At 44.7% G+C, this 1,153,433-nt stretch overlaps 4 protein-coding genes and 1 pseudogene across 5 annotated transcripts in view; 3 read left to right on the plus strand and 2 right to left on the minus strand.

Annotated features, from left to right (window-relative positions):
- Positions 1-96,588: 96,588 nt before the first annotated feature.
- On the plus strand, positions 96,589-194,549 carry LOC146351296 (uncharacterized). The gene is made up of 5 exons (XM_084847037.1): positions 96,589-96,666; positions 157,383-157,532; positions 188,902-188,940; positions 192,040-192,206; positions 193,654-194,549. The coding sequence occupies exons 1-5, from the start codon at positions 96,657-96,659 to the stop codon at positions 193,666-193,668; spliced, it is 381 nt and encodes a 126-aa protein (XP_084703163.1). The 5' UTR covers positions 96,589-96,656; the 3' UTR covers positions 193,669-194,549.
- LOC146351297 (uncharacterized) lies at positions 185,738-187,677 on the minus strand (annotated as a pseudogene).
- Positions 194,550-205,849: 11,300 nt separating the features above from the next.
- LOC146351298 (glypican-5-like) lies at positions 205,850-914,514 on the minus strand. Of its 2 annotated transcripts, XM_084847039.1 has the most exons (9): positions 914,077-914,269; positions 855,305-855,466; positions 714,169-714,863; positions 641,837-641,970; positions 638,907-638,966; positions 636,706-636,831; positions 487,958-488,078; positions 360,853-361,003; positions 205,850-208,497 (listed from the first exon to the last, which is right to left on the minus strand). In XM_084847039.1, the coding sequence occupies exons 1-9, from the start codon at positions 914,267-914,269 to the stop codon at positions 208,307-208,309; spliced, it is 1,833 nt and encodes a 610-aa protein (XP_084703165.1). In that variant the 3' UTR covers positions 205,850-208,306. The 2 variants fall into 2 exon arrangements, with proteins under 2 accessions (XP_084703165.1, XP_084703166.1); XM_084847040.1 differs by lacking the exon at positions 638,907-638,966 and having other exon boundaries at positions 914,077-914,514.
- Positions 914,515-1,146,130: 231,616 nt separating this feature from the next.
- On the plus strand, positions 1,146,131-1,147,827 carry OTOS (otospiralin). Its single transcript, XM_084847041.1, has 3 exons — positions 1,146,131-1,146,188; positions 1,146,484-1,146,510; positions 1,147,643-1,147,827. The coding sequence occupies exons 1-3, from the start codon at positions 1,146,131-1,146,133 to the stop codon at positions 1,147,825-1,147,827; spliced, it is 270 nt and encodes an 89-aa protein (XP_084703167.1).
- Positions 1,147,828-1,150,332: 2,505 nt separating this feature from the next.
- The window catches only part of COPS9 (COP9 signalosome subunit 9), a 3,666-nt gene continuing 565 nt past the window's right edge, over positions 1,150,333-1,153,433 (plus strand). The window contains exons 1-2 of the mRNA XM_084847042.1: positions 1,150,333-1,150,435; positions 1,151,888-1,151,960. Of these exons, the coding sequence (XP_084703168.1) occupies positions 1,150,373-1,150,435; positions 1,151,888-1,151,960 (136 nt within the window). The 5' untranslated portion in view covers positions 1,150,333-1,150,372. The remainder of the gene's footprint in view (positions 1,150,436-1,151,887; positions 1,151,961-1,153,433) is intronic.

Consider the following 1,153,433-nt stretch of genomic DNA (forward strand, 5'->3'; position numbering starts at 1 on the left):
TGAGCTTCATCAGTCTCAGAGTGATGGGACAATGTTCCTAAACCCTCATTAGGCAAAATTTCCCTTATTGTTCAGAAAATGAGAAACTCATCAGAGTGCTAATTTTGAACATATCCAAGACGGACAGGTCATGGCAGAGAGTTCTGACAAAATGTGGTCCACTGGAGAAGGAAATGGCAACCCACTCCAGTAGTCTTGCCAAGAAAACCCCATGGAACGTATCACAAGGCTAAAAGATATGACGCCGGAAGATCAGCCCCTCAGGTCGGAAGGTGTTCAATATACTACTGGGGAAGAGCAGAGGGTATTTCCAAGTAGCGCCAGAAAGAGTGAAGCGGCTGGGCCAAAGCCGAAAGGACACTCAGCTGTGGATGTGTCTGGTGGTGAAAAGAAAATCCAATGCTGTAAAGAACAATATTGTTTAGGAACCTGGAATGTCAGATCAATGAATCAAGGTAAGCTGGAGGTGGTCAAACATGAGATGGCAAGATTGAACATCGACATCTTGGGAATCAGCGAACTAAAATGGACAAGCATGGGTGAATTTAATTCAGGTGACCATCATATCTACTACTGTGGGCAAGAATGCCTTAGAAAAAATGGAGTAGCACTCATAGTCAAGAAAAGGGTGGGAAAAGCAGTACTGGGGTACAATCTCAAAAATGATAGAATGATCTCAGCACGAATCCAAGGCAAACCATTCAACATCACAGTAATTCAAGTCTATGCCCCAACCACTGAGGCCGAAGAAGCTGAGGTTGATCGGTTCCATGAAGACCTATAACACCTTCTAGAACTAACACCAAAAAAAGATGTCCTTTTCATCATAGGGGATTGGAATGCCAAAGTAGAAAGGCTAGAAATCACCGGGATAACAGGCAGGCATGGTCTTGGTGTACAAAATGAAGCAGGACAAAGGCTAATAGAGTTTTGCCAAGAGAACACGCTGATCATAGCAAACACTCTTTTCCAACAGCACAAGAGGCGACTCTACACATGAACATCACCAGATGGTCAATATCGAAATCAGATTGATTATGTCCTTTGCAGCCAAAGATGGAGAAGCTCTATACAGTCAATAAAAACAAGAGCTGGAGCTGACTGTGGCTCAGATCATGAGCTTCTTGTTGCAAAATTTCAGCTTAAATTGAAGAACGTAGGGAAAACCACTAAACCATTCAGGTATGACCTAAATCATATCCCTTATGAATGTACAGTGGAGGTTAGGAATAGATTTCAGGGATTAGACCTGATAGACAGAGTGCCTGAGGAACTATGGACAGAGGTCCGTAACATTGTTCAGGAGGCAGCAACTCAATCCATCCCAAAGAAAAAGAAATGCAAGAAAGCCAAGTGGCTGTCTGATGAGGCTTTACAAGTAGCTGAGGAAAGAAGGGAAGCGAAAAGCAAGGGAGAAAGGGGAAGATATATCCAACTGAATGCAGAGTTCCAGAGAATAGCAAGGAGAGACAAGAAGGCCTTCTTAAATGAACAATGCAAAGAAATCGAGGAAAACAACAGAATGGGAAAGACTAGAGATCTCTTCAAGAAAATTGGAGATCTCAAGGGAACGTTTTGTGCAAAGACAGGCATGATAAAGGACAAAGAAGGCAGGGACCTAACAGAAGCAGATGAGATTAAGAAGAGGTGGAAAGAATACACAGAAGAACTATACAGGAAAGATCTGAATGTCCCTGATAGCCATGATAGTGCGGCCACTGAACTTGAGCCGGACATCCTCGAGAGTGAAGTCAAGTGGGCCTTAGGAAGCATTACTAACAACAAAGGTAGCGGAGATGACAGTATTCCAGCTGAGCTATTTAAAATCCTAAAAGATGATGCTGTTACAGTGCTGCACTCAATATGCCAACACATTTGGAACACTCAACAGTGGCCACAAGGCTGGAAAAGGTCAGTTTACATTCCAGTTCCAAAGAAGGGCAATGCCGAAGAGTGTTCAAACTACCGCACAATTGCGCTCATTTCACATGCCAGCAAGGTGATGCTCAAAATCCTACAAGTTAGGCTTCAGCAGTATGTGAACCAAGAACTACCGGAAGTACAAGCTGGGTTTCGAAGAGGCAGAGGAACTAGAGATCAAATCGCCAACATACGTTGGATCATGGAGAAAGCAAGAGAATTCCAGAAAAACGTCTATTTCTGCTTCATTGACTACGCTAAAGCCTTTGATTGTGTGGATCACAACAAACTCTGGCAAATTCTGAAAGAGATGGGACTACCAGACCACCTTGCTGTCTCCTGAGAAACCTGTATGAGGGTCAAGAAGCAACAGTAAGAACTGGACATGGAACAACCGATTGGTTCCAAATTGGGAAAGGAGTACGACAAGGCTGCATATTGTTGCCCTGCTTATTTAACTTATATGCAGAGTACATCATGAGAAACGCCAGGTTGGATGAATCACAGGTCGGAATTCAGATTGCCAGGAGAATTATCAACAACCTCAGATACACAGATGATACCACCCTAATGGCAGAAAGCGAAGGGGATCCAAAGAGCCTCTTGTTGAGGGTGAAAGTGGAGAGTGCAAAAGCTGGTTTGAAACTCAACATTAAAAAAACGAAGATCATGGCATCTGGCCCCATCACTTCCTGGCATATAGAAGGGGAAGAAATGGCAGCAGTGACAGATTTTATTTTCTTGGTCTCCAAGATCACCGCAGACGGTGACTGTAGCCATGAAATTAAAAGACGCTTGCTCCTTGGGAGGAAAGCTATGGCAAACCTAGACAGCAAAGTAAGAAGCAGAGACATCACCTTGCCGACAAAGGTCTGTATAATCAAAGCTATGGTTTTCCCAGTAGTAATGGGAACTATAAGGAAGGCTGTGTGCCGAAGCTAACTGTGATGCTGGAGAAGACTCTTACGAGTCCCCTGGACTGCAAGGAGGTCAAATCAGTCCATCCTAAAGGAAATCAACCCTGAGTGCTCATTGGAAGGACAGATACTGAAACTGAAGCTCAAATATTTTGGCTACCTAATGCGAAGAGAAAACTCTCTGGAAAAGACCCTGATGCTGGGAAAGACTGAAGGCAAAAGGAGAAGGGGACGGCAGAGAATGAGATGGCTAGATAGCATCACCAATGCAATGAATATGAACTTGAGCACTGTCCGGGAGAGAGCGGAGGACAGGAAGGCCTGGCGTGCTATGGTCCATGGGGTCACGAAGAGTCAGACATGACTTAACGACAACAATTGATCCCCAGTTTTATTTATATTACTTTTCAGTCTTTACTTTCTGAGTGTAGGTTTAGATAGTCCAACCATAGGCCATAGTAAGGGACAAAGTTTCTGCAATGTTTAGCCATCCAGAGGAAGATAATTTCCACCAGAAGAGGGGCTTCACATTTTTAGGCTTCTATTAATTCCAACCACTAAGTTGTACTAAACAATTTGGCTTCAGTTGACTTTTTCACCTAGTGCGACGCCTAACATTAATTTCCAGCTTTGCCAATATAAAGATGATCATATTTCTCTTTACTTCTGCACTCTACATTGCTAACCCAGGAACCTCTGTGCTTTGTGCAAGGCAAGAGACAGATCTGAATTACAATCAGCCTTTAGGTTTTCAGACATTGGGTTCATGCATTGTTTCTTTGTCCCAGAGTACTAGGTATAATCCAACACCTATAGCACCTACCAAAAGCTGATTGCAGACTTACTCTCCATCTTGAGACTGACTCTAACCTGCAGACCCCATGGCTACAACATCTGAACTAATCTGTGTATATTTTTGCTCCCCGGCTTCCTGCTATTTGAACCATTTAACCTGATGAAGTATTCTGGAGAACTCAAAAGCTTGCACTCTCTTCTGTGGCATTTTGGTTGGTCCCAATAGGTACTGCCTAACTGTGGATTTTGAATTTTATAATGAGAGCTCACCCACTAACTGTTGTGATGTGGGTAACGTAGGGTGGCCACGTGTCCTACTTTAGAGGGCAGGCTTCCATTTGAAGGTGCCCTCTATTTAAAGATTAAAATACAAACTTAAGAGCTGTGGCCCTTAATTTGCCTATCACCAGTTAGAATCTGGACAGCAGACTGCACAGATACACAGATCACCTGATCACAGTGTTTTCCACTATGGTGAGATGCATTATATTTCTATTTAGATTATAATAATTGTTGATATGTTTGCATTTATCTATTCTACTTTAGTATTTGCAAATTTTATGAACATCAGTATTTCCTTTTGTCCTCTTTTTTGGCAGTACATACATGGCCACTCTAGGATAATGGATGGGGCAGAAGAAGAAAGAAGATGCACCCCCCTTTCTCATATATGGATTTGTATTGAGACAGATTTATTCTCTGCCCCACCTTTAAGGCATGGACCCACACAGAGATTCAGACAGTCTCTCATACAGAGGCTGTCAAGAAATATCCTGCTCCATCTGAGATTCCATCATCTGCTCAGGGCAACAGTTCAGAAACATGGGATGGATCAAGAGCAGTTTTAGTACCACTGCCCACACTGCAGGTACCGATGCAGGAATTGGAGTTAATTTCAGGATCCCAGAGAGCAGCTCTGCAATGACAGTATCAATAAATTATTCCAGCACTGACTGGGAGCAACTGGCTGGGATTTATAGTCAGGGAAGGAGAGTCTTCCTGGAAGCTCCACCCCCTCAGGTGCATATCTAGCTGTTAAAGGGCCAGCAGCCTTTTTCTGTAGGTGTTGGCTTGTCCTGGGGAGTGAAAGTTGGAAGAAAGTGGAGCCAGCTGGGAAGTGTTCCTCATGGCTTCCCTGTTCTATAGAGGAGTCTGAAGTCCACACCTTGGATTTAGGGGGTAGTGGCACCTCCTGGGGATTGTGTGGATAGGATATGAGCAATGCAGTGGTCTCCCGTTCAAGAGGACTGGAGATTGGTTCTGGTGCATTCTTGGTGTCACAGGAGGGTTCAGCCCGCAAGGGGTCCCAGTCCTGGACCATGACAGGAGGGGTTAGGCTCCAGGAAGTTGGGTTCCAGGGCCTAGGAGAGCTGGCTCTTCATCGAAATGGGCCAGAAACAGGCACATGGCCCCAAACAGGCAGGGTGAAGTTCCAGTACAGCAAACAAAGACCAGAGAGGCCAGAGGAAGGTGAGTAGTCAAAACCACACAGAGGTCAAGCTCCACGGCAGCAATCAGGCAAAGGAGATGGGAGTGTAGGCAGTATCCTCACACCAGAGACGAATCCCTCAGTTGAAGAGTCAAACTACACATTGTGTAAAGCATGTTTGTTTGTTTTTTTAAGTGTTCGCAGCTGCCAGCTAGCTCCTCCTCACCCCACAATCCAGATTGGGATTACAGTGCAGGGGGATGGGGATTTAACCATTCCCTCGCTGTTTTCCTGCTGAAAAGTACTGCCAAAGCTGCTGTTTGCTGAGATTTAGTACCTTCAGGGCAAGAACAACGGGGCCCCGGGGCAGAGGGGCAGTTGGAGCTGGGGAGAGAACTTTCATTGGGAAAATGACAGAAAGAGTTAAAAACCCTCCCCCTGCACTTGGCTCCAATCCAGATTGCTGAAGAGAGAGAAAGGCTATTTGTAAGCAAGCCTTTTTAGGGACTGGAGTATAGGGACTAGTTCTTTGGGTCACCTAGCTGAACTCTTGTGCAGATTGGCATTTGGCACAGCATTCAGTCTGCCAGACTTCCAGGGGAAATTGCATGCTGCTGGGGCAGGAGGTCAGTATGAGATCCCCGCTCTCCCTGGGCAATTTATATGGGCTCAGACATGGACCTTCAAATACAGTCTCTGACAGGACATGTCTATTATGGCTTTTCGTTTATTTCTATGTTTATTTATGCATGCTAAAGTAATCTAGGGAGTAAGCCTAGCAGAACACAGTTGAATTTACTTGTGTGTAGGGATGTGCAAATCAGCAGAACTCAAGCTTGCCAAAGTTCTCCAAATCCCACCTTGAAGCTTGTTCTGATTCAAATCTGTATCAGACTGCGAGCTTTGTTTTTTCTTTTTGTACAAAAAACTGTGCATATTTTCATGTGTATTTTTCCAGATATATGTATCAATTGTGCACATATGTGAATTGAAATTGTTTTTAGTTATTTAATTGTTTTAAAATTTGTATCTTAAAAAGATAGACCATGTTTTATTATAATGCTGTATTATGCTTATAATGTTGTAGTTTTCATAGTTATTTATATGAATGGTTGTGAACCACCCCCAGAGCCTTGGTTATTGGGAGGTATAAAAATGAAATAAATAATAATAAATAATATCATCTTTGAAAGGTATTGCAGGCTTCTTCCATTGATAAAAGTTTATGTATGCACATTTTTTTAAAGTACTCATTCTTTTCATGCGCATATTACAAAAGTATGCATGAATGCATTTGCAGGGGGTGGTGTGTCCACAAATCATATTGCAAGCTCAAAAATGTATGGATTTCAACCGCAGCTTGTGTCAGAGTCCGTGTTCGGTCCACGATTTAAATCCTGATAAAAAATGAACTGAAATGAATTTCTCATACATCCTTACTTGTGTGTAGGATTGCACTGTAAATATCCTATGAGATTAATAATAATCTAAGTATCTCCTGGCAAGGCAAACACTGAAGAGGAGGGTTGCAATCCTGTGTATAGTTTAGCTGCTTAAATCCCATTAAAGTCAATGTGATTTAAACAGCCTAGGGATTCTAGGCTAGATAGCTTACTCACTGTTTATGGCACTTCAACACTTCAGTCCATAACAATGTAACTAATGTAATTATCCTAGATTCTTATCAAATGTTTGCTGTTACATATAATGAAACATGCTTCCATCAAGTGCTTTGATTATACTTTAGTAGACGTTCCAAGTGACTCTCATTCATCCTAATGAACTTTCACACTTATTAAACTTTGTCGACACTGGCAAAATTACCTGCTACTGACGAGAAATGTTAGCAACACGTGCCAATAAACTAGAGCTGAACATAGCAAACCTGGAAAGTACTTCATTGTATATACAACTACCCTTTGGCAATTACCTGGCAGAAACATAAACAAGATTGTCAGCATTTCATGTAAATTATTATATATAATAATGCAAATTATACCAATGTATCACATTATGTTAATGCACAACATTACAGGCTGCAGCACTCGGACACCTGGCTTTCTAAAACCAAAGCATCAGATGAATAGATGTAGAATGGTTCTGTTTGTGGCCAAGAGCACAACCTTTGTTTTCAGAGACAGTGTACTACTGACTTCCATAGGCTGAGAATTCTATACTGTATTAAGCACATTGGTCTTTGAATTGCAGCCTTAAAGGCTGTCAGTAAACCTGTGGGTTTGTTGTCTGACTTGAGCTGTAAAAATAAGGACGTTTATAATGCACCAGTCAGGCTGCAATATGAGGCTTGGCATGCAGTGTGTAGAGCACATGTTGTGCAGGCCTGATTGCTGTAACCAGGGACCAAGCATGGTGTGTGTGTGTGTGTGTGTGTGTGTGTGTGTGTATACACCTTACTGGGGCCTTGAGACTCAGGGAGGCCCAACATAAACACCATTACCATGAAGAAAATTGTTGAGGCTAAATTGAAGATCATGCATGAGGATATTTATGGAACATTGTTTACCTGTATCTATGTACCTGATGCCTGGATCTTGTGAGATTTTCTGTAACCAGTCAGAACAGGGTTAGACCAGAACAAGTAACATTCTGAACAGTGAGTTGCTTGCTGAGACCCCTCTCTAAAACAAACAGTGTGCAGTTAAACTAGGACTTACAGTTTGAGAGACAGGACTATTTGTGCTTCCCTATATTACATATCCTGACAAGAATGACCAGTCCCAGACTTCCTTGTACACAAGAAGGAGGGGAGGACCGCTGGTGGGAGGAGCAAAGTATCATAATAATCAGGGACATTGATCCTACATACAGTGGGAGCCAGCTGCTGGTACAATTTACAGATCCATAATATATTTGAATAAATGTCTACTTCACAAATACACACACCATACTGCCCACATCTGGCTATAAAGTTGTAAAATGTTGGATCTGAAAAAAAAAACCCTTCAAGTCTACTTTTGGAAAAAAAGTATGAAGCATCCCACACTTACCTTATTAAATTAAACTTACAAACAACAGCTAATTCGCAAGGAAGTGTGCATAGTACTCTCTCTCTCTTTTTTGCATACTGTGTGATTTTGGCAGGAAGTCTTCTAAGGGCAATTGGGTAGATGGGGTTACAAAGTGCAGCTACAGATGCCATAGCATGGGCTGCGAACAACACACTGAGACCATAGAGGGACCACATATTATTATGGTCCACTCCTTAGTGTTTTCTTTTGGTTGGAGAAACCATTTGGTATTGAACCTGGTGTTTATATGTCAATTTAATTTTTGTGAACCTCCTGGAGAGCTTCGGCTATGGGGCGGTCTAAAAATAAATGTTAAAAAAGTGGCCCTGTTGTATGTCCCACTACCAAAAGGGGCTAGTTTGGTGGGGGAATGCAGAACAGGGCCTTTTCTGTTGTACCTCACTGACAGTAGAATTTTCTCTCTAGGGAAGCTAGACTGGCCCAGTCTTTGTTCAATTCAGGCAGGTGGTAAAAGCATTTTTATTTTGTTCAGTTTGTAATCATTGAGGGTAGATTCTCTGTTAGATTTTAAAAACAACTATATTCTTAATTTGGTTTGTTGTTTACATTTGTTTTAATGTTACGTTTTGTGCACCACTTTGGGCGCCCTTTGGGTCAGGATATTTGAAGGACCGCCTCCTTCTGAATGAGCCTTGCCTATTATTATTGTTATTGTTACTGTTATTATTATTTTCATTTCTATCCTGAAATCTATATTTTCATTTCTATCCTGAAATCTATATTTTCATTTCTATACAATAGCCAAAGCTCTCTGGGCTGTTCACAACAATTGAGAAGATAAAATACAGCATAAAAAATTAAATATGCAACATTTTAAAAGAGTTTAAACAGCTAAAAACAATTTCAATAAAATACTAGACATGTTCAGAGAGCTGGCATAAATGCCCCATCATATACCATTATTAAGTGCCTGGGAGAAAAATTAAAAGTATTTTTCTTGTAACACACACTTCTGTACCAGTGGGGTTCTGTTGTTAACATCCAGTGAGTAGAGGACAGAGCACAGGCTATCCCAGCATAATCAGAAAGCAAGAAAGATAAAGGGAATAGAGATTATGGAAGGAAAAGACTCTCCAGTGGTGGTGACCTGCAAGGTCTGTGCAATGTTTGTTTTCTTGCCTGAGATCAACATGGCTTACATGTGCAACAAGTGCAAGTTAATCACACTGTTGGAAGAAAAAGTAAGAGGACTGGAGCGGCAAGTATCAATCCTCCAGGGAATAAGAGAAGATGAAGAGTTTGTAGACAGAACAGTGGAATTACTGCAGCAAAGTGAAGTACCGGAGCTAGAAGAGCAACAGCAAGCTGAGGCAGAAAAGGAAAATGCTGAGGTGAGGAAAAATGAAGTAGAGGATACTCCTTGGGAAAGGGTGACAGCTAGGAGCAGAAGAACTCTGCACTAGTGGAAGCAGTGGAACTATGGAACTGTTTTCAGGTCCTAGAGGATGAGACTGGAGGACAGCCTGCAGAGGAAGAATTACAGGGACCCCGCATGTAGGTGAGCAAGAGGCTGAAGGTCAGTCAAGCAGAAGCGATGAAATGAAGGCCTACAACAACAAGAAGAGAAGAGTAGAAGTTGTGGGAGACTCCTTGCTGTGTGGGATTGAAACCCAAGTATGTCATGAAGACCCATGGACTCACCAGGTATGCTGTCTCCCAGGAGGATAGATTAGAGACTTGACTGAAGGGTTGTCTATGCTCATAAAGCCCACTGACAGGTATCCCTTTCATCTCATCCATGTGCGAACAATGATACCGCCAAGAAGAGCTACAAAGAAGTTACATCAGACTTTGAAGCTTTGGGAAGGAAACTCAAGAACTTTGGGGCCCAGATAGTTTTCTCATCCATCCTTCCAGTAGTTAGAAGAGGGATAGAAAGGGAAAGAAAAATACTCCAGGTGAATGACTGGTGACGAAGGTGGTGCCAACGCAAGAGATTTGGATTCTGGGGCCACAGCCCACAGGCTATACTTCCTGGAAGATGGACTGTTGGCAAGGGATGGGTTGCACCTCACAAGGGCTGGGAAGAATGTGTTTGGCCACAGCATGAAGAATTTCATCAGGAGGGCTTTAAACTGAATCTTACAGGAGAGGGAGACATAAAGTTGGGGATAACAACGCACTGGAACAGAGACAACAGCTCTAATAGCACCCAATAATAGTCTTCAAAACATATAGGAAGAAAGCCAGACTATAAAGCACATGGTCTTCAATGTCTATATACTAACACCCAGAGTATGGGAAACAAACAGAACGAACTTGAACTCTTAATATGGAAGGGAAATTATGACTTGATAGGCGTAGCTGAAACTTGGTGGAATGACTCCCATGACTGTAATACAGCAACTGAAGGATATAACTTGTTCAAAAAGAACAGAAGGAACAGAAAGGGAGGTGGGGTTGCACTATATGTGAAAAATACATATCTCTGCACAGAAATACAGGAAGATGAGCTTAGTAGCCCCATCGAGAGCATCTGGGTTAAAATAAATGCAGCAAAGAATAAAAGGAACATGGTGGTTGGAGTCTCGTACCGGCCACCCAATCAAGGAGAAGCTGAGGATGAAACTTTTGAAAAGCAAGTTGCCAATGTTTCAAGGTAGCATGATATAGTAGCAATGGGGAACTTCAATTTCCCTGATATTTGCTGGGAGACAAATTCTGCAAAACATGACCCCTCCAAGAAATTCCTGACTGATAACTTCCTTCTACAGAAAGTGGAGGAAGGAACTAGAGGATTGGCTATCCTTGACTTGATTCTAACCAACAGAGATGACTCAGTGGATGAAGCAGCAGTTACAGGAACTCTGGGGGAAAGCGACCATGTTGTACTTGAGTTCTTGGTTCTAAGGGAAGCAAAAGCTGAGTGTAGTCAAATGCGTACCCTGGATTTTAGGAAAGCTGATTTTAATAAACTCAGAACAATGATCAGTAAGGTCCCATGGCAAGTGACGCTAACGAGAAAAGGAGTCCAAGATGGGTGGGAGTTTTTAGAAAAGGAAATTCTAAAGGCACAATTACAAACAATTCCAACAAGAAAAAAAGGTGGAAGACAACAGAAGAAGCCAATGTGGCTTCACAAAAAGCTAAGAGATGAGCTGAAAACAAAAAAGGACACATATAGGAAGTGGAAGGAAGGTCAAGCTACAAAGGAAGAGTTCAAGCAGGTAGCACAGAATTGCAGGGATGGCATCAGGAAGGCGAAACCTGAGAATGAGCTGAGGGTTGTGAAGGATGCTAAAAACAATAAAAAGGCTTTTTCAGATACATGCATAGTAAAAGACAGAGGAAAGAAATGGTGGTTCAACTATTCATTGAGAATGGCAAAATGAAAACAGATGACAAAGAAAAGGCAGAAGTGCTCATTTCCTATTTTGGCTCAGTCTTCTCCCGAAAGAGGGTCTATGATCCCCCTGGCAAAGGCGAAGTACAGGCTGAAGAGGCAGGACTGCAGCTTGAGATCGATAGACATATGGTCACGGAACACCTAATTACTTTGAATGAGTTCCGATCTCCAGGGCCAGATGAACTGCATCCTAGAGTAATAAAGGAACTGGCGGAAGGACTCTCAGAACCGCTGTCTATTCTGTTTGAGAAATCATGGAGGACGGGGGAAGTGCCAGATGACTGGAGGAGGGCTAATGTTGTCCCTGTCTTCAAAAAGGGTAAAAAGGAGGAACCTGGGAACTCAGACCAGTCAGTCTGACATCAATCCCTGGGAAAATTCTGGAGCAAATGATAAAGCAATCCATCTGGAAGCACCTTGAAAACAATGCCGTGATTACTCGAAGCCAACATGGATTTGTCAAAAACAAGTCCTGCCAGACAAAACTGATCTTAATTTTTGATTAGGTAACCTCCCTTGTGGACTGTGGGAATAATATGGACATAATATACCTCAATTTCAGCAAAACTTTTGACAAAGTGCCCCATGATATCCTGATTGGCAAACTAGCTCAAAGTGGGCTAGATGGAACAACTATCAGGTGGACCACAGTTGGCTACAGAATCGAACTCAAAGAGTACTTATCTCTCAAACTGGGGAGAGATAATGAGCGGGGTACCACAGGGCTCAGTCCTGGGCCCAGTGCTCTTCAACATTTTTATTAATGATTTGGAGGAGGAGGTGCAGGGAGTGCTTATCAGATTTGCAGATGACACAAAATTTGGTGCGATAGCTAATACCCTGGAAGACAGAAACAACAATCAAAGTGATCTTGACAGGCTGGAGCGCTGGGCAGAAAACAACAGAACGACATTTAATTGGGATAAATGCCAAGTTCTGCACCTAGGGAAAAGAAACCAAATGCACAGTTACAAGATAGGGGATGCTTAGCTCAACAATACTACACACGAGAAAGATCTTGGAATTGTTGTCGATCACAAGCTGAATATGAGCCGACAATGTGATGTGGCTGCAAAAAAGGCAAATTCCCCTTTGGGCTGCATTAATAGAAATATAGCTTCCAAATCCCAGGAAGTACTAGTTCCCCTCTACTCAGCACTGGTTAGGCCTCATCTTGAGTACTGTGTCCAGTTCTTGGCACCACACTTTAAGAAGGTAGCAGACAAACTGGAGAGGGTTCAGAGGAGGGCAGTGAAGATGATCAGGGGACTGGAAACAAAGCCCTATGAGATGTAGGGATGGGGGAGAAATCTTCCACGGACTCCAGTGAGGCCGGATTCAAAAGAATCCGGCCCCCCGGAGTCCGTGGAGGAACGGAATACTTACCTCTGCCTCTCTGAGGAATCCTCCTTCGCTGGATCCTCCTAGCTGCTGGCTCCGGAGCGCCAGCGATACGGCCGCCATTGCCGTATCGCTGGCTGAGCGGAATAACTGCAGCCGCAAATGGCGTCCCAGATGCCATTTGCGGCCGTATATGCCTTAGTTTAAGGTGAATGTAGCCGCAAATGGCTGCATTTACCTTAAACTAAGGCCTTTATGGCAGCAAATGGCGTCTGGGACGCCATTTGCATCCGTGATTTTCATTAACACGATAGGCTATGCAAATATTTGACTTGATTCCTGCATTGAGTAGGGGGTTGGACTTGATGGTCTTATAGGCCCCTTCCAACCCTACTATTTTATGATTCTATGAGTAGAGGAGTCTTAATCTGGCGCCAAAAAGATGACAGTGTTGGCCTTAGTGGGGAGATCATTCCATAATTGGGGGCTACCACTGAAAAGACCCTTTTGAAAAGACTGAAGAGAGCCAGTGTAGTGTAGTGGTGAGAGTGACGGACTGGGAGCCGGGAGATCCGGGTTCTAGTCCCCACTTGGCCATGGAAGCTCACTGGGTGACTTTGGGCCAGTCACAGACTCTCAGCCCAACCTACCTCACAGGGTTGTTGTTGTGAGGATACAACGGTGAGGAGGAGGATAATGTAAGCCGCCTTGAGTTCCTTGCGAGAGGGAGAAAGGCGGGGTATAAATGCAATCAATCAATCAATCAATCAATAAATAAATAAATAAATAAATACCCTCTCCCTTGTCAGCACCTTCTGAGCCTCCCTTGGATGTGGCAGTCGTAGGGAGGCCTCAGATGTTGATCGTAAAGTCCAGGTAGTTTCAGGTCAGGAGAGGCGTGCCATCAGGTATTGTCCCAAGCTGTGAAATCTTCATCAGAAGCTCTGTTGCGTGCCCCACCACCAAGACAGGTTACATGAGACAGGGCTTTTTCTGTAGCAGCTTTTCCTCAACTGTGGAAGTTGTCAGGCTGGCTCCATCCCTATCGAGTTTTAGACACACAGTAACCCCCTCCCCTTCCAAACACCTGTACTGATTCACCAGGCCTTTGGCTTTTAAAATTGTGTTTGATCTGCTTCTAAGAACGTGTTGTTTTTGTTTTTATGTTGTTGCAATTTTATTGGATTCTTATTGTACATTGCTTTGAGGGCCCTGGTGGACAGAAAAGTGATATATAAGCCAGAGTGGTGCAGTGGTTAGAGTGTTTGGTCTGGGACTCAGGAAATCCAGGTTCTAGTCTCCACTCGGCCATGAAGCTAACTGGGTGACTTTGGGCCAGTCACTGACTCTCAGCCTAACTTACTTCACAGGATTGTTGTTGTGAAGATAAATGGAGGAGGATCACCATGTAAGTTGCCTTGGGTTCTTTGCCAGGAGAGCCAGGGCCTGCAGGAGAAGCTGCCACCGCTGGGGGAGAGGCGTGCCTGATGCTGCTGCTGGGCCTGCTGTGGCCGCCGCCGCCACCAACACCAACACCAACACCAGGCTTTCCCTATGGACCTCTGCCTGGCAGACCGCCAGTCCCTGCAGGACCAGGCCCTCAGGTACTGAGCCAGCTGTGCTGCTTCCACCTGCCCCTTCCTGGAGGGGCTACATAAGCTGGCTGGCTGAGGTGGCCTGGGAGAGCCAGGGCCTGCAGGAGAAGCTACCACCACTGGGGAAGAGGCATGCCTGCTGCTGCTGGGCCTGCCGCCACCGCCGCCTTGCTGCTGCTGCCGCCACCGCCGCCACCACCACCACCACCACCACTATCACTACTGTGATACTGCCTGGCAGTATTTTAAAGGGGATTTTTTAATTAGGTTTTTTTTTCAATTTGGGGGGGATTCCATTGTGTTTTAGGGGTGGGTAGCCTGCCTGATAGGTGGGAGCGAGGGGGCATGTGTCCACCTGACGGAGGCAGTGGGGGGAGTGCTAGGGGCCAGACTATACCGAGGCTGGGTGGCTGGTGGGGCGCTACGGGCAGGCCATGCCAGGTAAGGGGAACAATGGGGAGATGTCTAATATCTGTCCAGTGTTCCGGGCCTGTCCAGAGCCAAAGGATGGCTGGGGGAGATGTGACTCCATCTTCGGGCCTTCGTTTGCTGTTCTGCAATGCCAGGTCTGTTACCCAGAAAACATCCCACATCCATGACATGATCCTGGATGGGGGTGCAGACCTGGCATGTATTATGGAGACCTGGCTGGCTGAGGCTGCTCCAACTCTTGCGGCCATGTGTCCAGCTGGATTTTCGTACGCACAGCAGCCAAGGGCTGGGGATCAGGGAGGGGGAGTGGCTGTTATCTACAGAGAGTCCTTGGTCTTCACCAGACCCCCTCTCTGGAAGACCAAGGTTGCTGAGTGCATGTACTGGAGGTTGGGCCCCAGGGACAGTCTGGGGATTCTGCTTGTGTTACCATCCACCCCGCTGCATGACTGACTCCCTGGCCGAGGTGGTTGAGGTGCATGTGCATGTGTTGGGGGACTTCAATGTACATTCAGAGGCCGTCCTCATGGGGGCACCTTGGGACTTCATGGAGACCATGGCTTCCTGGGAGCTGCACCCTATTCCAATTGGGCCCACCCATGTAGCTGGTCATGCACTAGACCTAGGGATGGAAGAGAATTGCGCCACGGATTCCAGTGAGGCCGGATTCTTTAGAATCTGACCCCCTGGAATCTGTGGCAGAACAGCCTCCTGCCCCCCCATGGAATCCCCCTGGGATGGCACTTACCTGGGGCGGATGCAGCGGCTCTGGCAGCAGCAGTGGCTCCGGCAGCGGCGGCTCCGGCGGCTGGTCTCCTGGCCGGCCGCGGCCGGGCTGCTGCGGCCGCCATTGCTGTCCTTGCAGCTGTGATAGGCTACGTAAGAAGTTACGTAGCTTATCACGGCTAAACCCCCCCCCCAAAACCAGAGTACGCAAATGGCGGCTGCTACGGCGGCCACCATTTGCGTTCCCTATTTTTTGCCGTTCTAGCCTACGTAAATATTTACGTAGGCTATTACGGCAGAAAAAAAGGAACGCAAATAACGCCCACTACGATATTTGCATTCCCCTTTTTTTCGCCGTAATAGCCAACGTAAATATTTACGTAGGCTAGAACGGCAAAAAGTAGGGAACGCAAATGACGGCCGCTGTAGCCGCCGCCATTTGCGTATGCTGTTTTTTTTGGGGGGGGGGGTTAGCTGTGATAGGCTACATAAATTCTTATGTAGCCTATCACAGCAGCCTGGCTGGATGCAAATGGCGGCCGCTAAGGCGGCCACCATTTGCATTCGCACTAGCCCGTCCGCAGCCAGCTGCTCCATGGAGCCTCCATGGAGCTGCCGCAGAGCAGAGCTGGCCGGGCAGGATTCCAGGGGGGAGGACCGGATCGCCTCCCCCCCATCGAGGATTCCGGGGGGAGGGATGGAACACCTCCCCCCCCCACCGCGAATCACATCCGCGAACAGGTAAGTGAGTTCCGTACATCCCTAACTAGACCTTGTGTTTATTTCTGGAGAAGTGGGGAGTGATCTGGAAGTTGGGGGTATATCCACCCACTCTTTGTCATGGTCAGATCACTATCTGGTGACGTTGGACTTCTCAGTTCATTAACCGCTCCGCAGGGGTGGAGGACCCATTAAAATGGTCTGTCCCAGGCGTCTTATGGATCTGAATGGATTCCTGAACGCGCTTGGGGATTCTCTGGAGCATGCCAATGGCCACTCGGTCGAGACCCTGGTGGGTGGGTAGAATGCCACAATCACTGGGGCATTAGATCGGGTGGCCCCGAAACGCCCTCTCCCCTGAACAGGGCTCGGACTGCACCATGGTTCAATCTGCAGTTACGAGCTCTGAAACAGGAGGTGAGATGGCTAGAATGCCGGTGGCGGAAGTCTCGCTCCAAAGACAATCAGACACGGACTAGAGCTGTATCTTCAGCCTATCACGTGGCGGTGAAGGCAGCAAAAAAGGAATATTATGCTGCCTCTATCGTGTCTGCAGAGTGCTGTCCCAGGAGGCTGTTCCAAGTGGTCCGGAGCTTGGTTGGTCCAGTAGCTCCAGAACCTCTGGAGCATTCTAAGGCCTCCTGTGAGGCCTTGGCAAGGCACTTTGTGGGTAAAATTGATCGGATTAGGAGTGTTATTCCGTGAGCTATGGATGCAGTTAGTGAGCAAGAGGCAGTCTGTGGCAAACTGGTTTTGTGGGATCAGTTCCAGCTTCTTCCTTCTGATGAAGTGGACAAGGTGCTTTCATCTGTAAGGCCGACCACCTGCTTACTTGATCCTTGCCCATCTTGGCTCATTATGAGCTGCAGAGAGAGACTGGGTGAGGGGATCAGGGTGGTGGCGAATGCCTCCCTTGAGGAGGGAGTGATGCCCCCAGCCCTCAAGGAGGCAGTGATAAGACCTTAAAGAAACCTCCTTGGATCCCCAAGTTCTGAACAACTTTCACCCAGTCTTGAATCTGCCATTTTTGGGCAAGGTGATTGAGCAGGTGGTGGTGATGCAGTTGAGGGCACACTTGGAAGAAGCCGATTATCTAGATCCATTTCAGTCGGGCTTCAGGCCTGGGCATGGGACAGAAACGGCCTTGGTCACCTTGGTGGATGATATGAGGAGGGCTCTGGATAGGGGCGAATGCTCCTGCCTTGTTCTCCTCGACCTCTCAGCAGCTTTTGATACCATTGACCACGGTATCCTCCTGGACCGCCTGGAGGGGTTGGGCATTGGAGACACCATATTGCGATGGTTCCGGTCCTTCCTCTCTGGCAGGTACCAGAGGGTAGCACTGGGAGAGGAGGTTTCGGTAGGGAAGGCAGAGAATTCTGCCATGGATTCCAGTGAGGCCGGATTCTTTAGAATCCAGCCCTCCGGAATCCATGGCGGAACAGCCTCCTGCCCCCCCCCCCGCGGAATCCCCCGGGATGGAACTTACCTGGGGTGGATGAGGCGGATTCGGTGGCGGTGGTTCTGGCGGCGGTGGCTGGTCTCCTGGCTGGCTGTGGCCAGACTGCTGCGGCCGCCATTGCTGTCCTTGCAGCTGTGATAGGCTACGTAAGAATTTATATAGCCGATCACGGCTACCCCCCCAAAAAACCCGCATACGCAAATGGCAGCGGCTACAGCGGCCGCCATTTGCGTTCCCTATTTTTCGCCGTTCAAATATTTACATACAGAATCTACAAATATTTATGTAGGCAATTACGGCGAAAAAAAAGGGAACTGCAAATAGTGTAGTCGGCTATTAGCGTAGCCCACTACGCTAATAGCACATTTACGTAGTTTCATCCTATGTAAATATTTACGTAGGCTTTTACAGCAAAAAAAAGAAACGCAAATAGCGCCCACTATGCTATTTGTGGTTCCCTTTTTTTCCGCTGTAATTGCCTACATAAATATTTGTAGATTCTGTATGTAAATATTTGAACGGCGAAAAATAGGGAACGCAAATGGCGGCCGCTGTAGCCGCTGCCATTTGCGTATGCGGGTTTTTTGGGGGGCATGCGGTGATAGGCTACGTAAATACTAACGTACCCTATCACGGCAGCCTGGAAGGACACAAATGGCGGCCGCTACGGCGGCCGCCATTTGCGTCCGCAGCAGCCTGTCCACGGCCAGAAGTCCGGCTGCGGACGGCCCTGGGCGGCTGCTCCGCGGAGGCACCGCGGAGCAGAGCCAGCTGGGCAGGATTCTGGGGGGGAGGACCGGATCGCCCCCCCCATCAAGGATTCCGGGGGGAGGGATGGAGTGCCTCCCCCCCAGTGGATGCCCCAACTGGAACCAGGTAAGGGATTCGTACATCCCTAGGTTTTGGACCCGTGGCCACTCACTTGTGGGGTACCACAAGGTTACATCTTCTCCCCGATGCTATTTAACATCTATGTGAAGCCGCTGGGGGCTATCATCAGGAGGTTTGGGGTGCGATGTCATCAATATGTGGATGACATGCAGCTCTACCTCTCGTTCAAATCTTCACCAAGGTTGGCCATAGAATACCTGTCCAAATGTCTGGAGACAGTGAGTGGCTGGATGGGGAGGAATAAGCTGAAGCTGAACCCTGACAAGACCGAGGTACTTTTGGTGGGAGACAAGAGGAGGTTGGGGGATGTTGACTTGGTGTTGAATGGGGTATGGCTACCCTTGAAAGAACAGGTCCACAGCCTGGGGGTCATTTTAGACTCCCAGCTGTCCATAGAGGCTCAGGTGTCAGCTGTCAACTCCATCTGATACGGCGGCTGCGTCTCTTCCTTCCCGACCATCTGCTCCCATCGGTAGTACATGCCCTGGTCTCCTCTCGTTTAGACTACTGTAATGCGCTCTACGTGAGGTTACCCTTGAAGACAGTTCAGAAGCTACAGCTGGTACAGAATGCAGCGACTCGCCTGATTAAAGGCAGCCGCCGGCAAGATCACATCACTCCAGTGCTGAAGGAGTTGCACTGGTTACCAGTTGTTTTCCAGGCCAAATTCAAGGTGTTGGTTTTGACCTATATGGTTCTGGCCCAGCCTATCTTAAGGAGTGCCTCCAGCAACACCAGACAGGCCGCTTAACAAGATCAGCCTCGGATGGCCTTCTCTCTGTCCCATCAGCCAGGACAGCTAGGCTGGTGAGGACGAAGGAGAGGGCCTTCTCTGTGGTGGCCCCCACTCTGTGGAACTCCCTCCCTAGTAGGGTTGGCGGAGAATTTCTCCCCGAAATTTCGGGGGGCCGAGCGCCAACGTGTTCGGCCCCCCGAACAAGTTTCGGGGAGAAATTCTCTGCCCCCCCGCCCCCCGCACCCCACCGGGACGGGACTTACCTTTGCCGAATGTCCCTCCCAGCGGCGGGTCCGGCCGGCGGTTCGGCGGGTCTTCGTCCGGGGCGGGAGCGGCAGCTGGTCTTTCGACCGGCTGCCGCCGCCACCATTCCAATAAAAGAAAAAACAAACAAACACACCCCCGTGATAGGCTACGTGACGATTAACGTAGCCTATCACGGCTAGATTTGCAAAGTCAGCCGTGATAGGCTACGTAAATCGTCACGTAGCCTATCACGGGTGACTTTAAAAAAAAAAAAGCACGTACGGATAATGGCGGCCCCCATAGGGAGCCGCCATTCCCGTTCCTTATTTGGTCGCTGTAGTCTACGTAAACATTTACGTAGACTACAGCGACCAAATAAGGAACGCGAATGGCGGCTCCCTATGGGGGCCGCCATTTGCGTACGTGCTTTCTTTTTTTTTTAAAAGTCACCCGTGATAGGCTACGTGACGATGTACGTAGCCTATCACGGCTGACTTTGCAGATCTAGCCGTGATAGGCTACGTTAATCGTCACGTAGCCTATCACGGGGCCTTTTTTTTTTTTTAACTTTTTAATTCGCGGCCGGGCGAGGCGAGGCACCTCCTCCCCGGCCTGAATTTCAGCCGGGCGAGGCGGGAAGCCTCCCCCCCGGCCTGAATTTCGGCCGGGCGAGGGGGGAGCAGCGAAGCGCCTCCCCCCCACCGCAAAAAGCTTCGAGGACAGGTAAGGGACTTTTATGCACCCCTACTCCCTAGGGAACTCCGCCATGCCCCCTCTTTAATGAGCTTCCGCCGTGCATTAAAAATGTGGTTGTTCAGGCAGGCATTTGGGGTGGGTTAGGGTATTTTTAATGATGTTTTTAATGTAGAATGTTATTGTTTTAACTGTTTTGTTGTTGTACATCGCCCAGAGTGGCTGGGTGACCAGCCAGATGGGCGATTAATAAATTTAATAATAAAATAATAAATAAATTTGCAAGAGGAAAAAAGGTAGAGTACAAATGTAGTAGTAATAACAGCAAAACATAAATACTTTCAAGAAATAAGTAATTTTTATTTTTATTATAACTTATTTTATTAAAAGTTTTTTAACCTGTCCATCCTAGGATACTGGGGCAGTATATAAGAGGAGGTACTCGTAGGGAAAAAGGGATTTGACCATTTGACAAAAAACCTTATACTTTGTGGCAGTGGTGGGGAGTTGTTAGAAAAAAAAGGAGACTCCATAACCATTGGCGTCTCAAGTTACGTAAGAGCCCGAGTGGCGGGAAAATATAGGCGGAGCAAAAAGGGAATCATACTGACGCACTCATGACTAACAGCTTGGTAAGCTGATCGTGACTGTTTATTGGATATTAACTTAGTGAGCCGATGTACTAACTGTTTCATTGGTTACTGGTAAGAACAATAGAAGCGATATGATATAAAGGGCTTTTGCACACGTGTCTCGGGGTCCAGACTGCTCTGCACCCGTTTTGCAAAACGTTCAATAAAATAGTGTTGGATCCACTGCTGCCTGCCTGGCATTCTTTTCTTCTAAACCGAAAGCAAGGACTTTTTATCTAACAATTTGGTGCCGTGACTCGGATCCTGCTTCGGGGCGCGTCCCCTTCGCGCTGAGCCGAGGGGCCGCGGAGGAGAAGTGGCCACAGGCGGTTGTTTTATACTGCCTTCTCCTCACGACGGTGGCGGCAGAAGCGCCTGGGGACCAACGCCAGAGGAAGAGGGAGACGTGATCACTCCTTTTAGGCACCGGCAGTGGATCAATAAGCAGCTGGACGCAGCTGCGGGCGGGACAGAAGAGGCTTTTAGGGTAAGTGAAACAGCTTACATTAGGGGATAAACGTGGGACGGTGGTGTGTTTGTGATTGTGTGAGACGCCTACGGGCGAAGCGAGTGAGGAGCCCCGATCTGCATTTCCTTACCCCGGAGACGGGCTAGGTCAGAGGAGGGTGAAGCGCAAGAATTGCTGACTGAAATTCCCACCGTCATGGGCGGGTCCCAATCTAAGTCTGCGAAGAAGTCCCATACGCCCTTGGAGTGTTGTTTGCGCAATTGGTCACATTTTAAGCAGGATTATGGAACTAAGATGACAAAGGATCGTCTTGTCTTTTTTTGCACCCGGGAATGGCCAATATTAGAACCCAAATGGCCACCCGAGGGGTCTTTTGACCCAACCTTGGTATCTGATGTGCGAACAATAGTAGCACAGAGGGGAAGTTGGGACCAGTTCCCTTATATTGATTCGTGGGCAACTTGTGTGCCCCTTGGCGGCAGGCCTGCTCCGTGGGTTGTTAAATGCATGTCCCTTGCCCTTCCCATGGTGGTCAAAGGGAAACCACCAAAAGAAGGACCACCCAGGATCGTGGCCACAGCACCGGAGGACCTACTGCTTCCTCCTCCCTACGGGACAGCCGTCGCAGGGCGCTCGTTGCAACCACCACCCTCTCCTGAGGGGCCCGCCCAGCGGTTAGATGCCCCCGAGAAGGACCCCTCTCATGAAATAGTACCAGAGGACCCCACCCCTCTAGTTGAACGCCAGGACACTCTCCAAGATCATCTATATTCCCTAGAGGAAAGATTGGAGGTCCTACAGAGAGAGGCAAAAGGGGGACCTAACTACAACCTGCGAAAGGACCCCCAACCACCGGTGAAGTTCACCTTCCCCATCAGAGAAGTCCCCGACCCTACTGCCCAACATCCTCAAGGGACGATGTTTGTTTATGTCCCATTCACAACATCTGATTTGTATAATTGGAAACAATTCAACCCCTCCTTTGAAGAGGATCCCGGGCCACTCCTGTCTCTGATGGAGAATGTGAGGCTTACTCACAACCCCACATGGGACGATACACAAATGCTATTGAACACCTGTTTTCTCAGCCAAAAGCCAACCATCCTTGCGGGGGCACGAGCCAAGTATAGGGAGGAAAATCCCCAGGCAACTGAGGAGGAGACGGTGGAGGTTCTGCCCACAGGGCGACCCAATTGGGGGGTGGCCACAGCGGCACATAGACGCTTACATGCTGACTATTTTCGACTCATTTTAGCAGGCATGAAGCAAGCCGCGAGAAGGGCCCCCAATTTGCAAAAAGTCCTGACTCTAAAGCAAGACAAAAACGAACCTCCTGCTGTGTTCCTCCAAAGGCTGAGGGAAGCCTTCGCTAAATATACTGACATTGACTTGAATGATCCAAATAATTTAAGGATCCTCATGACTCAGTTCGTGGGAAATAGCTGCCAGGACATCAGAAAGAAGTTGCAAAAAGTTGAAGGAGGGTTGGCAGCTGACTTAGGAGTTTTAGTTGAAGTAGCTCAAAAGGTTTATGAGAGGCGAGAAGAAGAAGAAGGAAAAGAAAAAGACAAGAGGCAGGCCAAGCTCCTTGCTGCGGTTCTTAAACCTGACAAGGAGGGAGCTAGGAAGGGGAGGAAAGGGGGAAGGAAAGGATCTCCCCTGGGGAAAGATCAATGTGCCTTTTGTAAGAAAATGGGGCACTGGAAGCGTGACTGTGAGGCTTTGAAGCAGAAAGAAAGAGGGGAAAATACGGGAGAAGCGCAGAGAGTTCTGTATGAACAGGAAAGAGATTAGGACAGACCGGGGCCCGGCCCCCTCTTAGCCGTCTCTGAGGCAAGACGGGACCCCATGGTCAAAATAAAGGTTGGGGGCCGCTCCTACAAAGCCCTTGTGGACACAGGGGCCGCCCTGTCCGTCCTCCCCCTCAGTGAGCCCCCAACAGGAGGTGGGGGGTTCACCACCATAATGGGGGTCAAGGGAAGGGCAACCCAAGTGCCCCTCTCTCGTCCCCTGTTCACCAAGGTTGGGAAAACACACCTAGAACATGCATTTGTCTGTACCCCCTCCTGTCCGGTGGCATTGCTAGGGAGGGACTTATTGACTAAACTCCAAATTGAGATTGCTTTTACTCCTGACGGAAGGATGGAGATACGGCTCCCTAAACAGCAGAGTAGTAACTACCAAATGGCCCTTTTGAAGGTTGCAGAAGAATCCACCCCAGAGGCCACCGAGGACTGGAGCTTAATAGAAAACAGAGTCAACCCTCTAGCTTGGGCCGGGATTGGAGGGGCCTCTCGTGCCAAGTCGGCAGCACCATACAAAATTCCCCTCAAGGAGGGAGCAAGGCCTGTTCATGTGAAACAGTATCCCTTTCCCGCCAAGGAAAGGAGGGCCTACAACCAGTAATAACAAAGCTCCAAGAAGAAGGCCAGCTCATTGAGATAATGTCCCCCTATAACACGCCCATCATCGCTGTGCCAAAAAGGGGAGGGGGGGGCAAGGGCTTTCGCTTAGTGCAAGACCTCCGGCTCATTAATCAGCAGATCGAGGCCCCCCATCCTGTGGTCCCCAACCCACACACCCTCCTTGTAGGAATTCCGGAAGAGCACGCCTGGTTCACTGTCATAGACCTAAAAGACGCCTTTTTCAGCATCCCCCTCCACCCTGATTCAAGGCCTTTGTTCGCCTTTGAATGGGAAAGCCCAGGGGGGGGGGTCAAAAGTTCAATTAGCATGGACAGTCATCCCTCAGGGGCTGAATCTCTCACCGGTGGTCTTTGGCAAGCAGCTCCAAAAGGATCTCGAACCCTGGGTCCAGCAGCACTCAGAGGTGCATCTCCTCCAGTACTGTGACGACCTCCTGATTTCAGCCAAGGCCAAGAATGCGTGCCTGAGTGGGACGGTTTCCCTCCTCAACTATCTAGCGGGGGGGGGGGTATAAAGTGTCAAAAGAAAAAGTACAGTTGGCCCAACCAACTGTAAAATTTCTAGGCTACCACATAACTAAAGGGACTCGGAGCCTAGGGCAAGAAAGAGTTGAAGTCATCCGTGACACTCCTGTCCCTAAGTCCCCCCGCGAATTGAGGGCCTACCTGGGGTTGACCGGATTCTGCCGACTATGGATAGCAAACTATGGGGAGACAGCGCGGCCGCTGTATGAGGCGCTGCAGAAAGATAGACTGGATAAATGGAAATGGACTAAGGAAATGAATAAGTCTTTTCTCAGTCTTAAAGCTGCTCTTGTGTCACCACCTGCTCTAGCTATACCAAATCCCAGCCGGCCATTTAGACTTTATGTGCATGAAAATAAGGGCATAGCTTTGGGAGTGCTTTGCCAGTGAAAAGGGCCCTCTTGGAGACCAGTGGGATATTACTCCAAGGTCCTAGATGTCGTAGCACGAGGATGGCCAAGTTGCCTGAGGGCAGTAGCGGCAACGGCTCTGGTTTGCGCTGAAGCGGAGAAAATGACAATGGGAGGACCCATTGAAGTTTGGGTGCCGCATGGAGTGCCACAAATTTTGGGATCAGGAGGAGCAAGCAAATTTCTCAACCCAGCCCGGCATTCCCAATATGAAATAGGTTTACTAACAAACGAAAACCTCACTTTTAAGGTTTGCTCCAGCTTTAATATCGCCACACTACTGCCAACATTACTGGGCACAAACGGATCAGGACTCCCAGATCATGACTGTCTTGAAGTATTAGACCTAGACACCAAAGGCCGACCGGACCTTGAGGATGAACCAATAGAGGGAGCCAGAGATATGTTTGTAGATGGATCTAGCTATATGCTGGATGGAAGGCGCTACACAGGCGCGGCTGTCGTTACTCTAGAGGAGAGTGTGCATGAGGAAAGGCTGCCTCCTCATTTCTCCGCCCAATCCGCTGAACTGGTAGCCCTGAAAAGAGCCCTGCAAGCCAGCAAGAGAAAGCGAGTAAATATTTATACCGATAGCAAAAATGCCTTCACCGTTGTGCATGCTCATGGGCAACTGTGGAAAGAGAGGGGATTCCTTACAGCAAACGGATCTCCAGTGGCTAATGGCGGCCTAATAGTGGATCTTCTGGATGCCCTCCAGCTACCCTCACAAGTAGCTGTTGTCCACGTCCGAGCCCATGGGAAAGAAAAAGAGGAAAAATGGAGACAGGGAAACCAGAAGGCAGATGAGGCCGCAAAAAGAGCAGCCAGAGAGGGAATCCAAGGAACATTCCTCATTCTACCCAAAAGAAAAGAGTGCCCCACATACTCCCCTGCTGAGTTACGGATGGCACAAGAACACGGAATAAGTCCCTGCGATGACGGATGGATCCAGATGACAGATGGAAGACTGCTTCTTCCACAGACCCTGCAGAGGGTTGTTCTAGAGCAAGTTCACCATTCTCTTGGACACCCTGGAGCATCAGCCATGATCGACTATTGCAAGAGGCTGTTTGTCTCCCCTGGCTTAACTGTATGCGCCCACCGACTAGCCGCAACCTGTGAAGTCTGCCAGAAAACCAACCCTCCCAGGGCACCCCCTCCTCCAAAAGGAGGGCGACCATGGGCCTACTATCCTTTCCAGAGGGCGCAGATTGATTTTGCTGAGATGCCACCATGTAGGGGTTACAGGTATTTGCTTGTAATAGTATGTCAAATGACAGGGTGGGTAGAGGCGTTTCCATGTAGGAACTGCCAAGCTAAAACTGTTGTTGCTAAATTGTTACAGGAGGTGGTGCCCCGGTTCTCCCTGCCCGAAGTTATAGAGTCCGATCAGGGCTCACATTTCACCTCAGTTATTACACGGGGGCTGGCACAAGCTCTGGGAGTAGAGTGGCATTTACATTGCCCCTGGAGGCCCCAGGCAAGTGGACAGGTTGAAAGAATCAATCGGAGCCTCAAGGAGACTTTAACCAAACTCCAACGAGGGGTGAAGCTCACTTGGGTTGAGGCTCTGCCAATAGCTTTAACGAAGCTTCGAAGGATGCCAAGAAAGGACATAAAATTGCCCCCCTTTGAACTGATGTTTGGGTTCCCGCCTCGGGTACACTGCGGAAGGAGGGAGGAAGTCAAGTGGGAGGTGGGTGATCAGATGCTAAGGGATCAGTTGACTTCTCTACAGTCTGTTCTTTCACAGCTACGAGCTTATTCCGTTCCGTTTCAGAGACTGCCGTTAGATGCACCTATCCAGATGGGAGACGAGGTGTTGCTGAAAAAGTGGAATAAAGAAGCTTTAAAGGAAGGGTGGGAGGGGCCTTATTTGGTGGGACCAACCAGCCACTCGTGTGTAAAGCTTGTGGGTTCTAGTAAATGGACACATTGCAGCCGGATAAAGCCATTTAAGCGACCCTCGCTTCCTTCTGTCATTTGGAAAGAACAGGAGGACACAGGCAACGGTCCTTTGCTCCCTGGCACCCCTCTGGAAGCTGCCAAGGACACAGGCGAAGAAGCCATCCAGGAGCCACAATCGCCTGTAATATACAAGTCACAACATCTGGGAAAAGCTCGGGTTCGAATTACAAAAAACTTGGAATATGAAGCAAGTATTGTGGGTGGTGTTGGTAATGTTGGTTAAAGAAATATTAACGTGGATGGTGATACCTCAAGGACTTGGGCTTGACAGCTTTAAGATAAAACCCCGAAATGTCACACCAACACCCCTCAGACCACTTCTGGTACAGATCCCTGAGAAAGAGAGGCGTCCCTGGAGAACCAGGTTAGGGATCCCAATAACAGAGGAAACTGATAATGTGTGGTTAGAGTGGATAAAGTATACAGCCAAGTCTTTAAATAAGTCTGACTGTTTTGTTTGTGCCACAGGGAGATCTGTAGCAAAGGTGCTGCCCTTTCCACTGGGATGGGACACTCCTTCCCTCCTCACCTGCGTGATCCGTTTGTTCCAACACCCTGATGCATGGGGAGAGGAGGAATGCCAAACCCTCAATAAATTATACCCCCCACTCAAATCAAAGGATCGTGTCAGACCTTCCACAGTCTTCCTGCAAAGAAGAAACCATACCGGATGCATACACCGAAACCTTGCAGACACAGAGGGGCGTATAGGGAACCTGACGAGTAAAGTAAGATGTGTTAATTCTACCCGCTTTAGGAATAATTCCCTTTCAATCCCACAAGCTGATCTCTGGTGGTATTGTGGTGGCCTAGAGTTGTATGAGGTATTGCCCTCCAATTGGTCCGGAGCTTGTGGGTTAGTTCAGTTGGCAGTCCCCTTTTCAATTGCATACCATCCAGCAGAGAAGACTGGCCAACCCCGGCAGAAACGATCAGTAACCCCTTTTGATGATCAAATATATATTGACTCCATAGGAGTACCAAGGGGAGTGCCAGATGAGTTCAAAGGAAGAAATCAAATTTCTGCAGGATTTGAATCTACCCTGTTTTGGTGGGTGACCATTAACAAAAATGTAGATTGGATCAATTACGTTTATTATAATCAACAGAGGTTTATAAACTATACTCGAGATGCTGTAAAAGGATTGGCTGAGCAGCTAGATGCCACCAGCCAAATGGCTTGGGAAAATCGGCGTGTTCTTGATATGATGTTAGCAGAAAAAGGAGGGGTTTGTGTCATGCTAGGTGGACGGTGTTGCACTTTCATCCCTAACAACACTGCCCCAGATGGCACGGTAACAAGGGCTTTGCAGGGTCTCACCGCCTTGTCTGAAGAATTAGCCGAGAATTCAGGGATTAACAACCCCGCGACTGACTGGTTGGAGAGATGGTTTGGAAAATGGAAACACCTAGCAGCCTCAATCCTTATTTCGCTTGTAGTGATGATAGGAGTTTTAGTGTTATTTGGTTGTTGCATTATCCCCTGCGCTAGAGGCTTATCCCAGTGGTTAATTGAAACCGCTCTGTCAAAACAGATGCTCTTGCTTTATTGTGCTGATAAAGAAACTCCGTTTTAAATGCTTTAAGACGTGAATAAAGACTTAAAGGAGGGAATTGTTAGAAAAAAAAAGGAGACTCCATAACCATTGGCATCTCAAGTTACGTAAGAGCCCGAGTGGCGGGAAAATATAGGCGGAGCAAAAAGGGAATCATACTGACGCACTCATGACTAACGGCTTGGTAAGCTGATAGTGACTGTTTATTGGATATTAACTTAGTGAGCCGATGTACTAACTGTTTCATTGGTTACTGGTGAGAACAATAGAAGCGATATGATATAAAGGGCTTTTGCACACGTGTCTCGGGGTCCAGACTGCTCTGCACCCGTTTTGCAAAACGTTCAATAAAATAGTGTTGGATCCACTGCTGCCTGCCTGGCATTCTTTTCTTCTAAACCGAAAGCAAGGACTTTTTATCTAACAGAGTCAAAGGGGGTGAGCCACGTCTAGCGATATTACTGACCTCAAATTCACAGCTCGTTTGGGTGTGCAGATAGGTCTCTGTCTTGCTAGACCAATTGCTGACGGGTTCAGGTGGTCATAATTGTAAAGTACCTCAATCTACACAAGGTGCAATAAATCTAGATCTATATATTTTTCCATTTCTGTTTTGAAAAGGGGGGAAAACCTCTTTAGCAGGACCATACATGTTTTATAAGGGCAGATTTTGCAAGATACAGAAAGATATGGGTCTCAATTTCTAAAGATTAAAACAGTTGTCTACAGCCAATTCCCCTTCTGCCAAGAACAGACATTATGAAAGCATGGAGAAACAAAGAAGTCAGGAAAAAGAGTAGGTTGAATTTACTGGCATATATCAAATTGTTACCTTCAGCTTTATAAGGTAGCTTTCAAGCACGGCATTAGTATTAAATTGCTTGTAATTTTTGCCCAAGGCTAAAGTTCCTCCCTTGTGGCTAAGTGGAGTTTAGCATGACAGTCTCTGCTGCAGTAGATGCCAGCAATTTTTTACCCCCACAAATATGTTTTACATAGCGACCTGGCTGTGGGTAAAATAAGATACAGAACTTTCAAAATCTTTCTTACTATTTTATAAAAGCTTGCCAGTCAGGTGCAATGACTCACTAAGACTGACATTTTGGGATAGAATGCTGCCTTTTAGAATAACGTTGAATTCCCCCACTGATGTCTCAACACGGGGAAATTTAGAAAGGAATCGTGTAGTGCAAGGTTGAAAGGTCACAGGGCAGCCACAGAACTTATGAGATCATGAGACCATGAAAGAGATACAAGCTCTGGGAAGGTAGGGAGGAAAAGCCCTTAGAAAAAGGGCCAACTTTCTGAAAGGTGAAGTATTTAATTTGAACTCTCCCTCTGGTGTACTGCTGTGCAGAAATGAAAATGGCACAGAAGCCCCACATAGTAGAGATACGAGGTAAAGGGTGCAGGTAGGTATGTATCCAGAGTTTACTTTTATAGGTCATTGCTGATTGGGTTGTATGGGCATATATATATATATATATATATATATGTGTGTGTGTGTGTGTGTGTGTGTGTGTGTATACACACATGGAGGTTTTTTTTTGTCCTTTAGCATCAGATCTTGGTGCTGTCAAGCCACAACTATAAGTGTATTTTCTTTTGCATCTACAATTCTTGAGCTGCCTATTGACTGTGAAATTAAATTATGAAATATTAGATTGTTTGTAGCTGTCGAGTTCTGCTTCATCCTCTGTTCTTTTCTTCTCTCAACCCCATTTTAATTCCTAAAGTAAAAAAGAGCTGCCTGCATTAAATCTATGTGGGCTTGTAACAAAGGTGATGTGTACCCCCCCACAAACATACTTTAACTTCTGTCATTCAGGGCAGGCTGAACGATATTTACAACAAGGCTTTATCAGTGACTAGGTATGCATGATTATTGCAGCTCACTGTGGCTTATCATGTTGTGCAAACTGGGCGAGGGTGGCTTGTACTAGGGTTAAACAAGGGACTACAACTAAACAACCCTCGCATAACCTTAGAAGAGCCCATGAAATATGCAAGGGTTGTTTCCACATAAGCCACCCTCTCTGGGTTCACATAACATGATAAGCCATGGTAACCACCCGTCGCAGCTTGAATATTCAAGATGGTCGTCAGCACACGCTGCAAACCACCATGGCTTAAATGAGCCATGGTGAGCTGCAGTGATCATGCGAACTGGCCTACTGTCTTTCTCTTCCATTGCTCTGTCCCTGGCTTGGTTAACATTATGTTCGAACCTGGAACGACTTGTCTCTCCCCCAACAAGCCAGAATTGTAACTCAGGTGTGATGTTTTGGGGTTGTTTTGCCAGCCATTTGGTAGAAACTGCCACCATCTGCTCCTGTTTAACCCCCCTAAGTGGGAGTCAGCAGGTTTTTCTCTAGCTATCAGAGTATATTACTTGGAAGAAGAAAGAACACCAGCCCAGCCCCCAGTCTCCATCTGGCTAGTCCTTGGCCTGTCCTAACCTCCCTTCCTTCTTATCTGACCTGGTAACATGTAACTAAATTGTCTAGGCCCTGTGGAGAGAGAGAAAAGAACAACCCCTCTCTTGAGTTTGTCAGAAATCTACCACCAACTTCCAAATTAAGAGACAAACAAAGGGAAAACAAAATAGGCACTAAAGGAAAGGGAAACAAAATAGGCACTAAAGAAAGCAAGATAAAAAGCTTGCTGACTTACACTAAACTGTAGTAATAAATTATTCACATGTAGGAGGCACACACAGCATCTGGAATTATTGAGGAGAGGTAGTGAATGTTCCATGTCCCCCAACAAAAGATCCTATTCCACATCTATTCATCTCCACTGAGGGAGGGGTGGGAGTAGTTGCCCACTTAATTCTCCAATCATATGCAAAGCAGGTAGACAAAAATATACTAATTATCTTTTAGACTGAAAGATAATGCTGGGAACATACCACTGAAAGGGAAATGGCCTTGACCAGCTCTAACAGATGGAATACATCTAAAGACTTCCCATTTTATGAATTTAAAGGCTCAAGAATACATGTCCATTCAGGAAGCCTAATAAGAAACAGCTGCCCTGGCCAAAAATGTCTGCAACTGTATTATTATTATTTCAATTTATAACCCACCTATATACAAATATGCTAGGTGGCATACGAAGTTAAAAACAATTTAACAAAAAGATCCAACAATAAAAACAACACAGCATAAGAACAGTATACAAGAGTCAACAAAGAGGAACAAGAGTTCTAAAAATATAGAATGCTGGAATATAGAGTCTTTAATTCCTGCTTAAAAACCTTCAAAGAGGTCAGCAGGCGCATTTCAATCAGCAGGTCATTCCACAACTGAGGGGTGGCAAAGGAAAGGGTCCTCTTGCGTGTGGCTGCTAATCTCAGATTAGGCAGCCGCAGCAGGTAGCCCTCAGAGGACCTTAGGTGGTGGACTGGGATATAGCAGGGAAGGTGCTCCCTAAGGTACCTTGGACCTAGACCATGTAAGGCCTTAAAGGTAAGAACCAGCACTTTATATTTTGCTTGGAAACAAATTGGCAGCCATTGTAAAGTTTTTAAAACTGGTGTAATATGGTCTCCACGGGGTGTCCCAGAGAACAACCTGGCTGCCATATTTCATACCAGTTGAAGTTTCTGAACTAGCTATACAGGCAGCCCCAAATTCAGGGCATTACAGAAATCAAACCTAGACGTTACCAGCGCATACACCACTGAGCCTCGTGTGGCGCAGAGTGGTAGGCGGCAGTATTGCAACCGAAACTCTCCCCACGACCTGAGTTCGATCCCAGCGGAAGCTGGGTCCCAGGTAGCTGGCTCAGGTCGACTCAGCCTTCCATCCTTCCGAGGTCGGTAAAATGAGTACCCAGCTTGCTGGGGGAAAGGTAGTCATGACTGGGGAAGGCAATGGCAAACCACCCCGCTATAGTCTGCCATGAAAACACCAGTGTAAGCAGTGTCCCTCTAGGGGTCAATAATGACCCGGTGCTTGCACAGGAGGAACACCAGTGTTACCAGGTCCACATATTTCAGAAATGGGCATAGCTGGTGTATCAGCCGAAGTTGATAACGGGCATTTCTCATTGTCGCCTCCACCTAGGGTGCCAGGAGCAGGGTTGGATCAAGAAGCACTCCCAAGCTACGAACTCACTCCTTTGGGGGAGTTGAACCCCATCTAGAACTGGTTGACATACCTCAATACCTGAATTAGGACCCTTCATGATGAGCACCTCTATCTTGCCTGGATTCAATTGTTTGTTCTTCCTCATCCAGCCCATTACTGACTTCAGGCAGTAATTCAGAGGAGTCATGCCTTCCTTGGATAAAGATGTTAAGGAGAAATAAATGTGGGTGTCATCAGCATATTCCCATAACTATAAGGAAATGGACACTGAGAGGCAGCTCACAGACACACCAGGGTTTGTCCTTGGGTTTCAACTCTGGCTTGTTGGAGGAGAGACAAACCAGAGTTCTGGGTTCAGATGTTATGCTAACCAAGCCAGGGATGGAGCATCCCTGGCTTGTTTAGCCACTCCCACTAGCAGGAGGAGCCACGTGGGAGCAATTGTGCCTAGTATGCGGGCTCAAAAAAGAAAGAAAGGTAACACAGGGTTTAAAAAACAAACAAAGCTGGGTTACTGTTTCATGAGAACTGGGCCTATGATGAACTACAGCTAGCTGAAAATGGAAGCGAATACTTCTGGTCTCCTCCCTGTAGCTGTGCTGGAGGCGCAGAGGGGAAGGCGGAGTGCAGGAGCTCAAGACTCATTAATGTAGCATTAAACCATAGCTTAGTGTCATATCCGAACACAGCCAATGTTCCACTGGAAACTAGCCTAGCAGTTAAAAATGTATCATAAGTTACCATATATATAAATGGTTTGATTTTAGCCAAGTTCGGAGTACATTTGCATCTGACTCCTAATGGTGTCACTCATCTTATAACTAAATCCTGAAAAATGCCTACAAAATGAATTCAACACAATGTAGTGCTATTTTATGTTAAAAAATTAATGTTGGAATCTCCACCTTCCTGCTGTTTCCCATGTCTTGCAACTGTCTAATTTTCTTCCAAAATGAAAAATGAGTTTTGGAGCCCAAAGCCCATGCTGCATTTTTAGAGCAGAGTGATGGAATTTCTCCAAAATCTCCTTTTGCTAATGTTTTGTGAAATGAACTGTTCAAGACCATTTACGTGAAAAACCTGAAAATCTCTTCAAGGAATGCCATAATGAATGCACGGTTTTCTCCTCCTGGGATGTGTTGCATAAGCCGCGAAAACTGGAACTCTGCTTCTTGATTCATCTTTTGCAGAAGTCCCATTAGCCATTCAGTTCACGTGATGCTGGCAGCGTTTTCCAAACCTCCTTCCTTCACTTTTATCCTTTTAAACTCTTGTTCCTAAGCAAAGGAAGGAAAGTACAGAGGCCCTGCACCAGGGAGAACTTGTACCGAAATGGCTTCCCTTTCAAGTCTTTCAATTTACAAGAAATTAACACTTCATGCATCTTATGAAGTAGGCTCTAGTCCATGAAAGTTTATGTCACAATAAACGTGTTAGTCTTTAAGGTGCTACAACAGTTTTGTTGATTTGCAACTAAAATGGCCACTACTCTAGAAGATTACTTGCTACCACTTTAAATTATAAACCTGCTCATGTCAAAATGTTAAAAAAACAAAATGAGAATTGCTAGCTTGAACATTGTGGCTAGCATCCTAACCTGTAATCTCTCCACCAAAAAACAACACTGAACTGTGGTTGTGTTTGAAAGTAGCCAGAAAATGCAGTGTGTGTGTGCCTAGGTAATTCCTTGCTTGATTCATTCACATGTTTTGTTAATATCTGAGGATCTGTTTTAACAACCAGTTATCTGAGATAAAAGTCCCTGAACCAGGGCCAGACTTCCCATAAAGCAGGGTGAGGTACCCGCATCAGGCAATGGAGCAGGAAGTGTGGCGAATTTGCATCACTCCCATCCACCCAGGAAGGCCTGCTGTCCTGCTATCTCCAGCAGATGCTCTGGAGAGTCCCACCTGCCACTATCCTGCCGTGGCACAAACAGCAAGGCTTTCTAGAACAGCTGCCCACCCTCTGTTTGCCTTGTGCAAAGAGAGCTGAAAAAATCAGCTGCAGGGGTCTCACAAGAGTTTGCCTGGGTGGGCAGGTGGTGAAGGCAAGAGTGGCATGAGATGGGGGTGTGCAGTGTGGCAGCAGTGGCGGGAAGGTGTGCAATGTGGTGGTGTTCTCCCTTGCCTCAGGCGGCAAGACAGCTTGCTCTGAGGCTGCCCTGAACTCAGTTTAGTTTCTGATTTGTTGACCTATTCAAAGGATGAATCAGAGGATGAAGTTAGCTAGAAAGAGAGTCAACAAACATGGGTAAAAAGAGGAGAGTTTAACGCACTTCTCTTTCATCCTCAGACAAGCGACTGTGTATAATGCCAGGGTTTCTTCTTGTGCTTGGCAGGGTTTACCATACCCATGAATGGTCCGAGATCATCTTCAAATAGGTATAGTTGAAACTTTCTGGAATCCCTCACTATCATGAGATAATAGCTTCTCAACAATTATGTTAACAAGCTCAGATAACCAATTACTCTCCTTGCATTCATGTGAAGCCTGCTCTCTGTAATGAACCATATGTGTACCACTACATAATTGTGGGTAGACAGTTTATATTTAGCTCAATATAGGAGGAGGAGCAATAAAGACTGTATGCAGACAACTAAGCCTGAGCAGTAAACAATGAGAGATATAGTGGGTAAGAAGGGGCATTAATTAGGGATGAGCCAAAACAGGGGGTGCTTTTCATTAACGCTTCCACCACACCCTGTAAAATGTCTTTCTCGCTTGGCAGTCTTTTGAAGGGCACTGTAAAAGGTGATGAAAATGTTCATTCTTTGTGTGCAAGCAGGTGTTCGAGGGGAGAGGGAACATATCCTTGTTGCTAAAGCAAGTGGGCGGTTGCTCCCTGACTTGCCATGCCATGCCATGCTGGCAGGCAATGAAACCACCGGTGCAAAGTCATAGTCAGCAATGAGGATGCATTCACTCTCCTCCCTATTCAAAGTGAAGGCAATGTGATGGCTTTGTTTGCTCAGCAATATTTCTGCATAGCCAAATTTGATTGGCTATGAAGAACCATGACATCTTCACATGAGCTATGTGATCCCTGATTGGCTGGAATCGTGTAGCCAGAAAAAAAAATCAGATTGTTGTCTTTTTAAATTATTTTTAAAGACACTGAAACAGCTGCTGAGAAGGACAGTTTAAACTTTGGGGGAGGGGTTTGGTGAAAGTCCACTTTTTGCACTGAAAATATTTGCCCTCTGAACATTTCACACAACCCTAAATTTAATGTACCCAGCCCTCAAACACATTAGTGTATTCACACTTTCCAGTTCTAAGTACACAGTAGTGGGTACCAAGACATCAAGACCTCCACACAGTATTTATATGACTCATTCCTAAATTCTCCTCTGTGCAAAACTAACAAGTATTCTATTACCAACTTTAAAACTGTTGTTGTCAAAGTCAGATGGGTGTGATGATGATCACTCCGGAGCTTTCTCTCATATGGAGAGATACATCCGATTCCCCCTACCCCCCTTGCTTTGCTGTAACTCTCCTACTTCATCCAGGCATCCATCCTCCTGCCTGATTAAAGAGCAGTGCTGACAGTCTGTCATCACTGCTCTTTAATACAGTGGAGGGCCTGCTGCTGGATAATGCAAAGCACTACTTTTCTTCCTCTGGCAAAATGGTCATCCCTCCCAGATGACTGTGTGGACCCACATAGTTCAGGGAGCATGAAGTGAACTCAGCTCAGCTAAATGACAACGCAAAGCAATGTGACAGCTGACCTTTCAGTTAGCTTAGTTGGTGTTCATTTTGCAATTAAATACAGTGGGTTGGAGCGCGGAGGAGGTTTTGTTGAAGTCGGAAGTAAACCAACAGTGCTCAGCGTGCTTTGGCTTAGGCCCCAGATACAGAAATCCTACAGCCACAGGTTTGAATTTGCACCAGGTTAATCAGGTTGCCAAGCAGATGTTGAAAGCCAAATCCAAATGGTTTGGTAAGCCTGACAAAAAGTGGAAGCCAGGCATGTCCAGTTACTAATGTTCAGATCTTGAACTCATAAGCCAGATCAAAGCCAAAAGATCAAATGGATGGGATCAGAATTTGAATGGCTGGTTTTCAGACAACCAAAGTAGACAAGAACATTAAAAAGAAGTCTGGCAGTGCAATACTTTGCATGTTTTCTTAAAAGTAACTCACTGTGTTCAATGGGGCTTTGTCTCGAGTAAATGTGGATAGGATTGTAGCTTAACATGGGTAAAAGGTGAGCTTGGTGGAGTCCAAGTACACAAAAGCTTCAAGCAACAGCTGGCGGAACTAGAAAATATAGGAATATAGAAACAGGATTAGCCAAGCTAAGGTACTGTTAGCTCTCTTAACATCAGTAATCAGGTACCTAGCACTTAATGAGCAAAATGTGTTATAGAATTAGCTTGCTGCCCCTTAGAACAATGCTGTGAAGTAACCCATTATTACTCTCATCTTACAGACTGTGGACTGTGGCCAAGAATCGGTGACTTGATCAGGGCTACCTAATTGGGTTATAACCAAGATGGAGCTTGAAACTCAGTGCAGCAAGTTCAAGTTGTTTTGTCCTTGGGGAAAGGACAACATGGCAGCACCCCCGCCCCCCTCAATCCCTCTCCACACACACACATGCACACACATTCTGCAAACTGGACTGGCAGTTGAATTTCACTTCGACGCTGGTAACGGGACTGTGTTCTCCACCACATCTGAGGGCAGCCAGCTAGCTTAGGAGGTGCAGGACAGGTGTTGTGGCACACACAGCTCTGCCCTCCAACAGAGGGGAGTGGCCAAGGGGCTCAGAAGGAATGGCTGGGGACTGCTGCTGCCCCCCCCCCCCGTTCAGCCTAATGGTAGGGCTGGGCCTGAGCAGGTCCAATGCTACCTGATGGACAATATTGACTCTTACTGACTCAATACTGAATCTATAGATTCCACCAGGAATCTGTTTTGTTACTGAGACATATCTTGTTACTTTCCCTTCAGCAAGATCAATGAGCAGTGTAGGTTAGCAATTCCAAATGCTGAAGCTGTGGCTCTAACTGCTGTGTCCTGAGAAGCATGAAACAAATTTCCTTGAGAGCTGGACTTAAACCACATTTTACCACCACCTTGCAACAGGTTTCTGTGGATGTGCTACCCCTGCCCCCCGGTGAATAAATCCATGCTATCAAACATTCTATGCATATCAAGTTTCTGTCTATTGAAAATGAAGCCTGCTTGATTCCAGTTTCACTCTTTGAAAAAGCAAGCCCTTAAAACTTAAAAGAAAGAAAAAAGAACCAACTATATTTGCAATAGTTGTTGTCAATCACAGAGTTCAAATGAGCTGATGATCAATCTGCCGCAGAAAAGGCTAAAGTTTCAACTTTGGAATTGCTTGTGGAGGATTGTCATTCCTGGCATCATGGGAAACAATGTGCATGGCACAGATGGGAGATCTTTATGCATGTGTTCATTCATGGGAGTTAATCTGGGGATTGTCCAATTTATGCTGGAAAATGCACCTCTAGCTGGGCAGGCTGTTTTGTTTCAAGCTGGGCTATGTAATAGTAACCAACAAAAAGGTTCACATCAGCCTTCCCAATGGCTATGCTGGCTGGGGATTGTGGAAATAGTATTCTAACACATCTGGAGGGTGCCAAGTTGGGGAAGGCTGGTTCACATGTTAAAAAAAAAGACAATAACCCCAAAAGCAAAACAGGGAGAGGCACTGAATGCAAGAACAAGCAGGAGAGAAACTGTTCTAAGTGCCAAAGTGACTTATTTACACACAACACGTTTTGGAACAAACAAGCAAAAATTCTAACAAGCCAATTCCTTACAGCAATGAGCAACTGTATATTATGGGTAAAATCAAGCGCAAGTCCTACTTAGAGTAGACTATGGATGTTGGAGAAATCCGCTACACACTCAAATTAGGCCAGGTCCCCAAGAATCCAATCTGTGGAGTCCACAGCGGATTGGCTCCACTCACCTCTGGGTCCTTCAGATTTCCTGTGGGGCTATCCACACTCCTTTATTGAGCTAACAGTGGCTGTTCAAATCATTAGGGTCAGTAAAAGTTAGAGGCTGCCTTCAGGGTCTAATTAGCTAAGCTGAGTCCTCTGATTGAGGAAACTTCAGCAGAGAAGAGAGTTACTGCTAAACTAAGTATAAGCTACTACACAGTGCCAAATGGCTTTCTGAGCCCCTCCTTGAGGGTGGGTCCTCTCTCCCTTGCTTCCAGTGGGTGGCCAGCCTGGCAGAGCACCTCCCTTCTCTCATAAGTTCCAACCTCTTAGATTGATGGCGGACTCTTGTGTCTGCCAATGCTTGCCTCTCCTCCCCTCTGAAGAAAGCTGATTTCCCACAGGGGAAGGGAAGACAGTATCTGTACCTGACCCTCCTGACTTATATGCCCTTGGGAAGGTTCTTCGCTGGCTCTTAGAGAGTCTTGCGGAATTTCCTCCCCTGCTCTCTGGCCCAGCTGTTCTTCTCCTAGTCCTAGCTCTGAATCTGAATCTTGAGACACAATAGGGAGCCTGGGCCCAATCCTGACACCTGCCTGAGGAAAAGGACAAGATGGCAGCTGCACACACCCATTCTACATACAGAAGTGAACTGGACTGGCAGTTGAATTTTACTTCAGAAATGGAGAAATGACATTGTCTTCCACTGTATCTGAGGGCAGCAGAAGTAACAGACTATGGAACAATGCAGCTTCCTGGTGGCAATTCACGTTAACATGATGGCACATTATTTTCCCCATTGCGCGTCCATAATCACTGCTGAGGAGATACAAAAACCTGCTGCCTCATATATTATTTCCTTCATGTAGCTGGGACCAAGGGATTGGTCCTTGTAGATAATTTTAACATGGATGAAACAGGCCACAAATTATAGCTTCTGTTAAAGTCAGGGATCTGTCTTAGCATGACAGAGACAAAACCAGGGATGTCTTACCAAGGCTCAAGGGAATGAGGAGGCAAAGTCTCAGGATGTTGACAAAAATATATAGTTTTATTGTTTGAATTGTCCCAGGGCATATTTTTACAGTTAGCCAGATCTTCAAATTCCATCATCTTGCAAATGTATTTACAAGAAAAACAGTGCCCACAGGGAGTCATAGCACCAGTAAGACATTATGGCATGTCTGTTTTCACTCCCTAAATTCACTCCTGTTAGCATGTCCTTGATAGCATGTTCTTCTTTTAAAGGAAAGAATAGACATTTCTTGGCAACCATTAATACTCTCTATAATGTATCAATTTTTTTTAATGCTTCCCTGTAAACTATTTGTCATGTGATTACATGTTAAGATGTTATTTTCTGTTTTTTCAGATCATTGCGTTTTCTTTGCTGAGCTTTATTAAAACAGTTGTCTACCACTGTCCTTGGATATTCTCTATCTTTTAGTGGTTTGCTCAGTACACGAGACTCCTGTACAAATCTCCTCTGGTGCAGTTTTGTCTCGATCTGAGAAACTGCTTGCATGAGAGATTTTACCTGAGCAACCTAGGGGCTGAACTATCATATTTGAAATAAGTATTTTTGTCAGGGGGCTTTCTATAGATGGATGGGTATAGATGGCTTCCAGATTTTTTTATTGTCAAATCCCAAAAATGAATCTCTCCGGAACTGAAATTTGAATCAAATTGTATATTATCATCTATAGAATTAACCTATCTGAAGAAGATCTGCAACTCTCCTTCAGTCCATACAGTGACCAGGCAAGTTCGTAAGGAAGGAGGCGCTCTCTCAGGTATCCTGGTCCCAAGTTGTTTAGGGCTTTGAATGCTAGTACTAATACCTTAAACCTGGCCTGGTAGTGAATAGGCATCCAGTGCAGTTCCCTCAGCAAAGGAGTTACATGCTGAAAAGGGGAAGCTCCTGACAACAGCCGAGCTGCTGCATTCTGCACTAGCTCCAGCTTCTGGAGCAGCTTTAAGGGCAGCCCCGCATAGAGCGCATTGCAGTAATCCAGTGTTCAGGTCACTAATGCCTGTACCATCGTGGCAAAGCTAGCCCTGTCCAGGAAAGGCTGTAGCTGGTGAACCAGCCAAAGCTGGTAAACGGCACTCCGAGCCGCTGCAGCCACTTTGGTTTCCAGCAACAATGATGGATCTAGGAGTACCCCTAGACTACAAACCTGATCTTTCAGAGGGAGTACAACCCCATCCAGAACAGGCAATGAGCCTATCTCCCCGACCCAGGAACCACTCACCCACAGGGTTTCCATCTTGCCTAGATTCAGCTTCAGTTCATGTGTCCTCATCCAGCCCATTACTGAGTCTACGCACTGATCCAGAAGTTGCACAGCCTCTGCTTATCCAGATGTCACAGGGATATAGAGCTGCATGTCTTCAGCATACTGATGGCATTTAGCTCCAAATCCCCTAAGGACTGCTTCTGGCCGCTTCATATAGATGTTAAACAACATTGGGGACAAGATGGTGCCCTGCGGCACTCTATAGCTCAATTGCCAAGGGGCCAAGGAACAGTCACCCAGTGTTACTCTCTGAAATTGATCCCATAGGTAGGACAGGAACCACTGTAACACAGTGCCTCTGATACACATCCCACAGAGTCGGTCCAGGAGGATATCATGGTCGATGGTTTCAAAAGCCAATGAGAAGTCGAGCAGAATTAACAGGGTTGCTCTCCTCCTGTCCCTCTCTCGATAAAGGTCATCCATCAGGGCAACCAAGGCTGATTCAGTCCCATAACCAGATCGAAACCCAGACTGGAATGGGTCTATATAATCAGTATCCTCCAAGAACATCTGCAGTTGCTCCACCACAACCTCCTCAAGTACCTTCACTAAGAAAGGGGTATTAGCGACTGGACAGTAGTTGTCTAATACTATTGGGCCCAGAGTGGGCTTCTTCAGGAGTGGTTGCACTATTGCCTCCTTAATGACAGCAGGGACCACCCCCTCCCACAGGGAAGCATTTATCACTCCGTGAACACCCAGTCATACCCCCTCAGCTAGCTTCTATTAGCCAAGAGGGGCAGGGATCAAGAGGGCACGTGGTCAGTTGCATTACTGCAAGCACCTTGTCTACATCATCAGGCCACAGTAACTCGAACTGATCCCACAAAATCAGGCAGATGGTGGCATCAGACACCTCGACTGGAACTGCGCTAACAACAGCATCACGTTCATTGTGGAGACAAGTGATTTTGTCCTTAAGGTGTGATGCAAAAAGGTCACAACAGGTCCTCGATGGGGCCAGGGCCCAATTTGCTGGGGAGGGTGTTAACGGCCCCCCCAGACCACCTGGAAGAGTTCTGCTGGATGGCTACTCAAGGATGCAGTGGAGGGAGCAAAATAAGCCTTCTTTGCTGCCTGTATCACCACACAATAGGCATGATTATGTGCTCTAGAGCATGCTCAGTCATCTTTGTTTCGAGTCTTATGCCATTTGCACTCTAGCAGACGTCCAGCCTGTTTCATTGATCACAGCTCTCCAGTATACCAAGGAGTGGAGTGGGCTCTACAGTGCCGGAGAGGGCACTCAGATGCAATCAAGTCAATGGCCGTCTGCATCTCACTGTTCTACGGTGAGGCTAGGGCCTTGGCTGGATCACCAGCTCTCTCCACTGGAAAATCCCCAAGAGCATTCAGAAATGCATTGGATTCTACCAGTTTCCTAGGGAGGATCATCCAATGGGTCCCCCAACCCTGCAGGAGGGAAGTAGCACTGTGAGTTCAAATCTCACCAGGAAATGGCCTGACCATGACAATGGGGTTACTTGGACCTCCCCAATCTTTAGACTACCCAGCTCACAACTTGGAGCAAAAACCTAATCAAGGGTATGCCCTGCTTCATGTGTTGGGCTGATGACAAACTGAGACAGCCCCATGCTTGTCATGGAGGTCATGAAGTCCTGAGCTGTAATGCCAGAGACAGTTGAAGTCACTCAGAACCACCACCCTTGGTTTGTCAGTAGGAACTATTATCAGATTTGAAGTAATTTTTGTTTAAGGCTGTCTCTGCCCATGAAACCAAAGAAAAAGTAGAGTGAAGTTTTTCTGTTCTTTTGTCTAGCATTTGATCTATCACTGCTAAAGCTTGGCCCTGAGGTATATTGGTATAGAGAGATCTTACATCCATGGTAACCAAAAATCTCTTTCAGTTATTATGATAGGGTTTAATTTATCAATAAAATCCACAGAATCACCTATGTATGCTGGAATCAACAGTATGAGGAAACAAATGGATTGCTTTTTATTCTCTCAGTATTTTAGCATTTTAGCTTCCTGGTCTTTTAGCTCTGGTGTTTCAAATCTGTATTATAATTATTGCTGCTAGATTTTATTGCATTGCTGCTAGATTTTATTCTGGTTGTACTGTTATATTGTGGTTTTACGCTTTCATATTTTATATTGTTTTATGCTGCACTTTGTGGTTTTAATTTTCGTTAACTGCCCAGGGAGCTTCGACTATTGGGCAGTAGATAGATAGATAGATAGATAGATAACCCCCAAAGAAGGCCTGATTATGTGATTCAGGTCTGAAACGTGTTGGGCTTCTTCAAAGAATCTGTCCGTCTATCTATCTATCTATCTATCTATCTATCTATCTATCTCCTTATTGAGACTTTGTTTCTTCATTCTCTTGGGCTATTTGGATGTTCTCCAGTTTTTTTTGACCCTGGTTTCCTACCAGGAGACAAGATGAGGCAATTACCCCAGGTAGGGACTTGGGTCACCATTAATGGAAGCAGATTGATTTGACCCATGTGGCACAACCTCCTATTCATTTCTCATGCACAAGCCTCATTGAAAAATGAACAGGTGCTGTGCAAGAGCATACCTGCACAGCTTGCCTTTATTTAAACAGAGCTTGCACAGGAGAACTTCCCAGCAGATTAAGCCCCATAAGAACATACGAACAGCCATGCTGGATCAGACCAAAGGCCTATCTTGTCGTCCATCATTCTGTTACCAGAATGTAGCCAGCCAGATGCCTATGGAAAACCCATAACCCAGGACATGAGCACAAGAGCACCCATTTTTTCCCCAGCAGCTGCCATTGAGTGATATTGCTAGTTGTTTAATTTATTCTTATTGTATTTTTATTCCTATGGGGTAGTGTTTCTACGACCTTCTGTCTGAGATGCTAAGATAACATGGGCCATGCTTGGGTAATAGGTATCTTGACTTGTGGGGAGTGGCGGGGGTGGGGGGGAGGACCATTTGCTCTTCCACCTCAGGCAACAAAATGTCTTGGGCCTGCCTTGAACCTCAATATGTTTTATTAAACCTCTTCTAAAAGTCTAACTGGTACTGTTCTCTGTATCAATTTGTCAGAGATATGGCTTTGTTTAAAGAGCAATGTAGCCACGCTCTTCCCCCTCCCCCCCTTTTTTGCAGGCTGACAGTAGTTTGTGTTACAGCAGCTGCCTCAAAGGTATTACTATATTTCAATTAAAACAGCCACTATTTAAGAGAAAATGGGGCTCTTTTAAACGCCTGTCCCTGCCAATTTTTATTCACTAATAGCAGTAGTTATTTTACTTGATGTTCCTCATTCTAATCTTTGCCATCCATAAAATTAAGAAGTACCATGGCTGCAAAGTGTTTTATAGTTTCCTCTTTGGAAATAAATCATTTAAAGCAGGTCTTCTTGCAGAGAAGAAAATGTTTAAATATGACAAATAATAAAATGCTCTCTGCTTATAAAGCACCGACTTTCCAAAGATACAAATGGATTTCCAGTGCCAGATGTAATATACTCCATGCGTTTTCACTGATTACACAGGCACATTTGTAACAACTTGTCTACACAGTGTTTTGGGCTGATAGAACTACATTGCTTTCAGTCGCAATCTGTACCAATATGAAAAACTGGGTTTAAACCAGAGGGTGGATGCAGGCGTTCCAGTATAAATGGCTTACTGAAAAATATAGGTTGTTGCTATATGTTTTACAGATTCGCTATAGAATCCCAAAGCTTGCAAATGTACAGGAAAACTGAAGCAATGAAATTTATATTGGTAGAACGGCATCCATTCTTAATACCCTATTACTGAACTAGACTGGGATAAAATGGCAGCTGTAGCCAACACAGGGCTTTTCTCCATAAAAGGGATCATAAGAAGATCATAAAAGGGATCATAAGAAGATCATAAAAGAAGATCACAAGAAGATCATAAAAAAAGATCATAAGAAGATCATAAGAGGGATCATAAGAAGAGCTCTCCTGGATCAGACCAAACATTTATTTAGTCCAGCAACCTATTCTACATCCTGTTCAACAACTTTGTTGTTCACTGCTCTGAAATCTTCTGATGTTGAGTGGTATATATATAGTAAATAAAATAAATAAAAATAAATATGACAATGCATTTTTTAAGGGGGAAGAAGTTTCAGAAGGGGATGCTTAGGTGGTGGTTTTACTTTTCTCTCAAAATCTAAATTAGGTGAATGGGAGGATTCATTTGTTGAAATGACTAATAAATATATCTAGTTAGGGTGCAATCCTATGCATGTTTAGACAGAAAAAAAACGCCCTATGGCTGGGGTCCTGGGAATGCTGAGAGTTGTAGGACTTTTTTCTGTCTAAACGTGCATAGGATCGAGCCCTTAACTGTATTGTGTAGATCAGGCTAAATGGCACTAGTACTTTACAGTGGTAACTAAAGTTCTGCAGCCTGACATTCAGGACATATCTGGTCTTACAAGCATGATTAAGTTGGTGGTTATCCATTTTTGGATTTGACCTTAAACATGGTTTGTATATGACAATAAAATATGTTTGGCAGCATTGTAATGGCCACTATGAAGAGTGAGTAACAATCAAGGAAGCCAAAAATAAAGGGCAAGCCTCTGAAAGATGCCCCATAATCTATTCAGAGTGGGTAGTTTTCAGATAATGCCACTGTCATGACTGTATACCTTGGGAGCTGTCATCAGGGACGATACTGAAAGGGCACCTCAGGCAAATTGAAATCCTTGTTCCCAGCTTTAATGACATCTTGCAGAAGAGAGGGGAGAGAGCAAAGAGTAAGAAAGATAATGGAAGGATGAGGGATTTTATCTAGAAAAGTGAAAGGTGATTTACTCTGGTGCTGTTATAAGATCCTCCTCTTGCATTTGTCCTGGAAATGTCAAGATTCTTTTGTTTGAGAACAGGAAGGTATCCATCTTTGAATTCTGGTTTTGCTTCTGCTCCCTCCCTCCCCCCATCCATGTCTTCAGTAATGTTATCATCTTGATTCCTAAATAAGTTTACAAATAGCCACAGAAGGCATACTTATCTCAAAATGTCTTAAAGCAAAATATAAATGAGGCTAATGGAGAAGAAAAATAAGGAGGAGATTGGGAGACATGGAGTGATCAGGATTTATTCTATAGCAAACTATAGGTTAGACAGGTTTTTAGATTAATCCATTCTTTTGTACAAATGTGATGTAGGAGCAGTGATACAGGAGAAAGGCCAGAAACAGGATAGAAAGAATGATAACCTTGGCACACACTTTGCCCTTTAATGTTATGGAATGCCTTAGGATCCAACAAAAGACTAGTAGAGCATTTTGACAGCCTTCATACAACGTCTACAAAGCAAATAATACAATTGAAATTATGCAGACTAGGTGAGTTTTCTGTTTTGATAAAATATAGGACTATTAACTCAAGATGTAGTGATGGCTGCCAAAGGTTTGGATAACCTTTAAAAGGGAATTAAAGAAATTCATGGAGGATGAGGCTATCAATAGCTACTAGTCATGATGGTTATATATTACTTCCAGTCTCAGAGGCAGGATGTGGCCAGGAGAGGGCTATTGCATTCATGTCCTGCTTGTGGGCTTCCTGCAGGTCTCTGGTTGGCCTCTGTGGCAACAGAATGCTGGACTAGATAGGCCTTTATTCTGATTCAGCCAGGCGCTTACATTCTTATTATTAGACCATAGGGTTGCAGTACATTTTATATACTTGACCTAATCCTATGTGAGATCCTTATAAGGAAGTTCAAAAAATGTGGGCTAGAAGAAATGACTAAACAAATGGGTAGTGGTACATTCTTTGGTTACATGTTTGTTATATTGAACAATTGCAGGCAACTCGTAGTGATAAATGAATCAAAATCACACTTGAGAGAACTATCTAGTGGTGTTCTGCAGGAATGTCTGATAGGTTCCTCAACAATAACATGGGTGAGGGATTCAAGGATCCACAGTGGAGCTTTGCCTTTATCAGGAGCAACCAAAATGTCACAAAATAGTGAGAAAGCTTTTGAGTTCTGCAGAGCTCGTCATCAAGTTGGATATTAAGCAGTGCAGGGTGGGGGAGGGAGGGAAGGTGAGAAAAAAGCTGCCTCACAATTCTGTGACATTTTGATTGGTTCTAATAAATGTATTGTCTTACTGTGGACTTTGGATTTTAAAGCTGTGTTTGCTTTTTATGGGTGAAGGAGTAGACACTATCAGATTTTCACATGATATAAAATGAAGATGAAGTGCAAACACTCCAGAGAAAAACTGAAATTCAAACTTATCAAATAAACTAGATAGCAGCATACTAAGTTTCAACAAGAACAAACATAAAGTGTCAAACATAGGAAAGAAGAACCAAATGCACAGGTGTAAGATGGTGTGAATGGGGAGGTTCATCCTGCCCTCTAAGAATACAACCCCTCCATGGACCCGTAGTAAGATCAGATGCTATATCACAAACACAATCTATTTGTCCTTGTTTCATCTAACAGTACATCACACAGGCTGTTTTGAGATGTGTCGGTTTAGCAGCCCTGACTCCTACAAACCACACACAGTGATGTATTATATTGTATTGATTGCAGTTTGGCCCAGCAGAATCAGGGCCACTTTTTGTGGCATGAGTTCTTCCACTTCTGGACAGCTTAGCACTGCAGTGTGGGAAGCTGTTGTATGCTTTAGTTAGTCTAAATTGGGAAGACTCAGAGCTAATTTGCTTGAAACAGAAGTGGTCAATATGAAATAGCTTTGGCCTTAAGGACAGATGATAATTTAAATTAGATGGGGGTAAGTGCCATTTAACCAAAGGACAATAAAACAGAACAAGTAGCCACCAGAGACAGAGAAGGAGAAAAATACTGCATGTGAGGGGTCTACCCTTAAATGTGGCCTAAAAATAATTTTAGATAAATAAAATTGTACTCAGTTTCCCTTGTCTTCCCTTTTGGAAAAGAAGATTCAAAATACAGGAGAAGAGGATATGAATAATGAAGAGAAATTCGCATACTTGCAAGATATAAAAGTCTTATAGTATTGAGACTTTTCATTCAGACTGCATTAAACTATATTAGTATTTGAGATTCCTAGGACAGCCAAAATCCTAGGCATAGTATGCATTTTTCATTAGAGCAAATGCCAGATGACCAGCCTAGGGCTACAAGGTCAGTAAATCACTCCACCAGTGAGACGTTTCTTCCTTAAAGGTAAATGAAACTCCCCCCCCACACACACACACTCCACTTATTAGACACAGAAGATACGCTGGGGCCTAGATCTACTCTGCTGTAATTCCAGCAAATCCATCTGAGGGATAAATTGGGCTACCTGTCAACGTCACTCTGTAAGCCATTAGTGTGCCTTTTTTATGATCCATCAAGTCCTCTGTAGGAATACTTTCCACTGAGATCAAAGTGATATGAGAAGATGTGCAAGATGCTGGCTTGCCTTGATATGTAGTCTTGTAACGAACAAAAGCCTTGATCTTACAAACTAGTACACAGCATTTCAGGGTGTGTGTGTTTTTTTAAATTAAGCCCATGAAGTTATTATAAGTGTACATTTTCAATACTCTGCTGTCATTCTGCATTCCACCAAAATTCCCTGAGCAATTTGGCAATATCATGGCACATTTGTCCCTAAGCAAATAGCTATCACTGGATTTAATTTTTTTTGATGGTCTGCTTTTGTGAAATATAGGTTTAAGAGCCTAGCACTAAAGCAGAACTGCAGAAATTTTTCAACGACATTTATTCCTTCATTCATTTGATTTTGTTCTTGTAATATCACCTCTCTGGGAGTCCTCTTAGGCTGAAGCATTCAGCAATGATTTTCATCAGCTCACTGTATTGAAAGTTAAAGTACAATATTCCTTACTTTGCTGTGTGCTGCCTTTTATTATTGATTGTCTTCAGAGGTCCTTACATCCAGCTTTATGACAGGAGATTAAAGGCTTTGGATTTCTCCAAGGTGACTAAAAAGATGGGAACGATGAACCTCAGCACTTTATATTCTGAATTTTAAAATATTGTTTCCTAAGGCCTTTATTCAGGATGGCATACATAGTTCTCCCCCACCTCGTATGTTGTCCTCACAACAACCCTGTGAAGCAGGTAGGACTGAGAGATAGTGTCTGGCGCAAGGTCACCACCAGTGAGCTCAGGGCTGAGTCAAAATTTGAACCCAGGTCTTTGGAGTCCTAGTCTGCCATGCTGACTGACATGTTGCATTGTGCTGGCTCTCAAAGTAATGCCTTTGGTTTTTACATTTTGATTCGTGCTTTCTCTCTGGTTTTGTAGTTATTCTGGCATATGCCCAGGCTTTGGTGAACCTCTAGTGGTAAGGAATCCCTTCATTTTGAGCCTAAAAGTAGGGATGGATAAAACTGTCAATTTCATTTTCTCTCCATTTCTCATTTTCCCAATCTTAAGTTCAGTTCATCTTGAACTTTGAGAATTTCTCCAGTCTTAGGTTCAGTTTGTCCTGAGCTTTAAGATTTTTTAAAGGTTTGCATGAAAATTCGTAAGCATATTTGTGCACTCAATACATGCATTTTTGTATGCAATTTTGCCTAATGTAAACATTTTTGCAAATAATTTTTCTAATATAACACATTTTTGAACATTATTTCCCTTATATATGCATTTTTGTATGCATTTTTTAATGGGAGAACTCCATTGGAAAATTCGGAGAAGTGCGACTTTCGCAGGATAACTGAGTTTCAGTTCACATAGTGGCTCAGGAGTGTGAAATCAATTATGTTCTCATTAAAAGTTTGCATTAAGCCTCACCCCAATCATTATAAGAATTTTCTGATCTACAAAGACAAAATATTTACAGTCTGCTTCATGGTTTTCCAAGGTTCTATATTGCATGGGGAGCTTACATGAGTAGAACAGAGTCCCTGCTGAGGTTAACCTCCAACTTGTGAAGGACAATGAGGACAGAGACAGATTCATCGCTGCGCTCCTTCCTGCAGTCCTAATCATGTGAGGGGAATTATTGGCTGAATAAGGCTTTAGTCACAGTTAGCTTAATTGGGTCCTTAATATGGGTTTATCTGGTTATAGAAATGGCAGAGTTTGAAAGGAAAATGGGTGGGATATATAGGTCAGAAGCAAATTACTGTCACCTGCAATTTGAATTCCTGACCTATCTTACAGAGCATGCAATTCAAGACCTTAAAAGAAACTGTGATATGGGCATCTCCCTGTGTTTGCCTATAGTACATTTGTACATTCACTGTGTTGTGTATAAGTTACAAATCCATTGGCTTTGCCTATTTAAAGTATTGAGTTTACAGGGCTTGCTTCTGTGTTTGTGCTAGTCTGTGTGCATACCAGAGGTGTACAGTTTACGCTGGACCAAGAAGGTATTGTTGGTTAAACTAGGTGTCTTGAACCCAGTATTGCCACAGCTTTTTAAAATACTGTTTTGATTATATCTTTACTTATTTGCCAAAGTTCCTTTTACATTTAATTTAAAAGAGTTGGGAAGATAATGGAAATTATTCTAAAGATAGCAAAGTGCAGATGACCACATCTTTAGAGACCAAACTGAGCAGAATAATACAATCATTCCCAAATGAACAATTTCATAGAAGAACTGATGGCAGGTTCCAGCATCACACCCTCAGGCTGCAGTTATCAGTTAATTTAATTAGGGGGGTACTGAAGAAATGTAATATTACATTTAGTCACAGAATAAGTTGACCCGATTTATACTGTCTTTTGTTAGACTTGTGTCTACTGAAGTGAGAGTAGAAAGTGAACACTAATTTGCTTATTGTGTTGTATTTATTTAATTAATTACATTTATATCCCACCTTTATTCCGCCTTAAGGAACCCAAGGTGGCATACATAGTCCTCCCCCTCCTCCAGTTTATCCTCACAACAACAACCCTGTGAGTTGGGTTGGGCTGAGAGTCTGTGACTGGCCCAAAGTCACCCACTGAGCTTCCATGGCTGAGTGGGGACTAGAACCTGGATCTCCCAACTCTCAGTCCAACACTCTAGCCACTACACCACACTGGCTCTCAACTAATTGCTCTAATTCTCTTGCCAACAAGTATGAAAACAATAAAAGTATAAAGTTATAGTAGCAAGACTAATTCAAATTAAGAATGGAGAAATGTATTTCCTGGTAACGGCCCACAAACATAACCAAATAGCAAGTGAAATACTTACAGAACTTTAACTGATGACCTAGAAAATGATGTTAAGTGGCTATCCCAGTCCAGATGAAACCAGGAAAGGTTCAAGGTTTATTTTTCTAGTGGATAAAAAAGTATCTGGAATGGATTCTAAGGCCCAATTCAGAGGAAACAATTTTAGTCTAATAAACCATGTGTTGTCCCTACCTCTTCCTTTCACCCTTCTCTTCTGTGCCATAATACTTCTTGAGTTTCTTAAACCATATTTTCCCATTACATCTAAACTGGGAAACTGGTTTAATCTCTGACTACATGAAACCAAGCTCTGAACACTCAGTCTAAGATGAACCAGGCCTATGCCTTCTTGGCAGGGCACACCATGGCACTAAATAAATATTGAGCTGGATCTAGATTTAGTTGTGTGCAATTGGGCTGGTGGGAGCAGAATTCCTTGTCTTCTCCTCCCTGGAACAGCCCCCTGAAAATGCTATACAGAGGTTTGGGGGACCCTGCTGAATGGGGTAGGCTGTGGTGCAAGAGAAGGGGAGGATCCCTCAAAATCTGGTGGAGGTACCTTCCATAAGTGGGCTGTCATGATGGCAGGGGAGGTGACAAGGAAGTTTTTCCCATGCCTAAATCTGGATCCAACCCAGTAAGTGCAAGCCATAGCAGTACAAGTAGTTGTAGCAGTACTACAAGTAGTAATAGTAGTTGTTGTAGAATATAGTATTTGAAGGCTGAAAGGACTTCTGAGAACAGATTGATTTTTTAAAAGGAATTATTTGATTCCACAAAGCACATTTCACCTATTGTACAGGAAAAGGAACATCAGCAGATGCACATAACATGATCCATGAGTGGCACCCTTTTAGCAGCAGACACTGTGAATTATAAAATCATGTTTAAAGTCTCTGAGGTTTATACTGATCACACCCAGTTTTGATGTTATGTTCAGACATCCAATGACATGAAGAATTCAAAACCAGCTATTAATACTATAAACATTTCTGAAGAAAACAGAAGGGGTAAATATTGCCAACCAATGAAAAAATGGCTGAGACAAGATTTGAACTGGAGACTTCTAGCTCAAAACTCACTCTTCTAACCACCATGCTACGCTAGTCATAATCGTCATTGTCGTGGTCTTCTTCTTCTTCTTCTTCTTCATTTTCTTCTTCTTCTGTATATTATTCTAAATAAACAATTCTGAGATTTCTGTTGAGATCCAATGACAACCTCCATAGACTTGACTATCAATGCAAAATCAAATAATTATAATATGTATAATTTGAAAGAAGTTTGTGTGGAAGCTAGCATTGGATAACCAAGATACAAGGAAGATCTGTCAAAGTGTGTGTGTGTGTGTGTGTGTGCGTGTGTGCGTGTGTGTGTCTGCATCATACCAGATGGACTTCTCTAGTTTATCACTTAGGACAAATACCTTATCTGGAGGAGTGGAATATTCTATGGGTTGGTAGTTCACATTAGTGATGTGCCAAAACCTCATCTGCCCTTTTGCAACCTCTCTGTTTCCCTGTGAAAGAGGCAGTCGTTTTCCTGCCTCTTTCATTGGGATGTTGAGAATTTTGGAGACATTTCTCAGGGTGCAGGGCTTCAGTGCTTACCTTACTGTAAGGAGGTGGTGGAGGATGTGTGTGTTCATGCTCTTTCTTTTACCATTTCCCCTGTTCTGTCCTTGCCGCCTCTCTGGCTGCTTGAGCTTCCTGGAAAGCTCCCTAGAGGACTTGGGACCTGAAAGCTGAGCAAGGAGTTGTTATACTTATTATTTTTCTTGTTGTTAAAAGGACTTCTAATAACAACAAAGCAAAACCAAAAATGCCTCTCACTCAGCTCTCAAAGCAAAACCAAAAATGCCACTCTCAGCAGCACAGGGAAGGCCCAAAGGAGAAAGTCCTGGCTAAATCCTTCAAGGGGCTTTCCAGGAAGCTGAAGTGCTCTGGAGAGGCTGCAAGGACAGAACTGAGGGAAATGGTAAAAGAAAGAGCACCCCCATTCTCCTCACCCACTTCCTTAGTGCAAGGTAAGCACTGAAGCCCTGCACCCTGAGAAATGTCTGCCAACCATCTCACCCCTTCCCACAACTTTTAGGTGCACTTTTTTCATCGCTCCTCCCCAACAAGTGGTCAAAAATAAATAGATTGAAAAACTTGGCACAGTGCTAGTTCACGTTACTGAATTTCTGCATGAGATCACGTACAGCAGGGGAGAGCAACCACTTTTGCAGATTATCCCCTTGGCCAAGACCTCACCCTCACAGCCCCTCCCCTCTTGTAACATCCTCCTCCTCTGCCCACTTTTAAAAACATGTCTCCATGCAGAGAGAGACATGGAGCTTTGTGCCTCTCTCCACATGGAGAAAGGGACTCAGCCAGGGTCTGCAGGAGCTGGCTCCTGCAAGCCCCGGCCCAATCAGGTTACTCCTGCCCATGCCACGCTTCTCCCCAGTTGGGGCATGTGCAGCACGGGAAGGGACTCAGCCAGAGCATGCAGCAGACAACTCCTGCAAGCCCCAGCCAAGTTGGGCTGCTCCTTCCCATGCTGCGCATGTAACCAATAGGAGCACGAGTGGCACGGGAAGTGGTTCAGAGGAATCCCCAGCTTATCTTTGCTCTCTGAGGATGGAGATAAACTGGGGATTCCCCTTTGTGCTGTGGCTTTGGGAGAGGGATGAGCTTGGGGAGGTCAGGGAGCAGGGCCCACAGGGGGTGCACTCCACTGTGGGGCAGTTTTGGCCCAAGCACAGGCTGGATTAGGCCTGCCGTCCCCTGACGTACAGTCACATGGAACGAAAATGTGAATCAAAAGCCATCTTTGCCACAATATGATTGTTGAAAATATTGATGGGACAATTGCAGAAGTGGCTGATGGCTCATCATAGTGGTTCACGTGAAGTCATGTACCTTCATACATAGACATATGGAGAAATTCAGTCATGCAAACTGACTCCTGGATATGTGATTGGGTAGCCAGCCAGCGTCCACACCTTGGATATCTCCTTTAGAGTTCTGACTGAAATCTGGAGAGGACTCACCGCCCTGCTGACATCGGAGCCACCAGCCTCCTCCACTGCCTCTGTGGCAGGGGATCAAAAGACATGAAGAAATGTGGGCAACCTAATCCTAGCAATCCACAAAGATACACCGTTTTGTCCTAGAGGCAAAATGTTAATGGAAAACTCCCATTTGTGTAAAGAGATAAATTACGTACCAATTGTAAAGAAAGAATTAAAACGACATCTCCCATGTCAGTCAGGATAATTTATTGGAGTAAAATTCAAAGAAATAAAATGTACTTTGTTTACCATGTTCCTTTCTTATGTGATCAACTTGCAAAGGCACAGGAAGCCTCCAGGGACAACATAAAAGATGCTGCAAAACTTTCTCAACCTGCCCTTTGAAAAGGGAGAGAATGTAGAAAGGGTGTGTGTGTGTGTGTGTGTGTGAGGGGGGCAGGGAAGGGTGCTTACACTGGAAGTTGAACCAAATAGGTTCTGTGTAGAGAGGGAAGAGTCTTTAGTGTTTACAGCTTCTTTATGATCTGTGTCACCTTTCTAGAGAAAATGATACTGTCTTTATTTAAGGGTCCCAAACCCAATAACTCCTTGTAATTGGCTTCAATGAGATTTCACAGTGTCCCAGAACTACTGCCAAAGTGGCTGCTTTATGTTGTCTTGTTGTTGGGTTGCCTCTGCATACGCTATGATTGCTGGTAGATAACTGCCCCCCCCTTCTAAAACCATAAGCAGTCCGATAGTTAAAGCAGTGCCTATGCAATGAAGCTTTGGGAAGGGGGATGATTTTTTTTTAATCCATCTTTTGGGAGTTTACTTTACTTTACTGACCAGAGAGCTTTGGCTATTGGGCAGTATAGAAATGTAACAAATACATAAATATAAATAAATACGTCTTGATTTTTGCAAGCACTGATGTACATGCAACAGGGAGTTGGGTTGCTAGTAAAGGACATAGTGCCACTGCCATGAGATGATTGCAGATCTGGTTTGCTTAGCCACACTGCGGAGATGATGTGCCCTGGATACTGGAATTAGGTTTACATAAGAAGAGCCATGCTGGATCACACCAAGGGTCTATTTAGTCCAGCATTCTGTTCACACAGTGACCAACCAGCTGCCCACGGGAAACCTGTGAATAGGACATGAGTACAACAGCATTAATGTTGAGCACAGTGAATTTCTGGTTTCTGGATTCATACAGTATGGGCTCAAGGCCATTCAAAACATATACAATATGTTTTTAGAGGGCTCTGGGGGATTTTCCTGCTGGTATGGCTGGTGCTCCTGTCGAAGCCCAGGTCACTTTGTGGAATGCAGAGATGACTTGGGCGGTTGACACGATCGCACCCAAGCGCCCTCTCCCTCTGAGCAGAGCCCAGCCAGCTCCTTGGTATACACCTGAGCTGAGGGCAATGAAGGAAGAGGGGAAACGGCTAGAACGCAGGTGGAGGAAAACTTGTGCTGAGTCTGACCGAGCACAGGTAAGAGCCCACTATCGAGCCTACTCTGTGGCGGTGAAGGTGGCAAAGAGACAGTTCTTTTCCACCAGCATTGCATCTTCTCAGTGTCGTCCAGTGGAGCTTTTCCGAGTGGTTCACGGCCTGTTACATTCTGGGCCAGGGAGAGAGACGGTGGAACCCTCGGTAGCACGCTGTGACAAGTTGAGGATAAAGTCGCTCAGATTCATCATGAATTGGACACCACGATTAATGCAGTTCCATTGGTAGAGGCGTTCAGAGCACCGTCTGGTCCAGTTTTATTGGATGAGTTTCAGTAACTGAGGCCTGAGGATGCAGACAAGGTGCTTGGCCAAGTCCGATCGACCACTTGTGTGCTTGACCCTTGCCCTTCATGGCTTATTAAATCAAACAAGGAGGGGTTGTCCGGCTGGATCCAGGAGGTTGTAAATTCCTCCTTGAGAGAGGGAGTGGTGCCTGCCGCTTTAAAAGAGGCGGTAATTAGACCACTCCTGAAAAAGCCTAACCTGGACCCAGAGGATGTTAACAATTATAGGCCAGTGGCCAACATCCCCTTCCTGGGCAAGGTGCTTGAGCGGGTGGTTGTAGTGCTCCAGGCACTGTTGAATGAAATGGATTATCTAGATCCATTTCAATCGGGCTTCAGGCCTGGATTTGGAACGGAAACTGCCTTGGTCGCCCTGTGGGATGACCTCTGCTGGGAGAGGGACAGGGGGAGTGTGACCCTGTTGATTCTCCTGGACCTCTCAGCGGCTTTCGATACCATCAACCATGGTATCCTTCTGGATAGGTTGTCTGGGTTAGGAGTTGGAGGCACTGCACTACAGTGGTTCCGCTCCTACTTGGATGGCTGATTCCAGAAGGTGGTGCTGGGGGATTATTGCTCTGTGCCATGGCAATTGTGCCATGGGGTTCCACAGGGCTCTATTTTATCCCCCATGCTGTTTAACATCTACATGAAACCGCTGCGGGAGGTTATCCGGAGGTGTGGGCTGAGGTGCCATCAATATGTAGATGACACCCAGCTCTACCTCTCTTTCTCATCAAAACCAGGTGAGGCAGTGGCTGTTCTGAATCAGTGCCTGGGCACGGTAATGGACTGGATGAGGGCCAATAAACTGAAACTCAATCCAGACAAGACAGAGGTACTGTTAGTGGGTGGTTCATCTGCCCGGCTAGGTGATATTCAACCTGTTCTGGAGGGGGTTGCACTCCCCCTAAAGGATCAGGTTCGTAGTTTGGGGGTGCTCTTGGATCCAGAACTGTCACTTGAGGCACAGGTGAACTCAGTGGCACGGAGCACTTTTTATCAGCTTAGGCTGGTATACCAACTACGCCCTTATCTGGACAGAGATAGCCTAGCTACAGTTATCCATGCTCTGATAACTTCTCTTCTGGATTACTGCAATGCGTTATACGTGGGGCTGCCTTTGAAAACGGTCCGGAAACTTCAGCTGGTCCAAAATAGGGCAGCAAGATTGTTAACAGGGACTGGCCTGCGAGCTCATATTACGCCAGTACTTTTCCAGCTGCACTGGCTGCCAGTCCATTTCTGGGCCCGATTCAAAGTGCTGGTGTTAACATTCAAAGCCCTTAACGGCTTGGGGCCAGGTTACCTGAAGGATCGCCTCCTCCCATATGTGCCTGCCCAGACCTTAAGATCATCATCAGCGGCCCTTCTCCGTGAGCCCCTGCCAAAGGGTGGCTACTAGGAGGAGGGCTTTTTCTGCTGTGGCACCCCGGCTCTGGAATGAGCTCCCTAGTGAGGTTCACCTGGCGCCTACATTGTATTCCTTTCGGCACCAGGTGAAGACCTTTTTATTTTCCCAGGCATTTTAGCTTTCTAAATTTTTATCTTTGCTGTTTTAAATATGTATTTTAAACTCCTGCACTGCTGCTAGATTTTATTGTGGTTGTATTGTTATATTGTGGTTTTAATATTCTATATATTTTAAATTGTTTTATTGTGTGTTTGGTTTTAATTTTTGTGAACCGCCCAGAGAGCTTCGGCTATTGGGCGGTATAGAAATCAAATCAAATAAATAAATAAATATACAATAGCTTTAATTAAGACCAATCAAAAAGAGCACTATGTCATTAGCATCCTCAAGTATTAATAAGAATGTAGTACACTGCATGAATTATAGAGAAACACAGTTGGTTTTTAAAAGCTCAATAAATATAGTTTAATACCTCCTGATCACTATTGGCAATATGGTCAACCTCAAGGACAACCCAAAATAATCCATCCTATATATTTGTGTTTACAAAATACAAAAATATACAAAAATATACAAAAATAAGAATAAGCCCCCAAAGTAAATAACTTTCCTAAAGATCGCCAACACAATATGCTGAATTAATCAAATTTCATAACTGGACTTAACTTTTGACATGAGTAGAATAAGCTGCCCACGCTGTGTTTACATGCTTGAGAGTATTTTTAAAATCTTCCAGTCGGAGCCAATGTCACCCTTGCAGCTTCCCGCGGGGTCTCCGCAGGACGCTATCTCAAACAGCTTCTTAAAAGGTTGAAAACCCTTTTTATCTCCTGGAATTAAAAGGGGAGGCGGGAGCAGCTCTGGATGAAGTTTTGGAAGAACAATTCTCTCGGCGTGGTAGCAGGGGGCTGTACTCCAGGGCTAGTCTGCCAGAGCTTAATCATCACTCAGAGCTGTTGGAACCTCCTAATTAATTAGGAGAAACTAGGGCTGATGTGCTCCATTGTAGTTTTTGGATTAAGAAACGCCAACAACATCTGAGGAATGGATTAAGAAATATCAATAATATTTGAGAACCTGCAAGATTTGTTTGAAAAGAAGGATGACTACACTAAGGCGAAAAAAAGGATCTCCGCCCCCCGCACCTCCCTTGGCAAAGGCTTCGAGAAGTGGAGATACAGAGGAGTTACTTGCTTTGATAAAAACTTTGTCTTTGCAATTTGCGGAACAGGCTAAGAGGTTGGATACCTGCAAGGGACTGTGGATTTAATTAACACTTCTTGGCAAAAAAATGGAGGCGAAGGTTAACGAGTTGCAAGATTGGCTGGCAGGAAATGAAATTATGTTACAAGCTTTTTTCAACAATTTTTCTGTCAGAATTTCTCAGCTGGAGGCATTAGTGCGCAGGGCAAATGTACGTATTATTGGCATTAAATATTTACCTACTGATGTAAATCTGTCTACTTTTGTAGATAAGTTTCTGCATGAGATACTCCCTGTGCCATCTGATTATTCATTTGATATTGAGCAGGTATTCCGTGTGTCAAATGCCAAATGGACTGGTTATATGATTATAGTCCAATTTGCAAGAATCTCCACAAAAAATTATATCCTGTTTTTGGCAAGAGAGGCTGGAAACCTTTTTTGGAAACAAGATAAAGTTATGCTATTTCCAGATTACATCAAAGAAATTGCTGATAAAAGAAGTCAATTTACCAAGGCGAAAAATATGGCAAAACAAATGAACTTACAATATCACTTAAAATATCCTGATACATTTTGCATTTTTTCTGAAGGTCAGATGAAGAAGTTTCTAAATCATGAAATGGCGGAGGCATGGCTAAATGGAAAACCACGTGAGATTTCTGTTCCAACACCATGAACTGGAATCTACAAACATATTTTGCTAACTGACTAGGTTTAGTCCGGAAGATACAGGCTAGGCCAGAGATGTCCCCCCCCCTCTTATTTTTCCTCTCTTTTTCTCTTTTCTTTAAATCCTTCATGATATACTGTACAATGGATACACTCATTTATATATCTAGTACAAAATATATTAGTGAATGTTGTGAGGTTGATTTTAAGCTTTATTATTATATAACATTATAAAATTTATTAGTGATTTGTTATTATTAATATGTATCCTTTTAAATCTCCTTTTTAAATTATTATTACCATTATTACTGGTAAGTAAGAACTTTGGCTGGTTAAATTGTTAAGCTTTATTACTATATGTTAGCTGAAGGAAACGAATCGTAGGCCTGTTCCCTTGCTATAAGATATGATATTGAAATGTTAGGTTGATTATTTATTCTGTACTGAATTGTAATATTGCCAATGTTATAGGTATAATTTTTAAGCAGAATGGGATTTGAAGTTTCTGTGTAATGGAGTTTAAATTTAATTTCTTTAAATAATATTTTATATTTTTTCATGTTTTTTTCCCCTTCTGCTGTTTTCTCTTTCTTTTCCATTATTGCTGTGTCCTCTTAAGAATACTGTATTGTTTGGAAATTGTAGTTATTGATTAGGTTGTTGGTATTGTTTATTTCATTTATAAATTTAAAAAACAGAATAAAAAGTTTTTTTTAAAGAGAGAGTATTTTTAAAATCTGTATCCTTTTCTCCTGGCAGATACAATTATTATTATTATTATTATTATTATTATTATTTATATAGTTCTTTGTCACAAAGTGCTGTGCATAAAAAAAATAACTCGGCAGTTTAAAATACATAATGACAATAATTCAAGTAAAACAGAACTGGCAATAGCTGAAAAAACACCAGCTTCAGGGTTAATACAGATTACTGAAAAAGACTCCCAGCTGAAGGAGTTGATGTTTAGACAGGTTATGGAGCTGGCTTGCTGTGATAGCAATACAAATAAGGAAGAGCTCTTAAAACAGCATGGGGAACCTAAAGGAGACGGTCCTTTAGATGGAGATAGCTCCCCAAATGGAGATAGTACTCTAACTGTCCCACCTGAAGCCTGGTTCCTTATGATGATGACTTGGAACATATTAAATCTTTTCCTTCAGAACGTAATATCCTTCTAACCATATTGGTCAAAATTCATAAAAATGTTGGTCTGGATTCTGATGGTATGCTCCAAGAATGGTGTCAAGTACTTCTAGCATATCAATAAATAGTCTTTTTGTGTTAAATAATGAGGCATGTAAGAGACTGGTTAAAAAGAAAGGGAGCTGGAAGGCGACTGATGATGGACCTGTTAAACCCCAAACTGCAAATGCATCTGATGTCATTTTGCAATCAACCCTACTAATACCATCGTAGAATGCAAGAAAATGTCAAAAGGTAGCGTTGCAGAAAAAGAGCAAAAATATAAAAATGTGAAGAAGTTCCATCAATATAAGAAAATGAATTTTAATAAACTTTTTAAACTATTGGAAGATATATCTAAGGTGCTTCCAAAGTCATCGAACCAGACTACTATGAAATGTGTGACAGTGCAGTCTTGTGCTGTGAACGGTACCTCAGAGAGAGTCAGATTCTATGACAACTCCCATTGAGAATACAGAATCAAGGCTCCATGTAGATGGAATTCAAAATCCTTGGCAATATGTTAATGACATGCAGATTGGTCCAAAGACTAAGAAGCAGGAGTCAGAACAAAAATGAATTCCATTAATATTACCTCAAACATGGAACCTGGTTTTAAATCGCCGCAAGCTGGTTTTTCTAAACTTCCCCAAACCAGGGGGCACGCTTACACAATTTCAACAGATTTTTTTTTCTTAGAAGTAATAAACAAAGTAATTCCTCAGACACTTGACATTAGCGATATACAAGAAATAGATTTTTTATTTTATGATTACCAGCATGTATACTCTGTGGTGACTTTTAAGAGCTGGCAAACTAGTAAAGAAGTCTACGATAAAAGGGCTGAATTTGCAACGTGGAGCCTTCAGGTGGTGAGATTTTTTGAGAATAAAATCCTTACTCCTCTATTTGAAAAGGATCTAAGAACTGTATCACAAAATAATGAAAATAGTGAAATTGGAAATCTTATTAATCTGGAGGATTCACATATGAATGACCATCACAGCAATTTATTATTATTAAGCCCAATGCAGGAGCCACCTTAGAAGACAAGAATCTGTCTTGTCCCAGAACAAAAAAAGAACTCCTGGGTTCCTTCTCTCCTCTTCCAAATCATTCTCAGGAAGAGATAATTGATAGATTAACATCTTTGTGTGAGACACTTAGGGCACAGTCCTATGGGGATAGGTGGCCACCTATCCAATGCAGGGCAGGAGAAGCACAGAGGGGATTGTCTCCTCTGCTGTTCTCCTGCCCTGCATTCGCGGCTAGTCAGAGTGGGGGCAGCGGTGGCCAGATGACACATAGGATGTGTCATACCGGCATTTCCACCCTCCCTGCTCTGCCCCCAGGAATGCCCCTTTTACGCTGCTCCGCACTGCTCTTACAAGTGTGGAGTGTGGGCCCATTCTGCGGTGCCTATTATTATGGTTATTGTTGTTGTTATTATTATTATTTATACCCTGCCTTTTCCCCAGTACTGGAACACAAGGCGGCTTACAAACATTAAAACATACATAATTAAAATATATGAAAATATACAAAAGTTAAAATATAAATTAAGCAACAATATAATTAAAATTATATTACAACATTAAAACAGCATTTTAAAACAGCATTTTAGCAGCTTACCCCCAGGTTCCAACTATGTCCCAAAGGCCTGCTGGAACAAGAATGTTTTAGTCTGCCTCCGGAAACACATCAAGGACGGAGCCATCCTAGCCTCCCTGGGAAGGGTGCTCCACAGCTATGGGGCAGCCACTGAGAAGGCCTTCTCCTGGGTTCCCACCAAACGTACCAGTGACAATGGTGGGACTGAGAGAAAGGCCTCCCAGAAGATCTCAGAACACGGGCAGGTTCATAAGGGAGGATATGGTCTTTCAGATAACCTGGACCGGAGGTTTATCGGCCTCTATAGGGCTTTATAGGTCATAGCCAGCACTTTGAATTGTGCCCGGAAACAGACTGGAAGCCAGTGCAGCTGTTTTAACAAGGGAGTTGTATGCTCCCTGTAACCAGCCCCAGTCAACAGTCTGGCAGCAGTTCCTTGAACCAACTGCAGTTTCCGAACACTCTTCATAGGCAGCCCCACGTAGAGCGCGTTGCAGTAATCCAAACGGGATGTAACTAAGGCATGTGCCATCGTGGCCAGATCAGACATCTCCAGGAACGGGCGCAGTTGGCACACTAGTTTTAACTGTGAAAAAGCACTCCTGGCCACCACTGAAACCGGAGCATCCAGGCTTAGGGCTGAGTCCAGGAGTACCCCCAAACTGTGAACCTGAGTCTTCAGGGGGAGTTTAACCCCATCCAACACAGGCTGAATCCCTATTCCCTGATCTGCCTTTCGACTGACCAGGAGCACCTCTGTCTTGTCTGGATTAAGTTTCAATTTGTTCTCCCTCATCCAGTCCATTACAGATGCCAAACACTGGTTAAGGAAAGAAACAGCTTCCTTGGAATCTGGTGGAAAGGAGTAATAGAGCTGGGTGTCATCAGCATATTGGTGGCACTGAACTCCAAAACTCTGGACAACCTCTCCCAGTGGTTTCATGTAGATATTAAATAGCATGGGGAACAGGACAGAACCCTGAGGGACCCTGCAAGCTAATGGCCACGGAGTCGAACAGGCATCCCCCAACACCACCTTCTGAGTTCACCCCGCTAGGAAGGAATGGAGCCTATGAGGCAGCACGGGTGGGGGGGAAGGTCCATTCCCAAAAACTGACGTATCCTATGGCCATCTAGTCGCTGACTAACGGCTATAGGATTGCTCCCTTATTTGCCTTAGAAATCTACACAACGATCAACTACCACAAGTGGAAATCAAAAAAGTTCATATTCAATATAATCTTGAAAGAGACTCCACTCATATTATTTCTGAAACGAACAAAAGAATGGCTTGTTCTGCTCAAAACCAAGCATCTCAAATTTCTGCAAATTGGTTGGCAATGAGGAAATTAGAACCGCACGAGCTGGGCAATTGTGAAAGGAAAAGAGGAAATATATGTGTTTCTGCTGAAATCCATCTTCTGAAACCCAATCCCACTCTCTTCTGAAACGGTGCTGTGTTGGGGGAAAGGAGTGGTGATGAGACAGAGCTTTTGATGGAACATTGACAGCTAAAAGCACAAGCGAAGAGTATACTTTGCTGCCTTTCATGGAATTTGACCAGCTGGAGGAATAAATTGGAAGATAACTACTTTTTAAACTATATCAATAATTTTCAAATGTTGCTTTTCCAAGAAACTTGGCTGTAGAATGATATTAGCTTACCTGGTTATGAAGCTTATTTTTTACCAGCATCTAAGAGTCCTAAGGGTGGTAGACCAAGAGGGGGATTAGCAATTCTGGTTTCTACTTCCCTTTTTGCCTCAATTTTGCCTCTTAAACAATTAGATCCCTGGGCTATGTCTCTTTGGGTTAAAGGTAACACGGTCGCATATGTTTTTGTTAATATTTATATACCACCACGAGCCTCACCATATTTTGATGTAGGTTGCTGGGACAAACTGGAACATTTTCTCTCTGAACTTGAATCCCAGTACCCTGCTGCCTCTTTGGTGGTTGCCTGTGACTTTAATGCACATACTGGATCCCATAATGGTGCTGTTGTGGAGGCAGCAGGGTTTTATGGGGATCTATGGCAAAATATGGGACCTAGGAGATCCTATTGCCATGGCAGCTAGACAAAATCTTGTCATTATTAATGGATCCGAAATGGACAGCTCACAGGTTGAATTTACTTATATACACTACTTCGGGGCAAGTATTGTAGATTATGTCATGATCTCCCATTTTTCTTACCCTGAAATAATATATTTTATGGTAGACTGTGTAATAGGTAGTGACCACCAACTGCTTACGTTTGTGCTTCAATGGTTCGATCCCCCTCCATCCCATTCTTATTTCCAGATGAATTCTGAGTAAATGGTAATGTCCACAAGAGAGGTGGATTAAGTGGAATCCTGTGTTACATTCCGATATGGAATCAAAATTATTTTGGGGGGATTTTGTGATGTTAAGGCATGGTGTAATGAATGCTGTTGATACAAACACAGTACTATCGCTATTCCTACAACTGCTGGATTCACTGAAACTTCTTTTTTTCAAAAAGGGTTCTGTCCCCCCAAAATATCATTTTAATTGGGGAAATGATTGGTTCAATGAGGACTGTAAAAGACAGATGCTAAAAGCACTCAGATGCTATAGGAATAGGAATTTATCATCAATTCCACCCTCTTTCTATGAGCTATGAAGATCTCAAATTAATTAAACAAAAGAAGAGGAATGATCATAATGAACAATGGAAAGAAATGGGTTGGGCCCCTTTTCAAAAAGAGCCTAGAAAGTTTTGGGCCTTAGTGTCTGAGATGGAAGGGAGGTCAGTCCCAGTTTTTGATGGCTATATTTCCGTGTCCAAATGGGAAAGTCATTTTAGGGAGGTTTTTAATTATCTGACAACTCAAGTAATGGGCTCAAAAGTTGCCTTTGACTCTAACTGGGCCCCTCATTGGGATTGTGTTACAATAGACAAAGACAAAGCATTGATTCTAGGTATTTCTTTTCCAGATTGGTGGGCCCCTACACTTGCAACTCTGTTCTCCCTTATAGATCGATCTGGTATCCCCCTACCCAGCTGGCTTTCAGCTCTGGTGGTGTCCATCTATAAAAAGGGTCCTAAGGATGACCCAGCAAATTATAAACTCATCAGTCGTCTTGATGTGGCAGGGAAAATTTATGCCAGACATCTTTTAGAGAAACTGGAAGATTGGGTTGAGGAAAAGGCTATGCTTGCCCCAGAGCAGGCTGGATTTCGTCAGGGCAGTCAATACTTGATCATTGCCTCCTACTTAAACATATTATAGATAAATATTTGTTGGCTTTCACCAAACAGATTTTTGTTGCTTTCGTTGACTTAAAAGCTGCTTTTGATTCTATTTCGTGGAAATGTCTCTGGATTAAGTTACAATGCTTAGGAATTGACGCACAACTACTAAATTGTATTATGGGTCTATAGTCAGAGACATCTCTTAAAATTAGAGTAGGCCAAGAGGGTCAACTACCTAATATGGTGTCTGTTACAAAAGGAGTTAGACAAGGATGCTTACTCTCTCCACTTCTTTTAAACCTTTTTTGAAATGATGTTGTAGAGTTTTTAAAGGGGGATTGCTATTTTCCAGTTAAAGTCTGTCACAACAAGATTCCTTCTTTATGCAGACGATGCCATCCTTATACTGTATCTCATGCTCAGGTAGGATTGTGTAGACTGCTAAGGCAGTTTAACCATGATTGTAGAAATGAACAGCTTTCCATTAATTACAATGAAACTAAGATAATGGTGTTTGGTAAATCTAGGCATGTTGAAAATGATGGGAACAATTTAGAACAAGTCCCCTCTTTTAGGTATCTTGGGTTCATATTCCAGCAATCTTTGTCTTGGTCCCTCCAGATACAAACCAACGCTGTGCTGGCTGATAAGATTCTTAATGGGCTGTTATGCTTCCAATGTACTAAAGGAGTAAACTTGTGCATTCGGCGCTAGAACTTTATTGGGTTAGCGTCCTGCCACAAATACTATATGGGCAGTGGCTAAATTAGATCTAATTGAAAAAGCCCAAAATAAATTTCTACGCAGAGTCTTTCTGTCCCAGTTTCTACTAAATTCATAACAATTTGTGCTGAATTGGAACTAATGTCAATAAAAGCTGAAGCTCTTAAATTAGCCGGGGGGGGGGGGGTTGGCTAAAGGTGTTATTTAAGCAGACATCTGACTTTGTATTGGCTGCAGTTGAGGAAATGGGCTCCAATTCTTGGAGACAAAAGATTCTCTTCATTATTGCAAATATGGGGTTTTCTATACCCTTCTTACTGACACTCGGTTATGACAGAGCAAAGTCACTACTACTGCATCATCTTAAAGATATCACGATGCAGTCCCAACTGGCTGAAATTTCAAGCTGTTTAGCAAATAAGGTATATGTGAATTTAGTCCTTTCTTTTCTTAAACTTCCAAATTACTTTGCTGATTTACCCTCTAGTAAGATGAGATCAGTCTTTTCCTAGGCAAGGCTAAACGTACTTCCATTGGCAGATTGTATGGGGCACCTTCAGGGTATCTCCAAGGAAGGCAGAGCTTGCTCCTGTAATCCTTTAATTTTGGAAGACCCATTTTATTTCAGAATGTGATCCCTTGTTGGCTCGGATGAAAGGATGGTTACCTATTGAAAAGTTGTGTTTTTTATTAAATGATTATGTAACTTTTAGAACTGCTACATTTCTTGTACTTGCCTTGCACTCACGTGCAAAGTCCAAGGAGATGGATGTATTACACCTATGTGAAGTTGCATTAGGCTGGCTGCTAATTACAACAAACTTTTGCTTGCTTTCAAACCTTTCTTAAACACCTCCAAACTCTCAGTTAACCATAATGGTAGGGGAAGGGAGTTCCACGGCTGTGGAACAAGGTCCTGGAATGCACGATAATGAGGCACCACAATCTGTGAAATAGAGAGAGTCAGAAGAGCCTGACCTATGGATCTAGTGGCCCAACCTGGGACATAGCAGGACAAAAGAGACAATAGATAGGCTGGATAGTGCAACCTTAGGGCCTTAAAGGCCAGGACCAAAATCTTGTAAAGGGCCCTGGCCTTCAATGGAAGCCAGTGCAAGGCCCTATGATAACAGGTGATATGAACAAAATGGGGAAGGTCCAGAACAATCCTGACAGCATTGTTCTGAATGATTAAAGGACAAAGAGAGGCCTGCTAGAAGACTATTACAATAGTCTAGACGTGAAACAACTAAGGCCCAAACCAGAATGTCCACAGTTGCCTGAGACAGGAACCTGCAGATCCAGTGAATATTCATTAAGTAGAAATTACAAGTCCTCTCTGTACTCTCACTAAAGGAGCACAGCGAGAGGCAATCATCTACTAGAACCCCCAGGTCCCTGGCAACGGGGACTGGGACAAGCTGAATACCTTGAAGGCAAAGGGGGGTGTGGATAAGGAAGGAAAAAGAAGGAAGGAATTCATTCTCATTCTGGAATTGTATTCATGTCCTTGGAGAAGCAATCTATATAGTACTGGGCTGCATCATTAACAGCAGGTTTAGTACCCTGTGAAAACAGCAACAGCATAGTCATAATATGAATCAGTACTCAAAGTAGTGTGGGGGGTGGGGTGGGGTGGGGGGAAGAAGGTGGGATGGTTTCATTTCAAATTAGACCAGACTCAATTTAGCCTGTGGTCCACTCACCATCTTTATAAGTGCATAAAATTATTTGCTAACATGCTGAATTAGTATATTTCAGGCTGTGAATGATTCAGCCAGCTGTCTGTCATGGCCATGAAAACCATCCTGGGATGCTACACAGAGCAGGGTTACACCAGTATTGCAAAATGTTGCTTGACCAAGGCCACAGCCTTGTTTATGGATTTGGAAGAAGCAACAGGCAGGCAGGCACTTGGATGAGTGGCTGCCTCTTCCTCCAAGGCCCAAGTCCAGGCCTAAGAAGAGGCTTTCTTTGCAAGAGCCTGCTCTCATTTTGCCAAAGAGCTGCTGCCTGGGCTGAGTGACTTTCTGCAGTGTTGATGTAAGCCTTTTCTGTGGAGCATCCCAGGATGGTTTTATATCCATTGAAATGGAATGGGATGGGATGGGATGGCATCCTTCCCCATTCTACCTGACTACAAGTAGTGCTATAACTGCATATTTTAGGGCCATATTTTCTTAGGGCCGTATTTTCTTAGTCTCAGTCTGCAGCCTACCTGCTGCCTGTTGCTGGGTAACTTCAAGGCCCAGTCTCCCTTCTTAGGGTTCTTGATCTTTAAAACTAGACATGGAAGGGACAGGCCTTCAAATAAAGGATGCCTTCAAATGTAGGGATGTACAAGAATTTCATGTCAGTTCATGAATCACTTGAAAATGACTGTAACCATGAATGGGAACACATGTTTTCCAAAAATTCCTGAACTTGCATTTGTATTCACAAAATGTGCACTTTTAAATATGCACAATTTTAACAATGCACAGTTTAAAGTGTCATTTTTTTTTAAATGCACACTTTAAAAAATGTATTTTCATGCTTTAGTCAATGGGGGGAAGTGCACACTTTTGAAAAATGCTCACTTTCCCTGTTTTAACGAACTGAAAAAAAACAGCTCACAAATTAGAACAGGAGCAAGCCAAACTGAGCTTTGATATGAAGTTTGGGTAATTTTGGTGAGCTCAAGCATTCCTATTTTTCCCATTCCTATTCAGATGGAGGACTGTCCTCAGACCTCCCTTCAAATAGAGGACTGTCCTTTGTAAAGTAGGACACATGGCCAGCCCCCTGTGGCTGCATTTCAGTTACAAAAAATGTCTGGCGATGTAAGCACAGCTCACCTGTGTAATATGTACTTTGGTCCTAATGCTATAATCAACAGGGTTGCTTACACGTAACTGTTTCCCAAGTGTCCTCCCAACCAATATAGATGTAGAGAACAGTTAGGGTGTCAACTCCTGTCTGCCCCTATATCCCTAAACAGAAACCCTGAAGAAAAGCACTATATTATAAATAAAACAACAGCAGCAGCAACAATGCATCATTATTTACCTATTCTTTCATCTATGACTACAGGACTTGGTGACCCTGATTCCTGTCCAGCACACCCACTTATATTTTGCTTTTTATACGCAACCATTTTCTAATACTTACTGGTTTTAGCTTAGCATGATATATAGGTAGCATATTTAATTCCATCTCAATTGATATCTTTGCAGAGCTCCTCGGAACTCTTTTAAAGAGGTGTCAGCATATTGATGGCCTCATCACCTCCTGAGAGCAGTACACCTTAGGAGTCCTGAGGAAATGAACCAAGCAGCATTAACATCCCACCGGCAAAAAACCCTGGGGCTTTAATATGGGGCAGAAAGGGAGTCATCACTGTCTTTTCAGTTCATTAGCATGGCAGTTAATAGATTGGGAAGACTTGGCAGGAGCTACCAACAGGCCAGAAGGACTGTGTAAGCTATTTTGGTCATCTGAGCATTTTCTGTGCTAGGACAAAAAAAAGTCTGTGTCAGGCTTTAGGAGTAAACTAGGAAATATGGTTATTTGGGGTAAAGAACTCTACCTGAAAATATGAGGAAATGACAAGATTTCTGAAAGGCTGAAATTGGTGGTGGCTTTCTTTGCAGAATGTAGTGGGTCTTTTCATGCATTAAAAGCTAGACTGTGGCCCTCCTGAGAAGAGTTTTTTGTTCTGAACTTGGAATGTGAAAGTGAGAAAATTTAGGGAACAATGCAATGAAACCTTAGTGATGGTGTCACTACTAAGCACATCTATTGTATATGGCACAAAAGAGGAAATGAAAAATACCTGCTTATTCAGATCCCTTTTCACATGGACCATTAAAAGTGAAATCGGATCTCTGGGTGAAAACCTGGTCACTAATACTTGTTCGGCTGCCACTTGTCAATTTCACACCACTCAGGCTTGATCTCTGTGTCTCTCCTTGTCATCATTGCTGTGCTCCTTGTCAATTTTATGCCAAAGAATGGAGAGGAAATTGGCAACCTGTACAAAGAGATCAGAAACAGAATAATTTGACTGGGAGAGTGGCAGAAAAACTCTGCAACGCTTGTATTTTTTAAGAACAGTGAAGAAACACAGTTTGTGCTATTAAGTCATCAGGATTGTTAAACTGTGCCAAACTGTGAGAGATCAGAAATGTTACTACTGTAAAAGAAGAGTAGACTCAGAAAGAATTACACAAACTTATGGCTAGAGATTAGCCTAAAGTAGTGAGCAAATTGGAGGTTTTCTGAGGATCTTCAAGAAACAGAAATGTCTTTAATTTGCTCTTTTAAGAGGTAGATGCATCCAATACCGGGGAGTGGCTGGGTCTCTGATAGTTTCCAGTGGTGTAGTCATGTTAGTCTGTTGCAGCTAAAACAACAAAGGGTCCTGTGGCACTTTTAAGACTGACCAATGTATTATAGCATAAGCTTTGATGGACTACAGCCCACTTCATCAGATGCATGAAGAATTATCCTGAATGCCAAGTGAATTCCAACACATGCGCACACACACACACACACACACACACACACAGTGGGGGGGGCAGAGGGATTGTAAACAATGAGGTCAGAGAAACCCAGAAAGTACAGACAGTGATAACTAGGGCTGTGCAGGGGCCCTCTGATCCGACTTGGAAGCCCCTTCGTGGCTTCCAAGGCAGGCCCAATTCAGCTCAGGCAGATTCGCCCCCCCCAACCCAACTCGGCCCTGAACCCGAAGCAGGATTTGAATGGCGAACCGCTTTGTGTCCCCCCTGATGCCCCCGCACAGTCCCCGAGCTCCTTACCTGGGCCTCCTCCTCCTCCCTATAGCTGTTGCCTTGTCTGCCACTGCACTGCCTTCTCCGCTGCTGCCACCGTGTTCTCCTTGCTGCTGCCATGGCGTTCTCCATCGCCACCCACCGCTGCACCACCTTCACCTCTGCTGCTGTCTTCTCCACCACCTTCTCCGCCACTGCCAGCTCCTGAGGCCTGGACGTGTGGTGGCTCATCTTCGTGCAGAGAGTTTCCATTTTTAAAATGGCAACCTCCTGGAAGTTCCAGGAAGCTGCCATTTTAAAAATGGCAACTCCCTGGAAGAAGATGAGTCACCATGCATCCAGGCATCAGGAGCTGGTGGCGGCAGTGGCAGACAAGGCATCAGCAGCAGTGGCGATGGAGAAGGCAGTGGCAGTGGCAACGGAGAAGGTAGCAGTGGGGGCAGCAAAGGTGGCGGAGAAGCTGGTGGAGAAGCTGGTGGTGGTGAGGAGAAGGCGGCTCAGGTAAGGACCTGGAGGTGCCAGTGGGGCTGGGCGGGGGGGGGGGGCGACACTCTGAAGCACACTGAGTGCTTCAGAGAGCCCCCAACCCACTCTGGGTCGCTTTGTGCCCCCTCCGCTTTGCCTTGGAAGGGGCACAAAGTCACCTGAAGCAGCCCGCTTCGACTCAGGGTTCAGACCTCGAGCCAAAGCAGTGCACAGCCCTAGTGATATCTACCTTATTTGTAGGGGGCATTCATAGAACTATTGTTGGGTGCTGATTAAGACATGTAGTGTGATGAAAAAAACATTGTCCCTATTCAAGCCACAGGTGAACCTCTCGATGAATTGTAGCACAGCTGTTTTGTGTTGAAATCTCTCTTGAAGTTCCACTGTTTAAGAATGGCAACCAAAAGGTCAGTGACAGAGTGTCCTGGGAGGACGAAGTGTTCCCACACTGGGTTTTGAATATTTCCATTTCTGATATAAGATGACCTCAGATGTTGTGTCTAGGGATGTCAGAAAAATCCACGATGGGATCAAATGAGTTTGGATTTCTATGAATCCGACCCATGGATTCCGCAGCAGACTGGGCTTTCCTGAGTCACACAGATTCTGCAGACTCTGTGGACCAATTTTTTTTTTAAACTTTTCAGAGTTTTATGCTAATTTAGTCATAGAGAAATATTTTTATTTTTTTTATTTTTTTACAGTATTTATACACTGCTCCAAATGATCAAATATGTAAAATAAAATAAACCACTGGTGGAAAATGCTCATTTCCCCCATAGGCCAAAGCATGAAAATGCACATTTTGGGGGGATTTGCACATTTAGGGGATTTCGGCATTTTTGCAAGTGCAAATCTGAGCAAAATTTGGGAAAGTTAGAAAAAATCCAATTCTGTCAATGAGCAGACAATGGAATGGAAGGCACCTGACAATCTGCAAAATGCAGAGATAACAGATTTTACAAAATCTGTACATCCTTAGTTGTGGATAACGTTAGGTCCTGTAATAGTGTTGCCAGAGTAGACATGAGGACAGAGTAGGCATCTGTGTCTGCCACAGGGTCTGGTTCCTGTGTTTGTATCTCTTTACATGGTCTGTTGTTGCTGGTGAGTAGCTGTCACCTTCCTACATCCTTTCCCTTCACAATCAACCCATGCCAGGAAAGAAAGCTTCAGGCTAACACTACTTCATTAGTTAATGACTAGCTTCTTTACAAATGCAGATTCTAGGAAAATCTCAGACTGCATAGAACCAGCTAATCCATACATCTATGGGTTAGATTCACTCTGTGATGGACCCTAGCATCCCTCAAGTCATGCCCCTCACCCTCCTCCTCCAAAACTTGAGTTCTCATGGTGGAGGAATGGGGGAACCAATCAGGCTGGGCCATCTGTGTGTCAAGGTCTTGGGAAGAAAGTCTTGCCATGTCTGGGCTCACTAGGGAGGGTGCCACCCTCTGTTCTTGCTGTTCCCATTCAGATTCTGAATCTGAGCTGCCAGCCATCTCCACATGCTCAGATTCATTCCTGACAGTAGCTATTTTAGGTTATTTTAGTTTAAGCAAGTACAGGACTACCACCCAAGGCCTGTGATAAAGAGATGTTGTTGTCTAGGGTGCACTGTAGATCACTGATTATATGTTGGAGTGATTTTAGCTGGAAACTGTAGGTGACAACAAGTGGTATATTGTTGTTTTCTCTTCTGGTTCTGTCCTGTAGTATTTTGGAGGGGTTTCAGGGGCCACATTCCAGCTGTGGGTGGAGCTAAGGGCGTTAGGGGCCAGGGCTAAGGACAGAGTAGGTAGGGCTAAAGCAAAGTGGGCAGGGTCATATGTAATTTGCACCAATTTGGACATTTTCCCACCAAGCATACAACCATAGCTCAGGCCTACTCAGATGTAAGCCCCAGTGTAACAGCTTTCCAGCATACAAAGCACAGCTCAATTCTACACGTGTCTACTCAGAAGCCACAGCAATGGAGCACAGAAGTAAGCCACAGAGTTGGACTTGTAGAACACAAGCCTCTGGTTTCCTTGCTTCCTTCTTATAGGACAGGTTTAAATACCTTGCTCTTTAAATACCTTTAAATTTTAAGGGTATTCCAAGAGCAAGGTATTTAATGTTTAAATGCTTTTAAATCCCCTCTTATCTCAGATCACTGATAGGAGATAAGACCCATCACCCATCACTTTTTGGAGATAATACTGGGATTTCCCTGCACTGTGCTGAAGAAAGGCTGCTTTTCTTCAGTGCTCAGCAGGGAAATCCTAGCTGTGATCTTCGATTAGAGATAAGAGCAGGGGGTTTTGCACAGGACTGGCGGGAGAAGGGGTTGGGCCTGTGGAAGAAGCTCACAGCCTGGATGGGGAATGTCCGGCCCACATGCTGTAGACAATGGATCTTGTAGTGTGTTCTGGGTGGAAGCTGGAAGTTTGTAAGTAGGCAGTATCCATCGCTGCCACTTCACTTATACAACTGACATAACACTAGTATAAACAACTTTGAGTGCAATGCCGCTAGATAGAACATGATAGAGGGGTATAACAGCATGGTTTGAAGAAAGTGGAGAGGGAGACATTTTTCTCCCTTTCTCATAATACTAGAACCTGGGGTCATCTCAAGAAGCTGAGTGGTGGGAAATTCAGGGCAGGTATAAGGGGATACTTCTTCACCCAGCCGTTAGTTTAATTATGATATTCACTACCACAAAATGTAGTGATGGCCATCAACGTGGATGGCTACAAAAGGAGACAAATTCATGAAGGAAAAGGCTGTTAATGGTTATTGATGACTATATATTACTGCAGTATCAGAGGCAGGATGCTGGGAAATATGAATCAGAAGAAGCTGTTGCACTCATGTGCTGCTTGTGAGCTTCCCATAGGCATCTGATTGGCCACTGTGCAAACAGAATGCTGGACTAGGTAGGTCAGCCTTCCCAACTTGGTGTCCTCCAGATGTTTTGGACTTCAACTCCTATCAGCCCCAGCCAAGATGGTTAATGGGCAGGGCTTCTGGGAGATGTGGTCTAAAATATCTGGAAGGCACCAAGTTGAGGAAGGCTGAGATAAGCCTTTGGTCTGATCCAGCAGGGCTCTTCTTATGTTCTTTTGAAAATGTCCAAAGAAGGAGATTTCATAATTTTTCTGGGGAACTCATTCTATTGCTAGGCTGCCATAGGAGTTCCTTATGATAATACTTACAGGGCCAAGAGCTGTTAGAGATACTGAACCACTGTCAGAGAAATCACTCCCACCCTGGATTCGTATTTTAAAGCTCCCTTCCCTGCCTGGAAGTGACAGAGATGAAATAACATAACACCGTGGTTGGTGCTCTTAGAATAATTGCTGTTATTTAGGGTCCATAATTTTCCTTCCTTTTATTTTTCTTCCTCAACCTGCTGCAGGTTGACTTTATGCAAAGCCGCTCCACAATCACTTCCCTCACACAATTTATTTCCCATATTTCAAGCTGTGGGCTTTACCTTGCCAATGAAACCTACGATCTATCTTTGTGGAAGCTTCTGTGGTTCTCCTCCCCCACAATCAGCAAGGATCTCAGTATAATCTGCCAGATCCCTCTTGTTACTAAATTATACAGGATGTCTCTGAAGGCTACTCAATAGGCAGTTTGCCCAGTTCATGGCTGTAGGAAAGGTTTCTTTTAATCATTTCTGTAATACAAGAAAATGAGGAGGTGTGCTCTTCAGAGTTTTGGTTAACCAATGCCTCAAATTAATTTGCAAAGGATGCACCAGACCTCCAGTTGATTATAGGAGCCTTGTATATTGCCATTAAGCTGCTGCTAGTGTGAGGCCTCAGGTAAACATTTGGCAGTAGGGCAGTGCTCTCTCCAGGTGCTCAGGAAACCAGGAAGGAGGGCAGGTTAAGGATAGCAGAAGTATATGTGTATGGTGAGATGGGGATGGGTAGTAGCTCTCATTCCTAAGGACCACACTAGAGGTCTTCTGCTTGAAGAAGTACAAAATCACAGAGGTGGCCCATATCACTGGCAATAAAGGTAGGCATGGTTGGGCACTTGTCAAGGGCCCACACCCTAGCAGGGGTCACTGACAAGATCCTTCTGGACTTGCTCCTTCTCTTCACTGTTGCAATCTGGGGGTGATTTAGTGCTAAGTTAGAGCAGTCTGAATTCCTTTGTGACATATGACATTGTCACCAGTCCTCTGCCAACAACCACTTCCCTCTTGAAAAGCCTCATTTTCTGAAACTTCTTTTACTCTGACTTTTTTTTTTTTTTTACTGAAAGCAGCTCCCTGGCAGTTTTACCACAGTGTTCCATGTCCCCTGCACATGGAATCCTGGGCGTGCCTCTGTGACCTGGCAGTGACATGGTCAAGGGGATGGGATGCCCCATTCCCTCTTGTTTCCCCAAATGGAAGTAGTTTTTTCCCATTGAGAAAATTCCCAAGAGCGCAGCAGTGACTCCTCACATTACTGCAGTAGTGGGGACACTCATTCACCCTAGGTAGCCTGCTTTGAATCTTTAACATATCCCCCCCTGCCATGCATGTTTACTCAGAAGTAAGAAATAAACCTTACTCCCCAGCAGTGAAAGGGTTAAAGGCTAACTTTAGGAAGTCACCCTAAAGCGCTCTTTTGCTTCTCCGATGCTCTCTTAAATTGTTATTGCAATGTTGTGCTTCTTTGACGTTCTGTAGTTTCTCTGTTGTTATGTAAAGTCCCTTCTTTGCTTTATCACTTTATCTTTCAGGTTTATGGTTTACGGGAGCTTCTCATTGCGAGCAGGGAGAAGGAGAAAGGGAGAAAAGGGGTGGTGGTGGGAGGAAGAACTCCAGGGCAGAGTGTTGGAATAGGGCAAAATTGGGGGGCTGAGCTGCTCTTGGGGAGGGGGCTTCAAATGTGGCCCTGGAGAATCGGGGATTTTGACTTCTCAAGGAAAAAGTGCACATAAGGGGAAAATGGGGTGGGAACAATAACTCTGCTGCAGAGTGCTGGAATGGGGTGAAATTGGGGTGGCAGAAAGCTCTCAGGGAGACCCTTCAGATGCTGCACTCAAGAACCAGGGATTTTGGCTTCTTCAGGGAAATCTGCACATATGGGGAAAATTAGTTGCTCTCCATTCATAATAATGTAGTAGTGAGGGGGAGCTGGGAGGGCAGGGGGGACACAAGCCTCTCTCATTGGTTGAGCAGCCCCTGCCAGTTTGATGACATTATCAGCTTATCTTGCTTTATGTGTCCCTGACAGACCAAAGCTGATCCCATGAAAATCCGGGTAATACTCCAACATGCTTCGCATTCCATTGTCGTGAAGATCCTCCCTGCTTGTTCACCTGCCTCTCACTCTGGCCCAGAGAACAGTGGTGGTGAGGAGGAGAAGCAGCGGTGAGAAGGAGGATGCCGCTGCCTATTTGCTCACTGGTTCTCTGCCTGCCAAACAATCAAGCGGTAGCAATGATGAAGAAGAGGATGAGGACCAATAACAGCTATTGACAATGGCAGTGAGAAGGTAGACTCACCAAGGGAGAGGCCCCATGGAAGGTGTCTAGCCCAAGGGCCCTCAAAAACCTGGAGTTGGCACTGCCCATATATTTCCTTCTTTTGTTGTCGTAACTGTATCTAATTCCCCCTCCCCCAAAAGCGAACCATTTTGGAATTTCAAGGTTCTTTAGACATCAGTAAAGTAACTTGCATATGGTATAATAATCTCTCTTTCTAGACCAGAGAGAGTACATGCAAAAGGGTGTTGTATGATGTGCAATCCCTACTGCTTTATATCTCTGGATTGCTCTCACAGTTCCCAACACTGTATTGGGAAAATTGCATGCGAATCCAAACAGATGATTATACTAGGCTTCCCCACTCTGGTGCCCTCCAGATGTGCTGGACTACAATGCCCACATTTCACAGGCAGCATGGCCATGATGATGGGAGTTGTAGTCCAACACATCTGGAGGGCACCAGAGTGGGGAAAGCTGATTTACACTGCCAGCTTTGATAGCACCAATCACGGAGATTGGTGGGTGGGTAGGGCTGAGTCATCTATTAGGCTGCTAGGTATGAGCAGCCCCCTACTACATTTTACATAATCTGTAGACTGAAGCCAGAAAATATTGTGCCAGTCAGTTTTCACATAATGTTCAGTATAAGACTGAAACAAAGCCACTGAATGTAAAAGCAGCCAATCTGTAGAACTGGGATACTGCCACATTAAAGAGTTTTCACTCGACACTTCTAACTGGCCACTCAGAAGAACTCGCAATGGCCCCATGGCTTCCTAGTTCCAGCCCTACCACATGTGCTTCTATTGTCTCCTGCAAAACTCCCTAATTCCAAAATGTCAATTATCATTACTTATCCTGGTCTCTTACCATATACAAGAACATATGAAATTGCTCACAGAGGCAGGTAAATGAGTGACGAGACTCAGGTAATGGGTTGAACTGAGGTCCACATTTCATTCAATTCAGGATATGCAGGGAAGATGTGTGGGGCAAGCTAACCACTTTGCTACAGGTCAGGAGAGTGATGTCTGTCTGGGTGGGCCATACCCTACCCAGAGCAAGGAGTGTGCATTTTTGCCCACCCCTGCTTATATGCCACACCCATCTGGGTATGGAGGGTAACCTTCCCAATTCATCCCCTTCCCAATTCATCACAGCTTCAGACAGATGCTCCAGCTTAGCCACAAAGGCTATCTGTACTCTGCCGACAGGTCCCACAGCCCCGAAAGGCCAGTCTCAGGAATGGCTGGCATCCTAAAAGGTGCCTCAGTGTGCTATCCATTCTATGTGCTATCCCATACTATCCACAAAATATGACCTACCTAGGTGGTCCACACACTAACAATTCTAGTCCAGCGATGATGTGCAGAGTAAGGCGAAAAATGCATCCAACAGACCAATCTGTTGATGATCAGAAATTCCTACTCCCCACCCCCTAGGGGCAATTGGCTAGTCCTACATCAACCCTGACTGCTCATTGGTTAGGACAGATAATGAAGCTGAAGCTCCAATATTTTGGCCACCTAATGCGAAGAGAAAACTCCCTGGAAAAGACCCTGATGCTGGGAAAGACTGAAGGCAAAAGGCGAAGGGGACGGCAGAGGATGAGATGGCTAGATAGCATCACGGATGCAATGAATATGAACTTGAGCACGCTCCGGGAGAGAGCGCAGGACAGGAAGGCCTGGCGTGCTATGGTCCATGGGGTCACGAAGAGTCGGACACGACTGAACGACTGAACAACAACAACAACATGACATGCAGGGTGGGAGGGAGTTGGCCACCACTGTAAGAGGCTGAAACTGGGGGTGGAGCCACTTTAAATTCAGCGCAACTCCACCCCCTCCCAGAACACGCAGGTCATATGCTTACTCCTGTCGCCTTGCCTCCTCTCCGCACTCCAGCCCTGTCTGCAGAATTTGCTCCTGGGTCTTTGGGCTGGTCCATTGAATGTGAATCTTCTAAACTCCCCCCTACCACCATTTTGCAGCTAGAACAAAGCATGCAAATTTTAAACGTCTATATGAAATGAATGTAGTAGAGGCAGAAATGGTAGAGACTACTGAAATGTTCCTTTAGGAACAAAATGGGGACAAAGTACAAGTCAGCCTTCCTCTACTTGGTGCCCTCCAGATGTGTTGGACTACAGTATCCATCATCCCCGACCACCATGGGCATTTAGCTGGTATAGATAGTGGGTAGATGGATAGGCTTAAAGCAGCAGCTGGAACCTGATTCAGGCTTTTCAAATTAATGGGCTTCTTTCTAGGGGGCTTTAGACCCAGCATTCAGTCTTGTGGAAACCTATACTTAGAAGTCCTGTGGCCACATCCACCTCTGACAGAAACATCTGACACTTTGCTGGAGTCCTGTGGGATTATGGGGGAGGCAAATTGAAGACCAAATGCCATTTTAAAGCAGGGTTGAACCTTGGCATGAAAACAGCAGTGCTCACCACCTGACAAAGATGATTATCACTTCGACAGACTTGACTCAGGGACTCTTATTTGAGGTCGGGAAGTGCTGCCACATGCACCCTAAGATTAGGAGACTCAGGTGTGCCTGATCTTGTGCATGTAATTAGTAGCACAGGTTTAGGACCTTTGCAAAACTTGCCAGTTTTGCTGGGATTTCATACCTGGGCATTCAAATGTAGAACATGATCAGGAATCATGTTACATGAAGAGCACAATTTAGAGGTATTTGTAATAAAGGTTTCACACAGGTCCAATGCATGTCTAATATGTAGGATTTGCAGTGCTCCAGCCCTGCCCTTGGTCTACTACCGGCAGCTTCAGGTTCAGTGGCGGCAGCAGCAGAGCAGCAAGAAATGGTATCATGGTTTGTTGTCATACAACTCCCTCTGTCTCTCTCTCCCAATTAGACGGCTTTGTGGGGCTGCCCCTGCAGCAGGTATAATGGCAGCCAGACTGTAATCCGGTGTGTGTTATTACACCGGTCTTACATCAGTTGCAATGGCTTCCTATTTGTTTCCAGGCTCAATTCAAGGTGGTGGTTCTTACCTATAAAGTCCTACATGGCTTGGGTCCAGGATATCTGAAGGACCACCTGGCCATTGCTTACCATCCTCATCTGAAGCCCTGCTCTATGTCCCACCAGCAAATGAGGTAGTTGGTGGGGATGCAGGACAGGGCCTTTTCAGTGGCAGCACCCCATCTGTGGAACTCCCGGCCCAGGGGAATTAGATTGGCTTATCCACTGCTTGCCTTTGAGTGAGCAGTGAAATATGTTTTATTTGGTGTAGCTTTCTATGACTGTTGATGAGTGCTCTTATTCCTAATTGTGTTGTTCTGCTTGAAGTGTTTTAAATTTTTGTATTGGACAGCACCTTGAGAGTTTTTGATGAAAAGGTGCTATAGAAATATTTTTAATTAAAAAACAAATAAATTGATATCTCTCTATCTCTATCTCTCTATCTCCCATATTCTCTTTATGGGAGAAAGAATATGGCATCTTTCTCCCATAATCAAACTCTGGGAATACATGGAGTTCCCACGTGGTTTCCCATCCAGGCACTGATCAGCATGGTTGCTGCATCATTTACCTCCAGACCTTGACCTGACTTATTGTGTCCACATAAGCCAGAAGACTCCATTATGCTTCTCTTCATGTTAGCAACTGCCAAGATCAAACAGAACTTTAGCTAGAGAGGTGCTCATGGCAATGCAAACATTTATGATGAAATTATTAGTTCCTTAGCATTAGCAGAATACCTTGTGAGTGTTAGTACACAGGAGGAGGTTTAATGCTTATTAAAGTACACTGAAGTCAAAACACATCTTATTAGCAGCCTTCTTGGATGAAAAACAACGACCCAATAGATTTTGGCCAAGACTGTTTTATGTCCAATATAATAAAGGATGACACTCTGGGGGGAAAATACACCCACTCTAGGAAAAAGCTATGAAAGGGGAGAATGAGTGACTGAGTGTGAGAGATATGCCTATTATTTGAAACACAAGATCCAGTGATTGGTTATGGCAGAGTGGAAGGGCAACAGATGATATTTAAAAATTAGAGTTTTTAAACTCTTCAATGTGGTAGGCATGGACTAGTCACTGGACCCCCTGTAAAAACATTGCCCATGCGACTTGCTCTCTTTCCACTATAAGGAGCTTCTCTCTCTCAGAATTTAAAATAAATGCACACATTTTCATCACTATAGAAGGCATGAAATATTATTCTGAACTAGAGACTGGTGCTTTCACACATAGCAAAATCAGCTCCATATCAGGACCATTCAAATGTGCCTGTCAGGTGATCAAATGGCACAAATGTATACTACCTCAAAGCCACTTAGCTGCCATATACACCTGAAGGTACTTTTGAGAAGCATCTTTGGATGTTTCCACAAGTGAGTCTGTGGACACCATATTGATGGCAGGGTGGGCAACTTAGTGGGCCAGATGTTTTGGCCTGAAACTCCCACAAATGGAAGGCAAACATCTCAGGATGCTGGAACAAAGTTTTTATTTGTTAAAAAGCCCAACGCATTTTTATCTTAAGTCCTTCTTCAAGGAGTTATAAAAACATCTGCAGAAATTCCTGTGATAATGTCTCCTACTAAAAGTCAATGGTGACTCTCATCTTGAGACATTTATCTTCCATTCGTGGGTCTACTTTGGATGCTTTCCCACTTTTGCACCTTTTCTTTTTTTGGCCTACAACTCCCAGTGAAAGCAATGGTGAGGGATAATGGGAGTTGTAGGCCAAAGCATCTGGAGGGCCATAAGTTGCACTCCCCTGCTCTAAGCCATGACTGGTTAAATGTTCAAAGGCAGTATGCTACTGAATGAATACCAGATGCCAGGGACGAATGTGAGGGTTGGGCTGTTCCCAACATTTTTTCCTTGTGGACTTCTCAGATGCATCTGGTAAGACACTGTGAGAAACAGGAGATTGGACTAAATGGATCCTCGGTCTGATGCAGCAGAGCTCGGATGTGCTTATGATAAAATGAGAGCGGCTAACAGGGCTGGCCCAATCCTTCTTACTGCTTGAGGTGGAACAGCAAATGGCACCTCCTCTCCCGCAAGTCCAGGTGCATACTACTCCAGGATGGATGAGTCATTTGGCCACCTCAGTCAGAAAATCCCACAAGTGCCTCTTCCCCTCCCTGGCATTAAACATCTAGTAATAATAAACATCTAGTAATAATAAAAAATAACTACCAATTTGCTGCCCTTTCATGACACCCAAAATCAATTGCCTGAGGTGGCCACCTCATTCTACCTAATGGTAGGGCCAGCGGTGGTGGCCAGCAGTCACATGGATCTATTGGAGCTGTGGTTTGTGAACTGCCCAGAGAGCTTTGGTTGTTGGGCAGCATTAAAATATTATTCATTCATAGGAGTTCCAGAGATACAAAAACTTTAAAATGTAGTGGTAATTTGTTGCTCAAACAATATGGGCCCAATCTACACAGAGGCATTTTCCGACATTGATGCAGTTTAAAAATGCATTTTCTTGAATTCGCATCTACCCCTCCCATGGCATACATACCCAATTAATGCAGTGTAGACTTCATATAAATCTCGCTTTTGTGAGGCAAACATAACCTTAAACCGCATCAATTTGGCTATGTAGGCAAATTCTTGGGACATCAACAAGTTTCCTTCCTTCCTTCCTTCCTTCCTTCCTTCCTTCCTTCCTTCCTTCCTTCCTTTATTTATTTTATGTCCATTAAACTTATACACAGGTGCCATGGCGTGAAGGAGTGGAGATTTTTTTTTTTAAAAGTCATCCCAACAGCAGTGTGCTGACTTTTTCATGAGTAAGCCTTATTGAAGAGAATGTGATTTACTTCTGAGCAGACATGCACTTTTGCTTGAGGCAAAGAAATAAAAAGGACAAAGGAGAGAACTGGGAAGTCTTGAAAAGACTTTTCAAACTTTATTTTTTTCAAAGGCAGGGGGTAGGGGAAAGGGAAGCAGCATTGCATTCACTCTTCAGTTCACTGGGCAGGGCAGGGCAGGGAGAGAGAGAGAGAGCAGGAGAGAAGCCAGCAGAAATGTGTGTGTGTTATTCACTCCCCCCCCCCCCCGCAGGTACGCATTAGCGAGCACTATTAAAAAAAACCCAAACCCTGATCTTGGTCAGCAGAGGGTGATGCCAACAGGAAGAGTTAACCCATTCCTGTTGAGTCCATCCTTCACTGACGCAACTTAACATTCCTCCTCTCAATGCTACTCCCCCCAGCTGGCACTGAATCCTTTTCCTTCGAAGTCATACCACAGGTTTAGGACACACTGAGTTCCCAAAGGCAGGGAAGTCACAGTAAATGGGAAATCCATCACAAAAAGACTTTGTGAAAATGCATTTTTTACAGCAAGAATCGGACTGATGCAGATTGTGGGTAACATCATGTATCATGCCCATGTGTAGAGATGGCCGGGCGCCCCCCCTCTGGGTTCTCTGGATGTCCGCCCGGCCCCTACCCCTGCTCGCGTGCAGGTCTGGGAACACCCCACCACTTGCCAAGCTGCTCGCACTCACCTGGGCAGCCTCGCTGAGCTCCATGATCGCCATTTTTTGAAAAATAAAATGGCGATCGTGAAAATGCTCATGTTTGCATATATCCAAATGGGGCTGTGAATCACCCATATAAGCAAGATTATAGGTGTTTACTTGCCTGTAATCTTGCATATATGGGTCATTCATGGCCCCAATTTGCATATATATGAATGTGCGCATTTTCACGAATGCACATATTTACATATGTGCAAATATGCAAAATGGGGTCGTGAAAAGGCCCTATTTTGCATATATAAATATGCGCATTTTCGTGATCACCATTTCCCCCCGAAAAATGGTGATCGTGGAGCTCGCCGCTGCCTTCCCAGTGAGTGTGGGTGGCTCAGCGAGCACGGCTCCGGGGGGTGGGGGAAAGAGGGTTCCTCCGGATTCCCAGATGGAATCGGGCACCCGCACCATCCTTACCCGTTTGTGAGGCACAGTCACACCAAAGTAAATTCCCCATGTAGACTGGGCCATGGTCAGTCTTTGTTTGGCAGTGAATCTACAGCTGTTCTGAATCTATATGCTTTCTATAAATGCAGCCTCCTATCATATTAAAGCTGTTCTTTCCTATATTGAAACATTCCACCTGTAAAAGGATTTTGTGGGCACATTTTTCGAGGCATCATTATTGGTCCTGGTTTCAGAGCAACCCATGCATGTCAAAAATGATAAATGATTCAGGTATTCCAAATATGATCTGTGGCATTTGTTTTAAGACTCCCCCCTGATTCCTGTATTATTGAAGAAAATATTAGGGCAGCTCTAATATACCCCCATATGAAAATGTAATATTAAAAGCATATTTTGCCCCAGACACCAAAATTGCTAGGTTTAAAATAACATTGAATACCTATGGTAACCTGAAAACAAAATACTTTCGCTGCGGGTCATAATTCTTTATACAAGTCAGACTTTTGATCCATCTAGCCCTGAACTGCCTACTCTACTGTCTGGCAGTGATTCTGAGGCAGGAGCGTTGTTAGGTACTTGAGAGATCCAGGGCATGGCCCATGATGCAAATTTTCATATACATATGGATATGTATATATTTAGGGTGGGCAACTTTGGGAGGTGTAGGGGCTATTTTTGCCCCCGGATTCCCCCCTGTTGACCACAACTCCTCCCCCGTGGCTCCGAAAAATATATAATAAAAATGTAAAATGGCATCTGGAGCGGTTATGAAGTGCCAGAAAGGGTCAACATTAGCTTGTTTTCAAGCTAATTTTAACTCTTTTGGTGACACACACACACACACACACACACACACAACTTCGGGTGTGGGGGGGCTGCTGGGTGGTGGAGGCTGCACATTGTCCACTCCTGGTATATATACATGTGTGTGTACACTCACACACACACACCATATGAGTGTGTGTGTGTGTGTGTGTGTGTACGTATGTGTATGTATGCAAATTTAGAATTACTCAAATGTATTTACATTTCACTGAAGTTAGTAAAAGATAATAGTGAAATAAGAAGTGCTTCTGAGCATATGCAGAATGCTGTTCTCTCACCACTGAGCAGTTGCATCCTACCTCTCCCCACACACTTAATAGTGACGGATTATATCCCATACAGTTTAAAGCCTGAGCATTCCCTTTATAGAGATCAAGCACTGACCACACCTGTTGCAAGAAAACTACAACCAGATCACATGCATCCTGTTCCCCTCCAACAACGATCCCTCTGTATTTTTCCTCCCCTATCACTCCCCACTCCTGCAAATTACACTCTCACCAGCCTGCCAAAAAGCTGTTTGCAAGAATGCAGGGATGACTGCACACACCATCCACCCTCTCACAACTGTGCTTCCTATAGACCATCAAACAGCTTTTCATTGGGCTCGTGAGAACATGATTTACAGAGGGAGGTAGCAAAATTTGGCTGCAGGGATGGCTTGGGCACATATATGGGCTGCACCAACGACCTCGAAGAGCCACATTTGGCCCATGGGCCATAGGCTGCCCACATATGTTGTAAAGGAATGGATGGTAGTGGTAGCAGTGGTGGAATGAATAGCTTTGTCCTGCTTGATTCTGATAGGATGCTACTGTAGCTTTTGCAATGTATGAAGAGGGTTGTGCTAGTTGTCTTATGACAACTTTGTGTGGAAAGTTAGTATCACTTTAGCCTTTAGCATGTTTAGCCTTGAGAAGAGAAGACTGAGGGGAGAAGATAGGATTTGTTGTTGTTGTTGTTGTTCAGTCGTTCAGTCGTGTCCGACTCTTCGTGACCCCATGGACCATAGCATGCCAGGCCTTCCTGTCCTGCACTCTCTCCCGGAGCGTGCTCAAGTTCATATTCATTGCATCCGTGATGCTATCTAGCCATCTCATCCTCTGCCGTCCCCTTCTCCTTTTGCCTTCAGTCTTTCCCAGCATCAGGGTCTTTTCCAGGGAGTTTTCTCTTCGCATTAGGTGGCCAAAATATTGGAGCTTCAGCTTCAGTATCTGTCCTTCCAATGAGCAGTCAGGGTTGATTTCCTTTAGGATGGACTGATTTGACCTCCTTGCAGTCCAGGGGACTCGTAAGAGTCTTCTCCAGCACCACAGTTCGAAAGCATCAATTCTTCGGTGCTCAGCCTTCCTTATAGTCCAGCTCTCACAGCCATACATTACTACTGGGAAAACCATCGCTTTGATTAGACGGACCTTTGTTGGCAAGGTGATGTCTCTGCTTCTTACTATGCTGTCTAGGTTGGCCATAGCTTTCCTCCCAAGGAGCAAGCGTCTTTTAATTTCATGGCTGCAGTCACCGTCTGCGGTGATCTTGGAGCCCAAGAAAGTAAAATCTGTCACTGCTTCCATTTCTTCCCCTTCTATATGCCAGGAAATGATGGGGCCAGATGCCATGATCTTCGTTTTGTTAATGTTGAGTTTCAAACCAGCTTTTGCGCTCTCCTCTTTCACCCTCAACAAGAGGCTCTTGAGATCCTCTTCACTTTCTGCCATTAGGGTGGTATCATCTGCATATCGGAGGTTGTTGATAATTCTCCCAGCAATCTGAATTCCGACCTCTGATTCATCCAACCCGGCATTTCTCATGATGTACTCTGCATATAAGTTAAATAAGCAGGGTGACAATATGCAGCCTTGTCGTACTCCTTTCCCAATTTTGAACCAATCGGTTGTTCCATGTCTGGTTCTTACTGTTGCTTCTTGACCCTCGTACAGGTTTCTCAGGAGACAGGTAAGGTGGTCTGGTACTCCCATCACTTTAAGAATTTGCCACAGTTTGTTGTGATCCACACAATCAAAGGCTTTAGCGTAGTCAATGAAGCAGAAATAGACGTTTTTCTGGAATTCTCTTGCTTTCTCCATGATGCAGCGAATGTTGGCGATTTGATCTCTAGTTCCTCTGCCTCTTCGAAACCCAGCTTGTACTTCCGGTAGTTCTTGGTTCGCATACTGCTGAAGCCTAGCTTGTAGGATTTTGAGCATCACCTTGCTGGCATGTGAAATGAGCGCAATTGTGCGGTAGTTTGAACACTCTTTGGCGTTGCCCTTCTTTGGAATTGGAATGTAAACTGACCTTTTCCAGTCTTGTGGCCACTGTGGAGTGTTCCAGATTTGTTGGCATATTGAATGCAGCACTTTAACAGCATCATCTTTTAGGATTTTAAATAGCTCGGCTGGAATACTGTCATCTCCGCTAGCTTTGTTGTTACTAATGCTTCCTAAGGCCCACTTGACTTCACTTTCGAGGATGTCCGGCTCAAGTTCAGTGACCACACTATCATGGCTATCAGGGACATTCAGATCTTTCCTGTATAGTTCTTCTGTGTATTCTTGCCACCTCTTCTTAATCTCCTCTGCTTCTGTTAGGTCCCTGCCTTCTTTGTCCTTTATCATGCCCATCTTTGCAGAAAACTTTTCCTTGAGATCTCCGATTTTCTTGAAGAGATCTCTAGTCTTCCCCATTCTGTTGTTTTCCTCGATTTCTTTGCATTGTTCATTTAAGAAGGCCTTCTTGTCTCTCCTTGCTATTCTCTGGAACTCTGCATTCAGTTGGATATATCTTCCCCTTTCTCCCTTGCTTTTCGCTTCCCTTCTTTCCTCAGCTACTTGTAAAGCCTCATCAGACAGCCACTTGGCTTTCTTGCATTTCTTTTTCTTTGGGATGGATTTCGTTGCTGCCTCTTGAACAATGTTATGGACCTCCGTCCATAGTTCCTCAGGCACTCTGTCTATCAGGTCTAATCCCTGAAATCAATTCCTCACCTCCACTGTATATTCATATGGGATATGATTTAGGTCATACCTGAATGGTTTAGTGGTTTTCCCTACGTTCTTCAATTTAAGCTGAAATTTTGCAACAAGAAGCTTATGATCTGAGCCACAGTCAGCTCCAGGTCTTGTTTTTAATGACTGTATAGAGCTTCTCCATCTTTGGCTGCAAAGGACATAATCAATCTGATTTCGATATTGACCATCTGGTGATGTCCATGTGTAGAGTCGCCTCTTGTGCTGTTGGAAAAGAGTGTTTGCTATGATCAGCGTGTTCTCTTGGCAAAACTCTTTTAGCTTTTGTCCTGCTTCATTTTGTACACCAAGGCCATGCTTGCCTGTTATCCTGGTGATTTCTTGACTTCCTACTTTAGCATTCCAGTCCCCTATGATGAAGAGGACATCTTTTTTTTGGTGTTAGTTCTAGAAGGTGTTGTAGGTCTTCATAGAACCGATCAACCTCAGCTTCTTCGGCCTCAGTGGTTGGGGCATAGACTTGAATTACTGTGATGTGGAATGGTTTGCCTTGGATTCGTACTGAGATCATTCTATCGTTTTTAAGATTGTACCCCAGTACTGCTTTTCCCACCCTTTTCTTGACTATGAGTGCTACTCCATTTCTTCTAAGGGATTCTTGCCCACAGTAGTAGATATGATGGTCACCTGAATTAAATTCGCCCATGCCTGTCCATTTTAGTTCGCTGATTCCCAAGATGTCGATGTTCAATCTTGCCATCTCATGTTTGACCACCTCCAACTTACCTTGATTCATTGATCTGACATTCCAGGTTCCTAAACAATATTGTTCTTTACAGCATCGGATTTTCTTTTCCCCACCAGACACATCCACAGCTGAGTGTCCTTTCAGGCTTTGGCCCAGCCGCTTCACTCTTTCTGGCGCTCCTTGGAAATACCCTCTGCTCTTCCCCAGTAGTATATTGGACACCTTCCGACCTGAGGGTCTCATCTTCCAGCGTCATATCTTTTAGCCTTGTGATATGTTCCATGGGGTTTTCTTGGCAAGAATACTGGAGTGGGTTGCCATTTCCTTCTCCAGTGGACCACATTTCTGTCTTGGGTGGCCCTGCACGGCATAGCTTATGGCTTCACTGAGTTAAGCAAGCCCCTTCGCCACAACAAGGCAGTGATCCATGAAGGGGAAAAGATAGGATAGCGCTCTTCAAGTACTTGAAACGTTGTCACAGAGAGGAAGGCCAGGATCTCTTCTCGATCATCCCAGAGTGCAGGACACAGAATAATGGGCTCAAGTTACAGGAAGCCAGATTCCGGCTGAACATCAGGAAAAACCTCCTGACTGTTAGAGCAATATGAAAATGTAACCAATTACCTGGGGAGGTGGTGGGCTCTCCCACACTGGAGGCCTTCAAGACGAGGCTGGACAGCCATTTGTCAGGGATGCTCTGACTTGGATTCCTGCATTGAGCAAGGGGTTGGACTCGATGGTCTTGTAGGCCCCTTCCAACTCTACTATTCTATGATTCTATGAATTATCTCCAATCATGGAGTTGGCAGGCCTGAGGCTGAGAGAACAGTGGCTTGCCTAAGGCAATCTAGTGAGCAGCCTCTTAGTCCCTATGCTACATTAGCTTACAGAGAAGGAGCACAATACTTTGGAAATACAAAGCAAGGGATAACTTTGCTGATGTAAACAATGTCAGTGATGTGACTCTTATCTTTATCATTAGGTTCCAAATTGATCTTAAAATGGCCTTCCCCAGTAGAATATTCCCATGTGTTCCAGTCTCATGCTGGGATGGATAAATCAGTTATCATGTCATGAACAGGCATGTACTCCCACATTTCTTTTGAGGTAGCATGTTATTTATACATAAGTAGCTACCACCACCTCCTTTATTTTTTCTTACTTTTCAAGCAGGAAGGACTTGAGAGCTACAGGAATTAAGCAGAGGGGGTCAGGGAAAGTACTTCTAGTAAGCCCTCTGGTCTGGCCAAGCAAGGACCCAATCTGTACCTCTCTTCTTGTCTTAAAACAGGGGTCCCCAATCTTTTTGGACCCATTTGGGAATTTGAGAAACTGCTGTGGGCACCACCACAAAATGGCTCCCACAGAGGATGTGGCTAGTCACATGATGCTTGCCATGGGGGCCTGGCTTGTCAAAAGTGAGCTAAAGAGTTGTTGTTGTTGTTGTTGGTGGTGGTGGTGGTGGGAGAGAAATAGTGAGGCTAGAGACAGGGAGGGAGGAGAAAATAGCAAGGTAAAGAGGTGGGGAGAGAAAGAGCAAAGCTAGAGGCTGGGAGAGAGGGGGAAACAGCAAGACAAAGTTGTAGAGAGGAGAGAAAGAGCAAAGCTAGATGTTAGAAAGGGAGAGAAAGAAGACTGCACCAACATTTCCCAAGGTTTTTACATAAAACAAATTATTTTTGAAAGGGCAGTGAGTGGAGAGCTTTGTGGGCACCATTGGAGGTCCCCATTGGTGCCATGGCACCCATGAGTACCGCATTAGGGACCACTGCCCTAAAAGCTTGGAGCTGGGCAAATAGTTAAGCACATGAATAAGACCAGTCCTATGGCTAGACAGATACTTCAGCCAACTCCAGGCTTCTAATACAAGTATTTTGATTTGAACAATTCAATATAAAGCAAGTAGAGAAACAACAGTTACATAAAATAAATAAACTAGTGATTTCAGGCATTATAATAACCGCTAGTAGACTTGTAGTCAGGTACAGTCATTAGCTCCAGATGAGAATGTATCTGGATTAAGGATGTTGCAGGACTCCAAGAGGGGGGTGAAGTTCGGTGGACTCCCTCCCCCCCAGCCTCCTGGACTCCAGTCTGTGGACCACTGCACTTGCCTGACTTGGCACATGCCAAGTTACGCAAATGTGCAGTCACCTGATTCCTTGCCAAGTTGCCATTTTGCGTAAAAATGGTGGCTTGGCCTTTTTCATAAATGCCCATGTGCATAAATGCCAGACGTAAAGCAGCCATTTATGCAAAATTACAGGCATAAATGGACAATTTACTCCTGTAGTCTTGTGTAAATGGCCACTTTATGGCTGCCATTTATGTACATGGGCATTTACGAAAATGGCCAAGCCACCATTTTTATGCAAATGCATTTTTATGCACCATTTTTGCACCATTATGCAAAATGGTGGCTTGGCGAGGGATTGTGTGGTCACACACACTGGTTGCTAGGTGCCTGCAGACCTCCTGGCGGTTTGCCGCACACAGCAAACAGGGGCAAGTGGCCACTGGGGGACTGGAGAGCAGCACGCGACCCGACTAGGGTGAGTTTGTGCATCCCTAATCTGGATGTGTCTTGATATACATAGGGAGGAACGTCCCCATCCGTGTGTTAAAAGGCACAGCCAAGCGGCTCAGTGGAGCCAGATGACCCCATAATATGGTGCAGATTAATATCCTAATCTGCAGTGGCCATGCATACAGTTCTTCCTTAGTGGAGCAAGACAATTCTGTGGAACTTTGGCAGATAACAACAAAAGCTGTTCCATTTACTGTTACCAATACTGCACATTTTTTTGAAAGAAAAAGCACAATAGATTGAAAAGATAAACGTCCATTATCAATTATTCAGTAAAACGTTTACCACACCTGAATGATTAATGGATCTGAATTTCTTTCTTTCTTGCACAGTTGAGGCAAAGTTTTGCTACAACAAAGTTAATTGAGGTTTTAACATGGGATCCTATCATCACTTGATATTTCCTCATGAAAACAGTACTTAGTGCAATTACTGTTTGTTTCTTTCTAATGTCCCTGCTGCTATAACATTTGTGGCCCAGGCTAACAATACGGCAAGAACAATTTCAAGGCCATATGTATATGCTGATCTCTAGGGCAGTCTTCCCCAATATGGTGCCCTCCAGATATTTTGGACTACAACTCCCAGGATTTCTGGGTCATGTTGGCTGGGCAATGATGGGAGTTGTAGTCCAACAAATCTGGAGGGCACCAGGTTGCGGAAGGATAGACTAATACATAAAAGAGATGCCTATCAACGTTTATTCACCATAGTGACTAAATGGAACTTCCATATTCAGGGGCAGTATAGCACCGACTACCACTTGGTGGGGGAGAAAAAGGCAGAGTAGGGCTATTGCCTTCATGTCCTGCTTGTGGGCTTCCTGGAAGCATATGGTTGGAGAAACAGGATGCTGGACTTTTGGTCTGATCCAACAGGGCTCTTCTTACTTTCTTTAAATTCTGCTAAATGTATCATATGTTTGTAAGTTATCACAAAACTTGCATGAGGCTGCAGACACAATTGCTTATTGTATCCCTCCAGGCAATGGAATTCCACACAAAACTCAAGAGGAAAAAAAAAAAGCTTGTCAAATCTATGCCTTTCTCCTCATGATCTTTATTAAACAGACGTTGCATTTTGTGTGTGTGTGTGTGTGTGTGTGTGTGCGCGTGTACTTTGTTCTGTTGCTTTGCCTTGCATCTGCTCCATTAAGCCAGCTTGGTTTGTAAATGCTCAGAACGACTTTGTCAAGATACATTTGCATTTGGATAAGTTGCTGTTCCATTCACTGTATTCCAAATATCCTATGCAAACATTTCAAGTTTTTTGTGCTCTTGATTTTAAAAAGGACAATCTCTCTTTCTACATATCTATATCTCTATATCTCCCTAAATGTTTCTAAAAAGCCCTATGTTTCTTTTCTACAAATACAGTATTGCTTTGCATTCCTTCTGATGGTTGTATAAATGATTAATAGGTAGAAGGACTTCTCAACTTGATAGGCTTCCACAGTGATTCAATTGGGGTGATTTGGCATTAAAATGAAGCATCCTAGGTTTGCCCTCTCTGACACCTCTCACGGGAAAGTGTCAGTTCACTGACTGAAGCTTCTATAAGAGGAGAGTGAGGGGTGAATCTTAAAGAACAAATGGATATTCCAAAATATCTCATTGTTGCATTCTTGGCTGCATGAGTTATTTATAGGTGAAGGGTCCTCTCAGCCTTGCCTCAGTTTGAACTTTGGATTCAGCTTTTTAGGTGTGAATAAAATATGTTTTAACACCTCCGTTTGAAGTCCATACCAGACATACGGGGAACGTGGCTCTCATTTGATCAGAATCAGTCATCCCCTCACTTACCTACATTTTTTTAAAAAAATCTGTATAGTGAAGGGAAAGAAATAGGATTCTTTTGCTGCAAGCCAACAAGGAGCCATTGGAAATGGAAAGTTTTCATATTGGAGTTCTAGGTGTCTGTCTGCTGTGACAGGGGTGCACAACCTTGTCAGCTCCAAGGGCTGCATCAGATGTCTGCTGGGGTGGTGGGGGCCACACATGTGCATATACACACACCACTCACATCTGCCCCCCCCCAGCAGCAACAAAACTTGATCTGCAGCAACAGAGGGCCACAACAGACAAACAACTTGATAGCAGAACAGAAATTAAGACAGACTCATGACTATAACAAGTCAGGTCAAGGGGGCATATGGGGTCTTTGAAACTGAAAGTAAGTTGTAAATATAGATAAATAGATAGCTTTCTTTTATAAAGTCATAAAAGGAAAGATGTATCAATATATATGGAACTAGGTAAGGGAGTTGGCGTAGCAGACAGGAAGAGTAACTCCATGACACAGATCAGTGAGAGGAAAGCTAGACAGAATAGCTACCAGGAAGTGACTGGGCATTACCTGTACAGACACATAGCAGGAAAGACACAGAGAGCGAGGAATGTTAAATAAAGAAGTTTGTTTTACCTGGCTGATTCTTAAATGGTTGCAAACACCACTTGAAACACCACGGGCATTCTAGGAATTAGGCTTTTATGGCAGGAACAACAGAGTTTATCCTTAGGGCATCTCTTTTGTTGTTCAGTCGTTCAGTCGTGTCCGACTCTTCGTGACCCCATGGACTATAACACGCCAGGCCTTCCTGTCCTGCGCTCTCTCCCGGAGCGTGCTCAAGTCCATATTCATTGCATCAGTGATGCTATCTAGCCACCTCATCCTCTGCCGTCCCCTTCTCCCTTTGCCTTCAGTCTTTCCCAGTATCAGGGTCTTTTCCAGAGAGTTTTCTCTTCGCATTAGGTGGCCAAAATATTTGAGCTTCAGTGTCAGTATCTGACCTTCCAATGAGCACTCAGAGTTGATTTCCTTTAGTAAGGACTGGTTTGACCGCCTTGCAGTCCAGGGGACTCGTAAGAGTCTTCTCCAGCATCACAGTTCGAAAGCATCAATTCTTTGGCGCTCAGCCTTCCTTATAGTCCAGCTCTCACAGCCATACTAAAATTCTGCATTTAAAATGGGGCTTTCTGCTTCCTTTTTAAATGCAGGCTCACAACTTCCTTTTCACCCGCTTCCTTTCCCCCTCCCCTTTCCCCCTCTTTCTCCCCTTTATCTGAGTCTTCCATATGTTTCATTCATCTCGCTCATCTTCTTCAAATTTCGCTCATCTTCTTGCTGCTTTTCCTCTTTTCACAGAGGGAACTCAAGCAGAACACAACAGGGTAATTTGATAGCTCATTAAGGTGCAGGAGGTACCTTGGAGGATCACGGCATCATGTAAAGAGCCTGCCAACTTCCGTGAAGGAGCAATCTCAATCACAGGATAAAAGCTCCGTGTGAAGAAAGCCTTAGAGTGGTTCCCCCTTCCCCCCTTTTCAGTGGTGGCAGGTGCTGGGAGTCTGGGGACTGCCGGACAAGGCTTGGGTGGTGTGCTGTCTGTGGACCACTTTTTTTGCACCCCTGTTTATGACAATCTTCTTGCTTTAAAATTTTGCTAAGTTACCACAAAGCTAGTAGAACTGATGTTCAACAACACCGTTCTTTCCTTGACCAGGGGAAAAATGAAACATATCCCTCCCAATTCAGATTTTCCTCAGTTGACAGCATTAACATTAACATTAGATAGCAATGTCCAGACTTTTTCTCTTAGTCCTGCTGTATTACGCATTATCTTTTGCCTTACAATGCTAATATATCATCTGAGGATAAGGTGAGAATGAGAAAATGACAGAAAGGACTTGCCTGCTCATGTATAATGGTAGGCATTTCCTGTTTAGCCCCAACCCCCCAAAGGCAAAAGAAATAAGATGAATTTCCCTCACACCAGACAATTACCTATGCAAGTACAGACTAGCTTTCTCACATATTATTTTTCATTCACAAAGCAATTTTAAGGCTGCAGTCCTATACACATTTACCTGGGAGTACTTCTGGGTTGACATGTTTAGAATTGCACTATCAGTACATGTAAACACACACCCTTCTGCAGTTTGTACTTGTGTTAAAAAAGCAAAACAAGTGTGCCCTGTCAACAGGTTATGTTCAGCTAATGAAAACCATAGTGGTAATGCATAATGCCCTTTATCTAGTGTCCTTATAGATGTCAAAGAAGTCATAAGACAGCAAAGAAGTAATAAGATAGCAAACTATCTTACCTGTGGAGGACTATAAATGATGTTCTATCATCTATCCCTCGTATCATCTACACTGTAGATTCTACAGCTAGGATAGAGCATAGATTCTTGTAGACATGTAACGAATAATGCAAGCTTTGATCAATGCATGAATAAAATGAGAAATTAACAGATTTAGCAAGTCTGTTCTTTTGGTTTTATTGAGCAGTTGTGGAGACATGAAGATCGTGTTTCTCAAACGTATCCTGCGTTACATTATGAAGGCTATACATTCCTGAAAGTATTTATTATTTGGGATTATTTTTGTAGCGCTCTGCATTATATATGGGTAGTATACAACTGTGATCCAGGCCAGGGACGCAAATGGCGGTGGCCATAGCCGCCGCCATTTGCATTCCTGTACTTAACCATGATAGCATACGTAAATATTTACATAGCCTATCATGGCAAAGTAAAAAAAAACGCATATGCAAATGGCGGCGGCTACGGCGGCCGCCATTTGCGCTCGCTATTTTTCGCCATTCTAGCCTACGTAAATATTTACGTAGGCTAGAACGGCTAAAAATAGTGAACGCAAATGGCCGCCACCATTTGCGTACGCTGCGCCCAGCCACAGCCGGCCAGGAGACCAGCTGCCCCTGCCGCCGCTGCCGCCCCCACCCTCGCTACTGCCACACCTTCCGCCGCTGCACCTTCCGCCGCCGCACTTTCCGCTGCACCTGCCGTCCCCGCCACTGCACCTTCCGCCACCGCTGCCGCACCGCCACTGAAGCCGCTGCCGCATCCTCCGCATCCGCCCCAGGTGAGCTTTGTCCCTGGGGGTTCCGCGGGGTGGGCGGGGAGGCAGGAGGCCATTCCGCCACAGATTCCGGGGGGGCCAAATGCCGGTGCATTCGGCCTCACTGGAATCCATGGTGGAATTCTCCGCCATCCCTAGTTCCAGCGCTAATAATAACATTGTGCTGCTAATGTAAACCAACATTTGTGTAATGTAACTTGTGCTTACTAGGGCAATAGAAAAACATAGTGATTTGCTGCTGAACTAGCAAGCGCTAGTGACATTGCACAAGTATTGGTTTATGCTAGCACAGTGTCATTAGCACTAGTGCTGGAACACAGTTGCATACCAGCCCGTTCACACACACACACACACACACACACACACACGACTCCATTTTACTTACAAAAATATTTCAGAATGATTCAGGAGTAAATACCTAAAGGGGTGGATGGGTCAGGGAGACGATACATTTAATTCTTTAGGGCAAAATTACCAGAAATGTCTTATGTACAATCCCAGTTGAAATGAATAGCTCTTTTAGTACTATTGCAATCATTTCAATGATTTACTGATAGTGAATTCTACCTTTGGCTTTTAATAAATTCGCATAGGAAGGATATGGGGAATTGGATTGCTTTAATCATTCATAACCACTGAGCGCTTTTGTATCATTTTTTTCTTCTGAAAAAAAAAAGTATTTTGAGGAAAAGCATGAAAAGTACCACTTTGAGAGAATAACCAAACATAAACCAAATATTGATCCATATTGCTCTGGCCATCTTGCAATTCAACAGTGATGGGTTTAGAAGAACAGCAATTTGAGATGGAGACACACTCCTCAGCTCCTCTAGGTAATGAATTTATGTGCAATAATTTTTTTTAGCAGATGCAGCTCAGAAAGCAGGGCTCAATGCCAAGTTGACAAACAGGAAGTATCTCTCCCCCCCCCCCCCCAGCAATGGATTGCTGGATTAAAATTGAGATGTGCAAAAAATGGAATTCATGCAAGAAGTGTTTTAGTTTTCTATAAATTCTTTGTCTGCATGTGCAGTATGCTAAGACTGAATATAAGTTAATTAACCTATTAAGGAGCAGGAAATATGTTTAGCACTGAGGATTGGATTACAAAGAAACAAACTGGAGGGCTGCAGCCAATTTAAATGTTCTTTTTCTACATAATTAACATACCCTCTTTACAACAGTCTACATTTCCGATTGGTTATTAAGCCCAGAGCCACCCCCTCCCTCTCCCAAATTTTGGGCCTTTATGGAGATGACCTCTTGCTAGCAACTCCTGACAATCTTGAATCCTTTATAGGGATTTGCATGGTTCACTCAAAACTGCAGTTCTGAGGGATAGATAAAAGATGCAGAGGCAGACAATTGTATCCTTAAGGCTGCAATCCTATACATGATTACCTGTGAGTAAGTTGCACTGAACTCAATGGGACTTATATCTGAGTAGACACATACAGAATTGTGCTGTAATGGGGAAATAAAAAGGTAGACAGATACCTTTTCCTTCCAGATGAAAAAAGAGCTCTAGTCACTGCTCATTTATATATGTTAAAACTATGAATGCAGTTAAATTCCTATCTATTTAAACTAAATTATTATGAGCTGCATTGTTTTACCCTTTGCTGCTTATTTTATTTTGTGCTATTTCATTTTGTGCAATTTTTTATTATTTTTATTGTGATAATATGCTTTTTAATTTACCTGTACATCGCCCAGAGAACTTGGGCTATTGGGTGGTCTAAAAATGTAAAATAAAATGAAACAACTTATGCTGAGCTAAAAGCAATGGCTGGGAGGATTATGAGGTGCATACATAGTCAAAAGGTTAGCCCAACTGAAAACTGGCCAGGTAGCAATTCTGTAAGATGCATTTATTATCATGTACTATCAAAGCTGAAGACAGAATTATCTGAGGCATACATGGAGAGTACAAGGCTTGTTTGAGGTCATAAAGGAATGTGTGCAGTGCAGAGCTGATAATTACATTAAAGTTGCACAGCCCTCAGTCCTGTGCTTGAACTGTAAAATAATACTTACAATGCCTCCTCTGTTATTCCCTACCCCCTCAAAGCAATCAGCGACTTAAAACAAACCAACGATAATAACGTACTTCTTCATCCTCTTTTGATTAGCTGCTACTACCAATTTAGGTGGCAGTACATTCCATACTTGAACTAACAGCATTTGCAGTCCAGTAAATGAACACTAAAACATGAAAAACATCTTTCTGATTTAAGATGCTTGAGAAAGCATTCCCCAGGTAGCCAAGTACTCAGCAATAACATGCTCCTTTGGGTAGGAGTAAAACAAAAGGCAATGTGATGAGTAGATGGCAGGAAATGAAAATATAGTGGTAACCAAAACAAATACAAATAAACCAATCTATTCTTTTAAGGAAGAAAACAATCCCACCACATTTTATTTTCTATGTAGTCGAGTTATGGGGTGTACTGCTTGCCTATTCTTTTGCTGGTGCAAACATTGTCAAGGAGACTGAGACTTGTATCAGAAGACTTTTTCTGTCCTAAATAGCCCCATGTTTTTCTAAATACACACTTAAATAGACAGATGGAATGTGTGAAGTACACATTCACTAGGGATGAATGAGAAATTTGCTCCAAATTTCCTTTACAGATTTACCTAATTCATACCACCTGAACCTGATCATGAACCCACATGCAATTTGCAGTGAGAAATGGCTACATTTCTGAGTTTGCAATGTGTTCTGCAAAACAAAAATGTGCATTCAATAACATGCACATATTTGGAAAATGTACATTTCCAAAATGCATACAAAAGACGCTTTAGTAGATTTTGGGGTGCATGGATCCAAAAAAGTGCAAGTTTAAAAATGTGCACAAAATGCATACAGTAAAGTGTACAAATTATGGAAAATGTGTATGAATTTCTGTCCAGGTTTTTTTAAAAAATAAAAAAATAAGCTGATGTGGAAATGGGACAGAATGAAATTGACTTTAAAAAAATGACAAGCTCAGCGAGACTGGGAGTAAGATATGTCCATCCCTTAATTCAGCAGCAGTTCCCATGTTCATATCAGCACCTTTTTTCAGTTGTGGAATTGCTGTTGGCTGTACATAGCCGTGACCTCCTGGTTTACACATTAAATCTGTGCATGTGTATACATACCTCAAGGTGGTTGGGGCTGCTCACTTGACCAGAAATATTACTGTGAGAATCATTAGGACTTATAGGTTGGACTTGGAGTAATTTGGGCCTCCAGTTTGCATTGATAATTGGAAACACCTAGCAGCTGCTATCCTCTAATTCCTGCTCAAGTCTGCTTTAATGTGAGTTTCTAGAGTCACTCTGCTAGATTGGACCAAGCTCCTGAAGCTGGTGTCTATCATGCTTTTCAGTGCCTGCCTTGGAGAGGGTTCCCCCCTTCCAGATGTTTCATGTTAAGGTTAGTCTTAGCCTTTTGAGCTGAGCTATTAGTTTGTACTTGCTCTTTTCATCTTTTCAACATGTTGGTGGTTGCTTGAAGCAGGGCTTTTCTCTGCTCTGGATATTAACCTTCCCAGCTCACTGTTCTAGCATATACGTACATATGTTCTCCTTCACTAGAGAGGGATTTATTCAGCCTTTTTGACATAACTCTGTGTCATGAATTCCACGTTTTGAATTCAGAATCTGGAGATCACACAGGTACATAGTTGCATGAATATATCTTACATGCAAGTATTTTTATTTATGTCTTCATAGTGATAAATAAAATGGCAACACAATTGTCAGAAAGTCGGGACATGCAGGCCAATCCCTAGATTCAGTTCAGTTTTTTTTTTCTTGGGCAGTTATTGTATGTGGCCAGGTAAATTATCTATACAACAGATACCTCTTCCCTCTACCTTTCCTGGGTGGATCTAGATTACCAGTTTGTTCACAGTTCAGCAGTCTTTGAATTACTGTGCAGTAGAATCTACAGGGAAATTGCAACTGGGAGTATTTTGTACTGAAGGTGCAAGAAATAAAATACTACAAATAAGAGAAATAATCAGCTTGATTTTTCTGATTATCTCAGCCCATCATATTTTCATGAAGTCAGGTTTTAAAAGCATGCCCAATATTCATTAGCTTTTGATTGCCTTAGGCAGCAATCCTATGGTTGCTAGACAGCATCTAGATGGCCATAGGATTTTTCAGTTTCTGGGAACCAAGCTTGGAGCCAGCGCTCTGAGCTCAGTTCCCAGAAATCCAACTCCCTGCCCCTTCCCCGCTGCCTTGTAGGAGGCGTGGATTGTCCCTGGCTCTACACTCAGAAGAGCAGCATAGGCCCCTGGTTAGACAGCCAAAATTGTTCGTCTAGCCATAAATGCAGGGTGGCCGGAGCGTGGAGGAGAAGTGCACCCATCCTGCATTGGATAGTTGGTCACCTCTGAGTTTGGAGGTGGCCCACTATCCCCATAGGATTGTGCCCTTATGTGCTTAAACCCCTTCAGATGTTCCAGTTATCCATGGATCCCACTGTGCACTGTGTAATCTGAATCAATCCCCCACACACCTTTCACTCCTTCTCCCCGCAATGATTCCTGTGCCAGAGCACTTTGGAAGACAAAGTTTCATCTCTTTTTTTAGAGCGGATACTCTGGGTGGACTGAAGAGTTTAGAAGCCTAAGAGCTTCCTTACATGGGAACAAAAGCGCTCCAATAAATGTAACATGGTATAATTTCCCTCACATTAGGAGAACAGCAACATTCCAAACAACCTCACAAGACACCTGTCCTCAGGATTTTGAACCAACAGGTCTTTTTGGAAGCGGTATACATTCTGGGCTACTTCTGGGCAGATTGCCATAGTTTGTCTATGCTGATGGGGATTTTGAACTTTAAACTTTTGCTTGACAACATGCTATAATTACCATGCTTCCTTCTGCAGAATTCTCCCTTGTACACCAGAGATTGTGGTTGGCTTAAGAGATCACAATAATAGTCCCTAGGTAGATATCCCATATGTTAGCTAACTGTTCAGCTGCTATCAATGTATTGTTCTAACCAATGCGTTGATGCACAAAACAATGACCTTAAGGAAGCTGGCACAATATTTTTTCTGCACATTTTCTTGTTCACCTTTAGTGTTCTTCAAATCACTAACTCCTTCAGAATCACCAACTCATAGTGTTCTTTCCTACATATTTCTTTCCAGCCCCCTGAAAGAACTTTTTAAAAATCTTAATAGAGGCTGAAGAGTTTCTAATGAGCAATAACACAAACTGCTGAAAACTGAATTTAGACTTCACAGGATATTTACACCATAAAAAGATGCAGGCTGCCCATTATCCATACCATTCAGTAACACAATTAACTATGCATGGTAGAACCATTAACTGCGTCCTAGGTTATGATCCACCCACATGGTTCTAGGGATCACACACACTCAGGCTTGTTTATGGAAAGGGGAAATCTCCCTCTGAGCTTCAGTCTTCCCTTTCTCCAGGCAGTTATTTGAAAACAAAACTCTTAGAACTGGCTCATGCACCTGGTGGGCCCCATGCAATTATTGCTGGGTTGCAATTATTGCAAGGGGCTGCTGGGGGTTGCAATTATAAGATGCACACATGGAGGAACAGCTTATAGAAATCAGAATCTCTACAAGGGAGGGAGAGCTTCAGGGACATGAACCACCTCTTGGTCCTTAGAATCAAGAGGAGTTTGGAGGCTCTTGCAGCAAGTAGCAGCTGAAAAAGAAAGAAGAAACCTGAATGGCAGACAACGATAGATCATAATCTGCTTCTCCAAACAGCAGAGGCCAGCATAGGACTGAGGCAAAAGTTTACATTTCTGAATTCTTGGCTCAAATTCTTTTGGGAAAGAGAGCACCTGAAACTGGGAGGGGGGCGGGGTTCAAGGGGTACATTGCTGGCAGAAACAGTGGCACTCCTTTTTTTTTAATTTGCCAACTGGCAACCCCAGTTCACACCACAAAAATACTCCTGGAGTGACAGTGTCTTGATTCAGTGTCATGATTCAGTGTCGTTCAAAGAAGGCTTCCGAGAAAAACATGGTGGCTGCCAGTGAGGGGCCTCCATTTTCTCCCCAGAAGCCACCCTCCCATTTTTTGCCTACTGTGAACAGGGTGTCAAATTTTGTGAGGGGGGCCATTTTGTCTCAGCCTTAGCAGCAACAACTTAATTAACTAGCTGAGAGTCAATTACATGATTAAGAATTCCTGACGATCAAAAATTTGGCTGCAATTAATTGGGCCAATTGCAATGTGCCAAGCGAATGTTGGTAAATGAGCAGCCTCATGGATGTCTCCCCTTGCCCTTCTCTCTCTTCCCACCTCTCTGCAATGTTTGCTTGTTTAAATATATGAAACGGGAGGGGCAGCATCAGATCACAACTTTTTCATGTTCCTCTTAGCTACATTGGCACTGCTGTCTCAGAGGCCTCTGAGGTGAAATCTTGCCTCTCCATGGGAAGTGTGCCTGCAAGAAGCAGTGATGTTTTGCACTTCTTATAGCCCTGCCAGTGGAGCTCAAAGAAGCATAAGAGGCGTGGACTACACAGCCATGGGGCTCCTCTTTCATTAGGAAATGGGAGATTGCCCCCAAAGTCGCTGTGACATTTCCTGGTCGGAAACGAGTAGTGCTAGAACTAGAAGTGAAGCAACCAGGGTGGTGAAGCAACCAAGTCTTATGAAGCATGGTTGAAAGAGCTGGTTATGTTTAGCCTGAGGAACAGAAGATTAAGGGGAGACATGATAGCAGCTTTCAAATAACTGAAAAGTCTGTTGTGGCATTCCTGCCCCCTTCCCAGTGAGAATTCCCCTTTACTAAGGCCTTTCTCACTCCAGCAGGAAACACCTTCCTCACACACAGTCATGCTGCCACCAGGACCTTTAAGGCTCAGGTCCAGTCCACATTCAGTCGTCTATCTGCAAGGACACACTTGTTTATAATATCACCTGTATTGTTTCCTTTATTACCTTCCCCATACATAGTGAAGAGCAGAAAGCATAGGATTTGGTTAAACAAATAAACTTTATTAATTACTGCAGATAAGTTGCTGAACAGTAAATAAGCAACTCTTAATGGTTCTATTAATGTATGTTCTCTCATACACCATACACCAGATCACACTCTCAAGTCAAACAGTTTCCAATCACCACAGACCTCTCTCTTTCAGTTTTAAAATCTTAACACATCAAATCCCTGTCTGACTCACTTAGCACAGCCCACAGTTTATATAGCGCACCCACGTCGCTCCCCCCTTCACTCAGTCAGCCAATCATCTCACTCTCACCCTAGAGGTACTCAGCATTAACATAGACTTATAACAGGAATACATCATTACACTTACAAACTCTCTCTCTCTCTCTCTCTCATATGTCACTGCTGTTATGCAGAAAATGGAGCAGACTTGTTCTTTGTTGCGCCAAAGGACAAACTAGAAGCAATGGGTGGAAACTGCAGGGAAGTGGATTTCAGCTAAGTATCAGGAGGAATGTCCCAACAGTATGAGCTTTTCAGCAGAGGAACGGATTGCCTTGGGAGGTGGAGGTTCTCCTCTGCTGTATGGACATCTTTCGGGGACGTGTAGCTGCATCCTGCAGTACAGAGCCGGCACTGAGAAAGGGGTTGAACTAGATGATATCTGAGATCCCTTCCAACTCTGATTTTATAATCCTTTTGGACTTCTTTTGTGTGTGTGCAAGTAGTCACTGCATGGCACCTATACTGTAGTCTTGCAAACAGAGCATAAGGGAATGGCTTTAGTGAAGCCCTGGTGAAATTAGAGTAATGCAAGAACGTATATCCTCTCTTTTTCCTGTTCATTTCAATTAGACAGATACAAGTGGAGAGGCCATAGCTCAGTAGCAAGAACACATGGTTTTTATCCAGAAGGTCCCAGGTTCAGTCCCTGTCATTTCCAGTTAGGGCTGGAGAGCCCTTGTGAGTCACTGCTGACAATACTGGACTAGACTGACTAATGACCTGGCCCAGTAGAAGGCACCTTCCTACGTTCCTATGTGATGTTGGAATATGCCATTACTGACTTCTCTATAGTTGAACTAATCAAACTCTTGGATTCAAGCTCAGTAGAACCAGAGTCCAATCTTATTAAGAGGTAAATAATGACATGGCACTTGCACCCAATCATAGAATCACAGAATAGCAGGGTTGGAAGGGGCCTACAAGGCCATCGAGTCCAACCTCCTGCTCAGTGCAGGAATCCAAGCCAGAGCATCCCCGACAGATGGCTGTCCAGCCCTGTCCCGAATGCCCCCAGTGCGGGAGAGCCCACCACCTCCCCAGGCAATCGGCTCCACCATTGCGCCGCTCCAACAGTCAGGAAGCCCGATGCTCAGCTGGAACCCAGCATCCTGCAACCCAAGCCCACTACTCCGTGTCCTGCACTCCGGGATGACCGAGAAGAGATCCCAGCCCTCCCCTCCGTGACAACCCCCCAAAGAGCGCCATCACATCTCCCCTCAGTCCTCTCCCCCCAAGGCCAAACATGCCCAGCCCTCTCAGCCTTCCCCCATAGGGCCCTGACCCAGTAGAAGGCAGCTTCCTTCTGTTGTTATCTTGCTTTATGACAGAGTATACACACTCATGTTGCCATAGCAACAATAACCATATATATAAGTGGCATCTGGCAAATGATAAAGCAGTTAATTTTTATGTTAATACTGGTAGGGGTTGACGTTCTATGGTGAGAGTCAGGTTGGTGGCCTGGTGAAAGGCAGGTGACACTGGTTCAGCAGGAAGCGAACCAGGAAGTAACATTGGTTCAGCAGGAAGTGAAACATGAAGAGACTGTTTATGAGCCAGCTAACCTGTTCACATACCTGGGCAGAAATAAAAAGGAGGAGGAGGATGTTCACCCCCACCAATATGAGGGAGTCTACCAGCAAGTACCCACTCAAACCTGGAGCTCCCTTTGTCAGAATCTCCCATTTGAAACACTTGCCCCACAAATTCAATGGGATTTTGAAAACTTGTATTAGCTGATATAAGAAAACTTGTAATGGCTGGTTGTATTAGTTCTCCTACTGCCTGGTTTTCAACAGCCAATGCCCTTTAATGCTTCTGAAAAACCCATCCTAATTATTTTGCAAGTTTAAATGCAACAAATTAAACTGTCATGGAAAGAATGTTCAAGTTACATGAATATATGACTGCTTTTAATACTAAAAAACAAAACAAAATCTAACTTGATGAAAGGGGTATAAAGCCTGTAATAATCCTGTTATGATTTTATGGAATTTTATATGGATTAGGTAAACTAGCTATGATCTGTCCCCAGTCAGTTTCCTTTGATTCTCAGCAAGTCCTTTCATGTAGCAAAGAGCTGCAGACTGGCCAAGAACCTAGGAAACATTATATGGAATGAGTGATGTTGAATAGATATGCAAGTTAGTACCATAGCACACATCAGCTTCTTCGTTTAGAGGCTGATCCCACAAACAAATTGACAAGCAATTCTTAAGGCAGCTGTAAGTTTTTATGCAGTCTGTGGATGATGAGGAAATGCTTCTGTGATTAAAGTTTATACTATCAGGCACTTAAGAGAGCATATTTTGTAGCATACAGCGGCATACTTGCATATTGGGCATTTGTGTTTTATTTTTAGAATTGCACTCAGGAGAATTACTTGCTTTTCAGCTCAGTCCCTCAAAGGTATCCTGAGTATCAAATGTGTGTGTGTGTGTGTGTGTGTATCCTACTTTAGGCATTTTAAAATTAAGGATTGCGAGAAGGGGAAGTTCAGTAACCCTGCCCCCATCATCACGTTCGTTGCCCTCTAGACTTTGGAGGGCGACTGTGTAAAAAGGAGGGCTCTTCCCGCAATCTGGAACACTGGAAAGCCAGCATTCCAAATTGTGTGGAGAGCCCCCGTGGATACTGGGGCTGCCCTGTTCACAAAGTCACCCTCCATGTGCAGAGGGTGATGAAAGTGACGACAGAAGGGGAAGGGGCTAGCACGCGCCCCCTCCTTGTGTCGTTACTCTGCTCAGATTTAGAATGCTTGAAGAGGGCTTAAGTTTCTCTTGAAAGTTAGATCACACATCAGTACTACACCCACTTCGCCTTCACTCTACTTATATATGGTTATGACAATACTGGCTGCAGTGAATTCATATCCCTAGTGCCATAGGTTTGGCATAATTCACTGTAATGCTGTTGTGTCCCGGGGATTCTTCCCCGTGGTACTAGGCTGTACCAATTATTCTTGGCTGTCTCCTGTACCCAGATCATGATATGTTCAGACATGTCCTGCGGACAGCAGCTATTAAAAAAGTTTGGGATGTCCACAAAACCAAGCAATTTTTCACCTGCCCACTTTTGTTGAACTTGGAGTTTAGCCCAGGGGTTCAGTTACTTTTATTTTCTAATGAAGACTGGTCCTCAGATCCAGTGATGCTCAACAGGTCTGGCTTTACAAGTTGTGGTATACAGATTATGGATTCTATATTACTCACTTCTTCTGGTTGGACATCTCTCTGCAATTAGTAGCTTTTTGGGTTCTCTGTGTTCCACCAAAAATCTCTACCAAATGCCTTTCTGGGCTGTTTTGCACTGTATTTACAAGAGGTTACATCTGATGGTGGCTTTGCATTAGTGGAAGGTGAGTCTGCTTGTGCAAGTTGAGGCACCCTATTTTTGCTGATCCTTCTACACAATTAAGCTTTCTGTCCCCTACTGAAAAGCTGCTTCTGAGCGTTGGGGGACTATTTATTTATTTATTTATTAATTATTATTATTATTATTATTATTTTTACTATTCCACCTTTCCACCAAAATGGCACTCAAGGCACCTAAGAATAATAAAATAGTGCTTAAAAACAAATACTTAATTAAAACATTACATAAAAAATAGATCCATAAAACACAATTAAAAATACAATAAAATAAATAAACAGCACTCAACCAATTAAAAACTCATTCAGTGACAGACCAGCTTACATGCCAAATGGTTTGACAAAGGCCTGCCTAAATAAAAACGGCTATCCAGAACAGCATGGAACATGGTGTGGAAAGCTGCAGTAGATATGGTGCTGGCAGGGAAATGAGTGAAAATTGGGTGGCCCGATGTGCATGAGCAGAAGTGTGTTATGCTAAGGCAAAACAAGCATTGGATACAATCCATGGTGCTGCTAGTTTCACCTATGGGAATCTACATGGCAACGGTTTCTGAAGCATTTTGTGGTTGTACCTGGATTATCATGAAATGGCTTTGGTCCATCAGAGGCACATGAAGCAAGAAAAGTGGAGTAGACACTGTCTACAAACCCGCTTTCACGGGTCACACGGCACTTGAGGCTGCCATACTTTGGGGTTGGGTGGGCAGGGTCCAGCGAATAGAACTGAACATTATCAACTACGTAGGTGCTGCTCAGCCAATGAGAGAGCCTTGTGTCCCCACCTGTGCCCATGCTTCCCTGCTCAGGGAAGATTAATGGAAGTGCTGAATTCCCTGTAGTTTACCCCCCACCTCTCCCCTTTTGTCCACCATTGGGACATTGTGAAAGGTTAAAAGAGTGCTACTGCAATATTGTGAATGTTTAAAACAGTGCGCCTACAGATTTTGAATGGGTAAAGCAGGCTACTGTGATATTGTGCATGGTTAAAACAATGCTACTACGATATTGTGAATGGTTAAAACAGCACTACTGCAAGGTAGTAGGGAAAGGAAGCCTGTGTCCAGAAGTGCCTACTGCAAATGGAGAAAAAGAGGGAATTTGGGGGGGAAAGGGATAGTCCCACCCCTTGACTATCACTGCCAGGTCACTTCCAGGTCATGGAAACACCCCTGGGCATGCCCAGGATTTAATGCGGGGGGACGGGGCATGCTGTAGTGGAACCATGTGGGAGCCGCATTTAAGGAAAACAATGCACTAAAACAACTTTGCAAAAATGCGTGGTTTCCAGAGGGAAGCTGCAGGGTTGCTGTGGATTGGCAACAGCATTGTCAGCACGACCCCGATGTGCTCTTGCTCCACACTAAATCGGCTGTGTAGGTTGGGCCCTAGCCATTGATCAAACCGGCCTCTAGGTAAGTTGTGTTGGGCATGTTCTCTTGTCTCTTGCTTTTTCCTTTGTGTAGGGCTTCTTGGGACAGGCAATTCTTCCAAGTGGAGGTGCCTTGTCCCTGTCACACCGAAGTTTTGCCTAGGAATGTTCTTATATGTTTACAGTATACATTTAGTCAAATAGGATATAATTTTCTCTTGAAAGTATTCTTCAAGCATGAAAACTAAAGTAAGGCCTAAGTCACATGCTTTTTATTTTGAATGTGGCTTATGCAGTGACTTCTCCATGCCATTTTGTGTGTGTGTGTGGTGAAGCATTTCTACAAAATTGCTCTCATATGAAAAACACACAAGTTACCACGTCAGAGGAAAAACAAAACTGTCTTGTGAAAAATGACTCAACTTGTGGACCTAACTCATTTACAGGCTATCTTTCTTTGTGTGATTCTGTCACTATCAAACATAATTCTAGAACCAGTCCTTGACTTCGTAAAGGAATGAAATGGACACCTGTTTGTTGGCTATTCTTTCACAATTCTTTATGTCACAGGGTGGTTTCCACATGTTTTACAACGTACCTGTCTGTGGTATGTGTTAAATGTTTCCTTACCACTTAACAAGATGATACAGACAACCAAATTATCCATGGTGAGAGAGCACGTGCTGGTGTATACTGATTGTCTGTATGGATTCTTTGACTTATCAGGAATCAAATACTTCCCTGTAGCCACCAATTACTAGAGCAAATAAACCTAAATTATTAATTTTGAAGATCATAATGCTATCTTGAAAACTGCATTGTAGACACTGTCTGAAATTCACATCACGTCAGCAGAGACTAGATAGTTGTTAAATGCTTTTTAAGATGCAGGATGAAATGTCATATATGCTGACATGGTATGGATTGTTTGACATTAATTCATGTGCTGTCAGTCAGAAGGACATAGCTACCACCATATTTTGATCTTGTTTTCATTTCGGCTACAAACATTCATCTTTGTTTTTTTTCTGTGAACAAGACTTAATGGCTGATTTTGACATGAATAAATCGTTCCATGCAGAGCTTCTTGAGTGTTCCTCAGTATGTAGCAATGCCAAAAGAAGTAAAGTCTGATCTGGTGTGTCCATAATAGGGTGGCACTAACCAAATGTACTCCACTTTTGATTTTTTAGTAGAAGATAGAAATATTTTCTACTAAAAGAAAATATTTAAAAGAGAGAAAAAAATCCAATAAAAACACTTTGTACAGCTAGTCACAGAGAAACACAGAGCCCTGCTTTATACATTCAAGTAGGAGCAGTATTGCAATAATGTGATGGAGAAGTGACACAGACAGTGGTGGCTGGTGAGTCTAGTTCTGGAGGGGCTGTGATTCTATTCAGGGTTTTAGTCTTTGTAAACTGCCTAGAGAGCTTCAGCTATAGGGTGCTATAAAATATTATTGTTATTGTTATTATTATTAGCTACTGCCAGCCCAAACTCTAACAGTGCTATCCAAGGTGCTGAAAGATGCTATTCAAGGTGCTGAACCCTATTCTCCAAATGGGTCCAGCACCTTGAATAGTGCCTTTCAGCACCTTGGATAGCACCATAAGAGTTTTGGCTGGTGGTAACTAAAACCCTGAATGGAATCACAGCACTGGACACAGACCCACCAAAACTGGGGAGAACTGGGTGTCTTGGTTCACATTGCAGGCTATCTATGAGGTGGAGGCAGTGTGATCATGGAGGCAGAACTCACAGGGACAGAGTTCTAGCATTTTTTGATTAGCAAGGATGCTGACATCATCTGCCACCCCCCTCAGAATTCCTTGTTCCCTCTGAGCTTAGCTGCAGTCCTCACAGTAGCTGGGGGAAAATGGATTTTCCCAGCAACAAGATATTGTTCCATGTTGTAATGCAAAGTATTTTGGGGTGGCTTGGTCTGGAACAGGCAATTGTAAACCCATTCGCTTCACAAAACGACTGCTCCTGTGGGACATAAAACTGCTAGAACTGGTTTGTTGATATGGCTCAACGCAACCACCGGTATATTTGGACTTTCTGTGGGGGCATGGCTAGGGATGTACAGATTTTATTAAATCTGTTCCATCTGTGTTTCCTGGATTGTCAGGGGTCTTTCATTCCATTGCCTGCTCATTGAGGGAATTTCCTTTTTTTGTACGAGAATTTTGTTTGCTTGCAAATGCACATTTGCTCTAGTGCACAGCTGCACTAGTGCAAATCACCCCCCAAAGTAAAAACATCCCCCCCCAGTCTGCAAGTCTGCGGAGTCCACATGACTCAGGAAAAGCCTGTCCGCTGCAGAATCTGCAGGTCGGATTCATAGAAATCCAACTCTTTTGAATCTGTTGCGGATTTCTCTGACATCCTTAGGTGTGGCTGTGGGGACCATCATGATGCGCACCTGCACTTCAACATTCACCACTACACCCCTGGGGGGAGGAGATGTGCTTGCAGGGCTCCTCCACCATGTCCCTGCAATAAGGCCTCCAGCTGAATGTATCAAACAACATGCAAGACTGAGCAGTTGTATGAGCCAATGCCATTCTTACTCAGCAGACAATCTCCTTACTTCCATCCCATTTAGTCCTATATCCAGATGGGAAATTCCTGGGCTCCTGCTGATGTGCCCTAGCACTCAAGCAGAGTAGTGGGAAGCAATAATAACAACAACAACAACAATACAATTGTTTCTTACATGCTCATGTCACTCTTTCCCCCACACAGAGGGTGCAATCTGTGCACAGCCTACATTTCTGTGCAACTGCATGTGGATCTATGGTGGATCTGAGTGGGTTGTGCCATGCGATCTCTGGGAACCAATTTCACCGAATGAAAGCAGCAACACATCTAAAAGTGACAAAAGATGGAATGTCATTAGAAAACCTTGTAGCAGAGAAGTTTAGTCTTGCCTTTTGTAAAAATATTTCCCCTAAGGCCCAGGAGAACTACAAGCACATACAAAAATGTCCACTTGCACCAAAGTGTCAATGAAGCTTCTTTGGTTTTATGTTAAGGAAAGCTAGCGCCAGATGTTCTGGCTGAGAAGTGGGGTTTTAAAGACACTCCCCCCCCTAAAATTGTAATGAATAAATATTAACTTGAGAGATTGCAGATTCAACACTAAATTCATGGTCTAGTAAAACAATATTTCAGTCTGGAAACTGGATACAATTTGTATAAGGTTTACATGGTTTTATAGAATAGTCTCCTGCACAGCACAGACATTTTCCCTAATATACCACAAACTAACATTCATCATACTAGCATGTGGGATTAAACAGAAGGTCTCATACACAGTTTGAGAGTACGCCAATTCTTCCGGCCATGCTGGATGCCCGTTCCCTAATTCCATGTTGCATGGGTGATAAATATACAGCAGATATGTCTCAGCAGCAATCCTTAGATTTTAGCCCAAGACCAGCAGATAAAAATGTTGTTGAATTTAGGAGTTGCCTTGTGCTCGTATTAAGGAAAAAAGTTGTTTGTTCAGTGTTTCTTCTTGAAGAATCATAATCCCCTTTAGGCCTGTTGATTACCCTGTCTGGACCAGAGAGAAATTCTTTGGTATGGTCTTTGCGGATACTCCTAAGTTTCATTGCAGGTTATACACACAGTCTGAATGATTAATTTTCCTACAGACCGGTTCTTAGTGAATGATGTTCCATCCTGCTTAAATTACTTTACTGCTGGGAGATTTGCCTCTGAGTCAAACCGAGACAGGGTTGGACCTCAGCTTTTCAAAAATGCCTAGCAATTAGTGACAGTTACTAATTGTCTCTGTAGAGCAAACATAGTGAAAAATGTGGAGTGTTACACTTCCACTGTTAATCTTCTGCCTTTGTTACATTTGCTCCTGGTTTATAGGCCTCGGAGGAGGATAAATGATCAAGGCATGCGCTTTTATTGTTATTTGTCTGTGGAGCAATACACATACTCAGCACTAAGGAAAAGTTATTTTTCATAGAGAGTAGAGCCTTAAGACTTTTCAAGGTCAGGACAGGAGGCTTCAAGAAAGAGGGTGTGCAATTGTTTCTGGCTCATTACATCCAGCTTTTCCCTTTTAAGTAAGAGTGCATGTTGTGATAGCCTGAGGTAGGGTCCTCCTTAGCAGCTTAAGATGCCAGAAGGAAGAGCTTCTGTTGAAGCAATTCTCCTATTAACATCTTAGTTTTTAGTGCAATATGGTTCTAACTAATACCAGGAAGTAGAATAAAACGTCCTCTCCAGTTTCTTGATAACTGCAGTACAAACTTCTGGCTATGCAAACTCATGTTGTGTTCCCATGTCAGTTTAATCCTATACAAACTGCTCAACTGTGTACATGGTTTGGATGTCTCCCTCCTTCTGTGATGCCCAAACATGTACTACTGCATGTATAGATAGCACAACTCTTCTGATGGTGCAATCCCAGTAATTCATGCTCTAATTTATACCATTGAAGAATTGGTTCGTGGTGCAGTTATGTCATACACTGAAAAACAAAACAAAACACCCCACTACAGATTTAAAACCAAAGCCCTTTAACAATAAATATACACTAATTAATGGACCAATGTTTCCAGGCTTCATTTTTCATTGAATAAGGGTTGTTATTTTGTTCGCAGTTCATGATAAACATTTTGATAATAGTAATAATAATAATAATAATAATAATATAAGGGCGGCAGTGATTAGTATGCTTTTTGGATCAGGCACTGTATCTTCATTATACATATATACTTTGTTTGCATAATGAAGCCATGATTCATGACTCTGGTCCCTCGGCAATTCCATTATACAAATAATAGTCTCAAATTCAGTTGTAGCTGCTACACTGCATATTCATTTATCAAGATGGCCAAAGTTACAGTAAAGCCCCCGAATTATCAGAATGTATATATTTTGAAGATTTATACATGGCCTTTCAATCAAATGATTCTTATGGCAAGTTGCAAACAAGAGATTGTAATGATGCCATGTAATGATACACAAGCCTTAGTTTCATTGATTTGGACTACTGTAACATGCTCTACTTGGGGCTTCCTTCAAAAACTGTTCAGAAACTTCAGCTGGTCCAGAGACTGCTGCAACCAAACTGTTGACTAGGACCAGTTACAGGGATCATGTGACTCCCTTGTTGCAGCATATTCAGTGGCTACTAGTCTGTTTCTGGGCGGAATCCAAAGTGCTAGTTATGACCTATAAAGCCCTATATGGCTTGGGAACAGGCAACCTGAAACACTGCCTTCTCCTATACAAGCCTACCCAATTCTTAAGGTCTTCTGGAGAGGCCCTCCTTTCCAGACTGCCACCCTCAGAGGCACGTTTGGTGGGGATCCGAGAGAGGGCCTTTTTGGTGCCTGCTCACAGGCTGTGGAACTCCCGGCTAGGTTGACTCCCTCTCTGCTGTCCTTCTAACAGCAGGCAAAGGCCACTTATTCAAGAAGGACTTTGATCTGTTAGTGGGTTTGTGGGATAGGTGCTGTTTTCATACTGTAATTGTTACATTTTTATTGTATTATTAATGTGTTTGATTGTTTTAGGGTGTAATCCTATCAAGATAGGCGGCTGCCTCCAAACTTGGAGGCGACCACCTATCCTAAGCAGGGCAGGAGAAGCACAGAGGGGATCGTTCCCTTTGTGCTTCTCCTGCCCTGCTTTTCCAGCTAGACAGCTGATTGTGGCTGTCTAACTGCGGGAGGATGGAGAGGCAAAGGAGGCTGCTGTATGACACATTGGATGTGTCGTACATGCAGCTATGCCCTCCCTGCCCTGGAACGCTCCCAGCCATGCCCCTTTCCAGCCGCTCTGCGCTTGTCTTGCGAGCACAGAGGATGGGGCTGTTCAGCACTGCCTGCGAGGCAGTGCGGAAGTGGGGGAAGGTTGGTTCCCGGGAAACAGCATATCCTATGGCTGTCTAGCCGCTGCCTAGCAGCCACAGGATTGCTCTCTTAATCTATGTTAAATTGTTTTGTAAGCTGCCTTGAGTGCCATTTTTAGGTAGAAAGGCAAGGTATAAATCAAACAAACAAACAAACAAACAAATAAATAAATACCAAAGCAAACACACACACACAAACCAAAAACCCACACCGAAAACAAATTCACACACAAAGAACACACACACACAACCCAACTGCCTGTTGTCCTCTGGCTAATGGATGGGGCCAGAGCAGGTTTCCCTTTGGTTAAATGTGTATTGTTGTTTAGTACATTTGTATCCTACTTATATCTTCCTCCAAGAAACTCATGGTAATTAAACAGAATTAGGGCAAGCTGGCTTGCGAATGCTGGAGGTTGTAGGACCTTTTTCTGTTTAAACGTGCATAGGATTAGTCCCATATTCAGTTCTATCCTCACAACAGCCCTGTGTTGTAGATTAAGCTGTGAGAGAGTAAGCTGCCCCATGACTCCACTGTACCTGAGGCAGGATTTGAGCTCAATGCTGCCCAGTCTATCCAATACCCATCTCCACTAACACATCCGTTAGTGCACTTATCCACACAGAGGCTTACATTGACAAAGGGCTACGATTTAGTCTTCCATCTCCCATTTAGCTGCAAAAAGCAAGGTGATGCATCTGACTCACTATGAGAAGTAATCTGCAGCAGGTTGTATTTATGCAGGTTGTATTGAAATTTCCAGGAGCACACCTCTGGGGATTGTGCTCTAGGCATTTTCATTAATGGAGGTTTCTTTAAAAATAGTTGAATAGTTTGAAACAATGCATTAAAAAAAACGTTTTGTGGAGAAATTCAGCCGTTGCAGCCATAACAATTCTTTAAATGTTGGGATAAGCTGTGGAACACCATTGTTTGTCAAACTTAGACAAGCCAAAATAGCTAACATTTGTTCCTTTCAGAAATGCAGCCATCAATATCACTTCCTCCTCTCCCCCTCCAGCTTGGGTCCCGTTTCAAGTAAAAAGGCCAGTTTCTTCAAGGAGACTTAACAAGCTCTAGTTCTTTGTAAAATGTGATCACCAGGGCAATGTCAGAGAAAGGAGAGAAATTAAAAAAACATGTTGCCAAAGTAGATATCAGATAGTTCCAAACATCTGGTCTCTGGATTCTCCAAACATAGTTCCATTCACCCAGAAGGTGGTATCAAGTATTGATTAAGCTCAAAGGGTGTCCCAAGAACACCCCCTCTTTTTGCAGCACCCAATTGCCCTTTGCTCCACTGTATTTTTTCTTTCCTGTATTTGATTTCAAATCTGCTGAGGAAAACAAGAAAATCTAAGAGCAATGGTTCAGAATTATTTGGTCAAATCTTTCTTTCTTTAAAATATGTTGTTTAAATAAAAAGCTGCATGAAATTGTTTAGAAAAATATATATCTTGCAACCATGATGAATCTCAGTAATGCATTTGGTGGGCGTTAATGAAAACACTAATATTGTTCTTATTTGAATCATATATTAGATTTTAAACAAAAAGAAACAATATACTGCAAGATTGCACAGGCCCTGAGTAAAAGCAAATTCTTTGATAAGGGGTTTGCTTGCACAGAGTTAATTCTGCCTCTTCTGCAAGACATAGGGTACTGCTTTATCTACAGGGGGGCAAGGTACCATTTTGAATTGTTTCAACTAATGTGCATCTATAAGAATGGGCTGCAAGGCTTAAACAATACACATAGATATATATAACAAAACCCTGATGATCAGGAAAAAAAAACTGCTTTGGGAGAGGGGCATTTGGAGTAGAGATGTGGTAGTGGGAGATAATGCTTAACATTTTCTCCCCTCATTGCTTTTCCTCTACAAGCCCACTCTCCAAGCCAGCCCCACCCCACCCCATTCCAGATACATGTTTGTGAAGGTAAATACCCGCCTAGAACTCCATAGTGTGAAAAGTGGCTTGGGAGGGGAAGCTGCAGTGAAAAAGCAGGGATGGGGGAGAGGGTTAAGCAATACTCATTGCTCCTTCTCTTCTCCATTCCAAACCAGCTCCTCCCAAAGAGGCTCTTCTCAAACCACTTCAGCCGTCCAGGTTTTGTTACACCTGAATGCGACTATGTGTGTAATCATTTATTCCATTCATAAGTTCATATAGTTACTAATAGCACAATCCTATTCATGTTCAGACAGAAAAAAGTCCTATAACTCCTAGCATTCCCCAGCCAGCTATGATGGGAGTTGTAGGATTTTTTTGATCTAAACATGCCCCAAACTTTAAAAGTAATCTCATCAGCATGTCTCGCCCCGCACAAAAACATTACCCCCATGCAAATGAGGTTCCCCCTTCCCACCAACAAATTGGTTAATTAACAAAAGGCAAGGAAGAAGAGATATCCATGCAGTGTGAAACAGCTGAATTTTAATGCTCCTTAACCACTTGTCTCACAGAGGTGAACCTGAACACAAGTATCACAAAGGCATCAGATGGGCATTGAAGGAAAATGTCAGCTAGCCTTCAGGCAGATGTCTTTTGACATCAACTCCCATCTGTTCCAGCCAGCATGGCCAATGGTCAGGGATAATGGGAGCTGTAGTCCAGCAATATCTGGAGGGCCGCAAGCTTCCCATCCATATTTTACACCCACATTAAACAGCTAGGAATTTCTCACCTACTTTCAGTAAAGGTTTCATATAAAGACAAATGGGTCTCATAAATAAACCAATGGATATTAGGGTGGCCACTTACACATTGCCAAAAAGGAGGAAACACATTACCAAAAAAGAGGACAAAGGTTTGCATAACATTTGCATGTTTATATGTACAAACACAAATTTAGAAATAATGACTATAATTTTAACAGAAATAGAATACATCTCAGCGCTGAAGGGACACCTGTGACCAGGTGACCTGTGTGTCTGCTCTGTCTGCTGTTCAGGTTCTTATTGTTGAGGGGCAACTTCAAGGCCCTTTTCTCCATTCTTCTGATTATTTATCTTTAAATCAGACTGGGACTGACTGGATAGCTCTTCAAATAGAAGCCACCTTCAGATAGGGGACTGTCCTACATACAGTAGGAGACATGGCCATCCCAATAGATATAATCCAGAAGGGTGGCTGTATTAGTCTGTTGAAGCTAAAACTTCCAAGATAAAAGGTGCCACAATATTCTTAAGCCGTGTTCAGGTGTTTGTCTGAATGCGTGAGGGCTAAAACTGTGCAGGGGGATGGGGCCATGCATGCTGCCCCTGCCCCCTCGTCCCTGCATGCTCAGTACTCAACCAGGCCACACTGAGTGGCAAGGTCTGAAGAGGTACTTGAACGTGAGTAGTGGAGCCTGCTTTATCAAGGTCATCGATTGTACAGAGAGTTCTATTTGCATTGAAGTGAATGTGAGTAAAGTAAAGTAGTAGAAGAAGTAAACTTACTGAAGAAGTAAAGCCTTCTTCAGACTTATCTGCTCAATGTGAGGAGTTTGGGGACTGAGGGGTCAGAGCCAAAAGTACATGCAGGGAAGTACAGGGTGGGGCCAGAGTACTCTGGGTAGTCTGTTCAGGCTGAATGCCTGAATAGGGCTTCTGTTGTTTTTCAGTAGATATTATTTACCAGTTCAGGTGAAGACCATGGAAGGGCTAAATTTTATTCCCCCAATCCAGTGGGAAATTTATTCTGGTTTATCTAGTTTAGCTGTTCATTGTGGATCATATATCAAGGGCTGGATTAAATCTCACCAATTTAATCCAGCCCTTGATATATGTTCCACAATGAATATATTGTGTTCTACTGCTAGTAGAAGCAGTAATGTCTTCTTGCCATGTCTGTCCATGAAATTTTTTGCACTCTCCCATGCTAGTACATGATACACAACATTTTGGAAAAAACAAATAATAAACATTTGGGCAGGTGCACATAGTAAGAAACTGTACCACATTACTGCTAGTGCTACGTACAACCAAAGGAAGGAAGATTTTGGTGGCAGTAATGTTTGAACTAGCCCTAACTTGACCCTAATTGTACAATTTCCATCATTCCCTTTGGAAGACCTTCTACAGGCAGTTATGAAGAATTTACTGGATTCCACTACATTTTCTTATCTTTCACACCATTATTTCCTATTCCTTGTATGATGTTAAGCAATTCATCCTATTCCCTGAAAACCACAGCCATAAGATAACTGTATAAGGTCACTGAGTCATCTGTTAGCAATGCTATACATTTAAACCTCTTTTTCGTTCTTCCCAGGTATCCTTCCAGCCACCTAATTGCTATTCCATTCTCTCAGCTTCCTTCAATTTGTCTTCATTTCTCTGATATCAATATGCTCATAACTGAGTACAGTTTTTGCAAGTGTTCAATGGGAAGAGGCTATCCACTCCCTACTTTCATGATGGCATGGCTTTCCTTCTGGGACCTAAAATTGCATTGACCTTTGCAGTAGCATTGCAAAGTCATAGATGATTTAGTCTTCCACTGTCATCTCTAAATGTCTCTTAGCATTGCCACCGAATATCTGCGCAGGGTCTTGTTTTGTTAGCCTCCTTTCCAGGCTGGCTTGCTTTTGTTTAAGCTGGCATTCCTTTCATTGTATAACTATAATACCTGTTATATTTCTAAGCTCGCAATCCTCTGCACACTTACTTGAGAGTAAGCCTCATTGAACTTAATGGACAGACTTCTAAGTGAACATGCATAGGCTTGCACTGAAAATACATTATCAGACAACATAGTTTTGAGTTTTGTGTCATTTATACGTTTCTCTTCCTTCTCCCAGAATATTAGCAAAAATGTAAAGGGAAAACACAGCTGTATCCGGTGCGCAATATCCAGCGAGGCTGGTGTGCTCCTGCTCATTCCATTGTGCCAGCAGGACCCACCACCAGTGCCATGTGGAGTTAGTGCTTCATATAGGAAACCTGGAAATGAGCGGAAACACTTGTTACCGGGCTGGGACAGATTAGTGGAGTTCCCTCCTGTGAGCTGCACTGACCTATCCCTTTCCAGAAACAAGCATTTACACTAGATTCCAGTTGCTTTTGGAACTGCTAGCTCCCTGTTGCATGAGCAGTGGGGATCGCTGGCACATAGGCAACTCAAGATATTGCCCAACTGTTATTCTTCAGATGACCAGCATCCATCACTGTTTATATCCTTTTACCTGAAGGACCACTAACCAATATGTACCTGCCCGAGCCTCAATGTTGGCACTGGAAGTCCTGCTCTCTGGTGCACCAGTGAGAGCTATTAGGTACATTAGGTTGCCACATGTCCTATGGTTCCTGAAGGCAATGGGGCACTTCTTTTACAGGAGTTATTCAAGCACCAATTTAGTAACTGAATAGACATCAGCAAAAGCTTCAGCATGAGGTGTATTCCAAACACATCTCAGCCTTCAGACCATCTTTCAGAATATAAACATATTCTGGATGCAGCTGTCCTTTTATGGTGTGATCAATTGGTACCACTGGCTTTGCCTTCCTCTGTGCATTTGGGACTAGGAGCCATCCGCCAGTCTCTCTTACATGATTTGTGTATGAATATGAATCCCTGAATGGCAGAGTGCAGACTACATATGATTTACTGCTAGCTTATATTGAAAAATACTCTTGAGTGCAGCAAGGATTGCATTTGATTCCAATGCTGCATTTTTTCCCCCTGGAGCCCAGAATCTGATTACGTACAAATATTGAAATACCTGGCTGAAAAATACCAAACTTTACTGGAACTGGGTAAGTGGTGGGTTGTGTTTGAATTCCAGTGACCTCCTCACTCAAGATTTCAGTGACTGTTGGCAATGCAATTTTAAAACAGGGCTTGAATTCTGGGGATGTATGTACTGCGTAGCATCCATTGTGTTTTCCACAAAATGGTCAGTTGTCCCAGCATCATCTCCAAAATTCAGCAGGTTGGCCTGACCTATGGATTTTTACATTTGTATGTGGAGTCACATACAATATGTGTAATTGTGATGATGTAATGTGATATTGAATTGCCCCAAATTTGGAAATGGTTAATATAATCCAACTTTCTCCTATCCGTACCTTATAGCTGTATCCTATTACAGTCTGTTTAAGGCATTCCACATGCACCATATCTTATAGCGTAATGCATGAGGCACTTCCTCTCAAATCCCTTATCCATAGATAGAAATCCGGCCAAATCCTACCCACACCCTGCATCACACAGACTTGTCAATGCCTTCAATGACTTATGAACCCTTCTCCCACTCAAAAAGTGGGAAGGCAAACATTTATATAATAAGCACAGGCAGAATTGGAGGGTTTTTTGATTAGAATTATTAGTGGCATTTTCTTGAATTCTTGAGTTGTGGGAAAATATCATTTTCATTGAAACATCTTCCTTTTCTGAAATTTAACTTTTCAATGGTGGAAAATAGATGGAGTCAGGTAATAACACAGAAGTTGAAAATAAAACGGTAAAGGAATAACAAAGTGCAATCTACACAATAGATGTTGGCTTCCGTAGTTACAGTTTTTAAAGGTAAAGGTAAAGGTGTCCCGAGCCAGTTGTGTCCGACTCTAGGGGGTGGTGCTCATCTCCATTTCTAAGCTGAAGAACCAGCGCTGTCTAAAGACGCTTCCGTGGTCATGTGGCCAGCATTACTGAACACCGAGGTGCACGGAATCATAGAATCATAGAATAGTAGGGTTGGAAGGGGCCTACAAGGCCATCGAGCCCAACCCACTGCTCAATGCAGGAATCCAAGTCAGAGCATCCCTGACAGATGGCTGTCCAGCCTCGACTTGAACGCCTCCAGTGTGGGAGAGCCCACCACCTCCCTAGGTCATTGGTTCCATTGTCGTATTGCTCTAACAGTCAGGAAGTTTTTCCTGATGTTCAGCCAGAAACTGGCTTCCTGTAACTTGAGCCCATTATTCCGTGTCCTGCACTCTGGCATGATCGAGAAGAGATCCTGGCCTCTCTCTCTGTGATAACCTTTCAAGTACTTGAAGAGCGCTATCATATCTCCCCCCAGTCTTCTCTTCTCAAGGCTAAACATGCCCAGTTCTTTCAGTCTCTCTTCATAGAGTTTTGTTTCCAGTCCCCTGATCATCTTTGTTGCCCTCCTCTGAACCCTCTCCAGTTTGTCTGCATCCTTCTTAAAGTGTGGTGCCCAGAACTGGACACAGTACTCCAGATGAGGCCTAACCAGTGCTGAGTAGAGGGGAACTAGTACTTCCCGGGATTTGGAAGTTATGCTTCTATTAATGCAGCCCAAAAGAGCGTTTGCCTTTTTTGCAGCCATATCACATTGTTGGCTCATATTCAGCTTGTGATTGACAACAATTCCAAGATCCTTCTCGTTTGTAGTGTTGTTGAGTCACGTATCCTCCATCTTGTAACTGTGCATTTGGTTTCTTTTTCCTAGGTGCAGAACTTGGCATTTATCCCTATTAAATGTCATTCTGTTGTTTTCTGCCCAGCGCTCCAGTCTATCCAGATCACTTTGAATTTTGTTTCTGTCTTCCAAAGTATTAGCTATCCCGCCCGATTTTGTGTCATCTGCAAATCTGATCAGCATTCCCTGCACCTCCTCCTCCAAGTCATTAATAAAAATGTTGAAGAGCACTGGGCCCAGGACTGAGCCCTGCGGTACCCCACTCATTACCTCTCCCCAGTTTGAAAAGGTCCCATTGATCAGCACTCTTTGAGTCCGATTCTGTAGCCAACTGTGGATCCACCAGATCATTGTTTCATCTAGCCCACTTTGAGCTAGTTTGCTCATCAGGATATCATGGGGTATTTTGTCGAAAGCTTTGCTGAAGTCGAGGTATATGATGTCTACAGCATTCCCACGGTCCACAAGCGAGGTGACCTGATCAAAAAATGAGATCAGATTCGTCTGGCAGGACATGTTCTTGACAAATCCATGTTGGCTTTGAGTAATCATGGCATTGTTTTCAAGGTGCTTGCAGATGGATTGCTTTATCATCTGCTCCAGAATTTTCCCAGGGATTGATGTCAGACTGAGTGGTCTGTAGTTCCCTCTTTCCCCCCCTTTTGAAGATAGGGACAACATTAGCCCTCCTCCAGTCATCTGGCACTTCCCCCATCCTCCATGATTTCTCAAAGAGAATAGACAGCGGTTCTGAGAGTTCTTCTGCCAGTTCCTTTATTGCTCTAGGATGCAGTTCATCCGGCCCTGGAGATATGAACTCATTCAAAGTAATTAGGTGTTCCTTGACCATATGCCTATCGATCTCAAGCTGCAATCCTGCCCCTTCAGCCTATACTTCGCCTTTGCCAGGGGGGTCACAGACCCTCTTTTGGGAGAAGACTGAGCCAAAGTAGGAATTGAGCACCTCTGCCTTTTCTTTGTCATCTGTTATTGTTTTGCCATACTTATTTAATAGCTGAACAACCATTTATTTCCTCTGTCTTTTACTATGCACGTAGCTGAAGAAAGCCTTTTTGTTGTTTTTAGCATCCCTCACTAACCTCAGCTCGTTCTCAGCTTTAGCCTTCCTGACACCATCCCTGCAATTCTGTGGTACCTGCCTGTACTCTTCCTTTGTTGCTTGGCCTTCTTTCCACTTCCTATATGTGTCCTTTTTTTGTTTTCAGGTCATCTCTAAGCTTTTTGTGAAGCCACATTGGCTTCTTCTGTTGTCTTCCACCTTTTCTTCTTGTTGGAATTGTTCGTAATTGTGCCTTGAGAATTTCCTTTTTTAAAAGCTCCCACCCATCTTGGACTCCTTTTCTCATTAGCGTCGCTTGCCATGGGACCTTACTGATCATTGTTCTGAGTTTATTATAATCAGCTTTCCTAAAATCCAGAGTACGTGTTTGTCTACACTCAGCTTTTGCTTCCCTTAGAACCAAGAACTCAAGTACAACATGGTCGCTTTCTCCCAGAGTTCCTGTAACTGCTGCTTCATCCACTAAGTCATCTCTGCTGGTTAGGATCAAGTCAAGGACAGCCAATCCTCTATTTCCTTCCTCTGCTTTCTGTAGGAGGAAGTTATTCGCCACACACATCAGGAATTTCCTGGAGGGGCCATGTTTTGCAGAATTTGTCTGTTACCTTTCCTGCTGAAGCAGTACCTATTTATCTACTTGCAATTTCTTGCTTTTGAACTGCTAGGTTGCCAGGAGCTGGGACTGAAGATGAGAATTACAGTTTTTACCAAATAGTAAAATGCATATTTTAAATTCATGCAAATCCAACAAGGGCCCTGATCCAGAGATCCCAATGTGCATCCATGGGCTGCTGCATGCTGGGGAATCCCTGCCAAACAGATGCCCGGTCAGCATTGACAGCACTTAACACCCATGAACAGGAAGGCAGTGCACCCTCATTCCCGAACTGGCGATTGGCTTTGCCCTGTTAGCATCAACTATCTTTTTGGCTATGGGCCCACATTTCCAGTCTAGTAAGGAACACTATGCAGAGCCCCAAGCATGTGACATGATTTTGCCTTCACATTTTTTTTTTGGCAGGCACAGGACCTGACCTGGAAGCATAGGGCAGAATTCAATGAGGTGCTCACACCCCCATCGATCCCCTTATGCCCTACCAATTGTGTTGAGCAAACAGCCCCTGCCACTCACACAGTGGGGACTTAGTGCTTCTGGGGCAACCCCAAATGAGTGGAAACACTCATTTCTGGAAGGAGGCAGGTCAGTGGAGCTTGCATAAAGGAGCTCTGCCAACCTGCCTCCTTCCGGAAACAAGCGTTTCCACTTGTTTTGTGGCTTCCTATAGGAAGCTGAACCTCCCTTGTGTGAGCAGTAAGTCCCACTCATGCCATGGAATTGGCAGGACCCATCACTTGCAGAAGGGAATCGGCAAGTTTGTAAGCACTCTGCTGGATTCTGCCCACAGATTCTGAATCTTGCTGGATCCAGATAAGTTGTCAACCTTACATATCAAAGTAGATCTCTCAGATTTTATTCTTCTTTCTGTTCTACTTTAAGCAAAGTCAGCCACACTTCCCTTGAGGCATTCGTTATCAATCACTGCATTTTACTGGGTTGTGCATGCATGTTGAAACTGTTCTTTGCAATAAATCCAATGTTGCTACTTCTTCTTGTAGGAAATAACCTATGCAATAAGTTGATTGTTTTCTAATTTCATAAAAGAAGATGGGTTTGGAGCGAGAATACAGGATTTAAATACAGTGCTTCTTGAGAAGTCCTAAACCAGGGGTTTGTGGGCGACCCTTTTTGGGTTAGTGGCACATCTGGAATTTTGAGAGTGTGCCATTGGTGCTCTCATACAATGGCTGCACTGGGGGAGGAGGCTTGCCCAGGGCTGGCCTCTCATGAGGCGGGGTGAAGCTCCCAGCTCAGGAGGCAGAGTGGGAGGAGTGGCAAATTGCATGCTCCCCCCACCGCCAGAAGGACCTGCTGCCACAGCACTCCCTCCCTTTACCACCACTGCTGCCATCTCTCCCCCCGCCCCACCACTTTATCTACCCATCCCATTTCCACCACCCACTCTGCAGTTCTTTTCAGAGTGAGTGGGCACGTGGGTGAGCTCTCTGAAGAGCAGTGTCAACTGGAAAAATGGCTGGTGCAGCTTTTCAGAGAGGCGGCCATGCCCAAATGCCTGGCTCTGAGGGGTCCTTCCTCAGCACCAGGCACTGTGGTAGGGGGTGTCGCTGCAGCTTGCCTGTGATACAGGTGATTTCCAGGGACATCCCTCTGACAATACCTGGCTGTAATGGAAGACTCCTCAGAGCCAGGCATTTGGATGAGAAAAAGAAAAGAGAAGAAAGTGTTTGTGTGTGTGTGTGTAAGCCTCAGTCAGAGATGTAAACCGAGGCTAGGGCATGTGTGCCGGTTATGTGTAGAACAGTTGACTGAAGGATGGAGGTCAGCAGTGGAATCTGTCACCATGATCCTGCTCTCCCCCTCCATGTGTTTAATGTCCTCTGGTAGTCATGTAACTAGAGCTTACCATCTGCCCATGCCTGATAACCCTGACACAGCTTTTGTGCCAAACAACCTTGATGCAGTTTGCTGCATTGCTGAGCAGTTTTGACTCTTTTGCACATTTATTAATGTATGGTGTAATTCTGTTCTGTGCTGCTCCAGAGTTTTGATAAGCAAAGAGTAAATAATGACATTAATATTGTTAATAAACAGGCTAATAAAGAAAAGAAAAGCCACATAGGCTCTATGGACTGCAATCGAGTAATTTTCTATAATAAAGTGGATTTGGATGTGGTGTCACAGATCTGAGAGAAAGGGGCATAATAAACGCTGACTGACTGTATGGGAGACATCCTCATTGAATGAAAAAATGGTAATGCGTGAAAAGCACAATACCAAGGAGTTAATGTAATCATCATCAATTAAATTAGCATATGCCCTATGAAGATGGATAACTAAGTACTTGTGTTAATTCATCTCCATCCATTTACAAAATTACGTGCATGGCTATTCTCCAAGTATGTGGAAGAAGTGAAAAAAATGTGCAAAATATCAAAGGTTTAATATTGCATTTGAAGAGAGTTGTTCTGATGGGTTTCTTAGCCCATCAGCACAGAGTCTCTGAGAAGAATACCATCATAACATGGCCAGTGGGGCAGAGACAAAATGTTGGGACTGGTGAGGTCCTGTTCCTTTTTTTTTGGGGGGGGGGGAGAGTCTCAGATTGACCTTCTCAATGCAACAGCTATGGTTCAATAGGAATTCTATTGTGTTGTTGTCCTTCTCCTTCTGCTTCTTGTTTCTACTTATTCATGTGAACACCACTCAAAAGGGAGTGTAAAAAATTTGAACCAGCAGCAATGGTTGGAACAACTCTGAATATTTGTAACTGGCTGGAGATAAATTGTGTGTGTGTGTGTGTCTGTGTGTGCACGCGTGCACGTACACTCCAGGTCCTCAATTTGTATTTTATTTATTCAGTAATTCAAAATATGAAATGTTTGCCGCATATTTCCCCCATTCATTTAAGTTCTTTAGGTTTTACCCTACACTCCATTGTCACAGGATTCAGGTAGTAGTCAATTTCCTTAAACATATATTGGGATATTTGAAATGGTTAAGTCCTTGCACCATTCAGACATCTTTTCATTTGATATTTGCTTCTGTCCAGAGCTTCAACATATTTTTCTGAGACTTTGTTTCCCAGCAAGTTTACAAAGGACAGTTTAACACGAGTGTATTAAAGGTGTGATTTAGCTATCCAAGTTAGTTAGACAGTCAGATCAGCAGGAGTCAGTGGGCACATTTGGAATTTTAAGAGTATGTCATGGGTGCTCTCACAAAATGGCTACCTGGGGGGAGGTTAACCTGGGGGGAGGTTATAAAATGGCTGCCATGGTGGGCATGGCCAGCCACAAAATCCTCATTTCCCAGAAGGAAAACAGGTAAGGCAAAAATAAATGTAACTAGCCCAAGAAGCTAAGTACAAGGACAATGTAGTCAGAGTTCTAAAACACAAAACCACCCTTTTTGAACTCAAATAAAGATGGCACAGGAGGGCAGCCCTTTACTTTGCAGCATGCCAGACTCCTAGTTAATGTTTGGTAAAAAAGAAGAAATGAAATAAACATCAGGAGGGGCAGGGAGCCTGGCAGGTGCCAAGAGTGGTGTTCGTGAGCACATTGGTTCTCACAAGCACCACGTTGAAGACCCCAGATAATTTACTCATTATCTGGCATGTGCATCAACAACCAAAGTGGACTGGACCACTTGAATCTTCAGGCAGAGGACTGTAAACCTGGGCAAGTGCTGCACCTTTGGAACTTCTCACCCCACAGAAAAGTTGGGAGAGCATAACCTTATTTAAAGTCTAGGATTTCCAGGAGACAAATAACCCCGAGGACCTTTAGGCTTAACAATTTTTTAAAACCTATATAATTAGGCTTCTTATTTGTCTAGGCCTACTTGAAACTGTGTCTGTTTTTCTTTTGTAAATGCCAATTAAACTTCTGAAAAGAAATGTTGTAGACAAGAGGTTTCACTCACCATGCCTATATTTTGACGTTAGCTCTTTACAGCCCAACTGATAATGAGGCTCACTGCATTCAGTTCTATTTACTCCAAGGTAAGTGTGCCTAGGATTGCAGTGTAATCCAATAGACACTTACCAGGGAGTAAGTCTCATTGAATTCAATAGGACTTACTTCTGGGTTGTCAGTCTTCGAGCAGAGTTCAGCAAGGCACAGAATATAAGCATTCGGGAAAGAAGAAAATCGCTTTTGAGCTATTGCTGCAAGATATGATCTACAGGTATCCAAAAATGCCCCAAGATGCAGGTGGGTTTTGTTGGATAGTAACATTTCACTTGATACACAGTTGCTGATTGGTGGATGGAACCCTGGAGGAAAATGAGGATTAGTAATTGTATTTAATAGCTTAGCAACATGAGATGCATGTACTTGATATTTGCTGTCTCTAATTTCTGTGTATGAATAAAATATTTCCTTGAGAATAAAGCATAAAGTTCATTTGTTTATGTACTTCAAATACTCTTGACATGGTCTGACATCCAGTATTTGTTGTCATGCAATTTTAAATGTGGGTGACATTTCATAAAAGTGTTTTCACAAACTCAAGCATAGTTGCACAAGGGAGAGCTACAAGTATGACTGTTAAATTGCAGCAAATTAAACTCAATTACCATTTTCATTGTTGGATATTTTATTGTGTGCCAATTCTCAGGAATTTAAGAGCAAGGAACTGTCAAAACCTCAGAGAACAGTCACATAATTCATGAGAAGTTAGATTTAGGTGTGAATAAACATCCTGTGAGAAGCCGGGAAGAGGTTCTTCTCGGAAGACATCCTCTCAGGGATCTTTCAAACATGCAAACTAGCCAGTTATTTTCCCCATATGAACTTTCCAGTATAGGGGATGCAGGAGTGAACTCTTTAGTCTACTGGCTATATGCCAGCAGCCTACTCAGAAGTAATCCCCATTGAGTTCAATGAGTCTTACTCCCAGGCAAGTGCAAAGCCTTAGCTTTCTATAGATTGTACCCAATAGCTATAGAAAAATCTTAGTAACAGGTGTTGTGAGGATTCATCCAAGATCCCTCATGATTGCCATGCTCCCTGCTAGGTCCCCCAAAATGACATGTTAATGTTGAGTTCCAGGGCACAGGGAAATACTGTGACAAAGCATGAGGAAATAGCTAATGCTGACAGCAAAGTTAATGGGACAGTGACAAAATGAGGAGCTCATCCATTTCGTTTAAGACCAGGCAAAACGCAGATTGAGTAACCTGTAATAAAAGAAGGTGCCTTATGGCTTGGATCCATCATACAACCCATTCCTTATATTGCATTTGTAGTTGCACCATGCCATTTTGCATCGCACCGAGCTATATCTCACATCCTTCATTAGTAAAATGGCACAGCATGTCATAAGTGATATAACCTGTGGCTCATCCAATTCTGAAGTTATAATATGTTCCTGGAGTTGAGCTCTCCATGTAAAGACCAGACTAGCTTGTTGATGATATACATGGCTTTCTACTGAAGTTAATGGGAGTGGCATTTTACAACCAAAGAGAGAAATCAGGATCTGGAAGTCTTTAAACTGAGTTTGAATGGCATCCACTCTTGGCCAGATGACACAGCCTAAGGTTTTCTCCAGTCCAATTAATGTGCATTCAAAACCTCCTAGCAATATGCAGCATTTTTCTCCTTGGGGAAGGACTGTAGTTGAGCAGTACAGTACATGCTTTGCATTCATGAGGTCCAGGGTTCAGTCGCTGGCATCTCTAGTTAAAAGAATCTCAGGTATCAATTAAAGGAGTTCTGTAGAGATAATTCCTATGTGGTAGCTTCCTAGTGTAGTAACTTGCTTAATTATACATAACATATTTCAGGATTATATTTCCAGTGTTGATAGAGGTCAGGGACCATAGCTAAGTGGCAGAGCATACATGCTTTGCATACAGAATGCCCCCAGGCCCAGTCCCTGACATCTCAAAAGGATCAGGGAACAAGTTATGTGAAGGATCTCTGCATATTTCACTCTTACAGAGGCCCCAACAGCTGGCCAAACAGCTCCCAACATAAAAATAATACAAGGATGGGAGAAGCAAGACAAGTTGCCAGCTTGCCAGGTGGAATTAGTTATTTCTCTGTCTTTTGTCTCCTGATTTATGTAGAGCTGAATTGGCTACAGCAGATATACAAACAGGGGTATATACAATGACTGTAAAACTACTGATTAAAAGTTATCTTTAGAGAGCAGTCCTATGGTCCATGGGCAAACATCCCAGGGACCATAGGATGGCTTGGGAAATCCCTCTGAGTTCAGAGACAGTAGTCCAGTTCTGGAATGGGGAGTCAGTGATCTGACACCAGACCCCCCCCCCCCGCCCATGTGGGAAGAACCATGCCAGGTTGGAAAATGTTGGAAAAGGACCATGGAGGAGGAGAAGGAAAAGGGTAATTCTGATCGATGGGTAGGTGGGGAGAGAGACTGGAGTTCAGGGTATGAGTTGTCCTGAGCCTCCTTTACTACCCCTCCAAAGCGCCCTTGTTAGAAGGCATAAAAAGCCCATCTAGTGAAAATCAGGAAAGACGGAGGATGGGGAGGCAAAGATTGCCTCTGCTGCTCCTCCAGCTTCAGCCCGGCAGGGCATAGGAAACTTGGAAGCCGTCGAGTGGTGAGGGCACAATTGATAGGATTGCGCTCTTAGTGAACCTTGGTGTCCTCTTAGTATAGCCTATGAAGAAATGAACAACTGCTCATTGAAGAGGTTTATTTCATCTTTAGTGGTGAACTTGGAGTTTTCTGAATAATATATAAGGAGTCTGAGGATGGAACTTGCTCAAAAGCTGCTGAGGCAGACTTTTGACATATCTTATCGGAGGACAGAACAATGACATCAGTTTCTAAAATACTGCCATTTGAATAAGAATTTGCCTCTTGTCCTGCCTTGTTATTTAAAGGACTTCCAGCAACTCAGAGATAGGATGGCTTTATCAAAGCCTGGGTAAACCTGATGCCTTTGGCTGCTTTAGAAGGAAAATTCAGGAAGAGGCCATATTGCGAGTGAACCTGTTCATGTGGTTTAAAACAGATTGAAGATCTTGCACATATTGTAGCACTTTGCATAATATACTGAGAAACAAGATTTGGGTCAGATTTTAAAGAGCTATATGAGGAGGTCTGTTCATGAGACTGTAATCTAGCCTTTCCCAACCTGATACCCAACTCTTATCATTATTACCAGCTAGCACGGCTGCTTAATCTATCAGTTGTGGGGTGCAACTCTATAGACTGCTCATTTTCTATCTGCAACAATTAATGTTAGGGGGAAATGTTTAAAAACAGAATTTTGTGTCAGGGAGATTCAGGATTTTAAGTTTGTCTATGCTTTCTATATAAATTGATTTGAGTTTGTATAAATTTTATTTACATTAACTTATGTTACCTTTATACAGATACAAAGTTTGTTGTGTTTGTTAATTTTTCTTTGTAATGGTCTGATGACTAGATACAAATAAACAAATCTGAATCTACCAATATGTCATCATTTATTTATTATATTTATTTGAAATATTTCTAGGCCACCTTTCAGGGCAGAAACCATCCCAAGGTGGCTTACAACATTAAAATTCAAATAATTTAAAAAGATGCTATAACAAAATTGTGTTCAAAACTGTGTGGCCCTCACTTGTGTCCTACATCCCTAAGGATTTCTGCCTCAAGTCTGGAGAAAGACTGCTTTAGGTTGATCAAGTAGTTCACTTTGAAATGCTAGCTGCTCTGTATTGTAACTCAACCTGAGCTACAAAGAAGGGACCATGGCCCAGTGGTAGAGCATATACTTTGCCTGCACAAGGTCCCAAGTTCAATCTTTGGCATCTCCAGGTAGGACTGGGAGAGCTGCTGCCAATCAGTGCTGACACTACTGGACTAGATGGACCAATGGTTTGTAAGGCCCCAGGCCTGAACCAAGCTATTAGCAGTTTAGAGGGGCTTAGATGATCCATAATGCTCTCTAACTGTGGATCAGTTGGCCGCTGTTTTCCCTAACAGGCCTCTTGATTTACCAGGATGAGTCAAAGGTTGACAGCATGGCCTCAGCACATTCCATACTAATGAGATGGAGTGTCTTCTTACTATGTGCCTGGGAAGTGAAACTTGTTTGCCTTAAAGCTGCAGGCGTCTCTGCTGGGAAAGCTCTGATTGTTTTCCTTCTGACCAAGCACTGTTAGCCTATGCTGGGAAAGCTGTAGATGAATGCTAAATAATGCTTGCTGTTGTCATGCTGCCTCACTGCTAACATGTATGGTATAAAACCCATTTTACCCCATGGCTCTGGGTTCAGAGAAGCTGTCTGATCCAACCACTGGGTACGCCTGTGTGCTGTAAGTTACTCAATAAAGTACTCCTTGTAAGTAAACCTGGATCTGATTTATCACTGTCTTGGCACCTCTAAATTAAGAGGCCTACTGCAGTGGCAATACATGGCCTGACTCATTATAAGCAGTGGAGGCTGGTGGTTCTGATTTTGGTGAGGCTGTGAATCCATTCTGGGTCAGAACCAGTCAGAACTCTAAAGGAACTATCCAAGGTGCTTAACTCCAGCCTCCAAATAGGTTCAGCACCTTGGATAAGTCCTTTAGAGTTCTGGATGATTCTGAATAAAGCCCAGAATGGATTCAACACCCCATCGCAATCAGAGCCATCAGCCTCCACTGATTATAAGACCGCTTCCTATGTTCCTAAGGGGTACTTTGACATTTCAAATGTAATGTGGTGGTGATGGAGGAGGAATGTTTACACTCAGTTCCCCACGTACCTTGATTTTTTCCACAATTTTTAACAAGTGCCACATTCACCTTGACACAACCCTTTTGCTAGAGTGTGAGAAAGGTTAGCATTGCCCACAGCATAGTACACAACATGGTACAAACAAAGAACCATGCCTAGGTCTATCAAAAGATACTTGTGGAGCCTTTTCATTATTTAACCACAATCGTTTGTCCCCTTTTGAGGAAGAATGTAAAACATAGAATGCATTTCACTCCAAAAAGTTGATGCTGCTGCCTAGGCAAACTGCACTCAGTCACTGGACTTCATCACCCTTTTCTGTTGGGGTAAATTGCTCTTCTTCTACTGAGGCAGTAATTACCGTCACATCACACTTGTTCTATTTGTTCTCAAGTGTGACTCAGCTAATCATTACTATTCTCCAGCCTCATCTCTCTTCAGTCAGTTCCCTGGACTGACTACCTGACATCATTGATCTGATAAGTGCTCTGCTGGATCAGGGCCTAAGTACAAGAGTAACTGTAAGGGCATCATTTTACAAGCTCCTGGTGACTTCAGTGGGCTTTGAGTCAGCCCCATTGATCTCCATGAAGCTACATGTGTGCTCAAATGTATGCACATGCTTAAGTGTTTTGTTGGCTGGAAGCCATGGTATCTGCTTGCTGCTGGCACTTGAAGGCTTTTCATTTCTGAAGTAGCATCTTGTTCAATCAGGCTATTTCAAGGGAAATGTCTAAAGAGTATAGTGAAGACTCCAAGGCAATTTTAGCCAAAGTTATAATTCCATTTTGCAGCACATGCTAAAGTTATGCTAACAGAATCACTGTGGCATTTCATTATTAAAATGCAGATCTTTTACACAAAGCTTTAAATAAGCATTGCTTCTGGAATCACTCACAAGGGAACAGATCTACAGACATGAGTGGGAGCCCCTTGGAATGAATAGCTTTGGGACTGTAGGGTTAGCATGGTGGGGCATCCTGGAAACAGAAAACCGTGGCCTCTGCAGGCTGTACCACTTCAGGTGTCATGAGGGAAGAAAAAAAGCTGGACTGATGGGCAGTAGCAGCTAGCAAGGTCAAAGATATTCATAACAAAGCATGACACACAAAAAGGGGGAAAACAAAAACAACAAATTCGTATTCTGTCCATATTAAAGAAAATTCAGAACATTAAAAAACACTTAATAAAACATCAGTATCAAAAATAATACATCAATAATTCAATTGCCAAGAAGAAAACTGGTATACAAATAGAGTGACTGTGACTTTGCTAGGCACTAAAATTTTGTAGTTTGCACCAGTGACTGCTGGGAAAAAGAAATTCCCCCAGGGCTCCATCTTAGATGGTTACAATGGCAGACATGAAGTCTCTCTGACACCATGTTGGCTGATTTTCGCCCTCTCCCTGTTTTGCTTAACATCCAGCCTGATTTAGAGTTCTGAAGAACTTGAAAGCTTGCCCACTATTTTGTGACATTTTGGTTGATCCTAATAAAGGCATTGCTCTACTTCAGTAGATTATTTGATATTTGACATCTAAGAATACAATGCAGGCAAACTTACTGGGAGAAAGTCTCATGAATCTGAGTAAACATGCAATGGTAATAATGAGCTGATCTTAAGAGACTTAGGGTGCAATCCTACAGGGATAGGTGCCTGCCTCTGAACTTGGAGGCGACCACCTATCCAATGCCGGGCAGGAGAAGCACGGAGGGGATTGTCCCCTCTGCGCTTCAGCCACCTGGCATTTGTGGTTAGACGACAGCCAATTTCGGCTGTCTAGCTGCAGGGAGGTGGAGCGGGAGAAGTGGTGGCCAGATGACACATTGGATAAGTCGTACTGGCATTTCTGCCTTCCCCACCTCAGAACGCTCCCCGGAATGCCCCGTTTTGGCTGCTCCACACTCCCCTTCCAAGCGCAGAGTGTGGGGCTGTTCCGAGCTGCCTGCGAGGCAGCATGGGAGGTGGGGAAGGTTGGTTCCTGGAAACTGACATTCCCTATGGCCCTCTAGCTGCTGACTAGCTGCCATAGGATTGTTCCCTCCATCTTAAGAGACATAAGAGACTTATGAGACTTAATCTATAAACCTGGAAAAAACAAAGCAATCAAGAGATACCAGCAAGTCTGAAGGTTGCAGAGTTTGAATGTGAGTAATTCTGAGACAATTGTCCCCCAGCAAATACGTTTGGCATGAAAAAGAGCCTTCAAGGCCCCCCAAATATTTCCTCAAAAGAATCCTAAAACTGAAACTTACATTTTCTGTGCCTGTTTTCTGGTGTTCACAGACTCAGTTGTTGCTGCTTCAGTTCAGTTTTTTTTCAATTGCCTTCTTCTAGTAACAGTGAGATTAGGTGGAATCCAGATGTAGTCATACTTAGAGTTGATCCATTGAAATCAGTGGTACTTAAGACAGTCATGACTAACTGAAATCAATTCCAGTGGGCCCGCTCTAAATCTGGATCCAGCTCACTGTGTTACACAGCAAATCAGATTTGGCCTATGTGACAACTTCATTGAGGACAAAGGAAACTAACTCAAAATGAGCCAATGCTTATGGAATAAGCTTCGCCCTCAGTGACATTACAGAGCATCACAAAACAAATCCTGAATCAACTCTGTAAGCCTGGGTCCCACAGGTGCCACAGCATGTGCAAGGATCTCCAGCAGCACCCACAAAGTTCTCCACTCCCTGCCCCCATCAAAAAAATATTTTTAATATAATCCTTGAAAAACATGAGGACACCAGGTCCTCCTTCCTGTTCCTGTACCTGCTACAGATCAGCTGTTAGCAGGCAGGCAGAGAAGGAAAGCGTTGCTTTTTGGCCCTGTTCCATCTTCCAACCACACAGACCTTTCCCCCTTGTGCGCTCTCTCTCTCTCTCTCTCTCTCCCCACTCCCAGTCTCTAGCCCCACTATTTCTCTTTCCAAAACCCCTTTCCTCATTAATTCTCTCTCTTCCCCCATCCCTGGCCTGCTTGCTTTCTTGCTTTCTTGCTTTCTTTCTTTCTTTCTTTCTTTCTTTCTTTCTTTCACTTTCTAGCCTCTAGCCTAGGTCTTCCCTCCGCCCACCTCATTAGCTCACTTTTGATGACCCAGGCCCCCATGGCAGCCACTATGTGACTAGCCACATCCACCATGACCCATTTTGTGGTAGTGCCCACAACAACTCCTCAAATTCCCAGAAGTGCTGATGGGTCCAAAAAGGTTGGGGACCCCTGTTGTAAGCTATCTCTGTCCTCAGTGACAACACATAGCAAAATCGGATTGGCTACATGTTGATGTCAATATTACCAGGAAGGAGAAAGCTGATTTTAAGAAAAGGTCACCAAAGCTGTGGATGATCAAGACTTGTTGTTCAGTCGTTAAGTCATGTCCGACTCTTCATGACCCCATGGACCATAGCATGCCAGGCCTTCCTGTCCTCCGCTCTCTCCCGGAGTGTGCTCAAGTTCATATTCATTGCATCGGTGATGCTATCTAGCCATCTCATCCTCTGCCGTCCGCTTCTCCTTTTGCCTTCAGTCTCTCCCAGCATCAGGGTCTTTTCCAGGGAGTTTTCTCTTCGCATTAGGTGGCCAAAATATTTGAGCTTCAGCTTCAGTATCTGTCCTTCCAATGAGCACTCAGGGTTGATTTCCTTTAGGATTGACTGATTTGACCTCCTTGCAGTCCAGGGGACTTGTAAGGGGCTTCTCCAGCACCACAGTTCGAAAGCATCAATGCTTCGGCGCTCAGCCTTCCTTATAGTCCAGCTCTCACAGCCATACGTTGCTACTGGGAAAACCATAGCTTTGATTATACGAACCTTTGTCGGCAATGTGATGTCTCTGCTTCTTACTATGCTGTCTAGGTTTGCCATAGCTTTCCTCCCCAGGAGCAAGCGTCTTTTAATTTCATGGCTACAGTCACTGTCTGCGTTGATCTTGGAGCCCAAGAAAATAAAATCTGTCACTGCTTCCATTTCTTTCCCTTCCATATGCCAGGAAGTGATGGGGCCAGATGCCATGATCTTCATTTTTTTAATGTTGAGTTTCAAACCAGGTTTTGCACTCTTCACTTTCACCCTCAACAAGAGGCTCTTCAGATCCTCTTCGCTTTCTGCCATTAGGGTGGTATTGTCTGCTTATCTGAGGTTGTTGATAATTCTCCCGGCAATCTTAATTCCGACCTGTGATTCATCCAACCCGGCGTTTCTCATGATGTACTCTGCATATAAGTTAAATAAGCAGGGCGACAATATGCAGCCTTGTCGTACTCCTTTCCCAATTTTGAACCAATCGGTTGTTCCATGTCTGGTTCTTACTGTTGCTTCTTGACCCTCCTACAGGTTTCTCAGGAGACAGGTAAGGTGTTCTGGTACTCCCATCTCTTTAAGAATTTGCCACAGTTTGTTGTGATCCACACAATCAAAGGCTTTAGTGTAGTCAATGATGCAGAAATAGACATTTTTCTGGAATTCTCTTGCTTTCTCCATGATGCAGCGAATGATGGCGATTTGATCTCTAGTTCCTCTGCCTCTTCGAAACCCAGCTTGTACTTCTGGTAGTTCTTGGTTCACATACTGCTGAAGCCTAACTTGTAGGATTTTGAGTATAACCTTGCTGGCATGTGAAATAAGTGCAATTGTAGGGTAGTTTGAACTGATCAAGACTAGGGATGTGCAAATCTGTCAGTTTCATTTTCTTCCACATCTGAATTTTTAAAATCTCATAGAATAGTAGGGTTGGAAGAGGCCTACAAGGCCATCGAGTCCAATCTCAAGTTCTTCCTGTCTCAAATATGAAGACATTTGCAAATGTTGGTAACTTCTGATAAAAAAAATGAACTGAAACTTAACTCTCACCCATCTGCACCAGCCAAATTCAATAGGTACAGCTATTCCCAGCATGGAAAGGACCATGATGTGCCTGCCTGCCATGTAGCTGTTAGAGATGAGGCACCTGTTAGAAAAAAGAAGTGACCGGCCGCCATAATTAAGCACTAACACATATGGATTAAAATCCAGACGTTGAAGAGCTAAGCACTCAAAGCACTGGGCCTGGATGGACGAATCTGTCAATTTTGGTTTCTCCCACACTTGAATTTTTAAAATGTCAAGTTCTTTTTGTTCCAAATATGGAGAAATTTGTGAATTTTGATAAAAAAATTAATAGTCTCTGCTTTCTTTACAAATCAGAAATGTTATCCATTGTGTGTTATCCTGAGCGGACCCAGGTCCTCCTAAGAAGAAAATCTTACAGGAAGTGAATATTTCTGTATAAACATTGGCCATCATATAAATACGACAGATATAGTTTGACTTTAGTGGTAGAAACACTGTGGCTAATATGATTAAAAGTTAACATAAGTTCCTAAGGGCATGATATACTCATGTGCTGAACATCTATGTTCTGTTCATGTACCTACAAATGACTGCCCCAAATCCATTGGTCTGAAAGGTCAAAGGAATCTGGTAATAATAATATATCATGGATTTTCTAATTGTTGGCTGTAGGAACAGGCAACCTTCAACCATACGAGCCTTTGACTTTTGTTGAGTCTATTTCCCTTTTAAGGCCTATAGAAATTTAGTAGAATTGGACTGTGTATATTGAAGTAATAAAAAACTGGCAACTTAGTAACCAATATATTTATATAGTTGTTTTATTTAATAAATTATAACTCAATCATGCTGAATTAAATAACTGTCATAAAATGCAATAATGAAATACTAACTTTCCTATAATTTGTATCTTCATGCATCTATATTTATTGAGAGGCTAAAAAATACCATCTTTGTTATGTCTTTGCACTGAATATCTCCAGTCAAAATGGTAAAAGGCAAAGAAAATGGATATGCTATTAAATGCACACGACTTCATATCATACCTTTGTTTGTCCATTTAGGGTGTACATCTTTTATGTCCTTTTAAAGGTTGAAAGCATTATGACCCCCAGGAGGAAACTTACTTCCTTGGCCCTGCACTAATCTAGAATACTTCAAATGGATTATTTTATTATTAAGAAGACCCCTGTGAATTGCAACGAGGAGTTTTTAGCTATTTCAAAATCGTAGACTTTCCCCCCTCTCTTAAGTGCTTCCGCTGTCTATGAAATATGCAGGCTTTAATGAAAAGAGAGTTTAGTTCTGGTCTCATTTCTTTCAATAAAAATGTATATCAAGAGGCACATTTGCAGATTTCGAACTTTCGCCCCCTTTAGAAGGCCATTAAAAATGCACAATACGATACAGTCGATTAATTTATGTTGGTCTAGCTCATGCACGAGTGGAATAGGGGAAAGGGTATAAAGGCTTAGGTTATTCAAGCAGCAGAATTGGAATCCTTGCTGCCTTGTTAGGTGAGCGGGGAGAGATTTTGCAGGATCAGCCTCTGCTGTGGAGGCTCATGGAGAAAACCAATTGGGGGTTTGGCAGGAAATTCAAATCCCACAGCAGCACCTGCCTGGGCAGTCTTTTAGGTTAACCAGTGGTTGTGTGTGGTAGGCTGGTGGCAGCCCTTTCCATGCTGTGTCCTCTTCTTTCCTGCTTCTGAAGCAGGCTGTGTACACAACACTTCGCATCCTTAAATGCAGTCTGATGGGCTTCGGCCAGTTGCTGCTGATTTGCAGGGCTGGGAAAGAATTGTTCCTGACAGCCACAATTGGCTCATTGATGTGATGTCAGGTTGTTTTGCCTTCCTCCTTTTGCCTTCTTGACTCTTCAAGGTTGTTGAGTGAGCTGGGTGGGGTTACATTCTCATTGATTCTGCTGTAAATGTTTTTTTTTTTTTTGCCTTGCATGCTGTTATATATTTGTAACCCCACTTTTCTTACCATCAACCCTTTTGAGTGGTGGAGACCTTGGGGCCTGGGTTCATACAGCAGTGCAGGAACAGTCAGCCTTTCTGGGCCTGTGGGCACCCTTGGCAATTTGTGAAACTGCCCTGGGCTCCACCACAAAATGGGCATACTGAAAATGAAAGCAATGGCTTGCAGTTGCTTCCTATCTTCATTTCCAAAGAATGTCCCAGAGCATTCATGGGAAAAGAAGATGGGAGCAGCTACAGGCCCTTACTTTGCTTTGAAGTGATCCCAGCTTCCAGTAAGAAATTTTGTTATTAAAAAAGAAAAGAAAAAGAAGGAAGGAAGGAAGGAAGGAAGGAAGGAAGGAAGGAAGGAAGGGTGGGGCACCTCGGTGGCACCTCCTGATGCCCACAGGTGTAACATTGCCCACCCATGCAGCCCTAGATGAGGGCAAACAGATGGAAGCTTCAGCCAGACAAGGCAATGGTGCTCCTGGTTAGTCGACAGGGAGATCAGAGAATAGGGACCCAACCTGTGTTGGATGGGCTGACACTCCCCCTGAAGACTCAGGCTCTCAGTTTGTTGCATACTTCTGGGCCCAGCCCTGAAACTGGATGTCCAGGTCTTGGCAGTGTCCAGGAGTACATTTGCTCAGTGAGGTTAGTGTGCCAACTGTGCCCATTCCTAGAGATGTCTGATCTGCCATGGTCACACATGCCTTAGTTAGGAATGTCAGAGAAATATCCAATGGAATCCAATGAGTTTGGATTTCTATGAATCTGACCCATGGATTCCACAGTGGACTGGCTTTACCTGATTTCCACGTATTCCACGGACCTGCAGTACATTTTTTTTTACTTTCCAGAATTTTTACGCAAATTTAGTCATAGGAAGATATGAAAAAAACAAAAACAAAACACCAGCTGAAAATGCTCATTTCCCCCCTAGGCTAAAGCATGAAAATGTGCATGGTGGCAGTGGTGGGAACTGTGCGTTCTGGGGGGAATTATGAATTTGCACAAGTGCAAATTTGCACACATCCGGGAAACTGGAAAAAATCTGATTCCGTCAATGAGCAGACAGTGGAAAAAAAGGCACCCACCAATCTGCGAAATGCAGACAGAAAGGATTTTACAAAATCCATAGATACCCTAGCTTTGGTTACATCTGGTTAGGACAACTGTAAAACACTCTACATGGCGCTTCCTTTGAAAACTGTTCAGAAACTTCAGCTAGTCCAGATTGCTGCAGCCAAACTGATTATGGGAAGCATGCAGCTCCCTTGTTACAACAGCTTCAATGGCTACCGGTCTGTTTCCGGGCACAATTCAACATGCTGGTTATGACCTATAAAGCCCTATACAGCTTGGGTCAAGGCTACCTGAAAGACCGCCTTCTCCAGACAGGCCTGCCCAGGTCTAAAGATCTTTGGGAGAGGACCTTCTTTCAAGACCGATGCCTTCAGAGGTGCATTTGGTGGTGACATGAGATGACATCTTCTTGTTGGCTGCACCCAGGCTGTAGAATGTCCTGCTTAGGGAGGTTAGGTTTGCACCTTCTCTGCTCTCCTTCCATTGGCAGGCAAAGACCTTTTTATTCAAGCAGGGACATAAGTGGGTCTGTTGGGTCGGATTCTGTTTTTATTCTGTTATTGTTGTATTTTTAATTGTGTTTTAATGCACTTATTTTATTATTGTTTAAGTTTTATTTATGATTGTAAGCAGCCTCGGGTGCCATTTTTCTTGGTATGAAGGTGGGGCACAAATCAAATCCATCAATAAATTGAGGGAATGGAGTCTAATAGTTATATAGTCTGCCAGTGTAGGGTTATTTCTTAAGGCCTGTCTCTAACTGTGCAGTCCGGGACTCAGAGACAGCTGTACTAGGCCTCGGTGTCTTGGTTATGGAGCCACTGCTGACTGGTCACTGGGGGAAAGGCAGAATGCTGCTGCTGCTGCTCTCTTTCCTGCTCTTTTCTCAGCCTCCTCAGGACCCCTCCTTTCGGTCTCTGCTTTTCCTGCTTCAGTTTCCTCAGAACCCTTCTTCAGGATCTCTCCCCCCACACCTGCTGCCCAAATATAATAAATGAAGTGAAGGAATGGATGCTGCTTACAGTTTCATCAGCACCTCTCCCTCTTACTGTAGCCTGTCATAGTCAAACTGGTTTGAATTCTCAACATTCTCCCAGAGGGCTACGCTGCACTGGCTTATGTTTGTCATAGCTTAGGACTGGGATGGAAAAAGCAGTGCAGGATGGGAAAAGAAGCGAGGCTAGGTTTGAATTTGGTTGCCATAGCACCAAATCAACATTGCTGTAGCACTGAATCAATGTGCTGAACCAGAATGAGTAAGTCCATTTCCCTCAAGTACTTCAATTGTTTAAGATGGTGGATGGGTCCATTCTATCATTTGGAATGTTTATTCAAAGTTCATAAGTATTTGAGAATAATAGAGGATAGATGATAATACACAGCTATCCTGTTATTCTTATTTTTCAAAATGGCAAATTTTAAAAACAGACCCTGCATACACAAAGTGTGGAGGTGTTACAGGGAGTCACAGTCACAGTTAAAACACACTGTTGATGCTGTCTGGAGAACTGAGCAGAATTTGTTGGTTGGCTACCTATGGCTGTTGCACCCACTAACCACACTTACCCACTTTAACTTTTACGCAAAAGCCCAAAATGAAGTTGTTGCCTGTTTAATATCCAAACAATGCGTGTCCCTTTCAGCCTTTTCCTAAAAAATGATATCCAAGGGAAACAGTCTACCAAAGACATGGTTTTAAAAAAGAAAAACAAAGAGTAGACCCCAGAAATATTCAACAGGTCATATATATTTCACTCACCTGTATGACTTGATATCTTTGCCTTGCTCACTTCATCAAACCTGCTTCATGGGTGAAGTTGTGGCCAGGCCACCTCTTTGGGCTCAGCCATGATGTTTCTTAACAACAAAACTGCTACAGTGCATGTGTTCACAGGGTCTTCCCCGAATAGCATTGCATTGCACAATGATTGTACAGCAGTTACTCACTTCGGGCAGATCCAGACCCCTTTCCTCAGGGAAGTGCTTCTGTTTGCAGGGGTACTATATTTTCCTATCACTCAAACCACTGTTTTCTTGTTGGGAGGATGATATTTCCCCCTAGCAAATATGCCATTTAAATTGTACAAAATGTAATTGTGCATGTGTGACGTGCACCTATTCGACATGTCTGGAACATCATTAGTGCCTAGCAACACAACCCCTTATTACATGCTCTTCCATGTCATGTTGTTCTCTCTCTCTCTCTCTCTCTCTCTCTCTCTTTCACACACACACACACACACACACACACACACATTTAGTCTCTCTCTCTCTCTCTCTCTCTTTCTCTCTTTGTGGTTTCCTCTTCAGTACTGGATTTTTCACCTCCCCCTTTCATATTTGTTTTGATAGTGTATCACTTTCATTTTAGCAGATGAGAGTTTATAAGTGAAAGTTTGTGTATAATTATAAAAATGTTTATACTTCTGAAGTGCAGTTTATATTTAAACAAAAATGTGTAAGCTCTACACTGAAGAAAGAAGAAAAAAGTCGACCCTATTTCAGTGTCCAAGAATGTCTATTTGATTTGGCTTTGGAAAAGGCAATGCATCTGAGATGGTGAAACCATTGCAATGGACTTTCATTTGTATTGTGAATTTTATTGCCTTAGTTTTATACAATATAAACAATAAATGGATACAGTGGTAATACCAACAAAACATCATCCCATCCTACTTTCCCTAACCCATAACAGTTGAGAAATGAATAGCAAAGAAAGAGCAGGTTGGTATGAAGAGACAGTGAAAGGAAAGAGAGGCAGCTGGGGGAGAGGAGGGAGAAGGAGGAGGAGGGAGGAGCAGGAAGAGGAGAAAGATCGTGGAATGGAGATGAGGATGGAACAGGGGGATAAATCAGCCCAGAAATAAAGGAAGTGTAGGAGCTTCAGGACTGAAACAAATCAACAAACCTGCCAAATGAAAGTGTACGTTTCAGATGCCTCTCTCTTATTAAGCTACACTTTTCTTGTACGCTGACATCCCTCATTCCTTCTGCGCAGTACTTGGAAGCAAATACTGGAGCCACAAGCTGAAGCAGATGTAGGAGAATGGCAAAGCAGATATGGCAGCTCGATTGAGGCAGTGACCTGGGGTCAGGACCGACAGCAGACGTTCTTTGTTTCCTTTATTAACCATTAGCTGAGCCGTGCTGCCGTGTGCTGCTCCTCCAGCCTTCTTCCACAGCTAAGCACAGTACAGCTCGTCCTGTCAAGCTGGGGAAGAAACCATGGGTTTTTCTTGCAGATGATCTGCAGCTGTCACTCAAATACACTTCTCAGATGCAATTATGCATCACTTTATTTCATCCATTTGACCTCTACTGTCAGTTAGATGGCACAGATCATAAGAGGTTTGGCAGGCTGTGAGTGTTCTGTAAAGGAAGAGCTGATGAGAGATCTACATGACACTCACGTTGCACCATAGGCTGAGCTAATGGAAAAAAATTAGAATGTAAGAAACTGTCTGCCCCCAAGTTTGAATTCATTTAGTTGAATTTGTTAAGCAGAAATGGAAGTTTAGCACAACTTCATACGTAGACCCATTTTTCTCATGCTGCCTGCTGCCTTGGATTGTACAGCTTCTGGAAGAGAGGGATGTTAACCCAGGACTATGGGATGATGGTGGGAAATTGAGCTATGCAAAACTGTGTGTAGAAGTAAAAGCAGCAGCTGCAGGTGAAGAGAGAGGGCACCAGGTGGCCACCTTGAAACTCTAATGTGAACCGATATTGCAGTTGCTGTTTCCGCAAGCCTTGGCTTCAGCAGTATGTGAACTGAGAACTACCGGAAGTACAAGCTGGGTTTTGAAGAGGCAGAGGAACTAGAGATCAAATCGCCAACGTTCGCTGGATCATGGAGAAAGCAAGAGAATTCCAGAAAAACGTCTATTTCTGCTTCATTGACTACGCTAAAGCCTTTGATTGTGTGGATCACAACAAACTGTGGCCAATTCTGAAAGAGATGGGGGTACCAGACCACCTTACCTGTCTCCTGAGAAACCTGTAGGAGGGTCAAGAAGCAACAGTAAGAACCAGACATGGAACAACCGATTGGTTCAAAATTGGGAAAGGAGTACGACAAGACTGCATATTGTCTCCCTGCTGATTTAACTTATATGCAGAGTACATCATGAGAAACGCCGGGTTGGATGAATCACAGGTCGGAATTAAGATTGCTGGGAGAATTATCAACAACCTCAGATACGCAGATGATATCACCCTAATGGCAGAAAGCGAAGAGGATCTCAAGAGCCTCTTGTTGAGGGTGAAAGAGGAGAGTGCAAAAGCCGGTTTGAAACTCAACATTAAAAAAACGAAGATCATGGCATCTGGCCCCATCACTTCCTGGCATATGGAAGGGGAAGAAATGGAAGTAATGACAGATTTTATTTTCTTGGGCTCCAAGATCACCGCAGATGGTGACTGTAGCCATGGAATTAAAAGACGCTTGCTCCTTGGGAGGAAAGCTATGGCAAACCTAGACAGCATAGTAAGAAGCAGAGACATCACCTTGCCGACAAAGGTCCGTCTAATCAAAGCGATGGTTTTCCCAGTAGTAACGTATGGCTGTGAGAGCTGGACTATAAGGATGGCTGAGCACCGAAGCATTGATGCTTTCGAACTGTGGTGCTGGAGAAGACTCTTACGAGTCCCCTGGACTGCAAGGAGTTCAAATCAGTTCATCCTAAAGGAAATCAACCCTGAGTGCTCATTGGAAGGACAGATACTGAAGCTGAAGCTGAAATATTTTGGCCACCTAATGCAAAGAGAAAACTCTCTGGAAAAGACCCTGATGCTGGGAAAGACCGAAGGCTAAAGGAGAAGGGGACGGCAGAGGATGAGATGGCTAGATAGCATCACTGATGCAATGAATATGGACTTGAGCATGCTCCGGGAGAGAGCGCAGGACAGGAAGGCCTGGCGTGCTATGGTCCATGGGGTCACGAAGAGTCGGACATGACTGAACGACTGAACAACAACAACAGAACAAATAACCCATTTTTTTTTCGAGGGGGTGAATTGCCTCTGCATATTTAAAGGCTCACATCTAAACCATTTTACGTAGCTCCAGGGTGCATCTAGACTGGCTGTTTTGCATTTCCTCCACTATGACTATGGATCCAAAGAAGTGACTGCACACCAAATAGGTGATTGCATGTTGTGGATGTGTCATTAATTGCACCTGCCCTTGAATTTTTATTGCTTGAGCTGTGCTCAGTATTTATTTCTTATTTACAGAGCAATCGTAATGGATGACGTGGAGAGCTCCAGTGTTGGAGCCCGTGTCACCCTGCAGGCAGCATCCAAAGCTCTACTGAGCTTGGAGAAGCTCAGCAAGGAAGGACACCATGTGCCTCCTTTCCATCCTGTCTTCTTTTTAAACCTATTGTCCTCCCATTGCAGCCTCCCCCGATCCACCTACAACATTCCCCTGATCTGCAGCTTTCCTCCCGTCTCTAACATTGGAGCTCCGACATCAGAGATGTAAGAGCTGTGGAGGTTTCTGCAAGGGCTGGGAGTGCGGTTCCAACGCTGGACCTCCCCTCTGAGGTTGGACCTCTCTCTCCACCCTTGGAGATGGAGATCTGAAATATCCTATGGCCTCTGGGGTGCCTTCCCACGCCCCATAGGGCTGCACTGTTGCTGTATTTATGAAATGCCTCATGAAACAAATTATTTAGGTATAACAGTCATTAAAAACTGATGGAGCAATATCTAGGGCTGAAACAACCTGAGGCTCCTAGAAACATGATGCTGGTACTTAGGGATCTGAAATATATGTTCAACATTACGCAAGACTGGAGGCTAAAAATGGATTTTTACCACAGAGAACCTTTTGCAGTTGGAAGGCCACATTCCCTTGTGGCTAACCTTCCAGGGGCCACATCTCATAAGAGGATGAGGCTGAAGCAAGAAGTGGACAGGGCCACCCCCCCACACACATGTACACACACACACACACACACATGTCTGTACACATACATGGATCCATCCCCAGCTACACATAAACTCTCACAGATTTCTTCATGCACATCCACACACTCTCATTCATACATCCCCACATGCTAACTTTTCAGGCTCTTCCTTCCCCACCATGCTATGCCTGCTCCTTCCTCCATGGTGAGTATCAGGTTGGTGATTCAGGGAGACAGCACTCTGCTTTACCAGTCCCATTGCCTATATAGGGCTGGTGAAGGAGAGCATGCTATCCCTGCTTTGCCAGCCGGATTGATTTCCACATTGGCCATGGGGAAAGTGTGCTGAGCAGGGCCAGTGAAGGGTGTGGCCTAGGGAGAGTTCAGTGGACCAGATGGAAAGGCCTGGCAAGCCACATTTGGCCCACTGAGATTCCTAAAAGAAAAAAAAAGCTTGTAGATGAGCATTAAAATTTCCCCCCAGCCATAATATTAGCCTTTTGGAACATATCTGTTGAACAATTGTTCAGTTCTGAAATAACAATACATTGTGTGAGGGGTTGCACTCTCCAGTTTAGGAGTCACCTATACACACCTGAGCAATGGTATTCCCTGTAGTAACCTATGGCTGTGAGAGCTGGACCATAAGGAAGGCTGAGCAGAGGAAGATAGATGCTTTTGAACTGTGGTGTTGGAGGAAAATTCTGTGAGTGCCTTGGACTGCAAGAAGATCAAACCAGTCCATACTCCAGGAAATAAAGCCAGACTGCTCACTTGAGGGAAGGATATTAAAGGCTAAACTGAAGTACTTTGGCCACATAATGAAAAGACAGAATACCCTGGAGAAGATGCTGATGCTAGGAAAGGTGGAAGGCAAAAGGAAGAGGGGCCGACCAAGAGCAAGATGGATGGATGATATTCTGGAGGTGATGGACTCGACCTTGGGGGAGCTGGGGGTGGCAACGGCCGACAGGAAGCTCTGGTGTGGGCTGGTCCATGAAGTCACAAAGAGTTGGAAGCGACTGAATGAATACACAACAGTACACACCTGGGAGTAATCTGACTGAGGTGGGTGGCTACCAGGAAGAGGACCTTTTCTGCTGTGGCACCCCAGCTGTGGAATGAGCTCCCTAAAGAAGTTTGCCTGGCACCTATGTTGTATTCCTTCCGGCACCAGGTGAAGACCTTTTTATTCTCTCAGTATTTTAGCATTTTAGCTTCCTAGTCTTTTAGCTTTGGTGTTTTAAATCTGTATTTTAAACTCCTGCATTGCTGCTAGGTTTTATTCTGGTTGTACTGTTATGTTGTGGTTTTAGGCTTTCATATTTTATATTGTTTTATGCTGCGCTTTATGGTTTTAACTTTTGTGAACCACCCAGAGAACTTTGGCTATCGGGCAGTATAGAAATAAATAAATAAATAAATAAATAAATAAATAAACTCAGTGGTGCTTACTTCTGAGTAGACATATATAGGATTACACTGTTAGAGAACTAATTAAGGAAGTGTTTTAAGAGCAACGTTTTGCTTCAGGGCAAACATTTTTTTTTCCTTTCTGGCAAGAAATTGTACAGTGGCAGAAAGGGAGTTTGGAGGGTTTGGACTGTCCTCCCTCGGCCCAGGAAGTCTTCTCTCGAAGGTTCAGAGCAAAGGGAAAAGAGAAGATAAAAATGCATGGAAATGTCGATCACATTTATAAGATTATGACCAATTTATAAGAGGGAGCTACATCAATGCAGCCAGTTTGCTTTTCTTGAATGGAAACCTGTTGTGAATAATTGACATGGGCAAGCAAGAAGTGCTAAGATTTGGGCACAAAGTGAAAGGATGGTAAGCCAGGCTTTTGAAAGAAGCATTTTATAAAGAGAAAAAAACAGGAATTGGATTCCTGTTATAGTAACACTGTGTATTAGGTTAGTGCACAGCTTGGCGAGAAGTTACCCTCACCATAGCAGAGCAGCCCCCCAGTCGGGGAGTTCTAAAGTCTCCCCCTCTAGCAAGCAGAGAAAGCTCTCTCTCTGTGTACGCGTGTGTATTAATGATACATGCAGGGAAGAAGAGTGGCTTCCTGCCTTTCTCTGTTCATTGTGTTATCTCCCCTTATCTTTCTTCTTTCCCTTGGAGGCAGGAAGGAAAAGGAAAGGTAGGAAAGGTTCCTCCTGTGCAAGCACCGAGTCATTACTGACCCCTAGAGGGCATTTTCATGGCAGACTATAGCGGGGTGGTTTGCCATTGCCTTCCCCAGTCATGACTACCTTTCCCCCAGCAAGCTGGGTACTCATTTTACCGACCTTGGAAGGATGGAAGGCTGAATCGACCTGAGCCAGCTACCTGGGACCTGGCTTCCACTGGGATCGAACTCAGGTCGTGGGGAGAGTTTCGGTTGCAATACTGCCGCCTACCACTCTGTGACACAGGAGGGGACCATCAGGAAAAAGTATCCACTAAGAGATGGGTAGGAAACAATGTTAAGGTGGGGGGCTGAATTGCCCCCACTGGGCCTTCCGTGGGCCAGATGAGATCAGTGGACCAGATGACCTCCTTCTCTCAGCACAGGGAATGGGACCTGGCTGGTGCTGTGAGACGCAGCTCCTCCAAGTACTGGCTGGATTGGGCACCTCCTTTGCACGCCTCTTTCCATCTCCATCAGGGGGCCCATTGGAGGCACCAAGGGGCGCATGAAAGAAGACTCAGCTGGCACTGGGAGAGGCCTCTCCTCCCAGTGTCAGCTGAGCTGGGCATCTCCATCATATGGCACTCACTGTCCCCATTGGGGGTGGTAAGAGGCGCTAGAGGGAAGACTTGAATGGCACTGGGAGGCTGAGTCCCTGGCATCATGTGTGCCCACATCCTCACTATGATCTCCAATCACTGATCAGAGATAACAGGGGGATTTCCCTGTGCATTGCTTGCCCTCCCAAATTGAAGAGCGGAGATTGGAGACTGGGGATTCTTCCAGGGGGCGGGGCCTCTAGGCCAAGTCGTGCCCCCAGAGGAATTCATGAAGGCTCTGCAGGCTGGATGGGGAACCTCCACAGGCTAGACTAGGCTCACAAGCTGGAAGACCCTATCCCTGCACTAAGAGATGAACAGAGTAAGCTACCTAGAGGCTTCTCCTACAGTGTATGCGGTAATTTCTATCCCCTCCTTAGGTCTAATATACAACCCAACCCTAAGTAGGTTTTTTCAGAAGTAATCACATCCAGTTCGATAAGATATTACTTCAGTGTGCCTAGGAACTGCAATCCCGTGCACAGCTATCTGGGAGTTAGCATCACTGAACACAGTGGGACTTACTTCTGAGTATACATGCAAAGGATTGTACTGCATGTAACACAGGAGGATCCATTGACTAGGACTGCCTTCCCCAGTATGTCCAAAGGCCATGTTGGATGGAGATAATGGGAGTTGTAGTCTAACACATCTGGAGGACACCAGGTTGGGGAAGACTGGTCTAGTACATAATGCTCTCCCCCTTTCCCTCAGAGGAGCTTTTCTACCAGAACCACTGAATTCTCATAAGACCTTCTTGGAGTGACAGCCCATAACAGAAACATTCACTTCAAAGTAGATCTCCAGTGTAGTTAAACCACCAGTCTCTTTAGCAATAACTATTCTCATGTTATTGTGACCACAGCTGACAAACTGTCTTGCACACTCCGTGAAATATTGTCTCCAAGAAATAATGATTGCCTCATTTGTTAGAGTCACATTATCTAAGGAATGCTATTTGTCAAATTTCTATTATCATGTTCTCTAACAGAAATGGGCAATGTAATGAATACATTGTAGGCCAGAAAGCCCCAGGCGATGCAAGCTTATATAAAAGGTTCATAATTTTTCAGTTCAGTTTCATAAGAAGAGATAGAAATGTAAAATTATCTCATTGTCACTGGCATTGTATTAGTCACCAGCTCAGATTGCATTTAATGTAGGGCTTTATCCTGCAGAGCACAGAAATCTGAGAGACCTCCAGAGCTCAGAGAATTCATGGCAGGAAGAGCCATAGTGATAGGTACTGAAAATTGTTGATTGGACCTGAGCTGGGGAGTGGTCTACTCTAACGACAGCAATGCCTTTTCTTTCACTGACCATCCACACTCCATTGCTAGTAGAGATGGACGAATCAGTCTATTTCTGGGCCATGTCACATGTTTCAGTTTCACATGTATTCAATCATACGTCTGTTCTGTGCAATTTCTTCATTTAAAAAATGCATCAAATTCACCTTTATTTTGTATGCAACTTTCCCTAATATAAACATTTTTTTGTGCACAAATTTCCGTAACGCATATCTTTCTGGACGTAACTTCCAACAATATGTGCATTTTTGTATGCAATTTTTGACTTTAGATCAGTGTCACAAAATTGGGAGAAATGCACAATCTGAAGGCTAAAAGTTATTCCAATCCTCATATTAGTCCGGGAAGTGCAAATTAGGTTGGCTTACTTGAAAACGAGGACCTAATGAAATTTTCCCCATCCCTAATAGCTCACCAGGTATACCAGACTCTGTTAGCTGATTTGTCAGTTACCCTGCAACCAACAGCATAGTTTTGATTCCATCATGTGGATAAGCCAAACACTCTTCCAGAGACCAAATGGGCAGCAGATCCTTGAAAATAAAGATTCTGATAGAAATGGATGGGAACTGCCATTCTGTATAAGAATGGGCTCCTAACCCATTTTCTTTCCTTTATTTGTTACATCTGCAGGAGCATGGCTTGAATGTGGTTCCTTTCCTTATCAGATTTGCCCTGAAACACTAGCACCTCCTGTGAAATGGGAAGTTTGCTCACACTGCACTCAGAGCCAATGGAGCTCATCCTACTCCCAGGCAAAAACAGCTAGAGCAAACACAAAATTTAAAGAAGCAGCACGTAGGTAATGTTTGACATCAACCTTCATTATGATGATGATCGCTTCTGGGAAAAGCAGAGGAGGGATTAGAGGAGTCCAACACATTGATAGAGACTCAATTCAACAAACCCCTTCTGATGGGGAAATTGCCACTGACAAGATGAAACAGGAAGGTGGTTGAAGTGGAGACATCTGTTGAGCGAACGCATAGTATAAAAATAAACTGAGCGTAGCGAAGGAGGTAGATCTGTGATTAGTGAAAAATAGCAATGAAACTATCTTACCATTCATTAGCATTAGTATTTGGACTTGGTGTGTACTGCATAATGACAGCTATAGAATGGATATCATATGAGCTTACCCAAACATTAAGATCTTCCTTAAAGACCCTGCTCTATGTGTCCATACCATTTGAGATACAATGGCTGGGCATGTGGGGCAGGGCCTTTTCTGTGGTGGTGCCAACTTCCTCCCCAGGTTTGTGTGATTTGCTTTCTGCCTGGTAAGACTATGTTGTTCCAGTGTTGTGCTTTTAGACTGGTATGAATACTGCTATGGCTTTATTGGAAGTTCTGCTTCATGGTCTGCTGCTGTTTGGATGAACTGTTCTTATTTTTATTATGAGAGCTATTATCTTTTGTATTTGATTTTAATGTTGTTCGATGCCCTGTGGATTAAAAAACACACGTTTAAATAAAATAAATCAATAAATGAGGTCAGTAGACTCTGAAATCTTTACACATTTTGCAAAGAAGAATCCCTTGATCCTGGAATCCATAACCTTTTCCTGTTTGCTTGGTCATTCTGATAAGCCTTATGTCTTAGTGCCTTACACCAAATCCAGTCCATTAACCTTCAGTTCATCCACCTAATTTTATCTCTCCTTCTATGTGTTTCAGCTACTTCCTTCTCCAGCTATTAAAATGCATGCACTCGCTCTCATTCTCTCTTTCTCTCTCCCTCCTTCTCTTCCCCCCCCTTTCACACACACACACACACACACACGCGTGCGTGCGTGCGACATATTTTGGCTTGGAGTGCAAGGATTTCTTGTCTTGACCAGAGTCCTATTCAACTCCTTTTTTGAGAATAAATTAGCATAATATTGTGGCTTATATACTCTCAGCCCTGCCTCACAGTTTCTTCCTCTGGTATTTTTCCTTGTGCACTTTTTATTTGCATGTAGATTTAGTTTGAACATTTTTACTCCATCTCTCTGCATTGGTTTAGGAAGCTTACTGAAACCATCTGTCATGCCCCACCAATGTTCCGCCAGGACCAGATAAGACTTCCTCAGAGAAGGAGGGCCCTGTTGTCAGCCCTGGCACCTATGGGGTTCACATGGAGGTGGAGGACACTGACAACCCCCTGAGACCACCCCCTAGGAAGATCTCCTGCTTGGGGGGGGGGCAGAATTGGAGAGACTGCTGTGTCTCCCCACACTCCAGATCCTTCAAGATCCTCCAGGAGCAGAGGCAGTGGCATATCTGAGCAGAAGCCTCGAATTGAAGGTGCGGAGGCCTTCTGGCCTTCCAATCCTGAACCCTACTTGAAGGGAGGAGGCTGTACCCAACTTATCCTCCAGAGCAGGACTCTCTAGGAAGAGGTGGGGCAAAAGGGCCATCTATGGAGCAGCTATGAACTTGAGCACACTCTGGGAGAGAGCGGAGGACAGGAAGGCCTGGCGTGCTATGGTCCATGGGGTCACGAAGAGTCGGACACGACTTAACGACTGAACAACAACAACAATGGAGCAGCTGGGTTGGCACTTAGCAATTGCTAATGCAACACCTTATACTGCATAATTCCTCTTAGTGACTCCTTTGCTGGACAGCCCCACTGCTGTGTTGAACACCTCAGTCCCTGACCTGCTGGACAACATCCTGTCACAGTCGCACCAGTAAGCTGGGAATCTAAGCCACACACCAGTGTGAGGGCTGGAATGAGACACCATCATAACACTTATTTTGAATTTTAAAAATCCATAAAACGTTAGCAGCAAACATCCAGATCCTTCCAATCAGCACCACTGATTAGTCGTCCCCCAACCGTTCAGCTCAAAAAAGCTTGCTTAAATAAGATTTGCAAAGCTCCAGAACTCTTAACAAGGAAGTACAATGGAGATCCTCCTCTGGCAGCTCATTCCAGAAGCTCTTGTGCAAAAGACCCTGCTCTTCTTCGCCAGTATCCCAATCCCTTTGGATTACGGCATTCAAAGCAGGGCCTGTCCAACCCATTTTAAGTGATGTTAGGGAGTTGGAGAGGCTGTGGAGAGGCTTTCTCTGAGATAGAAAGGTAAAGTTGTCCCCAACCAGTCGTGTCCGGGTGTGGTGCTCATCTCCATTTCTAAGCCAAAGAGCCAGCGCGGTCCGAAGACGCTTCCGTGGTCTCATATCCTAAGCTGAGATACACCGATCTTTCAGCTAGCACCACAGCAGCACCTAAAGTTGTGTCTGCAACTTTTTGCCTGATAATAAAATAATTCCAGCTACTCTTAATCACTTCAGGAGCCTACTAGGTAGCGTGGTTGTGCACTTGAACCATTCACCCAGTGCATTTGTGTACATGTTTGGTCATGGGAAATGTTTGTAGAATTCACCACAAACCTTCACTTGCAGTGTATGAATCACCTATCATTACAGAACAAAGGGCTTTGGTAGATATATCCATTGTTCAGCAATTTACAGTAGCAGCAGCACATCATTTATATAGTTTGGTGGTTTCAGATAATTGCTGGAGTTCCTTTGACTTTGCACCATTAAGAGGACACTGACTCCTCATAGCCATTGCAAGACCACAAACTTTCTGAAGCACAACATACATTTTGTGATATCTAGGAAAGAGGGATCAATATTTGAAAAAGAAAGATAAAGTAGCTAGCTTTTCCTGAAACATCTTTGCACATAACCAGGGAGTGCTATTACCCAGTTGTGTATATATTTCAAAGACTGGGTACTTGAGGATGTGAATAATTGATTTTTCATTTTGGGCGAAGCAATGTCGAGTGAAGTTTATATGAGCTCAGCTTGTGGCTGCAGCTTTACCCATAAACATATTTCAGGAAAGGTGGTACATACAGACCCAGGAATGCCTTTTGCTTTAAATTTTGCTCATACATCTTCAAACAAGCCATTGCAGCATGAAGTCATTTTCCTTCTGGTAAGACTTAGGATTGCTACTCAGGTGTAATTTGAAGAAGATAGTTCTGGGACGTGGAGCTCATTTGTAACTTCACTATATTCCCCTTCATAATAATAATAATTCAGAGCAGGCCTTTCCTTGTTTCTCATTTATCTGTTTTTGTGCAGATTTCTACCTCAGATGACACTTCTCAGGGAATTAGAGGGATGCTGTAGAAGGAACCATTAGTGCTGCTGTGTGTGTGTGTGTGTGTGTGTGTGTGATACATCATTTCTTATTCTTTCTTTGTGAAGTTTGCCACATTTATCTGCACAAAGGAAAGAACACACACAGCATGGTAGAGCTATTGCACTTTCATAAAGGAATGATGTGCTGTTGCAGCTCTTCGTTTCTGAGAAAGCAAGAAACATGTTGCAATGGGTTGTTGTAGTTGTTGTTTTTTTTTAGCAAGTTACAATATGCTTAGCAGATGCTTATGACATAGCTACACTATAGACCTAGTGCAACTTCACACCAGTGGAGGTTGGTGGCTCTGATTTCAGTGGGGCTGTAAATCCATTCTGGGTTTAGTCAGAACCAGCCAGAATTCTAAAGGAGCTATCCAAGGTGCTGAGCTTAATTTTGGGGGTGGGGTTCAGCACCTTGGACAGCTCCTTTAGAATTCTGGCTGGTTCTGACTAAAACCCAGAAGGATTCAAAGCCCCACCAAACTCAGAGCCAACAGCCTCCACTGCTTCACACGTTACATATTTTATGTGCGCAGCTACGATTTTAGACACCTTAAAATGTAAAGTATAGAGCTGTTGCACCCCCCCCCCACTTGCTGGACCATTCAGTCAACACATTTTGGGGGGCAAAATGTTTTAGCAATCTTTTGGGAGGGTGGTGTCAGGACTGATTCTGAGCACAGGGAGATATTAGCAGCTCAGATTCAGAAGAGGAACAGCCAGAACTTGGGGATGCATTTTCCCAAGCAGTTCAGATATGGGTAGGTGTGCTTCTCAGGTTACCACCTCCCAGCTGGCTGGGCCTGATGCCCCCCCTTTCCCCCCTCTGTGAGAAGCTGGGAGGAGGAGGAGGAGAGCGGGGGCTGTGACCTAAGAGATGCTAGATTACAGCGCAGAGCTAAGAGGGAAACGTCAGGGGCGGAACTCAGGTGGTCGCTCCGTCCCTTCCCCCGGAATCCTCGATGGGGGGCGGAGGTGATCCGGTCCTCCCCCCCGGAATCCTGCCCGGCCAGCTCCGCTCTGTAGTGGCTTCGCAGAGCAGCTGGCCAGGGCTGTCCGCAGCCGGACCTCTGGCTGTGGGCAGGCTGGTGCGGACGCAAATGGCAGTGTCCAGCCAGGCTGCCGTGATAGGCTATGTAAGTATTTACGTAGCCTATCATGGCTGGGCACCCCCCCAAAAAAACCAGCGTATGCAAATGGCGGCTGCTACGGCATTCCTTTTTTTTAGTTTAAATATTTTTTTAAAAAATTTACGTAGGCTAAAATGCCAGGAAAAAAGGAATGCAAATAGCGCCCACTACGCTATTTGCATTCCCCCCCTTTTTTTTGCCATAATAGCCTACGTAAACATTTACATAGGCTAAAATGGCGAAAAATAGGGAACGCAAATGGCGGTCACTGTAGCCGCCGCCGTTTGCGTACACTGTTTTTTTTTTTTGCTTGGCTTGCTGTGATAGGCTACGTAAATGCTTATGTAGCCTATCATGGCAAAGACCAGGATGCAAATGGTGGCTGTGGCAGCCGGTCGAAAGACCAGCCACTGCCGCCGCCACCAGCGGAGCCGCCGCCGCCCGGAACATCTGCCCCAGGTAAGCTTTGTCCCGGCGGGAATCCGCAGGGGGGAGTGGGGGGGCAGGCCGTTCTGCCACGGTTTTCGGGGGGCCGAATGCCAGTGCATTTGGCTTCACTGAAATCCATGGTGGAATTCTCCACAATCCCTAGTTCCTCTTCATTTTTCTTTGAATTCAGTGGTATGTCCTGCCAAATAAGAATCACAGACCCTAAGTTCCTCTGAAAGTCTAGTTGGTTTGATTGGAAGACTTATTGGGTTTATAAAGAACTGAGGAAAGCAGGAATTGCAAATATTCCTGAACAGACAAGATATTAATTTTATCTTTGGCATATTGGGTTTTACATAGATGCCTTAAACCGTGGTTAGGGAACCTCAGGCCAAGGGCCAAATCTGGCCCTCCTGGGGTCTCAATCCAGCCCTCCAGTCTGGTTATCTAGATGAATATACCCCTTTCCCCCAACCTCCAATGGTTTGATGGCTTCACAGCTTTTGTGCAGTTCTTTCCCCGTTCTAAAAAGGTGACATGCCTCTCCTAAGGCTTAGTGACTATCAGGAAGAGCTTGAAGCTACAATATGCTGGGGTTTGTTCATTTTTTTTGTATTTTTGGCCCCACCCCTTTTGGCTTTGGCCCTGGCTACCGCTGGAATGTGACCCCCTAAGAGCTTCTCCAAAATTGAATTCAGCCCTCAGGCTGAAAGAGTTCCCCAGCCTTGCCTTAAACTAGGGATGCTGGAGAATCTTGCCATGGACTCAAATGAGACCAGATTCCAAAGAATCTGACTGGCAGAGTCCGTGGCAGAGTGGCTGCATTTACCTCTGGGTCAGAGGAGTTTTTGTGGGGTGGATCTCCAGCTCCCTATAAGATGTGATACGTTAATGGAGGCTGCCATTAGCTTATCACAGGAAAGTTACAGCCGTAAATGGCGTATTGTATGCCATTTGCGGCCGTAAAGCACTTACTTTGGCCTAAATAGAGCCGTAAAGCACTGAGTTTGACCTAAATATGGCTGCAATTTAGGTCACTGCTTTACGGCCACAAATGGCATACAATATGCCATTCATGGCAGCTGCCATTAGCGTATTGCATCTTATAGGGAGCTGGAGATCCACCCTGCAAGAACTCCTCTGGACCCAGAGGTAAATGCAGCCACTCTGCCACGGACTCTGGAGGTCAGATTCTTTGGAATCTGGTCTCATTTGAGGGAGATACAGGGAGAAGCATCTTATAGGGAGCTGGAGAGCCGGTCCACCAACTCCTGTGGATGTGGCTGGGCTCCAGAGGATTCCACGGGGTCCTGAGTAGCCTGAATTGCCCCTCCACAGACCCTCCCCCAGACCGGACGGGTGTGTGTGTTATACATCCCTACTTTAAACCAACAGATAGGCCCTTCTGAAACAAAAAGCACACGTCTAATGACATAACAACTGTTATGTTGTTATCTGTTGCCAATCCTTTGTTCTAAACCACCAAGAGGATAAAGGAAACTAGAAGCATCTAAGGAACAAACACCCACTGGTTGTATTTTGAGATAATGAAATGTATCTTTTATTCCAGCAGTGGGGATCTCGCCTTAAACAGTCTGCACCTGGCAAATGTTATTGCTCACAGTCCTTCAGAGAGCCCTTAGAGTACAGAACACATTCAGAGCTAATGTTTCAACTCATTGCCCTTTGCTTCATGAATGCAAGTGATTTAAGTGGAAGTCAAACATACAGCCACTGGGATTTAATGATGATTAATTATTATAATTCTCTTAGTGGTGGGCAGAATGGGAGAGCAACGACACTCAGGAGACTCTGGTACTTTGAGAGCCATTTATAATTGTACACAAAATAAAATCTGTGGACACAAAAAACTGTGCAGAAAAATGTACATGAACTGATATTCTCGAGGAGAAGAAAAGTCAAGGCAATCACATGCCACCCAGGAAGATATTTCTATGGTATGAGTGGCTCACACGAAAGCAGTGAGTGTTTCCTTTAATAACTTGCATATTATTTTGCAAAGAGTGGGGATGGGGAATTTTTTGGGCAGGAATACTGCTAATAAATTTCAATTAGATAGCAATGCTATATTTTATGATACAAAAAATTAAATTTTAAAATTGCTTCCTTTCTGGTTTTTTTTTTTTAAATAATAGGTTTTAAAACATTGGATATTGCACCTCTTCCCAAATACAATATTCTCTGTGTGCTTGAGACAAAGGCCTGGTTCACACATAATGCTTAGCCATTATGTGGTTTGTTGAAATCTGGCTTGTCATTGTGTCCGAACTCATCCCTGCAACCAATCCATTGTTTATTAGCCAGCTGTAAACCATAAATAAGGTTTGTTGTTGGCTTACAAGGTCTAGTTTTTTTAAACTAGTGCTGTGCCAAAAATGCCTCCCACATTTTTTTCGACCATTCTCATTCAATTTGATAGAAAAGAAATTGATGTCAAAAGAAATTCAGTGGTGAAGAAAATTTCAGAGTTCAGGGTTCTTATGCTTATCTTACTTAGGAAGTGGCGGAGAAGTGTGCACAAGTGTAGGGATGTTGGATAATTGCACCACAGACTCCAGTGAGGCCAGATTCTTTAGAATCCGGCCCCCTGGAGTCTGTTGTGGAACGGACTACCCCCCCCGCCCTCCCCCCAAATCCCCGGAACGGACCTACCTGGTGGCGGCTCCAGCAGCGGTTCTGGCAGTGGCTCTGGGTCATCTTCCGGGCTGCTGCAGCCGCAAATGGTGTCCTGTTTAGGGGATGCCATTTGCGTCCCTATGCTAGGCCATGATAGGCTACGTATATATTTATGTAGTAAGTATCTACGTAGCCTATCACAGCAAAAGACAGGGATGCAAATGGCATAGCGGCTGCCATTTGCGTCCCTGCTTTAGCCGTGATAGGCTATGTAAATATATACGTAAATATATACCATTTGCATCCGCAGCAGCCCGGCAGTGGATGGAGGCCCTGTTGCGTGGATCGGCCTGGCTGGTGACTCCGTGGACTGGCTGTGGAGCAGAGCCAGCCAGGCAGGATTCCGGGGGAGGGGAGGACTGGATTGCCTCCCCCCCGCCGCGGAACCAAGCGGAGCCAGGTAAGTGGGGTTTCATACACCCCTACACAAGTGTCGTGTTTTCATTGAACAAACTTATCTCCAGCGGCCTGTAGCCTCCTTGGCTTCCCACACTTCAATTAAAGCTCAGGGCAAGACATCATGAGATACTTCTTCCCATAGGGCTATTTCAGATCAGGAAGCACAGGTAGCCTGGGAGGTTGCAGAGCAATGGAAAGAGGTATAATGGAAAGAACACACACAGGGCACCTTTGCCTGCCTTGCAGTGATCAGGCAAACTCAAAAACATCACAAAAATGAGTGATAAAACAGCCTGAGAATGAGGCAGAACAATGGAAGCCTTTTTCAGGGGGGAAGAAAACTTTCTGGGAATTGCAGGGTAGAATTAGGCACAGCACTAGCTCCACCTCTTCCCTAGAGCTAGACACAACACTGTGCCCCTCATACCTGCATTGCGGTGGATGTAAAATGGGGGCCAGCCTGCCAACACAGTTGATGCTGATGTGTTGCAGTGGCAACACAAAACCTCCAAAAACCTTCATGAAAAAAGAAAGGAGCTGTGCTAGAACCCTTGCCAATAGTGAGTCCTATCTGTGAGATACTGCTGAGAATTTCTGCTCTCCTTGGAGAAATTCAGTGAAATTGTCCCTGCAATTTCTCTGCCCACAAATAGGGTGGAGAATTTTGAGAGGCCATTTCTGCACAGCTCTAGTTTAAACCATGGCTTGTTCTGATATCTGAACCCACAACTGTGGCTTATCCCTGGCTTGTTTGCACTGTTGTCCACCCTGAAGCAGAGGTGCCCACCAAGAGCAGCCTGAAAACAACATTGCTCTGAAGGATAGCAAAATGGGTGGCAGAGAAACTAACCAGAAATAGGGAAAGCAAGCTGCAGTTTATTTTCTCGTCGGCAAGCCAATTCATGGCTAAAGCAACAAACCATAGTTAATATAAAATGTGGCTCAGCATTAAGTGCAAAGGCAGCCAAAGTTTATTGACAGAAGATTCAGTCTATTGAGCACTGCTGCTACACAGGGTCCATTCACACTCTAGACAACATCATGGGTTGTTCCATCCTCTTTGTCTGAGTGTTTTAAGATGCATGTTTCCACTTCAAATTGTACTGTTCACTGTCAAACACTGATGTAACCACATTGGCACATGAAGTGGCTCCAGTTGGAGCTGATGTTAGAAACTATGGGTAATTTCATACTATGTCCAAATGGAGTAACACCATACCATATACATCTTAGAGTGCAGGTCCATGTGTGTGTCTGCCATTGTGCAAAGACAAATGTGATCAGATAGCACATATGGGAAGCTCTTAGTCATTTCCATTATTATGGCTGTAGTTTTTGCACCAAGTTCAATTAGGGAGATGGCTGACAGCTTCCCCTTTCTGGTACCAGGCTTATGGTTGGCTAAGGCTGCAGTGCTAAGCACACTTGCCTGCCCTCTCCCCAGCTAATGTCAGCTGGGGTGGGGGTGATTTCGATGGGGCAAATGGCATGGGGAAAGGGTTAACCCCATTTTCTAGTGTAGCAGCACTAATCCAAATAATCCACCATGAGTACTTTCAAGGCTAAAAAAAGATTTCATATGCTGTTTGAGAACAGACAATAGAAAATTCCTTCTAGAGAACAGAAAATTATCAGAAACTATACAAACGTATCTTCAAAGAAATTGTATAAATGATTGATTCATGCAGAAATATTTATTCAAATAAGTTGAGTTTGCTGGTTTGAACAATCAAGGCTGACTTCTATAAGAGTATAAGAAGTATAATAATGGGTAATTTTGAATATGAAAGGCTAGATGAAATCAAAGTATAAATTATGTGCACCCCTATTTCTGAAATAGGAATAAGAAGTATTGCATAAAAACTGCAATTTATTGTGCAGCTTGTTGTACAGCTAACAGGGATTTCTAATAGTTAGTCAATAAATGTTACTCATAAATGATATAGGGAAAGATCAAAATAAAACCAAAACACCACTGGAAAATGAAGATTTGATCACTGGTTCTCTAAAATTAAAAAAGAATACGAACAGCCAGATAGAATAAAAATAAAAGCAGATATGTTGTCTGCTACATTAATTAAGCTTCTTATATGCTACAGGTTGATGCTTGAAATCTAAGATGGGTGAATTAGAGTGCCTGGCAACGAAAGAACGTAGATCTAGTGGGCATATCAGAAACCTGGAGAAACAGTGGAAATCAGTGGTGTACCATTGTTGTTTATGAAGATAAAATGTGCAGGAAAGGACACTAGGTTGTAGTGAATGTAGTGTTCGCAACATGTCAAAGAAGGTGGAAAAAGTCCAAGTCATGAGAAATATTTAAAGAAATAGGCTTATTCTCTAGAAATGAATGGAGCCACTGTTCCCATCCTGTTCAGTCCAGAACTGAAATCTTGGGAATACCAGATTGTCTAGATGCTGTCTCTCATACAATAATAGTTAATGAGCTATTCAACTAAACTGTTCAGGAATAGATCAAGATAGGAAAAAGTAGTACCTGATCATATAATGTGTAATTAATTCACTGCAATACTAGGATTATACTGCAAATACTAGGATATGTTGTGATAGTTACTGGGTTTTAGAGATTTTTTTTTTAAATTAGGCAAATTCATGTAAGATAAGTCTATTAGCCAGGATAGTTAATACTAAGAAACAAATTTATTAATATCTGATAGACGTGTGTGGGGCTAGACATTAAAAACATCTTCAGATTCCATTGATTCAAGAGTGGTAACTGAACTCTCTAGATATTGATGAAAGAGACAAATTAACTCATAGAGAGGCAGTATGCTGCTGATTACCAGTTTACCTAATTGTTGGGGCAAACAACAGAGAATAGGTAACCACAGCATGTCCAACTTATTGGTAGCCAGAAACAACTGGTCGGTTGTCATTGATGAGAGAATGCTGGACTAGATTATTTATTTATTTAAAATATTTTTTCACTCCCCTTCATTGGAAAGATTCCAGTGTACACAAGTGTGAATAAAAAACATTCACACAAACATATAAATCCAATATAACAAAAAAAGCAAATAACCATACTAAAAGATAACGATTAATTATGCAAAGTAAAGCAAACTCAAATGTAATGATGACCAGAATAAAATTTCCTCTAAAATGCCTATACAAATACGATGGTCGTAACATTGTGCTGAAACCATTCTAATGTAGGTGCAAGTTGAGCCTCTTAAAGGAGAGCATTCCAAAGTCAAGATGCCACTGCAGAAAAAGCCCTCTCCTAAAGCATAACACATCTCTGCTAAAGAGGTACTTGGAGAAGGGTAGCTATAGAAGATCTTAAGGCATGGGCAGGTTGGTTTGGGAAGAAGTGCTCCTTCAAGTTGTTGTTGTTGTTGTTGTTCAGTCGTTCAGTCGTGTCTGACTCTTCATGACCCCATGGACCATAGCACGCCAGGCCTTCCCATCCTGCGCTCTTTCCCGGAGAGTGCTCAAGTCCATATTCATTGATGCTATCTAGCCATCTCATCCTCTGCCGTCCCCTTCTCCTTTTGCCCTCAGTCTTTCCCAGCATCAGGGTCTTTTCCAGAGAGTTTTCTCTTCGCATTAGGTGGCCAAAGTATTTGAGCTTCAGCTTCAGTATCTGTCCTTCCAATGAGCACTCAGGGTTGATTTCCTTTAGGATGGACTGATTTGACCTCCTTGCACTCCAGGGGACTTGTAAGAGTCTTCTCCAGCACCACAGTTCGAAAGCATCAATTCTTCGGCGCTCAGCCTTCCTTACAGTCCAGCTCTCACAGCCATACGTTACTACTGGGAAAACCATAGCTTTCATTAGATGGACCTTTGTCGGCAATGTGATGTCTCTGCTTCTTACTATGCTGTCTAGGTTTGCCATAGCTTTCCTCCCAAGGAGCAAGCGTCTTTTAATTTCATGGCTACAGTCACTGTCTGCAGTGATCTTGGAGCCCAAGAAAATAATATCTGTCACTGCTTCCATTTCTTCCCCTTCCATATGCCAGGAAGTGATGGGGCCAGATGCCATGATCTTCGTTTTTTTAATGTTGAGTTTCAAACCAGCTTTTGCACTCTCCTCTTTCACCCTCAACAAGAGGCTCTTTAGATCTTCTTCGCTTTCTGCCATTAGGGTGGTATTGTCTGCGTATCTGAGGTTGTTGATCATTCTCCCGGCAATCTTAATTCCGACCTGTGATTCATCCAACCCGGCGTTTCTCATGATGTACTCTGCATATAAGTTAAATCAGCAGGGAGACAATATGCAGCTTTGTCGTACTCCTTTCCCAATTTTGAACCAATCGGTTGTTCGATGTCTGGTTCTTACTGTTGCTTCTTGACCCTCGTACAGGTTTCTCAGGAGACAGGTAAGGTGGTCTGGTACCCCCATGTCTTTCAGAATTTGCCACAGTTTGTTGTGATCCACACAATCAAAGGCTTTAGCATAGTCAATGAAGCAGAAATACACGTTTTTCTGGAATTCTCTTGCTTTCTCCGTGATCCAGTGGATGTTGGCGATTTGATCTCTAGTTCCTCTGCCTCTTCGAAAGCCAGCTTGTACTTCCAATAGTTCTCGGTTCACATACTGCTGAAGCCTAGCTTGTAGGATTTTGAGCATAACCTTGCTGGCATGTGAAATGAGTGCAATTGTACAGTAGTTTGAACACTCTTTGGCGTTGCCCTTCTTTGGAATTGTAATGTAAACTGACCTTTTCCAGTCTTGTGGCCACTGTTGAGTGTTCCAAATTTGTTGGCATATTGAGTGCAGAACTTTAACAGCATCATCTTTTAGGATTTTAAATAGCTCAGCTGGAATACTGTCATCTCCGCTAGCTTTGTTGTTAGTAATGCTTCCTAAGGCCCATTTGACTTCACTCTCTAGGATGTCCGGCTCAAGTTCAGTGATCGCACTATCATGGCTATCAGGGACATTCAGATCTTTCCTGTATAGTTCTTCTGTGTATTCTTTCCAACTCTTCTTAATCTCATCTGCTTCTGTTAGGTCCCTGTAGGGATGGCGGAGAATTTCTCCACGAATCTTCAGGAGGCCGAGCGCCGAGGCATTCGGCCCCCCGAAAGTGTTGGGGAAATTCTCCACCGGCCCCCCGCCCCCCCCCGGGATGGGACTTATTGTGGCCGAATGTCCCTCTCGGCAGCGGGTCCCAGTGGCGTTTCGGTGGGGGCAGGGGCGGCGGCCGGTCTCCCGACCGGCTGCCACCGCCGCCATTACAAAATAAAAAAGTGAACACACACACACACACACACCCGTGATAGGCTACGTGACGATTTACGTAGCCTATCACGGTTAGATTTCCAGAGTCAGCCGTGATAGGCTACGTAAATCGTCACGTAGCCTATCACGGGTGACTTTGGAAAAAAAAAAAAAGTGCGTACGCAAATGGCGGTGGCCCATGGGCGCTGCCATTTGTATTCCTTATTTTGGCACGTCTAGTCTACGTAAAGATTTACGTAGACTACGGCGAAAATAAGGGCAACGCAAATAGCGTTCCCTTATTTTCGCCGTAGTCTACGTAAATCTTTACATAGACTAGATGTGCCAAAATAAGGAATGCAAATGGCAGCGCCCATGGGCTGCCGCCATTTGCATACGCACTTTTTTTTTCCCCCAAAGTCACCCGTGATAGGCTACGTGACGATTTACGTAGCCTATCACGGCTGACTTTGGAAATCTAGCCGTGATAGGCTACGTTAATCGTTACGTAGCCTATCACGGGTTTTTTCCCCCCACTTTTTCTTTCGCGGCTAGGGAGACGAGGTGCTTCTCCCCGGCCTGAATTTTGGCTGGGTGAGGCGGGGCACCTCCCCCCTGGCCTGAATTTCGGCTGGGCGAGGTGGGGCGTCTCCCCCCCCTCGCCTGAACTTCGGGGGGAGAAGCGAAGCGCCTCCCCCCCACCGCGAATCACCCCTGCGAAAAGGTAAGTGACTTTCGTACATCCCTAGGTCCCTGCCTTCTTTGTCCTTTATCATGCCTGTCTTTGCACAAAACGTTCCCTTGCGATCTCTGATTTTCTTGAAAAGATCTCTAGTCTTTCCCATTCTGTTGTTTTCTTCGATTTCTTTGCATTGTTCATTTAAGAAGGCCTTCTTGTCTCTCCTTGCTATTCTCTGGAACTCTGCATTCAGTTGGATATATCTTCCCCTTTCTCCCTTGCTTTTTGCTTCCCTTCTTTCCTCAGCTACTTGTAAAGCCTCATCAGACAGCCACTTGGCTTTCTTGCATTTCTTTTTCTTTGGGATGGATTGAGTTGTTGCCTCCTGAACAATGTTATGGACCTCTGTCCATAGTTCCTCAGGCACTCTGTCTATCAGGTCTAATCCCTGAAATCTATTCCTCACCTCCACTGTATATTCCTAAGGGATATGATTTAGGTCATACCTGAATGGTTTAGTGGTTTTCCCTACGTTCTTCAATTTAAGCCGAAATTTTGCAACAAGAAGTTCATGATCTGAGCCACAGTCAGCTCCTTGTTTTTACTGACTGTATAGAGCTTTTCCATCTTTGGCTGCAAAGGACATAATCAATCTGATTTCGATATTGACCATCTGGTGATGTCCATGTGTAGAGTCTCCTCTTGTGCTGTTGGAAAAGAGTGTTTGCTATGATCAGTGTGTTCTCTTGGCAAAACTCTATTAGCCTTTGTCCTGCTTCATTTTGTACACCAAGGCCATGCTTGTTTGTTATCCTGGTGATTTCTTGACTTCCTACTTTAGCATTCCAATCCCCTATGATGAAGAGGACATCTTTTTTTGGTGTTAGTTCTAGAAGGTGTTGTAGGTCTTCATAGAACCGATCACCCTCAGCTTCTTCGGCATCAGTGGTTGGGGCATAGACTTGAATTACTGTGATGTTGAATGGTTTGCCTTGGATTCGTACTGAGATCATTCTATCATTTTTGAGATTGTACTCCAGTACTGCTTTTCCCACCCTTTTGTTGACTATGAGTGCTACTCCATTTCTTCTAAGGGATTCTTGCCCACAGTACTTGCTCCTTCAAGTACTTGGGCCCAAAGTTCAAATACCTGAAGAAATTAAAGGTAAGCATTAGCAGCTTGAATTGAGCTTGGAAGCAAATAGGCAATGTAATTCTTTCACAATAGATGAAATATGAACAACTCTGGCTGAATTAGTCAACATTCTGGCTGCTGAGTTCTCCACTAACTGTGGCGTCCAGCTCGTCTTTAAGGGCAGCCACATGTATAATGCATCACAGATGGAACTCCAATCTGGGAAGACAATTTTTACATTCTTGAGCACCATTAACCATCATCTAGCAGTGGGCCACACACAGCCCAAATTATGGTGGGTTCAGTGGAGCCTGGTGGCTCTGATGTCAGTGTGGCAGTGAATTCACCTCAGGTTTCAGTCAGAATCAGTCAGAACTCAAAAGGAGCTATCCAAGGTGTTTCTGCACCTTGGGTTCTGACTGAAACCCAGAGCAGATTCACAGCCCCACTGACATTGGAGCCACCAGCCTCCACTGGATGGGTTATACTGCCAACACCATCACCATTTGGTTTTGTTAGACTAGGATGCCCCCCCCCCGAGAAATAAAGACATACAAAACAGAGGAGAATTAGAACACACAGAGAAGGAAGGTGTATGGGTCAGAGAAAGAAACCATATACAACAGAGCAAAGAACTCTGTTACTCTTAATAACTGTGTAGAAGAAGGAATTTCAGAAGCAACAGCTTTTCTCATTCTTACATTACAAGATCCCCCTGTCAAAATTCCTTCTTCTGTACAACTGTTAGAGGTACGGTTGAGCACCATCTGTCTTTGCACTTAGGTATCTTGGAGAGAGCTGGAAGAAGATGGACATATATACTGTAGGCTGGAGTTAAGGATGGCTTCTGGGTCTGAGTAGCTTGGAGATTACTGCTGTAAAGGAAACACAGTTAGTCTGTCCTAGGCTTCTGCTGCTTCTGTCCAGCATTTTTTCTTACCGTATTCTCACCTCACAATCCCATTTTAGTGCCTGCTAACTAATTAGAGCACATTCTGTCTCTTTGTGTTCTGATACACAGCTTGACACTGCCAATACTCTACTGATTGCTCTGTGAAGCAGAAGTGTAAGGCTGGGGGTGGGTGTTGCATTTCACAGGTAATAATTGAACGTCTATTAGTTTCCTTCACTATATAAAAGATTAGATGGCTGAAGCTTATTTTGGGACTGACAAGATTTTTAAAGGGCATTATGTTTTTTTGCATAGAAATCTCTATGCTCCCAGTTCAGTGCTTTAGGGTGCAATCTGATGCATGTTTAGACAGAAAAAAGCCCTACAATGTCCAGCATTTTCTAGCCAGCCATGCTTTTTTCTATCTAAACATGCATAGGATTTAGCGACAGAATGTCGTACCCAGAAAAAAAGTTGTTGTTGTTCAGTCGTTCAGTCGTGTCTGACTCTTCGTGACCCCATGGACCATAGCACGCCAGGCCTTTCTGTCCTCTGGTCTCTCCCAGAGCGTTCTCAAGTTCATATTCATTGCATCAGTGTTGCTATCTAGCCATCTCATCCTCTGCCGTCCCCTTCTCCTTTTGCCTTCAGTCTTTCCCAGCATCAGGGTCTTTTCCAGAGAGTTTTCTCTTCGCATTAGGTGGCCAAAATATTTGAGCTTCAGCTTCAGTATCTGTCCTTCCAAGTATCTGTCCTTCTAAGTCACCGTCTGCGGTGCCCAAGAAGGTTTTTGCATGTCCTTCTGTTCAAGAATCTCCCCACGCACACTGACTCAGCAATTCTACACATACCCACTCCCTGTCTGCTAAATGGCTCTTGGAGAATTTGTTCTTAAAACTGTGTCATTGAAACCCACTGGCAAAATCAGATTCTGTAGTCTCTAAATCCCATAAACACAAATCCTATTTTTCCCACCATTAAGTATTTTTAGCAGTTATATCCATGTGCAATTCTCTGTTATAAAATTCAAGGAACATCTACAATTTATGGTTAATGTCATGTCATTTGTGTCTTCCGTTTCCACATAGACATAATTTGTGAATTTGGTTAGCATTGGATAGTCTCCTGCCACACTTTGAAGTAGCCTTTAGGGCACAACCCTATGTATGTTTAGACAGAAAAAAGTGCTACAGCTCCCAGCTTTCCCCAGGGCTGGCTGGGGAATGCTGGGGGATGCTGGGAGTTGTAGCACTTTTTTCTTTCTAAACATGCATAGGATTATGCCCTTATTCATTTAAGGTCCTCCTCCAAGTGCCTCCTCCGAGGGAGGGCCTTCTCGGTGGTGGAGCCCTGTCTGTGGAATGTACTCCTTAGTGAGGTCCACCTGGCACCAACGTTGTCCTCTTTTTGGCACCAGGTCAAGACTTTCCTCTACTCCCAAGCATTTGACAGCACATGATAAGGCTTTTTAATGTGTTCTGGGGTTTTATTATTGGGCACCAAAATGGCCAACAGCACCAAGCACCAAAATGGCCGACAGCACAAAGGCTGCTGGGATGCATGGCCACCCATCTGGAGGACTGCAGGTTTTTGCAGGAGGGAGGGTGGTTAGAGAATGGTTAGTCTAACCATATTGTGGAACATGGTTACTTACACGTGTGGCAGTAGCACTTGCAGTGGTTAGCAGTAACCACCATGCACCATGGTTAGTCTAACCACTCTTCCCTAATGTGCATCTGAACAGGCCCCTATTGTTAGTTTACAAACATTGCAAGCATTGTAACTAACTACCAAAAGGCAGCCATGCAGAAAAAGTAGCCATGCATTCCATTCCTGAGGTAATACATATTTAAACATGTGACACATCTATCCTCACCCAGAGATGCCATGAGATGGAATTCCAGTATTTATTTAGAGGGGCCTAGCCCACCAGGTAACCATTCCCACTCCATTTTCTCCAGCGCAAGGTGTCACCACAAAATGCAGGTTTTTATTGACTTCTGGTACTAGACACACAGAAATTTAGTTCAGTAGCAACTGTCTAAGAACAAGCTTTCTTCTTCTTCTTCTTCTTCTTCTTCTTCTTCTTCTTCTTCTTTTACTTATTTCAAGTAAATCCCTTGTATAGAATAAACACTAAGTGTACAATGCTGTCCCCCTTCATGGATCACTGCCTTGTTCTGGTGAAGGGACTTGCGTAACTCAGTGAAGCCATAAGCTATGCCATGCAGGGCCACCCAAGACAGACAGGTCATGGCGGAGAGTTCTGACAAAATGTGGTCAGCTGGAGAAGGAAATGGCAACCCACTCCAGTATTCTTGCCAAGAAAACCCGATGGAACGTATCACAAGGCTAAAAGAGATGATGCCGGAAGATGAACCCCTCAGGTCGGAAGGTGTCCAATATACTACTGGGGAAGAGCAGAGGGTATTTCCAAGTAGCACCAAAAAGAGTGAAGCGGCTGGGCCAAATCCGAAAGGACACTCAGCTGTGGATGTGTCTGGTGGTGAAAAGAAAATCCAATGCTGTAAAGAACAATATTGTTTAGGAACCTGGAATGTCAGATCAATGAATCAAGGTAAGCTGGAGGTGGTCAAACATGAGACGGCAAGATTGAACATCGACATCTGGGGAATCAGCGAACTAAAATGGACAACCATGGGCGAATTTAATTCAGGTGACCATTATATCTACTACTGTGGGCAAGAATCCCTTAGAAGAAATGGAGTAGCACTCATAGTCAACAAAAGGGTGGGAAAAGCAGTACTGGGGTACAATCTCAAAAATGATAGAATGATCTCAGTACGAACCCAAGGCAAACCATTCAACATCACAGTAATTCAAGTCTATGCCCCAACCACTGAGGCCGAAGAAGCTGAGGTTGATCGGTTCTATGAAGACCTACAACACCTTCTAGAACTAACACTAAAAAAAGATGTCCTCTTCATCATAGGGGACTGGAATGCTAAAGTAGGAAGTCAAGAAATCACCGGGATAACAGGCAGGCATGGCCTTGGTGTACAAAATGAAGCAGGACAAAGGCTAATAGAGTTTTGCCAAGAGAACACGCTGATCATAGCAAACACTCTTTTCCAACAGCACAAGAGGAGACTCTACACATGGACATCACCAGATGGTCAATATCAAAATCAGATGGATTATGTCCTTTGCAGCCAAAGATGGAGAAGCTCACAGTCAGTAAAAACAAGAGCTGGAGCTGACTGTGGCTCAGATCATGAGCTTCTTATTGCAAAATTTCGTCTTAAACTGAAGAAAGTAGGGAAAACCACTAAACCATTCAGGTATGACCTAAATCATATCCCTTATGAATATACAGTGGAGGTGAGGAATAGATTTCAGGGATTAGACCTGATAGGCAGAGTGCCTGAGGAACTATGGACAGAGGTCCGTAACATTGTTCAGGAGGCAGCAACTCAATCCATCCCAAAGAAAAAGAAATGCAAGAAAGCCAAGTGGCTGTCTGATGAGGCTTTACAAGTAGCTGAGGAAGGAAGGGAAGTGAAAAGCAAGGGAGAAAGGGGAAGATATACCCAACTGAATGCAGATTTCCAGAGAATAGCAAGGAGAGACAAGAAGGCCTTCTTAAATGAACAATGCAAAGAAATCGAGGAAAACAATAGAATGGGAAAGACTAGAGATCTTTTCAAGAAAATCGGAGATCTCAAGGGAACGTTTTGTGCAAAGATGGGCATGATAAAGGACAAAGAAGGCAGGCAGGGACCTAACAGAAGCAGATGAGATTAAGAATAGGTGGAAAGAATATACAGAAGAACTATACAGGAAAGATCTTAATGTCCCTGATAGCCATGATAGTGCGGTCACTGAACTTGAGCCGGACATCCTCAACAGTGAAGTCAAGTGGGCCTTAGGAAGCATTACTAACAACAAAGCTAGCGGAGAAGACAGTATTCCAGCTGAGCTATTTAAAATCCTAAAAGATGCTGCTGCTAAAGTGCTGCACTCATATGCCAACAAATTTGGAACACTCAACGGTGGCCACAAGACTGGAAGAGGTCAGTTTACATTCCAATTCCAAAGAAGGGCAATGTGTGGATCACAACAAACTGTGGCAAATTATTAAACATATGGGAGTACCAGACCACCTCACCTGTCTCCTGAGAAACATGTACAAGGGTCAAGAAGCAACAGTAAGAACCGGACATGGAACAACCGATTGGTTCCAAATCAAATTGGGAAACAAGTGCGACAAGGCTGTATATTGTCTCCTTGCTTATTTAACTTATTTGCAGAGTACATCATGAGAAACGCCAAGTTGGGTGAATCACAGGTCAGAATTAAGATTGCCGGGAGAATTATCAACAACCTCAGATACGCAGATGATACCACCCTAGTGGCAGAAAGTGAAGAGGATCTCAAGAGCCTCTTGTTGAGGGTGAAAGTGGAGAGTGCAGAAGCTGGTTTGAAACTCAACATTAAGAAAACGAAGATCATGGCATCTGGCCCCATCACTTCCTGGCATATGGAAGGGGAAGAAATGGAAACAGTGACAGATTTTATTTTCTTGGGCTCCAAGATCACCGCAGACGGTGACTGTAGCCATGAAATTAAAAGACGCTTGCTCCTTGGGAGGAAAGCTATGGCAAACCTAGACAGCATAGTAAGAAGCAGAGACATCACCTTGCCAGCAAAGGTTCATATAATCAAAGCTATGGTTTTCCCAGTAGTAATGTATGGCTGTGAGAGCTGGACTATAAGGATGGCTGAGCGCTGAAGAATTGATGCTTTCGAACTGTGGTGTTGGAGAAGACTCTTACGAGTCCCCTGGACTGCAAGGAGTTCAAATCAGTCCATCCTAAAGGAAATCAACCCTGAGTGCTCATTGGAAGGACAGATACTGAAGCTGAAGCTCAAATATTTTGGCCACTTAATGCGAAGCGAAAACTCCCTGGAAAAGACCCTGATGCTGGGAAAGACTGAAGGCAAAAGGAGAAGGGGACGGCAGAGGATGAGATGGCTAGATAGCATCACCGATGCAATGAATATGGACTTGAGCACACTCCGGGAGAGAGTGGAAGACAGGAAGGCCTGGCATGCTGTGGTCCATGGGGTCACAAAGAGTCGGACACGACTTAACGACTGAACAACAATACAATGCTGGCATAAACAAAAATCCAAACAACTTCAAGATACATTTTTAGAAACAAGGCTTGTGAAGAGCAAAACATCACGGTAAATATGGCATTTTTTCAGTCTTCCCAAATCAAGCAAAGAAGATCAGTTCTCCCATGGAGAACTGAAATCTTTGATCACTGGACTGTCTTTTATATAAGCTAAGCATTTTTACACAGGTTTATCTGCTTACATATATTCAGATGTTATGTTTCCTCTTAATACAATGGAAATATCAACACATTACTAAATCTACTCTAAAAATCTATATCTCCTGGTCTCGAAATCAGATTTCTACCTACAAAAACATGTTGGTGAGGAAACATCCATGACTATCATAACATGCAGCTGATATGTGAGTGACAAGTGAATTGATTGTTTCAAAAATAGTTGTATTTGTGTTTTAGCCCAGGAGACACGTTTCTTGTTTCAAGCATTCCTTCTTGGGTTGATAACATTTCTACTTTATGGCTTGTTATCGCTCATGACTTAATACTGTTGTGACCCCCTTGATTTAGACTATCCTATTTTGACACTAGAAACTTCACTATCAGCAATTTACCACTCTACATCCTGGCACAGATGTTTCTTAGATCATTACGTATCACAACAAGATTCCAGCAGGACTGTATTTCAAAAAACACTTTACTGTCAGCCTAAGAGGCCTAGTTGTGTGGGACTGGGTGTTGGAATAGAATTGTGAAATCCTAATGCAGAATAGACTTTGATGTATTTGATCATGGAATCTCCTAACTGCTTAGCTAGGTCAGGCTGGGCCTACTGTTTGCCATAAACAGAAGTCTGCATCTAACCCAGGTAACAAGAACAGAAAAGAAACTCACCATCAGGCACCTATAGTTAATTTTTACATTCACCTGTTTCTTCCTAATATATTTTAGGAGCTCTCTGATAAGATGAAATAGTTCTTGTTCTTTAATGTTAAAATTAATTAATAGGTTTTGCTCAGGTAGTAAGCCACTTTGCACACTGAGAAGATACTGTTAAGGTTAATGATCAAATTATTAATGGCAGAAGACACCTTGTGGTCAAATGTGGTACAGTAATGGAAGGTTCAAGAATGAACTTTGTTCTGCCTCAGTTTTGTTGTACATAAACGCATGATGGGGTGGACTGACATTTCACCTGAATTCCTGATGAGGAGTTGAACAACTGAATCTTTAACACAAGAAATTCCAGGTTGCGAAGTTATTTTTATGAGGTAAATTAGTGTTTCCATTACAATGCAGGGTGAATTGGCAATGGTATCTTTATGCTTCTAAAAAGTTACAGCTATGTGGGTCAAAACAAAAAACAGAGTTTCAGAGGGAGATAGGCTAGAAGTGGTACGGGCATCCCCCACAATTTTGCAATGGGAGATACCGTGTCACCAGCTCTGAGAAGAACAAGGAAAACATGGAAGGAAAATATTTTTTCAGCCCTGTTACTATTAAATCCTTAGTGATATGGTCCTCAGCGCAAGCAATCCCCGCTGAAAACAATGGGAGCAGGGGCCTCTTCACCTATGCAAAGAGTTGGCCCAGTTTCCCTCTATACCAGGAGTGCTGGAACTCTTTCTGCCCAAGGGCTGAATTCAATTTCAGAGAAGCACTCAGGGGCCACATTCCAATGGTGGGCAGGGCCAAAGGCAGAAGGATCAGGACCAAAGGCAAATGACCCAAACATAAAAAAATACGAGTATATTTTAGCATAAAGCTCTTACTGTTAGCAACTACAGCTTAGTTTCTAACTTACTAAGCCTTAGGAGAGGCATTGCAAACTTTTAAAATGAGGAAAAAGTGCAAAAGCCAAGAAACCACCAAATGATTGATGGTTGGGGGAAAGTTCATGGTTTGAGGGTGCTCCTGGACTCAGATTTGCATCTGGATGACAGTGTGGTGATGGTGGCTGGACTGCCTTTGCGCAGCTTAGGCTGGTGTCTCAGCTGTGCCTATTCCTGAGGAAGCCAGACCTGGCTGCAGTAACATAAGCCTTTGTTCCATAAGGATTGGATTACTGTCACAGGAGTTACATGGGCCTACCTTTGCACAGGCTTCAGAAGCTGCAGTTGGTCCAGACTGTCAGTGCAAGGATGTTAGTGATGCACACCCACGGGATCACATTACACCCATCTTGCAACATCTGCACTGGTTGCCAGTTTGCTTCTGGGCATAATTCAGAGTGTTGCTATTTACCTTAAAAGCCCTAAAAGGATATCTTAAGCCAAATTCTGACAGCACAGAGATACTGTGGGCAGGTGATTCCCAGTTCTGGGAAGTTGGTGTTCAATCGCTTCTGCATGGGGTTGCACTCCCCTTGAAGGAGCAGGTGCACAGCTTGGAGGTGGTCCTTGATTCAACATTGTCCTAGAGACCAACATGGCCTTGGTGGCTTAAATCACCTTTCACCAGTTTTAACTGTTTTGGCAGCTGCAGTCTTTCCTGGATAGGGGTAGCCTTTCTATGGTGATCCGAGCTATGCTAATCCAGCTTGGAGATCATTGGGGGAAAAAAGTTGCCAAGCAAAGAGAAAAAGATTGTACAAATCCAACATGAGTAGTAATTGAAGACCTTCTCCAACCCCAGTCAAGACATGGAAATATGTCTGAACTAGATTAATTCAGGGGGCAGAGATCTGGATCATGATTGTGTGATGTCAATATCAGTTCCAGAATTTAGCAAGCCAATAAGAGTGGGGTGAAAACTATTTGGATTCATGATCCCTTTTCTCATGGTTTTCCAATCGTCTAGGCTGAACATGTGGAAGGGGAGTGAGATCACACAGCTTTCCCTTCTATGGATTCAACATCTACATATGCCACAGAGACTATGTGTAGACAAGCTGTACCTTTCTGAGCAGAAAGGTACGGTCAACGTTTGGAGGTGGAAGCGGGGCACAGCAGCACTATCCTGCTTCTCCTCCACATGACCAGCTTACATGATTGGAAGATATTTGAAAAGGATGTTGTGAACAGTGCCTTTAGGATTTCACCTGCTAGTAGTTGGTAGCAGGTGGCATCTGCTCTCTGAGGCCAAGTTGGGAGGTGCAGGGGAAAAACAGCAGAGTTTACTGGAAAGTAGGCACGAAAGGGGTTGATCTCTAAGGCATGTAAAGATTACTGCCCATATTTTAAATCATATCATCAAACATGAGCCTGCCAAGAGAAAACTCGGGGGGAAGTGAATTGCTGTTGCAGAGGCCGTTAAGAAATGTTGCAACCATGATATTTAACAACATTTGTAACATTTTAAATAGATTGTCTGTGCTTGCCAGTAAACAGCATACGTGGAAAAGAAGGCTGCTCTTTGTAAGCCTAAGGTTTCACTATTATACAGCTATTGATAGCTCTCTCTCTCTCTCTCTCTCTCTCTCTGTGTGTGTGTGTGTCTTATCATCTAGCTACCTTGTTTTGAATATATGTTTTGAATATATATATATTCAATATATATATTGAATATATATATATATATATATTTATTGTTTGTTTTATATTGTTTTGAATATTGTTTTGAATATATATATATTTGTATGGGCACGGGGGCATAGCTCAGTGGCAGAAGTCCTACATTCAGTCTCCAGTATCTTTCATTAGAAGGATCTCAGGAGCAAGGCTGAGGAAGATCTCCGCCTGAGAACTTGGAGAACTTCAACCTTAATAGAATAGAGATTACTGGGTTTGATGGACCAACGGTCTGACTCCGTATGGGCTTCTTCATGTGCTGATACGCTGCATTGCTGAAGGCCAATTCATGGAATCACGGGACCTCAGAACCACAGAGTTTGACGGGATTTTGGAGGATATCCAGTCCAACTCTTGCTAAATGCAGGTGTGAAGGTCTGAGGCTTACAGAGGCAAGGAAATGAAAGAAATTAGGCCTAGAGGCCTGATTTTTTTTGTTGGGAGGGGGCAACCCTGAGAAGAGTAGTTTCATTTCCCTGGGTAAATTTTATTTTCCTGAGTTAGGTTTCATTTCTGCAGGTTTGAAACAGTACTTTTGGTTTTGAGAGAGAGAGAGAGAGAGAGAGAGAGGAAGACCAGAGCATGAAGAGAGAGGAGGAAGAAGCAGCCCGGAGAAGTCTTAAGTGCAGGTAGGATAGAGGAACTTGTGTTTTTGCATCCTTTATTTTCTCTTAATGCCTTTTGTATCACTCAGCCTTATTCTGTAAATACCTTTAATTGAAATTTGCTTTCTTTAATTTACCATTAAATGTTATGGTTAAAACCCAAGTGTCTGAAGTGCTAATCACCCCATGTCTACAGCTTAAACCCCACATTATTGGGAGGGGGAAATTTAAAAGAAGGAAGGTGGGACTCTTAAGGAGGTAATAGATCCTTAAGGAGTTGCTCAGGGCATCCAGTTCATAAGGGGAACCCTGACAGCAGGATCTTCAATGCAGGATACACCTACATGTCCCTGACAGATGGCCATCCAGCCTCTGCTTATGTATCTCCAGAAAAGTAGAGCCACCACTTCTTGAAGCACTCTGGTCCACTGTTGAACAGCTCATGCCACTGGAAGTTTCTTATAATGTTTAGCTGAAATCAGCTTCTCTACAGTTTCCATCCATTTGTTCTAGTTCTGCCCTCTGGAGCAACAGAGAACAGGTCTTCTCCGTCTTCTGTGTGACCTTCAGATACTCGAAGACAGCTTTCATGTCTTCTCTTAATCTTTTCTTCTCTAGGCTTTTTCAACTCTTCTTCATAGGACTTGATTTCCAGATCCCTAACCATCCTGGTCATCCTTCTCTGTCCCTCAGAACTGGACACAGTACTCCAGATGCAACCTGACCAGTACAGAATAGAGTGGAATTATTACATCTAATAACAGAGTGGAATTATTATGCCATGCTGGCTGGGGAATGCTGGGAGTTGTAGGACTTTTTTCTCTCTAAACATACATAGGATTGCGCCCTTAGTCACTATACCTCTATTAATGCAGCCTAATAGCACATTAGCTTTTTTAGCAGCTTCATCACACTGCTGGCTCATGTTCAGCTTATGATGAGCTAAGATGCCTAGATCCTTTTCACATGTATGACTGCTAAGCCAAGCCTCCTCCATACTGTACTTGAGCCTTTGATATTTTTTGTACCCATGCAGAACTTTACATTTATGTCTATTGAATTTCATTTTATTGGCTTTGGCCCAGTGCTGCAGCCTGTCAAGATCATTTTGAATCTTGATTCTGTTTTCTGTGGTGTTAGCTGTTCCTCCCAGCTTCTTGTCATCTGCAAATTTAATAAACATCCTCTCCATGTCCTCATCCAAGTCATTTATAAAAATGTGAAGCAGCACAGGGCCAAGGACCGAGCGCTGTGGCATTCCACTCAAGGTCTCGCTTCAGGCTGATGTGGAACCGTTAATGAGTATGGTTGTTCAATCAGTGGTGGATCCACCTTTCAGGAGTATCATCCAGTCCATGTATTACCATCTTGTCAACAGCAAAACACTCCAGATTTTTGCTATAACATTCCCTGTCTCCTCTTCCGGCACTGAAAGGAAAATGGTCATTTGTTAAGCTTTTTCTTATGGCATCATTGTCAGCGGTAAGGTGGCTTCTAGATCAGCCTAGCTCCCCATGACAGCCATTGATGGAATACAACGCAACAGCCTCCTTGGGCTCCAGGGGCTCTGGTCGTGTGTCACTGGGGAGAGTTGGGAGGTGGGTGCCTGTAATTTTTCTGATAACTGATACCCTTGTAATGTCAATGGCATTTGAGTAGTTTCCTACATGTAAACCCTGCCTGGAAATTATTCCTACTGTTAATTGATATTCACGTGATCTATCATTTGTTGTGCATGCTGCATATGTTACCTTTAGTAGAGTAAAAACATGTGAGATCTGCAAAAGAGTATGGCAAAAGAAACATTTGCATTGACAGGACGAGCAAGAGTCTGTTTTTCATCTTACCTTTAAATAACCCTTCATCTGACAAAATTAGCTATCGTTGCATAGGTGGGACTTGTACTCTTTTAGACGAAAAGGTTTATTTGCGTGTTTGAGTTTATGTTGGAAATGCAAAGAATACAATGCATGCACGCGCACACACACACACACAGGATACAAAATGCTCAAGGCAAACCACTGTATTTCCACCAGGGGACCAGTCATAAGAGCTTTCATTTTGAGCTAATTCCACAGTTCTTTAGAAAGAATGCCAGCTCCACTGGTAACCACGCATAGGGCTTTTCTACATGATGCATTTATCATGTGCTCAAACTTCCCCACTCATAATTGTTTATGGGTTCTTTAGACAATGTTGTGACCCTCCCGTTCCACTTCTGTGTCTAACCAGCACCTTCAGCAAATTTTTTTTTTTTTAGAGCTGGGAAAATACGGCATCTAATAGTGAATGCAAAAGAAAGCACAATTTCTTCTTGTGTATTTTGCTATTCTGCTATACCAGAGTGCCACCTAGAGGTTCTGTAGTGGAAAAAGCAGGAAAAAAAACACTCCTCATGTAGTGCTCTGATCTCAATTCTGTGACAAAACTGAAAGTAGAAGCAGCGGATTAATAGCTGATTAACAGCTTCGTGTGGAAAAGCTCTAATAGTGCAACCTTATACATATCTACTCAGAAGCAAGTGCCATTGTTTTCAACAGATCTTACTCACTGGTAAGTGTGTATATGATTTCAGTCTACATAAATTAGCATGAAGTGCCACAAGAAGGCAGAACAAGCCTCCCAATTCCATCCCAATCCTATACATATTGAATAGGCACTTCTTTCTGAATGAGTGGGCTTAAGATTGTAATCCTAAGAGATAATGAGGTAGACCCTGTCAGTAGGAAAGGCAATACACATTTATGCTCTTCATGAAAAATATAACTTAGTTGTTACTGGCAAGGTTAATTAAAAGCTTTGCACTTACAGAATGTGTAAATTTGTAATCTGTGTAACACAGTGTGATAAGCTGTGCCTATCACAAAAAAATAGGAAGGGTACTGATCTTGAGGAAATCTGTTGCCAACAGCAATAGATATTATGTTCTAAAGTCAATACAAGAGAATTTACATTGCTCTGTGGCTGGACACTTATCACCTGGTTGATGTGTTGCTTAGGTGAGACCAAGGATGTATTTCTGGAGAAGGGACACAAAGTCAGACTTGACATTATAGTGGTTCAACCGGGTGACACTATCTGCAGGAAAGAGATAAATATCTAGGAATTTTATCTGGGGCTCACAAGAAGATTTATTTCCCATATTACAGTTTTCATCCATGGAGGGTTTCCAGCAAGCCACTACCACATTAAAAACTGTAATGTCTTAAGGAATGACACAGACACCATTTAGAAAAGAGTATGCCAAGAATCCAGAAGATGATCCAAATAACCATTTTGGAGACCCACATTTATTTTTCCCCTGGGGGTTGCTTGTTTGTTTTTAATTAACAGCATCATTGGGAGGCTGAGAGTTTGAATGGATGAATAATTGGTTTGAGGGAGAAGGATTGCTTAACCCTTTCCCCTCTGGCTGTTTTGCAGTTCAAAATTTCACACACTCACATACTTTGCTGAAGTTACTTTTCTTTTCCTATGGGACAAGATACTGATACTTGTGAGAATGCACGGATATTAATTCTTCCTTTGTGAAGCTACAATTTTCATCACAAGAGTAATTTGCACTGCAGTAAATGAGGAGCATAAGAAATGTTCTTATGCTCCTCACAGAAGTGTTAACATTTTGGAAGATGAATGACTTTATAAACAAAGCCACCACAATTTTATGAAGAAGGGCAAGGTATATATATTTTAAGTAATACATACTTCCTTCTATTCTGATCTGTTTATTGCATCTTTATCTTCCCTTTCCCTTAAGCCTTAAGGAGTGCAGAATAGTGTACATGGGATTTTCCCCATAACAACTCTGGGAAATAGGTTAGGGCTGAGAGGAAGAGACTGGCAAATGTCACACATAGAGCTTCAGGCCTGATCAAGGATTTGAATCCAGTATGGAATACTCATCATTATATGGTTGAGCACGATTCAGTGGAAAGTTTTCCTGTACAAGGCCTATTGAAATGAGTAGGAGTTGGGCAAAAGTATGACGGAGTCAAATCCTCCCTGCAGTATTTATACATTTAGATTTGGTACATTCCCTGTTCACAACTGCCCCATTCTTTTCACAACTGCCTGTTCCTGGGCAGGAAGGACTAGAAAAGGCTTCTTGAGCAGGCTTGGACCTTACTTGAGCAATAAGGTATTTTTGCCTTTGGTGTGTTTCTATGCGTCCCCTGGCTGACCTCTGCTTATGGTTCAGCTGCTTATTGTCCAGATGTGAGGCTGCTGTTTAAACTTTCTATGCAAAATCTGGAATTAGGAAATTTGCCATCATTCACAAACAAATTCAAATTTGAACAAACGTGAACCAGTTCAAATTTTAATCTAACATTTGCAATTGCAAGACACTAACCCAATCCCACATTTTTGCAATATTTTGCTTCACCTGTACTTTGGGGCTGAGAATGGATCTCTTTTTTATTTTTTGGGATGAATGGTCAAAATATCTAGTTTCCTATAGTACCACAGCTGATATTGGAAAACCAAATGAGATTCCAGATGTTGAAGAAAAAAACTACACATGTAAAATAAATGTTTAAAAATATGTGATGGTTCTTCCCACCAATTTACAACAGGAGGACCCTACAATGGAGGATGAGGATTTTACACCATTAGAAGTTGGGACTTCATTCTCTGAGGGTGGTCACCCCCTCTAACCACTAGGTAATGCTCCCCAAATTGACTTTTATTACCTAGAACAGCATCTAAAATTCTCCCTTGCTTTGCTAATATAAAGACTGCCTAATTCTCTATGATCCACTGGCAAAAGGAGCCCATGTGCTTCAACTAGGATGGAAAACACTCCTGAAAATGGCTAGACTTTCTATTCCCCAAAATGGAGGATGCAAAATTTTCCTTCCCCCTCCTTCTCAGCATAACCAGAGACAGCAGAGCCTTCCTGTAACTATTGAATGATCTGCTGACTCCTCCTCGCACACTGCACCTGAGATTAACTACTATGGATTTGCAGACAATGTGACTTCAACATCTAGTCACTTTTCACCTCCCCATTTCCTCCCCCCACCTGCTATTTTTTACATCTTTCCTGAAGAAGGGATCTGTGGATCTTGAAAGTTTGCATGTGTGTGTGTATGTGTGTGTGTGTGTGTGTGTGTGTGTGAGAGAGAGAGAGAGAGAGAGAGAGAGAGAGAGAGATCTTTTGGTTGGCCTAATAAAGGTATTACAGCAACATGGATTTTGCATTTTTTCTTATGGTCAACACAGCTACCTTTGCTCATTTATTTATTGGATTTCCGACCTGCTTCTCAGCTGAACAAAGTAGCTCCCAAACTAGGAATCACTAAACTAAAAGCAAAACAGTGGGTGATTTACTCTCTCTTCCTACACAGCTGGGTTTGATGCTAAGAGGCTCAGACTCTATGGGGGTTGCACATAGAGAGGAGATATAACAGAACCTGACAAGAGATTCAGCTTTAAACAATATAGAAGGACAGGGTATGCATCCACAAGAGCTTACTGACTCATATAAGCATTAAAAGAACCACCTAATCTAGTCTGACATCGGAAGAACCTTAACTGTTTTTGTCATTTTCTCACACTGCTTTCTTGAACAGCCAGTAGGAAAGATCAGCTTTGATGTTGAAGGGGTGGGGTGAGGGGAATAGGAGAAGGAAAAGGGATGTTTGATTGATGTACTCAAAGCAGCAGGTTGTTGAAAAGATGACTGTATCAAATAATGTATACAGACCTGCACAAATGCCCTTTATCTAGAGGCCATTATTATGAACAAGCTCCCTTGATCTAGTCTGATTAGGATGTTAGACTGAGGAGGCCTAGGTTGAAATCGCTGTTCAACCATGAAGGTGTCTGCATGGCCCTGGCCTGGTCAGGTCTACTGCTGGCTCCGGGTCATTGCTGGATCAACATCTGAGCTTGCTGTTTTGGGGTGCCCTGGATCCAGCCTGACTTGAGCCAATTCCATAGTGAGCTGTGGTCCTGCTCTCCTGGCTGGACTCCTGTCAAGCTTCATTTACCAAGGTTCAGTCTTAGCCTGAATTGAAACAGAAAATAATGGTAGTGACTATGCTTGGATATTTGATTCAGTATTTGTTTCTGTAGGCCTTTGGGTGATTTAGCATCCTGCCCTAAGGTAATGAGTACTAATCCATTTCTTTTGGCCAACTGAAGTGTAGATAAACCCAGAATGAAAGCACTGCAGTCATCTTCAATGCGAACTTGTGATTTCACAGCTGCTGGAGGCAAAACTACTGTTCCCTCTCCATAAATAAAATAAAACAAAATAAACCATCTTTTGTTTTATAAGCTGTTTATTGAGGAGCTGAAAGCAAGCTGGGCAAAAAAAATCCAACCACAGTCTAATGGAAAAACTAGGTGATTTACAGCCCAATCCTATACATACTCAGAAGTAATTCCCATAGAGTTCAATGGGGCTTACTCCTAGGTAAATGGGTATACGAATGCTGCCTTGATATTACCATAAAATAACTGTGATGATAATTAAAGTTCTATTTCAATAATCAATCTGTAATAAAATAAAATAAAATAAAATGGGAGGAAATAAAAAGCAAGCATTTCATCAGCTATTGACAAGTGGAAATAAGACAGGGAGGGGTTTTCATGTTTATAAATGGAACCAGATTGCTCTTATGCGCTGTCACATGATATGGACCTTGGAGACATCTATAGGAAAATGCTTTGAGGTTACTGCCTTCTGCTTCTTCTCACAATTATGTTCCTCCTTTGGTATGGATGTGGCAGGTCTGCTCCCGGCAAATGCTCAAGACCACGGCATTCTCTTCATTGTAGGGATGTATGCGACCCATTAAAATTTGAGCTCACCAAAGTTCTCTGAACTCCAACTTGAAGCTCATTCTGACTTGAGTCTGTATCAGATTATGAGTTTAATTTTTTGCTTTTTGTATGAAAATCCTTCTGTATTTTTATGTGTATTTTTCCAAATATGTGCACTGATTGTGTGCATCTTTGAATATATGTATTCTTCACCCATTGCTTAAAGCATGTTTGTGTGCATTTTTCAAAAGTGTGCATTTTTTCGTGCACATTTTGAAAATGTATGCATGCTGTTGAACACAGTTTTGGGAGTCCCACATTGCAAGCTTGGAAATGTATGGACTTTGGCCGCAGACTGTATCCATCCAAGTCCGTAAGGTCAGTAAGGAAGTCCGTAGGAGTCACCAAAGTGACAAAAGATAAAGGGCTCTTTTAGTGGAGTCAGCCAGGAAAAATAAAGAAGCTCACTTCATAGCAGGGCCGGCCCTACCATTACACGGACTGATGTGCCTACCAGGAGTGTCTGCACCATGTGACCTCCAGTAGGTAGGGGTGTACGGATTCCCCACCATCTGTTCCGGTGGGGAATCCATGGGGGGGAGGCGATCTGTTCCTCCCCCCTCCAGAATCCTCTGGAGTGGCTTGCTCCATGAGGATTCTGCGGAGCCACACTGGCTATAGGGCCGCTTACCTTGCCGGCCAGAGCCATTCGCTTCCTCTGTGCTGAGTGCCATTTCTTAAAAAAAAAAAAGAAAAAGCGGCAGGATGTGCCCATAGACTTATACGCAAATAGAGCTGTGAATCTTGCATATAAGTCTATGTGTCCGTAGAATTAGACGCAAGATTCATAGCTCTATTTTGTGTATAAGTCTATGGGCACATCCTGCCGATCACCTGTTTTGTTTTTTTTAAGAAATGGCGATCGGCGTGGAGGAGGTGAACGGCTCCGGTGGAAGAAGCAGCTGAGTGCTATTTCGCCTCCAATCCTCCTGGAGTGGAGGTAAGTGGTGCTGATCCGTGGCAGATTCCTGAGGCCGGATTCCAATGAATCCAGCCTCATTTGAATCCGTGGCGGATTTCTCTGACATCCCTACCAGCAGGTGCTCTGGATAGCCCTGCCAGCTACTCTCTCACTGTGGCATTTGCCACAGCAAGAGAGCAGCTGGTGATGCTCTCTGACCCAGCAACTACCCGCATCACTCCCCTGCTTCCCTTTGCAGGAGCTGCAGGTGTCACAAGAGCTCAGTTGCATCCCACCCCCGCGAGAGTTTGGGTGAGCTCTCACAAGAGCCCTGCAGCCAGGAAGGGGCACGAGGCAGTGGAGGAGGAGGCCGGCCAACTGGTGGGTGGGCGGGCCCCGGTGGCATGTTTTCTTGCAGTAAGAATACAGTGAGATACCTCAGACTGGGGCTGCTTGTAGTGAGGAACACAGGAGGGTAAGGGTAAGAGGGGGCTATCTTAGTTTGTTTGCTCGCCTCCCCTCCCTCTTGTGGCATAGGCTATAAGCTGTTGAGTGACAAACTGCTTATTATAATCCTCCTCGACTGTTCTTTGCCATGACTGTCGTTCTGGCACCGCACCATGCATTTTAGTTACTAAGCCAAAGAACAACTTGAAAGGGCAAGCACTGTTGTGTCATCTCTTCCAAACAGACTCTGTAGCTAGGGTGGTTCCTACTGCTGGCTGGTGTGATGCGTGCACTGCTGGGCTCTTTCCCAGTGGATACAAGAGGACTGTCTCCTCCCATTACGTTCTAGGCAGCAAAAACCCACCCGCTCATTAACTGGAGAGCTGTGCTTCCTATGAGTCATCATCATTCACAATAGCTGTTCGTTCCAGCAGCTGCGGCTTTCCCATTTGCCATGAATACCCTCTATTCAGAAAGATAATGCTCACTTTCAAGCAGGTCAGAGTTTTGGGTGTTTTTTTTTACTGTACAGAAAAGCAAAGATTGTTTGGCAATCATCTCAAACTCCCACCTCATTGTTGAGGCAACTGAATTTATTTCTCCCTGCCAGTGAGTGGTATGATCCATTTTTGGTTCCTAGCCACAGTTGATGATTAAATAAGAGAAGAAGGGTGGGCCGTTTAGATATGAATCTGAAAGACTAGCCAACGGCTAGCTTGGACAACATTTCCCCTAACATGCATTTTTTTGCAGAAAACATGGGCAGAAAAATTGAGCCCAAGCGAAAGGGTGGGTGGGTGGGTAGAATACACTTTACTAGGGTCCAGAGATCCAGGCACCCCAGCCCATATGCCAACCCCATTACCATGAGGAAGAATATTGAGGATAAATTGTAGATCATGCTTATTTATTAATGTATTTCACTGTGTCCATGTGCTGCTACAAAGTGGCTCTCTCAAAGTCAACAGTAGAGACTCCATTTTGAGGCAAGGCCAATGAACAAGATGTGTTCAGCTTCAGCAAGGTGGGAAATTACAGGCAAAGGGGTTAAGTGGTCATGCAGGTAGTATGACTAGCTTGAGCAATTCATTTTCTAATAGCCTTCCTAAAAATGCTTGCCCCGAGGCAAAGGTTAAGCAAAATTAAGATTAAGCAAGGTGTGAATACACTGAATATGAAGAGTGATACGTGTGCATGTACCTGGTTGGTATACATCTCAGATCAGGGTAGAATTTACAATATAAGAGCACATATGTCAGAGGTTTATGGGCTCCTGCCTTACATGGACAGAATCTGCTTTGAACTGAATTGTCAAAAACCTGGAGTATTGCTGTTGGCCAGAATTCCTTGTGCACAGGCAGGAAGGAGGTGTTGGGACAGCTGCTGGTTGTGACAAGTGCCGTAATAATTGGTGTGAGAGAATAAAGCTTTAAAGTCAATTGGTCTGTTTATAAAATGTTTGCAGCCATGTTGGTCCACTAGAATAAAAACAAATGACAGAATTCTGCCTTTATTAGATAAAACAAGAGTTGCAAAATAGTTAGCAAGCTATGTAGGAAGGCTCTTCTTCAGGCTGGATGAACAAAAACAGTGAAGAAGAAGAAGAAGAAGAAGAAGAAGAAGAGGAGGAGGAGGAGGAGGAGGAGGAGGAGGAGGAGGAGGAGGAGGAGGATGGGTGGGGGTGGGATGGGGTTCTGGGCCATGGTGGGAAAGTTCCAGTATGGGCCATGGAGTAATTTCAAAAATACTATAAATGTAATTTCAGAATGAGAAGAAAAATGTTTATTTAATGATTCATGAGATTGTATTATGAGATTGCGGTAGGTGAGTGGGTGGGGGCCATATTATAAGTTTGTAGTGGGCCCCCAAAATGATGTTTGTGCTCTGGTGGAGGTCATTCATTTTTCCTACAGATTTTGAATACTATTTAAAGTCAGCTGAGTAAGAGGAATAGAAACCAATAGCGGTGTTTGCCTCCCAATAATCACTTCGGAAGAAATTTTGGATTTTAGGGGGGGAAAAACAACCCACCTAGTGACAACCTCATTTTATTTATTCATTTTAAAATATGTATACTTCAACTTTCCTAAAAAAAATAGTGTGACAAGTGTGACAAGACATCTGGAAGAATTGTGTGAATATCTGCTGTTAATTCTCTCTCTCTATCTCTCTCTCTCGCTTGCTTGTCTGTCTCCCCCCCCCCACAAGTCATCTATTGAGGCCTTCCTTAGGGAGGCTCATGTGATGTCTGATGTATTTTTGGTACCAGGTGAAGGCCTAGGCTTCTTAGTTTTAGTTTTTTTAAAATTTAGTCTATGGCTCTCATGCTATATTAAGACGCTGCTGAGCTTTCTCTAGTTTTAGCTGTTATTTTTTTGTATTTTTAAAATTGCTTTATTGAAATTTTGAAAGCTGCCCTGGAAATACAGTGTATTGAAGGAAGGGCTATAGATTTAAAACATAAAACAAGCAAACACACATTGAGAGTGGAAAGGGGGGGAGAAATGACGAGACAACACAAATTGATTTGGGATAAAACAGGGCCACATTTATTGATAGATTACAATCTGCGAAGAAAGCACCGGCGGGCACACCGCCGAAAGACCAACATGTCAGGTGTAGAGTGAGGCATTCGTCGTCTGGGGCGAGGCGTCCACCCTCGCCCGCCAATCGGTCATACCCAGTTCTGGGCTGGGAGACCTTCCCCTGTCACTCCCCCTCAAGCCACAGAACCCGAGTGGGTGAGGAGGGTTGGCCTCAGAGGTAAGCCGTATCTCCCGACTGGGGCCACAAAACCCAGAGCCGGAAGCCTTGGGCCTTACCAGTCACCTGAAATGGTGCCTACGAATGCTCACCTGTCCTCTACCCCAGTGGAGTGCCCTCCCGGAGCCGCCACAGGAGGGCGACAAGCCTCTGCTTACTCGCTCTCCCCCCACCTGCGCAGTAAACACTCCCAAATGCCCTTTCACAGATCGGCCAAAAAGACATCATTGCCTAGTTGGGTGAGGTGAACACCATCCACCCTGTAGAGCATCCCCGAGCAGGAGAAATGTCGGGGTGGGTGATGGTCTGGTCGCCCTGTTTGATTAGAAAGTTCCCGATCTCCCTGTTGACCTTCTTACGGGCCCTATCCATGGCGCGAGGATCCAAGCCATCCCTCCAAGCCACTCTGGGTAGCAGGTTGGACCAAATAATGGTGATTTCCGGCCAGCGACGCCGAATCAGCCGCAAGTCCTCCCAGGCTTGAAGAATCAGGGTCTTGCCTTTCAGGAGGCCGAGATCGTTCCCCCCTAAGTGCAGCACTAGAATCTGTGGGGGAACCTTCACCAGCCTTTGCTGGAATAACGTGGGCAGGAGGCGCTCCCAATGCATCCCACATCTGCCCAACCACTGAATGGTGGCATAGCGGCTGAGCCCTAGCTGGGATCCGCAGCTGGAGGAGGCCCTCCGACCGGCCCAGAGAACCATGCTGTGCCCGCAGATGAGCACCTTCAGTGGTTTACTTGCGCTCCAGCCATCTATAAGAACAAGTAAAAGCAATGAACATAAATGTCCTCCCAGGCTATAGGCCTGGCAGTGGCCTCACGTATGCCCAATGTGCCTTAGAGCTCCACCTGCCTACTGACTGCACTTTGTCTGATGTGAACCCCAGAGACGCAGCGGTGGAGGCAGCCCCAATCTGGAAGGAATGTGTGCTGAAGTGAAGTGCACCCAAACCCAACACCTTTAATGCTCTCTGTGTGACTGCCCAAAATTGATATTTGGTTAAAGGAGAGGAGTCGCTATGGCAAAAAAGGGGGCCAGGCAGATTTCCCTGAACTTTGAGGAAGTCCCTCAATGCAGTGACTGGACAGAGGTCCGGTACGGGGGCTGGAAACAGCGATACGCAGACGCATCTCCCCTCCTGGTCGGTCTTGGACTTTCTAAGCCGAATAAGGGCCCCCTGCTGAGAAAACTGTAAGTCACTAAACTGCAAGGCTCATCCCGACAGGTTGCCCCTAGCTGCCACCACCAACTCCGAGATCCTGAATGCTCCAAAAAATGCTGTAAGAGCCGCAGCATGAAACAAGGTGGCTTCATGTGTAGATCTGCACAATGAAGGCCACAGATCCCACAAGCCCAGCAATATGTCTGGCGACAGAGGGTGTCTAGGGTCAGGAGGCACTGGGGACCCTCTGGACCAACCCTGAAGCATCCGCTGGACACAGAAGTCCACAGTGTTGTCCGCTACACCCCTCATTTTAGACCAGAAGGCAAGCACAGCAGGCCTCCCCCCGATGGTCCAGGCCACTAGACCCCGCCTGTGGGCATCCATGCAAAACTGCAGTAGGTGATCAACCAGTATTGGCCAGCACTGTGGAAGATGTGTAGCCGCCTGGAATGAAAAGAACTCCCTACCTGACCTGGCGTAAGCCGCTCTTGTGCTGGGGGCTAAGGACTGCAGGATGGCCTGTTCTGCCTCTTCCAGCCAACTTCCCACAGAGCGGCTGGCATGGTGTCCAGAATAGCATGCGCCCAAGGGGCCAGTTCTCAGAAACGTTGCACCTGGTTACGTGACAATGCTTCAGCCAAGGCATTATCCATGCTGGGAATGTGTCGTGCATTAAATAAAATATTAAAACGGAGGCACTGTAGAGTGAAAGCCCGAAGCAAGGCCGTGACCCTATTGTTGCGCGATGACAAAGCATTAATGACCTGGACAGTGGCTTGGTTGTCGCACCAGAAATGCACGATAGAATTAGCAAGCTGGGCCGCCCACAGGTGCATGCCAACATATATCGGAAAGAGCTCTAGATGGTAAGGTCTTTTCCCACACCTAGCGCTAACCACTCCTCTGGCCAACATGTGTGGCACCATCGATCCTGAAACACAACCCCAATGCCTAGGGCCCCAGATGAATCAGAATGTATCTGTAGTTCTGCTTCCCAAACTAACTCCCTCCTCCAGAAGGAAACACCACTGAATGTGTTAAGGAAATGCCGCCAAACAAAAAGATCCTCTTTCATGGTTGATGATACCTGAATGCGGTGGTGCGGCAAGCGTAGGCCCTGCATGGCGTTACAAAGGCGTCTAAGGAAGGCCCTGCCAGGGGCAACAACCCAACAGGCAAAATTAAGATGCCCGACTACTTCCTGCAATGCCAACAGCGTGACTTTCTTAGAATGAAGCATGTGCAGAATCCTGTCCTTTAGGGCCTGTAATTTGACTGCCAGTAACCTACACAGCTGATTCACAGAGTCTAATTCTATGCCCAAAAACTTAATAGTGGGGGAAGGGCCCTCGGTCTTATGCTCCACCAAAGGTACACCCAGTTCATTTGCAAGGGCAGAAAATTCCCGCATTAGCCATGCGCACTGTGGGGTGCTGGGGGAACCCGCAAATAGGAAGTTGTCAAGGTAGTGCACGACACTATGGGACCCAGTTTTATCAATAACAGCCCATTCCAAGAAGAAACTGAACTTCTCAAACATAGCACAGGACACCGAACGGCCTGTGGACATAAAACTGACCAGAAAAACAGAATCCCAAGAGGTCAAAGTCATCAGGGCAGATTGGCAAGAGGCGGAATGCGGATTTAATGTCGCATTTCCCATGAGGGCCCCAGGGCCCAGTGCCTTCACCATAGGGATGTACGAAAGTCACTTACCTTTTCGAAGGGCGACATTCGCGGTGGGGGGGAGGCGCTCCATCCCTCCCCCCGAAATTCTCTCTGGCTGGCTGGGGCTGCCCGCAGCCGGACATCTGGCCACTGGGCAGCCTGCAGGGATGCAAATGGCGGCAGCCGTAGCCGCCGCCATTTGCGTCCCTGTATTTTGCTATGATAGGCTACATAAATATTTACATAGCCTATCACGGCAAAAACAAAAACATAAACAGCGGATGCAAATGGCGGCAGCTATGGTGGCCGCCATTTGCGTTCCCTTTTTTTTTTTTTTTTTTTTGCCGTTTTAGCCTACATAAATATTTACATAGGCTATTACGGCCAAAAAAAAATAAAAAGGAATGCAAATGGCATAGTGGCTGCCATTTGCATTCCCCCCCCTTTTTTTCCGTAATAGCCTTTTTTTTCTGTAATAGCAGATGCGGCCGCCATTCGCAAGTCAGCGTGGACGGCAGCAGGTAAGTGCTCCGTTTTGCGTGACTTTCGTGGGGTGGGGGGGTGGGGGGCTTCGTTCCGCCATGAATTTCAGGAGGCCGAATGCACTGGCATTTGGCCTCACCGAGATCTGTGGCAGAATTCTCTGACATCCCTACTTCACCATGGATACCGCCATGTCAAACGGTGCGTAGTGAACAGACATAGGTGCCCTGGAATGGCGTCGTTCACCGACCCCCCCTTGGGGAAAGACAGGTTGTGGATCAACCGGTATTCACCTGTGGCCTTTTTAGGCACAATGCCCAAAGTGGAGACCCTGAGGTCGGGAAAAGAGGTGGGAGTCAAATGGACCAATGACTCACCCCGCAGCCACGTCCTTATTGATCTTATCTAAGGCTGTCTATTCGAAACCTGCAATAGATTTCTGATTCTGGGAAATTTGGGCCTGGCGTTGGCCCAGGAACGGAATCCTGAAACCCAGGGAAAATCCTTCATCTAAGTAGTGGGCGTCATCGCGGAGTGGGTAGCGCTTCAAAAGGCGCTGTAGCGGCCCCAACTTAATTGGACTGGGCCCCTTTAGGCGAAGGTTGTGGGCCACCACCAGACCTCTTACTGCCCTGCCATTCCCAATTTGGGCCCCGCTGAGTTTTGGCTTTTGGGCAACCAATGAAGGCATGTTGACCCCCACAAATGAAGCACGCATGGCGAAATCGGCATGGCTTCTTGAAGCAAACGCCCTTGGAGCCAAACTCCCAACAGAGAGTGCGGTGTTGAACTGCCTGTCCCGCCCCAGCCTTAGGGGCTGAGGCAGGCGTCAGCTTAGCTAATATGTGCCCACTATTGGATCAATCGCCGAAACCTGGCCTGGCAGGGGTCATAAACTGCAGCCCAAGATCCTGATCCTTGGCGTCCCAGCGCAAAGTGGGGTCAAATGCCGCCCGCATACAAAAAGATTAATCATAGGCCAGCCAAGCTCCACCCTCATATTCAGTATAGGCCCTATATATGATATCCAAATACTTAGTGAGGACCCAACCACGCTCTGGGTGCTTTTGCTGAATGACACCCATATAGATTAAGAAGCCGGGCAGCCAGTTTGCCCATGTACATGACACCTTCCTACACCTGACCCTCTCCTGATCCTTATCATTAGATTTCTCTCCCTCCTTTGTTTCTGTCTCTCGGAATAACAGGGAAAAGACGCCAATGAATTCTCCCTGAAGTATTTTCTCTCTTGTTGCAGGTAATAGGTGATATCCCAGGGCGGTAGATGTCCCCCAGGTCGGGATTGCCCCTTTCTCTGAGTGGGCATAAGGGTTCTTGCTGCTCGCCCCAAGCTCCTTGGAGCTCTCGCCTACGGGGCCACGCCACACAGCTGCACAAGCAGCATTGGCAGATGGGGCGTGCTGGGGAGCTCCCCCCTCACCGGCCGTAAGAGGCTCAGCAGCTGGAGGAGCCATAGGCATTCCCCCCCCATCAACCCCACCAGCGGGGGTTGGAGCAGGGACAGGGGCCCTGTGGAGTCGGGCAGATTCAGGGATGCCAACCGCAAGGGCGGCCCCACCCAGTGCGGCCTCGCTTTGAGCCGGGAGTGTGTAACCTGGGCTGAAACAGTTGGACGGTACACCTGGTGAAGGGAACCCAGGATACCCCTTGCCGGTGTGTGAAAAGGCCAAGTCATCCCTGCCGTAAAGGGGAACCACCCATATGTAGGGGTGGACGAAAGTCACTTACCTGTTGTCGAAGCTGGTTCGCGGTGGGGGGGAGGCGCTTCGCTGCTCCCCCCGCGAAGTTCAGGCTGGGGGGGGAGGCTTCCCGCCTCGCCCGGCCAAAATTCAGGCCAGGGGGGAGGCTTCCCGCCTCGCCCGGCCGAAATTCAGGCCGGGGAGGAGGCTTCCCGCCTCGCCCGGCCGCGAACTCCAAAGTTTTTTTTTTTAAAAAAGCAAACGCCCCTGTGATAGGCTACGTGATGATTAACGTAGCCTATCGCGGCTAGATCTGCAAAGTCAGCTGTGATAGGCTACGTTAATCGTCACGTAGCCTATCATGGGGGCGTTTTTTTTTTATTGCAATGGTGGCGGCGGCAGCCGGTCAAAAGACCGGCTGCCGCTCCCGTCCCACACGAACACCCGCCGAACCGCCGGCCGGACCCGCCGCCGGGAGGGATATTCGGCAAAGGTAAGTCCCATCCCGGGGGGGGTGCGGGGGGCGGGGGGGTGCGGAGAATTTCTCTCCGAAACTTGTTCGGGGGGCCGAACACGTTGGCGCTCGGCCCCCCGAAGTTTCAGGGAGAAATTCTCCGCCATCCCTACCCATATGGCAGGAACTGGTTCCAGCCAGTCGGTGGCACTAACCCCCTGGATCCCAGAACCTCACCTGAACCAAGGCTGTTTGCAGTGTTAGGGATCTGGCTGTGGTCCAATACTGCTGGAGCTGATGAGACGGGTGCCGGCGACCCTTGCACTGGCAGGGGCTGCTCTGAAAACGAACATATGGGCATTGAGGTCGGTGCGGATGCTGTTTGCCCAGTGACGACCCCTCTGGAAGCCTCGATTGCTTCCAGCCTCTCTGAAATAGATAGCAATAGATCTTTGCGAGCGCTTGCCCTCTAGCAACCTTAGAACCAGAAGTCCTGGGAGCCAGCCTGGCAGGGGTGGTTAATGTAGGGATCCCTAAGTCCCGCTCGGCAGCCTCCGACCTGGATAGAATGAGGGCCATGTCATGATCCTCATCTTTGGATGAGGAAGAGTCGGCCCTACGGAAGTGGCGCTTAGCTGGGGGACAGGGGGCTTTAGCTGGGGGGCAAGCGGCTTTGCCCTTGCCTTTTTTTCCTCCCAAACCCTTCTTGGGCAGCATCGCTGTGTATTGGGAAATGCGCTAACCAACTTTGGAAGGGAACCTTGGTACTTTATTGTAAATTTGATTTATTTATTATTATTATTATTATTTTAATATATTATTATTTAATTATTATATATTTTATCACACCTTACTAACCCACAAGGCAATGTCATGTACCTTTCGGTAGCTCCTCTCACACACCCCTCTTGTTTGCTTGTTTTTTTGTTTTTCTTTTCTTTTCCTTCCCTTCCCTTCCCCTCCCCTCCCCTTTCCTTATAAAGGCAAAGGGCTGCAAGGCACAATGAGCCACCAGGGGGTGGCGGAGCGCTCAAGAGCATGGGAAAATCCCTGGTGCCCTCCTGGAGGAAAAGCCAAAAGCAGCCGGTGGCCCGCTGCAGGTAGCAGCGAATGGACAGCCGATGGGGGTTGGCAAGCCCAGGCATGGGAGGTAAGCCTAGGGGACGGGAAGATTTTCCCTTCCTTCCCTTTACTAATGGCTACCCGGAAGTGCCAGGAAGCCACACGGAGGCCCACCCCCCAAACTGGCCCAGCTATGCTGCGGGCAAATGCAGCTCCTAGGGACGCTCCGCGCCGGCAAGGTAAAACTCCCTTCGGGAGGAAGAAAACGCAAAGGGGACAGGCGGGGAACAAAAGACCTCCCCCCCCGAATCAGCTGAGGAGGGGTGGAGTGCTGCGGAAACCAGCGGGTCAAGAGAAAGGGCAGGAGGCAAGGGAGAAGCCTCATGCTTGTGCCGCGAGGGAGAGGGGAGCAAACCACGCTGCTGAGGATGCTGCCGCCGAGAGGAGGAGCCGCCTCATCCCTTGGATGCCGCCGCTGCTGTGCGCTGCCACCGCCGCCGCTGCCACGAGTTGGTCCAGTGAGTAGGTCGAGGACCGAGGACGCTGCCTCTGCCACTGCTGCCGAAGAAGAAGGCGTGAAAAATTCCAGCTCGAATGGCCAGAATGAAGAGGCGGCTGGGGTGGTGCGACCTAAATAGCGGCCGGCTTGACCCACCCCCCGATAATGCCAGGGACAAAGGCCAATGGCCTTCACCCTTGTCCTGTCCTCCCCCCCCCCGCAACAGCCCCCCCCCCCAGCCAAGCAAGCCAGGCGCGGGGTGAGGGCACTTCTATCCCTGATGATTGCAAAGATAAGCCTTGATGATGATGAAAGCCTTCTTTCTTTGTTCTTGAACAACCTTTCCAAATGTGGTGCCCTCCATATCTTTTGGACTATAACTCCCATCAGCCCAAGTCAGCACGGTTAGGGATGATGGGAATTGTAGTGCAAAACACCTGGTTTTTTCCTATATAGCCCCTTCCAGAGGTCTTAATGAAGACAATTGGGCACAGCAAGAAGTGTGTGCATGCTTGTAAGAGAGTGTGTGAGAAAGAATGGAAGTGTGTGTGAATAAATGTGTGTGCATATGAAAAAGTATGTATGAATGTGTGTGCAAGTGTGCCCTGGCCCCATCCATTGCCACTCTTCTCACCAACAGCCCTGCCCACTCATGTCATGTGGCTCTTGAAGGAGCCAATGTACACATCAACCTTGAGAAGTTTGCCCACTTCTGTTTTAGGTAACCTGGTCCCAAGCCCTTTAAGGGCTCTATAGGTTAAAAGGAACACTTTTAAATTGAGCCCAGAAACAGACTGGTATGATTCCTGGATTTAAGGGGTCACAAGATAAAATACAGATAAATGCTCTTTAAACATAGGCCATCATCTGTGTCCTTAATAAATTCTTCTCCAGAGACTATTTGCTGCCTCAGATATGGGGCAGCGGTGGGGGGGGGGGTTGGTTCCTTTAGTTTAATCATGGTTTGTTATGTGTGTTCTGTTGTTCATTGATTTGTGAAGGTATTTAAAGAACTCTCCATTTTTTTTGTGCACAGGAACACAACATGTGAACACTCTCCAGAAGAACAAGATCCAACCCAGTTGGTAAATCTAATGTTTTAGACAGTTCAGCAGCCTTTACTCATGTGGCAACTGCAGGGACTATCTTTATATAATCTTAAAAGCAAAGGCTGTTAAAATTGTATTGCTTTGTTCTGTCCAAATAGTATATTGCGTGTTCCACTGTTGTCAAGTACATGACATTTGAGGATCGATTGAAAGCTACTTTCTCTTCCCCACGCTTGGCTGCTGTAGAGATAGTGGACTAGGTAAGAGTTCCTGACAGAGAACTATTGTAGGCAACTGCTTTGGCAACAGTAATGTTTTATTTTGTTTTGTCACCACTAGATCAGAAGAAAGCTGTTCAGAACCACTCCCCGACATGTTTACTGAAGGGGGAGACATGCCTCCTAGCCCCACTCCAAGTTCTGATGCTCTTGCTATCCATACCCAATACATGTACAATTTTATTGTTTACTTATTTATTTATTATATTAAGGGAAGAGCCTTATGTGCTTACAGCTGGTGTGCACGATGCACACATGGCCTGTTCTCGTTAACAACACCAAAAAAGGCAACAATACCAAAACACCCAACAGTTAGGTATAGCAATTTCATATACACATTTTATTGTACAGTAAGATGAAATTCAGCTGTGCACAGTCAACCCGCACCCGTAAACAAACTAGGAGATTCAACAGATGACAGTCTAAGTAACATTACACAGGACTACAACAAGGATGGGCATCCAGTAATGCACCCATTTCATGGAGCGTGATCAGAAGTTATCCAGTAGTAGTAGTATGAAATCTTCCTCCATTAAACTGTGAAAACAATAATAGCCGATCCTCACACAAAGGTTTTCTTAATAATAAACAGATTAATACTCGCCAAATAATGGTTCAAAATGTTTTTTTCAAATCTGAATGATGTACTTCTAAAACGTCTCCATCAACAACAGTTTTATTAAACTATTTCCCCACAAAGAACACTCCGTATCCACAAGGTATCCACCTTTAAACAGCAAACCAACCTAGGGGTGGACGAAAGTCCCTTACCTGTCCTCAAAGGACGTTCGCGGTGGGGGGGAGGCGCTTCGCAGCTCCCCCCGCAAAGTTCAGGCCGGGGGGGGAGGCTTCCCGTCTCGCCCCGGCCGAAATTCAGGCCGGGGAGGAGGCTTCCCGCCTCGCCCGGCCGTGAACGCAAATGTTTTTTTTTTTTTTTTTAAACGCCCCCTGATAGGCTATGTGACGATTAACGTAGCCTATCACGGCTAGATCTGCAAAGTCAGCCATGATAGGCTATGTCAATCGTCACGTAGCCTATCACGGGTGACTTTAAAAAAAAAAAAAGCGCGTACGCTAATGGTGGCCCCCATAGGGAGCCGCCATTCGCGTTCCTTATTTAGTCGCTGTAGTCTACGTAAAGATTTACATAGACTACGGCGAAAATAAGGGCAACGCAAATAGCCACCAGACTATAGTATAGACGTATAGACGGGATCGTGGTGAGTCCTGGAGAGCGTGAGCGGGGCATGAGTGGGCATGACTGGGGGGAAGCAAGGACAGTGTCTCGCCAGGTGCGGTCTGGGAGCCATGGGGGAGAGGGACCCGATGGACTCCTGGACCCAGTCGGGTGCCCGCGACATCCCTACTTTGAAGCAGATTGCTTCTTCTGTGTATGGCTTTGCAGTATTTCCTCTTCCGTTGAAGAAAAGAATATGAAGAATGGAAGTTAAGCTGATCTATAGGTTTCTGTGCAACCTGTTGTTTCTGTGCAACCAGAGAGCTTCAGCTATTGGGCGATATAGAAATGAAATAAATAAATAAAATATAATTGTTTCTCTCTCCTGCAACTTCAGATAGTCAGTTTCTCTAAGAAGGATGTTCCAAACCTGACTGTATACATCTTTAAAATTTTGGATGTTGCTCATCATATATAAAAAGGAGGTTCCATGAATGGTTCTCTGTGGTGGGAAGACATCACACTAAGCAGCCAGTCCCTACAGTGGTGCAGCGATGGTTGAACTAGCTGTCCTTCGCCAGGTGTACGTCTCTTTTTCAGGGCTACCCACCCCCACCCTGCAAAGCTCAGGCCAGTTTTGCTCCAACTATAGCTGAGTAGCCGATTTTAACACATGGCCTTGGCAAAGCCATGCCTCTCTCTTCTTCGCCATCAAGACAGAGTGGCAGAGAGGTGTTTGTGCGGATGAAACTATGCATGACATACAGCTTGCCCTGTGTCCCCTAAGCTTCCTGGCTGCCCTCAGATACAGTGGACGCTGCTCTGTAGCCGACGTTGAAGGAAGATTCAATTGCCAGTCCAATGAACTTCTGTACCTGCAGTGGCAGTGGTGGCAGGAAGGCATCTTGCCCTTTACCTCAGGCAGCAAAATGTCTTGGGTTGGCTATTTCCACATCATTCCTGTAGGAACCTTTAACTAAACTTCCCAATTTGTCATGCCGTGCTCTGCAATTTTTTTTAGTGAAAACTTCCTCCCACAGCCGCTGAAAGTGCAGAAACAGAAACACGGATACTGTGGCTTAGGTCAAACTCTAGGAATTGATGTGGACAAAGAGCTCTGTTGGCTTAGCAGGCAAAATTCCTTTGACTGAAAAAAAAAATCCAGGCATTGGGAAATTAGTAGGGAACATGTCCAGTAAAATGAAGGCTCTCAATTATAGGCTTTGGATAGCCTTTAACAAAGGATAACATGGTCTTGCCTTAGGAAACGCCCTTTCACTACATTGGACAATTGAAACCTGCCATCTAGCTGTTATATCTTTCAAAACAGAGGCTTAACTTGAAAGCTGTCATTTTATGGTTGCTTGCAAGCTCTTCTGCTCTCTCTGGAATTTTAAACCTTCCCAGTTGTCTCTCCTAAAGTTAATGTGGAACCTTTCGATTGAGTCAATACATGCACGCACGCACGCATACACGCGTGCGCGCACGTGCACACACACACACACTCACACACACACACAGAGTTCCTCTGGGCATAGTTCCTCTGGGCAGCAGCATCCAGATTTAATTAATTAATTTGTAAACCACACAACTGGCAGAAGTGCTCACGGTAGAGGTGCGCGAAAGTCACTTACCTGGTCTCGCAGCTTGCTTCGCGGTGGGGGGGAGGCGCTTTGCTGCTCCCCCCGAAGTTCAGGCCGGGGGGGGGAGGCTTCCCGCCTCACCCGGCCGAAATTCAGGCCGGGGAGAAGCGCCCCGTCTCCCCGGCCGCGAACTTCAAAAGAAAAAAAAAACACCCCTGTGATAGGCTACGTAGTGATTAACGTAGCCTATCACGGCTAGATCTGCAAAGTCAGCCGTGATAGGCTACGTTAATCGTTACGTAGCCTATCACAGGGGCGTTTTTTTTTTTTTTTACTTTGCTTGTAATGGCGGCGGCGGTGGCAGCCGGTCGAAAGACTGGCTGCCGCCCCCGCCCCTGACGAAGACCTGCCGAACCGCCGCCGGGACCCGCCGCTGGGAGGGACATTCGTGAAAGGTAAGTCCCATCCCGGGGGGGGCGGCGGGGCAGAGAAGTTCTCCCCGAACAACCTTCGGAGGACCGAATGCGTTGGCGCTCGCCCCCCCGAAGTTTCGGGGAGAAATTCTCCCCCATCCCTAGCTCACGGTGCTTTACAAGCTTGATCTTGTTTGTCTTGATCACTTTTGTTTGTTTTGATAATCTGGTAGTGAATCAGATCATTTTTGCTTTCCAGGTCAATACAGATGTGATCAATGTTTGTTTATTTATGTACTTATTTCATTTATATCTTGCCTTTTGACCAAAAACTGGCACTCAAGGGGGCCAGCAATAATAAAACCAAGATTAAACCAAAACTTAATTGAAACTATTATTATTATTTAAATGAAATAATAACAATTAAAAACACAAGGAAAGAAATAAACAGCACCCAACCCAATAGAACCTTCTTCAGCGACAGACAGCTTACATGCCAAAGGCCTGTCTGAATCTTTGCCTGAATCTTTGGGAAGGACAACAGAGAGGGAGCCAACCTAGCCTCCAGAGTTGGGAGCAACCACTGAGAAGGCCCTTTCTTGCATCCTCACCAAACTGATGGTGGCAGAGTGCGAGAAGGGTCTCCTTCACGGCCAGTGTCAAGAATGCATGATTATGCACCTGCTGAGGTCCCATGTCTTCTGTTGCAAACAAGCCCAGTGTGCTCTATCACCGCATTACATCAGCCATGTGGATTGGTCCCAGCTTTCTGCCTGTCAAGCAAGGAAGTGGTAGTAATGATAAGGAGGAAGAGGAGGAGCAATAGCAGCTGGTGACAATAGTGGTGGAGAAGGTAGGCTGACTTAGGGAAGGGCCCCATTGAGGTTGTTTTGCCCAAGGGCCCACAAAAACCTGGAGCTGGCATTAGCCTCCCTGGAAGATCTTTAAAAGGTTTTGTCTAATGTTGCTATCTATAATAATAAAAGAGGATGACTCTGTCTGTCTGTCTGTCTGTCTGTCCAGCACCATGACTTTGAAACCTAAACACCTGCAACTTGTCATGCATACCAATGGGTCCATAGGGGTGTGCACCTTGGGGTTATTTTGTTTTTAAACTATATTCATTAATTTTAATTAATTTAAACGTGCCCATTTAGCTGAAGCCTGCCATAACTTCTTCGACCACTAGGGGCAGACTTCCCTAACCAGCCCATTGCTTTGCAGTCCATGCAGTTTGAAGCCACAGGAGATAAGTAGGCCAAAGGACAGTGTTATATGCCTGCCCTCATCCCCCTGCTGTGGGGCAGCCTCCGTCAGGGGAAGGGCCAGACCCCTTCCCTCAGAGGGCTCTGGGGGTGCACCATGGCAGGGGGTGTCATGGTGCACCCTCAGCACCATGCAGGGACAGCTTCACTCAGACGGGGTGAGCACAGTGTATCCAACTCTGACAGCCGAGTAATTGTGCTTGAAGACTTCACCATATCAACCCACACGAAGCTGGGTCCATTCACTAGTACATTTTTAATTAAAAGACGCAAAAGGTCTCCACAAATGTGTAGTCAAAATATGAGGGGAAAGGTACACCTGATAATGGAGCAAATGAAGAGCTCTGCTGGATCTGATAAAAAATCTGCCTAGACCAGCATTCAGTCACCAACTGTGGCCAGCCCTGTGCATCTGCCAGCAGCCATGACAGCCTTGCAATGTCAGAAGCCAGCCAAGGTCCATTCCATGTTGGCATAGGCACATCGATATACTTTTGGACTGTCATTATGCCTAACGGTCCCACTTATTCACTGGATCACAATGGAAACCATGTTTTGCAAGCACAGTTTCCCAACCTCAGGAAGATACGAGGTATCTAATCTCTTCACTTCATCACTGTTGAAGCAAGTTTGCATAACGTTCTTGTAGCTAGAACAACAGAAGGGGAAACTGCATGTTCTAAAGAAAAATGAAGAGCCAGCCACCTTGAACCAAGTGCCCTGCCTTTCTCATGTTCTTTGAAGTGTTGGTAAAGAAAGAAATCCGTACCGGGTAGGAGAAAATACAGGAACAGGAGATAAAAACCACAATTATTAAAATCAAGTTCCTAATGTGAAATATAAAGAAACAAGCTATGATTCTTAGGGAAGCAAGGCAAGTGGGAATAGATCTTTTGAAGTGGAGAGAATCTAAATTTCAGAGTGAAACAGTGCCAAAGATTGTGGCAGCCATCTAATTAGGGGATAAACGCAGAGCCTTCAATTTAAAATGTCTTTTTGAGGCAGTATGTAGAACAAGCATTCATCCTCCCTCAGCAGGGGAGAAACTGTATGCCTGTACCTTTTGATTTAGCTCATAAAATCTCTTGGGTCCAGCTGGTCCACAGAGTCCATTGTGCATCAGCAGTGAGCTAAGAGTTTTACATCTAACTAAAGATCAGCCACTGCGAAAAAATTATCAGGCATTGGCGACATGTTGCTGTACCTGGGTTTGGTCCTAGTGCCATTATTTAAAGCCCATGAATATCTGTAGCTATTCTCTCTCTCTCTCTCTCTCTCTCTCACACACACACAAATACAGAGCTGAGCCAGATTTTCATGAGTTTTGTGTCAAGATATGCATATTCACAAACATCTTTTGCCAAGATGTTGGTGAACTGCAAAATCCCACTGAAATTGCAAGGGTTTCTCTGCTTTTCATCCAAGCCCTAGACCTTAATCACCACTTGCGCAGATCTATGCAAAAGCTCAGAGGGGAGGCAGCTCAATGGTAGAGCACACTCTCTCAGGCTTCCAGGTTAGCATGGACAACACAAAGTGAAAGGGACCAATGGGTTGACTTTGTACAAGGCAGCTTCCTATGTTCCTTTAATGCTTATTTTTAAGCCTGCAAGGAACTGTGCAGTTCCTAAGGTGGGCTAGAAGGCAAAGCTCAGGGAGGATCTGAAGCCCCTGGGAGCTTAGGCAGGGTCCCTTTATGACAGGGGTGAGGGAGCCTGTGGCCCTCCAGATATCGTTGGACTAGGGTGGTCATGAATTGCCAAAAAAGAGGAAATGCATCACCGAAGATGAGGACAAAAAAGATCAGTGATTTGCATACAATTTGCATAGACTGATGTATATTTATAGATGCAAATGTGGAAATGATTATGATTATTTAAATAGAAACACAGTACATCTCACTGCAGTGTGGAGGACTGAGACCAGGGGGCCTGTGTTGCTGCCTGTTCAGGTTTTTTTGGCAGGTGCTAACTTTTGATTTCATGTTTTTTCATCTTTAAACTGGATTTCAATGGGAGAAGCTTTCAAAGAGAGGATGCCTTCAAATGGAGGACGGTCCTCTGGCAGCCCTGCAAACAGGATGGCCCTCTGTAAAACAGGCCATATGGCCACCCTTGCATTGCACTCTAAGTCCCATCGGCCCCTGCCAGCACAGAAAATGGTTGTGGATGGTGGGAGCTGTAGTCCAACCCCATCTGGCCATGCCACAAGTTCCCCTCCCTGCTTTATGTGACTGTAAGCAGGCTTGGGGGGGGGGGGCAGCAGGCTGTGCCCTATGGACTACTTAAGGAAAAAAACTTGTTTCACAAAAGCAGGGGGCCTAAAAAGCACTCACTGGGGGCCCTGTGACACACTCCCTTCTAATGTCCAGGCCTCTTATGAGAAATGGATGAAAGCTAGACAAAATGTAGAGGAAAATGGAATAGAAAAATGGAAGATGCTTTCTTACAGGAATGAAAGTGAAAATGAAACTAAGAAATACTGTTTGGGTACTTGCTGCCAATGGAGATGAACCTGTATCATCCTAAGAAATTGTGTATCTCTCCTCCACCGTCACTTTCCCCCACACTGATTGGACAGAGTAATGTGTGACTACCTGTTCCACATGACTAGAGTTTCCAGTGTGTATCCTTTCCCTGCTGGGGATCACTTGATTGGGTCATACCTCACACTTTGATCACTGGAAGTGAAATGACTTACAAAGTCCCAATAAACTTATAAAAACTCCAGCAACGGATAAAATTTCTGATTATTGTTTATTATTCATTATAATACAGAAATCATTGTAACTTACAAATCATCACACTATTGCAATTTTTCAGTGTCTCCCTTTTGGCCATTGCTATAACAACAGCTCAACAGTTTTAAAAACTCAGATTCCATACATAAAATATACTAGAAAACATTGATGAGTTTGTTCAGCGGTATGTCAATATTTGAGTAGGGTGGGAGATAAAAATATCTCAGTTAGGTGTATAGAATATCAGCAATAAAATTAATGTAACAATATTCAAATAACCAAATTAATTACTATAGTGTTGTTTCAAACCTCTCTTCCCTGAAGATTTAGGAATATTTTCTAAAGCTTAGGCTGAAATCCTTCATGTGGTTATAGGCTCTTAGTCCCATAGAAGTCTATACACAAGGTTCAGGAGCATTTTCATTTCTTTGCCAAAATGCTTGGCCATTTTCATTTCTGACAGCAGAAAATTGAACATGCAATGTTTGTTGAAGTTGGCTTTTTAAGCTGTTTTTGAAAATTGCTGTAGAACACTTTTGGGGGGTTGGATACATTTGCCCATATTAATTTGCTTCACAGATGGCATTCAAAACATTTCTTTTCATGACAATCAGTGAATGTATTGATGTTATGGATTACACTTGAAAACAGAAAACTTTTCCTGTTTTATCTATGCATGCTTGCATTCTGCTAGTACCCTGAATGCCACTAATCTTTAGTTCTTTCTGCCTGGCTAAGTTCTGAACAAGACATAGAGGTGGTTGTTGGTAATGTTAAAACTAGTTTGTTGAATTCCCAACCCAAACTGGTGTTATAAAATGGAACTCTTTAAAAAGGAGAGAAGGTGAAGGCTCTTCAGTGCAGGAGTTGGGACACACTGTGTAGTGTGATAATAATAGCACCACCAAAATCAGTACAACTGTACAGAACGCTATGAAAAAGTCCTATGGCATTTGCATGGCCAAATGCGAATATGATGCGAAAAGTCCTATGGTATTCACATGTGCAAATTTGACACCATTGTCATACAGCGAAGCTGATAGTCTGATAATAAAAAGCATGAGAGAAAGTATGATGAAACTGCATTATTTAAACCCAGAGAGTCATGCCAAAAGCAAAGACAGGCCAGCACTGAAAACATTAGCCACAGCCATACTTGAGCAGCATTGCAAAAGACGACGTACTGCTGCAATGCTACACAGGTGTCACAGACATTAAACAGAAAGAAAACAAATCATTATTTTTTTGCCTTGATTCAGCAACAGCATTAGGGGTGGAAAAAGAACTCTTGAGAAAAATCAGCTTGCATCCTGCATGTCCAAGAGTGTTGAGTGCGAAAGACAGCCTGAAATCCAACACCCAGCCTGTACATTAGGTGCTCTTTTGTGATCTGCCCCCCCACATTTCCTAAGTAGATCCACAGACACAGCAATGATTCTCTGTTTGGTGGGGGAGATCCTTAAATGCAGCAGAGTGTGTGCAGCCACACTGCTGTGCAAAGACGGCCAGAGTGCAGGTGCAGGTGAAATGGGAAGTGGGTTATCCAGATCCTTGGACTAGATAATGGCTAACATGAGACTTGGAGGCTTCTGGTCTCTCCTGGGATGCCCAGTGCGGCGCTCACAGGTGCTGCTGCACTTGCAAGGCCAGGCCAAGGAACTTGCCAAACTATTTCCTGCCCTTTGCAAATGAATGGAGTGATTTCTCTTTCACTTCTATAGTGAGGGGGGGATGTGCCCTTCCAGAAAGGGTTTGGGGTGTGTGGGCTTCTCCCCCTTCAAGCTTATTTTCAGCAGGGCAACTTCTCGTTGCCCTATGCATATAAATGAAAAACTGCCCCATTCACTTCCATGAGGATAACGACAGGGAGGCAGGGGAGGAAGGGAGAAAAAAGAGCTGGGGGGGGGGAGAGAAGCCAAAGTGAGAAAAAGCACGCACGCACGCACATGCACATGCGCGCGTGTGCACACACACACACACACACACACACAGGGGCACTCCCAACATTTTTGTGATTGGTCACCCCATCCTCCTACAGCAGTCAATTTGTGGTGGTACCCAGGGCACTTTTTCCAAATGTCCCCACAAAGGTTGGGGACCCCAATTATACTCTGTGTGTGTGTGTGTGTGTGTTTGGGTAAAATCCAACGTAAGTCCTACTTAAGTAGTCCCACTGAACTGAATGGGATTTTGGTTAGTCATGACTAACTGAAGTCCCATTCATTGCAATGGTCTACTCTAAGCAGGACATATGTTGGATTTTACCCTTCATCTGCAAAAAACAAGTCAGGATCAGAAACAATTTTCTACTTCTCACTTCTCATAGCATCTCACTTCCCAGTTGCACATATATGCAGCTGCCAAATGTCCAGCATTGGAACTCTTGCTAGGAATTTAAATTCAAGTTATCTTTTTTGAAGGAAGAGTCATGTCCATCCACGAAGCTCAAAATGTAGATGGGTATCCTGGCCCTAGACATTTCTGCAGCTGTATAAACCAGTGACATCATCATTTTATGTATTACATTTGTATCCCATGTTCTGACAGTGAGCTCAAAGTTTGTTAACCCATCAGCAACACTAGGTCAGCAACAATTACATAGTCAGAGGCATAGCTAGGAGTACAACCAAATGCTAAGCCCTTGTGTCCATGTACTTATGTACTTCTTACATGCTTTAAATGTGAAGTCAGATGTTTTTAAAATGGTGTGGCCCCATTTTTACAAATTCAGCATGAAATCTTTGATGGTCTCACACCATAGGCATTTCTCTTCCAATGAGCAGAAGAATTTCCCAATTGTACAGTTCGTCATACAGTACATTTGGAAGACAGGAACACATCCCATTAGAATGTAAACCAGGTATGCTGGAATTATGGTGGACAGGAGATATTTAACACAAACCATTTTAAAAACCTACCACAGGGGTCCCCAAACTGGGTCACTGGGCACATTTAGAATTTTGACAGAATGTCATGGATGCTGTCACAGAATGGCTGCCACAGGGGGCTTTCCCATCATAAAGCGGCTGTCATGGTGGGTATGGCTGATCACAAAACACTTGTTTCCCAGAAAGCAAACTGGTAAGAACCCCCCCACACACAAAATTAAGGGAGCAATCCTATGGCTGCTAGACAGTGGCTAGAAGGCCATAGGATATGGGGGTTGGACTCGATGGCCTTGTAGACCCCTTCCAATCCTACTGTTCTATGATATCTGGTTTTCCAGGAGCTGACTTCAGAGCCCACGCTCTGAGGTTGGTTCCCAGAGAACCAACCTCCCCCCACTTCTGCACTGCCTCTGAGAAAGCGTGGAACAGCCCCATCCTCCGCGCTCACAAGAAGAGTGCAGAGCAGCCCCAAAGGGGCATTCTGGGGGGTGTTCTGGGGCAGAGAGGGTGTAAATGCCTGTACGACACATCCAATGTGCCATACAGCAGCCTCCTCCCCTGCTGAGCCCTCTCGCGGCTAGAAAGCCGCCATCAGCTGTCTAGCCGAAAATGCAGGGCAGGAGAAGCGCAGAGGGAGCTATTCCCTCCGTGCTTCTCCTGCCCTGCTTTGGATAGGTGGTCGCCTCCGAGTTCGGAGGTGGCCACCTATCTGAATAGGATTGCACCCTAAGTTGCCCAAGAATCGAAGTAGAAGGCAGAGGTGGCATCTGAGCTCCAAAACATAAAACCACTATTTTGAACCCAAATAAAGATGGTGCTGGAGGGCTGACACTTTGCTTTGCAGTGTGCGAGCCTCCCAGTTGTTGTTGTTGTTTTTAATTTAAAACATCTTAAGAAATAAAATCAGAATCAAAAGGGGCGGGGAGCCTGGTGAGCATCAAAAGAGGTGTCTGTGGGAACAGGGGTGCCCGCAGGCAATGTTAGAGACCCCAGGCCTACCATGTGAGAACATGGTTCTAGATAAGAAACATTTTACAAGTGTACAATTGCAAAGAATTATAAAAGCAGCAATACATCCCTCCCACCCTCTAAATTAAATGTTCATTGCCTGGAGAGCATTTTACACTGGTACTAATTAGGTGCACAAAAAGGGCATGGTGAACAAATGACACATCCTCTTGTAGCAGACAAAGTGAGCAAATGTTAATTGCTTATACCATACAACTAATGATTTTTAGCATGGCAGTGTTATAATAGGTGCAAATAGTGTGACTGCAAGTTATTGTTCAATAGCAAAAAGAGATGAAAAGCAATGATAAAATGCAAACTATGTAACTCTGTGTTATGTTCTTAATGCATTCTGCATAGAGATAAAACAATTGATTATTGCTCCCGAATGGTAATTTCTGCGTATTTCATGAAATTGCAGTTTTGGTTACCTGTAATATACCTATCTGAATTAAAATATCTCCCCCCACCCCGCCGCCAAATTCACTTTTCTAAACAGGAACAATCCCTTGTATTTGCTTCATAGAAGGAAATAGGAAGCACCTGTCTATATTTGGTTATATAGGGCTATGGTCACTGGTTGCAGACCTGTGCTCAGTTAGAGCAGTATAGGAGAGCATTTGATGCAATCCTCCAACATATGAATTCTGTTTCCTCTTGGACTATTTTAATACGCTGTGTAAAAGACTTCCAAGCACCAGTCTCCAAAGGATGGTGCTTACATAAGCAGTATATTCTTCGCATGATGCCATGTGCAATTTTCCAGTGTGAATTTGGAATAATTGGTATATTTTGGAGAATTCAAATTCAATCTTTTTTCTTTTTAAAGTCTGTAAGTGAGGTGTTCCTGTCAAAAATCTTATAAAAGTCTAATAGAGGAGATTGCTGTTATGTGCTCAGCAAGATTTTTTTTTTCTTTGCAGATTGTCATTAATTGTAAGAGCTTAATTGTGAGTGCAATTGGTGTCTTGTATTATCTTTGTTGGGGAATCATTCCTAGTGTGAACTATAATTATAACAAGCCCTATTTCTCTCATCAGCTCCCTTCCAACTGAGGTGATCAAGAATCCAGAATTGTTAACTCCATGTGCTCATGATGAGTCAGCGGCCATGAAATGTTTTGTTGTAAGTGTTAAATATGGCAGTCTTGTAATTCCTCTTCTGTTTTCTAAGCCTTTTGGATGTACTGTCTCATGTTTTTCACTCCTATCCATGAGGACTAGAACCTTAGGGCACAATCCAGGCAAACATTAGCATTTCTAAGTCCCAGTAGTTTTAATGGAGATCTTTAAGGATATGCTGAACTCTTCTGCTATAATGTGTCAAAGATGCTTATTGGCTGGGTCATGACCTTAAATTCCAAAACATGAAGAGAAGGGCATCTAATAAGAAGATTCCAATCTAATAATAAGAGACTAAAGGCAGTGCTCCATGATGCATAAGACTATGAAGCATCATGGACATGAGGGATGTGTGCGTTGGATCGGCCACCTGAGTGAATTGGGGAGCCATTGAAGGCAAAGAATTCTGTGAGCACATTAAAACTCCAGCAGCTATGAAGAATAGTTCTCTAGTTATGCCTTACACTTTCATCCAAAATACATTTACTTACTAGGATTGATGCACTAGACTGAGTATAGATTGTATGCAAATCAAATTGCTGAAGGAATTGTTTGAACACACATTTCACACACACACATGCACACAAGTGTGCACGTGCGTGTGTGCGCACACGCACACACACACACACACACACCAAAGGCAAATATTTTACATTATATCTTATAAAACTGTACACTGTAATATTCTGTATCATGAAATCTCTTCAGTTATGTGAATTATTCACTTTGTTAGTAAATAGAAATCTGAGACATAATGACAGTTCTAATTGTTAATTCTACTGAGATGATAGTGTATAGATTTTCAATGACATTGTAGAACAATTGTCAAAAATACATGTATTAGCCCTCTCCCATCTAATGGTGGTATTGTAACTCCTTGTCACACTGTAAAACACATCATTTTCTTAATAATTAAAACGCCCTCATTATAATAACACAGAAAACAATTCCTGAAAATACATATTAGACAGAAAGTAGGAAATAACAGAATTTATCGTTCTAGGTTGATGTTTCTTTCATAATTATTTTTCCTATCATACCACGATAATACATTAATTGTAATTAAATAGCAACTATGGGACATACTGCACACCAGAGATCTACAGTGCATCAATATCTCTTTTGGGATAACAGGGATAACTGTTATTTTTCTGGTAAGTAGATGTAAACATTTGCTCCAATTCAGCAAGGGTAATCCACAGAGCGATCCACTTCTGGATCACACCTCATGTTTTCCTGGATTGAGGTCATACACACAGCTACAAAACAGACAGGTGGTTGGCCCTGTAAGTTCTAACAGTGCTGATCACCTGTTTATGATGGGCACTGTTATCTCCATTGTTACAACATCCAGGCACTACAACTTTAACTTACTGACTGTTTTTGTGTCAACTATCGCAACAGTGTTTTGTCTCTCCTTTCCCTCTTTTCCATATGTCAGATTTTCGCAACACAGTAAAGTCTTAAGCATATGTTAATGAAATACATGGGTAGGAAAACACTTCTGCATTTTTCAAAATAACTTGGGCAGTGTGTCTACATGTTGCTAAATGGTTAAGGCAACGATACTGATCCATTAAACACAGCATATGGTTCTTATATTGCTTTCTACATTCTAAACATTAAGAAAGAAAGAGAAACATGCTATGATTTTCTTGACCACTTTGGAATTTTATCCAACTGGTAGAGATAATGCTGCACTTTGCTTATAATATAGTGGCTGATCCCTACAGATACAACATTATTGACCTGTACCTGAAATCTGATTATTCAATGGAACTCATATGAAAGAGAAAATAGGCAACAGTCTATTATCCAATGAATAAAAAGGGGGTGGGGGTGGGGGAAATGCCAACATATTAATTTACAACTTTAACATTCTTCATTGTATCTATCACAATAACTTAATCTACTCAGCTTTCTTCTCTTCATCCTTTTTACATCTTGAGTAGATGAGATGTTAGCAAGAACCATCTCCAGACACTGTGTACACACTGATGCTTGCTGTTAGCCAGTCCCAGACTAATATTTAGCACTTATACTAGCATACCACATAATACTAGAGCGCACAATTTAAAGATCCACTTAGCTTTGTTTTCACTTGGATAAGGCTGTAGGTATAAATGAGAGTGAGCAGAAATTGCACAGTTACTTCAGTGTAATGCAGCTATGACAAAGGCTGCCACAAAACTGCTAGGGCTGTAATAATGAAGAGGAAGGAAGTTGAAGCTTGATTGGCCATATTTCTGTCCTCTTTCTGTTTAGTCGATGACTTTATAGTAGCTGTGGTTGTGGTGTCCATCTTTTTCACAGTTGGTTTGGTTTCACTCTTATCTCCTGGAAGAGCTCCAAGAACATCTGAAGGAAAACACAAACAAAAATGTGAGTTACTTGGCAGCTTATGCCAATCACAAAATAATAATTTTCATAGTCCCAGCACCTTACAATCTCTCCGTCTAAAATGATAAAAGAGGATGTGTGTCTGCCTGTCCATCTGACTGTCATCGGCATCATAGCGCCAAGACTGTGAGACCAAGACACCTAAAACTTGGCATTCATTCTAAGGCAACCCTGGGGATGTGTATCTTAGGGTTATTTTGTTTTTAGAATGCATTAATTCATTTAAATTAATTTAAATGCGTCCCTGTGTTTAAAGACCAAAGTAACGTCTTCAGCCACTTCCCTAACCAGTGCATAGCTTGTTTGCAGTCAACCATTTCAAAGTAGTCCAAAGGAGAGAGTTATACAGCTGCCCCTCCCCCTTCTGTAGGGCAGAACCCCACAGGGCAATGGAGTGGACAGACACCTCCCTGACGGGGCCATGAGGGGGCACCACGGCAGGGGCCATGCGTAGGGGTGAGAGCGGTCATGGCTTTACTTAGAAGGGGCAAACACAATGTGTCCAACTCTGACAGTTGCATAAGTTCGCTTGAAGTCTTCAAGCTAAGGGCTACTCCATCCCACTTGAAGCTGGTTCCGTTTGCTAGTTGGAAACGAGAAATGCATCATCATCTTATACTTGTTCACTCACAAGTAAGTCTAACTAAACTCAGTGGAATTTATTCCCTAATACGTGTGCTTAGGGTTACATTTTAGGGCTGAAATCCTAAGAAACTTTGGGAGTAAATCTCATTGAATTGTCTGGGAAATACTTCTGAGTAAATATGCCTAAGATTGGGTTGTCAAGTATGTGATTCAAGTGATCTATACAGCAGCTAAGGATTACTATTGTGTGTAAACTGCTTAGAGATTGTATTATGTTAAGCAGTACGTAAGTATTATAAATAACTAAATAAAGAAGCTGTTTGGATTTGATAGTTTAAACCTTATTGAGTGTAATCACTGGATGCTGAGGCAAAGCATGCATTGGTTTTAGTATTCTGGATTGCAGTTATTAACTTCAGGGTCACTAAACCCATTTAATCCAAACAGCTCAGATTAACTAGTTCATGCAGGTTCCCCAGTTTTTTTGGGCCTATGGGCATATTTGGAAATTTGAGAAACTGTCCTGGGCGCCACCATAACATACTTACCGTGGAGGGCCTGGCTAGTTATAAACGACAAGTAACATGCCCCACAAGCTGAGTATAAGACAGAAGTTGGGTCTGAGCTTCGCTAAAGCAAATATTTGACCCCACATTGCACAAAAAAATACCCACTTCACAGAAGGAAAACTGATGAGACTGTTAAAGAGAAGTAACTTGCCCAAGAAACAGTACAAGACAGAGGCTTGGTGTGAGTCCCAAATACCAAACCACATATTTCATCAAACTGCCACCTCCTGCCTGTGTACTTCTGCCATGGCACAACGAGTGGATTTCGCATGAGTGGTTGTTGGGGGCACAGTTATCATGGCGATGCCTGTGACAATGATGGGGTGGGAGTGTAAACCTGTGGCGCCTGCACCCTTTCGTCTCTTTGCCATTCTGCTATTGGCTGCATGCAGAACACAACATGGTGGGTCTCTGTAAGCCCGATAGAGTGGCTTTGTTGCCTCTCCTCCATTTCTCCTTCTTGCCTGCTCCCACCACCACCCCAGCAGTGCTTTACAATGGGGTCGGGAATTGCTCTGCTTTGCAAGTGCTGCCTGGAAAACGTAACCCATACTCAATCCCCATCTACCCACCAACGAGAGAAGTGTAACCCCTTTCCATTCAATCCCCTCTCCCAGTGTATACACAAATGAGAAAAGTGTTACTGCTTGCTTTTACAAGGACAATACTGATGGTGGGGGGCTTTCGAAGTTGCAAAGTTTCAGCGCTTCACAATGGGATCAGGGGATCCCTCTGCTCTGCAAGTGCTTCCTGGAAAACGTTTAACACTTTCTATTCAATCCCCATGTACACACAAATGAGAGAAGTGTAACTGCTTGCTGCGGGGGGTGGGGGAGCAGACTTACAACTAGGGATGGACGAAAGTCCCTTACCTGGTCCCGCAGCTTGATTCGCGGTGGGGGGGAGGCGTTCCATCCCTCCCCCCAAAATTCTGGGCAGGGTGGGAGGTGCCCCATCCCTCCCCGCTGAAATTCTGGCCAGGGGGGAGGCGCCCTGTCCCTCCGGCCGAAATTCTGGCCAGGGGGGAGGCGCCCTGTCCCTCTGGCCACGAATCTCGTCTCCTGCCGGGATGCAAATGGCGGAGGCTGTAGCCGCCGCTGTTTGCGTCCCTGCAGTCAGCTGTGATAGGCTACGTAAATGTTTACGTAGCCTATCATGGCTGACTTTGGGGGGAAAAAAAAGCACGTATGCAAATGGCGGCGCCCATGGGCGCCGCCATTTGCATTCCTTATTTGGGCATGTGTAGTCTATGTAAACATTTACGTAGACTACGGCGAAAATAAGGGCAACGCAAATAGCGTTGCCCTTATTTTCGCCGTAGTCTACGTAAATGTTTACGTAGACTACACGTGCCCAAATAAGGAACGCAAATGGCGGTGCCCATGGGCGCCACCATTTGTGTATGCACTCCCCCCCCCCCCCAAAGTCAGCCGTGATAGGCTACGTAAACATTTATGTAGCCTATCACGGTGTTTTTTGAAAATCTAGCCGTGATAGGCTACATAAATCTTTACATAGCCTACCACATTTGTTGTTGTTGTTGTTGTTTTTACCTGGAAATGGCGGCGGCAGCAGCCGGTCGGAAGACTGGCTGCCACCGCCACCGCCGCACCACTGCCGAACCGCCACCGGTTGCTGCCGCTGCCAGGGACATTCGACAAAGGTAAGTCCCATCCCGGGGGGGTGGCGGACCGTTTCTCCACCAATTTTGGGGGGCCGAATGCGTTGGCACTCGGCCTCCCAGAGATTCGTGGAGAAATTCTCCGACATCCCTACTTACAACATTGCGAAAGTACTGTGGAATACAGTGGCTGAGGTAGGGATCGGAGGCAGTGGCAGTGAAAGGGGGGAGGCAAGGAAGTTGAAATGAAAAAGTTCTTTCTGAGAGGGAGGAGGGGCTACCCAGGGAGAGTGGACAGTGGGGCATACAATGCTGCTGACATCCAAAAACATCCTGCCAGATTCACCCACCAGTGTAAATAGCAGGTAGCGTTATTCAGTTAAAGAAAAAACAGCTGTGTAAAGAGCCCATTTAAATCCAAAAAAGAATCCAGAAGCAGAAGAAGCAGTAAATCGCAGGATAAAAGCTTCTGTGTGAAGGAGTCCATGGACTTCCTGACTGACTCAGCAAACTCATTTCCTTGGGTAGAGCGGGAAGGCACTTCGTCGTGGGGTGAAAATCAAGGCATCAGGCTAAGTGCAAATCACCAGCAAGTTTAGATTTTTGCTAAAAAATTTGAGAAATGGTCATTAGGCAGCTACTGTGCAGCATTCCCGATCACACTGAGAACTAGAAGTGCATCCATCCAAGAGCGCTGACAGTTGCTCTTCAGACCTTCCCTGTCAACACAGGGAGGTTGAGGGTGGAGCAGGTGAGGTGAAGCATGCATCCCCATCCCCATCCCCATGCATATAATCTCCTCTCCACAGTTACAGTTTTTGAATGCCTGGAGAGGGCTTTTGAGTCACCTCAGACTGTACTTTGCACATCCTTGCTCATGGGCATGGACGCATACTGTCCTCAATGAGACAATAAACATGGAAATAGTTTTTCAACTGTTCATATATTTCTACAGAATTGTCAGTGGCAGAAGACATTTTTTCTGTGAATCCCCATTCTATTAAAATCTATTCACTGAATGAGGGGCAAACTTTGTGTTGTTTGAACACCCAAACTGGGGCATCCAAGCACCGTTACAATAAATAATAATAATAATAATAATAATAATAATAATAATAATCTGAAATGGCTTAGAAAACCCAGAATAAATATGCCATTTTTTAAAAAAGAAAAGCACCAAGCTCTATTATACAGCTAAAAAGTATTCTCTGAGCGTTCGTAGCAAATTCCTGGAAGAAACTGGTTAGGAGGCATGCATGCCAGAGATATAAATGAAATCTGAGATCACTGCCTGCAGGCCACTTGCTTCAGAGAACTATCAATAAACTCTCCTTGGATCATAAAAATTAGTTTATTCTATTTGAAAATACAGTATCTCGCCAATATAAATCAGGAAAGAAATGCAGTGTTCCCCTCTGCTTTATCCTAAGACCAACAGTGATTTAGGGGGAAGACCAATGGCTTCTAGGATCTACTCAAGGCATGCTGCAGGTAATGACTATCTAAGAGAATAGGAGACCTGCCACCACTGCTTCATTGTGGATAATGTGGTTCCAGGCACAGTTCCTTTTCAATGGCATCTCATATTGGAGTTGGTTTGAGGGCAAAAAGAGTTTTCCATTCCTCGATTTCCATTCCTCCCCCTACCGCAACAACTGGTGAGCATGCTCAGCGGGCTGCTTTTACAGCACCACTTTCTGGTTTTTCTTTGAAAGATTTTTTGTACTTCTACAAACTTGGCCCCCAAGCCTTTTTATACTCCCCAGTTGTGTGTGCGTGGTGCTGTTTTGGCTACATGGCATTCGTAGTTATTCCTGAACATCAGAACTAGAGGGAATGATTAAGAATAAATCATGGGAATAGGTGGTTTTCTGACAGCACCTGGGCCCCTCTTTCCATCACTGTCACTCTCTCAGCTGCGGTAAAAGCACTATTTCTCCATTGCCTTTTATATCATCTCAGCCTGCTGACTTCAGCTCTCTTGAGCCTACTGATTAAATAAAGACCTCACTAAGTTAAATCTATTTCTCTCTTTCACTTGGCCATATCCACTGTTGTAACTTGATTGGCCTCTATAAATTGGCTAGGTTGGAATGTATTCATTTATTTCTCTGATATTGACTTAACCAAAACATCTGAGGTAAGATTGAGTGATATCCAAAGAACAAAAGAAAAAAGGGGGCCATTGGCTTTTAAAAGCTTTCCCCTCAGTACTGACTGCTTAATGCACTACATAACAAGCATTAAATAATACATTAGGAAAATCTGCCTTTAACCATTCTAAGAGAAGGACTTCAGCATTAATTTTCTCTTTCGCTGTGGTTTCACAGCAAAGATTATTCCATGTGACGGTATGCGCAGTTATTTAGAATCGAAAAGGTAGAAAGTTAGATGTGAAACAGGGCATTTTGTAAATCTCTCTTTAAAAATACATGGTGTTTGATAAAGTATTGTAATCAGGCAAGGCCATCCTTTCACTGGCAAAACCTAAGCTTAGCAGGTATGCAATGTTTTATTCATCTGTGATAGGAATTATCTCCTGACTGAGACAAAAAAGGAAGCAGCTTCCTCTTAAATATCAGATATTCTAGGTGCTAATGCCTGGGAGACTGTACTACTGAATCTCAGGCACTCCCTATGCTATTATTGTAAATATCTTGCAAATGCTATCTTTGGCTACACTACAGGGCAATCTCAAAGGCAAGAATGATTTTAGCAGAGCTATACAAATACATCTGAGAATGTAGGGAACTCCCCCAAGAGAAAGAGAGAGCAAACTATCATTTTAGCCTCTACCCTAGGGATGAACAAATCTGTTTATTTCTGGCTCATGTCACTTTCACATGCCTTTACCCTTAATTCCATTCCATTCTATTCCATTGACACATTCATGTGCAATTTAATACTATTAAATATATACTTAAAATACATATTTAAATAAGTATTTTAATGCACATTTTCTCTCAGAATATTTATATATGCGTATTTTTGATAAAGTAGTATTTATGTTTAAGCTTCTGAGATATGCATTGTAACATACACCAAATGAATTTGTTATTTCCTCAAATAACAAATAACAGAAAGTAATGAATTCATCTGTGTAATCTCAGATGAGACTTCATCTTTAATTTAAGATCTCATTCAGTGTACACAAGTTTTTGCGCATGAGCAGTATCAAACTGCATCTTGGGAGCTGTAGTTTGGAACTATGTGTCATAATGTCATGTGTTATCACATTATGTACCCCTTCCTGATTGGTTGTTTCCACATGGCCTTTCTAAGTTATGTTTACTCGCAGTCACTTGCAGCACATGGAGGAGAGATATATGGATCGGTATATGGAGATGTATACAACCTATGTGGATGTTCCTTTGAACGTGATTGGTTTGTAGAAAGAGTTCAAGTGCCAATTTTTCCCTAAGGAGTTAAAGCAACATCATCACATTTCGTCCTGAAAGAAAAGGAGGAAACTAACTCAGCGCATGCACAGAAATGCAGTAGTTTAGATGCAGACCGTGCATGTTCCAAAGCTTGCAATCGATTCCAAAAGCAATAATAAATTTGTAGGACAGTGATCCAAGATTGCTATAAAGATGCGCATTACAAATGCATGAGCTTTGACCGATGGAGCAGACTAATTACAAAATTCGATGGCAGCACTGGTTGGAACATCAGGAGAACTGCAAAATCTGGTGGATAGCTACATTCTGATCTACTTATGAATTTGAGAGATGCAGACCAGAGATTTTTCTCTTGTAAAAGAATTTGTAAAGATTGAATTCCTCAGACATCCCTACCCCACCACTATGGTGTTCCTGAGTACACAAGCTTCTCCCATATACTGAATGGTCACCATTCACTCTCCTGGGGAAAATGTCAAATGCTGAACTTGGGAACACTGCTTCAGATTTCAAGTTCCATATATTTTTTTTTATCCCATCCTTATAATAAAATTACCAGGCTATCTTAAATGAAATAAAAAATACAATTCATAAAATACAGTATAACAACAATACCACAGCAGCAAATAAGGGAGCAATCCTATGGCTACTAGCCAGTGGCTGGATGATCACAGGATATGTGGTTTTCCGGGAAATGACCTCGGCGTCTGCACGCCAAGTCAGTTCCCAGAGAACCGACCTCCCCACCTTCTGCACTGCCTCGCAGGCAGCGCGGAACAGCCCTGAACTCCATGCTCGCAAGAGGAGGGCAGAGTGGCAAAAATGGGGCATTCTGGGGGATGTTCCGGGGACATCCTATGTGTCGTCCACCAGCCTCCTCCCCCACTCTGCCTTCCCATGGCTAGACAGCCGAAATCGTCTGTCTAGCCACAAATGCAGGGCAGGAGAAGTGCGGAGGGAATGATCCCCTCCATGCTTCTACTACCCTGCATTGGATAGCTGCCTATCCCCATAGGATTGCACCCTAAGAGCAGCATAAAGTTCTTAAAATGCTTGGGAAATAAAGAAAACCTCAGCTGGTGCTGAATGAGAATTTAATTTCAGTTTGTTTTTGATATGAATCTACCAAAATCCACACATTTCTCCTTATTTGGAACAGAAAGAACTTGAGATTTAAAAAATCGAAATGCGGGATATAGCAATACTGATGGATTCAGTCATCGGTAATAGTAGATTTTTAAAAGCATTACTAAATGTATTCATAACAAATACATACAAATGGTTACATTTCCCAAATATAATTTGGTATTGTGTCTTTAGCATTTTGCAGTATACTCCATATGCTTGCCTTCTTATGAAGCTTAACATTTTCTATATAAAAACAAGTGTTTTAGAGATATCAGGTATCAGACATCTTTCTCTTATTTAGGATTACAAAGACTGTGGTTCTGTCATCACCTAGAAATAATAACTGTCAAAGTACTAAGGACAGTAAAGACATTATCTTAAGCACAGCCAATTATTAACTATATGCACTCAAAGAAAGACTTCATCAACAGTTTAATAAAGAGTAAACTGTGCCAAGGTTAGAGAAACTCACCTAACTACCTTCAAAAGCAAACGCCTCAGGATCTAGGGATCACAGTGAATTAATTCTTTCACAAATGCCGAGATTCATCAAGAGCCTCAGCAGTTCCTCTTAAAAGTCAACAATAAAAGAAGGTGGGAATACTGGGAATATCTGTTAAGGATGAAGAAAAACATCTGCCATGGCTAGGAAAGAAGAAACATGTAAAAACAATGACTAACACAAAGACATTTCCTCTCCCACAATACCTAAAAATGAAATGCCATAGTAACAAAAAAGAATACAAAAGTGTCCAAACTGGGATTGTGCTCTAACACTTCAACCCTAGAATCTGCAGATAAATACACTGGGCCCAATCCAGTTGTAGTTGTTTGGTAAAGCCCTATATGGCCTTGGTCAAGGGTACTTCAGAAATCTTCTTCCATATGAACTGTCCGGTATGCTGAGGTCAACAGTCAAGGAGTCTCTTTGTAGAGATGGTGATAAGAAGCAGGGCCATTGGGGTAGCAGCTAGGGATGTACAGATTCCCCACTGTCCGTTCTGGTGGGGGATCTGCAGCGGGGGGAGGTGATCCATTCCTCCCCCCCGGAATCCTTATGCAGTGGCTCCGCTCCACGAGGATTCCGCAGAACTGAGGGCTGCCCTGTTCCACCATCCGCATGCCCCAGATTCTCCTGTTTTTCCGGCTCCCTGAACTTGCATAAATAATTCCGTAAGTACCGCTGAAAAATCCTTTTTGCGCCTCCGCCATTGGTCTCTGTAAGGGTAAAGTCCTTTGCGGGGATTCCCCACGTAACTTCCGGTCACCTGACCTCACCTGACCTCACCGGACCTGTCCTGACCTCATCTCATCTCACCTCACCGGACCTGACCTCACCGGATCTGACCTCACCTCACCTGAACTCACCGGACCTGTCCTGACCTGACCGGACCTGACCTCACCTCCACAGACAATAAACAGGAGGATTTCCATGGACTTCGCGATTCAGCCCCAGTGAAAGAAAGCCTCAGGAAAATGCCTCGTAAAAAGGGTAAAGCTGTTCGCGTTCTTCCTCCATTTCTGATTTATGGATTTGTTTTCGTGATTATTTTCGTAAAATCCGCCGTTCGGCGGACAAAAAAAAGAGGGGTCTGCGTGAGCTCCGGTCCGGTTCAAACGGGCCGCCCCATTCTGAGGAGGATTCTGTGGACCGGATTTGTCAGAATTCAATCCCATTTAAAATTCGGGTGGAATTCTCTGACATCCCTACTAGCAGCACCCTCATTGTAGAATTCCCTGCCCACCAAGCTATCCTTGCTGGTTTTAGATGGTTGGCTCAAATGCTTTCATTTGATTATATGTCACTTTGAATTCTTATTTAGCTGGGATGAATGAAAAAAAAATGTTTCAGAAGGCATTTGAAGGTTTTAGCTGAATGCTGTTTTAATCGTACTGTGATCTTTCGGTTATGACTGCTGGCTTGGTTTTATCTGTTTACCGATATGGTTTTACGCTGATTCTGTGGTTGTTTATAATGTGTACGATGCCCCTTGGATATTCCTTTGGGACCAAAATATGGGTTTATTTGTGACCCCAGACAGCAAATGAAGATGTTCATCCTAATCTGCATTGCAGTTTAGATGAGAATGTCTAATGTCAGAGTATGCATCTATATCCGGAGATGCATACTCTGGCTCCCACTTCAACATGGGATATGTGCACAGAAAGCTTTCCCCACATGAACAGTGGTGCCCATTATGGACTGGAGCAAAAGTATGATGTATGTTGCTTTTGCGTCAGTGTAAACAGAGGGAATACTTATTGCTCAAAAGAAGTCTTGATGCATCCTTAGAATGCCAAAATTAGAAGACGTTCTTGGAAAAGTGTAGAAATGCTCAAACCACCATTATTCCACCACCTAATAGTTAAAGTAGAAAACGAATGCTGTGATTTAGGGAGTCAAATGACACATATGCCAACTGCAGATATGGAAGGGGTGGGGTACAATCCATATTAGAACCACAGCAAGGGGCAAAGGGTTAAAGTCCTCCTAACCCCCACACTAGGGTTCCAATCTGGATTGGGTCTCCTGTGCTATAGCTGAGTAGGGAAAAAAGAACAGATGTATGTATACTATGTATTAAAATAAATATGTAGTTTAGCTCTTAACTAGTCACAGCTAGCACTAAACCTAATGTTCCTAGAAGAAGAAGGTCACCAAGATATATGAACTCTGTTCCGTATGCAGAATATGTGCACTTAGGCGACAACTGATGTGTCCGTAGACAGAAGAAGTGATGAATCATTATGCTACAAGTGTACAGGCCCTGTAGGGTTTGAAGGGAGAGGCAGATTTTGTTTGGAATATAAGCAAACAGAGACTAATTGTAGGTGCCTTGAGCCAACTCAAACATTCATTGGCTGAAGCAGATTTTTTTTTTAATACCCTGGAGGTGGCAGGTTTTGACATGGTGCATGGTTTTCATGTGGAGTCACTTTTTCTACCTGTAAACTAAAGTGGTGAAGTCCTGTGAAAGTCCTATGCATTATGTTGAATAAGGTCTTCATAGTTTGTGGAGAGGCTGTAGCTTGGTGGAAGAGCACATGCTTTGCATGCAGAATGTTCCAGGTTCAATCTTTGACATTTTCAGATAGGGCTGGGAAAGATCCTTGTCTGAAACTAGGGATGTCAGAGAATTTCACCACGAATCTCGGGGAGGCCAAATGCCAGTGCATTCGGCCCCCCGAAATCGGTGGCAAAACGGTCTGCCCTCCCGCCCCCCCGGGACGGGACTTACCTTGGGTGAATCTCCCTGGTGGCGGCGGTGGCGGCGGTTCGGCGGCAGTTCAGAGGCTGTGGCGGCGGCCGGTCTTCCAACCGGCTGCCGCCGCCGCCATTTCCAAGTAAAAAAAAAAAAAAAGTGATAGGCTACGTAAACATTTATGTAGCCTGTCATGGCTAGATTTTAAAAAAATACCATGACAGGCTACGTAAATGTTTACGTAGCCTATCATGGCTGAGTTAAAAAAAACTCAAAATCGTGCGTACGCAAATGGCGGCGCCCATGGGCGCCGCCATTTGCATTCCTTATTTTGGCACGTCTAGTCTACGTAAACATTTACGTAGACTACGGCGAAAATAAGGGGAACGCAAATAGCGTAGACGTCTACGCTATTTGCGTTCCCCTTATTTTCGCTGTAGTCTACGTAAATGTTTACGTAGACTAGACGTGCCAAAATAGGGAATGTAAATGGCGGCGCCCATGGGCGCCGCCATTTGCGTACACGCATTTTTTTTTAACTCAGCTGTGATAGGCTACGTAAACATTTACGTAGCCTATCATGGCTGACTGCAGGGACGCAAACGGCGGCAGCTACGGCCGCCACCATTTGCAGTCCCGGCAGGACAAGATTCGCGGCGGGAGGGACGGGGTGCCTCCCCCCCCGGCCAGAATTTTCGGGGGGAGGGATGGGGCGCCTCCCCCCCGGTCAGAATTTCAGGGGTAGGGACAGAGCGCCTCCCCCCTACCGCAAATCAACTTTCGTAAAAGGTAAGTGACTTTCGTACATCCCTATCTGAAACACTGGAGAGTTGCTTGTCTGAGCTAGGTGGACCTATGGTCTGACTCAGTATAAGGCAGCTTCATATGTTCACTTATTTATTATTATTGTTTTATTTAGAATATTTGTGGATCCCTCATCTGCTCATTGAGTGCTTGGGCAATGCACAAAGAAAAACATAGGAGAGATTCAGCCTAAGTACTGGGCCTGGACAGGTAGAAAGTTTTCATGGTGCATTTACGAGTGTAAAGATTTGAGAACCTTTCACAGGGCTGGTTCGCATGTCATGACAAGCCAGAGTTCCAGGGGCATTATGGCTTACTGATACCAAGCAGTGTGCTTGTGTACACTGCCCAATTGCTTCTGCTTGGCTCCTCCTGTAGGTGAGTGCAGCTAAACAAATCACAGACCTTCTATCCATGGTTTGTTTATCATGACATTTGGCTTATCTCTCCCCAAACAAGCCAGAGTCAGAAGCCAGGGTTTATTGTTGGCTTATGTCTTTGGCTTGATTGGGAAGAGCCAAGCCAGAATCCCAGCATCAGATGTCACAATGAGCAAACCATGGACAGAGGGTATGTGCTTTGTTTAGCCACTCCTGCTGGCAGGAGGAGCCAAGTAGGAGAGATCAGGCAGCATCGACCAACATACTTGCTTGATCATGATAAGCCAGGATTTTCTGGAACTTACTGTGATGTGCGAACTGGGCTACTGATTTTACCATCCTCATATGAATTGCAAAATGCCCAAACCTTTTAGTTTCTTAGAATATGTCCTTCAAAAGATATATAGCTGATTATGTAGCCAACTGACTTTTTAACCACCTAACTCCACAGCTGCAATACTGAGTTTGACTTTGAACAAGATGGTTTGAGTAAGTGGGTTGTTGAACTGAAGCCTAGTATGTCATTCCCAGATGTGTCTACTGGAAAGCCCAATTAATTGATTTCAATGTAGTTTTTTACTAAGTAAGTGTATTGAGGTTTGAGGTGTAGACCGCGAAGGCTACAGTCTATGCACACACTAACTTGAGAGCAAGACTTGTTGAACTCAGTGGGGAATTACTTCTGAAAAAGCATGCATAGGCTCAGGCTGCATGAGTTTGTGCCATGGCCTTGATAAGTTATCACAAGGAGAATAAGTCACACGACATCCATCTAGAAGAAAATGCAAGCATGTTTATGGCAATATTCAGTAACTTGATGAGCTCTCCTCTGATCAAAGAGACTGTTTTGGTTAACAGCTTTGTGAGAAAATTAAAGAAAAGTGCAACCTGGTGGAACAGGCTCTTAAATTACAGTAGATCCTGCACTACTGTTATTACATTTTTATCACCTTTGGTATCACTAGCTGAAATTGCTTTTACGTATCCAAAACAAGGAGCCCTCAAAACAAGGTAATAACCACAAAATGTGCCGTTTTCCAATAGCACCAAACTATTTCCAAATGATGCATTATCCTGCCATCATGACCAATACTAATTATGTTCAAATGTGGCTGTAGCAGACAAATGGGAGAAATGAAAGATTATGCCTCTTAGAATGAAAGTGGAAATTAGAGAACCCTCAAACTGTCATGCCTGCAGAATTCATAATGCAGATCTGGGGTCCTAATGAATTCTTTTCTACTGAAGAACTGGTTGAGGTAGTCAATTGATATTTATTAATGCAGTAGCATGCATGATTAATAAGCATAGTTTGGATGTTTCTTCTGCTAGCTGCTAGCACTTTTTGTCTTTCGAATTACAGCACGAAAGTCCCAAGGCTTGATTCTGCACTAAGTAATCATTTTAGCCAACATATGGGAAGAGCGAGATATAATATATTAAATGCATAAATATGGACTGGAATGAAGTCCAACACTAACAGCCAAGAGTAAATGGCAAACACCAGCAGGGATAGGGGAATCAGTCTACATCTGGTCTGTGTCACTTCCATATTTATAAGTAGTCCATTCCATTCCATCCCATTCCATTCCATTCCTGCATTAATCTGTGATTTTTAAAAAAGAAAATCCACCAAACAATGTACGTTTATATATACGTTAAAAAAAAATTAAATGTATTTTCTCTCAAAATGTGCATTTCTAAACATATTTTATCTCAAAATATGCAATTTTATCCCAAAAAGTGCCATTTTATCCCCAAATGTGCCATTTTATCTAAAAAATGTGCAATTTGACACATTTCTTGACCTCAGCACTGCATTGCAACATTCAGAGAATAGCTAAATCTGATGGATAGATGCATTCCGCTTCACACATTAGTCCAGGAGGTCTCTCTCTCTCTCTCTCTTTCTGTGTGTGTGTGTGTGTACGTAGGGGTGGGGAGGCTGATCAGGTCAGTTTGTCTAGGAATTTGCAAAGCTCAAATTCCTCAAGCATCCCTAGGCATAAGGGCAACATTCAATACATATGGGGTGTCAACTTTCTGCTGACACTTAGGAGCAATCCTATACAAAATGTATCTAAGAGTAATTACCATTGAATTAAATTGGGCTTACACCTTTAAGTAGAAATATATAGGATTGCACTGCAACTGGTTCAAAACCCCATCCAGATAAACCAGGACCATATAACCCATTCACACATATAAACATTAAAATCAAAGCAAATACATTCAAATAATAAAAGGAAATAGCATCATGAATGTCAAAGTGGCTGCTTTAGAAAACACAGATATGGGTATGTATCTCTTTGTTAGACTGTTCATTTTGGATTAACTGGAAGATAAGAAAAGGGCAGTACGTTTATTTTTTTCTCTTTTACAGTTACTCTGTGTGAGGTTTCTTAAAACCACAAAAGGAGAAGCAGCTGACACAAAGAAATATAATCACACTTCCTTTTTAAACAAATGTTGTGTGAATTGTAAAGGTGGCACTATATTAGTGATTTGCTCACAAAGAAAAGCAAGTCCTGTTCCTTGGACTCTCATGAAAACTGTTTCAATCACTCTCCCCCTCACCCCACCCTGTAACTTTTTAAAAAGAAAGAATTTTCTTTAATTTTTTTCGTAATTTTTCTACCCACAATACAAAATAGCTTAAATGTAGACATTATCAAAAATAAAATAACTTAAAACTTCAATATAATAAGATGGAAACAAAATCTACAACAAGGATGACAAAACCAGTGGCAAGGCTGTAAATGAAACAGATTATGGACCAAAAGACACAGCATGGCAAGCAGTTTGGATAATGAAAATGGAGTCGATTACAGAATTAACCGAGGAACACATTTCAAAATGTCTTTATTGGTTGGATCCAAGATCTGTCTTCCACGAGAGGAAGGGACTTTCTGCAAGTTGAAGGGCTCCACCCACAGAAAGTCCCTCTGCCCAGTTTTTGAGGATTCTCCCACCCCACAACATAGCTCACCCCATTCAAAAGGGTCTACTGACTCTGTAGCCTTTTTAGGCAACTGGAAGGGCTGCTGTGGGAAGGAGGGGGTGGGGATATCCACTTCCATCAACGCAGTTGATCCAGCATAAAGCTGGATCCAACTGTGTATTTGGATCCAATCCTGTATATGTATATAAGGGCGCAATCCTATCGGGATAGGCGGCTGCCTCCAAACTCAGTGGTGACTGCCGATCCAATGCAGGGCAGGAGCAGCACAGAGGGGATTGTCCCCTCCATGCTTCTGCTGCCCTGCATTCATGGCTAGACAGCTGATTTCGGCTGTCTAGCCACGGGAAGTCTGAGCGGGGCTGTGTGGATGCCGGATGATGCATGGGAAGCATTGGAAAGGCACTTCTGCTCTCCCCATCCTGGCCCACCCCCAGGAATGCCCCATTTTTGCCATTCCATGCTCCTCTTATGAGCATGGAGCACAGGGCTGATCTGCACCGCCTACGAGGCAGCGCGGGAGGGGGTGGAGGTCGGTTCTCAGGGAACTGACCTCAAAGCGCAGGCTCCAAGGTCGGTTCCCGAGAACCGACCTATCCTATGGCCATCTAGCGGCCATAAGATTGCGCCCTAATTTTTATTTTATTTTTTTTGGTTGTGATACACACCTATCAAGATGACTGGTATATTAAGGATGCAATCCCATACACATGTATCTGTGAGTCATGAACTCGATGGGGCTTACTCTGAGCAGACATGTAAAGGATTTCATTATTAATGAATGCACCTCTGGTATACTGACTTTAATTTGCTGTGTAATCTTCAGCAATGAGAAAATCTCCACCAGATCATGATCTTGAAGAGCCTTAGCAATGTGTTCAATCTCCCTGAGCTTCTGTTCACCGTGCTGTGGATGCCACCTACCCAGTACAGGGCCTGTGCTGTCTCCAGCCATTGTTGTCATAAGTAACACAAGTAAAATTAACAACCCCTGAAAGATAGTGTGACTTCTCTTCAGGGAAGTGACATACAGAACTTATACATCATTTACAATGCTGTATTTTCCTCCCATATGACATAACATAAAAGAGTTTCATTCTATATCTATGCTGAATATTAAATCTTCTTTGAGGTGGTATTGTAAAAAAGACTGCTAGTGTTTTCATGTCTTCGTTGATATACAGTTGCCAGGGCAAAGGATGGTGATTTTCATGTGGAACAATAAAATTCTATTTGCTCAAAAAAGAAAAAGAAAAGAAAAATAAACCCACACATATAACTGTTGTGTGATAAAAAAAGCCAATTTCTTTCTTTTGGAACAAATAATTGAAAACCAAGAGGCAGATAATAAGCCAAACTGTGCATTGTAAAGAATAAAATAACAATATTCAGAACTTCTTTTTGTATTGTATATAGCAGCCTTCTCTACCTGGAGCCCTCTAGATGTTTTGGACTTCAACTCACAGTAGACCCTGCTAGAACGGCCAATGGTCAGGAATGCTGGGAGTTGTGGTCCAAAACATCTGGAGGGCACCAGGTTGGCGAAGGCTGGTCTAGAGCCTATTGAAGGACATACTGAAATAAATGGGTCCAGAAGAAATCAAGTAGGCTGAAGGGTGTGTTTGAAATCTTTTTTTGTTATTTAGGTAACACAAGTTACTTGAGGTTTTGGCTTTTAGATTTGTGGAGCCTGATTAGGGTTTCATTACACAGAAATGACTGGACAGCTGTATGTCAAGGACGCTTTAAACTGGATCCCTCCACTCAGCAGGACTCGATGGCCTAAATGGCCCCTTACAATGCTATGGTTCTGTGGAATACAAGAATATATTTGCAAACCAGCAGGCATTAGTGCACATCATGACATGCAACATGGGAGTCCTTGGCTGAATCCACACATAGCAGTTATACCGTTATTGTACTGTTACACATGGCACCAATGGGCACCAATAGTTATGATAATTGTATAACTGCTATGCGTAGATTCAGCCCTTGTAAAACATGAAATTTCTAGTCCCTGTCATGTAACTTGCATTAAAACCAGGGAAGCAATTAAAGATCAGAATATAAGCAAGCTCCGGACATGACTGCAATCAGTGGTTAAGCCATACATGGGAGCCTGAGCCCAGATGCACCTGACTACTCAAAACACCTATTAAATGTAATGAGCATGGTGTGTGTGTGTGTGTGAGAGAGAGAGAGACAGGAATGCAGAAGTGGCTTCTGTGGCTGAACCGAAGTGCCTGTGCCTGCTGCTAGCTTCAAAGGCTAGGTATTTCTGCCACTCCAAGCACTTGGAAGTGACCACAGGCCGAGCGCTGAAGACATCTGCTAAATATCATCCCACAGCTAGGAGATGCAATTAAGAAGGAAAAATATTAGCAATAATTTAAAATGCCATGTCTGCTGACTTCATCCTGATGATCTCATTAGCTTTGGGCCCAAAACAGGCTTCTCTTCAACTGAAGTGGGATGGGCTTTGCTTGTGTGCTTGCTAGGAACATATTTCCCTGTTAATTTTTATTGCTTACATAGGTCAAATCAGAAGGCTAATTAAATTGCTTGTGGAGACCATTTGGAGTGGGGAATGTAAACACTTCCTACTTCATTCCATTTCCTCTCCCATGTTCTGCAGCATTTGAGGGTAAGGGAATAAACTTACATTTGATGTTAATTATTCACTTGCAGAAATAATCACAGGAAAACCAAACTTACATTAGTCAAAAATGGTGTGCAAATTTAACCTCTCATGGTTAAAGATTAAGTAAAGTTTCATGGTTTTAATTAAATATGACACTGAGGAGACGCAGAATAAAGAAAGCACCCGCTATCTTCAGTAGCACACACTATACAAACTTTTAGGACACATGGAACTCTTCTAGTGGCTAGCCAGTTGCTTACAAGAAGCCCAGAAGCATGCCATGGAGACAGCAGAAGTGTGGCATCCATTGTTTGCTCCCCAGCCAATGCCTGAGAATACTAGAACTAGGGGTCACCTAATGCAATTGTTTGGCACTAAATTAATGATAGACAAAAGAAAGTGTTTTCTTTTGCATGCGCCACTACCATAGATGGCTCTAAAAGGGGACTAGACAGATTCATACAGGATAGGTCTTTCAAAGTCTAGTGGCTGTGATGGCTCAATAGAACAAATACCATGAGTACTGGTTGCTGGGAGTCAACAGTGGAGAAGGCCTGTCATCTTCATGGCCCATTGGAGAGCTTCCTGGAGGCATCTGGCTGGTCACTGTGGAGGAACTCGGAAGCAAGATGCTAGAGTAGATGGGGCTTTGGTCTGATCCGGCATGGCTTTTCTTACATTTTAAAGCTCTTTAGACTGTGTGTGGGCAGTAGGAGATCTCCTGAAGGTAGATCTACTGATCTCCAGATGTTTTGGACTTCCACTCCCAGCATTCCTGACCATTGGCCATGCTGGCAGGGTCTTCTAGGAGTTGAAGCCCCAAACATCTGGCAATCTACCTTCTGTCCATCCCTGCTATAGACCACATTTATACTATAGATCAGGGGTGGGCAGAAGGTAGATCTCCAGATGTTTGGGAATTCAACTCCCAGGAGCCCCTGCCAACATGGCTAATGGTCAGGAATGCTAGGAGTTGAAGTCCAGAACATCTGGAGATCTACTTTTTGCCCACCCTGCCATAGATCAGAGGTGGACTGTTGGCCTATGGGAAAAGTCAGTTATAAGATGCAGTCATTGGTGCCCAGGGTCAGATCAGATGGTGGACTGGACAACAACCGAAAGTAGGCTGGGGTTGCAGCACTGCATAGCACGCTTTCTCTCCATCCTATTGTCAGAGTCCATTTATTTGTATCCTGCATTTCCCACAACCCATTGCGCTCAAAGTGGCTCACAAAAAGAAACAGATACAATAGCATAATTATAATACAATATTATACAACACCACCCTGTCCTTTCTTGATGCACATGAGTTGAAAGAGGAAGTGATTTCCAGAGGGTCAGTTTGGAGAAGAATGGACCCACAGCCTCCGGAGAACTGGAGGATGCTGAAGGCCACATGAAATTAGGCCATTGGCCACCATGGGTTCTTCGCTTCAGGTTAGGCTGGCTCCTTATGACTTGTCAAAAGCAGGATAAAATTTGCATGTGCTAATTTATAGTTTATTTATAATTTATATTGCATTTATAGATGCAAATGCAGAAATAATGATCACTATTGAAATAGAAATACAGTGCATAGTGTGGAAGGCTATGACCAGGGGGCCCATGTGCCTGCCTGTTCAGTCTGCTGTCCAGGTGCCCACTGCTGATGGGTAACAGTGCTTATGGTTCTTTATCTTCAAACTGGAAGTGGACTGGAGAGCTCTTCCAATGGAGGGTGCTCTCAAATAGAGCCCTTCAAATAGAGAACAGTTCTCTGTTTAAGAGGACACATGGCCACCCTACCTCAGGTATAAATTTACAGAGGAAAAATACCACATCTATTAAATGAGATGGCAGAAAATATTCCCTATTAGGTCAAAAGAAAGATTTGTTCCTTAACTGTGGATTATGATCGCCAAGAGAGAGAGAGGAGAAATGATCAAAAATATTTCAGGCTGAAAATATTTTACATAAGCAATTTCAATGTTTGAACTAAATGAGTGAAAGGAAAGCGTTAAGCAGAAGCAAGTGGGCTCTGGCATGAACCATGTAGCTGCAGCTTTTCTTTGGCTTTAGTTTTTGGCAAATATTCAGCATATATCTCCCTCTCCAGCCCCCATTTCACATTGACAGGTTTATCCAGCCAACCAGAACCTTCGCTCTATCACAGCTGACAGTTATTGACAGAGGGGTTGATTAGTACCATCAGTCTGTTGAATATCTGTATTGAGAAGAGTGCAATTCATGTAGAAACACCAAACTGGTTAGAAACATTATCTTATTAATAGCATGCTGTGAAACCAATGAACCCTTATCTCATCCAGGCGGATGAAGAATACCCAAATCAACATGGATGTAATGGAGGAAAACAAGCAAGAATGAAAAATAAACTGATTTTGGAATGAAGGCTTCGCCGAATAAACCCGCATGCAATATGCTACTATTTTGTACACACTGATATTCTTGGGTAATGCTTAGCTATTCCCATGAAAGGGGAGGAAAAACGCATTTGGGCAAACACTACAGTTTCAGTTGTTCATTTACACTTTTGGAATGACACAGTATAAGATGACTGTTATTGAGGGTTGGGCATGGCAGTGTGGCTGCCATAGTGCTTATGCTCATGACTAAAGCCTCTCCCTTGAAGCATGACACAACACAGCAAATTTCCATCCCAGGATTGCACACATGGGAGCAATCTAGATAGAAGAAGATGTTAAATATGCTTAAGTCCCATTGAACCAAATCAGACTTAGTCTATAATCCTAAACTGAATTGCAAAGTTCAGGTGTAACACTAAAATATGGCTTAGGTTTATGAGAATGAGCTATGGTGAGCCTTGGGCTCATGCATGAAGGAAGGAGATGGAAAGCTTACACTTGTGGTTTTGAATAACCTGCCCTTTCCCCATATGTCAAAACTTGAGAGACTGTGGTTTATTCTAACTAGTTAGTTATGAAACCAGGATCTGAAATCATGGATTGTTCCTGGACTCTTTGAACTAACCACAGTTTGAATAAACCACAAGTATAAAGACAGTTGCATTTTTTCTTTTGATTGTTAAAGGAATAAGACAAAAATATAATGAAAACCATGTCATATAAAGTGACTAAGATTGTCAACAGTATTCACATACTTCTTGATAGTCCAAAGAAAGTCAGTGTAGTGTAGTGGATATAGTGTTGGACTAAGAATGAGGAGATCTAAGTTCAAATCTCTGCTCAGTCTCTCAGTCTTCCCTACTTCGCAGGGTTGTCGTAAGGATTACATAGGGTGGGAGTGGGGACATGTGTACTGCCTTGAGCAATTTGGAAAAAGGGGTTTGATAAGGATATTCAGCCCTTTCCTGGTCACTAGTCTACAGGGATTAGTTTAGGGCAGCCTTCCCCAACCTGGTGCCCTCCAGATGATTCGGATTACAATTCCCAGAGTTCTTGACCACTGGCCATGCTGGGTGGGGCTGATGGGAACTGAAGTCCAAAACATCTGGAGAGAACCAGGTTGGGGGAAGTTGGTCTAGGGATATGCCAGGTGTGTGAGTGTGTGTTTTAATCAAGATCCACATTGGGTCAGGAGCTGTGTTTGATTCACTTAAATCCTATTCTTTCTTCAAGAAACCCAGAGTGGCTTAGGTGAGGCTCCCAGGCAATATCCCATCTGTAGATCTTTAACAAAGTAATGGGATCATATACCATTCTTCTGCCCATATGGCAGGGATGTTGAACTTCAGGCGTGTGGACCAGATCTGGCCCACCTGAGTTCCCAGTCTGGCCTTCTACAGTTCCACAGATGGCCATGCCCCCTTCCCCTGGCCTTTCCCACAGCTGCCAATTGTTTTGGTGGTTTCATGACTTTTATGCATACCACACACCATTTTAAAAGGTTGCAGTGTCTCTCCTAAAGCTTCATCACTGTCAGTAAGAGCTTTAAGCTAAATTATGCTGGTTTGGGGTATTTCTGGCATTTGGGCCCTGCTCCCTTTGCCTTTGCCTCCCTCCCCCCCACGAATGTGGCCCTTGAGAGCTTCTCTGAAATTGAATTTGGTCTGCCTTATGGATATGACTACTTTCCTTGGACCTGTTTAACAAGAGCCCTGAGTGCCCAGTGTTCCTACATCCCCTGCCAATCAGCAGAGACAATCCAGAACTAGATGGAACAGGGCTCTGAATCGGTATAAGGCAACTTTATACATATAGATGACATTCTAAAGTTTCAATGCACAATTGGTACTGACACTAATAAATTCAAGAGAGTACCCTTGTGTCCACAATGGTCCTGGTAATTCTTTTACTGAAAGGGAATGTTGTTTGGTACAAAGCCGATGCATTTGCATGGCTTATTAGGGCATTTAAGTACAGCACCTGATTTTTACTGATATAAGATGACCTACCCTTCATATTTTTCAAGGCAATCTGTGATTGATTACTAATTTCCATTTTGATAAAGGTCTTCAATGGGTAGGGGAAAGCCATAATGAACTTCACAAGACCTGACAATCTGCTGTGTTGGGTTGGGTGCCCTTGTTATGTTTTATTATGCAAAGCGCATCAGTGGACCCCTCAAGACATAAATTATGTAAATATCTATTAAGAGACAAAAATGCACATTACTGACCTAATACATAGAGCAAGAAATAAATAAATTGACTGCTTATGAACTCAGGGTGAGGTTCCATATAAGGAAGTCTATTCAGAATCACAACGAATGTCCCATGGATTCAGTAATGAAATTTATGCTGCAGATATTAGTTGCTATGGAACTGCTGAAGACAGCAATGACACAGCAGACTCTTCACAACTTCCACTATCGGGAGTCCTCCTCCACTATCGGGAGAATTTCATAACTGTGGGGCAGCCAGCAAAAATATCTCCCCTTTTGCCTTCATGCAGCAATCAGTGTTCAGGTGGCATAAAGAAGAGGACTCACGTGAGAGCTCAGAGCATCCTTCCCCAACCTGGTGCTCTCCAGATGTTTGGAACTACAACTCTCAGCAGCCTCAGCCAGCATGGTCAATGGTCAGGGATGATGGGAGGTTGTAGTTCAAAACAACTGGAGGGCACTAGGATGGGGAAGGCTGCCTTAGATATTGTGATGAATGCAGGGAATGAGGTTGATGGATCTAGGCCCAAGCTATTCTGAATAGGCCAAATGCAGGATCGTGAATTATGGTCAGAAAATTATAGGACACCAGCACAGATACTACAGGCTGCCCATAATATCATGGTCATGATGACCTCTCCTTGACCAAAGCCAGGAAACCATACCCAGCAAGAGTTTGCTGAAGGCATGAAAGATAGAAGAACAGGAGAAAACCATCAATGATGGGTGTCCCCATCATCCACACATAAGAAGGTGTGCAGATGATCATTACCTCAAAGGGATCTGGATTCAGCTTCAGCCGGCTCACTCATTTCCAGAACCCAATTACCAGTAGACAACAAGCAATCACAAGCCTGGTGTTAGGAAACTCAATTGCCCAGGAGAGGATAAGCTCAAGCCCTTCTCTGTCTCTGTGAAGTCAGTAGGAGCCGATGGAACCCCTTTCACTGGAAAATGAAAGATCATCACCCCAGCGGCCCTGCATCACTGGAAAAGCCTTCAGCGCAATGCTCCATTTCCTAATGGGATGGGTGCTCAGCAGCAGCAGAGGGACTGGAGGACAGCTCGCATTCTGCTCCCTCAGCTATGACACAGTGTGCTACGACCCCCCCAATAGGAAAGGATAAATCAGTCAGAGGCCTTTTGAAGCCTGCAGCCAGATCACAGACAGGCTCAACAGGTGCCTACATTTTGGTCTCTCTGTTGCCAGGTGAAGACTTTATTCTCTTAGGCATTTTAAGAACTGTTTTAGTGCTTCTAGAACTTTATTCTGCTGCTGGTTTTAATTTGGTTTCATGTTACTGTAATGGTTTTATTTTTTGCTTCTGGTTTTATCTTGATTTTATTCTGCGCTGTTTTTATTTTTTGTTTTGAAATGTGTACTTTGTTTGTAATATATTGTAGACCACCTAGAAAACTTTGGATATTGGGCAGTTTAAACGTACAGTAAGTAAATAAGTAAGTAAGTAAATACATGGGAGTGCTTTCCATGTAGGAAAATGTAATGTAGGACGCTGCTTAGAGAGAGAGAACGTGTGTTTCCAAGACAGCTGGTTTCGAGTCTTTCAGCTCTGTCCTTCCTGGATACTTCCCTGAGGGATGGTGCAGCCAATATTAGCTGCTCTGTACTTGCAGGAAAGGTCTCCTCTGCCCCCTCCCCATCTCTGAGTAACAGATTTTCTCACCCCTTCATTCCCTGATGGAAAGGCAACACAACCACAGCTGCCATTCAACGGCAGTTCTAATAGTTAACTCATAATAACTCATAATAACAGCAGGGAAAAATGTACAAAACCACCTATGCTTCTCAGAGAGGAGAATGGCAGAAAATGACTCATGTCTCACTCCATATATAAAACGGTTTTTGTCTGTAGTGGGAATGATCTCTGAGTTAAACAAAGAAGAAGAATTTCCTGTCCATTCAAACTCAGACGGTGAGACACAAATGTTGCTAGAAAAACAGAAACGTTTATACACAGAATAATACAATGGAATATATAAAAATTCCTAAGACAATACACTAAAAGTAATAAACAATGATCAAACATGGAACTAAAGCCACTTAAATCTCCACATTCACAACTTATGTACAATAAAGGATAGAGACAGCTTCTTATTAATAAACAAGCCAACATATACACTCTAATGCAGATGCACATGAATGAATGCCAAACACATTTTGATTCTGCAGTCTTCTTCAGTGGCACATTTAAGGATTATCAAGCTCTTAGAAGTAAAATTATGAAATAAGTTTGTTTTAGGTCTTGCTTATATTGCCCCCGTGCTGTGATTTTTTTAAAAGTGTGATTATATCAATTAACTTTACAGTGAAAGAACTCAACATATAACTGGGAAGTCCCCCCCCCGGGGGGGGGGCTCTTCTGGTTAGACCAGCTAGGTCTATGTAGACTAATAAAAATTCCAAAGAGCAGTCTTATATCTCATTACTATTTAGAATAAGTAGTTTTCTCTGTCTTTCATCATACATAGGCTGTGGTGCCCCCTTTGTTTGTTTGTTTTTATTGTTGTACTTGCAAATCTATCTATCTATCTATCTATCTATCTATCTATCTAAAAAGAGGAAAATAAATACACAGGTTGTGAATGTGGAAGTTTACGTTTTTTATTGCAATGTTTGGTCACTGAATGCTCTCATGAATTTTTATCTATTCCATTTTACTAATCTGTGTATAAACGTCTCATTTTTCTAGCGACGTTTGTGGGAATGATCTCCACATTCCATCTCCAAGCATATATAGTCAGAGAAAATGGCAAATACTGGGTTAAATCCAATGTTCATTCCATTTAGAGTAGACCCACTGAAATGAATGGGACTTAAGTTCATTTTGACTAACCAAAGTCCCATTCATTTCACTGCGTGCACTCTAAGTAGGACTAATGTTGGATTTGACCTACGGTGTTCCATAAATTGCAGAGTTACATTGCAATCATCTCCTATAAAGACTGAGCTGATCATGGGGACACACTGGGCACTTCATACAACAGATCTGCTATGGGTATAGAGGAAAAGCTGCAAACAATAAAAGCCTTGTGTGTAAAAGTTACTGCTGAGGAGCACAAATGCCAGACCAGTTGTAGACACAAAGGCAAATGCATTGCCAAGCATGCAGCCCAAAGCAAGGCAGAGAGAGGTGCACATGCCCTCATTAAGATGGGCTGGTGGAAAGATGGATGTTTCCTTTGGTTTTCAGGAGGAATCTGCTCTGCTGCACTTGCAGTTGTTATGAGGTTATCCTTTGGTTAGGTATGAGAGTATCCCTCCATCAAATATTACTGTGATGTTCCACTGAATAGGCAGAAGAACAATCAAACTTGAACACTTCTCTCTCCCTCTCCTCTACTTCCGAGTAGTCTTAGGCTTCTCCACATGAGGCTTTTATCCTGTGATTTACCGCGTCTTCTTCCAGATTCTTTGTGGGATTTTAATTGGCTCTTTACACAGCTGGTTTTTCTTTACTGCATAATGCTACCTGCCATTTACACTGGTGGGTGGAGCTTGGTGGGATGTTATCGGATGTCAGCAGCATTGTACGCCTCCTGTCCGCCCGCTCTGGGGTAGCCCCTCCCCCCGCTCAGCATAAATATCCGTGACCTCGGTAACTTTGATATACAATCCCCAGTACTTTCAGAACTACAGAAGTCTCCCCCTGTATGTGCGCAAGTCAGTATTGTTCATAAAAGCAAGCAGTAACACTTTTCTCTTTTGTGTATACACTGGGAGAGGGGATCGAGTGGATAGGGGTTGCATGTGCTCATGGAGGACGGGTGAAGTGCCAGATGACTAGAGTAGGGCTACTGTTGTCCCTGTCTTCAAAAAGGTAAAAAGGAGGAACCTGGGAACTACAGACCAGTCAGTCTGACATCAATCCCTGGGAAAATTCTGGAGCACATGATAAAGCAATCCATCTGGAAGCACCTTGAAAACAATGCAGTGATTACTCGAAGCCAACATGGATTTGTCAAGAACAAATCCTGCCAGACGAATCTGATCTCATTTTTTGATCAAATCACCTCCTTTGTGGACCGTGCGAATGCTGTAGACATCATATACCTCAACTTCAGCAAAGCTTTCAACAAAGTGCCCCATGATATCCTAATGAGCAAACTAGCTCAAAGTGGGCGAGATGAAACAACAATCCAGTGGATCCACAGTTGGCTACAGAATCGGACTCAAAGAGTACTTATCAATGGGACCGTCTCAAACTGGGGAGAGGTAACGAGTGGGGTACCGTAGGGCTCAGTCCTGGGCCCAGTACTCTTCAACATTTTTATTAATGACTTGGAGGAGGAGGTGCAGGGAATGCTGATCATATTTGCAGATGACACAAAATTGGGCGGGATAGCTAATACTTTGGAAGACAGAAACAAAATTCAAAGTGATCTTGATAGACTGGAGCGCTGGGCAGAAAACATCAGAATGACATTTAATAGGGATAAATGCCAAGTTCTGCACCTAGGAAAAAGAAACCAAATGCAGTTACAAGATGGGGGATACGTGGCTCAACAACACTACAAGCGAGAAGGATCTTGGAATTGTTGTCGATCACAAGCTTAATATGAGCCAACAATATGATGTGGCTGCAAAAAAGGCAAATGCTAATTTGGGCTGCATTAATAGAAGCATAGCTTCCAAATCCCGGGAAGTATAGTTCCCCTCTGCTCAGCACTGGTTAGGCCTCATCTGGAGTACTGTGTCCAGTTCTGGGCACCACACTTTAAGAAGGATGCAGACAAACTGGAGAGGGTTCAGAAGAGGGCAATGAAGATGATCAGGGGACTGGAAACAAAGCCCTATGAAGAGAGACTGAAAGAACTGGGCATGTTTAGCCTTGAGAAGAGAAGACTGAGGGGAGATAGGATAGCGCTCTTCAAGTACTTGAAAGGTTGTCACAGAGAGGAAGGCCAGGATCGCTTCTCGATCATCCCAGACTGCAGGACACGGAATAATGGGCTGAAGTTACAGGAAGCCAGATTCCGGCTGAACATCAGGAAAAACCTCCTGACTGTTAGAGCAGTGCGACAATGGAACCAATTACCTACAGAGGTAGTGGGCTCTCCCACACTGGAGGCATTCAAGATGAGGCTGGACAGCCATCTGTCAAGGATGCTCTGACTTGGATTCCTGCACTGAGCAGGGGGTTGGACTCGATGATCCTGTAGGCCCCTTCCAACCCTACTATTCTATGATTCTATGAAGCTTTTTAACAGAGGGCTTTTTTTTAACTCCACCACCACAGAAGGGCAAGGATCTAGACCACATGTGGTGGCTCTCACCTCTCCCAGGATCCTGTCCACATCCTCAGGCTGTATAAATTTAAAAGTATCCAAAAACACTGGACAAGCAGGGGCCCAAGTTACATCCACTGGGTCTGTAGCAACTATGGCGTCCAAGTCAGAACGGATCCAAGCAATTTTGTCTGCAAAGTGCTGAGCAAATTGTTCACAGCGGGCTGACGAGGGGTTTAAATTATCCTCTTGCGGGCTAGCATGTTAAAGACCCCTAACCACTCGAAACACCTCTGCTGGACAGCTCTTTGCAGACGCAGTAGTGGCAGAAACAAAACATTTTCTTTGCTGCCTGTATTGCCACAGAGTAGGCCTTCAAACAGGCTCTAGCCTGTGTTCAATTGGATTCATTCCGAGTTTTCTGCCAACATTGCTCCAGTCGTCTTCTCACTCATTTCATCACTGCCAGCTCCCTAGAAAACCAGGGTGCTGGTGCGGCTCCACTCCATGAGAGAGGACACTCAGGAGTGACTGTGTCCATGGCCCTGGTCATTTCTCTATTCCAGAGATCGGCCAGGGCTTTGACAGAATCGCCTGCTGAGGCAGCAGGAAAATCCCCAAGAGCCGTCAGGAAACCATTTGGATCCAACAGCCTCCTGGGGCTGGCTCTGGCACTTTCATGGCGTGACAGGAGAAAATACCGCATTTTCTCCGTTCCGAAATATATGGGAAAAGCAGGAGGAAAGTGCAGAACAACCATGGGAGAACAACAACATCATGTAAAGGACCCGGAAAATTCCATGGCTGAGGACAAAACACTGCTGTAGAGATGCCCTCAAGCGACAATCCTAGACCAACTTACTTAGGAGTAAGCCCCACTGAACTCAATGGAACTTACTTTTGAGTAGACATGTATAGGCTTGGGCTGTTAGATACATTTGGAAAGGTGTGGACTGTGAATCCAAGTGTAAAAATTCCTAAGCGGCTAAAACTACGATGATTGTGGATAGATTCACAATAAGTCACCATCACAAGAAATGTGTCACATTTGGAGCCTCTGCTGCAAGTGGTTTTACTTTCCAAGTCCTGGGTGCACAGCAACACATTTGTACTGTCAGACAAGAGTATTAGTCATCTGTTGTCTTCTCAAGGGCAAGAGTAATTCTTTCTTTAGTAATTTATTTGTAAATAAATTGTAAACAAATTTGTATTTATTGTAAATAAATTTCCCTCCTCCGCTGCAGAATAACAGATCAGTAGTAGTCCTGTACATGTACTCCTATCGGTAGTACATGCCCTGGTCTCCTCTCATTTAGACTACTATAATGCGCTCTACGTGGGGTTACCCTTGAAGATGGTTCAGAAGCTGCAGCTGGTGCAGAACGAGGTGGCTCGTCTGAGTAAAGGCAGCCACGGGCAAGATCACATCACTCCAGTGCTGAAGGAGCTGCACTGGCTACCAGTTGTTTTCCGGGCCAAATTCAAGGTGTTGGTTTTGACCTTTAAAACCCTATACGGTTCCGGCCCAGCCTATCTCAAGGAGCGCCTCCAGCAACACCAGACAGGCCACTTAACAAGATCAGCCTTGGATGGCCTTCTCTCTGTCCCATCAGCCAGGACAGCTAGGCTGGTGAGGACGAGGGAGAGGGCCTTCTCTGTGGTGGCCCCCACTCTGTGGAACTCCCTCCTCAGGGAACTCCACCATGCACCCTCTTTAAAGAGCTTCTGCCATGCATTAAAAACATGATTGTTCAGGCAGGCATTTGGGGTGGGCTAGAGTAATTTTAGAAATGTTATGTTTTTAATGTTGAATTTTATTGTATGAACTGTTTTTATTGTTGTACATCGCCCAGAGTGGCTGGGTGACCAGCCAGATGGGCGATTAATACATTTAATAAATAAATAAATAAACAGATGCCAGGGCAGTCACTTTGAATCTAGGTTAATTTGCTTGCTACAATTAAGCACTTTAACTAAGTTTTACCATGTGTCATCAAGCCAAATCGCACTGGCATGTATCTGCCACAAGCTTGTAGGAACTATTCCTATATTTAATCTCGGTAAAATCAAAAGGACAATGTAGTTCATGTCCTGAAGTGGGTTCATGAAACTCAAAGTGATGGGAGACAAGCAGAGGAAATTATTCTGGGCTGGTTTTTGAAACCCCATGAGAAAATTTCCAGGCTTACCAGGAAGTCTGTACTATTGTTGTTGTTCAGTCATTAAGTCATGTCCGACTCTTCGTGACCCCATGGACCAGAGCATGCCAGGCCTTCCTGTCCTCCGCTCTCTCCCGGAGTGTGCTCAAGTTCATATTTGTTGCATTGGTGATGCTGTCTAGCCATCTCATCCTCTGCCGTCCCCTTCTCCTTTTGCCTTCAGTCTTTCCCAGCACAAGGCTAAAAGTCTGTACTATATGTGACTCTCTTTACCAGGTTGGAGATACTCAGAATCACCTTGAATAATCTTTTAGGCCATGTGGTATTGAAAACAAAGGTTTGTAAGCAATTCCTTAAGCTCTTTTGCTTAATATAAAAAATATAATATTTTTTTATATATTAAAAAATAAGGAAGGGTGGCATTGGTTAAAAAAAAGGAAGAGAAATGATTCAGGATGCAATCCAGCTCTCTTAAAAACAAAGAGAGTTTTCTCTTGGACCTCTGTGGGAAGTTTGGAGCCTATAGTGATAAGAAAGTAGAACTGGCAAGAAACTGATTTGACCAACAGTGCATAAAACTGACCCTGTAATTTAGGAGAAACTGCTTTGCCTTGCCCCCATTTTGTTTCACTGTTTCAGTTCGCTGATTCATCAGCATGTAAATATGGGAGTAAGGACCACTGAACTCAATGGAGATTACTTCTGATTAGATGTGCATAGGATTGCACTCTTAATCTCCCCCCCACGCGCCAATAAAGCATGAGATGCCTTTTAAACTTTTCAAATAAAGCATCTTTGAGTTTTTGCAAGACCTGATTTTGCTATTTTGCCCTCCCCCAACAGAAACGATCCATTTATCTGTGAGTGAAACATCGTTGTCACTTTGAACCAGCCTTATAAGTAGGTAGGGGAAATAAAGTGCTCAAAAGGTATCTTGATGTATATAACAAGTTCACAATGTTATGCTATGATACCATTTCTGTCATATTAACACATAGTGTTATGAGTGTGCTAGTTACTCTATAGAACACAAATCTGGCATGTTCCTGCCCAGAAGACTTGCATTCTATGATAGATAAATAAAGCAGAAATGGTGTGGTAGTGGGGAGAGGGTTAAATATAATGCCAAGAAAGAATATCTGCTGAACTGAAGCAAAACACCAACAATGAAGATGATTGTGCAGTTATAAAGACAAAACTATGGGATGGATTTTGTGTCTCTGTGGTAAAAAAAAAATAATGAAGAGAATTGGTCCAAGGAATTCAAGCTAAGATGGAACCTATGCTTGTTACAGAGTGTCGAGTTATGGGGCATAAAATACTACTTGGTAATGTTTAAATGTTCAAAATGTTCAAAATATAAAAAATATATTAATGGGGTGGGGGCGAGGGGGGAGTACACCTACTAGCCCTCCAGGAGTTGGAATGATGATAACCTCAGTTTTCTGATATCTCAGATAAGGGCAATAAATTACTTGTTAAACACCAACGCTTTTTTTAGTTAATAAATTAACAAAAATGTGTCCATTTGATGCATCATAAACATCTAGGTAAGCTGTTCTTCTCTTGGCTAGGTGATATTTTTTTAAATGCCTGAAGTTAGACTAATTAGGCATTTTTAATGTGATACTGTCTCAGAAGTCACTCTCTGAGGTTTTCTACTGTTAATTTGCTGTATCGACTTTCAGTTTTGTTGCAGAATTGAGATCCGGCCACTACACAAACAGCTTTTCCTTTACTGCTTTTCCACTACATAACCTCTAGGTGGTCCTGTAGGATAGCAGAATAGTGCAATTACATAAGTGGAAAAAGCATTTTCTTTTGCTTTCACAAATAATACCATATTTCCCCTGTTTTAAAAAAACCTCAGCAATAGTATTGTTTAAAAACAGAAGCAAAACTCTAGGGTCACGTTGTTAAAGAACCTATAAACAACTGTGAGTAGGGGATGATGAACACACAAAAAATGTGTAGAAAAGCCTTGTGCAGAAAAGCTCAAAATGAATTCTTTTCAGAGCTCAGTATCAATTGATATGGTAAGGAGCAGAGCTTTCCCCGGTTTATTTACTAAAGCATGTATTATAAAGTTACAACTTGGGACAGAGCTGTATTTGAGAATTACAACCAATAGAAGCTATGGATGATGAAAATTATCTGAAACAAAATAAACAGTCCTGACTGGGAGGTGGTGTACCCAGCCAAGACAGAGGTAGGGATCGCACCAAATTTTGGACCTGGAACCTTCAAAAACTAACTCCCCAATTCCAACAAGCTGAGCCTATTACAAGCTGAGATATCATCCCCTTCTGAAGTTCTGGCATATTCAATGCCAGCATTTCCAGATGCCAATTTTCCTCCTCTCCTGTTCCTCAAACCTACTTTGCAAGAGAGAGGAGGGGGGAAACTGGCATCAGGGCAGGCTGGCGAGAGCAGACACCTGGCTTTTCTGAGCATCTAGAGAATTCTCTGAAAAGCTCAGAAAGATCAGGCCTATTCTGAATCAGGATGAGAAGGCTGGATTTATCTTGAGATAGAATGTGCGAATGTGGCATTAGAGTATAGGAGATTTGTTCATTATTTATAGATGTCGCCTCTATGGGCGGGAAAGGTTGCATCCAATTCTGATCACTTTGAAACACATGGCATTCAAAGGCAAAAAATACAGGTGTTGGAAAATAATTATTCTTTACTGGTGTTAATTCACTAGGGAATTTGCTCTATGGACACACGAAAAAACCCAGCAAATCACAAGGAAGGATTTTTAATGTGACTTTAAAACGATGTCACTATCAGCGGTGATGTTTGTGTCTTACACTGATGGTTAATGTTTTAGCAAATTGCTGTAAATGAAACTGTATGCTCTGGTCCAAAATAAGTTTCAGTGGGACTTGCTTCCAGGTAAGATGGTTTAATTTCAGAATCTAGATCTAGATAAGAAAGTTACTACATATATGAGTTTTAACTGACATAAGCTGCCTTTAGCATAAGGTTTATTATTATGCCCTGGTAATAGCACTTAAGGTGCTAAAATTAAAAATGTAAGCTTGTTTTATAGCTACCGAAATTTATTTATTTATTTAATAGTGCTTGTGCTTATATCATTTTAAGAAGGCCTGTTAGAAAATAAAACCAAAGCATGCAATGAAGCTAGTCTAAAACCATGCAAATAAAAATAGAAATGCAAAATAAATAAATAAAATAAAAACATGTGTCCAAACTAGGTCCTCTCTCATTCTATTTGGCCAGATTTTAAAGTAAAGCAGCCAAGTATGCCTCAGATGGAATAAATGCTGTAGAGAGGTCTTTTGTTGATGTGGTTCTAAACACAAGTTGTTGTCCACCATGTCAGTTGTCATTCTAGTTCTAGGTTGGTTGTACAAATAATTTTAAAAAATCTTTTTACACACATGAGACAGAATCCAATGGGGTGCTTACGCCCCCGTCAATTCTTTTCTGCCCTGCCAATTCCCTTCTGCAAGCAGTGGGTCCCACTGATTGCATTGTGGAAGTGGGACCCACCCCTTATGCAAGGGAAATTTAGCGCTTCCTAGGGGAAGTCTCCAAACAAGTGGAAATGCTCATTTCTGGAAGAAGGCAGGTCAGCGGAGCCCCACTGACCTGTCTCCTTCCAGAAATGAGACTTTCCGCTTGTTTCAGGGCTTCCCCTAGGAAGTGCTAAATCTCCCTTGCATAAGGGGTGGGTCCCACTTCAGCAGTTTTTCACTTGCTGTAGCATAGAACCATAGAATAGTACGGTTGGAAGAAGCCTGTAAGACCATCAAGTCCAACCCCTTGCTCAATGCAGGAATCCAAGTCAGAGCATCCCTGACAGATGGCTGTCCAGCCTCATCTTGAACGCCTCCAGTGTGGGAGAGCCAACCACCTCCCTAGGTCATTGGTTCCATTGTCGTATTGCTCTAGCAATTTGTATCTTATCGGTTTGACTTCATCATGTAGATTATGGCTGTCAAGTTTCAAATTATTAGCTCTACAGGTGTCATATTTATAAGGAGTAGAATTTTGAGGCTTATAATAACGCAACATTTTTTTGTGTGACTCACCTTAACTAAAGGGCACACTTGTGCCCCTTTAATAAACTCTCAAAACTTAACAAAGAGTCCCTTGCTTCTAAATGAACCAACACTTATTTTATTTCAACATATCTTAATATCTGTCAATATACCTTCAACACATGGAGAATTTCCAAAACTTTCTACAAATTGTTGGAAAATCCTCATCAAACCAAAACCTAGCTGCCATCAGCCTTGCACCTACCAAAAGATTCTTAATCTGTTTTGTAGATCCAGTGGGGAAATAATCCTTGAAAAAGCCTAAACTAAGAATGAGATGTCAACATCCTCAAAGCACAGCCCAGACTGTATCCTCTTTTCTTAGGGACTCATTTTCTACATGTCTGCTGTGATGTTGAAGCACAGAACCTGTCCTTACAATAAAAATAATAATGGAGTGTAGAAGTAGCATTAATTAGTATTAAAACCACCAGACGAAAATGAAGAAATCTGAATTTCTAACCATAATGGGGCACATCCAATGTTGTATTTTGATGGATGGAAAGGCTTTCATTTAGCAGAAGCCTTTGCTAATGGAAAGGAGGGAAGAGGTGATTTTTGGCAATCCTCCCTTCCTCCTGTATCCCCTCTGTCCCACAAAATCTGGGCTGGGAAACCCTCCAGAACCATGTGGAAGGTAGCATGAGTGACAGCAGAAGGGAGGGGGAATCGGAAAAAATCACCTCCCGCTTCCATTAGTGGAGGCTTCTGCTGGATCAGAACCTCTAATGGTTAGGAAGGACTCCTTCCTCCTGGGGAAGAGCAATGTTGGATACAAAATATTAACACTGCATTTGAATTATGCATGATGTGGAGAAAGTGGATAGGAAGAAGTTTCTTCCCTCTCTCATAATTAGAGATGTCGGAGATATCTGTTTGTAGGTAGAGTTCAACAGGTTTTCCTACGCTCACATCCCCAGGCTTCATGCTGTGGCATCTGACTCAATCTGCAATGAGTCATGTCAGTTTGTAGATTTTCCAGGAATTTCACCAATTTTAGGGGAGAAGGTTCTGCAATTTCCACAAATTTTGAGCAATCCGTGCAACTTTGGCTGTAATTTGCACAAATTGTTCAGAAACTTGCACAAATTGCAGGACATCTCCCCCCCCCCCCCATCATGCACACAGAAGTTCCCTTCATTCGAGGAACAACCTGCAGCTTGGCTTGAAGATGCAGAGCAAGTCGTACATGCCGTGGAACTCAGGTCGAGCCAAAAAAAGAACCGGATCTCCCAGTGACAGACATCCCTGCTCATAATACTGCAAGACTGGGTCATTCCATGATGCTGAGTGGTGGGAGTTCCAGGACAGGAAAAGGGTGTACTTCACACAGCTCATACTTAAACTATGAAATTCACGACTAAAAGATGTACCAATGGCCAACAATTTGGACGGCTTTGAATCAGGTTTACATTAATTCATGGAGGATAAGGCTATCAGTGGCTACTGGGCACGGTGCCTACAGATTACCTCCAGTATCAAAAGCAATATGCCTCTGTATGCTAGTTACTGGGGAACATGAGTAGGAGGATTCATGTGCATTCATGCCCTGATGGTGGGCTTCTCATAGGCATCTTGTTGGTCCCTGTGTGAACAGAATGCTGGATAGGCTTTTGGTCTGATCCAAAATGGTTTTTCCTATGTTCTTAGTCCATTATCCTTCATTCAGGAGTTCTGAATATGAATGAACTTGATGACCATCCCAGTTTTGAAATCCCACAGTCTCATCATTAAACTGTATAGGCACTTCATTTTTAGGTACGGTTGCTGTACGGTTGCTCCTACACAAAATGTAGTCGTTACTAATTAGACACATCCAAACCCCGCCACTCTTGTTAAACAATGTACCTGGAGGAATTAGTCCTGTTAATTTCATCTAGTATCACAAACAAAGCAAGATCCAGCTCAAAACAATCTGTAAATTTATTTGGTTCTGATTCTGTTATTGATGAAGATAAGTAATTAAAAACAGAACAAAGGTATTTCTTCTGCTGTTCTGTTGCTAGTCTGAACTGGAACACACTATTTTGCTCTTGTTTCCCAAGCCTAGAGCAGAATAAGACTGGCTATTATTCAACTACATTTTTTTCCATGCTATTAAGCATATGTTCCCATTCAAATTGTATATTCAAGAACAGATTGTGCCTTAAAGGCGTGTTCTGGTGGTGATGAGGCCAAGTCACAGCATCTCTCCACAAGGAGCCAGAGGAACAAGAGGAATACACATGTGGCATTGCATCAATCTTTAGGACAGTTGCACACCTTTCTTCACAGCTCCGTCTCTGGTGACTGGGATCTGCATGAATAACAACCTTACATTAGATCTGGTAGTCAACACACCAGAAACCCATGAAAGAGGCTTCCTTGGCCCATCTGGGAACATACAAACAGTTTGCAAATACATTATGGTTAATCACAACAAAAACAGAAGAGGTGTGAATAAAAGATGTTGTAACCTGCCATCCAATCAGGAATGAACTCTGATAGACAGTGAACAGAGAGTTCCCTTTTGAGTAGGTTTCACTGTCCTGGACAGAGGAATTCATGTTCTTTTCTGCTTGGGCAACATGGGGTAAATCTCTCCTGCCTACCAAGTATCATTGGATATTTATTTTTTTATTTTAAAATATTTATAGGCCGCCTTTAAGAGTCAGAGCCTCTCAAGGCAACTTCCAGCATAAACATTCACAACATCTAATCAATAAGCCGTTAAAAACCATAAAGCACTATAACAACAACATGAATAAATAAGAAGAACCAGCAATAACGCTAATCACAAATAGTATTCAACCCAGTAAAAACAATAAAATCAGATGAATAATTAAAACTAAGCAGCAGCATATCATACAGCAATTGTTAGTTAAGATATTGCATACTGCAAAAAGAGAGCTAAGATACTACAATTTTGCCTTGTTCGTATGCGTTGCAATTTGAGGTGTCACTGAGAATCTATGTTTTTGCATCACGCCTTCGGTATAATGGGGTATTGTAGAATCTAGATGAGCCTCTTTTAGTTGCTTTTGATCCCTGATTTGATTTGTCTTTCCTGAATAATTATGTTTAGAACATGTTCCACCCCTATTCTTGTCAAACTCTAAATGAAAGTTGGATACACTTCCTTCCAACACAAGCAATGGTGATCAGTAAACATTCAGCATCTGCAGGGTTATTGCGCAAACCAGCAGCCTCATGGTACCTCCTTCACTTTCTCAATTGGCAATATTTAGTAATATAAACTACATTATATGATAACATTGCACTCTGAGTTTCCACTCCCCAGGCATGGCAGGCATAGAAACTCACAACTGAGGATAAGAGAAGAAGGAGTCAAATCTCATGATTCCTGACAGGAAATAGCACTCCGTGTGTCATTTGCCCTGAGGAGAAGCCTCAGAGGGCTGCCTCTGTATCTATGGGAGCCCTCCCCCATCTGTTAACTCCACTTCCTCAAGTTTAAGAGTATGGTTTCCTTGGCTTGGGAAATGGGGGACATTGCCAGGGACAGCATGGCAGTGGTGAAGGTGCGGCACCGGTGCATGTTCCCAGTTTGAGTTTTACCCAACTTGAATTGGGTTTGCCATATTTGAGCAGAATGTGTTTGCATTTCAAGCCCCTCCTTTCAAATACCTACCCTGCCCCAGTTCTCCTTGTGTTCTGTGCTTGGGAAGTCAGGGAAAAGTGAGGAGATGGTGTACCCTGCCAGTAGAAGAGGGGGGAATGCATTATCTCACTCCATTGAATGCATTATCTCACTCCCCCATCCCAGATTTAGAACTCTCAGAGGAAACTTCATAGAATCATAGAACAGTAGGGTTGGAAGGGGCCTACAAGGCCATTGAGTCCAACCCTCTGCTCAATGCAGGAATCCAAGTCAGAGCATCCCTGACAAATGGCTGTCCATCCTCGACTTGAATGCCTCCAGTGTGTGGGAGAGCCCACTACCTCCCCAGGTAATTGGTTCCATTGTCATATTGCTCTAACAGTCAGGAGGTTTTTCCTGATGTTCAGCCGGAATCTGGCTTCCTGTAACTTGAGCCCATTATTCCGTGTCCTGCACTCTGGGATGATCGAGAAGAGATCCTGGCCTTCCTCTCTGTGACAACCTTTCAAGTACTTGAAGAGCACTATCATATCTCCCCTCAGTCTTGCAAAAGGGGAGGTTACTATGGACCTTGATTGGCCACCTGTTGATGGGGTGAAATGCCAGAGGCTAGCACCCATCTATATTTTCCCCAGGTTCTGATTATGCTAGACCAAATTCTGTTTGTAGATTGTAAATCCACAAGAGTTCAATCCTTTGTTGTCCGCATCATCCATTCTTCATCTTGCTATACTTCATGCTTTGCCTCAACTTAAAAGGAAGTCCTTCTTCACATAGCGCATAGTTAAACTATGGAATTTGCTACCACAAGATGTAGCAATAGCTACCAATTTAGATGACTTTAAAAGGGGGTTAGACAAATTCATGGAGGATGAGGTATCAATGGAGATGTATAGTCCTGATGGCTATATACTATCTCCAGTATCAGAGGCAGTGAGCCTATGTACACCAGTTACTGGGGAACATGGGCAGGAGGGTGCTGTTGCACTCATGTCTTCCTTGTGGGTTTCCTCTGGACTGCTGGTTGGCCACTGTGTGAACAGAATGCTTCTCTTCTGAGCTAGTATGGCTCTTCTTAATTATGTTCTAATGATATGGCACACTGGCAGTAGGTGAGAAGGGTTTCAGCAGGTCTCTAAGCAAGGACTTCCTTAGCAGTATTCAAGGGAATAGACTTCCAAACCAATCCTGCTCTTGGGGATCGTGAAAAGCCATACCCCTGGAGGCTGGCAAAGGGTAGCAATGTCCGACCTGCATCAGTCTCTGTCTGACATGTCCTTCTTTTCTGTTCAGGCAAAACAGTACTGTGCTGGAGATATAATTAGTGGCCAGCACATCCCCTCCCCTGTCTCAATGTATGTGGAACTATGGGTGATATTTATAAAGTTGCTAATAAAGCTGGCACCTCCTTTCAGCCCCACAATGGTGTGCTGTGTGTCACCTTGCTCTCCCCCAGATACATCTCACTCCACAAACAAATAGCAGTTCACTTTAGTGTCACAGGCATTTGACAGCAATAATGTCATTTAGCCAGGGGAGGCGAAGGAAATCCATTTTTACAAATACACATGGCACATTGGAGATTTGCACTGGCAGCCCAAGCAGTATTTCAAGTGACTTATTTATGTACTTCAGGTAAAAGGAGTCAGGTATGGTTGTTAGGTTGTTAGGGTTCATTAAGGGAGCTAGTACATCATGAGTATAGCTTTGGCTCTAGTCTAGTTCATTGTGTTGCATCACTTAATATTGTCACTGCTAATGCTTTACCTGCCCTCAGTGGGACCTGACATCTTCATCAGCAGGTGCGGATTTCCAGATAAATGTTGTAATTGGGCCAAGGGTGTATAACATCTACACCTGGATCTCCGCCCACGTACACAGGAGGTTGCATTTCTCAAATCTACGTTTGGAGATGGTGGCATTGCCTCTCCTGTATTATGCATTATCCTATAATCGCTGACAACAAGTTCAGACAGGTACTCATGAATACAATTAGCATTTGATAACAGGGATTATATTCTGTCCTGCATCTGCAGTTTCTCTCCAGAGCAAACATGGTTGGATGAATAGCTTTCATTAGGAATGAACTTATCAGTGTTTTGCCCTGACACCAATTGTTCCCTCCGTAGCTGCTTTTCGTTTTAAACGGAACAATGATTCACATTAGAAGAAGAAATAATTCCGCCGCTACACCCTGGAGATTAAAGGGACGTGATTTGTGTTGCAGTCTGAGAACACGAGATACACTTTGCTAATTGCCGATTACCAAAACAGCACAGGCATGAGCCGTAAACGGGAAATAGCATTAGCATCAATACCACATCAATAGAGAAAATGAAACGGCGAACAGAACTACAGCTGTAGCTGATGAGCCCCACTGTAACATTCATTATTTATTGCAGCAATGAGGGTTTGATTTTATTCAAATCGCTGAGCTGAATCCTTTGTTTTTCATTTATATGGGCAAAAATGAAAGGAGCAGATCATGAAGGGAATTCATCCACTACACACACACACACACACATACACACACAGGCAACCTACCCCTTGGATAGCCCAAAGTTTGCATCCCATTAAGCAACATTAGGATAATTGGCTACCTAGGATTTTTACACTTGTGACAGCTTGGTGTTGCATGGTGAGGCACTACACACCAATGATTGATTTGTCATAAGGACATAACCGCAATACAGAGCAATTTATGGTGGCCTGTTTTGTGTCTACCAGCCCTTAGCTCATTGATCCCACATAATGATTTCATGCACACCTACAGATAATCATGAACTGGTTCTTCCATCAGTTGCATACATGCTGTGAATAGTAGCCTGTTTCAATAACAACCATGTCAATTAAGGCTGGGCTTAGGTATTCAGCCTGGCTTTTGAGGGGCATTTTGTTGGGATAGGGTGAAAATGTCCCAGAAGGTTGATTCAATCTTTCCATAGTGAGGATGACAAAATTCTAAGACCTCTTGCAGGGTTTGTATCTTAGCTTTTAAATATGAGGTGTTAAGGTTGCTTTTTTTCTTTCTGAACTGGAAATAAAAGCTTTCTACCATTTCATGTGGCCGCTGAGCTGTTTATGTAGCAACCTGGCAGCTTTCCAACTTCCTCCACAGAAAGCCCCATGGGAATGGCGATGCTAGGCTTTTACCCCAGTTAAGAAAAAAAGAAAAAAAACCCATGTCTTTGGTACCTCATATTTAAAAGCTAAGACACCTCCCCATGCTTACCACCTCCTATCCATGCTTACCTGAGGCTAAGACTCATTGAATTTAATGGGAATTACTTCTGAGCAGATACATACAGGATTGAAATGTTCAAAGCCCTTTGCCATTGTATAAATCTTTTAGTTTGAAACTGTTTTTTTGTTTTGTTTACATGCCTTTTTCATCTCTATGAGGATGCTACTGCTACTCTCTTAAAACCCCTGGTCCTTCTGAACCACGGGCCTATGCTTGCAGCCTTCTTATCGCCTTGCTCATCTATATCTCTGTGTGTCTGTTTTCATGAAGGTTGAGTTCTAGGAGGCTTGAGTCAGGAGCCTCTGCAAGCAGAGGTAAGCAACCTTTTGGGCCAATGGGGAAATTTCAAATTTGAGAACGTGTCCTGGCCACTACCATAAAATGGCTGTCAAAGGTGGGCATGACTAGTCACAAAGGACAACTAACCTGTCCAAAGGCATTCATGGGAAATTAAAATGGCAGCAGCTAGAGGCTCCTATTTTAGTTTGAAGCAATCCCAGCTGCCAGTAAGAAAATATAAGAATATTTTTAGAATAAAATTGGGAGGAGCAGAGTGCCTCAGTGGGCATCAAGGAAAGTGTTTGGAGAGCACACTGGTGCCTATGGGCACCGCAGTTCCTACCCCAAAGGAAGGTCCACCATTTTCTTGAACCGGCCCTCAAGATGGATTGACATGTTATATTATCTTGCTTATTTTCTCTTTTTTATAAGCTCTTGCAAGAGGGCCACTTGTATGAGCAGTGTAATATACAACCTGGGAACTGATATATGGCAGCAGCAATTTCCTTGATTTATTAAGCACATTTTGGAGCTTCCCTGATCACGGAAGCCACTGTTGTTCTATTGCATCAGTTCCTGGCTGCACCACTTGCACAAAGACTGAGCAGTGAAACACAAATGAACGGCAAAAATGCAATGTATACATTGGGTTTAAATATTAACACACATGTACACACATAAATGGAAAATATTCTACCAATGATCCAGCTGTGTCTGTAAAATATCAGCTCCTCCAAACCCTCAAGGTATAGGTGATTTTATATATTAAGAAAAGGAAACAGTGTCAAAAATTTGACTTTTCCAGGATTAGTTTCCATTTTCAATCAGGAGGGCATGAGACAGTTACTCTTCTGATCAAATTAAGGCCCTTTGAAAATTGGTGTGAGAAATGCCATGATATACATTTTGCTTTCCAATTGTACAAAAATAAGAGAAAAGTGTGTCTCAGAGTGTCTGAAATGTTTATTCTGCCCAACACATTTTGGAATACAATTCCTTCTTCAGGGACTTTATTCCACATATATGCAGCTGAAAGGAGAAAGGAATAAAAGGGTCTCATTGCTGCATATTTGTGGGAAGATGAGTGAAAGCCCCTGAAGAAGGAATTGTGAGCATTTCTGCACGAGGTTTTTATTGCACGCTCGTGATTGGTTACTCACAGTAGTTTGCAGGTCCTTTACAAGATGCTGTCGACCTCCAGGGCATCTCCCAGGCTTTCTGACCTTTATCCCGATTTTAAAAAGATTGGTGATAACCTGACAAGGAATGGTAATCCGATATCCTGTGTGTAATTGCGCAGTTCCTCTATAACCACAGAACCATCTAGTGGCTGTAAAATGAAACATATAGAACTTGCCGAGAAAGGAATTCCCTGATTCAAAGCACGTGTCTGCCCATGTAAAGGCGCCAATCTTAATCCTGCAAAGAATCCAGAAGCCCCCATACAGATGCGGGATTTTAGCCTCGCGTGATGAAGCTCTGTATTTACGAAACACATCGAACATAATAAATACTTCAGGCACTCTGAGAACCACTTCTCTCTTGTTTTTGTGTGGCATCCATCACCCTTCCCTTTGTTGTTGTTGGTGTGGGTTTTCAATTGTAATCTGCCATGCTAAATGAATAGTAAGATATATGTTCTCATGATCTGTGTATGTTACCGTTTTATGAATAGGCTGCTCACTAAGTTGTTTTGTGTGTTACATTATCCACAACTGGGGGAGTTTGGCAACCAAAGCAGATTGTAACTGACAACTGCTCCTGTAGAAAAATGGAACAATTGTGGATATACTTGTGTAATCAAATCTTAGCGGGTCATGATTGCAGGAAGAAACAAGCTACCGAAAGAGAATGGAAAGTGGGTAGGCTCCACAATGGAAAGAAAAGATTATGGTAAGAAAGCATATAGGCAAAAGCAGAGCAGTTTACACAGGAGGTCAAATTGTTCGACCTTTTTTCCCCTTCATCAGAAAATGTGATTGCCGATATCCACTGCCATTGACGTGACACAGAATAGGAAAACACCAAACCAAACAAACCCAAACCCACAAAGCATATAATAAATACAGTTGTAATGCCCAAATATTACAACTATTGTAACTCACTCTATCAAAAGCAAGACAAGTTCTATTATCAACAATTTATGGATCAAAAATTTAAGTGTGTCTGGGCTGGGTTCTAATTAATGTAAAATAGTAGCCCAGTTAAGAAGAATGCCCATGAAGCCTATACTTCAAGTGACAGACTCTGTCCTTAAGAAGAAAAAGAAGATAAGAAAATACTGTATAGATTGCCACACAGTAATAATTTAGCTTGGGAGCTGGGGAGGCAAAAAGCAGGGAGAGCTATATAGCATGGCATACAATTTCCACACATTTATGGATTTATTTATTTGGATTATACACTATATCATCCTGGTGAATAGTGCTGAATGCCTTTCAATTTTTCTGATTTTATGTTTTTAACAGTAGCATTAATGGGAATCCATATTAAAATACATACCAAAGATCAAGGAAGTATTAAGTGAATTTGTGTGCATTTGCTTTAAACCTTTCTGATAACTTCCCTGCTTCATTATTCTTGAAGATTTTTTTTTTTTTTTAAGTTTCAAGCAATTTTGGAAGATTCAAAAGAGCATGACAAGAAAACATTCAGCCCTGTGTACAAATGACAATGTGTCTGTACAAATGACATACACACATGTAGTAGAATTGTACTTGTTTGCGCCTCCCCCTGACTTCCAAATTTTGAAAGTCGGATACAGCTGTCCCATCCAAACAGTCTGGGTTTCATTCTGGTTACAGGACTGAATCAGCCTTGGTTGCCCTGATGGATGGCCGTCATCGACAGAGGGACAGGGGGAGTGCAACCCTGTTAATTCTGCTCGATCTCTCATCGGCTTTGGATACCATTGACCATGGTATCCTCCTGGATCGACTCCATGATTGGGTATCCGTGGGAGGCACTGTGTTACAGTGGTTCCGGTCCTACCTATGGGGCCGATTTCGGAGAGTAACTTTGGGTGACTATCCCTTGGCCCCTTGGCAATTGAGCTATGGGGCTCCACAGGGTAACATCTTGTCCCCAATGGTGTTTAACATCTATATGAAACTGCTGGGAGCAGTCATTATGGGATTTGGAGCTAAATGCCATCAGTATGCTGATGACACACTGCTCTATCTCCCTGTGACATCTGAATCAGGAGAGGCTGTGCAAGTCCTGGATCAGTGCCTAAACTCAGTAATGGGCTGCATGAGGGCCAATAAATTGAAGCTGGATCCTGGCAAGATGGAAGGCCTGTGGGTGAATGGTCACCAAGTCCAGGAGATAGGCACACTGCCTGTTCTGGATGCGGATTCCCTCCCTCTGAGAGATCAGGTTCATAGTCTGCGGGTACTCCTAGATCCATCACTGTCACTGGAGGCCCAAGTGGCCACTGTGGCTTGGACTGCCTTTTACCAGCTTTGGCTGGTTCACCAGCTATGGCCTCTCCTGGACAGGGATAGCTTGGCCACAGTGGTACAAGCATTAGTAACCTCAACACTGGATTACTGCAACATACTCTATGTGGGGCTGCCCTTGAGGCTGGTCCGGAAGCTGGAGCTAGTGAAGAATGCAGCAGCTCAGCTGTTGTCAGGAGCTGCCCCTTTTCAGCATGCAACTCCTTTGCTGAGGGAGCTGCTCTGCCTGCCTATTAACTACTGGGCCAGGTTTAAGGTATTAGTACTAGTGTACAAAGAAGGTATTAGTACTAGTGTACAAAGCCCTAACAACGTGGGACCAGGATACCTGAGAGAGTGCCTTCTTTTTTACCAAGCTGCCTGGTCACTGAGGTCATCGAAGGGCTTGCTCCTGGTGGTTCCACATGGACCTATGGCCCAGTTGGAGTTCATCAGGAAGAGAGCCTTCAGCGTAGTGGTCCCCTTCCTGTGGAATTCCTTGCCTTTGGAGGTCAGGCAGGCACCAGCGTTGTGTTGCTTTTGGTGCCTCCTGATGACACTGTTATTCCGAGAGGCTTTCCCTGAGCGACCAGCTGCAGTTTATGATGACCAGAATCTGTTCTTTTAAAATGGTTTGTTTTAATTATGGAATTTTATTCTTTTATCTTGCTGTTCACAACTCTGAGATCTTTGATGTGGAGAAGTATATAAATATTGTAAATAAATAAATAAATAAATAAATAAATCTATGAAGGTGAGAAAATGGAGCTAGAGGAGGTTCCAATGTGAGGCAGATCTGGCCATATGCAGTCAAAAAGATGGAAGCCAAAAGCCAGCCAGTTAGTCAGCTGGTAGCAGGTAGGCTGGGACTGGAGCAGCAAGACCTTGGACAACTCCAAGCTGACAACTTGCTCCAGCATTCTCTGGAGCCCAACTAAGCCCTTATATTTCCTCCCTGGCCTGGATACCTGTCTAAGGCTTTGTAACCTATGGTACAGATGGAGATGTTTAAAGGGGAAGCCCTTGTGATTGCAGCCTTGAACTCCCTCATCTCTCAGTTATGTCCAACTGGTGTGTTGGCATCTTCACCAAGATGGTGGCGGTGGGCGTGGGGGAAAGACTGAGACTGCAAGGTCTACAGGGGCAAGAATGGTGACTTCTTAGGAGCTTCTGTCACAGGGAGTTCTGATTTTGTGGGCTCCACCTCAGCAGGCTCTGGATGACTAGGTTCTAGAGGGGTGTCTGTGTTGGTGCCTCCATAGCTCACATCCATGGACCTCAGGGCTGTCCATGGCTTTGGGGTGCCTCTCCTTCTGAATCTGTACCTTGGCCACTGCTCAAAGCTGGAGCCATGACAAGGTTGGCAGGAGGGCCACTGGGCATGATTGCAACCCCCCTCTTTATGTATTTATTTGTATATTCCATGACAAAAGGCTGGCCAATGACATTTTGCTGCATGAAGCAAAGGACAAGATGGTGCCCCCTTCCATTCCATGTACAAAAGCTGACTGGACTGGCAGATGAATCTGTCTTCAAACATAATGATGGGGCAACATTAGCCTGAAGGCAGCAGGCTAACTTAGGGGGTGCTCAATTCTGTCCTTGAACACCTTGCTGCAGCCTCCTAGCATCTGCTGCCTGAGGCAACTACCTCACCGTGCCTAATGGTAGGGCCGGCCCTGCCATGACATCTGCAAAGGGCTCCTGTGTAGTACCCTGAAGTTTCTTTTGCTATTGCTAATACTTGCTCTGTTTAAGAATGCATTGCTGTGTTATATGTAGTATACACAAGTGCAGCTAGCTTAAATATCTTATCTTTTGAATATTAATTATTTTACCAGAAACAGGGATTCTTCAGTAAAGCAGAACTCTCATGAATCTGACTGTTGCAAAAAAAACAAAAAACAAAACAAAACACCACTTCAAAGCAGAAGTAAACACAAATTGATCTAAGACTATTAAGATGACATTTGGAAATATATTTAAGGGGTTGATGAAAACAAAGGTGATCCATGTTCTGTGCATTTAAGATTAACAAAGCTTGTGAAAATAAAACAGATTTGTATTCAATTGCTGGTCCACCAACCCATTTTATATTATCCTTATTTGAGCATTAACATCCACACAATCTTAACCATGTGGACTAAGAGAGTGGGGCTGTACTCACTGGCTCCACCCTTAGGACTGTGTCCCCTACTTGCCCTGCCCCACACTGTCCATAGGGGGAAGCTCGGAAGAGGGGGAGCCTGCATGGGCAAGGTTGTAAATCATGGGTGGAGGCTACGTGCACAGAGCAGTTTCCACTTTTCAGACTTTCCCCCACACGATGGTTGGGGTGGGGCCAGAGGGTGCCACCCTGCTGTTTTCCTCTACACAATTAAGACTGCATGAAGGATAACACTCAAACAGGGCCATTGTCTCTCAGTGAGAAGGTACCAAAGAAGCATTCATGTTTTGCTTTAAGAATGTAAGCTTGCGGCCTTTGCTTTTTTGTGCATCATTGTTTGACTCAGTGTCCAGATGGGTAGCCATGTTGGTGGCACCTTAAAGAGTAACACATTTATTATGGCATGGACACAGTCCACTTCATCAGATGCAGGTGATGTTTCTATGAATAACAAAGCCTCTCACAGCACATTAAAGACTAACACATTTAGCATGGCATAAGCTTTCATGGACACAGCTTTTGTGGATGCATCTGATGGGAGTGGACACTGTCCAGGAAACCATATGCCATAATAAATGTGCGAGTCTTTAAGGTGCCACAAGACTTGGCCATTCATAGACACATAGCTTTAGAGTTTAGTTACAGTGTGCTTATTTTCTTGAAGTCTCAACTTGGACCTTGACGGCAACGAAGTAGTTCCAACCTTTTAATTTTGGAATGACAACAAACATGGATAGGATGTGAGCACGTCCTTTGGATTGTCCCCAAGTCTGTTTTGAGGTGGGTCCTCTGTTCTGTAAGTCCTTAATTCTCCCTTAAGGAAATTGTATAACAACACACAGTCCTTTTGTGGGAGGGGGCAGGCTTCCTTTCTACATAAACAAATGCACATACATCTCTTAAAAGCAATTGAAGAAGCAGTTTTGGGGGCAGGACTGATCATGTCTTTGTGATCTCCACTGGCATTATAAATCTGGAAGAGCAAATTATTGGAATTAATAATTTGTTTCCAAATGTGCTTGTAATCTTGACAAAATGCATAGTATGTGGCTCAGTAGGTTTTCCTTTACACATGCTTTGATCGTAGAAGGCTCTGTACATAGTTTAAGCAGAGAAATTTTCTTGTGTAGGAGAAAGCAGAGCTATTTGTATAATCTAAATTAAAGTAGAAATGCAGCCTCATTTTAAAAGTATCTGTTGAAGGCCCCAATATATGTTTCTCTATCAGAATTACTTTCAGTCTAAAATGTATCTTTCGACATTTAACTTCATGGCACAGTGCAAAATAATCTACAGTTACTTGAAAAGCATTCCGATAAGAAAAAGTTATCTTGGATTCATAGCAGTGTCCTTGCCTCTGGATTTGTAACACGGCAATAGTTTGTTTGTCTCATTCTGGTAAAAACAAATGAGAGAGAGAGAGAATGGTTTAGTGAAGATTAATTGCATTCCTTTTGACGTGGGATTCTTCACTAGATGTGTTTGTTCCCATCATTCTGTCTTACTGAAATGACAGGCCTTCTGATAAACATGCAGACTTTGTATAATTCATCAGGAATTTAAACAAACACTGTCTCAAACTTCTAATTCCCTCCTCCTTAATCCCACGGGCATGCTCCAAAACAACAGCTTCTGACATGAAAATGCAAGGCCATTTGGGGGAAGTTAAGCCTTCATAAAGCTCTTTAGAAGTAGAACACCAGTTAGATACACATCTTAAAACACACAGACACAAAGGCAGAGTGCATCTGGGTTTAATGGCCTAAGGCCATGTTATTAAAGGACAAGAGACTGAAGTTTACATGACCTGTCCATTTGTTTATTAGAATATATAATTGACTAATTTTGCAATTATAATGGTAGGGAGGAAATGGAATAGGGTGAAGGTCAGCTGGAATTGAAGGAAATCATGGCAGCTGCAGCAGCAGCATTCATGTAAGCATGGGACTCACTCATCAGTATTGTAATGTTGACCCTTTCATCTGGAGAAAGCTGATGTCTATATGTAGAACTGATTGTGGTTCTGATGCATTGGTGCTTGAATTATGGAAGAAGAGGTATGTGGGGTTTCTTCATGAAATCCACAAACCTCAGCCCAACTCTCTGTCAACTGTAGCCAAATCATGCCTCCTCAAAGCCTTTTAAAAAGAATAGCTAAGGTGGCCATTGCAAATTCAAAGGGGTGCCTCCTGTAATTTGAGATGGTGATGCATGTTTCTGCATCACAGTGACCAATGTACAGCACACACACACAGTTTCTTGTGGGCTAGAGGGAGTATCCCAAAGCATACACATCATTACCATGTTAGCAGTTTTTTTTCTATTCACTTCAGTGAAGTGTGTGCTCTTTTTGTGCAAAGGGATGCCCCCTGTACAGACGTGAATGGGGAAGCCTTGTATGGGGAAAAAGAGGTCCATGTAGGCATCAGGATTCCCACTTGCATATGGAGCTGCTGGATCAGTAATTATGTTTTCAGGTACAATATTAGATCTCACTAGGCCTGTGGCATATGATACATATGGGCTTCATTGTGTAAATTATTGGGTATGAGCATACCTGCTGTAATCATCCCAATGATGCCCAGTTGACATCAGTTACAAATTTGGCAATGCCATATTTGTAGACTGGCCCAAAGATCAGCAAATTGCAATGCTTTATCTAAAGCATCTTTACAATGCTTCTTTACCATTTCTTTTAGGAAAAATATAATAAAATTATTTAATAAAACAATGGTACAAATGACCCCCCTTCATGGATCACTACCTTGTTGTGGCAAAGGGGCTTGCATAACTCAGTGAAGCCATAAGCTATGCCATGCAGGGCCACCCAAGACAGACAGGTCATGGCAGAGAGTTCTGACAAAATGTGGTCCGCTGGAGAAGGAAATGGCAACCCACTCCAGTATTCTTGCCAAGAAAACCCCATGGAACGTATCACAAGGCTAAAAGAGATGACGCCGGAAGATGAGCCCCTCAGGTCGGAAGGTGTCCAGTATACTACTTGGGAAGAGCAGAGAGTATTTCCAAGTAGCGCCAGAAAGAGTGAAGCGGCTGGGCCAAAGCTGAAAGGACACCCAGCTGTGGATGTGTCTGGTGGTGAAAAGAAAGTCTGATGCTGTAAAGAACAATATCGTTTAGGAACCTGGAATGTCAGATCAATGAATCAAGGTAAGCTGGAGGTGGTCAAACATGAGATGGCAAGATTGAACATCGACATCTTGAGAATCAGTGAATTAAAATGGACAAGCATGGGAGAATTTAATTCAGGTGCCCATCTTATCTACTACTGTGGGCAGGAATCCCTTAGAAGAAATGGAGTAGCACTCATAGTCAACAAAAGGGTGGGAAAAGCAGTACTGGGGTACAATCTTAAAAACGATAGAATGATTTCAGTACGAATCCAAGGCAAACCATTCAACATCACAGTAATTCAAGTCTATGCCCCAACCACTGAGGCAGAAGAAGCTGAGGTTGATCGGTTCTATGAAGACCTACAACACCTTCTAGAACTAACACCCAAAAAAGATGTCCTCTTCATCATAGGGGAATGGAATGCGAAAGTAGGAAGTCAAGAATTCACCGGGATAACAGGCAAGCATGGCCTTGGTGTACAAAATGAAGCAGGACAAAGGCTAATAGAGTTTTGCCAAGAGAACACGCTGATCATAACAAACTCTCTTTTCTAACAGCACAAGAGGCGACTCTACACAGGGACATCACCAGATGGTCAATATCGAAATCAGATTCATTATGTCCTTTGCAGCCAAAGATGGAAGCTCTATACAGTCAGTAAAAACAAGAGCTGGAGCTGACTGTGGCTCAGATCATGAGCTGCTTCTTGCAAAATTTTGGCTTAAATTGAAGAACGTAGGGAAAACCACTAAACCATTCAGGTATGACCTAAATCATATCCCTTATGAATATACAGTGGAGGTGAGGAATAGATTTCAGGGATTAGACCTGATAGACAGAGTGCCTGAGGAACTATGGACGGAGGTCCGTAACATTGTTCAGGAGGCAGCAACGAAATCCATCCCAAAGAAAAAGAAATGCAAGAAAGCCAAGTGGCTGTCTGATGAGGCTTTACAAGTCGCTGAGGAAAGAAGGGAAGCGAAAAGCAAGGGAGAAAGGGGAAGATATATCCAACTGAATGCAGAGTTCCAGAGAATAGCAAGGAGAGACAAGAAGGCCTTTTTAAATGAACAATGCAAAGAAATCGAGGAAAACAACAGAATGGGAAAGACTAGAGATCTCTTCAAGAAAATCAGAGATCTCAAGGGAACGTTTTGTGCAAAGATGGGCATGATAAAGGACAAAGAAGGCAGGCAGGGACCTAAAAGAAGCAGATGAGATTAAGAAGAGGTGGAAATAATACACAGAAGAACTATACAGGAAAGATCTTAATGTCCCTGATAGCCATGATAGCGCGGCCACTGAACTTGAGCAGGACATCCTCGAGAGTGAAGTCAAGTGGGCCTTAGGAAGCATTACTAACAACAAAGCTAGTGCAGATGACAGTATTCCAGCTGAGCTATTTAAAATCCTAAAAGATGATGCTGTTACAGTGCTGCACTCAATATGCCAACACATTTGGAACACTCAACAGTGGCCACAAGACTGGAAAAGGTCAGTTTACATTCCAATTCCAATGAAGGGCTACGCCAAAGAGTGTTCAAACTACCGTACAATTGCGCTCATTTCACATGCCAGCAAGGTTATGCTCAAAATCCTACAAGCTAGGCTTCAGCAGTATGCAAACCAAGAATTACCGGAAGTACAAGCTGGGTTTCAAAGAGGCAGAGGAACTAGAGATCAAATCGCCAACTTTCGCTGGATCATGGAGAAAGCAAGAGAATTCCAGAAAAACGTCTATTTCTGCTTCATTGACTATGCTAAAGCCTTTGATTGTGTGGATCACAACAAACTGTGGCAAATTCTTAAAGTGATGGGAGTACCAGACCACCTTACCTGTCTCCTGAGAAACCTGTACGAGGGTCAAGAAGCAACAGTAAGAACCAGACATGGAACAACCGATTGGTTCAAAATTGGAAAAGGAGTATGACAAGGCTGCATATTGTCGCCCTGTTTATTTAACTTATATGCAGAGTACATCATGAGAAACGCCGGGTTGGATGAATCACAGGTCGGAATTAAGATTGCCGGGAGAATGATCAACAACCTCAGATACGCAGACGATACCACCCTAATGGCAGAAAGCGAAGAAGATCTAAAGAGCCTCTTGTTGAGGGTGGAAGAGGAGAGTGCAAAAGCTGGTTTGAAACTCAACATTAAGAAAATGAAGATCATGATCTGGCCCCATCACTTCCTGGCATATGGAAGGGGAAGAAATGGAAGTAATGACAGATTTTATTTTCTTGGGCTCCAAGATCACCGCAGACAGTGACTGTAGCCATGAAATTAAAAAACGCTTGCTCCTTGGGAGGAAAGCTATGGCAAACCTAGACAGCATAGTAAGAAGCAGAGACATCACATTGCCGACAAAGGTCCACCTAATCAAAGCTATGGTTTTCCCAGTAGTAACGTATGGCTGTGAGAGCTGGATTATAAGGAAGGCTGAGCGCCGAAGAATTGATGCTTTCGAACTGTGGTGCTGGAGAAGACTCTTAGGAGTCCCCTGGAATGCAAGGAGGTCAAATCAGTCCATCCTAAAGGAAATCAACCCTGAGTGCTCATTGGAAGGACAGATACTGAAGCTGAAGCTCAAATATTTTGGCCACCTAATGCGAAGAGAAAACTCTCTGGAGAAGACCCTGATGCTGGGAAAGACTGAAGGCAAAAGGAGAAGGGGACGGCAGAGGATGAGATGGCTAGATAGCATCACTGATGCAATGAATATGGACTTGAGCATGCTCTGGGAGAGAGCGCAGGACAGGAAGGCCTGGCATGCTATGGTCCATGGGGTCATGAAGAGTCGGACATGACTGAATGACTGAACAACAACACAAATGACCTGTAAAAAGAAACGGCTTTCTTTTATAAGCAGAAAGCAGCAAAGGATTCATCTACTTGTTGGGATGAACTAATCTGTCCATTTTAGCGTCTCTTAATTTATCATTTTTCTAATCTTAAGTTTGGTTTGTCTTGAACGTTGAGCATTTCTCCAGTCTTCAGTTAGTCCCAAACTTTGAGAATTTTTGTTTTATTTAAACTTGGCATGAAATTCAGAAGCATTTTTGTGTACATTTCTTACTTATGCAAAATACTTCTACATTTTTGTATGCATTTTTGCCTAATATACACATTTTCCAAGCAATTTTCTGAATACAATGCCTTTTAAAATGTTATTTCCCCTAATATACACATTTTAATGCATTTTTTGATTGCAGAACTCCATTGCAAAATTTAGAGAAGTACAAATTTTGAAGGATAACTGAGTTTCAGTTCACATAGTGGTTCAAAGTGCTAATTAGGTAAATTCACATTCCAGTGTGAACTGAAAGAATTTCTTTCCCCATCCTTATCCATGTGCATGCCTCCTTTCCTAACCCACGGAAAATCCGTGGTGACTTTCCTTTGAATAATATAGTAATCAAGAACAATGATAACCATCTAGCTTGCAGGTTTGTTGTAAGGATTACAGGATAACGTATGTGAAGTGCTCTGAATACTCTGAAGCACTGTATATATTTTATTGCATTCCTGACAACAACCTAGTAAGATAAGCCATTATTATTAACCCATGTTGCAGATGTGTAGAAGAGTTGCTCAGGCTGAGAGTGAGGCTTTCTAAATGCCAGCTAGTGAATTCATGGCTGAGAAGGAATTCAAAGGAGGGGCTTCCTGATTCATAGGTCTGTGTCTTGGGCTCCCATCCTATACACAGTTATCGAGGAGTGAGCCCCACTGAATTTATTGGGACTTACTTCTGAGTAGGCATGCACAGGATTGCACTGCTACCCACTACACTACACTACACTACACTACACTACACTACACCAGAAGAACAAGAAACACAGAGTAGCTTTGAAATAAGGCATTTGTCCAGTCTGAAGTTTGAACAGGCATTATGACAATGTGGCTCAGATGCCTGGAGCAAAGGGTTTCTTGATTTGGCCAATGGTCAGTTCATGTCCATTATTAATGGCCAAGCCAAAAAAGCCTAAAGTGAGTAGGTTTGCCTGTAACAGACAATATGGTCCATAGCAAAATCTTCTGTCCCTTTCCACTTTGCCATCTCCTTAAACAATGACATGCAAACAAGTATATCCCATAAACTCTGCATAAAAAACCCACTACTCATCTTGTGATGATAATTTAGGTAACAATCATTATTGTTAGGGACAATAATGTCCCACCTTTCCTTACAAAGATGGTTTCTTGGGAATTCATTCCCAAAAAGATGGTAGACCATTAGGGTCCTCACAGTAATTCTGCCTACGTTTCCTGAATGCTCTGTATATCATTTGAAAGACACAAGGGATGCAGCCTTCTGAACCCTAAGCTTTATTGTTTGCATATCATGATTTTTAAGAGGACTACTGTAATTCAGCTCACTTTCCAGTCAATACAGTGAAAAATTCCATCTGCGTTTTAGCAAATGGCAGCAGAAATGCAATACAAGGAGCAAAAACACTAATATAGAAATCAATATCTATTACAGTTTAAATCACATTTTGGTACTTTAGCAATCCTTTTTTTTAAAAAGCTGTTGCTGATCCTGTTTGTATTAGAAGTCATTTCGGTGTCTTTCAGGGTTTTAATTCTGTTAGTGAAAAAAAGCACCACTTAAAAGCTAATCCAGCCATATCATCATCGCTCTGCCCTCATCCTATAAATACAGCATAACCAGGAAACAAAAGTCAACCCATTGCCTTTGCCACATTTGTAAGGTATACTGATATTCAGACCCCATTCAGATATGATGCTTTCAAGAAGCTTTATTAGCAGAGAGTTGCTGTTACTCTTTTCTGTATGAAATGTTAAATAAATGTAGTGAAAGTCCAGGAGTTAAACAGGAATGTTTATGAAGTGCCACATCTTGCCCCTCAATTGGTTTTTCTTGTAGTTTCCTCAGTTCTTCTTATAGCCCACCCCACAGATGCACATGTACACATAAAACACACACATGGTCAACAAGAACAAGTAGGAAAATCAGAGTGTTAGGACTGGACAGCCACAGAGAATTATCCCATGCAAAACCTTGCATGAATCCATTTAATACCCTCGACATGCTATTTTATTTAATCAATTGGACCTAAGATGGACATATTTGTCATCTTTAATGGGTTCTCTTACCTAACCATAGTCAGACTTTTAAGAGGCTGCACTCACTGGGAGTGAGTTGAACTCAATGAGACTTTTCAGTTGATATGTATAGGATTACACTGTATGCTTAATCCCCAAAGGGACGCTTCAAATGGCTTTTTATTTTCCATGGTTGTAAATGCTGAATGCAATACCAAAATCAGTAGATTGTACATTCAATCTAAAATTGGTTCCCTTCTAATCTCCATAAATGACCCAGTCCAGAATAAAATGTAATTCTAGCATCATTCATGAGAAAACAAACCAACCCATATAATGTAGAATTTGGATTATAAGAATTATAGTGTTGGAGGTGTCAGTTTTTAAGAGCTAGTAAAACAGAGGAAACATGTATGCTAAATTTTCTTATAACCTTTCTTATTTGACTGCTTAAGGTTTTTACTGAACCCATTAACAATGCCTTTAAGCAACATTAGCAAATAATACCCAATTAAAATAAAAAGACCAGTTAATAGATTGTATACATCAACCAGTGCAATAAACCTATTATGATTGATTATGTGTTTTTAATTCTTATAATCTCCATGAGGTTAAATTAATCATCACTATGGAAGCATATTAATATTGGGCTCTAGTGACATATCTCTGCTGTTCAGTATGCCTTGAGGAATCATAAAAATGATTATTAAAACAACTGGAGCTGGCTCAGATCTTATGCACACTGTGAGGAAAAGATGAGTTTCATGTAGAAAAAAAAATCCTTAGAAGAAAGATATTCTAAAATATGCATGTTAACATTCATTAGAAAATGATGTTTATTTTAAGTTAGGATTAGAAGTCAGAAATACAGCATGTCTGAAGGCACAAGAGGCAGCTAAGCAGGTCTGCATCTGGTCAGTCTGTGTCTGGGACACCACTAGGGAATCCCAGGTACACTACTTGAGTTCCATGATGGAAGAAAGGTGGCATAAATGTAATAAATAATATAATAAAATCTACAAGAGAGCAGCCAAATACAGAGCAGCCCTACCATACCAAACAGGCCAGTCCCATTTAGGTCAACCAAACGTTAGTGTTTCCAAAGGAGCTTCAGATGTAAACATTTTGTAGTTATGCTATTTAAAATTGGGATTGATCAAGTCAAGTCAGTTCCTCCCCCCTTCACCTTGGCAGGTGCACTCAGCCCACCTCCCCTCCCACTCCTTCCTACCTTCTTCTGCTGTGCTGCCCACCCCCCCGCTTGCTTCTTCCTCTCCACTCGCTTTTTCTCCTACCTCCCTTCTTCCTGTTGCTCTGCTCACCTCAGGAGTAAGGAAGCTGAGTGCCCCAGCAGGAAGAAATGGCGGCAGAAGCGGCAGTGGGGCTGAATGATGGTGCACCTGGTGGATGCCATTGTGCCTGCTGACCCCTGCCCTATAAGGATCCCTCCATGTTTGCGTGCTGTAGCTGCAGTAGATTGGACTGAATCCTTTGTATCTTAAAATGATACAGCATTTGCAATATATAAATAACAAAGAATATCAAACGGCTTTGAGTATGTGGACAGTTGGCGTTTGCACTGTTTTTATCTAAGCAGAATTTGTTTATAATTTATAAACATAGGCTGGTGCTAGACTAATATTAGAAATATGTGTAGGCAGTAAGCCACCTGCTGTTTTCAGGTAATAGATCCTTCTAATTAATTACCCACAATGTTTTGGAGCTGATGGGTTATTGTAATTCTGGGAACAATCCAATGTATGTGACAAGCTGTTTCAGATCCTCAGACTGGAGACTGAAATACTTGGCCAGCAAAGTATTTTTCGTAACCTACGCAACAATTGCCAAATAGCTTTAGGCCTATGGACCATCCCACCGTACCTCCCAATCTAGGTTTACTCAAGGTGTGGGGGCGGGGGGATGGTACTAGGGTGGTAGGTATCACAACCTTGACCTATGCATGTTTAGTAGACTGTGAGAACAGACCTTTTGCATGCATACTGCCCAATCTTCCTTCAGGTTGTTCATGCAGCTTGCTAGCATTCACACCATCATACTGAGTTACCAGTAGCAAAAGTACTTGGCAACTTCCTAGCAACCTTGGGCTGGGAGAGACAATCTCTGAGGCCAAACTGTGATGGGGTTCTGCTCTACTCTGGTTGTCGTTGTCGTCGTCATCGTCATCATCATCATCATCTGGTCATAATAATCTATTATTAGAAGAACAGTAGTGCTGTTGCTGCTGATACTTGTAACCTGATTGTTGCAAATGTGAATTTGTCCAGCTCACAGTACTAGATTGTACTATATATGAATTTCTCTATAAACCATAATTTCCCTGAGAAGTTCTCTGGCTTGAAAATGAGATTCAGCACATGTGCAGACAGGGAGTTTTCAACTGTCCATCAAAGTGCAGTGCTTTTAGGGAAAGCAAGAGCATGTGCAATCCTAGCACAGGTAATGGTGGAGTTTCCACTAGTCCTACTGTTGCTGGGAAATGTATTTGGAACCAATTTACAAGAGGTAACAGATGCAAGTTAACAATGGCCGATGCTAGTAATACGACAGCTGACAGAAACTCAACCATTCAGCATCACGAATCTGGAAATACACCACCAGTAGGGAGGTGGAGACAGCTGGTAGAGTTCAATATGACAATGGCAGTGGTAGTTGCCTTTGATCTGATGTACATTTGCAACTGTAAATTAACAATACATTAATAATCTACAAGATCTATATACACATATTGTGAAAAAGAAGGAGACTAGGGATGCACGAAAGTCACTTACCTTTTCGCAGGGGTGATTCGCGGTGGCGGGGAGGCGCTCCGCACCTCCCCCCGAAATCCTAACCTGGCCGGCTCTGCTCTGCGGCAACTCCGTGGAGCCACCAGCCGGGTGCATTCGCAGGCATGTGGAGCCTGCGGATGCAAAAGGCGGCGGCTACGGCGGCCGCCATTTGCGTTCATGTTTTTGGCCGTGATAGGCTACGTAAATATTTATGTAGCCTATCACGGCAAAAAAACAGGAATGCAAATGGCGGCAGCTACGGCAGCCACCATTTGCATTCCCTTTTTTTGCCGCGATAGGCTACGTAAATATTTATATAGCCTATCACGGCCTCCGCAGGGACGCAAATGCGTTATATGGCTATAACGTGATAGGCTAACTCTTGGTCTGATCCAGTATGGCTCTTCTTATGTTCTTAAAGATGGTGGTGTGAAGGAGGATCAGTACATGCAGTGTGCATTTACTCATTGGGTCTTTGCCTGACAAGCAAGCAGGTGGTAGCAATGATGAGGAAGAGAAAGAGGGGGAGCAGCAGTTGCCAGCAATGCTGGTAAGAAGGTAAACTCACTGAGGGAAGGCACCCCACTGAGGAAGTCTCGCCTCCAAACCTGGAGGTGGCACTGTTCATGGTGACACACACTAGATCTAAAAGAGTGGGGGTAGAAAATGGAAAATGACAAGCTCATTCCTATAATGGCCAGATCTACACCTTGTGTCGTATCGACACGATCTCATCATGATAATGCCTTATCCCTCTTGCGCATTTATAGCTCGTAGCACACACAATGACATCTGTTGCGGTATTTTGGATAAAAAGCAGGAAATAATGCTAAAAAAGCGGCATACGGAATGCCTAATGTCTCCCAACAGTTATCAGTGCACTTCAATGCTGATAGAAAGCACTAGTGTAGATCTAGCCTATATCTGATAAAGTCCGGCTATGTAGGCATCCAAGCCAAGATAAGGACATCCAGAGAGAGAGGCAAGTGCCACACAGGACATTGGGAGCAGTCCAAGTAGCATGGTCCCCCCTTCCCATGTTTGGGTTCTATCCGTTGAGAATGCTTGTACAGGCCTTTAGTGATGATGGGATTACTACTTGTTAGCCATGATCTCCTGGGTGAATCTGCTTGGGAGCAGACAAGCACAACTGCCTGACACGGCAGGTTATTTGCCCGCTCCCCTCGCAGGAAAGGCGAAACACAAGGGATTAGCCAGTTCACAGAATGCAATGTGGATGGAGGTCTGATCAAGGAAACAGACATATCTGCTTAATGAGGCCTGTTCTATAAGAGCAGCTGCCAATACCCTGTGCAGCAGGTGACCGAGAGAGGATACGTAGATATTGATTGGTGCCTTCAGGGGGTGAGAAGAAGCCTGATCATAGCTCTCATGAGAATACAGCCTGCACATTATCTGTGAATCGTTTTAGCTGCCACTAATAATCTTGTGGTACCAGCAGCACAGATTTTTATTCAGCACAGCACTGCAAAAAGTGACGAAGACTTTTCCACAGTAATAAAAAGTGCCATATTAAAAATAGATCATTTAAATTAAATCCCAATCCCACATTTTGTGGCAGGTGGGCCTTTATGCAAAAAAGAAAAAGGGAAAGGCTGCCTACTGGGGTGACTCCACTCCAGAGCTGCCTGCTTGAAAATGCAGAAACTAATTCCTCTTGATGTGCTAAATGTCACTTAGTCACGATGTGTGATATTTCTTCTTGCATGTGATATAAACAGATTGAGCAGCTATAGACATTTTGTACCACACACACACACGCACACGCACACACACACACACACACACACACACACGGTCAGTTCCTGAAGGGATAGGGAAGTGATTTCAAGTGTGTAGGAAGTGGAGGAGAAGAGGGATAAAGCCACGTTTATGCATTGATGCTAGCTTGCAAAATCAGACTGAAATCCTATGCATGTTAAAACAGAAAAAAGTCTCACAACTAGGACTTCTTTTCTGTCTAAACATGCACAGGATTGCCCCCTTATTTATTTATTATTTAAAATATTTATAAGCTACCTTTTAGGGAAAACCTTCCCAACGTGGCATACAAAATTTAGAACCACAAAACAATGATTAAAAACAATAATATAATAATATAAAACAGTAATAATATAAAATCAACGACGAATTAAACCAGAAACCATATATACAATGGCAGCCAGTACAGTCCTGACTCAGTTATAGGCCAAGGTAAATAAGCAAGTCTTTACGGCCTAACAGACTTCAATTGGGACAGAGTTCCACAACTGGGAAGCCACTACTGAGAAGGCTATGCCTTGTGTCCACCAGCTTCATTGCTTTGACAGTACGGCACACAAGTAGGGTCTCTCATATTGATTGCAATGTGGGTAGGTTGATAAGGCTGCCGGTAGTTGTTCACATGGCAAATATGTTTCATGAACTAGCATTTCTCTATACTGCTCTGTGATTTTTCCTTAAAGATATATGCTTAAAATATTTATTGAATTCCTATCACAATGCAAAGTTTTCTGATCAATAAATCATTCTCTCTCTCTCTCTCTCTCTCTCCATATATATATATATATATATATATATATATATATGATAAATCATCCAAATAAAAGAGAAAAAGAAGCAATCTTATCTATTCACACCAGGCCAAGAAGCACTGGTTTAAATTTGAAGATGGCAAATATGGATTCATACCCAACAGTAGTACCCAAAAGTGGCAGTGCACTAGCCCAGGCCAGGTCTGCATATGCTGGCAATATAGCACTTCCGGGGGCAAGCCCCAATGCATGCAAAAACACTGGTTTTTGGAAGGGGCGTGACCTGCCCCTTCCAGAAACTTTGCCAGGCCCTGGTGCATGCGCATGTGGCTGTGCGCTGTAGGGACTGCACATGCATGGACCAGGGCCCAGCAAGGCTCACCGCGCATGCACCACTCCTATTAGACAGTACCCGAGGTGATGGTGGGTTAACAGCTTTCCAATATCAAAGCAGTTTAGCAATGGAATAAACTGATCCTATACTAAGTCCAATGTATTCAATGAAGCTTAATTCCCAGTAACACATAGGATTGCAGTCAAAGGAGGTTGTCGGATTTCTTTCCTTAAAAGTTTTCAGGAAAAAGGCTCGACAGATATCTGTTTATGCTTCTAGGCATCTATGCTCATCACCCAGACACTGTTTGAACTTAAATGTACTCTTTTTACCCACTACGTAAATTGCCGTGCTGGGCCATCTGATTACTAGTTTCATAATATGGCCATCTTTACGGCAAAGAATATTACAGGAGTCCTTTTAAAATGTCAACAGAGTCCACTATTTTCACTTTCTCCTTTCCCCAAGAAACTGGAATTCAATAAAGGAAAAATATTTACACAGGAAGACTTCACATACAAGGCTGGGTTTTGTTTTGTTTTTGCAAATGACTATAAAAACTAGTGATATAGTTGAAAATAGATACGGAATGATTGGCAAAGTAGTTCCAAAACAAATTAAATATATAAGCCATCCCTCCATTTCTTGAGGATTAAAGTAAACATTACGTGCACATGAATAAGTGCTGGATTTTAGCCAAAGCGTTTGAGAGAAGCACACAGTGCTTATAAATATATCTGCTGATGGCCAAGCTTCCCCCAAACCCTGATTCACACTGGATTGTCTCAATAATACGCTGAGGTACTTCCCAAAACTTTCTACAATAGCCCAGCTTATTTCTGGGCCAATCCAAAATTGGGTTTACTTGGAAGCCATCCTAGTCCTTGTCTTCCCACCTGTCTACTGCTCTCATTCCTCCCACCCCACTTAACAGTCTGGGTTGGCAGCACACTGGCCAGCAAGTGGGGACAGAAATGGGAAAGACGTATCTCTGCCCCCTCGCCCCACTCTATGGTGGTGGCAGCACTGGCTCTGTGATGGCAAGCCATGCAATATGACAAGCCACTGACAAGATGCCCATGCAAAAAGTAATTTCCACAAGGCTCAGTGACACTACAGTGGCCCCAAAAATACATTTCCCAAGACCTACTTATGGGCAGCCTGGTGCAATGCGTTAGATGTTGGAGAGGGGACAGACCTCCTTCCCTTGCTTGCTGCCTGGAATGCCATCACACCAGGTCAATGTGTGTGGTTAGAGGGAAGAAGGGTTTGGGGGATCAATGGAGGGAGGGTTCTCAGTGGGGAGGAGGGAGTTAGTGGGTAACTGGGTGACAGTGGAGGTTGGAGACAAATTCTTCTCCAGCTCAGATTAAAATTAAAGCCCTTTCTTTGAGGTGAGCATTACAAGCCCCTGAGATTCTTTATTTCCATGCTTGGGAATCTGAGTTTCAGAAACATCACTGAATACTCAAGTAGTATAATTAACTAATGACCCAGTCTCTCAGATGCTATGTTAAAGAAGCACTCATAGGTATTAAGGGTCCTATGCCACCAGTGGAAGGAACAGTGGTGCAAGTACTGTTGTACCACACTGTCTGGGTAAGGACTTGTTAAGGCCTCTTTCTGATTCCTTGTATTTCATACTTCCCCCTTTTTTGGCCCACAGAAGTCAGAAAGATTGGTGGGTACATTTTCTGGCTGTACCTAGTGAGAAATATCAATATGGGAACATTTTTCTGATAAGTCTAGTTCTGTTTCATATGAGCTAATTCTGTCTTCTGATATGGACCTGCTCGAGATTTACATGCAGTTTCTGAGGGACAAGAAGAGAGAGCGCCTTTTTCAGTTATGGCAGTTCAATTGTGAAACAGCTTTCCAAGAAGGGTTTGTCTGCCCCACCCTTGTTTGTGCACTTTTAATGGGCTTTTAAGTCTTTTTTATTCCAGCGGGCATGTTTTACTTACAGCTTTTGATGATTTTTTTAAACTCTTCTGTTACTGATGGTTTCTATGATGCTGTGTTTACTGCTGTTTATTTTGTTTAATTGTTAGCATTATTACAGTTGTTTTGATTTTGTGTGATTTGTATTTGTATGCCACCTTCAGTTTGATTTAATGACAAAATCATAAGGCTTCTGCCTTTAAAGGTGGCCTAAAATAATTGAAAATAATAAAAAAAACTTAATAAAATAATAGAAAGGTGAGGTATAAGTGTCAAAATAAATAAATACCCCACCTGGCAAGTAGAAGATAAAGCTTCTTCTCCAGTGACAAAAGTCAGAGCTATCCTGTGTTTGTTTGTTCTTGTTTTACTTTGAATTTACTTTGAATTCATTGTACTTCAGTTTTCATGGAAAAGATATTTTACAGCAGAAGTAAAACAATCATAGATACAAAGTATGCATGATTTATTGAAAGAAATATACGGAAAGATGATAAAGTGATCGAAGAGAAGTGGGAATAGCCGTGTTTTTATTGTTAGTGATTATTTTACAGATGTGATTGTAAGAGATTAGAGTTGATTGCTATGGGGAACTACCACATGCAAATGACTAAGGGGCATGAGAAATACTGTACAGATGGCACTGAAATTATAGTGGAGCAGCACAACAATTTGGGCTCACGTCTCTATGTTTCATAAATATAGGAACAGTGCCAGCAAGGGTGATGAAGATGTTTGTGGCTTGGGGGGGTGGGGGGAGGGGAAAGACTGTTATAATATTCACCAGGCCTTTGTCCTTTGCTTTGAAAGAGAACAGCAGTGACTTATTGAAGAGCCTGTAAGATGCTAAACAACATGAAATACTGCTCTCATTTAGTAAACACATTTGGCAAAGCATTGCGATGGTTTCTTCAAGCCGTGGTGACCATTAATTTGGCTGACTTTAACAGATGGGAAAATATCTCAAAACACTCCGCATATGTTTAGGGAGAAAAACAAACATTAACAATAAGAGTAAAGGTAGCTTCTTAATCAGCAAAATTACCTCTTGTTACAACACTATAGAATGTAACGGTGCCGACATGGGGCGCTTGTTTCTGGAAATTGCTAGAAAGGAATATGTCAGTTGCTATGATTTTCAGAACGGGAAGAAGGGGCTCCATGGTATTGAGTTTCTTGCTTTCATGAGGGAGCCTTCAAATTCTTTGATCTTTCAGTAAACAAGGACTTTGGAGAAAACCGTTAAAGCCTATCTAATGGTTACTGCTGTTTTATTGACTAAGCTAATGGCATCTGAGGCTGTATTTTCAAAATGTATTTTTTTGAAGGTTTACATTTCCTCAGGCTCCAATATTTTGTAGTTCATTTTAACTTCCCAACCAAACAGGCTCTGTGTCCAGTCCAAAGACAGTTCTCATTCTTGCTCTCACTGATCCATCTCTGTTGGTTTTAGGATGGGCTCAGCACTCCATTGCCATTATCATACATGGAGAATTACCCCTCAGATGGCTTAACATTCATCTCATATAACAGTCACCTTTCCAAAGCAAAATCTAGTGAGATAAATACATGTATGCCAGAGAAAGTAATAGTTCCTAATTTCAGAGTTTTATACTGAGGTAAAATGTTAAGCAGGCATGCTTGGGGAAACAGCAAATGAATCTATTTTTTAAACCAGACAATTTATAATTTATCCACCATAAATATATTATATCCAAGATGTGCATCTGACATCCAGTTTCTAAGCAGTGCTGTCTGCTAGACTGGTAGTGTGGCCACTTGTGAATTGCCAAAAAAGAGGACATGCACAAAATGGAGGTCAGTGGAGGACACCTATTTGAATTAACTTTGCACATGCTCATTTATATGTATAGATGCAAATTTAGAAATAATTATTATAATTTAAATAGAAATGAAGTACATCTTATCCTAGTGTGGAAGACTGTGATCAGGTGACTGCTGTGACTTGCTCAGTCTGCTGTTGATGGGCTTCAAGGCCCATCAACTCTTCCTTCTGATGGTTCTTTATCTTTATATCGGACTTGGACTCAACAGTTCTTCCAACAGACGTTGTCTTCAAAATAGAGGACAGCCCTCTGGCAGCCCTTCAAATAGAGGACAGTCCTCTGTAAAAGTGGACACATGACCACCCTAAATACTAGGCCTTTCCGGATAAATTCTTCCACAGTTCAGTGGACTTCTGGAGGGGGAACAAGACTGCCCCTTGCCTCCAACATGGGCATGCAGTTTGCCACCCCCCACAATCTCCCCGGGTAGCTGAACACATGAAAGGTAACCCTAAACACATATACAAAAGACCTGTCAAGCTGGCATCTCTTCAGTGCTATAGCAATGTCTTTTGTGCTCATGTAGTTTTTCATATGAACCACGTTACCTTAGGCAGTTACATGATGGTGCAGCTTTCATTAGAATCAAGTCTTAAGTGGATTAGAGATATAATACGATTCTAACATGAACACTGGGAACAATTCCTTTCCGCAGGGTCCATAGTCTTTACCCCTTCTAATTTAGCTCTATTTCAGTTCCATTTTAAACCTCCCCATGCACTCCCCTGATATTTAATGTGAAAAAAAATATATAATGAAACACTCTACTTAATATTTCATCCTTTGATAGGTTAAGGAGGAATTGTATATTTATATAACCACCACCACCCCGCCCACATTATAACCACTCACTAGAGAATTAGCAGTCACAATAGACTGAAGCAGAGTTTCCAGGGTATTGATAGTCACAATTTCACTTGGATTATATTCTGCTGCCCCTGCAAAGTGACTTTACAGTGCTGGCTGATGTACTCTTTTACCTATTAAGCATTATCACTGACAGTAACCAAATGACTAAATAGGAGCCCTAATGATTCAGTAAATTGTAACCGTTCCTACCATTATTCACTTGCATTTATGAGACCTATATTGATGCATTTTAGCTTCCCATTGTGTCAGAGATACCTACTAATATGTTTCATGCTCAACTCAACATGATACGTGAATATCAGTAACAATAATAATACCACTGATCAGGGGCAATTCACAATTTCCATCATTTGCCTTAATTTTGCCTATTAAAATTACCCAAGCAAAGACTTAACACTATTTCAACATGCAGTAAAACAAAGCAGCGAAGACATGTTTTTTGCAGCTATATGCTGGAAATATTTTTGTCTAGAGTTCAGTTTTCCTAATCCTCCTGAACAAGAGACACCTTCAAAAAATCAATTTATTAATTCACATTTTGACTCATTCTTCTTGAACATAAATTCATTCAATATTATCCATTCTTTGCTTTAGCCAGATGTTCTTACGTAACTGATTTTCACACTCGCAGCTATCCTGCATTATGGCCTTGTTGCCTAGAGGCAGTATAAAGAGTTGTTGCATGTTTTGCTGGTAGCTAAACACTGCAAAAATAAAGATAGTATGGTTCAAGAAATGTTGGAAGACTGCTGAAAGTAAGGCACCAAAAACATAATTCTGCTAATACAAAAATAAATAATGATGGTAACTTATACCACTTAGGGATCACAGTGTATAAACAACCGTGGGGAGGAAGAAATAATTCAGCAGTGACTTTTCACAGTAATTGGACTTTATTTATACAATTTTGGGACTGATACAGGCAAAACAACTTAGCATTAATGGACATTTTGACTATATGATAAGATCCGTGCTGGAAGTGAATGTTAGTGTGATTTATTTGTTTTTTGGAGCTGATTTCTGATAGGTTTATATGGTAATATTTCATCTTATGAAATATAAAATAAAAAAGTAATAAAACAATAGTATACTGCTTAGCACCAGTTTAAATGTGGCAATTTCATGAAAGGCTAGTGAATTTAGTTGCCACCCAAATTTTCAAATGTGGGTTTGAACAGATGAAACCACAGTATTTGTTGTGAGGTAGTAAGGAAGGACATAAGTTTTTAAAATAGATTATAAGGGAAGACTGAGCATACTGCTAGTAGCATATAAAAGATAAGGGGTATCAGTCTGGACCCCTTCATGGATCACTGCCTTGTTGTGGCAAAGGGGCTTGCGTAACTCAGTGAAGCCATAAGCTATGCCGTGCAGGGCCACCCAAGACGGACAGGTCATGGCAGAGAGTTCTGACAAAATGTGGTCCGCTGGAGAAGGAAATGGCAACCCACTCCAGTATTCTTGCCAAGAAAACCCCATGGAACGTATCACAAGGCTAAAAGAGATGACGCCGGAAGATGAGCCCCTCAGGTCGGAAGGTGTCCAATATACTACTTGGGAAGAACAGAGGGTATTTCCAAGTAGCGCCAGAAAGAGTGAAGCGGCTGGGCCAAACCCGAAAGGACATTCAGCTGTGGATGTGTCTGGTGGTGAAAAGAAAGTCCGATGCTGTAAAGAACAATAATGTCAGATCAATGAATCAAGGTAAGCTGGAGGTGGTCAAACATGAGATGGCAAGATTGAACATCGACATCTTGGGAATCAGCGAATTAAAATGGACAGGCATGGGCAAATTTAATTCAGGTGACCATCATATCTACTACTGTGGGCAAGAATCCCTTAGAAGAAATGGAGTAGCACTCATAGTCAACAAAAGGGTGGGAAAAGCAGTACTGGGGTACAATCTCAAAAACGATAGAATGATTTCAGTACGAATCCAAGGCAAACCATTCAACATCACAGTAATTCAAGTCTGTGCCCCAACCACTGATGCTGAAGAAGCTGAGGTTGATCAGTTCTATGAAGAGAAGACCTACAACACCTTCTAGAACTAACACCCAAAAAAGATGTCCTCTTCATCATAGGGGAATGGAATGCTAAAGTAGGAAGTCAAGAATTCACCGGGATAACAGGCAAGCATGGCCTTGGTGTACAAAATGAAGCAGGACAAAGGCTAATAGAGTTTTGCCAAGAGAACACGCTGATCATAGCAAACACTCTTTTCCAACAGCACAAGAGGTGACTCTACACATGGACATCACCAGATGGTCAATATCGAAATCAGATTGATTATATCTTTTGCAGCCAAAGATGGAGAAGCTCTATACAGTCAGTAAAAACAAGAGCTGGAGCTGACTGTGGCTCAGATCATGAGCTGCTTCTTGCAAAATTTCAGCTTAAATTGAAGAACGTAGGGAAAACCGCTAAACCATTCAGGTATGACCTAAATCATATCCCTTATGAATATACAGTGGAGGTGAGGAATAGATTTCAGGGATTAGACCTGATAGACAGAGTGCCTGAGGAACTATGGACAGAGGTCCGTAACATTGTTCAGGAGGCAGCAACTCAATCCATCCCAAAGAAAAAGAAATGCAAGAAAGCCAAGTGGCTGTCTGATGAGGCTTTACAAGTCACTGAGGAAAGAAGGGAAGCGAAAAGCAAGGGAGAAAGGGGAAGATATATCATCCAACTGAATGCAGAGTTCCAGAGAATAGCAAGGAGAGACAAGAAGGCCTTCTTAAATGAACAATGCAAAGAAATCGAGGAAAACAACAGAATGGGAAAGACTAGAGATCTCTTCAAGAAAATCGGAGATCTCAAGGGAACGTTTTGTGCAAAGATGGGCATGATAAAGGACAAAGAAGGCAGGGACCTAACAGAAGCAGATGAGATTAAGAAGATCTTAATGAAGATAGCCATGAGAGTGTGGTCACTGAACTTGAGCCGGACATCCTCAAGAGTGAAGTCAAGTGGGCCTTAGGAAGCATTACTAACAACAAAGCTAGCGGAGAAGACAGTATTCCAGCTGAGCTATTTAAAATCCTAAATGATGATGCTGTTAAAGTGCTGCACTCAATATGCCAACACATTTGGAACACTCAACAGTGGCCACAAGACTGGAAAAGGTCAGTTTACATTCCAATTCCAAAGAAGGGCAACGCCAAAGAGTGTTCAAACTACAGTACAACTGCGCTCATTTCACATGCCAGCAAGGTGATGCTCAAAATCCTACAAGCTAGGCTTCAGCAGTATGTGAACCGAGAACTACCGGAAGTACAAGCTGGGTTTTGAAGAGGTAGAGGAACTAGAGATCAAATCGCCAACATTCACTGGATCATGGAGAAAGCAAGAGAATTCCAGAAAAACGTCTATTTCTGCTTCATTGACTACGCTAAAGCCTTTGATTGTGTGGATCACAACAAACTGTGGCAAATTCTGAAAGAGATGGGAGTACCAGACCACCTTACCTGTCTCCTGAGAAACCTGTACGAGGGTCAAGAAGCAACAGTAAGAACCGGACATGGAACAACCGATTGGTTCCAAATTGGGAAAGGAGTACGACAATGCTGCATATTGTCGCCCTGCTTATTTAACTTATATGCAGAGTACATCATGAGAAACACCGGGTTGGATGAATCACAGCTCAGAATTAAGATTGCTGGGAGAATGATCAACAACCTCAGATACGCAGATGATACCACCCTAATGGCAGAAAGCAAAGAGGATCTAAAGAGCCTCTTGTTGAGGGTGGAAGAGGAGAGTGCAAAAGCTGGTTTGAAATTCAACATTAGAAAAACGAAGATTATGGCATCTGGCCCCATCACTTCCTGGCATATAGAAGGGGAAGAAATGGAAGCAGTGGCAGATTTTATTTCTTGGGCTCCAAGATCACCGCAGATGGTGACTGTAGCTATGGCACACCTAGACAGCATAGTAAGAAGCAGAGACATCACCTTGCCGACAAAGGTCTGTCTAATCAAAGCTATGGTTTTCCCAGTAGTAATGTATGGCTGTGAGAGCTGGACTATAAGGAAGGCTGAGCGCTGAAGAATGGATGCTTTCGAACTGTGGTGCTGGAGAAGACTCTTACGAGTCCCCTGGACTGCAAGGGGGTCAAATCAGTCCATCCTAAAGGAAATCAACCCTGAGTGCTCATTGGAAGGACAGATACTGAAGCTGAAGCTCAAATACTTTGGCCACCTAATGCGAAGAGAAAACTCCCTGGAAAAGACCCTGATGCTGGGAAAGATTGAAGGCAAAAGGAGAAGGGGATGGCAGAGGATGAGATGGCTAGATAGCATCACTGATGCAATGAATATGGACTTGAGTACGCTCCGGGAGAGAGCGCAGGACAGGAAGGCCTGGCATGCTGTGGTCCATGGGGTCACGAAGAGTCGGACACGACTGAACGACTGAACAACAACAAATCAGTCTGGATGGATGAGGAGGTGTAACCAGTCTAGGTGGAGTCACACTCCCTCCACAGGAACAGGTGCACAGCTTGGGGTACCTTGGATCCTTCATTGTTACTGGAGGCACAACTGGTCTCCATGCCTTGGAGTGTCTTTAACCAGCTTCAGCTGGTGGCCCAGCTGCGACTCTATCTGGTTGAGGCTAGCCCGGCTGCAGTGGCCTAGGCTTGGGTAACCTCTAGGTTAGATTATAGCAATTAGGGATGGCGGAGAATTTCTCCACGAATCTTCGGGAGGCCGAGCGCCGAGGCATTTGGCCCCCCGAAAGTGTTGGGGAAATTCTCCGCCGGCCCCCCGCCCCCCCCGGAATGGGACTTACCGTGGCCGAATGTCCCTCTCGGCGGCAGGTCCCGGCGGTGGTTCGGCGGCGTTTCATCGGGGGTGGTGGCGGCGGCCGGTCTCCTGACCGGCTGCTGCTGCCGCCATTATAAAATAAAAAAGTAAAAAAAAAAACAAACAACACACACAACGTGATAGGCTATGTGACGATTTACGTAGCCTATCACGGCTAGATTTCCAAAGTCAGCCGTGATGGGCTACGTAAATCGTCACGTAGCCTATCACGGGTGACTTTGGGAAAAAAAAAAGCGTGTATGCAAATGGTGGCGGCCCATGGGCCGCCGCCATTTGCGTACGCGCTTCCCCCCCCCAAAGTCACCCGTGATAGGCTATGTGATGATTAACATAGCCTATCACGGCTGAGTTTGGAAATCTAGCCGTGATAGGCTACGTTAATCGTTATGTAGCCTATCATGGTTTTTTTTTTTTTTCACTTTTTCTTTCGCGGCCGGGGAGATGGGGCGCTTCTCCCCGGCCTGAATTTCGGCCGGGCAAGGCGGGGCGCCTCCCCCCCGGCCTGAATTTCGGCCGGGCGAGGTGGGGCGCCTCCCCCCCGGCCTGAATTTCGGCCGGGCGAGGCGGGGCGCCTCCCCCCCCTCGCCTGAACTTCGGGGGGAGAAGCGAAGCGCCTCCCCCCTACCGCGAAGCAAGCTGCGGGACAAGGTAAGTCCCTTTCGTACTTCCCTAATAGCAATGCATTTTATGTTGGGCTGCCTTTGATGACAGTTCAAAGATTCCAGCTAGTGTTGAATGTGGCAGCCAGATTGTTGACAGGAACTAGGCATTCTGAGAATATACAGTAACTCCAGTTCTGGCCTTCCTGCATTGGCTGACAATTTCTTTCTGTCACCAGTTCAAAGTACTGGTCTTTACTTATAAAGCCTTGCATGGTTCAGGTGCCCAGTACCTCAAGGACCACCTTTCCACATATGAAATTTCCCATACCCTGAGATGAAAATCTCAGGCCCTTCTCTCTATGTCCCCACCAAGAGATGTTTGGAGGATGGTGATGAGAGTATGGACCTTTTTGTGGTAGCTCCCCAATTATAGAATGCACTCCCCCAGGGAAGCACTGACTGACTGTGTCATCTTTTTGGCACCAGGCAAAGATGTTTCTCTTCTTCCAGGTATTTGAATAGTTTAATGGTCAGGCCTTTGGTAGCTATTTTTGCTGTTTATTCTTCTGTTGAATAGGGGGTGGTGGTTTTTCATTGGGGTGGGCAACTTGGGACCTGCAGATGTTTTGGCCTACAACTTCCATCATCCCTCACCATTGACTATGCTGGCTAGGCCTGATGGGAGTCGTAGACCAAAATGTCTGGAAGGCCACGAGTTACCCACCCCTGCTTTAGGTGGTCTCTTGGATGGACACTCACATTAAATTTGTATGGTTTTAATGAATATGTTATTATATATTCCTTTTTTGTATTCTATAGTTCTTTGTAAATTGCTTCAGGACTACATTTGGTTGTGTGAAGTGATGTATACATTTAATAAATGAAGCTAAACTAATTCCTAGCAGTAGCACATGAACTTGCTATTTTGAATCAAATTGTTGGTACTTGGTACTACAAAATGGGAGCTGGAGGATAAATTCTCAGAAAGGACACAGACATCCTTAGTGTGATAAGAATCTGAGGTATAAAGCAAATGAAATCTATTTCTATTAATATTGTATCACAATAGATTTGCAAAAAAATTTAATAATCAATGTAACAGGAACATAACTTTAAAAAACAACTTTTTATACTGTGGAGATATATATTCTGTGTTGTTCATAAAGTAGATATTTCACAATAAAGCATAAGTCTTTCTTATAATAGACTACCCTTTTGCTATAGAAAGATTTTCATGGAAATCTATGAAGTCTGGAAAAGAATGGAGGCTACATCAGTGCTGGTAGGCAAATCACAATGAAAGCAATGATAGATAAACCAGAGGCTTTTACATACATCACAGAAAGCAAGTGGAACAATTCAATATGAAATATAGACAGCAACCTACAGAAAGTCACATCTAACCACCCACATATCAAGAGGTTGCTTCCAAACCCTACCAGGGTGTGTGTGTGGGAATCCTCTAACTGGTACAACTACGTAGTCCCATAAGCCTCACTTTATTAAGTTCTCATCTCTCATTGTGATTTAATTCATCTGGGACCAAGATAGTTTTTATTCAGGATTGTTTTTCAGCATTTTCATTTACCTGGGCCCCATTTACATGGCACCGCTTTCACCCTTCACTCCGTTGCAACTGTGCAGCATTGCAGCTGCGAATTAGCTTCTGCTGTGATACACTCGTGATTTACTGTGGACTTCCTCAACAGGAAACTCCACTGTGCCCTTTTTTTTAACCATTATATATTAATGTGCAGCTGTGCAGGCATGTGAGCGTAGGGGTGCGACACTTCAGGTTTTAGTGGCTGTTTTGTATTTTAGGGGTTCCGTTGTGTCTGCCCATCTCTTGTTAGATAAAATGTGGGTGATCTGTGCTCCTTCATTTCTACATCAACTGTTTGGCAGTTCCCCAGCCTGAGACTCTCGCAATGGTTCACACTCACCCAAGACGTGAGTGGTTTGTGCCTACCCATCCCTCCAAAATGGTGGCCAAAGCAAAGTTGGTCCTCCCCCGAGACCCCCTGGGCTTTGGGCACTGACTCCAAAACAACCATTGCGAAGATACAAAGCTGCAAAATGTGCACAAGTGTGATTAAATAAATGAAAACGCCTCTCTGTACCTCTGTAGCTGCGCTAGGGATGGACGAAAGTCCCTTACCTGTTCTCGAAGCTTGCTTCGCGGTGGGGGGGAGGCGCTTCGGTTCTCCCCCCGAAGTTCAGGCAAGGGGGGGAGATGCCCCGCCTTGCCCGGCCGAAATTCAGGCCAGGGGGGAGGCGCCCCATCCCTGGCCAGCGAAATTCAGGCCGGGTAGGAGCACCCCGTCTACCCGGCCGCGAAAAAAAAGTAACCCCCCCCAAAACACACACACCCGTGATAGGCTACGTAACGATTTACGTAGCGTATCACGGCTAGATTTCCAAAGTCACCCGTGATAGGCTACGTGACGATTTACGTAGCCTATCACGGCTGACTTTGGAAATCTAGCCGTGATAGGCTATGTAAATCGTTACGTAGCCTATCACGGGTGGTTTATTTTTTTTTTTACTTTACTTTTTTTTTTTTGCAATGGCGGCGGCGGCAGCCGGTCGGGAGACCAGCCGCCGCCCCTGCCCCCGACGAACTGCCCCTGAACCGCCGCTGGGACCCGCCGCCGAGAGGGACATTCGGCCATGATAAGTCCCATCCCGGGGGTGGGGTGGGGGTCCAGCGGAGAATTTCCCCACCAATTTTGGGGGGCCAAATGTGTTGGCATTCGGCCTCCCGAAGATTCGTGGAAAAATTCTCCGCCATCCCTAAGTCCTGCGCAGCTGTGAAGGGATGGGGGAAGTAAAGGGGCATCACAGAGCGATGCAAGCACTATGCACACCTACAACATGCCCACTGCAAAATGCGAAGTTGGTTTGGGGAAGGGACAGACAGCTCACAACAGCGGGAAACCCGCAGCAAACCGAAAACATCACAGCAAAATGCTTCTTTGGAAATCCACATTTTCTGGGAGGAAACCATGGATGGCTGCGAAGTGGTGACTGTGTTGTATGTCCTGAAGGACCTCAACTTGCAGCCGCCCTGGAGTAAAAGGCTCATGTAGATGGGGCCCTAGATGACATTTTATTTCATTTCTACAAGTATAATATGCAAACCAATAGAATTTTTATTTTTTTAGAAAGCATGAATCCAGAAGCTCCTAGGAAAGACGCAAAGTAGCACTTGCTTTGCTGATGACATTAAAAGAGAATTTACACTTACTTTTCTTTATATAGGATTATGTCACAGAACTTGTCACCAATGTGTTACTTGTGCACATTGGTAACCTGTAAGGGAAAATAAGGATGTGAACTAAATATTGCAGCAAACTGTGGATACACCAATCCTGGAATTTATTTAGTCAATTTGGGAGGCAGACAAAGCAGAATATAGGGCACAGCCAACCCCATGGAACAATAATGAAACAGAACAGAGGACATTCACTAATCCCTAATTATTTTTATTTATTTATTTATTTATTTAACTTCTATACCGTCCAACAGCCGAAGCTCTCTGGGCGGTTCACAAAAATTAAAACCAAACAACACACAATAAAACAATTTAAAATATATAGAACATTAAAACCACAATATAACAATACAACCACAATAAAACCTAGCAGCAGTGCAGGAATTTAAAATACAGATTTAAAACAACAAAGATAAAAATTTAGAAAGCTAAAATGCTAAAATGCCTGGGAAAATAAAAAGGTCTTCACCTGGCGCCGAAAGGAATACAATGTAGGCGCCAGGCGAACCTCACTAGGGAGCTCATTCCAGAGCCGGGGTGCCATAACAGAAAAAGTCCTCCTCCTAGTAGCCACCCGCCTCACTTCCTTTGGCAGGGGCTCACGGAGAAGGGCCGCTGATGATGATCTTAAGGTCCGGGCAGGCACATATGGGAGGAGGCGATCCTTCAGGTAACCTGGCCCCAAGCCGTTAAGGGCTTTGAATGTTAACACTAGCACTTTGAATCGGTCCCGGAAATGGACTGGCAGCCAGTGCAGCTGGAAAAGTACTGGCATAATATGAGCTCGCAGGCCAGTCCCTGTTAACAATCTTGCTGCCCTATTTTGGACCAGCTGAAGTTTCCGGACCGTTTTCAAAGGCAGCCCCACGTATAACGCATTGCAGTAATCCAGAAGAGAAGTTATCAGAGCATGGATAACTGTAGCTAGGCTATCTCTGTCCAGATAAGGGCGTAGTTGGTATACCAGCCTAAGCTGATAAAAAGTGCTCCGTGCCACTGAGTTCACCTGTGCCTCAAGTGACAGTTCTGGATCCAAGAGCACCTCCAAACTACGAACCTGATCCTTTAGGGGGAGTGCAACCCCCTCCAGAACAGGTTGAATATCACCTAGCCGGGCAGACGAACCACCTGCTAACAGTACCTCCGTCTTGTCTGGATTGAGTTTCAGTTTATTGGCCCTCATCCAGTCCATTACCGTGCCCAGGCACTGATTCAGAACAGCCACTGCCTCACCTGGTTTTGATGAGAAAGAGAGGTAGAGCTGGGTGTCATCCGCATATTGATGGCACCTCAGCCCACACCTCCGGATAACCTCCTCCAGCGGTTTCATGTAGATATTAAACAGCATGGGGGATAAAATAGAGCCCTGTGGAACTCCATGGCACAATTGCCATGGCACAGAGCAATAATACCCCAGCACCACCTTCTGGAATCGGCCATCCAAGTAGGAGCGGAACCACTGCAGTGCAGTGCCTCCAACTCCTAAGCCAGACAACCTATCCAGAAGGATACCATGATCGACGATGGTATCGAAAGCCGCTGAGAGGTCCAGGAGAATCAACAGGGTCGCACTCCCCCTGTCCCTCTCCCGGCAGAGGTCATCCCACAGGGCGACCAAGGCAGTTTCCGTTCCAAAACCAGGCCTGAAGCCCGATTGAAATGGATCTAGATAATCCGTTTCATTCAAGAGTGCCTGGAGCTGTCCTACAACCACCCGCTCAAGCATCTTGCCCAGGAAGGAGACGTTGGCCACTGGCCTATAATTGTTAACATCCTCTGGGTCCAGGTTAGGCTTTTTCAGGAGTGGTCTAATTACTGCCTCTTTTAAAGCGGCAGGCACCACTCCCTCTCTCAAGGAGGAATTTACAACCTCCTGGACCCAGCCGGACATCCCTTCCTTGTTTGATTTAATAAGCCATGAAGGGCAAGGGTCAAGCACACAAGTGGTCGATCGGACTTGGCCAAGCACCTTGTCCGTATCCTCAGGCCTCAGTAACTGAAACTCATCCAATAAAACTGGACCAGACGGTGCTCTGAACGCCTCTACCAATGGAACTGCATTAATGGTGGTGTCCAATTCATGACGAATCTGAGCAACTTTATCCTCAAAGTGCCGTGCAAACTTGTCACAGCGTGCTACCGAGGGTTCCACCGTCTCTCTCCCTGGCCCAGAATGTAACAGGCCACGAACCACTCAGAAAAGCTCCGCTGGACGACACTGAGAAGATGCAATGCTGGTGGAAAAGAACTGTCTCTTTGCCACCCTCACCGCCACAGAATAGGCTCGATAGTGGGCTCTTACCTGTGTTCGGTCAGACTCAGCACGGGTTTTCCTCCACCTGCGTTCTAGCAGTCTCCCCTCTTGCTTCATTGCCCTCAGCTCAGGTGTATACCAAGGAGCTGGCCGGGCTCTGCTCAGAGGGAGAGGGCTCTTGGGCGCGATCGTGTCAACCGCCTGAGTCATCTCTGCATTCCACAGAGCGACCTGGGCTTCGACAGGAGCACCAGCCATACCAGCAGGAAAATCCCCCAGAGCCCTCTGGAATCCATTGGAATCCATTAATCTCCGGGGGCGGACCATTTTAATAGGTCCTCCACCCTTGCAGAGGGGAAAGGCCACCAGGAGTCTAAACCTCAGCAGGAAGTGATCTGACTAATTACTAGTTACTATCACTACAACTATTGCCACAAAATATTTATACAGTATATAAGAGTGCTAAGTGCTGTGAGGGAAACAAAAATTATACTGGCTCTTGTAAGGTGTGGCCATGCTGGTACAAGGAAGAATTTGTTTAAAATATTGGCCTTATGGAAGGCCCTGAAAGAAGAGGAGGAAGTTGTAGTGCAGGGGTTCCCAATTGGTATGGACCTTCAGCACACTTGGGAAACTGCTGTGGGTACCATCACAAAATGGCTCCCATGAAGAATGTGGCTAGTCACAAAATGACTGCTGTGGGGGCCTGGGTGGATGGGTGAGACAAAGAGTGAGGACAGAGGCTGGGAGGGAGGGGGAGATGGAAAGAGTTGCTTCCTGGCCTGCCCAATCTTCCTCCGCCCATGCAGACCTTTCCCCTTTGCTCTCTCTCCACTCCCAGCCTCTAGCCTTGCTATCTTTCTCTCCCAACCCATTTCTTGCTTTTCTCTCTCCCTAGACCCCAGTTTGGCTCTTTCTCTCCCACTCAGCCCTTTATCTTGTTGTTTCTCTTCACTCCCAGCCTAGCCCACAGCCTCGCTATTTCTCTCCCAACCACTGCTTTACCTTGCTGCTTCTCCCTACTCCTAGCCTCACTTTTTCTCTTTCTCTCTCATCTACCTCTTTCCCTTACTTTCTCTTCCTATCCACTGATCAGCAGCAGTTTCAGGAACAGGAAGGAGAACCTGATGCCCCAATGTTTTTCAATGTTTTAATTAATTGGGGGGGGGCAGGGAGTGGAGAGCTTTACGGCACCACTGGAGGTGCTCATGGGAACCATGATGCCAGTGGCACCATGTTGGAGACCCTTGTTGTAATGTTTGTGATTGGTTCATTCCTTGAGCCAGACCAGGATTTCTGAATGTCCTGGGCTACACACATATAGTGTGCCCCCCCTAATTTATACTAGACTGGTAAGGCAAGAGCCAGTCTGCCCGTGGCAGTATGCAAAGAAGGAACACCATTTAAAAAAAAATCTTCTAAGTTTTGTGTACATCAAGATTCTTCACTTCAGGAGTCCCAGACCCTGGCCTGGACACAACAGACTTGGCCTGAGAAACAAAGAATACAAGTCTGTTCCAGGCATTAGGAGCGCCATGAAGATCAGAGTGGGAGAGGTATACAAAAGCTTCTGCTAAGTTTGCAAAAGCAAATGAGCTTCTGCCAAGTGGAAGGAGCAAAAGCAAGCATATATGAGGAGAGCAGAGCGGAGTTACAGTATAGGGTAGAGAGGTGGAGAGTTTTAATAGTAAAAGTGGCTCCATTGGCTGTGCTGGCTAGGGCTGATGGGAGTTGAAGGCCAAAATATCTGGAGGGCCATAAATTGCTCAGCCCTGGTATAAGGTCTTCAGGGGAAGGGGAAGTGATCATAGCTATGGGAGAGAAAAATGACCTTAGCAGTTATTCCAGCTGGTATGGTACACATTTTCTTCACCTGCCACTGCCCTTCTTCAGCTGTAAAGGGAATTAGCATGGGTCTTGCAGTCTTATAACTGGTCACATGGAACAGAGGCATAATTGGACAGAAAGCAGAGCCTTTCTTTGGCAGTTCTTAATCAAATTAGAATTCAAGTAGCTGGGCTGACGGAGGGCTGATCTCCATTGCACCCGCCATTGCAATGAATTCAGTGTCCCATCGGGTTAAACACTCTCGCATTAAAATGTGATTATTCACACTCACCCATTTTCCCCATTGCAGTGCTTCATTGAATGCGCGAGCTCGGTTCACACTCAAGTGCTGTGCTGTTTTCCTGCTGTTTTCTTGCGCGCGCTTGTCTGATCTCGGATGCTAAGCGGGGTCGGCCCTGGTCAGTAGTTGGATGGGCGACCGCCTGGGAATCAGGCTTCCTGCACTGAGCAGGGGCTTATTCTATCCCTTCAAATGAGACTAAGTTTTACCCCCTCCTATCCCCCGCTCCACATGTTTTTTTTTTTAAATTAAGGTGCTATCCTTGCACAATCAGGGCTTCTCCATGATTATTTTTTTTTCTAATTCAGGCATGATCTTCAAAGATTAGAGGTTGTGAAGCTTCACAACTTCAAATCTTCGAAGATCATGCCTGAATTAGAAAAAAAAAAAACAAACATTGCGGAAAAGCCCCAATTCTGCGAGGATAACACCTTAATTAAAAAAAAAAAACATCCGGAGCGGGGGACAGGAGGGAGCAAAACTTAATCTCATTTGAAGGGATAGAACAACCCCCTGCTCAATGCAGGTAGCCTGATTCCCAGGCAGTCGCCCATCCAACTACTGACCGGGGCCGACCCCACTTAGCTTACGAGATCAGACAAGCGCACACGCATCCAGCCCTTTGCTTGTTGCTGAGGAAATGGGGGCTGCTAAAGAAGCTATGCCATCAGTAGCTGGAAGAAGACATGGGGCCATCGAGAGCTGTGATTGGACAGAAGGGAAATACAAACACCGCCGTATATGGACAGGCGGGGGAGGGGACTACGACTGGATATTGTAGTGAAGGCGGAAAATCAGAGCACATTAAGGGGAAATACTGGGAAAGCAGGAGCACGGAAGTGGGAAATTCTGGTTCCAATTCCAGGCGGGTACTGCGTAGTGTGAAAGGTGGGCGGTAGGGATGTCAGAGAATTCCGCCACGGATCTCGGGGAGGCCGAATGCCAGCGCATTCGGCCCCCCGAAATTGGTGGCAGAACGGTCTGTCCCCCCGGCCCCCCCGGGACGAGACTTACCTGGGGCGGATCTTCCTGGTGGTGGTGGCGGCGGCCGGTCTTCCAACCGGCTGCTGCTGCCACCATTTCCAGTTTTAAAACAAACAACCAACGTGATAGGCTGCGTAAAGATTTATGTAGCCTATCACGGCTAAGTTTTTTAAAAAAACCATGATAGGCTACGTAAATGTTTACGTAGCCTATCACGGCTGACTTAAAACAACAACAACAACGCACGTACGCAAATGCCACGGCTGCCGCCATTTGCGTTCCTTATTTTGGCACGTCTTAGTCTACGTCAAGATTTACATAGACTAAGACAGCGAAAATAAGGGGAACGCAAATAGCGTAGCGTCTGCTATTTGCATTCCCCTTATTTTCGTAGCCTATGACAGCTGACTGCAGGGATGCAAACGGCGGTGGCTACGGCCGCCGCCATTTGCGTCCCTGCTAGCCAGCGGCCGGATGTCCGGTTGCTGGCGGAGCCGGCCGGCGGCTCCACAGAATCCCTGCGGAGCACAGCCGGCCAGCCAGGATTCCGGGGGGGGGGGAGGAACAGAGCGCCTCCCCCCCATCCAGGATTCCGAGGGGAGGGACGGAGTGCCTCCCCCCCACCATCAACATAATCCGCGAAAGGTAAGTGCCTTTCGTACATCCCTAGCGGGCGGTGAAACCTCATTGGAAGCAAAAAAAGGAAGTAAGTGTAGATCCAGCCTTAGAGTGTCCACTTACTCATTGCCGCAAAAGAGGAAATTCATCACCAAAAAGGGGGACAAATGAGGACATAGAGTTGCATACGAACTGCATGTGTGAATTTATATGTGTACGTGCATGTTAAGAAATAATTATTATAATTTAAATACAAACATGATACATTTCCCTACAGTGGGGGAGACTGTGGCCAGGTGACCTGTGTGCCTCCTCAGTCTGCTATCCCGGTGCTCACTGGTGGTGAGTAACTTTAAGATCCCTGCTGCTCTCCATTCTTATGATTCTTTGACTTTAAACCAGACTTGGACTGGACAGCCCATCAAACAGAGGATGTCTTCAAACACAGGACTGTCCTCTGTAAAGTAGGACACATGGCCACCTTACACTGCAAATCTTTCTAACACAGGATAATGATTGAACAGTCTAATAATTTAAGAAGAACACCCGAGTATGTTCTTATGAATAGTCATCAGGTTGAAGAAGGCTGGAAATCCGCTGGGTCCCAAATAATGCCTTTTCTATCGGTTTGTTTAGAACATACCATTAGATCTTTTATTTAATGTTTAAAGAAACCCCATACAAGACTAACCATGAGATACAGTTCCATGCAGTGGTATTAATAATTCACCTTGTATGAATCATCCAAGTGAACTGCTATGTAAATCATGCCTATTCTGCAAATAGATTTCCTGGTATCTTGAAAAGGTAAACACCCATGACAACACACAAACTAAATCAAACAATTCTTTCTGATTGTAGACAGATGCACCATTCAATTCCCATTTGAGTTCCCTCAGTGGGGAAATACTAAGTAATCATTTCCTTTAAATCAAGACAACTCTTCAAATGTCCTTAAGATTCCTTGCTGTTTGCTTTCAATCCAACTGCAGCTATCCAGTCCAAAACTACACAGCCTAAGAATATCTAATCTCACTTTGATTGCCATGGGTTGTACAGAGCTATTGAAAAGATACTTCTTATAAATTTCCCCATGTATCCTTTCAATATGAAAGCTTCTAGTATGATACATCGAGATAAAACAAAATGAAAATGAGTGAGAAGAGAGAAGTGAAAGAACTTCTGAAGACAGGCTGCTCCCCTTAATCCCATGGCTTTCTACAGCTGAATTACTTCTGGTATCATCAGTAACAGCAGTTTCTGTGGAACATCTCTGTAGAGCCAACCTTTTGAATTAATTTTTGATTCAGATATGAGTATGGAGGGCGTGTTTACTGACTTTTTTTTTTAAACATCAAGAGAAGTAGTGTTTATCTTTGTGATGAAACATTGCATATTAAAATTTCTTCTTCAGTTTACATTATGGTCTAATACTTGACCTCTGACAAAGACCACCTGGTCAGGGCTGAACAATTTCTAAAACTTTTCTTGTAGCCGCTCTGCCAGAATTCTGTCCACACACCTGCTGGGAGCATTAATCAAGGACACCAGCCTAACTCCTGCAGGTCTATTGCTCTCAACAGCTTTATGAATTAATTGTTACAGCAGGGATCTGGCTCGTAAAGCCTTCTAGGAACAAAGGGTCCAGCTGCTTATAGTGGCAACAGAATTTATACTAGCTCCAGTCCTTTCCAGGGAGCTGCCCTTACTAGCCCTCTCTTAGAGAAAGCTCACTTCCCACTTTTGTGACTGGATTATTCATGTATTTCTGTACCATCCAAGTGGAGTGGTTATGCTGTTCACAAAGTCCCCAGTCACTTCTGGCTTACAAAGAAGATGAGGCACATGGCTTTGGATGAAAGTCCATGAAAGCCCGGTTGATCTCTTTTGGATCCTTACTCACTGTGTTTCCCTGGATAGAACCTTTGTATATCAAATTACAGGGCAGGGGTGGGGTTGTTGCAGAGTACTCTTTTCCAGTCTGTTAAAAAAAAAAGCTAGCAATCTGATTATTTAATATTTGTTGAAAAAATGATAGATTTTATTCTGAACCATTTTAGGAAAGATCTGCGTGCTGCTCTCTTCCAGTTCTTTGCCTTTGTTACATTCTTTTCTCATGCTATTGATTTTTAAAATTGATTTTGGATTGTGAATGTGTTTATTTATTTAATTTATGTATTGCATTTCTGTACCGCCCAGTTGCTGAAGCTCTATGGATGGTTCACAAAGCAAAACCTGAAACCAAAAAATAGGATACAGTAAAATATAATACAAAAACCTTATGTTTAAAACAGAATAAAACCAAAGACAATATCTGAGTAAAAGCCAACAGCAGTGTAAAGATCTAAAGCTGCATGAATGCAATTTTTAAACAGAAAGAATAAGAAGACTGGGATATATATTTTTTTAAGTCTTCACCTGGCACTGAAAGGAACACAACATAGGCACAGGGCAAGTCTGTCTGGGTAGGGCATTCCACAACCAGGGGCCACTGCTGAAAAAGCCCTCTTCTTAGTAGCTACCTGTTGTACCGCATTTGGCGGGGGCACCCAGGGAAGGGCCTCTGAAGATGATCTGAGGGCCTGGGCAGGTATCATTTCCCCCATCCCCTGCTACTGACTATCATGTTTCTGATCTTCCACTAGCTCATCTTTCCTGTATCTAGGGATGTCAGAGAATTCCGCCACGGATCTCGGGGAGGCCGAATGCCAGTGCATTCAGCCCCCCGAAATTGGTGGTGGAATGGTCTGCCCCCTGCCCCCCCCCCGGGACGAGACTTACCTGGGGTGGATCTTCCTGGTGGCGGCGGTGGCGGCGGCTGCGGCAGCCGGTCTTCCGACCGGCTGCCGCCGCCGCCATTTCCAATTTTAAAAAAAAAAAAGACGTGATAGGCTACATAAAAATTTACGTAGCCTATCACGGCTGACTTAAAAAACAACAACGCGCGTACGCCAATGGCGGCGGCCACGGCCGCCGCCATTGGCGTACACGCGTTGGTGTTTTTTTTTAAGTCAGCCGTGATAGGCTATGTAAACATTTACGTAGCCTATCACGGCTGACTGCAGGGACGCAAACGGCGGCGGCTACAGCCGCCGCCATTTGCGTCCCTGCTAGCCAGCGGCCGGATGTCCGGCTGCTGGCGGAGCCGGCTGGCGGCTCCGCAGAATCCCTGCGGAGCACAGCCGGCCAGCCAGGATTCCGGGGGGGGAGGAACAGAGCGCCTCCCCCCCGTCCAGGATTCCGGGAGGAGGGACGGAGCGCCTCCCCCCCATCAACATAATCCGCGAAAGGTAAGTGACTTTCGTACATCCCTACCTGTATCATTCCTGTAACCTGCTCCCTGGGAACTCACCTAGTCTTGAGTTTTTGTCTCTTCCTCTACCCCTGACACTTCTTCTTTCCTTCCCTTCACCTTTCAATCTGTCTTCTGCTTTTTCATCCTGTATGTCCAAATATGCTTAAACCTCCTCCATCCTTGAAAAACCTCCCTTGCATTCACTTCCCAAATCTCCTTCTCTTCATATCTAGCGTAAGGCTTAACTGAAATCTGAAACTGCTCTCACCGCTGTTTCAAGTAGTGACGTTGGCAAACCTTGGAATGAGGGAAAGCAAAGTCCTCCAGTTCAGAATTCCTGGACAATCATGAGCTGAGCATAAACCCGCTCCAAAGTTTGGGCCCAGATCATAATATGCTTGGCACCAATTACAGAGCAACCCCCCTGCTAGTGATGGACAAATCTATCAATTTTGGGTAGGTTCCTATTAAAATACAAACCAAAAAAAACCCCTCTCATCCCTGATATCAAAGCCATAGCTGTAGCTGCTCCCTTCACTTTACTCAAACTTTTAACATGCACGTATGTGCACCCACACATGCACCCCCCCCAACTATCCTCCACATGCACACCATCTGCATGTATTGGTTTTGGAAGTGCATGGAATACACATGAAAATCTATTTTCTGTAATGTTGCCTCCTCAAAATGAACCAATCCTATTACCTTAACAATGCAATGCTTTATTAACGTGAGAGGGAAAATACTGTTTAGTTATGTAGATGGCATACACCCAGAAATCCCTGTTGGAAGTGGGCCCACTGTGTATTAAAAATATAAAATAATGTTTTCTCCTCTCAGAATTATTAAAGAAGGGCCGATGGTGTCTACATTGCCTTGTGGGACTAGCCATGTATAACATGAACAACAAGATTATGAGTGATTTGAAAATTAACAGCAGAAATCAAGATTGGAATTTTGAACTTTATGTTCTTTCCAGATTAAATTTCATACTCCCACCTTCAAATTGTGAAGGTGAGAGTATGAAATTTAATCTGGAAAGAACATAAAGTTCAAAATTCCAGTCTTGATTTCTGCTGTTAATTTTCAAATCACTCATAATCTTGTTCATGTTATACACAGCTAGTCCCACAAGGCAATGTAGACACCATCAGCACTTTAATAATTTTGAGAAGAGAAAACATTATTTTATGTTTCAAATAAAAACTCTGCATTGCACTTGTAAGTTCAATTATTTATTGCATTCATAAACAGTAAACTGCATATACATCCAATATAAAATGTATTTTTTCCATAACATGAATTAATATTAGGAATCTGGATACAATATAATAGCTGGAAATACTGCTTTATTTTAAAACAACTTCTCCACTTATATGTTCTGACAGAGTGTTTGATATCATTTTTTTAAAGCTCTTCCATCCTGTATAAAGACAAAGATGCAGGATTTGAGAACTAGTCCTTGTTTAAGCAAAATCCAAATACAGACATGATGAAACAAGCCTGTATCCAAAATGATGAAAGCCTTATTTATATGCTGTTTGCATGGTTCCTACCCACTAACCTAGAAAAATAAATAGCATCCTAAAGCACTCAGACAAACAGCAAAATGCCATTAACTGTAAGAAACCCTAACAACTGCCTTGAGAGACATTCTGGTATCCATTACCTTCCTCTCATCCAATCCATTTCTTGTTTGTTGTAATTAGGTGCACTTTAGATTTATTCAAGAGTACTTTCCAGGACAAGAGCACATTCTTATTCTTTTGCAGTTGGTTCAGCCAATATATATGAACTATCAAATTAGGGAGGGCCTTCTTGACATCGGCAGATATTTTATGATTGAACAGCTCCTTCAGTAGTAAAGCAGCCATCTGGTTCACCAGAATACAGCAAAGATGGTTTCAACTGAATATTTTTTGTTTGATGGTTACTTAACAACTTTGCCCACAATTTCTCTGGGAAATGTTACTGTTTAAGCTCTATTGAAAGGAATGGAAGAGAATGCAAGAGAAATGGAGCTTGTGCAGGAGAACTTCCCAATAGAATTTTCCCTTACTATATTGCAACTAGGGATGGACGAAAGTCCCTTACCTGGTCCTGCAGCTTTTTTCGGGGGGGAGAGGCGCTCCGTTTCTCCCCCCGAAATTCTTGGCGGGTGGGGAGGCACCCCGTCCCTCCCCACTGAAATTCTGGCCGGGGGGGAGGCGCCCCATCCCTCCCCGCCGAAATTCTGGCCGGGGGGGAGCACCCCGTCTCCCAGGCCGCGAAAGAAAAAATAAAGTAAAAAAAAAAAACACGTGATAGGCTACGTAAAGGTTTACGTAGCCTATCACGGCTTGATTTTCAAAGTCAGCCATGATAGGCTACGTAAATCTTTACATAGCCTATCACGGCTGACTTTGAAAAAAAAAAAAAGCGCGTATGCAAATGGGAGCGCCCATGGGCGCCGCCATTTCCATTCCTTATTTGGGCATGGGTAGTCTACGTAAAGATTTACGTAGACAATGGCGAAAATAAGGGCAACACAAATAGCAAATAGATGATGATGATGATGAAGTTTATTTTGGTCACAAACCGGTATAACAAAGAAAAAAACAACAGCAATAAAAACATATCAGTAAAATACATAAAATCATTGTGTTAAACACAACCATCCCAACCAAAATCTAAAACATTATTATTCAATACGACCGTTCAGCATCTATGTCCACTGGCTTATGGCAGCCACAAAAAAGCTGGCCACTTTTAGAATAACTTGAGGAACCTGATCTGACAAGAGATACTGTAGATGGTATTCACTGGATCTGCCAGAGGTCTGTTGTAAGATAGGAGTAATAAATGTTTGGTGCAAATCCTGGCAAAAGGAGCAGTACGACAGAACATGACCTACCATTTCCACTTCTCCCATCTCACAGGGACATACCTGTTCTTGATAGGGTACTCTTCCAAACCTTCCACCCAACAGGACTGAAGGCAGAACATCAAACCTGGCCAGAGTGAAAGCTTTCCTAAGTTTAGGAAAATTCAAATCAGCCAGATGTCCTTCCATTGTGTCTAAATTCAGGACACATTGAAGCCAGACTCAAATGATGTTGTAATGTAATCCCACACGCTGTTGGATTGTTATTTTAGCCTTTTCATATTAAGTTGGGTAGGTTTACTTCCATATAGTAAGGAAGCAAAATTTCATAAGGAGCTTACATCATGAACCCAAAGTTCAGGGATCCTTCCAATATGCACAGATTTTCTATAAGTTACCCAAGTTAAATTTAACGTCAGGAGGTACCATGGGCTTGAACAGAGCTGTACCAACCTTAGCCAAAGCAGATATTGGCTCATTAAGTCTATAAAAACAAAGCAAAAGCAGTACATTTACCTTTGTTGCTTCAAAAAAGAGAACATGCTATCAACTTCTAATTGCCACTTAATCAATGCATTGGAAAATAAATGAACCATTTCAATTTCACATAGCTCTGATGTGACTTCAAATCGCATGGAAATTATATGCTCATTTCCCCTAGAGGGCAAAGCAGTTGTGGGCCATTTCAAGATGAAACAATTTACTTAGAACTCTTTATTTCAGCATAATCACAAACCCACAGTATACATGTAGGAACTGTGTGTGTACGTGTGTGTTTTAAGAACATCAGTTGGAAAACTGGAATACAAAGAACTGACACTTTAGGTTAACTTATTTACTCTTTCACTGTACTATGTAGTGCCAGGATTCTTAAAAAAAAAAAAAAAAGCACAAAAATGTGCAGCTTCCATGCATGCCAGCCCCGCAAAGCTACCCTGCTCATTGCCATAGGATCTATTATTCAAGATGGGAACTACAGACTCTGTGTAAAGAATATATAATAAAGACTTCCATTTATGCTGTCATTCAAATCTCTCTGATATAGAGAGGCTATAAATGAATTTGTTTATTTGGATTGTTGTCCTACATGATCCCATAAACATTTCCATTATTGAGGCTGCAGCCCTATACCCACTTACCTTGGAGTAAAACCCATTTAACTCAATGGGACTTACTTCTGAGAAAATACGTATAGGATTGCAAGCCAGAGGGCGCAATCCTATAGAGGTAGATGGGCGACTCCGACCTCCCCTGAAGTTGGAGGTGACCGCCTATCCAATGCAGGGCAGAAGCAGCATGGAGGAGAGGACTCCCTCTGTGCTGCAGCCACCTTGCACTTTGCCTTAGATGCATGTTTTTGTGCATCTAAGTGCGGCTTCAGGGAGGGGACAGTTGGGAATGGGGCTGGGGACGACATAGGAAGCTGTCTAAAACACCTTCTATGGTCTCCTCCCATCCGTGCCCCCAAGAACGCCCTGTTTTCACCCCTCCGTGCTCCATGTTATGAGCATGGAGGTGGTGGCAGTGTAGTTCTCTCCATGCGAGGTCCAAGGGCACAGGGGAGGGGGCGGGGAGCACGGTTTCACAGGTTCGAGCTCGGAGCACTGTCTATGAGCTCAGAGCTGGGAAACTGAAAAATCCTATCTCCCCAGGATTGTCCTCTCTGTCATTTTATTGTGGCTAAGTAAATTCAAAGGACAGACACAAGTAGACCTGTTCTTCGAAGTGCCTGACTATCACATAACTATGCTTTATTTCAATACGCTGCAATGCTGGCTGACCCTTCCAGATGGGACTCTTGGAAAACTAGTGCTGATCGTACTGAATCAGATTTCTTACACTGAAGAGAGAGACAGAGATGGTGATAGAATGACATTCTGCTGTTAGTTCTTGTAGGTTGCTTGCATTTGATATAATCATAGTGCTGGATAGTTAGATTGCAATCCTATGAACTCATGCTAGGGAGTAACAACACAATTCTAAACACATTTCCTCAGAAGTAAGTCCTGCTGTGTTCAGTGAGGTTTACCATGTGGAAGGTGTGCACAGGACAGAAGCCAAAGTTCAGCTAAAATCAATGAGACTTACTTTGGAGGAAATATGCATAGGATTGTGCTGTTAGCATTACTGATATTTTACTTCAGCTTTTATCCTATTTTATCTTGAGGGTTCAGGATGTGTGTCATATTTCCCATTCCAGCAACCAAGATCTAAACACAGTAACTGGATTTCCCCACATGGAGCATCTTGCTCATTCAAATCTGTTGACATATTCGCATCCATCATGTGGTTCATCCTGATCTTTGTTTTGCTTAATCCTGCTATGACTGGACCTTGTGGCCAAAGTCTAGGGCCTCGCAGGGCACTTGCAGAGAGTGGCAGGGCAGCAGAAGCAAACTCCGTTTTATTCTTGCAGTCATGATGTTGCTATGATTTAAGTGAGTTTAAAATGCAAAACTGCACATGTTCAGAGTATATTCTTTTTTAAAAATCAGGGTTGGCAGACTGTTTTGTTGTTGTAACATATCAGGAAGGTAGAAACAGTTATACAGCATGGGATGGCAGTTGGGTGTGGGACAGAAGAGAGTAATGTAATACACATGGAGGTCTAAATGGGGCTTCCAATTAAGTCCAGGGTCTAATATTACCTAGCTGCACCACTGGCTGAATTGGACCCAGGAATGTGTCCATTAGGGTGCAATCCTATGCATATTTAGACAGAAATAAGTCCTACACTTCCCAGCATTCTCCAGCCAGCCATGCTGGCTGGGGGCAGTTGTAGGACCTTTTTCTGTCTAAACATGCACAGGATTGTGTCCTTACTCTAACAAACCATTAGAGAGGCTCTCCAATGTAGGATGGCCCCTGTATTTCTGTTATGCTGCTTGTTAATACTGAATTTAATACAGAGTGGCTGGGTGACCAGTCAGATGGGCGATTAATAAATTTAATAAATAAATTTAATAAATAAATAAATTTCCAAGTAGTATCCTACCACCACGTGTGCTTCACCAATTGGTAAGCTAGCCACCGGTATCACCATGCCAAATGGTAGTAAGAATTTCATCCTCCTCCTCTGCTTCCCTAGATTTCTGACAGGAGAGTGCTCCGATTTTCTCCAATGCTTTGCAGGACAGTACAGACAAACTGCTCACCAGGTGGTCATGTGCATCATGTGCAACAGCCTTCCTCAAGTCGGTGTCAACTGCTGCTGCTTGGGGATGATGGGAGTTGGAGTGCAACATACCAGTTTGGGAAAGACTGATGGTCACTCTGAGTGAGTGCTGGTGTACAGTGGTGGCAAAGAGAATGAGCTGCAAATCGGGAAGCCTCTGGTTTGAGTCTTGCATCTGCCATGAAGGCTCAGCCTCTGTTTCTCCATTTGCTATTTGGGGGATATAATACGGGCTCCATTTGTCAGTCCATATTTTTCAGGGTTTTTGAGCTTGAAAATTTACTTCCACAGAAAAACTAGCCAAAATTCAATGTTATCTTCAATTAAATGGAAACCAGCTTTCTTGCTAGTAGCCTAGATGAGAGAATAGTTAGAATTATTTCCTTAATACGCATGTAGCATATATTAGCTTTAACTAGTAAAAACAAAAAACAGGGTGTAGTGGTGAGATAGTTGTACTTTCCATGTTGCTAGGTCACGTTTCAGTGTGGTGGGAATGACTGCCTCCAGCTTCTCAATTGTAGAAAGTCTCCTCTCATTTAGACTACTGTAATGCGCTCTACGTGGGGTTACCCTTGAAGACGGTTTGGAAGCTGCAGCTGGTACAGAACACGGCGGCTCGCCTGATTAAAGGCAGCCGCCAGTGAGATCACATCACTCCAGTGCTGAAGGAGTTGCACTGGTTACCAGTTGTTTTCCGGGCCAAATTCAAGGTGTTGGTTTTGACCTTTAAAACCCTATATGGTTCCGGCCCAGCCTATCTTAAGGAGTGCCTCCAGCAACACCAGACAGGCCGCTTAACAAGATCAGCCTCAGATGGCCTTCTCTCTGTCCCATCAGCCAGGACAGCTAGACTGGTGGGGATGAGGGAGAGGGCCTTTTCTGTGGCAGCCCCCACTCTGTGGAATTCTCTCCCTAGGGAACTCCGCCATGCCCCCTCTTTAATGAGCTTCTGCCGTGCATTAAAAACGTGGTTGTTCAGGCAGGCATTTGGGGTGGGTTAGGGTATTAAAAAAAATGTTTTTATTGTAGAATTTTATTGTTTTAAACTGTTTTATTATATGCTGTACATCGCCCAGAGTGGCTGGGTGACCAGTCAGATGGGTGATTAATAAATTTAATAATAAATAAATAAAATAGAGCAGGATTTGAACGAGAGTCAGAGTATAAGGTGGGCTCTTCCTGCTGTTTCATTCTATACCATTCGTTACTCATCATTATAGCCATGCATATTCTTCCTCTTCACTCACCAGCATTCACTTATGCAGCTTCTTGTTTACATAACAACCCTATTCCCTTTTTAAGGCAATTCAGAAATATTGTGTCAGAAGAGAAGTGAATTATCAGATCAAAATTAAAGCAGAAAGGAGAGAGGAAGGAGGAAGAAGCTGTGGTGCTTGATATGTGCGTTAAAGTATAAGAGAACTCTGAAAAAATGGAATAATCCAGCCCTCCCCAACTTGGTGCCCCTCCAGATGTTTTGGACTGCAACTCCCAGTTGGACTGCAATTCCTGCCCAATGGCTATGCTGACTGGGGCTGATGGGAGCTGAAGTCCAAAATGTCTGCAGGGCACCAGATTGGGAAAGGCTGGAATAATTCTTTAATAAATGTACGGAATTCTGGCAGTCTAACTGGGGAAATCTGGCTGGTCAGTGGAGAACAGGATGCTGGACAAGGAGGACCTTTTGTCTGATCTAGGATGGCTCTTCTTATCTTCTTACATTTTTATGATTTTCAGAACATAGCTGTGCTGGAACCACACAGTATGTGGTACTTGCGTGTACTGCCATCCATCTTCTGCTCTGTATGCATGTTACACAAGCATTTTAAAAATGTGTTGATGTTTTACTTGTATTTTATTTGCTTTTGTAAACTGCCCTGGAATCTCTTCATTGGACTTGGCTGGTCACGTTCTTCAGGCTGCTGGATTTATCAAGTCATTCATACAGCTTCAGATGAATAGTAGTGGGTAACACTGACAGAGGTTCTTTATGATAAGTTATACCTTATTCCAAAAGAGCACAGTTTCCATGGATTTCCCAAGTTCAGAACAGCCCAGTATAAATCAGATACTATAGTCCCAGTGTCTTTTAATGTTTGAATATCATCTAGTAACCCTGGACATCTGGCAGTCAAGTCATGTGTGCACTCTTCAGAAGGTAACATTCCAGACCAGAGACAGCAACACAAATTGCAGACACTGCAGGTGGAAACAGTTGCAAGAAGTCTGAAAATTGCTTAATTTGGTTGAGATTAGTGATGGCCCTTGTTCCTTTGGCTTGCCTCAAAAAACATTTTTCCCAAGCTTTCCTTGAGAATATCTAAAAAAAGGAAGGTTTTTTTTTTTGGAGGAAAGCTTCAAAATGGATGACGCGTGCTCCCTGACAGTTACCTGTTAACCACACAATTAAAAAAACCCCTTTATTTTGAGAAGTGAGGAAGGTAACTAATAATATGATGCACTCACTAAGGAAAAGAAAGGCCTTCCCAGCCTCTCTTTTACACAAAATGACACATCTCAACAAGTCCAGGAGAGCAACCAAATTCAGATCTGAGTAAACGAGTACCAGTTGTTATCTAAACTGCAAGATTCCCCTTCTACCAGATGGAATTTGGTCAGTACTGCCTTACAGCACTGAAATGGCTGCCCTAAGATTCAGTAGTGCAAAGCAGAGAAGAAGGGGGGGGGGAAACATAGTCTGTTCAACTCAGCATGCCAGGTAGCACATAAATAAAACATACCCTATATCGGCCTTGCCTCTTGTGGATTGCCTGATCTTCCCTCACTTAAGGCATGAATACGATGTCTTAATTTAGCCTATTGCAAATCCTCTCTGCAGAGGTCTGTGAAATGCAAATGCAAGCTCTTATATAGTGGTTTACCAACTGAGAAATGGAACATGGTGATTTATATCCCTTTATGAATGTCAATAATAACAAGCTGCTTCCAAAAGCCTGATTTTTCATACAAACATTGTATTGTACAACATATACTGAGGATATCTTATAGTAAATAGAGTGTCTTTTTTTAAAGGCATGGCTCTGTTCCAAAGACTCCCACTCAAAGCAGCAGGGACTTTCTGTCCAACAGATGGTTGGGCACTCTCCATCAAAGGATCAGTAGTATTAGTGTTGATAGAACCAACTATTCACTGAATACTGGCATGTAGCTCTGACACAGCAGTCAGAAACAGATGTGCAACCTTGGGTCCTAGATGCAGGGATCCAATTATTGGGACTCTACCCGCAGGAGTTTGTTGTGTGTGACCATGGAGATGTATCTATGCCTGCCTGTCCCACTGAAACAACATAATGCTTCATAACAATGATATTAAGGAATGATTGTTCAGACAGACTGCACAGTGTATCTTCCAGCCATCTCTGTATTATATTTATAAGTAGTTGTATGGTGGGGGAAAAGTTCTGTCTATTCATGTATTTATTCATGTTTTATGCAGTTTATAATCACCTTTCAAATTAACTATTAGAAGCAAAGGAAAGGTTCCTCCTGTGCAAGCACCGGGTCATTACTGACCCCTAGAGGGACGCCGCTTACACTGGCATTTTCATGGCAGACTATAGTGGGGTGGTTTGCCATTGCCTTCCTCAGTCGTGACTACCTTTCCCCCAGTAAGCTGGGTACTCATTTTACCAACCTCGGAAGGATGGAAGGCTGAGTCAACCTGAGCCGGCTACCCGAGACCCGGCTTCCGCTGGGATCGAACTCAGGTCATGGGGAGAGTTTCGGTTGCAAGTCTCTATAAGCTAAACAGATAGGTACCAGTGTTTGGGAATCAGGGTCAGTGCCGATGGCAAAGTCTCTCATGGTGAAAAGGTGTGCAACACTCAGTACAAACGGCACGAGAGAGTGAGTAATGTAAATCAACAAAATACATTTAGCTTGATCTGGTTGAAATTTATGATGGGCATCTGGCATTGGAATCAAAGCTGTATTTTATCCAAAAGTATCTTCATTACATCATACCAGAGAAAGCTGTAGCAAATTGTAGTTTAAAAAGACAAATCAGATTAAAGGGGGTATAGGTGTTATCTGCCCATGGTGAAGTCTGCATAAGCATCTGTCATCATACAGATAAAAACACAAGAATGCATTCAGCTGGAATGTTCAAAATGATCCTTTACAAACTGTGGTAATTTATAAGTGTACCACAACTGTAAGTATAGGTTTCAACTACTATTTAAAAACACACTTAGGGAGATAACTGAAAGAATGTGCCAGTGTGCACAATCTTATTATAACTGCAGGTAACTAAATTAAATCCAACAGCATGCACACATCCCAAAGGAAAACATGCTAGGTATATATAGATACCTAGAGAAGTAGCATGTTTTCCTTTGGGATGTGTGAATCAGCAAAACTCAACCTTGCCAAAGTTTTCCAAATTCCATCTCACAGCTAGCTCTGTCCATATCAGATTGTGAGCTTTGCTTTGTTGTTTATGCATGAAAATCTATGCATATTTTTCCAAACGTGCACATCAGTTGTGTGCATCTTTGAAATGTATGCATTCTTCCCCCATTGATTAAAGAGAGTTTGTGCATATTTTTCAAAAGTACTTATTTTTTCATGTGCATTTTTCAAATGTACGTATGCTGTTGAATGCATTTTTTTTGGTCCGTGAATCACATTGCATGCTCAGAAATGTACAGACTTCAACTGCGGATTGCGCCCGAGTCTGTGTTTGGTCTGGAAGGTGCAAACTGGATAAAATCCCGATTGAAAACAAACTGAAACAAGTATTTCATACATCCCTAGTTTTTCTTCACTGAAAACTCTTTTTACACACCAAAAGCATACTCCTGATTAGTCCAACAAAGACTAGGCAACATAAATGCATTCAAAAATACTTTATCTTCACATGTGAGTAACTGAAGCTTTTAAATAACTGCAACATGTGTTAATTCAAATTGCAACAGAATGGAATGTTTTCCCACAGACATCAATGTACTGTGCACATAAGGACAATATTAAATGTCCTTCCTTGAGGATTTCATATGGTCAAAACAAAATGTACAAACACAAAAAACTAAAGGAAACCAGAGACAGTATCAGAAGCGACATATTTTATGTTCTTTCTAAAGTTCTTCAGGTTGAATTCTGAAAACCAACCAACCAATGTATTTATTGTAGGGAGTAGATTTATGACCATACACCCAACTTTCTCTAAGGAGGTAGCGGCCCAATGTCACACCAACCCAGGGATTCTTGGAACCCTGGGTTTAGTGAACAAGCTGCTGGTTCATGCTACCTGGTCGCTTCCACTGCAACTGGAAGTAGCTCAATAATTCAGGGATGTTCCATCCCTGAGCTGGTAGCGTTATGTGCAAACCAGTAACTCTGGCTTGTCAGAGGAGAGTCAAGCCAGAGTTGAAACCCTGGGTTTAACCTGGTTTGCTGGTCCTGGGGAGGGGTGGGAAAGAAGAATGCAATCTGTTTTGGCCATATTAGGAATATACAGCAGTGTTCCAGCATCTGTATTGGCTTCCTGTACTATTCTAGGCACAGGGTGCTTCGACTGTCTCATATGAGTCTCCACAGTTCCATGTGGCCACCTAAGAATGCCCCCAGAAAGTATCCATCCAATTTTGGGGTTCCAGTCCTCTGGAAGTCTAAGAAGGGTACGTTCTTAATATCTTCCAGAAGTACTACAAGAGCTTACCATCTGAGTAAATGTGATGAACTAATAGTTCTTTTAGTAATAACATTTCATTAATTCATTTAAGCCTTGTATTATTATTTTTAATGCTGTTACTTGCTCTGGGCAGGTTAGAAAGTTTAAGGGCACAATCTTATCCAGATGCCCGTCAGCCTCTGAACTTGGAGGCTGACAGGCATCTTATGCAGAGCAGGAGATCGCCTCCACACTTCTCCTGCTCTGGATTTTTGCTAGACAGGTGTTTTTGCTCATCTAGCTAGGGCTCTGCAGAGGGGGAGGGAAGGGGATTGGGGAGAGCTATGGATAGCTCATATCCCCACTTCCCCAATCCTCTACCCTCCCTGTCCACAGAACCACCCCTTTCCCTCTTCCCCAAGGTCGCTTTTGTGACCTCAGAGAAGCAGCTGGAGTGGTTCTCTCCATGCTGGCTGTGAGGGGGAGGGGGCAGGGAGCTCAGACTCCCAGGTCCAAGGTCAGAGTGCTGTCTCTGACCTCATATCCAGGAATCCAAACTATCCTATGACCACCAGATGCTGTCTAGTAGCCACAGGATTGCTGGCCCCCAAACAAAAAGTTAATAAATACAACTGCGCAGTTGTGGAGTGCTTATCCTCTTTGCAGCAGGATGGGGCCTGTGGAAAGTCATAATGGGCATTACCAAATGCAGCATTCCCTTTCCTTTCTATTGTGACCTCTTTAACCAGGAAGTCCCAGCTCATTTGTATCTGTGTTCCCAGTATGCATGTATGAAAAATTCATTTCAGTTTGCTTTGGATCAGCATTTACCCAGTTCGCACCTTCCAGACTGAACATGGACTCGGACACAATCTGTGGTTGAAGTCTGTATATTTCCAAGCTTGAAATGTGATTTGCAGACCCACAAAGATGTGTTCAACAGCATACATACATTTGAAAAATGTGAATGAAAAAGTGCATACTTAAAAAAAAATGCACACACATATGCTTTAATCAATGGGAGAAGAATGCATACATTTCAAAGATGCACATAACTGATGCTCACATTTGGAAAAATATGCACAAAAATAAGTGCAGATTTTCATGCAAAAACAAAACAACCACCCAAAGTCCACCACAACCTGATATGGACTCAAGTCAGAACAAGCTTCAAGATGGAATTTGGAGAACTTTGGTGAGCTCCAGTTTTACTGATTCACACATCCTTAGCTCCCACAGATACTGTAGTCATCATCATTATAGCCTGTAACTTATTTTCACCCAAAGCTGAGATCCTTTTGGTTTTCTTGCATGCCAAACAATTTCATTTCCACATGTTACTGCTCAGCTCTGTCACCCAGCCTTGAAGAAGTGAGTTTCACCACCAACAAACAAAGTACTAAGGTCAAAAATTGTTGGGTGGTCTTATGGTAGAGAAGGTTCACACCCCTCTCAGAGCTGTTATGCTGAGTTACCTTGAAGAATCAGGCCAATTTGTTTATTTTGTACTTTATTAATATATCTACAAGTCATTGTTACAGACCTTATAGCGATACAAACTCAAAAAGGGAGAAATAATCATACCTGTTTAATTTGTGGGAATGGAATGACAGTATCTATTCCTTATCACTACATGGTTCACATTCCTGTGAAAATTGTTCTGTTTTGTCATCTAAATCTCTTTATCTGGTAATCTAAATCATCCAGTCCAAACCACTGGATTTAGATGAGTTCCACTGAAACCAACAGTGCTATTTTAAAGTAAGCAGCCTGAAGAATTAAGTGGAAGAACTCAAGAGACATGTAGTTTCAAAATTATATCTAAAAAAAGAGGCACACCGTCAGGGCCAGCGTCAAGAGTAGGCAGGGTTGGGCACCGGCAGAAGGGCCACACCCCAGCAGCAGCCCGCTAGCAAGAGCCTCCTGGAGTTACTGCTCATCTCTGCCTCTTGCTGTGGCCCAGATAATGGCGATGGTGTGAAGAAGGAGTAGATGCCACTGCCTACTTGATCACTGGCTCTCTGCCAACCAGGCAAGCAAGTGGTAGCAATGCTGAAAAACAGAATTAGAAGCAGTAGCATCTGGTGATAATTGCAGTGACACAGTGAGAAAGGAAGCCTGTTGAGGCTGTCTTTTCCAAGGGCCCTCAAAAATCTGGAGCCAGCACACCTTAACTACATGATCATTTAATCTTTCCTTCCAGGGAGTTCAGTTACTGAATTAAAAGAAAGTTGCCCAATGTACCATTTACAAGACGTGACATGGCTATACGATGTGAAGGAAGGTAATGCCTTATATAAAGCACAAGATTGAGCTGCATCTTAAAATATAATTTCAGCAGAGAAAACTAAGCTAATAATAAGTCCAAATGTTTCCTTAGGCAATAATCAAATTTGTTCAGTGGAATTACAATCTTGTAAGGCCTTTTTCAGGATTCCAAATGTCTTAGCAGTGATAAGAAGATATCATCTAACTACAAATAGGATTCAAAACTCAGTGTTGTTATATGCCCACTTCAAAACAGTGCATTCATGGCAGCAATTCCTGTTCTCTTTGTGTAAAAGTTATCTTGTGGACTTTGGCCTATTATTACTGCACATTCTTACAACCCCACAATATGTGACAGAAATTATTGATATTGGTAAAGGATAGCTTCTTTAAAGTGGCTTCTTTGTATCTCCAATATTTCAGTAGGATGCATGCGGGAGAAGGAGTGTGTCTTTTTGGGACTATGTCACTTATATTCTAGGGTTGAGCAGCTTGTGGCCTTCCAGATGTTTTGGAACATCTTCCTACAACTTCCATGATCCCTGACCATTGGCTATGCTACCTAGGGCTGGTGGGAGTTGTGGTCTAAAACATCCAGAAGGTTACAGTTTGCCCATCCCTGCTCATATCTTTATGTTAAAGCACCTTTAATTGTGCCATCATAGCTGGCAAAAAAGTTAACACAGTATGGAACAGGGCACAATTTACGTGGCAAGCCACTGCATCCAAATAACTTAGCACATGGCAACAGCCATCATGTGGATCAGTTCAAAGGAGCATCCATGTGGAGGCCATACAATCATCTCACACAAAACCCGGCATCAAAAGCAAGATGTGTATGCTGCATTAAATGAGAAAGAACAAGGCCTGAAGTGAAATATTCACAGGTGCTTAAAACAAAAACGGAATGTTCATCAAAACATAAAAAGATACAAGTAACAGTCACATATCCCAGCCTAGCTAAACTCAGCCTGCATGTTTGTTTTTAGATAGATTTAGAAAGTGGCTAGTTCCATTAAACCTATATTTGCATAAGGCTGTAAGGTTTTATACAAATCCAACAAAAACAGAATGTTAAAGTGTATTATGTATTGTATTCCAGCTGTATTATGACTGGAATGGTTACTCTGGCAAGGCAGGGATCACCATTATTTATTTAATTGCAGTATTTATGACTACCACCTTCTTTATAGTTTATAAGCCTTCTTTATAGTTAAGCCTGCAAATGATTTGGTGTTGGTTTAAAAGCTGTGGTTTCAGAGGATACAAATAAAAGATGACACAACAGCAAGCTACAACTGTGTTGCATTATCCACAACTCTCCAGGATGTCAGCAAAATAATAATATAGGAAGCTTCTCTCAGAAGCCAGAGGTTATTTTGCTATCTGGAAACCATTTGTCCATTTTGCAGATTTAGGGCAGCTGTTACTTCCTAGCAGCCGAATCTACACAGAGCAGTTGTGAACAGAGGTACCCATTAAGAAGATGCATACTGCGGCCCACAGGACACTTTATAATAAGCTGATCCAAAGCTGCTATGTGAAATCCTGTTCTTGTGGCCCAGCGGATGTCAAAGTACCATAAAAGTATAAATGAACAGAGCTTTTCATCCAGGAGAACATTTTCCTAATATAATCTACAAAGTGTCAAAGAAATCTAGAGTGCTGTTCTGTCCTCCTCCATGATATGTCATGTCAGTGATACATCATTTGACATACCAAGCTGTGGACAAGTGTCATTACAATTTAAAATGAAGGTAGATTAATTCTTGAGGATCTATCAGGAATGAGTGCTGTTTACTCTGGATTTCAGTGGCTTGATTTGCCTTTGCCCATTTGTCACTGTGCAAATCTTTCCAAGTGTTCCATAATAATTTTATTAGCTGTATTATGACTGGAATGGTTACTCTGGCAAGGCAGGGATCACCATTATTTATTTAATTGCAGTATTTATGACTACCACCCACTCATAGGTTTTAAAAGCTACTTGCTGACAATTTCCCCATGTCACTTCTCACAGCTGTTGCTTCATTGAACATTCATTTTTATCACCTGTCTCCCAAGAGTACACTCTGCCTATCCTATCCTTGGCAAGTAGCTGCCACCTTTATAGTGTGGAGGTACCTTCTTCTATGGGAAGTAATAACTGCAAAGTGATTTCTGTGACATAATTATGAAATATAAATATCTGAGTATTAGCAGGAGTATACCAGGGCAGGATGCCAGGTAGCTATTGTGGTCAGCATCTTTACCTCTGGGTCCCTTTTGAACTGCAGAAGCCTGCATTTGGTTGGGCAGGACTTCCTTAGTATTGCAGATTTCAAGCCAGTTTGAAATAAACTGACAGTTTGCCACTGAAATTTGGTGACAAGGTGCTATGGAGCAGTAAATAGCTAAAATGTAGCTTATTCTCAAGCTAAATTTGACCTATTTACCACTCCGTAGCGGTAAAGGAATTATTTTGTTTTGCCACCACAAATTTCTGTGGTGGTGGCAGGGGGCAGCAGGGGTTGGCAATACCCTGGAAGACAGAAACAGAATTCAAAGTGATCTTGATATGCTGGAGTGCTGGGCAGAAAACAATAGAATGAAATTTAATAGGGATAAATGCCAAGTTCTGCACCTAGGAAAAAGAAACCAAATGCACGCCAAAATGGGTGATACTTGGCTCAACAACACTGCAGGCAAGAAGGATCTAGGAATTGTTGTAGATCACAAGCTGAATATGAGCCAACAATGTGATGTTGCTGCAAAAAAGGAAAATGCTATTTTGGCTTGCATTAATAGAAGCATAGCTTCCAAATCCCAGGAAGTACTAGTTCCCCTCTACTCAGCACTGGTTAGGCCTCATCTTGAGTACTATGTCCAGTTCTGGGCACCACACTTTAAGAAGGATGCAGACAAACTGGAGAGGGTTCAGAGGAGGGCAACGAAGATGATCAGGGGACTGGAAACAAAGCCCTATGAAGAGAGACTGAAAGAACTGGGCATGTTTAGCCTTGAGAAGAGAAGACTGAGGGGAGATAGGATAGCACTCTTCAAGTACTTGAAAGGTTGTCACAGAGAGGAAGAACAAATCTCTTCTTGATCATCCCAGAGTGCAGGACATGGAATAATGGGCTCAAGTTACAGGAAGCCAGATTCTGGCTGAACATCAGGAAAAACGTCCTGACTGTTAGAGCAATACGACGATGGAACCAATGACCTAGGGAGGTGGTGGGCTCTCCCACACTGGCCTTCAAGATGAGGCTGGGACAGCCAACTGTCAGGGATGCTTTGACTTAGATTCCTGCTGTAAGCAGGGGGTAGGACTCAATGGTTTTATAGGCCCCTTCCAACCCTACTATTCTATGATTCTATGGTACCGGCCTCTGATTTAAGGGACAGAAGCTGCTGGACAACTGAGAATTCCCTCAGTACTTGCCTGAATGCCTGGAAGCTGGCTGGGAAGGAGGAGACAGAAAGCCAGGTGCTGCTTAACCCCCTTCCCTCTCTCTGAGACCTGAGTGGGAGCCCTGGGCCAATAATCCTTGCTACCTGCCAAAGTCCATCATGGTCCCTTCCTCAGAGTCACTCTTCAGGCACATCTGCAAGGCAGCTCCCTACACTTTTGGGGTGTCACTGAGCGCATGACTAGAAGTGCAGAAAATCAGTCTGGAAGCTGAAGGGACCAAAGCACATTTATGTACTGCAATTATCTAAAATATCCAGGTAGATAGGCCAGGGACCATGGCAGGTGCATGCAGACTGCAGGGACCTTGGAGAATGGATGCACTACATACGTGCATCTCACCTTTGAAATAAGCACTCTTCTGATGCATCCTCATGGAAACTTGGAAAGTAAGAAATGTAAACAGCAACCGTGACCATTAGGAGGTAAAGGCAATGTGAGAAGAGGGGCTGAATGGTTTTGCTCACATACTTCTCTTCACGTATGTTTCATCATACAAGTGATGATAAGTTCTTAGGCAATATTGTGTTTCACACTGTGCACTTACTTAGAGGCCAACCATGCTCCATTTGGGTTGAATATATTTTCCAAGGAAATTGATATTACTCCATTTTGCAGCATACAATAGCCTTACAGAATCTAATCCTGCAGGGACATTTGAAAGCCTTGTCCTTCTCCTGTTCACTTACCTGGGTTTCGAAGTCTGAAAACAGCATTACAATCCTATCATGCCACCCGCCAAATGCTGCTTCCTTTGCCAGGGCTGTTTACAGCTAATAGCTCCGTGCTTACAATGGCTCCGCAGCTGCTGCCACCCACCTCTTAGCTACTTGCTCAGAGGCAACTCTACTTTTTTCCAGCAAAGAGGGGACACATAGCTCATTATGAGGCTGTCCTAAACCAATCACATCATATTATCCCATGGGAGCAAGTTACTCCACTTGTTGATCCATTTATGCCTTGATGCATGAAGATTAATAGCCTTGGTTGTCGTTAACTGCGGTGCCTCCAAGGGACATTTTGGCTTCTATTCCATTTATTTTGCCTGACAATATCAAATTTCTTATTTGTCCCAGACAGCTCATTTCAGAGGAGCCATACTTTTTGTGAAAGGTATTAATGCTCTTAGTAACTACATATTTCAAATCCTTCTGCCTCCTTTCCAGCCTGCTGTTCCAAAGAGGTGAAGGCTGTTATGATGGATCTCTGTCTCATACTAAACTTCTGTATGAAGCTTAGAAGGAACCGTTACATTTTTAAAGGCCACACAAGATTTATCAGAAAATGGTAAGGAGAAATGGTACCTGATGGTACCTGTTCCCAGGAGAGAGGCAGCTAAACCAGCATCGTACTATGTAGCTAGCTACCTACTACTAGACGAGTGCAATGGATAGTGATGGACAACAGCAAACAAGGGATTGAAACCCTAACTAGAGCAGTGGCAGGCAATCTTTGTGGCTTCCAGATGTTTGGGGCTTTTTATTTATTTGATATGTACCCCACCTCTCTATCAAGAAAATGGCACTCAAGATGACTACAACTCCCCTCTAGCTCAGCCAGCATGGCCAGTGGTCAGGAATTATGGGAGTTGTGCCCCCAAACATCTGGAGGGTACCAGGTTGTCTATCCCTGAACCAGAGTATCTGTGCATTTCCTGGGTGGAAAGACTCCTACCATCATCTTAAGAGTTTCTTTCTGCCTCTTTCATATACTTTGCAAAAGTTATGTCATGAAAATACATTTAATTTGTAATTCTAAACAGGTTAAAAACCCTTATGGGAAATGTTAGTAGCCAAGCCAAAAACTGTGGTCTTGTGTCTGTCACCAGTTTGGCTTCTGTGCTGCCAAGGTTCTCTGAGTACCGCAGCCCAGCAGGAGCCAAGGAACCCTCCCACTTCCATTTCCTGTGAAAGAGGTGGTTCAGAGCTTGGTCATGTGGCCACTGCTCAGCTGCGATGCCCTAGGAGTCATGGCTGAGTAGCAGGGACCTCCCTTTCTTGCACTGGAGCAGGAAAGAGTCACAGGGCACATAGAAATTTGGCCCTGGACCACCCTTTCCTCCCAACCTTGGAGGTGGAGAGCGGGTAGGGACTGCCATGTAATTGCCCCACACCTCTGTAGCGCAAAGGCTGTGAAGCAGGCTGGGCTTGGTCACATCTGTGAGATGATGGTGGCACACCCACCATGGTGAGCAAAATGTTGACTCCTGCATACAGAATAAGCCACAGTGTGCTCTAGACAATGGATAATATATGAAGAAGGGCTAAACTAGACATAACAATGGACTTATTTCTAGTCTTGGAGCCCCAGTGGGAGAAAAACTTCTGGGGAGAGACAGTTTGAGATAAAAAAAAATGTGGGCAGGTGGAAGTTTCTAATTTCCTTATGTTTCCCCTACCTTTTGCTTTATAGAGATTTGGCTGTGACCAGAATCTGACTCATAGAATAGACATCATCCCATCTACTTCGCTCCTAAGGTCTTAATGGCAAATCCTGTGTTTTATGTATGCATTACAAAAGGGGTAGGCAACCTTGTCGCCCTCCCCCACCCGGATGCAGTTGTTGTTTCCCCCCATGCCTGGAAGCATATTTGCTTCCCTGCCCCGGAGTCTCTCTTCTCTGCCTCTCCAGACTCTCTTCTCCCCCCCTCTGTAAATTCTCTCCTTCTCCCCCACCCCACACTCTGTGGATTCTCTCTTTTCTGCCCCCACTTCCTCCTCGTCTTCCTCCTCCTCCCTTGTTGGATTTCCTTCCTATTCCACCTCTCCTTCCTTCGTCTCCCCACCACCCACCCCGCTCACGTCCCCCTTCTCCTGCCTGCCCATGATGTCCTTTCCTCTGCAATTTCCTTTCTGTTGCTTCTGCTGCCCTCCTACTTGCCTGTCAGCCGCTTCTGCTCTTCTCACTCATTCTCTTTCTCTCTCTGCCACCTCCTCTGCATCACCTTCTGTGCTGCTGCTTCACCTACATCCCTCCCCACTGCCACAGCTGCCATGCTGCTACTGCCTTCCTGCTTCCTGGCTGCGGGGGTAGGGAGAAGTCACAAGAAAGTGAGGGGTTAGAGCGGTAAAAGGGGGGTGAGGAAGGGGTCTTGGCAGCCACCACTGGGGGTTGTGGTGGGTGCGCCGCATTGCCAGCCCCTGCATTACAATGAGTGAAAGTCATGTCATCAGCCTGATACAAACTGTCAGGATTGTAACCGCATCAACATTTACACTAGTTTATTCAGCTGCTACTCTGAACGACATCAAATGTGTATCTTCACAGTTTTGTTTACATTCATATTGATACAATAAGCATGCCACTTGGGGAGTAAGGTTGTATATTGTTCCCATGATAACTCCTTTAAATGTTGTACATTCCAACATTTATTAATGGCTTGGAAGGTGATGGTTTGAAAGATGGATGGATGTTAATCAAGGAAGCTTTATTGCTGGGAGAAATTCCCATGGAAATGAACTACATGATGACACTGTTGATATATGCCGGGCTATTTACCTTTAAACCCCCCCCCCACTTCTAAATGATTTAATTGGGTAAGAAAATGACACCAAAAGTCTATGGAATGACCCTTGCCCTGTGCTTCCTCTGTGAGCAATAGCTGCAGTAAGTTGCACTAATGGGAACTGGGCTGAAAGAGTTACTGCAATGGGGAAAGGCTTTCATTGTTCTGGGACAGCCCTTCAATCCATACATAGTGCTGACTGAGCATAGTCTTGGTGGCTGACAAGGCCACAAACTACCCCACTGAAGTTGCAGCATGGCAGATTCAATAAGTGTTCTCTCCAAAAATTTTGGGGTAGAATCACAGTGGGCAAATACCAGAGTCTTCTTGGCCTGGACATTAAGTTGACTGAATTCTTTTGTCAGGTACACCCAAAACATACATTTCCGCAAATTCACCATGGCAAGCTTGCCTCCCTTTCCAGTGCGCGTGACCTTCCCAAGCTTAGACCTGGGTAGGGAGGCAAATGATTTCCCCTGCAATAGTGCTGCACTTCCAAGATGTTTAGTCACCCCCAAAGTGAGCAGGACAAGGGCTAAGACGCTTGTGCCACACCTTAGATGTGTTCCAAGAACCTTCCAATGGCCAATTTTGGAAAGGAAATAAAAACATTCCTCCTGGCTAATCTTGCACAGTCAGAGGCTGAAAAGGCCCCCTCAAAGTATGGCCACTCTAGGCAGCTCAGCCATGCTGTCCTTCCATTGGTAACACTGCATGGAGCAGCACGGCCAGCACAGCTGTGTCTCCTGCCTTCCATGGAATGGGCACAGCACCAACCTGTACAAGACACATGGGCCATCAAAATGTGATTGGCTTTGTCGTATTGTGACATGTTCATTACATGATTTATGATAGGGTGAGATATTTCAGGGAAGGAACAAGGGAAAGAAAAATGGTTCTGAAGCAACAGGAGAGCGGGGAAACAACAGCTGTGAAAATCTGCAAACAGCAGTGGAAAACGATACACAGTGGTGTGTGGGGGAAACATTTTGACTTTGAAAACCTTCTTTTAGCACCCCAAAATGTCTGTGAGTGAACATTTAGCATAGCGCTTGCTAGAAATGATGTAAACTGTAGTGTGCAGAGTTTACTGAATTGCCTGGAATCTCAAAAAGTAGAAAATGGTGTCAAAGCCAGTTTCACAGGCCTTCGGTATGCATTTTTGTGAGCTTTATGATTAAGTTTCCCACCTCCCCTTCAGTACCTCACTATTCAGAATGCAATCTGAATCTGAGGAATAGTTGCTGCTCCAAAGCAAAAAGCACCCTAAGATGGGGAAACCTCTTCACAGCATGTTATAAGGTGGTAATTCAGTGCAGCCTGGAGATAATGTAATGTTGGTTTGAAAAGCAATACCACAAAGGTGAAAAATGAGAACACACTGTATATTTTATACATTTAATTCAAAGATGAGGTTCACACCTTAGACTGTAAATATATGTGTATTCATGAGAGACATACTCTTGAAATGGCAAGCATGCAATAACAAAGCAGCAATATATATCTAGAGATGAGTGAAACAACAAGAGGCTTTCGCAGAATGAACTCATTCTGTTCTTCCAAAACTCCAGAGTGGATCAGTAAAGCTTCTGTGATTTACTGCAGTCATGTGAGGGAAGATCTTCTAAGCAGCTAAGGGAAGCATAGGATGACCAGGTGTCCTATTTTAAAGAGGACAATCCTCTGTTTTGAAAGGGCTCTCTATTGGAATGGCTGTCCAGTCTAAATCCAGTTTAAAGATGAAGAACCATAAGACGGAGGAGCAAGGCCTTGAAGGTGCCCAGCAACAGCACATGAACAGCAGATTGAGCGAGGCACACAGGTCACCTGGTCACAGTCATCCACACCATAATGAGAATTGAGATGTACCATATTTCTATTTAAATTAAAATAATTATTTCTAATTTTGCATCTATACATATACATTAGCATGTCCAAATTTTATGCAAATTGGTGTCATCTTTTGTCTTCTTTTTGGTGATTCACAAGTGGCCACCTTAGTAAAAACAGCACCCTCTCACTGATTTAGAGCACTATCAGAATGGAAGAAGGATGTAACACAGGACTCTATGCTAGGCCCACCTCCACATCTGAATATCTCTTAACCAGTAAGAAGATAGTGTTTTTGTTGTTGTTGTTTACTATTCCCTTCCTTATCAAAACTGTCAGGGTTGGATCAGAGCCCAGAGAGCCCCAAAGCAATTCTGATTCTGAGGAAGAGATAGAAACCATGGGAGAGGAACCTGCGCGCTGTTCAGAGGCGCAGCTGGGGGGAGAGCCCCTCCCGGTTACACATTCCTGACAGTGATAGTGACCTGGCAGGGAGAGGGAGGCGCAACAGCAATTTCTGGATGCTAGGCGCCAGCGCAGCGTCAAGTGGGAGATGGCAGGCACTGAGAGGAGGCGCTCAGCCCGCTTGGCGCAATGGCAACAGTGGCGCCCCGATGCCCCAAGGGAAAGGGGTGGATTCTCTCCTCCTAGCCCAAAAGTTCAGAGGTTTTCTGCCTTCCCCTCCAAACGGAGATCAACTGATTCCTAAGGCTAGAACCCCCGAGTAGGCAGCTCTCTTAAGTCTCACTTGTAGGAGCAAGCAATTAGCATCTGTAAGCGTCATTAGGTTGAATGGAAATAAAGCCTTGGAAAAGATCCCTATTGTCTGCGTGTTGATTCTGGCTACCTGAGGATTTCAGAAGGTGGCAGGGGCGACCTCCTGACAGCAACGTTTCCCACATGGGGTCCAAAATCTGTTACACAGTCCATGAAGGAAGGTCTCTGAGGGAACAAGGGAAAAACACCAGAGCCTCATCACCTTCTTGGAGAGCTATCAGAAGAAGCATAATGGGTCTAGCATAGTTGGGAAGCTGTGCCAGTGCATCAAGACCTTAGTGGCTGAGAAGGGGAGGTAAAAACATTTCTCCTTCCTTGTCCTGGCAGTCTCTCTTTAATTACTTAGTCTCTCTTCAATTACTTAGCAAGTTCAGCACATGCCAGAAAGCAGTGGTTTCTTGGCCTGCTTTGGAAATGCTTTCATACCCACTGGAAGCTTGGCATTCATGTGTGGTGCATCCTATTGTTGAAATTGCTATCCTTGCAATTGGCCAGTGGGGGAAGCCATCTCCCTGCCCCCAAGATTGCCCATGGGAATGAAGCTACATCTCAACATAGCTTCATTCCCTTGGGCAAAATCTCTCACATCAGAAGGGAATACAGCTAGTCTACTTGAAGTGATGGCAAAGGCGGGGGGGGGGGGTAAAAAGAAAAGAAAAAAACCTCAGACACCTTGTCTTTAAAGGTAAGTCCACTGAAAGTTCCTCAGAATTTACCTCCCCTCCCCCAAAGTTGCTAATATTCCCCTCACCCCGCTTCACAGGGGGAATGACTGGTCCTGCAAAAGGTGGCAGGCTGCATAGGTGGGAATTTTGGCCTGGCCTTTGAACTAATAAATGAATGACTTGGAAGAATCAAAATACATTGCAGTGCTGAAATGGTAATTCAGATGACAGAATGTTCTGGCTTATATGTAAGAATTGCAAGAGCTGAAATTACTATAGTGTAGAGTTGCTGCTGAACCCAACTAATAAAGTTAAATCTTGGGAGAATTTGGAAGTCCCTGTTTCAGAAAAAATATCCAAGATATTTCTTGGGAAGCATAAAGAGTTTCCCTAGGGTTAGCAAAATTTCTGTGTGTGTGTGTGCATGCATGCGTGCACACACAAATTCTTATTAACACCCAAAGTAGTAATTTAAACTCATATGAAGAGTAGTGGAGAAAGTAGTCGAGAGTAATGGCAGAACACATAGTTTGCCTGCAGAAGGTTCTAGTTAGGGATGTCGTGGATGCCCGACCGGGTCTGGGAGTCCATCGGGCCACCCCTGCCCATGACCCCTGGAATACGGTCACCAAGATGCTGTCCTTGCTTGCCCCCTGCTCACGCCTGTTCTCCCCCCGCTCGCGCCCTCCTGGACTCACTGCGATCAGTCTGGTGAGCGCTCAACATTTTCCTGCCTTTGTTGTCTGTGCACAAAGGAAGTTTTAAAAAATGTGCATATTTAAATATGCACAGTTTGGGGCCAGGAAAGCTTAATAGGCACAATATTAGAGGCTTCTGCAGGTGCCCAGAGAACCCAAGCTGGGGTGGGTTCCCACATCCCTAGTTCTAGATTCAGTCCCCAGCATTCCCACTTAAAAGCAGCTCAGGTAGCAAGAAGCTCAGACCAGATTCTGCTTCAGACCTTGGAGAGCCATGGTCATTTTGAGCAGACAATATATTAGATGAACCAATAGTCTGACTCGGAGCTTTATGTGATCATCTTTAAAACTGAGGTTCTGCATCTTGTGCTTGGGTTGCCGGAGCTATATATGAAATAGGCCAAGGAAGCATGCTTCTTTTCTCCTCCTCCACAACCACCAGCATATTGTGGTTGTAACATATGCATGATAACGTGAATGTTTGTGTTTGAATTGTAAAATGTTATTCAGGTAAGCTAGAGTTAATGGAATGTTGGTGTGTGAGTGAAAGGTGGGAGGGGCTTGTGAGTGAGAGAATTCTAAGGTGTTTAAAAGGAGAGAACTGTCAGTTTAACATTTGGATAGGATTTAGGGATTCGGTGAATGTACATCTAGTGAACGGGGTTGTGGGAGAAGGGTTTAGAAGGGGTTGGTAGGTTACAATTAAGTACAGGATGATTAAATAATAATATATATAACTCGTCTTGCGTTTAATAAAACTGTGCATGTGTGTGTATGTGTGCGTGTGTATAATCCTACGTGTCGTGTTCATTTATTAACACTACCAAATAGAAAAGTCTACTTTTCCTGTTGCTACTCCTTATTGGTTAAAGGAAACCAGTTAACTTATTGGGTCTCTCCTTGACACAAAGTAGGAGGGCTGAAGCTTTGGGATTCAGTGAGGACAACTGGCCAAAGCTGATGCAGACCTCCTGGGTATTTTTCTAGTTTCACCAGGTGGAAACTGGAGGGAGAATAACCTGGAGCAGGAATGTCAAAATGGTCTTTATCTCCTTTAAAAAACAAAATGAAAAAACCAAACCCTAGCACCTGTCTTCAGGCACACAGAATGCAAAATGATAGACTGAGTTGTGAGCAATTTCAGGCTGGATCTAACACAGCAGAATGTAGGAAGGAAGACAATAGTCTGCTAACGTGGTAGAGTGGCCTGTACCATTTCAAACTGCAAGTAGGTTCCCACCTTTGAACGTTCTCCTGTAGTGAAAGCAACAACACACTGCAAATAGAAAATTAGCTTATCAGGGAGCTATGTGACTTGAAAGCAGTGTGTGTGTAGGGGGAGGGGGATGCTTTCAATCAGAGACTCTTAAGTACCAACTTCCAAGTAGCCCCAGTATCTCTCAATTTAGAAATGAGTCCCTTCTTGGAAAGATGATGGGAAGGAAGAAAAAGACCAGAACACATCAGTGAAATTATTCTTCTCTCTAACCCAGATCCTGGAAAATCTCTCTGGCTTCAAAGTTTTGCAAATTGTTTTTGGCATTTCTTATTGTGAATTAAGTTCACTACTTCTTTAAGTCTCTATCTCCTATGACCATGGTGCATGTGTGTGGAATACCATTATGCCAAGGAGGCATTTAAATTACATTGTTTTTATTACTTTTCTTAACGTACCAGACTTCCCATAATCTAAATCCTGATGCCTTTACATTTAGTTCAGGCATACATATTCTTCACTCTGAAAATGTTCTCTTCCTTCCTACCTACCTAATAACACAATACAACATTCTGTCTTGGTTGCACAACTATATTAAATCCCATCCTTGTTACCAGAATGCTGAAAACAGAATCACTTAGCAGAGATTAGGTTTTTTTATTTCACTTTTAAGGTTATTACGCTTCCTAATATACTGAAACAATAAAGACTGTTTAACTCACAGCATTTAGGAGGGAAATCACCCAACTGACAAAACTTATTCATTCTCAGACCTTCTTTCTATTTACTGAGCCTTTGCTATTTCAAGTAATTTATTTAGTAAATGGTTTTGTCAAATTACATTCAGTATATTTTCAATTGAGAAGCCAAGGTCCACTTCTCATGCTCTACTTTTAATGAACATGAGTGTTCCCTGAAGTCACTTCTATGTCACAACATGAAAATGTTTACATGCATGTTGACTTCTGAGAGTCAGGCCAAAGTGGTGATTTGCAACAGTTGTTGTGTCTTCCTTGTAAGCAAATACCAGCAAATCTAAACCTTTCACAGATTACACTCCGGGAGAGAGCGGAGGACAGGAAGGCCTGGCATGAACTGCACTGAAACCATCACAGTGCTGCAAAAGTGAAGATATTTCACTTTAAATAAGCATTTGAGGTTGCTGTTGTTTAATTTTATTTATTGCTTGCTGCTGCTTTTAGCTTGTTAATGAGTTTTAATGATTAGTTTATTGTTTTTATATTTTGTAAGCTGCTTTGAGCTACTCCTTTTTTGGAGTGGAAAAGCTGGGGAAAATGTCTCAAATAAATGAAAGAGGGAATGCCAGTGTTGTTTCTTTAGCAATAGGGATGTGTTCCTCTTTCTTTCCCATTTAGAGAAAGGCAATGCTAAGATTTCATGAAGGGGTGGGGGAAGATGGAATGCATCCATGTTACTGCAGCATCTAGACCAATGCTGTGTTCCACAGCTGGGCAATCAAACAATGAGCACAGTGCTGAAAGATAGGGAACAGTGGCTATTATGTATTCTAGTGGGTACTATGGGTTAGTTACTGTTTTTGAAACTTGGCAGCTCCTGTGGAATTAGGGATGGTGCAGGCACCCGATTCTGTCAGGGAATCTGGTGAAAACCTCCCTGCCTGCACCCCCGAGCCCTGCTCGCAAAGTCCCTGCCCCTGCTCCCCCCCAGCCTGTGCTCAGTGAACGGCCCGCACTCACTCCAGTGGCCTCGTTGAGCTGCACGGTCACCATTCTTGAGAAATAAAATGGTGATCACAAAAATGTGTATATTTGCGCACGCACAAAATGTGCATTTTGTGAATGAGCAGATGTGCATATGCATGAAATGCGCATTTTGCAAAGACACAGTTTTCGTGCATATGCCAATATGTGCAGTTCATGAAATGTGCATTTTTGTGATTGCCATTTTATTTTTTTAAAAATGGCAACTGTGGACCTTGACAAGGCCACCAGAGTGTGTGGGCTCCTTGCCGAGCACGGGAGGGGCTTGAGTGCAGTCCGGGGAGTAGCAAGCAGGGCACAAGCTAGGTGGGTGCCTGGACAACCTGGACAGGGGTGGGTTTGCACATCCCTCTGTAGAATTGGGAGAAGCAACAGTGGGTGGAATTTCTCCTAAGCCTTCACTTCTCTGTGTGCTGAATAGGGATGTACGAAAGGTACTTACCTTTCGCAGATTATGTTTATGGTTGGGGGGGAGGCGTTCCGTCCCTCCCCCCAGAATCCTCACCGGGGGGGAGGCGCTCCGTTCCTCCCCCCCCCCGGAATCCTGGCCGGCTGGCTGTGCTCCGCAGGGATTCTGCAGAGTCGCCGGCTGGCTCCGCCAGCAGCCAGACATCCGGCCGCTGACTAGCAGGGACGCAAATGGCAGCAGCTGTAGCCGCTGCCGTTTGCATCCCTGCAGTCAGCCGTGATGGGCTACATAAATGTTTATGTAGCCTATCACGGCTGACTTAAAAAACCAAAAAACAAAAACGTGCGTACGCAAATGGCAGCGGCCATGGCTGCTGCCATTTGCGTTCCTTATTTTGGCATGTCTTAGTCTATGTAAACATTTACGTAGACTAAGACGGCGAAAATAAGGGGAATGCAAATAGCATAGTGTCTACGCTATTTGTGTTCCTCTTATTTTCGCTGTCATAGTCTATGTAAATGTTTATGTAGACTAAGACGTGCCAAAATAAGGAACGCAAATGGCGGCGGCCATGGCCGCCGCCATTTGCGTACGCGCGTTGTTTTTTTTTTAAGTCAGCCGTGATAGGCTACGTAAACATTTACGTAGCCTATCACATTTTTTTAAAAAAACCTAGCCATGATAGGCTATGTAAATCTTTACGTAGCCTATCATGTTTTTTTGTTTTGTTTTGTTTTTTAAACTGGAAATGGTGGCGGCAGCCGGTCGGAAGACCGGCCGCCACAGCTGCCGCCGCCGCCGGAGCTGCTGCCGGAGCCGCTGCCGCCAGGAAGATCCGCCCAAGGTAAGTCTTGTCCCGGGGGGGGGGCGGGGGCGGGCCGTTCCACCACCGATTTCAGGGGGCTGAATGCGCTGGCATTCAGCCACCCCGAGTTCCATGGCGGAATGTTCGTACATCCCTAGTGCTGAATAAATAACAGTTGTGTCTGAGGCCCTCTGATTCCTGCAGTCCTACTACCAATACAACAGTGGCCCAGTTTCCTTGGCAAGGGGAAATGCATCCCTTCTTCCTCAATTCAGAATGAAGACAATGCAAGGGCTTCATTTGTCCTCAGTGATGTCACACAAACAGCCAAATGTAACTAGTTCTGTGATGTCACCGCACTGGCTATGTGATTCCTGGTTGCCTGGGTTTCTGTAACCAGCAAACACGTAGGAGATGGGAGAACTGACCTTGTCAAAATTCATAATTTCCTCGCTGAGTTACAAATGGAACATTATACATTCAGAGGAAAGTTTTCTGTTTTGAAGTATCTTTGAATTTTTGCACATGCACTTCACCAATACGTGTCTTCGGAACATGAACCATGGAGTATGGTGCTTTTTTCCATCCTGTGAATCATGACATCATACATCGCAATGCATTCCTTTACCTTCCTTCTCTGATTGGCTGTTATCACATGTAGTGTGTTTACAAGAGCAGATCAACATGGAGCCACTGGTTAAGGCAGTAGCTGTGGAAGCAGAAGCAGTGACAAAAGTGCCTGTTCATTGTGACTAGTTGTTCTGTGGTTTCAGATCCTAAATTTTAAACTGATTGGTTCCTCTGGCAAAGAGTGATGTTAACCCTTTAAAGTCAAAGAATTCCAGGCATGTGCATTGTAAAATGTGACTTTTTCATTTTCTTCAGAAAGTAGAGGTTACAGAAACAAAGTGAGCCTGTGCAAAGATGGCAGAATTCAGCTGCTTATTTATGCCAACTGTGCAGACCGCTGAGATTCAGAAAATATAGATTAACTCAGAATCAATACCAGTTTGAAGTATGAAAATATTAAAGTTCATTGGATTGAAGTCAAGGTTCAATATATATTTGAGAATTATGAACCCACTAGACTCAATTTATGAACAGATTAATTTCCAGTTTTGGTGTCATTGCTAGTTAAAAATAGCACTGAAGGAGCTACAAAATATGGGCAGTAAACAGATGTGAGCATGAAAACAGTAAGCTTTTGCCAGGGTTTTGGTGAATTTTTTTGAACAACTGAAAGCCCTCTTTTTGTTGTGAAAATGTTTGCTACGTATGCCTGCAGCTTTTATTATAAACATGTTAAAAAACCTTTAAAACATTCTTTGGAATCTGTGTGGTCCCTTCTGTACAACTTCAGCACAGGAGTGCTCATTGAGTAAAGGCAGAAATAACTCACCATTTTGTGGTCTTTTTGTTTAACAGGATATTGTTCATTTATTTTTAGTTCTTTGGAAGGGATTCACTTTCCCTGTTTTGGAACACATGTCTAGTAGGCTTAAGAAAATGAGGTGAATGCCAGTTCATACTCCCCTCTCCTTACATTATGAGCTGATGAGATATTACCTTATTATCACTAAAAAACCTGGCTGACTCTACAAAGAGTCCCGGAAGGAGCAATCCTATGGCTGCTAGTCAGTGGCTAGACGGCCATAGGATATTTGGTTTTCTGGGAACCGACCTCGGAGCCTGCACTCCAAGGTCAGTTCCCAGAGAACTGACCTTCCCCCACTTCGCACTGCCTCACAGGCAGCGTGGAAAAGCCCCATGCTCCGTGCTCACAAGAGGAGTGCAGAGCGGACAAAATGGGGGAGGGTTCCCGGGGGGGGGTGTTCTGGAGCAGGGAGGGCGGAAATGCCTGTACGACACATCCAATGTGTTGTACATCAGCCTCTTCCCTTGCTCAGCCTTCCCACGGCTAGACAGCTGCAATTGGCTGTCTAGCTAAAAAATGCAGGGTAGGAAAAGCAGAGGGAATGATCCCCTCCGTGCTTCTCCTGCCCTGCATTGGATAGGCGGTCATCTCTGAGTTCGGAGGCGGCTGCCTATCTGCATAGGATTGTGCTCTAAGTGTGCTACTATTCTGTTCAGGGAGCTGCCATTTTTGCAATGGATGCTCTGTTCTTTATTGTGTGACTATTTTGATATCTCACTGCCATTTTTGCAATGGATGTTCTGTTCTTTACTGTGTGACTATTTTGATATCTCACTGCCATGTAGAGGAGGAAGAAAGGCAAACTCTACTTGGGGACATCTATTGTTAGAATATTTATATGACACCAAAGGCCACTAAAAAGAGTGGGTTGTTTTTTTTTCCTAATTGAATGAGAAAAAAAAAATCCTTTTACACTAGGAAGTCCACAATACCTTAAAATGGTTGCTGTCTAGCAATGCAAATATATCATAAATGGCAGAGTTTAAAAAAAAAGGAAAGAATTTTCCTCTAGGCACATTGGACGTGACTGGAATATCTGGGTTTATGATTTTACTAGAACTGGGAGTTACCTGCAAATAAACAGGATCTGGGTGGAAATATATTTCATATAAATTCACACAAGGGATTACCTTGGCTTTTCCTATTTTTTTGCTTGAGACAATTTTTTTAAAAAAGATAATATGTTGTAATCTTTGATTATATGACATGATAGATTGGAAATGTTTAGATGACACAATAAATTGGATATGACACAATAGATTGGAAATGCTTAGATAAGGAGCCGCCTGTGGGTTTGCATTCGATTTGAGTCATAAAATCTGATTCTGTTGCCAACCTAGAGCTTAAGAGATGAGCGAGTAGGGGTTCTGGTAACAGTCACTTTGTGAGTGGAAGTCCTTCCTTCTTAAAGTTGTGCCCAAGCTGACCAGTTTATTGTTTCAGGTTTATGTGATTCATTCTACCATATCTAATGGAAGTGCTTTGGTGCTAAATTCATGCATCAAAGCTTTTCTAGTTTGGAGCTTATTATGGACAGACATCTGTCTGATCAGTATAGATCAGTATACTGCACACCTGAGTAACTTCACTCTTCCATTAAATATTTGTAACAATTGGGTCTTTCCATCCCTCTTAACCACATTTCTGGGAGGCCATTTCATTTTACTTTCATTCATTTTCATTATCTTAAATGACTACAATAAAAGGAAAGTTATAGAAAATCTCATTTATACTTGACAGATTAAACGTGCATCAATTTAAATTTGCTGCAATAATCAGTTCCTTATGATGGTGCTCTTCTTTGGGGACTTTGGCAGCTTTAGGCATATTGTGAGCCAGGTCAGGAGAAAATGGTGGAATTGGAAGGCAGTGCTGCTGACTGGAGAATTTGATATGTTGCTGATGCAAGTTAGAAATAATCAAAAAGACGGAATCTCTTGAAGTGAAGGATAGGATAGGGAGTAGAGGACATCTGAGATATATTGATGATGCTGACGTTTGAAAGGTATGTTTGAGAATAGCAGGGTATATATAAAGAATTCTTTGGAGTGAATTTGGAGCTTTCTGTCAAGAAAGAGGTTTTTTTTTTTTTTTTTGGTATTCATTCTGATGTCTAGCTTGTTCTGTCCCATCTCATCCCTAGCTTTATGGATGAAGTGGGTGTTATCCTATTGTTAGGACTCAACCCCACAGCAGCTCCTGAAACTAGACCTAAGAAATGTTAGGCACAGATCCAGCTTGTGTGCTATCACTTAACTCTGACCAAAGAAGGGAAGAATATTGAAACCAACCAAACCATCAGTAGTAGTCGGGAGCAGGTCATTTTGTCAGGGATGGTTGGGCACCTGCCGAGGGTCCTCACTGTAGCAAGGGCCCACTGACAAGAGTCCCCTGGACTTGCTCTGGCTCTTCACCATTGCAGCTTGCTTGTTCACCTGCCTCTTGTTTTGGCCCAGACAATGGGGGAGGAGCAGACAACAAAGGAGGAGCAGGAGATGCTACTACCTACTTACTCGATCTCTCATTGTCAAGCAAGCAAGCGATAGCAGTGACGAGAAAGAGGATGAGAAGCAATAGCAGCTGGTGACAATGCTATCGAGAAGGTAGACTCATTGAGGGAGGGGGCCCATTGAGGGTGTCTTGCCCAAGGTTCCACCAAAAACCTGGCCCTGGCACTGCATGATGTACTCCATGATCCCTATAAAAGCTTGACAGAGACTTGACAGGACTGGAGCTGGAAACCTAGACACCTAGAATAGATTTCAGAGCCTGCTGTCAGATAACAACATGAAAGCAGTGTTAATCCTCTCAGGAGCCCAGTGTAAGGGGCATGGCTTTCTAGTGGCGCTGAGCTGTAATAGGGGTGCAATACATTTTATAACCCCCCCCAATGCACCCCCTATTTTCTGGTGATTTTTTTTCACATTCCTTTGTGAAAGAGTGTGAAACTGTTCACAGAGAACAGATGCCGAGGGAATGTGTCCATGTTACTGGGGCAACCAGGCTGATATTCCCTTGCCACATGATCAGCCAAGTGTAGTTGGGGCAGAAAGTGAATGGGGATATATATCCATCGAAGTGCACATCTCATTGAAAACACAGTGTAGATGGACAGTGTTTGATTACAGATATTCATCCAAATGTGGATTGCAGATATGCATCCAAAAATACATCTATCTGCAGTATGAGGGACATTTGCATACTTATTTGAAAGTGCATCCCCATCCATATTCTACCCCAACCGCTCATGTCATGCAACTAAAGCTAGATCAGGACAAAAATCTGACTGTGTAGCTCTGAGGGACAGTGAAATCACCATTACAACATGAAGATACAGGTAGTATCAGCTGCATTCTATGGGATATTGGGATGCACTGCCAGCCTCCTTCTTCAGAAGAGGACAGTGAGGAATCTTCGTTTGCTTGTAGCGATGTTACCACATAGCCAAATCTGATTAGCTATGTGGTACTGCTACATCATCATGTTCACTATGTGATCCCTGATTGGTTGGGATCACACAGAAAAAGACTTTTTAAGCAAAGAAAGAAATAATACCTGCCTTGGGATATTAAAAAGTACAATCTTCAGACTGAACTACAAATTGCAACAGAAAATGTTATACATGATTTTGGGAAACCGAATTACATAGGACTCCCAAAGTGTTATCACTGCACTTTTCTTAATGACAGCGGCCTGAATGGCTTTTGGAAAGCCACTATTCTTCATAATATCCAAATTCACATGGATAAGAATATATTGTAACCCATCCTGAACCCCAGAAATAAGGTTTGAAACTAATAAGTAGATTAAAGCCTAGACAGCCAACTAGGTATTAAAACAGAAGGCTTTTTGATTGACTGATATAGATTCTAAATTACATTATGAGGCTTCAAATGTTCATGTTACAACTCTACGAATCTATATGTATTATTAATGATTATATAAAAGAAACCCTACTGCCTGTTTTGATATATTTGTTATGATTAGTAACTGTATTTATGTCATTAAATATTGTAATGGCATAGGCAAACAAAAACTGCAATAAAATATGTATTTGGTACAATATTGCTAGCTTGTACTGATTTAATTTGAAATGTGATTATTTTTCTTTCAAAAGAAAAATAATGAAAATAATAGGCAAGCATACTCGTGCACACTCATGGGGGGAGGGAAGAATGTTCCATTGTATTCACTGGGACTTACTTCCACATAAATGTGTTCAGGGCTGAAGTGCCAAACCATATATAAAGGAATTGTAATGTGCTTTTCCTAAAGGTGCATGCATAACTTCAGTCTAATGAACCAATCTTTAATAATATTAATTACAAAAATATAATTTTAGAAGCAAGGTGGGAGAGCCTTTCTGGAGCATCCACTAGAATTTTTCCTTGCTGCATGTTACTTAAGATCTTAGCAGCTACACAGATGATGAGGAGTATTCAAAGGCATTAACACTGACAAATTTTTCTAATTTCTTTTCAGTATAAATCTCCTTAAGTGTCTCTGTCTTAACACTTCAGAAGACTAAAGACCTTGCATTCTGAGACTTTAATGGGGAAATGTTAACACACTCACATTATTAAAGCCTCTGTTGTTATTGCAAATTGTACATGGCCTCAGGAGAAAATTCTTTGGTATCAGAGAAGTTAGGGCTGGGGTACTATTTCAATTGCCCAGCCATAATTGTATGAATCTTTCAGTGAAACTGAAATTGGTACCCACTTCCAGCAGGATGCCTCGCATGGTTTGGGCCCAGTTGATCAGCCCCCCCTCCGGCAATTTCTCATTTAAATGGTACTCTACCCACATGGGAACTGCTCAAGGAGAAAAGGTTTTCATGTTACATTTAAAGGTCTGGAGAAAGGTCTGGAGAAATCTGAGGCTGACAGCACAATTCTCTGCATGTCTACTCAGAAGGAAGTCCCACTTAGTTCAATGGAGCTTACTTCCAAGTAAGTGTACATGTCAAAATGATTAAAATGTAGGTAAATGCAGCTATATAATTCAAGTAATGTGGTAGACATGCATTCTTAGCTTACTTCTATTTGAATCTTGGGACAATTTATCATGGAAGAGGAGCAGCTTCAGTGTTTTGGAAAGGCTAATTGGCTGGAGTTCACAATGTACATTGGGTTGTTTCCAGATTTAGTCATACTTGGAGTAGATCCGTTGAAATCAATGTGATTGAAATTAGTCATGACTAACTTAAGTCTCATTGATTTTAATGAGTCTACTCTAAGTATCTGGAAACAACCCAATGTGCAGAAGGATTTGAAAGCAACACACGCAGTGTGTGTTGGCTAAAATACCCAGGAGAAACCTGTTTTGTTAACAACCCAAGACTTAGTGAGAAAACAAACAGCAAACAGCTGATGAGCTGATGATAAGCCACTGCATTTCTCAACTATATCACTTCAGACTGCAGATGAGGGCTCACATAATAGAATGGAGAGGGACCATAGATCAGTGTTGCTGTCCATGTTTTGTATGTAGAAGGTCCAAGGTTAATTTTAATTTCATTTCATTTATTGCATTTCTATACCGCCCAATAGCCAAAGGTTTACAAAGATTAAAAACCTTAAAAATACAATATTGTACATAATATAAAAAAACCATTTGCATAGAAACATATAAACAGACAAAAACACACACACCCCTAAACAGTTTTAACAATAAAAAAATAACAAATCCCAGGACATGATTAAAAACCTTATCATATGCTACCAAATGCCTGAGAATAGAGGCAGGTCTTAATCTGGTGCTGAAAAGGTAACAGTGTTGTTGTCTGGTGGGCCTCATTGGGGAGACTGTTCCATAATTTGGCAGACAGCACTGAGAAGGCCCTCTCCCTCATTGCCACCTTCCGAGCCTCCCTCAGAGAAGGCACCTGGAGGAGGGCCTTAAGTGATGAGCATAGAAAGAATACAGGTAGGTTCATGCTTGGACAGGCATTCTGACAGGTATTATGGTCCCAAGCCATGTAAAGCTTTATAGGTCAAAACCAGCACCTTGAATTGGGTTTGGAAATATACTGGCAGTCAATGCGAGTGGAACAGAATCAGTGTTATCAATCTGACCACCACAGTGTATTGCAGTAATCTAACTTGGAAGTTAATGTAAGAAGAACATCAGACAAAAGAAGAACATCAGAATAACATCTACTCTAACATACCTATAGGAAACCCACAGGACATGATTGCCACAGCACCCTCTTGCTCATGTGCCTCCACAATTGGTATTGAGAGGCATACTGACATCTGACACTGACACTGGAGGCAATAGTCACGAACTTCTTATTGCACAATTTAGAATCAGACAAAAGAGAATAGGGAAGACCCACAGATCAGTTAGATATGAGCTCACTAATATTCCTCATGAATATTATGCAGTGGAGGGAAAGAATAGATTTAAGGGACTAGATTTAGTAGATAGGGTCCCAGAAGAACTATGGACAGAAGTTCGCAATGTTGTTCAGGAGGCAGCAGCAAAAAAATCCCAAATAAAAAGAAAACCAAGAAGGCAAGATGGCTGTCTGCTGAGACACTGGAAGTAGCCCAAGAAAGAAGGAAAGCAAAAGGCAACAGTGATAGGGGGAGATATGCCCAATTAAATGCAAAATTCCAGAGGTTAGCCAGAAGAGATAAGGAATTATTTTTGAACAAGCAATGTGTGGAAGTGGAAGAAGATAATAGAATAGGAAGGACAAGAGACCTATTCCAGAAAATTAGGAATATCGGAGGTAAATTCTAGGCAAAAATGGGTATGATCAAAACCAAAGATGGCGAGGACCTAATAGAAGCAGAAGAGATCAAGAAAAGGTGGCAAGAATATACGGAAGATCTGTGTAGGAAGGATAATAACATCGGGTATAGATTTGATGGTGTGGTCAGTGAGTTAGAGCCAGACATCCTGAAGAGTGAGGTTGAATAGGCCTTAAGAAGCATTGCTAATAACAAGGCAGCAGGAGATGACGGAATCCCAGCTGAACTGTTTAAAATCTTGCAAGATGATGCTGTCAAGGTGATGCATGCCATATGCCAGCAAATTTGGAAAACATAAGAATGGCCAACAGATTGGAAAAAATCAACTTATATCCCCATACCAAAAAAGGGAAGCACCAAAGAATGTTCAAACTATTGAACAGTGGCACTTATATCACATGCCAGTAAGATAATGCTCAAGATCTTGCAAGGTAGACTCCAGCAATTCATGGAATGAGAATTGCCAGATGTACAAGCTGGGTTTAGAAAAGGCAGAGGAACTAGAGACCAAATTGCCAATATCCGCTGGATAATGGAGAAAGCCAGGGAATTTCAGAAAAACATCTATTTCTGTTTTATTGACTATTCTAAAGCCTTTGACTGTGTGGATCATCACAAATTGTGGCATGTTCTTGGTGGTATGGGGATACCAAGTCATCTTGTCTGCCTCCTGAGGAATCTGTATAATGACCAAGTAGCAACTGTAAGAACACTAACAGACCACGGAACAACGGACTGGTTTAAGATTGGGAAAGGAGTACAGCAGGGTTGTATACTCTCACCCTACCTATTCAACCTGTATGCAGAACATATCATGCGACGTGCTGGGCTTGATGAAGCCAAGGCTGGAGTGAAAATTGCTGGGAGAAACATTAACAATCTCAGATATGCAGATGATACCACTTTGATGGCTGAAAGTGAGGAGGAGCTGAGGAACCTCATGACGAAGGTGAAAGAAGAAAGTGCAAAAGCTGGGTTGCAGTTAAACCTCAAAAAACCGAAGATTATGGCAACCAGCTTGATTGATAACTGGCAAATAGAGGGAGAAAACGTGGAGGCAGTGACAGACTTTGTATTTCTAGGCGCAAAGATTACTGCACACACTGACTGCAGCTAGGAAATCAGAAGACGTTTTTACTTCTTGGGAGGAGAGCAATGACAAATCCTGATAAAATAGTTAAGAGAGGTATGCTGTATTTAAATTTATTGTTTGAGGGTAATTGTGCGCATGCATTTATATATAAAATGTATTACTGATAGCTGAAGGTTTATTTTAAGTTTTATTATTATATAATGTTATATTTTTAATAATAATAATAATTACTATTAATATAGGCTACTGGGAATGAACTATAAACCTGTTTCTTGGATATAAGATTGATGATATGATATTGAAATGTAAGGTTGTTTATTAAACTGTAACATTGTTAAGGTTATAGTAGGGATGTCAGAGAATTTCGCCACGAATCTTGGGGAGGCCAAATGCCAGCGCATTCGGCCCCCCGAAATTGGTGGCGAAACGGTCTGCCCCCCCCACCCCCCCGGGATGGGACTTACCTTGGGCGAATCCTCCTGGCGGCAGCGGCTCTGGCGGCAGTTCGGCAGCGGTTCGGCGGCTGCGGCGGCTGGTCTTCCGACCGGCTGCCGCCGCCCCCATTTCCAAGTTAAAAAAACAAAACAAAACAAAAAAACGTGATAGACTACGTAAAGATTTACGTAGCCTGTCACGGCTAAATTTTAAAAAACACCGTGATACGCTACGTAAATGTTTACGTAGCCTATCACGGCTGAGTAAAAAAAAAGCGCATACACAAATGGTGGCGCCCATGGGCACCGCCATTTGCGTTCCTTATTTTGGCATGTCTTAGTCTACGTAAACATTTACATAGACTACGGCGAAAATAAGGGGAACGCAAATAGCATAGACGCTACGCTATTTGCGTTCCCCTTATTTTCGCCGTAGTCTATGTAAATGTTTATGTAGACTAAGACGTGCCAAAATAAGGAACGCAAATGGCGCTGCCATTTGCGTACACACTTTTTGTTTTTACTCAGCCGTGATAGGCTACGTAAACATTTACATAGCCTATCACGGCTGACTGCAGGGACGCAAACGGCGGTGGCTATGGCCGCCGCCATTTGCGGGCCTGGCTGGCCAGGATTCGGGGGGGGGGAGGGACGGAGTGCCTCCCCCCCAGGCCAGAATTTCGGGGGGAGGGACAGAGCACCTCCCCCCCACCGCGAATCAATTTCATCAAAAGGTAAGTGACTTTCGTACATCCCTAGGTTATAGATATAGTTTTTAAAATAGAATGGCATCGGAGGCCGGGGGGTATTGGAGTTTAAACATAATTCTTTAAAGGGGAGGGAGAGGGGGAGGGAAGGGGAAAGAATCTTCTTTTTTCTTCACTTCCTTTTCTCCTCCCTTTCCCCCCCCCCTTTTTTCTTTTTCCTTCTCTTTCTGTTATTGTGGTGTCCTCATCAGAATATTGTATTGTGGGAAATTGTAGTATTGATCAGGTTGTTGGTAATTTTGGTATTGTTTATTTCATTTATAAAGATAAAATAAATAAAAAGATATAAAAAAGATAAAATAGTTAAGAGCAGAGACATCACACTGACAACAAAGGTCCGCATAGTTAAAGCAATGGTATTCCCTGTAGTAACCTATGGCTGCGAGAGCTGGACCATAAGGAAGGCTGAGCGAAGGAAGATAGATGCTTTTGAACTGTGGTGCTGGAGGAAAATTCTGAGAGTGCCTTGGACTGCAAGAAGATCAAACCAGTCCACACTCCAGGAAATAAAGCCAGACTGCTCACTTGAGGGAAGGATATTCAAGGCAAAACTGAAGTACTTTGGCCACATAATGAGAAGACAGGATACCCTGGAGAAGATGCTGATGCCAGGGAAAGTGGAAGGCAAAAGGAAGAGGGGCCGACCAAGGGCAAGATGGATGGATGATATTCTGGAGGTGACAGACTCGACCTTGGGGGAGCTGGGGGTGGCGACGGCCAACAGGAAGCTCTGGCGTGGGCTGGTCCATGAAGTCACAAAGAGTCGGAAGCGACTGAATTAATAAACAACAATTATAAATTTGTATAATCCCCTTTTAATGCCATCCAAGTTGGCAGCCATAATCATGCCTTGTTGAAGTGAATTCCATAGTTTAACAATTGTACCCTTAGTGGCAGTCCAAAAATCAGTATGTATGTATGTATGTATAAATAAATAAATAAAGTGCTGTGTGAAGAAGTACTTCCTTCTGTCTGTCCTGAATCTCCCACCATTCCACTTCATTGGATGATCCTGGGTTCCAGTATTATGGGAGAAGGAGAAAAGCTTCTCCCTATCCACTTTCTCCACACCATACATAATTCTATACATCTATATCATGTCTTCTCTTATTCACTTTTTTTCTAAGCTAAAAAGCATTTCTTCTAAGCTAAAAAAGGTTATGTTGTAACCTTTCCTCCTGAGAGAGTTGCTGCAGCACTTAATCATTTTGGTTGCACTTTTTTGCAATCCTTGGCATCTTCAGCCAAGAGGATCAGGTAAGGATGTATGGACTCTGTAAACCCTGCTCTGTCTGTGTTTTGTGGATTGTCAGGCACCTTTTGTCCCATCGTCCACGAGAAGATGGATGCGAATATTTTTTTCGTCATGCAGAAAAATATGTAAATAATTACGTAAGTATTAACATAAGTATTTACATAATTTACCTTAGCACGTAACATTTAGTTTACTGTCCCGCATTCCATTCAACATTTCCTCAGCAGAAACGTGTGTATTTTCCTACAATACATATGTGTAAATTTTGTGAACGTAAAAAAAATCATCCGAAAGTCCATGGACTCTGCTCAGTCTGAGGGGATCGCTCTGCAGCAGATTCTGCAGGTCAGATTCTTAGAAATCTGAGCTCATTTTAGTACATCTCAAATTTCTCCAACTTCCCTAGGATCAGGTAGCAAGTGATGCAAAAGGCCTCTACCTGAGACCCTGGAAAGACACTGCTAGATAGAAATTACTGGGCTTGGTAGAACAGTAGGTTTGACTCATGTGAGACATCTTCCAAAGCATGATTGTTTACATATTCAGCTTTTATTCATCAAGCTTTGAGTAAATGAGTGATGAGGCATTGATGGTACATCAATGCCATCAATGGCCAGTGTGGTGTAGCAGTTAGAGCGCTGGACTGGAATTTGGAAGATCTGGGTTCTAGTCCCCACTCGGCCATGAAGCTCCCTGGGTGACTTTGGGCCAGTCACAGACTCTCACTACCTCACAGGGTGGTTGTTGTGAGGATAAAATGGAAAGGAGGAGGATTATGTACGCCACCTTGGGTTCCTTAAGGAGGAAAAAAGGCAGGACATAAATGTAATACATACATACATACATAAAATGCATGCATGTATTAATTAGTTCTGAGAGGTGCTGGAGAGTAAGCATACAGAAGGAAGAGGTCACTGTCAGGGTGGAAACTGAGCCGATAGAACCCCAGAGCAGTTCTGATTCTGAAGAGGAACAGCAATCCGTGGGAGAGGAGCGCGCTCATCTCCCACAGGCACAGCAGCTGGCAGAGATTCCTCCTGCCAGCATTCCTGGGATAGATAGTGACCCTGGCAGCGAGGGAGTGTGGGAGGGGCACTTGCTGGATGCTTGGCGCAGACGCGGGGAGCGGTGACATATGGAGAGCGCAGAAAGGAGGTGTAGTGCTCATTTGGCGCGCAAGCAACGGTCGCGTCCCGAGGACCCAAGGGAAAGAGGGAGGATCTCTCCCTAGCCCATACGTTCAGGGTCTTCCTGTGATTTTCCTTCAAATGGGGACCAACTGCCTACTTGGAGCATAGGCTACTCTGCTGGTCCTTGCGTAGTCACTGGTGATTAGCATCTGAAAGAGTCATTAAGTTGTAAAAGGATTAAAGCCTTGAAAAGAATCCTTTTGTCTGTGTCTTGAGTTGGCTATTGGAGTAGACTGAAAGAGGCCACCAGGGTGCTCCTGACAGTCACACAGCTTCAGAAATTAGTCCCTCTCCTCCCCATATGAAAACCAGATTGTAGACCTAAACACACAACCTGGAAATGATGGCACAAGCCAAGACTCCTGGCCTGCTTGGGAGCCCCAAATTCGTGCAGGAGAGCAGCCCAGTGACCAGGAGGCAGGGATGTCAAGCAGGCCTGTTCCCAGGGAGCCAATCATAGCACAGATTGGCTTGGTAGAAAATGGGGCTTCACAGTGGAACAGAGGGAGAACTTTCTCCCTCTGGACCAACAATGAGCTATAAACTGTGTCTTGAGCCTATGTCCCCATCAGTGCCAGCACTGATTTCTTTAGTGTTTTCCAGCTGAGGGAACAAAAGCAACCAGCCCATGTACAGGGGCTACACTTCCCAGAAGTGTGGGCTGGCAAACCGTGGACAAGTCCAAAAAGTGAACAGGATAGAGAGGACATTTCCACTAATGTTTAACAATGGCTACTTGAAGGTGCTGTGCTTCATGAACGATGTTACCTTTGCATATCTTATGCCTTGATGGTGTTTTTTTAGCAGATAAAGTGGTATATAAATACATAAAATAACCTGTCTTTCTCTCTTGTACCTCCCCAGTGTTTAGATTGTGACCTTTTGGGCAGGGACTTGCATGTTAACATTCCCCATGCATTGCCTAGTTTATTTCAAGCACTACATAAATTATACAATCTCTCAGCATAAAATGCAGTTCCAGTGCAGCAATCTATCACACTCTAGTGTGATCAAGAATAGGGATTTCAGAGAATTCCACGACGGATCTCGTTGAGGCCAAATGCCAGTGCATTCAGCCCCCCAAAAACCATCGTGGAATGAAGCCCCCACCCCCCAACCCACGAAAGGCGCGCGGGACGAAGTGCCCGCCACCCCCACCCCACGAATGGGGCGCAAAATGGAGCACTTACCTGCTCCCATCTGTGCTGCTGTGCGAATGGCGGCCGTCCTGCGGCCGCCATTCACTTCCTCCTTCTTCAGCCATTTGCGTCCCTGTGGAGGCCGTGATAGGCTACATAAGTATTTATGTAGCCTATCACGGGGGGGGGGAAACCCCAGCGTACGCAAATGGCGGTAGCTACCGCCATTTGCGTACGCTGGGGTTTTCCCCCTGCCGTGATAGGCTACATAAATATTTACGTAGCCTATCACAGCTCACTACAGGGACGCAAATGACGGCGGCTACAACAGCCGCCATTTGCGTCCCTGCAGGGTTGCCCAGCGGCCGGATGTCCGGCTGCGGGTGGCCAGAGCCGGCTGGCGGCTCCGTGGCTTGGCTGCGGAGTGGAGCCGTCTGGCCAGGATTCCGGGGGGAGGGACGGAGCGCCTCCCCCCACCTGCAGAACCCGGTGGTGCCAGGTAAGCGGGGTTTCGTACACCCCTAAAAATGAGGACTCAGCATGGGGAAGGGTGGCTACTTACACATCGTCAAAAAAGAGAGGAAGTGCACTGGCAATAAAAGGACAGAAGAGTATTAAGATTTGCATAAAATTTGCATATGCTAATTTATATGTACAGATGCAAACTTAGAAATAATTACTGTTACATAAATTCAAATACAGTACATCTCACCATACTGGGAAGGCTGTGACCAGGCGACTAGTGTGTCTACTCACTCTACCCTCCCTTCTTTGGGTTCTTTATTTTTAAACCAGGCTGACACTGAATAGCCCTTCAAACAGAGGACTGTCATCTGAAAAGTAGGACACATGGCCACCCTAAGCACGGGGCTGTGCAGATAAACATATGGGAGTTATGGTAATAGCTTCTAAATGGCTCCCACTGAGATCTCTGTGGCAAAAATCAGGAGCTGCAGTCTGAAACACTGTTGAGAGGGAATCCTATGGACACATACTTGTGAGTGAGCTCCACTGAACTCATTGTGGAAGTTACTTCCAAGTCATCACTACAGTCCTATGTATACCTGCATGGGAGTCAGTAAGCCACATTGAGCAGAATGGGACTTCTGAGTAAACATGTATATAGTTGCACTGTAGCTACTCTCTTTCAGCCTGTCTCACAGGATTGCTGTGAGATATAACTGCCTATCTCACAACAACAAAATTCATAAAACAAAAAAATAAATAAACATACACACAGAAATGCAATTCACATGTTAAGTTAGCTTCTTTTACCAGCACTGTGTAGGGAATTTTTAATTGATGATTTGATAGTTAACAAAATGCAGAGAGTTTGCACATGGTTAGTCAATAGTTCAGTACTTTACATAAATGCTTTACAAATGGTGACAGTAATTACAATTCCAGCAAATGGTTATTATCTGTCTCTTCTAAATTTTCCAGACTAAGTAGAAATTTCATGCATACTGAGTACATTTGCAGTAGTCCAATTCATTCTCTCTCCCCCTGCCAATGGCTTTATAAGGTAAGAATAATATTAATTCCAAATCACTATTCAAATGTTATATACATCTATTTCTCACAAGATACATTTTAAAGAAAGTGAGGCTGCACCGTAAGCATATTCACTGTTTGCATAATCCCTTGGAGAAATTTATTCCACCAATTTGTTATTTGCATTTTTTTTAACAAACCTTCATTTGATGTAATCTGTACATTGATTTTTTTCAATGTGTATATGTATTTATTCACACATATTTTAAAGTTTCATCTTTACCAACAAACACTTTTCCTAGTTTGCAACATATTTTTTTACAGATTTTGCAAAATGGCTTGGTACTGATCTGCAGTTTATAACATTCACTCACATCAGTCGTCGTGAGTACAAAGTACTACCCAAGTTTTATTGAATTTTTTTTTGGTATGACATGACAACAAGTCTGCTAGCTGACTTTAAAGAAATGATTTGCCTGTGAAGTTTAGATGACTGAACGGAGGCTCTATATACTAAATCAAACTGATTCTTTCACTCATACATGAATTCAGATGATTAATCTTTAGAGCCTAGTATGAGGTCTCCCATTAGACCTATGATGGTCATGCATGCAAAGACTGTTTTGAAACACAGACATGCCTCTGTTAAAGGGGGTATTAAGAGAGAGAGAGAGAGACAGAGAGAGATCCAGCTAGCTCATTAATGTCCAGAGCTTACATCAACAGAAGTAGTCTATGACATTCTCTCTAGGCTTTAGTCAAGGCAAGGGGTAGGGGTGGGTACCACTGATGAGTCATGAAGCAAGAGGTGGTAGATCCTTGCATGTCGACACTAGGAGAAAATGTTCTGTCTTTCTTACAAGCCAAATTTTCTCTCAAGTGCAGTATATAGCAAAGTTTTAATATCCACTATCACAAATTACGAATCTATAGTCTATCAGGATAAACATTTTAATGGGAATATAATACATCCCACTCTAATGGGGAAGACACTGACCAGGTGACCCGTGTGCTTACTCAGTTTGCTGTGCAGGTGCTAGCTGATGATAGGCAACTTCAAGAGCCCTGCTCTCCCTCCTTCTGGTTCCTTGACTTTAAACCAGCCATGTTACTGTACAGCCCTTCAAGTAGAAGACTGTCTTTTGTAAAGTAGGGCACATGGACACCTCATACAAGGGTGCCAGAGAATATGGAAACACTGGGCCCCTTTGGGGACAGACAAAAGGGCTTTTGTAGGATTCCGGTTAAGGATAAATGGTATATTCTGCAACTGGATAAATGGTGTCATAGGAACAAAATATCTTGGTAAGCAGACAGGGATTTGTAATTCAGTAACATTTTATCCCCCTTCATGGATCACTGCCTTGCTGTGGCAAAGGGGCTTGCGTAACTCAGTGAAGCCATAAGCTATGCCGTGCAGGGCCACCCAAGACGGACAGGTCATGGCGGAGAGTTCTGACAAAATGTGGTCCACTGGAGAAGGAACCCACTCCAGTATTCTTGCCAAGAAAACCCCATGGAACGTATCACAAGGCTAAAAGAGATGACGCCGGAAGATGAGCCCCTCAGGTTGGAAGGTGTCCAATAAACTACTGGGGAAAAGCAGAGGGTATTTCCAAGTAGCGCCAGAAAGAGTGAAGCGGCTGGGACAAAGCCGAAAGGACACTCAGCTGTGGATGTGTCTGGTGGTGAAAAGAAAATCCGATGCTGTAAGAACAATATTGTTTAGGAACCTGGAATGTAAGGTCAATGAATCAAGGTAAGCTGGAGGTGGTCAAACATGAGATGGCAAGATTGAACATCGATAGGGATGTCAGAGAATTCTGCGACGGATCTCGGTGAGGCTGAATGCCAGTGCATTCGGCCCCCCGAAATCCATCGTGTAACGAACCCCCACCCCCCCAACCCACGAAAGGCATGCAGGACGAAGTCCCCACCGCCTCCACCCCACGAAAGGCGTGCGAAACGGAGCACTTACCTGCTCCCGTCCGCGCTGCTTTGTGAATGGTGTCCATCCTGGCCGCCATTCGCTTTCTCCTCTTCCTAGCCATGATAGGCTACGTAAATACTTACATAGCCTATCATGGCTAATGCAGTGACGCCATTTGTGCCCCTGTGGAGGCCGTGATAGGCTATGTAAGTATTTACGTAGCCTATCACGGCTGGGGGAAAAAAACCCAGCGTATGCAAATGGCGGCGGCTACCACCATTTGCATATGCTGGAGTTTTTCCCCCTGCTGTGATAGGCTATGTAAATATTTACGTAGCCTATCATGGCTCAATACATGGACGCAAATGGCGGCAGCTATGACAGCCACCATTTGTGTCCCTGCAGGGCTGCCCAGCGGCCGGATGTCTGGCTGCGGGCGGCCGGAGCCAGCTGGCGGCTCCACGGCTTGGCTGCGGAGCGGAGCCGGCCAGGCAGGATTCCGGGGGGAGGGACAGAGCGCCTCCCCCCCACCGTGGATGCCCTTGCACGGAGCCAGGTAAGGGATTCGTACAACCCTAAACATCGACAACTTGGGAATCAGCGAACTAAAATGGACAGGCATGGGCGAATTTAATTCAGGCGACCATCTTATCTATTACTGTGGGCAAGAATCCCTTAGAAGAAATGGAGTAGCACTCATAGTCAATAAAAGGGTGGGAAAAGCAGTACTGGGGTACAATCTCAAAAACGATAGAATGATCTCAGTACGAATCCAAGGCAAACCATTCAACATCACAGTAATTCAAGTCTATGCCCCAACCACTGAGGCCGAAGAAGCTGAGGTTGATCGGTTCTATGAAGACCTACAACACCTTCTAGAACTAACACCAAAAAAAGATGTCCTCTTCATCATAGGGGATTGGAATCTAAAGTAGGAAGTCAAGAAATCACTGGGATAAAAGGCAAGCATGGCTTTGGTGTACAAAATGAAGCAGGACAAAGGCTAATAGAGTTTTGCCAAGAGAACATGCTGATCATAGCAAACACTCTTTTCCAACAGCACAAGAGGAGACTCTACACATGGACATCACCAGATGGTTAATATCGAAACCAGATTGATTATGTACTTTGCAGCCAAAGATGGAGAAGCTCTATACAGTCAGTAAAAACAAGAACTGGAGCTGACTGTGGCTCAGATCATGAGCTTCTTATTGAAAAATTTCAGCTTAAATTGAAGAACGTAGGGAAAACCACTAAACCATTCAGGTATGACCTAAATCAAATCCCTGATGAATATACAGTGGAATAGATTTAAGGGATTAGACCTGATAGACAGAGTGCCTGAGGAACTATGGACGGAGGTCCATAACATTGTTCAGGAGGCAGCAACGAAATCCATCCCAAAGAAAAAGAAATGCAAGAAAGCAAAGTGGTTGTCTGATGAGGCTTTACAAGTTTCTGAGGAAAGAAGGGAAGTAAAAAGCAAGGGAGAAAGGGGAAGATATATCCAACTGAATGCAGAGTTCCAGAGAATAGCAAGGAGAGACAAGAAGGCCTTCTTAAATGAACAATGCAAAGAAATTGAGGAAAACAACAGAATGGGAAAGACTAGAGATCTCTTCAAGAAAATCGGAGATCTCAAGGGAACGTTTTGTGCAAAGACGGGCATGATAAAGGACAAAGAAGGCAGGGCAGAAGCAGATGAGATTAAGAAGAGGTGGAAATAATTCACAGAAGAACTATACAGGAAAGATCTGAATGTCCCTGATAGCCATGATAGTGCAGTCACTGAACTTCAGCCGGACATCCTAGAGAGAGAAGTCAAGTGGGACTTAGGAAGCATTACTAACAACAAAGCTAGCGGAGAAGACAGTATTCCAGCTGAGCTATTTAAAATCCTAAAAGATGATGCTGTTAAAGTGCTGCAATCAATATGCCAACAAATTTGGAACACTCAACAGTGGCCACAAGACTGGAAAAGGTCAGTTTACATTCCAATTCCAAAGAAGGGCAATGCCAAAGAGTGTTCAAACTACCGTACAATTGTGCTCATTTCACATGCCAGCGAGGTTATGTTTAAAATCCTACAAGCTAGGCTTCAGCAGTATGTGAACTGAGAACTACCAGAAGTACAAGCTGGGTTTCGAAGAGGCAGAGGAACTAGAGATCAAATTGCTAACATTCACTGGATCATGGAGAAAGCAAGAGAATTCCAGAAAAACGTCTATTTCTGCTTCATTGACTACACTAAAGCCTTTGATTGTGTGGATCACAACAAACTTTGGCAAATTCTTAAAGAGATGGGAGTACCAGACCACCTTACCTGTTCCCTGAGAAACCTGTATGAGGGTCAAGAAGCAACAGTAAGAACCAGACATGGAACAACCAATTGGTTCAAAATTGGGAAAGGAGTACGACAAGGCTGCATATTGTCGCCCTGCTTATTTAACTTATATGCAGAGTACATCATGAGAAACACCGGGTTGGATGAATCACAGGTCGGAATTAAGATTGCTGGGAGAATTATCAACAACCTCAGATACGCAGACGATACCACCCTAATGGCAGAAAGCGAAGAAGATCTAAAGAGCCTCTTGTTAAGGGTGAAAGTGGAGAGTGCAAAAGCTGGTCTGGCCCCATCACTTCCTGGCATATAGAAGGGGAAGAAATGGCAGCAGTGACAGATTTTATTTTCTTGGGCTCCAAGATCACCGCAGACGGTGACTGTAGCCATGAAATTAAAAGACGCTTGCTCCTTGGGAGGAAAGCTATGGCAAAGCTAGACTGCATAGTAAGAAGCAGAGACATCACCTTGCCGACAAAGGTCCGTATAATCAAAGCTATGGTTCCCAGTAGTAACGTATGGCTGTGAGAGCTGGACTATAAGGAAGGCTGAGCGCCGAAGAATTGATGCTTTCGAACTGTGGTGCTGGAGAAGACTCTTACGAGTCCCCTGGACTGCAAGGAGGTCCAATCAGTCCATCCTAAAGGAAATCAACCCTGAGTGCTCATTGAGCGGAGCGGGAGAGAGCGGAGGACAGGAAGGCCTGGCGTGCTATGGTCTATCGGGTCACGAAAAGTTGGACACGACCTAACGACTGAACAACAACAATAAAACAGGGATGGGCAACTTTGGGAGGTCTGGTGGCAAATTTCCACCCATACCCCCCTGGTTGGCTGTACTCTTGCTGCTGCTGCGCCAAAAAGAAAAAAGAAAAAGCAGCCCCACCCGGTCCCTTCAAAAGTTCAGGCAATAATGACTGAATAGTGCTAACGTGATATCACTTAAACTAGCATCTTTGTGAAATGGAAATGAAACTTATGATGATGTCACACGGTGCTCCATTTGTCTTGTAGGGATGGAAAAAGCTCATGGACGTTCTCCATTTTCCACACTGCTACTTGTCTCGAGGGATGTACAGATGGTGTAAAATTTGTTCTGTCTGTGTTTTGCTGATTGTAGGGTGCCTTTTGTTCCATCAGCTGCCAATTGATGGAATCATTTGGCTTTTTTTTATTTTCTGAATTTGCTCAGATTTGGACATGCAAAAATGTGCAAATTCCCCCCAAATCTGCAACCCCCCCCCCCCGCAAATGCATATGTTCATGCTCTAGCCAATGAGGGAAATGTGCATTTGTGGCTGGGTTTTTTATTTTTGCATATTTTTCTATGAGGAAGTTTGCACAAAATTCCAAAAGGTTATAAAATGGTCCACAAGTCTGCAGAATCCACCTGACAGGGGAGAAGCCAGCCTGCTGCATAATCTGTGGGTCGGATTAATAAAAATCCAAACTCATTTGGTTCCATTGTGGATTTCTCCGACATCCCTACTCGCCTTGCCTTGCTCTTGCTCTTGAATGCGAGCATCTTTTTTTCTTGAACATGAAAAAGGGGCACTTTTCCAAGCGCATACCCCAAATGTGTATTTTCTCCCCTTAGGCTTCCCTTAACGACTGAACAACAACAACAACATTTTATCAGAGGTGTATGGGCTACTTGACTGTTTTTCCTCTTATTTGCAAAGCTGTTGTAAAAACCCACAGGTTTGGGGTAGAATATATGAGTTTTCTTTCATGACATATTTTATTTTTAGGATAAGTAATAAAAACATTCTACCTTTTCTGGCTGAGTACCAAATAGTTGTAACACTATGATTTCCTGATCGTGTGCTTTTTCTGTAGCTAACAGCTCTTTTTTAAACTAGCGATGGGAGAGCTGGCAATTTTTGAGCTTGCCTAAATTCTCCAAAAATCACTTAGAAGCTAATTTTGGCTTGCTTGCCTTTTAGTTTTTCATCTGTTTTTTTTAGCTCATTCGAATGGGAAAAGTGAGCATTTCTATGTGAATTTTTCAAAACTACACACTTTTTCTTCATTGACTAAAGCATGAAAATGCATGTGTGTTTTTAAAATCTGCATATTTATATATATATATATATATATATATATATATATGCATTTTTCAAATAAGATCAGGAATTTGCAAACATTTTTAGAAAAAAAGCACTTCTGCTCGCATTCGCATTTAGGATTGTGAATGGGATATGTTCTCATGATTTGCAAACAGAAATGAAACTCTCGTCCATCCCTATTTTAAACTATGTCACAAACTCTATTTGTTGTCAGAGCATGCTGTAAAGATCCAGTGTAGAATGTGTAGGGATGGCAGAGAATTCTGCCACGGATCTCAGTGAGGCCGAATGCCAGTGCATTCGGCCCTCCGAAATCTGTGGCGGAATGGCCTGCCACCACCCCGCCCCCCCGCAGATCCCCCCTGGGATGAGACTTACCTGGGGCGGATCTTCCAGGAGGTGGCGGCTCTGGTGGCGGCTTCGGCAGTGGCGGCGGCTGGTCTTCCGACTGGCTGCCGCCGCCGCCATTTCCAGTCTTGTTAAAAAACAAACAAACACCTGATAAGCTACGTAAAGATTTACGTAGCCTATCATGGCTGGGTTTAAAAACAAAACAAAACTGCGTACGTTAATGGCGGCGGCTACGGCTGCCGCCATTTGCGTTCCTTATTTTCGCTGTCTTAGTCTATGTAAATATTTACATAGACTAAGACGGCCAAAAATAAGGAAAAAATGGCGGCGGCCGTAGCCGCTGCCATTTGCTTACGCGCATTTTTTTGTTTTTTGTTTTAAGCCAGATGTGATAGGCTACGTAAGTCTTTATGTAGCCTATTACGGCTAACTACAGGGATGCAAACGGCAGCGGCTACGGCCGCCACCATTTGCGTCCCTGATAGCCAGCGGCCGGATGTCTGGCTGCTGGTGGAGCCAGCCGGCGGCTCCGCGGAATTCCTGCGGAGCGGAGCTGGCTGGCAAGGATTCCGGGGGGAAGGACGGAGCGCCTCCCCCCCCCAGCGGAACCCGGCGGAGCCAGGTAAGGGGGATTTCATACATCCCTAAGAATGTGCTGCAAATGCTTTAAGCCCTGCAGACTCTAGGCATACCAGGCTTGTGTGAACTACCTACTGATGCTGCTGTGATTGGGCAGATTAGCAGCTGAAGCACTCCCAGCCAGGTGCCTTTTATAGGAGCCTAGGGGATGGTGGGCATGCAGCTAATGGCTGGAAACTATTGCTGGCATGTGCTAGTAGCACTGTTCTGAACCTGCCCTCCGTTTTTGCAAACATTTCTTCACTTCCTCTGAAAGAGACATTATCTGTTCTGCCTCTTTCACAGAGAGATGGAGAACTCTGAAGACATTTTGTGGGGAGGTGGTTGCGCTTAGCTTATTAACAGTGTAATCCTATATATGACTACTCAGAGGTAAGACACACTGAGTTCAGTGGGAGTGGGACTTTCTTCCAGGGAAGTTGCAGCTTATATGTACAAGGCGGTCGAAGGGGTCTTTCCCCATTGCAAACTTTTAAAAAACACTGCGTGTGCTGTCAGAAAGACAAGGCCCTCCACACAAAAATGCACAGCCTGGCAGCACAGGAACTCTTTGCCAAGGGAGGAGGAGTAAGCCCTGTCCTTGGTGACCTCTCACGAGCACATCTGTAACTTAGAGAGAGGGAAAATATGTAAATGAACTGGAAGCAGCACACGTACCATTTCCAGAATTCATCTTCCTGGAATTCAGGAAGAATGGGATGGAAAGCAGACAGACTCATGTAACAATAAACAAAACAAAACAGGGGGAAACTGCTCATCCCTAGGACTAAGACCAACCAAAATGGCAGCATTGGATGTTCAAGGAACCCAGGTACATCTGGGCTTCACCAGGCTTTGGCTGTCTGTGTTGATGCTAAGGAGAAGGAGGGATTAGTGCTGCTTAGCACTAATAGATGGTAGCATCAGAGCCAGAGGTTACAGTCTGAAAGCACTTACTAGAGTAGTCATGTGTCCTAATTTAGAGAGGGCAGTCCTCTATTAGAACTGTGTCTTCCGTTTGAAGGGATGCCCTCTCTAAGTCTGGTTTAAAGATAAAGAACCATGACAAAGGAGCCTGGAAGTTGCCTATCAACAGTGAGCACCTGGACAGCAAACTGAGCAAGCACACAGGTCACAGAGTTCTCCACTATGGTGAAACGTATTGTACTTCTAGTTATATTATAGAGATTATTTCAAAATTTGCATCTATACACATACATGGGCATATGCAAATGTTATGCAAATCGGTGTCCTCTTTTGTCCTCTCTTTTGGTGATGCATTTTCTCATTTTGGGTGATATGTACGTAGTGGTCGGCTACCCTACTATTTACTTCAGAGTATTTCCACTGCTGTCTTCGTATAAGAACTGCATACTTAACCAGTAGATCACATCCACAGAAAGTCATTTTCTTTGGGACAATGATACTGCTAGGTTCTTTCCTCTTACTCACACTGTCTAATGGTGTAAACTCATAATTTGTTCTTATGATAGCTGTTGTGATAGCAACTAATCACAATGCAAAGCTGTATATCTTAGAAGAGTATGATAAGCCTGTTATTGAAATTGCAGGGATAAAACATATTCCTACTAAAATTAAAAGCTAAATCCATATTGACCTTGTCAGAGTTAGCTCGCTCACAATATACTAGGCAAAGTATATTTAAATATTCATGTAGTGAAAAATGCTGTAAAAACAAACAAAATATTACTCAGCTCATGAAAACAAATCCTTGCAATTATAACATTTTTTGGCATTATGCTGGCATGGATCTGTAAAAAGCTATCTTTCTGAAAAGTGATAAATACAGGTTTATATAAAACTAGTCTTTCACAGCTCATGAGCTATAAGTATTGTCTAATAGCTGATGTGCTTTGTTCTTTTGGTGGAATACAGAGAGTCACTTTCTACCACCCTCCCACACATGCCTGCCATTGGCTTGGTAGTTCTGATATCACAGAAGGCCTGGGCAGCTAAGGAAGACTGGGGGACCAGAGGATTTCAAGGTCTCTAAGCGAGACTTTAACAATTAAACTATATAAGCATTGGCTGTATCCCATAAGCTTTCTAACATCACCTCCACGCAAATTGGTTTGGCTGTTCTGGAACCATGTAGCGAACCGTCTTTAGCTACAGAGAGGCAGGTGATTGTGCTTATGTATCTGGTATAGTATGCTAGATAATGTCGAGAACTTGTAACTTAGTGCTTCATTTTCACCATGAAAATTCTCTTTCCAAGTCTTTGAAAACTTCTGGACCACTTGTTGCTGACACAGAGTGCCACCTCTCCCACCGTGATCAGACACTGGGAGCAGAGCACAACATGCTTTTTTGAAAGAATATTCTAGATACAGAGAGTCCTTTGGACAAAAGGCCATTTATGGCTGAAAATGCATACGGTTTATATTTATACATATACTCCCTTCAATTTTGTTGGACTACTTTGAGATGAATGCCCTTGTTAGGAGAGGCATTTACCAGGGGCCAATCTACATGGGGCTTTTATTCTGGTTCTACTCCACCCCCAAGACAATTGTGTCAGATGATGCACACCCCTCCCTATAGCTAGCGTGAAGTTTCTTCCCCTACATCTGTCCCCCCTCCCCCCAAACTCATTTTGTGACTGATTTTCCCATCACAGTGACTTCAGTGCAGTTTGGGTGTCCATGTAGCCTCAGCTGGCTTTGACGTGGGATAGTGGAAGTGGTGCTGATTGGCAGAGGGGAAACTTGCATGGGACAGGGGCATGGGGAGAGCAGAGGGCTAAACATGTCTACCTGGAAGTAACTCATTGCCTTCAATGGCACTTTTCTGAGTACAGGAGCAGAGGGGTCGGGAGAATTCCTTTGCCTGTTGTTTGTGCACTGGAGTGGGGAGAGGAGCCATTCCTGATGCTTTGAAACTATGCAGTTGTGCAACAGAGGGGTCAGGAGAATGGAGGGGAGTTAGCCCTGATGCTTTGAAACTGCAGTTGTGGAGCAGAGGAAGTACAAAGGTACACAGAGCTATACTGATTTTGAAAGCTTCACTGAGCGTGTGGGGGAGAGGGGGCAGAGAGCAAGACTCCACTCATTTGCTCCACTTACCCAGCCCCCAAACTAATGTGTTTTCAGGTGCTATTTGCCCCATGAAGTGGGGTTTTTTTAAATGAATACACCACATTACTGGCTACCATTTGCCCCAGGAGGATCTAACCCCATTTCATGAAAATCCATATTTAAATGGAATTGCCTCAAAAAAGTCTCCATGTGGATTCGGCCCAGGCAATGACTGTGGTAGCTTTGAGCAGCCACTAGGTTCTGGATATAGGTAGATCTAGTGCACGGAAAGCAGAATACGGGCTGTTTTCCCAAATTAATCGATGTACTTCAGACAGTTTAGCTACTCCCAACTTGTGAATTAAACGGTTTGTCAATACCTGTTATAAGCCAACTGTGGGCAACCATTTTGTGGAAACTGGGCTAAAATATCCCCTCTGAGAATAATTAATGGCTGCTTTTAACAACTAAATTAAAGGACCAGTTATTACTCCTGTATGATTTCCTTGCTTAACATTAATGCTACAAAGCTTATTTATTACTGAGGCATCTGGACATAACTTCAAATACAGGTTTAAGATTTGAGTGCTACCAGAAAACATAGCCTACAGATGTTCAAAGGTTGATTTTTTCTATGACCTTTACAGTTTTCACCTTCAAATACATGCTATACCTATTTGTTTTAAAGCCCAAATCTAGAGATACACATATCATTCTGAGGAGAAAAGCTAACCCGGTAATATTTGCTTGTTTTAAAAAAAACAAACTGCCTTGATCAAGGAAGATGTGTTATGCTCTCAGGAAGCACAACATCAGGAAGTGAGAATTTATTTACCTGAAATGAAAAACAGATTGTAGACTTCAGGGATATATCCATTTGGAAGATGAACAAACTGTAGAGTTGACATTGGGCACTTGGGTATAAGAAAAAAAAGATTTATCTTCAGTTTCAAGATGTAATTCAATCAAAGTGTCTTCCTTGCAGCGTTTTTTATGTCCCTGTATGATTCCCACATGATTTTAGTTTTATTAGCCAACAGGAGCAAACTCAAAAAACAGCAACAAAATAGTTCAGGGGACTGGGGCAAATGAACAGTGAAGACATGCTGGAGTTACAAGCCTCAAATCAATTCCTGGTACCGAATTCTGAAGGACTAGACCGAAGTCTTGCAGACTATTCCTGACTATGTTGACTTGGAAGTTTTATTTACTTCAAATAAAGTTAATAAAAATCATTCATTTCCAAATTAGGACTGCAGCCTCCAACTATTATTTAACATGACACAATTTGGCTTGTCTTGCCATTTTTTTTTTTACCAATTACATCACCTAAAATTAATCTCCAGCTTTGTTAATACAAAGAAACTGCCTAGTTTCTCTTTACTTTAGCTTTCTACCTACCAAGGAAATTATGTGTTTCACCTAAGGATGGAGACAGATGTGTAATAGCTGGATTTTATATTCTCAAAAATTGAGGATCAACCATTGCATGTGTCTCCATTCCAGCAGTCCAAGCTGCAGTCCTAGATGCAAGCTGAAACCTGCATAGTATCTAGTAGACTGTAATCTATTCAAACTGCTCTTTCCTCCACATTAAGATGGAGTCCAAATGCTGAAAATTCCATGAGTTTAACATACAGTCAATGCCCCTCACCTTTGATTTGTTTAACATTCAGGCTGATGAGTTCTTGAGGATTCAAAACCTTGCTTACTATTTTGTGACATTTTAGTTGAACACTCAGCAGTGGCCACAAGACTGGAAAAGGTCAGTTTACATTCCAGTTCCAAAGAAGGGCAATGCCAAAGAGTGTTCAAACTACCATACAATTGCATTCATTTCACATGCCAGCAAGGTTATGCTCAAAATCCTACAAGCTAGGCTTCAGCAGTATGTGAACTGAGAACTACCGGAAGTACAAGCTGGGTTTCGAAGAGGCAGAGGAACTAGAGATTAAATCGCCAACATTCGCTGGATCATGGAGAAAGCAAGAGAATTCCAGAAAAACGTGTATTTCTGCTTCATTGACTATGCTAAAGCCTTTGATTGTGTGGATTACAACAAACTGTGGCAAATTCTTAAAGAGATGGGAGTACCAGACCACCTTACCTGTCTCCTGAGAAACCTGTACGAGGGTCAAGAAGCAACAGTAAGAACCAGACATGGAACAACCAATTGGTTCAAAATTGGGAAAGGAGTATGACAAGGCTGCATATTGTCACCCTGCTTATTTAACTTATACGCAGAGTACATCATGAGAAACACTGGGTTGGATGAATCACAGGTCGGAATTAAGATTGCCGGGAGAATGATCAACAACCTCAGATACGCAGACGATACCACCCTAATGGCAGAAAGCGAAGAAGATCTAAAGAGCCTCTTGTTGAGGGTGAAAGCGGAGAGTGCAAAAGCTGGTTTGAAACTCAACATTAAAAAAAGAAGATCATGGCATCTGGCCCCATCACTTCCTGGCATACAGAAGGGGAAGAAATGGAAGCAGTGACAGATTTTATTTTCTTGGGCTCCAAGATCACCGCAGACGGTGACTGTAGCCATGAAATCAAAAGATGCTTGCTCCTTGGGAGGAAAGCTATGGCAAAGCTAGACTGCATAGTAAGAAGCAGAGACATCACCTTGCCGACAAAGGTCCGTATAATCAAAGCTATGGTTCCCAGTAGTAACGTATGGCTGTGAGAGCTGGATTATAAGGAAGGCTGGGCGCCGAAGAATTGATGCTTTCGAACTGTGGTGCGGGAGAAGACTCTTACGAGTCCCCTGGACTGCAAGGAGGTCCAATCAGTCCATCCTAAAGGAAATCAACCCTGAGTGCTCATTGGAAGGACAGATACTGAAGCTGAAGCTCAAATATTTTGGCCACCTAATGCGAAGAGAAAACCCACTGGAAAAGACCCTGATGCTGGGAAAGACCGAAGGCAAAAGGAGAAGGGGACGGCAGAGGATGAGATGGCTAGATAGAATCACTGATGCAATGAATATGAACCTGAGCACACTCCGGGAGAGAGCGGAGGACAGGAAGGCCTGGCGTGCTATGGTCCATGGGGTCACGAAGAGTCGGACACGACCTAATGACTGAACAACAACAATAAAGCAGGGATGGGCAACTTTGGGAGGTCTGGTGGCAAATTTCCACCCATACCCCCTGGTTGGCTGCACTCTTGCTGCTGCTGCGCCAAAAAGAAAAAAGAAAAAGCAGCCCCACCCGGTCCCTTCAAAAGTTCAGGCAATAATGACTAAATAGTGCTAACGTGATATCACTTAAACTAGTATCTTTGTGAAATGGAAATGAAACTTATGATGATGTCACACGGTGCTCCATTTGTCTTGTAGGGATGGAAAAAGCTCATGGAGGTTCTCCATTTTCCACACTGCTACTTGTCTCCAGGGATGTACAGATGGTGTAAAATTTGTTCTGTCTGTGTTTTGCTGATTGTAGGGTGCCTTTTGTTCCATCATCTGCCAATTGATGGAATCATTTGGCTTTTTTTTAGTTTCTGAATTTGCTCAGATTTGCACATGCAAAAATGTGCAAAGTCCCCCCAAATCTGCAACCCCCCCCCCCCGCAAATGCATATGTTCATGCTCTAGCCAATGAGGAAATTGTGCATTTGTGGCTGGGTTTTTTATTTTTGCATATTTTTCTATGAGGAAGTTTGCACAAAATTCCAAAAGCTTTGTGGACCATTTGTGGAAAATGGTCCACAAGTCTGCAGAATCCACCTGACAGGGGAGAAGCCAGCCTGCTGCATAATCTGTGGGTCGGATCAATAAAAATCCAAACTCATTTGGTTCCATTGTGGATTTCTCCGACATCCCTACTCGCCTTGCCTTGCTCTTGCTCTTGAATGAGAGCATCTTTTTTTCTTGAACATGAAAAAGGGGCACTTTTCCAAGCGCATACCCCAAATGTGTATTTTCTCCCCTTAGGCTAAAGTGTGAAAATGCATTTTGAGGTGGGGGTGGGGGGCAGGAATGACATTTTCAGAAGTTTGTGGTTGCACAAGTGTGCACCTCTGAAAATGTATGCCAGCTTGAGAAATTATGAAAATTTCCTGAGAATTATGCTCCTGCTGACATTTGGGTTTCATGATTTGTGAACAGGAATGAAATTCTTGTACATCCCTATCTTGTGGTTTTCAGGATGTCCTCCCCCTTCATTTGTGTGCCATTCTCCCTCACCAACTCTGTTAAGCTGTCTGACTTTCCGTAAACAGTATAGCATGCCAGCCCACTGTGTTGATAATAGGACCTGATTAATCTGTAGTTAAGAGGGTTGGCAATCCTTTCACTCAAACACAAGTAAGGGGACAGGGGGTTGGGAGAAGACTTTAAACTAAAGTAGGTCATTAAGCTCTTCCTGAACAGAATGAACCATTTACAGTGGCATGACACTGAAATCATTTGCAAGGATTGTAAAGACTGAGTTGGAAACAAAACACCTCATGAAACACAGGATACAAAAAAGTGGCGCTCTCAGAGTGATGTGTGATGTGCAGAATTCTAATGACAGGAGCAGAGAAAAATGTAAGTGAATTGAACAGCACAATAATCTGCAAGGAAGGGGAAGACCTGCAGAGCTGAGGATCCAGTACCTGTGGCATGCTGCCAACAGATGTTCTGCTTTTTTAATATTGATGAAATAATCATTTCAAAACATCACCAGCTGTACAGTTACATATTTAGATACATACAAGCCTTAGTGCAACCTGAAAACATGGCACATGGGTCTGAAGACCGATTAAGATGGCATTTTATACAGTACAGAAAAGTGGCATAGAAGTGTTAAGACACTAGTCTTTATCAAGGGAAAAACTCCTAGAGATTCTTCTGAAGGATTCCCTCTCCCTTGCTTCTTCGAAAGAAGACTCTAGAGAAGAGGTAATCCTCTAAAAGAATCTCTAAGAGTTTTTCCCTTGATAAAGACCAATGTCAAAACACATTGGGAAAGAATTCAATGGGTGCAGCTGTTTCTTTTTTGATTTTGGTTTCCAGCCTTACAGCTGTTTTTTCTGGTCCCTATTGGTACTGTTAGGGGCCGCGGTGGCTTAGTGGTTAAGACGCTGAACTGCAGACTGGAAGGTCGGCAGGTCAGCAGTTCGAGACCCGAGTACTGCATGACGGAGTGGGCTCCCGTCTTCAGTCCCAGCTTCTGCCAACCTAGCAGTTCAAAAGCAAGAAATTGCAAGTAGATAAATAGGTACCGCCTCGGCGGGAAAGGTAACAGCGTTCCGTGCACCTCGGTGTTCAGTCATGCTGGCCACATGACCACGGAAGCATCTTCGGACAGCGCTGGCTCTTCGGCTTAGAAACGGGGATGAGCACCGCACCCTAGAGTCAGACACGACTGGCTGGGGCACCTTTACCTTTTTTATTGGTACTGTTGCATAGAAGTGTTAGCAGATAAGAAAATAATGAGGGTCAAAAGGTTCCTGACATGAGAAAAATACTCCTAATGTGAGCATTTGTGAACTATGAGAGAAATACATTGATTTTCAACAGCTGTTGAAATGTGATATAAATCAGGCAAGGAGATGTGAAGATTTTTTTAAAAAACAGCAAGATGTTAATTCATCTCCATATCAAAGGTGTATATTGCAGGAGCAGTGGGAGATCATCTGTACTAATAGCAAACTCATTTTCTGCGTGTGGGTCCTTAGGTAGCCAAAATGGCACCATCCACACACAAGAGAGAAGTATCAGCGCAGTCATGAGGAACCTCAAGGTCTGTAGAAGTAAAAATCTAAGTATTCAGGGAAGGGGAAGATAACCCCAAAACAGCCCCATGAGGACTGAGAATGTTCAGTGGCAAAATAATGCTGATAAACTTCTTTGGAGGGGGATGATGGACAATGCGGGAAGAAATGGAATAGACGCCATATCCGGGAAAAGGCCATGCTGGGTGGGTGGAATCCTGCACAGAGCATTCCATGGTGCAACATTTTCTTGCAAATCCCACTTGCATACTCACCACTTCTGAAATGCAAACCCACATAAGAACAGAAGAGCCATGCTGGATCAGACCAAGGGTTCATCTGGTCCAGCATTCTGTTCATACAGTGGCCAACCAGCTGTAACCCAGGAACCCACAAGCAGGGCATGAGCGCAACAGCACCCTCCCACCCATGTTCCCCAGCAACTGGTGTACATAGGCTCACTGCCTTTGGTACTGGAGGTACCACATAGCCATCAAGACTAGTAGCCATTGATAGCCTTTTCTTCCAGGAATTTGTCTAACCCCCTTTTAAAGCCATCCAAAGTAGTGGCCATGTTTTCTCCTTGGCAGTAGCAAGTGCACATGACAGGTTTTAATTTTTGCATTTGGTTTCAGAAACAATTGGTTTATCTAGTTTCCACATTCATGCCATGAATCTATTGTTAGTAAGAAAAGGGGAGCTAGAACAGTAGTCATGGGATGCACAGGAGCATATGTCACTACTCTTGTCTTTCTGCCTCCTTTGAAAGTCCTCAGATATTCTCCCAAGACAAGGACCTCCAATGAGCCTTGAAATTTCCTTTTAGGTGAAACATACTGTTGGAAACCTGGGGATTTCTCAGGACATCAACCACCCCAAGAATTATTTTAAAATATATATTTTAATTATTGTTGTTCTGCTAGTACAATTTTCCTAAACTCTCCCCCATACAATACAATAGTCATTACAATATATATTATATACATCAGTTAATAAGATATCCCTTCTCTGAATCACTTGAATAAGATATGTACGTTTTCACAGGAAACATATGTTTCCTGTGCATAATCCAAAATTATGAATAAATAATTTTCTCTTCTTTATATATCTTAAATGTTATAAATAACCATCAAGTTATTGAAAAACAAAATTGAATATTGGTATATATTGCTTTACACACTCTTAAGTTTTTCTGGTCTTACTGAAACTTTTTATTTCCTCAGATGCTTTCCCCTGAGCATGGATCTTCAAACTCACCTTGAAATTTCACTTTAAGATGAAATGTGGTAGCAATTGTATTCCTAGGTTGTGAAGAGAAGAATTTGGGACAAGGCCTCATATGCTACCTTAACTCCCAAGTACTGTAACGTTATTAGTGCAATTTCTCTGGATAGAAATCACATTACCAACCTATGCAGAGATAATTATACACTACAAAGCCTCCAGCCAGCTACTGCTCTCCCTGTTGAAAGTAATGCATACATGTAGTGAACAGATTCCCTTTATTGCTTGCAAAATTCCTGTCCTTGTGATGGACCACTATGGATTAGATCCAGACTAAGTTAGCCATGAATCAGTAGAACAGGTTAGTCAAGATCCGTCATGGAATTCTCTGACATCCCTAGGACCAACCCGCTTTTAAATCCATCTAAATTGGTGGCCATCACTACATCCTGTGGTAGCGAATTCCATAGTTTAACTATGTGCTGTATGAAGTACTTCCTTTTATCTGTTCTGAATCTCCCACCAATCAGATTCATAGGATGACTACAAGTTCTAGTATTTTGAGACAGGGACATTCTCCACACCATGCATAATTTTGTAGACTGCTATCATATCTCTCCTAACCTTCCTTTTTTCCAAGCTAAACAATCCCGCTGTCAGGAGTGCCCTAGCTGCCTCTTACAGTCTCCTCCAATAGCCAACTCAAGATACAGATGATGAGGATTCTTTCCAAGGCTTTATTCCTTTATTACTTAATGACTCTTACAGATACTAATTACTAGTGACTAAGCAAGGAACTGCACTGGGGTAGATAGCAGAGTAGCCTAAGCTCCAGGTAAGGCAGTTGGTCCCTGTTTGTAGGAGAAGTGCGGGAAGACTCTGAACTTATGGGCTATGGAGAGATCCTCCCTCTTTCCCTTGGGTCCTTGGGACGCGACCGTTGTTTTAGCACCAAAAGAGCAGAGCGCCTCCTTTCGGTGCCCTCCATCTGTCGTCGCTCCCTGTGTCTGCGCTGAGTGTCCAGCAAGCCCCCCTCCAGTGCCCTCTCACTGCCAGGGTCACTATCTCTCTCAGGAATGCTGGCAGGAGGAATCTCCGCCAGCTGCTGTGCTTGTGAGAGATGAGCGAGCTCCTCTCCCACGGATTGCTGTTATTCCTCAGAATCAGAACTGCTCTGGGGCTCTATGCGCTCAGTTTCCACCCTGACATCCAGCTGTTGTAACCTTCTCTCATAGGGGAGATGCTCCAGCCCCTTGATCATTTTAGTTGCCCTTTTCTGCACCTTTTCCAGCTCTAAAATATCTTCTTTAGGTGTGGTTGACCAGAACTGCACACAGTACTCCAAGTGTGGCTGCACCATAGATTTGTATAGGGGCAGCCTAGCCTAACCTAAGCCCCCTAGATTTCAAAGCATGACTAACATAGTCTAGATCGAATCCTATGTGTCTCTGTGTGGTCTACACACAGAGAATCATCCCTGTGGTCTCCACTGCATCCCTTTCAGTGGAGACTGGGCTACACAATATCAAGGGTAGGTTCGGGTGGAGTCATCCCAGTCATGTCTGGATCAAAGCCATGGTTTCCAGGGGAATATAAACATTTCTGGAGCAGGCCCACTCACTGCTTTCCAGTGGAGACTGGGTCTGCTCCAGAAATGAATGGAGTTCTCTGGTGCAGTGAGTGGGAAGTGTTTTCCCCCCTTCTGCCCGGCCTTAAGGGGTCTTGGGGCATGTGGGAAGGCTTCTAACATGACTTAGAAGCCAAGATAAGAACATAGGAAGCTGCCTTATACCAGGTCAGAGTTGTTTGTCCATCTAGCCCAGTATTGTCCTCTGTAATTGGCCGCTGTTCCCTGGGTCTCAGGCAGAGGTCTTTTCCATCATCTGCTATCCAATATTTGAGAAGCCAGGGCTCAGTCTCTAGCTATGGTACTTCCCAACAGCGGTGCACTACACTATACTTTCGCTCAGGAACGTGGCTCACATATGTTAACCCTTTGACACAACTGGAGGTGGTGGATTTGCTGCAGGGATATGCGAACAAGCAATGTTCATCCAGATTCTCTGGCTCACTGCTTGCCTCTTCTCGATTTGCACTCGCAGTTGCACTCTCTCTTCATTTTGCTTGACTGGGAAAACTGCGCATAATGAATGTGATCAAGTGTGAAAGTCATGCAAAAAAATCTCAGACTTGCACAAATTTCCTCTATAGAGTAAATCGTGAAATGGCACATTTTTAAAGTTGCACAACTACAAATATTTTCTTGTCAAAATTTGTGAATTTTTTGAAATACACAAAAATGTTCAAGAATTTGTGGACTCATTGAGTCAGAGCGAGGACTCATTGGCCAAGTTGCCTCAGCAAATCAGAAGAAGATGTTCCCTCTCCCTATACAATGAGATTCCTGTCCCATTGTGAACTGTATCGCACTGTTTTGTAAAAGGATCCATACAATAACAGGTGGAAAAAGTGTCCCCCATTTTGGCTCAGCATTCCTGTTATTACTAAACTTTTAAATGGCTACTTAGTGTATAGAAATCCTGACAAATCCCTGAATCCTTGAGAATGCGTTTAGCTCATCTGCATGGATTCTAATTGAATATACTCATGTTGGTCTGTAGATGTGATTAAATATATTATGTGTAAATATCTAAATGGTGGTTTTAAGAGCTAATAATTGCTTTTGCTATAAACGGCTTATTTGCAATTACTGTAAACAAAACAGTGACTTTTTGCAAATCTTAATGGAAGTGTTTAAGGAATATAGTGGAATATATTGATAATGCTTTTAGATTCAAGCACTATATACCAGACATGTTTGGTAGGTAGACTTTGGCAGAAGCATGAAAGTGTGCCTCTGAGTATTGATTTTGTAACCAGTTTGTCTGCAAAACAAGATTTGTAGCCCCCTAATCAAGAGGCTGTCAATGAACTGCCCCTTTTAGTCCCATTTTGACTTTAGAGATGTGAAAGAGAAGAAAACGCCATTGAGAATATACACAGTGCTTTGTCTTACTACAGCCAGCCTTACAACAATAGAGGAATCGGCTTCTAGGACAATGGGTTTGATCCAACAGTGTTGGTGTGCCAGTGGAACAGATATCACTAGCTGAACACATTTCCCCATCACCCTGCAACCCCCTGCATGGCCCCCAAATATGCTCCAGAGGGTTGGGGACCCTCTGGATTAAATTTGGGAAGAGTGCAGTGGAATGCAGAGGAGAGGAGGGGGAGGTTGTGGAAGCAGAAGTCCATTAGATATGGCCCAACAGCTGTTCCTTCTAGGTTACATTAATAAAATTATGAAGTTTATGATCACATGAAATGTTCTTGTCATTACTGTTTATAGGAGGTCTCAGGCTGCCTCACACATGGAAGATGGTGGCAGGAATAAATGATCTGAGAATAAATGATCTGAGCTGAAAATCAAGAGATCTGAGTCCTGGCAAATGCCCAGCCTCACTCAATGCTGACATTGGGCATGACTGTAAGAACTTGCACAGGTTCTACTTTCCATAATAAGCTAATTATTACAGAGTATTTTTGTGGGGGTTTGTTTATTTATTTTAAGGTTTTTCTTGGTCCATCTTTCTGGTCTAAAAGCACCAGAGGTAGTGCTCGCTCTCTCTCTCTCTCTCTCTCTCTCTCTCATTCTCTCTCTCTCTCTCTCTCACACACACACACACACACACACACACGCAAAATACTGATAACATTAAGCACAGACTCTAGTAAAGCTGGACTTTTCGTCCTGATTCAACTTACTCCTTTACCATTCAAACTTGTCAATCTGTGGGTGGTGTCACCATGTGGATCAAAGGTAATCTATCAAGTAAGAGGTTGCAAGTTTGTTCTAAGAGGACACCAAAAGCACGCAAAAAGTTGTAAAAGATACTGAAATTGTGAAAATCAGCCAAACAGAAATCTTGCCTGTTCTGAAAAACAATAACATCCCAGCTGAAACCATCCCTTGCCATCAACTTAACACTGGCCTCCTGCCAAAAGCAACCCCAAACAGGAAAATTCATAGTTCTTCAAAATGTCCTGTTGCACATAATATGCTACTTATTTCTATAATATGCTTAGAACAGATGCTCATTATCTACTAAATATTTATAAACTATAGAGAAATGGTCCAAACAATGGAGTGGTCCAAACAAGATTGTTCAAACAATGAAATTCACTCATGATCCACTTGACCCTTAACCTTACTTCCCTAGATATGTTGTTGACTTATCTGGACTATATTGAACCTTAAAATCATCATGGTTTATTGAGAAATTTCTTTTACCATACTAAATTGCCCAAAGGAGCTTAATTCATTCATTTTGTTCATTTATTACATTTCTATACCACCAAATAGCCAAAGCTCTCTGGGCAGTTTACAAAGGTTAAAACCCTAAAAATACAGTATAATGACTTAATATAAAATCATTTACCTACAAGAATATAAAACAATATTACACAATCAATAATAAAAATCCCAGTACCTGTTAAAAATCCCTATCATATGCTGTCAAATGCCTGGGAGTAAAGGAAAGTCTTAACCTGGTGCCAGAAAGATGGCACTGTTGGTTGCAGGCAGCCCCCACTGGGGAGAGAATTCCATAATCAGGGGGCCACCACCAAGAAGGCCTTCTCCCCTGTTGCCATCCACTGAACCTCCTTTGAAGGAAGCACTTGGAGGAGCGCCTCAGATGATGATCGTAGTGTACCAGTAGGTTCATACCAGGAGATGTGCTCCATCAGGTATTGCAGTCCTAAGATATGTAAAGCTTCATAGGTCAAAACCAGCACCTTGAATGGGGCCTGGAAGGATACAGGCAGCCAGTGCAAGTGAGCCAGAATTGGTGCTATATGTTCAGACCTTCTGGCCCCCTCTATCAATCTGACCATACAAGCTGCAGCTTCTGATTCTTGAGGACTTTTCAATGTAATCTTTTGTCTGACCGAATACAGTCAGCTCATACTAGGGATGTCACAAAGTCTGCAGGGGGTGGTGGAGTCTGACAGACTCCCCTTCGCCCAACCTCCTGGACCCTGCTTGCTCGTGGAACCTGTGGCTCAATAGGCGCCAAGTAGCTGTCCTTCCTCCCTGGTGAGCCACCATAGTGCGAATGGAGCATTCACACCTGTAATGTTCTGTAGATGGGCCCTTTACAGTTGCCAAGTATGCAACTACCTGGAAGTGCCAGGTAGTTGCGGGTGACGAGCAGTGGTGGGCGGTGGCATTGGCTCGGCGAGTGCCCAACAAAGCGGGGCACGGGTGAATCCGTCCATCCCTAGTTTATACACTGAATGGATCATTCTCCAATTCCTCTGAAAGTGGCTCCATAGCGCCAACATCTGGGCACTATTTATCCCTCTCCCCAAAACAATGGGTGGCCATTTCAAGGTGTAGGGGGCAAACTGGTTCACCAGTTCACTGGTTCAAGTGGGGGGCCATTAAGGACAGTGGGCTCAGAAATGGCTCCTTAGTTTAAAAACACTTAGGCCACCGTCTGTGAGGGTGGCTTTCTTTCCATTGCCTAGGGAGGTGGTGGGCTCTCCCACACTGGAGGCATTCAAGATGAGGCTGGACAGCCATCTGTCAGGGATGCTCTGACTTGGATTCCTGCATTGAGCAGGGGGTTGGACTCGATGACCTTTTAGGCCCCTTCCAACCCTGCTATTCTATGATTCTATCATGGCTTTAATTTAAAGTATCAGAGGGGGCTGGGGACAGGAAAAGGAGAGTAAGCCCCCTGGCACTCTTAAAAAGGAGCTATCATTGCTACTAAAGTAGGTCCCCCCCCAAAGTGTAAATAGGCAGTATGTCTATGCACACCAGTTGCTGGAGAACATGAGTGGGAGAGTGCTGTTGCACTCATGTCCTGCTTATGGATTTGCCATGGGCAGCTGGCTGGCCACTGTGTGAACAGAATGCTGGATCCAGCGTGGCTCTTTTTATGTTCAGGGAACCAGTCTGATCCCCCCACTTCCAGCAGGAATCATCAAATTCCTCCCACCCACCACATACAGTTTCAGGTGGCAAGCTCAGGGTCACTGGCTTGATACAGCCCTACTAAGTATAAACATCTACATCACATTTATGGAAGTATATTTCATAAACATCTCCATTAGATGGGGGAGGCTGCTGCCAAAAGGGAAGATAGAGAAACCTATGTTTTAACTAGTGCTAACAAATTCTTTTTGATTATTTTTTTGGGGGAACAAAGATCCTGGGCGTGTCTCAAACTGTCAAATACACACATCCACAATATGGTACTAGTTTAAATAGAACAAGGTTTGCAGCATTCTGCAAAGCTGACACTGAATGCAATTACTATAATTCTGAAAAAAAATCATAGTACTGTTAAAGCAGAGGAGCCCTTTAATTGGATTACTCCCCCACTCTCTCTCTTAATTGCATCGAGATATGTAAAACAGATTTACTGCTAGCGGCCTAAACACATAACAGTACTTTAAAGTTAATTACTAAATACCATTATAATTTTCTCAAGATGGAATTGCTGCTCTTAATGTTACAAATCCAAAGCATTCGCTACAATTTATTTAGACTATATTTTTTAGTAGATACAGTTTCTACCAAATCACTGTATCACTAGTTATGAAACATATTTCTCTCCCTGCCACCATCCACGGAAGTCTCAGGGGATGGAGAGAATGTAGATTCCATATATCGTGTTTGTGCTGATGAGCTCCAGTATTAGCCAAGTTCTAAGTGCTTTTCATTTTACGTTACTGAGTGTCTGAAAGACGATAGAGTCTTGGTGTATTCTGGCACAGCAACAGCATATAAATAGCTTAATAGTCAATTAAAATGTACTTAGTAGCACCTGGCTGCTGTTTAATTTGTACCACTTTGAAGAGAAAACATGTTACTTAAAGCACTTAACAAATCTAAAATCCCAGTTGAAGAACACAGAGAGAAAAATATCATTTAAGATTTTCTAGAACAAACATTAATATAGAAAAAAGAGAGGTCAAATTGAGAAAACAACCAGCCCTTATTAATGTTTGACTGCAGGAGTGCCTAAGTCTAGGAACTGGCAGACATCGATACAACACAAAGACTTCATACCTTATAAAGCAGCACACCGCCAAAGTTATCCATAATGCATAAAAGTGAATAGATCGCCAAGTCTTTCCAGGAAAAGAAAGAACACCAAGAACAAGGAACAACAGACGAGCAGACGGACAGTACACTTTTAATAAAATGTCATAACTGAATGACAAAGCCTGCGGGAGAGCGTTGTGCGGACTCAAAATTACATTCAAATTAAAGCACTAGCAACTCCAGTTTGTGGAAATGTTGAGCCACAATGTCATCAGTAAATGACTTCTGCCACAATGGCCTTGTCCATACTATGCCAAACCTTGGCTTAGCGCTACATGAACAAACCTAGGCTCCTCCCAGGCTGACACAGCTGGGCTTTTCCTTTCATTTGGCTGGGAAGAGGAGTCAAGACATTTTTGCTTCTGCTTTTGGTCAACCCACGGCTTCCTGTGTTGTCCAGATCACGGCTCATTGCTAACTATGTTTAGTTTCAACAAGCCATGTAGTTGTCTTGCTTTGAAACTACCCATAGTTAGTGCTAAACCACATTCCCAGGACTGGACAACACAGGAAGCTGAGGTTAACTGAAATTGAGAGCAAAAGCCACGGTCACCTGCAAAGAGGAGAGAAGAGGGGATGGGGAGAGTGTGTGAGCCAGGGAGAAGGATAGGCATGTTCACTAAACCACATTTATCTTTCTGTCCAAATGTGGCCAATAACACAGACAAATGCATTTTCGATGGATTTCCTAAGTGCACATATACAAAATGATGACTCCTACCTTTTGTGTAGCTCCTGTCACCTGATCCTTGACACCCATCCTCATCATCACAGTCTCCACTTGATTCCATCTCTTCATTCATTCCATTCCCACTGCCACCTTCCCTGATGGCCCATCTTTCTGGTTTTGAACGCGTCCTCTCGGTTGCCAGCTAAAATACAAAATAAAATGTTGGCAATGGTTTTAATGTTTTCCTACAATTCAAGCTGCAAAGAATTAAAAAGAAAAGCATTAGTGTGAGCTTGGGCTTCCTCGTATCATGGACTTGTTTTCCCACTAGAAGTCACTGTCTCGTGATTTCAAATCAGCCCATTAAAAGCAGCACAGAATCATGGAATGGAAGATGGAGCATTATTTAACAGCTCATCACTGAGGCCTAAGGCATTTTAGCTTCCTGGACACACATCTGGGGCAGGGAAATCTCATCTCCCCTTCTTCTTCTCCAGCATCAGTCTTTCACTTTATGGCCTCTTTCACCACTAATGTATTTCTTTATTTGAAGCTTCACTGGCTGCTGAGGATGTCAGTTGGTTACCAACTGTCATGCTTCCCAGCTTTAAACAGCGTTACATTGTGTGTCTGGCTATTTCTTCCAAGTGCTTCCTCTTCCTCCCCACTCTCCAGAATTTGGCAAGTGTGTTGGCCGAGGCAGACACATGGTGGAAAAGAACGTAGCAAGAAAATCCCAGGCATAAGGTTAGTTGCAGTTATGGCTCCTTTCCCAGGGCACTTTCCCAGCATACTGAACCACCAACAGGAGGGCAAAGACACACCGAAAGCCCCCCAGTATGCATTATATTTATACTTCATTATTCCTCTCAAGAATGGGTCTGGACCTAAGGCCCCAAAGCTCTGCTGCTAGTGCTGGTGCAGGATACAGCCGTGGAAAAAGGCAACACAGGATTTGCCCCTGCCTGCACATACAGCTGGATGCTGTTTTTACTCTGTTAGTGTTGTGTTTTTCATTGAGCTTTAATGTATTTGTCTATTATTGTTTTTATCATGTTTTATTAGTGATTGTAAGCTGCCTCGAGTGCCATTTTTGGTAGAAAGGGAGGGTACAAATCAAATCAATCAATCAATCTAGATTTGTGTTGTCCTGCTTGTGCTGTGGCATGGTGGGGGAGGAGGAATGAAGCAGGTGAGCTATCAGGACTCTGGGAGGTGGCTGCTGATTGGACCATAGCTGGTCTTTGGGCTTTGTTACAGAGTCCTGCCTGCTTAAGCTGGAGGTGGAAGAAATGAGGATCAGGCTGCACCGAAGCAATGTATGTTGGGCAGAGGAAAAAAGGGGAACAACAGGAATTTTAAACATTAGGTAGGAGGGTGGCCAGGTGTCCTACTTTACAGAAGACAGTCCTCTATCTGAAAGTGTCCTCTATTTGATGATTTGTCCATTCTAAGTCTGGAGTTGTCCATTCTAAGTCTGGTTTAAAGTCAAAGAATCATAACAAGGGGGAGCAGAAGGGGCCTTGAAGTTACCCATCAACAGCGAGCACCTGGATGGTGCTGCTAAGCAGGGTGGCTGAGTGTGGATAATCACGTTTTAATGTGAGAGCGTTTAACCTGACAGGACACCGAATTCATTGCGATGGCGGGTGCAATGTAGATAGGCCCCCAGTCAGTTTTCCGCACTCCAGTGAGATGCATTGTATTCTGATTCAAATGATAGCAATTCTAAAAAATATATTTTTAATAAAGGCTTGTCAAATTCGGCTAATTGTTGGAGGTGTGATGCAGTCAATGCTTCTCTTATTCATATGTTTTGGAAATGCCCAATGGCTGCCTCCTTTTGGGAGGAAGTTATTGTACAGATAAATTTTGTATTGGAAATAGGGACAGCGGAGAATTCCGCCACGGACTCCAATGAGGCTGGATTCTAAAGAATCTGGGCCGCCGGACTCTATGGTAGAATGGAAGACTTAACCCTGCCTCCGCACGGAATCCTCTTCGGCTGGATCCTCCGGCTCTGGATTGCCAGCGATATGGCTGCCATGCCGTGGAGCCAGCCAAAAAGGACTCCAGGAGGAGAAACGGATCGCCTCCCCCCCGCGGATCCCCCCCCCCAGACTGGCAGGCAGGGGATTCGTACATCCCTAACTGGAAAGCTCTTTAATATTTACTGATGTAAATGTTCTTTTAAGCTACTTATGTGCTTCTTGGAATGTAACACACAGTCATGTAAATGGATTTTTTGCACCCTTTTGGTTGCTAAAAGACTGATATTATGATATTGGAAGGATAAAAGCTCACCGCCTATAACGCAATGGACTGAAGACTTAACAACACTACCAACGTTTGAAAGAGTGATATATAGGCGTAACTTGCAAATAGGGATATCAGAGAATTTCGCCACGAATCTCGGGGAGGCTGAATGCCAGCACATTCGGCCCCCCGAAATTGGTGGCGAAATGGTCTGCCACCCCCCCGCCACCCCCCTGGGACGGGACTTACCTTGGGCGAATCTCCCTGGCAGCGGCGGCGGCGCGGCAGCGGTGGCGGCTGGTCTTCTGACCAGCTGCCGCCGTCGCCATTGCCAAGTTAAAAAAAACCCCAAACATATGTGATAGGCTACGTAAAGATTTACGTAGCCTATCACGGCTAGATTTTTTAAAAATACCGTGATAGGCTACATAAATGTTTACGTAGCCTATCACGGCTGAGTAAAAACCAAAAACCAAAAACCGTGCATATGCAAATGGCGGCGCCGATGGGCGCCGCCATTTGCATTCCTTATTTTGGCACGTGTAGTCTACGTAAACATTTACGTAGACTATGGCGAAAATAAGGGGAACGCAAATAGCGTTCCCCTTATTTTCGCCGTAGTCTACGTAAATGTTTACACAGACTACACGTGCCAAAATAAGGAATGCAAATGGTGGCGCCCATCGGCGCCGCCATTTGCATACGCGCGGGTTTTTTTTTTTAAACTCAGCCGTGATAGGCTACGTAAACATTTACGTAGCCTATCACGGCTGACTGCAGGGACGCAAACGGCGGCGGCTACGGCCGCTGCCATTTGCAGACCTGGCTGGCAGGATTCGCGGTGGGAGGGACGGGGCGCCTCCCTCCCGGCCAGAATTTCAGGAGGGAGGGAAGGGGCACCTCCCCCCGGCCAGAATTTCAGGGGGGAGGGACAGGATGCCTCCCCTCCGGCCAGAATTTCGGGGGGAGGGACGGAGCGCCTCCCCCCCACCGCAAATCAAATTTCGTAAAAGGTAAGTGACTTTCGTACATCCCTAGCAAATGGACTTATATGCGGATATTTGGTCTGCTTTTATTGAAGTTTATGTGTAACCGTTTCCCCCCCACTTCCCCCCCGAATATTTTAACGTTAAAAACTGAGGATTTTGAACATGTTGTTGAATTTTTGTTTTATTTTGTTCTTTTTTTTAAGGTTTTGTAATGTTTTCAGTTTGTTTTGTTTTGTAAAAATTCACAATAGAAGATTAATTCAAAAAATAAATTATAGCAATTAGTTCTAGATTTGAATTAGGACGTGCAAATGTTATACAAATTGATATCCTCTTTTATCCTCTTTTTAAGTGATGCATAAGTGGCCACTCTAATAGGTGGGCAGAGAAGAAATGACTGGGATAAATTAATTGAAGGGGAATAGAATGTTGAGGAGGGCATCTGGTGGTAAATTCACTGAAGCAGAATTGGTTTGGGGGGATCAGATGGGAAATGAATTTTGAGAGGGATCTGTATAGGATTTGAATGTTTGGGGGGAAATTAACAGAAGAATTAATTTGCAGGTTTCAGTATTTGCCTCCGACTCAGTTTGAGACCTTGGGCAAGTCACTCATCTCTCAGTTTCACTGGCTTGCCTTTTCTAAAAATGGATGTTGTGGTGCAGCAGCAAATGTGAAGGCAATGTAGTGGCTTGGGTGCGTAGTAGGCTCCATTGCTGCCATGGACTAAATTTGTGACTTTGGGCAATTCACTCATCTCCATCTAGTCCAGCATTCCAACAGTGGCCACCAAATGTCTCTGGAAAGTTTAAGAGCAAGTCATGAAAGCAATAGCCCATACAAGCATCTTGTATTTAGATAAATTCTGGTTTTGAACACAGAAGTTCCATTTATCTATCCTAGCTAATAGGAGGAACTTCCATCATGGGTAGGGCTGAGGTCAAACTGACAGGAGGAAGTTGGGTGGGTGGAGCTAAGAGAAGCTGTGATAGATGAGGCCTAACAGGGTATGGGTAGTGGGACTTGTTACAATCCCAGTTCCCTAGCTATATGCCCCTATTATCTTATTTTCCCTTGCATTTATACAGCTCACCTTCTTTCTATCACTGTCATGTAGAGGAATTACTGTATATGTTTTTCCCAGACTGTGCCAGAATTCACTGCTTAAGTGTAATTGTTATACTCAGTATTATTTTTAGGGCTAAGACAAAACTGTTCAATGCAATGGGGGAACACTTTCTGCAGCATCAAAAAGTGCACTACTCTCCTGACTATTTTTTGACAATGCCGAAGAATATGTTCGCTTGTTCTTTTACAATGCCTTTTCTTACCTTCTCTCAACTCCATTTGTCCTTAGTGATGTAATCAAACAGCTGTATCTGACTGGATATACAGTGTCATTACATTGTTCCATTCATGACATGCTCCCTGATTGGCTGGGATCACTCATGTTTTAGCAATTATTATGTATTATGTATTTTAATTCTATTTTAATGTATCTCATGCATTTTAATGTATTTAATTTTCTTGTAAACTACTTAGAAATATTTTAAAATATAATCAGCAGTATATAAGTCTATTAAATGATGATGATAAAGATGATGAGGTAACTGATCCTGGAAGGATAGTCCTCAGTCTTGATTTCATTTACCCTGTCATCATCACAGCAAAATCTGCCTGGCTCCATACAGTTGTGAAATCTTTCCATATACTATATGAGTCCTGATTGGCTGAGATCAGATAACTCATATGACTAATAGACCTCACTCTTGAATGACTTCATTGGTTCTCACTATCATAATCATAGTGTGATATCATCTCAGGGCCAAACTAAAAGGCTAATTGTGCGAATGCATGTGCACGTTTTGTTGTGTAAATAGCAGCACAGAAAAGCCTAAGCTGCCCTGGTGGATGCAAAGGGGAAGTTTAACCTTTTCTCTCTCTCTGTTCCTGCCATGGTTCTGACAAAAATGACCTCTTTGAAGCTGCTGTTTGCTTTTCAAGGCCTCCACTGGTAAAACGGATAGATAGATATTACTGAAATAGTTGAGCTTTGAACGTTTAGTCTATTTTCCCTTTGTAGAAGCACTTACAACAATAATAATTCTGCTCGGGGCGCCTTCCTTTTGAATGGTTTGAAATGTTCATATTGTACAGCAGCTCTGGTTCACTTACGGGATGCATAGTATGAATTTAAAAAGGATGATCAGTTTTTCCCATAATGTCTGTTTTTCACATTTCCTTTTTCTCCATCAGAAAAGAGACTTTTTTCTTACCAATTATTCTGTTCATTTTGTATTAGAGTATTAATAAGAAGCACTGATGTGACCCATTAACTGTGTTAAAATCTCTCTGAAAGCAGGGTAATGATGGCCACTGGAAAAACTGGACAATGAATTTCTTGTGCTTACAGCATTTGAACAATGGAGGAGGTAGGTGGCAAGATTTGATACATACTGAATCCCTTGACATATATTTGCATTACACATCATGAGTCATGACAATCTTTTATGGGAGGTAACAAAGGCATGCATCATCAACAAATGTTCCTTTCTTTTGGAGAAACACTGGGTAATTATTCAGCCCTATTTTAAAAAGCTCATGGTGTCACACTCTCTACAGATTATTTCATTTATGGGTGTCAGAGGAATGATTTGTGCCAATAAGACAATATCCAATTGTAGTTCAATTTTATTTTTAAACAAGCAGCTTGATGTTCATCATTGCTATTATTCATTATCTGAAAGCCTGATGTCATGCAGACATGGTAGAACAAAATTGCTTCTTAAAACCTTTCTGTACATGATGAAGCATTGCTCAGTTGTCTCACAGATTTCTGTTGTGTCTTGGTTGTAAGACCACTGAGTCATAGAGTTAGAAGGAACCTCAAAGGTCATTTAGTCCAACCCTCTGCTGAAGCAGGAAATTTGCTGCACAGAATCAAAGAAAAATTATCTACAATCAGTGTTCTGATGCCTTACAGTGAATATGTGTTTCTGCTTTAAACAGGCAATGCATAATTAAGTACAGGTCTCTAACAAAGGTTTGCCACTGAAAGTGATTAACTTTCAATGAAGTACTTGAGGCTCCTTTTTGGTTCAAGATGAGAGCCTCTTTTTCACCATGTTTCCTCAGAAGTAAATCCTACTGAATCCAATGAGAAGTACTTTCACGTCATTGCACATAGGATGGCAGTCTAAATGAGATTCACTAGCTCACTTACTTTTGTGTGCATCCCGTGATAACTGAGCACAGGCTCTTTCCCTGAATGTAATTGTCCAGCCTTTTTTCTACACAGTTTCAGAAAAAGTAAACCAGTTGGGTCTGACCACCACAACCTGTCCTGATAAGGTTCTGGAGCTTATTATTACTATTATTATTATTAGAACATTCTAATAACTAGCTCACACTGTGGAAATGCTTTACTAGTTGTGCCAACAATACCTGCTTGGACTGCAAACAGTTGATCTTTGCTTCTACCACCAGAGGTGTAGTGGAGCTAGGGATGGCGGAGAATTCTGCCACGGATTCCAATGAGGCCGGATTCTTTAGAATATTTACGTAGGCCGGAATGGCGAAAAATAAAGGAATGCAAATAGCGTCCACTACGCTATTTGCGTTCCCCTTTTTTTCGCCGTTTTATCTTAGGTAAATATTTACGTAAGATAAGTCAGTAAGAAATAGGGAATGCAAATGGCAGCCGCCGTAGCTGCCGCCATTTGCGTACACTGTGTGTGTTTTTTGTGTTTTTTATGTTAGCTGTGATAGGCTATGTAAATTCTTACGTAGCCTATCACGGCTGTCTAGCTGGACGCAAATGGCGGCCGCTACGGGTGCCATTTGCGTCCGCACCAGGCCATCTGTGGCCGGAAATCCGGCTGCGGACGGCCCTGGCCTGCTGCTCTGCGGCCTGGCTGCGGAGCGGAGCCGACCGTCGAGGATTCTGGGGGGGAGGACCGGATCGCCTCCCCCCCTCGAGGATTCCACTGCCAGGGGTGGATTTTCCCAGCAACAATATATTGTTGTGAGCTATCTCTGTTTTAATGCAAAGAATTTTGAGCTGGCTTGGTCTTGAATGGACAGTTAAGACCCATTAGGTTTGCAAAAGACCTGCTCCTAGTGGAGATGAAAACTGCTAGAACTTGTTTCCTGGTATGGATCAACACAGCAACATGTAATTTTGGACCTTCCTTGGGGGCATGGCTGCGGGGACTGTCATGGTGAATGCCTGCACTTCAGAATTTGCTGCCACACCATTGTCTACCAGATTTTACCTGCCAACCTGAAGCTTGCTTTTGCTCTGATCAGCTTCATTCACCTTCAGTGTTACAAAGTGTTTCTCTTTCTCCACTGTGATTTCTTATTGGGAAAAGCAAGCTTTGCAAGAACTCAGCCATTTCATAAAAGCTTCCACACACCGATCTTATTGGATCAAGAGCTGTAGGTGCAGATCAGATGCAATGCAAGGCATCCAATGCAAATCCAGTTTGCTGCATGGAATGCTGCAGACATGCATCCCTGTTTGCCGTCACAGGCTACTCGCAAGCAAAACCTTGTTGTGCATGTTTATGTCTAGATCAAAGCCCAGTGTACCCCTCTCAGTAAAAGCCAGTGACCTCGGAGATCTCAAAGGGGGCGGGTATATCAACCAACACAGTAGGATCGTAAGTGAAAAACACTGATATGGAAGAAGAGCCGGGAGTTTGCCAGAACTGTCAGTGAAAGTTTATTGTCTATCCTTCTAAGAAAGGCCATACAATTACTAAACAGCCAGAGCCTGTAGCTTTAGTTTTTTTTAACCTTATATTCCCCCTGCTGGATATAGAAGCATGTCCAGATGCAGTGCCTGTTTCACAAGACAGAAGAGAAACTTCATCGATCAAGCCCAGACTTGGGGACTGACTTGGGTCTGAGTAGAGATTTGAACTCAGGTCTCCACAGTCCAACATTCTCTCCACTATGGTACACTTGCCTTATAAGGAACATGTTTGATTTGGAGCCAACTATTGATGTGTGCTTGGAATATGGAGACCTGAATTCTTTATGGCAATTGCTTTCCATAATGCCTCATAACTTGTTTGCTGTGGTAACCTGCAGCATGAATAGTTGCAAGTGTTTGCATTTGAATTCCTTTTGGCAATCATTGTAAAAATGAAAACAAGCAAGAATTGTCTGCCCCCTCCCTGTTAAGTTTCTACAAAGACTGCGAGGGGAGTCTTAGCTTTCATGTGGCACCCTGTTCATATGTAGAGGCCTCTTTCAGGTTTTCTGTTATCACACAGAAGCTGGTGGTGTGACCAAAGGATGATGCTTTAGGCATAGCAAGCCAGTATGGTCCCAGTTCAGGTGTTCAATGGAGGTGTGAGTGCTCTTCTCCATCACTATAGTGATGATGTTTCAGTACCACATACATAGGGATGTCAGAGAATTTCACCATGAATCTCGGGGAGGCCGAATGCCAGCGCATTTGGCCCCCCAAAATTGGTGGCAAAACGGTCTGCCCCCCGCCCCCCCTGGGACGGGACTCACCTTGGGCGAATCCTCCTGGCGGCGGTGGCTCCGGTGGCGGTTTGGTGGTGGCGGCGGCTGGTCTTCCGACCGGCTGCCGCCGCCACCACCATTTCCAATTAAAAAAACAACAAAAAAACATGATAGGCTATGTAAAGATTTACATAGCCTATCACAGCTAGATTTTTAAAAAATACCGTGATAGGCTACGTAAATGTTTATGTAGCCTATCACGGCTGAGTAAAAAAACAACAAAAAACCGCGCGTATGCAAATGGCGGTGCCCATGGGTGTACCGTGTACGGGCGTTTTTTTTTTTTTTACTCAGCCGTGATAGGCTACGTAAACATTTACGTAGCCTACCACGGCTGACTGCAGGGATGCAAATGGCGGCAGCTACTGCCGCCGCCATTTGCGGCCCGGCCGGCCAGGATTCGGGGGTGGAGGGATGGAGCGCCTTCCCCCCAGCCAGAATTTGGGGGGGGGAGGGACGGAGCGCCTCCCCCCCAAATTTCGGGGGGAGGAATGGAGCACCTCCCCCCCACTGCGAATCAAATTTCATTCAAGGTAAGTGACTTTTGTACATCCCTACACATACATAGACGGTGCTCTCTTCAGCATACTCGCTCGCTTACTCACTCACTCATTTATTCATTTATATCCTGACCCATTAACATTAGGATCTCAGGGCGGCATACAGATTTATTTCTATTACTATAATGCTGATTATATTGCCTATGCGCTCCCAAAGCACATCCTTGTAAAATAACAATCTGCTACATAAAAATTCCAGACTAAAATATAGTTATAGCAATCCTGCAGGCACTAAAGCTGGCATAGATGAAAATGTAACTTTTATTTTATGCCTTACTTCTCAGAAATATTTACATTACAAGTACAGAGCCGGCATAAAATCAATTTAGACTGTATAAAACATTAAATAATTTTAACAGCTAAAACATACTAAACCATTAAGCAAGCTAATAGCAATTTAAAATTTAAAACAATAAAACAGTTAAAACAGTGTGATCCTTTAGAGAATGCATTTAGCCCTCAAAGGCTTTGGTAAAAAGCCATGTTTTAACTTGGTGCCAAAATGAAACCAATGTCTGCACCAATTGGGCCTCCAAGGGGAGGGCCTTCCACAACCGGGGTGCCACAGCAGAGAAGGGCCTCTTCCATGTGCCACCACAGTATATGTCTCACACTGGTGGGATGCAGAGGAGGGCTCCTCCAAGAGATCTCAATCCTTGGGCAGGCTTCTTTAGGGGGAGGTGCTCCCTGAAATATTGAGGTCCCGAGTCACTTAGGGCTTTAAATGGGCTCATACTTCATGAGTGCAAGCCATTTCTTCCTGAAGAAGCATGAGCTTTCTCCTCACTCTTCTGAAATTAAGCTTGCGCTCTGTGTGTGAGTACTAATTTCAGGAGATCCACTAATGGCTCTGATGTCTAAATGGGTAATATTTTACCCATCAGATATGTTAATAATAGGTCAAATAAATAATAGGTCAAATAAAATTTATTGACATTATCTAAAGCAGGAGTACAGATTCTCCAGCCTGGGGGCCAAAATTTGGCCCTCCTAGGGTCCTACTCTGGCCCTCTGGTGTTCCCAGAGAGCCCTGCCCCTTCTCTGGCACCACCCCTTTTTGCCCAGCCATCAATCATTTCATGTTTTCTCATCTTTGTGCCGCTTCCACCTCATTCTAAAAGGTTGAAATGCCTCTCCTAGTTACTGCAGTTAGAACTCTATCTTAAGGAGTGCCTCCAGCAATACCAGACAGGCCGCTTAACAAGATCAGCCTTGGATGGCCTTCTCACTGTCCAATCAGCCAGGACAGCTAGATTGGTGGGGATGAGGGAGAGGGCCTTTTCTGTGGTGGCCCCCACTCTGGGGAACTCCTTCCCTAGGGAACTCTGCTGTGCCCCCTCTTTAATGAGCTTCTGCCATGCATTAAAAATGTGGTTGTTCAGGCAAGCATTTGGGGTGGGTTAGGGTATTTTAGAAACTGTTTTTACTGTAAAATTTTATTGTTTAAAACTGTTTTATTATATACTTGTACATTGCCCAGAGTGGCTGGGTGACCAGCCAGATGGGTGATTAATAAATTTAATAAATAAATAAATAAATAAGAGCTTTAAGCTGAAATATGCGGATATGTTTGGTATTTTGCCCCACCCCTTTTTCCTTTGGCCTCGCCCACCACTGGAATGTGGTCCCCGAGATCTTCTCCAAAATGGAATTTGGCCTGTGGGCTGAAAGAGGTTCTGTACATCTGATCTAAAGGACACAGTCTTCTAATGCTGTTAAATAATAATCTCTAAACCATATGGATTTCTTTTTCCTATTTTCAGTTTTTTAAGCTGAAATTGTACTTTGAACAAACGTTCTCAGTAAAATTCATGGTGTGCCTTCTTCATTCATTTCATTCCTCATCTATTCTTTTTTATGTCATTGTTTCAATCCTAAGTGTGCTTACTAGGAAGGCAGGCCCACTGAACTCTGCAGGGACTTACATCTGAATGAACATACATACGATCTGGCTGTTAATCTTTTCCATAATCTTCTAGACTTTCAAGTCTTTCAGTTCAGAGGCTCTATACTTGTAATGTGAATATTTCTGAGGAGCAAGGGATCAAATAAAAGTTACATTTTCATCTATGCTAGCTTTAGTGCCTACAGGATTGCTATAACTATATTTTAGTCTGCAATTTTTATGTAGCAGATGGATATTTTAAAAGGATGTGCTTTGGGAGCACATAGGCAATATTATCAGCATTATATTAATAGAATTAAATATTTCAAGATGACTTTTAGCCGACATGTATTCAACTTTATATATTGTCTTATGGGAAAGGAAAGGGAATATGCATTCTCTGGGTCTTGCTATGAGCAAAAACTGTACAAGAGCTTTAGACCCATTATAGAAATTTGTTATGGATGTGAGCCAATGAACATTTGAAAGATGTCTAGGGTTGGGATTTATTAATTTATTTTGCAGACTTTCAGATCAAGTAGAGCAGCCATTGTATCTCTAATCGAGTGTTGCAGGGTACATACAGAAATCTGCATCAGTGAGGGCTATCCCATTTTCTGCAGTTACGGGAATGCTCCATATAGGTGTCTTCTTTCTACTTGTTAGAGAACTCTATGGCATTGAAGGGAATGTGAAAGCTCCTTCTTGTAGGGAGTTATGTGTGCACATCACAACTTCATAAAGCTTCATAAAGCTGGATCATCACGACTCATGGGTGTGATTTGGGTTGGTCTCACAGATGGAGGTGGGTCGAGGGTTGACCCTCGAGGGTTGACTTATGAGGGTCAAGAAGCTCGTTGACTTATGAGGGTCAAGAAGCAACAGTAAGAACCAGACATGGAACAACAGATTGGTTCAAAATTGGGAAAGGAGTAGGACAAGGCTGTATACTGTCGCCTTGCTTATTTAATTTATATGCAGAGTACATCATGAGAAACGCTGGGTTAGATAAATCACAGGTTGGAATTAAGATTGCCGGGAGAATGATCAACAACCTCAGATACGCAGACGATACCACCCTAATGGCAGAAAGCGAAGAGGATCTAAAGAGCCTCTTGTTGAGGGTGAAAGTGGAGAGTGCAAAAGCTGGTTTGAAACTCAACATTAAAAAAACGAAGATCATGGCATCTGGCCCCATCACTTCCTGGCATAGAGAAGGGGAAGAAATGGAAGCAGTGACAGATTTTATTTTCTTGGGCTCCAAGATCACCGCAGACGGTGAAACGACTGAACAACAACAACACAGATGGAATGTTAACCATACATTCTTGGTAAATCTTAGGGATCGCAGTAGAGCATCAAACAAGAAGCTTTCTCTAAGGCATGAATATTTATGTATTTATTTGCTTATTTAGTTACATTTATATACCACCTTATCTGCTAAAAAGCCATCAAGGTGGTGAACAACTTAAAACAATAAAATGCAAAACTGTTAAAACATTAAAACATTAAAATGACACATTTTGAAAGGCTTTACAACCTTTTTTAAGGCCAAGAGAGTGGGGCACCAATCATAGTTCCTGAGGGAGCATATTCCATAGTTTGGGGGCAACACAGGAGGCAGCCCTTTCATGCATGCTCAACAAACAGGCCTCTGTGGGTAATGGTGCCTTCCAAAGGCCCTCTCCTACAGATATTAATAGCAAAACAGGTTCAAAGTGAGACAGGTGTTCCCTTAGATAGCCAGGTTCTAAGCCAAAGTGAAAACCAATACCTTGAATTACACCCGGATAGTAACTGGCAACCAGTGCAGGTCTTTCAGAACAAGTGTATTATGGTCCTGATACTGTGCACTGGTTCTGTGAATGTACAGTCATGCAGGAGAGAAATGCAAGAAACATTTTGCTTCCAGGTGCTATTATTTTTAGGAAAGCCAAGGACTCTCTCAGAGAGACAAGTGAACCCAAGTAGAAACTACACCAGTCTGCTCCAACCTGGTGCCCTCCAGACATTTTGGACTACAAATCTCAACATTCCCAGCCACTGACCTTGCTGGCTGAGGCCTATGGGAGAAGCTGTCCACCAGGTAGGGGTAGGGTGTCCCTCCCTCACTGTGTTCTACATGGTGGAGAACATCCCTTGCATGCAAAAGATCCTAGGTTCAGTTCTCAGCATTTCCAGCAGTGGAGGCTGGTGGCTCCAATATCAGTGGGGTGGTGAATCTGCTCTGGGTTTCAGTCAGAACCAGACAGGACTCTAAAGGAGCTATCCAAAATGCAGAGCCACCAGCCCAGCTGAGAGAGTCAGGAGAGTCTTGAGAAACAGCACAACCTCTGCCTGAGAACTTGAAGAGTCGCTGCTAGGCAGAGAAGGCAATACTGGGCTAGACTGACCGGTGATCTGCCTTAGCATAAGACAATTTCATATTTCTGACTGAGGAAATCAGAAAGGTTTGTTTCAGACTAGTTTGTGCTAGGTCTTATTTTGGAACTGCTTACTGCAGCTTTCCTCCACCTGGTGCCCTCCAGATGTTTTGGACTACCACTCCCAGCATTCCTGCCCATTGGCATACTGGCTGGGGCAGATGCAAGTTGAAATCCAGAACATGTGGAGGGTACCAGGATGGGAAGGCTGTGCTGGCAGTTTAAATGGCAACTTTTTTTTGCAAGGTCGTTTGCATTTTTAATTAATTACACCCAGGTAACTATGCAGAGGATTGCACTCATGCTCCATAAACTTAATTCCGAGATTTTATTCATGGCTGCTTGGTTTGTTTTTCGATGTCTGTGTTGTATGATGGCGGTTTTAACCAGAGTGTCATCACTTTTCAGTGAAATTAATAGAAAAGCAGGAGATCTGTAGGGGACTTGGCTATGGATTGTCCTTGGGGGCATGACTATGAAAGCCAGGGATGGGCCCGAATTTTATTTCTGTTCATTTTTTATAAGAATTTACAAAAAATGGCAAATTCCTTCATATTCAGGATGTAAATAATTTGAGATGAAAACAAAACAAAACACATCCAATGTGGGAGAATGCAAAATTGACAGATGTCCATCCAGGCAGAGGACTTTGAGTGCTTAGGTTGCGATAGTCTGGTTTTGAACCCTTGTGTATTCAGTCATATCTGTGATGCTGAATTAGGACTCCCACCTCTTTTTTCTGACAGGCTCCTCATCTTTTACAGCTTCATAGCAGGCAGGTACATCGTGGTCCTCTCCATGCTGGGAATAGCTGTACCTGTTGAATTTGAATGTGGCTGGTGCAGATAGGGATGGCGTGGGCTCGAAGCTTGGTGATTTCTCACCAGCTCGGCCCCTTGGATGCCGGTCTGTGGATCCCCATGCTCGCCTGACTTGGCACATGCCAAGTCAGGCAAGCATGCGTCCTCCTGTTCCCTCATCGAGATGCTATTTTGTATAAAAATGGTGGCTCGGCCTTTTTCATAAATAACTATTTATGCACATGGTGGCCGTAAAGGGGCCATTGCTTGGCAAGGGAGCAGACAGCCACGTGCTGCTCGCCAGGCATCTGTGGATTGCCCAGCAGCTTGCTGCATGTGGCAAGCAAGGTTGGGTGTCCGGTGAGAGTCCAGTGAATGGTACACAGTGCAGGATGGGGTGAGTTCACCCCTCCCTAGGGGCAGACGGGTGAGAATTTAGTTTTACTCCCTATTTGATTACCAAAATTTGCAAATACTGTCATAGTTGGAACAAAAAGAACTTGAGATTTAAAATTCTAAATGTGGGAGAAAGCGAAACTGACAGATTTGTCTGTCCCTACTGCCATGATGAGCCCCTGTACTTCAGAATTTACCTCTACACTATTGGAGCACAGAGATGCTTGTGCATCCCTAAGAGAAAGGTGTGATAGAAATACTAATAGTGGTATTGATCTCCATGGTGAAATGTGGTATACCTCTATCAGTTCCTGGGGACAGACAATAGTTGCTTTCATGCCCTGCAGTGTGCTTCCCAGAGATATTTGACTGGCTACTTCGTCTGTTGAAAACAGAATTGTAGACTAGATGGACCTTTCATCTCATCCAGCAGAGCTCTTACTTATTTTGAAAATGTATATCCTACTTTATCTTGAATGACCTGAAGCCTGCTTATGACAAATCATTAAAACTAAGGACAGGGCCTTTTCAGTGGTGGCACCCTGCTTGTGGAATGCCCTACCCAGAGAGGCTTGCCTGGCACCTACATTGTAGTCTTTTCAGAGCCACGTAAAAACCATTTTATGGAATGACCAATTATGGGATGATCTCCCCAGTGAGGCCTGATTGGCACCAATGTTGTTATCTTTTCAGCACACCTTTCTCTTCATTCAGGCATTCGGCAGCATATGATGAGTTTTAATCAGGTCCTGGAGTAGTCTTGTGGTTGATTGTTTAAAATTGTTTTTAGATATATGTTGCCTCTGTGTGTGCTGTCTGTTTATAAGTTCTATGTAAATGGTTGTGCACTTTGTATAATGCATTTTAATGGCTTTTAATCTTTGTAAACTGCCCAGAGATCTTCAGCTATGGGGCAGTACAGAAATATTATTATTATTATTATTAACAATAATTCTCCCAAGCGTTTTAATTCTTCAGTTTTTATTGTTTTAAATCTGTTAGTGTATTTTTAGGTCCGCTGCTTTTTACCTTGGGTTTATACTGCGGTTTTAAACTTTTAATACTGTTTCTGACTTGTTGTTGAATTTTATGGTTTTAACTGTTGCAAACTGCCCAGAGAGCTTTGGCTATTTGGTGGTATAGAAATGTAGTAAGTAAGTAAGTAAGTAAGTAAAATTAAAACAATAACACCAAACCACAAACCAGTAAGCTGCTAAGCACTATGCTCTTACCAAATTAACCTGAAAATTATCACACCCGCACACGCATCCAGCAACTTGGAGTTTGCAGCATTATAGATATGAGGGCACCCCATTTTTAGGAGAAATCCGTGAAATAACGGCTGATCAGCTCTAACCTGTGATAAAGCTGTCCGGCTTAAACACCCCCATCTGCAAGCTTTTAGGCTTGTATCAACAGGGCAAGAACATTCCGTTTGATCAGACCTAGGAAGTGTGAAATGAGAAGTGCCTGCAATCAGGAGGCTTGTCTCACTCCATCAGCCCTTGAATGGCACCATTTTGAAAAGGCATGTTCTGATGGGTTAAGTGAGTAAACAGTGGCTCCTTCCAAATTGTTTGATGGCAGTGAACAAAACGTTTCTCATTGCTTTGTACTCAGATAGCAATTACCTTCCTTGTTTGCTGAAGGAAATGTTCGTGACATGCTCTAGTGCGTGTTAATTCTATTCCACATTCTTAGATAATTATGTTTCCAAGCTCTGCATTAGTGTGGATCATTTTCATGACAATATGAAAAGTCTGACATTTCTTCATGAAGACCAGGGAACAATCTTACCATTTATAGCAGCAAGGTCTCAGGCGGTGTCAAATTAATAAAACCACATACATTGTACTATGCTGAGCTACTAAGAAAACTGTTAACTTAATTTAAACCCTCCAGTAGGGAGGATAAATATGAAAATTGGAAAATTAATATTGGGTCAACTTCACTGGTCCTGGTCTGGAAATAATCCAAACCTACAATTTTTTAAAAATATTAGCATTGGAAACCAAATATATAGGTATCAGTGAATCACATTTATCATCAAACTAGGCTTAATGTATATGTCATGATAGGCCAATATATAACATGTAAGAGCAATATAACATGTAAGCCAGGAACTGACAGATCATTGCAGCATAGTGATCAGAGTAGGGATGTCAGAGAATTTCGCCACGAATCTTGGGGAGGCCGAATGCCAGCGCATTCGGCCCGCCGAAATCGGTGGTGAAATGGTCTGCCCCCCCGCCCCCCCCGGGACGGGACTTACCTTGTGCGAATGTCCCTGGCGGCGGTGGCGGCGGCTCCGGCTGCGGTTCGGCGGCGGCGGCAGCGGCAGCGGCCGGTCTTCCGACCAGCTGCTGCCGCTGCCATTTCCAGTAAAAAAAACCAAAACACCAAAAAAACGTGATAGGCTACGTAAACATTTACGTAGCCTATCACGGCTAGATTTAAAAAAAATACCATGATAGGCTACGTAAATGTTTACGTAGCCTATCACGGCTGAGTAAAAACAAAAAACCTAAAACCGCGCGTACACAAATGGCGGTGCCCATAGGCGCCGCCATTTGAATTCCTTATTTTGGCACATCTAATCTACGTAAACATTTATGTAGACCACGGCAAAAATAAGGGGAACGCAAATAGCGTAGACGCTACGCTATTTGCGTTCCCCTTATTTTCGCCGTAGTCTACGTAAATGTTTACGTAGACTAGACATGCCAAAATAAGGAACGTAAATGGTGGTGCCCATGGGCGCCGCCATTTGCATAAGCGCGGTTTTTTGTTTTTTATTCAGCCGTGATAGGCTACGTAAACATTTACGTAGCCTATCACGGCTGATTGCAGGGACGCAAATGGCGGCGGCTACGGCCGCTGCCATTTGCGTTCCCGGCCAGCCACAATTCGCGGTGGGAGGGATGGGGCGCCTTCCCCCCGGCCAGAACTTTGGGGGGGAGGGACGGGGCGCCTCCCCCCCGGCCAGAATTTTGGGGGGAGGGACGGAGCGCCCCCCCCACAAATCAAATTTCGGGCAAGGTAAGTGACTTTCGTACATCCCTAGATCAGAGAAGTCCAAAATGTACTTCTCTGACAATGAGAACTGCTGCTGCAGCCGTTGGTCTAATGTTATAGTATTTGTGTGAATTTAGAAAACAGAAAATAAGAAGTCAGCTATAACTTGCAAATAAACTATTACAGAAGCCCTTTATGGGCTTCTTCACATGCAGCTTTTATCCTGCTATTGGGATTGCTCACTCACAGAAGTTTGTGGATCCTTTTTATGACATCGTGATCCCCCAGGGCACATCCAGAGGTATTTCCTGGTTATTTCATGTCAAAAAGATCTGTAAATGATGAACTATCTAAGTCGGATTGTTATACTATTAAAACAGCCTCTAGATGGTGCTGTTTCATTGATCTCTATGGAACCTTGAAAATGAAAAACTTCCCCTCTCAGCAATCATGTGGTCACCATCTGGGAGCCCACCGTAAATGCGTAAAGGCTCCACAATGGGAATACTGCAGGTTTTTTTCTTTAATGTAAAGGCAGCTTACATGTGCTTACTCCGCATGTGGACTAAACACATGGAGGGGTGGGACTACAGCCATTGGCCCCACTTCCAGTTCTGCACCTTTCTGGCTCTGCTCCCAGCATCTGCATGTTCACTGGGACATATGAAAAAGAACACCTATGCACATGCAGCTGTATGTGCACAGCCACCCTTTTTCAGATATTCCTCTGGCCATACAAGATCAGGGCGGGGCCAACCAGCGCATGGTTTCATCTATACATGGTGGAAACACACACATATGTCACAATCCAGACATTTTGGCATGCAGAGGCACCAATGTGTGCATAGTTCTTTGCAACACACATGCCGGTCTCATCTTTTTCACTGTCAAAGAATGCACAGGCAACACTTTCTATACATTAAGGTGAATGGAGAAGCTGCTGCTTGGGAAGCTTCAAATGAGCTAGGGATATCAGAGAATTCTGCCATGGACTCCAGTGAGGCTGGATTCCTTAGAATTCGGCCCCCCGGAATCTGTGGCGGAACGGCCTCCCCCCCGCCACCCTGTGGAATCCCCCCGGAATGGAGCTTACCTGGTGGCGGATGCAGTGGCGGCAGCTCTGGCTGGTCTTCCAGCCACTGCCAGGTTGCTGCAGCCACAAATGGCAGCCATCATAGCGGCTGCCATTTGCGTGGCTTCCTTTTGCTGTGATAGGCTTTGTAAATACTTATGTAGCCTATCATGGCAAAGAGCAGGGGCGCAAATGGCAGCCACGCAAATGGCGTCCAGCATAGTGGCCGCCATTTGCGGCCGCAACAGCCCAGCCACAGCTGGAATTCCGGCTGTGGCCAGCCCTGGCTGGCGGCTCTGTGGAGTCGCCGTGGAGCAGAGCCAGCTGGGGAGGAATCCGGGGGGAGGGACGGAGCGCCTCCCCCCCACCGCCGATGCCCCGGTACAGATTGGTGAGTGGGATTCGTACATCCCTAAAATGAGCATCTGAAGCTGCCTTAGGGCCAAACTAAACATTTGGGAAAGCATGCGTACTAGCTTTCCCTGCTCTCCTGTAAGCACGTGTGGCCTTGAATCAGATTGGGACCATGGTGCTCTGTTTTTCTCCCCAGAACTGAAAATTTAAAAAAAGGAAAAGAAGGCTGCAATGGAGACTTTTTCCTTTTCCTTTTTAACCCTCACCCATCCCACAAGGGTGGGTGGGTATGGCATGACACAAACCCACAAGTGGCATGGAAAGGTTTAACCGCCCAGAGTTTTTGTGAACCGCCCAGAGAGCTTCGGCTATTGGGCGGTATAGAAATGAAATAAATAAATAAATAACCTCCCCTCTCAGAGTGTTATGGTCCTGATCCAAATTTGGGTTGCATGTGCTTACAGGAGAGTCAGGAATGCTAGCACCCATGGCTCCACTATGCTTGCTTTTAGCTTGGCCCTTATACTGTGAGATAATGGATCCATGCAGCCCACTGTATACTATGACTGGCTGAGGACCCATGCTGTCAACCCTGCTGCCCAAGAGTCTTTACCTGGCGATGCCAGGGACTAGGGATGTCAAAGAAATCCGCCAGAGACTGAAACGGGATCGAATTCCCTTCAGTCCGTGCCACGGAATCCTCTGAGGAATGGCACCACGAGGTCCTGTGGAGCCAGCAGTCATGCAGCTTTTTTTTCATCATCCGCAAAGAGTTGTGGAATTTTCGTAAATAAAAACGCAGTGTAGTATATTCCGATAATAAATACGGAAGGTTTTTTTAAAAAATGAATTGTGCTCACCGCCTTGTTTGTGGGTGTTCTTTTTAAATTGAAATCCTCCGTCTCCATTTACTTTCAGCCAAAACACTTCCTCCTCCTAGGGGCTTCCCAAAAAATAAGCTGTCCTAGGTGTGCCTAAGCAATGCACTCTTTGTTTAAAGCAACGCTGTTTTAAAGAAAGAAAAAACCTTGTAAAATGACCATGCCGATCCTGGAGGCCTGCATGAGGTATTATTCTCCCTGCTAAGCTTTATATTTCTACATCCAGCGTTGTTGTTGACATTGTGAGGCTAAAATGGAGAGGAGAACCAACTCTGTGCATGTCTACTCAGAAGCAAGTCTTATTGAGTTCAATGTGACTTACTCCTACACATGTCAGCACCCCACTTGCCCCCAGCTCAGCTTTGTATTTCCACATCCAGCTCATTAGCAAACCTCCAGTTAGTTATCTCACTCGGTGACTTTGGGCTGGCCTCTAACCACTACACCACACTTCTGTTATGAAACTCATGAAAAAGAGACAGTATAATAGAAAGTTCTTTCTGAAGCAGTCACACTTGTACAAATGCAGCATGAAGGGAAAGATTAGCAAGCTTCTCTTTTGTTTGAATAAAAAGCACACTCTACACATGCTCAGGGAATGGACAAAATGAGGAATAAACATACCAGGGAATATGAAGAACTATATTTTTCCATTATGTGTGTGTGTGTGTGTGTGAGAGATTCTCTCTCAATCCAGCTGTTTCCCTGGGGGGAACCCCCCCCATTCACCCAAGGGTCTTCTGAGATAACTAACAGGAGATTTGGTAATGAGCTGGATGTGGGGGCAAAGCTGAGCTGGGGGCAAGTGGGGTGCTGACATGTGTAGGAGTAAGTCGCATTGAACTCAATAAGACTTACTTCTGAGTAGACATGCACAGAGTTGGTTCTCCTCTCCATTTTAGCCTCACAACATCAACAACAACGCTGCTGGATGCGGAAATATAAAGCTTAGCAGGGAGAATAATACTTCGTGCAGGATTCCAGGACTGGCATGGTCATCTTAAAAGGTTTTTTCTTTCTTCAAAATGGTGTTGCTTTAAACAAAGAGTGCATCGCTTAGGCACACCTAGGACAGCCTTTTTTAAGGAAGCCCCTAGGAGGATGAAGTGTTTTGGCTGAAAGTAATTACTGCAGTCTCAGGGCAGGGGAAAAAATATGTAAATATCTACGAAAAATAGCGATTCTTACGGAAGTTATGCAGACTCACAGAGATGGCTGGGCACCGGAATTATGGTTGTCGGTACGGATTTATCTTTGTAATTTTCGGAGCGGAAAAAAAAGAGGAGAATTCCGGGGGCTTGTGAAGGATGGAATGGAGCACTGGCTGCAAACTGCGGAAGTCAAGCGGCACTGAAGGTACACAATTCGTACATCCCTACCAGGGACCGAGGCTGCAACCTTCTCCATGCAAGGCGTGCGAGTGCACTGCCACCACTGGGATGCAAAATCCACATTGAAGGTATGAAAATGTATAGGTTATAAAACCTGTAACTGTAAACACACATCTGAATTATGTGTACATATTGCTACACATTCCTGCTACTAAAAATGCCTGATGAAATAAAATTATACTACTATGCATCTAAATATGAAAGTTTAATATCGAGTTAATATGCAGGCATATATCACGGTAGGCAGAAACTGTAGTCAGAACAAGCAGCTCCAGTACAGGGAAAGCTACTCTGAAAGCTGCATTTTTTCAAGGCAGTTTTCTTGTATTATTAATAATAATGTTTGGTCCTATGAAATAGCTTCATCTGGGGAAAAGTGTGATGGGGTTGTGTTTCATTTGTTTGTTTGTTTTACTATTAAATAAACAATTGGTTATCATGGAGAAATAATACAGTCCCGAACATGGTTGCAATTAAAACAAATCTACATTATTTATCCTATTTAATTATTCACAAATATCCCATTATATACCAACTTTTCAGATGGATGCAGAGCTTGTATGGGAAGTTATGGTTATTTGTTAAAGCAAAGGATCATTTATACAAACAGGGTGAGGTCTCCCATACAGTTCACTTGTCAGTAATACTAATGACCCACTTCTACATTAGGCTGCCTTGATTTAGCCTCAGGCAGTTCTCTCACAGCTACTCATTAAATACCATGAAAGAGATGGCATGTAGAGATTATGATTTAAATAAAAAAGTGTCCTTTAAATTCCTAATGTTCTCTAGGTTGTAATAGGCTTCCTTCTTTCCTGAAAGCTTGGGGCTTTATCTTGAAGCTACTGCTTAGTCTGAGGCTTCTGCATGTATGATGACACATTTGTGGGCCCATTGGGCAGAAAGGCCAATAAATTATCCCTTGGGCATATACTTATGGCCACTTCTCATGTTACAGATTCAGCATGCACCTCTCTCCTACGCATGCCCGCAAACACAGATGTCTTAGAAATATTCATTTCCCCTCCCCACCTAGTACTTTGCCTACACAGAACACAGGAAGCTGCCTCATACTGAACTGGCCCACTGGTTCATCTAGGTCAGTATTGTCAACACTGAGTGGTAGCAGCTCTCCAAGGTTTCAGACAGGAGTTTTTCCAGCTCTACCCAGAGATGCCAGGGATTGAACCTAGGACTAGGGCGGCGTGGGTGCCTGGTTGGGGCTTGAAGCCTGGCTGTAATGCCTGTAATGTTGTGGACATTGCCCCTTCAAGGCCCCCACTTGCATAGATGAGATACTTATGTAAAAGAATGAGCAGCCATTTGATATGGAATGGATGCCTGAGTGCCGTTGCTGAGCACCTCGCAAACCGCCCAGTAGCTCGCCCCACACTGCTTGCCTGGGTCAGGTAAATGCTGGGGGTTCAACACGTGCTGTATGGGGCAGCCGCAGTGTTGTCCGTCCATCCCTACCTGGGACGTTCTGCATGCCAAACATATGATCTACCACTGAGCTGTAGCCCCTTCCCCCGTGCCAAAGGGACTCCCGATTAGCCCAGGCACGCATCAGCATGCACATATCTGAGGGGGCGGGGGAGGTGTTTTACCCTCATAAATGAAAAGCAGGCATTGGCGGTTTTTCTGGGATCAGTTGCACATTTGATTTCTGTGGCCTGCAACAAGCCCATTTTCCAGCACAGGCTACTGCTTTATCCATCTGCATTACTGAAGAAGGCAGAGGTGGAAACAACATGGCTGGTATAGTCTGCTTGCCAGGAATTCTTGGAATTCTTTTGTGTTCCCCTTATCATGGATGGACCCCATTAAAATTATTTGCTTGTTGCATCACTGCATGAGTATTGCTAATACACCTGAAGCATTAAGAGTACTTGAGAAAGCAGAGTGTGTTCCATTAGGTTACTGAAGCATATAACAATTAGCAGAACTAACACCCACTGCAGATATTGTTATCTGAGGCTAATTAAATGTTGTATAAAGCAAGACAATGAAGGTTATCATTTTTTAGTTTAACGAAAGAACCCAATATAATCCCTGATGCTTTGGCTATCAAAAAATTACATGTATTAATGTTAATGGAGTTAACATTCTCAGATTACAGGTGCAGGTGCAGCACATTAGCAGTAAGATTTTTTGGAGAGTTATAATAAAGAACAATGATTTTGTTATTTAATCTTCTTCAAGCTCTTGGACACATTGTAGGGGATGTTTTCTGCTTATTTACTTGAACTGTTCCCTGCTGTGTTGAAGGAGTTCTCCCTAAGGCATTTAGTTCTTCTAATCAATCTGTTCAAACAGTGATGGTGTGTAGCTCGCCACCCCACATGCATGAAGCATACATTTTAGGGATGGCGGAGAATTCCTCCATGGACCCCAGCGAGGCCGGATTCAAAAGAATCTGGCCTCCGGAGTCTGTGGAGGAACAGATTGCTTACCTCCGCCTCCCTGAGGAATCCTCCCTGGCCGGATCATCCCCGCTGGCCAGCTGCTGAGTGCCAGCGATTCGGCCGCCATTGCCATATCGTTGGCTGGGCTGACTGACTCTGGACTAGGGGTGTACGGATTCTCCACCGTCCATTCCAGTGGGGAATCCGTGTGTGGGGTGGAGGCAATCTGTTCCCCCACCCCCGGAATCCTCCAGAGCATCTCTGCTCCACAAGGATTCGGGGGGGGGGGGAACCAGCTTGGGGGCCACTTACCTTCCTCCTGCTAGCCAGATCCATTTGCCTCCTCCCTGCTGATTGCCATATCTTAAAAATAAATAAATAAAGTGATCGGCAGGATGTGCCCATAGACTTAGATGCAACTAAAGCCATGAATCTTGCATCTAAGTGTATGTGCCCATAGGCTTATACGCAAGATTCATGGCTCTATTTGCATCTAAGTCTATGGGCACATCCTGCCGATGGCCATTAAAAAAAAAAAAGACATGGCGATCAGCATGGAGGAGGCAAATGGCTCTGGCTGGCAAGAAGCAGCCTAGTGCCGTTCCGTCTCCAGTCCTCCTGGAACGAAGCCTGTAGGGATGTATGAAACCCTTACCTGGTTCCGGTCGGGGCATTTGCTGGGGGGGGAGGCAATCCGTCCCTCCTCCCCGGCCAGCTCCACTCCATGGCAAAGCTGCGGAGCCACCAGCCGGGGCCAGCCACAGCCAGACTTCCAGCTGCTGCTCCGCGCCGTGGACTCAAATGGTGGCCGCTACGCCAGCCTCCATTTGCATCCCTGCCTTAGGCCATGATAGGCTATGTAAGTATTTATGTAGCCTATCACAGCAAAGAGCAGGGATGCAAATGGCGCCCATTACACCATTTGGGTCCCTGCTCTTTTCGTGATAGGCTACGTAAGTATTTATGTAGCCTATCATGAAAAGAGCAGGGATGCAAATGGCATTTTGCCATTTGCATCCCTGCTCTTTGCCATGATAGGCTACATAAATATTTACATAGCCAATCACGGCCATGGGCAGGGACGCAAATGGTGGCCGCTACAACGGCCACCATTTCATTCTGCAGGCCGGTTGCAGAAGGAGGACGACCTGACCCGGAGCATCCGCCGCCAGGTAGGGTCCGTCCTCGGGGGATTTCAGGGGGTGGTGGTGGGGGAGGTAGTCTGTTCCGCCACAGACTCCGGGAGTCTGTGGTGGATTTCTCCAACATCCCTAAGCGGAGGTAAGTTGTCCCAATCTGCTGTGGATCCCTGAGGCTGGATTCTTTGGAATATAATTCTTTGGAATCCAGCCTCATTTGAATCTGCAGCAGATTTCTCTGACATCCCTACTCCGGATGCAAAAGGTGCAGCAGATACCATTTACGGCCAGAAAGCAATTAGATTAAGCCTATTGCATGAAAAACCAGAGACTCAAATAGCATCCACTATGCCATTTGCAGCCGTAAAGCCCAATTTAAGCTAAAGGCAGCCATTTACGGCTGCATTTAGCTTAATCTAATTGCTTTCTGGCCACAAATGGCCTCTGCTCTGCCATTTGTGTCTGGAGTCAGTCAGCCCAGCCAGCGATACGGCAATGGCGGCTGTATTGCTGGTACTCTGCAGCCGGCCTGGATTCCTCCAGGAATCGCCGTGCAGCGGAGCCAGCCAGGGAGGATTCCAGGGGAAGGGACGGATTCCCCCCCCCCGTCCCCGCAGGCAGATTCCTAAATAGAAGAACAGGTGGAGAATCTGCCCATCCCTAATACATTAGAAATATTGGTTTACCTGAAAGACTTCAAGTATAACATAGTTATACTTTAATAGTCATACTTTTCTGAATTTTGTGAAGTAGGTCTCCAGTCAAAAAATGTATACAAAATGCTTAGTGAAAATAACATACAAAAGTACATTATATTGGGGGAAACTGCTTGCAAAAATGTGTATATTGGTCAAAATTGCATACAAAGATGTGTATACTTGAAGAAACATGCATCAAAATGCATACACATTTTTATATGGAAAAATTGTAAACTAATATGGAAACGGGATGAAATGAACTTAAGGTTGGAAAAATGAGAAACTGAGTGACACCAAAACTGACATATTCATCCATCCCTAATCACTGCATAAGCACACTAAATTTTGATGGGCTAAGCAATTTCCTGGTTGTAACATTGCTTAGATACTTGAATCAAGGGGAGCTGTGGATCCAGTTCCTGATGGAATGGGAAAATTGCCCAGACCTTCCTTCATTTCAATTCTGTTTGGTTTCATTTGTCAGAAAAAAATATATATTGGCAGCTGGATGCACAAACCCTTAAGGGGAAAAATGGATCTAATGTTTTGCACAGAAACTCTTGAGATTTATGAACAAAGGTTGCAAGGTGTCATGGTGAAAAGAGATAAAAGGAAGCACTTCTTCACACCGTGCATAGTTAAACTATGATATTCGCTACCATAAGATGGAGTGATGGCCACCACTTTGGATGGCTTTAGAAGGGGTTTGGACAAATTCATGGAGGAGAATGCCTACCAGTCCTGATGGCTATATGCTACCTCCAGTATCAGAGGCATTGTGCTTGTGTACACCAGTTGCTGGGAAGATGGGCAGGAGGGTGCTGTTGTACTCATGTCCTGCTTGTGGGTTTCCTATGGTTGGCCACTGTGTGAACAGAATGCTGGACTAGATGGACCTTGGTCTTATCCAGCACAGCTCTTCTTATGTTCTTATAACAGACTTTTCTCCACTTCTACAGAAGGTCCTTTTCACATGAAAATCCAACCGTATTCGTCATGCATATTTTCCCAGATGGACACATCAGTTGCGTGAATCTTTGAAATGTACTCATTCTTCTCCCATTGGTTAAAGTGCATTTGTGCACATTTTTCAAAAGTATGCATTCTTTCATGCACATTTTTCAAATGTACTCATGCTGTTGAATACATTTTTTGGTCTGCGAATCACAATGAAAGCTTGGAAATGTATGGACTTTGTCCTCAGATGTACGGACTTTGACCTCAAATCGCATCCAAATCCATGTTCAATCTAAAAGGTGTGAACTGGGTAAATCCTGATCAAAACTGAACGGAAACACATTTCTCATACATCCCTAGCTGTACCTTTTGAATTTGACTGATGCAGATGAATTTCATTTCATTTTGCTTTTTTAGTAAGAACTTGCCAAAATCCGCAAAGTTCTTCATCGCTCCAAAGAGAAGAACTTGAGATTTAAAAAGTTCAAATGTGGGAGAGAGCAAAATTGACAGATTTGCCCATCTCTAGTTGAGAATCAACAAATCAGGAGAAGCTGGTTCACTGTGTAGATGAGACTGACAATAGATTTAAACCTTTTGTCAGTTTTGCCTTTACAATGAAAGGCCTTCCCTAGGCAGCCTGCAGAGATGGCTGGAAAGGGCATCTTTGGTGAACTTTGAGTTTTGCTGGTTCGCATATCCCTAGGTAGAGCTATTCCCAACATGCAGAGGACCAGGATGTGCCTGCCTGCCTGCCATATGGCTGTTAAAAATGAGAAGTCTGTCAGAAAAAAAGTGGCCATGCTAATTAAGCACTAACATGGTTGAATACACAGGGATTCAAACCCAAAAATGTAAGAGCAAAGCACTCAAAGCCTTGGGCTTGAATGAACGAATTTGTCAATTTCACTTTCCCCTACACTCGTTTTTTTTTTTTTAAACTCATTTTTTTGTAGACCTGAATATGGAGAACTTTGAAAATGTTGGTAAATTCTCATCAAAGAACTGAAACAAAATTCTAAGCCATCCCTATTCTCAGTAGGGATGTATGGACTGTGAAAAATCCGCTCCGTCTCTGTTTCATGGATTGTCAGGCGCCTTCTGTTCTGTCACTCACTCATGGATGTTAAAAATACACAACTAATTACATAAGACAGTTCGTAACAATTTACCTAATTTACCTTAGTACGTAACATTTAGCGTATTGTCCCCCATTCCATTCAACGTTTCCTCAGCAGGAATGTATTTAAATACGCAAATACTTATTTAAATATGCAAATACTTATACTTAAATACGTATTTAAATATGCAAATACTTATACTTAAATACGTATTTAAATATGCAAATACTTACATATACTTAAATGCTTGTTGTTGTTTATTTGGTCTGTTGCTTCTGACTCTTCATGACTTCATGGACCAGCCCACGCCATAGCTTCCTGTCGGCCGTCGCCACCCCCAGCTCCCCCAAGGTCGAGTCCACTTAAATGCTTATATATACTTAAATACTTATATATACTTAAATACTTATTTAAATACGCAAATAATTACGTAAGAGGGTTTGTAACAATTTACCTAATTTACCTTAGTACGTAACATTTAGCATATTGTCCCCCATTCCATTCAACTTTTCCTCAGCAGAAACATAGGTATTTTCTACAGATAAATATGCATAAATTTTGGAAAAGTAAAAAAAAATATATCTGAAAGTCCACAGACTCTGCGCAGCCTGAGGGGGTCACTCCACAGTGGCTTCTGCAGGTTGGATTCTTAGAAATCCGAGCTCATTTTAGTCCATCTCGAATTTCTCCAGCATCCCTATTTCTCAGTCATTGTTCACGAATGTGCCCCCCAGGCATGGAGGTACATAGACAAATAATAAAAAGAAAAGCAGAAGAACTCATTTGGTCATGTGGCTTGGTTTAGAATCCACAGGGGAGGGGAGCTCAGGAAACAAATGCATATGCCAAATTGGAGGCTGATAGTGTTGGGACTGGGAGCCAGTAGGTGCCACTACAGCTTTCCTCACTGGACTGAGTAGGAAGGGGTAGTGGGCTAGTTAGCTGTGCGGCTCTCTGTTCAGCATATGAACTCAGGGAGAACCCATAGAGCTTCAAGAGTTCCTTTTTTGAGAGGTCTGCTTCATGCTTTGCAAACTATCAATCAAACATAATCTTGAGGCTTTCCCTGTTCTTGAAAGTCTTGCCCTGCAAATTTACACCACTGTAGGCCATTTAGTATTTGCATAATTTAATTAATTTTAATGTCTGCAAATGTGACATTTGCCCTTTACCTAACATTGAATCAGACACTGTGATAAAAATGGAAGGAGAAAACAACAACAACACCAGCACTGGCTTGTCTAAAGCTTACTGGGTGATAATGCTACACTTACTATTTCATTCCTGCTAGATGTTCAGGCCTCAAGCCCAGTTTTCCATCTCCCATTTTTGTCCAATGTTCTCAGACAACCCACCTGCTCTCTGGCTCTCAACTCTGTCTAGTTCTCACCCCACCTCTTTCTTTCTTCACCCACACCCACTCCTCAGGTTGCTTGGAACATACATTGACTCATCACTCATTAATTCAGTGAATTCATTCAACCCTGCACCTAATCTTCCTGGCTTTGGATCTGCTTGTACTTGTCTCAGGATTCAGATCTGCAAATGTATGTACAAGTGTCCAACTGAGTTCATAAATGGCAGCAGGGATCTGGAAATGATTGTGGAAAAAACTATGTTTCACTCAGCATGAAGGGCTGTTGGTGCCACAGGGTTAAAAGCAAACCCTACTTAATCCAACTTTTCCCACCCTGTTTGTTAGCTCAAGAGAATACTTTGAAATAAAAATGTCACTTGCTGTAATTTCCCTTTTGGACTGGTCCAGTTACTTCATCATTCAATATATGGATGCACAGAGAGATAGGCAGATTAAACAGATATTACTGTCTATACAGAAGTTAACGAATCAGTGTATTTTTAATGAGGAAGCACAACTAATTCTGCTCGTTATGTAGCTCAGGATTTTGCGAGCGGAGATGGGTTAAAGAAGACGCAGACAACAAGCTTGGGTTGAAAATTGGGCCACATTTATTGAAATACCTGCAAAAGGGTAACTAGGACGGGCATCTAACTGTGACAGCAGCTAGCTGGCACTTCTTGGGCGAAAACACACCCGGCCTGAGGGATGGCGGTGATCTCGCCATCCCTCCGGACTGCCCCTTCTGGGGGAGGTAGACCTTCCGGTGCCACCCCCAACCCGGTGCCACACAACACAACTTGCTGTAATTTCCCTGTTGGACTGGTCCAGTTACTTCATCATTCAATATATGGATGCACAGAGAGATAGGCAGATTAAATGCAATAAATAAATAAATAAATAAATAAATAAACAAACAAACAAACAGATATTACTGTCTATACAGAAGTTAACGAATCAGTGTATTTTTAATGAGGAAGCACAACTAATTCTGCTCGTTATGTAGCTCAGGATTTTCTTGCTGCTCTAATTTGACAGCTTCTTATTCTAGAAGAATTATATTTAAATGGTATAAAATGAGACTCATACCATGCATGCATGTATATACAAGTCAGCGTGTGCGCGCGCTTGTGTGTATGAATGTGTGTGTGTGTGTGTGCGTGTGTGTGTGTGGTGTGTTTGCTGGGAAAGCTGATAAAGTAGAACCTTAATAAAGGACCTTCTAGTGTCAAGTCTTATCATTTAGAAGGCTTGGATTAATATGAAATTCACAGCTGAGGTACCTGTGGTTTGAAGTGCTTGAGAGACTGTTTTAATTGCCACAATCTGTTGTTCCTCTCAGATCTATTTGGAAAGGTGTTCAGCAAGGCATGTGTTTTGCTGATGAGCTGCTTTCTGTCTTGTAAGCAGAAATGTTTTGGCTTGTGTCAGATGTTGGCACTGCTGATACTTAAGAAGAGGAAATGAAAGGATGAAGACTGAATGCTAACAAACAGAGAGGCACAAATACAATAATGGCTGTTTGAAGTAATAGCATGGGATAGGTTGTTATTCTGTTCTACTCTATTCCTTTTCCTTATAATAACCAGAACCAGAGATCTGCCCATAGGGAATTACCAGAATAACATTTTTCTAGCAGAATACAGCTGCCCAAGTAAGCCGGATCATCACATCATGTTGGTCTATTATTGTTAGCAAAGGTGCTATGTTTTGCTAGGTTCTCCAAAATCCCCAAGTTTGGTTCAAATTGATTATTCTATTTTCAGGTAATTGCAGTGTCTTAGTAGTAAACTGGAAGTTGTTTTCCTTCGTAAGCATTAATGAATGGACCCGGATTGAAACAGTCCTTAGATGGACACAGCAAAGCCTTTGAGGGAAGTTATGCAGCTGCCAGATTTGGACACCTTGTGCCAGCTCAGGAAAGGATTTGCCCATCCCCCTGAGGGGGATCTGATCCACAGCAGGGAAAATGGCCAGTATAACCCTGTCTCTCAGACAACTCCCTCTTGGCTTCAGGCAGCATCAACTGCAAAGTTATGTGGTTAGGGAAGTCTGCCACCTAGTGACTGAAGTTGGTAGTACAGGCTTCAAACACATGGGATCAATTAATGCATGTTTGTTGTTGTTTATTTGCTCAGTCGCTTCCGACTCTTCGTGACTTCATGGACCAGCCCACGCCAGAGCTTCCTGTCAGCTGTCGCCACCCCCAGCTCCCCCAAGGTCGAGTCCATCACCTCCAGAATATCACCCATCAATTAATGGATCCATCAATTAATGCATACTACCACCCAAATAACACCGAGGTGCACAACGAAGGGTCCCCTTAGTAGGCATGCCAAGTTTCCAGTATGTAGGCTTCATGGGCTTGGAGCAATGGTGCTGACGGACAGAGAAACAGACAGACATCCTTATCATCTTATTAAAAAGGGATTGGACACATTCCTGGAGGAGAAGGCTATCAATTGCTACTAGTCCGAATGGCTATATGCTTTCTGCTGTGTCAGAGGCAATATGCCTATGTACACCAGTTGCTGGGGAACATGGTCGGGAAGGTGCTGTTGAACTCATGTCCCACTTGTGGGTTTTCCACAGGCAGGTGGTTGGCCACTGTATGAACAGAATGCTGGACTGGATGGACCCTGGTCTGATCCAGGATAGCTCTTCTCATGTTCTTATCCTCTTATAGTATTATAACTTCATTCACCACTGGCATTAATATAAGTAATTCCCATGTGGTTTGAGGTGGATACTACTTATTCATGTGAGACAATAGCACACAAGGTGCATGACAGTGGTGTCTGCAGCACTTGACCCTCTGCTTGTGCAAAATTCTATGCATGTGTTGTTTACTAATGAGGCATGGAAATGACTCAGTGGGTCATCTGGTCCAAAGCCCTGTCCCAAAACTACAATAACCTTACAATGGCTTTTACATATATTTACCAGTAACAAAGCACAGTGCACATCCATAACCATCACTTGATTCAATACAGAATTACTTTAAATTCTATCCACTGATATTTTCCACTGTTTGTTTTGAGGGCTGATATGTATTAAGGTCACCCATCTCCATTATGTTTACTATCGTTCTTACCATCAAAATGGAAGATTAGGGGTGTATGGATTCCCTACCGTCCATTCCGGTGGGGAATCTGGGGGGGGGGAGGCAATCCGTTCCTCCCCCCCGAAATCCTCCACAGCGGTTCTGCTCCACTCGGATTCCGGGGGGGGGGGACTGGCTTGGGGGCGCTTACCTTCCCTCCTGCCAGCCAGAGCCGTTCGCCTCCTCCCTATCCCTGCCGATTGCCATGTCTTAAAAAAAAAAAGAAAAGGTGATCAGGAGGATGTGCCCATAGACTTATATGCAAATAGAGTCATGAATCTTGCGTATAAGTCTACGTGTCCATAGGCTTATACACTAGATTCACTGCTCTATTTTGTGTAAAAGTCTATGGGCACATCCTGCTCATCGCATGCACCCATAGACCTATATGCAAAATAGAGCAGTGAATCTTGCGTATAAGCCTATGGACACTTAGACTTATACGCAAGATTCATGACTATTTGTGTATAAGTCTATGGGCACTAGGGATGTACGAAAGTAACTTACATTTTCATGGACATGATTTGTGGTGGGAGGGGAGGCACTCCGTCCCTCCCCCTGCAATCCTCGACGGAGGGGGGAGGCGATCCGGTCCTACCCCCTGGAATCCTGCCCGGCCAGCTCCACTCTGTGGCGGCTCCATGGAGCAGCCAGCCAGGGCCATCCGCAGCCAGAGTTCCAGCAGCGGATGGGCTGCTGCGGACGCAAATGGCGGCCGCCGTAGTAGCCGCCATTTGCATCCAGCCAGGCTTCCGTGATAGGCTGCGTAAGTATTTACGTAAGTATTTGGGCAGCCCCCCCAAAAAAAACAGTGTACGCAAATGGCGGCGGCTATGGCGGCCGCTATTTGCATTCCCTATTTTTCGCCGTTTTAGCCTGCATAAATATTTACGTAGGCTATTACAGCAAAAGAAAAGGGAACACAATTAGCGTAGTGGGCGCCATTTGCATTCCTTCCCCCCCGCCCTTTTAGCCTACATAAATATTTACATAATCCATTACGACGAAAAAAAGGAACGCAAATAGCGCTCACTATGCTATTTGCGTTCCCCTTTTTTTCGCCGTAATAGCTTACGTAAATATTTACGTAGGCTAAAACTGCGAAAAAAGGGAACGCAAATGGCGGCCACTGTAGCTGCCGCCATTTGCGTACGCTGTTTTTTTTTGCTTGCTGTGATAGGCTACATAAATACTTACATAGCCTATCACGGCAAACAGCAGATGGAAATGGCGGCCGTGGCAGCCGGTCGAAAGACCAGCCGCCACCGCCGGAGCCGCCGCCGCTGGAACATCTGCCCCAGGTAAGCTTCGTCCGCGGGGGCGGGAGGCCGTTCCACCATAGGTTTTGGGGGGCCAAATGCCAGTGCATTCGGCCTCACTGAAATCTGTGGCGGAATTCTCCGCCATCCCTCTAATGGGCACATCCTCCCAATTGCGATTTTTTTTAAAAAAAGACATTCTTTTTTAAAGGCAATCAGCGGGGACAGGGAGGAGGCGAACGGTTCTGGCTGGAAGAAGCAGCTGAGTGCCGTTCTGCCTCCAGTCCTCCTGGAGCAGAGGTAAGTGGTCCCAATCCACTGCAGATTCCTGAGGCTGGATTCCAAAGATTCCAAAGAATCCAGCCTCATTTGAATCCGCAGTGGATTTCTCTGACAACCCTACGGAAGATTGCAGGATTCCACTACCCTCTTTTTTCCAAAGATGCATGCATACTCTGCTGCTCTATATTTACTCTCTTTGGAAGCAGTTCTATGGCCACTAGACACTGTCTAGAGGGCCACACAGGATAATGCTCTTTTCCAGGAACCCACCTTGGAGCCCATGTTCCAAGGTCGGCTCCCGGAAAACTGACCTCCCCCCATATCCGTGCTGCCTTGGAGGCAGCGCAGAGAAGCCCCATCCTCTGCGCTCACAAAAGGAGCGCAGAGCGGTTGAAAAGGGGTGGGGCTGGGGGTGTTCCGGGGTGGGCAGAGCAGACATGCATGTACGACACATCCTGCATGTACGACACAATCCCATGTGTCATGCATGCAGCCTCCTCTCCCAGTTGGCCCCCCACAGCTAGACAGATGAAAACGGCTGTCTAGTGGAAAATAGCAGGGCAGGAGAGGTGCAGAGGGAATGATCCCCCCCCGTGCCCCTCCTGCCTTGCTTAGGATAGGCGGTTGCCTCTGAGCTTGGAGGCAGCCGCCTATCTGCATAGGATTGTGCCCTTAGTTGACCTAAGCATGGTCAATGATTTTGGAACATCGCCATGTTTCCTCATCATGTAGAGAAATCTTTAGGTCAAGGATGGGGAACTGTTCAGGCTCCAGGGTCCAGATTGCCCCCAATACACCCCATGTGCTGGATGAAGTCAAGGGGAAGGACCTGCTTGGGAGATCAGGGGTTTCTTGCCCCCTGATGCCATCAGGTCCCTGACCAGAGTGCAGGCTTGAGCTTTTCCTAGCCTGCTATGCTTGGGTTTTCCCTGGTGCCTTGGCTGGGAAGCACTTCGTGTGTCACTCCCCCTCCCAAGTAGGAGGGGCTGAGTAGAGGAAAAACCGCACTGTTATCACTGATCAGTGATCAGAGAAAGTAACAGGGATTCCTCTGCACACCACTCAAAAATAACCGCATAGATTTCCCTGTATGTGGCTCCCCCTCCCAATTTCCCATTTGGGAGTGGGAGCCACATGCAGGGGAATCCGTGCTGCTATTTCCAATCACTGATTGGAGATAACAACAGAGATTCCTCTCCCCTCTAGCCTCCCCAAGCCCCCAGTAGCCTCTAGGGAGCAGGGCTTGGGGAAGAGTCAGGGCATGGAGAGGGAACCCAAGCTTCTGCAGGGTTGGGGAACCTCTGTCCCTGCTTTAGATAGTGCCAACATCTATACGCCTCGCAGAAGGCTTTGGAGCGGGAGGTCACAAGTACAGTTCTGCTTCTGGAGACCTCCCTCCTTTCATTAAGGATACCTTTGCAGCAAGGCTGATATACCAACTATGCCCTTATCTGGACAGAGATAGCCTAGCTACATTTATCCATGCTCTGATAATCTTTCATCTGGATTACTGCGATGCGTTATACATGGGGCTGCCTTTGAAAATGGTCCAGAAACTTCAGCTAATCCAAAATAGGGCAGCGAGATTGGTAACAGGGACTGGCCAATGTGATCATATCATGCCAGTACTTTCCCATCTGCGCTGGCTGCCAGTCCATGTCCGGGGTCAGGCCTGATTCAAAGTGCTGGCATTAACAGTCAAAGCCCTAAATGGCTTGGGGCCAGGTTATCTGAAGGACTGTCTCCTTCCATATGTACCAGGCTGAACCCCAAGATCATCTTCAGGGGTCCTTCTCTGGGAGCTCACACTAAACTTAGGAAGTGAGGCTGGTGGAGGAGAGACTTTTCTGCTGTAGCCTCCCAGCTGTGGAATGAGCTCAATAGAGAGGTTCTGTACGCTGTATTCTTTCAGGTGCCAGGTGAAGACCTTTTTATTTCCCCAGCATTTTATCATTTTAACCATTATAGTCTTTTAACTTTGCTGTTTTAAATCCGTTACTGTATTTTAAATCTTTGCATTGCTGCTAGGTTTTATTCGGGTTGAGTTTGTATTCTGTAGTTTTAAGATTTTATATTTTATACTGTTTTTATTCTCTACTTTGTGGTTTTAATTCTTGTGAACCACCCAGAGAGCTTCGGCTACTGGGTGGTATAGAAAGAAATGTAATAAATAAATAAATAAAAATGTCCCTAGAAGCAGAGATGGTTTACAATTGTTTCAGATGATTAGGCCCTGCCTAGGATAATAGTATAGAAGCAAATGGCATCCCTGCATTAGCCGTGATAGGCTACGTAATTATTTACGTAGCTTATGATGGCGATAATGAAGAAGCGAATGGCAGCCACAGACGCAGTCACCATTTGCAGAGCAGCGAGAACGGCACCGGGTAAGTGTCCCGTTTCGCACGCCTTTTGCGAGTGGGGGGGTGGGGGGCTTCGTTCCGCCATGGATTTTGGGGCATTCGGCCTCACCGAGATCTGTGGCGGAATTCTCTGACATCCATCCCTATGTTCAAGCAAACAGAAGGAGAGGCTAGCATGCCTAGAGAAGTAGGGAGAGAGGCCAGATCTACACCTTGTGTCATGTCATGACGATCCCATCTAGGGATGTCAGAGAAATCCACTGCGGATTCAAATGAAGCCGGATACTTTGGAATCTGGCTTCAGGAATCCGCAGAGGATTGGGACCACTTACCTCTGCTCCAGGAGGACTGGTGGTGGAACAGCACTTGGCTGCTTCTTCCACCCAGATCGGGATTTCAGAGAATTCCGTCATGGATCTTGGTGAGGCTGAATGCCAGTGCATTCGACCCCCCGAACTCTGTGGCGGAACGGCCTGCCCCCCCGCCCCCCCACGGATCCCTTCCGGGACGAGACTGACCTGGGGTGGATGTTCCGGACGGCGGCGGCTCCAGTGGCGGCTGCGGCGGCAGCTGGTCTTCTGACCGGCTGCCACCGCCACCGCCACCATTTGCAGTCTGTTTCCCCCCCCATTCGTGATAGGCTACGTAAAGACGCAAAGACGTACGTAGCCTATCATGTAGGGATGTCAGAGAATTTCGCCACGAATCTTGGGGAGGCCGAATGCCAGCGCATTTGGCCCCCCAAAATCGGTGGCGAAACGGTCTGCCTCCCCCCCGCCGCCCCAGGACGGGACTTACCTTGGGCGAATCTCCCTGGTGGCGGCAGCTCCAGTGGCGGTTCGGCGGCGGTTCGGCGGTGGTTTGGCAGCGGCGGCTGCGGCGGCCGGTCTTCTGACGGGCTGCCGCCGCCGCCATTTCCAAGTTAAAAAAAAAAAAAGTGATAGGCTACGTAAATGTTTACATAGCCTATCACAGCTGAGTGAAAAAAAAACCCCGCGCGTACGCAAATGGCGGCGCCCATGGGCGCCGCCATTTGCGTTCCTTATTTTTGCAGGTAGCATCTACGCTATTTGCGTTCCCCTTATTTTCGCCGTAGTCTACGTAAATGTTTACGTAGACTAGACGTGCCAAAATAAGGAACGCAAATGGCAGCACCCATGGGCGCCGCCATTTGCGTAAGCGCGTTTTTTTTCCCCCACTCAGCCGTGATAGGCTACGTAAACATTTATGTAGCCTATCACGGCTGACTGCAGGGACGCAAACGGCAGCGGCTACAGCCGCCGCCATTTGCAGTCCCGGCAGGACAGGATTCTCGGCGGGAGGGACGGGGCGCTTCCCCCCTGGCTGGAATTTCAGGGGGGAGGGACGGAGCGCCTCCCCCCCGGCCATAATTTTGGGGGGGAGGGACGGGACGTCTCCCCCCCAGCCAGAATATCGGGGGGCGGGACGGAGCGCCTCCCCCCACCACGAATCAAATTTCGTCACAGGTAAGTTACTTTTGTACATCCCTACTACCACGTTTGGCTTTAAAAAACACAAAAACAACACATACACAAATGGCGGCGGCTATGGCCGCCGCCATTTGCGTTCCTTATTTTTGGCCATCTTAGTCTACGTAAATATTTACGTAGACTAAGACGGCGTAAATAAGGGGAACGCAAATAGCATAGCGGATGGGGGGGGGATGTGCCCATAGACTTATACGAAAAGAGAGTCATGAATCTTGCGTATAAGTCTATGTGTCCATAGGCTTACACGGAAGATTCATCGGTCTATTTTGCATATAAGTCTATGGGCACATGCGATCAGCAGGATGTGCCCATAGACTTATACACAAAATAGAGCGGTAAATCTTACGTATAAGCCTATGGACACATAGACTTATATGCAAGATTCATGACTCTATTTGCATATAAGTCTATGGGCACATCCCCCTCCCCTGACTGCCATTAAAAAAAAAAAAAGACATTTTTTTTAGGGATGTACGAAAGTCACTTACCTTGAACGAAATTTGATTCGCGGTGGGGGGGAGGCACTCCATCCCTCCCTCCAAAATTCTGGCCGGGGAGGAGGCGCTCTGTCCCTCCACCCCCGAATCCATGGCCGGCCGGGCCGCAAATGGCAGTGGCCATAGCCACCACCGTTTGCGTCCCTGCAATCAGCCGTGATAGGCTATGTAAATGTTTACGTAGCCTATCACGGCTGACTTTGGAAAAAAACAAAACCGTGCATATGCAAATGGTGGCGCCCATGGGCGCCGCCATTTGCGTTCCTTATTTTGGCCCATCTAGTCTACATAAACATTTACGTAGACTACGGCGAAAATAAGGGGAACGCTAATAGCGTAGATGCTACGCTATTTGCGTTCCCCTTATTTTCGCTGTAGTCTACATAAATGTTTACGTAGACTAGACGTGCCAAAATAAGGAACGCAAATGGCAGCGCCCATGGGCGCCGCCATTTGTGTATGCGCGGTTTTTTTTTTTTACTCAGCCGTGATAGGCTACGTAAACATTTACGTAGCCTATCACGGTATTTTTTAAAAATCTAGCCGTGATAGGCTACGTAAATCTTTACGTAGCCTATCACTTTTTTTTGTTTTTTGTTTACTGGAAATGGCAGCGGCAGCAGCCGGTCGGTAGACTGGCTGCTGCAGCCGCCGCCGCCGAACAGCTGCTGAACCGCCGCCGCCAGGAAGATTCGCCCAAGGTAAGTCCCGTCCTGGGGGGTGTGTGGCAGACCGTTTCGCCACCAATTTCGGGGGGCCGAATGCGTTGGCATTTGGCCTCCCTGAGATTCATGGTGAAATTCTCTGACATCCCTAGTTTTTTTACAGGCAATCGGCAGGGACAGGGAGGAGGCGAACGGGTCTGACTGGCAGGAGGGAAGGTAAGCACCCCCAAGCCAGTTCCCCCCCCCGGAATCCGAGTGGAGTGGAACCGCTCTGGAGGATTCTGGGGGGGGGAGGAACAGATCACCTCCCCCCCACACGGATTCCCCACCGGAACAGACGGTTGGGAATCCGTACACCCCTAATCCCATCACAGTAATGCTATATCCCTCTTGCACATTTAAACCTTGTAAGACAGACGATGACATTTGCTGTGGTATTTTGGATAATGTGGAACAAAAAGCAGGAAATTACACTATAAAAGTGGTATATTGAATGTGTAATGTGCCCCAACAGTTATCAGTGCAGTTCAATACCGCTATAACGCAGTAGTGTAGATCTGGCCAGAGACAGTGTACATGGCCCCAACGCTTTACCCCCTTTAAGCCCTCATGTGTTCACGCAAACAACTGAACAGGGCTAATCTGTACATACGTTTCAGTAACACATTCAGATATGGTTCAATTCTTATTTCCAACACTAGTTTTTCAGCGTTAAATTACGCTAACCACAGCCAGTTCCCTTCTGCATGGACACACAATGTATCTGTAAAACAGCCTAACATGCTGTCTACAAATAGATTCTCTTGCTTCATTACATGGATCACATTAACACTTGACATTTGGGCAGCACATTTCCAATGCAAACTCAAACCCTTCAGACGTTTCCAAACGTTTGATCGCTAAAGAGTGTCATGTGGCTTAGACCACATGCAGCCGTGTTCTTTAACTATTCCAGACAATTTGCAGCAAGTAGTTATAAAAGGCTTAAACTCCAGTAGATAAACTGTGGTGTGTTGCCAGCACCGTATTTGTAGTTATATGCCAGAACAATCTTCTGAACTCATTTACTATCATTGTGAGAACAGAACTGTTGTGAACTGCCCACAGAGCTTCGGCTACTGGGCGGTATAGAGATGGAATAAAGGCCTAAAATGAATAAATAAATTTCAGAGGTTGAGATTAAATGGATAATAGAGCAGTGAACAATAAGATTCTGTAGACAAGAAAATTAATTCTGCCACAATTGCTGACCAGGGTTTGGAGGCTACATCCTCGGTAGTTTATGTAAATAGGGGACTTCACATCAGCCCCTCCAGGTCGGTGGTACGCTGGTAACTTTTGATGAGCAGGTGCTTATCATGACAGTTCCCAGAGCCATGCCCCTAAGGAGAATCCAAAAATTCAGGCAGCTATGTTGATGCATATCAGCAAACCAGTTCTAGCAGCTTTCAGCTCCACCAGAAGCAGGTCTTTTGTAAAGCTGATTGGTCTCAATTGCTCATTCAAGACCAAGCCGCCCCGACATACTTTGCATTACAACAGGGGACAGTATATTGTTGCTGGGGAAATTCATGCCTCCCCAGCTACTGTGAGAATTGCAGCTAAGTTCGGAGGGAACAGAGAATTCTGAGGGGTGGTGGTGGTGGTGGTGGCAGATGACATCAGCATCCCTGCTACTTAAAAAGTGCAGTCGCTGCACCCCTGGCTCGACTACACCAATGTTGCAGGTGTACCATGAATGTGCAGAACGGCTTGTGGGGCCATGCAGGCTAGTTCTGCCCACTGGTGGAACCATTTGCTGCCTCCCCCCTGCCCTGACCAATGTCTGCCAGATGGTCATAGGAAGTTTTCTGTGCACAGAAATGTACCTGTGGAAAACCCCTGCACAGGAGGAGGCACCCTGCCCAGTCAGGCGCTCTGCATGCAAGAGCTTTTACTCATGAACAAGGGGGAGGCAGTCTGTGTCTCCACAGCAGGTGGAGCTAGCCCGTGTGGCCTCCTGAACCCATCCATGGGGAGAGCTTTGTGTGAAGTACCCTAATGACATACCTCTAGTGCGATTGGTGAAAACATTCGTATCAAAGTTAAATCTCTCAAGGAGATAAGCATATGGGTTTTCTAGATCCTGGGCACAAACATCACCTGGACAGTCAATACATTTTGCAGGCACAGGATATGGAAAAGAGCCCCTCAGTGTGAAGCTAAGATTTTGCATGCCTAAGGTCAATATTTTATACCTGGCATCTCCAGTTACAGAAAGAAAGACTAGAAAAGACCTTTGCCTGAGATCATGGACACCTACTACCAATTAGGGCTGACATTCATCCATTCAAACTATGGCCATAGGAAGAGTCTGGGAAGTTTCCGCATTAAAAGGGCTGTGTCCATGTTGCAGGAATGGTGTTAGGATCCCTCTCTTGACCTTCTCCCCCAGCTATCTTTGACCTATTTGGGTATATGCCAAATTATGACTACCACTGGCTGAAAAAGCACACATCAACAAAGGAAACAAAATGAAATCCTCTCTGGTATCAATAAGATATTATCAGTAATTCCTCATTGCTCAATGAATAATCCCAGTAGCTACTAGACTCAAAAATTTTCCCATTCACAAATAACCTGAAGCCAGACCCCTAGGTTAATTAGCTTATTTGCAGCTTTTGAAAATGAGTCCCTTCAAGCAGAAACGAGAAAAATCAATACGGCTTAGACAAATGATCAAGTGTGCCAATACAACTTGCTCCTTTATGTCTAAGCTATTCCTCCAGCAGTCTGTGCTCTCCCCTTGTATCGTTTGAGACTGTCATCACCCAAGAGTTCTTGGCATTACCTTCCTTATCCATGTCGGAATTACCTTCTTTTTAACTCTTCATTGACTTTTACATAACCTTAAACATGGCCTCATTTCATCAAGGACACACAAAAGCCAGTTCTTCCTGCAGCATTAGTGGAAGCTTATCTTGTGCTTTTGGCAGGCACAACTCAAAGTTCTAGGCAGAGTCTTGTTTTGTTCTGTGCAGGAGACATGTTAAATGAGCCACTGCCATTCTTTCTGGATGGTGCTAAATAATACAATACATCTAATCTAAGGCTGATTTAGAATTACTCATTGATATTTCAGTTTGTTTTTCCTTTCCTCCAAATATTCCCTTTTCAAGATCTCACCCCCACCCCTGCCCTGCACAAGCAACCTTATGAACATATTCATCCATTTCCAAGAAATATTTGAATTTCATGGCTTGCTCTCAAGTTTGTGATGTCATCATCTCTTGCACAATCACATCTGCTACATTCTAGAATTGCTTTGTAAATCTCACTTTTGTGCAAGATCAATTGATACCATGTGATAAATGTATACAAAAAGGCCTGAAAGCGTAACTATGATGGAATTGCTGTAGGGGGAAAAAAAAAGTCTGAACAATTTCAAAGCACATGCCACATTTTCAGAAAATTTAGCTGCAGATTCAACAGAAATTTCTTCCCCTTTCAATGTCCAAATATTTTAATATGAAAATTGTAAATCCTAAACATTTGGCACAGCTATAGTTCGAAGTAGATAATTGGATGCAATATAAGTCATAAGTCAATTATATTTCCAAATAACCCCCAAACCCAAACACCAATATTAAACACCAATACTGATGCTAAAGCACTTTCTTTTCACTGATCCACAGATAACAATATGGAGAATTTAAGTTAGATTCCTCTCTTTCCTTATCCTTTCTTTCCCAACATAAAAATGATGTGAGAAAAACTTTGCTCTGGTGCAGCTCTGGATATAATGAAGCTTTATAGTATTTTTCCTAGATGGCAGTTCCCATTGCTAGCACAGCAGGTTGCATCCAAGCCAAGGAAGCTTTAACACAAGATACAGTGCAAAGAAAAATGCTTTGCTACTATGATTCTATCTGCTTGCAGTGCTGGACAAAGAAGGGGTGTCCTGGGTCATGTAGGTCAAGCACTCTACGGCAGCAAGATTTCCTAAAATTAGAAAAAAAGTGAAAGATGCTCATCCAGATGCCCATTAAAAATCTCCAAGGTAGGACATTTGCCAGCACGTTACTCCATTGCTAATTGTTCTTACAATATGTGATCACTGTCCAATGTACCACCTACATGTGGGTACCTAAAATTAGAATCCTTTGCTTTTCATTCTTTTCTCATTCGCCTTTTCAAGTGTTCATGAAACTAAAACCCTCAAAAGGGAGGTGAACATTTAAAAAGATGCTGGAAATAGAAAGGTTTATTTGAAAATACAATGTCCAATGTGTTTTGTCATTCTGGCCTGGTTTTGTGCACAAGCCTTGCGCTCGTGCACGCCATCCTTCAACCAGCCCATATCTCCTCCCTCCTTGGTATATACAGTGATTAATGCAGGAAGTCTTCAATTAACCATAGTTTGCCATTATATCCACAGCATGAAACTATAGTTGCCAGGACTGGAACAAGCCAGGATCTTAAAATCCAAGCCAGAAAAGGTTTCCTGGCTTTCGCCCTATTTTCAAGGGCTGTTCTTGGTAAAACATCTCAAGAGGTCAAAGCCAACCCCTTTGTGAGACCATCTTGCCCCAAGGGTCCCCAGGAAGGGCTGGGATTTTGCCCACCCCTCTGCCCAGTTTTCCTAGAACAGCTTTTCAAAGCCACCCTCTGTATTTTTGTTGCGTTTGCATAGGGGCTGCTTTGTACGGCTGCCTTCTGAAAGACTGGGGCTGGAGGGTAAAAATCTACCCCATCAATGGACCTTTAGGGTACAAGGGATCCCCGCATGGGTGGGCTTTTGCTTCACAGGACCAGTTTTATTAGGGCCAGCATTTCAAAACAGGTATGCAAAGCAATAGAGGAACATCTCTGTTCATTTGCATGGGGGGCTGCATTGGAGGGCCTTACCCCGGGAAAGGTTAGCAAATTTAGATTGATTCAGAAATTAACTGAGCTATTTCTCAAATTGGGGGGAATAGTTTGGTGCATCTCTGAACCAATCCAATGTGAGATGATGAGAGAGGCTTGCATCTACCCAGAATACAAACCTATGGTTGCAATCCTAAGTGCTCTCACAACAGAGTAAGCCCCTGTGAACTCAATGGGGGTTACTGTCTGAGTATACTGGGTTAGCACTGCAACGCACAGATGCAACTCAAGAACTACTAGAGATCTCAGCAAGTGATATTAAGCACCCATCCTTATTTTGGAGCTGGGGGAAAGCCCACACCATACATAATCTTTCAGGCATGCAGCTTATTGAACACAGCATAAGTTTCCAAGGAAAAGCAGTCAACGTTTGATTTATACTTGTAATAGCATGTCCTCCCTGCATGAAATTCAAAGTACTAGATAATGTGCAATGATGAGTCCAAGGAATAATAGAGGAAAGCCCCAGTTAACTGGCGCAGTTTCAACAAAACATGTAAGGACAACGCAAACATTGCAGGTGTGATTTTCCAATCTCACTCGTTGTAAGGTTAATTATTGCAATAATGTCACTACCAGTCATCATTGCATTATTTGCTTGATCCTGAGTGAGCAGCTGTTTGAAGGCACAGATGTCATTTAAAAAGTCTTAAAACTTTGGAGTTTCCTCTTCTATGAAATCTTCAAAATTGGTCATATATGGGTGCTTTTACAAAAGACATGCATTTTTAATACTGTAAACTCATAGTCAACACTATAAACTCATATTCAAAACTCATATGCAAAAGTCAAGAGGATGGGAGACTTTAGAAATGCTAACGACTTGTGTGTACGCACATAGGGCAAGGGGGCAAAGCTCAGTGGTAGAGCATCTGCTTTGTATGCAGAGGGTCCCAGGTTCAGTCTCTGGCATCTCTAGGTAGGGCTGGGGGAGACTCCAGTCTGAAACCCAGGAGCACATTTTTGCAGGCTAGCTAACTGGGAGTGCTTCTGGATGCATGCATCCTGATTACATGACACCGCTAACTGATGTTTGTTTGAGACATTAATCTTGGATCCACCATGTTTTCCATTGGTATTTGAGATATAAATATGAGTTGACTCTGTGATGGCTCTTCTGGCCTTTTCAAGGAATGCCCTATTAGTGCCTCACAGTGGGGCTTACATCTGAGTAGAGATGCATTAGGATTGCACAATTTGCACCATTAAGGTTTTTTTCTCCCCACAGATGACATCTTGATAACTTCTCACTATTCTCACATGATTTACAGAGTTACAAGAACTGCTCATCCTCTAATCTCTTTCCAAACATAAAGCCCATAATTAATGCCTATCAGTTACTGAGAATTTTTTTAAAAAATTTATCATAGCATTTAAAACTAGGCTGACTAGACATCCACAAAAGCTGATAATTCAACTGCCTTCATTCCTCTCTCAATGTAAGAAGGTGGGTAAAAGAAAACCAGTCAAAATCAAGAGGCTTAGGAAAGCACAAACTTTGTTAATGGACCACTGTCACATCCCTAATTGGGGGTAAAATGTCACTAAAATTGGCTTTACTTTTCCCTAAGCAATCATAGGGGTTGAGTTAAAACATCAACAGTAGACTAATTAGAAAAACAATATTTAGAAAAAATCACTACCTACACAGCCTGTCAAACTGTCCTAACCTAAAAAGAAAAGGGCGGGGGGAATCTATTTCCAGATAAATGCTCCACATGACTAATTCTCCTTAGATCTTCAAGGAGAGTATAGTTTCACAGACAATTAGAGTTCTTCACACTTTAAGTGGTGATTGTGTTTGGCACAACTACAAAACAAGGTGCTGAATAGTTAGAAGTCCTTATTACATCCAGGCCTCTGGGTGAGGACAGCCAGCCAGTGTAGCCATCTTTGGCCATGCTGGCCACTTGTTGGGAAGAGGTAGGGGGACTGAATCCACCAGAAGCCTTCCACCTTTTCAGTCTCCACATAATTGGCGCTATCCACCATGACTGTAGATCATGTGTTTGGCAAGTACAGCCTTAGAGACAGTTGGGTGCATTAGCATGCATGCAGCCCTCTGCTGCTCATAAAGATTTTGAGTTGGTGCCCATAGCCATAATATGAAGATACTTAGCAAGTTGCTGGGGGTCTCTAAATATTAAACATGCTTTACAACTAGATATTTCACCAGCTGCCGTACAGCTCTAAGTATTAAATATTTAAAGAGCTTTCCTTCATAGCTGTTGGAATGTCTGCATTTTAACTCTTCATGAGATTTTCTGGTTTCCCTGAGTAAATCTTATGAGAATGCAGGGGACAAAACAAAATGAAATTGTGTTTAGGCTTGTCATCTTTTCTTGCTAGAATGGCATGAACAGTGCTAATGAAGTTACACCTGACCTAAGAAGATGAGGAGCAAAGGAGATCTTGTAGGGTGGATTGTGAGGGAAGGTAGGTGGGTAAAATAATTTCTTTTGAAATGATCTATAAGGGAGAAATCCTACGCATGTTTTGACAGTCAAAAGTCCTACAACTCCTAGCATTCCTCAGCAAACATGTGTAACTCCTTTTGTCTGTCTAAACATGCATAGGATTGCACCGGGTACACCCTAAATTATTTTAATGTGTTACTTCTAAACAAAAGTGAGACAATAGGAATCTTAAAAAGAATACTCATTTCTTGGTTTCTGATGTTGGCATGTAACAAATCTGCATACAATGTTGTGTGTTCTGACTGATAACATGATGGATCGTAACTTCGTAACAGTGAAAGTTGGTGGCTCTGATTTTGGTGGGGCTGTGAATCCATTTTGGGTTTCAGTCAGAACCAGCCAGAACTTTAAAGGAGCTATCCAAGGTGCTGAAACCTAGCCCCAAATAGTTCAGCACCTTGGATAGCTCCTTTAGCATTCTGGCTGGTTCTGACTGAAACCCAGAATGGATTCACAGCCCCACCAAAATCAGAGCCACCAGCTTCCACTGCTTTCTAGTAAGACACATTCATTCACGTAAACTGGTGTACATGTCACATTTCTCTTAGAATGGTGTCAAAATGCCCCCTTCCAGTTCACAGGATCTTAATAGCCCTTCTGCATTTTGAGCGTTTGCCCTGCTTACTGGGGGCAGCAACAGAGTTCGGTATGCCAGCTGGACACCATTTTTTTCTTTTGCCTTTATCCACAAGTTGCCAGAGTGAGAGCAGGAAGAATTGTACTCATGTCTGATTTGGCTTTATGATGATGTTACATAAAACATGAGATTAGGATATGTGGTGATGTCTGAATCCAAATGAGGGCAATGCTTCCAGTCCTCACTCTCGAATCTCATTGGTAACACCCCTTCTCCTGGTTATCCTGGCATCCAGCAGGAGTGGGGAGTGAGGTCGCTGCCAGGGCCATAAACAGGCAGCGAAGAAGGGGCAAAAAAGATAAGCAATTGTGAAATTTTGGCAAATACATACACCCAAAGCCATGGGAACATGGAGATGTAGTTTCCCTAAGGGCTTTGCAATTGCAATTGTAGAAGGCCTTGGGAGAACTGCATCTCCAATGGTCCACTGTGCTCTACCATGTGGTTACCAAGAGGAATGAGGGAAGCCTCGTCCACTCCTCTCCTTGTTTTACTCTGATGATTAAAGGTGACAAAGGACAGGGAGGAGTCCATTTGAGGGGTGGGTGCCTATAACAAAGTGTTTTTTGTGACAAAGGAGGGTGGTCAAGACAGTTGGGTAATTTTTCCAAGCCATTTAGATTGGCTCAAAAAAGTTACCCAAGATTTCCCATTTGGGGGGTGGGGCAGGGAACCCTGGATTATGCAGGGGTGACCTTCAGGTAGCTCATCTCTAATCAAGATTGCTCTTTTTGCCATGTTTTTTGCATGGTACACATGCATTTTGGTAAGGGAACAGAAGGAACTGAAACCTTCAGCAAACTGTGCATGCAGAATACTCTGTACAAAAAATACAAAAACTAAAAATGGAACAATGGGGGCATTTCCAACACATTGGTTCCACTTCAGAAACAAGAGCAAGTAAAACAGAGAGAGAAAATTGAATCAGAGAATTTTGAAAGCATTCCTAATGCATGGGATTCTGAATAGAGCTGAAGAATGCATGGAGGATGGGAATGGAGACTGGGCATGATCCTGCTCCCCTCCTCTACCTGTTTGGCCTATACTGATTTTATGTGGGGGGAAAAAAGGTATTTGTAAAAGCTTGACACAGATCTTAGGAGGTTAGTTAGCAGAGGATGGAGAATCTGTTGGTTCAATCCCCCAACACCACCTCTATCCCCTGTGCAAGGCTGATCAAGAGATCTGCATTAGTCACTCCATAGATTGGGCTGCGGATCTCATCATCCAGGGATATTTTCTCCACCACCTTCCTGTTGCTTCCTCTACTTTGTTTCCTTTTAGGACTTATGCAGTGGTTGGTTAGTCATGCTGTATCAGTCTACAAAGAGGGTGAAAATCAAATCAGTGTTGTCTACTCGAGCTAAGAACCAGAAGAAATAGATTCTTTGCAGCCACTGATCTTCCCACAAGTAATTCAAATATATAAAAACCAATTTATGCTCATGAAGTATGGTAGTAATACTAAGTATTTTGCAACAGGATCAAGCAGAGACTCTTGTCAGTGTTTAAACATATTTACATGGTACTATAAAAGAGATGGCACTTTCCAATGCAGAAATTACCCACCCACTCTCCCTGTTACAGAAACCTTAGTAAAAAGGGTTGCAGATAACATTTTTTCTCCTTTTTTCGTTTTGTGACATCCTGCTTAAACTGAAGAAGGAGACAATGTTATTAGATTGCTGTACGGTATCTGTTTATTCACTTCCATGCTGACAACAGGAGAGTATGATAAGTAAGAAATATTTTTCCTCCTCCAATAATCCTTTTGTATCCATGTTGTGTCTCCATGAAATAAACATTTGGCCAGTGCTAATATGGCTGAAAATGCCCAGCCACAACCTAGCTTTAAGATAAGGTAAGCAAACAAAAACACCCTCCCCCTCCCCAAATAACAAGATGACTCTACAATGGGAGTCAAAAAAAAGAAAATGTTTTTATGCAGCTACGATTCTTCATTCACTTGGGGAATTAGTGTATGTGTCATAGCAGCAAGGAAGTTCTGAGATGATGTCATTAAAACTGACAGCACGTATGCTACATCTGTATCTAACAGCGACGTCCTTTCCCCGCATTTTCATTAGAGTAAATGCAGAGCCCCCTCCCCCAGATCCAGATTGGGACTCTAACATGGGGGAAGGGGGCTTTTAATATCTGGATCATGGCTGCTGAACCTACTCTAGAGTAAGAATTAAAAACGATATATCTGGTAGATATGGATTTCAAGTAATGCCTGTTTTGGCGTTGTGGTTTATAGTTTAAGGAAAGGAAAATGATGTAGTCAGGCCAGTGTTAGCATCAATGTCAGCATGCCTGTGCATCAGCATGGACACCTACTGTGCTGCTCGTCTCCATGTGGTGGCCACCACCAATCCAGATCCCTAGGGTTTTGATCAGTGGCAATATTGCTCCGTATTTGCCTCTGCCACAAACTTACCCAGAAATGCTGGCATGCTTCCTAGGGGAACCACCACCTGCTCAGCCCCAATCAGCTGCCTTTTATGCAGTGCTGGACATAGGAATGCTACGTTAGATGCTCAGGGGCACTGCATGTTGAGAAGTTTAAAATGGCAGCTGCCTGTAGCTAACCAGAGCTACAGCCACATGACATACACTCCTCAGGAAAGCCAGCTGGGGGCAGGGCGGGGGGCATAATTTATGGTATATTTAAGGCTGGCATCGGCCCTGGATGTAATACACATACCAGGAAGAATAAGCCCCATTGACCTCTGTGTGAGTTAGTTTTATTTTTTTTTAAAATTACATTTATATCCTGGCTTTCTTCCTCTTGCAAGGAACCCCAGGTGGCTTACATGGTTCTCCTCTCCATTTTATCCCTACATTTTATCCTGTGAGGTAGGTTAGACTGAGAGTCAGTGACTGGCCCAAAGTCACCCAGTGAGCTTCATGGCTCAAATGGAGATGAGAACCCGGATCTCCCAAGTCCCAGTCCAACACGCTAACCACTACACCACCACACTAGCTCTCAATAAACTATGGTTGAAACCCTGCTTGAAGAAATCTTAGTTGCTTAACAATATGGGTTTCAACCAGTATTAATTCTTCATGAATCTGCCTATGAATAAAATCTTTCATGGAAAAATATTATTTGGGTTAGATCCAGAACCAGTCATGCTTAGAGTAGACCACTGGAATCAGTGACACTTAAGCTAGTCATAACTAAATAACATTTCATTGATTTCAGTGGCTCTACTCTAAGTATAACTAAGTCTAGATCTAACCCTTTGTTTTAGATAATTTAGGGTGCAATCCTATCTAGATAGGCGGCCACCTCCGAACTCGGAGGTGGCCACCTATCCAAAGCAGGGCAGGGGAAGCACAGAGGGGATTGTTCCCTCTGCGCTTCTCCTGCCCTGCTTTTATGGCTAGACAGACAACTGTGACTGTGTAGCCACAGGAGCACGGAGCGGGGAAGGAGGCTGCTGTATGACACACTGGATGTGTTGTACAGGCAGCTACAGTGTCCCGGCCCCAGAACGCCCTCAGCCGCACCCCTTTTTGGCTGCTCCATGCTCTCCTTGCAAGTGTGGAGGATGGGGCTGTTCCATGCTGCCTCCGAGGCAGCATGGAAGTGAAGGGAGGTCAGTTCTCCGGGAACCGACCTCAGAGCGCTGGCTCTGAGGTCAGTTCCTGGAAAACAGCATATCCTATGGCCGTCTAGCTGTTGTCCAGCGGCCATAGGATTGCTCCTTCTCTGACATATCACAGTAGGTACCATCACAAAAGAGGTACTCTCTCCTGTGTATGACTTATATTAAAAATAAATAGGGATGTTGGAGAATTCCGCCATGGATCTCAGTGAGGCCGAATGCCAGTGCATTCAGCCCCCCGAAATCTGTGATGGAATGAAGCCCCCAACCCCCCCATCCCGCAAAAGGCAGGCGAAACGGAGCACTTACTTGCTGCTGTTCATGCTGCTTTGCGAATGGCAGACAATTTTTCTGTCTAAACAGGCATAGGATTGCACCTTTATTGGCTTAAAGTTGTAGGCCAATTGTCTCAGTGTCTGTTCTTAGTTTTTTTTTATTTTATTTAACTGGATTTTATTGTGTTTTATTTTGTATTCATGTTACCCTAAGAGCTTTGGTTATAGGGCAACTGACAAGTTGAATGAATGAATGGAGTACACTTGTTTAGGATGAATCTGTTTACTCTAATTTAGTGCATGTTTTGTTTTACACAGCCTCGTGTGGCGCAGAGTGGTAGGCGGCAGTATTGCAACCGAAACTCTCCCCACGACCTGAGTTCGATCCCAGCAGAAGCTGGGTCTCGGGTAGCCGGCTCAGGTCAACTCAGCCTTCCAACCTTCGAGGTTGGTTAAATGAGTACCCAGCTTGCTGGGGGAAAGGTAGTCACAACTGGGGAAGGCAATGGCAAACCACCCCACTATAGTCTGCCATGAAAACGCCATCATAAGTGGCGTCCCTCTAGGGGTCAGCAATGACCTGGTGGTGCTTGCACAGGAGAAACCTTTCCTTTTGTTTTACTGCTTTTTACTGGTTATTATTACTATGGATAGATTGGAAAGATTGTGGGCGTTTGGGGGGGAGGAAGAAATTCCTTCTATGAAAGACAATGTTTATAAAATAAATATTGCTGCTATAAACTACACTGCAATTTGACAGCAATAAGAGTGGGGTCAATTGAAGTCATTTAGATTTTCAGCATCCACTGTTTCAATACTTTACAAGTGAAACTTTTCGTTTAGAAAATTGCAGTCATCCTTATTTTAGCATTTACTGTAGAAGCTAAATGACAGAATGTCAACCTGAGACTACTAAACAAAGCATTTCCCATTCTGGGAAGTAAAAACAAATGCCATGTTTGACATCAACAACTCAAAAGCAGCTACAATATTTTTTCACAAAGATGACAACTATTTTCAAAAACATTTTGAAAAGTACACATTAAATCATGTACTTATTAATACGTACTGTCACAATTCTAAATTTATGTGGGACAGGAGGGGCAAGTACTTGCCATTCCTTTTTTTTTTGGCTATGGGTTTGCTTGTCTCATTGAAACTGAGTTTTTCACCATGACTTTTTATTTATAGAACACAATAACATCGTGCTTACATGAGAAGTGAACCATTCTTTTCTTCTCCATTTTTTCAACTGAGTTTTGTCTTCATTTTGTGTATATTGCAACAAAATGCTTGTGTGTCTCCAAGATTTGTGCATCTGTTACTTCTAGGATGGTCAGTTTTTCAGCATTAGGATGCCTACAACTTTATTATACAGATGAAGGAATTTCAGCAGGTTCTTCTTGTCATGTAATAATGGTACTGGAGTGGAAACTATAAAGGGAGTTCAGGTCAGGAATCCTAGCCCAACAGTCTTATGCATACATAGGAGTGGGATGTTTGCTGGTTTTTGCAGGAGCCCTACAGAATTTTGCTTGCCACTCTAAAAGAGCCTTAGTACTCAGTAGTTAGTTCTTTTATTTTTACCCATATGGGGGAGTATGTGCCTCAGTTCTCACCTACTTACCATAAGCACAGAGTATACCAAAGCATTTAAATGTGTAGATAGGTGCATTTAGTTTACATTTGGGGTGGGGTGGGGTGGGGTGGGGTGGGGTGGGGGATGGTGCAATAAGTAAAATTAGGTCTAGTATTATTAACAACAACAACAACAAAAACCAGGACGCTTGCCATTCAAAACATAAAAGCAAAGACGATATTTTTAAATCTGGCTTAAAAGCACAGTTTTCTGTCCATAATGGTATAAAGTAGGAGTGGAGAACTTTTTTTTTTCCCCCTTTGAGGAACACATTTCTTTGGAAGAATTTGTCGGGGTACACCTGCCAATGGAGGGGTCCAGAGCCACCCCACTCTCCCATGCTCAAGATCATCCACATTGTTTATCTCTTTTTGGCTGCCTTTACACTAAAGAAAGAACCTGCAGTCCTCCCGTTGTGGAGTCTTTCTGCGTTTACAGTGGGATCTCAGATGGCAACCACATGATAGCTGAGAGGGGAAGTTTTTAATTTTCAAGATTCCATAGAGATCAGTGAAACAGCACCATCTAGCAGCTCTTCTAATAGCGTAACGATCTGACTTAGGGCACAATCCTATTCAGATAGATGGCCGCCTTCGAACTTGGAGGTGACTGCCTATCCAATGCAGGGCAGGAGAAGCACGGAGGGGACCATTCCCTCCGCGCTTCTCCTGCCCTGCATTTTCAGGTAGACAGCCAATTGCAGCTGTCTAGCTGCGGGAGGGCAGAGCGGGGGAGGAGGCTGCTGTATGACACATTGGCTGTGTCGTACAGGCATTTCCGCCCTGGAACACCCCCCAGGAATGCCCCTTTTCAGCCACTCTGTGCTCCTGTGAGCACGGAGCATGGGGCTGTTCCATGCTGCGTCCGAGGCAGCATGGACGTAGGGTGAGGTCAGTTCTCTGGGAACCAACCTCGGAGTGCGGGCTCTGAAGTCGGTTCCCGGAAAACCAGATATCCTATGGCTGTCTAGCCACTATCTAGTGGCCATAGGATTTCTCCCTCCAATAGTTTATTATTTCCTAATCTTTTGAGATAGAATACCTAGGAAATACCTCTGGATGTGCCCTGGAGGTTGACAACATCATGAAAAGGACCCGCAAACTTCTGAGAGTGAGCAATCTCAATAGCAGGATAAAAGCTCCATGTGAAGAAGCCCTTTATCTCTCTCATTCTTTCTTTTTCTCTCCACTCACCACACATCTATCCATAAACATACACTGCCCCACCCATGCACCCCATTCACACATACAGAAACATATTCAGTGCTCTTCTGTTTTGCTCTCTCACACACTGCTTTCTCGCCCCCCCCCCAGTGATGCCTTTGAAAGGGTGGATCCACCCTTTCAAAGTGTTTTTCTCTCCCCACTTGGGTGCTGAAAGGACCTCCACCTCATTGCCTGGGAAGTGCCAGATGCTCCGCAGACTACATGCATCCTATAAACTACGAGTTGCCCACACCTGATATAAAGAGATATGACACGTACATGCTTTAACTATAGATTTTCCCAACATTTTTATTCAAGCCATTTTAAAATGGCCTTGCCATTTAAGTGCTATGCAAATATTTCCCTGCAACCCGATTATAGCTAAACTAGGTCAGGGCATGCACGAGCATGCATGCTTTGTCCCCAAATGTCCTTGCACCCCCGTCTCAATGCAAGAAGATCTGTATAGGGTATTGTAAGTGCATTGAGCATGGTTACAGAGCTCCTGTGACTGGGAATCCTGATAAGGCAGGATTCCTGGTCCTGGGAGTTGTGTAGGCATGTTCAGCTGAATTTGAATCAACCTTCACACTCAACCTGTGAAGATCTATGCTGTAGGCATGGTCATGGGGATGTTTGGGGGCAGGGCACACATGCTCAAGCACGTCTGCAATGTAGTTGTAACTGCGTTTCCGGCAAATGCCTGCATAAGTGTATGGCTGTCAAGCAATCCGAAACTTGCAATAAAACTGGCATCAGGAGAAAGAGAGAGAAAGGGAAACTAAAACAAAGAAGAAAGTTTGTACCCCCTATTTCTGCCATGAAATCTATCAGGATTGGGCTAAAGGGTGTTTACCACCATGACTATTTAAGTAGTCAATACCTTACATGAACTTGGAGATGGAAAGAGCCTGTGAAAAGGCCGTCATGGAAGCTTATGACACTGAAGTGTCCATTCCTTGTGTTAATAAAGGGCAAATCTGAATCTAAATGTTTAACTGTAAGGCAGACCAGATAGGAGAGAATTTCGAGTTGACACCTCTTGCTGGTGGTAGACTGACCAGGAAGTTGAGAATTCCCCAAGAGCAAATCGAACACTTAAGGAGCATTATGCTGTGAATGGAAATGGGGGTGGAGTGGAGGTGGAAGATAAGTTTTGCAGTTGAAGCCACAAAGAATCCACATAAGAAATTGACTAGTTTCACTGTCACTGACCACCCACAATGGCATTTGGCCCTTTGTAAAAAAAGAAGCTAGTATTATCAAATGGGGCAAAATAAGTCCAGAAATTACATGGGCTTTGGTGTGTGGTCCTACTGGAGGGTGGCGGTGGTGAGAGTAGTCTATGGCACAGGGATGAAAATCTTGTAGGGCTAGCCCTACCATTAGGCTGAGTGAGGCAACCACCTCAGGCAGCAGAAGTTGGAGGGCAGGGGGCATTGGCCAGGGCTTGGAAGATAGAGCTGTGTATGTCACGCGGCCTGTTCTGTATCCCATAAGCTAACCTGCTGCCCTTCAGCACAGTAGAGGATGTTGTTCCATCACCAGTGTTGAAGCAACGTTTGACTGCCTGTCCAGTGGGCTCCTTTATGTGGATGGGGTGAGAGCACCATCTCAGGTAGCAAAATATCTTGGGCTGGCCCTGAAAGCATGCATCTGATGATGGGGCTAGTTCATGTGTTACTGCATACACTGACTCATTCCATTATCTCAGGTAGCCCTAGCACATCATCCAGGCATGCCGCTTTCTCCTCTGCTTGTTCTTCTGGACTGGAATATATGACAGCACAAGCATTATTTGGGAGAAGACAGATATGCCTTTTCTCCTTTATACCAAGCTTTAGAATTAGAGCTGTCACATTGCGGAGTGAGGCGCTGGCTTCCTCAAATGCTTGCGAGCAGGCGTGGGGTGAGCGCGACCCTGCTCACAGTCCGCTGCTAGCAAGGCTGTTGTCACCCTGATCCTGAGAACCACTGGCTTCCTCTTTCCCTGTCCCAAGGCTAAACTTACCTGGGAAAGACAGAGGCAGCAGTGGGCACTCCCAGAAGCTATTTCCCGCTGGGGACTGGAACTCCGAAGAGCCAAACTACAAGTTATGCTCATCCTGTAGTGTGTAGCTGAGGGTTAGCTTTTTCTTTACTCTAGTATAAGGACTCATGGCTTCAATTCAGAGAGTGACTAATGTGTACCAGAAGGGCAGGACTAAACCTCCCCCTACCATTTTTCCTGAAATTCCACCCCCATGGGGGGAGGGCAAAAAGGGGACGAAGCGTCTTATTTTTAAACAAAAAATAAAGGGGAGAAATGGTCTGGGGGGAAAGATTTATCCTCTCCTCCTGGTGAGTGATGGTCCCAGTCTGAACCAGGGCTGCACACACTTATTCTAGAGTAAAAAAAAGAACCCCCGCCAATTACCCTCAGCTGAATGCCTCTCAATGAATGCATTGTGTAGTTTGACCCTAAGTCCTAGAATCTCTGGCAGGAAACTGTGCCTGTGTGCTGGGCCTGGTCCGTGGAAGGGAAAAGGTTCTCTGCCCTCCCCTGCCTATGGTAAGTTTCATTTCAGGATAAGGGAAAGTATCTATTAGCCACTCATGTGACATCCCATCCAGTGATCACATGATCTACAATTTCTGACTATTCGTCACATTACCAACACAGATCTGGTTCAAATTGCTGTTTGAACCTCTACAACCTTATCTGCATTGTTTAGCATTCTTTAACTGCAAGTGGAACTTAGCTAACAATAAAAATCTTAAATTTGGACTTCCAGAGGTCAAGATGTTATCTCTCATAACAGGTGCTAATCTTGGTTTTGCTTCTGGCAGTATTTAACTTTTCTGTCAATAAATCTTCTTGTCCTTCTCACTGTGAGTCAATATCTGCTTAATATTTCATGACATAGCTAACTGTTCAGCACCAAATAAATTTGCTTCCTGGGGCTCGGAGAAGTGAGTTGGGGAAATACAAATGACCTGTGAAAATATCTTCAATAGCATTTGTGTTTACCCACAGGTGGAACAGCACAGAGTTCCATCGTATTCCAAAATATAACTTGTGGTTACACATTATAAAGAGAGAGGGATACTTACTGGCATGGCCACAATTATTAACAAAAGACAAATAACACTGAGTGCCAATTTCAGTCCTTGCTATGATTGCCTTAGGCAACACTTGTCAACTTCCAGACTCCAGAGCTGCTTCACTAAGACTTGCCCCAGCTGAACATGGTTTGGGAATAATGAGAACAACTAACTGAAAGATTTTAGATTCAGAAATTGCAGCTTAAGATGCAATTGGTTTGCCCATTGGCTACTACAGGGATCACACCTCTATCAGCCTATCTAGAAAAGAGCAGTGGGGAACCTCAGGCCTGGAGGCCAAATCTGGCCCTCCAGGATTCCTCAGGTGGCCCAACCCCCTTTCCCTGCCCCCATCCCCTTTTTCCCAACCACTCATTGCTTGGAGGTTTCCTGGCTTTTGTGCAGTTTTTAGTAGAGAGCCCACCAGAGGGCACTTTGCAAGGGTCCTGTTAAATCTGGAGTTGGCCCTGGATGGATAGGTAAGGAAACACATGATGATACCACATGTGTTTCCAAAAGTATAACTTATGGGAGGGAGTGGATGAGAACTTGACATGATGGAATAAGACATGGCAACAGGTCCCTTTTCAGTGGCAAACCTGTTGCCGTGTCTTATTCCAGCCCAAGTTCCACATTGCAAACCTATTGGGTACAAAACTACGTTACGGTGCAATCCTATGCATGTTTAGACAGAAAAATGTCCTACAACTCGAGTCGCGGCATTCCCCAGCCAGTGGGAGTTGTAGGACTTCTTTTCTGTCTAAACATGCACAGGAGTGTGCCTTAAGAGTATGAGTACTATATGTGCCTTAACAGCCATGAAGGGTATAGCTAATCATATATTGGAGTGAAGAATGGCTTATGTTGTGATAGTTTAAAACTATTCATACTTACATTAGTTCAAGATAATATAAACCATTTTGTTTATATTCTCTTTAACAGTCTCCATGCAGCCATTTATTTATATGAAATCAAATTAATTTTAACCCCTTAGTTTAGAAGTCTCAAAATATACGTCCTATTGTCCTCAAGAAATTAGCCATGCCCAAACCCAGTTATGCAAAAATAAATGTCTATGGGATCATGGCCTTAACTTACTAAAAGTATATTATTTATGCCTGTAAATTGTACTTGCAATTTATTGTAGGAAGTTAATGTTCAATTGACCTTGAGTTCTTTGATTAATTTCTACTGGCCAGATAATTGCTCAAAATTAAACAAAACCACTGCATTAAAGTGGCTAATGAGTTGTCTGATGTTCTGACGAACAAAGAAGCACGTGGGCTTGGTGGTGTATCAAAAACTAGATGACCACTTAATTTTGTCTAAAAAAAGAGTGAGGCAAATGTGGAGATTCCTGCTTGGGTGAAACACCCAAGGAACTGAGGGAGCCAAAAGAGTTTGAGCAAAACCAGGAAAATTTATCAGGAGGTGTGGTGTGGTGGATCACATATCCTTAAATTGCCACAAAATTCCACCTCAAGCAAAACGTGGAGGTTCCTGCTTAGGCAAAACCCATAGATGCTAACTGGGGTTTTGATAGGACTCATGAAATTTCTCAGAAGGGCTTCACACTTTGTTTCCCGCCTCCCAGCTGAGCAGAGCAGAGCAGAGCTGGTCCAGGGACTACAGAAGCAGGCAAGCTCCCAGAGAGCGAGCGAACGGAGCGAGCGAACGGGGGGAGCAAACAGGAGTTGGCCAGGGGAGTTCGGCAGGGGAGGTCAAGGGGGAGGCCCCTAACATTTTTTTTTATTTTTTTTTACTAACTTTTTTTCATTTATTTGTCTTGTAACACACAGTTCCACACCAGTGGGACTCTGCTTTTAACCTCTACTGAGTAGAGGAGCAGGCACAGGCTAGTCTAGAACAATCACAAAGCTAGACACAAAAAGGGAAAAGAGGCTATGGAAGGACAAGACTCTCCGGTGGTGGTGACCTGCAAGGTGTGTGCAATGTTTGTTTTCTTGCCTGAGAACAACATGGCCTACACCTGCAACAAGTGCAAGTTGATCACGCTGCTGGAAGAAAAAGTAAGTGGACTGGAGCGGCGACTGTCGACCCTCCGGGGAATAAGAGAACACGAAGAGTTCTTGGACAGAATGGGGGAACTACAGCAGCAAAGGGCAGACCAGAAGCTTGAAGAGCAACAGCAAGATGAGGCAGTGGGAAATGCTGAGGTGAAGAAAAATGGAATAGAGGATACTCCTTGGAAAAGGGTGACAGTTAGGAGAAGAAGAACTAGACGCCACTCTGCACCAGTGGAAGCAGTGGAGCTGTGGAACCGATTCCAGGTACTTGCGGATGAGACTGGAGGACAGCCTGCAGAGGAAGAATCACAGGGGAACCTGCATGAGAGTGAGCAAGAGGCTAAAGGTCAGTTAAACAGAGGCAATGAAACCCAGGCCTACAAGAAGAAGAGAAGAGTGGTAGTAGTGGGAGACTCCTTGCTGCGTGGGATCGAGACCCATGTATGTCGCGAAGACCCATGGACTCGCCAGGTATGTTGTCTCCCGGGAGGACAGATTAGAGACGTGACTGAAAGGTTGCCTGCACTCATAAAGCCCACTGACAGGTATCCCTTTCTTCTCATCCATGTGGGAACAAATGATACCGCCAAGCGGAGCTACAAAGAGATCATGTCAGACTTTGAAGCTTTGGGAAGGAAACTCAAGAACTTTGGGGCCCAGATAGTTTTCTCATCCATCCTTCCAGTAGTTAGAAGAGGGATAGAAAGGGAACGAAAAATACTCCGGGTGAATGACTGGCTACGAAGGTGGTGCCGACGAGAGAGATTTGGATTCTGGGACCACGGCCTATACTTCCTGGAAGATGGGCTGTTGGCTAGGGATGGGTTGCACCTCACAAAGGCTGGGAAGAATGTGTTTGGCCACAGCATGAAGAACTTCATCAGGAGGGCTTTAAACTGAATCCTACGGGGAAGGGAGATGTAATGTTGGGGGTAACGATGGACATAGGCGCATGCACTGCAATGGAGAGAACAGCTCTGATAGCGCCCAATAATAGTCTTCAGACATATGTAGGAAGAAAGCCAGACTATGAAGCACATGGTCTTCGATGTCTATATACTAATGCCCAGAGTATGGGAAACAAACAGAACGAACTTGAACTCTTAATACACGAGGGAAATTATGACTTGATAGGTATAACTGAGACTTGGTGGGATGACTCTCATGACTGGAATACAGCAGTTGAAGGATATAACTTGTTCAAAAAGAACAGGAGGAACAGAAAGGGAGGTGGGGTTGCACTGTATGTGAAAAATACATATCTCTGCACAGAAATACAGGAGGAGGAGCTTGGTAGCCCCATCGAGAGCATCTGGGTTGAAATAAATGGAGCAAAGAATAAAAGAAACCTGGTGGTCGGAGTCTACTACCGGCCACCCAATCAAGGAGAAGACAAGGATGAAACTTTTGAAAAGCAAATAGCCAATGTTTTAAGGAAGCATGATGTCGTAGTAATGGGGGACTTCAATTTCCCCGATATTTGTTGGGAGACAAATTCTGCAAAACATGGCCCCTCCAGGAAATTCCTGACTTGTGTGGCAGATAACTTCCTCCTACAGAAAGTAGAGGAAGGAACTAGAGGATCGGCTATCCTTGACTTGATCCTAACCAACAGAGATGACTTAGTGGATAAAGTAGCAGTTACAGGAACTCTGGGGGAAAGCGACCATGTTGTACTTGAGTTCTTGGTTCTAAGGGAAGCAAAAGCCGAGTGTAGTCAAACGCGTACCCTGGATTTTAGGAAAGCTGATTTTCATAAACTCAGAACAATTATCAGTAAGGTCCCATGGCAAGCGACGCTAACGAGAAAAGGAGTCCAAGATGGGTGGGAACTTTTAAAAAAGGAAATTCTCAAAGCACAATCACAAACAATTCCAACAAGAAGAAAAGGTGGAAGACAACAGAAGAAGCCAATGTGGCTTCACAAAAAGCTTAGGGATGACCTGGAAACAAAAAAGGACACATATAGGAAGTGGAAAGAAGGCCAAGTAACAAAGGAAGAGTACAGGCAGGTAGCACAGAATTGCAGGGATGGCGTCAGGAAGGCTAAAGCGGAGAACGAGCTGAGGTTAGCGAGGGATGCTAAAAACAACAAAAAGGCTTTCTTCAGCTACGTGCATAGTAAAAGGCAGAGGAAAGAAATGGTTGTTCAGCTATTAAATAAGGATGGCAAAACGATAACAGATGACAAAGAAAAGGCAGAGGTGTTCAATTCCTACTTTGGCTCAGTCTTCTCCCAAAAGAGGGTCTATGACCCCCCTGGCAAAGGCTGAAGGGGCAGGATTGCAGCTTGAGATCGACAGGCATATGGTCAAGGAACACCTAATTACTTTGAATGAGTTCAAATCTCCAGGGCCAGATGAACTGCATCCTAGAGTCATAAAGGAACTGGCAGAAGAACTCTCAGAACCGCTGTCTATTCTCTTTGAGAAATCATGGAGGACGGGGGAAGTGCCAGATGACTGGAGGAGGGCTAATGTTGTCCCTATCTTCAAAAAGGGTAAAAAGGAGGAACCTGGGAACTACAGACCAGTCAGTCTGACATCAATCCCTGGGAAAATTCTGGAGCAGATCATAAAGCAATCCATCTGGAAGCACCTTGACAACAATGCCGTGATTACTCGAAGCCAACATGGATTTGTCAAAAACAAGTCCTGCCAGACAAATCTGATCTCATTTTTTGATCAAGTCACCTCCCTTGTAGACGGTGGGAATGCTGTAGACATCATATACCTCGACTTCAGCAAAGCTTTCGACAAAGTGCCCCATGATATCCTGATGAGCAAACTAGCTCGATGTGGGCTAGATGAAACAACGATCCGGTGGATCCACAGTTGGCTACAGAATCGGACTCAAAGAGTGCTTATCAATGGGACCTTCTCAAGCTGGGGAGAGGTAACGAGTGGGGTACCGCAGGGCTCAGTCCTGGGCCCAGTGCTCTTCAACATTTTTATTAATGACTTGGAGGAGGAGGTGCAGGGAATGCTGATCAAATTTGCAGATGACACAAAATTGGGAGGGATAGCTAATACTTTGGAAGACAGAAACAAAATTCAAAGTGATCTGGATAGACTGGAGTGCTGGGCAGAAAACAACAGAATGGCATTTAATAGGGACAAATGCCAAGTTCTGCACCTAGGAAAAAGAAACCAAATGCACAGTTACAAGATGGGGGATACGTGGCTCAACCACACTATGAGCAAGAAGGATCTTGGAATTGTTGTCGATCACAAGCTGAATATGAGCCAACAATGTGATGTGGCTGCAAAAAAGGCAAATGCTATTTTGGGCTGCATTCATAGAAGCATCGCTTCCAAATCCCGGGAAGTACTAGTTCCCCTCTACTCAGCACTGGTTAGGCCTCATCTGGAGTACTGTGTCCAGTTCTGGGCACCACACTTTAAGAAGGATGCAGACAAACTGGAGAGGGTTCAAAGGAGGGCAACAAAGATGATCAGGGAACTGGAAACAAAGCCCTATGAAGACAGACTGAAAGAACTGGGCATGTTTAGCCTTGAGAAGAGAAGACTGAGGGGAGATATGATAGCACTCTTCAAGTACTTGAAAGGTTGTCACAGAGAAGAAGGCCAGGATCTCTTCTTGATCATCCCAGAGTGCAGGACACGGAATAATGGGCTCAAGTTACAGGAAGCCAGATTCCGGCTGAACATCAGGAAAAACTTCCTGAGTGTCAGAGCAATACGACAATGGAACCAATTACCTGGGGAGGTGGTGGGCTCCTCCACACTGGAGGCCTTCAAGGCGAGGTTGGACAGCCATCTGTCAGGGATGCTCTGACTTGGATTCCTGCATTGAGCAGGGGGTTGGACTCGATGGCCTTGTAGGCCCCTTCCAACCCTACTATTCTATGATTCTATGATCCCTAAAACATCACAAAAGAGACTTACTGGGGATTTGAATAAAAATGCTATTGCAGCATCAGCTGAGGCCCTCTAAGGATCAGATGCAAGGCAATGCAGCCAGCCCCCCAAATTACTACAGGGATTCCAAATGCCATCTTCTACACAGCTTCAGTTGAGAACAGATTCCACAAGTCAGAAGTAATTAGAGAAAGTCATGGAATAACTGACCATGGTTGGGGCTACCCCCTTACTAGAGGTCTTCAAGCAGACGCTGAGCAGCCGTCTGTTGGGATGCTCTGACACTGAATTTCCTGCATTGAGCCAAGGGGTTGGACTAGATGACCTGCAAAGCCTCTGTGTCACTATGATTGTATAAAAGCAACCTCTGGTAAATACCTAGTGGAAGCAGAGCTTCTTAGATCATGCCTTTCCTCCCAAACTATGTCCCAACTCCTTCTAACGTTGGCCATCAGAAGGACATGTTGATTTCCCGTACAGACTATTGCAGTTCACAGTGCTTTCATACAATATTTTGGAAGACAGATTAAGGGCGCAATGCTATGGGGATAGGCGGCTGCCTCCGAACTCGGAGGCAACTGCCTATCCAAAGCAGGGGAGGAGAAGCATGGAGGGGATCATTCCCTCCACACTTCTCCTGCCCTGCATTTTTGACTAGACAGCTGATTGCGGCTGTCTAGCTGTGGGAGGACAGAGAGGGAGAGGAGGCTGCTGTACGACACATTGGATGTGCTGTACAGGCATTTCTGCCCTCTCCACCCCGGAACACCCCCAGACACACCCCTTTTGGGCCACTCTGCACTCCTCTTGCAAGCACAGAACATGGGGCTGTTCCACGCTGCCTCCAAGGCAGCGCAGAAGTGGGGGGAGGTTGGTTCTTCGGGAACCAACCTTGGAGTGCAGGCTTTGAGGTTGGTTCCTGGAAAACCAGATATCCTATGGCCATCTAGCTGCTTTCTAGTGGCCATAGGATTGCTCCCTAAAGGAGAGTTCTCTCCAAGGAGCTTTTAAGAGCACTAGCAACAGAAAGGAATGTCTTTATAAGGAATACTGTATTTAAAAGCTTCATAATATTTTTGTTAAGGCCAGCATCTGTTGCCCAATTAGTCCTTTAAAAAAAAATTAATGCTTTTGTACCGGTGAAGCTGTTCCAGGTACAGAAACACTAACGAATCAGCATAGAGTTCAATTAGCTTAGCATTTCCTCATCTGATATCATTGGACTCGCTATGTTTTATGCTTATAGTTTTGCGGGACAAATATACATATATATTTCAAAGACTAACTCTTTGAAAGAAAATCACATTCCGTTTGTCGTGGACTACCATCCCACTGCCCCTAATTACCACAAGATAATTAAAGGTAGTTACCCTATTATATCCGATTGTGCTTGTTTAACAGAAGCCATTAATTCTCCATCGTGCACTGCATTCAGAAACTCACCTGATTTGCATAAATTGTTAGTTAAAGCTGCACTTAAACAAGATATTTGCAACCCAGGATCACCAATGTAAATCAGTGTGTTGCATTACCTGCAGTTACCTTCACTTCTTTCAGGAGCACAATTACTAACAAAACATATTGCATTAGACCATCTGTAACATGCACTTCCACTAATGTGGTTTATTTAACTGAATGTTAAAAAGAAAAGAAAAAAGGATGTATGCAATATGCAGGGAAAACTACAACGGACCAAATAACAAGATTCTTGTCTGCTGGTTCCCTGCAATGACTGCTATTGTTGCTAGTACTGCTGGTAACATTGTTGCTGGTTCTATGGTTGGCTTTTATTGTTGCTTTTATTGTTTTTATGTTTTTCTCACTTTTAATATTTTAACTGTTTTATATATTTTATTGCTGTAAGCTGCTTTGGGAGGGCTTCTGCCCTGAAAGGCGGCCAAGAAATATTTTGAATGAATGAATGAATAAGATTCTGTAACCCTAAATCTGTGATTCTTACCAAAAAAGTGGAGCAGCTTGTTGCAAGACATTTCAACTCACATGCACATAGTTCCTCAGATTTACAGTTGCTTCCAATACAACAAACAAAAAGATAACTTGCCTGACAAAAGGGAAAACTTCTAGATCTACAGATTCAGAATTCTTAGTCCAAATGGCCTTAATCTGGAGGACAATTTGTAAGCATTATATCAGTAATACCTCTGTTTTTTCTTCTAAGGAGTTTTCATCTCCAGCCATTCCAAACTACCATTCCTGGTATCCATTTAACAGCACAGTTACTAACGAGGGCTACTGACTTTGTTGTTAGTCTTTCTATCTTACACACACACACACACACACACACACACACACACAGTATGACATCTATCTATCTATCTATCTATCTATCTATCTATCTATCTATCTATCTATCTATCTATCTATCATCTGGCAAGGCAAAGGAAACCTGCACAGTATCATTAGCTTCTAAAAAGTAGGGATGTACGAAAGTCACTTACCTTTTCGAAGGATGACATTCATGGTGGGGGGGAGGCGCTCCGTCCCTCCCCCTGAAATTCTGGCTGTGGGGGGGAGGCGCTCCGTCCCTCCCCCCCCCCGAAATTCTGGCCAGCCAGCTCCGCTCTGCAGGGATTCTGTGGAGCCGCCGGCCGGCTCCACCAGCAGCCGGACATCCGGCCGCTGGCTAGCAGGGATGCAAATGGCGGCGGCTGTAGCCACCGCCGTTTGCATCCCTGCAGTCAGCCATGATAGGCTACGTAAATGTTTATGTAGCCTATCACGGCTGATTTAAAAGGGAAAAAACACACGCGCGTATGCAAATGGCGGCGCCCATGGGCGCCGCCATTTGCATTCCTTATTTTCGCCGTCTTAGTCTACGTAAACATTTACATAGACTAAGACGGAGAAAATAAGGGGAAAGCAAATAGTGTAGCGTCTATGCTATTTGCATTCCCCTTATTTTCGCCGTCTTAGTCTACGTAAATGTTTACATAGACTAAGACGTGCCAAAATAAGGAAAGCAAATGGCGGCGCCCATGGGCGCCGTGCTGCCATTTGTGTACGTGCATTTTTTTCTTTTAAATCAGCTGTGATAGGCTACATAAACATTTACGTAGCCTATCACGGTGTTTTTAAAAATCTAGCCGTGATAGGCTACGTAAATCTTTACGTAGCCTATCCCTTTTTTTTTTTACTGGAAATGGCGGTGGCGGCAGCTGGTCGGAAGACCGGCTGCCGCAGCCGCCGCCACCGAACCACCACCGGAGCCACCGCCGCCAGGAAGATCTGCCCAAGGTAAGTCCCGTCCCGGGATGGGGGGGTGGCAGACCGTTCCGCCACCGATTTTGGGGGACCAAATGCTCTGGCATTCGGCCTCCCTGAGATTCGTGGTGAAATTCTCTGACATCACTACTAAAAAGAGAGCCTGCCAATAACAGATTGATACATTCCTATCTGAGCATGTGTTTTGTTTTGCAGGTGAAAGAACTCGGCAATGGGGAAAACGATGCCACTAGGGATGGGTGAATAAGTCTTTGTCCAGTCCATGCATCTGATAAAGTGGACTCTAGTCCATGAAAGCTTATGCCAGCCTTCTCCAACTGTCTGCCTTCCAGCTGGGGATGATAGGAATTGCAGTCAAACACATCTGGAGGGCACCAGGTTGGTGAAACCATAATAAAAGTGTTAGTCTTTAAGGTGCCTCAAGACTCTTTGTTGTTGTTTTTCCTGCCAGAAACTAAGTGCAATTCTGTGGATTGTGCTCCCTTTAGAAGAAAGCCTCTGATCCTGGAGGCTTCAGAGTATCCAATGTCCTACTGGGCTGCTGCTGGCAGGGTGTGAGGAGCAACAGTGGCAGTTTTCACCTCTTCGTCTTCCTTTGAATTTCCCTCCTCTAGATGGGCCTTTGAGCCCATCTAGAGAAGGCACACTGGCAGGACTGAGCCGGGGCTGGAGAGGCCATAGGATTTATTATATCCTGGCCTCTCCTCTCCCCCCCGCAAACAACTCCCTTTTCCTCCCTCTGAGGTCGAATTTGCAACCACAGGAAGCAGCCAGTGTAGTTCTTTTTGTGATGGCTGCGAGGGGACAGTGGAGGGGGGGTCAGAACTCAGAGTCTCCCGCCCAAAGTCATAGCCATGTCTATGGCCTTGGGAAGGGGACTCTGAAGAATCCTATGGTCCCTGGGACACTCTCCCGAGGACCATAGGATGACTCTCTAATACAGCTATCCCTCTGGGTATTTCTAAATGCATTTTCTCTCAAAATATGGATCTTGAAAACTTCCTCAGGGTTTTTTTTAGCCAAAACCTGTGTTGGAACATTAGGGAAGTGCAAAAGCCAGTGGATAACTAGGTTCCGATTCGTCCATTCATTTGGGCAGTGTAGATTGGGTCAGTTTGTATTGGAAATCACAAAGATTAAATTTCTAAAAGTGTTCCGAGATGGTACTATGCACCCAATTCCAGTATTTCAAGTAGAAACAAGGCTCACGCTATCACGATCCCAACATTCAAAATTCTTAAACTTGAGAATTGTGGAGAAATAAGTAACATAATTGCTTAAGAGTAAAATAAGAGACTGCTTGAATTCCACAGTGCCCAGACAAGGGGAAATGTTTACATCTTAGCAGGGAGCAATACTCAGGAGCCCAACTATACTGGCATCCATACAAGCACACTATACTGAGGTCACCATTGTGTCAACAATAGGAAATAAACTTAAAAGCAATGTAAATTATTAAGGATTCAGACACCCTCATGAATATGGAAGAGGCGTGTACAGAATCTTAATCTTACCCTTCCCATTTCATTCTTGTGTTCCACATGTGCCCCCTTTTGCAACCAGGCACATTTTCCCTATAGTGGAGAGAGAGATCCATTGTGTGGAAAGCTGCAGAATTTTAATGAATTGCAAAATATAGCTAATTATGAGGGGGGAAGCATGTTCTGCACTTTCTCATGCAAATGAGACAAATTAATTGGTGTTCAGGGACTCTTTTTAAAAAGTGCATGAAGACCTTTGGGGGAATAGCAGGGGGAGAAGGCTGCCAATTCAGTATCATGTTCACAGTAAGTAAATAAAGACAAAAAGAAAATAACATTTTAAATATTTTCGACACTTCCTTTTTAGACCTCTGGGAAGCTTATTTGTTTTAAAAACCAGTGCATTGCTTTCACAACTTCCTTATGTTGGAAAGTGCCTGATCCAAATCATTTCACATGCAGCAGTAGGCTTACTATCCCCCCGTTGATCAAATGATTATCACAGCGGTCAGCTCCTATTAAGTGGTCAGCAGGTGCAGGGCCACCATGAGGCATGCTTGGGTAAAAGTACCCTGGGAGGGCCCACTCCTGACACCAGTCTTGGGTCCCCTTTTTAGAATTTTAAAATAAAAATGACATTTCCATCTTTTCTCTCTCTCCCCCAGTTCTGGCCACCAACTTGGATTCGCCCACAACACCCTGGATGTTGATTCGTTGTGCCCATTTTCTGTTTTGGAAAAATTCACATTTTTAAAAGTGTACAATTTTTCTCAATGGAAAAATATGCATTTTGAAAAATGTGCATTATTTCTGATAGAATATGCATATTTCCCCCTTAGGCTGAAGCATGAAAATGCAAATGTCGGGGGGATTTGTGCAAGTGCGCATTTCCATGCATGCACTTGTTCAAGGGTGCATATACACAAATGCATATTTTCTGAAGTGCATACATTTGTATAAGTGTACACTTTGGAACATGAATGAAAGTTCAGGAAATTGCAAAAAAATTATGAGAACCGCACTCCTGCTCGCGTTCATGATTGCGAACAGGACATGTTTGCATGATTTGAAAACAGGAATGAAAGTTTTGTACATCCCTATTTACTCTGTTCCCACTAGTCTTTGCCCAGATCACACTTTTTTCCTGCATGTGGGGCCCAGCATGGGGGAAGGGGACATTTTATCCAGGCCTGGTGGTCCAAATGGGTGCAGTCTGGGTTGCAAGCACGTTTCAAGGAAAAAGATAGGGATGGCGGAGAATTTCTCCCCGAAACTTCGGGGGGCCGAGCGCCAACGTGTTCAGCCCCCCGAACAAGTTTCGGGGAGAAATCCTCCGAATCCCCCCGCCCCCCCCGGGACGGGACTTACCTTCGCCGAATGTCCCTCCCGGCGGCGGGTCCGGCCGGCGGTTCGGCGGGTGTTCGAACGGGAGCAGCAGCCGGTCTTTCGACCAGCTGCCGCCACCGCCATTGCAATAAAAGAAAAACAAAAAGAAACGCCCCCTGATGGGCTACGTGACGATTGACGTAGCCTATCACGGCTGACTTTGCAAATCTAGCCATGATAGGCTACGTTAATCGTCACGTAGCCTATCAGGGGGCGTTTTTTTTTTTTAAACTTTCGCGTTCGCGGCCGGGCAAGGCGGGAAGCCTCCCCCCCAGCCTGAATTTTGGCCGGGGCGAGGCGGGAAGTCTCCCCCCCAGCCTGAACTTCACGGGGGGAGCAGCGAAGCGCCTCCCCCCCACCACGAACAAGCTTCGGCGAAAGGTAAGGGACTTTCGTCCACCCCTAGAAAAAGATGAAGTTACAGTAAGTTACATTATAGATCATGCCTGAAGATGTTTATGCAAATTTATTTTCAAATAGGGAATAAATCTGGGTGTTTTCCTCTAATTCCCATGTATCTATGTAGGGTGTCCTGATCTTGTAAGATCTTGTGAAATTTCTGGAGCCAATCAGAAACTGCACTGGAATAGAACAAACAGTCTGAACACTGAGCAGCTATCCCAGACTCCTCTAGCTTGGACACAATATGGACACATACAAAAAAAAGAAAAGAAAAAGAGGTGGTGGGGGGCACGTCTTGTATAGGAAACTAGTACTTTGAGAAACTGAGAGATCCATACCAAGTCCTATCCGCCAAGTCCCAGATTCCTTAGTTCTTGTTGGCATTTCCTGAGCATCAGCAGGAGAAGTCAGCAGCTAGGGATGGCAGAGAATTCCGCCACAGATCTCGGTGAGGCCGAATGCCAGTGCATTCAGCCCCCCGAACTCTGTGGTGGAACGGACTGCCACCCCCCCGCGGATCCCCCCTGGGACGAGACTTACCTGGGTCGGACCTTCTGGGTGGTGGTGGCTCCGGCGGCAGCTCCGGCGGTGGCTTCGGTGGCAGCGGCTGCGGCGGCTGGTCTTCCGACCGGCTGCCGCTGCTGCCATTTCCAGTGTTGTTAAAAAAAAAAAAAAAGACGTGATAGGCTACGTAAATCTTTACTTAGCTTATCATGGCTGGGTGGATTTAAAAAACAACAACAACCTGCGTATGCAAATGGCAGCAGCTACGGCCGCTGCGGTTTGCATTCCTTATTTTTGGTTGTCTTAGTCTACATAAATATTTACGTAGATTATGACGGCGAAAATAAAGGGGAACGCAAATAGCGTAGTGGGCGCTATTTGCATCCCTTTTTGATTCGCCGTTTTAGCCTACATAAATATTTATGTAGGCTAAAATGGTAAATCAAAAAGGCATGCAAATAGCGCCCGCTACGCTATTTGCGTTCCCCTTTATTTTCGCCATCATAGTCTACGTAAATATTTACGTAGATTCAGACTGCCAAAAATAAGGAATGCAAATGGCGGTGGCCGTAGCTGCCGCCATTTGCGTACGCGGTTCCCCCCCAGAGCCCTCCGCAGCCAGAAATCCAGCTGTGGACGGCTCTGGGCTGGGGGGGAATCCAGCTGTCGCGGAGCACAGCCGGCCATTGAGGATTCCGGGGGGGAGGAATGGATTGCTTCCCCCCCTGTCGAGGATTCCGGGGGGAGGGACGGAACGCCTCCCCCCCCACCATCAACATAATCCGCGGAAAGGTAAGTGACTTTTGTACATCCCTATCAGCAGCATTTGGTAGCAGGAAGGAGGAACAAGCCCCATAATAATCACAGAGTTTTCAGGAACAGTGACAGAAAGTCACTGCTGATAAGATATACAGGTCCCAGAAATAAAAAAAAATATTTATTTATTACATTTATATCCCACCTTTCTTCCATCATGGAACTCAAGGTGGCTACATATGTTCCCAGGTAGACACCCCTCCAAGCACTGAGCAGACCCAAACCTGCTTAGCTTCAGCAAGGTGGCTGCCTCTTGTGTCTTCAGACACAATGCCCTGGGACAAAGAGAATTACATGAAACTAACAGATTCTCCAGTTTTTCAAGACAGATAAGACCTTTTTGTGGGGACTACAAACCTGTGTTATAAGTTTGTACTGATCTCATGATGCTTGGCTACTACCTGCACCAAAATCTTGAAAATCTGCACCCTCCCATATGTGCCTGCCCGGACCTTAAGGTCATCATCAGCGGCCCTTCTCCATGAGCCCCTGCCAAAGGAAGTGAGGCGGGTGGCTACTAGGAGGAGGGCTTTTTCTGCTGTGGCACCCTGGCTCTGGAATGAGCTCCCTGGTGAGGTTCGCCTGGCGCCTACGTTGTATTCCTTTCGGCACCAGGTGAAGACCTTTTTATTTTCCCAGGCATTTTAGCATTTTAGCTTTCTAAATGTTTATCTTTGCTGTTTTAAATCTGTATTTTAAACTCCTGCACTGCTGCTAGGTTTTATTGTGGTTGTATTGTTATATTGTGGTTTTAATGTTCTATATATTTTAAATTGTTTTATTGTGTGTTGTTTGGTTTTAATTTTTGTGAACCGCCCAGAGAGCTTCGGCTATTGGGTGGTATAGAAATGAAATAAACAAACAAACAAACAAATAAATTGATCACAAGCCTATGTAAGCGACAAAGACTGCCTATAACCTAACTTGTGATCCAGGCTCTGCATCTTTCCCGACTAGATGGAGGACTGTGCTCTGGGGGTGGCCGACATATTGCCCTTCTCCTCACTGTGTATGCAAATTAATTTCCTGTAAGAAATAAATTTGTGAATTTCTCTGTATTTCTGGTTAATCTCATGGGCGATCTCTCTCTCTCTCTCTCTGTGTGTGTGTGTGTGTGTGTGTGTGTGTGTGATTGGAGCCAGGGGAATTTGGAGGTGCATCAAACAGTCCCTTAAATATGCCGTTGTATATAGATACAAAAACATATTTAATTGTTCCGCCGCATTGCCAAAGACCCTAGAATGCTAGTACGGACTCTGAAATTAGGCATAGTCTAGATGAATGTTTGGCTTTCTCCTGCATTTGAATGTTTTAAATCTCAAGTTCTTTCTCTCCCAAATATGAACTTTGCAAATTTTGGTAAATTCTTGTCAAAAAATGAACTCAACTGGAATTCTCACCCACCTGCATCAGCTAAATTCAATAGGTACTGATATTCCCAGCATGGAAAGAACCATGATGTACCTGCCTTCCGTGTAGCTGTTAAAGATGAGAAGCCTGTCAGAAAAAAAGGGAGGGGCGATCCTCATGAAGCACTAGCATGGGTGAATGCACTGGGATTCAAATCCAGACTTTTAAGAGTTAAGCACTCATACTGAAAAACTGGGGCTTGGATGGAAGAATCTGCCAGTTTCAGTTTTCCCCACATGCATAAAAAACAATAACTCACAAGTTCTTTTTGTCCCAAATAAGGAGTATGTTGCAACTTTCAGTAAATTCTTATCAAACCGAACTGAAAAAAGTCTCACCTGTACCTACCTGAAATCCTGGGGAAATGTGCTCTGGTGGTTTACGGTGAAGCAAATCACCAGAGCCCATCAGGCCACTGTTCTGATCAAGCTTCCCAGCATGCATGGCCCTAAAAAAAGGCTGTATTTTAAGCAAAGAGCAATATACTGGTGCAGGTAAGGCCCAACAATAAATTCCTTAACCAAGAGAAGAAGTTTGCATGCTTCATATGGTATTTTTACGAGGAATAATATACATTTTATCTGCCTCTTTCTCTTGGTGAATGCTATAATCAATAACATAGGGAGGGCTCTTACTAATGTTCACATTTGCATCCAGGCACATAATAGCCTCTTTGTATCTCAGTCAGAGAACAGTATGGAAACAGGCGTAGGAGCTGTGAATCCTTGTGATTCAGCAGGGAGAAAAAGCTGCTTGCTAGCAACAAAGGTCTCTGCATTATGTTTCTTTTCATGCTCAACTGCAAGGGGCCAATGCTGTGAGAATCTTACTTGAAGGCACATTCCTTATTCCATGTGGCATATAGCAGGGTTTATATCTGGGCAAATCAAGAGTGAGATCAGAATAAGGTCTTATGCATTCCAGATGCTATTCTGATTAACCAATTCACTAATTAATCTTCACAGCATCCCCCATAAGGCAAGTACTGGAGGGAATTTCACATCTTAGGGAAGAAAAGGGAGAGTGAACTGTCTAGATATAACAAATTCCAACATTTAAGGGAAATAAAACCTCAACATGAAAAATGAACATGAAAGTGATGGAAGAATGATAAATGCAACGTTTTCATCAAGGTAACACAGTTCAAAGCAAGGCAAACCACTGCTGATGTTAACTGAAAGAGAGAATGCCCTACAGATATTACAGCTGGCTTAAAAAAAAACTGATTGATTTGAAAGGTGCATTTAAAAAACAAAAACAAACGTTTTTTGACTGACATAGAGGGAGGTTCCCTCCACCGTTAAATGACAATCTGTGAATCATGAGTAGCTCACATTGTGGTAATCATAAACTAAAGAAAATGTGAAAGAATGATGGTATGACTGTAACAGAAATCATTAGTCTCAGAAATGGATCGTCCTTTCCCTTCGCAATCAACACCACAATAGACAAAACTTCAGGCTAATATGACTTTATTTTGCTAAAGACTAGCCTCTCCACAAATGGATTCCAGGAAACTCTCAGACTGCCTCAGACCCTAAACAACTAATCAACAATATCTAAGCAGAGGAGATCAATCAGAGGGTACAGAGGTTGCCAGCAGTTTGGGTATGAACCTCAAGGCCCAGCTTGCTTCGCAGTGATGCCCCTCCCTTAGAGGGCTCCCTCCTATGTTGGCTTCCAAGAGTGGCTATCCGGGTGGAGCACCTTAACTTTGCGATGCGCCTTAGCGTCTCTCAAGACACGCCCCTCCTCCTCCTCCTCCTTGGAAACTTGATTCTCATGGTGGAGGGAGGGGGCAGGGACTGAGCCTGGGCCATCTGTTTGTCAAGGCCTTTGGAGGAATCTCTCCCAGTGTCTAGGTACTTCAGGGACCTCCCCCATGCTTTGATCTAGCAGTTCTAACTCTAACTCGAAATCAGAGCTGTCACACATCTGAAAAACTAAGACTCATCCCTAACAATCAGCTAGCATGCTCAGATCATGAGTGGGCTTGCAAGACAGGCACCTGAACCAGGGGAGAAATTCATTGAGTTTGCATTGTAATGAGAACGTACCTCATTTCATACTTCTGAACCACTATGCAAACCGAAACTCATTTATTCTTTAGAATTTGCACTTCTTTGAATTCTGCAATGGAGTTCTTCAGTCCAAAGATGTGTACAAAAATGTGTATGTTGGGGGGAGAATAATAATACAATGCATTATATCAAGACAATTGCTTACAAAAAATGTGTATATTAGTTAAAAATGCATACAAAAATGCCTGTTAGCAGAAATGTACACAAAAATGCTTATGATTTTTATGTGAACTTTAAACGAATTCTCAAATTTCAGGATGATCTGAACTTAAGACTGGAGAAATTCTCAAAGTTCAAGACAAACTGAATTAAAGACTGGAAAAATGAGAAACGGTCAAACGCAGAGAAGCCAACATTGACAGATTCATCCCAGTGGCTGCTTGCACATTTGGAAGATTGATTATTAAGAACCAAGCTATAGTGTGGCACAACCTTGGCAGTTGGCCAGAGTTCTAGTGCATATGAGGAACTGTGTGTGCAAAGTCTCTCCTCTTTTAAAAGCTGGAGGACACAGTACACATGCAATGACATCAATCTTTAGAACAGAACCAAACAGAAGCTCTCAAGCTTCCTTAAAGAAGACCTCTGCACATTAGGAAAGTTTGCATACACTTGCCAGCAGTAGCTGTTCCATTAAATATGATCTCACCATTGTACCTCAAGTGTACAATGATGTGATGCTTTCAACTCTCAAGGTACCCTTGTTTGGCTTCAAACGACTGCAAGACACTGGCATCTCTGATGCATGGAGCAAAACTACACCATTAGATTGCACAGAGGGAAAGTAAGAAATTCCAGGAGCAAAACCCAAGGATGTGTGAGGAAAGCCCATCCTCCCTGGACCGCCTTTTCTTCTTCTTCTTCTTCTTCTTCTTCTTCTTCTTCTTCTTCTTCTTCTTCTTCATCATCATCATCATCATTTTGGCTCTTTAGCCTCTTAAATTTGCCCCTTTTTTCAATGTCATACAGTAATCTTGCTCCATTATGTTCAACAAGGGAAGATTTAAAAGAGGACAAGCCGTAGCTCAGTAGCAAAGCACATGCTTGGCATGCAGGAATTCCCAGCTTCAGTCCCCAGCATCTCCAGGAAGGGCTGGAAAAACTCCTGCCTGAAAACCTAGAGAGCTCCTACAAGTCAGTGCTGACAGTACTGGGCTAGATGGACTGATAGGATGACTCAGCATAAGGCAGCTTCCTACGTTCCTAAGAGGCTGCAAGGGCAACAAGCAAGGATGCTTCCTCCCCCCTAAGTTTCTTAATTTAACCCTATTGAATGTAATGGAGTGATGTTAGTTAAAAGTTAAGAGCCTGAGTGGTGGGTCATTTTTATGGGTCTTAGATTGGCTCAGAAGAAAACAGTTCTGTGTTATTGTTGTTTAAAAAAGGATTTGCAGCCATTTCAACCAATAAGCAGCAGCGTTCCTCCTTGAGCATGGCCCAGTGATGGCAGCCAAAATGACACAACATTGTTCCCACTGGGCCATGCTCACGGAGGAACGCTCCTGGGCTGTTGCTGCTAGGGATGATGGACCCGTCGCTGTCTGGGGTGGGGAGAGCTCAGTGAGTTCCCCCCCGGCTTGCGCAGCCCAGACCTGCTCGGTGAGGCTCTGTGCTCGCCCCACCCGCCAAGCCACGCAAGCTGCCCCTCCTCTCCATGCCAAGGACTCCGGCAGTCAAGCCTTCGTGCTTTATGCTCACAAGGGCTTGACTGCTGAGTCCTCAGCCCAGCCAGCCCCCAGCATTCTTGCCCCAGCCTCCTTCCGAGGAGTGCTGGGGTGCCGCTGAGGCCCTTCCTCCACACACTGGCTGTTAAGGAAGCCTTTGACAGCTGGCGGAGGCAGGATGCGTCCCAGCATGGCCAGTTCCCAGCACTCTCGCCCTGGTCTCCTCAAAGTCTTCCTTGACAGCCAGAATGGGAGGACAGGTCCCGACATGGCCAGCCCCCAGTGCTCTTGCCCTGGCCTCCTCCCGAGGAGGCCAAGGTGAGAGTGCTGTGGTCTGTGGTGCTCCCAGCCACTCACCAAGCTCCGGGGCGCTCAGCAGCTGGGTCCATCAGTGCCCCAGGGCTTGGTGAGTGGGGTCCAGGAGGCTGGATGGGGGGCGGAGTCTGTTGGACTCCACTCCCTTTTCGGACTCCCATGCCATCCCTAGTTGCTGTTTACTGGAACTCTGCCGCAAAGCCTGATCTGTCTGATCTCGGATGCTGAGCAGGGTCAGCCCTGGTTAGTAATTGGATGGGAAACCGCCTGGGAATCAGGCTTCCTGCATTGAGCAGGGGGTTGGACTCGATGGCCTTGTAGGCCCCTTCCAACCCTATGATTCTATTATTCTATGAAAACATTTTTTTATCAGTTAAAAGAGTGACTTCAACCTTCTGTTGCCTTCTATCTATCCTGGTAATGTTGTCCCTGCACCCAGATATAAGACATTTCTCCAAACTAGGGATGGGAGAACTAGTGATTTTTGAGCTCACCTAAATTCTCCAAAAATCATTTCGACATTCATTTTGGCTTGCTCCCATTTTCATTTTTGACCTGTTTTTCAGCTTATTCCCATGGGAAAAATGCATAGTTCTAATGGGAAAAGTGTTCATTTTGTACATAGTTTACAAAAGTGTGCATTTCCCCCCATTGACTAAAGTGTAAAAATCTAGCTTTTAAAAAATGTACATTACAAAGTGTGCATTTTAAAAAAAGAAGAAACCCATGCATTTTTAAATGCAATCAGAAATCTGGGAATTTGTAAACATTTTTCAAATAAACATGCTCCTACCTGCATTTGTGTTTGGGATTCTGAATGGGACATGTTCACATTATTTCTGAACAGAAACCAAATTCTCATACACCCATTTCAGTCCTCATTTTGGCTGGGTTCATATACATGCAACAAGCATAAATTGCAACAGCATGAACAGTAAGTCACACGTGCAAATTGGACTTCTGACAGCATCTCACCAAGGGTTGAGAAGTGCACACCATTCAAGAGTTGAGACTTATTTTATGGTCTTCACAGTGCTTTGCATATAGATTGTACCTTTTATGATGTTTGCACACTGCTATCAGCTTAAAGCAAGGAAGAATAAAGTTCTCAAAATTGCTCGCTTCAATTTGACACAATTATGTTGGGGCTAGCAATATCAGAGAACTTCATTCAGTTCAAAGTTTGATAAGAACTTATCAAATTTGCCATTCCTGAGTCAATATGTGAACTGAAATGCAGATATCCTTTGGTATTTGCACTTCTCAAAAGGTTACAATCCATTTATATTAAGGAAAACTGCTTGCAAAAAAATGTGTAAATTGGGCAAAATTGCATACAAAAATGTATTAGGAAAAATATGCACAAAAACGCATACTTTTTGTGTGCAGACTTTTTTTTTAAAGTAGCAAACTGATGCAGAAATGGGATGGAACAGACTTAAGCCTGAAAAAATGAGAAGCTGAAATAGGCAGATTGGTTCATCCCCGGTTGGGGCAGAAACTACATCTCCATGTTTGCACGGTGCTTACTGCCTTTATCAAGAGCATGGCTTCCAATAGCATTGTCAACTTCTAAATACCACAGCATCAGTTAGCTTGCAAGGATTGCATTTCAGCGTATATTCCTTTAAATTTGCACCTCTCTAATCTTCAGTATCTACCCTTGGATTTGGTTTAATGGTTCTAATTCAACTCCAGAGCAAGGGCCCCAACAACACACTACATGCCAATCTTAAATGACAGACAAGGGCCCCTCAGATATAATCTGTCTTAATGTGGTTGATTAAAAAGGTGTGTTTGTTTCAGACCTCAGGCATGCACCTCTAGGGGCAGTGCCATTGACTACAGCGGAAGCAGGATCCGTCCATCAGGGAAAATTAAACCTTCCCAGAAATGAATATTGCAAAGCTGATACTGATGGCAGGAAACACCATGGAACAGCTCAGGTTTTGAATTCAGAATTATAACCTCTGGAGGAGCATATGAATGCCAAATAGATTATCCTGCAAGGTGGGAACTGATGACAAATGTAATTCTCTCACTCAACATGTATCCTCTCTGCAGAAAAATTATTCCAAGCCTCTTTGCTGCTAACAGGCAGAATGCTTCTCTTGCTTCCAGTGAGCTCCAGAGCAGGCCTGAAGTCATTATGGTGACACCCTAGAGAAAGGTAATTGGTATCTACTGTTCATTTGTTACTCCTCTGAAGAGGATTCCTGCTGTAGCACAGAAAGTGGGTTCATAACCAACAGCATATCTACCTCATACTGCTGTTGCGTGGATTATAAAATCAATTGTTGCAAAGTGCTTTGAACATGCAACGCACTCTATAAATGGCAAGTTATAATCTTATCAGATAAGGAAAAGCCCAGCAGGTGAGAATTTTAAAGCTAGACAAAAATGCTGCAACTAATTAATGTTCTCAGACGAAGCTACTGAGCACTGCATACTTTTGGCTAGACAGGATATCAGTGTCCACCCCCTCCTTCCACCATCACAGAATTTGCCAAACAGAATGTTAAAAGTCCTGACATTAACTCCTTCAAGGCATATGGAGACGTCTACTGTCAAGACAGTGAGTTGAGTTCTGCAAACACAATGATCAAAGGCTCTAAAGGAGTTGGATGGTGCACATCTCCTGGTGTGAACAAGGGCTTCCCCTTCACGTCAGGGGCTGGATCTACACTTACTGCCTTTTTTTGCTTCCAATGAGGTTTCACCGCCCGCCTTTCACACTACACAGTACCCGCCTCGAATTGGAACTGGAATTTCCCACTTCCATGCTCCCACTTTCAATACCCTGATATCCTGATATTTCCCCTTAATGTGCTCTGATTTTCCGCCTTCGCTACCATAGCCGGTTGTAGTCCCCTCCCCCGCCTGTCCATATACGGCGGTGTTTGTATTTCCCTCCTGTCCAATCACAGCTCTTGACAGCCCCATGTCTACTTCTGGCTACTGACCACATAGCTTCCTCAGCAGCCCCTGTTTCCTCAGCAACAAGCAAAGGGCTGGATGTGCGTGCACTTGTCTGATCTCGGATGCTAAGCAGGGTCGGCCCCGGTCAGTAGTTGGATGGGCGACCGCCTGCTTCCTGCATTGAGCAGGGGGTTGTTCTATCCCTTCAAATGAGACTAGTTTTTACCCCCTCCTATCCCCTGCTCCAGATGTTTTTTTTTTTTTTTTTAAATTAAGGCTTTATCCTCACAGAATTGGGGCTTCTCTGCGATGTTTTTTTCTCTAATTCAGGCATGATCTTCGAAGATTCAAAGTTGTGAAGCTTCCCATCTGAGATCAGACAAGCGCACGCAGGAAAACAGCAGGAAAACAGCACAGTGCTCAAGTGTGAACCAAGCTCGTGCATTCGATGAAGCACTGCAACGGGGAAAATGGGTGAGTGTGAATAATCACATTTTAATGTGAGAGCGTTTCACCCGATGGGACACCGAATTCATTGTGATGGGCTCAATGTAGATCGGCACAGGGGCAAGAACAGCTCACGAAGTGCATAGTGGATAGTCACTTGGAGCTGTCCTCAACCTTGAAATGAACGCGGGAGTCTCTGTTTGTGTAGTTGTTCCCTATATGCCTGAGAACCTATGCATGCACAAAAGGGTCCCTGAACTGGAGCCATATAATGTATGATGGTGGGGGCAGTGGGGAGTTTGCACATCTTTCCCTTGTGTTTCAATATGTAGATGGGTCTCCAACAGTTCTCTGTTCTCCTGAAATTCTGCACCCTGAACTAGGCCTTGTGCCTCCCAATCTTGAACTTATTCTCCATAGTTGAAAACATGCTTTGTCACACTTGATCAACTCTTCTTCATGCTTTGCATCAGTCCTCACAATATTTCTATATTTTCCTTTCCACGAACTCACTTACACATGGGATCAGAACTACTATTTAGGAAAGGTATTGCAAAATGAGAAATTAATTTATTAGATCAACCACCTTTATAAAACTCTCAAAGCTTTTTTTTTAAGTTTTAAAATTGGTTAGACAATTCCAAAACCCTTCTCTTCCTAAGGACACATAGTGCTTATGCTAAATGTTAGAAAATAGAGCATTGTTTAGAAAAATTGGTTCCGCCTCCATTTAGATCTTTGTCTTATTCTAAGTTGTGTAATTTAAAGCACAATCCTATGCATTTTTAGACAGAAAAAAGATCCACAACTCCCAGCATGGCCCAGCCGGCATTGGATTGGATTGTGACTTAATTGTATTGTTTGGGTCCTTGTGCCTAGATGAGAGAGGACTTTCATTCATTTCCACTGAACGCTGGAAACCATCTTGTGAAGGAATGGGTTTTGTGAATTAGTGCCTCATCTAATAGAAATAGTTTTCTATTTTTATTATCATTACAAACAACAACCTTGTTCTCAAAGAACTGATGGGGCTCAACTACCAGAGTGGTTGTAGGTTGATCACATTTTCATTGGGAAGGCTCCCGTGCCTTTCAGAATTACATATCATCAGCCAGAAAGCTAGCAAGCAAAGCTTTCCCCATCATTTCCGTTTCAAACACTGCATTAATATATGGCACCCTTACCTTTTACGGTGCCTCCCTTAAGATGTAATCCTATGAATGTTTAGACAGAAAAAAAAGGCCTTCAACTCCCAGCATGCCCCAGCCATGCACTCTTATTTACTGATTTTATAAGGCTGGTGTGTGTGTGTAAAGATTTGACTAAAATTGGAGGGAGGCTTGTGGATTTTGTTAAGCCCCTCTTCCTTTTCTCATATAATTCAAACACTGCGCATGCTAGGAAAAACTCTGCTTTTCCATTTTTCCTGGATATGTAGTAGATCCTTGCCAGGGGGAAAAGGGTTTGGCAGTGCTCCTTAAATTTTCATATATCCATCATTACTATAATTAGTACTTAAATAGCCACCATTGCTCAAGACAATTTGTTCCCATAGAACTCAAGTTCCTCATGTTGATCCCCATTATGTTTAAAATGAAAGGTATATATAAACCCATATAGGCTTTACTAACCTACTCCAGTAAGATAATTACTCCCAAAGCTCATAACAGAAATCTCTTTTGAAGGTTGGCAATCATCTGAATACTTCATTTTTATTTACTGTATGCACCTGACTCATCTTGTCAGCTGGCTCCCTTCCAGGAACAGTAGCAAAAGCAAAGGTGCCAAAACGCCAAAGAAGTGCCTGTTCTCACTTGATAGCTATCACAATTTTGTGGATTCAAAAGACAGAAAGCAATCAGAGACACACACCCCAAACTTGGTTGCTTGTTTTCCTAGATTCATGTAAGATTACAACTTCATTCATCACAGCTCAAGGCTTAACAGAACTGCCAGCTTCTTTCACCCATTATGCTTCACTTTTTGTTTCCTGATTGCAAGGAAGTTTTTCATCCTCTTTTTTGACATTGGTTTTGCCTTTAGTCTCCCATATTCAACCCTGACAAAAGTCACAAGAACTCTAAAATGCAATTATAACAGAGTTCAGTTCCCTCCTATTATATATAATACATGGTTGCCCATGATGATCTTCTCCAAAAACAAATCTAAAAGGGAAATGGTTGAAATTGTCATTTCCATGCTTTCAAGTACATGTGTGGTTTGTATGGGTGTTTAGTATAGTAGCTTGTGTACTTTCTATATCTGATTTAATAAGTATGCTCTGTTAAGCTTTAAGGCACAAGGTAATGGACAGGGATAATTACATTTCTAGGGCAATGTGTAGTTGTATAAATATAAATGCACGACATGTGTGAAGTACAATATATTTATTTATTGCATTTATACACTGCCTTCCTGTAACCAACCAAGGAGATTTACAAGAATAAAGAAATACAAACATACAATTGTTGTCCCATGGCTAGAGTGCAAATGTAATGAACATTGATATCCGATGCAATTGGGTGTCCTGCCATGACAGCTCTTCCTGTTCATTCAAGCCCCATCTTTTGCCCAACTCTGCCCACAGAAGTTTCTCCACAAGGTCCACTTCTCCCTACCACTCCTCTGTAAGATAGCTACATCAGTGAAAGCAAGCTGTGCTTCTCACTACAAGTGTATGAACAATTGCCCAGCCTCATCATCACCACTAATAAGAAAGCATACCTAATAAAATTTAAAATCAATTCACAGACACCAGTAACCATACTTGTCCCCACACCTCAAGGACTGGGGAAGGTGAGTAGAAGTCATTTCTAGTCAAATGGTGTTTATTTGTACATAATAACATGTGCACATATTCAGAGCTATGAAGGCCAACCAAGTGGGTAAGGAATTACCTTTAAAAAGAGAGAGTTCACTGATCCTGAAGGCAAAAATTGGAGCAGAAAGCCACAGAAAGTTCATCATCAATCCTTGAAAATCCTTTTAAAGTATTTATCACGTAAAACATCCCGATCTGCCTCTAAGGAGCATAGTGCATGGGTTTGTTTCAAGTTGTTGTTGTTATACTTTTATACAGTACCATCAGTGGACATGGTGGGTTTGTTTCATTTTGTTACTGTTATACATTTATACAGTACCATCAGTGGACATGGTGGCCTACAGAGAGTCACAAAGTCAAGACAGAGAAGTTCCTTTCCTCAGGAGCTTGTGATCTAAAACAGACAAAGGAGAAAGGCAGGGAGAGGGCGAGAGGCAAGGGTAGGGAGGGAAGAACATGCAGATGAGAATAAAGGGAATAAGCCATAGATCATGTGCAATAGGTGGATTTTAAGGAGGGATTTTAAGGAGTGGGAAGAGGTAGCATCACATCCATGTCCAAGAAGGCAGTTCCACACATAGGAGACAGCAAAAGAGAATGGCTAGAGCCATTTTATTTATTTATTTATTTATTCATTCATTCATTCATTTCATTTCATTTCTATACCGCCCAATAGCCGACTCTCTCTTGGCGGTTCATTTAAGGAAGGAGGAGATCACTGATTGACTGAGGAGGGTGACAGGTGGGGATATAAGATGAAATAAGAGCCAAAGAAATAACAACACTGTGAGATAAGTTAGGCTGGCGAGAGAGTCAGTTGAAATGTGTTTCAACAATCACAAAATCAAAGGCAGCACACAAATTGGTTGGTACTATCACTGCCTTGTTGTGGCGAAGGGGCTTGCATAACTCAGTGAAGCCATAAGCTATGCCGTGCAGGGCCACCCAAGACGGACAGGTCATGATGGAGAGTTCTGACAAAATGTGGTCCACTGGAGAAGGAAATGGCAACCCACTCCAGTATTCTTGCCAAGAAAACCCCATGGAACGTATCACAAGGCTAAAAGAGATGACGCCGGAAGATGAGCCCCTCAGGTCGGAAGGTGTCCAATATACTACTGGGGAAGAGCAGAGGGTATTTCCAAGTAGCGCCAGAAAGAGTGAAGCGGCTGGGCCAAAGCCGAAAGGACACTCAGCTGTGGATGTATCTGGTGGTGAAAAGAAAATCCGATGCTGTAAAGAACAATATTGTTTAGGAACCTGGAATGTCAGATCAATGAATCAAGGTAAGCTGGAGGTGGTCAAACATGAGATAGCAAGATTGAACATCGACATCTTGGGAATCAGCGAACTAAAATGGACAGGCATGGGCAAATTTAATTCAGGTGCCCATCATATCTACTATTGTGGGCAAGAATCCCTTAGAAGAAATGGAGTAGCACTCATAGTCAACAAAAGGGTGGGAAAAGCAGTACTGGGGTACAATCTCAAAAACAATCGAATGATCTCAGTACGAATCCAAGGCAAACCATTCAACATCACAGTAGTTCAAGTCTATGCCCCAACCACTGAGGCCGAAGAAGCTGAGGTTGATCGGTTCTATGAAGACCTACAACACCTTCTAGAACTAACACCAAAAAAAGATGTCCTCTTCATCATAGGGGATTGGAATGCTAAAGTAGGAAGTCAAGAAATCACCGGGATAACAGGCAAGCATGGCCTTGGTGTACAAAATGAAGCAGGACAAAAGCTAATAGAGTTTTGCCAAGAGAACACGATGATCATAGCAAACACTCTTTTCCAACAGCACAAGAGACGACTCTACACATGGACATCACCTGATGGTCAATATCGAAACCAGATTGATTATGTACTTTGCAGCCAAAGATGGAGAAGCTCTATACAGTCAGTAAAAACAAGACCTGGAGCCGACTGTGGCTCAGATCATGAGCTTCTTGTTGCAAAATTTTGGCTTAAATTGAAGAACGTAGGGACAACCACTAAACCATTCAGGTATGACCTAAATCATATCCCTTATGAATATACAGTGGAGGTAAGGAATAGATTTAAGGGATTAGACCTGATAGACAGAGTGCCTGAGGAACTATGGACGGAGGTCCGTAACATTGTTCAGGAGGCAGCAACGAAATCCATCCCAAAGAAAAAGAAATGCAAGAAAGCCAAGTGGCTGTCTGATGAGGCTTTACAAGTCGCTGAGGAAAGAAGGGAAGCGAAAAGCAAGGGAGAAAGGGGAAGATATATCCAACTGAATGCAGAGTTCCAGAGAATAGCAAGGAGAGACAAGAAGGCCTTCTTAAATGAACAATGCAAAGAAATCGAGGAAAACAACAGAATGGGAAAGACTAGAGATCTCTTCAAGAAAATCGGAGATCTCAAGGGAACGTTTTGTGCAAGGACGGGCATGATAAAGGACAAAGAAGGCAGGGACCTAACAGAAGCAGATGAGATTAAGAAGAGGTGGCAAGAATACACAGAAGAACTATACAGGAAAGATCTGAATGTCCCTGATAGCCATGATAGTGCGGTCACTGAACTTGAGCCTGACATCCTCGAGAGTGAAGTCAAGTGGGCCTTAGGAAGCATTAGCAACAACAAAGCTAGTGGAGATGACAGTATTCCAGCTGAGCTATTTAAAATCCTAAAAGATGATGCTGTTAAAGTGCTGCATTCAATATGCCAACAAATTTGGAACACTCAACAATGGCCGCAAGACTGGAAAAGGTCAGTTTACATTCCAATTCCAAAGAAGGGCAACGCGAAAGAGGTTTCAAACTACCGCACAATTGCGCTCATTTCACATGCCAGCAAGGTGATGCTCAAAATCCTTCAAGCTAGGCTTCAGCAGTATGCGAACCGAGAACTACCGGAAGTACAAGCTGGGTTTCGAAGAGGCAGAGGAACTAGAGATCAAATTGCCAACATTCGCTGCATCATGGAGAAAGCAAGAGAATTCCAAAAAAGTCTATTTCTGCTTCATTGACTACGCTAAAGCCTTTGATTGTGTGGATCACAACAAACTGTGGCAAATTCTTAAAGTGATGGGAGTACCAGACCACCTTACCTGTCTCCTGAGAAACCTGTACGAGGGTCAAGAAGCAACAGTAAGAACCAGACATGGAACAACTGAGTGGTTCAAAATTGGGAAAGGAGTACGACAAGGCTGCGTATTGTCACCCTGCTTATTTAACTTATATGCAGAGTACATCATGAGAAATGCCGGGTTGGATGAATCAGAGGTCGGAATTAAGATTGCTGGGAGAATTATCAACAACCTCTGATATGCAGATGATACCACCCTAATGGCAGAAAGCGAAAAGGATCTAAAGAGCCTCTTGTTGAGGGTGAAATAGAAGAGTGCAAAAGCTGGTTTGAAACTCAACATTAAAAAAAATGTTTTAAAATCTTTTTAAAAAAAGATCATGGCATCTGGCCCTATCACTTCCTGGCATACAGAAGGGGAAGAAATGGAAGCAGTGACAGATTTTACTTTCTTGGGCTCCAAGATCACCGCAGACGGTGACTGTAGCCATGAAATTAAAAGACGCTTGCTCCTTGGGAGGAAAGCTATGGCCAACCTAGACAGCATAGTAAGAAGCAGAGACATCTCCTTGCCGACAAAGGTCCGTCTAATCAAAGCTGTGGTTTTCCCAGTAGTAATGTATGGCTGTGAGAGCTGGACTATAAGGAAGGCTGAGCGCCGAAGAATTGATGCTTTCGAACTGTGGTGCTGGAGAAGACTCTTACGAGTCCCCTGGACTGCAAGGAGGTCAAATCAGTCCATCCTAAAGGAAATCAACCCTGAGTGCTCATTGGAAGGACAGATACTGAAGCTGAAGCTCCAATATTTTGGCCACCTAATGCGAAGAGAAAACTCTCTGGGAAAGACCCTGATGCTGGGAAAGACTGAAGGCAAAAGGAGAAGGGGACGGCAGAGGATGAGATGGCTAGATAGCATCACCGATGCAATGAATATGAACTTGAGCACACTCCGGGAGAGAGCGCAGGACAGGAAGGCCTGGCGTGCTATGGTCCAGGGGGTCACAAAGAGTCGGACACGACTGAACGACTGAACAACAACAACAACAAATAATTCATGGGGAGATCTGAAAAACTTCTAAAATTTTAAGAAGTTACAGTTTGGATGATTTTCCCTATCAAACGGCAGTCCTATTCCTCAGCCCTTACTGTTTAGAAATCATTTTCAAGAGTACAAGGTGCTGCAGGGTGGAGGACAGGAAGAGAAAGACCAGTTGCATGAGCTGCCTTCCATATACACAACCACTGGATACAACCCATTCTGAATCACTTATGATCACTTAAGAATCTGTGTAATGAAAATAAATTCAATGCAAACTTCTGATATCAACCAGGGACGTTACAGGCATCTAACTGGGGATCGAGGCCCAACGAGAAATCTCTGGCTTGGCCCTCAGGTGCCAGTCTGCAGATCCCTGCACTGGTCCAACTTGGTGTGCCCTGAGTTGGGCATGCACGGAGATCCCCAATCCCTCACCGAGCTGCAAAATGGCAGCTCGGCCTTTTTTGTAAAGCCTGATTTTACTTGAAATGGTGGCTCAGCAAGGGATCAGGTGGTTGTATGCTGCTCACCAGATGCTTGAGGACTATGCGGTGAGCAGGGGCAGCCAGGCAGTGGGGCTCCGGCACGTGGCGCGTGAACCAGACCACGGTGAGTTTGAACTACCCAGGTCAAGAGACTTCTCCAGTATCTGAATTTGGTTGAATATTATTTTAAATGTTGATTTAGTCTTATCTTATGTTTTCAAATGAATTTATTTCAAATTATTCCAGGTTTTGAACATCAGCGGCACTTCACTACTTTTACACCTTGGTGCATGGTGCAGTAAGGGAATGCTAGAACTGTCATATGTTGTGGCTTAGGGTCATACAGTTTTTAATTGTGCTGTCTGTCTGTGAACTCATGGATTACTTTAATTCTGGGCCTTCAGTGTTTAGCTAGACTTATTTCTAGTAATTTTAATAACAACTGTGCACAGTTGTTGGCTGTGATAACATTGTTGAATTTTTCCCAAAAGAACAACTGTATCATGAGGTTGATAAAGGGGGGTCTAATGGAGGAAAAAGCCTTTTCTATATGTGGAATGATTAATTCTGAATAATCACATCCAAATGTAGATGTAATAGACAGATGTCAACTCTGTGATTCAACCCTCAATTATACAATTTAACAGTTTATAATGTAATGATGTGTTCAGTAATAAAGTGAGGAGTACATGATTAAATTAATGTTGAATGTGACATCCAATATAAATGTCTCTCCTAAGCTCTTAATTTATACTTGCCAGAAACCCTGAATATTTGCAGTTTGTAGCACAGCAAGGTATGTGGCGACATCTCATATCTAGTCAATAAACACTGGAAGGTTCACAACTTCAACGCTGGCAGATAGACACATACCACTAATGTACTGTGTCTGCTTTCTCAGCAATTGGTTCTTGGAGTGCTCTGTGAGTCTGCATGAAGATGAAAGTACCATAATTTCTAATGCTTTCCATAATACATCTAATACAGTTTCTGGCAGGGGCAGAAATAAAGGGCATTGCAGGAAAGAGGATTGGCTTTGATCATGTTGGAGAGACTGGACTTTGGTCATGCCCTATAAGAAAATTTAACATAAACCTTACGTTCAGTTTTACAGCAGTCGTTTCTTGAAGGCAAACCTCTACCAGACCTCTACCAGGGGTATTTACATAAGTTCATAAAAAGGTGAAATAGTGATATGCCAAGTTGATTCCGTTATGGTTTCCTTCTTCTATTCTGGGCAGTAGAGGCTGGTGGCTCCGATTTCGGTGGGTCTGTAAATCCATTCTGGGTTTCAGTCAGAACCTACCAGAACTTTAAAGGTGATATTCAAGGTGCGGAACCCCATCCCCAAAATAGGCTCAGCACCCTGGATATCTCTTTTAGAGTTCTAGCTGGTTCTGACTGAAACCCAGAATGGATTTACAGCCCCAATACAATTGGAGCCACCATCTTCCACTGATTCTGGGTTCAAGCTGCTTGTCACTTCACTAACTTTTTTTACTGGGGAGGTGGTAGTCACTTCTGTGGATGTTAAGATGCAAATGGTAGCATGGGACAAAACAGGAACACTTGTGGGAAGCGGCCTTGGGTGCTTGGGTAAAAGCAAACATGTTATGTTCCTAATGTTGTGGTAGCCAAGAAGCAATAATAATAATATTGACAGAGAATCTCTTTACTGGCTATGTTGGGATGACTTCCTGAGAAGCTACAATAACATTAGGGCAGGCTTCCCACACCTGGTGCCCTCCAGATGAGTTGGACTACAACTCCCATCACCTCCCAGTCAGCATGGGTATTATAGCACAAACATACCAGGAGGGCACAGGGATGAGGAAGGCTGCATTAGGGCCTTTGGTTTAGTAAAAATCAAGATTCTGGACAACTAATGCCAGGTTCAACTCAGGGTTTGACAAAGTCCCTCATCAAAGACTCCTGAGCAAACTTAGTACTCATGAAAGGAGAATATGAAGGTCTGAAATGGGCTGTTATTTTATTTATTTATTAAATTTATTAATCGCCCATCTGACTGGTCACCCAGCCACTCTGGGCGATGTACAACCCACCATAAAACAATTTAAAACAATAAAATTTTACCATAATTTTTTTTTTAAATACCCTAACCCACCCCAAATGCCTGCCTGAACAACCATGTTTTTAATGCACGACGGAAGCTCATTAAAGAGGGGGCATGACGGAGTTCCCTAGGGAGGGAGTTCCACAGAGTGGGGGCCACCACAGAGAAGGCCCTCTCCCTCGTCCCCACCAGTCTAGCTGTCCTGGCTGATGGGACAGACAGAAGGCCATCTGAGGCTGATCTTGTTAAGCGGCCTGTCTGGTGTTGCTGGAGGCGCTCCTTAAGATAGGCTGGGCCGGAACCATATAGGGTTTTAAAGGTCAAAACCAACACCTTGAATTTGGCCTGGAAAACTACTGTTATTGAGACTTTCCCCTGGTCCCATTCAATCTTATTTCATATATGCAACGAGCAGTGTGGTGGCTAACTGCATTTGGTTTAGCTTGCCATATAGTTCTAGTGATTTTCATACTACCACTTTGAAAACAGCAAAAACCAAGGTTTACAGAGGTACTTCATACAAACAGTATATTGTGTGGGGCAGCCTTCCTGCAGCAACTGTCTCAGGTTGTTGTTCAGTCGTTCAGTCGTGTCTGACTCTTCGTGACCACATGGACCAGAGCACGCCAGGCCTTCCTGTCCTCCGCTGTCTCCCGGAGTGAGCTCAAGTTCATATTCATTGCATTGGTGATGCTATCTAGCCATCTCATCCTCTGCTGTCCCCTTCTCCTTTTGCCTTCAATCTTTCCCAGCATCAGGGTCTTTTCCAGAGAGTTTTCTCTTCGCATTAGGTGGCCAAAATATTTGAGCTTCAGTTTCAGTATCTGTCCTTCCAATGAGCAGTCAGCGTTGATTTCCTTTAGGATGGACTGATTTGACCTCCTTGCAGTCCAGGGGACTCGTAAGAGTCTTCTTGGCAAGCCTCCATGTGCCTCACCAGACCTCCACCACTCATCTGATCCTGTTCGACACCGTGGGTGAGCCACCAGGCCGTACACGGGCACCTGGTGAGTGGCTCCTCTTCTTCCCACCAGCTGCCACTTTGTGTAGAAATTGTGGGTAAGATGCTTACGCAACTCGTGATTTCTGAAAAATGGTGGCCGTAAATAGCACCACTAATTAGACCATTTAAGCCTGTAATTTTGCGTAAATGGTGCTATTTACGGCCACCATTTTGCGGGAATCGCTAATTAGATAAGTAGCTTACCCACGATTTCTACGCAAAATGACGCTCGCGGGTAAGCGGGGATCTCTGCACTTGCCTGACTTGGCATGTGCCGAGTTGGGCAAGCGCAGGGATCTGTGGACTGGCGTCTGAGGGGCTGAGCTGGTGAGAAATCACTGAGCTTGAATCCCAGTTGGATATTTTTATTTATTTATTTATTATTAAATTTATTAATCGCCCATCTGGCTGGTCACCCAGCCACTCTGGGCGATGTAAAACATACAATAAAAACAGTTTAAAACAATAAAATTCTACAATAAAAACATTTTCTAAAATACCCTAACCCACCCCAAATACCTGCCTGAACAACAACATTTTTAATGCATGACGGAAGCTCATTAAAGAGGGGGCACGATGGAGTTCCCTAGGGAGGGAGTTCCACAGAGTGGGGGCCACCACAGAAAAGGCCCTCTCCCTCGTCCCCACCAGTCTAGCTGTCCTGGCTGATGGGACAGAGAGAAGGCCATCCGAGGCTGATCTTGTTAAGCGGCCTGTCTGGTGCTGCTGGAGGCGCTCCTTAAGATAGGCTGGGCTGGAACCATATAGGGTTTTAAAGGTCAAAACCAACACCTTGAATTTGGCCTGGAAAACAACTGGTAACCAGTGCAACTCCTTCAGCACTGGAGTGATGTGATCTCGCCGGCGGCTGCCTTTAATCAGGCGAGCCGCCGCGTTCTGTACCAGCTGCAGTTTCCGAACCATCTTCAAGGGTAACCCCACGTAGAGCGCATTACAATAGTCTAAACGAGAGGAGACCAGGGCATGTACTACCGATGGGAGCAGATGGTTGGGAAGGAAGGGGCACAGCCGCCGTATCAGATGGAGTTGATACAGCGCTGTCCGGCTCACAGCTGATACCTGAGCCTCCATGGACAGCTGGGAGTCCAAAATGACCCCCAGGCTGCAGACCTGGTCTTTCAAGGGTAGCCGTACCACATTCAACACCAGGTCAACATCCCCCAGCCTCCTCTTGTTTCCCACCAAAAGTACCTCGGTCTTGTCAGGGTTCAGCTTCAGCCTATTCCTCCCCATCCAGCCACTCACCATCTCCAGACATTTGGACAGGGATTCTATGTCCAACCTTGGTGAAGATTTAAATGAGAGGTAGAGCTGCGTGTCATATGCATATTGATGACACTGCACCCCAAACCTCCTGATGATAGCCCCCAGCGGCTTCACATAGATGTTAAATAGCATCGGGGAGAGGATGGAACCCTGTGGCACCCCACAAGTAAGTGGACACGGGTCCGAAACCTCCTCTCCCAGTGCTACCCTCTGGTATCTGCCAGAGAGGAAGGACCGGAACCACCGCAATACGGTGTCCCCAATGCCCAACCCCTCCAGGCGGTCTAAGAGGATACCGTGGTCAACGGTATTGAAAGCCGCTGAGAGGTTGAGGAGAACAAGGAAGGAGCATTCACCCCTATCCAGAGCCCTCCTCATATCATCTACCAAGGCGACCAAGGCCGTTTCTGTCCCATGCCCAGGCCTGAAGCCCGACTGAAATGGGTCTAGATAATCAGTTTCTTCCAAGTGTGCCTTCAACTGCACCGCCACCACCCGCTCAATCACCTTGCCCAAAAATGGCAGATTTGAGACTGGGCGAAAGTTGTTCAAAACTTGAGGATCCAAGGAGGGCTTCTTTAAGAGCGGTCTTATCACTGCCTCCTTGAGGGCTGATGGCATCACTCCTTCCTCAAGGGAGGCGTTCACCACCGCCCTGATCCCCTCACCCAGTCTCTCTCTGCAGCCCATAATGAGCCACGATGGGCAAGGATCAAGTAAGCAGGTGGTCGGCCTTACAGATGAAAGCACCTTGTCCACTTCATCAGGAGGAAGAAGCTGGAACCGATCCCACAAAACTGGTTTGCCACAGGCCGCCTCTTGCTCACTAACTGTATCCACAGCGTGCAGAGTAACATACCTAATCTGATCAATTTTATCTGCAAAGTGCCTTGCCAAAGCCTCACAGGAGGCCTTAGAATGCTCCAGTGGTTCCGGAGCCACAGGACTGACCAGGCTCCGGACCACTTGTAACAGCCTCCTGGGGCAGCACTCTGCAGACGCGATGGAGGCAGCATAATATTCCTTTTTTGCTGCCTTCACCGCCACGTGATAGGCTGAAGATACAGCTCTAGCCCGTGTCTGATCGTCTTTGGAGCGAGACTTCCGCCACCGGCGCTCTAGCCGTCTCACCTCCTGTTTCAGAGCTCGTAAGCGCAGATTGAACCATGCTGCAGTCCGAGCCCTGTTCAGGGGGAGAGGGCGTTTCGGAGCCACCTGATCCAATGCCCCAGTGATTGCGGCATTCCAGCCACCCACCAGGGTCTCGACCGAGTGGCCGTTGGCATGCCCCAAAGAATCCCCAAGCGTGTTCAGGAATCCATTTGGATCCGTAAGACGGCTGGGGCGGACCATTTTAATGGGTCCTCCACCCCTGCGGAGGGGTTGTGGAACCGAGAAGTCCAACGTCACCAGATAGTGATCTGACCATGACAAGGGGGTGGTGGATATACCCCCGACTTCCAGATCACTCCCCACTAGGGATGTACAAAAATCACTTACCTGGTCTCGCAGCTTGCTTCGCGGTGGGGGGGGGAGGTGCTTCGCTTCTCCCCCCGAAGTTCAGGCCGGGGGGGGGAGGCTTCTCGCCTCGCCCGGCCGAAATTCAGGCCGGGGAGAAGTGCTCCGTCTCCCCGGCCATGAACTTCAACAGAAAAGTAAAAAAAAAACAAAACGCCCCCGTGATAGCCTACGTGACGATTAACGTAGCCTATCACGGCTAGATCTGCAAAGTCAGCCGTGATAGGCTACGTTAATCATCACGTAGCCTATCACGGGTGACATAAAAAATAAAAAAGCGCGTACGCAAATGGCGGCCCCATAGGGAGCCGCCATTCGCGTTCCTTATTTGGTCGCTGTAGTCTACGTAAAGATTTACGTAGACTACGGCGAAAATAAGGGCAACGCAAATAGCGTTGCCCTTATTTTCGCCGTAGTCTACGTAATCTTTACGTAGACTACAGCGACCAAATAAGGAACACAAATGGCGGCTCCCTATGGGGGCCGCCATTAGCCGTACGGCTTTTTTTTTTTTTAAAGTCACCCGTGATAGGCTACGTGATGATTTACATAGCCTATCACAGCTGACTTTGCAAATCTAGCCGTCATAGGCTACGTTAATCATCACGTAGGCTATCACGGGGGCGTTTTTTTTTTTTATACTTTTTTTGGAATGGCCCGCCACCGGGAGCGACATTCGGGAAAGGTAAGTCCCATCCTGGGGGTGTGTGCGGGGGGCGGGGGGGGTGCAGAGAATTTCTCGCTGAAACTACTTCGGGGGGCCGAATACATTGGCACTCGGCCCCCCGAAGTTTCGGCGAGAAATTCTCTGACACCCCTACTCCCCACTTCTCCAGAAACAAACACAAGTTCTAGTGCATGACCAGCTACATGGGTGGGCCCAGTTAGAATATGGTGCAGCTCCCAGGAAGCCATGGATATCCTCCAACATTTCTAGTTTCAGGTAACCATGATCAGATTTGCATATGTGAACTGGTCTGTTCTACACTTTTTCCTTGCTCTTTCTCCCAGGATCTCATAGTGGCTTTTGGATTCCCATTGAGGCAGCTTAAGGGCCAGAGCTATTTAGCTTCAGAGGTATAACCAGGGATGGCGGAGAATTTCTCAACGAATCTTCGGGAGGCCGAGTGCCGACGCATTCGGGCCCCTGAAATTGGTGGGGAAATTCTCTGCCGGCCCCCCGCCCCCCCCGGGATGGGACTTACCTTTGGCGAATGTCCCTCTCAGCGGTGGGTCCCGGCGGCGTTTCGGCGGCGTTTTGGCAGGGGTGGCGGCCGGTCTCCCGACCGGCTGCCGCCGCCGCCATTACAAAAAAAAAAAGTACAGTAAAAAACAAACACACACCCGTGATAGGCTACGTGACAATTTACGTAGCCTATCACGGCTGACTTTGGAAATCTAGCCGTGACAGGCTACGTAAATAGTCACGTAGCCTATCACGGGTGTGTGTGTTTTTTTTATTGTACTTTTTTTTTCGCGGCCGGGGAGACGGGGCGCTCCTCCCCGGCCTGAATTTCGCCGGCGAGGGATGGGGCGCCTCCCCCCCCGGCCTGAATTTTGGCTGGGTGAGGCGGGGTGCCCCCCCCTCGCCTGAACTTCGGCGGGAGAACCGAAGCGCCTCCCCCCCACCGCGAAGCAAGCTGCGGGACAAGGTAAGTCCCTTTCGTCCATCCCTAGGTATAACAGCAACTGGTTCTCTGGACCAGTTTACAGGGGAAGGAGAACTGAGCTTCCAATTTTGGTATTTACTTTGGTTTACAGCTCTACTGTTATTGCAGATATTAAAACAGGTTGCACTATGAGCCATTTAATCCATTATGATAAAAATGTACAACTTTTTTGTACATTATTAAATAGTAAAACTAATATTTATCAGTTTTGTGGTTTGGCTGATGAACTGCCTGATGTTGATGCCTTCACTCACTCACACTCACATTTTGCATGCTAAGACTGAATTCATGGCAAAGCTTTTTTAAAGGGATTTTCACTGGCGGGCGGTGGGGGGAATGAACTCAAAGGGATATTTTAAAATGATGCAAAAGGGCATGTTTAATCTTCATTTTAAATAATTAAACACATTTATTTAAATAAAGAAATATCATGAAAGATGTATTTGAATAATAAATGATTGCAATGTAAAGAAAGTTGGCATTTAAAATGTAACTAAAAATGTCCAGAACAATAAAAGGTTTTTTTTTTTTTTTACAAATTCCTACTCAGCATAAATCTCTGGCACAGGCTGACATTGGTTGAAAGGAAATGGAGAACAGCAGGCTGGGGATCATAATAGGCTGTACCAATCCCATTCAGAGCTATGTTTAGCCATGTAAATGTCTGTGTTGTCCTACTAGTTTGTGTGTCATCCACTCTAACAGGGGTCCCCAAACTTTTTGGACCTCTGGACACATTTGGGAATTTGAGAAACTGCTGTGGGCACCACCACAAAATGGCTCCCATGGAGGATGTGGCTAGTCACATAATGGCTGCCATGGGGCCTGGCTGGTTAAGAGGTGTATGGGAAATAGTGAGGCTAGAGGTTGGGAGGGAGGGGAAAATGGATAAACTTGCTTCCTGGCCTGCACTATCTTCCATCCAAACAGACCTTTCCCCTTTGTTCTCTCTGTCTCTCTCTCTCTCATTCTCCAGTTCTAGTCTCACAATTGCTCTCCCCCAACCCTTTCCTCACTGTTTCTCTCCCTCCCCATCCCTAGCCTTCTTCTTCCTCCCCTTCCAAGCCCCCAGCCTTGCTCTTTCTCTCCCACTGACCCCTTTATCTTGCTGTTTCTCTCTACTCCCAGCCTCTAGCCTCACTCTTTCTTTCCCCTCTACCCCTTTGCCATGCTTTCTCGTCCTGCCCACTGAAGGAAGGTCCAGAAACAGGAAGGAGAACCTGGCTCCCTAACATTTTTCAATTATTCATTAAATTGTTTTGGTGGGGGAAAGGGGCAAGGAGTGAAGAGCTTTGAGAGTACCATTGGAGGTGCTTGTGGGCACCAGGGCACCTGCAGGCACTGCGCTGGGTGCCCCTGCACTAGAAGATTATGAAGCAACAGAATTCTTTCGGTTTGTATTGAGTGTGTTGAGAGAACTACGATTACTGACAGAGGTTTTTGTGCCTGTCATGCCTCCCTTGGACTCCTCTGAGGATGAAGGGGAATGGCAGGCCCCAGACCCAGAGGAAGGGACCCGAACAGAAGGAGCCCTCACCCCCTCACCCCCTGTGGATGTTCCATGCCCAGCTGCAATCCCCCCAGAGGATTCAGAGGGCAAAATGCCACTGACCCCTACAGAGTGAAGGCAGCTGCATGTCTGGGAACAGCGTAGGTGAGCCTTTGTCTGATTAAGGCAGAGAGGCTCTCAGAGGTAGGAGGACTGATTGGATGCAGCTGCCTCAAGTCATGGCTGTTGAAAGTGGAAGGCAGGCTGTGGCAAGACTGCTGAAGAACAACGTTGTGTTGCATACCAGACCTTAGCCTCGCACCTGACACAGTGCCTTGCTCATGTTCCCTTCTGTGTTTTGGACCTTTGACTGGACAATGCACTTCTCTTTGCCTCAATGCTTTGGATTCACTGCCTGGGTAAAATATTCCTTGCTACAGCCACTTTTTCACTCCCCCAGCCTTGGACAGGTTTACAACCCTGTTATCACTGCCAGCTGCAGTCAGCTGTCAGGAGCCAACAGTGCCATGCTAGAAGTTACCCTGCACTAGGTTCCTTCCATGGTTTCCCTATGGGAAGGAGTACTGTCGATGTCTGCTGTGATCCTTAATTAACCCTTGTGTTGTCTGTTAAGTAGTGGGAGACTTCCACTGCTATTTCCAGTCACCTAGGCTTGGACTTTACAAAAACTAGCAAGCCTACCTGGGATCAAAGTTTCAAGCTTCTTTCAATGCAGGCTTTCAAAGCTCTAGCTAGAGAGTCCAAAGGGACAACAGATTTCCCTGAGCCAAAGCCTTCTTCCATCCAGGACCCTGAACCTCCAATTTGCTTCTCCAATCCTCCTGCCTCAGAAGACAGGACTTCTGGGAAAGGGGAAGAGTCCCAGTAGGGAAATGGAATTCTTCACTCACAGTTCTATTATATATATTCTAGAAACAACAGTGATAATTAAACACACACACATATTTATTTTAAGTATGCTCCTCCTTCTATTGGGATTTGACAGACCCCAAGATAATAATAACTAGGTCAATAGGGTTCATCCTTTAAAAATAACTAGGTGGACCAGGTCTGCCCTGAATTCCACTCCAGTCCAGCAGCGCTTAGTCAAAATGGCTTCCAAAGCCCCAGAAGCCTTTTTCTCCTCCCGCGAGCCTCCCCTCCTCCTCACCCCAGTCTGCACACAAGAGCTTGAAAGCCTTGAATCTCCTTCAAGTAACAGTTCTAATTAAGCCATATAGGCTATAGGAACAGCTTAAAACAGGATGGCAAATCCCAAACCACACAGTATAGATGAGAACACAAACAGCATCTAAATCTGCCTTTTGTTTTCCCCAAATGTAAACCAAGGACAAGCAGAATTAAAAGGGTACTTCCTTCAGCAGGGGAATTTTGAGTCCATTGGGGGGAATTCATAAGGCCAGGTGGGGGTGGGGATTTCCTCCACACTATATATATATTAAAAAAATGCCCTGATGCATGGCATAGTGGATCAGCCTTGGCACTAGTTATATTCTATATTGAATGGAACACTTACAGCAGGCCTATCAAACCCATAGCTGCAGGCCATCTGCAGCACTCGAGCCATATATCGTAGCCTTGCCAACTGCTTGATAACACACTTACTTTTGCAGCCCAGAAGGTGTGACATAGTGTGGCTATTCATATTTCTTAAGGTTGCATTAGAGCATTCATTGGCGGGGCGGGGGTGTGTGTCACTGATGATCGTTTGAAACGTTACAGCAGGTCCTCTGTTTTTAAAGCAACATTTCTATGCATAGTGGCCCTAGTGGGTGAAACATAACATAGTCGATTGCCAAAGAGAAGCATGCAGTAAAAAATTGTTACATTAGAGTTCCTGATCATGGCCTTCCAAATTACGATAATACCATAAAATTAATGTGAAACCTGCAGAGCTAAATTAAGACCTATCATTTTAAAAAATGTTAAAAATTAACTTAAAAATAAACGGAATATGCTGGTTTTGCAGCTTAAATAACACTCAAGTTAAATTGTCATTTGTTCCTTTTTTATTAGATCGAATTTCCATATCAGAAGTAAACTACACTTATGGCAGCTGTTTGATAATTTTTCAGTTTACTACATAATTGGCAGTACCAAATGTAGAAGAAAAAAATCTTTAGAGATTTTTGTAGATATTCTAACCAATAACTGAGCTGTGTAAGAAGGGGGTATATTATTCCACATTCCAGAACTAGACATGGAAAGTGTGCTGTAATAAAACGTGTGTTACATTTTATTATTATGCTATATAAGTTTTAAAAATGCAGTGTAAACTAATATTTCACTGGACAAAGGTCTTTAATATCAGCCTTCTTGGAATTTTATGCAGTATCTTACTACTCCAAGCATGGGAGAATTGCTGGTTCATTGGAAGAAGGAGGAGGCTTCAGATGCATCCTCTAGTGTCATGGCTTATGCCCCAGTCCTCAGTACCATGGACAGTGACCATGAAGCAGAGAAGCAGGTCTCATGTTTCCAAAGCCTTCTTGGGGCACACTCAAAAGGAGCAGCCACGCAAAAGGATTCAACACTTGCTTCTGCCCCAAGGCCATAAATTCAGACTAGTCAAGCAATGAGCCCAAATCCACTACTCCACTAAGACCTGAAATCATTCTTCTGATCAGTTTTGGGCTATATATTTGGGCCAATCTGGTCCAGTGCGTTGAACAGAGCGACAGTGTGCCTTTCCTCCATACCAGCCATGTGGGTATGTAATGCCTGAAGTTAACCTACACATATTCAGTCTGCAAAGGCCTCAATTGCACAGTCAATAGCCTGAAAAGTAACCAAGAAATGGCCTGCACTATTGAGGCCTATGTGTGATGGATTATGCATGCAGGCCAACTTTGGATGTGCCACCTGCGTGTAAGCACACCCTTGCTCTAGCTATGGGCTGGATCGACCCAAAGGTATTATCCAAGCCAGTGCAAAAGGCACATCTAGAGGCATCTTAGCAGTATTTGAGCATCAGCCTCCAAGCAAGGGCTATGCCACTTTCAGTTCCAGCTCACACTTGAGGGAAGATCCTAGTCTAGTCATGAATCCTGCTCTAGTATTAAAGACTGAACAGAGTTCTGACTAATGGTGAGCTGAAGGTTTCCAAAGGAACCTTTATGGCTACTTCAAGGGTGGGGTGGGAGGGCAAGCAAACAGGAAGGGTGAAAATTCCTTCAACTTTCATGGGGAAAGATAAAATGGTTAATTGGGAGGGGGAGGTTACCTGGAAAAGCAAGGGCTCAGGTTTGCTTCTCCTTTTCCTCTTCATTTTTAAAGTTTAGTTTTGCTGATGTCACAAGCAGTGGCAAGACTCCTATGGGGGGCTCTAGTGGCTAACATTCCCCCCCACACACACACACACCATGTCTCTTGGAAAGATACTTTGTCATGACATAGACCTTTGAGGAGCATTGTAGGGGGTTGGGGAATGGTGGCCCCAACTAGGGAGAAGAGAGGGGAGAGAAAGCCTGAGCCCATACTTTTCAAGGCAAGCCTCTCATCCCCCCAAGTTAACCATTTTTTCCTGTTCCCCTGAAGTAATGACTAGAAATACCTCCCCTGCATGGATTTTCAGGTCAACCCTAGTGCTGACTCTTGTTCGAATACTGTCTGTGCTACCTAGGCACTCTCCTGTATTCTGCAGGCCCTTGATTACATACCATCTGAGCTTGCTGCTTTCTCTGTGGTACTCCTCAACCCAGCACCTCCATGATATTTTGACTGGGGAAGTGGGGCTGGCAGGCTGGGCTGGGTATCAGCAGAGGCAGGGAATGATTAAACTTTGTGTTGAGTCAAGCCCATCTTGAATTTAGTTTGGGCCCTACTCAAAATAGGGCCACACTCTTTGAGGAGGGGAGTCTTGCATTTCAAGTTCCCCTAACTCAAATTTGCACCATCTCTTCTTCTAACATGAAGCTACCGTGAGATTGAAGCTGGAACTTGGAGGTGAATTGACAACAGGAGGATGGGTAGGGATGCTGGAGAAATTTGAGATGGACTAAAATGAGCTTGGATTTTTAAGAATCTGACCTACAGAATCCACTGTGGACCAACCTCCTCAGGCCATGTGGAGTCCGTGGACTTTTGGATCTTTTACTTTCCCAAAATTTACGCATACTTATTCATAAGATAATATGTGCCTTTCTGCTGATACTGGTAAATACACAAGGGGAAAAGTTGAATGGAATGGAGGAAAGTACGTTAAATGTTACGTACTAAGGTAAATTATGTAAATTGTTGCAAACCCTCTTACAGAATTATTTGCATATTTTTCTGCATAACAAAAAGAATCGGATCCATTTGTGAATGACAACAGAACAAAAGGTTCCTGACAATCCAGGAAACACAGATGAAGTGGATTTTAAACAATCCATATACCCCTAAGGATGGGAGTGACTGACAACAGGAAGATGGGAGTCATGCCCAGAGCAGCTAAAGTTGTTCTCACTCCCAAACTAATAAAGGAATTTCTCCCCTCATTTCCCCCCATTTTTATTCCTACATTCAGGTTGATTATTGATTTGAGAGATGGAGGCAAGGACTGATTTATTGAATACAGATGCAGTCAATAAATAGTGTTAAACTGTGTTATTTTTCCTGCCTGTTTGTGAACTGTTTCAAATAGCACTGAAACCAAATGTGGCCCAACTTGATAAGTGTCTTAATATGTGACATGCAGTAGGAATGGACAGACTTAGCTCAATTCAGGCCATGCTGATTTTTCAGGTAACCAGTATTAGGGATGTTCTGAGCATCCATTTGGATGCTTGAGCTCAGCAGGTTCCCACCAGTTCAGCCCCCTGAATACCAGTCCCTGGACCCCCATGCTTGCCTGACTTGGCACGCTCCATCAGGCAAGTACAGCGCTCCCTGCTCATTGCCTGACTGGCAGCTCGGCCTGTTTCATAATGGCAGCTGCCATTGACGTAAAATCTACCTTTATGGAAAAGGACCCCTCCGCCTGTCAACCCCTCACACTCACCTTGCAAGGAAGCCTAGGAGGGAGAGCATGAGGGGCTGCCACCGTGACTGTTGAGCAACCGCGTCTCCCTCTCCTGGTGCCTCTCTCTGCTGCCTCAACTGCTGTGGCTGACAAGCAACCATGCCTCCCTTTGCTGGTGCCTGGTAGAGAGAGGCACAGTAGTTTGGCAGCTGTAGTGGCCATCCTGCTGCCTCCGCCACTGCCATTTTGCAGACAATGGTGGCTTGTTCGGGAATAGGGATGTACGAAAGGCACTTACCTTTCGCGGATTATGTTGATGGTGGGGGGGAGGCGCTCCGTCCCTCCCCCCGGAATCCTGGATGGGGGGGAGGTGCTCCGTTCCTCCCCCCCTGGAATCCTGGCTGCCGGCTGTGCTCCACAGGTATTCTGCGGAGCTGTGGGCCGGCTCCGCCAGCAGCCGGACATCCGGCCGCTGGCTAACAGGGACGCAAATGGCGGCGGCCATAGCCGCTGCCGCTTGCGTCCCTGCAGTCAGCTGTGATAGGCTACGTAAATGTTAACGTAGCTTATCACAGCTGACTTAAAAAACAACAAAAAACAACACACGTACGCAAATGGTGGCGGCCATGGCCGCCGCCATTTGCGTGTGCGCGTTGTTGTTGTTCTTTTAAGTCAGCCATGATAGGATACGTAAACATTTATGTAGGTTATCATGTTTTTTTTTAAAAAAAACTTAGCCTTGTTAGGCTACGTGAATCTTTACGTAGCCTATCACGTTTTGTTTTGTTTTTTTTAAAACTGGAAATGGCGGCGGCGGCAGCCAGTCAGAAGACCAGCTGCCGCCGCCACCGCTGCACCGCCACCAGAGCCGCCACCGGAGCCACCACCACCAGGAAGATCCGCCCCAGGTAAGTCTCATCCGGGGGGGGGGCAGACAGTTCCACCACCGATTTCGGGGGGCTAAATGTGCTGGCATTCGGCCTCCCCGAGATCCGTGGCGGAATTCTCTGACATCCCTATTCGGGAAGCAAGTAGCCGGGTGGCTCATGCCCTGGTGCGAGCAGGACTGGCCAGCTGGTGGGGGTCTATTGAGCAGGGCACACGGTGGACCCAGGTGAGTTTGCCCATCCCTAGCCATATTAAGGCCATTCTGTCATGTTTAAAATGGCAGATTTTAAAAACCCCATGCAAATGTATTTAAAAAAAGAAAACCCAGGCATTTACATCAAGATCATGAGATGGTCTGAGGCCTTTAATCCCCCCCCTTTTTTAAAAAACAGGTTTTTCTAGGAGCTTGGGAGTTGTTAGAAAGCACAGTAGCTGCCATTCAGATTGAAATGGTCCTGGGAGGGATGGTATATTATTATTATGACATCCTGTTCCTCACAGGGACATCATACAGAACAAAGACGTCTGCCCCATGTAGTGTTGGGGTTAGCCATCTTTTTTCCTGTCCTATGCCTCTGAAAGGGATGTATGTGAAGACTGGGGCATGATCAGGGCCAGCATCCTGGGTATGCATGGTTGGGCACTTGCTGAGGGTCTACACTCCAGCAGGGCCCACTGACAAGACTCCCACCTGGAGTTGCTCTTCCTCTTCACCACTGCAACCTGCTTGGTCACCTGCCTCCGCTTTGGCCCAGACAATGGTTGTGATGAGAAGCAGCAACAGCAAATGCCACTGCCTACTTGCTCACTGGCTCTCTGCATATCAAGCAAGCAATGAGGAGAAAGAGGATGGGGAGCAATAGCAGCTAATGACTAAGGTGGTGAGCAGGTAAACTCACTGAGGGCGAGTGTCTTGCTCAAGGGCCCTCAAAAACCTGCACTGCCAGCACTGGGCAGGATAATGGTACAGGATGGAACAGGGGGCATTTCTGGCCTAATTCCAACCCACATGGCAGCAGCTGCATAACCCCCCCGCCCCACCCTAGAAACATGAATTGAAGAGTTAATAGCCAGTTCTTGAACCACCTTGTAGGATTTGGCAGGAATGCAAATTCTGGAGAGGAATGCATTCTGATCCTCAAGTCAATTGGTAGCTGTGAATCAGATGAGTTTGCTCCAGAATGTGACCCCTCTCTCCCTGCAAATTTCTCAGGCATCCTTATTCTGCAGAACAAGGTCATTTGGATTAGTAGACATTCAATCCCCTGATAAAAACAAATGTTTATTCTTATCATATCTTTAAAGAGAGGCTCCAGCCTCACAGGGCAGCAAACTCTAAGTTTATCCAGGAACAATTCCACCCCTGACAAGGCCAAATTCGGTAGCTTTCCATTTATCATTCATTTTGATTAGGTTATCTATCTCAAATGCCACATCAAATGTGGTGTTCCTGCAGTGAAGCACAAATCATGCCTCCTTATATTATCCAATTATTACCTTGCTTGTCTGCCAGATCACTTCCATAAAGATGCCTTTCTGACAAATTCTACCGAGGAAGGCTTCATATATAGAAGAGCAAACAAATTAGGGAACAGAATACCAAAAATGACATTGAATACCCTCTTATAGTAGAATGTAGGGATGGCGGAGAATTTCTCCATGAATCTCCGGGAGGCTGAATGCCAACGCATTTGGCCCCCCGAAATTGGTGGTGAAATTCTCCGCCCCCCGCCCCCCCGGGATGGGACTTACCTCCTTCGAATGTCCCTCTCGGCAGCGGGTCCCGGTGGCGTTTCAGCGGCGTTTCGGCGGTGGCGGGGGCAGCGGCCGGTCTTCTGACCGGCCACCGCCGCCGCCATTACAAAGTAAAGTAAAAAAAACAAACAAAACATGTGATAGGCTACGTAACGATTTACGTAGCCTATCACGGCTAGATTTCAAAGTCAACCATGATAGGCTACGTAAAGATTTATGTAGCCTATCATGGCTGACTTTGAAAATCTAGCCGTGATAGGCTACGTAAATCGTTGCGTAGCCTATCATGTGTTTTTTTTTAAAAAATTACTTTTTTATTTTGCGGCCAGGGAGACGGGGCGCTCCCCCCCGGCCTGAATTTCGGCGGCGAGGGATGGGGCGCCTCCCCCCCGGCCTGAATTTCGGCCAGGAGGGGCGGGGCGCCTCCCCCCCGGCCTGAATTTCGGGGGGAGAAATGGAGCACCTCCCCCCCCGAATACAGCTGTGGGACCAGGTAAGGGACTTTCGTCCATCCTTAGTAGAATGCAACTTGTGGCTAGGGATGTATGGATTTCATAAAATTGGTTCCATTTGCATGTTTGGATTGTCAGGTGCCTTTTCTCCCATTGTCTGCTCATTGGCAGAATTAGATTTTTCCCAATTTCTCAAATTTGCAGAAATATGCATTTGTGAAAATGCACAAATCCCCCACTCCCCAAATGCACAAATCCTCCCCCAAATGGGCATATCCTACCAAAATGCACATTTTTATGCTTTAGCCTATGGAGGAAATGCACATTTTTGGCCAGTGTTTTTTCCAAATTATTATGTATTTTCCAATGACTAAATTTGCATAAAATTCGGGAAAGTAAAAAAAAACAAACTGGTCTGCATGTCTGTGGAATCTGTGTGACTCAGGAAAAGCCGCTCCACTGTGGAAGTTGAACTTACTTGATTCTGTTGCAGATTTCTCTGACATCCCTACTTCTGGCTAATGTTAAAATGTGATAAAACAAAGACACGCAACGGATGGCTTTATGGCCACACAGGATCTACCAGCAACCGCACAACAGAGTATGCCTATCTCTCCCCATCCCCCCAGTCTTTATCTTTCAGGGGGACAAAGTTTGGGGAGACAGTATGTGTCTTGCCTTGCATACTTGCCTATCCCTGCTACACAAGGTGTAGGGATGCTGCGGGCGCCCGACTGGGTCTGGGACTCTGTCGCCCCCCCACTGCAACTCCCACACTGTGCCCACCGAGACGCTGTCCTCGCTCACCCCCTGCTTGTGCTCGCTCGCGCCCTCCACGACTCACAGTGATCCCATCCAGTGAGTCCCCGCCATTTTCCCGCCTTTGTTGTGCATGCCAAAAGGAAGTAAAAAAATGTGCATATTTAAATATGCGCAGTTTGGGGCCAGGAAAGCATAATGCCTCTAATATTGTGCATATTAAGCTTTCCTGAGCCCCCAAACTGCGCATATTTAAATCTGCGCATTCTTAAACTTCCTTTTTGCACACACAACAAAGGTGGGAAAACAGCGGGCACTCACCGGATGGGATCGCAATGAGTCTGGGCAACTCGCCGAGCTCGTGGGCAGCCTGGGAGCGGGTCCGAGCAGATGAGCAGGGGGCACGCTTCTGTGGGTGCCTGGAGAACCCGAGCTGGGATGAGTTCTCACATCTCTTGGTGTGTGCTTATAGGGCTGGCTCTAGGTTTCAGGGTGCTCCAAACAAAGTGCCCTTTGGTAGGCCCCCTCCTATGTTACTGTCCCCCCGGTAGTGGCAGCGGCAGCCACCATTAAAATTGCCCCAAATGCCACATAGCATTGCTCCAGAGCATTGTGGGAAATTTAAGTGGTGGCTTTCACTGGGGCCATCATTTAAATTTCCCACAATGCTTCAGATCAATGTTGCATCAGGAGCACTGTGGGAAATTTACATCACAGAACACATTTGCCTGGCCTTCACGTTTGTTTAAAAAAGGGGGCAGGGCAGGTGTGTAATCTGCAGAACAGGACATGACTTGAGCCACAAGCCTTCTGTTTGGCTAACACTTCAAGTTAAGCAACTGGGCATCTCTTATTCTTCCTTATCAGGCAGGCCTGGAGCTTTGCCTGGGCAACCACTACACATCTCTTGCCTGCACTGGCAAGATAAGGAACTAGTATTGTCCGCCTGTCTGCCTTTACTATGCATTCCACTTCCATTCTTCTTGGATGGATACCTCTGCTTTGATCACAGCCAGTAAAGTTTGTCTTTTGAACTTTCCTAATTAGATGATGTTTTGGCAAACTGCTCACGGAACTCCCTGGCAATGCTCATCCTAATCTGGCCAGTACTTGAACCAGATCCACTTTACCCACCTTATGGCCCAGTACTGACCACAGAATATTTAGTTTAATCCCAGACTTCCTCCTGTAGACATCAAGAAACCTGACCTAGAAATGAAATGAATAAATAAATAAGAAACCTGACCTATGTTTTCTGGAAAGTCTGGGTTGCCCCTGAAGCCACACCCTTCTACTTTGTAAATAGCTTATGTATGCCAGCGAAGAGAAAGCAACATGTAGAGAGTAGTTATCTGACTGCAAATACATGTGAAATAGTAGAAGGGAAAAATATATAGATCTGTATTTTTCTGAGTGACCACCCACTACAAAATGGGAATTTGTAGATATCAGACAATTGAATGGAAATTTTCTTTTTCCTCTCCTAAATTCTTTTCGTTCTTCTCCAATTACCCAGTTGTATTGACTTCATACAAGAGTGTGGCCCCATTCTGGATTTTGACCAATTCACTGCACATTTTGGCTCAGTTAACATCCCCAACCAGTGTTCAAAATAGAGGGTTATGGAATTACCAGGGCAAGTGAAAGACATTCCACCACCTGAGCTGGGAGGACATGTGCTGTCTCCCCGTCCCCACACCCTCCCCACACAGTGGCTACCATTATCGACACCATCCTCTCTCTCCCTCCCTCCCTCCCTCCCTCCCCCCAGCAGCCACTGCCATCATCCTCAACCCCTCAGTGACTACCACTGCCTACTCCTCCCTATCAATGACTAATGATGAGGGGTCCTTCCTGAAAGCAAGGCCCTGGCAGAGAGGTAGGCCTGGAGAGTGCCTGTGCCACACAGTGGCAGGCACAGGCAATCTCCAGGGTCACCTCAACTAGGATGCCTTTCTGAGGAAGTATCCCTCAGAGCAAGGCATTTGGGCCTGCCAGGCTCTCTGGATACCCAAACTGACTGGTTTGCTGCTGCAGCATTTGCCACAGCAGTGAAGCTGGGTGGGCTGATGCCTTGCTCTGTGGGCCCTCAGAGTGAACTAATGGCAGAGCTGTGCCACTCTGGAAAGCCTGAATAGGGTTGGTCACTGCTCTGGAGAGCCCCACTGGCTGCTCTCCTGATGCAGTATTTGCTGCAGCAGGAAGGTGGCCAGCAGGGCTGTCTGGTGTCTGAGGAGTCCTGAGAGTGAAGCATAGGGTGGGTGGCAGCAGCTGCTCTGCAGAGAGGCAGCCAGGGGGGCTCTCCAGAGCAGCCACCCACTGAATACCTCACCACTTCAGCCTAGTCCTGACAGCTGCAGTGGGGGAGGGGGTGGGCCTTGTGGTGGTGGTGGTGGTGGGGATGTGTGATCTGCCACTTTTCTGGGTCTGCTGCTTGAGGCTGGGGATTCAGTCTGCCTCATGGGATGGCTAGCCCTGGGAATTAGCTACAGCAATTATTCCAAAATAAGAGGTTTTTTTTCCTGTGTTCCTCTTGCATGTTCCTGGTCTTACACCAGAGTGAAATGAATTAGCTGCCAACTGCATACATGAGCCTCCTATTTAACAAAATGCTGCTTATTTCACAATGCTTTTAAATAATACACATTATTATTCTTTCATTACGGTCTTAAGCCAGGGTCATTTGGAAGGAATCAAATCCTATTTTAGCCTGACGAAAATCTAAGGCCAAGGTGGGAAGAGTAGAAAGTCAATAAGACTGATAAATGCAAGCAGAGACTGCAGAGGTACTTTAAGATGCAATACTTGTGAGGATAGCAACAGTTACAAGCAGGGGAGAAATCTTAAACAGGCAGGGACTATGTGAGTCACATCAACAACAGGTGCTGATGCTACCAGGAAATGTGGGAACATCTGCATGTTAATTATTTGGGAACTTGGATGAGATTTTACAGAGCATCCTCACCTAGCAGATGGGATTGATTGTGTGATTTGAGGATTCATGATTATGAGTGCAAGAACCAAATGTTCAATTTCTTCCCGTCCGTGACATGCTCAGGAGAGATCTGATTGGCTATGTAGTATTATGAAGGCTGGAATAGGGATGGACAGATAAGTCATTTCCAGACTATGTCACTTTCATATGTTCTCATTCATAAACCCATTCTGTCCCATTCCCACAGAGATCAGTGATTTTTTAAAAAAAAAATCTGCACAAACATTCTTATTTAAATATGCAGTTTCAAATGTATTTTCCCACGAAATATGCATTTTGTGAATCGTTTAAGGGTTCTACCCTCAAAGCTGTCATAAAAATAATTTAAAATAAATAAATACATGAATTTCTATGTATATTTTGTCTCAAAGTATGCATTTCTGAATTTATTTTATTCTGTTTTAAATGCATTTCAGGACATGAAATGACATAAGAACTGCACCTCAAAATTTGGAGACATGTGTAATGTGAAGGAAAACTACAATTCAGTCTCCACTTTTGTCCGGGTGGCACAGATTAAGTCAGAATGCATCAGAATTTGCAAAGAGTTAATTCCACAAGCATCATTATGCTCAGATCATTCCAGGAAGAAAGGGGGAGAGGCCTAAAAAAATGACATCAAAGCACTTCCAGAGAGGGGAATAGTGACTGCAGACAACCATAAAGTACTATAAGAAAAGTACATTTAAATGGATTGGGGTGGGGGATAGAAGCGGGGGACATTTTGGGGAACCCCAAATTCAATATGGGCAAACATTTGATGTAGCCCTAATCTTGCTTTTGAATCTGAAATGATTCCCTTCCCTTCCCTGCACTTTCCATTTCGCTTAAAAATGTATCGTCCTTTCTTAAGAAAGTATGCAAGGCTCATTCATGACTGCCTGCATCAATCTTTACAGTCAAGCTCTTTTAAAAAATAGAAATCTAAAGATGAGGCAAGGAACTTTGGTAGAAGGAAGCTGATCAATTATTCCTCTGAAGCCTGCTCTTGTGACCTTATTTTCCCCTTTAGAGACTGCACTGTGAAGCCCGGAAGCTTGTCTGACCTTTCCTTGCACTTACATCATGGTTGTTCCCCCTCCTAAAAAGAATACATGATTTATTACATGCATATAAATGGCATCACACTGCTTCACAGCTACCAGTCTCTTTGTATAGTACAATTACAGTTAGGATAATTCTTCAAGAATGGCTGAGCAACCAAAGCATTATGACTAATTTGATTCTAAACAGTCACAAAGGGGACAGGGCTGAATATGGTTAAAGTTCTGCTTTCCTGGGGTTGTTTCCAATAGGTTGTATCCAGTGGTAGTCTAGCTTAAGTCACATCCCTTTCAATGCGTCTGGCTCTAAGTGGGGATGTATGAGAAATACATTTAAGTTCGTTTTTGATCAGGAGTTACCCAGTTCACATCTTTCAGACCCAACATGGACTCAAACGCAATCTGCAGTCAAAGTTAGTACATTTCTGAGCTTGCAATATGTTTTGCGGATCAAAAAAATGTGTTTGATAGCATGCATACATTTGAACAATGAGCACAAATATGCTTTAATCAATGGGAGAAGAATGCATACATTTCAAAGATCTGCACAATTGATGTGTACGTTTGGGAAAATATGCATGAAAATACAGAGGGGTTTTCATGTGCAAAGATAAAAACAACATTCACAATCCGATATGGACCCGAGTCAGAATGAGCTTTGAGATAGAATTCGAACTTCAGTGAGTCCGGGTTGTGCTGATGTGCACATCCCTAGCTCTAAGTAGGACTCATACTGGATACATACAATCCCTGGATTGACACAAGCCCACACAAATTGCTTGGCTAACATACGGGGAAGGCGGATATTCCAAAAAGCTGGACCACCGCATGTGAAAGTAAACACACAGGGCTTGATTCTCCTCCACAAGCTATTTAGGTGATATTATCTACTACACCCATGATTGGGTGGCAAGGTGCCAACCTCCCATAAAACCTGTTATACCCATCCAGTCTCAGGATTTTGCCTGGACAAAGATTTTGTGCTTTGTTTTCAACCTGCTTGAATCTTGAGGTTATATGATGGCCCAGATGACCTTCAGTTTCCTTTCTTCAGTTTAATTCTATGGTAGATGCCTTTTAAAAATAATAATGATGGGTTCTTTAATTTTAATGGTATTTTTTCTTCCTTTTTAAAATCTATGGTGCAATCCTATGCATACTTATACATGTTGTTGTTGTTGTTGTTGTTCAGTCGTTCAGTCGTGTCCGACTCTTCGTGACCCCATGAACCATAGCACGCCAGGCCTTCCTGTCCTGCGCTGTCTCCCGGAGCGTGCTCAAGTTCATATTTATTGCATCCGTGATGCTATCTAGCCATCTCATCCTCTGCCGTCCCCTTCTCCTTTTGCCTTCAGTCTTTCCCAGCATCAGGGTCTTTTCCAGGGAGTTTTCTCTTCGCATTAGGTGGCCAAAATATTGGAGCTTCAGCTTCAGTATCTGTCCTTCCAATGAGCACTCAGGGTTGATTTCCTTTAGGATTGACTGATTTGACCTCCTTGCAGTCCAGGGGACTCGTAAGAGTCTTCTCCAGCACCACAGTTCGAAAGCATCAATTCTTCGGCGCTCAGCCTTCCTTATAGTCCAGCTCTCACAGCCATACATTACTACTGGGAAAACCATAGCTTTGATTAGACGGACCTTTGTCGGCAAGGTGATGTCTCTGCTTCTTACTATGCTGTCTAGGTTGGCCATAGCTTTCCTCCCAAGGAGCAAGCGTCTTTTAATTTCATGGGTACAGTCACCGTCTGCGGTGATCTTGGAGCCCAAGAAAGTAAAATCTGTCACTGCTTCCATTTCTTCCCCTTCTATATGCCAGGAAGTGATAGGGCCAGATGACATGATCTTAGTTTTTTTAACGTTGAGTTTCAAACCAGCTTTTGCACTCTCCTCTTTCACCCTCAACAAGAGGCTCTTGAGATCCTCTTCGCTTTCTGCCATTAGGGTGGTATCGTCTGCATATCGGAGGTTGTTGATAATTCTCCCGGCAATCTTAATTCCGACCTGTGATTCATCCAACCCGGCATTTCTCATGATGTACTCTGCATATAAGTTAAATAAGCAGGGTGACAATATGCAGCCTTGTCGTACTCCTTTCCCAATTTTGAACCAATCGGTTGTTCCATGTCTGGTTCTTACTGTTGCTTCTTGACCCTCATACAGGTTTCTCAGGAGACGGGTAAGGTGGTCTGGTATTCCCATCACTTTCAGAATTTGCCACAGTTTGTTGTGATCCACACAATCAAAGGCTTTAGCGTAGTCAATGAAGCAGAAATAGACGTTTTTCTGGAATTCTCTTGCTTTCTCCATGATGCAGCGAATGTTGGCGATTTGATCTCTAGTTCCTCTGCCTCTTCGAAACCCAGCTTGTACTTCTGGTAGTTCTCGGTTCGCATACTGCTGAAGCCTAGCTTGTAGGATTTTGAGCATCACCTTGCTGGCATGTGAAATGAGCGCAATTGTGCGGTAGTTTGAACACTCTTTGGCGTTGCCCTTCTTTGGAATTGGAATGTAAACTGACCTTTTCCAGTCTTGTGGCCACTGTTGAGTGTTCCAGATTTGTTGGCATATTGAATGCAGCACTTTAACAGCATCATCTTTTAGGATTTTAAATAGCTCGGCTGGAATACTGTCATCTCCGCTAGCTTTGTTGTTACTAATGCTTCCTAAGGCCCACTTGACTTCACTCTCGAGGATGTCCTGCTCAAGTTCAGTGACCGCACTATCATGGCTATCAGGGACATTCAGATCTTTCCTGTATAGTTCTTCTGTGTATTCTTGCCACCTCTTCTTAATCTCATCTGCTTCTGTTAGGTCCTTGCCTTCTTTGTCCTTTATCATGCCCGTCTTTGCACAAAACGTTCCCTTGAGATCTCCAATTTTCTTGAAGAGATCTCTAGTCTTCCCCATTCTGTTGTTTTCCTCGATTTCTTTGCATTGTTCATTTAAGAAGGCCTTCTTGTCTCTCCTTGCTATTCTCTGGAACTCTGCATTCAGTTGGGTATATCTTCCCCTTTCTCCCTTGCTTTTCACTTCCCTTCTTTTGTGAGCTACTTGTAAAGCCTCATCAGACAGCCACTTGGCTTTCTTGCATTTCTTTTTCTTTGGGACGGATTTCGTTGCTGCCTCCTGAACAATGTTACGGACCTCCGTCCATAGTTCCTCAGGCACTCTGTCTATCAGGTCTAATCCCTGAAATCTATTCCTCACCTCCACTGTATATTCAGAAGGGATATGACTGAGGTCATACCTGAACGGTTTAGTGGTTTTCCCGACGTTCTTCAATTTAAGCCGAAATTTTGCAAGAAGCAGCTCATGATCTGAGCCAGAGTCAGCTCCAGGTCTTGTTTTTACTGACTGTATGGAGCTTCTCCATCTTTGGCTGCAAAGGACATAATCAATCTGATTTCGATATTGACCATCTGGTGACATCCATGTGTAGAGTCGCCTCTTGTGCTGTTGGAAAAGAGTGTTTGCTATGATCAGCATGTTCTCTTGGCAAAACTCTATTAGCTTTTGTCCTGCTTCATTTTGTACACCAAGGCCATGCCTGCCTGTTATCCCGGTGATTTCTTGACTTCCTACTTTAGCATTCCAATCCCCTATGATGAAGAGGACATCTTTTTTTGGTGTTAGTTCTAGAAGGTGTTGTAGGTCTTCATAGAACTGATCAACCTCAGCTTCTTCGGCCTCAGTGGTTGGGGCATAGACTTGAATTACTGTGATATTGAATGGTTTGCCTTGGATTCGTACTGAGATCATTCTATCATTTTTCAGATTGTACCCCAGTACTGCTTTTCCCACCCTTTTGTTGACTATGAGTGCTACTCCATTTCTTCTAAGGGATTCTTGCCCACAATAGTAGATATGATGGTCACCTGAATTAAATTCGCCCATGCCTGTCCATTTTAGTTCACTGATTCCCAAGATGTCGATGTTCAATCTTGTCATCTCATGTTTGACCACCTCCAGCTTACCTTGATTCATTGATCTGACATTCCAGGTTCCTAAACAATATTGTTCTTTACAGCATCGGATTTTCTTTTCACCGCCAGACACATCCACAGCTGAGTGTCCTTTCGGGTTTGGCCCAGCCGCTTCACTCTTTCTGGCGCTACTTGGAAATACCCTCTGCTCTTCCCCAGTAGCATATTGGACACCTTCCGACCTGAGGGGCTCATCTTCCGGCGTCATATCTTTTAGCCTTGTGATACGTTCCATGGGGTTTTCTTGGCAAGAATACTGGAGTGGGTTGCCATTTCCTTCTCCAGTGGACCACATTTTGTCAGAACCCTCTGCCATGACCTGTCCGTCTTGGGTGGCCCTGCACGGCATAGCTTATGGCTTCACTGAGTTACGCAAGCCCCTTCGCCACAACAAGGCAGTGATCCATGAAGGGGATACTTATACGTAAGTCCCGTTAAATTCAACTGGACTTACTCCCTGGTAAGTGAGTATAACATTGCAGCCTTAGGTGCTGTAACAATAGCATTCCTTTTCTAATGTTGCTCATGTTGCTACTATGACGCCATATACTGTTCTGATTTATTAAGATTAATTTTCCCTAATGAAAAACACACAAATATATACAATAGCCCATCTGGGCAAATCATTCTTGAAAGAGCTTTCAGGAAAAATGGCACCCATATATCCAGAGATACAGCCCATGAATAATAAACAGACTTTTTGGGTTATATGTTTGCCAGCACATAATAAGAGATGTAAAATTTACATAGAAATTTAGATTTTTGTTTTAAAATGTTGCATTTGTGTTTAATTGAGACAATATTTTACATGATCTGTGTCTTGGGTAAAACCTTCCTTCCTTTTTTTTTTTTTAAACTCTGAAGCACATTAGTAATTCTTAGTTTAATTATATCTGAAGTTGCTATATTTTCTCACGAAATAAATGGAACATCTGTAGTTCTCAGGTACATAAAATTCCATCAATTGCACTAGAAGGTGTAGGCACTAAATACATTTCAGACCAGCTGTTAAATTAATTCTATAGAGCTTTTAGCTATATTACCTCCATAGACAAGCACTATACACCTTTTTCTGATTAATCACATATCTGCCTGGTACTATAGAAATTATGAGATCTGCCTCTTCATCAAGAATTGCCCATTCAATTGGACCACTCTTTGTTGAATGTTGCATGTCTCTATCTGTCTGGGAGCAAACCAAGATATAGGCAGCACAGCTGGGTTCAGAGAAAAGAGGTAAGTGTGGTTATGACTGGGCAAATACAGACCAGACAGGCAGGAACAGACAGATGGGGCTGAACAACATTTAAGGTCATTCACAGGCTTCAAAAAGTCACTAGACTTTTGGCAAGTGACATAGTTCAATAGTAGAGCACCTGCTTTGCGTTCGGAAGGCCCCCGGTTCAATTTTCCTGGCATCTCCAGTTTAAAAGGAGCAGATGGTAGGTGATGGGACATGGGCTTCACTCTGCCTGAAACCATGGAAAGCCACTGCCAGTCAGAGTGGGCACGCCTGCGACGCATAAATAGTCTGACTTGATATAAAGCAGCTTCCCATGTTCCTACTAATTGAAAGGCCAGGGTAAGTCAAAGATAAAGATAAAGCAAACAGGCTGGTTCAGGTATACCAGGAGAGCCAAGGAGTCCAAACACAAGCTGTTGATCCACCTGCCAGCAGCCGTTTCTCATTGTGCTTGAATTACAGGGGGATAGGGGTGTACAGATTCCCCACCGTCTGTTCCGGTGGAGGGGGAGGTGATCCGTTCTCCCCCTCCCCGGAATCCTCCGGAGCGGCTCTACTCCACGACGATTCGAGGGGGGGGGAACCGGCTTGGGGGCTGCTTACCTTCCCTCCTGCCAGCCAGAGCCATTTGCCTCCTCCATGTCCCTGCCGATCGCCATGTCTTTTCTTTAAAAAAAAAAAAAGGCGATGGGCAGGATGTGCCCATAGACTTAGACGGAAACAGAGTCATGAATCTTGCATCTAAGTCTATGTGTCCATAGGCTTATATGCAAGATTCACGGCTCTATTTTGTGTATAAGTCTATGGGCACATCCTGCCGATCGCCTTTTTTTTTTTTTAAAGACATGGCAATCGGCAGGCACAGGGAGGAGGTGAACGGCTCTGGCTGGCAAGAAGCAGCCGAGTGCCATTCCACCTCCAGTCCTCCTGAAGAGGAGGTAAGTGGTCCCGATCTGCTGCGGATTCCTGAGGCCAGATTCCAAAGAAATCTGCAGCAGATTTGAATCTGCAGCAGATTTCTCTGACATCCCTACAGGGGGAGTAGAGGAGGCCCAGACCCCCTTACCTGGAGTGTCCACCCCCTTAGCTACTGTTTTTAGGAGACTACAGGGAGGCACGATTTGTCTAAAACTGGGCAGAGGCAAGCAGTGGAACTTGTGGATTTCATTAAGGACATGCATCTCTCCCCCCATAGGTCAACCACTTTGTTCCTGCTTTCTTTTCCTGCAGCTGCTGGAAGGCCAGAGTCAACAGGGAGGCTCAACTGGTGTCAGAAGAGCCCACATTCCAAATCAAGACAGGGAGCAATGCTGCAATCCTGTGCACACTATCTTCTAAGTAAATGCACGTCATGTCCAGTATCTTGGCACTGCGACAATAAGCTCACTTAAATGGTTAATACATGCTCAGAAAAACCCTTCCAAGGTCAGAGACAGCACCCCAACCTCAGAGAAGGGAGTGGGAAATCCACCCCTCTTTCACACCCCCTCCCAGCCAGCATGGAAAGAACCATGCTGGCTGTTCTCTGAGGTTGGAGAAGTGACCTTGGAAGAGGAGGAAAGGGGGCATTCTGATGAGCAGGGAGGAGAGGAGACCAGAGAGGCTGGGATACAAGATATCCTGAGCCTCTTCCAGCCTCCTTCCGTCCCCCATGAAAGCCTATTTAGTGAAACTGAACTCAATGGGCTGTTTAGTGAAAACTACCACAGATGGAGGACGGGGAGGTGAAGATCACCTCCACTTTTCCTCCTGCCCTGCCAGCTTCAGCCCAGTAGGACACAGGAATGTTGGAAGCCTTTGAGGTCAGAAGCTTCTGAGCAGTGAGGGCTCAGTAGATAGGATTGTGCCTTAAATCCACTAAGTGGGCCCAATGTGGCTTAACACATAGGCACACTATAGCAGTCTTCACACAGGGTCTGCAACTAGCAAGAGGCATTTGCCTCTGACTTTGATGAAAATGCACACGTTTACAGAACATGTTTGTCAGAACTGAAACAAATATTTGCAAGTATTCAAAATTTTGCCACATTTTGAATGCGAAAATTGTGGCTCAGAATTGTTGGCTTGATTGTTTTGATGTTGGCAGGCATTACGTTCAACATATTAAATACTGTTGCATAGTAACTATTAACTATGGCGTGCTATTGCAAGTCATCTGTCCAAGACAGTCATGTTCTAAATACAACTACATGCCAAATATCACATACTGAAATAAAATATTCAGTGAATAGGTAATAAATAGTCAAGTTTTCAGAGAATACTCTACAACTGAATTTGCTGTGGATAAATTTTGAGAGCAAATTCTTTTACGCTCTATTTCATATATGTCTTTAAACTGTTCCAGTGAGCCAGGGAATGGTCTTCCCTTACCTTCTTCCATGTCAAATAAAAAATCCAACTATATAGAAATCCCTATGTCTTTATAGTTTTTATGATACATGATATGAGCAGATTTACAGTGACATGATTCATTTTGCATTAAATTTTCTAAATATATATCGGCTTCTTGTGCATACAAATTGAAGAAATTCATTCCTGTAGCGGAAATAATCCCTGCAGCTATTATTCCTGCTAAAACCTGGAAGGGAGAGACACGGATTACCCATTTCATAGCAATTAACATAGCTGTTCTGAAGGGTCCCCCAACCCTCTGGAGCAGATCTGGGGAACACCAAGAGCTGCAATGAAGGAGGAAAACCACCAAAAATGGCCTCCCTCCCTGTTTCACGGACTGAAGCCTCCACTGGATCAAAGAGTCTACTGACAGTTGAGGAACGCAATTGAATACAGTCCAGTGGCTTTAGCAAACCTAGCATCAATCCTGTAAAAGTAAGTGGAGGCTTATACTACTGAAAGAACAATGTGATAAACACCAGACAGATTTCCCATATAGCATACGTTGTTCTAAAGCAGGGGAGGGCAAGTCGGGCAACATATGGGCTCCATGTGGCCTCTGCTGCCCCTGGTGCACCCCCCACTACATCCTGCTGCACCCTGGAATTATCATTTTTTTTTACAAATGAAATAGTACTCCATAATGACTACAGAGTGCTAAAACAGTCAAATTTAGCTTGTTTGCAAGTTTGCTTGTTGGTTTAGCTAATTTAACCTTTTTAGCAGTACTAAGCACTATGGAGCAGTTGGCCACCAAATTTCAGGGGTAACCTGGCATTTTCTTTTAGTTGTCCTCCCCCCTCCCCCACACAGTGTGGCTTCCACTGGCCCCCAGACCTTCCGCAATTGCCACCCTTGTCATAAGGAATAAATTCATTCCCATAAGTTTCATTCTCTCTTCTTGCTTCCAGTTGATGTGCATTCAATTAATGGTCAGTTTGTTTTAATAGCATCAGTTTTGTCATGGAGCATTCAAGGATCTAACAAAGTTTAACAGGACAACTACTGATGGCTTCTCTTTAGACATGGAGTTTTCCCTACTATAAATGAAGCCCAGACATTGCCTTGCTAGGGAGTCTAAAGGGAAGAAACATCTGAAGATCTTCAAAGAAAACTCCGTGTGGTGTTTCAGTAACAAAAGACTATCTTTGGAGGCACAACTGACATGGAGAGTATCTCTGTTATTTACTCTAAATTTTAAAAGCCTGATTCACAAAATACACAGCTTGACTTGATTTCTCCGGTATTGTTTTTGCACTCATCATAGGGAACAAAACACAATAAAATTAAGAAACCCAAATGTAGCTTTGTCTCTGAAGACTGGATTGTTAAAATCCAGTTTGAAGCAGCACACAATAATAACAAGAACCAAAGTGATTTTAGGGCTGATGGGATTGAGACTACAGCCTACAGGTTGTATTAGGAGAGAGACTGCCTGTGGATCTAATTAAAATAAACCCAAGGAAAAAAATAAATAAAGGGAGGAATCTATTCTGCGTGCCTAATTGGTAAGAGAGGAGCTTGCTCTGCTAAACTGCTGCTGTAATTGGGTATGCCACATACTGGGTTAGCTGGACAGACTGATCAATCAGACATTATTCCCCGCAGTGGTGGTGGAAAGGGGTGGGCCACTGGGCCATTTAAACGAAGCAAAATCATGAGTGTACGCGTCCTCAAGTGTTCTGATGCCATGAAACAAAGGGAACAATTTAGAGCAAGACAAAATGCATTTCTTGTAGGGATCTGCATGAATATGACTTCTCTCTCTTGTTCTTTGCATTGCTCTCATTGGGTCAAGAAACGAGGTTTGTTTTGTTGTTGTTGTTGTTCAGTCATTCAGTCGTGTCCGACTCTTCGTGACCCCCTGGACCATAGCACACCAGGCCTTCCTTTCCTGCGCTCTCTCCCGGAGCGTGCTCAAGTTCATATTCATTGCATCCGTGATGCCATCTAGCCATCTCATCCTCTGCTGTCCCCTTCTCCTTTGGCCTTCAGTCTTTCCCAGCATCAGGGTCTTTTCCAGAGAGTTTTCTCTTCGCATTAGGTGGCCAAAATATTTCAGCTTCAGCTTCAGTATCTGTCCTTCCAATGAGCACTCAGGGTTGATTTCCTTTAGGATGGACTGATTTGACCTCCTTGCAGTCCAGGGGACTCGTAAGAGTCTTCTCCAGCACCACAGTTCGAAAGCATCAATTCTTCGGCGCTCAGCCTTCCTTATAGTCCAGCTCTCACAGCCATACATTACTACTGGGAAAACCATAGCTTTGATTAGACGGACCTTTGTCGGCAAGGTGATGTCTCTGCTTCTTACTATGCTGTCTAGGTTGGCCATAGCTTTCCTCCCAAGGAGCAAGCGTCTTTTAATTTCATGGGTACAGTCACCGTCTGCAGTGATCTTGGAGCCCAAGAAAGTAAAATCTGTCACTGCTTCCATTTCTTCCCCTTCTATATGCCAGGAAGCGATGGGGCCAGATGCCATGATCTTAGTTTTTTTAATGTTGAGTTTCAAACCAGCTTTTGCACTCTCCTCTTTCACCCTCAACAAGAGACTCTTGAGATCCTCTTCGCTTTCTGCCATTAGGGTGGTATCGTCTGCATATCGGAGGTTGTTGATAATTCTCCCAGCAATCTTAATTCCGACCTGTGATTCATCCAACCCGGCATTTCTCATGATGTACTCTGCATATAAGTTAAATAAGCAGGGTGACAATATGCAGCCTTGTCGTACTCCTTTCCCAATTTGGAACCAATCAGTTGTTCCATGTCTGGTTCTTACTGTTGCTTCTTGACCCTCGTACAGGTTTCTCAGGAGACAGGTAAGGTGGTCTGGTACTCCCATCACTTTCAGAATTTGCCACAGTTTGTTGTGATCCACACAATCAAAGGCTTTAGCGTAGTCAATGAAGCAGAAATAGACGTTTTTCTGGAATTCTCTTGCTTTCTCCATGATGCAGCGAATGTTGGCGATTTGATCTCTAGTTCCTCTGCCTCTTCTAAACCCAGCTTGTACTTCCGGTAGTTCTCGGTTCGCATACTGCTGAAGCCTAGCTTGTAGGATTTTGAGCATCACCTTGCTGGCATGTGAAATGAGCGCAATGGTGCGGTAGTTTGAAACCTCTTTCGCGTTGCCCTTCTTTGGAATTGGAATGTAAACTGACCTTTTCCAGTCTTCTGGCCACTGTTGAGTGTTCCAGATTTGTTGGCATATTGAATGCAGCACTTTAACAGCATCATCTTTTAGGATTTTAAATAGCTCAGCTGGAATACTGTCATCTCCGCTAGCTTTGTTGTTACTAATGTTTCCTAAGGCCCACTTGACTTCACTCTCTAGGATGTCCGGCTCAAGTTCAGTGACCGCACTATCATGGCTATCAGGGACATTCAGATCTTTCCTGTATAGTTCTTCTGTGTATTCTTGCCACCTCTTCTTAATCTCATCTGCTTCTGTTAGGTCCCTGCCTTCTTTGTCCTTTATCATGCCCGTCTTTGCACAAAACGTTCCCTTGAGATCTCCAATTTTCTTGAAGAGATCTCTAGTCTTTCCCATTCTGTTGTTTTCCTTGATTTCTTTGCATTGTTCATTTAAGAAGGCCTTCTTGTCTCTCCTTGCTATTCTCTGGAACTCTGCATTCAGTTGGGTATATCTTCCCCTTTCTCCCTTGCTTTTCACTTCCCTTCTTTCCTCAGCGACTTGTAAAGCCTCATCAGACAGCCACTTGGCTTTCTTGCATTTCTTTTTCTTTGGGATGGATTTCGTTGCTGCCTCCTGAACAATGTTACGGACCTCCGTCCATAGTTCCTCAGGCACTCTGTCTATCAGGTCTAATCCCTGAAATCTATTCTTCACCTCCACTGTATATTCAGAAGGGATATGATTTAGGTCATACCTGAACGGTTTAGTGGTTTTCCCGACGTTCTTCAATTTAAGCCGAACTTTTGCAAGAAGCAGCTCATGATCTGAGCCAGAGTCAGCTCCAGGTCTTGTTTTTACTGACTGTATGGAGCTTCTCCATCTTTGGCTGCAAAGGACATAATCAATCTGATTTCGATATTGACCATCTGGTGACATCCATGTGTAGAGTCGCCTCTTGTGCTGTTGGAAAAGAGTGTTTGCTATGATCAGCATGTTCTCTTGGCAAAACTCTATTAGCTTTTGTCCTGCTTCATTTTGTACACCAAGGCCATGCCTGCCTGTTATCCCGGTGATTTCTTGACTTCCTACTTTAGCATTCCAATCCCCTATGATGAAGAGGACATCTTTTTTTGGTGTTCGTTCTAGAAGGTGTTGTAGGTCTTCATAGAACCGATCAACCTCAGCTTCTTCGGCCTCAGTGGTTGGGGCATAGACTTGAATTACTGTGATGTTGAATGGTTTGCCTTGGATTCGTACTGAGATCATTCTATCATTTTTAAGATTGTACCCCAGTACTGCTTTTCCCACCCTTTTGTTGACTATGAGTGCTACTCCATTTCTTCTAAGGGATTCTTGCCCACAATAGTAGATATGATGGTCACCTGAATTAAATTCGCCCATGCCTGTCCATTTGAGTTCGCTGATTCCCAAGATGTCGATGTTCAATCTTGCCATCTCATGTTGGACCACCTCCAGCTTACCTTGATTCATTGATCTGACATTCCAGATTCCTAAACAATATTGTTCTTTACAGCATCGGATTTTCTTTTCACCACCAGACACATCCACAGCTGAGTGTCCTTTCGGCTTTGGCCCAGCCGCTTCACTCTTTCTGGCGCTACTTGGAAATACCCTCTGCTCTTCCCCAGTAGCATATTGGACACCTTCCGACCTGAGGGGCTCATCTTCCGGCGTCATCTCTTTTAGCCTTGTGATACGTTCCATGGGGTTTTCTTGGCAAGAATACTGGAGTGGGTTGCCATTTCCTTCTCCAGTGGACCACATTTTGTCAGAACTCTCTGCCATGACCTGTCCATCTTGGGTGGCCCTGCACGGCATAGTTTATGGCTTCACTGAGTTACGCAAGCCCCTTCGCCACAACAAGGCAGTGATCCATGAAGGGGGAGGTTTGTTTTAGCAAGGCTCAATTCTGCAATTTTGGGTGTCCTGCAGAAGCCAGGGCTACTCAAGTGGCACACGTCTCCACTGTTCCTGAACAAGAAACCGTTGAAGGTGGGACAGTTCATCTGGGGTTTTACGTATGCTAGTACTATTTAACGCCCTACATATAGGGCTTTAAATAGGACTAAATATAGGGCCCCAAAGCCATATTAAAAGGGCACAATATTGCCCTTTTAGTGAAGGTGAGTCACAGAAAAAGCCACCGTTATAAGCCTCATTATAAGCTATTGCTCATAAAAATGACATCTTGCCTGAGAAAGGGATCTGGAGATCTCAAAAGCCTGTAAATTTTTGTGACCTTTGGCTTGGCCTAATAAAGACAGCACACTAGTATGGCCCATGGAATTATTATTTTACTCTCTGTCTAGTCAGGACTCCTAAGGAACGCACTGCACTGCCTTGTGCCTCTCCTCCAAGCTTTTCTTCCAAAAGCCTCATAATGTGCAATGGCAAAGGGACTTGTAAATGCTGAATTGTGCCTCAGTTCTACACTGTGGATCCACAGAGGAACACCCCCTCCATGATCTAGAACAGAGACTTACAGCCTTCCAAATCTCCCATGTCTGACAAAGACTTTTTGTCCTCCCACCAGGATTAGAGAACTATCTGTGCTCTGTTTCCTTCCATTTCCAACGTTCCAACTTCCATTTCCAACTTTCCAATAGAGAATACAATATTCAATGTACAGAAAATATTGTTGAAAAATTATGATTCAAAACAAATGTTATTCATGTCTACTCAGAAGTAAGCCCACTTATGTTTAATGAGGTTTGCTCCCAGGTAAGTGTGCATGGCACTGCAGTCCTAATCATCTTCTGAGTGTCAGCTTTTATTCATAAATGAATCCAACCCTGAGATAAAGAACTCAAGAAAACTGCTACATATGTTTAATGTTATGTTGAAGGCTTAAAAGACAAATTTAACAACTTCTTTGATGCTTTGATCGCTGAAGAAATCTCACAAAAAATATGATCAAAGTAATTAATATTACTTACTTAACAGCAAATCATCTTAAGGCAATAATAAACATTCTGTTTAATACATGCAATTGGTTACATTTTACAAATCTCCATCTGTTGGAGGCAGAACTTCACTTAAGGATAATTTTCTCCTAAAGGTCAATAGAAAGTCACAGAGAGCCCCTTTCCTACAAGGACACAATAAGTATAGTGGTCATTATATATGGCATATGATGCAATGCAAGGGTGGGCAGAAAATAGATCTCCAGCAGGTGTTTTAGACTTCAACTCCCAGCATTGTGATCATTGGCCATGCTGAGGTGCTTCTGAGACATAAAATCAAAAACATCTGCACATCTACCTTCTGCCCACCCCTGAAGTCATGCAATTTGTGGAATTGCAACTAGTAGATGCAGTTGTTATTATGTTCTAGTACTAGCTGAAGGCTAGGATCCAAAGGATCTATCAAATGATTTGGGCCAATGGAATGTTTAGCATTCCCCATTGCATGGATGCCCCCCATGCCGTAACAAAACTACTTTTGAAAATCTACTCTTTTTATAAAGCTCCCTTGGGTGCAGAAAATTAGTCATGTTCTTACCTGGCATCATGAAGAGGACACTACATGACCCTGTCTCAAGTTCCAGACTTGGAAGAAAAAGAAGCTAATTTGAGCCATGAGTTTACATGATAGATATGATTCCTTTCCACACTGTTCAGCACAATCAATATTTCAGCCAGTAGCAGTTGTCAAAAGTTCCCTATTATCTAATGGTGAATGATTATGGAGAGGAGATGCTAGTCTGTCATTACAAACTCCACAGATGCCATTATCAACATTTTTTCAAACTGGACAAGAAAATATGCTTACATTAAATGAAAATCGATTGCAGTTAAATGTGGTAGGTAGTTCTGGATAATTTGGATTGACAACATCTATGTAACTTGCAAAAACAGTGCACTGAAGCCATAGCATTAGGGAACTATAACATATTCAGCTCGGAGGGGCTGAAATTCTGTGTAGACAGTCACACACGGCCCATCGAGCTCAAGTGAATCACTTACGTAGGCACATATTCATTAGGGCTGTGCACTGCTTTGGCCCGAGGCCCAAGTCAAAGCGGGTTGCTTCAAGGCACTTTGAGCCCCTTCCGAGGCAAAGCGGAGAGGGCACGAAGCAACCCAAAGCAGGTTGCAGGGTCTCCGAAGTGCCTTGCTGCACTTCAGAGCTTTGGCACCCTGGCCCAGCCATGCTGCGCCTCCAGGTCCTTACCTGAGCCACCCATCATTAGCAGCACTACCTCCACTGCCGTCATCACAACCGCTGCCGCTGGCTCTGTCATCACCACTGTTGCTTCCGCCATCTCCACCGCTGCCATTGCTGCTGCTGGCTCCACCACTGCTGCCTCCACCACCATGCCATCTCCACCGCTGCCATTGCTGCTGCTTTCACCACCGCTGTCATCGCTGCTGCCACCTCCACAGGCCTGGACACATGCCAGACTTTATTGCAAGGAGTCAGCATGTTTAAAGTGGCAACTTTCTGGAAGTTCCTGGAAATTGCCATTTTAAAAATGGCAACTCGTTGCAAGAACAGCCGGTGCGCATCCAGGCCTCAGGAGCTGGAGGCAGTGGTGGCAGCAGAGAAGGCAGCAGTGGCAATGGAGGAGGAGGTGGTGGAGGTGGCGGAGGAGGCAGTGGTGGCGGTGAAGGAGGAGGATGTGGAGGAGGGGGCAGTGGCGGTGACAAGTTAAGAAGCTGGGGTTTAGTGCGTCGTCGTCAGGGGGGACTAGGGTTGTCAGAGAATTCCGCCATGGAACCCGTGGCGGAATGGCCTCCCCCACCCTGCAGAATCCCCCCGGGATGGAACGTACCTGGCGGCAGCTCCTGCAGCTCCGGTGGCAGTGACGGATGCGGCGGCGGTGGCTCCAGCTGGTCTCCTGGCCACTGCCAGGCTGCTGTGGCTGCAAATGGCGGCCATCGTAGCAGCCGCCATTTGTGTCCTTGCAGTAAGCCGTGATAGGCTACGTAAAAGCTTATGCAGCCTATCACAGCAAAGAGCAGTGGCACAAATGGCGGCCGCTACGCCATTTGTGTCCTTGCAGTAAGCCATGATAGGCTACGTAAGTATTTACGTAGCCTATCACGGCTTACTGCAGGGATGCAAATGGTGGCTGCTATGATGGCTGCCATTTGCGGCCGCAGCAGCCCGGCAGCGGCCAGAACTTTGGCTGGCGGCTCTGCCGAGCTGCCTTGGAGCAGAGCCAGCTGGGGAGGATTCTGGGGGTAGGGACGGAGCACCTCCCCCCCATCACGGATTGACCGGCACGGAGCCAGGTAGGGATTTCGTACATCCCTACGGGGGACCCGAAGCAGGAGTCTGTCATCCGAATTCCGCTTTGGGTTTGGGGCTGAGACAGGTCGCCCCCCCGAATCAGCCTAAGCTGAATCAGGCCCGCCTCCAAAGCCATGAAGCAGCATCCGAGTCAGATTGGGGGTCCCTGCACAGCCCTGATATTCATCATGTTTAGCATGCCTACTGACAGATCATCTTGAAAAATTGAAAATCACCTTCTGCAAAACTTTACAGTAGGGATGTGGAGAATTCTGCAATGAATTTCAGTGAGGCCAGTGCATTCGGCCCCCCGAAACCCGTGGCAGAACGGCCTCCCACCCCCCGCCCCTCCGCGGATTCCCCTCCGGGACGAAGCTTACCTGGGGCGGATGTTCCGGCAGCGGCGGCTGGTCTTTCGACCGGCTGCCACGGCCGCCATTTGCTTATGCTGTTTGCCGTGATAGGCTACGTAAGTATTTAGGTAGCCTATCACGGCAAGCAAAAAAACAACAACAGCGTACGCAAATGGCGGCCGCCATTTGCGTTCCCTTTTTTTCGCTGTTTTAGCCTACGTAAATATTTATGTAAGCTATTACGGTGAAAAAAAAGGGGAACGCAAATAGCGTAGTGGCCGCTATTTGCGTTTCTTTTTTTCACCGTAAGAGCTTAAATAAATATTTACTTTGGCTAAAACAGCGGAAAAAAAAGGAACGCAAATGGCGCCCACCACGCTATTTGCATTCCTTTTCCCCCCGTCGTAATAGCCTACGTAAATATTTACGTAGGATAAAACGGCGAAAAATAGGGAACGCAAATGGCGGCCGCCGTAGCTGCCACCATTTGCGTACGCTGTTTTTTTTTTTTGCCTGCCGTGATAGGCTACGTAAATACTTACGTAGCCTATCATGGCAGCCTGGCTGGACGCAAATGGCGGCTGCTATGGCAGCCGCCATTTGTGTCTGCAGCAGCCTATCTGTGGCCGGAACTCCGGCTGCGGACGGCCCTGGCCGGGTGCTCCCCAGAACGGCCGCGGAGCGGAGCCGGCCAGGCAGGATTCTGGGGGGGAGGACCGGATCGCCTCCCCCCTCGCCTCCCCCCCCACCGCGAATCACATCTGCGAAAAGGTAAGTGACTTTCGTACATCCCTACTTTACAGGCTACTTTCTATAGTACCACAGGTTCCAAAAGGGCCCTTGCCTTAGTTTTCGCAAGCTATTTTAAATCCTTGGGCACTGAGTCATCATAAACACAGTGTGGTTCTACAAAACCCTTCTCTGAGGATGGAGGGAGATGAGAGGGAGAGCAGGGCCATCCCTGCAGGCAGGGACTGTCTTGTTTAATTGATTATATGTAAGCAACCAACCTCATAAGCAACTATGGAGATCTGCCATGGCTTGCCTGATCAACAGACTTGCACCAGAACCCATTTAATTATTTGCAGAATCCTGGTAGGTAAATGTGGACAAGCTTCATTTAATTGTGCATCTTACTTACCAAGATGTTCCAGGCCAGATTTCTTATTAGAGTGAATACAAAACCCAGCGCTATTCAGGGGGGTGCCAGCTAGTTCCACCCCCTCCATCGATGGTTTACCCTCCATGTGTCGAGGGCAAACATCTTCAGTGGAGAATTTACTTTACTCATCTAGGCTCACCACATGACTTAGAACTGTGATTGTGCAGGCTTTGAAATCATGCAAATTGCCTATATGATTACAGCAGGAAGAGGCTGAAGGTGTTTACCCTCCAACATGTGGAGGGAGGCAAATGGAGAGGGAAGTGCTAGCTAGAGTGTCCCTGCTCTCCCTTTACACTAGGGGTCCCCAACCTTTTGGGGCCTGTGGGCACACTTGGGAATTTGAGAAACTGTTGTGGGCACCAGCACAAAATGGCTCCCATGGAGGATGTGGCTAGTGACATAATGGCTGCCGTGGGGGCCTGGCTTGTCAAAAGTGAGGTCGTGGTGGTTGTGGTGAGGTGGTGGCGGAAAAGAGATAGGAAGACTAGAGGCTGGGAGGGAGGGAGGGAGGGAGGGAGGGAGAAATAACAAGGCAAAGGGGTAGAGGAGGGAGACAGAACAAGGTAGACGGTAGAAAGGGAGAGAAAGAAGGCTAGAGATGAGGAAAGGGGACAAATAGCAAGGAAAGGGGTTGCAGGGAGAGAAATAGTGAGGCTAGAGACTGGGAGTGGAGAGAGAAAGAGCAAAGGGCAAAAGACCGTGCGGGCGGAGGATTAGGCGGGGCCAGAAAGTAACTCTTTCTTTTGCCGGCCTGCCAACAGCTGATCTGCAGCAGGTGTAGGAAGAGGAAGAAGAAGCTGGTGCCCTAATGTTTTCCAAGTTTTTTTTTTTTAATTAAAACGTTTTTTTGAAGGGGGCAGAAAGTGGAGAGCTTCATGGGCACTGTTGAACGCCCCTGCAAGTGCCGCATTGGGGACCCCTGCTTTGCGCAATGCTAATTGCAAGAAGAACAGCTGCATCAGGCTCTTGAATTCTCCTACTGTGAGAACTTACCTGATTAAAATGCTGCAGCTTATCAATTAGGTTACTGATGTGTGGATCCAATCCCTTGACTTTCAATTCTGGGTTATTAATTTGTGCCTTTAGTCCATTGGTCACCACTCTGCTCGTATAACTGCAATAGAAAAGGACAGGAAAGGGGGGGAAATTGCCATTAGAGAAAAGGTCCTTAACTTTTTAAAGTGAACACTTTAACACATGACTCTGGAGATCCAGGACTAATGTGTGTGTGTGAAGTACAGACTTGGGCAGCTCTGAGGAAACAACTATGGGCTGTTTTAAAAACAGCCTATGGGGAAAGGATTAAGCACCCTCTTATCCAGCCCTGCTCCTGCAATAAGCAATCGAGTCTGTATTTTGCTACAGAAACCCCCAACACCAGAATCTACAGTAGGGCAATGCCAATATTAGGACCAACCAAAATGTCACAAAATAGCAAGCAAGCTTCTGAGTTCTTCAGAATGTTTTGCCAGGCTGGATGAAGAGTTCTGGAGAACGTGAAAGCTTGCTCACTGTTGTGTGGCAATTTGGTTGGTCCTAATAAAGTTATTACCCTACTGTAGATGTTGGATCTTTTTTGTTTTAATGTGGACCAACATGGCTCTACATGCATTTTCTGTCCCCAACACCGGGATTAAATCCTCTTAATTTTATAATTTGGTCACTCTGGTTGCAAGTTATATTTTTCCATGGGATGGTTTCATGTGATTATCAGGGTCTAGTTGCAATCCTGGCCACTGAGGGCTGGTGACCTTTGAGATCTTTTGCTCATTAGGATGAAATACCTAAGACCGGCATTATGTGTCCTTAGCTTTTGTGACAGGTTCGGATGAAAAATAGGAAGAATTTAAGAAGGAATAATGAGCTATTATTTATGTAAGCAATTTAATATATAGAAACCATACATTTCAGCTGGCTTAGTGAAAGAATGGTTGAAAACCAGTACACCCGCATCGTACCAGCCCATGTCATTAATTTATCAGACAAGAGAACCCAGTGAAATGCTCAGCATGTTCCTTTTAATTCACAGTGACCAAATGGGGTTTAATCCAGGGAGAGCTGCAAATCAGAATATTTGTTGGGTAATGATCACCATCACCTGTCATGTTCTAGCACACAAGGAAAAGCAGGCTTCGATGAAGATTAATATAACTATGTGCAAATGGCCTCTCCAACCTACTTGCGGGAAGAGACACTGGGGGCACCATTTCACTGAATTTCTCCAGGGGGAAGAGAAATTCTCCAACACTTTCTTGAAGGGGGGGCTGATCATTAGCAGTGCTGATACTACTGCCCCTCCCCCAAAATCCTGTAGCAGGGCAGGGATAGGGAGGTCGCATTGCATCCAGCTCCAGGGAAGAGTTGGAGATAGTGCTGTGTCAAAATCCATCCTCCAATCTCCCCAAGTTTTCTTCCCCCTTGAAAGAGGCTTTCATTTTTCTGCCTCATTCTCAGGGCACTTCAAGTTTTTGTCTAATTTCTTTTGGTGGTTTTTTTGAGCTTACCTTATTATTGTGAGATGGCCAAGGGTGCTGTGTTTGTTTGTTTTTCTTTCTATTACACATCCTCCATCACTCAGCAGCCTCCCTGACTGCCCACACTTCTTGATGTGAAAAAGCCCCATGGTGGAGGAGTTATCTCACAACGTCTTCCCCTGGGCTTTCATTGAAGTGTGGAAAGATGGGGAGGCTGCAGACTGCCAGAGATATGATGGTACAGTGAAAGACAGGACACTCACTCACACACTTCAGCCACGTCATAAGTATGGTCAGTGCAAGAGCCCCACGCCCCACCCATGAGAATTTCACTCTTCTATTTCCAACATTTTTTTTGGAAACAGTTTCTTTTCTACCAAATGGAATGAGAATGGTTGACAAAAATGCAGAAGAAATTTTCAGCACAGCGCTAAAGATTAACAGTGCAACCTTGTAAATGTCTACTCAAAAGTACATCCCACTGAGTTCAATAGGGCTTGCTCCCAGGTATGTGGGCCTAGGATTGCAACCTCTATGAAGCAACAGCACTAATAGTTCTTTGGGATCACCTTGGTAGCAATCCTGCTCATCCTGTGTACAAACATCAGAGTGCAGAATATTCTATTAGAAGCCCACCATTCCCTCACCATACAGTATGGTGAGGGAATGGTGGGCTCTCCATGCAAGCTCACCTCAGTCAAGGCCAAAGTATTCATTTCAAGTCAAGATCTCCCACCTTACTTTTATTTATTATACTTATATCCCACCTGTCTTCCATAGATCTCAAGGTGGCACACAAGGGATTCCCAAGCAGTCTCCCATCCAGATATGGACCAGTTATCCTTATCAGACCTGGTTTAAGCTTCCACATGGTTGCTGTATCAGGTGTCTTCAAACAATAGACCTGACACCACGCAGTAACTGGATCCTTCCCAGGGCTCCTGTACTCTGGCTACTTTCAGTGGAAGCAGAAGGCCTGTCTGTCTGTCTGTCTGTCTGTGTGGGAGTGAGGGGTTGCTAAGGAGAAGCTGTTTTCTCAATGTGATGCAGAGAGGTCAGAGAGGACATGGATGCTTGGGCCATGACTCAGCATACACCAGAACAGGTGGGGCCCCCAGGCGGCGGAACAGGGAGGGAGGATAGGGCTATACTGGCCTTTAAGGAGTCACCCTTAGTCCTGCGTTCTATGCACAGAACCAGGGCTGGCATCATGGTCAGGCATGTGCTGAGAGCCCATGCCCCAGCAGGGCCCCAGTGACAAGAGCTCCCTGGCATTGCTCCTCCTACTCCTCCCTATTGCAACCTGGGTGTTCACCTGCCTCTGCTCTGTCCCAGGCAATAGTGGTGGCGGGAAGGAGGAGCTGCAGATGCTGCTGCCTACTTGCTCACTGGCTCTCTGCCCACCAAGCAAGCAAGGGGCAGCAACAGTGAGAAAGAGGATGAGGAGCAATAGCAGCTGGTAACAATGGCAGTGAGAACATTGACTCACTAAGGGAGGGTGCTCATCGAGGGTGTCTTTCCCATGGGCCGTCCGAAACCTAGAGCTGTACAGAACAATCAGGAATGGCATACTTGTGCACAGTACCTGGCTGTAACCAAGCCTAACCATGTGTAACTGAAAGAACTGCATTGTTTTCACTGTTTACCTCTGCCTGTGTTGTTTTTCCTGCATTAAATGTTAGATTGTACATTACTTGGGGCAAGGGTCTATCTTTTTGTACTCTCTAAAACACCATTCCTTAAAATCAGAACAAGCAGAAGTGTCCTTTATCACCTCTTCCATTTGTTCTCCCCATTTTATGGCTTAGGACATCTATCATAAGCATCATATTCATAAAACAGAATCGTAGGCCTTTTGGGGGGCATGGAAAAAAGCAACTAAATAAGAGGCAATGTCCTTAAGCACCCATCCAAGAGGATTCACTAATTTTCCAAATCAATGAACCTGTGAGAGGTTTTCAATAACTGATGGTAAAAGTCTCACCCTAATTTAATTATGCATCTTTCACTAGATCAGCATCACCTTTTGCATTCAAGATGCCATATTGAACATCTTCATATAAATTACTTGTGGTTGGCTGAGTCAATCTGGGAAAAGAATCAAGTCATTTTGCTTTGTTTTGTGCAGGTGAAAATGTATCTCCCCCTTGGCATAAAAGGGCTAAATAAGAGCATTCAACAATTTTCAATGGTATAAAAAAAGAGAAACACAAGACAGCTGTTGTTAATACTACATTATTAGAGAACTTAAGGGGAAATCTCTATGTCAGACACTTTTACTTTGAAAAGTCTAGTTACATTTTACTGATACTAAAGAGAAGAGCTACACTCTAAGCAGAAGACATCAGACTACTACTGAAGCAAACTGTATCCTAAAGTAGGGATGGCTGAGAAATTCATTCCGTTTGCATTTTAAAATGAACTTACCAAATTTGGACCTCCCAAACCTACACATGAACCCAGTTTGCACCTTGCAGAACCAAAGATGGACTCAAATGCAAACTGTGGATGAAGTCTGTACATTCCTGAACTTACAATGCAATTCACAGAACAAAACAAAAGAATGCATTCGAAATGTGTGCACGAAAAAATACACACTTTTGAAAAATGACCACAAACATGCTTTAATGATTGAGAGAAAATGCGTACATTTCTAGAATGCACACTACTGATGCATACGTTTTGGGAAATGTGCATGCAAATACACATGCATTTTGATAAGAAAAGAAAAAAAATGCTTGCAATCAGATATGGGCACAAGTCAGAATGAGCCTTGGGGTGGAATTCAGAGAGTTTCAATGAGCTCAGGTTTTGTGGATTCACACATCCCTAGCCCAGACATGCTTCCATAGCTAGATCCAGAGCCCCTGCCTTGTCCGGGGTGCTGGCATAATATCTACATATGCTCCAAGCTCAAAGAGATTGCACATATGGCCATGGGGAGGATTGGGGCCCCTGTTGGAGGAGCATACAGAGGTTATGGCTAGGCTTGCTGTGCTGCTCCTAATGCAAGTTACACTTGTCCTAGGGCTCCCAGGAAAAGAGAAGCAGGAAGGGGCCTTCTGCCTCATCCACAGCAATTTTTTAATTTGAATGCTGGTTCTAAGAGGCCAATAAGAAAGGAGTTCAGGACTGATCTGTTCGTGCTTGCAGGGCCAACCACTGATGTGTGGGGCCTTCAAACCCTGCAGACATGTATCTGCTGAAGTGTTCCTGCAGCTGTTCGAGCATGTGATCACTGAGTGGTTCAGTACTGGGCAGGCCATAAATCACCCTGTCCTCTATCAAAAGTTCTATGTCTGTGGGGAGGGTACCTGTGGTTACCTCTGAGAGTGTGTCAGCTATAAACATGTCTTTGCCCCTTGTATACTGAATCCAAATGTCATATTTTTGCAGTTGCAATAACATTCTTTGTAATCTCTCTGGGGCTTTCCCAATCAATCTTGTAAAGATTGCTTCCAGTGGCTTGTCATCAGATTGGACTTTACTTGGACACCAGATACGTACTGATGGAAATTTGACATTGTGAAGATAATAGCCAACAAGAGCTCCTTTTTCTAGTTTTGCACAGTTTTGCTCTGCTTTGGATAAAGCAAAGGAAACATACACGATTCGTCTCCCTTTCTGGAATAGGTTCGCCCCTTCCAAGCCATCAGCCTGATCCTCTAGTTGGTACATGAGGTCAAAATAATGCAGGGCTAGTGCTGTTGTGATGGCCCATTTCAGCCTGACCTTCATTGCCACATAAAATCATTCCACAACAGAGTTCAGAGCAGTGCTGGATTTACTGGGTATGTATTGGACCCAGGTATTGGATGGTGCCCAGAATCCTTTAGAGACCCTTTTGTCTTTAGGGGGAGGTAGCCTTGCTGTCATCTGGCTACATACCGTTCCTAGAGAAGATATGGCCCAGGAATTTGATGATGTCCACTAAGAATTTTGTCTTTGTTAAACTTAATTCTCCTTTTTTTGTGCTCTGTCAAAGAACTGCTGGAGCACCTTGTCATGTTCCTCTTTGCTGGACACTGCAGTAATCACGTTATCTTCGAAGATATGGATGCCTGGAATGTCCCCAAAGGACTCATAATTCTTCTGTTTAATGACATCACTGGCTGACTTGATGCTAAAGGGCAGCTTGTTGATATGGTACCTCCCCTATGGGTTGTTGAAAATACATAATTCTACAGACATTTTCTGTAGGGCTACTTGCCAGTAGCCATCTTTCTCATCCAAGATGATGAATAACTTTTCACCAGTGAGGTTCCTCTGCACATCCTCTAACAACGGGATTGAGAAGTGTTGTTGCTTGACTGTCTTGTTGAGATCCATGGGTCTAGGCACAATCTGAATGACCGATTACTTTTGAGTGTGATCACTAGACTATTGACCCATGTTGTTGGTTTAGTCAGCCTTGGGATTACTCCCTTTGCCTTGAGGTCATCCAGGGCTGACGTCAGGGGGTGAGGGGCAAAGACAGCATATGGCATCTTTCTGCGTCCATGCACCACTAGCGGTACTCTGGAATCCACATAAAAGTAATGCGCACCTGGAAAGCACCCCAGGCCTTCAAAATATCAGGATAACATTTGAAGAGGTCCTCTATTGTGGTTGGGGAATGCAGGCCTATACCACGGACACATCAGATCAAGTCAAGGGCTGCACAGGCCAACCTGTCTGGTAGCGGTGGATCTCTACTATCTGCAACATAGATAGTTACGTTGTACATGTTGGGACCATTTTTGCAGAAAGCCACAACAAACTTCTTGGCTTGACTGTTGCTCCTCCAAAGGCAAGTAGTGTCACATTTGTCTTTGCTGTGTGTACTTTGTCTTCCAGGTGTTCTACATCCGGGGTCCCAATACGGAACCCATGGGTACCTCAAAAGGCACCCAAAAAGCTCTCCATGTCCTGCTTCCTACAAAAATGTATTTTTTTTAAAAAAAACACACACATTAGGGTGCCGGGTTCTCCTTTCTGTTCCGGAACATGCCACTAATCAGCTGTTCAGCAAGCAGGAAGAGAAGGAAAGAGTTGCTTCTTGGCTCCACCTCATCTTCTTCCATCCACACAGACCTTCCATCCTTTCCCCTTTGAGCTATCTCTCTATCTCTCTACTCCCAGCAGCTTGTCTCACTATTTCTCTTCCCCAATCCCTTTCCTCACTATTTCTCTCCCATCCCCATTCCCAACCTTCTTCTTTCTCTCCCTTCCTATTTCTCTTCCTCTCTCCCACTCATCCCCTTATCTTGCTGTATCTTGCTGCTTCTCTTCACTCCCAGCCTCTAGCATTGCTATTTCTCTCCTCCATCTCTTTACCTCACTGTTTCTTCCCCTCCTAGCTTCTAGTCTTGCTATTTCTCCCCCACTATCGCTTTTGACTAGCCAGGCCTCCACAGCAGCCATGATGTCACTAGCCACATCCTCCGTGGGAGCCATTTTGTGGTGGCACCAACATCAGTTTTTCAAATTCCCAAATGTGCCCATGGGTCCATAAAGGTTGGGGACCCCTATTCTACAAATGTGCTGGGGAATCATGTTGGTGTTGTCCCCAGCACCTAGTTAAAAGCAACTGGGAGGAGAGCTACAATGACTGTGACTTACCAGGCCCCTGGCTTCTCATGTGCATAGTTATGGCTCCCATAAACCAGGCATTTGTATTTCTGGTGAGATGAGAAGGTTCAAGCTGTGCCCTGCACATTTTAGCAAAATTATTCCTCCCTGCACACTTGTTGCAGGTTTCAACCACCCACCCATATCTTCTGCAGAAATGGCCTTTTGCAGCTACCCGGCCCTCTGCTGCAGGACTTTCCCCAGGTGCTTTCTTCCTCCCAGATGGGTTCTATGGCTCTCTTGTGCCGAATGACAAAGCCTTTTTGTAGTAACTGCTGCTGCCTGAGGCTTACTGAAGGACTTTGCTCTGCAGATGTCAGTTGCTTGTGCTAGTCAAATGAGCATTTTCCAAGAGCATATCTTTGAGCCTGAAAGGCTGAAGACAATTTAGATCTATGGAGGCCCTAAATTCACAATGCTGGGATGTTTCTGTAAGGGTTGTGACAGAAGCATCTATGCCTGCTGCCTCATCCTAATAAAGTTGCCAGAACTAGGGATGGCAGAGAATTCCACCACGGATCTCGGTGAGGCCGAATGCCAGTGCATTCGGCCCCCCAAACTCTGTTGCGGAACGGCCTGCCCCCCCGCCCCCCCGCGGATCCCCCCTGGGATGAGACTTACCTGGGGCGGATATTCTGGGTGGCGGCGGCTCCAGCGGCGGCTTCAGCGACGGCAGCTGCAGCGGCTGGTCTTCCGACCAGCTGCCGCCGCCATTTGCAGTCTTGTAAAAAAAACAACAACAACGACGTGATAGGCTACGCAAAGATTTACGTAGCCTATCATGGCTGGGTTTAAAAAACAAAACGAAAAAAACGACGTGATAGGCTACGCAAAGATTTACGTAGCCTATCATGGCTGGGTTAAAAAACAACAACCCCCCCCCCGTGTACGCAAATGGCGGCGGCTATGGCCGCCGCCATTTGCATTCTTTATTTTTGGCTGTCTTAGTCTACGTAAATATTTACGTAGATTAAGATGGCCAAAAATAAGGAACGCAAATGGCGGCGGCTGTAGCCGCCGCCATTTGCGTACGCGAGGTTTTGTTTCCCCCCCCCCCCCGAGCCCTCTGCGGCCGGAAATCCGGCTGCGGACAGCTCTGGCCTGGCTGGGCCTGGCCGGCTGCTCCGCGGAGCTGCTGCAGAGCACAGCCGGCCGTGGAGGATTCTGGGGGGGGGAACGGATCGCCTCCCCCCGTCGAGGATTCCGGGGGAGGGACGGAACGCCTCCCCCCCACCATCAACATAATCCGTGGAAAGGTAAGTGACTTTCGTACATCCCTAGCCAGAACTGGAATTGTTCAAACACAGGATCTCTCCTGGGCTTACAATAATTTCGGAATGCAATAAGGGCTTCTGCTAGTGTCTTGCTTGCTTGCTGGGTCTGTATAGATTTTAGGGATGTTGTTATATATTTCTAAAGCCTTTTCTCCCATGCAGTGCAGCATCATAGTAATTTTGTAGTTCTCTGACTCTTCTTCAGTTTTTGTAAGGATTAGATTTAGCTGTAGACTCTGTTCCCATTTTCTCCTAAGTTCCCATTAAGGCTTAGCTCAGAGGGAGGTTTAAAATGCTCTGTCCTTTTCTTTTAATAGAAGGCTGTGCACGGGATAACCTCTCTCCAGGTGGCTTTATGAGGACAGCAGTTTGCTTCCGATGCCATGTAATGGCCCTTGGATGCGGTTAATATGTGGGGTGAATTTACCTGTTCAGCTTGCAGTTCACTCCAGGCTCTGCTCTCCAGGCAACACACATGAGGCCTGGGTAGCATCACAACAGGGATCTTTATTATTGCAATACATGGGAGAAGACTTATTTCTGAAGAGCCGCATACCACACTGCCTCAGCTCCAAGTCCTGCACAAAGAGAGAGGGAGGGTGAGACCCCTCCCAAGCCTCCAGAAATGAAAGAGAAACCAAAGCTTGCTGGCTCTCTTAAAGTAGTATGCACCTACTAGGGATGTATGCGAAATCAGTTTCAGTTCATCAAGATTTTTTCAGTTCACACCTTCTGGTCCGAACACAGACTTGGATGCAATCTGTGGTTGAAGTCTGTACATTGTCAAGTAGAGATGGCACGGGTGCCCGATTGGGTCCAGGAGTCCAGAGGACTTCCCCCCACCCACTGCCCTGAGCTGCACCTGCTGCACCCCCTGCCCTTCTCCACCTCCCCCTTTACACTTGCCAAGGTGCCCGCACTCACCCTGGGCCCATCCAGCGAGCTCTGCAATCACCAATTTGGGGAAAAAACGTGATAGCGAAAATGTGCACATTTGATCTTACCAAAATGGTACCATGAATGGCTGATATACTTAAGATTTCAGGTGCATACAGGCCAAATATGCACATTTTCGTAATCACATTTTTTTTGCAAAAAGCCAATCACAGAGCTCGCTGGATGGGCCCAGGGTGAGTGCACACAGCTCAGGGAGCAAGGTGGGCTGGGTGGGAGCCTGGGGGACATGAGCAGGGGCAGGGCCTTGGCAGTCGCCCAGGGACCAGGGTGGGCGCCCATTCATCCCTATTTCCAAGCTTGCAATGTGATTCGTGGACCAAGAAAAAAAGTGTTTGACAGCATGAGTACACTTCAAAAATGTGCACAAATGCACTTTAATCATGAGAGAAGGATGTTTATATTTAAAAAATGTATATACTTCAAAATGAGCACATTTCAAAAAATGCATACATTTCAAAAATGTACACAAATTTGCTTTAATCAAAGGGAGAAGAATGTATACATTTCAAAGATGTGCACAACTGCTGTGTACATTCGGAAAATATGCACAAATTTTCATGCAAAAAGAAAAAAAGAAAGCTCACAATCTGGTATGGACTTTAGTTGGAACGAGGTTCAAGAAGGAATTTTGAAAACTTTGGTGAGTTTGAGTGTTGCTGATTTACACATCTTTAACACATATGCATTTTATATTATACTCATATAATAATGCAACATAACTTCTTAGCATATCTAACTCTGGAGGCAGATATATCTAACACATGTTTACCGCCATGTGTGCAGTACAGAAACATGTCTAGGAGATCTGGGATTAGCCTGCTGTAGGGATGTACGAAACGAAACTCTTACCTGGCTCTGCGCCAGGCAATCTGCAGTGGGGGGGAGGCGCTCCGTCCCTCCCCCTGGAATCCTCCCCAGCCGGCTCCGCTCCGCGGCGACTCCACAGAGCTGCCAGCCGGGGCTGCCTGCAGCCAGACATCCGGCTGCTGGGCTGCACAGGGACACAAATGGCAGCCGCTGTAGCTGCCGCCATTTGCGTCTGTGTCTTTAGCCATGATAGGCTACGTAAATATATATGTAGCCTATCACAGGTCACAGCTAAAGACATGGACACAAATGGCGGCGGCTATGGCGGCCGCCATTTGCGTTCCTTCCTATTGCTGTGATAGGCTACATAAATATATACGTAGCCTACCACGGCAAAAGACAGGGGCGCAAATGGCGCCTACGCCATTTGCGTTCCTGCCCTGAGCTGTGATAGGCTACGTAGATACTTACATAGCCTATCACGGCTTGCCAGGGATGCAAATGGCGGCTGACGTAGCCGCTGCCATTTGCGGCCGCAGCCCGGCAGCGGCTGGAGCCACCGGAGCCGTGGCCACTGCTGGAGCCGCGGCTGCTGCCGGAGCCACAGCCAGGTAGCCTCCGTTTCGTGGGGCTATCGCGGGTTGGTGGGGTGGGTTGCTCTGTTCCGCCATGGATTCCAAGGGGCCGAATTCACTGGAATTCGGCCTCCCTGGGATCCGTGGCGGAATTCTCTAACATCCCTAGCCTGCTGCATGAAATACATGTGAGAAACAGTCTCTTGTCACTGCATTTTCTAAGTAGTCTATTTTTTTAACTCCATCATCTCTTACTTCAAAGAAATGAGTTTCAAGATTTATGTCACAAAAGCTTTTGATTAGCTTTGCTAAGAGCTCAATCCTATGCATGTTTAGTAGAGCTGTGTGCAAATGGCCTCTTGAGATTCTCCACCTTACTTGCGGGCAAAGAAATGTGGGAGACAATTTCATTGAATTTTTCCAGGGAGAGGATAAAATCTCAACAATTTCTCCCAGGCTGGGCTCCCCATTGCCGGGGCTTATAGCATAGCTTCTTTCTTCTTTGGTAAGGGTTTTGGCAGTTTTCATGCTTCAACAGCATCAAGTGTCTTGGCAGGCTGGCCCCCAGTTTGCATCCACCACAATGCAGGTGAGGAGAGTGTGGTGTCTAGCTCCAGGGATGAGGTAAAGTTAGTGCTTTGCCAAAATCTGTCCTCCAATTTCCTGAATTTTTCTCCCCCCATGAAATAGGCTTCCATTGTTCTGGCTCATTCAAGATGTTTTATCATTTATTTTTGTGGTGTTTTTGAGCTTCGCTGATCACAGCTAGGGATGTTGGAGAAATCCTCCACAGACCCCACTGAGGCTGGATTCAATAGAATCCGTCCCCCCCGAAGTCTGTGGAGGAACGGATCTCCTACCTTGTCTTCTAGCAGGAAGTCCTCACCAGCAGATCCTCCCTGCCGCTGGCTCCAAAGACTCAGTGATACGGCCGCCATGGCTGTATGGCCGGACTGAGGACGCAAATGGCGTCTGCTACGCCATTTGCGTCCCTGCTCTTTAACGCGATAGGATATGTAAATCTTTAAATATTTAAAGTAAATCTTTAAAGATTTACTTAGCCTATCACGGTAAAGAGCAGGGACGCAAATGGCGTCCACTACGCCATTTGCGTCCCTGCACTTTACTGTGATAGGCTACGTAAAGATTTACGTAGCTTATCATGGTAAAGTGCAGGACGCAAATGGAGTCCGCTACACCGGACGTCATTTGCGGATGAAGACCGGCTGCGGCTGGAGGTCTGGCAGCAGCCGGCCCTGGCCAGGGAGGATTCCGTGGGGAGGACTGGATTGCCTCCCCCCCTGCAGACCCCCCAGCAGACCCAGGTAAGTGGGGTTCGTACACCCCTAATCACAGCTAGCCTCCCAGATTGCCTGCACATCCTGATCTGAAAAAGCCCTATTATTATTATTATTATTATTATTATTATTATTAAATTTATTAATCGCCCATCTGGCTGGTCACCCAGCCACTCTGGGCGATGTACAACATACAATAAAAACAGTTTAAAACAATAAAATTCTACAATAAAAACATTTTCTAAAATACCCTAACCCACCCCAAATGCCTGCCTGAACAACAACGTTTTTAATGCACGACGGAAGCTCATTAAAGAGGGGGCATGATGGGGTTCCCTAGGGAGGGAGTTCCACAGAGTGGGGGCCACCACAGAAAAGGCCCTCTCCCTCGTCCCCACCAGTCTAGCTGTCCTGGCTGATGGGACAGAGAGAAGGCCATCCAAGGCTGATCTTGTTAAGCGGCCTGTCTGGTGCTGCCGGAGGCGCTCCTTAAGATAGGCTGGGCCGGAACCTATGGGAGGAATTACCTCATGCTGCCTTGCAATGGGTTTTAATTGAAGTGTAGGTGGTTGAGGTGGCTATAGGCTGCCATAGAGATGATTGTATGATGAAAAACAGGACATTTGCATTCACTCCCTGGCCACCTCCCAAGTAAGGAAAGCCCAAGAAATCCAAACTCAACCCATGAGAATCCCTCTGAAATTTCTTCATCCCTGAATTTCTTTTCAAAAGCAATTCCTCTTCTATCAAACTTAAGGAGAATGGTAAAAAAAAAAAAAATGTGGGAGAAATTTTCAGCACAGCACTAGTGTTTAGACAGGAAAAAGTCTTACAACTTCAAGCATTCCTCAGCCAGCCATGCTGCACTTTACCATGTGAATGAGCCAGAACATGCTGGCTGGGAAATGCTGGGAGTTGTTTCGACAGAAAAAAAGTCCTACATGCATAGGATTGTGCTCTAAGTCTCTTGATTAAATGCCTTGTTGTCACTAATGCCCCCCACCCCCTCAAAACCCCCTGTATTCATTTGAATTGTACAAGGAATGTAAGATCCACTCTGTATTTTATAGACTTATAAAACTGTATTTGAATATGAACTCAGACTATGTGTTTTTGAAACAGGATAATATAGAATAGGATCATTCCCTTTGAGCTGTGCTCTTTCAAAGGCTCTGAAAAAGACTATCCATCATTTCCTAAACATATGCAGATCCATATATTTAAATCCATATTTAAATCTGTCTATTCTCTTTGAGAAATCATGGAGGACAGGTGAAGTGCCAGATGACTGGAGCAGAGCTAATGTGGTCCCTATCTTCAAAAAGGGGGAAAGGAGGAACCTGGGAACTACAGACTAGTCAGTCTGACATCAATCCCTAGGAAAATTCTGGAGCAGATGATAAAGCAATCCATCTGTAAGCACCTTGAAAACAATGCTGTGATTACTTGAAGCCAACATGGATTTGTCAAGAACAAATCCTGCCAGACTAATCTGATCTCATTTTTTGATCAAGTCACCTCCTTTGTGGACTGTGGGAATGCTGTAGGCAACATATACCTCGACTTCAGCAAAGCTTTCGACAAAGTGCCCCATGATATCCTAATGAGCAAACTAGCTCAAAGTGGCTAGATGAAGCAACAATCCGGTGGATCCACAGTTGGCTACAGAATCGGACTCAAAGAGTGCTTATCAATGGGATCTTCTCAAACTGGGGAGAGGTAACGAGTGGGGTACCGCAGGGCTCAGTCCTGGGCCCAGTGCTCTTCAACATTTTTATTAATGACTTGGAGGAGGAGGTGCAGGGAAGGCTGATCAGATTTGCAGATGACACAAAATTGGGTGGGATAGCTAATACTTTGGAAGACAGAAACAAAATTCAAAATGATTTGATAGACTGGAGCACTGGGCAGAAAACAACAGAATGAAATTTAATAGGGATAAATGCCAAGTTCTGCACCTAGGAAAAAGAAACCAAATGCACAGTTACAAGATGGAGGATACGTGGCTCAACAACACTACAAACGAGAAGGATCTTGGAATTGTTGTCAATCACAAGCTGAATATGAGCCAACAATGTGATGTGGCTGCAAAAAAGGCAAATGCTATTTTGGGCTGCATTAATAGAAGCATAGCTTCCAAATCTCGGGAACTACTAGTTCCCCTCTAATCAGCACTGGTTAGACCTCATCTGGAGTACTGTGTCCAGTTCTGGGCACCACACTTTAAGAAGGATGCAGACAAGCTGGAGAGGGTTCAGGGGAGGGCAACGAAGATGATCAGGGGATTGGAAACAAAGCCCTATGAGGAGAGACTGAAAGAACTGGGCATGTTTAGCCTTGAGAAGAGAAGACTGAGGGAAGATAGGATAGTGGTCTTCAAGTACTTGAAAAGTTGTCACAGAGAGGAAGGCCAGCATCTCTTCTCTATCATCCCAGAGTGCAGGACACGGAATCATGGGCTCAAGTTACAGGAAACCAGATTCCAGCTGAACATCAGGAAAAACTTCCTGACTATTAGAGCAATACGACAATGGAACCAATGACCTGGGGAGGTGGTGGGCTCTCCCTCACTGGAGGCCTTCAAGACGAGGCTGGACAGCCATCTGTCAGGGATGCTCTGACTTGGATTCCTGCATTGAGCAGGGGGTTGGGCTCGATGGCCTTGTAGGCCCCTTCCAACCCTACTATTCTATGATTCTATGACTCCTTTCTGTGGAGGCATTGCTATTTACTATGGAGAGTTTGCTTTGGAATCAGTAATTTGAAGACTGTTATCCATTCCTGAGATATGTATAATTAAGGGTCTTTAAGATAATAGTTTTGAAGTACTCATGGGAAAAAGTAAATCTAAGAGAAGCAGCATAATACACAAAGGCAAGTATAAAATGACAAGTTAAAAAAAAGTAAAGTGTGGAACAAAATTCAACAAACAAACGGCTGTTGGAGAAATAAGGGAAAAAAGGCAAAGGACAGAACAAAATATACATATTTTTTAAAATGATCTATTTTGGCAACATGAACTTAGGTGACGGAAATGTTCACATTTTCCAGAACATCAAAACAAGTGTGAAACCATACACCAAATAAGTTCCAACTGTCTTCTATTCAGAGCTTTAATGATGAAACCTATTAATATTGTTATAAATAGTCACCCAGTGACCTAGTTATAGGTAACAATTGTTGGGGTTCAGTGGGTTTGTTGTTGGGTTAAAACTATGGGTTGTTTAACCCTGAACAACCCAGAGTACCAGTGATATCCGAACTAACATTTTGCAAAATGAATGCAAAGCAAGTTAAGTGGGAGGGAGGCAGCTTGGTCACTTGTGGCCCCAAGATCGCACTGGTTGTCATTATGTGCTATTTGGGTCAATATGTAGAGACAAAAAATATTTTAGGGTGCAGTCCTATTCAGATAGGTGTCCACCCCCGAACTCAGAGGCGACTGCCTATCCAATGCAGGGCAGGAGAAGCACGGAGGGGATTTAAGGTCGGGTCCCGGAGAACCAGATATCCTATGGCCGTCTAGGCGCTGTCTAGTGGCCATAGGATTGCTCCATCCAAAATCTTTTTTTTTTTAAACTACTGGAACAAGTATCTGTGCATGTTACTTAAATCCTATATTGCTTTATGACAGCCCTGAAAAGGGATAGTGACTCTGCAAGCATAACAGAAAATAAATTCATGCAACTGATGAAGTGGACTCCAGTCTATCAAAGCTTTATATAGAATTCTTTATACAGAAAAACTGATTGCATAAAGTTGAAAATTAGAATTGATAGATCACAACACAGATGTGCGTGCATGCGCACGCACGCGCACACACACACACACAAATGAGCTTCTTGCAGAAATAATAATAATGATAATGATAATAATAATTCTATCAGCTTTGTCACATTTTAATAATTTTTTAATATTATTAAAATATTATATTAAAAATTACCATATTTATTATGGTTCTGGCCCAGCCTATCTTAAGGAGCTGCTCCAGCAACACCAGACAGGCTGCTTAACAAGATCAGCCTTGGATGGCCTTCTCTCTGTCCCATCAGCCAGGACAGCTAGACTGGTGGGGACGAGGGAGAGGGCCTTCTCTGTGGTGGCCCTCACTCTGTGGAACTCCCTCCCTAGGGAACTCTGTCATGCCCCTTCTTTAATGAGCTTCCACTGCACATTAAAAACGTGGTTGTTCAGGCAGGCATTTGGGGTGGGTTAGGCTATTTTTTTTAGAAATATGGTGTTTTTGCTGTAGACTTTTATTGTTTTAAACTGTTCTATTATATACTTTGTACATCGTCCAGAGTGGCTGGGTGACCGGCCAGATGGGCGATTAATAAATTTAGAAATAAATAATAAAAATTTTAATATGGGGTTGATTCTAGTCTCTGAGGTTTTAATGGGCAGTATCCTATTTGACACTACTGCTAATGTAAATTATGTTGTGCTGGTATAAACGATCTCTAGTGCAACACCAATAGTGTTTGCTGGTGCAATGGGTTTACCTGGAAGTAAGCCCCATTGTACTGAATAGGACTTACTTCTGAGTAGACACATATAGGATTACATTTTTAATTAACTTCCCATTAGCTTTTGCTTAAATGAATGTGAGAGCTATTGATTTCTTTATTATCCAAGACATATACCACTGTAAACAGGTATTGTGGTTTTAATGTTCTATATATTTTAAATTGTTTTATTGTGTGTTTGGTTTTAATTTTTATGAACCGCCCAGACAGCTTTGGCTATTGGGCGGTATAGAAATGAAATAAATAAATAAACAAACAAACCAACCAACAAACAGATACAGTTATTATAAGGCGAACTCTTTTCTGTCTAATGTTACACTACCTGGTTCTGTCAAATGATTAGCAACTGAAATTTTGTAAAGATATAATTATTTGATTTCTTCAGAATTAATTACAGAACATCATGACAAATTTGAAAATAGCTCCCTGGATTTTGCTGTAGCTAGGAATGTACAGTTCTCTAGCTGTACACTAGTAAGCAAGCAAGCAAAATTATTCTTCAGCTTCTACCCTAACTTTAAGCAGATATGACTCATTATTGTGTTACTATTGCAGCATGAGCCATAGAGAAAGTAGACAATGGACCCATATAATGCGCATGATGTTAGAACAGTAATAGCAGGCAGTCACACACAAAAAGGGTGCAAGCTAAAGGTTAATTTGTCCATAGAGTTTGAAAGTAGTTAGTACACACAGTAGGTTACTCAGGGAGCAGAGGTAATTAACAGCTCTGGATGCATAGAGAGCCTTGAATTCAAACAGGGATCACAAAGGGTGTGTGTGTTGGTGTTGTTGCCTAGCAGCCAGGTGGAGCAAAATAATTTTCCTTTCAGCTTGGGTTCCTTGTGTATAAAAATATTAGCATGTTCAGTATGTTTCGTAGTCATTGTGGTTTCTTTCTGTTAGTAGCCTGGCCTGATTTACTCTGCTGTTTTACAGTTTTGTATAAAGTATAGTTTATGACTCAGTAAAGTTTCCCAGGCCCTTCACTTTCTGGATTCAGTCTGCTTTATTCAGCCAAATCTGCTAACACATGGTCCAAAGCCCTCCATATGCAAATGCTTCCAGGTCTCTTCTATCATAGCATGGAAAAGAAAGGAAAGGCTCCTCCTGTGCAAGCACCGAGTCATTGCTGACTCCTAGAGGGACGCCGCTTTTGCTGGCGTTTTCATGGCAGACTATAGTGGGGTGGTTTGCCATTGCCTTCCCCAGTTGTGACTACCTTTCCCCCAGCAAGCTGGGTGCTCATTTTACAGACCCCTCGGAAGGATGGAGGGCTGAGTCGACCTGAGCCGGCTACCCAGGACCCGGCTTCCGCTGGGATCGAACTCAGGTCTTGGGACAGTTTCGGTTGCAATACTGCCACCTACCACTCTGTGCCACACAAGGCTCAATCGTGGCATGGACTCCGTGTATATATGAGAATTCCCTCTTGCATTCATGGAGCATTTTCCAGCTCATAGAAGAGAAAACGAAAACAGTACCTGCATTTCCATCAACGCCTGCATTGTGAGAATAAGAATAACTAATTCCTGGCACTATGGCACTAACTTATATTTCAGGCTTTCAAGTTTTCTCATAGTTCAACCATGTAGGAGCAGAATTAAAATAAATCTGATTCAGTGTTCCTCCATAACTTGCTTGTTCATTTCCCCCTGCCCCCGCCCCTGAGAACAAAGGAGATTTCTGGTAAATCTGAACAAGACTGTGTAATTCAGCTGGATTTCCCCCCACAATATGCATTTCAAGAGCAACATCGCAAAAAGAAAAACAAAACCAGCCAACCACATTTCCATCTCTGCAGTTGTGCTTACTTGTTGGATGACACTCTTGTAACTGCCTTCTTCCTGCTGTACAATTTGCATTTCCATGGCACACATCTATATCAGCTATTCCAGACTGGGGCTTCAGTGTCTGTCTGTTCCCAGAGAACAGGTAAAGCTCGTATTTCTCCTTGGATGAACTGTAGTGGCTGACATGTTCGCACAGCTACTTGCCATGCCAGAGCCATTGGCAGGCTGAGGTGGCAGCGCTGTGGAAAGTAACGCCATCGGGGTCACCCTATGTCATCTGGCCTTTAGGCAACATGGACTGGGTGATGGAGGAGCTGTTTTTCAGCAACTATCGCACTGCTATAGCAACATGAACTGGGACTTTTCTTTATCAGATGAGAAGCTATCAAACCAGTTAAGGACACTTCCAGATGAGGCCTTTATAGTGCCATTGTCCTGCCTCATTCATGGAAATTTACAGGGGGCCTAGATGACGTCATATTCTACGCCTCACCCTCCTACGTTTTCTTACTGCTTCTTCCATCTTCTTCCTTAACACAGATAATAATCTGTTAAATTTGGATGGGCAAATGAGCAATGTTCAAAATCGCCAGGATTTTCGGAACATCGTCTCACTAATCATCTCATGCCCAGTTTCCATCTGCGTTTGTGATCGCTGCTCGCTCTGTGTGAATGGGAAATCCAAATCCAACAAGAGTGTGTGTTTGGAAATGTATGACTATTTTCGGCAGACACATGCTCACATTCATGACCACATTCAGAGCTCTGAACAGCGCATGCACACGTTTTCTGAGCCAAAATGAAATTCTCACACATCCCTACTCTTAAGGAGAAAAAGATGGAAGAGCTGTGCAATGCCTGCTGGTTGGAAGCACTTTAGGTTAGTGCACAGTATACTATTTCAGGTTTTGCTTGACCACATACATGCACATACCCTAGATTTGTTTTTAAATAAGACATCCAGTATTCATAAATTCCAGTTTACAAAGAAAAATATCAAGAATATTATGAGAGGAGCCCCCAAATGTGGTAACCGAGTACAAAATAAGATTCATATTCACCACTGTCTTCTGTCTTCTAGCAAATACCAGACCAAGTTTGGAAAAGCATTCAAAGAGCACTATATTGCCATTCAAAAGAAAGCATCATTTTCCAGGGTTTTGAATTCGGCATCTTTCACCAGTGCTAAATTCACTTTAAAAGGGAGGTCAGATATGAATGAACTTATGTACTATGAAAAATCTGAAAAAGGAATGATTTAGGAAGTCAATTTACTTGGGCAACAATTTTCGATCATTTTGCTGATATTGGTAAAGATTTATGGCTGATTAAGATCCTTCACAGTTTAGATTCTCCTTCTAACCCTGCAAGAAACTCATTTTCCTGGGTTTACCGTTTCACAGTTTGTTACCATAGATGTGACTGATGCCACAAAGTTAGCATTATATATTCACTGCAAAAGTGAGTGAAGTAGATTTTTTGCTTTAAAAATGATTTCTGAAAACACTGGGTTATCAGTACCTCCCAATATTCAAGAAAGAACTGTTTAAATTATGCAAACTGGATGTAATTTACTTATGCCAATGGCACAGTATTCTTCATGAAACAGACTTCAAAATGCCTTCCCTCAACGCAAAAAAGTTATTTTTGGAGCAAGAAATTTCCAACATGGCTAAGATTGTAGATCTGGTTCCTGAAAAATACTTCTAAGCAAAAGCACTACAGATCATTTCCCAACCTCTCTGTAGATTAGAAATACATGTATATCTAGTACAAAGTTTTGGAACATATTATTTCAACACTATCAGATAATATGCCTGATCTTGTGCCCAAGGAAGCCATATTCAGTTCCAGTTCTAACAACAACTACTCCCCCCCCCCATTAGTTCCTATGAGGACAGGGAAAGATGTTGTGGGGGAAATCAGGCGGGCAAACCCCACCTCCATGGATCAACCACAAAGCTTTGCAATGCCTCCGTCAGCCAGAGATTTCAGCTGGAGCAGAAGAAGACTGTGAAGGCTTTAAAAGTTTGCTTCTCCTTTGAGATCATAGTTTACATGCCCCTGTTCTTTTTTTTCTGAGCCTCGGTTGGGCTACACTCACTGGCTTACTTAGCTATATCAGGGAAGGAAATGAGGGTCAGTTTCAAACCTGCCAAGGCACATGTCTGCAATACCGCTGTTCTCACACCACAAGATCACTGTCCACACCGTGCCCTGCTCCCCAAACGATTACTCTAGCTGAAGGTACTACTCCACTTGTTGCATTCAGTTGCTCTATAATAGCCTGTCCTCCGCATATTTGGAAGCCAGGATGGTGTTTGTTCATTTAGTTAAGGTTGTGCTGGAAAGTCATGATTGTCCTGCCATGTGTGCTCAATAGGGATGTTCATTGCTGGGAAACCTGGCGCTTTTTTTACTCAACCGAGTTCCGCAGTGTGTACGACTCACTTTGTGCCCGAGCTGTGGGCTGTTCCCTGAACTCTGGGAACTTTTTTGCACGTGTTTTGGGAAGGTTCTGCAATTTGCACAAATGTCTGAACAATGTGTGCAAATTTCTGAGCAAATTGCACAAATTACAGCTGAATTTGTGCAAATTATGGCCAAATTCGCAAAAATTATGCAAATTTGGCCAGAATGTGTGCAAATTACTCAGAAAATTGTGCAAATTGCAGAATCTTCCAAAAAAAGTGCACAATTCCTGGAAAATCCACGAGCTGGCCTGACTCACTGCAGATCAAGTCGGGCACCACAGCAGGAACCAAAACAATGTCCAGCGGCAGGGGGCAAAGCCTAGGAAAACTCATCCATCTCCACCCACAAACAGATTTTACTGACACCCCTAGTGCTCAATGGTTCACTATATAATTGAGCATCTCCAGTGTGTGAAATCATGGCAAATTATGCTACATGGCACTTTAGTGTCCGTACATTTAAATCAGGGGTGCAGAACCTCAGGACTCGGGGCACAATCTGGCCCACCTTGGGTTTCAATTCAGCCCTCTCAGGTTCCCCAGATGGGCACACCCCTTTTCCTTGCCCTGCCCCTTTTCCTCTGCCCACCAATCATTCGGCAGTTTCCCAGCTTTTGTGTTGTTTCCCCTCCCCAAATTCTAAAAGGCTGAAATGCTTCTCCTAATGTTTAGCTACTGGCAGTAAGAGCTTTAAGCTAAATTAGCGGGCATTTGGGGTATTTTGGCCCACCCCTTTTGCCACTGGCCCCACCCACCACTCAAATTCACCTCTCCAAAACTAAATTCAGCACTCGGGCTGAAAGAGGGGTGACACCCCTGACTTAGATAGACATTAATTAAAGACAAAATGTATATCTACCTTGACCTCCAAGATTTGTCTTCTAAACACCTTGCAGAAGAAGCTAAAGCCTGAAGGATGACAACTGATTGGTGGGAGATTCAGGATAGATGAAAGGAACTACTTCTTCACAAAGCGTATAGTTAGACTATAGAATTCACTGCCACAGGATGTGGTGATGGCCACCAATTTGGATGGCTTTAAAAGGGGGTTGGACAAATTCCTGGAGGAAAAGGCTATCAATGGCTACTAGTCTTGGTGGTGATGTGCTACCTCCAGTACCAGAGGCAGTGAGCCTATGTATACCAGCTGCTGGGGAACACGGCTGGGAGGGTGCCGTTGCACTCATGTCCTGCTTGTGGGTTCCTCGTTGACAGCTATTTGGCCACTGTGTGAACAGAATGTTGGACTAGATGGACCCTTGGTCTGATCCAGCATGGCTTTTCTTACGTTCTTAACATATAAGCCACCTATTGTAGGATTCTTTCTGATGTATTTGCAGAACAGAACTATACCTCTCCTTGGCCACTTTTATTCAGATGAAGATGGGCCTTGGTCTCATCCAGCATGGCTCCTCTTATGTTCTTATGTTCTTAAAACTAGGAACTCACACTAACAAAATTCTAACAATGCATCCCCAAAAGGCAAACACAGCAACAAAATAGGGAACTCACTTACCAGGCACAGATAGGAAAGAATAAGGACCTAATAAACAGGATCCGTTGGTGAGTATAAGATTTGAGCCCACCAACAGATCTGAGCACTCATCTGCAAGGGAGGCTGGTGGCTCCAATTTCAGTGGGACAGAGAAATTTATTCTGGGTTTTAGTTACAACCAGCCAGAAGTCTAAAGGAGCTATCCAAGGTGTTGGACCCATTTGGGGGGTAGGGTTCAGCACCTTGGATACATCCTTTAGACTTCTGGCTGGTTGTAACTAAAATCCAGTATGGCAGATCCACCCCACCAAAAACTGGAGCAACCAGCCTCCCCTGCTCATCTGCATAAACCAGCCTTCCCCAGTCTGATGCCCTTCAGGCAGGTTGAGCTACAAAACCCATCATTCCCACCCAGTATTAGCCATGCTGGCTGGGGATGATGGGAGCTGGAGTCCAACACATCAGGAGGGTGCCAGTCTGGGGAAGGCCGGTATAAAGCAAAATCTGGGGAAGTTGTGCTTTTGAACAATCTGGAGATCAGAAGAGGCCAGCTGAGCTATAAGTTGGAATCACTAAATCTCCTGGGAAGAAAAGGCAATGTGAAGGTAAAGTTTTCATGTCTGAGAGAGCGAATGCCTATGTTGTATAAGGAGTGAGCTACATACTGGATAAAGCACGATGCACTGCCCCCGTTCACCTGGCATTGACTGGCCAAGGAGGACTGGCTACAGGAAGCACTTCTTCACACAACGAGTAGTTAACCTCCAGAATTCAGAACCTCAAGATGTGATGATGGCCGCTCCCTCGGATGACTTTCAAAAAGGCCAAGACAGATCCATGCAGGGCAATCAGTGTCTAGTAGCTAAGATAGCTAAATGAAACTTCTACACTCAGAGGCTGAATGCAAGATGATGATGGGGACAAGCAGCACAAGATAACCATCACCACATGAAGAGCCACCTTAAATCAGTTCAGACTTTTGGTCCATCCAGCTTAGTATGATTACTCCATCTGTTCCCAAACTGGTATCCTCCAGATATTTTGGAGTACAAATCCCAGGATCCCTTACCATTAGCTATGCTGGCTGGGACTGATAGGAGTTGAAGTCCAAAACATCTAGTGGGCATCAGGTTGGGAAAGACTGGTCTACTCTGAGTAGCAGCAGCTCTCCAATCTGGGGTCCTTCCCTTTACCTGCTCCCTGGCCCTTTTACCTGGAGAGGCCAGGGATTGAATCCGAGACATTCTGGATGCAAAGCCTGTAGTTTACCACCAAGGCCTTCCTTTATACCCAGCTGCTTGGATGTCCATCCCTTTATGTCCAGCTGCTTGGATTGGATGTCCATCCCTTTATACCCAGCTGCTTGGATGTGCTCTGCTGCATCTCTCTGGCCACTGTGGGCTGTGTTCAGTTCACTGTGGGCTCTGTCTGGTCAGCAAGGCCATATGCATGTTGGGTGCCTGCAGCCACCACAGCAAATTCAAGTCAGCAGAAAAACAGATTTCATTGGAGATCTGTAAGTAGTCAGAGGTCAGCTTTTTAAGCTCACCTACTGGGAATGCAGAGTATGCAGAGTGGCGTCATTACTCTTTAGGTCACTTCTCATTAAGGAGCAGAAATTCCACTCTGTCCATCTAGTTCTCCATACATTAGAGGCTCCTGCGTTGGCTTTTGCCCTGGCCATGAGTATAATTATTATCAAAAATTAATAGGCTCCATGGAGATATGGATATTCAGCAATATAATGATCTGTAATCTATTTTTCCAAGGAATGCCTGAAAACCTTAATAAAAGCTCTCCTTCGGGTTTATGTGATGTAAATACAAGAAACTGCTTGTGGGGAGGGAGAGAGGGAGAGAAAAAAACATTTGATCAATGTTTTTATTAGTTTACATTTTGCAAAGAGAGGTACCCTGCCCACATCAAAGGAGAACAGGAAGAACTATGAGAAATTTAGAGATGATTACATGAATGCAGCATCGAACTTAAGCATACTAGGGGATCAAAGTCCTGTGGCTAAGTAATGTCTGTGTTGCATCTGCACAGGGAAGGACAGGCAAGTTCAAGCCTGAATCCTGTATAAATGGAATAAAGGAAATATATTTGAGAGATACAGAGATGGCACTTTTGTTAATATTACAGACAAAAAAACCCTGTTCTCAATAATGAGACATCTATCAAGATGTTAACTGTGTGCTACAGTTGATGAGAAATAGATTTCTGTCATCACCGTCAGCCAGCCAAATCACTGATCTGCTCCAAATATAGGGCTCTGAGTCTGCAATCTGATCTCTGCAGGCACCTGTTTGGAGCCTCATTGTCTTTATGAAATTTCATAAAAGTGTAAGCGCCCGTGCTAATGGAGATGAATGCAGAACTGGAGCTGTATACCAGCTCCAGCAATGACGGCAATGTGGCTAAGCACTAGTGAAGGAAATTTCTTCTCTAAGTTTAATATTTAGGCCCTGTTACCTGCAGAATCAGGAGATGTACAAACATGGAAAAAATACATAAAACACAGTGAAATTTCAACTGAAGAGTGAGAGGGTAAAAACCAGTAGCAGCTAAGCTAATCTCTTTTATTCAGACAACATCAGAACTCTTCATCTAGCGGAACAATAAAATAGCTAATGTTTAGTTATAGAGTGAGAAGAGCTAGTTATAAATAGCAATACAAGACACCATAGCACTACAAATCCATAGTCTTTGCACCATAGGCAATGGTTCATGCTCAGTAGATGCTGTGACATTCTTCCATATCTGGCAAAAGAACCAAACCCACCCAGTTCTTCTGCCTTGTCAGGCAAGCACAAAAACCTCCTATCAGCCCCTTACTTATACCTGAGACCAGCACCAGCTACCAAAATTCCAACAGATTTTACATCCAACTACCAAAGACATCTGTTAATATAACCAGAAGAATCCGAATCCAAAGCTTCTATCTGGTACATTTTCAACCATTCCTTTGGCCAACTTATTCTGCTCCAGGATTTCCTTTACTATCTTCACACTACTGCCACCTTCCCCACCAAGCCTTGTACTGTGGGCTCCCCTCTAAGCCTTAAACCGAAATCCCTCAACAGGATGGAGGCCAAACCCCATACTCTACTTGGCCTCTGTCTTGTTGGGGGAATGGAGAGTCCAAGGCTTAGAGTAGCTTCAGCCAGCTGCGTGGATGTGTGCAGAGGAGACAATGGGTAACTAACATGTACATGTTTAATTAGGGACTGAAGGCCACAACTTGCCACCTGCCAGCACATTGCAGTAACACCCCACGGTCCACCTTCCCTGTCTGCATTTGCACAGTCTACAATTAGCTAGTCACCTTCAGGCAAAATGTTTTGGCTTCTGTTCTTGGACTGGTCCAGTTTCAGTTCATTTTTGATCAGGATTTACCCAATTTACACCTTCCGGACCAAACACAGACTGGGAGGACGCAATCTGCAGTCGAAATCCATACATTTCCAAGCTTGCAATGTGATTTGTGGATCACCCCCCCAGTTCTTGACAGAATGCATACTTTTGAAAAATGTGCACAAATATGCTTTAATCAATGGGAGAAGATTGCATGTTGTTTTTCAGTCGTTAAGTCGAGTCTGACTCTTCGTGACCCCATGGACCATGGCACGCCAGGCCTTCCTGTCCTCCACGCTTTCCCGGAATGTGCCCAAGTTTATATTCATTGCATCGGTGATGCTATCTAGCCATCTCATCCTCTGCTGTCCCCTTCTCCTTTTGCCTTCAATCTTTCCCAGCATCAGGGTCTTTTCCAGGGACTTTTCTCTTCGCATTAGGTGGCCAAAATATTTGAGCTTCAGCTTCAGTATCTGTCCTTCCAATGAGCAGTCGGGTTTGATTTCCTTTAGGATTGACTGCCTTGTTGTGGCGAAGGGGCTTGCGTAACTCAGTGAAGCCATAAGCTATGCCGTGCAGGGCCACCCAAGATGGACAGGTCATAGAATCATAGAATCATTAGGGCTGTGCGAAAGTCACTTACCTTTTCGAAGGGGGTGATTCGCGGCGTAAATATTTACATAGGCTAAAACGTAAATATTTACGTAGGCTAAAATGGCAACTCAAAAAGGGACGCAAATGGCGCCCGCTATGCTATTTGCGTTCCCCTTTATTTTCGCCATCATAGTCTACGTAAATATTTACGTAGACTAAGACGGCCAAAAATAAGGAACGCAAATGACGGCGGCCGTAGCCACCGCCATTTGTGTACGCAGTTTTTTTTTTTTTTTTACCCAGCTATGATAGGCTACGTGGCCTATCACGTGTTTTTTTTTTTTACAAGACAAGACTGCAAATGGCGGCAGTGGCAGCTGGTCGGAAGACCAGCCACCGCCGCCTGGAACATCCGCCCCAGGTAAATCTCGTCCTGGGGGGGATCCGCGGGGGGGCAGGGGGTGGCAGGCCGTTCCGCCATGGAGTTCGGGGGGCTGAATGCACTGGCATTCGGCCTCACCAAGATCCGTGGCGGAATTCTCTGACATCCCTATCATAGATCCTCTTTTGGGAGAAGACTGAGCCAAAGTAGGAATTGAGCACCTCTGCCTTTTCTTAGTCCTCTGTTATCGTTTTGCCATCCTTATTTAATAGCTGAACAACCATTTCTTTCCTCTGCCTTTTACTATGCACATAGCTGAAGAAAGCCTTTTTGTTGTTTTTAGCATCCCTCGCTAACCTCAGCTCGTTCTCAGCTTTAGCCTTCCTGACGCCAACCCTGCAATTCTGTGCTACCTGCCTGTACTCTTCCTTTGTTACTTGGCCTTCTTTCCACTTCCTATATGTGTTTTTTTTTGTCTTCAGGTCATCTCTAAGCTTTTTGTGAAGCCACATTGGCTTCTTCTGTTGTCTTCCACCTTTTCTTCTTGTTGGAATTGTTTGTAATTGTGCCTTGAGAATTTCCTTTTTTAAAAGCTCCTACCCATCTTGGACTCCTTTTCTCATTAGAATCGCTTGCCATGGGACCTTACTGATCATTGTTCTGAGTTTATTAAAATCAGCTTTCCTAAAATCCAGGGTACGCGTTTGACTACACTCGGCTTTTGCTTCCCTTAGAACCAAGAACTCAAGTACAACATGGTCGCTGTCCCCCAGAGTTCCTGTAACTGCTACTTTATCCACTAAGTCATCTCTGTTGGTTAGGATCAAGTCAAGGATAGCCAATCCTCTAGTTCCTTCCTCTACTTTCTGTAGGAGGAAGTTATCCACCACACAAGTCAGGAATTTCCTGGAGGGGCCATGTTTTGCAGAATTTGTCTCCCAACAAATATCGGGGAAATTGAAATCCCCCATTACTACTACATCATGCTTCCTTAAAACACTGGCTATTTGCTTTTCAAAAGTTTCATCCTCGTCTTCAGCTTGATTGGGTGGCCGGTAGTAGACTCCGACCACCAGGTTCCTTTTATTCTTTGCTCCATTTATTTTGATCCAGATGCTCTCGATGGGGCTACCAAGCTCATCCTCCTGTATTTCTGTGCAGAGATATGTATTTTTCACATACAGTGCAACCCCACTTCCCTTTCTGTTCCTCCTGGTTTTTTTTGAACAAGTTATATCCTTCAATTGCTGTATTCCAGTCATGAGAGTCATCCCACCAAGTTTCAGTTATACCTATCAAGTCATAATTTCCCTCTCTCCCCTCATGGCAGAGAGTTCTGACAAAATGTGGTCCACTGGAGAAGGAAATGGCAACCCATTCCAGTATTCTTGCCAAGAAAACCCCATGGAACGTATCAGAAGGCTAAAAGAAGATTGCATACATTTCAACAATGTGCACAATTGATGCCTGCATTTGGAAAAACGTGCATGGAAATACACACAGATTTTCACCCCCCCCCCCCCACAATCTGATACAGAGTCGAGTCAGAATGAACTTTGAGATAGAATTTGGAGAACTTCAGCAAGCTCGAGTTCGCTGACTTGCGCACCCTTATGGTCCAGGGAACAAGACTTTTATTCCTACTGTGCTCTGTGGGAATAGCAGGGGTGGATTTAGCCATTTCAGTCAAGCTAATTGCTGCCCTTTTATTTGCATAATTAGGTCACAACCTGCAGGTTCAACAGCAGGTAGGGAAGAGAGGATGGAATTATAGTGCATCAGAATGGTGAGGGAAGGATTACCCTAAGCAACCTATTATGGTTTACCAGCTTGCAGAGATCTGGGAGTTGGGTGGCTCTGGTGCCTTCACTGACACTATGGCTCACAAATGGAGTGGGAGGCTGGTTCCAGGGGCTCCTCAACACACCCATTATGGTCTATCAGCTGTAAAGAGTAAGGAGCAGTATAGTCAATGTTTTAATGCTTGGAACCAGGGGAAGGAGGAGTGTCACCCAGCTCCATTAGCAAGATATGCTGTTTCCAAGCTCTCATGTCTGGATGTTAAACATCTAGGTTTGTTGAAGATAAGACAAAGCTGCCTTATACCTGACTGTTCGTCTATTTAGCTCAGCACTGATGACTGTGAATGGGAGGAGCTCTTCAGGATCTCAGGCAGAGGCTTGTATTAGAACCTGCTACCTGTCCCTTTTAATTGGAGATGATGCCAAAGATTGAGCCTGGGACCTTTCACATGCAAACCTTGTGCTCTGCCTATGGATGTCGGAAAAATCCACAACAGAATCAAATGAGTTCGGATTTCTATGAATCTGACCTGCAGATTCTGCAGTGGACTGGCTTTTCCTGAGTCACACAGATTCTATGGACTTGCGGTCTAGTCTTTTTACTTTCTGGAAATCTATGCAAATTTTGCTGTAGAAAAATGTATAAAATAAAAAGAACACTGGCTGATAATGTGCATTTCTCCCATAGGCTAGAGCATGAAGATGTACATTGGGGGGGGGGGTGCATGCACATTTTCGCAAGTGCAAATTTATGCAAATGCGAATTTGCAGTAATTTGGGAAATTGGAACAAAATCCAATTCTGTCAATGAGCAGACAACAGAACAAAAGACACCTGACAATCCATGAAATGCAGACAGAACGGACTCTACAAAATCTGTACATCCCTATTATGGTGCCAAAATGAAGGTTTGGCCTTTCCTCCAATCCATTTATAGTATTCCATGTCTTCATTCTGGGGTAAAGGGGCAAAGTTGTTTCACTGTGAACGTTAGGACTGCTACACATATTACACAGCAGCAAACATACAGCAGGGAACCTCAGATACTTCCTGGCTCCCTTGTGTGTTTATGCCTATCATATACATAACTGGGGGGAGAGTGCATTTGTCAGATGTGTATATTGAATTTTTAAAAAATGCACGTCCATTTTTTTTTAATGCCTAAGTTTAAAATCTACACACACACACACACACACACACAGTGGCCCTTTGTGGCACGGTGAATACAGGGACTTCTAATGGTGTCCCTTTGCTCGGGTGATTTTCCCCAACAATGAGAATTCAGGACTTGCTTCTGTTCAATTGTTCTCACTAAGGACTCAAGACTCAAAGTGCCCTCTCTCTGATAAGCAGCAGTAATTAATCTCCCAGCTGTACAGTAAAAGGAGTGGAAATGAAAAGTCTTTTATTGGCATTCTCATTATTTAATGATAATTAGACCCTGGAGTGCCATAACTGCCCCCAATTTTTATTTTACAAATAGCGGGCAGAGTCATTGCTCTTCCTACAGCTGTCTTAAAATCTGTTGCCAATCCCCAAGTGAATAGGATGTTAGAAACGCAAGGACACAGCGCTGGTGCGTGCCACATAGAAACACACATAGTCTGGACACACACAAACATCAGAATGTGTTACATTAAATAATCTCCCCTGCAGCTCACATGGTTCCACTTACATTGGCAGTTCATAATGCTACAGGTCATTTAGTCATGGGTCCTGCAGCCAGCAGTATCTGAGCTTTGAAGGCAGGAAAACAATCAGGATTTGCACAATCTACTTCAAGTCACCATCCAAAAACATTTCATGACCTCAAGCAAGAGATTTGCTAAGATTAATTTGCATTTCCTTTCTAATGATTTAAATGCATGTATCAGTACAGTTATAAGCCTTCTTGTGAGGTAAAACTCTTACATCCCCCCCACCCCATGCTGGTTTCTCCACTCCCAGAAAGAAGCTAAACTCTTCAATTTGGACAACATCAGAATCCTGCATCCAGCAGAATGATGAAGTACGTAATATTTACCTATACAGGGAGACAGGTTACTGACCAAAATTCATCATAATTCTATAAAGCCAAGGGACTGTACCTCAAACAGGTTGTAGCCAATGTTAGCCCTACTTAGAGGAGGCCCACTGAAATGAATGGGACTTAAGTTAGTAATGACGCATTTAAGCCCCATTCATTTCAGGGGGTCTACTCTAGGTAGGGCTAACATTGGATACAACCAAATAGCTTGCACTGCTAAATACCCTGCTACAAGTCCTCTGCTAAAATTTACTTGCAAATTAAGGACATAAACAAAAGCCACAACAAAACTTGAGAAATGAGGATTAATATTCCTATGTACACACGTGCCTACCAGCAGTTTCTTGTGCTCCTGGAATGCACTTTCACACAAGGGAATTAGTTCCATCTCTCTCTCTCTCTCCCCCCCCCCCCCGTGTGTACACATGGTGAAGGCTTTCTTGGGCCATCACCAAACTCTCTTGTGCATGGACTAATTTATGATAGCCTTGAATAATGCAGGACTCCTTACCTCTGCCATGATGGTGGATGGGTAATCAGAACTGACTATGTACAGGTAACTACCAGGTGATTTGGTTGCGCTGAAACAACTAAAAAAGATCCCCACTCTGTGGTAGAGATGGGCAAGCTTTACCCCTGCTTGCCCTGGACTGATTCAGCAATGAATGAAGATTTTTTTTTAAGGTAATAATTCAGTTTATTTCCTGGACCAGTCTTAGAGTTGGAAAAGGGTCCAACCTCCCTTCTAGCCTCTTACTTTCCAAAACACCTTTTCCCCTTAAATCCTTACGTTACGTTACTGGGCTGCAGCGGTGGGGGCAGCATTGGGGTGCAGGGGCCATCAAGTAAGGTAAAACTTTAAGGGCATGATTTGGGGAATGGAGGGGGGTTGACAGGGAAGGTATTTGGAAGGGGATCAGCGATGGTCGAAGGAAGCCAGTAATTCTCAGATTAAAGTCTCAGCCACAGCAGAATTTGGGGGGACTCATAAATCTCTCCTTTCCATTGAGGCACACTGTTATGACCCCCCAAAGCTCATTTCTAAGCCCAAGCTCAGAAAAGCTGGCTGGCATCTCACCTCTGTGTAGTGCTGGAACAGAGAAAGTAGTTATGATCAAGGAGATTGTGAGTCATACAATGGGTGTCTTATGTTTCATCCAATATTGCTATTTGAAACAGTGGCAGCTGGTGACTCCAGTTCTGCACTTTGGGTTCAACACCCTGGAGAGCACCATTGAGCATCTTGGATAGCACCATTAGAGTTTGGGCTGGTGGTAACTAAAACCCTGAATGGTATCACACCCCTTCTGGAGTTGGGGTCACCAGCTGCCACTGGTTTGAAAGGAGTCTACACAAGAAAGCCTACCCACATAGGTTTTCTGCCTGCAGATTTCAACACCTAAACAGATGGACATCGGGAACTGGGGAAGACAGTTGACACTGGAGATGGAGCAAGCAGTACAACCACCCTGTCCCTTTCTATGCTTGGATCACACACAGGCCCCCCCTCCCAGCACACAGGGGCTAACCAGAGTAGTGAAACTGAGGTAGCTAACTGTTGAGGGTTTCTCTACTTCTCCTGATGCATAGCTGATGCTTTACTGCCTCTTCTCTCTGGTTTTCCATCCCCTCTCAACAGAAGGGATACTCCTCCTCTGTAATAATGGAAATCCCCAATTATTGTGTCCTAGTGGGTGTCAAAGGGTTTTCCCCAGGCAATTTCCCCAGGACAATATGGAATCTAAAGAGTTAGAGGCCAGGAGTTATTCCTATAAGTTTTCTGATTGTCCCAATCCCAGCTCTTGGACCCAAAGGCCTATTGAACTAAAGTATGGAATAGCTTCCCAAGAAAGGTTTGTCAGACCCCCTCTCTTTGCTTGCTTTTAAAAGGGCTATTTTATTCCAGCCAGCATTTTTAGTCAAGCCATTGATATGTACTTAGTCTCCTGCTGCTGATACGGTTTTTATGACGATGTTTTACGATGATCTTTCACTGCTGTTTGTTTTATTGTTAGGCTTGTTTTGAATTTCGTTGTGATTTATATTTTTATTTTAAGTTGCCATGAGTTTGATTTCATCATAAAAAGGTAGGAATAAAAGTCCAAAGAAATAAATGCATAAATAAAGGCCTTCTCGGCGGCAAGGGACAGCACATGTGGAGTAGTGAAAGCAGAAGATTATATTCACTGTACACTTCTTGTACTGGCCAAAGAAGGCCACAAGCAAGACAAATGGGGAAGGGGTGTAGGATCCCAGTTCTCAAACTAGGATTAGATTCCCATGGTAGCCCAAGGGAATCTAATTTTAAGCCTCAATGCAATCACACTGTTATCATAGGCACATATACAACCATTCACAAAACAGATGAACATTTTGTTAGATTCAACAACTTCTAGTAGCGCCATCTCTTATGCTGATGACATCACTAAAGACTTACACATATTCCAAAGCTTGTGGCCTTATTTGGTGTTTTGCTGCCTCTGCCTGTTTGTTTAATGCAGCTGATCAGTTCTATTATTAAAGCAAGGACAAAGGCTTCCTGATAGAACTGGCACTGAAGGCCAAATGGCTTCACACCAAGTCTCCTTACACAATGACAGCAAGAGTCAAGCTAATTTCAGGGGATAGGCCTTTGTTTGATTTGCGTTTATCAGGCCTATATAGGGATGGGCGGATTCCCTACCTTCCAGTCCATAGGGAATCCACCCGGGGGGAGGGGAAGGCGATCCATTCCTCCCCCTGGAATCCTACAGAGCCGGCTTCTCTCCGTGGCAATTCCGTGGAGCTGCACACCAGCTCTGTAAATGTCTGCAATTAGGTAAGGGCTAAGGGCTTTACAGCCACAAGTGGCGTCCACTATGCCACTTGCAGCTGTATTAATTCCTCACAGTAGTATGGTAATGGCAGCCACCATTACCATATTGCCAGTGATACAGAGCCGGTGTGCTGCTCTGCAGAATCACTGTGGAGAGGAGCGGACTCCATAGGATTCTGGAGGGAGGTGGAGTTAAGTGACCCTTTCCATCACAGACTCTGGAGGTCAGATTCAAAAGAATCATTGGGGTCTGCGGTGGAATTCTCCACCATCCCTAGGCCTATATAACTGGGCTCCTGTGAATGTCAACTTCACATACCTAGGCCCTAACTAGGATGTCCATCCAACATGCATTAGAAACCTTTGTTTCCTACACTGTTGTCACTGCCAGAATAACCTTGACTACTGTAAAGATTCAGAAGCTTTGAGTTTCTGGCAGTAAAACAGTAAATCACTCAAGGTGTTGATCATAGAATCATAGAATAGTAGGGTTGGAAGGGGCCTATAAGACCATCGAGTCCAATCCCCTGCTCAATGCAGGAATCCAAGTCAAAGCATCCTTAACAAGTGGCTGTCCAGCTTCATCTTAAATGCCTCCAGTGTGGGAGAGCCCACTACCTCCCTAGATCATTGGTTCCATTGTTGTATTGCTCTGATAGTCAGGAAGTTTTTCCTGATGTTCAGCCGGAATCTGACTTCCTTTAACTTGAGCCCATTATTCTGTGTCCTGCACTCTGGGATGATCGAGAACACATCCTGGCCTTCCTGTCTGTGACAGCCTTTCAAGTACTTGAAGAGCGCTATCATATCTCCCCTCAGTCTTCTCTTCTCAAGGCTACACATGCCCAGTTCTGTCAGTCTCTCTTCATAGGGCTTTGTTTCCAGTCCCCTGATTATCTTTGTTGCCCTCCTCTGAACCCTCTCCAGTTTGTCTGCATTCTTCTTAAAGTGTGGTGCCCAGAACTCGACACAGTACTCCAGATGAGGCCTAACCAGATAATACTTCTATTAAATGCCACCCTTTTATATACAAAAGAGAAAGAAACAATGGTGTTTTATTTCAATAACAGAAGAAATGCACAATAATTCCCTGCCATTTCTCTGTACTTTTGATATGCCAGTCACAAAAGCGGTTCATTCACATTGCAGTTTTCATACAATTTGTATAATAGCAGAGCATCCAAGAGGAAAACATTGTTTTAGTATCTCTCCCCTATATTAAAAGTATATGATGTGTTCTCTGTTTCTGTATTCTGAGATGATACTGTAAATATCCTCTGTTACTGTATTTTGAATTGACATAAAACAGCAAAGCTTTTATATATCCATTAATATAATGCAATTTGAACTGTAAAATAGCTGACTGCAGAAAGCCCAGTCAAAATCTGGGGCCATTTCTGGGAAGAGCCAAAATAGTCCAGAAGTTGCAGTCTGTAACATAAATGATAAATATATTCAAGTACCTGATTGTAATGGGGGTAGGGAGAGATCTCTTTGTATAACAGTCTAATGCACCAGTTTACTGTTTGTTAAATATGTCACTCATTAAATGTTATTTAGAAACATGCTGAGCCTTGAGCGCCCCCTAGTGCTGAATAGCTGAATAACTGTTATGATCACTATATATTTTTTTGTCAGTGCTGAGGACATTCTTTTCAAAGCCTGTCTGAAGAAAAGGAGTGTGAGAGTGGAGAAAACAAAAGAGGGGAAACTTCTTAGTGATAGGTCAATCAGGCCTTGAAGGATAGGGGCAAGTAATGGCTCTCCTTAACGTACAGGAATTCAACTACTGATTAATCTCCCTGCTACTTCTCACTTGTGCAGTGCCACCATCTCAGATACAAACGATCGAGGATTGCATTCGGTCCACATCTTTAAGCGAAGTGACGTGATTTGCACTTCCCAGACTAATACATGGATCAGAACACAATTATCCTTCCATTTTCTCACTTCTCCAAATTTTGCAACACAGTTTTTGGTCCAAAACCCATTAAAATGTGTATACAAATGCATATTTTATGGGAAAATGCATACAAAAATGTGCATTTTGTGTTAGGCTGAGAGACAGTGACTGGACCAAAGCACCCAGTGATTTCTATGGTTGAGTGGGGACTAGGATCTGGATCTCCTGAGTACTAGTCCAACACCCTAATGACTATACCACAATGGTGTAGACATGTATAGGATTGCACTGAGAGTGCTCTAGGGTCAAAGATGATGGCTCATGGGATGGATTAATTATGTACACTACAATGGATAGCAAAGCAACAGTATCCTCTTTAGGATAGTCATGGGGCAACTACTTCTGACTTGGCGCTAACATTTACTGCTCTGTCACTATTCATTATTTCTGATCACCATATAAAACAGTAAGCAGACAGATTTACAAAGAGGCATTCAGGCTTCTTCCAATCCAATGGGAGTTTGGCTATTCAGCCAAAAGGTTTGCCTTCCCCATTCTTCCTCTGGATTCATGCATTCCTTGATCCTCTACTGTTGGAGTTCCTGTCCCATCTTAACCTTATCCTTGCCGATCCACTCTATCTTCCTATGATTCTAATTAGGAATTTGTCACTATTTGATGTATGCAATATTTGTGTTTGCTATACATAATCAGATTTGCAGTACAACCCTATTCATGTTTACTCAGAAGTGTGCATAGGATGGCAGCCACACACACACACACATATGCAGAGGAAGGGAGGGAATACAGAAAGAAAGAATAAAGAACTTACAATAAAAATGGCCAAAATCATTTTAACTAATGAAAAATGTTTACCATATTTTCATCTTGTACCATCTTTTATAACTTCACTCTGTCCCTGTTCTCCCTTGTTATAGCCCCTTTCCTCTCCCCTGCTCTCCATTATCATATCTGTCTTTTTCTTGCATTCCTCCTCATGGTCTCTCTTCAAAATCGCATTGCCTTTTAAATCTGTTCCCCTCCTCTCTACGTTATTAGACAGATCCATTCCCAAATAGCTCTCAGCTTGCCCTTTTATTTAAAACAAATGTAATGGTGTCCTCAAAAGGCTGCAGTGCTGAGCAACCATTGTGCAAAAGTGGCCAAGCAGTCGATGTTACCTTCTCAGGGATGAGGCAATGGGATTCTCAGCAGAAAATGACAACTTGTATTTGGTGGAGATGGTTCTATCAGGTTTATCATAACTGCAATATGGATGCAAGCCTCCTATATTTTGGCTCTTTGAACCAAGCAAAATTACAATTGCCTAACCATTATGATCTGTATAATTTGTAAAATATTTGTATAATTCTAACACCGCATAGGGCAGGGATGGGGAATGTGTGTTCCTCCAGATATTGTTGGACTGCGACTCCCATCAGCCCTAGCTAGAATAGCCATTAGTGAAAGATAATGGGAGTTACAGTCCAGTAACATCGGAAGAGCTACATGTTCTCCATTCCTGGTACAGGATATAGAATGTGCATTTAGCAAACAGAATAAGCCTCTATAACTCTTATCTGGGTTAGTAGCAAGCAGAGCTAACTTTCAAAAAGTTAGAAGTCATCTTATCCATAAAACCTAACTTAAAAAATAAAATACGTAGACAGATGGATGGTGAACTAGTACCCACTCCATCTAATGAGGTGGGGAAAACAGCAACGAACAAGATGCTGAAGTAGTAATAGCAATGCACCATGTTGGTTGAATGACTCTTTATTCAAACGTACTGTATGGCGAAGTGGTAATCTGCTAACTTTATTGCTTGCTTAGTTTGTTGGTAGCATGTGGTGAAGCTCAGTAACGCCATTTTACTCATTCAAATGCATGTTAACCAGTGAGCTGAGCAAGTAATAATGACATAATAACTTTGTCAAGTTGGCCAGCAAGGTTAAGGATTTGTTCAAGCCACACAATGAGGATTACGTGAGTCACCCTTCAGTGTATACACATTTAAGGACAAGGGTTGTATCCAATGGGTGGCATCATTTAAATGGGTCTACTGACATTGGATACAACCCCAAGTTTTTTAACTGCTGTTGGCAGGACACAGGTATTTGCCAATACTTTGGGAGGATATAGTAGGTTTTTCAGTACTGAGGCGAAAGAAAACCAAAACCAAAATCTAGTGAGGAAGTTTCGACCAGCATATACCTCCTCCATTTGGCTCGTGACTCAGTTCATCAACGTATAGTCGGTGTACGGTGTGGCATTTTCAGAAAAACTAACAGCGTTGTTTCCTTGCTGTGGGAATATATGGGGCAAAAAACATGAAAATCTTCTCTGTTGCTCAAGAGCAGGGGTGGGCAGCTTGTGCCCTGACAGGCATTTTGGCCTACAACTCCCATCATCCCTCACAATGGGCTATGTTGGCTAGGGCTGATGAGAGTTGTAGGTCAAAATATCTGGAGTTGCTCCAGAGTCAGTGGATTCGAATTACAAGAATAGAATCATAGAATCATAGAATAGTAGGGTTGGAAGGGGCCTACAAGGCCATCGAGTCCAACCCCCTGCTCAATGCAGGAATCCAAGTCAGAGCATCCCTGACAAATGGCTGTCCAGCCTCGTCTTGAAGGCCTCCAGTGTGGGAGAGCCCACCACCTCCCCAGGTAATTGGTTCCATTGCCGTATTGCTCTGACACTCAGGAAGTTTTTCCTGATGTTCAGTCGGAATCTGGCTTCCTGTAACTTGAGCCCATTATTCCGTGTCCTGCACTCTGGGATGATCAAGAAGAGATCCTGGCCTTCTTCTCTGTGACAACCTTTCAAGTACTTGAAGAGCGCTATCATATCTCCCCTCAGTCTTCTCTTCTCAAGGCTAAACATGCCCAGTTCTTTCAGTCTCTCTTCATAGGGCTTTGTTTCCAGTCCCCTGATCATCTTTGTTGCCCTCCTTTGAACCCTCTCCAGCTTGTCTGCATCCTTCTTAAAGTGTGGTGCCCAGAACTGGACACAGTACTCCAGATGAGGCCTAACCAGTGCTGAGTAGAGGGGAACTAGTACTTCCCGGGATTTGGAAGCGATGCTTCTATGAATGCACCCCAAAATAGCATTTGCCTTTTTTGCAGCCACATCACATTGTTGGCTCATATTCAGCTTGTGATCGACGACAATTCCAAGATCCTTCTCGCTCGTAGTGTGGTTGAGCCACGTATCCCCCATCTTGTAACTGTGCATTTGGTTTCTTTTTCCTAGGTGCAGAACTTGGCATTTGTCCCTATTAAATGCCATTCTGTTGTTTTCTGCCCAGCACTCCAGTCTATCCAGATCACTTTGAATTTTGTTTCTGTCTTCCAAAGTATTAGCTATCCCTCCCAATTTTGTGTCATCTGCAAATTTGATCAGCATTCCCTGCACCTCCTCCTCCAAGTCATTAATAAAAATATTGAAGAGCACTGGGCCCAGGACTGAGCCCTGCGGTACCCCACTCGTTACCTCTCCCCAGCTTGAGAAGGTCCCATTGATAAGCACTCTTTGAGTCCGATTCTGTAGCCAACTGTGGATCCACATGATCGTTGTTTCATCTAGCCCACTTCGAGCTAGTTTGCTCATCAGGATATCATGGGGCACTTTGTCGAAAGCTTTGCTGAAGTCGAGGTATATGATGTCTACAGCATTCCCACGGTCTACAAGGGAGGTGACTTGATCAAAAAATGAGATCAGATTTGTCTGGCAGGACTTGTTTTTGACAAATCCATGTTGGCTTCGAGTAATCACTGCATTGTTGTCAAGGCGCTTCCAGATGGATTGCTTTATGATCTGCTCCAGAATTTTCCCAGGGATTGATGTCAGACTGACTGGTCTGTAGTTCCCAGGTTCCTCCTTTTTACCCTTTTTGAAGATAGGGACAACGTTAGCCCTCCTCCAGTCATCTGGCACTTCCCCGGTCCTCCATGATTTCTCAAAGAGAATAGACAGCGGTTCTGAGAGCTCTTCTGCCAGTTCCTTTATGACTCTAGGATGCAGTTCATCTGGCCCTGGAGATTTGAACTCATTCAAAGTAATGAGGTGTTCCTTGACCATATGCCTGTCGATCTCAAGCTGCAATCCTGCCCCTTCAGCCTGTACTTCGCCTTTGCCAGGGGGGTCATAGACCCTCTTTTGGGAGAAGACTGAGCCAAAGTAGGAATTGAGCACCTCTGCCTTTTCTTTGTCCTCTGTTATCATTTTGCCATCCTTATTTAATAGCTGAACAACCATTTCTTTCCTCTGCCTTTTACTATGCACGTAGCTGAAGAAAGCCTTTTTGTTGTTTTTAGCATCCCTCGCTAACCTCACCTCGTTCTCCGCTTTAGCCTTCCTGACGCCATCCCTGCAATTCTGTGCTACCTGCCGGTACTCTTCCTTTGTTACTTGGCCTTCTTTCCACTTCCTATATGTGTCCTTCTTTGTTTTCAGGTCATCCCTAAGCTTTTTGTGAAGCCACATTGGCTTCTTCTGTTGTCTTCCACCTTTTCTTCTTGTTGGAATTGTTTGTGATTGTGCCTTGAGAATTTCCTTTTTTAAAAGTTCCCACCCATCTTGGACTCCTTTTCTCGCTAGCATTGCTTGCCATGGGACCTTACTGATCATTGTTCTGAGTTTATTAAAATCAGCTTTCCTAAAATCCAGGGTACGCGTTTGAGTACACTCGGCTTTTGCTTCCCTTAGAACCAAGAACTCAAGTACAACATGGTCGCTTTCCCCCAGAGTTCCTGTAACTGCTACTTTATCCACTAAGTCATCTCTGTTGGTTAGGATCAAGTCAAGGATAGCCGATCCTCTAGTTCCTTCCTCTACTTTCTGTAGGAGGAAGTTATCCGCCACACAAGTCAGGAATTTCCTGGAGGGGCCATGTTTTGCAGAATTTGTCTCCCAACAAATATCGGGGAAATTGAAGTCCCCCATTACTACTACATCATGCTTCCTTAAAACATTGGCTATTTGCTTTTCAAAAGTTTCATCCTTGGCTTCTCCTTGATTGGGTGGCCGGTAGTAGACTCCGACCACCAGGTTCCTTTTATTCTTTGCTCCATTTATTTCAACCCAGATGCTCTCGATGGGGCTACCAAGCTCCTCCTCCTGTATTTCTGTGCAGAGATATGTATTTTTCACATACAGTGCAACCCCGCCTCCCTTTCTGTTCCTCCTGTTCTTTTTGAACAAGTTATATCCTTCAACTGCTGTATTCCAGTCATGAGAGTCATCCCACCAAGTCTCAGTTATACCTATCAAGTCATAATTTCCCTCCTGTATTAAGAGATTAAGTTCGTTCTGTTTGTTTCCCATACTCTGGGCATTAGTATATAGACATCGAAGACCATGTGCTTCATAGTCTGGCTTTCTTCCTACATGTGTCTGAAGACTATTATTGGGCGCTATCAGCGCTGTTCTCTCCATTGCAGTGCATGCGCCTATGTCCATTGTTACCCCCAACATTACATCTCCCTTCCCCGTAGGATTCAGTTTAAAGCCCTCCTGATGAAGTTCTTCATGCTGTGGCCAAACACATTCTTCCCAGCCTTTGTGAGGTGCAACCCATCCCTAGCCAACAGCCCATCTTCCAGGAAGTATAGCCCGTGGTCCCAGAATCCAAATCTCTCTCGTCGGCACCACCTTCGTAGCCAGTCATTCACCCGGAGTATTTTTCGTTCCCTTTCTATCCCTCTTCTAACTACTGGAAGGATGGATGAGAAAACTATCTGGGCCCCAAAGTTCTTGAGTTTCCTTCCCAAAGCTTCAAAGTCTGACGTGATCTCTTCGTAGCTCCGCTTGGCGGTATCATTTGTTCCCACATGGATGAGAAGAAAGGGATACCTGTCAGTGGGCTTTATGAGTGCAGGCAACCTTTCAGTCACGTCTCTAATCTGTCCTCCCGGGAGACAACATACCTGGCGAGTCCACGGGTCTTCGCGACATACTTGGGTCTCGATCCCACGCAGCAAGGAGTCTCCCACTACTACCACTCTTCTCTTCTTCTTCTTGTAGGCCTGGGTTTCATCGCCTCTGTTTGACTGACCTTTAGCCTCTTGCTCACTCTCATGCAGGTTCCCCTGTGATTCTTCCTCTGCAGGCTGTCCTCCAGTCTCATCTGCAAGTACCTGGAATCGGTTCCACAGCTCCACCGCTTCCACTGGTGCAGAGTGGCGTCTAGTTCTTCTTCTCCTAACTGTCACCGTTTTCCAAGGAGTATCCTCTACTCCATTTTTCTTCTCCTCAGCATTTCCCACTTCTGCCTCATCTTGCTGTTGCTCTTCAAGCTTCTGGTCTGCCCTTTGCTGCTGTAGTTCCCCCATTCTGTCCAAGAACTCTTCGTGTTCTCTTATTCCCCGGAGGGTTGACAGTCGCCGCTCCAGTCCACTTACTTTTTCCTCCAGCAGCGTGATCAACTTGCACTTGTTGCAGGTGTAGGCCATGTTGTTCTCAGGCAAGAAAACAAACATTGCACACACCTTGCAGGTCACCACCACTGGAGAGTCTTGTCCTTCCATAGCCTCTTTTCCCTTTTTGTGTCTAGCTTTGTGATTGTTCTAGACTAGCCTGTGCCTGCTCCTCTACTCAGTAGAGGTTAAAAGCAGAGTCCCACTGGTGTGGAAGTGTGTGTTACAAGACAAATAAATGAAAAAAAAGTTAGTAAAAAAAAATTAAAAAAAATGTTAGGGGCCTCCCCCTTGACCTCCCCTGCCGAACTCCCCTGGCCAACTCCTGTTTGCTCCCCCTGTTCGCTCGCTCTGTTCGCTCGCTCTCTGGGAGCTTGCCTGCTTCTGTAGTCCCTGGACCAGCTGGAGCAGCTTGCTCTGCTCTGCTCTGCTCAGCTGGGAGGCGGGAAACAGACTGAAGCTTCCTGCCCAGTCAGCTGCTGGGAGTACTCAGGCCACACCCCTCCAATTCAGTTGGAGCTCTCAGAAGCTCCTGGTGAGCTCACAGCCAGTCAGAAGGATAAAGGGCAGCGCCCTGGGCTTCCTGCAACCCACTTACCTCTTAGCCTCTGTCTCCTTTGTCTCCTTTGTCTCTTCAACCACTGCAACTCCCCTGGCCAACTCCTGTTTGCTCCCCCTGTTCGCTCGCTCTGTTCGCTCGCTCTCTGGGAGCTTGCCTGCTTCTGTAGTCCCTGGACCAGCTGGAGCAGCTTGCTCTGCTCTGCTCTGCTCAGCTGGGAGGCGGGAAACAGACTAAACAGGATTTCATCTAATATCTGGAAGAAGTTCTGGAAACTATGAGCTGTTTGACAGTGAAACAGACTCCCTTGGAAGGTGGTGGACTGTCGTGCCTCCACCAGAGGAAACTTCTACAGAGGAGGAGCTAGAGCTCCCAGAGATCAAGAGCACCCCAGATCAGCCAGTGTCAGAAGACCAGGAGGAGCCTGGGCCCTTGAGGGAGATGGCCGCAAGTCCATCTCTGCAAGGGGTGGGGGACCCTGCCTCTGAAGCAAAGGCTGAATAACCCTCTAGCCCCCAGGAGCATTGTCGCCTCAAGAAGCAAGCCAGTAGGGCTCCCTTGCTCGATTACAAAGGAGGACTCTTCAACAGGAAATGATTCCTCATAATTAGGACTCTTGCCAGAGGGCTATAATGAACTACAGCTGAGCTAATGGGGCTCTGGCGCCCTAAGCCTTCAGTTTCAGCCTAGCCAGTCCTGGAAACGACACTGTTTCTTCAGCTTCTTGTTTCCCTGACCTTGACTCATGTTTGGACCTTGGACTGCTGTCTGACACTGCCTCTGGATTCTGATTATACTTGCCTGCTATCCTGTGTGCTTGACCTCGGCTACATTCCTGACTTATCTAGCGATGGTGCGGGAGTCCGAGGAGGGGGTGGAGTCTGACAGACTCCCCCCCATCTGACCTCCTGGACCCCACTCACTGAACTGTGGGGCACTGATGGACCTGGCCGCTGAGTGCCCTGGACATTGGCAAGAGGCTGGGAGCACCACCAAGGAGTCGTCCTGCCTCCGCCAGCTGTTAAGGAAGCCGGGGCCAGCTGACCAAGCACTCTAGCCCTGTCCTCCTTGGGAAGAGGACAAGGCTACAGCGAGTGGGACCTGTCCTGCCTCCGCTGGCTGTTAAGGAAGCCCCTGACAAGCAGTGTGGGCAGGAGGGGCCTTGGCAGCGCCCCAGCGCTCTAGCCCTGTCTAGGGATGCTGGAGAAATTTGAGCGGAATTAAAATGAGTTCAGATTTCTAAGAATCCGACCTGCAGAATCCATTGCAGAGCGACCCTCTCAGGCCCTGCGGCATCTGTGGACTTTCAGATGATTTTTCACTTTCCCGAAATGTATGCATATAAATCCATAGAAAAATACGTAAGTTTCTGCCGAGGAAACGTAGAATGGAATAGGGGACAATACACTAAATGTTATGTACTGGGGTAAATTATGTAAATACTTACGTAAATACTTATGTAAATATTTACGTAATCATTTCCGTATTTTTCCGCATGACAAAAAAAAATCCACATCCACCTGTGGGCGGATGATGGAACGAAAGGCACCTGACAATCCGCAAAACACAGACGGAGCAGATTTTACACAGTCTGCACATCCCCCCTGTCCACCTTCGGAGGAAGACGGGCCTAGAATACTTGGGGGGGGGTGCGCTGCACTGTGGACTCTAGCAGTCAAGCCCTTGCGCACATAAAGCACAAGGGCTTGACTGCCAGAGTCCTTGGCCCAGACAGGAGGGGCAGCTCACTTGGCAGGCAGGCAGGTGAACATGGGGGTGTTCACTGAGTGGGTCCAGGCTGTGTGAGCGGGGGGGGGGGAGCTCATCAAGCTCCCCTGTGCCCTAGACAGAGATGGGTCTGTCCATCCCTAGACTTATCTCCCAACAATCCTTGTTTGCTGGTAAAAACTCTGCATTGCCTTTGGCCTGCTTAACTGACTCCTCCATTGCAGTTAACTCTCTGTGTTTGTACAAGTTGCTAAACAGGACATGGACTCTCATTCATGTAGAGGCTAGATAGCCACCTATCAGGGATGCTGTAGCATGGATTCCCTGCACTGTCAGGGAGCTGGACCAAATGACTTTTGAGGTTCTTTCCAACTTTATGATTCTAAACTTTGACCCCTGTTGATCACAAGATTCATTTTGGAAGCCTTCACAAAGAGAGGGGCAGAGTGCTTTTTCTAACAGATACAAGGAGAAATGAGAATTTATAAGTGCATGTGGACAGCTCCCCAAAATACTCATTAAGGGCTGTATGAAAGATGATGGCTTGCTGCTGGGAGCTAGGCTATTCCAATCTGATGAAGTCTTTACAGGGAAGGAACACTGTACAACAGGTGATACTGGGAAAAGATTGGCCATGATTCCTCTTATTTAGCATTCTCTCTTATTGCTCATGTCCATCTCTCTTCATTTATGAGCTCCTGTGTAGTGTTGCTCCACGATGTCTGCTGATAATTTCAGGCAGTGATAAAGTAGAGTCCTGCTTCCAACCAGTCTGCTGGTTCAGTAATGCAATCTTACTCATCATGGGCAATCCTTAAAAGACAATTTATCAAAAGAAGAATAAGTCCTGTCTTGAGGGTAGAGCTGGGGCTTTATTAAAAACATGGAGGAGGGGGATGCTGGTGGAATGTGCTTTGGGGAGGCTTCCTCAGTAGATTATTCTTTTGTTTTCAGTACTGAAAAATCCCTTGTTTCCTCTACTCCAATGCTGGTTGGCACCCAGAGAGGAAAAAATTCCACCACTTGTGTTGGGTGGGAGGCAGAGAGAGAAGAGCAGTAATGAACTCTGGCTTATTTACAAATAGAGAAAGCTGATGGGAAGGATTCATCAAAGATAAATGAAACGACCTACTTTGTGCTCTGGCTCTGCCTATTTTTGGTTCTGCCTCGGCTCCACTCACCATCAGGGGTGGCCCGACTGACTGACCTTTTCCAACAGGCAACAGCTCTTCATAAGAAAATGGTTCCCCACCTATGTTCTAGATCAGGGGTGGGCAGAATGTAGATCTCCAGCTGTTTTAGATGACAACTCTCTGCATTCCTGATCGCTGGCTATATTGGCAGGGGCTTCTGCTCCAAAACATCTGGAGATCTACTTCTGCCCACCCATGTTCTAGTTTATGGTTGCATTGGCTCCTGAGAATACTTGCTTTTTGCATTGCACGAAGATCTTGTGTGTCATAGAACAACCACACACACACACACACACACACACAGACATGATATTGACTAATCTTCTGTGCCATTTTGGGCACAAGGGTGGGATATAAATAAAATAATAAATAAATATGTAAATAAAACCCAGCTGGCCATATAAGGACAATGCAAACACTATGAAAGGGGATGTGTTCTAATAAATATGCCATTCTCTGTCCAATAAATACATATCTTCTTTTTAAGAAGAAAGACCTGTGGCATTGCATGCCAAATGCAAATAAGACATGTAACAATGCAACATTCCATCAAATGCAACTTGAGATGCCATCCTTCCTCAGAGGTTCATATCCAAGTGACTTTCCAATGCAAACAAATACCATTTTCATTTGAACCTATTTACTATTTGCCTTCTTCCTAACTGCTCAGCTGGAGATGAAAATTATTGTAGTTTAATGTTGTGTAGCATCTATATAACTATGAATTAATCCTTGTCAGAAAAGAACAAAGATAATTAGTTTCATCCTGCGTGGCTTTTTCTTTACTTGGTAATTGTCCAAGCAGGGACCAGTGCCTTCCATAGAGTCAGCAAATATGTGATGTCGAAATGTCATTATTCAATCTCTCACACTCAGAAAAAATATTAAAAGTCTTTGATAAGATATGTGAGCAAGCCTGAAAATGAACTGAATCATCTCTGAATACATTTAGCTCTCTGATATTTTGTGATAATAGCCACATTATTAAAATGTACCAGCATATTACATGGTCAACACAGCAGTAAACATTCACATTTCAAGGTCAATACTGGAAATAATTTAAAATGATTTTTAAAAATTCATCTTTGTTTTACTACCAAAACCAAACACATGATGAAAGGAGGAATAGCTCTGTATTTTCCATAGAGATTTGATTCCATTCAGAATGTGCAAGTAAAACAAAGTAGACACTCATTTATATGTTTCAGACACACCTAGGGTTGTATCTAATGGTGCCTGTCACAGCAACTGTCAGCAAAATGGATCCCAACCAAATCTGTTCCAGAAGGTTGGGAGACCCCCCAGAGCAGATGGGGGTGTGCATGGGGGAGGAGAGCAGCCCTGCACAAGTTCTTTTGCTGCCTGAAGCAGGAGAGAACATGCACTATTGCCACTACATCACACCCCTTCTTCCTGCCACAGCCTTGAACCCTTCCATCCCCTTACCTTTACCATGTTGCTTGCCCCCTTCCCCTTGCCTCATTGCACGCCCCCCCTTCCCTTTGCCTTATCCTTCCCACCACCCCTTCCCCTTGCTTTATCATGGCCCTTTCCCTCATTGCACCCCAGCCCCGGTCACATGCCCCTTTCCCCCTACCTTTACCATCACAGACGTGTTGGGTCTCTAGAGAGACACACAGCCATAAGAAGCAGCTGCATGGCTCTCATGAGAGCCTGCCCACCTGTCATCCAGTTTTCACTGAGAGAATTCTCAGCATGAGCCAGAGGGTGGGTAGCTGAGAGCAGCCAATCATCTCTTGTTTCACTCTGAGGATCCCTCCACAGTGAAGCAGAGGGCAGGCAGCTGCTCCAGAGAGACCTCCTAGCCCCTCTCTTGCTGGCTGAGGCATCTGCCGCAACAGGAGAGTGAAACTGGTGGGGCTCTCTGGAGCAGCCACTAGCATCGCTGAGCTCCAGAGAGCTCCACTCCCACAAATGCCATGGCACAGGAGTGGCTGGCGGGGCTCTCTGGAGCACCCGCTGGAGGCGTTAGCTGCATGACCTCCTGACAAGAGTGGAACACTTTGCCACTCCTTCCTCTCCACCACCTGAGTTGGGGGCTTTACCCCTCCTCATGGGAGGGTCAGTCCTGGAGGGGAGGAAAGGAAAGTACCATTAGCTCAGAGGAAGTCCAGTCACAGAATATTTTGATATCATCCATAATTGCTTTACTAAATTAGAATAATCAGTATAACTTACCAAAGCTAGGGCAGGATAAATCTGTCAATTTCAGTTTCTCATTTTTTTAGTTTTAAGTTCAGTTCATCTCAAAGTTTAAACATTTCCACAGTCATAAGTTTGGTTTATCTTGAACTTTGAGGTGTTTTTTTTAAAAAACTTCCATATGAAAATGTATAAGCATTTTTGTGCAGATTTTCCCCAAAACATATATTTTTGTATGCGGTTTGCTTAATATACACATTTTTGCAAGCAATTTTCTTAATATAATGCATGTTAATGTTATTTTCACCAATATACATATTTTGTATACATTTTTTTATTGAGGACCTTCACTACAAAATGTGGAGGTGTGCAAACTTTGAATGATAACTGAGTTTCAGTCTGCATAGTGGTTCAAAAGTGCAAAATTTGGTAAATTCGCATTAAAATGCAAACTGGATTAATTTTTACCCCCAAAGCAAGACTGGCCACACACTTCACAGGCAGATATCCCCACATTCAATCCCTGGCATTATCACTCTGTGCTGGATGGACAAATAGTCTGACGGGATGTTCAAGGATTTTGTTTGGTCTGCATTTTTAAGCAAGCCACCACGATTCACACTTCATGGACTAATACATGGATCAGAACAATTATCCTTCATTTTTTGCACTTCCCTGAATTCAATGATTCTGTTCCTGGCTCAAAAAATATACCAAGATGGGTATTAAAACCTATATTTTAGATCAAAATACCTTTAAAATGTGTATTTCAGAATAAAATTCATGCAAACTGTTTATTTTGGGGTAAAATGCATTCAAGAAGTGAATTTTGTCAGGAAATGCTTAAAATAATGTGAATATATGCTTTGCATTGCAAATGTTGGGATGGAATGGACTTATGAATGAATGGATACGAAACTGTCACAGACCAGAACAGACAGATCCATCCACCCTTAATTCTGATATACCATAAGGCAGCTTCCTATGGTCCAAAAGATGTTCCATCATGTGTGTCATGTTCATTGTCCTAACAAAAGAATTGTCAACTGCCTTTTAAAAAAAGAAAAAAAGAAAAGGCTTTTGTTGCAGAAAAACAATGCAAAATGGATGTCTGACACATCCAGAGGAAAAGTTTCAAGATATATTAACTGATTTTTTTTAAAAAAAATAAAAACCATTTTAATTAAAAACAACAACAAACCAGCTTCCAGCTAGGACCACCAGATTAAGGAGCATAGCTCTGCTCACTGACTTCTCACACAAGGGGCATTAAACAAAAATGAGATAACAGCATAACAAATCACTCTTCGATGTGCAGCATGGATTAAGGCAACATTAAACTGGTTATCATTGGATGCAGCCAAATATACAGCAAATCTGGATGAAGAAATGGTACTCTTTAAGGACATAAAATAGTATTTGGAACACCCAAAAAGCAACTTGCTGTTTTAAAAGAAAAAGAAGAAACGTTTCCATAAGTCAGTTGGTTTAACTCTAGCAACAGAGTTTGCTACTCTTCACTCAGAATGTCCTCATGGCTCTTACTCCAGACAGCAGAAGGCAGTAGTATTTCAGAAATAATTACATTAGTTACTATGTTTGGGCTTGTACCAATGTCATTTTCTGCTTTTCAGAGTTATAAGTTAGTAATATTGCTGTACTGAAATATGGCCATATGGGAAACTGAGAGACAGAAAAAAATACTGCATTGTTATGCTTTCTGATAATTTATATTGGAAAGGCATATTAATCCCTATCTGCCTTAGGGGATTTTGTAATGCTATGCTGAAAAGCTCTGTTTTTTCTGAACTCTCCAATGCACTGAAAATGTTACAAGTCATAACATTTTTCCCTGGTGATAACCTCCTACCTAGCCATAAAGTCTACGTGAGTGTGATTAGAATATATTAAAACATTCAGGCTTGGATCTGGTAATTTTCATGAAAGAACCCCCGCCCCCCATCAACCATAAATCTGATGTCAGATTGGATCTGCAATTAAAGGATGCAGCCAAAGAATGCATCTGGCTCATGTTAAAAGCTAAACAGTGGCTTACACTCTCCCAAGCCCCTATCAAGATATCGGAATCATTCCCATCCAAATGTCAACAGAAATATCCTGAGTATTTTAAAAATATTTTCTCTCATAGATGAAAACAAATATATTATGAAAATATTTTTTCTCATCGACAAACATGAACTTCCAAACAGGAGTAGGACACTTATCATGTGACCTAAAGATACTATCTTTAGTATCTAAAGAGGTCATGTAATTTATTAAGACAGACGAGAGAAACTGCTTGCTAAAATGCAAAGCAAAATCAGAAATAATCTTAAAGATCTTTGGAGAACACTGACGCTAAAACGAAGTCTCTACCCTTTGCCTCTCTATTCTCCCCCCACCCTGCATCTCTCTCTCTCTCTCACACACACATACTAACAAAATAGAACAAGGTGATACTTCTCTTTCACTCTCCTGAGCAAAATAGTTTTACCCTCGAACTTCAACTGTTCCTTCTTCTTGATCATGTTTCCTACATGTAACATTGCCTACATTTGCTTACATGTAACTGTTTTAGATTATCACAGGGGAGACAGTGAGATTTATTCATTTTTTTAAGTTTGTGAAAATGGGTCCAGACTAAAGAAAGATCTAATTAGAACTGAATTCTAATTAGGTCTGAATTTCTATCTCTCATTCTCTCTCTCTCTCTCTCTCTCTCACACACACACACACACACACACACTTTAGAAAGACAGACAGAGATAGATAGATGATAGATAGATGATAGATAGTCAGATAACATGAAGCCGCCTTATATTCACATTATTTGTCCTTATATATTTTTGGTATCAACTTGTCTTTTGACGTCCCCAGAATGCACTGATCTAATGGCTCTGGGACACTAAGAATATCAAAATGGCAGCTTTCTACTTGCCCACTGCTGCCACTTGAGAAATTTGGGTAGGGGTGTATGGACTCCCCACTGTCTGTTCCGGTGGGGAATCCGTGGGGGGGGAGGTGATCCATTCCTCCCCCCCCCGGAATCCTCCAGAGCGGCTCCACTCTGCGAGGATTCCGGGGGGGGGACCACCTTGGGGGCCTCTTACCTTCCCTCCTGCCAGCCAGAACCGTTCTCCGTCTCCCTGTCCCTGCCGATCGCCATGTCTTTTCTTAAAAAAAAAAAAAAAGGCGATTGGCAGGATGTGTCCATAGACTTAGATGCAAATAGAGTCATGAATCTTGCGTCTAAGCCTATGGACACATAGACTTAGATGCATGATTCATGTCTCTATTTTGAATATAAGTAAATAAATATTTATGTAGCCTATCATGGCAAAATACAGGGACGCAAATGGCGGCAGCTATGGCAGCTGCCATTTGGGTCCCTGTGCAGGCTGCCCAGTGGCTGGATATCTGGCTGCAGGTGGCCCCGGCCAGCAGCTCCGTGGAATTGCCGCGGAGTGGAGCCAGCCGGAGAGAATTTTGGGGGGAGGGACGGAGTGCCTCCCCCCCACCACAAATGTCACCCTTTGAAAAGGTAAGTGACTTTCGTACAGCCCTACCTTGTAGGGATCTACGGACTGTGTAAAATCCGCTCTGTCTGTGTTTTGAGGATTGACAGGTGTCTTTTGTTCCATCGTCCACTCACAGATGGATGCGGACTATGTTTTCTTCGTCATGTGGTAAAATACGCAAATAATTATGCAAGAGGGTTTGTAATAATTTCCATAATTTACCTCAGTATGTAACATTTAGGGTATTGTCCCCCATGCCATTCAACTTTTCCTCAGTAGACACTTGCATATCTCACGAGCTCATTTTAGTTCATCTTGAATTTCTCCAGCATCCCTAGGCCCTTGACATTAACATCAATGCCCATCCTACTTCATCCGTAAAGCCAGATCCCAAAACTATCTCATGCTGGAATGGGCTGGGAGGTGAAGTTAGGGTGGCCATGTGTTCTCTTTTAAAGAGGGCAGTTCTGTATTTGAAGGTGTCTTCTATTTGAAGGCCTATCCAGTCTAAATCCAGTTTAAAGATAAAGATTCATCAGAATGAAGAGCTGTGGCCACCGGCCCACAGTCTTCCACATAGGGATGTATGAATCCCTTACCTGTTCTGGTCGGGGCATCTGCTGGGGGGGGAGGCGCTCCGTCCCTCCCCCCGGAATTCTCAACAGGGGGGAGGCGATCTGGTCCTCCCTCCACGGAATCCTGCCCGGCCAGCTCTGCTCCATGGTGGCTCCATGGAGGAGCCGGCCAGGGCTGTCCGCAGCTGGACTTCCATCTGTGGACGGGCTGCTGTGGATGCAAATGGCGGCCGCCGTAGCCGCCGCCATTTGCATCCCTCCAGGCTGCCGTGATAGGCTACGTAAGAATTTACGTAGCCTCTCATGGCATCCCCCCCAAAAAACAAAAAAGGCGTATGCAAATGGCGGCGGCTACGGCGGCCGCCATTTGCATTCCCTATTTTTCGCCGTTCTAGCCTACATAAATATTTACGTAGGCAATTACGGCGAAAAAAAGGGAACTGCAAATAGCATAGTGGGCACTATTTGCGGTTCCCTTTTTTTCGCCCTAATTGCCTACGTAAATATTTACGTAGGCTAGAACGGCAAAAAATAGGGAACGTAAATGGCGGCCACTGTAGCCGCCACCATTTGCATATGCTGTTTTTTGGTTTTGTGGGGGGGCATGCCGTGATAGGGTACGTAAATTCTTACGTAGCCTATCACAGCTGCAAGGACGGCAATGGTGGCCGCAACAGCCCGGCCGCGGCCGGACAGGAGACCAGCCGCCGCCGCTGCCGCCACCACCACCACCGAATCCGCCGCTGGAACCGCCGCCGCCGAATCTGCCGCATCTGCTCCAGGTAAGTTCCATCCCAGGGGATTCTGCGGGGGGGGGGGGGCAGGAGGCCGTTCTGCCATGGATTCCGGGGGGCTGGATTCTAAAGAATCCGGCCTCACTGGAATCCGTGGCGGAATGCTCTGCCATCCCTACCTACACTATGATGAGATGTACCGTACTTCTATTTAAATTATAATAATTATCTCTAAATTTGCATCTCTACATACAAATTTGTTGTTGTTTATTCGGTCAGTCGCTTTCGACTCTTCGTGACTTAATGGACCAGCCCACGCCAGAGCTTCCTGTTGGCCGTCGCCACCCCCAGCTCCCCCAAGGTCGAGCCCATCACCTCCAGAATATAACATATAAATTAGCACATGCAAATTTTATACACATCAGTTTCTTATTTTGTCCTGTTTTTGCTGATACGTTTCCTCTTTTGGGGTGATTCATGACTGTAGGGATGGGGGAGAATTTCTCCCCGAAACTTCGGGGGGCCAAGTGCCAACGCATTCGGTCCTTCGAAGGTTCAGGGAGAAATTCTCCGCCCCCCCACCCCCCCCGGGATGGGACTTACCTTTCACAAATGTCGCTCCTGGCGGCGGGTCCCGGCGGCGGTTCGGCAGGTCTTCGTCAGGGGCAGGGGCGGCAGCCGGTCTTTCAACCAGCTGCCACCGCTGCCATTACAAGAAAAGTAAAAAAACAACAACACCCCTGTGATAGGCTATGTAATGATTAACGTAGCCTATCACAGCTAGATTTGCAAAGTCAGCCGTGATAGGCTACGTTAATCGTCACGTAGCCTATCACGGGTGACTTAAAAAAAAAAAGCGCACACGCTAATGGCGGCCCCCATAGGGAGCCGCCATTCGCGTTCCTTATTTGGTCCCTGTAGTCTACGTAAAGATTTACGTAGACTACGGCGAAAATAAGGGCAACGCAAATAGCGTAGCCTATCGTTACGTAGCCTATCATGGGGCTTTTTTAAAAAAAACTTTTCTTTTGAAGTTCGCGGTCGGGGAGACGGGGCGCTTCTCCCCGGCCTGAATTTCGGCCGGGCGAGGCAGGAAGCCTCCCCCCCGGCCTGAATTTCGGCTGGGCGAGGTGGGAAGCCTCCTCCCCGGCCTGAACTTCGGGGGGAGAAGCGAAGCACCTCCCCCCCACCGTGAAGCAAGCTGCGAGACCAGGTAAGTGACTTTCATACATCCCTATTCATGAGTGGCCACCCCAGGTGAAGTGAGCTTACTGTTTGAGTGTTCTCAAACCTGAGGATAACCTGGATGGCTGTATTATTCCTTGGAATTTATTGTTTAACAGAGAATAATTTATTATGATATTTTAGTTTAATAAGGCATTAAGTAGAGTTCTAGGAGAGTTTTGCCTTTCAAGAGATGCTAGAATTTTAATAGAAAGTCACATAACCTTATATATTAATACTTTTTTCTTCACAGTCCATAAAAATGCCATATTTATCCAGGAGAACCAGATATCAAAAAACTGTATTTTGGGTGGGGGGAAAATAAAGCAAAATTAGAAGTGGAGCAAATCAGGTTTATATATACGTTAATCTGTTTCTGCACAGTATGTTGTACACTGTTGATCTTGGAGGATAAAAGTAAAAAATCCTCACATGTCAAAATGTAACTAACTGTTCAGAAAGACGATATGTTCCCTAATTTTTTCAACACATCTTTGAGCTTCTTTGAGCATAACTGTAATGGAACAGCAGCATATAAACTTAAAATCATCATCATCACAGCCGTGGGTAAAATCCAACGTAAGTCCTATTTGGAGTAGAGCCATTGAAATGAATAGGACCTAAGTTAGTTATGATAAACTTGTCCCATTTATTTCAATGGATCTACTTTAAGTAGGATTTTTGGTGGATTTTACCCCTTATTTTTAATCTGGAGGGCATTTTCTAGTCAGAACCTGTAGTGATGTTTTTATTCGTTTGCTTTCTGTTGTTGTTGTTGTTGTTGTTGTTGTTGTTAGATGATGATGATTGCTTTTTGCTGCTGCTTCTTATGCATTTTTCCCTTTGAAGTGCTCTTTAATTGAGAGAATGAGAGAGAGAGAGAGAGAGAGGGAGAGAGAGAGAGAGCTCTACTTTGAGTATGATTTATCGTAGAACTGCCAAAATATATGACTGACTGACTGACTAAATAAATATTACCTCCAACTTATCTCATAGACTGCATGCAACTGCCAGGATAAATTAAAAAAAACAAACAAACTTGGTTTCATCCAATTAACCCCTCCAGCTGATGGAACCGCTTCTGTCAGCAGAAAGGGGAGGTATTGCTGCTGCTGCTGCTGCTGTCGGGAGGTCACCCCTGCCGCCTTCTGAAATCCTCAGGTAGCCAGAATCAACACGCAGACAATAGGGCTCTTTTCCAAGCCTTTATTCCCATTCAATCTAATGACGCTTACAGATGCTAACTGCGTGCTCCTAGGAGTGAGACTTAAGAGAGCTGCCTACTTGGGGGTTCTAACCTTAGGAATTAGTTGATCTCCATTTGGAGGGGAAGGTGGGAAACCTCTGTACTTATGGGCTAGGTGGAGAGAATCCACCCCTTTCCCATGGGGCATCGGGGCACTGCTTTTGCCATCGCGCCAAGCGGGCTAGGCGCCTCCTCTCAGTGCCCGCCATCTCCTGCTTGACACTGTGCTGGTACCTGGCATCCAGAAATTGCTGTTGTGCCTCCCTCTCTCTGCCAGGGTCGCTGCCACTCTCAGGAATGTGTGCCAGGAGGGGCTCTCCCTCTGGTTGCTCCTCTGAATAGTGCGCAGGTTCCTCACCCATGGTTTCTATCTCTTCCTCAGAATCAGAACTGGTTTGGGGCTCTCTGGGCTCCAATCCAACCCTGGCAACTACTACTACTACCTGCAGCAGCAGCAACAACTGCCATTAAGAAATTATGAGCAAAATGGCTTGGTTACATCATGATATGGTTAGGTATATGATAATTTCATTTCTGTTGCAAAACATGAGAACAAATCCCATTCACAATCCCAAACTTGAATGTGAGCAGGAATGGGTTTTTTTTTCAATAAATGTCACCACATCCCCCCACCCCTCTCCAGCAAGTTTTTTTAAATGCACATTTTCATGCTTTAGGCAATAGGTGAAGTGTGCACTTCTGAACATATGCACAGAAATGCACATTTCCTCCATTTGAATAGGCCAAAAAACAGATCAAAAGCAAAAATGAGAGTGAGTCAGAAAAAGCTTCGAAGTGATTTTGGGAGAATTTAACTGAGTATGAAAAAATCATTGCTTCTCCTCATCCCTAGCCTTGGTTCCTAAAAACAGATAAGCTTTCCATAAGCTGGGGAAGTGGTTCCATGTGCTTCATTCTCCCTTCAGGCTTTTACCCCCCCCCCCCGAGTTTTTAAACTAGAGGAATGAATCCTGATTTAGAGTGGAACAAATGAAGAGAGAATTGGCCATAGACCATTACACAATCAGTAATAAAGATAAGGCTGATCATAATGTGTTCTTTTCTGGCTTATTGGTCCTAATTACTATTAAGATCTTTAAATGTGAATTACTGATAGAAGATTAATGGGCACACTTTGATTTGGAATGAGTTTATGCACCCAGAGTACTAGGGGATTGATGACCACTGCTGCATTCTAGAAATAAAAACACAATTTAAGTTAAAATGAAGGCCTCATACTTAACAGATAATTTGTATGAAGGTATTGTGTGTAAAGGTAAAAACAGTTAGGACTGGCTGGAAGGATGCTGGAAGTTGTAGGACTTTTTTCTGTCTAAAGTTAACATGCATAGGATTGCACCCTTAGTTGTACAGAAAATACAAAGACAAGGTGCAACTGGCATTTGTTTAACAATCAGGCCTTTCATGTTACGTTAGTTCTAAAGATAAACATGCTTGTATGTAGAAAATAGTGTAAGGCTGCTATGGCCAACTCTAGGGCGTGGCCAGCTGAGTCTGGTAGGAAGTAGTGTGCACTTTGGATTTGGCGAAATCCCAGACTGAATCAGGCTGATTCAAAAAGATACCTGAATTGAAGCAGGGCTCCTTTTGAAGCAGACTGAATCCAAATCTGAACTCTCCAGAAGCTTTGCTAGTGATTCAGACTTGGAGGGACACACTGACTCAAACATCATGTCTGCCAAAAATTGATGTATTTTCCTCCACCCCAGGCTCTCCATCTAAGGATAATGCCAGGGCAGGGAGAGGGGGAAGGGAGAGGAGTGGTTCTGTGATTGGCAGCTTCTAATCACAGTGCATGGTTTTATGATGCCTCACCAACCTCAGTGTTTTGGTGCAGGGATGTCAAAGTAATATATTGCACGGCTGTTCAGTGCTCAATGCTAGTTCTCTCTAGGAACGGATAAGTTTAAAGAAGAATTTTTGTGGAGTGTGTGGGACCTGGGAGGGTGTAGTGTGTGGTACTTGTTTGAAAGATACTGGATGCTCAAGTCATTCTGCCTCTATTCACTGTATGCGCTACACTGATCATCCACCTTTATCCTGTAGCATGTTCTGTGACTTGGGTGACAACTGAACAGACAACAAAAAGCCTTAAACTGATTTTCATTCATCATAACTCCCTAGCCCCTGCACCTGTCCTTCTGAAATTCTGTATGTTTCCTGGCCAGGAACACCTCTATGATGGATGCCATTTTCACACAAATTGCACCTAGTCTAGAATTAAAATGGGACGGGGGAGACATAGCTGCTAGTTTTGGCCTTCAGTCATTGCTCTGGGCAGACTGACCTACAGACTGCTTTGAAGCTGTGCCTCAACCTGAAAAACCACTAGCCTACCTATCAGCTTGTACCCCAGCCTCCAGCCCACTGACATATATTCAGCTGGGAGAGAGATCTTCAAGTCAACAGCAGGCCTGGGCACATGGTGGGCCTATGTATTCTAAAGGAAAGAAAGGTGTCTTAATTTTCTGGGATATTTTAAATTCTTTAGTAATAAAGAGCAAATACACAGCAACAAAATTGTATCTAGGACACAAACACTGCCAAAACAAACTGGAGACCAAGGACACTCATCCATGCTTAACAGCAATGTGTGCATCTGAAAGCATTTTTAAATTGCAGATTTTCTCATGCTTCAAAGACAGCAGCCAAGCCAATGAGTTGTGTTTGGAATTAATGTATCCAAAAGAAATCTGCTGATTGGCAGAGAGTGGGATGAAGCTGACAGCCAACAATTTTCTGGGATTGTTTCATGGAAGTCATACAGTACTTGGATTAAGAGTTTCCCTCAGGAATGGATCTGTCACTGCTGATTAGCTATTAGCTTCTCAACAGGATCCCTTTTTATTAAAAGAAAAGCCTAGCTAAACTTTGCTTTTGGTTAACACTCTGATCATATCCATATTGCACCATTTTTCTTCTTCAATATATGGAAGTATTCTAAAGAATTTCCTAGGAATATGAAATACAACAGAGTCTTTGACAAGTCTGTCACAAGCCTCCAGATTATCCAAGTGCATAGATTCATTTGTTAAATACCAAGAACCATGCTTCCTTCAGAGCAAAACAAATTGTATGTGGACACAATGGCTCTTGCTACTGCATCAGACAAGCATTTTGTGTAGAGTATTTAGGACTCGCACAAGTTATGTGTAGTTTTACAAGTACAGCAGCCAAGTCTCAAGTCCTCCTTCCCTTGAATAAAATAGAGCCGGAGAACCTGTCTTCCTTGTTCTAATTTATTATTATTATTTATTTTTCGAATGCTGTCTTCTTGGCTTTGAGAAGATCCTGGCTTTCTTACATGCTGATCCATAATATGTTTCTTGGAAGAATGTCTCAGTCAAAACGGGAAATACTTCCTAGTTAATGGTTTGGGAGTGAGGTACTCTGATGCCTTTCCATGTAACAAACATAATACACTCCAACTGCAGATTGTAGATTGTAAAAGTACTTTCTCTCTTTCTTTTCAGGCTTGAATGTTCCTGAACCTGCAAGATTATCATTTCTGGCTTTTGCGATGTTTGGGTAATGTGGGAATGTGAGCGATGTTCTGTGAATGTGAAATAAACCATGGTTTCCATAGGATAATCTAATACAGCCTTCCTCAGCCATGTGACCTGCCCTCCAGATGTTTTGCACAACAACTACCACAATTCCTGACTGTTGGCCATTCTGGCTGGGGATGATGGGAGATTAAGTCCAAAACAACTGGAGGGCACCAGGTTAGGGAAGGCTGGTCTAATACAATGGGGTAAAGCAAAATGTTGTGCCTTTATTCATAAGGTAAGTTTTAAACAATTACATGACTGTTATTTTAGTATAATTTAATTTAATTCCAAATATAGTTGGATATGGACCATGAGCACAACATTCTCTAATAATTAACAAAGATGTAGCAGCTAAATTACAAATACATTAAAAATAATTAGATAAATATGTAGCAGCAAAGTCTGTTTATTTTCAAAGTTACCAAGAAGAACTTTTAAAAATGCACATAAAAGTTACATTTAAAAGTAAATAATCAAATCACCATGTGTATTGGCTATCATAACTTACAAGCACCTTCCTTAAGAAAAAATATTTTTAAAAATACCACAAGGGCACTGAAACATAATCAACCCAACCTGAGGAGAACGTTGAAATATTCAGTCTTTTAAAACTCATTACTGCAACCCAGTTTATCAATTTCACAGCAAATGCCTTTCCATATTGATACACCTGGTTAGGACTTGATATGTATCCATGGACAAGTTTAAATGAGGCAGAGAGCTTCAACATATTCATGCCTCTTTGTCAAAATCAATAGGCCTTTGCACTGGGGAACATCCATGTAGAAACAAATTTCCTTTTTCCTCCCCACCCTCCCCATCGTATGTTGCAGTTCAGGTTATTTGTTTTTGCCCCAAAATTGCAGTAGCAGTTGAATACTGAGGTATCACTTAGTATGGCTCAGGCCCCATACCCCAGTCACTGGGAAGGAGGAGCATTATCCTCACACAGCTGACCCCTCCTCCCCTGGAGGCCCTGAGTATGTGATCCTCCCCCCTGCTTTTGAGGGTAGAGTGGCCACTTGTGAATCATCGAAAAAGAGGACATACACCAATAAAAAAAGAGGACAAACAAGGACGCCAGTTTGCATAAAATTTGCAAATGCTAATTTATATGTATAGATGCAGATTTAGAAAGAATTATGATGATTTAAATAGAGAAACAGTATATCTCACCATAGTGTGGGAGACTGTGATCAGGTGATCTGTGTGCCTTGTTTGGTCTACTTTCCAGGTGCACTGATGGGCAACTTCATGGTCCAGCTCTCCCATCTTGTGGCCATAAGGCTATGGAGGAAGGGAGAGGGTGGCTTCACTCCTCAACCTCATGATGGCAGTGTCCCCTTCTTCCAAATGTATGAAATGGGCAGCAGCCAAAATAGGAAAATAACAAAATGGTAGCACATCTGAGGCCCTAAGCCCGAGGTGGGGACCCTGTAGTTCTCTAGATGTTGTGGGACTCCAACTCCCATAAGCCTCAGCCAATATGGCCAATGGTCAGGGATGATGGGGTTGTAGTCCAACAAAATCTGGAGGGCCCCAGGTTCCCTACTCCTGCCCTAAGCTATATAAAACAGTGAGAGCGGGCCTTGGGATCGCCCTCCTTTAGAGTTCTGACTGGTTCTGACTGAAACCTGGAGCAGATTCACCACCCCACTGACACTGGAGCCACCAGCCTCAACTGGGTTTGCCCACTCCCTTCCCTCCTTTCCTTTTGGAGGGGAGAAGGTAACAAATCCCATCTGCAAACTCATACCCATATACAGACTATCCCAGTGTTGTCATTACCTTTGCTGGAAGTTTTTAAGCAGAGGCTGGACAGCCACCTGCCAGGGATGCTTAGCTGCACCCTGCACTGCAGAGCCTGCCCTGACCAAGGGGGTTGGACTAGATGAGCTCCACGTTCCCTACCAACTCTGTCATTCTCCTTACAATGAGTGATGCATGGGAAGTGGCAAGCATGAGCCAGAGAGAATGCCTGTTCTGGTCCTCCCTTCCACCCTTGGTAGAATCCCAAGCCCCAAGGAATGTCTAAACAGGCCCAATGAAAACAACACAGAACTTGGTACCTGCACCCCAAAGGTTTATGTTATTGCAGAAATGTGGTTTGTTAACAATTAAATCATGAATCAAACTGCCCATGCCCCCACTCCTCAGAGGAAAGAGTGGAATGTCTCTGAAGGAACAAAAACAGAGATTGCCGACAAGTCTGTCAGATAGAAGCTCTGTTTGGGAGGCTTCTCCCTTTCCCAGAGTAACAGAGGTAAGGAATGTCTGCCTCAGTGTTGTTGAATGAAGTGGATGTTCCAGTGCTGCCTGCCTACAGATTCTGAAGCGAGTTGCTGCTGCTATGGAATACAGAATGAGCTTAGCCCACTAAGAGTTATAACCCCTCGTGGAACAGTTTCTAGACGACATATTTCCTTTTACAGGAAATGGCAGTCAAGAGAAGCCTTTATATATGAAAGCGAAACAGGTCAGTGATAATTTCAAGGGAGAGCTGAAGGCTAGATAGGACATGACTCTTGCACACGAGGGATGGAGAGTTAATTATATTTAATCAATGATCACTCCAAATATACAAATGGATTTGAAAGATAAGGCTCTCGGTCATTCTAGAAGTCTGAAACAATTCATAGCGCATGAGGAAATTAAAAGCCAGGATGACACGCTGTTTTAAAATGTTAAACCCTATCTACATTCCTGAAGAGAGAGAATGTGCATGTACAACAGCGTTCAGTGCATGCATTTCTGTAGCAGGATATTTGCCAAGCAAGGCAGAACAAACAAATAAAAAGAACTGGGTGATAAAGATGTACTAAAGGGACACATTGTTTTCTTACCAGTAAAACAGATGTGGGCATAATAATTCTCTTCTAGTACAAAATTAACAGATAGGTCTCCACACACACATTTTTTTCTGCAGCAAATCAATTCATCAGCACATATTTCATTCATTTGTACTGGAAAACTAGACCCCAGAACAATTTGGACCTGCTGCCAACTCACATGTTTTTCCTGTATCTTTGGTAATGCTTAGTTAAAGCAAATGCATGATATGACATCGCCACACTTATAAGTTTCCCCACCCGTCAGTGCTGTGTCCAGGTTTGGAGGGCCCTTGGGCAAGACAACCTCAGTGGACCCCCTCCCTCAGTGAACCTACCCTCTCACCGCCATTGTCACCAGCTGCTATTGCCCCTCCTCATTGCTACCACCTGCTTGCTTGACAGGCAGAGAACCAGTGAGCCAGTAAGCATCCACTACTGCTCCTTTTCACGACCATTGTTGTATGGGCCCGAGTGAGAGGCAGGTGAATGAGCAGGTTGCAATGGCGAAGAAGAAGGCAACTCCAGGCAGCTCTTGTCAGTGGGCCTCTGTTATAGTGTGGGCCCTCGGCAGATGCCCAACCACGCCTACCTTTGATGCCAGCCCTGGCACCCTTGCTATTCCACTTCAGTGGCTGCTGTTTGCAAGAGGAGGAGAAATGCTGAGCCTGATGATATCATGTCACATATGTGCTTTAAATAACATTACAGGATGTGGAGATGTGGAGAGTGGCTGTGTGACCTGTACAGGTCCTCATTTATGGTTAAATTTGTAACTTGGACCTCTAAAGTTTAGAGTTTGAGTTTAACATGTTTAGCCTACATGCCACTGCAAAAGAAATATTAAGAAACACTGTATATATGTATGTAATAGATTTATATACAACTGAAGATATTTCTGACTCTGGTCAGCAATCATTTATCCTGCAGGGCTAACCTGGGGAGGGGATGGGGGGTGCTGGACCAGAGCCCACCCAGCATTTCCCAAAGAGGCCTTCTGGCAAATCACACAGACATAGCCACCAGTCCCTGCATATGCCTCTTGCCTTTGGTTTGGGCCAGATTTAGCAACAAGGCCTATAGCTGCTGATCCCAAATTTAAGATTTCTTAAGTGCTATTATTGCTGAAAGACAATGTGGATGACATGACAGTCATGGGTGACAGCCAATAACAAATGCAATACTTTCAGTCATGTAACAAACAGGGAGCCCTACAGTAGCCACTATTACACATATACAACATGAGCACTCTTATGGGAACCTATTATGATGTGTTTGACAAAGGTGTAATATTCACTTCCCTCCAGCATTGTTCAAGTAAAAAAAACTGTGGGCAGAGGAAGGTAAAAATTACTTTCAAACCCATAATATAATGCCTCTCCTTGTAGCGAAAGCGTTTTTCCTTTTGCAATGCCAGCATTCAGCTACTAAAGTCTGCCCATGTCTGAAGTATTTTCCATACCTAAGTTCACATTCTCAAAATATTTCTGAGTGTGGGATCCTTTACACATGCACACACCCCTATTAACCATGATCACTCTCCTCTGACAGAGATTAGTTTGCACTGGAGCTCACAGGGACTTACTTAGTAATAATTAGGGATGGGCAGATTCCCTACCTGCTGGTTGGGGTGGGAATCTGCCCTTGAGGGGAGGCAATCTGTCCCTCCCCCCGGAATCTGTCCGGGCTGGCTCCGCTCTGTGGCAATCCTGCGGAGCTGACCTCTGGGTCCGCATCACTGGCGATATGGCCAGCCGCCATTGCTGTACCATATCGTTGGCCTAACTCCAGACACAAATGGCGTCCACTATGCCATTTGCGGCTGTAAAGCTGTTAGGTTAATCTAACAGCTTTACTGACACAAATGGCGTCCACTATGCCATTTGTGTCCCTGTTTCTTCACGCGATAGGCTAGCCTATCGCATGAAAAAACAGGGACGCAAATAGCGTAGTGGATGTCATTTGCGGCCGTAAAGCTGTTAGATTAACCTAACTGCAGCCATAAATGGCTGCATTTAGGTCAACCTAGCTTTACGACCACAAATGGCGTAGTGGACACCATTTGCATCCGGAATTAGCCCAGCAATACGGCACGGCAATCGTGGCCAGCCATATCGCCAGCGATGCGGACCTGGCAGCCGGCTCCGCAGGATCGCTGCATGGAGGAGCTGGCCTGGACAGATTCCTGAGGGAGGTGGAGGTGAGTGCCCCATTCTTCCATGGACTCCGCAGGCCAGATTCTTTGGAATCCAGCTTCATTGGGGTCTGTGGCAGAATTCTCCGCCATCCCTAGTAATAATGAAGAAAAGGGTGCCTTTCCCTCACCACTGAAGAACTCTAGCCACTAATCCCCACAGATATCTGGAATTAGAGAGAAGGGCTCAGAGATTAGAGAGTGAAACTTCCATGCAGGCCGGTATACTAGTGCTTCTCCTTTCAGAAATTACATATTGCCTTTAAATTGAGTAAAGTGCATACCACCCTTCCTAAAGCTGGCACCCTCCCGATGTGTTGGACCACAGCATCCATCGCTCCCAGCCAACACAATGACTGGCCATACTACCTGGGGTTGATGGGAGCTGTAGTCCAACATGTCTGAAGGACACTAGCTTGGGGGAAGGCTGGTGTATACAGAGCTCTGACAGAGTTTACTTTTGAATGGAAGCAAGAGAATTTAGGTAGGAAGGGGACAAGAGGAAGAAACTACTCGACTGTCAGCTTCATACAAAGTAATGAAAACACAGGAGATCCAATTCTTTTCAGCATTCTCTTTGTGTTTCTTGAACACAAAGGATTCCAGAAATTTGAGCAAGCCTTTCTGGGGTGCTTAGCTCCCGCTGCAGCTTTAATCAGAGCCAAATACTAAAAAATCCTGAGACTGGAGCAGGTGCCAAGTTCATGACATAAATAGTCTAACCATGCCCATTTTGATCTTGGTGGGCTTACAGTTGGATTACTGCAACATGCTGTATGTGGGGCTAACTTTGAAAGCAATAAACTTCAGTTAGTCCAAAATAAAGGCCATTAGGCTACTAATTGGGACTAGTCAATTAGTCTAGTCCCAATTATGTGATGCCAGTGCTTTGTCAGCTGCACTGGCTTTCAGCTAGGGATGTGCGAACTCACCCCCATCTGTCCCTGTTCGCCGGTCCCTGGACTGCGCTTGAGTCAGCGCAGTGAGCAGCCCGCACTCACCCCAGCAGCCTTGTTGAGCTCCACGGTCGCCATTTTTCCCAAAAAATAAAATGGCGATTGCAAGCCTCATGTGGGTCAAGTTTCAGTTCTGGTTGCTTTGGTGGGAAGTTCATTTCACCTGGGGAAGTACCAGAAATAGTCCAAAGTGGCCCAATTTGGCTTGGGTTTCCAGCCTCATCCAAATCTGATGCCCATCCCTAACTTCTCTTATTGTGGTGTTATTTTCCAAGGCCCTTCACATGTGTATTGCATTCATTGTTCTTAACCTGGTTTAAACCTGCCTTGTTGTGGGAGCTGCCAAGGGGCGGCATATAAGTAGCATAAACAAACAAACACATAAAAAGCTCAGCTGTTCCCAAAGAGTTCTCTTGGAATTCAGAAAGATTCCCACCACTAAGAATTCAGTCATTAAAAAACAAGAGGAGAAAAAACTCTCCCCTTCCCTGATGAGACCCAGGGACCTCTCCACCCTTTTCTCTGAGGTTAACAGAACGAGCTCTGTCAATCTCCACTCTTATCTTCCTCAAGCATCGGGCCTGCTTTTCTTTGCACCTGCTTGTGACACTGAACTGCATTCTTTTAAATGATTTCATATCAACGTTCCGGAACTGGGGAGCTTATTAAACACTCTGCAGTACTGCCTCATCATACGATATGGTGCCAACACAAACAATCAAAAGAACCGCAACATTCTCGAACTTGCATTTCAGTTTTACTACCTAATACAACAAGACAGGCATCCAGGGTGTGGCAAAAAATCACAGGTTTGATGTGGAAATGAGGAAAGATGTTTTAATTGGGAGCATGTAGTCCAAAGACTGCAGGGTTGGATGCAGGCTGCAATCTTGTGTAAGCAAAGCAAAGTAAAATCAGCAAATAAACTATTCAGACTTTTCAGAACACAGAATTGCTCTGCTTGTCACTTCTACAGATTTCAATGAATGCATTTCAGAGCTAGCGAATTGCAACCAACTATTCCATGCATATTATGTAGTCATAAATGCAGGGCTTAGTTAGCCCCTACCTCTCTTGCTGACTTGTGTGTCACCTCATGACACACTGGCTCCAATGCCCATCTGCCCACAGTCCTTGCCCTCTCCACCTCCTTGACCTTTCAGCGATGAGTCAGTGCTAACGTACGCCATTCTCTCTAATCCAAATGAAAGCATAGAGCAACGATGCAAAACCTCAGACTCGGGGTCTCAATTTGGCCCACTGGTGCACCCCAGATGGCCCCACCTCCTTTCCCTGGACCACCGATCATTTGGTGGTTTCCTGGCTGTTGTGCAGTTTCCTCCCATGTTCTAAAAAGTTGAAATGCCTCTTCTAAAGCTCAGTTACTCGCAATAAGAGCTTTAGAACTACTGAAGCAAGAACTACTATCCTGGTAATTTCAGTATTTAGGCCCTGCCTCTTTTGCCTTTAGCCCCACCCACCAGTGTAATGCCCAGCCCAAGGGCTTCTCTGAAATGGAATTTGGCCATTGGGCTGAAAGAGCTTCAACACCCCACAGAACAGAGATACATTTCTAGGATTGTGGTCTGTAACTGGAGATAACCTATGCAAGTGGTTAGTTATCAGAATTAAGAATTTAGAAATATGTCTTATTAAACACTGATATACCACTGACCCAAGCTTGAGGGTTCCCACATGTAGAGGAACTGGATCAGGGCTGAAAGACCAAGGAAAGGGCCCCTCACTTCTGCAGCACAGCTTGTAGGGTGGGAGGGGTTGTGGTGGCAATGAGAGGCGGGTGCCACATCACCTGCTTTAGGCCACATGAGGTTTAGGGAAATCCTCACAATGATTGGGGGTGGAGCAGTCCATAGGGCAGAGTAGGAAGCCAGGCGATGTCTTGACCTCCTGTAAGGTGGAATAGGGTGGTACCCCAGTGGTAGTGTCTGTGCAGCTTCTGCTTGGTGACATCCGGTGACATTCAGCTCACCTTCACACAGAGGGTTGGCTTGCCCAAGAAAACTGTCTGAGGACTGAACTGGCAGGCCTAGAGGGACATATGTGGCAAGACACAGGGGCTTTATATTCCAACTCTCCTCATCGCCGGTCTATTAACTTAAGGTTTTTTTGATCGTAGACTATACCATCTGAACTAGCTGACACTTAATTTTAAGAGAAAACATACCGTGGGAATGACTGATTCTGGGTTTCCAAATAGGTACTATTAAACTGGCACTTTTAAAGTAGAAATTTAAGCAGATCAGAAGGATGTCTTTTCAAGGTCTAGTAGCAGAAGTTAAGCATTTGCACTTCTCAAAGTCATTAGAGGTACAGATAATATTTTCACTTCACACTCCTACCCCCGTACACACACATCAAACATTTGAATCAGAGGCAGAAGGTTCCAACCCCTCCAACTGTCACATTTCACTTGGGCAGCCCAAAGTTATGACTCCATCCCAGGTAAATCAGTGTCCTGGGAAAGTCCCAATGTTATCTTGGCAAGAGCTGTTTAAAAAAACCAAACCACTCTCACTGAATTTCTGGGGGTGGGGGAGATACACTCACACAGCTCCACCCAATGTGATTTCTCTCTTTCCTAAAAGCAGCGGCTGGTGGTCCCTACATGCTAGGAAGGAAAGAGCTTCGTGTAGGGCATCACAGAGGTGTTGGTGCAGCTTCTTGCTCTAGCATGTGCATTTGGTGGCTGTATCAGAAGACAGAAGGCTGCTGGTCAAATTAAAAATTTTAAATTTTTAAAATTTAAAAACTGAAGTCTGCAGTGGCTGAAGGATAGAAAGTGGCTCTGAGAATATATAGAGCCTCCAAGGAGAAAATCCCAGTCCCTGATCAGCAAACAACAGTTGTTGATTACCCTGTCAGTAAAGGGTGTGGACATTCGGTCACAGCTCTTTTTCTGAGGGCTCTCTTTCAGCAGAGAAAGCACCTGCATGTAGCTTCAGATGGGGGAAGCACTGTTTAGCCCTTTCCTTCCCAGATGTTTGTCTGCCCCAAGATGCTCTCATAATCGAGACAGAAAAAAATATGGAGACCTGTAGTTCTACTCTAAGCATTAAGCATGATCTCTTCTTCATGATAATTGTTTAATGCTTTCCAGGGAATTCTTCACATCCTGTTGCCTTATGTCTCACCTCATTCATCTGGTTTGTCCTCTAATTAAGAGTGTGTGTGTGTGTGTGTGTGTGTGTGTGGAGACCGTAGATTAGGATCTACTGGCAGACTGAGGGAGAGGCTATGGCTCAGTGGTAAAGCACATACTTTGCATGCAAAGGTACAAGATTCAATCCCAACATCTCCCGGTAGTGTTGGAAAAAGTCCCGGAGAGCTGCTGCCAATCAGTGTTGACAATACTGGGCTAGAAGGACCAATGGTCTGATAAGTATAAGGCAGCTTCCTACATCCCTGTATCTGGTGATTTGTAGTAGATTGGCAAGGGTGTCTGAATTGTGCAACAAGAGCAGCAGCTGAATACCTTTTTACTCCCTTAATTAGGTTGGTGAAAAAGAATGCTTAGGGGAAAAGAAAGCAGGAGTGAATTTTTGTGTGAAAGGATGTGTTAGGTTGGTTCTAGTAGGAGTCACAAAGTCCTGGGCTAAGCTTGTGCTCAGAGGGACCCTGTTCCTTAATTCTAAGTGCTCATGCTTCAAGCTGCTACTGCTTGAACCTATTTTTTTTTAGCACCCAAATCCAGTTGGTAGACCTCAGAATACTAGTAAAAGACAAAGTAGATCCTGCAAACCTGACGTCTGCCCAGCTCTGCTCTAATGTCCTTCCACTCACGTGTGTGTGTGCGCGTATACACACACACACACACACACACACACACACACAACATCAGCTATGGAGGGCAGTGTCTGATCTTTCTACTTAGAATTTGTGAAATCACATAGTTCATATGCAAATGGAAACTAAATAATTTCATATGGGGGGAGAGGTTAGTTTGTGTCTATTCAGGGTGCAAAACCTCGGGCCTGGGGCCAAATCCAACTTTCCTGAGGTCCAATCTGGCTCCAAATGATCATGTCATCTTCCCCTGGCCAGACCCTATTTCTCCTCAAAACTGATCATTTGGTAGTTTTCTAGCATTTGGGCAGTTTTCCCCCAGTTCTAAAAGGTTGAGAAGCCTCTCCTGAGGCTTTGTTCCTGGGAGTAAGAGCCTTAGGCTAAAATATGCTGGTATGTTTGGAATTTTGGCCCTGCCCCATTTGCCTTTGGCCATGCCCACCACTGGAATGGAGCCCCCGAGACCTTCTCCAGAATTGAATTCAGCTCTCAGGCTGGAAAAAGTTCCCCACCTGTGAGGTATGTGCATGTGCAAAGCAATTGTTCATACAACGTTCTCCTTCTCTAGCCCCAATGTGAAGCATTCATCTCTGAGACTGTATTCTCCTCAAAGTTGCCAGGGAGCTCCCTACAACACATGGGTACCAGTATCTTCAAGATATCCCTTGGTGCATGGGTGCCACAAAGCACCCTTTCATCAAGAATGATCCCACAGGTGCCTGGAAAGCTTTTTTGCTCCAGGGAAAGTTGACCCACACCACAAATTAACCAGTGGAGGCTGGTGGCTCAGATGTCAGTGAAGCTGTAAATCTGCTGAACCTGTTTTGGGGATTGGGTTCAGCATTGTGGGTAGCTCATTTAGAGTTCTGACTGAAACCCAGAGTGGATTCACAGCCCGACTGACATTGGAGCCACCAGCCTCCACTGAAATCAATCTTCCTCTCTGCATTCTGGAAATCCAGGTGACAAAATCTGAGCTTGCTAATCGTGGAGAGAGGTTGATGCAGTTTGTGCTGCAAAAGTTAAACAGCTCTGGGTGTAGAACGGCAGAGGATCTGAAGAGCAGAATTGCCCTATGTTACACAGGGGACTACTGTTGGAACAAAGAAACCACATCCCATTGTCAGGTTGTAAAACAACCTGGCGCTGGTAGCCTCTAGTTCAGAAGAGCTATTTATGGTTTGCTGGTGAGTGGTGACAGAAAGGAACCATAACTCAGTGGTAAAGCACTTGCTTTGGAGGGCGCACAGGTTCAATGCCTGGCATCTCCAGTTAATAGGAGCAGGTAGCTGGTGATGGGAAAACACTTGGCTGGATGGAAACTGGTGAATGAAGTCTGCCCTGCACAGGTTCAGTGGCATTTTGTGCATTATTGCTTTTACATGTGCTGGCCTCCACTTCTGCCTAGGTCCAGATGTCCCTGCTTTCATTTGTGATATATTTTACAGAATATTTGGTCTTCTTTATCTGAGAAAAAGTGGCTAAGGAGAGGTGTAGTTCTGTTCTGCAAATACATTGGAAAAGATCCTACAATAGGTGGCTTATAAGCTGTGCTCCAATGAAACACATTTTGCAACCCTGATCAAGAGTATGCAGAGTTAATACAACAGACCATAGCCAAAGGATGCACAATTCTAAAATGATTTTCTCTTAGACTGGCATCAGCTCTACAGGGTTTCAGGCAGAATTTTTTCTAGCCTTACCTGGAGATGCTGGAAATTGAACCTGGAACCTTCTACATGCAAAGCAGCTGCTCTACCACTGAGCTATGGCCCCTCCCCTTCATGTCGTAGCTGATGTGAGATTTGAACCAGGAGCTCCTAGTTTACAGTGCAATCCCACACATGTCTACTCAGATGTAAGCCCCCCTGAGGTCAATGGGACTTATTCCCAGGTAAATATATATAGGACCGCAGCCTTAATCTCTTTGCCATTACGCTGCTCCAGATGTCAGTGCACACCATTTCTTGGCACACATTTTGTGTATTTTCTTAAATCATTTTAACAAATGGTTTCATTTGCTTATAGTTCTTTGGAAGAACTTTAAACAGATAACACAGATTGCGTGCTGGGGAATGGTGAATTGGGTGAGATGGAGCAAAACCTAATTTTTCACTTTGCCAGTTTTTGTGCTTGTCAAATCTGTCTTTACAATTGCACTTCAGATTACATATGATTATCAATTTGGAAAGTTCATTTCCCTCTCTGGGCAGAATATCCCAAGAAGTTCTCATTAGCAGCATGAGACATGCTGATCTCTCTCCTTGTCAGATCTTGCTCACCTCCTTCCTAGAGTTACAGCAATTGCTTTTCTTTTGGGAGCTGGCACATTATTAGCAATGTATCATGCCTAATTTTTTTGAGAAAATAGGATACAGCCTGCAACATCCTTTTATTAAAAGGCTTAACCCTACAATATTCAGAAGCATTAATAAAATACTTCCCTGTAATTACAAATAATAATAATCCACGGTTTCATAGTGTCTTTAATCTGCTGCATATGTCACACAATTGCAACTGACTAAAAGTATCTGAAAGTCCCATATATTTGTCCTATGACCTTTTCCACATGAAAATGGGGCTTTTAAATACAAGTATTTCAATGGATTTTAGGAAAGAAAGTTGTTGTTTTTTAATACAAACATATCTGAAATTGTATTCTATTGTAATCAGTAAAACACGGAAGAAAAGCTACTCTTGTGATAGTGGCAGTGTCCCACCAAACATTTCACAGTTCAGTTGCTCTTACAGATGGCCCAGTGCCAAGAACTCATGAATGTTAGCCAGATGTCTTCAACAAATGGTTTTAATGACAATGTTCATGTGACTATCACTTGACAAATTCCCATTGGGCATGCCTCACATTACTTCCATGATGTAAGGTAAACAGCACAGAACCACATTTTATAGAGAGAAGGAAATGAGGAATAGCCAAATGTAGTGATTTAGGGTGCAAACCTCTGCATGTTTACACGGAAAAAAGCCCTACAACTTCCAGCATTCTCTAGGACTTCTTTCTATCTAAACATGCATAGGTTTGCACCCTAAATCACTAGGATTTAGTGCACTTAGCCAAGCTGAAATGGCAGAGGGCCACTAGACATGACATTAATTGCCTGAAAGCAATTGCCAGGAACTTTTCAAAATGTAAATAGTTGTTGCAGAGGAAGAGAAGGAGGGTAAAATCAGTACCCTGGTGGGTGGAAAGGGAGGAAAACCTTTTCACATTCACCACTGTCCTGATGAAAATACCCTAGTTGCACTGGGAAGGAAGTTCCCATTGGCGCCAGTAGGAGCTTCCCCTCTTGCAATAGATTTGGCCATAATTTGTGCAAATTGCAGAACCCCCCCCCCCCGCCCCAATGCGCATAACTTCCCGGAAAATCCACGAACTGGCCCAACTCACTGCAGATCAAGTCGGGCACCACAGCGGGAAACAGAACAAAGACCAAGGCCGAGACTAGGAAAATACCACCCCACTATAGTCTGCCATAGTGGGGTGGTATTTTCCTAGTCTCGGCCTTGGTCTGCCATCCCCTTCATGGATCACTGCCTTGTTGTGGCGAAGGGGCTTGCGTAACTCAGTGAAGCCATAAGCTATGCCGTGCAGGGCCACCCAAGACGGACAGGTCATGGCAGAGAGTTCTGACAAAATGTGGTCCACTGGAGAAGGAAATGGCAACCCACTCCAGTATTCTTGCCAAGAAAACCCCATGGAACGTATCACAAGGCTAAAAGAGATGACGCCGGAAGATGAGCCCCTCAGGTCAGAAGGTGTCCAATATGCTACTGGGGAAGAGCAGAGGGTATTTCCAAGTAGCGCCAGAAAGAGTGAAGCGGCTGGGCCAAACCCGAAAGGACACTCAGCTGTGGATGTGTCTGGTGGTGAAAAGAAAATCCGATGCTGCAAAGAACAATATTGTTTAGGAACCTGGAATGTCAGATCAATGAATCAAGGTAAGCTGGAGGTGGTCAAACATGAGATGGCAAGATTGAACATCGACATCTTGGGAATCAGCGAACTAAAATGGACAGGCATGGGCGAATTTAATTCAGGTGACCATCATATCTACTATTGTGGGCAAGAATCCCTTAGAAGAAATGGAGTAGCACTCATAGTCAACAAAAGGGTGGGAAAAGCAGTACTGGGGTACAATCTTAAAAATGATAGAATGATCTCAGTACGAATCCAAGGCAAACCATTCAACATCACAGTAATTCAAGTCTATGCCCCAACCACTGATGCCGAAGAAGCTGAGGTTGATCGGTTCTATGAAGACCTACAACACCTTCTAGAACTAACACCAAAAAAAGATGTCCTCTTCATCATAGGGGATTGGAATGCTAAAGTAGGAAGTCAAGAAATCACCGGGATAACAGGCAGGCATGGCCTTGGTGTACAAAATGAAGCAGGACAAAAGCTAATAGAGTTTTGCCAAGAGAACACGCTGATCATAGCAAACACTCTTTTCCAACAGCACAAGAGGCGACTCTACACATGGACGTCACCAGATGGTCAATATCGAAATCAGATTGATTATGTCCTTTGCAGCCAAAGATGGAGAAGCTCCATACAGTCAGCAAAAACAAGACCTGGAGCTGACTGTGGCTCAGATCATGAGCTGCTTCTTGCAAAATTTCGGCTTAAATTGAAGAACGTCGGGAAAACCACTAAACCGTTCAGGTATGACCTAAATCATATCCCTGATGAATATACAGTGGAGGTGAGGAATAGATTTCAGGGATTAGACCTGATAGACAGAGTGCCTGAGGAACTATGGACGGAGGTCCGTAACATTGTTCAGGAGGCAGCAACGAAATCCATCCCAAAGAAAAAGAAATGCAAGAAAGCCAAGTGGCTGTCTGAGGAGGCTTTACAAGTAGCTGAGGGAAGAAGGGAAGCGAAAAGCAAGGGAGAAAGGGGAAGATATACCCAACTGAATGCAGAGTTCCAGAGAATAGCAAGGAGAGACAAGAAGGCCTTCTTAAATGAACAATGCAAAGAAATCGAGGAAAACAACAGAATGGGAAAGACTAGAGATCTCTTCAAGAAAATTGGAGATCTCAAGGGAACGTTTTGTGCAAAGACGGGCATGATAAAGGACAAAGAAGGCAGGGACCTAACAGAAGCAGATGAGATTAAGAAGAGGTGGCAAGAATACACAGAAGAACTATACAGGAAAGATCTGAATGTCCCTGATAGCCATGATAGTGCGGTCACTGAACTTGAGCCGGACATCCTAGAGAGTGAAGTCAAGTGGGCCTTAGGAAGCATTAGTAACAACAAAGCTAGCGGAGATGACAGTATTCCAGCCGAGCTATTTAAAATCCTAAAAGATGATGCTGTTAAAGTGCTGCATTCAATATGCCAACAAATCTGGAACACTCAACAGTGGCCACAAGACTGGAAAAGGTCAGTTTACATTCCAATTCCAAAGAAGGGCAACGCCAAAGAGTGTTCAAACTACCGCACAATTGCGCTCATTTCACATGCCAGCAAGGTGATGCTCAAAATCCTACAAGCTAGGCTTCAGCAGTATGCAAACCGAGAACTACCGGAAGTACAAGCTGGGTTTCGAAGAGGCAGAGGAACTAGAGATCAAATCGCCAACATTCGCTGCATCATGGAGAAAGCAAGAGAATTCCAGAAAAATGTCTATTTCTGCTTCATTGACTACGCTAAAGCCTTTGATTGTGTGGATCACAACAAACTGTGGCAAATTCTTAAAGTGATGGGAGTACCAGACCACCTTACCTGTCTGCTGAGAAACCTGTACGAGGGTCAAGAAGCAACAGTAAGAACCAGACATGGAACAACCGATTGGTTCAAAATTGGGAAAGGAGTACGACAAGGCTGCATATTGTCACCCTGCTTATTTAACTTATATGCAGAGTACATCATGAGAAATGCCGGGTTGGATGAATCAGAGGTCGGAATTAAGATTGCCGGGAGAATTATCAACAACCTCCGATATGCAGACGATACCACCCTAATGGCAGAAAGCGAAGAGGATCTCAAGAGCCTCTTGTTGAGGGTGAAAGAGGAGAGTGCAAAAGCTGGTTTGAAACTCAACATTAAAAAAACGAAGATCATGGCATCTGGCCCCATCACTTCCTGGCATATAGAAGGGGAAGAAATGGAAGCAGTGACAGATTTTACTTTCTTGGGCTCCAAGATCACCGCAGATGGTGACTGTAGCCCTGAAATTAAAAGACGCTTGCTCCTTGGGAGGAAAGCTATGGCAAACCTAGACAGCATAGTAAGAAGCAGAGACATCACCTTGCCGACAAAGGTCCGTCTAATCAAAGCTATGGTTTTCCCAGTAGTAATGTATGGCTGTGAGAGCTGGACTATAAGGAAGGCTGAGCGCCGAAGAATTGATGCTTTCGAACTGTGGTGCTGGAGAAGACTCTTACGAGTCCCCTGGACTGCAAGGAGGTCAAATCAGTCCATCCTAAAGGAAATCAACCCTGAGTGCTCATTGGAAGGACAGATACTGAAGCTGAAGCTCCAATATTTTGGCCACCTAATGCGAAGAGAAAACTCTCTGGAAAAGACCCTGATGCTGGGAAAGACTGAAGGCAAAAGGAGAAGGGGACGGCAGAGGATGAGATGGCTAGATAGCATCACGGATGCAATGAATATGAACTTGAGCACGCTCCGGGAGAGAGCGCAGGACAGGAAGGCCTGGCGTGCTATGGTCCATGGGGTCACGAAGAGTCGGACACGACTGAACGACTGAACAACAAAACATAGTCTGCCATGAAAACGTCAGCGTAAGCAGCATCCCTCTAGGGGTCAGTAATGACCTGGTGATTGCACAGGACCTTTCCATTCCTTTCCACCCCCAAAACAGATTTCTCCAGCATCCCTGGATGTAGCAAACATTTTGGGAAAGAGGTTTAGAATTAGGCTTGTCTGCTAAGCAATGGCCTTTCCTATTCCAGATGGCTGCAATTGCATTGATCACTGCTGGTCTACATCTCTATGACATATGTTAGCCCCTTTCATTGGCACACCAGGCTGTGACATCTTAAGGTACAAACCACAAAAATAAACTGTGAAACATGTTTTTTTTCCCACTGTGAAGCAGACTTTATCCACAGTTAGGCATGACTACTGTCCTGGAGGCTCAATATTTCACTCAGGAGATACCAGCCTTCCAGAAACAGTACTCCATTTATGCTCGACTCCTCAGTCCCCAAGCTATTCCAGAGCTGAATGACGATACTGCTCTTATTTCAGTGACAGACAGCATGTTTTTCAAAAGTGAGTAGCGAGAGTGCTAAATTTAAATATGTTCAGAAACTTATTAATATTTAAGAAAGCTATTTATTAGCTTGTATCAGGAAATAAACCATGATTCCAACAAGGATAGAAATACATGTGAACACTTGAAAATACTTACTAAAATCTTCCCAACTGAACATCTATCCAGATTTGGGGGCTCTTAAATTCTTGGGGCTGGATCCAAACTTATACATACTTAGGGAGCAATCCTATGGCCCCTAAACAGAAGTTTGGGTTTCTGTATCTGAGGTTGAGAGAGCACTTCAACCTTGGAGGCAGGAATCCAAGTTCCCCTCCCTCTCCCCCTCCCAGCTGATGAGGAGAGAACCACACCAGCTGCCTCCCCGAGCTCGCAGAATGACCTCGGAGAGGAGGGAAAGGGGGCGTGCTGGTGGGCAGGGAGGGGAGTGGGGAAGCCAGCTTATGCTGTATCCTGAGGTGTCCCCAGCCTACTTCCGCCAGCCCCGCAGAACCCCAGTTAGATGGGCAAAAAAGCCATCTAGCTAAAATGCAGAGTGGGAGGAGTGTGGAGGCAACAACTGCCTTTGCTGCTCCTCCCACTCTGCATTGGATGGCCGTAAGCCTCCGAGTTTGGAGGTTTACGGCCATCCCGATAGGCTTGAACCCTTAGAGTAGAACCACTGAAATCAATGAGGCTTAAATTACTCATAACTAACTCACGTCCCATTGATTTCAAAGGGACTGCTGCAAGTATGACTAAATGTGGATCCAATCCCTGGTCTTTTTGTCTTTTTTTTTATGAAGGCAAGCCAATGTCTTAGGAATCCATCATTCTTCAGAATTTGATATCCAAATGTTGTTCAGACCCTTGCAAATATGCAGCTTGCCCCAATTTTTTAGTCTGCATCTCTCCCCACCCTCCCCCAACTGCTTATAAAATACTGAGAAGATGTACAAGTGCATACGTGCATTGAGTAGAACCCAGCACAAACACTTAGGGAGCAATCCTATAGCCCCTAGGCAGAATCTGGGGGGCCATAAGATATTTTGGATTTCTGGATCCAAGGTTCGAGACAGCACTTGACCCAGGAATCTGAGCTCCCCAGACCTACCCCTCTCTGCTGGTGTGGAGAGAACCAGGCGGCTGCCTCTCCAAGGTAACAAAGCCAGCCTCGAAGAGGAGGTACCGGGGCGTTCCTATGGGTGGGGAGGGGAGGGGACTAGAGAGGCCAGCTTACACCATAACCTGAGGCTTCCCCAGCCTCCTTCCCTCCCTCTCTGCGCCACCTCAGCTAGATGGGAAAAAAGCCCGTCTAGCTGAAATGCAGAACAGGAGGAGCAGCGGAGGTGAGGATCACCTGTGCTGCACCTCTGGCTCTCCACTGGATACTTGGGACCCTTCAAATAGCATTGCCATCTTGTAATCATGTGATTTCATCAGCATGCACCAATTCAGAAATTAACTGTCTGTTAACTGGCCTATTAAAACCTAACTTTTTGATTTCCCCTATCTAGTATATAAACACCTGGTGCAACTATAAACCTATTAAGGACATACTTTTTTCCTTGGTAAGAATAACAGCTTTACTGACAGTTGGTAGAGTGTTATATTATGCAACCCCCTTGTTTATTAATGTTATGCAACTGGAGTGAGGAGGGGATTGATCTGATGCTCCAAGACCAGCCTTCCGCTCACACACCTTGGATTCAACCCAGTACATCAAGGGTAGGCAACTTGGTGCTCTCCAGATGTTTTGGACTATATTCACATAATGCCTTAATATTGGCCATGCTGGGTGGGGGGAGACACACAATTGAGTTTAAAGATCTTTTTTGTTAAAATCCTTAGCTCTGACATGTAATCAATAACAGACAAAATGTCTTACTACTCTTCATGGTGCTGACAAAAGAAAAGAAAAGACACAGTTGTTGATTCCATGTGAAAATAAGCTGTTATGAATTCTAGTCTGGGTGCATGCGAAGATAGACAAATTATGTGTCTGTTATCCTTTAATGCAGAGCTGTTTCCCTGAACTATGAACTATGTTTCCCTGAACATGGTACACAGGTACCATGATAACTGTGTTCCATACCCTCATGTTTGGAACAGTGTGATTAGTTTGCTTGCTGATGAAGGCAATTTGGGGTGATGAATTAGCATACTGTTTTTTTTGCCTAAATCAGTGGGCAAGATTCTTTTGGATTTAACAGACATATTGAAAAAGCAGGGTAAACCCAATTTTTAATTTGATAGAAGAACAATGGCATCTAGGAATGCAGTTCACTGGGAAGGACCACTCACTTCTGCAGGACAACCAGAGGGAAGAGACAGCATGTCCCTCTCGGCAAAGTCCCTCTCGGCAAAAGACCACTGTATAGGCAGGAATTTGGCTCATTCAGCTCCATGCAAGTGTGAGGCTGTGGACTGGCTAGCAGTTCCCACTGACATTGCATTGGCCTGCAGTGTTCATGGCTCCATCACCGCCTCTCAATGGCTGCCAGCAGTTGTGGGCAATTTCAATGGCTGCCAATCCATTGATGGCTATATGCTACCTCCAGGTTTCAGAGGCAGTGTGCCAGTCACTGTGTGGTATAGTGGTTGCTGCAGTACTAGTTATTGGGGAGAAACTAGGGGGTTAGATGGTCTGCTTGTGGGCTTTCCAGGGGACATCTGTTTGGGCCATTATGGGAAACAGGATGGTGGGGTAGATGGACCATTGGTCCGACGCTGATCCAACAGGGCTCTTCTTATGTTAAGACAACGAGCAATGCTGGATCAGGTCAAGGGTCCATCTAGTCTGTCCAGCATTCTTTTCACAGTGGCCAACCAGCTGCCTGTGGGAAGCCCAGAAGCAGGACATGAGTACAATAGCACCCCCCACTTGTATTTCCCAGCAACTGGTATACAAAGGCATACTGTCTCAAATATGTTGCAGAACCACACTGCCTCACTGGCTGTCATAGTAAAAGACAAAATGCAATTACAGTAGAGATAAACAAAACAAAAAAGCATAATACTTCTAAATTTGCAGCAAATGTGTCCTGTTTTGGGGAGGGCGAGGATTAATTCTTAATGTACAAGATGCGAGTTTATACATTTTCTGCCAAAAATTCCTACGTGCTTGTTCTTTCATCCCATGATTCACTGTATTATAAATTACGGCTCCCTTGCAGGTGTCACTGTTAAATAAAAAACAATGGCAATGCTTGCAAGGCCTCTTAGAGTGAGACACTCTATTACAAATCGACAGAGATGAGATGGAACAGAATGGCAAACATCTGTGCTGTTCTGGTGTTGCTCGATGTGGAGCTGCCTAATTACTCTGGGCTGGCTTCATCCTTGCCATCAGCATGTACAGAATGGGAAAGGACCAGCAGGATTCCTAAAAAATCACTCAGCAAAACCCCAGCTGGAACTCCTAATACCCCTGGCTTTTGAGAACTGGATTCTGCTAGCCAAAAATTTAACAATAGAATTATGATGTTCTTTTCTTGTGTGTCAGCACAAAGGATGTTTTCAGATGTGAGGCAAAGTGCAACAAAGCAGCATACATTTCCCTCCTTCAGGACAGTCATAAACACCGATGAAAGAAACTGAACTAAGGATGCTTTTTAAATCCAAAGTTCACTCAAGCAAACAGATGCATTAAACAGATCACTTCCCTACGCTACTAGTTTGCTCCTTTGAAACCAAAGCATTTAACAGATAACATTTCTTCCATTTATATAAGTTTTCTGCTGCAATATCCATTCTCCATTCCTGCATGAAAGAAAGAATATTAACTGCCTTGCTGGATCAGACCAAAGGTCCATCTAGTGACTATTAGCCCAACACTCTAGCAGCAATTTAGTTCCTTTTGGCAAATATTGCACCAGGATTCATCAGAGGAGACATTGTTAAACCTCCTCTCCCCATTTAAGACTCTTTGAATTCAAGTTAGCCAAGTAATACACATTGCCATCTGAAAAGGTGGGTGGGCACATAAGACTTTTAAGTCAGAGTCTAACATTACCTAACAGTGGAATCCTATACAGGCCTGTGCAGATGTCTCACTGAATACAATGGGCTTTACTCCCTGTTTATAGAAGGTGTTTACAGGATTGCAGCTTCAGTGTACCAGTGGTAGATCCTGATCAAAACAAGGTGATACATCCTCCCACAAAAACAGAATACTGATTATTAGTGCTAGCATTCTTCTTCTTAGTTTTTGAGCTTTGAATGCTGTTGTATTTTCAAGCTGTGAAAATATGCAGGCACTAGGCACTTTTTCTGTTATTCTCAAAAATGCAGGAGCAAATACATTGGTATACATAGCCTTTATTCCATGTCCAAGCATTTGAAAAGGCAGCATAAAACTCACACAGATGGTTAACGCTTTATGGAAATAATACAGTACATGCTTCAACTGCAACATGCACCTGTTGGGTGGAACATATGAAGAGATTTATGTTCAGCTTGCCATAACTTATGAAGGAATGAGGGTGGAAAGGGAATACTCTTCTGCTAAGAAACCTGATCTCCTCCAGATCAGATTCCAGTAATGAATGAAGTTTTAGTCAATTTAATGGTCTATTACTTTTGAATTTCTCATGTTCATACAGGATTCTTCTTACAGTTGATTGAAGGAATGAAATAAAAACACAATACATCACTTTTTTTTGTTTTTCCTTCTAACAAGCTGGTGAACTAATTGAGTTGAACATGCTGGGTCCCACGTACACAAAATTTCATTTTAGCAACCAAATGAGATATGTAATCTTTAATAGGACCCAAGTTAATTGCATTACAACTGTTGGCCATTTCAAAAATAGTTTTTTTAAAAAACATTTAAAAAAACATTTGCCATCTGGAATGGTGACTGGAAATTTACGTGTCCCTCAAAATCAGCTATGTTTCCACTTCAAAGAAAATAATAATAGAGAGAATTGGGAGAGGAAGTATACACCGTAGGATGCTGAATGTTTTACATGTTTTAATAGAAGGTACATTCTGTAAAATATAGATAATTGATTCCAATCAGCTCTTCTAGGGAGCATTTTTGCAAATCCACCCTATCCTGATGATTCAGAAGCTTCGATAGCTGTGCAGAATTCTTATCTAAAAAGGCTTCTCTATTCATTTTAACAGAAGGATATAATCTACATGCACATTCCTTTGTGATGGCAGTCAGCTCCCTCCACACAGACAAACCAGGTTTACTGTGTGTGATGGAGCTTTCTGTGTGCATCAGAGAGTATGCAGAACTCTGAATCAGCAGGGCAAATGGCAGTCTCTGCTTCTAAAAGGATAATTTAATTACAGTATGCATGTGGGGACAGAAAAAAATATTTTAAAAGTCCATTTATTTCAGTCAGAAAGATATACACAGTGGCACTTCAGCATAGATCTGTGTGCAAATAGCTGCTTGAAATTCTCAACCCTGTTTGTGTGTTGTGATCAGAGAAATTGGAGGGACAATTTCACTAAATTTCTCCAGGAGGCGGAGAAATCCTCTAACAGTTTCTCCCTTTGCTACAACCTCTGCTCACCAGTGGTTGAGGTTGTTGGACAGTTTCCTCCTTTTTTCTTAAGGGTGGCAACACCTTCAACTGAGATGTTTAGAGATGTCTAGCCATGGTCACGCATGCCTTAGTTACATCTCCTTTGAACTATCATAATGTGTTCTACATGGGGCTGCCTTCAAAAACTGTTCAGTAACTTCAGCTGGTCCAGAAGTCTGCAGTCAGATTGTTGACCGGGGCTAGTTACAGGGAGCACATGACTCCCTTGGCACAATAGCTTCATTGGCTGCCAGTCTGTTTCCAGGCAGAATTCAAAGTGCTGGTTATGATCTATAAAGCAATATACAACCAGGCTACCTGAAAGACCTCCTTCTCCCATATGAGCCTGCCCACTTCTCAAGATGTTTAGGAGAGGCCCTTCTTTCAAGACCGCCACATTCGGAGGAGCGTTTGGTAGTGATGTGAAAGACAGCCTTCTAGGTGGCCGCTCCCAGGCTATGGAACTCCTTGCTGAGGATAAAGTCCCTCTTTGCTGTCCTTCCACCAGCAGGCAACAATGTTTTTATTCAAGCAGGCCTTTGGCATGTCTGTTGGGTTGGATATTGTTTTTATTATGTTATTGTTGTGTTTTTAATTGCGTTTTAATGCATTTGTTTTATTATTGTTTTAATCAAGTTTTATCTATGATTGTAAGTCACTGTTAGTGCCATTTTTCTTGGTAGAAAGGTGGGGTATGTATAAATTAATTAATTAATGAAATGTTGGTAGCCTGGCCTCCATTTTGCATCCTCTACAATAACCCATTCCTAGTGTCATTCTGGGGCGTGGGGGGCGGGAATAGGGAAAAAGACCCCCCCCCACAATGGTGAAGAGAATTCAGAGAAAATTCTGCAAAGTGGCCTTTTATTTCTAGGGGGGCAAGAAAAGAAACATCTCAGAATTCTACTAAGAAAAATATCAACTAAGGCATTTATTCAGGGTTCAGCACCTTCCCCAGGATCTTCCAAATATAAAATTTATGAGGGATGATTGTGGATACTTCTTGTCTCTAATGCAGATGCTTATAATACCACTAGATCCCTGAAATCCTTGTAGCAGGTGTGAGGGTAACAGTGTTGTGTTCAGCTCCAGGGAAGACATGGAGTTAGTGGTGTGCCAAAATCTGTCTTCCAATTTCCTGAAAGTTTTCTTCCCCATTTTTCTGCCTCATTCTCAGAATGTTTTATCATTTATTCTGAATTTCTTTTGGTGATGTTTTTGTGCTTACCTAATCACTGTGAAGTGGACAAACATGCTGTGTGTGTTTTCACTTTCTACTGTACATATCCCAATTGCTCTACAGCCTCCCAGGCTGCCTGCACTTCCTGATCATCTGAAAAAGCCCTATGGGGATAATTACCTCATGATGTCTTCCCTTGGGCTTTAATTGAAGTCAGGAAGCTGAGGAGCCTACAGGCTGCTGGAGAGCTGATAGTACAATAAAGACAGGACACCTGTGCACACTCCTCAGCCACCTCAGAAGTTAGGTAAGCACAAGAACCCTTAACCCAATCCATGAGATTTTCTCTGAATTTTTCTCCTTAGAATTTCTTTTTGAAAGCAATTTCTTTTCTATTGATTTGAATGAAAATGGTAAAAAAGTGGGTTTAGGGATGTACTAAAGTCACTTACCTTTTCGTGGAGTGATTTGCAGTGGGGGAGAGGCGATCCGGTCCTCTCCCCCGGAATCCTGCCCAGCCGGCTCCGCTCCACAGTGCCTCCGCGGAGCAGCTGGCCAGGGCTGTCCACAGCCGGAGTTTCGGCCACGGACTATCTGGTGCGGCCGCCATTTGCATCCAGCCAGGCTGCCATGATAGGCTACGTAAGTATTTATGTAGCCTATCACGACATCAAAACAACAACAACAAAATGGCGTCTGCAAATGGCGGCGGCTATGGTGGCCGCCATTTGTGTTCCCTATTTTTTGCTGTTTTAGCCTAGGTAAATATTTATGTAGGCTATTACGGTGAAAAAAAGGGGAATGCAAATAGCGTAGTGGGCGCTATTTGCGTTCCTTTTTTTTTTTTTTTTGCTGTAATAGCCTACGCAAATATTTACATAGGCTAAAATGGCAAAAAATAGGGAACGCAAATGGCGGCCGCTTTAGCCGCCGCCATTTGCATATGCCTTTTTTTTTTTTGGCTTGGCTTGCTGTGATAGGCTACGTAAATACTTAAGCGGCCTATCACGGCAAAGACCAGGATGCAAATGGCGGCTGCTAAATTTATGAGGGATTTACGTAGATTTACGTAAAGATTTACGTAGACTACAGCAACAAAATAAGGAACGCGAATGGCGGCTCCCTATGGGGGCCGCCATTAGCCGTATGCGCTTTTTTTTTTTTCCAGTCACCCGTGATAGGCTACGTGACGATTTACGTCACTGCCAGAGCCGCCACCATCCGGAACATCCGCCCCAGGTAGACTTTGTCTGCCATCCCTAAGTGGGATAAATTTTCCCTAAGTGGGATTCTCTGCCATCCCTAAGTGGGATAAATTTTCAGCACAGCATTACTTTGGCTGGCTTTGGCCCAAAAGCACGTTTGTTTTGATTAAAAATTGGAAACAATTTCCTGACCGGACAAGCTGTTTGACAGTAGAAGAGCCTGCCTGAGAAGTAGGGATGGCGGAGAATTTCTCCACGAATCTTCGGGAGGCCGAGTGCCGATGCATTCGCCCCCCCGAAAGTGTTGGGGAAATTCTCCGCCGGCCCCCCGCCCCCCCCGGGATGGGACTTACCATGGCCGAATGTCCCTCTCGGTGGCGGGTCCCGGCGACGGTTCGGCGGCGGTTCGGCGGGGGCGGGGGCGGCGGCCGGTCTCCCGACCGGCTGCCGCCGCCGCCATTACAAAATAAAAAAGTAAAAAAACAAAAACAAAACACACCCGTGATAGCCTACGTGACGATTTACGTAGCCTGTCACGGCTAGATTTCCAAAGTCAGCCGTGATAGGCTACGTAAATCGTCACGTAGCCTATCACGGGTTTTTTTTCCCCACTTTTTCTTTCGCGGCTGGGGATACGGGCTGCTTCTCCCCGGCCTGAATTTCGGCCGGGCGAGGTGGGGCGCCTCCCCCCCGGCCTGAATTTCGGCCGGGCGAGGCGGGGCACCTCCCCCCCCTCGCCTGAACTTCGGGGGGAGAAGCGAAGCGCCTCCCCCCCACTGCGAAGCAAGCTGCGGGACAAGGGAAGTCCCTTTCGTACATCCCTACTCAGAAGTTGATGGGTCCTCCTTCATTAGAGGTTTTAAAGCAGAGGTGGGATGACCACCTACCAGGGGTGGAGTAGCAGTTGATTTCCTACATTGGTAGAGGTCCCTTCCAACTATGTTTCAATGAACTAGCAGCACAGATCCCATCACAATTAAGAACTAAAAACCTGGGAGAATAAAAAATTATTTTACTGGCACTGAAAAGATAGCAAAGTATCCACCAGACAAGCCTCCCTGTGGAGAGTTCCATAAATGGAGCTCAACGGCTAACCACATCATCTTCTCAGTTGCCACTAGGGATATCAGAGAATTCCGCCACAGACTGAAATGGGATCGAATTCCCCTCAGTCTGTGCCATGGAATCCTCTGCAAAGCGGCGCCACAAGGTCCTGCGGAGCCAGCAGTCATGCGGCTTTTTTGTTGTCGTTCACAAAGAGTCGTGGAATTACGTAAATAAATACGCAGTATAATTCGTAAATTGGAAGGATACTAAAGTAATATTACAATAATAAATCTGTAAGGTTTTTTTTTAATGAATTGTGCTTACTGCCTTGTGAGTGTTCTTTTTAAATTGAACTCCTTCTCCATTGCGGAGTTTACTTTCAGCCAACATACTTCCTCTTCCTTGTAGGGGCTTCCCAAAAGAAGGCTGTCTTAGGTGTGCTTGAGAGAGAAACTATTTGTTTAAAGCAACTAGGGATGTCAGAGAATTCCACGACGGATCTCGGTGAGGCCGAATGCCAGTGCATTCGTCCCCACGAAATCCATCGCGGAGCGAAGCCCCTGCCTCCCCACCCCACAAAAGGCGCATGGGACAAAGCCCCCGCTGCCCCCACCCCACGAAAGGCGCACGAAATGGAGCACTTACCTGCTCCCGTCTACCCTGCTTCGCGAATGGCGGTTGTCCTGCAGCCGCCATTCGCTTCCTCCTCTTCAAGCCATGATAGGCTACGTAAATACTTATGTAGCCTATCATGGCTCAATACAGGGACGCAAATGGCGGCTACGACAGCCGCCATTTGTGTCCCTGCAGGGCTGCCCAGCGGCTGGATGTCCGCGGCTTGTCCGCGGAGCGGAGCCAGGCGGGCAGGATTCCGGAGGGAGGGACGGAGCACCTCCCTTCTTGTCGAGGATTCCGGGGGGAGGGACGGAGCGCCTCCCCCCACCGCGGATGCCCCTCAGCGGAGCAAAGTAAGGGATTCGTACATCCCTAAAAGCAACGCTGTTTTAAAGAAAGAAAAAACCTTTTAAAATGACCTGGAGCCCTGCATCATGTATTATTCTCCCTGCTAATCTTTATATTTCCACATCCAGTGTTGTTGATGTTGTGAGGCTAAAATGGAGAGGAGAACCAACTCTGTGCATGTCTACTCAGAAGTAAGTCTTACTGCATTCAATGGGACTTATTCCTACACATGTCAGAACCCCACTTTGCCCCCAGCTCAGATTTGTATTTCCACATCCAGCTCATTATCAAAACTCCTGTTAGGTTATCTGAGAAGACCCTTGGGTGAATGGGGGGGGGTCCAGGGAAACAGTTGAATTGGGGGAGAACCCCCCCTCACACATGCAGAAACATAATGGAAGAATGTAGTTCTTCATATTCCCTGGTAGGTTTATTCCTCATTTTATCCATTCCCTGAGCATGTGCAGTGTGCTTTTTATTCAAACAAAGAGAAACTTGCTAATCTTTCCACTCATGCTACATTAATAACTGCTTCAGTGTAACTGCTTCAGAAAGAACATACAAAGTGTTTGAGACCGGCCCAAAGTCACCCAGTGAGCTTCCATAGCCAAGTGGGGACTAGAACCCCGCATCTCCTAAGTCCCAGTCCAACACTCTAAACACTACACTACACTGGCTGTCTAACCACTACACCACACTGCTGTTATGAAACTCAAGAAAAAGAGACAGTGTAAGGGAAAGTTCTTTCTGAAGCAGTTACACTGAAGCAGTTAGCAATGGATTTCCTCTCCATTTTAACCTCACAACGTCAACTACACTGGATGTCAAAATATAAAGCTTAGCAGGGAGAATAATACATGGTGCAGGGCTAGGGGTGTACAAACCCCCACTCACCTGGCTCCGCTGGGGTCCACAGGTGGAGGGAGGCGATCCGTTCCTCTCCCCCGGAATCCTGCCCGGCCAGCTCTGCTCCGTGGCCAGTCTGCAGAGCTGCTGGCCAGGCCGATCTGCAGTGGGGCCTCCACCCGCTGCCGAGCTGCTGCAGATGCAAATGGCATCCTGCATAGGGATGTACGAAAGTTCCGCCATGGATCTTGGGGAGGCCGAATGCCAGCGCATTCGGCCCCCCGAAATCGGTTGCGGAACGGCCCGACCCCCCCGGGACGAGACTTACCTTGAGCGGATCTTCCTGGCGGCGCCGGCTCCGGTGGCGGCTCCTGCAGCGGTGGCTGCGGCGGCCAGTCTTCCGACCGGCTGCCACTGCCGCCATTTCCAGTTAAAAAAAAAAAAAAGTGATAGGCTACGTAAAGATTTACGTAGCCTATCATGGCTAGGTTTTAAAAAAACACCGTGATAGGCTACGTAAATGTTTACGTAGCCTATCACGGCTGACTGCAGGGACGCAAACGGCGGCGGCTAAGGCTGCCGCCATTTACATCCCTGCTAGCCAGCGGCCGGATGTCCGGCTGCTGGCGGAGCCGGCCGGCGGCTCCGCAGAATCGCTGAGGAGCACAGCTGGCCGGCCAGGATTCCGGGGGGGGGACGGAACGCCTCCCCCCCCACCATCAGCATAATCCCCGAAAGGTAAGTGATTTTCGTACATCCCTAATCCTGCGTTGGGGACGCCATTTGCGTCCCTATGCTAGCCCGTGATAGGCTACGTAAATATTTATGTAGTCTATCATGGGCAAGCGTAGGGACGCAAATGGCGACCGCTATGATGGCCACCATTTGCGGCTGTAGCCGCCCAGCAGCGGTCAGCCGGGAGACCAGCCGGAGCCACCACCGCCGCTGCCGCATCTACTGCCGCCGCCACCAGAACCACCGCCGCATCCACTGCCAGGTAAGCTCCATCCCAGGAGGATTCCATGGGGGGTGGGTGGGGAGGCCATTCCGCCACGGATTCTGGAGTCCATGGCGGAATTCTCTGACATCCCTAGCAAGGCTCCAGGACCAGCATGGCCATTTTAAAAGGTTTTTTCTTTCTTTAAAACAGCATTGCTTTAAACAAATAGGGATGTACGAAAGTCACTTACCTTTTTGCCAGTGAGATTCGTGGGGGGGGGAGGCCATTTGCATCCTGCCAGGCTGCCGTGATAGACTACGTAAGTATTTATGTAGCCTATCACAGCAAAGAGCAGGGACGCAAATGGCAACCGCTACGCCGTTTGCGCCACTGCTCTTTCTGTGATAGGCTACGTAAGTATTTACGTAGCCTATCACGGTAAAGGCAGCCAGGCAAATGGTATAGTGGCTGCCATTTGCGTGGTTGCCTTTACAGTGATAGGCTACGTAAATACTTACGTAGCCTATCACAGAAAGAGCTGCGGTGCAAACAGCGTAGCGGCCGCCCTTTGTGCCCCTGCTCTTTGCCGTGATAGGCTACGTAAATACTTTCGTAGCCTATCACGGCAGCCTGGCAGAACACAAATGGCAGCCGAGAGACCAGCTGCCACTGCAGGAGCCGCCACCACCGGAACATCCGCCCCAGGTAAGCTTTGTCCCGGGGGGGATTCCGCAGGGTGGTGGGGGGTGGGAGGCCGTTCCACCACAGGTTTCAGGGGGCCGAATGCCAGTGCATTTGGCCTCACTGAAATCCGTGGCGGAATTCTCTGCCATCCCTATAAACGAATAGTTTCTCTCTCAGGCACATCTAAGACAGCCTTCTTTTGGGAAGCCCCTAGAAGGAAGAAGTGTTTTTGCTGAAAGTAATTATTGCATGGCAGGGGAGGGGGGAAAAATACATAAACTTTTAAGAAAAATAGTGATTCTTATGGAAGTTATGCAGACTCACAGAGACGGCTGGGTACAGGAATTACGTTTGACAGTACGTATTTATCTACGTAATTCTCGGAGCAGAAAAAAAGAGGAGAATTCCGGGAGCTTGTGAATGGCGGAATGGAGCACTGGAGGCAAACTGTGGAAGTTAAGCGGAATGCAAGGAGCGCAGTTCATACATCCCTAGTTGCCACCTGCCTCACTTCTGACAGTGGGGGCACCTAGAGGAAGGCCTCCAAAGACTAGCTCAGCGCATTCTTTTCTCCAAATATTTTATGGTTTGCCCATTACAAGGCACATGCACCACAAGATTTTTTGTTTTGTTTTTCAAGTATGGAACTGGATTGGTCTAATGTCATCAGCATCCTGTTAGCCAGAGCTAACCATCATGGGTTTGCAAATAAAATAAATGTATGAACAAGCTAAAATAATATTCATGAAAGCAGTCCTCTGTTCAAACAAGAGATGGATTTAATTTCTGAACAACTATGATTCTATACTTGTCATTATTCTGCACCATTTAAAATCCTCTAGAATCAAAGGAATGGATGAATTCCTTGTCAACAGAAAGGGGGGGGGGAAATAATCAGGGATAATAAATGATCCTTGTTTTATTAAATTTTCCATATATACACCACCAACTCAAGAGTGCTGTCACTGGGAGATGGGGTGAGCAGCAATATATGAAGACATGTTCTCCAGGGCTTTATTTTCATGTTTCTTATAGACAATTATAGATCAGTATGCACACACAAATTCACAAAATGTTAGTAGCATGCCTTGCCCTCCCACCTGGCACTATAGCAAGGCTACAATAAACCAGTCTCGCCCCCCCCATCCCTATACCATTGACAATGCTTGCACATTTCACATCCTATTTTTTAAGCTCCAAAGAACGATTTATGTGCCTGAAATAATTCAGTGATCTGGTATTTAGATGGTATTTCCATTATGCAGGAACTGAAATACTTTGCTTGATTGCCTTAAAATATGGCTCTCCAAAGTATTCAAAGTGAAACATAGCAGACTCACTATACGGAAGAATTGATAGGGATCAAGAGGAAACCACAGACAACCAGCTTAGGATCAGAGTAGACATGATCTTATAAAATGACTTAAGCCACTCAGGGAGATATCTGTCAATAGAACCCTATATGCACTCATGTAACCATCTGTTATACATTTTTTGGGAATGCTTACAGCTGTACCAAGGAATAGAACTTACTATATAAGCTCCCCATTGCACACATGATATTGCAACATCTAATTTATCCTAAGAGAGCCACATATCCATGTCCATGTCAGATGGCAGACACAAATGCATAGTTTATAGCCCACTACCAGAGCTGTGCATGAACCAAATTAAGCCTCCTCTTTAGAATCTGTGTAGCTATTCCATCCAGGCAGGGGTTTCGTTAAGATGGGACCTACCATCATCGCTGAGCCAAGAGTGACCTCTTAACTACCACCTATGCCATCCTCCTAAACAAACACATTCTGACATACTGTTTTGAGATCTCTGAGTGCCAGAAGAGTTTACATCTCTAAAAGCACTTCCCAGTCGCAGATTGCTATCCCCTCACCTACCCAAATGCAACAGGGTACAATAATCTTGCCAGGTACAGTCCTTATCAACCTGTGAGCCACTTGTGAGGCCAGGATAGGTGGGCTATTTTATGCAACAGCCTACATCCACCAGTTGTAGGCGTGCCATGCCTGTCTTGCTGTGGTGGCACCATCCCTACTGGCTGTGCCAAATCTTTAATTAAATCCTTTATTCGATTTCATCCTTTCTTGAGAGCGCAGCGAGGACTTGTATTTTCTACTTAAAGATACAATCTGCCGGATCGGCAGATTCTTATCTCAGGTGACTGCAGACATTTTGGGCCTTAGTGGTTTCACGTCTAGACTATTGTAATAGTCTTCTAACAGGCCTCCCACTTTCCTCTCTCCATCCTTTAATCCTGGTTCAGAACAATGCTGTCAGGATTGTTCTGGACCTTCCCCATTTTGTTCATATCACCTGTTATCGTAGGGCCTTGCACTGGCTTTCATTGAAGGCCAGGGCCCTTTACAAGATTTTGGTCCTGGCCTTTAAGGCCCTAAGGTTGCATTACCCAGCCTATCTATCTTCTCTTTTGTCCTGGTATGTCCCAGCGTGGGCCACTAGATCCATGGGCCAGGCTCTTCTGACCCGCTGTACTTCACAGATTGCAGTATCTCATTCTCGTGCATTCCAGGACCTTGTCCCGCAGCTGTGGAACTCCCTTCTCCTACCATTACGGCTAACTGAGAGTTTGGAGGTACTTAAGAAAGGTTTGAAAAGTTATCTTTTTGAATAGGAGGGGAGTGGTTCTGAGGTAAAGTATGCTGATGGCTTTTATGTGTATTTGGGTTGTTAAGACTATTGTTATAATATTGTATTTTTGAGTTACGTTGTACTAGAATCATTGTAATTAAGTATTTTAAATTGTTGAGTTATTCTTTTATGTACAGCACTTTGTAACAAAGCGAGCGCTTTATAAATTATTACTATTATTATAATTATTATAATATCTGTGACATACTGAATGGATAGGCAGGATATTTCAGCTGGGGAAATAGCAAGGCAGAACAATGGCAGGGCTAAGAGTACTGCAGCAGTGTGCTGCATGTTCATCGTCTCTCCTGACAATTTAAGCCCATGGGATGTGAAGTATTTCTCCTAGGGATGGAGGAGAATTCCGCCACGGATTCCAGTGAAGCCAGATTCTTTAGAATCCGCCCCCCCGGAATCCGTGGTGGAACGGCATCCTGCTCCCCCACCCCCCCGCTGAATCCCCCCGGGACGGCACTTACCTGGGGCAGATTTGGCAGCGGCGGCTCCGGCGGTGGTGGCTGATCTCCTGGATGGCCGCGGCAGGGCTGCTGTCACCGCCACTGCCGTCCTTGGACCGTGATAGGCTACGTAAGAATTTACATAGCCTATCACGGCTAACCTCAACAAAACAAAACAAAACAAAAACCCAGCGTACACAAATGGCAGCGACTATGGCGGCCGCCATTTGCGTTCCCTATTTTTTGCCGATTTATCTTACGTAAATATTTACGTAAGATAAAAAGGTGGAAAAAAAAGGGGAACGCAAATAGCGTAGTGGACGCTATTTGCGTTCCTTTATTTTTCACCATTCTAGCCTACATAAATATTTACGTAGGCTAGAACAGCGAAAAATAAAAGAAGATAAATAATCCCCCCACAGGGGAGATAAATAATCCCCCCAAAGTTTGTCTCTGCCAAATGCAGCACCCACAGCTGCTAAATCTTTCTCTGCTGTTGCATCTAGGGATGTCAGAGAATTCCGCAACAGATCTCGGTGAGGCTGAATGCCAGTGCATTCGGCCCCCTGAAATCCATCACGGAACGAAGCCCCCGCTGCCCCCACCCCACGAAAGGCACGCGAAACGGAGCACTTACCTGCTCCCATCCACGCTGCTTTACGAATGGTGGCCGTCCTGCGGCCACCATTCACCTCGTCTTCATAGCCGTGAAGATACAGGGATGCAAATGGTGGTGGCTACAACAGCCGCCATTTGTGTCCCTGCAGGGCTGCCCAGTGGCTGGATGTCCGGCTGCGGGCGGCCGGAGCCGGCCAGTGGCTCCGCGGCTTGGCGGAGCAGAGCAGAGCAGAGCAGAGCCGGCCAGGCAGGATTCCGGGGGGGGAGGACCGGATTGCCTCCCCCCCATCGAGGATTCCGGGGGGAGGGAGGGAGCGCCTCCCCCCCACCATGGATTGCCTGGTGCAGAGCCAGGTAGGTGTTTCGTACATCCCTAGTTGCATCCCAGTACCTTTCCTGGGGAAAATGCTGACTCCTCCAGTCTCCAGTCTCCAGTCTTCATCCGGGGCGGGAGCAGCAGCCAGTCTTTCGACCGGCTGCCGCCGCCGCCATTCCAGTCAAAGAAAAAAAAACAAAAACGCCCCCGTGATAGGCTACGTGACGATTAACGTAGCCTATCACGGCTAGATTTGCAAAGTCAGCCGTGATAGGCTACTTTAATCGTCACATAGCCTATCACGGGTGACTTTAAAAAAAAAAAAAAAGCGCGTACGGATAATGGCGGCCCCCATAGGGAGCCGCCATTCATGTTCCTTATTTGGTCGCTGTAGTCTACGTAAAGATTACGTAGACTACGGTCCAGTGCAGCCTTTTTGGAGCTTGCTCTTAAAGGGGCAATGGAGGAAACAGGGTAGAGCTCTTCTCTCCCCAGTAGACTAGGCAGCCCCTGGGGAGCAGAGTTTGGCGTTTCCTAGGTAAGATGCTGTTCCTTGCTCTGGCTTGCGTCTCTCTCTCTCCTGCTGTTGGGTTCTCTGTTCATCTCAGGTTCTCTTCTCCACTTCCTCTCTCTCTATCACTTTCTCCTGCTTGTTATTCAGTGTCCGCCCTCTTCTCCCCCCAGTCCTCTTCACCCCCTCCCTCTTCCAGGTGAATTTTATCACAGTCATTAGCACAAGCACTTGAGTATGTGTGGGCTGGCATTGCTATCCCTTTGCACTGCCGCTGCCCTGGCATAGCTGCTCTCCTTGAGCCCAGCATTTGGAAGGGTGAGGGGCGCCCTGGCAATGCTGTGATGCGGCTTCAGGAATCTGGGTAGGAGATGGCGAGCCCCGCCAATCCTCTACAACATGCAAGGGTATTGCATGTGATCATGGTTTCTACAAGCTATCACCCTAGCCTAGGTTTTCTTAGGGATGTCAGAGAATTTCGCTACGAATCTCAGGAGGCCGAATGCCAGCGCATTCGGCCCCTCAAAATTGGTGGCAAAACAGTCTGCCCCCCGCCCCCCTGGGACAGGACTTATCTTGGGCGAATCCTCCTGGCGGCAGCGGCGGCTCCGGCGGCGGTTCGGCAGTGGTTTGGCAGAGGCGGCAGCGGCCGGTCTTCCGACCGGCTGCCACCGCCGCCATTTCCAGTAAAAAAAAAAAAAGTGATAGGCTACATAAAGATTTACATACCCTATCACAGCTAGATTTTTTAAAAATACCATGATAGGCTACGTAAATGTTTACGTAGCCTATCACGGCTGATTTAAAAGGAAAAAAAATACGCATACGCAAATGGCGGCGCCCATGGGCGCCGCCATTTGCATACACGCATTTTTTTCCTTTAAATCAGCCGTGATAGGCTACGTAAACATTTACATAGCCTATCACGGCTGACTGCAGGGATACAAACGGCGGCGGCTACGGCCGCCGCCATTTGCGCACCCGGCCAACCAGGATTCGGGGGGGGAGGGGCGGAGCCCCTCCCCCTGGCCAGAATTTCAGGGGGGAGGGACAGAGCACCTCCCCCCCAGCCAGAATTTCGTGGGGGAGGGACGGAGCACCTCCCCCCCACCTCGAATCAATTTCATGAGAATGTAAGTGACTTTCGTACATCCCAAGACTTTTCTTGAGCTCTTCTTCCCAGATACCTCAGTGTTCAATGCAAATTACAACATCGTATCATATTTTGAAGCTGGTTTGCATTCCAGGTAGGGGTGGATGAAACTCACTTACCTGTCTTCGAAATTTTTCACGGTGGAGGGGAGGCGCTTCGCTGCTCCCCCCGCGAAGTTCAGGCCGGGGGGGGAGGCTTCCTGCCTCGCCCGGCCGAAATTCAGGCCGGGGGGGAGGCTTCCCGCCTCGCCCAGCCGAAATTCAGGCCGGGGAGGAGGCGCCTCACCTCGCCCGGCTGCGAACTCAAACGTTTTTTTTTTTTTAAATAAACGCCCCCGTGATAGGCTACGTGACGATTAATGTAGCCTATCACAGCTAGATCTGCAAAGTCAGCCATGATAGGCTACGTTAATCGTCACATAGCCTATCACGGGTGACTTTAAAAAAAAAAAAGCGCGTACGCAAATGGCGGCCCCCATAGGGAGCCGCCATTCATGTTCCTTATTTGGTCACTGTAGTCTACGTAAAGATTACGTAGACTACGGCGAAAATAAGGGCAACGCTATTTGCGTTGCCCTTATTTTCGCCGTAGTCTACGTAAATCTTTACGTAGACTACAGCGACCAAATAAGGAACGCGAGTGGCGGCTCCCTATGGGGGCCGCCATTTGCGTACGTGCTTTTTTTTTTTTAAAAAAAGTCACCCGTGATAGGCTACGTGACGATTTATGTAGCCTATCATGGCTGACTTTGCAAATCTAGCCGTGATAGGCTACGTTAATCGTCATGTAGCCTATCACGGGGGCGTTTTTGTTTTTTTTTCTTTGACTGGAATGGCGGCGGCGGCAGCTGGTCGAAAGACTGGCTGCTGCTCCCGCCCCGGACGAACACCCGCCGAACCGCTGGCCGGACCCGCCGCCGGGAGGGACATTCGCCAAAGGTAAGTCCCGTCCCGGGGGGGGCAGGGGGCGGGGGCGGCGGAGAATTTCTCCCCGAAACTTGTTCGGGGGGCCGAACACGTTGGCGCTCGGTCCCCCGAAGTTTCGGGGAGAAATTCTCCGCCATCCCTAATTCCAGGTTTGGATGGCAAGTGCAAACCATAGTTTGCCAGTTCAGATGTAACAGCCAAATATGGCTTGGTCAAACTAGGAACTAACCAATTGAAGTGGAGTGCACAAGGGGAGGAGGGAGGGGACTAAGTGGGCACATGGCTTATTTGACAGTACCAAACCATGGTTTGGCAGTATATATGAATCATCTTGTTAGATAATAAAATAGAGCACGGTCCTCTCCAGTGTAGCCTTATTTAATGGAAATTGACTGGCACCATGAACAAACCCATAAATTACAAGTTAATATGAAAATACCAAACATGACACCAAGTAGGCTGTGATAAATACATCAGTAACAGCAATTATGATGCATGCAGTGGAATGGCCAAGCATATCAGATAAATGCTTTACCAGATACATGAAAAGCTCAGAGGTCTTTGTGATTTATAGCTTATTTCATTACAATCCTCAGACTACTGTTCTTTGGCCAGAAATGATTTCAAATACAGTTGAAATAATTACCCGTGAGCTGCTAAATGGAGAAGCACAACCATTGTAAACATATCTGAGGAATTTGTGAAAGTTTTGATTTGCCATTGGCCATCAAGTTAATTTATTTCTACCAAGTGACACTTTCCCCTCCTTACGGGTGTATTTTTAAATGCTTGTATTGAAATTCCTTTGAAATTCAAATTCCTTTGTCCATTTAGATTTGAATTTACACAACAATACCTCTTTCAAACTAGGTGGGAAAAAAACAAGACAAATAAGGGTTTCTCCCCACTCAGAGAACCAAAATCAAGTAGAGTGAAACCATGGTAACCATCAACTTAAACAGTTTAAAGGAAATTGAATTGGTACAACAATCTTTTAACCCTTTGTGTGTTATAATCACCATAGTAAATAACATACTTCATCTGTTAAAATGGTTTTCATTGCAGTGAAGGAAGCCATTGACTATTATTTTAACCAGATATTCATGATCTACAGTCAACAGTTCCCACAGGAAGTAAAGCTGTGCCACAGGGAAGAAAAGTGGAAATTTATAGTTCAAGGATTTCTATTTCAATAACACAGTGCAAATGTTGCTAGCAAAGGCTGATATTCTGGGGGCCCTTTTAAGATAAGAAACAAAAGAGTCAACTATTGATTTGCACTGCAGAAGAACTTACAGTAATATCTAGCTTAATTGTCCTTTGAGCAAATGATTAACAGCAACAGGGGACTAATTAAACGCATCCAATTGCTGCAGTTGTAACAGATGAAAGTTGCTTTGGGTATAACCCTATACACATTTACCTGGGAGTAGGTTCCACTGAATTTAATGGGACTTATTTCTGAGGAGACATGGATAGGTTTGCACCAGTAAGTTAGCAAAGTAATTATCAAAAGTTCTAGGGCAGATTGTTAAGACTTAGAATGTGTGGGTGGTATCACATTATGTGTTACAATTAGGGATGGTGGAGAATTCCGCCATGGATTTCAGTGAGACTGAATGCCAGTGCATTTGGCCCCCTGAAATCCATGGCGGAATGGCCTCCTGCCCCCCGCCCCCCTGCGGAATCCCCCCGGGACGGCACTTACCTGAGGCAGATGCGGCGGATTCGGTGGCAGCTCCAGCTGCAGCTGGTCTCCTGGCTGGCCGCGGCCGGGCTGCTGCCACTGCCACTGCTGTCCTTGCAGCCATGATAGACTATGTAAGAATTTACGTAGCCTATCACGGCTAACCGCCCCTCAAACCCAGCGTATGCAAGTGGTAGGGATGGGGGAGAATTTCTCCCCGAAACTTCGGGGGGCTGAGTGCCAACGTATTCGGCCTCCCGAAGTAGTTTCGGGGAGAAATTCTCCGCACCCCCCCACCCCCCGCCCCGGGATGGGACTTACCTTTCCCGAATGTCCCACCCGGCACCGGCGGGTCCCGGCGGCGGTTCGGCAGGTCTTCGTCAGGGGCGGGGGCGTCAGCCGGTCTTTCGACCGGCTGCCACCGCCACCATTCCAAGAAAAGTAAAAAAACCCCACGCCCCCGTGATAGGCTACGTGACGATTAACGTAGCCTATCACGGCTAGATTTGCAGATCTAGCCATGATAGGCTACGTTAATCGTCACGTAGCCTATCACGGGGGCGTGTTGTTTTTTTTACTTTTTATTTCGCGGCCGGGCGAGGCGAGGCACCTCCTCCCCGGCCTGAATTTCGGCCGGGCGAGGTGGGAAGCCTCCCCCCCGGCCTGAATTTTGGCCGGGTGAGGAGGGAAGCCTCCCCCCCCAGCCTGAACTTCAGGGGGAGCAGCGAAGCGCCTCCCCCCCACCGCGAAGCAAGCTGCGAGACCAGGTAAGTGGCTTTCGTGCACCCCTAGCAAGTGGTGGCTACGGAGTAAAAATATTTACGTAGGCTAGAACAGTGGAAAAAAAGGAACGTAAATAGTGCCCGCTACGCTATTTGCATTCTCCTTTTTTTCGCCGTTTTATCTTATGTAAATATTTACGTAAGATAAATTGGTGAAATATAGGGAACGCAAATGGTGGCTGCCGTAGCCGCTGCCATTTGCATACGCTGGGTTTTGGGGGGGGGTTAGCCGTGATAGGCTACATAAATTCTTATGTAGCCTATCACGGCTACCTGGCTGGATGCAAATGGTGGCCGCTACGGCAGCCGCCATTTGCATCCGCAGCAGCCTGTCCGCGGCCGGAAATCTGGCTGCAGACAGCCCTGGACTGACCACGGAGCGGAGCCAGCTCTCAAGAATTCTGGGGGGGAGGACCGGATTGCCTCCCCCCCATCCCCCCCACCGCGAAAGGTTCTGCGAAAAGGTAATTGGGTTTCGTACATCCCTAGTGACAATGCATCATCCAGAACTCCATAGAGAATCAAAGGGGGGAAATGTGACCAATAAAATACATTTGTTTAGAAAAAAATAGGGATGGATGAGCCCATCTCCATCTGGGGCGGCGGGCACTCGACAAACTGCCCCCCGCAGCTGTCAGGGTGGAAACTGAGCCCATAGACCCCCAGAGCAGTTCTGATTCTGAGGAAGAGCAGCAATCTGTGGGAGAGGAGCTCGCTCATCTCTCACAAGCACAGCAGCTGGCAGAGATTCCTCCTGCCAGCATTCCTGGGATAGATAGTGACCCTGGCAGTGAGAGAGCACTGGAGGGGGGCTGGCTGGATGCTCAGCGCAGACGCAGGGAGTGACGACAGATGGAGGGCGTAGAAAGGAGGCATAGCGCTCACTTGGTGCTGAAACAACGGTCGCGTCCCGAGGACCCAAGGGAAAGAGGGAGGATCTCTCCCTAGCCCATAAGTTCAGGGTCTTCCCGTGGTTCTCCTTCAAACGGGGACCAACTGCCTTACCTGGAGCTTAGGCTACTCTGCTATCTTTCCCCAGTGCAGTTCCTTGCTTAGTCGCTAGTGATTAGTATCTGAAAGAGTCATAAAGGAATAAAGGAATAAAGCCTTGGAAAGAATCCTCGTCATCTGAGTCCTGAGTTGGCTATTGGAGGGGACTGCAGGAGGCAGCTAGGGCACTCCTAACAGCAGCTTGCGCAGCCCGGGCCTGCTCGGTGAGCTTCCTTGCTTGCCCTGCCTGCCAGTGAGCTACGCAAGCTGTCCCTCTTCCTCATGCCAGCTGTCAAGGGCCGGTGCAGGAAAAGGCCTCAGCAGCCCGCCCCCAGCATCTTGCCCTGGCTTTCTCTAGAGGAGGCCAAGGCAAGAGCCCTGGGGTGCTGCCATCACCCTTGTTCATCTTGCTGGCTGTCAAGGGCTGGCACGGGGAAGGCGGGCCTGGGCAGCCAGGCCCCAGCCTCTCGCCCTGGCTTCCAGCAGGTGGGAGGGGAGAAGAGGATAGGTGCCTCCTTCTTCCCTCCGTCCCCATCTGCTACAGCAGCGGTGGTGGCAAGGGACAAGCTGGTCATTTTCCATAAGGCCAGGAAAAGGCTGTTCTGTGCCACTGCAGACGTAGCAAGGGTGGGGGAAGGAGGAGAGGCACTGTCTTCTTCCCCTTTCCTTGCTGAGGGAGAGGGTGCCCAAGCTCTTGCCTGACCCAGCACACTGCGAGTCGGGCAAGAGCTCAGGTCCGTGAGCTGGTGTCCAGGGGGCCGAACCAGCAACTTCTCGCCAGGCTTTGAGCCCCAACCAGACGCTCGTGCCAGCCCTAGAAAAACCCTAATTTCTTTAAAGGAAAGGAAAGGTTCCTCCTGTGCAAGCACCGGGTCATTACTGACCCCTAGAGGGACGCCGCTTGCGCTGGCGTTTTCTTGGCAGACTGTAGCGGGGTGGTTTGCCATTGCCTTCCCCAGTCATGACTAGGGATGTACGAAAGTCACTTACCTTTTCGCCAGTATGATTCGCGGTGGGGGGAGGCGCTCCGTCCCTCCCCCCCAAATTCTGGCCGGGGGGGAGGTGCTCCATCCCTTCCCCCCGAAATTCTGGTCAGGGGGGAGGCGCTCCCTCCTCCCCCCCGAATCCTAGCCGGCTGGGTCGGCAAATGGCGGCAGCCACAGCCGCCGCCGTTTGCATCCCTGCAGTCAGCCATGATAGGCTACGTAAATGTTTATGTAGTCTATCACGGCTGATTAAAAAAAAAAAATGCGTATGCAAATGGCGGCGCCCATGGGCGCCGCCATTTGCATTCCTTATTTTGGCACATCTTGTCTATGTAAACATAGATGTAGACTACAGCAAAAATAAGGGGAATGCAAATAGCGTAGACGCTACACTATTTGCGTTCCCCTTATTTTCACCGTAGTCTACGTAAATGTTTACGTAGACTAGATGTGCCAAAATAAGGAACGCAAATGGCGGTGCCCATGGGCGCCATTTGCGTACGCACGTTGTTGTTGGTTTTTTTACTCAGCATTGATAGGCTACGTAAACATTTACGTAGCCTATGGTGGTATTTTTTAAAAATCTAGCCGTGATAGGCTACGTAAATCTTTACGTAGCCTATCAAGTTTTTTTTCTTTTTTTTTACTGAAAATGGTGGCGGTGGGCGGTGGCAGCCGGTCGGACGACCGGCCGCTGCCGCCGCACCGCCACCGGAGCCACCGCCGCCAGGAAGATTCGCTGAAGGTAAGTCCCATCCAGGGGGGGCGGGGGGGCAGACTGTTTTGCCACCGATTTCGGAGGGCCGAACGTGCTGGCATTCGGCCTCCCCGAGATTCGTGGCAAAATTCTCTGACATCCCTAGTCATGACTACCTTTCCTAGCTATTATAGTAAAAAGTGAAACAGGTCTTTACATTAGTCCTTAATTTTCGTGTTCTTCAATCATTTTCTATGGGCTGTCTCAGCTAGGGATGCATGGACTCATCTCTATCCAGTCCCGTTGGGCGATGGATAAGCTGCTGTCGCCGCCCACCTGCACAGACACCTGTAATGTTGAGTCATTGCCCCTTTAAGGCAGCCATAGATGCAACATTAGATTTGTGGAAGTAACCAAGCTGTGATTTCTGCTCACAATGTTGACTCGGTAAGGCACTTCCCATCGCTCGCAGCAGTTCCCACCGGTCGCTGAGCGGGCAAGTGAGCCCCCCCACAGCCCGGCGAGCAGGGTCCAGGTGGTCGGGGGGATGGAGTCCATCAGACTCCACCCCTTTCTCAGACTCTCACACCATCCCTAGCCTCACCTATCCATAGGATTTTTCTAGTGACATACATCAAAAAACCAAATTAAATGCAACATTCAATTGTGTGGATGCAATTAACATGTATGTCTTTTAAAATGTAAATAGCAGCCCCAGGGAGACCCAAGCAACCGCAGGCCTTATAGGCTTCCCTCCCGATGTAAATAGCACCTTGGTGGGGGTCAAGATTTCATTGGGAGCATGGATGGGGGAAAGAGTTAAATCTTCCCTCCCCACCCTCTATAGCCCTGCTGCTGCTCACCCCTGCCTCACCTGCTCTGGCCACTCTTTACATTTTTTTAAATGTGCACATTGACTGCATTTATACAATTAATGTGACATCTACTTTGGCCCTAAGAATTTCACTCAGTTTTACTTTTGTACATTCAGTATGTAGTCTCCAATGTTCACTCTCTTCTGGATTTCTCATGGGAAGTGGGAATTAGCTCTTCTGTCACCAACACTGATCTTCTAGTCTTCTTTGGTTTCCTAAACAATACCCACCCCATCTCCTGTCTTTAATTTATAAAGCACTTCTGATTCCTCTGTGCCCTCCTGACTTACTTTCTCCAAGGAATGAAGAGATCTCAGCAAATAATATTGCTTTCTTTTCTTAATATCTCAAAGATTTAGTTGCTGTATTTTCCCCTCACTGGCCGAGATTATTGTTTTATTAACCACACATGGAAGACCATGAAACAGTCAGGGAAACACTGGTTTCTATAATGTTTACATCTGCAATCCTATGCGCACTTTACCTGATAGTAAACTACCACTGAGCATAAAGGACTTACTTCTGAGTAAACATGCATAGTATTGGGCTCTAACCCCCCTGAAAACATCTGTAAAGACATATTGCTGAACTACAAATGGTGCCTTTTTGATGAGTTACAGCACAACTGTTTGTGAGAGATGCTGTTCCTCTTGTTTTTACATAGTAGAACTAGTAACAGGGGGATTCTTAATCAAGGAATAATCTAAAAGGTAAGTACTACTGCCTTATATTTGATTTTACTAGTTTATGAACCCATTGTTTCCTACTGCAGTAATAATGTGGAAGGAAGCTACAGGAAAGAGCATGCAAAGGCCAGGATGTACTTCATTCTGAGGGTCAATGAACATGGCCATCTGCAATGCCATGGGTTGAGTGCATGCCACGCCCTCCTCACTGAACCCAGCTTGACTAGCCTTTGGTGACCCATTGTAAATGCTGCAGTGCTAAGCACATCTGGGTTGAGTTCAGTATGTGGCAGTCAGCCTGGATATGACATGACTGGCACAGCCCAAGACAGAGTGGTTAAGAGATTGGCACAGGCTGAATATACACCATCACTACCATTCACTCAAAGGTTTGCTGTAAAATAACAAACACCCTCCCAACTGTTCTGAACTTCTGCTTTTCATTGCTGAATACAAAATACAAAGCAACAATACGATACAACATCAAATAACAGAAGCTGAAACATAGGGTTGGATCCAGAGATCCATCCACAGAAGTCGAGAGGAGATGCAGACTTTCCTGTCCCTTGCCTCTCCCTCCAGACCCCTGATGCTCCTTGGACTCAGTGTCAAGGGACCCTGCTGAATGGAATGGGCTGTGGCATGGGAAGAAACTGAAGGGGAGGGGAGATTGCAGAAAATCAGGTGAAGCCTCCTTCTGTAAGCATTTTCTGATTCTCTGCAATCCCTATCCTCCCTCAACCCCCACATCATAATGCAGCCCATTCATCAGGGTCTCCTGAACCTCTGGAGAACATTTTCGGGAGGTTCTTGGGCCTAGAGGAGGAAATGAGGGGCAGGAAAGCCCTTCTATGGGCAAATCTCTGGATCCAAGCCATATCTAACAGCATTATGACTGAAATGAAATTAGTGCTCCATTCAATCATTTCCCTCTCCATGCATATAGCAAATGTGAGGAAGGAAAAGCAGGACTGAATCCAAGTCTCTAAAGGAGTTGGCTGCAATGTTTGGATTGCAAAAACTGGCTTTAAACAACAGACTTATTTACTCTGTGGTATGGTATACCGATGCTCCAGACAGAAGCAATCTATCTTCTCTGGTATAGGAGGGAATGGTGCGTTTCCCTTCCCCCTTCATGCATCTAGATACTGACTGACCACAGGATGAGAAATAAAGCCATCTTTTCACTGGGAGAGATTCACTGATTCCATTTTGAGAATTTCATCTTTTGAACTGATCGTTGAGTTAAAGGCCGTAATTATTGGCTTCTATTGTTTCCCACTGATGAAGACCTGTCAGGTTGAAATGCGTTTCAGTCTGGATATTTTGTATCAGTATAGCCTTTTTCGAAACCAGTATTGTTGCTATTTTTGTATGTAAAATGGTGGACTCTTAATTCATTGCTCTTTTATCATTTTATATGATATATTAGTTATGTTAAAAATACCTTTTAAACTTTGTATGTTATATTAGTCATTGTATGAACATTCATTTCATCGCGGTTACATGTTTTATTCTTTAAAAGCTTCCTTACACCTATTTTACTTCTTTCACAGTCCTGCTGCATATCATGTAGAAAGAGGTCTGAAGTTCACAGCCTTGGGGCAGGCTGACACATGTATGACAGAAGAAATTAGGAACATAGGAAGATGCCTTGTATCAGGTCCAGCTAGCTCTGTAGATTCTGCACTGCCTGGCACCAACTCCTTCAGGTTGCAGATAGGACTCTTTCCCAGGCCTATGCCTGAACCTTCTAATAAGGTTGTATTTATTTATTACATTTCTATACCGCTCCATAGCCGAAGCTCTTCTGGGTGGTTTACAGAAGTTAATATAAAAAATTTGGGAGCCATTTACATAAAAGCACACAGACAATATATACAAACAACATATAACTAAAAACAACTTTGAACTGTCAGTCGTAATGAAAGACACATCCAGGACCAATTAAAAGTCATCACATGCTTCCAAATGCTTGGGAAAAGAGATAGGTCTTAACCTGGGGCCGAAAACATAACAGTGTTGGCGCCAGGTGGACCTCATTGGGGAGCTTGTTCCACAGATGGGGGGCAACCACTGAGAAGGCCCTCTCCCTCATTGCTGCCTTCCGAGCTTCCCTTGGAGGAGGCCCTCGGAGAAGGACTGATGTATTATCCTTACAATCAGAGGATAAGTCACATTTCTTCTTGTAGCAGACTGATATTAATAGTGTACAGCAGGAATGTTGAGCCTCAGGACCTCCAAATCCAAATCCAGACCTCTAGGGTTCCCCTGAAGGCCACGCCCCCTTTTCACATCACCAGATAATTCCCTTTTCCACTCCCCCCATCATTTCCCAGTTTTTGCACGGTTGAAATGCCTCTCCTAAGGCTTAGTTGCAGGCACTAAGAGCTTTAAGCAAATGTATGCTGGCATCTATGGCATTTTGCCCTCAGCCCCTTTTGCCTTTAGCCCCGCCCACCAGTGGTGGGCAGCCCCTGAAAGCATCACTGAAATTGAATTAGGGCACAATCCTATGGCTGCTAGACAGCGGCTAGATGGCCATAGGATTGGTTGGTTCCCAGGAACCGACCTCGGAGCCAGAGCTCCAAGGTTGGTTTCCTGGAGAACTGCCTCCCTGCTCCCTCTCCTGCTACCTCATAGGTGCTGCGGATTGTCTCTGGGCTTGTAAGAGTAGTGCAAAGCAAGGCAAAAGGGGGTGTTCCTGGCGTTGGGGTCAGGGAGTGCAGAAGTGCTGCTATTAGGCTTTGTATGTGTCATCCTGCTTCCCCACCCCACGCTCCGGCTTCCCGCAGCTAGACAACTGAAATTGGCTATTTAGCTGGAAATGCAGGGTGGCTGGAGTGCAGAGGAGTTGATTCCCTCCATGCTCCTCCCACCATGCACTGGAAAGGCGGTCACCTCCAAGTTCGGAGGCAGCCACCTCTCTACATAGGATTGTTCCCTCTGGCTTTCAGGCTGAAAGAGGTTCAGCATCCCTGGTGTCTAGTGAACTTTGGATTAAAACTCTTTTATTGCCCTGTAGACATTTGCAGTTCTAACCCTTCCACTGTAAAAACTGACACTGCCCTTCCCACCCTCAATGAGACAAGCTGATTTTCAACAGAATATTTGCTATCACCCCTTCAGCTGTGGAAGCTGCTAAATGGAAAATGGCATGAAACATTTGGCTTCATCCAGATGACTCTCCCTCTTTGAATGGGTGGGATGGGGAAACTGTGGCCATCCAGATGTTGTTGGACTTCAAATCCCATAAGCCCCTGCCAGTGTGGACAATGGTCAAGGCAGATGTGAGATGTAGTACAGCAACATCTGGAGGGCCACAATTTCCCCACCTGTGCTCTCTTACAGTTTTAACATGGAAAATTTATTTTGTTCATAGTATAAGACTGTGCAGTTTTTATAGATTCCAAACTTTAAAAGTAACAGAAAAGGAAAGGTTTCCCAATAATTGTAGCTAAACTTTATTTAGGCATCCTGTCTGTGTTCAAACTTGTTTTATTGTGCATTCTGGATGCAAGAATCATGCTTCAGACATTTAGATTTCAACATTTAGATTTTTCCTGGAAATAGACAAGTCTAAAATAGCATTTTTCATAAACAATGTCATGCAGAGAAAAGAAGATTACCTGGGTAATTCCATGTATGCTTGTTCCACAGATGGGGGGCAACCACTGAGCAACCACCCATGAGGGTTTTGTGATGTTGCCATCACTGGAAAGACATGCCTGACAGATCACTTGCTTGTTTTTTCTATAGAACTCCTTAAATCCATTTTGTGAATCAATTGTTATTCTTTCAGTTTATGGTGAAGATATTTATTACCAGAAATCAACAGCCTGATTCACAAACCAGCTTAACAGTACAATCCATATTCAGAGCATGCATTACTCTTGACATCTGGATGCCAGCTAACAGGGCATCCCAGTGGCCAGTTTTCCACTCTTCATGTAATGTTTACAGGTACTTGCTGCCAGGTTCTTGCTGCCTGACATATTGTGAGCAACCATGACTTTGTCAGTGGCCAGAAAGAACATCGAGTGAGGTCATGGTTTGATGAGGCTGACCTGTGTAATAAGAGCCTCTACAATTTTACAGCAGTGGGTGAGTAAAGTCCATCATAATTATGTGAATTTACACAGCATCACCATGGTGAAGCTAAGCTGTGCAGCAGTTCTCAACTTGACTTTGTATGTCTATTTGCACTTTGGGTATCTAGCAAGGATGCTTCAAGTATAACATGCCTAATTCAAAAGAGTACACTGTCTTCATTGTACAGTCAGGCATGATGAAGAACACTGTTTAAAGTGATCAGTGCCCTGCTACTGTCCTGAAATTTGTCAAACATTTCAAAGCACCAAGCAGACAAAATGGCCTAATTCATACTTTAAGTTAATATTTCAGCATTACTCTTGCAACTAGCCATGACTTGGTTAGGCTATAATCTATCTATTTAGGCTGCAATCCTATGACCACATACCTGGGAGAAAGCCCCTTTGAATGCAGTGGGGCTCTGTGTAGATGTGCACAGAATAGGGATGTGCGAAAGTCCCTTACCTGATACCAAAGCTTGCATCGCGGTGGGGGGGAGGCGCTCCGTCCCTCCCCCCCAAATTTTGCCCGGGGAGAGGCGCCCCATCCCTCCCCACCGAAATTCTGGCTGGGGGGGAGGCGCCCCGTCCCTCCGGCCGCAAAACCTCCTCTCCTGCCGGGACGCAAATGGTGGCGGCCATAGCATAAATCTTTACGTAGCCTATCACAGCTGACTTTGGGGGGAAAAAAAAGCGCGTTCCCCTTATTTGCTTTCCCCTTATTTTCGCCATAGTAAATCTTTACGTAGATCTTTACGTAAATCTTTACGTAGCCTATCATGGCTAGATTTTTTTTAAAAAAACACCGTGATAGGCTACGTAAATCTTTACGTAGCCTATCACGGCTGACTTTGGGGGGGGGGAAGCGCATATGCGTTCCTTATTTTGGCACGTGTAGTCTACGTAAACATTTACCTATCACGTTTGTCCGTTTGTTTTTTTTACTTGGAAATGGCGGCGGCGGCAGCCAGTCGGAAGACCGGCCGCCGAACCGCTGCCAAACCGCCGCCGCCAGGGACATTCGAACAAGGTAAATCCCATCCTGGAGGGGGGCAGGGGGGCAGACCGTTTCTCCACCAATTTCAGGGGGCCGAATGCGCTGGCATTCGGCCTCCCCGAGATTCGTGGAGAAATTCTCTGACATCCCTAGCACAGAATTGCACTGCCAATGTGAATTTCACACATATCTGACATCTAAAAGGCACACAGGTGCTCAGAAAGTGTAGTAAAGCCTGACCCATACTGAAGATGGATTAGACTTCTGCACTAAAACAGAAGTACTCATTAACCTTGAGGTTCACACACTGCAGCTGATGCGTGATTGTATTCCTTTGCTTCCTCCTGGGACTTATTATTTATTAGATTCCCCCTGCCTCCTCCTCCAAGGAACTCAGAGCAGTGTATATTGTTCTCTGCCTCACAGACACACCCATACATTTTCTCCTCAACACAACAACCTTGTGAGCATGGATAGGTGAATGAGCAATGTTTGAGATCGCCAAAATTCTCTGTACATTGGCTTAGCTCTCGTCTTGTGGCTGACTACTGTTCGCATTCTCAATCTCTGCTCACTGTGCGAACGGGAAAATTGTGCAAATCCAGCATCAATCGAACGTGAAATTTGTGCAGTCTTCTCCCCTCTTTGATTTGCACAAATCTTCTAGGTTTACATAAAGTTCCTAAATTTCCTCCATAGGCTAAGGTGGGGCTGATGCACTCACTCTATGGGGGGAAATTTGCACAAATTACAAAATTCGCATAAATGTGGGAAATTTGCATAAATTTAGGAAATCCTCACACATTGAACGTGAGCACATGTTTAGCAATTTGTGAACATTCTTGACGGACGGGTGCTTGCGCTTGAAGTTGTAAACACCGCATGTTCGCATGCTTGTGAGCAAAAACAAAATTCTCATGCATCCCGACTTGTGAGGTTACAGCCAGGTTAGGTGGAGAGAGCATGTGGCTATCCCAAGGCCACCCAGTAAATTTCATGGCTGAGTGCAGATTCTAAACCTTGGTCTCCAGGTGCTCCAGGTACGACACTGACTAGGAGAGGGTGGCCACTGAGCACTGCTAAAAGAGAAGAAAGATGTCACCCAAAAAGGGGACAATAAAGGACACAGACTGGCATAACATTTGCATATGCTAATGTGTATGTAGAAATAACATATATTTATTTAATGGGCTTCCACCACACATTAAAAGCATGCTTGTTCAGGCAGGCATTTGGGGTGGCTTAGGGTATTTTTAGAAATATGTTTTAAAGTAGAATGTTATTGTTTTAAAATGGTATTGCAGTACATCGCCCAGAGTGGCCGAGTGACTGGCCAGATGGGCGATTAAGAAATTCACTAAATAAATGCAAATTTAGAAATAATTGTTACCATTTTAATGGAAATACAATACTTTTAAACATAGTGGGGAAGACTGTGACCAGGTGACCTCTGTGTGTGCTCAGTCTGCTGTCCATGTGCTCACTGTTGATAGGAAACATCTAGGGCCTGGTCTCCTTTCTTATGGTTCTTTATACTCCAGTTCTTTAACTGGACAGCCCTTCAAAGAGCAGACACCTTCAAACAGAGGACTGTCCTCTGTAATGTAGAGGCCACTCAGCACTAGGAGTTTTGTAAACTCTCAGTGATGTGAAGAGATGACACCTGTATTTGAATAAGCCACATTTTTCGATTTAACTTATCTAACTCTTGCACAATTTGTTATTTGTGACTTTGCAGCACAAGATACTGTGCTTGTTGGAAGACTGGTCTACGATTGTGCATTACTCAATAGAGCAGGAGCGTACAACTGGTGAACCATGAATCCACGGGCAGTCCGTCAGTCATATGTTGTGCTTTGTCAGGTGCTTGACAGCCCCTGTGATGCAGACATTGAAGGCTGGCTGAAAAAAAAACACAAAGGGTTACTGAGCCCCTAGTGGGCCACCATACAGCCGGTGGGCGCATTTTGCTTGTTCACAAGCTGTGCAGTCCTGTGCCAGACAGTGAGGAAATAAAAGGACCTAAAATAAATCCAGGAAGGTGTTAGGTTTGCCAACATAACCACATTCATGCCCTGCATGAGATACTGCTGCACAAAAAGGAACATGTAAAATATTATTTGTGTAGGCTTCTGGATACATTACACACTTGCAGGCTTCTAGAAAAGAAGTGAAAAGATACTGAGTACAATCCAAGCCCACCTTTAAAGCCCTATTAGTTTCAATGGGGGAGATTTAAGCACATCCTATTTTTTCCCATAGATGTCAATAGAAATCAAATATGCTTAGCTTTGGCGGGACATGGTAGCTCTGTAAAAACCTCTAAATTCAAGGAAAACAGCCAAATATTCAGAAAAGTCTCGATTCTGAGATTTTAGAAGCCTTTTTTAAAAAAGAAAAAATATTCTTTTTATTTTTGTTTGTTAAGCTATATTTTCAAACTAAGCCTATTACTGAAAATAAAAGTTATGTATACAAGCCCAAGAAATAGCTTACATCAGCCTATGAGGAGGTGACTGGAAAACTGCATGTATTAGATAAACATCTCTTTGTACATTCTAAAAGTCTGTTTGCAATCAGCTGCCTCTGCAGGCGATAAGAACGTTTTGGGTCTTTTGCCAAATCTCAATGTGTGGCCACCATATGAACCTAGCTAATTCAACCCATTCGGAAATTAAGAGGATGCCTGGTTTAGAGTGTGTATGTGGGTGAGTGTGAAGTATGTACTTGCATGATATTGTAGAAGTATTTAACTGATATAGATCTTTTCAGAGAGGTCCTGGCTTGAAGGCAAGGATCCATCTTACACAGTGTTCATTCCATGCCTACTGATAATAGGAGAAACTAGCAACATGCAGGCACCTAGATTCTGCATCAAATCTAGAAACTGGTAGTAGCCAAAAGTAATTGGGGCTTCCCCTCCCATTTTAATTGTTACTTCATAATACAGAGGTAATATGATATTGGAATAAGGGTGTCAATGGCTACTAGTCATGATGGCTATATGTTAGCTTCAGGATCAGTAGACCTCTGAATGCTAGTAGATGGGGAACTACAGTAAGAGAAGGCTACTGTGCTCATGTCTTGCTTGGGAGCTTCCCATAGGCATCTGGCTGGCCACTATGGGAAACTGGATCCTGGTCAAGATAGGTCTTCCAGGGATTTACAAGAATTTAATTTCTGCTTGCAAAACACGTCCTGTTTGCAACACAAATGCAAGCAGGAGCAGGAGACCACACCTGCCAAAAATGTTAGCAAATTCTCAGACATGTGCTCACTGTCAATCTGTGCACATTTCCTTGTTCATTTTTTTTTGCAAATTTCAAACATGCACAATTTTTTTCTATCACCCACCCATGCTTTAGTCTCTGGAGAAAATCTGTGCAACTTTGGAAATCTCCACAACTTTAGGATCCCCCCCCCCCCCGCAACTTTCACATTCAATGGGTATTCATTTTGCTCAGTTTTCCCATTTTTGCCAAACAAACAGTGATCACAAACGCAAGCGCATATTGAAGAGAAACGAGAGCAGCAAGCTGACGGTTGGAGAATCCTGGCGTGTATGAACATCACTCGTTCGCTCATCTCTACTTTCAGTTTACCCAGCTCTTCTTATGTTCTTTTGACTACCTACATACATAGTACTTGACTGTATGGTTATAACCGGGACCAGCATATGAAACCTGAAATCCCCAGGCAGATGCCAGGGTCCAATTACCCCAGCAAGGTCCAGTGCTGATGCCAGCCCTGGGGCCCCCATGGTGAGCCCTCTGCCACTTTAAATTTGCCACAATGCCCTGGAACGCTTGATGTAGGTCATTGTGGGGACTTAGGTCATTGTGGAAAATTTAAAATGGTGGCCAGGGGCACCATTTTAAAACAGGCTGAGGACAAGTCCTACCTTGCTAAGCCATTCTCAAAGCTGGAGGCAGCCCTGGGTATAATTCTAATATATCCATTCACTGTTTGTGATGAAAACTTCTTATTGACCAGTATGTGTGACTTGATGGATATTTCATGTTTTGTATTTGCATGACCAATGATTTAAACCAACTGAACTGAAGATGAATGATATTGACTGGTTAATTTTATGTCCAGTTAATGAAAATTTTTTTCATTATATTCATTGGAATATAAAAGTACATTTTATATTCCATGAAATGTACTTGTAGATGCACAACTATCTAGATGTTTGAGAAATACATGCTTAGTGCAGGATGCTTAGAAGTCATGCCTTATTTGTCGATGCTTACACAGAGGGACTATTTTCTTTCCTCCACTCTCCAGAAATAAAAATAGATTCCTGAAATCCTACTGGCCCATGTTTCATTAAAGGTGGCTTTGGATCCTAGTTGCAAATGGATATTCCAACTCTTGTATTAATGCAAGGACCACTGGAATGCGTATGCCCTTGTGCTACTGGAGCACTATGATGAATGGCAATGAAGGTAATGCTAAAGCATATGGTATATTTGAGCCTATGTCCCACAGCCCTTTGCCCTACTGCAGTAGTTTTCAAACACTTCACCCTCACAGGGAACCCCTCCCCCCATCAATTTATTTGGCACAGAACACCTGCATTTCTGCCACCCAATCCCTGCGTGCTGCAAAGAATTCAGAGGCATTTGGGGGGCTTTCTCTCTGTTCATAAGAGATCCTTAATCAAGTCTGTTGGGCCTCACCAGGATAGATCTTGATTTTATCCTGGTTTTGAGAGTTGTTTTAAGCCACAGTTTCCCAGTATGAATGTTTCAGGAAACTATGGTTTAAGAAACAAACAGCACAATCCCATACTTCTTTACTCAAAAGCGAGTCCCATTGAATCCAAAGAGACTTACTCCCAGGTAAGTAAGTATAGGATTGTAGCGTAAGATAGATTTGCTGAAGCTGGTTGTGTGAGGAGAGGAGGAAGGGTGAAAAAGAAGTCTGCAGCCTTATTCTCGAGCCAGTAAAACCTGATTTATCAGACTGGGATTGATACATCTGCACTACCAAGCCATAACGTAGTTCTGCAATGCTTTTACAATACTTTTTTATGGGGTACTCAAGGCAGCCACTCAGGAATTTAAGGAGAAAACAAGTGCAGAGGGAGAGAGGCAGTGTTCTCCTGCTGAAAATCCCCACCTGCTTTTACTAGACTTGCCCCAGCCAAATTTCAGAGGTTTCATTGGATGGGGAAAAATACACTTCCAGCAGATTAGGTGCAAATATTTGAATAGTATTGGTCCTACTATTAGGCGAGGTGGCCAGAGGATCTTCTTTTTGTTCCTTTTTAAAACTTAATTACAAAGCTGTGCGGCTGAACACTTCAAAGTGTGCCTCTGGGAATGACAGTGTGTGGGAGCAGCCATCTTTATTTTTTTCTCCATACAGAGACCCTGGGAATGACGCTATGTCATCACACACAATCAACCCCATGGGCATTTGAGGCTGTAATCTTAAAGTGCATGGCAGTGTGGCTGCTAAGCTGCTGCGGGCCCATGAAATTAAGTTTTTGTTTTAATAAAACAAATATCAGTAGAAAGAAAGAAAGAAAGAAAGAAAGAAAGAAAGAAAGAAAGAAAGAAAGAAAGAAAGATCTAATATTAAGTATCCCTCCCTCCAAAGGTTCACAGGCCATGCAGAAAGTTGTGGAAATCCCCCCACCCCACATTCATGGAGGACCAAAGTTCTGTTAAGGTGGTAGTGGGATGACAGTCAGCCAAGCACTAACTTTTGACCTCTGCTGGTGTCAGGAGTACCCTAGCTGCCTCTTACAGTCCCCTCCAATAGCCAACTCAGGACTCAGATGACGAGGATTCTTTCCGAGGCTTTATTCCTTTATTACTTTATGACTCTTTCAGATACTAATCAATAGCGACTAAGCAAGGAACAGCACTGGGGAAAGACAGCAGAATAGCCTAAACTCCAGGTAAGGCAGTTGGTCCCCGTTTGAAGGAGAACCACGGGAAGACCCTGAACTTATGGGCTAGGGAGAGATCCTCCCTCTTTCCCTTGGGTCCTCAGGACGCGACCGTTGTTTGAGCACCAAGCGAGCGCTATGCCTCCTTTCTACGCCCTCCATCTGTCTTCGCTCCCCGCATCTGTGCTGAACATCCAGCAAGCCCCCCTCCAGCACTCTCTCACTGCCAGGGTCACTATCTATCCCAGGAATGCTGGCAGGAGGAATCTCTGCCAGCTGCTGTGCCTGTGAGAGATGAGTGCACTCCTCTCCCACGGATTGCTGTTCCTCCTCTGGGGTTCTATTGGCTCAGTTTCCACCCTGACATCATCCCCACTCCCATGAGGCCCCCCCTCGTGCTCCTCCCCTGGGGCCCTGGGTTTGTGGGGGTACAGCTGGTGGAAGTGCCTCAGCAGCAACAAAGCATGCACATTTTCAGCGGGTTCCCAGGATCACTCATCTGGCCCGTACCCCTTCCAGTCCACTAGATATTGCAGGCGGCCGCGAGAAAGGTGGGAGTCCAGAATCTCCATGACCTCAAACTCTTCCTCCCCCTCCACCAGCACTGGCGGCGGGGGGGAGCCGGCCGAGTGATGAGGGTTGCCAGAAACTGGGGGGGCAGCAAGGACCGATTAAAAACAGATGGATCTTCATGGAGGGGGGAAGAGCCAGGCGAAAAGCAACAGGGTTAATCTGGGCCGTAATCTGGAAAGGCCCCGTGCAGCGAGGCACGAGCTTCCTTGCGGGCGAGTGAGAGGGGAGGTATTGAGTGGACAACCAAACCCAGTCCCCAGTTGCAGAGATGGACCCGGCTGGCACCGCCAGTCCGCAGAGGCCTTGAAGGCTGTCTTGGCTTGCTCGAGGGAGTCCTGTAAGAGGTGGTGTACCGCTCGCAACTCCTCTAAAAAGTCATGGGCCGCCGGCACCGAAGAGGGAGCTAGGGTGGACAGGAAAGCCTTGGGGTTGTAACCAAAATTGGCAAAAAATGGAGTTTGGCGGGTGGAAGCATGGCAGGCATTATTATAAGCAAATTCTGCGAGAGGCAGCAAGGAAAACCACTCATCTTGCTGGTAATTGACATAACAGCGCAAATATTGCTCCAGAGTCGCATTGGTGCACTTGGTCTGACCGTCCATCTGTGGATGGTGGGTGGAGGAAAGATGGAGCATCACATGGAGAAGTCCAAGTAGCTCCCTCCAGAAATGGGCAGTGAATTGGGCCTCCCTATCCGAAATGAGACCCTTGGGCCATCCGTGGAGCTGGAAAACATGCGCCAAAAACAGTTCCGCCGTCTCCCTGGCTGTGGGCAACCCAGAGCAGGGGATGAAATGGGCCATCTTAGAAAACAAATCCACCACCACCAGAATGGTGGTCTTACTGTGGGAGGGAGGCAAGTCAGTGATGAAGTCAAGGAAGAGCAGTTTCCAATGTCCTGAGCGGGTAGGCAGGGGGTGAAGCAAGCCTGTGGGCTTGCCTGAGGGGGCCTTTGCCTGCTGGCAGGTAGGGCAGGAGGCGACATATGTCTTGACATCCCGACACACACGAGGCCACCAAAAATCCCGCGTCACTCCGTGCAGGGTCTTGGCAACGCCAAAATGCCCAGCGGTAGGGGAGTCATGGCACTGATGGAGGACCTTCTCGTGGAGGGGTCTAGAAGGCACATAGACCCAGCTGGAATGGTAAAGCAGGCCACCTCGCAAAGAGAAGGGGGTAGAGTGGGGGGGCAGAGGCTAGCCCCAATTCCTCCACTTTTGTGCGAACAAAAGCATCCTGAGCCTGTGCAGAGTGAAGGAGCTCCTCCCAAGAGTGAGGTACGGCAGCTGCCACCAGGCTCTGAGGGGGAAGAATCAGAGGTGGGGGGATTTCCCTCACCCCCTGGCTGGAGGTCCAGCTTACGAGAAAGAGCATCTGCTTGTAGGTTGTTGGAAGCCTTCACATGGCAAATCTTAAGGTGGAATCAGGGGAAAAAAAGCGACCACCTAATCTGCCGCTGGTTTAAGGCATAGGCTGTCTGAAGATGTTCCAGGTTGCAATGGTCGGTTCTAACTTCGACTGGGTGCTGTGCCCCCTCCAGAAGATGACTCCAGGTCTCCAAAGCAGACTTGATGGCCAACAGTTCCTTCTCCCAGATGGTATAATTCCTCTCAGACATGTTCAGCTTCCTGGAATAGTAGGTGCAGGGTTGCAACCTGCCGCCCGCCCAATCTGGCTGAAAAAGCACTGCCCCCACCACAAAGTCAGAGGCATCAGTTTGCACTACAAAAGGCTTCCTCGGGTCGGGATGCAACAGGAGCGGCTCAGAACTAAAAAGCTTCTTAAGTTCCTCGAAAGCCTGTTGGGCAGATGCCGTCCAATGAAAAGGAGATTTCCTGCCCTTAAGGAGGTCCGTGAGAGATGTCAGCCTGGACCTTTGCAGGATCCATCCTGATACGTCAGCTGAGATAATGTAGCCGAGATAGTCCAAAGAGGTTAGGTCAAACGCAAATTTCTCCAGCTTGGCATAAAGATGATGCTCACAGAGGCGCTGGAGGACGGCAGAGACATGGTGCTGATGGGCGTGGGGGTCCTCAGAAACTATAAGTAAATCATTGAGATACACAATGAGGAAAGTGTCCAAATAGTCCCGGAACATGGCATTCATAAAATGCGAAAATGTGTGTGTGGGGGGCAGGCGAGCCCAAATGGCACCACTAGGTATTCATACACTGCATACCGGGTGCCGAAACAGGTCTTCCACTCATCCCCCTCCCGGATGCGAAAAAGATCGTAGGTGCCACTCAGTTCCAACTTTGTGAAAATTTTGGCTCGCCCCAGGCGCTGCAGTATCTCCAGTATGAGGGGGAGGGGTACTTGTCGGGGATCGAGACCAAATTCTATGCTCTAAAGTCTTGAGACTTTAGAGTTCTCCCGATTTTTTATGCACAAACATGGTAGGGGCGCAGGCAGGGGAGAAGGAGGGGCGAATGAAGCCATGTCTGAGGTTTGTGTCTAAAAACTCCCGCAGAGCTCCAAGTCCCAACTCCGACATTGAATACAGCCGGCTGGCGGGGTTGGTCGCCCCAGGAATGAGGTTAATGGCACAATCAAAAGAGCGGTGAGGGGGGAGCTGGTCGGCCTCCTTTTTGTCGAAAACATCCCGAAAAGCCGCATACCTCTCTGGGAGGATCACAGTAGCTGAAAAACTGCCAGAAGCAGACGAGGAGGGGGAGGAAAGGGTTAAGGCCTGGGCTGGGACTGGCACCTCAGTCAGGAGGCAATGCTCCCAGCAGTAGGGAGACACAAACTCCACTTGCTGAAGCCCCCAAGAAATCTGAGGATTATGCTTAGAGAGCCAGGAGACACCCAGCACGATTGGGTATTGGGGAACCTTGGCCAAGTGAAACTGAATCTGCTCAACATGAGACTGGGTGCGCAGAGTGAGCGGAGCTGTAATCCGGGTCACCGTGCCCGAAGAAAGAGGACACCCATCGATGGTCTCCACTGCCAAGGGGGCAGGAAGAGGCAGGGTAGGAATCTTGTGGAAGTGAGCGAACGTTTTATCCATGAAGCTGGTCATAGCTCCAGAGTCCACTAAAGCTAGACCCTCCACCCCACCCCACTGAGAGGAGCGGAGGTGAACATGCAATAGCAGATGGGAGGGTGGGGGGGTTGTGGAAGGCACCCACCTGGTGGGGAACTGACCCCCACACTGGAGACCCCCAACAGGCTTGCGGGGCAGCCTAGTCAGGCCTGGGGGTGAGGAGGAGGAGGAGGAGGAAGGAGAGGAGGGGGAGGCAGTGGGGCTGTGGGTCTGGCATGGCAGGTTTGGCAAAATGTCCCAGCTTTCCACATTGAAAGCATTGGTGCTCCGCGCGCCGCCACTCCAGTTCCTCCGGCAGCAGCGGGGCTCGGGTAGCTCCCAGCTGCATCGGGGTCTTCTCCGCCCCCAGCACAAGGGCAGGGGGTGGGGGAGGGGGCTGGAAATATGGGGGAATGGGAGGAGGGAAATCTTGGCCCCCGGCACCCCGCTGGGTCTGCCGGCGCCCCTCCAGCCGACTATCTAACTGGAGGCAGGTCTGGATGAGGTCCTCCAAAGTAGGTGGGGTAGGCGTACGTGCCAACTCATCCAAGATCTCGTCGTTCAAACCATCCAAAAACTGAGCCACCAGCACAGCATCATTTCACTGTAAATCCTGCATCAGCAAGTGAAAAGTTGTCGCGTAGCTGGAAACTGAGTCCTTGCCCTGCCTGAGGTGGTAAATCTCCCGAGAAGCTGTCTGCATGCACAGGGGGTCACCGAAAAATCTGGCCATCACTGTCATGAAACCTTGATAGTCCCCGAGCAGGGGGTCATTAGCGAGAAGGAGTCTCGAAGCCCATCTAGTTGCCACGCCTGAAAGTAGGTTAATGATAAAGCCCACACGAACCTGTTCTGTCAGGAAATCCTCAGGTCGTAGGCGCATGTACAGCTCCAATTGGGCCCGGAAAATCTGAAAAAGTCCTTTCTCACCAGAAAATTTCTCTGGCAGAGCCACTGGGCACTTGCGGCGGGGGGGGGGGAATCGGAGGTGGTGGGGTTTGAACCACAGCTTGCAGACTCTGTACGGCAGTCGTCAGTTGAGCCACTTGATCACGAAGAGCCTGGTTCTCTTGCGCGAGAGCTTGTACCGCCGAGTCCATGGCAGCCTCCAGAGGCAGTAGGAGCAGAGAAAAAAAAAAGAGAAATGGGGACCAAGCCGTCAGGAGCGCCCTAGCTGCCTCTTGCAGTCCCCTCCAATAGCCAACTCAGGACACAGACAACGAGGATTCTTTCCAAGGCTTTATTCTTTTTTTTTTTAAATTTATTAATCGCCCATCTGGCTGGTCACCCAGCCACTCTGGGCGATGTACAACATACAATAAAACAGTTTAAAACAATAAAATTCTACAATAAAAACATTTTCTAAAATACCCTAACCCACCCCAAATGCCTGCCTGAACAACCACATTTTTAATGCTCGACGGAAGCTCATTAAAGAGGGGGCATGACGGAGTTCCCTAGGGAGGGAGTTCCACAGAGTGGGGGCCACCACAGAAAAGTCCCTCTCCCTCGTCCCCACCAGTCTAGCTGTCCTGGCTGATGGGACAGAGAGAAGGCCATCCGAGGCTGATCTTGTTAAGCAGCCTGTCTGGTGCTGCTGGAGGCGCTCCTTAAGAGCGCCTCCAGCATATATATAGGCAATTTTATAAGAGCGCCTATATAAAACCATATAGGGTTTTAAAGGTCAAAACCAACACCTTGAATTTGGCCTGGAAACCAACTGGTAACCAGTGCAACTCCTTCAGCACTGGAGTGATGTGATCTCACCAGCGGCTGCCTTTAATCAGGCGAGCCGCCGCGTTCTGTACCAGCTGCAGTTTCCAAACCGTCTTCAAGGGTAACCCCACGTAGAGCGCGTTACAGCAGTCTAAACGAGAGGAGACCAGGGCATGTACTACCGATGGGAGCAGATGGTCGGGAAGGAAGGGGCACAGCTGCCGTATCAGATGGAGTTGATACAGCGCTGTCCGGCTCACAGCTGACACCTGAGCCTCCATGGACATCTGAGAGTCCAAAATGACCCCCAGGCTGCGGACCTGGTCTTTCAAGGGTAGCCGTACCCCATTCAACACCAGGTCAATATCCCCTAACCACCTCTTGTCTCCCACCAAAAGTACCTCGGTCTTGTCAGGGTTCAGCTTCAGCTTATTCCTCCCCATCCAGCCACTCACCGTCTCCAGACATTTGGACAGGGATTCTATGGCCAACCTTGGTGAAGATTTGAATGAGAGGTAGAGCTGCGTGTCATCCGCATATTGATGACACTGCACCCCAAACCTCCTGATGATAGCCCCCAGCGGCTTCACACAGATGTTAAATAGCATCGGGGAGAGGATGGAACCCTGTCGCACCCCACAAGTAAGTGGCCACATTCCTTTATTACTTTATGAATCTTTCAGATACTAATCACTAGCGACTAAGCAAGGAACAGCACTGGGGAAAGATAGCAGAGTAGCCTAAGCTCCAGGTAAGGCAGTTGGTCCCTGTTTGAAGGAGAACCATGGGAAGACCCTGAACTTATGGGCTAGGGAGAGATCCTCCCTCTTTCTCTTGGGTCCTCGGGACGCGACTGTTGTTTGCACGCCAAGCGAACGCTACGCCTCCTTTCTACACCTCCATCTGTCATCGCTCCCTGTGTCTGCGCCGAGCGTCCAGCAAGCCCCCCTCCAGCTCACTGCCAGGGTCTCACTGCCAGGGTCACTATCTATCCCAGTAATGCTGGCAGGAGGACTCTCTGCCAGCTGCTGTGCTTGTGAGAGATGAGCGAGCTCCTCTCCAATGGATTGCTGTTCTTCCTCAGAATCAGAACTACTCTGGGGCTCTATTGGCTCAGTTTCCACCCTGAGATCTGGGGGCGGAGGCATGGTTCCCCATATATTTTCTGCATTGTGGCTGAAAGCAATTTTCAGCAGGAAAATAGTACAAGGGCAAAAGGTTAAGAAATCCCTCTTCCTGAAACCGGCCCTCTCCTTTAATTTAAATTCGTCAGTTAAAAGGTTTTCTAAAAGATTTGCAGAACTACTATGGATGTGCAAACCCACCCCTACCTGGGTTCTCTGAGCTCCTACCAAACTCCTGCACCCTACTCACCAGTAGGGATGGACGAAAGGGACTTACCTGGTCCCGCAGCTTGCTTCACGGTGGGGGGGAGGCGCTTCGGTTCTCCCCCCGAAGTTCAGGTGAGGGGGGGAGGCGCCCCGCCTTGCCCGGCCGAAATTCAGGCCAGGGGGGAGGCGTCCCATCCCTTGCCACTGAAATTCAGGCCGGGGAGGAGCGCCCCGTCTACCCGGCCACGAAAAAAAAAGGAAAGTAAAAAACAAACAAACACCCGTGATAGGCTACGTAACGATTTACGTAGCCTATCACGGCTAGATTTCCAAAGTCAGCCATGATATGCTATGTAAATCATCACGTAGTCTATCACGGGTGACTTTGGAAAAAAAAAAAGCGCGTACGCAAATGGCGGCACCCATGGGGTGCCGCCATTTGCGTTCCTTAGTTTGGCACGTCTAGTCTACGTAAAGATTTACATAGACTATGGAGAAAATAAGGGAATGCCGGGACCTGCCGCCGAGAGGGACATTCGCACGAGGTAAGTCCCATCCTGGGGGGGGGGGCGGGGTGCCGGCGGAGAATTTCACCACCAACTTCGGGGGGCCGAATGCATTGGCATTCGGCCTCCCAGAGATTCGTGGAGAAATTCTCTGCCATCCCTACTCACCAATCCCCAGACTGCACTCGAGCCCCTCCTGCACTTGACAGGCAGCCCACACTCACCCTGGCGGCCTCATCAAGCTCCACAGTTGCCATTTTTTGAAAAATAAAATGCCAATCACAAAATGCACATATTTGCGTATGCACAAATATGCACATTTTTGTGAATGTACATATGTGTGTATGTGAGAAAATGTGTATTTTTGCAAAAATGCACATTTTTGCACATACACAAATATGTGCATGTGCAAAAATGCGCATTTTCATACACGCAAATGTATGCATTCTCCAAAATGTGCATTTTCATGTATACACAAATATGATCATTTTTGTGACTGCCATTTTGTTTTTCAAAAAATGGTGGCTGTGGAGCTTGATGAGGCCGCCAGGGTGAGCACGGGCTGCTCACTGAGTGCGGGCAGGGGCTGAATGGGGGCAGGGGCTCAGCCAGCGGAGTTTGGGGGTGTGGGCAGGGGAGGTTCTGCCAGATTCCCATACGGAATTGGGCACCCGCACCATCCCTACTAATGACACACACAAAAATAAGAAGTAGTGCAGGTCTACCTTGAGGATAGGTCCTAGAAAGCTCTCAACTCATCCTAGCAGCTGCCCATTATATGGGACTATCAGTGATATTTGACCCACTGTCTTTCAGGTAGGGATGGCGGAGAATTTCTCCCCGAAACTTCGGGGGGCCGAGTGCCAACGTGTTCGGCCCCCCGAACAAGTTTCGGGGAGAAATTCTCCGCCCCCCCGCCCCCCGCACCCCCCCCGGGACGGGACTTACCTTTGCCGAATGTCCCTCCCAGCGGAGGGTCCAGCCGGCGGTTCGGCGGGTGTTCGTCCGGGGCGGGAGCGGCAGCCGGTCTTTCGACCGGCTGCCGCCGCCGCCATTCCAATCAAAGAAAAAAAAACAAAAACGCCCCCGTCATAGGCTACGTGACGATTAACGTAGCCTATCACGGCTGACTTTGCAGATCTAGCCGTGATAGGCTACGTTAATCGTCACGTAGCCTATCACGGGGGTGTTTTTTTTTTAAAAAAAAAACTTTTGAGTTTGCGGCCGGGCGAGGCGAGGCGCCTCCTCCCCGGCCTGAATTTCAGCCGGGTGAGGCGGGAAGCCTCCCCCCCGGCCTGAATTTCGGCTGGGCGAGGCGGGAAGCCTCCCCCCCCAGCCTGGACTTTGCGGGGGGAGCAGCGAAGCGCCTCCCCCCCACCGCGAAAAGCTTCGAGGACAGGTAAGTGAGTTTCGTCCACCCCTACTTTCAGGGAAGTTTGTCCACTACTGCAACTCTCATTGAGAAACTCTTGATAAGCCTCCAAGAGCCCGTATGAATACAGTCGGAAAAGCACCGCCCTACTGAAATGTACAACTTGTTTTTCTTTCTAGCAGAGCCATTTGAAGATGGCTTTTGAAAACACACCGGTCAATGCTTCCAAGAGAAATTAAGTACTGTGATGATCTCTCTCTGATGCCCTATCCTGCAACATGCTGTATCAGCAATAACAGAACCCAGTACTAGCGCAATGTCAGAGGATAGGGAGAAACTCACCAAAATGTCATGCTGGCATTACAGTAAAAGCAGGCAGGCATTAACGGCACATACACTAGCACAATGTGGGGCTTGAAAGCTCTCCAAACACAGATAAATGTGTTGCTTGTATCCAAAACGTTACTTTCTTTTGTGACTGGGGTGAAAACTGTGCCAGATGCTTTGCAAATAATTGGACAAAAGGTTGCTCATAGCCTAGCAAAGAAGATGTTCAGAGAGTCCCACCGGCCATTTTCGTATGTCCATTAAATAGCTGAAAGATAGGGATGTAAGAAATTCACTTACCTTTTCGAAGGGTGACATTCGTGGGGGGGGAGGTGCTCCGTCCCTCCCCCCGAAATTCTCTCCAGCCGGCTCCGGTCTGCGGAGCTGCCGGCCGGGGCCGCCCGCGGCCAGACATCCAGCCACTGGGCAGCCTGCAGGGACTCAAATGACGGTAGCCATAGCCGCCGCCATTTGCGTCCCTGTATTTTGCCGTGATAGGATACGTAAATATTTACATAGCCTATCATGGCAAAACAAAACAAAACAGTGAACGCAAATGGCAGCGGCTACGGCGGCCGCCATTTGCATTCCCTTTTTTTTGCCATTTTAGCCTATGTAAATATTTACGTAGGCTACTACGGCAAAAAAAAAAAAAAAAGGAATGTAAATGGCATAGTGGCTAAATATTTACGTAGGCTAAAACGGCAAAAAAAAGGGAACGCAAATGGTGGCTGCCGTAGCCACCGCCATTTGCGTTCCCTTAGTTAAGCCATGATAGGCTAAGTAAATACTTACGTAGCCTATCACAGCTTATGCAGGGACGCAAATGGCGTCCTTGCGTTAGCCGTGATAGGCTATGTAAGTATTTACGTAGCCTATCACAGCTATATGGAAGAAGCGAATGGCAGCCACAGACGCGGCCGCCATTTGCAAGTCAGCGTGGATGGCAGCAGGTAGGTGCTCTGTTCCAGGCCCATTTCACGGGGTGGGGGGGCTTCGTTCCACCACAGATTTCGGGGGGACCGAGACCCATGGCGGAATTCTCTGACATCCCTCTGAAAGATAATACATTCCCCACAATGGTTTTTGAAACTCTCTTTGCAATACAATCCTGCAAGTATGTCTATATTTCAAATGTTAGTGGGCTGCTCATAGAGGCAAAAATAAAATGCCAGGTGGGCTTTTTGGGTGGGACCATAACATCTGCCCCAATGCCAGGAATGGTCACTGTTGGGCAGTTGTGAATGGCCTGATCCCTCAGGAAATCCCACTCCTTTCCTTGAGGCTGACCCAAATGCTTTCAGCTCTGGAGCTCAGGTGGCTGATGCCCACCATTTAAATTCCCTCACAATGCCTCTGGGGCCCCAACATAGCATTGCTCCAGAGCAATGCCATGTCAGAGCACCAGAGGCATTGTGGGGGAATTTAAATGGCATGTACTAGCAGCAGCACTGGCTAGCTAGGCTGGCTTTTTGTTTTTTTGCTGCTGCTGCTGCTGCTGCACCTGCCTACCAACACCAAGTGAAGAGAAGGGGTGGCCAATGTGCTGAGGGGCCCATCTGGAGGGTTGCCAAGGACCCCAACAAGTTTGGTGCAAGCCACGCAGAGCTTAGTGGTAGAACTCGGCATGTGGAACGTCTCGGCTTCAATCTCCGGCACCTTCAGTTAAAAGGAAAAGACAGCAGGTGATGAGGAGACCCCTCTTTGCCAGAGACCCTGCAGGGGTGCTTCTGACGCCATATTGGATTTCTTTGGCATTCCTATTCTTATTCTAGGAACACAGGAATCTGCTGATTACCAGGTCAGACTGTTTGTTGATCTAGCTCAGTATCAACAAACAGTCTGACCCAGTGATCAGCAGATTCCTATGTTCCTAAAATAATACAAATATGCAGCAATCATATCAGTCCACAGTTTTTGTTCAGTGGGAAGTTGGACAGAATTTCCCCGAAGTGAGCATTGTTTAACATAAAGCTAGCAGGCCCACCAATCAATATTATTCCCCCAATAGGAGTACAGGTGTTAATAATTCACAAAAGAGGAAGCAGCCCACAAATATTCTCAGAACACAAAGGTTTCAGACTAAATACGGGTGGCTGAAAGACAAAAAATATATAACAACTCATCCGTGGCCAAAGCACACAGCTGTTAAATTGCATTCAGCAACACGCTTGAGCATCTTGTTCATCCAGAGCAATTTCCTTATAGACTAGTAACAACATCATAACTGGTAGTGCCACCACCTCCAAGGGGTGATGAGGCTGAAGGGGGAAAGAGAACGATGCATCCAGCAGAGCAGGATGGCAGCTATGAACGCTTGAATATGCAAGCTAGAGATGGGCAGATCTCTCTGTTGCACTTTCTTCCACATTAGAATGTTTTATAATCTCAAGTTCTTTTGTCTTCCAGATATGAAAAACTTTGTGAATTTTGGTATATCCTTTTTAAAAGAAAATGAACTGAAATGTGATTCTCACCTATCCCTAAGGCAAGTTCATATACCATCTTTTTCTGTAAGTAACTGAATTACTTCCAGTCAGGGAACACAGGATGAGATACTGACCCACCCCTACTCTTAGTGGGGAGAAGCACATTGCACTCCAGCTGGTTACTCTTTAAGGGGTGTAACAGAGCTGCACACGCTTCCGCCTTTCTTTCGAGGTAGAACAGGTTGAGATGCATTTCTCTCCTCAATAATCAACCGCTGCCACAACACTGATTGTTCTAAAATTTTGACACATGGAATCCAGAATTATGGTATTTTAAGAGGTAAGAGGTAGACCAAATCAGCTCTCTTCTAGTAACCAAGTAGTGTTAGACTGAGCGGCCTAAGAAATAGTGTTAGACTCCTCTGGTAAGCCCATGTTCCAGAAAAAGCATATTACTCAACTACTAGCTTCTAATTCAAGAGGTTTACTAAAATACTCAAGTTAAAGGAAAAGAAAAAATCAGAAATGGCATTAAGAAATACCAAACAGCAACTGAGTAGCTAATTCTTATGGGAATAGAATCTCTACTTTGGTCCAGTGATTTATGCAAAATATTGTCATTCTTCTTATGCAGGGATGTACAGATTTTGTTAAATCCATTCTGTCTGTGTTTAATGGATTGCCAGGCATCTTTTGTTCTGTCATCTGCTCAGTGATGGAATTGGATAGGGATGTCTCGAGCACCTGAGGCCAGTGAAATCCCCCACGCCCAGCCCCCCAGCCCCCGCTTGCCAAACTCCAGGGCACTGACAGGCCCAGCCAATTAGTGTCCTGGAGCTTGGCAAGCAGCCGGGAACAGCTTGGCTGCCCAGCTGGCTGTCCTTGATAGCCAACTAGGCAGGAGGAAGAGGAGGCAGTGCCCCATCCACTAACCATCTCCTGCTCGTGAGCAAAAGATGGCTAGCGGCTAGGGTGTGCCCCACACCTCCTCCTGCTGCTCCCGGTTGGCTGTCCTTGACAGCCTACTGGGCAGGAGGAAGAGGAGGCGGCACCCCATCACAGACACCCTCCCAGACACTCCCCACTCTCACCCGGGCCTCATCCAGCAAGCACCAGACATTTTGCTGCCTTGGTTATTTATGAAAAAGGGAGCTAAACGAAACTGTGCATATCTCAATGTGAGCATTTTTTAAGCTCCCTTTTTTCATAGACAAAAAAGAGGAAGCAAAATATAGGTGCTTGCCAGATGGGCCTGGGGTGAGTGCAGCGGCCCAGGCAGGGGTGGGTTTGCACGAGAATCAGATTTTTTTTAACCAGAATTTCTTCTACTTGCGCTAATGTGCACTTGCACAAATGGGCTAATCAGCTTTTTGTTGTGGTTGTTTATTTGGTCAGTCGCTTCCGACTCTTCGTGACTTCAGGAACCAGCCCACGCCAGGGCTTCCTGTCAGCCGTCGCCACCCCCAGCTCCCCCAAGGTCGAATCCATCACCTCCAGAATATCATCCATCCACCTTGCCCTTGGTCGGCCCCTCTTCCTTTTGCCTTCCACTTTCCCTAGCATCAGCATCTTCTCCAGGGTTTCCTGTCTTCTCATTATGTGGCCAAAGTACTTCAGTTTTGCCTTGAATATCCTTCCCTCAAGTGAGCAGTCTGGCTTTATTTCCTGGAGTGTGGACTGGTTTGATCTTCTTGCAGTCCAAGGCACTCTCAGAATTTTCCTCCAGCACCACAGTTCGAAAGCATCTATCTTCCTTCACTCAGCCTTCCTTATGGTCCAGCTCTCGCAGCCATAGGTTACTACTGGGAATACCACTGCTTTAACTATGCAGATCTTTGTTGTCAGTGTGTAATCAGCTTTAGTTAATGCAAATTAGCATGAATTCCCCCCCCCCAGTGTAAAAGTGGTTCACAAGTCCACGGGATCTCCATGACTCAGAAAAAGCCGGTCTGCTGCAGAAACCACAGGTTAGATTTATAGAAACCCGAACTCATTTGAATCCATTACGGATTTCTTCAGCATTCCTATTTTTATGTGCAATGAAATGGACATAAATCATCTGGATGGGAACAGCAGATTTTCCAGGCAAGTGACAATGAAGACAAAAAAAAAAATAATGCAAAGGCTATCACGTTTTTAAGTTGTGTTCCATGAGGTAGTGCTTGGCATGGGGGAAAACATACATCTAATCAGATAGGATCCTGGTATTTGTCAGATTTTACACAGGGATGACAACATTTCTCTTTTTTAAACAGATGTCAATACTTAACACATAGCTCATGGAAGTGGTTTTAGAAGGTGTAAACCTGAGGAGGTGTTTCTCCTCCCTTCTTGCCAGATGCTCCTTGTAGATTACAGCCAAGCTTCAGCTGGCTTCTCTCTGATGGAGAAGAGATTCCTAATGAATGATGGGTCACTTTGGACATGGCTTTAACACAGGAGTTCAGAAAGAATTTTGCTTTTTACATTTGCCTTGATTGGCCACAAGACTCATGTGCTGTTTCACCGTCTGTGGAGTGTTCCTTCTCCTGAGCTGAGCTTTAATTGGGATGTGTCAATTGGTCTTTAGGAAAGACCCACCTATTTTCTTTGGTGTCTGCTTGAGTTGTTGGGTTTTATCTTGATGGGTTCTCTTAGCTGCAATTATTTTGGCATTCTCTGGTTGGATGTTCATTTCTTCTTTACTAGCATTTATTTATCTATCTTTTTATATTGTATTGGGTTTTTAATATGTAAGCCACCTTGGGAGTAGGGATGTCAGAGAATTCTGCCATGGATCTCGGTGAGGCCGAATGCCAGTGCATTCGCCCCCCCGAAATCTGTGGCGGAATGGCCTACCACCCCCCGCCCCCCAGCGGATCCCCCCCAGGATGAGACTTACCTGGGGCGGATGTTCCGGGTGGTGGCGGCGGCTGCGGCGGCAGCTGGTCTTCCGACCAGCTGCCGCCGCTGCCGCCATTTGCAGTCTGGAGGGTTTTTTTTGTTTTTGTTTTTACAGAGACGTGATAGGCTACATAAAGATTTACATAGCCTATCATGGCTGGGTTAAAAAAAACCCCCACCATTTGCGTTCCTTATTTTTCGCTGTAAAAAATAAAGTATTTACATAGGCTAAAACGGCGAATCAAAAAGGGACGCAAATAGCGCCTGCTATGCTATTTGCATTCCCCTTTATTTTTGCCGTAATAGTCTACGTAAATATTTACGTAGACTAAGACGGCAAAAAATAAGGAAAAATAAAATAAATAAGGAACGCAATAAAAATTAAAAAATAAAGGAAAAAATAAGGAAAAATAAAAAAATAAGGAACGCAAATGGCGGCGGCTGTAGCCGCCGCCATTTGCATATGCATTTATTTTTTTTTTTACCCAGAGCCCTCCGCGGCTTTTACCAGTTAAGTGCTCCATTTCATGCGCCTTCCATGGGGTGGTGGGGCTTCATTCCACCACAGATTTCGGGGGGCCGAATGCAGCCTCACTGAGATCTGTGGCAGAATTCTCTGACATCCCTAATTACTTGTTCCTTTAGTACCACTTTCTTGTCTGTCTGTCTGTCTTTTTTGCAGAAATTGTGATGTGTATGTAGAAAAAACACCAGCAGTGGGGGAAGTATGAGAGACCCATGTCTGGTGAGATGAAAACACTAAGACAGTACCACAGGGCTGAGCAGTCCAGATGTGGAAATGCGATCTATCATAAAATATGATACAGCCAAATGGCTCCAATGGACAGCATACAATTTATCACATTCAGCTTCAGGAAAAGCTGAGTTGTGCTAGGGGAATATCTCAGATTGAGCTCCATGGTTGTCTCCCTGTGCAACTCAACTGGATAGGTTACAACAACCACCTCCTTAGCTAGCAGGTTACTGCCTTGTTCCTTAATTAAAGTTACAGCCTTTGATCCCTCTAGTGGTGTTTGCCAGTTTATTCCCCTTTCCCTGCAATTTCTTCATTTCTGGGCCACCTGGACTATTCTGGTAAGTAATGTTCTGTATTCTGTATTCAGATCCAAGACATCAGGTAGTGAGGTCATGCTACCATTGCACAATCAAGGAAGTCACCTTTCTCACCATCTGAAAGCCCATTTATCGTTCATGGATGGGCCTCTGAGAATCTCCACTTTGCCCACAGCAGTGCCAGCTCCATATTCCTGAGGGTCCTTGGGCAAGACACGCTCAGTGGGCCTTCTCCCTCAGTGAGTCTACTTTCTCGCCACCCTCAGTGGGCCCTCTCCCTCAGTGAGTCTACCTTCATTGCCACCAGCTGCTATTGCTGTTCTTCTTTCTCTTCACTGCTATCATTTGCTTGCTTGACAGCCAGTGAACAAATAGGCAGGCTCCTCCTCCTCACCACCGCTACTGTCTGGGCCAGAGCAAGAGGCAGGTGAACAAGCAGGTTGCACTGGTGAAGAGGTGGCGCAAGTCCAGGGGGCTCTTGTCAGTGAACCTTGCAAGGTGTGGCTCCTCAGAAGGTGCCTGACCATGCCTACCCCTGAGACCAGCACTGGCACTGAGGACTAGGGGTGTATGGATTCTCCACCGTCCGTTCCGGTGAGAAATCCGTGAGGGGGAGGGGGAGGCAATCCCCCCCCCGGAATCCTCTGGAGTGGCTCTGCTCCGTGAGGGTTTGGGGGGCGGCGGCTTGGGGGCCACTTACCTTCCCTCCTGCCGGCCAGATCCGTTCGCCTCCTCCCCGCCAATCGCCATATCTTTTTTTTTAATGGTGATCGGCAGGATATGCCCATAGACTTAGACGCAAATAGAGCCATGAATCTTGCATCTAAGTCTATGTGTCCATAGGCTTATACGCAAGATTCATGGCTCTATTTGCGTCTAAGTCTATGGGCACATCCTGCCGATCACCATTTTTTAAAAAAAAGATATGGCGATTGGCAGGGAGGAGGCGAGCGGATCTGGCTGGCAAGAAGCAGCCTAGTGCCGTTCCACCTCCAGTCCTCCTGGAGTGGAGGTAAGTGGCCCTGATCCGCTGTGGATTCCTGAGGCCGGATTCTTTGGATTCATTTGAATCCACAGCGGATTTCTCTGACATCCCTATTGAGGACCAGCTCCAGATTTGAAGAGCCCTTGGCAAAGTGCCCTCTGGTGGGCCCCCTCCTATGTTGGTGGGCAATGGTGAACTTCCCTGGCAGTGGTGAGCAGCAATAGAGTGCTGGGCAGGTGAGGGTCACCATTTTATTTCCCACAATACCCTGGAGCAACACTTCAGTGCGAGCATTTTGGGGAATTAAAATGCTGGCTGCCAGGCACAACTGTTGAGGAAAAAAATATAGGGGGGCAGGACAGGCATCAGATGTGGTCTCTTCTGGGACCCCAGCAGCTGCTTGAGGGTACCATATACTGATGCTTGGCCTATTTGCACTTCACAACAGCAAAGCTGTAGCATCAGGCTGGATGACCAAAACTGTCCTTTGGACTGTGAACACAATTCCTGGACCATATGCATATAGCTCCTGCTGACTTAAAAATAATTAATGATTCTGAATGTGGAATAAGGACTTAACATTACATAGCAGAAGGCATCACTGCCGGGGTCTACATGTCCTCTCAGCATACAAGCTGACTGAGGAATAGATAACTGTATAATACACACATGCTGCTAGGTGGCATTGCACTACAGCAAAGCAAAGGATCAGCTGGCTGCAATTTCTCCTAATGTCCTCTACAGAGTGATTACTAAATAACAAACATTCGCTTTTATTCTTTGCCCCTTCCCAAGTTATATTTGGAATTAACATCTTGTTCTCTTCACTTTTTATTTGCATGGTTCAATTATTTAGATTTTTCTTTTACAAAAATGTGCGTGTAACGATGAAAAAAGCAACAGGGTGCCTACCACTTTGGTCAGACAGATCCTCAGCAGAGGAATTCTGTGAGTATGTGTGAGAGCGTCTCCCACACACACGTTTACACTGTTGCATTCTTCTTCACCACAACACATGTTTTGATCCCAGCAGCCTGACTTTCCCATAGAAGGCTATAGCAGGTAATAAATGTTCAAAACCAGATCTGTGAATCAGTCAGCACCTTCCCAGTGGAAGCCAGCAGCACTCTGACAATTTATGCCAGTTAAGAATTTGGCCCATTGTGTGCTGCACAACCGCAACCGATGCAAAGAAGCAAGCAAGGAAAGTGAGAGATGTGATAAATGCGCCCACCTGCCAGCTTTGACAGCACAAAAGCCCATTCACCTGGCAGTTGCTGCTACTTCCCAAACCTGATCACAGAAGAAAAATTTAAAGATCCATTGGCTACCTCCTAGGGTATCCACTTATGCATCACCCCCAAAAAGGATATGCATCACCCACAAAGAGGAGAACAGAAAGACAATGCATTGATCTGAATAACATTTGCATATGCTAATTTATTTGTATAGATGCAAATTTAGAAATAGTTAATCTCGTTTTAATGGGATTATAACACAGCTCACCCTAGTGGGGAAGACTGTGACCAGGTAACCTGGGCACCTGCTCACTCTGCTGTCCAGGAGTTAGCTGTTGATGGGCAAACCTCAAAAGCCCTTGCCCCTTCTTTTAGTTCTTTTTCTTTGAACCAGGCCTGGAGTGGACAGCCCTTCAAACAGAGGATGCTTTCCAATAAAGGACCATCTTCTGACAGACCATCAAATAGAGGACTGCCCTATTTAAACTAGGGCACATAGGCACCCTACATCCTTGATTGTCTCTAATGGGCAGGTAAGAAGGCCTGGAGGCCATTCTACATGAGCCTTTTACTATGGGGCAGGTGCGAGTTGAGGTTCTTTTGATTAGACGACGCAGTTGCCACTTCTCAGTCATCCGTGGTTTTCTCCCGGAAAATGGAGATTTCCAAGGACTGTTTTGCTGCAATGTTTTTGGTTTGCTGCGGGTTTCAGGCAGTTGTTACCCAGCTCTCCCTTCCCCAAACTGACTTCACATTTTGTGGTGGGTGTGTTGTAGGAGTGTGTGGTGCTTGCATTGCTCTGTGATGCCCCTTTACTTCCCCATCCCTTCGCAGCTGCGCAGTTTCAGAGGCAAAGAGAGGCGTTTTCATCTATTTAATCCCACTTCTGCACATTTTTGCAGCTTCGCAGCTTCGCAATGGTTGCTTTTGGACTCAGTGCCCAAGGGCTGGGGTGGTCTTGGAGGAGGACCAACATCGCTCCGGCCAGGATTTCGGAGTGATGGGTAGGCACGTACCGCTCATGCTTGTCAGTGCAAACCATCGCGACAGTCTCAGGCTGGGGAACTGATAAACAGATGGCATGGAAATAAAGGAGCACAAAACACTCACTTTTTACCTGATGAGGGACGGAAAGACACAGCAGAGACCCTAAAATACAAAACAGCCACTGAAGTGTTGCACCCCCACACTCATGGGACTACACAGCTGCACATTTAACTAGAATGGCAAAAAAAAGGGGCACAGCGGAGTCCATAAGGGAAGTGCGCAGTAAAACGCAAGTGTATACTACCAGAAGCTACTTCGAAGCTGCAATGCTGCACGCTTGTGATGGAGTGGAGGGTGAAAGCGGTGCCATGTAGATGGGGCTCTGTTTATTTTTCAGTAGGCTTTTTGATTTTGACTGACTTCGCTGCATTTTAATGCATATGATATATTATGACATTTGCCTAAATGAGACTATTATTTGCCTCCTTGAGTAGTAGTGGTGGTGGTGGTGGTGGTTATAGCAGCAACAGCAGTAGTAGTAGTATTTACAAAAGTGGGATATAAATATAGTGGGATTTTTTTTTTTTAAAGACTAAGTTGCAGTCAAAGTCTTTAAGAATGAAATTAAAATTGTAACTCAAATGCGGCAAGTCTCCTTTTCTTTCTTTGGGTTCTTAGAAGTTTGTTTGCTTGTTTTTAAATTAGATGTGGTTTAAACACTAGATTCCCCTCCTTCCCCCAAAAGGGTGCCTGACTGTGTGCAGGCAAAGGCAAACATTGTGCATACATGACAAATAAAGTGCAAGATCCCAGAATACAATTTGGCCAGGGTTAGCCCAACCCTAGAGGAAAAGGAGGCAATTCCACAGGCTCTTCCTCAACTATATAAATGTCATGGAAAGCATCACTGTCCACACTTTTGGAGGAGCACAGCTGGGGGAAAGTGGTAGTAGCACTGCCTAAGGCAGGAAAAAGGACTTGAGCCTAGGGATGTATGAATCCCCACCTGCCAGTCGGGGGGGGGGTTCCGCAGGAGGGGGAGGCGATCTGTTCCTCCCCCCGGAATCCTCGCCAGCTGGCTCCACTCTGCGATGACTCTGCAGAGCCGCTGGCCGGCTCCGTACTGCAAGCGATACGACTGCCATTGCTGTGCCGTATCGCTGAACAGTCACTACAGGAAGGGATCTGAACACAAATGGCATCTGCTACTAGGGATGTCAGACAATTCCACCATGGACTCCAGTGAGGCTGGATTCTTTAGAATCTGGCACCCCGGAATCCGTGGCGGAACAGCCTCCCGCCCCCCGGCAGAATCCCCCTGGGACGGAACTTACCTGGGGCGGATGCGGCAGCTCCAGTGGTGGCGGCTCCGGTGGTGGCTCTGGCTGGTCTCTCAGCCAGCCGCTGCTGGGCTGCTGCGGCTGCAAATGGCAGCCATCATAGCAGCCACCATATGCGTCCTTGCAGGCAGCCGTGATAGGCTACGTAAGTATTTACATAGCCTACCATGGCAAACAGCAGGGACACTGTTTTTACATAGCCTATCATGGTAAAGGCAGCCGCCATTTGCGTGGTTGCCATTTGCGTGGCTGCCTTTACCATGATAGGCTATGTAAATACTTACGCAGCCTATCACGGCAATGAGCAGGGGTACAAATGGCGTAGCGGCTGCCATTTGCGTCCCTGGCCCTGCTTTAGCCGTGATTAGGGTTGGCAGAGAATTCCGCCACGGATCTCGGTGAGGCCGAATGCCAGTGCATTCGGCCCCCTGAACTCCGTGTCGGAATGGCCTGCCACCCCTCCACCCCCCCGTGGATCCCCCCCAGGATGAGACTTACCTTGGGCGGATCTTCCGGGCGGCGGCAGCTCCGGTGGCGGCTCCGGTGGCGGAGGCGGTGGCAGTGGCCGGTCTTCCAACCGGCTGCTGCTGCCATTTCCAGTGTTAAAAAAAAAAAGACGTGCTAGGCTACGTAAAGATTTACATAGCCTATCATGGCTAGGTTAAAAAAACAACAACAACGTGATAGGCTACATAAATCTTTACGTAGCCTATCACGTCTGACTTTTAAAAAAACAACAACGCATTTGCGTTCCTTATTTTGGCCAATCTTAGTCTACGTAAAGATTTACGTAGACTAAGATGGCGAAAATAAGGGGGAACGCAAATAGCGTCCGCTACGCTATTTGCATTCCCCTTATTTTCGCCATCTTAGTCTATGTAAATATTTACGTAGACTAAGGCGGGCCAAAATAAGGAACGCAAATGGCGGTGGCCATAGCTGCCACCATTTGCGTACACGCTTTTTTTTTTTTTAAAGTCAGACGTGATAGGCTATGTAAAGATTTACGTAGCCTATCACGGCTGACTACAGGGACGCAAACAGCGGCGGCCACAGCCACCGCCATTTGCGTCCCTGCTAGCCAGCGGCCGGATGTCCGGCTGCTGGCGGAGCTGGCTGGCATCTCCGCGGAATCCCCACGGAGTGGAGCCGGCTGGCCAGGATTCCAGGGGGGAGGATTCCGGGCGGAGGGACAGAACTCCTCCCCCCCAGCGGAACCCGGCGGAGACAGGTAAGGCCAATTTTGTACATCCCTAGCCGTGATAGGTTACTTAAATAGCCTATCACGGGCTACCGTAGGGATGCAAATGGCATCCCCTACACAGGACGCCATTTGCCTCCGCACAAGCCTGGCAGCTGCTGGAGGCCCTGCTGTGGATCAGACCGGGCGGCGGCTCCACAGCATGGCCGCGGAGCAGAGCTGGCTGGGCAGGATTCTGGCGGGGAGGACCGGATCGCCTCCCCCCCCCAAGTGGATGCCCCAACCTGAAACAGGTAAGGGATTCATACATCCCTATCTGCTACACCATTTGCTTCCCTGTTTTTTCACATGATAGGCTATGTATTTGTATTTACGTAGATATTTGCGTAGCCTATGTTGTGAAAAGACAGGGACGTGAATGGCATAGTGGACGCCATCTGCAGCCGTAAAGCTGTTAGATTGACCTAAATGCAGCCATTTACGGCTGCATTTAGCTTAATCTAAGACCTTTACAGCTGCAAATGGCATAGCGGATGCCATTTGTGTCCGGATCCCTTCCTGCAGTGAGTGCTCAGCGATATGGCACAGCAATGGTGGCCGTATCGCTTGCTGTACAGAGCTGGCCAGCGAAGGGGATCCAGCTCTGCATGGGTCCGGTGGGAGGCGGAGGTAGGTGGACCCGTTCCGCCAAAGGCTCTGGAGGCAAGATTCAAAAGAATCCGGCCTCACTGGAGTCTCTGGCGGAATTCTCTAACATCCCTACTTGAGCCAGCCCTGGTTTGACACAGGTCCTCTATTTCCTTCCATTTTTTGCTGCTGGTCATTTAACTAAGATAAGCTATGTTGTTATTGTTGTTGCTGGTGGTGTGTGTGTGTATGTGCGTGCATGCGTGCGTGCATGCGTAGACAGAGAGAGAGAGAGGGAGGGAGGGAGGGAGGGAGGGAGGGAGGGAGGTGTAAAGCACCACAGCACACCTACTGCTGAAGGCAGAAGCCAAAACATTTAGCTTAATTATAGTTTTAATACTCTGTTGTTAGTCTTTCTATAATTCGTGTGTGTGTGTGTGTGTGTGTGTGTGTGTGTAACTGTCATCATTTGGATTTGGATATTATTTCAGTAACAGAATCCATTGTTTGGCTTTTACCTCAGGGCACCTTCAATTAGCTAATGAGGCTGTTGCCATCACAAATCAACTTCAAACTACAAGAAACATTTGGCACAAAATTGCAAAGGTGAGTTATACCTGTCCACATTCACCTTGACAACAGATCTTGAGGGAGAAATGGGATGCATTACATGGAAAATATGCCTAGGATCTACTCTTATATTGGTTTGCTGGACGCAGGGGGAAAAACAAGCAGAACCACATCTGTCATGTAAATAATAAACACACATGGATTTCTTTTCATTCATTTCATCTTTAGGGTGCAATTACATTATTTATACTTTGATCCTCTGCTCAGTGAGGCAGGAACCCTTGATGTGCCAACAGTGGTTCCAGTACTGATAAATGTGATGGGTACCAGTCCCCCAAGTAGTGTTGCTCTTCTTGATGGAGCAGGTTATCTGAAAAGGTGAGTTGGAATGGCACAGAAGAAATGGTATGGCAGCAGCAGGAGACGAGCCCATATAAACAATCAACTATCACATAGTTGGTTTTACACAAAGTATAAATGTCTTGCTAGATCCCAGAAGCAGACTATAGCGCAGGACTATGATTTATTCATTTATCAGATTTATATCCCCCCTGCATCTGCAAGGTGATGCTGTACATCAACACAACTGTATAAGGTAGACGTAGCTGAGTGATGGAGACAGGCCAATGGTTACCCATGGCTCTTCATGGATGAGTGATTTGAACCTCGATCTCCCTAGTCCGACACTCTAACCACTACACTATACTGGTTCTCATGACTTGAATTGTTGACACAGCTTGTATGAAGTCACCTGTAGGTCTTCAGTAGACCAATTTGAATTTGGGATCTCAATGTCAAAGGTTTGGAGATTTGGGGCCTAACCAGCAACTGCCTCCTTCTCTTTCTGGTAAGCTTAGCCTATTAATGTTATCCTCTTGAAATAAGAGGCATATTTGTTGCCATGTAATAGCCACTGGGCCGGTTCACACAGTCAAACAAGCCACTATGGGCTAGGTCCGTATGCTGGGGACTATCCTAATCCCTTAACCATACATTTTACCAGTGCTGCAGGGATTGGCTGGGAGACTGTTTTCTTGGAATAAGGTCAAAAGAAAGCCATGCCTATGATGTTGAGCAAAATCACTTATGGGAACACTATGGAATTATTTTAATTAGGAATCATCCTTTGTTTTCCTGACAGCTATTCTTTATTTCTCCTTAGTAGAAGGATCTCTGTGCAGAATTTGCTTCTTTTTAAACTGTTCAAAAATTAATACCCTTCCCACAATCAAGCAGGCACTTGTTGTAATATATTATCCACAGCATGCATCTTCTAGTTATCAAATTAGCACCACTTCTAAATGGATGCACTTGTGGGGTAGCTATCTAAAAGAACCAAATCAAAATGTTCTGTGGAAATGTCAAATCACAGCTCAAAATCATAGCAACAAAATAGATCAAGACCAAAATTCAAGGAAAAGCATATCCCCATTGCTTAGTTTGGGGACTAACTGAAAATAGACTGCTTGATGAGATATCAAGAAATCACAGTCCCATGTCTCTGTAGAGCAAAATCACATATCTTTGGAAATAAACTCATGCAATTACAATCACACCATTCATCCCATAAAAGCAAATGGAGCAGGGCCGACTCCTTGAGTGACTTCTGTTGCCTTCTCAGTTGCCATCTCTCCCTTCCCCTGCCCTCCCATGGCCCACTAAGCTTAACTGGGGCAGGAGAAGGGAGAGGTAGAGATGGCAAGTCCTTTGTCCTCACTGAAACATTCTTTCCCACCCACTAGGAGACTGGGACTACCAGTCCCAGTATTCCTGGCAGGAGCATGAGTCTGCTCTGCTTTGAGCTCCCTCCCTCAGTGGTTTTCACAAGACATTGATCCTTCATGCATGCTGATTTGAAGCATGCCCAATACACTGAGTGCCTTTGAGGCAACTCCAGGAACACTCATGTGTCATATTGTTCAGCATCATGCTTCCAGCATGCAGTTTTAATAACAATTTAGAGCATGATCGTTTGCATGTTTAGACGGAAAACATGCTGGCTGGGGATTGTTGGGAGTTGTGGGACTTTTTTTCCATCTAAACTTGCATAGGATTGTACCCTTGGTGAGGGAATAGTGATGACACTGCATTTGAACCTTATTTTAGCTTGTTCAAGAGTAAGGTTCTAGTGTTGCCAGTGTTCAGAGTTTTATTACCACACAATATTTAAGAGATGTTATACTCCACAGCTTCTATTGGTCACATCTGCATTTCGACTTGCTTCTTTAATTGGAAGACTCATTTTGAGGGCAGACACTGACATAATTTTTGAGCTTTTGAGGTTACCAAGTTTTTAAATAGCTTTGGAATCTGAATAAGCTCCCAGAGCAGTATTCCACTGAAAATTACACCATATGTAGTAAAATCCACATGGGACCTTTAATCAGGACTAGGCCTCTTCTATACTAGGCTAATCTAAATATTTGCATCAGAGGTCCATTACAAGTCTGCCAGCTCAGATGCTCTTGTTGGTTTGGGGTCTTTATACAAAGTCATCCCATTACATTACTCTTGTAGACATAATGACATCCCACCCCCACTGTTTGTTTTGATACTACAATGACAGGAAACAACATTCCTGCACATGATCAGAAATGTCATTTCAACTACAGCAGCCAGGCGGGCAGAATGGAGGCCTGCGTGGCTAGTAAAATGGGCTCCCTCTCACAAAAAAGCTAAGATTATTCTTCCTCCTTCTCACCTTATCTTAGTTTGAGAATATTAGGGGTGTACGAAACGCTGCTTACCTGGCTCCGCCGGGTTCCGCAGGTGGGGGGAAGCGATCCGTTCCTCCCCCCCCGGAATCCTGCCCGGCTGGCTCCGCTCCACAGCCAGGCCATGGAGCCGCCGGCCAGGCCAACCTGCAGAGGGGCCTCCAGCTGCTGTCAGGCTGCTGCGGATGCAAATGGTGTCCTGTGTGGGGGACGCCATTTGCCTTTGCGTCCCTACGCCGGCCCGTGATAGGCTATGTAAATATTTACGTAGCCTATCACGGCTAAAGCAGGGATGCAACTGGCGTCCCCTACGCCATTTGTATTCCCACTTTAGCCGTGATAGGCTACGTAAATATTTACATAGCCTATCACAGCCTCCGCAGGGATGCAAATGGCGTCCCTGCATTAGCCGTGATAGGCTACGTAAGTATTTACGTAGCCTATCATGGTTAAAATGGTGAAGCGAATGGCGGCCGCAGATGAGCCGCCATTCGCAGAGCAGCGTGAACGACAGCAGGTAAGTGCTCCATTTCACGCGCCTTTCACAGGGTGGGGGGGCCCCCTGCATTCTGCTACAGATTTCGTGGCGGATAAAGATCCGTGGCGGAATTCTCCGCCATGCCTAGCAAACATTGAGGGGGCTGGTGGTGGTGAGGACAATCAGATTTTTACACTCATTCCTTTTGAGTACTTCCCAAAGTCCTCAAGGTTTGGGGGAAGAAGGGGAAGTTCACTCATCCCCAAACCAGGAATGTTTGAGGATTGCATCCACATATATTTGGACCTCCCAAACTAATGTGTGGATTGCAATGCAGCTATCCTTTTTATTCCGCACTTCCCTGAAGTTTGCAATACAGTTTTCAGCTTTAACAATATGCCAAAATGCATATAAAATGTGTATTTTACCATGAATTGTGTATAAAAATATGTATTAAAATGTGTGCTTTAAAGTTAAAATTTTGTGTGGATTCCTGCATAATCAGGGTTCCAAATTGCATGGAAGTCGAAGCTCATACAGCTGTACATGCAAAGGCCTTCCCACTGTAGGCGTTTATGCTGTACATGTGGATGCCTATTTATTTATTTATTTATTTATTTAAAACATTTGTATCCTGCCCTATATCATTAAGATCTCAAGGCAGTGTACAGATAAAATCATTTAAACAGTATAAAACAATAAATACTATAAACAGTTAAAAACGTATTAAACCATTAAACAAGTGAATACCAATTTAAAATCTAAAACAATGAAACAGTTAAAATAGTGTGCTACTTTAGGGAGTGCATTTATCCCTCAAAGGCTTTGGTAAAAAGCCATGTTTTTACCTAGGGCCCTAGGGGTAGATGCCTATAAGATGACATGACATCAGGGGATAGGGCTACTTGGCACAGCCCCATTCACCACTTTTCATAATGCCTGAAAAGGGTTTATGTATTTCTGTATCTGTATTAGCAGATAGTTGGCTGAGTGTGCGCATTTTTTGTTCAGATGACCAATAATTATTTTTAAAAGGGGAGAGCAGAGGATGGATTTCTAAAAGGTGAATACCATCAAGATTTTGTTTGGTTTTTAGCATTCTGTTTACTTTGAAAAAACATTTTGATGACCGTAGCAAACTAGAAACATCCAAGCAACATTCCATGATGTTCCTTGCAATCTGCTGTGTTTGGTTTCCTAGGTAGAGCATGCTGTAGGCTCAAGAAACCACAATAATTCCTACAGCTGCATTCTTACCTCTGACTTTCACATCAAATATAATTAGCTCTTCATAAAAACACAAATCAAAGCTATTGCTTTCATGCTATTAAAATGTAGTTCAAAGATGACTCAGTTACTAAACATCCTTGTATCCTACCCATCCAAGATGTGGGCCACGCAAAAGCAATTTGGCATTTTCATTGTTCCTTCTTTGAGATTCATTCAAAAAAAATATTTACCAACATTTGTATTTTGCAGAGGGGTTAGATCAGAGAAAGAGCCTCATGTGGTGCAGAGTGGTAGGCGGCAGTACTGCAACCGAAACTCTCCCCACGACCTGAGTTCGATCCCAGCGGAAGCCGGGTCCCAGGTAGCCGGCTCAGGTTGACTCAGCCTTCCATCCTTCCGAGGTCAGTAAAATGAGCACCCAGCTTGCTGGGGGAAAGGTAGTCACGACTGGGGAAGGCAATGGCAAACCACCCCTCTGTAGTCTGCCGTGAAAACACCAGCATAAGCGGTGTCCCTCTAGGAGTCAGTAATGACCCGGTGCTTGCACAAGAGGAACCTTTCCTTCTTTCCTAGATCAGAGAAGCTTCCCACTAGGTATGTACGGGTTCTGTAAAATCCTTTCCATCAGTGTTTTGCAGATTGTCAGGCACCTTTCATTCCGTCGTCCACCCACTAATGGAATTGGAGTCTTTTGGTTGCTGAATTTGCGCAAATGTGCAGTTGAGCAAATTCACACATGTGAAAATGCACAAATTCCCCCCAAATGTGTATTTTCATGCTTTAGCCTATGGGGGAAATGCACATTTTTGGCTGTTATTTATTTTACATATTTTTCTATGACAAAATTTGTGCAAAGTTCAGGAAAGTTAGAAAACTGGTGCGCAGGTCCACAGAATCCACCGGACAGGGGTACAGCCGGTCTGCTGAAGAATCTGCGGGTCAGGTTCATGAAAATCCAAACTCATTTGCTTCCATTGAGGATTTCTATTTCCCACCCTGCTTCCCACCCACCTCTAAATGATCCTCTTACATCACATTTAGGACAATGTACAATGGATAGAAACTTAGAAGATGGAACCCAACTGCTGCTTTCTGTTAGTCACTTTTGGGATGTTATAACCTAACAACAACCATGGGTTATTTCTCTGGCTTGTTTGATTGGGCACCCTGTATAAGAGTCCAGAAGAAACCTGGCTTATTGTGATGGGTGACCCAGGTCTTTACTTTCAGTATCAGAGCCAATATGCATCTCAAAGCCAGTTGCTGGGGAACGTAAGTGGGCGTGTGCTACTGCTCTCATGTCCTGCTTGTGAATTTCCCATAGGCATCTGGTTGGCCATTGTGGGAACAGCATGCTGGAGTAGATAGGCCTTTGGTCTGATCCAGCACAGCTCTTTTTATGTTCTTAAAACTTGCAGAGAAATGTAATAATCATCATATACATGCCTTAGAATTTCAAAGCACTTCATGTAGATTATCTCAATAATCTTTACAACAATCGGAAAGGTAAGTTGATATTTATTTATTTAATTGACTAGGGCCATCAATAGTGCTCATGGCAGAAGCAAGATTTAAACTAGAGTCTCCTCTGAACTGCTACAGTATAGTAGCTACTCTACATCTTATGATTAAGGCGACAAGGTTAAAATATTTAGAGTGGAAATACTGAAACAAGAAGGTATATTTCACTAAAGCCTGTATTTCTCTCCTCCCCTCTCCCTGCCTCTTTTTAACTATTACTATTATGGCTGCAAAATCAATCTTCCAGCTGCTTCTTAAATAGTAGCAGTTGTCAGTCCTGACTGAATGTAAAATTCGAAGTACAACTGAATGCACTAATTTGTTCTGCCAAATTTAAATCTGCTGTGTTTAATGACTGACATGTTCTACTATTTATTTATATTGTATTTATAAATACTACATTTTTTTCCTCTAAAGAGCATAATTATCAATTAGTGGATGCCATAAATAAATATGGTTCATTTTGCAGACAACTTTATGAAATACACAAAGGTACAAAGAAAGTAGAACCATGATCCTTGACAGATTTTGTTGGCCAAGTAACTGCAGAGCAGAATTCATACAACCAGATTCACCCAACCAGATTAACATGGATGACACAAGAGCAAGGGAAGTATACTTTTTGGATTCAGAATGTTTTATACCAATTGGTACCAAATCCTTCACACAGATTGCTGGTAACTAACATTTCCTAGATAGGCAACAATCTCTTATTCCAACTTTTATTTTGCACTCAGTGTGTAAACCACATTCTAAAATAAGTTAAATCCAGCAGGAAGATGTTATCCCTCCCACACACACCCACAAGCAGAAGTTAGGGCGCATTACATAACAAATTGTATCTTTGAAGAGTGGCTTAGGAGATCTGCAATGTGTTCCCCCATGTTAATTCTCTCTAGGGATGCTGGAGAAATTTGGGACTAAAATGAGCTCGGACTTCTAAGAATCCAACCCACTGAATCCGCTGAGGAGCGACCCACTCAGGCTGCGTGGAGTCCACAGACTTCTGGGTGTTTTTTTTTACTTTCCCAAAATTTAAGGATATTTATTTGTAGGAAAATAGACACACTTCTGCTGAGGAAAAGCTGAATGGAATGGGGGAGAATATGCTAAATGTTACGTACTAAGGTAAATTATGTAAATTGTTGGGGAACCTTTTATGTAATTATTTGCGTATTTTTCCACATGACAAAAAAATAATTTGTATCCGATGACAGAACCAAAGGCACCTCAACATATGTCGTAGGAAGTAGACCCATTAACACAGCAGAGCTTGCTTCTGAGTTAACATGTCTAGGATTGCACTGCTAGATGGCTTTAAAATGGGATTAGACAAATGTATGGAGGATAGGTCTGCCAATGGCTATTAGAAGCTCCAGAACTAGAAGAGGGATTCCTCCAAAAATCAGCTGTTGGGAGTGAGGAAGCTGCAGGGGGCCTCTTGCCTATGCTATGGCATCTGACTGGTCACTGCTGGAGGCAGACTGCAGGAGTGGGTGGTTGCAGAACAACTCCAGGCATTCTTGAGTGAAATGGATTATCTAGATCTATTTCAATCGGGCTTCATGCCTCATTTTGGAATGGAAACTGCCTTGGGCACCCTGTGGGATGTCCTCTGCTGGTTGAGGGACAGGAAGAGTGTATCTGTGTTGATTCTCTTGGACCTCTCAGCAACTTTGGATGCCACCAACCATGGCATCCTTCTGGATAGGTTGTCTGGGTTGGGAGTTGGAGGCACAGCACTGCAGTGGTTCCACTCCTACTTTGATGGCTGATTCCAGAAGGTGGTGCTGGGGAATTATTGCTCTGACCCTTGGCAATTATGCTATGGGATTCCACAGGGCTCTATTTTATCTAGGGATGTCTGGGTTCTCCGGATGCCCACCCTGCCCCTGCTCGCTGGTCCCCATAGCACACTGGAGCTCCTCCCACACTCGGCGAGCAGCCCGCACTCACCCCAGAGGCCTCATCGAGCTCCGCAGTCACCATTTCCCCCCCTAAAAAAATACAATGGCGATCGCAAAAATGTGCATGTGTTTGTATGCATGAAAATGTGCATTTTGTGAATGTGCATATTCTCATGTGTGAAATGCATATTTTTGTGAAGGTGCATATTTGTGTGCAGGCAAAAATGTGTATTTTTTTTTAAATGCACACTTTCACGCTTAAATATGTGCATTCACAAAATGTGCATTTTCAGACATAGACTATGAGCATTCACAAAATGCACATTTTCGTCTGTGCACAAATATGCACATTTTTGCAATTGCCATTTTATTTCTCAAAAAATGGCGACTACAAAGCTTGAAGAGGCCACCGAGGTAAGTGCAGGCAAGGGGCGAGCAGGGGCAGGGGCTCGGTGAGCAGGGCTTGGGGGTGTGGCTAGGGCGGTTCCATGGGATTCCCAGACTGAATCGGGTGCCCGCACCATCCCCTATGCTGTTCAATATCTACATAAAACTGCTGTGGGAGGTTATCCGGAGGGGTGGGCTGAGGTGCCAGAAATATGCAGATGACATCCAGTTCTACCTCTCTTTTTCACTGAATCCAAGCAAGGCAGTGGCTGTTCTGAATCAGTGCCTGGCCATGGTAATGGACTGGATGAGGGCCAATAAACTGAGACTCAATCCATGCAAGATGAAGATACTCTTAGTGGGTGCTTCGTCTCCCCAGCTCGGTGATGTTCAACCTGTTCTTGAGGGGGCTGCACTCCCCCTAAAGGTTCAGGTTTGTAGTTTGGGGATGCTCTGGCACCCAGAACTATCATTTGAGGCACAGGTGGACTCAGCAGCACAGAGCACCTTTTATCCGCTTAGGCTGATATACCAATTATGCCCTTATCTGGACAAAGATAGCTTAGCTACAGTTATCCATGCTCTGATAACCTCGCATTTGGATTACTGTAATGAGGTATACATGGGGCTTCCTTTGAAAATGGTCCAGAAATTTCAGCTGGTCCAAAACAGGGCAGCAAGATTGTTAACAGAGACTGGTCAGTGACATCACATTACACCAGTACTTTTCCAGCTGCACTGGGTGCCAGTCCATATCCAGGCCCGAATCAAAGTGCTGGTATTAATATTCAAAACCCTAAACAGCTTGGGGCCAGGTTATCTGAAGGATTGTTGTTGTTGTTGTTGTTCAGTCGTTCAGTCGTGTCCGACTCTTCGTGACCCCATGGACCGTATTGCCTCCTCCCATATGGACTCTAAGATCATCTTCAGGGGTCCTTCTCTGGGAGCCGCTGCCAAGGAAGTGAGGCAGGTGGTTACCAGGAAAAGGACCTTTTCTGCTGCGGCACCCTAGTTGTGGAATGAGCTCCCTAGAGCGGTTCACCTGATGTTTATGTTGTACTCCTTTTGGTACCCGGTGAAGACATTTTTATTTTCCCAGCATTAGCACTCTAGTCTTTTAGCTCTGCTGTTTTAAATTTTTATTTTAAATCTCTGCATTGCTGCTAGGTTTTATTCTCATTGTACTTTTATATTGTAGTTTGAAGCTTTCATATTTTATATTGTTTTATGTTGTACTTCGTGGGTTTAATTTTTGTGAACCAGCCCGAGACTATTGGGTGGTATCGAAATGGAATGAATGAATGAATGAATGAATGAATAACTAAATAACAGATGTACCCTTCGTATGATCCAATCCATCAGGGCTCTTTCTATGTTCTTATCTCTCTCCCCCTTCTGCCACCTTTCCAATATGCTGGCTTCTAATAATGCTTTTAGTGCTTTTTCACTAGGTGTCACTTAAGTGCTACATAGACAATTGACAGCACTATTCTGGCAGTACTGGAGGAAAACAAAAACTGAAAGCATTAACTCCTAGAGACAACCTGGAAAACAGCCAGTCCTTCATTCATTCTCTGTGGTAGAGAGGAAGAAACTATTCCAGTTTCATAAGAGACTGCTCTTGCTTTACACTAACTAGCAACTACAGAGGAAAGCCACAACAGTCCTGTGCCAGTGATGCTGGTTTAGAGATGCTTCACTTGTGCAAGCAGTTACAACAACTAGGGATGGGAGAGCCAGGGATGCTCAAGCTTGCTGAAATTCTCTGAACTTCACCTCAAAGCTCGGTTCAGCTCACTCCCATTGATGCTCAAGCTTGCTGAAATTCTCTGAACTTCACCTCAAAGCTTGGTTCAGCTCACTCCCATTCTTGTTTGTGGCCTGTTTTTTCAGTTCATACGTGGCATGTTTTTTCAGTATAGAAGATGGGTCATTTATGCCTGTAATGTTCTGTAAATGACTGCATTATGGCCATTTGTGCAACACTTAATATACAGAAATAGACATGTCGCCATTTTAAAAGGAAATGGCGACTCTCTTGAAGAGGCTGGCGGCTGTGGGCATTCGCAACGGATCTGGGTAAATTGCTGGGAGCTTGCACAATTTGGCAGATGGCAATTCGGATGTCTAGATCTCGCTTCAGATCCAGAGTCTGAAGTGGGTCAGATCAGGTCCAAAGTGGGCCGAGGTGGATCAAGGCTGAGGTGGAAGCTCCAAATTGGTCTCCGAAGCGGGTTGGGGGGGGCCAGGCGCAGCCCTAATTTTCAAGTGATTTGTGAAATGACACACAATTCTTGTACATCCTTAACAGCAAAATTGCCACATTCTTTCGATAGTGGACATACAATGAGATCTGTAGAACCTTGCACCGAAGCACATTATTGTATAACCATGGCTGTGTCTCTTTGTTTATGTTCCTTTGCTCATTTCTTCATTACATTTCCTTCCTTCTGTTCTTCCAAGGAATTCAAAGCAAATTACGTGGGGTTCCCAGGTGGTCTCCCATGAGGCACTGACCAGAACCAGACCTGCTTACTGTCTGCCCCAGGGATACACACAATGTGGCCCTCCAGATGTGGCTGAACTGCAACTCCCATAATCTCTTATCATTGGCCATGCTGGCAAGGGCTGATAGGCATTGTAGTCTGAGAACATCTGGAGGGAACAACTTGCCCATCCTTTTTCTACACAGTTGTTGCATCATGTGCCTTTGAGACCATTTATCTGGAGTAAAATGACTTGAAAATGTATACCTTACATGAAAAGGTATTCCTAACTGCTGTATAAGTGATTCTTTTTAGGATTGCTAGCATTTGGCCACAAATTTGTTTTGTGCTATGTGCTCCATGTAGTGGCCACAGGTGTTGTTGTATTTCCTATGTCCCACAGCCACTGCAGCCATGTGCACTGACACTGACACACTTCCAATTTCACGGGAATTTTTTTTTAATACAAAAAGAGGTTCCTTATATTGAAATAGAACACTGGTACACTTAGCCCTGTTTAGTGAAATCTGACAGCACCCTCCCACATCTCAAGCAAAGGTCATTGCAGGTTTTTTGCTGGAGATAAACGGTCTGGATCCAGACTTGTTTACAGTGTGATCCTCTACATGTCTACTCAGAAGTAAGTCCTACTGAGCTGAAATGGAGGTACGTGTGTACACCACTGCAGTCTTAGTTGCACTTGGGTCTCATTGAAATCAGTGGGGTAAGTTAGACTTTGATTTCAGTACATAATACCCATTATCTGTTAAACCTGGGACTTCATGAATGCCAGAGCACACACTTTCCTCTGGGACATAGTCTCCTCCCCCACAACTAGAATTTGTATTTCCCATACTACAAGAAAAAGTCCTCAATAGAAAACCATCACAATGTTTGGCCACAGATACATGAATGGTGTGTGTCATTGGAATGCTATGGTATCGTTTTCCATTGCTTTGCCATAAGAAATGCATAAACTGAATCCAGTTTATTTGCATTCCTTAATAATATAAGCAAGGGTTCAACAGCTTAGTTCCTTCAGTGCCTTTTAAAAGATCCCAAGCTTTCAAATGAGGAATCTCTATGCTCGATGCTCAAAACTTTTATTTATTTGATTGCACTTTAGCTGCTGTATTAAGCATGTTTACAGTATTTTTTTTAAAAAATAAAACACTAAAATATATTGGTCTGAGCGTTAAAGAAACTATTTTGCAAAGCTATGGAGAGTTTAGTCCCTCATCCAAATACCCTAATAAAATATATCCCATCTCATCCTCAACTAGCCAAGAACCTTTTGTGAAACAGCCTTTTCTCTCCCCGAATCACATTTTCCTGGTAAGGTAAAAAAGAGAGAGCAATAAATGAATCTGAAGCAAACAAGTCTGGGAAGAATTCCTGAAGGATCTGTAAACAGAATGCACAGCAAGACAGCACACACAGAAAGCGCCAAATGTAAACACTCTAAAGCTTTCCGTGGTGTGATGCCATCAGGGACAGAGATGATCTTTGCAAAAGTTGCAAAGGTCACCCAGTGTTTGTTACATTTACGTGGCAGATTCTGTCATGTCAGTTCAGATTTGGATTCACACCAAGCCAAGTACGAGTTTATCAAGAACTCTGAAGACAGGCCATTCAGCTGTGTCATTTTGCCTTAACCAAGCGCCGCTACAGACATGGCGTAGCCTCTCTGGGATAGGAGGTTGGGATGCATACTTCCTCCTTCAGGGGAGCACCTAGAATCTTGGGCAGCTTCTGGGACTCAGTGTCTTGGCAAGGCACACATGCTCTGAGACCCCCATTTTGAAGGGGGGGGGAATCACGCCTGACTACATCAGGTGCATTTGAGAAAATTAAAATGGTGGCTAGACTTACCTATGCAGGGATGCACTGTCCACTTGCAGCACAACCACTACTGATGCTGCCACTAAGTGAGTCCACCAGAGGCCACTGGTGAATGGGGGGGCACCATTTTGTCTAAGACCCTCTCAAACCAGGACCAGTCTGGTCCTCCTTCTATCCTCTCATTGCTTGAATTCTCCCACATTTCCAGCACTGGTTTTCCAGCACAGTTAAGGGATACTTCAACTCTCACCTTAATCATGGCCGACAGTAACCTGGTTCCCTTTTAACCAGGGCTTGCTAACCAATTGTTGTTGTTGTTGTTCAGTCGTTAAGTCGTGTCCGACTCTTCGTGACCCCATGGACCATAGCACGCCAGGCCTTCCTGTCCTCCGCTCTCTCCCGGAGTGTGCTCAAGTTCATATTCATTGCATCGGTGATGCTGTCTAGCCATCTCATCCTCTGCCGTCCCCTTCTCCTTTTGCTAACCAAACCCATGTTCAAATAATGGTTAAACCCTTAGCCACGGTTAAGGCATAAGCCATGTTACCTTTGAACTGGCCCCTAGATGGTCTCTGACAATTAATTATCTAATGGGGTATTTTTGCAGTTGTCTGACCCTCCTCAGAATTATTGCCAGCGTTGGCCATACCTTCAGTTTGGCCTGAGCCAGATGCAATGCAATTACTCACAATTTGTTGAAACATATTATGTGTTTCAAGTGTTGCTGAACAGCTAGGGTGCAATACCTACTCCCAGCAGAAACCAGTGTTTAGCAGCTCTGTGATAGAGGTTTCTCACTTGAGCAGTGCTGGCTCCAGGTTTCTGAGGGCCTTTGGGCAAGACACCCTCCATGGGCCCCCTCCCTCAGCGAGTCTGCCTTCTCATCACCATTGTTGTTGGCTGCTATTGTGCCTTATCCTGTTTCTTATTATTGCCACTGCTTGTTTGCTTGACAGGCAGAGAGCCAGTGAGCAAGCAGGCAGTGGCACCTACCACTACTTGTTCACTTGCATACTTGCCTACTTCTCGCTACCACCATTGTCTGGGCCAGAGCATGAGGCAGGTGAATAAGCAAGTTGCAATGGTGAACTGAAAGAGAAACTCCAGGGGGCTCTTCTCACTGGATCCCTGTTGGGTGTGGGCTCTTGGCAGGTCCTTGACCATGCCTACACTTGATACTGGCCCTGCATGACAGTTACATTCTTCATTTGAAAAATTAAGTATCCAGTACTATAAAATCAATTGTGAATATTTACCCATGTATGCTAATCGGATTGAATATCAAAGTGTTCAAATAAAGAAAATGACTAAATCAGCCAGCCAGTTCTAATTATCTACTTTATCCATCTCTAAGCCATTATGTTCTATTTCTATCTATAAAACAGATTATGTTGGGGGGAAAACCCCTTTTCAGAATTGCAACAAAAGAAGTCAACATTTACCAACTGAAAACAGTAACGATGGAATGGTTTAAAAGATCGGAGTGCCACAGATTAACAGCCAAATATTTGTTCTCAGTGAGCTTATCCTCAAGCACTGATCAACGTCCTTTGTCCTCTGTAAGGCAGGCAAAACGTTCCTTTCAGCTTCAGCTCTATGATCTGGGAGAACCAGCAACGGAATGCACAGCACTCTGGATTACATATTTAATCAATAGGTAGGGGTTGCATTGCAGCACAAACTGACAGGAATTAAACCACACTGACTCTAAACTAACTGAGCTGGCATGGACTGGGTGACAGACTCAAAGAGCCTCCAGTGTGCTTAAGCTCTTTTGCCCCAAATATACCATTTGGAAGCAATTCTCAACTAAATCTATTTCCAAGTTTTGCCCCCATCCAGCAAAGAGAAATCAGTATGCAGAAACAAATTCTCTCCAACTACACACACACACAACGACTTGTTGCAGGGTGCCAGGTCCCCATCATCCAGTAACCTGGATAGCATGTGCTGTTCTATCTCCAATCCAGAAATCCATTGTAGCAGAGTTAAAAGTGATATTAGTTTGAATATTCGCACAATGCCTAACATACATCACACACTGGAAAGATGAGCAGAAAAATGATGTTATTATCAAAATGCAGCCCACTCACAGAAAGAAAATCACTCTCCACAATTACCTTTCTACAACATCCTCGCCGTTCCAGCAGGTTGAGCTGTCTTTCATGACGAGATCCCCATCACAGAGTCTTTCAGTTAAAGAGGCATAAAGAGTTCTGGATCGTTTCATGTAGCTGATGAATTCCCTAGAAATTAGAAACACAGCATTAAAACACAACATTAACAGTAGCACGTTGACATTCTACTACTTCCTAATCTTAATAATTTACTAATCATGTGAATAATATGCTTGCTCTTGAACTACTGGCCAGCTCTATCAGTAACAATGTTCCCATACTGAGAATGAAACCACGCATCACATGTAAATACATATATTGAAATCCCAGTGACTGATTCTTATAGCAAAAAGCAGCTATGGAAGGAGATGATTTTAGCAGAGAAGCAGCAGAGGGGAGGAGATGCTTAATTCTTTCCTCTCCTACCACTTTTCTGTTGAAAATTTCCTACCGTGAATCACTGCTAAGTTCCAAACCCAACTTTGCCCTTGCAAACACATACATGGAACCCCCATGTGGGGAGAAGCTCGGAGAAGGTTGCAGTGGAAAAGAGGTGGGTGGAGACTGGAGAAAGGATTAAGCACTCCTTCCTCACCTCCACCAATCCTGTTCTGCATTTGAAAACCTACACGTGTAAGCAGTGCATGATTTTTTAAAAATTAAATGATAACTGTGTCCTATTTCTAAATGGACTGCATGGCCCAATATTAGGCCTGGGCCTAATATTTTCCTCCTATAGCCCAAGTCATAATTTTAACTCTACCACAACAATCAATCAAGTTTGATTTTAAAATTGGACAGAGAAGGCGACTTCACTCTGCAGTTAATTCTTAATTCAGAACTGCACTAGGCAATTCAAAACATGTCAACAGAGATGCCAGCCCATCATTTACTATCCTTCCACTTTGGCATTACAAGAGGGAATTCATCACTGAAGTGGGACCATTATTTTGTGTGTGCGCTAGAGAACAAAGTAAAGACCCAGCTGGCAGTAATACTGAGGTTTGCAATTCTTGATTCAAAAGGAAAATATTTCTGCTGAAGAACCATCTGGTGACATCCTAAGAATAGTGACTGGATTACATCTGTATTAAGTGATCTATATGATATTGACTATCAGCAACCATCCAGACATCCTGGGACTTCCCCGCCTTCATTTAGATTCTAACATCAAAGAAGGAAGCAACTTAATATTTCCCAGATCCCTAGCTCTTACAGCAATATCATTCTTTACATGAATACCCCACAAGTAGAAGAACAATACAAGGGATTACCCAATTCCTCCCTGGACTGACCCCTCTATGCATGCAAAAGGATTTCTATACCACTGCTCCCTTTCCTAAGCCACTCCCTAGCATGGCTAGAGCTCCGTGCAAGCGTTGCTGTGCACAGATGAGTTGGATCATGCACATAAGTGCAATTACAGCTTTTTCTGGACCGGGCGCTCCATTAGGCAGAGTGAGGCAGCCACCTCAGGCAGCTGATTTTGCTGTCAAGAAAGGGCAGCAAATTGTTGCTGTTATTATTATGGTTATTATATTTATTTAGGTGGTTGTTGTTTTACTGACAGGAGATACACCTGTGCATGTTTCTGCCTCAGGTGGCAAAATAACATGGGCGTCCTTGGGCACTATGACCTGGACTTGAGGGTTGAGCACACTGTTTGCTTGTTCTGCCTCAGGCGGAAAAATGTCCTGGGCAATATTGTCCAGATCCAGAAAAAAGGTCATCTCTGGCTTAGGGATGGCAGACCGAGGTGAGCTTTTAGCAGCAAATAAATGGAATGATAGGATAGAAGTAACAACCAGTGCAAAATCTAACTGCATACTGAATTTTGAAGAGCGATGAGTTACTTTTAAAAATAGAAGAAAAAAGAATGGGTTATCTGAAAAGCATGGTATGAACCTTAGATCTGGAGCTCAGTAACATTCAGAGTCCATTTTCCTTGTTACCCACATTTCTATAAAAATAACGAGCGCATCTTCTGAGCTTGTGTTAACAGTAAATACATCATTTAAAAATTAGATTCCAACAGAACTACTATCATGTTCTATCCACATAAACCATTGCATTCAAGTTATGAAATTAATATCAAAGGCATCTTTATGGTAACACTGAACAAACCCCTGTATTCCTAGAATGAATGTTTGGAGAGCTTATTTACAACGCAAAGACAAAAGGAGCTGGCTTCTTTTCATTCTTACCGGGACATTTTTTTCAAACTTCTGGATTTGTCATTCTTTGAAGCTTTCAGAGGCAGAGAACTGGGCCAGGAGAATAATCAGAGGAGGGGGAAAGGGGGGAATTCAGGCAAATGAAGAAAGAAATGAGAAACAAAAAGTAATAAATTATTTGAAAGAAAAGATAATCAAGAACATGCATAGGATTAAACCAGGAAAGAACAAATGTAATTAAAATATGTTTCAACCTATATTTTTAAAAATGTATGGTACAGTCCAGACACAGCTCAATTCTGGCTTGATTGTGCCATCTTTGCTTGAGGATCTGAGCTTTTCTCTAAAACATATGCAAGGAAACTGATCTTTAAAAAAATGAACACTATTACAAAATGAAGCTTTACAAGACTAAAAATAAATCGACTTCATTTATCTGTCATATCCAAATGTCATATAAAGAAGAGTTATTGTATACATGTGAGAATAAAGCAAGGCAAATGTTTTGTGGATAAGAGGCACTCACACAAAAGTACTGTAGATGGAAAAGCATTCATTTTCAGGGGCACAAAACAAACACTAGCTATTTTTTCCACAGGAAGAAGCAAAAGTGCCTTGCCCCCTCAGGTACACTGGAAAAGTAGAGATTAAACAAACAAGCAAGCAAACTGTCTGCCTCTTTGTTTTAGCCAAGCTACGAGGACCATAGTCCTTTTGGAAGAGTTGTAGCTCAGTGGCAGAGCACACGCGTGGTAAGCAAAAGACCCCAGGGTCGACCCTGGCATCTCCAGGTAGGGCCAGGAAAGACCCCTGCGTGAAAACGTGGAGAGCTGTTGTCAGTACTGACTCAATGGTCTGACTCAATATAAGTCAGCTTGCGATGTTCCTGCGAAAGCCCTACAAGCAACAGGACTTCATTTGAATTAGAAGAACCTTTGAAAAACCTTCAGCTCACAGGTGTATTTTAAAGAAAATGGTTCCCCGGAGCACCTATAGGAAAACCTATGAAACATGGATACTTGTAATGGTCTAGAATATCTCCTTATACAGTTTAAGTTAAAAAGTGAGCCACAGGTAATAAAAACATACAGTGAAACCCTGACGCCGAATTACCTCAGCCGTTCCCTTCTCCAATTAAAGTCCAAATACTGTGCTTTTAAACAGAATGAATTTCCAGTCTGTGTTTAGTGGCAGGATATATTAAAGTGGAACTCAGATGTCACAACCAAGAATCTTGTGTTGCCAAATGTCATGAGCTAGGCCTGTATAATGCTTTTCTGTGCAATCAACAATAAAATCGACATTTACTGATTAGGATGTGGGCTCCATGCATGCATCATGGCTGCCCCGGCTGTTCCTGTGTGAGCCCAAAATATTATATTGCCTCTCATGCTGGACCTGCCAGGTATAAGAAAACAGGATTTGCAATGTCTGTACATCCCTGCATTGTCTTCAGTAATGGAAAAAAAACACCCACTAACATCTGCTGGAGAGGTGTAGCATTGCATGTACATGCATAGTTAAGAGTAACCAAAGCATCATGCAGTTTTCAGCCATGCCAGCACTGTCTCCAGAGAGACAGGTTTCACAACATTAAAAAGATGTGGGCAGAGGAAAATAAATCTAGATGGTGACAAAATAGAAAATTACTATTCTGAGCACACACATCAGCCACAAGGAAAGAGGAAACAGACCAAAAAGGGTGAAATGTTTACCAATCTGGAATGGATCTTGGAAAATGGTACAAAAGTAAGGTTGTCCTAAACTTCTGATGATTTATTCTGCAACAATATGCTGTTTATCAGTTACTTGCTCATTTGGAGTGTCTGAGATGTCGACTGACTTTAGCTCCAACTTGAACTACTGTGTTGTAGCTGTTTAAACAGGTTATGCTCTAGGTCTTCATTCTGCAATTGATTTCTACTTGCTTGTGGTTTTAAAACATTTATACCTTATCTCCGAGAAGCTCTAGGCTTACAACAAGTCAGTAATGTAATAATTTAAAATACCCTTCAGTTTACAATTTCACATATCACAAAAACAGCAGCAGAAAACCACAATACAACAGCAATCAAAACATTTAAAATATTAAAAAAACTAGACACCAATTTAAACAGAGCATTAACATTACACACTGAACGCCTTCCTAAAAAATTGGACTTTACTAGCTTCTGGAAATTGAGATGGCCCTCCCTTGGAAGAGAATTCCAGAACCTAGTTGCAGCCACCAATAAGGCCAGTTCCTTGCATCACCATGTAATTCCAGTTCCTGGCATCTTCATGCTGTCAGAAATGCAATCCCCAGCACACTGATTCTGCAGAGAAACAGGGTGTGTGAGGGTGGTTCCTTCACATGCTCTGTTTCTCTGCAGAATGGGGCTCCCAACAGCCCACCAAACAGCTGTTCAGAAGCCCCATACTGCTGGGAAACAAGGTGTATGCTCCCCACCCACCTTGTTTCCCAGAAGAATCACTGCAATTTTGATAGCAGCCACTTTTACCACCACAGGGTTCCAGGGTGGCCAATACAGCCCCCCAACCACACAGACATTGCCCATCAGTGCATTAGCAGATGCCGGAAGAACACTTCCCATGAGAATTCTACTCACCAGATCTTGGATCTACTCCAGCGTGCACAATTCCATATGGGTAAAGTTCTTGCTCATGAGGCACCATGTTTAAATCTTGCCACACATTAGCACAATGTAAAACAAAATCTGCCCCCTGTATTAGACCATAAGATTAAGCGGTGAGCAAGTACATAATAATGACTTGCACCATTTAACCTGTCACTCAGATAGGAGTCTTTTTATACAAATTATCTCAGTGGATATACAATAGAAGTGAGTATCGAAAAGCATAACTCTGGTCCAAGAACTATTGGATAAGAAAAAATGACTATAACTTTGGGAAACTCTAATTCAAAGATTTATGAGAAAATGCAGTTTTATCAGGTTTACCTCCTTCTGTTGCTTAGAGTAGCTGAGTGTGCCATTGTGAGAGATGGTGTCTCAATTATTTCCTTTGCTTGAACTATGTTGTCTGGCAAAGGTTTCACTTCTTTTTCTTCAGGCTGTCCACAGACTTTATCTACCTGTAATAAAGAAAAGAAGAAGAAAAATACCACACAGTAAGAACTTAGTAGCGTATATAGCAAGAAGATTATGACACCTCAGCCAATTGTGGAGAATCTAGTCTACATGGAGTAGAGCATGGGAATGAGTGTCAGGCTAGCACTTGACTCTTCCACATCATCACCACCACCACCACCACCACCACCACCACCACCACCACCACATTTCTATACCATCCAACAGCCAAAGCTCTCTGGGTGGTTTACAAAGATTAAAAATATTAAAAATACAGTATACAGAGATTAAAAGCCATTTACATAAAAACACACAAAAATACAATATATACCAGAGAATATATATCTAAAACAACTTCAAACCAGCAATCTCAAGCAAACAACCATAACCATAAGACCATCCAGGATCAGGGGTGCAGTGGTGGTGGGTCATGCTGGGACGAAGACCTGGGACTTTTTTTAGAGCCAGGGCTCAGCCAGGTCTCTCCCACTCCCAGCATACCGCTGTGGGGCAGGTGGCTAGAAGAGCCTGAGATGCTGTTGTGAGCGGGGCAGGCGCTGCTGCTGCCGCTGCTACAGTAGCTACTCTCCCCAAAGCACCAGGCATGGGGCAGGGAGAAGGGCAAATTCCCCCCTCCCCTGGCCCGAGAGGCCACCTGGGCAAGGCAGCCTCGCCTGGCGAAGGGTTAATTTACCCTCTGTTGCAGGTGCCTTCTCTCGCTGGGAGAGGGAGAGAAGGAGGAGCTGCCGCCAGGCCTGCGCCTAAGACTGTGGCCATCGGGTTTCAAGGAAGGTGGGAGCACATGGGCCAGGCTAAGTTGTTTGCTGGAGACGCTCATCGTGATCATCAATCCTGTGCCCCCAGCAAGCCCAGCCAGAGCAGCGGCGGCAACCCAGCATGCAGACACAATGTGTCAGGCTCAGATAGGTCAGCACAGTCAGTTTGTTGGGGCCTGGCGAGCAGGCAGGGCGGCAGCCAAAAATGGCAGCGGGGTGGGGGTGGGGCAGAGAGAAGGAGGAAGTCTATGTGAGTGAAAAATAAATGAAATTTTAAAAATTTAATTGAAAGGATAAGAAATGCCTGGGAATAAACCCCATTGAAATCTATATGCATACCTCCAAGAAGACCTGTACGTGGATACGGGGAGCCCCAACGCAGCGGCCGCCTTGCCTGCCTCTGCACAGCTCTGGGCAGGGGCTGCAGAACTTCTCTCACCCAGCCTTTCCCAACCTTGTGCCCTCCAGATGTGGTGGACTGCAAATCCTATCATCCCCCCTCCCAGCCAGCACAGACAGTATGCTGCCTGGAGCCAATGGGAGTTGTCATCCAGCAAATCTGGAGGGTGCCAGGTTGGGGAAGGGTGGCTGCAGCCTGCTGCATTTCTTCTTGTCTGTAGTGCACATTACCAGCAGCCCTAATGGTCTTTAAATACATTTGTTAAGAAAAGCAGCTTTTCTCTTGTTCTCCCTCTCCTCCCCACACACACCCATTTCCTCCATATATTTGCTTTGCGCTTACTTGAGAGTAAGTCCCCATCCCTGAGAGTAAGCCCCATGGCCATGAGGCTTTATTCTATCCATAGAATATAGATAGATAGGCTTTATTCTATCCATATTTTATCTTTTTTATTACTATTTTACTATTAAAATTACCATTTATCTGGGTTACTATTTTATCTGAGGTAGAAAAACAATATCATCACTGTTGTCCATATATGATGTATTATTTATTTAATTAATTGATTGTATGTATAGTCTACTTCATCGCAAAGGCTCAGGGCTGGTAACAATATGCTAATCAATCTACTTTATCTTTCCCTGGTGCTGGTCACCAAAATACAGTTTGAATAAAACAGGTCTTCAGCTGCTTCCAGAAGATGCACAGACTTTGGTGTTTACAATATATGTCGTACTTTACAGAGAATCACAAGCAAAACAATACAGATCTCTGCCCCTAGAAGCTTACAATCTAAATTTAAAATTAATTTGTAATCTAAAGTTACATAGCTGTTTGCAACTTAATTTTTGATTATACAAGCTATTATTATCACCATTATTATGTTCTCCTTTTACCTCACACCATTTAGATATAATATGCCTTTAGGAAGTAAGGGTGTGGAGATGTGAGTGGCCTAGACCCTTGTCCTCCTCTTGAACATATTCTCCCATTGTTTTGTACCTCTTATTAAAAACACACACATAAAGCTGATTTACATACCCTTAACTGAGGTTTGTTTATGATGGGGGGCCTCATTACGGCATCACCCTTAAAACACCTGATGTTTAAACTTGTTCTTGGCAGTTCTCCAAACTATACCCCAGTACCAGCAGCCAGAGCCAGCTAGCGCACCATCCTATCCCACTCCCACAATCCCAGGGCAGGAAAGGAGAACAAGACCACACCAGCTCCCTCAGTAAGTGTGTTTAGGATTGGTGCCTTTTTGTGCTTTACAATGGGGTGGGGGTTGGGGTGGGGAGCTAGAGAAATGTTATGGAAAAGTTTCTTTCACATCTTGATGAACATGAAAAAGAGGGAGGCAGATGGGTGGTGCAAATGAGAAGCAAGATGATGTCTTGTTCAGCTGTTGAATTTTTAATATTCATTGCAAGAGTTGGTTTGTGCCAGTGTTTAGGATTTATCACACAGTCCTATGCGTGTTTACTCAGAAGTCAGTCCCACTATGTTCAATTGCCAACTGGCTTTCTCCTAGGTAAGTGTACATAGGACTGCAGCCTTAGCTGCCTTCCGAAGATCTCTGTAAATTTAATTCAAAATAAACACCCATCAGATTTTATTTATTGCATTTATATCCCACCTTTCTTCCATCATGGAACTCAAGGTGGCTACATGGGGTTCCCAAGTGGTCTCCCCTCCAAGAACAGACCAGACCCAGACCTGCTTAGCTTCAGCATAGCGGCTGCCTCCTGTGCCTTCAGACTATGCCATGTGTGTGTGTGTGTCTTTCAATACAGTGTGTACGTTTCTGTTGTGGGATGGGGGAGATATAATGAAGGATCTTAGGGAAGGCTAATGGGTAATGTTAGGACGCTAAGGGAGTGTGCAAGGGGGCTGTTTAAATGAGAAGGGATCTGTCCATGAGGGCTCGGTTGAGAGGGTGAAGCTTCCATACAGTATCCTATTTTGAAAACCTAAAATGTTTGTGTTTGAGTGAGTGTGTGAGTGAGTGAGTGAAAAGATCAACACCCCTGCATTTTTTCTCAGACATCCAATTGAAATACCACTGCCTTACTCTCAGCTGCACCGTTTTTGGATCCCAGTTGAAGGCGGTATTTCTTACAAGGTTGTACAATCTTAGAAGGGGGCGTGGCTGTGACTGTCACGAAGGGACCCTGCACTTCTGAATGTGCCACGCCACTACTGTTAGGGATGGTGGAGAATTTCTCCCCGAAACTTCGGGGGGCTGAGCGCCAACGTGTTCGGCCCCCCGAACAAGTTTCGGGGAGAAATCCTCCGCACCCCCCCCGCACCCCCCCCCGGGACGGGACTTACCTTCCCTGAATGTCCCTCCCGGCGGCGGGTCCGGCTGGCGGTTCGTCCGGTGTTCGAGCGGGGCGGGAGCGGCAGCCAGTCTTTCGACCGGCTGCCGCCCCCGCCATTGCAATCAAAGAAAAAAAAAAACCCGTCCCCTGATAGGCTGCGTGACGATTCACGTAGCCTATCACGGCTAGATCTGGAAAGTCAGCCGTGATAGGCTACGTGAATCGTCACGTAGCCTATCACGGGTGACTTAAAAAAAAAAAAAAAAAGCGCGTACGCGAATGGCGGCCCCCATAGGAAGCCGCCATTCGCGTTCCTTATTTAGTTGCTGTAGTCTACGTCAATCTTTACGTAGACTACGGCGAAAATAAGGGCAACGCAAATAGCAGTATCAAAATGGAAACTCAGAGAACAGCAATGTTTAATATTGACTTGGAAGTTGAGATTCTGACACATCCATCTCCCACGATGCTGAGAGACATAATCATGCCCAAAATGTTGCACTGGTCCCTATGTTGTACTGGTACCCATGCTGTACTGGTTTTGCTGCTGCTCTAGCACACCTTCAGGAGCTCTCCCAGTGGAAAAACAGTTGAGCTGAGAATGGAAATAGATAAACGTTTTGGGACAAGGTGACTGAGAATGTTTGTGAAGAGTATGGGAGTGTCTCCTTCTAAGGTATTCCATGGGATTTTTAATTTCCTTTAATTTCCAACAGAACTGTGGGATCCAGTTACATGGACTACATCTAGCTGAAGGGATGGGAGGTGCCTGCAATCAGTTAAAATTTAAAAAACCAAATAAAAATAAAGCAATAACAATAGGAACAGTTCTAAAACTAGATGCAGCTAAAAGATCCAGTTAACACATTGTGCAATATGAACTTAATGGAAATTTTTACTAACACAAATAATATCCACAGCTCTACTGCTCCATACTAATTTGTTTACTGAAATCCCATTTTATTCTGCTTTCTGATTATGTGAATGTATTATTTTATTTTATTTTATTATTATTTTACACTAAAACACACATGCCTAACCTCGGAATTATTTATTATAAACACTTCCATGTACTATTTTTCCCTATCTTATTGTTTGTTGTTGTTTCAGTCGCTTCCGACTCTTCGTGACTTCATGGACCAGCCCACGCCAGAGCTTCCTGTCAGCCGTCGCCACCCCCAGCTCCCCCAAGGTCGTGTCCGTCACCTCCAGAATATCATCTTATTGTGCTCTCACAATAAAAACAAAACGAAACAAAACAGCTTACAATAGGAGGCATGAAAACAGAAGTATCCCACTGTTTCCCAAAAGAAATACTCACACTATCCGAGATCTCCCAAATAATAACCTATACTCTGAGAAACATACTAATTGAAACAAGCAGAACAAAAGGTTTACTTTATTGATCTGTCAATTACAGACTGTGGCTGTACATTTTGCAGTGTTATGCTAAAAAGGATACTCTGCCTGCACCCCTCCCCCCAAATTTGTTAATAAAGTCAATAGTCAATAATACCGACACCCAGAGAGATATGAATTCCATAGATGGCTCGATCCTACGCTCCCACAGCATAAGCACATGCTTCCAAGTGTAAAAGAACCATCCAGTCATGGACAATTGGATCAGAACAGTACAACTCTGACCCCCACTTTTATTTTTAACGTCATAGCCCTCCCCATATTTTAGGTGCAACACTCTAGTGGCAATGGGGAAACAGGGTTGCTTCAACTGCTGTTAGGATGCAGCCCACAGTAGCATCTGTGTTCTTTGCTCCCTCTGTATTCTGTGCCTGCAGCCCTTCACACATCAAAGCTGTTCTTTGGGGCTTTTCTCCAGAGCACTGGCCCGATTGAGGGGTGGCGCTGAGCCACAGTAGTGAAGCAAGCTGATATGTTGTTCTCTTGCAGGGATGCTGGGACTCTGCAACAGATCCTATGCTCCACTACATACTGGAAGATAATGCTATAAGCGTCAGAGAGTGGTCCTAGCATGGCCCAGCAGAGAGATCTTTGTATCCAGAGGCCCTGTGGGACATGTGGCTATGGTGGGAGGTGGGAGCAGCATTTTTTCACAGGTTATTTTTCTGATGGAAAGAATGATCACAATCATTCTAGCCATCCAAATCTCTTGGTGCAATCCATAGCCCAACAATGGGCAAGCCCTTCCACTTGATGCTCCTTCAGTGGAGGTGTTTCCGAGGGACCCAGCAGTAACAGGCGCTGCTGGGAGACCCACCTTACCATCCACAGGATGGCCATGTGTCCTGTTTCACAGAGGACAATCCTGTATGTGAAGGGCTTCCAGAAGATGGTCCTCTCTTTGAAGGTGTCCTCTTTTTGGAGAGCAGTCAGGTTTAAAGGATAAATAAACAAGTAAATAAATGGAGAGCAGGGGTCTTGAAGTTGCCCATCTGTTAGCTCTTGGGCAACAAACTGAGCTACAACAAACCAGGTAACACAGGTTACCTGGGGGGGTTCTCCATGACAACAGAAGGAGAAGTGAATGGAGGATTACCTGGATTTTTTCAAAGAATCGGCTTTGGTGTGTTTTGGTCCACGCAGGGCTCCATGAGCGAGTGTACCACACCAGTATAAGTTGCTTCACAGAACACACTTCTAGGTGGGGTGGGGGGATTGGAGTAAATATCAGACTGACAGGGGCTACTCAACAAACAAGAAAGGCTCCCCTGCCCATTCAGGCTCTCCTTTCTCCTTCCGCTGATACTCCCGTAATGTGATGGATCTAAGCTTAGCACAAATTACTTCCTTACACCAACAAACAGTAAGGGAACACAGCTGTAGATCCTTGTTACTCGATAAAATCCTGGGAGGTTTCCTCCCATGAAATGGTCTCGCCAAAAACCAATCTCTTTCTTTCTCCCCACCACCACCATTAACTACTTCCATTCAACAAACCAAACAGTAAAGACATGCAGCACGGATATTTATGGAACAAGCCTCATTGACCACAATGGGAGTTGCTTCTGAGGAGACACCTGCTTCCCCAAGCCCTGCCCAATTCCATCAATTTCTTTTTTTCTCCTCTTCTAAAAGCACTGTCTCACTTTGTCACTAGTGCACATTTGTCCAGCAACACCTACACCCCCATCTCACTTTGCCATTATCACACAATTTCGTGATAGAGGCATGGTGAGATGGAAGAAATCACCCATCCTGAAAGGAAGTAGTTAAACAAATCACACCTACAAAGGGGGGTTGAATGTCACTATGTCACTATCATGCATTTGTCCAACAATACCTATGCCCCCATCTCACTATCTCACATTTGCCAGCTATTCCTATACCCCCCGACTCACTCTCTCGCATAATAGTGTGATAGTGAGATAGTGGGATGGAGGTATAGGTATTGCTGGTCAAATGCGTAATAGTGAGAGAGTGAGATGGGGGTGTAGGTATTGCAGACAAAAGCGCTATTTCACTTTAATGCTTTACTTTACAATAGTTACAGGCTGCCCAGAGCATACCTATACTTTAGGGGGGATGGCCACCAGAGGTTAGTGGAAGGCAAGGTGAAGTAAATGCCATGAGGTAGCTCAGAACTCTGACGGCCAGCCGTGAAATGGCAGAAACTTTGGGGAAACACAGGTGGGGACAACACTGGGGAAACTCCCCTCAACCAGGGTCAGTGAGGTCACAGCCAGGTAAAAGACACACCCCTGGGCAGGGCTATCATGCTGAAGTAAATGCGGAGGGTGGTGCACACCACAACAGAAGCGCAGACAAGCCAAATTAAGGAAAATAATCAGACTAAAAGTAGTCTCAGAAGAACCATTTTTTCTGCGATAAGCTCTGGGGTGGCTGCAGGATGGCCATGACATCATGTATCCCTAATGACCTCCAAATGCAGCCAGCTTGGAGCAAATCGCTTGTGGAGACACCCCCCTGGTCACCATCTTCCTCACAATGAGGAGATGTATTGTAATTTCTATTTAAATCATAGTATTTATTTCTACATTTGCATCTAGATATTAGCAGATGTAAATGCTATGTGTGTCCTCTTCTGTCCTCTTTTTTGATGATGCATAAGAGTCCACCCTACATCCCAAACAGAAGGCTCCTCCAGCCGCTGCCCAGCCCCGTAAGAGACCTGTCCTGGTGTTTTCAGAGATGAAACTTCCCAGCCACTTTCCCAAGACGATCTAAACTAGTGGGGGGGGGGGCGTCTTTTCACACTTCAGACTGGTTGCCTGTCAAAGTTGTGACAAAAGATAAAATTAGCAACATAAACAACATTTCCCAGCAGAAGCAGGAACACCCTTGGGAAAGCAAAGACAGACCCACCCTTTAGCAGCTAAGTTTAGCCAATCCAGGGGGGCATAAAACACATCTTCCTGCCCCTCATTAAGAGCCACCAGCCATTGCCCAGGGTGAAAGTGAAACCCAAACTCCAATACAGCCCTCACAGGAGGGTTGCACTGCCTGCCTGCACTTCACTGACCTCAAAGAGACATAGAAGTGCTATATATCTATATAGATATATATCCCCTTTTCCCAATTCTTAGCCCCATTTCACAGTATCACCTTCCAAACCCAGCCAGCCAGCCTCCAATCTAGGCATCAACAGGACTTAAGCCATCTCCATTTCCCCACCTCCTCTACAATACTCTTCTTCCCTGCAGGTGGTGCCACAAAGGAGAGAGGGTTCCTTCAGCATTCCAAAAAGACACCTGTATTGAGCTTTCAATAGTCTGAAATGTATTTAATTCCAGGTGTTTAATCAACAATCAATTGTAACAGCTACAGCCAGAGTTCTCTAATTTTGAAGCATCTAATATAAAGAAAATCTGAGATTTGTACTAAAAAATCATTTTAAGACATAATGGCAAATAGAGATGAGCTGAACTTTCTCAGAAGACATATGTCTGAGGAAATTTCTGAGAGGCAGCTTTCTTTTTCTCATCCCATTTAAATAAAGCAGACCACTCTTTGCGGAATATTCTCCACCAATTTTTTAATGTGGAAGTTGCCATCCCCCCACATAGGGCCACAAGGTGGTGGTAAGCCTGGGGCATGTAGAAGGCGAACTGCCAGATTGTGCTCCGTCACTTGCAGCAGCAGCAGCAGCAGAACAAAACAAAGCAATGCAACACCGCAAGCAATATTAAAGAAGCTGTGCTATGGCCACTGCTAATTGCGAGCCCCACCCCAGAGAAACTGTTGGAGAAACTGTTGCCCTCAAACAGGGTGGAGGATTTTGTGAGGCCATTTGGGCACAGCTGAAATGACCACACAACTAGGAGTGTCAAAGAAATCCTCAAAAGATTCAAATGAGTTTGGATTTCTGTTAATTCAACTTACAGATTCTGCAGTGGATAGGGATATCAGAGAATTCCGCCACGGATTCCAGTGAGGCTGGATTCTTTAGAATCCAACCCCCTGGAATCTGTGGTGGAACGGCCTCCCCCCCCCACGGAATCCCCCCAGACAGAACTTACCTGGGGTGGATGCAGCAGCAGCAGTGGCTCTGGCTGGTCTCCTGGCTGGCCGTGGCCGGGCTGCTGCAGCCGCCATTTGCATTCTTGCAGCCATGATAGGCTATGTAAGTATTTACGTAGCCTATCACGGCATAGAGCAGGGATGCAAATAGTGGCCGCTACACCATTTGCGCCCCTGCTCTTTGCTGTGATAGGCTATGTAAGTATTTACATAGCCTATTACGGTAAAGGCAGCCACGCAAATGGTGTAGTGGCCGCCATTTGCGTCCCTACTCTTTGCCAGGATAGGCTATGTAAATACTTATGTAGCCTATCACGGCTGCTTGCAAGGATGCAAATGGTGGCTGCTACAACGGCCACCATTTGCAGCCGCAGCAGCCCAGCCACGGCTGGAACTCCAGCTGCGGCTGGCCCTGGCCAGCGGCTCCGTGGAGCCGTTGCGGAACAGATCCAGCCAGGAAGGATTCCAGGGGGAGCAACAGAGCACCCCCCACACTGCGAATGCCAGGTGAGTATTTCATACATCCCTAGCAGTGGACCAGCTTTTTATGAGTTGTGTGTGGATTCCACAGACTTACAGACCCATTGTTTACTTGGGGGTGTAATGGCCCCAGGTCTGTAACCAAGTCACCAGTAGTTTTAGGGTGGCCTAGAGATCCATAATGCTTTCTGCTTTGGTTCATTATTAAGTGCAATTCTCTTGCTAGTGGGCCTCTTGGCTGGTAAGATGAGTCAAAGGTCGATATCGTTGCCTCAGCACATTCCATGCTAACGAGCTCTGAACCATTTATCTTAGCAGGGCCTAGGATGTACCTGGGAAGTGGAGCTCTGTTTGTGCTAAGCTACAGGTGTCTGTGCTGGGAAAGTTCTGATTGCTTTTCTCCTAACCAAGCTTTGTTAGCCTATGCTTGGAAAATTGGAGATGAATGCTAATTAACGTTTGCTTCTGTCATGCTGCCTCACTGCTAACATGTGGGTATAAAACCCATTTTACCCCTTGGCTCTGGGTTCAGAGAAGCTGTCTGATCCAACCATTGGGTACACCTGTGTGCTGTAAGTGCTCAATAAAGTCTTCTTGTAAACAAACCTGGATCTGGCTTATCATTATCTCGGCACCTCTAAATTCTGGAAGCCCACTGCAGGGGCAATATGGGGGGAGGGAGGCACAAATTTGCACTTGTACTGATGCACATTAATGCTAATATCCACTTGAGCTAATACGCACTTGCACAGGTGGAGCAAAATTTGCATACATCCCTAAAATATATCCAATACCATCACTGAGCAGATGACCGAACAAAAGACAGCCAACCACTCATGAAAGGCAGATGGAATGGATTTAACAAAATCTGTACATCCCTATCCACAACTGATTCAATCCCATGGCAAAACTCTCACTGATATATTTGTGGGAGATCCTAGGTGAGAAAAGGCTGGAAATGTAATATTAGATTCCTAGGTCCTGTTTCATAGCTTGTTTTTAGGAGCTTACTCAGCCTGCAGAGAGCTGGGGGGGGGGAAATATTCAAAATTCTTGCAGGCTGTATCACATTTGCAAGCGGACAACCTTATTCCAGGTGTGAGGTATAAAAAGAATCTCAGCAATGTGGTGAGATGATATAGGTCATATGACTAGAAGATACTAAGGCTAATGACAGTCTGAACAAGGATTCAAGCAGCAATCATTCTTGACTGTCAGCTCCTACCTTGTTAGTGGTGACATTTTGCTTTGGATATTGACACTCAGCAAAGGTTAGGCCTAAGGGTATAATTACCATAGTCCAGTAAATACAGTGAAATCTATTGGGAATCAATCCAATCAATCCTTTTAAAAGCTCTCAAAAATATTAGGAAACTCTTTAGAAGATAACATAAGGAGAAATCAGTTTAAAAGATTCCATTTTAATTCTATTTCCATGTTATCGTTTTGGAAATTAATTACATTAGGCTTGAGATGTGCAGGAACTTCATGGTCCCTTATACTTAGCTGAAATTAAAATGATTATCAAAGTATAGCTGCAGGTTTTTAATCACTTTTAAAACACATATGTCTTTTAAAACACATATAAAGAAACATGAGAAGAGTTTTCAATATCCAATCATAAAACTAAGTAAAATAGTAATTAATCTAAACATTACTTACAGAAAGCATGCACAATGCAATTCCTTCATTTTAAAAATATTTTCAACGTCTACAGCCTGATCCTGTACAGGGAGGAGGCACTTCTTATCTTTTTTTGGCAATCATTTTAGGTAGTGTTTTCCAAAAGGGAGTTTGAGTCCTACTGTCTGATGTAACCTTGGTTTTTATGCTGTTTTAATATAATGTTTAGTATGATAATTTTGGCTTTTATTGTTAATTATTTTACATATATATTTGCTACCATGAATATTTTATATAAGATTCATATCAGTTACAGTATTTTGAGTTGGTACTGGGAAGTTGGCTGCAAAGTAAATAAAACTTTGCTGGTATTGTAGGCTGGTTTAATTATTGCCTTACTTATCACTTCCTTCAAATGTGATGGGCTAATTAATTCACAAGATAAGCACATAAGAAAAGCCATGCTGGATCAGACTAAGGGTCCATCTTCATCTGAGAAAAAGTGGCTAAGGAGAGGTGTGTAGTTCAGTTCTGCAAAGATCCTACAAAAATCAGAAAAGATCCTACAAAAGGTGGCTTTTAAGTTAAGAACATAAGAGCCCTGCTGGATCAGACCAAGGGTCCATCTAGTCCAGCATTCTGTTTACACAGTGGCCAACCAGCTGTTGACTGGGAACCCACAAGCAGGACATGAGCACAACAGTACCCTCCCACCCATGTTCCCCAGCAACTGGTGTACATAGGCTCACTGCCTCTGGTACTGAAGGGAGCATATAGCCATCAAGCCTAGTAGCCATTTAGCTTTTCCTCCAGGAATTTGTCTAACCCCTTTTAAAGCCATCCAAGTCGGTGGCCATCACTACATCTTGCGGTAGAGAATCCCATAGTTTAACTATGCACTGTGTGAAGAAGTACTTTATTTTATCTGTCCTAAATATCCCAGCAATCAGCTTCATGGGATGACCCCAGGTTCTAGTATTACTGAGAGAGGGAGAAAATGTCTCCCTATGCATTTTCTCCTTATCATGCATAATGTACACCTCTATCATGTCTCCCCTTACCCTCCTTTTTCCCCAAGCTAAACAATCCCAGCTGTTGTAATGTTCCCTTATAGAGGAGATGCTCCAGCCCTTGAGGAGGGGCAGCTGAGGAGTTAGATATCGAATTGGCCCACTTCAGGTATAACAATCTTGGTCTAATAAACCATGGTTTATCGCATAAGCATTGTGCCCATGCACTCCATCAGCCTTGCTCTCTCACAACTAAACATGTATTTATGTATTAGACTTATATCCCATCTTTCCACTAAAAATAGTGTTCAAGGCTAACAATAATACAGATAAAATAACAAAGTTAAACACAAACACATGGATTACAAACTATATTAAACCAGGATCAGACCGTGGTTTATTTATTTATTTATGTATTTATTTATGTATTTATTTATTTATCTATTGCATTTATATCCCGCCTTTTTTCCTCTTGCAAGGAACCCAAGGCGGCTTACATTATCCTCCTCCTCTCCATTTTATCCTCACAACAACAACCCTGTGAGGTAGGATGGGCTGAGAGTATCATTTAACAAATCACAGAAGTGTTCTGTTACATCATACAAGAGAAAGGAAGGAGTGTGTGTAGGCATAATGCTCACTTTTTGTTTAAACCATGGTTTATTAGACAAAGATGCAGTTACATATGTTCGAACCGGTCTGCTATATCTCTATTACTTGATAGTTTGCCTTCATTGGCATGTACAAGATTCAAAGAACTGGAAAGTTCAATCTGCCAGCTGGGATATCACATGATAACTATAATCGGTCCCCAATGCTTCCTGCAAATGGCTACTTCCAAATCTTCCCATCTGAAATCCTGAATACCCAAGTATGTAATTTTATTATAACTCTGGCCCATTATCTTGCAGCAACCTCAGAAACAAATAAAGAGGTCTGATCTCTCTCTCTCTCTCTCTCTCTCTCTCTCTTCTTCAGATTCACTTTTCTTCATGTAAAATAATCTGTTATTGCATTAAGAAATTGTTACCTTGGCATAACTGAAGATGAAAATACACCATCTCATCTTTGAGAGCCACTGATCTGCTTGAGTAAGTTACAAATCAGTGCAGAAATATCTGAGACATCTTAACCATATTTTTATACACATTAGATCCTCAGCTGATAACACAGGGTATTCGATAAGTGTGTGTGTATTTTAATTGCACCTTATTGATTTGACCTAAAGGTCAGCATTCAGCAAGCAAGAAAGACAACACCTTTTGTGGTTCTCTGGGGAATTGGTAGACTCTGCATACAGGCAGGCAAATCTGCCAATGAGTCAAGCTCTTAGAAGCCACCCCTCATCCCCCCGCCCCATTGTCTTTCTATAGAGAATGAATCATCATTGAAATGCCATTTAAATTACATTTGGCTGGAACTTGCCCATAGTAAATGTAGCTTACATTCTGAAAATACAAATAGGTTCCTGACTGTTACTGGAAATCACCCCTCCTTCCCATGAATGCTTTCATCTTCCACATCCCTGTTCTGCCCCACATGTGATATGCAGAGCTAGTCAGTACTATGAGCAATATTTTATTGTTTAGCATGTTCCCAGTGTCACACATTAAAATGTCCCAAATTTTCTAATAAATAGGGAATCTCTGACTATTTTTGATGGCAGATTTGGGGTTTCTACTTTATTTATTTATTGTTGAAGCACCAAATGGTTTTGATACTCCAGGCAATGACTGATCAATGATGCCTTTGATGACTTTTAAAAAAGAAGGTATGTTTCCTTCTAGGAACAAGTGAGTCAATGTATAGCCAATCAAATATGGTTATGTGCTGATGCCAGTGATGGAAAACATAGTTAACACTGTCAAAATGCCAAATTTTTGGCTACATGAAAACTTACTTCTTCTTCCAGCAAAAAAGAGAGCCCTGTTTAAAAACAAACAAAAAACAAGAACACACCAGCATCTTATCAGGACAATAAAGAAAATGAAAACTGACATGAAAGTGGAAGGCATTTGGGAGGGCTTTGGGAGAACAATCTGGGTTTCCCTTTTGCTCCCAAAATGGGAAGCTGTGATTGGTCAATACATCTCTAGTCTTAACATACATATGTAAAACATATATATGTATAATACTCCTTTGTTGTTGTGACACCAGTGATAAGAAATTACTCTATCTGTGGCAGAAGATACCAAGTCTGACCATTCTTTAGAGGTGTTCCTCGTAGCAGGAAGCAACTGTGAGTGAGAAAAGCATACAGTGATGCTTGATATGAAATGAATAGGAAGAATCAACTCCTTACCGTGAAGTGTTATAAGCCACGCCAGTGTCATGCACCAGGATTCCCCAGGATTCTGAACCCTTGCCCTCAGAAGAGGCTAATGGTTCAGGGAGAGGAATCAACTATGGAAAGGTATCACAAGTCTTCCACCTCCCCAGCACCTAGTTATCCCCAAAGGCCCCAAGAGCTGGCTCCCTTGTGCCCAGGGCTAGGGATGTCACAGGCGCCTGACTGGGTCTAGGAGTCTGGTGACCCCCCCCATCCACAGCCCCCGGAATGTACTCGCCAAGCTACTATCCTCACTCGTGCCACTCGCGCCCTCCTGGACTCACTGCGATCCCATCTGGTGAGCGCCCGCTATTTTCCCAGCTTTTTTCTGCACAAACAAGGGAGTTTTGAAAATGTGCATATTTATATATGTGCAGTTTGAGGGCGGGAAAGCTTAATAGGTGCAATATTAGAGGCATATTGAGCAAACCAGGAATTTTGACTTGTCTCTCCCCTGACAAGCCAGAGAAATAACCTGACAACAAACATCAGTTGCAAGCAGTGTTGACTGAATAATATGATAGCATTTTGATTACTCTGCATGTGGGCAAGAGTCTCAAATAGCACAAATTCCTGGGTAATTCCATTTATACCAGCTGGAAATTCTAGCCCTTTGCTAGAATTAATATATTAAAAAAACAAAATCTGCCATTGCAATAAATCATCCATCCCTTTACTGATGCACTTACACAAATGCATAAGCATAATACACAGTTAAGTGCATTACATTATTATAACATAGTTCACTATATAAATTAATTTAACAAGGGCTAAAATTGGTTAGATCACAAATCTAAATATTCTCATTCCACAATAACAGCACTAAAGAGAAGACTATTTTCGTCATTCTGTTCCTTTATTAATCCAGGGGCTTAGTATGCCCTCGGTTCCTCTTCTTCTGAATTCCAGTTTAAGGGGGAGAATTTCTAAAATAAATCCTGTAATTAGAGCACACACTGTTTACCCACAGCTTTCAGTCTTTGGGTTTATTCGCACTTTGTTCCTCTCTAAATTATCAGTGCACATACGTGCATTCAAGTACGACCTGAAGTGATCATACTAGGATTGTGTAAACCATGCTATTGTATCCTTAGGAATATTGAAAAGAAGTTCAGCATGCCTGGATCTACCAAGGTTTGGCAAATTATCGTTCCCCTTCTCTTCCTAGAGCTGGACCTTGGAGCATGCTTGGGGTCAAAGTACATGCTCCATTAAAGACATATCATGCAGCACTGTGTCTGTTTTCATTTTACTCTTGTGTATGTTTGTGGGGCCCAGATCCAGATTGTGACACAACCACACATGGGATGGGAAGGTTGAATCCTTCCCTCCCCAGCCTGTCCCTTGTTGAAACTGGAGCCTTTTTTCCCTTCTTTAATTGCCATGTGGTGTGTGTATGTATGTATGTATGTGTGAATTAAACCTTCCCTCCCCACAAGTGGTGGTCCTGATCCAGGGCTGCTTATTAAGCCAAAAGCAGACATAGACAGAACTGGACACTATGTCTTTAATCTAGGATGAAGTTTGACCCCCCCCAATACATAGCATTCAGGGGTGGGATAACTGGTCTCAGAAGGTACCAGCAGTTCAGCCTGGCCCTGGAAAAGAGAAGCTGCTCTGGAGGAGTGGGACGGGGTGGGGGGTGGGGGGTGGGGAAGTTGGCATTGGCCTGCAGAACACGCCGTCTTATAGAACTGCTTTCAAGTATTTGCAGGTATATGCTGGGATCAAAATATTAATTAGGAGGCCTTCTTAAGAAAAGAAAGGAAGTTGTTTTAGCAACAATTATACATTGTTATCAGAATGATTACATGCCTTGGGCAGTATCTAATAATGGCACCGTGCTCCCACTGGTTCGGTTGAGCTCATGGCACCCACCACTTGCGCAACAGGAACCAGCGCTTCTGACTGCCATCCTGGAAATGCACAGAAACATTCATTTCTGGAATGGGGGATGTCACCAGAGCTCCCTTCTGCAAGTTTTGTCGACCTGCCCTGTTTTGGAAATGAGTGTTTCACTTTTTTCCAACTGCTGCGGGTTCCACTAGCTTCCCACTGCACTAACAGAGGGTCGTGCTAGAGCAGGGAAAGCACTGGATACTGCCCCTTGATAGCGAAGCCAGGTTGTGTTATGCAGCTGCTGTAGTCTTAAAGGTATTGATAAATATTGTAACAGGTATGTATTAACAGCACAGCTGCTGATAAGGGCAAAAGCTGAAATGTTTCAGTTAAAATGTATTTTTAATATTCTGATGTTAGTCTGTCTTTCTTATCCATTTTACCTTAAGACCTACGGCATCCACAGTGGATCCAGAGTCTCCTTGTTGCTTTGCTGTTGTGCTGCTTTACACCAACCTCTCTCTCTCTCTCTCTCTGTGTGTATGTATATGTATCTGCATGATTAAGTAGCATTTCAAAGATGGGTTGACTGCTCTGAGAATCATAGAATCATAGCATCATAGAATAGTAAGGTTGGAAGGCACCTATAAGACCATCGAGTCCAACCCCCTGCTCAATGCAGGAATCCAAGTCAGAGCATCCCTGACAGATGGCTGTTCAGCCTCATCTTGAATGCCTCCAGTGTGGGAGAGCCCACTACCTCCCCAGGTAATTGGTTCCATTGTCGTATTGCTCTAACAGTCAGGAGGTTTTTCCTAATGTTCAGCCGGAATCTGGCTTCCTGTAACTTGAGCCCATTATTCCGTGTCCTGCACTCTGGGATGATCAAGAAGAGATGCTGGCCTTCCTCTCTGTGACAACCTTTCAAGTACTTGAAGAGCGCTATCAATCATATCTCCCCTCAGTCTTCTCTTCTCAAGGCTAAACAGTTCAGCCTGGCCCAGAAGCTGCTCCAGAGGGGTTGGGAAGGCCCACAGAACTTGCTAGACCTGTTTTTAACTATTTGCAGAACCCTTCTCTAAAGGGCAGTTTGAACCAAAGTGAGTCAACTCAATACCTTTCATCTAAGCTGTTTCTTTGCTGTTCTGTATATACTATGGTTGCTGAAGATACTTCTGTTTTTAATATAAAAATTGGGTTTGTTCCTCTAAAATGATGGCAGTCAGATTGTTAAAAGTACTGAGAGTTATTACTGACACTTAAATGCTTTGGTTACATATAGAAATACTGTATTTACCTAAGAATATTTAAGGTTGATATTCATTTCCTTTATTGTTACACATTTCAGGGTTGGGATGGCTGTCAGTCCAGACTGAACATGCTCACTCTTCCTTCAGATACATTGCACTAGTGGCCCATTCTGCTAGTGTGGGGGTAGTGTAGGCTACTGCCCATCGAGCTTTAGCAAAGATCTTCAGCAGGCTGAAATGCAACCCTAAGCTTTTAATTAGGAATTTAAATAATCTTGCAAAGTAGTGCTACCATTTAAACCACTAGGAACTCCATTAAAGAAAAGGAAAGAGGTAGGGCTCTGCACCACTTCAGATCCAGATCTGAATTCCGAGCCAAAGTGGGGCGATCTGGACCGAATCGGTCCAGATGCAAAGCAGGTCAGCATTGGCCTGAAGCAGTCTGAAGTGGGCCAGATTGATCCGAATCGCTGGATAATCCCGAAGCCCTGCTCGTGCCCCCCAGATGCGCCCACCAAGTGCATGAGCCACCCACCAAGTTTACGCCTGTAATGTTGCGTAAATGACTGCCTCACAGCTGCCATTTGCACAGGATTTGATTTCCAGAAACAGAGGAGTCACCATTTTAAAATTAAATGGTGACTCCTTTAAGGAGGCTGATGGCTACAGGCGCTCTGACGGGTCCAGGTAAGGAGCAGGGGGCTTGCAGGCTCAGCAGGCACAATTCGGATATCCAAATCTCACTTTGGAACTTGAATCTGAAGTGGGCCAGACCAGGTTCAAATCGGGCCGAGATGGATTGGGGCCAATTCAGAGGCTCCAAATCAGACTCTGAAGAGGGCTGGAGGGTCCGTGCACAGCTCTAAAAAGAGGTACCCAGCCTCTGCTTGATTATTTTCTATGACTACCTCTATGCTAATCTGTCATGATAGTCAACCTTGAAAAAATCATTATCATCTCATTCACTTGCCAAACCAAGGAGAGTCTAACAACTACCCTTGCATTCCGGAAAATGACATTGTTCCTGCTCTGAAAAATGTCCTGGAGCAGTGCTCCTTCACATTCCCCTTCCACTTCACCCCTGCTAAACTGATAGGAAATAGATTTGTCCTATCTTCTTAAAACTGGCTTTTAAGATAAACATGTATGGAGTTTATTCCCAGAAGCTTTCCTCCTGCAAATAAATTATTGGTACAGCCATTTCATGTCCACAATGGTAGAGTGATATACTGTAAAAGAGTGCCACAGCTTTCTGCTGTGCCACAGCTTTCTGCTGCCCAATGGATCCAAGACGTCTGACCTTCCAGAAATGGGATTGGAATTCACAGCTTGTTCAGGAAGCAGACAGTCAGGCTGTGACATTTTCAACCACTGCAATCCATTTCTGTTTGTCATGAGATAATCACAGTGATCATATCATGCCAGGAAAAAAAAAGATGGTTGTGTCAGTGCGTATTAAAAAAAGGTTATAAAAAATGCCTTACTTTCATTTTTAATATGAGAGGGGACACCCTATACAAAAAATAACACATCCTTTCCATTGAGCTTAAAGGAATGCGTATTACAATCCCTTGTATGCATTAGGTCTTCTAACATGAAACCTTTAAAGAGAAGTGCAAACATGCTTCTACAAAACCTAATATCAGCCCAGACGTTATCCCACAATATGATGTCTCTCAGATAGACAAAAGGTCACTAAGAAGAACCTGGAAAGGACTGAAGAAACCACAGGATTCTGTGAGTTATGTTTGTTTTCAGAGGGCTTCAGATCATCCTTTCTGGCAATATTAACTCCTATATTAACTCTCAATGGGATATTTTTCAGAGACTACCCTCCCCCCACCCCACCAAAAAACAGAGTTATCTGCTTTTAAAAACAAATTTAAAAGCTCGTGGGGCTGTGGAACAAAAGGTACAGTAGTTCTGAAGATGACCAAGCAAGACAACTTTTAGCAGGGTTCTTGATCTGAAGAGAGAGATCAGCCATGGGCAGTTGATAAACATTTGGTTTGAAATGCCAGTTGAATACAAAATACATTGATTTACATTTCCTGATTTGACAACTCCATGTCACACCAAAAACCATTTTGATTTGTCTTCACAGAAGGACATTATAACATTTCACATTTACACAAAGACCTACAACAGGGGTGGGCAACCTGCGCCCCCAAGCCACATGCGGCCCTTGGCTTAATTTCATGTGGCCTCCATCCTGATTTCAAATACCCGCTGCATGTGATTAGTTCAGACCTCTGGCAAGAGCGATCTGTCCCTTCCCTAGCAGCCCACTGTGTGGGAAGGAAGAGGGGGAGAGAGAAAAGGGGCTGGCAGAAAGAGAAAGAAAAGAAAAAAGCAAGGGGAAAAGGGGTGGTCCACCCACTTTTGATTCTAGCATTGCCCAGAAGGGTCTTCAGCCTCATTCACAGGCACCAACATGTGTCCCTGACAGATTATCCATGAGGGAATGTGGCCCTTGACTGAAAAAAGTCGGCCACCCCTGACCTATGAAAATAAAGTAAAAATAAAGTACAGAGAAGCAGAATGGTGTCATATAGGCATCATTCCACATTGTCAGGCTCATTAATCTACATCAAATGAATCATTTCCTTAACTTCTCCATCTAGAATTATCCTGCAGTATTTCATGAGTTTCTCAGATTGCCATTGACTTCCCTTCAAATATTCAAAAATTCTTACATTAGTCTTGTAATTAACTTAGCAAGGATGGATGCCGAGAAGAAAGATACAGTTTGTAAAGAAATAGATAGCAGCAAATTAGGAAGAAAGCTGCTTATTATGCATCCACGGTGTTTAGGGTTGCAAAGTTCATTTTGTTCCAAGCCGTATATTTGCCCCATTCTTTGTTAAATCAAAGACGACAAAAGTCTATTATATACCACTGTATATAGCCAAGGGACCTGTCATTCATCTGTCCATAAATAATTTCTTCTTCGGTGGTGCATAGTGAAATTTTTGTAGTTAATTCCTGTACTCTCTGGCTTGTTTCCAATACATTAAATGAAGAAAGAAGTATTTTTCTTTTGGAATAAAGATTATGGGAAGGATCGAATGGTGCACTCCTGCTAGCACTACTGAGGTTGCACTAGCATATACCAATGTTTTCACAAGCACTAGGTTATGCTAGCACAACATCAATGGCACTGGCAGGAGTAAATCATTGAAGCGCATCCCTATATGCGTCTATATGTATTTCACATACACAACATTTCACAGTTAAAGAACGATTCTATGTATGAAGCAAGGCATGAAGTAAGAGCAAATTAAATAAGGTACGTATTTCTGAATTGGAAAGAGGAGAAAACATTGTGAAAGTCAATCAGTAGCAAAGAAAAGGGTATTACATGTGCAAATCAAGCCCCCCAAAGTGTGCTTGATCTAAACATTTTTAGTCTACATGAAGGATGATCATTTTAGGGAAAGTCAGAAACACTTCTGGTTCCAGTGCAAATGATGTTTGGTAAACTGGGTTTAGGAATGGCCAAATCTGTTCCATGGTACTTTCGCATGTGTTCACCCATAAATCCATTCTCTCCCATTTCCACATTAATCTGAATTGAAAAATAAATTAAAATCCACATTTAAGTATGTATTTATATATGTATTTTTAGATTTTTTCACTCAAAATATGCATTTCTAAATGTATTTTTTTGAAGATACACATCTATAAACATATTTTGACTCATGTTTTAGTTGAAAACTATGTTGGATATAGGTGGACTTATATTTACCCCCAGTTTTGCAGGTCCATTTGTCCCTTTATGAAAGGGGCGGGGGGTTCTGCTGCTTTTGGGGAAGAGGGTAGAAAGCAAACTTTGGTAATATGTTCACTCATTTATTTCATTTAATATATTTCTATACCACCCCACAGCCGAGGTCTCTGGGCAGTTCACAAAAATTAAGGTGGAGGGTTTACTGCTTATTTTATTCTAATTTTATAAGGTGGCTTTTCTCATGCCATAACCCACCTCAGGAAGTCTTGAAAAGCAGCTAAGAAATGGATTAAGTAAGTAATTTTTGAATGTTTAAAAAAGCTTCACATGGCATGCAAGGCTGTTTGTTTGTTTGTTTGTTTGTTTAAAAAGCATGGGAAAGCTTGTAGTGGCACAGGGCTTTCTGCAGCCTTCTGGCCTGGCAGCACTCCCTGGAATGTCTAAAATACCATATCATGAAATAGCATAGCTCCATGGGCAGTCCAGAAAGTATGTACATCCAGGAGGCCATGGAGAGCCTCGTGCTGCTTTAAGCAGGTGCAGGGCTTTTTAAAAGTCCAAAAAGCAGGAAAAATCCTCTCAGATGCCTCATAAAGTTAGAGTAAGCATCACCACCACTCCAAAAAAACTTCACTGAAGTTTGCTGACTCTCTAACTTCAGGGGAATCTTGGTTTCACCCCAACCCCTGATGGCTAAAAAAAAAGCTGAGCCAACATTTTCAGCCCATCTCTAGTGTCTGAATATTTAGAATGCACAAACCACAGTGGATGTTCTTTTTCGGCCAGCAAGCCCTGTTGTTGTTGTTACAATGAGGGCTTGGAGTCATTGGGGACACTGAGGTTTACACTGACAACTTGTGGCAAATCAGGTTCCATGGGTTCTGACCAAGCAGGAATTGGGCTTCAGAGAGAGACAGAAAATAGAAGAGCACCATGGAGAGCTCTGAATGATGCATGCTAGGCTGGAAGCCAAATAACCTTCCCTGTATATTACCCCAACAAGTGGCAGATTGTGACTGAGCCTTAAGTAAGGTTTTGTCTTAATTTAGGGCATTTATAGACTTAGGAGAAACAAAGGGCTACTTCATGTAAAATGTCAAAAGGCAAACTGTGTAATTCATGGGCTGGTTAGCCCTGCCTACGTATTGATGGAGGCGCTCTCCCTTAAAGGGGCCTGGTCTGTTTCAGCAGCCTTGGACTGTGACAACATGGACATGGTTGTGGCATGCTTGTATTTCATGGCTAGGGTCCTTGGAATCCAAGGAATCTGAATGAATTCCTCAAGTATCTCTTGTCTGGTCTAGAATGCAATATAAATTCTGTTTAAGTTGCAGCCTATACTTACTGCGTCTTTGGTCTTTTAAAGCTTACATCAGGGGTCTCCAAACTTTTTGGTAAATGCATTACCTGTGGGCACATTTGGGAATTTGAGACCATGCTGTGGGCACCACCACAATATGCCTAATCAGTAGATTGTCACTTTGGCATCTACCTGTCACGTCTATGGATCTTAGCCTGCATCTTATTCAGCAAAAACTTTTGTTTCATGTCTATTGGACACCACAACATCTCTTTAGTAATTGTCTAATTTGGTTAATTGATGGTGGTGCAATACAACTAATGCTTCTTTTAAACATACATTTTGGCAATGTCCAGTAGTTGCGTCTTTTTGGGAGGAGGTTATTACACAGATAAATTTTGTACTGCAACAGTCTTTAATATTTACTGATGTATATGCTCTTTTAAATTATTTGCCTGCTTCATGGAAATTAACAAATGGTCAGTGTAAATGGATTCTCTGCACCCTTTTGACAGCTAAAAGGCTGATATTACAACACTGGAAGGATAAATGCTCACCTCCCATAATGCAATGGATTGAGGACCTTACAACGCTATCAGTATTTGAACGGGTAACATATAAATGCCACCTTCAAATGGATACTTATTTGGATATTTGGTCCAGTTTTGTTGAACTCCATGTATAATTGCTAGAAAGTTGTATGCATTTCATACAAATCCATGTATGTATATTTTAAAAATTTAAAATTTAAAAACATCAGGTGCCTACAGGCACCACATTGGGCACCCATTCACAGGTGCCATTGGAGGTGCCTGTGGGTGCTATGTTGCCCACAGGTGCTATGGCGCCTTTGGGTGTCATGTTGGGGACCCCTGCCTTACATGGTGTTAGAACGAAAAGCAAATAGGGCATTTACAGACTTAGGAAAAACAAACGGCTACTTCATGGAAGATGTGAAAAGGCAAAACGTACAATTCTCAGGTGAGAAAACACATGAATCCACAAGAATCTGAAGACCAGCTATGTCACTAGAGAGAAGATGAATAATTTCCCTTTCCACACATTACAACAGCCTCTCCCAGGTTTATGCCCTCCAGATGTGCTAGTTGAGGATGCTGGGAGTTGTTGTCCCACATATCTGGAGGGCACGGGGATCCCCACAAGAATGGGGATGCATTACAATAAAGTGGTGGGAAGTAGAACTAAAAATTGTGCATCCACTTTTTGCCACTTCTTGCCCTTCCTCTTGGGATGCACTTCAGATGTTTCAAGGAAACAGGATCAGAAAGCTAGTGAACGTTAGATTTTTTTTCCCTTTCATATTCATATCAACTTGGTGCTTACTAGGGATGTATGAAAGTCACTTACCTTTTCATGGATTGTGTTCGTGGGGGGGGAGGTGCTCCGTCCCTCCCCCCAGAATCCTCGATGGGGGGGAGGTGATCCGGTCCTCCCCCCCGGAATCCTGCCCGGCCAGCTCTGCTCCGTGGCAGCTCCGCGGAGCAGCCGGCCAGGGCCATCTGTCTGCAGCCAGATTTCCAGCCGCAGACTGGCTGGTGTGGATGCAAATGTAGCGGCCGCCATTTGCGTCCAACCAGGCAGCTGTGATAGGCTATGTAAGTCTTTACATAGCCTATCACGGCTGGGCAAAAAACCACACAAACGGCGTACGCAAATGGCAGCGGCTACGGCGGCCGCCATTTGCGTTCCTTATTTTTCGCCGTTTTAGTCTACGTAAATATTTACGTAGACTATTATGGCAAAAGAAAAGGGAAACGCAAATAGCGTAGTGGGCACTATTTGCGTTCCTTTTTTATTTGCCGTTTTAGCCTACGTAAATATTTACGTAGGCTAAAACGGCGGGGAAAAAAGGAACGCAAATAGCGCCCACTACGCTATTTGCGTTCCCCTTTTTTTCGCCGTAATAGTCTACGTAAATACTTATGTAAACTAAAACGGCGAAAAATAAGGAACGCAAATGGTGGCCGCCATAGCCGCCGCCATTTGTGTACGCCTTTTTTTTGTGATGGCTTGCCGTGATAGGCTACGTAAAGACTTATGTAGCCTATCACGGCAAAGACCAGGATGTAAATAGCGGCCATGGCAGCCGGTCAAAAGACCCGCTGCCGCTGCTGCCGCCGCCGCTGCTGCTGCCACCAGACCTGCCGCCGTCCGGAACATCCGCCCCAGGTAAGCCTCGTCCCGGGGGGATTCAGCAGGGGGTGGCAGGCCGTTCCACCACAGATTTCGGGGGTGGAATCCATGGCAGACTTCTCTGCCATCCCTAGTGCTTACATGATTTTCTAGTCCAGCACCAATGTTTTTAAAAAACGACCAGGAGCTGACAAGAACCCTAAGATTACACAGCCCAGAGAATATAGATAAGAACGTGATGAAATTAGAAACCTATCACAAACAGGAGGCATGGGAAATCTACTGATTTCTTATTTCAAATTCCCAGTTGGCTTTTTAAAAGCTGGAACAAGTCAACTGGCAGTTATGAGAGGAACTGAACACTTCAGGAGAAATGTACGCAGTTCATAACTGGAGCCAATTCAAGTCCATGGAATTAATTTTGAGTAAGTGGCATGAATATAGAATCCTTGAATGTTTAAAAGAACCTAGCACTATTAAATGGCAGCCATATCATCTGATCCTGTCAATATTTACACAAAAGTAAGTACTACTGAGTTCAACGGAACTTACTCCCATCACAACTAAAGCTCTGTTCCGGCATTCTTCTGTGTTTAAACAAAACAGAAGAGGAGAGAAATAGAACAAGCACACAACTTCTGCCTTCCCCACTAATGGCTGTCCCTATCATGTTCCATGAGTTGGAGAAATAGCTTCTGAAGCAGGGAGCCTTCTGTGCTTGTATAGGCTCCCTGTCTGATGTAGAGCTCTGGAAAATCAGTGTTCCAAACAATATTAGGCCCGTACACAAGTAGAAAAGGCTCCCCACAGAAATTATCCTTTCAACTTGTGGAAGGTGATGGAAATGACAACAAGTGGGATGGAGCTATCATGCTTGCCCTCATTCTCTCCCCTCATGTGTTGCTTAAACACAGAAGAAGAATGTCTGAATAAGGCTAAAGTGTGCACAGAACTGCAATCTCTGGGGACTAAAATGGGACCACCAGGATATAAGTGCTTTGGGATAAATTAAAGGCACAATCCTATGCAAGTTTAGACAGAACAAAGGCCCACAACTCCCAGCATGCCCCAGCCAGCATGTCTAAACTTGCATAGGATTGCACCCTAAGTGTATTTTTCCCCAGCATATATATGGTAGCAATGCTTTTGAAAAAAAAAACCCGACAGCTAAGAAAAGTCTTAATATAGGTTGCTTGTAATAATGGAAAACAGAGTAAATGAAAAACATGCCAGGCCCTGTTATTATTATTTTTAGTCAGAATTGCCTTTGGGTAGTATATGAAACCCCAGAAATGTAAAATATGAAAGTAATAAAACATACAATTGCTCAGAGCTTGATAATGATCTTGCGGGGGAGGCGGGAGGAGGATTGGAGGATTTCTGGTGACCTTTGATGATAAATCTGAGCATTGCATTTAGTTGAGTGTATTTGAAATGAAACCCAAAATAAAAACAGCTGTTGGAAGAACATGCTTGACAAACATTTCATTGGGAAAAATGCTGCTTTGGGGCTATTTTGTTTTGGCTTATTCTAACTAGACCGGCATTCAGTGAGTTTGATTTCAATACCAAGCCATTTACAGTAGCTGTTAGTGGCATCCGGTAAAGCCAACTGGATTGTCAAACAACTCAAAATGGCATTGTCAGAGCCAATTCCACCAAAGTAAGATTTATATTGCCCAGTAGGTGTGGTGGTCCTTACAATTCTTTTGCTGGATTTGCTTACTGCAACGGAGCCTAGGAGTTATCTAGTAGTTATAAACAGACAATGTTTTTAACCCCATAACAGATTCTACCATCCAGCCAAAAATGGAAATGCTAACTCAGTAAAGTCCCCTTTAGAAATTAGTTCAAACAATGCACGGAGAGGGGGCAGGGGAGTGTGTCCTATCATCACTGTCCCCATCAGCTCAACCACACAGTGTCACATGTAAATGCATGTTGGCTCTTCCTTCAGACCTTCCACCAAATGTGCAAAGGTTTGGGGATGTGGGACCAGCACTTGTGGTCTTGCTTCTCCCTCCACATGTTCCTTGAACGTGTGGAAGCTATGGATGAGTGAGACATTCATTCTTGTTGATTTATTTTTAATAGGAATTCAGCAGACCCACACGTCCTGAGCTAATATGCGAGTCAGCAGAGAGCTGGGTCCCAAAATCTGCACTCTTCTGAATCTGGCAATGCAGGTTGTTGGGGAGAAAGTGCACATGACTGATAGGTGTGCACAAAAATGCACTTATATTTGAGAAAAGTGCACACACAAAACTGCAGTGCACCAATGAAAATATGCAGGAAAAATGCATGTTAGAAAGATGTGTGCAAAAATTGAATACATTTGAGGAAGTGTGCACAAAAAAGCACAGATTTGCACATTTATGTGGAAATGAGACAGAATAAGCTTAATCCTGAAAATCTGACAAACCTCTGGGAGAACAAGGTTGTCAGATCTGCTTGTCCCTTGCAAAGACTTACTGTGAATGAAGGTGAGAAATAAAGAGGCGACACAAATATTGGGCCACATTTATTGAAATTTCTCTGCAAAGGGGGTGCCTCCTCTATGCCGGCACTAGCCAGGAAATGTAATAGGGTAAAACATTATTTGCCTGCTGGATGCCGATTATAGAATTGGCACCCCTCAGGATTTCCCCATTTGGGAAAAGGGGGAATATCCCCTTTCACATCCCCCCGGGCCACAAAACAGCAGTTGTGCGAGGGGAGATGGCCCCACAAGTAATCCTCACCCACCCACTGGGGCCACAAAACCCTCAGCGAGAGGCCTCAGGCATCACCTGTCACCACCAACGATGCCTCAGAATGATCACCAGCCATATCCAGTCACACATAGCCCACCTAAACCAGCCTACCTAGGGAAATGTGACCAACTAAACTGAAAACAAACTCACCAGATTAACCTAAAACACTCCTGCCCCACTTACAGTGTGTGAAGCAGGCAAAAAGACGCACAACCCAGCCAATTGGACTGTACACCAAAAATTCCTGCTCGGCCCTCAAAGGAGTGACCAGTGAAGACCCACATTGCATACAGGGAAGGAGGGAGAGAGCTGTGCTTCAAAAAGGCCAGGAGGAGGGGCCCCACAGGCTAATATTGCATGGTACGTGTCTCCATCGTCCAGTGGCACCAATCAGCCCATCTAATGCTGGGCTTGAAGCCACATCTCTTCATCCCCCCCCCCCCCAACACATACACACACAACATCCCTCCCACCCACTGTCAGGCAAGCCGAATGCAGGGTAGGGCATTATCTGAAGGTGGCTTAGGGGCCTAAGGAGACATGACACTAATTGTGTGAATGTAATTAACGTACACTCTTTTTGTTATGTAAATAGAAGCTGTGGGAAGGCTGCTTAGCTTTGGGACTGTTGGGGGGAGGAGTGGGCAAGTTTACACATTTTTTTTTAATCCCTGCCTTGATCCCAACAAGTATTGCCTCTCTAAACCTGCTATTTGCATTGTGAGGGGGGTGATAGATGTGTCATAGTTGCAGAGGCTGGATTAATATTTGAGAAGCCATCCAGCAAATGTCTTCTAGTTACTCCAGAATATTTCTGGAGCAGATCTGGGTGGAAGGCCACTATTCCTGAGTTAGATAGACAAGATGTAAGTGAATATGGAGAACAGGGTTGGCAATGGGAATGCAAGAATGGTGTAGGGCATGGTTATCTTGGAGTCAAGGGTATTGAATATGTGAGTTCCAAACTGGCCTCTGCAGAAGAAGTAGGTGAGCTTTGGAGGAACTAAAAGGAGTGAGCTGGCTTGATTTGACTAACAGAGTAGAAAGATGTCTGCAAATGTTTTCTAATGCCTTGAAATATCAGAATAATAACTAAACTCAGTAAAGTCTGGAATTTGCTCTGACGTTTTATAATATTGCCCTGCTAAAGGTTTTAAGGGGGCAGGGGAAGATAAGAACTACAATGTGTCTTTTTGAAAACAGAATAAGTTTCATTCCTGTAACCTTTCAGTTTCCAACAAAAACCTAAAACATCTGAGTGGTACCTTTGTAGTTTCCAGGATGACAGCTCCAAAGGTAAGCACTCCTTTTCTTGGTGCCTGTACAAAATCTTCCTTCAGCCCATATATCACTACCCCATTTCAGGAATTTATGGCACACTAAGAGAGACTATTGGGATTGCACAAAATAACCTGAAATGATTCCTTCCTTATGAGAACAATGAAAGAAAACGACTACAGCCAAATCTCAAAACAGACACTAGAATTGCACTGATTTAAGCACACTGAAGAAGTGAGCCAGTATCGTTTTAACAACGGTTGCTACACATTTTTGTTATATTCAATAGCTGTCCTGAAATGAGTATTTCTGCATTGCTTGTTATCTGTCTCAGTTCCTGACCCTACAGTCAGGCACCAGCCTACATTAATTGAAGTGCCCCCATATCAGACTGAAGAGTACATCTATTCAGTGTCCAATAGACCTATACAAATGCGTGACTACACCCATGCCATGTCACCGAGTACTATTTCATACATTCCACAGAGGTAAACCCAGGTTTGTGACCACATGTACACTCAAGAGGAAAGCATGGCTCCCTGGTGAAGATGCCTGTATGATGCTTGTGGTAACAAAGCCATGCATGTTGCATTTACATTTTTAGGTGTACACTGAAAACATTTTAATTCCCCACCTAAGGGCAGTCTTTTTCAAGGTTATCTTAATCCCACCACCACTCATCATCAGAAAAACTTCCAGATTTTTCCTCCTTGGCTTTTTATATACTAAATCAGCCTTACCCAGATGTGTTGGACCAGAACTTCCAGCATCCCCCATCCTAGCCATACTTCCAGCATTCCCTAGCTAGTCCAACACATCTGGAGGATGCCAGGTTTGGGAAGACAGCTCTAAATCACACACCATTCTAGTGTTCAATGTATTTCTCTCATTCGACAATTCTTTCCTGTCTCCCACATGAATCTGTTTCACTTCTATGCCATGGTCATCATGCCCTCTAGCTATTTTTGGCTTGAGATGCTTCTGGAAAGGGCTGTCAAGAGGCTTCAAGTCCTAGGTGAGTTTTCCTCCACCTGCCCCACAGCTACCAACTGATATCTTGCAGCGACAGAAATACTACTTGGCCTTGTAAGCTCATAATGAGTGATGAAGGGCAGCACTACCTGGCTTACCACCCTCAAAACAAGGCCACCTGGTTGCTGAGGTAAGTGGAAACCTGCAGAGGATTCAATTCACTCTGACAGAATTCTGAAATGTCATGGCAGGGTGATGTGCTTCAGCTGTCATGGTCAGAAGCGCTGCCATTGCTGCTTTGAGGTGTGCAACCCAAAGCTGCTGTTTCAGTGGGTGCAGCTGTCAGTGCAAGACCTCTTCACAATCCAACATTGGAGCCTTGCAACCCATCGGCCTTGAGCCTTCTATCCTTCTCAGTGCAGGGGTCCTGCCACTAAGGGGTCCTGCTCCTGCCGTCACCTCTCCCTGTACCATGGAGAGCCAGTCCAGTTGTGGAGTTGGGATGCAATGGGTGTTTGTCAAACTTCTGAGCAGTTTAGATAAGCTTCCAGCCTGAGATCTATAAACCTATTCAAGGCTTTTTAACACACAAGCTGTGTGTGTGTGTGTGTGTGTGTGTGTGTAATCACAACCTCCTAAACTCTGGTGCCCTAGGATCTGTGTTGCAAGTCTTTCTTTCTTTCTTTCTTTCTTTCTTTCTTTCTTTCCGTATGTCACATGTGAGTTGCCCTATAGCCAAAGCTCTCAGGACAACTTAAATAAGTACAAACTAAAAAACAATAAAATCAATAAAATCCAGTTAAATAACCAGCAAAATTAAAAGAAGCAGCCCAATGCCAGCCTGGCAGATTGAGTGCTGTACTTTGAGGGTGCCATCTAAGCTGCAATCTCAACCTGAATGAAAATAGTCAGCTGGCCCTAATGGCCAAGCCCTGTACACCAGGCCCTAAAGCCCCAGCCTCAGAGTTTGCTCTTCAGTTCAAGCAACTTGTCTCTGGTGTGAAGACACTGCCTCACGTCCTGCTCCATTTCCGTTATTGCTGCCTTGGATCCAGACCCCTGCCTGGTTTTGGTTATGCAGCTGCCTCTGGCTCCTCTGATCGTCATGTGCAACTCCTGTACTCTATCCCTGCCTCCACTGGACCATGCACCTACTTGGATAGAAAGCCCACTTGGATAGAAAGCCAGCTCCTTCAAGTCCCATAATCTGACTGCCTGGAGCTTCATGCTCACTGGGTCCTGACAGTTGTACCAACAGACTGGGCATGTCCAGTGGGATTTTTGACTTTTTTGTTTTCTTATTGTGCAATTCTTTGGAGCCTGGCCCAAGTATATGCCAGGCCCACATTCTGATCCCTCAGATCAGTGGGGCTGCCTTTGAAAATGGTCCAAAAACTTCAGCTAGTCCAAAATAGGGCAGAAAGATTGTTAACAGGCACTGGGCAATGAAATCACATTATGCCAGTACTTTTCCAGCTGCACTGGCTGCCAGTCCATTTTCAGGCCCGATTCAAAGTGCTAGTATTAACATTCAAAGCCCTAAATGGCTTGGGGACCAGGTTATCTGAAAGATCGTCTCCTCCCATATGTGCCTGCCCAGACCTTAAGATCATCCACAGGGGTCCTTCTCTGGGAGCCCCCACCAAAGGAAGTGAGGCTGGTGGCTACCAGGAGGAGGGCCTTTTCTGCTGTTCCCCCCCGACCCCATGGAATGAGCTCCCTAGAGAGGTTTGCCTGGCACCTACATTGTTCTCCTTCCGATGCCAGGTGACGACCTTTTTATTCTCCCAGTATTTTAGCATTTTGGCTTCTTGATCTTTTAGTTCTGGTGTTTTAAATCTGCATTTTAAATCTCTGCATTGCTGCTAGGTTTTATTCTGGTTGTACTGTTATATTGTGGTTTGAAGCTTTTATATGTTATATTGTTTTATGCTGCACTTTGTGGTTTTAATTTTTGTGAACTGCCCAGAGAGCTTTGGCTATTGGGCGGTATAGAAATTAATTAAATAAATAAATCTGAGCTTGCATTCCCCCATAAGGGTCACAGCTACCCTTGCTTACATATACGCTCTAGTTGAAATGGGGTTGTTTTCAAATGCAGACAACTCTGGAGCAAATGAGTAGGTTGCACCATTTTATTATCACAGCCACTGGAGCCTGTTTTCCTGTTCGTTTCACTCAGCAGCATTCACAAGCATTTCCCCATGAAGTTAACATGATGCACATTCTTCACTTCTTGTTTTTTCAGTTGAGTATCTGCAAATCTGGGCCATCTCCACAGTACAGCACAGTTGAAAGAAAGAGACTTGTCATTAACAGAACAGCAGGAGGCATACATCAAGTACTTGCAAAATATGGTACTGTGTTCCCAGCAACGTTGGCCCCAAAACAAAATGCTAACAGTTTCTAGCATTTGACAATAATCTGTTTTCCACCGTGGAAATGAAACAAACAAACATGAGAAGATCTTTCCTCCTGCTACAGCCTAAATACTTCACATTTCTGATTAGATCATGTACTTTCCTTTGTCTTCGCATGCTGATCAAATCAAAATGGCACATGACAGTGGGAAATATGCAGAAATTGTCTAAAGAAATATTTAATATTATGCATTTCATATTTATGAGTTCCCAGTCCTCAGTCAAGTGGTCACTACTTCCTTGAGTTCAAAAATCCCGAATCTTTAATGGTGCCCTTTAGTGGGGTCTACAAACTGAACAGTTCAGCTTCTCCCTTATGTCCATAGCAATTTCTGTGACCAACTGGGAATGCAATTCGGACAATCTGAGGTGACAGGGGCATATAAACTTGATGCAGGTAAAAGTGTCCTCTTGGCAAACCTAAATATGCTGGGCTGATCCAACAGTACAAATCTTTTGGTCAACACCATGCTTAGAGAGATAATGGAGTAGTGTGATGATAACTTGAAACAAAAACGAGGAAGAGTCGAACACAGGAAATATAGGGGAATTCCAGTTTAACTATAATGGTTTTCCCCAAAGAATCCCAAGTAAGGTGGATGGATCAGTCTAATTCTGGTTAGAGTGGCTAGCTACTTACGTATCACCCCCCAAAACAAGAAAATGCATCACCCACAAAGAGAAGGTGCTGATTTGCATAAAACATGTATGTGCTGATGTATATTTATAGATGCAAATTTAGAAATAATTGCTATCATAAATAGAAATACAATACATATGACTATAGGGGTGAAGAGAGAGGCAGATAGGGAAAAACCATCTCAGGATCCTGCTCCAGCTGGACTGTCCCACTCCCCACAGGGCCATTAACACCAAGTGCTCTGTGGGAAGGATCCCAGAAGAGAGAGAGGGGCAGGTAGGTAGGCAGGCAGGCAGGCAAAGACTACCTCAGGATCCTGCTCCAACTGAACTATCCCTCTGCTCCCCTGCAGGGCTTTCTACCATCAGCTAGGGATGGCAGAGAAATCTACCACTGACTCCAATGAGGCCGGATTTTTTAGAATCCGGCCCCCTGGAGTGCGTGGCGGAACGGACTGCTCCCCCCTGCCACCCCATGAAGTCCGGTTGGGACGGACCCTACCTGGCGCCGGCTGGTCCGGGTCCGTCGTCTTTGGTCCGCAGCCATCCGCTGCCAGGCTGCGGACACAAATGGCATCCAGCGTAGCGGATGCCATTTGCGTCCCTGCTCTTTGCTGTGATAGGCTACATAAATATTTACATAGCCTATCACGGCCAACGGCAGGGACGCAAATGGTGCGGCAGAGCGGAGCTGGCCGAGGAGGATTCCAGGGGGAGGGATGGATCACCTCCCTCCCCCGTGGACCCCTTCAGCGGACTGGTAAGTGGGTTTCGTACACCCCTACCATCAGCTGCCCTGTGCAACAGATCTTTATGAGTTATTTTTAATATTGTTTATACTGGGTTTTACTATCGTACTTGTAAGCTGCCTTCATAGTGTTTTTTTTTATCCTGAAAGAATAAAATAACTGTAATAAAAACAAAAACTAGAAAGAGAAGGAGTTGCTGGACAAAATGCAATATCACATTAATAAATATGAAAAACATTTTATGTAGCATAGAAAAAATGCTGAGATGTCTGTTTTGCTCCTCCCCCTCCACTGCTATATGGTTATCTTAAATAATGGATATACAATAGACTTAGCAAAGTTTAAACTTTGCTCAGTTTTGGAGAATTTAGCAGAAGACCTTATGTGTATACAAATCGACAAACCCATATCAGCTCACCAAGTATGGCCAATTCAAGGAGATTATTCCTCAACTGATAATCTTTTAGGCCAAACTTTCTCATATAGCACCTGCTCTTTGCTATGCAATGTGGGTGGTAGGATGCTTCAAGACATTTTGCCAGCTTTTGTCATCCAAAAACAACTCCAGGGCAATATGCTTCTGTACATCTGGAGCTTAATGTGTAAATCAAAGAACACCAATACTGGTGTAAGAATGGATGGGACTACAACAGCACAGTCAATGAAGTCAATAAAGCTACATCACTGTAATTGGTCATTGAGACTTTTTCTTAGTTCCATTTAGGTAATTCACCTCAATTGTTTTAGTGGCAGTAATAATCCATCATTTTATGGAAGGTCACTCAGGGCAGACTAGTTTCTCACAAGAATCCCCCCCCATTTTTTCTTCGACAGTTAATAATATCCATAGTGAAACAGTCAGGCACACCCCCATTCATCCACTGCACAATATATTTGATCTGCTAATCACAAATATTGAAAGATGGGAGTATGGTGTGACATGGTCCTCAATAAAATATATTCAGCAAAAAATAGCCTTATGTTTTATCAGAGTGACATGTACAAAATTTCTAAGTAAGCAAAAAGAAAACACAGAAATTCCTGCTTACTTTACAGATTCCCAATGCTCATGAGTAGGGACACAGCCCAAGGCAATATCACAAAAACTAGCCTATGAAATGTCAGTAATTAATAACAGCAGAAAAATATGGGAAAGAATCTAAAAGATGACTGAAAACAATGGACAGTTCCTTTCCTGTAAGCTCCATCAAAATTGATGGGAGCTCTGCGAATGCAGATACATTTGTCTGCAAGTCCTATTCATGTCAATAAGTCTTGTCCATGATTTAGCTCAATGGTGATAAGTTTTACACTATGGGGAAAAGAAAGTTATGCCAAAATCAAGTTACATTTTCCTAACTAAATAACAGGTATCTAATTAAAACACAACTTGTATATGTACAATGCAGTAAACAAGTGGGACTTGCAACAAAATGTTGCAATGTAGAACACTCCTATTCAGGATTCCAACCAGCCAGTCTCTTCCAGGATACTCCATTCCATTGTGTGCCCCATTTTTCATTTCCCCCCTTGAACAGTCAGTCAGCTTTCCTTGGCCACTGAATCACCTTTGGGTCATCCCCCCCCCCCAAAGTCTGGGGGGAGGGTACTTCTGCACACCTTGTGATACCCTCTTGTGCATGGATGGTGCTATTCTGGTTATATAATGATCCAACCTCAGAGAATGAATTCACTATTAGTATATAGGATACTGAAGTAAAAGACTGCATATACAGTTTAACAAGCCCCTTTTCAGCACACAGAAATGCTTTCACATAGATTTTTCTTTTTTCTCCCACTGCAGAGTCCCTCCTACATTTATACATTGCAAACTCCTGATGACTTGAGCTTAAAAACCAATTTATAATGAGCAGGCCGAGGTGGGAAAAGCCATTCCATCCCAGGTGTGTACAGCTAAGTCTCACACACCTTATTAGGAAATGTTAACAATTCTTTTAAGTGGATACCAATTTCCATTTGTAGTTCCACAGAAACCTAACAGCTGGATTTTCAAGGCAGATTTATATGACATTTTAATTTAACTGATGTTGGAAAAAGTGATAAAATGCTCTAAAAGCAAGGAAAGAAAAATACCCACATGTTTCATTCGCCATCATGCAACATCCATATGTCCCAACCAAAAGGTTTTTGAGTCACCTCCTTCCAACAGCACTTCCTGAGAAACCACTCTAGAAACTTGAGTGAATCAGCCCTGCTTTAGTGTATGGAGGAAATCTGCACAAATTAGGGGATTTGCGCAAATCTCTCATTCGATTGCCGAGCAGCGATTGCAAATGTGAACAGGAATCAGGCATAAGATGAGCAGTGAGACAATGTATAGAGTATTTTAGCAATCTAGAATATCGGTTGTTCACCTATCCAAACTTTCAGGTGTTAGATTGTTGTCCAATAGGTTCAGGGCTTTTCTGGGATGGTCCCTGAATTATGGAACTCCTTCCACCTGTGAGGGAGCTTAGCAGTTTCCTTTGCCTCTTGTGATTATTGCTTTTATTTTATGTTAATTGCTTTAAGAGGATCCCTGCTGAAAGATGGTATGTAAATATTGTAAATGGATTTATAAACTATGATACTATGCAGTAGCCAACACTGTAGTTGCACAGGAAAGGGTTCTCAAACTTTCCCATAGTGTGCCCTCCTTAATTTTTTTTTTAAAAAGATAGACACACAGAGCTGCTCATTGACATTAACCCCCCATACACAGTTTAACAGAATACTGCAGATATCCAGAGTCCTATACTAGACTGACCAGGTGAGGGCAGAGATATGCTGACGTCTGCCCAATCTAACACAGAGTTTGAGGTGTTTACATTAGATGGATCTTATGAATCCCTTGGCAACTGTTGGTATCTTTTCCCCTCTCCACCCTATCTCACACTTTCAGAATCATGGGTACAGAGGCTAATAAATGCATCTCAAAACTGAGTTGTTGTTTTTTTTAAAAAAAAAGTTATGGAGAATAAAGCAAGCTGTGGAAATCCTGTGTGGGCAATAAATCCCCCAATGTTGTAAATGAATCAAAAGTCCCAAAAGATCTGTTCCTAAGAAACAATGGATTTCTCAAGGCCAAATGAGTAAGCAGACCACTCAGATTTCAGAAGTAACAAGGGACATACACAACAGTATTTCTATATAAACCATCTATCTTTAGGTCTTTGGGGGCTTCTATTAAACTAAAGACCTTTAGCGTGCCAAGACAGAAGTGTTTCTAGTACATGAAATGTCATATTGCCTGAATGAAACATTTATATACTTGTTTTTGAAAAGAACTTTAGGGACAAACTAGAGGTTACTTGGGAGATGCTTGAATTTGTCTCCTGAAGTGTTTTGTTTTGGTTTTTTGTAATGAAAAATAACCACAGAAGCTGCAGTTGGAAGTAGAAAAAATGTAGAAGAAGGGTTACATAACCTTTCCCTTTTCTGCTATTTGTCTACTCAAAATTGCACCCCAACTGCTTTTCTCCCTGTAAGAAAAACAATATGGGGACCCCATATCTCTTTCCTATGCAGGTGGGAAAGCAGCTAAGTGAAAACAATTCTGAGTGAACTAATAGCAGTAAAGGAAATGGTTAACCAGCTCCCCCATTCCTCCTATTCCACTTGCATTTTCTGAAATAGCTTTTCATTTAAAAAAAAATGGCAGGAGACTGTAATGTTTAGTTTGACCCTTATTCTGACACGTCACTTGTTATTCTAAATAAGAGAAAAGTTATTCCATGCACCTGCTCATGGACCAGGCAGGCTCCACATAGGCCTGCTTACTCAAAATGTGCCCAACTAGACTCCCCTCCTCCACCTTCCTAGGGATGGCGGAGAATTCCACCTAGGGATGGGGGAGAATTTCTCCCAAAACTTCGGGGGGCCGAGTGCCAACGCATTCGGTCCTCCGAAGGTTGTTCAGGAGAAATTCTCGGCCCCCCCGCCCCCCCCCCGGGATGGGACTTACCTTTCACAAATGGACCTCCCAGTGGCGGGTCCCGGCGGCGGTTTGGCAGGTCTTTGTCAGGGGCGGGGGCAGCAGCCGGTCTTTTGACCGGCTGCCGCCGCCACCATTACAAGAAAAGTAAAAAAAAAACAAACGCCCCTGTGATAGGCTACGTAACGATTAACGTAGCCTATCACGGCTGACTTTGCAGATCTAGCCGTGATAGGCTACGTTAATCGTTACGTAGCCTATCACAGGGGCGTTTTTTTTTTCTTTTGAAGTTCACGGCCGGGGAGACAGGGCGCTTCTCCCCGGCCTGAATTTCGGCCGGGCGAGGCGGGAAGCCTCCCCCCCGGCCTGAATTTTGGCCGGGCGAGGTGGGAAGCCTCCCCCACCTGTCCTGAACTTCGGGGGGAGCAGCGAAGCGCCTCCCCCCCACCGCCAAGCAAGCTGCAAGAACAGGTAAGTGACTTTCGTACATCCCTAATTCCACCACGGATTTCAGTGAGGCCGTGGATTCCCCCCGGGACGAAGTTTACCTCGGGCGGATGTTCTGCACGGCGGCGGCTCCGGCGGTGGCGGCTGGTCTTTCGGCCGGCTGCCGCAGCCACCATTTGCATCCTGGTCTCCTGGTCTTTGCTGCGATAGGTTACGTAAGTATTTACGTAACCTATCACAGCAACCCAACCCCCCAAAAAAAACACAGTACGCAAATGGCGGCAGCTATGGCGGCCCCCATTTGCATTCCCTTTTTTTGCCGTTTTAGCCTACGCAAATATTTATGTAGGCTATTACAGCGAAAAAATAGGGGAACGCAAATAGCGTAGTGGGCGCTATTTGCATTCCTTTTTTCCCCGCCGTTTTAGCCTACGTAAATATTTACGTAAGCTATTACAGCGGGGGGAAAAAGACACGCAATTTGTGTTCCCCTTTTTTTCGCCGTAATAGCCTATGTAAATATTTACATAGGTTAAAACGGCGAAAAATAGGGAACGCAAATGGCGGCCGCCATAGCCGCCACCATTTCTGTACGCTCTTTTTTATTTTGTTTTTTTGGGTTGCCGTGATAGGCTACGTAAATACTTATGTAGTCTATCACGGCAGCCTGGCTGGACTCAAATGGCGGCCGCTACGGTGGCCGCCATTTGCATCCACAGCAGCCCATCCGCGGCCAGAAATCCAGCTGCGGACGGCCCTGGCTGGCTGCTCCGCAGAGCTGCTGCAGAGCAGAGCCGGCCAGGCAGGATTCCGGGGGGGAGGACCAGATCGTCTCCCCCCCGTCAAGGATTCTGGGGGGAGGGACGGAGCACCTCCCCCGCACCGCAAAAAATTCCACGAAAAGCTAAGTGAGTTTCATACATCCCTACACCTTCCTCATCTCATCTGTGTACAACAGAGATTGAGCAGCAACAGATATCTCCTGCCCCAACATTAAGATCTTCCACTGAGGCCTTTCACAGAGTGCCACCAGAGCCATCAATTAACTGGATGGCAATGAAGGAGACAACTTCCTCACCTGTGGCACTGGCACCCTGATCAGGGAATTTCGTCCCCAGTGTGTTCTGCCTGGCGCCCACTGTATTATCCTTTAGGCATCAGATGAAGACATTTATCTTCTCTCAAGCATTTTAATCATTTGTATGGGGGGGGGAATGTTTTTTTTTAAAATACACACCTTGAATTGAGGCGTTCACTCTGCTGTTTAATTTAATAACTGTGCTATATTTGTTTATTGATTCTAATAGTGTTATTGAACTTTTTATTGTTGCAATTTTGTTTTTAACTGCAATAGGTGTTCTGGAGAGGGGTATAGAAATACCTGAAATAAATAAATAAAATTACATAGAATCTAAAATGAACATAGAAAGATTTACCCTCACATCTTTGGAGCAGATGTTACTGGGTGACACAGAGAATTCTATGTTCTCCGATATATTGGGTAATGGTTGTAATATCAGCTGCCTAACGCTTTCTTCCCCAACCCAGATCCCTTCAGATGTTTTGGCCTACAACTCTCATCTTCCCGTGCCATTGGCCAAGCTGGCCAGGGCTGATGGGACTTGTAGGCCAAAACACCTGGAGGGAACCAAGTTGGGGGAGGCTGCCCTAAAGCCGTCTCAGGATATTTGTAGCTCCTTCAACATGACAAGAAGCAGGAAGAGTGGAATGACATGGCAACAAGAAAGAGCGGAGGCCCTTTGGATCACAGAATGTTTTGGATGTGCACATGCGTGTGCGGGTAGAAGGACTGCTATGCTTCCAAGACTTCACATATGAAAATATGGGCACTCTTTCATATTTGTAACACACAATCCACTCAATAACGATTGTGCTGTCTCCATGCCTATGGGGACAGTGTAAAAACCGGAAACCATGTTTTCATAGCCATTCTGAGCCATAGTCCATAGTCCAGAAAACAGGCCGAAACATGCTGTTCCAGGCCATAGTCCAGATTGCACAAAACAGGCTGGAATGGCAACTTCCAAATGAGACAAATCAACCAAACACACCAGTCACACAGTACTAGATGGGATTGATATAACAAGCTCCAAAACCTCCACGGAAACCTCATGTCAGTAGCTGTTCCAGGCCATAGTCCATTGCCAAGCAGTTCAGAATGGCAAAATGAGCCACTTACTGTTGTGGTGAAATAGCCCAGAAGGGCAACTTCTGAGTCAATAAAATTAACCAGATACGCCACTCTCATTTTACTAGATGGAATTGATGAAGTTAATCAGGAAACTTCTAGGGGTGGACGAAAGGCACTTACCTTTTGTCGAAGCTTGTTCGCGGTGGGGGGGAGGCGCTTCGCTGCTCCCCCCTGCGAAGTTCAGGCCGGGGAGGAGGCTTCCCGCCTCGCCCAGCCGCGAACTCCATTGTTTTTTTTTTAAAAAAAAAACGCCCCCGTGATAGGCTACGTGACGATTAACGTAGCCTATCACGGCTAGATCTGCAAAGTCAGCCGTGATAGGCTACGTTAATCGTCACGTAGCCTATCATGGGGGCGTTTTTTTTTTCTTTTATTGGAATGGCAGCGGTGGCAGCCGGTCGAAAGACCGGCTGCCGCTCTCGCCCCGCTCGAACACCCGCCAAACCGCCGGCCAGACCCGCTGCCGGGAGGGACATTCGGCGAAGGTAAGTCCCGTCCCGGGGGGGGTGCGGAGGATTTCTCCCCGAAACTTGTTCGGGGGGCCGAACACGTTGGCGCTCGGCCCCCCGAAGTTTCGGGGAGAAATTCTCCGCCATCCCTAGAAACTTCTACAGAATCTAGAAGGAAGATCTGCAAGGACCACATAAAACAGAATCCCATAGGTGTGGTGTGGTTCAGTGCTTAAAATATCAGACTAGAGTGGGGGAGTCCCACTTGCTCCTGAAGCTTACATTGACGTTTGGACATTCACATCTCTCAGCCTAACTGACCGCACAGGGTTGTTGCAAGGACAAAATTGGGGGAGACCATTATATTTCACCATAAGCTTCTTGAAGGTAGGTGGGATATAAATGTAGCAATTAAATAAATATTACGTTGCCAGAAGCATGAGGTAAAGACTGGGTTCAGACACCATGATAACCCACGAAGGATTAAAGGAGCCATGATGGCTTACTTAACCCATTGTCAGCTTTGTGTCATCTGCTGGGAATTTTTTAACCCACAGTGGCTTTTATGGCTGAAATAACTCACTCTGCTAACCCACAGTCTGCATTAGGGTTTTTTTGACCCATTGTGGGTTATCGTGTCACCTGGAGGCCACTGCAGATTACTTTGGTCACCTACAGAGCTGTGCAGCAAGAGCGTTTGAGATCGCTGTCACTCTGCTCCTCACAGGCATCCTCTGTTTGTTATACCTTGGATTTTCCCTCCTCTGGGTTAATTGCACAGGGTTTTGATGGTGCGTCAGGTGCCTCCGAATGAGGAGAAGCGGAATGTGAAGTTTGATTCTGCAAACTTCCAAAGGTTTGTTTCTGCCACCCCCTTTTTGGTGCACACTGAGATTTTGCTCCTTTTGGCCGCTGCTGTGATGTAATGAATGGGCATTGAGTTTCTGGGGTATCTCTTACAAGCAAATGAACAAGACACATATTATAATCCTATATGGGAATAAAACAACCTAGCTTAGTCCAAAATTATGCAGTCATAATCAAATTAAATTTGTCTACTATTAAACCAAGCAATATCATATTTGCCTAATATACGACTGAAAACAATTGCAGCATGTCACCTTAATCTTTATTATTTATGTTATTATTTATTTATTTAAAACATCTCTATCTCGCCCTATACTACCAGTTAAAAAAATAAAACAGTTAAAACAATGTACTAGGGAATGCATTTAGCCCTCAAAGGCTTTGGTAAAAAAGCCATGTTTTTACTTGGTGCCAAAATGAGACCAATATCTGTGCTAATCGGGCCTCCAAGGGGAGGGCATTCCACAACCGGGATGCCACAACAGAAAAGGACCTCTCCCACATCCCACCATAGTGTATGTCTTGTACTGGTGGGACACAGAGGAGGGCCCCCCAAAAAGATCTCATTTCTCTAGGGATGTTGGAGAAATCCTCCACGGACTCCAGTGAGGCTGGATTCTTTGGAATCCAGCCCCCCGGAGTCCGTGGTGGAACGGACTAACCCCCCACCCCCCGAAATCCCCCCGGGGCGGACCCTACCTGGCGGCAGATACTCCGGGTCGGGTCTAAGGATGTTACAGAATTCCGCCATGGACTCCAGTGAGGACGCCATTTGCCTCCATCCTTTGCCGTGATAGGCTACGTAAATACGTACGTAGCCTATCATGGCGGCTAACAGCGCGGACGCAAATGGTGTCTGCTATGCTGGATGCCATTTTGTCCCTGGCCCAGCAGTGGATGGAAGTCCTGCTGTGGGTGGGCCTGGCTGGCAGCTCTACGGACTCACTGCGGAGTGGAACCGCCCAGGCTGAATTCTGGGGGAGAGGACCAGATCGCCTCCCCCCCACCGAGGATTCCGGGGGGAGGACCAGATCGCCTCACCCCCCCCCCCGTGCGGACCGAAACAGACCTGGGTAAGTGGCCTTTCGCACAACCCTAGTCGGGTCGTCCTTCTTCCGCAGCCAGCCTGTGGAACGAAATGGCGGCCATTGTAGCGGTCGCCATTTGCGTCCCTGCTCTTTGCCGTGATAGGCTACATAAATACTTACATAGCCTATCATGGCCTAAGGCAGGGACGCAAATGGCGGCCGGTGTAGCAGCCACCATTTGAGTCCACAGCGTGGCAGCAGCGGCCAGAAGTCCAGCTGCAGCTGGCCCTGGCTGGCGGCTCTGCAGCTTTGCTGCGGAGCGGAGCTGGCCAGGGAGGATTCTGTGGGGGAGGGACGGATCGCCTCCCCCCCCCCCGCAAAGCGGATGCCCCAACCAGAACCAGGTAAGGGAGTCGTACATCCCTACATTTTTCAGGCAGGCATATATAGGGAGAGGCGCACCCACAAATATCGAGGTCCCAAGCCGCTTAGGGCTTTAAGTGTCATAATCTTTTCCTCTGTGTATAAGTCAGATAACAGAAGGTAAAATTGCTTGGGAATATGAACTGTGGCATAGAGTAGCTACTGAAAGATGGTTTCTGTGGAGCTTTTGGAGCTTATTATATCAATCCCATATAGTTCAATGTGACTGGTAAGTTTGGTTGATTTGGCTCACTTGGAATTTGCTGTTCCGTCCTGTTTTGTGCAGTATGGACTATGGCCTAGGGATGTCAGAGAAATCCGCTGCGGATTCAAATGAGGCCAGATTCCAAGGAATCCGGCCTCAGGAATCTGCAGCAGATCGGGACCATTTACCTCCGCTCCAGGAGGACTGGAGGTGGAATGGCACTCAGCTGCTTCTTGCCAGCCAGAGCCGTTCGCCTCCTCCCTGTCCCTGCTGATTGCCATGTCTTTAAAAAAAAAAAAAAAGGCGATCAGGCGGATGTGCCCTTATACGCAATACAGTCATGAATCTTTTGTATAAGTCTATGTGTCCATAGGCTTATACGCAAAATTCATGGCTCTATTTTTCATATAAATCTATGGGTACATGAGATCAGCAGGATGTGCCTATAGACTTATACAGAAAATAGAGCCGTGAATCTTGCATTTAAGCCTATGGACACATAGACTTATGCACAAGATTCATGACTCTATTTGTGTATAAGTCTATGGGCACATCCTCCCGATCACCATTTTTTTTTTAAAAAAAATTAAGACAAGGCAATCGGCAGGGACAGGGAGGAGGTGAATGGCTCTGACTGGCAGGAGGGAAGGTAAGCACCCCCTAAGCCAGTCCCCCCCCCGGAATCCAAGCGGAACGGAACCGTTCTGGAGGATTCCGGGGGGGGGGAGGAATGGATCACCTCCCCCCCCCACAGATTCCCCACTGGAACAGACGGTGGGGAATCTGTACACCCCTACTATGGCCTGGAATGGCTACTGAAATGTGGTTTCCATGGAAGTTTTGGAGCTTATTATATTTGTCTCATCTAGTAGCATGTGGCTGATGAGTTTGGATGATTTGGCTCACTTGGAAGTTGCCATTCCAGATAGGGATGTCAGAGAATTCCGCCACGGACTCCAGTGAGGTCAGATTCTTAAGAATCCAGCCCCCTGGCCACCCCACAGAATCCCCCTGGGACGGAGCGTACCTGGCGGAGGCTCCGGCAGCAGATGTGGCAGACGCGGCGGCGGCACTGGCTGGTCTCCTGGCCACTGCCGGGCTGCTGCAGCCGCCATTTGCATGGCTGTCTTTCTTCTTGATAGGCTACGTAAATACTTACGTAGCCTATCACGGCAAAGAGCAGGGGCGCAAATGGCAGCTGCTACGCCATTTGTGCCCCTGCTCTTTGCTGTAATAAGCTACGTAAGTATTTACGTAGCCTATCATGGCTTGGCAGCCACACAAATGGCATAGTGGCCACCATTTGCGGCCACAGTAGCCTGGCAGCGGCCAGAATTCAGCTGCGGCTGGCCCCGGCTGGCAGCTCTGCAGAGTCGCTGTGGAGCGCAGCCAGCCAGGGAGGATTCTGGGGGAGGGACGGAGCACCTCCCCCCCACCACGGATGCCCTGAAACGGAGCCAGGTAAGTGTTTCGTACATCCCTAATTCCGGACCATTTTTCTTCAATATGGACTATTGCCCGGATCAGGTATTGGAACATGGTTTTTGTGGATGTTTTGTGGCTTATTGCATCCCTGTCATGGAGTTGTGTGTAACTGGTGTGTTGGGTTGATTTCACTCATTCAGAAATGTCCATTCTGGGCCATTCCATTCTGTTTTGTATGTGTTCTGGGCATTACGTGGTTAATAATAATACAATATTGCAAGGGTTTTAGTCCTAAGATATTGTTTTCGATAGTTTCAAACACGTGCCACTATTTTCGGCATGCTTCTTTTAATATAAAGGGGTCATTCCAGCCTGTTCCATTCCAGCTTTTACACCGTCCCATGCCTATGTGCCCTATGTATAGACACTTTTCAGCCAGTTTCACTAAAGCCGCTCTTTAAATCCAACAAATGTTGAAAGAGATGAACAAAGAAATAATAACTCACAATCCACAGGAAATAAGGAGGATGTCACAAATGTGGGTTAGGACCAATGGGAAATTATTGGTGGATGTTAGGGATGGCGGAGAATTCTGCCACGGACTACAATGAGGTCGGATTCTTTAGATTCCGCTATGCCATTTGCGTCCCTGCTCTTTGCCATGATAGGCTATGTAAAGATTTACATAGCCTATCATGAAAAGAGCAGGGACGCAAATGGCAGACCCCCCCCTGCAGACCCCCAGGAGGACTGGTGAGTGGGGTTCATACACCCCTAGTGGATGTTGGATAAAAAGGGGTGAGGCCTGGTAAAAACAGAGTATTTTCTCCCAGGTCTTCTGAGCCTCGTGCTTCTTTGCTGGCTAAGCCAAAATGGCAGACCCCCCTGCAGACCCCCAGGAGGACTGGTGAGTGGGGTTCATACACCCCTAGTGCATGTTGGATAAAAAGGGGTGAGGCCTGGTAAAAACAGAGTATTCTCTCCCAGGTCTTCTGAGCCTCGTGCTTCTTTGCTGGCTAAGCCAAAAGTAAAGACTCCCATCCAAAGGAAAGCCTCTACTAGTTCATCTCAGACTGAACTCGTCTGAGTTCCAGATCCAGCAGGCCTGAGTACCAACCAGATCCAGCAGGCCTGAGTTCCAACCAGATTCAGCAGGCCTTGATCTCTTCACCCACAGTATAAACATATACATTTTCTATACTTTAATACAATACAGAGCTGGGGGTAGCACAAGGGTCACTGCATGAGTACCATCCCTCTCCACTATTAACATATTAATCCTTCTCTAGAGTGGCCACTTATGAATTGCCAAAAAAAGAGGAAATGCATCACCAAAAAAGAGGGCACATTGGACAATGCTTTGCATAAAAATTGGATATAATAATTTATATGTATAGATACAAATTTAGAAATAATTATGAAATGGAAATACAGTACATCTCACCATACTGTGGAAGACTGTGACCAAGGGGCCTGTGTACCTGCCTGTTCAGTCTGCTGTTCAGGTGCTAACTGTTGATGGGCAACAGTTCTTAAGGTCTTTATTTTTAAACCAGAATTGGAAGGATGGCCCTCCAAATAGAGGGCATCTTCAAAAGACAGGATACTTGGCCACCATGCCCTTTTCACAGGTACAGTTAATACAGCCAGGGCAGGGAGTGGTTGCAGGCCCCACTCAACTTGTGTGTGTTCACTAGAATAGCTGCAACTCAAAACATGTCCAACAACTTTTACTACCTGAATAGGTAGCTTTGAGGGGGAATGTATGTGAAAGAGAAGCTAGTGCTCTCTGGTGCAAATCTGTGTACACTAACAACATGTTTAAACATTTCCCCCAAAAGGCAAACAGGCACAAAATAGGAACATTGATTTACTAGGGACTGAAACAAGTAGGGACTGTTAAACTGTGAACGTGGACTTCTATGCCAGAGAGGAACCTATTTTAAAAATGTTCATGTATTAATAAGCATACAGAGCTTTGATTTACAAAGCTAGGCATGACATTCTCTGGATGGAGTCACACAAAGAGAGGTAGAAAACCGGTTCCTAATGTCTGTCTTCAACTCCAGCTTTGTGAAGTTCTAACCTTAGAGCAATGGACTCACAACTAGGGATGTCGGAGAATTTCTCCACGAATCTCTGGGAGGCCGAATGCCAATGCATTCGGCCCCCTGAAATTGGTGGGGAAATTCTCCGACACCCCCCTGCCCCCTGGGATGGGACTTACCTCGTGCGAATGTCCCTCTCGGCGGCGGGTCCCGGCGGCGGCGTGGCGGTGGCCAGTCTTCCGACTGGCCGCCGCCACCATTTCCCAGTACGGTAAAAAAGAAAAGAAAAAAAAGTGATAGGCTACGTAACGATTTACGTAGCCTATCACAGCTAGATTTTCAAAGTCAGCTGTGATAAGCTATGTAAATCTTTACGTAGCCTATCATGGCTGACTTTGAAAAAAAAAAAGCGCGTACGCAAATGGCGGCGCCCATGGGCACCGCCATTTGCATTCCTTATTTGGGCACGGGTAGTCTACGTAAAGATTTACGTAGACTACGGCGAAAATAAGGGCAACGCAAATAGCGTATGCGCTTTTTTTTTTTCCAAAGTCAGCCGTGATGGGCTACGTAAAGATTTACGTAGCCTATCACGGCTGACTTTGAAAATCTAGCCGTGATAGGCTACGTAAATCGTTACGTAGCCTATCACTTTTTTTTTTTACACTTTACTTTTTTCTTTCGTGGCTGGGGAGACGGGGCGCTCCCCCCCGGCCAGAATTTCGGCAGGGAGGGATGGGGCGCCTCCCCCTCGGCCAGAATTTCAGCCGGGAGGGGCGGGGTGCCTCCCCACCCGCCAAGAATTTTGGGGGGAGAACCGGAGCACCTCCCCCACACACCGAAAACAGCTGCGGGACCAGGTAAGGGACTTTCGTCCATCCCTACAGTCACAACTCATTAATACATATTAAAGCCATAATTAAACACTGTTTCACCTTCTCTTCAGATAACTGTAAAATCTTTTTATCTATTCCAACTAGATCTTTGAAAGACTATCCAGGTATGTAAAAGGAGAATTCAAATCAGGAGGAGGAAGGCCAAACATATTTTTGCTTAATGACTCCCTGTATCAGAGTTACAAAAATAACTGTGTCACCTTTAGTGACCTTTTTCATATATTTTCCCCCATTGTGCACATAGAATAAAACAGATACAACTATACAGTTGTGTTTAAGCCCTACACAGAGATCAAAGAGAATGTGGCAAATTTTGACTCCAAAATTAGATAGTCACAGCTTGAATTGTACATAGAGAGCTGTGCAGATAGTAGCTCGACACCAAAATGGATTAAAAAGTATAGAAAGGTAAATGTATTTCAAAATTGTCCAAGGGTTTTGGGCAGCTTCTTTATTGATCTGTATCTTTCTAAATCTCCCTGATAGGCCATGAAGCATGTTTGAAATTCTTTGTGTGAACAAATACATCTTGTTGTCTATTCATAGACTGTTTCTATTGAGATTCCCAATCATAGCTGCCCTTAAGATTTGAAAGAAGATGAAAGCTCAACCTTGAGCTGACATTATCCACACAGCTTGAGGCTGGATTTACTGCACTTCCCTCCACCCCATTCTCTCTCTATATATAGCTGTGCTGATGATGCATTCAAACATTTTTAAAGACTTACAAAAATATTTACCACTGAGCCAATGCATTCTATAATTTGGGTTGTGTTCATACATTACAAAACATGAGGTAGTGTGAGTGACAAATGGTGCTTCCAGTGGTTGTATTTCCTATGTAACATCTGCACTGGAAAATCAAACATTTACTCCTTGGAGACACACATGAGCTTCTGTGTCTTTCCTAAGGGGAATACACAATTCCTCACTTTAAATGGTACCCCAGAAATCTGAGCCAGCATCAGCAGCTGGCATCCTTGTATATAACACCCCGGTACACCTCCCTTGCCTCCCTTTTTGCCTGGCCTGGTGCTGCAAGGAGCACCAAACGGCTGGATCTAGCAGCCATTTTAATTTCTCAGACTGCTCCCAAGTGTAGCATCACTCTGGAGCATTTGGGGAAATTATTTTGCTTTAATCATAATCTCCAGCAAGCCAGGGTTGTTCAGAGAGCTGCTGCTGCTCTCTGCTATGGCTGCCAGGTGAGCCAGCCAACAAAGGCAAGGATCTGCCAGAAGACACTTTGCCCAGGCCCTCCTCAAAGCTGGAAGCGGCTCTGCCAGACACAGACTCACTTGCACATCCCACCACACACACACACACACACACACACACACACAAGTCAGCCTCAGCCACTTGGCAAAATATTTGCCATGAAACATGCAATTGCTTGACATGAGGGTGGGGGTGGGGATGGGACATCCTTGGGCTAGGAGAGAGCAAAGAGGCAATTGCCCATAAATCCAAGTACAGAATCCAAGGATCATAGGTGAGCTAGTGCCTGAGGCAGAACATCCAAATGGCACCACACCATTGTGGTAAAAAAAAAAAAAATACACACCCTATAGCCCTGTGTAGACATTCAAGATGTGAATCTGTGGAGATAATGCAGAGTTCCCAGTCACTCAGATCTCTGTTAAAACATTAATTAAATTATATTTCAGGCCTTCCTGATAAACACGGGGAGGCTGTAGATAGAGGGGCCATACCACGTGGATACACATTTTGTAGATGGATGCACATTGCAAATGGATGATGGAATCTGACAGTTTGCTTCCACCTTTAATGGTGTGTTTGTATTCAGGCATAGTGAATGAACTGTGCACTGCTCCCCAACTATAGCCCATCCTCCAGAGTCCCTTAGATCAGGGGTGAAGAACCTCAGGCCTGGGGGGGGGGACCTAGCCCTCTTGGGTTCCCCAGAAGACCATGCTCCCTTCCCCTGGTCTCACCTCCTTTCCCCCAACCACCGATCATGTACTGGTTCCTCAGCTTCTGTACAGCCCCCCCCCCCAAAGGTTTAAATGCCTCTCCTAAGGCTCCTAAGAGCTTTAACCTAAAACATGGTGGTATGTTTGGTTTCTTGCCCTGCCCTTTTATCCTTCAGCCCCACCCACTACTGGCATGTGGCCCCTGAGAGCTTCTCCAAAATGGAATTTGGCTCTCAGACTAAAAGAGGTTCTGCACCCTGCCTTAGATTAAGAGAAGCCTTGTGTTAAGAGCTGTATATAACCCTGTTTAATAAATTCGTTAAATTACCAACATCTGTGTGGATCCTGAATGAGTAATCGGAGTTCAACAGGCAACACGAATTGTGCCTTCAGCCTGGTCACCCAAGGTGGGCCACTGCACCTGGCCTAACGGTAGAGCTGGGCCCCACTAAGGGCTGTGCTTACACCTAGCCCTGGTGCATAGCTATTCCAGCAAAATTGTAGTGATGGATTCTGAGGGGCCAGATAGACCGAGCTGCCACTTCAGAACGTAAAATGAAAGCTACACAACAAACTCAGATATTCTATTCCTGCCCCCACAAAACACTTTAGGCAGAGTGGAGCAGAAAGAAGACAGGCATGGTGGATGAGCAATTCAAGGCAACAGGTGGCCTGGAACAGAGGTAGCAAATAAAGAATGTTATAAATGAGGCTATGTAAAGAGCTACAGACATTTGCCACATACTCTGGATGTAATCAGAAAACAAGGAGGTGTCACAGAGGAGGTGATTGGGGGTGACGGAACTGTTAGCAGTTATGGGGGAAGGTTGAAGCGGCAAGTGAAAGAGGTCAGATGAGAAAGGAAAAGCCAGATATAATAAGGAAGCAAGTGCTGAGGGTGGGGGGGAGGTTCACATACAGAAACCTTTATCAAGAGTGGCAGATAACTCTATTATCCTGTGTTTCTAGCATCTCTAGAGAAGTGCCAAGAACTTGGGATGTTTAAAGCTAGAACAAAGCAGAAATACAGAGGACTCACTTGGAAACCTATTGAATGTTCTTAAAAGACAACAAGATAAATGTATAATGAAAAAGACAAATAGCCACCACCTTCAATTGCCTCCAATTCTATAATCTGAACATGACATTTAGAATGACGTAATAATGTTCCATGCTCTCCCCTTCCCAAAAGCAGAGGATCCAGGAGCAGCATTACAAATTTTGCTTCCTTCGGATGAGAGACCATTAGAGCTTTAGGGGTGGGTGGGTTTGTAGTCATTTGTTGTAGGAAGCAATTTGACACTCCCACAGCAGGCAGCAAATCTGCTAGCCTTGAATCAGGCACCTAAAACAAATTAAACAAATAGGGCTCATTCATTTTGTTTTCCATTCATTTCTAAAACAAATGCAAACCCCTAAAATTTACAAGAATTACTCCAAATTACAATGTGTCAGAAGCACAGAGGAAGGGGGACACTGCGACAGAGGCATTTGGGGACAAATTCCTTCCTCTTGATTGTAAATCCAGCAGGCTCTTAGGCCAAAGGGACACAAGACGAGCTTTAAAATCAGTTCCACATCACTTGACTAGCTTGTATAAGCATCCCTCACAAAATATACAACTCCATTTAATAATATTTATCATCTTAAAACAGAAAATCTTACCACTGGCAACCAAACAGTTAAGAAGTCCTTAAAGAAGCAAGAGAATTAGCTGTTGCTAAAACAATTTTATGGTCCTTTCCACTTCACTGGAGGTAGTTTGTATGGCTGACTGGAATCTATTCAATGCTGTCAAACATCTAACACTCCCATAGCTAGGCGCCTTACAATGAATAACAAGCAGTCTCATTGCCAATATGCTAGGACTGCATTTTTCATTGGGGACTGGTCCCTAACCGAGCAACAGTCTAAATCCACTGTTTGATGCCTTAAGGAGACCAACAATTTGTCACAACAAACAGAAGTGCCAAAAATTCCAAATTGCCACAGCCACAGCATACATTAAACCACAGCAAATCCAAAACCCAGCATCCAACAGATGTCCTAAACATGCCTGTTCCTTGTTTTGCTTGATACCAGGTAGGTTCACCAGGGCAGAGGCACCCCATCCACCCACTTGATTTCATGAATATGTATTCTGACACTCAATGAACTTCAGGTCCGAGGGCAACACAGCTTCCTGTATGCTGAATGGAGCCTGAGGGTCATCATTTAGTGAATTCAGCAAGCAAGGCAATTTCCCCTGTGTGCTGCTGGGAACACACACACACCCAACACACATACGCATACACATGCCACTGGAGGAAAGGATCTTTCATGGACTGGCCCTGCAACAAGCATCCAACTAGCATCCCTGGATTTTCTCAGATCAGGCCTGGTCCAGAGAGAAAAAAACTGCACATGGCCAAAGAATGCAAGTGAAACACTCCTAGAATAACGCATGCTGGAGTTTTTGTTACTAGCATATAATTCATTAAAACTATTATTTTCTCTAGCCGCAAATTCATGATGGATTACACTCTTTTATTTATAAAGCCTGGAGAGTGATTGGTTACTACTACTCTTGTTGACAGCACATGGTGATTGTCTGAACTTTGCATACTTAAGGGAAAGAAGCACCTAAGCTTTATTCTTAGCATTCTCCCAAAGTCTCCTGGAGTGCTTTACGATGCTGTTCAACACACTTAATCAAGCAGTTCATTACCAGCTGGCAAGTACTCTGTTGCTATGAACTCACTCTAAACAAAGTTATGTTCTTCACAGTGTGGCTATTTCCTTTTCACATTTGGAAGCTTTACTGTGCATTAGTCTCCAGTGGTATGATCTGTTGAAGATCCATGTTCTTGGGCCATTTTCCGTAGGATGTAGCCATTGGTGATACAACTGATAATACAATTTTGCTCCTGGAATTGCATCTTCTGTTTTATGCATGCTCAATAAACCACCCAAATTACCATCTCCAAACCCTTTGTCATACCCTGAATGACTCTGAAAAGCTTGCTTAGTAGTCTTGGGAAATCACAGCCAGCCTAGCCTACCTCAGAGTTATTATGAAGATAAAATGAGATCACTCCATTTAAGATATCATAAGCCTTGCTATGTGATAAAGAAATAAAGATAAGCTGTTGATCATTTCAGAAAGATTTAATTTGTGTTTTTCCTTGTCAAGCTCTCCAAAAATGTTTAAAATTCAAAATGAAGGAAATTCAAATGTTGGAAAAAGAAAAAGAAATCCTTGATTAACAAATTTATTATAGCATAGGTTTTCATAGATTAGAGTCCTCTTCATCAGATGTACGAAGTGTTAACCTATGTTGCAGGTATACATAGGTGTAGACAGAGAAAGAAAATAAGCAGTAAAATAAGAGGGAAATGAAATGCAGGAAGTATAGACAGTGACAATTATTAAAACTTCTGACCAATTTGTGAATGGTCCCCTGTAAGTAGGGATGGCGGAGAATTTCTCCACGAATCTCGGGGAGGCCGAATGCCAACGCATTCGGCCCCCCGAAATTGGCGGTGAAATTCTCCGCCCCCCCGGGATGGGACTTACCTCCTTCGAATGTCCCTCTTGGCGGCGGGTTTCGGCAGCGTTTCGGCGGTGGCGGCGGCCGATTTTCCGACCGGCTGCCACCACCGCCATTACAAAGTAAATGTAAAAAAACCCAAAACACACACATGTGATAGGCTACGTAACGATTTACGTAGCCTATCACAGCTGACTTTGGAAATCTAGCCGTGATAGGCTACGTAAATCGTTACGTAGCCTATCACATGTGTGTGTTGTTTTTTCTTTACATTTACTTTTTTATTTCGCGGCCGGGGAGACGGGGCGCTTCTCCCCAGCCTGAATTTCGGCAGCGAGGGATGGGATGCCCCCCTGGCCTGAATTTCAGCCGGGTGGGGCGGGGCACCTCCCCCCCCAGCCTGAACTTCGGGGGAAGAACCGAAGCGCCTCCCCCCCACCGCGAAACAAGCTGCGGGACCAGGTAAGGGACTTTCGTTCATCCTTACCTGTAAGCTTTAAGTAATTGTCACTATCTGTACTTTCTGCATTTCATTTCCTCTGATCTCACTGTTTATAAGTCTCCCTAACCAGGTAACTAAGAATAACACATGCATCTGATGCAGTGGACTCTAATCTGCAAAAGTTTATTATGCTGTAATAAATTTGCTAGTCTTTAAGATACCACAAGACCCTTCATTGTTTTTGCTGCAACAGACTAACACAGCTCTGGAAAGTGTTGGTAAGTGATTCCTCTGGGCAAACCTATTATCCTGCCGCATGTATAAAAGAATCCTAATTGATGCCTATCCAACAATTATTTGAATGCTTTAAAAGAAGGCAATTCCACAACCTCCTGAGGAAGCTTCTTTCCAAAACTTCACCTAGCAAGTTCATGTCAGAGATGAGATCACTGTTAATCACTATACTACACAAGTTCTCCCAGTGTTTGCTGCCCTAAATTCAATTGGCTGTGTGTACATTTTGTTCTCTCTGCATTAGGGATGTCAGAGCATTCCGCCACAGATCTCGGTGAGGCCAAATGCCAGTGCATTCGGCCCCCCGAAATCTGTGGTGGAACAAATCCCCCCACCCCCCACCCCGTGAAATGGGCCTGGAATGGAGCACCTACCTGCTGCCGTCCACACTGCATTGCAAATGGCGTCCGCATCTGCGGCCGCCATTCGCTTCCTCCATATAGCCATGATAGGCTATGTAAATACTTACGTAGCCTATCACAGCTAATGCAGGGACACCATTTGTGTCCCTGCTAGGAATGGATGAAAGGGACTTACCTTGTCCCGCAGCTTGCTTCGCGGTGGGGGGGTGGCGCTCTGGTTCTCCCCCCGAAGTTCAGGCGAGGGGGGGAGGCGCCCCGCCTCGCCCGGACGAAATTCAGGCCGGGGGGGAGGCGCCCCATCCCTCAGCGGCGAAATTCAGGCCGGGGAGGAGCGCCCCGTCTCCCCGGCTGCGAAAAAAAAGTAAAAACAACAACAACACACACACCCGTGATAGGCTACGTAACGATTTGCGTAGCCTATCACGGCTAGATTTCCAAAGTCAGCCGTGATGGGCTACGTAAATCGTCACGTAGCCTATCACAGGTGACTTTGGGGAAAATAACAAAAGCGCGTATGCAAATAGCGGCGCCCCATGGGCGCCGCCATTTGCGTTCCTTATTTTGGCACGTCTAGTCTACGTAAAGATTTACATAGACTACGGCGAAAATAAGGGCAACGCAAATAGCGTTCCCTTATTTTCGCCGTAGTCTACGTAAATCTTTACGTAGACTACCCCTGTCCAAATAAGGAACGCAAATGGCGGCGCCCATGGGGTGCCGCAATTTGCATACGCGCTTTTTTTTTTTCCAAAGTCACCCATGATAGGCTATGTGACGATTTACGTAGCCTATCACGGCTGACTTTGGAAATCTAGCCGTGATAGGCTACGTAAATCGTCACATAGCCTATCACGGGTATGTGTTGTTGTTTTTTTACTGTACATTTTTATTTTGTAATGGCGGCGGTGGCAGCCGGTCGGGAGACTGGCTGCCGCCCCCGCCCTCGCCAAAACGCCACCGAAATGCCGCCGGGACCCGCCGCCGGGAGGGACATTCACCGAAGGTAAGTTCCATCCCGGGGGGGGGACGGGGGGACGGCGGAGAATTTTCCAAACACTTTTGGGGGGCCGAATGCGTTGGCACTTGGCCTCCCGAAGATTCGTGGAGAAATTCTCTGCCATCCCTGGTCCCTGCAGAAGCCGTGATAGCCTACATAAGTATTTAAATAGCCTATCACGGCAAAAAAAAGGGAACGCAAATGGCGGTGGCTGCCATTTGCGTTCCCTTTTTTTTTTGCTGTGATAGCCTACGTAAATATTTACGTAGGCTATTACGGGGGGGGAAAAAACAATGCAAATGGCGTATTGGCCGCCATTTGCGTTCCCTTTTTTTTTGCCATAAAAGGCTACGTAAATATTTACGTAACCTATCACGGCAAAAAAAAAGGGAACATAAATGGGGGCTGCCGTAGCTGCCGCCATTTGCATCCACTGTTTTAGTTTTTGTTTTTTACGTAGCCTATTATGGCAAAATACAGGGACGCAAATGGCGGCGGCTACGGCAGCCGCCATTTGCGTCCCTGCAGGCTGCCCAGCGATCGGATGTACCACGGAGCAGAGCCGGCCAGACAGAATTTCGGGGGGAGGGACAGAGCGCCTCCCCACCACCGTGAATGTCACCCTTCAAAAAGGAAAGTGACTTTCGTACATCCCTGCATCAACAGCAACCTGGAGAAGGTTGACTTGGTTATGGACTTGGCTTGGTCAAGGTCACCATATGTCTTCTCCTGAAGGCTCTGCTGGTAATAAAAGTACCAAAAATATGAATGGTGGTGGTTGATGATAACATAATAGCATCCCTAAATTATAAAGATATTGCATAAAATTGTATACTCTGTGTTACTGTAATTAATGCCACTACCCCACCAACCTTATTTAATGCTGAGTCCCCCTCTAAGCTTCAAGAAAAATAAGCGAAGAATTACATTATTCATTCAACTTCTTGAAATTAACATATTTTAATAAAACCACTGGAAAGTCAGTCTAGTATATCATTTCTTCCTGCTGTAATTGGATGCAATATATTATTGATAATTTTGAATTACTAGCCCGTCAGATGCCAAACTATATCAGACGTCTCCCATGCAATTAATTTTTATTTCATATCTCTGTCAAGATCAATACTTATGGCCTGGCTTTCATTTTCACAAAGTCATCTTAATCCCACTTTGGATGGATGTAATTTACTTTCAGCCCTGAGCTGTTTAGCACAGCCAAGTTGTAATGAAGTCTCTGTATAAAAGAACACTGGAATCTTATGGGAAGTATGGGACTGTCCTGGAATAAATTGTGAAACCAGCATGTCAACAAATACCCATCTGAAATGGCTAGCCCTTCAGTGAATATACAGAGGGAGAGAAAATGGAAAGTCCACACTCCCAGCCTCTGCACATTTGAAGATCTGTGACCTATGTTCATAACATTGTAAAAGCCTACGTTCTGTACACACAACAGGGGACCCTGCCTTCTGCAGGGTTCCCTATCACATGGATAGAACATCTGCATGTGCAACAAGTATATGTTTAGAGTATATGTTTAGAAATATGAATTCTGAATGAAAATATGTTTAAAATGTATACCTAAATATGTATTTAAATGTGAATTTTTGTCTGACTTGGGTGGGGTGGGGGGAGATTAATGTGGAACCTAAATGGAATGCATATTGTGAAAGTGGCATGAACTGGAAATTGAATGATTTGCCCAGGCCTAGTCAGAGATAACGACCACAATCCCAATTCCTTCCCCTCAATTTGTTCACTTAGGGAGCAATCCTATGGCCATTAGTCAGCAGCTACATGGCCGTAAGATATGTGGGTTTCCGGGAAACAACCTCAGAGTCCATGCTCTGAGGTCAGTTCCCACCAGAGAACCAACTTTCCCCCCTTCCGTGCTGCCTCAAGGCAGCGTGGAACAGCCCTGTGCTCCGCACTCAGAAGAGGAGTGTGGAGCAGCCAAAAGAGGATGTTCCGGGGGGGCATTCCAGGGCAGGGAGGGCGGAAAACGCCGGTACGACACATCCTATGTGTCGTCCAGCAGCCTCCTCCCCCACTCTGCCTTCCTGCGGTTAGACAGACAAAATCAGAACGATCCCCTCCATGGTTCTCCTGCCCTGCATAGGATAGGTGGTTGCCTCCAAGTTCGTAGGCGGCTGCCTGTCCCCGTAGGACTGTGTCCTTAATGTCTCAAACAGGCTGGTATGTAGATACCATTAACATCAATGATCAAAAATCTAATGAACATACACAGAACAGGATTTTTAGTGTCAGGAGCCTAGTCAGTTTTAGTGTCAGTTCCTTTAGATAATTTAAGATATAGTCTTAAATTGCTGGGGAAATCATTCTGTCAAATCTTTAATCTGCTGAAATGTTCTATATCTTTTCATAGCTGCACACCATTTGTGAAACGTCACACACAATTTGAATCATTAATTTTGCTCCCTCACTGGATAATTGAAAGCTGTATAAACAGGGAAAAAATGCTGACCTAAGGTTCTAACAACTCTGCTCTTTTTTCATAAATACAGAAAACGACGTAGCCAAACACACCATTTTCGGAAGCAGTAACCTAAATGAAGTTTCTGAAAAGCAATTTCAGTGTTTTCAAGACAATTCTAGGACATTTACAAAGGCAGTTTGGTATCCTGTTTACAATACTGTCCCCTGTCTCTAGGAATAGTTCCCTGCCATCCTATTAGTTAGCTAGAAACCTCTTGATGCCATGTCTTTGAGAAGTATGCAGGAGAAGAGCAATAGATGAGGTCATGGATAGGCTGGGGGTCAGCCACCAAATCAGGTAAGCCCTTTCCCCAGCTTGCCTGGCTGTGGGGAAGATTTTGTGGGGGGGGAAGGAGAGATGAGGGGAACGTGATTGGTGTTCCCAGGTGGCACCACTGTGGAGGGGAGGGGCCTACTGGCCATTTTAGGCTAGGGTGCCTTTCCCTTCCAGCTCTTCGAAGCACGGCTCCCTCCCTCCTGCCCTGGATGCAGTGTGGGTTTTCGCTGGTCGTCCTTTTGGGGGCCGAGCAGGAATTTTGGCTCATTCTCTGATTGGCCTGGGCTATGTGTCTGTAGGGATGTCGGAGAATTTCTCCATGAATCTCTGGGAGGCTGAATGCCAATGCATTCGGCCCCCCAAAATTGGTGGAGAAATGGTCCGCCCCCCCACCCCGCCCGGGATGGGACTTACCTTGGTCGAATGTCCCTGGCGGCGGCGGCGGCCGGTCTTCTGACCGGCTGCCGCCACCACCATTTCCAAGTGTAAAAAAACAACAACAAACGTGATAGGCTACGTAAAGATTTACGTAGCCTATCACGGCTAGATTTTCAAAAAACACCGTGATAGGCTACATAAATGTTTAAGTAGCCTATCACGGCTGACTTTGGGGGAAAAAAAAAAGCGCGTACGCAAATGGCGGTGCCCGTGGCGCCGCCATTTGCATTCCTTATTTGGGCACGTATAGTCTACGTAAACATTTATGTAGACTATGACGAGAATAAGGGCAACACTATTTGCGTTGCCCTTATTTTTGCCGTAGTCTACGTAAATGTCTACGTAGACTATACGTGCCCAAATAAGGAACACAAATGGTGGCGCCCATGGGCTCCACCATTTGCGTACGTGCTTCCCCCCCCCCCCAAAGTTAGCCGTGATAGGCTACGTAAACATTTACGTAGCCTATCACGGCTGACTGCAAGGACCAGAATTTCGGCCGGAGGGACGGGGCGCCTCCCCCCCAGCCAGAATTTCGGCGGGGAGGGATATGGCGCCTCCCCCCCACCGCGAAGCAAGCTGCGGGACCAGGTAAGGGACTTTTGTCCATCCCTAGTCTTTTGCCTACTTCACACTGTAAGTGGGGTACTGGTAGGGATGGCGGAGAATTCCGCCATGGAGTTCAGTAAGGCCGAATTCACTGGCATTTGGCCTCCCGAAATCCGTGGTGGAATGGCCTGCCCCCCACCCCCCCGTGGATCCCCCAGCCCCCCCGGGATGAGACTTACCTGGGGCGGAAGTTCCAGATGGCGGCAGCGGCTCTAGTGGCGGCTACGGCGGCAGCGGCTGGTCTTTTGACCGGCTGCCGCATCCGCCATTTGCACTCTGGTCTTTTTTTTTTTTTTACCCAGACGTGATAGGCTACGTAAAGACTTATGTAGCTGTCACATCTGGATTAAAAAAAAAAAGGTGTACGCAAATGGCGGCAGCTATGGCAGCCGCCATTTGCGTTCCTTATTTTTCGCCGTTTTAGTCTACGTAAATATTTACATAGGCTAAAACGGCGAATAAAAAAGGAACACAAATAGCGCCCACTATGCTATTTGCGTTCCCTTTTTTTCGCCATAATAGTCTACGTAAATATTTATGTAGATTAAAATGGCGCAAAATAAGGAACGCAAATGGCGGCTGCCGTAGCTGCCACCATTTGCATTCCCTTAGTTAAGCCCCAGGCTCTAAGATGACATTGGTGGAAATAAATAAGCCACTGCCATTTGCATCTGCTGTTTTGTTTTGTTTTTTGCCGTGATAGGCTACATAAATATTTACGTAGCCTATCGCAGCAAAATACAGGGACGCAAATGGCGGCGGCTATGGCCGCCGACATTTGCATCCCTGCAGGCTGCCCAGTGGTCAGATGTCCGGCTGTAGGCAGCCCCGGCCAGCGGCTCCAGCCAGAGAGAATTTCTGCAGAACGGAGCCGGCCAGAGAGAATTTCGGGGGGAAGGACGGAGCGCCTCCCCCCCACCGCAAATGTCACCCTTCAAAAAGTTAAGTGACTACTGTACATCCCTAGGCTGGATTCTTTAGAATCTGGCCCCCCGGAATCCGTGGCGGAATGGCCTCTCGCCCCCCCGCGAAATCCCCCCGTGACGGAACTTACCTGGGGCGGATGTGACAGCGGGGGCGGATGTGGCAGCTCCGGCGGCAGTGGTGGCGGCTGGTCTCCCAGCCGGCTGCAGCCGGGCTGCTTTGGCCGCCATTTGCGCCCTTGAGCCATGATAGGCTAGATAAGTATTTACGTAGCCTATCACCGCAAAGAGCAGGGACACAAATGGCGGCCACTACGCCATTTGCACCTCTGCTCTTTGCCGTGATAGGCTACGTAAGTATTTACGTAGCCTATCACAGTAAAGGCAGCCACGCAAATGGCGTAGTGGCTGCCATTTGCGTGGCTGCCTTTATCGTGATAGGCTACATCAATACTTACGTAGCCTATCACGGAAAAGAGCAGGGGTGCAAGGCGTAACAGCCGCCATTTCTGTCCCTGCTCCTTGCTGTGATAGGCTAAGTAAATACTTACGTAGCCTATCACAGCTGCTTGCAAGGACGCAAATGGCGGCCACTACGACGGCCGCCATTTGCAGCCGCAGCAGCCTGGCTGAGGCCAGAACTCCGGCTGCGGGCGGAGCCGCCGCGGACCGGAGCCAGCCATGGAGGATTCCAGGGGGAGGGATGGAGCACCTCCCCCCCACCGCGGATGCCCCTGCGCGGAGCCAGGTAAAGGATTCGTACATCCCTACGGGCATGTTGTGTCCTGATGAGTGTAGTGAGTCAGATGACAGAATTCAAAGTGGGAGATTAGCTGACTCTCTTCAGGCTTTTCCCTAAGGCAGGGATGGGGAATCTCAGGCCCTTGGAGGACTCCGATCCAGCCGCCAGGGCCTCTCCTCCATGGCCCCTCCCACTACTGCTTGGCTTTCATGCTGACTGTGGAGGGAGGGGCCTTCTCTTCCACCACAGTCAGCACAGAAATGCAACAAATTGACAGCATGGGGGACAATGTGGATTTGGGTCCTGGCAACAGCCAAACATATTTTCATCCAATCATTTTCAGACTACTAGCACCTGTGGTGATACGAGTTTGACCCTAGTATAACAGAAATTGGCCAGCAGGCAGCTAGTTGGCCACTGAGTCTAACTGAACAGAATGTTGGACTAGATAGACTCTTGGTTTAATCCAGCAGGACTCTTCTTATGTTCTTAACTGCTTCCATGTGCCCTATCACAATCTCCTAACTCAGTGGTTCTCAACTCGTTTCAGTCCATGTGCCACCAGGCCAATCAAAAAAATTTTCATGGATCACCTCCTTTTTATTATTTATTCTTTTCGGCCGAGACATGATTAAAAAAAGCAGACACATTTTGGTTTGAAATTTATTTATTAGACGTTTGGATTCTCTTCTCACTGACAAGCTTTTCAATGTTTGGAGTGGTACTTGATAATGCACAATGAATATCACTTTCCATTGCGAGCCAATTCCTCTGTTTGGACTTAATGCACAACAAACATGAAAACCCCGTCTCACACATATAAGTTGATGCAAACGGCAACAGCAATTTGACTGTGCTGACAGATTTGGGTAACTCCAAACATGCTTGTACACGCCTTGGGTCGCAAAATCACGCCAACCTGATAAACTGAACAGATGTAAAATCCTCATACAAAAAACACGCAAATTAAATAGAAAAGTGTGTAATAAACTAACAAACATAAAGTTGAAAATTGTGTGCAAACTTACATTTTACAACAGAATGATAAAGAAACTAAAACAGCACATTTAGCACAGAACAAACAACATGATAACCACTCAGCACAATAGCAGGATCTACACTCGCAAACCACAGATATCTAGACAGGTCATTCCCACCTTCCCACCAAAAACTAGTTTTTACTTGTATCTTACCTATTAAGTGGCGCTTCTGTTGTACAAAAGTATACAAGTATAAAAAATGGGTTTTATTGTGCTGTTTTCCTCCTGTAAAGAAGGTTATGTTGCGTAAACACACCAAGTCTAAAACATTTTTATTTGAACTGTATAAATATAGACATCCACAAACTTTCTCTGACAATGGTATCTATATTTAATTTTATACAGTTATATATTCATGTGAAACACTGAAAAGTCATGGACCACCAGTTGAGAACCACTGTCCGAGATCAACCAAGGCCAACCTCCATGATACCTTTCAGAGGGATTGTGCTGACTTTCGAGAGTTAGGGTTAAGCCTGATGAGTTGTTGAGTATTTTAAAAATAATTTTAATCTGATTTCATTTTATTCTGTGTGAATGTACACCTTTCAGTGCACACTTCTTCAAAGTATGTACCACAGGAATCTCTGGTTTGGTGGTTAAACAAATGAGCCAAACTTAAATCAGCTTACAATGTTACAGCTGTTTACGGACTCCAGGTAGGACCCAGAGTGAACCAGTGTAGACATAAATTATACTACCAGACTGGCTAGGAGAGATTGCATGCTAACTTGACTCAGAAGTAAGCTGCCCTATAATATAAAGCTGCCACTCGCACTCCAGAACTTTCTGCAATTAGTTTTGCTTTCCACCGTTCAAAAGCTTCACAACTGACTCTGTCCAATGTTGAAGAATTTTTATATATCCACTGGGAATAGAGCAACTAGATTGCTGAGGTTGATGACATAATTATGTCAACCACAAAGAATTCTGGGATTACAGCTGTAAAGAAATGGGACTGAAAACCTTTCTGAGAACATTCATTTGGATGCGTGGAAGAACTAATGACTCCATTAAAACAAAAGTAATGCCTTCTATATATAAACTTGCTTATGCAGGATTTAAGCAAACAAACAAACAATGTTGTTATTTGGAGTCAGTGTTTCATGACCATCAGTAAGACTAGAAATCTTGTCTCCAAGACTGTCAACACAAAAATGCTTACAGCAGTAAATTTACTACTTGAGAAGCAAAGCAGGGGGAAAGCCAAAGAATTATAATATACTGTCTATATCTAGTAAAACTCTGTTTTGTTTTGTTTTTGAAAAATTGCATCACTGGGAATTCCCACAACAGGCCTCACCATTACCATTCATTTATCCAATCTGCTTCTCCTCTACTTTCCTGTATTAATCATTTCTCTAGTGGTTTTAATACACTAAAACATTTACAATCCTTACTTTTACTTCATAGGAACTCACAATTATTGTAGCCCGGAGTGAGGCTCGCAACCCAGATCCTTGCTGCTCTCCCTCAACTCCACCTGGTTAGAAGTAAACCTTTACTGCTGGATCAATGGCTGCCATGTTTCATTCACATGTTCATATCCAGACTGCTGTAATACCTTGTTTGTGAAGCTATCCTTGAATACTGTTTGGAAGCTGCAACTAGTGCGTAACACGACAGCTCATTGTTGCTCCTGGCTGCTTCCTAGGACATTCTAGGAACAGGACTTCTATGGCAGGAAGTGTTTATTTACGCCCTGGCGATTTGCATTCATTTCTTTGGGCTTGTGCCTCCCATCTTTCTACTCCCAAATGAATGCCTCCTTCCTCCTTTTCCCTGGGACTTCTGCAGCTCCCATCATCTCCCAGCCAGCTGTGAACAATGGGCATGTTGTAATCCAACAACTGGGGCGGGGGACCAGGTTGGGGAAGCTTGCTCTAATGAGATCCATGCCTCCTACATTCCCCCACATCTCATACTTTGCTTATCTGTCTTCAAATACCCCCTCCCCAAACCAGCTGGTTGTTCAGCACCCTTTATAGGCCTGCAGTAGAGAGCCAGCTGGAAATGTTTTAGGCAGTGTCTAGTGTGTGTGTGTGTCTGTGTTGTGACTCTCTTCCATTATTTTCCATACAAGGCTTACATTGATTTGTGCTAAATGCAGATGTAAAGCCTACATTGGCCCAGACACATCTTTGATTTTCTTTTCTGAGTTCTGTCCCACATTAGCAACGTTTGCCCTTGGAGCGAATCGCATGAGAAAGGCCCACATGCATTTCAGTGTGGCATGTATGAAAATTATCTTAAGAGCATTTCATGCATTTGGTGAACAGCGTTATTACCCATTTCTGAACCTCTGGGTGAGGGCAAGATAATGAAACCAGGGAAAGTATGAAACAAATGAAGAACATAACTATGGTGGGTGCTGCCACAGAATAACATATGAACAAAAAGCTTTAAAATCTGAATACAACAGCAAACAGAAAGAGACACAAAAGACTCCAAAAGTGATGGCAAAGGTCAACAAGCTAAGTCAATCTATCTGGCACCATAGAGCACGTGGGAGTTTTTCCAGTATGACACACAATTCAATTCCAGCAGATGAAACAGAAAATAATGGCTGTGATTGCTGATGCTGCAGACCGTGGAGGACCTACATTAGCTGAAGTAGTTGGGTGTAAGCCAGCATCATTGAACAAATGGCATGGTATGTTACAGAGAATGCAAGGAGCCCAGGGGGGTGGTTTAATATCTTAATGGCAACCTTTCACACATTCTAGGCAGGTAATTCAGGCAGCTCCCTTGGCTTAAATGGAAAAGATCACTATAGGTTATCTCAGCAGTTCACCACAGAGCACCCCCTTTTCTTTTCTTTTTCTTTTTTTACTTGCAAGTGTGGTGAGTACTTCTATTAAGTACAGTAAATGCTTTACTTAACCTTCTTCCCCAACAAAGTAAAAATAGCCAACTTTCCATTATTCATTTGCCAAGTACTCAATTAGCTAAAAAGAAATTCTTTATGTTAATGCATAGCCTTCGCCTAGCTATTTAAAAAATGTTAACCGTTTCCTAAAAAGTGTGCATGGCTGTTAATGAAAGCTGCCTCAGGGTAAATGAAAACTACCAGCGGGGGTCTTTTATTTGAAGGTATTTTCCATAACAACCATATTTACTGTTGAATAATACCAGGTGCACAGTTCATTTCAGAAGTGAATTTCATAGAAGAGACACACACATTCCTAAAGCGGAAATATAGTAGGACACCTAGTAATACACACACACACACACACACACACACAAATATGGATTTTGAGAGGAACATAAAAAAAACATAATTAATGCAGAAACTGAACAGAATGGAATCATGGGTAAAGAAGGCAAAGGTGACAGGTTTGCTCATCCCTAGGATTTTATGACCCCAAAGACTAGCAGTGAACTGGACAAAGACTTGGGGGCTGAGGTACCGTGGCACCACTGTAGAACCAGAGACCCCTAAGTCCGAGATGCCACAGACCCCCAAGGCCCTGGACCAACAACTGCTTCCCCTGAGTTCAGCTTCAGCACTGGGCCAGTGTCCCGTCTCCAAAGGCTCCACATTCATGGAGCCGGTGGGCCAGTGCCTGCAGTGTGCCCAACACGAGCTCTTGGAGAGATGAAAGGAGTCTTAGGCTCCTGGCCAGAGGCCTATCCATTTACAGCTTCCCACTTCGTAAACGGGCCTTCTAGACTGAACCAGAAAAGGCTTCAGCCTGGTCTCAGACCTTGTCAGATCACATTGCACACTAGGAGTGCTCCTAGGTGTGGTAGCACTTGGCCTGCCTTGCTGCCCTGTGTCCTACACTCCATAAACTCCTGCTTCAGGCCAGAACATGACATCAGTAAACATACATATTAAATCAAATATTATGTAGAGCCAGTACTGAAGAACCATGTATGCCACCTTGAGCCCTCTGGAGGAGAGGTGGGATAGAAGTCTACTAAATACATACACGTTTTTAATGACTGCAGCCTACTTTTTATAGCTGAAAACAGTTGTTAACAGGGCCATCCCAAGAAGACATTTTGCTGCTTAAGAAGGGATGGCAAATGGCACCCTCCCCCAAGTCAAGATGAATGGCCACTGAACCCCGGGCCAGAAATGGTATTTTGGCATCAGAAGCAGAGAATCCCACAAATGCCTCACTTCTTCCCTGGCAGTAAAAAATACAACAATAATAAATTAACAGAGCAATCCTATGGTCCCTGGAGAGCATCAGTTTCAGAGGGCCCAAATAATGTTTTGGATCCCCCCTCCTGAAGCTGTAGACACTGCTGCAACTTCAGGAGGGAGACTGCATGATCCAATCCCCCCACCCCACCCTCGTGCAGCATCCACAGAAAGAACAATGGTGTCTCCTTTCTGAGGTCACAAAAAGTAAGCTTGGATGACCCTGTTGAGGTCACAAAGGGGACGTTCCAGTGGGTGGGGAGGGAATCGGAGAGGCCAAGATATGAAAAGTCCTGTGGCCTCTCCAGCTCCGCCTCTACCCCCATCAGCATGCCTCTGCTAAATAGCCTCAAAGGTCCATCTACAGGGAGAAAGTTTAAAAGATGGTTGGAGAGGCCAAGATAACCTCCATCACTCCTCCTGCCCTGCTGGGAACAGCCTAGCGGCATAGGATACTCAGAAGCCTGTAAGATCAGAGGCTTCAGTTTAGTTGGTGTCAACCAATAGGGTTCCACCCTGAATAACTAACAATTTGCTTCCCTTTCATGGCACCCAAAATCAGCTGCCTGATTTATGTCTTTGTTCCCTCAGCTCTGAAGATTTTCAGGTCTTGAGTAGAGTACCCTTCACATACCGACAATTTAGTCAAGGGGTGGGCAACCTGAGGCCCTCCAGATGATTTGACCTACAACTCCCATCAGCCTTAGCCAGCATAGCCGATGGTGAGATCATGGGAACTGTAGGCCAAAACATCTGGAAGGCCACACATTGCCCACCCTGGATTTAGAAACTACTAAATTATCTTCTTCATTTCTTTTATTTCTCTATGCTTTCCAGTCTTTTCCACATCCTAAAACAATAGAATAACAAGAGTTCAATGAAGAAATTCCCCATCCAAATCCATGTGATTTATTTTTCTATGTATTTTTTCTAGATTAGCCTCGTGCTAGTTTTGAGCCCAGTTGTCATATAGCTATGTTGACAATAATACTGTATTTCACCTAAGTACAGTCAGCTTCATCATTAGTCATTTCTGTAATTTCTGGCCTAGACTTCAATTTTTCATAAAGAATTTGTCAGTTTGCATGTTCATATATTATTTATTGTGTAGTTCGAGCAATCATTGTTTAAAAAACACATAGCATGTTGAAAAGATGTATTGGAATAGTTTTATTCTGCTTGTAAAAATATTATGGGTAGTATCCAACTGTGCTAATGAATCTGCATTAGCATAAACCCACACTTGTACAGTGTAACTAGTGCTTGCCAGAGCAATGGGGAAAGGCCATGATTTGCCACCAAATTTGGCACCGGTATTGAAATTCTATGAAATTCTCCAGCAAATTGCTGCTTTCCCCCACTGCCCTAGCAAGCACTAATTTGTTGTTTTGCTGTTGTTTATTTGGTCAGTTGCTTCCAACTCTTCATGACTTCATGGACCAGCCCACGCCAGAGCCTCCTGTTGGCTGTCGCCACCCCCAGCTCCCCCAAGGTCAAGTCCGTCACCTCCAGAATATCATCCATCCATCTTGCCCTTGGTCGGCCCCTCCTCCTTCTGCCCTCCACCTTCCCCAGCATCAGCAACCCCTCCAGGGTATCCTGTCTTCTCATTATGTGGCCAAAGTACTTCAGTTTTGCCTTTAATATCATTCCCTCAAGTGAGCAGTCTGGCCTTACCTCCTGGAGTATGGACCAGTTTTATCTCCTTGCAGTCCAAGGCACTCTCAGAATTTTCCTCCAGCACCACAGTTCAAAAGCACCTATCTTCCTTCACTCAGCCTTCCTTATGGTCCAGCTCTCGCAGCCATAGGTTACTACGGGGAATACCATTGCTAGAACTATGTGGACCTTTGTTGTCAGTGTGATGTCTCTGCTCTTCACTATTTTATCAAGATTTGCCATTGCTGTCCTCCCAAGAAGTAAACATCTTCTGATTGCCTGGCTGCAGTCAGCGTCTGCAGTAATCTTTGCGCCTAGAAAGACAAAGCCTGTATTTGCCAGTTATCAGTCAAGCTGGTTGCCATAATCTTGGTTTTTTTGAGGTTTAACTGCAACCCAGCTTTTGCACTTTCTTCTTTCACCTTCCTCATGAGGTTCCTCAGCTTCTCCTCACTTTCAGCCATCAAAGTGGTATCATCTGCATATCTGAGATTGTTAATGTTTCTTCCAGTGATTTTCACTCCAGCCTTGGCTTCATGAAGCCCAGCACATCATATGATGTGTTCTGCGTACAGGTTGAATAGGTAGGGTGAGAGTATACAACCCTGCCGTGCTCCTTTCCCAATCTTAAACCAGTCTGTTGATCCATGGTCTGTTCTTATTGTTGCTACTTGGTCATTATACAGATTCCTCAGGAGGCAGACAAGATGACTTGGTATCCCCAGACCACCAAGAACTTGCTACAATTTGTGATGATCCACACAGTCAAAGGCTTTAGAATAGTCAATAAAACAGAAATAGATGTTTTTCTGAAACTCCCTGGCTTTCTCCATTATCCAGCGGATATTGGCAATTTGGTCTCTAGTTCCTCTGCCTTTTCGAAACCCAGCTTGTACATCTGGCAATTCTCGTTCCATGAATTGCTGGAGTCTACCTTGCAAGATCTTGAGCGTTACCTTACTGGCATGTGAAATAAGTGCCGCTGTTGGATAGTTTGAACATTCTTTGGTGCTTCCTTTTTTGGTATGGGGATATAAGTTGATTTTTTCCAATCTGTTGGCCATTCTTGTGTTTTCCAAATTTGCTGGCATATGGCATGCATCACCTTGACAGCATCATCTTGCAAGATTTTAAACAGTTCAGCTGGGATACCATCATCTCCTGCTGTCTTGTTATTAGCAATGCTTCTTAACGCCCATTCAGCCCCACTCTTCAGGATGTCTGGCTCTAGCTCACTGACCACACCGTCCGATCTATCCCCGATATTATTATCCTTCCTATACAGATCTTCCATATATTCTTGCCATCTTTGTTTTTGATCATACCCATTTTTGCCTGGAATTTACCTCTGATGTTTCTAATTTCTGGAACAGGTCTCTTGTCCTTCCTATTCTATTATCTTCTTCTGCTTCCGCGCATTGCTTGTTTAAAAATAATTCCTTATGTCTTCTGGCTAACCTCTGGAATTTTGCATTTAATTGGGCATATCTCCCCCTATCACTGTTGCCTTTTGCTTTCCTTCTTTCTTGGGCTGCTTCCAGTGTCTCAGCAGACAGCCATGTTGCCTTCTTGGTTTTCTTTTTCTTTGGGATGTTTTTTGTTGCCGCCTCCTGAACAATGTTGCGAACTTCCGTCCATAGTTCTTCCGGGACCCTATCTACTAAATCTAGTCCCTTAAATCTATTCTTCACCTCCACTGCATATTCATGAGGAATATTAGTGAGCTCATATCTAACTGATCTGTGGGTCTTCCCTATTCTCTTTAGTCTGATTCTAAATTGTGCAATAAGAAGTTCGTGATCTGAGCTACAATCAGCTCCAGGTCTTGTTTTTACCAACTGCATAGATGTCCGCCACCTTTGGCTACAAAGGATGTAGTCAATCTGATTTCGGTGTCGACCGTCTGGTGAAATCCATGTATAAAGTCGTCTCTTAGGTTGTTGGAAGAGAGTGTTTGTTATGCACAGTGAGTTGTCTTGGCAAAATTCTATCAGCTAATGTCCTGCATCATTTTGTTCTCCCAGACCATGCTTGCCTGTAATTCCAGGTGTCGTTTGACTACCCACCTTAGCATTCCAGTCTCCTGTAATGAAAATAACATCTTTTTTTGGCGTACTATCCAGTAGGTGCTGCAGATCCTCATAGAACAGATCTACTTCTGCTTCTTCAGCATCTGTGGTTGGGGCGTATATTTGGATCACTGTGATGTTAAATGGCTTACCTTGAATTCGAATTGAGATCATTCTGTCATTTTTTGGATTGTATCCAAGCACTGCTTTAGCCACTTTATTATTAATTATGAAGGCTACTCCATTTCTTCTGTGGTCCTCTTGTCCACAGTAGTAGATCTGGTGGTCATTTGATGTGAAGTGGCCCATTCCAGTCCATTTCAGTTCACTGACACCCAAAATGTCTATATTTAATCTTGACATCTCCCCAATAACCACATCCAATTTGCCCCGGCTCATAGATCTTACATTCCAGGTTCCTATGGTGTGTTGATCTTTAGAACATCAGATTCGTCATTCACCACCAGCACCATCGGCTGCTAGCCGTCCTTTCAGCTTTGAGCTAGCTGTGTCATCACATCTGGGGCTAGCTGAACTTATCCTCTGTTCCTCCCCAGTAGCATTTTGACCATCTTCTAACCTGGGAGTCCCATCTTCCGATGGTATACCGACATATCTCTGGTTGTACTGATCCATTTAGTTTTCATGGCAAGAATACTGGGGTGGGTTGCTGTTTCCTTCCCCAGGGATCGTATTTAGTCTGACCTCTCTGCCATGACCTTCCCGTCTTGGGTGTCCCTTCACGGTTTAGCTCATGACATCACTGAGGTGCTCAAGCTCCAGCACCATGACAAGGTAACGATCTCCTTTGCTGGAGAAGCACTGGTTACATTGCACAAATCGGTTTACCCTAGTGCAACATCTTTAGCAGAAGCACTGGGCACAGCTGGGTACTATCCTATAAATTCAAACATTACTACTGATACACTACTGATACTCTAAGTACTCCTCTTTATTACTCCCTTGGCATATCCTCAGAATGTAATTCCTGAAATCTTGATGATTGGAATTAAAGAACATGTTCTAGAAATGTTTGTGTAAGTGTATATATTTCATTGACAATCTCATTTGCTTATAATTGAGAATACTGATAATCACCTTGAGTACCTTGTTTGGGAGAAAGGTGGCATACAAATGTCTTAAACAACACCCCCAAAACTCAGTCATTCTTGGGACAACTCTTCAGTAATAAGATGGCCACTTACACAATGCCCCCCACCCCCCAATAAGGGGATATGTACCACCAAAAAGACAGGACAAAAGAGAACACAAATGTTCATATACTAATATAGCTGCAAATACAGAAATGTAGAACTAGAACTAAGCCAAATTTCCCATCCAAATCACCCCAAATCAATTCATTTGCAAACCATCTGGGGATCACCCCAGTGGTGGCTGGTGACTCCAGTTGTGGAGGAACAGTGATTCCATTCAGGGTTTTAGTCACCACTATCCAACCCTCTAAAGGTTCTATCCAAAGTGCTGAAGCCATTTGGGGATAAAGTTCAGCAGCTTGGATAGCACCTTTCGAGGTTTGACTGGTGGTAACCAAAGCCCAGAATGGAATCACTGCCCCTCCGGAACTGGAGTCACCAGCCACCACTGGATCACCCCAAATATTCCTCTCCAATTTATTCACCCACAATTAATTGCCCAAAGAGACTGCAAACTTAGTGGTAATTCCTAAGGTTAAAAAATGGGGGGGGGTGTAAAAAGGGCACCCTTGAGGGAGCTTCCTCCAATGGCTCAAAATTCCTTCTTTAACCACCCAGCAAAGTTTGTGTGCATGTATGTGGCTGGAGGTGGGGGTGTCCTTGCTGTGAGACAAGGTGCCTAGGGGAAGGTGATATGTGTTTTTCTTGAATTAATTTTAATCCTAAAGCAAGCTGGCAGCTCAGCTGCTGGCACATCACACAATGCGCTGCTCAGACATTCAAATCAAATGACAGCTGCCGCTCCTTTCTTCTTCTTCCACCATCCTCCCTCCGGTCAGCCCCAGTGGTACACATTTGATGTGCTACCACCACCAATAAAAAAGCAGCCAGAAACAGCCACCCTACTGTGGCTGCAGCAGCTTGTGATTGGTTAGGATGCCCTCCCCATCAAAAACAACATCAAAGAGCCAAACACCACACACACACAAAACTACAGCCACACCCAAAGCATCCCTCTTGTCAACAGAAATTTTAGTTAATCTTCTGCCTTAAAACTAAATAATGTATTGACTAAATTTAAATAAATTTGCCTATTACTAATACTCTGACATAGGTGCCTTTTGAAGATAATGAAAGAAGTGTGAAATAACTTACAACTTAATATACAAAACCTACTGCTAATTGTCAGAAGGAAAGGCCGTCTGTTATAGTTTTATTTGTCATTTCCCATTACACTAACACACTAGAACCAAGGTAGCCTCAAAAAAAATTAGACAAACATGCCCTTCATTCACAGCTCATCACTGAATATTATCCTTCACCGATTATCTCTGTATTTCTTCTCCTGTGAAACCAACATGGTTATGAACATTCTAATTTATAAATAGTACTTCTCAAGGAGTCACTCCATGACATTTTAAAACAGGTTTTTCTTGGTGAGCTTTCTACTAACTTCTTGATACATGTGGGACATGTGGGGAATGGAAGAAGGCCCTGTTCGCAATCGATATTTGCCTAAGTTATAGTATACAACAACTGATGCAATGAATTCAGAGAGCTTTGGCTATTGGGCGGTATAGAAATGAAATAAAAATAAATAAGTAAATAAAATTCACCAAAGATTAAAATCAGTAACAGGATTTTTCAGCAGGCAGCACGATACTTACAGTGGCAGACAGCTGTGGCCCATTCAGCTGTGCATGCAGGATGGCCTCATTGATTGAATAACGGATACCCAAAAGCACCAATTCCAGATCATGAGCTCCAGCCATTTCATTAGTGAGATATTCCAAGGTATAAATATATTCCCTCCACTGAGCATCCAGTTCAGATACACTGGCAAAACAGCCCCTCATTACATTTAGACAATATCCTTCGCAGGGTCTTATTAGCGTCAGGCCTTGGCAATGAGGGCAATACTGCATCTTCACTAATGCTCTGCTACATTCCTTTGTCAAAGTTGCATGCTCAGTAGCGTTCAGCACTTCAATGCCCATGCTTAGGGCCTGATTGAATGTTCTGCTTGCCCTGAGAGATTTTGCCAGCTCTGCAACTGTTTCTTTAGAATAGCGTCCAAATGGATTTATATCTTGCCGTGTTAGCCGCAGGCATTCTATGTACTCTTCAGATAAATCCGTAATTCCTGGATTTATTAGGCGGCTGTAAACCAAAGGGAAGAGGCTGTCGAAGAACCGGAAAAAAGCTCTTTCCACTCTGGTCTGAGCACCCAAGAGGTAGAGAGAGATGTCCGTAAAGAGCTCCTTGACAGGCTCTGCTGCCTCCTTTGACATGGATCTGTAGGCAGTCTCAAACAGGGAGGTCGTATGGTTCTCAGCAAAGCGAAGCAAGGACTCAAAGGCCGCTGCAGAAATAGAGACATTAAAAGGTGGAGAGAAAAGTCAATTCTTTAGCACAGCTCAGCAACATGGATTATACAATTTTATGATTAGAACAATATTGCTCAGGTGGTTTACAAGCTTATTGGACATTTTGCTTCTGCTCCAAAGATTATATCGCTTAAAGGGGTGTGTGTGTGGAAACCACCACCTAATGGGTTTCCGGGGCTGCTTGATATTGACAGAGAGACTCAAGTAAAACTTGTGAATGGCAGAATGCTGCCTGCTCGCAAGCTGAGCACTGGATACATACCTTTAAATCCCATGATGCAAAAAGAGATAAAGGCAGTAGCTCAATGGGAGAGCACATGCTTTTCATGCAGGAGCTCCCAGGTTCAAATCCTGGCATCTCCAAGTAATGCTGGGAAATACTATCCAAAACCTTGGAGAGCCACTGCCAGTGTTGACAGTACTAAACTCGATGGACCAATGGGCTGACTTGGTGTGAGGCATCTTACTATGTTCCCAACCAGTTACTCTCATAAGAAACTTTCAGAGCAACTGGGAGAGGTGGAGGGCTATCTCAGGAATACAATTATCACACTTCTAACTACCCAGAAGATTGACATTGCCTGGCAGGTAAGACCATATAGACTGAAAGGTAACATCTGAAATAGCCTTCAGTCACACATCTAAACAGCAGTAGTAAGACTGCCATGTGTTCAGCTTATATGAGACTATTTGTAATTATTTGGGCAACTGGAGTGAAAAGTGTGTAAGTGTTTGGATGAAAGAATAAATCAAACTTTCATCTAAAAGCAGATTCTGATACTTCTGAGCAGCAACTCAAAGAACATTCAGATATAACAGAGTGTACAGTACTAAGCTTTCTAAAAATGTCAGTAACGGGACTCACAAACAGAATTTTGTTACTCTTCAGATGCAGACGTGCATTCCTACTTCTGGTACCAAAGTGGGAATTTCCTGGCTTCTTGTATTGGATGTTCATAAACACCTACAGATTGGTAAAGCTGCATCCACAATGCATCTTTCACCCACTCACCCTCCATTACCTGCAGCAGCTGTAGCTTTCACCCAAAGTAGAAGTGAGGGGAGTCTGAGAGAAAGGACTGGGAAAGCAGCCGAAGAAGTGGCTACAATCTCCCTCACTATGCTGGATGTTTTCTTATGAGGTACAGGCATGATCATGAGGCTGACACTTGGCAATTCTGCTTCAACCAATGCAAGTCTCTCTAGTGCAGAATGCAACAGATATCTAAGCCAGGGGTGCACAGGGGCTGCAGGAAGGGGTAGGGGCCGCACACGTGCATGCACACACACATACACACACACGCAAATGTAATTCATACCAATTTGGACATTTTCCCACTCACCATAGCTCAATGTCTACTCAGATGTAAGTCTCAGTGCAAGAAGTTTCAAGCATGGAAAGCACAGCCAAATTCTAAAATTTAAAGGTGTTTAAACTTCAAATACCCTGCTGGGTTTTTCAAGTTTAAATACCCAGCAAGTAATAACCAGCTAGGTATCTAAAGTTTAAATGTCTTTAAATTGCTCTTATCTCCAATCACTAATCTGAGGCAAGAACAGGGTTTCCTGCATACTGATGAAGAAAGGCTCTTTTCTTAGGTCCTGACTCCTGAGGTCCTCCTTTCGGTAATCTTTCTACAGGGAAAAGTGGGTGGTGCACCCCTGATCTAAGTGATTACAATGAAGTAACCTTGCAACCCAGACATCAGGTGCATACCGTTAAATTCCTCCTCACAACTGTTAAGGGGGAAAGGCAGTCATTAGAACAGGGGAGGGAATAGGTGGGGAAATCCATGGGTATCTTGTCTCCTGCTGCATCATGAGATTTAAGCGTATATGTACTAAGTGTTCAGTTCGCTGGATGGCAATGCTATGCATTCGACTAGCGTGACCAAGTCAAGAAAGCTGAAGGATACTGGGTGGATCAAGTAGCCTGGATATTGTTACAATACTTCAAAACAGCTCTAACCATTGTCACTTTCATAATCTTCATGAGACTATAATGATGTATAACATCGAATGGTTTTGTAATATGGGGAGCCCTGGAAAAAAAATATCAGATTTAAAAAATTTCACTCCCACATGGAGGCTTGTCTTGCCAAGTTTCAGTTTGAGGCAAGCTTTTACAACCAAGCTGTAAAATTCTGAAAATGGGGTTTATAATGGAAAGACACTGCGATAACTGTAATATCGTTAACAACACCATTCTGCTCCAATAAAACAGTTGGTACTTGCCAAGACATCTCTATTTATTCCCCCCCCCCCCAGTATAAGTTAAATCCTCAAAAAGATTATTTGACAGGGGCAGTGGGGTGGGGGGAAGCAAGCTAATCATTTAAATAAAATATGTCAATAATAAAAAAATAAATGTCACCAAAAGTCTGCGCAGCCCATCATGTCTGCACAGACCCAACACATCCAGCTTTTCACTCTCATTATTAAATAAACTAGAGACACAAGCTTGGGTTTGTCAGTTTGTTTTTGAGGAAGACTTCTTTTGGGATCTTTGAAGCTCCTAGGTGTGGTCCCCTCCTCACATTTTTTTCTCCTCCAAAAAATACTTCAGTTTATGAAACACGAGTGAAAAGAGAATAACAACAAGAAAAAATTTTGAGCAGTGTCATATGTTGCTTTGTGTGTGTCATCAGAGGAAATAGTATACTTTTAGGCTATAATTTCATTAATTTGAGGAAACTGAACTGAAATCACACAACACATTTTGGTTAAGACTAGATTTTCTATTAAGCATATGTACATACTTTAGATGCTGAATGAGTCAGCACCCCTTGTTTGGTTGAACCAAGAAAAATGAGAGCAGCCGCTTCTCTACAATCTGTAATCCTAAAGGCATTTTGTTTTTCCATAGTTATAAGGCACCATGAGATGGTTTCAGACAATCAATGGCTGGAATGGTATTCCCAGCCCTCTAATCAGGAATAATGGTGCTGTGTGCAGACGAATAAGTTCTGTCACAAAAGAGAATTTCCGCTCTGATTGTACCAAGGGGACAACTCACCGTCTTGTTTGGAGCTTTATTAATGATACACTTTCAGTGTCCTTCCTTGGTAAGCAGTGTATCAGCCCAACACTCAACCTTGTTAGAAAGAGAGGATCCTGGCTTTGGTTGGCTAATGTAGAAAATCATAAATGGAAAGTGACTAAACTGCATATTTAATTTTAATTAATGGACCCTAAGATCTGCTTCCTGGACATTGATTAGGGAGAATGTACACCATGCCCTACTAAAAATACATAAATTCCATCAACTGATAGTGCTGGCCTCTGTCTGTCTATCTGTCTGTCTGTCTCTCTCTCTCTCATGAGAGACAGCATGGCATAGTGGTTAAGATATACTATGTGGTGAACAAGGAAGGCTCTGATTAAAATCTTGCTTCTGCCATTAACTTACTAGGTGGTGTTAGGCAAGCCACCACCTTTCAACCATCAGTCCCCCATCTATAATGCTAGAATAACAATACTCGCCTACCTTAAACAGTTGTTGTAAGGATTACTAGGATAGTGGGTTGCATCTAATGGGTTGTATCCCATCATGTTAGTTTAACTTGCTCTAGGATTTACTCTAAGTGGGACTAACATTAGATACAACCCAATGTATTTTAAACAAATTGAACACTCAAAATGAGCTACATAATGTTATTTTTAATTATTCTTATGCTTCTTACTAGTCTTGGCTAATATATGTATAAACTACATACTGGATACACTACATACTGGAATATGTACAAACTACATACTGGAATTTAGAGAGTCCTCTCTCCCAAGCACAAATGCACTCTTCCATTAAATGAATGTAATCTTCAAAGCATGTGACTTCTTTCACCACAAGAAAGCTGGATTTTGGCCAAGTAGCTATTATTATACAAAATCCACTTGGTGTGGTTCAAAAATAAAATAAAATAAAACCTTGCCCTCAGATATATAGTTTAAGTAAGATGGATACAAAAGGGAACAGGAAATGTGGAAAGGAAGGGAAGACATTATGAATGGTCAACAGTTGGGCTATGAAAAGAAAATCAAGGAACACAAAGAAAAACTAAAAGATCAAGATGGATAAGCAAGAGGGGGGAAGCGGAGTCTTGGGAAGAAAAAGGAAAACTAGCTGAACAAACAGTAGGTAAGAGAGAATATTATAACACACAGCAAATTGCTATTGATTCTATTGTGCTTCTGTTTAAAACATTTTGAATCTCTCTCTTTTTTAAAAAACAAAACAAAAACAGATATATATAAAAAAACATTTTGAATATTACCTTACGCCACCAGTAAAGGGTGGTGGCTCCGATGTCAGTGGGTGGTGAATCCGCTTTGCACCTTGGAGAGTTCCTTTTAAGTTCTGACTGAAACCCGGAGCGGATTCACCACCCCACTGACATCAGAGCCACCAGCCTCCACTGCCTTACACAGAGGATCACTTGAGCATTCACTCAACTTAATCCCAACTTTTCCCCATGAAACATGTACACAGGGCTCCCTAGTGATCTCTCATCCAAGCACTGACCACCAAACCCAGACCTGCTTAGCTTCAGCAAGGTGGCGGTATCATATGCCTGCAGATCATGGCATGTTATGGATATTATCTTGCTATTTAATTTCACTGTGTTCAGTCAATACATTTTCGACATGAATGCAAACAGGATGCATTGTAACATATTAGAGTGGCAACCAAATCAGAATATATTTGAATTTGGGAGAAGTTCGAACGCTGGGGTTTTTTCTTTGATTTTCATTTGATAAGTTGCGTTTCCTTTTAATTTTAAAGGATAGGTACAAATTAGCAAAGGTAAAAATGTACTGCTTTAAGAATTTAGCCAAGCCTTTGAATTTTTTAAAATATACATGCAACACTGCTGAGTATTTCCATGAAAACAGGTCAAAGTCATCCTCCAAGGAGAGAGTCCTGTTAAAGCATTTTATCATGTGCTCACAGCATGCTTGACATCGCAGCTGATGTTGCATCTGTGATGCCCAAACACAGCTGATCAAACACAGCTCACCTCTGGATACTTCACGTCTCAACTGCCAGTCTTTTAAAATTAGCTCCTGGAGACAAGCCAAGTCATTACAGGATTCCACACTTTCTTTGACTATGCACTGGAGGTATAAGGTACCTCCATGCTGGGCAGCTAATGAGTTTGTACCCTAGGGAACTCAGCTGACTTCTAATGTTAACAGACGAAACAAATGAGACAATGCTTAATGCATGACACAGAAAAGATCATCCTTAAATTACATAATACTTGTCTCCTTTATAGCAGGCCTATTCAGAATGCTTTAATAGGAAACACTGCATTCTCAAGCGATAGAATCATTATGGCAGACTAACAAAAGATTCTGCTATAGAGTCCTTCCCTCACATAGGTTTAGGAACGTTGGAGGAAGCAGGTTTGGGGCTTCAGCTCGGCAAGCTATCGCCAGCTAAATCCCCCCAGAACCCAGCTTGCAGACCTTGTCCATGAGCCACCATTTTATGCAAAACCACAGGTAAGCCTTTACAGAAATTGCCATTTTGCACAAAACGACAGTTGTAAATAGCATGCTTTACACAAGACTGCAGGCATAAATGGTCTAATTAGACCATTTAATTAGTCTTAAATGGTCCAGCCACCCTATTTTCTCCAAACTTCAGGCATCCTTGCCCCTTTTGCCTTCGTCTTCACCCACCGCTGGAATGCAGCCCCCAAGAGCTTCTCTGAAGTTTGGGCTTACTCAGGTTTCTGGACTGTTTTCAAAGGCGCAGCCCCACATAAATGTATTGCAATAATCCCTAAAAGAGATAAAATGTGTTTTGATTTCAGTTTCTTGATTATCTAACTCCACTTATTTTGGTGGAGTTAAACTTGCCTTATTCCTGTGCAAATGATAACCAGATGCACAGCAGTTTACACACTCAATTTTATATGGAAAAGGCAGTGATGGCAATGCATTGATCCTTGGACCTATAGTCTTGGGAAACTGTAAGGCGAGTGATCTTAATCTCTTTCAGTCTAAGGGCGGAATTCCACTCCAGAGAAACTCTCAAGGGAACATTTCACTGGTGGGCAGGGCCAAAGTGAAAATGGGTGGAGCCAAAATGCCCCCATAGACTAGCATATTTTAGCTTAAAGCTCATACTGCCAGTAACTCAGGCTAGATCTACACTACTGCTTTATAGCGGTATTGAAGTGCACTGACAACTGTTGGGGTACATTTAGGGACATACGAATCCTACTCACCCATCCGTTCCGGGGCATCGGCAGTGTGGGGGAGGCGCTCTGTCCCTCCCCCCGGAATCCTCCTTGGACCAGCTCCGCTCTGCAGCAGCTCTGCGGAGCCACTGGCCAGGGCTGGCTGCGGCTGGAGTTCCGGCCGCGGCCAGGCTGCTGCAGCCACAAATGACAGCCGTTGTAGTGGCCGCCATTTGCATCCTTGCAGTCAGCTGTGATAGGCTACGTAAGTATTTACATAGCCTATCATGGTAAAGGCAGCCACGCAAATGGCGGTCGCTACGCCATTTGCATGGCTGCCTTTACTGTGATAGGCTATGTAAATACTTACATAGCCTATCACGGTAAACAGCATGGGCACAAATGGTGTAGCAGCTGCTGTTTGCATGCGTCGGAGGTAGGGGTGTACGAAAGTCACTTACCTGGTCCCGCAGCTTGCTTCGTAGTGGGGGGGGAGGCGCTTCGGTTCTCCCCCTGAAATTCAGGCCGGGGGGGGAGGTGCCCCGCCTCCCTCCACCGAAATTCAGGCCGGGGAGAAGCACCCCGTCTCCCTGGCCGCGAAATACAAAAGTGAATTTAAAAAAAAACACACACATCCGTGATAGGCTACGTAACGATTTACGTAGCCTATCATGGCTAGATTTCCAAAGTCAGCCATGATAGGCTACGTTAATCGTTACGTAGCCTATCACGGGTGACTTTGGAAAAAAAAAAGCGTGTATGCAAATGGCGGCGCCCATGGGCGCCGCCATTTGTGTTCCTTATTTGGGCCCGGGTAGTCTACGTAAAGATTTAGTCTACGTAAAGAATAATGTTGCCCTTATTTTCGCCATAGTCTACGTAAATCTTTACGTAGACTACCCGGGCCCAAATAAGGAATGCAAATGGCGGCGCCCATGGGCGCCGCCATTTGTGTACGCGCTTTTTTTTTTTTCAAAGTCAGCCGTGATGGGCTACGTTACGTAGCCTATCACGGTTTTTTTTTCAATTTACTTTTTTATTTCGCAACCGGGGAGACGGAGCGCTCCCCCCCGGCCTGAATTTCAGCGGTGAGGGGCGGGGCGCCTCTCCCCCCGCCAAGAATTTTGGGGGGAGAAATGGAGCGCCTCCCCCCCACCCAACACAGCTGCGGGACCAGGTAAGGGACTTTCGTCCATCCTTAGTCGGAGGCAGCTACGGCGGCCGCCATTTGCGTTCTCTTTTTTTTTTTTTTTTGCCGTAAGAGGCTACGTAAATATTTACGTAGCCTATCACATGGCAAAAAAAAAGGGAACGCAAATGGCGGCCGCCGTAGCCGCCGCCATTTGTGTTCCCTTAGTTTTGCGGTGATAGGCTACGTAAATAAGTATGTAGCCTATCATGGCTTCCGCAGGGCTTCACGGCTTCCCTGCATTAGCTGTGATAGGCTACGTAAGTATTTACATAGCCTATCATGGCTATTGTCAGGGTGGAAACTGACCCCAGAGAGTCCCAGAGCAGTTCTGATTCTGAGGAGGAACAGCCATCCATGGGAGTGGAGCCAGTTCATCCCTCACAGGCTCAGCACCTGGCAGAGATTCCTCCTGCCGGCATTCCAGAGATAGTTAGTGACCAAATCATTACACTCCCATTACTATATCCCTCTTGCGCATTTATACCTCGTAGGACACAAGTGGTTAGGGCAAAGGGGCAAGAGGTTTGGCCATCTGGGGAACCCCAGAAAGCTGGATTAGGGCCCCTGGTGGGCCAGGTTTAGTCCCCAGGCCAGCTGATTTGCACCCCTGCCATGAGGGAAGGGTAGGAACAAGGAACAAGGTAGGAATAGGGTAGGACCCTAGAAGTCTGAAAAAGCATTATCATAAAGTCTGCATTTGGTATCATTCTATATGATACATGCTAAGAAAAGGAAAAAAAACAGGTTTCAGTGGAGGAAGTAGATCTGACTGTCTGCTTGATAAAAGGATCTTTGTGGTACACAAGTCTTTGGAAAGATATAGCATAGCATAGCCACACCAGTATTTTAGGAGAAGGATGAGTCTTCACAAGCATGTTGTTGAGTGAAAAGCTGGGAGTCAAGGTATAAAGGAAATGCCCAGAAAGGCATCATCAGTCCTAGGGTCCTCAAAGTTTGCTTCACATATGCCCATACATACAAAGGAAGGCCTTTTAATGGGATTTCCCCAAAATATCCTGCCGAGGATACTCTCAAAAGTTCAAGAGCTGTCCTTTATGACAGATCTTTTTCAAGAATACAGTGGGACATGGTTTTACTGTTTTTTAAAAATGCTTTTTCAGAGCACTTTTAAATGTATTTTCTCTGTAAACTGCTTAGAGATTTTTTTAAAAATATGGTAAGCAGAAATAAATAAATACATAAATAAATAAATAAAATTGGTAACCCCAGTGACTAGGCAACTAAAACATCTGCTTATTTTGGGACCACTGCAATGATCAAATATGGGCTATACTACTATGCCCCGCACCAAGAGAGGCCCACGAACAGATGGGTTTAAAATCATATGTGCCGTTCCTGTTCTCTCAGACTGGAAAAAGAAGGGCAAAGCATCACCAAGTGATTAGGAGACAGGCAATGAAATATTGTTGTGTTGCCTGAACATCCATGATTACTTGGATTCCAGGTTTTCTGTACTGGATAGTGCATCCTCTCCCTGCATCAACCCAAACTTTCATTTTAAAATGTAAATAAATGTGTTGATGCATAATGTGATTGTTTTAACACTCATGAAGGCTTAGGGCTCGCTCCGCTTGCTCCATGGACACAGTACCTACACCAGAGAGTTCAGTTCTACTCTCTCATCCACCTACATACACATGCTTGCAGGGGGGCGGGGTGGACATCGAGGCATTATAGGAGGGATAAACTAATCTCCCATTCTCCACTTCTAGGAGCTAAACTACTCGTTATGATAATTGCATTACATGACTTGGTTCTAGGGATGAGCTCAAACACTGACCAAGTTCGCAACATCGAAACAGCCCACTATGGCTTAAGCCACGACAGGCTGTGGCATGTGCGGGGAAGGATCCGCATATTCAATGCCCCATATGGGCAGCAGGGGTTGTGCAAAGGTTAAACAACCCTTGCATAAACCATGTTGTGTTGTTGGGTTATGTGACAGTTGTTTAAACCTTGAAAACAAAACCCTCCGCCCATGTTCACATGACACGACAAACAGTGGCTGGGCACTGAATATTCAAAATGACTGCCCACTGTGGCTTAAATAAGCCATGGTGGGCTGTTCAATTGTGCAAATGGGCAGATGGTCTTTTAAACTTCACTTTCATTGCCATTGGTGTTGGAAACTACCTCTGTTACTCCCTGAGCTTTTTAGTCCTTCCCCTCTCAAAATTCCTTCTCTTTTTCATCCAAATTTGGTACATTAATTACTCTTCTATGAATTTTTAAAACTCCACGGAACAGTACAGTCCTTCAGCTTATCTGAAGAAGATCAGGGAAGCTCCTTGGCCCAAATGAGCTCAAGCTTCCTGACCCAAAACTGTAGGGGACTCGTAGATTATCTAGTCCAACCCTCTGCATGAAGTAGCCCTTTTGTATACTATCTGTAACCCCTCTCTATAACCCCATGTAATCCCACCCAATGAACTAACTATAGTCACATGGCTGGGAGGGGCTTACCAAGACTATATAAAGAGACTTGTCTGCATAAACTCTAGCGCAGTCTATTGAAGAAGTTTCCCCAAGCTTGGTTAAACAAGCTGGAGGATTAACCAGCTCCCTTGCTCTCAAGTTACTGAAGCTTCCCTGAGCTGTACCTGCCCCACTGCCATTCCATGCTTTACAATTGCTTCTACATTCCTGATATATTAAAACAGGGATGAGAGCCTGTGGCCCTCCAGATGTTTTGGCCTACAACTCCCATCAGCCCTCACCATTGGTGAGCACCTGTAACCATGTACATGCCGAACTAGCAGTCCCCAGACTATATTTATGTATTACATTTCTATACTGCCCAATAGCCAGAGCTCTCTAGGTTGTTGTTGTTCAGTCGTTAAGTCGTGTCTGACTCTTGGTGACCCCATGGACCATAGCACGCCAGACCTTCCTGTCCTCCTTTCTCTCCCAGAGTGTGCTCAAGTTCATATTCATTGCATCGGTGACGGTAATGCTATCTAGCCATCTCATCCTCTGCCGTCTCCTTCTCCTTTTGCCTTCAATCGTTCCCAGCATCAGGGTCTTTTCCAGTGGCTTTTCTCTTCGCATTAGGTGGCCAAAATATTTGAGCTTCAACTTCAGTATCTGTCCTTCCAATGAGCAGTCAGGGTTGATTTCCTTTAGGATTGGCTAATTTGACCTCCTTGCAGTCCAGGGGACTTGTAAGAGTCTTCTCCAGCACCACAGTTCCAAAGCATCAATTGTTTGGCACTCAGCCTTCCTTATAGTCCAGCTGTCAGTAGGGATGTCACAGAATTCCACCACGGATCTCTGTGAGGCCGAATGCCAGTGCATTTGACCCCCCGAAATCTGTGGCGGAACGGCCTGCCACCCCCACCCCCCCACGGATCCCCCCGGGACGAGACTTACCTGTGGCGGATGTTCCGGGCAGCAGCGGCTCCGGCGGCAGCTTCAGCGGTGGCGGCTTCGGCGGCTGGTCTTCCGACCAGCTGCCGCTGCCGCCATTTGCAGTCTGGTCATTTGGGTTTTTCTTTTTTTTACAGAGACATGATAGGCTATGTAAAGACTTACATAGCTTATCACATCCCGGTTAAAAAAAAAACAGCGTATGCAAATGGCGGCAGCTACGGCCGCCGCCATTTGCATTCCTTATTTTTCGCAGTCTTAGTCTACGTAAATATTTACGTAGACTATTACGGCGAATCAAAAAGGGACGCAAATAGCGCCCACTATGCTATTTGTGTTCCCCTTTATTTTCGCTGTAATAGTCTACGTAAATATTTACATAGACTAAAACGGCGAAAAATAAGGAATGCAAATGGCGGCGGCCGTAGCTGCCGCCATTTGCGGACGCCTTTTTTTGTTTTTTTACCCAGCAGCCACTGCGGCCAGAAATCCGGCTGTGGATGGCCCTGGCCTGGCCGGCTGCTCCGCGGAGCCGCCGCAGAGCAGAGCCAGCCATCGAGGATTCCGGGGGGGAGGACCGGATCACCTCCCCCCCCGTCGAGGATTCCGGGAGGAGGGATGGAACGCCTCCCTCCCCCATGAACAGAATCCGCAAAAAGGTAAGTCACTTTTGTACATCCCCAGCTCTCAGCCATACGTTACTACTAGGAAAACCATAGCTTTGATTATATGAACCTTTGACGGCAAGGTGATGTCTCTGCTTCTTACTATGCTGTCTAGGTTTGCCATAGCTTTCCTCCCCAGGAGCAAGCGTCTTTTAATTTCATGGCTACAGTTAGGGGTGTACGAAACCCCGATTACCTGGCTCCACCAGGTTCCGCAGGTGGGGGAGGCGCTCTGTGCCTCCCCCCGGAATCCTGGCCAGCTGCCTCTGCTTTGCGGCCAAGCCGCGGAGCCGCCAGGCAGCTCCAGCCGCCCACAGCCAGACATCCGGCCGCTGGGCAGCCCTGCAGGGACGCAAATGGCAGCTGTCGCCGCCGCCATTTGCGTCCTAGTAGTGAGCCGTGATAGGCTACGTAAATATTTACGTAGCCTATCACGGCAGAGGGAAAACCCCAGCGTATGCAAATGACAGTAGCCGCTGCCATTTGCGTAGGCTGGGTTTTTTTTCCTCTTGCCATGATAGGCTATGTAAATATTTATGTAGCCTATCACGGCAGGGGGGAAAAAAACCCCAGCGTACGGAAATGGCGGCGGCTACCTCCATTTGTGTATGCTGGGCCTCCCCCCCCTACCGTGATAGGCTACGTAAATACTTACGTAGCCTATCATGGCTGAAGGAGGAAGCGAATGGCCGCCGCAGGATGGACGCCATTCGTACAGCAGCACGGACGGGAGCAGGTAAGTGCTCTGTTTCGCGCGCCTTTTGTGGGTTGGGGGGCGGGGGCTTCATTCCGCTACGGTTTTCGGGGGGCCGAATGCACTGGCATTCGGCCTCACCGAGATCTGTCGCAGAATTCTCTGACATCCCTAGCTACAGTCACCATCTGCAGTGATCTTGGAGCTCAAGAAAACAAAATCTGTCACTGCTTCCATTTCTTCCCCTTCTATATGCCAGGAAGTGATGGGGCCAGATGCCATGATCTTAGTTTTTTTAATGTTGAGTTTCAAACCAGCTTTTGCACTCTCCACTTTCACCCTCAACAAGAGGCTCTTTAGATCCTCTTTGCTTTCTGCCATTAGGGTAGAATAATAGATATTCTACCCTATACCCGAATAGATATCCGTCTGGATATCAGAGGTTTTTGATCATTCTCCCAGCAATCTTCCAACCTGTGATTCATCCAACCCGGAGTTTCTCATGATGTACTCTGCATATAAGTTAAATAAGCAGGGCGACAATATTGTTGTACTCCTTTCCCAATTTGGAACCAATCGGTTGTTCCATGTCCAGTTCTTACTGTTGCTTCTTGACCCTCGTACAGGTTTCTCAGGAGACAGGTAAGGTGGTCTGGTACCCTCATCTCTTTAAGAATTTGCCAGAGTTTGTTGTGATCCACGCAATCAATGGCTTTAGCATAGTCAATGAAGCAGAAATAGATGTTTTTCTGGAATTTGTAAATATTTACGTAGGCTAAAACGGCGAATCAAAAAGGGACGCAAATAGCGCCCGCTACGCTATTTGCGTTCCCCTTTATTTTTCCGTCATAGTCTACGTAAATATTTACGTAGACTGAGACAGCCAAAAAGAAGGAACGCAAATCGTGGCGGCCGTAGCTGCTGCCATTTGCGTACATGGTTTTGTTTTGTTTTTTAACCCACCCAGTCGTGATAAGCTACATAAAGATTTACGTAGCCTATCACGTTGTGTTTTTTTTAAAAAAAACCTAGCCATGATAGGCTACGTAAATCTTTACATAGCCTATCACGTCTTTTTTTTACAAGAGTGGAAATGGCGGCGGTGGCAGCCGGTCGGAAGACCAGCCGGCTCCGGAGCCGGTGCCACCCGAAAGATCCGCCCCAGGTGAGTCTCGTCCCGGGGGGGATCCGCGGGGTGGCAGGGGGGTGGCAGGCCATTCCGACACAGATTTCGGGGGGCCGAATGCACTGGCATTCGGCCTCACCAAATTCCATGGCGGAATTCTCTGCCATCCCTACACCTGAATTAAATTTGCCCATGCTTGTCCATTTTAGTTCACTGTTTCCCAAGATGTCGATGTTCAATCTTGCCATCTCATGTTTGACCACCTCCACCTTACCTTGATTCAGTGATCTTACATTCCAGGTTCCTAAACAATATTGTTCTTTACAGCATCGGACTTTCTTTTCAAGAATAATGGAGTGGGTTGCCATTTCCTTCTGCAGTGGACCACATTTTGTCAGAACTCTCCGCCATTACCTGTCCATCTTGGGTGGCCCTGCACAGCATAGCTTATGGTTTCACTGAGTTACACAAGCCCCTTCGCCACAAGGCAGTGATCCATAAAAGGGGCTCTCTGGGTGGTTCACAACAATTAAAAGCATAAAATATAAGATTATAAAATGCAATTTTATTATCTTATATTTTATGGTTTTAATTGTTGTGAACCACCCAGAGAGCCAGTGTGGTGAGCCAGTGTGGTGTAGTGGCTAGAGTGTTGGACTGGGAGTCAGGAGATCTGGGTTCTAGTTCCCACTCGGCCATGGAAGCTCACTGGGTGACTTTGGGCCAGTCACATACTCTCAGCCCAGCCTACCTCACAGGGTTGTTTTTGTGAGGCTAAAATGGAGATGAGGGGGGTTACGTATGCAGCCTTGGGTTCTTTAAGGAGGAAAAAAGCCAGGATATCAATGTAATAAATAAATAAATAAATAAATATAAAATTTAAAAGTTTAAAACTACAGTATAAAAATAAAAACCAAAGAAACCTAGCCACAGTCCAAAGATCTAAAATACAATACCAGATTTAAAACAGAAACCGAGAAACTAAAATGCCTGAGAAAATAAAAAGGTCTTTGCCTGGTGCCAGCAAGAGTACAATGTAGCCTCTCTAGGAAGCCCATTCCACAACCGGGGTGCCACAGCAGAAAACGCCCTCTTCTTAGTACCCACCCTCCTCTTTCCTTTGGTAGGGGCTCCCAGAGAAGTTGAAGCTGATCTTAGGGTTTGGGCCAGTTGTATATGGGAGATGATCCTCGTGTGTGTGTGTGTGTGTGTGTGTGATTTAAAATAAAAAGAAGGAATGCAGCAGCAAGCAGCTGCAGTCCTGCCCAGCATGCCCATGCCAGTCCATGCCTCTAGGCCTGTTTGCAAGTGTCCCCATCACCTGCTGCTCTGGGTGGTTATTGTAGGAGTGGTGGGCTGCAGGTCCCTCGACCTCATACATGAAGTTCAGCCCTAGCTGCATCCCTGGTTGATTGTCAGCTTTGGATTTCAGAGATACTAGTTGTCTGGAAAGGTAGGGCTGGAGCCAGAACACTCAGAGCCCGGGTAGAACTTGGCAAATTATGGGCGGAGTCCAAAAGAATATGGCAGGATTTATTTATTTAAAGCATTTTTACCCTTCTCTTTAGCCATAAAGGCTCCCAGAGCAGTTTACAAATACTAGCAGCAAGCTAATCCTTGCCCTCGGCCTTACAACTGAAAAGCATTACACACAAGGAAAAGGGGATGGGGAAGGGAGGAGGAAGAAAGCAAGCTCGGGCATCATTTCTTAAGATTTCAGCTCTTATCACAACGAGCTGGGATGGAAACAGTTCATGTAGCCTGGTGACAGTTGTGGGAGGGTGAAAACAGCTGGTTCTCAGCAGAGGCGAGGGAATAACCTGGTTTATTTTCTCTCCCTCTGCTCTGCAGCCTGCAGAGTGAAAGGCAGCTGGTCTTTTCTGCCCGTAGTACTGCTTACCTGACTTTATTGTATGGGCCAGAAAAATACTGCCTGTTCTGCAACCCTGACCATGCAATGAAAACAGAAAAGAGTGGCATTTTATTTAGCTATATTAGGGGTGAAGAACCTCAGTCCCAGGGGCCAAATCTGGCCCTCTGAGGGGCCAAATCTGGCCTGCCAGGATTCTCCAGAATGCCATGCTCCCTTCCTCTGGTCTCACACCCTTTCCCCCAAGCACCCATTTAGTGTCCTGTCTTTTGTGCAGTTTTTTCCCCATTCTGAAAGGTTGAAATGCCTTCCATAAGGTTTAGTTACTGGAAGTAAGAGCTTTAAGCTAAAATATGCAGAAATTTTGGTGTTGTGTTCATGCCCCTTTTGCCTTTGCCCCGCCCACCCCTAGAATGAGGCCCCCAAGACATTCTTCAATACTGAATTTGGCCTTCAGAGTAAAAGAGGTTCTACACCCCTGAGTTATTTTGATAAATTTACAATACGGAGAGTGGGAGTTGTGAATATCTATCCCAACCCTCTTACAGAGAAGGAAAATGTGAAAACACACACACTGCATGAGTTTAAATATGTGCATGTTTATGTACTTCTCATGCTGTTACATGGAAATTGGAATGTTATTCTTTGATGTCTAAATTCATTTATAGAAAGAACAAATATGTCCCAAATGCAAAACTAGTACCATGCCATAAAACAAAGCTCCCCTATTATTTTAAATCTCAGACTCTACAGTCACTTCGAAAGAAGATGCAAAGCCCAAGGAGTATATTAATTACACACACAAAAAGAAACCCTTGGAAAAAAATGAACACATTGGTGTTTTTGTTAAACATTTTCATTTCCCATAAAACCTCAACTCTGCATTCTTTCCAGTTCTGTAACTGCTGACAGCAACAAGTTTAAAACAAAAACAGAATTTTATTTTCATAATTCTCTATTCAGAGCTTATTATTATAGTCTTATTTTAACATTAACAGACTACTGCATGGAAGCAGTTGCTCTCGAACACACTGGCAGCACAAGATTATTGTAAAGAACTGGGCTACTGTATCTGCAAAGCTGTGGGAATAAAATACTCAGTTCTAGGTTTTCTTCCAACTTCTAGGCTACCATGGATGAGATGGACTGGCCAGAAAATTACAGTTTACAGGCCCATTTTTAACGGTCCACTGTCAAAATTTTGATTCAGTAGCAGTACATTCATCCAAAGATACTTCACACACTATCCAATTAAATATGCTATGGAATTACATTTGCTACTTGACTATTTCCAACAAAGCTTTGAGGACAGGAAAACAGGTGGCTCATGTGTGTGCTTTTCTTGCTTTCACCAGAGAAAGCTTGGCCACAGTTATCCATGCTCTGGTAACATCTAGACTCTGGATTACTGTAACACATTACTGCAGAGCTGTTTTGGAAGGTTACCCAGAAACTGTAGCTGATACAAAATACAGATTACAAATTGAAACTAACTGTATAGAAGATAACATGCCAGTATGAAAACAGATCTACTGGCTTCCAGTATATCTCTAGAAGGGATGCTTTAGGAAATTGATCTTGACACATTTCTATATGACCTGATACGTATCTCCTAGACTAATGCACAGATCAGAACTTAGTTATCTGTTGTCTTTTGTCCAAATTTTCTGACACACTTCTAAATGTGTACATTAAAAAAAACTTATTTAGGTATGATTTTTTTGTGCAGATTTTGAAACAAAGAAAATTGTCAGATCAATGGAAAAATGGGCAGAACTAACACATTCAAAAATGACACAGACTAGACTGATTTGTCCATCACTAATTTCCAGGTACAATTCAAAGTGCTTATGTTAACCCTTAAAGTCATATTCAGTCTAGGGCCTAGGATTTGGAGGACAGACCTGCCATGCACCCACTAAAATAGATGGTTGTTGTGGACGTTGGCTTATTTATCCCATTTTATTTGCTTTGCTTCGTGTATCATTTTATTAACGAATACTGTGTACTGTTCTGGCCACTCTGCACCTCAAAAAGAATATCGTAGAGCTGGAAAAGATACGTAAGAGGGAAGACAACATTATCAAGGGTCTGGAACAACTCCCCTATGAGGAAAGGTGACAACATTTGGGGCTTTTAAGCTTATGTATAAAATTATGCATTGTTTGAAGCAAATGCACAGAGAGACATTTTCTCCCTCTTTCATAATACTAGAACCCAGGACCATCCCATAAGCTGGTTGGTGGGATATTTAGGAAGGTAAAAAGACGTACCTCTTCACACAGCACATAGTTAAACCATGGAATTTATGTTTAAACAAGATGTAGTGATGGCCACGAATTTGGATGGCTTTAAAAGCAAATTAGACAAATACAAGGAGGATAATGCTACTAGTCATGAAAGCTATATACTACCTTCAGTATCAGAGGAGGTATGCCTCCCAATATCAGCTGCTAGGGAACACAAGTGGGAGGGCGCTATTCCACTCATGTCATTTTCATGCTTTCTATTTTGTGTTTTATTTTATTCTTCTGTAAGCGATTTTGTGAATTTATATATTAAATTGAAAGGCAGGATCTAAATATATTTATTTATATAAACAATATCATATAAAAATGTAAACAACATTATATGAAATATGAAGGATGTTTATGATGAAAGATAAGCAGTGTTTGGGAAATGGGACCTAAACAGCATGGTGTCCTTGTGAAGCCTGATCTTCTGCACATTTACTTGGAAGGAATCCCCAGTGATTTCAGTAGGACTTGTTCCCAATTGTGTGCATAGGGCTGAAAACTTAAAATAATTAAATAAGTTAGCTTGCCAACTTAATGTATGTGCCGCATGCTCTGTACAGCCCTTTGTAACAGTGATGGCTTTGCAAATATGCAGTTATGCTGTAAAAAGAGACTGTCTGGGATTCAGATCCCATAAAAGTTTTGATCTAGTGATTATAGGCTTAATTTGTGCCTCTCTGTCCCCAACCTCATTACAGAAATTATACTTTTTTAGGCCTTTATCAGTTGAATGAATTCAGATGTACTATAAAATATATCCTGTCAGATGAAGCCAATTTTGTGTCTAATTTCAGCCTGCTGCTACATCAAAGTCAATTGATGACAAAGTGTCAAAAATCTAAATCTATTGTTGGCACCAAGGTGGGGATATTTGAGGTACAGCAGAGATGTGAATGAATCTGCAATCCTATGTCAAAACAGTCAAAGCAAAGCAATGTTAAGGAATAGTAAGGTCAGTGGGATGACTGATCATCATCTTGGGCCTCCGGGGGTGCTGTGGAACTATTATGACGTGCAGTGTGCCGGTTTCTGCACCCCTGCAGCGCTTGTTCATCTGTACAACTGTTAATAAACAGATGCATTACAGACACTGCAAGTTTCCAGTTGTCTCTCCTAAAAGGAAATTGGCCATGCAAAATTGCCCTCAAAGTGTCCAAAGGAAGTGGGAAGAGCAGGTTATCTCAAGACAACTAGGACTAAAAAAAAAAAAAAATACAATAAAAGCCTAGCATCTGAATGTGAAACAAAAAATTAAGAGCTTTTCAGGATTAAAATACATGAGTCACCAGCTGGAAGCCCTGAAAAGTACTTCCTTGTGTTTTTAATGGGGATGTCGGAGAATTCCGCCACGGACTCCAGTGAGGCCAGATTCTACAGAATCCGGCCCCCCGAAATCCATGGTGGAACAGCCGCCCCCCTGCAGAATCCCCTAGGGATGGCGGAGAATTTCTCCACGAATCTCCGGGAGGCCGAATGCCAACGCATTCGGCCCCCCGAAATTAGTGGAGAAACGGTCCGCCTCCTGCCCCCCCCAGGATGGGACTTACCTTTGGCGAATGTCCCTGGCGCTGGCGGCTCCCGGCGGCAGTTTGGCGGCGGTTTGGCGGCCGGTCTTCCGACCGGCTGCCGCCGCCGCCATTTCCCAGTAAAAAAAACCACACACACAAGCAAATGTGATAGGCTACGTAAAGATTTACGTAGCCTATCACGGCTAGATTTTCAAAAAACACCGTGATAGGCTACATAAATCCTTACGTAGCCTATCACGGCTGACTTTGGGGAAAAAAAAGCGCATACGCAAATGGCGGCGCCCATGGGCGCCACTATTTGTGTTCCTTATTTGGGCATGTGTAGTCTACGTACATTTACATAGACTACGGCGAAAATAAGGGCAACGCAAATAGCATTGTCCTTATTTTTGCCGTAGTCTACGTAAATCTCTATGTAGACTACACGTGCCCAAATAAGGAACGCAAATGGCGGCACCCATGGGCGCCGCCATTTGCGTACGTGCTTTCCCCCCCCCCCTACGTAAGGATTTACGTAGCCTATCACAGCTGACTGCAGGGATGCAAACAGTGGCGGCTACAGCCGCCTCCATTTGCGTCCCAGCTGGAAAGGAGGATTCGCGGCTGGAGGGACAGGGCACCTCCCCCCCGGCTAGAATTTTGGTGGGGAGGGATGGGGTGCCTCCCCCCTCCAAGAATTTCAGGGGGAGGAATGGAGCGCCTCCCCCCACCACGAAGCAAACTGCGGGACCAGGTAAGGGACTTTTGTCCATCCCTAGAATCCCCCCGGGAGGGAGCTTATCTGGTGACGGCTCCAGTGGCGGCGGCTCTGGAGGCGACAGAGGCTGGACTCCATCATAGCGGCTGCCATTTGCGTAGGGATGGCGGAGAATTTCTCCCCAAAACTTCGGGGGGCCGAGCGCCAACGTGTTCGGCCCCCCGAACAAGTTTCGGGGAGAAATCCTCCGCACCCCCCCACCCCCCGCACCCCCCCCCCGGGACGGGACTTACCTTCACCGAATGTCCCTCCCAGTGGCTGGTCCGGCCGGCGGTTCGGCGGGTGTTCGAGCGAGGCGGGAGCGGCAGCCGGTCTTTTGACTGGCTGCTGCCGCCGCCATTACAATGAAAGAAAGAAAAAAAACGCCCCCGATAGGCTACGTGACGATTGACGTAGCCTATCATGGCTGACTTTGCAGATCTAGCCATGATAGGCTACGTGAATCGTCACATAGCCTATCAGGGGGCGGTTTTTTTTGTTTTTGTTTACTTTTGCGTTTGCGGCCGGGCGAGGCGAGACGCCTCCTCCCCGGCCTGAATTTCGGCTGGGCAAGGCGGGAAGCCTCCCCCCCGGCCTGAATTTTGGCCGGGCGAGGCGGGAAGCCTCCCCCCCCGCCTGAACTTGGCGGGGGGAGCAGCGAAGCGCCTCCCCCCCACCGCGAACGGCCTTCGACGACAGGTAAGTGACTTTCGTACATCCCTACATTTGCGTGCTTGCAGTCAGCCATGATAGGCTACGTAAATACTCACGTATTTACGTAGCCTATCATGGCTGACTTCAAGCCCGCAAATGGCGGCCGCTACAAGGGAGACCAGCCTCTGTCGCCACCAGAGCTGCCACCGCTGGAGCCGCCGCCAGATAAGCTCCCTCCCGGGGGGATTCTGCAGGGTGGCGGGGGGGGGGAGGCCGTTCCACCACAGATTTCGGCAAAGAGCAGGGACACAAATGGGGCCGCTACACCATTTATGCCCCTGCTCTTTGCCGTGATAGGCTACGTAAGTATTTACGTAGCCTATCATGGCAAAGGTGGCCACGCAGAGCAGAGCCGGTCAGGGGAGGGTTCCAGGGGGAGGGACGGAGTGCCTCCCCCCCACCGCCGATGCCCCGGAACAGACGGATGAGTAAGATTCATACATCCCTAGTTTTTAAAGGCTTCTTAACCATTCATTGGCTCAATGTTTCCATGCTTGTGCCAGAGGTTAAGGGTAAAAGTAAAGGTGTCCCCAGCTAGTCGTGTCCGACTCTAGGGGGTGGTGCTCATCTCCATTTCTAAGCCGAAGAGCCAGTGCTGTCCAAAGACGCTCCCGTGGTCATGTGGCTGGCATGACTGAACAACGAGGTGCACGGAACGCTGTTACCTTTCCCGCCGAAGCGGTACCTATTTATCTACTTGCAATTTCTTGCTTTCGAACTGCTAGGTTGGCAGGAGCTGGGACTGAAGACGGGAGCTCACTCCATCACGCGGCACTTGGGTCTCGAACTGCTGTCCTGCTGTACCAGAGGCTACCTGATAGGTATGAGGTACTGCATGGGAGTTATAGATAGTTTATTGCTCAGTAGCCAACCAGGCTTTTGCAAATACATCAGACTAAAAAACACAGAGCAAGAGAGATGAATAGTATCAGCATACAAGAAAAAGCAGGCTAAAGGCACAATCCTATGCATGTGTGGACAGAAAAAAGTCCTACATCTCCCAGCAATCCCCAGCCAGCTACGTTTTTGTCGTTTTCTGTCTGAACATGCATGGGATTGTGTCCTTACCTACTCAAACTATGGGCCAATATGAACTGTATTCCAACACTTTAAGACCACTGGTTTAATTGCCCACCCTGTGCTTGTTTTGTAACAGGGAAAAATAACACCATTAAAGATGGTGAACTTCAAGCACTGTCATGGATCCATTCATTCTGGGGGATTTTGTTTTTATTCCAAGCAGGCCCTGATCCAATGGATTCTAGAAGTGAATGGAAGCATCAAGAATACATTTTTGATCTAGCTCATAAAGAGTTTTGGAAAACCGATTAGCACTTTCTTCTTTCTTTCTTTTTAAGATTAAGGCAAGATTAATCCTGCCTAAGGGCTCCTTCACACTGAGCTTTCATCCTGCAATTGAGATTGCTCCTTCATGGAAGTTTGTGGGCTCTTTACATGACACCATGATCATTCAAGTCGTCTCCTGCACTAAATGCCCTTTGTTCCATTTTTAAATAGATCGCACATAATGAGCTATCACATTACCCCGTTGTGTTCCGCTTCAGTTTCCTCTGTGAAAAGTGTAAAAGTGGCAAGAAGAGGAGCGAGATCAATGAAAGGTAATGGAAGACTCAGATATGGGGATAAGAAAGGGGATGGGGTAAAGGAAGCGGGGGCAGAGGGAGTCGTTGTGCTCTTGCATTTAGAAGCAGAAAGCCCTGTTTTAAATGCAGGATTTTAGGCTGGTTTAGAGATGCCCTAAGTCAGTCCCCTTTAATATCAGGCCCAGGCTAACTTAAGGTTAGAGAGCATAGGGAGATAATGTTGGAGACGGGAAGGGTAAGCTACCTTCACTCCTTTTGATGTTAAAATTAAACCTTCCACCTTCTGTTTTATACAAGAACTGCTTAGACATGTGATTACACAGATATGGCTCCCCCACCGTCCACCCCCCAGACTTCTAGTTTGGTCCTTAGAGTGATTACTTTACAATCTGGAATACAGACTTTCCCTCTTAATCTGCCTTTTAAATCAAGTCATTCTCTGGCTTCCAAATATTAATGGCTACCACAGTTAGCTTCTTATACCCAATATTTGGAAACAGGCTCTGTCTGAATTATGAGTAGAGGTTAACCCAATATTTGAAAATATTGTTACTGTCTTGGGAATCTCTAGCTGCTTTAAGAAAAGCAGAATCATTTCTAAATCATATTGGCGTGAGGTAGCAAGCAGGATTAAATGGAGACAGAATTCTTTAAAGTTCTGCCAAGCTAGTAGGTTCTGAACTTTACTGACAGCTGTACTCTCTGTTAGAGCTGTGTGCAAATGGCCTCTTGAAATTCTCCACCTTACTTGTGGGCAGAGAAATTTGGGAGACAATTCCGCTGAATTTCTCCAGGGGAAGGAGACATTCTCAACAGTTTCTCACAGGCAGGGCTCTCCACTGGCAGGGCTTGTAGCACGGCTTCTTTCTTTTTTGGTAAGGGTTTGTGTGTTTTTTGTGCTTCAACTGTCTTGGCATGCCAGCCCCCAGCTTGCATCCAACGCAATGCAGGTGCGGGCTGTGTTGTGTCTGGCTCCAGGGATGAGGTGGAGCTAGTGCTCTACCAAAATCTGTCCTCCAATTTCCTGAAAGTTTTCTCTCCTCATTCTCTTCCATTACTCTGCCTCATTCAGGATGATTTATAGTTTATTTTGTGGTGTTTTTGAGCATAACTAATCACAGCTAGGCCTCAGGCTGCCTGCATGTCCTGATATGAAAAAAACCCTATGAGAGGAATTACCTTGTGGTGCCTTAAACTGGGCTTTAATTGAAGCGCAGGAAGCTGAGGAGGCTACAGGCTGCAAGAGATGATTGTAGGGATAGACGAAAGTCCCTTACCTGTTCTCGAAGCTTGCTTCGCGGTGGGGGGGAGGCGCTTCGGTTCTCCCCCCGAAGTTCAGGCGAGGGGGGGGAGGCGCCCCGCCTCGCCCAGCCGAAATTCAGGCCGGGGGGGAGGCGCCCCATCCCTTGCCAGTGAAATTCAGGCCAGGTAGAAGCGCCCCGTCTACCCGGCCACGAAAAAAAAAGTAAAACACACACACACACCCATGATAGGCTACGTAACGATTTACGTAGCCTATCACGGCTAGATTTCCAAAGTCAGCCATGATAGGCTACGTTAATCGTCACGTAGCCTATCACGGGTGACTTTGAAAAAAAAAAAAAAGCGCACACGCAAATGGCGGCTCCCATGGGGACCGCCATTTGCATTCCTTATTTTGCACGTCTAGTCTACGTAAAGATTTACGTAGACTACGGCGAAAATAAGGGCAACACAAATAGCATTCCCTTATTTTCGCCGTAGTCTACGTAAATCTTTACGTAGACTAGACGTGCCAAAATAAGGAACGCAAATGGCGGCGCCCATGGGCCGCCGCCATTTGCGTACGTGCTTTTTTTTTTTCAAAGTCACCCATGATAGGCTACGTGACGATTTACGTAGCCTATCACGGCTGACTTTGGAAATCTAGCCGTGATAGGCTACGTAAATTGTTACGTAGCCTATCACGGGTGTATTTGTTTTTTTTTTACTTTACTTTTTTTTTTTGCAATGGCGGCGGCGGCAGCCGGTTGGGAGACCGGCCGCCGCCCCTGCCCCTGACGAAACGCTGCCGAACCGCCGCCAGGACCTGCTGCCGAGAGGGACATTCGGCCACAGTAAGTCCCATCCCGGGGGGGGGGGCAGCAGAGAATTTCCCCACCAATTTCGGGGGGCCGAATGCGTTGGCATTCGGCCTCCCAAAGACTCGGGGAGAAATTCTCCGCCATCCCTAGATGATTGTACAATGAAAAACAGGACACTCCTCGGCCACCTCCTAAGTACAGTAAGCCCAAGAAGCTCAACCCCAACCCATGAGAATTTCTCTGAAATTTCTTCAGCATTGAATTTCTTTTCAAAAGCAATTTCTCTTCTATCAAATTGAATGAGAATGGTTGAAAAAAATGTGGGAGAAATTGTCGGCACTGCACTACTCTGTGTACACAGAGAAAATCAGCATGTGACATGTCTTTATTAAAAAGTATTATCTAAAAGAGACCTAAAGATGTCTCGGAACTCAAAATAACAGACAACCTGGTTTACTCTGGTTATCTTGGCATGTCCATACACCCTTGGTTAAAGGGTCGAGTACCCCTTGCTTGCGAACCGAGAACTACCGGAAGTACAAGCTGGGTTTAGAAGAGGCAGAGGAACTAGAGATCAAATCGCCAACATTCGCTGCATCATGGAGAAAGCAAGAGAATTCCAGAAAAACGTCTATTTCTGCTTCATTGACTATGCTGAAGCCTTTGATTGTGTGGATCACAACAAACTGTGGCAAATTCTTAAAGAGATGGGAGTACCAGACCACCTTACCTGTCTCCTGAGAAACCTGTACGAGGGTCAAGAAGCAACAGTCAGAACCAGACATGGAACAACCGAGTGGTTCAAAATTGGGAAAGGAGTACGACAAGGCTGCGTATTGTCACCCTGCTTATTTAATTTATATGCAGAGTACATCATGAGAAACGCCGGGTTGGATGAATCAGAGGTCGGAATTAAGATTGCCGGGAGAATTATCAACAACTTCCGATGTGCATACGATACCACCCTAATGGCAGAAAGCGAAGAGGATCTCAAGAGCCTCTTGTTGAGGGTGAAAGAGGAGAGTGCAAAAGCTGGTTTGAAACTCAACATTAAAAAAACGAAGATCATGGCATCTGGCCCCATCACTTCCTGGCATAGAGAAGGGGAAGAAATGGAAGCAGTGACAGATTTTACTTTCTTGGGCTCCAAGATCACCACAGACGGTGACTGTAGCCATGAAATTAAAAGATGCTTGCTCCTTGGGAGGAAAGCTATGGCAAATCTAGACTGCATAGTAAGAAGCAGAGACATCACCTTGCCGACAAAGGTCCGTCTAATCAAAGCTATGGTTTTCCCAGTAGTAATGTATGGCTGTGAGAGCTGGACTATAAGGAAGGCTGAGCGCCGAAGAATTGATGCTTTCGAACTGTGGTGCTGGAGAAGACTCTTACGAGTCCCCTGGACTGCAAGGAGGTCAAATCAGTCCATCCTAAAGGAAATCAACCCTGAGTGCTCATTGGAAGGGCAGATACTGAAGCTGAAGCTCCAGTATTTTGGCCACCTAATGCGAAGAGAAAACTCTCTGGAAAAGACCCTGATGCTGGGAAAGACTGAAGGCAAAAGGAGAAGGGGACGGCAGAGGATGAGATGGCTAGATAGCATCACGGATGCAATGAATATGAACTTGAGCACGCTCCGGGAGAGAGCGCAGGACAGGAAGGCCTGGCGTGCTATGGTCCATGGGGTCACGAAGAGTCGGACACGACTGAACGACTGAACAACAATGACAAGGTAACTTATTGGTTACTAAGTTTTTGAACATTGCAATTAACACCAGATCTCTAATGGTGGCAAACTAAGTTGTACTCACACCCTGAACGTAGCTCTTTCTGTTTTGTTTTTTGTATTATGGTCTGTTGGCTAATAAATACGATGATGATGATGATGATGATGAAGAAGAATTGGTTTTTCATTGGCCTCCATATGGGACCTGTAAGATTTAAATCAGCTGGGCTGATGTGCTTTTAACCAGTCCCCTGGCAGGAAAGTTGAATCTAAGGCAGTATTTCCTATTTCTGATGGTCATGGAAATACTACTTAATGCACCCATGTCATTTAATACTAGTGAAGCTGCATGAAGCTGCACAGAGTTTAGTAGATTTTTGTGTGGATTTAAACATAAGATCAGAAACAAAACCAAATATTATATTAGATGATGTGGAATAAATTCTGATCAGTTTCTTTGGTTCTTTATATGGGATCTTTATATGGGATCTTTACCCCACTCCGAGGTTGGTTCCCAGAAAAACATCTCCCTGCCCCTCCCCCACCACCTTGTAGGTGATGCAGATCATCCCCAGGCTCCGTGCTAGGAAGAGAAGCATGGAGCAGGGAAAAAGGGGGCATTCCTGGGGGCAATGAGTGTGGCAGTGCCAGTACAATGCTTCCTATGTGCCATCTGCCCCTCCCTCACCTGCTCTGAAGTCCCGTGGCTAGACTGCCAAAATCAGTTGTAGCCATGAGTGGAGAGCAGCTGGAGCACGGAGGAGAAGTTCCCCTCTCTGCTCCACTTGCCCTGCATTAGATAGGCAGTCGCCTCCGCATTCAGAGGTGGCCGCCTATCCCGTAGGATTACTCCCTCCGTATGTTAAACTCCCTAAGCAGATCACATTAATATGTGATAAGGATCCATAGTGGTTTAATGGGAAGACGGAGGTTGGAAAGAGACAGAAAATAAGATGGCAACAGCTATGCTCTTTGGAATTTGAAAATACTGGATTGCATCTTTTTTGCCGCATGTATGGACATATTTTCTTATTTTATAATCTAAAAATATAAATAAAAAACAAAGCCTCACAGCATCATAGACACAGAGTTCAGATTGATTTCATGTCCAAGGTATGTGGTTCAGCTCTCCTGCTGGTGAAGGACTGAATGACTGAGTGCCCCACATGTCAAAAACTCTCTGCAAATGGAAAACAAGCATGTCAGGGAGCAAATATCTAGCCTTTGGGGGTGGGGAGCTTGAATTTATTTACTAAATTGAACATAGATTATTGTTTTTTAAAACATTCCTTGTTCCTGTTCTACTTTCATCTTTCAAAGGTTCTGTAGATACATATGCTAACTATGAAGATACATATGCTAACTATGATAGGTTATATAAACAAATAACTGATTTGGTTTATTATTCTCTCTACTGCGTTTCAACATAATTGTATATTATTTTATAAACTGTAATTGGATCGTGGTGTTTATTCTTGTAAAACTGGGTAGCTTAGGGTAAAGCAAATTTGTAAGAGCAGAGACAAGGCTGGAGTCCAGATGTGGCATCATCTGTGGGATGCTAGCTTTCTTTTGCTGAAAGAAAGAAATCTTAGTACAGCCTTTCCCAACCTGGCACCCTCCAGATGTGTTGACTGCAGCTCCCATTATCCACAGCCAGCATGAGCTGATCGGAGCTGTACTCCAAAATATCTTGACAGTGCCAGGTTGGGGAGGCATGTCTCTCCTAGAGGGAATGCAGAGGCAAATTGGGTTGGAAAGCCTAGGAAATGTAACTTTGGCCTTTGTGGAATAGCAAATGTTGGCATTATTATTCCACACATCCAACTCTACTGTGCATATAAAGCTTAAGTCCAAGTTCTACTGGGATCCAGTAAGTGTTCTGCTGGAGCTTGTATATAAGTAGAGGCTTCCTCATAAATTTCACTGCTGGAGGGAGACAGGTCCATGGTGTTAGGTGCTCAAGGTCTTTATAGGGTCAGGCTCAGGAAATAGTCAAGAGTCAAGAGCTTCTGATATCTATAGCTGAACAGGCAGCCATTTGTGGTCCATATATGAAAGAAAATGCCCAAAGCTGTGGTAGCAGTTCTTGAAGTGAGCAGGAGGAGGAAGATACAGAAAGGGCAGAGCAGGACAAGATGAGAAACAGGTATATGGACAGATGCCGGAGGCAGACACAGCAGTAGTCCAGTGAAAATATAGTGGAGTCACTTCAGTGACAAATTACTCAGACTGAGGAAACGAAGAATGGTGTCAATGGTTATGACCCAGGAAGTGAGGTGTGACTGGTTCTCAGAAGCACCTGACCCCTGGGCTCCAAAGGGTTCTGGCCAGAAGTTTTGGCTTGAAGCACCTGCATTTCCCTCCTCTGACCGCTTTCCTAGTGGCACAGGGAGCTAGTGTCTGGTCCCAGTTTGAGCCCCATGACAAGTCCCCCAAGCTGAGCCTGCACAAGTTGCATTGTCTCTAAAACTGAGGTGAACAAGTCGACACCCATAAACCTTTCCTGGAATGTGTCTGTAGTCCATATTGATTATTCATTTGGTGAGGCTTCAGGAGTAGTTACTCTCCTGAAACACATTTCCCAATAGTTTATATATGGGCCATAAGCAGTCTTGCTCCCAGCCCACATTTGGATTACAGCCCACTTCTATGTGCCAGTTGGGGGTGGGGAGGAGAGGGTTCAGACATTCCTTGCTGTACATTTTCTGAACGGTGGGCACCAAACAGTGCTTATGCTGGGATGCTGGCAACACTTTTCATTTTTAAAGATCACCAGGCCAATGCCTGTTCTGCCACTCCATGAGCTCCTGAGCAAAAAGCTGTCACACTTAGTTCAGACATAAACAAGTCAAATGGTTCTGAATGACGAGCATATAACAAACAAGAGTTTTCTGGCTGAGAATGGAAGGGAATATCCCATGTTTGCAATTTTTTAGGTCTATATATACATCCCCCCCTGGGGGGGGCATCTTCACAAGAATGGAATGAGACGTGTGTTGGAGTTTTACCCGGATTTTCATGGAATCGGCTTTGGTCTGTCAGGGACACACAAAGCAAGAAAAGCCAAGTGTACCATATCGTTAAAATCCGGTTTTCAGGGGTCACACAGCGCTTGAAAGGAACATACTTCCAAGTGGGGTGGGGGAAGTAGAACTGAATGTCATCAGACTGGCAGGGGCTGCTCAACCAATGAGAGAGGCTTGTTTGCCCCCCACCCCCATCCAGGCTTCCTTCTGCTACTACGTTATTATGAAAGGAAATCAACTAATTCACAATTCTGAAGGCTCCCTTATGCTACTATATTATCTGAATATGAGCCAACAATGTGATGTGGCTGAAAAAAGGCCAATGCTCTTTTGGGCTGCATTAATAGAAGCATAGCTTCCAAATCCCAGGAAGTACTAGTTCCCCTCTACTCAGCACTGGTTAGGCCTCATCTGAAGTACTGTGTCCAGTTCTGGGCACCACACTTTAAGAAGGATGCAGACAAACTGGAGAGGGTTCAGAGGAGGGCAACAAGGATGGTCAGGGGACCGGAAACAACGCCCTATGAAGAGAGACTGAAAGAACTGGGCATGTTTAGCCTTGAGAAGAGAAGACTGAGGGGAGATAGGATAGCTCTCTTCAAGTACTTGAAAGGTTGTCACAGAGAGGGAGGCCAGGATCTCTTCTCAATCATCCCAGAATGCAGGACATGGAATAATGGGCTCAAGTTACAGGAAGCCAGATTCCGGCTGAACATCAGGAAAAACGTCCTGACTGTTAGAGAAATATGACAATGGAACCAATGACCTAGGGAGGTAGTGGGCTCTCCCACACTGGAGGCATTCAAGACGAGGCTGGACAGCCATCTGTCAGGGATGCTCTGACTTGGATTTCTGCAATAAGCAGGGGGGTGGACTTGATGGCCTTCCAACCCTACTATTCTATTATTCCCCCCACCTTTTCTCCACTGTGTACACTTTTGCCTTGAGAAGGCAAAAGGCTTCCCATCTAAAGGCTTCCCATGAAAGCAGCCCAGCCTCTCAATTTTGCCCCATTCTGCCAGAGAATTATTGCTTCCACCCCCACATTTATTTATTGAATTTAAGGGAAAAAACCCAGAGTATAAGTTGTCTCAGAAAATATGGTTTCCACCCCGCAAAGCCTGGGATGGCTTTGGTTTTGCCATGATGTCATCTGCCGCCAACGACCTCCAAATGCTCCTAATTCACAGGAAATCATCCATGAGAACAACCCCATGTTCACTGAATGTACAGAGGGGGGCTGTGCCACTCAGCCCACTCCAATGGGCCCTCTAGCCTCATCCTAATGTTGACACATTCTGCATTAGTGTGGAAGGGATTCAATTTTCAGCAGTAAGTCTACTTATAATTGCAACACCCACACAAATACACACATATAGACTAAACATAGAAATATAATATGAAAAATGTATCTGATTTTGTATAGACCCTTTACCCATCCTTGATTCGCATTCACAGGGATATCTGTAGACGAGGTCAAAAATAGCCTACTTAGTCAGCCCTACTAGAAATCTTCTTCTGATGGTGGAACAGTTGTTTCTTGTGTACATGATGTAGCATGTGATTCATCAGTCTGTGCACAAGAAACAGCTGCCCAGTGGGGCATTGTACACTCAATTCTCAAAATCCCCCCACTGCAGTAAAAGAGTGCAGACCCAGTCACATGCACATACAGCTGTGCCAGTGCCCCATGTCACATATTACATTGTGTGCATGAAGGCTGATGCCCCACTACATGCATGGAAACTGGCCTTAGATGAAAATGGGTTGCTGTGCCATCAAATTCATGTTCTTGCTTGGATTTCCACACTCTCCTGGCATTCTTTTGTCTAAACACATCTCGCTGTGAGTGAACCTTTAGACATTTTACCACCGAGAATGCAGAGAGCATAAACGTACAGCAACAATGCACATTTAAGAACATCTTAGAAGTGTTGCCAAAAAGCTCAGCAAGGGATTGGATGTTGGCAGTGTTAGGTTTTAGGATATTAAGAGAGGTAAAACATTCAATGCTCCTTTAGCTGTAATTCGACATGTAGAAACAGTGAAACATAAATATGGCATCATCGCTGGGGTATGGTATAAAACAATTGCCTCATTTGCTGAACATTACTATGGCAGTTATTCACCAGCAAGTCTAGGCTGCCATAAATGTCAACACGGGATGGTATCAATGATGCTCATGTGCCCCAATTCTTCAGTAAGGACTGAGAAACCTGTATCCTTCATTACTCACACATACTTTTTTATGAGTGATTTAAAAAAAACACATGATTACAGCACATAAAGTTCCATGATTTTAGGAGTTTGTCAGAAATACCTAAGTAGCGTTTGTCTCCAAAACCTTATATGAGATTTCTGATACAAGGAAACAAAGACAGAGGACATACTTTAGATAGTGGTGTGTGTGTGTCTAAAGCTACAATCCTACGCACACTAACCTGGGAGTAAGTCTCATTGAATTCAGTGGGACTCTGAGCAGACATGCCTAGAATTGCATTGTAAGTAACTCTAATGTGCACATTAATACACCAGTAAAGCAAATCACTGCCATCATTCTAATTGGAGGTGGACCAATGTTTTTGACTGAGCTCTTTTTGGTTAATTGTCGGGTTAGTAGCAAAAAGAAAAGAATCAGGTGTGAGTGGGGATGGATCTCTAAGAAATCTCTGAGAATTGCAGGGGGCTGGGCTGGGTTGGGGCGGGGCATGGCTTGGTTACAAAGTGGCCATGGGTTTGGAATGGTTTTTTTGTTGCTGCTGTTGTTGTTTAAATTTTACAGACACATGCAAAGCCTCACTGGCCACTTGTCACAGCCGGTGAGACTCTCCACAGGCTCCCAAGTTCTAGGCCATGTTTCTTCTTCCTGTGCCAGATCACCATGCACACAACACTACATAATGCAAGTGTCATTGCCATGGGATTTGGCTCCAGAAGAGGAAATGCAGCCTGGGTTGCAGGAGGCTGCGGAGGGTCTTGCTGGCTGTTATTTGAAGCTGGTGAGGCTTTTTGAAAGTGTAAAAGTAGAAGGAAATAACCCTCAGTCAGCTTGCCGGTATAAAACCCCCTCTGTAGGGATGTCAGAGAATTCCGCCATGGACTGAAATGGGATCAAGTTCCCTTCAGTCCGTGCCACAGAATCCTCTGCGAAGCGGTGCCACGAGGTCCTGCGGAGCCAGCAGTCATGCAGCTTTTTTGTTGTCATTCGCAAAGAGTCACAAAATTTTTGTAAATAAAAACGCAGTATAATTTGTAAATCAGAAGGATAGTAATATTACGATAATACGTAAGGGTTTTCTAAAAAATGAATTGTTCTTACCGCCTTTTTTGTGGTGTTCTTTTTAAATTGAAATCCTCCTTCTCTGTTGGGGAGTTTACTTTCAGCCAAAACACTTCCTCTTCCTTGTAGGGGCTTCCCAAAAGAAGGCTGCCTTAGGTGTGCCTGAGAGAGAAACTATTTGTTTAAAGCAACGCTGTTTTAAAGAAAGAGAAAACCTTTTAAAATGACCACGCCGGTCCTGGAGCCCTGCACCATGTGTTATTATAACACATAATAATGTGTTATTCTCCCTGCTAAGCTCCAGGACTGGCATGGTCATTTTAAAAGGTTTTGTCTTTCTTTAAAACAGCGTTGCTTTAAACAAATAGTATCTCTCTCAGGCACATCTAAGACAGCCTTCTTTTGGGAAGCCCCTACAAGGAAGAGGAAGTGTTTTGGCTGAACGTAATTACTGCACAGCAGGGGAGGGAAAAAAATACATAAACTTTTATGGAAAATAGTGATTCTTACAGAAGCTATGCAGACTCATGGAGACGGCTGGGTACAGGAATTACGTTTGTTGGTACAGATTTATCTACGTAATTCTCGGAGTGGAAAAAAAGAGGAGAATTCCAGGGGCTACGATGCACTGGACGCAAACTGCAGAAGTCAAGAGGAATGGAAGGAGTGCAGTTGGTACATCCCTCCCCTCCCCTCCCCCACCTTCAGCAGCTGAATTCTTACCACTTCTGTGGGGACATGAATGGTGCCATGAAAATTGAGGGATTTGGAGTTCCCACTAATTTTAGTTGTTTGTTTATGCAAAACCTATGTTGGAATGCTATTAAAGTCAAGGTGTTAGCCAGTTCCCTGTGAAGTTCGGTTAATTAATTTAATTGGTGTGTTTTGTTGGTCGAATAAGGGGGTTTTTTGGTCTCTTAATTTGCAGTTGTATGGTATGTATATTGGATTTATTGTATATTGAATTTATTTACCCCCTGGAACACTCTCCCATGTGTTATTTGAGAGGCAGAAACTGGGGTGAGCTTTAAATGTTTCTTGAAGACATATTTGTTTACACAAGCTTTCTTTGACTTGTAATGGACTATTATTGTCTTTGTTGTAACATTTTTAATTATTTTACATTGTTCCTACAGTGTTTTTACATTGGCTTTTATGCTGTATTAGATATGTATTGTGTTGTGCACCACTTAGAGATGTTGAGTATTAAGTGGTATAAAAGTCGTATAAATACTTTTGAGCAGGGGGTTGGACTTGATGATCTTATAAGCCCTTTCCAACCCTACTATTCTACAATTCTATGATTTTACTGGATTTATTTTTAGATACTGTGTACATCACCCTGGGATCCCTTGTAAGATGAAGGGCAATTTATGATTTATTTTTTTTAAGGAATAAATGTTCACCTTTTACATCAAACTGGAAAACTTGGAGCTAATTCACATATGGACCCTCTGCGTGAATGTGTGAAGCCCACCTGGAGATAGAAATGGACAAATCAGTCTATTTCCAGTCTGTATCACCTTCACATGTGTCCACCCATACATTATTGGCAGGGACAGATCACATGGGAAAGGCCTACATTTGTGGGCTCTACATCATATAAGAACATAAGAACCATGCTAGATTAGACCAAGGGTCCATCTATTCCAGCAGTCTGTTCGCACAGTGGCCAACCAGCTGTCTGTGGGAAACCCAGAAGCAGGACATGAGTGCAACAGTGCCCTCCCACCCACAGTCCGCAGCAACTGGTGTACATACACAAACTTCCTCTGATACTGGAGGTAGCATATAGCCATCAGGACTAGTAGCCACTGATAGCCTTATCCTCCAGGAATTTGTCCAATCCCCCTTTAAAGCCATCTAAATTGGTGGCCATCACTACATCTTGTGGTACTGAATGTTACGCTCTACACATGGTGGCGCACTGGCATGACTCCAAAGCTATGCCATGCTTATTACATATGCGGCTACTAGGGTTGGCGGAGAATTTCTCCCCGAAACTTCGGGGGGCCAAGCGCCAACGTGTTCGGCCCCCCGAACAAGTTTCGGGGAGAAATCCTCCGAACCCCCCCCACCCCCCACACACCCCCCGGGACGGGACTTACCTTCACCGAATGTCCCTCCCGGTGGCTGATCCGGCTGGCAGTTCGGCGGGTGTTTGAGCGAGGTGGGAGCGGCAGCCAGTCTTTCAACCGGCTGCCACCGCCGCCATTGCAATGAAAGAAAGAAAAAAAAACGCCCCCTGATAGGCTACGTGACGATTCACGTAGCCTATCATGGCTAGATTTGCAAAGTCAGCCGTGATAGGCTACGTGAATCGTCACGTAGCCTATCAGGGGGCGTGTTTTGTTTTTTTTTTAACTTTCGCGTTCGCGGCCGGGCGAGGCGGGAAGCCTCCCCCCCCGGCCTGAACTTCGCGGGGGGACCAGTGAAGCGCCTCCCCCCCACCGCGAACGTCCTTCGACAACAGGTAAGTGACTTTCGTCCACCCCTAGTGGCTACATATATGACTGACTTATTAATATATGGCTGACACCACAGCTACAAGTGAACTGACCCTGATATATAGCATACTTCTCTGACTACATATGATGTCTAGACTTCATTTTGCTCGATAAGAGAGATTACTGATATTGACGATCAACTATTTCAATCTAAGGCAAAATGTTACATCTTTGTCTCGTAAATATGGCAGCCTTCCACAACCTGGTGCTCTCCCAATGTGTTGGACTACAACTCTCATAATCCCCTAGCCAGCTTAGGGAAGGCTGAAATATGGACAACATGGTATATGTAACTTGGAGTAAGTCTTACTGAATGCAGTGACAGTTACTTCCAAACGAACATGCATAAGATTGGGTTGCAGGTAGGGATGTATGAGAATTCAGTTTGGGGGATGAAAACTCAATGGATTTTTTCTGTTTTGGCCCTGAAGATTTCATTCCATTTCCCCCTGCTGGTGTTGACTCAGACAGTAGCAAGTTGCGCCAATACAAGGATTCCATGTTGTTGTTTTTTAAATGGTGTTAATTTACTCAATGGGGGGGGGTTACTGGGGGTCTTGAAATTTTCACAAATGGTGTCTTTTTAATATTGATGATCTCATGCAAGTGCACAGAATCACAAGTCCACTTGTCCACTATGTAGCCCTGCAGAGTCATATTCCCGTCTTGTTAATATCCTTGTCAGTTTCATTCTCTCCACACACTATTTTATTTAGCCCAGCAGAGCTGTATTCTGTACTTCTTAAAAGAATTTCTGAGTTCCGCACCCCCATTGCTCAGGAAGTGCCCAAGGTCCAGATGAAATTGACAAGTTCTTTGACAAGCAGGGAATATGGCTCTGCAGGGCTAAAACAAATAGTGTGTGGAGAGGATGAAACTGATAAGGATATTGACAAGAGGGGAATATGCCTCTGTAGGGATACAGAGCGGACAGGCACACTTCCGATCGTGTGCACTTAGGCAAGATCACCAATAAATTTTTTTTAAAAAAAAAATACGACACCATTTGTACAAATTTCAAGATCCCAAAATGTAAAAAATGTGCAAATTACAATTTGCGCAAATGACGAAGCACGGAAAAGAATGTACAAAATATTTCTGGAATTGGAAAAAAGCTGCTAGATTCTGCCACCACTTACCAGAATGAAAAAGTTGTGGAATCCCATCAGGCTTAAACAGAATGGAATTCCCAGTGTCCCTAGTGGTGGGATCTTATTTTTAGGTATCATTTATACAAATAGTTTCTAAACTACTAGTCAATGACAACAGACCTGCAGAACTTGTCCTACAGCACTACCTGATTTCCCATAAGTATGTTACCATTCCTTTCAACATCTTCCCATATATTAATGGTCACATGCATTATACATATTGCAGATTTGAGTTTTTAAAAATACATTTAAAATGACATATAATTGCACACTCCAGGAGACACGAGGATACCAAATCCTCAGTGCTAATGAATGTTCATCCCTCTTCTAGACAGAGTGAGAATGGACACATAAGCACATTTCAATATTGTACATGGCGTATTGTACTTCATATAGAAAATAAATGGTAAAAAATGCTCATTTTGCAAAGCTTCCTTCTTTCTGAGAGACCTATTTTGCAAGGAAATCCTGACAAGCACAAGTTCGAATACAAATATAGATGCATATTATATTGGGGATGTAAACCAAATACATGCTTCAACATATATTTGCAACATACATCATCATTCTAACCTGATCAAGACATTCATTCATTTTCAGGTTCAGGTCATTTATTATCATTGGAGAATGTATTCAAAATGCATATTGCTTTAATCCCATAGCCATTAGCTGATACACAAGTCTATTCAAAATCAGTGGGACAGACACAGCCTACAACATGACTGTACCCTCTGGAAGCAGCAGAGTACATGAGTTTTACTGACCCTTTTTTGGCCACAAGAAGTAAGAAATGTATGTATCCGCCACAACACGTTCACTACATCATGAATAAAGATGGGAAATATTCCAAGTACCAAAAAAAAAAAGGGATGTCAAAAATTGGTTGAGTTACAGTCAGGGTCAGAGAAATATTGGAACAAGGATAACTGTTTTGGCAGTTGGCCTCTGTACACCGCCACATTGAAGTTGAAAGGAAATACACCCAGATGGGAGCGAAGTCGGGACTTTCAGCTGTAATTCAAGGGGTTTGACAAAAGTGGGGCACTAACCATTCAGGAAGTACAGCCAGTGGCATACACACATCCCCATCATTGGTGGCTCATAAGTAATGGAACGAATGGCTGACAAGCAGCGGCATGGCCAGGTGTGGCCTGTTTCCTGAGTACCCCATGACCAATCAAGCAGACAAAAGGCCTGGAGATGGTTCTGAGTGTTACATTTGCATTTGGTAGCTGTTCACTGGAACTCCCAACATGAGGTCCAAAGAGGTGTCCATGTGAGTGAAGGAGGCCATCATTAGGCTGAGGAAACAAAATAAACCATCAGAGAGATGGCAAAAACAGTGGGAGTGGCCAATACAACAGTTTGGAACATGCTGAAAAAGAAGGACTTAACTGGCAAGCTCAGCAACAGCAAAAGGCCTGGAAGACCATGGAAGACAACTAAAGTGGATGACCACAGAATTCTGCTCATGGTGACGAGGAACCCTTTCACACATCTAGCCAGGTCAAGAACAATCTTGAGGAGGTAGGCATGTCATTGATTGTCAACATCTATAGTCAAGTAGGGATGTCAGACAATTCCGCCACAGACTCCAGTGAGGCTGGATTCTTTACAATCTGGCCCCTGGAGTCCGTGGCGGAACGGCCTCCCCCCTCCACCCTGCGGAATACCCCTGGGATGGACCTACCTGGTGGCGGATGCGGTGGCCATTTGCATCTGCAGCAGCCTGGCAGCGGGTGGAGGCCCTGCTGCAGATTGGCCCAGCCAGTAGGGATGTATGGAAGGTACTTACCTTTCTGCGGATTATGCTGATGTTGGGGGGAAGGCGTTCCGTTCCTCCCCCCCAGAATCCTGGCCGGCTGGCTCCGCTCCACAGGGATTCTGCAGAGCCGCCGGCCGGCTCCGCCAGCAGCCAGACATCCGGCCGCTGGCTAGCAGGGACGCAAATGGCGGTGGCCGTAGCCGCTGCCATTTGCGTCCCTGCAGTCAGCCGTGATAGGCTACGTAAATGTTTATGTAGCCTACCACATTTTTTTTGTTTGTTTTTTTACCTGGAAATGGCGGCGGCGGCAGCCGCCCCACCGCCACCCCCGCCACCGGAGCCGCCGCCGCCAGGAAGATCCGCCTAAGGTAAGACCCGTCCCGGGGGGGGAGGGGGCTGTTCCGCCACCGATTTCAGGGGGCCGAATGCGCTGGCATTTGGCCTCCCCAAGATCCATGGCAGAACTTTCGTACATCCCTACCAGCCAGCAGCTCCGCGGACTGGCTGCGGAGCACAGCCGGCTGGGCAGGATTCTGGGGGGGGGGAGGAACGGATCGCCTCCCCCCACCTGCGGACCCCAGCGAAGACAGGTAAGTGAGCTTTCGTACACCCCTACAGTCAAGACATGGTTTTATGAATGTAAATACAGAGGCCTCACAACAAGGTGCAAACCACTGGTAACGCTCAAGAACAGAAAGGCCAGATTAGCCTTTGCCAGCAAACACCTAAAAAAGCCTGCCCAATTCTGGAATATGATTCTTTGGACTGATGAAACCAAGATTAACTTGTACCAGAATGATGGGAAGAGAAAAGTATGGAGAAGGAAAGGAACAGCTCATGGTCCAAAGCATACCACATCATCTGTCAAACATGGTGGAGGCAATGTCATGGCATGGGCATGTATTGCTGCCAATGGAACTGGGTCACTGGTGTTTATTGATGACCTGATTGCTGATAAAAGCAGCAGGATGAATTTTGCAGTGTATAGGGCTATACTTTCTGCTCAGATTCAGCCGAATGCTGCCAAACTGATAGGACGACGCTTCATATTGCAGATGGAGAATGACCCAAAACATACAGCAAAAACTACCCAAGAGTTTCTCCAGGCAAAGAAGTGGGATGTTCTTCAATGACCAAGTCCGTGACCTGATCTCAACCCAATAGAGCATGCTTTTCACTTACTGAAGACAAGACTGAAGGCAGAAAGACCCACAAACAAGCAGCAGCTGAAGGCAGCTGCAGTAAAGGCCTGGCAAAGCATCTCGAGGGAGGAAACTCAGCATTGGGTCATGTCCATGGGTTCCAGATTTCAGGCAGTCATTGACTGCAAAGGATTTTCATCCAGGTATTAAAGGCAATCCTTAAGTATGAAATGATGTTGGTTTGTTCCATTACTTATGAGCCACCAACGATGGGGGGGGGGTGTATGCCACTGGCTGTACTTCCTGAATGGTTGGTACCCCACTTTTGTCAAACCCTTTGAATTACAGCTGAAAGTCCTGACTTCGCTCCCATCTGGGTGTGTTTCCTTTCAGCTTCAGTGTGGTGGTGTGCAGAGGCCAACTGCCAAAACAGTTATCCTTGTTCCAATATTTCTGGCCCTGACTACCTTAAGGCAACTAAAAGCTACGGAGAAAGATTTTTCATTTTTTGTTTCAAAGACAGTGACACAAGTTGCCAGATATTAATAGAAGTGAGGAACAGATGCCACCATTGTGCAGGAGGCATTAAGTGCTGGTGGTGTGCTGGAGCTCAAACAGATTGCAGATCACACACATTTGAACTGAGAGAGAGATCATCACTGGGTTTTCCAGATGCACTACGAAGTGCTCTCCGTTGCCCACTTCACAGACTGGCAATAATGATGGATGCAGAGGGCTGTGCCTTGTAATGGTTGTATGTGGGTAAAAGGAGCAAGGGGGATGAATTGTGTGTCTCCAATGCAGTGCCATAGGGCTGCCTAATTGGTGCCAAGTTGGCTCCTGTCATGCTGTTGCTGTATATATTCATATATTTTCTGGCAAAGGAACACTCTCAAGTTGCCAGTAACTTTGGAATATAGTATTTTATTTGCACCCTTCCCATGGATTGTAAGCTATTTGGAAGAGAAAGACGGGGGTTGTTGTTGGGGGCTGTTTTTGGCTTGGCAAAAGGAGTGATTTTATTCCTTCCTCCTTTTAGTCCCATCAGCAAAGGAGGAATATGATCTTGCTGAGATGCAAGGCTTTCTAAAGACTTCTGGGAACCTTTTCATTGACAGAGCAGCAAGTAGATGAATGTCTCTGGAGACACACTGCTTGACCCTCTGATTACAGAGTTCAACTGGCAGTAAGGAAAGTAATAAGCTTGCTCCAGAAGGTCGTGAACCATTTCATGATTTCCAGCTGAATTGGTTAGGTGGTCTACCACTGACCCTTTCCCAAACTCTAAGAGGAAAAATAATAACAAAAGAAGACTCTGAACTTAATAAAGCTGCCTCCTTCCCACCTCCCATGCTCTCACTGCCTCTTTAAAAAGAGCAAAAAAGATTGCTCTGCTTATTTGGTCAATGCACAATATCCAGATACCTCTGAAATCTGAGGACTGGATTGGGAGGAAAAATAAATGAGGCAGAGGGCAACAGTTTTTTCTATAAAACCCTCAACAGCATATACAAAGGAGAATGAGTACACATTTATCAACAAATGAAATCTGAAGACAACAATCTTTTCTGTACAGAGCACCAATAAGGCAACCGTGTGTGTGTGTGTGTGTGCGCGCGCGCGCGCGCGTGTGTGTCCCACCCAACAATTGATGGTTTCTAACTCAGAACTTCCAGCTGGCTTGGAAACCAAAACACCCCATACCCGTATGCCAAGATTCCAGCTCTCAGTTGCATGGAGCAGGGAAAGGATCATCACTCACTGTCGCAGCCAAATACTGAATGAGGCAATTTTCACAGTTACTATGTTTCTAATTTCATCAAAATAGCAGGGCACAAAAACCCTCTGTGTTGTCTCTTGTGGTTCTGAACAGGCCCATATGAACTGCATTCCTTACACTTCAAGACCATTGGTTTCAATTGCCCACCCTTCTGTGTGCTTGTTTTGTAACAGGCAAAAACAACACCATTAAAGAGACTTCAAGCATCATCATGGATTCGTTCATTCTGGGTGTTGTTGTTGTTCCAAGCAGGGCCCAAGCATTTAACTGATCCAATGGATGATAGAAGTGAATGGAAACATCATGAATACATTTTTGATCTAGTTCATAATGAGCTCGGGAGAACTGATTAGCACTTTTTAGCACCCCCCTTTTTTTTTAAGATTAACACAAGCTTAACATCTATAAACCTAATCAGACTTTTACTGAATTCAATTTAAAATGAGAATGAACAGGCTGCTGTCATGTATGCTTAGATTGTACTTCTTTAGCAAACAGATTTTTTGTGGCACCTGTCCATGTCAAATAATTGTCCCAAAATTTGCACTTTGGGAATCTGTTTTTCAAATTGTGTTAGTTTGTGTTGATAAGGGCGCAATCCTATCCAGATAGGAGGCCGCCTCCGAACTCGGAGGTGACTGCCTATCCAAAGCAGGGCAGGAGAAGCACAGAGGGGATCATTCCCTCCGCGCCCCTCCTGCCCTGCTTTTACGGCTAGACAGACGATTGCGGCTGTCTAGCCACGGGACCACGGAGAGGGGAAGGGGGCTGCTGTATGACACATAGGATGTGTCATAGAGGCATTTCCACCCTCCCCGCCCTGGGACACCCCCAGCTACACCCCTTTTTGGCCGCTCTGCACTCCTCTTGTGAGTGTGGAGGATGGGGCTGTTCCATGCTGCCTCGGAGGCAGCGCAGAAGTGGGGGGAGGTCGGTTCTCCAGGAATCAACCTCAGAGCGCGGGCTCCAAGGTTGGTTCCCGGAGAATGCCGTATCCTATGGATGTCTAGCGGCTGTCTAGCGGCTGTAGGATTGCTCCCTCCATTGTCATTCTTTTGAGTTCAGCTCCTGCCTCAAGTTCTCTAAAAGTTACGTTTCTGAGTGGAAAGTACACACATGCATCTTGTCTCTAGTGTGCATGTCTACAGCACAGATGAACTAATCTGTCAGTTCCAGTTTCTTGTTTTACCAATCTTAAATTTACTTTCTCCTGAACTTTGTGGTTTTTTAAAGTGCCTTCTGTGCATATTTCTCCTAATGCAACCATTTGTGTATGCACTGCACATACACATTTCTGCAAGCAATTTTCCTAATAATGCATTTGTAATGTTATCTTCATTAGTATACATATTTGTGCACTTTCCCCTAATATAAACATTTTTGTAAAAAAAAAAAATTAGATTGGAGAACTCCACTGCAACATTTGGAGATATGCGAATTTTGAAGGATAGCTGAAATGCACGTGCATGGAACACTATAGGCACTTTGCAGTGCACAGATCACCATTTCACACAGCCCCAGGGGCCGCTGACGTTTATTTTTAACTGAGATAATGTACTGGCAAACAGTTTTGCTTTTGTAATGTATCTTTTTCTCATAGAATGAACTCCATCTTGGCTTCTAAATCAGCAGACGGGCTACTGCAGAGTAAATGAATGCAGGAAACATACAACATACAGTGTACAGCCTTCAGCAATGTGCAACAATAGGAGAGGAGGGAACTCAAGTAATGATATTTGGTATGAGAAAAGGTTGATTATAAGCCTGTCCCTGTTTTCATCAGTGAAATCTTGAAGGATACGCTGACCTCTCAAAGATGGTGTTCTCCCCAACGCTTTTCCCCAGACTAAAGTGATGGCTCAACATAAAGCTTTCCACTGACATAATTACTATACAGGAGTTTAGATAACTAGCTAGGAATGGGTGGGCAAATTATTAGTAGTTACAGCAATCCTATTCAAGAAAAAGCACACATTCACATCCATTGTTTCTAAATAATCAAGCAACGACATTTTTCTTTCTCCATTGCTGTTCACCTATTTTAGCTTGTAAAGAATTAGGGTGCTTCCAGACAGAGGGCTCCTACTGCTATCGGTCAATAGGCATTCTGCACCTATCCTCTTTAATGGATTTCTTTTTTCTGAAAAGAGACTGAAGAAGCGGTGGGAAAACATGGGAGGGCTACAGAAGGAAGACTTGGACCTTCTGCAAAATTCTGTGAATGAAGCAGGGCAATTGCAGAACAAAAACCTTGTCGGGAAGCACCCTTATAATGGTATGATTCAAGCCTGTGTTTGAGGGCCAAACTAAACATTTGTTAAGATATAGCGGGTCTACGGTTGCTGGCTTTGTCTATCCTCCTGCATATGTGCGGCCCCAATTCTGATTGGGACTATAGCCCGGAAGGAGAGGAGGATTTAAGCTCCCCCCAACCACTTTTTTCATGTGGAAAAAACAAGAAAAACATTTATAAAAAGAGAAAAAATGTTTAAAAAGAAAAAAATGCTTACAGGAGAGTAGAAAAAGTTAGCATGCACAGCCCCACTATGCATGCTTTAATAAACATTTAGTTTGGGCCTGGGTCTCCTCTACTCCTGCGGGTGGTACCGGCATTAGGCATTTTTGCACCTGAATCAAAAAATAAAGTATTAAAAAATGGTCAAAATGGCACTGTCTCCAGCCCTGCTCCACCACTCTGGACTGGCGCTCATTGTTTAAAAAGCCACATAGAGATGAAAAACAAAAGCAGGAAACTGGTGCTGCCTCTATACTCTGCTGGCTGAAGTGTCTAATACTCCATTTTTGTTCATGATAAAGACAGCTCTGATCATGGGCTTTATACCAACACTTCCATACAAACACCAGCACACATTCTCAAAAGCCACTATAGCCCTAAATATACAGGGTTCCTTGTGTGGGGTGAGAAATGAGATTACACCCACTGGCCACTCTCTACTCATTGATCTACACACAGACCTCTGCCACTGATTGTAACTTTTTACACAAAGCCCATGTGGTTTTGCAGGGTGCACAAAACACAGACATAAGCTCCATGCTTCTCTTAACAAAGACTTTCCCGACCAGCTGTGGTTTGGAACACACAGCAGAGCATGCCGCTTCACTGATGATTAATCTGTACTGTGTTGCTTTTATTGTTATAATTATTGTTGTTCTTATGGCTTTGCATTTTATGTCACTGTTTTGACACCTTTGTGGAAAGGGGTATATAAATCTGAATACTACTTTCCACAAATAAATAAATAAATAAATAAATAAAGAATAAATATGCACGCCTTCAGCCTGCTCACATGGGAGCTAAAATGGGCTTGGGGAGGAAGAGTGTGTATGCAAGCCCCACCCTGAAATCACAGCCTTCCCATGTTGAGCTGGAAGGGGTACTCCTACTCACATCTGCTCGAGTGCAAGCAGAAGGGTCAAGAACTCCATTTTCTTCCCTGCCCCCTAGATGTATGTGACTTTCCATTTTGTGAAGCTGGAGTACTACACGTACTGATATACCACCTGCATGTGGGTTATCTCATGGTGTCTCTAGCAGGTCAAGACAGGGCCCAGTTAATTGGACTGAGTGATCTTAGCTGTGTTCCTATGGGAACTGTTACCAGCCCTCTCCAGGGGGCTGGGAAAACTGTGCCATCCAGCTTATGATTGGCAAGCAAGGATCACCTGGAAGTGTCGGGGGCTTGACAATATAATCAGGAGGGTTGCAGCTGCCCATTGTCTTTGTCTTCTTAGCCCAGCTTTTGGCTTGTGACTCAATCTCATCTAGGCCCTGTTCTGTGTGAAGACCCATGCTTAGGCACATATAGGGATGGGTAAACTTACCCTGGTCCGCTTCATGTGCTGCTCGATGGACCCTGCATTGAGCAGGGGGTTGGACTCGATGGCCTTGGAGGCCCCTTCCAACCCTACTATTCTATGATTCTATGACCCCCATTGGCTGCCAAACCCCGTCTATTTAGATCATTTATTCCCATAATGTTGCGTAAATGGGCTTATTTATGATCACCATTTGTGTGAAAACCCCATTTACATAAAAGAAGGAGCTGCTGTTTTCCACAAAATGGCACTTGGTGAGGGAGCAAACAGGCGCCCGCCGCTCGCCTAGTGCCTGCAGACCGGCTGGAAGCTCGTGCCCTGCACCAAACAGGGTTGGGCGGCCGGTGGGGTCCACAGACTCCAGTCTGGGGGGGAGGGTGAGTGGGTGGATGTCTATCAGAGTCCACCCACCCCCCACAAATATCTGTGACAACCCTAGGTACATACAGCCAAGCTTAGGTAACTTTTGTTATTTCCTGCCTTGAAGTATCGTTTCCAAAAGTTACTGTGGTGTTTTGTATGCCTTTTGTAACCCCTTTCCCCTTTGTAAATAAGCTTAAAGATAGGGTAATGCTACTGTAATGCGCTCTATGTGGGGCTACCGTTGAAGACAGTTCGGAAGCTGCAGCTGGTACAGAACGCGGCAGCTCGCCTGATTAAAGACAGCCGCCGGCGAGATCACATCACTCCAGTGCTGAAGGAGTTGCACTGGTTACCAGTTGTTTTCCGGGCCAAATTCAAGGTGTTGGTTTTGACCTTTAAAACCCTATATGGTTCCAGCCCAGCCTATCTTAAGGAGCGCCTCCAGCAGCACCAGATAGGCCGCTTAACAAGATCAGCCTCAGATGGCCTTCTCTCTGTCCCATCAGCCAGGACAGCTAGACTGGTGGGGACGAGGGAGAGGGCCTTTTCTGTGGTGGCCCCCACTCTGTGGAACTCCCTCCCTAGGCAACTCTGCCATGCCCCCTCTTTAATGAGCTTCCATCGTGCATTAAAAACTTGGTTGTTCAGGCAGGCATTTGGGGTGGGTTAGGGTATTTTAGAAAATGTTTTTATTGTAGAATTTTATTGTTCTAAACTCTTTTATTGTATGCTCAACATCGCCCAGAGTGGCTGGGTGACCAGTCAGATGGGCAATTAATAAATTTAATACTAAATTAAAAAAATAAAAGATAGGGTATTCTTCCTTCCATGTAAGCCTAGGGATGTATGAAAGTCACTTCTCACTTCTCACCTTCTCACGAAATTTGATTCGAGGTGGGGGGGAGGCGCTCCGTCCCTCCCCCCAAAATTCTGGCCGGGGGGGGAGGCGCTCCGTCCCTCCCCCCCAAAATTGTGGCCGGGAGGGGAGGCATTCCATCCCTCCCCCCCCCAAATTCTGGCCGGGGGGGGAGGCGCTCTGTCCCTCCCCCCCCGAATCCTGGCTGGCTGGGAACGCAAATGGCGGCGGCCATAGCCGCCGCCATTTGCGTCCCTGCAGTCAGCTGTGATAGCCTACGTAAATGTTTACGTAGCCTATCACGTTTGAGTAAAAACAAAAACAAAAAAATGCGTGTATGCAAATGGCGGCGTCCATGGGCACCGCCATTTGCGTTCCTTATTTTGGCAGATCTACTGTATGTAAACATTTACGTAGACTATCGCGAAAATAAGGGGAACGCAAATAGCATAGATGAACGCAAATAGCATAGATCGCCGTAGTCTACGTAAATGTTTACATAGACTAGATGTGCCAAAATAAGGAACGCACATTTTTGTTTTTTGTTTTTTTACTCAGCCGTGATAGGCTACGTAAACATTTATGTAGCCTATCATGGTATTTTTTAAAAATCTAGCCATGATAGGCTACGCAAATCTTTACGTAGCCTATCACGTTGTTTTTTTTTTTACTGGAAATGGCAGCAGCGGCAGCCGGTCGGAAGACCAGCCACCGCCGCCGCTGCTGCCGAACTGCTGCCAGAGCCGCCGCTGCCAGGAAGATCCGCCCAAGGTAAGTCCCGTCCGGGGGGGGGGCAGACCGTTTCGCCACCAATTTCGGGGGGCCGAATGCCAGCGCATTCGGCCTCCCTGAGATTCATGGCGAAATTCTCTGACATCCCTATGTAAGCCTTAGAACCAAATCCAGAGCGTTCTGCTTGGTTATTGCTACTGTTTAGAGTTTCAGCCCTAGGTAGGGATGTACAAAAGTCACTTACCTTTTCGCGGATGTGATTCGTGTGGGGGGGGAGGCACTCTGTCCCTCCCCCCAGAATCCTCAATGGGGGGGATATGATCCGGTCCTCCCCCCCAGAATCCTGCCTGGCTGGCTCGGCTCCACTCCACAGCGGCTCCGCGGAGCAGCCAGCCAGGGCCATCCACAGCCAGAGTTACAGCCATGGACTGGCTGCTGCGGATGCAAATGGCGGCCGCCATAGCGGCCGCCATTTGCATCCAGCCAGGCTGCCGTGATAGGCTACATAAGTATTTACATAGCCTATCACGGCAGGAAAAACAACAACACAGCGTACGCAAATGGCGGCGGCTACGGCGGCCGCCATTTGCGTTCCCTATTTTTCGCCATTTTAGCCTACATAAGTATTTACGTAGGCTATTACGGCAAAAAAAAAAGGGGGAACACAAATAGCGTAGTGGGCGCTATTTGCGTACCTTTTTTCCCCACCGTTTTAGCCTACGTAAATATTTACGTAAGCTATTACGGCAAAAAAAAAGGAACGCAAATAGCGCCCACTACAATATTTGCGTTCCCCTTTTTTTTCACCATAATAGCCTATGTAAATATTTACGTAGGCTAAAACGGCAAAAAATAGGGAACACAAATGGCATCCGCTTTAGCCACCTCCATTTGCGTAGGCTGTTTTTTTTTTGCTTGCTATGATAGGCTACGTAAATACTTACGTAGCCTATCATGGCAAACAGCAGATGCAAATGACGGCTGCGGCAGCTGGTCGAAAGACCAGCCGCCACCGGAGCCGCCGCTGGAGCCTCCACCGCCGGAACATCTGCCCCAGGTAAGCTTCGTCCCAGGGGGAATCTGCGGGGGGGGGGGTTGGGAGGCCGTTCCACCACGGATTTCGGGGGGCTGAATGCCAATGCATTCGGCTTCACTGAAATCCGTGGCGGAATTCTCTGCCATCCCTAGCCCTAGGGCTCTGAAATAGAGATTGCCAGTTTGGGATATTATTTCATAAGTCCTAGCAGTGTCCTGTAAAGTCTGAGAGTCCTCTGGCTCAGGGACAGGTGGATGTAAGGAGTGGTGGCAGCCTACCTTGCTGGGTTGGTGTTCAGCCCAAGCAACCTTTTGTCCCTGACTACACTGCTGGGATCTAGGGGAACCCCCTCCCCCCTTCACATTATCCCTCCCTTTCATACAGACTACAGAAAAGTTATAGACTGCATGACTGGGAACTGTGCTTGATTGTGCAGACGCTTCTACTCATGTTCAAGTGACCATGAATAGAAGTCCCCTTCAGCCTTCCCTGTCAGAACAGGAAGGTCAGGGACTGAGTGGGTGCGTACATGGGACAGAGAGGCTTGTGTGCATGCCCTCACCCTCACTATCCTTTTAGCCCTCCATGAGCAGGCTGAATGTCTGCTCAGGGCTAGGTACATGCAAGCTTGTAGGCATGTAACCTCTGTGCAGAACTGAACATTCAGTTAAAGTATGGAGGATGGGAACAGGACTATCAGGCATGATCTCACTTTCCTCTATATCATCTGCACAGAGCTTACGATGAAAGGACAAGAAGCTCATCATTTAGAAAACTTGGGGACACCTGCAGATTTTAGTCCAGAACAATCAGGCTTTCAAGTATCACACCTATGTGGCTATAAATGTACAAGATTGTTTGGTAATCATTCATTTTATAAATCTGCTGTTGATAAACTCTTCAGAAAAGATTCCATGTGGCCTTTCATATTACTATACACTGCATATTAATCAGTTTTTGCTTTTATCCATTTCATACCCTAGTGAGCTTCTTAAGCCTTTGGCAAAATTATATTTCTAAGTCTTGATTCAGCTAATCTTTGCTGCGTTTACTCAGAAGTAAATCTCACTTGCCTCATTGGAATGCACTTCCAAGCAAGTACATCAAGGATTGCAATTCTATTTATAAATCAACTGGATTATGTGTTTGAAAGTAGGCAGAGAGAACTTAATAGGTTTACTTAAATGAACTACAGTTTCTTATATCTGCAAACTGCCCCACCTGTCAACTCAAATCTTTGGAACTTGGCAGTTATTCCAGTTCTATGCAAAGTCATCATCTCCACTCACCCACCCTTTTCACAAAATGCTTCAAAAGGTGCTATTTCTTTTGTCCTCCATGTTGACTATTTTGGTCATAGTTGTTACAGAGTAATGCTGCCAATCTATTAGGAGATAGCCAGCTACAAAACTATTAATATAGTCTGTCTGTATTAAAAATATTTGTCAAACCTGACTCTTTAATACACAGTTTTAATACCTCTCATTGACACAAGCATACAGAGTTTGGGCTTAAATATTTTCTTTTCAATTCATCCACAGCGTAATGAATAGGAAATGAAAACACAGCATACTGATAAATCACTTTGACAATAGATCCAAATTAACATCTACTCCAGTGTTCCAGAAGGCTTTCAGTTATGAATTACTGAACTGAAAGGTAACTGTCTATAGAGATCTCTTAGCCCCTTCTAACTATATTTCAGTGGTCTGAGAATTCATTACAGGAATCCCATATATCAGGAGTCCTATTTTTGCCTGAATTGGCAGTTGGAAGTATTTCAAAGTGTAACAGGAAAGACCAATCGCTACTAGGGATGGTGGAGAATTCCGCCACGGATTTCAGTGAGGCCGAATGCACTGGCATTCAGCCCCCCGAAATCCATGGCGGAACGGCCTGGCCCCAGCCCCCCGCAGATTCCCCCTGGGACGAGGCTTACCTGGTGTGGATGTTCCGGATGGTGGTGGCTCCGGCGGTGGCAGCAGCTGGTCTTTCGACCGGCTGCCACGGCCACCATTTGCATCTTGGTCTTTGCTGTGATAGGCTACATAAGTATTTACATAGCCTATCATGGCAACCCCCCCCCCAAAAAAAAACAGTGTACGCAAATGGTGGTGGCTATGGCGGCCGCCATTTGCATTCCCTATTTTTCACCATTTTAGTCTACATAAATATTTACGTAAGCTATTATGGCCCCCCCAAAGGAACACAAATAGCGCCCACTACGCTATTTGCGTTCCCCTATTTTTTCGCCGTAATAGCCTACGTAAATATTTACGTAGGCTAAAATGGCGAAAAATAGGGAACGCAAATGGCAGCCACTGTAGCCGCCGCCATTTGCATACGCTGTTTTTTTGTTTTTTTTGTTTTTGGGTTGCCGTGATAGGCTATGTAAATACTTACGCAACTATCACGGCAGCCTGGCTGGACGCAAATGGCGGCCGCTACGGCAGCCACCATTTGCGTCCGCAGCAGCCCGTCCGCGGCTGGAAATCCGGCTGTGGACGGCCCTGGCCGGCTGCTCCGCGGAGCCGCCACGGAGCGGAGCCGGCCGGGCAGGATTCCAGGGGGGAGGACCGGATCACCTCCCCCCCATCAAGGATTCTGGGGGGAGGGACGGAGCGCCTCCCCCCCACTGCAAAAAATTCCGTGGAAAGGTGAGTTTCGTACATCCCTAATCACTACCTATGGTTGTTGATACAATAAATGGGAAGGTTTACTATCTCAGATTATTCACATGTGGACACTCAGGAGGTAGGCAGTGACATGGGGACGTATTCGATGACGTCATTCCACAAACTCAAATAGTGCTAGTGGAGTTCCACTGAATGTTTCCATTGTGCAAGCAGTTCCCATTATGCTTGTGCAACTGGTTGTGCAAGGAGTTGCACAACTGGTTGCACATTGGGTTGTGCAAGAGTTATGTGCAACTGGTTGCACAACAGTTTGCACAAGTATAATGTGCAACTACACTTATGCAAACATAAGTTGAGTTGGATTCTTCTCTTGCACACAGTTCAGAACCAAGTTTTCGCTAGTGTGCAACATCATTGGCATTAAAGAAACAACACAGTTGAATACTGCCCATAATTTGCAATAATCACACCATGTAAATCCAATTGCTGATCATGTACCCCATCCTTTTAACAACAATAACAACATTAAATAATTACAGCAACAACTATTATTAAGTGTACATTGGGCTTTACAGAATTGTATAAGGGCCTGAGATAGAACGGCTGCCTTGATAATTGGCTTTAATTTGGGGCACATGATTTTACTTTGTTGTTGTTCAGTCATTCAGTCGTGCCCGACTCTTCGTGACCCCATGGACCAGAGCATGCCAGGTCTTCCTGTCCTGCGCTCTCTCCTGGAGCGTGCTCAAGTCCATATTCATTGCATCGGTGATGCTGTCTAGCCATCTCATCCTCTGCCGTCCCCTTCTCCTTTTGCCTTCAGTCTTTCCCAGCATCAGGGTCTTTTCCAGAGAGTTTTCACTTCACATTAGGTGGCCAAAATATTTCAGCTTCAGTTTCAGTATCTGTCGTTCCAATGAGCACTCAGGGTTGATTTCCTTTAGGATAGACTGATTTGACCTCCTTGCAGTCCAGGGGACTCATAAGAGTCTTCTCCAGCTTCCTCCCAAGGAGCAAGCATCTTTTAATTTCATGGCTACAGTCACCGTCTGTGGAGATCTTGGAGGCCAAGAAAATAAAATCTGTCACTGCTTCCATTTCTTTCCCTTCTATATGCCAGGAAGTGATGGGGCCAGATGCCATGATCTTCATTTTTTTAATGTTGAGTTTCAAACCAGCTTTTGCACTCTCCTCATTCACCCTCAACAAGAGGCTCTTGAGATCCTCTTCACTTTCTGCCATTAGGGTGGTATCGTCTGCATATCGGAGGTTGTTGATAATTCTCCCAGCAATCTTAATTCCGACCTGTGATTCATCCAACCCGGCATTTCTCATGATGTACTCTGCATATAAGTTAAATAAGCAGGGCGACAATATGCAGCCTTGTCGTACTCCTTTCCCAATCTGGAACCAATCGGTTGTTCCATGTCCAGTTCTTACTGTTGCTTCTTGACCCTCATACAGGTTTCTCAGGAGACAGATAAGGTGGTCTGGTACTCCCATCACTTTAAGAATTTGCCACAGTTTGTTGTGATCCACACAATCAAAGGCTTTAGCATAGTCAATGAAGCAGAAATAGACGTTTTTCTAGAATTCTCTTGCTTTCTCCATGATCCAGTGAATGTTGGTGATTTAATCTCTAGTTCCTCTGCCACTTCGAAACCCAGCTTGTACTTCCGGTAGTTCTCGGGTCGCATACTGCTGAAGCCTAGCTTGTAGGATTTTGAGCATAACCTTGCTGGCATGTGAAATGAGTGCAATGGTGCGGTAGTTTGAAACCTCTTTGGCACTGCCCTTCTTTGGAATTGGAATGTAAACTGACCTTTTCCAGTCTTGTGGCCACTGTGGAGTGTTTCAAATTTGTTGGCATATTGAGTGCAGCACTTTAACAGCATCATCTTTTAGGATTTTAAATTGCTCAGCTGGAATACTGTAATCTCCACTAGCTTTGTTGTTAGTAATGCTTCCTAAGGCCCACTTGACTTCACTCTCGAGGATGTCCAGCTCAAGTTCAGTGACCACACTATCATGGCTATCAGGGACATTCAGATCTTTCCTGTATAGTTCTTCTGTGTATTCTTGCCACCTCTTCTTAATCTCATCTGCTTCTGTTAGGTCCCTGCCTTCTTGGTCCTTTATCATGCCCGTCTTGGCACAAAACGTTCCCTTGAGATCTCCAATTTTCTTGAAGAGATCTCGAGTCTTTCCCATTCTGTTGTTTTCCTCGATTTCTTTGCATTGTTCATTTAAGAAGGCCTTCTTGTCTCTCCTTGCTGTTCTCTGGAATTCTGCATTCAGTTGGATATATCTTCCCCTTTCTCCCTTGCTTTTCGCTTCCCTTCTTTCGTGAGCTACTTGTAAAGCCTCATCAGACAGCCACCTTGCTTTCTTGCATTGCTTTTTCTTTGGGATGGAGTTAGTTGCTGCCTCCTGAACAATGTTACGGACCTCCGTCCATAGTTCCTCAGGCACTCTGTCTATCAGGTCTAATCCCTGAAATCTATTCCTCACCTCCACTGTATATTCATCAGGGATATGATTTAGGTCATACCTGAATGGTTTAGTGGTTTTCCAGACGTTCTTCAATTTAAGCCAAAATTTTGCAAGAAGCAGCTCATCATCTGAGCCACAGTCAGCTCCAGGTCTTGTTTTTACTGACTGTATAGAGCTTCTCCATCTTTGGCTGCAAAGGACATAATCAATCTGATTTCAATACTGACCATCTGGTGATGTCCATGTGTAGAGTCACCTCTTGTGCTGTTGGAAAAGAGTGTTTGCAATGATCAGCGTGTTCTCTTGGCAAAACTATATTAGCCTTTGTCCTGCTTCATTTTATACACCAAGGCCATGCTTGCCTGTTATCCCGGTGATTTCTTGACTTCCTACTTTAGCATTCCAATCCCCTATGATGAAGAGGACATCTTTTTTTGGTGTTAGTTCTAGAAGGTGTTGTAGGTCTTCATAGAACTGATCAACCTCAGCTTCTTCGGCCCCAGTGGTTGGAGCATAGACTTGAATTACTGTGATGTTGAATGGTTTGCCTTGGATTCGTACTGAGATCATTCTGTCATTTTTGAGATTGTACCCCAGGACTGCTTTTCCCACCCTTTTGTTTACTATGAGTACTACTCCATTTCTTCTAAGGGATTCTTGCCCACAGTCGTAGATGTGATGGTCACCTGAATTAAATTCACCCAAGCCTGTCCATTTTAGTTTGCTGATTCCCAAGATGTCAATGTTCAGTCTTGCCATCTCATGTTTGACCACCTCCAGCTTACCTTGATTCATTGATCTGACATTCCAGGTTCCTAAACAATATTGTTCTTTACAGCATCAGATTTTCTTTTCACCACCAGACACATCCACAGCTGAGTGTCCTTTTGGCTTTGTCCCAGCTGCTTCACTCTTTCTGGCGCTACTTGGAAATACCCTCTGCTCTTCCTAGGGGTGCACGAAAGTCACTTACCTGGTCTTGCAGCTTGCTTTGTGGTGGGGGGGAGGCGCTTCGCTGCTCCCCCCGAAGTTCAGGCCGGGGGGGGGAGGCTTCCCTCCTTGCCCGGCTGAAATTCAGGCCAGGGGGGAGGCTTCCCGCCTCGCCCAGCCGAAATTCAGGCCGGGGAGAAGCGCCCCGTCTCCCCGGCTGCGAACTTCAAAAGAAAAAAAAACAACGCCCCTGTGATAGGCTACGTGACGATTAACATAGCCTATCACGGCTGACTTTGCAAATCTAGCTGTGATAGGCTACGTTAATCATCACGTAGCCTATCACAGGGGCATTGTGTTTTTTTTTACTTTGCTTGTAATGGCGGCGGCGGCAGCCCGTCGAAAGACCGGCTGCCGCCCCCGCCCCTGATGAAGACCTGCCGAACCGCCGCTGGGACCCGCCACCGGGAGGGACATTTGTGAAAGGTAAGTCCCATCCTGGGGGGGGGGGCGGGGGCGGAGAATTTCTCCCCGAACAACCTTCAGAGGACCAAATGCGTTGGCACTCAGCCCCCCAAAGTTTCGGAGAGAAATTCTCCCCCATTCCTAGCTCTTCCCCAGTAGTATATTGGACACCTTCTGACCTGAGGGGCTCATCTTCCGGCGTCATATCTTTTAGCCTTGTGATACGTTCCATGGGGTTTTCTTGGCAAGAATACTGGAGTGGATTGCCATTTCCTTCTCCAGTGGACAACATTTTGTCAGAACTCTCCACCATGACCTGTCTGTCTTGGGTGGCCCTGCATGGCATAGCTTATGGCTTCACTGAGTTACGCAAGCCCCTTCGCCACAAGAAGGCAGTGATCCATGAAGGGGATGATTTTACTTACAATTAGGGATGTCAGAGAATTCTGCCACAGATCTCGGTGAGGCCGAATGCCAGTGCATTCAGCCCCCCGAAATCTGTGGCAGAACGGCCTGCCACCCCCCCGCCCACCGCGGATCCCCCCCGGGATGAGACTTACCTGGGGCGGATCTTCCGGGTGGCTGCAGCTCCGGCGGCGGCTTCAGTGGCGGCGGCGGCTGGTCTTCCGACCGGCTGCTGCCCCCACCATTTCCAGGCTTGTGGGGAAAAAAAAAAAGACGGGATAGGCTACGTAAATCTTTACGTAGCCTATGATGGCTAGGGTTTTTTTAAAAAAAATGTGATAGGCTACGTAAATTTTTACGTAGCCTATCATGGCTAGATTTTAAAAAAAAAAGACATGATAGGCTACATAAATCTTTACATAGCCTATCATGGTTGGGGGTGGGTTTAAAAACACACACACACGCGTACACAAATGGCGGCGGCTATGGCCACCGCCATTTGCGTTCCTTCTGTTTACCATCTTAATCTACTTAAATATTTACATAGACTATGATGGTGAAAATCAAGGGGAACGCAAATAGCGTAGCGGGCGCTATTTGTGTCCCCTTTTGATTCTCCGTTTTAGCCTACGTAAAGATTTATGTAGGCTAAAATGGTGAATGAAAAAGGAACGCAAATAGTGCCCGCTATACTATTTGCATTCCCCTTGATTTTCACCATCATAGTCTACGTAAATATTTATGTGGATTAAGATGGTCAAAAAGAAGGAACACAAATGGCGGCAGCTGTAGCCACCGCCATTTGCATACGTAGTTGTTTTGTTTTGTTTTTTACCCAAAGCCCTCCGTGGCTGGAAATCCAGCTGCAGATGGCTCTGGCCTGGCCTGGCTGGGCCCGGCCGGCTGCTCAGCGGAGCTGCCGCGGAGCACAGCCGGCCGTTCGAGGATTCCGGGGGGAGGAACGGAGCGCCTCCCCCCCCACCATCAACATAATCCATGAAAGGTAAGTCACTTTCGTACATCCCTACTTACAACATGCAAAATATTAACAGAAAAATAGTTAGTAGTTAGTAGAGTAGGAATAGTATAGTTCCTACACACAAGGAACATGCAGCTAAAGGAGGGAAGTGATGGAAATTTGTGCCAATAAAACAACTGCCACATATAAAGCCACAGCAGACAATAAAGAAAGTAACAACTATAATAAGCAACTGGCTTTTTTTTAAGGAAAGTAACAGAAATCTAAGATGTGATTTATTTATTTGCAGGGAAGATGCCTGTTGCTCCTTAACAAGAACCAGGCAAAAGTACAATGACAAATACCAATACATTCATCCTAAATAAGAGAAGAGCTGATGAGAAAATATTTTATAGAATGTATCTGTGACAAATTAACATTCTTTTGCCAAATATCTCTGAGGATGCTTCCAGATGTGCTACCATTCAAAATACATTCTGCAGCTATTCCATCTTTCCTGCCATAATGGATTTTCTGTGTAAAATAAAAAGATGGTAGCTCTGGGTGAACCCTGGAGGGTTACACATGGAAGACAACAATATCTAGCCACCTATAAAATTTTGTAAATGAGGCAGAGCAATTATGCACCTGGAAGCACCCTAAACCTTGCAGAGACAACTAGGAATCAAGTTATTACAGACCAAAATTGCAAGCAAAGGAAGGGTTCCACTTTAAGGGCTGGCATTTAGGTGATTAACAACTTGGGAAAAGTAAAGGAACAATTTATAAACCTTCATGAAATATGGATGTCTAGATTTGTCCATTATTTTCAGTACAATATTGGTGCTGGTCAAAGAGCATCCAAAATTCCTCACCACAACAGATCCTTAACTACACAGTCCTGTTACGCCCCATTTGGATGCTGTAATGCATATAACTGGAACACACCTGATAAAGCAAACCCTGGCCTGCCAACACTATTCTTTGGGTATATCCAATTGCTGGGGCAGTTCTGGCCCTCTTGTATAAGTTCAGGGTCAAGTGCATATAACACTGAGTTATAAACCGAACAGAGGACAAGAGTCAGATTCAAATGCTGAATCATCCTTAAGACTGCCTAAACATCGCAATGTATGGATTGTGTAAAATCTGTTCCATCTGCATTAGAGATGTTGGAGAAATCCGCCACGGACTCCAGTGAGGCCAGATTCTTTGGAATATGCCCCCCTACGGAGTCCGTGGCAGAATGGCCTCCCCCCGCCACCCCCCGAAATCCCCCCCGGGATGGACCTACCTAGCCGCGGATGCGGTGGCAGCAGTGTATGTGGCGGCAGCAGATGCGGCAGCGGATGCAGCGGCAGCTCCAGCTCGTCTTCCGGCTGCTGCGGGGCTGCTGCAGCGCCCATCTGCATGCCTGGATTAGACCGTGATAGGCTACATAAATACTTACATATAGGGATGGTGGAGAATTTCTCCCCGAAACTTCGGGGGGCCGAGCACCAACGTGTTCGGCCCCCCGAACAAGTTTCGGGGAGAAATCCTCCGCACCCCCCCCGCCCCCCGCACCCCCCCCCCCGGGACGGGACTTACCTTCCCTGAATGTCCCTCCTGGCGGCGGGTCCGGCTGGCAGTTCGTCGGGTGTTCGAGCAGGGCGGGAGCGGCAGCCGGTCTTTCGACCGGCTGCCGCCGCCGCCATTGCAATAAAAGAAAAAAAAAAAAGTCCCCTGATAGGCTAGGTGACGATTCACGTAGCCTATCACGGCTAGATCTGCAAAGTCAGCCGTGATAGGCTACGTGAATTGTCACGTAGCCTATCACGGGTGACTTTAAAAAAAAGAAAGAAGCGCGTACGCCAATGGCGGCCCCCATAGGGAGCCGCCATTCGCATTCCTTATTTAGTTGCTGTAGTCTACGTAAATGTTTAAATTTACGAAATCTACGAAAATAAGGAACGCGAATGGCGGCTCCCTATGGGGGCCGCCATTCGCGTACGCGCTTCTTTTTTTTTTTAAGTCACCCGTGATAGGCTACGTGACGATTCACGTAGCCTATCACGGCTGACTTTGCAGATCTAGCCGTGATAGGCTACGTGAATCGTCACGTAGCCTATCAGGGGACGTGTTTTTTGTTTTTTGTTTACTTTCGTGTTCGCGGCCGGGCGAGGCGGCAAGCCTCCTCCCCGGCCTGAATTTCGGCCGGGCGAGGCGGGAAGCCTCCCCCCCGGCCTGAATTTCAGCCGGGTGAGGCGGGAAGCCTCCCCCCCCGGCCTGAACTTCGCGGTGGGAGCAGTGAAGCGCTCCCCCCCACCGCGAACAAGCTGCGAGAAAAGGTAAGTGACTTTCGTCCACCCCTACTTACATAGCCTATCACGGCCTAATGCAAGGACACAAATGGAGGCTGCTACGACAGCCACCATTTGTGGCTGCAACAGCCCAGCAGTGGCCAGAAGTCCACTGCAGAATCCACAGGTCAAATTCATAAAATTCATATGATTTTGTTGTGGATTTCTCCAACATCTCTACCTACATACCCCTGCTTCTCAATTACTTTAGTGTTTTAACCCAATATGCAGAAAGCTCACTCTCTCAATATCCTTTGTTGATGTAGTGTGTGGTAGACTATGACAGGATTTTATCACATCACTTGGCTGAGAAAAGCATGGATACTCTTCCCAATTCTTTTTTTGGTGAGGTATGCTGGTTTAGTGAGCCTGCTTAAGCAGTCTTGCCATGCCAAATGTAAGGACTGCACTCTTCTTTGCTGCTCATGGGGATATATTTATACTGTGTTGCTAGAATGATGCCACCTTCTTCAAATAGCTCAAAGCAGCCCACTCAGAACAAAATTAGCTCCACAGTGCAGCAGCAGGGCATCTCTATGTGTACTGCACATGGTTGGGAAGCAGGAGGATTGAGCACAGAAAAAAGGTCAAAGTTGAACATTGTATTTCGGTCTGGGTGAAAAAACAGCTGCATCTGTTGAGCCCCCTCCCCGCCAAGAGAGAGACACAGGACTATGCCACCTCTTCCATTTGCGACCCCCACCCCCTGAGCAGCTAAATCACAAATAAAATAGATCCATATTGTGGAGAAATTACTAGAAGGAAATAAAGAGAAATAGTTTCATGGGGAAAACAAGCAGACACCAAAGACAGTTCCATCAGTCAAACAGATAGACTCTTTCCTCAGTTGAAGAGTATATATTATACACACACACACACACACACACACACACAGAGCGACAGAGAGACAGAGAGAGAGAATTAGGGATGTACGAATCCCTTACCTGGCTCCGCACAGGGGCATCTGTGGTGTGGGGGAGGCACTCTGTCCCTCCCCCCGGAATCCTGCCCGGCCAGCTCCGCTCCATGGCCAAGCCGCGGAGCCGCCGGCCAGCTCCAGCCGCCCGCAGCCGGACATCCGGCTGCTGGTCAGCCCTGCAGGGACGCAAATGGTGGCTGTCATAGCCGCTGCCATTTGCATCCCTGTATTGAGCCATGATAGGCTATGTAAATATTTACGTAGCCTATCACGGCAGGGGGGAAAACCCCAGTGTATGCAAATGGCAGTAGCCGCTGCCATTTGTGTACACTGGGGTTTTCCCCCCGCCATGTTAGGCTACGTAAATACTTACGTAGCCTATCACAGCCTCCACAGGGATGCAAATGGTGTCCTTGCGTTAGCCGTGATAGGCTACGTAAGTATTTACGTAGCCTATCACAGCTATGAAGAGGAGGAAGCGAATGGCGGCCGCAGGACAGCTGCCATTCGCAAAGCAGCGCGGACGGGAGCAGGTAAGTGCTCCGTTTTGCACGCCTTTCGTGGGGTGGGGGCGGCGGGGACTTTGTCCTGCGTGCCTTTCATGGGTTGGGGGGCAGGGGCTTCGTTCCACGGTGGATTTCGGGGGGCCAAATGCACTGGCATTCGGCCTCACCAAGATCCATTGTGGAATTCTCTGACATCCCCAGAGAGAATGGAAAATAAAAATGGAGAACTAAGTAAAAAATGGACTGAGTTGTCTTGAGTGGGTATGTAAGCAGATGAAGTAAATAACATGACACAGAAAAGTGACATACCCATTTTGACATTTTCATAAAGCATTCATGGCTAAAAAAAAAAATACTTTCACACAAAAATACCTAGGAGTCTAAGCAGTGTAAAGTGCTCTATTATGATTCTTCTGCATACACACAAATGTCATATGCCCAAGAACTTCACAGTTCAGGGAAAGCCAAGGGTGATTTGTCTTCAAGCAAGCATGTGAAGGCTATGCACATATGTGTTATAGTTAGGGATGTCAGAGAATTCCGCCACGGACTCCAGTGAGGACGGATTCTTTAGAATCTGCCCCTCCGGAATCCGTGGCGGAATGGCCTCCCCCCTGCCACCCCGCAGAATCCCCCTGGGATGGAGCTTACCTGGTGGCGGATGCAGCGGTGGCGGCGGTGGCGCAGCAGCGGCTCCGGCTGGTCTCCCGGCCAGCCACTGCTGGGCTGCTGTGGCCACCATTTGCGTCCTTGCAGTCAGCTGTGATAGGCTACATAAGTATTTACGTAGCCTATCACAGCAAAGAGCAGGATGCAAATGGCGGCCACTACGCCATTCGCGCCCCCGCTCTTTGCCGTGATAGGCTACATAAGTATTTACGTAGCCTATCACAGCAAAGAGCAGGATGCAAATGGCGGCCACTACGCCATTCGCGCCCCCGCTCTTTGCCGTGATAGGCTACATAAGTATTTACGTAGCCTATCACAGCAAAGAACAGGATGCGAATGGCGGCCACTACGCCATTCGCGCCCCCGCTCTTTGCCGTGATAGGCTACGTAAGTATTTACGTAGCCTATCACAGTAAAGGCTGCCATGCAAATGGTGTAGTGGCCGCCATTTGCATGACTGCCTTTACCATGATAGGCTATGTAAATACTTACGTAGCCTATCATGGCTGACTGCAAGGATGCCAATGGTGGCTGCTATGATGGCTGCCATTTGCGGCTGCAGCAGCCCGGCCATGGCTGGAACTCTGGCTGCAGCTGGCCCTGGCTGGCGGCTCCGCGGAGCTGGCCGGGGAGGATTCCGGGGGGAGGGACAGAGCGCCTCCCCCCCACTGAGGATTGCCTGGCACGGAGCCAGGTAAGTGTTTCGTACATCCCTAGTTTCGTCCAATCCTGTAACTCAATGGGATTCTACTCAAAAGTAAGCTCTACTGAATTCAATATGACTTACTTTCAGGAAAGTAGTTACAATGAGAATCAGTCCTCAGGCTGTGAGTACTTCTGTGAATAATGAATATAATTAAGAACTGCCACTAAAGGAGTGCTATTTCACTTCAGCATGAAAGAAAACATTTGGGAATCATAATGTTCTTGTCCTCTTTTATTGAACGAAAAATAACCCACTATACCTATCTCATAAAGGACCACCATGGCATGAATCAGGTTATCAAGACCAAAATGAGGTTACAGATGCGCCATTGTACTCAATACTAAAAACTTCCTTCAAGCAGTCAATGGATCACCCCAGGATTGATGGCAAAAGTAAATCTCAGTATATCATCCTGTTCCTTATTTTCAGGAGCCTCTGTGAGCCTGTCTCTTCCAAGCCCTCTGAATTAAGCTCATCTTGTGTTTCAGCTCATTCATCATGCTCCTCAAATGTTGGGACATCTTTTGCTATCTCACCTCCCAGTGTCTTCCTGTTGCCTGGTATATTTCATTACTCAAGTCATCAAAGTATAGAGCAAGCATATAAATATACCTCCAGTATATAAATTCTTCCTCACCATTTTTTGTTAAGGTCAATTAAACCTTAGTCCTGGAATCACTTTTTAAGTGACTTTTCACCATCTTCTGTTCAGTGACATTGGCTAGATGTGCTTTGACCATTGACCGAGGGTAAAACAGATGTGAAGAATGTTGATAACTTTTATAAGAAAATACAGAAAGGATGGTCATTTTATAACACTGCAGCTCGTAACACTGCAGAGGGCAATCCCTAGCTACAATATCAACCATATCAAAACCAAACAACCAAAACTTAAGAATAGAAGACATTAAAAATGGTGTTGTCCTGAAAATCAGTGTTTCCTTCTTTAAAGTAGCTTGTTTTAGATCACTGGTGGGTAATTTAAGTAAAATCAAGCCATATTTAGCATTATACTGATAGTAAAAGCAAATAATTTCTCCAGTCAGTTGTAAAGCAAAAAAATAATAATAATCTACATGATTACATGTTGGGACATATTTCATTTTCACTACAATGCCATTCAAGCTAGCAAAACCAAACAGAGATAAACAAAACAAAGCTTCACTCTTAAATCTAACACCCTATTTTTTCCTGTTCTCATTTATCTACATCGACAGCCATTCACATCACCTCTGAAAATCAAATACTCTCGTAGCTCACAATGTTTACTTAATAAAGCAGCCTAATCAATCTCTTCTAAATAAAAGTGCATAAGAAAGATGTTGATTGGTTATGCCACTAGTGTCTGGCCCATTAATCCTAAATAATTTCCTCAAAAGTAAGACCGATTTATTTCAAAGGAACTTGCTTTTAAATAAGTGTGCTTATTTCAGCCCAAGGATTTGTACAGAATCCTTTTTTCTTTTTCTTTTTGGTAGTTGATAGAAGTGACTTCCTCCTTATTGCTGTGTGGAGTTAGCCCATATCCTTCCACAGTACAAATTAAATGGGAGTTTGGGAGTCTTGCCATAGTGGGGAATAGCCAAAAAACCAAAGATAATAGGTGCGCATCAGTTGAGTATCACAAAAGAGTCTATAAATACAATTAAATTGCCCACTGTGTTTGATGAGTGTCTTTGTCCAGGGTGACCATTGCAAATCCTTCTCTATATTAAAAAAGGGGGGTTCCAAAGTATTTCATTTGACACAGCTAAAATCACCCATACAGTCTGGAAGCACTGATTTTATATCTCAAAGGACTAGCAATAGAAGTCACCTCTGACAAAGGCACTCATCAAAACACTGTGGACAACAGTAAAGCAAATTAAGTATTTCAGACTCTATACGAGACTTCCCAAACCTGTCACCCCCAAGTTGTACTGGGCTATAATTTCCATCATCCATAGCCAGCACAGACTATAGTCAGGGATGGTAGGAGTTGTAATCCAAAATAACTGAAGGGTACCTGGATGAAAAAGGCTGCTCTAGATTTGTTGAATGTGTTCTTGGGCATTTGCCCTGAAGTCCTGCCCTGATGGCACCACTGGTGTACAATTTCATTGTATTAATAAACACTGTTTTAGCATTTGCTTGATGTTCTCATCTTTGCTTTTTTGCCAGTTTTTGTTGCCTCTGCCTTTTGCACAATGGGAAATAGCCTTATAGTGGAGCAAAAGGGACATCATGTACACTCTGGAGCTGAAGAGGAGGAATGAACATCCTTCAAAATAAATATACAAAACAATTAGGGATGTATGAAACACCTACCTGGCTCTGCACCGGGCAATCCACAGTGGAGGGGAGGCACTCCATTCCTCCCCCCGGAATCCTCGAAGGGGGGAGGTGCTTCCCCCAGAATCCTGCCTGGCCGGCTCTGCTCCGCAGCCAAGCCACGGAGCCACCAGCCGGCTCCAGCTGCCCGCAGCTGGACATCCGGCCGCTGGGCAGCCCTGCAGGGACGCAAATGGCAGCTGTTGTAGCCTATGATGTATTTACGTAGCCTATCACGGCAGGAGGAAAAACCACAGCGTATGCAAATGGCGGTAGCCACCGCCATTTGCATACGCTGGGTTCCCCCCCCCCGCCGTGATAGGCTACGTAAATACTTACGTAGCCTATCATGGCCTCTGCAGGGATGCAAATGGCGTCCCTGCGTTAGCCGTGATAGGCTACGTAAGTATTTGCGTAGCCTATCACGGCTATGAAGAGGAGGAAGCGAATGGCGACCGCAGGACGGCCGCCATTCGCAAAGCAGGGCGGAGGGGAGCAGGGAAGTGCTCCGTTTCGCGCGCCTTTCGTGGGGGTGAGGCAGCGGGGACTTCGTCCCGTGCGCCTTTCGTGGGTTGGGGGGGCGGGGGCTTCGTTCCGCGATGGATTTCAGGGGGCCAAATGCACTGACATTCGGCCTCCCTGAGATCTGTTGCGGAATTCTCTGACATCCCTAAAAACAATATATTCTAGTAAGAGACACTGGGCTGCACCAATTTACCAGGACATTCTAGGCAATGTTTATAGGTTGAAACTAGCATCTACAATAGTTGCTGTCAAGGGCTCCTTGGAGGCCTCTCTCAGTCTAATCCAGTAGCCAAGTCCAGACACAGACAAAGGGATTCATTTCAAAGCTTTATTCTTCTTTTACAACTTAACAACTATACCGTTTGCAACTAGATCTGAGCAGCACCGTACCTATGCCCTAAGTTGGAACAGTTGGTCCCCGTTTGAAAGGGAATTACTGGCAGACCCCTGAACTTAAGGACTAGGGAGAGTCCCTCCCCTTTTCCCTTGGATCCTCTGGGCACAGCCGTTGTTTGCGCGCCAACCGGGCACTATGCCTCCTTTCCGCGCCCTCCATCTGGCTCCTCTCTCTGCGTCGGTGTTGTGCATCCACCAAGTCTGCTATCCGCGCTCTGTCACTCCCTGGACTGCTATCTAAGCTAGGAATGTTGGTGGGAGGAATCTCTGTCAGCTGTTGGCCCTGGGAAAGAGGAGCCAGTAGCGTGCTCCCCTCCCAGGAGCGACTGCTCTTCCTCAGAATCAGAACTACTCTGGGATTCTATGGGCTCAGTGTCCACCCTGACAGTTCCCTGAAGATAAGAGAACCAGAACAGATGCTGGAGCACTGGTCTAATATGCTCCAAAGGAGATGGAGAGGTGCCATGTTATCCCCACCCAGTTGTGAAGCTGGAGGACTCTGGGCCAGTCACTTACTGGGTTTATACAACAATCCACACTGAAGGTTGAGTATGGATTGTTGTTGAACTATGGCTTGTGGGTGAAACATGGGTTGTGTGAACCCAGGCATGCTAAAAAACATAGTTTGCTAACTACGAACAACCCACAGTTAACAACCTGACAAACCATGGGTTCTCTTTGTGGGTTGTTCATGGTTAACAAGCCATTTGTTAGCACAGCTGGGTTCACACAACACAATAACCCACAATTCAACAACAACCCATAGTTCAGCAACAATCCAAACTCAACCCATACTCAATCGTGAGTGTGGGTTGTGGTGTTGTGTGAAGCCAGCCACTGTGATCTTCAGTGTAGATTGTTGTATAAACCCAGTAAGTGACTGGGGGTTGGACTCAATGGTCTTATAGGTAGGGATGTACGAAAGTCACTTACCTGGTCTCGCAGCTTGCTTCGTGGTGGGGGGGAGGCGCTTCGCACCTCCCCCCAAAGTTCAGGCCGGGGGGGGGAGGCTTCCCGCCTCGCCTGGCCGAAATTCAGGCCGGGGGGGGAGGCTTCCCGCCTCGCCCGGCCGAAATTCAGGCCGAGGAGAAGCGCCCCGTCTCCCTGGCCGCGAACTTCAAAAGAAAAAAAGCCCCGTGATAGGCTACGTAACGATTTACGTAGCCTATCATGGCTGACTTTGCAGATCTAGCCGTGATAGGCTATGTTAATTGTTACGTAGCCTATCACAGGGGCGTTGTTGTTTTTTTTTACTTTTCTTGTAATGGCGGCGGTGGCAGCCGGTCGAAAGACCGGCTGCCGCCCCCGCCCCTGCCGAAGACCTGCCGAACTGCCGCCGGGACCCGCCGCCGGGAGCGACATTCGTAAAAGGTAAGTCCCACCCCGGGGGGGGGGGTGGCGGGGGGTGGTGGAGAATTTCTCCCCGAACCTTCAGAGGACTGAATGTGTTGGCACTCGGCCCCCCGAAGTTTCGGGGAGAAATTCTCCCCCATCCCTACTTATAGGTCCCTTCCAACCCTACTATTCTATGATCTGGTTTGCATGATCAAAACAAGCTATGGTGGCTTAAATAAACAACCGTGGCTTGTTTTAATCCCTGGCATGTCCTGGGATGGGGATTACACCATCCATGCAAATTCTATCTCTCTCTCTCTCTCTCTCTCTCTCTCTCTCAGCCTCACAGTTTATTCTGAGGGTAAAATGGGGCACAAGTCTTACACACTGCCCTGAACTCCCTGGGGGAAGGATAAATAAATGTGTGATAGATAAATAAATGTTATGCCCATTTCTCCAAAGCTTGTCTCATCTCAGCCCTCCTCACAGATAAGACAAGTATTCTGAACTCCCCTCCCCACTTTGTAGGCCTATTCCCTTAAAACAAGTTCTTTGACATATAGCAAAAGAAGACAAGAATATATAAATTTTTACTGATAAACTTAGCAATTAACCTGCTGCCATAAAAAATGAGGAATGTTACAATAAAACAAAGAATAAAACAATAAGGTGTGTGGTATGAATGATTCATCACAGGTGTCAAGAATGTTTAATCCCACTGCTTTCTCTAGCTTTGGAGCTTTTAAAACATATTTCAGTTTCTTTCTTTTTCTTTTTTTGCTCTTTTGTAATTGAGAAGAAAAAGAATAATATGAAGAAAGGAACACAAAAGATGTTGTGCTTCACTTTAAATACCAGCTAAAACAAATACAGGCAACCCTGTCACAGAGTTCTAAGAACTTAAATGATTTATGGCTCAAGCTGAAATTTCATTCAGAATACACAACACACCATCTCATCGCTTGCTGCCCAAGCACGGACATAATATTTCTTATGATGCTTCCAATTCAAAGGATATCTAAGCACTACATAAACAAGAGGCAAACGCCTTTATTGATTCAGGAAAACCTGTGAAAAGCCATATTTATGTTCCCCTTAAGGGGCTGAGTGCTTGGTTTATGGTGAAGGACGTTCTTCCCCTCACCACCACAGCCCATATATAGACCACAGAACACAACCTCTACATATCCCCTGCACAGCACCATGCCTCAGGAAATCCCAGAGACCCCATCTGATGGCTTCACATCAAAACAGGAATGGCCAGATGCTCAAGTGTTGGTGAAATCAAAAGTGGAAGATGGGACATCAAGTCCACCTCACAGCTGAGAAATACGCCCACCCTTGTGGTAGACGAAGTACTATTAACCAATGAGACAGCATCAGCCTTAGGCTGGCCAGTTGTCCTACTTTAGGGTGTTTAGAGCATAGTCCTCTATTTGAAAGCACTCTCTGTTGGAAGAGCTGTCTAGTCCAAGTCTGGTTTAAAAATAAAGACCCATCCGTAGGGATGTCGGAGAATTTCTCCACGAATCTCCGGGAGGCTGAATGCCAACGCATTCGGCCCCCTGAAATTGGTGGAGAAATTCTCCCCCCGCCCCCCCCGGGATGGCACTTACCTCGTGCGAATGTCCCTCGTGGCGGCGGGCCCTGGCGGCGGTTCGGCGGCGGTTCGGTGGCAGCGGCGGCGGCAGCAGCCGGTCTTCCGACCAGCTGCCGCCACCGCCATTTCCAAGTAAAAAAAAAAAAAAAGTGATAGGCTACGTAAAGATTTACGTAGCCTATCACGGCTGACTTTGAAAAAAAAAAAAAGTGCGTACGCAAATGGCTATATACAGATTTACATAGCCTATCACGGTGTTTTTGGAAAATCTAGCCGTGATAGATCTTTACGCAGCCTATCACTTTTTTTTTTACTTTACTTTTTTCTTTCGCAGCCAGAGAGGCGGGGCACTCCCCCCCGTCCAGAATTTTGGCAGGGAGGGGTGGGGCGCCTCCCCCCTGGCCAGAATTTCGGGGGGAGAAACTGAGCACCTCCCCCCCCCCGAATAAAGCTGCGGGACCAGGTAAGGGACTTTCGTCCTTCCCTACATCCGAGGGCAGAGCTGGGCCTTGAGGTTGCTCATCAACCATGAGCACCTGGACTACAGACTGAGCCGGCTCGCAGTTCACCTGGCCAAAGTCTACGGAGAGATGTATTGCATTTTTATAATTCTTATCTATACATATAAATTAACACATGCAATTATCATGGAAATGGGTGCCTTCTTTCGTCCCCTCTTTTTTGGTGATTCATTTCCTCTTTCTTGGTGATATATATAAGGTGCCATCCTAATCCAGCTTGGCTGGTCCCATGTAATACAGGAACATAATACTACTAAAGTAAGGATGCCTTTTCAGAAGAATCTTCAGTCCCATCTGGTTTAATGAGGTCAGACACAATCTTGCCTGGTGATACACTATATAGCCCAGAACATACTCAGACCACCCAAGACGATTCTGAACTAGCTAGTCACAGGTCTATTACATATAAGTATGCTGTAGTGTAAAAGCAATCTGTCAGTGTGCATTGCATTCCCACCAATATGACCTGGCACTAAGAGCTTCATAGGTGTATAGAGCACATCTGGATTATATGAGTAGGAGGCTGAGGAGCAAAAGTGGTTACTGAAAGTTCCCTCAAGAAACTAACAGACTGGCAGTGGTCTTCTATTTTTCCATAATTTGCATGATATAGCAGTGTTAGGGCCTAATTACACCTTATGTTAACAATGTGATTAGCAATCATCTCAGTGTGAGTGTGTGTTTCTTAAAAAAACAAAACAACCTGGTACGGGTCAGGGTACTGTGATCAGCATCAGGGCATGTAGAAAGGAGAGGTTTAAGCCTTCCCTCTCCAGCTGCATTCTCAGTAAAACACACACAGTGCAGCAAATAGCATAAGGAAGAAACCTCCCATTGGTGCCAATTGGAGGTTTTTTCTTAAAGGCAATTGCCATACAGTGGGAAAGGGAATTTTTACCAAAATTGTGTCCGAGGAAGGCAGGCTTAAACCTCCCCTCCTGATGCACTTCAGTGCTGATCACCATCCTCCCACACCTGATATTTAATTTAAACAACAACCCATGATATGATAGTTAATTGTGTCATTAACATAACATACAGTTGGGCCCTAATTAACTATATGGGAAATGTATGCAAAGATGCATGCAAAGATGCATTTATTCTGTTATTGTTCTGTTTTTAATTGTGTTTTAATGTATTTCTTTTATTCTCGTTTTAATCCATTTTTATTTATCTATTATTGTAAGTTGTCACGAGTGCCATTTTCTTGGTAGAAAAGCAGGATACAAACAGACAAACATTCATTGCTTCTTTAACTCACAAGTGAACCATAAAGGTTTTTTTCTACTGAGTAAGACCAATATGGCTTATGGGGCTGACACTGACCTACAATCAACATTGCCTGTCCCTGCCCTAAATTAATGTAACATCTGGCTAAAAAAAAGTTCAGGTGTGTGTGTGTTTTTACAATATTTTCTCTTAACAACAACAACAAAAGCACTCTTCCTATATTAACCAATCCAATCCAAATGTTTCTTAGAAATATGAAAACATTGGTGAAGACATAGAAGATAAACTTTTGGGTAGGAAAAAAATCCCCAAGCCACAATCTAAGACAAGCACAAAAGGCTTAAAATTAATTTGTTTGCATGCCGCAAATCCCATCAAAGAGAAATGTACTGAGGATTTATGGTATGCATTAAATGGATCTTCAGAAGTACTTGTGTAGCAACAAAGCAGCTAAATGACATGTATTAATTAGGGCACAACTTACTCTGCACTTCTAAAAGTGCAAATAAAGCGGAGACGATGACACACATCAAGGTCTTTTTCTAGCTCATTCAGCTTTCATCCTCAACCAAAGTCTTGTCAATACAGTAAATTATTCTAAACATGCTCACATTTCCCAACAGAGAGAGCAGATTCTGCTCCTTCCCCCACCCCCAGTATACTACAGTGCTTCTTGCTCCTTAAGTCATTAAACATCAAGACTAATCATAAGGAGGAGCACTTGTGCAGGCTGTTCTATGAACTCCAGGAACTTTTTTGCACATTGTTTTTGGAAGGTTCTGCAATTTACGTACATTTCTGAGCAGCTGCGCAAATTATGGCTGAATTTGCATAATTTGTGTGATTGGCACAAATCCAGCCATAATGTGTGCAAATTGCTCAGAAAGTTGTGAAGGTTGAAGAACCTTCTCCAAAAATGTGCGCAAAATTCCTGGAAATCTGCAAACTGGCCTGACTCGCTGCAGATCGAGTCAGGTGCTGCAGCAAGAACTGAAATGAAGTCTGGGGGACAGAGCCTAGGAAAACCTGTTGAACTCCATCCCCCCAAATGGATTTCTCCAACATCCCTTGAACATATCCCCTAATCCCAATTCCCTGTCTGTGAGCATTTGGCTCAGGTCCACTTCTGAGATGATGGAACAATTGCAATATAGTGAGAGAGGCTCCCATGAAGTGTCCATCACCATTTTCCTAAAAGTGAGGCTTTAATTTGAGCCAAGGTCCACCAGGACTCAACTCTGGAATATGCAAAGTAATCCTAGGGACACAGGAAGCTGCTTTATTCAAGGTTAGATATTTCATCCAGTCTAACCCAGTATTGTCTATTCTGATTAGCAGCACCTTTCCAGGATCTCTGGCCAAAGTCTTTTCACATCACCTCCCCCCTGATCCTTTTAACTGGAGATGACAAGGACTGAAGTTGGAATCTTCAGCATGCAAAACAGGTGCCTCCCACCTCTTGGTATGTGCTGAGATAAGTTTTCCCCTTATCATTTAGTAAGTACTGATAGTCCATACAGAGCTGGGAAGGAGACTAGGCATCAGACCTCAACGGTCATGGGGCATTTTATCCAGGCAAGTTTATCATTTTATAAATTAATCACTGCTGAATAATGAGCGGTGGATGAAGAAAGTTTGGAGGAAAATGATAAACCATGATGCCCTATACCAGTACCCTGTTTTCTTTCTAGCCTCCAAATGAAAGATGACTAGAATCATATATATATTATATTTTAGTAACATTTGGACAGGGGTGGGGAACCTGTGGCCCTCCAAATATTGTTGGACTCCAACTCCCATCAGCCCCAGACAGGATGGCCAATGGTCAGGGATGATGGAAATTGTCATCCAACATTGGGGGGAGGGCACAGATTTCCCACCTTCTAGGAGTAGTGCCAGATTTATGAAATGTGTATGGACTTATTATGTTCAAGACGCAACTGTACAGGATTCCACAGACAACCATTTAAAAACCTCACATTCATCAATGTTATTAAAGTCAAATATAATGTAGAGATTAGATATAACTCAATATTCGAGTTATACCTAATCTTATGCATAGCAATATCTAAGAGTTTTTCTTTGATATGATTCTTTCTTATTATTACTCTGTGTAATGTATGTGTTTATGGACAGAAATTTGTAAGAAAGTCCAATGCCAATAATATTTAAATTCTCAATAGAAAAAATACTCTCACATTTCTCTCCTGCCTCTTCCAGCGTGCACATTATTTATTACATTGCCTGCTGTTCTAGAGCTAAATGGTTAAGACCTGCATTAGACAGAATCTACTATCAAATGGTATGAGGTAAAGTTGTATTCTTACTGGGAGACAACAGCTATCACAAAAGTGCTATTCAGGTGTTATTAAATTGTACACACAAGGATGGGGGGAGCAGGGCTGCACATGTCGCTCTGCCCCTAACCTTCTCGGGTTGAGCGGGAAGCACTGAAGTGGGACTCTAAGTGCATTAATTTGAATACGCTTGGAATCATTCCCACAACTGGAAACCCGGATTGTGCAGGCTTCCCAAGCACAGCCAAATGCTCTTAGAATACTCCTTCAGAACTTCAGTCCAGGAAAGTCAGGAGTAGAGTGACATTTGCAGACATGGAGCGGGTGCACATAGAGAAAGTTGGAGGCGTGGGGGGGGGCATGTGTACAATTTCATAATGCCTGAATAGAGCTAGTGCAAGTGGCAAATTTTTCAATAGTTGTTTTGAAAACTAGACAGGGCCTTCAATATGTCAAAAGCCACACATCTTCTGACTTGTCAATATGTTGATGTAGCATATTACTGGTATCTGTGGTATGTTGTGTCACTGTCTATGATTTTTTTAAAATATTCTTGTGTTTAAAAAAACATTAATCATGCTTTTGTTCAGCTTAGTAAACAGATTATTTGTGCAGCTTAATAAACTGATTATTGGTGATCAAGTGTTGGTTAATGGAGGACCTATTGAATTCTGACCCAGTATTTTCTTCTGCATGATACAACTTCTGAGTCCTCTCCTTCTTAGAGTAGCTCCTTACCATGCCTAACCAGCTATTCCCCAGATTGGGAGCTTCAGAAGCATGATCCAATGCAATGCAAGCACTTCTGTCCAAGGAAAATTAGGCATCCCAATATATGAGCACAAGCCTGTGGGTCTTTGGATCCTAAGGGCTTAAGAGATTGTTGCCAGCCACTCTCTCAGTCTCTCTTCCTTTTCTATTGTAGCCCTGTAAATCTGGGATAGCTGTTCATAAATGCCATATTTTTCAGCCTGGGTTTTTCAGCTGTACAGTGAAGATGGCCCTTAACATTCTAAAAGGATAAATAGCTATAATGATTCTAAACAAGGTGAAATTGGACATCTGTTGTATGACTGGACAAACAGTTAGAAGGACTAGAAGTTGACTGAGGTGGCCAGCTGAGAGATTATTGTTTAGATTAATCTTTTCTAATCATTATTGGATCAGACTGGATTAACCCAATGAGCTGAGCTATGATATCCTCAAATGCAACATAAAATGCCACACTACCACCGTATACCTATTTTAATTTGGTTAATGATAGATTGGCTACATTAATGGACACGTTTCATAAATATGTTGCCTGCAATATCCAGCATTTCACATCATCCACATGAATACTATAGACATTCTTAATTCTTGACCTTTTAGTACTTGCTGTGCAACTCCACAGGAGTATATGGATTCCCCAAATCTGGAAAGTGTTTCATCCTAAAAAAAAACCTGCAATGTGTATAGAAAAAAAGGCCCTTCCTGTAGTTGTTTTGTTGAATAGTTTGCATTAAGAAAATAAAGACCTGGGAGGGCACCGTCAAAATATCTATTGCAGTGCTAGGTTTGAGCAGCAATTGAAGTGGTTTAAACAATTTTGGATAGGTCAACAAATTACAATGATTGGTAGGCCAGTTTTGTTGCTATAAAGAGGAAATGTTGATAATCTGGCCACTTAAAATTCTGTTGTTGTTGATTTCGGCTCCCACCTTAAACTTAATTTTAAAAAATTGAATGACGATGATGGTGCTTATAAAATTCTGTGATTGAGGCAGGGTGATGGCACAATTAAAGCCTCATTTGGAAGCAGCACCCTCAGGGTAACAACATTTTAACAAGGCAATCCAAAAAATAAAAACAGAAAGAAAACAGGGACAGTGATTTGCCAGAGAGAGAAGTGTTTCAAAAAAAGTGTGTGTGTGTGTGTGTGGGGGGGGACTTTGGAGCACATGAAAGAGTTGATATTTTAAGAGAAAATTGAATAGCATTTGTTTGTTTCGAGATTCTATTCTACCACTTTTCTATTCTAAAAACCTCCTGCATCAAACTTGGCTGTTCATGAAAACCGGATGGCCAGGATGGAATATATATTGCTACCCATGCAATAAATCAGACAGGCTCAGAGGGCAAGAAATCAAAAAAGTCATTGACATGGGAAACTAGGCAAAGATGTAGGCAGAACATACAGCCTAAACCTAGAATAATTCTGAACAAAATACATCAACTATTGTGTTCCTTCTATTCTAACTTACGTACAATCAGAAGAAATCATGTTTATTTTTTTCCAAATGCCTAGTAAACTTCCACTTAAGCAATGGGATTTCATCGTCCTCTCCTCCCTCCTACAGCCTGCTATGTGCACCCCAAATCTGCTCCCAAGGTCTCCCAACCTGCTGGAGCAGATTTGGAGGGAAGGTTGAAGGGGGCAGGAGAAATCCATTCTGCTAGCGGTCTCTGTTCTGCTAGCAGATGACCAGCACTAAATCTAACTCTTAAGCAGCAATTCCTCAATCCTCACTGAACAGGAGACTGGTCCCTTCCATATAGCAAATTAGATGAAGCTACACGAACAAACATTTTGTGCATTAAAAAAAGAAGAGGGGATGAGAAAGGGCTGTGATGTATTGACCATCTCAAATAAATCCTAGTATTTGGAAATAGCAGCTACTGAATACAAAATTATGACACAGTTCGACTGTATTATTTTTCATGCCCTTTAAAAATCTTTCCAAGACTTTTGCCTGCTGTGCTGATAATTTCCATGCTTTGTCTCCACTCAAAAATGAATATACTGAACATGTAAGACATACCCTTTGACAAATGAAAGGGGGAAACTATTACTTTTCCTACTATTCAAATACTTGAACTGCACTTTTCAACCATTCTGCATGCTAAGTAGTGATACGAATTCAGTGCTTGTGTAGAGTGTATGTGACAAGCCCCTGACTGCAGCAATAAATTGTGCATATGTAGTTGCATGACAATTAAATCCATTATTGTTTGATCCTACACGCAGTTCCTTAGAAATTGAACTTCAATTTATTATTCCAACTGACATTTACTTTCAAATTAAGTTTGTTGAGCATACAATTCTACACTTCCATTGTGACCGGCAACATGACACAACAGGGACACAACAGGGGCTACTGGAATAGCGCTGGGCTGAAAATTTCTTCCACTTTTTTTCAACCATTTTCATTCAGTTTGATACAAAAGAAACTGGTATGGGGACGATCTACACTTATGGGTTTTTTCGCTTCCAATGAAGTTTCACTGCTCATCTTTCACACTACGCAGTAGCTGCCTCGAATTGGAACTGGAATTTCCCGCTTCCGTGCTCCCGCTTTCAATAACCTGATATCCTGGTATTTCCCCTTAATGTGCTCTGATTTTCCGCCTTTGCTACCATATCCGGTCGTAGTACCCTCCCCCACCTGTCCATATATGGCGGTGTTTGTATTTCCCTCCCATCCAATCACAGCTCTCGATGGCCCCATGTCGTCTTCCAGCTACTGATCACATAGCTTCCTCAGCAGCCCCCATTTCCTCAGCAACAAGCAAAGGGCTGGATGTGCGTGCACTTGTCTGATCTCGGAAGCTAAGCAGGGTCGGCCCTGGACAGTAGTTGGATGGGCGACTACCTGGGAAGCAGGCTTCCTGCACTGAGCAGGGGGTTGTTCTATCCCTTCAAATGAGACTAAGTTTTACCCCCTCCTATCCCCCACTCTGGATTTTTTTAAAAAATTAAGGCATTATCTTCGAAAAATCGTGGCTTCTCCACAATTTTTTTTCTTTCTAATTCAGGCATGATCTTTGAAGATTCGAAGATGTGAAGCTCTCCAGCACCATGTAGCCTCCTCAGCTTCCCATACATCAATTAAAGCCCAGGGGAACTTGAGGTAACTCAATCATGAGGTAACTCCTCCCATAAGGTTTTTTTTTTTTTTCAGATTAGGAAGTGCAGATAGCCTGGGAGACTGCAAAGCAATGGAGAGATGTGTAATAGAAAGAAGAAACACACACAGCACCCTTGCAGTGATTAAATAAGCTCGAAAAACAAAGAAGCTGTGCTACAACCCCTGCCAATGGTGATGGGTTGTACCTGTGAGAAACTGTTGGAGAATTTCTCCTCCCACTAGAGAACTCTGGCAAAATTGCCCCCCCAGTTTCTCTGCCCACAAATAGGGTGGATAATTTCAAGAGGCCATTTGTGCACAGCTCTTCTCTGGAATGCTCACCCCCACTGAAATCTGCCAGGTTTCCTCTCTGTGTCTCTTCTGTATGAAATTGGGCACTTTAATTTTTCAGGGCTTTGAATCTTTTAGTTCTAGCACTGCTTGTTTTAAACATAGTACTATTAAAAATATTAGTCTTTCTTAATGCTGGTTGTATGGTTTTTCTTGGTGCTGGTGGTATTATGTTTTTTATGTATTTTTATGATTATATTGTACTGTATTTATCCTTATGTTTGCAAGATCTTTTCTGCACAAGGCTATTAATCAGCGGTATCTACTTTTGGTTTCATTTTTTGTATATATATTTATTTATATCCCGCCTTTTCCCCAATACTGGGGCCCAAGGCGGCTTTACAACATTAAAAACTTATACAGTTAAAATATATAAATAGAAATATACAAAAGTTAAAAATATAATTAAATCATCAATAATATTAAAATTGTATAAAATATCAAAATTTTAAAAGACAACAAACAATATAAACCATAGTATCAATCCATCATATTCTCACAGGTCCAGACTAACTATCTCCAAAGGCCTTTTGGAACAGAAAAGCTTTTTGCCTGCCTGCAAAAACATACCAAGGAGGGTGCCACTCTCACCTCTCTGGGAAGGGAATTCCAGATCCTTAAGGCAGCCACCAAGAAGGCCCTCTCCCACATTCTCACCAGGCGAGCCTGTGATGGTGGCGGGACTGCAAGAAGGGCCTCCCCTGAAGATCTTAGGGCATGAGCAGGCTCATAGGGGAGAATACGGTCTTTCAGATAACCTGTACCTAAGCCATATAGAGCTTTATAGGTCATGACCAGCACTTTGAATTGTTCCCGGAAACAGACTGGGAGCCAGGGAAGCTGTTTTAGCAGGGGAGTTGTATGCTCCCTGTAGCAACAGTCTGGCAGCAGCTCTTTCATGGCAGAATTGAGATCCAAGCACTACACGAGGAGCCTTTCCTTTCCTGCTTTCTTACTACCTAACCTCTAGGTGGCGGTGTAGTGGAATAGTGCAAATACACAAGAGGAAATCACACTTTCTTTTATATTCACAATTAAATGCCACATTTTCCCTATTCTAAAAAATAGTGCTGGTTAGACACAGAACTGAAGCTGGAGGGTCATGATGCCATCTAAAAAACCCATACACAACCATGAGTAGGTTATGACGAGTGCACGATAAATCCCTCATGTAGAAGTCCCTCAGAGTATAATAGTAGAAGACTGGCATATAAATAATAAATTATTATTAACCCAAATGGTCCCCCAAATTTTACAGCCCTCTTTGAGTGGTTAAAATTGGGGCCATTTTGCTAATTGGGAGAGATTTGCTGCCAGGTTCTGGGGAGCTAGCCTGCATTGCCCCATGGTCCCTCTTACACACACTTTCAATCCCCCTCCCCCAAGATAAAACAGCTATTGGAACAGGACTGGGTCATGGGCCCTCCGTCTGGGTGTAACAGCCGTCAGAGCTGGTATCTGCTACAAGCAGCGAGAGTCTTCTGTAAACAAAAGGGTGGTTCCGATTTGCTGTATGAATCATAGAATAGTAGGGTTGGAAGGGGCCTATAAGACCATCGAGTCCAGCCCCCTGCTCAGTGCAGGAATCCAAGGCAGAGCATCCCTGACAGATGGCTGTCCAGCCTTATCTTGAATGCCTCAAGAATGGGAGAGCCCACCGCCTCCCTAGGTAATTGCTTCCATTGTCGTATTGCTGTAACAGTCAGGACGTTTTTCCTGATGTTCAGATGGAATCTGGCTTCCTGTAACTTGCACCCATTATTCAGTGTCCTACACTCTGGGATGATCAAGAATTTCCTTCCTCTCTGTGACAACCTTTCAAGGACTTGAAATGCACTATCCTATCAATCAGGACATAGCTTTTTGGAACACATCTCAGAGATCAGAGACAAAGTCACTCCCCTCCATGTGTATGCATAGAAATGCTTCTTGAAAGATCAGACGCAAGTATAAGAGATATGAACTCTGGAGAAAGTCTGAAGAACTTTGGCAGATGTGTGCCTCACACTCACATCTGAACCTTAAATTGCTGTTACGCACCTGTGTGCCACAGGCCATTTTCTGGCTATATTTCAGAAAACAAGAATAGGGAGCTGTAATTTAAAAACTTATTATATCCAGAGGGGTAGCTATGTTAGCTTGTAGCAGCAAAAACAACCAAGTGTTTTGTGGCACCTTAAAGACCAACTCATTTATTTATTCTGTCATAAACTTTCATGCACACCATCCACTTCATGGATTATATGGATTAAATGGATTACAAGCATTAACATCTGCGCTGCATTCAGGGTTAGGATCTACAACAGTTTGTTTAAAACTCATTGACAGTAAGGCTCAGATTGCTAGGCATCAACTTGTATGTACTTGGGATAAGCTTAAAATGGGGGTGGGGGACATTCTATGAACATTTTTGTGTGTATTTCCTTTAGGTGATTTTGGGAGGCACTGCCAAAGGTGTGTGAAACTGTTTAAAAGAGGGAGGGAAAAGGAAGAACAGTGATGACACTGCAAGTGTACTGCAGGAAGCTGTCCCTCTCACTCACTGCCTTTCTCTCTGTCTCTCTCTCTCTCTCTCTGTACCTTCCTTGTAGGAAAACATGGACTGTGTCCTGCTCTAAACAGAGTCCCTGCTCTTTGCTAGTCAATACAGGGTCATAAACAACAGAGTGGTCAATTAAGCAGGGAAATGGTCAAACATGGGCAAGCAGTCAGATAGGTGGGGTCAGGCTGAGGCAGCAGTGGTCAAAATAGCAGGCAGAGGTCAAAACACAGTGAGGCAGTCAAATACATTACACAGTCCAGATGGCGCCCAAGGATCAATATTACAGAGCATCTATCACAGGACAAGCTACTGGAGCTTCTAGAACAGTGTTTCCAGCACTGGCTAGTGTATTGGCCCCAGGAGCGTAACCAAGCCACCTGTAGTGTTAGAGGGGCCTAGAGATCCATAATGTCTTGCTTAAGTTCATTATGGGTGCAATTTCCTTGCTAGTAAGCCTCTGAGCATGTGAAGATGAGTCAAAGGGCTGATAGCACAGTCTAGCACATTCCATACTAATGAGCTAGAGGGTGTTTTATCTAGATATGCCTGGGAAGTAAAGCTATGCGTTTATGCTGAGCTGCAGGTGGCTGTGCTGAGAACCAAGCCTGATTAGTCTATACTGGGAATGAAATCTATGATGCTTGCTGTTGCCATGCTGCCTGATTGCTAACATGTATGGTATAAACCCATTGTACCCCATGGCTCTGGGTTCAGAGAAGCTGTCTGATCCAACTATTCGGCACGCCTGTGTGCTGTAAGTTACTCAATAAAGTACTCCTTGTAAGTAAACCTGGGTCTGATTTATCACTATCTTGGCACCTCTAAATTAAGAGGTCGAAGCCCATGGCCAGGGCAATACAGCTAGGCAGCCACTGAAGATTTTTAACAGCAGAGCCTGCTGGCCCACCCAAGGCTCAGCTGCAGTTCTCTGGTCAGAGCCCTACTCATGGGGATCCCCTTTCCTCCCAAGTAGACCTCTGCTGAAGCCTGGCACTTTGTTGAGGCTCCCTGCATTGGGCCTGCCTCCTTTGGCGCCATCGCTCCCTCGGACTTGGGGGTGCTCAGCCGCCTCCTCTGAGGTAGAGTCCCCCACTTCCTGAGCATCTGGAACTTCACCAGCCTTCTCCATGGACTCAGGCGTCAGGCCCCTGTTGCAGTGCAGGCCCTGGCAGGAACCGGGCATCATCCTCTGTTGAGGCCTCTAATACTTCCTCCTCCTCAGAGGATTTCCATAGTGGCATGACAGGTGGTGTGGGATGATGCAGGTGCCTGATTCCATCTGGGAATCTGGCAGACCACCACCCCCTCCTGTGCCCCTGAGCCACATCCGCCAAGCCCCTGCCCCCACTCACCCCCTGCCTGTGCTTGCCAAACCACCCACACTCACCCGAGCAGCCTCATGGAGCTCCGTGACTGGGGAAAAATGGCAATCACGAAAATGCACATATTTGCATATATGCAAAATAGGGCTATGAATAGCCCATATAGGCAAGATTACAGGTGTTTGCTTGCCTGTAACCTCGTCTATATGGGATATTCATGGTCCCATTTTGTGTATATGCAAATATGCACATTTTCGCAATCGCCATCTTATTCTTCAAAAATGGTGATCGTGGAGCTCGACGAGGCCACCCAGGTGAGCATGTGGGCAGCTTGTCGAGCAGCAGGGAGCACAAGCACGAGTCCAGGTGTGCAAGAGCTGGGACAGGGGCTGAGCAGGCACCTGGAGAACCCAGACAGCGGGCACCTGCCCATCCCTAGTGCCAAGTGATAGAAATGCCGAGGCAAAGAGAGCCAGTAATGGGAGGCTGCCCCTGCAGTGCTGAAAGAGAAGCAAGAGGGATTCTATTGTGGATTGCACTGCAGAAGCAGACCTGTCATTGCTGGACTACTCTCCCTGCTACAGGAAAGGGTTCAGAGAGGCACTGACAGTGAGTGGGCAGCAGGGGCATCTCTTTCCACAACACAGTCCCTCAACCAGCTCCCATCACTGTCAAGCATGCATTGCTTTGTGGCCTCAAGAGGTGACCAAGTGCTCCTAACTGGTTAGGATGGGCCACATGATCAGTTTGGGAAGCACTGTCATCTCTGACTTGGCGGTGTCTTCCCTCAGCGAAGTCACCACACCTACTATGTGTTTCGCTCCGACTTGGACAGTCTATTTCAGCAGATGGCGTGTAGGGATTATTGCTCTGCCTCACGGCCATTATGCTATGGCATGGGTGGCCTTCCAGACATTGTTGGAGCTACAATGGCTAAGGCTGATGGGAGCTGCAGTCCAACAGCAACTGGAGGGCCCCAAGTTGCCTGCCCCTGTGCTATCGAGTTCCACAGATCTCAATTTTATTCCCCATGCTGTTTAACATCTAGATGACACCGCTGAGAAAAGCCATCCAGATATGTGGACTGAGGTGTCACCAATGTGTGGGCTGCTGTGCGTGAGTCTCTCCTTCTCCCTCCTGGGCCCTGGGAGGGAGAAGGAGACATTTGCACACTGCGGCGTCCTCCCACCACCACTATTGCACCACCTCTGCCACTGCTGCCCCTGCAGCAGCAGCACACAATCATGTTTCTCTCCCTGCTGCTGCCAGCCCCCAGCCCAGAGAGCCCACTGCCTTATCTTTCTGATGCACGGGGGCTCTCCAGGCTGGGGGCTGGCAGCAGCAGGGAGGTAGGGGTGGTTGCATGGTGCAGAGCAGGGTAGGAAGTATCCCCCCCCCACCGCTCCGTAAACCCCATTTCCACCAGGCATGGCGTTAATTTGCAGAAATGAGGTTTATACAGGAGTTTGGGGGGGGGGGAACCCACTAAAGTTCCCGGATTTCAGGAACAGACCCTGGCTCGGCTTGCAAAGGTGGGAAGGGGGAGGGGAGTTCTTGGGCCCTAAAAGGGCCAGATTTAGCAGCAATGGAATCTCTAAATTAGAGCTGCTTTGCTTTGCCCTAATTTCAAGTTACCATCTCTGTTATTTATTTATTTATTTATTAAATTTATTAATCGCCCATCTGACTGGTCACCCAGCCACTCTGGGCGATGTACAACCCACCATAAAACAATTTAAAACAATAAAATTTTACCATATTTTTTTTTTTAAATACCCTAACCCACCCCAAATGCCTGCCTGAACAACCACGTTTTTAATGCACAACGGAAGCTCATTAAAGAGGGGGCATGACGGAGTTCCCTAGGGAGGGAGTTCCACAGAGTGGGGGCCACCACAGAGAAGGCTCTCTCCCTCGTCCCCACCAGTCTAGCTGTCCTGGCTGATGGGACAGAGAGAAGGCCATCTGAGGCTGATCTTGTTAAGCGGCCTGTCTGGTGCTGCTGAAGGTGCTCCTTAAGATAGGCTGGGCCGGAACCATATAGGATTTTAAAGGTCAAAACCAACACCTTGAATTTGGCCCGGAAAACAACTGGTAACCAGTGCAACTCCTTCAGCACTGGAGTGATGTGATCTCGCCGGCGGCTGCCTTTAATCAGGCAAGCCGCCGCGTTCTGTACCAGCTGCAGCTTCCGAACCGTCTTCAAGGGTAACCCCACGTAGAGCGCATTACAGTAGTCTAAACGAGAGGAGACCAGGGCATGTACTACCGATGGGAGCAGATGGTCGGGAAGGAAGGGGCGCAGCCGCCGTATCAGATGGAGTTGATACAGCGCTGTCCGGCTCACAGCTGACACCTGAGCCTCCATGGACAGCTGGGAGTCCAAAATGACCCCCAGGCTGCGGACCTGGTCTTTCAAGGGTAGCCGTACCCCATTCAACACCAGGTCAACATCCCCCAGCCTCCTCTTGTCTCCCACCAAAAGTACCTCGGTCTTGTCAGGGTTCAGCTTCAGCTTATTCCTCCCCATCCAGCCACTCACCGTCTCCAGACATTTGGACAGAGATTCTACGGCCAACCTTGGTGAAGATTTGAATGAGAGGTAGAGCTGCGGGTCATACGCATATTGATGACACTGCACCCCAAACCTCCTGATGATAGCCCCCAGTGGCTTCACATAGATGTTAAATAGCATCAGGGAGAGGATGGAACCCTGTGGCACCCCACAAGTAAGTGGCCACGGGTCCGAAACCTCCTCTCCCAGTGCTACCCTCTGGTACCTGCTGGAGAGAAAGGACCGGAACCACCGCAATACAGTGTCTCCAATGCCCAACCTCTCCAGGCGGTCCAGGAGGATACCGTGGTCAACGGTATCAAAAGCCGCTGAGAGGTCAAGGAGAACAAGGAAGGAGCATTCACCCCTATCCAGAGCCCTCCTCATATCATCCACCAAGGCGACCAAGGCCGTTTCTGTCCCATGCCCAGGCCTGAAGCCCAACTGAAATGGGTCTAGATATTCAGTTTCTTCCAAGTGTGCCTTCAACTGCACCGCCACCACCCACTCAATCACCTTGCCCAAAAATGGCAGATTTGAGACTGGGCGAAAGTTGTTCAGAACTTGAGGATCCAAGGAGGGCTTCTTTAAGAGCGGTCTTATCACTGCCTCCTTGAGGGCTGATGGCATCACTCCCTCCTCAAGGGAGGCATTCACCACCGCCTTGATCCCCTCACCCAGTCTCTCTCTGCAGCTCATAATGAGCCAAGATGGGCAAGGATCAAGTAAGCAGGTGGTCGGCCTTACAGATGAAAGCACCTTGTCCACTTCATCAGGAGGAAGAAGCTGGAACCGATCCCACAAAACCGGTTTGCCACAGGCCGCCTCTTGCTCACTAACTGTATCCACAGTGTGCAGAGTAACACACCTAATCTGATCAATTTTATCTGCAAAGTGCCTTGCCAAAGCCTCACAGGAGGCCTTAGAATGCTCCAGTGGTTCCGGAGCCACAGGACCGACCAGGCTCCGGACCACTTGCAACAGCCTCCTGGGGCAGCACTCTGCAGACGCGATGGAGGCAGCATAATATTCCTTTTTTGCTGCCTTCACCGCCACGTGATAGGCTGAAGATACAGCTCTAGCCCGTGTCTGATCGTCTTTGGAGCGAGACTTCCGCCACCGGCGCTCTAGCCGTCTCACCTCCTGTTTCAGAGCTCGTAACCGCGGATTGAACCATGGTGCAGTCCGAGCCCTGTTCAGGGGGAGAGGGCGTTTCGGAGCCACCCGATCTAATGCCCCAGTGATTGCGGCATTCCAGCCACCCACCAGGGTCTCGACCGAGTGGCCGTTGGCATGCCCCAGAGAATCCCCAAGCGCGTTCAGGAATCCATTTGTTATATGTTGACTCTAAAAAAGGGATGTGTAAAAGACCTGCTAGACACAATCCTATATATTAGGATACTGACATTGACAAACTGTGTGTGTGTGTGTGTGTCTGAATCTACACATAGCAGTTATACCATTATCATACCATTATCGTAACTATTAGTGCCCATTGGTGCCATGTGTACCAATAGTTATGATTATGGTATGATAGCGGTATAACTGCTATGTGTAGATTCAGCCTATGTGTTATAAACTGAGTTTAAAATACATTGGGGAAGATGATGCAAATTTGTAATATATTGTGTGTTATACTTTCACTAATCTCTGGTAAGGCTGAAAAGATAATATGCAAATGAAATTTGACAGTTATGTTTGAAATGAGTGGTTAATGAAATTTTGTTCATTGCTCTGTCATAATTGAAAAATCTTCAAATCAAGTCGTTAAATACACTCACTCCCCAAGAGCTTGTAAATGCATAGCAAGTGACTCTCTAAAAATGTTCATGTCTGCATGCGGAACAGATGTTTTGTCTCCTTGTGCCTGGATCGATAAAATAAGCGACACAGGTAGGAGCCATCACTTTTAATGACAGTATCTTTCCCAAATGTAATTGTATGCAGTGGCTGATAATCTCTGCTAAACCTCAGACACCTTTCCATGTAATACAAGGCCCATTAATCTAGCAGCACTGGCTTTCATTTGAGAAGTAGCACATGCAGGAAGAGCTGACGGAGCCTGTTTATCAAAGTCTTTAAACAATTCATCCATAATTACTGATGTGCTGACCCATAACTTAATCATGTTAGAAGCCATGAATCTCCCAGCTAAGTATGACTTTCCAGTCTCACAGCGCTGAGAGTTATGGAACTTTGGCTGCATTCAATCATGCCTACAATTTTGTTCAGAGGTAACTATTAGCCACAAAAAGCATGTCCTCTCCCCTTCATTGCAACTTTTTATAACATAAAGCTCTGATCAGAATGAGCCATACAAATCATTAAGGGAGCAATCCTATGCATGCATAGACAGAAAAAAGGTCCAGCAACTCCCAGCATTCCCCAGTCAGCGAGTTTCTGTCTAAACATGCAGAGGATTGTGACCTAAACTTTAATGTGCATGGCTTCCCCTCGCACCCACCTCATTAATTTGGAGCCACAATTTTCAACATAGGTTTGCAGTTCTGGGATACAGCCAAGTCTGAAAGGCTGAAATCTGATACCCAGTGGAAGTAAGCCTTACTGAACTCCATGAGATTTACTTCTGAGTAGACATGTATTGGCTTGCACTGCAAAGCTGCAATCTTACGCAAGCTAACTTGGGAGTAATTTCCACTGAAATCAACAGGATTTAAATCTGATGGAAGGAGCAATCCTATGGCTGCTAGTCAGTAGCTAGACAGCCATAGGATATCTACTTTTCCCCCACTTGTCCCATGCTCCGTGCTTGGAAGAGGAGTGTGGAGCGGCCAAAATGGGGCATTCCTGGGGGGCATTCTGGGGCGGGGAGGGTGGAAATGCCAGTACGACATCCTATGTGTCATCCGGCAGCCTCCTCCCCTGCTCTGCCCTCCTGCAGCTAGACAGCTGCAATCAGATGTCTAGCCGAAAATGCAGGGAAGGCGAAGCACAGAGGGAACAATCCCCTCCATGCTTCTCCTGCCCTGCATTGGACAGGCAGTCGCCTCCGAGTTCCGAGGCAGCCACCTATCTGCATAGGATTGCGCCCTAAACCAGCATAGGATCAGGATGTACTTGTGCCTATTTATTGATTTATAAATGCATATGCGAACTTCTCCTATATTCAAGGTGGCTTGTCTGATAAAATTATAAAAACAGTGGGCTGTATCTAGACTAAACTTATGCCCCATTGAAATATGTGGTACAAGTAAGACATAATGTGGTCTCATTAGTTTCAGTGAGGACCATGTTCAGCATATTCTGGATATTACCCTATGTAAAAGCCGCTAAAGATTACCAAGACAATACCAAAATTTTCACCAACACAAATGTTCGGGAAAAATATGGGCAAAAGGTTTCTCGGTTCCCCCCTGTCTTCATCTTCTATGCATGCTGTACATTGCATGTACATTTTATCTTTTATATTTTTTAAACTGTTGTGCATTTTATATCCTAACATTTTAATATGTGCCTGGGAGGACTATTGGGCAACTCAGAGGGTGGGGGAGGTGCCACCATAACTGTGGTCACAGGCAGGGGGAGGTATGGCGTTGGGGGATTAACAGGCCAGCTGAGGAGAAGAGGGGCTAGACACCTTACAGCTGTCCCCTCTTCTGGTTCTTCCCCCAACCTGATGGTTCCTGGCAGCCTTACCAGTCTGCCCTCGGGTCTGGTGGTGCTGCTGCTGAATGCCAGGTCGGCCCAAAATAAAATCTCCCTCATCCATGATTTGATTGTGGATGAGGGGGCTGACCTGGCATGTACTACTGAGACCTGGGTGGGGGAACTGGGAGGGGTCACTCTCTCCCAGCTGTGCCCTCCTGGGTACTCGGTGCAGCACCAACACCGACTTGAGGGTCGGGGAGGGGGGGTTGCCGTGGTCTATAGGAATTCAATCTCCCTCTCCAGGCTTCCTGCTCATTCGAGTGCAGATCTTGAGTGTTTGTACCTTGTGTTGGGTACCCGGGACAGATTAGGGATTCTGTTGGTGTACCGCCCACCCCGCTGCCCATCAGACTACCTGCCTGAGCTGACGGAGGTGGTCTCGGACTTGGTGTTGAGGACCCCCAGGATGATGGTCCTGGGGGATCTCAACTTCCATGCCGAGGCCGCTGTATCCGGGGCAGCTCAGGACTTCATGGCTGCCATGACAACCATGGGGCTGTCCCAACATGTCATCGGCCCAACGCATATAAAAGGACACACGCTTGATCTGGTTTTCTCAACTGGGCATGTGGATGGTGATCTGAAAGTGGAGGAATTAACATCTGTCCCTTTGTCATGGTCAGATCACTTCCTGCTGAGGTTTAGACTCCTGGTGGCCTTTCCCCTCTGCAAGGGTAGGGGACCTATTACAATGGTCCGCCCCCGGAGATTAATGGATTCTGATGGATTCCAGAGGGCTCTGGGGGATTTTCCTGCTGGTATGGCTGGTGCTCCTGTCGAAGCCCAGGTCGCTCTGTGGAATGCAGAGATGACTCGGGCGGTTGACATGATCGCGCCCAAGCGCCCTCTCCCTCTGAGCAGAGCCCGGCCAGCTCCTTGGTATACACCTGAGCTGAGGGCAATGAAGCAAGAGGGGAGACGGCTAGAACGCAGGTGGAGGAAAACTCGTGCTGAGTCTGACCGAACACAGGTAAGAGCCCACTATCGAGCCTATTCTGTGGCGGTGAGGGTGGCAAAGAGACAGTTCTTTTCCACCAGCATTGCATCTTCTCAGTGTCGTCCGGCGGAGCTTTTCCGAGTGGTTCATGGCCTCTAACATTCTGGGCCAGGGAGAGAGACGGTGGAACCCTCGGTAGCACGCTGTGACAAGTTTGCACGGCACTTTGAGGATAAAGTCGCTCAGATTCGTCATGAATTGGACACCACCATTAATGCAGTTCCATTGGTAGAGGCATTCAGAGCACCGTCTGGTCCAGTTTTATTGGATGAGTTTCAGTTACTGAGGCCTGAGGATGCGGACAAGGTGCTTGGCCAAGTCCGATCGACCACTTGTGTGCTTGACCCTTGCCCTTCATGGCTTATTAAATCAAACAAGGAAGGGATGTCCGGCTGGATCCAGGAGGTTGTAAATTCCTCCTTGAGAGAAGGAGTGGTGCCTGCCGCTTTAAAAGAGGCAGTAATTAGACCACTCCTGAAAAAGTCTAACCTGGACCCAGAGGATGTTAACAATTATAGGCAAGTGGCCAACATCCCCTTCCTGGGCAAGGTGCTTGAGCGGGTGGTTGTAGGACAGCTCCAGGCACTGTTGAATGAAACGGATTATCTAGATCCATTTCAATCGGGCTTCAGGCCTGGTTTTGGAACGGAAACTGCCTTGGTCGCCCTGTGGGATGACCTCTGCCAGGAGAGGGACAGGGGGAGTGCGTCCCTGTTGATTCTCCTGGACCTCTCAGCGGCTTTCGATACCATCGACCATGGTATCCTTCTGGATAGGTTGTCTGGGTTAGGAGTTGGAGGCACTGCACTACAGTGGTTCCGCTCCTACTTGGATGGCTGATTCCAGAAGGTGGTGCTGGGGGATTATTGCTCTGTGCCATGGCAATTGTGCCATGGGGTTCCACAGGGCTCTATTTTATCCCCCATGCTGTTTAACATCTACATGAAACCACTGGGGGAGGTTATCCGGAGGTGTGGGCTGAGGTGCCATCAATATGCAGATGACACCCAGCTCTACCTCTCATTTTCATCAAAACCAGGTGAGGCAGTGGCTGTTCTGAATCAGTGCCTGGGCACAGTAATGGACTGGATGAGGGCCAATAAACTGAAACTCAATCCAGACAAGACAGAGGTACTGTTAGTGGGTGGTTCGTCTGCCCGGCTAGGTGATATTCAACCTGTTCTGGAGGGGGTTGCACTCCCCCTAAAGGATCAGGTTCGTAGTTTGGGGGTGCTCTTGGATCCAGAACTGTCACTTGAGGCACAGGTGAACTCAGTGGCATGGAGCACTTTTTATCAGCTTAGGCTGGTATACCAACTATGCCCTTATCTGGACAGAGATAGCCTAGCTACAGTTATCCATGCTCTGATAACTTCTCGTCTGGATTACTGCAATGCGTTATACGTGGGGCTGCCTTTGAAAACGGTCCAGAAACTTCAGCTGGTCCAAAATAGGGCAGCAAGATTGTTAACAGGGACTGGCCTGCGAGCTCATATTACGCCAGTACTTTTCCAGCTGCACTGGCTGCCAGTCCATTTCCGGGCCCGATTCAAAGTGCTGGTATTAACATTTAAAGCCCTTAACGGCTTGGGGCCAGGTTACCTGAAGGATCACCTCTTCCCATATGTGCCTGGCCGGACCTTAAGATCATCATCAGGGGCCCTTCTCCGTGAGCCCCTGCCAAAGGAAATGAGGCGGGTGGCTACTAGGAGGAGGGCTTTTTCTGTTATGGCACCCCGGCTCTGGAATGAGCTCCCTAGTGAGGTTCGCCTGGCGCCTACATTGTACTCCTTTCGGCGCCAGGTGAAGATCTTTTTGTTTTCCCAGGCATTTTAGCATTTTAGCTTTCTAAATTTTTATCTTTGCTGTTTTAAATCTGTATTTTAAACTCCTGTACTGCTGCTAGGTTTTATTGTGGTTGTATTGTTATATTGTGGTTTTAATGTTCTATATATTTTAAATTGTTTTATTGTGTGTTGTTTGGTTTTAATTTTTGTGAACCGCCCAGAGAGCTTCGGCTATTGGGCGGTATAGAAATGAAATAAATAAAATAAATAAAATAATAAATGTCACAGCATCAGCGATCTGCCCATCACCCTACTTGCCTTTCTGTATGTGGAATCATATCTCTGGTTGTTGCTTAAACACTCTCCATATGGTGCCTTGAGTCATGCAGAGAGCTAACTATGTGTTTGTTTATTAAAGGAAGAAAATGTTCTATGTATATTTCATTGCACTGTTTTTATTTTGTTTTGTTTTATCAATAAATAGACTGGGCATCGCATTTGGAAAAGCAGTTGGATGGCCATGTGTCCTACTTTACTGAAGACAGTCCTCTATTTGAAAATATCCATTATTTGAAGGTCTGTCCAGTCAAAGTCTAGTTTAAAGATAAAGAACCATCAGAAGGAAGAACTGGGCCTTGAAGTTGCCCAGCTCAGAATCTGGACAGCAGATGGAGTAAGGCATACAGGTCACCTGGTTACAATCTTTCACAATATGGTGAGATGCATTGCTTTGCTATTTAAATTACCGTTATTGTTCCTAAATTTTCATCTATAAATTAGCATGTGCAAATGAGCACACACACAGCTTGGGGAGGGGACTGATGCATAAGTGGCCATCCTGAAAGACACTACAGAAATTCTAAATGAGTGAATGGATGAATAAATCCTCTAATGATGGAATGAGCCAAGTGCTACCACTGATGTGAAAATTCAGGGAAGTGGAGGGCATGGTAATGCTTAGCTCATGTAAAATGGTAGGGGAATACAATGACTAGCATTTCATGTGGTTAGAATTGCTAACCACATTTTTCAGCATTCACTACAGAGTAAGGGTCATGTGATTCCATGCTGTCTCATCTTGTGTTTGCTTTTAAATGGGGACCACAGCACCTGATGGAGTGCCTCTCCCAACATGAACCTACCTGTATGTTGCACTCAGCATCTATGGCCCTCCTCCAGGTGCCTCCTCTGAGGGAGGCTCAGAGGGCAGAAACAAGGGAGAGGGCCTTCTCGGTGGTGGTTCCCCAATTATGGAATGATCTCCCTAACGAGGCCCACCTGGTGCCAATGTTGTTATCTTTTTGGCTCCAGGTTAAGACCTTTCTCCTCTCCCACACACTTGGCAGCATATGATGAAGTTTTAAGCAGGTCCTGGACTTTTCTTACTGCTGATAATTTAAAATTGTTTTAGATATGTGTGTGTGTGTGCTGTCTGTCTGTTAGCATGTAAATGGTATTTACACCTTGTATAAGGTATTTTTAATGGCTTTTAATCTTTGTAAACCAACCAGAGAGCTTTGGCTATTGGGGGGTATAGAAATGTAATAAATGAAATGAAGGGAAAGATATTATGGATCTAATGAAATGCACAGCGGGCCAAACTGTATGCGATGTTAAACACATAATGAGCAATTTGCTAAAAAGGAATTGTAAAGATGAGGAGTGCAACATGGGGAGCAGGGAATATAATCTTCCCCCCTCCCCCCCTCCAGTCCCAATCTGGATCCCTCCTCCCCCTCCCAGTGCAGCTGCAATTGGTCCTTGGAGGAAAGCCGCCCCGGGCACCAACAGCCCTGCTTGGCTGTCTTCAATAACGGTGGAACATGCAGAAATGAAGCAAGTGAAGGTTTTTCTATCTGTTTATCTCCATGCCAGAAAATGCTTCACCTGCTAAATGTCAGGAGCGGTGGTGTCAGGAAGCTGTTCAAGGCACAGGAACAGACCCAGTAAAACAAGAATTAGCAAACGAAGAAAGGCATGGAAATTATAGACTGTTGATATTATGACAAAGTCTGTTTGGGGCTTCCTTAGTTAGAGCTAAAACATATTAAGAGATGCTCAGAGCGATGGAGACGGAGTCATGGTATTTAATATGAATGGACTTAAATAAATAATAAGGCCGGCGAGAAAATTAATGAATATGATTTCATATCTTCAAGCAGCACCACCTTAAAAAAAAACAAGAAGCTATGTGAAGCCTGCAACATCATGCGTTGAGATTTTGAAGCTGCATGGAAACATGGAGTCTGCATTGTATTTATCCTGGTAATGAGCCACTAAACGATGTTTGCCTCTCATTATGGGAAAGGATAATGAACTTCCAAGTTCCAAACTGCAGTGAGACACTGGTGTGCTCGTGAGTGCTGCCAGCAGGGACCTAGGTGGATTCTTTAATTATATTAATCTGTAATTCTGGCATAATAATGGAAACCTATCAAATGGAGATATTGCTGTAGCAAGTGCAGTTCTACTTAGAGGGAGAAAATAGGCACACTTTTTAACGGGAAAGAAAAGGGTTTATGAGTAGAGTTCACTGAATAATCCTACATTCAGGGATGCTGTCTGGGCAAGACTTCATGGTTCCACTCAGCAGAAATTGCAGGAGGGCCCCGCCCAAACACAGCAGGGACGGCATACCACATTTTGAAGTAAGTGAAATAGTACACATGAGCATCTAAAGAGGGCCCACCCGTAAGTTGATTAGGGCTAAAATCACCTAATTGAACCAGTCCCCACATCCAGAGTTGATTCAACACCACCCTGTTAATTTGGTGGCCAGGTGACCTGGGGGGGAGGGAAATCCTCCCCTGCTCATGTGTTTTTCATAGTGTAGCCAGACCTACAGACCAGGCTGCATATTGTTGTCACCCTGCTTATTTAACTTATATGCAGAGTACACCATGAGAAATGCCGGGTTGGATGAATCAGAGGTCGGAATTAAGATTGCTGGGAGAATTATCAACAACCTCCAATATGCAGACGATACCACCCTAATGGCAGAAAGCGAAGAGGATCTCAAGAGCCTCTTGTTGAGGGTGAAAAAGGAGAGTGCAAAAGCTGGTTTGAAACTCAACATTAAGAAAACGAAGATCATGGCATCTGGCCCCATCACTTCCTGGCATAGAGAAGGGGAAGAAATGGAAGCAGTGACAGATTTTACTTTCTTGGGCTCCAAGATCACCACAGACGGTGACTGTAGCCATGAAATTAAAAGATGCTTGCTCCTTGGGAGGAAAGCTATGGCAAACCTAGACAGCATAGTAAGAAGCAGAGACATCACCTTGCCCACAAAGGTCCGTCTAATCAAAGCTATGGTTTTCCCAGTAGTAATGTATGGCTGTGAGAGCTGGACTATAAGGAAGGCTGAGCACCGAAGAATGGATGCTTTCGAACTGTGGTGCTGGAGAAGACTCTTACGAGTTCCCTGGACTGCAAGGAGGTCAAATCAGTCCATCCTAAAGGAAATCAACCCTGAGTGCTCATTGGAAGGACAGATACTGAAGCTGAAGCTCCAATATTTTGGCCACCTAATGCGAAGAGAAAACTCTCTGGAAAAGACCCTGATGCTGGGAAAGACTGAAGGCAAAAGGAGAAGGGGACAGCAGAGGATGAGATGGCTAGATAGCATCACGGATGCAATGAATATGAACTTGAGCACGCTCCGGGAGAGAGCGCAGGACAGGAAGGCCTGGCGTGCTATGGTCCATGGGGTCACGAAGAGTCGGACACGACTGAACGACTGAACAACAACAACAAACCAGACCTTTAGAAATCAACATGTGAAGCTTTGAATAACATAGAGGCAATAGTTCTGAATGATTACTTAGTGAAAGGTTGTACTTAATGAAAAATGCACTCTAAATCTCACTCTAAAATCTAGTGTATGGTGAATTGACATAATTTAGCAATTATCAGAAGAGTTGCCACAGTTTTTTCTAATAAAAGCATTCTGAGCTTTTTATGTTTATTCAGGACAATGCACAAAGTTGTGTGTGTGTTTTAAGGAAAATTATAAAGTAACTGGTTATGAAATACTTAATGGACCCAAAAAATGTATGATGAAACTATCTCCCCAAGCAGTTGATAAAATGGATTTGGAAGTAGTGATGAACCTATTGACAGAAGCTAGTACCACGGCAGTTGTTCATTACTGGAAAAAGATTATAATCATAAGAATAATCATAATACAACATATGTATTATTCAGGCGTTAAAGGGCTTCACATGCATTAATACATTCACTTGTAATCCTTACAAGAACCCTGTAAGGGAAGCCAGTACATCTTCACACACAGTGCCTTGTTAAACTATAGAATTCGTTACCGCCATCCCCAGTATAGCAATAGCAGCTCTCTTTCTGAAATGATGTTATGGTGGTGTCAGACCTAGGGATGTTCGAAACCACCCCCGCCCAGGTTCTCCAGGCACCCACCCAGCCCCTGCCCCCGTTCGCCAGTCCTTGGGCCACACTCAAGCCTCTGCTGCACTTAGCGAGCAGCCTGCACTCATCCTGGTGGCCCTATTGAGCTCTGCCGTTGCCATTTTTTGAAAAACAGAATGGTGATTGCAAAATGCAAGTATTTACGTGTGTGAAATGCACATTTTGCGAATGTGCATAAAATGTGCATTTCCGTGCAAACGCAAATATGTCCAGTCACAAAAATGCAGATTTTTGCATACGTGGATATGTACGTTCACAAAAATGCGCATTTTCACATATGTAAATATGTGAATTTTTTGCGATCACCATTTTATTTCCCAAAAAATGGAGACCGCTAAGCTTGACAAGGCTGCTGGGATGAGTGCAGGCCATTTCCGAGCATGGGCAGGGGGCGGGCAGGGGAAGGGGCATGGCGAGCAGGGCTTGGGCGTGCAGGCAGGGGCAGTTCCACCAGATTCCCAGATGGAATTGGGCACCCGCACCATCCCTCATCAGACCCTATGCATATTTTCATTAATCTGATTTCTGTATATTTCTTTTCTCTTTTAAAATGATCGTTAATACCTTTGCATATCTAATTATGGTCATTTTCTTCTGTATGGCTCTTGATTCATTGTTGATATGGTAATAATGTTTATATGATTTATATTTGGTTTAAGAATGCTAAATTTAACATTTTTTCATAAGTTTGATGTCTCTAACAACTGTTACTGGAAAAAATCGAACAGGTGCAGCTTTCCCATTATTGAAAATTCTTGCTGGAGAAATATACCTGCTAAAATTCTGGCCTATCGTGTAGCTGTTTAAAGGCAAAGAGCTTTCCATCAAGGAATTTTTTTTTTTAAAAAAAAGACAAGCTAGGCTAGTTGAAAGGATACTATTGTAGAGCTCTTGAATGAGTTGCTGGAGCAACTCCCCTATGAGGGAAGGTTACAGCAACTGGGATTCTTTAGCTTGGAAAAAAGGCAAGTAAGGAGAGACATGATAAGGGTGCACAAAATTATGCATAGTGTAGAGAATGTGGATACGGAGACATTTTTCTCCCTCTTCCATAATACTAGAACCCAGGGTCATCCCATGAAGTTGATTGGTGGGAGATTCAGGACAGATAAAAGGAAGTACTTCTTCACACAACGCATAGTTAAAATATCGAATTCCCTACCACAAGACGTGGTAACAGCCACCAATTTGGATGGTTTTAAAAGGGGGTTAGACAAATTCCTGGAGGAGAAGGCTATGTGCTACCTCCAGTATCAAAGGCAAGGATGGACAGGTGCCCCCACCCCCATCAGGGTTCTCTGGGCACCCGCTCTTCCCCCACTCTTGTCCCCCCAGATCTGTATTTGAGCCCCATGCCTCCTTGCCAAGCTACCCAAACTACCCGCACTTATCCCGGCACCATCCTCCTCCGCCATGTTTTTTCAAAACATGGCAATTGCAAAACTGTGCACATAGACTTGTATGCAAAATGGCACTGTGAATCTTGCATATATGGGCAATTCACAGTGTCATTTTACATATAAGTCTATGTGCGCAGTATTGTGATCCCCATGTTTTTTCAAAACATGGCAATCGCAATGGAGGAGGACAGGGTAAGTGTGGGTGGCTCAATGAATGGGAGGTGGGGTTGAGCAGAACCAAGGGCTCTGTGGGAGCAGCTCATGGGCTGCACGCAGTCCACAGGACTCCCAGACTGAGATGGGTGTTCACACCATCCCTAGAGGCAGCATGCCTATGTGCATCAGTTGCTGAAGAACATGAGCAGGAGGGTGCTGATGAATTCGTGTCCTGCTTAGGATTCCCAGTCAACAGCTAGTTGGTCACTGTGTTAACAGAAAGCTGGACTAGATGGGCCCTTGGTCTGATGCAGCATGGCTCTTCTTATGTTCTTATGATTCTCTCCAAGAAAAGTTAATGGAAGTTTTCTTGTCATCAAACACAGATATATTTAATGAGTATTTTAGAAAAGAAGTTTGAGAACACATTAGGATACCTTATGTCAAGTCTGAAGTCTGATTAAATCTCCACAGTGCACTTGTGGAGTGAACTACTCCAAATGCTGAAGTTTTATGTAAAAAAAATAAAAGAAAAAAGGTCAGAATCGGCATTCCAGCAGGGGCCCTGACATTTACAGTATAAGACACAAACATTTAAGCAAATACAGATATAATTTCGTTACCAAGGGCACAGATCAGTAACCACACTCCAGATTTTAAGTAATAACCAAGATAAACCATGTGCAAATAACGGCAAAGGTTTTCATAAAAGCTTAATGCCCATTTTGAAACTCAATTGCAGTTATCAGGTGTGTGGATAACAGAAAATGAATATGGTCAGTCTGATGTTTATAACAGGTTGGAACAGTATAAACACCCAGTCAAACTAGCCATTTGTCAGAAGAATCCGATTGCTGATATAGAACCTACAACAATGTACATCCTCAATTGCCTTGTTAAAGCCCAGTAAATTCAGCAGCCATGAATTATGAATATGAATGGGACAGGTAATGCGGGAATTGTGCAGAGCAGGTAAAGAGCATCAGTAGACAGCAGAGAAGTCCCAGTGTCAAACTACACGTTACATTAATTGCAAGTAAAGAATTCACATGATGAGGTCAGAGATACCCAAGAGAAAACTGGTGTGAATGAGCATTAGGACATATGTGGAAGGTGTAGCTACAAAATGAAGAGGGACTTGTGTGTGTGTTGTGTAAAAATGTCTCTGTGCATGCATGTATTGGAAGCTATACATTATAGGAGGGATTTAATTTTAAATCTGTGCAGAAAATTTCTCCCACATTTTTTCAACCATTTTCATTCAATTTGATAGGAAAGAAATTGCTTTTGAAAAGAGATTCAAAAGGGAAGACATTTCAGAGAATTCTCATGGGTTGGCTTTGGGGTTCTTGTGCTTCCCTTACTTAGGAGGTGACTGAGGACTGTGCATGAGTGTCCTGTCTGTCACTGTACAATAATCTCTGTGGCCACCTCCACTTCCCACACTTCAGTTAAAGCCATCCTGGGGAAGACATTATGAATGAGGCAATTCCTCCCATGGGGCTTTTTCAGTTCAGGAAGTGCAGGTGGCCTGGGATGCTGCAGAGCGATGGAGAGATGTGCAATAGAGAGAGAAAACTAGGGATGCTGGGAAAATCTGCCGTGGACTCAAATGGGGATGGATTCCAAAGAATCTGACCTCAAGAGTCTGTGGGAGACTGGCCACACTCATCTCCAGGTCTGGAGGAGTTCCCGCAAGGCTGCTCTCCAGCTTCCTATAAAATGCAATACGCTAATGGTGGCTGCCATTAGCATATCGCAGGAAAGTTACAGCCATAAATGGCATATTGTATGCTATTTGTGTCCGTAAAGCACTTTTACCTAAATACAGCTATAAAAAGCTGCAATTTAGGTAAAAGTGCTTTATGTACACAAATAGTGTAAAATACGCCATGTATGGCTGTAATTTTCCCACATTAGGCTAATGGCAGACTCCATTAGCATATAGTATTTTATAGGAAGCCAGAGAGCTGCTCCGCCAACTCCAGTGGATGCAGCAGGGATCCAGAGGCCTCGCAACAGACCCCCCCCCCCAGACCAGACCGTGTGGAGTTTGTACATCCCTAGGGAAAACACACACAGCATCCTTGGCCACCTCACAGTGGTTAGGTAAGTTATACAGCAAAAATAAATTCAAAATTCTGCCTCAGAATAGCGGAAGCCTCTACTTAGTTGATGCTGTTGCCACTTGCAGGAGCAGTACAATAAACCAAAAACCCTTAGGAAAAAAGAAAGAACCTGTGCTACAACCCTGCCAATACTGAGCCCTATCTTGAGAAACTGTTGGAGAATTTCTCCTCCCCCAGGAGAAATTTGGTGAAATTGTGAAATTGTCACCCCTATTTCTTTGCCCACAAATAGGCTGGAGAATTTTGAGAGGCCATTTGTGCACAGCTCCAATTTTAACAGCAATTTTAATCTGCAAAGTGCTTGACAATTTTTATCTCGTTCCATTCTTTTAAAAATTATGTAAGGTATTGCTTTGACTGTAAGAATACGAAACATCCAGATGGAGGGTTCCAAATCAGAAGATTTCATGAATCTAATATATCTTTTCTTTCTTAAAAAATTTTCTAAGGTAATGAAAAAGCGGGAGGGCTACAAGTAGAAATGTCATTACCTTGACCCCTCGCAAAATTCCACAAATGACACAGGATGATGGCACAGTAAAAGCTTTATCTGGAGGCACCCTAGGCTTTCCTGAAGCTATGTGTCTCAGGCCATACAAGGACTCTTTTACAAACAGAATTTGAGATCAGGACTCCCATGCCCACATCCAACTCTCAAGCTTACCTTTCCTTCAGCATGCTCTGCTCCCATTTTAAGCAACAATAAAAACCTCGGGATACTCCTTTATATAAGCTTGGATTCAGTGGATGCTGGTGGCTCTGGTATTGATGGGGTTTCAGTCAGAACTCTACAGGGAGGTATCCAAGGTGCTGAACATATTTCGGGAATTGGGTTTGGCACCTTGGATAGCTCCCTTTAGAGTTCTCACTGGTTCTGACTGAAACCCAGAACGGATTCACAGCCCCACTGACATCGGGGTCACCAGTGTCCACTGCTTGGATTATCGGAATCAGAAAACTCCTACACTTTAATGTGGGCTAAATGTTTGATATTCCAATGGCGAGGCTTACACTTAGCTGTTACCTCTATCCGCATCATGGGCGTGCAGTGTTTGGGCACTGGGGGGAGGGGCATACAGGCCAGAGCATACATGCTTTAGGGTTTTGTTATGTAGTGGACAGATATTTGTACTGCAGCCCTTCTAAACATCCAACCATTTTGCCCTACGCAATTGCATTGCAGCAGTGACTCAGAATTATTAATTTACTTATTTTGTTTGTATCCTGCCTTTCCCCCAAGGAACTGAAGGTTGCATACACAGTCCATGCCCCCCCCCCCAACCCCAAGTTTTATCCTTGGAACAGCCCTGTGTGCTAGAAGAACCTGAGATATTTGCTAGACAAAAACGGCTACAATATAAGTATACAGAAATTACGAAACAGGATTGACAATGACTGTAAATGAAAATATTGTAAACATGCAGGCATATTGATGATGAAGCTTTGTCTAAGAAAAACACTGAAAAAGCATTCGGGCATAAACTTTATGGCTGTAGTAGGACTATTTTGCTCAGACAGATTATGAAGTTAGATAAAACTATATATTGCTGCAAGTAATGGCAAGGAAATGAACAAGTTTAGTTAGAGCTAGGAGTCCTTAGATAAGATTTATGTCAGCCTTCCAGGAATAAATTGTTATCTGCTTCACTCTTGTCTAACTTCCACCAGGGGTAACTCCATGAACCTTAATCAAAATACCCCCAATTCACACTAAATGAAACCCCGAGCACAATAATCCACTATATTGATAAATGAGGGGTTTCAGGAACCATCTTTGCGATTTCTGACTTTTTCCAAGCTATCCTATTTTTGAGCCTCTTTTATCTTTGACATTCACTGCCTGACTAATTTTGAACTGAGTGTTATCATCAGACTTTAGAGAAGCAATTTTTCCATTTTTTTTTTCTTTATAAGCCAGTTGTTTTTTGGAAAAACAAATTGAGGGGAACAAAACTTTACTGAAAAGTGAAGCTTTGTGCAACACTGAGATAAGTATTACCATAATTTTTTATCTCCATGCTCTGAAATATCACCTGCACATCAAGCCGACATTAGGATGCAGACGCAAAAAAGTAAAAAGTAAAATCTATCCCAGACTAACTTCAAGGCCCTTTGCTCTCACTTTTCTTCTTAACATTTCATATTCATTAATAAATAAAATGTAATCAGCATTGACCCATCATTTTGGATAAAATCTTTTTAAGTTTTAGTTCCTCAAAATTTAGTTGTACAAATCCTTATATTATATTGCTCCAGGTATGATTATTATTTTTTAAATATTTTTTTATATACAATATTTATATACTGCTCCAAATCAGAAGTTCTTGCAGTGGTGAACAAAAAAGGTAAAAGACTAAAAGACCAGATTAAAACAGTTACAACATTTAAAAAAAAGACAAATTCCAATAAGATTGAATTTAATAAACTGCACCTGGTCATGCAAGAAAGGCCTCTCAAAATAGCAAGGTCTTCAGGCGGCACCGGAAGGAACACAACATTGGCACCTGCCTGACCTGACCTCCAAAGGCAGGGAGTTCCACTGAGATTATAAATCTCAGTGAAGAGAATACGTCAATCTATAGGGCATTTGTTCACCATACATATAATACACACACACACACACACAATTAGATGTAGCCTCTAGAATTTTTTTAAAAATATCTATATACAGTCAGGGCCAGAAATATCCGAACAAGGATAACTGTTTTGGCAGTTGGCCTCTGCACACCACCACATTGAAGTTGAAAGGAAACACACCCAGATGGGAGCGAAGTCAGGACTTTCAGCTGTAATTCAAGGGGTTTGACAAAAGTGGGGCATCATTCAGGAAGTACAGCCAGTGGCATACACACACACCCATCGCTGGTGGCCCATAAGTAATGGAACAACCCAACACCATTTCAAACTTAAGGATCGCCTTTAATACCTGGATGAAAATCCTTTGCAGTTAATGACTGCCTGAAGTCTGGAACCCATGGACATGACCAAATGCTGAGTTTCCTCCCTCGAGATACTTTGCTAGGCCTTTACTGCAGCTGCCTTCAGCTGCTGCTTGTTTGTGGGTCTTTCTGCCTTCAGTCTTGTCTTCAGTAAGTGAAAAGCATGCTCTATTGGGTGGAGATCAGGTGACTGAGTTGGCCGTTGAAGACCATCCCACATCTTTGCCTTGAGAAACTCTTGGGGAGCTTTTGCTGTATGTTTTGGGTCATTATCCATCTGCAATATGAAGCGGCGTCCTATCAGTTTGGCATCATTCAGCTGAATCTAAAGTAGGGATGGTGGAGAATTTCTCCACGAATCTTCGGGAGGCCAAGTGCCGACGCATTCGGCCCCCCGAAAGTGTTGGGGAAATTCTCCACCGGGCCCCCCGCCGCCCCCGGGATGGGACTTACCTTCGGCGAATGTCCCTCTTGGCGGCGGGTCCCGGCCACCATTACAAAACAAAGTAAAAAAAAAAACACAACACGTGATAGGCTACGTAATGATTTGCATAGCCTATCACGGCTAGATTTCCAAAGTCAGCCGTGATAGGCTACGTAAATCGTCACGTAGCCTATCACGGGTGACTTTTTTGGGGGGGAAAGCGCGTACGCAAATGGCAGTGGCTACGGCCGCTGCCATTTGCGTTCCTTATTTTTGCTGTCTTAATCTACGTAAATATTTACATAGACTATGACAGCAAAAATAAAGGGGAACGCAAATAGCGCAGCGGGCGCTATTTGCGTCCCTTTTTGACTCGCCGTTTTAGCCTACATAAAGATTTACGTAGGCTAAAATGGTGAAGCAAAAAGGGACGCAAATAGCGCCCGCTACACTATTTGCATTCCCCTTTAATTTCGCCATCATAGTCTACGTAAATATTTACGTAGATTAAGACAGCAAAAATAAGGAACGCAAATGGTGGCGGCCGTAGCCACCACCATTTGCGTACGCGGTTTTTGTTTTTTTACCCAGAGCCCTCCGCGGCCGGAAATCCGGCTGCGGACGGCTCTGGCCTGGTTGGCCCTGGCCGGCTGCTCCGTGGAGCAGTCGCGGAGCACAGCCAGCCATGGAGGATTCCAGGGGGGAGGAATGGATCGCCTCCCCCCCCGTTGAGGATTCCGGGGGGAGGGACGGAACGCCTCCCCCCCACCATCAACATAATCCTCGAAAGGTAAGTGATTTTCATACATCCCTATTCATCCTGCTGCTTTGATCAGCAGTCAAGTCATCAATGAACACCAATGACCCAGTTCCATTGGCGGCCATACATGCCCATGCCATAACACTGCCTCCACCATGTTTGACAGACGATGTGGTATGCTTTGGATCAGGAGCTGTTCCTTTCCTTCTCCATACTTTTCTCTTCCCATCATTCTGGTACAAATTAATCTTGGTTTCATCAGTCCAAAGAATCTTATTCCAGAACTGGGTAGGCTTCTTCAGGTGTTTGCTGGCAAAGGCTAATCTGGCCTTTCGGTTCTTGAGCGTTACCAGTGGTTTGCACCTTGTTGTGAAGCCTCTGTATTTACATTCCTAAAGCTGTGTCTTGACTGTAGATGTTGACAATGACATATCTACCTCGTCATGAGCGTTCTTGACCTGACTAGATGTTGTGAAAGGGTTCCTCTTCACCCTGAGCAGAATTCCGCGGTCATCCACTTTAGTTGTCTTCCATGGTCTTCCAGGCCTTTTGCTGTTGCTGAGCTTGCCAGTTAATTCCTTCTTTTTCAGGATGTTCCAAACTCTTGTGTTGGCCACTCCCACTGTTTTTGCTATCTCTCTGATGGGTTTATTTTGTTTCCTCAGCCTAACAATGGCCTCTTTCACTCGCATGGACACCTCTTTGGACCTGATGTTGGGAGTTCCAGTGAACAGCTACCAAATGCCAATGTAACACTCAGAACCACCTCCAGGCCTTTTATCTGCTTGATTGGTCATGGGGTACCCAGGAAACAGGCCGCACCTGGCCATGCAGCTGCTTGTCAGCCATTCGTTCCATTACTTATGAGCCACCAACGATGGGGGTGTGTGTATGCCACTGGCTGTCCTTCCTGAATGGTTAGTGCCCCACTTTTGTCAAACCCCTTGAATTACAGCGGAAAGTCCTGACTTCGCTCCCATCTGGGTGCGTTTCCTTTCAACTTCAATGTGGCGGTGTACAGAGGTCAACTGCCAAAACAATTATCCTTGTTCCAATATTTCTGGACCTGACTGTAGATATTATGTCTCAATAAAATTAGCAAATGTTTTCATTCTTTGCTAGAAATGTGGAAGTACTAGATGTGTATTTACTTATATATTGCTGGAAGGTAGGCATGGTAGGGAGTTTTGGAGAGATATTTTGCAACGCACTAAAGATGTTATCAGATATGGAATTCAGCTGGGTCCTCTAACTACTCTTGTCTTGGGAGCTTTGAAGGGAAAAGTAAGAAGAGACCATTTGATGATAGTGACTCGTATGTTACCAGAAGGTTGGATTCTGTTGGCAAGTGTGGAGAAGGGCTCAACTTCCATCATTAGGTGGTTGGGCAGGAAAACATAGGAAAATATATTAATGAATGAGCTTACCTAGTATAAGCATCTTTGGGAGTGGAAAGTTCAGACAATAAAGGTTTTCAGGAAAAGTTGGACTCTATTTATACAATATTGGAACCAGATGAGATCAAGAGAAATTGTAATTCAACATTCGTTAGATATGATGTGAAAAAAATGATAAATGCAAGTGGATGGTGTAAAATTTCAGATTAACTGCTCTGTAAGCAGACCTTGGGTTTTTAATTGTTGCTTCTGTCATCTGTATTTTATACTGTTTAAATAGATTTAAAAATAATAAACTAATGAAAAAATGAATGAGAAACCACAAAAACAGGCAGCAAAGTGTGATGTGTACCCTATTTTATGATGATGCTTCTTAAATTTCCTCACGCACCCAACCCAACTGGAAAAATGAGTAATTCCTTGTTAGGAATCCGGTTTGGGGGGCAAAATGGAAAATTGCCACAAGGAGGCTTCTCTAGAATATTGTCATATTGGGACTGCTCTATGATTCACACTGCTGCTGTTAGCAGCTTATTCCCAGTAGAATCACTAGGGCCAGATTTTGGACCATAGGTCTGGGCCCCTACCCCCGCCCCCACACATATACAATGACTAGAAAGAGTATTAGATGACAGGGGCAGCAGCATATTGTCCAGGGCCTATTACATGCTGGCCCTAAGGACACTGTGGACTAGGGATGTTACAGAAATCCGCCACAGATTCAAATGAGGCTGGATACATTGTAATCTGGCCTCCAGAATCCGCGGCAGATCAGCCCCACTTATGTCCGCTCCGTGAGGATTCCGTGTGGAATGGCTCTTGGCTGCTTGCTGAGCCGGAGCCGTTCTCCTCTGCGCCGATTGCCTTTTTTTTTTTTTTAAAGGCGATCAGCAGGATGTGCCCATAGACTTATATGCAAATAAAGCCGTGAATCTTGCATATAAATCTATGTGTCCATTGACTTGAATCATTGGGGTCCATGGCTAGGGATGTTGGAGAATTCCGCCACGGACTCCAGTGAGACTGGATTCTTTAGAATCTGGCCCCCCGGAGTCCATGGTGGAATGAACTACCCCCCCGCCACCCCCCGAAATCCCCCCTGGAACAGACCTACCTGGCGGCGGTGGCGGCAGCTCCAGGTTGTCTTCCGGTTGCTGCCGGGCTCCGGACGCCATTTGTATCCCTGCCAAGCCATGAATCACGGCAAAAGGCAGGGATGCAAATGGTGTAGCGGCCGCCATTTGCGTCTCTGCCTTTTGCCGTGATAGGCTACGTAGCCTATCACAGGTTTGCAGGGATGCAAATGGCGGCCAGAGTAGCCGCATTTGTGGCTGCAGCCCGGCAGCGGCTGCCATTTGCAGCCACAGCCCGGCAGCGGCCAGACGTCCGGCTGCAGCCAAGGAGGATTCGGGGGGAGGGGGACAGATCACCTCCCCCTTCACCGCGGACTGCCAGCCGGAAAGGGGTAAGTGTTTCACACACCCCTATCCATGGCGGATTTCTCTGACATCCCTATCTACTTCTCCTTTTTATCCTCAGCAGGTGAGGCTGTGGATGTGCTAAATCAGTGCCTGGCTGTGACAACGGACTGGATTAGGGCTAATAAAATGAAGTTCAATCCAGACAAGACTAATTTGCTTCTGGTGGGTGGGTGGTTTTTCTGATGGAGAGTGCTCAATCTGTTCTGGATGAGGTTGTACTCCCATTGAAGGAGCAGGTTCATAACTTGGGGGTTCTTCTGGAGCCATCTCTCTCATTTGAGGCTCAGATGGCCTTGGTGACAAGAGGTGTCTTACCAGCTTCAGCTGGTTGCCCAGCTATGCTCCTATATGGACACGGATAACCCAGCTTCTAGGGATGTCGGAGAATTCCGCCATGGATCTTGGTGAGGCTGAATGCCAATGCATTTGGCCCCCTAAAATCTGTGGCGTAACGAAGCCCCTCCGCCCCCCCACCCCACGAAATGGGCCTGGAACAGAGCACCTACCTGCTGCCGTCCACGCTGACTTGCATCCCTGCAGAAGCCGTGATAAGCTACGTAAGTATTTACGTAGCCTATCACGGCTTAACTAAGGGAACGCAAATGGTGGCGGCTATGGCCGCCGCCATTTGCATTCCCTTTTTTTTGCTGTTTTAGCCTATGTAAATATTTACATAGGCTATTACGGCAAAAAAAAGGGACCGCAAATGGAACCGCCATTTGCGTCCGCTGTTTTTTTTGGGGGGGGGGGGTTGCCGAGATAGGCTACGTAAATATTTACGTAGCCTATCATGGCAAAATACAGGGACGCAAATGGCGGCGGCTATGGCCGCCGCCATTTGCGTCCCTGCAGGCTGCCCAGTGGCCAGATGTCTGGCTGCGGGCGGCCGCAGCTGGCGGCTTCATGGAATCTCCACGGAGTGGAGCCGGTTGGAGAGAATTTCAGGGGGAGGGACGGAGCGCCTCCCCCCCACACTGCGAATGTCACCCTTCGAAAAGGTAAGTGACTTTCGTACATCCCTACCAGCTTCAGTAATCTAGGCTCTGGTATCCTCCAAGTTAGATTATTACAATGCACTCTACGTGGGGCTGCCCTTGAAGACTGTTCAGAAGCTGCAGCTTGTGCAAAATGCAGCAGCCAGATTAATAACTAGGGCAAGAAGGTCTGAGCATATAACACAAACTCTGGCCCACTTGCATTGCCTGCCTGTATGTTTCCGTCCGAGCCCGATTCAGGGTGCTGGGTTTAACCTGTAAAGACTTACATGGCTCAGGACCACAATACCTGACAGAGTGTTTATTGAAATGGTTTTCAGCTATTTAAACTGTTTTACATTTTGTACATTAAACATTTTATACTACGTTTTATTATAATGTTGTATCTGTTATTTGTAATGTTTGTGAACTGTTGTGAATTGCCCAGAAAGCTACAGCTATTGGGTGGTATAGAAATGAAATGAAATGAATAAATAAATAAATAAATATACTGATAATGATCATGATCACCACCACCACCACCACCACCACCAGGAAACAGGCCCAGCATCAGCACCATCCTGGAATGGGCACATCTGGGCTGAAGCTGGTTGCAGCAACATTTTTACTTTTATAGAAAACACTTGACAGGGGTTGGGTGGCTGGGCATGTTGGGCAGCAAATACCAGCAGAGACTCTTACATAGTGGCTTTTCTAATCCTGCTACCCAAGATCCTCTTAACTGGAGATGCCAGTGATTGAACCTGGGACCTTCTGTATGCAAAGCATTTGCTTTGTCACTGAACAATGCCCCCTCCCTTGTCCTATATCAACCTTTCCCAAAGTCGTGCCCTCCAGATGTTTTGGAGTACAACCCCAAGCATCCCTGACCATTGGCCATGCTGGTTGCAGCTGATACAAGTTGAAGTCCAAAACATCTGGAGGGCACCTGCTTGGGAAAGGCTTCCCTATCTGATTGAGGCCGGTCCCAGGTCTCTTTAAGTTGTTTATGTTTTCTTGTTTCATGCTGTAGACACATATATGATTCAAGTTTGGTACAGTCAGTTCACACAATACTTCCTCCCCTACCCCACCCTGTGTAGACAACCTTGTCTGGTTCTACACATCACTGGAAAAGCAAACTGCAACAAGGCCATCCTTGCACACTGAAGGCCATCCCACTGACATACATTCATTTATTTCTTTATGGTATTTCTATCCCATCTTTCTGAAACCAACCAAGGCAGTGTACACAGAATAATAAAAAAAAGAACAGAAATCAGATAAAAATATAAGAAAACAATAAGAGCAGCATTAACAACCATGATAACCATTTTAAAAACCTAAGTTAAAAAGATGCATCTTGAACCCTTGCCTGAATGCAGAGAGAGAGAATGGGTACCAGTTGCAACTCCAAAGGGAATGCATTCCAAAGTTTGGGAGTGACACAGGCGGATGCCCTTTCTCTCATGCCTAAGAAGTGGGTATCTACAAGTAGGGGTGGCTACTTCTTAAATAAATTGATTTAAACTCATGTAATTCTGTGTTGAGGCCGCGGTGGCTTAGTGGTTAAGATCCTGAATTGCAGACCAGAAAGTCAGCAGGACAGCAGTTCGAGTGCCGCGTGACTGAGTGAGCTCCCGTCTTCAGTCCCAGCTCCTGCCAACCTATCAGTTCCAAAGCAAGAAATTGCAAGTAGATAAATAGGTACTGCTTCGGCAGGAAAAGTAACAGCGTTCCGTCCATGCCGGCCACATGACCACGGAAGCGTCTTCAGACAGCGCTGGCTCTTCGGCTTAGAAATGGAGTTGAGCACCACACCCTAGAGTCGGACACGACTGGTTGGGGACACCTTTACCTTTTTTTTAAAATTCTGTGTTGGATAAATTGCCACTATGTAATCTGGTGGATCATGGTTATCATTAACAGAAGTTCCTAGGATTGCTACATTGGGAAAAACTACCACCATATTTACAGAATTTACTGCTAATTTCTACTGTTTTACACATTCTGTTTCATCACTGAAGCAGTACCTGAGCTGAGACCATCCTTTAGTGTAGTTCTGTGTAGACTGTAAAGTTCTGCGTAGACTGACCCTTAGATTTAAAGCACTGGGGGTGGGGGGGAATCAGACAATGTGATATACTTCCTTCCCTCAAGCAGGGTGTGGGATGGCAGGAAAGCTGCTTTTCCTTAATGTCAATCACATCCAGACTGGCTTCGGTGACTTTTTTTCTACATAAATTCCTTTACTATTTTAAAGTCCAGAAGATTAATGTTTTAGTTGGTAGCTGAGAACCAAAATGGGAATTGTGGGGCTATAAAGAGATCCCTAATTTATAGCATTTATTGAACTCAGAGTTCATGGCAATGTCTTTATTGATTCCATCAGTGCTGAAGTAATAGTCTTCATCAGAGATGAAAACAACGTTAGGCATCAGCATTTAAAACTACTTTACTGTCAGTTATCCTGTCTGCCTCCTGTTGATTTCATTATTTGCTTCAATAAGAGTCCAAAACCATAAACAGAAGCTGAGGGAAATTAGGGGCATCACTCTGTTGACGTTCACATCAAGTTAAATTACAAAGAACAAACTACCTCTACTTTGCATAGTCATAGCATACTAGAAATAACAAGATTTTCAGACAATGGTCAATTGCAGGCACATAACACAGAAAACACATGTCTGCATGCAAACACCTTTTCATCTTTGCGAAAATCCCTACAAGGCTACCAGTGAACACATTGGTGATTCATAAATTCATGGTTTAACTGATTTTCTGCCCTACCACAAACTAAACAAACTACTCATTGGCCCACCTTTAAGATCATTTAGGGTTGTATCCAGTCGTGTTGTTCCACTGGAAAGGAACTGCTGGCAGAATGGATTTCCCCTTTTTCTCTGCACCCCGCCCCTTGCATGACCCCAGATCTGCTCCAGAGGGTTGGACAACCCTCCCGAGAAGATTTGGGGCATGTCATGTGCCAGGAAGAGGAATGGATGGAGCAGTCCTGTCACATGGATGTCTGCTTGCACAAGGGTTGGATCCCATCCTTAGACTGGCAGACATAGGGACATGGCCTTCTCAGTACTGGCCCCAGTTTTATGGAACTCCGTCCAAAAGGATGTGTGGTTGGTCACTTCAGTTGCAGTATTTAAAAAGGCTTTGAAAACCCACTTGTTTCCAACAGCTTTTAATTGATGTGTTTTATTGGTCATGCTTTTGGTTTTGTGAGGTTTTAGTGTTGCATCTCTGGAAATGTTGCTTATAGTTGCTGAATTACATTTTAAGGACCATGTCACATAGTGACTCTTATGAACAGTTAAATCCACCTTTTCATACCAAAGAAACAACCACTGTGCTTTTAAAAAAAGGAAAAAAGTTACTATTTGATATCTAGCTTGGTAATGCTCAGGTTACCTATAGTTGTTAGGAAGTGTAAACAAAAGACAACAAATTGTCTTAATTTAAATTTTTGTTGTTGCTGCAATTTAATCTTGAATATATCTAAGAGCAGCCTTTGCGCTTTTCAGTGAATCTTGCCCACTCCATGGCACCCCTCACTGCTGGTGTTCCAAGCTGAAGTCTATCTGCAGCTCAGCATGCAGCCAATCTCTTTCCTTCTTGTCAGATTTTTACCAGCAGTTGCAAGCAAGGATTCAAGGAAGGAAACTAGTCTATATGTGACTTGGATTTCCCCAGCTAAGTGGCAGAACAGAGCAGGTATGGAATCAAAAGTAGACAACATGCCTGAACTGATTATGTCAGTTATTCCACATTCACTGGTGGAAGGCAGTTAAAGCCGTATTGACTGATTAAAACAAAATTGTGTTTAGTGTTATGTAGGGATGTATGGATTTTGTTAAATCTGTTCCGTCTATGTTTCACGATTGTCAAGCGTCTTTTGTTCCATCATCTGATCATTGATGGATTTGGATTTTCTTTACTTGCACTAAATACTTGCATTTAACTCTACTTGCACTAATTCACATTAGTGCTAATTAGGGATGTTGCAGAATTCCGCCACCGCCTCCAGTGAGGCCGGATTCTTTAGAATCTGTGGCGGAATGGATTACCCCCCCGCCACCCCCAAAATCCCTCCCAGAACGGACCTACCTGGTGGCAGCGGCTCCGGGTCATCTTCTGGCTGCTGCTGGGCTGCTGCGGCCACAAATGGCAGCTGGCGTAGCAGCCGCCATTTGCATCCCTGCCAAGCCGTGATAGGCTACGTAAGTATCTACATAGCCTATCACAGCAAAAGGCGGGGACGCAAATGGCGGCCGCTACGCCATTTGCGTCCCTGTCTTTTGCCGTGATAGGCTACATAAGTATCTACGTAGCCTATCACGGCAAAAGACAGGGACGCAAATGGCGTAGCGGCTGCCATTTGCGTCCCTGCCTTTTGCTGTGATAGGCTATGTAGATACTTACATAGCCTATCACGGCTTGGCAGGGACGCAAATGGCGGCCGCTACGCTGGCCGCCAGCTGCAGCCGGAAGTCCAGCTGCGGCCAGAAGTCCAGCTGAGGCCTGGGAGGATTCCGGGGGGGGGAGGGACAGATGGACCCCAGTGGATGGAGGTAAGTAGGGTTTTGTACACCCCTAGTGCTAATGCACATTAATGCAAATGCATATTAGCACTAATGCACAAATGCACTAATGTACATTAGTTAATGCGAATGAGTGCTAATGTGCACTAACACACATTTACACAAGTGCACATTAGCACAAATCCCACCCCCTCAGTGAAAAACTGGTCCACAAGTCTGCAAAATCCACATGACTCAGAAAAAGCCAGTCTGCTGCAAACTCTGCAGGTCAGATTCATAGAAATCTGAACTCATTTGAATCTGTTGTAGATTTCTCAGACATCCCTAGTCTTACATACTTCAATATTTTCAGTGAAATATTTTCTATGCCCCCTTTACCTCAAAAAAAAGTTATTTATGTTCCTAAAGCAGAGAGGGGCTGAATCCTCTGTTATTTTTCAAATAAGAACTTTCAGATAATACACCTTTCTTCCAGTGTGGCTTTTAAAATGTGAGAACTAAGAGCGGGAAAAAAATGTAAAGCCTTGACAATCATGTTCATCTATTTGTTTTGCAATGTATTAAACTGTGTCAGTGAAGAGAAACGTAATGATTTCCTCCCAAACCAGCCCTTCAGTGCTTAGTTTGTTACCTATGGCTACTTCTATTGAGCTGCCCAATAATAATAATAATAATCTTCTACTGACATATTAAATGGTGCATCTAGAAATGGCCTAAGGGGACAGTTTGCAATTTCATGAAAATAATAAAGCCCTAAACAAATTTACCAATTATCCATTTTTCTTTTGGAAGTAGAGACAAGGTCAATAATATACTTGAGGATGTTCTTTAAGTGTACTTTCGTTTTCTTTAAAAACAAAAACAAAAACAAAAATGGCATGCATTTTCATGACTGAGAGAGGAGGCCCTTCTCTGTATTGCATCTATCTATAAGAGATGTACTTTTTTTTATCTACAAAAGAGGGTCTTCTCTGTGGTTGGGGCTGTTACTTTGCAATACAGCTGACACCAAAGCAGTACTCTTCTCAGAGCCAGGTTAAAATCAATTTTATTTGCCCAAGTATTTTTTTTTTTTTGGGGGGGTACTTTTTAGCTTATTGAAATAATTTTTATACCTCTCACTTTTACTGTACCAACGTTCAGGTTTTATACTGTTTTTATTCTATTGTTTATGTAATTTTTGTGTATACTGCCCTAAAATCCAATTTTGATGAAGGTGTGGTCTACAAATCCTAAAAATCCTAAATAAATAATGACGGAAACATCTTGCTTGTTGCTGTTATACATCATATTTATAACATCAACTGCCCTGTGGGAAAGAAGGACTGAGGGAGACAGGAGCAGGCAAAGGGTACATCTGGCCTACTCCAGTTGGACTGCCCTCACCGCCACCCCAAAGAAGGGGAAGCAGGGCCATTCTGCCATCCCTGCAATTTTTTCTTCTTCCCTCCCCATCCTTTTTGCCTTGCATGTCATGTCTTTTTAGATTGTAAGCTTGCAGGCAGGGGCTGCCTTTTTAGCTGATTGATTGTAAGCCACTCTGGGAGCCATTTTTTTGCTGAGGAGTGGGATGAAAATATTAGAAATAAATACATAAATAATGTTTTGCTGATGTACCAATATCCGTAAAACAATAAATGAATCTACCTTTGGGAATATGTACTAACTTGCCTGCTTTGACTTATCTCTTTCATCTAAATTTGGTAGGGATGTACGAAAATCACTTTACCTGTTCGCAGATTATGTTGATGGGGGGGGAGGCGTTCCGTCCCTCCCCCCGGAATCCTGTACAGCGGGGAGGCACTCCGTTCCTCCCCCCCAGAATCCTCCGCAGCCGGCTGTGCTCCGCGGCAGCTCCGCGGAGCAGCCGGCCAGGCCCAGCCAGGCCAGAGCCGTCCGCAGCCGGATTTCTGGCCGCGGAGGGCTCGGGGGGGGGGGGAACCCGCATATGCAAATGGCGGCAGCTATGGCTGCCGCCATTTGCGTTCCTTATTTTTGTCGTTTTAATCTACGTAAATATTTACGTAGACTAAGACGGAGAAAATAAGGGGAACGCAAATAGCGTAGTGGATGCTATTTGCGTTCCCCTTATTTTCGCCGTCTTAGTCTACGTAATTATTTACGTAGACTAAGACGGCCCAAAATAAGGAACGCAAATGGCGGCAGCCATAGCCGCCGCCATTTGAGTACGCTTTTTTTTTACCCAGACGTTTTAGGCTACGTAAAAACTTACGTAGCCTATCACATGTGTGTAAAAAAAAAAACTGCAAATGGTGGTGGCGGCAGCCGGTCGGAAGACCAGCCGCTGCCGCTGCCACCGGAGCCGCCACCGCCCGGAAGATCCGCCCCAGGTAATTTCATCCCAGGGGGATCCGCAGGGGGGGGCGGGGGGGCAGGCCGTTCCGCCACAGATTTCGGGGGGCCGAATGCACTGGCATTCGGCCTCCCCGAGATCCGTGGCGGAATTCTCTGCCATCCCTAAAATTTGGAATGGTTGGTTGAAGGACTGAAACTCAGGCTGCATTAGTCACTGGTCAGCAGTCATCCTCCCCAAACATGATGTGTGTCCATATCTATTCCTCTTCAACAAAAAACATCCTGAAGTCCCGGTTTGTAAGCGGACACTGGTTTCGCCACTTATGGCAACTAAGAATTGCCTCCCAGAGAACAGGCTGGGGACATTTTGTAATGCAACATGGCTTCAGTTCAGTGTGTGGACTGGCTGGCTGTTCTTTTGTGTGGGCCAGTAACTGTTAAGGACTTCTTTGCCATGCTGCCTCAAGCCCCATGTCAGTCAGTAGTCCCTCATTTCCCAACAGTGAATTCTGGACAAAATCAGGCATTAAAGAACTGAGAAACGTGCAGATTAAATCTCACCGTTACACCCATTCTCAGTATGGGAGAAGGATACATTGAGAGACATGGGAAGTGATAACAGCAAGAAGCAAACATGGGGAAAAATGAACAAAGACATAATGAATATACAGGAATGACACTTTGGCTACAGCCATATACCCACCAACACCATTGAACTCAATGAGACATACTTCTGCGTAGACACATACAAGATTGTGCTAAAAGAAGTATAATTTGCTGAGCTTTAAAATGGGGAGAGTTTTGTGCAAACATTTTTGGCAGGGTTGAAAAAGCACCCTGCTTTGGGATGATTCCTCATGCATTGTCTCAAAAGGAGGCAACAATGCACACTCATTAATGCTTCTGGAGTTAAAACCTGCTTTATTTGCTTTTAGTGAGGTTACTAGAGAGCCAAAACTGACTGGCTACATACTAGCCCTGTTCAGGTGTTATGAATTTCTAACCACGCAGGGGACAGGGAGATTCACTTGCCAGTACATATTAGCCCTATTCAGGTGTTATGGATTTCTAACTACAGAGGGGACATGGAGATTCATCTGCCAGTGTTTTTCAAGGTGTAGGGATTTGTTTTCCACAAATCCCTACATTGCCACAGTGTTTCAGCTAACACAGATTTTTAAACCAACTTGGAGAATCTTACTTGGATGAATAATCTGACACCGCCTTTCCCAACCTGGTGCACTCCAGATGTTTTGGACTACCAGCATTCCAGAGCATTGGCAATTCTGGCTGGGGCTGATGGGAATTGAAGTTCAAAATAACTTGAGGGCACCAGGTTGGGGAAGGCTGATCTAAGAAATTTCAAGAGAAGCAAAATGGGTTTCGAAAGTCAACAAAAACTTGCAGAAGGGTTGAAAATGTATGTACCTAGAAAGCTGCCTTTTACCACATCAGACCTGTGGTCCATCTAGTTGAGCACTGTGTATGCACGCAAAGCATGTGCTCTAATTCTAATCTGTGTCCCATCCCCTTATCATCACATAAGTCATGGGATATATCTGTATTATAGGGAATCCGGGGTGAGCACTGGCTCTCTACTCCCATTACATGCATTTATCACCTAAGAAGCAAATATTTGTTGCTCTTCCCAACAATATGTTCACATGCATTTCTCACAAGTATATACTTGCATTTTGAGAAAATGTAGTGGATGAAGAGGTTCCTGCAGCACTTTCTTACTTTTACTATGTATAATTCTCAATTTTTTCTTACTGTACTTAAGAAGATTCTGAGTAAAATTCACTCTCCATGTATAGAAGTTTGCTTTGCTATAAGAAAGTCTGAAAACTTTTGCTTAATAAAGCTGCCAAAACATATGTAGTGTGATATATTATATGATGAACCTCAACCACAGACAATTGGATTGACAGGCGGGGAGCTACAAAAACTGGGAAATGATTATATGGCACCTACAGAGATATAACCAATTAGATGAAATGCAATTATGATTTAATGAGGTATTCCTTCACATGTAAGACCACATATTAGATTCGCAATGTGGTCACTTAGGAAAGTTGGTGATCCTGTAATGCCCCCTTCGAGCGTGATTTATACCACAGAGATGCGCTTCACAAAATTATGGAAGTCAGACTTCCATCTCTAGGATGCTGCTTAGTATGTTAGAGTATAAAATGAATCTAAAACAATGTTAATATTAAGGCTGCCTCTTTTTTATTAGCTTTCTCTGGTTAGGTTTTTTTTTTTAATACAAGGAAGTCTAGGAACAGATCATCATGAAGAGAGAAGCATTCTGGAATTTATCCATTTTGTTGGGTTAAACTGAATAATGGTATGCACAGATGTAACCATTTGAATAAATGAAACTATAACACATGATATACCCACATATGCAGTGAAGGTTGGGTCCCCAAAACGGTGCCCATGGACACCTCTCTTGGCACCTGCCAGGCTCCCAGCCCCTTGCAATTTTTTCCATTAATAATTGTTTAACTAGGAAGCCAGCATGTTGCAAAATGGTTCCCAGCACCATCTTTATTTCCAAATACACCTCTGGGGCCCCATGTAGGCCCCAGAGGCATTCTTAGAAAATAAAAATGGTGAATGGCTGCAGCCCAGTGCTACATTTTGAAGTATGCCAGCAGTGCCAGTTCCAAGTTTTTAGGGGCCCTTGGGCAAGACACCTTCAATGGGCCCCTCCCTCAGTGAGTCTACCTTCCCACCACCATTTTCACCAGCTGCTATTAGTTCTCATGCTCCTTCTCATCACTGCTACTACTTGCTTGCTTGACAGGCTGAAATCCAGTGAGCAAGTAGGCAGTATCATCTACTGCTCCTCCTTATCACCGCCACCATGGCCTGAGCGAGAGTGAGAGGGAAGTGAACTAGTAGGCTGCAGTAATGAAGAGGAGGCACTGCTCCAGGAAGTTCTTGGCAGTGAGCCCCTACTGGGGTGTAGATGCCCAACCATGCCTGCCCTTGACACTAGCCCTGTGGCCCAGCCACCAAAAAGAAAAAGAAGACGAAAGGTATCCTGGATGGTGGTGGTAGGGAGTGTTATGTGGGGCTAGACACGTTGGCAGGGAGTGATTGGAGGTGTTTTGCCTGTGCTACGTGTGTGTTTGTGTTAGCTGGTTTATTTTGCTGTAGTGTTCATTTTACCTAGGTTTGTTGTGTGTATGGTGCATGTGTTTTGCTTGGCTTTTGTGTTTGTGGTGTAATGTGTGTATTTTACCTGGAGTTTTTGTGTGTGTAGTGTGTGTGCATGTTTTCCCTGGGTTTTGCTGCTGTTGTTTTGGCTGTGTGGATGGGTACCATACCTGAGTGTGTGAGCTCAGACAGCACTTCTGCCTTGTACTTAGGTTATTTTCTTTTAGCCTCACCAGTTTTCCTTGTGGGAAATGGGTGTTTTGTGACTGGTCACACCTACCATGGCAGCCATTTTGTGATAGTGCCTATGACACTCTTTCAAAATTCCAAACATGCCCACCAGCCCAAAAAGGTTGGCATCCCTGCACTGAAGGGCTCCAAACTGAGGCATAGGGATTCCTGCTCATACATCTAGAACCTAGCTGACTTCCTTGTTATCCACCTTTATATTTGCATTGCCCTTCCCATCCATGTAAATCAGTCAAGTTCATGATAGTACCTATAGTTTTCTTCAACTTTGTTACCTTCCATGCATTCCAACCTCCTGAACTGGTGGATTGGGCCCCAGGGGAAGTGGCTGGTCAGTCAGGTGCTCAAGGAAGCTCTAGTAGAAGGAAGCTATGCCTGGCAATGCAAGGGGTCATGTTTGGTCTGCAGTTATGGCAGGTAAACAAGAGCACAGCAACAGCAAGGCAGAGACTAACACCAACTCAAGACAGCACTCTGTAAAAGCAGCTAGCCTGGGGTAGTTTGTTGTGGACAGAGCTGCTGTTCCCACAAAGTTCTAGCAGCAAGTGAAAGCTTAAGTAGGTGGATCAGTGCAGGTCCCTCAGGAGCTCCACCTCCCCTGGCTGCTAACTAAAACCTTAAAGGGCCCATGCTCATTTCTGTAGATTTAAGCTCCTATGTAGCTGAGGGGCCTGCCTGGGAAGCTTTGGGAGAGCCATTTTTGGAGGCTAAAGTGGATGGGAGGGCTGAATCCTTGGGTCTAGGGGATGCATCAAGGTTTCCTGAGGTCCCCCCTAGAGTGGAATGACCAGTATCTCACTGGGCTCAGAGTCCTCTTTGGGTAACACTGAACCTCCAGACCCAGGACCATGACACCTCTGAGTTTTTCATAGGAGTCCAGATGTCCCACTTGTGGAAACACTGACATATACACATATAGAAAAGCAAATCCTAAAATGAACCAATGATTAATTGTTGTTTTTCATAAATAAGCAGCACTGCTCATTTCAGAGAGATACATAACCTCCATGCACAGGAGCTCCCACTTTTTAAATAAAATGATAAAAGCAGTCACAACGGCGCTCCATTTGGACTGGGGCTGCAGTGCTGGGGGAATGGAGGCATTTGATCCTTTGCTTGCTTCCTCAGTGGAAAATTCCCTCTGAAGGGCATGGCACAGCAGCTAGAAAGGTATAATTTCAATTGGGAAAATGGTGTGTGTGTGTGTGTGTGTGTGTGTGTGTGTGTGGAGGGTTGTACGTACCCCCCCCCATCCCCTTGCTTGCACCTTGATCTGAACCATGGGTCCCATGGCTGTAGATCTTTTAAAAAATATTGCAGCAGATCCTCTTCACAGATCTGCTTTAAATTGTATCAAGATGTCTAGTTTCTACCCATATCCTTACAGCTGTTGCAATCACCACATGGCAGGCTCTCTGGGATGCTAAAGTGCCTGAAGTTTCCCATGCCTGATGTGATGGGTTCCATTGCTGACATTAGGGATGTATGAAAGTCACTTACCTTTTCGCAGATGTGATTCGCAGTGGGGGGGAGGCGCTCCGTCCCTCCCCCCGGAATCCTCAATGGGGGGGGGAAGCGATCCGGTCTGGTCCTCTCCCCCAGAATCCTGCCCGGCCAGCTCCGCTCCGTGGCGGCTCCGCGGAGCAGCCGGCCGCAGCCGGAGTTCTGGCTGTGGACTGGTTGCTGTGGACGCAAACGGCAGCCACTATAGCGGCCGCCATTTGTGTCCAGCCAGGCTGCCATGATAGGCTACATAAGTATTTACGTAGCCTATCACAGCAGGCAAAAAAAAAAAGACAGCGTACGCAAATGGCAGCGGCTATGGTGGCTGCCATTTGCGTTCCCTATTTTTCGCTGTTTTAGCCTATGTAAATATTTACGTAGGCTATTACGGCGAAAAAAAAGGGGAATGCAAATAGCGTAGTGGACGCTAATTGTGTTCCTTTTTTTCACCGTAATAGCTTACGTAAATATTTGTGTAGGCTAAAACAGCAAAAAATAGGGAACGCAAATGGCGGCCGCCGTAGCTGTCACCATTTGCGTAGGCTGTGCGGGTTTTTTGCCTGCCGTGATAGGCTACATAAATACTTATGTAGCCTATCACAGCAAACAGCAGATGTAAATGGTGGCTGCTGCCGCCGGTCGAAAGACCAGCCCCTGCCGGAGCAGCCGCTGCCGGAGCAGCCGCCACTGGAGCTGCCGCCGCTGCCGGAACATCCGCCCCAGGTAAGCTTCGTCCCGGGGGGGGAATCCGCAGGGGGGCAGGGGGTGGGAGGCTGTTCTGCCACGGATTTCGGGGGGGCGAATGCCAGTGCATTCAGCCTCACTGAAATCCGTGGCGGAATTCTCCGCCATCCCTAGCTGACATGCTTTCAGTTATCTAGATTTTTCAGCCTGATCAAAGGTAAGGGCCACTTCAGACAAGGGATGTATGTATGAGGGATGTTTGTTTCAGTTTGCAAATCACTTGAAAAGGTCTCTTTTGCAACCCTAAATGAATGCAAACAGCAGTGCATATTCTCCACACCTACTCGCAAATTCCTGAACTTGCATCGACATTTGCAAAATATGCATGTTAAAAATGTACACTTTTAAACATGCACAACTTCAAAAATGCATAATTTAAAGTGCACATTTTAAAAAGAGAGCCTTTTTAAAATGCACATTTTAATATTCACAATGTCATGCTTTAATGGGGGAAAGGTGCCCAGTTTTTAAAATGCACACTTGAAGTTGTGTATTTTTAAAATTATGCATTTTTTTAAAAAAAAAAATCATTTTCACACTTTAGTCAATGTGGGACAAGTGCGCACTTTTGAAAAATGCACACTTCTTCCATTAGAACTGTGGGAGGGGGGAACAGGTCACAAAGGAGAATTGGGGAGAGCCAGACCGAGCTTCGAAGTAAAGTTCAGAGAAATTTAGTGAGCTCGAGCATCCCTGGTTCTGCCCTTCCTTCCTTCCTTCCTTCCTTCCTTCCTTCCTTCCTTCCTTATTTATTATATTTCTAGACCACCCAACAGCCGAAGCTACTTAAGACAACTCAACTCCTAACTTTATGTTCAGATCCTGATGTGAAATAACATTAACAATATGAAATTGACGTCCACGCTTTGGTAATTCCACCAGCAAAACATCTTTTAGGGATGTCAGAGAATTCTGCCACAGATCCCCCCAAAATCCGTGGCGGAATGAAGCCCTCCGCCCCACCGGTGCGCAAAATGGAGCACTTACATGGTGCCATTCATGCTGCTTTGTGAATGGCGGCCACGTCTGCAGCTGCCATTCACTTCCCCATGTTTGCCGTGATAGGCTACGTAAATACTTACTTTTTAAAATGCACATTTACATAGGCTATTACGTAATTTATTACGTAAATACTTTACTTAGCCTATCACGGCTAACGCAGGGACACCATTTGCGTCCCTTCAGAGGCTGTGATAGGCTACATAAATATTTACGTAGCCTATCACAGCAAAAAAAGGGAATGCAAATGGCAGCCGCCGTAGCCGCTGCCATTTGCGCCCTTGTTTTTTTTGCCGATAGGCTACGTAAATATTTACATAGCCTATCAGGGCGAAAGACAGGGGCACAAATGGCAGCCACTACACCATTTGCGCCCCTGTTTTTTTGCCGTGATAGGCTACATAAATATTTAAGTAGCCTATTATAGGGATGTACGAAAGGCACTTACCTGGTCCCGCAGCTTGCTTCGCGGTGGGGGGGAGGAGCTTTGGTTCTCCCCCTGAAGTTCAGGCCGGCGGGGGGAGGTGCCCCGCCTCACCCGGCCGAAATTCAGGCCGGGGAGAAGCGCCCCGTCTCCCCGGTCGCGAAATACAAAAGTGAAAAAAACAACAACACCCGTGATAGGCTACGTAACGATTTACATAGCCTATCATGGCTAGATTCCCAAAGTCAGCTGTGATAGGCTAAGTAAATCGTTACGTAGCCTATCACGGGTGTTTTGTTTTGTTTTTACTTTATTTTGTAATGGTGGCGGTGGCAGCCGGTCGGAAGACCGGCCGCTGCCCCCGCCCCTGACGAACCGCCGCTGAACTCCCGCCGGGACCCGCCGCCGAGAGGGACACATTTGAGGGAGGTAAGTCCCATCCCGGGGGGGGCAGGGGGGGCGGAGAATTTCCCCAACAATTTCGGGGGACTGAATGCGTTGGCATTCGGCCTCCCAGAGATTCGTGGAGAAATTCTCCGCCATCCCTAACCTATCGTGGCAAAAAAACAGGAACGCAAATGGCGGCCGCCGTAGCCACTGCCATTTGCATCCGCAGGTTCTGCATGCCTGCGAATGCACCTGGCCGGCGGCTCTGCGGAGTTTCCTTGGAGCGGAGCCGGCTGGGTTAGGATTTGGGGGGAGGTGGGAGCGCCTCCCTCCCACCGCGAATCACCGCCTTCGAAAAGGTAAGTGACTTGTGCACATCCCTACTTGCAATTAACAAGCTACTACCAACGAGAAAGCTCAGCCTGCCTTTCTGCAGCTTAAACCTACTGTTTTCCCTCTCATCCCCTTTGTAAACTCAGCAGAGTAATACAGGAGAGGAGGCAGGTTGCTTGACTTTTGGATCAAGAGTTTCCATCATGATTAATATGGAAAGGTCAGTCTTAATTTAAACTTCAGCAAACTGCACATAAGCCTTCTGTCAATGAACTGCATTTTATAGCATCCCTCAAATAAACTTATTTGCATAACCAAGAGGGTAGCTGATATCATTTTAGGTGTTCTGAGGTCAAGCGTGCTGAGGCTGCACAAGCTTAACAGGCCATTGAATATTTATTAATGTTGCCTGGCATATCTTAAGGATTTTCTTTATTTCTACACGTTGAAGGAATTGAAAAGGTCAGAACCTCAGCAAACATGAAGTCCAATTTAATATGCAGCTAAAGTAAGGCTCTAATGCACAAATGTACTGTATATCAAGCTTTCCCCCTCTTAAGCATTCTGGGTTTAGGAAATACTAGAGAAGTGTAAAATTGAAAAAAAGCATTGGGTTGGAGCTGGACTTATTTATCCTTAGACCCACTGAAATCAGTGGGACTTAAGTTAGTCATGACTAACTTTAAGTCTCATAGATTTCACTGGAAGTTCTCTGCGTATGACTAAGTTTGAACCAAGCTATCATCTAGAGTTGTACCAAGATTTACAAGGATTTACAGTATTGACAATATGATAATTGAACTAAAATAATCACATTATGCTGAACAAACAACCCACATTCTAACTTCAGGGAAAAAAATAGATCCAAGGTTTTGACCAATTTAATTTTCTGTTTTTAACATTTATGGACACAACTGAGCCAAAGTTAAAGCATTTTTCAATCCCTTTGATTTCAATGGAATTAAGCATGCACAGAACTTTCTCCTACTGAGGTTAATGAGACTTGCAGGGAGCAATCCTATCTGGATCGACGGTTGCCTCCAAGCCTGAGGGCGACCGCCTATCTAGTGCAGGGCAGGAGGACTGGTGAGGAGTGGATTTCCTCCTCACTACCCCCCGCCCTGCTTTCATGGCTAGACAGCCGATTTTGGTTGTCTAGCCGTGGGACCTCGGAGCGCAGGAAGTGGTGGCCGGACAACACATAGGATGTGTTGTACCGGCATTTCCGACCTCCCCACCCTGTCCTGCCCCCAGGAATGCCCCAGTTTCACCACTCCATGCTGCTCTTCTGAGGGGGTGGGGGTCAGTTCTCTGGGAACCAACCTATCCTAGGGCCATCTAGCTGCTGACTAGCAGCCATAGGATTGCGCCCTAAGTAGCTAGTTTTGCCTGGATGATGTCTTTTACATTTATTACAATTTTATAAAAAAAAATAACCAGCTTCCTATGGATGACACATAACTGTAGAAGAAGAAAAATCCAAGCAAATATAAACAATAAGTTCCAATACAGAAATACAATTTTATATTGGAACTTATTTTTAGGCCTTAGTCTAAAGAATTTTAAAAGGCCTTCCAAATTCCATATTTCCACAGAAATTCTGCAGAAAACTGTTCATTGAAAGATCCATCCATCCTTTCATGTAGACATTTCTGGGAATTGTTATGAATACCCAATGAAAAAATATTTCCTGCTTTCCTACCATAGTTCATTAAGAGTGCAATACTATGCATGTTTAGACAGAAAAAAGGCCTACACTCCCAGCATGACCCAGCCAGCCATGCTGGCTGGGGCATGCTGGGAGGTGAATGCCTTTTTTGTTGTTGTTTAAACATGTATAGGATTGCCCCTTAATTGATCTATCAGCTCCATGCTACAAAGTTTTAGTATACCCTAGATATCCCTTCCAGAGACGCCAGACCTTGATCTAGTCCAGCCTTCCTTAGTCTATTGCCCTCCAGATGTGTCGGACTGCAACTCCCATCAATGGCCATGCTGGTCATTGCACTCCAACACTTCTAGGGGCAATGGATTGGGGAAGGCTGACTTATGTCTACTGTAGAGATACGTTAAGGATGCTCTTAACAAACAGTAACAGACAAGGAAATTCTCTTTCACATACACACACACACACACACACACACAGAGAAATTGTTCCCTGGGCCATGTTCCTCAAGTGGAAAGATAAATAATTTTGGAAGCTATTTCACCCACTTTGCCTGCTCCTTGGTCTTTCTGCTTGCTTCTAGGTGAGAGGAGAGCCCCAAAGATTCTCCTCCAGCAGCAAAAAGAGATAAGCAGTTGTAAGAAAGTGAAAGGAGAGCTGAATGCAGTGGTGGGATGACTCAGATGCCTTTTTAAAAATTCTGTTAGCAAGCCGCTAATAAGTTATTCACTCTGATTAAAAATTGCATCTTTGAACATAACATCTAACAAATCTACAGGAATTCAGTCCAGCTGCCAACATTTTTGTTCCTCAGATTGCACACCTGCAAGTACCCCAGGGCACAGACATAGTCCTTCTACACATCTGTTGTTCACATTGAGCTTGCAAGTCTGATGGAGGCCCATTCTGAACATTTACTTCAGGACCTCACAACTCCTCCCACCCTCTCTCTCATTCAGATCACATTCATTTGTAATCTCCCTCTGTGGTCTGGTTTCAGTGTGGGGACAAAATTCAAATTAAAGTTGGAGGCAACACTTGAACAGATTTAGTAGCCTTTATCACATGGGGTCCTTACTACTTTCAGAAACAGACAATTGACACTGCTGTGGTTAAGACACAGGCTCTCTTCACACCTTGGTGTTTTAGCAGGATCATTCTTCTTTAATCACTGGTTTTCACAGGAGCTTTAAACGCCACTGCTGCTCTCCTGCTGCTATCTCACAACTTCCCCTCCCTCTTTCTGTATTATCTGTAGGGATGTCAGAGAATTTCTCCACGAATCTCGGGGAGGCCGAATGCCAGCGCATTCGGCCCCCCGAAATCGGTGGCGAAATGGTCTGCCCCCCCACCCCCCACCCCGGGATTGGACTTACCTTGGGCGAATCCTCCTGGAGGTGGCGGCTGCGGCAGCGGTGCGGCAGCCGGTCTTCCGACCGGCTGCCGCCACCGCCATTTCCAGTAAAAAAAACCAAAAACAACCTGATAGGCTACGTAAAGATTTACGTAGCCTATCACGGCTAGATTTTTAAAAAATACCGTGATAGGCTATGTAAATGTTTACGTAGCCTATCACGGCTGCGTTAAAAGAAAAAAAACCTGCACGTACACAAATGGCGGCGCCCATGGGTGCCGCTATTTGCATTCCTTATTTTGACACGTCTTAGTCTACGTAAACATTTACGTAGACTAAGATGGCAAAAATAAGGGGAACACAAATAGCGTAGACGCTACGCTATTTGCGTTCCCCTTATTTTCGCCGTAGTCTACGTGAAAGTTTATGTAGACTAAGATGTGTCAAAATAAGGAACGCAAGTGGCAGCGCCCATGGGCACCGCCATTTGCATACGCGCAGGTTTTTTTTTCTTTTAAATCAGCTGTGATAGGCTACGTAAACATTTACGTAGCCTATCACGGCTGACTGCAGGGACGCAAACGGCAGCAGCTGTGGCCGCTGCCATTTGCGCACCCGGACGGCCAGGATTCGGGGGGGGGGAGGGACGGAGCGCCTCCCCCCCGGCCAGAATTTCCGGGGGGAGGGACGGGGCACCTCCCCCCAGCCAGAATTTTGGGGGGGAGGGACGGGGTGCCTCCCCCCTGGCCAGAATTTTGGGGGGAGGGACGGAGCACCTCCCCCTCACCGCGAATCAATTTCGTAAGAAGGTAAGTGACTTTCGTATCTGAGAATGGGGAAAACCCGGCATTTTCTGTGCTTGCATCTGAAACTGCCATTTCCCCCCATGTATTTCCCCTTTAGTGCTTTGTCCTGCTTTGTGTGGGTGTGTGCTAGGGGTGTTGCTGGGAGGTACTGAATAACATTGTCATGACAACAAATTCGTGGGCGGAGGGGGGGCAGGTCACTGACCACATTTCCAGTGACTGTGTCTGCCTCTCTCCCATTCCACTATGAGCGCTTGAGAAGTATCCCAAATATTTCTCTGCAATCCCCCTGAACACAGCAATGCTTACTTCTGAGTAACTCATTGCCTGTAAGGCTTTTCTTTCCTGGGAGTCAGTGCCATTGAAATCTGTGTGGCTTGCTTCTGAGTAGGCATACATAGGAGTGCATTATAAGTCTACTTAGAGTAGCAGTCTTAAGGTCTCCCATCCCCTTCAATGCATTTGCTTTGAACTTCCCCCTCCCATTGACTTCACTGACTGCTTCTTCTCCCTTTTGCTCACCAGATTGATGGGCTTTTTTCCTTCCAGGGTGGATGGGGGAGTCTCCCTTCTCAGCCACACAGGAGAAAGGCCTGACAGGATTTCAGTGGGTATTAAAAGTGCCTTTTCTCCTCCCCTGAATAAATTCATCATGCAGAGCTTAGAATGGTCATTTTTAATGGTTTCATTTTTGTGTGGGGAGTAGGGATGGCGGAGAATTTCTCCCCGAAACTTCGGGGGGCCGAACGCCAACGTGTTCGGCCCCCCGAACAAGTTTCGGGGAGAAATCCTCCGCACCCCCCCCGCCCCCCGCACCCCCCTGGGACGGGACTTACCTTCCCTGAATGTCCCTCCCGGCGGCGGGTCCGGCTGGCGGTTCGTCCGGTGTTTGAGCAGGGCGGGAGCGGCAGCCAGTCTTTCGACCGGCTGCCGCCCCCGCCATTGCAATCAAAGAAAAAAAAAAAACCCGTCCCCTGATAGGCTACATGACGATTCACGTAGCCTATCACGGCTAGATTTGCAAAGTCAGCCGTGATAGGCTACGTGACGATTCACGTAGCCTATCACGGGTGACTTTCCAGATCTAGCCGTGATAGGCTACGTGAATCGTCACGTAGCCTATCAGGGGACTTTTTTTTTTTTTTTTACATTCGTGTTCGCGGCCGGGCGAGGCGGGAAGCCTCCTCCCCGGCCTGAATTTCGGCCGGGCGAGGCGGGAAGCCTCCCCCCCCCGGCCTGAATTTCGGCCGGGCGAGGCGGGAAGCCTCCCCCCCCCGGCCTGAACTTCACGGGGGGAGCAGCGAAGCGCTCCCCCCCACCGCGAAAAAGCTGCAAGAAAAGGTAAGTGACTTTCGTTCACCCCTAGTGGGGAGTTGTTTTAGATAACACAGTAATGCTGAGGTGGTTTTCCATAGTACTTCCTCCCACCTAGCCAGACACTATCTCTTCTCCTAGCCCATCTTGCAGGGTCATTGGGAAGCCAGAGTAAGGGGGAAGAGCAACAACTGCACCGGGGTGAGGGAGGAAACAAGATGGGATAGGAAAATGAAGGTGTTCCCCATGAAGCAGTCGCATGGGGGGGTGAGCAGGGAGGCTGCTAGGGATGACTTGGTGCACTGACTGTATTCAAGTCCATTTGTGGATTTCTTACTTCTGTAGCTGGGAACTCGGAAATCAGTATAACCATCAAACTCAGTAGTGCAAGCAATATATTGCATTTAATTCCATCACACACTGACATATTTAGCAGAGAAGGACTAGCAGCGGCAGCAACTTTGGGATAAGCCATTGAGAAGACTCTCTCCCTTGTCACAAAGTCGGAGGAAGGAGGGCGCAGCGACTAGCTCCCATAACCCACTATCCAGGTCACTAGAAGGGCTTCCGACTTCCCTCCTGCTGTGGAGGAGTGGAGGGATAGGCGGAGCCATCAATCATGTTACAGGAACCAATGATCAGGGGAGAGGAGGGGGCATGGGGCCAGCAGTGCCCTTCTGTCATGATTGTTCCATGCAGCTCCGCCCAGCCATGAAAAGGTATAGAGCGGAGGGGTGCGCTATAAGAGATGCCTGTACACAGGGCCAGTGTAAATCCCAGAAAGGACCTGGAATCAAAAGGACTGGTTTGTAGTGGGATAAAATGCCAGGTGTGAAGAGAGCCATGGTCCCAGCTATGCACCAGGATAGCTGTCTCTGAACAGAAACAAGGTTTCCCTGGAGGGGATGGAGGGGAAGGAGAATTTAGTCCAGGTATAACACTAATCCTGCCCACCAATGATAACCACCACTGCATGGCTCTGTCTAAATGCTTCTTTAAGGTAAAGATAACACTGCATTCCTGGAGGCGAGTGGGAAAGGTGGCTGGATCCTTCAGCCTAAGAAGTTATCATACAAATGAGCATCAAAGGCAAGGGAAGAGACTGGATTTGTAGGAGCATTTTAAAGTCTGGCCTGATGGAGATGTGTTCCCAAAGGTGCCCCCCATGCTCCCAGCAAAACAGTCTTTGTGTTATTCTGAACTAGCCTGATAACCGGAGTTTGAGAGGGGCAGCTGCATTGCAGAATTCTATCTTGGCCAAGGCCAACTCTTTGCAGCATGATTGACAGCCAGCATCACAGGCAGTGAAACAGCTGGTGGGAGGATGCGAAATGAACAGATGAAAAGGACTTGATGCCTTTCTAGGAATGGCAATACCTTGGCACTCCTGACAGTGTGGTTATACTGCCTTTGGAAGACAGGACTGTGACATAAATCAAAACAAAGGTTTGTTTATATCCACAGCTACTCACATATCATATGTGGTGGCTACACTTGAGAGTATGGGCATAAATTCTTTCCACACTGCACTTTTCATCTTGGGCATGACTTACAAGTTGAGTTCTAAGAAGAAAAAATGGTAACATGGGAAGTTGCCCTATAATGGTATGATTAGAAAGGATGTTTGCTTGTTAATCCATTTTCAGAACAAAATTGGCCCTTTTATTTAGAACCAAGACAGATTCATGGAGAATTAGAGCATGAATAAATAGCTTACAGACAGGGTGGTATGAGCTCTTCAGATGCATTCTTCTATGTCTCTGTGTAAAGATGGTGCCAAAGTTCCATACACAGGTTTAGTATATATGCATTTGTCTGGTCCGGAACGCTTGGTTGCTCTGCAAATTGAATACCAGTTCTCCACTGGCTTGGAAAGTGAAATGAGATTCGACGGATTACAGTCAATATTCAGACGGGACCAGGCTGTTTCACAGGCTCATGTACAAAAGCAATATTTGATGTTAATCTCTTATTCTCAATGAAACTCTCTCATTGATTGCTGTGAAGCTACATGTACTAGACCGCTCTTAAAGACCGCTCTTAAAGAAGCCCTCCTTGGATCCTCAAGTTCTGAACAACTTTCACCCAGTATCAAATCTGCCATTTTGGGGCAAGGTGATTGAGTGGGTGGTGGCGGTGCAGTTGAAGGCACACTTGGAAGAAACTGATTATCTAGACCCATTTCAGTCGGGCTTCAGGCTTGGGCATGGGACAGAAACGGCCTTGGTCGCCTTGGTAGATGATATGAGGAGGGCTCTGGATAGGGGTGAATGCTCCTTCCTTGTTCTCCTCGACCTCGCAGCGGCTTTTGATACCGTTGACCACGGTATCCTCCTGGACCACCTGGAGGGGTTGGGCATTGGAGACACCGTATTGCGGTGGTTCCGGTCCTTCCTCTCCGGCAGGTACCAGAGGGTAGCGCTGGGAGAGGAGGTTTCAGACCTGTGGCCACTCACTTGTGGGGTGCCACAGGGTTCCATCCTCTCCCCGATGCCATTTAACATCTATGTGAAGCCGCTGGGGGCTATCATCAGGAGGTTTGGGGTGCAGTGTCATCAATATGCGGATGACACGCAGCTCTACCTCTCATTCAAATCTTCACCAAGGTTGGCCGTAGAATCTCTGTCCAAATGTCTGGAGACGGTGAGTGGCTGGATGGGGAGGAATAAGCTGAAGCTGAACCCTGACAAGACCGAGGTACTTTTGGTGGGAGACAAGAGGAGGCTGGGGGATGTTGACTTGGTGCTGAATGGGGTACGGCTACCCTTGAAAGACCAGGTCCGCAGCCTGGGGGTCATTTTGGACTCCCAGCTGTCCATGGAGGCTCAGGTGTCAGCTGTGAGCTGGACAGCGCTGTATCAACTCCATCTGATACGGCGGCTGCGCCCCTTCCTTCCCGACCATCTGCTCCCATCGGTAGTACATGCCCTGGTCTCCTCTCGTTTAGACTACTGTAATGCGTTCTACGTGGGGTTACCCCTGAAGACGGTTCGGAAGCTGCAACTGGTACAGAACGCGGCGGCTCGCCTAATTAAAGGCAGCCGCCGGCGAGATCACATCACTCCAGTGCTGAAGGAGTTGCACTGGTTACCAGTTGTTTTCCGGGCCAAATTCAAGGTGTTGGTTTTGACCTTTAAAACCCTATATGGTTGCGGCCCAGCCTATCTTAAGGAGCGCCTTCAGCAGCACCAGACAGGCCGCTTAACAAGATCAGCCAGGACAGCTAGACTGGTGGGGACGAGGGAGAGGGCCTTTTCTGTGGTGGCACCCACTCTGTGGCACTCCCTCCCTAGGGAACTCCGTCATGCCCCCTCTTTAATGAGCTTCCGTCGTGCATTAAAAATGTGGTTGTTCAGGCAGGCATTTGGGGTGGGTTAGGGTATTTTAGAAAATGTTTTTATTGTAGAATTTTATTGTTTTAAACTGTTTTATTGTATGTTTTACATCGCCCAGAGTGGCTGCGTGACCAGCCAGATGGGCGATTAATAAATTTAATAATAAATAAATAAATAAATATAATAAATATAATAAACTACAAAACTAGCTGCTTTGTAGGCACATAGACATGACATAATTTCATGCTAACCCTTTAGTCTTGATAGGAACTCTGGTCATGCAGTTAACCGAAATCATTAACTACTACGAACTATGTGACACCCACTCACCCAGCCCCAGTCTCCAGCAGCTTTGTCTTTGTTGAGTAACTTCTCTCTTTGGGTCAGTCTTTCCAATTGAATCTTGAAACAGGTCCAGCCTTCCCCAACATGGCATCCTCCAGATGTGTTGGGACTACAACTCCCATAATCCCACAGCCAGCAGAGCTGGAGGGCACCACATTGGGGAAGGCTGGTTTAGTTTCTATCCAGATAGAAAACTCTCCACTGTTCTCAGAGTCAGACATTTTGTTTCAGGAAAGGAGGGGTAGCTGAATTTCCAAGTGTCCCTCCACAATGGCCAGTGTTGGGAACTACAATTCTGAATGGCACATGCCTCATTCATGTGCATTCATCAACATTACAAGCTGAGAAAGGATTCTCAAAAGGTAAACTTTTCCCCCAAGAAGTTCATATATAACAAGCCAATTCAACACTGAGCTGAAGGGAGTTCACCTGTTACTATCTCTGAGTGAAACATTTGTGCCAAATGTCGCAGGCCAGCCTTATACTCAATAAGTCAATAAGGAGAAGCACTATATTTAGTAGGATTGCACATGTGGAAAGGCAGGCTGTAACCAATTCCCTGAGTAAGAGACCTACCATTTAGGAATCATGACAACCTATTTTGAAACAGCAGTTTTAGCTCTCAATCATCACTCAGCAAGTAATGGAAACCACAGCTGAGATCTCTCTGTTTTTAAATAGCTCACTGATTTTGGATTGAATCCATTCGCAGCACTCTGCTTGAACCTCATTTAGTAATTAACAACAAACCAGGATGGATATCTTCAATCAAAGCCTGCTTGGTTTTAAACATGTCACTGCAAATCAGCATTGCTAATCAAAGCTTCCCCTGTTTATCCCAGACATATTTCTGTAAAAGAGAAAAGCACAGAGCTGATTTCACTTAATGCTGCAGTTGTTAGGCTCAGTGGCCCGGTAATCCATGGCATTCCATTCTTGGTCACAATGGAGCGCACACAGTTGGTGTGCGCGCATGTACGTATGTGCACATCTATTTCATGGACAGCAGATCAGGATTTTCAGCTTTTAAGAAGTTCTCAATTCCTTTGGATGTAATCCTTTTCCTCCCGATCCTGAAAGATGCCCACTACCAGCCAGGAACCATACAGTGACTACCACTTAGCCAGAACATGACCTAGGGAAGTAGCAGATGTAGTGTTAACAAATCCATTTATTTTAAAGAATAAGGAACAGTGACAACCATCATATTCTATGATCCCATACTACCAGTATGTGGCAACACTCCACGCAGGAATATATGGTGTAGGATGGAGTACAATGTGATCTATTTTTCATAGACAGCAGGGGTCACTACTTGGATTTTAACTTTTTGTGTCAAATAAGTCAACCACTTCCCTTGTCACCTCTTTCTTCTCCCCAGTTTTTGTGGATAAAAAGCAGCAACACGAGCAAGAAATTCCAACTTCCAAACCGGAGTCTCTGGGTACACATGCATACGTGTATATTTGTGCTCATTTTAAGTTATGGCCAATATGAACCCGGCAGTAATGATTTTCTCCACCAGACCTCTTCCTGCTCCAGCTGTTGGAATGAAGTGTGCCTGCACTTCTATATGGCATTTCAGAGACTAGGGAGGCACCTGGACAGGACAACGTGATGTTCCAGTGACCTGTGCCCACAATTTGTTCTCTAATTCTTCAGAGAGGCAAAGACCCTGGAACGGGGCTGCACCACTCTTTTCTCAGACCTCATGGTTCTTGGGAGTTCAGTAAAGCAGAAGATAAGAAAGGAGTGTCCTTCTGAAAGCGCAAAAGTAACATTCCTACTGGTTTGAGGCCTTCTGTGTTTTGTGCAACACTACTTCAGTCACTATCACTAGGAAACTTGTAATTCCCCTTCCCTTTAAGAATGAATTAATCAGAAGAGAAATGCTCCAAATCAAATAAAAACCCAATTTGTCTCAAACAGTTGCATTTAAAACAAACCATTTCCTCCCATCCCCCTAATACCTGCTAATTCACTGATGGAAGCCTGGGATAGATTTCAAAGAACCATATCCTGCCTGTCCCCAGAGAAAACTGCAACAGAAAGAATACATTATCAGCATTTGGATTTTCATTACCTCAAATTACCCTCAGAATAAAAATAACAGGAGTAGAGCCAGCTCTCCCCCCTCTCTCTCTTTCTGTGGCTTCACACGCAGCACCTGTTACCACTTCATTCAAAGAGTGTGGATCTGAAGTTCCTCTTTGGTATCTGTCAGTGACAAATATCACAGCCTTCCCTACCCTGGCGTCTTCTAAATGTGTTGGACTGCAAGTCCCATTATCCCCAGCCAACATGAGCATGGGCATGCTGGCTGGAGTATGATGGGAGTTGTAGTCCAACACACCTGGAGGGCACCAGGTTGGGGAAGGCTGTTTTATCATCACACTTGTGACATTTCTTCCAATAGTAATTTCTAGCCTCTATACATGCACCATTTGAAGTTGTAAACAATGCACTAAAATTGTCTTCCTTCTTGGGAATTTCCTCAGAAGCGAAGATAGCAATCTGCATTGAAGCCAATGTGGTGATCGCCTATGGAGTGTGAGAGTGTGTGCGATGCCACGAAAACCACACCAGTGTGGAGACTGAAGACCTGCTCAAGATAACCCTTCAGTTGGATGAATGTATGAGGGGGGAGTGAGGCCATGCTGTCTACCTCTGATCCCAATGTCATGTGTGTCAACTAGCCCCACCTCTGATGCCCGTGTGTATTTAGCGAGCATCTGCAGGGAGGATGCCTTCGCACATACAGCCAGCATGGCCAATGTCTGGGAATTATGTGACCCGTGATACACATTATGTGACCCGTGAAGTCACCCGTGATAGGCTACGTGATGATTAACATAGCCTATCACGGCTGACTTTGCAGATCTAGCCATGATAGGCTACGTTAATCATCACGTAGCCTATCACGGGGGCATTTTTGTTTTTTACTTTTTATTTCGCGGCCGGGTGAGGCGAGGCACCTCCTCTCCGGCCTGAATTTCGGCCGGGTGAGGTGGGAAGCCTCCCCCCTGGCCTGAATTTCGGCCGGGCAAGGCGGGAAGCCTCCCCCCTAGGGATGGCAGAGAATTTCTCCCCGAAACTTCGGGGGGCCGAGCGCCAACGTGTTCAGCCCCCCGAAGAAGTTTCGGGGAGAAATTCTCCGCACCCGCCCCGGGACGGGACTTACCTTTCCCGAATGTCCCTCCCGGCGGCGGGTCCCGGCGGCGGTTCGTCGGGTCTTCGTCAGGGGTGGGAGCGGCAGCCGGTCTTTCGACTGGCTGCCGCCGCCATTCCAATAAAAGTAAAAAAAAAACCACGCCCCCGTGATAGGCTACGTGACGATTAACGTAGCCTATCACGGCTAGATCTGCAAAGTCAGCCGTGATAGGCTACGTAAATCGTCACGTAGCCTATCACGGGTGACTTAAAAAAAAAAAAAAGCGCGTACAGCTAATGGCGGCCCCCATAGGGAGCCGCCATTCACGTTCCTTATTTGGTCGCTGTAGTCTACGTAAAGATTACGTAGACTACAGCGACCAAATAAGGAACGCGAATGGCAGCTCCCTATGGGGGCCGCCATTTGCGTACGCACTTTTTTTTTTTTTAAGTCACCCGTGATAGGCTACGTGACGATTTACGTAGCCTATCATGGCTGACTTTGCAGATCTAGCCGTGATAGGCTACGTTAATTGTCACGTAGCCTATCATGGGGGCGTTTTGTTTGTTTTTTTTTACTTTTTATTTCGCGGCCGGGCGAGGCGAGGCGCCTCCTCCCCGGCCTGAACTTCGCGGGGAGAGCAGCGAAGTGCCTCCCCCCCACCGCGAAAAGCTGCGAGACCAGGTAAGTGGCTTTCGTGCACTCCTACTCCCCCCCCGGCCTGAACTTCGGGGGGAGCAGCGAAGCGCCTCCCCCCCACCACGAAGCAAGCTGCGAGACCAGGTAAGTGGCTTTCGTGCACCCCTAGAACCTGAGGTTCCTTGTACACAACACCACTTCAGATATTGCCCACTGTGCAGGCACTGCAATTTAACCTTCTCATCCACTAACCACTTCACAAATGGCACTCTATAAAAACAAAAAAAACAACTTTAGGAAGAATTTCTAAAATACCCCAATATGCTCAAAATCCTAACATTTTGGTTAATAACTGTCTGGGAGTTGGAGGCCTTTTTCTGCCTAAACATGCATAGGATTGCACACTAAGTCTGTCCAAGCTTTTTTGGAGAAAACTCAGGTTTGTGTGTATTTTTGGAGTTCTGTGCTTGAAAGACCTAGCCTGGGAGAACATCACCAACTTTCCTTCCATCCTGCCTTTCCTGATTTTATAGTGTTGCAAGTGGGAATGTGTTTGGGGTGCAGTGGGGGACATATGAGAAGCCAGCAGCAGAGCAGTGGTGAAAACTGAGGACTCATTCTAAACCCTCATGGTTCCCATCTGCAAGGAAGGCTTCTGAGCATGCTTGGAGCATCTATTACTGAGAGGAATTCTTGGAACTGTAGTAAACCACGAGATCTTAGGATGAGTCTTCAGCTTTCACCACTGGTTTTCCTAGTCCCCCACAATGTGGTAAATGTGGGAAAGAGGGGGAGAGGAACTGCAAGCAGGAAAAGATGGCTACTGTAGAGAGCTGTTACTGAAACATTACTGGTTGAGCTGAAAACTCACAGGATGGTTTGGCTTACCTAGTAATGGCTTGGGGTTTCTGGCCTGGAGAAGTCTGTGTTCCAAAACCCAGACAAGAGAATTTGCTGCCATCACTAGTAATGTACAATTGCTATCTTGAAAAAATTGATAATAAACCCAAATACTTGAGAGCAATTTCCTTCTCCATGAGCCTCTGCCAAAGGGAATGAGGCAGGTTGCTAGCAGGAAGAGGGTCTTTTCTGCTGTGGCACCCTGGCTGTGGAATGAGCTCCCTAAAGAGGTTCTCCTAGCACCTACATTGTACTCCTTCTGCCACCAGGTATTTGTATTCTCCCAGTATTTTAGCATCTTAGTTCCCTGGTCTTTTAGCTCTGGTGTTTTAAATCTGTATTTTCAATCTCTGCATTGCTGCTAGGTTTTATTTTGGTTGTACTGTTATATGTAGTTTTAAGCTTTCATATTTTATATTGTTTTATACTGCACTTTGTGGTTTTAATTTTTGTGAACCACCCAGAGAGCTCTTGCTATTGGGCAGTATAGAAATAAACAAACAACCAAATAAATAAATAATTTATTTCAGCACTGACATAAGTCCTATTCCAAGAGTAGCCTAGTGACAAGTAGCACCTTTGCTGTTGAAGTCAGTCAGTCAGTCTAGCAACAAGTAAAAGCAAGTGAAATCTAAAAATATTTTTTGAATGCAACTGATTTATTAAGTGTTTGCCCTAGCAAGGGTTTGCTAATATTGCAAATCTTTTTATAAAATGGAGAATTCAGCAGCAGGGCTAAGCCTTACCACATGTATGAAATGGGCATCAATCCAAGAGCAACAACATCTGTGTGCAGATGTGATGTATTTAATGTAGCCTTACATACTAATCATTATATGTGATTCTGGCAGCTGTTAAATTGTCCCATTTCAGCCATAATGGCAGAACTATTGAAATAGTTTTTAAGCTATATTTTAAAGGTTAAGTCCTTACAGTCAAAGTATGTTTAAAAAGGTGTTTGTAGGTCCACATTCTTCTAAGAAAAGTATTATGTCAAACTGTTTTAATAGAAGCCTGCTGGCATTTGTACCTTCCTTTAATGTTTTAAACCAGGACCCATGTCTTTCAATTATTAACACGCTCACAACACAGTCCTAGGATTTCTGCCTTTTATTCGTAGCAATGGGACAGAAGATAATTACAAGAATAAGCTTATTGGACAACCATGATTACTTACATGGGACCTAGGCATCCTGCAGAGAGGAAGGTATCTATTTCTTTGTTTATTTAGGATGGAATTCTCAAGATGCTGAGCATGGAGCTCATCCTGGCTTCAACAGCAGCCGCCAAATTAAGCCAAGGTTATGCACTGGTGAAAATCCTAATGTCAAAGTACTGTTTGCTTTCAGAATTGGGCAAGGTTTCAATTTTATTTTTGGTTGCATACAAGGAGGGCTTAGCAATTCCACACAAGGCAGATAGTTCTGACAATGGAATTATCCTGGATGCTTAACCCACCCAGTATTCTGATGCTCAAAGCAGGTAATAACAATGAAGACCTGTGAACAATACTTAAATATAAACATTTTAAGATCTGCTGCTGAAAGAGCATCACTAGATTCAAGATGGGTGCCCAATTTTTAAAAAATGTCTAAGTCGGTTTCTGAAGACATGCGGGCCTGGGCTCTGCAGAATGGCTAGGGACTAGCCACGGGACGGGAGATATGCTTTGCTCTGGTCATCCAGTAGTCATGAATACCTGTTGCAAGACTCTGTCATGCCATCTGTCTTAGAATGAGGTGGTCCAGTTGCCTGGATATTCAGGGGAGTAGCTTGCAGCTTACGGGACCAGCTCAACCCTGTAGGGTGGCCACATATCCTACTTTACAGAGGATAGCCCTCTGTTTGAAGGGCTGCCCCATACAACTCCGGTTTAATGATAAAGAACCCTAAAAAGGGGGCCTCAAAGAAAGTTGCCCATCAACAGTTAGTACCTGGGCATCATAATGAGCAGGCACACAGATCACCTGGTCATAGTTTTCCACACAATGATGAAATGTGCTGTATTTCTATTTAAATTATAGCAATTATTTCTAAATTTGCATCTATACATATAAACTGGCATATGTAAATTGTATTCAGCTCTGTATCGTCCTTTGTCTTCTTTTTTGGTGATGCATTTCCACTTTGTGTGTCTGTGGGGGGGGGAATACGTAAGTGTACGCCCTACCTGCTGGCTGGTTGGAAAGTAAGAGGGCTTTGTTGGAGTTCGTATTTGAGCTCAAAAACACACTTTTTTAAATGACTGCTTTTTAATCTCTTGCCCTTTTTTTAAATCCAAGGGACTCAAAGAAGACAAATTCTTATGACCTGAACAGCACCAATACTCTTCCACCACTCTCACGGCTAGAGAAGATGCCTTCCTGAGGCACAAGGAGAAGGAGCAGGCTGGGAGGGCAGCTGGATGGCCTGGCTTCCTCATCACCTCTCAGCAGCCTCAAAATGGCACCAAGCAGCAAATACAGTCCCCAGAGGCTACCTTGATGACATGCAGCCAGGACCCAATAACGGTGGTTATCAATGTACTATTAGCCTTTCCCTAGAAGGCCTCACCTCCTTTTCTACTTTTTTAAAACCTCATTTCTTCTACCAGCACTGTCACTGTTTCTGCCTGCTTTAATTTCTTCAATATACCAACTCTTGTCCCAATTTTTCATAAGGTTCTATTTTTCTCCCCCCTCCCGTTTGTTTGTTTGTTTGTTTTTTACAAAAATGGGAAGCAAAAATGAAGAGAGAAAACACTACCATCCATCTTCTGCACATTTTGGGTTCTGTTATTCACAGCCATTATTTCCCCAGTTCCTGCTGTTGGGCAGAGCAGGTACTGGCCAATGTTTACTTTTTTATATGTTACTTTTATATCCTGCCTTTTCCTCCAAGGAGCCCAAGGTCATTTACATGATCCACCTCCTTTCCATTTTATCCTCACAACAAACTTGTGAGGTAGGTTAGGCTAAGAGTCAGTGACTGGCCCAAAGTCAGCCGATGAACTTCATGGCTGAGTGGGGACTAGAACCCAGGTCTCCTGAGTTCCAGTTCAACACTAACTGATACACCATACAATGCCCACTAGTGTCAAGATGCACAACTCAATGGAACAGAGCATCACCCTTGCTGATTCAACAAAGAGGACATATTACCTCTTCTCATCTCCAGCACCCATCCTGTATAAACAGTTTTGCAGCCGTTTTTGTCAAAAGGAGAGGGAGTCATTTGTGGAATGAGATATTTGCAAACTCCCCAGTCCCATTTTGGCTCAGCACTACATTGGAGATAGATGGCAACTCACCCCTACATTCTTTTGAAGCACTGTCACATGGACCAAAGGCCTAAACAGCAGCACTGAGGCACAGCCCTTGAGGTACAAACCTGATGGAGATGGATGGGAGTTCCTAGTCTGTCTCCCCACCTTCCCTGAACAAGACGCAAACATTTGCACTGCTTCACAAGAGCCAAGATACATATTGGAAACAGATTCAATGACCCCAGGGACCTGATTTCAACTATTCATCTGCAAATGTTTTTTCTTCATGCAACTCCACACCCTTTTTCTGAATATTGGCCCTTTTGTTAATGCAACGAGGAGCAAGGCACAAATCAGGAGCATCACTGGTCCTTGTCATTAGTCAGGGCCAGTCCAGGCCATTTTGCTGCCTGAGGTGAAGAACACTATGTTTTCTTTCCCGTTTCATGTGCAAAAGCCAACTGGACTGGCAGTTGAATCTCACTTCAGCATTCTCCACAGCACCTGAAGGCAGCAGGCTAGCTTTGGAGGGGGTGGGGTCAGGGTGCACAGCTCTCTCCTCCAGCACCTTGCTGCTGCCTCTCAGCAACTGCTGCATGAGGTGACCGCCCTCTGCTTAATGGTAGGCCTTAATGCCTTGTTGTCAGGTATATGTGTGTGTGTATACATGCACACATACATCTGAAGTAGATTGAGTTGGAGCCTAAGGTACTCCTCTTCCAAAGAAATATCTGACAGGGGAATTTGCCTTATAAAATATCTGAAGCAAAGCAAAAAGAACCTATCTGGCCACTTTCGTCAACTGCATAATACACTCAGTCTGAGGAGTTCCTAAGGAGAAAAGTTTGACACAGTATCATGTGAGATGGTTAAAAACTTAGTACTGTAATTACCATCTCCAAACTTTTGCCAGTGCTATGAGTGACAAAGAAAATGGAAACTAGGTGAAGATATTTCTGTTCTAAGAAATCTGTCCATATGTCTGTACGTGTACACACAACACATATTAGCAAGATTTTTCTTCATCCTTCCGATGAGGTAAAAGAACAAGTAGTAACATGCAAATATTCAACTTCATCCCCGACTTCAAAAATAGGAACATTTCCAGCACCTTAAACCAAAGTAATGTCAGACTACACTAAATCGCTGGGTACAGGAGACTCTGTCCAAGGAGTATGCCTGACAGTTGCTGCAGTATCTTGTAGGAAACATGTAAGGCAGCTGTATGGGTATCCAACAACTTCTACAGGATCTCATAAAATAGCCATGCTCTCCTGGGCCAAAGCCACATTTTGAGTGCATCACAAAGATTGTTGCATCAGCACCAGTCAATCTTCTTTGGGGAGACCATTCCAGAATCAGGGTGCCACTGCAGAAAAGGCCCTCTTCCTTTGTAAATACCTAAAGAGGCCACTCAGAAAGGACCTCTACACAAGATCTTAAGACACTGGAAAGCTGGTATGGACTTTCAGGAAAACAGGGTTTGGGGCAATAACCTATTCTCCACATATGCACACACAGCTTCCAGAGATGATGCTGTTGCAGTTGACTTGTTAAAAAGACTGCCACTGCAGGCAAGAGGTGGTCTCCCCCTTGTTCTGGCAGCAGTGACAGAAGAGTGAACGGTACTTGCTTTCTGCACATCATCATATCATCAGCATAGCCATCCTCTAGCTCAGCCTTCCCCAACCAGGTGCCCCCCAGATGTGCTGGACTACAACTCCCATAATGGCCATGCTAGCTGGGAATGATGGGAGTTGTAGTCCAACACATCTGGGGGCGCCGGGTCGGGGAAGGCTGAGCTAGTTCTTGGTCAGACTAGAAGATGACCAGTGTTGAATTTACTTCCATAAATACAATATTTACTTTTTGCAACAACATGTTCTGAAACAGAAAAATAGATACCACTGAGAAAAAGTTCCACAGTTCCCAGGGGACATCATTATGTAAGCATCACACACACATAAAACTGGTCTTTTTCTAATATAATCATGTATGCTTTATATGACTGCATTGCTCATATGGTTCTGTTTAAACCTTGAACCCCTGAAATCGAACAGGCTGCCAATCAAAAACATTCTTCCCCAACAGAAGAGGCATTTAGAGGAAGATAATCCAAACACTGAACAAAGTTAAGGGGACATCAGAAGTATCAAAATACAATATTCTCATTAAAATTAATGTCCTAGAGAAAGTAAAAGCAACCACCACAAAAAAGCAGTCCCCCCACCCACCTCCATGAATGGCTCATTTGCTGCTGGAAAATATCTCATATTGTTCAGGTCTTGAATTGGCTAATTTTATATTCAGTCCAGTCTTCAATGGTTCCACCAGCAGAAGTCTCATGAAAAAGTGAGGCAGGCTTATGTCAGCAGATCAATTTGAGGCATGCTGCCTTGAATGTTTCATAATGATGCCACACAAATAATGTACAGGGAAAATGACTTCAGGATAAACAAAACCAAGCCAAGGATCCTCTGGCTGAGCAACAGAATGCCGATACAGTGTCATCTGAAGAAAGGACTGAGAGAGCCTTTGGAAACCTCAACAAATGGAACGAACAAATGAGGCTTTGAGGCTTTCAGAAGGAAAAGCCAAAATTCTGGCATGTTTTCACCTAAGGTGGACAAAGCAAGTGTATAACCATTTACAATACAATAATTTAGACAGCCATTTCTGGAAGACGCTTGTAAATTCAAGCCACTTTGAAATGCCTAATGACCGATTTCACTCAGTCAAGCAATAAAGCTGCTTGACTGACCTCACGGTCTGACAGGTTAATCTATTCTGACCTTTGCTTTATTCTATAATGATGCTGAAAGATCACTTGAATAACTCACTGTCATTCAACAATGGCTCCATATTTCCCCTTCGGCACAGCAGAGGGCTCAAATGTGACTCTTGGTGCCAGGTTTTCAAAGCCATGTGGGATAACTAAGAACGTTTTCTTCAAGGCTGTGAACTAAAATAAATTGCTTTTCCCTCCCCTTGCCTCTCTGATCAGTGTGCCTGTGCCATTTAGAATATCAAACAGCAAAAGCAAGTTTTCACCACTCAAATAAGAATTCGTTTTTTTTAAAACATATAATACTTGTTTACAAGGGGGCAAACAATAGGGGAAAGCTGTTACCTTCTTGCTCTCCTTGTAGGCTTCCAAGAAGTATGTATTGGCATTTGCTGATTTCTAACAGGGATAAGGAAATATCAGGATACCACTATATTTGATTGATTGATTGATTGATTGCATTTATATCCTGCCTTTTTTCCTCTTGCCAGGAACCCAAGGTGGCTTGCATTATCCTCCTCCTCTCCATTTTATCTTCACAACAACAACCCTGTGAGGTAGGTTGGGCTGAGAGTCTGTGACTAGCCCAAGGTCACCCAGTGAGCTTCCATGGCCAAGCGGGGACTAGAACCCAGATCTCCCAGCTCCCAGTCCAACACGCTCACCACTACACTACACTGGCTTTTAAACCTCTTTATTCAAATTGGGAGGGAGCCCGGGAGGGGGAAGAGGCAGCACTGCACTTGATTCTTAGCTTCTTTAAGATAATGCTTTCAGGACTGGCCCCAAGATATTTTACTGCCTGACACAGAGTAACAAATGTGCACCCTCGACCTTCCCCACAAGTCAAGGTGCATAGCACACAAGACCAGAAACGTTATTTTTGCACCTGAGCCAGAAAATTCACAAGCACCTCTCCCTGGGAGTAAAACAACAACAAATCAAACTACTAACCATTTGCTGCCCTTTCATGACACCCCAAATCAGCAGCCTGAGATACCACCTCACTCTGCCTAATGGTAGGGCCAGTCCAATTTGGGGTAGCACCCATCTAGATAGATGTATAGAAAGTTGCACAAAAAATGTATGCACAAAGATCAGCTGCTAACAGGTCATAGAATTCTCAGGGCCCCTTTACACCTTAGCAGAAAAAGCAGGTATCTCTTTAAAGAGATAGCAGGACTTGGAATGAGAGAGCGCTTCCTTTTGTTCATTTTTTGATACTCACAAATTTGTTCATAAACAAGACAGAAAGAACTTGAGATTTTAAAAACATTGAATGTGGGACAAAGCAAGCTGACAGATTTATCCATTCCTAGCAGGTACCCTGTAACATCAAAGGTGGCAACAGTTCTTTTTAACCATTGCATTTCTACACCAGCCTAAAATCCTGCATTTAAAACAGGGCTTTCTGCTTCCATTTTAAATGCAGGATCATGACAGGCTCCCTTTACATGTGCTTCCTTCCCCCCTTTCCCCCCTTATCTGAGTCTTCTATGTGTTTTATTATACAGCTGCTAGATGGCTCTGTGGTCTAGCTCCTATTATTGCAGATTTTCCTCTTTTCATGAGGAATTATATGCAGAGTACATCATGAGAAACGCCAGGTTGGATGAATCACAGGTCAGAATTGAGATTGCCAGGAGAATTATCAACAACCTCCAATATGCAGACGATACCACCCTAATGGCAGAAAGCGAAGAGGATCTCAAGAGCCTCTTGTTGAGGGTGAAAGAGGAGAGTGCAAAAGCTGGTTTGAAACTCAACATTAAAAAAACGAAGATCATGGCATCTGGCCCCATCACTTCCTGGCATAGAGAAGGGGAAGAAATGGAAGCAGTGACAGATTTTACTTTCTTGGGCTCCAAGATCAACACAGACGGTGACTGTAGCCATGAAATTAAAAGACGCTTGCTCCTTGGGAGGAAAGCTATGGCAAACCTAGACAGCATAGTAAGAAGCAGAGACATCACCTTGCCCACAAAGGTCCGTCTAATCAAAGCTATGGTTTTCCCAGTAGTAATGTATGGCTGTGAGAGCTGGACTATAAGGAAGGCTGAGCACCGAAGAATTGATGCTTTCGAACTGTGGTGCTGGAGAAGACTCTTACGAGTCCCCTGGACTGCAAGGAGGTCCAATCAGTCAATCCTAAAGGAAATCAACCCTGAGTGCTCATTGGAAGGACAGATACTGAAGGTGAAGCTGAAATGTTTTGGCCACCTAATGCGAAGAGAAAACTCTCTGGAAAAGACCCTGATGCTGGGAAAGACTGAAGGCAAAAGGAGAAGGGGATGACAGAGGATGAGATGGCCAGATAGCATCACCAATGCAATGAATATGAACTTGAGCACGCTCCGGGAGAGAGTGCAGGACAGGAAGGCCTGGCGTGCTATGGGGTCACGAAGAGTCGGACACGACTGAACAACAACATGAGTTTATGTAGACATGGAGAAGTCTCTTCATAATTTTGACAGTATTCTTACCTTGAAAAGCTGTGATGTGACCAACAATCATATATTTCAGTTCAAAATTTAGAGTCTGGATATTCTCCATTCTCTCTCTCCGAACAGCTGCTTGATAGCTTTCTTCCATCTTTTTAGTGCAACATGTTGGTGCTCTGTGTTGGCAAATCTGTAAGTTAGATTCTATTGCAAAAGAAGAAAAAAGAAGAAAGGAGAGTTAAAAACAACAACAATACCCAACCGCAGTAACATCCTCAATAAATAGAGCCAAAGACATTTCCTACAAGCAAAGTAATGGTGGGATATACTACTCATAAAGGGTATAACAGTATAAAGGGCATAACCCTGTACACCTCAAGGGTCCAACGTCTGATTACAATTTGACTGTGCATCAGCTAAATGCAGAGAATGCCACAATATTCAGAATCAGATGTATTGTTGCCAGTGCTTGGCTCTTTCAAGCACAGCGTTTGAATTTCTTTTGTACTATAGGGACAAAAAACAATATTATTTACAGTTGTGTATTAATGTTGTGCACTGTGTGTGTGTGTGTGTGTGTGTGTGTGTGTATGACAGATATATTTTTGGCCTGACAAAGTCAATCGTTGTTGATTTCAGTATGTGTTAAAATGATCGTACGGTTAGTTGGACACATCTCCAGTCATCCCTAATTTTGGAAATCCTTTGAAGATGCATGAGTTGTGATCTGGCCCATAGAATTGGGGTTGGGGAGAGACAAAGACTGGGCATCCTGCCCCTGCTAAAGTGGCATAATAATCCTCATTCAGCCAAGCTTTACTGCAGCAAACTTAGGGACCAACTAGGGATGGATGAAAGTCCCTTACCTTATCCCGCAGCTTGCTTCACGGTGGGGGGGAGGCGCTCCGTCCCTCCCCCTGAAATTCTGGGTGGGTTAGGAGGCGCCCCATCCCTCCCCACCGAAATTCTGGCCGGGGGGGAGGCGCCCCGTCCCTCCGGCTGCGAATCTAGTCTCCTGCCGGGACGCAAATGGCGGCGGCCGTAGCTGCCGCCATTTGCATCCCTGCAGTCAGCCGTGATAGGCTATGTAAATCCTTACATAGCCTATCACAGCTGACTTTGGGGGGGGAGCGTGTACGCAAATGGCGGCGCCCATAAACATAAACAAATAGCGTTGCCCTTATTTTTGCCGTAGTCTACATAAATGTTTACGTAGACTACACGTGCCCAAATAAGGAACGCAAATGGCGGCGCCCATGGGCGTCGCCATTTGCGTATCCGCTTTTTTTTCCACCAAAGTCAGCGGTGATAGGCTACATAAGGATTTACGTAGCCTATCACGGTGTTTTTTGAAAATCTAGCCGTGATAGGCTACGTAAATCTTTACATAGCCTATCACGTTTGTTGTTGTTGTTGTTGTTGTTGTTGTTTTTACTGGGAAATGGCGGTGGCGGCAGCTGGTCGGAAGACCAGCCGCCGCCGAACCGCTGCTGAACCGCTGCCGAACTGCCCCTGGGAGCCGCCAGCGCCAGGGACATTCGCCGAAGGTAAGTCCCATTCCGGGCGGGGGCGCGGGAGGCGGACCGTTTCTCCACCAATTTCGGGGAGAAATTCTCCGCCATCCCTAGGACCAACATTGCAGGAACAGCAGTGCCTACTTCTGCTCCTTTGATGCGGGTGGGGTCAGCTCACCAGTTTTTCCTTAACACATTGCATGGGCCTACAAAAGGGGGAAGCAGTTAGGTCTGCTAATTCTTATTCATAACAGGAGCAGCCACAGCAAAGTGCCTAGCCCTTTTTCCCAAGTATGTTACCTTTTTTATAGGTTAAGGGCATTATTCTATGCCTGTTCAGACTGAAAGAAGTCCTACAGCTCCCAGCATTACCCAGATAGCCATGGTTGGCTGAAGAATACTGGGAGTTGTAGGGCTTTTTTCTGTCTAAACAGGCATAGGATTGTGCCCTGACTAGTTCTGACATATAGGCCTGTTCTTTATGTTGTCAAACAGCCTCCCCACGGCCTGGTGCCCTCCAGATGCTTTGATTACAACTCTCTGCATTCTTGACCATTGGAAGTCAATGGAAGCTGAAGTCCAAAACATCGGGGCGGGGGCAGTAGGCTGGTTGTAGAACCTTAAATCCAAATGGTGGACAGTGCACTGAAGTAAATGTGAGCAATGATCATGAATGGAATTTTCACCTCCCATCTACAGAACCCACTATCCTGTCTTTCTAGGTTTAGACTCATCTTGGGACCTTGCTACCCATTTTATATCCAGAAGACCTGGAATTTCTGCAGGTGTTGCTACCTACACATCACATCTGATGAAAATATTTATCTTCAGGGAAACTATTCATCTTCATAGGACAAATGGAAGAAACAGCCACAAAGGCCTTAGCAGCAGTGGACCGCAAAGACTCCTTGCCCCATTAATCTCCGGACAAACACAAAGAGAACGTCTGCAGATCCAGGCCCAAAAGGCTGGAAAGATCACTCCTCAATAGAAACTGCCCAAATCCTCTGCATGCCAAAGACACCATGCAAAACACAGAGTATTTAAAGACAAAACAGAAAGAAAGCCCCATTCTCCCTGTGATGCCTTGAAGTCAGTATGGGCCTCATACTGTGAGCTTGGAAATCTCACATGCTTCAATATTAACTTTGGGACAGAACCTTTAATTACAAAAAAAGGGGGAGGGGGAAGAATCTAAGCTTTTTGTACTCAGCTCGCCTGGCTGCTGAGAATAGTTAGTAATGATTAGTACAGTCTCGAAATCTTCAATAACTCTAAAAAGAACGTAATAAATTCACACTATTAGATCTTAATGCAAAGCACACTCCCATCAAAAAGGGCACAGGCATGGTGGGGAGAGGAGGGAAGAGCCCAGACTGGCAACTGAATGGCACACTGCATTACTGCTCTGGAGGAATGCATACCAGATTTCAAGCTGAGGGTACATCTGCACACCACCTTCCCAAGCGGTTGGGTCAATGCATTTGATGACCCATCTTCTTGCATTTGCTCCCCTTTGGGGGATAAATGAAACTAGCCAAAACGGTGGTCCTGCTAACTTGAATAAGGAACTTTACAGTGGTGAGCGTGAAGACAAGCATTCCTTATGCAACAGGTCCCCCCCCCCTCACACACACACACCACCTCAAAACACACAGTGATTCTGAAGTCAGACCACCAAAGTCAGCCAACGCTGGGAGGCATACAATATGGAACTCGTTTGAAAATAAATGCATGCAATAAATATTTTTGAAATTTTACACTTATTATTGGGAACGCCAGAGAAAAGTGATATCACAGTCTCTGGTTCATGCAGCATAAAATATCATAGTGGAGCCTCAAAGTTATAAATAGATAATTGTTCCATTGCCAAATAGGCACAAGAATAAACAAATCACATAGACAACAAGAGTTTCCCAGGAAATCAAGTTAACAATGTTAGCTTTTAAAGAACTTGGTTTGCTGGATACTTATAAGTATACATGGTAGAAAGGCTTACACCCTGCAACAAAAGAAGAATGATGGATTCATGGCCTTTCCATGAGACTAAGGACAATGAGATAAACACTGAAAATCCCATATAGTCATACTAAAAATGTTTTATCAAAATCAAACAAAGTGACACTGCAAAACAAGATTTTTTTTAAAAAAAACTCAGGATCCATTGCCTTATATCAGGGGTGGACAACCTTTGGGGGTTGAGGGTCTGCATTGCCCCACAGGTCCCACCGGGGGTTGCACCTCAACCCCATCACCCCACTGCCAGCAAAATTCAGTGGCACAGTGGCAGCAGGGAAAAAGCACCAAGCTTCCCAGGTGCCTTGTTTTAAAATTATAATGCTGCTTGTTGTGCCACTGCGGAAGCAGATCCAGCAGTGGTGGTGGGCAGTGGGGGCCACAAAGAGGTCTAGGTGCACAAGCAGCTTGTGTGCTGCCCACCTCTGCCTTTCATGAAACCCATAACTGGAACATAGGAAGCTGCCGTATACCAGGTTAGACCAATGATCCATCTAGTCACCTACACTGACTGGCAGTGGCTCTCCAGGATTTCAGACAGGGGTCTTTCCTAGTCCTACCTGGAGATACCAGGGGAGGGGGGGCTGAACCTGGGAGACCTTCTGCATACAAAGCAGGTGCTCTACCACTAAGGTGCAATCCCAAATGCTCCTTCTCCCCTTCAGATGAGATTTGTTCCTGCAGCCAGCTTTGAACACTTGGGGCTGATCTTCATTGCACCAGCCATCGCAATGAATTCGGTGACCTGTCGGGTTAAACGCTCTCGCATTAAAACGTGATTATTGACACTCACCCATTTTCCCCGTTGCAGTGCTTCATCGAATGCGCGAGCTCGGTTCACACTCGAGCGCTGTGCTGTTTTCCTGTGCGTGCTTGTCTGATCTCGGATGCTAAGCGGGGTCGGCCCCCGTCAGTAGTTGGATGGGTGACCGCCTGGGAATCAGGCTTCCTGCATTGAGCAGGGGTTGTTCTATCCCTTCAAATGAGACTAGGCTTTACCCCCTCCTATCCCCCGCTCCAGATGTTGTTTTTTTTAATTAAGGCATTATCCTCGCAGAATCGGGGCTTCTCTGCAATTTTTTTTTTCTCTAACTGAGGCATGATTTTCCAAGCTTCGAAGTTGTGAAGCCATTTTGTGTTCCCTTTTTAGCTGTCATAGGCTACATAATTATTTACATAGCCTATCACGGAGAAAACGGGAACGCAAATGGTGCAGGGGACGCCATTTGCGTCCCCGCTTTAGCCGTGATAGGCTATATAAATATTTATGTAGCCTATCACGGGCTACCATAGGGACGCAAATGGCATCCCCTACTCAGGACGCCATTTGCGTCCGCAGCAGGCCGGCAGCGGCTGGAGGCCCTGCTGTGGGTTGGCCTGGCTGGTGGCTCCGCGGCCTGGCCACGGAGCAGAGCTGGCCAGGCAGGATTCCGGGGGGGAGGAACGGGTCGCCTCCCCCCACGTCGAGGATTTTGGGGGGAGGGACGGAGTGCCTCCCCCCCACCGCAGATGTCCCTGGACGAAACCAGGTAAGTGTTTCGTACATCCCTAGGTACAGGGTTCTGCTATAGATCAGTTCTTGAGCAAGGGTTAGGTCAGATTTCTCAGGAAGCAAGATGGAAAGAGATCAACACCAGGGCTGGAAGGTAGACAAGGCTGTCTTGTATGTTGCTCCAATAAGGAGCAGAGCAATATAGACCTAAATAGGAAAGTAGCTTCCTTTAGGCTCTTAAAGTCTAAAAGTGACATGCCCTGACATACCTCTTAAAGTGACATGCCCTGAGCAGTCTCAGGCTGTGACAATATGGGAGTGGTAGGGTATGCTAGCATGACCGGGCTCCTCAGAATTTGGGGATGGTAATGCGGCCTCCTCTGGATGCAGGGGACCCAGCTCCTGGGGTCTTTCTGGTGAACTGGATCCTGGAGAGGTGGAAACCTCATGACGCCTTTCCACAGCCAAGCCATCTCCCTGAATCATTAACTCTGGAGCCTCCTCTGAGAACAAGGGGTCAGGATCCTCTGAGGATGAGGGTTCAGGGTCCTGGTCCATGACACACTGGCACTCTCTGCAGAAAGCATCTCTGGATACCTCATTGGAAAGCTTGTGACACTACAAGGAAATGCAGAAGTAACTTGCATATCCTCTCTTTTTTTTGCTCTTCAGGATTAATATCTGAAAAAGCAGCTTACAGAACTCTTTTGCAGCTAGATGTACAAGTTCTAACTGCACATCTCTGGCTCATGGATGTGTTGTTGCACAACAAGCTACACTTCCTGAAGTTCCTTCTTCTGAGCAGCTATTAAAGGTGAAGGAGTCAGGTCCTTGTTTGCATCTGGCCAGCCTAAGAGGCAGCCTAAATCATAAATAAATAAATAAATAAATAAAAGCTATCCTTTACAAGATACATTTTAAAAAGGTGAACTATTGGGGGATTTGTTGGCTAACATATATCACCAAGAAAAACTCAGCAGGGCTCTTTGAATTAAGCAATAATTTCTGCCACAAATCACACTACAAGTGGCAAAGAACACTACTTAAAATAAAGCAAATTATACCAGTACAAAGGAGACCTTCAAAAATAAGTTGCAGTGTACCCTCACCATCTAACAGGGTTCTACTATGCCCTCCTCCAGGACACTCTTAAGTTACTGGGGGCTAAACAAGCCAATGATTGAAGGCAAATGGAGAAGGGGACGGCAGAGGATGAGATGGCTAGATAGCATCACCGATGCAACGAATATGAACTTGAGCACACTTCGGGAGACAGCGGAGGACAGAAAGGCCTGGCGTGCTCTGGTCCATGGGGTCACGAAGAGTCGGACATGACTTAACGACTGAACAACAACAAACAGGCCAATATAAGCAGGTCCCCCATCATATTCCTTTTCCAGATGACACTCAACATTCCATGGCCTCAGAGGCCAATGAGCATGTTCGCGCTTTATTGGGCTCTTTTGTTGGTGTTGTTTGGTGTGTATCCTTTTGAGCTGTTTTTTTTAAAAAATATATATATATATTGTACATCTACATACCTTGGGGTTGTGGGGTTCACCCAACAATGTTGTTATCCACTTCTGGTATCTGAGTGCCCACATTTTTGTTCCAATCCTGTCAGCACTCAACTACCTGAGTTCATTGTTAGAGGGAATGATGATGTTAAAATATCTATTCCTGTTCAGATACCAGTGGGAAAGAAGCCACTTTCAGTGCTGTTCTCTACGAATTGAAGCTACATTGAACAAAACTCCAGTTTGTATTCCCCTCCTCAACCCCCTGGGAACAACCATGTCAAGAAGATAGATAAAAGGAAGAAAACAAAAAAGAAAAGAGTGGGAGGGGAAAAACTGAAGCTTCCTAGGCCTAAACTATAAAAAGAGTAAAGACAAAACCACAGAACTTTGTGTCACTGAGGACAAGAGTTTAGTTCCCCAATGACTGTGTCCTATATACCTTGTGTTGCTTTTCCAATGTAAAAATACCATGAGGAGAAACCCTCTTCTTTTTTGAACTCTCAGGTATAAATCACTTTCATGTGCATGTTGCAATTGACAACCGATGGGCATTTAACATTTATAGGATAAACATTTGATGAAGGGAAAGCTGTACAAAAGAATGGACTGCATATCTGTTACATAGTTAAACAAGATGGATTTACCCTCACAAACTGGACTCAAAGTTCTGCCCTGTGAATTCTTATGTTCAGTAGTCACTGGGTATTCCCTGAATAGTTATTTGACAAATATCTGACATCATTATTTGATGTCTAAAGAATTTTTTCCCCAACATTTGGTCTGACAGGATTGGATAACAGATGCAATGGTATTTAATACACAGAATATGCAGTGATATTAAGTTTCTTTGACAACTCCAAAATCAAAATCATCAAGCTAATGGTAATAAGCTCTCCCAAATTTCAGGGTAAAACTTCATTTTACCCTGAGATTTCCATTCAAGTATTTTCAAAGTGTCATTCATAATTCAAACATTGAACTTTTCCTTCTATATTTTTCATCTGAGACTTGAATGTCAAAACTTCAAAAATATATTATAGAACTGGAAAAGGTACAGAATAGGGCAACCAAAATGATTAAGGGGCTAGAGCAACACCCCTACAAGGAAAGGTTGCAATGCTTGGCATTGTTTAGCTTAGAAAAAAGGCAAGGAAGGGGAGACATGATAGAGGTGTATAAAATTATACATGGTGTGAAGAAAGTGGATACAATATTAGAACCCAGGGTCATCCAATTAAGTTGAGTGGTGGAATATTCAAGATAGATAAAAGTAAGTACGTCTTCACACAGTGCGTAATTAAACTATGAAATTTGCTACCACAAGATGTAGTGATGGCCACCTTGGACAACTTTAAAAGGGGTATGGAGGAACACTTCTTCTCCCTGGGGACAATCTCACCACTATAGCCACCAATTGTGGTGGATTCACCCTTACCACTGGGCAATCCCACTACAACTAACACCAAAATGGAGAAACCCCACGTAGGTTATCTCAGTCACCATTCACCTCCACTGCCACCATAAATCTATACCCCCTTCTTTAATATACCCCTTTTATCTAAGGTAGGGGGGTCATTAGGCATGAGACAAACAGATCAAAGGTACAGGGAAAATAAGCAAAGATATATAGTATTTAAGAAAAAGAAATAAACCAAACAAGCTTATTATTTATTATTGTTGATTACTATACTGTTAGAAGCTACAGTTCCAAACCCTAACCAAACTTAAGCCACAGGCCTGGCAATGGCGTTTGACTAAGGTTTGACTTCTACCTGGGACCTTTAATGACAGTTTACCAGGCTTCCCTTGAAGTCTTCAATCTGGTCCAGCAGCTGCACTGATTTCAGACCTCCACCAACTGTTACCCAGGCCCTAGCTCTTCCAGAAGGCTGCTTTTGGTGTCATACTCCCCATATTTGCATAATTCTTCTGCCTTGTCCACTTCCAGTATATTTCCTGGTGTATCTGCTGCTGTCTTTCTCAAGCTCCCAGGCTCTCCTGAAAACTCTTTTCCTTTTCTACTCTTCCCTGGTGACACCTTCAAACAAGCCTCTTCTAGGCAAATTCTCCTCCAGATACCTCTCAGCAGATCCTTATATTTGCTCCTGGCAGAAACCTCCAACTAATCAGCTTTGGTGTGACCAACATTCCATCATCCCACTTCAGTTCAGACACAGAACCAACAGGCATTTTTAGGATGTTTACTATCCTCCAATCAGATGGTACCAATTTCGATCCAACCTTCCTATATGTAAGACTGAAACTTGACTTCATATTCCCCTTTCAATGGTAACAGTATCTGCCACTCCACCAGCACACCATATTTACAATGTATCACTCCTCAGTGTGTTTTGTAAAAAGCACATTTTTTTCGACTTCTACCATTAATTCCTTTGTCTTCAGTCATAGAAACAATACATAACAGCTGAACGTATTAAACTCTTACCCCACAAAAAATGAGTTTCTTCACAAGGGGATTAGACAAATTCATGAAGGACAAGTCTATCAATAGGTATGGCTATATATTACCTCCAGTATCAGAGGCAGTAGACCTCTGTATGCCAGTTGCGGGGGAACATGGTCAGTATCCAATGATTTGTTGTTCAGTTGTTAAATCATGTCTGCCTCTTCATGACCCCATGGACCATGATAGTCCTACTTAAATTAGGCCCATTCACTTCAATGGGTCAACTCTGTATAAGAGTACCATTGGATACTGCCCCCTGAGAGGGAGGCTGTTGCACTCCTGTGGCATGTCCTGCTTCTGAGCTTCCTATGGGCATCTCACTGGCCACTGTGCAAACAGAATGCAGGACTAGATAGGCCTTTGGTCCAACCCAGCATGTCTCTTCTTACATTCTTATATGCTTAAACTGGAATTTTCATTTTTAGCCATCAAAATTACAGGGCTTTCAGAAATAGTTTCTAAACTATTTATTTTATCTTTTATCTGGCTGCTGCTCTAAAATTTGCTGATTTCTTGAAGTAGCTCCATCTGACGTCATTTGGCTTCCCAGTGTGGAGTAATACCTAACTGTTTGGTTGGTCCAGAGGGACTCCCAATCAAGATCCCCCTCCCCATTGTTCCATATTGATGATAATTTAGAGAAAATTTAGAGAACATATACCTATCTGTAAGATGACAAATAGATACATCTGTCCCAAATTGTTGATTGGTGCATAGTCCATACCAGTGGAGCGAAACAACTAATGAGCTAATCAGACACATGTCTGACTACAGCCCATTCAAAAGAATCTTGAAGAGTTTTTCCCAAAATCATCTTAGAGAGCAATCCTATGGCCACTAGACACTGCCTAGAGGGCCATAGGATTCTTCACTTTACCGGCTCCAAGCTTGTAAAAAGTGCTCCAAGCTCGGAGCCAGGAAACCATGCTCCCCTCCCCATCATCACCAGCACGGTCCTTTCTGTGGCAGTACCATCTCCATGCTTGTAAATGGAGTGTGGAGAGGATGAAAAAGAGGGCGTTCCCAGGGATGGGGAGGAGAGGAGACTGCGGAAGCTTCATTATGAGGACATTTATTTATTTACAAAAGCAGGGTGGGTAGAGCATGGAGGAGAGGATCACCTCCATGCTTCGCCCACCCTACATAGGATAGTCAGCCACCTCTGACTTCGGAGACGACCAACTATCCCGATAAGATTGTGCCTTTAATCTATTAACCAGATGTGGAGTAGGTGAACACATGAAGTTGCCTTATATCAAATTAGACTAGTATAATCTACTCTGACTCACTACAACTCCCCAAGGTCTCAGGCAACTGCCTTTCCCAGCTCTGCTGCCCAAATCCAATTTCTAACTGAAGATGCCCATGAGGTAACAGAATATGAATCTGAGACATCCAATGTTTTCCACTGGAATCCCACCAACTGGCTGGACATTTGGCTAGGGATGTCAGAGAATTCCACGATGGATCTTGGTGAGGCCGAATGCCAGTGCATTCGGCCCCCCGAAATCCGTCGCGGAACAAACCCCCCGCCCCCCCATGAAAGGCGCGCGGGACGAAGTCCCCACCGCCCCCACCCCACGAAAGGTGCATGAAATGGAGCACTTACCTGCTCCCGTCCGCGCTGCTTTGCGAATGGCAGCCGTCCTGCGGCCACCATTTGCTTCCTCATCTTCATAGCCGTGATAGGCTACGTAAATACTTACGTAGCCTATCACAGCTAATGCAGGGACGCCATTTGCGTCCCTGTGGAGGCCGTGATAGGTTACGTAAGTATTTATGTAGCCTATCTCGGCGGGGGGGGGGGGGACCCAGCATACGCAAATGGCGGCGGCTACCGCCATTAGCGTATGCTGGGGTTTTTCCCCCTGCCATGATAGGCTACGTAAATATTTACGTAGCCTATCACGGCTCAATGATAGGGCTACCCAGGGCTGCCCAGCCGCCGGATGTCTGGCTGCGGGCGGCCGGAGCTGGCCGGCGGCTCTGCGGCTTGGCCGCGGAGCGGAGCCGGCCAGGCAGGATTCTGGGGGGGGGGACCAGATCGCCTCCCCCCCAGTCGAGGATTCCAGGGGGAGGGACGGAGTGCCTCCCCCCACCGCAGATTGCCTGGCGCGTAGGTGTTTCGTACATCCCTACATTTGGCCTGGCTCTAACTTAGGTCTGGGTAAGGATTTCATTTCAGTTTGTTTTGATAAGAATTTTTCCATATTCTTAAATTTCTTCATATCCAAGATGGAAAGAACCTGAGATTTATTTATTTTTAAATGAATGAATGTGGCAGAAGCCAAAACCCAATCCCACTACTTCATTATTGCCCTTAGAAATGATAGGGGATAGAAATTTATTATTATCAAATATTACCCTTAATGGCTTGGGGCCAGGTTATCTGAAGGATCGCCTCCTCCCATATGTGCCTGCCCAGACCCTAAGATCATCCTCAGTGGTCCTTCTCTATGAGCCCTGCCAAAGGAAGTGAAGCAGGTGGCTACTAGGAAGAAGGCCTTGTCTGCTGTGGCACCCCGGCTGTGGAATGAGCTCCCTAGGGAGGTTCGCCTGGCACCTACATTATATTCCTTCTGGCACCAGGTGAAGACCTTTTTATTCTCCCAGTATTTTTAGGAATTCAGCTTCCTAGTGTTTTAACTTTGGTGTTTTAAATCTGTATTTTAAATCTCTGCATTGCTGCTAGGGTTTATTCTGGTTGTATTGTTATATTGTGGTTTAAATGCCTTTATATTTTATATTGTTTTATCCTGCATTTTTTGGTTTTAATTTTTGTAAACACCCAGAGAGCTTCGGCTACTGGACGGTATAGAAATGAAATAAATAAATAAACAAACAAACAAACAAATAAATGTTCTCATGAAATACAGACCGTTTTGATCCCCTGAAAGACATTATGGGCTATTATAGCTAGCCGGGGAATGTTTGGAGCTGTATGACTTTTTTTTCTGTCTAAACATGCATAGGATTGTGCCCTAAGAATCACATTTTTGTCTGAGGCACAGCAAGATTTAACAAAAAGAGCAGAATGTGATGCTTCCATTGATTTATCAATATTCTTGTAGTTGATTTAGATTTGTAGTCTCTGTAAAACTTATGGTACCAAGCAAATTAACAGAAACCATGTCATCAGCACAGAATTAAAATGAAATGAATTAAGTTTAATATATGTTGCCAAGAACATAATTGCCTGGTTGCCCCTGCATATGCTTCAGTATTTAACACTATCAGTTTTGTCTCCATGCAATGTTCCCAGAGTTTTCCCAAAGACACATTTATGACTAAGGATCTTGTATGAGAATGTCTCAACCAAGTGGTGGCTATTTCTCATAGTGGTATGTTTACAGTCCACTATAATAATGAGAACTGCCCCTGAGAAATAGCACTTGTACTCATGGAGATGTTGGTTCATAGCTTTAAAAAATGTCTTACTGAATCAAACCAAAGTCAATTTAATCCAGCGTTCTGCTTCCAGCTGTGAAAACTATGCCTATTCCTACCCACAGATTAGTTACAATGATAAAGAAAGCCACATAGCTATGAATTTGAGTCAGGGACTAGCCCCATAACCTTAACTGAAAGCCACAGTTCAGCTGCAGAACATATAAAGAGGACGGTGTCTGGCCTTCACGGTGAGTAGCTATGATTTCATGGCAAAATGCTGGGATTAGGGACAGCATTTCCAGATCAGCCGGAGTGGCTTCAAAGAAGGATTGATCGTATACTCTTTGACTCAGTTCCCTCTTTGTAAAGTAAGTAGGGATGGGGGTACCAAGGATGTTCGCACTCACCTAAATTCTCTCTTTGCTTCAAAGCTTGGTTCAGCTTGCTCCCGTTCTCGTTTGCTATCTGTTTTTTCATTTCATTTGAATGGGGAAAGTACACATTTTTCGAAAGTGCACACTTTCACCCCATAGATTAAAGTGTGAAAATGTGAATTTCTAAAAGTGCACACTTTCCTCCATTAAAGCCTGAAAATTCACAGCTTTCAAAGTGCACAACTTTAAGTTCTGCATTTTTAAAAGTGCACATTTTGCAGAGATGACTGCAAGTTTGGGATTTTGTGACCATTTTCAGAGAGCATGCGCTCCCATTCATTTTCAGGGTCACGAACAGGGGATTCTCAAGTGATTTATGAACTGAAATCCCTGTACATTTCTAAAAGTACATGCCTTTCTTCATTCATTGCTAAGAAGCAGGGCCGGTACCAAGGGTAGGCAAGGCTGGACACCTGCCAAGGATCCACAACCCAACAGGGGCCCACTTACAAGAGCCCCCTCTTACAAGAGGAAGAGCTTCTCCTCTTCATCATTACAACCTGCTTGTTCACCTGCCTCTCACTCTGACCCAGACAACAGTGGCGAGTAGAAGGAGGAGCAGTAGTGGTATCAATGATGGTATCAAGTGGTATCAATGATGAGAAAGAGGATGAGGAGCAATAGCATCTGGTGACAATGGTGGTGAGAAGATGGACTCGGTGAGGGAGGTGGCCCATTGAGGGTGCCTTGCCCAAGGGCCCTCAAAACCTGGAGCGAGCCAGCACTGCTAAGGAATGAAAAATATATAAATTATTTTGATACCTTTTGGAGGAAGTCTATTGGGTATGTCAGCCTTCCCCAACCGAGTGGCCTCCAGATATTTTGGACTTCAACTTCCATCGGTCCCAACTAACATGGCCAATGGTCAGGAATGCTAGGAGCTGTAGTCCAGAGCAATCTGAAGACCTGAAGTTGGAAAGACTGCTGTACATGAATGTGGTCATACTGTTTTTTGAACTGTAGAGTCCCCTTCTCTAGGAACTTTCATTATAAAACAAAAATGTGCATTGAAATTGCCTTGGTTGGCTATTTCGTGTGTGTGTGTGTGTGTGTGTGTGTGTGTGTTCCGCAGTCACAAAATAAGAACTGCCACCAGATACTTAATTATCAATGTAAATCTAGTCTTCAGTGGGCCTTGGGATTGGGTTTATATAGCACATGGCAGCTGGGTTTGAAGACTGACTTCACTGGAGTGCAGCTGATTTAGTAACTGTTCCAAAAACTCCTTATATTTCACATGGAGCAGTACTTGCTCATTTTGCTTCATATTTATCAAAAACAAGAGGAAGACTATTCACACGGGACCAATCCAAATGGAAGCTAACATGTCAACATGAAAAGGTGACTAAGAAAAGAAAAGTACCAGCCTGTTCGATAACAAAACAACCCTCTCAAGGTCCTGGCACATTATACTATGGAGGATTTGAGAGAAAATTAAATGATATCAACCAAACTGCCAGCCTTGGATATGGTCACAGCAGTTTATCTTCTGGAATGTGTAAGATTCCTAGACAAATGCTATTTCTTTTCCAGCCTTTACACCAGAGGCAAGGCAAGCAATAATTTTCACAAAGGTCTACAAAAGTCATGACATCAGTGGTGGCAAGTTCCATACCCTGGGTGCCTTTTAGCACATATGAGCACTGGCCTTTAAAGTGCCCCTGTGTTGGTGGCCTATAAAACATGGATCACAGCCAGGTCCAAATGTTTACACACATATTGCATTCGGATAGGGATGCTCCCAAAATTCTCTATTGTACTGGTGGCAAAACAGCAGATATTTCAGCAATTTGGGGGCAGGGGGACTTATCCTGACCCTGTTGTAATCCTCTAGTTGTCTGCCATTGGTCCCCCCCGAATGCTTATGGATCATTCAGGGGGCATTTGGGGGGAAAGCGGAGGTTGCCTCCACCAAGGCATTGTGGGGTGAGGGTGGGGGGAGATAACGGCCATTTTGAGGATCTTCACTGCCACTGCAACCAAATATGCTGATACTGTCAACTAGGGGTGTACGAAACCCCACTTACCTGGCTCCGCCAGGTTCCGCTGGGGGGGGAGGCGCTCCATCCCTCCCCCCGGAAATCTCGCCGGGCAGAGCGCCTCCCCCCGGAATCCTGGCTGGCCGGCTCCGCTCCGCAGGGATTCCGCAGAGCCGCCGGCCGGCTCCACCAGCAGCCAGACATCCAGCTGCTGGCTAGCAGGGACGCAAATGGCGGCTGCTGTAGCCGCTGCCGTTTGCATCCCTGTATTCAGCCATGATAGGCTATGTATAGACTTATGTAGCCTATCACATCTGGGTTAAAAAAAAAACAAAAACGCGTACACAAATGGCGGCGGCTACGGCCGCGGCCATTTGCGTTCCTTATTTTTGGCCATCTTAGTCTATGTAAATATTTACGTAGACTAAGACGGCGAAAATAAGGGGGAACGCAAATAGCGTAGTGGGCGCTATTTGCGTTCCCCTTTATTTTCGCCGTCTTAGTCTATGTAAATATTTACATAGACTAAGACAGCCAAAAATAAGGAACGCAAATGGCCGCGGCCATAGCCGCCGCCATTTGCGTACGCGTTTTTGTTTTGTTTTTTAATCCAGACGTGATAGGCTACATAAGTCTTTACGTAGCCTATCACGAACGGTTGGGGGGAAAACAGACTGCAGATGGCAGCGGCGGCAGCCGTTCGGAAGACCAACCGCTGCCGCTGGAGCCGCTGCCATCCAGAACATGCACCCCAGGTAAGTCTCATCCCGGGGGGGGGGATCCGCGGGGGTGGGGGGGTGACAGGCCGTTCTGCCACGGATTTCAGGGGGCCGAATGCACTGGCATTCGGCCTCACCGAGATCCGTGGCGGATATCTCCGACATTCCTACTGTCAACGCCATCACCCACCTGTATGCTTATCTGATATATTACACGACAGCAGAAGTAAGTCCATCATGCAGAGGATATCTGTACATCATAGGTTTTCCATGATGGCTCTAACACATAGATCAATTCTGCACCACCATATGGGGAGGGAAGGAAACAAACAACCAGAAACATCAGAGTAAAAAAAAAAAAAAAGATTTGTGGAATGTGCTGGATTCTGTCATTTGTCCAGTAAAAGATTGCGTAAGGAGCTCCGACACGGGGACAAATCAGAAAGAGACAAATGTCCACCTGGTGTCTTTTGTTTAAAGGTTAACAGTACTACTATGATACTGTTAGAACAGTTTATGTGACTGGAACATCTCCAGCCTCCTTAACCCTAAAATACACTAATTTGTGTGTGTGTGTGTGTGTGTGTGTGTGTGTGGAATCCCATAGAAAGGAATGGGATATAGCCATATTGAAATGTTCTGAATGCCACTGCCAATAGCTCTGTAATATATGCTGGTCAAAATTTATCATGAAGCAACATTTGCTTCCATAAAAATGGGCTAAAAATAAAGAAATTTGATCTGCTCCCTGTGTGGACTTCAGAAAATGTACTTAGTGCAAACATGGATGTGTAAACACAAGCTTTCTTTTTGCTTTAGTATGCACACATAACCCCCACTAGCATTAATGGGAATTATGCATGCATAATGAATGAAGAATAGACCCTGCATGAATAAGGCTCTTGTTAGTATAATGAATAAATTTAACCACTAATGTAGAGATATGCTGAACTATCCAGCATAAGTCATTTCTGAACAAAGCTACCATGATCCACCGATACTATTACTTTCAGAAACTTTTGTACTTTCTGTCAGGACTTGGATGGATTATTCTGCTTGTAACTTCCCAAGAGAACAACCAAAATAGAATACATTTGCATGATAAAATAATATGAGATTTGTTTGGGGCAGGGGCAAGAGAATATGTTAATACAAATATACAAGACCAAAAGCAAGGCCTGAACTATACTTGAGAACCTTTGGTAACGAGCTTTGCAAAAAGCTTTTTGAAAGCCCCAAGTAGACTGCAGCCCTATGGAGGCATTTGCTTGCACCATGTGAAGAGTAAAACGGGAGGGGATGTGGGTAGTGGATACTGGTGGAAGCACCTTGGATAACTCCTTTAGAGTTCTGACTGGTTCTGACTGAAACCCAGAGTGGGTTCACCACCCCACTGACATCAGAGCCACCAGCCTCCACTGCTTGCAAACCCATTTCAGATCTTTGTGCTAAACACGCAAAGATCTTGAACAACAGTGGGGTGCATAGGAACACTGGGGTTTGCATGCATGCCAATGTCCCTTCCCCAGTTTTACTCCTCACATGTTGCAGGTGAACACCTGCTAGATCATAGAATCATAGAATCATAGAATAGTAGGGTTGGAAGGGGCCTACAAGGCCATCGAGTCCAACCCCCTGCTCAAGGCAGGAATCCAAGTCAGAGCATCCCTGACAGATGGCTGTCCAGCCTCGTCTTGAAGGCCTCCAGTGTGGGAAAGCCCACCACCTCCCTAGGTAATTGGTTCCATTGTCGTATTGCTCTTACAGTCAGGAAGATTTTCCTGATGTTCAGCTGGAATCTGGCTTCCTGTAACTTGAGCCCATTATTCCGTGTCCTGCACTCTGGGATGATCAACAAGAAGAGATCCTGGCCTTCTTCTCTGTGACAACCTTTCAAGTACTTGAAGAGTGCTATCATATCTCCCCTCAGTCTTCTCTTCTCAAGGCTAATCATGCCCAGTTCTTTCAGTCTCTCTTCATAGATCATCCTATCCACATACTTACTGGCACTTTCAAAGAATCAGGACCAGTTAGGCATGGTTGGGCTCCTGCTGAGGGCCCACACCCCAGCAGGGGCCCACTGAGAAGAGCTCTCTGGACTTGCTCCATCTCTCCAGCATTGTTATATGCTTCACCATGGTAACCTGCCTCTCAGTCACAGACAATGGAGGTGGTGAGAAAGAGGAGCAGTGGAAGCCACGGCCAGTTTGCTCACTGGCTCTCTGCCTGCCTGCCAAGCAAGCAAGTGGTGGCAATGATGAGAAAGAGGATGAGGAGCAACAGAAGCTGGTGACAATGGCGGTGAGAAGGGAGGCGCCCCATGGAGGATGTCTTGCCCAAGGGCCCTCAAACATCTGGAGCCAGGACTGCAAGATAAGAGGTTAAGCAAGATAGGGCTTGCCTGTTAAAGTTCAGGAAAAACCTTATTATGAAGGTTTTGATTGGTGGCATTTGAAGATTACAATATTGAATTCACTTTTCACATTTGCATTCTGTCCTTCATCCAATGAGATCAGGATGGTGTACCGGGGTGGCGTGTGTGTGGAGAAGAGGCTTAGGCCAATGGCTTAAATATATCCCATTTTATCTCACAACAATACCGTAAATTAAAATTCATTGGCCCATGGCAACCAAGTGAGCTTCATGTCGAGTGGGGATTTGAACTATCCATGCTACACTTGGCTGGCAATTGGATTTACTATGAACCTGCTTGATTCAAGTGTGCGCTTCCCTAATTCCTTTCAGCTGAATCAGATCAAAATCCAATAATAATTGGATGTGAAATAGAACAACCCCAAAACTCTGAAAAATTAAAGAACAAAGTGATGACTTGGAAAAATAATTTCACCACTGTCATCTGTGAGAGATGTGGCATTTTGCTGTTTTGTGTCTTCTTCTTTGCCACAAGTCTGGCTGTATAGTCTGTGAACTTTCCACAGCAAAATAAAACATCTCTATATCAGACTAAATAGACAGAATTAATTTGGCACCACCACTGCAAACTGATCTCCTTCCAGAAGTAGAAAAATAGATGCCATTTTATTTAACTTAAAAGTGCCAGATGGAAAGCGCTTGTGCTAAATAGAAACCAAGTTTGCACTGTTGCTATTTAGCTGGAGATTATTTGATAATTACTCACTCTCTGCTTGGTGTTGTACAATACCAATGTATTAATTGCATGCAAGAACCCCAAAGAAATCCAGTGCATGATATAAAATGAGTCCATCTGCTCAGAAGGCAGGCTCTCTTGTGTTTCAATGATACTTGTGAGATTCTGACTGATAACACAAGTGTTATCAGTCAAAAATCAATACCTGTGAAACAGCCTACAATACTTCCCAGGCCTGAAAAACATATGCCATGCTGTACTCCACTTCTGATAGTGAAAGCACCTTTTAAATGACATTGAATTAATGTGGAATATCCCTCTCAATGAGCAGCCCACAAATTTAGTGTACAGAATTTCGCCCTACAGACATGGATACAGAAATTCATGGAAACAGGCCTTGGTACAGGTTGTCTACTTGCTAAGGACCCTAAAATGAATTAAATTTGAGTTCCTCCTTTGGGGCCTTCTATGGGCTCCAATGTTCTCCATTTGAGAAATATACTATAATTTCTGGAATGCTTCCCCCACCCCATTTACAGTCAGGGCCAGAGAAATATTGGAACAAGGATAACTGTTTTGGCAGTTGGACTCTGTACACCACCACATTGAAGTTGAAAGGAAACATACCCAGATGGGAGCGAAGTCAGGACTTTCAGCTGTAATTCAAGGGGTGTGACAAAAGTGGGGCACCAACCATTCAGGAAGTACAGTGGCTTACCCACACCCCCATCATTGGTGGCTCATAAGTAATGGAACAAACCAACGTAATTTCAAACTTAAGGATCACCTTTAACACCTGGATGAAAATCCTTTGCAGTCAATGACTGCCTGAAGTCTGGAACCCATAGACATGACCCAATGCTGAGTTTCCTCCCTCAAGATGCTTTGCCAGGCCTTACTGCAGCTGCCTTCAGCTGCTGCTTGTTTGTGGGTCTTTCTGCCTTCAGTCTTGTCTTCAGTAAGTGAGCATGCCCTGTTGGGTTGAGATCAGGTGACTGACTTGGCCATTGAAGAACATCCCACTTCTTTGCCTGGAGAAACTCTTGGGTAGCTTTTGCTGTATGTTTTCAGTAATTATCCATCCGCAATATGAGGCGGCATCCTATCAGTTTGGCAGCATTTGGCTGAATCTAAGCAGAAAGTATAGCCCTATACACTTCAGAATTCATCCTGCTGCTTTTATCAGCAGTCAGGTCATCAAAAAGCACCAGTGGCCCGGTTCCATTGGCAGCCATACATGCCCATGCCATAACACTGCCTCCACCATGTTTGACAGATGATGTGGTATGCTTTGGATCATGAGCTGTTCCTTTCCTTCTCCATACTTTTCTCTTCCCATCATTCTGGTACAAGTTAATCTTGGTTTCATCAGTCCAAAGAATCTTATTCCAGAATTGGGTAGGGATGTACGAAAGGGACTTACCTTGTCCCGCAGCTTTTTTTGCGGTGGGGGGGGAGGTGATTCACTTCTCCCCCCGAAGTTCAGGTGAGGGGGGGGAGGCGTCCTGCCTCACCCGGCCGAAATTCAGGCCGGGGGGGAGGCGCCCCGCCTCTCCCGGCCGAAATTCAGGCCGGGGAGAAGCGCCCCGTTTCCCCGGCTGCGAAAGTAAAAAACAAACAAACCCGTGATAGGCTACGTAACGAATAACGTAGCCTATCATGGCTAGATTTCCAAAGTCACCCGTGATAGGCTACGTGACGATTAACGTAGCCTATCACGGCTGACTTTGCAAATCTAGCCGTGATAGGCCAAGTTAATCGTTATGTAGCCTATCACGGGTTTGTTTGTTTTTTTACACATTGTGATGGCGGCGGCGGCGGCAGCCGGTCGGAAGACCGGCTGCCGCCCCCGCCCCCGACAAAAAGCCAACAAACCGCCGCCGGGACCTCCCGCCAGGAGGGACATTCGCCAAAGGTAAGTCCCATCCGGGGGGGCGGGGCAGAGAATTTCACCGCCGATTTCGGGGGGCCAAATGCATTGGCGCTCGGCCCCCCAAAGATTCAGGGAGAAATTCTCCGCCATCCCTAGAATTGGGCCTTTTTTTGGTGTTTGCTGGCAAAGGCTAATCTGGCCTGTCTGTTCTTGAGCGTTACCAGTGGTTTGCACTAGGGGTGTATGAAAGTCACTTACCTTTCTGCAGCTTGGATTCGCGCTGGGGCAGAGGCGCTCCCACCAGAATCCTCCCTGGGCCGGCTCTGCTCTGCGCTGCTCTGCGCTGGCCAGGGCCGTCCGCAGCCGGAGTTCCGGCCGCGGACAGGCTGCTGCCGACGCAAATGGCAGCTGCCGTAGCAGCCACCATTTGCATCCTGCGAAGCTGCCATGATAGGCTACGTAAGTATTTACGTAGCCTATCACGGCAAGCCAAAACAAAAAAAACAACCAGCGTACGCAAATGGAGGCAGCTATGACGGCCGCCATTTGCGTTCCCTATTTTTTAGCTGTTCTAGCCTACGTAAATATTTACGTAGGCTATTACGGTGAAAAAAAAGGGGAACGCAAATAGCGTAGTGGAGGCCATTTGCATTCCTTCCCCCCCCCCATTTTAGCCTACGTAAATATTTATGTAGGCTATTACGGCGGGGGGGGGGGGAAAGGAACGCAAATAGCACCCACTATGCTATTTGCGTTCACCTTTTTTCTCTGTAATAGCTTACGTAAATATTTACGTAGGCTAAAACAGCTAAAAATAGGGAATGCAAATGGTGGCCGCTGGAGCCAGCGCCATTTGCATACGCTGTTTTGTTTTGTTTTTGGCTTGCCATGATAGGCTATGTAAATACTTACGTAGCCTATCTCAGCCTCCGCAGGGATGCAAAAGGTGTGCCTGAGTTAGCTGTGATAGGCTATGTAAGTATTTACGTAGCCTGTCACGGCTATGATGAAGAAGTGAATGGTGGCCGCAGGGCAGCTGCCATTCACAAGTCAGCGCAGATGGCAGCAGGTAAGTGCTAGGGATGGCGGAGAATTTCTCCCCGAAATCATCACATAGCCTATCAGGGGGCGTTTAAAAAAAAAAAAAAAACTTTCGAGTTCGCGGCCGGGCGAGGCGGGAAGCCTCCCCTCCGGCCTGAATTTCGGCCGGATTTCATTCCGCCACAGATTTCGGGGGGCCGAATGCACTGGCTATTTGCGTTGCCCTTATTTTCGCCGTAGTCTACGTAACTCTTTACGTAGACTAGACGTGCCAAACTAAGGAACGCAAATGGCGGTGCCCCATGGGCGCCGCCATTTGCGTACGTGCTTTTTTTTTCTTTTCAAAGTCACCCGTGATAGGCTACATGACGATTTACGTAGCCTATCATGGCTGACTTTGGAAATCTAGCCGTGATAGGCTACGTAAATCGTTACGTAGCCTATCACGGGTGTGTGTTGTTGTTTTTTTACTTTAGTTTTTTTTTTTTGCAATGGCACCGGCGGCAGCCGGTCGGGAGACCAGCCGCCGCCGCCACCCCCGCCAAAACGCCGCCACAATGCCGGCAGGACCCGCCGCCGAGAGGGACATTCGGCCACGATAAGTCCCATCCCGGGGGGGGGGGCAGGGGGCCGGCGGAGAATTTCCCCACCAATTTCGGGGGGCCGAATGCGTTGGCATTTGGCCTCCCAGAGATTCGTGGAGAAATTCTCCGCCATCCCTAGTTTATTTTGTTTCCTCAGCCTAATGATGGCCTCCTTCACTTGCATGGACACTTCTTTGGACCTGATGTTGGGAGTTCCAGTGAACAGCTACTAAATGCAAATGTAACACTCAGAACCACCTCCAGGCCTTTTGTCTGCTTGATTGGCCATGGGGTACCCAGGAAACAGGCCACACCTGGCCATGCAGCTGCTTGTCAGCCATTCGTTCCATTACTTATGAGCCACCAACGATGGGTGTGTGCGTATGCCACTGGCTGTCCTTCCTGAATAGTTAGTGCCCCACTTTTGTCAAACCCCTTGAATTACAGCTGAAAGTCCCGACTTCGCTCCCATCTGGGTGTGTTTCCTTTCAACTTCAATGTGGTGGTGTACAGAGTCCAACTGCCAAAACAGTTATCCTTGTTCCAATATTTCTGGCCCTGACTGTATTTCCCTCATCACATGTCGTTTAAGAAAGTGGAGTTTTGCTCCTGCGTATCAGCCTTTCCCAACCTGATGCCTTCCAGCAGATATGTTGGACTGCAACTCCCATAATTCCATGGCCATTGGCCATGCTGGCTGGAAATTATGGAAGTTGACATCTTACACCAGCTTGGGGAACGCTGCTGTATATAGTTATGAACACATGAATTTGCTTTCAATCAGATCAAATCATTAATTTGTCTAGCCCAGTACAGTCTACGTCAACTGACAGCAGCTCACCAAAGTCTGAGAGAGGGATTTTTCCAGTCCATATACTGGAAATACTTTAAATCAGGGATGAGGAACCTTCGGTCCTCCAGATGCTGTTGGTCTTCAATTCTCATCAGCCCCAGGCAGCACGATCAATGGCTATTGGCTAGGGATGATGGGAGTTGGAATCTGGAGGGCCACAGGTTCCCCAACCTTGCTCTAGATGATTGAACCCAGCATTATCTCTTACTGCACTCTATTACTGGGCTTTTGTTCCTTTCCATAGTTATTAGCAGCACCAGTTTAGAATAAACCTGGTCTACATATTGCAAGAACAAAGCCATTTATGTGACAGAGCCTGGTAAAAAGCAGAATTCAGCATTTAGTGCCCATACCAAATAGGTGCTCTACTGTGATACAGCCATGGCTATTTCTCCCTCTCTCATAAGACTAGAGCCTCATCCAGAGAAGAAACCAACTGGCAGAAGATCCAGTACGACTTCACAGTGCATAATTAACATGTGGAATTTGCTGCCACAAGATGTGGTGACAGCCACTAGCTCAGATGGCTTACAAGGGGATTACATCCATAGAGGAAAAGGAAATCAATGGCTTCTAGTCATGATGGCTATATACTACCTCGAGATCCAGAGGCAGAATGTTTCTGAAGACCAGTTGCTGGGGGACAACAGTAGGAGAGAGCTCTTGCCCTGTTGCCCATACGTCCCACTTGTGGGCTTCCTAGAGGCATCTGGTTGGCCACTGTGAGAAACAGGATGGTGGACTGTAAGATTTCGGCTACCTAAGCAGCCAATACAGCAAAACAGGAAGTTACATAGGTCCTATTTCTAATCACTGCCACCATTACTGATTAGTTCACATCTGAAATTCCCTAGCTTTACACACACACACACACACACACACACACACAGAAACACTGAGATCAGGAGTGGGCTCCAATATCTATGACTGAATTAGCACAACATGGGTGTTTTTAAGCTGATCACCTGCTTCCATTCATGGAGAGAACATCAGGAATATTTTTAGGAAGCTCTCCAAAAACAAAGTGTCTTGAAGTCAGAGAGTGACTAAGGTCAACTTTAGCAGGGGAATCATGCTGCCACTTTCACCTTGCAGAACCTGTACTTTTACTTTGTTTCTTGTAGGGATGTCAGAGAATTCCGCCACGGATCTCGGTGAAGCCGAATGCCAGTGCATTTGGCCCCTCGAACTCCGTGGTGGATCGCCCCCGGGATGAGATTTACCTGGGGCGGATGTTCCGGGTGGCGGCGGCTCCTGCGGCGGCTTCGGCAGCGGCTGGTCTTCCGACCGGCTGCCGCCACCGCCATTTGCAGTCTTGTCATTTTGGTTTTTTTTACAAGACATGATAGGCTACGTAAAGATTTATGTAGCCTATCATGGCTGGGTAAAAAAACACACATGCAAATGGCGGCGGTGAATCAAAAAGGGACTAAAAAGGCTAAAACGGTGAATCAAAAAGGGACGCAAATAGCACCCGCTACGCTATTTGCGTTCCCCTTTATTTTCGCCGGCATAGTCTACATAAATATTTATGTAGACTAAGATGGCCAAAAATAAGGAATGCAAATGGCGGCGGCCATAGCCGCCGCCATTTGCGTACACGGTTTTTGTTTTGTTTTGTTTTGTTTTGTTTTTTTTACCCAGAGCCCTCCGCAGCTGGAAATCCGGCTGCGGACGGCTCTGGCCTGGGCCTGGCCGGCTGCTCCGCGGAGCTGCCGCGGAGCACAGCCAGCCGTGGAGGATTCCGGGGGGGGAGGAACGGATCGCCTCCCCCCCCGTCGAGGATTCGGGGGGGAGGGACCGAACACCTTCCCCCCCCACCATCAACATAATCCGCGGAAAGGTAAGTGACTTCTGTACATTCCTAGAGATGCCAGAAGGGACGACACCAGCAACCAGGCCAGACATAAAGATTAAAGGCTTGCTTTTCATGCTTTTGCTTTGGGATCTTTAGCACTAAATCAGAAAGTCCAGGAAAAAGTTCTTAACAGGCAGGAGTGGTTTGATGCCGGAGAACTCCACACCTATACTGTGGAGCATGCCAACCTTTCCACTGCAGAGAACAAATCCACTGGAGCCCATTTATTGGGAGAAAAAAACAGGCTACGCATAGGTCCATTGTGGGGAATGGGGAACAAATGTGTTGGAGCAGAACAGGAAGCCCCTGAGAAATTCTCTAGGTAGGGCTGCTTCATGTTTTCATCTATCTATGTATCTATCTATGTATCTGTCTATCTATCTATCTAATCTATCTGAATGATACAAAGACTATCAACAGCGTATTTTAACAACATAGCTACTGATGAGGGTGGAAGTTTAGCTTAAATATTTTTTAGAATACTCTGTTAGTCTTTCTATCTTTCTTACATATTTTACATTAAGACTGACTTCATCCACCATGGATCCAGAGCTTCCTTGTTGTTTTGCTGTTGTGCCACTTTACACCAACCTGTGTGTGTGTGTGTGTGTGTGTATGTGTGTGTGTGTGTGTTTGTTTTCCAATTAAGAAATTGGAAATTTCTTAATTGGAAATCCAGGCAGGCATACACAGGGGCTGGCAAATGCACGCAGGAAGATAGCACTTCAGTCCACCCTCCTATATGATCACTTCCCTTCAGACATCATGAGTGCAATATAGGAAGCAGCTCCACCTCAGCAGCTCTCATGCTGTCTGGATGAGCCCTGTGATGCATTCCTTGTGTAATCGTGGGTCAATAGTAGGATCCTGAACTCACACCTCTCAGATCAAAGTCCTGCTTTCCATAACTGAACAAAACAGACCACAACCACACAGGAATACCCATTGCATCAAAAAGGTGAGAAACTGGGTAACGATTCTTATTGTGTTGATGGTATGGCTGCTGTTGATGAACCAAACTTAATTTTTGTTTGGTTCTACGCACCATAAATCTACGCACTAAATTTTAAACTGACATGTTGTTAGAAATGTACTGAAGCATTATCAGCCACATGGTTCTGTGTCATATCTTCATGGAATAAGCGCCAAATTATAAAGATGGTTTGATAAACTGAACTCTGTATATGTTTTTAGCATAGCGATAGGATCCTTTTTGCAAATGAAGGAAAGTCTTCTTAAAGCTTCCAGGGTACATTTTACATATAGCTTTGCACTATCATGATCTTGTGCCAATTCTAAATGATTAATTTATCACAGCTATTAGGAATTTTAATTTATTGTACTGATTTACAGTGTGGCCATTAACACAACAGCTCTCTTTCCATTTATCATATTAATGCTTTTTTGTTAGTACTGACTTTGAAAGAAACCCCATTATGTTAGCAGAGAGCCAGACAGTCTTACTGTATCACTCTGAGGGGGAGGGAGAATATTTTATTTATCCAGAAATTCCTGTTTCTGGTAATTCCAAGTACATCCATGAAGCACAACTAGGAGAAAATAAATCCAGGAAGGGCTTACAACAACATTTAAGGTTCATATTGTTCCACGGCAATCTTCAGTAAAACAAAGTTGATATCCAGTACATGATTGACAGCACACTCCTGTTCATGTCCACTCAAAGCAAGTCCCAGTGAATTGAATGGGACTTCCTCCCAGGTATCCATGCATAGGATTGAAGCCTAAAACTACCAGATTTTATTATGACACTTGTTTTGTTTATCCAGGATCTTGATCTCTTTTTTGGAGTAAAATTGTTTCCTCTATATTTTGGACAGTAGAGGTTCAGGGTGTGTGTGTGTGTGTGTGTGTGTGTGTGTGTGTTTAAACTGTCCATTTAAACCCTGCACAACCTTATAATTTGGAATTACTTCCCTAACATGTAACTTAAAAATAGTTTCAAGGCTCCATCTGTTCAAAGCTGCCCTTTATCATCTAGAACAAAGCATTGTAATCTAATCTTTTTAACCTGCCACGATCACAGGCTTTCCAGAAAGGTATTCTGGTGCTATTGCTAAATCACCTACTTGGTTCAAGCCTAAGTAAGATCACCAATTGCTGCTATAAGATAGAGTTACTGTTTATCCTCTTCTGCAACTTATTAAATTCATCAGCATCTGCTTGAAGAAGATGGCCTAAAGTGAAGTAGCATTGATATTTATTGATTATTTGCAACCATATAGCATGTAAGAGAACTTTAATCCTGGTTTTGTAATTATAATGCATCAGTAAAGGGGGGTTGTGTGTATCGTGTAACTGGTCTTCATTGTTCATATTATTAATTATGTCATTATTATTTTACTTTAATGAGTAAAGGAAGAGGTTTAGACCTGTCTTTATTTCTTTACTGCTTTTGTTTAAATTTTGAGCAGCATTTCCTCCTACTCACCTGCCCCATTGATTGGAAATCACTGGGCCTAATGCTATTTTTCTGAAGCCTGAGACAGGGAACTGAAAGTCTCCATCTGTTCGTGGTAATTCTATACAAGCAAATATATAAAAAAGGACAGCACACAAGAGATCCCATAAAATAGGCAGCTGGTCCCAAATTAGAGAGTTATATTTCGAAAGAGACAGAAATGCAGGAAAAGTTATCCCCGCTAGGAATAATTTCTACATAAATTCCTCCATGATGTAAAGCAGCCTTCCCCAACCTGGTGCCCCCCTTCAGATGTATCAGACAACTCCCATCATCCTTGGCCAGAATAGTGATGATGGGAGTTGTAGTCCAACACATCGGAGAATTCCAGGTTGGGGAGGGCTGACATAACGGTTGTCACGAAAATACCAGTGAAAGACAGTGTGAGCCAAGAAGTTGGTGCAACACGATGCAGATTTAGTAGATAAAAAAAGTCAGTACTCCAGAAATAACACCAGATGACCTGGTAATGATGACGGGAGCTGGGCTGCTGCTACACATATTCTCTAAACATCTGGCACTCACTTCTGTGAGATAGTCTTTCTGGGACCTCGGTGCCATAACAGATGTGATAGGAAAGTTCCATGATCAGATCTCTTGAGTTTGTTGGTTGTTTTAAAACATAAAAGTAGCCCCAGGGGGCTGTGATTTTGATCAAAGCAGTGACACTGGGATGCAGTTTAGCCCTTTCCCCAGATGTAAAATTCCACATATCCCACCCCCAAAAGCTGCTATTTGACAGCAGAAAAGAAAATCACATGTAGGGAATGCCATCTGGTGTAGAATACCACCTGGTAAGTACACTCAAGGCCAGAAATATTGGAACAAGGATAACTGTTTTGGCAGTTGGCCTCTGCACACCACCACATTGAAGTTGAAAGGAAACACACCCAGATGGGAGCGAAGTCAGGACTTTCAGCTGTAATTCAAGGGGTTTGACAAAAGTGGGGCACTAGCCATTCAGGAAGGACAGCCAGTGGCATACATACACATCTGTTATTGGGGGCTCATAAGTAATGGGACGAATGGCTGACAAGCAGCTGCGTGGCCAGGTGCGGCCTGTTTCCTGGGTACCCCATGACTAATCAAGCAGATAAAAGGCCTGGAGGTGGCTCTGAGTGTCACATTTGCATTTGGCAGCTGTTCACTGGAACTCCCAAAATGAGGTCCAAAGAGGTGTCCATGCGAGTGAAAGAGGCCATCATTAGGCTGAGGAAACAAAAAAAAACCATCAGAGAGATAGCAAAAACAGTGGGAGTGGCCAACACAACAGTTTGGAACATCCTGAAAAAGAAGGAATTAACTGGCAAGCTCAGCAACAGCAAAAGGCCTGGAAGACCATGGAAGACAACTAAAGTGGATGACCGCAGAATTCTGCTCAGGGTGAAGAGGAACCCTTTCACAACATCTAGCCAGGTCAAGAATGCTCTTGAGGAGGTAGGCATGTCATTGTCAACACCTACAGTCAAGAGGCGGCTTTATGAATGTGAACACAGAGGCTTCACAACAAGGTGCAAACCACTGGGAATGCTCAAGAACAGACAGGCCAGATTAGCCTTTGCCAGCAAACACCTAAAGAAGCCTACCCAGTTCTGGGATAAGATTCTTTGGACTGATAAAACCAAGATTAACTTGTACAAGAATGATGGGAAGAGAAAAGTATGGAGAAGGAAAGGAACAGCTCATGATCCAAAGCATACCACATCATCTGTCAAACATGGTGGAGGCAGTGTTGTGGCATGGGCATGTATGGCTGCCAATGGAACTGGGTCACTGGTGTTTATTGATATCCTGACTCCTGATAAAAGCATCAGGATGAATTCTGAAGTGTATAGGGCTATACTTTCTGCTCAGATTCAGCCGAATGCTGCCAAACTGATAGGACACCGCTTCATACTGCAGATGAGATGGATAATGACCCAAAACATACAACAAAAGCTACCCAAGAGTTTTTCAAGGCAAAGAAGTGGGATGTTCTTCAATGGCCAAGTCAGTCACCTGATCTCAACCCAGTAGAGCATGCTTTTCACTTACTGAAGACAAGACTGAAGGCAGAAAGACCCACAAACAAGCAGCAGCTGAAGGCAGCTGCAGTAAAGGCCTAGCAAAGCATCTCGAGGGAGGAAACTCAGCATTGGGTCATGTCCATGGGTTCCAGACTTCAGGCAGTCATTGACTGCAAAGGATTTTCATCCAGGTATTAAAGGCAATCCTCAAGTTTGAAATGATGTTGGTTTGTTCCATTACTTATGAGCCACCAAGGATGGATGTGTGTCTATGCCACTGGCTGCCCTTCCTGAATGGTTAGTGCCCCATTTTTGTCAAACCCTTTGAATTACAGCTGAAAGTCCTGACTTCGCTCCCATCTGGGTGTGTTTCCTTTCAACTTCAATGTGGTGGTGTGCAGAGGCCAACTGCCAAAACAGTTATCCTTGTTCCAATATTTCTGGCCCTGACTGTATGTCAGATTCAGGTAAGATTTGCTCTCCTTTAGTGTTGCCCTGACTACCTTAGTGATCTGCCTTCATGTGGATGCTTCCCAGAGATCTAGGAACATAGGAAACTGCCTGATACCGAGTCAGACCATTGGTCCAGTAATGTCATCCGGCAGCAGCTCTCCAGGATTTAAGGTAGGATTCTTTCCTAGCCCTACCTGGAGATGCCGTGGATTGAACCTGGGACCTTCTGCCCTGCAAAGAATATGCTCTTACCATTCAGTTGTGGCCCCTCCCCTCTAGTCTCATTAAAAATTTGCACATTAAGGCATACACTGAAAAATCTCCTTAACATTTTACAACATTAAGGGATCAACCAGTGGAGGCTGGTGGCTGCAATGTCAGTGTGGCAGTGCCTCTGCTTCAGGTTTTATTCAGAACCAGTCAGAACTCTGAAGGAGCTATCCAAGGTGAGGGATTCAACACCCCACTGACATCGAAGCCACCAGCCCCCACTGGAATCAACTATTTATAAAAGGGGTTCAAACTGGCCATGAATTCATCTGGAGGTCTTGAGCAAGGCACTCTCCAGCTCTTCCCTACCTACCAGTTAAATAATAACTACTGATAGTTCCCTGTCAAAGTGAATGGTCCCATCTACACAGAGACACTTTCCAATGCGATTCAGTTTAAAACCACATTTTCACACATTCAGATTTGCTTCTCCCATGATGACACATGCAGCTAATTAAAGTGGCTTATATACGAGGCAGGAAAGCGTTTTCACATGGCAGACTGTATGAGAAACTACGTTAGTTCTGGCATATGTGAGTAGGGTCCCGTGACATCAAGAAGTCGTTTAACTTAGGCGGAGGTCCCATGCAGCAGATAAGTGGAGATTCAGAACAAAAGGCATCAACACGCTTCCTTCTTTAAAGTCATTCAACCTAGGCACAGTTCCGCTGAGGATAAGCAGAGACTGAAAACAAAAGGCATCAACACGCTTCTTCTTTAAAATAATTAAACATGCACAGGTCCACGGCAGTGGATAAGGGGAGAATGAAAACAAAAGGCAAAGCAATCCCCTTCCCCACACCTTTCTCCCCTCCCATGCAGAGTAAGTGCAACTGAAGACAATGTGATTTACTTCTCAGCAGACATGTTTATCAGGACTGTTTTCAGCTAGTTGTTCCTTGAGGTTATTAATCTTATGCGAATATGCGTACCTGCATGGAAGAGGATTAAAACAAAGAAATCACAAAAGCACAGATCGACAGGGCAATGCTGCACTTGTTTTGCTGATGGTCATGAGAGTAAGGCTCACTTGGGGAAAAAACAAAACATGAGCAGTGGAGGGTGAAGTCACTCCTCTCCTCGGGTCACCCTTTGCTGAAGCAACTTCCCCTTCCTCCTCACAGTGCTGCTCCCACCAGCCACCACTGCCAAAGCCAGTATAGCAAGTTGAGGTCGCACAGACTCCCACCGCACAGAAGCCGGCGTGACAGGAAAATCCGTCATAAAAGTTTTATGGCATGCATGAAAACCCACAGTTGTTGTGGAGAGGGGGAATGTCATGTGCCACAATGATGTGTGAGGCGCAATCAATCCATCCATTTTATTACGGTCATTATAGACGAGCAATTGTGTAAGGTGCGTGTAGTAGCACTGGAATAAATCCTCCATGTAAATGGGGCCAATGAGAGGGATTATAAAGCAATTTGAAGAATGATTAAACCTCATTGATGATCATGACTGCTACTTATTTTATTTTATTTATTTATTTAACATTATTTTGAGGCCACCTTTAAGGGTGGAAGCCTAAGGTGCTGCTCAAGGTGGCGTTCAAGATAAAAAACCATACAAAGGGGATACCATAAAAATCAGTAAACTCATTGTCAATAAAAATCCATAAGAACTGAGATTACCATTAAAAAAAACCAATAAAAAGAGAAATTATCAATAAAACCAGCAGCCAAAGACACTACAGGAAGACCAGTGAAAAGAAGTGGGTCTTCAGAGCTTTCCAGAAGACCTGCAAAGAAGGAGCCTGATGAACCCCCAATGGAAGCTGGTTGAAGAGGTGTGGAGCCACCACTGAGAAGGCCCTCTACCTTGTATGTACCAACTTAACTGCCTTTAGTGGCAGGCAAGTGAGAAGGGCCTCTGTTGATGACTTCAGAGTGTGGGCAGGCTAGTACGGGAGATTTCAGTCCTTCAAGTAACTTGGGCCCAAGTCATATAAGGCTTTAAAGGTTTAAATTTAAATTGGGCTCTGAAATACACTGTCAACTAATGCAGGTGATGCAGTATCAGTGTCACATGAGCTGACTCAACCACCCCACCCCCCGCCTCCATATCTGGGAGGCCATATTCTCCATCAGCTGAAGTTTCTGAACCATCGTTAAAGACAGCTCCATGTACAGTGTGCTAGTCCAGCCTGCATGTTATCACAGCATGAATAACTGAGGCTAGATCCTCCTTCTCCAAACAGGGTCACAATTGCCATACCAACCTAAACTGGTAAAAAGTACTTCTGGCCAAAGCTGCCACCTGAGCATTTCCAGTAAGCACTGAGTCCAGAAGCACACACAAACTGTGCACTGGGTCCTTCAGGGGAGTGCGATCCCATCTTGGGCCAGATGTAATAATTTATCCAGATTAGTTGGTTTTCTTACCCACAGTACTTCCATTTTGTCTGGGTAAAGTCTCAGCTTGTTTGCCCTCATCCATCCCAAAACTGCCTCCAGTTCAGCAGCCTCCCTAGGACCATGAGATGGAAACAAGAGGTAGAACTGAGCATCATCCACATGTTGATGGCACTTTAGCCCAAACCTCTGAAGTACAACAAAACACAGCAAATTGTTCCTTGTAACTAGGGATGCACAGATTGTGTAAAATCTGCTCTGGCTGTGTTTCGCGGATCGTCAGGCACCTTTTGTTCTGACGTCCATTCACAGATGGATTTGAATATATTTTTTTCATCATGCGGAAAAATATGCAAATAATTCCATAAGAGGGTTTGCAACAATTTACATAGTTTACTTTAGTTGTAACATTTACCACATTGTCCCCCATTCCATTCAACTTTTCCCCATGTATATCTACCAGTCTCAGCTGAAACCTGTGTACTTTCCTACGAATTAATATGCACTCATTCTGGGAAAGTAAAAAAATAGATCCAAATGTCCATGGACTCCACGCAGCCTGAGGAGGTCGATCCACAGCAGATTTTACAGGTCAGATTATTAGAAATCTAAGCTCATTTTAGTCAATCTTGAATTTCTCCAGTATCTCTACTTGTAACATAGAAGTAAACAGCTGACCTTCAGTTTCCATACACCTAAGTAGTGACAATTGTGAGTGATGCAAACATTCTGTACTGCAAATTGCAGTACTGCAAACATTCATAGTGTATCTGAGTTTTTCAGAAGTCCAGAAAAACTGCTTGGGATTGGACTGTCAACATTCATCAAATTTTAATTTTAGACATTCATTGTAACATGTAACTGAATTTCAAATGTGATCACTGCTGCACACTGTGAGTCCTCCTTAGTGTAGACCCATTAAAATGAATGAGACTAAAGTTAGGCATGACTAACTTAAGCCCCGTTCATTTCAGTGGATCTACTCTAGGTAGGGCTAACATTGGATAAAACCCATTGGTGATAATGTTATGGATCTGCTGTTACCCTACGAAAGCCAGATGAACATATCTACAATGCAGATAAAACTGGATTTAATAGATAGTTTATTTAAAATTAGTCCATAGACCATTTAAATTTCTTTATAAAGAAAAAGAAAATGTGAGCGTGCACACACACACACACACGATCATAATGGCATAAGGACAGCAATTGTGTATAATTAATGTTAAATGACCAAAGACAGGGATAATCATTTCTAAGCATCTTTGGTCTAATTTTTAAAACGGATTTAGTGACACTGCTGGCAAAATCAGGTGAATCAGTCTTGCTCTAACCCCCTGACACTAACAATAAAACATCATATGTATCAATGTTTCAATATACACATAGTTACAAGGGCACAGTCTTAAAGCAATGGCTATTCCTCCATATCTGCTTTCTAAAAATTAGGGATGGCGGAGAATTTCTCCCCGAATCTTCGGGAGGCCGAATGCCAATGCATTCGGCCCCTTGAAATTGGTGGGGAAATTCTCCGCCAGCCCCCCCCGGGATGGGACTTACCTCCTGCGAATGTCCCTCCCGGCGGCAGGTCCCGGCGGCAGTTCAGCGGCGGTTCGTCAGGGGCGGGGGCGGCGGCTGGTCTCCTGACCGGCTGCCACCGCCGCCATTACAAAATTAAAAAGTAAAACAAAAAACACACTCCCATGATAGGCTACGTGACGATTTAAGTAGCCTATCATGGCTAGATTTCCAAAGTCATTTTAGATTTTAAAGTTAGATTTCCAAACCCATGGGCCGCCGCCATTTGCGTACGCGGTTTTTTTTTTTTTCCCAAAGTCACCCGTGATAGGCTACGTGACGATTAACGTAGCCTACAACGGCTGACTTTGGAAATCTAGCCGTGATAGGCTACGCTAATCATTACGTAGCCTATCACGGGTTTTTTTTGTTTGTTTGTTTGTTTACTTTTTCTTTCGCGGCAGGGGAGACGGGGCGCTTCTCCCCGGCCTGAATTTCGGCCGGGCAAGGCAGGACACCTCCCCCCCCTCGCCTGAACTTCAGGGGGAGAAGCAAAGCGACTCCCCCCCACAGCGAAAAAAGCTGCGGGACAAGGTAAGGCCCTTTCGTACATCCCTACTAAAAATCAGGACTGAACACAGTTGTTCCCCCTTTCCAACTCAAGTAAATCCTGGGAGCTTTTAGTTCAGCTAGAGATCTTACAGCCCCTTCATGGATCACTGCCTTGTTGTGGTGAAGGGGCTTGCGTAACTCAGTGAAGCCATAAGCTATGCCGTGCAGGGCCACCCAAGACAGACAGGTCATGGTGGAGATTTCTGACAAAATGTGGTCCACTGGAGAAGGAAATGGCAACCTACTCCAGTAGTCTTGCCAAGAAAACTGAAAACTCCACGGAACGTATCACAAGGCTAAAAGATATGACACCGGAAGATGAGCCCCTCAGGTCGGAAGGTGTCCAATATACTACTGGGGAAGAGCAGAGGGAATTTCCAAGTAGCGCCAGAAAGAGTGAAGCGGCAGGGCCAAAGCCGAAAGGACACTCAGCTGTGGATGTGTCTGGTGGTGAAAAGAAAATCTGATGCTGTAAAGAACAATATTGTTTAGGAACCTGGAATGTCAGATCAATGAATCAAGGTAAGCTGGAGGTGGTCAAACATGAAATGGCAAGATTGAACATCGACATCTTGGGAATCAGCAAACTAAAATGGACAAGCTTGGGCAAATTTAATTCAGGTGACCATTATATCTACTACTGTGGGCAAGATTGCCTTAGAAGAAATGGAGTAGCACTCATAGTCAACAAAAGGGTGGGAAAAGCAGTACTGGGGTACAATCTCAAAAATGATAGATCTCATAGAATGATCTCAGTACGAATCCAAGGCAAACCATTCAACATCACAGTAATTCAAGTCTATGCCCCAACCACTGAGGCCGAAGAAGCTGAGGTTGATCGGTTCTATGAAGACCTACAACACCTTCTAGAACTAACACCAAAAAAAGATGTCCTCTTCAGCATAGGGGATTGGAATGCTAAAGTAGGAAGTCAAGAAATAACTGGGATAACAGGCAAGCATGGCCTTGGTGTACAAAATGAAGCAGGACAAAGATTAATAGAGTTTTGCCAAGAGAACACGCTGATCATTGCAAACACGCTTTTCCAACAGCACAAGAGGCAACTCTACACATGGACATCACCAAATGGTCAGTATCGAAACCAGATAGATTATGTCCTTTGCAGCCAAAGATGGAGAAGCTCTATACAGTCAGTAAAAACAAGACCTGGAGCTGACTGTGGCTCAGGTCATGAGCGTCTTGTTGCAAAATTTCGGCTTAAATTGAAGAACGTCGGGAAAACCACTAAACCATTCAGGTATGACCTAAATCATATCCCTGATGAATATACAGTGGAGGTGAGGAATGGATTTAAGGGATTAGACCTGATAGACAGAGTGCCTGAGGAACTATGGACGGAGGTCCATAACATTGTTCAGGAGGCAGCAACTCAATCCATCCCAAAGAAAAGGAAATGCAAAAAAGCAAAGTGGCTGTCTAGTGAGGCTTTACAAGTAGCTGAGGGAAGAAGGGAAGTGAAAAGCAAGGGAGAAAGGGGAAGATATATCCAACTGAATGCAGAGTTCCAGAGAATAGCAAGGAGAGACAAGGAGGCCTTCTTAAATGAACAATGCAAATAAATCGAGGAAAACAACAGAATGGGAAAGACTAGAGATCTCTTCAAGAAAATCGGAGATCTCAAGGGAACGTTTTGTGCCAAGACGGGCATGATAAAGGACAAAGAAGGCAGGGACCTAACAGAAGCAGATGAGATTAAGAAGAGGTGGAAAGAATACACAGAAGAACCATACAGGAAAGATCTTAATGTCCCTGATAGCCATGATAGTAGTGCGGTCACTGAACTTGAGCTGGACATCCTCGAGAGTGAAGTCAAGTGGGCCTTAGGAAGCATTACTAACAACAAAGCTAGCGGAGATGACAGTATAAGAATTGATGCTTTCGAACTGTGGTGCTGGAGAAGACTCTTACGAGTCCCCTGGACTGCAAGGAGGTCCAATCAGTCAATCCTAAAGGAAATCAACCCTGAGTGCTCATTGGAAGGACAGATACTGAAGCTGAATCTCAAATATTTTGGCCACCTAATGCGACGAGAAAACTCTCTGGAAAAGACCCTGATGCTGGGAAAGACTGAAGGCAAAAGGAGAAGGGGATGGCAGAGGATGAGATGGCTAGATAGTACCACTGATGCAATGAATATGGACTTGAGCATGCTCCGGGAGAGAGCGCAGGACAGGAAGGCCTGGCGTGCTATGGTCCATGGGGTCACGAAGAGTTGGACACGACTGAACAACAACAGAGATCTTACAGAGAATTCTCTGCATCCTCAACCAGATTAAAGTGCCCAAGATTCTTTGGGGGAGGAGTCATGACAGTTAAACTAGTATAAAACAGATCTAACATTTTGATTTAGATCAGCTTTGAAACTCTGAAACTCTTTAATTAGTTCTAGTACTGAAAGAACAAGTGGTTGAATCCAGCAGACTATGTACTAAAATAGCACTGAAATGTATTTGTTTGTTTGAACAAGTATTGCTACTCCCCACCCTTCCAATGCATCTGGATTGTTCAGGGTAACATGCAACAGATATTTAAGATGTTATTATCTTCCATTTATTGATAAAAACCATTCCAGTGCCTTCTACTTTCTTAGACCTATTCTGAGCTCCACATTTTTGTAAGAGAAAGGATAGCTTAATTAAATCATAAAATAATCACAACTAAAGTTATGAGTTAATTTTCAATGGTAACTCCGTCTGGATTCAATCCAAGGTCTCCATAAATACCAGGCTCCCCTCCAGCCCCCAACACACACCCTGATCTTTTAACAAACATATCCTTGTATGCAATGGTGTTACAGGCAGGAAAGTCTTTTGCAACTTTAGAACAAACACCCATGTTTTGTAGTGCTGTGGGGTTGATGATACCCTCCCATCCTAACCTTTTATAAGCTTCTGTAGCAAGTATTAAAATTGGGCCACTTATCTACTAAAGTCCACTGATCATGACTGGCTGAGAAAAGTCCAAACAGTTTTATTCAATCAGGCATGCTGCTAAGCTAGCCTCATTAAATCAGTGGAACAGATTCAAATGGATTTCTGAATCAAAGGAATTCAAATAACCACACTTACATTATACATCCATGATATAAGTCGGAATTTCAAGAGCCTTGCCTTATTGATGAACAACTAAGATTAAATGTCAGAGACACTTGAATTTAAATCATTGTTCAGAAGATAAAGTTTTAATCATTCATTCTGATGGGACAAAAGCTTTTCAGAGCTAGTAAAGTAAGTGCATTGCACATCTGGCTTATGACAGAATTATGACTTTGACAGAACACTGCTGCTCACAAAATGTACTTCACTTCTATAAAAGATACTTTTCATTTTAAGAAAGAGCTAAGTAGGAAAATCAAGCATATGATCTATGATATAGAAATAAAAGGAACTTGATAGATAAACCCAGATACAGTCTGCTCAGCCAAAATCCAACCCAGTGCATGGATAATAAAAGGGGGATGTTACAGTAAAATAAATGATGGGAAATATTAGAGCAGTTGAAAATAATAATGATTTATATAGAATACGTTCTATTTTTCCAATCCCCTAGTCAAAAAGCTAGGGGATTGGAGTACGACAAGGCTGTAAATTGTCGCCCTGCTTATTTAATTTATATGCAGAGTACATCATGAGAAACGCTGGGTTGGATGAATCACAGGTTGGAATTAAGATTGCTGAGAGAATTATCAACAACCTCAGATACGCAGACAACACCACCCTAATGGCAGAAAGTGAAGAAGATCTAAAGATCCTCTTGTTGAGGGTGAAAGTGGAGAGTGCAAAAGCTGGTTTGAAACTCAACATTAAAAAAACGAAGATCATGGCATCTGGCCCCATCACTTCCTGGCATAGAGAAGGGGAAGAAATGGAAGCAGTGACCGATTTTATTTCTTGGGCTCCAAGATCACCACAGACGGTGACTGAAGCCATGAAATTAAAAGACGCTTTCTCCTTGGGAGGAAAGCTATGGCACACCTAGACAGCACAGTAAGAAGCAGAGACATCACTTTGCCAACAAAGGTCCGTATAATCAAAGCTATGGTTTTCCCAGTAGTAAAGTATGGCTGTGAGAGCTGGACTATAAGGAAGGCTGAGCGCCGAAGAATTGATGCTTTCCAATTGTGGTGCTGGAGAAGACTCTTATGAGTAGGGATGGGGGAGAATTCCACCATGGATCTCGGTGAGGCTGAATGACAGTGCATTCGGCCACCCGAAATCCGTGGCAGAATGAAGCCCCCCTGCCCCCCACCCTGCAAAAAGGGCCCGGAACGGAGCCCCCAACCCACTACAAGTGCACGAAACGGAGCACTTACCTGCTGCCATCCGCACCGACGAGCGAATGGCAGCCACCTCCATGGCCACCATTCACTTCCTCTTCATAGCCATGATAGGCTACGTAAATACTTTTACGCCTTTTGCATCCCTGCAGAGGCTGTGATAGGCTACGTAAGTATTTACGTAGCCTATCACAGCAAGGTAAACAAACAAACAAACCACGTACGCAAATGGTGGCGGCTACGGCGGCTGCCATTTGCGTTCCTTTTTTTCGCCGTTTTAGCCTACGTAAATATTTACGTAAGCTATTATGGCAAAAAAAAGGGGAACGCAAATAGCGTCCACTATGCTATTTGCATTCCCCTTTTTTTCCCGCTGTAATAGCTTATGTAAATATTTACATAGGCTAAAAAAGCAAAAAAAGGAACACAAATGGTGGCGGCTGTAGCCGCCGCCATTTGCGTACGCGTTTTTTTTTTTTACTTTGCCGTGATAGGCTACGTATGTGTGCCTATCATGGCTATTTATGTAGCCTATCATGGTTAAATACAGGGACGCAAATGCTGACGGCTACGGCAGCCGCCATTTCCGTCCCTGCTGTCCAGCGGCTGGATGTCCGGCTGCGGGTGGAGCCGGCCGGGGTTCCGCAGAATCCCCGCACAGCAGAGCCGGCTGGGTGGGACTCTGGGGGGAGGGACGGAGCGCCTCCGCCTACTGCAAAGCAGATCCGCGAAACGTTAAGTGACTTTCGTATATCCCTACTTACGAGTCCTCTGGACTGGAAGGAGGTCAAATCAGTCAATCCTAAAGGAAATCAACCCTGAGTGCTCATTGGAAGGACAGATACTGAAGCTGAAGCTCAAATATTTTGGCCACCTAATGTGAAGAGAAAACTCCCTGGAAAAGACCCTGAAGCTGGGAAAGATTGAAGGCAAAAGGAGAAGGGGACGGCAGAGGATGAGATGGCTAGATAGCATCATCAGTGCAATGAATATCAACCTGAGCACACTCCAGGAGAGAGCGGTGGACAGGAAGGCCTGGCGTGCTCTGGTCCATGGGGTCACGAAGAGTCGGACACGACTTAACGACTGAACAACAACAAGTCAAAAAGCATTGTGGACTATGGTGTGTGTGTGTGTGTGTGTCAGAGAGAGAGAGAGAGAGAGGGGTGGGGGTGGGGGGGTGATTTATTTTTATTTTGCTCATCAGCCAATAGAAATTAATGTGTCCTCCTTTTAAGTGCCTGGAAAATCGCTCCATTTCTTTGAAGATCATCTTCAAAATCCATCATTCTTCTTCAACAACCTCCACCAAATCTTTATAGCATCTGAGTAAGTAACCTCACCCACTGGGTTTAGTGTCCAGCCTAATCTAAATCCAAATTATATCAACAAAATCCATACAACTTCAACATATCAATATTGCTCCATGCTAATTATATCTTCCCTGCACGCCCTGCCGCCCGGCAATAATCAATGGCCATATTCATAGCGGAAACCTGAACATTACAAAGGAGAGGGAAAAACCCAGCACTTTCCAAAGATGAAAATGTATTATAACTTTCCTAGTATATGGTATGATTCAAAAGACAGAATGATTTATTTTCCTGTCTGCAGCATCCCATATCATTCAGAAGACCATCCAGAGAGGCTTTATGGGGGTGCAGGTGGCTGCAGAGTGGGAGAGAAGGGGGCGAACAACTTTCTTTCCATGGATTCCCCTAGGTCGACTTATCTTAGGGCCCAAGCCAATGTAAAAACATTAGAAGTTAAAATAATAAAAAAAAACACATTAACACCAAAAGGTAAGATTATAAACAGATGCACACCCCAGACTATAAATCTGTTTGAAAAGAACAGCCTTCAGTAGTGATGTTGCCAAATGTTGTAATTAGTCAGTTCACTGGTCCAAACTCATCTGTTCATAATGCTTTCCTGGATTGCTGTTTCATGAATAAGCTGTTAAGTTCAGAACTGATCAGTTGGATTGGCATTCTTTGAATTATTAGCTATTACATTCAGGAATAATTGCAGGCTTCAGAGCATGCATGAAACAACACCATTTATGTGCATGCCTGCACATGTGGAGTGTTCTCCCTGGAACAATCCAATGCTGCTTCTCTCCTCACCTCTGCCGCAGCTCTAGTTCTATGAGGAGGACATGATGGTGCCATTTCTTTCTCCATCCCCTCCATGATCAGTGACAGATGGGAGTTTACAGTATGCAGAAAAGCCATGCAAAAACAGCCAATCAGGAAGGGGGTACGTGATGATGCACATCATCATGCCACAATACGCATTTCCAAACTACAGCTTCCAAGATGTACTTCAGTTCTGTGCATGCACCAAAACTCACATACATGGAATGAGAGTTTGTATTAAAGGAGAACTCTCATCTGAGCTAACATGGGTGAATTCATTGTTTCCCAAAGAAATATTGAATTCATCTGGGGTAAGTTTGCCCATCACTAGTTTTCACAGTCCTACTAAAAGGGCCAGACAGAAAGATCTGACACATATCAGGCAGTAGAGAGTTCAACAGAAAGGAAATCAACATGAAGGCAACCCTGTTAACTGTAGGTGTCAACTATATCTCTAATGGCAATGGCACATGCAGGGAGTTTCCATCACTGGACCTCAATATACAGGGAGGTATGTATGGGTAAAGAAGTTCCCTCAAGTAATTCTTGAATTTGCTTCAGAAAGAAGCTAGCAACAAATGAGTCATGACACTCTTTCAATAATGGTGTTACAAACTTTATATGGATACTACTGGCCAACAGTCAGGTAGGGTGACCATTTTTACACATCACCAAAAAAGAGGAGGACAAAACTTTTTTTTTTTTAAATAAAATCACACACTCCTGCAGAAATGTGACAGAATGAGCCTGACCTCAGAACCCCAACAATCTAGATGAGACAGAGATTGCCAGATCTATCCCTTGGAGCCAAGGGGAAGTGGCAAATGTATCAGACCCATAGTGCAAGAACTGCACTTAGGTTTCATCTTTGAAAGCATTCAGAAGCTACTTAAGAAAGGATGGCCAGTCTTTCCACCATAGGGTGTCTTTATTTTTAACAACATTATAGAGTAGGAAATTTTGGCTAATGCCATTATTCAACCCCTCATGTGACATTACAAATGCCACTTACCAAAATCATTTTCTACACTACTCTTCAAGACAGAGGATGGATGTCCCCAACTAACAGGCTGAATCAGCTACTCAATATGACAATGGACATTTAGGGTGCAATCCTATGGCCACAAGTTAGTGGCTAGATGGTCATAGGATACGTCGGTTTCCGGGAACTGACCTCAGAGCCCGCACTCCGAGGTTGGTTCCCAGAAAACTGACACCATCCCCACCCCCACACTGCTTTGTAGGCAGCGTGTAATGACCCTGCACTCCATGCTTGGAAGAAGAGTTTGGAGCAGCAAAAACGGGGCATTCCTAGGGGCGTTCCGGGGTAGGAAAGGCAGAAATGCTGGTACGACACATCCAACTTGTCATTTGGCAGCTGCTTCCCCTGCGCCGGCTGTCTAGCTGCAAATGCAGGGCAGCTGAAGCGTAGAGGGGACAATCTCCTCTGCACTTCTCCTGCCCTGTATTGGATAGGTGGTCGCCTCCAAGTTTGGAGGTGGCTGCCTATCCCAATAAGATTGCTCCCTTATCCTAGCACTTCAAATGGACAGGCCGGTACGAAGTTTTAGGATCAGATGCCACTTGCTCTTATCTTAGTTCCCTAAGCCAAAGTACTGCCCTATCTCTCAGATGTTTTCAGCTAAACTCACAGAGCTATGAGTTATTCAGATTCTGAACCCAAGCCTACATCCAAAAAGACAGCAAAAGGGGGAGAAAAACTCTAAGAATAATTCTCTGGTGTTTAGTTTTTTGTTTATTAATAATTTCAGTTTATGTAACCTAACCATCAGATCTGAAATATCTATAGTGCACAGGCTTCAATTAACTCAGACCCTTATTTATCAGCCAGCAAAGTCAGTTATTTACATGTGCTGTCCAGATGTTAATGCAAGGCACCTATAAAAGATCTGACAAGATTAGAACTTGCTAGAACATTGTTGGGGCGGGGGGAAACATTGCTCACTTGGTACAATGTAGTTAATTCAAAGTTAAGTATTCTGCCATTCCTTTGTATTTTTTATTGATTGATTTCTCTATTTATAGGCTGATTTATTTCTTGCAGTTGTATCCCACTCTGCCTCCAAGGAGTCCCAGGAGGCATTTTAGCCTCACAATTACCCTGGGAGATAGGTTAGGCCAAAGGTGGGCAACCATAATCCAAGGGAGGAAGTGAGGTAACCCCACCCAGCACTCCATGGTTCATATAACAGCAGGAGGAGGGGCCATGCCCCCTGACGACAAAAGGAGCTGGGCCACACACCCTGACGTTATTTGGTTCCCTGTGGCCATGTCATGACAACAGTTCTGCCATTCCTGGGAACTGGCTTCTCCTACCCCATGGCTTCTCCCTCTGGGAAAAGGACACGGGGCAGGCAAAGCCTTTGGTTTCCAGTGGCAGTATCAGAAAGACCATCCTTCCAATGCAGCTACCAGAAACTGGTTCCCCTGGGAAGAGGATGTGGGACAGGCAAAGGCTTTGGTTCTCTTAATCAAGTAGTAGGATCTATCCTTTGTACGCTCCCAGCATGGCATCAATACACTTTGGTGCACATTTTGACATCCAGGTGCCTCTGTAACTCCATAGGATCAAATCATGTGGAAACATTTCGATATATAAACTACAGCTGTGTGCAAATGGCCTCTCAAAATTCTCTAGCCTATTTGTAGGCAGAGAAATGGGGGGGGAATTTCACAGAAATTCTCCTAGGGGAAGAGAAATTCCCCAACAATTTCTCACAGATAGGGCTCACAATTGGCAGTTCCTGGTTTATTGCACTGCTCCTGAAGGTGGCAATAGCATCAACTGTGGTGAGGCATCCACTTTTTTGAGGCAGAATTTTGAATTTCTTTTGGTGGCATTTTTGAGCTTACCTAATCACTGTGAGGTGGCCAGGGGTGCTGTGTTTTCTCTCTCTATTGCACATCTCTCCATTGCTCTGCTGCCTCCCAGGCCACCTGCACTTTATGAACTGAAAAGGCCCCATGGGAGGAATTGCCTCATGAGGTCTTCTTCAGGATGGCTTTAACTGAAGTGCAGGAAGCTGAGGAGGCTACAAGCTGCCACAGAGATTACTGTACAATGACAGACAGGACACTCATGCACACTCCTCAGCCACCTCACAAGTACGGTAAGCACAAGAACCCCAAATCCAACCCATGAGAATTTCTCTGAAATTTCTCCTCCTTTGAATTTCTTTTTGAAAGCAATTTCTCTTCTATCAAATTGAATGACAATGGTCAAAAAAAATGTGGGAGAAATTTTCGGCACAGCACTAAATTTCTCTCACACTTTTCGAACATTCTCAGGGCCCATCTACACCCGGCTTTTACTCCAGGTCAGGTGTGGGTTGAGGATCTCTTCTCAATCATCCCAGAGTGCAGGACACGGAATAATGGGCTCATGTTACAGGAAGCCAGATTCCAGCTGAACATCGGGAAAAACTTCCTGACTGTTAGAGCAGTGTGGCATTGGAACCAATTACCTAGGGAGGTAGTGGGCTCTCCCACACTGGAGGCATTCAAGATGAGGCTGGACAGCCACTTGTCAGGGATACTTTGACTTGGATTCCTGCAATGAGCAGAGGGTTGGACTTGATGGTCTTGTAGGAGCCTTCCAACCCGACTATTCTATGATTCTATAAGGTCCCTCATGATAGGTGACACAGGCATGACTTTGCAGCCATCCATGGTTTTCACCCAGAAAATGCAGAGTTCCAAGGAGTAGTTTTGCTGCAATGTTTTTCATTTGCTACGGGTTACCCTGCGCTTGTGAGCCATCTGTCCCTTCCCCAAACCAACTTCGCATTTTGCAGTGGGTGTGTTATAGGTGTGTGTAGTGCCTGCATCGCTCTGTGATGCGCCTTTACTTCCCCCATCCCTTTGCAGCTGTGCAGCTACAGAGGCACAGAGGGGCATTTTCATCTATTTAATCACACGTTCACACATTTTTGCAGCTTTTTATCTTCACAACGGTTGCTTTTGGACTCAGTACCCATGGGCTGAGGGTACTTGGGGGAGGACCAACATCGCTCCGGCCACCATTTCAGGTGCAATGGCTAGGCACGTAGCACTCATGCTTGTGAGTGCAAACCACTGCAAGAGTCCCAGGCTGGGGAACTGACAAACTGATGGTGCGGAAATGAAGGAGCACAAAACACCCACTTTTTTTACCTAAAAAGGGACGGAAAGACACAGCAGAGCTCCTCAGATATAAAACAGCCACTGAATTGTCGCATCCCTCATGGGACTGCACAGCTGCTCATTTCAGTATAATGGCAAAAAAAGGGAGGCATGGCGAGTCTCTTAGGGAAGCGCGCAGTACATCGCGAGTGTATCGCAGGGCATGCTGATTCAAAGCCGCATTGCTAAGCAGTTGTGACAGGGTGGGGGTCAAAGCAGTGGCATATAGATGGGGGCCTCATTCAATTTGATAGAAAACAAATTGGTGTGAGGCAAGGTCCAGACATATTTGCACATCAGGTTTTTCTGTGCAGATTCTTATAATACCATTTCACTGAACATTTTTCATTCTTTCTCCGCGCTATTTCCCCCTGTTGGCTACAGGTGGGAAGAATTATATGAACAATTTTCTATTTTGGCCACCCTCAACCTCTCTTCCAACAAACAGTTGTTGTTGTGACACAACCTCCATATTAAGGATGCCACATTTGCATTAAAAATACTCACAGCAAAAGCTTTTTGGTTGGAAACAGTGGCTCCACTCAAAACACCTATGAAATTCTTGGAGGAGAAGGCTATCAACGGCTACTAATCCTGATGGCTATATGTTACCTCCAGTCCAGTATCAGAGGCAGTACGCCTATGTACACAAGTTGCTGGGAAACATGGGCAGGAGGGTGCTATTGCACTCATGTCCTACTTGTTGGATTCCCACAGGCAGCTGGTTGGCCACTGTGTGAACAGAATGCTGGACTAGATGGATCCTTGGTCTGATCCAGAAGGGCTCCTCTCATGCTCTTATGAAATCAATAGGAACCTCATGTATCACACTTATTGCTAGGCTAATGGTATGGCCTTGTTACTATATCCTTCAACTATTGTCCCTTTCTTTCTTGACTAACAGCCAAACTAGATGTTATAACTACAACGCAGATGCATTGCAGTCATCCCACACGGTTTTTTTGTGTGTGGTTTTTTTTTTAATGAAAAACATCCTGCAGAGACTTCTACTGGGAATGTAGGAACTGCTTAACCTTTTCACTCCCTACTCAAAATCACTCCCCCACCCTGTGGGTGGAGAAACATATGGGTGCATATTGCATTGCATCTTTTAAAAATCCATAGAAATATACAGGCACACACAGATGCTCTGCTATGACAATAAAGCCGCTAAAAGCACAGAACTTTCTATGTGTTTCTTGATGTCTCTCAATTAAAAAAAAAATCAGATATACCTTACAACAAGAAAAAAAGGATCATCACAGCCACACAGCTGACCAAATTAAGAATGTATGCATTTGGAAAAGGGTTTAAGACTAAACTAAGAAGACATAAGATAGAAGATACGGCTGCCTGACAACAAATATTGCTAAGAAGAACATGGGAAATACTTAGTGCACAGTGAGGATCAATAATGCTTTGTGCAATTCTTTCTTCCCTAAATTAAAGGATGTGTCAGCCGAAGTTTAAAAGCATATTAACTTTTCACATCTGTAGCTATTTATTTTCCGGGAATTTAGCTTGTTATTTTTGTGGGAGCTAACTTAGATATAATGACGTAGGGAGAAAACAGGAGCCCTCTGACTCCTCTGAAAAGCCTCACTATTTGTACACTATGGAAGAGAGACCAACTATCAATGTAATCCTATGCCTGTCAACTCAAAAATAAATCATACTGAGTTCAATGGGGCTTCCTCCCAGATAAATGGGTATATAACAAGCACTGTACATTTTTGAAAGGTACAGAAATAGGTTCCTGGTCGCACCCTTGCAGTACACAGAAAACTCTAGAAAACTAAATACCTACAATATTGTTCATAGGGTCGCCAGGTGTCCTACTTTAGAAAGGACAGTCCTCTGTTTGAAGCATCCTCAACTTAAAGGGCTATCTGTCCAGTCCAACTTCAGTTTAAAGATAAAGAACCATAAGAAGGGAGAACAGGGTCTTGAAGTTTCCCATCCAGAGTTAGCACCCAGACAGCAGACTAAGCAAGCACCCAGGTCACCTAGCCACAATCTTCCTCACTATTGTATTTCTATAACTCTTTCTAAATGTGCATCTAGTCATATAATTTAGCACATGCAAATGTTATGCAAATCAGTGGCCTCTTTGGGAGACTCACTTCCTCTTTCTTGGTGATGTGTGGGTAGCTACCCTACCTCCGAAAAGACTCACCATTTGTATGCTATGGAACAGTGACCATTATCAGTGCAATCCTATTCATGAATTCAAAGGGGATTAGTCCCAGGTAAGTGGTATATGATATCACTGTACATTGTTGACCAGGATCTAGCTCTAGATCTCCAGCCTACAGAGTGGTCATTCTGGCACCATCTTACAGAAAGCACACCTTTCATAAGCTCCAAACTCCACTGCCACTGTTGCTGTGACTTTCTGAAACTTTACCATACTATAATTTCTTACCACTATTCTACAAGGCAGCCCAAGAAAGAGGCACACCCAGAATAAAAGGGTATCTCCAAAATAAGAACGGATCTGACCAGTCTAAGGGAAATTTCACATATTCCCTTCAGAACACAACCTTTGTTTTCTCGTGTTTTGTCTGCAAAGTCCACAGTAGTGCTACAGAACAGAAAACAAATGGCTTTTCCCCAGTAACCTACTAAGAGCTCCTTTATTTCTATAACCACAAGAAAAATGTGACACTCTGTAGTAGTTTTTAAAAGTCTAGGATAATTCAGAGTTATAATGTCTTTCCAACTTGTGCAGAATATAAAACCATCATAGGTGGGCACTTTCATATCAAGAGCCTGGAGGAAGCAGCCGTTTCTCATTATATTAGTTCTGGCCAAATGGGTTGGGAGGTACCAGAGAGGAAAAGAAAAAGAGAAATTCTTAGGAATAATGGCTTCTGCCAGTATATTCAGCCACCAAAGGAAGCAGCACACACACTGGGCTGTATTTAAAAAGATCCCTGGTTTTGCACGTTGCTTTTGCAGGGCGAAAACAATTGCTCTCCCGTGGATTTGTTCCTGTGGCGCCATTCGTATCCATGGGCGCTTGACAGCGCATGTGGCCAACCTGCATCCTGTGGGTTGCACACAGCCCTCAGGGGCCTTCAATGCAGCTCATGCAAGTCAAGTGACCATACCATTGCCAAACTTCCTACAACCACCATGGCCAAATTTTGCCACCTCTACCAAATGCTCCTGAACACCGTGCTTCCCTAAGTTGTGTGACCGGAGGGGGGGGGCAGAGAGAGAGATACATAATTTTTATGGGGGAGTAGGGTGGCCACCTGTCCTACTTTTCAGACAGGCTATCCAGTCCAAGTCTGGTTTAAAGAAAAAGAACCATTCGAAAGGGGAGCGGGGATCTTGAAGCTGCCCATCAACAACTAGCACCACCTGGACAGCTGACTGAGCAGACACATGGGTCACCTGGTCACTATCTTCCCCATCCTGGGAAGAAGTATTCGATTTCCAATACAAAACGACAATATAAACTTTCTAAATTTGCATTCTATACTTATTAATTTCAATCCTAAAGGAAATCAACCCTGAGTGCTCATTGGAAGGACAGATACTGAAGCTGAAGCTCAAATATTTTGGCCACCTAATGCGAAGAGAAAACTCCCTGGAAAAGACCCTGATGCTGGGAAAGATTGAAGGCAAAAGGAGAAGGGGATGGCAGAGGATGAGATGGCTAGATAGCATCACTGATGCAATGAATATGGACTTGAGCACGCTCCGGGAGGTAGCGCAGGACAGGAAGGCCTGGCATGCTATGGTCCATGGGGTCATGAAGAGTCGGACATGACTGAACGACTGAACAACAACAACAACTTATAAATTAGCATATACAAATGTTATGAAAATCTATGTCATCTGTTGTCCTCTTTTTGTCAATGCGTATGTAGCCATCCTATCAGGAGGATGGGGTGCAAGGATGACCCTTCCCACACACCATCCCTCCTATATAAATCACACACACCCAGCCCACCAAACAGCTGATTAGCAGACTGGAATAGCATGGTTTACCTTGGAGGAAGGCACACAGGGAGGGCCAATCTTCCCTCTCTCATGCCCCAGCAATGCCCATTGTGTGTGCAAGAGAAACAGTGTGAACATGATAGGGGGGGGAGTGTGTGCACAGATGTGTGGAGAGAGCAAGAGAGACTGCTAGCTTCAGCCATGCCCAACAGGATGTAGCTCCCTGACCAACTCTACATGTGACCCTCAGGGGCAAAAAGACTATCACCTTTACTTTATGGCGTACGTGAGGACACGTTGCTCTCCAGAGACCTTATTTGACAGAGAAGGGACTTCAGAGGGAAAGGGGGAGGGAGAGGCAGTGGAGGGTAAACATTTACGTCCCTGCTCTTTGGTGTGATAGGCTACATAAATCTTTACGTAGCCTATTGCATGAAGGAACAGGGATGCAAATACGCCATTTGCGTCCCTGTTCCTTCGCATGATAGGCTACTAGGGTTGGCGGAGAATTTCTCCCCAAAACTTCGGGGGGCCGAGCGCCAACGTGTTCGGCCCCCCGAAGAAGTTTCGGGGAGAAATTCTCCGCCCCCCCACCCGGGACGGGACTTACCTTTCCCGAATGTCCCTCCCGGCGGCGGGTCCTGGCGGCGGTTCGTCGGGTCTTCGTCAGGGGCGGGGGTGGCAGCTGATCTTTCGACCGGCTGCCGCCACCGCCATTCCAATAAAACTAAAAAAAAAAAACGCCCCCGTGATAGGCTACGTGACGATTTACGTAGCCTATCACGGCTGACTTTGCAGATCTAGCCATGATAGGCTACGTTAATCGTCACGTAGCCTATCACGGGGGCGTTGTTTTTTTAAAAACTTTTTATTTTGCGGCTGGGCGAGGCAGGAAGCCTCCCCCCCGGCCTGAATTTCGGCCGGGCAAGGCGGGAAGCCTCCCCCCCCGGCCTGAACTTCGGGGGGAGAGCAGCAAAGCGCCTCCCCCCCACCGCGAAAAGCTGCAAGACCAGGTAAGTGACTTTCGTGCACCCCTATAGACTACGTAAAGATATCATGTCAAAGAGCAAGGACGCAAACGGCATATTTGACTACGCTGGACACCATTTGCGTCCGCAGTTAGTCAGTCCAGCCAGCGATATGGCAATGGTGGCCATATTGCCGGGGCTTCGGAGCCTGTGGGTGCTACAACTCACCCTGGCCATGGTGGGTTGCAGTGATCTTGCGAACTAGTCACTGTGATTTAATTTATGCATACTTAAGCTTAAGTATGGAGTATTGAAACTGAGACTGCGGGCGAAATTCCATTTCAGTAAAGCTCTCAGGGACCACATTCCAGTGGTGAGTGGGCCTGAAGGCCAAATGAGGCAGGGCCCAATACAAAAGGGGCTGGCCCAACATCCACCCCCTCCCACCTCACACCATATTTTAGCTTAATTATTTTACAGCCTTCCTAAACCTTAGGAGAAGCATTTCAACCTTTTAGAATGGGGAAGAAATCAAATAAAGGCAGAAAACCACCAAAGGATGGGCAGTTGGGGGTGGGAGGAGAGCAGGAACCATCTGGTGACTTCGGCATGGCCTTCAGGGAAATCTTGGAATGCTAAATTGGGACCCCGGGCCTGAGGTTCAACACCCCTGCAGTAAAGTACAGGGTCTAAGGGACTGTGCCAACGGCTTCACAGAAAAGCTAGACTGTGGGTGGGGATTTGAAGTAAAAAGTGGGGTTCTATAGGTGTTCTTCTGGGAGGCAGTTCCACACATAATTGACCAGAGTAAGGGATGAGTCATTTGAGGGAGGAGACATTATTCAGGCAGCTGCAGGTGGTGAAGCTAAAGAAATTGCTATTAGGGATGGACGGGATTATATAAGCAAGAAGCATAATAAGGGGACATAGCTATGGATGTCTTTGAAAGGTGGAAAGAGGGGTTTGTTGTACCAGTTATCACTTAGTGTTTTTATGCAGCTCAAATGAACCTTCAATTGAATTTGAGGCCACCTCTTTAATCATGAGGTCTAAAGTAACTTTTTCTTTAGACAGCATTAGGAGGAGGACAGAAAAAAGCTGTTCTCAGCTTGTTCTATCATGGTGGATGGGCATTCCAGGATTAAGACCTGGCTTACTAAGGCACTGCCTGCAGTGATGCTGCTGTAACCCAAAACCTAAACCAGCCAGGACATACTGGTTGGGGTTACACTCCCCCTGAAGACTCAGGCTCACAGTTTGGCTGTAGTCCTCAACTCAGCCTGGATGCCCCAGTTTTGGCAGTGGCCAGGAGTGCATTTGCACAGCTGAAGCTAGTGCACCAACTGCACCTGTTCCTTGAGATGTTTGATCTTGCCACCATCATGTATCCCTTAGCTACATCCCATTTGGAGTACTGTAATGCACTCTACATGGGACTGCCTTTGAAAACTGTTCAGAAACTTCAGCTGGTCCAGAATGCTGTGGACAGACTGTTGGCTAGGGCTGTTACAGGGAGCATGTGATTCCCTTGCTACAACAGCTTCACTGGCTACCAATCTGTTTCTAGGCACAATTCAAAGTGCTGTTTTTGACCTATTAAGCCCTAACAGCTTGGGACCAGGCTACCTGAAAAACCACCTTTTCCCAGTGAGCCTGCCCAGTTTTTAAGCCCTTCTGTTGATACTGCTGCCTTCAGAGGCACATTAAGTGGCAACATGAGAGAGGGCCTTTTCGGTGGCCAGTCCCAGGCTGTGGAAATCCTTGCCAAGGGAGGCTAGGTTCCCTCCTTCTCTGCTGTCTTCTCACCAGGAGGCAAAAGACCATTTTATTGAAGCAGGCCTTTGCCATGTAAGTGGGTCTTTTTGGTTAGATGCTCTTTTTATTCTGTTATTGCTGTGTTGTGATTGTATTTTAATGCATTGTTTTATTGTTTTAATCAAGATTTATTTATGATCATATGACACCTTGAGTGCCATTTTTTCTTGGCAGAAAGGCAGGGTACAAATCAAATAAAGAAATACTGTAAAAGCACTATTCTAGGCCTACATGCATTGTACTCTAGGATTAAGAACTCTTCCTTCTAATACAGTTTGACAAATAGATGCTTTATGACTTGGAACAATTAAAAATATTGCAGGTACATTGTTCTACTAGTCATCATTATCATAAGCATCCCTACTGGCAAAGAAAACTATTAAAGTCTCTCCAAGGATAATAAGAAAGGAAGAAAGGAAGAAAGGAAGGAAGAAAGGAAGGAAGGAAGGAAGGAAGGAGAGAAAGAAAGAAAGAAAGAAAGAAAGAAAGAAAGATGGACAGACACACCTTGGCTGGAAGCACTGGTTCCCATCAGGCAAGTAAAAGACAAATAGGCAGAAAACCCAACATACTTCCAAAGAAGGATTGCTAGGGAACTGATAAGGCTCTAAGGGAGCGGGTGGTGGGTTTACACAGGCATCTTGCCCAATCAGCAACAAAAGGCAAAGGAGTGCTAACTGCAAAACCACTATTTTTGTATTGCTTGGAGATCTGTGGGCTGCAGAGCAAGGATTAAAAGACTGACTCAGTGGTAAACAACAGTAGCTTCCTTCTGAGTGCCCTACTCATATTTTCAGAACTGTCGCTTTGTATCCATCTCTTCCTCCAGACAGCTCAAAACAGCATTTCAGCCTTTACGCAACAAGCCAAAAAAAAAAAAGTTGTGCAGGAACTACACAAATGGATCTGCAATTTCTTTATTTTTATGTTTTTACTTCTAAAGCAGCTGTAGAATTCTTCACTTTTGATCAGAGGAGTGGTACTGGGGAATGAAGGATTATCCCTTTCATGCCTGTGCCACTTGCCTCCGAACCTCCTCCCCACAAAGGTGCTTTTAGCCCGATAGAGGAGATATAGGTACCTTTACTTTTTTCCCAGGGCAGGATCAGCCCTACCATTAGGTAGAGTGAAGGAACCACCTCAGGCAGCAGAGGCTGGAGGGCAGTGACAGTAAAGGTCTCTTTCCTATTCCTTCTAAGCCCCACACCCAGCCATTCCCCTCTGTTGGAGGACAAAGCTGTGTGTGCGCCCAACAGCCTGTCCTGCACCCCCTAAACTAGCCTGCTGCCCTCAGGTGTAGCGGGAAACAGTGTCCTGTTGTTAATGTTAAAGATTCAACTGCCTGTCCAGTTCACTTCCATACACAGAAAGGGGTGGAAGGCAGGGGTGCCATTGCATCAGGCAGTAAAGGTCCTGGGTCAGTCCTGCCCCATGGGGCAAACAAAAGCCGGGGGAGAGGGATATGGTTTTAATCAGGAACACAGCAGGGAGGGAAAATAAACCCCACCACTGAGCATGACTGCATCAATCAGGTGGTGAGTCTTTCATCGCTACTTTAAAATAATACAAAAATTAAAATGCCACAATATCTAATCATTTCTGTCCTGCATAGGTTGGCATATTGGTTAGCCTCAGAGATAATAATTTGCTGAGTGCAATAATTTGCTCAGTACAAATTCAAACAGATCTGAGGAAGGATCAGAACCTGGGTTTCCCCACAACCAAACCTGGAACTTTAACCACTGAACCACAGTGCCTTAGTTGCTATTATCTAGGATATAGATAATGTCCTAGTGGCACTGATGATGGTGTTGATGATGATGATATTATTATTCTCAGCACACATATCTAACAAAACCACTGAGCAGATTGCATATTTCCCCCCTTAGTCCCTTCTCCTTAGCCTGCTTGAAAAGGAAGAAACATTTGCATAACACCACCATAATAAATCTCCAATCATCACTAACTTTCCAGACTCTTAGTTAAGAAGTTGCCATAAAAGAGAAATACTCTGCTCAAGCTAATATCCAGTCCAGAACAATAGCAAGCAACAGATGCTTCAGAGTATAAGCAGCAAAATGAATATTGCTATAATGTGGCTAGCAGCTTAATTACTTCCTGAGCTTGAGCAATTTTCCCTTAACTTGTGATCCCAACAAGAATGGATATCCCTTCTAGGTTTTGATCCTTGGTACTGCAGTTAGTTACTAATATATTTCATACAACGTACATGCACACCACAGTATAGCCACTGATGGGATGCAAATGTTCAGTCATTCTGAGGCCATTCCAGAGAATAGTTTGCTGATGCAATAAATGTGCAGCTGTTACTTATTTGTTCTGGGAGTCCAAAAGTCCTTTTCTGGAGCTATCATGTCTGTTTCTGGGGAAAGCTACATCTTACGAACAGTTGAACAACAATATTTTGTTGCTGCGAAAATGCAGTCCTCTCTGCCCTCGCTAGTGCAGTGTTAAATACTGCACAGATGTTGGCTGTACGGCTTATCAGATGTTCCTATTGGATAGCACCTGTGCCATCTCTGTGAAGAGCATTCTCCCGCCTTTCAACCATTTTCAGACTTTTTAAAATATTTTAACTGAACATTGAATAGAAGTGCTCAGACACGAAGTATGTATGGAATCCTATAAAACAAAAACAAAACTGATAAGACACTAGAGCTATACCTACTTATTTTGGACTAAGCCCATTGAAAAATGAGCCTTATATCTAACTAGATTATAATTTCACCTTGTACAAATACCCCAGGACTCTGTTAACATGTATGTGTTTGAGATTTTAGTCATTTGGGAGCTATGCTTCTTCCCCTCAACAGTGGACTGTATCTACTTTAATCCATGTTCGTGTCAGTGTTATTCTCACCAACCCACTCACCTACCCAATCTCTTTTCTAAGAAGAGTTATTCTACATTTACTTCTAGTTTTTCTACCCTTTGTATTAGCATATTATGGTACATTGACCAGTCACTGCTGAAGACACCAAACACCCACTGAACAAATTAATAATAATAATAATAATAATATAATACTTTATATGTTCAAGCAAGTGACTGCTGTTGATGCAATTATTTTAAGACTTTTCATATAAGAAACTTCTGTGAAGAAAAAGCACAATCCTGTCTTCAGTTTTCATTTCCCATTAAGTTTAAGAAGAGAGAGAAGCATATACTAAAACAAATAGTCCATGATGTAATATCCATTTCAGCCAAAGGTGCAAAAGCCACATTTGATATATGTACAGCCAGGTACAGTGGTGAAAGGCAGAGCTGCTACATTTAATTATACAAAAAGTTTCCTTTTGACTTTTTTTGTGAAATGTGCTTTATTGTGGTCCACCTGTGACCCAGTTAAAACTGATGCTATAAAAAAATCCACTTTGCACAACTCTCACTACAAAGTGGTCTGGGTTAAATTCTTTCTTGGCACTGCTCCAAGAAGTCAGTAGACTTGCACCTAGAGATCATTCCACTCTGCCTTGCTAAGCTGGCTACTAGTAAAAGATTTGCTCCTTCTTCTTGGGCCAAATGATCCCAGCAAACTTACTTGGTGCTGTAATCGATTCATTTTTCTCTGCCTGGTGGTGTTCAAGAGAGATTTTGCTTAACAGTCTGGATCTATATGTACAAAGACTGATCTGCGGCATGGCTTGGCAACAGTAGGAACTGCATGGCATTCATAGAAAGTACAGAATGGGGTGTGTGTGGACGAGTGGGGGCTACATATTCAATTAGGTTGCTGTTGTGCCGCTGGCTTTACTGGACTAGTTTGCACTGCAGGCAGAATGTTTTTCATCGGGTTTGTTAACTCAAAACTGGATTCCAATCAGTGCTCAAAATATTGGGGGCCCTTAATGAAGCCACACTCGCCCCTCCCAGTCATGCTCCCCAGAGCTTTCTAAACCCAGCAGCTAAGGGCAGTGCAAAGGGGCTGAGTCCCTCTTTCCCCATCCTTCCCTTCTTTCCCAGAGGATCAAAAGGGGGGAATGTTCAGTGCTATTTTTGCTTTACATTTAGAAGTCACATGATAAGCAACACCTCCTGATGGCAGTGTCCCTGGCCCAGCACCACGGGAGGGCCTGCTGAGCGGACCAGCTGATGCTGAAGTGCAGCAGTGCCTGGGAGGTTTGGGCTCCACGGGGTGGGTGAGTCAGGTCTCTGCCACCCACAGCGACACCGCCTCACCGTTCAGACTCAGAGGGAAGAGGGCACAGGACAACTGCTGCTCCTCCTGTGCCATGAAAAGTGGGCAAATGAGTGATGGCTGCAAGGAAGAGCTCCCACCCTCTCCTGTTACACACCTGCCCATCTCACTTTGGGAGATGCCATGGTAAGGATCGGGTCTGCCACACCAGCCAGAGAGTGCAAGTGCGCAAGAGGTGGCCACAGCTGCTCCAGCCTCTGCCCACTTTCCCCCTGGGAAGCATCATGGGGCATAGTAGAGCCAGCAGGGCCACCTTGCAGAGGCAGGCGCTACCTCTGCTCATTTGCTCCCCTTCTCCCTCTCTGGGCGGTGCAAAGGAAGGATCGGGCCTTAAGGCACTAGCCAGAAGGAGAGGCTTCTTTCCACTTGCTTGCCCTTTTCTCTAGCCTTCCTCAACCTGGTGCCCTCCAGATGTTTCAAACTTCACTACCCATCAGCCCTAGTTAGCATGGACAATAGCCAGGAATGCTGGGAGTTGTGGTCCAAAGCATCTGGAGGGCAACCGGATGGGAAAGGCTGGTCTCGGTGGTGCAGCCAGGCCCAACAAAGTGGAGGAGTTCAAGAGAGCAGAGTCTGCTGCTGCCTTATCCTCTCTTGCTTGCTCACCTGCACTCCCTCACACTCTGTAGGCAGCACAGCAGTGGGCATTCTGCCAAATTGTCCTAATCATGCCAAAGGGGGGGGGGCAAGAGAGCAAGTAGAGCCAGCAGTGGCTGCCACCACTTGCCCAACCCTTCCTCCCATGCCACTAAGAAAAAGAGAAGAGGGGAGCAATTGTGCAGGGGCAAACTTCCCCCACAAGCAGTGGTGTAGTGGAGGCACAGCTCGCAGGGACATAGCCCCAGCACTTTTTCATTAGCGGGGACTCTGATGTCATCTGCCACCCCCCTCTGAGCTTAGCTGCGATCCTCACTGTAGCTGTGGGGGGAATGAATTTTCCAAGCAACAATTTATTGCTCCATGTTGGAATGCAAAGTGTTTGGGATGACTTGGTCTGGAATGGGCAATTAAGACCTATTTGCTTTACCAAAGGCGTGCTCCTGATGGAGATGAAAACTGATAGAACTGGGTTGTTGATATGGATCAACACCCCTGCCTGAAATTTTTGGACTGCCCTTGGAGACTGTCAGAATGAGCTCCTGCATTTCCACATTTACCACTACACCACTGTGTGTGTGTGTGTGTGTGTGTGTGTGTTGCAATCCAGCTGGGTGTGTGGATGTTTCTGTTGGACGGGGAGGGGGAGATACAATGAATGAGCTTAGGGAAGGCTAATGGGTAATGTTGGGGTGCTGAGGGAGTGTGCAAGGGGGGCTGTTTAAATGGAAGGGATCTGTCCATGAGGGCTGGATTGAGAGGGTGAAGTTTCCATAGAGTATCATATTTTGAAAACCTTACATGTTTGTGTTTGAGTGAGTGAGTGGGTGAAAAAGATTTTCACACCCCTGCATTTTTTCTCAGATGTCCGATTGAAATGCCACTGCCTTACTCTCAGCTGGACTGTTTTTGGATCCCAGATGAAGGCTGCATATCTTACAGGACTGTATAATCTTAGAAGGGGGCGTGGCTGTGAGGGGGCGTGGCTGTGAGGGGGCATGGCTGTGACTGTCACAAAGGGACCCTGCACTTCGGAATTTGCCACTACACTACTGCCCGCAAGGAGGCAGCGGCCATTCCTCTCACCTGAGGGCACCAGGGTAGTCTCTGCTGCAGCCCTGCCTACAGGGAGCGGGCAGGTGAGAAAAGCAGCCCCTGCCTCAGTGCTCACCTCCGAGCAAAGGACTGGGCCAGTGAGGGTTGTAAGGAGCAGCCCCAGGTGCTTCCTATATTACTAGCCCTCTGCGCAGCCTTCCCTCTCTCTGGGCAGCAGATGGGAAGAACTGGGCCTAGCAGGGTAGCTCCAGAGTGCACCCCTGGGAAGCCCTCACTGCCTCTGCCCGGTTGCCCTCTGCAGGCAAGACAGTAGGGAGGGGCCTGGGACGGCTGCTCGCAAGCAGCCCCACTGCTGCCCCGCAAAAGGCGAAAGAACAAGATTGCTCACTGCACGAGGCGCAGCTGCTTCTGCCCTCTCGCGCGCCTGCGCTCTCCCTCCGGGCAGGCGAGCGGGCAGAGGCAACCGCGCGCTCTCCGAGCCACCCAGGGAAAGACCCTGCGCAATCAGCCACCTCTGCCCACTTCCCTCTTCCCACCCCGCACCTCTGCCGTCGCTTGTCGGCGCTGAGGACTGGGCTGAGTGGGGGCGAGGAGGAGCTGCCCCCCCCCCGCATCTCGCCAAAGGGCCCGGCGGAGCCTCCCGGGTGAAAATGCGCGGGGCGGAGGGGGCGACAACAGCCTCAAAGCTACAGGGTTTCGGCGAGGGTGTCCCTCGCACATCCTCGGCAAAGATCTCCGTTTCGTGCGCGGCCCGAGGAGCGCTGTCCGGCCGGAGCTCTGCCCGATTGCGCCCCTGCCCCGTTCCGCGGCAGCTGCCTCGGTCTGCGTCCATTTGAACTCACTCGGCCTTCCCGACTCGCCCACCCGCCTCCAAGCCCTGCTCTCGAGTCTCGCCGTTCTGTCAAAAGCCTGGCCCGACGCCGCGGTCACCGTTTTTAAATCACGAATGGGAGCTCGAATGGGCGGTAGGAGACGGGGTTCAGCGTGCCCCCAGGGCGGGGAAGATTCAGGAGACCCCGGCAGAAAGGGGAGAGGGGAGTGAGTACTGACCGGCTGTGGGAACATCGGGAACCAGCTTGAGGGGACCGATCTGCCGGATCTGAAACGCCGTCCTCACTTCGTGGCAGCTGGGATTCTTGCCTCCGGAGACCGAGCCGCACAGTCCGGCCGCCGCCGTCGCTAGCAGCAGGAGCCCGAAGCGTCGCCGGCACAAGAAGACCCCTGGACTCCTGTCACCGGCCATTTCCACACATTCCCCACCAGGGACACAGAGAAAGCCAGCAGCACGTCCCCCAGAAATAAACCAGAACAAACGCAGCGGGGAGGGCTGAAATGGGCGCCCCGATAAAGCTGCGAGCGAACTTGCTCTCTGGGCAAACTTGCGAGCTCGGCCGGGCGCGGTGCGGGGGGAGGGGGGAGATCGAAAAGGAGGGCGCCTGGCGGGAGAGCTGCGCTGCGCGCCGCCGCGTCCGAACCTTGAGAGCGACAACGCTCCAGATTAGAACGCTGCAAGCCTTCGAACGTTCTGCCGCCCCTCCCCGGCGTTCGAAACAGGGAATGTTCGAAAGCCCGTCAGCTGGGCAGATGCAGGCGTTCGAAGTGTGCCTCCCCCTCCGCCACCACCACACTGCGCTGCCTCCAATGAAGGCGTCTGGCGGGAGGTGGTCGTGGTCTTGCCGCCCAGCCCTCCTCGCACTGTAGGTCCGCGAGGGGAGCGGTCGCTCCGTTCATTGGCTTGAGCTATAATTAGACTTCTTGAAATAAATAATTAAATGCAATGAAATATTTTTTAAAAAAAATCTGGAGGGAAATCTCCCTTTGAAGCCGCACTGATTCAGCGTGTCCCGTGCAAAGTCGCCGCGGGACAAGTCCGCTATACCGGGAGAGTTGTGGGGGCGGCGCGGTGGGGGCGCCACGGCCACTTTCCAAGGACTTTGGGACCTCCCCTGCCTGCTGTACGGGTCGCCTGACTGACACCTTGGCACAGACAGACGCGAGAAGGTGTCGCTAGCTAAGCGTGAACGGAAGCCCCAGTACGAGATTAAGCAGTTGGGGAGATTGCAAAGAGAATCAGATTGGGGGGCGGGGGAGGGCGTCCCAATTGACTGCAGGACTTTGTCAGCCTAAACTCACACGGGTTGCTAACTTCGAAAGAAATCTCCGTGCCTCTTAAAGTTCGTCGCTGCCAGTATCTACAAGCACGGCAAATTGATGTCAAAGGTACTTTTGTACCTTTGACATCAATTACCACAAACCAAATGTGGTAACATTTGGATTACCACAAACCAAATGTGGCAATCCTAGAGTATGAAGCCCAAAGCCTCCCGTCTATTTGCGTGGGATGCGTCCCTGAAGAGTGTAAACCCTGGTATGCAAGTGAACTTCTCAACAGAGTAATTGACAGCACAATCCTACACATGTGGCAGCTGGTGCCCCTTGGAGTGGAGGGCAGGGGGGCAGCTAATGGAAAGTGGAGCCACAGCCAAAGTGAAGCACAGGCAGAACCAGAGTAGTGCGCTGCCTAGTATATGTGCGAGCAAGTGATACAGCTACGAAACAACAGCTTCAGAGAAATGCAGCTAGACATGTATAAACAGGATTTTCAGAAGACCTACCTCCAAATATGTAACCAAGATCTTTGTTATCTGCAGTGCTTTCTCAATGAAATTCCATATAGCACAGGCTCCATACACACCACAAAACCACATAAAATGCACCCCCATCGCCACACCCAAAGCACCCCCAAAACACACAGACCCCTTCCCAGCTTTTCCCCCAATCACTCCAGGTCCCAAACATCCCCACCCCACAATTGCTATCATGCCCCCAACAGCCCATGACTGCTCCCTGACCACAATCGCTCACACAGACCTAACAGTGCAGGTAGTACTCCCCTCCCCCCCCCCTTAAACTGGTGGCAGGGAGCATTGTGAAGGCAAGAACAGGCATTCCTTCTGAGCGTGAGAGACATAGTCATTCAACAGGTGTAACTTCTTCCCCAATATGGAGATGCTATAATGAGGAACACCTCACATGTGGAATTTCTGTGCCAGCCATACAGTTAAGACATGGGAGGCCTGGCAAGAGGAACACACACAGAGAGTGATCTTAATGTACACTGATTATAAATACACCTTAATTCAAAGCAAGGCCCAGTTCCTGTAAATGTTTTCAGTGCCAGAAGAAGTCAGTAACAGGTGAATAGTCACTGTTGCTATTTTACAATGATATAGTGCAGAATATGCTAGGTGCTGTACAAAGCACAGAAATGAGAGGTCTTCTTGCGTAGTACTTACAATTTATGACAGACTTTCAAGACAGGATCAGGGGAAAGGTCAGAGATTGAGGAGGAGGAGTTTAGTTGGGTAGTGGTGGAGATACAGGTAAGATGGCACTAGGATCAGAAATAGTCCCATTGATAAAGACCAATTTTCCAGGTCTGGAACATTTTCAGCCATGCCCTGTTCACAGACACCAAACAAGAATATACAAAAAAGCATAGGCTGCCAGGCTGAGCCGTTAGAAAAATATCCAAAACCACAGCAAGTCCGTGTCCCTGTGTTTCATTCAGACCAAGTAAAATGTCACCCACAAACAGTGAGCATGCTTCTGAGTTCTCCAGAACTCTTAATCAGGCAGGATGTTACACAAAATGGGAGGAGGAAGTGAAAAAGCTGTGAGGGGTGTTATATGCTTCGCCCCACATCGGTAGTTTGTAACAACCTTGAGCTGGAATACAAGAGGAGCTTTGCAAACACAAGAAAGTAAGCCTCTCATGATGCAAGGCAGATTGTAAGATACACCCAGGACTATAATGGAACAAAGAAAGCAAAAAAAAAAATATCCATTTTTATAATAAACAAGAACATAGCACACAAGACCCTCTGAGGCCTTGGTTGGGACCAGTGCCAGCTCCAGGTTTTTGAGGGCCCTCTGGCAAGACACCCTCAAAGTGCCCCCTCCCTCCTCTTGCATCTCCTCCTCTTTCTCATCATTGCTACCACTTGCTTGTTTGACAAACAGAGAGCCAGTGAGGAAGCAGGCAGTGGCACCGACTGCTTCTCTTTTTCACCACCACTGTTGTCTGGGTCAGAGCAAGAGGCAGGTAACCAGCAGGATGCCATGGTGAAGAGGAGAAGCGACTTCAAGGGGCTCTTGTCAGTGGGCCCCTGCTGGTATGTGGATCCTCAGCAGGTGCCCAACGAGGCCTACCTTTGACACCAGCCCCGGTTGCAACCAATCAGGGGAAGATGACATGTGATCAGGTCAATTTCCACTGCTAGAATCATAGAACCATAGGGTTGGAATTGGCCTACAAGACCATCGAGTCCAACCCCCTGGTCAGTGAAGTCTGATTCCCAGGCGGTCTCCCATCCAAGTACTAACCAGGGCTGACCCTGCTCAGCTTCTGAGATCAGACAAGATCGGGCACACTAGAAGCCAATTTAACACTTAATTTCTGCTCGCTGCTGTGATGCTGTGGAAACAACAACAACAACAACAGTTTTAACCAGAGGTGACAGAATTGTTCAAAACTCAGAATATCACAGACTGTCGACATGAAGGAGCATCTATCTGTATCTGGGCATTCTGGCAGCAGCTGGCCTGTGTAAACTCAGCTGTGATCGAAAACGCTTTGTATAAATGCAAATGTGCCTCAGGGGAGTCGTGTTGATAAGAAGGACATTGGTTTGGATGTCTCTTGTTGTTCCCCTGGACATAAGAAGGCTGCACAGTGCACATGCCCTAGGATTTCAGTATAAAACGCTTCCTAGGTAATTCCCCATTGTCAAAGGGCTTGACTGCTATTTCTTAGTTCAGCCTCCAGACTTGGGGCGTGCAAGGTGGGGCAGGGCTGGGTCTCTGGGTGCCACCACACTGCTATGGTCACTGTTCAGGATGTGACAGGCTTCTGGAGAAATATGTGAGAGAAGCAGCAGAAATAAAAGCCCTATGCACTTGCAGGCATTTGCCTGCTTGTGTGTAGGGCTAGAGTGTGTAGGGGGATGTGGGTTTGTACATAAGCTCTCCCACCAGCATCCCCATGCATCCAGCTTCTGGTTAGACCTTTGTGTGTTGAGCACGAAGGAAGGTCTGAAGAGGGGTCTATGAACACATTCAGCTGAACACATTCCCATCATTCTTTTGTGGTGCCTGTGTCATTCTCACCACCCCCACCAGCCCTAGAACAACTCTAGGTCTGGGGGTCAAAGCTGTGGTGGAGGGATGCCAAACGGAGGCCAGGCTACCAGCACAATCGCTGTTGTTGCCATTTGTGGCAGCAGAAAAAAAATAAAAGTATTCAGTGAGCCCCACCTCCAAGACACTGTTTGAGAATTTCTCCTCATCCCCACCAAATAATACTCAGCAAAATCCCCTCACACACACACACACACACACACACACACACACACTTTGCTACCTATAAATAGGGTGGATAATTTTGGGAGACCATTTTCAGTTACTCCTAGTTGAGATTCTCAGGGCAGATCCATGTTTTTGTAGGCTCTGGTCAAGTGGGGCTTCTCTCTCCTGCCCCAGCAACAGCATGCCACTTGTCACTGGGTGGCCATGTGTCATCTTTTACAGAGGACAGTCCTCTATTTGAAGGGCTTCCATTGGTCGCATTGTTCTGTCTGTCTGCCACATTGTTCTGTCTATCTGCTACCCAATACATGAGGTAACTGCTAAATATCAACAGTGTAAAATGATTGTATTTTTTTTAACACCACTCCCCATTGTCTCAAATAAATAAGTACCACCTGTAGCAGAGGAATATCAGTACTGCTGGTTTCCCCTTGGCCATGTAAACCTTGCACTGTGTTTATTGTCTGTTCCCACCAACTAAGACATCATAATTAAGTCCTGATGGCCAATGAATATCTTTCTGTATCAGTTGCAGGGCCTTGTAGTTACACGACACAGTCCTATGCTTAAAATGATGTTCCAGCAAAGTACAAGATTGGGTGACCTCTACCCAGAGTCATTAACACCACTAGTTGAGTATCTAAAGCAGTCAAGAAAGTTATCTGCATTTTTATTAAGTCTTCATGATTCAAAAGTGCTATACAAGATGTATTATTCGTACTTCGAAATCTCTCCTTTTGTTTGTTATTATTTTTGCATGTTGTAACACCTTGTTAAACTTTAATAAATATATGTTTAAATACATTATTTGGGGGTGGGCGGATAAAGCAATTCAGTGCACAGAACCAGCATTTATGACAGAGATATAGCAGACAATAACTAAATGTATAACTTTGTGTATAACTAGAATTCTGCCAATATTTAACCCAGGCCATGAATGAAGTCCTTACCTGAGTAAAGAAGCCTTAAACTGCCTTCAGAAGAAACTCAGGTTCAGCCTTTAGCACAGGGGTGTTGAACCTCTTTCTGTCTGAGGGCCAAATTCAATTTTGGAGAAGCTCTTGGGGGCCACAGCACAGTGGTGGGTGGCTGGGGCTGAAGGCAAAGGAGGAGGGGCCAAATACCGGCATATTATGGCTTAAAGCTCTCCCTGTCAGTGATAAAGGCTTAGCAGAGGCATTTCAACCTTTGAGAATGGGGGAGGGGGAAATGAGTAAAAGCCGGGAAATCACCAAACCATCCATGTTTGGGGGAAAGGGAATGAGACCAGGCAGAAGGGGCATGGCCATCCGGGGACCCTGGTGGGCTTGATTTCCCCCCAGACCAATCTTTATGCTGATTGTAAAGGTCACGTGGGGACACTGTGGAAAAGACAGCCTTTGAGGTTCCTTCAAGGCAATCCTAACTCCAGTTGGGAGCTCCCAATCACATCGATGGTGTTTCCAAAGGGTCATCTTAAAATCTTGAGAATGTTATATTTGAATAAAGAGGAAGAAACATCCAGAATTCAAGGCTGCAAACACACATTTTTGCCCACAGCTGCAATGCATAGCTCTCTCTGTGCAAGCTTGGACAGGGCAATGTTTTTATACCAGGGGTAGGCAAGCTGGAGCCCTCCAGATATTTTGGATTACAACTTCCACAAGTCCTAGCCAGCATGATCAATGCTGAGCAGCTGTGGAAGTCGTAGTCCCAAACATCTGAAGAACACCATGTTGCTTGCATTGTATTATTTATTATTTGTCCATAGCACAAAGGCCTTTACAAATACAAGTTACACTACGGCGATATATAACATAAGCCCAAAGCGAAAACATCAAACAATACCTAAAAACAGAATCTGGGGGGCTATACAGAAAATAAGAAAGTAAAAATGCTAAGATCAGGCCACAATAAAACAGAATAACCATGCAAACATTAAAGCAAATAAGTTCATTAAAAACTGGTGCTGAGAAAAAAAAAGAGCCACAGAACAGAAATATACAAACCAAACAAGCTCAAACCACATTGCTTACCCCTCTTGTATACTTTTGAATTCTGTCCCAGTGTCCCCTGCTGAGTGCTTGCAGACTTGCACATGCACCCCCCCCCCCCGCCTCCCAAATGCAGAGCTTCACAGGATAGGCCTTCCTCAATGTCAGGCCAGCAGCCAGCTTACCACTTTTAACCTTAGTGGGCTACAAGGAAGTGGTGCTTATAGGTGCAGATGGAGAGAAGGAAAGATGCTGGCTGAAAGAGGGGTTGGGGGAAGCAGATTTTGCAACAATTTGTAGCATAACATGGCTTCTGCAGTTGTTTAAAGCACATTTATTTTTGAAGAAGCCAAAGCAAACAGTACAATGGGGGAAGATATGTACATGGAAATCCTACACTTGTGATCTTTAACATCAGGCTTTGTTGATTTCATCAGTCACTAGATTTGATATACAAAATGCTCAAGATTCAATATATTCCTGCTGCATTCAAAGAACAATAAAGGGCCTACCGGTATCCAATGTTACCCTTGAAAACTCCAGTAACTGCAGTGAAACCTATCTCCACCTTATTGTAAATGTTAGTAGTAAAAACATTGAAGTATTCCACATATTGTGCTTGTATTTAATGTTTAGCTTGTTCTTACTCACTTTAGTCAAATAAGAACAAGATCAAGGAAGAGTAGAAAGTACATTCATTAAAATAGCTGTGTTAGGAAAAAGTAGATAAGTACTGCATTGAGATCACTACATATTATTTATTTTAAGGTACTTGTACTTCAGCAAAAGGCAGATACCTTTAACATGAACTCATACCTCTTGTTCTAGGGTGTCAAACTCAAATAAATTGGGAGGTCAAATCAAAAATATAAGTCACCAGGAATTTAGCATTAAAAGAACCAGATCTAGTTCTTCAGTGGCATTTATTTATGCTACTTAGAGCATCTCTACACCAGCCTAAAATCCCATATTTAAAATGGGGCTTTCTGCTTCTGTTTTAAATGCAGGATCACAATGGAGTCCCTTTATACATGCTTCCTTCCCCCCTTTTCCCCCTTTGATTGTGTGGATCACAACAAACTGTGGCAACTTCTTAAACAGATGGGAGTACCAGACCTCCTTACCTGTCTCCTGAGAAACCTGTACGAGGGTCAAGAAGCAACAGTAAGAACCAGACATGGAACAACCGATTGGTTCCAAATTGGGAAAGGAGTACGACAAGGCTGTATATTGTCACCCTGCTTATTTAACTTATATGCAGAGTACATCATGAGAAACGCCAGGTTGGATGAATCACAGGTCGGAATTAAGATTGCCGGGAGAATTATCAACAACCTCAGATGTGCAGACGATACCACCCTAATGGCAGAAAGCGAAAACGATCTAAAGAGCTTCTCGTTGAGGGTGAAAGTGGAGAGTGCAAAAGCTGGTTTGAAACTCAACATTAAAAAAACGAAGATCATGGCATCTGGCCCCATCACTTCCTGGCATAGAGAAGGGGAAGAAATGGAAGCAGTGACAGATTTTATTTTCTTGGGCTCCAAGATCACCGCGGACGGTGACTATAGCCATGAAATTAAAAGACGCTTTCTCCTTGGGAGGAAAGCTATGGCCAACCTAGACAGCATAGTAAGAAGCAGAGACATCACCTTGCCAACAAAGGTTCGTATAATCAAAGCTATGGTTTTCCCAGTAGTAACGTATGGCCATGAGAGATACTGGACTATAAGGAAGGCTGAGCGTGAAAGAATTGATGCTTTCGAACTGTGGTGCTGGAGAAGACTCTTACGAGTAGGGGTGCACGAAAGCCAGTTACCTGGTCTCGCAGCTTTTCGCGGTGGGGGGGAGGCGCTTCGCTGCTCTCCCCCCGAAGTTCAGGCCGGGGGGGAGGCTTCCCGCCTCGCCCGGCCGAAATTCAGGCCGGGGGGGAGGCTTCCCGCCTTGCCCGGCCGAAATTCAGGCCGGGGAGGAGGCGCCTCGCCTCGCCCGGCCGCGAAATAAAAAGTTTTTTTAAAAAAATGCCCCCGTGATAGGCTACGTGACGATAGCGTTGCCCTTATTTTCGCCGTAGTCTACATAATCTTTACGTAGACTACAGCGACCAAATAAGGAACGCGAATGGCGGCTCCCTATGGGGGCCGCCATTAGCCGTACGCGCTTTTTTTTTTTTAAAGTCACCCGTGATAGGCTACGTGACGATTTACGTAGCCTATCACGGCTGACTTTGCAAATCTAGCCATGATAGGCTACGTTAATCGTCACGTAGCCTATCATGGGGTCGTTGTTTTTTTTTTTACTTTTATTGGAATGGCGGCAGTGGCAGCCGGTCGAAAGATCGGCTGCCGCCCCCGCCCCTGACGAAGACCCGACGAACCGCCGCCGGGACCCGCCGCCGGGAGGGACATTCGGGAAAGGTAAGCCGGGACGGGGGGGGGGGTGCAGGGGGGGTGCAGAGAATTTCTCCCCAAAACTTCTTTGGGGGGCCAAACACGTTGGCGCTCGGCCCCCCGAAGTTTCGGGGAGAAATTCTCCACCAACCCTACTTAGGAGTCCCCTGGACTGCAAGGAGGTCAAATCAGTCAATCCTGAAGGAAATCAACCCTGAGTGCTCATTGGAAGGACAGATACTGAAGCTGAAGCTCAAATATTTTGGCCACCTAATGCGAAGAGAAAACTCCTTGGAAAAGACCCTGATGCTGGGAAAGATTGGAGGCAAATGGAGAAGGGGACGGCACAGGATGAGATGGCTAGATAGCATCACTGATGCAAAGAATATGAACTTGAGCACACTCCGGGAGAGAGCGGAGGACAGGAAGACCTGGCGTGCTCTGGTCCATGGGGTCACGAAGAGTCGGACACGACTTAACGACTGAACAACAATGTTTCATATACAGCCACTAGATGGTGCTCTGATCTAGCTCCTCTTATGGCAGGTTTTCTTCTTTTCATGGAGGGAACTCAAGCGTGGTAATTTCATAGCTCATTATACTTTTCTTTTCTTTTTTTATGGAATAAAGGTCATTTAGTGCAGGAGATGCCCTGGAGGTTGATGACATCATCTAAAGGACCTGCAAATTTTAATGATTAGCCAATCTCAATAGCAGGGTAAAAGCTCAGTGTGAAGAAGATGCCCTTAGTTTCCAAAATGAGGTACTGGGGCTTCCAGCAGAAGTGTTTAATTCTAAAATAGAATTGATCAAGAACAAACCTTAGAGCAGTTGGGATGTATTTGACATAGCTCCAGCTATAAACCTACTAAGCTGCTTGCGTGCACACACAGGGTTGAAAACCTTTTGGATTTCAAAATCATGACATTTGGGAAGGATCAGGAAAGATTGAGCAATCTATCAGAGACAGGCTCTAGCAGGAGAGTGAATAGGGTAGCCACTTACGCATCACCAAAAGAGAGGAAATGCATAAAGGTCAGAGGAGATGCAGATTGGCATAAAAGTTGCATATGCCAAACTATATGTATTGTTGCATATTTAGCAATAACTGCTATAATTCATGGATCTCCTTCATGGATCACTGCCTTGTTGTGGCGAAGGGGCTTGCGTAACTCAGTGAAGCCATAAGCTATGCCGTGCAGGGCCACCCAAGACGGACAGGTCATGGCAGAGAGTTCTGACAAAATGTGGTCCACTGGAGAAGGAAATGGCAACCCACTCCAGTAGTCTTGCCAAGAAAACCCCATGGAACATATCACAAAGCTAAAAGAGATGACTCCGGAAGATGAGCCCCTCAGGTCGGAAGGTGTCCAATATACTACTGGGGAAGAGCAGAGGGAATTTCCAAGTAGCACCAGAAAGAGTGAAGCGGCTGGGCCAAAGCCGACAGGACACTCAGCTGTGGATGTGTCTGATGGTGAAAAGAAAATCCGATGCTGTAAAGAACAATATTGTTTAGGAACCTGGAATGTCAGATCAATGAATCAAGGTAAGCTGGAGGTGGTCAAACATGAGATGGCAAGATTGAACATCGACATCTTGGGAATCAGCAAACTAAAATCGACAAGCATGGGTGAATTTAATTCAGGTGACCATTATATCTACTACTGTGGGCAAGAATCCCTTAGAAGAAATGGAGTAGCACTCATAGTCAACAAAAGGGTGGGAAAAGCAGGACTGGGGCACAATCTCAAAAATGATAGAATGATCTCAGTACAAATCCAAGGAAAACTATTCAATGTCACAGTAATTCAAGTCTATGCCCCAACCACTGAGGCCGAAGAAGCTGAGGTTGATCAGTTCTGTGAAGACCTACAACACCTTCTAGAACGAACACCAAAAAGAGATGTCCTCTTCATCATAGGGGATTGGAATGCTAAAGTAGGAAGTCAAGAAATCACCGGGATAACAGGCAAGCATGGCCTTGGTGTACAAAATGAAGCAGGACAAAGGCTAATAGAGTTTTGCCAAGAGAACACGCTGATCATAGCAAACACTCTTTTCCAACAGCACAAGAGGCGACTCTACACATGGACATCACCAGATGGTCAATATCGAAATCAGATGGATTATGTCCTTTGCAGCCAAAGATGGAGAAGCTCTATACAGTCAGTAAAAACAAGACCTGGAGCTGACCGTGGCTCAGATCATGAGTTGCTTCTTGCAAAATTTCAGCTTCAATTGAAGAACGTAGGGAAAACCACTAAACAATTCAGGTATGACCTCAATCATATCCCTTATGAATATACAGTGGAGGTGAGGAATAGATTTCAGGGATTAGACCTGATAGACAGAGTGCCTGAGGAACTATGGACAGAGGTCCATAACATTGTTCAGGAGGCAGCAACGAAATCCATCCCCAAGAAAAAGAAATGCAAGAAAGCCAAGTGGCTGTCTGATGAGGCTTTACAAGTAGCTGAGGAAAGAAGGGAAATGAAAAGCAAGGGAGAAAGGGGAAGATATACCCAACTGAATGCAGATTTCCAGAGAATAGCAAGGAGAGACAAGAAGGCCTTCTTAAATGAACAATGCAAAGAAATTGAAGAAAACAGAATGGGAAAGGCTAGAGATCTCTTCAAAAAATCGGAGATCTCAAGGGAACATTTTGTGCAAAGATGGGCATGATAAAGGACAAAGAAGGCAGGGACCTAACAGAAGCAGATGAGATTAAGAAAAGGTGGAAAGAATACACAGAAGAATGATACAGAAGAACCATGGAAGAACCATACCATCTTGATGTCCCTGATAGCTACATTCCTTTTTCGTTCCTTATTTTTGGCCGTCTTAGTCTACGTAAATATTTTTGTAGACTATGACGGTGAAAATAAAGGGGAACGCAAATAGCGTAGCGGGCGCTATTTGCATCCTTTTTTATTCGCCGTTTTAGTCTGTGTAAATATTTACGTAGGCTAAAACGGTGAATCAAAAAGGGACACAAATAGTGCCCACTACGCTATTTGCGTTCCGCTTTATTTTCGCCGTCATAGTCTACGTAAATATTTACATAGACTAAGACGGCCAAAAATAAGGAAGGAAAATGGTGGCGGCCGTAGCCGCCGCCATTTGCATACGCTTTTTTTTTTTTTTACCCAGAGCCCTCCACAGCCGGAAAACTCCTCCACGGAGCACAGCTGGCCATGGAGGATTCCGGGGGGGGAGGAATGGATCACCTCCTCCCCCCGTCGAGGATTCTGGGGGGAGGGATGGAATGCCTCCCCCCCCCACCATCAACATAATCCACAGAAAGGTAAGTGACTTTTGTACATCCCTAGTTTCGAAGAGGCAGAGGAACTAGAGATCAAATCGCCAACATTCGCTGGATCATGGAGAAAGCAAGAGAATTCAAGAAAAACGTCTATTTCTGCTTCATTGACTATGCTAAAGCCTTTTAATTGTGTGGATCACAACAAACTGTGGCAAATTCTTAAAGAGATGGGAGTACCAGACCACCTTACCTGTCTCCTGAGAAACCGGTACGAGGGTCAAGAAGCAACAGTAAGAACCGGACATGGAACAACTGATTGGTTCAAAATTGGGAAAGGAGTATGACAAGGCTGTATATTGTCACCCTGCTTATTTAATTTATATGCAGAGTACATCATGAGAAATGCCAGGTTGGATGAATCACAGATCGGAATTAAGATTGCCGTAGGGATGTACGAAAGCCACTTACCTGGTCCCGCAGCTTGCTTCGATGTGGGGGGGAGGCGCTTTGGTTCTCCCCCCAAAGTTCAGGCCGGGGGGGGAGGCACCCCGCCTCGCCCGACCGAAATTCAGGCCAGGGGGTGAGGCGCCCCGCCTCGCCCGGCCAAAATTCAGTCCGGGGAGAAGCACCCCGTCTCCCTGGCCGCGAAATACAAAAGTGGGGGGGGGAAACCCACCCATGATAGGCTACGTAACAATTTACATAGCCTATCATGGCTAGATTTCCAAAGTCAGCCGTGATAGGCTACGTAAATCGTTACGTAGCCTATCACGGGTGACTTTGGGGGGAAAAAAAAGCTTATAAGCAAATGGCGGCGCCCATGGGCGCCGCCATTTGCTTTCTTTATTTGGTCCCGGGTAGTCTACGTAAAGATTTACGTAGACTACGGTGAAAATAAGGGCAACACAAATAGCGTTGCCCTTATTTTCGCCATAGTCTACGTAAATCTTTACGTAGACTACCCGGGACCAAATAAGGAATGCAAATGGCGGCGCCCATGGGCATCGCCATTTGTGTACCTGCTTTTTTTTCCCCCAAAGTCACCTGTGATAGGCTACGTAACGATTTACATAGCCTATCGCGGCTGACTTTGGAAATCTAGCCGTGATAGGCTACGTAAATCGTTACGTAGCCTATCACGGGTGTGTGGGGTTTTTTTTACTTTATTTTGTAAGGGCGGCAGCAGCAGCCGGTCTGAAGACCGGCCGCTGCCCCCACCCCCAACGAGCCGCCGCCAAACCGCTGCCGAGACCCGCCGCCGAGAGGGACATTCGAGGGAGGTAAGTCCCATCCGGGGGGGGGGACGGAGAATTTCACCGCCAATTTTGGGGGGCCGAATGCGTTGGCATTCGGCCTCCCCAAGATTCGTGGAGAAATTCTCTGCCATCCCTAGATTGCTGGGAGAATTATCAACAACCTCAGATACGCAGACGATACCACCCTAATGGCAGAAAGCAAAAAGGATCTAAAGAGCCTCTTGTTGAGGGTGAAAGAGGAGAGTGCAAAAGCTGATTTGAAACTCAACGTTAAAAAAACTAAAATCATGGCATCTGGCCCCATCACTTCCTGGCATAGAGAAGGGGAAGAAATGGAAGCAGTGACAGATTTTATTTGCTCATGGTAGTGAATTCCATAGTTTAACTCTGTGCTGTAATCAGTCCTTCCTTTTATCTGTCCTGAATCTCCCACAAATCAGCTTCATGGGATGACCGCAGGTTCCAGTATTATGAGGGGGGGGGAGGTCAAACTCAGAATGCCTTCAAATAGGGGACTGAACTCTTGACAGCCCTTCAAATAGAGGAGTACAAGGCAGGGAACATGGCCACACAAGAGGTGAAGGTAACAGCAACATCTTTATTTTCTCCTGCCACTGGTGCTGACGGGCTCACCCTGTGCTTCTTTTCTAATATAAGGCAAAGGAGCTACATATGGGAAGTAGGCATAAGAGGAATCCCCACAGCTACCACTGCCAAGTTGCCTCATTGCAGTCATCTGTGGCAAAGTAGATCCTATAGGCGCTCCAAGATGGACTCTTAAGGAGTTTTGCATGCACCAGCATGGTCTTGGTCCTTCGAGCTCAGTCTAGGGATGTCAGAGAATTCCACCACGGATCCCAGGGAGGCCGAATTCCAGTGAATTCGGCTCCCCAGAATCCATGGCGGAACGGAGCAACCCGCCCCACCACCCCGCGAAAGCCCCACGAAACGGAGCCTACCTGGCTGCGGCTCCAGCGGCAGCTCCAGCTGCTGCCGGGCTGCGGCCACAAATGGCGGCTGCTACACCAGCCATCATTTGCATCCCTTCGCTGAGCCATGATAGGCTACATAAATATTTACGTAGCCTATCACGGCTCAGTGAAGGGATGCAAATGGTGACCACTACGCCAGCCACCATTTGCATCCGCAGACCTGCTGCAGCCGGATGTCCAGCTCTGGATGCACCCAGCTGGTGGCTCCGCGGAGTCACCGTGGAGCGGGGCCAGCCGGGGAGGATTCCAGGGGGAGGGACAGAGCTCCCCCCCCACCGCAGATGCCACTTACAAAACAGGTAAGTGGTTTCGTACATCCCTAGAGCACACACTGCCTGGTTACACATTTCAAGCATATGCTCTAAGTGAAAATGGTGCTGCTAAATGGCAGGTCTGTTGTTGTTTTGCAGATTAGTTGGTAGGCTAGCCATGTGTCCTTTTTTTACAGAGGACAGTCCTCTAACTGAAGGGCTGTCTGGTCCAAGTCAAGTTTAAAAATAAAGAACCATAGGAATGGTTGTCCATTGGACATTAGGACCTGGGACAGGCAGGCATGGAGGTGATCTGATCATAGTCTTCTGCACTATGATGAGAAGTACTGTATTTCTATTTAAAATATAATAATTATTTCTAAATGTGCACCAATGCATATTCATAAGTATATGCAAATTTTATATGCAAATAATTATCCTCTTCTTTGATGATGCCTTTCCTCTTTTTTGGCAGTTCATAAGTGGCCTATTAGTTGAAGATCTTAAGAATGCATCCATATCAACATTTTTCACATGTTCTGCTGATGATTTTCATGCAAAGCAGCAGTAAGGCTTAGAGTAAGTCCCATTCCTCCCCACTCTCTCTTCCTATTTAATATCCTAAATGTGGCACATTCATTTTTATGAAGTGATATAGGGTACCACTGGCTGTACTGAGGGCCTGACTGAGCTCCCTAAAGGCCTTGATAAGGACCTTGTGTTTGACACCCCTGTTCTAGCTGTATGTATGCCACTTTGCCTGGAGTAACTGGGTGTATTACAACCCGGTTCTAACCATATCTGTCTCACTGATTATTCAACCAGTCTTCTTTCCATATCAGAATATGAAGCTTTGATTTGGTAATGGAGTTAAATTTTTCTAATGCATGCTACATGAAAATATTTATGGGAAAAGGCAGTTATGAGATACAATACAACATATAGTCCTGTAGTATATAGATCAGAAATGCATTTAGAGTTGTGTGCATATGGCTTCTCAAAATTCTCCACCCACTTGTGAGCAGAGAAACTGGGGACAATTTCACCACATTTTTGCAGGCGGAAGAGAAATTGTCCAACCATTTCCTAGGACAGGGTCAGTAGCACAACATCAGCATCATCACCACCATCACCACTGCCACCACCATGCTAGCAGCTTGGCCACCACTTTGTAGCCTCTACACCCTGAACTTAGAAATGTTCTGGGGTATGGGGGTGGGAGAAAGAATGGTGGCACGCACGCACGCACAGCCGCACACACACAGACACAGTGGAGAATATTGGGACAAATGTATGTGAAGTGGCCTTCCTTTGCTAAGTGAGAAAAAGAAAAATCCCAGAAATTTTCTCAGAAAAATCTATCTGAGAAACTTTGGTTCAGCTCTAGAAATGTTATTCAGATTGTGAGAAGGTAGATATTTGGATGTATAGATTATGTACATGAAGGATCATGCATCAGTGCTGAAGCTAGAGGAGCAAAAGAGAGCCAGTGTGGTGTAGTGGCAAAGAGTGTTGGACTAGGAGCTGGGAGATCTGGGTTCTAGTCCCCACTCGGCCATGGAAGTTCACTGGGTGACTTTGGGCCAGTCACAGACTCTCAGCCCAACCCACATCACAGGGTTGTTGTTGTGAGGATAAAATGGAGAGAAGGAGGATAATGTAAGCCATTATGTAATGTAATGGGTTCTTTGCAAGAGGAAAAAAGGCGGGGTATAAATGCAATAAATAAATAAATAAATAAATAAATAAGATGTTGCATTGTTGCTTTTCCTCCCCTTTATTACCCTTCGTTTTCAGACTACATAAACATGATGTTAGTTCTCTTCTCTAAACCGTTTGACACCAGAAGCCTTTCAACACTGGATGGAGATGCCCATAAATCTATTTCACGAACTGAGCGTTCATGGTCATTTCGCATAGTCATGTTCTTGAAATTAAGCATGTAGATGTTTGCAGGATTAGGACTTCTCTACACACCGAAAGACAACAAAGGGGATACAAAAGGATGACAGAGAAGTACAAAGAAACCTTGTGGAAATGATTAGCATAACAAGCAGCGTTCATAGCACACCAGCTGCCCAGCCTTTTATCAAGGAAGGAGTGCCTTTTATGAATCGAAGGACAAAGAAAATAAATGGAACAAGGAAAACCAGTATTGCTAACTCTGAATTTCTACATGCACTTTGGGGCAAACTAGATATTGTATATAGATGCATGTTAACATCTCCTGGAACTGTTTTGGGGTTTTTTTTTTAATGTAAGTCACCCTCAGTTAGTTATAAGGATGGGTGAAAATTGTGATTCAGTTGAGTTTTGATAAGAATTTACCAACATTTACAAAGTTCTCCATATTTGAGACAAAAAGAATTTCAGTTGTTTTTTTTTTAAAAAAAAATCAGATGTGAGAGAAATTGAAACTGGCAAGTTTGTTTATCCAGGACCAGGGCCTTGAGTGCTTAGCTCTTAAAAGTCTGGGTTTGAATCCCTGTCATGGGATCCCTGTCATAACTCAATCACGTTAGTGCTGAATTTGGGTTGCCACCTTTTTTTCCTGACAGGTTCCTCATCTTTAGCAGCTATATAGCAGGCTGGTACATCATGGTCCACTCCATGCTGTACCTATTGAATTTGCCTGGCGCAGATGGGTGAGAATTTCATTTCAGTTCATTTTTAATGAAACATTATCAAAATGCTTATTCAGCAAAGTTCATATTCAGGAGAGAAAGAACTTGTGATTAAAAAAAATCAATGCAAGAGTAAGCAAAACGGGTACATTTCACCCATGCCTACTCAGTTGGTTGCAATCCAAATTAAGGGAGGGAAAATATGGGTCCTTTTTCTGATCCTTTTTATGTTGGCCATTTTTCCCTTCAAAATTGCCCTCCACCATGAGAGTAAGTTACAGATAATTGTATCTGTAATTGTATCTTTTTCTCCCTTTGGGGAAAAGCAGCTGGGAGGGGGGGCTGAATTTGACCAACAACAACAGAAAAAAAGGCTGGTAGGAAAATGATGAAGGGCTTCCCTTACTCTTCCACTCCTGACCTCAGCCTGTAAAGGGGAAAATGTTAACAGGCATCTGCACATAACAATTAGTTTGGCTCAATTACACCGAGGAATTCAAGCTAAACTATAGCTCTTATTTGCAGTGTGTTCACATTAACTTCACTGGGAATACTTCCTATTCCTACATATTTTATTCAGACAGCGCACATTAACTTCAATTGGAATTCTGTCAGAAGAAAGCAAGTGGGATGCATAGGTCTGCTGAACAATTCACTTAGTGAATAACAACTTGTTTTAAAGTGTACTTTATTCTAGAAATTCAGCCCATTACATTTAATAGCAAATGGCTGGTTCTCTTCCCATTTCATTTGGTAGGCATTTTACTTTTAGTACGGCTTCACTCATTACATGGCTGCAAACAGATGCTTTGCCATCCCATGTAAAAAGAGCAGCGAGCGAGCCACTCCCTGGCTGGCATGTGTTCAAGTCTTGGTTCATCAGCTTGTGTCCCTTGTAAGATATACTTGACTGAAGATATGTATTTGCCGCATGGACATTGTTGTTTCAGGCATGTTTAGGCTTTATTTTCTGCCAAAATGGCCATCAAAGGGTTAACCCTTGGGATGTGTCTGTCAAGTATCTTGCTATGTGATCATCATCACTGAAGGTAAATACAGCTTTAAATTGCATTGGTCTGGAAATTGATTTCTCACCCTGCAGTCAATTTGAAACTTTAGCAGCATATATACAAAGGGTCAACGCTTTTGAATTGTTGTCAGAACAGAAAACTAGTCCATTTTAGATTTTACCAGGAAACAGTGAAGTACATCACTTTAATTTGGAAGGGCTGAGCATCATTATCATCAATTAGCTCTTTAAAAAGTGTGTAGAGTGTACTGTACAGGTGTGCAGTGCTTCTGCATGTATGTACCGCCACCACACACACACACACACACACACACACACACACACACACACAGGCTTCTAAAGGAGACAAAGCCTTTAGAAAAGTTAAAATATTTAATTCTTGATGAAGAATCAAAGCAAGCCTTCTCAGGACTAGCATGAAGCCAGCTGACTTAAAGCAGATAACATCACAAGATTCTTCTCATCCAAGCTAAGGCTGCACCTATCACTGCCAGAATAGCATCTTTCAAATAGCCTGTCCAGGTTTGACAGACCTAGTTGTCATAGTAGAGGCTTCAGCTGTATATTCCTCATATATTAACCTTGCCACTAGCTTGATAATCACCTTTGGCATTTATTCATTTGCAACCTCTACAGCAGTCTTCCCTAACTTGGTCCCCTCCAGATGTTTTGGACTGCAACTCCCATAATTCCTGTCTATTGGCCATGGTGGCTGGGGCTGACAGAAACTGTGGTCCAACACATCTGGAGAGCACCAGGTTGGGGAAGGCTGACCTACAATATTTGCTGTAAATCCCTTGAATACATCACAGTTCACCAGTGACGGCAGCAAGCTCTGATCAGCTTTAGCATTGCCAGTAATCTCAGCAGCTGCAGAACTTCCATGCTGGACACAGCAGTTTTCACTCTTGCTACCAGCCATCACATGCGTCATTTCTGGCCTTACGCAAAATCTACAGCCACCTCTTGTCTCAAATGGGAGCCAATTCATGTTCATTCGTAACACTTCGATAGAATGACCCAGTTCATATGATAAAACAATGAAATGGTTTATTCTTGGGTTATAACTCTGGGTTGTTTCTCCTTGAACAACCTAGAGTTCCAGGTTCAGACATCATGGAGAACAACCCAGAGATGGAGTGTTTAGTGCACTGGAGGTGTGAGCAGTCAGGACCCAGCATGCTTGTTTGCTCCTGAACAATTCATGGTTTGTTGTTTCATCGTGCAAACTGGGTCAGTATGTACTACTAAACAAAGTTCCTTGTCATTAAGCAGGAGCATCCCATTGCGCTTATTATGCAGGAGCAGGGAGGGACAGACAGAAGCAGCTGAGGGATGGTGCAGTTGTTGCTATGGAAGCTGTGTGTCCTCCTTTACAGAGGACAGTCCTCTGTTGGAAGGTGCCCTCTAACTGATGGGCTGCCCAGTCTATGTCTGGTTTAAAGCTAAAGGAGCATGAGAAGGAAGAGTTGGGGCCTTGAAATGGCCTATCAACAATTAGCACCTGGACAGTAGGCTGCAGGCACACAGGTCTTTTGGTCATGGTCTATCCCACTATGGTGAGAGTTCTTTCTCTTTATAGTAATTATTTCTAAATTTCCATCTGTACATCTAAATTAGCATATGCAAATCTTATGCAAATCTGTGCCCTCTTTCATTCACTTTTTAAAGTGATGCATCTCTTCTGTTTTGGTGGTTGGTAAGTGGCCAGCCTAGTTGTGACTGCTTAGCTCTGAGATCCGCCCACAGCCCAGCTGCCCTGGCTTTCAGGCATTTGGCTCAGCACTGTTTACCCCATTTGGGGCCAATGAGGGCAGATCAGAGTGTAGACTACTCCCCTTTAGCCCACATATGGGCTATAACTAGGGGCATAAGCCAAGGCAAGTCCTCACTGTTTGTTTCTCCTTTTCTTCCATCCACCAGCAGCCTTGTTATTTGGGGTATATGTTCCTTTGCTATGGATTTTGCTACAGTTGATGAGGATGGGAAGGAATTTTATCTGGCTGTCTTGTTGGCCTTTGGAGCATCAGTTTTTGCCTCTTATTGTAAATAACCCTGCATCATATGCTACATTTTTTTTTCAGACGGAAAACCCCCCAAATAACCACCTTGAACTTTTAGGAAAGGCAGAATATAAATGTTTTAAACAAACAAATAATCTGCACAATATGACAACAGGCTAAACTGTTCTGCATCAGGCAGGGACCTAAGCAGGACTGGGTTCCCCCCATGACCAAGAACATAGGAAACTGCCTTATACTGAGCCAGACTATTGGTCCATCTAGCACAGTCTTGTTGGCACTGACTGGCAGTGGCTCTCCAGGGCTTCAGGCAGGATTCCTTTCTAGCCCTACCTGGGATCGAACCTGGGACCTTCTGCATGCAAAGCATGCTCTACCACTGTCATGGCCCTGTCCCATAGCTAGGGTAAGCTTTCCCAATGAACTCTGTGAAGTTCCCCCAATAAGCCCTGTCAGGGTCTTGAGGTGGGGACCCATGAGCCAATCCACCATGGCAGCTCCAGCCCCAGCTTGGTCACAGGCAGCTGGAGAAATTAACACTAGCTCTTGTCTTAATTAAACCACTTTTTGTTGTTGGTCCACCAACAGGTACCCACATATGGCCCAACAAATAGATCCCCTGTCCATGTAGTAAGTAATACATTTGTGGCCTGTTTTTTCAACCCTGGCCTATGTGTGGTTGTAGCCTTCCCTCCCCAAGTCCTTGCTAGAGGCATAATGATCAGTCTGGGCTTTCTCTTCACCAACTGAGGCCACATCCTCCTTCCACTGACTTGGGAAGGCTGTTAATGAAGCATCTGGCTAAGAACCTGGCATGCCTCACTGGTTCTTTAATCACTTGAAGAGTTCCCCAACTACCTAATTAGCTTGTATCCAGTGACACCAGCATACACAGTGCTAAGAGGTGTAATAAGAGTGCTGATCCAAGTGCCTCTTTCCTCAACTTGTCATCATTTCCAGACTTACCATTAATCCTTTCCAATTTGAAATAAGCATTTTCAGGTGTTGAATGGAAACTGGTCAGTTATCTTAACACCACCACCACCAACAACATCTTTTAAAATCCCTGGAATATTTCTATTAAAAATGGAAATATTTTTGCTAATGGGCAGTACAGAAAAGTAAAAAATAAAAAATTCCACTGACAGCACATCTTTATAAAGGCATTCCCTAGCCGTTTCTGAATATTATAAATTCAGTATCTATAAAGTTGACTTAAAATCAACTGTATTTAAAATCAACTGTTTTTTTTCTTTTCAAAAAGTGCATTTACTACTAGACTAAGCCTGAAATCATAAGTATTTGATTTCCTGGGAGTAAGCACCATTCAACACAATGAAACTTAATCCTGAGTAAACATGCAGAGAACTACACTGTAAGGCTACAGTCCTATTCAAATTTAACTGAGAGTAAGCCATTTTGAACTCAATAGGAATTACTTCTGAGTAGACATACATAGGATTGTGCATAAGGGTGGCTTCCCACATGCTCTTTTGCAGTGTTCGTGCTCTCTGCCACATGAAGGGGAACATGTGGAAAGGGGTATCTTATTTTTTAAACTCATTACCCTGTTTACAGCAGCAGTGAAATACAACTACAGAAAAACATAGTAATAAAAACAGATGTGGTATGCCCCTTCACATATGCCCCTCTCTGAGTGGTGGACTCAGGAGCACCTTGGTGAGTAGGAAACCCAAAACAGCATGTGGGAAGAAGTCACCCTCCATGGTAGTTTTCAACTGGCTCTTTTACCAAGTCCTTAACATTAACTTGAGCTGCAAACATTAGTAGGTGATAATGTTTTATCTCTATGTTGTGAAAAGCTTCACCTGCCACTTCCTGCATATAGGGCACTTAAGCATAACAAAAAAAGAGGACACAAATTCACATATGCTAATGTATATGTATAAATGCAAATGTAGAAATCATTTTTATAATTTATATATAAATACTATGGTGAAATGTACTGTGAGGAAGACTGACCTGATGACCAGTGTGCCTGGCTGCTCCATCTGCTGTCCAGGCCATGTCTCCATGACAATGGAAGGAGAAGCAAATGGAGGAGTACCTGATTCTTTAAAAGGAATCAGCTTTGCTGTGCTTTGGTCCATGCAGGGCGTCACTAGCAAGTCCTCTGCACCAGTAGAAATCATTTCAGGGAACATACTTCCTGGTGGGGGTTGGAGTGAACGTCATCTGACTGGCAGGGGCTGCTCAACCAATAAGAGAGGCTTCCCCTCTCTCTCCCCCTTCTCCTTTCCCCTGAAAGTTCAGATGCACCTGCATTTCAGGAACAAGCCCCATTTAGCACAATGGGAGTTACTTCTGAGTAGACACACATATGCTTGTGCTGGGAAAGCAGGCGGGTGGGGAACATAGGGATGGGAAACCAGTCCCCTTTCTGACCTCAGGATCTCTATAATGAAGGTGTGAAGTAGTTACTTCCTAGGGCAATAAACCAAACAATGAGCCTCCAGATCATGCTTTACAGCACTTAGGCAATTTGGGCTTTAAAGTGTGCCATTTCAATTGAGGGCGATCTCTGTAAGTTCTGATGTGGGCATTCAGGGGACAAGCCTCATTGAGCACAATAGGAGCTACTTCTGAGTAGATGCTAATTGGTTTGTTCAGGGTCAGGAAACACTGTGACTAGGGTCACAGTGAAAGGCACACCCCTCGGCAGAGCTGGCATGCCTGAGGTAAGTGCAGGGGTTGGGGCATACAGTAACTATACTGGGGAAGAGAATAGGGGTGGACGAAAGTCACTTACCTGTCGTCGAAGCTTGTTCGCGGTGGGGGGGAGGTGCTTCGCTGCTCCCCCCGCGAAGTTCAGGCCGGGGAGGAAGCTTCCCGCCTCGCCCGGCCGCGAACTCGAAAGTTTTTTTTAAAAAAAACGCCCCCGTGATAGGCTACGTGACGATTAACGTAGCCTATCACGGCTAGATCTGCAAAGTCAGCTGTGATAGGCTACGTCAATCGTCACGTAGCCTATCACGGGTGACTTTAAAAAAAAAAAAAGCGCGTACGCTAATGGCGGCCCCCGTAGGGAGCCGCCATTCGCGTTCCTTATTTGGTCGCCGTAGTCTACGTAAATCTTTACGTAGTCTACAACGACCAAATAAGGAACGGGAATGGCGGCTCCCTATGGGGGCCGCCATTATCCGTACGCGCTTTTTTTTTTTTTAAGTCACCTGTGATAGGCTACGTGACGATTGACGTAGCCTATCACAGCTGACTTTGCAAATCTAGCCATGATAGGCTACGTTAATCGTCACATAGCCTATCACGGGGGCGTTTTTGTTTTTTTTTCTTTTCTTGGAATGGCGGCGGTGGCAGCCGGTCAAAAGACCGGCTGCCGCTCCCGCCCAGCACGAACACCCGCCGAACTGCCGGCCGGACCCGCCGCCGGGAGGGACATTCGGCGAAGGTAAGTCCCGTCCCGGGGGTGTGTGGGGGGCGGGGGGGTGCGGAGGATTTCTCCCTGAAACTTGTTCGGGGGGCCGAACACGTTGGCGCTCGGCCCCCCGAAGTTTCGGGGAGAAATTTTCCGCCATCCCTAGAAGAGAATCAGACTTTAAGCAATCTCAGGAAATCTGGGTTTTCCCTGATAAGCTCTGTGGTGGCTGCTGGATGGCCACAATGTCATATATCCCTAATGACCTCCAAACACAGCCAGCTTGGAGTAAATCGCTCATGGAGACACCCCCCCCCCCAAATTCTTGATGAGCAACTTCAAGGCCCAGTTCTTCCTTCTTATGGTTCCTTATCTTTAGACTGCATTTGGACTGGACAGCCCTTCAAACTGAGAATGCCTTCAACTAGAAGACTGTGTAATGTAGGATACCTGGCCACCCTACCTACATATCAAGCTGATTTTAAAGGAACAGCCACAGGGCCTGGCTGAAAAGTTGGCAACCCTATTGTCTTTTCAGTTCAGGAGCTCTATACAAGGGATATTACAGAGCAGTGGTACCATCATGACAGAACTTTGGGGCAGAAGTCCAGGGGCCCATCAGCAGAATAAGCAGGAGAGCTCACAAACACAGGAGGACCAGCTCCCCACATTTTGAAGTAAGTGAAATAATACATGTTACCATCTAAAGAGCCCATGCCCAATATGACCATTAAAGCCAGAGTCTATCTTACCTAGCTGCTCCACTATCACAAGATTCCTCCAAAGAAATTCAAGAAAGTTCTTGTGCTTCCCACCCCACCCATGAGGATTGGAGAGAAAAATAGACACAGATTGTTCAACAAGCAAGATTCACTTGTCCCCTTAGGCCTGGGATTACCAATTACGTGAGTCAAAGAAAAGTGTGACAGGACCAAGCTAGCATAGAGAAATGAAAATATCTGCACACTAAATTGAATCATTCTACCAGAGACATCCAGCTCTGAGAATCAACATATGAAGGGTGACAATGAACAAACAGCTTTTTGCATTGCCCTGAGTGAAGACTTCTTGGAGCAATTTTCCAGGAACTGCCCATAGATTGTGCCCTTAGGAACACAGATAAACAAATGTTCTGACTCACATGTTCATCTGGCCCATTACATATTTTCAACATTGACTGGCAGCGGTTCTCTGGGTTTCAAATAGGGGCCTTTTCCAGCCTTCTTTGAAGAAATTGGGGATTGAATCTGGATCCTGTTGGGCAATCATGCATTCTCTACTACTCAGCTACAGTCCTTCCCCTTAAACCAGGTGTGGGCAATTTGTGGCCCTCCATATGTTTTGGCCTACAACTTTCATCAACCCTAGGCAGCACAGCCAATAGTGAGGAATGATAGAAGTTGTAGGCCAAAACATCTAGAGAGCTACAAGTTGCCCAACCCTAGCTTTAAACTCATCCTCATATGTGAATAAATATATGAATTATCTTTCTAGGTAGGATATACTGGCTGAGGTAATATTGAAAGCGCACATTCCAATTCCTGCCACAGCATGACCCCTCTGCCCAATAATATATCTTCTGTGTCTTTCTCAGGATGTAATGATAAATGGGAAGTTTGTTATTTTCTTGAAGGAAGAATTATGTTGGTGTACTGTCTATTGCACTTTCTCCCCCCACCCCCAAGACATACAACCAAATGAAGTTCTTTTATTACTATTTTTGTACAAAACACAGGTTAAGAGTTACCACAACATTGCAGGTAGAGTTCTGAGACAGTGTGTCATTGTTTCTTTTTTTGGCAGAACAAAATGATATAATTTTTGTTTAGCTGGACTCTGAAAAAGAAGGATTTTTATATTATGTGTCAGAATTTGAGCTTAATTAAAACTAATTGCCTGTTGTACTGTAAGTGATGCTACTGGATTTTCAAATAGCTCTTATTACCATGGGATGGTTTACTTAACATCATTCTCTCATGTGATGAATCCTGTTTTTGTCTTAATTATACTGTACCAGTTGTTTATCTTTCCTTCCTATTTTGCTGTGTTAGTCAGAAGGTCAACAGCTTAACAGAGGTCATAGGTGACGACCAACAGTTTATTATTAGCACAGGGTAAAATGTGTCTGTAGGATATATAATTTGTTCATGAAAAATTAACACAGTTGAAATTTCAACATTATTATAAAATGGTTCATTATCAAATGCCTCATCTAAACATGCTTTATTCTGAGAATTCACTCTATTTTGTAAATGTAAATGAAATAAAATAGTATAGTGCAGTTCTGTTTAATATTTTCAGAGGAAATAAAAGTAAAAAATCACTTTTCTTTTAGGAGCATGTCTCCCTCTCTCTTTCTTTCTCTCCCTTACCCACAAGCCTGTAGACACACACAAGAGCTTTTCCATATAAACAACAGCCTGTCCATATCCTTGGCTAAAGAAAGTCACAATTGCAGCTCCGCCTTTTCATGATACTCATTTAAGTACCTTTTTTAGTACAAAGTCATATCTGTAGATAATAGACAGCGTAACTAGGGATGTACGAAAGTCACTTATCTTTCCGTGGATTATGTTCATGGGGGGGAGGAGTTCCATCCTTCCCCCCGGAATCCTCGACGGCCGGCTGTGCTCCATGTTGGCTCCGCAGAGCAGCTGGCCAGGCCCAGGCCAGAGCCGTCCGCAGCCGGATTTCCGGCCGCGGAGGGCTCTGGGTAAAAAAAACAAACGCGTACAAAGAAAACAAACGCCGCAGCCATTTGCGTTCCTTATTTTTGGCCGTCTTAGTCTACGTAAATATTTAGGTAGACCATTATGGCGAAAATAAAGGGGAATGCAAATTTACGTAGGCTAAAATGGCGAATCAAAAAGGGACGCAAATAGCGCCCGCTATGCTATTTGCGTTCCTCTTTATTTTCACCGTAATAGTCTACATAAATATTTACGTAGACTAAGATGGCCAAAAATAAGGAACGCAAATGGCGGTGGCCGTAGCCGCCACCATTTACGTACGCGTTTTTTTTTAACCCAGCCGTGATAGGCTACGTAAGTCTTTATGTAGCCTATCATGTCTCTGTAAAAAAAATAAATAATAAAAAATGACAAGACTGCAAATGGCAGCAGCGGCAGCCGGTTGGAAGACCAGCTGCCGCCACCGCTGAAGCTGCTGCCGGAGCCACCACTGCCCGGAACATCTGCCCCAGGTAAGTCTCGTCCCAGGGGGGATCCGTGGGGGGGCGGGGGGTGGCAGGCCGTTCCTCCACAGATTTCGGGGGGCCGAATGCACTGGCATTTGGCCTCACCAAGATCTGTGGCAGAATTGTCTGACATCCCTAAGCATAACTAGCCTTGGTGCGTACAGGATAGCTCTGCTCTTGTTTGTCCACCCACTTAAAGAAATTAAATAAAGCAGTGTGTGTATTTTAGTGTGAAAGAAGGAAAACATCCAGCCCCAAATAACAATCATGAAGAACCTGAAAAGTTACTTGTCAGGTTCTCTCCCCACACCCTAAGTCAAGTCCTTTTCATCTCAATAGTGAAAAAGACCCTGCTGTTGCTAGTCTCTATCACTAGTCTATGTGCCCATCATTATGTAGACCTGTATATAGAGAGAGTAAGAAACTAGTATACAGAGAGAGAGAGTAAGAAGAGACTAGCTGATGAATCTAATTTGTTTTGCTGGTAGCTGCTACTAGCTAGGGCTGGCAGTCTGGAGGGACAGGAGACACTGGCCAGATAAGCAGTTGGGTGGCAGACTGGGAGTTTAACGTTTAGTTCAAGTTGTTCATGTTCTTCAAATTCAGGTTCCATTTAGTAAACATTTAGAAGAATTCCTACTGCTGGGAAATTGCGAATCCATAAACATTTCCAGAATGTAATCTTAGGGGAGAAATTAGTTTTTCAGAGTATGCAACAAACCAACCTCTCAGGTGTGCATGTCAACAGGATTAGCCCTGTCATGGTTAGGATGATTCCTCCAGAAACTGAACACCATCTCATATATATGTGGTTCATGCCCATTCCCTTTCATATGGGCTAGTTGCTCTGTTGGACATTTCTGCAGAAAGATGCTGCCTAAGAGCATCATTTGATCTTGTAGCAATGTTGCGAGGCTCTTTGGTCTCTGTGTCTCTGTAGATGGCCTGACAAGGAGCAGGTGCCCATGAGGCGTGAATGGCATAGTCGGGCAGAGCATATAATAGCACAGGGCCTATACATTATAGCACTACATGAACTCTTTTGTGAGCTCGTGAGCAAATGTTTGCATAAGGCTATTTATTTCACCTTCTGTTTGCAGTTCTTTGGCAGGGATTTCTCTTTCTGTTGTTTGAAACCCCAGCTCTTTTGGGGCCCAACAGATTCCCACTGCAGGCCTGGCTCAGTTTGCATTCATGAACTGAGCCATGGGCTTTTCCTGGAATCTGGCAACTTGCGGGGGGGGGGGGTCCTCTCAGAAATAGAAAGTTGTGCAAATTGCAGCTGCCATTTGTGTAATTTGTGCAAATCACAGCTGTAATTTGCACAATTTACACAAATTATGGCCCAAATTTTCACAAATTCTGCAAATTATGGAAATTACAGATGTAATATGCACAACTTTCTATGTATGAAGAAATCATCACCACCATGGAAAATCTGCAAGCTGGCTTGACTCAATGCTGATCAGGTTGGGTCAGCTCATGGGGAAGTAAGGTCCGGGTGCCAAACTGATGAAAGCTCAGGGAACTCTACCCCCTGGATAGACTCCTCCAACATACCTATTCTTTGGATCCAACCCACCATTTGCTGGGGTTTGGGGGCACAATAGTTTCCCACTGCCAAGGTAACAACCTGCTGTTCAGTATTTTTTTGCTCATGAGACAAAAAAATTCCAACTTCAAGTATAACCTGATGGGATCTGAGCTGGGAGTGACTGACCAAGAAAGAGATCTTTAGGTTCTGACAGCTTGATGAAAATGTCAACCCAGTGTGCAGCTGCTGTGAAAAAGGCAAATTCCATGGTAGGCATAATTAGGAAAGGAATTGAAAATAAAACTACACGATTATACTGTCCTTATACAAATTTATGGTGTGACCATACTTAAAAGACTGTGTGGTAGCTGCATCTAAAAAAGGAAAAAATGCAGAAAGGGGCAACTAAAATGTTCAAGGGGCTGGAGCAACTCCCCTATGAGGAAAGGTTACAACAGCTGGGATTGTTTAGCTTGGAAAAAAGGTGAGTCGGGGGAGACATGATAGAGGTGTACAAAATTTTTAAAAAAATTATACATGGTGTGGAGAAAGTGGATAGGGAGACGCATTTCTCCCTCTCTCATAATACTAGAACCTGGAGTCATCCCATGACTTTAAAGGGGGATTGGACAAGTACAAGGAGGGCAAGGCTATCAATGGCTACTAGTTCTGATGGCTGTATGCTACCTCCAGTATCAGAAGCCATGTGCCTATGTACACCAGTTGCTGGGGAACATGGGTGGGAGGGTGCTGCTGTACTCAAGTCCTGCTTGTGGGTTTTTTGTGGGCAGCTGGTTGGCTACCATGTGAAGAAGAGAATGCTGGACTAGATGGACCTTGGTCTGATCCAGCACAGCTCTTCTTATGTTCTTCTTATTTTGTTCACATTGGAGATTTGCTGCATTAAAGGGTGTTTCCAGGTGGGGTTTTTGTTCTGCTATTGCCCTCCCTCTAACATGATATTCTATGGGGAGTCCAGATGACATTGTCTACCATTTGTATCCCTCCAGTGTTCTCCCACCACATTGTCCATCATTTTTCTTATCAGAAAAAACAATATGTTAAGAAAGAAAAAAATGGAATAGGGGCACAGTGCCTATTAATTGGTAGTGCTAGGAAACTCTCTCTGGAAGCATCCAAAGACAACAAATGAATAAGTGGTTATACATAAAGTTTTCCCTTGGATGTATGTGTCTGTGTGCTGAACTTTGCCTCTTTAGTTCATCTATATTGATCACTCTCACTGTATGAGAGCCCCTGATGTTACTCTAGAGAACATCAATATACCTAACTTAGAATTTTCTTACACCAAAGGGAACTTACGTCTATGCCCTTAGTTCTATAAGAGACAGGCATGTAGTAGGAAACTGTAGAAACAGACTTTCAGCACTGGAGATGGACCAAATTTACAAAGAACAACTTTCCTCTGACAACCAAAGAAAGGCTGCCTGTTATTAAAAACAACTACTAGAGCTGTGGCGCATTGGCATATTTATTTATTTTTGCCCTGTTTTGTTTATATTCGAGATAGTCATTTGTCATGGTCCCTAACATTAAACTAACACTGTTTCATTATAATCCTGAGGACAAGGGACGTTATTTCCTGCAACAACAGCTGTAAGTGAAAACGTATGTTATGTTTTCCTGCCTTTGGAAAAGAACAGTAACATATTTCTCATATTGCCTGTGCACAGACATCTCAATTTCTGTTCAGTTGCCTGGTATATCCCATTGCCTATGTGTCTCTTTTTCTGACAGAATTTATGAATATAACTTTACTTTGGGAATACTGGGAAAATGCTGTGCAGTTAGACATTTTTTTCCTGGCAAAAGAAAGAAAGTGGATATACTTAAAAGGATGACTCATGCATGCTGCTGAATTTCATTTCCTCTTAAGTAAAAGAGATTGCTGATTCTTTATCTAAGGCCAAGATTTTGGATAGCCTACTGTGATATATCTAGCCTTTATCTAAGCACATCCCCCTGCTCTTTCTTTCTTTCTTTCTTTCTTTCGTTCGTTCGTTCTTTCTTTCCTCTTTCCTTCCTTCCTTCCTTCCTTCCTTCTTTTGCAATTTCACTTACCCTGCCAGTCAATAATTTCCCCTCACATACAGCCAAAATGATGCCACTGCAGGAGGGTCCTCATATTTACATGTTCTGGAAATCATCAAATATGCCAGTGGGGAAAAATAGCACATGGATACACACACAGACATGGACTAAGGGATATTACAGGCATTGATGAATACATGCACACATTATTTGTGCCCGAATACAATGCTGAAAAGAAGAGGGGGAAACTTATACCTCTGCATTTATTGTGTAGATCAGCCTTCCCCAACCTGGTGCCCTCCAGATGTTGTGACCAGCCAGATGGGCGATTAATAAATTTAATAATAATAAATAAATAAATAAACTCCCATCAGCCCCAGCCAGCATGGACAGTGGATAGGAATGCTGGGAGGAGAAGTCCAAAACATCGGGAGGGAGGGGACCTGGTTGGGAAGGCTGGTGGAGAAGACAAGATGGAGAAAGGCCAAACCAAGATACTTCTCGTGTACCGCCCAGAGAGCTTTGGCTATTGGGCGGTATAGAAATGAAATGAAATAATAAATAAATACTTAGCCTCTCTCCAGCTTCCAGATGAGATACAGTTGGACAGTAAGAGTTTTTCTACACAAGGCTGTTGATTGGCTGTTATCTGCTGTATCTACATTCGGTTTCATTGCAGAATTGTGATCCAGCCACTGCGTGAACAGTGATTCCTTTCCTGTTTTTCTGATACATAAGTTCTAGGTGACACTGTGGTGACGCTGTGGTATAGGGGAATAGACAAGTTAAAAAAAAAAAAGCATCTTCTTTCACATTTACAATTAAATACCACACTTTCCCTGCTCTAAAAAAACTCTCCGATGTTTCAGAGTTGGTGGATTGTACCTTATAGAATCAGACACTGCTTTATAAACAAATGTTTAAGTTTGTTTGTTTATGGCTTTCTATAGAGCTCTCACAGGCCGTGGCCTCTTTCTCCTCAGGCCACAAACAGTGGGTGTTGCCCTTAACTACTTCCTGGTTCTTTGGATTAGGAGAAACCCATGACAGTAAAGAGGTTTAGTTTACACCGAAAAGGCCCTCTTTGCGGTTGCCACCAAACCAAACACACCTCTGATGGTGGTACTCTCGAAAGAAGGGCTCTCCAGAAGATCTTAAGGACTGGACAGGCTCGTATGGGGGAAGGTGGCCTTTTAGGTAGCTTGGCCCAACCCATATAGCATTTTATAGGTCACAACCATTTTAGTTTTTTTAGCTCTGTTGTTTTAAATGTGTTATTGTATTCTAGATCTCTGAATTGCTGCTAGGTTTTATGGTGGTTTCTACTTTCATATTGTAGTTTTAAACTTTTACACGTGATCTTGTATCTTATGATGCATTATGTGGTTTTAATTGTTATGAACTGCCCAGAGAGCTTTGGCTATTGGGCGGTATAGAAATGTAATAAATAAATAACCAGCACTTTGAATTCTGCCAGAAACAGACTGACGTATAATATATAATATAATAAAGCAAATCAGGTGAGGGAGGGAGGGAGAGCGTTTGGAGGAAGCCAGGCATATGTGTGGGAGATAGGAGTCTGAAGGCTTCCTTGGTCAGTGGGAGGCAGTGGCACCTTTGGGGGGTGCAACAGGGTCCAATTTGGCTGGGAATAAGCCAAGTTACTTTCCAAGTTTGAAGGGAGCCTAATCCTGAGCCTGACTATTACTAGTACGGCCCTTATCCTGTCTTTAAGCAGATTTGTTGTTTTCTCTTGCAAATATTGCAACAGCTGCAGGTAAACTGCAGGTTTACTTTTCTTGTTTTGCAGATGGGGGCTGTAAATTGGAGATTTCCCTAAAAGGAATGTTCATCCAGACAGAGACATAAGTTCAGCCAATGTAGAGGATGATTAATTGTAATCACAGGGACTGTCTCAAAGCATTAGTTCATCCTTTTGATTGAAGGCATTTTAATAAAGCCTATCAATGGGGACTAGATACCAGATAATATTTTCTCTATTAAGCATACACAGTTTTCCCAAGCAGACAACGAGCATAAAATATATTCTGAGGATTTGCTTTAAAAGTAATTGTTTACATTGACAGCAGAGTAATGTAACTCCTCCATTAAGTCTGTCTATAATCCTTCCATGGAATTGAAGAATCCTGCATAAATACCTGCCTAATAAACAAACAAAGCAATCAATCAAGGGAATATATTTAGATTGCCTCGGTGGATTATCTATACTAGATAGGGTGTGTGTGTCCATGCTGGTTCTGATGGACCTCTCAGTGGCTTTCATTACCATTGGCCATAGCATCCTTCTGGGGTGTCTTTCAGGGAGGGGACTGTTCCTCAGACCTTTGGCCATTGAGGTTCTGAGTTCTATCGTATGCCCCATGCTGTTTAATACCTATATGTAACCACTGTGGGAAGTCATTCAGGTTTCTAGAATTGGTTTCATCAATATGCAAATGGTAGCTCTTCCCCTCCACTCCATCAGCTCTTCCCCTCCACCCCCTTTTTTTTCTACTACTGAGAAAGCTGTGGGGGGTCCTGAACTATTGTCTGGGTGGAGAGATGGATTGGATCTGGGATAATAAACTGAGGCTTAATCTAGACAAAACAGAAGTGTTTCTGGTCAGTAGAAGAGTTGACTCAGCTTGGAGATACTGCCTGTGCTAGATGGGATTGTTCTCCCCTTGAAGGATCAGGTTCACTGTTTGGGAGTGGTCCTGGATTCACCCTTGCTCCTGGAGACTCAGATGGCCAGGAATGCCTTCACTCAGCTTTGCCTTGTGCACCAGCTGTATCCTTTCCTAGCTAATGAAGATCTGGCCACTGTCACATCCTGGTCACATCCAGATTAGGCTGTTACAATGTGTTTTCTGTGGGTTGAGTACAGAAATGGAAGAAGGAAGGAAGGAAGGAAGGAAGGAAGGAAGGAAGGAAGGAAGGAAAATCCAGCTGGTACAAAAAACATGGTTTGATTTTGAGTTCCAGCTCTGGTTTGTCAGTGGAGACACTAGCCAGACTTCTAGGTTTGGACAGCATGCTAAACAACCCAAGAAGGGAGCATCCCTGGGCTGTTAGCCAGTTCTGCTGACAAGAGGAGACAAGCAGGAGTGACCGAGCAGCATGAGATAACACACTTGTTCATTCATGACAACCTAGGTTAAAAAAAAAACACACAGGATTGTCATTATGTGTGAACAGGGTTGTAATGTATAGATTAGAAATAGAAAATTCTGACCATGATGCAACTTTCACACATTAGTATATGGGCAACTATCTCCTTCCCCTTCATGGAACACTGCCTTGTTGAGGCGAAGGGGCTTGCGTAATTCAGTGAAGCCATAAGCTATGCCGTGCAGGGCCACCCAAGATGGACAGGTCGTGGTGGAGAGTTCTGACTAGGGATGTCAGAGAATTCTGCCATGGATCTCAGGGAGGCCGAATCCCAGCGCATTCGGCCCCCCGAAATTGGTGGCGGAACGGTCTGCCTCCCCGCCCCCCCCCCCGGGATGAGACTTACCTGGGGCGGATCTTCCTGGTGGCGGCGGCTCTGGCAGCGGCTCCGGCGGTGGTTTGGTGGCAGTGGCTGCAGCAGCCGGTCTTCCGACCGGCTGCCGCCGCCGCCGTTTCCAGTAAAAAAAAAAGTGATAGGCTACGTAAAGATTTACGTAGCCTATCACGGCTAAGTTTTTTTAAAAAACCGTGATAGACTATGTAAATGTTTACGTAGCCTATCACGGCTGACTTAAAAAACAACAACAACAATGCGCGTACACAAATGGCGGCGGCCATGGCCGCCGCCATTTGCATTCCTTATTTTGGCACGTCTTAGTCTACCTCAAGATTTACGTAGACTAAGATGGCGAAAATAAGGGGAACGCAAATAGCATAGCGGACTCCCCCCCCCGTCCAGGATTCTGGGGGGAGGGACGGAGCGCCTCCCCCCCCACCATCAACATAATCCGCGAAAGGTAAGTGCCTTTCATACATCCCTAGTTTTGACAAAATGTGGTCCACTGGAGAAGGAAATGGCAACCCACTCCAGTATTCTTGCCAAGAAAACCCCATGGAACGTATCACAAGGCTAAAAGATATGATGCCGGAAGATGAGCCCCTCAGGTCGGAAGGTGTCCAATATACTACTGGAGAAGAGCAGAGGGAATTTCCAAGTAGCACCAGAAAGAGTGAAGCGGCTGAGCCAAAGCTGAAAGGACACTCAGCTGTGGATGTGTCTGGTCGGGAAAAGAAAGTCCGATGCTGTAAAGAACAATATTGTTTAGGAACCTGGAATGTCAGATCAATGAAACAAGGTAAGCTGGAGGTGGTCAAACATGAGATGGCAAGATTGAAATTTGACATCTTGGGAATCAGCAAACTAAAATGGACAAGTATGGGCGAATTTAATTCAGGTGACCATTATATCTACTACTGTGGGCAAGAATCCCTTAGAAGAAATGGAGTAGCACTCATAGTCAACAAAAGGGTGGGAAAAGCAGGACTGGGGTACAATCTCAAAAATGATAGAATGATCTCAGTACAAATCCAAGGCAAACCATTCAACATCACAGTAATTCAAGTCTATGCCCCAACCACTGAGACTGAAGACTGAGGTTGATCGGTTCTATGAAAACCTACAACTAGGGATGTACGAAACACCTACCTGGCTCTGCGCCGGGCAATTCACAGTGGGGAGGAGGCGCTCCGTCCCTCCCTCCAGAATCCTCGACGGGGGGGGGCAATCTGGTCATCCCCCCCGGAATCCTGCCTGGCTCTGCTCAGCAGCCAACCCGCAGAGCCACCGGCCGGCTCTGGCCACTCGCAGCCGGACATCCGGCCGCTGGGCAGCCCTGGAGGGATGCAAATGGCGGCTGTCATAGCTGCCACCATTTGCGTACGCTGGGGTTTTTCCCCCTGCCATGAGAGGCTACGTAAATATTTACGTAGCCTATCATGGCTCAATACAGGGACGCAAATGGCGGCGGCTACGACAGCCACCATTTACATCCCTGCAGGGCTGCCCAGCGGCCTCGGCCTCACCGAGATCTGTTGCGGAATTCTCTAACATCCCTACCTACAACATCTTCTAGAACTAACACCAAAAAAAGATGTCCTCTTCATCATAGAGGATTGGAATGCTAAAGTAGGAAGTCAAGAAATCACCGGGATAACAGGCAAGCATGGCCTTGGTGTACAAAATGAAGCAGGACAAGGGCTAATAGAGTTTTGCCAAGAGAACACGCTGACCATAGCAAACTAGGGATGTCAGTAGGGATGGCAGAGAATTTCTCCCCGAAACTTCGGGGGGCCGAGCGCCAACGTGTTCGGCCCCCCGAACAAGGTTCAGGGAGAAATCCTCCGCACCCCCCCACCCCCGCACCCCTCCCGGGATGGGACTTACCTTCCCTGAATGTCCCTCCCGGTGGCGGGTCCAGCTGGCGGTTCGTCGGGTGTTCGAGCGGGGCAGGAGCGGCAGCTGGTCTTTCGACCGGCTGCCGCCGCCGCCATTGCAATAAAAGAAAAAAAAAAAAGTCCCCTGATAGGCTACGTAACGATTCACGTAGCCTATCACGGCTAGATTTGCAAAGTCAGCCGTGATAGGCTACGTGAATCGTCACGTAGCCTATCACGGGTGACTTTAAAAAAAAAAAAAAGTGTGTACGGATAATGGCGGCCCCCATAGGGAGCCGCCATTCCCCTTCCTTATTTGGTCGCTGTAGTCTACGTAAATGTTTACGTAGACTACGGCGAAAATAAGGGCAACGCAAATAGCGTTGCCCTTATTTTTGCAGTAGTCTACGTAAACATTTACGTAGACTACAGCAACTAAATAAGGAACGCGAATGGCGGCTCCCTATGGGGGCCACCATTCGCGTACGCGCTTTTTTTTTTTAAAGTCACCCGTGATAGGCTACATGATGATTCACGTAGCCTATCACGGCTGACTTTGCAGATCTAGCTGTGATAGGCTATGTGAATCGTCACGTAGCCTATCAGGGGGCGTTTTTTTTGTTTTTTGTTTTTACTTTCGCGTTCGCGGCCGGGCGAGGCAGCAAGCCTCCTCCCCGGCCTGAATTTCGGCCGGGCGAGGCGGGAAGCCTCCCCCCCGGCCTGAATTTCGGCCGGGCGAGGCGGGAAGCCTCCCCCCCCGGCCTGAACTTCGCGGGGGGAGCAGCGAAGCGCTCCCCCCCACCGCGAACAAGCTGCGAGAAAAGGTAAGTGACTTTCGTCCACCCCTAGATGTCAGAGAATTTTGCCACGAATCTCGGGCAGGCCGAATGCCAGCGCATTCGGCCCCCCGAAATTGGTGGTGAAATGGTCTGCCCCCCTGCCCCCCCCGGGATGGGACTTACCTTGGGCAAATCCTCCTTCACGGCTAGATTTTTAAAAAATACTGTGATAGGCTATGTAAATGTTTACGTAGCCTATCATGGCTGATTTTAAAAAAAACAACAACACGCGCATACGCAAATGGCGGCGCCCATGGGTTTGTGTTCCTTATTTTGAAACATCTTAGTCTGCATAAACATTTACATAGACTAAGATGGCGAAAATAAGGGGAACGCAAATAGCATAGCATCTACGCTATTTGCGTTCCCCTTATTTTCTCCGTCTTAGTCTATGTAAATGTTTACGTAGACTAAGACGTATCAAAATAAGGAATGCAAATGGCGGCGCGATGGGCGCCTCCATTTGTTTATGCACATTTTTTTTTCTTTTAAATCAGCCGTGATTTTTTTTCTTTTAAATCAGCCGTAAACATTTATGTAGCCTATCACGGCTGACTGCAGGGACACAAACATTTGCGGACCCGGCCGGCCAGGATTCAGGGGGGGAGGGACGGAGCGTCTCCTCCCCGGCCAGAATTTCGGGGGGGGAGGGACGGAGCGCCTCCTCCCTGGCCAGAATTTCAGGGGGGGGGGAAGGACAGAGCACCTCCACCCCGGCCAGAATTTTGGGGGGGAGGGACGGAGCACCTCCCTCCCGGCCAAATTTCGAGGGGAGCGACGGGGCGCCTCCCCCCCACCATGAATCAATTTCGTTAAGAGGTAAGTGACTTTCGTGCATCCCTATGCAAACATGCTTTTCCAACAGCACAAGAGGAGACTCTACACATGGACATTACCAGATGGTCAATATCGAAATCAGATGGATTATGTCTTTTGCAGCCAAAGATGGAGAAGCTCTATACAGTCAGTAAAAACAAGACCTGGAGCTGACTGTGGCTCAGATCATGAGCTGCTTCTTGCAAAATTTCGGCTTAAATTGAAGAACGTAGGGAAAGCCACTAAACCATTCCGGTATGACCTAAATCATATCCTTTATGAATATACAGTGGAGGTGATGAATAGATTTCAGGGATTAGACCTGATAGACAGAGTGCCTGAGGAACTATGGACGGAGGTCCGTAACATTGTTCAGGAGGCAGCAACGAAATTCATCCCAAAGAAAAAGCAATGCAAGAAAGCCAAGTGGCTCTCTGATGAGGCTTTACAAGTAACTGAGGAAAGAAGGGAAGCAAAAAGCAAGGGAGAAAGGGGAAGATATATCCAACTGAATTCAGAGTTCCAGAGAATAGCAAGGAGAGACAAGAAGGCCTTCTTAAATGAACAATGCAAAGAAATCGAGGAAAACAACAGAATGGGAAAGACTAGAGATCTCTTCAAGAAAATCGGAGATCTCAAGGGAACATTTTTTGCAAAGACGGGCATGATAAAGGACAAAGAAGGCAGGGACCTAACAGAAGCAGATGAGATTAAGAAGAGGTGGCAAGAATACACAGAAGAACTATACAGGAAAGATCTGAATGTCCCTGATAGCCATGATTGTGCAGTCACTGAACTTGAGCCGGACATCTAGGGATGGCGGAGAATTCTGCCACGGATTCCAGTGAGGCCGGATTCTGTAGAATCCTGCCCCCCCAGAATCCGTGGCGGAACGGCCTCCTGCCCGCCACCCCTCCGCAGAATCCCCCGGAACGGCACTTACCTGGGGCGGATGTGGCAGTGGATTCGGTGGCGGTGGGTTCAGTGGTGGGGGTGGGTTCAGCGGCAGGGGCGGCAGCAGCAGGGGTGGTGGGGGCGGTGGCGGCAGGTGCGGCATGGCGGCGGGGCAGCGGTGGATTCAGCGGCGGGGGCGGTGGGGCGGGAGCGGCAGCGGTGTTTGCCACAGCGGCTCTGGGGGCGGTAGCGGCGGGTGTGGTGGCTGGTCTCCTGGCCAGCCACGGCCAGGCGCAGCATACGCAAATGGCGGCTATGGTGGCCGCTATTTGCGTTCACTATTTTTTGCCATTCTAGCCTACGTAAATATTTATGTAGGCTAAAATGGCGAAAAATAGTGAACCAAATGGCGGCCGCTGTAGCCGCCGCCATTTGCGTACGCATTTTTTTTTACTTTGCCATGATAAGCTACGTTAATATTTACGTAGCCTATCACAGTTAAGTACAGGGATGGAAACAGCGGTGGCTACAGCCACCACCATTTGCATCCCTGCTGCCCAGTGGCCAGATGTCTGGCTGCGGGCGGAGCCGGCCGGGCAGGACTTCAGGGGGAGGAATGGAGCACCTCCCCCCCCACCGCAAAGCAGATCCGTGAAACAGTAAGCGACTTTTGTACATCCTTATGGACATCCTCGAGAGTGAAGTCAAGTGGGCCTTAGGAAGCATTACTAACAACAAAGCTAGTGGAGATGACAGTATTCCAGCTGAGCTATTTAAAATCCTAAAAGATGATGCCGTTAAAGTGCTGCACTCAATATGCCAACAAATTTGGAACACTCAACAGTGGCCACAAGACTGGAAAAGGTCAGTTTACATTCCAATTCCAAAGAAGGGCAATGCCAAAGAGTGTTCAAACTACCGTACAATTGTGCTCATTTCACATGGCCGCAAGATTATACTCAAAATCCTACAAGCTAGGCTTCAGCAGCATGTGAACTGAGAACTACTGGAAGTACAAGCTGGGTTTCGAAGAGGCAGAGGAACTAGAAATCAAATCGCCAACATTCGCTAGATCATGGAGAAAGCAAGAGAATTCCAGAAAAACGTCTATTTCTGCTTCATTGACTACGCTAAAGCCTTTGATTGTGTGGATCACAACAAACTGTGGCAAATTCTTAAAGAGATGGGAGTACCAGACCACCTTACCTGTCTCCTGAGAAACCTGTACAAGGGTCAAGAAGCAACAGTAAGAACCAGACATGGAACAACCGAGTGGTTCAAAATTGGGAAAGGAGTATGACAAGGCTGCATATTGTCGCCCTGCTTATTTAATTTATATGCAGAGTACATCATGAGAAACACCGGGTTGGATGAATCATAGGTCAGAATTAAGATTGCCAGGGGAATGATCAACAACCTCAGATGCACAGATGATATCACCCTAATGGCAGAAAGCGAAGAGGATCTAAAGAGCTTCTTGTTGAGGGTAAAAGAGGAGAGTGCAAAAGCTGGTTTGAAACTCAACATTAAAAAAATGAAGATCATGGCATCTGGCCCCATCACTTCCTGGCATATAGAAGGGGAAGAAATGGAAGCAGTGACAGAGTTTATTTTCTTGGGCTCCAAGATCACTGCAGACAGTGACTGTAGCCATGAAATTAAAAGGCGCTTGCTCCTTGGGAGGAAAGCGATGGCAAACCTAGACAGCATAGTAAGAAGCAGAGACATCACCTTGCTAACAAAGGTTCGTATAATCAAAGCTATGGTTTTCCCAGTAGCAACGTATGGCTGTGAGAGCTGGACTATAAGGAAGGCTGAGTGCCGAAGAATTGATGCTTTCGAACTGTGGTGCTGGAGAAGACTCTTACGAATCCCCTGGACTGCAAGGAGGTCAAATCAGTCCATCCTAAAGGAAATCAATCCTGAGTGCTCATTGGAAGGACAGATACTGAAGCTGAAGCTCAAATATTTTGGCCATTGAATGCGAAGAGAAAACTCCTTGGAAAAGACCCTGATGCTGGGAAAGATTGAAGGCAAAAGTAGGGACATATGAAAGTCACTTACCTGTTGGCAGATTATGTTGATGGGGGGGCATTCTGTCCCTCCCCCCGGAATCCTGGCCGGGGGGGGAGGCGCTCAGTTCCTCCCCCCGGAATCCTCTGAAGCCGGCTGTGCTCCGTGGCAGCTTCGCGGAGCAGCCGGCCAGGCCCGGCCAGGCCAGAGCCGTCCGCAGCCGGATTTCTGGCTGCGGAGGGCTCTGGGTAAACAAAAAACAAAAAAACCACGTACGCAAATGGCGGCGGCTACAGCTGCCGCCGTTTGCGTTCCTTATTTTTGCCCTCTTAATCTACGTAAATATTTACATAGACTATGACGGCGAAAATCAAGGGGAACGCAAATAGCGTAGTGGGCGCTATTAGCGTCCCTTTTTGATTCCCCATTTTAGCCTACGTAAATATTTACGTAGGCTAAAACGGGGAATCAAAAAGGGACGCAAATAGCACCCGCTACGCTATTTGCGTTCCCCTTGATTTTCGCCATCATAGTCTACGTAAATGTTTACGTAGATTAAGAGGGCAAAAATAAGGAACGCAAATGGCGGCGGCCATAGCCACCATTTGCGTACGCGGGTTTTTTGTTTTTTAAACTCAACCAACCATGATAGGCTATGTTAAGATTTATGTAGCCTATCACGTCTTTCTTTTTCTTTCTTTTTTTTTTCTTTTACAAGAATGGAAATGGTGGTGGCGGCAGCCGGTCGGAAGACCGGCCGCCGCAGCCGCCACTGCCACAGCTGCCGCCGCAGCCACTGCCGCCCAAAAGATCCACACCAGGTGAGTCTCATCCCCGGGGGGGATCCGCGGGGGGGCAGGCCGTTCTGCCACAGATTTCGGGGGGCCGAATGCACTGGCATTCGGCCTCACCGAGATCCGTGGTGGAATTTTCTGACATCCCTAGGCAAAAGGAGAAGGGGATGGCAGAGGATGACACACTCCGGGAGAGAGCAGGGGACAGAATGGCCTGGCGTGCTATGGTCCATGGGGTCACGAAGAGTTGGACACGACTTAACGACTGAACAACAACAATCTCCTTCCTCCCCCAGAACTTGTAACAAACAGTGAAAAAGAATATGCTGCAGGAACAAATTTACTTCCACATGTCAAATACTTACACATCATATTTAAAACGCCTGCAGCACATGCAAATCATTATCTATTAGGCACTGACTGGTAGCAACTCTCAGTTCAGCCTCCTCTACTTCCTAGCATATTTCACACTAAGAAATTTGTCTGCTTCTCCCTGCCCAGCCCTCCAAACCCCAGCAGAATAGAACAGACTATTTTGCTTATAAGAATTTGTCTTAAGTAAGAGTACAATTTCGATATCTCTGTTGTTTTAAACCCTATCTTATCTATCAAATATTATCATTGTCTTGACTCATGGGGTAAAGTAATGACTCTGATATATTAAACAGCAATATCAATCAATTACACACCATAGGGATCTCACTGTTGGACTACAATTCAAAGGTTTCCTATAATTGTTTTTATAATATGTAAATTTTGGATCTAGGTGCGTGCACACGTGTGTATGTGTGTGTTCTGATTATTATTTGTAGTAAAGCCGTAGAAGGATTTCCCAGTTCTGAGGCAACATTCATTGGGCAGGTCTTATGCCTACTATACTATGGGATCACATGCTGAATCATAAGGAAGACTAGGAACCAGGTACTTTTTACCATACAATATAATCAGAAAAGCTGTGTCATCATAGGAAAAATAGTTATGCAAATATTCTTAAATAGGCTTATAATGCTTCATTGGGAATAGGACAGTTAGAAGTGGGTGTTTTCAGCATCTTTGGGAGGTTAACATAGTGTAACTTTTATGAGTATGCTAATCATCCAAAGATGCTTGGATTGTAAGCTAAGCTAACTTGAGGCAATTCACAGAAGGAAGACTTTCCATCCCCTTCTCCCACCTGCTGCCCCCCCCCCAAAGCATCTCTGGAGCAGTCTTCCCCAACCTGATACCCTCCAGACATTTTAGACTTCACCTCCCATTATCCCTGATCATTTTCCAGCTGGGGCTGATGGAGAAGTCTAAAACGTATGGAGGACACCTGTTTGGGGAAGTCTAGGAGGTCAGAGGTCCTCCTGAACAACATGGAATGGAGTGTGAGGGGGGTGGCTGCTGGATAAAGGAGGGAGCAGGAGACTTTCTTTCCATGAACTTCTTAAGTTAACTTACCTTAAGGCCCAAGTCCAATTTGCTGTGATTCTCCCTCCCCCAGCAAACCCTCTGTACCTCATTCCACATTGTTCAGGAGGACCCCCACCACCACCAACCAGTGATGGCTTCAGATTTTTACAGGTCCTTGGGCAAGACACCCTCAATGGGCCCCCTCTTTCAATGAGCCAACCTTCTCACTGATCTTGTTACTAGCTGCTATTGCTCCTTATCCTCTTCTCATAACTTGCTTGCTTGAGAGGCAGTGAGCCAGGGAGCAAGCAGGCAGTGGCATCTACTGCTCCTCCTTCTCACCACCACTGTTGTCTGGGCCAGAGCGAGAGGCAGGTGAAACAAGCAGGCTGCAATAGCAAAGACAAGAAGTAACTCCAGGGGTCTCATGTCAGTGGGCTAGGCATGTACAGATTCTGTAAAATCCATTCTGTCTGTGTTTTATGGATTGTCAGGTGTTTTTTGTTCCATCGTCTTCTCAGTGATGGCACTGGATATTTTTTAGGGATGTGTGAGAATTTCGTTCCATTTGCTCAAGCAAATTTGCTCAAATTTCCCCCCAAAGAAAAAAACTGGACCAGAGGTCCATGGAATCTGAGCGACTTGGAAGAAGCCAGTCCGCTGCAGAATCCACAGGTCAGATTCATGGAAATCCATTTGAATCCATTGTGGATTTCTCTGACATCCCTACAGTAGGCCCTGCTGGGATGTGGGCCCTTGGCAGCAAGTGCCCAACCTTGCCGAATTTTGATACCCTGCCCTTAACCTTCCAGGGAGACTTTTCAGGAAATACAGGGGCTTGCAGTGGTGGGAGGATGGGATGGAAAACTTTCCTTCTGTGAACTTCCTTAAATTAACGTAGCTAAGTAATTCTCTTTGGATGATCAGCATATGGATAAAAGTTACAATATGTTGACCTTGACTAGCTCTAGAAACCAAGACCTCCAAGGATCTCTTTGTAACTCTGGCAATGATAAGTGGTGCCATGCCATCAGGGCAGGACTGTGGGGCAGATGGCCAGGGCCCCACTCAGCAGAAGAAGCCGGAGGACCAAATGTAGCAGGGCTGACTTACACAACTGGAAGTCAATGAAGTCATAGACATTACCATCTAAAGAGGGTGAGAGCACAATCCTCTGCATGTTTAGACAGAAAAAAAGTCCTACAGCTCCCAGCATCACCCAGCTAGCCATGCTGGCTAGGGAATGCTGGGAGTTGTAGGACTTTTTTCTGTCTAAACATGCAGAGGATTGTGGCTTTAGACTTAGGTCTATAAAATCATTACGAAGGCAATCCTATGGCCTCCCAGACAGCATCTGGGAGGCCATAGGATAATTTGGATTCCTGGATCCGAGGCTGGAGACAGTGCTCCGACCTTGGACTCAGCAGTCCAAGCTCCCTGCCCTCTCCCACTCCCCACCAGCACAGAGAGCTGTCTGCATCTATAAGTTTGCAAATGAGAGCTCGGAGAGGAGGGAACCCGGGCATGCTGGCGGGTGGGGAGGGGAGGGGACTGGACTGTGGAAGCGGGGATACAAGCCATCTCCAACCTTCCCCATCCCCTGTCCCTCCCCGTCCCTGAATCCTCAGCTAGACAGGTAAAAACACTCATCTAGCTTAAATACAGGGTGGGGAGAGTGCAGAAGTGAAGATCACCTCCGCACTGCTCCCACTCTGCATAGGATTCCAATCTGCCTCTGAGTTTAGAGGATGGCAGGAATCCCAATAGGGCTGTGCCCGAAATCTTAAATTACCTAGCTGCGCTACTGGCAATGATTTCTGGAAGAGCATGCAATACTGGTGCAGGCAGGCATTGTGTCCCCATTGCCTGAATTTGTTCTATTCTCATCTTCTTTTTCAACTATTACTTTTCACATTTAAACTATGGGTGAAATTATATGGGGACAAGCACTGCCATTGCATTTACCCAAACTGCAATAATAGGAAACTAGCAGGAGTGAATGTGCAGTGGAGACCAGCCTGGGGTATGGCCTCAACAAAGGCATGGAACTCTGTTTCCCATCTCCTTGTATCTGCCATCTGCATGCTAATCCACACTTTCCTAAGCCTGCCTTGCTCTTAGACCTGGAATAGACCTAGAAGGGTTGTTGCCGGGGGGGGGGGTTGTATACATTTTCCAACAGGTGTTCAACATGATATGCCCAGTTGGATTGTGTTGAAACTGGGATTTGAAGGAAATACATTAATGTGCACATTCATCAATCACACCCTGCCTGAAGGTGACACATTTGAGATATGTACTGAATACACAAAACAGTGTATTTCTTGATATAATACTTCTAAGTATCATACTACTACTTGTTTCCCAGCTCCGTTTTCCCTATGCCCATCCTGCATTTTACTATGACCAAAGAAAGATATTGTCCAGTGCTGAACTGAAATTATAGATACCCTTAGCAATACCATATTTTGGCTGAATGAGAGAAATCTGTGCCCCATCATGTCCCTTTTGTTCCTAGCCTTCTGTGCCAGGCCTGTCTCTAGCGCTGAAACCCTATGCGGGATGTAATGAGATGCAAGTCTTCCCTGCATCCATGGTTACTATTTACTAACAAAACTGATGATGTCAGAAATTTAATTAGGTTGTTTCTTGCAAAGGGATTTTAAACCATGAAATCATTATACTATCTAATCTTTTCTGTCTTTAATTTCTATTCCTCCTCCCTTTAAAAAATCAAAGAGAGGGAGGGAGAGAACCTAAACACCATTATTTTCTTATAGAAAGCCAAGAATTTTCAGGGCTTTGCCAGGCATAATATGCTAACAGGTTTAAGAGTAATTAACACACACTGTCCCATACAGTGTTATTTTTTCTTCTCTAAGCAGCAGCCTTCACTGGCAGTGTTGTGCTCAAGGGGGTGTGTCAGTGTTTTCATTATAAATCCTTTCTTTGAGGATTTAAATCTTAGCTTTTAAAAATGGATTGGCTTCAGGCTAAAAAAAACCCTGACATATGGGCTTGAGCCAAAGTTGTTAACTTGAATTTTGTATAGGAGCGCAAAAGAATGTTTTGCAATAAAAGCCATCTTTTATTGAGTCGGATGGTTCCTTTTTTTACTGACTTGAAATACACCTGTGCCACTTACATACAGTAGTCATTTTCTGTTCTGAAATAATCACTCAGGCTGGCAAACAGAAATTTGCATATGTAAAACAACAACCTTACATGGTGAGGGATATTCAGACTAGAAATCAGGTACAATTTTTAAAGGGAAACAGCCACTAGCCATTGGATCAATCTGCGAAGGGAGAGGAAGCAGTCTTCACAGCTGGAGAAGAACATTTAAGAACACACCACATGCCATTTGTTTAAGAACATGCCACCTTAAGAGTTCGAAAATGGAACCACTCAAGGCAGAAAAAAAAGATTCAAGCTTTAGACCAAAGGCCTGATGAATCAAAGTTATCTCCAGCAGGTGGCAGAATGCTGTAAAACACAAGTGAGCAACCTGCGTCCCATGGGCCGTATGTGGCCTTCGACCGATCTCTGTGTGGCCCTTGGAACCCCTGCTTTTCCTCTCCCCACTCCATCCAGCTGATCATCCATCAGTTGGGAGGTGAAGCACAGATCATGAGGGAGAGATCATTAAAACCTCCCCCTTGAACAATCTTGAATGGACAAACTAGGGAGGATGCTTTAATAGCAGTGGGGAAATAGCAATCTTGAAAGCCACATGCTTGAAAAAGCTTGCCCTGGCCAGCAAGCTAGCTGCTGCATTCTGTACTAGCCACAGTTTCAGACAGCTTTAAGAGGCAACCCCATGTAGAGCATGTGGCAACCACCCAATCCTACTTAGGACTTAGCCCACCAGGAACTGTGCAGATATTTTTAATGTGTGCTTGTGAAAAATTCCTGGTGGATTTTGACTAGTGTCTTGCCCCTTAAATATACTATGAGCAAATTCAAATTACCTGGACTTATAGGGGGAAGGAAAGAAAGAGGTAGACACCAGTAGCTGGGAATAAACAGGCCACAGTTTTATTAAAGGACTATTGCATAATGTGCAAGCTATTAAGACCATTGTAGCAGGAGTAGTTAAATACTGCTTACTACTGAGATGCCCAGCCTGAGATTCTGGCAAGTAGAGCTGGTCTTGGCATAATTCAGCTCATCCTAGAGCTGCATCTCATCCATGGCCACCCATCCTTCCTTGCAGGGGGAAGTAGGTGTGAGGTAGGTTGCCATTTGCAACAGCACCCAGCAAAATGCTCTTCCCAATGGTCAAAATACCATGATCCAATAAGCAGTAGGGAAGCCTTCTCCTCTGGTGCCCTCCACATGTTTTGGAATACAATTCCCAGTATTCCCAACTATTGGTCATGCTTGCTGGGGCTGATGGGATTGAATTCCACAACATCAGGAGGGAACCAGGTTGTGGAAGGCTGCAGAAGGGCAAGGAGTTTTGTTCTAGGGGTTTTACATTAGGCAGGTTTGCATGCTTCTTGCCCTGAGGAAGAACTTCTTAAACCCTATGCCCCCAGAGATCCAACTTCCCGCAGCCTCCTCTTAGTTGTCAAAGGGGATAAAAAGATCCAGTGAATGAGATGTTTAAATTCTAATTGATAGGGATATGATCACACATAGCATTTCTTCCCTAGAGGAAGGAAATCAAAGAAAGAACTTCAAAGTTAAATAAGGTAGAAAGCAAACCCAAGAGAGCAAATTGACACAGAGTAACCAGGGGATCCAAAGAATAATTTTTCAGAGAAAAGGCTTTGAATGTAAAACTGATGAAAGGCATCTTTGCAGAAGACCATGACATAGAGATAACCCTCCTCCCCCCGGGGGGGGAGAAGAAGAGGAAGAGACAATTATGATAGTTTGGCTTTAAATTACCACCATCATTCAGAAAACAGAATGTTGGTTGTGCACATCCAGGTAAATCTTATTAGCAATGTGCATCAATGTTAAAGATAAAACTGCCTTTTTGTAGAATGCTTGACGAGATTTTGTAGAATCTCATTATGGATGAGATGAAGCTCTAGGATGAGCTGAATTATGCCAAGAGCAGCTCTACTTTCCAGTATCCCTGGGCATCTCAATAGTATCATAATAACAAATATAACATACTTGGTGTACTGTACTGTATTAAAATCAGTGTGTAATTTGCAAAACAAAATGTATTCTCTTCTAGGTGTAGCATTAAAAAGAATATGTCCAGTATGCAAAAAGCTATGAAATTATTTCCATGAGCCCCACTTCCAGCAGTCTGGCCAAACTAGCCCCAATCTCTCAGACTTTCATATTTCAAACCAGATGGCATGCCTCCTTTAAAGGAGTCCCTTTTTCGGAAAGGACAGGAGTGGTGTGGATATCTGTAGGGATGGGGGAGAATTTCTCCCCGAAACTTTGGGGGGCCGAGTGCCAATGCATTCAGCCCCCCGAAATCGGCAGTGACATTCTCCGCCCCCCGCCCCCCCCCCCGGGATGGGACTTACCTTTCACGAATGTCCCTCCTGGCGGCGGGTCCTGGCGGTGGTTCGTCGGGTCTTCGTCAGGGGCGGGGATGGCAGCCGGTCTTTCGACCGGCTGCCGCCGCCGCCATTACAAGTGCAGTAAAAAACAAAAAACAAACCCGTGATAGGCTACGTAACGATTAACGTAGCCTATCATGGCTAGATCTCCAAAGTCAGCCGTGATAGGCTATGTAAATCATCATGTAGCCTATCATGGGTGACTTTGAAAAAAAAAAAAGCACGTACGCAAATGGCGGCCCCCATAGGGAGCTGCCATTTGCGTTCCTTATTTGGTCCCTGTAGTCTACGTAAAGATTTACGTAGACTATGGCGAAAATAAGGGAACGCTATTTGCGTTGCCCTTATTTTCGCCATAGTCTACGTAAATCTTTACGTAGACTACAGGGACCAAATAAGGAACGCAAATGGCGGCTCCCTATGGGGGCCGCCATTTGCGTACGTGCTTTTTTTTCCAAAGTCACCCGTGATAGGCTACGTAACGATTTACATAGCCTATCACGGCTGACATTGGAAATCTTGCCGTGATAGGCTACGTTAATCGTTACGTAGCCTATCACGGGGGTGGTGTTTGTTTGTTTTTTTCACGGCCGGGTAGACGGGGTGCTTCTACCCGGCCTGAATTTTGCCGGCGAGGGATGGGGCGCCTCCCGCCTGGCCTGAATTTCAGCCGGGCGAGGCGGGGCTCCTCCCCCCCTGCATGAACTTCGGGGGGAGAAGCGAAGCACCTCCCCCCCACCGCGAAGCAAGCTTCGAGGACAGGTAAGGGACTTTCGTCCATCCCTAATATCTAGATGATTACAGCTGAACTACTAGTTGCAGTTTTTTGGTAAATGGAAGACATGTATATTCAACACTGGGCAACATTCCCATCAGCCCTAGCTAGCTTAGCCAGTGGTGAGCAATGATAGGAATTGCAGGCCAACAACATCTGGTGGTCCACAAGTTTGTGTCAAGAACATCTGGAGAGCTCTTTGAGCCAATGAAGAACATGAAAAGAATGCTGCTGGATCATGCCAAAGGCCCATCTAGTTCAGCATCTAGTTTCCCACAAGTGGCCAACCGGATGTTTATGGGAAGCCCCAAAGCTGGACATGAGAGCAATAGTCCTCGCCAGCTGTTGTTCTCCAACAACTGGTATTCAGAGCCATGCCACCTATGATCCTGGAGGTATGTGTGTGTGTTTGTTCGCTCTGTTGCTTTCTGGCATACAAGTGCACCTCTGTGTTTCCAATTCCTCTTCTGCTGGATCATGAGACTTCCTATACAAATTCTATGTTTTATAAGAAGTAACTATCACACTAGTAGGTTGTTTTCTAAAATAGCAACAGTTGTTTGGGAGTTTCTCAGGGTTTGGCACACTGGTTGTGGTTGTCACCCCCAGAGAGATGCATAAGCAAGCACAGTGCAGATATAGACATCTCATAAGTGTCATCAAATTCAGACATCAGCTGGTCATGGCACTCAAAATTTGGATGAATGGTGTGCATTCCCTAGAATCGTGGAAATATAAAGAATACCATAGATGATCCACTTGAACTGAGGAGGATCTCATCTTCTGCATATGCAGATGTGCACAATACTTTGCAAGGAACCAGAGTCAGGGACAGACTCTAATACAGAAATGGCAGAACTGACCATACATTATATGCAATTCAACATTTAGTATGTAATTCAATGGGAGTTAGTGTGGTGAAGAGTGTTGAACCAAGACTGCGAAGATACAACATCAAATCACTATTCAGCAATGAAGCTGGGTAATCTTGGGCCAGTCACTACCTCACAACATAACCTACTTCACAGGGTTGTTGTGAGTATAAAATGAATGGGACCATGTACAATAAGAGTCCCCAGCATGGTGCCTGCAGGGACCTCCAATGGTGCCCACAAAGCTCTCCCCTCCCTGCCCCCTTAAAAAATGTTTTAATAAAAACTTTGGGAAATGTTAGGACATTTCCTCTAGCCTTCTCTTTCTCACCCCTCTACCTCTTTGCCTTGCTATTTCCCTCTTCCTCCCAGTCTCTAGCCTTGCTATATCTCTACCCCCCTTTTGCTTATTTTTGATTAGCCAGGCCCCCATGGCAGCCATTATGTATCTAGCCACATTCGCTGTAGGAGCCATTTTGTGGTGGTGCCCACAGCATTTTCTCAGATTCCCAAATGTGCCCATGGATCCAAAAAGGTTGGGGACCCCTGATGCATAGAGCCTTGAGCTCCTCGGGGATAAGGCAGGCTATAAATACAAGCAAGCAAGCAATGAATGAATTCATAGCGCTCTGACCTGGGACAGTTCTTTCTTGCATAGCCTTCTCGCATACTCTTCTACAACCATGTATGCATGTACACTCTAGGGATGTTGGAGAATTTCTCCATGAATCTCCAGGAGGTCAAATGCCAATGCATTCGGCCCCCCGAAATTGGTGGAGAAACGGTCCGCCACCCTCCCTGCCACCCCCAGAATGGGCCTTACCTTTGTCGAATGTCCCTGGCACTGGCGGCTCCCGGCGGCGGTTCAGCAGCGGTTCGGTGGCGGCAGTAGCGGCGGCCGGTCTTCAGACCGGCTGCCGCCGCCGCCATTTCCCAGTAAAAAAACAACAACAACAAACGTGATAGGCTACATAAAGATTTACGTAGCCTATCACGGCTAGATTTTCAAAAAACACCATGATAGGCTATGTAAATCCTTATGTAGCCTATCACGGCTGACTTTGGGGGGGGGAAGCGCATATGCAAATGGTGGCGCCCATGGGCGCCGCCATTTGCGTTCCTTATTTGGGCCCGTGTAGTCTACGTAAACATTTACGTTGACTACGGCGAAAATAAGGGGAACGCAAATAGCGTTGCCCTTATTTTCACCGTAGTCTACATAAATGTTTACGTAGACTACACGTGCCCAAATAAGGAACGCAAATGGCGGTCCCCATGGGCGCCGCCATTTGCATACGCGCTTTTCCCCCCCAAAGTCAGCCGTGATAGGCTACATAAGGATTTACATAGCCTATCATGGCTGACTGCAGGGATGCAAATGGCGGCGGCTACGGCCGCTGCCATTTGCGTCCCGGCAGGAGACGAGATTCGCAGCCGGGGAGATGGGGCGCTCCCCCCCGGCCAGAATTTCGGCGGGGAGGGATGGGGCGCCTCCCACCCTGCCCAGAATTTCAGGGGGAGGGACAGAGCGCCTCCCCCCCACCACGAAGCAAGCTGTGGGACCAGGTAAGGGACTTTCATCCATCCCTACACTTGACCCTCGACATGCCATCAGTATGGACTTTCATCCATCCCTATACTTGGCCATCAGACATGCCATCTGTGACCTGACATCAGTAGTGTAGTGGCAAATTCAGAAGTGCAGGGTCCCTTCATGACAGTCACAGCCACGCCCCTTTCTAAGATTACACAACCTGGTAAGATATACAGCCTTCAACTGGGATCCAAAAACAGTGCAGCTGAGAGTAAAGCAATGGTATTTCAATTGGATGTCTGAGAAAAAATGCAGGGGTGTTAAAATCTTTTTCACTCACTCACTCATTCAAACACAAATATTTTAGGTTTTCAAAATATGATGCTCTATGGAAGCTTCACCCTCACTCGGTGGCAGGGAAGGGGAGGAGACGGCTGGAAGAGCCTGGCCCACAGTGGTAGGCTGGGAGTGGGAGGGACCTGGCTGAGACCTGGCTCTTAAAAAAGTCCCAGGTCTTCGTCTCTGTGGGACCCCCCACCACTACACCCGACTGACATAGTTTCTACTGTAAAGAATGGAGCATCTGCTAGAAACTAATTTGAGCATTGTCTAGTCTATCCATTGTCTAGCCTGTCTATTGACATAAATTTGGCTCATGATCATGAACCTGAAGCAAAGGAGGTTCTGAGAGAGTGGTTGCTGTTGCTGAGGAGCTCAGCCTTGCTGCCGACTGAAGTTTACCCCCTTAGTGCAGGGGTGGAATAAACTGTGGGCTTCCAGATAATCCACTGTTGGATAGATTCCTGAATCCATTGTTGGATTCCAACAACCATCAGGCCCAGGCCAGCATGGCCAATGGTTAGGAATGAGGGGATCCAACAACAACTGGAGGGCCCAGCTTCCCCACAGCCTTGGGACTTGGACTCCGGGAAGCTTCCCTCTATCTGTAAGATGATGCAAAGCAAAAGTTTATGCAGATAGCACAGAAGAAATTAGCGGTGGTGTACACTGATATTCTCTTCTGATAGATGGAATCCCTTACCCTCAGTACCTAAAGAGGTGTGAGAACTCCGGATATGGCAAATACCATACTTTATACCTAGCTCTTCCATCCTGGGCACATCCTTGTATTTGGCCAATTGTAACTCTGGGAATGATAAAGCACCATGCCAAAAAGACTGCCACTACTGGTAAATACATTCGCAAATCCCTTGCCTCTTTTGACCTCTTTTTTGGCAATTCATAAGTGACCACCCTAGCCTTGATTGATCTTTTCGCACCCAGACATCTTGATTACCTCATCCTTAGCTGGGTTGGGGGAAGAAGGCACAGCTTTTTCCAAAATGGCTCTTGCCTTCTAAATGAGTCTCCAGCTATTTCCTAGTCATTGTGAGCCATTTAAGTAACAGAGATATTTGGTAACTTTGCCAGGACTATTAAGGCTGTCTCCTGGATCCATTAAGAAGTTGGGGGTGATTTCTTAGCCTTTCCAATTGCTATCACATACACCTTCTCCCAGATAATGTAGTGCTATTGTTCTCTGCCATTTCTTTGAACCACAGGAAGTACATGCAGTTATATTACATGCAAACCTAAACCAGCCAGCATTGGCTCTTTGCCACTGTAATTCTGCTTGTTTTCTTCTTGACTGCGAACAGTTCTTTGCTTGGCAAAAATGAATTATGTCACAACAGGGAAGGGAGCTCAAGGTCAAAGGGTACATTGTACTCCCCAGGAATATATTTTTATAGGCTGATTGTCACCCATGTGATCAGCTGACCCAAGACTAGCCATGTGGCATGCTGCTCCAAGGGAATGAAAGAGAGAACCTTCTCCAGAACTCCAGGGGGGAGGGAAATGAGCAAAATTCCTCAGTCTTTGTTTTTATTTTGTTGGCAAAAACATATTTTAAAGATGTGGAGGGAGGGGTAGTAGAAGAGACCTGGAGCAAAGGTCTAAGAAGGCAGCAGTGTGGTTTATTGTCATTTCTTGCCCCTGTGAAATTCCATTCTATACTAGGATGGGTAAATAAACACAGAACAAGGCAAAGGAATTAGAAAGGGGGAGGGTTATGGGATAATGTGGAGAAAGTTAAGCCTGGAAGAGAGAAAAATGGTCAAGTGGACAAGATCAGAGAGGCAGTTTCAGGCACAAGACTCCACAATTCTATGACCACATCATTCTAGTGCATACTAGTCACCTTTCCTTATCCCTGGATGATATCAGAGCCAGCCACAAAATTGGTTAGTCATTATTATTATTATTATTATTATTATTATTATTATTATTAGCCTGTATTGCCCTGATGTTCACTGAATGGTATTTCTGAGTTAGGTGTTCACAAGCAGAAGTTATGAATATATATTAGGAATTATGTTCCACATTAATCCCCTTCAGTCATCCTCCCCCCCCCCATACACATATGCTTGACAGAAAGAATGGGAATGAGCCCATTAGCCCTTCATCCTCTCATGGGTCTGCTTCACCAGTCTGGCAGCCTATCACACTTTGGAGGCTGAACATTTACAGCAGAGCATCTGCTCTATTTCCAATAGGGCTTCTCCACACAGGGCTTTTATCTTGCTATTGAGATTGGTTACTTAACGGAAGTTTGCGGGTCCTTTACATGATGTCATCAACCTCCAGGGCATCTCCCACACTAAATGACCCTTATCCATTAGTGTAGTGGCAAATTCAGAAGTGCAGGGTCCCTTTGTGACAGTCACAGCCACGCCCCCTCACAGCCACGCCCCCTTCTAAGAGTGTACAACCTTGTAAGATATACCATCTTCAACTGGTATATCTTATATCTGGTATATTTTCAAAAAAATGCAGGGGCGTTAAAATCTTTTTCACCCACCCACTCACTCACTCAAGCACAAATGTTTTAGGTTTTCAAGATATGATACTCTATGGAAGCTTCACCCTCTCAACTCAGCCCTCATGGACAGATCCCTTCTCATTTAAACACCCCCCTTGCACACTCCCTTAGTACCCCAACATTACCCATTAGCCTTCCCTAAGCTCCTTCATTATACCTCCCCCCTCCCCCAACAGAAATGTCCACATACCCAGCAGGATTGAACTATACAGAGAGAGAGGGAGGGAGAGAGAGAGGGAGAGAGAGAGAGGGAGAGAGAGAGAGAGAGAGTTATGTAGTGGTAAATTTGGAAATGCAGGAGCTCATTGTGACAGTCTCCAAGGGCAGTCCAAAAATTTCAGGCAGGGGTGTTGATCCGTATCCATAACCCAGTTCTATCAGTTTTCATCTCCATCAGGAGCACACCTTTGGTAAAGCAAATAGGTCTTAATTGCCCATTCCAGACCAAGTCATCCCAAACACTTTGCATTCCAACATGGAGCAATATATTGTTGCTTGGAAAATTTATTTCCCCCACAGCTACAGTGAGGATCACAGCTAAGCTCAGAGGGAACAAGGAATTCTGAGGGGGGTGGCAGATGACATCAGAATCCCTGCTAATGAAAAAGTGCTGGGGCTGTGTCCCTATGAGCCCTGCCTCCACTACACCACTGCCTATCCCACTTTTTAAAAGATGGGAGATAATGAGCTATGAAATTACAGCACATTGAGTTCCCTCATGAAAAGAAGAAATCTAACAATAAGAGGAACTAGACCACAGTGCCATCTAGTGGCTGTATAATGAAACATATTGAACCACGCAGATAAGGCAGGAAAGGGGAGAAGGGAAGCACGTGTAAAGGGAACCTGTCATGAACCTGCATTTAAAAAGGAAGCAGAAAGCCCCAGTAAAGTTGCGGGATTTTAGCCTGGTGTAGAAATGCTCTTAGGCCCGCTACGCAGTTTAGAATCCTGATCTTCCAGGGTTTTAAATTGTGCAGGGAGCCTATGTGAGAAGAACAGGATTTCCGCTGCAGGCATTCACCATCCAGCTTGTGGAGGGCAACAGGGATGGTGAAGAGGATGCAATGGAGGGGTGGGGTTAAGGCGCTCAATCCTGCCCCTCCCCCGTTCTCATTGTGGGAAAAGGACTGAAGAGGGTTAGGAAGAGCTTCTATACTGATGCATTGTTTACTGTTCTTGTGAGTTGCTCTGAGCATAATTTGGAAAAGCATCAGTAAACTTGATAAAGCCACCATGTGTATGTGTATGTATGTATGTGTGTGTGTGTGTGCGTGTATATATATATATATATATATATATGCATGCACGCACACACGCACATTGGGGTTTCATCAAGTTTACATATTTATTATATATAAAAATGTATTTACTTTACAAACATAATCAATGATGAATGCAGAGTTACAGGGGACGTGAGAACAACATGCCACTACATTTTGAATAAAGAGTCCTATTTCAAGTCATTTTGTAAGACTTGTTAGTCCCCTGTGAAACTTCATTTCATGGCATTTAAGCCTCAGCAGAAATGTAGGCATCATTAGGCTTCATTTAAACCATTTCTGCCTCTTGTTTTGTAGAAGAACTGGACACAACAGTTTTTCAGGGTTATGTGTTTGTGGCTGTTACTTTTAAAAAAAATCAAGTTATTTCAATAAGCAATGTGCAAAGTAGTGGTGCAGATTTGAGTCAGATTATATGCAAACAGGTGATGGCCCATGTGCTGGTGGTTGTACATTTGTGTACACAAGAGAGAACCAAATCGTGTTGTGTCTTTGTAACTAAATTGATGCAATGAGGCCTTTCAGTGCTGGATTTCTCTAGTTTGAACTAATGCAGGAACAAGATCATTGCCTGAAATAATAACTATTTATTTTTGTTGTGGCTAGGTTTCTGCTTAGCAGTATTGTTGGTTCTTTCATTCAGAAAGAATAAGCTCATTGGTATTCCAAACCTGACCACTGTCAATTAGTGTCTTCTTAGGAAAAGGATGGGGGGGGAGGGAGTGAGTTTTAGCTGCCTTTTATTCCCACAGCTCATTTTTCTTCTAAATACCCACAATTAGTAACATGAGTTTGAAAATCATTGAAATAAATAAAAAATATTTATATACTGTCCTTGCTTTTGTTTTGCTCTACATGCTCAGCTTGCCTATATTTAAATTGTTAGATTAAGTTGTTTCTTTCTTTTGAGCAGTTTTGAGCAGAACTTTCCATAGCAGTTCTTCTGAAAGCGAGACTGCATCCTGCATAGCCCTGCTAATTTTCTGAGCACAAGCACAAAAATGACTATTAAATCTTGTCCTTTCTTTTTAAAAAAAAATTAAACTGGCTCATTTTTAGATGTGGCTGGAACTCCACAGACGACTCTTTCCAGAATGAATAAATCTTTCCCTTCACTCCTTGGTACATTAAGCTGCCAATGCAGCAGGTGGTAAATGGCCAAAGATTTTGGCTTTCATTTTACCAAGGGTAAATGCAGAAATATGGAGAAATTGACGAATAAAATGCCACTGCATGCAACAGAAATCGAGCCCCATTTCAAGCCATTTTGCAGGACATGTTAGTTTCCAATGAAACTTAATTTCATGGCTAATAAGCCCAACAAAAATATAGGAATGGTTATGGTTGATTTGGATCTCTTCAGTTTTTACTGTGGAGACCTGGGCATCAAGATTCTTTGGGAGTGTTCTTTTGGATTTTGATTCAAAGTGATCAAGTGTATAATATTCCCAGCTCCAAATGTTCAAGGACTGTAGTCAGATAGTGCACACAACTCATGGAATTACTTTAAAGATGTATACTTCTCGGGTTGCATTTTGTTGTGGGGTGAATTGCCTTGGAACTCTACTGACTATCTAGTGTGGGCTGGGAACTCTTCAAGTTGATTGAAGAGGCTATTCGCAAAAGCAAGCAACTCAGACCTGATTATGCAGCTAAACAAGTAGTTCCCAATCTTTGCTCCCCAGATGTTGTTAGACTACAACTCCCACTATCTCTGGATAGCAGGCCAATGCTTGGGGGTAGTTGTAATCCAACAACATCTGGGGACCCAAGCTTGGAAACCACTGAGCTAAACAGAATGCAGAGTTTCTTAGCTGAGGTGGAGGACAGATAGATGATGTCAGAGATTCTGGAGTTTAAGAACGTATGAAGAGCTGTTCTGGATAAGACCAGTTTCCAAAGCAGACCATCCAGATTCTTCTAGGACGCCTGCAGCTCAGTTGTGGCAACAAATGTACATACATGCATGCATACATACATACATTTATTTTTATTTACAACATTTATATACCACTCCACATCTAAATGGATTCTAGAGCAAAAAAGATAAAAATAATAAAAACACCATATTAAACACATATTAAAAAAACACATATTAAAAGTTTTTTTAAAAACAGAATACCAATAAAAAATATGTCTGTTCAGTCAAGGAAGGCAGGGAGTTCCATAGAAAGGGGGTCAGCTCACTGAAGGCTGTACTCTGGCTGTACTCCAATTGGGCCATAGGTCCATGCAGAACCACTAGGACCATCTCATCTGATGACCTCAGTGACCAGGCAGGTTGATAAGGAAAAAGGTGCTCTCTCAGGTATCCTGATCCCAGGTTGTTTAAGGCTTTATATACTAGTAGCAAGACCCTAAACCTGGCCCAGTAGGAAATAGGCAGCCAGTGCAGTTCCTTCAGCAAAGGAGTTGCATGCTGAAAAGGGGCAGCTCCCAACAACAGCCATGCTGCTGCATTCTGCACTAGTTCCAGCTTCTGGACCAGCCTTAAGGGCAGTCCCACATACAGCACATTGCAGTAATCCAGCCTTGAGGTTACTAGTGCCTGTACAACTGTGGCCAAGCTATCTCTGTCCAGGAGAGGCTGTAGCTGGCATACTAATTGAAGCTGGTAAAAGGCATTCTGACCCACCATGGCTACTTGGGCATCCAGCAACAGTGATGGATCTAGGAGTACCCCCAGACTACTAACCTGATCTTTTGAAGGGAATGGAATCCCATCCAGAACAGGCAATGAGCCAGACTCTGGAACCACTCACCCACAGGGCTTCCATCTTGCCAGGATTCAGCTTCAGTTTATTGGTCCTCATCCAACCCATCACTGAGTCTAGGCACTGATCCAGGACTTACACAGCTTCACCTGATTCAGGTGTCACAGGGAGGTAGAGCTCTGTATCATCAGCATACTGATGACACTCGGCTCCAAATCCCCTAGTGACTGCTCCCTGTGGCTTCATATAGACGTTAAACAACACTGGGAACAAGATGGTACCCTGCAGAACCCCATAGCTCAGTTGCCAAGGGGCCAATAATTATACATTGTATGATGAAATATTTTATTTTGTCTCTTGGTTCTTTCTGGTGACCATATCTATCCCTCCTTTGAAATTTGTGGGAGAAGACGATGAGCCATGTGGCTATGGATTTCTTATTTGGATTGTATACCTGTTTATCACATGTCTGATGTAGGGAATTTTTCTGTGGTAGCTGATGGCCACACCACTACTGCACTGCAAACATCTAACACTGCTGTGACTATCCCGGGCCATCATTTAGCAGAGACAGACAGAAACAATGTCCTTTGTCCTGTCTTGGTCCTCATAACAAGGAGACCAAGAGACACAATGAAGCAAGTCATCACATTGGATAGCTCCAAGTTAATTACTTGCTCCTGCAAGAGCGGGAGGTGAACTGCTCTGCCTCCAGTCCACCTTTCTGATGCTCCACCCTCTTTGCTGGAGGACTGCAGACTCTTAAAAGGTCAGCTCCCTCACCTGAAGATGGATGTTTCTCCTTTGCTCCATGGTCTCCTGCCAGGTGCTCCCCATGCTGTTGGATTGGCAAGGTAGCATGGGAGGAACTTGGCTCCCTGGCAAAGGGGTTTGTGAGGGCCTGGGTTGTGGTTCAAGAGGTTTTGAGGTGGTGTCCCAGGCCTGGTCCAGTTCCTCAGGTGGTGGCACAGCACTCTTGGTCCTGGCCAGCTCCTCCTCCTTCTCTGACTCTGAGCTTGAGGCCAGGGCCATGACAACAGGGGAATTGTCCAGGAGTCTGAGGGTTTTAAAAAATAATTATCTCTGCACAGAGCATTACCCAACCTGACACTGTAGCGGTGAGCTGGACCTACTTTATTAACTTCATGATGTCATATTCTCCTGTCAAATTAATAACTGAATTATTTCTTATTGTGGATGCAAATCTCTGCTTTTGTTCAGCATGATGAATTTTTCCTTATTATTTGTTGTCTACTGTGATTTTTCCAGGTAGATGCAACACAGTCCCCAATCTCCAGCTCTATTTCGTATGCCGCAGCCTTGAGGAATGTGAGACTTTTAACAGTTTTGCTCTAAGTCCTCCTGATTACTACAAGTGAAATGTTTGAACTTTACCCCAAGATATAGTGCAATAATTTTTTGAGTTAGGAATTTGAGGGGAGGGGCACATAGTGGGTCATGAATTAGTTAACGTCTGCTCGATTAATATAGAGGGGAATGCCAGGACTTGAGCTACGGGCAATGTCCCTTGTGGGATAAGAGCATAATCAGTGCAACAAACTCTGCTGAATATAAGTAGTGGAATGTTCCAAACCTCTCTGGGTACTGTGCAATAATTTCTGAATAAGCAATTTATTTCTGATGCAGTGCAATCTATCACAGCAGAGTGCCAGCTCTTTGGCTTCAAGTAGTGTGAAAAATCTTTTGGAATTTTTTTTTTCTCTAGAATGGAATGCAATTTATTATGCTAATGCTGCTAAATTAATGTAGCTGAGTATTGGATATTATTTAATAATTTTGGAGGGAGAAACTCTTGGGAGTCATTGTGCTGTATCTACGTTAATGCTGTTGTGTTGTGTACATTGTTTATATAGTTTGGCATTGTCAATGCTTATGTACAATTTTACTGGATCTGATTGTATCTTCGTGTGTGTGTGTGTGTGTATACACATGTCTTAGATTTAGATGTATGGGAAGCCATCTATTCTTGAGCCCTATAGATATTTTTAAATATTATTTGTATTAAGCATATCACCAACTTTACATACATGAATACATTCCGTACATAAATTTAGGGTGTAATGCTATAGAGATGGACGGGTGCTTCCGACCTCCCCTGAAGTTGGAGGTGACCGCTTATCCAATGCAGGGCAGAAGCAGCATGGAGGAGAGGATTCCCTCTGTGCTGCAGCCGCCCTACACTTTGCCTTAGACGTTGCCTGGAGACCACATAGGAAGCTGTCTAAAACAGCTTGCGTGGTCTCCTCCCATTCCCTCCCCCAGGAATGCTGTTTTCACCCCTCCATGCTCCATGTCACGAGCACAGAGGTGGCAGTGGTGTGGTTCTCCCCGTGTGAGCTAGGAGGGCACTGGGGCGGGGAGCATGGTTTCCCCCTGGCTACGAGCTCATAGCACAGTCTATGAGCTTGGAGTTGGGAAACCAAAAAATCTAAGGATGGCAGAGAATTCTGCCACGGATCTCGGTGAGGCCAAATGCCAATGCATTCGGCCCCCCGAAATCTGTGGCGGAATGGCCTGCCACCCCCCTGCCCGCCTGTGGATCCCCCCTGGGACGAGACTTACCTGGGGCAGATCTTCCAGGTGGCGGTGGCTCCGGCGGCGGTGGCTGGTCTTCCGACCGGCTGCTGCCACCGCCATTTCCAGTCTTGGTAAAAAAAAAAAAAAGATGTGATAGGTTACGTAAAGATTTACGTAGCCTATCATGGCTGGGTGAGTTTAAAAAAAAAAAAAGACGTGATAGGCTATGTAAATCTTTACGTAGCCTATCATGGCTACGTAAATCTTTACGTAGCCTATAATGGCTGGGTGGGTTTTAAAAAACAACAACACCCGCGTACGCAAATGACAGTGGCTACGGCTGCCGCCTTTTGCGTTCCTTCTTTTTGGCCATCTTAGTCTACGTAAATATTTACATAGACTATGACGGCGAAAATAAAGGGGAACGCAAATAGCATAGCGGGCGCTATTTGCGTCCCCTTTTGATTTGCCTTTTTAGTCAACGTAAAGATTTATGTAGGCTAAAACGGTGAATCAAAAAGGGACACAAATAGCGCCCGCTACGCTATTTGCGTTCCCCTTTATTTTCGCCATCATAGTCTACGTAAATATTTACGTAGATTAAGATGGCCAAAAAGAAGGAACGCAAATGGCGGCGGCCATAGCCGCCGCCATTTGCGTATGCGTTGTTTTTTTTTTTACCCAGAGCCCTCCGTGGCTGGAAATCCAGCTGCGGACGGCTCTGGCCTGGCTGGGCTTGGCTGGCTGCTCCGTGGAGCTGCTGCAGAGCACAGACGGCCGTTCGAGGATTCCGGGGGGGAGGAACGGAGCGCCTCCTCCCCCGTCGAGGATTCCGGGGGAGGGACGGAACGCTTCCCCCCACACCATAAACATAATCCGCGAACAGGTAAGTCACTTTCGTACATCCCTAAAAATCTTATCTCCCCTAGACACTGTCAAGGGGACATAGGGTTGCTCTCTCCGTGTTGCGTCCAAATATTGACAGGACAACTCTAAAGTAACATAATTAATACATACTTACTACTTTATTATCCAGCCTGTGAGGAATTCTTGAGAATATTTTCTCTACAGGAGAATTCTGTGTTAGGCGTAAAAGTGGCCTATAGAATTATCTCTGCAGAAGCCAACTATTTAAATAACCTAGGGATATTATTGTCCAGTGTAATAGTTAGAAGGTGAAAGAGGCTACCCTAGGCACTACCTGTAATGGGACAGGGTTGAATGTAATGAATCAAGAAATATAAATCCTGACAGATTTAAATCTGTAATGTTACTTAAGAAAAGAGCAAGTATTTAACAGAGAAACACACACAGGTTATTATCAGATTAAAGTGCCTATTACAGACTGAGACACTCATGCATGATTTTTTTCCAAATTGTTCTAATTATGGCTGAATTAAAGACTAATATTAACAGAGGATATTTGAAGTCTGGATTTAGGTAATAAATGATGGAAATTGAGAGTTTTACTAAAGAAAGAAAACTGGTAGGAAATGCACAATATTCTTTGTATTTCATTGTCTATTTTAACTGAATGTATGGTTTTATGTAATGTTGTGCTTTTAAATAGCTGTGAGCCATTCTGGGTGGTTCACAAGCATGAGAAGAGTGGGATATAGAAGCTCTGGAGGCTGGAGCTGGCCAGGCAAGGTCAAGGCCCTAGACAAGGCCCTAGTCAAGGCAAGGTCAAGGCCCTAGACAAGGCCCTGGCCAGGCAAGGTCAAGGCCCTAGACAAGGACCAAGGTGCTGATTCACAGTTTGGTAGCTACAAAGCCATGGTTAACAATCCTGCAGCTGAGAGGAGCAAATTGTCTCAATACTGACCTGGAGCACCTGCCAGAGCTTTACAGGCAGGGCTGGGTGCTTAGGAGGAAAGTCTTCAAATCTAACGGCATGACAGATGGTATCTCTCAGCAAAATGGATTCCCCTGTAGCCGCCGGTGCCCCCACAAATCTGCTCCAGAGGTACCCTCTGATGCATATTTGAGGTGTAGGGTGCTGCATTGAGTATAACTGTGTGTTTGTTTCTACACACACACACACACACACACACACACAGAGTACATGTTTTGTTGTTGTTGCTGTTCAGTCGTTAAGTCGTGTCCGACTCTTCATGACCCCATGCCATGGACCAATAGCACACCAGGCCTTACTGTCCTCCACTCTCTCCCGGAGTGTGCTCAAGTTCATATTAATTGCATCGGTGATGCTATCTAGCCATCTCATCCTCTGCTGTCCCCTTCTCCTTTTGCCTTCAGTCTTTCCCAGCATCAGGGTCTTATTTTCCAGTGACTTTTCTCTTCACATTAGGTGGCCAAAATATTTGAGCTTCAGCTTCAGTATCTGTCCTTCCAATGAGCACTCAGGGTTGATTTCCTTTAGGATGGACAGATTTGACTTCCTTGCAGTTCAGGGGACTCGTAAGAGTCTTCTCCAGCACCACAGCTCGAAAGCATCAATTCTTCGGCGCTCAGCCTTCCTTATAGTCCAGCTCTCACAGCCATACGTTACTACTGGGAAAACCATAGCTTTGATTATTACGGACCTTTGTCAGCAAGGTGATGTCTCTGCTTCTTACTATGCTGTCTAGGTTTGCCATCGCTTTCCTCCCAAGGAGAAAGCGTCTTTTAATTTCATGGCTACAGTCACCGTCTGCGGTGATCTTGGAGCCCAAGAAAATAAAATCTGTCACTGCTTCCATTTCTTCCCCTTCTATATGCCAGGAAATGATGGGGCCAGATGCCATGATCTTCGTTTTTTTAATGTTGTGTTTCAAACCAGCTTTTGCACTCTCCTCTTTTACCCTCAACAAGAGGCTCTTTAGATCCTCTTCACTTTCTGCCATTAGGGTGGTATCGTCTGCATATCTGAGGTTGTTGATCATTCTCCCAGCAATCTTAATTCTGACCTGTGATTCATCCAACCCGGCATTTCCCATGATGTACTCTGCATGTAAGTTAAATAAGCAGGGTGACAATATACAGCCTTGTCGTACTCCTTTCCCAATTTTGAACCAATCGGGTGTTCCATGTCTGGTTCTTACTGTTGCTTCTTGACCCTCGTATAGGTTTCTCAGGAGACAGGTAAGGTGGTCTGGTACTCCCATCTCTTTAAGAATTTGCCACAGTTTGTTGTGATCCACACAATCAAAGGCTTTAGCATAGTCAATGAAGCAGAAATAGACGTTTTTCTGGAATTTAGGGGTGCACGAAAGCCACTTACCTGGTCTCGCAGCTTGCTTCGCGGTGGGGGGGAGGTGCTTCGCTGCTCCCCCCGAAGTTCAGGCCGGGGGGGAAGGCTTCCCTCCTCGCCTGGCCGAAATTCAGGCCGGGGGGGAGGCTTCCTGCCTCGCCCGGCCGAAATTCAGGCCGGGGAGGAGGCGCCTCGCCTCGCCCGGCCACGAAATAAAAAGTAAAACAAAAAACAAAAACGCCCCCATGATAGGCTACGTGATGATTAACGTAGCCTATCACGGCTAGATCTGCAAAGTCAGCCATGATAGGCTACGTTAATCGTCACGTAGCCTATCACGGGTGACTTTGAGAAAAAAAAAAGCGCGTATGCAAATGGCGGCCCCCATAGGGAGCCGCCATTCGTGTTCCTTATTTGGTCGCTGTAGTCTACGTAAATCTTTACGTAGACTACGGCGAAAATAAGGGCAACGCAAATACCATTGCCCTTATTTTCTCCGTAGTCTACATAATCTTTACATAGACTACAGTGACCAAATAAGGAACGCGAATGGCGGCTCCCTATGGGGGCCGCCATTAGCCGTACGCTTTTTTTTTTTTAAGTCACCCGTGATAGGCTACGTGACGATTAACGTAGCCTATCACGGCTGACTTTGAAAATCTAGCCGTGATAGGCTACGTTAATCGTCACGTAGCCTATCACGGGGGAGTTTTTTTTTTTTTACTTTTATTGGAATGGCGGCGGCGGCAGCCGGTCAAAAGACCGGCTGCCGCCTCTGCCCCTGTCGAAGACCTGCCGAACCGCTGCCGGGACCCGCCGCCGGAAGGGACATTTGGGAAAGGTAAGTCCCATCCCGGGGGGGGGGGCAGGGGGGTGCGGAGAATTTCTCCCCGAAACTACTTCAGGGGGCCGAATACGTTGGCACTCGGCCCCCCGAAGTTTCAGGGAGAAATTCTCCCCCATCCCTACTGGAATTCTCTTGCTTTCTCCATGTTCCAGCGAATGTTGGCGATTTGATCTCTAGTCCTCTGCCTCTTCGAAACCCAGCTTGTACTTCCGGTAGTTCTCGGTTCACATACTGCTGAAGCCTAGCTTGTAGGATTTTGAGCATAACCTAGCTGGCATGTGACCAAACAGTAAATATTGAGCACTAAGTACTGTAAATGCATACATACATAAGCAATCTTACTGACAATTGGCACAGGGAAATGTGTGCGTGTGTGGGTTCTTTTCTGTAAATATTTTGGCCTGTATGGTCTGAATTCTTTTGCCTTAGGAACAGTCATAGCCTCCATGCTCCTTCCTTTGATATTAATTGAAGGACAAAGTTGTCAGACCTTGCATAAGGCCTTACAGAGTGTTGACAAGAAGTGAGCGGGCTAAGTTTCCAGCCTATAATGCAGACCTGTTGTTGCCGGTCTCACTGCAAGAGATAAAGTTAATTAGCTGTTGACAGCACAAGCAGGCCTTCGAGAGATTACATTCAGGTTTGTGTTTTTTAAAAAGTGAAACAAGAAGTAGTATATTGAAATAATTGCACGCAATGGACGAAGGACACCACAGTAACAGATGCTAGTTCTACCAATATAGTTTTATTAATGGCCTTCCCCTTCCTGATTTGAAAAATGATTATGAATGCAAATAAAGTCCAAAGCAGCAGCTACAACATGGATGGATTTGTTCTTGTTTTGCCAGCACAGTCACAAGCTCATCCAAGGCTAGATTCAGCCCAAGCTGAAGAAAGTGGGGGAGACCATGTGTTTCCTGACCCATCACCAAGTGGCAACTGAAGAGGGTCCAGGGCTGCAATGCTGCATTTGTACCAAAAGACATAACACTTATGCCAGGATGCTACAGATGTCTGTGTAGCACTGTGTACCACCTCAACTATCAAGTGGGACATCTACTCTCTTTGATCAGGGCTGGCTTCACAAAATGCTTTTCCCATTTCTTAGTTGGTGGTTCCTCCTTGGAAATGACCAACACCTCTTCTTTCACCACCTCTTGACAGTGGTGATTGGTGTGTGCCATGTACCCCTGCATGATTCATGACCCATGATGTATGTCACGATGCATGATGCATGTCATGATGCATGGTGTGTGATGTGATGCATTCCATGATGCATGCATGTCATGCCATGATGCATGATCCACGTATCCCTGCATGATGCATAACCCATGATGCATGATGCATGGACATGTGTGCCATGTACCCCTGCATATTGCATGCATTGCCTCCACCAATTTCCTGAAAATCTAGTGTATCTTGTTGAAACTGGTTTTGTCTCATTTTCTGTATTGCTGTGCTTCAGAAATTCCTGGTGGTGCTTCAGAAATCCCATGGCTTCTGAACATTTCCATGGCTTAATTTGAAATGGAAATATTGAGCTAATAAAAAAAGAATTGGTTTGAAGTGGTTTGAATTTGTCTGTGTAAAGAGGAAGTGGTGCTATAACAACAGCACCATCTAGTGGCTGTATAATGAAACATATAGAACTTGCAGATAAAGGGGGAAAAGGTGGGAATGGAAGCACATGTAAAGGGCCGAACTTAATCCTGCAAAGAATCCAGAAGCAGAAACCCTGGTAAAATTGCAGACTAAAAAGGCTATGTGTGGAGGAACCCTAAGACATCCCAGTGCTTTCTGCTGCTGCCATTGCCAATCTCTTAGCTTCTATACCTGTAAATACTCTCAGGAGTGTGGAATGGGTCATGCAACAATGGTTAAATGGTTATGTGGTATCATATTTAACTGCACAGAGCATTGTAATGATATAGCATATCTTATGAAAAGTGCCAAAAGTTTCCAACAGAATGGAAATCTGTGGAAGCAGGATGGGAGCAAGCTGAATGGTTAAGGGCAGTTTTGTCATAGTTGGAAATCATTCCTAACCTAGTGCTTTTCTACATGAGGCTTTTAACTAGGGATGGCGGAGAATTCCGCCACAGATTTCAGTGAGGCTGAATGCACTGGCGTTCAGCCCCCCCAAGCCCGTGGCAGAACGGCCTCCCGCCCCCCGCCCCCCCTGCGGAAGCTTACCTGGGGTGGATGTTCCGGTGGCGGCGGCTCCTCTTTCAACCAGCTGCCGTGGCCGCCATTTGCGTCTGCTTTTTGCCATGATAGGCTACATATGCTGTTTTTTTTGGGGGGGGGCTGCCGTGATAGGCTGCGTAAATCATGGCAGTCTGGCTGGACGCAAATGGCGGTCGCTACAGCAGCTGCCATTTGCACCTGCAGCAGCCATTCCGCGGCCGGAACGCCGGCTGCGGACGGCCCTGGCTGGCTGCTCCATGGAGCCACCACGGAGCGGAGCCAGCCGGGCAGGATTCCGAGGGGGGAGGACCGTATAACCTTCCCCCCCATCGAGGATTCCGGGGGGAGGGACGGCGTGCCTCCCCCTCACCGCGAATCACATCCATGAAAAGGTAAGTGATTTTCGTACATCCCTACTTTTAACCCACCACTTTACTGAGGCTTCTGCTTCCAGATTCTTTGTGGGATTAAGACTGGGTCCTTTAAATGTGCCCCCCCCAGGGTTTTCTTTCTCTGCCTTTCTTTGTGTTCCATTACACAACCACTAGGTGACACTGTGGTATAACAGAATGGTGCAACTATACTAGGGTTTCATTCCATCAGATAATATCAGGCTTTTCTTGATAAAAAAAAAGCTGACGAAATGGTTGCAAAGAACGGTTGCAATGAGCCCCTGGAGGAGGATAACAATAAGCACCTGCAAAGTACCATGAGTGAGCTATCACTACTGCATAGTAAATGCCTCATGTAGAAGGTTTGCTAGTGTGATTTACCCTTATAAAAACAAAGTTTACTTTTTTAGTTTCCCAGGAGTTTTCATTGTGGGGTTTCTCATCCTAATTCAGTGAAAATCTGGAGGTTCACTGGCCATGACCAAAACTCAGTCTATCTATGCCCATATATTATTTTCCATTATCTGTAAAAATTTAGTATCTGACACATATGAGGTAAGCTGAATTAGGGATGTACGAAAGTCACTTATCTTTTACGAAATTTGATTTGCGGTGGGGGGGAGGCACTCCGTCCCTCCCCCCCGAAATTCTGGCCAGGGGGGAGGCGCCCCATCCCTCCTGCCATGAATCCTGGCTGGCTGGGTCTGCAAATGGCGGCGGCCGTAGCTGCCACCATTTGCATCCCTGCAGTCAGCCGTGATAGGCTACGTAAATGTTTACGTAGCCTATCACGGCTGAATTTAAAAAACCCAAAAAACTGCGCATATGCAAATGGCGGCGCCCATGGGCGCCGCCATTTGCGTTCCTTATTTTGGCACGTCTAGTCTACGTAAACATTTACGTAGACTACGGTGAAAATAAGGGGAATGCAAATAGCATAGACGCTACGCTATTTGCGTTCCCCTTATTTTCGCCGTAGTCTACGTAAATGTTTATGTAGACTAGACGTGCCAAAATAAGGAACGCAAATGGCGGCGCCCATTGGCGCCGCCATTTGCGTACGCTGAGTTTTTTTTTTTTAACTCAGCCGTGATAGGCTACATAAACATTTACATAGCCTATCATGGCATTTTTTAAAAATCTAGCCGTGATAGGCTACGTAAATCTTTATGTAGCCTATCACGTTTTGTTTTGTTTTGTTTTTTAAACTTGGAAATGCCAGCGGCGGCAGCCGGTCGGAAGACCGGCCGCCGCAGCCACCGCCGCCACACCGCCGCCGGAGCCGCTGCTGCCAGCGAGATTCGCCCAAGGGAAGTCCCGTCCTGGGAGGAGGGGGCGGGGGGGTGGCAGACTGTTTCGCCACCGATTTCGGGGGGCCAAATGTGCTGGCATTTGGCCTTCCCAAGATTCGTGGCGAAATTCTCTGACATCCCTAACCTCACTTGGAATGAAGCTATCTACCTTGTTGCAAAATGGGTGGCCTTTTACTCCTGATATACTCTGATGTTGAGTTGAATGGATGCACCACTGAATGTGACTGTGAGACACTGACATCAGCACAGCACCTTGTGACTGACACCCTAAATGAGAAATGCCTGTTCTTTGAAGAAAGAACAGAAAGTGCAGAAAGAGCAGAAAGAAAGAAAAAAAAGGAAAAGCAGCATATCTTAACAGGTTACAAGTTCATCAGTCTTGTGCTTATAAATCATGTTATTTCTAAGCAATATATTCCTTGGAATGTTTGTGTGTGTGAGTGCATGTGTATACATGCACATATGTATGTATACACATTCCCACACAGACACTTCAAGGAATTTACTGCTTAGAAGTAACACTATGTAGCTGGAAGAGCCTTCCCCAAGCTGGCACCCTCCAGATGTGCTGGACTACAACTCCCATCATCCTCAGGCAACTGCCATGCTAGCTGGGGCTGAGAGGAGTTGTCGTTTGGTATACCTGGAGGGCTCCAGGTTGGGCAAGGGCTTTTCAGCAAAGTTTTGGCATCCAATACTGATAGTATTACAAAATATACCTTTGGATTTGGCTAACTTAAACGGAAAGAATGAAAGAGCACTGGATGTGCTGAACAGATTGGAAATGGCTGGTAATGGAAATGCTGATACCCCAAGTCAACAGGCACAGGCTATAGGAAAGAGGAGTTTGCTGGAAAAGACATTAATGTCCTGCCACCAAAGCAGAGACACTAATATCTCAATCCATATATTTACTTAGATATAAATCCCATTAATATAAGAGGCTTTGTATGAAGATACATATGCATCGGAATGCAGCATTATTCAGAAATAAATCCCATCAAAATTAGTAGAATTTACTTTTGAATGGATGTGTTTAGGATTGGGTTGTTGGTAATCATTTAGAATACTAATCAAAAACCAAAGGAAATAGTTTAAAGGATTACTACAGACGACAAATATTTTTCATGGTACCGTATTTTACATGCTGGATTCATGGATAAATAACTTTTTAAGGAAAAGGTAAATATTGGAAGTTTACTTTCCTATAAACATAAGTTCGATGGAACAGTCTGCCTCCAAAGGCAAACATGCCTTCCTGCCTGTGCTGCCAACCCTTAAAGTTCTTTTGTTCATATGTTGCCAACGCTAAGTGAGACAGGAAAGACTGAAGAAAGTAGAAGAGCCTGAGAAATTTCAAGTAGCTACTATATCTAGGTAAACCATTCTCATCAACATCTATGTTACCAGCTAAAGGTTGAGTACAGTGAATAAACAATAGATTTGTTCCCATATGCAGTTTCCCAGTATATTAAACGTTAGAGCACCTTTAAGTATAAGGAGTTCAAAATAAGAGAATTTCAATGCTGAACCCACAACCTTCTTTCCCTTACTGTTTTGCTTTCTTGCTGACAACAGACATCAAGAAGAAATATTCAAGATGAGATCATGTCATAACAATCTCCATCTGACTGTTACCATATGGTATTGGTGGTTTTGTTGACTCCCACACTAGAAGCAGATTTAGTTTCCCAGAGGCTCAGTGGTTCCATTTAAGAATATCAGAGAGAAAACACATTCAAATTACTGGACCAAATTCATCTACATTTTGGTTTCAATACAACCAATGGAATTAAACATCAAGAATGAAATTGGGAATTCTTTTGGTAACTACCACCAATATCATGTATGAATTCACCCCTACACCCTAAGGAGAAGAACATTGCCATCTAGAACACAGTATAATCTAATGCTTATTTTATGGGCTAAAAAAGAAAGATCACTAGATCTTAACAAGGTTCAGCACACTTTAACCTGCCATTTTGTTTTATTATAATCTGAAGTCCTACAATCAACAATATCTGTGGATATCTTTTGAAACTATAAATCTCTCTGAGGTGCTCATGTTAGAAATTCCCTCACCATTACTGCAACACTTCGGCCTTTCCTAGGTAAGTTCATGTGCTCTGATCCAGCAGTGACTATATACACATTGTAGAGGCTTGGAGTATGGGAAACTATGCATTTCAAACCCATCAGGCAAACTGAGTGACCAAATGAGGGTTCAGATGAACCCCTTCACATGTTGAAAGCACACTTTGCATTAGGCAACTGTGTGAAGAGGTCATCCACTCATATGGATATTAGGGCGCCTCCATGTGAGGGGGAACCTTGACCTGATCAGGATTCTCCCTCAGTGGAGGAGCCATACACATGTTTGTTGGTATGTGGACACAGTCCCTTAATGGGCCAAATTGATTCATGGACAGAAGGGGTGCATGGCTGTTGGCAGCAAGGGGCTAGCCAATGTGACCCCCTCACAAGTGCTTTCAACATTCGAGGAGGTCCATCTGAACCCCCTTCAACACAAACAGGAAGGTAGATTGACTGGGGCATCTGAGCATGGATTTCGTATCTGTGTTCTACTGTGGAATGTATATCTGAATCTGATGTTAGTACCACCACAGATTTTCCACATGTAGTATTCACTGCATACAAGGAACAATACATGAGCATGATATAGGGATGTGCATTGCTTCAGCCCGAGGCCCAAAGCCCGAGTCGAAGTGGGTTGCTTCGGGTCATTTCAAGCCCCTTCCAAGGCAAAGCGGAAGGGGCACGAAGTGACCCAGAGTAGGTGGGAGGCTGTCCAAAGCACCTCAGTGCACTTCGAAGCTTCAGCACCCCCGGCCCAGCCATGTCAAATTGGGCCCGCCTCTGAAGCCACAAAGTGGCTTCCAAGTCAGATCGGGGGGTCCCTGCACAGCCAAAATTTATGATGAACAGCCTGAGCACGTCTGGTGTCAGAGTGGATTCTGCCATACTGACAATTTATATGGCGGCCAGGTGCCCTCTTTTACAGAGGACAGTCCTCTATTTGAAAGGCTGTCAGAGGACTGTCCTCTATTTTGAAGGCGTCCTCTATTTGAAGGGCTGTCCAGTCCAAGTCCAGTATAAAGATAAAGAACTATAAGAAGGAACTGTTGCTGGGCCTTGAAGCTGCCCATCAAGAGGACCTGGAGAACAGACTGAGCAGGCACGCAGATCACCTAGTCAGGGTCTTCCACACTGTGGTGAGATGTACTGCATTTCTATTTAAATTATAATAATTATTTCTAAAATTGTATCTATACATATAAATTAACACATGCCAATTGTATTCAAATATGTGTCCTCTTTTGTCATCTTTTTTAGTGATACACATCCCCTTTTTTGGCAATTAACAAGTGGCAAACCTATCCTCAAACTTCCCTGGCTTCCAACAAACTCCTTCTGCCTCTGTTGCTCAGGAAGCCTCAAAGACTCAGGGCTATTTTCTTACTCAAAAGTAAACACGGGCAAACTGGATCTGGATTGGGACCCTAGTTGGTGTAGGGGGCTTTAACCCTTTGCTTCCCACTGTAGTCCTAATCCATATTAGGGGGCACATCTGCAATTTGCACAGGAAAAAGCCCCCATTCACTTCAATGGGAACTTCTTTCCCTATGCAAATGGCAGGTGCAGGGCCCTTAATATGAGCTGGGCTGACAACAGGGAGCAACTAATCCAAGCTCCCTTACCCCATGCGTCCCCCAACATTAGTGTTGTGATATGGATTGGGTCCCCACACTTACATTTGAGTAAAAAAAAGGCCGCTGACAGAGTTACTTGCTATATACTAAACATAATGCGTAGTTTGGGGCTATGTCAGGCCCTGAGGGAGGAGTACCGGACTGGTCCAGCAGGCCCCTTTCTAAGGTCCAAATTGGTTGCCTCTTCTCCATGTTTAGTTCTGCCCAGTCTGTGGAGTTATAATCTGTAGTGCATATGCCTGGGCCCTATTGCCCCTATCTGGAATCTCAAGTCCCATTAAGATATGGACTGGATCATGTATTTATCTGTGCAAGCATTGATCTGTGTTTTTAGGCTTGGATCTAGGGGCATCCCTAAGTCTAAGTTGGTGTAGTGCTTCACAAAGTGTTCCTCCTCTACATTTATCAGCATAGCTAGGTTTCAGGCTTTTTCATCTCAAAAAATTGACCATAGCCTTAGAAAGGTCATACTTCAACATATTTGTTAGTTCTTTAAGCACCACATGACACTTTGTTGTTTTGCTGTAACAGACTCAGGGTCAAACTATACTTTACTTTAATGGCATGGTTAGCAACCGTGTCTGGGTTTTTGTTTTTAAATTAATAAGAGGTGCTGGAAGGCCAGGATGATTTTCATCAGGACTGCAGCATGTGTAGAGGGAAGGTTTAACCCTTTCTTCCCCATGATCCCTACAAAATTCACAGTTAGGCTTAGGGGAAAAATCTCCCCTTGACACCATTGATTAAACCAGGGGTAGGCAATCTTTTGGGGCTTATGGGCACATTTGGCAATTTAATTTGGCAGTTTCTCTAGAAACTGAAGTATGCTGTGATCATCTAGAATGACTGGAATTCCTTACCTTCTACATATGTTTATATTCTCATTTGTTGTCTGCCCCTTGGGCAGTTGCTAGAGTCTTTGCTCTTTAAATAATTTGACATGCAAAAGGAGAGTAGGTGAGTTGACAGCAGAGGAACATTCTGACTGTAGCACTGAGCCTGTACAAAAATAATAAATAGCATTTTGGACATGTGATTGAATTTGTTACATGACCTCCCATCTCTAATCCAACCAGGTGCCCTGAATTAGTGTAACTGAATTAGTGTAATCTTAGACCAAGATGCATATTGCTTATTCCATCATACTTTCTTTTACTCCCTGAATTTTGGTAGCTGCACACACTGGCAATCATAGGTTGTCCGTTTTGGTACTGCTGCTAAGTTTAAAAATCACATCTTGTTTATGTTAATTGTTATGTGCTTTTGTGATATATATTGCCAAAGATGTATTCATCATTCATAAAACAAACACTTGTGTTAGAAGTTTACTCATATCTAAATGAAATCGACAATGAATGAGACATAGATTAACTGTCTGCCAATTCCAGTTCTCGGTTATTTAATGCACACATTAAACTTTGTTGCTACTACACTGCTGCATCTGGCATATTAAGAGTTTTTCTGCTGATCTTTTTGTTATGTGAGCAGAATTATCTTATACAGGAAGGCAAATAATAGCCCTCCACTTGCATATAGCGAGCCTATGTTTCCCTCAGTGGTGTTTTGTGTATGCGAATACATGAGAAAAAGTAATATAATATGCACCCTTGAGCCAGCAGCTGAGGGAATGCTCCCCTCTTCACAACAGGGGTGGTATTTATACTTCTGATTTTGCTTCAGTGTTGGCAGAAGGAACTGGGCTATGTGTACTCATCAGGGGGCTTCTTCATATAGCTAAGAGCCACTGAAATCCAGTACTCTGTGGCCATAGCGATACAGAAACACCAGGGTGTACTCTCTTTGCTTTGCCACTTGTATTTCTTCCTCTACTTCCACAAGTCCTGGATGCAAAGTGGTCCAGCCTGGAAGCAGTTCATCTGAAATGATTCAAGCTTCTGTTCTCCCCTTTGGAAGTGTTAGGGAAATAGCGAAGCAGCATTCTTTCTGGTAAAATGTTCCCAGATACAAAAGAAAAATTTAAAAATCTCCCTAAAAGCTAAGATGCTAAACATGGAGTTTAATGAAAAGGAGGACTCTTGGTGAAGTGAAGGACAAGTAGGAATTCATCCCTGAAACAAGAAAGCCGAGGGGGTGTGGGAAGAATGAAAGAGCTCTCCCTTTGACAGAAAGCTGGCTTCTTTGTAACTGTGAATTAGACAGCACCCTGCCAAGAACACTGGCACAGAGTCTCATTTGCAATCTCCTGGCTTTGCTGATGCTTCCCTTCCCCCTGTCCCCCAATATGAACTTCTTCAGAACATTTTTTCACTACCTTGTTCTCTATATGGAACAACATTTAGGAAAACATCCCATATTTCCTTCCAGAACCTATGAGATTCTAGTTAGCTCAAGATTTTCTTGCAGCCCTGTCACTCTGGCTGCAACAGACTTTTAAAATTCCTAATTCTGCATGTGCAAGAACAGAACAGAATGGGAACTTATCTACTTTTCTCCATTGTCACAATGTGTTGGCTACATTCAGACAACTGTATCTTGCCTTAACAAGCCAAGATATGAACTAGCTTTTAGCCTGCTCACACAGCCCCTTCTGCCCTCTCTTTGAAGCACACCTGAATAAAATGTAGAAAACTCCAATTAACCACCATGTCCCATTTCATCTGAACCTGTAAAAGATGGTTACCAGCTTTGGAACAAGCCAGATCTTAAAATTACAGTTTGATGTTCTTTTAAGAACCTGACTTATTCTGAAGCTGACAACCACAGTTTCCTGGTTCAGATGAAATTGGACACTATGGTTAATTGGAGACTCCTTAATTTCATTCCGGAGCGCTGCAAGGGTAGGAGGGAAGAGTCTACTTGCACCAGCAAAAGGCTTTTTTTTATAACTTTGTTCATCTAGACACAATCATTATTTTCTCTGTATGGGCCTCCATTCAAGAGGAGATGATCAAAAGCACCTGGAAAAGTGCAATTGAAATAGAAATACCTAGAGGTGTCTACATACCTATAATGTTTGCATTTTAATCTTAAGCAGATGCAGTATTAATCACGGAGTGAAAAATACCTTTATGCAGGTCTAATCCATTCCAAAAATCTAAACAACAACAACAACAGCAGCAGCATTATAGGTCCTAAGCATCCTTTGTAGACAGGGACTAATGGAGGTTAACAAAGCTCTGCCAGATTTTCAACAGACCAGCAGGATAGAATAAATCAAGATGAAAGGTCGAATAATTCTTCCACACATGTGACTGTAAATCAGGAACAATTCCATAAAAGTGAGATGGGTTTTGCCAGCAGTATCTGCTTCATCACCTGCTCTTTCAGGATAAGTATGTGAGACTAGGGGTGAACGAAAGTCACTTACCTTTTCTCGCAGCTTTTTCGCGGTGGGGGGGAGCGCTTCGCTGCTCCCCCCGCGAAGTTCAGGCCGGGGGGGGAGGCTTCCCGCCTCGCCCGGCTGAAATTCAGGCCGGGGAGGAGGCTTCCCGCCTCGCCCGGCCGCGAACACGAAAGTAAAAAAAAAAAAAAAAAGTCCCCTGATAGGCTACGTGACGATTCACGTAGCCTATCACGGCTAGATCTGGAAAGTCAGCCGTGATAGGCTACGTGAATCGTCACGTAGCCTATCACAGGTGACTTTAAAAAAAAAGCGCGTACGCGAATGGCGGCCCCCATAGGGAGCCGCCATTCGCGTTCCTTATTTAGTTGCTGTAGTCTACGTCAATCTTTACGTAGACTATGGCGAAAATAAGGGCAACGCAAATAGCGTTGCCCTTATTTTCGCCGTAGTCTACGTAAAGATTGACGTAGACTACAGCGACCAAATAAGGAATGGGAATGGCAGCTCCCTATGGGGGCCGCCATTCGCGTACGCGCTTTTTTTTTTTTTTTAAAGTCACCCGTGATAGGCTACGTGATGATTCATGTAGCCTATCACGGCTGACTTTGCAAATCTAGCCGTGATAGGCTACGTGAATCGTCACGTAGCCTATCAGGGGACGGTTTTGTTTTTTTTTCTTTGATTGCAATGGCGGGGGCGGCAGCCGGTCGAAAGACTGGCTGCCGCTCCCGCCCCGCTCGAACACCGGACGAACCGCCAGCCGGACCCGCCGCCGGGAGGGACATTCAGGGAAGGTAAGTCCCGTCCCAGGGGGGGGGTGCGGAGGATTTCTCCCCGAAACTTGTTCGGGGGGCCGAACACGTTGGCGCTCAGCCCCCCGAAGTTTCGGGGAGAAATTCTCCGCCATCCCTATGTGAGACAGGATAACCACCATTAATAAGAGTCTCATCAGCTATTTACACCAGTGTGCCTAGAAATTCAAGTTTAGGCTACATTTCTGAAATGCTTATATAGAACATGCCTCTCTGAACATCAAATATATCATACAAACCCCCTGAACTTCCTGTCACTGCTATGACTACAGTTCTAATGCACATGCAGTATATAGATAGGCCACCACAATAAAGATAGCACCATGTTTGTTTGGTACAGCACCCACAATTTGCACATAATCTTGGTAGCAGCAGTGAGCAAGACAGCAAGATGCACAAGGGAGATCAAAGTGCTTCTCTCCTCTAGCATGGTTTTTAAAAAAACTTTATTAAAGAGTAAAGAAAAATATTACACAACCCAGCATATATCAAAAATCCTAAAGCCTCTTACAGCAAGAGACATTTTTCTTCCTCTTGCATAATATTAGAACCTGGGGTCATCCCATGAAGCTGATGGGTGGAAACTCAGGACAGATAAAAGCAAGTACTTCTTCACACAATGCATAGTTAAACTTTGGCGTTCACTACCACAATATGTAATGATGGCCACCAATTTGGATGGCTTTAAAAGGGGATTGGACAAGTATGTGGAAGATAAGGCTATCAATGGCTACTAATCCTGGTGGCTATATGCTACCTCCAGTATCAGAGGCAGTATGCCTATGTACACCAGTTGCTGGGGAACATGGGTGGGAGGGTGCTGTTACACTCATGTCCTGCTTGTGAATTTTTACAGGGAGCTGGTTGTAAGGATGTATGAAAGTGACTTACCTTTCGCAGATTAGTTGATGGTGGAGGGGAGGCATTCCGTCCCTCCCCCGGAATCTTTACCTAGGCTAAAACGGTGAATCAAAAGGGGATGCAAATAGGCTTCCCGCCTCGCCCGGCCGAAATTCAGGCCGGGGGGGGAGGCTATTTGCATCCCCTTTTGCTATTTGCACTACGCTATTTGCATTCCCCTTTATTTTCGCTGTCATAGTCTACGTAAATATTTACATAGATTAAGACGGACAAAAAGAAGGCCAAAATTAAGATGGCCAAAAAGAAGGCCACAGATTAAGACGGCCAAAAAGAAGGAACGCAAATGGTGGCGGCCATAGCTGCCGCCATTTGCGTATGTGATTGTTGTTTTTTTTAACCCACCCAACCATGATAGGCTACGTAAAGATTTACGTAGCCTATCACGCCTTTTTTTTTTTTTTTACACAAGCCTGGAAATGGCGGTGGCAGCAGCCGGTCGGGGGGGATCCACGGGGGGGTAGGGGGTGGCAGGCTGTTCTACCACAGATCTCACCGAGATCCGTGGCGGAATTCTCTGACATCCCTAGCTGGTTGGCCACTGTGTGAACAGAATGCTGGACTAGATGGACCTTGGTCTGATCCAGCATGGCTCTTCATATGTTCTTATGTCTTACAACAGAAAGAGGTTTCTCTCTAATCTAATATACTTCTAATTATCATTTCAATAAATAATAAAATTATTCCATTTATCTGCCATGTGAATTATATGCTGTTTCCCAGTTCTTCTATAAATACTTTCAGACAATTTATCCATTCCTGCTATTTCCAAACATTTTATCTGCCATTCCCAGACTGTAGGCAAGTTAGTCTTCTTCCAATTTCTAGCCTGTACAATTTTAGTAGCTATTAACAGATTTATAACCAACATCTTTTTGGGATTTGTAATAGCAAATTCAATCACATTAAAAAGAACCAATAAAGGAGGCCATTGCACATTGAAGTCCACTGCCTATGAAGTCATGTGAACCACTTGTAACCAAACATTCTGAGCACACTGACATGTGCAGCATATGTGGAAAAGCTATGCCTGTGCAGCAGTACATTTTAAGCATGTAAACTGATTAGTTGGATAGATCTGACATAACTGGGCTGGGGTGAAACGCCAGCTTAAAATCAACTTGTACTGTGTCTCTCTGACAGACTGACTTAATGATGCTAACTTGATTTGTTGAATAATGTCAGACCATTTTACTTCAGAAATTGTCATTCCTAAATCCCTTTCCTGAAGATGTTTGAAATGATATTTCTTTTTTTGTCAAACTGCATTATGAAAAATATGATTTAGCTAAGAACCTTTTAGCCTGTTTAGTTGTTAGTAACTGTTTGGCCTCAGTTAATTCTCTAAGCAGGCTTACTGGGTCCAGTTCTTTAACTAAAAAATCCCATATCTGAAAATATTTAAACCAAGGAGGGTTCCAGCCTCCTGTCCTTATGCCTATTTCCTGTCTAGACAGTATTTGTCCATTTGCTATGCAGATATCAAGTGGGTCCACCTTGTTTCTTTTCTACGCCTGAAAGGCAAAAGCTTGTCCTGCAGTGTTAAAACTCTGACGCCTAACAGTAGATGCTAACAGAGGAAGACTGAGACTACAGTAAGTCCTTTTTTAATCTTGTCCCATGTCCATTCAATCTGCAAAGGCATCGATTTTGCTTTAGACTGTAGTCCCCAGTTTTTATTTGCTACTCACAGTAATGCATTTATTGGAGTTCAACATATAGTTGTGCTAGTTGAATTATTGCATTATCAACTTCAGGATGCTACCAAGTTAATTGTGGGATTTCATAATAAGCTACCAAATTTGGGGGGGGGGTGGCCAACCCACCCATTGAAAGAGTAAAGAACAGATATGCTTTAATTCTGAGGGTTTATCTTCTTATAAGAAATTATTTGTGATCTTCTGCTGTCCTTTCACTTCCCTTTAATCCAGTAGCAATGGTAATGACAAGAATAGGACTATAAATATAGGCCATATTGTCATTTTGACAGCAGCAATTCAGGCAAGCCACAATAGCTTCAGGTGTCCCCCCCCCCACCTCCCATTTCTGATATCTTGCTGTATTCTGTGCACAAAGGGGCTACAGTTTAATTGTGCTAGCCTGTCAACATCAGATGATAATTTAACTCCTAAATATCTAACTGACTGGTTAGTTATAATTAGATGCTATAAGGGGCTCCTTTTGATTCAACAGATTTAGGGTGTAATCCTATGCTAGTTTAGACAGAAAAAAAGTCCTACAATGCTAGCTGAGGCATGCTGGGAGTTGTAGGACTACTTTTCTGTCTAAACAGGCATAGGATTGTGCCTCAGGCTCTAAGGAACTAAAGTCTGTCCTTGATGAATTAATTTTGTATCCTGAAATAGAGCTGTATTTCCAATACTCTCAGTCAGTTTCACTAAAGAATCAATGATATCATACTATCATCTGCATAAAGTGAAATTTTAATTTGAGCTGTGTTGGCCAAAATTCCATGAATATTGGGTGAAGACCAGATGGCAATAGCTAATGGTTCAATGGCTGAGGCAAACAGTGAGAGAGGGCACTCCTGTTTTGTAATTCACTTAAGAATTAAAGCCTCTGTTAATTGTCTGTAGACTGGAATTGTGGCAAGTGGCACTGAATATAGAGCTTAATTGCAAATTCAGACTTTTTTTATATACAAAATGAAGTCAGCTTTTCAAATCTTTATTTAAGCAAGTGCACAGCCGTAGTATAAAGTGTATAGAAGATGGAAGGCACCTTGGACTACTACTGCAAGTACCTGAACAACAACAAAGAAAAGCAGCCATGGCAACAGATGATTTCAAAGGTGCTAGAACCACCTAGAAATCCTATGATTAGCAAGTCACTCACAGTTAGGAAGCTGCCTTATACCAGGCCAGACTGTGACCAATTAGCCCAATATTATCTACTCTTGAGTGGAGGAGGTCTTCACATCACCTGCACACATCACCTGATCCTTCTATTTGGGGATGCCAGGGATTGAACATGGGACCTTCTTTATGGACAGCATGGTCACTACCACTGAGCTACTATGGTCCATCGCTAAATATCATGTTGCCTTCCTCACTCCACCCTGCCATATCATTGGTACATTCTACAGTTGAATGTAGCAATGGTATGGACACAAAGGCGTCATGGAATATTTTACTTCCTGGTGGGAGTATAAATAGGCTGGAGCATGGTTATGATTGTTCTCATCACTGTTCCATTGTTGTTGTTGTTCAGTCGTTCAGTCGTGTCCGACTCTTCGTGACCCCATGGACCATAGCACGCCAGGCCTTCCTGTCCTGCGCTCTCTCCCGGAGCGTGCTCAAGTTCATATTCATTGCATCCGTGATGCTATCTAGCCATCTCATCCTCTGCCATCCCCTTCTCCTTTTGCCTTCAGTCTTTCCCAGCATCAGGGTCTTTTCCAGGGAGTTTTCTCTTCGCATTACGTGGCCAAAATATTGGAGCTTCAGCTTCATTATCTGTCCTTCCAATGAGCACTCAGAGTTGATTTCCTTTAGGATGGACTGATTTGACCTCCTTGCAGTCCAGGGGACTCGTAAGAGTCTTCTCCAGCACCACAGTTCGAAAGCATCAATTCTTTGGCGCTCAGCCTTCCTTATAGTCCAGCTCTCACAGCCAAACATTACTACTGGGAAAACCATAGCTTTGATTAGACAGACCTTTGTCGGCAAGGTGATGTCTCTGCTTCTTACTATGCTGTCTAGGTTGGCCATAGCTTTCCTCCCATGGTTCAATAATATCCTTTATCCTGGTTAACCTTCTGTTAGTATGATTTTTTTCCCCCCTCATATGAAGACCATGCAACATACTTCACTGGACAAGCTCCAACTGGTCATTATAGCAGTGTTTAAATTGGCACCGCACTTTTCCATATGTTGTCAGCAGCATACACATTGAAACCAAAGTCTCTCTAACTATCAATTTCACACATACAGATAAGCACTTGATGTAGTGCTTATCTGACTGTCTGAAAGTGCCATCACAGACCAACTATAACTATCGTTACTTATCATTTGAATTAAGTGACCATTCCATGGATGCAAATGAAACTTTTTATCTAGTAACTATAACCTCAACTGATAAAAGGAACCAGGTAATTGGCCAGATGTGGTCTTCCTGTATTTATTGTTAGTGGCCCCTCCCTTCTAATGCTTTTTCATCCCAGAGTAGCTGACCCTGACTTTATGTAAGGCAAGAGTCCTCATTGCCCACTCTCCCTAATCCCCAAGTACTAATATGTTAGTTGGCTCATAGGAAGCTTTGCCTTTTTCCCATGGGCTTCCTGGTTGGCTTCCCTAGCTTTCAGTTCCTAGGGATGAAAGCTCCTCATCCATTTCTCTCATTGCAAGTTGGCAGCCTAGTCTCTTCTCCATCCTTATCCTCACCCCTCACCCCACTATCCCTACCTGAGGTGTGTTTAAAAAAAAAAAAAAGCTCTGTGGAGGACCTGGTTTTGGTGTGGGGGGCTTTACACTAGGGCAATCCTACCCCTGTTCCCCAAATGTGGAGGGTCACCCCTCACCACTGGGCAATCCCCTCCTTCACTGCTGCTGCCACCATTAAACCACACCCCTTTATTTAACTTATGTCTTTTTCTCTAAGGCAGCTCACTAGGCATGGGACAAATCAGATCAGAGGTACCAGAAAAGTAAACAAAGACATACAGTATTTTATTAAAAAGAAAACAAGGAAGGTTATTATTTAAGAACATTGTTACTACTTTTAAACAGGGTTGCTATACAGTTACTTTTACCACCAATCAGGTGTTAGAAGCCTCAGTTCCTACCCCCAACTTAACTTAAGCCAATTCCCCTATCAAGCTCCAAACCATTTAACTCATAGGCCTAACAATGAGGGTTTGAAAGGCAGTCCTCTCTCTGGTCAGGTTTGACTTCCACATGAAACCTTCAGAACTCTTCACCAGGCCTCTCCTGAAGTCTTCAGTTTGGTCCAGCAGCTGCTCAGTCTTCAAACTACACCACCCACTGACACTCAGGCTTCAGCGCTTTCCTCCGAAGGCTGCTCTAGGAATCTTCCTCTCCCCTCTTGCAGACCTTCTTCAGCTAGAACTGGGCATATTTAGACTTGAGAAGGGAAGACTGAGGGGAGATATGATAGCTCTCTTCAAGTACAGGTTGTCACAGAGAGGAAAGTGATTATCCCACAGTGCAAGACACAGAATAATGGGCTCAAGTTACAGGAAGCCAGATTATAAGAGGGTAACCCCCTCCTATTCCATGTACAAAAAGCAGAATGGATTGGCCATTGAATCTTTCTTCAACACTGGCAATAGGACAGCATCTCCATCACACCTGAAGGCAGCAGGCTAGCTTAGGGCGGGCAGTGTGGTAGCATTTTCAGCTCTCTCCTCCAATACCTTGCTGCCACCTCCCAGCATCTGCCACCAGGCAACCCTCCCCCTTTACCTAATGGTAGGGCCAGTCCTTGATCTTGGGAGAACACTTCAGGGGTAGGCCCAGCCTCTTCAACAGGAGACAAAAAAGGATGTCCACAATCTTTTGTTGTGTTTATTCTGAGAGCTGAATTGCTGAAAAGTGGGCTTTAAAGTATTATTTGCAAAAGCTGTTCTTTAACTGCATTTCAAACCATTAATGTTAGAAGTAGGAGTGAATGCCATCATCTTAATGAAACCAGATGAGCTACAGAACTGAATCCCCTCTTCCCTGAGCCCTTGACCCGTTGGAAGACTCCTTAGGTATGTCATCATACTCTGGTGAAAAAAAACTATCTGCCTGCAATTGTAATGCATAGATTATGTTTTAGACAGTCGATGAGCCACAGACTAATCCACTGATCGTCTTTCTGCCAAAAAGGGTAAGGATTTTCTATATACTCTTTAAATCAAATAGAATTTTGGCTCTTTTTTACCAACCTTTGTATAGTTATGGATATCATCAGGATCCATGCTGAAGTTCTTTAAAGTCTAAGAAGCAAGGGACAGATCACAGCTAATGGGCTGATTTGGGGAAAGACTCAAGTGACGGAGCAAGGACCACACTTGGTCCCACTGATGTTATTAGGAGAACACTAAATTAAATGAGTTCCAGATTATAATCAAGGGCACATTCCCAAGGATCAAAGTGTAAGTCAGCAGTTCTTAAATTGTGCATTCCACAAAAATTTCAGTTTGAGAACTGTGGCCTAAGGATATAGTCCACAAACCACATCCTCTGGGATAATTCCATATACTTCAATGAAAGTATTCCATAGTAAATAGTTCATTGATTGCAGGCCTTCAGATCAGTAGTTCCCAAACATTTCATAAAGATCAACTTCAGAGCAGTAGACTTTGTTCCAAACCTACTTGTCCTTCTCTGCCCCTTCTCCTGATAGTCACCTCGTGCCTGATAGCTTTTTGTTTACTGATAATCTACCAAAGGCTAAAGAAGATAGTTCCAGTCTGAGTACGTAGCCTGCCCTGGATTTTCATATGACATCAGCTTGACTTACTTTCCCGGTTAATTGTCCTTGTCTTTTCAACTCTGTTCACAAGCTTGCTTTAATCCCTTTCCTTTCCCCCCAATAGGAGACCATTTGCCTCTTATATCCATTGGTTTGATAGGTATAGATTAGTGCTGTGCTGAAAATTTCTGCCACATATTTTTCGACCATTCTCATTCAATTTGATAGAAAAGAAATTGCTTTTGAAAAGAAATTCGAAGTAGAAGAAATTTTGGGGAAATTCTCATGGGCTGGGTTTAAGGTTCTCTTGTGCTTACCTTACTAATGAGTTGGCTGAGGAATGTGCACAAGTGTCCTGTCTTTCATTGAACAATCATCTCTCTGGCAGCCTGTAGCCTCTTTGGCTTCCCACACTTCCTGCCCAGGGTATGAGGTAATTCCTTCCATAGGGCTTTTTTCAGATCAGGAAGTGCAGGCAGCCTGCGATGCTGCAGTGCAATGGAGAGATGTGTAATAGAAAGAAAACTGCACAAACAGCACCATTGGCCACCCCAGTGATTAGGTATGGTCAAAAACACCATCAAAAGAAATTCAAAATTAATGAAAGAAAACCCTGACAATGAGGCAGAAAAATGGAAACCTGTTTCATTGGAGAAGAAAACTTTCAGGAAACTGGAGGTCAGATTTTGGCACAGTACTACTTCAGCTTCTTCCTTGGATATGAACACAACACTACCCCCCCCCACACACACACACACACATTCCCACCTGCTACAGGGCTTGCAGGGATGAAATGGTATCAGCAGCAGCTGCATTAGAGACAGGATGTATCCACAATCAACCCTCAGAAATTTAACATTTGGAAGAACCTGGGGAAGGTGCTGAACCCTGAAGAATGACAACTAGAGCTGAGACAAAATTTCTCAGAGTAGTCCTAAGATTCTTCTTTTCTTACCCCTATACAAATAAAAGGCAGATTTGAAGAATTTTATCCAAATTTTCTTCACCATTATTTTTTTGTGGTGGCTGCACTCTGTCCCCCCACCCCACCCCCCATAGCTTGGAATGATGCAAGGTCTGGGATATTGTGGAGGTTGCAAAAGGGGGCCCAGGCTGCCAATGCAGTTGATGCTGTTGCCACTTGCAGTGGCACTGCAAAAACACACACAGACAAAAAAACCTTTAGGGGAAAAAATGAAAGAAGCTATGTTACAACCCTTGCCATTAGTGAGTCATAGCTGTGAGAAATTGTTAGAGAATTTCTCCTCCCCCTGGAGAAATTTGGTGAAATTGTCCCCCCAATAGGATCACTCACCGTCCATTCCATGATGGTGTCCACAGGGGGGGAGGCGATCCGTTCCTCCCCCACGAATCCGTCCAGGCTGGCTCCGCTCCGCCTCAGTCCTGTGGAGCTGGCTGCCAGCTCTGCTTCATTGGCAAATGTCAATTCGGCCAGCACCCATTGCCATGCTGTATTACTGTAAGTAAGTTTCTGGACCCAAATGGCGTAGTGGGTGCCATTTGTGGCCATAAAGTTGGTAGATTCGCCTAAATGCAGCTGTAAATGGCTGCATTTAGGCTAATCTACCAGCTTTATGGCCGCAAAGGGCCGCAGAGTTTTATGGCCGCCAGGGATGGTGTCAGGAAGGCTAAAGCTGAGAATGAGCTGAGGTTAGCGAGGGATGTTAAAAGCAACAAAAAGGCTTTCTTCAGCTACGTGCATAGTAAAAGACAGAGGAAAGAAATGATGTTCACAGTTCAGCTATTAAATAAGGATGGCAAAATGATAACAGATGACAAAGAAAAGGCAGAGGTTCTCAATTCCTACTTTAGCTCATTCTTCTCCCAAAAGAGGGTCTATGAGCCCCCTGGCAAAGGCAAAGTACAGGCTGAAGGGGCAGGATTGCAGCTTGAGATCGATAGGCATATATGGTCAAGGAACACTTTGAATGATCTCATTCAAATCTCCAGGGCCAGATGAACTGCATCCTAGAGTAAAAAAGGAACTGGCAGAAGAACTCTCAGAACCGCTGTCTATTCTCTTTGAGAAATCATGGAGGACGGGGGAAGTGCCAGATGACTGGAGGAGGGCTAATGTTGTCCCTATCTTCAAAAAGGGTAAAAAGGAGGAACCTGGGAACTACAGACCAGTCAGTCTGACATCAGTCCCTGGGAAAATTCTGGAGCAGATGATAAAGCAATCCATCTGCAAGCACCTTGAAAACAATGCAGTGATTACTCAAAGCCAACATGGATTTGTCAAGAACAAGTCCTGCCAGACTAATCTAGGGGTGCACGAAAGCCACTTACCTGGTCTCGCAGCTTGCTTCGCGGTGGGGGGAGGCGCTTCGCTGCTCCCCCCGAAGTTCAGACTGGGGGGGGGAGGCTTCCCGCCTCGCCTGGCCAAAATTCAGGCCGGGGAGGAGGCGCTTCGCCTCGCCCGGCCGCGAAATAAAAAGTAAAAAAAAACAACAACGCCCCCATCATAGGCTACGTGACGATTAATGTAGCCTATCACGGCTAGATCTGCAAAGTCAGCCGTGATAGGCTACGTTAATCGTCACGTAGCCTATTATGGGTGACTTTAAAAAAAAAAAAGCGCGTACGCAAATGGCGGCCCCCATAGGGAGCCGCCATTCGTGTTCCTTATTTGGTCGCTGTAGTCTACATAAATCTTTACGTAGACTACGGCGAAAATAAGGGCAACGCAAATAGCGTTGCCCTTATTTTCGCAGTAGTCTACGTAATCTTTACATAGACTACAGCGACCAAATAAGGAACGCGAATGGCGGCTCCCTATGGGGGCCGCCATTTGCGTATGTGCTTTTTTTTTTTTTTTAAGTCACCCGTGATAGGCTACGTGACGATTTACGTAGTCTATCACGGCTGACTTTGCAAATCTAGCCGTGATAGGCTACGTTAATCGTCACGTAGCCTATCATGGGGGCGTTGTTTTTTTTTTTACTTTTATTGGAATGGCGGTGGCGGCAGCCGGTCGAAAGACCGGCTGCCGCCTCTTCCCCTGTCGAAGACCTGCTGAACCGCCGCCGGGACCCACCGCCGGGAGGGACATTCGGGAAAGGTAAGTCCCATCCCGGGGGGGGTGCAGGGGGCGGGTGGTGTGCGGAGAATTTCTCCCCGAAACTACTTCGGGGGGCCAAATACGTTGGCACTCGGCCCCCCAAAGTTTCGGGGAGAAATTCTCCCCTATCCCTAGACTAATCTGATCTCATTTTTTGATCAAGTAACCTCCCTTGTGGACCGTGGGAATGCTGTAGACATCATATACCTCAACTTCAGCAAAGCTTTTGACAAAGTGCCCCATGATATCCTGATGAGCAAACTAGCTCAAAGTGGGCTCGATGAAACAATGATCCGGTGGATCCACAGTTGGCTACAGAATTGGACTCAAAAGAGTGCTTATCAATGGGATCTTCTCAAACTGGGGAGAGGTAACGAGTGGGGTACCACAGGGCTCAGTCCTGAGCCCAGTGCTCTTCAGCATTTTTAGTAATGACTTGGAGGAGGAGGTTCAGGGAACGCTGATCAAATTTGCAGATGACACAAAATTGGGCAGGATAGCTAATACTTTGGAAGAAAGAAACAAAATTCAAAGTGATCTTGATAGACTGGAGCGCTGGGCAGAAAACAACAGAATGAAATGTAATAGGGATAAATGCCAAGTTCTGCACCTAGGAAAAAGAAACCAAATGCAGAGTTACAAGATGGGGGATACATGTCTCAACAACACTACAAGCGAGGACTTCCGGCTGGGACCGATGTTGCTCTGGCAGCTTCCCACGGGTGCTCCGTGGGAGCTTTCTCAAACAGCTTTTTAAAAGGTTGAAATACCTTTTCATCTCCCCCATGGAATTGAAAGGGGGGGCAAGGCAGTAGCTCTGGATAACATCTTGGAGAAAAGTAACCCCCATGAGATAGTGGGGGGGGGGCTGGATTCCAGGATTATCTCCCCAGAGCTTTACCAATGCAAAAAGCTGTACTGAGACTCCTATTCTATAGGAGAAAACAGGACTGATGTGTCCCATAACAATATATGCTTTAAGAAATATCAACAACTTCTGAGGGGTGATTTAAGAAATGTTAACAATATTTAGGGATGGTGGACAATTCTGCCACGGATTTCAATGATGCTGAATGCATTGGCATTCGGCCCCCCGAAATCCGTGGCGGAATGGCCTGCCACCCCCCGCCACCCCGCGGATCCCCCCCCGTGACAAGACTTACCTGGGGCGGATGTTCCGGATGGCGGCGGCTCCAGCTGCGGCTTCGGCAGTGGCAGCTGGTCTTCCGACCGGCTGACACCGCCGCCATTTGCAGTCTGGTCTTTTGATTGTTTTGTTTTTTTACGTAGACGTGATAGGCTACGTAAAGACTTACGTAGCCTATCACGTCTGGGTTAAAAAAAAAATCATGTATGCAAATGGCGGCGGCTACGGCTGCCGCCATTTGCGTTCCTTATTTTTCACCGTCTTAGTCTACGTAAATATTTACGTAGGCTAAGACGGCGAAACTAAGGGGGAATGCAAATAGCATAGCGGACACTATTTGCGTTCCCCCTTATTTTTGCTGTATTAGTCTACGTAAATATTTATGTAGACTAAGACAACCAAAAATAGGGAACGCAAATGGCGGCGGCTGTAGCCGCCGCCATTTGCATACGTGTTTTGGGTTTTTTTTTTTAACCCAGACGAGATAGGCTATGTAAGTCTTTATGTAGCCTATCATGGCTGAATACAGGGACACAAACGGCGGTGGCTACGGCCGCCGCCTTTTGCTTCCCTGCTAGCCAACGGCTGGATGTCCAGCTGCTGGCGGAGCTGGCCAGAGGCTCTGCGGAATCCCCGCGGAGCGGAGCCGGCCAGCCAGGATTCCAGGGGGAGGGACGGAGCGCCTCCCCCCCCAGCGGAACCTGGCGGAGCCAGGTAAGGGGGGGTTTGTATTTAAGAAATCCCCGTGGAGCGGAGCTGGCCAGGCATGACTCCGGGGGGAGGGACGGAGCGCCTCCCCCCCGTCGAAGATTCCGGGGGGAGGACGGAGCGCCTCCCCCCCCACTGTGAAGCAGATCCGCGAAACGTTAAGTAACTTTCGTACATCCCTAACAGTATTTGAGAACACCTGAGGACCTGTAAGATCTGTTTGAGAGAAACATGTCTGTGCAGAGGAGAAGAAAGGAGCTGGCATTGACTCCCCCCGCATCTACTGTGTCAAAAGTGTTGAGAACAGAAGATATAGGGGAATTATTTACGCTGATAAAGACTTTATCTTTGCAATTTATGGAGCAAGTAAAAAAGGTTGGATTTAATCCAAAATTTCATCACCGGCCTGCAAGGAGCTGTAGATTTAATTAATGCATCATGGCAAAAAATGGAGATAAAAATTAACAAGCTGGAAGACTGAGTGGCAGGAAATGAAACTTATGACACAAATTTGTTTTAAAAATAATCTCTGATAGAATTTCTCAACTGGAGGCCTTCACGAAAAGATCCAATGTACGTATTATTGGGATTAAAAATTTGCCTAATGATGTAAAATTGCCTATTTTTGTGGATAAACTTTTGCATGAGATACTCCCTATCCCATCTGATTATTTACTTGATATTGAGCAGGCATTTCGTGTGCCAAATTCTAAAGGGACTGATTACACGATCATACAAAGAATTATATCCTGCGTTTGGCAAGGGAGGCTGGAAGCCTTTCCTGGAAACAAGATAAAGTTATGTTATTTCCACACTACATCAAAGAGGTGGCGAATAAAAGAAGGCAATTTATCAAAGCAAAGAATATGGCAAAACAAATGAACTTACAATATTACTTAAAATATCCTGCTACACTTTGAATTGTGTCTGAAGGTCAGATGAAGAAGTTTCTAAATCATGAAATGACGGAGGCATGGCTGAACATAAAAATGCATGAGAATTCTGTTACAACCCCATGAACTGGAATCTTTAAACAAGCTTTGTTAACTATTTATGTTTAGTCTACATGATCAAGGCTAATTCAGAAGATAAATGATTATATATATATTGGTTTACTCTGTTTCATCTTTTATTCGTTCTTGTTTTTCTTTATATTTTTTATTTCAAAATAGATAATATATCTAGTATAAAATATATTACTGATGGTTGAAGGTTTATATTAAGTTTTATTATTATATAATACTATATATATTATAATTATATATAATTATTATTATTATTACTAATATAGGCTTTTGGGAATGAATTGTAGACCTGTTTCTTTGATATAAGATTGATGATATGATATAGAAATGTAAGGTTGTTTATTAAACTGTAAGATTGTTAAGGTTATAGATATAGTTTTTAAAATAGAATGGCATCAGAGGCCGGGGGCTGTTGGAGTTTAAACTCAATTTTTTAAGGGGGAGGGAAAAGGAGGGAATTTTCTTATTTTTTCTTCACTTCCTTTCCTCCTCCCTTTCCCCCCCCCTTTTTCCCTTTTTTTCTCTTTTTTCTTCTCTCTTTGTTATTGTGGTGTCCTCATGAGAATATTGTACTGTTGGGAAATTGAAGTATTAATTAGGTTGTTGGTAATTTTGGTATTGTTTATTTCACTTGTAAAGATAAAATAAATAAAAATATATTAAAAACAACAACACCAACACTACAAGTGAGAAGGAACTTGGAATTGTTGTTGATCACAAGCTGAATATGAGCCAACAATGTGATGTGGCTGCAAAAAAGGCAAATGCTCTTTTGGGCTGCATTAATAGAGGCATAGCTTCCAAATCCCGGGAAGTACTAGTTCCCCTCTACTCAGCACTGGTTAGGCCTCATCTGGAGTACTGTGTCCAGTTCTGGGCACCACACTTTAAGAAGGATGCGGACAAACTGGAGAGGGTTCAGAGGAGGGCAACAAAGATGATCAGGGGACTGGAAACAAAGCCCTATGAAGAGAGACTGAAAGAACTAGGCATGTTTAGCCTTGAGAAGAGAAGACTGAGGGGAGATAGGATAGCTCTCTTCAAGTACTTGAAAGGTTGTCACAGAGAGGAAGGCCAGGATCTCTTCTCGATCATCCCAGAGTGCAGGACACAGAATAATGGGCTCAAGTTACAGGAAGCCAGATTCCGGCTGAACATCAGGAAAAACATCCTGACTGTTAGAGCAATACGACAATGGAACCGATTACCTAGGGAGGTAGTGGGCTCTCCCACACTGGAGGCATTCAAGATGAAGCTGGACAGCCACTTGTTAAGGATGCTTTGACTTGGATTCCTGCATTGAGCAGGGGGTTGGACTCAGTGGCTTCGTAGGCCCCTTCCAACCCTACTATTCTATGATTCTATGAAATGGCGCCCACTACGCCATTTGCGTCCGGAGACTTACTTACAGCGATACGGCACAGCAATGGCTGCAGGCCATATCGACATTCGCCAGGGATGCAGAGCAGGCGGCCAGCTCCGAGGATTGAGGCAGCGATGGATCCGACCCGGACAGATTCCATGGGGAGGCAGAGGTGAGTGCTCCATTCCACCATGGGCCCCAATGGGGCCAGATTCTTTGAATCCAGCCTCATTGAGGTCCGTGGTGGAATTCTCCCGCATCCCTACCCACCAATTTCTCTATCCACAAATAGGGTGGAGAATTTTGAGAGGCCATTTGTGCACAGCTCTAGTATAGATAACTGCCATTTTACATACAATTAGGATTTAAAAGATGCAAATTCAGGAGGTGATCCTTTAAAGAAGACAATTAAACAAGTGACAGCCCCTGCAGAGAGAAGAATATCAGAAAGCCCTTTTCATTAAAAACCAGTAGGGTAGATGGCCCTACTGTAGCCACCTTCTGTTGTTAATGCCATGATGGTGAGTAATAAACATTCCCATCTCAATCAAGCCAGCCTTCAAAATTGGAGGGTGTAGTGTGCAAATAATAATACATCAAAGAAGCCTTCTGGGTCAGGGACTGGAATCTTCTTCATTTGCTTACACTGCTATGAGTCTATGGTCTTCCTAAGGAGCTATTTCTAGCACAATTCTGGAAATGAGCTGCTAAAAGAAGCTAAATATGTAATGATGCTGGACAGTGTGTATAAACGCACTGCTCCATCTCCCTTTGCTAGGATGATGACCAGATGCCAAAGGAGACAGGGTTCTGTAGTTCAATAGGAAAAGGAGTAAAGAAAAGGAGTACAAACAACTTGGGACCAGGATACCTGAGAGAGTGCCTGCTCCTGGTGGTTCCACATGGACCTATGGCCTGATTGGAGTCCACCCGGAGAAGAGCCTTCAGTGTGGTGGCCCCTTTCTTTGGAACTCCCTGCCCCTGGAGGTCAGGCAGGCACCAACACTGTGCTGCTTTGCTTTGGTGCCTCCTGAAAACAGCTCTACTCCAGGAAGCATACGTTAACTGATCAGCCCCATTTTTATTGGCATTCCCTTTTTAAAAAGAATAATTTTAATAATGGTGTTTTAATCTTTTTAATCTTTTTACTATTTTACCTCTTATGTTCGCTACTCCAAAATCTGCTTTAGATATAGAGCGGTATACAAATGTTATAAATGAATGAATGAAGGAAGGAATGAAAATTTTGGCAGGTGCACATTGTCATATAGAGGTTAGGAGAGTGTATCCTGCTGGAATCCCTCCTTCTGTACACCAGTTAAAGGTAGAGTAGCTCTGTTTTCCTTTGTATCAATCCATTCATCTTCCCTTCCCTCTTCACTTGAATAAGGGATGGATGAATCTGTCAGTTTGCTTTCTCCTACATTCATTTTTTTCTAAAAATCCCAAGTTCTTTCCATCTCAGTTTTACTAAGTTCTTATAAAATATCCAAACTGAATTAAATTGTCACCCTTCTCTACTTGAACAGTCTCTGTCTTTCCCAGACTTTTTTCTCTGTACAGTTAACAATTCTGCCATTCCTCTGAGGGTTGTTTCTAAAGAAAAAAAGTCATTGGACTCTAATATATTCAATTGCACCAAATTGTGTAGTTAGCCCTGAAGAGGTAACATGCATAATTTGCATAGAAGCCAAACTTTATTGCATGGGTGGCCTACAACTCCCATCTTCCCTCACTATTGGCTATGCTGGCTAGGGCTGATGGGATTTGTAGACCAAAATATCTGGAGGCCCATAAGATGACTACCTCCACTTTACAGGGAATAAGCAGGCTCATACTGAACTACTCTGGCTTAATTTTGTGGATCCACAATAGTAAATTACAAATTTGTGGACCAACAAAGCCAAGAAAGCATGATTAAATAGGATAGGGGGGCAGTTCTTGAAACTTATTTGCAGCTTTCAGAGACCATTCATGATCTACTAACTGTCAATACTTTATGATTTGCTAAGAAATTGCATCATCTGAGTTCCTAAGATCTTACTCCATGCTGGATACATTGTACTGTACGCCCATGGTGAATCCTTTCCAGCTTTCTCACAACTGCCCCCTAATGAATCTTCTCTATTTCCAAGGTATCTAGCATTTGGCCTTTTAAGATGGCAAGGGATTTTATATGGCAGTCCTCAAGCAACATAGTCTGGAGTCAGCCCATTAAGGTCCATTCAAATACTTGGGGAATAAGTGGAACAAAAAGTACAACTGTCGCTTTCTTTTCCAAGTAAATACTTGATGAAAGAAAAATACAAGGAAATTAATATTGAGCTTTAAATAGGCGTGTTTTCCAACCATAGGTAATACCATCTGTTTGCTGGAAGAGTAGGGTTACGCAGTGTAAATAATTGCTAAAATCCATCATTCTCACACAGAATGTTCTCACATACCTCCATTTAAAGGAACAAGATTCTTTACTCCAAAGAAAAAAACAACAATACTTTTAGTCTTAATGACCAAAATCTATGAACCGTGCACAGTCCTTCTAAAAGATTACTTGATTTCTCTGTACGATGTCAAAATTATATGTGTCCTCAGTTATTACTGTGAAAACCTGAGACCACAATAATATAAGTAGAATAAGACTGAATAGCTGGCACAAAAGTTTCATAATCCTATCTTTAAGTTCCACCAGTTGAGGGACCATAGGATCTGGCAGACATACTGTTAAGCTAGTGGAATGCAAGATACACCATCACCATGAAAAATTCGCTGGCATAACACTTCAGATATGCTGGTGGAACATTTTGGAGAAGATACATTGTTGTTGTTGTTCAGTCGTTCAGTCGTGTCCGACTCTTCGTGACCCCATGGACCATAGCACGCCAGGCCTTCCTGTCCTGCGCTCTCTCCCGGAGCGTGCTCAAGTTCATATTCATTGCATCCGTGATGCTATCTAGCCATCTCATCCTCTGCCGTCCCCTTCTCCTTTTGCCTTCAGTCTTTCCCAGCATCAGGGTCTTTTCCAGGGAGTTTTCTCTTCGCATTAGGTGGCCAAAATATTGGAGCTTCAGCTTCATTATCTGCCCTTCCAATGAGCAGTCAGGGTTGATTTCCTTTAGGATGGACTGATTTGACCTCCTTGCAGTCCAGGGGACTCGTAAGAGTCTTCTCCAGCACCACAGTTTGAAAGCATCAATTCTTCGGCGCTCAGCCTTCCTTATAGTCCAGCTCTCACAGCCATACATTACTACTGGGAAAACCATAGCTTTGATTAGACGGACCTTTGTCGGCAAGGTGATGTCTCTGCTTCTTACTATGCCGTCTAGGTTTGCCATAGCTTTCCTCCCAAGGAGCAAGCGTCTTTTAATTTCATTTCTACAGTCACCATCTGCGGTGATCTTGGAGCCCAAGAAAGTAAAATCTGTCACTGCTTCCATTTCTTCCCCTTCTATATGCCAGGAAGAGATAGGGCCAGATGACATGATCTTAGTTTTTTTAATGTTGAGTTTCAAACCAGCTTTTGCACTCTCCTCTTTCACCCTCAACAAGAGGCTCTTGAGATCCTCTTCGCTTTCTGCCATTAGGGTGGTATCGTCTGCATATCGGAGGTTGTTGATAATTCTCCCGGCAATCTTAATTCCGACCTCTGATTCATCCAACCCGGCATTTCTCATGATGTACTCTGCATATAAGTTAAATAAGCAGGGTGACAATATGCAACCTTGTCGTACTCCTTTCCAATTTTGAACCAATCGGTTGTTCCATGTCTGGTTCTTACAGTTGCTTCTTGACCCTTGTACAGGTTTCTCAGGAGACAGGTAAGGTGGTGTGGTACTCCCATCACTTTAAGAATTTGCCACAGTTTGTTGTGATCCACACAATCAAAGGCTTTAGTGTAGTCAATGAAGCAGAAATAGACTTTTTCTGGAATTCTCTTGCCTTCTCCATGATGCAGCGAATGTTGGCGATTTGATCTCTAGTTCCTCTGCCTCTTCTAAACCCAGCTTGTACTTCCGGTAGTTCTCGGTTCGCATACTGCTGAAGCCTAGCTTGTAGGATTTGGAGCATCACCTTGCTGGCATGTGAAATGAGCTCAATTGTGCGGTAGTTTGAACACTCTTTGGCGTTGCCCTTCTTTGGAATTGGAATGTAAACTGACCTTTTCCAGTCTTGTGGCCACTGTGGAGTGTTCCAGATTTGTTGGCATATTGAATGCAGCACTTTAACAGCATCATCTTTTAGGATTTTAAATAGCTCGGCTGGAATACTGTCATCTCCGCTAGCTTTGTTGTTACTAATGCTTCCTAAGGCCCACTTGACTTCACTCTCTAGGATGTCCGGCTCAAGTTCAGTGACCGCACTATCATGGCTATCAGGGACATTCAGATCTTTCCTGTATAGTTCTTCTGTGTATTCTTGCCACCTCTTCTTAATCTCATCTGCTTCTGTTAGGTCCCTGCCTTCTTTGTCCTTTATCATGCCCGTCTTTGCACAAAACGTTCCCTTGAGATCTCCAATTTTCTTGAAGAGATCTCTAGTCTTTCCCATTCTGTTGTTTTCCTCAATTTCTTTGCATTGTTCATTTAAGAAGGCCTTCTTGTCTCTCCTTGCTATTCTCTGGAACTCTGCATTCAGTTGGGTATATCTTCCCCTTTCTCCCTTGCTTTTCGCTTCCCTTCTTTTGTGAGCTACTTGTAAAGCCTCATCAGACAGCCACTTGGCTTTCTTGCATTTCTTTTTCTTTGGGACGGATTTCGTTGCTGCCTCCTGAACAATGTTACGGACCTCCGTCCATAGTTCCTCAGGCACTCTATCAGGTCTAATCCCTGAAATCTATTCCTCACCTCCACTGTATATTCATCAGGGATATGATTTAGGTCATACCTGAACGGTTTAGTGGTTTTCCCGACGTTCTTCAATTTAAGCCGAAATTTTGCAAGAAGCAGCTCATGATCTGAGCCACAGTCAGCTCCAGGTCTTGTTTTTACTGACTGTATGGAGCTTCTCCATCTTTGGCTGCAAAGGACATAATCAATCTGATTTCGATATTGACCATCTGGTGACGTCCATGTGTAGAGTCGCCTCTTGTGCTGTTGGAAAAGAATGTTTGCTATGATCAGCATGTTCTCTTGGCAAAACTCTATTAGCTTTTGTCCTGCTTCATTTTGTACACCAAGGCCATGCCTGCCTGTTATCCCGGTGATTTCTTGACTTCCTACTTTAGCATTCCAATCCCCTATGATGAAGAGGACATCTTTTTTTGGTGTTAGTTCTAGAAGGTGTTGTAGGTCTTCATAGAACCGATCAACCTCAGCTTCTTCGGCCTCAGTGGTTGGGGCATAGACTTGAATTACTGTGATGTTGAATGGTTTGCCTTGGATTCGTACTGAGATCATTCTATCATTTTTAAGATTGTACCCCAGTACTGCTTTTCCCACCCTTTTGTTGACTATGAGTGCTACTCCATTTCTTCTAAGGGATTCTTGCCCACAATAGTAGATATGATGGTCACCTGAATTAAATTCGCCCATGCCTGTCCATTTTAGTTCGCTGATTCCCAAGATGTCGAGTCCAGCAGGTGGGCAGGCATAAGATATGGTATCTATCCCACCAGCCTAGCAGTGGTATATCCCCCCCACTTCGGTATAACTGGAGAATATGGTGGCTTTGACGGTCACTTCGCCTTTTAACCTTTATATATATATATATATACATACATACATACATAGCAGTTGCCATAGGACATGGGGAATTGTCGTTCTGTAAACATAATGGTTTAGTATACAGTGAAGAGAGGCAAAAGCAGCACACATACAATGGGCAAACGCTGGATAACTTAGAGGAGAGTGTATAGTTAAAGTCAAATTGTGGATGCAACTGTGCTTTCAGAGTGGAGCACTTTGAAGCTCCATTAATATAAGAGAAACATGCATGAGTGGGCTGTAATCTATTTGTTCATGTATTTATTTAAGAAATTTACATGCCACTTTTCAGGGCAAAGCTCTCCCAAGACGGCCTACAAAAAATAATTAAGATACTCTAGAACAATCTTTATGAACTTGAGCACGCTCCGAGAAAGAGCGGAGGACAGGAAGGCCTGGCGTGCTATGGTCCATGGGGTCACGAAGAGTTGGACACGACTTAACGACTGAACAACAACAAGAACAATCTTTTAAAAATGTATAAAACAAGCCATTTACAAAATTAAAAACTGCAGCAGATTACAAGCCCAGCACAACACTGAGTAAAACACAGATCAAAATAATGAAACAAAAAAAATCTGTTCAAATGCTAGCAGATATTGGACCATCCATTCTTTCTTTGAGAGGAGGTTCTAGAGATACAAGGCCAACATTAAGAAGATGCTGATCTAGTGCCCATCAGTCTGCTAGATTGTGATGGCAGGCCCACAAGCAGAGCCTCCAAGGCCTATCTTAAGGCCCAGGCAGGTTCATATGGCTGCAGGTGGCCTATCAAATAACCTAATCTCAAACTATTTAGGGCTTTAAAGGTTAAAACCAGCACTTTAAATTGAGCTGGACAATTATAGTCCCCTGTGCATGTTTGGAAGGCAAGGCTTCCCTTCTGCAGACATGGCCTCAGAATGTGGACAGCATGAGGAGCTGAAAGGTGAGACTGTAGGGCCAGTGGGTCAGGCTCTGCTCTCTCTCTCTCTCTCTCCCTCCTTCAAATCTGAATTGCATGGACCCTAATGACTGAAGGGAGCATATGGTTTTTCTAGCATCTCTTCAAGCTATTCATGCTGGAGAATAATTTTCAAAGTAAATGAAGGCAGCAGACATAATAGGGCCTTCAGCAATGTGCAACAATATGGCTCAGGCAGTCATCTTTGGTATGATATCACAGAGCTCAGTGGTAGAACTCTTCATGAAGAAGGTTCCAGGTTCAGCCCCAGCCATCTTCAGGGAGGCTGGGAAAGACTCCAGTCTAAAACCCTGGAGAGCCACTTCCACACAGTACAGACTTAATACTGAGCTGGATCAGTATAAGGCCGTTCGCTTGCTATTTGGCAATGCAATATTATTTGTCTGGTTACCAAACTTGACCTTGCCTTTTGTTCCCCTGTTCATAAGCTGGCTACCTGGTTTGATTTAGTATTCAGGGACAGTGGCATGCATACAAAGTTAGGTTTTGCTGTAGCCTGGTAATCTTCAAACCTTTCAGACCCAGGACCCATCTTTTACCCCAGCCAACAATTGAGGTCTTTCATTTTTGAAAACTGTATTATGTCAGGGGTGGAGAACCCTTTTCAGCCTGAGGGCTGAATTCCATTTCGGAGAAGCTTTCAGGGGCCACATTCCAATGCTGAAGGGGCTGAAGGCAAAATGGGAAAGGCCAAAAAACCAAAAATAACAGCATATTGTAGCTTAAACCTCTTACTGCCAGTAATTAAGCCTTAGGGGAGGTATTTCGATCTTTTAGGATGAGGAAAAAACTGCACAAAAGCTGGGAAACCACAATCAATCAGTGGTTGGAGGAAGGGGGCTAGAAAAGGGGTGTGTGGCTATTTGGGGAACCCCAGAGGGCTGGATTGGGACCCCAGTTGGGCCAGATTTGGCCCCCAGGCCTGATGTTCTACACCTCCGATATATGTCAGTCATTTTATACCCCACTTTCTTTTGATTATGAAGTTCAAAAGTGGGTGTGGCTTCTGTATCTTTAACAGTTGTACAAAAGAGGGAATTTGGGTAGGTGCTGCTGGCAATGCAGAAGTAAGAAAAGCTTCAACTGTTTATTCCTTCATCTGCTCTCCTCCCTCCAATCTTTTCTGTACATGTTTTAATTGTATTTTTTGTATCTTTCAGTTTCTCTCTTTTAAAGAAGAAAATCCTAATCAGACAAAACAGAATGATTGGGTTGTTCCCCCATGGGTTGGGCTGTGACCTGCTTCTGGGTCCCAGTCCACCAGCTGAAGACCAATGCTTGCCCTAGCATATTCCGATGAACTGTGTTGGATTCAGTGGGATCGAACCAATATCCGCCAAGAATCTGCAGCTTCTACTCAAAACTGCAGCATCAATCTCCTTTTCTTAGAACAGTGAAGTTGGAGAAAACTCATAGGCCTTGAGATTTCTGGAGCTGTGAATACATAGTTGTGGGGAAATGGTAAAGAATGTCCAGGTCTCTGAACCAAGCATGTTGTAATTTAAGAAATGCAACCATGGGAAATAAAATATTTCAACAGGAATATTAAATGAATGCCATTTTTTTAGCAGCTCTCTGCATCTTTTTTCTGATCTAACCACACATATGTAAGCAAAACTCAGCTTCTATGTCAGAAGCCTGGAATTTCAACAACTTGGAAATATACCAGTAAGAAAGAGCATGTTATCTGGTTTCTACCATTCTCCTGCCCCCTTTCATAGGTTTCACTTTTTTGCTTCACAGATAGCCCCATTCCGAATCTGGCCTACTTGCACTGTTCCAAAAGTGTTAACTAAATACATACCTGGCCTCTTTTGGAGCATCTCACATGGCACATTATTTAGGAATGATATGACTGCACGCAATCCGTTTATGACTATTCAATCTCTATCTTTGGGCAGTGCATTGGACCAGTGCAGCTGGACAAACAAAACATTTAATGTTGCCCTTTTAACTTAAATCCCAATTGGCTAAGTTGTTCGTTATCACAAGGCTATTAACATATTTAATAAAATAGCAGATGCCATTAAAAATCTTGACATTTACCAGAGCTATCCATTACATTAATAGCACATTCTGTGGCAGTCCACACCCCTTATATACTGCAAACTTGGCAGGAAAGATAAATAGAATGATTTAGGAAATGTCAACATTTGAATAGGGAGTTGTTGCAGGCACCTTTCAATAATTTGTTGATGGGTGAGAAAACCAGGCTAAGCAGCAGGTGGTTCCAATGAAGAATAAACCTTCATTCTTGATGGTTGGGCTGTAATGTCCCATGTTTACTATACCACCTGGGGTGACCATTGACATTTGAACACTGAAGAGGGTGGGAACTGTTAATTCCCATGTCTGTCTGAAGAGCTTTTACTACCTACACTCTTGTTGTAAGGGAGATGCGTCAAGGGAGATGTGACAGCATAAGTGACATTTACCTTGTGATGGAAATAAATAAGGGCTCAGTCCAATGCACATTTAGACAGGAAAAAAATCCTACCAATCGCAGAATTCTCCAGCCAGCATGGATTTATCCAGCTGTAGGATTTTTTTCTGTCTAAACCTTCATAGGATTGCTCCCTGTGCATTGTTGCATAAATTGAGTTGCTTCAAAGAAGGGCTTCTACATCGAACACATTGAATGGCAGTGGCCTTCCCCATCCTGGCACCTTCCAGATATGTTGGACTATGACTCCCATCATTTCCAGGCATCCTCATCAGCATTCCAAATATTAACCCAAGTAGATGGTAAACTATATAGGTGTCATGTTCTCTAGCATCAATCCCTCCCTCTGACTCAGAGGAAGACTCAGAGGGGGTGGAGACTTCATCAAGCAACTCATCATCTGGTAGTCCAGGAACTTCCAGGATAGAGGACCAGAAGGCATCCCTCTGATGTAGTGCTCACCACCTCCATGCTGTAGGAAACAGTGGCTGAAGAATCAGACAGTGGCCCTTTAAGAAGTAGAGAGCTCCTCAGAGGGGGCAGAGTTAAAAGTAGGTCCAGACCTGCCAGACCTCAGAAGGCGGGCAGATCTACATTGTGCCCGCCATCGCAACGAAGTTGGGGTCCTGTCCGGTTAAACGCACTCGCATTAAAACGTGATTATCCACACGCAGACATTTTCCCCATTGGGGTTCTTGATCGAATACGCGAGCTCGGTTCACACTCTGTTTTCCTGCTCTTAAAGACGGCGGCTCTTATTGGAGGATCAGAAACCCTCCCTGTTTCTGCTGATTCCCTGCCCACTGTCCCTCTCTTCCTCTATCCCTATGTGTGTGCACAGGGATGGTGTGAGCATGCTGTTGGGGCTCGAAGCCCGGTGAGACCTTGTCCCTTGCTGCCACCGCTGTAGCAAGTGGGGGTGGAGGGAAGAAGGAGGTACCTGTCCCCTTCTCCTGCCCCGCCACCTGCTGGAGGCCAGGGCGAGAGGCTGGGGGGTGTCTGCCAATGCTCTTTTCCCTGTGCCAGCCCTTTGCAGCCAGTGCGAGGAAGAGGGGCAGCGGTGACGGCACCCAGCACTCACGTTTTGGGCGGGCTGCTTGCTTCTTCGAAGCTTCGAAGAAGACTGTGTGAGATGACATTGCATAGGTTCCTTAGCAGGGGAAGTTCTATCACCAACCAGCAGAGGGCTAGAGGTGCCAGGCCTTGTCTGATCTGGTAAAGCTAAGCTGGATCAGCCCTAGTTAGAATTTTGGAAGGAACACCGCAAGGAAATCAGGCTTCCTGTACTGAGCAGGGGCTTGTTCTGTCCCCTTTTTAAAAACAAAATTAAGGATCACAACCGAGTGCTTGTACATACACGCCGTTTTCACCCATTCCAGCTTAACTGGTGCTGTAATGTTTTCTTGCGGCCCCAATCCTAGGCACTCACTTACTCGGGTGTAAGCCACATTGAACTCAATGGAACTTACAACTGAGTAGACATAAGATCACCCTGTAGCTCTGCAAGCCTCGAGTAAGCCCCATTGAGCCCCATAGGGTGCTCTGGAACAAAAGAGGACATTGCTTCTGAGGAGCAAAAGAGGACATTGCTTCTCAGCTTGGTGGGGTGGGGGATCAGAGGTGTCTCCCTTCATTGCAGGGAGGCATTTTACCCTCTGCTCCCTCAGATTGAGAAATGCAGAGGCAGGAGATGCTCAGGTCGGGGGGGGGGGGCTGCTTGCATCTTCAAAGACTGCCCAGTCAAGAAATGTATGCTTGTGTGCAGGGAAATCAGCCTGGAGAAACGCTATTCTTCGAAGATTTGAAGATATGAAAAATCGAAGTTAATGCCTTAATTTAAAAAAAAATCACCTACAGTGATCATATGTTCACTCAGTAGTAAGTTCCATTGAGTTTAATGTGGCTTACTCCCGAGTACGTGAGTGCCCAGGATTGGGGCAGCGAGAAAACATTACAGCACCAGTTAAGCTGGAATGGGTGAAAAGGGTGTGTGTATACAAGCACTCAGTTGTGGTCCTTAATTTTGTTTTTAAAAAAGGGAGAGAACAAGCCCCTGCTTAATCCAGGAAGCCTGATTCCCTTGTGGTGTCCCATCCAGAATTATGACCAGGGCTGACCCAGCTTCCCAGACCAGACAAGAGCCAGCACCTCTAGCCCTCTGCTGGTTGGTGATAAAACTTCCCCTGCTAAGAAACCTATGCTATCAGTAGCTGGATGTAGGGATGGCGGACAATTCTGCCATGGATCTCGGTGAGGCCGAATGCCAGTGCATTCAGATCCCCGAACTCCATGGCGGAACGGCCTGCCACCACCCCTGCCCCCCACAGATCCCCCCTAGGACAAGACTTACCTGGGGCAGATATTCCGGATGGCAGTGGCTCCAGCGGCGGCTTTGGTGGAGGCGGCAGCTGGTCTTCCGACTGGCTGCCACCGCCGCCGCCATTTGCAGTCTTCCCCCCCCCATTCGTGATAGGCTACGTAAAGACTTACGTAGCCTATCTCGTCTGGGTTAAAAAAAAACACCAAAAACACGTACGCAAATGGCGGCGGCTACGGATGCCACCATTTGCGTTCCCTATTTTTGATTGTCTTAGTCTACGTAAATATTTACGTAGACTAAGACGGCGAAACTAAGGGGGAATGCAAATAGCATAGCGGACACTATTTGCGTTCCCCCTTATTTTTGCTGTATTAGTCTACGTAAATATTTATGTAGACTAAGACAACCAAAAATAGGGAACGCAAATGGCGGCGGCTGTAGCCGCCGCCATTTGCATACGTGTTTTGGGTTTTTTTTTTTAACCCAGACGAGATAGGCTATGTAAGTCTTTATGTAGCCTATCATGGCTGAATACAGGGACACAAACGGCGGTGGCTACGGCCGCCGCCTTTTGCTTCCCTGCTAGCCAACGGCTGGATGTCCAGCTGCTGGCGGAGCTGGCCAGAGGCTCTGCGGAATCCCCGCGGAGCGGAGCCGGCCAGCCAGGATTCCAGGGGGAGGGACGGAGCGCCTCCCCCCCCAGCGGAACCTGGCGGAGCCAGGTAAGGGGGGGTTCGTACATCCCTAGCTGGAAGACCAGATGGGGGCATCTAGAGCTGTGATTGGACAGGAGGGAAATACAAACACAGCCATATATGGACAGGTGTGGGAGGGGACTACGACCTTGTAAGGTAATGAACAGAGCACATGAATGGAGCAGAGCACATGAATGGGAAATACCAGGATATTGAAAGCGAGAGCAGAGAAGTGGGAAATTCTGATCCCAATTCAAGGCAGGTCTTGCGTAGTGTAAAAGACGAGCATTGAAAGCTTATTGGAAGCAAAAAAAAACCCCGTAAGTGTAGATCAGGCCGGCCTCTGTTGCTGAGACAATAGCTGTTCCTTATTAGTTCTAGCTTGCATCGATCTGTCCAGAGTCCTTAAAGACCTACTCTGCCCTGCCTCACCCTTTTAGTAGGTACAAGTGCTTCAGATTAGCTCCCCCAGGAACCTTGATTGTTTCTAGACAGGACATTGGGTTCCTGCTTCTTACACCAGAAGTACAATCACCACCTATTGGAGGGTATCTGTCACATCACTGCAAGGATATCGCAAGTCATTCTCCTGCCCATGCATGACTCTGAATATCCCATGTATAAAAAACTGTTTTTCACCTGGGTTCCTCACCCACTTCTCCTTCAATAGCTGTGCACTGATTCCTACAATTAGAAAAACTCAGTGATTACTTAGTGGCTAAATGTGGCCACTGCAGTTGAGCGGGATGGGAATATTGTGGGTATGGCTAGCAGTGGTGGTGCAACTTCTATGTGGAATTGCTCTGAGTGCTAATAGGTCTACTGTCACAAGTGAGGCATACTTACTAATGCATATTCCCATGGTATTTGCATGTTCATAGGCATTCTGTGGTATAGCCGCATATGGCTTTAAATAGGATGGATCTTCACTATTAATTAGAAAGTGTGAATGAGAGGTATAGCCAGTGTATTAATATCATTTCCAAATGATCACAGATGTGACAACATGTTTTGTACTAGTGTTCCAAACTAGTGAAAATCAGCATTGATCCAGGCAGTACAATATCCCCAGGCAGGTGTGTGTGTGTGGGGGTGTTGTTGTTTTGTTTACAGCTTTTGAATATGTTGGTTGTGGAAGGAGAAATACTATTGCAGATGAACTACAGATGTGGGCAACATCTTCCATGTCACAGTTTGTTTAGTTGCTTTATCATTTGTTCCAGATATCATGAAATGTACAGCATGGCTTATTCATGGATTGGAATGTCACATATAAAAAACTAGCTGTGATTATGTACTCATATGTGAAGGGGAAAATACGTCCTTTTCTTCCAAGGTGCATACTTTTAACATCTGCTATTTCAAAACAATTGAAGGCGATACTAGATTTTTCTTCTGAAGTTGTTCAATGGCAAAGTCCCTTAAAAACTGAACTAAAACATTTCAGTACACATGCATTAGCTATTGTCTTCTCTTCAGAATGGTGCACACAATGGTGTGTTTGAATCACTGATGCAGGTATGCAGAAGTTCTTATATAAGAACTATGCACAAAGTCTCATCTGATATGTCAGTCAGAAGGGTGTATAAAGAGGAAGTAGTTTACATACGAGTACTAATTTAATGGAACAGCTCAGCATACATTTGAAAGCATGGATCAGAAGGAAATCATGATATATATGGTGAGATATACTGTATATATCTCACCATAAATCTCCCTCAGTTGTCACCTAGCAGCAGCCAATTCCATTCTACCTGAACTATTTCCATCCCAGCTGGTTGTTATAAGGACTAGACTGTATGAAATGGTGCCCTCAGTTTGCTTTTCTACCCCCTCCTCCCTCCCAAACCCATTTTTCTTTTGTGTTATGTATTTTAGATTGTAAGCATGAGGGAAGGAATTGCCTCGTTGTTGTTGTTGTTTTATAGATCGGAAAGCTGCTCTGGGAGAATCATAATCATAACCATAATCATGGTAGTGGTAGTAGTAGTCAGAGCTTTAGTAACCACTGGCCTGGTTCGCGTGACACGAGGATCAGAAGGAAATCATAAGGTAGCTTATGAACCACCTCCATGTGTGCTGGTGATGTGCTGGTGATGTGCTGGCTCATTTTCCAAATTACTCTCACCAAGTGCAGGTTGTTCTGACGTCTGAACCCCGCGAGAGTGGGTGGCTGGGGTGGTTAAAAACTACCCAGAACCCATGGCCTCTTGTAGGATTATGGGGTGGTTTGTTAACCACCCCCAACAAGCGATCCTTGCCGGGTTTGGATGACATGAGAAGCCCTGGCAGGGGCGTGAATTGGCAACCTGACATCTGCAGGTGTTGCAACCCGCTGTGGCTTGAATAAGCCATGGTGGGCTGTGGTGATTGTGAGAACCAGGTCACTGTATCATCTTGCTTAGGGGATTCTGCACAGGATCCTGAGGTTGGCATCTAGCTGATGACATTAAAAGCAATCCGTTCCATATATCTTGTGCTCTAGTGTCAGGACTCCATGGAGAGTGTGATGTCATACATATATATATTATGAATCTGTGGTTACATATGAGTATTAATGTTATGACTCTATGTTTCCTGGTAAGTAGATCTAGAGTGAGAACGGTATGAGGGACAGAAGGTATGATGTATTTGCATATGTAAGTTGATTGGCTGAGTGAGTCGGTGGGTGTGAAATAGTGTGATATATAAACAGGAAGGTATGCTTGCATAATTCCGGAAGGTCGGCAGGACAGCAGTTCGAGACATGAGTGCCACGTGACAGAGTGAGCTCCCATCTTCAGTCCCAGCTCCTGCCAACCTAGCAGTTCGAAAGCAAGAAATTGCAAGTAGATAAATAGGTACCGCTTTGGAGGGAAAGGTAACAGCGTTCCGTGCACCTTGGTGTTCAGTCATGACCACGGAAGCGTCTTTGGACAGCGCTGGCTCTTTGGCTTAGAAATGGAGATGAGCACCACACCCTAGAGTTGGACACGACTGGTTAGGGACACCTTTACCTTTTTTTTTATGCTTGCATAATCTAGATAGGGAACAGTTTGGATAGGGCTTGTGAAGAGACAGAGTGAGAAGAGATAGTGACTAGAATTTGTGTGTATAGGATTAAAGTGGTTATTATTTGTGTGTGGGGAGAGGAGATTATATATATACACACACATACATACACACACACACACACACACACACACACTTTTAAAGTGACTTATTTACTGTTTAACATCTTAATGCTGTAAATAATAAATATTTCTATGTTTTATAAAATCCCATGCCTATGGCTCATGGCTACAAAAGGTAAAGTAATAAAGAGAATAATATAGGATAAGTCAGAATAAAAGCCAGTGTGTCCTCACACACAAAGTAAAGGTGTTAGGCTTGAGGTAAAGGTCCTGGTGGCAGCATTAGTGTGTGCGGAGGAAGCTGTTGCCTGCTGTGGGAAAGGCCTTATTGAAAAGGTATAGACAGGAATGCCACAGACAGCACCAATGGTGTCTTTTGAAAGGTGGCAAAAGCAGCTATTACTTCCTGGAGCCAACAACTGGATATTTTCTTCTGAAACAGCTACAGGAATTGGGCTGCTCTGGTGCATAGTGGTAGGCAGCAATATTGCAACCGAAACTCTCCCCATGACCTGAGTTCGATCCTAGCAGAAGCTGGGTCTTGGGTAGCTGGCTCAGGTCGACTCAGCCTTCCATCCTTCTGAGGTCAGTAAAATGAGCACCCAGCTTGCTGGGGGAAAGGTAGCCACGACTGGGGAAGGCAATGGCAAACCACCCCGCTATAGTCTGCCATAAAAACGCCAGCGCAAGCGGCATCCCTCCCTCTAGGGGTCAGTAATGACCCGGTGCTTGCACAGGAGGAACCTTTCCTTTGGGCCGCGGTGGCTTAGCGGTTAAGACGCTGAACTGCAGACTGGAAGGTCGGCAGGACAGCAGTTCAAGACCCGAGTGCTGCGTGACGGAGTGAGCGTCCGTCTTCAGTCCCAGCTTCTGCCAACCTAGCAGTTCGAAAGCAAGAAATTGCAAATAGATAAATAGGTACCGCCTTGGCAGGAAAGGTAACCCCGTTCCGTGTACCTCGGTGTTCAGTCATGCCGGCCACATGACCACGGAAGCGTCTTCGGACAACGCTGGCTGTTCGGCTTAGAAACGGGGATGAGCACCACACCCTAGAGTCGGACATGACTGGTTGGGGACACCTTTACTTTTTTTTTTTTTAATCCTGGTTCTACTGCCAAACTTCAGTGCACTTTCATGCAGGGTAAGGAATTTGTTTTTACTTGATGGCTACTATGGGTGTGAACCAACCCCCAGATTTGACTCGGACCCCAATTCGGCACTTCAGGAAATGGCCAAATTCTGCTCCAACTGATTTGGAGGCCAGCAACTTCAACTTGGGTACAAAACGCTAGCTGAGATTTGGAAATCTGAGGCTTCCTGCTTCCCATTGACTGTAATGGGAAATCGAAAAATGGTATACCTTTTTTTTCTCTTTGACAGAATTGGATGTTATCTGAGGGCACAGTAGCCTCTCCCCAATGTCAGACAAATAGGTGAAGGGGGGCTTGTGCTATGTGCCTTTATATCTGGATTCTTTTTAAGGGAAACTGCCAATAATTTCTTTATTTCTTGGCAGAGTTTGATGCGATTTGCAGGGATAGTTGTGCCTTCTGAGGGGATTGAGCCTGCCAAATTTCTGATGAACAGATGCAGGGGCTAGGGAGTTATGATTATTGGAAACCAGTTTAAGGCTTTTTTTCATGGTAAGGCTGGTGGTGTGGGGCGATTAGCTATTTTTTTCACAGCCTCATCCTTGCCTATTTTAACCAATAGTCCAGGGTTGTTTCCAGACAGACTTTTCAATGTCATTGGCCACACAGTTCATTATTGTAATTTCAAGGGGCATTCAGATGATGACATCATTCTTTAGTATCCAAGTTTTATCTCCTCCATTTTTTTTATTAATAGGAGAATAACCCATTTAGCTAGGAGATTTGGATCAGAAGCACTATTTTCCAAAAGTGTGGATGTTCTTCACTCCTGTACATTTTGAAGGTATGTGGCTTTAACTTTTGCAGTGAAGTTCATTGCCCCTCCCATTCCCTCTTCTCTTCATTGCCCGAACTCACCAGTAGTTCTGAACATGAGCGTTGAGGTTTTATACACCTCTGCGTGCAACTTTAACGATTATTTTTAAACCAGAATTCTGGAATTTCAAAATATTCCAAGTTCACCATTTTGAAATTTGCTTCACACCTCACCTCTACCTATCTTCCTATTTTTTCATCTTTCCTGTTCAGAGTAAAAAGAATTGGAGTTTGTGTATGTAAGAGGTGGCTGATTGGCCTGCAAACAAACTTTCTTTAAAAAATTTGTGTATATTTTACAGAAGAACTCTATAAGTGAGATATTTGACTTTTAGCATTTAGCAAAATGGAGCCTCTTACATTGAACTTACTTGAGGATTTATTGATTGCTTTCCTTAACATCCGGAGAATGAGAACCCAGAGGATTGATTGATTGCTTTCCTTAACATCCGGAGAATGAGAACCCAGCATCAGAGCAGGTACCCAATTTTCCATGCCATGTTGAACCATATTTCTATGAATAAGTGTGCCATCCACAGGAGAAGAAACAATCCATGCCCTTGCCTTCCTTGACAGTGGAGCAATTTTACATCATTGGCAGGTCTATCCCAGAAGTCACCACTGCTGGGAGAGCTTTGTGTTTCAAAATGGTGAATTTAGAGTATTTTGACATTCTGGAATTCCAGCTTACTGTTAGGGGGGTTTAAGGTACATGCACAGGTGTACGAAATGCTTGCATCCATGCTCAAAACAACTGGTGTGTTGGGGGAGTGATATGGGGAGGGGTGGCAGAGGAGAGAGGCTGAGGTGCATGGACAAATATGTAGAAGTCCTAGGTATATCCTGTTATGATCTGCCCACTAGTGTGGACAGGATTCAGTGGGTTCCTTTGCAATAAAGCAGGAACAAATCATGTGGATGGCACACTGTAGTTCTCTGCAAGCAACAAAAAATAGAAAAGCAATGGGAGTGAAAGAAGGCTTATGTCTGGAAGCAGCCTAGGAGAATGAAATGGAGTTCTGCACCTTTTACTGCAGAACTCTGCACATCAAGGAACAAAAAATAAAGTTGCACATTGTTCTTTAAGTCTGGTAGCCTGCAATCCTGTGCTGCTGTTCTTATGCTGCTTCTCAATAACTTTCTGATAGGCTCAGAGATAAATGAATTGCTTTGTCACTGCATGAGATCTATATAGGACAGCAAGGTAGGGAAAAGGGATGTAGTGATGGCAACCAATCTTGATGGCTTTAAAAGGGGATTGAACAAATTCCTGGAGGAGAAGGCTATCAGTTGCTATTAGTCCTGATGGCTATATGCTACCTCCAGTATCAGAGGCAGTATGCCTACGTACACCAGTTGCTGGGATGCTGTTCCACTCATGTCCTGCTTGTGGGTTTCCCCACAAGCAGCTGTGTGAACAGAATGCTGGATGAGATGGACCTTGGTCTGATCCAGCATAACCCTTCTTATGTTCGTCTGTTCTTAATTCTCTAGACCTCTGCCAAGTATATTTGCCTAAGAGCCCCATTCCATTCATTCAAGCTGTATGAGAGGAGTGGGCAAAGAGTTGGAGAGTTGGAAATGGCAGAGAGTTGTGGGGGTCCCTAGGAGAAATGAGACCATATGGCTTGGAAGCAGCTCTTGAATCCTCCTAGATTATACTTAATCATGCACAGACAGGAGCCATTGCACAATTAAAATTTTCTCACATGAAGTCCTCAATCCTGACAAAAATATACCCCCAAAAAGTGTACATATGACATGACAGCATTATTTATGGAGATGGTTAAATCTTCTCAAAACAACTTTGAAATACTTTGAAGAATATACAATATGTGTGAGAGAGATTTCATATATATATCACACACACATACAGACAGTTCCTTTCCCACACTGAACAGAGAACATATGTAAATTCGGTCCTGCTTAACCTCAGAAACTGCACCAAACAGGTCTGAAGCACCCTGGTGGGTAACCAAGCTAATCTCAATGGATAAACAACACCACGGAATATCACTACAGATGAGATTGTAAATTGAAACTACATTTAAGGCTTTTTTGCAGAGAATTCAGGAAAATACAAAATAAAGAAAGTGGCATGGTGGTTATATGAGCATTAGAATCTCTTTCTACAACTACAGGGAAAGAGAATACAACAAAAATAGAAGATAAATCAAAAGAATTGCAATTGCCAATGCTGGTACTATGAACTTGGCCAATAAGATAACAGCTTGAGCTTCTAACATTGTTATGACTCCTCTTTCCAACTTACTCCTGTTTACTACTTGTGGTTCAAAGCTAAACTAAAAAACCCTAAACTTAAGAGTTAACCCTCCCGTTACCTCCTCCTGCTTCTTACTTGAATACAAAAGCTAAAGCATTACTAAGTTCCTCTAGGCATATGAAGGATAGAGGTAGGAGTTAAAGTGAACGGAAAACCCAAGACCTGGAAATAATTCCATTTTGCCACCTCTGAAGATGGGATTCCAAATCCCCTCCTCAGAAATAACCTCCAAGCCTCAAGTGTAGGAAACACTCCAAGTTCTAAACTCAGAAATAATTCTAAGTTCTTTCTTTCAGAAAATAACCTATGTTCCAAAGTCTAAGAGTTTAAAGAGGACCATAGTTACCTAAATCCGTGGGTCTGGTGGCACAGCAGAAAGAGGGGAGTGGAGTAGCAGCAGCAGCAGGAACAAAAAGCACCACCCCGGAGCTCCCGTTCCCTGGGCTTTTATACCCTTGCTCTGGTCAAAGGTGGGGCCTAAGGAGCAATGAGACAATCAGCCTCCAATAGAAAATGGGGTGCATGTGGTTAGATCATTTGCTCACCGATCAGAAACAAGGTGTCCCATCTATCTCCCATAATTTCATGTGTCTGGGGAACCTGTCTGACACCATTACAAACAGGCTACTTTGAAATGTCCCCAGAGTCTACCATCTGGGCATGTTATCTTAATCAAAGACACATTTCTCTTTGGTATATCTTCTTTGAACTCCCAGTCATCTTTGGCCATTTTTGGTCATATCTGCCCAGACACCTCCTCCTAGTTGTCACTTGTGCTCAGGGCTACACTTCCCCGCCCAACTAGCATCAAGTAAAGACATTCTCTTATCAGCAGGTGTACACCACGAGATGTCAAAACAGTACTGTTCCTCCTTTCAGTAGGCATCTGAGCATGCTCAGTTCTGTTGTTCATCTCACTTATACACTCTACCAGCATGTCGTGGCCTTGAGCAAGCTCTGTGAAGCCGCTTGTAAAGACAGCTGCATTTTTTCCCCTTCTTCAAAGACAGTCCTGCAAAATCTCAGTTAGAGTCTCAGTTAGTGAAATAACAACATTTAGTATAGAATCAAACTTCACAGTCTTCTTGCCCACGGGTCAAGAGTCTGGAATATAAAGCTGGTTACGAGTCTGGGGTCTTCTAGGGGCTCTTCTTATAGGCCTCCCCCAGATTAAATCAGCCATCCTTACTCTTTGTTAACCCTTTATAGTACCAGATCAACAGTCCTCCACTTGATATTCTGATTATCCAGATATTGCAATATCTGATAAGCATGAATATCACTTCACTGCAAACCACATTAGTCACTGACGTACCACCATTGACCAGAACAAGGAACAAAAGTTATTTTTCTCTGTTCGTATTATCTACACTATTTGTATTATCATTTTGTTTGAACTTAATCAGCCATATGAACTTCGGCAATGTCTTCAGTTGCTTTGGTGTGCATGAATAGTTGATTAACCCTTTTGTTAACCCAGTACGAAACACCTATGGCAACAGCTACAAAAAGAATTTGCAAGAAGAGTGCAATTATGTCTGTTTCCCGCCTCCCAGCTGAGCAGAGCAGAGCAGAGCAAGCTGCTCCAGCTGGTCCAGGGACTACAGAAGCAGGCAAGCTCCCAGAGAGCGAGCGAACAGAGCGAGCGAACAGGGGGAGCAAACAGGAGTTGGCCAGGGGAGTTGCAGTGGTTGAAGAGACAAAGGAGACAAAGGAGACAGAGGCTAAGAGGTAAGTGGGTTGCAGGAAGCCCAGGGCGCTGCCCTTTATCCTTCTGACTGGCTGTGAGCTCACCAGGAGCTTCTGAGAGCTCCAATTGAATTGGAGGGGTGTGGCCTGAGTACTCCCAGCAGCTGACTGGGCGGGAAGCTTCAGTCTGTTTCCCACCTCCCAGCTGAGCAGAGCAGAGCAGAGCAAGCTGCTCCAGCTGGTCCAGGGACTACAGAAGCAGGCAAGCTCCCAGAGAGCGAGCGAACAGAGCGAGCGAACAGGGGGAGCAAACAGGAGTTGGCCAGGGGAGTTGCAGTGGTTGAAGAGACAAAGGAGACAAAGGAGACAGAGGCTAAGAGGTAAGTGGGTTGCAGGAAGCCCAGGGCGCTGCCCTTTATCCTTCTGACTGGCTGTGAGCTCACCAGGAGCTTCTGAGAGCTCCAACTGAATTGGAGGGGTGTGGCCTGAGTACTCCCAGCAGCTGACTGGGCGGGAAGCTTCAGTCTGTTTCCCGCCTCCCAGCTGAGCAGAGCAGAGCAGAGCAAGCTGCTCCAGCTGGTCCAGGGACTACAGAAGCAGGCAAGCTCCCAGAGAGCGAGCGAACAGAGCGAGCGAACGGGGGGAGCAAACAGGAGTTGGCCAGGGGAGTTCGGCAGGGGAGGTCAAGGGGGAGGCCCCTAACATTTTTTTTTAACTAACTTTTTCCCATTTATTTGTCTTGTAACACACACTTCCACACCAGTGGGACTCTGCTTTTAATCTCTATTGAGTAGAGGAGCAGGCACAGGCTAGTCTAGAACAATCACAAAGCTAGACACAAAAAGGGAAACGGGGCTATGGAAGGACAAGACTCCCCAGTGGTGGTGACCTGCAAGGTGTGTGCCATGTTTGTTTTCTTGCCTGAGAACAACATGGCCTACACCTGCAACAAGTGCAAGTTGATCACGCTGCTGGAGGAAAAAGTAAGTGGACTGGAGCGGCGACTGTCAACCCTCCGGGGAATAAGAGAACACGAAGAGTTCTTGGACAGAATGGGGGAACTACAGCAGCAAAGGGCAGACCAGAAGCTTGAAGAGCAACAGCAAGATGAGGCAGAAGTGGGAAATGCTGAGAAGAAAAATGGAGTAGAGGATACTCCTTGGAAAACGGTGACAGTTAGGAGAAGAAGAACTAGACGCCACTCTGCACCAGTGGAAGCGGTGGAGCTGTGGAACCGATTCCAGGTACTTGCAGATGAGACTGGAGGACAGCCTGCAGAGGAAGAATCACAGGGGAACCTGCATGAGAGTGACCAAGAGGCTAAAGGTCAGTCAAACAGAGGCGATGAAACCCAGGCCTACAAGAAGAAGAAGAGAAGAGTGGTAGTAGTGGGAGACTCCTTGCTGCATGGGATCGAGACCCAAGTATGTCGTGAAGACCCGTGGACTCGCCAGGTATGTTGTCTCCCAGGAGGACAGATTAGAGACGTGACTGAAAGGTTGCCTGCACTCATAAAGCCCACTGACAGGTATCCCTTTCTTCTCATCCATGTGGGAACAAATGATACCGCCAAGCGGAGCTACGAAGAGATCACGTCAGACTTTGAAGCTTTGGGAAGGAAACTCAAGAACTTTGGGGCCCAGATAGTTTTCTCATCCATCCTTCCAGTAGTTAGAAGAGGGATAGAAAGGGAACGAAAAATACTCCGGGTGAATGACTGGCTACGAAGGTGGTGCCGACGAGAGAGATTTGGATTCTGGGACCACGGGCTATACTTCCTGGAAGATGGGCTGTTGGCTAGGGATGGGTTGCACCTCACAAAGGCTGGGAAGAATGTGTTTGGCCACAGCATGAAGAACTTCATCAGGAGGGCTTTAAACTGAATCCTACGGGGAAGGGAGATGTAATGTTGGGGGTAACAATGGACGTAGGCGCATGCACTGCAATGGAGAGAACAGCGCTGATAGCGCCCAATAATAGTCTTCAGACACATGTAGGAAGAAAGCCAGACTATGAAGCACATGGTCTTCGATGTCTATATACTAATGCCCAGAGTATGGGAAACAAACAGAACGAACTTGAACTCTTAATACAGGAGGGAAATTATGACTTGATAGGTATAACTGAGACTTGGTGGGATGACTCTCATGACTGGAATACAGCAGTTGAAGGATATAACTTGTTCAAAAAGAACAGGAGGAACAGAAAGGGAGGCGGGGTTGCACTGTATGTGAAAAATACATATCTCTGCACAGAAATACAGGAGGAGGAGCTTGGTAGCCCCATCGAGAGCATCTGGGTTGAAATAAATGGAGCAAAGAATAAAAGGAACCTGGTGGTCGGAGTCTACTACCGGCCACCCAATCAAGGAGAAGCCAAGGATGAAACTTTTGAAAAGCAAATAGCCAATGTTTTAAGGAAGCATGATGTAGTAGTAATGGGGGACTTCAATTTCCCCGATATTTGTTGGGAGACAAATTCTGCAAAACATGGCCCCTCCAGGAAATTCCTGACTTGTGTGGCGGATAACTTCCTCCTACAGAAAGTAGAGGAAGGAACTAGAGGATCGGCTATCCTTGACTTGATCCTAACCAACAGAGATGACTTAGTGGATAAAGTAGCAGTTACAGGAACTCTGGGGGAAAGCGACCATGTTGTACTTGAGTTCTTGGTTCTAAGGGAAGCAAAAGCCGAGTGTACTCAAACGCGTACCCTGGATTTTAGGAAAGCTGATTTTAATAAACTCAGAACAATGATCAGTAAGGTCCCATGGCAAACAATGCTAGCGAGAAAAGGAGTCCAAGATGGGTGGGAACTTTTAAAAAAGGAAATTCTCAAGGCACAATCACAAACAATTCCAACAAGAAGAAAAGGTGGAAGACAACAGAAGAAGCCAATGTGGCTTCACAAAAAGCTTAGGGATGACCTGAAAACAAAAAAGGACACATATAGGAAGTGGAAAGAAGGCCAAGTAACAAAGGAAGAGTACAGGCAGGTAGCACAGAATTGCAGGGATGGCGTCAGGAAGGCTAAAGCGGAGAACGAGGTGAGGTTAGCGAGGGATGCTAAAAACAACAAAAAGGCTTTCTTCAGCTACGTGCATAGTAAAAGGCAGAGGAAAGAAATGGTTGTTCAGCTATTAAATAAGGATGGCAAAATGATAACAGATGACAAAGAAAAGGCAGAGGTTCTCAATTCCTACTTTGGCTCAGTCTTCTCCCAAAAGAGGGTCTATGACCCCCCCGGCAAAGGCGAAGTACAGGCTGAAGGGGCAGGATTGCAGCTTGAGATCGACAGGCATATGGTCAAGGAACACCTCATTACTTTGAATGAGTTCAAATCTCCAGGGCCAGATGAACTGCATCCTAGAGTAATAAAGGAACTGGCAGAAGAACTCTCAGAACCGCTGTCTATTCTCTTTGAGAAATCATGGAGGACCGGGGAAGTGCCAGATGACTGGAGGAGGGCTAACGTTGTCCCTATCTTCAAAAAGGGTAAAAAGGAGGAACCTGGGAACTACAGAGCAGTCAGTCTGACATCAATCCCTGGGGAAATTCTGGAGCAGATGATAAAGGAATCCATCTGGAAGCACCTTGACAACAATGCCGTGATTACTCGAAGCCAACATGGATTTGTCAAAAACAAGTCCTGCCAGACAAATCTGATCTCATTTTTTGATCAAGTCACCTCCCTTGTAGACCGTGGGAATGCTGTAGACATCATATACCTCGACTTCAGCAAAGCTTTCGACAAAGTGCCCCATGATATCCTGATGAGCAAACTAGCTCAAAGTGGGCTAGATGAAACAACGATCCGGTGGATCCACAGTTGGCTACAGAATCGGACTCAAAGAGTGCTTATCAATGGGACCTTCTCAAGCTGGAGAGAGGTAACGAGTGGGGTACCGCAGGGCTCAGTCCTGGGCCCAGTGCTCTTCAACATTTTTATTAATGACTTGGAGGAGGAGGTGCAGGGAATGCTGATCAAATTTGCAGAAGACACAAAATTGGGAGGGATAGCTAATACTTTGGAAGACAGAAACAAAATTCAAAGGGATCTGGATAGACTGGAGCGCTGGGCAGAAAACAACAGAATGGCATTTAATAGGGACAAATGCCAAGTTCTGCACCTAGGAAAAAGAAACCAAATGCACAGTTACAAGATGGGGGATACGTGGCTCAACCACACTACGAGCGAGAAGGATCTTGGAATTGTCATCGATCACAAGCTGAATATGAGCCAACAATGTGATGTGGCTGCAAAAAAGGCAAATGCTATTTTGGGCTGCATTAATAGAAGCATCGCTTCCAAATCCCGGGAAGTACTAGTTCCCCTCTACTCAGCACTGGTTAGGCCTCATCTGGAGTACTGTGTCCAGTTCTGGGCACCACACTTTAAGAAGGATGCAGACAAGCTGGAGAGGGTTCAAAGGAGGGCAACAAAGATGATCAGGGGACTGGAAACAAAGCCCTATGAAGAGAGACTGAAAGAACTGGGCATGTTTAGCCTTGAGAAGAGAAGACTGAGGGGAGATATGATAGCACTCTTCAAGTACTTGAAAGGTTGTCACAGAGAAGAAGGCCAGGATCTCTTCTTGATCATCCCAGAGTGCAGGACACGGAATAATGGGCTCAAGTTACAGGAAGCCAGATTCCGGCTGAACATCAGGAAAAACTTCCTGAGTGTCAGAGCAATACGGCAATGGAACCAATTACCTGGGGAGGTGGTGGGCTCTCCCACACTGGAGGCCTTTAAGACGAGGCTGGACAGCCATTTGTCAGGGATGCTCTGACTTGGATTCCTGCATTGAGCAGGGGGTTGGACTCGATGGCCTTGTAGGCCCCTTCCAACCCTACTATTCTATGATTCTATGATTCTATGATAGGATGGAACATCAGCTGAAAGAAAGCTGTGGCTTTAGGCGAATAGCCGATAAAAACATCCCACCAATGATGAACTGTCAAGGATTGTCTTTGTTACTTAAGGCTTGCAATTGTCCATTGTTATGCCAAATCTTAATGTGTCCTGATTTGGTCTAGATTCCAGCTCTTGCATGACATCAGTAACCATTTTCTCGATTCTTATCAAATTTTCCAATTCAGTCCAGTCCAGTCTAACAGTTGGAAAAACACTGGAAAATCTCCCAGTATTTTAGCATTTTAGCTTCCTAATATTTTGCCCTGGTGTTTTAAATCTATGTTTTAAATCTCTGCATTGCTGCTAGGTTTTATTCTGGTTCTACTGTTGTATTGTGGTTTTAAGCTTTCATATTTTATATTGTTTTATGCTGTAGTCTGTGGTTTTAATTTTTGTGAACTGCCCAGAGAGCTAAGGCTACTGAGCAGTATAGAAATAAATACATACATACAGCAAATGTGGGGCCCGTGAAGAGGAAATGGGGGACACAGCAAAGCATCGCACACCTCACAAGAGTCTTCCACAGAGTGTGGCAAGAAAAAGAAATGAAAAGGCTCTGGTCTTTGATGGGCCTAACCATAAGTCTTCTAGGGTAATATTATTATTATTATTATTATTATTATTATTATTATTATTATTACCCTAGAAGACTTATGGTTAGGCCCATCAAAGACCAGAGCCTTTTCATTTCTTTTTCTTGCCACACTCTGTGGAAGACTCTTGTGAGGTGTGCGATGCTTTGCTGTGTCCCCCATTTCCTCTTCATGGGCCCCACATTTGCTGTATGTATGTACATACATCATCATTATTATTATTATTATTATTATTGTTATTATTATTATACTATACCATCACTATACATTTGATATGACTGAACTGAATTGTGAGGTCCTCGTTATGGAGCACCTTGCTTCTCTATTGCTCCCTAAGGAGCAACAATAATGCTTAATAAATCAATATTTGAAGCATTTTTATCTCTTGGCCTTTGGAAGCTACTGTGAAAATGACATATTTCTTTCCCGTTATTTTAGGTGCACTGGTCTGGATGTTTTAGCATTAATACATCTTGAAATATTGTGCCTGCAGAATATTTAACACCAAAAGCAGCCGAAGCTGAGTCCCCAAAGCCAGATAGGGATAATAAAACTGGGTTATTTGAACACTTCCTTGGTCCCTGGAGCCCGTTTCAGCTAGCTGTATTTCATTGGTCATTACCTGGAAACATGGGCTGAAGACAAACTTCAAAGGACTCTTTTTGTGATAAAACAGCAACACTTGTCTTAGCTCAGACGGAGACCTTCAGCTACTGAGGTTAAGCAGATATAGTTGCAGCCAGATCTGAAGAACAGAAGCTGAAATGAATGCAGAGTTATACCCTCTTTTTTCTCATCTCCAGATTGGTGGCTTGGTCCATTCTCTCCACTGGCACCCCGACATGCAAATCTATTAGAGTTTATTATGGCTAAAGATGAATGTAAAAAATTGGTGCCTAAGACTGCAATCGTAGCCACAAGTATTTGTAAGCAGGTCTCATTATCAGAAGTGTTCCCTTAAGATCATTAGAGTCAAGTTTAGCAGTCTCATCAGTTAGCTTGCTCCTTGGCTCCTACAAATAAGAAACTCCAGAAAAAGTTTATTTCTAATGATCTGTAGGAACTTTAGCCAAACATCAAGGGGACTAGATTAGATGACACTTTGCCCCACCACCATCTCTCTGACCCATCATGTGAAGTGGAATGCAAGTGGGTGCACCAGCCCTGATTCTGCCAGTCCTGATCATCCACATAGAGATGGCACATCCAAATATATCTATGCATGTAAAATCTAATGTGCATAGGCCAAAATCATGCAGTTGGTCCCTTGCGGGGAAAAATGCCAGTTATAAATGATCATAAGGAAGCCATTCCTGTCCCAAGCATTTTATTACCTAGATAGTTCATTGTTGGTTGGGTGAATGGATATATTATCAATTAAAAACTTATGTCAAGCCCTGCTGGATAAGTTCAAAGGCCTATTTACTACAGCATTCTGTTCCCACAGTGGCTCACCAGATGCCCCAATGGGAAGCATCCAAGTGCTCTCCTGCTGTTGTCCCCCAGCAACTGGGATTCAGATGCATTCTTATTATAAACCTAGCGGTTTAGCTAGGAACTCATAGAAAGTGATTTTGCCCAAAATTTAAAAGATTAAATATAACCCTCCTCAATTCCTGATCAGTTATCCATGATTAATATGGTAATATTCAGGAGTATCAGAAATGGGATTCAAGTTCAGCAATATAAAATGTGAGGTTAAGTACACAAAAGTGCTAAATGAAAGCATTTAATATGCCATAAATTATTGTTAGTTCAGTTAAATATGGAGAGAGACATGATGATTACAACTGGCCGCATGACTAAAAGCTACCAATAAGGCAACTCTGCATAATGTGTGTGAGAGATAGACTATGGTATTATATAACATCTAGAATCTTGCACCCAGAAAATGATCTTTAGTTTGGATCCTGTATGTGACTTCCAACTGCAACAAATGCAAAGAGATTAGATCAATGATGGGTGATTGCAAGAATGAATCATTTATTTAACTTGAGGACCATAGAAGATTTCATACTGTTTAGACTTCTAAAAATTAAGACTGAGGTTATTTATTTATTTAAAACATTTTATATCCCCCTTTTATCAAAATACGATTTCAGAATGGTATACAACATATGCAAATAAATAATACAATTTTTAAAAAATTACCTGACCATCATAAGAAGGCAACAATTCAAACAAAAATGTCAAGGCACTATATATAGTTTAAAATGCCCAGATAAATAACTTGACATCTAAAAGCTTGCAACATAGGTGCAAGGTACCTCTTTAGAAAGGTTAGCTGAGTGCATCCATGGTGGGGTGGGGGTGGGGAGTGTCCTTTGTAATTACATTGTGTACTTCCAGTTAGGATCAGGGCCTCAGTAGAAGATCTGAAGACATGGGCAGGCAGGTATGAGAAGAAGCACTCCTTCAGATACTTGGTCTCAAGCCATTTCAGGATTTAAGTACCTAAGGGTGCAATCCTGTGCATGTTTAGACAGAGAAAAGGCCTACAACTCCCAGCATGCCCCAGCCAGCTGGAGCATGCTGAGAGTTGTAGGCCTTTTCTCCGTCTAAACATGCATAGGATTGCACCCTAAGCAAGTACTACCAGTGCCTCAAATTGAACCCAGAAGTTCAAAGACCAGAAGTCTTTGAAGAATAGAAGGTGTGGGTATTGGGGCAGAGGAAGAGACTAATTCAAAGAAAATCTAGACCCAAGTATCTCTTAGTTCTGTGTACAATACTTTCACTATCAGGACATTCTTCCTGGGGATTCTCATTAGTCATGTCCACCACACCCTGGCTTTGCAATGCTCTCCCCTGGGAAGCTTACCTGGCATCCGCATAGTTGTCATTTCAGCGCCAAACCAAGACATTTTTTTTTCCTTCCAGGCATTTTGAACACTTTAAGTCTGCAATCCCCTACACATTTACTTGGGAGTTGGTTTTATTGAACTCAAAGTGGGAGGCATTTCTGAGTAGACCTGCATAGGATTGTGCTGCAAATATTTTAAGTGTTTTTAGATCTATTACTTGAATGTCTGCAGGTTAATTTTAGCTCCTGGCAGTTTGTTTTAGATTTGAACTGTATTTTGTTATGCTGTGTTGCTGTGTGCTTATTGTATTTTTCTGCTATGGTGGATTTCAAAGATTTATGGTTGTTTTATTATTATTAAAAACACATTTTAAGTGTTATACAACACCTAGAGAACTAGTTTTATGAGACCTTTAATAAATATAATAAATAAAGTGAAGGTCTGTATACCTATAACTATACACCTATCTATCTATTTATCTCTATAACCTGGGTAGGTTATGTTTCAGCTAAGAAGAGACCTTGAGAGAACAGCAGAAAATGAAATTGGGATATTTGGCAGATGGCCCAAGTTTTAGTTCTGAGGCAAAAATAAGATAATAGGAGGCAATGATAACTAGCAATTGCAATTTCACATGTTCAAGATGTCTGCAATTATGACGTGAATAACTCAATACATGAGCTCACCCACCCCCAACAGTCAATTCAAGGATTTGGCATAGCTTAAATATGTTGTTTTCTGCCTAGACATGAAATTTACCATTTCCCCTTCTTATTTCTGCCTTAATGTTAATACTGTCAGGGTCTCAGACTAAAGACAAGATTTCAGTGAGGTATGAGGTTTAAGCAAGTTTTCTCTGGTAATAAAAGCCTGAGAGAAATAGATTCACTGGTAAATATTCATTATACAGGAAAAAGAGAAGCCCATATTCCCCAATGCACCTGGTTTTTACATGGCAGGTGGCCAGCTGCATGCCATTCAGGCAATTTCATCCTGGGGAGTAGTTTATCTCTGAAATCCAGCACCTTATGCATAGGGAAACTCATTGCAAAACTGCACAAAAATGGGCTTTAAATATAATCTTCCCAATATTACCTTTGATCTTTAGCAAATAAGTGCCCCAAACTGTATATTTCCAATTCTAGTCATTCAGCTAGGCTCAAACAATGGCCTTCTTTTGTGTTGTCAGGATCAATTGATTTCATTCTCTTCTCAAGCTTTTCTTGCAGAAGGGCAGAATCCCAGGTTGCAGAAATTCTATTTTTATTTGACTTTTGACGTTCAGGTCATGGAAACTACAGGACCACTGATTGCTATTGCCCATGAACTTGCCTTGCTTTGCTGCTCAGGACATGGTGGATCACCGATCCTGGCCACTATAGTTCAATTCATGCCAAACCATAGATGCTGTTAACTACAGTTAACTACCGACACCATGGTTTAAGCTTCCAAGCATACAACAGGGAAACCATGGTTTACAGCTGCTCATCTGCTTTAATTTTCCATCTGCTCAGCATTCAGCTTCATAAGGTCATAATTTTACTCCTGACTCCATGGTGCAGCAGCATTTTGAGGCAGAACAACAGTCATAACTGTGGCTTGTCAATGGTTTGGGAATTCAGATGTAACAACAAACCACAGTACAAACTGTCATTTGTAAACCATGGTGTAATATCCTGGTTTGGTGAATTCAGTGGGACTTAAATCTGAGCAGACTACATCTATTTCTGCTTCGTTGACTACGCTAAAGCCTTTTATCGTGTGGATCACAACAAACTCTGGCAAATTCTTAAAGAGATGGGAGTACCAGACCACCTCACCTGTCTCCTGAGAAAACTGTACGAGGGTCAAGAAGCAACAGTAAGAACCAGACATGGAACAACCGATTGGTTCAAAATTGGGAAAGGAGTACGACAAGGCTGTATATTGTCGCCCTGCTTATTTAACTTATATGAAGAGTACATCATGAGAAACGCCCAGTTGGATGAATCACAGGTCAGAATTAAGATTGCTTTGTCGGCAAGGTGATGTCTCTGCTTCTTACTATGCAGAGTACATCATGAGAAATGCCGGGTTGGATGAATCACAGGTCGGAATTAAGATTGCCGGGAGAATGATCAACAACCTCAGATACGCAGATGATACTACCCTAATGGCAAAAAGTGAAGAGGATTTAAAGAGTCTCTTGTTGAGGGTGAAAGTGGAGAGCAAAAGCTGGTTTGGAACTCAACATTAAAAAAATGAAGATCATGGCATCTGGCCCCATCATTTCCTGGCATATAGAAGGGGAAGAAATGGAAGCAGTAACAGATTTTATTTTCTTGGGCTCCAAGATCACCACAGACGGTGACTGTAGCCATGAAATTAAAAGACGCTTGCTCCTTGGGAGGAAAGCTATGGCAAATCTAGACAGCATAGTAAGAAGCAGAGACATCACCTTGCCGACAAAGGTCTGTATAATCAAAGCTATGGTTTTCCCAGTAGTAACGTATGGCTGTGAGAGCTGGACTATAGGCTGAGCGCCGAAGAATTGATGCTTTCAAACTGTGGTGTTGGAGAAGACTCTTACGAGTCCCCTGGACTGCAAGGAGTTCAAATCAGTCCATCCTAAAGGAAATCAACCCTGAGTGCTCATTGGAAGGACAGATACTGAAGCTGAAGCTCAGATATTTTGGCCACCTAATGCGAAGAGAAAACTCCCTGGAAAAGACCCTGATGCTGGGAAAGATTGAAGGCAAAAGGAGAAGGGGAAGGCAGAGGATGAGATGGCTATATAGCATCACTGATGCAATGAATATGAACTTGAGCACACTCCGGGAGAGAGTGGAGGACAGGAAGGCCTGGCATGCTATGGTCCATGGGATCACGAAGAGCTGGACATGACTGAACGACTGAACAACAACAGACTTGAGTAGGATTGCACTGTACACGCTAGAGCAAGTAAGTGACTCATTGTCATAAAATCTATGGTCCTCACCTCAGTGTAGGAGTGGGAGAACTGGCAGGTTTGGTTTATGTTGATCTAAAAAACTGCAATCCCAGAGTGTTTTCTGATGTTGTTACGAAGAGGCAAAAGCAATTTTGTAGTGACTATCACTCCTGATTTTTTGGTGTGTTTGTGGTTTGAAGAGTTCAGTAAGGTATTCATTTGTTTTGTTTTATTCAAAACAGTTATTTATTCAAAAACATACTTGTAAAATAGAGCAGAAAACCAGAAGCAAGGATATTCCTCTTTGCTGTACCAGGGTTAAGCAGCATTTTGAGTACTAACTCAAAAATGCTCTGAATTTGACACTGAATTTATTCTGTCTGACAAAAAAACACAAATATCCATCCTGTCATTTAGGGGCACAAACCAGGATATTAACACTAGTAGAAAGTGGTGGAAATGTTTGTTTCCTATGTGCTCTTTGCTCCTGCTTTTCTGATTCTTCTTTTGAACCTTTGGGCTCCCATATCCTTAGGACAATGAACTAACCAATATAACACTGGCATACAGGGGATGTCTGCAACATTTTCCCAACATCTACACAAAAGTTTAAATAATGGGACCAGTGTAAAATATTACTTATGGTAATTGTTTGCTGTTGTTGTTGTTGTTGTTGTTGTTAAGTCTGAAGAACTGTGTATGTCCTTGCAGGAAGCCCTCAATTACACCTTGTTCAGTGGCCTACTGGGCTTTATTTATTTATTTATTTATAACATTTCTATCCTGCCCTATATCATTAGGATATCAGGGCAGCATATAGATAAAATCAATTTAGACAGTATAGAACAATAAACAGTTTAAACAGCTAAAAACATATTAAACGATTAAACAAGCTAATACCAATTTAACGTTTAAAACAATAAAGCAGTTAAAGCAGCGTGCTCCTTTAGGGAATGCATTTAGCCCTCAAAAGCTTTGATAAAAAGCCATGTTTTAACTTGGCACTGAAATGAAACCAATGTCTGCACCAATTGGGCCTCCAAGGGGAGGGCATTGCACAGCAGATAAGGCCCTCTCCCACGTCCCACCATACTATATGTCTAGCACCGGTGGGATGCAGAGGACGGCTCCTCCAGCAGATCTCAGTCCTCGGGCAGGCATTGAGCATCACTGCTTGAGCCAAAGTCCATAGATACTGCCATTCACTTAAAGTGGACTTTGAATCAAGTCTCAAGCAGCATAGCAATATGTGCATTGCAGAACAGGTGATTACTAAGTGGAATAGGGCAATATAATCCAGCAGCTGCTTTTGGAAAATCCCTTGGCTGGTTTCAGAGCACTCAGGCAGCTATGGATGCTGGAACATCTGACAGTCTTTCAGAGTTTTCAGACCACCCACCTACCATTCTGAAAGTTACCCCTTTTTAAGGCATCATTTAAAGTGCTTCCAAGTGCTCCAGTTCAAAACCATTCCACAGGACAAGTCATTCCATTCTCAACGGCCTCTAGAATAAGTTGCATGGGGTTTTAATTCTAAGCCTCTTTGCTTGAAGTGGTGGTTAGTTACAGCAGCGTATAGTACAGGATAGGCTGTTACTATTTAAAAAGAACACAAAGGCAAAGAGTAAATTTAGGGTGGATGTTTTCAACACACAAATGCTCCTAAGCACTCTTTCAAAGACCCCACTCCACTTCCAATCTATTTATACACATTCTTCAGGACATTTTTTACTTTCACAATGGTGGCCAACCATTTGGTCAACATGCCCAAGTCAAACCGGAAATATGTGTCTTGGGATAGTTCTGTTACTCTACTGAGCTGGGGAACAGGTACCAGTGAGGTGCTAGAAATTTAGGCAGGAGAGTAGGCCTGACTTTATAACACAGCTAGACCCAATGGCTCAGAGTGGCCATGTGTCCTTTATTTGAAGGCTGCCAAAGCTGAGGTTGATTGGTTCTATGAAGACCTACAACACCTTCTAGAACTAACACCAAAAAAAGACATCCTCTTCATCATAGGGGATTGGAATGCTAAAGTAGGAAGTCAAGAAATCACCGGGATAACAGGCAGGCATGGCCTTGGTGTACAAAATGAAGCAGGACAAAAGCTAATAGAGTTTTGCCAAGAGAACATGCTGATCATAGCAAACACTCTTTTCCAACAGCACAAGAGGAGACTCTACACATGGACATCACCAGATGGTCAATATCGAAATCAGATTGATTATGTACTTTGCAGACAAAGACGGAGAAGCTCTATACAGTCAGTAAAAACAAGACCTGGAGCTGACTGTGGCTCAGATCATGAGCTTCTTATTGCAAGGTTTCAGCTTAAATTGAAGAACGTAGGGAAAACCACTAAACCATTCAAGTATGACCTAAATCATATCCCTTATGAATATACAGTGGAGGTGATGAATAGATGTAAGGGATTAGACCTGATAAACAGAGTGCCTGAGGAACTATGGATGGAGGTCCATAACATTGTTCAGGAGGCAGCAACTCAATCCATCCCAAAGAAAAAGAAATGCAAGAAAGCAAAGTGGCTGTCTGATGAGGCTTTATAAGTAGCTGAGGAAAGAAGGGAAGCGAAAAGCAAGGGAGAAAGGGGAAGATATACCCAACTGAATGCAGAGTTCCAGAGAATAGCAAGGAGAGACAAGAAGGCCTTCTTAAATAAACAATGCAAAGAAATCGAGGAAAAGAAGAGAATGGGAAAGACTAGAGATCTTTTCAGGAAAATCGGAGATCTCAAGGGAACGTTTTGTGCAAAGACGGGCATGATAAAGGACTAAGAAGGCAGGGACCTAACAGAAGCAGATGAGATTAAGAAGAGGTGGAAAGAATACACAGAAGAACCATACAGGAAAGATCTTAATGTCCCTGATAGCCATGATAGTGCGGTCACTGAACATGAGCCAGACATCCTCGAGAGTGAAGTCAAATGGACCTTAGGAAGCATTACTAGCAACAAAGGTAGCAGAGTTGACAGTATTGCAGCTGAGCTATTTAAAATCCTAAAAGATGCTGCTGCTAAAGTGCTGCACTCAATATGCCAACAAATTTGGAACACTCAACAGTGACCACAAGACTGGTAAAGGTCAGTTTACATTCCAATTCCAAATAAGGGCAATGCCAAAGAGTGTTCAGACTACCATACAATTGTGCTCATTTCCCATGCCAGCAAGGTTATGCTCAAAATCCTACAAGCCAGGCTTCAGCAGTATGTGAACTGAGAACTACTGGAAGTACAAGCTGGGTTTTGAAAAGGCAGAGGAACTAGAGATCAAATCACCAACATTCGCTCATGGAGAAAGCAAGAGAATTCCAGAAAAACGTCTATTTCTGCTTCATTGACTATGCGAAAGCCTTTGATTGTGTGGATCACAACGAACTGTGGCAAATTCTTAAAGAGATGGGAGTACCAGACCACCTCACCTGTCTCCTGAGAAACCTGTACGAGGGTCAAGAAGCAACTGTAAGAACCAGACATGGAACAACCGAGTGGTTCAAAATTGGGAAAGGAGTACGACAAGGCTGTATATTGTCGCCCTGCTTATTTAACTTATATGAAGAGTACATCATGAGAAACGCCCGGTTGGATGAATCACAGGTCAGAATTAAGATTGCTGGGAGAATGATCAACAACCTCAGATACGCAGACGATACCACCCTAATGGCAGAAAGCGAAGAGGATCTAAAGAGCCTCTTGTTGAGGGTGAAAGTGGAGAGTGCAAAAGCTGGTTTGAAACTCAACATTAAAAAAACTAAGATCATGGCACCTGGCCCCATCACCTTCTGGCATAGAGAAGGGGAAGAAATGGAAGCAGTGACAGATTTTATTTTCTTGGGCTCCAAGATCACTGCAGACGGTGACTGTAGCCATGAAATTAAAAGACTCTTGCTCCTTGGGAGGAAAGCTATGGCAAACCTAGACAGCATAGTAAGAAGCAGAAACATCACTTTGCTGACAACGGTCCATATTATCAAAGCTATGGTTTTCCCAGTAGTAACGTATGGCTGTGAGAGCTGGACTATAAGGAAGGCTGAGCACCGAAGAATTGATCCTTTCGAACTGTGGTGCTGGAGAAGACTCTTACGAGTCCCCTGGACTGCAAGGAGGTCAAATCAGTCCATCCTAAAGGAAATCAACCCTGAGTGCTCATTGGAAGGACGGATACTGAAACTGAAGCTGAAGCTCAAATATTTTGGCCACCTAATGTGAAGAGAAAAGTCACTGGAAAAGACCCTGATGCTGGGAAAGACTGAAGGCAAAAGGAGAAGGGGACGGCAGAGGATGAGATGGCTAGATAGCATCACCGATGTAAGGAATATGAACTTGAGGCTTGAGCACACTCCGGGAAAGAGCGGAGGACAGGAAGCCTGGCGTACCCTAGTCCATGGGGTCACGAAGAGTCGGACATGACTTAACGACTGAACAACAACAAAGGACAGTCTTCTATTTTGAAGGTGTCTTCTATTTGAAGGACTGTCCAGTCTAAGTTTGGTTTAAAGATAAAGAACCATCAGGAGGAAGAGCTGGTCTATGACTTTGACCTTCAACAGCACCTGGACAGGAGACTGAGCAAGGCACACAGGTCACCTGGTCACAGACTTCCCCACTATGTTGAGAAGTACTGTATCTCTATTAAAATTAGACTAATTATTTCTAGATTTGCATATGCAAATTTTATGCAAATTGTATCCTCTTTTGTCTCTTTTTTGGTGATGCAGTTTTTCTTTTCTGGCAATTCATAAGCGGTCACCCTTGTACAAACATTCTACAGCTCCCATTCCCTATGACACATGGTGCCTATAATCTACTGGACAAACTAGATGTGATGATAATCATGCAAGCGGCAGTTGCCGGTTGTTATTTTTCTAGTAAATAGTTGCCATGGTGGGGCGGAGAGGCTAATGTGGATTGGGACAGCATTGTGAGGAGGCAGAATTTCACCCTTTGACTCCACTGCTGTCCCAATGCAGAGCAAAGCACCTCCCACTTTTGCTATTTTTGACATCAATGAAGGGGGGAAGAGCCCATAACACAACTACTAGTTGCATAATTATTGTCACATGTAGCTTGGCCCTAACACTAGGTATTTAAACATAGAAATACTGACTACTGACTGCAGAACATCAGCCCTTTCAAGGTATTCAGTTATGGGATAATCATGGGATAATGAACATGGGGAGGGGGCGGGAGCCCTGGTCAGGCATTATTGCTTGAACCCATGGAAGCCGGAGCTGGATCATGCAAGCTGGGTCCACCCGCAACATCGCTGTGTGTGCAAGCTCCACCCCTGACCTTCCTGCTTTGAGCAGGCATCAAAATTACAAGCACAAAACACCCTTAACAAAAATGATTAAGCATTTCTGTCATTGAGAGAGATTCTTTGGCACCATCGTCGTTCAAGGGACAATGTTCTGGGACTTTATGCCCCTAAAGCAGGGGTGCAGAACCTCTAGTCTTCCAGGGTTTCCCAGGTGGCGATGCCCCGTCCTCTGGCCCCACTGCCTTCCCCCAGGCCACTGATCATTTGGCAGTTTCCTGGCTTTGGTGCTGTATTTTCCCCATTCTAAAAGGTCCGAATGCCTCTCTTAAGGCTTAGTGTCTGGCAGTAAGAGCTTTAAGCTAAAATACGCTGCTTTTTTTGGCCCTTCGCTTTTGGCCTCACCCACCAGTAGAATTTCTCCAAAATGGATTGACTGAGCGAATAAACAACAACAACAACGTTCAGATCTAGTAGTTCTTAGATGCACACAGGGCATCTTAGGTTAAAGAGCTCTGCTCCACCACAGCGTGGGTGTGCCCAGCCTTTAATATATGAATACAGCCATATCCCCTCCAAGTGCAGCCCAGTCCAAAGGCATGTCTACTTAGAAGTAACTCCTGCTGCATTAAGAGGGTGACTTCCAAGTAGGTATGCTTAAGATGCAATCCTATGCATGTTTAGACAGAAAAAAGTCCTACAACTTCCAGCATGCTGGGAGTTGCAGGACTTTTTTGTGTGTCTAAACACGCTTAGGGTTGCATCTTTTGAATGCATGCTTTGAAGAAAATCCCATTAACTCCACAGAACTTACTCCAAGTGAAAACATGCCTAGGATAGGGCTGCACATTTCTAATTGTAAGACAGATAATTCTCCAATGATTTTAGCTGCACATTTTCACCTTGATTCTAGTTTTCATTCATCCTTCTTGAGCATGGGTGACCCAAAGTGCTCAGAGTGTTCAAAATGAGGCTTTGTGAAACAGGATTTCTACTCCCTCATCTGTACTACAAATAAATTCCTTAATTCATCCAAGAGTTACAGAGTTGCAGTAGAGCTGGATTTGTGTTATTTATTAAAAGGCAGTTCGAAGATAAATATGTACATAAGGGTCAAATTTGGTAAAAAGTGGCTGACTCCGTTTTCCCAGTTATAGTCATGTATGTTTGCATTTTCTCCCTAGTTATTAGACATGGGTCTTAACAAAAAGAAAACGGAAATTCCTGCTTTCCAAAACCACCTTCTGAACTGACTGGAAAGCATAAACCATTATGTACAGCACCACTGTCTGTTGCCATGGAAGTGCAGTCAGTCTCAACCTTATGACTTCACTCCAGAATAGAAGACAGGATACAAGAAATAAGCCTCTAGTTAAAACAAACACTACTTGATTAATAATTAGGGAATATTAAGAAGGGCTCACAGTGGAACCATCTGGCAATGGATTGGATATCTCCCAAGGTTCATACCTCTCCTGTCCAGCATTGGTTTTGTGTGTTACACATTTCTGAGGACCATTTATTTGTTTGGTTTTCAGTTTTAGAGTTCCCTTTTTGAACAGTCCTGAAGTCAAACGAATGAGGATCATGGTATTTCACGGTGAAGGGAAACCAAACCGCAAGGGGCTGGACCAACATCTGTTCTTATTGGTTCATGTTAGAAGAACTGAAGGTGTCATGCAAAGCACTGTAGCTTTCCTCCTGACACTAAAAGTAGTAACCAACATTCGAGCAAAGAGATTGAATGTCAGTAATGATGATGAGAAAATTTGGCTGGGAAAGAGTCAGATACTGTTGGACACATGTTACCAGTAGTGCTAGTGTGGAAATGAAAGACGCAGGCATATGCTTTCTAAAAGTATCCATGAAACTAAAACCAAGGGCAACATACTTAACATATTCTTAGTGCTAGCCTGCAGGCAGTCTGCAATGGGGCAGCAAAGTGCTTTTCCACTGTATCACTGCCTGGAGTCTGCCTTTGATATTAAGAGGGCAAAACCACTGGATTTTGGCACCACCCTTAGCCTATCTCCCTTTACCCTAGTCACTCCTGCCTCCCCTGCATTTTTAACATTGTTGTCACAACGCCACTTGGCATAGTTTCAGTGGATCTTCTTTTTGTAAAGTGAAAGAGTGTCTACCTTTGTTGCTAAGTAGGGATGGATGACATTTGGAATATTCACATTATACTTTTTGATGATGAGATGGTGGTGGTGATGATGATAATAATGATGGTAACAACAACAGCAGCAACAATAATAGAATTTCAAATTATACGGGGGTGGGGGGAATTAGGGATTCTGTTGGTGTACCACCCAACAGTCTCCCTGTCTGAGCTGACAAAAGCGGTATCAGATTTGGTGACAGGAGCTCCCAGAATGATGGTTTGAGATCCATGTCAGGGCTGACAGTGCCACTCAGGACTTCATAGCCATCATGACAACCATGGGGCCATCTCAACATGTAATCAACCCAACACATGTAGCTGGTCACACTCTGGATACGGTGTTCTCTACTGGAGGAAAAGGGTGGTCTGAAGGCCAGGGATATTACATTAGTTCCCCTGTCATGACCAGACCATGCCCTGCTGAGATTTAGGCGTGCAGTAACTAATCCTCTCTGCAGGGTGCAGGACCTATTGGGATGGTTGGCCTCCAGGGGTGAGTGAATTCCAATGGATTCCAGAGGGCTCTGGGGAATTTTTAAAGCTAGTATGGTCAGTGGTGACCACTCTGTGGACTGTGGAGATGACCAGGGCAGTTCACATGATTGCTCCTGAGCACCTTCTCCCACTTTACAGAGCCTGTTCAGCTCCCTGGTATACATCTGAGTTGAGGACAATGAAGCAAGCTGGGAGACTGCTGCAACACAGGTGGAAGAAAACTCTCAAATCTAATCAAACACAAGTAAGAATTTATTATTGAGCCTACTCTGGTGGTGATGAAGGTGAAGAAGCAATTTTTCTCCTTCACCATTACGGCCTCTCATTGTCACCCGGCAGAGCTTTTCTAAGTAGTTTGGGGTCTTTGGGGTTCTGGCTCAGTCAGAGATCTGCTAGAACCTTCAGTAGCATGCTGGGACATCATCATCGTCAGTAATAGTAGTATTGCATTTGTATCCTGCCTTTTTTCCTCTTGCAAGGAACACAAGGTCCTCTTCCTCCTCTCTATTTTACCCTCACAACAACCCTGTGAGGTAGGTTAGGCTGAAAGTCAATGACTGGCCCAAAGTCACCCAGTGACCTTCATGGCCTGAGTGGGGACTAGAACCCAGATCTCCCAAGTCCTAGTCCATAACGACTATACCACACTGGCTCAAAATGTTTGCAAAACATTTCAAGGGCAAAATTACTCATATCCATCACCACTTTGATTCCACAGTTCAGTCCATGAAGGTATCCAGGCCACCGTCTGGTTGGACGTTGCTGGATGACTCAGCTTTTAGGGCTTGAGGATGTAGACAAGGTGCTTGGCAAAGTTTGACCAACCATCTGTTTGCTTGACTCTTGCCTCTCATTGCTTATTACACCTAGTGTGGAAGAGATGACTAACTGGGTCCAAGAGGTTATACATTCCTTCTTAAGAGAGGGAGTGGTCCCCAGCCACCTTAAAGGGGGCAGAAATGAGATCTCTTCTGAAAAAAAATCCTTGGACCTGGGAGATCTGAGTAATTATAGGTCAGTGGCTCACACCCCCTTCCTGGGCAAGGTGCTTGAGCAAGTGATAACTGATCAGATGCAGACATGACATGGATTTTCTAGATCCATTTCAATCAGGGTTTAAGCCTGGTTTGGGCATGGAAACAGTCTTGGTTGCCCTGTGGGATGTCCTTTTCCAGGAGAGACATGGGGGAGTGTGACCCTTTCGATTCTCCTGGGCCTCTCAATAGCTTTCTGTACCATCAATGACCTGCTGCTTGTCTTATTTGTATTGATACATTTAAAGCTGTATTTTAAAACCATCCTTTCCCATGATTTAGCTGCCTTGATATTTATCTCTATTTTTTAAAAAACTATCTTTAATTATTTTTGCTGCTCTTAGGTTTTAGAAATTTTTTAGGAACAATATCAGGACTTCAAACACTGTGCAGATACAGAAGGCACCGGTTCGACTGTTCCTATTCATATTTCATTGAGTAGCTTCTCTTGTCAGTTGTGGCTACTTTAAATGTAACGAGTGGCTGAGAAGAAGGATAAAAATATAGTTGTGAACTTCACCAAAACAATGCACCAACGATCACGTCATCTTTGCTCAGTATCTGTTTTGGAACACAGAAGGGGGAAAAGGAATGCATGTTCAGGGACTATGGGCTTTTCTACGAAAGGCTGTTAATCTGCTGTATCTACTTTAGGCTTCGTCACAGAATTGAGATCTGATCACTACACAGTGAGGGTTTCCTTTCTTGTTTTGCTGCCACATAACCTCTAGGTGGCACTCTGGTATAGCAGAATAGCACAAATACGCAAGTAGAAAAAGTGTTTTCTTTCGCTTTCACAAATAATACCACATTTTCCCTGCTCTAAAAAAACTCGCTGAAAATGCTGTTTAGACACAGAAGCGAAACTGGAGGGTCACGTCATCATCTAAAGAATCCATAAACAACTATGAGTACTGAATTATGAAAGCACAATAAAAGCTTTGTGTGGAAAAGCAATGTAAGTCATAACTGATTTTGGAACTTTTGGCCTCCATTTGGAGCCTGAAATGTAAAGAAAAGCTGGTTGTTGCTGGGTTTGTAAGACAACAATCCAATGACACTACACAGCATCTGAGATGCTAGCAGATCTCCATGCTGGAGGCCAGAGGCAAAGCTCCAACCTCAAAGGTGGGTCTCCCCACCAGTCCCACCAAGCCCTTCCTAGCACCATGGAAAGCTTCACAGAGGCTTCCGCTTTTTCTAGAAAGGGAGGAAACAGGTCTGTTTGGGGTGGGCCAGTGGGCAGGGTGGGGAGGGGAGAGGCCATGGATCCCCTGGGTCCAATGGCCTCTCAGCCCCCATGCCCAGCAGAGTGAGCCTGTCTAATTTGTTAGAACAGGCTCTGAATCCTGTCTAATGAAAAATGCTCAAATGCAGGATGGAGAGGCACTTCTGGCACTCCTCTCACCCTCCTGGCAAGAGCCCAGCTGGGCTTCGGATGGACAGAGGCCTCTGAGCTCAGATCCACCATTTGGGCTTGATGCCCATAGTTTTACTCACTAAGTTTAGAAATATTTTTATAATTAACAAAAAATGTAGCAGTTAAGCTTTGGGAATGAGGGAAGGACTGGAAGAGGAGAAGAGCTTGCCTCAGAATTTTGTTTATGTTGGTTTGGTGAGGTGAGGTGCTCCCCACCTCCTTCCTACTTACTTATTTGTTTTAAAGGCCAAAGTACATATTGTTCACGGTTGCATGTAACTTTCCCCTGATTTTTTTTTTAATGAAGAGGGGAGCAGCTGCAGGTTCTGCCATGGGAGGAAGGACTGCTTCACCCTTTCCCTTGGGGGGTTCTTTCCACTCAGGATCCCTCGAGCTGCCAAATCTACAACCCGTGTAACATCGATACGATCCCATCATGGTAATGCTATATCCCTCTTGTGCATTTATACCTCGTAGCACACACAATGACATCTGTTGCAGTATTTTGGACAATACGGAATAAAAAGCAGGAAATAATGCTAGAAAAGCAGTATATGGAATATGTAATGTGCCATAACAGTTATCAGTGCACTAAAATACCGATAAAAAACACTAGTGTAGATCTAGCCCCTGAGGGGAGAAAGATATTGAAAGAGGGCTATATCTTTCCCTGTAGATGCAGGAAAATAGCTGAGGGGACAATTTTGAGTAGAAAAACAGCCCAAGGAGAAAAGGTTGAGCAAGCCTTACCCTCCCTGCTAGTGCTCTGCTCAAGACTGAAGCCTCTCATGGCTGTCTTTACTCTTAAAAACATGGTTAGGAACATAGGAAGCTGCCTTATACTGAGTCAGACCCTGGGTCCATCTATCCCAGAACTGTCGACACTGACTGGCAGCAGCTCTCCAGGGTTTCAAGCAGGAATTTTTCCCGCCCTACCTGGAGATGCCAGGGATTGAAACAGGGACTTTCTGCATGCCAACTATGTGCTGTACAGTCCCTTCCCAGTTGGTGGAACATTATCTACAGCTGTGTCAAGCATGAGTTTCACCCTAATTAGAGAAGTAATTTTAAGCTTTAAACCTGAGTCCATTTAAGGATCTGAGCCTAGCAGATCTGTTGGTTACACCAGGCTAAAATAAATCCACATGGGAAGAATTGTGTACTAAACATCATGACAGCTGTTAGTAAAACAGTATATCATTTACACACTCACACACACCCATGTAGATTTTGTGAATATGATTTCGTAAAATTATATAGATTGTACATGAAATGGTTTCTGTAAAAGTCTGTAATATAGTGCAAAGCAGACAAAAGGACTCTGGGCACAGGATATAATTAAGAGAGTGATAAGATGAAACATGCCATGTGAGAAATGTTCCCCAGAGAGAACGTCGGGAAAACCACTAAACCGTTCAGGTATGACCTAAATCATATCCCTGATGAATATACAGTGGAGGTGAGGAATAGATTTCAGGGATTAGACCTGATAGACAGAGTGCCTGAGGAACTATGGACGGAGGTCCGTAACATTGTTCAGGAGGCAGCAACTAAATCCGTCCCAAAGAAAAAGAAATGCAAGAAAGCAAAGTGGCTGTCTGATGAGGCTTTACAAGTAGCTCACGAAACAAGGGAAGCGAAAAGCAAGGGAGAAAGGGGAAGATATACCCAACTGAATGCAGAGTTCCAGAGAATAGCAAGGAGAGACAAGAAGGCCTTCTTAAATGAACAATGCAAAGAAATCGAGGAAAACAACAGAATGGGAAAGACTAGAGATCTCTTCAAGAAAATTGGAGATCTCAAGGGAACGTTTTGTGCAAAGACGGGCATGATAAAGGACAAAGAAGGCAGGGACCTAACAGAAGCAGATGAGATTAAGAAGAGGTGGCAAGAATACACAGAAGAACTATACAGGAAAGATCTGAATGTCCCTGATAGCCATGATAGTGTGGTCACTGAACTTGAGCCGGACATCCTCGAGAGTGAAGTCAAGTGGGCCTTAGGAAGCATTAGTAACAACAAAGCTAGTGGAGATGACAGTATTCCAGCAGAGCTATTTAAAATCCTAAAAGATGATGCTGTTAAAGTGCTGCATTCAATATGCCAACAAATCTGGAACACTCAACAGTGGCCACAAGACTGGAAAAGGTCAGTTTACATTCCAATTCCAAAGAAGGGCAACGCCAAAGAGTGTTCAAACTACCGCACAATTGCGCTCATTTCACATGCCAGCAAGGTGATGCTCCAAATCCTACAAGCTAGGCTTCAGCAGTATGCGAACCGAGAACTACCGGAAGTACAAGCTGGGTTTCGAAGAGGGAGAGGAACTAGAGATCAAATCGCCAACATTCGCTGCATCATGGAGAAAGCAAGAGAATTCCAGAAAAACGTCTATTTCTGCTTCATTGACTACGCTAAAGCCTTTGATTGTGTGGATCACAACAAACTGTGGCAAATTCTTAAAGTGATGGGAGTACCAGACCACCTTACCTGTCTCCTGAGAAACTGTACGAGGGTCAAGAAGCAACAGTAAGAACCAGAGATGGAACAACCGATTGGTTCAAAATTGGGAAAGGAGTACGACAAGGCTGCATATTGTCACCCTGCTTATTTAACTTATATGCAGAGTACATCATGAGAAATGCCGGGTTGGATGAATCACAGGTCGGAATTAAGATTGCCGGGAGAATTATCAACAACCTCCGATATGCAGACGATACCACCCTAATGGCAGAAAGTGAAGAGGATCTAAAGAGCCTCTTGTTGAGGGTGAAAGAGGAGAGTGCAAAAGCTGGTTTGAAACTCAACATTAAAAAAACTAAGATCATGTCATCTGGCCCTATCACTTCCTGGCATATAGAAGGGGAAGAAATGGAAGCAGTGACAGATTTTACTTTCTTGGGTTCCAAGATCACCGCAGACGGTGACTGTAGCCATGAAATTAAAAGACGCTTGCTCCTTGGGAGGAAAGCTATGATAAACCTAGACGGCATAGTAAGAAGCAGAGACATCACCTTGCCGACAAAGGTCCGTCTAATCAAAGCTATGGTTTTCCCAGTAGTAATGTATGGCTGTGAGAGCTGGACTATAAGGAAGGCTGAGTGCCGAAGAATTGATGCTTTCGAACTGTGGTGCTGGAGAAGACTCTTACGAGTCCCCTGGACTGCAAGGAGGTCAAATCAGTCCATCCTAAAGGAAATCAACCCTGACTGCTCATTGGAAGGACAGATAATGAAGCTGAAGCTCCAATATTTTGGCCACCTAATGCGAAGAGAAAACTCCCTGGAAAAGACCCTGATGCTGGGAAAGACTGAAGGCAAAAGGAGAAGGGGACGGCAGAGGATGAGATGGCTAGATAGCATCACCGATGCAATGAATATGAACTTGAGCACGCTCCAGGAGAGAGCGCAGGACAGGAAGGCCTGGCGTGCTATGGTCCATGGGGTCACGAAGAGTCAGACACGACTGAACGACTGAACAACAACAACAACAACAAAATACTTCAGGTAGCAGTCTCTTATCCAGCCAGATGTGTGGGGAACAGAAGTGGAGTCCAGGAGCTCTTGCAGTAACTATCCCATTCACAGCCATTAGGCCAAAGTTTGAACTTTGTATAGTTAAATGCAAATATTTTCAGGCCTGCATTCTGCTTTGGGAAGAAGAGACCTCAGCAAGTTAGTGGATTATCTTTGGTGAGCCGGACACTGCCTTTAAAAGTCATAATAAACCATTAAATATGGAATAGTTAAATGCATATATTTGCTGGACTACATCCTGTTTTAGGAAGAGGAGAATTTGGCGAGTTAGTGCATTATATTTGGTGAGTGTAACACAGTCTTTAAAAGCCATAATAAACCATTAAGTGTTAGATGGGTGTGAGCTCCGCTGGGAAACAGCAGCAGCTGGGCAGAGGATTTGTAAGGAAGCGCCTTCTCCTAAATACCTTAGGTAAGACTTTAACTTTTGCACTGAGAGGTAAAGCGGACATTTCCTTGTGCTTCTGTGCATTACTTCACTGAGGTTTCATAGAGAGAGATGCCTGAAAGCAAAAGACAAAGTTGGGCAGAAGTTGCAGAAACTCACCAAATTGTCTACCCCAGCTATAACTCTATTCTTGTGACAATCAAGAGGGCTTGTAAAAGTCTGACACCACAGCTGGAGTAAAGGATTAAAAATCATGGTCTGCCTTCTCTTAAATGTGCCATTGTGATTTATTTACTTTTATTTATTACATTTCTATACCGCTCCATAGCCGAAGCTCTCCGGATGGTTTACAAAAGTTAAAACATTAAAATACAATATACAAAGTTTAAAAGCCATTTACATTTAAGCATACAGACAATATATAAAAACAGCATATAACTAAAACCAACTTTGAACTAAAAACAATTTAACCCCCCCAAAATCAACAATAAAACAACACAGCTTAAAAACAGTATACAAGCCATCCTGCATGCGAGTCATGCAAAACTGAGAGAGAATTACCCCTCTAGTCAGGGTTGCAGAACCTCGTTCAGACCATGGGCTGAAATCCATTTCAGAGAAGCTCTCACAGGCCACATTCCAGTGGTGGGCAGGGCAGAAGGCAAAGGGGGTGGGCCAAAAATGCCAGCATATTGTAGCTTCAAGCTCTTACTGCCAGGAACTAAGCCTTAGGAGGGGCTTGTCCACCTTCTAGAATGGGGGAAAAGCTTCACAAAAGCCAGGAAACCTCCAAACAATGGGTGGTTGGGGGAAAGGAGCTGGAGCTAGGGGATGGGGTGTGGCCACCTGGGGAACCCTGGAGGGCCAGATTGGGACCTCTGGAGGGTCAGATTTGGTCCCAGGCCCTGAGGTTCTGCATCCTTCATCTAGGCTTTGGCATAATCTGATAGCTGACAGACAAAGTACACTAATTAATGGGCAACCAGCGGGGTCAGATCACCTCAGCCTGTATGGATAGGCATGGCAAGCAGCCATTGGTGAGGCTAAAATGTGTCTAATCTGGCTTGGAGAGGTGAAAATTAGGTGTCTAGAATTTTCTGGACCAATAGCTGGCTTGGATTTGGTGGTGCTGGTTCTGGACCAGTAGCGCTGTGGAACTGGAACTCAGTTATGTTTGCTTTTGTACCCCTGGGTTACCTGTTCAACCTGGATTTCTGTCAAGGGATTCACCCCCACCTCATGGGAAGTCCAGCCCTGATTCTCTGGGCAATGTTTCATATGACTTTGCAGCCAATAATCCTTTTCTTATTCACAGGGTGGAGGAACCATAGATAATGCTAAGGCTCATTCCAGGCCGGATTTGCACAGATTGCATTTCATCTAAATTCATAGTAACACATGGAGCTACTCTAAAAGAGCCTAAGAATCCCATCTTCCAAAGGCCAGATTGTGTTCCTGTGCAAAAACTGAGGAGAAATTGCTCTGTTATGTGTGAGTACTCAACTGCTTGGGGAAGATAATGGACACCCCCGCCCCCAACCTCTGTGTATGTAGTATGAAGTGACTGTATTATGACAAAAGGTGTAGGCACCTGCCATGGTACCAGCCTAGAGTTCTGGTTATAGCTTTTCCCGGGAAAGCAATAAACCTCATTGAGTGTACAAATTCACTAGGTACAAGATTCCCAATGCATTTTGAACTACAGGGGATTCTTCTTCAGGGTTAAAACTATTCTAAATCACAAAACTCTGTGAATGGGTTGATTCTATTCTTGAAAGTTTGGCTAGATCACATCAAATCTCCCCTAAGGCTAAGAAAGTCATGTAACGTATGCACTGCAGCAGGCTGTGGCATGGCAACAGCAGACTCCTTACAGCTCCTAGCAAGGCAGCCTGATGCCCAGGCCTTTATGCTCAGTTTGATCCTACTTGTTTCTGGGTTGGATCCAGACTAAGTCAGATGCATTTAGTATCCACTGGGGAAAAATGGGGCTTAAGTTAAGTCATGACTAACTTGTCCCATTAATTTCAATGGACCTTCGCTCAACTCATTTACTCTGGATGTAACCTTCCAACCGGAATGAGGCTCTGCGGGGCAGGATGAAGTTGATGATGCTGTACTAAAGTGTGCCAGGCAAGGGGTATATCACAGGACTGAGGTTCACTTGGCCATTTGCAGGAGACTTGGAAGATTGTTTGATTCAGAGTAGAAATGGCGGAATCTGTCAATTTCAGTTTCTCTCCATTTCTTATTTTTCCAATGTTAAGTCTGGTTCGTCCTGAATTTTGTGAATTTTTCCAGTCTTAAGTTCGACTCATCCCAAACTTTGACACTTTCCCCCCAAAGTCTACACGAAAATTTGTACACAAATTAATGTCCGTTTTTCCTAATACATGCGTTTTGTGTTTTTTGTATGCAATTTTGCTCCACATCTCTAAATTCTGGTTAGAACAACCAGTTTCCTTAGAACACTGCCTGCAGATACATCCCTTTTGTTTCTGCCTACCTGCTGCCAAGACAAGCGTTTGTTCTTTTAAGATGGGAAAAAGCTTATATAGAGCATTCTCAGAAAGCAAAAAAGAAAAGAAATTGCTCTTGTCACTGCTCTTTGGTGCCCTCTTCTGGCATTTACTTAGCAGCACCATTCCACAGTATGCATTAGTGCTTCCCAAGATCAAAATTATTATTATTATTGAACTGCATTAAACAAGATAACAGGAACAAACTGCACTGAAATGGTTGATTATAATTATGAATTAAGTGCAGTTTTGGTATGATGGTGCAGCACCAGATAACCTGAAAAAACAACCCCCTTTTAACTTCAGTCTGTGATTTGTTTCCATGGTCAAGGAGATAATCAGAGTTTAAAAAAAGTTGAAAGAGACAATAAATCATTATGGATTCTTGATTTTTTACTTCTGTATACATGTGCACATATAACCAATAGTGTAGTTATTATATTGGTTCTGGGAAAGTAGAAAAAGTTAAGAATTTGCAAACACTGACACATCAGTGATCCAAGATAAGCATTAAGGGACCTGGCATTCCCAATGATTTAAACAAGCGCCATTTAAGATAAGCCTGAATTACAATCACATTTTCTGGAAATATAGAACAGAGAGAGCATTATTAGGAACAGTTGGGGACATTTTTAGGAGAGCCAGAGTGGTTTGGTAGTTAGAATGGACTAAGAGCAAGAAGATATAGGTTCAAATCTCTCATCCATGAAGCTCACTAGGTGGCCATGGGCCTATCACTATCTCTATGGCAAACCTACCTCACAGGATTGCTGTGAGGGCAGAATTATATATGAGGACTAGAACCATGTATGTTGCCCTGAGTTTCTTGGAAGAAGAGTGGGACAGAAATGTAACGAATAACATATTGAACTTAAGGATGAGGATCTTGAATTCAAATCTTAAACCCATATGGTACTTCGGGTAGTTCACTTAGTTCCGTCTCAGTAAAGATGGACCTCTGCTATCAAGATTAGCCAGCCACCACCAAATTAATTGCACATGTTCAAGGGTAAAGCTGAGGGCACCATGTACATAGACAACACATCTTTGTTCATATATTTCCCCAACAGACTTCATTTCCTGTTATTATTAGACTATGAGAAAAGCTGGCTTGAACGTTAGTGCTGTCACTCATGAACTGCAGTGGGTAGCTGGCACTCTACAATTTCTGAGTTTTTTGGTGGGGAAAACCCAGATGATTTGCAATATATATTCATTTTACCATAGATTATGATAGCATCATTGCTGACACTTTGAACAAAAACTAATTGTTTTTTTAGGTTACAATGAGTAACCTAATTGTTACAATGCACATCACAAATTAATTCTATGATCAAAGCTGCCAACCTTAAAGTATTTATTCTTGAAATAACCTCATTGAAGTCATAAGGATATTGCAAGAAGAAATGTTTTAAAGGTTTGTAATCTTTCCTACACCTCTGGATAGAATGTTGTAGTTACCATTAACATGGGAAAACACTGGTATGTTCTCATGGTGATTCAACATTAACATAATTTTTCTATTTAAAACACTGACATCTACAACTACATCATTTTAATGTTCTCTGAGTCACTTGCACAAAGTGCAATGGGATATTCAATGCAGCTGTGAAAAGAAGCAAATTCAGCATTAAGGAGTACATATGTGAGTAGTGCTGTTTATACGTTCCGCCAAGGAAGTTCAAATTCTGCATCAAGAACAGTGATATTCTGCACCCAAGAACATATTATGAAGATGCAAATTTGCTGCTTCCCATTGCCTTCCTCGTTTGCACATTTCATGGACTTTGAGAGATTTCCTCCCCCCGCCCCCATGAATTGATGCGGTAATAGGAGAGATGTAGGCCGAGTAGCCACTTACACATCAACAAAAAAGAGGAAATGTGTTACCAAAAGGGAGGGCACAGATCTGCATAACATTTACATACACTAATTAATTAGTACAGATGCAAATTTACAAAAACATTCTGTAATTTAAATAGAAATTTAAATTTCTATTTAATTTAAATTTCTATTTCTACAACTCACAATTGTGAGGAAGGCTGTGACCAGGTGACCTGGGTGCCTGCTCAATCTGTTATCAAGGTGCTCACAGTTAATGGGCAACTTCAAAGCCCCTGTGCCCCAACCCTACAGCTCCTTATCTCTAAACTGGACCTGGACTGGATAGCTCTTCAGACAGAGGACTGTCCTCTGTAAAGTAGGACACATGGCCACCCTAGATCATGTAGGAGGTGATATAAGTAAGTGAGCAGTGTGCATAGAATCTTTGCCACCTCAGTCAAAAAGCAAACCCATTTTGGATATCCTGTTTTCATGCAGGCCTCAGCTATGTGTGCACATGGTCTCTATTGTGGTAGCTGGAAACAGGACCTAAGTGGGGTAGGAGAGGGTACACTTTACCAGGGCCCAGATATCCAGGAGAGGCCAGCCCAGGCAGCAACCCCATTACCATGAGGAAAAATCTTATGGCTAAATTGTAGGTCATACTTGAAGGGCAGTATCCAATGGGGCACTTATGCCCCCACTGATTCCCTTCTGTCCCGATTCCCTTCTGCAAGCCATGGGTCCCCCCAATTCCATTGTGCAACCCACCTCTTATGCAAGGGAGATTTAGCGCCTCCTAGGAGAAGGGCCCAAACAAGCAGAAGCGGCAGGAAGGGGGCAGGTCGGCAGAGCTTCCTTATGCAAGCTCGGCTGACCTGCCTTTTTCCAGAAACCAGCATTTCTGCTCGTTTCCGGCTGCCCCCGGAAGCACTAAATTGCTGTTGTGAAAGCGGTGGGGGCTGTTGTGCAACAGAATTGGTAGGGCACAGGAGAATCGGCAGGGGTGTATGCACCACCGTTGGATACTGACCCACGGTCGCAATTCTATGCATGTTAGACAGAAAAAAATCATAGAACTCCCAACATGGACTTTTTTCCGTCTAAACATGCATAGAATTGTACCCCAAGATATTCATGGAAATGTATTTCCCTGTATCTATGTATTGTCCAGATCTATGTATCCTCCAGATCTTGAGATGTGCTGTAGCCAATCAGGGAAGCAATTCTGAAAAATGACATCATTCTGAACAATGAGTTGCTGGCCCAGGCCCTTCACTAGAACAGAGAGAGAGTGGTTGAGCAGTTAAATAAAACTAGACCTTGTAGTTTGAGAGACAAGGGAGATTTGTACTTCACTATGTGACATGCTGTCTTGAGAACTTCCAGTTCCAAAGTTCCTTGTGCATAGGGAGGAGGGAGGGACAGCTTCTGGCACCTTAATATTCAGGGACATTGATCCTAAGAGAGTGGGAGCCAGTGCTGCTGGTAAGATTTACAGGCCCCAAATATACGTAAATGTCTAGTTCAAACACACACACATGCTATACTGTCATGTCTTGCTATTAATAGAAAAATAATGAGATTGTATGTATAGGGTGGGATCATGCCTGAGTGTGAGAGTGAGCTTATGTTGCAACATTGTACTGCATTGAAAAAAATATTCCTGGGCATCATTTTGAAGGGGCTGAGAAGTTGGTACAGAAGTTGAAAACCCACTGCTGCCAAAGAAAAACCTGATCACGCACACACATATACATACACAGGTTATAAGCACAATAGCACCCTCCTGCTCATGTTCCTCAGCAACTGGTATTCAGCAGTAAACTGCCTCTAATACTAGAGGTAAGGTAATACATAGCCATCCTATCTGGTGACCACTTATCCTTCATGAAGTCTTATCCACCATTTAGCTTCCATGCAATCTAATGCCTCTTTAAAGCCATCCACGTTGATGGCCATCATTACATCTTATGGTAGGAAATTCCCAAGTTTAACTATGGAGTGTGTGATAAAGTTCTCCCTTTTATCTGTGAATCTCCCATCATTCAGCTTCATTGGGACACACACGCCATCTAAGGGATATTTTCTTATTATCATGCAACATTCTTCTTTAATGGAGAACTCCACTATGATTCTCAGGATGCTTGGGAATATCAAGCAAAGCTGAGGTTCTCAGGATTCTCTATGAACAAATAGTGAATTCATTTTCTGCATGTAGATTCTTAGGTAGCAAGAACAGCACCATCCATGCACAATGGAAACATACCAGGAGGCTAAGGGAGCCCCTAGGTTTTGCAGAAGTGTAACCATTCTTTTTTTTTGGGGGGGGGACTTTAAGAGGGGGGCCCCAAACCAGCACAATGAGAACTGAGCATGCTCAGTGGGCATGGAATGCTGACTGCCTGTTTGGGGGCGAGGAAAGGGAAAACTGGGTGGAGGATGGAATGGCATATTCTGGAAGAGGGCATGGCTGGCTGAGACTTATGTATTGTAGCTGGCAGTCCAGTATATTTGTCCTCCTAATTTATATGGTGAAAATGCTGCCAACTCTGTTTTAATGCTCCCTTTTTATTATATTTGTTATTTGAATGTTGTTCTACTTGTGTTGTACAAAAAAATTAAAATTTCTTCAGTTTAAAAAGGTAGGGGGCATGACTGGCTGGCTGTCTAGAACTCAGAAGAGGAGTACTCCACACCGTAACATTTTGTGCAGGTCCCACTTGTTAGACAATGGCTGACTCAAAAGTTAAGCAAGCAAGAAGGAAAACCTTTCATTTAAAGAGGCACGCTGCAGGGCTGCAGCCTCAGCCAGCTGGCTGCCATATCACTTTCTTTTACTAGCAAGTCAGTGTGTAGGAGGAGCTGCTTCCCCCTCCCTCCCCAAGACTAAAAAGGAGGGCTGGCAGGGCTGCAGGAAAGCAAGTAGATCGTGGGGCTCTCAAACCTGGTGGTGCCTCTGAATGCTGGAGAGAAAGGGCTTTTCTACTTGAGGCTTTTAACCCACCACTTTACCGAGGCTTCTGCTTCCGGATTTTTTGTGGGATTAAGATTGGCTCCTTTACATGTGTTTTTTTCCAAGGGTTTTCTTTCTCTGCCTTTCTATATTTCCATTACACAGCCACTAGGTGGTGCTGTGGTATAGTGGGATTGCACAAAATACACCAGAGTTTCATGCTGCTATTCACAGAAATACCAGACCTTCCTCGTTACAAAACCCCCCACCCCCCACCACTATAATGGTTAAAAAACACGGGAGGATGACAATGTCATATAAAGCACCTGCAAACTAGTGTAACTTGTGTAAGGTATCAGGAGCACACAATAAATGTCTCATGCAGAAAGGCTCAGACAATGGGACAGGAGTATTGCTTTCATGCTTCGTTTGTGAGTTTCCTAGAGGGATTTGTCTGGCCACTGTTAGAACAGGATGCTATTCAGATGCATTCTTGGGCAAAATGAGTCTACACGGAAGCCTCTTCTGTTACAGAGGCACCACTGTGCATGCATTAAGTAATATAGCACAGTAGCCTCTATGTCCATAACCTGAGGATATGCCACACTCCAAATCTGAGAGTTGCAATTCTGGGAGAAGAGGGAGGAGTATGAATGTTCATGTGCATAGCATATTATGTATATATAACATGAGTAAGCGTTTCACAGCACTGTGAGGCATGGCAGTTGGATTCAAAGTGGGATACATTTGGGGGTCATGTGTTCATTCTCATTCCTTTCAATGCAGCAACTAGGGATGGCGGAGAATTTCTCCACGAATCTCCGGGAGGCCGAATGCCAACACATTCGGCCCCCGAAATTGGTGGTGAAATTCTCCGCCCCCGCCTCCCCCCCCGGGATGGGACTTACCTCCTTCGAATGTCCCCCTCGGCAGCGGGTCCCGGCGGCGTTTTGGTGGGGGCGGGGGCAGCGGCGGTCTTCCGACCGGCTGCCGCCGCCGCCATTACAAAGTAAATTTAAAAAAACACACACACGTGATAGGCTACGTAACGATTTACGTAGCCTATCACGGCTAGATTTCCAAAGTCAGCCATGATAGGCTACGTAAATCGTTACGTAGCCTATCACGGGTGACTTTGAAAAAAAAAGCGCATACGCAAATAGCGTTGCCCTTATTTTCGCCGTAGTCTACGTAAATCTTTACGTAGACTACCCCTGCCCAAACAAGGAACGCAAATGGCGGCGCCCATGGGCGCTGCCATTTGCGTACGCGCTTTTTTTTTTTTCAAAGTCACCCGTGATAGGCTACGTAACGATTTACGTAGCCTATCATGGCTGACTTTGGAAATCTAGCCGTGATAGGCTACGTAAATCGTTACGTAGCCTATCACGTGTGTGTGTGTGTGTGTGTGTTTAATTTACTTTTTTATTTCGCGGCTGGGGAGACGGGGCGCCTCCCCCCCGGCCTGAATTTCGGCCGGGCAGGGTGCCTGCCCCCCCGGCCTGAACTTCGGGGGGAGAACCGAAGCGCCTCCCCCCCACTGCGAAGCAAGCTGCGGGACCAGGTAAGGGACTTTCGTCCATCCTTAAGCAAAGCCCTGCAAGTAGTTCAATTGTGCAACAAGTGGTAGTTAATGAACTTGTTGGGGTTTGGTGTATTTTTTACCCTGGTAAACAGCTGCACATGTGTGCAGCACTGCTAGCAATTAAGCTATAGAACAAAAAGGATGAAAGGATAAACATTTATTAATAGCCGCACAGAAACTGCAATCATTCTGCTCCCCCGACTAAAGTGATAGAAATGAACTGAGAGGGAAAGCAGAATACATGTGCCATGCAAGCAAGCCAGGCATTGTAGTATCGAGACAAATCCCTAGTGTAGATTAGCCCCAGATCTAATATGACAATGTCTACTTAGGCTATTTCCAGCTACCATGATAGTATAGTGCTCGATACAACTGTGACATGGGAAGGCCACCAGAGTCCACTATTGAGCTGACATTAGCCATAAATAAGCCCCAGTGAAACTAGAGGTAACAGTGAATATTGGATTGGGGGGGAGTATTGGTGGAAATTAACACCCCCATTTTGGAAAGGGTGCACCAATTACACACCATGCTAAGCAAGTCATTTTTGCTGCAATAAACGAAAACAGCCACCCTCTGGAAATTATTTTGTTTTATAGTTATCTTCTTTTCCACATTGTCAGTTGCCTCAAATGCTTGGGATAAGATGAGCTATAAATCTAAATGAATAAATAATTTTCCATGTATATATTTTAATGTAGCTGTAGCATGCCTAGAAAAATACGTGAAGCCTAAAGATTGAAGATTTGGATATAAAGATGGTGATCGAGATGATGCTGGTCAAGAGAGGTCAAAGATCTGTCTAGACCAGAAACAGTCTTGCCACTCTCTTTTCATTCCTTGAAGAAAAGGAATATGCCCCTAAACACTACATTGTTCTTTACTGATATTGATGGTAACTTCTCCTTGTTTTAGTGGTTCAGTTCTTTATTTTGTTCTGCCTTGATATGTTATTTCTTCTGTAACTTTCTTCCTTGTGCCATCCCCTAATATCCTTTTGTCAATAACCCCGCATTTTGGTATTGTTCTTTCATTACTGGTTTTAAGTTTCATTATTATTGTACTGATATTATTTTCCTTATATGGCAAAATCCTTGTATTAATCTTTTAAAGTGAAAGAAAGAAAAGTATTGTCCAGCTTTTTAGAGCTCTAATGCCAAAAATTCTTGCTCCATAAAGTTGTTCACTTCTTTTCAAACAACAGTATTGAACCTTGGGAAGAAAACTTTATAAAAAGTTCATCTGGCCTGTTTGGTGTAAGCAGCTCACATTTTCCTCTCCTTCTGTAATAAAGTTGCCTAGCTATGCAGGAAAGGCCCACTGAGATGACTCAGCGGCTAAGGGTGTGTATTTCAAACAGGGCAGGGGGGGGAGTCAGTGCCTCTTACAGAGGTTCACACACACAGTAAGCTAGAAGGGGATTGTTTTACCCAGCTGCAGCTTAAATACATAAAACGGAAGGAAGGCAGCACTTGCTTTTAGGCAGCAAAAGGATAAAGATGGGGAATCAGTGGAGGAGTCAAAATGGACCTAAGGTTTCAAGTAAGAAGATAAAATTGTAAAAGGAGGGAACCCACTCATAGGTGTTGGGCTATTGTGCTCCCAGAAAGCCACTCTTCTAAGAAACAGAAAAAGTAGCCATGTTGGCAAAAAGAACATTTCCAAAATCTCTATCACCGTAGTACCTTTTATTAGGCCAATTGATAGCTCACAAAATAGCGTGCAAGCTTTCGAGTTCTTCAGAATTCTTCATCTGGCAGGATGGTAAACAAAGCAAAAACAAGAGGGAAGGGAAAATGTGGCTGATGTTCAAACCCTAGAATCTGCATTTGGTTACAGTCTTAAGAAGGAAAGGTGGGAGGAGGCTGCAGACTTTCAAATTAGGCTCTATCACAGGGTTGGTCAACTTGTGGCCCTCCAGTGGTTTGGGCCTAGAATTCCCATCAGCCCTAGCCAGCATAAGCAATGGTGAGGGATGATGGGTGTTGAAGGCCAAAACATCTGGAGGACCACAAGTTACCCACCCCTGCTCTACCAGGTTTCAGGTTGCACCTGGGACCTTCCCAAGGCTTGCTGGGAAGAACAGACAAACAATGGTTGATCCCTCATTTTTGAAAATATAAAATCCAGACGTTACTCAAAAAATATCTCCACCCTTAGGCAAAATACACAGGTTCCTTGGTAAACAGAGGTATAGAGAAACTGGACAGTTTTTATATTAACATAGCTTGAGATAATTTTAGATGGTGTACTAGGTTAAAAAAAACCCCTTCACGGATCACCGCCTTGTTGTGGCGAAGGGGCTTGCATAACTCAGTGAAGCCATAAGCTATGCCGTGCAGGGCCACCCAAGACGGACAGGTCATGGCAGAGAGTTCTGACAAAATGTGGTCCACTGGAGAAGGAAATGGCAACCCACTCCAGTATTCTTGCCAAGAAAACCCCATGGAACGTATCACAAGGCTAAAAGAGATGACGCCAGAAGATGAGCCCCTCAGGTCGGAAGGTGTCCAATATGCTACTGGGGAAGAGCAGAGGGTATTTCCAAGTAGCGCCAGAAAGAGTGAAGCGGCTGGGCCAAAGCCGAAAGGACACTCAGCTGTGGATGTGTCTGGTGGTGAAAAGAAAATCCGATGCTGTAAAGAACAATATTGTTTAGGAACCTGGAATGTCAGATCAATGAATCAAGGTAAGCTGGAGGTGGTCAAACATGAGATGGCAAGATTGAACATCGACATCTTGGGAATCAGCGAACTAAAATGGACAGGCATGGGCGAATTTAATTCAGGTGACCATCATATCTACTATTGTGGGCAAGAATCCCTTAGAAGAAATGGAGTAGCACTCATAGTCAACAAAAGGGTGGGAAAAGCAGTCCTGGGGTACAATCTTAAAAATGATAGAATGATCTCAGTATGAATCCAAGGCCAACCATTCAACATCACAGTAATTCAAGTCCATGCCCCAACCACTGAGGCCGAAGAAGCTGAGGTTGATCAGTTCTATGAAGACCTACAACACCTTCTAGAACTAACACCAAAAAAAGACGTCCTCTTCATCATAGGGGTCCTCATAGGGGTGATGTCCTCTTCATCATAGGGGATTGGAATGCTAAAGTAGGAAGTCAAGTCGAGGAAAACAACAGAATGGGAAAGACTAGAGATCTCTTCAAGAAAATCGGAGATCTCAAGGGAACGTTTTGTGCAAAGACGGGCATGATAAAGGACAAAGAAGGCAGGGACCTAACAGAAGCAGATGAGATTAAGAAGAGGTGGCAAGAATACACAGAAGAACTATACAGGAAAGATCTGAATGTCCCTGATAGCCATGATAGTGCGGTCACTGAACTTGAGCCGGACATCCTAGAGAGTGAAGTCAAGTGGGCCTTAGGAAGCATTAGTAACAATAAAGCTAGCGGAGATGACAGTATTCCAGCCGAGCTATTTAAAATCCTAAAAGATGATGCTGTTAAAGTGCTGCATTCAATATGCCAACAAATCTGGAACACTCAACAGAGGCCACAAGACTGGAAAAGGTCAGTTTACATTCCAATTCCAAAGAAGGGCAACGCCAAAGAGTGTTCAAACTACCGCACAATTGCGCTCATTTCACATGCCAGCAAGGTGATGCTCAAAATCCTACAAGCTAGGCTTCAGCAGTATGCGAACCGAGAACTACCGGAAGTACAAGCTGGGTTTCGAAGAGGCAGAGGAACTAGAGATCAAATCGCCAACATTCGCTGCATCATGGAGAAAGCAAGAGAATTCCAGAAAAAGTCTATTTCTGCTTCATTGACTACGCTAAAGCCTTTGATTGTATGGATCACAACAAACTGTGGCAAATTCTTAAAGTGATGGGAGTACCAGACCACCTTACCTGTCTCCTGAGAAACCTGTACGAGGGTCAAGAAGCAACAGTAAGAACCAGACATGGAACAACCAATTGGTTCAAAATTGGGAAAGGAGTACGACAAGGCTGCATATTGTCACCCTGCTTATTTAACTTATATGCAGAGTACATCATGAGAAATGCCGGGTTGGATGAATCAGAGGTCGGAATTAAGATTGCTGGGAGAATTATCAACAATCTCCGATATGCAGACGATACCACCCTAATGGCAGAAAGCGAAGAGGATCTAAAGAGCCTCTTGTTGAGGGTGAAAGAGGAGAGTGCAAAAGCTGGTTTGAAACTCAACATTAAAAAAACGAAGATCATGGCATCTGGCCCCATCACTTCCTGGCATATAGAAGGGGAAGAAATGGAAGCAGTGACAGATTTTACTTTCTTGGGCTCCAAGATCACCGCAGACGGTGACTGTAGCCATGAAATTAAAAGACGCTTGCTCCTTGGGAGGAAAGCTATGGCCAACCTAGACAGCATAGTAAGAAGCAGAGACATCACCTTGCCGACAAAGGTCCGTCTAATCAAAGCTATGGTTTTCCCAGTAGTAATGTATGGCTGTGAGAGCTGGACTATAAGGAAGGCTGAGCGCCGAAGAATTGATGCTTTCGAACTGTGGTGCTGGAGAAGACTCCTACGAGTCCCCTGGACTGCAAGGAGGTCAAATCAGTCCATCCTAAAGGAAATCAACCCTGAGTGCTCATTGGAAGGACAGATAATGAAGGTGAAGCTCCAATATTTTGGCCACCTAATGCGAAGAGAAAACTCCCTGGAAAAGACCCTGATGCTGGGAAAGACTGAAGGCAAAAGGAGAAGGGGACGGCAGAGGATGAGATGGCTAGATAGCATCACCGATGCAATGAATATGAACTTGAGCACACTCCGGGAGAGAGCGCAGGACAGGAAGGCCTGGCCTGCTATGGTCCATGGGGTCACGAAGAGTCGGACACGACTGAACGACTGAACAACAACAACTAGGTTAAAAAATGTCAATGCAAAACAAATTGGGTAGTAGTTGGAGGGGATGTACCCTCAGAGAATAATTTTATTTTTAGGAAGTTTCTAGTAAATTTGTCTTCTAGCAAACAACTGCTGGACAAGAAGCTATTTTTGCTTTTGTTTATTGGAGTGGTGGATGGTTGGCAGATTTGGAGAAACTGTTGAGACTTTTCAGAAAAAGAAAGAAATGGTAATTGATCCATCTTTCAGGGGGAGGGAGGGAGGAAGAGATCAGAGTTCTCTCAAGTTCACAACAATACTCTAAATAGAATGATGTTTTGCATAGATTCAGTCTGAGTACATCCACTGAAATCAATGGGACAAACTAGGTGTGTGACTAACTTAAGTCTCATTTATTTCAGTGGGTCTACTCTGAGCATGATCCAACCCATTATCAATACATGATTTGTAGACTAAATCTGGCACAATCAGTTCTTTTATCTCATAATGGCTAGATATTGTAGAGCTGGAAAAGGTGCAGAAAGGGCAACAAAAATTATCAAGGGGCTGGAACGACTCCCTATGAGGAAAGGTTATAACATTTTTAGCTTAGAAAAAAGGTGAGTACAAGGAAACACGATAGAGGTGTATGAAATTATGCATGGTGTGGAGAAAATGGAGAGGGAGACATTTTTCTCCCTCAGTCAAAATTGTAGAACTTGGGGTCATCCAATGAAGCTGAATGATGGGAGATTCACAGATAAAAGGAAGAACTTTATCATGCACTCCATAGTTAAACTATGGAATTTGCTACCATAAGATGTAATGATGGCCATCAACGTGGATGGCTTTAAAGAGGCATTAGATTGCATGGAGGCTAAATGGAGGATAAGACTTAATGAAGGATAAGTGGTTACCAGACAGGATGGCTATGTATTACCTCTAGTATTAGAGGCAGGATGCTGCTGAGTACCAGTAGCTGAGGAACATGAGCTTTGTTGTTGTTGTTCAGTCGTTCAGTTGTGTCTGACTCTTCATGACCCCATGGACCATAGTACGCCAGGCCTTCCTGTCCAGCGCTCTCTCCCGGAGCGTGCTCAAGTCCATATTCAATGCATCGCTGATGCTATCTAGCCATCTCATCCTCTGCCGTCCCCTTCTCCTTTAGCCTTCAGTCTTTCCCGCATCAGGGTCTTTTCCAGAGAGTTTCCTCTTCGCATTAGGTGGCCAAAATATTTGAGCTTCAGCTTCAGTATCTGTCCTTCCAATGAACAGTCAGGGTAGATTTCCTTTAGGATTGACTGATTTGACCTCCTTGCAGTCCAGGGGACTCATAAGAGTCTTCTCCAGCACCACAGTTCAAAAGCATCAATTCTTCGGCGCTCAGCCTTCCTTCTAGTCCAGCTCTTACAGCCATACGTTACTACTGGGAAAACCATAGCTTTGATTAGATGGACCTTTGTCGGCAAGGTGATGTCTTTGCTTCTTACTATGCTGTCTAGGTGTGCCATAGCTACAGTCACCATCTGCGGTGATCTTGGAGCCCAAGAAAGTAAAATCTGTCACTGCTGCCATTTCTTCCCCTTCTATAGGCATGCCAGGAAGTGATGGGGCCAGATGCCATGATCTTCGTTTTTTTAATGTTGAGTTTCAAACCAGCTTTTGCACTCTCCACTTTCACCCTCAACAAGAGGCTCTTTAGATCCTCTTCGCTTTCTGCCGTTAGGGTGGTATCATCTGCGTATCTGAAGTTGTTGATCATTCTCCCGGCAATCTTAATTCCGACCTGTGATTCATCCAACCAGGCGTTTCTCATGATGTACTCTGCATATAAGTTAAATAAGCAGGGTGACAATATGCAGCCTTGTCGTACTCCTTTCCCAATTTTGAACCATTCGGTTGTTCCATGTCCGGTTCTTACTGTTGCTTCTTGACCCTCGTACAGGTTTCTCAGGAGACAGGTAAGGTGGTCTGGTACCCCCATCTCTTTCAGAATTTGCCACAGTTTGTTGTGATCCACACAATCAAAGGCTTTCGCATAGTCAATGAAGCAGAAATAGACTTTTTCTGGAATTCTCTTGCCTTCTCCATGATCCAGCGAATGTTGCCGATTTGATCTCTAGTTCCTCTGCGTCTTCAAAACCCAGCTTGTACTTCCGGCAGTTCTTGGTTTGCATACTGCTGAAACCTAGCTTGTAGGATTTTGAGCATAACCTTGCTGGCATGTGAAATAAGCACAATTGTACAGTAGTTTGAACACTCTTTGGCATTGCCCTTCTTTGGAATTGGAATGTAAACTGACCTTTTCCAGTCTTGTGGCCACTGTGGAGTGTTTCAAATTTGTTGGCATATTGAATGCAGCACTTTAACAGCATCATCTTTTAGGATTTTAAATAGCTCGGCTGGAATACTGTCATCTGCGCTAGCTTTGTTGTTATTAATGCTTCCTAAGGCCCACTTGACTTCACTCTCGAGGATGTCCGGCTCAAGTTCAGTGACCGCACTATCATGGCTATCAGGGACATTCAGATCTTTCCTGTATGGTTCTTCTGTGTATTCTTGCCACCTCTTCTTAATCTCATCTGCTTCTGCTAGGTCCCTGCCTTCTTTGTTCTTTATCATGCCCGTCTTTGCACAAAACGTTCCCTTGAGATCTCTGATTTTCTTGAAGAGATCTCTAGTCTTTCCCATTCTGTTGTTTTCCTCAATTTCTTTGCATTGTTCATTTAAGAAGGCCTTCTTGTCTCTCCTTGCTATTCTCTGGAACTCTGCATTCAGTTGGATATATCTTCCCCTTTCTCCCTTGCTTTTTGCTTCCCTTCTTTCCTCAGCTACTTGTAAAGCCTCATCAGACAGCCACTTGGCTTTCTTGCATTTCTATTTCTTTGGGATGAATTGAGTTGCTGCCTCCTGAACAATGTTATGGACCTCTGTCCATAGTTCCTCAGGCACTCTGTCTATCAGGTCTAATCCCTTAAATCTATTCCTCACCTCCACTGTATATTAATCAGGGATATGATTTAGGTCATACCTGAATGGTTTAGTGGTTTTCTCTATGTTCTTCAATTTAAGCTGAAATTTTGCAAGAAGCAGCTCATGATCTGAGCCACAGTCAGCTCCAGGTCTTATTTTTACTGACTGTATAGAGCTTCTCCATCTTTGGCTGCAAAGGACATAATCAATGTGATTTCGATATTGACCATCTGGTGATGTCCATGTGTAGAGTCGCTTCTTGTGCTGTTGGAAAAGAGTGTTTGCTATGATCAGCATGTTCTCTTGGCAAAACTCTATTAGCCTTTGTGTCAAGGGCTCCTTGGAGGCCTCTCTCAGTCTAATTCAGTAGCCAAGTCCAGACACAGACAAAGGGATTCCTTTCAAAGCTTTATTCTTCTTTTACAACTTAACAACTCTACAGGTAGCAACTAGATCTGAGCAGCGGAGTACCTATGCCCTAAGTTGAAACAGTTGGTCCCCGTTTGAAAGGGAATTACTGGCAGACCCCTGAACTTAAGGACTAGGGAGAGTCCCTCCCCTTTTCCCTTAGAGCCTCTGGGCGCAGCCGTTGTTTGCGCGCCAACCTGGCACTTCACCTCCTTTCCGCGCCCTCCATCTGGCGCCGCTCTCTGCGTCTGCGTCGCGCATCCACCAAGTCTGCTATCTCTGCTCGGTCACTCCCTGGACTGCTTTCTAATCTAGGAATGCTGGTGGGAGGAATCTCCGTCAGCTGTGGGCCCTGGGAAAGCGGAGTGCGCTCCTCTCCCAGGAGCGACTGCTCTTCCTCAGAATCAGAACTACTCTGGGATTCTATGGGCTCAGTGTCCACCCTGTCCTGCTTCATTTTGTACACCAAGGCCATGCTTGCTTGTTATCCCGGTGATTTCTTGACTTCCTACTTTAGCATTCCAATCCCCTATGATGAAGAGGACATCACTTTTTGGTGTTAGTTCTAGAAGGTGTTGTAGGTTTTCATAGAACCGATCAACCTCAGCTTCTTCGGCCTCAGTGGTTGGGGCATAGACTTGAATTACTGTGATGTTGAATGGTTTGCCTTGGATTCATACTGAGATCATTCTATCGTTTTTGAGATTGTACCCAAGTCCTGCTTTTCCCACCCTTTTGTTGACTATGAGTGCTACTCCATTTCTTCTAAGGGATTCTTGCCCACAGTAGTAGATATAATGGTCACCTGAATTAAATTTGCCCGTGCTTGTCCATTTTAGTTCGCTGATTCCCAAGATGTCGATGTTCAATCTTGCCATCTCATGTTTGACCACCTCCAGCTTACCTTGATTCATTGATCAGACATTCCAGGTTCCTAAACAATATTGTTCTTTACAGCATCGGATTTTCTTTTCACCACCAGACTAGGGATGGCGGAGAATTTCTCCCCGAATCTTCGGGAGGCCGAGCGCTGACGCATTCGGCCCCCCGAGGTTGGTTGGGAAATTCTCCGCCAGCCCCCCGGCCCCCCCCAGGACGGGACTTACCTTCGGCGAATGTCCTTCTCGGCGGCGGGTCCCTGCGGCAGTTCGGTGGCGGTTTGTCGCCGCCGCCGCCATTGCAAAAAAAAAAAAACTAAAGTAAAAAAACAAACAAACACCCGTGATAGGCTACGTAACGATTTACGTAGCCTATCACGGCTAGATTTCCAAAGTCAGCCATGATAGGCTACATAAATCGTCACGTAGCCTATCACGGGTGACTTTGGAAAAAAGAAAAAAAGCGCAAAAAAAAAAAGCCATGGGGCGTCGCCATTTGCATTCCTTATTTTGGCACGTCTAGTCTACGTAAAGATTTACATAGACTACGGTGAAAATAAGGGCACGCTATTTGCGTTGCCCTTATTTTCGCCGTAGTCTACGTAAATCTTTACGTAGACTAGACGTGCCAAAATAAGGAACGCAAATGGCGGCGCCCGATGGGCGCCGCCATTTGCGTACGTGCTTTTTTTTTTTTTCCAAAGTCACCCGTGATAGGCTACGTGACGATTTACGTAGCCTATCACGGCCGACTTTGGAAATCTAGCCGTGATAGGCTACGTAAATTGTCACGTAGCCTATCAGGGGGTCTTGTTTTTTTACTTTTTGTTTCGCGGCCGGGGAGACGGGGCGCTTCTCCCCGGCCTGAATTTTGGCCAGGCGAGGCGGGGCGCCTATCCCCCCAGCCTGAATTTCGGCTGGGCGAGGCGGGACGCCTCCCCCCCTCGCCTGAACTTCAGGAGGAGAAGCGAAGCACCTCCCCCCCACTGCGAAGCCAAGCTGCGAAAAGGTAAGTGACTTTCGAACATCCCTACACCAGACACATCCACAGCTGAGTGTCCTTTTGGCTTTGGCCCAGCCGCTTCACTCTTTCTGGTGCTACTTGAAAATTCCCTCTGCTCTTCCCCAGTAGTATATTGGACACCTTCCGACCTGAGGGGCTCATCTTCCGGCGTCATATCTTTTAGCCTTGTGATACGTTCCATGGGGTTTTCTTGGCAAGAATACTGGAGTGGATTGCCATTTCCTTCTCCAGTGGACCGCATTTTGTCAGAACTCTCCACCATGACCTGTCTGTCTTGGGTGGCCCTGCACGGCATAGCTTATGGCTTCACTGAGTTACGCAAGCCCCTTTGCCACAACAAGGCAGTGATCCATGAAGGGGGGAACATGAGCAGGAGGGTGCTATTGTGCTCATAGCCTGCTTGAGGGCTTCTCTCAAGTCAAGTAGTTGGCCACAGTGAGAGGAGAATGCTGCATTAGACAGGCCTTCAGTCTGGATGTAGCAGGACTGTCCTTATGTTCTTGGGTATACAGAATTAGTTGTGCAGTTCTTTGGATTCTGATACATATATATATAATAAGCATATCTGTTTAAATAACCAGCATTCAAAGCCATCAAGTGTTGACTTACCCTTCCTGACCTGAATGCAAAGATGTCAACAGACCAGCAGAGGCCTGTAGTCATGAATTGGAACAGCCCCCTGCTTGCATTATTTCCAGCCAGAACGCTTATTTCACTATCAATCATAGGATTTAAGGCAGGCTGTAATAGTAAAATAATTGAGATTTGATGTGCAAGCCATCAAGCAAACAGCGCTAGTCAGAGCCATATTCAAATGCAGTCTGTGGCTGATTGAAACCAGCAGAGGAGAAACTCTGAGTTGTACAATGCAGCATTCATGATGACCAAAGCAGAGAAACCTGGAGTCAGTGGCAAGACAATCTGTTTTCTATTTTCTTAGATACAAACCCACAACGCACACCTTGACATTCTTTCAGATCCTATCAAGGCCACCCTTGTTGAGCAACAGACAGTGGGCTGTGTGTTAGAGTTCATTAGGGAATATGGCGAGTGTACTGAAACCTCTCTCTCTCTCTGAGATCTGAGAAAAATGTAATGCCAGACCTCCCATGTTTTAATGCTGGTCTCTACAACATGAATTGCTTTCAATCTCCAGTGAAAAATAGTTGTCAGCATCCTTTGTTTCTCAAAGTTAGAAACACACACACACACACACACACACGGAACCTTACATATAATGTGCATATCCAGGAAACTAAGTAATCTTGGAATTTGAGTGGGTGGTACAGTAGGTTTTTTTTTTTAAAAAAAAAACTTTTTTAATATCTAAGTAAAAAGGTCTGTGGGGCAGCAAATAATCAGTTTAGGTTTTTTATTGACAGAAATATTACTGAAAACATGTTTGTTCATCACTTGAGAAATATTTAACAGGGCATTTGTTTATTTTAAAACAGTTGCTTCTCAAACCTAAAACATTTTTTAGGGAGGTAGTGGGCTGTCCCACACTGGAAGCATTCAAGATGAGGCTTGACAGCCATCTGTCAAGGTTGCTTTGACTTGGATTCCTGCATTGAGCAGGGGGCTGGACTCGATGGTCTTGTAGGCCCCTTTCAACCCCTTTCAGCCCCTTTCAATCATAGTCTATGATTCTATGATTTGCCAGCTCCCCCAAAAGTAATATAACAATTTAAATACAACAATTTTGTCCATTAATATTTTTTTAAAGCTAATAGATGGTCACTTTCCTTTTAACCACAACCAAGCAGAAAAATAATGAGAAACAGGAAGCCAAAATGTATCAGTTTCAAAGGAAAATCTATGTATGAATTCTGAATGCAGATGCATAGTTTATGGTTATCATTTGGAAACATTTTGGGAGTTGGCCATGAACAACTGAAAGAATAATATTTTCCTAAATGGCATCGTGTGTACAGAGAGCTTCGGCTATTGGGCGGTATAGAAATATAAAAAAGAAAGAAAGAAAGAAAGAAAGAACAGTGATGGGCAACCTTCAGCCAAGGGCCATATGCAGCCTTCTACCTAATTGCATGTGGCCCTTGAGCTTAATTTTATGCAGGTGGGGGAAGCTCAGATGGAGAGGAGGAGGGTCAAATGGAAAAAATGAGGCGATGAGCTGAAATGGACAGAGCAATGGAAGGAAGGTGGGGAAGCCCTCAAACTAGTTCAGACCTTTGGCAAGAATTATCTGTTTCTCCCTCAACAGTTTTCTGGGCAGGGAGGGAGGGAGGGAGAAGGAGTGGTAGAAAGAAAGAGAGAAATGGCAAGGCCCCACCCACTTTTGGCTCTGACCCTACCCACTTTGGGTTCCCGCTCTGCTGTCCACTGGCATGCATCTTCCAACAGTTTATCCCTGACTGAATATGGCCCTTGACAGAAAGAAGGTTCCCCACCCCTGTTAAAGAAGGAACATTGCATTATTATTGCCATTTTTCAGACTTCCCCCTGACGTCCTGCACAATGGTGGTGGTGGTGGTGGTGGTGGTGATGATACACCACTATCAGTGGTGAATTGTCATTAAGGATGGAGAGTATTTCAACCAAAAGGCATGGAATAATGGCACTGGAAACATCCACTGAGTTTGATATCACAGCACTAGGAGGTTCATAGGTGCATTTGTTGTGGGGAAAATGCATGTAATGTTATCTGACCATAAGCATTGTTGGGGGCTTAAAAGTTGTGCTGGGAGAGCCTTTTATTCACAGAATGATAGAATTGGAAGGGACCTCAAAGGTCATCTATTCTAACCTCCTGCTAATGCAGGAAATCAGCTGCTACAGTATCCCCGATAGGTGGCCATTGAGCCTCTATCTAACAAAGGAAAGGAGAGTCTACCACCTGATCAGTTTCCTGATCACCTTGTAAATGTGAAACAATTCAGAATAATTTTTTTAATAGGACTTCATCCTTTGTTGTTCAGAAATGTTCTTCTATAATATGAATCCTAAGAGTGCTGTACTGAAATAACATGAACACAATGAAAATCATTAGACAATTAAATTCTCATTCTGCAGTGTTCAATTCAGAAAAATGAAATCGAAGACTTGGCTCATTGTGTTCAGAATTGTTCTCTATAAGATAAAGCCTAGAATTACTACATCAAGCTTAGTAAATATAATAGAAACCACTAGACAATTAAATCCTGGTTCCATGGTGCTTTTTTTTTTTTTTTTTTTTTTTGAGGTTACTGGTCACATAGCTCCTTTTACATCATTAAATGTACATCATCAATATTGGTCAGTGCATAGTCACTAGGTTTCAAGGAAATTGGTTTGATTTTGTGATCAAACTAACAGCCACTTTAATCAATTTCTACTCTAGAGGACAAAAAATGCACAGAAAACAAAATATTTTATGTTGTTACCTCATAGTGATGCTGTAAATAATGTTAAGCTGGTAGGTGGAACTATCACATTGATCCTGGTGATCTTCTACATTATTCAAATGGGCAGTATAATACGGACAGAGAAAATGTGGCCAAACATCTGAGGATGTTTACTTATGCATTACTGAGAGAGCCTTCAGTTACACAGAATATGTAATAGATGGTATTTTGTCAGGCTAACACTAGAGTTTGAAAAGGGTACTAGATGCTTCCAAATTATAAAAGATTTCTTCTTTGGGATGGTCAGTGCAAAAGTAAAATTGATCTGTGTTTTTATATATAAAGGCCAAGTGTCATGGTAGACTGCATTGGACTTGGCACAAGGTCTCTTGCCGCTTGAGGCAAGAGAGAAGACTTGTCTCCACCCTCTTCCTCCATCCTGTGCTCTCTTATCTTTACCTTTTCCACTGCCATGTTAGCTCTTGCTGCACAGCTGGAAGAATCAGCTGCAAGGCTCTCCTTGCAGGTGTTCATGTGGTCTCACAAGACCTCATGGGGATCTTGTGGGTCTCGTGAGACCTGGGTGACCTCTGGCGAAAGCTCCATAGCCACTTCTCACCATGCTTCATGGGTGGGCTGGCCTTGGTCCAGTCCACATCATGGAAAGAGCAGTCTATCAACGGCAAGTGATGCCTACTTAAGACTTTTAAACTTACATATTCCACCCTACAAAAATCTCAAGACAAGTAACAACATTTTAAAATAAAAATTTACATCTCCTTCTATATCTGGAATTATCACATGTCCATTTCAGACCTCTGAAGCCATTGCTTCAAAATGGTTTCTTGTCTCTGGTTGATTGTCATGTTATTTCAGTGGAACTATTCTCATGGCCAAGAATTCCTCTACTCTAAAAGCACTCCTATTTATATTTGTGTTTCCAACCTCAATTCCTCCAGTTCCCCATGGCCTTTAGCATAAGCTACAATTATCTCTCCTCTGTCCAAACAATACATCTTGTCTAAAGTTTGACACAGAGATCTCCATGTCAACAGAAGAGAAAAGTTGTTCCTACTTGTACATCAGCTCTGTCTTGCCATGTCCCTTGAATGCATAATAAAGTTTGCTTTTAGCATAGCAAGAAAAGATAGTGAAGGAGTAGTTTCAGGGCTGTAGAAAAAAGGTGAGTTCAAATATGACAATATCTGGTTTAGATTTAGACAGGGGACCTGTACAGGGATTCTTTTTCATACCACACAAGGTTGTCCAATTAATTTAAAATAGGGTGGCTACTTTTACTTCACCAAAACAGAGGATAGAGGTTAGCATAATATTTGCATATGCTAATTTATATGTATAGATGAACATTTAAAATAATTATTATAATTTAAATAGAAATACAGTATATCTCACCGTAGTGGAGAAAACTGACCAGGTGACCTGTGTGCCTACTCAGTCTGCTGTTCAGGTGCTAGTTGTTGATGGGCAATTACTCTGCCTTCTCATGGTTCTTTATAAACACAACTTGGACTGGACAGCCCGTCAAGTAAAGGATGCCCTCAAATAGAGGAGTGTCCACAGACAGCCCTTCAGACAGGGGACCTCCCCCTGTAAAATAGGATACATGGACACTCTGTTAAGTTCAAAACTATAGTTGGATCTGAAGTCATCGTGTTTCTAGAATGCCCAGTTTTTTAAAAAATCTTCTCCAAAGCATGATGTGTTCTTAGCTGAACATTGGTTGAACACATCCGTTCCCTATGGATCCTTTAGCATAATGACTGTGTGCTATACACATAGAGGTTATCAGGACCCAGGTCTAAGACCACCATGTTATTTCTTCCTGGGGGCCATCTACACAGCACTGCTTTCAACATTCACTTCGTCATAATTGTGCAGCATTACAGTTGCGAATTAGCTTCTGATGCGGTACGCGCGCGACTTCCTGTGGACTTCTCCATCGGAAAAATCCACCATGCCCTGACACAGGGCCGTGAAAGTGAAGTACACTGTGGCAGTCGCGCTGCTGTTCCCCCCCCCCCATTGTATTTAAATGTGCAGCTGCGTGGCCATGTAAGAATGGGGTTGTGACACTTTGGGTTTTTAGTGGATGTTTTGTATTTTAGGGGTTCTTTTGTGTCTGTCTCTCCCTCTTTGGTAAAATGTGGGTAGTCTGGCCCTTCGTTGCCATGCCAACTGTTTGTACACAATCACAGCAGCAGTCCTCCAGCCCCACACTCTCACGATGGTTCACACATGCAAAGGGGCGTGCCCACGTGAGAGGTACGTGCCTACCCATCATTCCAAAATGGAACTCTCTGAGCTCTGGGTGTACCTCTCTGTTCCTGCACAGCTTCAAAGGAACAGGGAGGAACAGGGAGGAGCGAAAAGGCATCACAGAGTGACTCAATCACTAAGTACTCCTACCTCATGCCCACCGTAAACTGTGAAGTCAGTTTGAGGAAGGGACAGATAGCAACTGCGGTAAACCTGCGGCAAGCTGAAAAATCACAGCAAAACGCCTCTGTGGAAATTCGCATTTTCCCTGTGAAAACCATGGTTTGGCTGTGAAGTGGCGACTACGTCATATGTCACGAAGGTCCTCAGATCACAGCAGCCCCAGAATAAATGGCTCATGTAGATGGGGCCCTGGAAATTGTTAACTCCGTCTTTTCTAGGACACAGACACTGAAGCAAGAAAACAACAGCCTTTATATATCAAAGTCCAGGAAAAGTCAGGTAAATGAATCCAGGATCTGCCGTGCATGAAAAGAAGAGCTCCACTGATGGAAGGTGCCTTTGCCTAATTTTCAGAGACCTCCCCCCCCCCCGGCCAGCACCCCAGCTTATCTCATTCAACAGGGTTTCCCCCCCCATGTGGCATTTTCAGGGGACTGGAGGGGCTACCATGGGGAGGAGGGGTGGGGAAGTCCCCTTCCACCAGTCCAGTCCAGTTGCATGCATCCAAATCTGGATCCAACCCAAAATCAACTGCCTCTAAGAAGAAACAATACAACGTCCCCAGACCTAGAATTTTATTCCAAAAGTCACCAAAGAGATTGAGTCTGAGTCCCCTTATCTAAAGAGTGCTCACACCAAAATCAACTGAGTCTGATCTCAGAAGATGAGCAGGGTCAGCCTTGGTTTGTACTTGGATGGGAGACTGCCTGGGAATCAGGCTTCCTGCACTTGTGGGCCCCTTCCAACCCTATGATTCTATGATTCTATGATTCTATGAGTTACATTTGGATAAAATGGACATGTTTTTCCAGCTGACCTTAGCTGATGATGGCTTGACTGCATGATAACATCATACAAGAGATACTGTTGTTACATGATATAGCCTGCATTCACCTTTGGTTATTGTCATCAACAAAATGCTCCTTGCCAGGAATAAAAACCTAGGTGATGGACTGTAACATTTTCTCAGTACGGACAGTAATTATCAACTCCAAGCACAGCTGTTCAGCATTATGCTCTTACAGAGTTTCTACTTTTCTCTCTATTGCATCCCATCTGAGTTAAATAAATGACAGATTTGGTGTGTGTGTGTGTGTATTAATGTGCTATTGAGCTTCCTTGATGAATCACATTTAACCATGTGGAAAACTCTTTAAATTTTTGTTCCATGAAAATCCCGAGCTGATCAAAAATCAAGAGATGGAAGATTGGATACCTACAGAGAGGCACACAGACATCTTAGCAAAAAGGCATGGTGGTGAGCAGGGAAACATGTTAGGATCTCTGGGATGAGGTACAATGAACAGCATCATAAAGCCTGCTGTCCACCTTCTGTATGCTAAACAAGAAGACATTTATTCAGGAAAAGAAGAATAATTAGGAAGATCTCCAAAGAGAACTTCTAATTTCTATAAGCATTAACTAAACCAAGGTGGCCAACTGGTAGCTTTTCATCTACTCCTTGACAATCCACCAATTTGTAATCAAAGTGATAGAAAACGTTTGCTAACACTTTCACTCATAAGGAAAATAAAATTGCTTTCAAAATTATGAGATATGGAGATAACTAGTGGGACTTCAGCAAAATGTTGCAGCACCCCCTAATTGGAGTTCTCCTCCAATTCAGAGTGCCAGCCAGCCAACCCCACCTCCCAGACACTGTATGCTGTACGGGGCTCAAGCAGGCCAGTTCTCTTCCCCTTCATACACAGCCTGCCAGTTTCCCGTGCTCAGTGCTGGAGGGCTCATTTAACCCCATTAAAAAGTACTAAACAGCAGCCTGTCTAAGCCCCACAACAGCCTTCTAACCCCTAAGCTCCTGCAGCATCATACTATCCATCATGTGGGGATGGGATATTGTGCTATGGGTTCTGAATCTGTGCTTGCCAGAGTATCACTCTAAGTGTGTGTGTGTGTGTGTGTGTGTGTTGTGTGTGTGTGTGTGTGTGTATGCATGTGTCTGTCTGTCTGTCTGTCTGTCTGAATGCATATTGCATTGATCTTCTATTTTTCAAGCAGGAACCACTTCGATACCAGGTACTGCTGCCAAGGCCACTCCCAGTACATTCCACATTCCTATCTCTCTTGATCACACATTCAGTTTCCCCTCCACCTCCAGTAGATGCACAATGCATCACTGAAGCTAGCCAGTCATGTTGTTCTTTGTCTCTTGGGCTCCTCTGCATTTTCCTCTTCTCCCCTGCCCCAGCCGCCTTACAGCTGACTAGAAGCAAGTCTCCTGAGTCCTCACCGCCAAAGCGTCCTCCGGTAACCCAGATTACAGTGACTGGCCCACCGCTAAAGGGTGGAGATGAGGATCCGTTTAAGCCATTTTGGAACCAACAGAACTCTGGGACTGTTTGGGGAAAGCCCTGAAACAGGAAGGCCAAATGTTCCGTTGAAGCAGTGCAGGCATCCTGTTTCACTGACAAACTGTCACATTGTAGATCCAGTTCTTTTGTATGTACCACCCTCCAAGTGACCACCCTTGTTTACCTATTCCATAAAATCTCCTGTCGTTTGTGTCTACATATCAGAGTGATTGCTGGAATATACCAGGGTTAGTACAAAAGTTATTAGCACTGACGTGCATCCAGCACTTTTTTTCAGTACCTGATTATGCAGGTACGCTATTGATTTACGCAGCCATTATAATGGTGGCAGCAGAGCAGGATTTCAGACATATAAACTTGAAAGGACTGTGTTACATGTGGAAATGGATCACTGTAACAGAGTGTACCTTGGAGTTCTACTGATGAAATTGCACAAGGTAATTTGGAGACAAGCTGATACGGCAGCCTATTGTCATGCCAGAGGCATATACTGCAAATACTCAAAGCTTGGCCAGCTGGATCAATCACTCTGAATGCATAAATAGGAGAACTGAGACTGCCAAACCTGATTTCCTTGGCCTTCTTCTACAGGGTAAAGCCCAGGAGATATTTGACACAAGGTGGCCTGGGAATGTAGACTTCAGTCCAGGATGCCTTACAGCAGTCACTGGACAAAACAACAAAACTAATGTATAATCAAGTCATTTTCAGTAACAGGAGGCCTGCACAGCTTCAACAGAATGTTAGGTTTTTCTGTTCTCGGGCTTTCCCCAACAGTCCCAGCATTCAGTTCATTCCAAAATGGCTAAAAAGGATCTTCTTCTCCACCCTTGAGTGCTGGTGCTTTACCAGATTTCACAGACCAGCTTCCAGGTTGTAGTCCTTTTTCTCTGTGTGTGTCTCTTGACCATCCTCTCTCAAGAGCAGGGAACCCTCCAAGATGGGACTTGGGAGATCCAGGTTCTAGTCCCCACTCAGCTATTAAGCTATTAAGCTTTGGGCCAGTCACTGGCTCTCAGCTGAACTTACTTCACAGGGTTGTTGGAGAGGAGGAGGTCTGTAACTTAGGGGTCCTCCTGGAACCATCTTTGTCACTTGAGGCTCAGGTGGCCTCAGTGGCACAGAGTGCCTTCTACCAGCTTCGGCTGGTGGCCCAGCTATGCCCCTATCTGGACAGGGATAACCGGGCTTCAGTTGTTTATGCTCTGGTAACCTCCAAGTTAGATTACTGCAATGTGCTCTACATGGGGCTGCCTTTGAAGACAGTTCAGAAGCTGCAGCTCATGCAAAATACAGCAGCCAGATTGATAACTGGGACTAGAAGGTCTGCACATATCAGACCAACTATGGCCCATTTGCACTGGCTGCCTATATGCTTCTGAGCTCAATTCAAGATACTGGTTTTAACCTATAAAGCCCTACACAGCTTGGGACTGATGTGCAATACCTGATGGTGCGCCTCTCCCGAAATGAACCTACCTGTACTCTGCGTTCAGTATCTAAGGTCCTCCTCCAGATGCCTCCTCCAAGGGAAGCTCAGAAGGCAACAATAAGGCAGAGGGCCTTCTCAGTGTTGGCCCCCCCATCTGTGGAACAAGCTCCCCAACGAGGTCCTCCTGGCACCAACATTGTTATCTTTTCGGCACCAGGTTAAAACCTATCTCTTTTCCCAGGCATTTGGCAGCACGTGATGAGTATTAATCGGTCCTGGATGTGTCTTTAGTTACGAAATGGGCCACCAGCGATGGCTGTGTGTGTATGCTACTGGCTGTACTTCCTGAATGGTTAGTGCCCCACTTTTGTCAAACCCTTGAATTACAGCTGACAGTCCTGACTTCACTCCCATCTGGGTGTGTTTCCTTTAAACTTCAATGTGGTGGTGTGCAGAGGCCAACTGCCAAAACAGTTATCCTTGTTCCAATATTTCTGGCCCTGACTGTATAAGTCCTTAACAACATCTGTGTATGTCCATTGGGCACCTACAGCCCAATCAAGGCTCTCAGATACACATCATGGTGTTTAAGGGCATGCATTTTTATGTCAGCTTTTCCTAACCTGGTGCCCTCCAGATGTGTTGGACTACAACTCCCATTATTCTCAGCCAGCATGGAGGTCAGGTTGGATATGGCTGCTTTACACCATGTTTCTCATAGCAAAAACATAAAGTGTGGAGGAGCCAGTCTGGTAGCAAGGAACAGAATGTGCAGGGTCAGACAAATCTTTGTTGATGTTACTTAAAACGGTACTGCTAATCAAGAAAACAGAGCAGAGATTACCCATATTGCTTATAAGTATTGCTTACTTATTTCATTCAGATTAAAATCCAGTCTGTTTCCCGCCTCCCAGCTGAGCAGAGCAGAGCAGAGCAAGCTGCTCCAGCTGCTCCAGGGACTACAGAAGCAGGCAAGCTCCCAGAGAGCGAGCGAGCAGAGCGAGCGCACAGGGGGAGCAAACAGGAGTTGGCCAGGGGAGTTCGGCAGGGGAGGTCAAGGGGGAGGCCCCTAACATTTTTTTTAATTATTTTTATTTTTTATTTTAACTAACTTTTTTCCATTAATTTGTCTTGTAACACACACTTTCACACCAGTGGGACTCTGCTTTTAACCTCTACTGAGTAGAGGAGCAGGCACAGGCTAGTCTAGAACAATCACAAAGCTAGACACAAAAAGGGAAAAGAGGCTATGGAAGGACAAGACTCTCTGGTGGTGGTGACCTGCAAGGTGTGTGCAATGTTTGTTTTCTTGCCTGAGAACAACATGGCCTACACCTGCAACAAGCGCAAGTTGATCACGCTGCTGGAGGAAAAAGTAAGTGGACTGGAGCGGTGACTGTCGACCCTCCGGGGAATAAGAGAACACGAAGAGTTCTTGGACAGAATGGGGGAACTACAGCAGCAAAGGGCAGACCAGAAGCTTGAAGAGCAACAGCAAGATGAGGCAGTGGGAAATGCTGAGGTGAAGAAAAATGGAATAGAGGATACTCCTTGGAAAACGGTGACAGTTAGGAGAAGAAGAACTAGACGCCACTCTGCACCAGTGGAAGCAGTGGAGCTGTGGAACCGATTCCAGGTACTTGCGGATGAGACTGGAGGACAGCCTGCAGAGGAAGAATCACAGGGGAACCTGCATGAGAGTGAGCAAGAGGCTAAAGGTCAATCAAACAGAGGCGATGAAACCCAGGCCTACAAGAAGAAGAAGAGAAGCGTGGTAGTAGTGGGAGACTCCTTGCTGCGTGGGATCGAGACCCAAGTATGTCGCGAAGACCCATGGACTCGCCAGGTATGTTGTCTCCTGGGAGGACAGATTAGAGACGTGACTGAAAGGTTACCTGCGCTCATAAAGCCCACTGACAGGTATCCCTTTCTTCTCATCCATGTGGGAACAAATGATACCGCCAAGCGGAGCTACGAAGAGATCACGTCAGACTTTGAAGCTTTGGGAAGGAAACTCAAGAACTTTGGGGCCCAGATAGTTTTCTCATCCATCCTTCCAGTAGTTAGAAGAGGGATAGAAAGGGAACGAAAAATACTCCGGGTGAATGACTGGCTACGAAGGTGGTGCTGACGAGAGAGATTTGGATTCTGGGACCACGGGCTATACTTCCTGGAAGATGGGCTGTTGGCTAGGGATGGGTTGCACCTCACAAAGGCTGGGAAGACTGTGTTTGGCCACAGCATGAAGAACTTCATCAGGAGGGCTTTAAACTGAATCCTACGGGGAAGGGAGATGTAATGTTGGGGGTAACGATGGACATAGGCGCATGCACTGTAATGGAGAGAACAGCTCTGATAGCGCCCAATAATAGTCTTCAGACACATGTAGGAAGAAAGCCAGACTATGAAGCACATGGTCTTCGATGTCTATATACTAATGCCCAGAGTATGGGAAACAAACAGAACGAACTTGAACTCTTAATACAAGAGGGAAATTATGACCTGATAGGTATAACTGAGACTTGGTGGGATGACTCTCATGATTGGAATACAGCAATTGAAGGATATAACTTGTTCAAAAAGAACAGGAGGAACAGAAAGGGAGGTGGGGTTGCACTGTATGTGAAAAATACATATCTCTGCACAGAAATATAGGAGGAGGAGCTTGGCAGCCCCATCGAGAGTATCTGGGTTGAAATAAATGGAGCAAAGAATAAAAGGAACCTGGTGGTCGGAGTCTACTACCGGCCACCCAATCAAGGAGAAGCCAAGGATGAAACTTTTGAAAAGCAAATAGCCAATGTTTTAAGGAAGCATGATGTAGTAGTAATGGGGGACTTCAATTTCCCCGATATTTGTTGGGAGACAAATTCTGCAAAACATGGCCCCTCCAGGAAATTCCTGACTTGTGTGGCGGATAACTTCCTCCTACAGAAAGTAGAGGAAGGAACTAGAGGATCGGCTATCCTTGACTTGATCCTAACCAACAGAGATGACTTAGTGGATAAAGTAGCAGTTACAGGAACTCTGGGGGAAAGCGACCATGTTGTACTTGAGTTCTTGGTTCTAAGGGAAGCAAAAGCCGAGTGTAGTCAAACGCGTACCCTGGATTTTAGGAAAGCTGATTTTCATAAACTCAGAACAATTATCAGTAAGGTCCCATGGCAAGCGATGCTAGCAAGAAAAGGAGTCCAAGATGGGTGGGAGCTTTTAAAAAAGGAAATTCTCAAGGCCCAATCACAAGCAATTCCAACAAGAAGAAAAGGTGGAAGACAACAGAAGAAGCCAATGTGGCTTCACAAAAAGCTTAGGGATGACATATAGGACACATATAGGAAGTGGAAAGAAGGCCAAGTAACAAAGGAAGAGTACAGGCAGATAGCACAGAATTGCAGGGATGGCGTCAGGAAGGCTAAAGCTGAGAATGAGCTGAGGTTAGCAAGGGATGTTAAAAACAACAAAAAGGCTTTCTTCAGCTACGTGCATAGTAAAAGGCAGAGGAAAGAAATGGTGGTTCAGCTATTAAATAAGGATGGCAAAACGATAACAGATGACAAAGAAAAGGCAGAGGTGCTCAATTCCTACTTTGGCTCAGTCTTCTCCCCAAAGAGGGTCTATGACCCCCCTGGCAAAGGCGAAGTACAGGCTGAAGGGGCAGGATTGCAGCTTGAGATCGACAGGCATATGGTCAAGGAACACCTCATTACTTTGAATGAGTTCAAATCTCCAGGGCCAGATGAACTGCATCCTAGAGCAATAAAGGAACTGGTAGAAGAACTCTCAGAACCGCTGTCTATTCTCTTTGAGAAATCATGGAGGACGGGGGAAGTGCCAGATGACTGGAGGAGGGCTAACGTTGTCCCTATCTTCAAAAAGGGTAAAAAGGAGGAACCTGGGAACTACAGACCAGTCAGTCTGACATCAATCCCTGGGAAAATTCTGGAGCAGATGATAAAGCAATCCATCTGGAAGCACCTTGACAACAATGCCGTGATTACTCGAAGCCAACATGGATTTGTCAAAAACAAGTCCTGCCAGACAAATCTGATCTCATTTTTTGATCAAGTCACCTCCCTTGTAGACCGTGGGAATGCTGTAGACATCATATACCTCGACTTCAGCAAAGCTTTCGACAAAGTGCCCCATGATATCCTGATGAGCAAACTAGCTCAAAGTGGGCTAGATGAAACAACGATCCGGTGGATCCACAGTTGGCTACAGAATCGGACTCAAAGAGTGCTTATCAATGGGATCTTCTCAAACTGGGGAGAGGTAACGAGTGGGGTACCGCAGGGCTCAGTCCTGGGCCCAGTGCTCTTCAACATTTTTATTAATGACTTGGAGGAGGAGGTGCAGGGAATGCTGATCAAATTTGCAGATGACACAAAATTGGGAGGGATAGCTAATACTTTGGAAGACAGAAATAAAATTCAAAGTGATCTGGATAGACTGGAGTGCTGGGCAGAAAACAACAGAATGACATTTAATAGGGACAAATGCCAAGTTCTGCACCTAGGAAAAAGAAACCAAATGCAGAGTTACAAGATGGGGGATACGTGGCTCAACCACACTACAAGCGAGAAGGATCTTGGAATTGTTGTCGATCACAAGCTGAATATGAGCCAACAATGTGATGTGGCTGCAAAAAAGGCAAATGCTATTTTGGGCTGCATTCATAGAGGCATAGCTTCCAAATCCTGGGAAGTACTAGTTCCCCTCTACTCAGCACTGGTTAGGCCTCATCTGGAGTACTGTGTCCAGTTCTGGGCACCACACTTTAAGAAGGATGCAGACAAACTGGAGAGGGTTCAGAGGAGGGCAACAAAGATGATCAGGGGACTGGAAACAAAGCCCTATGAAGAGAGACTGAAAGAACTAGGCATGTTTAGCCTTGAGAAGAGAAGACTGAGGGGAGATATGATAGCACTCTTCAAGTATTTGAAAGGTTGTCACAGAGAAGAAGGCCAGGATCTCTTCTTGATCATCCCAGAGTGCAGGACCCAGAATAATGGGCTCAAGTTACAGGAAGCCAGATTCTGGCTGAACATCAGGAAAAACTTCCTGACTGTTAGAGCAATATGACAATGGAACCGATTACCTGGGGAGGTGGTGGGCTCTCCCACACTGGAGGCCTTCAAGACGAGGCTGGACAGCCATTTGTCAGGGATGCTCTGACTTGGATTCCTGCATTGAGCAGGGGGTTGGACTCGATGGCCTTGTAGGCCCCTTCCAACCCTACTATTCTATGATTCTATGATTTCTCTCCCGCCATTATAATACTTTAGCCTCAGGGTCTGACTTTTGATAGATGAACCTGCCTCTCAAAATTTTCTGGTTAACTGTAGTGGGAAGGGAAGAATGATGTATTTCATAGTGTATACTTTCAAGCCACATGATCAGAGTTTCTCCACCCTGCCCAAGTAACTAGCCCCAGTCTAGTCCCAGGTCCTGGAAATCAGGGTCAGACCTTTAAAGGTTTTCCCACCCTTACTGTTTACATTAGTGACTGTCTCCCAGCCCCAGTATTCAGAGACATAAATACCCAGATTGTTTCCCATGTATTTATTTATCTAAACTGATTGACATGACACAGCATAAGAGTACGTTATGAAGGGGTTATGAGCCAATTGCAGGCTACCTCAACAGGGATCTCAGTCTTGTTAGGCTTCCAGTCCATGTCGCTGTACAGGGTGGCAATTTGTCATTGCTACAACAAGCCATTGAGCACTTTTCAACAAATGCAAGCTTTTCCCCTGAACTAATTCAGGCAGCAACTTTACATTACCCATGTAATGAGCTTAGGTAATTGCATATTAATCATTCATTATGATGATGATCCCCTTCATGGATCACTGCCTTGTTGTGGCGAAGGGGCTTGCGTAACTCGGTGAAGCCATAAGCTATGCCGTGCAGGGCCACCCAAGACAGACAGGTCATGGCAGGGTGTTCTGACAAAATGTGGTCCACTGAAGAAGGAAATGGCAACCCACTCCAGTATTCTTGCCAAGAAAACCCCATGGAACGTATCACAAGGCTAAAAGATATGAAGCCGGAAGATGAACCCCTCAGGTCGGAAGGTGTCCAATATACTGGGGAAGAGCAGAGGGTATTCCCAAGTAGCGCCAGAAAGAGTGAAGCGGCTGGGCCAAAGCCGAAAGGACACTCAGCTGTGGATGTGTCTGGTGGTGAAAAGAAAATCCGATGCTGTAAAGAACAATATTGTTTAGGAACCTGGAATGTAAGGTCAATGAATCAAGGTACGCTGGAGGTGGTCAAACATGAGATGGCAAGATTGAACATTGACATCTTGGGTATCAGCGAACTAAAATGGACAAGCATGGGCAAATTTAATTCAGGTGACCATTATATCTACTACTGTGGGCAAGAATCCCTTAGAAGAATTGGAGTAGCACTCATAGTCAATAAAAGGGTGGGAAAAGCAGTACTGGGATATAATCTCAAAAACGATAGAATGATCTCAGTACGAATCCAAGGCAAACCATTCAACATCACAGTAATTCAAGTCTATGCCCCAAGCTGAAGAAGCTGAGGTTGATCAGTTCTATGAAGACCTACAACACCTTCTAGAACTAACACCAAAAAAAAGATGTCCTCTTCATCATAGGGGATTGGAATGCTAAAGTAGGAAGTCAAGAAATCACCGGGATAATAGGCAAGCATGGCCTTGGTGTACAAAATGAAGCCGGACAAAGGCTAATAGAGTTTTGCCAAGAGAACACGCTGATCATAGCAAACACTCTTTTCCAACAGCACAAGAGGCGACTCTACATATGGACATCACCAGATGGTCAATATCGAAATCAGATTGATTATGTCCTTTGCAGCCAAAGATGGAGAAGCTCTATACAGTCAGTAAAAACAAGACCTGGAGCTGACTGTGGCTCAGATCATGAGCTGCTTCTTGCAAAATTTCGGCTTAAATTGAAGAACGTAGGGAAAACCACTAAACCATTCCGGTATGACCTAAATCATATCCCATATGAATATACAGTGGAGGTGAGGAATAGATTTAAGGGATTAGACCTGATAGACAGAGTGCCTGAGGAACTATGGACGGAGGTCCATAACATTGTTCAGGAGGCAGCAACAAAATCCATCCCAAACAAAAAGAAATGCAAGAAAGCAAAGTGGCTGACTGATGAGGCTTTACAAGTAGCTGAGGAAAGAAGGGAAGTGAAAAGCAAGGGAGAAAGGGGAAGATATAGCCAACTGAATTCAGATTTCCAGAGAATAGCAAGGAGAGACAAGAAGGCCTTCTTAAATGAACAATGCAAAGAAATCGAGGAAAACAACAGAATGGGAAAGACTAGAGATCTCTTCAAGAAAATCGGAGATCTCAAGGGAACGTTTTGTGCAAAGACGGGCATGATAAAGGACAAAGAAGGCAGAGACCTAACAGAAGCAGATGAGATTAAGAAGAGGTGGAAAGAATACACTGAAAAACTATACAGGAAAGTTCTGAATGTCCCCAATAGCCATGACAGTTGTGGTCACTGAACTTGAGCCGGACATCCTCGAGAGTGAAGTCAAGTGGGCCTTAGGAAGCATTACTAACAACAAAGCTAGCGGAGATGACAGTATTCCAGCTGAGCTATTTAAAATCCTAAAAGATGATGTTGTTAAAGTGCTGCACTCAATATGCCAACACATTTGGAACACTCAACAGTGGCCACAAGACTGGAAAAGGTCAGTTTACATTCCAATTCCAAAGAAGGGCAACACCAAAGAGTGTTCAAACTACTGTACAATTGTGCTTATTTCACATGCCAGCAAGGTTATGCTCAAAATCCTGCAAGCTAGGCTTCAGCAGTATGTGAACCAAGAACTACCGGAAGTACAAGCTGGGTTTCGAAGAGGCAGGACACATACTGAAATATTTTGAAAGCTCAAATATTTTGGCCACCTAATGAGAAGAGAAAAGTCACTGGAAAAGACCCTTATGCTAGGGAAGATTGAAGGCAAAAGGAGAAGGGGACGGCAGATAATGAGATAGCTAGATAGCATCGCCGATGCAATGATTATGAACCTGAGCACACTCCGGGAGAGAGCAGAGGACAGGAGGGCCTGGCGTGCTGTGGTCCATGTGGTCACGAAGAGTCGGACATGACTTAACGACTGAACAACAAATGATGATGATGGCTGTCAACTGATTATACATTTGGTATTAACTTCTTTGTTTCGTTTCATTAAATAACTCTGAATTTAATTCCACTGTTTGATCATCCAGTCACTACCTTCTGGATGCTGCATGGTGCTTGGTAGCAGTCAGAAGCTAATTTTGTTCTATGTAGGTACATGTAGGTATGTTCATTAGATGAGAGCAAAATGAAAGTCCTGGAATAATTGGCTGCAAAAATGAGTTACAGGGCCACGTAACTCATTTTCCTTCCATATGAGTGCAAATGAACGAAGTCTGTGACCTCTCTCTCTCTCTCTCTCTCTCTTTCGTTTGCTTAGGGCTAAACTTGATATGGTGGTAAACGTGTGTCAAGATGCTGAAAATGGCTATCTAGTTCAGCTTCCCTTCCATAAAGCCTAATAGAATAGACTCTGGAATTGTGGTGTTATCCTATGCCTCTCCCCCGCCCCCCAGCCATCCAATGCCATAAGCAGGGCTGGATCAAAAGAAGATCACCAGATGTTTTAGACTTCAACTTCCAGTTTTGCTGACCATTGGCCATGCTGGCAGGGGCTTCTAGAAGTCGAAGTCCCAAACATCTGGAGAGCTCCCTTCTGCCCACCCCTGCTATAAAGCAGGAGTGGGGAAACACAGAGCTCTGTGACAGCACAACATGTTCTATTAAATGTTATGGAAGAGCAATGTTATGGCAGCTATGAATTTGCTCTCAAGTCTAGTTTGGCCCCTAAACACATTGGCCATGATCCAACTGGTCCGTAGCTTATAGTAGCAGTTATGCTGAGTTTGCTTTTCCTTTCCAGCTGTTCCTTTCCCAAAGATGTATCTATATGTGTTTTTTAAACATGGCTTGTTTGGCAGAGGACAAGAGTTTAGGAAGTTATTGTTTTCATTTTAAAAACAGTTGCATGAACTGGCATAATCCTCTATTGCCCATATTAGGGTTTCATTGGCTCACATCTATTACATGGAAATATGTTCTACTCAAAGGGCTTGGACTTGTTTCTTTGTAAGGCAACTAGGACCAGGATGTTACAAACTCAATTATAGAAAGACAGTGCTTTAAATACAAAAAAAAAATATTGGCGGGGGGGGGGGGTCTGACACAGCTTTGTGATTCAGGTCTATGGCAGAAAGCACACCTGCTGTGACCTTCATATTTTACAAAATGCACACTTTTACTGACACCAAGGCTAGTCTTTGTAGCAGAAAAAGTAAAATATGGATTGGCCTTATCTATGAGATCACTTAATTTGATTAGCTTCAATTAACACCTTCAACTCCCTTGTTAAATTCACAATTAGAAAAGAGTAAACAGATGGATTTTCCCCACTGTTTCAGGGCCTGCTGATGGATGAGGTGAAGACTGTAATCCACATTAATAAAAGTGAGTAAGGTTTCCCAAAGAGAGTCTTTCCCAAAGTGAACTAGATAATGCCTTTAGGATGTAGTGGAAAAATAGCAAGGAGATGCAGGAGGCAAATTGAATGGGCATAGAGGGAAGGATGGATGAAAGAATATGCAGTTGTATGCATAGCTTTAAGATAGTGTATGATTATGAAGACCAAGAAACCAGGGTGATGGAAGCAACACATCTTGGACATAGGGTGACATGGCATTGAAGGGTGACATGGTCTTTACCACTGCTGAAACAAGAATCATATAGGTCCTTTGCTTGTAATTCTGCACTGGAAATTCCTTTATTTATTCCTTTATTTTATTTAATTACTGCTTTTCAGAAGACAGTCCTCTATTTGAAGTGCTGTCAGAGGACAGTCCTTGATGTGAACACACCCTCCCTTTCAGGGGTGTTGAACCTCAGGCCCATGGGCTGAATGAATCTGACCCACCTGGCATCCCAGTCCAGCCCTCTGGGGATCCCTGGACAGCCATGCCCACTTCCCCTGGCTCCACACCCTTTCCCTCACCCACCCACCCACCCATCATTTGGTGGTGTCTGAGCTTTTGTCATTCTAAAGGTTGAAATGCCTGTCCTTAAGCTACACGACTAGCAGCAAGTGCTTTAAGCTAAAATATGCTGGGCGGGTGGGTTGTGTTTTTGCCCCTCTTGCCTTTGGCCCAGCCCTGCGCTGGAATGCGGCCCCCAAGAGGTTCTCTGAAATTGAATTCAGCCCTTGGGGTGGAAGAGGTTCAACACCCCTGCTCTGTTTGAAGGGCTGTTCCATCCAACTCTGGTTTAAAGATAAAGAACCCTAAGAAGGGAGAGCGGAGGCCTTAAAGTTGCCCATCAACAGCTGACTGAGCAGGCACACAGGTCACCTGGTCACAGGCATCCCCACTATAGTGAGATATATGTATTTCTATTAAAATATAGTAATTATTTCTAAAGATGTATTTGCATATGCAATTTTTATGCAAACTAGTTACCTCTTTTGCCCTCTTTTTTGGTGAAGTGCAAGTGGACACCCTACTTAGTTAGCATGCAGCTGCACAAAACTGAAGCTGGTGGTGGCATCGCATTCTGGTTGGCATTTCCGATGCCAAAGCACATCACCTCAGGCACAATTAGCAAGGTGATCCATCTGCGCCTCCAACTGAACCAAATAATGAAACGTGGATCGTCTTCCTATTGTGAAGCTTTTTCATAACTCTGCCTTTAAGTCACTTATAGCAGCATCAGTGGGCTGGGTCTCAGTTATATCTTACCGTCAGTAGGTTTCTTGTATTTCCCCCTTCCATTTCCCTACTTTTAGAATCTTGCCCAGTAAATACCTTGTTTGATTTTTATAGATCCTTTTGATCATGTTTCTTAGAAGATCATTCTTCTGGGTTGTCATAAAGGCTGAGGAGCGGAGGAGAATTATTGCAGCTGACAAGATGTTCAGTTGGGGACAAATGTTCTTCATTAAGCAGAAGTTCCATTTTCCTGCTTATAAAAACAACCTTCCTTCAGACTGTGCTTTCATGGAAACAGCCTTATTTTCATATAGGGATATTTATACCTGATGAAGCCTACAGGGGTGCTTGGGTGCTTTGGCAGTTTTCTCAGAAGTGTTTGTTGTTTCATGTCCTTTTGTAATTGTAGTGAAATGTATGCTACTTTCTTTGTTCCTAGCCTAAATTTACACAGTTCCTTCACTTGAAGCCATCGCTACGGAGTCATAAGCAGTCGTGAATAAAAGCACAGGACAAAGGAAAAAAGGGGGATTACAAAGACAAGTGACATTACTAATTTATATATTTCTTTATTAATTTTATTTAAATCATTTGTACACCACTTTACAACCCATATGGGATTTCAGGGCTGTGTACAACTAATCATAATATAACATGGAGGGAGCAATCCTATGTAGAGAGGCGGCCGCCTCCGAACGTACTCCGGTTGCTCTGCATTTGTGGCTAGATGGCCGATTTTGGTATTTAGCTGTGGGACATCGGAGCGTGGGGTGGGGAGGTGCATAGGAAGCATCATTCTGGCACTTACGCAGTGTGTCCCCGCCCCTCCCTGCCCCCAGGACTGCCCCCTTTTGCCCTGCTCCATGCTGCTCTTATGGACACAGAGCCTGGGGACGATCTGTGCCACCTATGAGGTGGCAGGGGATGGGGAGCGGAGATGGTTCTCCAGGAAGTGACGTTGGAGCGCTGTGTCCGAGGTCAGTTCCCGGAAACTGACCAATCCTATGGCTGTCTAGCTGCTGACTAGTGGCCATAGGATTGCTCCCTAAGACACACAAAAATAAAACCCTTTAAACACTAAAATTATGAACATGTTAAAATGCATTCAAATGCCTGGGTGAAGAGGATTTTTTATTTATTTTTTTGCCTGGCACTGAAAAGATTGTAATCTGGGCATCAGATGCTCCTCTTTACACAATCAAGATTCAGAAGGTGTTACCTTATCACAAACTTCATCTGCACAAACTAGACATTTTCAGATGTTTCACAGTCACATCATCTCTGAAGATTTTCTGAGATCATGCAGAGGTTATTGATATAACTATACGCAGACTTTGCCTTTGCCACCCAGGGACTTCTGCCAATGGGGTCTATGAAGAAGCCCATATGAAGCTACAGTGGTAGCTTCTATTCTAGGAACACGAAACCTCCAAAAAAATTTCTATGCAGAAGAGATTCTGGAGTTTGTTCTAGGGATGGACTTTTGGAACCAAGCATTCCAAAAATGGCTATTCAAGGCTGACACAGGTTGGCTGAGGAAGGATTCTGGCTTCTTTAAAAGAACATAGCACCTTTTCCTTCCATTTAAGAAACAGCCTATTTGAATTAAAGAGTCAAATGTGAAAGTGAACATATGAACTAGCCCGAGTCAGACCACCTGGCACCCTCCAGATGGTGTGGGCTACAACTCCCACAATCCCTGGTGGTTGACCATGTAAACCAGGGCTTATGGGCATTGTAGTCCAAAACATCAGGAGGGCATCAAGTTGCCAACCCCTGGCTGGCTTGCAGCTGTCGTGCTTAGATAGGTATGTTATTATCATATAAAATCCTAAACAATTTGGGAACAGGATAGCTAGCAGACCGCTTTCCCTTATATATACCCAGGTTTCATTTAAGATCTTCAGAGGAGGTCTTGCTGGTCATTCCAAAATGAATGGAATGTCACCATGAAGAACTTCGACGGCGGGCCTCCTCTGTAGCGGCACCCCCCCCCCTCTGGAAAACCCTCCCTCGTGCAGTTCGGGAGGCAGAAAATGTAGCATCTTTTAAATGCCTCCTGAAAACACACCTTTTCACACAGACTTTCCCTGGGCTGTAACTGCTGCTGGGTTTTATTTTGGTTTTACGTGATACTTTTACACTTCTAAAAGTTTTATATTGTGTCTTGTCATGTTGTATTTTATGGTTTCAATAAACAAACAAACAAACAAGAACATACCAATGGCAAGCCTCTTGCTTGAGAACATAAAATGTGCCTTGCTGGACAAGACCAAGATCCATCTACTTCAACCTTCTGTTCCTAAAAACAACCAGCCAGATATCCCTGGAAGCTCACATCAAGATGATGGCCACCTGTTGGCATTAGTTCTTATGTTTGGGGCCAAACTAGATGCAATGTTAAATGCGGCTTTGCATTTCATGTGCACCTATTTTAAAATGTAAACAGCATCCACAGTGTGTGGGTGTGTGTGAGAAAATTATTGGGATTACAGCAGGTATGATGGGGGAGTTTAATCCTTCCTTCCGCTTCACGTCTTCTCCTCCAATGTGAGGGCAGTGGTAGGACTAGGCAGTGAGGACAGGACAGAGTGGCCGAGGCCAGTGAGCAAACCCCCACTCTCCTCCTCACGTGCTTCTAATTAGGCGAGGAATTGAAGGTTAGAATATGGTAACTACTCCACCTTCACATGTGAAAAAGAAATCACTCCACTGGTTACTCCACGAACTGGGAGGATGTGTCTGTTAATTCTTAATATACATTTACACCGGATACTTAGAATGGGATATAAATGTAACAGCTGTGATCCCTTGTGACTGCAAGAAAGCAACTGAAGTATTTTCAGGAAGTATCCTTGCCTGCCTCGTATAAACATTAGCAGTTGCAGTCATCCGATTGGATTTTCTGATCTGATTTTCTCATGGCTTTAAAGATGACTGCAAGCATGTGAACAATGAGTCAGGGGATGGAAAGGGGGCAAGTTAAGTGTAGGTGGTTCTTGAGGGGTCTTCTTCCTATTTTTTTATTTTTTAAAAAAACACCACCTGCACTTGCAGGAGCCCAGCCAGGACTCTTCTCTAGCCCAGCAGTTCTTTCTGAACTCCCAGGAGACCATGTGACCTCACCCTCTCCAATGGGTATTCAGGAAGAAGTCCCAGCTGGAGGAGAGTCCTGGGCTCTCCAAGTGCAGGGGGTGTTTAAAAAAAAACAAACAGAAAGAAGGCCCCTTCAACAACTACTTACACTTAAGAAAGGTATGTGGCAACCCTGTCCTCGTCCCCAAGGAGAAAATTCTCTGAAATTCTCACCTCTCCCAGCCTTTTTCACCAGAGCTTTCATTTTGCCCTCACTCACCCCCACAAAAAGCCAAAAATGGAAGAATCAAAATTCTCGTCACAGCACTCATTTATAGCCTTCTCCTCCATGTGTCTCCAGCTAAATGGTTAGGTGGAAGGTGACAGGAAAGCCCGCTACTGGAAATGCTGAAGAATTCCTGCCACTAGTGGGAATAGGGATTTCCAACCTTTTCCAGTTGATGGGTACATTTGGAATTCTGAGAATGCTTTGGGTGCTCTCAAAAAAATGGCCGCCATTCCTAAAATGGCTATTATGGTGGGCATGGCTGGTCACAGAACCCTTATTTCCCAGAGGGCAAACTGGTGAGGCTGAAACGACAGTAGCTTATCCAAATCCCTATGTGCAAGGCAGAGATGGGGCCTGAGCCCCAAAGCATAAAACCACTATTTGGAACCCGAGTAAAGATGGCACTGGAGGGCAGCACTTCACTTCGTGGCATGCCAGCCTCCCAGGGTTTTTTTTTTTTTTTTAAAGCCCAATAATGTAAAATACAAATACAGTTAAAATCATGAGTGTGCAGGGAGCCTCCTGGTGGGCACCATGCTGGCACATTGGTGCCTATGAGTTCCACATTGGGGACTGCAGGGCTAGATGGATATTATGTGAGTCCATATAAGGCAGCTTTGCATGTTAATGGTGTCAGAGCAGAGAATGGGCCGAGGGCCTGGTTGCCTGGGAATGCTGGATCTGCTCTGTATAATCAGCAGAAAGGTCTGCCCAGCTCCCTTTGTCAGGATTTTCTCACCCTGCATATATTCTGCTGCAGCTTCCAACCCAGAAACCCCATGACCTATATATTTCACTGGGCTTATTTGCCAGAAAGTGATCTGAGGAAACACGGATATCTGGAAACAGTTAGGTTTGGGGGCCGATGCGGGTGGGTATTTCAGATACAGGGAGATGCTAGAAATGAAATAACCCAAAGTATAGCCAATTTCACTGGGTGAAGACTAAAACCAGATGAAACATTGCTGGCACATTCCCCACAAAAAACGTTATTGAATGATATCATGACAGAGGCGGAACTGAAGTACTGCCATTCTGCACAGTCCTGGCTGTCTTCTTCTACAGTTTGCTGGGCAATTTAGGGAAGAAGCAAAAATCAAGCAGTTACAAAAATGCTCAAGGAATGGGTAGAATTTCAGGGCAGCAATCAGGGGCATTGTTATGTCAGAGTCCACCTCAGCATGGGCCCCAGATGTTTTTGAGCTGTGCCCTGGATCTTTTGAGCTGTCCTAATTGCCATTTTTTAAAACATTTTCTCATAGACTTGCATTGGAAAACAAAAACAGCCATAACTTTTTTAGTGTGTATGACAAATACATGACATTTGGAGGCTTGGTAGACCCCATGGAGCTGATCTAATATGCCAAATTTCAGGCAGTTAAGTCCAGTGGCTTTTGTGCTAGTCACAGGTAAAATTTGCTATTTTCAAGAAAATCTGTCAAAGTAAAGAGCTATTTTTTTTTGTGCTCCCACATATGTGCAGGGAATTTGGGGACCTGTCAGCTTGAGCTGACAGTGAGTCTGCCAAATTTCAGGCAGTTAGGTCCAGTGGCTTTTGTGCTAGTCACAGGTAAAATTTGCTATTTTCAAGATGTGTCAAAGCAAAGAGCTATATTTTTTTTGTGCTTCCACATACATACATGGAATTTGGGGACCTCGCAGCCCCTATAGAGATAACTGAGCCTCCCAAAGTTCAGACAGTTAGGTCTAGTGGCTTTTGTGCTAGCCACAGGTAAAATTTGCTTTTTCCAAGAAAATCTGTCAAAGTAAAGAGCTATAATTTTTTTTGTGCTTCCACATAAATTCATGGAATTTGGGGACCTGGCAGGCCCTGTGAAACTGACTGAACCTACCAAATTTCAGGCAGTTAGGTCTAGTGGCTTTTGCACTAGCCATGCATAAAGTTTCCTTTTCTCAAAGTCTAAAACAAAAAATAAAAACTGCCAAGCCACCCAGGGGATTAGGGATCCTAATCAGAAGTTGTTTAGGGTGACCATTAGGAGGTCACTATCCCTAAGCTCTGGTGTAGGTTTTTTCTAAGGTGCAAAAAACCTCTTTTCCCCTACTTTTCTGCTCTTACATGCCCACTGTTGGGAGCTTGCCTGCAATGAAATTTTGAAGAGGGAGAAGGAAGGGAAGAAAGAGCTCCGTGTGAAATACTGGTATTTCACACAGCATCTGATTTTAACTGCCCCAAACTGGAACCTTTGGCTTCTGCAGAAGTTTAGTGGCTTCAGTACAACAAAGGATGCAATCAGCCTCCATAAACTTCTTTCTCCCCCTCCACTTTAATTTCTCCCAAATAGCTGTAGGACCCAATCCCAAAGAGAGTGTTAGGACGATGTGGCGTCATGATGGAAGAACTGCTGGGGCTTTTAAATAGGTTCTACAGTTTTAAAAAAGCTAGAAAAAGCCCTCAGCCACCTCACCTCATAAAGTTCATTTAAGTATGTGCAATCCTTACAAACCCTCCACGGCCTCCTAAATTCCTCTGAAGTACCACCTCTCTGAGGACAGGAAGGCCTGGCGTGCTATGGTCCATGGGGTCACGAAGAGTCGGACACGACTGAACAACAACCACGTCTCTGAATGGAGCCACTTGGCTTAGGGAATTCTCTCTACCCCCCAACCCCACACACATTTCCAATCACCATTCTTCTTTTCTTCTTCCCCCTGTTCCTTCTCTTCTTTATTCCACCCAGAGCATATCTTGGAGAATTCTTAAAGAAACTTCTCTTCAGTGGGCAAGAGAAGTTCTGAACTGTATTTGACTTTATACAAACAGACAAGAGGGTTGGTTTTTCTCCTTCTCCTCACTCAAGCCTTTGAGAAAAGTGGGTTCACATGGTTGCAGAGAAACAAATCTGAGGCTGTTTTATTTGTCAGTTGCCATTATCCAGCAATAGGAAGGGCTGTAGCTCAGTGGTAGAGCACATGCTTGGCATGCAGAAGGTTCAATCTCCCAGGTTCAATCTCCAGCATCTCCAGGTAGGGCTAGGAAAGAATCCTGCCTGAAACTTTGGAGAGCTGCTGCTGCCAGTCAGTGTCAACAATTCTGGGCTAGATGGACCCAGGGTCTGACTCAGTATAAGGCAGCTTCCTATGTTCCTATAAACAGAAAGCTTTAATTAAAAATAGGAGTTTTTGGTTTGTTTTTTAAGTGGAGGGGTGATAAATATTGCTAATTTATGCAATCCTATGTATGCCTACTGAGAAGTCCCATTATGTTTAATGACGCTTACCCCCAGGAAAGTGTGCATAGGATTCCAGCACAGGTTACTTTTGCAGGGAGGTTTGCACCTTCATGTTCTGCATGTTTACTCAGAAATAAGTCCTGAGTTGTGAGCATGGTGCTGCAAGCTTAACACAGTGCCTACCCAATTCTGTGTCTAATGAATTGACTACCCTTTCAGCTCAGTCCTGTGCATGTTTTGTCATTTGTGGCTTTGGGTTTTTTTGCATGAACTCTAGCTTCATTGGTGAAGGAAAGGCACTTAGTACATGCTCAGAGTTTCTCCATAATTTAGCCCTAGTTTTGAAAACATTGGCTGAATCCTGGTGAAGTCTTGGCACAAATGAGGTTATGAGGAGGAAGATACAATGAGAGCTTGTGCATAACAAGGAGGAGGTAGAGAGGAGTTGAATGAAACAAGACATCTGTTTTTATGAAGAGTTGCTGGAGGGTGGTAGGATGAGGAGGGATGGTTTCATGGAAGGGAATAGAATTGGTAGGGGGAGAATCTAAGTGCCCAGTAGTGAAAGAAAAACATTCTGCACATGCTCAGAGGCACTCTATATTTAAAAAAATAAGAAGAGCCATGCCGCATCAGACCAAGGTCCATCTAGTCCAGCATTCTGTTCACACAGTGGCCAACCAGATGCCCACAAGCAGGACATGAGTGCTGTATCACCTTCCCACCCATGTTCGTCTGTTGCTAACTTTGGTGAAATGTAAATAAATTCTAGTAATTCTAAATTAGAATGCATGTATATCCTTCAGAAACTCTGCAGGTTTCTTGCCTGGGGGACACCTCTTATGACCTGTGCATTTTCATACAAATTTACCCAAAAACTATTGGGGAAGAGGTGAATGGAAGGGAAAGCAAATCACTCCCTCCTCCAAACTGGAGAACTCCCCTTCCACATGAACTGCTGCACCTATCCTTCTGAAACTTTGCTGGTTTCTTACTTAGGGACACCCCTAGGCTGTTCGTAATGGTCCACAATATCAGAACAATGGTCCACAAGGAACATAGGGAGACAAGTATGTCCTCTTTTGGAGGCCACAAAATGTCAAGGCCACCCTTGCACAAAAACTCTTGTGGCTATCATTCTGAAATTTGACAGACATGATCTTCTCTGATACAGCAATGAACCCTGAAATTTTTATCCAATTCTTCCAAGGAATTAAAATGTTATCGGCAGTTCCCTTTAAAAGAAAATCAAAATATAAACCCTGCACCTATTTTTCTGACATTGGGCAGGTGTAATCCCCTTCTAAGGAATTACTATGCCTGAAATTATCATCCAGTTCTGACCAAGAGAAAAAAGTTACAGTTTTTCTCTAATTTCCCATGGCAGTCAACAGAAAGCTCAAAGACTCATTTTTTCCAAACATTGACTCAGGTTTGGTGCTGAGCTGAAGTGGTCCAACTACAAATTGGCCAGAGCAGAAGCAGGATGTTTTCCAAAATGCTGAATCAGAGTCTGAGTTGAAGTGGGGTGGGGGGTCAGTGCACATTTCTTATGTATGTATGTAATCTGTACACACATGCAAGCACACCACATGCACACACACACACACACACACCACACACACATATATATTAGATGTGCACTTACGCTCGTTTTTGTGTATGTATATGTGTATGTATGTATGTATGTATGTATATGCAAATTTGTATTATGGACCTGTGCCCCGGATCTTTAAGAACCTAGCAACGCCCCTGGGTGCAATAGTGTTGGGCAAGTGGCCCAGAGATAGTGATGCTTGCTTGCTGCTGACCAGAGCTGTCTGTTTCAGAGACGGCCTGTTAGGAAAGACTCCTGACCAAGGCCAGATCTACACCTTGTGTCATATCATCAGTACAATCCCAGCATGGTAATGCTATATCCCTCTTGCACATTTATACCTCGTAGCACACACAATGGCATCTGTTGTGATATTTCAGATAATACAGAATAAAAAGCAGGAAATAATGCTAGAAAAGTGGAACGTGGAATGTGCAATGTGCCCCAAAAGTTATCAGTGCACTTCAATACTGATAAAAAGCACTAGTGCAGGTCTAGCCCCTGTGAGCAGGCAGACACACAGCTGGCCCAGGCCATGCACTCCAGCAGGCAGCCGAGCTGCATTGCTCTGCTCACGTTATTCACACCAGCACTTGAACTTCTGCATTGCATGATTTGCCTGAGTGGGCAGTGAGCTGCCCTGAGGCAAAGGACAAGTTTACCCTGACCACCTCCACTCCACATACAGAAGCCAGCCAGACTGACAGCTGACTCTTACTTCAACCCTAGCAATAAGTCAGCAATCTCCACCATACCTGAGGGGTGCAGGCTAACTTAGGGGGCTCTGTCTTCTAATACATCATCATCACTCCCTGCCTCCACCAGCTTAGTCTGCTGCTCTCAGGTACAGTTTCACTGGAGAACTTCAAAATTTGGAGGACTATGAATACCAAGCATAACTATATTTCAGTTCGTGTATTGGAACAGGATGTGCAAATTAGGTAAATTTGCATTAAAATGTAAACTAAATGAATTTCTTCCCCATCCCTAGCGTGTGCATTGAGTGGGGGGAGGTAATGTTGGGATAGAAAGAAACAGAACATTTTCCCAGACCACATAATTTTTCAGATGTTAGTGGAGTACCACGGCATCCATCCATGCAGAAGCATAATTCTATAATTACAGGCCGGTTAGTTTAATGTCTGTTCTGGGTAAATTGGTTGAAAGCATTATTAAAGATAAAATTAGTAATCATATAGAAGGACAAGCCCTGCTGAAAAAGAATCAACATGGCTTCTCTAAAGGTAAGTCCTACCTCTTAAGGTTCTTTGAAAGTGTCAATAAACATGTAGAACGGTATGATTCGGTAGACATAGTTTGCTTCAACTTCCAAAAGGCTTTTGATAAAGTCCCTCACCAAGGACTCATGAGCAAACTTAGCCATCATGGAATAAGAGGAGAGGTCCTGTTATGGATCAGTAACTGGTTAAAGAACAGAAAGTAGAGAGTAGGAATAAATGGTAAATTCTCCCAATGGAGGGAAGTAAATAGTTGGGCCCCACAGGGGTCTGTATTAGGACCAATGCTTTTCAACCTGTTCATAAATGATCCGCAATTAGGAGTGAGCAGTGAAGAGGCCAAGTTTGCCAATGACACTAAATTATTTAGGGTGGTCAAAACAAAAAGGGATTATGAGGAGTGCCAAAAGGATCTCTCCAAACTGGGGAAATGGGCATCCAAATAGCAATTGAAGTTCAATGTAAGCAAGTGTAAAGTGTGTTGTTGTTTATTTGGTCAGTCGCTTCCGACTCTTTGTGACTTCATGGACCAGCCCACGCCAGAGCTTCCTGTTGGCTGTCGCCACCCCCAGATCCCCCAAGGTCGAGTCCATCACCTCCCGAATATCATCCATCCATCTTGCCCTTGGTTGGCCCCTCTTTCTTTTGCCTTCCACTTTCCCTAGCAACAGCATCTTCTCCAGGGTATCCTGTCTTCTCATTATGTGGCCAAAGTACTTCAGTTTTGCCTTTAATATCCTTCCCTCAAGTGAGCAGTCTGGCTTTATTTCCTGGAGTATGGACTGGTTTGATCTTGTTGCAGTCCAAGGCACTCTCAGAATTTTCCTCCAGCACCACAGTTCAAAAGCATCTATCTTCCTTCGCTCAGCCTTCCTTATGGTCCAGCTCTCGCAGCCATAGGTTACTACGGGGAATACCATTGCTTTAACTATGCGGACCGTTGTTGTCAGTCTGATGTTTCTGCTCTTCACTATTTCATCAAGATTTGTCATTGCTCTCCTCCCAAGAAGTAAACGTCTTCTGATTTCCTGGCTGCAGTCAGCGTCTGCAGTAATCTTTGCGCCTAGAAAGACAAAGTCTGTCACTGCCTCCATGTTTCCTCCCTCTATTTGCCAGTTATCAATCAAGCTGGTTGCCATAATCTTGGTTTTTTTGAGGTTGAACTGCAACCCAGCTTTTGCACTTTCTTCTTTCACCTTCGTCATGAGGTTCCTCAGCTCCTCCTCGCTTTCAGCCATCAAAGTGGTATAATCTGCATATCTGAGATTGTTAATGTTTCTTCCAGCGATTTTAACTCCAGCCTTGGCTTCATCAAGCCCTTTGGAGCAAAAAAATCCCAACTTCAAGTATAACCTGATGGGATCTGAACTAGTGGTGACCGACCAAGAAAGAGATCTGGGGGTTGTGCTGGACAGTTTGATGAAAATGTCAACCCAGTGTGTGGCCACTGTAAAAAAGGCAAACTCCATGTTAGGCATAATTAGGAAAGGAATTGGGAATAAAGCCACCAATATCATACTGCCTTTATACAAATCTATGGTGAGCCCACACTTGGAATAATGTGTACAGTAAGTTCTGGTCACCACGCCTAACAAAAGATATTGTAGACCCAGAAAAAGTGCAGAGAAGGTCAACTAAAATTATCAAGGGGCTGGAACAATTTCCCTATGAGGGAAGGTTACAACAGCTGGGATTGTTTAGCCTGAGGGGGGGAAAAAAAGGTGAGTAAGGGGAGACATGATAGAGAGGTACAAAAATGATGCATGGTGTGGAGAGAGTGGATAGGGAGACATTTTTCTCCCTCTTATAATACTAGAACCCAGGGTCATCCCAAGAAGCTGATTGGTGGGAGAGTCAGGACAGATAAAAGGAAGTACTTCTTCACACAGTGCATAGTTAAACTATGGAATTTGCTACCACAAAACATAGTGATAGCCACCAGTTTGGATGGCTTTAAGAGATGGTTAGATAAATTCATGGAGGAGAAGGCTATCAATGGCTACGAGTCCTGATAGCTATGCGCTACTTCCAGTATCAGAGGCAGTATGCGCACCAGTTGCTGGGCATCATGGGTGGGAGGTTGCTGATTCACTCATGCCCTGCTTGTAGGTTTCCCATCGACAGCTGGTTGGCCACTGTGTGTACAGAATGCTAGACTAGAAGAAACTTGGTCTGATCCAGCATGGCTCTTCTTATGTTCTTACGTTCTTAATAACATGTCAGCTCTCAGTCTTAGGTGTTGCCCAGCTTTATATCCCCTCTAACTTCTAATTTACTGGAGAGAAATGGTGCAATATCAGTTTTTCCTTCCTAATATGTACTTAAAGTTCTATGACTGGCTGCTAGAGACTAGAGCAAAATGTTAAGCCACAACAGTACAGAATGTCTATGCAGATGATGGATTTCTTTGGTCAAACATACTTTCTGGGTAGTTATTAGAGGTTTAAGCACATTTGTTCTGATTTCATGATAAACTGATTTGTTCTGATGAAACAACAATTTGAAGCAATTCTTTACAAGAAATTTAAATCTTGACTTACAGAAAGGATGATCACAATCTGCTAGCAAGGCCAGCAAAATTTAAACCAGAAATCTGTAGTGGGCTTGCTGTAGGCAAAGTTGCTATTTTGTCCCCAGCAAAAATACATTGCTAACATCATTTTACAACAGGATATGGCTCACTCATCACAAAACAGATCATCTACGATTCAGCACTAAGCAAGAAGAGCATCTAGGTTTTAGCAATCTTCTCTGAATTTATCAAGTCACTGCTTTCACACAGTTGCACAGTAGGTGGTGCTTGCAGACAGCACAAAATAGCTGTGGTACATAGGGATGTACGAAACACCTACCTGGCTCCGCGCCGGGCAATTCGCCGTGGGGGGGTGGCGCTCCGTCCCTCCTCCCGGAATTCTCGAAGCAGGGGAGGCGATCCAGTCCTCCCCCCTGGAATCCTGTCCAGCCGGCTCCGCTTGGCGGCCAAGCTGCGGAGCCGCCAGCTGGCTCTGGCCGCCCGCAGCCAGACATCCGGCCACTGGGCAGCCCTGCAGGGATGCAAATGGCGGCTGTCGTAGCCGCCATTTGCATCCCTGTATTGAGCCATGATAGGCTACATAAATATTTACGTAGCCTATCACAGCAGGGGGAAAAACCCCAGCATACGCAAATGACGGTAGCCGCCGCCATTTGCGTACGCTGAGGTTTTCCCCCCCCTGCCATGATAGGCTACGTAAATACTTACGTAGCCTATCACGGCCTCCACAGGGACACAAATGGCATCCCTGTGTTAGCCGTGATAGGCTACGTAAGTATTTACATAGCCTATCACGGCTATGAAGACGAAGGGAATGGCGACCGCAGGACTGCCGCCATTCGCAAAGCAGCGTGGACGGGAGCAAGTAAGTGCTCCATTTTGCACACCTTTTGTGGGTTGGGGGCGGTGGGGACTTTGTCCCGTGCACCTTTTGTGGGTTGGGCAGGCAGGGGCTTCGTTCCGCGACGGATTTCGGGGGGCCGAATGCACTGGCATTCGGCCTCACCGAGATCCGTCGCGGAATTCTCTGACATCCCTAGTGGTACAGTACTGGTACATGGCCATAATTTGCCCTACAAATATGAAAGTTTATTTGCTTCAGTGGTTATCTAAGGACCACTTCAGACATGATCATCCTATAGGGAAAACACTTCTGAACAGGAAAAGGCATAAGAGCCACAAGACAATTGCCACAAATATGGAAAAATCACAACATCTGAAGCAACATTGAGGGCTTTTCCAGATATATAAGAAGCCTAGATTTTATCTTTAGTGCTACAATCATATTTCCAGATGGAGTCTCCACCTAACAATGATAACAAACAGCAACTTGTAATGACTACCAGCGTTTTGTGCAAAAAGCTCTCAAGCAAACATGGAAGGTCTCCTTCTGCATCTGGAAGGGCATGTTTGGACCAAAGAGTGAAGATATTTCACTCTTTCTGTTGCATCTTGTCTTTTGGATTATGCATATGATGTGATGTATACTTAATATATAGATGCACATATTTGTATGTAAGTATTGAGCTTGTGATGAAGTCAGCTGATGTGACAAAGCTCTGGCTGCCAGACTATTGTTTGGAGCATGGCCCCCAAGAAGATATATTTTGGCAATTCCTGTTCCATGCAACCCAAAAATAAATGGTTTGGGATTGGGACCAGGATATTTGAAGGACTACCTTGTCTGATATGATCCTGTCCACCTACTGCATTCAACAGTGGAGGCCCTGATATGCATCCCATCACTTCCAGAAGCATGACTCGTAGGGTGGCCATGTGTCCTTTTTAACAAAGAACAGTCCTCTGTTTGAAGGGCTACCAGGGACTGTCCTGTATTTGAGGGGCTATCCTGCCCAATTGCTGTTGTAGTGCTGTCTGTGCCGAAAATTTCTGCCACATTTTTCCTGTACATTCTCATTCAGTTTGATGGAATAGAATTGCTTTCAAAAAGAAATTCAATGGTGAAGAAATTTTGGAGAAGTTCTCATGGGTTGGGGTGGGGTTTCTTGGGCTTACCTTACTTAGGAGGTGGCTGAGGAGTGAGCACAAATGTCCTGTTTTTCACTGTACAATCATCTTTCTGGCCTTCTGTAGCCTCCTCAGCTTCCTGCGCTTCAATTAAAGACCAGTTTAAGGCACCATGAGGTACTTTCTCCCATAGGACTTTTTCATATCAGGACGTGTAGGCAGCCTGGGAGGCTAGCTGTGATTAGCTAAGCTCAAAAACACCACAAAAATAATTTATAAAACATACTAAATGAGGCAGAACAATGGAAGCTTCTTTCATGAGGGGAGAAAACTTTCAGGAAATTGGAGGACAGATTTTGGCAGAGCACTAACTCTACCTCATTCCTTCAGCTAGATACAACACTTCCCCCCCCCACTCACACCTTCATTGTGGTGAATGCAAAATGGGGGCCAGTCTGCCAATACAGTTGATGCTGTTGCAGCATGTAAACCCCCAAAACCCTTAGGAAAAAAAGAAAGAAGCTGTGCTACAAGCCCTGCCAATGAGGAGCCCTACCTGGGAAAAACTGTTGAGAATTTCTCCTCCTCCTGGAGAAATTTGGTGAAATTGTCTCCCAAATTTCTCTGCCCACAAGTAACCTGAAGAATTTCAAGAGTCCATTTGCGCATAGCTCTAGTTTAAAGATAAAGGATCATAAGAACTGTTGCCTATCAATGGTTAGCATCTGGACAGTATTCTCAACAAGCAGGCACTCAGGTCACCTGGTAACAGTCTTCTGCACTATGGTGAGAGTTACTGTATTTCTATTTAAATTATAATATTATTTCTAAATTGACATCTATACCTATAAATTAGCATGTGTAAATTTTATGCAAATTTTAATCCCATTTTGTCCCTTCTTTTTTGGTGATTCATTTCCTCTTTTTTTGGTGATTCATAAGTGGCCACCCTAATGATGGGTTGAAACAGGGATGTCAGAGAAATCTGCAATGGAATCAAATGAGTTCAGATTTCTATGGCTCCAACGTGTGGATTCCGCAGTGGGCCAGCTTTTCCTGATTTTCCTGCACAGATTCTGCTGACTTGCACAGATTCTATTTTTTTGTTTTTGTTTTTAATTTTCTGGAATTTTATGCAAATTTAGTCAAAGAAAAATATGTACAATAAAAAAACCAGCCAAAAATGCACATTTCTCCCATTGGCTAAAGCATGAAAATGTGCATTTGGGAGAGGATTTACACATTTGCGCAAGTGTGAATTTGTGCAAGTGCGAATTTGTGCAAATTTGGGAACTTGGAAAGAATCTGATTCTGTCAATGAGTGGGCAATTTATTTTATTTATTTACAATATTTATATACCGTTCCTCATCAGAAGATTTCAGAGTGGTGAACAACATGATAAAAAAATAAAACAATGGTTAAAAGAGTTAAAACATTTTTTTTTTAAAAAAAAAAAGGCAAATCCCAACTAAGTGGAGTGAAAGGCACCTGAAAATCTGCAAAATACAAATGGAACAGGTTTTCGAAAATCCATACATCCCTAGGTTGAGATGCAGAACAGGGCCTTCTTTACTGCAACACCCAGGTTGTGGAACTTCCTCCCTAGAAAGGTTTGGTTGGTTAACCCTCTTTCTTAAGCTTCAGGTGAGCTGCTAATTTTTTTTTTTTAATTGCCAATCTTTTAGTGTGGATTAAAGTTCTTTCTCCCTTAAAAGCTGAATTGCTTTATTCTGCTTTTGGTTGAAATATGTGAACTGTTTTTATTGTGTCATGCATTTTATGAACTTCTTTGTAAGTCACTTTTGGTTTATTTTATAAAGAAAAGCAGGGTATATATTTTTTTAAAAAATAAATACATAGATAAAACCTTTCATTTAGAGATGCATATACACATTTAAGTATGATTTATTTGCTCGCCTCTAAACGTTTAAGTGCTGTTTATTATTTCAATAAACAAACACTACAGCACTGACTAAATGGAAAGTACCGAGTACCTTAAAAATAGTTTCCCCCACATTTCGCTGTATTGTCCAAATAGTTCTGAGCTTATTATAACATAATGCCATTTTATAGGTATTACTGCACAAAAAACGGGTTTAGGAAACAAACACTTTCCTCCAAAGGCTATCATATTGTGGAAACTTGGATCAAGTTAACTCCTCCTCTCTGATGATCACTGAAAGGCCATCCTGGGACAAGGCATGTGTTGTTTCCAGTTCCAGAAATGCTCCCCACCTGGGAGCAAGTCACACAAACAACTGCCATGATGTGGTGCTTCCTAGTCCCAAACAAAGCTTCTATTGAACCCTGCCTTCTAAATAGTGACTGAGGTGCCCTGCTCCAGCTTCTTAGAGAAGCACCTATAAAAACTCTTCACTTTAGGCCCATTGATTAGTGAAATGCATTGGGAGGGGGAGGTCCAATGCATGTGTATTACAGTCAAGTGAACCAAAAGGGGGAAAAGGTGGTAACTTACAAAATCCTGTAGCAGAACATATTAAAGCCTGTTTAGCCCAGGAGACACTGGGTTAGACTTGAACAAAGTTAGTTGCAGTTAATTCTTCACAGAGAAGTTTTGTGTGTGTGTGTGTGCACGCGCGCGTGCATATGCGCACATGTGTAGGAATGGAGGGAGTTTCTAGGGAACAGATGCTGGGGAACACAGTCAGGAAGGTGCTATTGCACTCATGTACTACTTGTGGGTTTCCCACAGGCAGCTGTTTGTCCACTGTGTGAACAGAATGCTGGATGAGATGGACGTTGGTCCATAAGTTATACAGATTTCTTGTGGAGGTGGGGGTGATAGCATATATTGATCTCCCCCTGATATAAAAAATGTGGGGTTCTTTTCGCAGACTTGGATGAAATATAGGCGAAAGCTGCTTCTGCATCTCCTGTCTTGCCAGGTCAATAAACCAGGGATTCACATGACAGAGTTGGGCAGCTACATTGCTAGATTAGCAGTTCAACATTCATCCAACAAAGAATTTAAAATAAATTTTTATTTATCTCTGTATTTACATATTTACATTTTGTCCTGCTCTTCAGCTGCAAAGTCTCCCAGAGTGGCTCACAAAGGCCCAGAAATGAGACAATCCCTGTCCACTGGCTTACAAACTAAAAGACACAACTTAAATGGCAACAGGATTGGGAATGAGGAGGAAAAACACAAACTCAGGCACTAGAGCCTTAGTTAGTGTCTTCAGTGGGTGGTAATTCACCAGGTCATGGAGCTGGCTCTAACTGCAATGGAAGGGCTGCTGCTTACTTTCCCACTAGTAGCCTCTATGATGGTAGCTGGGGAGGGTAGGGTTCTCCGCTGGACTGGTATCCAGGCCGGATGGGGGAGTGCCTGTCTGCTGCTTCCTCTCTGGAAGAACAAAACCAGGAAGGAAATTATCAGTTCTTAAGGTAATGAAATGATTCCTTTTGCATTCTAAAGGCCACTCTAGGCACTATGTTTTTTTAAAATTTTGGATTAGATACCTGAATACAAAATATGTATGTATTGCATGTGATTATCAAAGGCACTGACAATAGGTGTCTATGATATTCACACAACTTCACTGTTGTTTGTAACTGGGCTAGCAACAATAGCACGATTTGATGGGGGTGCTGCATTTTTGCAACAACAGAAGGACTACCTGGTGCAAAGAAGTCTGGAGCATCTGCAACAAATAACTCAAATTGTGCTTCTGTTATGGTGACTGTACAGTCCCTTAGAGATGGAAGACCTCAGCTTGAAAGATGAGTTTAGGGAAATCAATCAATTTCCAATCTGTAAAATGGGAATAACAATGAATTAACCAAGAGGGAAGTTTTAAACCAGTGCCTGGGTGCTGTAATGGAAATGATGTGAGAGAATGAACTGAGGTTTCATCCAGACAAGGCAGAGGTGATCTCAGATATGCTCTATTCTGGGAGTGCTTCTAGACCTGGCCTTGCTCTTAGATGCTCAGCTGGCAGCTGAGCCCAGGAGTGCTTTTGCACAGCTTTGGCTGGTACGTCAGCTACACCCCTTCCTGGTTAGAGCAGATCTGGGCTGGCCACTGTCACATGTGCCTCTGGTCACATACAGACTGGATCACTGTAACATGCTCTATGTGACGCTTCCTCTGAAAAGTGTTTCGAAACTTCAGCGGGTGCAAACTGTGGAGGACAGCTTAGTTTCCAGATGTCATGTTACCTGCTCTGACACATGAGGAAAGGTGGGCTTGGAATCTAATGCTCAGAACAGGAAACAGGCTTGGCACTTACAAAACATCAAAAAAGAGGAAATGCATTGCCACAAAAGAGGATACCGCTTTGCATAAATGTGCATGTGCTGATTTATATGTATAGATGCATATTTAGAAGGAATTACTATAATAAAACACAGCTCAAAATAGCGGGGAAGGCTGTGACCAGGTGGCCTATATGCCTGCTCAGTCTGCTGTCCAGTTGTTAACTGATGATGGGCAACTTCAAGGCTGTTGCTTTCCCATCTTATGGTTCTTTATGTTTAAATTGGACTTGGACTGGACAGACCTTCAAATAGAAGATGCCTTCAAAGAGAAGACTGTCCTCTGTGAAGTAGGACACATGGCCACCCTAGAAAGCTTCATTGGGAGACCCAAGTCTTCCATGAGTTAGCGACTTCTCCTTTTTATACTGATTTTACAAACGTGGCTCTGCTGAACTGAACCCAGTTGTTTACGTCATGCAGATTAACGTGATTCTCAGCTAACAGAGCTGCACTATTTATAAGTAACTTTAAACAAAGAAACTGCTGTGGAGATGACACCAGAAGGGAGAATACTAAGTTCTTTCAGCTGATGTGGTGTTATTTATTGAATGCTGCCATGTCTGCATGGGACTGTGGTCACTGTATCGCCAGGCTTGCAGTTTCTTGGAATTTCCTATCCTTTCTGGTCCGTGTGACAATAAATATTGAGTATTGGGGACATTGTCTGCTGTTTGCACTGAGCAGGGCACCACATGACTATTGCTACAAATGAACCTTGGGAGACAGGCTAACGTGTGTGCTTTCAGCATATTAAAAGTGCTGCATGGTACAAGAGAGTACAGAAGGTATCTTTGGACAGGCTCCAGCCAGTGTGGAATTTGATTTGGCATGCTGAGTGAGGAATTTACATATATCCTTGCCAAGCAAGTAAAAAGCTGAAGTGAAGAAGCAAAATAAAATTGATCAATTGTCCTGTAAAACAGAGCCATTTTTCGCCCATCTCAGACATAGTGGGGAAGCTCATGGCTTCTGGTTCTGTTGGTGATTTTTACGTTTACCTATGTTGTATTTTTTTTATACTACTTCATTTATGCACTTCCTATAAAATGACTGTTCTATAGCAAAAAGAAAAGGAAGGCTAAGATGCCATCAGATGTCTATGATTCTATGGCTGCTATGATTTCTATCATTTGACAATGGATCCAATTACCTAAGGCAGAGATGGGGAATGTGTGACCCTCCAAATGTTGCTGGACTGCAACTCCTGTCATCCTTCACTGTTGGCTACGCTGGCTAGGGCTGTTGAGAGCTGCAGTCCAACATCTGGAGGGCCACATGTTCCCCACCACTGACCTAAGGGGATGGCAGATACTAGAGGTTTTCAGCAGCCACTGTTGATGATGTTCTAATTCTGGATTTCCTGCATCAAGCAGGGACTAGATGGCCTACAAGAATCCTTCCAACTCCATTGCACTGAGGAATCCAGGCTGGAACCAGATGCTTGGGCAGATGTGGACATTCCCCAACCTCGTACCCTTGAGATGTTTTACAGTACAAATCCCATCATCCCAGACCATTGGTCATGCTGGCTGAGGCTGATGGGAGTTTGTAGACCAAAATGTCTGGAGGTCATGGGGTTGGGAGAGCCATTGGCCTTGTGTCTCCTTCTCTCTCCTCTGTATCATCTAGGGATGCTCAACATGTGATGTTGTCCTTGTGCTTCAAAATCTGTGATCCAGTTAATTGACTGCCCCTTGGGGTGGCAGAATTCACACTTCTTACAAAGAAAGGGTGGGGGAGAATAATTCAGAGTGTTGTTGCTGTAATGTCTAGTTCCAACACAGGCCTTGCAGTTGCAGTTATATATGAAAAACGAGTCATTCATATACAGCAAATGGATGGATTCACATACATTTTTCTCCAATATATGTTGCTTTTTGACATTTCTGTGTGGTTGGGAACCAAGCAGAAGAAGACTGAAGGAATCTAGCATACAGTGGATAATGCTTTCTGGACAAGATAGATTTGCCCATCCAAGTCTATACATTGGAAGCTTTTTGACAGCCTAGTTCTACCTGCGGCTGTTACCCAGGTTGCTTCAGCAAATTCTAGGAGAGAAGGGGAAGGGAATCTGGCCTTCCTAAAATGTATGTGTGGGGGCAGAGGGGATGATTTTTGAGGGCAATGAAAAAGGAAATGAATTGTTGTGGGTGGGGAGAGGGAAAGCTGATGTTTTAGTTACCTCTGTGTAGCATGACGAGCAGTGGCTGTGGCCGTTTTCTGTTCCCCTCTTTCCTTGTCTGGGGTGGGTAGGGAGAGGGGGAAGCAATGTATTTGCTTAGCCAGTGCGCAAGAGCAAAAGCTCTGATAGCAGGAGAGGCAGTGGCTGCTGGCCACCATTTCCCTGCCCCAGAAAGGTCTACCTACGCGACCAGGGAAACTGCAGCTGTTGGCTGGCTGTCCGGTGGTCACCCCTGCCCCATCCACCGGTAGAGCTCTTGCTCTGGCTGGCTAAGTAAGTACATCATTTTCCTCCCTCCCCATCAGCATGAGAAAGACTGGGGAGAACAGAAAGCCACCACTGCTTGCCACACTATCTAAAAGGTAACTAGGCATTCAGCCTTCTTTACCTTTCCCTTAAATCAGTTTGTTTACTTTTCATCCAACTTTGACAAGATGCCGCCCCCCGCCCCCCCACCACCCCAGTTTGCCACCTGCAAATGTGGTGGCAAACTTTGGGGAAGCATTTCACTGCAGTCCTATGCACATTGCAACAGCAAACGTCAGCATAAATTGGGGCATGTTGGGATGGATCCAGGCAAGGCAATATAGAGTGGTACTTTTGCTACAGCGCTTGTGTCCTGTATTCATGTGAAGAGACCTATGATGCATTAAATTTTTTTTTAAGGTTTAACGGTAGATATTTTGTATTTTAAACTTTTATGTTGCAAAACACTTCAAGATGCCTTTTTAGATATAGTGAAGTGGTTGATAAACTGATTAAATAAAATAAATAAACAGATATATAAATAATATGTCCACAATTAATTGTGTCAGTACTAATAGCAACACAGTGAAAAGACAGATGGAGGTTGCTTTTCAGATGTGTGTTATGATTACTGATCCAGTCAATGGAGCTGGAAGTTCCCCTACCATAAATATAGAAAAAGTTTTCTGAGCATGGTAAGTGCAAGCATGAATCCATTGTTAGTTTCTGCCCAGCATGCAGTGAACTTTGCAGATGTTAATGTGTGAATAATAGGCTGCCACATCTTCACCTTCTCCTGAGCTCATGCCATGCCAGGGACTCCATGGCACTTTCCATCGCTTAGATCATCTCCAGCACCCACTTTGCTCTTATCCAGACCCTTTTTCTGCCACCGCTCTCACCACTTCATTCAGAATTTCCCTGGCTTTGGGCAGGGAAGCCATTGAGCTCAACAGTGCTCTTGGCTCTTGAGGTCCATGCCTGCCTGCCTGCCTGCCTGTCTGTCTCTGGTTGGCCGAGCCACTTTTCCTGATCTGGGGGCACAACACGCACATGTGCCTGCCTCACAGGGCCCTTGCCAAGACCCGCAGCCACCCGGAGAGGGAATGAGGAGGCTACTACTGTTGCTGTGCTGATTTTGGTTTCAGAAATACAAATTGTGTAGGAGATAAAGCTGGAAATCCAGGAAGAATTCTGCTGTGCTTTATGGAAAGCAGGCTTCTCTGAAAGCCCTTCCCTTTCGAACCTTGTGATTCAGCAGCTTCTCTGTGTGCATGAGTTTTAAAATTCTTCTCCATCGGGGGGAGGGAGAGAAAGGGGAGCACAACGGTTGGAGGTGGTGTCTCACAGCAATTGTTATTTGTTTACATCAGTTCTGGATTTAACTTTGGAAATAGTTAAAGAAATGGTGCTTACCAGAAAGGCATACAGAACCTTGGGGATCATGCCCACTATACAGAGTATCCCTTTAAACGGCCGAAAAAATCAAACGAAGATTACCCAATTCTTTCCAGCAAGGGAGGAAGAGAAGGAGATGGATAATGAAGCTCTACACACATCAAATTCCATCTTCGACTGGTCTGTATCTCTTAAAGGCAGCATTCAAGATCTAAAAGAGGACACATAATCTGTGTCAGGGTGGAAACTGAGCCGATAAAACCCCAGAGCAGTTCTGATTCTGAGGAGGATCAGCAATCTGTGGGAGAGGAGCCAGCTCATCCCTCACAGGCACAGCAGCTGGCAGAGATTCCTCCTGCCGGCATTCCTGAGATAGACAGTGATCCTAGCAGTGAGAAAGTGCAGGAACTGGGCTTGCTAGACGCTCGATGTAGACGCAGGGAGCGATGAGCGATGGAGGGCGCAGAAAGGAGGCATAGTGCCCGTTTGGCGCGCAAGCAACAGCCGCCTCCCATGGACCCAAGGGGAAGAGGGAGGATCTCTCCCTAGCCCATACGTTCAGTGTCTTCAAGTGATTCTCCTTCAAACGAGGATCAACTGCCTACCTGGAGCATAGGCTACTCTGCTGTTCATTGCTTAGTCGCTGGTGATTAGCATTTGAAAGAGTCATTAAGTTGTAAAAGGATTAAAGCCTTGAAAATAATCCTTTCGTCTGTGTCTGGAGTTGGCTATTGGAGTGTATTGAAAGAGGCCGCTAGGGCGCTCCTGACAATCTGTACATCTTGCATTAGAGTTGGCAGCTGCCGAGAATAGAGCATCACATGAGTTAATGCAGCCACCTGTAAGCAATAATCAGTTGCAGGAACTGATGCTGAGACAACTCTCAGAGTTACCATGCAGTGATGAAAAAGCAAACAAGGAAGAGTCCTCCAATCAGAGTAACAGCCTACCAATCGAAGGCCGGCTCTTTTTACTAATGAAGGATATTGAACATGTTAAACTTTTCCTGTCTGAATGCAATGAACTTCTGACTACACTTGTGGAAGCCGCAAAAGAGCGGTTAGAAAGAAGGAGAGCAATAAATTAAAGAATAGCGAAAATATTAAAAAATATAAAAGGGGCTTGTTTTAGGAAAATGGATTTTAAGAAACTTTTAAAATTATTAGATAATAGTCCCAATCAGATAATAGAACAGGCAACTGAGATGGAAATTATGAATAAAGACAATAAAAATGACGATGACAGACCCTAGCTTCAGAATGCAGAGGGGACCTCACTACAGCCCCATCCATCCATACTAGCCCAGGACAAGGACTCTAACTTACAGGATCCATGGTCACCTATGCTGTCAGGAAAAAAAATATGCCAGAAGAAGTTTTTAAATAGCAAAAACTGGAATTTAGTACTGAACTATACTAAGCTAGTTTTATCCAACTATCCTAAACCTAAGGGGTCCTTAACATGGAAGAAACGTAACGTAGGGATGTCAGAGAATTTCTCCACGAATCTCAGGGAGGCCGAATGCCAGCGCATTCGGCCCCCCGAAATTGGTGGAGAAACGGTCTGCCCCCCCGCCCCCCCCCCGGGATGGGACTTACCTTGATCGAATGTCCCTGGCGGCAGCGGCTCCAGCGGTGGTTCGGCGGCGGTTCGGCAGCGGCCGGTCTTCTGACCGGCTGCCACCGCTGCCATTTCCAAGTAAAAAAACAAAAAACAAATGTGATAGGCTACGTAAAGATTTATGTAGCCTATCACGGCTAGATTTAAAAAAACCCACCATGATAGGCTATGTAAATGTTTACGTAGCCTATCACGGCTGACTGCAGGGACGCAAACGGCGGCGGCTACAGCCGCCGCCATTTGAGTCCCGGCTAGGGGTGTCAGAGAATTTCTCGCTGAAACTTCAGGGGGCCGAGTGCCAACGTATTCGGCCCCCCGAAGTAGTTTCAGGGAGAAATTCTCCCCCCCGCCCCTGCCCCCCCCGGGATGGGACTTACCTTTCCCGAATGTCACTCCCAGTGGCGGGTCGCAGCGGCGGTTCGGCAGGGCTTCGACAGGGACGGGGGCAGCAGCCGGTCTTAGGGGCAGGGGCGGCAGCCAGTCTTTTGACCGGCTGCCGCCGCCGCCATTCCAAGAAAAGTAAAAAAAAAAACACGCCCCGTGATAGGCTACGTGACGATTAACGTAGCCTATCATGGCTAGATTTGCAAAGTCAGCCGTGATAGGCTACATAAATCGTCACATAGCCTATCACGGGTGACTTTAAAAAAAAAAAAAGCATGTACGGCTAATGGCGGCCCCCATAGGGAGCCGCCATTCGCGTTCCTTATTTGGTCGCTGTAGTCTACGTAAAGATTACGTAGACTACAGCGAAAATAAGGGCAACGCTATTTGCGTTGCCCTTATTTTCACCGTAGTCTACGTAAATCTTTATGTAGACTACAGCGACCAAATAAGGAACGCGAATGGTGGCTCCCTATGGGGGCCGCCATTCGCGTACGCACTTTTTTTTTTTTAAGTCACCCGTGATAGGCTACGCGACGATTAACGTAGCCTATCACGGCTGACTTTGCAGATCTAGCCATGATAGGCTACGTAAATCGTTACATAGCCTATCACGGGGCATTTTTTTTTTTTTTACTTTTCTGTTGAAGTTCGTGGCCGGGGAGATGGGGCACTTCTCCCCGGCCTGAATTTCGGCTGGGGGCAAGGCGGGAAGCCTCCCCCCCAGCCTGAATTTCAGCCGGGCGAGGTGGGAAGACACCACCCGCTCGCATGAACTTCGGGGGGAGAAGCGAAGCGCCTCCCCCCCACCACGAAAAAAGCTGCGGAACAAGGTAAGTCCCTTTCGTACATCCCTAGTCCCGGCAGGAGACGAGCTTTTGCGGCCGGAGGGACGGGGCGCCTCCCCCCCAGCCAGAATTTCAGCGTGGAGGGACAGGGCACCTCCCCCCCGGCCAGAATTTCGGCGGGGAGGGACGGGGCGCCTCCCCCCCACTGCGAAGCAAGCGTCGGGATCAGGTAGGGGACTTTTGTCCATCCCTAAACGTAAGTTACATCTTCTACAAATCTTAGATATGGTGTTCCCAGGCTTGTTTACCATCATTGACCTAGTATATATGGAATATCTGTACTTTAACTATTTTTGTGCTCATGCAGTGGTCACCTTTTGAGAGCAAGGTTTAGCCCAAACGGTATATAATAGCAGGGAGCGGAGGCCAGGAAGGCTTGGTGTGCTATGGTCCATGGGGTCATGAAGAGTCGGACACGACTTAACGACTGAACAACAAAAATTCTTGGAAAAGGGGATAACAAGATTCTTTGAGGACCAGGTGCCCCCATTGGCTATAGCTGGCTACTCTTACACGTGAATAAAAGGCAAGGGAACTGAGGAAGCTAGCAGCACTCAAGATCTAATTGATCTGGACACCATTGAGAAAGTCCCCTCTAGCTATAAAAACCTGGAGACTCAAGGGCCGAAGTGCATTGCAAATATTAGTACTCAGGAAGTTAACACTCAAGAAGAACAGCAATTACTGGGTGAGGGGAAGAAACTGTTAACCAGTGAGAAAAAACCTCCTAGCCTCCTTTGGCTCCCTGTCTCTAGAAGCGCAAAATGAAATTGTGCAGAGCTTAGAGGCTCTGAGAATACTTCTAATAGATTTGCAAACAAGAGAGATCTACTGATAAAAAAGGTGTACGCTGGGTAGCAGAGGATCTTATCCTGGCAAAACTAAACAATAGCCCAAAGGGAAGGAAGGGAATTGTGCAGGAGGACCCTGAGGTGGAAAGGAGTACCCAGAACTGACTCATTGTAGCACAGATTAATCCAATAGGAAATAAAAGTGAGCAAAAATTACTAGGAGGGGCTTAGCTTCTACAATAGCTAACGAAAATTCTGTAGTCCCAAAGTTTCCCACCTGGTCTAATATGAGATTTTTAGAAGATGAGGAATTGGCTGAGTCTGAGAGGATACCAACTCTGTCCTGTTTACCAGAGTTTACCACTGGCCATCCAGTGATCTCAAATGTCAGCAGGTTGAGCCCCACAATTGACGAAATTGAATATTTGGAAGAGAAGATGGGGGCTTTTGAGAGGGGAATACAAAAAAAATCAAAACCGAATGAGAAGCAAGGTTACCACCATTAATTTTGGATTGCCACCTACCCTGGACTGACAAACATAATGCCAACCTAATTCTCAGTTAAGACTTTTGTCCTGGAACATTGCGGGATGACTGAGTAAAGTATCAGACTCTTCTTTCATAGATTTCATTAATAAATTTGGTATTTTATTACTGCAAGAGACCTGGGCTAGGGAGGAGTTAGATCTGAATGGTTTCACAGCATACTCTCTCCAAGTGGTATCTAGTCACACGGGAGGATGCTCTAAAGTGGGTCTGAGTTTGCTGGTTTCCACTAAACTCAGAACCTCCATTACTAAACTAGTCCTTCTTAGGGATGTCAGAGAATTTCTCCACAAATCTCGGGGAGGGCGAATGCCAGCGCATTCGGCCACCTGAAATTGATGGAGAAACGGTCTGCCCCTCCACACACACCCCGGGACGGGACTTACCTTGGTCGAATGTCCCTGGCAGCGGTGGCGGCTCCGGCGGTGGTTCAGCGGCAGTGCGGCGATGGTGCAGCGGCGGCGGCCAGTCTTCCGACTGCCGCCACCGCCATTTCCAAGTAAAACAAAAAACAAAAAACAAAAAAAAGCAAACATGATAGGCTACGTAAAGATTTACGTAGCCTATCACGGCTAGATTTTTTAAAAACACCATGATAGGCTACGTAAATGTTTACGTAGCCTATCACGGGTGACTTTGGGAAAAAAAAAAAAGCGTGTACGCAAATGGCGGCGCCCATGGGCGTTCCTTATTTTGGCATGTGTAGTCTACGTAAACATTTACGTAGACTACGGCGAAAATAAGGGCAATGCAAATAGCGTTGCCCTTATTTTCGCCGTAGTCTACGTAAATGTTTACGTAGACTACACATGCCAAAATATGGAATGCAAATGGCGGCGACAATGGGCGCCGCCATTTGCGTACGCGCTTTTTTGTTTTTTTTTTAAAGTCAGCCGTGATAGGCTATGTAAACATTTACGTAGGCTATCACGGCTGACTGCAGGGACGCAAACGGCAGCAGCTACGGCCGCCGCCATTTGCGTCCCGGCAGGAGACGACGTCTCGCGGCCGGAGGGATGGGGTGCCTCACCCCTGGCCAGAATTTCAGTGGGGAGGGATGGGGTGCCTCCCCCCCAGCCAGAATTTCGGGGGGAGGGACGGAGCGCCTCCCCCCCACCGCGAAGCAAGCTTCAGGATCAGGTAAGTGACTTTCGTCCATCCCTAGTCCATCTGTCTGTCAGGATGCGCCTCTAGTCTTTCAGTACACTCCAATAGCCAACTCAAGACACAGATGAAAGCATTCTTTTCAAGGCTTTAATCCTTTTACAACTTAATGACTCTTTCAGATGCTAATCACCAGCGACTAAGCAAGGAATAGCAGAGTAGCCTATGCTCCGAGAAGGCAGTTGATCCCCATTTGAAGGAGAGTCACTTGAAGGCCCTGAACTTATGGGCTAGGGAGAGATCCTCCCTCTTTCCCTTGGGTCCACGGGAGGTGGCCGTTGCGTGTGCGCCAAACAGGCGCTACGCCGCCTTTCCACACCCTCCATCGCTCGTCACTCCCTGTGTCTGCTTCGAGCATCTAGCAAACCCTGTTCCCACACTTTCTCACTGCTAGGATCACTATCTCAGGAATGCTGGCAAGAGGAATCTCTGCCACCTGCTGTGCCTGTGAGGGATGAGCTGGCTCCTCTCCCACAGATTGCTGATCCTCCTCAGAATCAGAACTGCTCTGGGGTTCTATCAGCTCAGTTTCCACCCTGACACTGTCTCACTTTGCCACCTCTTTAGTAATCAATCTTAGATTGATTGACCTTGTTGTTTATTCGGTCAGTCATCCATCCATCTTGCCCTTGGTCGGCCCCTCTTCCTTTTGCCTTCCACTTTCCCTAGCATCAGCATCTTTTCCAGGGTATCCTGTCTTCTCATTATGTGGCCAAAGTACTTCAGTTTTGCCTTTAATATCCTTCCCTCAAGTGAGCAGTCTGGCTATATTTCCTGGAGTATGGACTGGTTTGATCTTCTTGCAGTCCAAGGCACTCTCAGAATTTTCCTCCAGCACCACAGTTCAAAAGCATCTATCTTCCTTCGCTCAGCCTTCCTCATGGTCCAGTTCTCGCAACCATAGGTTACTATGGGGAATACCATTGCTTTAACTATGCGGACCTTTGTTGTCGATGGGGCTACTGATAATAAATGTCTATTTGCCCCCGCAACAACAAAAACAATCAACTAAGGATAATTGGTCAAAATTGGAGGAGTATATTAATAAGATGTCCGTCTTGTATCCAGAACCCTCCGTGACTCTGGCGGGGGACTTTAATTCCTGGATTGGGCAAAATGATGAGGATTTTTATTCTCATTTCCGTGTATTACTGCCTGAAATAGCGGAGGCTCACCCATTACCTGTTAGACAATCCAAAGATATGAGATGTAATTATGCTGGACTTTGCCTTATGGAAACGGTAAACAGGTTGGATTTAGTTATTCTGAAAGGTGGAGTAGAGGGTGATAGGAAAGGTGAATTTACTTTTTTATCTGCTTTGGGTCCATCTACAATCGATTATTTCTTAATTTCCTATAATTTGTTGAATTTGGTGTCCAGCTATGCCTATGAGGTGGGAGAGCGCATCGAGAATGACCACTATCCTTGGTATTATCTTTAAATCTGGATAACCAGATTGCTTACGTGGAACAGGAGCCAATGTTAAATCTAGAGGCTGAAGTAGAGCTTCATGTATCAAGTGGTCTGCCAAACTTGAGACTGTCATAAGAGAGCTATTGTACTCCGATAGCAGTATCCAATTTTGCAATGCCATTTTAGCAGCAGACTCTTCGGTAACAGTTCTTGATCTGTTTCAAGACCTGATTCTCTCCCTACAAAACTGCTTGAATTATAAAAAACCTTGAGGGCAATATGCCTTCACCTATAAGTCTAAACCCTGGTTTGACCAGGAATGCATTGCCATGAAAAAAATCTTTAGCCAAAAAATATAGGGCCTACAGAGAATTGAATTTGACAATACTACCAACAGAGTGGTTTGTGTTAAAGAGGAGTTATAAAACCTTAATTAAAGAAAAAAAGAAACAGGCCCAGATAAAGACATAGCAATGTTTGATAAAAGCATCAGGGACAAACAATACAGCTATATTTTGGAGAATTGTCTCTAAGGACTGGCAGAATACAACAGTTTGTCTGGATTATCATATTCCAGTTAATGTCTGGGAATCTCACTTTAGAGATATTTATGTGAGAGGTCAATATTGTCAACAGATGACACAGACTAATATAAATAGTTTTCCTGAGTGCCCGCCTGTTTCTATGTCAGAAATTACTAACCTTATCTCTAAGCTCAAATCTGGTAAGCCACGGAGGGCGGTGGGATGATAGTATTTCATCTGAATTGTTGAAGGCTAATATAGAGTGGTGGGCCCCAGTGTTAGCTGCTTTATTTACCTTCATTGATCATCGATCATTCAGCATCAGCATGTATCCTGGGGGCTTGCTATTATTGCCCCAATTTATAAAAAAGGGAAAAGATCAGATCCTGCAAATTATAGACCAATTAGCCTGCTAAGTATTATCAGCAAATTATATGCCAGCCATCTTAATGAAAGATTGCAGAACTGGCTAGAGCAAGGAAATATCCTGGAGGACAAGCAGGCTAGTTTTAGGTCAGGGCGATCTATGGTTGATCAAGGATTGGTTCTTCAACATCTTGTTGAAAAATATTCTTCCACCAGCGGGGCTCTATAAGCAGCCTTCACTGATTTTAAGTCAGCTTTTGACTTCATGTCAAGGGATAGATTATGGGAAAAATTTGAGGCCACAAATATTGATCAGCGGCTGCTAGCACTCATCTGCAGCCTTTATGAAAAAACCGGAGAGGATAAGATGCAGTTGTGCGGGTCATTTATTTGGACCGATACCAACTTTAAATGGAGTTAAACAGGGGTGTATTCTAGCTCCTACCCTGTTTAACTTTTATATTAACTCCTGGTGAAAGATCTAGCCAAAATAAATTCACACCCTCCCAAGCTGGCAAACAGATCTTTATCAATACTTCTTTATGCAGATGACGCAGTACTTTTGTCACTAACAAGTGTTGGCTTGAGACGCCTCCTAAGATATCTATTGCAAAAAAGAATTCCTAGTAATTAATTACACCAAGTCTAAGGTTGTAGTCTTCACCAAGAGAAGAATCAAACACAGATGGCAGATAAATGAGCACCCTATTGAACAGGTTGCAACGTATAGATATCTGGGTGTAACTTTCCATTCATCTGGCTCTTGGAGAACTCAAATAACCAATGCTATTGTTACCCCAGGGTTTTATCTCACACCTTTACCAGGGCTTCTGCTTCTGGACTCTTTGCGGGATTAAGATCGGCTCCTTTGCACATACTTACATGTGCTTTTTTTCTGGAATTTCCTTTCTCTGCTAGTTCGATATGTTTCATTATACAGCCACAAGATGGTGCTATGGTGTAGCAGAATTGCGGAAGTATATGCAGCCATTGTAATGCTTCAGCATGCTTCTAGAAAAAAAATGTGGAACTTTCCTCAATCTTAAAAAAAAAAAAAACCTGGATAAAGGTTATAAAGTATGGGAGAGGCCCTGGAGGTTGATAATGTCATGTAAAAGACCCACAAACTTCCATGAGTGAACAATCAAAAGCACACGATAAAAGCCTAATGTAGAGATGCCCTACATCAGAACATCTGGAGGGCCACATGCTTCCCACACCCATTCTACAGCAAACACTGCATTTCAGCCAAGAAACTGTGGCAATAGAATCCATTATACATGGGTCCTTTTCAGACAATTTAGATGGCTATTTCTTTAAATGCTCTGAATCATACTCAGTATATTACTCTATTCAATGTAGTGGGTGTCCTGGATATCAATACTAAACTGTAGTTAAGCATCATCTTATATATTTAGTCACAACGTTGATGTCTCAAAAGACAAAAGTAAGCAATGTCAAACAATGTGAAATCAAACAAAAGATTCAGATACTTTCTATATCACGTCTTCCTGCTGTTAGTGTGTAAACTGATACAAACTTATTGTATTTACAAGAGAAATTGTAATCTGGAATAGTAAAGTAACCCCCTTTCCTACCAGCAACCCTGTGACTGGTGGAAACCATGGGACTTGGGTTCATACAGTAGTGGCATAGGTGAGAAAGGAAAAATACTGGCCTCAAACCAGCATGCGGTGCCTCCAGTTCACCAGGAACCCTGTTCCTTAAAAAGGGGATGGTGGTGGGGAAACCATAAAACAAGAACTAGGATTTATTTACCAAGGAAGGGGGACAGGGGAGGAAGCAAAACAAACATTCAAACGAATAAACGACTGAATGTCAGCTTCTAAACAATAAAATGGAGGGAAGGAAGGAAGTTCAGTGGTTATACAGCCCACAAAAGCAGGTGATCTCTTAAACCCTGTCTCTAATATTCAGTCCAGGACTTAGAGGGAGCCATACCAGGCTTCAGTTACTAGCAGTTGGTTGTGGGTGTGCTGCTGTGCGGTTCCTGTGGCAAGTGCAGAATGCAGCTGCTCTCTTTCCCAGTCTTCCCTTGGAGGCTCTTTTTTCTGACTCTTCACAGCTTATTCAGAGCCTTCCTTTACCATCGCTGTCTCCTTCTCTCTCCTCAGAATTTCCCCTCACAAATTCTCCTCAGAATCTTCCTACAGTGGCCCCTCAGAGGTCAAAAAAGATGTGAGAGGCTGGCATTCCAGCAGAGGGCTGCACTGCACAAGGTTTCCATAATATAGTACAATTTCATTTCTCCAAGGCCCACAGATTTTTGGATACTCAGAAGCAAGAGTATTCCTATCCAACACACACACACACACTTATGTATAGCTATAGTATTTCACTGTTGTCAGCGGTGCCAGCTCCAGACACCCTCAGTGGGCCATCTCTCTCACCGAGTCTACCTCCTCTCGCCATTGTCACCTGCTGCTATTGCTCTTCATCCTCTTTCTCATCATTGCTACCACTTGCTTGCTTGACAGGGAGAGAGCCAGTGAGCAAGCAGCAGCGGCATTTACTGCTCCTTCTTCTCACCACCATCATTGTCTGGGCCAGAGCAAGAGGCAGATGAACAAGCAAGTTGCAGTGGTGAAGAACAGCCCACGCTCCCTGCTGGAGTGTGGGCCCTTGACAGCTGCCCTACCATGCTTACCCTTGATGCCGGCCCTGATTGTCACTAAAAACTTAATTGTGGGAACATTACTAAAGTGCACTCTTGTCATGCTTTCAATGATGTTATGAGGCAGGAGGGAGGACATTTCCCAGATGGCAAATAGCTGGATATAAGATGAAGTTATCGACCTTGGCAGTTGACTAGCTCCTATGTCCCACAGTGCTGGGAATGAATCCTGGGATATGTAGGTTAATTAGAACTAAAGATAAGAACATGAATCCTGTTCCAATATGCACTAACATGTGTCATAGCTCTAGATGTTTTCTGTCAAGGCAGTGCATTGTCTGAAATGAAATTAGGTACAACTGTATAAGATGTTGAATGTATGAAACTGGTCAGCATTCACTGAAAAAGAGCTCAGAGAGAAGCATATTTTCAGTGCCAAGATTTTGCAAACCAGGATGACAAAACTATATATTTTCTGGCAATAGAAAAAAAAATGGGGATGAGTGGCATGTAAGGCACTTCAATATATCCAGGATTTCTTGCTATTCATGGGGGATTAGTGGTAGCTAGAACTGTAGTACACCTTTCAGTGGGAACCTTTTATAGCAGCATACTTAATTTCATTTCATTTTTCCTGTATGGGATGTTACTTTTCAAAATGCATGCAGTTGCTATACTCTGTAGCCAAGGTCCTTGAAGTGGAAGATTGAGTCTCAAAAGAGGTAAAATCAGTTGATAAAGGAGGTGCAAGATTTTGGAGGACCACTTCCTATGTATCGTCAGTGCAATATGGAGCAACTGTGAAGAGTGACTGGGAATTCTGGAGACCCCTATTTTTCCATGGATTGAACTTCAATTTGGTTACTAAAGTGGGGATCTTAAAGTATGCTTTCAGATGCATTTGCTTCCACTCCTTGCCTTTTCTTTGATCAGCTTGCTCTAAGGGTTGGGACAAGAGTGAATCCTACCAGCTGCAAAATTTATCTTTGGGAGTCTTGAACAATGATGCCTTTGGGCTCCTTCACATGGAGTTTTTATCCTGCTATTGAGTTTGCTCATTCATGGAAGTTTGCAGATCCTTTTCATGATGATGTTAACCTCCAGGGCACATCCAGAGGTATTTCCTGGTTATTTTGCTCCAAAAAGATCCGGAACTAATGAACCATTTTTTAAAAAAAGTTGGATTGTTACGCTAGTAAAACAGACACTAGATGGCACTGTTTCATTGTGTTGTATGGAAAATTAAAAGCTTCCCCTCTCAGCAATCATGTGGTTGCTGTCTGAGAGTCCACAATAAACATGGAAAGGCTCCAGAATGGGAGGACTGTGGGGGGTTTCTTTAGTGTAAAGGCAGCCTTTATGTAGGTTAGCCCACTATATGACCATTACAACAACAAACACCGCCTCAAAGTTCATTTATGAATCATGGTAAAAAAAATAATCTTTTTGCAGGATTGGCTTAGTTGTGTGCAAAGATTTTGCAAGGTTGAACAAAACTACATTCCTTTCCCAGTCTCACGAGACCATTGGAACAGTTCTACTCAGTTTCAGGCGCTGAACAAAGCATGAATCTTTTTACACAACCTTCTAAAATGCACTATGGTCTACAGCAGGGGTGGGCAGAAGGTTAATCTGGATCTACTGGTAGATCTCTGGGTAATTTTCAGTAGATCAGCAAGGATTTCTGATTCCCAATAGTTTAATAACAGCAGCAACAAAATGACCACCCACCCACCCATCATGAATTAAGCTGCTGAAATAAAGTTTGGTGTACCCAGGGGTGGATTTTTGTGTGGAAGGCATGTGAGCTCCATTCAGGATTAAATGAATTTCTGTAATTCTAAGTATATGGCTTCATGATGCTCTGGTTGGTGCATTGTAAAAACATGAAGCAGATCCTGCAAACCTGAAGTCTGCCACTACCACTCCGGGTCTAGAGATATTGCTGTATTATAAATGTGTAATTTTAGTCACCTTCATTTTCAACAAAGATAATGCTTTTTTATTCCAAACAGAGATGGTAGAAAGCATAACCTGTTTCTGAATTAAGCTAAAATTCAAGGAATGTGTGAGAAGTGCAATGTGTGTCCCTACGGACAAGCCAGAACACAATTCTGTTGCTTTTCAAAAGCATAGGACAACTAAGGATGGAAGAATCTGCCAGTATCACTTCTTTCCATTTTCAATTTTTTAAAAATCTCATATTCTTTCTTTCCTGAATATGAAGAACTTTGCAAATTTTGGCAAATACTTATAAAAATGAACTGAAATGAAATTTTCACCCATCTGCACTTGACATATTAAATAAGAAAGGACCACGATTTGATTGTGTTACAACCTGGAATTAAAATGGATTTAATTGGCATTTTTACCATTTGATTTATACAACATACTTAACACTTTGAAGGTGCAAAATATTTTTATTGTGGCACAACAGCTCATTTTTTAAAAAAGGCATTTTTTGGTTGCAGAAGTATTCACCCCCCTGAGTCAATAATTGGTAGAAGCACCTTTGGCAGCAATTCCGTGTGCAGTCCCCTAACTTATTGGTGTTGGGGGACTTCAATGTACATTCAGAGGCCATCCTCACAGGGGCACCTTGGGACTTCATGGAGACCATGGCTTCCTGGGAGCTGCACCCTATTCCAACTGGGCCCACCCATGTAGCCAGTCATGCGCTAGGCCTTGTGTTTGTTTCTGGAGAAGCGGGGAGTGATCTGGAAGTCGGGGGTATATCCACCACCCCCTTGTCATCGTCAGATCACTATCTGGTGACATTGGACTTCTCGGTTCCACAACCCCTCCGCAGGGGTTGAGGACCCATTAAAATGGTCCACCCAGGCGTCTTATGGATCCGAATGGATTCCTGAACGCGCTTGGGGATTCTCTAGAGCACGCCAACAGCCACTCGGTCGAGACCCTGATGGGTGGCTGGAATGCTGCAATCACTGGGGCATCAGATCGGGTGGCTCCGAAATGCCCGCTCCCCCTGAACAGGGCTCGGACTGCACCATGGTTCAATTTGCAGTTATGAGCTCTGAAACAGGAGGTGAGACAGCTAGAGCGCTGGTGGCGGAAATCTCGCTCCAAAGACGATCAGACACGGGCTAGAGCTATATCTTCAGCCTATCACATGGCGGTGAAGGCAGCAAAAAAAGGAATATTATGCTGCCTCTATCGCATCCACAGAGTGCTGTCCCAGGAGGCTGTTCCAAGTGGTCTAGAGCCTGGTCAGTCCAGTGGCTCCGGAACTGCTGGAGCATTCTAAGGCCTCCTGTGAGACCTTGGCAAGGCACTTTGCAGACAAAATTGATCAGATTAGGAGTGTTATTCCATGCGCTGTGGATACAGTTAGTGAGCAAGAGGCGGTCTGTGGCAAACCGGTTTTGAGGGATCAGTTCCAGCTTCTTCCTTCTGATGAAGTGGACAAGGTGCTTTCATCTGTAAGGCCGACCACCTGCTTACTTGATCCTTGCCCATCTTGGCTCCTTATGAGCTGCAGAGAGAGGCTGGGTGAGGGGATCAGGGCCATCCTCACAGGCGGTGGTGAACACCTCCCTTGAGGAGGGAATGATGCCATCAGCCCTCAAGGAGGCGGTGATAAGACCGCTCTTAGAGAAGCCCTCCTTGGATCCCCAAGTTCTGAACAACTTTTGCCCTGTCTCGAATTTGCCATTTTGGGGTAAGGTGATTGAGCGGGCAGTGGCAATGCAGTTGAAGGCACACTTGGAAGAAGCCAATTATCTAGATCCATTTCAATTGGGCTTCAGTCCTGGGCATGGGACAGAAACAGCCTTGGTCGCCTTGGTGGATAATATAAGGAGGGCTCTGGATAGGGGCAAATGTTTCTTCCTTGTTCTCCTCGACCTCTCAGCGGCTTTTGATACCGTTGACCACGGTATCCTCCCGGGCCACCTGGAGGGGTTGGGCATTGGAGACACCGTATTACAGTGGTTCCGGTCCTTCCTCTCCGGCAGGTACCAGAGGGTAGCCCTGGAGAGGAGGTTTCGGACCCGTGGCTGCTCACTTGTGGGGTGCCACAGGGTTCCATCCTCTCCCTGATACTATTTAACATCTATGTGAAGCCGCTGGGGGCTATCATCAGGAGGTTTGGGGTGTGGTGTCATCAGTATGCAGATGACACGCAGCTCTACCTCTCGTTCAAATCTGCACCAAGGTTGGCCTTGGAATCCCTGTCCAAATGTCTGGAGATGGTGAGTGGCTGGATGGGGAGGAACAAGTTGAAGCTGAACCCTGACGAGACTGAGATACTTTTGTTGGGAGACAAGAGGAAGAGAGCCAGTGTAGTGTAGTGGTGAGAGTGACGGACTGGGAGCCGGGAGATCCGGGTTCTAGTCCCCACTTGGCCATGGAAGCTCACTGGGTGACTTTGGGCCAGTCACAGACTCTCAGCCCAACCTACCTCACAGGGTTGTTGTTGTGAGGATACAACGGTGAGGAGGAGGATAATGTAAGCCGCCTTGAGTTCCTTGCGAGAGGGAGAAAGGCGGGGTACAAATGCAATAAATAAATAAATAAATAAGTTGGGGGATGTTGACCTGGTGTTGAATGGGGTATGGCTACCCTTGAAAGACCAGGTCCACAGCCTGGGGGTCATTTTGGATTCCAGCTGTCCATGGAGGCTCAGGTGTCAGCTGTGAGCCGGACAGCACTGTACCAATTCCATCTGATATGGCGGCTACATCCCTACCTTCCTGACCATCTGCTCCCATCGGTAGTACATGCCCTGGTCTCCTCTCATTTAGACTACTGTAATGTGGTCTACGTGGGGTTACCCTTGAAGATGGTTCGAAAGCTGCAGCAGGTACAGAACATGGCTACTCGCCTGATTAAAGGCAGCTGCCGGTGAGATCACATCACTCTGTTAGAGAAAAAGTCCTTGCTTTCGGTTTAGAAGAAAAGGATGCCAGGCAGGCAGCAGTGGATCCAGCACTATTTTATTGAACATTTTGCAAAACGGGTGCAGAGCAGTCTGGACCCCGAGACACGTGTGCAAAAGCCCTTTATATCATATCGCTTCTATTGTTCTTACCAGTAACCAATGAAACAGTTAGTACATCGGCTCACTAAGTCAATATCCGATAAACAGTCACTATCAGCTTACCAAGCTGTTAGTCATGAGCGCGTCAGTATGATTCCCTTTTTGCTCCGCCTATATTTTCCCGCCACTCGGGCTCTTACGTAACTTGAGACGCCAACGGTTATGGAGTCTCCTTTTTTCTAACAATTCCCTCCTTTAAGTCTTTATTCACGTCTTAAAGCATTTAAAACGGAGTTTCTTTATCAGCACAATAAAGCAACAGCATCTGTTTTGACAGAGCGGTTTCAATTAACCGCTGGGATAAGCCTCTAGCGCAGGGGATAATGCAACAACCAAATAACACTAAAACTCCTATCATCACTACAAGCGAAATAAGGATTGAGGCTGCTAGGTGTTTCCATTTTCCAAACCATCTCTCTAACCAGGCAGTCACGGGGTTGTTAATCCCTGAATTCTCGGCTAATTCTTCAGACAAGGCGGTGAGGCCCTGCAAAGCCCTTGTTACTGTGCCATCTGGGGCAGTGTTGTTAGGGATGAAGGTGCAACACCGTCCACCTAGCATGACACAAACCCCTCCTTTTTCTGCTAACATCATATCAAGAACACGCCGATTTTCCCAAGCTATTTGGCTGGTGGCATCTAGCTGCTCAGCCAATCCTTTTACAGCATCTCGAGTATAGTTTATAAACCTCTGTTGATTATAATAAATGTAATTGATCCAATCTACATTTTTGTTAATGGTCACTCACCAAAACAGGGTAGATTCAAATCCTGCAGAAATTTGATTTCTTCCTTTGAACTCGTCTGGCACTCCCCTTGGTACTCCTATGGAGTCAATATATATTTGATCATCAAAAGGGGTTACTGATCGTTTCTGCCGGGGTTGGCCAGTCTTCTCTGCTGGATGGTATGCAATTGAAAAGGGGACTGCCAACTGAACTAACCCACAAGCTCCGGACCAATTGGAGGGCAATACCTCATACAACTCTAGACCACCACAATACCACCAGAGATCAGCTCGTGGGATTGAAAGGGAATTATTCCTAAAGCAGGTGGAATTAACACATCTTACTTTACTCGTCAGGTTCCCTATACGCCCCTCTGTGTCTGCAAGGTTTCGGTGTATGCATCCGGTATGGTTTCTTCTTTGCAGGAAGACTGTGGAAGGTCTGACACGATCCTTTGATTTGAGTGGGGGGTATAATTTATTGAGGGTTTGGCATTCCTCCTCTCCCCATGCATCAGGGTGTTGGAACAAACGGATCACGCAGGTGAGGAGGGAAGGAGTGTCCCATCCCAGTGGAAAGGGCAGCACCTTTGCTACAGATCTCCCTTTGGCACAAACAAAACAGTCAGACTTATTTAAAGACTTGGCTGTATACTTTATCCACTCTAACCACACATTATCAGTTTCCTCTGTTATTGGGATTCCTAACCTGGTTCTCCAGGGACGCCTCTCTTTCTTGGGGATCTGTACCAGAAGTGGTTTGAGGGGTGTTGGTGTGACATTTTGGGGTTTTATCTTAAAGCTGTCAAGCCCAAGTCCTTGATGTATCACCATCCATGTTAATATTTCTTTAACTAACATTACCAACACCACCCACAATACTTGCTTCATATTACAAGTTTTTTGTAATTCGAACCCGAGCTTTTCCCAGATGTTGTGACTTGTATATTACAGGCGATTGTGGCTCCTGGATGGCTTCTTCGCCTGTGTCCCTGGCAGCTTCCGGAGGGGTGCCAGGGAGCAAAGGACCATTGCCCGTGTCCTCCTGTTCTTTCCAGGTGACAGAAGGAAGCGAGGGTCGCTTAAATGGCTTTATCCGGCTGCAATGTGTCCATTTACTAGAACTCACAAGCTTTACACACGAGTGGCTGGTTGGTCCCACTAAATAAGGCCCCTCCCACCCTTCCTTTAAAGCTTCTTTATTCCACTTTTTCAGCAACACCTCATCTCCCGTCTGGAAGAGATGGATAGGTGCATCTAACGGCAGTCTCTGAAACGGAACGGAATAAGCTCGTAGCTGTGAAAGAACAGACTGTAGAGAAGTCAGCTGATCCCTTAGCATCTGATCACCCACCTCCCACTTGACTTCCTCCCTCCTTCCGCAGTGTACCTGAGGCAGGAACCCAAACATCAGTTCGAAGGGGGACAATTTTATGTCCTTTCTTGGCATCCTTCGAAGCTTCATTAAAGCTATTGGCAGAGCCTCAACCCAAGTGAGCTTCACCCCTCGTTGGAGTTTGGTTAAAGTCTCCTTGAGGCTCCGATTGATTCTTTCAACCTGTCCACTTGCCTGGGGCCTCCAGGGGCAATGTAAATGCCACTCTACTCCCAGAGCTTGTGCCAGCCCCCATGTAATAACTGAGGTGAAATGTGAGCCCTGATCGGACTCTATAACTTCGGGCAGGGAGAACCGGGGCACCACCTCCTGTAACAATTTAGCAACAACAGTTTTAGCTTGGCAGTTCCTACATGGAAACGCCTCTACCCACCCCGTCATTTGACATACTATTACAAGCAAATACCTGTAACCCCTACATGGTGGCATCTCAGCAAAATCAATCTGCGCCCTCTGGAAAGGATAGTAGGCCCATGGTCGCCCTCCTTTTGGAGGAGGGGGTGCCCTGGGAGGGTTGGTTTTCTGGCAGACTTCACAGGTTGTGGCTAGTCGGTGGGCGCATACAGTTAAGCCAGGGGAGACAAACAGCCTCTTGCAATAGTCGATCATGGCTGATGCTCCAGGGTGTCCAAGAGAATGGTGAACTTGCTCTAGAACAACCCTCTGCAGGGTCTGTGGAAGAAGCAGTCTTCCATCTGTCATCTGGATCCATCCATCGTCGCAGGGACTTATTCCGTGTTCTTGTGCCATCCGTAACTCAGCAAGGGAGTATGTGGGGCGCTCTTTTCTTTTGGGTAGAATGAGGAATGTTCCTTGGATTCCCTCTCTGGCTGCTCTTTTTGCGGCCTCATCTGCCTTCTGGTTTCCCTGTCTCCATTTTTCCTCTTTTTCTTCCCATGGGCTCGGACGTGGACAACAGCTACTTGTGAGGGTAGCTGGAGGGCATCCAGAAGATCCACTATTAGGCCGCCATTAGCCACTGGAGATCCGTTTGCTGTAAGGAATCCCCTCTCTTTCCACAGTTGCCCATGAGCATGCACAACGGCGAAGGCATTTTTGCTATCGGTAGAAATATTTACTTGCTTTCCCTTGCTGGCTTGCAGGGTTCTTGTCAGGGCTACCAGTTCAGCGGATTGGGTGGAGAAATGAGGAGGCAGCCTTTCCTCGCGCACACTCTCCTCTAGAGTAACGACGGCCGCTCCTGTGTAGCGCCTTCCATCCAGCATATAGCTAGATCCATCTACAAACAGATCTCTGGCTCCCTCTATTGGTTCATCCTCAAGGTCCGGTCGGTGTCTACGTACTTCAAGGCAGTCATGATCTGGGAGTCCTGATCCATTTGTGCCCAGTAATGTTGGCAGTAGTGTGGCGATATTAAAGCTAGAGCAAGCCTTAAAAGTGAGGTTTTCATTTGTTAGTAAACCTATTTCATATCGGGAATGCCGGGCTGGGTTGAGAAATTTGCTTCCTCCTCCTGATCCCAAAATTTGTGGCACTCCATGCGGCACCCAAACTTCAATGGGTCCTCCCATCATCATTTTCTCGGCTTCGGTACAGATCAGAGCTGTTGCCGCTACTGCCCTCAGGCAACTTGGCCATCCTCGTGCTACGACATCTAGGTCCTTGGAATAATATCCCACTGGTCTCCAAGAGGGCCCTTTTCGCTGGCAAAGCACTCCCGAAGCTATGCCCTTATTTTCATGCACATAAAGTCTAAATGGCCAGCTGGGATTTGGTATGGCTAGAGCAGGTGGTGACACAAGAGCAGCTTTAAGACTGAGAAAAGACTTATTAATTTCCTTAGTCCATTTCCATTTATCCAGTCTATCTTTCTGCAGCGCCTCATACAGCGGCCGCGCTGTCTCCCCATAGTTTGCTATCCATAGTCGGCAGAATCCGGTCAACCCCAAGTAGGCCCTCAATTTGCGGGGGGACTTAGGGACAGGAGAGTCACGGATGACTTCAACTCTTTCTTGCCCTAGGCTCCGAGTCCCTTTAGTTATGTGGTAGCCTAGGAATTTTACAGTTGGTTGGGCCAACTGTACTTTTTCTTTTGACACTTTATACCCCCCCCCCCCCGCTAGATAGTTGAGGAGGGAAACCGTCCCACTCAGGCACGCATTCTTGGCCTTGGCTGAAATCAGGAGGTCATCACAGTACTGGAGGAGATGCACCTCTGAGTGCTGCTGGACCCAGGGTTCGAGATCCTTTTGGAGCTGCTGGCCAAAGACGACCGGTGAGAGATTGAGCCCCTGAGGGATGACTGTCCATGCTAATTGAACTTTTGACCCCCCCTCTGGGCTTTCCCATTCAAAGGCGAACAAAGGCCTTGAATCAGGGTGGAGGGGGATGCTGAAAAAGGCGTCTTTTAGGTCTATGACAGTGAACCAGGTGTGCTCTTCCGGAATTCCTACAAGGAGGATGTGTGGGTTGGGGACCACAGGATGGGGGGCCTCGATCTGCTGATTAATGAGCCGGAGGTCTTGCACTAAGCGGTAGCCCTTGCCCCCCCTCCCCTTTTTGGCACAGCGATGATGGGCGTGTTATAGGGGGACATTATCTCAATGAGCCGGCCTTCTTCTCGGAGCTTTGTTATTACTGGTTGTAGGCCCTCCTTTCCTTGGCGGGAAAGGGGATACTGTTTCACATGAACAGGCCTTGCTCTCTCCTTGAGGGGAATTTTGTATGGTGCTGCCGACTTGGCACGAGAGGCCCCTCCAATCCCGGCCCAAGCTAGAGGGTTGACTCTGTTTTCTATTAGGCTCCAGTCCTCGGTGGCCTCTGGGGTGTATTCTTCTGCAACCTTCAAAAGGGCCATTTGGTAGTTACTACTCTGCTGTTTAGGGAGCCGTATCTCCATCCTTCCATCAGGAGTAAAAGCAATCTCAATTGGGAGTTTAGTCAATAAGTCCCTTCCTAGCAATGCCACCGGACAGGAGGGGGTACAGACAAATGCATGTTCTAGGTGTGTTTTCCCAACCTTGGTGAACAGGGGACGAGAGAGGGGCACTTGGGTTGCCCTTCCCTCGACCCCCATTATGGTGGTGAACCCTTCACCTCCCGTTGGGGGCTCACTGAGGGGGAGGACGGACAGGGCGGCCCCTGTGTCCACAAGGGCTTTGTAGGAGCGGCCCCCAACCTTTATTTTGACCATGGGGTCCCATCTTGCCTCAGAGACAGCTAAGAGGGGGCCAGGCCCCGGTCTGTCCTAATCTCTTTCCTGTTCATACAGAACTCTCTGCACTCCTCCCATATTTTCCCCTCTCTCTTTCTGCTTCAAAGCCTCACAGTCACGCTTCCAGTGCCCCATTTTCTTACAAAAGGCACATTGATCTTTTCCCAGGGGAGATCCTTTCCTTCCCCCTTTCCTCCCTGTTCTAGCTCCCTCTTTGTCAGGTTTAAGAACCGCAGCAAGGAGCTTGGCCTGCCTCTTGTCTTTTTCTTTTCCTTCTTCTTCCTCTCGCCTCTCATAAACCTTTTGAGCTACTTCAACTAAAACTCCTAGGTCAGCTGCCAACCCTCCTTCAACTTTTTGCAACTTCTTTCTGATGTCCTGGCAGCTATTTCCCACGAACTGAGTCGTGAGGATCCTTAAATTATTTGGATCATTCAAGTCAATGTCAGTATATTTAGCGAAGGCTTCCCTCAGCCTTTGGAGGAACATGGCAGGAGGTTCGTTTTTGTCTTGCTTTAGAGTCAGGACTTTTTGCAAATTGGGGGCCCTTCTCGCGGCTTGCTTCATGCCTGCCAAAATGAGTCGAAAATAGTCAGCATGTAAGCGTCTATGTGCTGCTGTGGCCACCCCCCAATTGGGTCGCCCTGTGGGCAGAACCTCCACCGTCTCCTCCTCAGTTGCCTGGGGATTTTCCTCCCTATACTTGGCTCATGCCCCCGCAAGGATGGTTGGCTTTTGGCTGAGAAAACAGGTGTTCAATAGCATTTGTGTATCGTCCCATGTGGGGTTGTGAGTAAGCCTCACATTCTCCATCAGAGACAGGAGTGGCCCGGGATCCTCTTCAAAGGAGGGGTTAAATTGTTTCCAATTATACAAATCAGATGTTGTGAATGGGACATAAACAAACATCATCCCTTGAGGATGTTGGGCGGTAGGGTCGGGGACTTCTCTGATGGGGAAGGTGAACTTCACTGGTGGTTAGGGGTCCTTTCGCAGGTTGTAGTTAGGTCCGCCTTTTGCTTCTCTCTGTAGGACCTCCAATCTTTCCTCTAGGGAATATAGACGATCTTGGAGAGTGTCCTGGCGTTCAACTAGAGGGGTGGGGTCCTCTGGTACTATTTCGTGAGAGGGGTCCTTCTCGGGGGCATCTAACCGCTGGGCGGGCCCCTCAGGAGAGGGTGGTGGTTGCAACGAGCGCCCTGCGACGGCTGGCCCGTAGGGAGGAGGAAGCAGTAGGTCCTCCAGTGCCGTGGCCATAACCCTGGGTGGTCCTTCTTTTGGTGGTTTCCTTTTGACCACCATGGGAAGGGCAAGGGACATGCATTTAACAACCCACGGAGCGGGCCTGCTGCCAAGGGGCACACAAGTTGCCCACGAATCAATATAAGGGAACTGGTCCCAACTTCCCCTCTGTGCTACTATTGTTCGCACATCAGATACCAAGGTTGGGTCAAAAGACCCCTCGGGTGGCCATTTGGGTTCTAATATTGGCCATTCCCGGGTGCAAAAAAAGACAAGACGATCCTTTGTCATCTTAGTTCCATAATCCTGCTTAAAATGTGACCAATTGCGCAAACAACACTCCAAGGGCGTATGGGACTTCGTCGCAGACTTAGATTGGGACCCGCCCATGACGGTGGGAATTTCAATCAGCAATTCTTGCGCTTCGCCCTCCTCTGACCTAGCCCATCGCCGGGGTAAGGGAATGCAGATCGGGGCTCCCCACTTGCTTCGCCCGTAGGCGTCTCACACAATCACAAACACACCACTGTCCCGCGTTTATCCCCTAATGTAAGCTGTTTCACTTACCCCAAAAGCCACTTCTGTCCTGCCCGCAGCTGCGTCCAGCTGCTTATTGATCCACTGCCGGTGCCTAAAAGGAGTGATCACGTCTCCCTCTTCCTCTGGCGTTGGTCCCCAGGCGCCTCTGCTGCCACCGTCGTGAGGAGAAGGCAGTGTAAAACAACCGCCTGTGGCCACTTCTCCTCCGCGGCCCCTCGACTCAGCGCGAAGGGGACACGCCCCGAAGCAGGATCCGAGTCACGGCACCAAATTGTTAGAGAAAAAGTCCTTGCTTTCAGTTTAGAAGAAAAGGATGCCAGGCAGGCAGCAGTGGATCCAACACTATTTTATTGAACGTTTTGCAAAACGGGTGCAGAGCAGTCTGGACCCCGAGACACGTGTGCAAAAGCCCTTTATATCATATCGCTTCTATTGTTCTTACCAGTAACCAATGAAACAGTTAGTACATCGGCTCACTAAGTCAATATCCAATAAACAGTCACTATCATCTTACCAAGCTGTTAGTCATGAGCGCGTCAGTATGATTCCCTTTTTGCTCCGCCTATATTTTCCCGCCACTCGGGCTCTTACGTAACTTGAGACGCCAACGGTTATGGAGTCTCCTTTTTTCTAACAACTCCAGGGCTGAAGGAGTTGCGCTGGTTACCAGTTGTTTTCCGGGCCAAATTCCAGGTGTTGGTTTTGACCTTCAAAACCCTATATGGTTCTGGCCCAGCCTTTCTCAAGGAGCACCTCCAGCAACACCAGATAGGCCACTCAACAAGATCAGCCTCGGATGGCCTTCTCTCTGTCCCATCAGCCAGGACAGCTAGACTGGTGGGGATGAGGGAGAGAGCCTTCTCTGTAGTGGCCCCCACTCTGTGGAACTCCCTCCCTAGGGAACTCTGCCGTGCCCCCTCTTTAATGAGCTTCCACTGCGCATTACAAACGTGGTTGTTGAGACAGGCATTTGGGGTGGGTTAGGGTATTTTTAGAAAAATGATGTTTTACTGTGGAATTTTATTGTTTTAAACTGTTTTATTATATATTCTGTACATTGCCCAGAGTGGCTGGGTGACCAGCCAGATGGGCGATTAATAGATAGATAGATAGATAGATAGATAGATAGATAGATAGATAGATAAAATTATGGTTAGGGATGTGTGAGCCCACCCCTGCCTGGGTTCTCTAAGCTCCAGTGCCCCTCCGCTCACCTCCCCCAACCTGCACTCAAGCCCCCAGGAGCTCTATGAGTCACCCGTACTCACCCTGGGCCCGTCTGGCAAGCGCCCACCATTTTGCTGCCTTTTTTAATCAAAAAGGGAGCTTTAAAATGTGCGCATTTAAATATGCACAGTTTCTTTTAGCTGCCAACTGGGCAACAGCAGAAGGAGGCACAGGGCACACCCCAGGCTCTAGCTGTCTCTTGCTCGTGAGCAGTAGACAGCTAGTTGATGGGGTGCCTCCTCCTCCTCTTACTCCTGCCTGGGTTGGCTGTCAAGGACAGCCGACCCGGGCAGCCAAGTCTGAGCTGTTTCTGACCGCTGACTGAGCTCCAGGGCACTTGTTGGCCAGGCCTGTCAGTGCCCTGGAGTTCGGCCAGCGGGGACCAAGCGGCCAGACGTGCGGGATTTCACCAGTCTCCTGGACTAAGTTGGGCGCTCATGACATCCCAGATTACAGCTGTGAGTCTTTGGGGGTAAGTCTCTACCAGCTTTGCCCATCTGGTTCCTGCAATTTTTGCTCATTTTTCTTGGCAAAATTGCTCAAGCTCTTTCAGTTTGGATGGGGACCGTTGGTGAACAGCAATTTGCAAGTCTTGCCACAGATTCTCAATCGGATTTTGCTCTGGGCTTTGACTAGGCCATTCTGAGACACTCAGGTTCTTGTTTTTAAACCACTCCAGTGTAACTTTGGCTGTGTGTTTAGGGTCATTGTCCTGCTAGAAGGTGAATCTCCACCCCAGTCTCACATCCCTTGAAGACTGAAACAAGTTTTCCTGTAGAATTGCCCTATTTTTGGTAGGGATGTACGAAAGTGACTTACCTTTTTGCAGATTCTGTTTATGGGAGGGGAGGTGTTCCATCCTCCCCTGCGGAATCCTTGACAGCCGGCTGTGCTCCACGGCGGCTCCGCAGAGCAGCCGTCCAGGCCCAGGCCAGGGCCATCCGCAGCTGGATTTCCGGCCGCGGAGGGCTCTGGGTAAAAAACAAACAAATGTGTACACAAATGGTGGCAGCTATGGCCGCCGCCATTTGCGTTCCTTATTTTTCTTCGTCTTAGTCTACATCAATATTTACGTAGACTAAGACGAAGAAAAGAAAGGGGAACGCAAATAGCGTAGTGGGCACTATTTGCATTCCCCTTTCTTTTCTTCGTCTTAGTCTACGTAAATATTGACGTAGACTAAGACGAAGAAAAATAAGGAACGCAAATGGCAGCGGCCATAGCCGCCGCCACTTGCGTACGAGTTTTTTTTTTTAAACCCAGACGTGATAGGCTATGTAAGTCTTTACGTAGCCTATCACGTCTATGCGGGGGGGGGGGAGAAAAAGACACAGACTGCAAATGGTGGCAGCGGCAGCCGGTCGGAAGACTAGCCGCCACTGCCGAAGTCGCCGCCGTCCAGAACATCCGCCCCAGGTAAGTCTCGTCCCGGGGGGGATCCGCGGGGGGCGGCTGGGTGGCAGGCCGTTCTGCGATGGATTTCGGGGGCTGAATGCACTGGCATTCAGCCTCACCGAGATCCGTCACGGAATTCTCTGACATCCGTCAGAGCCGCCGCCACCACCACCACCACCGGGGAAGAGGCGTGCTTGCTGCCGCTGGGCCTGCTGCTGCCGCTGCTGGGCCTGCTGCTGCCGCCGCTGCCACCACCACCAGGTCTTCCCTGTGGACTTCTGCCTGGCGGACCGCCAGTCCCTGCAGGACCAGGCCCCCAGGTACCGAGCCAGCTGTGCTGCTCCACCTGCCCCTCCCAGGAGGGGCTACATAAGCTGGCTGGCTGAGGTGGCCTGGGAGAGCCAGGGCCTGCAGGAGAAGCCACCACCACTGGGGAAGAGGCGTGCTTGCTGCTGCTGGGCCTGCCGCCGCCGCTGGGCCTGCTGCTGCCGCCGCCGCTGGGCCTGCTGCTGCCGCCGCCGCTGGGCCTGCTGCTGCCGCCACCACTGCCACCACCACCAGGCCTTCCCTGTGGACTTCTGCCTGGCAGACTGCCAGTCCCTGCAGGACCAGGCCCCCAGGTACCCAGCCAGCTGTGCTGCTCCACCTGCCCCTCCCTGGAGGGGCTACATAAGCTGGCTGGCTGAGGTGGCCTGGGAGAGCCAGGGCCTGCAGGAGAAGCCACCACCACCACCGGGGAAGAGGCGTGCTTGCTGCTGCTGGGCCTGCCGCCGCCGCCGCCGCCGCCACCACCACCACCACCGCCACCACCACCACCAGGCCTTCCCTGTGGACTCCTGCCTGGGATTTTTAAGGGGATTTTAATTGTTTTGTTTGTTTGTTTTATTTTGTTGGGGGGGATTTTGTTGTGTTTTTAGGGGTGGGTAGCCTGCCTGATAGGCGGGAGCGAGGGGGCATGTGTCCACCTGATGGAGGCAGTGGGGGGAGTGTTGGGGGCCAGAACATACCGAGGCTGGGCGGCAGGCGCTGGCGGAGCGCTAGGGGCAGGCCATGCCAGGTAAGGGGAACAAGGGAGAGATGTGTAGTAACTGTCCCCTGCTCCGGGCCTGTCCAGAGCCAAAGGATGGCTGGGGGAGGCGTGACCCCATTTTCTGGCCTTCGTTTGCTGCTCTGCAATGCCAGGTCCGTTACCCAGAAAACCTCCCTCATCCATGACATGATCCTGGATGAGGGTGCAGACCTGGCATGTATTACGGAGACCTGGCTGGCCGAGGCTGCTGCTCCAACCCTTGCAGCCATGTGTCCAGCCGGATTTTCGTATGCACAGCAGCCGAGGGCTGGGGATCGGGGAGGGGGAGTGGCTGTTATCTACCGAGAGTCCTTGGTCTTCACCAGACCCCCTCTCCAGGAGACTAAGGTTGCTGAGTGCATGTACTGGAGGTTGGGCCCGAAGGGCAGTCTGGGGATTCTGCTCGTGTACCGTCCACCCCGCTGCACGACTGACTCCCTGGCCGAGGTGCTTGAGGTGGTCTCTGATGTGCGTGTAAAGTCCCCTAACTTACTGTTGGGGGACTTCAACGTACATTCGGAGGCCATCCTCACAGGAGCACCTCGGGACTTCATGGAGACCATGGCCTCCTGGGAGCTGCACCCTATTCTAACTGCGCCCACCCATGTAGCCGGTCATGCACTAGGCCTTGTGTTTGTTTCTGGAGAAGCGGGGAGTGATCTGGAAGTCGGGGGTATATCCACCACCCCCTTGTCATGGTCAGATCACTATCTGGTGACGTTGGACTTCTCGGTTCCACAACCCCGCCGCAGGGGTGGGGGACCCATTAAAATGGTCCGCCCCAGGCGTCTTGTGGATCCAATTGGATTCCTGAACGCGCTTGGGGATTCTCTGGGGCATGCCAACGGCCACTCGGTCGAGACCCTGGTGGGTGGCTGGAATGCCGCAATCACTGGGGCATTAGATCGGGTGGCTCCGAAACGCCCTCTCCCCCTGATCAGGGCTCGGATTGCACCATGGTTCAATCCGCGGTTACGAGCTCTGAAACAGGAGGTGAGACGGCTAGAGCGCCGGTGGCGGAAGTCTCGCTCCAAAGACGATCAGACACGGGCTAGAGCTGTATCTTCAGCCTATCACGTGGCGGTGAAGGCAGCAAAAAAGGAATATTATGCTGCCTCCATCGCATCTGCAGAGTGCTGTCCCAGGAGGCTGTTCCAAGTGGTCCGGAGTCTGGTCGGTCCTGTGGCTCCAGAACCACTGGAGCATTCTAAGGCCTCCTGTGAGGCTTTGGCAAGGCACTTTGCAGATAAAATTGATCAGATTAGGTGTGTTACTCTGCACACTGTGGATACAGTTAGTGAGCAAGAGGCGGCCTGTGGCAAACCGGTTTTGTGGGATCAGTTCCAGCTTCTTCCTCCTGATGAAGTGGACAAGGTGCTTTCATCTGTAAGGCCGACCACCTGCTTACTTGATCCTTGCCCATCTTGGCTCATTATGAGCTGCAGAGAGAGACTGGGTGAGGGGATCAAGGCGGTGGTGAATGCCTCCCTTGAGGAGGGAGTGATGCCATCAGCCCTCAAGGAGGCAGTGATAAGATCGCTCTTAAAGAAGCCCTCCTTGGATCCTCAAGTTCTGAACAACTTTCACCCAGTCTCAAATCTGCCATTTTGGGGCAAGGTGATTGAGCGGGTGGTGGCGGTGCAGTTGAAGGCACACTTGGAAGAAACTGATTATCTAAACCCATTTCAGTCGGGCTTCAGGCCTGGGCATGGGACAGAAACGGCCTTGGTCGCCTTGGTGGATGATATGAGGAGGGCTCTGGATAGGGGTGAATGCTCCTTCCTTGTTCTCCTCGACCTCGCAGCGGCTTTTGATACCGTTGACCACGGTATCCTCTTGGACCGCCTGGAGGGGTTAGGCATTGGAGACACTGTATTGCGGTGGTTCCGGTCCTTCCTTTCCGGCAGGTACCAGAGGGTAGCACTGGGAGACGAGGTTTCGGACCCGTGGCCACTTACTTGTGGGGTGCCACAGGGTTCCATCCTCTCCCCAATGCTATTTAACATCTATGTGAAGCCGCTGGGGGCTATCATCAGGAGGTTTGGGGTGCAGTGTCATCAATATGCGGATGACACGCAGCTCTACTTCTCATTCAAATCTTCACCAAGGTTGGTCGTAGAATCCCTGTCCAAATGTCTGGAGACGGTGAGTGGCTGGATGGGGAGGAATAAGCTGAAGCTGAACCCTGACAAGACCGAGGTACTTTTGGTGGGAGACAAGAGGAGGCTGGGGGATGTTGACCTGGTGTTGAATGGGGTACAGCTACCCGTGAAAGACCAGGTCCGCAGCCTGGGGGTCATTTTGGACTCCCAGCTGTCCATGGAGGCTCAGGTGTCAGCTGTGAGCTGGACAGCGCTGTATCAACTCCATCTGATACGGCGGCTGCACCCCTTTCTTCCCGACCATCTGCTCCCATCGGTAGTACATGCCCTGGTCTCCTCTCGTTTAGACTACTGTAATGCGCTCTACGTGGGGTTACCCTTGAAGACGGTTCGGAAGCTGCAGCTGGTACAGAACGCGGCGGCTCGCCTGATTAAAGGCAGCTGCCAGCAAGATCACATCACTCCAGTGCTGAAGGAGTTGCACTGGTTACCAGTTGTTTTCCGGGCCAAATTCAAGGTGTTGGTTTTGACCTTTAAAACCCTATATGGTTCCGGCCCAGCCTATCTTAAGGAGCACCTCCAGCAACACCAGACAGGCCGCTTAACAAGATCAGCCTCGGATGGTCTTCTCTCTGTCACATCAGCCAGGACAGCTAGACTGGTGGGGACGAGGGAGAGGGCCTTTTCTGTGGTGGCCCCCACTCTGTGGAACTCCCTCCCTAGGGAACTCCGTCATGCCCCCTCTTTAATGAGCTTCCGTCGTGCATTAAAAACGTGGTTGTTCAGGCAGACATTTGGGGTGGGTTAGGGTATTTAAAAAAAAAAATTATGGTAGAATTTTATTGTTTTAAATTGTTTTATGGTGTGTTGTACATCGCCCAGAGTGGCTGGGTGACCAGCCAGATGGGCAATTAATAAATTTAATAATAAATAAATAAATAAATAAAATCCCTAATTTTTGGCTCCATCCATTTTGCCCTTAATCCTGACCAGTTTCCAGTCCCCGCCAATGAAAAGCATCTCCACAACACAATGCTGCTACCACCTTGCTTCACCAGGAGGATGGAGTTCTCAGGGGGTGGCTTTGCCATGGCTCATGTCTTTTGGAAAAATCCAAACAGGAATTGGTATGGGTTTTTTTCAGCAATGACTTTTTTCTCACCACTTGTCCATAAAGCCCAGCTTTGTGAGCATCCAGGTGATAGTTGTCCCATGGATGGTTTCTCCCATCTCAGTTGTGGATCTCGCCAGCTCCTTCAGAGTTACCATTGGCCTCTTGGTTGCTTCTCTGACTAATGCCCTCCTTACATGGTCACTGAGTTTTGGTGGACAGCCTTCTCTAGGCAGATTCAGAATTGTGCCATATTCTTTCTATTTTGTAATAATGGATTTGATGGTGCTCTGGGGGATGTTCATAGTTTTTTTGTGGGGGAGAATATAACCCAACCCTGATTTGTGCTTCTCTAGAACTTTATCCTGGACTTGTTTTGATAACTCCTTGGTCTTCATGATGCTGTTTGTTTAGATATGCTCTCCAACAAACTCTGGGGCCTTCCAGAAATGGGTGTATTTAATTTGAGACTAGGGATGTCAGAGAATTCCACGACGGATCTCAGTGAGGCCGAATGCCAGTGCATTCGGCCCCCCGAAATCTGTCACGGAATGAAGCCCCCACCCCCCCAACTCACGAAAGGCGCGTGGGATGAAGACCCCGCCGCCCCCAACCCACAAAAGGCATGCGAAATGGAGCACTTACCTGCTCCTGTCCGCGCTGCGTTGCGAATGGCGGCCGTCCTGCGGCCGCCATTCGCTTCATCTTCATAGCCATTATAGGCTACATAAATACTTACGTAGCCTATCACGGCTAAAGCAGGGATGCCATTTGCATCCCTGCAGAGGCCATGATAGGCTACGTAAGTATTTATGTAGCCTATCACGGCAGGGGGGGGGAACCCAGCGTACGCAAATGGCGGCGGCTACCGCCATTTGAGTACGCTGGGGTTCTTCCCCCTGCTGTGATAGGCTACGTAAATATTTACGTAGCCTATCCCGGCTCAATACAGGGATGCAAATGGTGGCGGCTACGACAGCCGCCATTTGCGTCCCTGCAGGGCTACCCAGTGGCTGGATGTCCAGCTGCGGGCAGCTGGAGCCGGCCGTTGGCTCCGTGGCTTGGCTGCGGAGCGGAGCCGGCCGGGCAGGATTCTGGGGGGGAGGACCGGATCACCTCCCTCCCTGTCGAGGATTCCGGGGGGAGGGACGGAGCGCCTCCCTCCCACCGCGGATTGCCCGGCACAGAGCCAGGTAGGTGTTTCGTACATCCCTATTTGAGACCATGTGACACTTGAACTGCACACAGGTAGACTCCATTCAACTAATATGTGACTTCTGAAGGCAGTTGGGTGCACCAAAGCTTATTTAGGAGTGTCACAGCAGAGGGAGTGAATACTTATGCAATCCAGACTTTTCAGTTTTTTATTTGTAAATCATTCTGTAAAATATGTATTTCAACATTATGGACTATTTTGTGAAGATCAGTGACAAGAAATCCTAATTAAATCCATTTTAATTATAGGTTGTAACACAACAAAATGTGGAAAAGTCAAAGGGGGTGAATATTCATGCAAGGCACTGTGGCTGCCTGCCATATAGCTGTTAAAGATGAGGAACCTGTCAGAAAAAGAGGTGGCAACCCTAAGAAAGTGCTAAAACGGTTGAATATACAGGGACTGAAACCCAGACATTTAAGAGTGACACGCTCAAAGCCCTGGGCCTGGATGGACGAATCTGTAAGTTCCAGTTTCTCCCACATTCAATGTTTTTTTAATCTCAAGTTCTTTTTGTCCGAAATATGGAGAACTTTGCGAATGTTGGTAAATTCTTATCAAAACCAAACTGAAATGAAATTCTGACACATCCCTAAGGACAATCTCCAATGAATGTGGAGTGATAGAAGTGGTTTTGAGCTAGAGGCAATAGGCTTTATTGGTATTTGGAAAGCTATAGCAAACCACTGTGGATAATGGAGCACTATTGCGACGTGCTCTTAGCAAGCTCCATCTTTAGGACATGGATTACCATCGGAATGGTTATCATTTATATAGACTTAATTACAGTGCTCTACCTTTAGCTTATGAAAGCATGAAAGGTGGTCAAAGAATGCTGTCATAACTAAAACTAAGCTTTTCCCCACCATCAGGCCAGCACACACAGGAAGAAGAACCCAGAAAGTGGGGGGGGGGGAAGCAATCTGCTGATTGACTATCCCTCACTGAAATGCCTCAAAGGCATCCTCTTCTCTTCTTATGCACAAGCTGCCCCTGAAGCAGGATGCAGGTGATGCTTTGCTAGCTGTGACATAAACCTGTATTACAGATCTCTCCCCATCTGCATGGAGCATTCTGGTCCTCTGCATCTCAGTTCCACATATATGTGCAGGGAGCCAATAACTCCGCAGCAATGAGTGATCTCCATAGAAGTGGCAAAATCCCTAGCACTCTATTTCACTTGCAGCTTTTCCTGCTCTAGACTGAAATCCACAGGAGTCCTTTGCTGCTTAAAGTGTACAGAACAGCATGTTCTGATTGTTTCTCCGCTCCTGAAATAGCGGTGGGGAAATTAACTCAAGTTATGGCCACATAGCTCAAAAGCAACCCATGCTGCCAGTTAAAAGGAAAAAAAAGGGAGCTTTCTGGCTGAAGAGATCTGCTCTTGTGGATAATAAACTGGACTTGCCGGGCAACCCCATCCATAACCCCATTAAACCACACTGCTAGGATTTAAGATGATTTATGACCTGCTCTGGCTAGTCTAAGGCAGATATGTTATTGTTACCTCAAGAGTTTAAGATTGGGACACTGGCCTACTGATTTCATGTGCTTCAGTAGAAATCAATTGATTTAAATGGGAGTCCTTTGACTTAAACTGAATTATGACTTGGATGTTACCAAAAACTGCAAGATCTTCTTTCTACTATTCTTTGTTTAGTAGTGTCTTAAACACAGAATTTGTTTGTATTATTTCCAAACATGCTAGGTTATGCTACAAGATATTGAGGGCATGTACAGTTGGCTTCTGAATTCCATATAGTCGGGGCGGCCCTGGCAAAACGGTGGAATACTGCCATGATTTGTAATCTTGCCCAAGTGTAGCAGCAGTTAGTATGCCCTCATCAATCTCTACCATGTACCTGCTGGTTAGTAAGTTGTTTTAAGATCACACTGTAAATGTTTCAAGATTAGGAAGAAAAGTTCAGACTGGTGTGCTAAGTAAGTGACATTCCTTCCCTTACAAACTCCCCTTCAGTCACTTTGAAACAGTACAGCTATTTTGCAGGAATAGAAGCTCATTCAGGATTTTGTGGCTCAGAACTACAGACCTCTGCTGATTTTAAAGGAAGGTGGGAAAGGTAATTTCTGAAGAGAGGTTAAAACCAGCCACAATCGTGTTTCCTAGATATCAGGTTTCATGAAAAAAGTAGGTAAAATTTGGGAAAAGAAAACAACAAAAGAGCAGCATTGCATTTTGTTTGTTTGTTTCGCAATTAATAATGTAAAGAGTGTGTGTACTCTCTAAAAACAACAAAAAAGTAAATTTTATATACAAAGCAAATGTGCAGGTTGAACTTTTCTTGCTATATTCTGGTATTTTTCAATTACAGACAGGTTGTCAGAAACAAAAATCATTCCTTGCCGGAAAGATGAAGTTGATCTTTGGGGGCATAGTTTGCTTCTGCATGTTGGTGAACACACAAACAGGTAACTTTATTGCATTAGAGAAATATATCTTCTTTCAGTTCCCCCCCCCCCCGTCACCTCTCAGTAGCTCTGATCTATCCATTGCAAAATGCTCTAGATATTACAAAGGATTTAGATAATGTTCTCATTAGTAAAAATTATAGTGGTCTATAGTAAGTGAGAAGTAACAGATTATTATTTCATTAGGGTATTTTAAAAATTAGAAGATTAGCTACTATTTAGCTTTATGTAAACTGCAAGTTTTTGTTTTTTTCATTAGAGATCCACTTGTGATGAATTTCTTGTTTATTTACAGATGCCAGACCAATTGAGGATGAGGAAGGTAAAGAGTTTGTTTGTTTGTTTGTTTGAAGTTCTCTCCCCCAATCTCCTGCCACCAGTATCCCAAAAAATTGGAATACTTGTTGCAAATGTGAGGTTCAAACGTTAGGGAAGAGATTTCAAATAGTACATCAGAGAAAACTACATCAGTTTTAGATTTAGTAGGAATAGGGATTAAAACTAAATAGAGTGTTGCAATAGAGTTCGCAAGATTACAAAAGTCACATAAAAAGGAAAGCTTTATTTTTAAAGAAGAAACAGGGTTAAGGTGGACTGTATCAAGGTACAAAATTGTATTGTGAATCAAGAATATTTTGGATGGCTGCACCCCTGCTGTATCAGGAGTTGCCTATGCAAAATAGTGGTGCACCCATAGTGGTGTACCGGAGCTAAATCTCTGCATCCAGCACTTGGGCTGGGTGGAACCAGTTGCACTGTCAGACAGATGGACATTGATTCCCCTGGCTGCACAAAAAACTTGCAGCACAGATAGATGAAGCCTAAACTATGTACCACATCCAACCCAAACCTGGAATTTAAGTATTATGTGGCACACTTCATTTTCCCAGGACTTGTACCACATTTTAAAGGCCCATCATGATCTATGATTTCAGATTTGAATGTTTCTAGCTCTGCTTGCTTTTTCCTTCCATCTTTCCAAACCAAAGCATCATCCTCAAACATTTGCAGTAATTAGGTGTAAGAGAAACCCAACATTCAGCCCAATCCTAAGCATATTTACTCAAGTACAACCCTGAGTTCAATGAGACTTACTCCCTAGAAAATGTGTAATGTGTTTAGGAATGTAGCTAGCGTTCTGAAAATGTTTGTTATGTTTTAAGTCAGGCAAACCATTCTAAAGTGTGGGCTTCTAAAGGAAGTTTTATTTATTAATAGTATCTTCAGCTCCTGGCTGCATGCCCAAACAGATGATCGGTGTATTCGCAGCCCAGGGAGACATGCACGAAGAAGCATATGTTGTATCAGGATAACTGAACTACAGGGTACCATTCCCATTTCGAAAAATAAAACAAAGAGAAGCTGTTTAGAAACCATGATTCTTGGATTCTTGATGTCATGTTTTGGCTATTTAACAAAATGTTTTTCTTTAAAATAATGTTATTTTATTTCAGACCCCTATAGAGAACCTGCTCCCATGCCCTACTGGCCTTTCACGAACAATGATTTCTGGGCCTATGTGGAATACTTCCGGACCCTGGGAGCATACCACAGAATCAATGAGATGGCCAGGACTTTCTTTGCTCACCACCCTCTTGGAAATACTCTGGGATACGATGTCCCAGATCATGAGCACTAGCTCACTTGGCAATCTTGTTTTGTCAACAAACCACCAGAATTCCTAGCCTAATAATTGTGTTGTTCCAACACTTCTTAAAAATCAAATATGTAATCTCTGTTTCGGCTTTTAAAATGTAAATAACGTTAGCATAAATTCATGTTAAGTATACAATATATACTTAATATATACCTTTGTGCAAAATGAATAAAGTATACTTGGATTCTAATGCTGTTGTTTTTAGAACCCATGTATATACATATTTTGGAAAGTGAATAATGTATGGAAATATAGATATTTTACTGCTACGTGTGCACAACATTTTCCTAAATTGCTTAGGCCAAAAAAGTAGGCTATTAGTAAATAAATCCACAAAGCTTAATTTTTGCAAGCATTTTTCCATGCACCATTTCCTGTTGCCCCATTATTCAGTACAAAGCACCGATGGACTGCTGGGAAATGCATGAGGGATGTAAATGTCCATTTTTCAGCATGCAGAAATTTATTTTTTAAAATGTTAAAGGTATGAGAAGGTAGCATTTCTATACAGGAATGTGTGAATCTCCATGTAGACCAGGGATGGGCAACATGAATGTGGCCACTGCAGCCTCCTGGTGCACCCCTAGTTTTGTTTTGTTTTTAATCACAAACAAAATTGTTTGCAAGCTAAATTTGTCCCTTTTAGTGTTCCATGGGGCTACACTAAAATGCTAAAAGGGTGCTAAAGTACTAAGTGCAGTACTAAAGTACTGTAAGTACTACAGCGCCAAAAGGGTCAAATTTAGCAGTCTGCTACCAAATTTCAGTAGCAACCTGGCAATTTTTAATTTATAATATTCACTTCACAGTACAACCCTTGGGGGAGGGACAGAGGGCAAAAATGGCCCCTGGACCTCCCACTCTTGCTCATCCATGATGTAGATGCTCCCATAGTAATCCATTTCATTGTGCATGTGCTAAGAAGCTGTAAGTCAATCACAGATCTGGGTTTTGAACCTCATTCAATGCTTCTAATAGAGATATTCGGCTGTCTTTACATGAGGGATTTATTGTGTGCTTGTGATTGGTCACTCACTGAAGTTTGCAGGTCATTTACATGATGCCATCAACCTCCAAGGCACATCCAGCTGTTTTTTATCGTTATCCAGCAAACTCCACCCCCTCGGAGATAATCCACTATTTAAATGCAAATCTGCTTTAAATGTGCGGTTCCACTATAACCACAGCCTGGGAAGAGGAAGCCATTGGGCTAGCAGGGAAATCACAATTGCCCCCACCCCCAGCTTGTCTGCCTGTTGACCTGGGTGGGAGGAGAGTTTTCTTGGCCAGGTTAGGAGAGGCTCAGTGAGTGCAGAGCTGGTGGTGGGAGGCAGAAGACCGTGACCCAGCTGACAAGTAATGAAGAGACACACACACAGGCTGCTTTGCAGAGAGAGAGACCTAAATCCCTCCGGAGACCCACTGATTCACAGCTTGCTCTCCACCCCAAGGCTACAGAAAACTTGCCTGTGTAAACAGCTGATCTTTATTTTGTGTAGAATACAGAAACAGAAGCCCTGGTAAATTGCGAAATAAAGAGGTAAATTGCGAAATAGAAAAACCCTTGTGTGATGAGGCTCTTCATGACATCCAAGAATGCACCCGTATGCAACACAATCACAGGCTTGTCTACTCAAAAGTCCCACTTGAGTTCTATGGGTCTTGCTTCCAGGTACGTGTTAGGATTGCAGCTGAAGTTTAATTGTCCTGGGAGTACTAGATCTAACTTGACAGGCAAAAGCAGTGTACATCCTAGAATACGTTCAGTTTTTTTTTAAAAAGCGCTTCCAAAGATGTTTATTTCTCTCACCACCACTGATTAAACACAGTGCACAACTACCTAAAATTACCTGGAGCGCATATTTTGAAACTGGGCATTCATCCTCAGTTGATTTAAGGGATGAAAGGTGCTGGCAGTCTCACGGCACAATCCTAAGCACGTTTGCTCAGTCGGAAGCAAATTGCCCTGAATTCAGTGGGGTTAAGGGCCAAAGCTGACAGGCCGTGACATCTGTGTCCAGCAGCTACGCCTTTTGTTCATTTCCACTCTAGGGCAGGTGCGAAGGGGCCGATCCGGATCTTTAAAGCCTCTTTAAAGATCTTTATAAAGATCTCTTTATTGCCCAAACCAGCATCCCGATCCGAATCAGGCCCCCTGCACCTGTTCTAGAGTAAAAATGAGCACAAGACGCGGCTGCTAGCCACAGACTTAGGGGCCTGCCTGCTTTGGCCCTTATTCCCCCTCGTAAGGGCGCTTTCTCGGGAAGGGGAAGCCTCGCGCCGGGCTGTTGCGCTGCCCGTCTCTCACGCGCGTCGCCGCAGCACAGAAACGCCCTCCAGCTCCGGCAGGGAGCACTTCGAGCCCTCCTTGCGCAACGCGTCCCGGGAACGGCCCTCTTCTCGGGGCCAGAAGGGGAGCGAGCGAGCGAGCCGGAGCCATAGACGCGCACAGCCTAGAGCAACCGGACGCGGATGCATCCGGAAACCGGGCGTAGGGGTGAGGGACGGAAGCTTGACGGGCAGCGCGATGAAGCCGGCGGTGGATGAGATGTTCCCCGAGGGCGCGGGGCCTTACGTAGACCTCGATGAGGTGAGGCGGCGCCAGTGAGAGCGGGGCGGAGAGGGAGCCTCGCCGCGGGCGGGTTTCCCAGGGGCACGTTCGCGCGAGTGGCCTTGTGTGGGGTTGGCGCTGTTCTTAAAAGACGCACGGGAGCGGCGGCCTTTTTGTCCCCTGTCAGCGCCCGTCTTCCCAGTCCGCAACTCCCCCGGGAGGGTAAATGGCGTCGCCTGGGGAGCTGCTGAATGGGGGAAGCTGAGCCGGTTGGTCGCCTCATAACGGCGCGTTCGCGCGAATATCCCAAGGCGCGGGGCAGGAATCAGGATACACATTCTGAAGAAGGCTTTGGGAAAACGTTTCCTTTTTTCCCCCTGTGCCCTGTTTTTCTTTACCGCCCCCGTTCCACGAGCGTGGTTGGGCTGCCTGTATCAGTGGGATTTGGAGCCCGAGGGGGTGGGGGCGAGAAAAAGCGCACCAAAAAGCCCCTGGGGGAGCAGGCATCGCTTCGGTTTTTAACCCTAATATCTTGATCCAAGTAGATGTGAGCACAGTGTGAAGAAGGAAGAGTGAAAACTGTAAAGTGATGCACTTCGGGGCAAAAAATCCTGGCTTTGCATATAGGGTAAATGGCCTCTAAGCTGGCAGTGACTGGCCAGGATAGGGATCTTGGGGTTATGGTTTGATAAAAACGTCGACCCAGTGTGCAGCTGCTGTGAAAAGGGGAAATTCCATGTTGGGGTCATTGCGAAAGGAATTGAAAATAACTCCCAGTATCATACTGCCCATATGAAAATACGTCATGCAGCCATAATTCCAATATTGTGTACAGTTCTGTTCACCACACCTCAAAAAAGATGTTGTAGAGCTGGGAAAGGGGCAGAAAAGGACAGCCCAGCTGATCAAGGGGCTGAAGCAACTGCCCTAGGAAGAAAGGTCACAACACTTGGGGCTTTTTAGCTTAGAAAAAAAGCAAGTAAGGGGAAATGATAGAGGTGTATAAAATTTTGCATCCTGTGGGGAAAGAGGAGAGGGAGAGGTTTCTCTCATAGTACTAGAATTTGGTGTTTCTTCTGTTTCACTGCTGTTCTGTAGAACAGAGCTCCTCCTGATATCTGACAGAATTTCTGTACAATTAGTTTTATAATGGGTGGGGATCCTGAGACCATCTAAATCTTCTACTCCCAACTCCCATCAGTCCCAGCCAGCAGAAGCAGTGGTTGGAGATGATGGGAGTTGTATTCCAACAACGTCTTGAAGGCCACACATACCCCATTCCTGCTTTATAAGGACAAAACGGAACCCAAGTTTGATTAAAGTATTATGCTATATTTAGGTGGCATAATAGTTTAATCAACTATTAAGTGGTGAGGCTGGTAGAAAATGACCGAACTACCTGTAAACATATGATCCAACATGATAGGGTATATGAAAGGTAAATGATTGTCTACATATTGTTGCTGTAGTTGATAAAATATTCTTTCTCAGGCCGGAGGAAGTACAGGTCTGTTGATGGATTTAGCAGCCAATGAAAAGGCAGTACATGCAGACTTCTTTAATAGTAAGTGTTAATTACATTTTTATTTTAAGCAAGATAGGTTTGTTTTAGCCACTTCCCAATAGTACTTAAAACTGATTTCCTTTCCTACTGATACTGAAGAAAATGCTTCCAAATTTCAGGTGCTAGAAATTAGTAATTAAAGGCTAAGATATGGCTGAGGAACAAGGTTTTTATAGCAGGCAAGAAGGACTAAGCCAGAGGTACAAGGGGGTGGGGGGCATAAACGTAGGAGTTTGATTAAAGAAGGAACCTACTTCTTGACTTCTGGGAAACCAAGTGCCAGTCACCAGGCCCAATTTTTTGCCAAGTGCTATTAGGCCTGTAGATTTTAATATTTATTAAATTTATATCCTGCATTTCCATTAAAATAGCACACAAGGCAGCTATTAAGTGATTTTTTTACCATCTTATATAAAATGGATTGCCAGCTAAATGGGAAATACTTCTGCATCATAGTAGCATCACACAGAGAACATACGTATGTGAATCCCTCAGATTGTGTGGTAGGTATGCCAGTCACAACCAGGAATGTGATGAGACCGTGTAGTATCCCATGCTTTTTGGTTCTTCAGTTTTCAATATTGTGTTACTGTGTTTTTAGATCTTTGTACTGCTGGCTTTAATCTTGATTTTATTTGGGTTTTATTCTATTTTAAACTTACTGTTTTTATATTATGTTTTACTATGTTATTTTACAGTTTTAAGTTTTGTTTTGTGAATCACCCAGAGAACGTCAGCTAATAGGGAGAATAGAAATGCAGTAAATAGATAAAATATATGGAGATCCACCTAGTAAGTATTTACATTATACTCACATGTAACTTGGTGAGCTTCATATGGTAAGACTATGCTATTTTCCCACAATTCTTTGTGGAGCTCATACCATGCAGAAACCTCATTTGGTGACTGCAGTAGCCTTTACAAGGGAATGACGGGGAGAGTCATGCTTCCACAAATCCCCTTGCTAGGAAAGTCACGTATGCCTTCTGGTAAGTCAGGACTCCAGCAGCACACAGATCCCTTCCTTCTCCATGATTTGTAGAGGACTTGGGGGAGATCACATGTTGCACTGAGCTTTGGTGTTGCCTCTGCCTGCTCCAAAGCTCACCATGATATGAGACTTGCCCCTCTATTCTCTCACACAAAGGAAGGTGGAGGGTAACTCTGTCATGCTGGCAAAGCAGCATAAGATATGTGAGTTGCTGCTTCCTGTCCTGCTGCAAAGTCCAGTGCAGTAATGTGCACCCCCTTATCCACTGGCAGAAATAGAGAGCTTGAGGGGAAGGATTGGCTGGCTACTGAGCTAAGCCAAAACTTATGTGACCCTAGGTAATAAGGTTGGGGAAACTGCAAATATTTAGCCAGAAAGTATGTGGGTCTGACATACAGTGAGGACAAAAGAGTACAATAAGCAACCCGATTGTGGCTCATTGGACAAAATGAACTGATGGCTGGTGTTCATCCACGACCTTG

This window comes from Heloderma suspectum, chromosome 3 (genome assembly GCF_057233095.1).
Source record: "Heloderma suspectum isolate Gila_16-S chromosome 3, 16-S_ref, whole genome shotgun sequence".
Taxonomy (NCBI): domain Eukaryota; kingdom Metazoa; phylum Chordata; class Lepidosauria; order Squamata; family Helodermatidae; genus Heloderma; species Heloderma suspectum.

Bases quoted from the DNA above. Each gene is read 5' to 3' on its own strand.
- OTOS (XM_084847041.1), top strand. From the start codon at position 1,146,131: ATGAAGTTGATCTTTGGGGGCATAGTTTGCTTCTGCATGTTGGTGAAC. The intron at 1,146,189-1,146,483 runs GTAACTTTATTG...GTTTATTTACAG, and splicing joins GTTGGTGAACACACAAACAG to ATGCCAGACCAATTGAGGAT. The intron at 1,146,511-1,147,642 runs GTAAAGAGTTTG...ATTTTATTTCAG, and splicing joins ACCAATTGAGGATGAGGAAG to ACCCCTATAGAGAACCTGCT.
- LOC146351298 (XM_084847039.1), bottom strand. From the start codon at position 914,269: ATGGCCGGTGACAGGAGTCCAGGGGTCTTCTTGTGCCGGCGACGCTTC. The intron at 855,467-914,076 runs GTCAGTACTCAC...CTTTTGCAATAG, and splicing joins TCCCGATGTTCCCACAGCCG to AATCTAACTTACAGATTTGC. The intron at 641,971-714,168 runs GTAAGTATCGTG...TCTTTATTACAG, and splicing joins GGCCACAGCTGTCTGCCACT to GTAGATAAAGTCTGTGGACA.
- LOC146351296 (XM_084847037.1), top strand. The intron at 157,533-188,901 runs GTAAGTGGGGTT...CTGTAATAGCAG, and splicing joins GCGGAACCAAGCGGAGCCAG to ATGCGGCCGCCATTCGCAAG. The intron at 188,941-192,039 runs GTAAGTGCTCCG...TTCCTTATAAAG, and splicing joins GTCAGCGTGGACGGCAGCAG to GCAAAGGGCTGCAAGGCACA.